This window comes from Hemitrygon akajei, chromosome 1 (genome assembly GCF_048418815.1).
Source record: "Hemitrygon akajei chromosome 1, sHemAka1.3, whole genome shotgun sequence".
Classification (NCBI taxonomy): Eukaryota; Metazoa; Chordata; class Chondrichthyes; order Myliobatiformes; family Dasyatidae; genus Hemitrygon; species Hemitrygon akajei.
Window position 1 is genome coordinate 107,752,644 of NC_133124.1, and position 1,153,433 is coordinate 108,906,076.

A 1,153,433-nucleotide genomic window follows, 5' to 3' on the forward strand; every position below is an offset into this window, starting at 1 on the left:
CAGCTTCCAGCATCTGCAGTCTCTTGTATCTCCCGTGGGTCCATTCTCCACACCTAAATAAACACTCATCAAATATATTAGACTCTTCATCCATGTGGAGGGGAAACATGAGTGTATCATATTTAAACTTGATCCATAACTTCTTTGCATGAGTTACTATACTGAAGCAGAGGAAGAAGCTTAACTGATTTTTCACTCTTCCTACAAGTGACTAAGAAGCTGTTCTGAAGTTCATGCTTGCTCATTCTGGTCTGTATGAGTTGATATGCTATAATTATTGTGTAACTGAGATCAATAAATGCAATTTGTTATAGGCCATGCAAGTGGGAAGTCTGAGGAGAGAGAAGAAGGATTGGCCTCGTTAGGGAATAACTTGGAAAGCTGAAAAGAGTGATTGTGGTGGAGGATTTTGGAGGCAAAAATATATTTTATTAAACTTAGCATTGTGATGGAGGTTTTTGGCTGGTTTGTTAGCATTGTGGCTGAAGGTATGCCAAATTTGGGCAAGGTCAATTTTGTCAAGCTAAGGTGTGATTTAACAAAAGAAGACTTGAAATGCTACTCAAAGAAAGAGCAGTATTGGAGCAGTGGGAGATATTTAAGGAGCATTAAAGGGTTTGGACTCAATCTTTTTCTGTAAAGTGAAAAGGAATCTCTTAAATCCTGATGTTGTGGATGTCAAACGATATGCAAAGATATGGCAAACAAAAAATAGAGGACATGCAACAAATATTTAAATGTAGTAAGGATCTATTGGACTATAGAATGTACAGTATTGGAGCTGTAAGACAAGGTACAAGAAAAATAGAATAGGAAAGGGGAATAACAAAAGAACGAGCAAGGTAGAAATTATATTGTTAATTTATTAAGATACAACATGGAACAGGTTGTTCCAGCCTTTCGAGTGCAACTTTATTGTGGGAACGAGTGTTGTGGAAGCTAGATGACTGGGAAATTTTTAAAGAGGAAGTAGATAATTTGATGAAAGATCAGAGAACTGAGAACAATGAGGAACTGGCACAAAAGAGGTGAAGCCTGGGGCAGATAAACCATGATTATATTGAATGGCACGGCAGACATGAGACACTAAGTGGCCTATTCCTACTCTTGTTCTTACGCACATCCAAGTCCGTGATTCCTTACTTTCACTTCTGTTTGGGGCTTTTTGACAATTCCCATTAGATATTTCCGTCACTTGTTATTTCTTAGCTCTACCCAAACTGATTCTTCTATTTGATTTCCTGAGCTATGATCCTTTCATTCATATGTCTTCATGACTTTATTTTCTTATCAGGACTAGCCATTCTCATTTTCCTCTTTATGTATTATTTAATAAAAATTGGGCATTTTGTTCCCAAAGCTTGGCTATTTTGCCATCGTATTTTGATAAATTCTTATGTACCAAACCCAATTATTTCTGTTTCTGCCATTAATTCATCAATCTGGTTATCTGCAGCATGAATGAAAAACCTTCAGTCCTGTCTCTTCACTGTTTTTCCATGTCTAGACTCTAATTGAAGATGTACCCTTATGCATTGAAAATGTAAGGATGGCATAATATTAGTGAACTAAATGGGCTTTATAGCAATATCATCAGTACCAGAACTATTTTCTTGTTACAATTCCAAATTAACAGAATTTAAATTCAGATTTGAGCATCTGTTTCAAATAGTGTGACAAAATGTTTCTTTTTTCCTATAGTGTAGGAGGCCATTTGATCCATCTAGTCCATATATGTCAAACTCAAGGCCCGCGGGCCAAATCCGGCCCGCGGTGGAATTATCTTTGGCCCGCGAGATAATATCTAATTACTATTAAAGCTGGCCCCAGTAATCGAAGCGCCTATGGCGTATGATATGGCTAATGCTGAGTTTATTCAGGTACCAGGTTTTCAGGGTTTTTAGTGTTTATTCGGCAGTCTTCTTCATAAGAAAAGGAATTTGTAAAGAGAAACACTTTGTAGTTATAGCAGAGACTGAGACACATGAGAGCAGGCTGAAAAAACGGAGGCAACGAAAGCTGCGTTCGCACGCGTCCGACTGATCCGGCCCGCATGAAGCTGCATTTTGCTCAATCCAGCCCGTGACCTAAAATGAGTTTGACACCCCTGATCTAGTCTATTCCAAACAGTTCCCTTAACCTCATTCTCCCACTTCTTTCACTTTTCTCTTCCACATCAACCACTCCTGATTCTCCTACCACTTACTTTACATGATGGGTAACTTAATTAACCTCACAATCTGCCATGTTTTAGGATATGCAAAGAAAGCAATGTATCCAGGAAAAATTTATATCATCGTCTTTTTAGTTCCAATCATGTTGTTCCTTGTACAATTTTTGTATAATTTGTATTTTTCTTTTGAACATTGTGCTTGTAATGCTGCTGCAAGTACATTTTTCATTGTACCTGTGCATATGTGTTCTTGTGCAAATACAATAAACTCGACTTGGACTTGCATTGCCTTGCCATCTACTAAATATGTCAGCACCAATAATTGGTGATGACATATGAATTGCAGGAAATAGTTACAAGAAGGACAAGGATATGGAAATTCAATTCACAGATCTTTCAAACTGGTCTTTTTTTATATTTTGGAAGAAGTTTTGGATTCCCAATTATTTACAATCAAAGTTCAATAAAATTCAAAGTTCAAGTTTATTATCAAAGAAAAATATGTCACCATATACTACTCTGAGATTCATTTTCTTGCAGGTATTCACATTAGAACACAGTGACAAACAACTAATATGCAAAAACTAAAATGAATAAATAAATCAATGAAGATAACTAAATGAATAGTACTGAAACAAGAGTTGCAGAGCCCTTGAAAGTGAGCCCCTGTGGAATCAATTCAGAACTGAGGGGGGTGAAGCTATCTATGCAGGTGTAGGAGCCTGATGTTTGAAGGGTAAGAACTGTTCCTAAACCTGGTGGTGTGGCTCCTGTGCCTCCTTCCTGGCAGCAGCAGCAAGAAGAGAGCAGAGTCTGGATGCTGAGGGTGCTTGATAATGGATGCTGCTTTCTCCTTGTAGATGGGGAGGGCTTTTTCTGTGATAGACTGAACCACAGCCACCACTTTTTGTAGGCTTTTCTGTTCGTAGACAATGGTGTTTCCATACTAGGCCGTGATACAACCAATCAGGATATTCTCCAATGTGCATCTATACAAGTTTGTCAAAGTTTCAGATGTCTTGCCACATCTGCGGAAACTTCTAAGAAAGTAGAGGCACTGTCATGCCTTCTTTGTAATGGCACTTACATGCTGGTCCTAGGATAGAGCAAAAGAAAATAAGCAGTAGATACTTAAGACTGAAAAACTTTAGGCTTCTTGTATCACAGCAAGAGTTTACAGGATAAAAAAGGGTCATTTGATTCAGCTGATCTTTCCTGATGATACAAGGATCCTCCCACCATTTTCTGTTTTACACCTTTTATTCCATTCTCCCATGTATGTATCCAGCTACCCTTTAAATCAAGGGTTCCCAACCTGGAGGCCATGGCCTATTGGTATTTGTGCATGGCATAAAAAAGGTTGAGAACCCTTGTTTTAAATGCACCTATAGTGATTTTCTCAAAGCTACTCATGTTTTCTCAAATCTATGGCATTGAAAAATAAGATTCTCTGGAATTCTGACTATCTATTACTTGCATTTAAAAGAGGGTTTTTTTTTTAGGTTGTTTTTAACTCATGGAGAAATGCCTTTACAATTATACTCTATAAAATTCTTTCATAGTCATACTTAAGTTTTCCATTTTCTAAAGTATATTTTTATCCAAGAAAAATGTGCTCTCTGATTTCTCTCTTCCAAATCATATAATGTCACATTTATCAATATTTTAATTCACTGAATGATAATCCTAAACTTTCTCAATTTTGTAGTACTGTACTCTGAATTTGACGGCACCTTTAGAAAGTTTGAAACGGTCCCTTCAATGATTAATTCTCGTCATTTATGTAAATGACCATAGGTTCCAGAATTAATCTTTCTGGAAACCTCACCAACCATTAATTTACGAACTGTTTTCTGTTCAAATTTCACTGATCTCATCTCCATTTACTCCCTGATTTCACGTGGTCAAAAGCCCATCATGAGGAGAGGAGGGGGAGAGGGAAGGAGGGAGAGAGAGAGACACACACACACAAAAACCAATGGCGCCTAAGATCCTATGGAAAGTACAGCACAAAGGCATTGTGTATACGAAGTGAAAAAGTAGTGAAACTACATTTAATGGAAACTGTTGACCAGATTACCCTAATTATTGCCCAAAAGGGCCCTCTATTCATGTTCAAATAATGTGCACTTTAATAGTTAGAATGAGCTTTGACTAAGCTTCTTACCTAAAGGAAAACTCTTCCAACAAGATGAACCCTTACAAGATGGATTCAAAATATGGAAGGTCTAGAACAGGGAGGGCTTTCCAACCTGGGGTCCATGGACCTCTCGGTTAATGGTAAAACTCCATGACATTAAAAAGGTTGGTAACCCTTGATCTGGAATAACCTTGTCCAAACAGTTAGAATATCTATAGCTGTCATAAACACAACAAAAACTTTAACCTATGCCAACTATCAAACACACATCTACATTAAAATTTGCTTTGTTAAATTGTTACAGGAGATATTATTGGTATATTTTTTGAGGCTAATAATTAAGACTGATCCAGTTCACTGAGACTCAGTAAGTTGTGATCTGGAATTCATGATTTGAATTCTGTAGGTGGTGCAAGAGGATTCAGTAATAACTTTAAAAAGGAAATGGATAAAACATTTGGAAAAAAATAATTTGTGGTGACTGTTTAGCAGTGAGCATATTAAGTTAGCTTGAACAAACATAGACATTGGGTAAAGTTATTGGTGTCATTGAAGCAAATATTCTGTGACAATATTCTGAATATTGTGCAAGTGACAATATTCTGGATACGGATATTTTAATCAGAAATTATTTGGAATACAGCAAAGAAACAGGCCCTTTCAGGCCACAGTGACTCTGCTGACCACAATGCCGAATTAAACTAATCCCATTTGCCTGCATGGGATCCATATCCATTGTTCGCTGTATATTCATGTACCTGTCTAAATGCCTTGTCACCTTAAAGCTATGCTCTCAAGTACTTGAAATTTACATCCTGAGGAAAAAAACTGTGACTATCCTTTTTATGCCTCTCACAATTTTTAAACTTTTATTAGTTCTCCCCTCAGCCCTCAATGCCTCAGAGAAAACCAATCCAAGTTGTCCAACCTCTCCAAACAGCTACCACTCTCTAATTGTGGCAACATCCTGGTGAACCTCTTCTGCACTCTCTCCAAAGCCTCCACATACTTCCTGTAATACGGAGATCAGAAGTTCTCAAAGTCATATAAATGTGACCAAACTAAAGTTTTATATAGCTGTAACCTGACTTTTGAACTTTTATGCTCAATGCCTCAATCAATAAAGGCAATGCTACTTGTTATCATCATACATACGTCTTGCCAGTTTCATAGAGCTACAGGCTTTCACCAAAAAATTCCTCAGTATATCAGTGCTCCAAAAGGTCTTGCCACTTACTGTATTTAACATCTCATACTTCTCCAGATTAAACCTCATCTGCCATTTCAAATGCCCATATCTTCAAATGAAGCTTGACTGAATCTGTGGTTGTTTTAAGTGGTGGGGGCCTGACTAATGATATTAAGAGTCTTTAAAGGGAGTGTAGAGATATTTTGAATTTTTAATTTCCTACAATAAATGGGAAGAAACTTTTCAGAGGGTAGTTAATCAGTTTTAGGCCAAAAAGTTAATGTAAAGGCATTGGACAATTAATTAAAGAGGAAAATGTTACATTTCACTGGAGAAGGAGAAAGGGCTTTGTTTTTTTTTTCCAGGAGATATCCCATGCTAAATAGCGTTCTATATTTAATTATTCTCTGATTCACTGCCTCCTGCTTTGGCATGACATATAAATTAGCACAAATATGATGTGGATTGGAAGTAAGGGTGTTCTTTTTCTAAAGAATAGCAAACTGGTGAAACAGTTTTCATTTTCTTATTATGGATTCCCTTTAGATCTTCAAGAGATAGCTGAATCATTTTTAGCTGGAGACAGAAATCATCTTGTACAATAGATAAATAATTTGCTCACCAAAACCAATGACATTACTCTGGATGCACTGCTGTGACTCACTGTAATGCAATTATTCCATTTCTTTCTACAGGTTTTCCAAAATGCGACAAAGTAAGCCATTTTCATCCTCTGGCTAAAGCCCTTGACAGATAGCCTGTAAGTAGATTATGTTTTGTAAGGCCTCTGAATTAATGTGAATTTTTCACATAACATTATAAGCTTGTTAGAATTAACAATATTGCCAACTAATTACAAGGCTGGTTTTGAAGAGCTATATGTGAGGGAAGCAATAGATTAATCTTGTAGGTTAAAACTTCAGCACAACATCGTGGGCCGAAGGGTCTATACTGTGCTGTACTGTTCAATATTCTATCATCAAAGAAATAATCCTTGAATTATACTTAATAATAAATGGGAAAAAAAACTGGAAATATACAGCTCTCTTTAAACTCTCCAGGATAATGTGGTCTCTTTAAATTTATTAGATTCACTGGAAAAAAATGATTCCTCTGTGCAACATTTTTCAAAAAAATTAATAGTCATAGAATATTAATGGAAAAATATCCAATAGCCCAGAAAGTCTGCTAGTTTACCACCACTGAAGTGGAGTGTGCTGAATTAACAGAGTTCTACAGTATCTGAAATCTTGTTCTGTAAGAGGATACAAACACACAAAATGCGAGAGGATCTCCGCAAGTCAAGCAGGATCTATAGAGGGGAATAAACAAAAGACATTTCATGTTGTGATTTTTTTTTTATTAGGACTGGAAAGGAAAGAGCCACAATCCAGAATAAGAAGGTGGGAGAGGGGAAGGAAAACAAGCTGGTAGGTGATAGGTGAGACCAGGTGAGGAGGAAGATGGATGGATAGAGGAGAAGGAATAAAGTAAGAAGCTGGATAAATAGAAGAGGTAAAGGGCTGAAGAAGAAAGAATCTGAAAGGAGAGGACAGTGGACCGTGGAAGTAAGAGAAACAGGAGGGAGCACGAGAGGGAGGTGATGTGCAGGTTAGGAGAAGGGTAAGAGGAGAACCAGAATGAGGAATGGAAAGAGAGAGAAAGGGGGCGGGGGAGAAATGTCCAAGTTAGAAAGGTCAATATTCATGCCATCAGGTTGTAGGCTACTGAGATGGAATATGAAGTGTTGCTTCTCCAACTTGAGTGTGGCCTTATCATGGCAGTAGAGAAGACTGTGAATGTTGTAAAGGGAATGGGAAGTCGATTTGAAATGAGTGGCCACCAGGGAAATTTCGCTTTTTGCAGCGGATAGAGCAAAGGTGTTCAAGAAAGCAGTCCCCCAATCTACATTGGGCATCACTAATGTAGAGAAGCCTTACTGGGAGCACTGAATACAATAGATACAACAGACTTGGAGACTCCTCACCTGGAAGGACATTAATTGTAGGAGGGGGGAGGTGTAGGAGCAGGTGTTGTACGTCATATTTGCAGAGGTAAGTGCCAGCAGGGAGATCAGAGGGAAGGGATGAGTAAACAAGGGCGTCACGTATAAGGCAGACAGAGAGAGTGGGGGGAGGGAAATGTGCATAGTGGTAGGATCCCGTTGTAGATGGTGGAAGTTACAGTGAATGATTGGCTGGATACAGAAGCTCATGTGGTGGTAGGTAAGGACAAAGGGAGCCCTATCCTTGTTATAGTAGTGGGAGGATGGGGTGAGGGCCGAAATACAGGAAACGTAAACTGGCAGGGACTGGAGGAATATAAACCTCACGAAGCAGATGGGATTAATTTGTTTTGGCATCATGGTTGACACAGACATGAATTTTGAAACATTCTGTTTGCTACTTCACATTTATAGGACTTCTTGAGCATTAAGTCTGCGTTAACTCTCAAGAACCTTTTCATCTTTTAAACACTATTCATGAAGTGCAGGTGCGTTGGACATTTATCTTTTTATATTTAATGGCAAATTAAGTTTGCACCTTCTATTCCTCTGCCCAGTTATGTATTTTATCCAAAATATACTTTTGAACTGTTTTTTTTACAACTGAAGATTCTTGTCTGATGTCATTATAGCAAATCTCAGCACCAAAATTTGACCAATTTATTTAACTACGTTATTCATGTAATACTGAAATGGCAATGAACCAGAATTCATCATCAGAAGAACATACTCAGCAATCTTACCATTCCTGTGTATATAAACTTCTCAAAACTCGTTTGTTTTCTATGCTTAATCCATTTTTTTCTGTCTGCAAATCTCATGGCTTAATTTTCTGGCAGAATCTTGTCAAAAACTTTTGGAAGCTGAAATACAACATTGTAAAGGAATATAGTAAAGGCCATGTTTCAAATCAAAATGTTTGTCATTTGTGAAATGACTATAAGAAGTACACATTCATTGGATTAGTCTATAAACCAACAGATTTACAAAAGACCATTACAATGTAGACTTTCTGAAATGATTTTGGTACAGCCTCCTAGGAAAGTTGGCCTTGTACCCAAAGGGCTGTCTGTACCAATAACATTCCCTGGGACCTTTCCATTCATTGTGTATTGTCTATGTTATTAGGTGTTATATTTGAATGCACACAGGATACAGGACAGCGTAGGTGATCTTGTAGCACAGTTACAAATTGGCAGGTGTGACATTGTGGCTGATAGAAGATAATACTTGGGAGCTTAACATACATGGATACACATTATATCAAAAGGACAGGCAGGTTGGCAGAGAGGGTAGGGTGGCTCCATAGAACAGTATAGCACAGGAACAGGCCATTTGGCTCATAATGTTGTACAAACCAGCTAAAAAGCAAATCAAAAACACCCAAACACTAAGCCCTCCTACCTACACAGTGTCCATATCTCTCCATCCGCCTTACATTCATGAGCCTATCCAAATGTCTCTTACAAGCCTCTAATGTTATTCGCCTCTACCACCATACCAGGCGGCACATTCCAGGCATCCACGACTTTATGAATAAAAAGCTTACCCCTCACATCCCCCTTGAGCCTACCCCCTCTTGCCATCAATGCATGCCCTCTCATAATAGACACTTCAACTCTGGGAAACAAGGTACTCTCTGTCCACTCTATCTATGGCTCTCACAATCTTATAAACCTCTATCTGATATCCCCTCAGCCTCCAGTGCTCCAGAGAGAACAACCCAAGTTTATCCAGTTTCTCGTGACAGCACATGTCCTCTAAACCAGACAGCATCCTGGTAAAACCTCTTTTGCACCCTCTCCAAATCCTCAACATCCTTCCAATAATGGGGAAACCAGAACTGTGTTCAATACTCCAGATGTGGCCTAACCCGATTTTTATAAAGTTGCAGCATAACCTCGAGTTTTGAACTTAGTGCCTCGACTAATAAAAGCAAGTATTCCATAAGCTTTCTTCACTATCTTATCAACCTGTGTAGCCACTTTCCAGGAGCTATGAACTTGGATCCCAAGATATCCGTGCTCAGCAGCACTGTTAGGATCTTATCCTTAACAGTGTACTGTCTCCTTGCATTTGCCCTACCAAGGTGCAACACTTCATATTTATCTGGGTTAAACTCCATCTGCCATTTTTTTGCCCATATCTGCAACTGATTTATATCACGCTGTATTTTTTGTCAGTCTTCTACACTATCCACAACTCCTCCAATCTTGGTATCATCCACAAATTTACTAACTCACCCATCTACATTTTCATCACAAACAGCAGAGGTCCCAGCACAAATCCCTGTGGAACATCACTAAATGCAGACCTCCAGATCGAATGTCCCTTCAGCTGCTGGCCTCTGTCTTCTATGTGCAAGTCAGTTCTGAGTCCAAACAGCCAATTCTACATGTATCCCATGCATCTTAATCTTCTGGATTAGCCTCCAATGAGAAACTTTGTCAAACACCTTATTAAAATCCATTTAGACGACATCCACTGCCCTACCCTCATTAATCTCTCTCGTCACCTTGTCAATAAAACAACCTGCCATGCACAAAGTCATGCTGGCTCTCCTTAATTAGGCCATGGGTTTCCAAAAGCTCGTATATCTTATCCCTAAGAATTTTCTCGAGCAATTTCCCTACAACTGACATGAGACTCACCGGTCTATGGTTCCCAGGATTTTCCCTTGTTCCCTTCTTAAATAGAGGTACAAGATTAACCACTCACCAGTCCTCGGGGACCTCACCTGTGGCTACAGAGGACCCAAAGATACTGGTCAAGGGCCCAGCAATCTCGCCTCTTGCCTTCTTCAATAACCTGGGGTAAATCCCATCAGGTTCTGTTGGTAAATAAAAACAAAATCTGATCCTTACAAAGAGATGACATGGAATTGGAAGGTGCAGAATCCTTGTGGATAAAGTTAAGAAAATACAAGGGTAAAAGACCCTGAAGGAAATTATATACAGGCTTCCAAACAGTAGTCAGGATGTGGGGTACAAATTACAATGGGAGATAGAAAAGGTACAGTATGTAAGTCCGTGCCAAATGCTTACTCTCACCTAGTCCCACCTACCTGCACTCAGCCCATAACCCCCCATTCCTTTCCTGTCCATATACCTATCCAATCTTTTTTTAAATGACAAAATCGAACCTGCCTCTATCACTTCTACCGGAAGCTCGTTCCACACAGCTACCACTCTCTGAGTAAAGAAGTTCCCCCTCGTGTTACCCCTAAACTTTTGCCCCTTTACTCTCAACTCATGTCCTCTTGTTTGAATCTCCCCTACTCTCAATGGAAAAAGCCTATTCACGTCAACTCTATCTATCCCCCCCATAATTTTAAATACCTCTGTCAAGTCCCCCCTCAACCTTCTACGCTCCAAAGAATAAAGACCTAACTTGTTCAACCTTTCTCTGTAACTTAGGTGCTGAAACCCAGGTAACATTCCAGTAAATCTCCTCTGTACTCTCTATTTTGTTGACATCTTTTCTATAATTCAGTGACCAGAACTGTACACAATACTCCAAATTTGGCCTCACCAATGCTTTGTACAATTTTAACAATACATCCCAACTCCTGTACTCAATGCTCTGATTTATAAAGGCCAACATACCAAAAGCTTTCTTCACCACCCTATCCACATGAGATTCCACCTTCAGGGAACTATGTGCCATAATTCCTAGATCACTCTGTTCTACTGCATTCTTCAATGTCCGACCATCTACCATGTATGTCTTATTTTGATTAGTCCTACCAAAATATAGCACCTCACCCTTATCAGCATTAAACTCCATCTGCCATCTTTCAGCCCACTCTTCTAACTGGCCTAAATCTCTCTGCAAGCTTTGAAAACCTACTTTATTTTCCGTGATTTAGTATCATCTGCATACTTACTAATCCAATTTACCACCCCATCATCCAGATCATTAATGTATATGACAAACAACATTGGACCCAGTACAGATCCCTGAGGCAATAGACAATAGACAGTAGGTGCACCTCACATTTATCCACATTAAACTGCATCTGCCATACATTTGCCCACTCACCCAACCTGTCCAAGTCACCCTGCATTCTCATAACATCCTCCTGACATTTCGCACTGCCACCCAGCTTTGTGTCATCAGAAAATTTGCTAATGTTACTTTTAATCCCTTCATCTAAATCATTAATGTATATTGTAAACAGCTGCGGTCCCAGCACCGAACCTTGCGGTACCCCACTGGTCACAGCCTGCCATTCCGAAAGGGACCCGTTAGTCGCTACTCTTTGTTTCCTGTCAGCCAGCCAATTTTCAATCCATGTCAGTACTCTGCCCCCAATACCATGTTTTGCCCACTAATCTTCTATGTGGGACTTTATCAAAAGCTTTCTGGAAGTCCAGGTGCACTACATCCACTGGCTCTCCCTTGTCCATTTTCATAGTTACATCCTCAAAAAACTCCAGAAAGTTAGTCAAGCATGATTTTCCCTTCATAAATCCATGCTGACTCGAACTGATCCTTCTACTGCTATCCAAATGTGTCGTAATTTCCTCTTTTATAATTGACTCCAGCATCTTTCCTACCACTGAGGTCAGGCTAACCGGTCTATAATTCCCTGTTTTCTCTCTCCCTCCTTTCTTGAAAAGAGGGACAACATTAGCCACCCTCCAATCAGCAGGAACTGTTCCTGAATCTATAGAACATTGGAAAATGATTACCAATGCGTCCACGATTTCTAGAGCCACCTCTTTAAGTACCCTGGGATGCAGACCATCAGGTCCTGGGGACTTATCAGCCTTCAGACTCAACAGTCTATCCAACACCGTTTCTTGCCTAATATAAATTTCCTTCAGTTCATCCTTTACCCTAGTTCCTTTGGCCACTATTACATCTGGGAGATTGTTTGCGTCTTCCCTAGTGAAGACAGATCCAAAGTACCTGTTCAACTCATCTGCCATTTCCTTGTTCCCCATAATAAATTCACCCATTTCTGTCTTCAATGGCCCAATTTTGGTCTGAACTATTTTTTTGCTATTCACATACCTAAAGAAGTTTTTACTATCCTCCTTTATATTCTTGGCTAGTTTACCTTCGTACCTCATTTTTTCTTGGCGTATTGCCTTTTTTGTTATCTTCTGTTGCTCTTTAAAAGCTTCCCAGTCCTCCGGTTTCCCACTCATCTTTGATATGTTATACTTCTCCTCTTTTATTTTTATACTGCCCTTTACTTCCCTCGTCAGCCACGGCCACCCCTTACTCCCCTTAGGATCTTTCTTCCTCTTTGGAATGAACCGATCCTGCACCTTCTGCATTATTCCCAGAAATACCTGCCATTATTGTTCCACTGTCTTCCCTGCTAGGGTATTGTTCCAATGAACTTTGGCCAGCTCCTCCCTCATAGCTCCATAGTTCCCTTTGTTCAACTGTAATACTGACACATCTGATTTTCCCTTCTCCTTCTCAAATTGTAGGTTAAAACATATCATATTATGGTCACTACCTCCTAATGGTTCCTTTACCTTGAGGTCCCTGATCAAATCCGGTTCATTGCACAACACTAAATCCAGAATTGCCTTCTCCCTGGTAGGCTCCAGTACAAGCTGTTCTAAGAATCCATCTCAGAGGCACTCCACAAACTCCCTTTCTTGGGGTCCAGTACCATTCTGATTCTCCCAGTCTACCTGCATGTTGAAATCCCCCATGACAACTGTATCATTACCTTTGCGACATGCCAATTTTAACTCTTCATTCAACTTACACCCTACATCCAGACTGCTGTTTGGGGGCCTGTAGATAACTCCCATTAGGGTCTTTCTACCCTTAGAATTTCTCAGTTCTATCCATACTGACTCTACATCCCCAGATTCTATGTCCCCCCTGGCAAGGGACTGAATATCATTCCTCACCAACAGAGCCACCCCACCCCCTCTGCCAGTCAGTCTGTCCTTTGGATAAGATGTATACCTTGAATATTCATTTCCCAGGCCCTGTCTGCTTGAAGCCATGTCTCTGTTATTCCCACAACATCGTACTTGCCAATTTCCAACTGAGCCTCAAGCTCATCTACTTTATTCCTTATACTTCGTGCATTCATATATAATACTTTTAATTCGGTACTCCCCTCTCCTTTCATATCAATTCCTATTTCACTTGGCCATACTGTATGATTTTTTCTTGAGCTTTCTACTCCATTGATTCTGTTGTCCTTTTTAACTTTTCTTATTTTCACTTTCCCTTTAACTCCATCCTTATTTTTCCAGTTCATCCCCTCCCCCCACTACTTAGTTTAAACACATCTGTGTTGCAGTGGCAAACCTGTCTGCCAGAATGTTGGTCCCCTGCCTATTAAGGTGCAACCCATCCCTTTTGTACAATTCATCCCTACCCCAAAACAGATCCCAGTGGTCCAAGAATGTAAATCCTTGCTTCCTGCACCAGTTCCTCAGCCACACATTCAGATCCATTATCTCCCTGTTCCTGCCCTCTCCAGCACGAGGAACTGGAAGCAAACCAGAGATAACCACCCTGGAAGTCCTGCTTTTCAGCCTTCTTCCGAGTTCTCTGAAGTCCTGCTGCAGAATGTCCTTCCTCTTCTTCCCAATGTCATTTGTGCCGACATGCACTACCACTTCCAGCTGTTCACCTTCACCCTTGAGGATTCCCTGCAATCGGTCCGTGATGTCCTGGATCCTAGCACCAGGGAGGCAACACACCACCCTTAAATCTTGCCTGTTGCCGCAGAAACCCCTTTCCGTACCTCTTACTATGGAGTCCCCTACTACCACTGCTCTTCCTAATGTCTGAATCCTTGGCTCTGCTTCTGCACCAATTTTCAGCTCACAGACCTGTCTGCCTCTCAGACTGGCAGTATCTTCTGTCCTGACAGCTTCCAAGAGGGTGAACCTGTTTACGAGAGGTACATCCCTTGGGGTCTCCTGTACTTCAAGCATCCTCTCCTTCCTCATTGTGCCCCCTTTCTCTCTTCCAGTATCCTCGGTGTAACGACCTCACTGTAGGTCCTGTCCAGAAAACTCTCGTTTTCGTGGATAAACCTGAGGTCATCCAGTTCTTTCTTCAGTGCTGCAACATGCTCCTTCAGAAGCTGAATCTGGACACACTTTCCACAGCTGTAGCAGCTGGGACACCACTAGTCACCGGCCTCCAACCTGACTAACAGTTATCCACCACTACTCTCTGGCATCTCCCATCCAGCCACTGTTGAATCCATTTTACTACTTCAATATTAATACCTAACGATTGAACCTTCCTAACTAACCTTCTGTATGGAACCTTGTCAAAGGCTTTACTGAAGTCCATATAGACAACATCCACTGCTTTACCCTCGTCAACTTTCCTAGTAACCTCTTCAAAAAATTCAATAAGATTTGTCAAACATGACCTTCCACGCACAAATCCATGTTGACTGTTCCTAATCAGACCCTGACTATCTAGATAATTATATATACCATCTCTAAGAATACTTTCCATTAATTTACCCACCACTGACGTCGAACTTACAGGCCTATAATTGTTTACTCTTTGTAAACCTTTAAGAGGTTTACTCTTAGAACCCTTTTTAAACAATGGAACCACATGAGCAATACGCCAATCCTCTGGCACCATCCCCGTCTCTAATGACATTTGAAATATTTCTGTCAGAGCTCGTGCTATTTCTACACTAACTTCCCTCAAGGTCCTAGGGAATATCCTGTCAGGACCCAGAGATTTATCTACTTTTATGTACCTTAAAAGCGCCAGTACTTCCTCTTCTTTAATCGTCATAGTTTCCATAACTTCCATACTTGTTTCCCTTACCTTACACAATTCAATATCCTTCTCCCTAGTGAATATCAAAGAAAATAAATTGTTCAAAATCTCCCCCATCTCTTTTGGCTCCGCACATAGCTGTCCACTCTGATTCTCTAAGGGACCAATTTTATCCCTCACTGCCCTTTTGCTATTAATATAACTGTAGAAACCCTTTAGATTTATTTTCACCTTACTTGCCAAAGCAATCTCATATCTTCTTTTAGCTTTTCTAATTTCTTTCTTAAGATTCTTTTTAAATTCTTTATATTCCTCAAGCACCTCATTTACTCCATGCTGCCTATATTTATTGTAGATCTCCCTCTTTTTCCGAACCAGGTTTCCAATATCCGTTGAAAACCATGGCTCTCTCAAACTTTTAACCTTTTCTTTCAACCTAACAGGAACATAAAGATTCTGTACCCTCAAAATTTCACCTTTAAATGATCTCCATTTCTTTATTACATCCTTCCCATAAAACAAATTATCCCAATCCACTCCTTCTAAATTCTTTCACATCTCCTCAAAGTTAGCCTTTCTCCAATCAAAAATCTCTATGCTGGGCCCAGTCCTATCCTTCTCCATAATTATATTGAAACTAATGGTATTGTGATCAATGCAACCCAGAACCCGCAACCCGGAAGTAGAAATAATGTATGTACACAAGGGTTCACCACCCTTTTTTGCACCACGGACCAGTTTAATATTGACAATATTCTTGCGGATCGGCTGACGGAGGGGTGGGGGTGGGAGGGTGTTAAACATAACTGGAATACAGCGATACTCGAAGCAGGTTCCTTATGTCCAGTCTATTCCGCAATTTAGTTTACGTGGCTCTCAGCACTTAGCTTCTGTTCCGCTTGCTCATGTTTTTCTCACTTAAAAAACTCAGTACGTCTTTCAATACGGGGTGCTTGGACTCAGGGTACTGAAGCAGTTTTGAGGGCTTCATTGCCTCATTAGACAGCCTCCGGGCCCGAACTCCAGCCTCCTTCCAACCTTGGCCAGGTGCGGCTGGTCATGGGTGGGGTGGGAGGACAAGGTCAGGGCCGGAGGTCCCCATACCGGGGCCGCAGCAGTCGCAGTCCAGAGAGAGCGACCGAGCAAGCGAGGAGTGCAACAGGGCGACTGCCCGCCCCCCCCTTGTAGGATCTATTGGCCAACAAAAGTTTGTCTTGTGGGATGACTTTCAGTAGATCGCAGCGAGGTAGCTGCTCTGCTACTTATAAAACCCTGAGCCCGAATTAGGTCGTCTGTGAATATTTTAGCAGCGGGATCCCCACAAACATTCGGTGTGCTGAACAGATTTAGGGGCGGCGCTCATCTGTCCGCACTCCAGGCCGGTAGCAATGGCACTTCCTGCCGGCCGCGTGAGGCAGCAGGTTACCCGAGGCCAACCAGTGATCCCTGGCGTGAGGGTGTCACTGCATTTAGGCGACTGATGACCTCGCGTGCGTTCAAGTTCAACAGTGGGTGTGACAAGGAATGAGGAAAGGTGCAGCTGACTCATATCGTTTCATATCGCCAAATCATATCATTTCCAGTGGTTGGGGACCACTGAAATACACTGTGTAGTGCGTGGCAGGGGAGGTACACACATGCGCACTGGGCAGGAAGAACAGAACTAAAACCCTGCAACCCGGAAACAATCTCTCAATGGCATTTGTGGATTTATTTTTCTTTTTTTTCGTGATCTACTGGGAAAGTCTCAAAGATCGACCAGTCGATCGCGATTGACGGGTTGGTGACCACTACCCTAAACAATACAGTATAACAACTATTTACATAGCATTTGCATTGTATTAGGTATTATAAGTAACCTAGAGATGATTTAAAGTACAGGCAGTCTTTAAGTCGGATTTGTACATAAGTCGGTATTATTTAGCGTCAGTCAAACGTTTGTCTTAGTATATAGTATATATTTTACCTTTCTATGCATATAAAACACTTAAGAAATGTATGTATTTCAATAATTAAACCACCGTGTTGCTTAGTAATGATTGTAGCTTTCATCAGGGCAGGGCCTTTCACATGCTCCATTATCCTCACTTTATCCTTTAAAATTGTTCCAATCGTTGACGGAATGTAGCCTAATGCTTTTCCAATGACCGATGGTGTTTCACCTCTTTCTGATCACTTTATTTTCAATCATGATCATTTTCAGTCAACAGAACAGAAACACTGCGGATTCAGCAGCAGCCATGGGCTGCGGGCACTGAGCTCTGCCGGGTTCTAAAGTCCACCACACTAAGACAGGTTAAATAAGGGACTTGGGCATCTGCATTTTTTGGTATCTGCGGGGGGTTCTGGAACCAATCCCCCGCGGATAAGGAGGGCCAACTGTAATATAGCAAAAATTAGTGGGAAGTTAGAGGATTGAAAAGCTTTTGAAAACCAACAGAAGGGAACTAAGAAAGCAATAAGGACAGAAAAGATGAAATATGAAGGGACGTGATATTAAAAGGGTAACTGTTTTTAAGGCTGGTGGTCCTGGCAATGTCTTTTCCCTGATGGGAGAGGGAAACCAGTCCATGAGGATGGTGGATCAGATCCTTCATGATGTTTCTGGCCTTTTTCCAGCACCTTTCTGCATATATGTCTGTTGGCAGGGAGGCTGGTGTTGGTGATGCTTTGGGCAGTTTTGGCAGCTGTTGTAGAGCTTTCCTGTAAAAGCAAGGATATAATGCTGAAGCTTTATAAGTTAATGGGTAGACCACACTTGGAGTATTGTACATAGTATAGAGCCCCTTATTATTGAAAGGATGTGCTATCGTTAGAAAGGATTGGAACTAAAAGGTTTAAGTATGAGGAGGGTTTGATGGCTCTGGGTCTGTACTGGCTGGAATTTAGAAGAATGAGCAGGAGCTATTGAAAGCTACTGAATATTTAAAGGCCTGGATAAAGTGGATGTGGAGAGGATATTTTCCATAGTGGGGGTGTCTATGACCAGAAGGCAAGGCCTCAAAAGAGAGAGATGACCATTTAAAACAGTTATGAGAAGCAATTCCTTTTGCCAGAGGGTAGTGAATTTGTGGAATTCATTACCATAGGTAGCTGTGGAGGCCAGGCCATTGAGTATATTTAAAGCAGAGATTGATAGGTTCTTGATTAGTAAGGGTGTCAAAGGTTATGGGGAGAAGGCAGGAGAATGGAGTTGAGAGGAGTAATAAATCAGCCATATTGGAATGGTGGAGCAGACTTGATGGACCAAATGGTCTAATTCTGCTCCTACTATATGTCTTATTGTTTTATGGTTATTAGTCTTCCCAAAGTACATAGCTTACACGTAACAGGATTAAATTCCAGCTGCCACTGTTCCAACCTTATTTCTAACTGATCAATATCATCATGAAGCCCAAGACTATCCTCTTCACTATCAACAACACCACCAACTTAACACTACAAACTGTCATATACAAACTCACTGTTCATACCTCTTACATTCAGATCCCTAATCAGTATTATATAACAAATAGTAAAACTCCCATTACTTATCCCTGTAGTATACTGATCTCAGGCTTTCAATCACAAAAAAATCCTCCATTATCGGCCTTTACTTTCTCTCATGTAGCTGATGTTGATTCCAATTTGTTTACCCAATTATTGCCGCTTTGAAAAGTTCAGCCTAATTGGTAAAACGGGATCTCACTCTTATTGTAACAATAGTTAGATAGTTATCTAGTTTAATCACTGCATTTCCAAGTATAAGTTAACCCTGCCCTTAAGAATGTTCCCCAACTAATATTAGACACAGGCCTGTAATTACTTGGTTTATCCCCGCGGCACTCTTTGATTAAAGTGGATTTAATCAAGGATCACTTGCTGACCTCCACTCATCTGCCACCTCACTTGTGGTCAACAAAGATTTAAAAATCTCTCCATCAGACACCAGCAATCTCCACTCCTGCATCCCATAGAATTCATGGATTCATTTCATCAGGTCTTGGATGTTATTTCCTCTAAAGCATGCTGAAATATCCAACATCATTTTGATGGTAACATGTTCTAGAATTTTATGAACACCCTCCCTGAATTTTTGAATGACAAGTCTTTCTCCTTAGTGAGTAAAGATGAGAAGTATTTAAGACTTCATCTCTGACTGTATGCACAGAATGCCTCTCTTCTTGTTACTATAATTATAAAATGCTTTTAGATTTTCTTTAAACTTGTCCATCAAGGGTATTTTGTGCCCCTTCTTTACTCTAATAAGTGTCTCCTGCACTTTCTGTATTCACAAATGGCATCCCCCTACTTCCAGTTCCCTATAGCTACTATACAATCTTCTACAGGGTGGTGTGCTGGGACAATGGCATCAACATGGCTGATGCCCACAGGCTCAATAAACCGATTAGAAAGACTGGCTCTGTTATGAGTCAAACTGGACACACTGGAGGCTGTGGTAGAACAAAGAACCCTACGGAAAATCCTAGCAATTCTGGACAATGTTTCTCACCCTCTGCATGCCACCTTGCCTAAATAGTGGAGCACTTTCAGTAACAGACTAAGATAACTGTGCTGCTCCAAAGAACGTTATGGTCTTTCTTACCCTTGGCCATAAGGCTGAATAATGAGTCACCCTATAGCAGAGAAGTGATGACCCCCTCCTGTTAGACTGTTTAAGGTAACTTTTTTAAAATTTACTCTTCTAATATTGTATATCTGTGAACTTGTAATGCTACAGGGAGACTGTAATTTCCTTTGATATCAGTAAAGTTTGTGTGTGTATGTATGTTTATTTATTTATTTATTTATTTATTTATTCTTTGCTTACCTTATTTCTTATTCCAGCCCTTAATATTCCTTGATGTACAAGGTTCTTTGGACTTGCTGCACTTGCCTTTCACTTTTATGGTAACTTGTTGGCCCTGAATTTTTATTATTTCACTTTCAAGTGATACTATTTATTTATTGGTAATTAATTCATTGGCACCGTATATGTCGATCACTTCTTGGTGGTGGAATATGATGAGGAAGTCGCACCCACTATGAGGTGTATTCTGACAGAATGTATTTAGTCCATGTTCCAAGGGGCAAGACTTCAACAGGAAAGGACACGGGTATCTTAAAACAAGAGTAAAATAAAAATAATTATATTTACAGAGTTTTAAAAAATTTAATTTTCTTGGCAATGGTGTTTGAAACATGATAGACAAAGAAGAAGAAATATTTGAAGACTAGCAATAATAACAGCATCAATAAAATGAAGATGTAGAAAAGTTAGTCTTTTAGCTTCAAAACCTCAAATTATAACTCAGCTTTGACCAAAAGCTCAATTGTTGCCCTTCCCCTACAGTACAGTACAGTCGGCCTTCCTTATCCGAGGGAGATTGGTTCCGGGACCCCCTGTGGATACCATAAAATGCAGGTGCTCAAGTCCTTTATTTATCATGTCTCAGTGCAATGGACTTTAGGACCCAGTGGAACTCCTGACCTTATTTAACCTGTCTCAATGTGGTGGACTTTAGAACCCGGCGGAGCTCAGGACCTGCAGCCCGCGGCTGCTGCTGAATCCGCAGTGTTTCTGTTCCATTGACAGAAAACGATCACGATTGAAAATAAAGTGCAAATAATAAAGCGATTGGAAAGAGGTGAAACGCCATCGGTCATTGGAAAAGCATTAGGCTACAGTCGGTCAATGATCAGGACAATTTTAAAGGATAAAGTGAGAATAATGGAGCATGCAAAAGGCCCTGCCCAATGAAAGCTATAATTATTACTAAGCAACACAGTGGTTTAATTATTGAAATACGTATGTTTCTTAAGTGTTTTATATGCATAGAAAGGTAAAATATATACTATATACTAAGACAAACGTTTGACTGACGCTAAATAATATCGGATGTACCTGTTTCGACTTACGTACAAATCCGACTTAAAGACTGCCTGTATTTTAAATCCTCTCTAGATTACTTATAATACCTAATACAATGCAAATGCTATGTAAATAGTTATTATACTGTATTGTTTAGGGAATAATGACAAGAAAAAAAATCTGTACATGCTCAAACAACGAGTGCTGGAGAGAGAACTTCAGAGTTTTCCCAATCTGCAGTTGGTTGAATCTGCCCATACGGAACCCGTGAATAAGGATGCCCGACTGTACAATTAAAACATTTATATCTTGCATTCAAAGAATCAAATGTTTTATTAGTTTATTCAACAGTGGCACAGTCCAAAGATCCTGCCACTTAATCAATCAAGAATCAAGGCATAACTACAAAGACAACTCATAACTTATTATTACATTGACAATACAATAGCCATTGACATTGGCTATTTTCATTAGACCCAAGTAGCGACAAATTTCATGGCATATCCCAGTGATATTAAACCTGATTCTGATTCTGAACAGATCACACCTTGTTAAAGTGCAGTTACTTTAGTTATGGGTCTGTCTTAAAGCTCTTAGTGACTTCTGCAACAGATCAGGTAACCCTGCTTTGGGTATACAAGGTAGATAGCAATACAGTTTTGACAGTGCAGCAAACCACAGGTTGTGAATTCATAGTTCTCCATGTTAAGATATGAATTTTGAATTCAACTTAAGTTTGTAATTTGTGAATAGATTCTAGGAAAGAAATTGACGCCACTTAGGGAGATAACAGCTACAAGTGACACAAGCCCCATACCATTTCAAAAACCCTCAAGACAATTTGGGAGTGCCTGTAAGTGCGGACTTGCCAGCACAACCTGCATCTTAGTAACCATGGGATACGGGTGGTGCTGGCCTAGCTGCTTATCCAATACTAAAGTAGCCCTCTGAAAAATCAAGTGTCACTGGAATTAAAGGTTGAGAACATTGCCCTGAAGGTTACGCAGTGTTAGCAGAGCAAGCGGCATCTCTGGATTAACAAAATTAAGGATTCTGGTCCAGCCCCAAAGCTTGGATAGGCTGACATTGAGTGTAATAGTGCAGTTCTCTGTTGGTTACAGGTGTCCCTTCTGCCCTCAGATAAATGTAACAGATATGAATAGTGTGAGACTTTTCTTCATGACTCTAATATATCCCACAAACTGCACCTTAAAAAAAAGTCTAGTCATTTATCACATTGCTATTTGTGGAATCTTGCCATTCCTTAGCTAGCTGCTGTACTCTTAAGAGTACTTAAGATGTTGGAAAACTGAAATTAAAACACAGTAGCTGCTGTTTTTACACAGATCGGGCAGCATTCATTGAGAGTGCAACAGTAAGTGTTTCAGGTTAGTAACCTTTCATCACAACTATAAAGGACTTCGAAACTTTCCGAGGACGTGCAAAATGCAAATTTTCTGTTTCATTAATAAGAGCTAAAAGTACTTACTGGCATTTAACCTTTAATAATCTGGGTCTATAGTCAGGCCATTCTGACATTGAATCTTACAAAGTCCACTGAGATGTAATAATTTGTCATTATTTTTAATCCACAAGAGTAACTTTATTGGAAATGTCAAACATTAAATTAAAGAGATTGGTACACACCGAGTCTTCACTTCTTGGAGCACTGTCATCTCAAGGTTTGCAAGGACATATACTGTGGACATTCAACAAAGAAAATGCTGGAAACTCTCAGCTGGTCAATTAGTACCTTTGGAAAGAGAAACATTTCAGGTCAAAGACCTTTTTTCAGAACTGGGAAAGAGAGAAAAACAACATACACAAAATGCTGGAGGAACTCAGCAAGACAGGCAGCATCAATGGAAATGAATGAACAGTCATCATTTTAGGCCGAGACCTTTCATCAGATCCTGCTCTGAGAATCCAGCTTTGCCCTGGATTTCCAGCATCTGTGGAACCTCTTTTTTTAGGGAGAAAAATAAGTTAGTTTCACGTTGCAACAAAAGGTGTTTAGAGTGTGAAGTGAAAACACAAAATGCTGGCAGAACTCAGCAGGCCAGACAGCATCTATGGGGGGAGGTAGTGACGACATTTTGGGCTGAAACCCTTCATCAGGAAACGTCGTCACTACCTCCCCCCATAGATGCTGTCTGGCCTGCTGAGATCTGCCAGCATTTTGTGTTTTTATTTATTTCCAGCATCTGCAGATTCACTCTTGTTGCCTTAGAGTGTGAAGCCTGTGTTTACAATGGAGATGAATTGTGCTCGATGGGGGCAGTTAGCAATTGGTAACACAGAGGAGTGTTAAATACATGCACAGCAGCTCAGGCTGTGCTCACGCAGAGAGAAAAATTTGACCAATATACAAACGTTTGTAGATTTGTAGCAGAAATGACCGCTACTGATAGAGAGAAAGTGAGTTACCTGAAGTTGTAGAATTTGACATGGAATGCAGAAAGGTAAAATGTCCCTGGACAGAATGTCCTTGGTGCTATTCCTTAAGCTTGCACTCAGTCAATTTTCCTGATGAAAGGTCTTTGACGAGGAACTTTAACACTGTTGGCATTTTCACAATGAAGGCTGAGCAGCATTTCATTACATCTGCAACAGTATAAACAGTGTTTACATGTGGTGCTTGCACAGAATTATTTAAGTACAGCTAAAACCTAGGGAACTTGACACATATTAGCAATGACACTCCAAATTCTCTTATGACTGCTTTTATTAAGAAATCAAACAAAATAAACATCAGAAAAATTTAAAACAAACTGCCGATTCTACAATTGCCTTACTTATACTGTTACAAATCAAAAATATATTCATGAATACCATGGTAGTCTTGTGGTTAGCACAATGCTTTTTACAGCTTGGGGCATCAGAGTTCAATTCCGGTACTATCTGTAAAGCACTTGTATGCTCTCCCTAAGACCACATGGCTTTCTTCTGGGTGCTCCAGTTTCCTCTCACAGTCCAAGGACGTATCAATCTGCACTGCAGGACTGCTTTGATAATGTGAACCACAGAATATTCAGGATATGGCAACCATGTTAACATTGAGGAATATGTGGATTCTGCGACCAGCTACTTAGAGAAGTGTACTGAGGATATTACCATCATGAAACACATCTGGCTGAGGGCAAATCAGAAGCATGTCTTTTGGCAGAGGTAGCGTACAAATGAAGAATCATGATGCTGCCTTAAGATCGGGGGATGCAACAGCTCTCAGGGAAGCAAGAGATGTGCTTTCCCACTCCACCAGGAAGGCGAAAGGAGAGCATTCTCAGAGAATTTACAGCCACTTCTGCGACATCAGAGACATGGGGCACATATGGCAGGAAATTCAGAGGATTACAGACTACAAGTCTACCCTGTGCGCCAGTGACCAGGATGCTTCACTCCCTGAGAGGCTGAATGTCTTCTATGCCTGGTTTGATGTGCAGAACGAAATGCTGGCGAGGAAAGCACCCCTCCCCCAGCGGAGCAAATACTCCATCTGGCTGAAACTGAGGTGAGGAAGACCCTGGCCAAAGTCAACCCATGCAAAGTTATTGTGGGGCCTGATAACATACCAGGTCGAGTTCTGAAAGACTGTGCAGCTCAGCTGATGGAGGTGCTGATGGATATATTCAACATATCTCTGGAACAATCTGTTGTCCTCTTGGTTTTCAAGGTGGCCACCATCATTTGAGTGCCAAAGAAGGCGACAGTAATCTGCCTAAATGACTATCATCCTGTGGCATTACATCAACCATTATGAAATGCTTTAAACGGCTAGTTATGGAGCATATTAAAGCCTTTCTCCTAGCTACACTGGGCCCTTTTCAGTTTGCTTATTGCTCAAATGGATCCACTGATAATGCAGTAGCCTCTGCCCGCACTCTGTCCTGTCCCACCTGGAAAATGGGGTCTCATATGCCAGACTGCTGTTTATAGACTTCATTTTGGCATTCAACCACATCATACCCCGGAAACCGAGAAACTGTCCTCACTGGGCCTAAACACCTCCCTCTGCAACTGAATACTGGATTTCTTAACAGTAAGGCCACAGACAGTCTGTGTGAGCTGCAATGTCTATGCTGAGCAGTGGTGCTCCCCAAGGTTGTGTGCTCAGCCCACTGCTGACTCATGACTGAGTCGCAGGATCCAGCTCAAAGCTTATCATCAAGTTGATGGATAACACAGCAGTGGTTAGCCTTATCAAGAACAATGTCAAGATGGAGTATAGAGAGGAACTGGAGCAGCTTAAGCCTGAATGCAGAGAAGACAAAGGAAATCACTGTGGATTTCAGGAAAGTGCAGATGAACCACACCCCTCTGCGAATACATGGCTCCTCTATAGAGAGAGTAATGTACACCAAATTTCTGGGAATTCACATCATGAATTACCTCACCTGGTCCTTTAATACCACCTCCCTGAACAATATGGCACAGCTACACTTCCACTTCCTAAGAAGATTAAGGCAAGCAAAGCTTCCCCAACATCATAAAGGCATTTTACAGGAGCACCATTGAGAGTGTCCTGATAAGTTGCATCTCCATCTGGTATGGGAGCAGTCAACCATTGGACCAGAAGTCCCTTCAAAGGACTCAGAACAGCTGAGAGGATCATAGGAGTCTCCCTACTATCCACTGGGGACATTTATCAGGACCGCTGCATACACCGGGCCCTTAGTATTAGTAAGGATCCCACCCATCCAGCCAGCATCCTCTTTGCCTTTCTACCATCAGGCAGGAGACTCCTATGCATAAAACAAGAATGGTCAGGATAGGAAACAGATTCTTTTGCCCCCAGGCCATTGGGCTTCTGAACTCCCCGCTGCATTGTATTTGAAGTGTCACTGGTTAATCTGTTCCATACCTTACAATATTTAATATTAATGTACTTTACTTTGTAATTTATGTATGATTCATCTGTAGATTTTATCCTTGCTTTCACAAGTTTTAGTGTGTTATGCACGTTGTGTGTACTACTGTGCTTTACACCCTGGTTCAGAGAAATGTCTCGTTTCTATATACATTATATGGTTATATACGTTACATACATGTGTATAGTTAAATGACAATAAATTTGACATTGATTGGTCATTGTAAATTGTCTTGTGATTAGGCTAGTGTTAAAAAAAATACCGTAAATTCCGGATTTTAAGCCGCTACTTTTTTCCCACATTTTGAACAGCTTTGAACTTTGCGGCCTTTAATCCGGAGCGGCTATTACATGATTTTTTTCATGCCGCCTCGTAAACATTTTGCCTCATAACAGTAGACCAATAAAATTGATGAGTAGTTCACAGAGGTCCAATGAAATTGTACGATAAATCAAGCGCACTTTCACAATTAAATTATTGTAAATCAGTCATTTGTACTCACCCTCATCAACATGGAAAACACTCGAAGAAAAGCATTGTGCTGCCTTATGGCAGTTATTTAGTTTATAATATTTTCGCTTAGTAATTCATTTTCTAGTTAAAGTTAGAAGAGTTTTAACTATATTTGTTTTCTGTACTACATCGCGGGATGCTATGACGTCACACCCGGTTTCGCGGTGTCTTGTGGGAAAACGCCGGTTTGCGATGAAACGGGACGGAGGGAGGGAGCGCATTACGCGAGCGGCTTTGGATCTGAGCGAACGCTGCTTTTAAGTTAAAGGCGATCAATAACTTTTCCTGGTAGGCTGCAGTATATATATTTTTTACCAGTCGTTAGGAGATATTGGAATGTTGTTCAGTAAAGAAGTATACGCAACGTATATTTAAAAGTAGCCGCGTTACGGGCACGGTTCGAAAAAAAGCATTTGCAATATGTATTTGTTTTTGTTACCATATGGATTTAATTAAAAGTTAAAAAATCCTCACGTGTAATATCTTTCTGTGTAAATATCTCATATTACAACGTGGGACACCTGCGGCCTAAAATCCGGTGCGGCCTTTACAATTAAAAAATTGATTTTATTTCTAAAATTAGAGCCAGCGGCTTTTAATCAAGTGCGCTCTGTAGTCCGGAATCTACGGTAGGTGGTTACTGGGAGGTGAGGTTCATTGGAATGGAAGGGCCTGTTCTGTGCTGTATGTCTTAAAAATATATTTTAAATAATTCCAACCTTCTTCTGCTCCTATATTCCTTTTAATTCCTTACCTGCTCATAAAATTGAAGTTCTCCGTGGATATCTAGTGTAAGAAAGGCAAAAAATACAGACATAAAAGTACAGCTTTTGCTTTTCATCTGTGCACACTTTTGGCTCCAGTGTGCTCATTTGAATGCTCAGATGATCTGAGTCATAACTGTTGTGTTTTGGCTGCAACATTGTACTCTAACTACAGACTCATTCAGTCCCAAGAAAAAAAGATCAGAGTGAACAGAAAATCCTAGTGGGCTATTGTAAGTAAATACTGTCTGAAAGATTTTAATATTCAGAAAGAATGAACATGTGGCTCTAAGGCATCTGTAATGACTCCAGAATGCTACAAAGTATTTTACAAACAATTAAATTATTTTCAAGAACATCGGAAACAGGAGTAAGAGCAGGCCGATCAGCTCCTTGAATCTGTTCCATCATTTGATTAAAATCACAAGATCCACTTAGAGTCATAGGAAAATGTAGCACAGGCCCTTTGGCCCATCTAGCCAGTGCAAATAATTTAAACTGCCTAATCCCATCAACCTGCACCGGGACCATAGCCCTCCATGCACCTACCATCCACGTTCCTATCCAAACTTTTCTTAAACATTGAAATCGATTTTGCATGCACCACTTGTGTTGCCAGCTCATACCACACTCTCATGGCATTTCTGAGTGAAGAAGATTCCCTTCATGTTCCCCTTTAATTTTTTCTGCTTACATCCTTAACCTATGACCTCTGGTTGTAGTCCCACCCAACCTCAGTGGAAAAAGCTTGCTTGTATTTACCCTATCTATACCCCTTATAGTTTTGTATATCTCCATCAAATCTCCTCTCCATTTTCTACGTTCCAAGGAATACAGTCCGAATCTTTTCAATCTTTCCTTATAAATCTGGTCCTCCAGTCCCAGCACATCCTTGTAAATCTTCTCTGTACTCTTTCAACCTTATTTACATCTTTCCATATTAGGCCTCAACAATGTCTTGTACAACTTCAACATAACATCCTATTTCCTGTATTCAGTATTTTGATTTATGAAAGCTAACTTGCCAAAAGCTTTCTTTATGACCCTGTCTACCTGTGATGCCACTTTTAATGAATTATGGAGCTGTATTTCCAGATCCCTTTGTTCTACCACACTCCTCATTGCCCCACTGTTCACTGAGTTTTGACTTGTAGTAAATGTAATGTGATAATGATAATTCTGATTTTTAATGATGTAAACTGAGGAGTAAATATTGACTAGATACTTACCTGGTAAGTAACCTGCTCTACTTTCAAACAAAGAAGCCTAGAAATTTCTTTCTTAGCTTTTAATGACATTAAAATGACATTTTGAGGTCACTCTAATGCTGTTTATGAATGGTTCCTTAGAATTAAAATATTTTCAGTTGCAAAATACACAGATTTCCTGTCTAACATTATGCCAATTTCAGCAGATTGCATTCAGTTGATATTAAATTTACCAGCACCTAGCTTTTCAAGGTGATCTCTCTCAAAGATATGTGTCACGTGGCACTCTTCCAGCTGCAAAGGGGTGTTGCTTCATAATGGGGGAGAGGAGGACGAGAAGTGGAGAGGATGTTGGTGATAGAGTGGCCATCTGTACTTGGAGTAATGGATAGGCTAGCAGAGAACAGTGCCAGCAATAGCTCTATTCCAAGCAATTTCATTTTCAAATGTACAGATTTTGTTTTATAGTTGTGCAAAGGAATTTATAGATCAGTGCCATGGAATATTTGAGATCACACCAGGCCTCCTTTTAATATCTCATGTGCAAAGTGGAGTCTCTCACTACCACACCAAAAAAATGAGCCTTTTTTTTGCTTAAGGCAGGATAAATGGTTCATTTCCATGTTGTCAAGTTGTAACTAGAGGGTTGCCAGAGGGATCAGTCCTGGGTGCTCAACTATTTAGCTGCTTCATCAATGACTTAAAAGAAGGGGCTGAGTATATTATTGCCAAATTTGTTGATGATCACAGAAAGGTGGGAAAACAAGTTGTGAAGAACACACAAAGATCTGTAAAATGAAAAAAAAATAGGATAAGCAAGTGGGCAGGATGTGATATGGGGAATTGTGAGGTTAACCATGTTGGTATAAATGGAAAAACAGAATATCATTTAAATAATGAAAGGTTGCAGATGTTGTTGTACAAGACTGATGCTCAAGATGGCGATAGTGAACCACAACAATGTGTTAAAGGCGTACAAAACTTTTAATGTACTACTTCTGAATTACTCTCTTACCCGTTATGCCACTGGTGCTTAGCTGCCCTAAGGAAGGTAATTACACTCACTGCCTGTAATTTCTCTTTTAAGCAATGTAATTTTGAACTATCTTAATGAACTAGCAATTTCACGATCTTCTGAAGAACCTGGCAAACTTAGCTCTCAAGCATGCAGGTACAGCACCTTTAAACAGATGAAGGTACATCGCCATGGTCAAAGGAGAGGAAGGAAGGGAAGGCTCCAAGCCAGGCTGAAATACGAAGTAATGAAACCCAGCATCATTTTGGCATATCTACAGTTGCTGAAGAACAAGATTGCTGTATCAAAGGGAAATGAGGAATTTCAGTGTTATGTGATTCACGGAGACATGGCTCACTCTGGGCATGCCAGATATGTTAGTAAGACCTGAGGGTTTCTTGATACACAGGATGGACTGGACTGCTGATTTGGAGTAGCCAAATGGTGGGGGTCTGTGTTTCATGATAAATTATTTCCTGTGCTCAGACACAGTCGTCTTGTTGCATTTTTGTTCCCCAATGTGGAACATCTAACGATTAAGTGCCAACCATTCTACTTCCCCTCCATGATCCTGACTGTAGTGTACATACCACCAAGGACCAACGTTAAACAAGCACTCGAGATATTGAGTACTACCATTGGCAAACAAGAAACAGCTTACACTGACACCTTTCAAAACATTGTCAGGGACTTCAGTCAGGCTTGTTTGAAGAAATCTCTGCCTAAATATCAACAACATTTTGAGTACTGTTGGGGGGGGGGAGCGGACGACCAACCTGCAGGAAGCAAAAACGGCTTTGCTTCTGAAGAGGATGGCAACAGTAATAGGGGACTCTTGGAGGGGGCAGATAGGGGATGATTTGAGGATGCAAATAGGAAACACGGATGGTAGTTTGCCTCCCTGGTGCCAGGGTCCATGCTTCTGAACATATCCACAATATTCTGAAAAGGGAGTGTGAGCAGCTAGAAGTCATGGTACATATTGGTACCAATGACATAGGTAGAGAAAGGGAGGAGGTCCTGAAAACAGAATACAGGGAGTTAGGAAAGAAACTGAGAAGCAGGACCTCAAGGGTACTATTCTCAGGATTGCTGCCTGTGCCACACGACAGAGAGGATAGGAATAGAATGAGGTGGTAGATAAATGTGTGGCTGAAGAATTGAAGCGGGGGCAGGGATTCAGATTCCTGGATAATTGGGATCTCTTCTGGGGCAGGTGTGACCTGTACAAAAGGCACTTGAATCTGAGGGGGACCGATATTCTTGCGGCCAGGTTTACTATAGCTGTTGAGAGTGGCTTAAACTAATATGGCGGGGGATGGGAACCATGATGGTAGAGCTGAGGAGGAGCCAGCAGATTTACAGATAGATGATGGATGTAACATGAATGTAAGGAAGGACAAGCCAATGACTGGGTACAAATACAGAGAGTGCAAAGATTTAAATTGTACCACAGAGGCAAAATTCAAAATAGTGAAGAGTGCAGGACTGACGGTGCTGTATTTAAATGTGTGTAGCATTCGGAATGAAGTGGAAGAACTTGTGGCGCAATTACTGATTAGTCGATATGACATTGTGGGCATCACTGAGTCATGGCTGAAAGAAGCCCATAGTTAGAAGCTTAACATCAAAGGATATACTTTGTATTGAAAGGACAGGCAAGAAGGCATAGGCGGTGGTGTGGCTCTGTTGGTTAAGAGATGGAATTACTTCTTTAGAAAGAGGTGACATAGGGTCAGAGAATGTTAAATCTTTGTGGAGTTAAGAAACTGAAAAGGTTTAAAAAAACACTATGGGAATCATATATATGCCTCCAAATAGTAGCCGAGATGTGGGGTTGAGAATGCAAAGGAAGCTGGAAAAGGTATGTAATAATGGTAATGATGAAATTGTAATGGGGGACTTCAATATGCAAGGGGATTGGCAAAATCAAGTTGGTTTTGGATTACAAGAGAGGGAATTTGTCGAATGCCGACAAGCCGGCTTTTTAGAACAGCCTGTGCGTGAGCCTACTTGGGGAAAGGCTATCTTAGTTTGGATGTTGTATAATAACCCAGATCTTATTAGGGAGCTTACTGTAAAGGAATCCTTAAGGACAGTGATCATAATATGATTGAATTCATACCACAATTTGAGAACACCCCCCCACTCTTCAACTAGGTTCTAGAGTTCCTGACTGGGAGACCTCAGCCATTCCGGATCGGGAGCAGCATCTCCAACACCATTACACTGAGCACGGGGGCTCCCCAGGGTTGCGTGCTCAGTCCACTGCTGTTCACTCTGCTGACCCATGACTGTACTGCAACACACAGCTCAAACCATATCATCAAGTTCGCCGATGACACAATTGCGGTGGGTCTCATCAGCAAGAACGACGAGTCAGCTTACAGAGAGGAGCTGCAGCGGCTAACGGACTGGTGCAGAGCCAACAACCTGTCTCTGAATATGAACAAGACAAAAGAGATGGTTGTTGACTTCAGGAGGGCACAGAGTGACCCCTCCCCGCTGAACATCGACAGTTCCTCGGTAGAGATCGTTAAGAGCACCATATTTCTTGGTGTTCACCTGGTGGAGAATCTCACCTGGTCCCTCAACACCAGCTCCATAGCAAAGAAAGCTCAGCAGCGTCTCTACTTTCTGCGAAGGCTGAGGAAAGTCCATCTCCCACCCCACATCCTCATCACATTCTACAGGGGTTGTATTGAGAGCATCCTGAGCAACTGCATCACTGCCTGGTTTGGAAATTGCACCATTTCAGATCGCAAGACCCTGCAGCAGATAGTGAGATCAGCTGAGAAGATTATCGGGGTCTCTCTTCCCGCCATTACGGACATTTACACTACACGCTGCATCCGCAAAGCAAACAGCATTATGAAGGACCCCACGCACCCCTCATACAAAGTCTTCTCCCTCCTACCATCTGGGAAAAGGCACCGAAGCATTCGGGCTCTCACGACCAGACTATGTAACAGTTTCTTTCCCCAAGCTATCAGACTCCTCAATACCCAAAGCCTGGACTGACACCTTACTGCCCTATTGTCTTGTTTAGTATTTATTGTAATGCCTGCACTGTTTTGTGCACTTTATGCAGTCCTGGGTAGGTCTGTAGTCTAGTGTAGTTTTTTTCTGGTTTTTTTTTTACGAAGTTCAGTCTAGTTTTTGTACGGTGTCATGTAACACCATGGTCCTGAAAAACGTTGTCTCGTTTTTACTATGTACTGTACCAGCAGTTGTGGTCGAAATGACAATAAGAAGTGACTTGACTTGACTTGAGAGGGAGAAGCGTAAGTCACATGTATCAGTATCACAGTGGAAAAAAGGGAATAACAGAGGCATGAGAGGGGAGCTTAACCAGGTGGATTGGAGGAGGGTACTGGCGGGATGCCAGAAGAGCAGAGATGGTTGAAGTTTCTGGGAATAGTTCACAAGGCGCAGGATAGGTAAGTCCAAAGGTAAGTCCCACAGAAGAAGTTGTTTTCAAATGCCAGGAGTAAGCAACTGTGGCTGACAAAGAAAGTTAAGAACTGCGTAAAAGCTAATGAAAGAACATATAAGGTAGCAAAAGTGAGTGGGAAGTTGGATGATTGGGACGCTTTTAAAATCCAACTAAGGATTGAACTAAGAAGGCAACTAAAAAAGGTGATAAGAAATATGAGAGCAAACTAGCCAATAATATAAAGCAAGATACAGAAAGTTTTTTCAGTTATTTAAAGAGTAAAAGGGAGGTGAGAGTTGATATTGGACCACTGGAAGCTGATGCTGGTGATGAGGGACAAAGAAATGGCAAATGAACTTAATGGGTATTTTGCATCTGTTTTCACTGTGCCAGCAGTGTGCCAGAGGTCTGTGAGTGTCAGGGAACAGGAGTGAATGCCATTGTTAATACAAAGGAAAAAGCACTAAGCAAACTGAAAGGTCTTAAGGTTGATAAGTCACCTGGTTCAGATGGACTACATCCCAGAGTCTTGAGAGAGGTTGCTGTAGAGATACCAGATGCATTGGTCATGATCATGATTCTGGCATGGTCCTGGAGGACTGGAAGATTCCAAATGTCACTCCACTCTTTAAAAAGGGAGGAAGGCAAAAGAGAGGAAATTATAGGCCAGTTAGCCTAACCTCAGTGGTTGAAAAAGTGTTGTCTATTATTAAGGATGCTATTTCAGGGTACTTAGAGACTAATGATAAAATAAGTCAAAGTCAGCATAGTTTCTGTGAAGGGAAATCTTGCCTGACAAATCTGTTAGAGTTCTTTGAGGAAGTAACAAGCAGGATGGAGAGACAGTGAATGTCATTTACTTGGATTTTCAGAAGGCATTTGATAAGGGACCACAGATGATGCTGCTTAACAAGATCCAATCCTATGGCGTTGCAGGAAAGATACTGACATGGATAGAGGAATGACTAACAGGCAGGAGGCAGCAAGTGGGAATAAAGGAAGCCTTTTCAGATGGCTGCCAGTGACGAGTGGTGTGCCTCAAGGGTCCATTTTGGGACCGCTACTTTTCACATTGTTTGTCAATGATTTGGATGATAGAAATGATGGCTTTGTGGCAAAGTTTGCAAATGATACAAAGGTAAGTGGAGGGGTAGGAAGTGCTGAGGAAGCAATGCGATTGCAGCAAGACTTACAAATTGGAAGAGTGGGCAAAAAAGTGGCAGATGGAATACAGTGTTGGGAAATGTATGATAATGCATCTTAGTAAAAGGAACAAAAGTGCAGACTATTATCTAAATGGGGAGAAGGTTCAAATGTCAGAGGTGCAAAGGGACTTGGGGATCCTCGTGCAAGACTCCCAGATTTACAGGTTGAGTCTGTGGTAAACAAGGCAAATGCAATCACGAGGAAATCTGCAAATGCTGGAAATTCAAGCAACACACACAAAATGCTGGTGGAACACAGCAGGCCAGGGAGCATCTATAAGGAGAAGCACTGTCGACGTTTCAGGCCGAGACCCTTCGTCAGGACTAACTGAAAGGAAAGATGGTAAGAGATTTGAAAGTAGCAGGGGGAGGGGAAAATGCTAAATGATAGGAGAAGACCAGAGGGGGGTAGGGTGAAGCTGAGAGTCGGAAAGGTGATTGGCAAAAGGGATACAGAGCTGGAGAAGGGAAAGGATCATTGGATGGGAGGCCTAAGGAGAAAGAAAAGGGAAGGGAAGTGCCAGAGGGAGATGGAGAACAGGCAGAGTGATGCGCAGAAAGAGAGAAAAAAAAAGGGAGAAAAAAACTAAATATATCAGGGATGGGGTAAGAAGGAGGAGGGGCATGCACAAATTTGCTGCACAAATCACTCTCTCACCTAGATGGGGTCAGTTGTGCTGTGAGGATTACATTCCTTGACTTCTCTAGTGCCTTTAACACCATCCAGCCCAAGATCTTAAGGCACAAACTAACGGAGATGGGAGTAGACTCTCACATGGTGGATTGGATAGTGGACTACTTGACAGATAGACCTCAGTATGTGGGGTTGGGAGACTGTAGGTCTGACACGGTGGTCAGCAGCACAGGAGCGCCGCAGGGAACCGTACTCTCTCCGGTCCTGTTCACCCTGTACACATCAGACTTCCAATATAACTCGGAGTCCTGCCATGTGCAGAAGTTCGCTGATGACACGGCCATAGTGGGGTGTGTCAGGAATGGACAGGAGGAGGAGTATAGGAAACTGATACAGGACTTTGTGATATGGTGCAACTCAAACTACCTGCGTCTCAATATCACCAAGACCAAGGAGATGGTGGTGGACTTTAGGAGATCTAGGCCTCATATGGAGGCAGTGATCATTAATGGAGAATGTGTGGAGCAGGTTAAGACCTACAAGTATCTGGGAGTACAGTTAGACGAGAAGCTAGACTGGACTGCCAACACAGATGCCTTGTGCAGGAAGGCACAGAGTCGACTGTACTTCCTTAGAAGGTTGGCGTCATTCAATGTCTGTAGTGAGATGCTGAAGATGTTCTATAGGTCAGTTGTGGAGAGCGCCCTCTTCTTTGTGGTGGCGTGTTGGGAAGGAAGCATTAAGAAGAGGGACGCCTCACGTCTTAATAAGCTGGTAAGGAAGGCGGGCTCTGTCGTGGGCAAAGTACTGGAGAGTTTAACATCGGTAGCTGAGCGAAGGGCGCTGAGTAGGCTACGGTCAATTATGGATAACTCTGAACATCCTCTACATAGCACCATCCAGAGACAGAGAAGCAGTTTCAGCGACAGGTTACTATCGATGCAATGCTCCTCAGACAGGATGAAGAGGTCAATACTCCCCAATGCCATTAGGCTTTACAATTCTACCGCCAGGACTTAAGAACTTTTTAAAAGCTATTATTAATGCTTTTTGAGATAATGATTTAGATGCATATCATATTTTTTACTGAGTTAAGTATTGTATGTAATTAGTTTTGCTACAACAAGTGTATGGGACATTGGAAAAAAGTTGAATTTCCCCATGGGGATGAATAAAGTATCTATCTATCTATCTATTAACGGAAGTTAGAGAAGTCAATGTTCATGCCATTAGGTTGGAGGCTACCCAGCCAGTATATAAGGTGTTGTTCCTCCAACCTGAGTGTGGCTTCATCTTGACAATAGAGGAGGCCATGGATAGACGTATCAGAATGGGAATGGGACGTGGAATTAAAATGTGTGGCCACTGGGAGATCCTGCTTTTTCTGGTGGACAGAGCGTAGGTGTTCAGCGAAACGGTCTCCCAGTCTGTGTTGGGTCTCACCAATATATAAAAGGCCACACCGGGAGCACCGGATGCAGTATACCACATCAGCCGACTCACAGGTGAAGTGTCACCTCACCTGGAAGGACTGTCTGGGGCCCTGAATGGTGATGAGGGAGGAAGTGTAAGGGCAGGTGTAGCACTTGTTCCGCTTAGAAAGATAAGTGCCAGGAGGGACTTGCAGGAGGCAAATGCAATGTTGGCATTTATTTCAAGGGGAATAGAGTATAAGAGCAAGGAGATAATGCTGAGATTTTATAAGATACTAGTCAGGCCACACTTGGGGTATCGTCAACAGTTTTAGGCCCCATATCTCAGAAAGCATGTGCTGCCATTGGAGAGAGTCCAGTGAAGGTTCACAAGGATGAGTCAGAAAATGAAGGGGTTAACATATGAGGAGCGTTTGGCAGCTTTGAGCCTATTTTCACTGGAATTTAGATGAATGCTGAGGGATCTCACTGAAACCTACCAAATGTTGAAAGGACATAGATAACGTGGATGTGGAGAGAATGTTTCCTATGGTGGGGGTATCCAGAATTAGAGGGCACGGTCTCAAAATTGAGGGGCAACCTGTTAGAACAGAGGTAAGGAGGAATTCTTTATGGCATACAGTAGTGAATCTGTGGAATGCTCTGCCACAGACTGCGGTGGAGGCTAAGTCAGTGGGTATGTTTAAGGTTGAAGTTCGTAGTTTCCTGATGGATCAGGGCATAAAAGAATATGGTGAGAAGGCATGTGTATGGGGTTGAGTGGTATCTGGGATCAGTATGATGGAATGGTGGAGCAGACTCGATGAGCTGAATAGCCTAATTCTGCTCCCATGCCTTATAGTCTTATAGTCTTAACATATAACCTGCAGCATCAGGGATCCCAACACACTTGAACGCTGCTATATCAAAGTTAGGAATGCCTATTGTACCATGCCTAGACTGCATTTTGGGAATTCTGATCATTCCGACCTGCACACAGGCAGAGAAGCAGTTACGGGATTACTTACATGGACTGTATCATGTTCAATGACTCGTCAGAGTAGTGGTCGCCAACCTGTCAATTGCGATCGACTAGTCGATCTTTGAGACTTTCCCAGTAGATCCCGAAAAAAAAAAAGAAAAAAAAAATACACAAATACTGTTCAGAGATTGTTTCCGGGTTGCGGGGTTTTAGTTCCGTTTTTTCTGCGCAGTGCACATGCGTGTAGCTCCCCCGCACTACACAGTGTACTTCAGTGGTCCCCAACCACCGGGCCACAAGGAAACAATATGAGTCAGCTGCACCTTTCCTCATTCCCTGTCATGCTCACTGTTGAACTTGAACGCATGCAAGGTCATCAGTCGCCTAACCGCAGTGACACCCTCACGCCAAGGATCACTGATTGGCCTCACGTGGCTGGCGGGAAGTGCTGTTGCTGCTGGTCTGGAGTGCGGACAGATGGGCGCCACTTCTAAACCTACTTAGCCCACCGAATGTTCGTGGGGAACCCGGTGCTAAAATATTTGCAGACGACCTAATTCGGGCTCAGCGTTTCGTAAGTAACAGAGCAGCTACCTTGTGATCTACTGAAACAAACTTTTGTTGGCCGATAGATCATACAAGGGGGGCGGGCGTGTGCCCTGTTGCACTCCTCGCTCAGTCGGTCTCTCTCTCCGGACTGCAACCGCCGCGGCCCTGGCATGGGGACCTCCGGCACTGACCTTGTCCTCTCACCCAATCCACAACCAACCGCACCTTGCCAAGGCGTCTGGCAGCGGGTGGGCAGGAGGCTGGAGCTCGGACCTGGAGGCTGTCTAATGAGGCAATGAAGCCCTCAAAACTGCTTCGGTACCCTGAGTCCAAACACCCAGCACTTAAAGAGAAACCCGTTGAGTTTTTTCAGCAGAAAAAGCATGAGCAGTGTGGGACAGAAGCTAAGTGCTGAGAGCTGCGAAAACTAAATTGCGGAATAGACTGGACATAAAAAACCTGCTTCGATTATCGCTGTATTCCCGTCATGTTTAACCCCCCCCCCCCCGTCGGCCGGTCCACAGTGCAAAAAAAGGGTGGGTACCCCTGGTGTTTATACATTATTTCTACTTCCGGGTTGCGGAGTTCTACTTCCGGTCTTTTCTGCCCTGGTGCACATGCCTGTAACTAATTGATCTGGGGTTGATCTTGCCTTTTACTAAGGTCGAGGTAGGGGATCTTGGGCTTAAAATGGGTGGTGACCACTACGTCAGAGGATCTGAATGAATACACCTTGGTTGTCACAGACTTGATCAAAACAGTTGTAGACAAGTGTGTCCCCACAAAATCATTCAGAGTCTTCCCCAACCATAAGCCCTGGATGAACCATGAGATCCACAATCTGCGGAGAACCAGATCAGTGGCATTCAAGTCTGGCGACCAACTAAGATTTAAGTGGTCCAGGTACAACCTCCAAAAAGTGGCAATTCTGGACCAAATTTGAATCACTGAAGGATGCTCAACAGCTGTGACAGGGCTTAAATGCTATCGCCTCTTACAAAGTGAAATCAAATAACAAGGTGATAAAAAGGCTTAACTCCCAGAGGAGCTCAATGGCTTTTATGCTCACTTTGACCATCAAAACATGGAGGAAACTTGATGTACCCCCACAGCTCCTGATGACCCTGTGATTTCAGCCTCCTGAGCATCGTTCAGGAGGATGAATCCATAGAAAGCATCTGGCCCAGATGAGGAACCTGGCCAAGTACTAAAGACCTTCGCTGATCAACTGGCAGAAATGTTTACCAATATTTTTAGATAGATAGATAGATAGATACTTTATTCATCCCCATGGGGAAATTCAACTTTTTTTCCAATGTCCCATACACTTGTTGTAGCAAAACTAATTACATACAATACTTAACTCAGTAAAAAAAATATGATATGCATCTAAATCACTATCTCAAAAAGCATTAATAATAGCTTTTAAAAAGTTCTTAAGTCCTGGCGGTTGAATTGTAAAGCCTAATGGCATTGGGGAGAATTGACCTCTTCATCCTGTCTGAGGAGCATTGCATCGATAGTAACCTGTCGCTGAAACTGCTTCTCTGTCTCTGGATGGTGCTATGTAGAGGATGTTCAGAGTTTTCCATAACTGACCATAATTTAACCTCTCGCTTCATCATTCTGAGGTATCCACCTGTTTCAAGCAGGTGTCATTATACCAGTACCTTAGAGGAACACAGTAACCTGCCTCAATGACTATCATCTAGTAAGTTATATTCACTGTGATGAAGTGTTTTGAGAGGTTGTTGATGAAACATATCAACTCCTGCCTGAGAAGTGACTTGGATCCATGCCTATTTGCCTACTGTCACAAGAGTCTGCTACAGATGTCATCTCATTAGCCCTTCATTCAACCCTGGAACATAGCACATAGACACATAAGCATCAAGACCTTGGCCACAATAACTCCACGATTTCCTCACTTGCAGACCTGTCAGTTTGGATTGACAAAAATATCTCCACCACGATCTCCATCAGCACAGGTGCACCACATAGTTGTGTGATTAGCCCACTGCTCAACTTGCTTTTTACTTATGACTGTGAAGTTGAGCACTGCTCCAATGCTATATTTAAGTTGGCTGATGACATCACTGTAGTTTGGTGAATCAGCATATAGGAGGGAGAGTGAAAATCTGGCTTGGTGGTGCCTGAGTAACAACCTCTCACTCAATGTCAGCAAGACCAAGGAGCTGATAATTGACTTCAAGAGGTGGAAACTGGAGGTCCATGAGCCAGTCCTCATAATCAGAGGGATGGTCAGCAACTTTACATAAAGAAAACATGATAGCGCCTCAACTTAATCAAAAATTTGCAAAGATTCCGCATGACATCTAAAACTTTGATGAACCTCTGTAGATGTGCAATAGAGAATATATTGACTGGTTGTATCATGGCGTGGTATGGAAACACAATGCCTTTGAACAGAAAACTATCTGTAAAGTAATGGATATGGCCCAGTCCATCATGGGAAAGCCCACCCCACCATTGAGCACATCTACATGAAGTGCTATTGTAGGAAAGTAGTATCTATCACAGGCATGGGCAAACTACGGCCCGGGGGCCATATGCGGCCCGTTAAGCTTTTTAATCCGGCCCGCAGAACTTGATGAAATTATATTAATAAACCTTGTTAACGTTTTTTCCCCGCAATTCTGGCGTTTTCCCAATAGATGACGCACTCTATATACATTGACCTTTGTTGAGGTGCAGCGTATTATTCCACATTTGTGCTTTACTCTTTGACCTCTCACCCCTTCTGTAAAGATGAGTGGAGCTAAGAAAAGAAAAGTGGATAGAGAATGTCGGGTGTTTAATAAGGAGTGGACAACTAAATATCTTTTTACCGAACACCGATCAACTGCTGTATGCCTGATATGCCAAGAGACTGTGGCGGTTTTTAAAGAATATAATATCAGCCGTCACTTTGCCACAAAACATGCCAACTATGCTAGCAACCAGTCAACGAAAGAATGGGAAGCTAATGCTCAGAGGTTGGCAGCTAATTTACAGGCTCAACAAAATTTTTTTCACTGTCAAACTGCCATTCATGAGTCAAGTACCAAAGCGAGTTTTATGCTGTCATTCAAATTAGCAAAGGCCAGCAAGCCTCTGTCTGAAGGCGAGTTTTTAAAAGAATGTATGGTGGAGACAGCAGGTGTATTGTGTCCGGAGAGCAAAGACAAATTTGAAAAAATCTGTTTATCACGCAGGACAGTGACTCACCGTGTGGAACTGATAGATGAAGATATAACCAGCGACTTAAATAAAAAGGCAGAGTCGTTCACGTTATATTCATTAGCACTGGATGAAAGCAACGATGTAAAAGACACTGCTCAGCTCCTCATTTTTATCCGAGTAACTAACAATACTTTTGAAATAACGGAGGAGTTTTTGACAATGGAGTCTCTGAAAGGAAAAACACGGGGAGAGGACTTGTATGACCGGGTGTCTGCTGTCATCGAAAATATGAAGCTCCCTTGGAGTAAACTTATCAACGTCACCACAGATGGATCTCCTAATTTGACAGGGAAAAATGTCGGCCTGCTGAGGAGAATACAGAATAAAGTGAAAGATGAAAATCCTGACCAGGATGTTATTTTCCTTCACTGCATCATCCACCAGGAATCTCTATGTAAATCGGTATTACAGCTGAATCATGTTGTGAATCCTGTCGTAAAACTTGTCAACTTTATACGTGCAAGGGGACTTCAGCACCGTCAGTTCATCACGTTCCTGGAGGAAACTGATGCGGATCACCAGGACCTACTTTATCACTCCCGTGTCCGCTGGTTAAGTTTGGGCAAAGTGTTTCAACGTGTATGGGAGCTCAAAGAGGAGATCGGTGCATTTTTGGAGTTACTGAGGAAGGCCGGCGAATTTCCTGAGCTGAGCAACAGAGCTGGCTTTGTGACTTTGCGTTTGCTGTGGATATATTTTCACACATGAATGAACTGAACGTGAAGCTACAGGGGAAGGATCAGTTTGTGCATGACATGTACACAAACGTGAAAGCCTTTAAATCCAAGCTGGCTTTTTTCTCCAGGCAAATTTTGAATAAGTTATTCACTCATTTTCCCACACTAGCCATGCTGGAAGAGGCCGGCGCAAATGTGAAAAAATACAGCGAGTCACTGGATGCGCTGCACAGAGAATTCTGCCGTCGCTTTTCTGATTTTGAAAAAATTGACAAGTCACTTCAGTTGGTGGCCTGTCCCCTGTCACAAGATCCTGAAACAGCACCAGAGGAGCTACAGCTGGAACTGATCGACCTTCAGTCTGACCCCGTCTTAAAAGAGAAGTTCAACTCTCTTAAACTGAATGACTTTTATGCTTCACTTGGTAAAGAGGTGTTTCCAAACCTCCGGAGGATGGCACAGAAGATGCTGGCATTGTTCGGCTCGACCTATTTGTGTGAACAGGCGTTCAGTGTCATGAACATCAACAAAGCCAGCCACAGATCCAAATTAACTGACCAACACCTCAGATCCATCCTGAGAATCGCCACAACAAAACTAAATCCAGACTTTGATGCGCTGGCTAAAAAGGGAGACCAACAACACTGTTCCCACTGAAATTAAAAATAAGTTTCTTCGTTGTGTTATGTAAAAAATGCATTTGAAAATATTTTTTTCAATAAGCCTTACATGTTACATGTCATTTCTGTTAAGTGATGGACATGAGTAGTGCGCAGCTGCACGTACGTTCTCAAAATAAAAAATGCGCTCCAGATCAAATAACGCGCTCCGCATACTGGCGCGCTGTCACTGTTCTGTCGGTGACACTGGTCGTTGTTGAGTTTTGGCACAGGGGACAATTGAATAAGAAGGAGCAGGACAAGTAGACCTGCATCTCCTACCGTTTTTGAAATAAAGACAGTCAGGAGGAGAGTGATGATGATAATATCTTGAAGGATAACAAGAATTTTCAGTGCTTTAAAATAATAACTGTTACTATTAAAAAAAGCTGTATTTTATTCATTTAATTTTCAGTGTTTTAAAAGTCATTTCAATAAATAGCTAAATACCATGGGACTTCAAAGACAGATATTTTGTTGTAATGCATTTGTTCATTTTCAATTGAAATTAAAGCATATGTTTTCTACATATCCCATGATATTTTATTTTCTCTTATGAGGTGTATTACCAAAACACTCCATCCATCTGCTCCTGGTCCGGCCCCCCTGTCAAATTTTAGAACCCTTTGTGGCCCACAAGTCAAAATGTTTGCCCACCCCTGATCTATCATCAAGGACCTGCACCATCCAAGCCAAACTCTCTTCTCACTGCTGCCATCAGGAAGAAGGTACAGAAGCCTCAGGACCCACACCACCATGTTTAGAAAGTTATGAACCCTCAACCATTAGGCCTTTGTACCAATGGGGATAACTTAACTCAACTTCATTTGCCCAATCACTGAACTGTTCCCACAACTTATATACTCACTTTCAAGGACTCTTCATCCCATATTCTCAATATTTATAGCTTTTTTTTCTTTTGTACTTGCAGCTTGTTGTATTTTGCACATTGGTTGTTGCATTTAGTGAGACGACACTTGGACTATTGTGTGAAGATTTTGTCTCCTTACCCAAAGCAAGAGTGTTCTTGCTACTTAAGAACTAATGCAAAAATTCAGCACAATGCTCTTTGGATGGTAGGTCTGTCATATCAAGGGAAACTGAGAAGGGTATTCAAAGTTTAGAAGATTGAACCATTAAACCTGCAAAATTCTTAGAGGGCTCAGTAGTGTAGATATGGGAAAGATATTTGCTGGTAGTAAGTTAAGGGATCAGAATCTCAAAATAATCTGTAAGCCAAATAGAACTGAATTCAGGAGTATATTGAATCTTTAGCATTCTCTCCCTAGACTGCTGCAGTGGCTTCATCATTAATTTTATTCAAACCTGATATCACTAAATGTTTGGATAATGGAATAATCGAGCAATGTTGAAGATGGGACAGGAAAATGGCCTTGATATAGAAGATCAAACATGATCTTGTCAAATTCAAAAGCAGACTTGAGCGGCCAGATGGCATACTCCTGTTCCAATTTTACATGCAATTTATAGATAAATCATAGAACATAGAAATCTACAACACATTACAGGCCTTTCGGCCTACATTGTTGTGTGGATCATGTAACCTACTCTCGAAACTGCCTCGAATTTCCCTACTGCATCACCCTCTATTTTTAAGCTCCATGTCCCTATCTAAGAGTCTCTTAAAAGACCCTATTATATCTGCCTCTACCACTGTCACTGGCAGTACATTCCGCACTGTGTGAAAAACGTACCTCTGACATCCCCCTTGTACCTACTTCCAAGCACCTTAAAACTATGCCCCTCGTGTTAGCCATTTCAGCCCTGGGAAAAAGCCTTTGGCTGTCCACACGAACAATGCCTCTCATCATCTTATACACCTCTATCGGGTCACTTCTCATCCTCTCTCATTCCTAAGAGAAAAGGCAAGTTTACTCAACCTATTCTCATTAGGCATGATCTCCAATCCAGGCAACATGAGTCACAGAAAGTTAGAATGAAGGTACAGCATATAATTAGGAAGGTTTTTACTTTGCACGGAGGATGAAATACAAAATAAAAAATTCTGACTACAATTCTGCAAAATTTGATAAGACCAAGGTTTGGAACAGCCCGTGTTCCAAGCTTTAACTGGTCATGCTCCCCATTTCTTTCTGCATTAGATTGATGACTGCATTAGTGCTGCTTTATACACCTATGCTGAGCACATCAGTTTCATAAACTGCCTCCAACTTCCACCCAACCCTTAAATTCACTAAGTTTATTTCTGATACCTCTCTCCCCTTTCTCAATCTCTCTGTCTCCATCTCTGAAGACAAACTGTCTATCAACATCTTTTATATCTCACAGCTATCTTGGCTATATTTCATCCCACCCTATTACCTATAAAAATGCCATTCGCTTTTCTCAGTTCCTTCAACTCAGCCGCATCTGTTCTCAGGATGAGGGATGTACTCCCTCTTCAAAGAATGGGATTTCCTTTCCTCCACCATTGATGCTGCCCTCACTTGCATCTCCTTCATTTTCTGAACATCCACCTTTACCCATGTTCCCACCACCTTAACTGGAATAGAGTTTTTCTTGTCCTTAACTTCAATTCCATGTGCCTCCCCATCCAGCATATCATTCTCCCCAGCTTCTGTCATCATCAATGGTATCCTACCACCAAACACATCTTTACCTCCCCCCAACTCTTCACATTCCTCAGGGATCGCTCACTCCATGATTTCTTTGTCCATTTGTCCTTCACCTCCAATCTCCCTCTGGCATTATCCCTGAAAGCAGGAGTACCTGCCCATTCCCCTCCCCTCTTATCTCCATTAATGGCCCGAACAGTCCTTACAGGTGAGGCAACACTTTACCTGCAAGTCTGTCAGGGTCACCTACTACATCCAGTGCTTCCACTGTGGCCTCCTCTACATCAATGAGATCTGATGTAGATTGGGAAACACGTTGTCAAGTACCTTTGCTCCATCCACAATGAGCAGAATTTCCTGGTGGCTAATGATTTTAATTCCAATCCCCATTCCATTCCTACATGTTGGTCCATAGCCTCCTCTATTCTCAGGTTGGTGGAGCAACAGCTCTTATTCCACCTGTGTAGTCTCCAGCTTGACAGCATGAACATTGACTTGTCTAACTTTCCATAATTTTTCCCCTTCCCCTCTTACCTCTTCTCTTCTCAACTGCATATCAACCCCCATCCCCGGTGCCCTTCCTCCTTTCCTCCATGGTCCACTCCCGTCTCCTATCAGCTTTCTTCTTCTTCAACCATTTACCTCTTCCACCTATCACCTCCCAGCTTCTCACGTCTTCAACCCCCCCCCCCCCCCCCACCCACCAACTTTCCCAGTCAACTGGCTTCACCTATCACATTCTAGCTTATACTCCTTCCATTTCCTTCACCACCTTATTCTGGTTTCTTTCCTCTTCCTTTCCAGTCCTGATGCAGGGTCTCGGCCCAAAAATTTGACTCCCTTTATTCATTTCCATTGATGCTGTCTGACCTGCTGAGTTCTTCCATCATTTTGTATGCATTACTCTGGATTTCCAGCATCTGCAGAATCTTAAGAGTGGGGAATGGAGGGGGTGGGGGTGTTGGGGTGGGAATTATCGGATGTTAAAGAAATCAATGTTCATACCATCAGGTTGGAGGCCACCCAGACAAAATATGAGGTGTTCTCCTCCAACCTGAGAGTGGCCTTATAATGGCAGTAGAGGAGGCTATGAACCAATATATTAGAATGGGGGTGGGGATTGGAATTAAAATGATTGGCTTTTGGGAAATCCTGCTTGTTGTGAATGGAGTAAAGGTACTTGACAAAGCAGTACTCTAATCTATGTTGGGTCTGTCAATAGAGGAGGCCACATTGGGAGCACCAGATACAGTAAATAACCCTGAGAGACCTGCAGGAGAAGTGTTGCCTCACCTGGAACGACTGTTTTATGCCCCTGAACAGAGGTATTGGAAGTGGTAAATGGGCAGATGTAGCACTTCTTCCCCTTTTGGGGAAAATTGCCAGAAGGGAGGTTAGGGGGAAAGGACTAATAGACAAGGGAATCACAGGGAAAGTGACCCTTACAGAAAGCAGATGGTTGGGGGAGGGAGATAAAATTGTGTTTGGTAGTAGGAACCTGTTGAAGTTGGTAGAAGTTGTGGGGAGTGGTGCAGCTTCTTACTTCATCCCTCTTCTCCCATCCACCTGACATCACCTATCACCTTCTAGCTTGTATTCCTTCCCCTCGTCCCAAAACATCAACTGATTATTCCTTTCCATAGATGCTGTTTGACCTGCTGAGTTCCTCCAGAGTGTCACTCTGCAGAATCTCCGGCGTTTTTGGTAAGACCATGGCTGGAGTAGTTGGTACTGATTTTATCCCTTATTTTAGAAAGAATATATTTGCATTGGAGGCAATTCTAAGGAGTTCACCATTTTAACTCCTGGCTTAAAGGTTTTGGTTTTTGAGGAAACATTGACCAGGTTTGGTCTATGCTCACTGGAGATTGGTAAAATGACAGGTAGTCTTATCAAAACATTTCTGAAAAAGATAGATACTGAGAGGATGTTAGCTCTTGTGGAAGAATCTAGAACAAGGAAACATAATTTGAAATTAGGAGATGGGGATGAGAAAGAATCTCTTCTCTTAGAAGGTTATAATTATTTGGATTTCTGTGGAGATTGGGTTATTAAGTATATTCAGCATTGAGATAGATTTTCAGTGTAAAAGTAGGCTATCAGTAGGAAAAGCATTGAATCCAAGACAAAAACCATCATGTTTTTAATTGCACAATGCTTCCAGACGCTATATGGTCTATTCCCTCTCCTATTTCTTTTATGTTCCTAATTTATTAAACCTCAGTGACTGGGATTGCAATCAGCTGAACTAGCCTGATATTGAACTCAAAGGCTAGTTTGATATTGAACTCAAAAACACAGTTCCCCAATTATTTCCAGACACAGCTTTTAAATAATTATAACTCTTAGGATGAAGTTTGTTAGATTTGTTTATATTAAGAGGACCGTTTCAATACATTTCTTTGCAAAGAACTTACCTGCCTTGTTGCCAAGGATTATTGTGTGTTTAAAAACTGAAAGGCTCAGTACAAGATCATTGAATTTGATTTCAAGATTTTGTTGGACTCTGGTTTACAAACTTGTTGCTAGGGTAAATAAAACCCCAAAGCAAGATTGAGACTGTAGGTGGCTTTTTAAAGTCCAGTATTTAGTCAAAAAACATTTACCGTATTTGAGGAAGAATGGATTACTGGAATATGGGAAATGGGTGAAAAGAAGTAGGACACTTATAGAATGAAGATGGGTACAGGCAGTCCCCAGGTTACGTACGAGTTCTGTTCCTGAGTCTGTCTTTAAGTCGGATTTGTATGTAAGTCGGAACAAGTACATCCGGTATTATTTAGCATCAGTTTGTCAAACGTTTGTCTTAGTATATAGTATATATTTTACCTTTCTATGCATATAAAACACTTAAGAAATGTATGTATTCCAATAATTAAACCACTGCATTGCTTAGTAATAATTGTAGCTTTCATCCAGGCAGGGCCTTTCACATACTCCATTATTCTAACTTTATCCTTTAAAATTGTTCCAATCGTTGACCAACTGTAGCCTAACGCTTTTCCAATGACCGATGGTGTTTCACCTCTTTCCAAATGCTTTATTATTTCCACTTTATTTTCAATTGCGATCGCTTCCCATCAACGGAACAGAAACATTGCGAGCGGCAGGTCCCAAGCTGCGCCAGCTCCTGAGGTCTGCTGGGTCCTAAGGACCACTGCACTGAGACAGGTTAAATGGGACAAGTGGGGGCTGTGCTGGGTTTGGGTATTTGATCCTCCACAATATTATTTAAACTGGAGGTGGCAGTGTTTTATTTCTACGAGGTCGAGTTGCGAGCTCGACATCAACCTGGTACAGGAGTGATCTGTCACTGGATCAAACTCAGAAACTTCCGTTCTTCAGCCCGGCGCTGATCTCACTGTGCCACCAGCTGACCGGAATGGGGGGGGGGGGGCGGGGTCAGGGTGAATCTTACTAAGAAAAATTTAAGTCAAATACAAAGTTAAAAACTCAACACAGTGTCAACAGCAACAACTTAAAATGGCAGACGGCGTCGCGATCCGACTTAAAATGGCGGACAGCATTCTCCTTCCTCGGTTCCTAAGTACGAGTTGTCCGTAAGTCGGACATTCGTAACTCGGGGACTACCTGTACTTGTTTCCAGGCAGTTCTATGAGAGTCTAACTCAATTGACAAGGATGTTTAATTGGACTGAACCACTTGAGTTAATGGAGCAACTAGGTTTCTAAAATGGCAATGAATTTAAAAATATTTGGCTAAATGGTTGTTGTATTACTGGTTTGTTGTTCCTTTTCGCGCTTTCTGGTGCTTTGGGCAGCATTTTTGCAGTTTCCGTAGCATTTGACTTTTTTTTTATGAGGCGGAGCTCCTAGCTTAACCCAGAATGTTTTCAAACTTTGGATCATTTGCCTCAAAGTCCGGTGCTGATGTCACACCACCACCAGCCACCTATTACTGGTTTAACAATCTAGAAAACGTAACTTCTACGATGGGAGATAGAAAAGGCATGTAGGAAACACAATGTTATAATAGTCATGAGGGGGATTTCAAAATGCAGGTAGATAGGAAATCAGGTTGGCGCTGGATCCCAAGAAAAGGAATTCTTAATATGCATACAAGGTGGCTTTTTAGAGCACTAGAGAAAAGATAATTCTGCATTGGGTTTTGTGTAATGAACCATATTCAATTCGCACACTTAAAGTAAAAGCAGCGTTGGGAGGCAGTGATAATAATTTGATAGAATTTACCCTGCAGTTTGAGAGGGAGAAGCTAAAATTGGATATATCGGTATTGCAGTTGGGTAAGGTTAATTACAGAATCTTGAGATAGGAGCTGGCCAAAAATTGATTGGAAGGTGACACTAGTAGAGATGTTGATAGAGCACCACTGGCTGGAGTTTCTGGAAGTAATTTGAAAGACCAGGGATGAGTTCACCCCATATAAAAAGTATTGAAAAGGGAGGATGAGGCAACTGTGGCTGCCAAGGGAAATGAAAGACAGCATTAAAACATGAAAGGGCATACAATACAGAAAAAAAATTAGTGGGAATCTACAGGATTGGGAAGCATTCAAAAACCAATGATGGCAACTAAAAAAGTGATAAGAGAAAAGATGAAATATTAAGGTATGCAAGCCAATAGTATCAAAGAGGATACCAAAAGGCAAGAGTGGACAATGGAAAATGACGCTGGAGAGGTAGTAATAGGGAACAAAGAAATGGTGGATGAACTGGATAAATATTTTGCGTCAGTCTTCACTGTGTAAGACACCAACAACGTAACAGAAATTCAAGAGTGTTGGGGCAGAAGTAAGTGTAGTCACTATTACTAAGGAGAAGGTGCTTGGAAAGTTGAAAGGTCTGAAGGTCAATAACTCACCTTGACTAGATGGACTGCTCCCTAGGACTCTCAAAGAGGTAGCTGAAGAGATTGTGGAAGCGTTAATGGTAATCTTACAGGAATCACTAGACTCTGGAATAGTTTCCAGTGGACTGGAAGTTCACAAATGTCACTCTACTCTTTAAAGAACAGGGAGGAAAAGACATTAAATTATTGGCCATTTAGCCTGACTTCAGTAGTTAGCAAAATGTTGAAGTTCATTATTAAGCATGAGGTTTCAAGGTACACATTTCACGGTACATTTGGAGATACACAATAGGCTGAAGTTGATAGATTTCATCAATATTGGATGCAACTGAACAGCCCTTTTAAATTTGTATTTGCAAGCAATGACATTACACAGTGTATGAAGGGAAGTAACAGGTAATTAATTTCAGGATGGAATCTAGGTCTAGGAAATCGCACAGAGAGAGAACATGGAGTGAAATTAAGGCATCACCTTAGATAGGATAATTTGGGGACCTCAGTGAAGTGTCAGATCAGCAAGTAAGAGGTAATGAATTGGGTTAAAATCTGAGGCCAGTTGGGGAATTGTTGCAGTGGTGAAGCCCTGAAGGAGAGGGACTAAGTAGAGAATCTACTTGGGTGGGGAATCATGGTTAGAACCTGCTCAGAGTACAGCACTTTTCAAATCTGCATGTTCTGATTATGTCCAATGATAAGTGCACGCCAAAATACCTTGACATTGCTATTAAGTCAGAGTACTTCATAGAGAATGACTTTTTCTTCCACATAAATTTGCTATAGAAACCAAAGTTCAATGTAAATTTTATTTCAAAGTACATATATATCACCAAATACAACCCTGAGATTCATTTTCTTGTGGGCATACTCAATAAATCTACAGAATAATAACCATAATGGTAACAATGAAAGACTGTCCAACTACGATGTTCAACCAGAGTGCAAAAGTCAACAAAAATATAAAAAAAGACCCTCCACGTATGATCTGGACTTTTCAGAACATGCGATAGAGTCCTTAAAAGATGACTGAGGGGTAGTAACTGTTCCTGAACCTGGTGATGCAGGTCCTGAAGTTCTTGTACCTTCTTCCTGATGGCAGCACAAAGAGAGGACTTTTCCTTGGTGGTGAGGTTTCTGATAATGAATGCTGCTTTCCTGCAAAAGTGTTTCATGACAATATGCTCAGTGTTTGGGAGGGCTTTACCCATGATGGACAAGGCTGTTAACACTAGTTTTTGTAGGATTTTCTGTTCAAAGGCATTGGTGTATCCATACAAAGCTGTGATGCAGTTACTATACTCTCCACTACATATCTATAGAGGTTTGTCAGAGTTTTAGATGTCATGCGAATCTTCACAAGCCCCAAAGAAAGTAGAGGTGCCACAGTACTTTCTTCATAATTGCACTTAAGTGCTGGACCCAGGACAGATCCTCTGAAATGATAGGACCAAGGAATTTAAAGCTACTGACCATCTCCACCTCTGATCCCCCAATAACAACGGACTCATGGAACTCTGGTTTCCTCCTCTTCTAGTCAATAATCAGCTCCTTGGTCTTGCTGACACTGAGTAAGAGGTTGTTACTATGACGAGTTGCACCTGAACTGGAGGAGAACCAATATCCTGGCTGGGAAGTTTGCTGATGCTACTCAGGAGAGTTTAACCAGAGCCACAGGTCAGTAAGGGAAGAATCAAACCAGAAGGTAGATGTCAGGGAAAGTATTGAAAGGCAAGATCAAAATAACAGGTATAATGGGTCAGATAGTTTGAAGTATGTATATTTTAATGCTAGGAATATTAAGGGTAAGGTTGATGAACTTAGTTCACAGTACTATGATGTTGTAGCCATTACTGAAACTTAGTTGAGAGAGGGGCAGAAATGGGTGATTAATGCACCAGGTTTTCAAAGTTTTAGAAAAAGAGGAGGTGGGGGGGCAGTGTTGCTGGGACAATATCACAGCTGCACTCATAAATAGGGGGTACTACAGACCCCCTATTCGCTACCAGGACATTGAGCAACAGATTAAGGAAATTTGTATAAATACTAGGATTGCTGCTTGGGGGGTTTCAACTTCCATAGTATAAACTGGGACCTTCTTAGTACAAGGGGTTTAGATGGGGCAGAATTTGTTAAGTGTTACCAGGAAGTTTTCTTAAATTAATGTGCAGACTGTCCAACAAGAGGAGCTGAACCTGGATTTGGGTAATGAGCCTGACCAGGTTACTAATCTTTCAATGGGAAAATAGTTAGGGGACAGTGTCCATAACTCATTAACTTTCAGGGTAGCTATAGATAAGGATAGTCATGGCCCTTGTGGGAGAGTTTTAAAGTAGGGCAAATTACATGGGCATTAGGGAGGAACTAAGAAGTATTAATTGGCAACACCCTTTCTCTGACAAGTCTACATCCCACTTGGAGGGTCTTTAAAGATCAATTGCACAGAATACAGGAGGGGTCTGTTCTTGTTAGAAGGATGGAGATGGAAAGTTAAGAGAAGCTTGGATGTCCAGAGAGGTGATGAATTTAGTCAAAAAAGGAAAAGTACGTAAAGCTTTGGAAGTTAGGATAAAACAAAGCACATGAGTTTAAAGAAGCCAAAAAAGAACTAAAGCAGGGAATTAGGAAAGCCAGGAGGGATCATGAGAAGTCCTCGGCGAGTAGGATTAAGGTGAATCCCAGGGCATTCGATACATACATAGTAAGAGGATAACTCGGGAGAGAGATAGACCACTCAAGGATAAGGGGGAATGTTTGCTTGGCTGCAGAGAATATGAGTGCGGTACTTAATAAGTACTTTGCTTTCGTATTTACCGAGGAAAAGAATATGCAAGCTCAGGAGATAAGTTTATAAATATGTTAGAGCATTTAGAGGTCAAGGAGGACAAAGTGTTGGGTCATTTCTAATGAGTATTAGGGTGAATAAGTCCCCAGAGCCTGATGGGATTTACATCAGGTTATTCAAGGAGGTAAGAGACTAGATTGCTGGGCCCTTGACTAGTATCTTCCTGTCCTCTCTAGCCACAGGCGAGGTCCCGGAGGACTGCTGAATGGCTAATATACCTCTATTTAAGAAAGGAACAAGGGAAAATCAGAGGAACTATAGACCAGTGCGTCTCACATCAGTTATAGGGAAATTGATGGAAAAAAATACTTAGGAATAGAATACAGGTAGTCCCCAAGTTATGAACGTCCGACTTATGGACAACTCGTACTTATGAACTGAGGAAGGAGAACGCCGTCTGCCATTTTAAGTCAGATTGTGACACTGTCTGCCATTTTAAGTCATTGCTGTTGACACTGTGTTGAGTGTGTAATTTTGTATTTGTCTTAAATTTTTCTTAGCAAGATTCACCCTGACCCCGCGCCACGCCACGCCCCCCCCCCCCCCCCCCCCCGTTCTGGTCAGCTGGTGCCACAGTGAGATCAGCGCTGGGCTGGAGAACGGAGATTCCCGAGTTCGATCCAGTGACAGACCACTTCCATGCCCGGTTGATGTCGATCCAGTGACTCCCGAACCATCCGTGCTGGGTTGATGTCGAGCTCGCAACTCGACCTCGTAAAAAAAACACTGCCACCTCCAGTTTAAATTTCCACGTGGAATATTGTGGAGGATCAAATATCCAAATCCAGCACAGCTCCCACTTATCCCATTTAACCTGTCTCAGTGTGAAGTTTAGGTCCCAGGGAATTCAGTGCGATGGTCCTTACGACCCAGCGGATCTCGGAAGCCGGTGCAGCTCGGGATTCGCTGGCCACAGTGTTTCTGTTCCATTGATGGGAAGCGATCGCGATTGACAATAAAGTGGAAATAATAAAGCGTTTGGAAAGAGGTGAACGTCATCGGTCACTGGAAAAGCGTTAGGCTACAGTCGGTCAACAATCGGAACAATTTTAAAGGATAAAGTGAGAATAATGGAGCATGTGAAAGGCCCTGCCCCGATGAAAACTACAATTATTTCAAAGCAATGCAGTGGTTTAATTATTGGAATATATATGTTTCTTGTGTTTTATATGCATAGAAAGGTACAATATATACTATATACTAAGACAAACATTTGACTAACTGACGCTAAATAATACCGGATGTACTTGTTCCATATAACAACAATTCTTGGCTATTATATAACCATATAACAATCACAGCACGGAAACAGGCCATTCCGGCCCTCCTAGTCCGTGCCGAACTCTTAATCTCACCTAGTCCCACCTACCCGCACTCAGCCCATAACCCTCCACTCCTTTCCTGTCCATATACCTATCCAATTTTACCTTAAATGACACAACTGAACTGGCCTCTACTACTTCTACAGGAAGCTCATTCCACACAACTATCACTCTCTGAGTAAAGAAATACCCCCTCGTGTTTCCCTTAAACTTTTGCCCCCTAACTCTCAAATCATGTCCTCTCGTTTGAATCTCCCCTACTCTCAATGGAAACAGCCTATTCATGTCAACTCTATCTATCCCTCTCAACATTTTAAATACCTCGATCAAATCCCCCCTCAACCTTCTACGCTCCAATGAATAGAGACCTAACTTGTTCAACCTTTCTCTGTAACTTAAGTGCTGAAACCCAGGTAACATCCTAGTAAATCGTCTCTGCACTCTCTCTAATTTATTGATATCTTTCCTATAATTCGGTGACCAGAACTGTACACAATATTCCAAATTTGGCCTTACCAATGCCTTGTACAATTTTAACATTACATCCCAACTTCTGTACTCAATGCTCTGATTTATAAAGGCCAGCGTTCCAAAAGCCTTCTTCACCACCCTATCTACATGAGACTCCACCTTCAGGGAACTATGCACTGTTATTCCTAGATCTCTCTGTTCCACTGCATTCCTCAATGCCCTACCATTTACCCTGTATGTTCTATTTGGATTATTCCTGCCAAAATGTAGAACCTCACACTTCTCAGCATTAAACTCCATCTGCCAACGTTCAGCCCATTCTTCTAACCGGCATAAATCTCCCTGCGAGCTTTGAAAACCCTCCTCATTATCCACAACACCTCCTACCTTAGTATCATCAGCATACTTACTAATCCAATTTACCACCCCATCATCCAGATCATTTATGTATATTACAAACAACATTGGGCCCAAAACAGATCCCTGAGGCACCCCGCTAGTCACCGGCCTCCATCCCGATAAACAATTATCCACCACTACTCTCTGGCATCTCCCATCTAGCCACTGTTGAATCCATTTTATTACTCCAGCATTAATACCTAATGACTGAACCTTCTTAACTAACCTTCCATGTGGAACTTTGTCAAAGGCCTTGCTGAAGTCCATATAGACTACATCCACTGCCTTACCCTCGTCAACATTCCTCGTAACTACTTCAAAAAATTCAATAAGGTTTGTCAAACATGACCTTCCACGTACAAATCCATGCCAGCTACTCCTAATCAGATCCTGTCCAGCCAGATAATTATAAATACTATCTCTAAGAATACTTTCCATTAATTTACCCACCACTGATGTCAAACTGACAGGTCTATAATTGCCAGGCTTACTTCTAGAACCCTTTTTAAACAATGGAACCACATGAGCAATACGCCAATCCTCCAGCACAATCCCCGTTTCTAATGACATCTGAAAGATCTCCGTCAGAGCTCCTGCTATCTCTACACAAACTTCCCTCAAGGTCCTGGGGAATATCCAGTCAGGACCTGGAGATTTATCCACTTTTAAATTTCTTAAAAGCGCCAGTACTTCCACCTCTTTAATTGTCATAGGTTCCATAACTTTCTTACTTGTTTCCCACACCTTACACCATTCAATATCCTTCTCCTTAGTGAATACCGAAGAGAAGAAATCGTTCAAAATCTCTCCCATCTCCCTCGGCTCCACACATAGCTGACCATCCTGATTCTCTAAGGGACCAATTTTATCCCTCTGTAGAAACTTCTGGTGTCCTCTTTAATACTATTGGTAATCTTACTTTCGTATTCCGTTTTTATCTTCTTAATGACATTTTTTAGTTGCCTTCTATTGGTACTTTAAAGCTTCCCAATCCTCTAACATCCAACTAATTTTTTCTCTATTATATACCATCTCTTTAGCTTTAATGTTGGCTTTGACTTCCTTTATTAGCCATGGTTCTGTCATCTTGCCTTTAGAATACTTCTTCCTCTTTGGGATGTATCTATCCTGTGCCTTCTCAATTGCTTCCAGAAATTCCAGCTATTGCTGTTCTGCCATCATCCTTGCCAGTGTTCTTTTCCAGATAATTCTGACTAACTCCTCTCTCATACCTTGGTAATTCCCTTTACTCCACTGTGATACTGATACATCTGACTTTAGCTTCTCCTCCTTAAGCTCTCAAATCAATTCCAGTTCAATGCACCACACCCAATCCAGAATAGCTGATCCCCTAGTGGGCTCAACCACGAGCTGCTCTAAAATGCCATCTCTTAGACATTATTGAAACTCCCCCTCTTGGAATCCAGCACCAACCTGATTTTTCCAGTCTACCTGCATATTGAAATCCCCCATGACTATTATAACATCACCCTTTTGGAATGCATTTTCCATCTCCTGTTGTAATTTGTAGACCACATCCTTACTAGTGTTTGTGGGACTGTATACAACTCCCATCAGAGTCTTTTTACCCTTGCTGTTCCTTAGCTCAATCAACAATGATTCAACACCTTCCTATGTCACCTCTTTCTAATGATTTAATTCCATTTTTACCAACAGAGCCACACCGCCCCCTCTGCCTTCCTCCCTGTCCTTTCAATACAATGGGTATCCTTGGACATTAAGCTCCCTCATAAAACTTCTTTCAGCCAACATTATACATGCCAATCTGTAATGGTGCTACAAGTTCATTGACCTTATTCTGTATACTGTGCACATTCAAATAGAAAACCTTCAGTCCTGTATTCACCCTTTTCAATTTTGTCTGCCTTTTACACTGCAACTTATCCTGTTGACTATAACTTTGCCCTATCACAGCCTCTCCTCACTACACAGTGCCTCTGTTTGTAAACCAGCTACCTCATCTTCAGCACTATTATCTACAATACTTCTTGCATTGAAATATAGGCAGCTCAAGACACTAGTTACACCATGCTCAATTTTTTTTATTCCTAACATTGTCAGATGTCTTACCAACATCTCCCTCCACAAACTCTCCACTAACTGTTCTGGCACTCTGATTCCCAGCCCCTGCAACTCTAGTTTAAACCCCACCACAAAGCATTAACAAATCTTCCCACTAGGATATTAGTCCCCCTCCAGATCAGGTGCAAACCATCCCTTCTGTACAGGTCTTGCCTTCCTTGAAAAAGAGCCCAATGATCCAAAAATGTTTTGCCCTCCCTCCCACACCAACTTCTTAGCTACATATTAAACTGTATAATCTTCCTTGTTCTGGCCTCACTAGCACATGGCACAGGTAGCAGTCCTGAGATCACAACCCTGGAAGTCCTGCCCTTTATCTTAGCACTTAACTCCCTGAACTCTCTATGCAGAACCTTGTTACTCGTCCTACCCATGTCATTGGTACCTACATGGACCATGACTTCTGGCTGTTCACCCTCCCACTTAATAATGTTGAGGACTTCATCCGAGATGTCCTGGACCCTGGAACCCAGGAGGCAATGTACCATCCAGAAATCTCAGTCTCGCCCACAGAACCTCTTGTCTCTTTCCCCTAATGAGTCCCTTATCACCACAACATGCCTTTTCATCCCCCTTCTGAGACACAGAGGCAGTCTCAGTGCCAGAAACCCAACCACTGCGACTTCCCTTTGTACATCATCTCCCCAACAGTATCCAAAGTGATATACCTGTTGTTGAGGGGATGGCCACAGGAGTACTCTCCACTGGCTCCTTAACCCCTTTCCCCTTCCTAACTGTCATTCAATCTCCTATGTCCTGCACCTTGGCAGTAAATACCACTCTATATGTTCTACTTATCACCCCTTCAGTCTCCCAAATGACCTGGAGTTCATCTAGTTCCAGCTCCAAAACAGATTGTTAGAAGCTGCAACTGGATGCACTTTTCACAGTTGTAGTCATCAGGGAAGCTGGAGGTCTCCCTGCCTTCCCACATCCCTCAAGAAGAGTATTTCAATATCCTGCCTGGCATCTCTAACATCCTAGCTGATTCTAGTATAGAAGGGAAGGAAAAAAAATGCACCTAGAGCTAAAGCCTCAAGATCACCACTCTGACTTTCTTCACTCAGACAACCATCGCTGTACTTGCCCCTGCCTTCCTTTAATTTGCTATTGCTAATCAATCGCAACCTCCAATTGTCCACTGGTCAAAGCTCTTTTTCACTGTACTAATTTATTTTCATTTAAAGGTGCAGCATAGTAACAGGCCCTTCAAGTACAAGATGCAAAGTACAAGGACATTGGTGTTTCTGTTTTTTAAAATGAAACTTTAATGAAGGATCCCTTCTGTCCTCTGAGGTGAACTTAAAAAGACAATTACAATTCCTGTGGTAAACAACCGGACTGTGGGACGCTTATGTCCATGCTGCGGGCTCACCACACCTGCTGCTGCTCTAGTTGCACTTACCAATTGGCTGTTTGCTCCCCAACACCAGCTGCTGCTCACCAAAATGGTGTAAATGGCAAGCTCTGCACCCTGAAATACATGACCAGAGTATCAGAATATCTCTGACTTTCACATACCATGAAAAATACTTGACATCTATCAAAAACAGAAGAATGAAAGCATGAGCATACATTTAAAATAAATATTCAAATACATGTATGATAACAACTGAATAGACTTAAATTAACTGAATTCCAAAGAAGGAGGTGATAGGGTTGGAGGCAGAGAAAACAAATCAAGGAAGTGCCCACTAACTCCTGGACTGCTCAGGTTGGGGAAAGTTCATTCACTACCTATGGCAGTCAATTACATTAGCATTATCAAGTACCACACCATCAACATCCTGGAAGTTACCATTTACTAAACTCAGATTGATTCTCCACATCAATATCATGGCTACAAGAGCAGGTCAGAAGCTGAGTATTCTGCACTGGGTACTTCACCTCCTGTTCCCCACCATTTGTAAAGCACAATTCAGGACTAAATAGCCCACCTCATTGACACCTTATCAATAACTCTAAAAATTTTGTTCTTCCACCACTAAATTACAGTGGCTGCAGCATGTACGATTTATGGTATGCAGTGCATTTGCTTGTCTAGGCTATTGTGATAGCACAATAAAGCCTGTAATATATACCTTTAAGCAAACACATAGAAACACCACTACCTGTATATTACCCTCTAAGTCTAACACCATCTTGATTTGCAATTACATTACCAGTCCTTCACTATCACTGAGTTTAATTCCTAGAAGTCCTTTTCCAACAGTACTCTCAGAGTACCTTCAAAATGAATGCACTGTTTCAAGAATGCAAATCAGCACCACCTTCTCAAATATAATTAGAGATGGACAATGAATGCTACCCTAACTAGCATTGCCTGGGTCCCATAAAATGCAAAAATTTGAAAAGAAAATTAAAACCAGTTATATTCTTTTCTGTGCTGAAACTAGTTGCCACATTTCTCCCATTACACAGTGACTGCACTTCAAAAGTACTTAACTGGCTAGCACTCCAAGATGTCCTGAAGTCATAAAATACTCTACCTAAATGCACACTCTTACATTGGAAGCTAAACTTGCTCCTAGGCAAGTAATATATTCATGGGTGATGGAGAATAGGGCACAGCAGATTCCATACTCATTCTTGCCAGGAAATGCCATATTTCAATTCCAAACTCTCAAATCTTTCAATGGAATCCTAATTTCTGCCAACTTGTTGAACTAATCTTTAAAAAAAAAGTAATAACAGTACAAAAAAAGTATCATCTTTAACATTAAAAGTGTCTGTTGAATGTTAGATTTGCTTCCTCAATGATTAGATCTATTTTAAGATTAAATGTGCTCCCAGTGGAGCAAACAAGGAACTTCTCACATCCGAATCTAGTGACTGCTGCTTGCTCTACACTTGGCTCACTAAAAATAGATCTTGACAGTAATGTATAAATAAAAAAAGCCTGGCCTTGCCAGTAAGGCTAGGTATAAGACAGATGTTAACTTTACAATCCAAGTGATATTACTCCTAGTGACAAAAAGGATCAAGGTCTGAAATGAATGTCCAACTCAAACCTGACCCCCCTGGATGTGTTCACTTAAAACTCAGACCAAACCTTGGGAGGAAGAAAGAGTGAAATATAGAAAATGACAAGGAAATGTACATGGATGGATCACCAGATAAACTGATCTTAACTCATTTGGCTTGAGGATGTCTAATGACCAGGACACCAGGGAGAATTTCCATTATCATCTTCAAGTACAGGTGGTGAGTTCTGAGATAGCTGGCAGGGTTTATTATTTGATTCAGAGGGTGGCACATCTATTATCTTATAATGACACCGAAGGAAGCTATATAACCCACAGGACCAGTGCAGCCACCACGACAGTCCTATTCCCCCTCACCTTATTCCCTGCACACCTACTCTCTCTCATATTTGCCCATCGATGCACTGTTTTAATACTTTTTTCAATTAACTACAAAAAGTGAATACTTACATCAGGCAGTTAACCGACCAGCATGTCATTGGGTTGAGGGAGGAAACCCTTCCTGTCAAGGAAAAAGTGTGCAAAATCCACAAAGAAGGCTCCCAAGGCCAGGACTGAAACCAAATTCCAGGTGCTGAGAGGCAACAGTACTCACTGCTGTGCCACTGTGACATCTAATATCACAATGATGTCATATTGTTTCAGACCATTTCTCACTACTCACTGTCAGCCTGGATTAGGTAATCAAACTTTAGGCATGGATCTTGAATTTATCTTTTGACCAAAAAGTTGCAGTGCTCAATATGCAAGACTGATTCTATTTACCTCCTTGTGCTTGTCATCTTACACCATAAGACATAGAGCTATAGAAAGCTACAGCACAGAAACAAGCTCTTCTGTTTAGTCTGTTCAGAACCATTTAAACTACTTCGTCCAACTGTTCTGCACTAGGACCATTGTCCTCCATACCCCTCCCATCCATGTATAAATCCAAACTTCTAAGAAATGTTGAAATCAAAATTGCATCCACACTCTCACCACCCTCTGAATGAAGATTCCACTCATGTTCCCCATAAACATTTCACCTTTCACCATTAACCCATGACCTCTGGTTGTAGTCTCACCCAACCTCAGTGGAAAAAGCCTGCTTGCATTTACAAATTTCACAACACATGCTGGTGATAATAAACCTGATTCTGATTTTACTTCATCTATACCCCTCAAAACCTCTATCAAATCTCCCTCAATCTTCTACGTTCTTAGAAATAAATTTAATACCTATTCAATCTTTCCTTATAACTCAGATCCTCCAGTCCCAGCAACATGCTTGTAAATTTTCTCTGTACTCTTTCCATCTTTACTGTAGGTAAGTGACAAAAACTGCACACAATACTCCCAATTAGGCCTCACCAATGTTTTACGCAACTCCAACATACCATCCCATCTCCTGTACTCAGTATTTTGATCTATGAAGGCCAATGTGCCAAGAGACTTCTTTGCAACCCTATCTACCTGTGACATCACTTTCAAGGAATTATGGATCTGTATTCCCTTTGTGCAACAGCACTGCTCAGTGTCATACTGCTCACTGTGGAAAACCTACCCTGGTTGGTCCTCCCAAAGAGCAACACCTCACACTTGTCTGCATTAAATTCCATCTCACATTTTTTTCAACCCTTTTTTTCCAGCTGGTCTATATCCTGCTGCAAGTTTTAATAGTCTTCCTCGCTGTCCATTACACCCCTAATCTTGGTGTCATCCACAAATCAGCTGATCCAGTTAACCAGGTTATCACCAAGTCACTGACATAGATGACAAACAACAGACTCAGCACTGATCCCTGCGGCACTCAACTAGTCACAGGCCTCCAGTCAGAGAGGCAACCATCTAGTACAACTCTCTGGCTTCTCCCGCAAGCCAATGTCTAATCCAGTTTATTACCTCATCTTGAATACCAAGCAACTGAACCTTTTTGACCAACCTACCACGCAGGGCCTTGCCAAATGTCTTGCTGAAGTCCATGTTGACAATATCCATTGCCTTGCCTTCATTAACTTTTCTGATAACTTCTTTGAAAAACTCTATTATAAAATTGGTTAGACACGATCTACCACACATAAAGACATGCTGACTATCCCTAATCATTTGTTATCTATCCAATCACGTTCTCACTAATGATGTCAGGCTCATCGGCCTATCACTTACTGGTTTATTTTTAAAACCTTTCTTAAATAGCAGAACATTAGCGATCCTCTAATCCTCTGGTACCTCAACTATCACCAAGGATGATTTAAATATCTCTGCTAGGGCCTCAGCAATATCTGCACCCACCTCCCACAGGGTCCTTGTCTGACCCTCTGGATTAGTCTACCCCAATTTGCTTCAAAACAGCAAACACCACCTCCTCTGTAGTCTGCATAGGGTCTATGAACTCACTGCTGCTTTGCCTCGCTTCTATTGGCTGTGTATCCATCTCCCAAGAAAATATAGATGCAAAAAATCCATGCATAGATTACTAGTCTGATCTACCACAGGACCAGTGTTGTACCTTGCAATCCTTTTGCTCTTAATATATCTGTAGAAGCTCTTAGGATTCTCCTTAAGCTTGTCTACACAAACTTCTGTCACCTGCCCTGTCTCATTCCATTATAGCAATTCAAGTATTGCACACTCTCTCATTGGGACATCTATGTACAGATTGAGGAAGCTTTGCTGAACGTATTTGTCAAACTCTAACCCATCTAGTCATTTTACAGTATGGCTGTCCCAGTCAATACGTGGGAAGTTAAATCACCTACTATAACAACCTTATGTTTCTTACAACAGTCTACAAACTCTCTACAAGTTTGTACCTCTAAATCCTGGAGATTGTTGGGTAGCCCCTTTAACATGGTCATGCTTTTCTTATTATGGCTACAATATCATAATTCCATGATCCATGTACTGAGTTCATCTGCAAAGAAGTATATGAAACTCAGAACATTAATCGCACCATACTCAACCTTGTGCTTCCTGACTTTGTCTGAGATCTTAACAATATCTGTCTCCACAAGTACTTCACTATCTCTTCTGACACTCTGATTCCTGTCCCCCTGCAATTCTAGTTTAAACCCCATCAAGCAGAACTTACCCCACTAGGATAATAGTCCCTCTCCAGTTCAGGTGGAAACCATCTCTTCTGTACAAGTCCCACCTTCTCTGGAAGAGAGCCCAATGATTAAAAAAAAAATCTGATGCCCTCTCTCTTACACTAACTTCTTAGATAGATTTTAAACTGTATGATCTTCCTATTTCTGGCCTCACTAGCACATGGCATGGGTAGCAATACTGGGATCACAACCCTGGAGGCCCTTCCTTTAACTTAGAACCTAACTCTCTGAACTCACTTTACAGAACCTTATCCCTCTTCCTACCTATGTCATTGGTACCTAAATGGACCGTGATCTCTGGCTGCTCACCCTCCCACTTGAGAATGCTGAGGACTTGATATGAGATGTCTTGGACCCTGGCAATCAGGAAGCAACATACCGTCCAGGAATCTCGTTCGCATCCACAAAACCTCCTTTCTGTTCCCTTAACTAATGAATTCCCCTATCACCACAGTTTGCCTCTTCTCCCCACTTACCTTCTGAGCCATAGAGCCAAACTCAGTGCCAGAGACCCAACTACTGTGACATGCCACTGCTAGGTCATCCTCCCAACAGTATCCAGCGGCATACCTGTTGTTTAGGGGTACACTGCACAGGCTGTTCAACTTTTTTCAACCTCCTGACTATCAAACAGTTTCCTGGGTCCTGTACCTTGGGTGTAACTACCTCTCTATATGTCCTGTTTATCACAGCCCCAGCCTCCCACATGATCTACAGTTCATCTAGTTCCAGCTCCAACTCCTTAACATGGAGTTAGAAGCTGCAGCTGGATGCACTTCTTGCAGGTAAAATCATCAGGGACACTGGAAGTTCACTGCTCTAACTGTGTCATTAGAAAGAAGGAAACAATAAATGAGGTTAAAAAAAATCTACTTACAGCTTTTTGCCTTCTCTCACTCAAGCCTCCCCTCACTGAAGCCTTGAAAAGCTAAAGCCTCAATTCCCCACTCCAACAAAGGCTGCTCTGCTTGCCCACTTCTTATTTTATTTGCCCTTGATAATGAATTCCAATTTCTGTTTGACCACAGTTCAAATGCCAAAACTCCCGCAAAGTGTTGCTTTTTAATGCACACTTGGCAACCTGTGTGAGTCACTTCTTCTCTCACTCCTGACCTCTGATAGGCCACTGTTCAAATGCCCATAGGATCAGAATTTGGCCATTTGGCCCATCAAGTGTGATCTACCATTCAATCATTGTTGACTTACTATTCCTTCAAACCCATTCTCCTTTTTCCCCTGTAACTTTTGACACTCTTACATCCTCTCCACATCCATTATATCAATATTCTGTAGGTTTCAGTCAGACTCCACCCTCATCCTTTTAAATTCCAGTGAGTACAGTACCAGAGCCATCAAATGCTCCTCATACATTAACCCTTTCATCCTCAGGATGACCCTCTTAAACCTCCTGTGGACCCTCTCCAATTCCAGCATATCATTCCTTAAATATGGGGCCCAAAACTGCTCACAGTACTCCACGTGGTCTAGCCAATGCCTCCATTCATTACATCCTTGCTCTTATATTCTAGTCCTCTCAAAAGGAATATGAACATTGCATCGACTCAACTTGCAAGTTAATTTTTAGGGAATCCTGCACTAGGACACTGAAGTCCCTTTGCATATCCAATTTCTGATTTTTACCCCATCTTGAAAATTGTCTGTCTTTCTTCCTTCTACCAGAGTAGAATGAACATACACATTCCCATACTGTATTCCATCTGCCATTTCTTTGCTCATCCTCTTAATCCGTACAAGTCCTTCGGCAGACTCCTTTCTTCCTCAACACTACCTATCCCTCCATCTATCTTTGTATCATCTTAAAACTATGCCATAAAGCCATCAATTTCATCAACCAGATCATAAACATATAACATGAAAAGTACTGGACATAACACTGACCCCTGTGGCATACCACTAGTCACCAGCAGTTAACCAGAAAGAGCACAGTTTACTCCCACTCTTTGCCTTCTGCCAGTCAGCCAAACTTCTATCCTTTCTAGTACCTTTTCCGTAATATCCAGGGCTCCTATCCTTTTTAGCAGCCTCGTGTGCGGCTTCCTTATCAACGGTGCCACACGTTATTTTTATTTCTTGAAGATAAAATATAAACTCCCTTAGAACTAATTAACTAAGAAAATACCTACACATTCATTCATTTTTCACTTAACATGCTTCCCAGCATTTACGATAGCAATCCTTCCATAATCTAAGAGTAACAAAAGCCAAGAATATATTTTCTCCCCAGTTAATTCAGGAATATAGTTCAATAGTAAATTCACCCATCTGCCATGTCAGGGAGAAATTGTTCTTTCTGCATCTTATATAAACCAAGGACAAATAAATAAAACAGGGCTATTGGTCACTGATAATCTAGAAGAACTTTAAAGTGGGTTTATGGAAATGAATAACCTAAAAACATTGTGAAGCAGCAGAAGTATTTGTAAGTAAATTTACATTTTGTTATACTACATTGTAAATGCTCCTTCCATGGCTGTAACCTACTTACCAGTTGATTGGACAGTTAATCTTACCGTAAAACCAAATATCTGCCTTTCAGGTATGTAAAGGGTACTAAGAAGCAACATACTAAAAGCAGAAGCATTAGACCAAACCTAGCAGGAAAATCATTGATAACATTGCACTGCCCAGAATTATGAGTGGGACATGTGCCTGATCAGCTCACACCAGACGAAGATCTTGGTCATGATATCGCACATTTACTTTCCAAAATGAGAGGGAATCAGGAATTGGATAGAAATGCTCCACACAGGCATTAACAGGCTCAGTTGAAATTAATGGGTGGTAAACAGAAAGCTTCCCTGTCGAGCCTGGAGTAAGACATGGCTGCACACACTTTAACTGGTTTGTATGTTGTATCAGGCCCTTTGGCAAATTCATCAGAAAAGACACGGGTATAAGAGGAATAATAATGCCTGGCAATGGAGGCATTCAGAACTTTAGTCTGTCTACAGCCACAGGAGATTACAGATCCTATCATCTGGAGCAACAAAAAAAAAACAAAATAGTGGAGGAACCTAGCTTATCAAGCAGCATCTGTGGATAGAAAGAGATAATAGACTTTTTGAGTTGAAACTCTGCATCAGAACAGTCTACATGTAACATCACCATCAGACCCATAGTCCATCAGCATCTACAACCAATCTGAGCCGGCCTCAAGAAACCAAAATCAATCACGACTGAGCCCACATTCTTTGGCAACTGACACAACCAATCCTTTGTTCCTTCATCATCAGGTCTGGAAATATGGCTTGGAGGAGCTGGGGGTTGGGGATGGAGGTGCATGTTGGTAGTTGGAAATGGTGTGGGGGCTATGTAAGAATTGGCTGGCCCAGATAGCCAAGGTAAAGCAACAATTGGGTACTTGGAAGCAATGAACCTTCTCAATATCCAGCAAGAACCTGATCCTTAGGTGCAAGGTGCACTCAGCATTGCTGTATTTGAACACACATGGCCCATTCCTTGTTCTTGCATTGCGGTAATTATTTCAGATGGAGAGCCCTTGTCCTGATATCCACTTTTGTGTCAGGCTGCATTAAGTTCTGCACAGAACCAGTGTGAGGTTCATCCTGTCCCCAGTGAGAAGGACTGATCTGGTCTCATTGCTGTGCAATGTTGCATTTATTTGTATCATACCACACCGCTTCTCCTTTGTAGAAAGGTTTCCGCAGAAAAATATTTTGGTCATTGGTTCATCAGGCATTAATCAACATGTAATGTCTTACAGGCCTGACAAGAGAAGGACATCATGGATCTATACAGTGGTTTCCCAGGCGCACAGTCAGTCATTTGGCAGAATGCCTCATCTCCAGTACTGACAACTCACAAACAAACATCAGGACTTGCTTGGCTGAGAGGGACATTCCCTATCAGATCCTCCCTGCACAGCCAGAGTTCTCACTCCCATTGCACACTGCTTTCAAGATGGCTGTGGTGCACTTGAGATGATTGTTTATCTCTTGAGGACTGTGTATTTGCCAAGGCCTGGAAAAGAAGGCAGTGACTCTCATCGAGGTGTCTCCTGAGCACGTAGGCAATAGAGGGCTCCGTTCCATGGGCTGATCCCAGGGTCACACACAATGACAAAAATCAACTGCTGCAAAATCTTCAACTCAGTGAAAGATGCAGTTTGGTCCACCTGAAACTTGTTTTCCAGTAAAAGGAGTTGTGGCACGTCCCGGTGTGCAGGAATATGTGCTGAGGACACATAGAAGTTCAGTGCCCCCACTGCAAAGACTTTGTGGGGAAAGACCATAGTTAAGGTCCTACCATTCTTGGACACAGTCCTATGTATCTTGGCTGAGTCCTGTGTATCATCAGTGTTTGCACTTCATGGGTGAATTGTTAAAAGAGGGAAAAATAAATAAGTATCATTAATGCAAATTTAAGAGTGTCCTGACTTGATGGTACAATGAACGTAAGAAAAGATAGGTACTTGTATTTTAGAGACTAAAGTATATTTTTGGAATAAAAAAGATAAAGGACCAAAGCAATGAGATGAGGCATATTTGTTTCATATATCTGTAAGGTACAGTATATCCTGAAACGTAGTCCAAGTGTATTCAATAGCAAGTTTCAAAAGGAAATTGGATATATATTCAACGAAATAAACAAAAATAAATGTGAGCACAAACAACAAATAATTGGGATTAGATTAATAATTTCTTTAAAATTACTGGCACAACATGGAAACATGAATGGCCGCTTCCTGTTCTGTAAGATTCAGTATTGGCAAAGACCTGGAGGAATACCAAATCATGCTGTTGTCCCTAAAAAACTCAACGCGTTATCATACTATAGCGTTATATATTAATCCAATTGGTCACAGTCTATTGTCTGGGCATTGTATCAAGTTTAAAAAATGAAAGTGCCCGGAGGTTGACGAACGATTTATGAAATTGCCCCTCAACCTCCCAACACTAAATTTTTAAAAAGTTCACGTTAAACTCAATTCCTTTATTTGTGGCAGCATTTTCTTTCCAATTTATCTTTCTGTATCGAATTAACAAACTGAGATATTGGCAAGCGTGCTTGGACGTCTAGTCCGATGCAGATTTTTTAAAATTTTAGATTAAAAGTCGTAACAAGAATTATTTCAGAAAACAAATACAAACCTGATCAGTTTCAGCAGCAGCTCCTCACAAACGAAACATAATAAAATATCTCTTATGTCAGTCAGTTTCATAAACCGGCACGACACTTTCAGTTGGCCCGGATGACTGTCAATTTCACAGGAAAGTCCCAGTCGCATCGAAAAAAACTGTTCTCGGTTCATTTCCGTTGGTTACGGAGCGACGTACATCGTCCTAGTGTTCTTTCTCGAGGTTGAAAAAATACAAACACACACAAATATAATGTGTGCTTAAAGCAAAAGGGGAACCAGAAAGAAAGAAGACAAATTAAAATGGCTATAAATATAAAAAAGTACATTATTTTCTGATGGAAGAATTTTTTCGCGTTCATTTTGTTTTGCAGAGGCGAAGCGGGGATTAAATAGATCGCGTGCCTGGTGTTTTTTTATATGTGTATATACACACAAGGTACAATATATATTTAAATATGGGAAGGATGTTTTAGAAAGAGGGAGTTCGAGTGTGGATTCCATAAGGAGGCCGGCGGCCGGTGGCGGAGCAGCAGCGAGCATGGAATAAAACTGAAGGACAACATTTGTATCGGATCGAAAGGGAGAATTGATACAAAAAGGTTCGATTTTGGAACGTCGCAGGCGCCGGGATTCTAATTTCGGAACGTCGAGTTGTCAGTCCCGGAGCAGAAGTCTGAACCTTCCAAAGGTGGAAAAGAAATTTACACGCCGGCTTAGAAAATCGTTGGAGGTTTTTTTTATCCCCCTCGTTGTTTTATTTTTTTCGTTTTTCATGCTGAATGTTTTGAGTAAAATAACGCCGTTCGGTGAAGATGGGGGACGCTTATGACCCAGAGCACCCGACCGAGTAAGTAACCGAAATATCTCTTTATTCTTATCACATAATTTATTTAATTGTCATCTGATTCGTTTCTAGTGAAGCTTAATATAAAAAAATAAAATGTGGCTTGAGGTAAGAGTGCAAAAAGTAAAGAATTTAGACGGAGAACTAGTGCTTCGGCATAAGGTCCAAAAGGGACTGGAGCCCAGGCCCCCGTGATGGTCATTCTTCCTCGTGTTTTAATTCCCTCCTCCCCTATTTTAATTAAAACTATTTCACTCTTTGTGTGGCTCGAAGGAAAAATAAATGGTGGGTAAACTTTGAAAAAGGAAGAAGAAATACACAGACGCACACGAGTTAGCTTTGGGGAGAGATGGTAGTAGGCCTGAAATCCCCGGTGCTCGCGTAATTCTAATGGGTGGGTGGTGAATCTTGCGACACCTGGCTTTTTTAGGGTGGCGGTAGGTACGGTATTTTGAAGGGTGATAAGAGCAGTCTTGGTTAGATTAATTGGACAGCAGTGCAGAAAGAAGGAGAATTGTGGGAAGATTAGATTTACAGGGAAGGGCTAGTGGAGACTACATTCGGGAGGCTTCGTTTTACTTGGCAAAGTGCTGATGTTTGGTATAAAACAATCGGCAACTGTCTCCATCTCATTGAACATAGTTGGACAGAAGCATGAGTAACACACAGCAGACTGAGCAACAGTCAGGCCAAAAAATAACAAATGCACAGTGACCATCACTACCCACGAAGACAGTTGGATGCCATCTTGAGTCACTTAAAGCTGTTATCACAAATTCATACAGCCATCAAAGAAAATAATAATCATGAATTTTGTAACAAGTAAGGGCTTTTTTTTCTTTTACACATCCTGCTCTTACAAATCAACTACATCTCTCCCTAAATCTGCACATGTGCAACAGGAAGAATTTTACTTTCTTAGTATTGAAACATTAGTCAAATAAGAATAGAACCCTTATTTAACCTCTACTGTCAGCAGGAGGAAGTTCTTCATACACATTTTATTCTGACTGGCTTTTGACACTGCATAATTTTAAAATAAGAAACTCTGGAATATTTTGGAAATAGTAAGTACTTAAATCTCTTTTTAGTTGAGTTTGTGTTGCTGGTGAAAACCCTTCATTATACTTAAGCAGAAGTGGCGAGGGGAGTACTCCAGAAGGATTGACTTGCTTTTTTCAAAATAACTCCTTAAAATGCTGCTCACCCCAGTCTAGATTTTTAGCACATGCAAAGTTTCTTTTTGCTTTTCAATTTATATTGTTTGTACTACTTTACCTTGCTGTTCAACTTGCAAAGAATTTGTATTCAAATCAGCACGACCTAGTTTAGTTCTGAACAAGCAAACGTGCATTTATATAGTGTACTCCCTCACTAAAGTGCTTCATACATATTAGTTTCAAGATTTAATTATGGTTATATCATAAGGTAATGCAGCGGGCAATTTGCACACATCAAGTTCTTGCAACACTGAAATAAATAAACAAATAATCTATTTTTGATTGTTATTTGAAAGAAAACTATTGACCTGGGTAATAAACTTCTACTTGAAAAAGGATCTTTTGCAACCACCTGAGAGAGATTAGTTTAATGCCTCAACTAAATGATGGGACTACAGACTGAATAGACTTCCCACAGTATCTTTTTACCATTAATGTATGAGCTAAGGTGGTGATTATTGTACCATAAAGAGTAACCCAGCTAAGTTTAATGCTCATCTAATCCTTTTCTGCACCTCCAAGCTTGCCATTTTCATCTCTAGTAGCCTAGTATTGATTATTAATGAAGTTGTATCTTCAAAGATTCAAAGTACGTTTATTATCAAAGTATATATGCAGTATACAACCTTGAGATCATGTTTCCCACAGACAGCCATGAAACAAAGAAAACCATCAAACACCCCCCCATGCAAAAAAAGCATTGCGCAAACAGCGGCCAAAAAATGAGCAAAAAAATGCTGAATATAAAACAGAAAATCGAAAAAGTCCAGGCATTTTCAGTTTATGATCTGCAGGCCGTTCGACTCAAAGTTACCTAAAATAGCAGCCAAAAAGGAGGGACCAGAAACCATAAGACCATGTTTGTTACCAGATTACCAACTCTGAAGCTTGAACTAATAATTTGTGAATTAAAGACTTCCATTTGTTTTATACATCCCAGAAATAAAACAGTTTCTGTTTTGTAATGTTATTACTCTATTAAACAGTTGGATGGTAACCAGTGGAAAGCTTCTTTCCCAAAGGATATCAGTTTTGACCCATATTTGACTCCAATCCCATCCAACTCTTAAATGTTCTCTGCAGCCAGTTAGTTGCATCAGTTTCTACAAACATGGATTGCAGTTGCTCAAGGAAGCAGCCTGCCACCCCCGTAAAAATGGTGGGACAGTAAGTGCCAGCCTTGTGGGTGATTTCCATACGATTAAACAAAATGGTGCAGAAGCCCTGGCTGACTTATTTCCTAAATCACAGCCGTTGTTTTTTTTCTGTTAACTGACATTCGGGTCAGTGCCTTTTGGCTCCAGTCAAGAACTGGAGTCAAATTTTTTGAGGTTTGCCGGTTTAATTTCTGCCATTCACTAAACCATGTTATCCTGTGGTCATCTGCAACCTGTGGAGAAGTGAAGGAGATCCCCTGAGGAGAAAAGGTAAATGAGACAACATTTATGTAACGTACACAAACTGCTGGAAGAGCTCGGAAGGTCAGGCAGCATCTATGGAAATAAATAGGCAGTCACTGTTTCAGAACAAGATCCTTTATCAGGTCTGGTGACATAAATTTATTATTAAAGTATGTATATGTCATCATATACTACCTTGAGATTCATTGTCCTGATGTTTGCATAAAAATAAATTCATATAATTTATGAAAAACTACATAATGACAAACAATGTGCAGAAGAAGATAAATTATGCAAATAAAAAATAAATTTATACTGAGAACATGCATTGTAGAGTCTTTGAATGTGAGCCTGTAGGTTGTGGAATCAGTTCAGAGTTGAGAGTGAAGTTATCCAAGCTTGTTCAGCAGCCTGATGGATAAAAACTGTTCTTGAATGTGGTGATGTGGGACCTAAGGCTTCTGTACGTCTTCTTGATGGTAGTAAAGAGAGTGTGGCTTGGATGGTGGGGTCTTCATGATGGATCCAGTTTTCTTACAGCAGCATTCCTTATAAATGTGCTCAATGGTAGGGAGGGCTTTGCCTGTGATCACTTTCTGTAGAATTCTCCATCCCTGGGCTCTGGTGTTCACATACCAGGCTGTGATGCAACCAGTCAGGACCTGCATTGTATATCTATAGAAGTTTGTCAATGTATTAGGTAACATACCAAACCTATGCAAATATCTAAGAAAGTAGCGGTGCTGATATGTGTGATGGCATTTACATGCTGGTCCCATGACAGATCCGCTGATACGGTAACACCGAGGAATTTAAAGTTGTTGAGCCTCCCCACCTCTGATTCACTAGATTGAGGACTGACTCGTGGACCTCTGCCTTTTTCCTCCTGTAGTCAATAATCAGCTCTTTGGTTTTGCTGACATTGAGTGACCGGTTGTTGCTGTGACACCATTCATCCAGATTTTCAATCTCCCTCCTATGTGCTGATTCATCACCAGCTTTGATTCAGCCAATAAGAGTAGGGCCACACAGTCATATGTATAAAGCAAGTAGAGCAGGGGGCCTTGTGGTGCACCCATGCAAATAATGATTGTGGAGGAGATGTTGTTGCCATTCCATTCTGAATGGGGTCTACAAATGAGGAACTCATGAATCCAGTGCACAGGGAGATATAGAGATCTAGGTCTTAGAGTTCGTTGGTTAGTTTCAAGGGGATGATAGTGTTAATGCTGAGCTATGGTGTACTCAATGAAGAGCATCCTAATGCATGCATCTTCACAGTCCATGTGTTCCAGAGCTGAGTGAAGAGCCCATCAAATGGCAACAGATGTTGACCTGTTGTGACAGTAGGCAAATTGGAGTGGATCCAGGTGACTCCTCAGGCAGGTGTTAATATGCTTCAAGACCAACCTCTCAAAGCTGTAATTGCTGCAGCACGATGGTCATTGAGGCAGATTACCATTTTTTTTCTTGGACACCAGTATAATTGAAGCCTGCTTGAAGCAGATGGGTACCTCAGAATGCCGAAGTGAGAGTTTGAAGATGTCCTTAAACACTCCAGCCAGGTGATTAGCACGAGCCTGCTGTAGTTAGCCAGGTGTGCTGTAGAGGCTAGATGCTTTCCATGGATTCACCCTCCTGAAGGATGCTCTCACATTGCCCTTAGAGACTGAAATCACAGAGCATCAGACCAAGGGGTGTCAGTCTAACATCAATCATTCCCATTTCTACAGGTGTTGCCTGACCAACTGAGATACTCCAGCAGTTTTATTTTTTTCCTCAAGATTACAACACGTTCAGTCTGTGTATTTCCAATTGACTGACTGAACTGTGATTTGTGATTCTGGTTGAGGTAAAAAATATTTTCTAGAATATTTCCCTCTTCAAAATAGCATCATAAATACTTTAATTTGAGTTAGTATTTCCACTTGCCTGGTATATTTGTGGTTTTCAGATTGAAATCCCATTCATTTACTTGAAGTGAAATCCCCACAAAGTTGTCCTTGTTAAACATCTTTATTTCTGTTGGCAATGGGAATTCTCAAGTGCTTCACTCTTGAGCACATCAGAAGCAACTTGACAAGGGGCAGATAGCCTAGAGTGATAATTCATAATGCAGAATTGAATGTTGATGTCCATTTTTTATTTGAAAGATTAGAGACAATTCTATTGTAGGAGCTTTCTGGGGTGCAGCCATTCCTGTCTTCATCCAACATCCACACGAGCAAATTTTTCGTAGGATTTGTTAATTTATTTTCTTCCGCTTCACCCATGCAAATCTGGGACTATTAAAACCAGGCAGGTTAATGTTCATACTATAAAGGCTCCACCTATCCAAAGCTATCAGAGATGCAGAACCTAATGTACTGCATCTTCTGCACTATAATTGTGACATTGTGAGAGCTGACATACATTTGGTACCTGATAGCGTTCTGCAGTTGAAATGTTGTGGATACATAGCTGGCTCTGTCCCTTAGGTGTAGTACTTGTGGAACATCATCTCTTTGGAATATGAAGTGGTCAGTTATATTTGGAGGTCAGAAATAACACTGATCTTTTGTAGGAAGGGGAATAGTTCAGTCAGCTCCTCTGGCCTATTCCATCTTTCCATTGCAGCCTGACAGGTATGTATCTCCATCCTATTTGAGAGGATGCATGACCATCTTGGCACCAGGAGTGGGAAATGCATGCTAAACTTGTCAGTATCCTCCATATCCCAAATGCAAATTTTAATTGGTTTAATCCCTATTGACAGAGCTGTAATTCAATGTAGTTCAGTGTTTAACAGATAATTTAAAAGTAGAAGATATGGTAACTCAGACCTGTTCTGTTCAAATTTATACCTCCTCTGTGTAATCAACTTTGATCCATATCCATTTCTATCCTTGCCCAGCAAAATATTATCGATCTCAAAGTTCAAGAATTTTAATTGAATCTTTCTGAGGAGGAAGAATTCCAAATTTTTTTTTCTTACATGGACGTACTTGTGAAGCGCTTAACCTAGTTGTAAGATTATACATCTTTTTCTAGAGGAAATAGTTTCTATCTAGTTTTTGAATTCCTTGAGTTTTTTTTTCCAAAAAAAAAGCACCATTCTGTAATAAAGATGCTTTTGACCTGAGCTGCCTCTGAAAGTCATGAAATGTGTGGAAAACTACCAAGTTCTCTTATCTAAGAATATATCTAATAAGTGCTGCAATTTCCAGTATAACTGCCTGTAAGGAGTTTGTACGTTCTCCCCATAACCATGTGGGTTTCCTCCAAGTGCTCCATTTTCCTCCACAGTCCAAAGATATGCAGTCAGTAGGTTAATTGGCCGTTGTAAATTGTGTAATTAGTCTAGCATTAAATTGCTGGATTGCAGGGTTACATGGCTACGAGCTGCATCTCAATAAATAAATAACTGCCTTTGTTTTGTTTAAATTATATTAAGTGAGTTGTAGTTTGCAAATTTGAGCCTTAGTCAAGTATACAGTCTGGGCTGACAAATACAGCTCTAGGGAAGTGCTACACTGTCATATGCACCATAGTTAACATCTTATCTAAAATGAGGTGCTCTCTGTGCACTCACATACGTAGTTTGGTTTTCAGAACAGTTAATTTACAGCACTGGACGTATAGAGGCTCTAGAGTTCAGATACTGCTGTGGCAGTTTGAGAATTTGAACCAGATTTTTAAAATTCAGACATAACATCAGAATGATGGTAATTATGTTTATAAATGGCCTCTGAAATGATCTACCACACACAGGCAAATTAACTAAGCATCAAGTACTGGTCACATCAGTGATGTTTCCCTGTTAGTATTCGGTACTTTTTCAGTCACTGTGTCTTTCTACATAATAGTGAATTCTCCACTGCAGGAATGGACAGATCACCTAGGCAAATAGCTTGTATGAGATGGACATAACAGAGGAATGATGGTGATGAGATAAACACAAGTTTTTTTTTCTCACCTCATTCTGTGCAGGAGTCACTGAGGTTATCTTTGGGAAAGAGACAAAGTGAAAAGTGCAAACTAGGGCTGGGGCAGGTGGTTAAAGAAACAACACAAGGGGGAGAAAGCCTACTTGCCCTTCTTCGCATCAATCTGTCTGGCTCAATCTATTTATCACAGATTCATCTGTTATAACAGATGTTAGGAGTGATCGGTGCAAGGTTTGTCTGGAGGTGAAGAGTGGCAGCACCCTGATGCTAAATGCAATAACATTAGAACATGTCAGTCAGCTCAAAGCTGCATATTCATGTTACATTATGGGCTATCAGCAGCAGTAGATCTGTATGCCATCAAGATCCACTACTCCATGGCCTGGTGTTCCTTTTTATGCCTTTGTCATCAAGCCAAGGAATCAACAATACTGTGTAAATGACTATAGCAAATCTACCATCAGATGTACTTAAGTTAAGCATTGCTTGTAAAGTAGCAATAATCAGCAGCATCCTTGAAAACACCAGATACAGTGCTTTATAGAGTGTTAAGTGATCCCATGACACTGATGAAGGGTCTCAGCCTGAAACGTCGGTTCTTTAATCCTCTCTTTAGATGCTGCCTGACCTGCTGAGTTCCTCCAGCATTTTGTGTGTGTTACTCTGGATTTCCAGCATCTGCAGAATCTCTTGTGTTTATGATCCCACGACAGCAGTTCAGCAACTCTGCACTTCTGCCACATCCAGCCATGAATGCCAGTGGAGCGGTATAACAGTTAATGGAAGGAGGAGGATCCTTCAGCATCCTCGCCCTCAAAGATGGTGGAGTCTTACACTTGACTGTAAAGGACAGTGTTGAAACTTTTGCAGCTGTGGTCACCCAGAAATGCTGAGTGGCTGATCCATCTACTGACATCTCCACCATCAGCAAAGCTACTCGTGTATAATATCAAGAAATAGCCCAAACTTTTAAGCTTCAGAAACCTGGCTGTACTTCTAAAGACATTCTGGCACATTTATCTGTGTGTTGACTGTGACACCTTATTACCCAAAAATGTGAAAATTGGCCATATGTGACCTGTCCATAGAAAGCAAGACAAGTCAAAGCTGTGGAGTTACTATACAACTGCTCTTCTCTGAATCATCAGCATTATGAAAGGAGGTATCAATGTTAGTGCTCTTAAATTGTTCCTAAACCCAGTAACTTGCTTACCAAACCTCTCTTTGGTCTCCACCTGGACCACTTGCCTCCAAGTCTCAATGCAATCTTTATCCAAAGATGGACAGACAGCAGGGCTGAAATACAAAGGTGAGTTGGGAGTGTCTGATCTGATTCTGACATCAAAGCAGTATTTTAGAAAAAAATAATGGATGGCAATACTGGCTATAGCCATTCTGTGTACACAGAAAGAATTTGATGGGGACACAGTTAGCTGCAAGTTGCCCTCTAGGCCTGTCATTGTGGCCTGTAAATTTCTCAGCATTTCTGTGGCTACTTTTTATAAAACAGTACATCCGTAGAGCATATACTTGGACTGTAATAGATGAAGGTGACTCAGTACTACCACCACCTTAATTCCAAATAGGGAAAGCCAAATTGCTACCATTACTAGCAGTGGCCAAGTCTCATTAATGAATAAACATAAAGGTACTGAGTTGTGTTTGTCATTTCACTCGTGTTTGGCAGTTGTCAATGTGTGAGCTTAGGTGCTGGTGTGGTGGAAATAAAGAATTTGTAAGTTATAAATACACTGGATGTCCAATAAGAATTTTGATGTGTGGTCATTATTGTAGTATTGGAAACAACAGCCAGCTTTTGCTATTGAGGTTTCACAGACAGCAGTGATGTGAATGATCAAAGCTATGAAAGTGATGATGGGAAGAAAGTAGGGTTGGCCAGGACAGCAGGGAGTCCAGTCCTTGTCCAACTGTTTCAGCATACTATGCCTCCTTATATTTTAAAAAGGATAGTACTTCTAGGAGTATACTGCTCCCACTGCACCAGAGTGCAGTGATCTGCATGTGGTCTACTCCCTAGAACGGACCCTCAATATTCAATTTTCTGATTCTAACCTGTGCTTTTAAAAAAAAGTTTGGGAACTATGTAGTCCAGTAAGTCAGAAGTAGGAGTAATTAAGGGAGCTGTTCGGATTCTGTGGGTAGTCAAACATCATCGTCATTCTGTTGAGCACAGCCAGCAGTAAACAATACCAAGGGTGCCCTAATGTTGTATAAAGAACATGTACAAATACATGCATGCATGCAAATTAGAAAAAGTAAAAGGTTAATCAGCCGGTCAAGCTTGCACCAGCATTTAATAAGACTGCAACTGATCTTATTGTACCTCAGCTCCATATTCCTGCTTATCTCTGGTTACCTTCACCCCTTGCTTATCAAGAACCCATCTAACTCTGCCTCAAAATATTCAAAGACTTTGCTTCCACCCTACTCATGGGGAAGGAGATAGAAGTATTGACAACTCTGAGAGAAATAATTTTGCCACATCTGCTTTAAGTGGGTGATGCTCTTATCTTTAACAGTGACGCCTTAGTTGTTGATTCACATCCCCATGCCCCCCCAAGAGAAAACATCACCACATCCACCTCTGGATCTAATGTGGTGGCTTCCCACAATTCTGAAGGCCAACTAAACCTGTTTAATTTTCCTTCATAAGGCAACCCACCCATTCCAGTTTAACAAATCTGTGAATGCTTTCAATGTCTTAACATCCTTAAATAGGATCAATACTGCACACAATACTCTGGGTGTGAACTTAGGAGTGCTCTCTAATTGAAGTGTAATCTTCCTACTTTTGTAATCAGTTTCTGGAGAAATAAGCAATAACATGCTGTTAAGCTTTCCTGCACACTAGCCTATTGAGAATTGTGCATCATGTTAAAATCAAGCCAGCTTTTGATAGTCAGTAATGTCCACACAGTAAGATCACACAATGAGGTGAATGACTAGTTAGACTTTTTTGAGCATAATTGATCAGGGGTCCCACCTTTTCTTAGCACAGGTTAGTATCAGAAAGATTTTCTTCCCGCCTTTGAACAATGCAGGGGAATCTTTTGGACTTTAATTTTATGAACATGCATATCACTGCAGATCCCTGAGAAACTACCACCAAACACTATGTCATGAAGGTGCTTCTTCAAGTTGACTTTTTTTTTATAGTGTTTTTGTATAACTTAGTGGCTTGATAAATAATTCCACAAGAGAAGTTAATCCTAAATATCTGGGACTTACTTTGATTTATAGAGGGATAGAGTCAATAGTCCCACAAGAGTAGGTGGGGTTGTAAAGAAATCATAAATACATGATTTCCATCATCGGCCAAGACATTGAATATAAGAGTAAGGAAACTATGTTGCAACTGTCTAAAACTTCGATTAGGCTTCACTTGGAGTATTGTGTGCAGTTCAGCTCACCACATTTGAATTTATTTAAATCTTACATCCATCCCACAACATGAGGGAGTAAAAATCTTTGCGTTACAACTCTGTCACAATGTACAGACACATGAATTTATAAGTCTAATGGCTTGTAGAAAGAAATTGTCCCGTAGCCTGTTAGTCTTGGCTTTAATACTGTGGTACTATTTGCCAGACAGAAGCAGCTGAAACAGTTTATGGTTGGGGTGACTGGTGTCCCTGATAATCTTCCAGGCCTTATTTACGCACCCGCTGCTGTAAATGACCTCAGTGGAGGGAAGTTCACATCCACAAATGCGCTGGGCTGTCCGTACCACTCTCTGTGGTGCACAGTGATCAAGATTGGTGCAGTTCCCGTATCAGGCAGTGATACAGCCAGTCAGAGTGCTCTCAGTGGTGCCCCTGTAGAAGTTCTTGAGGATTTGGGGGCTCATGTCGAACTTCTTCAGTCGCCTGAGATGGAAGAGACGCTGTTGTGCTATTTTTGTCACACAGCTGGTGTGTACTTCGCAGGAGGGATGTGGAGGCTTCGGAGAGGGTACAGAAGTTAACTAGGATGCTGCCTGAATTAGAGGGTATGGGCTATACGAAGTTGGACAGACTCAGGTAGTTTTCTTTGGAGTGTTGGAGAATGAGGGGAAACCTGATCAATATTTAGAAAATTGTGAGAGGCGTAGACAGAATCTTTTTCCCAGGGTAAAAATATCAAATACTAAAAGACATGCTTTTAAAGTAAGAGGGGAGGTGAGCATGGCAAGTTTCTGTACAGAGAGTGGGTTGCCAGAAGTAGTGGTGGAAGCATTGGCATTTAAGAAGGCTTTTGATAGACTCATGAATGGAGGGATACAAATCATGTACAAGAAAAAAGGGTCTGTTCCTGTGCCTTACTGTCATATGGGACTAAAGTTGTAGACAGGCCAACCAAGTAAAGAAGGATTTGCTTCTCGAAGTTCAAAGTAAGTTTATTATCAAAGTATGTATATGTCACCATATACTACCATGAGATTAATTTTCTTGTGAGTATTAACAGTACTGTAAGTACAAAAACACAATAGAATTAATGAAAAACAAACATGCAAATACAAAAAAGGAAAAAAAAGCAATAATAATATTAAATAAATAATAAATATTAAGATCATGAGTTGTAGAGTCCTTGAATGTAAGTAAATTGGTTAAAAGTGAGTCCATACTGTAGGTTATGGAATCAGTTCATTGTTGGGCTGAGTAAAGTTATCCACTCTGGTTCAAGAGCCTGATGGTTGAGGGGTAACAACTGTAACTGAACTGGTGGTGTGGGACCTAAGACTCCTCTGTTAGCCACTAAGAAAAGCAGTTACAGACTTAAAACCATCTGATGCCTTTCTCTGAAGCTGGTTTTCGCAAAGCAAGTTAAATAAGATGCTCAGGATATGAAATAAACATCTTCCTAGTGCATGGTCCTTGATCTGAAGTTGTCTGCTTCTTTCCTGACTGACTGAAAACTAACTTTCTTGTGTTTGTTCTAGTTTTTCCTCAAACTATCCAGTACTGTATTCTGCATCCTACTGTGACCTTTATCACCAGGAAGAAATGGGACTTCCATTTAATGTCTAGCAAAACTGTCAGTTACATTCCACTAATTTAATGCTTTCTTGTGATATAGGGATAAATTTAAAATAATCTGTGCAAGTCACGAAGATTCTGAGTACAAAACATTCAATACGTACATTCAGCACTACAGTAACAGATTACTGACAGAAACTATTCTCTCAAATAGAAGAGAAACAGAACATGTTCATTTAGTTTATATAGAGTTTTTAAATTTTAATGTCAGTGGAGAAAATGCAGCAGTGTTATTGCCTGCACGCACTGGGAATTTTTGAGACAACTGGGTTGGTTATTTTCTCATCTTTAACATCTAGCAAAATTACATTAAGTTGCTAAGTTCTTTTTTTATCCATTTGCCTGATACTTCCTTTTACTACCACTTTTTTTATAATTACATGTTCCTTGGATTCAGCTATATGTGGGATATAAGTTAAGCACAGAAGTTGATTAGATGGTGTATAATCAAATTATCTTTTTAACCTGCTTTAGTTGCCATGTCTTTATTGGGTAGGATTGCTGACCTTGTCAAGGTTTGGATATTCCTAGGTAATGGTATAAGCAGCCAAAAATGATTTGTCAGTGTAAATAGTTTCATTTCATAAGTTTGAGATAACAGGAGTAGCAGACTGGTCATAAATTAGTTGTGCTTCCAAGTTTTTAGTCTTTACATCTTTACAATAGCTTGCATAAGGCAGGAGCATTGAGGAGTGAGAGCATCCCAAGCCACTGAACTCTGGTATTCCACTGAACATTAATCCAGTCTGTAACACCAGAGCTGCAGCTTCCTCTTTCCAGATTTGTCAAAAGTGGGGTTTAAATTCTATACCACTTGATTCAAGTCAGAACAAGCCAAAGACTTACTCCTGTGGTACAACACCTTATATTCTGTCTGGGTAGCTTCCAACCTGATGTCATGAACATCGATTTCTCAAACTTCCAGTAATGCCTCCCCCCCCCCCCCCCCCCCCCCCCACTGCCTTCACCATTTCCCATCCCTTTTTCCCTCTCTCACTTTATCTCTTTGCCTGCCTATCACCTCCCTTTGGTGCTCCCTTCTTCCATGGTGTTCTGTCCTATCAAACTCCCCCTTCTCCAGCCTTGTATTTCTTTCACTAATCAACTTCTCAACTCTTTACTTCATCCTTTCCCCCTCTTGGTTTCATCTATCACTTTGTTTTTCTCTCTTCACTCTCCCACCTTTTAAATCTACTCATCATTTTTTTTCTTGACTGTACCTTTTCCATAGATGCTGCCTGGCCTGCTGGGTTCCTCCAGTATTTTGTGTGTGTTGCAAAGACTTCCTGCAATCTAGAACTGATTTATCAGATTTTTCATTGAATCCATTTTCATGATGACTCTTAAGTGGAGAAACTACACTGGACAACCAAGATTTTGCTTCCTGAATATTTTTGGAAGTATGTTATGGATTTTGGGCTGCTGTTCATGAAAGCACCATGAAATTTCCCAATCACGCACTTTTTTAAAAAATCACCTACATTTGTTATTTCAGTTCATAATTCAAGTCAAAATAACTGATGCCAAGATTAAGGAAAGCATTTTTGTTGGTCCACAAATCAAACAGGTCATCAACGACAGGCAATTTGAGGAACTTCTCGTGGGACTGGCGAAAATCGCATGGATGAAATTCAAGGATATTGTTGAAAATTTTCTTGGCAACTACAGAGTACCAAACTACGTGCAGCTGGTTGACAACATGCTTCAAGCATACAGAACCACAAAGTGCAACATGTCATTAAAGATGCATTTTCTGCATTTCTATTTAGACATCTTCCCTGCAAATCTTGGTGCTTCAGTGACGGGCATGGTGAAAAGCTTCATCAGGACATTGCAGTCATGGAGAAGCTGTATCAGGGCAACTGGAATCCGTCAATGCTGGCTGATTATTGTTGGACACTTAAGCAAGAACCCTAGGACACTGCAAACAAATGAAAATAGTCGACAAAACATTTTTAGCTTAGTTGAACTATGTGGCAAAGTGTCAGCACTGTTTAAGCAATTAAACGCATTATATTCAATAAAGGTTAATTTCTTGTTTCTTTAAATTCCTATGTGATACAAGTAGTCTGAAATTATATTGGTATTCACCTTCAAATGTTCTATCATAAACAAAATAATTCTGAGGAAGCAACACCTTTATTCTCATGTTCTGTCCCCTTCTTTCCTGAAGCACTGATTCATATAGTAATGATATTATATGAACATTGGATATCACCTAGACTTTTTCTTTCCAGATCTAAATTGAAAATGTCTGCCAAATAGAGGGGATTTCCATTAATTTGTGTGATTTAATTTGAAAAAGCCTCAGCTCCCAGAATATTCCAAAATGGTTCACGTCAATAAAAAAATTTTCAAATATAGTTGTTTGTTTTTCAATAAATTAGTACATTTGCATATCAGAATGGAATCAGGACTTTTGACCCGATTGGTCCGTGCTAACCAAGGTTCCCATCTAAGCTGGTACCATTAGTTTGTGTTTGGCCCACATTCCTTCAAATCTTTCTTGTCCATATGTATTTTAAATGTTGTTAATATTCCTGTTTCAGCTTCCTCTAGTAGCTCATTCCATATACTGATCACCTTCTGTATGGAAAAAGTTCCCTCTCAGATCCCTATTAAATCTCTTCTCCCGACAAAGCCACTAGTTCTTGATTTCCCCATCTCTGGGGGAGAAAGGCTATGTGCATTAACCCTCATGATTTTAAAAACTTCATTCTGCACACCGATGGAAAAAATTCCCAATTTGCTTCACCTTTCTCTGTAACTCAATCCCACAAATCTTGGCGATATCATCATAAATCTGCACTCTTTCTTGTTTAGTGGCAGCCTTCTTATACCAGAGTGACCGAAACTTGAGTGCAATATTCCACAGGCAGCCTCACCTACATTGTACAATTGTACTATAATATCCCAACCTCTATTCTCAATTCCTTGATGCATGAAGGCCACTTTGCCTAACAACATCTCCACGTTCAGGGAACAACGTACTTGTACTCTTGGGTCCCTCTGTTCTTTGGGCCATTCCAGAGCCCTATCATTCACCGTTACTTACAGCAAGGATGTTTGTTTATTTTAGCTAGCGAGGTGGGGACATGTCCCTACCAAAGGAGGTGTAAGGTCCTTCTTTCCTTGGGTAGGGCGTAGTACCTGCTTAGCCCCCACACCCCAGATCAGGGTCACGTGAAGCCATAGGAGCAGGTGTATGATCATCTGAGCAGCTGGTGCATCTCACAAGTCCTAGTTTTGCAACCACTGATGCCAGGCAGAGAATCTTGGAAGATTATTGATAATGGCTGGGTCACCAGAGGGTGGCAATGGCAAATAACTTATGTTGAAAAATTTGCCAAGAACTATCATGGGCAGAAGGCCATGATCACCCATGTCATACGACACGGCACATAATAATGATGATGACGGTGTTTATATATTTATTTAACTATACCGTGCGGAGTAGGCCCCGCCAGCTCTTGAGCCATGCCGCGCCAGCAACTGCCAACAAACATGATTAACCGTGACCTAATCATGAGACAATTTACAGTGACCAATTAACCTACCTGATAAGTTTTACCAGAGAAAACTTTTGTATTTCATAGGGAGGACTTGAAGAGTTTCCCTACAGAACGGCGCCAGAGTTAAAGTCCAGAACACATCAAACTGCAATAGCGTCATACTAACCACTGCGCTAGCTGTAGTAATTAACACAATGCTATTACAGCCAATGTGTAAAGAATAATGTGGTAAATGGCTAGATAATCTTCTTTACGACAAGTAGATTTGAAGGATGGTTGTAAGGGTGATGTTTCTGCTAAAGGCAGTGTATTAATGACAATAATAAGAAATCAGATGAAGTAAATCGAAACCAGCCTGGAGTGAGACTTTGACTCAACTTGGCCATGTTGATGTTTATTCTCCACTTGAGAAGCAGATTTGAAGGATCTTTATTTAATCACCAACTCCTATAGTTCATTTTGGAGCATTGCCATGTTAATCTTTAAATGTAAGTCTCATGCTGCCCACCCTAAACTTTTTGCCTTTTTAGTCAAGTATTTGTAGCTTTTCTCACTCATCACTAGGAAGTCTTTTTCTATTTATTCTGCCCCATTCTTTCATAATTTTAAAAAAAGATCTTTCTTGGGAAAAAGTTAATTTTATGTCTCATTTTTAATTACACACTGAAGTAGCATATTGAAAGAGTCAAATTTGGAAACAAAAGATGCATGGATGTGCATTGCTGAGATGTGAAAGAAGTGGGAGGAAGTGGAATTTTTTGTGGAGAGGATATGAAGTTAGTTTCTCATTTGAAGATTTGGTAAGATTGAACAACGTTGATCTCTGCTCCAGAACCAATAGTGCTTTATCAGAACAGCTACAGCACTGGTCTATGGGGCAGTGTAGAAAACTGCCTACGTAACACTTCACAGGACAAATCCAGTCTAACCGCTACTTGTTCAATTACCGTAGATTCCGGACTACAGAGCGCACCTGATTAAAAGCCGCAGGCTCTAATTTTAGAAATAAAATCAATTTTTTAATTGTAAAGGCTGCACCGGATTTTAGGCCGCACCGCTACTTTTAAATATACATACGTATCGGTAACACAAATTACGTTGCATATACTTTTTTACTGAACAGCACGAACAACATTCCAATATCTCCTAGCGACTGGTAAAAATATATATACTGCAGCCTACCAGGAAAAGTTATTGATCGACTTTAACTTAAAAGCAGCGTTTTCGCTCGGGTCTAATCGGGTCTGACGCGCTTGCGCAATGCGATCGGGTCTAATCGGGTCTGACGCGCTTGCGCAATGCGATCGGGTCTAATCGGGTCTGACGCTTGCGCATTGCGATCGGGTCTAATCGGGTCTGACACGCTTGCGCAATGCGATCGGGTCTAATCGGGTCTGACGCGCTTGCGCAATGCGCTCGGGTCTAATCGGGTCTGACGCGCTTGCGCAATGCGATCGGGTCTAATCGGGTCTGACGCTTGCGCATTGCGATCGGGTCTAATCGGGTCTGACGCGCTTGCGCAATGCGATCGGGTCTAATCGGGTCTGACGCGCTTGCGCAATGCGCTCGGGTCTAATCGGGTCTGACGCGCTTGCGCAATGCGATCGGGTCTAATCGGGTCTGACGCGCTTGCGCAATGCGATCGGGTCTAATCGGGTCTGACGCTTGCGCATTGCGATCGGGTCTAATCGGGTCTGACGCGCTCAGGTCTTGCTTTTCTTCGAGTATTTTCCATGTTGATGAGGGTGAGTACAAATGACTGATTTACAATAATTTAATTGTGAAAGTGCGCTTGATTTATCGTACAATTTCATTGGACCTCTGTGAACTACTCATCAATTTTATTGGTCTACTGTTACGAGGCAAAATGTTTACGAGGCGGCATGAAAAAAAACCATGTATTAGCCGCTCTGGATTATAGGCCGCAGAGTTCAAAGCTGTTCAAAATGTGGGAAAAAAGTAGCGGCTTATAATCCGGAATCTACGGTAGTTTATTTCCCATCTTTGTCAAGTGTGATGAAAGGTGTCATTGGCAATGCTTTCAAGTGACACATACACACCAATAGCTTACTGTTTGAATTTTGCCAGGACCATTCCACTCCAGATTTTATTCATTGGCACTCCTATCAGTGAGTTCTAGTGAGTCCTACATAATCAGTATCTTAGAGATCCCAGTTGATCTGAAGCTCAATTCAGTAACACCAGCCATATAAATACCGTAGAGCGCAGACTATAGAGCGCACCTGATTAAAAGCCGCTGGCTCTAATTTTAGAAATAAAATCAATTTTTTACTTGTAAAGGCCGCACCGGATTTTCGGCCGCAGGTGTCCCACGTTGTAATATGAGATATTTACACAGAAAGATATTACACGTGAGAATTTTTTAACTTTTAATTAAATCCATATGGTAACAAAAACAAATACATATTGCAAATGCTTTTTTTCGAACCGTGCCCGTAACGCGGCTACTTTTAAATATACGTTGCGTATACTTCTTTACTGAACAACATTCCAATATCTCCTAACGACTGGTAAAAAATATATATACTGCAGCCTACCAGGAAAAGTTATTGATCGCCTTTAACTTAAAAGCAGCGTTTTCGCTCCGCCGCTCCCCCCCCCCCCGCCGTCCCATTTATCGCAAACCGGTATCCCACAAGACGCGGCGAAACCGGGTGTGACGTCATAGCATCCCGCGATGTAGTACAGAGAACAAATATAGTTAAAACTCTTCTAACTTTAACTAGAAAATGAATTACTAAGCGAAAATATTATAAACTAAATAACTGCCATAAAGGCAGCACAATGCTTTTCTTCGAGTGTTTTCCATGTTGATGAGGGTGAGTACAAATGACTGATTTACAATAATTTAATTGTGAAAGTGCGCTTGATTTATCGTACAATTTCATTGGACCTCTGTGAACTACTCATCAATTTTATTGGTCTACTGTTACGAGGCAAAATGTTTTCGGCGGCATGAAAAAAATAATACATTAGCCGCTCCGTTTTAAAGGCCGCAAAGTTCAAAGCTGTTCAAAATGTGGGAAAAAAGTAGCGGCTTAAAATCCGGAATCTACGGTAGTGTAGCGAAAGGAGCCACCCACAGATTGTTTAGGTATGGTTGAACATCCACTTTCCTCCATCTAGAAGTTGTAGGTCAGGAAAGTGATGGAAAACTGTCCACTTGCCTGGATGAATGCAGCTCAATCCATCGTTGATCCTGCTAAGAATTCATTGCCTTTGCTACTAGCACACAGTGGTTGCAAAATGCACTGAATTTACTGATCTGCCAAACACCCAACACCAAAATGGGCTACGTAATGATACTGCAGGTAGCAGAGCAGTTTCGTAACTCCAGCATTCTGGTTTCAATTCTTACCTGTGCTGACAGTTGGAGTTCCCATGTTCCCTCTGTGACCACATCTTCCCTTGGGTGTTCTGATTTCCTCCTATATCCCAAAAATGAGTCTGCTTATAAGTAAACTGGCCATTATAAATTACCACTTATGTAAAGTTCTGTTGGGAGACTCAAAGGATTATTCATGGGCAAGTGAGAATAGGTCATGGAGAAAATAAATGAAGGAATAGGATTGTTGGAGTTGGTGTGAGAGCTGGCCACACTTGATGGACTAAATAGCTTTATGTGATTCTTGCTACCGAAAGAGCTTTTATCATTGATCCAAATCCACACAGCATTGATGAGTTCTCTCAGCACAAGAATTGAAATAGGGTACCACTACCTCAAAGCAGTTAAATAGGGGCAAGAAATACTGGTCTTGTTAGTGAACCTCGTTCCTTGAAAATAGATAAATTTAGAAGTAATGCTGTGGTTGTGAAGGAATACCGTTTGGCCTAAGACTGTGGCTAAAATACATTTCTATAGGAACTGGTTTTGAAATTCTCGACATTAGCTAGAGGGATTTGTGACTGATCCAAGTTTGGCTGTTGGACAGCTAGTTCATTGCTGTAAAGGGACTTCAAGAATTAAGTGAGATAGTACAGACTTGGGTTATCATCCTAAAATATGTGTTTCTTCCTCCACAGATGAATGTTTCTAGCATTTTCTGTTTTGCAGAAGGTGGAGCCAAATGTGTGTGAAATAGGATGATTTCTGTAAATATTTATCCCAACAGTTGATCTATGAATGAAGAGACAGGTGGAGATCTTTTCTGTGAATCAGCATTCGTCAAAACTGGTGTGAAGCCATCAGAAGTAATTCTCTGGCCATACCTGGATCGGTGAAACGAACAGGGTGAATCCCCTTAAGTTGGATGGTGGGAACAGACATTGTCAAAGTGCCTTTTACAGTCGGCCCTCCTTATCCGCGAATTCAACCAACCGCGAATCGCAAAAACCCGGAAGTGCTCATCCAGCACTTATTGTTCGAGCATGTGCAGACTTTTTTTTTCTTGTCATTATTCTCTAAGCAATGCAGTATAACAACTATTTTACATAGCATTTACATTGTATTAGGTATTATAAGTAATCTAGAGATGATTTAAAGTATACGGGAGGATGTGCGTGGGTTATTGTGCATCGGGATCGAAAAAAATCTGAAGTTCTCTTACTAAGTAAGTTGGAACAAGTACATCCGATATTATTTAGCGTCAGTTAGTCAAACGTTTGTCTTAGTATATCGGATATATTTTGCCTTTCTATGCATATAAAACACTTAAGAATGTATCTTTCAGCGCTGGGCTCGGGAACGGAGGTTGCCGAGTTAGATCGAGTGACAGACCACTCCCGAGCGCGCTGTCCACCGTGCCAGGTTGATGTGGAGGATCAAAACCCCAAAGCCCAATAATTAAACCACTGTGTTGCTTAGTAATAATTGTAGCTTTCATTGGGGCAGAGCCTTTCTCACTTTATCCTTTAAAATTGTTCCGATCATTGACCGACGTAGCCTAATGCTTTTCCAGTGACCGATGGCGTTTCACCTCTTTCCAATCGCTTTATTATTTCCACTTTATTTTCAATCGTGATTATTTTTGTGAACAGAAACACTGTGGATTCAGATCTCTGCCACCGGGTCCTAATGTCCACCGAACTGAGACGGGTTAAATAAGGTCTGGGGTTCCGCTGGGTCCTAAGGCCCACTGCATTCAACAGGTTGAATAAGAGACTTGAGCATCTGCAAATTTTGGTATCCGCGAGGAGTCCAGAACCAATCTCCCGCGGATAAGGAGGGCCAACTGTATTTACTTTTACAGAGACTTGAATGCAAAGGTGAATGGTTCAGTCCAGCTACATCACAGACACAGAAAGTCATTTGTGAATTTGATTGAAGTAATTTTAGTACAATGGCAGAGCACAAGCCAGATTGGAGAGGATCAAATGTAAAATTTCTGAGGGAGATTTTCATGAGCTTGGGATGCAGCTGTATGCTGAAGATGTGGAAGTTACTAGAATCAGTAAATGTGCCAAGTGTATTTATTTAAAAGGATAAAAACTGCAATCTAAGGAGAGGACTCACAGGGCTTGATTTAATCCCTGAGATTTCATGTATTTTGGGAAGCTCTAAAGTTATGAAACATGCCATGTAAATGTAAATCTGCCCATTTATTTGTTCTTTAAATAGAGCCAGAAGATCTTTAATGTCTACCTGATTGGTGAGCAACCATGTCAAGTTCAAGATATGGGACTGTTATTTCAGCTCTGCAGTATTGCGCTGATAAGTTATCTAGGGTTATACTGTATGGTTAAAGAAATTTAGTGAGACTTGAGCACACATGCTTCCAAATCAAAAGCAAAAGTACTACTCTCCAATGCTGGAGGACCTCAGCAGATCAGGCAGATTCTGTGGAGGGGAATCCTTTCATCAAGGCTACTCTGCAGGAAGCTGTGTTCCATGAGGACTCAAACGTCAGAGTGAATGGGAGTGACAGTGAGGAGGACCTGTTTCCCAAAATATTGTTTGAAAGGACCTGAAAAGTATCTTGAACAATCAAGATAGTCATCTCCACAAAATAGTCTGCTTCTCTAAAAGAAAAGAAAATTAAAATTCATAAAAGATAAATATATTCAAAATTATAAATGTCTGATGTTATTTTTGAATCTTTGATCATTTGTTGCTGATCTATTCATTTGAGTATCAATCCTAGAAGCACTCTCAACTCTGAGTCAGAAGGTCTAATGTCCCATTTCAGGGAGATTGTGTGCGTGTGTGTGTATCTAGGTTGATACTCTGGTGAAATACTGGAGAAATGCTGCAGTGCTGGCAGTTGTGAATTTTGGATGAGATTTTAAACCAGGCCACAGTCTATCATTAGTGTATAAATAAGATGCCCTGGCAACATTTCAAAGGAGAGCATTGAAGTTATTCCTTAGTTCATATTTAATTCTAAAGTAACATTGTACAGATATGGATGTTTTTTATTATCTATGTACTCTTCCTGCATGCATTTCTAGCATTTATAACTGTTTGAAAGTACTAATTTGCTGTATATGACATCAAGCATATCAAGATAATGAAAAGTACAAACCTTTTTGTGACTTTCTTTTACTATATCACAACACATGACCTAGTGAGAAGTCAGCTGTTACCTATCTATGTAATTGTTTACTGCTTTCAGTATATATAAAATCTTAATGTGAGAGGGAAAATCAGTAGTGAATGGAATTGGGTTGAAGGAAAAACAAAAGTGGCCCAGTTGGGAATATTTCACTACTAGGTCAGAAGCCATTTCCTCTGAATATGTAACCTCGAGATTAAAATGGATTGAAGATTTGTGTTGACCCTTACCAATGATAAACAAGAATGAGAATCAGGTTTAATACCACTGGCATATGTCGTGAAGTTTGTTGTTATGCGGTTGCAGTCAATTGCAATACATAATTAAAAGTGAATAAGTGTGTGAGTGTGTAAATGTACTTTTTTATTTTAAAGTTAAATTAAGTTGTGCAAAAAAGAGAAAGAAAGTAGTGAGGTAGTGTTCATGGGTTCAGTGTCCATTCAGGAATCAGATGGCAAAGGGAAGAAGCTGTTCATGAATCATTGAGTATGTGCCTTCAGGCTCCTATCCTTCTTCTCTGATGGTACCAATCAGAAGAGGGCATGTTGTGGGTGATGAGGATCCTGAATGATGGATGCTGCCTTTTTGAGGCATCACTCCTCGAAGCCGTCCTGGATACTGGGGAGGCTAGTGTCCATGATGGTGACTAAGTTTACAACTCTCTGCAGTTTATTTTAATTCTGTGCAGTTCACACTCCTCCCCATACCAGACAGTGATGCAGCCAGTCACAATGCTCATAGTACATCTATAGAAATTTGCAGATGCCTTTGGTGACATATCAAATTTCCTTAAACACCTAATGAAATATAGCTGCTGTCATTCCTTCTTTGTAACTGCATCAATATGTTGGGCCCAGGATAGACCCTCAGAGATGCTGGCCCCCAGAAACTTGAAATTGTTCAACCTTTCCACTTCTGATCTCCCGATAAGGACTGCTCTGTGTTCTCTCTTTTTTACCCTTTCTGAAGTCTACAATCAATTATTTGGTCTTACTGACATTGAGTGCAAGGTTATTGCTATGACATCACTCAGTTAGCTGATCTATCTCACTCCTGTATACCATCTCATCACCATCAGAAATTCTGCCAGCAATAGTTGTATAATCAGCAAATGTATGGGTGGTATTTGAGATGTGTGTAACCACACAGTCATGGGTACAAAGCAATGGGCTCATATCCTTGAGGTTCATTAGGGTGAAGATTAGGTCATCAGGGTGGAGATGTTATTTTCGTCTGCACTGACTGTGGTCTTCTGGTGAGGAAGTTGAGGATCCAGTTGCAAAGAGGTGTACAGAGGCTCAGGTTTTGGAGCTTTTCAATCAGAATTGTAGGAATGATTGTGTTAAGTGCTGAGCTGTAGACAATAAACAGCAGCCTGATGTAAGCATTAGTATTGTCCAGGTGATCCAAGGCTGCGTAAACAGCCATTGCATTCGCATCTGCTGCAGACTTATTGTTGCGATAGGCAAATTGCAGTGGATCCAAGTACTTGCTGAAGCAGGAGTTGATTCTCAAAGCATTTCATCACTGTGGATGGGAGTGCCACTGGACAATAGTCATTAGGCAGCTCACCTTGCTCTTCTTGTGCTATGGTATGATTGTTGCCCTTTTGAAGTAGGTGGGAACTTCTGACGGTAGCAGTGAGAGATAGAAAATGTCTTTGAACACACCCGCCAGTTAGTTGACACAGGTTTTCAGAGCCCTACCAGGTACACCATTGCAGCCTGTCCCCTTGTGAGGGTTTACCCTCTTGAAAAACATTCTCAGATCAGCTTCCGAAACAGGAATCGCAGGATCACCAAGTGCCGCAATTTTGTTCTCCCTTTCAAAGTATGCATTGAAGGCATTGAGCTCCTCTGGGAATGAAGCATCTCTGCCATGTGCCATTTGCTTTGTAAGTAATGGCTTGCAAACCCTACTAGAGTTGATATGCATCTGATTCTACCTCTAACCTCAATCAAAATTGGTCTTGCATTAAATTAATATATAATATAGTTATTATATATTATATGTATTATATTACATATAATTGTATATATTTATATAGTTATATTATGATTATAATATCAAAAGTAACAACTGTGGCATAATCATTCAGACTTGAAGATGAATACAGTCCACCAACTCAAAGCAGTGAGCTGATTTTTAGAAGAATATAGTTGATTTTTCAGTAGTAGCTTATCTTACAAGGAACATTGCATAACCATGGCAAGGGTCAATAAATCTTTAATGACTCTTGGGAAAACCGTCATTTGGAGTTGATCATGACTCAGTGAATCTCTCACCTTTGAAAGCAGTGTGACTTCAAACCCTCATACCCATCATACAAGTACTGAAGTTCAGAATCCAGGATAATGCTTCGTTCCAGTAGAAAGACAATGCTGCAGTATTGAGATGCTAATTTTCAGATAAATTGTTAAATATTTCTGTCTTCCAAGATAATAGTTAAGACAACTTTGCACTTTTTTGAGAAAGAGTAGAATTCTATTTATTTATGCATCACCTTTGGAAATGCTCTTAACCAAAAGGTCACTTGTTCAAATCCCACTTGAGACATTTGTGCACAATCTAGGCTGACCCTTAACAGCACTGAATGGTTATTCTTCAGTCAGCACATAAATAAATAAACTGGTTAATATATTAATTTAATGCAAGTAAAAAGTAATTCATTTGCTGTAAAGTATTTTTGGGATGTGCTGAAATCTTTGTTTATTGCTCATCTGAAAGAGAATAACCGCAGGTATGTGGTGTTCCTTCCTCTGAACAAGAGTTGGCAGAAATGTAGCTTTTATGGAAAAAATGTGCATGTCTTGTACGTGTTCTTGCAGTTTGAATAGGTTGGAAAGTCACATTCATCCAAAATCTGATTTCTGAAGACAGTAATTAGAGTGTGTCAGGATGTATTACACAAAACAAATTCATTTTTGGTGGAAATAAACGAAGATGTTCATAAGGATGTGTCAGAGCACTGAAAGCTATTAAAGTTGCACGGTAAATATGTTTAAAGCATGTAATTTGTTTGTAGAAAAATTTCAGAAGCTTTGGATAAATTGAGAAGCCCAGATATAAATGTTTTATCAAAGCCACCCTTGAGAGAAAACTGCAAACGAGAGAATTCATACAGATCACCTTAATTTATCCCCTCAGCTGATTCCTCCAGTTTTCTGTCCAGTTCGTTATTGAGTGATTCTGGAAGTTTTGCCTCTACCACTGTTTGGGAGGTCATTACAAAGTATGAAGCTTGCAGAACATTTTATGTATCTTTGCCTTTTACTCATTTAAGTCCAGTGCCTGTACCACCATTTTTTGATTTCCAGGTGAAAACTGGTTTGTGCGTCCCCTTATTTCTGCATTAAAAAAGTCACGAGTACTTTCTCAACTAAAGTAGAACCAGTTGTGTGTTTGGATCACAGTAGTCAAACTGGTTTAATTGAAGCAAGCATCTCTAGATAAAAGAGTTTTAGTGGCTTGTTAATTTCTCGGCTTACAGAGGTTGCCTGGGTGCCTGATTGTGTAAAATACTTGACTTAACAACAGTGGAAGTACAGTTGTATTGCTGAAGGCAAAGGATTACTCAGTAATAATCTGGCAGAATTAAGTCATACAATTCTACTTTTGTAATGCCATGTATCTAATTTTCTTTCAATGTCCTGAAGATTAATCTTTGAGTTCCTAGTCAATATTAAGCAATTCTTGGAAGATGTTTTCTTCACTATATGACCTATGTGTGAGGATGTAGACAAGTATGACATTAAGCATTCAGAGTCTGTATCATCAAAGTGATGACTTGCACAAGGCTTTGACTATGAGACATTCAATTTGTTGTCTTTTTTTTTGTTAGCTTTTGAAAAAAAATTAACTTGTCCTTCATGTCTTCTCGCAAGGGCTCCTGCCTCTCCTCACCCTCCATCACCGACAAGGGAAGGATGGACCGAACTGCAAATGTCACCTGGACTATCGATGCCTCCCCAAGTTCAGTCCACTGGAGACATGCTTACGATGGGGTGAGACAGTCAATTCCTGTGATTACTCATGCTTTTACTTGAATGTTCCACTTCTGCATCCAAGATTGGATGTTCCAAGGTTATGGAATCTATACAATATGTAGATGATTTGAAAATATTTTTCAGCAATTATTTCTATAAAGTTGTACAAGTATTAATTGACTGTAAATTTACTTTAAAACATAGCTCTCATGTTGACATTAGAGAACGCAGACATGAACCAGGCTAGAAATGGCAATATCCTTCTAAGTACTGAAGTCTGAGGAGGTACTAATTTAGGTTGAAATGAAGAAGATATAACAGCGTTCTCATGAATTTTATTTTGTTAATAGGTGTATATTTTCTGATATTAATCCAATTAATTAACCTGTCAATTCAATTTAATTCCCTATTTCTAAGTTATCTACATAATTACATCCTCCTTGCTGGGAGACACTGCAGGACTTCAAACTTACAGAAGGGTATAAATAAAGCATAGTATTGTTGCATTGCAAATTCTCATAATAACTGTATTATTTTAAAATAGTAATATGTAAGTGAGGTTAGTTTGGAAACCAAAATGTATCAGCAATTGTTTGCCTCCCTTATTTCCACTCTAACCTGAAAACATTCACTTTAACAGGGTAATAACTTTCAATGAACATGAGGATCGGCCTTTATTCCTGATTTGCATGTTCATTGCCATGGGAAGCCATTACTTGTAAAAGTGAATTATTTCCTGTTCTCGCAACATACTGATTACTATAAACATATCTCAGTCATGATCTACACCAGCTAATGTAACTTCATTTTCCAATTAATATTTTGCAGTGTGTTTTAACAAGTTTGTCACTCAATACGATTGGTTCAGCTTGCATTTTTTTGCAGCGTAAGAATGAACCTTGCAGTCCAGAATCCTTTTTAATGCATCCATGTTATTCAACTTAAATATTCAAAGTACTATAGCATTCTCCTCCTCCTCCTCTGAATAAAAATGTTCTGTCCTGCTTATTTTGAATGAAACACACAAAGGGACTATGTGACTTTTAGGTCAACCATTTTACTTTGCTATGTTGCCAAATTGGTGCAAAGCATCTTTCTTCATTCTGTGCACTACTGTGGGCTTCCTGCACAGAGTCCCTATACCTTCAGTTTTCCTTCTCCTCAAAGACCTTTGGTTTTTGTAATTAGTATTGAATCCCAACTCACTGATCAATGCCCTTTGAAAAGAGAACCTATTACTTTTAATGGTCTGGGTCTCCGTGTGACTACAGTGTATTTTCTTGGTTTACTGAAAGCATTTCAATGCATTTTAAACTGTTGTCTTACAAAGCGATCAATGTAATGCCTAGTTCTCAATGGTAGAGGTTATGAGGGAGGGGCATGCAGTATCTGTAACCTTGGTAAATTTCTGAAGCACAATTTTTAATATAATTTATAAAACAGTTACACAAGACTGCTGAAAAGGGTGGCATGTCATATAATTAATTTTAGACTTTAGGACCTATACATGAAAAGTATGAGGCCAAGTTATAGATCCTAGAGTATACGATTCTGTGTATATTAAAGGTAAACTGGTTGTCCTTGATGCACAATGATCATGCTAAGAATAATTATTTTATCTTTTACTTGCAAGCATGTATGTAAATCTGATTGGGGAAAGGATTAGTGTTCTAGCCACTGATTTGAAGTTATAAATATTGTATAAAATCTGGGTGTGTGTATAACTGGATAAGAGTCTGTGCAAATGGAGACCTGAAGGTGTCGATATAAATAGAGGTAAGATATTAATTTGTAGGACGAGTGTAAATAGCAAATAAATGTGAGGGATTCAATTTTGGTAGTATGAATAATCAGGCTATGAACTACTTGGGAACTCAGTCTCCAAGTTACACAAAAGAGTGCAATGAAAAAGGGTACAAGTCAATAAAGGTTAGTGCTCGAGGCTAGTAAAGGCACTTCTGCGGGTAGTGGGGGAGAAACAAGCTAAGTGATGAGAGAATCAAGGAGCAGCAAATGTATGTTGGGCTTGTAACAAGTGTTACGTACCCCGTAACTGGGTGTCTTACCAGCAAAGATAGAAGTGTCCGTTGGAGTCTGGTGATGCTATTTTCAACAGTATTTATTTGTAAAAATATACAAAACAATATCAATGCAAATATACAGATAATATACGTTAGCAATACTAAACCTAAAAGTGCGGGTATAATAATAATCAATAATAAAACAAGCTCTATCGTTGTCTAGGGGATAATGAATTGTCAGATGGAAATATAAAGTTCAGTTCAGTTCATGCAGGCTGCGGTAGTTGTCGGTCGATGTGTTGCAATTGTTGGAGAGAGAGAGGAGAGAAAGAGAGTGCGCAAACAGTAACAGCTATGGTCTTTGCCAACCTTCCTTTACGATTTCGATCCGTTGATGTGTCGTTGTTGTGGCCATTCAAGTGTGACCCCTCCGTCCTTTAGCTAGACCGTTCTTCCATGGTGGACTCGTCACCCAGGCAAGGGTGGACACACACACAAGCCCCCACCTGTCTCGCTATAAACACTGTGAGTTAAAATTTACCGACCCTTCGTTTGGTCTCCGATGTCACACACTGTCTCGTGGGTTTCTGCTGCTCTCTAGCGTTTCTCCTGGTGCGTCTGAGGGGTGTTACCCCAGACCTCACTTTTATCCCCACTCACGGGGTCTCAGGTGTCAATCAGGTTGGGATGATGTAACCCATCAAACCAGCCCACTCTGGTTGCCCCCTGAGGGGTTTCAATGAATAGAACAGTACCAAGTAAACAATCCTTCTCCAAAAGACAATAGCAGTAATCAATGGTTCTGCTCCTCTTTTGTTAGTAGGAGCTGATCCACCCTGGGTAACTCTTAGCTGTGTCTCTTTCTCATTAACTTTCATGAGCTGTTATCAATAGCAACTGCCCTGGCAGCTTTCCTTTGTCTCTCTTACTTCCTTGGTAGCAGCATCAAAATAGTAGCGATTTGCGATTCTCCAAAAGGGGGGGGGGGGGGGGCGGTGGCATGGGCGACTCTGCACCCTTCAGCCCATCAGAGTTGTTCATCCTTCGTAACACAAGCCACAGTTGAGAGTACTCTGAACTGTACTGGTCACAGTGTTTTAAAAATGTCAAATATAGGAGGGGATTTTTTTATTTTTACTTCTCTAGATTCTGGAACCGTTACAGCAATTCAGAAAACAGCAAATGAAACATACTCTGGGGAGAGGAAAACCAGCAACAACAGTGCAGTTAGCCTAGATTCAGTGTTGCAGAAAATGCTAGTGCTTGCTGTTGAGCGATAACGGGTATTACTTGTTTATCTGTGCTTTAATGAAAAGATATTATAATAAGTTTATATTCTTTAAGTATCCCATAGAATAAAAGGATTTGCAAAAGAACTTTGATTATGTCACATGTAAAAGGTTACTACAAAAGATAAGTTTGGGTCAAGATTATGCTGAGCAGTGATGTCCAATGATGTCATGTCTCAAACTTCGTTGCTGTTTTTTTTAGGTTCATAGCAATGGTTTTTGGGGCACCGCAGTGAGTTAGAGGCCAGGTTAGGGTTCAGGGACTGGGATGAGGGAGAGTTAGAGGTCAGGCCAGGAGCCAGTGTTCATCATCCTCTGTCGAAGGTCAGCTATCTCGGAGGTTGAGTCTGCAGGAACTGAGGAGACCAATGATTTTCACAGTGGCTATCCCTAGGTCCTGGATTGAAGGTCTATCCAACTGGGAGATGCAAAGTCCAGTGGATCCCACCCACCCCCCCCCAACTCCCCCACCAGGTAACCAGGGTCAGAAATCTGTGCATCTGAAGGTCAAGTCCTGGATCAGTGACTCCTGGCATCAAGGCCTGAAGGTCAAACCCATGATAAGCGAGTCCTGGGGTCAATACCCAAGTGTTAAACCTGTGATTGGGTAGTTAAGGGTTTGATGCATAGAGATTGGCAAGGTCTGGAGGTAGAAGCCTGAAGGTCAAAGCCTCTGTGTCAGTTTGTTTGAAGGTCAAAGGCCTGGTGTCTGGATAAGTCCAGGGTTAAGGACTGGAGACCTGGAGCTGGCTTGTCTTGGGTTAGAGGCACGTGTATGTGTGTGTGTATATTGGTAGGTGGTGGGTGGGTAAGACTTGGACATCCGAGTTTGCTGATACAAAGATAGGAGGAAACAGACTACAGGAGGAGATCAATGCAAGTCAAATTAATAGCATGGTTGGCAGCTGAAGTATAATGGGGGGAAATAAGCAGCTGTCCAGAAGTTTCGTAAAGTTTTGGCCTCCTAATTTAAGAAAACATTTACCTTGGAGAGGGTAAAGCAGTTGGATTTATTCCTGGGCTGCGGAGTTGTTTTGAAAGTCTAAATTTTCTATATGGACTAATGTTTTCTATAGTTTTGAAGAATGACAGGTGATCTCATTGAAGCATGTTTAAAATTCTGAAGAAGTTTTAAGGATGATGCCACAAACTTATTTCAAAGGCAACATGGCTTAGAGCTAAAGAGTATTGAAAACTGTTGACCATTTGATAGTGAATATGGTGGATCTTTTGAACTCTGCTTCTAGCTTTCTGCAGATATGAAGTCATCAACTACATTACAGGATTAAACATTTTTAATTATAGGGAAATTGAGGATTATACTGTATACAATGTGGCCAGTGTAAGACTGCACCTGCAACATGGTGTTCAGGCATCATGTTCTTATCTAAGGAGGGATGAAGAGAGTATAACAAAGCTTCGGCAGATTATTTCCTGGGATGGAGAGGTATTGGTCTAACAGGAGATATTGAACAGGCTGGGACAATAATACTTTCAGAAGAAAAAATTCAACTTTCTTCTGGAGCTGTACAGAATAGATGTAGAATGATGTTTACCCTGCAAAAGGGTAGTTAGAAATGAAGGTCGTAGCCTCAAAATAACGGGTCTACCAGTTGAGGTAAAATGAGAAGAAATCTCTTCACCCAGATTGTAGTGAATCTTAAGCATTCTCTGTCTTGGAGAGTTATGGAGCTAAGATGTTAGGTTTACATGATGAGTCCATGTTACAAGGATTCTGTGTTCTTAGAAGTTATGTCATCTGCACGTACGTCAAGAAACTAGTTTTAATTTTTTTTTACTTTGTTAACAAATTTGCATGAGAAATTTTATTTAATTCCATGTCTCAAAATTATGAGTTCTAATTTGTTAATTTTATAATGGTGGATTTTTGTTACCCACATTGCTGTAATGCAGCGGTTGCCTGTACAAGAACATGATAAGGCAAAAGATCAGCTCTGATTCTATTGAATAGAGGCAATTAATCCTACTGCTTGAACCTTGAAGTAATGTCCAGAAGTATCAGGTTGTTCTAGAAAAGATGAGACAGATAAATTGTTAGAGATCCTTGTAGAAGGAAGGGCAGAGGAACTCATTCAAATCCAGGGTTCCATTTACCATTAGTAGTACCTATTAGAAATTAAGTCATGGGTTCATTGCCCATTCAAAAATCAGATGGCAGAGTGGAAGAAGCCATTCCTGAATCGTTGAAGCACAACCTTACATATCAGTTTGAGGAGTCACCCTTGAAAGTTTGTACTGGCTTTGGGATGGAGCAGAAAAAAGGTTACTTGGAGGTAATCAGGGGAACTTGTTGTATGTGTTACACTACCAAATGCTGGAGGAACTCAGCAGGTCAAGCAGCTTCTGTAGAAATGAATAAACTGTTGACGTTTCGGACCAAGAGCCTTCATCAGGACCAGAGAGGAAGGGGGAAGAAGCCAGAATAAGAATGTGGGGGGAAGGGAATGAGTACAAGCTAGAAGGTGATAGTGAAATTGTAAGAATTTTTCACACAACTCTTTTCACAGTTGACATGCTTGAAGTATAATCAGTCTGAGATAGTATCACAGAATCGTGAAGCACAGAAATAGGCTCTTGCGCCTCACCTTATCCATGCTGCCCATAATGCCTCTCTACACTAATCCCATTTGCCTGCATTAGTCTTGTATCCCTTTTCCCCTTTCCTGTCAAAGTATCTGTCCAAATGTTTCCACTGCCTTCTCTGGCAGCTTATTCCAAAACTGTATTTGCCAAATAGCGTGGGAGAAGCTCACCCCTGTATTTAAAATAATAAGATCAGACGCAGTGTGCAGAGAAACTATTTCTTGTAGTGATCAAATCCAAAACAAATAAGAGTAATCGGAAAGAAGTATTATTCATTAGTGAAATCAGGAAACAATTTTTCACAAAGCTTTATAACTTCGAATGTTCTTGATGTTTCTGGAAGCTGAATGGAGAGATGTAGTGAGAGGCAACAGAAAGCTTAAAGCTAACACCTAAAGTGCTGGATGAACTCAGCAGGTCACGTGGCATCTATGGAAAGGAATAGGGTCTTAGACCCCTATGGTATCAACCCAAGCATCATTTGGTTATTCCTTTCCATAGCTGCTGCCCGACCTGCTGAGTTCCTCCAGCATTTTGTGTGTGTTGATCTGAATTTCCTGCATCTGCAGAATCTCCTGTGTTTAAAGAAAGTTCAGGGGCACACTTTGAAATTCACCAAAGGTGTTCTGCAACAGTATTAGCACCAAATACAGAGCACTAAATTGAAAGATACAAATGTCCCACTGCTTTACATGGAAGGACTGTTTGGATGGTGTGAAGAGGGAATTGTTGCACCTTCTGCCATTGCTTGCAAAGCTACTATGAGAGGGGGAATGTTGGTGGAGGAAGTCTGAACTAGCCACAGACAGAATGGCCATTTTGGAATGCTGGGAGGGGAGGGGATGATGCATCTGGTTATGGTGTTGTGTTGAAGGTGGCAGAAATTAAAGGAGGTTTCTCTGAATGCGTAAGATGTGAGTGGGAGGAGAGAGCTAAGGAACAGAAATGTGGGTAATGGCTGAGAACCTTGTGAACAATGGTGCAAGGGAGGCAATAAAGGAAAGTATCTCTGAGGCACTTGAAAGTCTAATTATCAGAACAAATATGACAGAGCCAGAAACACTGGGAGAATGGATTGGAGGCAGGATGGGGGGAGGTGCGGTGAAGATAGCAATACAATTTGGTGAATTGTAATAGATTCGAGACAACAAACATTCCCTGAGATGGAGGTGCAGAGGGGCAAGATTCTGAGTTGGACCATATGAAAGTGAGAACCAGGTGGAAAAAGGCTGTCTTCAAGTGAGTGAATCCAAGGAAAGCTGCCAATCCATTTGGAGTACCTGGCTCTCCTGCTGTACTCGCTTTACCTCTATGACTGTAAGGCTAAGTACAGCTCCAACACTATATAAGAGTTCGCTGATGACACCACTGTTGTGGGCTGTATCAAAGGTGGTGATTAATCAGCATACAGGAGGGAGATTGAAAATTTGGCTGATTGGTATAATAATAATAACTTCTCATGCAATATCAGCAAGGTCACGGAACTGATTGTAGATTTCAGGAGAGGGAAATCAGAGATCCATGAGCCAGTACTCATTGAAGGATCAGAGGTGGAGAGAGTCAGTAACTTTAAATTCCTGAGTGTCGCCATCTCAGAGGGCCTGTCCCCTGGACCCATCACATAAATGTAATTGCAAAGAAAGCATGACAGTGCCTCTACTTCCTTAGGAGTCTGCAGAGATTTGGCATGTCAGCAAAAACCTTGACCAACCTCTATAGATGTGTGGCCAGAAGTGGGCTCACTGGCCTCATTACTGCCTGGTATGGGAGCACCAATGCCTTTGAACAGAAAATTGTACAAAGGGTAGAGGATTCAACCCAGTACAGCATGTGTAATACCCTCCCAAACATTGAGCACATCTACTTGAAATGTTGCCCTAGAAAAGCAGCATCCATCATCAGAGATCCTTATCACCCAGACCAAGCTTTTTCTCTCACTGCTGCCATCAGGTTGAAGGTACTAGAGCCTCAGGACTTGCACCACCAGGTTCAACAACAGTTACTATCCCTCAACCACCAGACTGTTCAACAAAAGTGGATAACTACATTCATTCTGTTTCTAGTATTCCCACAACCAATGGTTTCACTTTACGGACTTCTTGTTATTTCATGCTGTTTATTTATATTTGCAGTTGCAGAGTTTGTTGTTCATTGATCCTGTTTTCTAGTGGGCATTCATCCTGCCCACAAGAAAAATAATCTTAGGGTTGTATGTGATGACATGTATGCACACTGATAATAAATTTTACTTTGAACTTTGATACAGGTTGTTCGAAGTCTTCTGGAATAAGGCAGACATTATTCTATTGCATATGGCTCCCTGTAGCTATAGTGTTGATTCAGAGAAATTGAGTGAAATTAAAGGAGAATTTGGACTTTTGTTCAAAGGAAATTTTATTTGCAAATAAAATAAAAATACCAGGGAAAGGAAACACTGATAAGGAGTTCATATTGGTTTCAGGATAATTTCCTAGAACACCACATTCTGGAGTCATAATAGTATTATGCTAACTGCTAAGCAACCGTGCAGGCCCCAACTTAAATGAAAAAGCATATAATTGTGCAAAGATGCATGGCAATCAGATTGTATACAATAAGTTTTAAAAAAACAGCAAAGATTGACTATAAGATTAATAGAGGTAAAATTAGAGTACAGCAATGCCAGCCAGTAATGCCAAGTAATATTTTCTGTAACCTTCCAAAAAGGAAAATAATCAGAGTTCTAATTGGAAGTTGTTGTGGAATAAAGTGAGATACCGAGTGAATTAAATAAGTATTTTGTGTAAATCTTCATTACAGACGATAAAGTATTACGCTGGAAATATCTGTACTTGTGAGGGTGGAACTTGGGGAAACTTGTAACCACCAAGGAAGTAGTACTGAACAAATAGTTGGAGCTCTGGACTTAGCTGCTGATGTACTTTGTTCTAAATCTTAATAAAAGTAAAATAGTTGATAACTTGGCTTTGATTTTTCAATTCTTTCCTTGATTTGGGAGGATCCCATTAGTTTGAAAATAGCAAACATAACTGATTTATTCGTGAAGGAAAGGGAAGCAGAAGGCAATCCAGTGAGTTTAACATCTGTCATGAAGAAAGTATTCAAAATTATGTCATAGCATAGCAATGGAAAAATTCAAGGTAATCAGGCAATGTCAACATAGTTTTATATCGAGGAAAATCAAAAAACCATCATTAACCAATTTATTGCAGCCCTTTGAAGATGTAATGTGTTCTGGATAAATAGTGGATGTAAAGTAATTTGATTTCCTGAAAGCATATGATAAAGTTTATTGAAGAAAATAATATTTCATGGTGTAAAAAGTAACATATTGGTGTGCTTAGACTATTTAAATAGAAAATGGAAAGTATAATATGGGAAAATGTGACTGGTAGGAAAAATGCATCTTTTTTAAAATTAAAATTATGTAAATAGTGAGTTGTTGCAATGCTCACAAAATGCAGAAGGATCTCTACAAAATGCTGGTTATTCTACACTAATTCTTTTGGAATTCTTTGAGAAAATAACAGCCAGATTAGACAAACAAGAGTCAATGGATGTTGCTGACTTGGATTTTTAAAAGGCCTTTGATGAGATGCCGGATGAGACTGCTTAACAAAATAAGAGCCTGTGATATTACTTGAAAGATAGAAGATTGGCTTACAGGAGGCAAAGAGTCAGATAAAGGGAGCCTATTCTGTTTGGCTGCCAGAGATGATCGGTGTTCCGCAAAGGTTGGTATTGGATCAGCTTCTTTTCACATTAGATGTCAATCATTTGATGATGGAATTGATGGTTTGGTGGCCAAGTTTGTGGACAATACAAAGATAGGTGGAGGGTGTAGGTAGAGTCTGCTGAAGGACTTAGACAGATTGGGAGAATGGGTAAAGAAGTTACAGATGAAATGTAGTGTAGGGAAGTGTATGGTCATGCACTTTGGCAGAAACAATAAAAGTGTGGACTATTTTCTAAACAGGGAGAAAATTCAAAAATCAGAGGTGCAAAGGGATTTAGGAGTCCTGCTGCAGGATTCTCTAAAGTTTAAGTTGCAGGTTTTTGTCGGCGGTAAGGAGGACAGTTGCAATGTTACCATTCATTTCAAGAGGACTGGTGAGCAAGGATATGATGCTGAGGCTTTATAAGGCATTGGCCAGACTGCACTTGGACTATAGCGAGAAGTTTTGGGCCCCTTATCTAAGAAAACATGCTGGTATTGGAGATGATTTAGTGTAAGTTTATGTGAATGATTCTGGGAACGAAAGGGTTTACATATGAGAAGCATTTGATGGCTCTGGGCTTGTACTCGCTGGAGTTTAGAAGAATGGAGGGAGGTGGAATCTCTTTGAAACCTATCGGATATTGAAAGGCTCAGACAGAGTGGTTGTGGAAAGGATGTTTCCTATAGCGGGGGAGTCTAGGACCAGAAGGCGCAGCCACAGAATAAAAAGACGTCTTATTTAGAATAGAGATGGGAAGTAATTTCTTTAGCCGGAGGGTGGTGAATCTGTGGAATTAATTGCCACAGGCAGCTGTGGAAGCCAAATCATAGAGTATGTTTAAAGCAGGTATTTGTAGTTTCTTGGTTAGTCAGGGCTTCAAAGGTTATGGAGAAAAGGTGGGAGAATGGGGTTGAGAGGGATATTAAATCAGCCATGATGGAATGGCAGAGCAGGCACAATGAGCCAAGTGGCCTAATTCTGCTCCTATCTCTTATGACCTTACTGTAATTGATTTAGTAAACTAACAGAATGTTACTGTTTATTACTAGTAGACTGAAAACAAGTAATGAGGGGCATCCTTCAGTTACATAGGGCACTGGTGAGACCATGTTTGCAATACTCTCTAATTTACTACTGTCCTTATATAATGCATTAAAACAGTTCAAAGAAAATTTACTGAACTGATATATGAAACTTTTCAGTTTAAGATGACGCTACCGAAGATGGTGCGACAGCTTACTGGTAGTTCGAAAGCAAAGGAATTCAATTAAAACCATTATTAAGATTTGGCAAACCCTTATACATGCTTGAAATGATTCTGTTACCGTTATCTGAATTATATGCTTTTCTAAATAGCTCTATCAAGCATGTACTTGCCTTGGTTACATTTTTAAGCGTCCTATTAATATATTGTCACATCTATAAATACCGATTTTAAAAATCTGGTTTTTCTAGTAAGTGTTTCTCTTTAAGCATTTCAAAACTGAACAGTGTTCCTTCTTTCATTATGTTGCAAAGAACTGTTATTCCTTTAGCTGTCCAGTCCTTAAATCTAGTATCCGGTTTATTCGGCGTAAAATCCGAGTCATATGCACACCATTTAAGAATTGCAATATCTCCTTCTAGATTATATTCTTTTATAGTAGTTTTCCATATTTTAAGAGTCAATTTCACCCATGGGCTATCAATAGTATTTATGTACCTTTGCAGGTTGTTATCAGCCAAAATTGTTTGTATCCATAAATAAATGAATATGTTGTTTAAAAAAAAATCACTCCCTACTTGTGCACAGTTTTTTTCCTTCTGCTTGTTTTTTCTTTCCACTCTTTTCTATAAGTGTATACCTCCGATAGATACTATGTGGAGATTTGTGACATATATGATTATATGATATATCTATACAATGTCTGAAATACATCTTATGGAAATGTTTGTTTGATGATGAACTTCAATAAAAAAATTACAAAAAAAAACATTATTAAGAACATTTGTTTAAGTAAATTGTGGTAAACTATCATTGCAATCAATGAAGAAGCGAGAGAAGGCAGAGCGAATTCACTGGATGTGCCCTGCTGGTCCGCTGCAAAATCGATGCACTTGGAGTCAGAGCCTTGCTGGTTCTGGTTGGTGTGAACAACTCAGAGGGGAGAACATGGGACAGAGGATACTGATCTCTGTCCAACTAACCCAGGTACGAGGGTGGATCTCTCTAAACACCAAGCTGAATTGAAGGGGTCAAATACAGCTTCAGCAATGAAATCTAGGCCCAGAGCAATTCGCTGGTGATGAAGCCCGGGTCCTAGTGCAGGGTTCGGACAATTAAACGCTGGTCCAGATAGTCTGGGGACTTCTGTCTCGGCAATGCTAAGGCTGTGAGACTGCCCACGGCTGCTGTGCTTCATGTCTGCAAACTTTGCAGCGATTCACCCAGCTAATGTGAACTGAATATTGAGGTTTTGGGCCTACTGTGGGGATTTGGATTTAATGACTCAACTTAGTTCAGAATGCTGTGGCTCATTTCTATTCTTTATATGATTTGTTTTGTGTTTACTTTCTCTTTCTCTGTGCGCATTGGGGGGTTGGTCTTGTTTTTAATTGGGTTCTTTTGGGTTTCTTGCTTTGCGACTGTAAGCAAATAAATCTCAAGGTTGTATAATTTATACGTCCTTTGATAATAAATACACTTTGAAGCTTGGGAATGGTGTGAGTTGATTTATAAGGATAGATTGGACATGCTGGTCTTTCAGTTAAGTCAGCCGTGAACTTGTTAAATGGCTGAACAGACTCAACAGGCCTAATGACCTTCTTCTGTTCTTGATTTGTATGTTCGGAGTGAAGAGATCCCAAAACAATCATGATGTGGAGAAATTGGACATCCAGCTTAAAATAAACCAGTTGAGACAAGCAAACTGGAGCACAAACAAAGGTGTTAAGGAAGTAAGAGGGAATTGACTTGAAAAGGAGAGAAACAAAACTCAAGGCAGTAAGAAATAAGTTGGGACAAAAAGAAGCATGACCATCTAGGCTGTGGGTTTTCAGAAGCAGGTTAGCACATTTTTGTGGTTCAGGGCACTGAAGCTAAATTCTTACGGAGATCGAGACTGCCTGGGAGACCTGGACTGATAATTATTGGAGGGTGAGGCAGGGATGGTTAACCTTTTTGAGTGTATATGCCCAAGTTATCTTCTTAAAAAAAGATTCTTCTATATAGCTTAATAATTTAGTCAGGTGTTACGTACCTGTAACAGTTTAAAAGTACCAGCAGCAACAGACCACACCTGGAGTCTGGTTTTGATGTTGAAACTACTATCTTTATTAGTATCTACTTAATATAGCAACTTAAACAAGAATAATCAAAAGTTAACAGTGTTATGAGTATACATATGTGTAAATGTAACTTCCAAACTATTGAGCTGGGGGGGGGGGGGGGGCACCAGGCTTAAAATCTTGAGATGGTAAAGTATGAAAGTTCAGTTCACCCACAGATTAAATGATGTGAAAGAGATATTTGTAATCCAAGGTGAATGACGAGAAAAGGCATTTATGTCGTATTCCACAGGTTCCACGGTGGTAAAACAGGATAACAGTCGCCGTAGGTTTTATCCGTTGTTGTTCCACATCCAACTACAAATTATCACCAATAGTAGCTTATCACAGGGGTACTGTCTTCAAAGGAACTACCACCCAGGCAAGGGTTAACACATGGGTAGATTCCACAAGGTTGCCCCAATCACACAACGTGATAGTCACTTAGAACAAGCTGGAGGAACTCAGCAGGTCGGGCAGCATCCGTGGAAACGAGCAGTCAACGTTTCGGGCCGAGACCCTTTGTCAGGACATGATAGCCACTTACCAATGTGCTGGGTTGATGCTCAATCCACCCTTGTGGGCACTTGAAAGTTCCAACCAGTGACCCCTTTAGTCACTGGCTTCCTTCCATTGTCCAACTCCAACTGCGACTGACTGTATGTATGTGAGTGTCCTTCCTTAAATCAAAACAAGCTGCAGAGTCAAATAGGTCTGCCCTCCCCCCCCCCCCCCCCAGTCAGAAATCACGGGATGTGCCCTGCTGGTCTGCTGCAAAATCGATGCACTTGGAGGCTGACGTCTTAAAATGACAGTCCACGCCAAGATAAACCTGGGGGTTCATCACACAGTGATTATCATTAATGAATTAGTAACAATAGTTATGAACTTGAGGGGGAACAGATGACTTCTATTGCTTATATATGTGTGTTTTTTGTATAGAAGTAGAACAGAGACAAATTGAAATGAAGCAATTTTTTAAAACTTCAAAAATTATTAATATTAATCTTAAGATAATTGAATAACATTTCTGAAATATTGTTATTGTAACCAGTTACTATCCAAATATTGATATACAGTGCCCATAAAAAGTATTCACCTCCCTTGGAAGTTTTCATGTTTTATTGTTTTACAGCATTGAATCACAGTGGATTCAATTTGGCTTTTTTGACACTGATCAACAGAAAACAGAACTCTACAAAATGATCTAAATTAATTACAAATATAAAAAACAAAATAATTGATTGCCTGGGTATTCACCCCCTTCAAGTCAGTATTTAGTAGATGCACTTTTGGTAGCAATTACAGCCTTGAGTCTATGTGGATAAGTCTCTATCAGCTTTGGACACTGCAGTTTTTCACCTTTCTTCTTTACAAAGTGGCTCAAGCTTTGTCAGATTGCATCGGGGTGGCAAGTAAACAACCTTTTCAAGTCCATGCACAAATTCTCAATTGAATTGAGGTCTAGATCCTGTCTTGGCCACTACAGGACATTAACTTTGTTGTTTTTAAGCCATTCCTGTGTAGCTTTGGCTTTATGCTTGGGGTCATTGTCTTGTTAGAAAACAAATCTTCTCCCAGGTCTCTGTTCTCTTGCAAACTGCATCAGGTTTTCCGCCAGGATTTTCCAGTATTTTGCTGCATTCATTTTACCCTCTACCTTCACAAGCTTTCCATTGCCTGTTGCAGTGAAGCATCCCCACAGCATGATGCAGCCACCACCATGCTTCACAGGCAGGATGGTGTGTTTTTGATGATGTGCGGTGTTTGGCTTACTCCAAACATACCATTTAGACTGATGGCCAAAAGGCTCAATTTTGGTTTCATCAGACCTTAGAACCTTCTTCCTGCTGACTTTAGAGTCTCATACATACCTTCTGGCAAACTCTAGCCAAGATTTCATGAGATTTTTTCAACAGTGGCTTTCTCTTTGCCACTCTCCCATAAAGCTGCAACTGGTGAAGCACCTGTGCAGCAGTTGTTGTATGCAGTCTCTCCCATCTCAGCCACTGAAGCTTGTAACTCCTCCAGAGTTATCAGAGGTCTTTTGGTGGCTTCCCTCACTAGTGCCCTTTTTGCACGGTTACTCAATTTTTGAGGACAGCCTGCTCCAGGCAGATTTAAAGCTGTGCTATATTCTTTCCATTTCTTGATTGACTTAACTGTATTCCAAGGGCTATTCAGTGACTTGGAGACTTTCTTGTATCCATCTACTAACTTGTGCTTTTCAATAACCTTTTTGTGAAGCTGTTTGGAGTGTTCTTTTGTCTTCATGGTGTAGTTTTTGCCAGGATATGGACTGACCAGCAGTTGGTTCTTCCAGGTACAGGTGTAATTTTATTACAACCAATTGAAACAAGCCTGACTGCACACAAGTCTCCAAAACACAGATCTCCACTTAACTAATTATGTGACTTCTAAAACAAATTGGCTGCACCTGTGAATTTAATGTGTCATATTAAAGGGGGTTGAATTACTTATACAATATTTGTAATTAGATCACATTGTAGAGATCTGTTTTCACTTTGACACAAAAGAGACTGTTGATCAGTGTCAAAAAAGCCAAATTAAACCCACTGTGATTCAATGCTGTAAAACAATAAAACGTGAAGACTTCCAAGGAGGGTGAATGCTTTTTACAGGCACTGTACAGCTCTGATCTGCAGGGATTTCAAAATGTGTCATATGCTGTCAGGTTTTCAAGCTGGCACCAAGCCCACATGAGCCATTTCTGTGAAAGTATGGCTCTCAGATTGTAAGAAAAGATAATCATTACGTATTTGTTCTGTAAGGGTGGAATTTAAAGAATGGAGGGGCAGCTCTGCATGCCATGTGCCAAGACAAATTTTGTGCATGCTACCTTGGGCATGTATGTTGTAGGTTCACAATCTTTGGAAGGGAGGTGAGAGAAAGATATCAGATTGTTGTGACCTGAAAAGTGATATTAACAAGAGCATGGCACCGTCTATACTGCTTTGTGAAGACTGAGTTTAAGTGCTTGGGTGTCTGGAGTGCGATTGGAACTTCCAAGATTTAAGTGGCAAGTGAAAAGTGGAACTCAGTCTCTGCCTTGATGCCTTCTTTGGTGAGATTTCTCATTTGTATCTGAATTTCCACATAGAGCATGACGTTTCCGGCAAAAACCCCGGATTATAGCTGAGGCATGTAAGAGACCCCAGTCTTGTGCTCTTTTAGCAATTTACTGCAACTTGAATAATTGAACCATCATTTCAGTGACATATGTTGGTAAAACGAAATAAGAAACCATGAAGGGGGAAACAAAGGTTCTTGTTTCCAACTGTTATCTTGTCATGCCTGGGTAAAAATTAGATCCATGTTAATGATTGGTAAGGTTGGGATCTGCAATCACTGGTCCTTCAGTGTATTCCAATGTTGCCATATGAGCTTATACAAAAAACAGCCAGTTTATTATATATATATATATATAGCAAAGTTTAGCATTTATTGCCTTAGATGTCCTGTTCATGTAGTGATGCGTATTCCTTGTACTGAATACTGAGTAACTTGCTCAGCCACTCAGCAAGTCAATTCAGAAAAGACATAGTTGTTGTCTGGAGTCAAATATTTCTCCAACCAGGGCAGGCAGGAATAGTAGAGAAGCATACAGGTATTTACCAAAATACTATTTCAGTACTGTATCCTCTGTTCTGCCAGGAGGTAATTTTCTTTTTGATACATAGTTGGGAAAGTGCACATTTTCAGGTGAATGTGAAAAGTAGTCTGTGTAACTTAATGAACTTGTCCCTCTATATTAGAATGAGTTTCTAATCTTGTGCTTTTATTCTTTTCTTTCATGGCTTGCTTCATCACCGGCAACAGAGAAGACGAGAATGCAGTAAGGATTTAAATGTTCAATTAATTGTAACTGAATTCTTGTGAGGGAATTGGTCTGTTTCAATCCGGAGAATTCGTTAGCTTTTAGTTGCCTACTATTTTTAAGTTCCTTTTGTCTTTGATGTTCTGTTATTATTTGGATACTTTTAATGTCTGCTGCAATGAACCAGTTATGTATTGTTTGTTCAAAATCTCTGCCATTTCTGAATTTCCCTTCACTAATTCCTGAGTTTCGCCCTCTTGGATGCCCAGAGGAAGCGTTAATTGAATTTGTATTAATCAGTGTTCAGTTACGCAGATAAGAAATGAGGTGTTGTTTCTGAAGCTTGTGCAGGGCCTAGTTACAGCAGTATATGATACCACAGACGGTGGAATAGGAGTAGAAGTGAGATAGAGAATTAAAGTGGAGAGCAAAAGGAAGTTACAGGTGCTTCAAAAATAGACACCCAATCTCCATTTAATTTGTCCAATGCAGAAGCAAGTAAGGCTTTATAAGGCATTGGTCAGACTGCACTTGGAGTACTGTGAGCGGTTTTGGGCCCCTAGCCTAAAAAAGGATGTGCTGGAATTGGAGAGGGTCCAGAGAAGATACACAAGAATGCTTCCAGGAATGAAAGGGTTGACATATGAGGAGCATTTGATAGCTTGGGATCTATAGTCACTGGAGCTTAGAAGTATTGGTGGATGGAGGGGGGTGGTTGTTGGTGGATCTCACTGAAACCCATCAAAAATTGAAAGGCCTAGATAGAGTGGACATAGAGAAGATGTTTCCTATAGTGAGGACCAGAGGGCAGGGCCACAGAATACCAGGGCATCCCTTTCAAACAGAAGTGAAGAGGAATTTCTTTAGCCAGAGAGTGGTGAATCTATGAAAATCATTGCCACAGACAGCTGTGGAGACTGAGTCATGGTGTATATTTAAAACAGAAGTTGATATGTTCTTGATTAGTAAGGGCATCAAAGGTTATAGGGAGAAGGCAGGAGAATGGGATGAGAGGGATAATAAAACAGCCCTGATGGAATGGTGAACCGTACCTTTGGAATACTAGAAAGGAAAGATATTTTTGTTGGTAGAATCTGATTGAAGGAGGTGGAAATTACGGGGATATGATCAGCTGCCCAGTCTGGTAGGTATAAACAGGAGGGGAGCTTTATCCGTGTTTTGTCTAGGAAGAAAGGTGGTGAGAGCACTGATGGGAAATGGATAAGGTACAGTCATGGATTCTGTCAATAATTACAGAGGGGAACCCATACTTCAGGGAGTAGAAAAGAGGACCCAGTTTGGGAAGTTATGTCGAGCTAAACAGCATGTAACAGATAAAGCTAACCAATCCTACAACAGAAAGAGTAGATGAGAGCTGAATACAGGTGTTCCCCCCCCCCCCCCTTACAAAGGTAGAGCATTCCTATGAAACCTTTCTTAAGTCGAAATGGCATAAAGCGAATAACCATTAATTTATATGGGGGGATAATTTCCGTAAAAGCAAAAATCCCCTTTGTAATGCGAAAACAGGTAAAAGCGAAGCAGCGTAAAGTGAACATTCGTAAAGCGGGGGACACCTGTAGTTGAACAGAGCTTATTAAAACTGTTAGCTCAGTAAACTGTTAACAGCAGGAGGAGTCTGAGAATATCATAATTCTCAGCATTGGCAGGGTTCTGAATTTATGTCTTAAAGATAAAACTAAAGCATCCACTGCCAAGACTAGCCAAATATGCAGAATAGACGACCCATCTCAGTCTCCTTCGGAGATCCCCATTATTAATTGCCTTTACATGATATTAAGAAAGCATTAATGACACTAGATACAGCAAAGCTGTTTGACCAGACAACTTTGCAGCTATAATATTAATTTTTTTTCTACAGAACTAGCAGTATTTCTATCCAAGCTGTTAAGTGCGTTTACCACAGCGGCATCTTCCTGACACTGTGGAAGAATTGCATAAGTATTGTCCTTTTCACAAAAAAACAGAATAAATCCAAACTGACGAATTAACTCCCAGTCAGACTAGAGTTTACAGCAGGGTTCAACCTCTGAACTCTTTGTAACCCAGGCAGATTGTGAGTTGGCAGTGAGGCCACAAACTTGCATGGCATACGATGTCTACAACCCCACAGCATTTGGCAAATCCACCCTGCTATCTCTCGAAGCAATTGACCATATATACAGGTTGTACTTAACTCAATTTCCATCTATAAAATGAACTGCTTATTTAATTATTCTGGTAGCACCTCCAAAATCAGAAAACGTCACCTCTAAGGAGGACAAGGGCAGAGGGTGGATGGAAACACCACTACTTCTGGATTCCTCTCCAAAGGATATGTTATCCTGATTTGGAAGTGCATCATTGTCCCTTCGCCATCTTTGTACCAATCTTCCTGAACTCCTCACCCATCAAAGTTGTGAGAGTACTGTCACCAGACTGGCTATTGCACTAATTACCACTACATCTTAGGTGTGATTAAGGATGACAACAAATGTTGGTCTTGCCAGCAAAACTCTAATCCCAAAAATTGAATACAAATAGATTTTAATTATCTATTCCACATGAAGATGTAGATGAAGTGCTTTGTATCAGTCCTCACTGTGGAAGACACCAGCAGCACGCCAGAAATGCAAGATTTATCAGTGGGCAGAAGTGAACATAGGAAAAGGTGCTTGGGAAGCTAAATGGTTTGAAGGTAGGTAAGTCACATGGACCAGATGGATTCAGCCCAGCTTTCTGCAAGAGGTGACAACAGAAATTATGGGGCATTAGTAGTAATCTTTGAAGAATCACTAGGTTTGGGGATGGTTCCTGAAGACTGGAAAATTGCAAATATCGATCAACTCTTTAAGGAGGATGGAGGCAAAAGGCAGGAAATTATAGGCCAGTTGGCCTGACTTCAGTGGTGGGAAGATGTTAGAGTCCATTATTTATGATGAGGTTTCAGGGTACTTGGAGGCACATAATAAAATCAGCTGAAGTCAGTATCGAGAATTTTACCTGGCCAATCTGTTAGAATTCTTTGAGGAAGTAACAGGCAGGTTAAACAAAGAAGAGTAAGTGAATGTTGTTTACTTGGATTTTCAGAAGGCCTTTGGCAAGGTGCTGCTGAGCAAGATAAGAGCCCATAGTATTACAGAAAAGATACTAGCAAGGACAGAAGATTGTTTGACTGGCAGGAGAGAAATTAGTGGGAATAAAGAAGCCTTTTTTTTTGGTTGGCTGGCGGTGATTAGTGAGGTTCCACAAAAGTCAGTTTAGGGACCGCTTCTTTTCACATATAGGTCAGTGATCTAGATGGTGGAACTGATGGCTTTATGGCCAGGTTTGCAGATATTACAAAAATAGGTAAAGGACAGGTAAAGGTAGTGTTGAGGAAGCAGGGCAGGTGAAGAAGGATGTGGAGAATTAGAAGAATGGGCAAAGAAGTGGCCATACAGATGGAATGCAATATACGGAAGTGCATGAATATACACTTTGTTCAAAGGAATAAAGGCGTACACTATTTTCTAAATGGAGTGAATTCAGAAATCAGAGGTGTAAGTCAGTGCAGGATTCTGTAACGGTTATTTTCTAGGTTGAATCGGTAGTAAGGAAGGCAAATGCAATGTTATCATTCGTTTCAAGAGGATTAAAATATAAAAGCAAGAATATAATGCTAGGATTTTATACGGCATTGGTCAGAACACACTTGGAGTATTTTGAGCCTATTTAGATCCCAATGCTGGCATTGGAGAGGGTCCAGAGGAGGTTTATGAGAATGATCCTGGGAGTGAAAGGATCAATGTGAGCAGCATTTTATTCTCTGGGCCTGTACTCACTGGAGTTTAGAAGAGTAAGTAGGGTTTTGTTAAATCCTATAGAATATTGAAGGTCCTAGTTGAGTGGATGCTTCCAACAGTGGGAGAATCTAGGACCTGAAGTCATTTTAGAACAGAGATGAAGAGGAATTTATTTAGCCAGAAGGTAATCTGTGGAATTCTTTGCCATAGGCAGCTGTGGAGGCCAAGTCATTGTTTATTTAAAACAGATGCTAATGATTTCTTGGTTAGTCAGGGCATCAAAGGTTGCAGGGGAAAAGTCCAGAGAATGAGGCTGAGGGGGAAAATAAATGAGCCATGATTGAATGGCAGAGTAGACTCAGTGGGCTGAATGGCCTAATACTTTTCTTGTGTCTTTTGGTCTTAAGGTGAAAACTACCATGACAAGGGTTAGATGGCTGACGATCTTGCAAAGTGAGTTCAGGGAGTTAGGTGCTAAACTAAAGGACAGGACCTCCAAGGTTATGACCTCAGAATTGCTACTTGTCCCATGTGCTGGTGACGCCAGAAGTAGGAAGACCATACAGTTTAACACTTTGCTAAGGAGTTGATACAGGAAGGAGAACATCACATATTCGGATTATTGGTCTCTCATCTAGGGAAGGTGGGACCTGTACAGAAGGGACAGTTTGCAGCTGAACTGGGGTAGGGAGAGACTAATAGCCTAGCAAAAGGGTTTCCTAGTGCTACATGGCGGGGGGGGGGGGGGGTGTTGCAGTTTAAACTAGAGTTTCAAAGAGATGGAAACCAGAGCACCAGGACAGATAGTAGAGTGGTTGTAGGGAAAGATATTCTTAAGCTTACATACAAACTCAGGAATCAAAAGGTTGAATATGCTGGGTTGAGACTAATGTTCTGAGCTGTGTTTATTTCAATGAAAGCAGTATTGTAGAAAGGGCACATGAGCTTAGAGCATGGATCAGTACATGGAATTATGACATTGAGGCCATTAGTGAGACTTGGTGGCAGAGGGGCAGGACTTGCAGCTCATATTCTGGATTCCATTGTTTTATACATGATAGAGCAAGAATGATTAAAGAGGGAGGGGTGCCATTACTCGTCTGGAAAATTTCAGGGTAGTGCTCATTCAGGACTCCGGAGGTCTTGTCTACTGAGGGCTTTTGGGTAGAACTGAGAAATAAGAAAGGTATAACCAGATTAATGGATTATAGACTACCCAATAGTCCACAGCATTTAGAGGAGCAAATTTGTATAGAAATAGTAGACTGCAAGAAACATAAGGTTGTGATAGTGGGTGATTTTAACTTTTCACATAGTAACTGGGATTCCCATACTATAAAAGGGCTAGATGAGAAAGAGTTTGTCAAATGTGTTCAGGAAAACTTTCTTGATCAGTACATTAAAGTCCAACAATAGAGAGAGAGTGACACTAGATTAGGAAATGAGACAGGGCAGGTGAGAGAAATTTTTATAGGGGAACACATTGCATCTAGTGATCGTAATGCCATTAGTTTCAAGATAATTATGGAAAAGAATAGTTTTGGTCCTCAGATTGAGATTCTAAATTGGAGAAAGGCCAATTTTGATGTTATCAGAAATGATCTGGTAAGTGTGGATTGGGACAGGTTATTTTCTGACAAAGGTGTAGTTGGTGAGTGGGAGGCCTTTAAAAGTGAAAATTTGAGAGTACAGAATTTGTATGTTCCTGTCGGAATAAAAGCAATGATAACAGGTTTGGGGATCCTTGGTTTCTGAGAGATATTGAAGCACTGGTTAAGAAAAAGAAAGAGGTTCATAGCAGGTATAGGCAGTTAGAAACTAATCTGGTTCCTAAGGAGCATAAGAAATGCAAGAGCACGCAAGTAAATCAGCAAAGCTAAAAGAAGACATGAAAGTGGTCCAGTAGACAAATTGAGGGATAATCCTGAGGGTTTCTACACATTTCTTTTAGAGCAAAAGGATAGCAAGATTCAAAATTGGTTCTCCAGAAGATCAGAGTGGTAATCTATGCATGGAGCCAAGAGATGCGAGAGACCTAAAATGGATTTTTTGCTTATGTATTTACTCAGTAAATGGACACAGAGTCTATAAATGTGAGGCATTGCAGCAGCAAGGTTATGGACCCTGTATAGATTACAGAGAAGGATGAGTTTGCTGTCTTGAGGCAAATTAGAGCGGATAAATCCCCAGGGCCTGACAAAGTCTTCCCTCGAACCCTGTGAGGGGTTGTTAATGTAGAAATTGCAGGAGCCCTAGCAGAGATACTTAAAACATCCTTAGCCGCGAGGATTGGAGGATAGCTAAAGTTGTTCCCTTGTTTAAGAAAAGCTCTAAGAATAAGGCATGAAATTCTTGGCCAATGAACCTGACATCAGTAGTGGGAAAGTTACTGGAAGGTATTCCAAGGGACCAGATATAGAAGTATTTGGATAGAAAGGACCTGATTAGGGATAGTCAAAATGGCTTTGTGTGGGGTAAGGTACATGGATAGGAGGGGTATGGAGGATAATGGTCCAGATGCAGATCAATGGGATTAGGCAGATTAATGGTTTAGCAAAGATTTGATGGGCAGAAAGGACTGTTTTCATGCTGTTGTGTTCTAGGACTCCAATTAAAGAACCTTTTTATTCCCTCCCATTATTATTTGATTAATATTTTATCCTGTTTGATGGCTTTTAGACTGTTCCCACTAATAACTTGTTTCTCTTGCTGTTATTTTTAACTCCATCCAAACCAATTTTCTGCTTTGGTCTTCTAAACCAAGGCCCTTTCTCACTATTACTTCATCATCTATTAGCATTGCTATCCTGGCACCATTTATTTTCCATCTGTTTCCAAAGTGTCATGTATTCTCGAATGCTTCCATTTTGAATTTATTGTTGCACTCTTATTTTTCTCCTCCATATCCCTTTACTGTCACACTCATATCAATATTTGTATTGCCACCACACCTTTTTTTTCCCCTTTTTAAAACTTTCCTCGTGAAACTGAGCAAAATTTCTTCAAGCCACAGAAACCAAGTGCAGATATAGTTGTCGTCATCAACCTCTGGATTCCATATGCCGCAGCATATCTTCTGCACTGGCACATTTGTTATAATCTTATTTATCAAATGAGTGTTTTCTGCTGTTTATTTTAAATAATGGATATTCTTTAGTATGGATAGGATAGGTTATGATACTCTGGTATCTGTTGCTGGTACTTATTTGTTCAGCCATGTTTTTTTTAAAGGTCACCAGTGAATCACCTCCTTTCTCTCCTTCCCTTATTTCCACTCATAGTCATATTCAGACCTCTGTATTCTATTGTAAGTTCATTCAGGTGAAACCAAATGAAACCTAGACTCCCAGGAATTAAATTATGAGGGAGTGATACACAAGCATTCCAAAGTTTTCAGGGCATTTACAGAAAACTTGTAGTGTAGTCAGAGAGTAACTGATTTGGGAGCTTATGATGAGTGGCATAGCCGATAGATTAGATCCAAATGTTTTCGGGATGAATTGAGGTAATGCTTCGTCATGCAGATGGTGATAGGAATTTGAGCCATTCTTCCATAGATGACATTTCTTTGATCAGTTGTTATTTTCAAGTTTTATATTGATAGACTTATAAAAATCAAAGATTTTAAGATTCATGAAGGTTATAGCAGAACATACTTGAGGACTTTTGTGACCTAACTTCAATTTCTAGATTGTTTCTGAATTAAGGAATTGTTGCTATGATTGCCATTTTGAGATTTTATTTGTAATGAAATGTATATGACATTACAGAACTGTACCTGAAGTATCCCCAATACCGTTGCAGGTCAAAGCAGTGTTGAATTTTCCCAAGGGTCAAGCATCGAAAGGCTGCAGTCGCTTTCTACCAAAGGGCACCAAGGCAAAGGTCAATCTTGAGGACCAAGGACGTCAGAAGGTGTCTTTTACCTTCAATGTAACAAAGACCTTACGGAATAAGTTACAAAGTGCCATTGGGTCTGAGCTAGATGAGGTCAAAACTCTGCCAACAGCATTGCCATTGATTTCTGTGAAAGGGAACCAGGAGAATAAAAGTAATTCGGAAACAGCTGATGCTCCAGAGGCAGCAAAGTCATCACCACCAAAATCAAAGGTCGAGTGGAGCAAAGTGCATTTCAAGAAGAAGCAACTGAATGATGCAGCCAAACCTCAGAGTTTGTCAGACAGGGAGCAGTGTAGTTCATCAGTGGAGGAACCTGTGGATGCTGCCATCAAGAAACTTTCTGCAGGAGGAACTGAAACTGTGATAAAAGTGACTGTTGAAACTAAACCAACAAATCTGAATCTTGGTACATCCCATGTTGGGAAAGATGATAACATAGAAGAATTCAAGAATGTCTCTGTGTCTTCTGAAAATGATGAGCTTAGGAAACTTGCTCGGACAGAAGAATTTGTGCAAGCACTATCTGCTGATTCAGAGTCTGAGATGGACTTAGTAAGGAAATCTCCTAGTTTGAAGTCGCATGACACCAAAAATGCTGAATCGAGTCGGGAAGTTAAGAAATATCCAGCAACTTCCAGAACTGATGAGGTGGAAAAGATTTCTTCCCATTCCAAATCTGAACGAGATAGAAGGAGCAGTGGCCGTTCAAAATCTGATCGCGATACGAGGAAGACTTCATCTCACTCAAAGTATGGAAGAGAGGAAAGACTCAGTTCATCTCGATCTCGCTCTGATAGAGATTCAAGGGCACCTTCTTCATACTCAAAGTCAGACTGGTCAAGGAGCTCTTATTATTCTGATAAAGACAGATATCGTAGAGGTTCTCCTTACTCAGAAAGGAGCAAATCTTCCCGTAGCAAATTGTGTGCTGATTTAAGAGATGCTTCCTCTTGTTCTGATTCTGAAGAAGATTCTAGAAGGTATCATCCTAGGTCAAATGACGTAAGAAGGACTTCATTGCATTCTAAATCCTATAGAGATTCAAGAAAATACCAGTCACGGTCAGATAGAGATCTGAGAGCAACTTCATCCTGCTCTGAATCAGAAAGAGAAACTAAAAGGACTAAATCTCATGCTAAAGCAGATAAAGTATCCAGGATACCAGCAGCTTGTTTTGAATCAGAAAGTTCTAAAACTAATTCTTCCGAAGTAGGACTAGATTCTAGAAAATTGTCCAAATCTGACTGTCATTCAAAAATATGTCATTCAAAGTCATCAACTTCCTGTCATAAACCTGAGGCAGCCAGAACTAATGTATCTGATCTGGAATTAGACTACGGGAAAATCTCCAAATCTGATAGTCATTTGAGGATGGTTTCATCTCATTCCAAATCTGTATTCTCTTGCCATGAAGTTTTATTAAAGAAGAACTCCCCAGGACCAGAAATTGACTTGAGAAAAAACTCTAAGCTGGACAGTAAATCAAAGACTCATTCTAAGACACTTGTTTATTGTGAAATAGAAGGAGCTCAGGATGATTCCACAGAGTTAGAACCTGATTCTAGGAGAAATCCCAAACCAGATATTAATTCACAGATATCTCCACAGAACTCCAAATCAACTAATTGTCATCAAACAAAGGCTGTTAGAATGGACTCCTCTGAACCAGAATTGGATTCATGGACTAACAGTACATCAGACAAGAATGTAATATTGACACGATCTCGTACTAAAGCGAAAACATTTTGTGGTGTAGAAATAGTTAAAATGGATCCTGCAGGAGTAGAACTGGATTCGCAGACTAACAGTGGGTCAGATAAGCACTCAATAGTAACCCCATCTCACTCTAATTCATATGCTTGCTTAACTAAAGTGTACTCTTCTGAACCAGAAACAGAAGTAGACCTTTGGGAAAACAGTAGATTGGACCGCAAGTCAAGAATAAATGTTTCGAGTTCCAGATTCCAAAAGATAAGGACTTTGCCAGTTTTGTCACCTGACAGAGAATTGAGAAGGATTTCATCTTCTGAGTCAGAAGATGAAATGAGAGAGGTTCCCGAACTACACAATTCAGGGACAAAACAAAATGTTTTTAGATCAGATGATATTTATTCCTCCCTTGATCACCAATCAGACAGTTGTGTAAGCACCTCACCGTATCTCACATCAGATTTATCAAGGACATGTTGTCTCTCCGGGCCCTCTGAAATAGCTGGCTCATCACATAGTTCTAAGTTAGATGGACTTTTGGCAAAAGTTTCATCTTGTTCGGAATCGGATGAAGAACATAGAGCTTCATCTCAGTGTGAGTCTAATTTGATGGTTTCATCTCATGACTTACCAAATGACTTGCAGTCCCCAACTCATTTCATAGTGAATACCATGCAAGCTTCTCCTTATCCCAGCCCAGATGAGGTCAAGTACTTGGCCTACCAAAAAGTGGAGGAATTCAACACTTCACACTACACCATGAGAGAACACATTTTGGCCTATCCCAAAATGGATGAGTTTACAACTGTGTCTCGCTCAAATTTGGATGAAATAGAGACCATTTCAGCAGACTCTGAAAGCTGCATGAGAGATGTAAAGCTCACAGGCAAAGAGTCAACAGAAAATAGGGCTGTAGATAGTCAGAAGGAACAACATGCCAATGAAGGAAATGGGTCTGAACTGAAGAATGATAAACTGTTTCACAATGCAAATAGCTTTAGCAGTTATAGCATTAAACAGAATGCAACACCTAGCAACCAAAATTGGGATTTAGTTGATAAAGTTAGGTTGTACGTGGATTTGCCAAGTCACATTAATTCAGAAGCTAAGGAGTCTGGAGCAGTGAAGACTGAACCACCATCTTCAAATAATGAAGAAACCTCTTTCATTGCTAGACCCGATAGTTCTGTTAAAGTGGAGCCAGAGCATAGAATGGAAATTTCCGAAGATGAAGGAACTGATGAAGAGTTAACAATGGAGGTCGTCACGGAAGGTCCACTGCATCTGAGCCCTGCCAACCTGACAAGCACAAATGAAATGGCACACAATTCACTGAGTTATAGAACTAAGTCTGACTGTGACAGTAGTTGTATGAAGGTCGAATACAACAGCGTGAGCTCTGAAAATGGAGATTGTTCAGAGGATGCTAAGAGCAGCAGTGAACAAGAGAGTGAAGAAAGTGAAACCAGCTCAGATTCTGATGATGGTAGTGTCCCAAAGAACCGCTTGCAGTCTGTAGTGATAGTGCCAAAGAATTCTACCCTGACTTTGGAGGAGAAGAGTCCAATGTCATCTCCTTCATCTTCCATATCATCTTCTAGAATAAGTCAGCAAGAAAAGAAGCATTCAGCTGTTGAAGTCAGCAAGCGAGAAACAGATGAGAAACCCAGTGTGGTGCATCAACCAAATGGTGTTGAACTTGGAAATATCCCCCGGGAGATGGTTGGTGATCCTGTTGAGGATGCCGACACAGTTCAGGGTACCCTCTCTTTATTCCAAGAAGTATCAGAGGACCAACCACAAGCTTCTTCAAGTCAGCTTTCGCCTATTAGTGAGAGTCACAAGAGCTACAAGCAGCAGTTGTTGACCGACAAGGTGGATAGCACCAGTCAGCCTGAGAGGTTTTCGATTGACCAAAATCAGCTCCCTCTGTCAAATGAGAAATCTGGCTCAGTGGAATCCCCAGGTTCAGAAGGAATGGCAGAAAGGTACCAGCACTCACCTAGTAGTCACTTGGACAGTCTAACAGCAGAACAAAACAGCGCTCGTGCACTTCATGGGGAAGATAAAAGTTTTGGAGAAAAGCCAGATAGCAGACAGGCTGTCTCTTGGCCTCAGCAGCAGGCCCAAGATCAAGGATCTTTTCATAGCCCAGAATATTTGGAAAGCCTTGACTGGGATTTCTCTCAGCCAGAAAAACCTAGTAGCAGTTGTCAGCAACCAGATAGCAGCTATGGATTATACAGGAAGTATTGCTATCAAACAGAGGAAGCAGAGTTAGGTAAAACAAGTGATCACTGGCAAGATAAGAGAGCCAGTTGGGATCCCAAGCTAAAAGCTAAATCAATCATGTGCAATAACTACCAATTGTGTCAAGATATTTCTGGCTCAGATGTTCAAGGACAGGTACAACCCGATTCAATGACCGATGACTTTGCAAGCTATGACAACTGGGAAACAGTCAACCGTGACCCGCGATCTGTTCCCAAAGGTGTGAGCTCTCTGCAGGCTCACGAAATAACCAGCAACTCTACTAAAGGGACCACCTTGGTACTCAAGGCCAGTGACTCTACAGGAGGTAAAGAGTCAAGGGTCAGAGAGTTAGAAAAGAAGTTGGACGATGAACAAGGATACTCCCAGAAGCCACAGGTGGAGGAGGCGGACACTGATTTGGAAAGTGATGCTGACACACGGTATTGCGAGCAAGTCCGTGTTGAGCCTGATCCATTGGTCACAGTGCCATCCAAAGAATGGGTCAGTGTTGTGTGTAAAATGGAGGAATTCAAAAACTCTCAGTGGTGGAAGGAGCAATCAAAATTAGGAATGATGCCACCTTACTTTGAGTTAATTGAAGAAAACTTGTACCTGACAGAAAGGTAATTTTTGAGCATTATTGTTATTAATTATTTAACTAAACTTTAACCCAAAGTTTAAATGGAGGATTTGCCAAACCTTAAATCAATGCTAGACTTTGAACCAATTTTTAGAAGGACAGAAGGTCCAAAGGAGATCTGCCAGAATAATGCCAGGCCCGAGAGATTTCATTTTTAAGGAAGAACTAGAAAAACTGGAATTGTTTACTTGAAAGCAGAGGAGCTTTAACAAAACAGTTAATAAAAACCAGTTGTAATCGTGAAAGGAGTTTGAAAGGAAATGTGCTAATTAGAAGAAATAGATTTAGGATTATTGGCAAAAGAATTAAAGAGACATGAGAATTTTTTATTCATTAATGCAGTGTGGATGCCACAGGCAATACCTGCATTTTTTTTGGTACATTCCTAATGGCTTCTTTACAGAAGTGGCTGTTAAAAGTCAATAGCATTGCAGGGTTTTGGAGTCATATTTAGATCAGATCGGGTGAGCCTGGCATTATCAGCTGATGGAAAATAAAACTGTATAACTTTCATCACCAATATAGTGATAAAATTGCACTTCTCAAAAACAAACAAAAACTTGATCATTTTGGTCTTTTTCCTGGTTTTAGTCTACACAACCTGCAGATTCTGTTGTTTTCAATGTAGTCAGGACACTAGTCTTCAGGAGGCAGTGCAGCAGAGATTTACCAAAATGGTACCAGGAAATAAAAAGGGGATGAATTACAGATGTTTGCATTTTCTTGAGTTTAGAAGTTTAAGCTAGTTTAAATGATGAAGGAATTTGAGGATATTAAGAGAAATTCAGCATTCCTCTACACTACATGTACTGTTAGTCTAGATTGGGTGTGCTTAGTTTTTGGGACTGGAGAATAAACCTGCAGCCATGAGAAAGAGTGTTGAATGCTACCATTCAGCCAGGCTGACAATGAATATATCTTGTGTTAGTTTTCCATTGTGTAGTTTAGAACAGCAGTTCACTTTCCTTATTTCAGCTTGACTTAAGTTGCTTATCCTTGGGTTTCCTAACTCAGTCATTTTAGAGAGGATGAAATTATGATTTGGCTTGGCTTGATTTCACCATGGCCCTTAAGAGTCAAAAGTTTTGACAGTACATCAGCCTTTCAACAACTTCAAAACTTCAATTTTAGGTTTTCTGAGTAAGGTCCTAAGTTACAATAGTGTAAAAAAAAAATTGCCAGATCTATTAGATTTTGTCCACAGGGTCTGTCTTTTATTGCCATGAAGAGTTTCCAATGAGCTAATTAAGAAAAGACCGTAAATACAAGAGTGGAGCTTGAATAAGAAAGATACAGACAAGGGCATACAGAGCAAGTACATACATCAATAGGGAGATGTGTGAAAATGAGAGACTGGCTGATGTGTGGTGAATTGGGGTAAGAAGAGTGAGAGATGCTAGAAGAGAAGCAAGTTACAAGAAAGGAGTTTTAGAGTCTTGTTGAGATTGGCTATTAGAATTCTGAACATGATCTCTGCAAACTAAACAGGATGTTTACTAACATCAAATGTTCTGCAGATGCTGGAATCCAGAGCATTTTATGTGTGTAGTCAGGAAGTTTTAGTAATGTGAAAGAGGGATGAGAAAAAGTTAAATACAGGAATGGTCAGTGGAAATAAAGCAAAATCTGGAAGATATTGTGGAAAGCAGTAGAATAAATGGTTGGAGCATATTCAAAATGTTTTTACCAGTGGCGAGGCTTGTGGAGATTGAGCAACTGTTGCTATTAAAGAAGGGACCTGTAGCCTCGGAATAAAAACAGATAATGCTGGAAATAATTTGGAACAATTAACTGAAGACACAAAGGCAAGGATCGATAACCTGTTTTCTAATCATGGATGCTAATTGATTCTAATATTTACAATCATTTCTGTTTTTGCAATTTTTGGCTTGCCCTATCTTCCATCAAGGCCAGCCATTTTTCACCACTGTTGGCACTATAACGTCTTTGAAAGAACCTGAGACTATTCATTAATGTTTGAGGCCATGCAAAGGTAAATTTACATCATACTTGCTGCTATTGTTGTTTTGTTATCTTCAGACTTCTGCAGAGAAGTCTGAAAGGAACATTGAGTTATCATTTGAATTAGGAGATTAAGGATCTAGTGTAATCATGGTCCTTAAAATCAAAGGGGAGTCTAGAACAATGTGAAATGAGTTTGGAGAGTTCTTGCTCACAATGATTTTTGTTATTTCCTTTATCTTTGGGTCCTAATGTCAAAGTTAAGAGATATTTGTATTGCCTAGCCAGGTTTGTTATTGCCTTTCCCAATCTTTAAGTAAGCTGATTTCTTTCATAGGAAGAAAAGCAAGTCTCACCGAGATATTAAGCGTATGCAATGTGAATGCGTGCTGTCAAGGGAGGATCGAGAAAGAGGAGAGCTGGCATGTGGTGAAGATTGCCTCAATCGATTACTCATGATAGAATGGTAAATGTTTTTCTCTTGATTAGGAACTACTTTGGCCCAGAATTGACTCTTTTGCCCAGGTCTGTACAGATTCTGAGACCTTTGTTTAGATAGTCACTGTGAAAAAAGTTAATTTATTGTAAGCACTGGTAGTTGGCTCCTGTCTCCAGATGCAGGGAATAATCAAATGCTCTAAAGCATCCATCTTCCTACATGTTTCTGTGTTTACTTCAGAATCCTAATAATGATTCAAGTCCCTTTGTGTTGGACGTGTATGACATTCAGAAATGAGTTAAGTATACTTAGTGATTAGGTAATTCAGGTTATTGGATCTTGAAAGCTGTTAAAGAATTAGAAAAAGAATGTAATGAGCCACACAATTTTAAAGTTTTGAAAAATGAACTATGATCAGATGTGAATGTTGAGATTGAAAACTTAAAAGCAAGAAGAAAGTTAATAATAACAGACCATATATAAGATATAAGCTAAGAAGGATTCTGTGAAGGCTTTAATGAGAAAAGTATTGTCTGTTCTTGCCCATCTTTCTTGCAAATGAAGTACTGGAGAAGCCACCCAAGACAGCAGAGCCAGAGTCTTGAATGTACCTAGTGTTCATAAAGCTGAGTTACACACAGTTTGTATAACAGTTAAATGCCAGTGTAAAGGAGGTAACAAAACTTAAGGAGAAAAACTGAAGAAGTGAGTTCCTCCAGTCGTTTTTGGATTAGTTGATTAGTTTTTTCAAAGACTGAACCTTTGCATAATTCTGACCTATAATTTTGGAGAAGATTGGCTTTCCAGTTGAGGTCATAGTGAATCAAGGGTTTCATTAGATGCAGAAGGGCCCACTAAAAGTAAGTTATGATTGTTATTGTGTCAGAGAGGAAAATGCTATCTTTTGAAATTAACGTTAAACCCAAGATACCAATGAAGATTTACAGGCCAAACAGCATGACATTTTTAGAATGACAAAGTGATCTATGTCAAAACATTATAGAAATTTAAGGTAGTGACACGCAAGTAATGGAAGTTTCAAAGGACTTGTCTAACGGGGAGTGAGAAGCAAACTGCTCAATGCAGTGCTGAATTTGCGTATCTGTGGATAAGTTATTTTGCAATGATATCAGATGTTTTTGTTCTTGTGTCCTCAGTTCGTCAAGGTGCTTGCACGGAGAGTACTGTACAAACCGGAGGTTTCAGAGACGGCAGTATGCTGATGTAGAAGTCATCCTGACTGAGAGAAAAGGTTGGGGCCTCAGGACAGATAAAGAATTGTCAGTGTGAGTGAAACTAAACGTATTACCTCTGTAAAACATTCCCGATTTATCATTTCTTTCTTCCTTCCACCCAAGGCCTGTGGATGTTGGCTTTTCTCAAAACATAATGATTATTCTGTGGGCTGCAAATGGCCTCAGACTTTGAGGTGGTCTCTTCAACCATAAAGCCATCATTGACCAGCCCAACTTTGTCTTTATGCAACATTCAATTGCACCCATTTTTTTTGGCATTAGATTTTTTGTCTTCCTCATCCTACTTCCCACCACTTTTAACCACAAGCCTAAGATTGCTAAAGTCAACTATGGTATGTTACTGCATCGAAAAAATTAACTAACTCTATATCAGTAGGAAATGGAATTAATTCATAAATACAGTGCGATTACCCAACTGATTTATAGGGTGTACATGTCGCCATTTTTCCATTGCTTTCCTGTTCCCCCCGGTGCATCATTCCTCCAAATGATTCAGGGTTCCACTAATGTCACTATGTCTAACTATAAACAGATTGGGTGCTGTTATGGGTTTCCTTTTTGCTTTTGTTCCACCCCTCCACAGCCCAACATAAAAAAAACATATTTGCATTGTTAGTTCAGTGCACTTTACCCCGAAGGCACGCCCTCCTGAAAAACACTGAATATCAGATAACAGTGGTGAGCTCAAGCCATTCCAGGTTTTCCCAGAAGGAATCCCTTGCCTTCCAGACCAAGTGGTTCGACTCCAGGACTGACCAGACATAGGCACTTACATTGGATGTGTGGGAAGAGGGCTGGGCTGCAGGTGAGGATGAAACGGCATACTACCAGCTAATGTCCAGGCCATTCAGAATATAGTTGATGAAGCAGAGTGAGACTGACCTACCAAAGAGAACTGAAATGCAAGACATTCTACAGATGCTGGAGATCTTGATCAACACACAAAATGCTGGAGGAACTCAGCAGCTCAGGTAGCATCTATGAAGGGAAATAAATTTTCTATGTCTTGGGACGAAATCCATCATCTCAAGAGCTGAGGTTCTTCTATGTGCTTTGTCTCACTGAAGCATCGCTTACACCTGCCTCACCTGACTGCTATACAAACTGAAAGTTTCTCATGTTCTCCTGAACAGCAACTCATGGTCTTTGGATGAATGTAACAGTCCTGGCATGTTCCTCTCACCCAGCATGGAATATTCAACAGTGAAGTGTCACCTGTGCTACATGCCATGGGAGTTCACTTCAGCTAACATGGCAGCTGTCTATATCCCATCCCAGGCAGACATGAAGCCTGCACTCAATGAACGTACTCTGTGGTCAACAGCCTTGAACCACGATGCACAGAGGCCCTCTCCGTCATCCCAGTGACTTCAACCAGGTCAACTTTGAGTCTGTTACCAAAATAACTACCAGAAGTTCTTTTGTTCCACCAGGGCCCAAGCAGCCTTCACTGTTGCTACACACCATCATACCTGCCTACCGAATTACCACCACTCCCCCCACCATCACCCACAGACTGCCAGGGTGTGCTTTCTCCCTGCATACAAACAGAAGTTGGAACGCAAGGATGCAAAACAGAAAGTAGTATTGTGCTGGTCTGAGAAAATAGGTGAGCTTCAATGTGACTAATTTATTTTGGTAGACTCGGCTATGTTGCATACAGCTAGCCCGGATGAGTACGTCAAAGCTATCACAGACTTTATCAGCAAGTGTTGAGGATTCTGTCCCACACTGGAAACCATAGTTGAACCAGGAGATTGCCCTCCCTACTCGTGTCTAGGACTGCAGCGTTTAAGTCAGGTGACCCTGACTTTTACAAGAAACTAATGTTGATGTCACCACCAAGAAAGCTCACCAGTGCCTCTACTTCCTCAGGAGACTAAAGAAATACTGCCTGTCCCCTTTGATCCTCACCAAATTTATCAATGCAACATAGAATGCATCCTATCCACTTGCTTCATGGCAGCTGCGCCACCCAGGATCGCAAGACACAGCACATCATGATTTGGACTATGGAATTAATGGATTTGTGGCTAAATTTGCCAATGATACAAAGATTGGTTGAGGAGCGGGTAGTGTTGAGGAAACAGAGCCTGCAGAAACTTAGGGACGTCCAGTCCCTATATACCTCCATCCCCCACCGAGATGGTCTCGAAGCTCTTCGGTTTTTTTTGGATTCCAGACCTAACCAAATTCCCTCTACCATCACTCTCCTCCGTCTAGCGGAATTAGTTCTTACTCTCAATAATTTCTCCTTTGGCTCCTCCCACTTCCTCCAAACCAAGGGTGTAGCCACGGGCACCCATATGGGTCCCAGTTATGCCTGCCTTTTTGTTGGCTTTGTGGAACAGTCCATTTTCCAAGGCTATACCGGTATCCATCCCCCTCTTTTCCTTCGCTACATCGCCGACTGCATTGGCGCTGCCTCTTGCACGCGTGCTGAGCTCGTTGACTTCATTAACTTTGCCTCCAACTTTCACCCTGCCCTCAAATTTACCTAGTCCATTTCCGACACCTCCCTCCCCTTTCTTGATCTTTCTGTCTCCATCTCTGCAGACGGCCTATCTGCTGATATCTACTATAAACCTACAGACTCTCACAGCTACCTGGACTATTCCTCTTCCCACCCTGTCTCTTGCAAAAAGGCTATCCCCTTCTCACAATTCCTCCGTCTCCACCGCATCTGCTCTCAGGATGAGGCTTTTCTTTCCAGGAGGAAGGAGATGTCTTCCTTTTTTAAACAAAGGGGCTTCCCTTCGTCCACCATCAACTCTGCTCTCAAACGCATCTCTCCCATTTCCCGCACATCTGCCCTCACCCCATCTACCCGCCACCCCACTCGGGATAGGGTTCCCCTTGTCCTTACCTACCACCCCACCAGCCTACAGGTCCAACGTATAATTCTCCGTAACTTCTGCCACCTCCAACGGGATCCCACTACCAAACACATTTTTCCCTCCCCCCCTCTTTCTGCTTTTCGCAGGGATCGCTCCCTACGCGACTCCCTTATCCACTCGTCCCCCCCATCCCTTCCCACCGATCTCCCTCCTGGCACTTATCCTTGTAAACGGAACAAGTGCTACACCTGCCCTTACACTTCCTCCCTCACCACCATTCAGGGCCCCAGACAGTCCTTCCAGGTGAGGCGACACTTCACCTGTGAGTCGGCTGGTGTGGTATACTGCGTCCGGTGCTCCTGGTGTGGCCTTTTATATATTGGTGAGACTCAACGCAGACTGGGAGACCAATTCGCAGAACACCTACGCTCGGTCCGCCAGAAAAAGCAGGATCTCCCAGTAGCCACACATTTTAATTCCACGTCCCATTCCCATTCTGATATGTCTATCCATGGCCTCCTCTATTGTCAAAATGAATCCAAACTCAGGTTGGAGGAACAACACCTTATATACCAACTGGGTAGCCTCCAACCTGATGGCACGAACATTGACTTCTCTAACTTCCGTTAATGCCCCTCCTCCCCTTCTTACCCCATCCCTGACATATTTAGTTGTTTGCCTGTTCTCCATCTCCCTCTGGTGCTTCTCCCGCCCCCTTTCTTTTTCCTGAGGCCTCTCATCCCATGATCCTTTCCCTTCTCCAACTCTGTATCACTTTCGCCAATCACCTTTCCAGCTCTTAGCTTCATCCCACCCCCTCCGGTCTTCTCCTATCATTTCGCATTTCCCCCTCCCCCCACTACTTTCAAATCTCTTACTGTCTTTCCTTTCGGTTAGTCCTGACGAAGGGTCTCGGCCCGAAACGTCGACAGTGCTTCTCCCTCTTGCTGCCTAGCCTGCTGTGTTCTACCAGCATTTTGTGTGTGTTGTTGTCTGTAGAAACTTAGATAGTTTAGGCGAATGGGCAAAGAAGAGGCAAATGAAAGACAATGTTGGAAAGTGTATGGTCATGCACTTTGGTGGAAGAAATAAACGGGCAGACTATTATTTAGAAGGGGAGAGAACTCAAAACTTGGGAGTCCTTGTGAAGAATACCCTAAAGGTTAACCTCCAGGTTGGGTGGTGAAGAAGACAAATGCAATGTTGGTATCCATTTCTAGAGCTATAGAATATAAGAGCAGGGATGTGATGTTGAGGCTCTATAAGGCAGTCGTGAGACCACACTTGGAGTATTGTGTGCAGTTTGGGCTCCTTATTTTAACTATATATATACTGACATTGGAATATATACTGACTGAATATAACTATATATATATTATATATATACTGACATTGGAAAGATTACTGTATGAGGAATGTCTGGCAGCTCTTGAGCTGTATTCCCTGTAGTTCAGAACAATGATAAGGGGATCTCATAGAAACATTCTGAATGTTAAAAGGCCTGAACAGATTAGATATGGCAAAGTTATTTCCCATGGTAGGGGATTCTGGGACAAGGAGGCACATCTTCAGGATTGCAGGACATACATTTAGAACGGAGATGCAGAGAAATTACTTTAGTCAGAGGGTGGTAAATCTGTTGAATTTGATGCCATGAGCGACTATGGAGGCCAAGTCATTGGGTGCATTTAAGGCAGAGATAGATAGGTTCTTGATTAGCCAGGGCATCAAAGGATATGGGGTGAAAGCAGGGGAGTGGGGATGTCTGGAAGAATTGGATCAGCCCATGATTGAATGGTGGAGCAGACTCGATGGGTCGAATGGCCTACTTCTGCTCCTATATTTTATGATCTTATGAAACCAACCTTCACTCTGTGTAATCTTGTCTATACTTCACGCTGCCTCAGTAAATCAACTAGCATACGCAAAAGACCCTACCCACTCTGGACATTTGCACTTTGCATTCCCATCGGGCAGAAGATACAAAATCCTGAAAACTTACAACCAGAATTAATTTGTATGAAGTGATCCCTTCATCTGTCAGGCTCCTGAACCAGTGTGGATACCTTCACTCACCTCAACACTGAACTCACTTTCAAGGAACCTACCACACTGGTAATTGTAACAACACACACAAAATGCTGGTGGAACACAGCAGGCCAGGCAGCATCTATAAGGAGAAGCACTGTCGACGTTTCGGGCCGAGACCCTTCGTCCTGACAAAGGGTCTCGGCCCGAAACGTCAACAGTGCTTCTCCTTATAGATGCTGCCTGGCCTGCTGTGTTCCTCCAGCAGTTTGTGTGTGTTGTTTGAATTTCCAGCATCTGCAGATTTCCTCATGTTCACACTGGTTATTGTGTTTTATTTATTATTTTGATTTATTATTATTTTTTGTATTTGCACAGTTTGTCATTGCACATTGATTGTCTTTGGGTATAGTTTTTCATTGAATCTACCACGTTTTTTTTGTATCTGCTGTGAATGCCTGCAAGAATATGAGCCTCAGTTTAATATATGGTGGTATATACTATACATACTTTGGTAATAAATTTACTTTGAACTGTACACAGGAAAGGTTTTTCATTAGATCTAAGTACATGTTTAAATAATAAACAAATTTAATGTAAGGTTAAAGGACTATGATTCAATTCTTTCAGGATTACTTTTGTGGGTTGCATATGACATTCTAGGTACAGTGGGTGCCACGTTAGCGCAATGCTTTTGTAGCTCAGAGTTCAATTCTGATGTCATCTGCGGGGAGTTTGTACGTTCTCCGCATGGAATGCATGGGTTCTCTCTAGGTCGTCCGGTTTCCCCCCTCAGTCCAAATCCTTACCGGTTTGTAGGTTAATTGGTCCCGTGATTAGGACTTGCTCAAAGGGTCAGAATGGCCTATTCCGGGCTGTAACTGTAAATAAAATAAAGATATTGCCTTCATTTCAAAAATGACCATCTACATGTGATTGTAAAGTTGTGCGCACTTTGAGCCTATGCCCAAATGTGTTGATGCATTACTTAAGCTCATGTTGAAGTTACTTATAGTGGGTGGTCTGTGTAAGTTCATTCTACTGTTAGTCAGAAGTTTTTCATTCATCTGTGCAACTGTTATGAGATTCAGTCACTGCACTGTTTGTCACCCTAGATCTTATGTCTCTCTGGTTGGTGTCTTCTGATTGAAGTTAAACAACTCCACACTGTAAGGTTTGGCCTTCAACTTTCATCATCTTTAAAGTCTTGGTCTTCAACCACAGACGTTCATAGTCAAGCAAAGACTTCAGCTTTTCCAGAACACCATCTCCTCCGTCAGGTGGAGAATGTTATTTCAAGGTTGCAGATTTTGGATGTGAGGGAAGAGGGATAAGGGAATAGAATACTGTTCTAATAAAGATGGTCTTTGTCTTTGCAGGAATAGCTTTGTGCTGGAGTACTGTGGGGAAGTGCTGGACCACAAGGAATTCAAAACCCGAGTTAAGGAGTACGCCCGCAATAAGAATATCCATTACTATTTCATGGCACTGAAAAACGATGAGGTGAGCAAATTATCTCTGTGACTCGTGATTCAAATAGCCTTGGCCTCTCCCCATTTGGTGCACATTGGCTCACTGAAGGAACTATCCCCTTATTTCTGTACCTTTTGATCATGCCTTTGCAAATTTGTCAGTCAGACATTAATTTTCCCTTTCAGAAGCCAGTATGGATTCTGATTCTGCCACTGTTTCTAAACAGAGTAATTCATATCCTGACAAACTTACTCATTTAAGAAGAAATTCCCCAACTTCTTATTTGTTCTGTTAGAAATGTAAAACATTGCCATATTAGATACTGGAGTATCTGAGTTACAGTATGGTTATATAATCCAGACTACAGTAGCTCTCAGTCTTCTGAGTGCAGGGCAAGGAAACTATTGTTGGGCAGATTACTTTGTACATTTTTGTGCAGTGTTAAAATGCTCCAGTCAAAGGTGCCACCTGTAGAATGCCACACGAGACCAGAACCCCATAAAAGGTATATAAAAGATCCTATGATATTGATAGATAAGAAGGAGAGCAATTTTTCTGATCTCAGTATTACTGTTTGTGGGATCTTGCAATACCAAAATTGGCAGATGTATTTTCTCACAGTACAATGGCTCCTCCAAAAAGACCTTATTTTTCTGTGGAGTATGTTGGAATGTTGTGAGGATGTGGTAGGTATTCTGTAAGTTTAAGTTCCTGGGGAAACCTGACTGAATTTGCCAAACAAACATTGATGGGTCATAGACCTGTGTGAAGCTAAGTCCTACTCTGTGTCTGGTAGAGTTGAAGCAAAATGTGCAACGTTGGTAAAGAATGATTCTTTCACTTCTATGCACTTAACCACTCAATAATTCCTTGAAGAGATTACTTATTTGGGGTGAACATAGAACATAGAATAGTACAGCACATTGCAGGCCCTTCGGCCCACAATGTTGTGCCGACCCTCAAACCCTGCCTCCCATATAACCTCCCACCTTAAATTCCTCCATATACCTGTCTAACAGTCTCTTAAACTTCACTAGTCTATCTGCCTCCACCACTGACTCAGGCAGTGCATTCCACACACCAACCCCTCTCTGAGTGAAAAACCTTCCTCTAATATCCCCCTTGAACTTCCCTCCCCTTAACTTAAAGCCATGTCCTCTTGTACTGAGCAGTGGTGCCCTGGGGAAGAGGTGCTGGCTGTCCACTCTGTCTATTTCTCTTAATATCTTGTACACCTCTATCATGTCTCCTCTCATCCTCCTTCTCTCCAAAGAGTAAAGCCCTAGCTCCCTTAATCTCTGATCATAATCCATACTCTCTAAACCAGGCAGCATCCTGGTAAATCTTCTCTGTACCCTTTCCAATACTTCCACATCCTTCCTATACTGAGGCTACCAGAACTGGACACAGTACTCCAAGTGTGGCCTAACTAGAGTTTTATAGAGCTGCATCATTACATCGCGTCTCTTAAACTCTATCCCTCAACTTATGAAAGCTAACACCCCATAAGCTTTCTTAACTACCCTATCTACCTGTGAGGCAACTTTCAGGGATTTGTGGATATGTACCCCCAGATCCCTCTGCTCCTCCACACTACCAAGTATCCTGCCATTTACTTTGTACTCTTTGGAGTTTGTCCTTCCAAAGTGTACCACCTCACACTTCTCCAGGTTGAACTCCATCTGCCACTTCTCAGCCCACTTCTGCATCCTATCAATGTCTCTCTGCAATCTTCGACAATCCTCTACACTATCTACAACACCACCAACCTTTGTGTCATCTGCAAACTTGCCAACCCACCCTTCTACCCCCACATGCAGATCGTTAATAAAAATCACAAAAAGTAGAGGTCCCAGAACAGATCTTTGTGGGACACCACTAGTCACAACCCTCCAATCTGAATGTACTCCCTCCACCACGACCCTCTGCCTTCTGCAAGCAAGCCAATTCTGAATCCACCTGGCCAAACTTCCCTGGATCTCATGCCTTCTGACTTTCTGAATAAGCCTACAGTGTGGAACCTTGTCAAATGCCTTACTAAAATCCATGTAGATCACATCCACTTCACTACCCTCATCTATATGCCTGGTCACCTCCTCAAAGAACTCTATCAGGCTTGTTAAGCACGATCTGCCCTTCATAAAGCCATGCTGACTGTCCCTGATCAGACCATGACTCTCTAAATGCCCATAGATCCTATCTCTAAGAATTTTTTCCAACAGCTTTCCCACTACATATGTAAGGCTCACTGGTCTATAATTACTTGGACTATCCCTACTAACTTTTTTGAACAAGGGGACAACATTCGCCTCCCTCCAATCCTCCGGTACCATTCCCGTGGACAACGAGGACATAAAGATCCTAGCCAGAGGTTCAGCAATCTCTTCCCTTGCCTTGTGGAGCAGCCTGGGGAATATTCCGTCAGGCCCCGGGGACTTATCTGTCCTAATGTACTTTAACAACTCCAACACTTCCTCTCCCTTAATATCAACATGCTCCAGAACATCAACCCCACTCATATTGTCCTCACCGTCATCAAGTTCCCTCTCATTGGTGAATACCGAAGAGAAGTATTCATTGAGGACCTCGCTCACTTCCACAGCCTCCAGGCACATCTTCCCACTTTTATCCCTAATCGGTCCTACCTCCACTCCTGTCATCCTTTTGTTCTTCACATAATTGAAGAATGCCTTGGGGTTTTCCTTTACCCTACTCACCAAGGCCTTCTCAGCCCCTTCTTAAGCTCCTTTCTTGCTACCCTATATTCCTCAATAGACCCATCTGATCCTTGCTTCCTGAACCTCGTGTATGCTGCCTTCTTCCACCTGACTAGATTTTCCACTTCACTTGTCACCCATGGTTCCTTCACCCTACCATTCTTTATCTTCCTCACCGGGACAAATTTATCCCTAACATCCTGCAAGAGATCCTTAAACATCGACCACATGTCCATAGTACATTTCCCTGCAAAAACATCATCCCAATTCACACCCGCAAGTTCTAGCCTTATAGCCTCATAATTTGCCCTTCCCCAATTAAAAATTTTCCTGTCCTCTCTGATTCTATCCTTTTCTATGGTAATGCTAAAGGTCAGGGAGCGGTGATCACTGTCCCCCAGATGCTTACCCACTGACAGATCTGTGACCTGACCCGGTTCGTTACCTAATACTAGATCTAGTATGGCATTCTCCCTAGTCGGCCTGTCAACATACTGTGACAGGAATCCATCCTGGACACACTTAACAAACTCTGCCCCATCTAAACCATTGGAACTAATCAGGTGCCAATCAATATTAGGGAAGTTGAAGTCACCCATGATAACAATCCTGTTATTTTTGCACCTTTCCAAAATCTGCCTCCCAATCTGCTCGTCGGTATCTCTGCTGCTACCAGGGGGCCTATAGAATACCCCCAGTAGAGTAACTGCTCCCTTCCTGTTCCTGACTTCCACCCATATTGACTCAAAAGAGGATCCTGCTACATTACCCACCCTTTCTGCAGCTGTAATAGTATCCCTGATTAGTAATGCCACTCCTCCTCCCCTTTTCCCCCCTCTCTATCCCTTTTAAAGCACTGAAATCCAGGAATATTGAGAATCCATTCCTGCCCTGGTGCCAGCCAGGTCTCTGTAATGGCCACTACATCATAATTCCATGTATGTATCCAAGCTCTCAGTTCATCACCTTTGTTCCTGATGCTTCTTGCATTGAAGTACACACACTTTAGCCCTTCTACCTTACTACCTTTATACCCTTTATTCTGCTGCTCCTTCCTCAAAGCCTCTCTATATGTTAGATCTGGCTTTACTCCATGCACTTCTTTCACTGCTCTATCACTCCGGGTCCCATCCCCCTTGCAAGTTAGTTTAAACCCTCCCAAGCCACGCTAGCAAACCTACCTGCAAGGATATTGCCCCCCCTCGAGTTCAGGTGCAACCCATCCAATCTGTACATGTCCCACCTTCCCCAGAAGAGATCCCAATGGTCCAAAAATCTAAAACCCTGCGGGTGGGAGGGTCGGTTGCAAGCAAACAGGGACACAAGCACCCTGACCACATCTAATACTTGTTCAAATATTGTAAGATTATGTACATACATCCACATGTTTGTGCTTTGATATTTTGTTTATCAAAAACCAGCCAATTGGAAGTCATGTGTATGTCACTGCTGTGATGGTGCACAGCAGAGAGGTAGATTGGCTGTTTGGTGTCACAACCATAACCTTGCACTCAAAATCAGCAAGACCAAGGAACTGATTCAGGAAGGTGGAGTTGAGAGAACACACATCACTTCTTTCTCATTGAGGGGTCAGTGGTGAAAAGGTAGAGCAGCTTCACGTTGCTGAGTGTCAACATCTCGAAGGCTCTATCCTGGACCCAATACATGGATGCAGTCACATGGCATGCCAGCAGCTCTCCTTTATTTGGAATTTTCAAACGATTCAATATGTCACTGGAGTCTTAAAAATTTCTGTAGATGTACAGTTGAGAATATTCTGAATGATTGCATCACATCCTCCCAGTGCATAGGATTATAAGAGGCTGCAGAGGTTTATGCACAATATCAGGTCGATTGTGAAAATGTAATGGACACATGCAGCCATTTGATAGCACGGCAAATTGATTGGGTCTCCTGAACGCTGGGGGGCTCTCTCTTTTGGGTGCGGGCTTTCAAATTTTGTCTCAGTTGGTCTGGTTCATAGCTCCCCACACTGTAAGTAACCCGGCGTGTACTGTTGCTAACACAACTCAGTAAAAATGTTTAGCCATACTAAACTGTCATCATTCTTGTTCCACACATGTATAACATTTTGCAACAAGGATGGGATCAAAGCAAGAACAGCTGCTCTACTTCAAGTACCATTTTGGGCAGCACTGTTTTGAGTACCTGGCTGTAATGGAAGAAAACCTTTCTGGGCTACTTAGAACCCCTACCAATTTCAACATCAGCGGCAAAGCTGGAAAAGTAATAAAACTGAAGCGGTTCCACGTGCATTTGGGAAAACTCAGGCAGAAGTACTTCAATGCTCTGCACCTACGGAATAAAGCTGAACTGATAGAAGCATTTGAGGCTTTGGACAACATTTGGGGAATGTAAGACAATGTCTTTGTGACACAAATTGGGTTCTTGTAGCTATCAAAAGGCAGTCTGTCAGTTCTTTCAGAAAGTAGGGCACCTTGAGAAGATGTGTTTCACTAAGCAATGTGCCATGAGAAAACAGCAGAGCTCAACCATCACCTCCACACAAGGAGACAGCTGGAGCAAAGAAGTGGGCATTATTTTCCAAACCCATGATAGGGGCCACCAAAACCAGCATCCTTACTTGATTACTCACACTCACAATGGGCAACCAGCCCGTAAAATTTGAGCTGGATTCTGGGTCAGCTGTCACTGTGGTAAGTGAATTACCCTCATGCCAGATTCCAAAATTAAGACTGCTGAACTCTGTGTACCAAAGTGCCGGTGTCTTTACGGCAGAAGTGGTTCACCAGCAGGACCAGTTTCACTTGACCATCTCACTGTAGTCGGGAGGCCAGTGATCTAATTTGCTGAGCAGAAATTGGATTAAAAAGATGCCATCGGTGCTGTACCTTATCAAATGGAGAGTGCACATGCAGCTCAATCGATTTACCCAGGGAAGCCACAGAAGCATCCTCTGCTGCTGAACCCAGCTTCCCAGCAGATGAACCAATATAACGGTTCATCAAGAGGAGAGGCGCTTCACAATTCACTGCCCTCATCATCAGCTAATCAGAAAGGCACAGAGAGGGAAGCTGCCCCTCTGTGATGTCCAAAAGGGTGCGATGTCCAGTTGACTATTACTAGCCACAGTAGACAGGTTATCGTTCTTTCACAGTTTACCTCATCTATTCCCTTTTGCGGTAGTTCCCATCTATAGGGGAGAGGGATGTACCATATCAGATGGAGTGCACAAGCAGCCAATTGATCACACGGTGAGTCAATTGGGTCTCCTACATGTGGTTCCTATCTATGGGGAAAGGCATATATGTACCATATCAGATCAAGTGCGCACGCAACCAATTGATTGCACAGTGAATCAATTGGGCCTCCTTTGTGTGGTTCCCACCTGTAGGGAGGAGGGATATACCATGTCAGATCATTGTGTGAATAGGACGAGTGTGTGTGCAGCCAACTGATCACACGGTGAATCGATTGGGCCTCCTACGTGTGGATCCCACCTGTAGGGAGGAAGGATGTACCATGTCAGATCATAGTGCGAATAAGACAAGTGCATGTGCAGCCAACTGATCACACGGTGAATCGATTGGGCCTCCTACGTGTGGATCCCACCTGTAGGGAGGAAGGATGTACCATGTCAGATCATTGTGCGAATAAGACAAGTGCAAATACAGCCAATTGATTTCAAGGTGAATCGATTGGGCCTCCTACAAGCAGGAGGCACTCTCTTTTGGGCTTGGGTTTTCAAGTGCGCATGTCTTTAGTCTCAGTGGGCCGTATTCGATGCTCACACACTGTTGCCCAGTAAGTACAATTACTGACATAATTCTAAAAATACCATGCTGTTGCTGTTCTTGCTCCACACAATGTATAACAGGCGCTGTCCTGGATTGACCATATTGGGGGAACCTTGCCTTGAATTCTCTATTACAAAAGCACCGGCAGGTTTTCCATGCTGACACTTCGGGTCAATGCCATGGTCCGGCAGCCAAGTTCAAGTTTGAGGAGAAATGCTGGCTAAAGTTGTACAGGCCTATTCAGTGTCAAATGCAGTGGGCCCAAAGGTAGAAGAGGAACTTGACAAACTACTGAGAGCAGATGTGATGCAATTGTAGAACTTAGGGAGCTTGTCAAGACAAATGATATTAGAAACCTGACAACGGCTCCATTTTACACAGTATCAAATGGCCTGTCAGAACAAGCAGTATAAATGGTGAGACAAGACCTTTCCAAACAAACACCTGGTGACTTGATGAGATTGAACAGGTTCCTTTTCCATTGCCGGGTTATCCCAAACACACTAATGCCGATATGGTCACGGGGAGAACGTACAAACTCCAACAGTGGCAATTGAACCCTGATCGCTGACACTGTAAAGGCCCTAAGCTACTATAGTGCTTCTACGCTACATGCAATGTCTGCAGCACTTTGTATTTTGACATGCATACTTTTCCAATTTCTGATACAGGAAGGGAGAACAAAAGGGAAGACCTTTATAGTTTCAGTACTAGAAAAGATTGAATGACACATTATGTAGTGTGGTACAACGATTATGGTGATCACAATGCAATTTCCTCTACAGTGGGGGGGGGGGATATCGATTGGCTGATGACTAGAATAGCAGGTTATCTGCAATTGCAGGCAATCAGCACTATGTCAGTTTGCAAGATGACAGCCTGATCCTTTAGTCCACATCACTTCACGTGGAACTGAATGAAACAGAGCAGGAGTGCAGAAGAAATTAAACTGACAAGCATCTGGAAACTTGGGGATGAGGTCATTCTTGGGGTCTAAATTTGGATGTTCTACATCTCATCTTACAATCTGGCACATTGCGAATCTTGGGAATCAACCTTGTAGGTGGTAGAGATCATGGCTTTTGGAGAGGCTAACAAAGAAAAAACTTGAATTGCATGCAATGTTAAAAACATTCCGGCTCCAAAGACCACAGTAAAGTATTGACTGACCACCTGGGGATGTAGCTGGAGGAGGACTGTGCCAGGGCAGGATGGATCTTTATCAAAAGACACATCAGCCCCTTGGATGTGCATTCTGACAATGTAGAATACCCTCTAGCCGCAATAAGTCTGAATACAATAGTAAGTAACCTGCTACTGTACTTGTTATTTTGATGATAATGAATATGTCCATTTGTAAAAATGTCACCTTTGGTTTTGCTTTTTTTCTTTTCACCAGATCATTGATGCAACTCTGAAAGGAAATTGTTCTCGTTTCATGAACCACAGCTGTGAACCCAATTGTGAAACCCAGAAGGTGAGAGAGTAGAAACGGATAATAGTTGATCACAGTTCCTCTTTTTCCCTCCATTTTACACCCCCTCTCACCATCTCTCTGCCCATCCCACCAACATTTCTGGCTGCCACCAGAATTCCTGCACAGAGGCAGATATCCAGAACTACTTAGCTGTTCGTTGCAGCCCATTTCCAGAAATGTGCTCTCAGGACTACTTCAGCAGAATATGAACTTAATGTATTAGCCCAGCAGTTACGCCCACTGAACTTGCACCAAATGACACCCGGTGCAGCTTCAGCATTAAAGCTATTTGAATGATAAAGAGCAGCTGTTTATGAATTACTCAAATTTCAAGCAGTCTCCCCTTTTAAAATTTGCTTAAATGTTTTAAGTATTTAAACTTGTATATTTTTTAAATTATTACTTCATCAATCTTTAATAATTTTTGAATATTTTGGGATATTTCTGCATGTCACACATGTTCGGAAGTATTTAGTGTTTGCTAAGTGTAGGGGTGGGCTTTTCTTTGCTGTTTTGTGGGCAGTGCCTGTTCTTCCGTGCCAGCACGGTAACATTATGTCATACCCTACACCTGGTAATATAACCCATTCACATGGATGGGACATCTACTCTCAAGATAGTTTCAGAGAGCAATCACCAGCAAATCAGAAAAATCAATGGATGTGCTTTCAAAGTACTACTTTAGATGGAAAATGGTCTGGGGTATCATGAGGCAACACGAGTGAATCTGCAGATGCTGGAAATAAATAAAAAACACAAAATGCTGGCAGAACTCAGCAGGGCAGACAGCATCTATGGGAGGAGGTAGTGACGACAGGTATCTTGAGCTGGCCAAAAACATGTCTTTTAAATCATCTAGCAAGCTTCAGTTTTCAGGAATTTGCATTAACCAACAAAATTTTGGTCCTCCATTGTCCAGTACCTTCAGCACTAGCCACATTCTAAATAGATATCCATCTGCAACTAATTGTGATTAACAGGTTGATATTGAATAATAGACTGTGCTTAGGATGAGCCAAAGTGTACAAGTCTGAGGGTTTTACTTGATTAATGTTTGATATAATGTAAATATGCATGCAAATATCCCCTAGAGAGAGAAAGAAAAGAAAAGGAAAGAGGAACAAATAAGCTGAGTCAGTATCACAGGTGGTTGACTGATGTAGACAGAAATTAAGTTACCATGAGTAGTACAATACAATATTTAGTCCTAAAGGTGGCATTGTGCTCAGACACCTGGCATTTCAGGAAGTGGTTGCACAGTCCACGTGTGCTTACTTCAATATATGGGAGACCACAATGTGAGACTAGATTGGAAAGTGTGCAAATGAATCACTGTTTCCTGTGAAACAAAGAGACTAGTGTTGACTTGCCTGTGTGTGCAAGGGAAAGTGCTATATGAAGTGGGGTGGTGGGAAGATAAATACTAGAAGAAATACCTGGTGATGGAATCTCTTTGAAGATGTATGAAATTGCAAAGAATGATCTTTTGAATGAGGAGGCTGATGGTGTGGTCGGTGAGAATCAGTGGAACTCTATCCTTGTTCTGTCCTAGAGAAGAGTGGGTGAGGGCCGGTGTCTAGGCAATGAATGAGATGTCGTGAAGCACTTTATGTACAATGATAGAGAGAAAGCCAAAGTCCATGAGAAACGAAGGCATTTCAGAGCCATCTGTGCAGAAAGTCACATCATTGAAGTAAATACAACAGAGATGGAGGAAGTGGATGAACAGAGTCAGGGCAGCACAAAGCTTACTCAAGGCAGCTGTGGGAGTCAGTAGCCAGGTAATCTCTTGAGAGCCAGGAAAAGGATCTAAGAGTTTGTCCAATTGAAGATGAGAGCAGGGTGGAAATTAGTAACAGAAGTAATGAATTGATCAAGTTTTGCATGAGTACAGAAGGCAATGCCAATGCAGGCATCAGTGTGCTGAAAGAAAAGTTGTAGGGAAAACACCTGTTAAAGTTGCCTGTACCACACAAAGGCAGTTATAACTTGAGCCCAGACAAGTGCCTATTGCTACACTTTGATCTGCAGAAAGTGAGGTGGGTTTGAAGAAATTGTTCTTAGTAAGAATAAGTTCATCCAGACAAATGATTATATGTGGCAGTGGGAAAGTGGTTGGATCTCCGTTCAAGGAAAAAGTGATGGACCCCATTCCGCTGCTCAGAGTTTTCCCTTTCTCCAGGTAATTTTCCTTCTTTAACTTATTCTCTCCACATTCCTGTAAATCATTCTCGCTGCTCCTCCTCCCTTGCCACTGCCCCCACAGATTCTATCACTCCTACTCACATTAGGGCAATTTAGTAGTCAGTTAACCTCCTAACCATCTAGAATGTGAGAGGAAAGCAGACCAGAGGAACACCATCTAGTTACAGGAAGAACATGCAAACTCAGCGCATACAGTACCCAAGTTTGGAACGGAATACAGGACTTTTGGAGCAAAAAGTCTACTAGCTGACATACTGCCGTTACTCTGTCTTGCCAAACTGGAATAAAACTTAGCTGCAACAAATAGTGTTTTTTTTAGTCCATAGCTAATTTTGCTTTTGACAGACAGTCTCAGTCTTATGTTCCTCTGACAAGTGTGATGTAGCATTTCCTCCATGCTCTTCTGAGACATCAAAAGAGCTTAGTGGTTTTATTATCTTCAGTGGGAACTGAACTCAAACCTGGACAAGGATGTCAGTGTGAAACAAACAAGGTGCTGGAGGAACTTGGTGGTTCAAGCATCGTCAGTGGAGGGAAATGTCAGTAGAGCCTAGCTGATTTTCTTGACATGAAAATGCATCTTTTTAGAAAGAAGCTGTGAACTTGCACTTCTTCTTTTTAGTGGACAGTGAATGGGCAACTTCGAGTTGGATTTTTCACAACCAAGACAGTTCCAGCTGGAACAGAGCTAACCTTTGATTACCAGTTTCAGCGATATGGGTAAGCTTTTTCATTGAGCTGTTTCCATAGTTGATCTGCCTATGTTTTCCTCTGTTTGTACGGTGGTCTTCAATACTGTGTCTTGTATCAAATGTATAAACATGTTGTACCAGTGCTGTAATCTGGACTCTGCAGTGTGCACTATCCACTGTATGCATATGAACAACATGGCTCGATGGAAGTTGTTAAGGGAACTATTTGCCTGCACTCTGCTGCCTCCTTACTGCTCCTTTTGCTGCTCGTTTCATTGGTTCACCCTGCTTCTGCCCACTCCCTCAGCTGCTGTTTGTTTCTCCTTGTTACTGTTCATTACGTCACAAGTGCTCGCTTCCACCAATCAGACCCGCTCTACCATTTCCCTACCATATTGTTATGCAGTGAGAGGCCTGTGCACCAGATTTGTACAGTGATAAACTTGACAGCCCCATGTCCACCTGTACAATCCAGCTGGGTCTTGATCAGGATATGGACCTGAACCTCGATTGGAACTCAAGATCTGATGATCAGACTAGACCCTTCATTGTTCCTGTGTATTTTATCACTCGATCTTTGATCCTGGATCCAGAACGGTTAGGGGCTGAAGTTGGGATGGCGCCAGGTGGGGGTTCTTTGGCTGCATTCTTTACAGCAAAAGTAGTCATTTCCTTTAATGATATCACTGGCCACTCCTGTATTGGTTCTTGGGCTTCCCAGGGACCATTGTATTGGTGCAACCATGTCTGAACAACACTCAGCTGACCAAGCTGTGTTACTACCGATTTTAATCTCCCTGAATGCAGGAAGGAAGCTCAAAAATGTTTCTGTGGATCAGCAAACTGTCGTGGATACTTGGGTGGTGAAAACCGGGTCAGCATTCGGGCAGCCGGAGGGAAGGTTAAGCTAAAGGACAAGGACCGATCTCGAAAGAAAGACTCTGTAAGTATTACCTGAAACCCATCTGTGATATGTGTTGATCTGTGTTTCCTGTAGTGGGGGAAAGCTCAGCCTCAGAATACAGGGATGTCCCTTTAGAGCGGAAATGAGGAACTTTAGCTTTGATGGTGGTGAATCTATGGAATTTATTGCCACAGGCAGTTTTGGAGGCCAAATATATTTAAAGCGGAGGTCAAGAGGCTTTTGATTAGTAAGGATGTCAAAGGTTACAGGGAGAAAACATGAAAGTGGGGTTGAATGGGATAATAAATCAGCCATGATGGAATGGCAGAGCAGACTCAAAGAGTTGAATGGCTTCATTCTGCTCCTCTGTCTTAAAGACTTAGGGTATGTTTGCTGAATTCTAGTTTCCATGTGTCTCTACAAATAATGCTTGACATTAAAATGCTCTCTGAAATGGCTAGCAAAATCACTCAGTTCAAGGGTGATTAGAAATAAGCAGGAAATGCTAGCCTTCCCAGTCAAGCCATTATCAAAAAAACTAAATAACATAAGTCATCCTACTCACTTCTCCTAAAGTTGCCAGTGTGTCCAAGCCCAGGAGTATATGTTCCATGGAGCTTGATACCTGTGTTAATCTCACAAGTTTAATTTTTATCAACTTGTACAAATGAATGGGCTCTTCAACCATAGTCAAGAGATCACACCCTCAATACAGAAGTGTTGCAATTAATCAGAGTGGAAAGTAGCAATTCAAATCTTACCAGAGCAATTTGAAAATTTAAATTTGGCTTCTCAGATTGTAATGGTCCATATTGTAGAATTCCATATACTTTCCTGACAACAATTGATGTGTTTTCATGTCACAGTGCATGGTTTCTTTGCCTTTTATATATGATTTATGGGTTGGGATATTCTTACTTCAACCTGTGGAGACACGGGATAAATGTTTACTTTTAGCGGACGTGAGTGCCTGAGAAATTCAGGAGGGGATGGGAACTGACACTGGCCCCTTTTAACTGCAGCAATATCGTTTGACTAGCTAGTTTAAAGCCCTCTTTCCTCTTGATTGTCAGGTGGATGAAGAACTAGAGGCCTTCCTGGAAAATGGCGATGGCCTGTGTGATTCAGACCAAGTGCTCAGTTTAACCCGGTTGATGGTCCGCATAGAGACCATAGAGCAGAAGTTGACCTGCCTCAAGATCATACAGGTAATGACTCGATCCCAGATCAGTGGGTGGGAATAGTGTGAGGGTCTGGTTTGGGGAGAAACGCCATTGCAACTGGAGCTAAAATTTAAACTTGGTGTTATTGCGGGGGGGGGGGGGGGTCGGTCACTGGCTACCCCGTTATGTGCATTGTGAATTAATTATGTATCTGGATAGCTTTGACACATCAGTACATCAATGTTATCTAGCCAACCTAAACTTGACATTTTGTGACAAAACCATTTGGGGACCGATCCCCTGTGTGTGACCCGAAATGGCTGGGCCAGTCACATAAATAACTGTGGCCAAATGATCAGGTCAGAGGCTGTGAATGTCTCTTGATGCCCCAAAGGCCTTTCCATTATCCACAAGGCACAAGTCAGCAGAGCGATTGAGTACTCTCCAGTTCCTTGGATGAGTGTGGCTGTCAAGAGGTTCAACACCATCCAGGACAAAGCAAAGTGCTTGATTGACACCCAGTCAACCACTCTAAGTATTCATTCATTCCACCATTTCACCATCGGTGTGATGAGTACCATGTGCAACATTCACTGCAGTCATTCATCCAGGTATTCTGGCAGCACCTCAGAAGTGGCATGTACCAGCAAAATGTTTAAGGGCAGCAGGAAAGATCACCTCCTGTACGTTCCCTTCCGATAAATGGTCTTTCCAGTAAAGCTCATAATCCGGAAAATGAATTTATTTAGTAATTCTAAGAGTAGTGTTTCAAGCCCTACAAGCATTTTGGGAACTTAATTCAGAAGAACTAAAACCAATAAAAGTAACTACGAAGCCATTGCATTAATTTAGTCTCCACTGGCACTGGTGTACTTTAGCAAAGGACATCTGCTCGCCTTGTCTATTTTAAGTCATATGATTGTCTCTCAGTTGTTCCTTGAAGTGTGCGATAAGACAGACAGTTACATCAGACTGAAGCTAGCAATTCAAGAGCACTTGGACCTTCCTACCTAACAATATCTCAGAAAATTCAGTACACAGATCACAGAGGATCAAGAAAATTTATAAATTTTCTGGGGAAGAGCAGTGTCAGTTGGTCATATCAATGATGCCCAAGTCCAAAAGAGCAATCTTGATTTTAGAAAGAGAGCAGCACTAAGAAGTTGTTGTTATTTGGAATGAAAAGTTCTCTTAAAGCAGTATTAACATCTATTTACTTTTCAGAACACGCATTCGCAGAGTTGTCTGAAGTCCTTTCTGGAGTATCATGGATTGTCTCTGCTGTGGATCTGGATGACAGAGCTTGGTGATAGCCGAGGGAATTCCAGCAATAGTATTAAGCTTCAAACTGAAGTATGTTATGTCAAGGTGTCTTGTGTTCCTGCAGGGAATGTTGGGAGTGTAGTTATTTGAATATGGGATTGAGTTAGTCCTGCAGTACTCAGCTTTCACAGCGGATGGAGCTCAAGCATCAGTACTGTGGAGAGTGTAAAGGACAATCAGTAGAATGGTGTGAGCTTTTCCCAATAGGATTTAAACATGTACATGTATCCTAGTGCTGGAAAACTGAACACTTGGTAATGACAATTTAATGATCAATGTTTCTATATCTTCACATTCTTCCGTTGAGATAGCAGGACTTGCAGACTTACTCACAGTCAGCAGGATGCAAAATGTATTATTGGAGCCAATAGAATACTTAGCTAAGGGTTTAACAGATTTCACCAGCCCTTCCTTTGAACAGGGTCTACTAGCAATCACCACATTTCTTAGCAGATGTCAAACCAAAGTTCAGAACTAGAAATGTTGACATAGTCCTAGACTATGTTGGGTGGAGATTGACTGTATAATTTCTGAGGTGAGAATATTGCTGTGTAGTTGAAGTCTTACTCCAGCACGTGATTGCATTGAAAATACTGAGTAAAATCCAGCTAGTCTGCTTCATCAAAGAAATCAATAGATTGCTAGATATGGGTTGGTGCAAGAAAGTGCTTTTGAAGTAAGTGTTTGGCCATGGGCTTATAAAATGGCTAAATTGAATTATCTAAGCTTTCAATTTCTTATGTTCTTAAAAACCTGGATGTATTTCATTGAAATCATAAAAACATAAGAAATAAGAACGGGAGTTAGCCATCTGGCCCATTGAGCCTGCTCTGCCATTCAATAAGATCATGGCTGATCTGACCATGGACTTATCTCCACCTACCTGCCTTTTCCCCATAACCCTTAATTCCTTTACTATGCAAAAACTTATCCAACATTGTCTTAAATGTACTTACTGAGGAGCCTCCACTGCTTCAATGGGTAGAGAATCCCACAGATTCACCACTCTTTGGGAAAAGCATTTCCTCCTCATCTCTGTCCTAAATTTACTCTCCCGAATCTTGAGGCTATGTCCCCTAGTTCTAATCTCACCTACCAGCAGAAGCAACTTTTCTGCCGCTATCTTATCTATCCCTTTCATAATTTTATATGTTTCTATAAGATCTCCTCTCATCCTTCTAAATTCCAGCAAGTACAGTCACAGGGGACCTAATCTCTCCTCATAGTCTATCTCCCTCATTTCTGGAATCAACCTGATGAACCTCTTCTGCACCACCTCCAAAGCCAGTAAATCCTTCCTCAAGTAAGGAGACCAGAACTGCACTCAGTACTCCAGATACAACATCACCAGTACCCTGTACAGTTGCAGCATAACCTCACTGCTCTTAAATTCAATCCCTCCAGCAGTGAAGGCCAACATTCCACTTGCCTTCTTGATAGCCTGCTGCACCTGCAATCCAACCTTTTGCCATTCATGCACAAGCACTCCCAAGTCCTTCTGCACAGCAGCTTTCTGCAATCTTTTACTATTTAAATAATGATCTGATTTTTAATTTTTCCTTCCAAACTGGATGACCTGGTATTTACCAACATTGCACTCTATCTGCCAGACCCTTGCCCACTCACATAACCCATCTATTTCTCTCTGCAGACTCTCTGGATCCTCTGCACAATTTGCTTTTCCACTTAGTTTTCCTCTACATCTAACTAGTGTTCTGGATTGGTTTGATAGGAAAATAAAGTGTCACAGTTACCGTGGACTATTTGATAGAACTGTATAGAGGGAGCTTCAGTTGTTACTGTGCTGCAGCTTGTGAATGGTACCCTGAGGATGGAACTTTACTCAAACTAAATTAAAATATAGCTTTGTGAGACAGTGTTAAGTGTGTCTTTGAAACCTAAAGAGTGGTGATAAGACAAGAAACAATGAGAGTGAGATAAGATGAATATTGCTGTATATTTTCTGCTTCAATTGCAAAACAACTGTTCTTCTACTTGGGAAACTGACAGTCATAGAGTCTCACAAAAGGAAAGTGGGGAGTAAGATCAGTGGGGGCAAAGTTATGCTGCAAACCTTGGGCCAGAGCACAGGTTCCAGGAAAGTTGGAATAAGTAAGAGAGAAGATGAAGCAAATAATGTCATACAGGATTTTGGAAATGGGAGGCAGTAAGTTAAGCGATTTGTAAAGAATGAGTGAATTGCAGAGAGGAAGTAGCCGTGATTTGAATTGTGAATCATTTGTTTTTACAGATCATGAAGACTCTAGAGCTGTTACCAATTCCCACAAAGAACATGCTCGAGGAAAGTAAGCTCCTGCCCATCATTCAGCGTTGGGCCCAGTCAAAGGCATCGGTTCCCCAGGTCAGTGAGGCAGATGGTTATTCAAGCGAAAACACCTCCCGTGCACAAACACCACTGAATACCCAGGATCCTGGGCTGAAGCAGAGTGGCGAAGGCGATAGTGACACTCCAAAAAAGCTGGTGATGCGGAGGCTGAAGATCATGAGTGAGAACAGCATGGACAGTGGATTGTCGGACACAAGCAAAGCCTCTGATGGAGAGATTGAGCTCAAAGAGGCGAAGGATGAGGTAATCACAACAGTTGAGCCATCGCCGTGTCTTCCTACAGATGAGGAGGAGATACAGAGTGAGGTGCCAGGGGATGAGGCAGATCCCCAAGATTCCCAGGATCCCACATTGAAAGCAGCCAACGGAACAAAGCTGGATGATGGAGCCTTGGTGGAGACTCCATCACAGGATGAAGAGGAAGGTGTGTCAGATGTAGAGAGTGAACGGAGCCAGGAACAGTCCTGCAAAATTGAAGATGTAAGCGAGCTGGCAATGAAGTTACTCGATGTCTGGAAAGACCTGAAGGTGGGTGTTGGCATGTATCTGTGAGAGGGCATATTCTGCATGAGAGGTGGGAGAAGTTGAAACAAATGTTTGGAAATAGTGAATGAGTGAAGTGGTCAGTGGGTTCACTTGGGAGATCATTGCATTCACATCAAAGGCATATTTGCTAGGTTGTATAACTTAAAGCATGTGAGGAAAAAAGCTTTTGACCTTGGGAGTTCCTAATGCTCTAAGTGATCAAGTTTTCAGATCATTTCTGGTTGGGAGTAGTCTCTGGCCACAGAACCATTAGTTTGATGTCTCAGCTGCATGCCATAGATCTCAATGCTCTCATTTGAAGAAGGTTGGGTGAAGTTTTTCCAATGACATAGCCAACCATTATCCCTCAAACAAAACTTTGAGCAATTATTTTTTAGTCTGCACAAAATAATAGTCATTCTTTATGACACTGTTCACGCAAGGACACAAAACTGGAGCAGAAGAGGCTAACCCTGACGTGCCTTTCAACATGATCCACACCAGGTCATAGCTCCTCTCCTGCGCCAAATCCTCATGCCCCTGCATTTCCCAGAATTCCTGAAGTTTATCTAACTCTTAAATATCTCCAGTAATCTAGCTCTAACCTTTCGGGGCAGAAAAATTACAGAGATTCACCACTTTCTGCAAGAGATTCCTATGTGTTTCTGTTTGAAATGACCAAGGAGATATGTTTATCTTGTAACTATGACTACTCATTCAATACTCTCATGACTGGAATGACATCTCCCATGTCATCCCCCCCTTATATGTTTCAATAACGTCATCCTTCAGTCTTCTAGCTAAACAATATAGGGCCCAGTGACTCATGACAGAACAACCCTCTCGTGCTAGAACAGTCTGAGTGCATCTCCTCTGAATTGCCTCCTGCATTAGTATATCCTTCCTTAAATAAAGGGAGCAAGACTGCCCACAGCACTCCAGGTATGACCTCACCAACAGCCTGTACAGTGTTGGTTGTAATTTCAGCCAAACCCTTTGCAATAAAGCCATATACAGGTTTCCCCCGCTATCCAAAGGTAGAGCGTTCCTATGAAACCATTTGTAAGCCGAAATGTCATAAAGCAAGGAAGCAATTAACATTAATTTATATGAGAAAAATTTTTGAGCGTTCCCAGACCCAAAAAATAACCTATCAAATCATACCAAATAACACATATAACCTAAAATAATATGAACATATAGTAAAAGCAGGAATTATATGATAAATATACAGCCTATATAGAGTAGAAATATTGTATGTACTGTGTAGTTTCACTTATCAGAATGGGGAAGACCACGAGCCAAAATCAATTTGGAGGAAAAAAATCGGCACGTACACACCTACGCACGTACACGCTCACGCACACAACTGCCCACACTAGGCTTCACAGTCATGGTAGTCTTTCTCGGGGTAGGCACATGTATAAAGCGGGCGTCTTTTTTTTGTAAAAGCGAAAATCCTGTTTGGTTAGCGAAAATAGGTACTAATGTAGGTCTTTCGCAACAGCGAGCTGTCGTAAAGCAAACGCTCGAAAAACGGGGGCCACCTGTATGCCCTTTGCCTTCTACTTACATGTTACACCTGCCTGCTAATTTTCTGTGATTTGTGCACAAGAACACCAGTATTTAATTTGCAATTCTCTATTTTGATAATAGTCTTTTGATGTCCCCAAATGGAAGTGCATAACTTCACACTTTCTGCAGTCTCTGTTCACTACCACATATTTCATGTCCTCAGCAAATTTAAATACCTTACAGATCCTTAAATAAATAGTAAATAATTGCAAACCAAAGAAGATCTTTGGGGCAGTCCACTAGGTACACTCAATAAGCATGAAGACCCATTTATATATTACAGCTCTTCGTCTTCTATGTGGTAACCAGTCTTCAATTCCAATACTTTGAGCGTACCAGCCTTTTACATGACTGGAAACTGGCTGGCATTGAATTACTTTAAGATATGTCAGTTTATCATCAATGATTGTTTCTAACAGTGCAATCTTTGTTGATCAGGAGGTGTATCGAATTCCCAAGAAGGACCGAACACAAACAGAACGAGAAAGTATCGGTGCGTATAAGCATTGGGGAATTCCTGAGGAGGGTGTAAAATGGAGGGGAGAGTGAAAAAATGGAAGGCATCTTACTCACTTAGAAATTAAATCTTTTTTTGCAGTTAAACTTCAAATATATTTGCATTTCTTTTTTTTTTTGACTTTGCATTGCACTTGAAGTGTAGAATCTTGTACAATTTGAGCCTTGTGTTTCCCTTAATCGCTGTTCCAAGCAGAATAGATAAGAATGAGAATGGAGTTGAGGAAAAATATTTTCACCCAAAGAGCAGCATGGTTTACTGTATGAAAATGTGGGGTGGGGGAATTTTCCAATGTATTTATAAGTCCCACGACTCCTAAAATTGACTTAAAAATTATGGACCAAGATGGCTGAATAGACTAACTAGCGGGTGATTTGCCAGGGGCAGGATATCCTTTTGTGAGCCATAAAGTCTATTGATTCTTTTAGAGGAATGGGTTAACATCATCATCACAGAAATAGAACATGATTTCTGGGTTGATGCTGTGGCAGGAGGGGACATCGGATCGGCACAAATTAAATAAGAAAAAAATAGGTACCGAATTTGAAAGTGGTACCTTCAGTAACTGTGGAGAGAAGAGAAGGGCTGGCCATTGCTTGACTTAAGGGAATGGGAGTGAATTTTTGAGGTGAAGCAATGATGGTGCTTTCAAGAGGAACACAATGTCTTGTTACCTCATCCAGAATAGAAAAGGAGCTTTTGGGATGAGGAGACCAGGAGGTGAGTTTCATGGAAATGTAATAGATAAAGAGAAAATAATGCTGAGGGAATGAGGCAGTTTGATTTGATATGGGAAGGAGAAGAGCTGGGTGGGTGACCACTTGATAGCTAAGATTTTCATGATGAACTCTTGTCAGGATTTGTCAAGACTGGATCTAACAGACAATATAACACACTCACATGCCAAAACACTTCAGGATGGGAGATGGAGACAGCAGTTTTGGGAGGAGTAAGGAGGGTGATGGAGTGGTTGCACAAGTCAACAGCTGTAGAGGTATAATGATGAGGTTTGAGGTCTAAATGGTATTGCATTTCAAATCATTTTCGGAAGACTTGGCAGAAGCACTTGTGAACAGAGTTTGTAAGTTCTTCAGATCTCCTGCCTTTCAAACCAAAAAAAGTCTCATGGAACATGTGCTTGATACAAAAAAAATCTGAAAAGTAGATGTTGAGATCTTAGTCCAATCTGACAGTTCACTTGAAATCAAATATTTTTTTAAAAATTTCCCTCAGATTATGGGTAACATTTTTGTTTCCAATTTCTTGTTGCTCTGGGAAGTGGTAGTTCATTTAATAAAGCTTATACCCTTTTAGAACTCTGCAGAGAGCAGTTTAAGAGATAGCCACCTCTGTTGAGCTAGACTTAATGTCAAGTCCATTCCTGCCCATAATACTTTACCACTCAGGGGTAAGAGAAGGGTTACCTTTTTGTACTTCATTACCAATAACTAGTCCTTTAGTACCCATGTGGAATGATCTGTAGGCATTGGGTTCAGAAGGGAGACTTGATATCAAAGCAGCACCAGTCCTTGTCCTGACCTGCTTTTATGCCAGCCAGGCTGGAAACCAATAGATTTGATGTTGTTTGTGTTTTTTGTTAAGTAGAACATAGGAACAAAATTAATCTAAAGATCTATTTACGAGGGGTGATTGATAAGTTCGTGGCCTAAGGTAGAAAGGGTCAATTTTAGAAAACCGTAGCACATTTATTTTTCAACATAGTTCCCTCCTTCGTTTACACACTTAGTCCAGCGGTCATGGAGCATACAGATCTTAGACCTCCAGAAAGTGTCCACAGACGGGTGATTGATAAGTTTATGGCCTAAGGTAGAAGGAGATGAGTTATACATGCACATGCAGGTCAACTGTGAGTGATTATGCAGAAAGTTTGAAGCTAATAACTCATCTCCTTCTACCTTAGGCCATGAACTTATCAATCACCCCAATGAGTTATTAACTTCAAACTTTCTGCATAATCACTCAGTTGACCTGCATGTGCATGTAACGAGAGCTGTCTAACTCATCCATCTCCTTCTACCGTAGGCCATGAACTTATCAATCACCCCTGCTGTGGACACTGTCTGGAGGTCCAAGATCTGTGTGCTCCATGACCACTGGACTAAGTGTGTAAATGTAGGAGGGGACTATGTTGGAAAATAAATGTGCTAGGTTTTCTAAAATTTACTCCTTGTACCCTAGGCCATGAACTTATCAATCACTCCTTGTACTGTCAATTTGCCTATTGATTTAATCCCATGTTAAAATGGTAGAAGATGCTGAAGTTCTGCTCATATACTTATTTTTCAGAGCGAGGCAGGGAGGGGACATCACAAAAGGATGTCTCTCAGGTTCCAAAAACTCCAGTGAACCTGGGCAAAGAGAAGGATGCGGACAAATCTCTCAGCAAAGATCGGAAGAAACGCAGGCCAACGACCTCCCCTCCACCCTCTGCCTATGAGAGAGAAGGACTGAAGCGATCCGTTCCAGATGAAAGGCAAGCTCCTTTTCTTTTTCCTTAAGCCTTAGATGAGCACTTGTCACCAGCTATTTAATTGTAATGTTTCACAGCAGAATGTATAATTGGCCTTGTCAAGTATTTTGATATGAATTCTTATTTTTTTTTAAAGAAAGGAAACGGGAAATGTGTATCATGTGGACTTGCATTTGTATAGTGCTCTTCAAGCTTTTGGGTGTCTCCAAGCAGTTACAACAAATGTAGTGGTGACAATTGTATGGAAGATGGAATCAATTTGCACACTGCAAGCTGCAGTGACATAGTAGCCACATAATCCTCTCAGTGATGCTGGTTGATAGAAAATTATTGGTCAAGATGCCATTGAGGACTGGCTGGCCTTTAATCAATTAGTGTCATAGGATTTCAAAATAAAAAAGAAGATTGGTAGCTCAGGTTGGCTGTGTGTAGAATTATTTGCTGAGCCTGGAGGTTAGGTCATAAATGTTTTGTCATCAGTCAAGGTGACGTCATTGGTGTGCAATTGAATGTTGTTCTTGCCAAATGCTTGCATTTATATGGTCTGACTCATTATTCTGATTAGTTGGGTATCACGTTGATCTCTACTCTCCACTGGGTCCAGCCAGCCGGGTTGCTGAGTGATCTCTGCTGGCCCGTATCCTTGGTTATTGGTTGTTGTAAGCATTGGTTCCTTGGGTGTCTATGGCTCAACCCTTGGTCTGAATCCACAGGCTCACAGGTTCATAGATTGTGAAAACTATCCACAAGACTACATGATCATCAGTTAGTCATAAGAAGACATAATCCTCTGCGTCTCATCTCAGTAGATGAAGACCAAGAAGGAGATAAGTTTGTCTGGGAAATTACAAAAATTCTGGCAGAAGCACAAAACAAGAGATCAAGAGAATTCTTAGAAGCCTTATTCTTAACGGAAGACACTTATTAGCAAGAATATTGAACTAGACGCAATTTACGAGCCTAAGTGTTTTGAGATCGGGGCCAAGGGTTGAACCATGGATACCCAAGGAAACACCACACACAATAATCGACATCCAGGAATACAGACCAGCAGAGATCACTCAGCTGTGTGGTTGGCAAAGACCCAGCTGAGACTAGAGGCCAGCGCAACAGCCAACCAATGAGAACGATGACTCGGAACAATATAAATGTGAACACTTTGCAGGAAAAACAACTAATTTCACTCTGATGATGTCACCAAGATTGGTGACAAACTGTTTGCACCTAACCCTACAAATCATGGGATTTTTTTGCATTGCCTGAGAGGTCAAACTGGATCTTGGCTTTATGTTGTATCAGAGGTGACACTCCCAACTGTTTAACATTCCCTCAATAGTACTGAACTGTTCAGTTGGAATCAGTGCTCAAGTTGCTCTGGCTGGGCAGATTTACTGAAGCGTTAACCGTGTTTCAACCACATTTCTACTACTTTAAAGTTCTTCATTGGCTATAAAACCATCGGGGACATCTTAAGGTTGTGAAAAGTATATTTATATATATTGTCAATTGTTACAGTGTGTTGTTTGTTGCATTGATCTGACAGCTTGAGAGAAATGAAATCAAATTCCACAAGAGAAAAATAATTAAGTAATTCTTGGATTTTGAAGATAAACTGGATTTATTGACCACCCCTGTCTGGTTGCAAGTAGCTTTCTGAACCACTGTAACACTGGAGGAGCTATCACTGTGCTACTTTGGGTCCAAGATTTTGACTGTGTATGAAGAAGGCTGAAGATGGGATGGTGGGTTCCTTGGAGTAGATCTGGCATTTGATGGTGTTCCCATTCGCCACTGCCTTGTCCTTCCAGGTAATGGAGGGCACAGGTTTTAGAAATGCCATCAAGGCATTGTGATTTGGTATGTACGTTTGTGATGCTGAATTAAATCAATCCAGTAACATGAGAAACAGCAATAAGAGTCTGCTCATTGACACTTCAAACTTCTTCCTCTGTTTAGTAATATGGTGGTTGATTCAGTTTTCACTGCAATACCACCTTTTTGTCTGTCCCCATCCTGCACACCCCCCCAGTTGTGCTTTTGGTAGCACATTTGTAAAATTTTATCAAAACTGCCCCATTTTTACACTCCATACTCCTCACAAAAAGCACTAAAATTTCATTACTTGATTCCTTTCTCTAACTGCATGCCAACTTTCACTGTTTTGTATACTAGGACCCTAGTTTCCAACTATGTTTTGTAGTCTCGCTAGATTTAACATAAGAGCTGGAGTATTCCAAGCATTCATTGTACTCATGGTAGATTTTCATTACTGATGCCATTTTCCGATGCTATTCCCATTTTCTGTCTCTTGATATCCAGAAATTTATCAATTATTGTTTTGAATCTATGCAATGTCCAAACCTCCAGCATTTTCAAGCCTTTGATTAGGTCGCTCCCTCAGGCACTCCCTGGTTTGCTCTTCTATCCCCTCTTACCACTCCCCATATTTTCCTGTGCAACAAGAGAATGTCAAATTCTCCAACTTTGGGTAACTCATTCTTTCACTTTTTATCAGAACTTGCTTTTCTTTTTTGATTTGTATAGTGAAGCCTGCTGGGCATGTCCCACAGCCTATTATTAACATATTACAAGGCCAAAAAAAAACAATTCTCCAAGTGTGAACTCACCAATATCTTTGATTAGCTGGGACTAAGTGAGTTAATGGTGTAGTTAAAGAGCTATGAAGATCTTACTTGTGTTCGGTTTTGGTCATCCTGTTACAGGATTGATGGGAAACTGGAAATTGGGCAGAAAAGGTTATTCAGTTATTGAGATACAGTGCCAAATAGGCTCTTGCAGACCTGCAAGTTGCACAGCCCAGCAACTCTCAATTTAACCTAGTCTAGTCACAGGAAATTTACAATGACCAATTAATCTATCAACTAGTATGACTGTGGCCTGTGGGAGGAAACCGGAGCACCTGGAGGAAACCCATGTGGTCTCAGGGAGAATGTACAAGCTCTTTACAGACAGTGGCGGGAAATTAACCCAGGTTACATGGATGTTGCCAGGACTTGAGGGATTGAGTTATAGGAAAAGGTTGGACAGGCTAGAACTTTATTCCTTGAAGCAAAGGAGAAGTGATCTTCTAGGGGTGTGTAAGGTCACAAGGGGCATAGATAAAATGCACTCAGTCTTTTTCCCCAGGTTTGGGGAATTAGGAACTAGAGAGCATGCAAGTGAAGTGAGAGGGGAAGGGTTTGATAACTTTTTTTTACACAAGGGGTGGTATCTATGTGGAATCAGCTATCGTGGTTGAGGCAAGTACAATAATTTTTAAAAGACAGAAGTGGCATGGATGGGAATAATTTAATCTTTGATATCACTTTGAAAACAGTCATTGTCCCTGCAGGCTTCAAGGCAGAGCCACCATCAATTTGGTGTCTGAGGAGAGCAACAGTACCTGCCTAAAGGATTACTGCCCAGTGGCACTGACTTCAACATCGTGAAGTGCTTTCAGTGGCTAGTAGTACCACTCAAACTGGTCCATTAATGAGATCATAGCCTCGACTCTCCACTGCATACCGTTATACCTTGAGAATTATGTCTCAAATGCCAGGATGTTGTTCATCGATTTCAGCTCACTGTTTAACATGTCCATCCCTCAGAGGTTGGTGGGTAAACTAGTCACAGGCCTCCAGTCTGAGGGGCAACTATCTACAACCACTGTCTAGCTTCTCCTACAGTGCCAGTGTCTAATACAATTTACTGCCTCATCTTGAACGCCAAACGACTGAACCTTCTTGATCAACCTCTCATGCAGAACCTTCTCAGATGCCTTCCTAAAGTCCATGTAGACAACATCCACTGCTTTGCTTTCATCAGCTTTCCTGGTAACTTCCTTGAAAAACTCCATAAGATTGGTTAGACATGACCCACCACACATGAAGCCATGTTGACTCTCCCTAAATAGTCCTTTTCTATCCAAATAGTCGGCCCTCCTTATCCGGGGGGGATTGGTTCCAGGACCCAACGCGGATGCTCAAGTCCCTTATTTAACCTGTGTCAGTGCAGTGCACTGTAGGACACAGCGGAGCTCCGGACCTTATTTAACCTGTCTCAGTGCGGTAGACTTTAGGACCCGGCGGAGCTCTGAATCCACAGTGTTTCTGTTCTGTTGAGGGAAAATGATCACGATTGAAAGTAAAGTGGAAATAATAAAGCGATCGGAAAGAGGTGAAACGCCATTGGTCATTGGAAAAGCGTTAGGCTACAGTCGGTCAACGATCGGAACAATTTTAAGGGATAAAGTGAGAATAATGGAGCATGTGAAAGGCCCTGCCCCGACAAAAGCTACAATTATTACTGAGCAGCGCAGTGGTTTAATTATTGAAATACATACGTTTCTTAAGTGTTTTATATGCATAGAAAGGTAAAATATATACTACTGTATATACTAAGACAAACGTTTCACCAGCTATTGCTAAATAATACCGGATGTACCTGTTCCGACTTACTTAGTAGGAGAAGTTCCGGATTTTTTTTCGATACGCGGTAATCTATGCACATCCTCCCGTACACTTTAAATCATCTCTAGATTACTTATAATACCTAATACAATGTAAATGCTATGTAAATAGTTGCTATACTGTATTGTTTAGGGAATAATGACAATACATGCTCAAACAAGAAGTGCTGGAGAGAGAACTTCTGGGTTTTCCCGATCCGCAGTTGGTTGAATCCATGAATGTGCAACCCGTGGATAAGGAGGGCCGACTGTACTCATATATCCGGTCCTTTAGAGCACCTTCCAATAACTTTCCCACTAATGACATCAGGCTTAACAGCCTATAGCTTCTTGGTTTGGTTTTAGAGCCTTTCTTTAACAAATGAGCAACTTTGGCTATCCTATAACTTACCTGTCGCTAAGGATGATTTTAAATATCTCTGCTAGGACCCCGACAATTTCTGCACTTGCCTCCCACAGGGTTCAAGGGGACTCCTTGTCAGGTCATAGAGATTTAACCACCCTAATTTGCCTCAGGACAGCAAACCCCTCCTCTGAAATCTGTACAGAGTCCATGGAGTCAATGCTGCTTTGCCTCATTTTAATAGGCTGTGTGTCCATTTCCTGAGTAAATAGAGATGCAAAAAGAAATCCCCATCTCTTTTGGCTCCAAGCATGTATTACCATTCTGATCTTCCAGAGGTCCAGTCTTATCCCTTGCAATCCTTTTGCTCTCAAATATCAGTAGAATCCCGTAGGATTCTCCTTCATCTATCTGCTGGGGCAACTTCATGCCTTCTTTTTGTCTTTGTGAATTCTTTCTTAAGTTCTCTCTTGCATTTCTTTTATTTAATAAGCACCTCATTTCTTCCTACCTGTCTATACCTGCTATGCATCTCCTTTTTTGTTCTTAACCAGAGCCTCAATATCTCTCCATATGAAGCTCCATCACGCTAATCACTGGTGCCTCCTGACCTGTGTACTGTTCACGTTGTTGACTCACGATGGCACTGCCAGATCCTGCTCAAACCACGTCATCAAGTTCGCTGTTGATATTACTGTGGTTGCCCTCATCAGCAACAGTGATGAGTTGGCATACAGGGTGGAGGTAGAGAGGCTTGTTAAATACTGTGAGAACAACAACATGAGTCTTAATGTGAAAACAACAGAAAAAAATAATTGTGGACTTCAGAAAGGCACAGGTCGACCACTCTACATTGCACATCAATAACTCTGCCAAGGGGAGAGTGAAGAGCACGGTGTTCCTTGGGGTGCACATAACGGACAATCTAATCTGGACCCATGCCACCTACTCACTAGTCAAGAAGACACAGCAGTATCTACTCTTTCAGACGAGATTAAGGCGTGCAAGGCTCCCTGCCCCCATTCTAATAACTTTCTACAGAAGCACCAATAAGAGTGTTCTGTCTGGCTGCATCATTGTGTGGTACAGAAACTGCAAAGCATTGGACCACAAGACCCTACAAGGGGTAGTAAATGACACTGGGGTCTTCTCCACACCCCCATTTGTGACAATAACCAGGACCGTTGTAAACAAAGGGCCCAAGACATTGTTGAGGATCCTTACCACCCACAATCTTTTTGATCCACCACCATCAGGAAGGAGGTACAACAGCATCAGGATGAGGACAGCCAGACTGGGTAACATAATCTTCCCTCAGGCTGTGAGACTGATGAATACCCTGCCACCACCAAGGTCTCGTTGCTAGGGTAGTGAGCTGTTTGCTGTTTACCTGTGCTACGCACAATGTGCCTTCTGAATTTTATTAACATATTTATTGTAGTATTCTGTTTTATGCGCTGTGTGTCGTTAATATTTTGTGGGTGCACTGTAGACTGGATGAATGTTGTTTCGTTTCATTTCATATGCACAGTCGGGTGACAATAAACTTGAACTTTAGAAGTTTGTGGGCAAAGACTGGCAAGTGGGACTGGTTTGGCCAAAAGGCCTGCATCTGTGCTGTCTGACGCAGACTCGATTTTCGCACTTGCCCCACCTCCCCTGCTACTGTAATGTAATTTGTCTTCTCTCTTTTGCAGTTTCAGGTCAGTTCTCAGATCTGAAATGTTAGCCGTTTCTCTTTCGAAAGGTGCAGTCTAGCCACCCAAATGCTGCAGCATTTTCTCATTTTTTTATTTCAGATTTCTGCAGTGTTTTTTCTTTTATTTTTGAAATGAGGCTCTCGAGTTCAGTCCTGGATGCAAAGAAATTTTGTTTTATTTGCCTATTAAAAATTTTTATTGAACTGTGTACCGTTGTATTTTTATATTGAAAAGGTATGATGGTGCGACACCAGCTAAGAAGAAGAAAACCAGAAGTAAGCTTTCCACTGAAGAACGAAGGAAACTCTTTGAGCAAGAGGTGGCTCAGAGGGAAGCCCAGAAACAGAACCTTTTCCTGGTACAGCAACAGCAGCAGATACAACCAATTTGTGTCAGCTCGCAGGTGCCTTATGACAGTGGAACCTATACCACCTCTCACCAGAACTTTGCCACGTACCCTCCAGGCTATCCTCTGCAGACTTACGTTGACCCAGTCAACCCCAACGCTGGCAAAGTACTCCTGCCAACACCGAATGTAGAGCCCATGTGCCCGCCACAGATGAGCTATGAGCATCCACAGCCAATTCTAGGAGAATCCATGCCAACAGGACACCCTCCGGTCCAGCATCTGTCTCCCCAAATAGATGTCCAGGGCCAGCAGTACCTGACTCAGACTCCCAACGTTATTTCCCAGGATCCAAGTGTGGCGGTGATACAGGTGTCAGGCACTCAAGCAACAGGGCAGAGCTACGGGGTGTGGGATCCCAATCAGCAGACTCTAGCAGTTCACCAGCAGTACGCCAGTGGGCAATCACAGACACCAATTTATTATCAAGGACAGCCATGCCAGACCGTCTACAGCATCTCCTCTCCCTATGGACAAGCTACGCCGCAAATTGTCCAGGTACTGCCTTTTCCTTTCATATTTGTCAATCGTTGCTGGGAAGGGGGGGGGATGTGTTAATGGAGTGATGTGGCAAACTTAAATGGATGTCGGTCCGTCTTTCAATGGTCTGCATATTTGCCTCTTTTTTCCGTCCCATCCTCTAAATCCTTTCTTTGCTTGTTTCAGAGTTACACTCAGTCAAGTCCGGAATGCGCGCAGGGGCAGCAGTGTTTCCTGACTCATCCACAGAGCTCTGGCACACAGCCAGCGACAGGAATGCTCGTGACATCATCAGCCCCATCTTACCAGCAGCCTGGGCAGCCACAGACTGTGCAGCAGGTACATTCCTGTGCCACAAGCAAAATATTGCAGATGCTGGAAAACTAAGGTGAAAGCGGAAAATGCCGGAAATGCTCAGCAGTGCAGGTCGATCATTTTTCTGTGGAAAGGGTTTGATGACAGGTTATTGCCCTGAAATGTTAATTCTGTTTTTAATCTCTCCATGGACGTGGCCTGATCTGCTGAATATTTCCAGAACTTGCTGCTTTCATTTCCTATTGCTGCACCAATTTGGTTTGTTATGTCAGCATCCTTCAGTTCCATCCTACTGCCTGCTCCTTCCTGTGTGAATCCTTTCGCTGTGCACCAATCTGACAGAGAATACCATACTTTGAACTATATTCAGAATTGCAGTTTGTATATAACTTTTGATAAGGTTCCCCATGCAAGGCTTATTGAGAAAGTAAGGAGGCATGGGATCCAAGGGGACATTGCTTTGTGGATCCAGAACTGGCTTGCTCACAGAAGGCAGAGTGGTTGTAGACAGATTATATTCTGCACGGAGGTCGGTAACCAGTGGGGTGTCTCAGGGATCTGTTCTGGGACCCCTACTCTTTGTGATTTTTATAAATGACCAGGATGAAGAATTGGAGGGATGGGTTAGTAAAGTTGCTGATGACACAAAGGTTGGAGGTGTGGATAGTGTGGAGGGCTGTCAGAGGTTACAGCGGGACATTGATAGGATGCAAAACCGGGCTAAGAAATGGCAAAATAGCAGATGGAGTTCAACCCAGATAAGTGTGAGGTGGTTCATTTTGGTAGGTCGGATATGATGGCAATATAGTATTAGTGGTAAGACTCTTGGCAGTGCGGAGGATCAGAAGGATCTTGGAGTCCGAGTCCATAGGACACTCAAAAGCTGCTGTGCAGGTTGACTCTGTGGTTAAGAAAGCATATGGTGCATTGGCCTTCATGAATCGTGGAATTGAGTTTAGGAGCCGAGGTAATGTTGCAGCTATATAGGACCCTGGTCAGACCTCACTTGGAGTACTGTGCTCAGTTCTGGTCATCTCACTACAGGAAGGATGTGGAAACCATAGAAAGGGTGCAGAGGAGATTTACCAGGATGTTGCCTGGATTGTGGAGCATGTCTTATGAGAATAGGTTGAGTGAACTCAGCCTTTTTTCCTTGGAGTGACAGAGGATGAGAGGTGACCTGATAGAGGTGTATAAGATGATGAGAGGCATTAATCGTGTGCATAGTCCCAGGGCTGAAATGGCTATCATGAGAGGGCACAGTTTTAAGGTGCTTGGAAGTAGATACAGAGGAGATATCAGGGGTAAGTTTTACACAGAGTGGTGAGTGTGTGGAATGGGCTGCCGGCAACATGGTGGAGGCAGATACAATAGGGTCTTTTAAGAGACTCCTGGACAGGTAGATGGAGCTCAGAAAAGTAGAGGGCTATGGGTAACCCTAGGTAATTTCTAAGGTAAGGACATGATCAGCACAGCTTTGTGGGCCGAAGAGCCTGTTTTGTGCTGTAGGTTTTCTGTTTCTATAACTTAATGTAGCATCTCTATCTTTGAAAATCACAGATTGAATTGCAACTTGCATCAATACTCCCACCTTGAAATGAGAATGGGTAAGGATTGATCTGGTTTCAAGCAGTTCAGTTGAATATCACAATTGATAGTCAGTTGGATACTTGAATCTGATAGGTGACAGGAAACCATAAAAGCTACTTGCTAGCAGTATTAAAATGTTTAGAAAAAACAAACTCAACATGGTGAACTGTTGGACAAGTAATCCAGCAAATTCTGAATCTAAAAAAACTAATAATCAATAAGTCAGCAACAGTTTTTAGAGCCACGACTATTCAAATACATGGAGATAGGCTCTCGATTCTAAGAATACACACATATACACTCCTGTATACATGCATACTTCTATACACAGATGTGGTTCAACACAAATGCTTAAGTTAGGATCTGAACTGGGTGTTAGAGAATGAAATCTGGCAAGGGAGATTTTTGTCGCACATTTGCTGTTAGGTTTTTTAAAGAAGTTTGGAAGGAGTGAAAGGTTAATCTCTCCAATCTTAATGTTTTCTTTGGAAATACGAATCTCAGTCCAACAATTGTCCTGATGTCTACATTTTACAGATCTTGGATCTTTTCTGTATCCTGTGTGAGCTAATCTCAACTGGAAGGTTACCACAATTCAGTGACCTTGAGCTAGACAAGAAGAAATGACAACCTCAGTCGGGCTGCAGATTTCTCCCCGTCCAGTGTTCTTCTGCATTGTATATACAGTAGAGTATAGAAGTTCAGCCTTGTTAATGTTCCACAGGAGTCTCCTGCTACTCCACGCTCCTTTTGTAAATTTATCAGCATGCTCTTTAATCCCCTTCTCACTCATATTTAATACCTTCTCAAAAAAAGCATCTATACTGTTTGTCTTCCTCACTCCCTATAGTAGTGAGTTCCACATTCTAACCGCTCTTGGGGAGGAGAAATGATTCCTCCTGAAAACTCTTAACTTGATGCATATCTTGCATATATGATCTTTTGTCCACAAATGGAACTTCATTACAATTCCAGCTGAAAGAGCATATATGAATTCCTACAGTTCAGCTGCGATGCTCCAAACATTCAAAAAGTTGGTCAAGATTTGAGTCATGACTTTTAATCCATTAGGTTTCCCAAAGAATTGCAGTAGTCATTATTTCTTCATATGTCCTTGAATTATTGAGATTGGTGAACAAGCAATGGATGCTGGGTAAATAAATACACAAAACTTTTTTTTCTGAGTGAAATTAAGTTCAATGATCCCATACAGTAATTCGTTATCATAGGAGTGTATGGCGTTTCAGACAGGAACACAATTGGAGATGGCAAAAAATAAAACAGTGCAATAAGGGATTGCTCTGATTACTGCTGCCATTGTGTTATGTGTTTACTAAGCAAGTGTTTGGGGACGTCACATGATGACGTAGGATCGAGACGTGGAAATCCAGCTCTCCCGTAAAACAACTAATAAATTAATGTTTAAGTGAAGTAAAGTTAGTAAATATTTTCTAAAAACTACGTCTAATCTACTCAGGATTTTCCTTAGATATGCCTCCTAAACAGACAAAGAAGAAAACTACTACTTTGAAGACAGTACAAGCTGGGCCAGCCACCATGAAGAAGCCTCAGACTCGTGCACCTCACCTCCGGCGATATAGAACAGGAATCAGCGGCAACATCAACAGTCTCCAAGAAGAAACAACAGGAACTGCGTGCACGAAGGAAAGGGCATGTGCAAACATGAGCAATTTGAACTACAAATCCCAGCTACGATTGGAGGTGGAAGTGAAAATGAACCCGAGGTGGATTCAGATTCTCTGGAACATACAGATGAAGATGAGGAGGTAAAAGAAGAACAACAGGAAGAGGTTGGAAGTGGAAGATATTCTGGAGACATAAGAGAAGCTTTGGCGCAAATAATGCATGAATTAAAAGAATTAAAAACATTAAAAATAATAAAAGAAGATATTAAAAATATGAAGACTATGTTTGATAAAATGGTGAAAAAACAGGAGAAAATGGACAAGAAACTTAAAAAGCTGGAAGAAATAACAGGAGACACTATTGACAGAGTGAATAAAATGGAAGATAATATTCTTGCCTGGACATCAGAAAGAAAACGACTGTTGGAAAAAATAGACGTGCTTGAAAATTTTAGTAGACGAAATAATATTAAAATTGTTGGTCTTAAAGAAGGGATAGAGGGAGAGGATCCAATAAAAAATTTTCAAAAATGGATCCCAGAAAATTTGGAAATGGAAGAGGGAGCCCAGTTGATTGAAATCGAAAGGGACCACAGAACCTTAAGACCAAAACCTCAACCTGATCAAAACCCACGACCAATCTTGATAAAATGCTTAAGATATCAAGATAAAGAAAAGATCCTGAAGGCGGCTGCCCAATGTGCCAGAAAGAGAAATGAACCATTGATGATAGAAGGGGAAGCAGTTCTTTTCTATCCTGATATAAGTTATGACCTTTTGAAGAGAAAGAAGGAATTTAATCCAGCGAAAAATGTTTTATAGGAAAATTTATATTGCGCCACCCGGCAATATTGATAATTTTTTTGGATGATGGAAAAAGAAGATTTTTTACTGATCATCGGGATGCAGAGGAGTTTGCACAAGAACTCCCAAATATTCGCTAGACACAGTAAAGATTTAAAAGTGGAACAGATTAAAGATGAAGACGGGGACAGTGAAGTGAATTGATGGACATTAAGGACAGAAGAATATTTAAATATACTTTTAATTATATGATATAGGGGAGAAAGGTAAAAATTTGAGAAATATTAATCGAGAGTAGTGATATTTTTTCTTCTCTTATATATACTTCTATCATGTTACGGGGGAGCTGGGGGAACTTCGGATCGATCGCTACGGGATTCTCGTGTGTAATCATGGCGTTTGCCATGACCTGCACAACAGAGGGGGGTAATGTTGTGTTTTTTTTCCATTCACATTAGCAGGGGGGGGTTTTGGTTTTTTTTTCTTTATAATCTATTTTTCTTTTATCTTTCTTTCTTTGCCTGGATGATCAGAGGGGAGACACATAGCAACATGGAGAATTTTAAAATAATTCCCCAAGGTACTATGAGAGTTGAAATATTATGTATTATTATAGACTGGAGTAACCCCGTTAAAAATAATGACTACTGAATTTTTTAAGTTTTAATGTTAATGGACTTAATGGACCGGTGAAAAGAAAAAGAATTTTAACATACATTAAGAAAATGAAAATAGATATAGCTTTTACACAAGAAACACAGAGATAGAAATTAAAGAGAGACTGGGTCGGAAATGTTATAGCAGCTTCATTTAATTCAAAAGCGAGGGGAGTTGCAATTTTGGTCAACAAAACTTTACCAATTAAAATACAAAATGTATTAATTGATTCTGCGGGAAGATAGTAATTATACATTGTCAAATCTTTTCAGAACTATGGACTCTTATGAATATTTATGCACCAAATGAAAACGATGTAAAATTTATACAAGAGGCTTTTTTGAATTTGGCTGACGCACACGATAAAATATTAATAGGTGGAGACTTTAACTTTTGTCTAGACCCAGTTTTAGATAGGTCAACAAACGTTGTTACAAAACCAAAAGTAGCAAAATTAACTTTATCATTGATGAAAGATTTAAATTTGATTGATATATGGAGAAGAATTAACCCAAGAGAAAGAGATTATTCATTTTATTCAAATAGACATAAAACTTATTCAAGGATAGATTTTTTCCTACTATCAGCGAATCTTCAAGACAGAGTGAAAAATATGGAATATAAAGCAAGAATATTGTCAGATCATTCCCCCTTGATAATGACAATGATAATGATGGATAAGGAGGAATCGATTTACAGATGGAGATTTAATTCAATATTATTAAAACGTCAAGATTTTTGTGATTTTATGAAAAAACTCAGTTTTTTTTAGATACAAACTCACATTCAGTTGATGATAGATTTATATTATGGGAAGAAATGAAGGCATATTTGAGAGGCCAGATAATAAGTTATACTTCTAAAATTAAGAAGGAATATATGGTAGAAATAGATCAATTGGAAAAAGAGATTACAAAATTAGAAAAAGAATCTCAAAGATATATGACAGAAGAAAAACAAAGACAACTTGTTAATAAGAAGGTACAATATAATACACTTCAGCCATACCGAACAGAAAAGGCAATTATGAGAACTAAACAGAGATATTATGAACTAGGTGAAAGATCACACAAGATTCTTGCTTGGCAGTTAAAAACAGACCAGGCTTCCAAAACGATAAATGCAGTTAGAACAAGTGTAAATAAAATTACTCATAAACCTTTAGAAATCAATGAAACTTTTTAAAAAAATTTATTCTGAACTGTATCAATCAGAATCACAAAATGATATTGTTGAGATAGAAAGGTTTTTATCACAAATAACTCCCAAAATTGAATTCGGAAAAATATAAGGGATTAGATGTGCCTTTTACATTAAAAGAGGTCGAAGAAGCTCTAGGATCACTTCAGAGTAATAAATCTCCAGGAGAAGATGGTTTTTCACCTGAATTTTACAAAAAGTTTAAAGATTTATTAATTCCTCCTTTTATGGAGCTAATACACCAAGCGGAAAGAACGCATAAACTTCCAGAATCTTTTTCGACAGCTATTTTAATAGTATTGCCAAAAAAAGACAGAGATCTTTTAAAGTCAACATCATATAGACCTATTTCTTTGTTGAACACAGAATATAAAATAATAGCAAAGATTTTATCTAATAGATTATCTAAATACTTACCAAAATTAATACACATGGACCAAACAGGATTTATTAAAAATAGACAATCGGCAGATAATGTAACCTGGTTACTTAGCATAATTCATTTGGCACAAAAGAGGGAAGAAATGAGTGTGGCAGTTGCTTTGGATGCAGAAAAAGCATTTGATAGATTGGAACAGAATTTTTTATTTAAGGTATTGGAAAAATATGGATTAGGAGTATCTTTTATAAAATGGATGAAAACCTTAAGTACTAACCCCAAAGCTAAAGTGGTGACAAATGGCCAAATTTCAACATCATTTCCATTAACAAGGTCAATTAGACAAGGTTGTCCATTATCACCTATTTTATTTGTGTTGGCGATAGAACTATTAGCTGAATTAATTAGAACTGACTCAGATATTATGGGTTTCAGAGTTAATCAGGAGGAATATAAGATGAATTTATTTGCTGATGATGTTCTGATTTATCTAACTAATCCATTGTAAGTTATCTTCTAGATTGGAAGAATATGGGAAAATATCAGGGTACAAAATAAATTGGGATAAAAGTAAAATTTTACCCCTTACTAAAGGAGATTATAGTCAATGTCGATTAATAACTCAATTTAGATGGCCGATAAATGGTATAAAGTATTTAGGTATAAGAGTTGATAATGATATAAAGAATTTATATCAACTAAATTATTTGCCATTATTGAAAAAAATTCAAGAGGATCTTGATAAGTGGATGATGTTACCAATAACATTAATAGGTAGAGTCAATGCTGTAAAAATGAATATATTCCCTAGATTACAATATTTATTCCAAACACTACCAATACAATTACCACAGAAGTTTTTTCAAGAGTTAAATAAATGTGTAAGGAAATTCCTTTGGAAAGGTAAGATGTCAAGAATATCATTGGGAAAATTGACATGGAATTTTGACCTAGGAGGGTTACAATTACCAAATTTTAAGAATTATTACAAAGCAAATCAACTTAGATTTATTGCATCTTTTTTTCATGAAGATAAACCGGCATGGATTAGAATAGAATTAGATAAAATAGGAGAAAATATACCAGAAGATTTTATATATAAATGGGAATCTAAATGGATACGGGAAAAGAAAGAATCTGCTATACTAAAATATTTGATTGATTTATGGAATAAGATAAATGTTGATGATGAGACAAAGAAATCTTTATTAGCAAAGAGACCTTTAATTCAAAATAAACTTATCCCTTTTACAATGGATAATCAACTTTTATATAACTGGTTTCACAAAGGGATTAGATATATAGGAGACTGTTTTGAAGGAGGTATATTAATGTCATTTGACCAATTAAAGGATAAATATAAAATATCAAATAACACACTTTTCTGTTATTTCCAATTAAGGGCTTATTTAAGAGATAAACTGGGTCAAACAATGTTATTGCCGAAACCTAATGAAATAGAAACTGTAATTCGTAAAGGAAAAATTTTAAAATTTATTTCTGGTATGTATAATTTGATTCAAAAACAGGCAATTAAACAAGGAATTCATAAGTCAAGACAAAAATGGGAAACTGATTTGAATATTAAAATTGATGAAACAAGTTGGTCAAGATTATGTCTTGACAGTATGACAAATACAATAAATGTTTGACTAAGATTAATACAATATAACTTTTTACATCAAATATATATTACACCACAAAAAATAAATAGATTAAACTCAAATTTATCTGATCAATGTTTTCGATGTAATCAAGAAATTGGTACTTTTTTACACTCTACTTGGTCTTGTTTTAAAATTCAACCTTTTTGGCCAAATTTAAGAGTTTTACTGGAACAAGTTATTGGAATGCAACTTCCACATAATCCAACATTATTTTTACTAGGCGATATTGAAGGGATAAAATCGAAATCCAAATTGAATAAATATCAGAAAGAATTCATAAAAATTGCATTGGCAGTAGCCAAAAAGGCTATTGCAGTTACTTGGAAATCGGATTCATACTTAAGTATAGATCGTTGGAAGAATGAAATTTTTAGCTGCATTCCACTTGAAAAAATTACTTAAAATTTAAGAGATAAATATGAAATATTTCTGAAAATTTGGTGCCCTTATTTACAAAAGATAGGATTAAATATATAGGTGCTCTGAAGATAAAATTATTGGTTATCTGGGGAAAGAATTAAATATACATGTTAAAGCTATTATGAACTCCATGGAGCATGTGGAGATCTTCCGATATCCAGGCATTCTTTCTTTCTTTCTTTTTTCTTTCGTTCTTTCTTTTTTCTTCTCTTTTTTTTCCTATAGGGATATGTTTGGGGGGAGGGGGAAGGGTTGACAATTTTTTTCTTTCTGTAACCTATTGTAACCTATTTGAAAACTCAATTAAAAATTATTTTTTTTTAAACTAACCAAGTGTTTTCTTATCAATTTGAGCTTGCTTTAACTTCAGCCGCTTATGAGCAGATATGTGCATTTAACCATTTAATCATGGCCTCCATTAACGAGCTTTTGTTTTATCTGTGTCCATTGTCTTATTCCGGTGCCGATGTACTCTCATTAGAAATAAATGAGTGCATAAGCAAGGTACAATACTGTACAGAAGTCTTAGGCTACGTCCACACTACGCCGGATAAATCCATAACACAAGCTTTTCCTCTTCGTTTTTACCCTCCGTCCACACTAAAACGGCGTTTTCATCCCCTGAAACCGGAGCTTTTCAGAAACGCTTTCCAGGGTGGTTATTTTTGAAAATGCTGCTCGGGCAGATCAGTGTGGACGGAGCAACCGGAGACTTCTGAAAACGCTGTCAGATGGCAGCACGCCATTTCATTGCTTTCTTGAATGCAACCTAACAATTTCAGAACAGACGGCAATGAGACTGAAGCCAGAGGAGTTAGAAATGTACTCACCAAATACTTTGACCCATAACTTACTGAATAAGTATACTGTACTCACTTTGCCCTGTTTTCTGTCTTTGCTCGTATGAAGGTGGTTTACCTATTTATGCAAGTATTTCTCTGACAATAGATGTGTAACAGACTGATGTAACATTGTATGGAAATACAAGATAATACTGATGCAGACATGTTTTACACATTTAACAAGGTGCTTTATTAATGCAACAGAGTTAGTCAGTTTTTCAATGTTCATCGTCAGCCGGGTCATACAGTCCATGAACTCCCTGTCGGTTGCCTCCATACGCTTCAGTATTTGTTTTTTTCTACTTTTAAATCTTTCTGCGCGAGAGCCAACAGCTGCCCGTCATTTAAGTTTTTCTAGTCTGTAACTGAACAAACACGCACCGTCTATCACAGCGAGATTCAACACCAAACATGTCACTTGTTTTTGGTAGATGTGTCCTGCGCATGCACAGTAGGGGGAGATTTGCTGAAATCTCCGTTTCAATGTGGACAGAGATATTTTTTAAAACGCATAGTGTGGACGCCTATCATTTTTATGCGAAACTGGCATTTTCAAAATTATCCAGTCTAGTGTGGATGTAGCCTTAGGCACCCAAGATTTTTTTTATATGGTTTCAAATGGTATGGCCTCTAGAGAGCCTGATTTCAGCATCATGGAGGCTGTCTGGGATTACCTGGAGAGACAGAAGCAAGCGAGACAGCCAAAGTCTGCAGAACTGTGGCAAGTTCTCCCAAGATGCTTGGAACAACCTACAAGCTGATTTCCTTATAAAACTGAATGACAGTGTACCTAAGGAAATTGATGCAGTTTTAAAGACAGAGAGGGTGGTCACACCAAATATTGATTTGATTTAATTTTTAGCTGTTTACTGTTCTTTATAGTATTTTTTGATATTTAGAAACTATTTATTTGATTATTTTTGAAAGCACCCCCGCTTTATAGAGTCTTCTTTATATGTGCCTAAGAGTTTTGCACGGTACTGTTACATACTTGATTGGCATTCCTAGTGTGTAGCTGCCATTGCTTTGGCTTCATTCTTTGACACTCAACTGGAATCATTTAATCTGTTCACCGTTTATAGAGCTGATTTTTAAGTGATTAAATATGCCTGCCATCTTGCTGTGGGAAAGACTTCACAAAGCACCAGCAGGCAAACCATATCATGCATCAAGATTTGGGGTAGAACAGCTTTGCTGGTGGCATGGCAGTTAGTGCTGCTGGCTCACAGCTCCAGGGACACGGTTTTGATGCTGTCTATATTTAGACTGCGTAATCTCTATTTTTGCCAGCTGCTTCAGTTCTCTTCAAGTTCCCAAAAACGTACAGATAGAATAATTGGTTATTGTAGCTTTAGTGTGAGGTATGTGGCAGAAGAATTAACGGAGAGCACATTGCATGTGAGAAAGGCATGTAATTCCCAGGGTTAAAGGGAAATAAGATAAATGGGGTTCATGAAATTTGTTTTGCAAGGAGCCAACATGACTCAATGGGCAGAATGGGCTCCTACATCTTAGGAAGCAAGTTAATAAAGATTGGCTAGAGATAGACTTGTTTATCTTTATTTTTACAAAGCAATAGTTTATGTTTACCTTTGCCAGCATATTTCAAATGGCAGGACACAGCCCAGCAAATGCTAAACATGGATGAATTTCTGCACTCTCATCTTTGTTCGCCTCTGCTTTGACTTTCTCCCCTAATCTCTTAAAGATTTGGCTCAGACAGAAAATCTCACTGCAGTACTTTACCCACAAGATTGTCCTTTGTGCCCTCTAAATCAAAGGATGGCGAGATCGTTGGAGCCGACTCTTGAGGGGAGAGCAAAGGCATGTGGAAATGCCCCCTCGCTATCTGGCAGAAGAAGCTTGCAGTCCTGCAGCAGCTGACATATCCAATCCCATCCAGCTAGTCAGTCTCCCAAATGCTCATTCATCTGTTTGGGATGTGGGCATGGATGAGCAGTGCAAAGGACCTGTTCCTGTGCTCTATGACTATGCAGAAGGGTGTTCCAAAGCAAAGTAATTGCTTCAAATCAATCTGACAGTGACAGCCCACTGAATGGACTTTGATTCCTTTTCGATCATAATAGCTGATTCAGTTTCTGATTAAGCCTAGTTATAGTAGCGTAGCAGAGTAAAGCTATTACAGCATCAGCTGGAAGATCAGAATTCAATTCCCTTTGTTATTTTTAAGGGGCTTGTACATTCTCCCTATGACCCTGTAGGCTTCCTCCTGATGCTGTGGTTTCCTCCCACATTTCAATGACGTATGGTTGGTGTTGGTCAGTAGTGTGCATACTATGTTGGTGCCAGATACATGGGTACATTTAAGGGCTGCCACCACAATCCTTGTTGATTTGACACAATCAGCACATTTCAAAGTGTATTTTGATGTTTATTTGACAAATAAACATAATCTCATTATCAGTGTGGGTAGGAAACATACTATTTTAACTTTGCTTGCTTTTCTTAATTTTTATACACTATAGGCTGTTATTAGCTTGTCTTTTAATTTCTCTATTGTGTCTGTAATCTCCAGCAGGAGTTGATAATCGTCAACAACCTTCTCGATTTGCCACCACCTTCACCCCCAAAACCAAAGACCATTGTGCTCCCTACCAACTGGAAGACAGCCCGAGATCCTGAGGGAAAGATTTACTATTACCACGTGATAACCAGGTTGGTCTGTTTGAACAAGCCCCACACATTGCCACATTGTTCCAAAAATAAAGAAAAATCATTTCAACCTATTTGTTAGTGGAGCTTATGTTAATTCCATAATGTAAATCAAAGTATGGTAGCAGCTGCTCAGGCTAAACAGGTGTCTAGAAGAGATGCTTCTATTACTATTGTGTCACTGACTAGGAAACACTTAATTCAGTAAGAATAGCAAACCCTTCTGTTCCTTTTAGCCAAAATATCTTGCTGACATTTTTATCGCTATAATAAAATAAAGATAATGCGGATGTTGGAAGTCTTGAGATTGTTACGTACCCCGTAACTGGATGTCTTACCAGCAAAGATTGAAGTGTCCGTTGGAGTCTGGTGATACTATTTTCAACAATATTTATTAGCAAAAATATACAAAATAATATCAATGCGAATATACAGAGAATATACGTTAGCAATACTAAACCTAAAAGTGCAGGTATAATAATAATCACTAATGAAACAAGCTCTATCGTTGTCTAGGGGATAATGAATTGTCAGATGGAAATATAAAGTTCAGTTCAGTTCATGCAGGCTGCGGTAGTTGTTTGTCGCTGTGTTTCAATTGTTGGAGAGAGAGAGAGAGAGAAAACGTGTGAACAGTAACAGCTATTATCTTGCCAACCTTACTTTCCAATTTTGATCCGTCGATGTGTTATTGTTGTGGTCATTCACGTATGACCCCTCCGTCCTTTAGCTAGACCGTTCTTCCGTGGTGGACTCGTCACCCAGGCAAGGGTGGACACACACACAAGCCCCCACCGGTCTCGCTACAAAACACTGTGAGTTAAAAGTTACCGACCCTTCATTCGGTCTCCAGTCTCCCACCCTGTCTCGTGGGGTTCTGATGCTCACTAGCGTTTCTCCTGGTGCGTCTGAGGGGTGTTACCCCAGACCTCACTTTTATCCCCACTCACGGGGTCTCAGGTGTCAATCAGGTTGGGATGATGTAACCCATCAAACCAGCCCACTCTGGTTGCCCCCTGAGGGGTTTCAATGAATAGAACAGTACCAAGTAAACAATCCTTCTTCACAAGACAATAGCAGTAAATCAATGGCTTTTGTCGGTAGGAGATGTTCCATCTTAGCTGTGTGTCTCTCTCATTAACTTTCATGAGCTGTTATCAATAACAACTGCCCTGGCAGATTTCCTTTGTCTCTCTTACTTCCTTGATAACAGCATCGAAATAGTAGCGATTTGGGATTCTCCAAAGGGAAGGGGGGGGGCATGGGCGATTTTGCACCCTTCTGCCCATCAGAGTTTTTCATCCTTCGTAACAAGATAAAGAAACAAAATGTCGGAATTACTCAGCTGGTCAGGCAGCAATTATTAGAGAAAATAAATGTTCCAGATTTTAAAAAAATAATTGGACACGTTTTAAGTAGAAGACAAAGTGGATGTGGAACAGGTACCTACATAGTGGAGATAACTAAAGAAATGTCTGTGATAACTGGAGGCCAGGAGAGAAGGAATGACGCCAAAGGTGGTGGTACCAAAGGGTTGTTGAAGACTTGTTTGCATTTGCTAACAAGTTTGAAGGAGATGCAGTGGAATGAGAAGAAAGGAGGAGGAAAATGCAGGAGCTCTTAAATGCAGAACTGAATTGCTGCGTATCTGAAATAAGAGAATGTTTCTTCTTTATTAACATTTTGGGATCAAAACCAAACTGGCAAGGCAAGTATTTGTTGTCCATTCCAAAACACCCTTGAGAACATGCTGGTGTTTAAACTGCTACGATTCTGCTGGTGACAGTGCTCCCCACTGCTGTTAGGTAGGGAGTTGTAGGAGGATTTGGGCCCAGAGATGATGAAGGAAGTTTCCAAGGCAGAGTGCAGGTCTGGCAACAAATGTGGAAGACAAAAATTGAGTTAATATCACATCTTGATCACATTTCTTCTGAGTTGATAACCTTCACATGTAAACCTGAAAGGTTAGTTATTTGAAATCATAGAATTCAGCATTGCATCTCAAGGACCAAAGCAGGTGTACTTGGACAGAGAGGTGCTGGTCCTTAAACTTGTGCTGTGGCTTGTAGAAAAGGTGTAGGAGCTTGAAGATAGTGAGGTCATACTGGAAGTGAAATAGAGAATTAAAATGATATGTAGCTGGGTAACTGAAAACTTAGGATAACCCTGGCAGCCCTTTATTTCAGGTCTAAAAGAGAGATAGGGAAGTTAGTTTGTAGAGTTATAGAATTTTACAGCACAGAGATAATTTTTGACTCATACAGACTGTACTGGGCGCTGCTGTTTAGTTCTGATTGACTAAGTTCTTGCTTCTCCAGGATCTAAATTGCATAATTTAGTTAATGCTTCACTGTGGTATTGCATGATTGTGGCAGCGTCAGAGAATCTAATTCTTTTTCAGTCAGTGGTGAAACTATCTGTTCAAAGCAGCTTTTTGTGGGGGGAACCCCCCCCCCCCCCCAGCATCCTAGCTAACATTTATTAATTAATGTCATTTGTATACCCTTGATATGTAACAATCATAACATTTGACTTTTACCCCAAGGGCAGACATTTCCTATATGTCTACAACCCCAAAACACACAGTAGCATAGGCATTCCCCCTTTAGAGTCCCATTCTCCATCATTCCATCATTCACATTTTTTGTTATGATCTTTGCTCAGGCATCCAGTCAAAGCTAAAATGGTCCTTTGCCTTCAGTCAAACTGGAAATACTTGCTATATTTTTGATGATTATCATTCCCTGCGTTCCTTTGTAACTGAAAACTCTGTGTAACTCAGTTATGCCCGATCTTTCTTCAGGCAAACACAATGGGACCCACCGTTATGGGATGGAGGTAGTGACGAAATGAACATGGGTCACGAAGCCGAAATGGATCTGGGGACGCCCACGTATGATGAACATCCTGCCAAGGTAACATTTCTTGGGAGTAAATATTTGCCTTAACAAAATTTTCACATTAAGCAGGAATGATTTTCTAACTCTGTCACTCGGTGTTGACAGATGTGTTTTCCATGCAATGACATTACCTTTGTTCTTTGGTACCATGTCCTCCCCAACCTCACCAACACATGAGATTCCTCGCTTCCTAAAATTGTGCTGCATATCTGCCATTATTTCTCTCCCTTGATATTCAATTAACAAGAGTGGTGGGGTTCATCACCAACATCGATGAGATGGCCTACAGGGAGGTGGAAGAGCTGGCAGCCTGGTGCCAAGCAAATAACCACTTCCTCAATGTCAACAAGATCAAGGAGATGGTTATCAACTTCAGGAGAACTTGCACTCCACATTACAAGCAGGTTCAAATTCCTGTGAGTGCGCATCTCATCCCAGAACACATCACACACAATCAGGAAAGTTCACCAGTGCCTCTACTTTCTGAGAAGGCTGAAGAGAGCTGGACTACACACACCTATACTCACTTCATTCTACAGATGCGAAAAGGTAGTAAGCATCCTAGTATGCTGTATCACTGCATGGTACAGAAACTGAACTGCAGCAGACAGGAAGGGTCTACAGCGGGAGGTCAAAACTGCCCAACACATCACTGGCACCAGTCTACCCACCATCAAAGACATATACACAGAAAGGTGAAGGAAGAGGGCCAGTAACATCATGATGGAACCCATCCTCCCTGTTCTTGGACTGTTCTTCCCACTCCAATCAAGGAGGAGGCTATGTAACATCCGTGCCAGACTCAAAAACAGTTACTTTCCCCAAACATTAAGGATAATCATCACCTTTACCCACTAGCCCACTCCTCCACAACCCCCACCACCATTACTTTATCATTTCCCGTCAGTCACCTTATGTACAGACACTCCTGTGCCTAGCATCACCTTATGGACATAAAATCAATCTATGTATATAAACTATCTTATGTTTTTGTATTTATTGTGGGGTTTTTTGCCCCTGCATTGGAACTGGAGTAACAATTATTTTGCTCTCCTTTATACTTGTGTACTGAAAATGACATTAAACAATCTTGAATCTTAAGGTTCTGAAGTGTTGATACTACAGTACTGCACTTTCGAGAGGACCAAGAGGGGATATCCAATATCTCATTGTGTTTTGCCTGTTGAACTTTAGGATCCAATGCTCACTGATCGACTTGGACCAGATGGTAGCGGAGATGGGACGCCCAACTCTTATAGCCAGGTCTGTGAACATGTATATCAAATAATTGTACATATGCTGCTGGGAAAGGATTCAGAGTATTCACTTTCAGAAAAGGATATTCCCTTTCACTTCTCTGCTTTCTATTGTTTTATTTTATTTATTTTTATTTTTCATATATATATATGTGTGTGTGGCTCATAAACACATTTTATAATTTTATGCATTCTATTTCAAATACTTCCCATCTGGCCTACACCATCTCTGAATTGCTTCCTCCTTCATGCAATATTTAAAATGTTGTCTTTTGTTTGATGTGTTAGTGAATTTTAAAGACAAAAACAAATAAAGCTTGTTAGATAAAAAGGTATATTTGACTTGATTACTCACCAGTAAGATAACTTAAAAATAAAGTGCTTAGAAACCTCAATCATGGATTAGTCTGATGAACAACGGATAGCAGGACAGCTCAGTCTTGGTGAATGAACATCTAATGCCATATGGGAAACACTTTTGTCCATCTTTAGCAAAGGAAACTAGCTGATACAAACTAATTGACACAACAAGCTTCAGGCAAATTCTATTAAAATACTACAGAAAATGAAATCTGAGCAAAGTGAGCCAAAATTCAAGCCCGCTGCAGCTTGCTTGAAAGTACCGTAGATTCCAGATTTTAAGCCGCTACTTTTTTCCCACATTTTGATCAGCTTTGAACACTGCGGCCTTTACTACGGTGCGGCTAATGCATGATTTTTTTTCATGCCGCCAAAAACATTTTGCCTCGTAACAGTAGACCAATAAAATTGATGAGTAGTTCACAGAGGTCCAATGAAATTGTACGATAAATCAAGCGCACTTTCACAATTAAATTATTGTGAATCAGTCATTTGTACTCACCCTCATCAACATGGAAAACACTCGAAGAAAAGCATTGTGCTGCCTTTATGGCAGTTATTTAGTTTATAATATTTTCGCTTAGTAATTCATTTGTTAGTATGTTTTCTGTACTACAGCCCGGAATGCTAGACGTCACATCCGGTTTCGCCGCGTCTTGTGGGAAATACCGGTTTGCGATAAACGGGAAGGTGGGGGGGGAGCGGCGGAGCCAAAACGCTGCTTTTAAGTTAAAGGCGATCAATAACTTTTCCTGGTAGGCTGCAGTATATATATTTTTACCAGTCGCTAGGAGATATTGGAATGTATACGCAACGTAATTTGTGTGTTACCGATACGTATGTATATTTAAAAGTAGCCGTATTACAGGCACGGTTCGAAAAAAAGCATTTGCAATATGTATTTGTTTGTTACCATATGGATTTAATTAAAAGTTAAAAAATCCTCACGTGTAATATCTTTCTGTGTAAATATCTCATATTACAACGTGGGACACCTGCGGCCTAAAATCCGGTGTGGCCTGTACAAGTACAAAATTGATTTTCTTTCTAAAATTAGAGCCAACGGCTTTTAATCAGGTGCGCTCTGTAGTGCGAAATCTACGGTAATCATTTGTAGAGAAATTCTTAGAGGTAATTGATAAATCTATAGTTCCACTTCTACTTAACAATGTCCTTTATCCTAAAAATGAAAGTTATGCTGACACCTGTGAGCAAAATGGCCACATTAATATTAAACCAAAAGCTTGAGCTTTTCTTGGGGAAAAATACACACAATCCTCAGAATTGAAAGTTTAATAAAAAGACATGCTCTGCAGTTCTGCCGTCCAGATGATATTCCAGCTGTCTTTTTTTTTTAACTGTTATTTTTAGTGATAATTGCAGATGGCTGTGAGCTCTAGTCTCCATGTCGCACCCCCCCCACTTCTTTGAAATCATTGAGGCCCTCTGTTTCTTCCCCATGCTCAAGTGAAAAAGTGGTTATGGGCAGCTTCTCCTGTTGGATATTGGAACAATATGCCCTACCATTTTAGTGTAGTTGGCTCTTAGTTTCTTCTGTAGAGCTTAAATCCCCTGCAATGAGTTGGGCTTCGAGGAGAGAGTCAGCAGATCAGGGGCTCCTCTCTGGTGACACCCAAGCCTAGGGGCATCATGTCTGACAGCTTTTGGCATCAAAAAATATTGAGTTTGAAAAATGTTATTACTTTAATTATGAAATAAACTAGTGATGTAAATTAAGATATTGTTTTATGGTGCAAAAGGTTCAAAACCCTGGGGGCAGGAATTGAAAAGACAATGGGCTTGGTGAAGAAAAATTAGATCAAAGGATTCCTTGTGCTAATGACCTTTTCATGTCATTTGCTGAGTGTTGTTGGAATTACCAATGCAATCTGGTATGACGCCAGTTGTAATCTGGATATCCTCCAGTTAATTATCTTGCTGTATTTTTATTTTTGAAGTTACTGAAATCCCACTCATTCTCTTATTACAGTCTACCAAGAAAAAGCCTAAGACTGCAGAGGCTGACACTTCAAGTGAGCTTGCCAAGAGGAGTAAAGAGATGTTCAGGAAGGAGGTGAGTTCAGTTTTCTCCTTCCTGTCCGTTGTCCCCACTTCTCATCCATCCCCACTTCCCATATTTCCTTGTAGTCTACCATGCTTACTATCAGAAAAAAGCAATTCAATTGTTGTTTTATGCAAAACATTCAGAAGTGTTTCTGTCAAGTATCTTGTTAGATTTTGCTGCATATAAAATAGGCCCCAATAACCCTCTTTAAATGCAGGATAAGCCACTTACCTAAATGGAGTGTGTTGAATGTGGTTTGCGTGAAAAAATACCGCATTGCCTTACTTAATGACAGCAACTCGTGTATAATTGATTGGATACAAAACAATACCTATGAACTATGAAGTACCTATGAACAATACTTCACATACCTATAAAGTATTATTTGAGTGCACAATAAATATATTTTACATTTTCCCTATCTGTGTATTTTCTCCTGTAGCACAGCACAGGTGAAGCTATAGAAGTTAGTAGTAGGCAGAGTCATGGGGAGTTGGAACTGAAGATAGATGAACTGTGGAACAAGTTACTTGGAAAGTGTTTTAAATTCATCAGTGTGTGTGTTTGTATATACACGTACAAAAACAGATCAATGTGTTTCTAAAGAAAGAGAATTAATGGAGAGAGTAAAAAGTTTGGCATAATTTTGAGTAAATGGGTTTCATTTCTGTAAAGCAAACCAATTATTTAGACTTCATGGTATGAAGAGAAAAATTCCATACTTTTAATAAGTAACTCATTTCCTGAATTGTAAATAAGCCGTTAGTTTAGAAGTTTTCCTCCTTCATACTGTTTTCCTGAAAATAATCCCAGCTTTCAAGTGTGGCCATTGCATCAAAATGCACCCTACTTCCAGTGAATATGCTGGCCGCACATAACCCAAGTTCCCAGCAGCATGATCCATTCCTTCAGACACTCTCTATTCTCTCATGTAAATGCCTTTCCAAAGATGACCCAATTTTTCATGGGTATTCCAACATTATCTCCCCCATCCTGGCCATTGGATGAACTTACTGTTTCTTCATATACGTGCCTTCCTACAAAAAAGATAACTGTGGGTGTTGTATTTCACCCTTTAAATGTGATGTTCAGCTGTTTTCAACACTGTTAAATTGTGGGGCACTGTTATTAGGGATTTCCAGAACATCAGCCCAATGACAATGAAAATACAACCAAGACTAGGTCAGAATAATGTTCAATTTAGAGTAAAAATTGCAAATGCATTTGTATTTCTACTTGGTCAATGTCATGGATTTGTAAAATGCTTAATAGGCCCTGTTGGTTGCTGTACTGCATCTGTACTTGCAACTGCCATGGTGAGGGGGATAGTTGGGTGCCATACATTAGCAGGTGACAATCTGATTAGCACCTTTCATTGCGTAAAATTCTCTTTTTTTTTCTTTATTAAGAGACCTGCACGCCACCCAGTAAGGCAATTTTCCTTAGACCCTTTGACTGACAAGTCTGCCAGGACAGCATTCAATGAGGGTAGTCGGTGAGGGTATGGTGGCAGGATTGGGGGATACAGTGGATTCTGCTTAATTGGGGCCAGTACATTTTGGCCCAATGAAGCGGCTGCCTCAATTAGCTGAAGTTTCATGGAAATGGTTTTTTAAAAAGAATATACTGTTTAACTGAGTAACAAATTATGTATTTAGATGAAATACAGAACAAATTAGAATACTACCAATACTACTGCAGTACTATAAAACTGTATTAGTTACTAATAGTTACCAACAGAGGAATTCAAGTTTCAAGGTACATTTATTATCACAGTATGTAAGCAGTATACAGCTCTGAGATTAGTCTTCTCCAGTCAATCATGAAACATCAACTCTCCCCCCCATGCGCAAAAACAAATATCACAAGTGGCAACAAGAACATCAAACCTTTCCCCCATGCGGAAAAAAAATCACGCAAATGGCACCGAACATCAAAAGCCCACCCCTACGCCAAAAAAAAAGCAAACTGCATAAACAGCAACCAGAAAGGACAGACAAAAACACATAATACAAAAACATAAATCTGAAGGAGTCCAAGACAACTGCTAAGTGCAATCTATAAATCACACACCCAGAACTTTGGTTCCAACCCCTGACAGCATCGAGGGAGAGAGACCATTTGAATGCAAGGGCCTTCCTTTGAGAGCAGCGAGTGAGAGACTGTCGCACACAGAGACCTTCCTCCGGCAGCAGCAAATAAGAGGCTGGTAGACACCGCTGAGCATTCACTCACCTTCCACAGTCACCTCAATATTTCAATCTTCCTTGATGCTTCGGTCGGTGAGAAATGGAGTCAGTCATGGGCTTGTGCCCTGCTCTAGACTGCCATGTTCTTTTGATTGATTATAAATGAACAAAATCAGTGCAAGCACCTGGTGCAGATTTTTTAAAATTTTGTTCTTTTGGGTTTCTTGCTTTGAGGCTGCCTGTAAGCAGACAAATCTCAAGGTTGTATAATTTATATGTTCTTTTATCAAATGCACTTTGAATCTTTGAAATAGTACTGTTAAATAAATCGTATGTTCATTAACTTATTTGCTGTTTTTGAGGATTAGTGTGTAAGTCAGCTAACGTAGTTAATTTCTTCCAACAGAAACAGCAACAAGATTTCATTTATACACTGCCATTGACACAGTAAAACATCCAAAAGTGTTCATAAAGATGTTACCAAATAAAATTTGACACCAAGTCACAAAGGACAGAGCCCATAAACTTGGTTGTGGCATTTTAGGAAAATATTTTAAGAAAGTCAGTTCTGTTGGAGTGGATATCCTGGAGTTTAGTTGACCCTATCTTCATAATTTAATCATTAAAACTCTTAATGAGCTTTGGTTAATCTGTGATCTGGAACTTTCAAGGCCAGTATATTAGAGTCGTGGAGAAATTCAGCACAGAAACGGGTCTTTCTGCCCACCCAGTCTGTCCCGAGCTATTTAAACTGCCTACTCCCCTCGGCCTGCACCGGGCCCACAGCCCTCCATACCCTAACATCCATGTACCTAATCAAACTTCTCTTAAAAATTGAAATCGAGCTCGCATGCACCACTTGCGCTGCTAGCTCTTTCTACTGTTACGAACCCCGTAACTGGGTCACTTACCAGCAAAGATAGAGAGGTCCGTTGAAGTCTGATGGTACTATTTTTTAAAGTTTTTATTTATAAAGGGGCACAAAAGTAAGGTTAATACAAACATTCAGATAATATACGTCGTCAATACTCAATCTAAAGCGCGGGTATAGTAATAATCATCAATAAGAAGTAGCTCTATCGTTTTGTCTAGAGGTAAAGATATTGTCCGATGGAAATATAAAAGTCTCTCAAGTTCATGCAGGCTTTAGCCTTTTGGGGACCGCTGGGTTTCACTTGTTGGAGAGAGAGAGAGAGAGGTTTTGTGAGAAAAGAAACTTGCCCAGTCTTTTAGGACGCAAACCGTTGAATCGGGAACGTTGGTTCTCCGTTGTTAGTTCGAAGTCCTTTTCGGTGTTATCAGCCACCCGCTCCCCAGGCCAGGGGAAACGGAACACAAGTGGCTTCCGAATAGCTTCCCGTTATCACGGGAGCGATGAGCGATGGTGTCTCCTTCTGGTGCATCGCTAGGGGACTGCCCCCTGCAGCCCCTCTTTTATCTTGACTTGCAGGGTTGTAGATGTCAATCAGGGTGGGGTGATGCAATCCCCAGCCCACATTGCCCGAGGGTGTGCACCTAGCCCAGTCCACATTGCCCTGAGAGCTGGCACGTAGTATAGGATCGCAATCCACAAAGGTGTCTCCAAGAAACAATGGCCAAATCTGTTGCTTTGTCTTGCTGAGGATTCTCCCTCATTTCCTGGGTCCAAGACCCGAATTAACAGCAATCTTGCGATTCTCAAGAAGGAGGGGGCTGGGATCATAACACTACATTCTCACCACCCACTGAATGAAGAAGATTCCCCTCATGTTCCCCTTAAATATTCTACCATTCACCCTTAACACATGACCTCTTGTTGCAGTCCAACCAAACATCAGTGCAAAAAGCCTGCTTTCATTTACTTAATCTATACCCCTCATAATTGTGTATACTTTGGTCCTACTACTGAAGTTCAACAACTTGCACTTGTCTCCATTAAATTCCAAGCTATGATAGTCTTCCTCACAGTCTACTACACCCCCAATCTTGGTGACATCTGCAAAGTTGCTGATCCAATTAACCACATTATCATCTAGATTGTTGATATAGATGACAAACAACAGTGGACCCCAGCATTGATCCCTGTGGCATTCCACTAATCACAGGACTTCAGTCAGGGAGACAACCATCTACTGCCACTCTTCGTCTTCTCCCACAAAGCCAATGTCTAATACAATTTACTACCTCATCTTGAATGCTGAGTGACTGAACCTTCTTGATGAACCTCCCATATGGCGCCTTGTCAAATCCTTGCTCATGTCTATATATCTCATCTCAACATACACTGCCTTACCTTCATCACCTTTCCTGGTTACTTTCTCAAAAAACTCATAAAGATTGTTTAGACCTACAATGCACAAAGCAATGCTGACTATCCTTAATCAGTTTGCGTCTATCCAAATACTCATACATCCAGTCCCTTAAAGTACCTTCCAGAAACTTTCCCACTACTGACATTGGGCTAATCGGTCTATAATTTCCTAGTTTATTTTTAGAACCTTTCTTAAACAGCAGAACAACATTAGCTATCCTCCAATCATCTGGCACCTCACCTGTTACTAAGGATGATTTAAGTATCTCTGTTAGGGTCCCAGAAGTTTAAGCACTTGCTTTCTGCAGGGTCTGGTGGAACACCTTGTCAGGCCCTGGGGATTTACCCACCCTAATTTGCCTCAAGACAGCGAACACCTCCTTCTGGAATCTGTATAGGGTCCATGAAGTTGATATGGTTTTGCCTCTCTGCTATAAACTCTATGTCCATCTCCTGAGTAAATACCGGTGCAAAAATATACTTAAGATCTCCTCCATCTCTTTTGGCTCCATGCATGGATTACCATTTTGATCTTTTAAGGACTAATTTTGTCCCTTGCAATCCCTTTGCACTTAACATATCTGTAAAATCCCCTAAGATTCTCCTTCACCTTGTCTGCCAAGGCAACCTCATGCCTTCATTTAGCCTTCCTGATTTCTTTCTTAAGTGTTCTTTTGCATTTCTTGTACTCCATTTCCACCTCATTTATTCCTACCTGTAATGTGCCTCCTTTTTTTTTTTCTTAACCAGGGCCTCAATGTCTCTTGAAAACCAAGGTTCCCTAAACCTGTTATCTTTACCTTTTATTCTGAAAAGCTTTATACTCCCAAAATTTCTGTTTTGAAGGCCTCCCACTTACTAAGTTCACCTTTACCAGAAAGCAGCCTGCCCCAATCCACACTTGCCAGATCATTTTTTGATCGGCTTTTCTCCAATTTAGAATCTCAACCTAAGGACCATTTCCCATATAAACCTAAGGTCTTCCTTGTTTGTGCCAACTATAACTTGGTCTGTAGCCTTTTATGCCTTAGCAACTTAAGTGCCTGTCCAGATACTACTAGAGTATTGAAAGAGATTTTGTCTCTATTGTCCAGAATATATTCCTTTTATATCCTCTCTGGACCACTTACTCTGTCCTCACTCCCATGCCATTGGGTCATAGTTAATTCATCTATGTGGAGAAGTTTACTACAGCGCAACTTAAATGTGCCCCTCATAATATTTCTACATCAGGTGTCTTGTCAACCTTTTCTGCTTCAAGGATAATGAGCGTAACCTGTCCAATCTCATAACTGAGACACCCAACCCATCACAAACATCCTGGTGAATCTTCTCTGCACTCATGTCCATAACAGTCACATTCTTTGTGCACTGTGGCAACCAAAAGTGCACGCAGTGTTCCAGTTGTGGCCTCAGAGTCAGAGTGTCAATGTCATATGCACAAATACATATGCCAGCATCATATAAACAACATCCACCAGAAAAATGGGAATTAAATGTAAAATATCCACAATTCTTGACAAGAAAACATAATTAGAACAAATGAGTCTATCTAAGTGCAAAGTGTTCAAAATGTTGCTAAACTGTAGTGATTAGGTTTTTGCCGATTGGCTCAGGAATTTACCAGTATTGCCACTTTCGGGGATCTTTGGGCTTATATACAAAAGTCCAATTGTTGCCCATTTCTCCTTAGGATCCTATTATTCATTGTGACTTTCCAAAATGGGATCAGGTTGAACTAGCCAATTGGATACAAGTTGGCTTAGTGGAAGGAGACAAACTGTGGTAGTAGGGTATTATTTTTCCGGACTGGAGTCCTTTGACCAGTGGTGTATCAGCTGGGATATTGTACTTTAGTCCCATTTTACCTGTTTCCTTCTTTCCAGATCTCCCAGTTCATTGTTCTGTGCCTGAATCCTTACCGGAAACCTGACTGTAAAATAGGAAGAATTGTAGCAACAGAGGACTTCAAACATCTGGCTCGTAAGGTAAAGACATAGCAAGTGTTTTTCCCCTGATTTGTGACATCAATTTCCTGAGCCTTAGCTGGAAACCCATATGTCACGTAGGCCTAGCTGGTAATGGTACTGAGATGCTCTGACAGTGAGACTTGCTGAGTCATCTGACCTAAGCCTGTGTTGTAAATAAGCCATAGGTGCCTTTGCCAACTTTTAAATTGGGACAACAAAGGGAATGTACTTGTGCACAAGACCACTAGGGGAGGTTTGGCTGGGACAAAAAGTGAGAATTTTTCCAGTCCACTGACCCTTGGCATGCCCTCACTGCCATTGCTTCATACCCCTTATGTTCCACAAACCCTCTTCTTCTCTCCCGAACATGACCACCCCTGGTTTTCTCTCCCTTTTCTACTCATCCTCTTCCCATCAATTCTCCCACCACATTGGCCCCACTCCTCCCTCAGTCCCCCTCTCCTCTCAAATACCCTGCCCTTGAATCTCCTGACCTCTCACTTTGCTCTCTCTCGTGCAGTTGACTCATGGTGTCATGAACAAGGAGCTGAAACAATGCAAGAATCCTGAGGATCTGGAATGCAATGAAAATGTGAAGCATAAAACCAAGGAATATATCAAGAAGTACATGCAGAAATTTGGCGCAGTTTACAAGCCTAAAGAAGAACCGGATGTTGACTGAATAATAAATCCTGCCGTTTCCCCCCTTCCCACAGGCCTGTCCCGCTCTTGAGCAAAAACTATGTGGATCTATAACTAGCTTCTCAATCTCCTCATAACTATCTGTATTATACTGTTTTAATGCATATGTGAATATATTGAGAAAGCAATGAAACCACTTCTAGTTAACTTTACCCCATTCACTTTGATAAGTACATTTTGAGGGGGATAGGTTGTGGGAATGTGGTGGATTCATTATTCTCTTTCTTTTACTATGTAAATACTATAATATTGGTTAGATATCAACTCAGTCTGACTGTATATCATCGACAGTCAGCAAAAAAAACTCATACTTTAAAAAAGAATCATTTTACTGTATTAAATTTTTACGGACTTTTTTATGTAAAGAAAATGTTTAAAAAATACTTTTTGCTTACAATTTAATGTCTGCAAAAAGAATTGTGACAATAAGTGTTTTGGAAAAAAGTTTTAAAACTGTTTTTGTTTTTTTAAAAAAAAACTTGTGCAAAATGATCTGTGACTAGTACTGACTTAAAGGTTGCTGTTTTTTTTCGTTTGGATAGCAGACGGTGGTGTTAATTCACTAAGTAATGAAAAACTTTAGTGTCTGGTTAAACAAAATGAATTTTAATTGGGATCACCCTTTCTCTTCGCATCCACTTTCAAAAACTTCAGTGAAAATCCAGGCCAGGAAAGTTGAGGCTCCTCCCTCCCACCCCTCTCCCTCACCCTACCTCTGGTTTGGAGTTGGCGAGGAGCTTGTTGGTGTTGACGACTATACGTTTGATTGGAGTTGAGAAATGACAAACGCTTGAGCAGGCTTCTGACTATCAGTGACCATCTTGTGCACCCACCTTCCTTTCCCCTCCCATCTCCCATCTTCAGCCAGAAAGAGATTGTGTGAGAACAGGATTATTGCCCTTCATCATGCCACCCTACAATTAAATAGGCTGTCGGCACTGACAATCCAGCTTCGCACATATGAACGGTCTCTCGAGGCAGCATCCAAGCAGCCATATTGGGACGCAAGGAACCTTCTGTAAATCAGAATGATTTTTGGAAGGGTGGTGGAAACAGGCAAGAAGGTACCATAAAATTTTATTTTAAGAAGGCACAATTTACCTGGCTTGCTCCCAAAATATGTGCGTGGTCATTGTTTTGAGCACTACAGTTAGTGTTGGCATATCTAAATTAGCCATTTTTCCCCCTCCCCTACCGCAACCAACCTCAGAGGTTACCACTTCCAGATTAAGTGGACTGAGCTTTGAACTCTTGTGGGAGCCGTAACAGATTTGTTGCTCATTCATAGCCTCCACTGTCCCAATTGACAGTAATGGATTTATAATGAGTAGCTGAGCCTTAGTACACATCACTGTTCCCCTAACTGCAACAGTTTTAATTTCAGTCCAACATCCATTAGCCTCAACCATATGTAGCGTGAGCCAATATGCTATTTAAAAGAAATGTTTGATTTACCTAGGATTTTTAATTATTAATTAAATTAAAAACCCTGACTGAGGAATGGTGAGGGTAGCAGAATAGATACATGAATTATCTAGTAGCTGGTAGTAAAAGCTTGAAGAAAATCTCCAGTTTGAAAATCAATTTGATTCTGTACTATAGACAATGATTTTTTTTAATACAACTGTTCCCCAAGTATTTCTGAAATGGTTAAGCAGCTAGGACAAACAGTCTTGCAAAAAGACATGCTGACACCCAAGAAGGACTGCTGCTAAATGTTCTTTCTCACTCTCTGACTTTCTGGGAAATGGTTTTAGTGGGTGCTCTCTGCTAAAGTGGCTTGTGCGTTTGTAATTTTTACAATTTGCAGAGATTTCACTTGGTGCTAGGAGCTGGAAATTTGCAGGGATGAATGTCGTGTATTTTTAAAAGTTAAAAAAAATATACATTGTTTGAAATCTGATTTGGAGTCTTCCTTTTAAAATAGTCAATTAGAGTTTTTTTTTAAATTATTTAAGGTTAAGGTCAGACCCCTGTAATGTGAAGTGGCTCTTGGAAGAGGTAAGATGCCTGTGTGAGGTTGTGTGTGGAACTAGCATAATTATGAAGGAAGCGGTGGACCGCAGAGGTCATATTAGGGACACTTGAAAGGGTCTGACTGGAAAGCTAAGGTTAAATGCTCCTCTCGTACAATAAGCCACTAGTTTATTAAATTTAATGCTCAGTAACTCACTTGAAAGTAAACAATTTTGCACAGACTTACTCATGAGTCATTGTATTATCTTCATGTTATGTACGTTTTATGTGGCTGACATACAATTCTGTTTTATCTGTATTCTCTATTCCCTTTATTATTACTTGTACTTGCTGTGTACTTTATCTAGGTACTCTAGTTAGCGCTTTCCCTGTTTTTCCCACACTTTCTTGCCAAGCCTTTGCCTTCCCTCCATGCTTTCTCTTTCCATCTCTCATCCCCTACCCCATATCTTTACTCTCTTCCCTGAGTGTTCATTCTGTTCACTTATCTTTTGCTTGATCTCACCTTGTGTTTTCTTGCTCTTGCACACTTTCTCACATGTTCTTTCCCTCACCAGCTCCCCACTCATTCTAGTGCTCCTGGTTATGCCCATAATCCATTGTGCCTGTCCTTGTGCTTGATCCATTCCTACGCTTTCCTTCCTGTAGCAGGAAGGTGAAAATACAATGAAGAGCAGTTTGACCAAAGACCAGACAACTTTGTCTGACAGTGTAGCCACATACCACAAAAGACAACATTTTCAAAAAGTATTTTTGCTTCTTCATTCTGAATTTCAATAATTTATTGCAAACTTTCTTCTTGTTCTTCCACCTTGCAAGAAATGGGTTAATTACCCAATCTGGAATTTCCAGATTGTTCAAATCCTTGAATCGATTCTGAAAATCCTTCTTCAGTGACTGCAGGCGTCAGCAGTACTCTTCCGAATCACAGTCTGTGAAAGAGAGTGCCATACTTTCCATGCAGGGAAACTATGAGAACATTCTTCTCCCAATGTTTTGCTTGTATATTTCCAATTTTCTGATAAAAGTGGACACTGCACTTTTTGGCTGGACAAAATTGAAATTCTCACCCTGTAGTTTCATATTTAGAATGTTCATTTTGTCATACAGATCGGCTAGGTATGCCACACCTCCACATAAAAGTTCAACCTTGTTTCCCAAGCTCTTGTCAATTTTAAGCAAAAATTCAACCACAGTGTCAAAAAGATCAAAGAAATGTTTTAAGCAGCAGCCCTTTAACAAGCAACAAACTTTTGTGTGAAGAAGCAAGCGTTCAACTCTTCATTGTTATCTCGCCGTAACAGGTGAAATATTTTGCTATTTAATGGATGAGCTTTCATTTTGTTAATAGATAATAGAAGAATCATGCTTTTAAAAAAGTCACTGGCTGACGTTTTTGGCTGCAAGATGTTGATGGTGAATTACACAATGGATTGCAGACTTGGAATGTCTTTTAAAATGTGCCACTAGACCAGCATGGTGACCTGTCATAAATGGTGTTCTATCTGTTACACAAGACATCTTGTTCCTAATCAGAATATTTTTATCCTCGATGTACACTTTGAGCTTGTCATATATTGATAATTGGTTTTAGCTTTTTACAAAAGAGGAGTTTATGAAAACTTTTCTATTTTTGATAAATTGTACATATGCCATTAGGAATGCCTTGTCGTCTCGCACAGTTGACTCATCAATTTTGAGAACAATGGTGAGCACTTCTGTTACAGCAACCATTATTAATGCAGTTTCACCTATTGCCTGGCATTTCTCTCTTCCCAACCCCCACCTTTCAAATCTACTTCTCAGCTTTTTCTCTCCAGTCCCGCCAAAGGGGTTTGGCCTGAAACGTCAACTGTACTCTTTTCATAGATTCTGCCTGGGCTACTGAGTTCCTCAGGCATTTTGTGTGTGTGTGTGTTGCAGGCATTATTAATTTTTCACCAATTTTGAGATTTTCCACACTTTGCTATCAATTTGGAAATGCAATGAGACCACTATCAAAGTCATTTAGCAAATGACTCAAGTCTGCAACACTTCTCAAATGCTTCTTTCATCTTCTGAAACTGAGTACAGTAAAACAATAAGTAGCCTTTTCAGTGTGTCTTTTACAGAAGTGTTCCTACAATGTTAATGGTTTCATGGCTTCATTAGACAGTACGGTATTACAAGTAAGACACATGGGGCATTGCTGATCTGACAGGAGTGGAATAAACCATACTCCAGGTATGTAACATTGTATTGATGTAGTTTGTTTCTTAGCAGGATTAAAATTCAAGGCTTCACTGCCTTCATACTCTCAGAGATTGCGTCATGCGAGTTTATCCATCATTAAAGGGGCTAAATTAAAATTAGAAATTAACACAAACTGAAAGTGTCCATCAAATATTGACAACTGAAGCAAGTTGACCTGGTCAGTCAGGTCTCATCCTTCAAGTTAGGGTGCCGCTCACCGTGCTCCCCCCCAAGAATCTTGAATACCCCCTAATGCCCCGTAACCACCCTTTGGGGGTGCAATATCACCCCCATAGGAAATTACTGCAGTAGATTTTAGAAATAACTTGCACACTTCAACTCGCACTCCCCTAAAACTCTTCGCTGACCTTCCAATCCCTTGCCTGTCAGATTCCTGTAGAGCCCTCTCCCCAGAAACCCCATGCTCAATCTCCCACCCCTCCTTCACTGCCACTCCCTCTCTCCATTACGCATTCTCCCACCACATCCCCTTGTCTGCTGCCTCATCTGCTTCCACACTGGTTTTGTCCCTCACACACTATTTGCCCCTGCACCCCCAACTCACACTTTGTAACCCTTCTCACTATCTTGCATGGCCATCACCTCTGTTCCTCATGCTGTCTCCAAATCACATGTTCCATCATTGTCACACAGCTTGGAAATTGCCCTTCAGCCCAACTTGTCCATGCTTACTCTTGCCAGTGAGCTAGTCCCATCTGCACAGAGATGGCACAGAGCCCTCTAAACCTCTCCTATCCCTGTATTTATGTAGATGGCTTTTAAATGTTGCTAATGTGCCGTTCTCAACCACAGTTTCTGGCAGTTCATTCCAAATATGCTTCACCCTTTGAAAGATAAAGCTGTCCCTGATGATCCTTTTAAATCTCTCTCACTTCTGATCTTGTTTTTAGCAACCTCCTCCCTGGTGAAAAGACTGTACTTTCACACAAAATGCTGGAGGTGGCCATCATCATTGGAAATGAATAAACTGTTGACATTTCAGGCTGAGACCCTTCATCAGGACTGGAATGGTAGGCGGAAGAAGCCAGAGGTGGCATCTACCTCTTGTATTTATGTACCTTCTATGTCTATGTCCCTTATGATCTTGTATATTTCTATCAGGTCACCCCGCAACCTCCTACATTCCTCCTACAAATCCTAGTCTACGCAGCCTGTCCTTGTTACATGGACTTCCAAGTCCAGGTAACAATCTAGTAAATCTTTTCTAGTTTAATAATGTCTTCCCTTCAACAAGGTGACCAAAACCGTACACAATACTCCCAAATATGGCCTCACCAGCATTTTGTATAACTAATATAACATTTTGTTTCCTATACTCACTGCCCTGACTAGTGACAACAAGTATGCCAAATGCTCCCAGTGATGTTTTATTTCCACACTTGCTCTCCAGCTTGGTTCCCTCCTAGTTTACTCCCTCTTCCCTTTGCTCACCACCTCATCACCAATGCCCCCTTGTCTCACCGATGTAATTGCCTGTAGCTTCTATATCTGCCTTCTCATTCCTTTTCTCACACTTCCAGATACTTGCCCCCACGTTCCCTTCATTATCCATCTCACCTCTTTCCCCACCCGTTTAGTTACTTGTCCCAAACATAGCATTCTCTTATTGCCTGTTGCTTGTTGCCTATGCCCCATCAGGCAGTCCCTTGTAACTAGGTTCACTCATTAATCACACAATGACCTCTTTGTCCCCAGCATCCCCTCTTTCCCATTTCTTCATTCTCTTCTTCCTCACCACAGCCTTCATCTCTCTCCTTCCTTATCCAAGTTCCCTGCTTGTCCATCACCTCTTTCTTGACCCCATTAACTCTCACATCCCTCTTTGTCCATCTGTTGATCCTTTCTACCCATCTCTGCCCATTGCCCCTCTCTGTTTCTCATTCACACTGCCACATTCTCTCTTGTGCTCTTCTATAACTGCCACTGATGCACGTTTTAAATCCACGATTTTGGATCTCTGAGGAGGAGGAGCTGAAAGAATAGCTCTTGCAAAGTGAGTGGTTAGAGGGGTTTAGAGAGATGTGGACTAAAACACTGTCAAATGGGAATGGGACTAAGTTTGTGGACAACATGGTCTGTGTGGTGGCTAAAGGGCCTCTTCATTCTGGATTACTCTATGATTCTAAGTGTGATGGAGAAAGCCATGGAGTCTGTTGGATTGTGGTGAATGTTTGTTGCTGGCCTCTCCTGAGAAAAAGATGGAAAGGTCCAGAACAGGAAGGGGGGAGGGGAGTCAGAGACCATGTGAAGGTGAGAGCAGGGTAGTAATTGACAGCAAAAGTAATGGTATTTTTAGATTGCATATGAGTGGCAATACAGTCAGAAATGTATCAGAGGTTAAAGTATATCGGAGCGTCCTAGAGCTGAAACAAGGACTGTTCCATGTATCCCATGAAAAGGTGGATGTAGCTCGGGCTCATGAATATTCTCCTTTGATTGGGAGAAACTGAGAATTGGAAAGATTGCTCAACACAAATTCAAGTTCAATCAGGTGAAGGAGTGTTTCCTAGTTCCACTGATGTGTCTTCAACTTGAAAGGTGAGTCTTTTGTTTTACCACAGATACTGCCTGATCTGTTTTCGATACTGTTCTGTTTTTGTTGCAGATTTTTCAAGAGTAGAGTTCCTGATTTCCACAGCAGTTGATGTGTTCTAAGTGTCTCTGTTTCCATGCTGGATGGCCTCCCTCAACTTTTAAGATTATTGTCTTGGTCTGAATTTAGAATAAATTTTTTACTTTTTTATCACTTCAAATGCCTTGAGTAGATCTCTCATTAATCTTCTGAACACTGGGAAATGCAATGGTTGTTGCAACTTCACTTCCAAATGGACTTTACATTTCAGCCATGATCAAGACAGTGTACTTCTCAACAAAGAACAAGTGACGTTTTATCAAAACCTCCTGTGGGTTGCTAACTCGTGATTGGATTTCTGCTGAATTCCTTACAGTAAATGTAATTGTGTTTTGGAAAGCAGATAAGTTGTGTAAGGGGTGGGGGGAGCTTGTGGCATAAGAATCAGATGACTTCCTTTTTATGGATCTACTTATTTCTGGAGTGCTGGATCATGGATTGCCCCCCAAATCTTTTACGGTAGTTATGAATTTAATCCCCATTTCAGCAAGTCTCCTTTCTATCGATCACTCCAAACTCTGTAGCTGTATACTCCGAATGTGGATTCCATTCCCTGTTCCTCTCATCTGTGATGATCAAAGTTAAAAAGAATGGAGCAGCTGCCTCTGCATCTGCGGCTTAATTACATGCAGACATCGCAAACCAAGATCCAGGATTAATTCCAGCCGACTTACTAGCATTCGAGATGGCGTTGGAGGCTGGAGAAATGTGGTGGGGGAGGGGTGGACAAAGATGAGAGGGAGAGATGCCAAATATAAGGGCCTGTCGTTTTTTAATCTGCTGCTTCTATTTAAATTCTTTCTCTCAAACACTTTTTAGATTGGTTCCATGTCTTTTTCTTTCCAACAGATTAATTCTGAACAAGATACAAGGTCATGGGTACCAACGGACAACCACCTTCATATCTTCCACTCTGGCTATATTCCCTATGGGTTAAGTCAAGGGTAAGTTTTTAAGCCCCATTTATTTTTATTAAATCCCACTGATGACTGTTGGAAATAATAATTAATAAGCCATTACTCAGTAAATTTGTAACTGAGAGGTGTGATGAGTAACTTGAAGATAGATTTAAGGTAACAGGCAATCTCATGACTGCTGGGAATAATAATTAACAGTTGGAAAACATTTAACAGACAGTAACTGGGAATATCATGTTCAGGTTGCCTCATTATACGAAGAATGTGGAAGCTTTAGAGTGGGTTATTTACCAGGATGCTGCCTGAATTGAAAAGCACATTTTATAAGGAAAAGTTGAGCCAACGGAAACTTTTCTCTTTGGAGCGAAGGAGGATGGTAAATGTACAAGATGATAAGAGACATAGGTGGACAGCCGGTGCCTTTATTTTCCCAGGGTGGAAATAGCTAATACCTGAGGGCATAATTTTAGCGTGATCGGAGGAAACTATCAGGGGAATGTCAGGTAATTTTTTGTGGAGTGCATTGCCAGGGTGGTTGTAGAGCCAGATACATTAGGGATGCATTATTAATTAAGAGATTCTTAGATAGGTATATGGATGAAAGAAAAATGGAGGGCAATGTGGGAGGGCAGCATTAACATTGATCTTGGAGTAGGTTAAAAGATCAGCACAACATTGTGGGCCGAAAGCCCTGTACTGTGACTGTTCTATATTCTATAACAGGAGTGATTGGCAAACTGAAGACAAATTTAAGCCAACAGGCAAAATGATAAGCAGGTGGGTGAGGACAATTTCTCAGAATGTTCTGATCTGCAGTGCTATGTTCCAAAAGGAAAGGGATTGGTACCAACCAGGAAATCCTTTAAACAAGCCAGCACATGCACAACTTGGCAATTAGATATCTGAATCTGAGAACATCTTTGATGCTTTTGTTCTATTTGGTAACACTGGGCAGCAATTTTTTTTTAAAGCATTGCTTCCCCAGAAATTTATTTCGGTTATGATAGCCCAGTTAAAGCAGAACACAAATATAATTTCAGACTATGTGTATCACATAGGAATTTGGAGAAACAAGAAATTAACTTTTATTGAATATAATGCATTTAATTGTATAACACTGCTGACACTTACCAATAGTTTAACTAAGCTAAAAATGTTTTGTTGATGTTTTTCATTTGTACTTAGTGTCTGACGCTTCTCACTCAAGTGTCCAACAATAATCAGTCAGCATGGATGGATTCCAGTTGCCCTGATACCGTTTCTCCATGACCACACTGACCTGGTGAAGCCTTTCACCATGTTCATCACAGACAGTGCCAAGATTTGCAGGGAAGATGTCTAAATGGGAGCACAGAAAATAAATGTTCAGTGACATGTTGCACTTCATGATTTTGTATGCTTGAAGCATGTTGTCAACTAGCTGCAGGTAGTTTGGCAACTCTGTAGTTGCCAAGAAAATTTTCAACAACATCCTTGAATGCATTCCATGCGATTTTCTCTGGTCCCACTAGAAGGTCTTCAAATTGCCTGTCATTGATGACCTATTTGATTAGTGGACCAACAAAAATACCTTCCTTAATCTTGGTATCAGTTATTTGGGAAACATCTGTCTCAAATATCAAAATCTTTCATGGAAATTTTTGTTCCTTGTGACAGCAGATTCCATTCTTACAGTCTAGAACCCAGTAATTCTGCTTTTGCCTCTGACAAACCCAAGTCTGTGACCAGGTTATTTAACTCAGAGTGAGTTATCAGATGAGGCTCACTCAACGTAAAAAGTTCAAAATCTGTATGTATTGTTTTCCATTCCTGGCTTGTGCATCATGGCATCTCTGTCTACCTCTTCTAGATTCCATGTCTCTAATGGCATTGGTACTGGAAGACTATCGTCATATGGCATAGGTCTCATGGCTGAAGGGAGATTGGTGTATTCAATGGATTTCATGTTTTTAGCAGAGAAACCAGGCACATTGGTGAGACAGATATAACAATCTTGTCACATGATCCTCTGCTCTCGCCATGTCATCAGGACACCAGACGGCATTGACATCCAAGTACCTCTGAGCTAAGCTCTAAGATCAACAGCGCATGTTGCGTGACAAATGTGTGGAACCCCAGGCTTTGTCTTGGTTGACAAATTTACACCCAAAGTAGAGCTCATAGGCTTTCTTAATAAGAAGACTCATGCTCCATCTTTGAGATTTAAGCGTATACTCGCCACAGATATAACAAAGAATTGTGGCTGTTCCAACATTGGCAAGACATTTTGCTATCACAAATATTCCTGAAAATACATGCCTGGACAAGGTAGAAAACTTTTCTGCTTACGTTGTGGGCAACCTTTTAATTGATCTGAATTATGAATTACAATAACAAAAATGGTGATTTTTTTTCTAAAAAATGGTACGTGATAAGGAAATACAATGATTTTCATGATCAGCTGACTAAAATCAATAAGATACATCCGGAAGTATTCAGAAGCAAAATCTTTGTTGTCCAGTGTAATCTCTTCCCATAGGAGAGTTCAGAAGAGAGCATCTGTCAGAAGTCCAGTATTTGGTTTGCATAAGACTTGGGCTGCCCATTGGTGTGGACTGGTTTCATTTAGAACCTTAATCTGAGGGTCATGATCTGAGAGTGGTGTTAGATTTAATTAGATTAACGTCACAGTGAAATTGAGATCACAGAGATTCTGACCACAGAGGTAGCTTCGCAGTTAGTGTAACAATAATATAATGCCAGTGAACCAGGTTCATTTCCACCACCGTCTCTAAAGAATTAATACATTCTCCCCATAACCACTGGGGTTTCCTCCAGATGTTCTGGTTTCCTCACACATTCCAAAGACAAATAGGTTAATTATTCACATGAGTGTAATAATAAGCAGAAGGGATTCTGCAGTTGCTGGAAATGCAGAGAAACAAACACAAAATTCCAGAGAAACTCAGCAGGTCAGGCAACATCAATGGAGAGGCATGAACAGAATGGTCAACATATCAGGCTGAGACCCTTCATCAGGTAATAAAACGTACAGCAGCAAGCACAAAACAAACTGAATGGAGCAAGATTTATAGTGCAATTAGAGATGGTTTAAGAAGAAATGACAATAACGGAAGCATTGGAATTACGGGTTCCAGAATGTAGCAGCACCAGAACGTGAAAGAGGTCGCTGGTTCCAAAGTCTGAAAGCAGTGGCAAAGAAACTCTTCCTGTGTCTGGTCCTTCCTGCAGATTCAAAGGGTTTTGTGGAGACAGCCTTGGTAATATTTTCCACTCACCACCACCTTCACCTGTGCAATAAATACTGATTTTGACTGTAATGACCAGATAACTTTAAAAATCTATAAATCAGTAAAAGGATTGGAAGCTGCAAATCAGAGAATTTGCAGACCACTATGTTTCCCCAATACTCAAAATACTTAAAGATGTTCAGTGGCCTGTAATTAAAATTTAACCCATGGCATACTTGAACTGTGAGTGTTATAAAGGGTGGAGGAAGATTTATTCTATCTAACTCATCCTGGAGTTTTGATAAGATGGAACAAGGAACCATTGTCTGGAAACAGACACTTTTGGTGTGCTAAGAGAGTGCTGTGGGAAGTACCAATGACGAGTTGGAAGTCATGTTAAGAAGAATATTGAAATTAGAATATCCTTCTTTTAAGAAATCATTATGATAGTTTTCTCTCTTTAAGAGATGTTAAAAACCATTCTCCATGTTCCACAGCTACAGCTGAAGTGACCTGTGTTTCTAAACCCATCCAGCTGGTCAGCACCATCCTTGGCAGCCTCAGGCTTTGGAAAGATGAATCAATGAACAATCTGCTGGAGGAACACAGCAGGTCAAGCACCATCCATGAATAGAAAAGAATTGCCAAGATTTTAGGTCAAACCCTGCATCAGGACTGAGAGTGGGAGATGGCCAGTGCTGACAGAAATATGAAGTAATGACAGTGGGCAGTAAGGATTGATGAGGGGTATAAGATGACAGCATGTTGCGCTGGGGATGGGTTGGATTTGGGAGACACTGGTGGGTAGGTGATAGATGGAGGCAGATGAAAAGAAAAAAGTATTCAGAGGCTGATTGAGCAAACTGAGTGGAGGGAAGGAAGAGGTTGGAGACAACTGGTAGAGAGAGAGAAACAGGAATATTCGGGCTATCACTGCTGAAAAGTGAAGGAGCTGACATGAAACCATTAGAGAAGAGGTGACAGAATATGAAGGCACCTTCACAAACCCCACAGCCCCTGATGACCCCATGATCTCTGTCTGTGAGGTCAATGGAAGTGCATCCTTCAGGAGGGTGAATTCCAGTGTAGATGGAAAGCATTTGGCACAGACAGCATATCTGGCTGTGTACAAAAGACCTATGCTAATCAATAGCTGGAGAGCTTATGGACATTTGAACCTCTCACTTCAGCAGCCTGAGGTACCCACCTGCTTCAAGCAAGCATCAATCATACTGGTGACTAGCCCGAACGTGGTAACCTGCCTCAATGACTATCGCCCAGTAGCACTGACATCCACTGTGATGAAGTGATTTAAGAGATTAGTCATGAAGCATATCAACTCCTGCGTGAGGAGTGACCTGGATCTGTTCCAATTTGCCTACCAACACAACAGGTGGACAGCAGGCACCATTTTATTGGCTCTTCACCTGCTCTGGAACACCTGGACAATGAAGATGCATGCATCAGGATGCTTGCAGACCCTAGTCGGTATGGATTGGCAATACCATCTCCATTAGCACATGTGAACCACGGAGGCTATGTACAGCTGCTTTATTCATTCTCTACTTGTGACTGAGGCCTAGTACAGCTCCAATGTCATATTTAACTTTGCTGCCACTGTTGGCCGAATCAAATGTGGTAACAAATTGGCATATAGGAAGAAGATTGAAAGCCTGGCCGAATGGGGCGCAACAACAAGCTCTCACTCAGCATCAGCAAAGCCAAAGAGCTAATTATCAACTACAGGAGGAAGAAGCCAAAGGTCCACGAGCCAGTCTACATCAGAGGATTGGAGGCGGAGAGGGTCAGTAACATTAAATTCCTTGGCGTTAACATATCTGAGAATCTGTCCTGGGACCAGCACGTAAATGTCATCACAAAGAAGGCACAACAGTACCTCTACTTCCCTAGAAGTTTGTAAAGGTTCTTCATGTCGACAAACTTCTATAGATGCATGGTGGAGAGTATTTTAATTGGTTGCATCAGCGCCTGGTAAGGAAACAGTAATGCCCAGGAAATGAAAAGGCTACAGAAAGTTGTGGATACAACCACTCCACCAAAGGAAAACCCCTCCCCACCATTGAGCAAATTTACAAGGAGCGCTGTCACAAGAAAGCAGCATCCATCATCAAAGAGTTCCATCACCCAGGCCATACTCTCTTCTCGCTACTACCATTTGGCAGGAGATTGGCCTTAGGTCACACAGTACCAGGTTCAAGAGCAGTTAATACCCCAGAACAATTAGGCTCCCAAACCAGCATGGATAACTTCAAATTACCATTTCTCTGAACATATCCTGCAACCTACAGACTCACTTTCAAGGTCTCCTTACAACTCATGTTCTCAGTATTATTCTTATTTGCCCATTTTGCCTTCCTTTGCTTATTCGCTATTTGTTTATGCAAAGTTCTTCATAAAATTTGATTGCATTTACTTCCTGTAAATCCCACAAGAAAATTAATCTGAAGGTAGTATATGGTAACATACAGATATTGATAAGAAATTTACTTTGAACTGTGAGGAGAATGGCAGATGGAACCAGAGACAAATAGTGAAGAACTGTTGATGGACTGAGTGTGTAGTAGGTGATGTGATCAGAAAGGGAAGGGGAGGAGGAGCAGGGCTGTGTGGCAAGTGGAGTAAGTGGAGATTGAGATAGGAATGGGGAATCAGGAATGTGATGGATTTTAGCATCACAGTGCCCCCTGTGCTATGCAGAAGCCTGATGAAGCCAGTAGCCAGATGGGGTCCAATTGGAAATATTGAATATGAGGTGAAGGCTGCAGTCAGCCACATCCATATCAGACATGAGCTGGAGCCATGATAACCAACCCCACATACCCACAGCAACAGCCCCCCCCCCCCACCATGCCTGGTGTGGCAACTGTTCTGCCCATGACTGCAAGAGTTATGGACACAGCTCAGCACATCACAGAAACCAGCCTTCTCTCTATGGACTCTACACTTTTTACTGTCTCAGGAAAGGCCACAAGACCATTAGAGGTAAGAGCAGAATTAGGCTCTGCCATTCCATCATGGCTGATTTATTATTCCTCTCAACCCCATTCTCCTGCCTTCTCCCCTTGAACTTTGATGACCTTACTCCTCATAACCTTTGACACCCTTACTAATCAGCCGGCATAATCAAAGATCCCACTTATCCTGGACATACTCTCTTCCTCCCCAACTTCACCCTACCATCCCACACCCCAAGCAGGCAGAAGATACAAAAGCCTTGAAGAGAATACACAGTAGGTTCAAGGACATCTTCTATCCAACTTCTTTTGAATGGTTCCCTAGTACGATGAGATGGGTTCTTGACTTCACAATTTACCTCGTTGTGAACTTGCATCTCACAGTCTACATGCTCTTTACTTTCTCTGTACTGTAACATTTTATCCTGCAGTATGTTATTGCCTTGTACTACTTTAAAGCCCATTGAGGTGAATTGATCTATATGAACAGTATGCAAGACTCGTTTTTCACTGTACCTCAGTACAAGTAACAATAATAAACCAATAATAATAATTTCTATAATTAATTTAAACAGGCCTTTCACTTTGATAATATTATCTTATGCAGGAAATATGAAAGGGAAGTAATTCTATCTATGGTGTGTTACGAATGTGCCACAACTCTGAGGGGCCGAAGGGTACAAAGTAGCCCCCTCCTTTTCGAGAATCGCAAGATCGCTATTAATTCGGTTCTGGGACCCAGGAAATGAGAGAGAGACGTCCAGAATACACAGGTTTTGGAATGTGTCCTGGCCCCAGAAAGGCGGAACCATTGATAACGGCCATTGTCTCTTGGAGACGGAATTGTGTATTGAGTACTGTACTATTCATTGAAGCCCTCAGGGAATGACCAGAGTGGGCTGGTTGAGGGATTGCATCATCCCAACCTGATTGACATCTGAAACCCCTTGAGTAAGGATAAAAGAGGGTCTGGGGAACAACCCCTTCAGACACACCAGGAGAAACATATGAGACCGGTGGAGGCTTGTGTGTGTGTCCATCCTTGCCCGGATGACAAGTCCTCCACGGAACGGCCTCGCTAAAGGACGAATACGGATCAAGAGCGGATAAAGGAAAGCTGGCAAATTTCTATTCTCAAAACCTCTCTCTCTCCAACAATTGAAAACCCAGCGGTCCCCAAAGGCTGAAGCCTGCATGAACTGAGTGACTTTTATATTTCCATCGGACAATACATTATCCCCTAGACAACGATAGAGCTATTTCTTATTGATTATTATTATACCCGCACTTTTAGAGTTAGTATTGACAATGTATATTATCTGTATGTTTGCATTGATATTATTTTTGTGTATTTTTACCAATAAATACTGTTAAAGATAGTACCATCAGACTTCAACGGACCTCTCTATCTTTGCTGGTAAGTGACCCAGTTACGGGGTTCGTAACAGGTGTAATGAGAACTAGAAATGCCATATCCAATTTCCCAAGGAGCAGTCTGTCAGAAATTAAAGCAAGTTACAACAGGTAAATTTTCCTTGAAATCCTGTTTTACCTGTGGAAAGTAGGAGTAACTTTGTATTTGTACATGGATTGGGTTTCAGTCTGATAAGAGCTGACATTTTTTTAATTTCGTAGACCTTAAATTGAGGGTTTTACAGTGAATAGCCATCCAACCTCCCAAGCTGAAAATCATTTTGGAGAGGAGAAGTAACATAAATATTCCTTTCAAAGTGGAATAAATATTTTACAGCTTCCCAGAATAGTAAAGATTTGGATGAAATGCTTTGTTTGATGTGCTGGATGCAAACACGAAAGGGAACCATTTCTTTCAAAGCTTAAGTACTGTATAGAAAATAAATCAGAGGCTCACAATTCAGTTAAAAAAAAGAGGAGGCTTTCCATGTTATCTCCTGTTTAAGCTGAAGCAGAGGGATCCACTTACCAAATGAATATCTCCCAAATGCACAGAGAGACTGAACTGATTAGAATGTGAGGCTAAGAACAGCTCTGACTTGCTTTCAAGTCTACAAACTTTTCCAGAGGTACATTTTTCAGATGTTTCTTTCACAGTTCTCACCACCTTTCTCCAGTTAGGGTTTGCTTGTACCAACTTGCTTGGTTAATGTGGGTAACTGTGTGGTTTGGATAGTGCTCAAGAGATTATGAATTCAAACACTAAAAATAGCAAGATATGGAATGGATCGCTCAACCTAATCCTAGTCATGGTCCCTAATCTCAGTTTCTTCTAATAAAACCCTCCCTCTTCACCCTTTAATTCCAAATGCCCTTCTTACCCTCAACCCATCTAAAACTGTAAATCTTTCTCCACCTCCAAGCCCTCTGCCCTTGTATTTACTGCATTTCTAGTATCAGTCACCATGTCAAATCTACTATTCTTAAATATAATACAAAATGTTGGAATATTCAGCGGGTCAGGCAACATCAGTGGAGAGAAGAAGTTTTATGTCAGACTCGTCTCAGTGTTCTCATGAAAGGTCATCAATATTAAGTGTTAACTCTTTCTCTGTTCACTCCTCCTCTTCCCCCCTCCACAGATGCTACCTGATCTGCTGAGCACTCACAGCATTTTTGATTTAGTTTCAGATTTCCACCATCTGTGCAATTTTGCTTTTGAAATCCTTGAAGCTTTTATCATCTCGCAAATACCTGCCTAACTTTAAGCTCCTCCTTTACTGAACACTCCAATGAGGCATTTAACACTACAGAAATGACAATTAAAGTCACATGCGACTTCCCATATCACTGACTCATCTTGATCCCTTGACCACCAAATTTGTCATTTTAAAATTCCCTTCAGGTTTAAAAAAAAAACTCCAGGGCTAAAATGCTATCTCTGTTAACCTCATCTGACTTTTTATCATCTTTAACAATAATGGATGTAATATAGCATGGTATCTCTAAGTATAATGAGACTAATTATTCACTACATGCAACACTTCTAGTACAGAAGCATCTAGAATCTGCCTCTGAAGAGGAAAGTGACAGTAAAAGTGTTCCTTGACCCAGTGTTTAGTTTAAATTGTGTGCCCTCCACAAAACAATAGCCTAACTGGTAACAGTCGCACATACGAGCAAGGTTTTGGGAGACCAGTGGCAGAGATTTGCCAACTAATGAGAGGAATGTTTGATAGCTCTGGGTCTGTATTCACTGAAATTTAGAAGGATGGGGGAGGGGGAATCTCATTGAAACCTTTCAAATGCTGAAAGGCCTAGACAGAGAAGATACGGAAAGGATGTTTCCCATGGTGAGGGAGTCTAGGACAAGAGGGCACAGCCTCAGGATAGAGGGGTGTCCAGCATTTTGTAAACTTTGGAGGACTTGTTCCACTATTTTTCTTTTTTCTTTTTGACTGAATAAGATGCTCCACAGCCATCATTGCAGACCATTTCTTTCCTCCAGCCCATGAAACACCCCCTCTCCTTGCCCCACTACTTGCAGCCTTCCCTTCAACAGTTTTGGCTTGATGGAAGAAGAGGCTTGTCATCTAAAGAAGCTTAATGTACTCAAACCAAGTAAATGTGTTTTTATTAAAGGTAAATGCACTTTGACAAAATGTAACCTGCATACAGAGTAGACAGCAGGGAACCTGTAAATGCTGCGTATTTGAATTTTCAGAAGATATTTAAAAAGGTGCACCCAACGGCTGGTGTTCAAGTAGTGTGGTGTACTGCGATTAATTTAAGATGGTTTCTTGCACGGAGGATAGAAATGGTATAAGCAGATGGAAGTACATACTGTAACTAGTGGAGTGCCCCACTGACCAGTTCTTCGCCTGCAATTATTTACATTTTATACCTGGAGACTGGACCTGGAAATGGGACAGAGTGCAAGGTATCCAAGTTTGACAATGACATGAAAATCAGTAGGAGAACATGTGATATTAGCACTCTGTAACTGGATATACGTACATTGAGTGAGTAGGTGAAAACTTGGCAAATGAAATCTATATTGGGGTGGTGTGAGGTTCACTTCAAGCTTTTATCTGAATGGAAAAAGATTGAAGATGTGCAAAAGATACAAGAATTCAGCTATTCTTTGTCTAACATGGTATCAGGTAGGCAAATTCAATATTGGCCTTATTTGCAAGAATCTGAATTGCTTTATTATTGTCACTTATACAGTGAAATGCTCATCTTGCAAACTGCTCGTATAGATCTAGTCATTGCATAGTGCATTGAGGTAGAACAAGGTAAAGCAATAACAGAATTCAGAATAAACTAATAGCTACAGAGAAAGTGCAGTGTGGGCAAGATAGATGAAATTATGAGTTCATCTTAACATACTAGGGAATCATTTAATAGTGTTATAACAATTGGGTTGAAGCTGTTTTTAAACTGGGTGGTATGTGAACTTAGGCTTTTGTATCGTCTGCCAGATGGAAAAGGGGAGAAGAGAAAATGTCCAGGGTGGGTAAGGTCTTTGATTATGCTGGTGTTTTACTGAGCTAGGGTGAAATATAGACAGAATCCATGGAGAGAGACTGTCTTTTGTAAAGTTCCAAACTGTGTCCACAGCTCTACAATTCCTTGTGATCATGGACAGAACCATTGCTGTACCAAGCTGAGATTCATCTATAGTACATCAATAGAACTGGGTAAGTGTCAATTTGGATATGCCAGATTTCTTTAGGTTTCTGATTGAGTAGCGGCATCAGTATGCCTTCTTGGCTGTGGATCTACATGTTGGATCTGGACAGGCTATTGGTGATGTCCATTCCTCAGAACTTGAAGTTCCCAACCTTATCATTATGTATGTAGAAGTAGCATGTGCACTGTGCCCCCCACCACTTGTTTATTTTGCAGGCATTGAGGGAAATCCACTAAACTTGCAGATGGTTAAAGCAAGGTCTGGCCCATGCAGTCATGAATGTATAGGGAGCAGAGAAAGGGGTTGAAGAGCCCCAGTGTTCATAATAATTGTGGTCACAATCATGGTAATTGTGACCAAGGCCCATCCTTGCTGATTGTGGTCTCTTGGTCAGGAATTTCAGCTGCAAAGAGACATGATGACTCCCAAGGTCCAGGGATTGGTTGGAATTGTAGTAGTGAAGGTGGCACTGTAGTCAATAAACAATCATTCTGTGTTGCTCTCTTTACTGCCCAAATGTTCCAGAGTTTAGTGAAGGGCCAGGGAGATGGCACCCACTGTAGACTCGTTTCGGCAGTAGGTGAATTACAGTGGATCAAGGTTGTCTGGAAGCCCTAAGTTAATGCATGCCATGACTAGTCTTTTGATTTACTTCATGACAGTTGTCAGATTCACTGGGTGGTACTTATTACAGCCTGCTATCTTGTTTTTATTCAGCACTCGGATGATGCTGGTCTTCTTAAAACAAGTGTTCAGACATAGGCTACTCTTTTTACAATTTTATTTATTATTCTTAGAGGTGCAGCACAGTGACTGGCCCAGCAAGGCCCATTAACACCCATGTCACTGATTAACCTACTAGCATGTACATCCTTGGAATGTGGGAGAACACCAGTACAGGATGTTTCTTTGTTTACAGAAGGATATAGTTGCCACGATACTCATTAACCTAATTACTGGAATGAAAGGATTGTTCAACCACGAGCTGCTAATGAAAATCGATCCATGTTATTTTGGACATTAGTAAAAATAAGGGGTGATCTTACTGTAAGATCTTAGCATAAACATGGAGATATTGGAAGAATCTCAAACTCATACTTACAAGATTAGGAGGCGGTCATTTGGAACACAGTGTCAAATCCCCGGAATTCTTTGTCCAGAGGGTTGTGAAGGCAAGGTCATTGGAGAAAGTAAATAATTTTTTGAGGGCTTTGTGGTACTGGCACAGAAGGTCTGGGACTGATCAGCCATGTTCCTACTGAAGGGGAGAGCAGACTTGAGGGGCCAAGTGCTCCTATGTAACACATCTTCACAGCATTCACCTGATGTGACAGCCCCTGTACTGACACATTAATTATTTTCCTTTAAAAATGTGTGTGATACATCTACTAGGTCCAAAGATAAACTGGTCAGATGGTTGAAGCTTTGGAAAACAATCAGTACCTTCTTGGTGAAATAAAATGAAGAGGGGAATTCTGAGATATTCATTCACTCAGGTCCCTCGTACGCTTTCACCCTTCTAAACCTGTCAATAAAGACATTCCATACACAGCAACTGCCAGTGCCAGTTGTGTGAGTGCAGTCTTTCACCTTTGACCTCTGCAAGTCTGAACTAGTTGAAGTTCTTTTTACCCTGAGTATCACATTTTCCTTCGATCACTTTGATCTCAATTAAAAACATCTTTCCTTTTCTGCTAATGATGGATGGGGACAAGCAGCACATGCAGTGAAACCTCAGCAGGAAAGAACTAAAGGGGCTACTTTACATTCATTACAGACACCAGAAACCCAGTTGTCCTATTCGAGCCCAACAGATTCTGATACTCATTAATGAATGAATTATAATGGACAGAAGGCCACTGTCCATCCATACTTGAATTGGCTTTATGAAAGAACTCATTAACTCCAATGAGCCTGGCAACTGGAAAAGGGAATGTTTGCAATTGCAGAATAAGGTAATAATTGGAACATCACATTACTGAACAATCTTAGGATACCACAAGAAAACAATGAGAGAAGATGGGTTATGATTTTTTCCAAATGTTTATTTGCCATAATGTAAAATTGATTATCTAGGATATGAATTTATTCATAAGACACTAACACGATTACAGTACAATATCAAATTGAGACAATTTGCAACAAAGAGCCAAAAAGGCCCCTGTTCATTCCTTTATGTACAAGTTCCATAAAAAAGTGAGTTAAAAGCTTCCTCCTCCAAGGCTGTGCCTTTTCTACCTATGTCCAGTATTTAATATTAAAAAATATATAAACAATACAAATAATGCTAGCAAATTGCCTCAAAAATTACAAATAATTAGTAAATACTTCATTATTGGCCATTAGCTGCCATTTTATTCAATACAACAACTGCTTTAATTAATAAGGGATCATTTTGATAGATCTGACTTTATTTGGATTGATTGAACACTGTATGAATCTAAGTGAAGGTTTCAATACTCAGCACTCTGTAGTTTGTGAAGAGACAGCATTAGCAATGATTAGGCTGAGCAAAGTTACAGTCCCCTCTGAAATTCTTTAGTACAGGCATGCCTCCCCATAATTTCTAATGGGCTGAGCATTAATCACAGATCCACCACTGACCAAGCTACAATTGGGGTTTCACACACAATTGTCTTTGGGAATCAGGCAACATTTATACCAGATTCTCTTGGAAACTTCTGCATTTGTGTATTCTGTTTTACACATTATCCTACAGTTGGATTAAATCTACATTCCTTCCATTGGGAACTAGATTCAGAGACAGATTTGAATTTATTTCACACAGACTCTGAAAACTTGTCTCTATTTACAATGTGAGATTTCATTTTGAACTCTGAAGTGAACTCTAGGCAAAGATGGGTTTTGGCCAAATAAGTTGGGTTTTTAAGATAACACATTAATCCATTTCTCATGATACTGCTGCCTGTTTTCTCTAGGAACATTTTCTCACACAGACCAACTCTCCCTACTCCACTTCTGTCTCGAACTGCCTTTCATAACTTAGAGCATCTTATGAGATTACGATGTAGGGGTTCTAACTAAAAATTGGGGTCCTCTCCCCAATTACTCAAGCTTTAAATTAAATCACATGACTGCAAAATAAAAACTACTGTGCTGCAGAAAGTTGGGTTAGCATATTTCTGGATGCCTTGGTCCACATCAGGAAATTCATCTCATTTCTCATTGAACTTTTGATTCTTCTGCCTTGCATTTCTTAGCTGGTTAAAACTCCACCAAATGACAGTGTAACACATTCATCTGCAGTGTGATTTCCAACCTAGCATGTCTAATCTATCCACAGATCAACTAGATTTTGTTTTACGAGAGGAGGGGTCTTAACCAGAAACATCAGCTGTCCATTTCTATTCACAGACACTGTCAGTACCTCTGAGTTCCTCAGCAGTTTGTGTTTTGCTTTGTTTTTCTAATCCTGTTTCCACTAAAATTATACTTAAAAAGAGTAAAAACTTGCAAGATATTTGACCTTATACAACCCCATGCCCATAACGTTTAGAGGCACAGTCACTCTCAGCTTCCCAGGATCATTCCTAGCTTCTGTTCCTAAAGATATCTACCACATTGCTGCTCACTACTAAATTAGAACACTCAAATTCCAAACTGACTGAGACTTGATCTACATTTCCTGTGGCTCACCAGAGCAGACAGACTGGGCACAGGCTTCCCTCAGAAGTTCCAGCATTCAGAGACTGCAAAAAAATTGTACACGCTGGCAACTTGCAACAACTGCAAGAACTTCTTGCACATTAACACAATGTTCTGCTGATACTATCATTTTTTAGTGCAGCTTTATGCATCTTGCAAAACTTGTGGAACCTCATATCTGAAGTCTACACTACATAACTTCCACAAACAGTGCTCAGTTAAACCCCTCCCTCCTCCCCCACCCAAAAATCCCCAGGTCGAGACAATGCTACAAAGCAGTTTCTAGGCCTCTCTACTCAATTAATGCATACTCTAATAGTTCACCAGTCCACAGTGACTCCATTTTCCCCTTCCTTAACCTTGGTGGGTTAATGCACCAGTGTTGACTTCCATTTGAAGGAAACCATTTTGTAAGGAGTCACAGAAGCTTATTGTCATTTTGAGTGTCTAACTTGTTCCATACAATGTGATTTATGAATGTGGAATACCACCATCAAGGAGAATGGTCCTAAACTCATCCTTTGACAAGTTGGGTAACACCTGCAGAATCTAGAAAACTGTATTAACTTGCTAAATTTAATGTGGAGGAATCCCAAGCCTGAATAATGCACTGTGATTCAGCTTCTTCCTCCCTTTCCCTCAGCTGTTAGGAAGAGTCTGTCCCACCTTGTCAGATCAGCTGCAGAGAAGACTGGCTTGGACATGTTGCCTCTCCAAAAAGTTCCCAAAATTTGCTGCTCCAGACAAAGTGAAGGCACTTTCAAGAGGCTTTGGAGGGTGAGAGTTCAAGGAATCTACAAATGGGAATTAGTACAAGACGAGGAATTGAGCAGATGTAAAAAAAACTCCAAATGAGACTGGGCAGGGCACACAGCCTGAGTAACAGAGTGCAGGATGCATGATGCTCAAAATCAACAGAAATGAAAATTCCCCACAAATTTTATGCTAAGTTGTCAGGTATAAGTGAATGGCTACTGATAGATTTCCAGTTTATACAGTTAATGGATTGCCTCATGTCCAAGCTACAACCAGGGAGTTTACTTTTAAATAAATTTGCAAGAACAAGATGGACTTTTGAATTAGGGTGACCCACTCAGTCTCTGACACTGGGTACTGGCTTCTCCTTCACACTACAGAAGTCACAGCTGGCTCTGATTTTAGGCGTTCTATGATGTCATTCCTGTCCATCCTTCCCAGAGCCTTACAAAGCACATCCAAGTTAGCATCAGCCCTCATCGACCAATCAGACAGCAGCGTGTGAGCCGGATCCTCCCCTCGGCCAAAGGTGGCCACACGCTCCTCATCGTAGCCTAGGAGATGTGCCAGGTTGCGCCAGTCAGCTCGGTTGGCTCCCGGGCCATCAAGTAGTTGCTCAATCTCCTCCCGTTTCTGCGGTGGAAGCTTACTGTAAAGGGCTGGGTCTGCATGAACAACTGAAAAAAGAGAGAGCTGTCAACACTGGAACAAATGGCAAAACCTATCAAGAGAATGGATACCCTGGAATGAGCCAGAGGATCAAGGGGCTCAGATGCTGATTGGTGAGAACAACCTACATTGCAGAATTTATAATGAATGAAGGGCTTGCAGACCTGAGGTATCATGACTTAACCATGGATCTGAAGTGCGATATGCCAAAGGTAGGAAGGAGATTATGTCACCAGTAAACGAAGATAATCTTCCCCAACAACTTAAAGTTTAGTTGGCAACATTATCATCCTTGCTAGCAGTGTCTCCACCACTGAATGGCAGACTAATCAAGTCAATACCCAATGCATTACCATGCACCTATTGCTGGAACCCGTGAAGCAACTGCTGCTTCCTGCCAATGCCGGCATACCTTTGCTGAGTTGTGGCTCATAGAGACTGTGTGTGTCAACAAACACTCCACTGTCACTGTGCAGCTTCTCACCTTCACCTCCTCCGTCGAGCTCACCAGCCCGCGCCTTGGCCAGCTGCTGCTTCTGCTTGCACGTGTTCCAGCTGTGGGGAGCGAGGAGGAAGAATATTAAACACAAGGACAATGAGAGCGAGGTAACAAGAGTGCAGTGCATTTTCCAAATGTGAAGCAGCCTATCATTGTGGACAGAGAGGATGTAGTTAATGGAGGGCGGGCATCTGGGAACAAGGTGAACACCAACAATTAGACTAATCAGTCGGCCAGAACAAATCCAAGGTCATTAAATAGCAGTTTAAAAACTTTTCCTCCATCATCCCTTTCTGCTTCCTGCTCACCTACCTTTGTTCCTCCCTTTATTACTTTGTTTTCTCATTCTTCACATCCTTTATTTACTTTTCCTTTCCACTTTTTCCTTAATCACTTTTCTCCCATGCCATCCCTCTCCACCCCTCTCCTTCTCCTCTCTCCCACTCCTTTCCCCTTTTCATTCCTATTTTCCCCCCACCCAAAGGGGTGAAACTAGACAACCCTATGTCCCAGGGGTCAAACCTGCTGTACTTCACCTTTCTGCTGTTTTCACATCGGTGTCTTTATTGTTAACATGTAAACTGTTTAAGCTTTATGCAAACAGGTATATATGACAATGGTCTAATCTCATCTAATCTGGGGCTTTCTGACTATTTGACATTTGTACATTTTGCCTCTTGTTGGGAGAAGGCAGAAATAAAACAATAGCAAAATGCAAAGAGCAGAGTTTTTTTTTTGAAAATTCTTCACTTGAAGTTCCTGGGGATGTGATATTCACCATTTCACAGTAACATAGATGACAAGTCCCACAATAACCGCTGCAAGAATGGAGCAGTAAACAGGTATGATGTCCCTCCCCGTGTCATAGGCAGTGAAGTTGACAGGCCCCATTACGGTGGTGGGCATTGGCTCGGCAGTTTTCAAGAACTTGAGATCATCCTTCACGAGTCCGATCCTTGGTTTTCTCAACAGCGTCGCGTTTTTGTCTATAGTAGGCAAGAGGAAATGAGAGCAACAATTTAGTTCCATTGACTAATCCAATAAAAAAAATTGGTAGAACAGAAGGAGAAAGTTTCATTTAATAAGACAGAAAATGTTTTATAGGGAACTGAACACAAGCCAAGCATGTAGAAATAAGACTAAACTAGATTATTCCCAGTTTAGCCAAATTACCATTCTGTTTTCTGATGGTATATGGATCAAGGATTAAATGAGGACCAGTTGAAGAAATGCATGTTTTATTTTCTTCAGTAGAGAGGGCTGAATAAGGTGTTTAACATTCTATATTTAAAAAAAGAATCAAGACAATAGAGGCAGAGGAAGTATTGTTCTAATCCAGAACAAGCAGGACAGTAGAAGTGGGTCACTGGAGAGAGCAGTAGATAGGGAATATAACTATGAAAAGTAAAATTGTGATCTCCTTGGCTTAAAAATATCCCAGAAAAACAATACTCCTCGTAACATGGGGTGGGGTAGGGTGGAGAGTGTGAGAGAGAAAGCAGTTGTGGTAAGGGACAGCATCACAGGGATAAATAATATTCAAAGCAACTGCCTCCAGGAGTTGTTAAGTGTTAATGTCCTGAATCGTCTTCCCAAAGCTGCAGAAGAACTCGAGTGGGAAGGAAAGAAGAGCTGTTGAAAAGCAATGAACGTAGCTGGAAGTTGCAATGAAGTTTACCAAAACAATATAGACAATTGATTGAATGCTGGTAAATGGGGTTAGTATTTAAAAAAGGGTACTTAATGGTTATCATAGAGATGGTAGTGCAAAGGGTTTTAATTTACCACAGTCTAAATTAAAATGTAAATTTACATACATGTAGAGACTGGCAGACAAAAATTATCTCTACCATTGAAAGAGAATGCAGTATTTACAGTGCAAGCTGGTTTTCTCACTTTAGCTAGATAGCCAGAGCATAATGCAAAGAGATCTTCAGCAGTATAGACACACCCAAGTAATAAACAAAGTAGATAAACAAGAGATTATTCATTTTGCAGCATAAATACAAAGGCATGTTTTTTTAAATAATGAAAAGTTATGCTGTTGAAAGGATCTGGATGTTATTCTACACAAAGTAAACGTGAATACTGTAACAACAATAAAGGCAAACAGTATGTTGGCTTTATTGCAGGAGGATTTAAGAGTAAATAGCCTTATATAGGACATTGGTGTGACCACATCTGGAATAATGTGTTCAGGTCAGATCATTCCATTTAAAGATCATCGCAATAGAGCAGGGTTTCCCAACCTTTTTTATGCTATGGACCCCAGGTTGGGAACCGCTGCAATAGAGGAAGTGTATTAAAGATGCAACAATTACCAGAGAGATTGTTCTATGAGAGAGATTAAGCAGACTACCTGGTGTTAACATTAAATTTGGCAGGGAGACTCCATTTTGCAGCAAATGGAGTGAGACGCGTTTTCACCGCGGCTCTACTTTTTACACTACATTCCACTGATAGATCCGTTTTAAGTTTGAAGATTCACTATTTTTGTTGAAGGATTTATGGCTGAACTACAATGGCAGGAAGTCGATCCGGTATTGAATTGAGAGCGGCAAGACCCTTCCCAAAATGGAACAAGTAAATCAGAGGAACTTTTTACTTTAGAAAAATTACTCTTAAATACAAGATATGAAACTTCAATTTGGTTCGCTTAACACTAAGATTGATAAACTGATGGATGCTAATGGAAAGCTTGAAAAATCCATCTCTACTGTTCAAGAATCTTTAAAGAATTTAAATTTTCAATTTCAGACACTCAAACAGAATACTTATCAAATTGAGAGGGAACAGGAATCATTCAGGCAAACTTAATGAACAAGAATTGAAAATGTCATTTATGGAAAAGAAAATTAATGAAGTTACTTCGGAACTATCAAGAACGAAGGAAAAAACGATTGATTTAGATAGCAGAATGCACAGGAGGAATTTATGTATATTGGGCTTGCCTGAAAATACTGAAACCGGTGACCTGTTTAAAGTTCTTTTCAGATGTGCTATATTCACTTTTTAGCGAGATTCCTGAAGTAAACCCTCTACTCGATAGAGCTCATTGAATTCCAAGATCTAAACCCTCAATCGAATTACATCCACGACCACTGATACTTTGCTTTCACTATTTTACAACCAAAGCTATACTCTGAGAGGCAAGAAAAAGGGTAAGCTAATCTACAATGCTACAGAAATTCATATAGTGGAGGACTTTGCTCCTGAGATTTTTGCCAAAAGAAGGAAATACTGGGAATTGATGGTTGAATTATATAAAAGAAAATGTCGCCCGTCACTCCGTATTCCGGCACATTTGATCATTTTTCTGCCTAATTCTCAACCACAAAAGATTAAGTCACCAGATGAAGGCTGGGAATTTATTAAGGGATTTAAGTCTAAGCTGAATAGGTAATTCTGAGCTGGGAGATGTTTATAGATGCTTTGAGGAAAGTCTGTTTTCTTTATGGATGTCCGTACAGGACTTGGCTGGTTTAATTTTTTTTAATTTGTTAATAATTAGTATATAATTAGTGCTTTGAAGAAAATCTGTTCCACATTTTATGTCCGCACAGGCCCTGGTTGATTTAATTTTTTCTCCTCGCTTGCCTTAATATTAATATAGCTTTGGGTTTGAGATACAAATCATACAAAAAATAAGTAAATGTATAAGTTTTTTTTAAAGTTCAGTCATAATATATTATTTGCTTGGATTTATCCTTCTCTGAATACATGATTAATATACTTTAGATGAATTTAAGATGGCCATCGCCAGTTATGTTTTAACTATTGTTAGACATAACATTACAATATTTGAAATCTGTTCATCTCTTTTATTATGTCTAAAATCAGTGGGGTAAACATGTAACTTTGTTAATACAGCTTCAAAATGGAGATTGGGGTTAGGGGTCATAGGTTAGCATGCAATCTTTCATTGGATCACTTCTCGGGCTTTGGGGGAGAGGGGTGGGGCTATTCGAATAGTTTTTTCCCCCTCAAATGGGCAGTTCTGAGAGGTTTTATCTTGTATCAATCACGTCGTTACTTCTGGTCAAGTCAGTGCTGCTTTTTTTCCTTTCAATCTAGTTTGTGTTTGCGCAATAGCTTTCTTTATAAAATTTTAAATTAAGTCTTAAACCTGGATGCTAATAAAATAATAAATTTCTTGGAATTTGAATGGCATGAATCATCCTATTAAGCGTAAAAAGATTTTTAAGAAATTAAAAACACTTCATGCGGATATTATTTTTGCACAAGAAACTCATGTACGGAGACAGGATGAAGATCGTTTTTTTAAATTCTGGAATGGTCCTTTATATCATTCTTTATCAATAAATAGAGGGGTATCTATTTTTGTTAACTCTAAAATCCCTTTTGTACATTTTAATACTGTTACTGATTTGACTGGATGATATTTAATTGTCACTGGTTTGTTATGTGGTCAAAAGGTAGCTTTGGTGTGTGTTTATGCACCCAACTTAGACAGTCCTGAATTTAAGAAGTTATTTTCCATACTCCCAAATCTAAATGAATACAAGTTGATTATGGGTGGTGACTTTAACTGTTGTCTTAACCCGTCGATTGACAGGTCATCAACCAATCTGTTGCTTCCTAATAAAGCTGCAACTTGTATTAATTCTTTTCTATTAGAATATGGCTTGGTCGATATCTGGAGATACAGGCACCATAATGACAAAGATTTATATTCCCCCCCCCTCCCACGTACATCATAAATATTTAAGAATTGATTATTTTTTTCTAGATACACAACTGTTGTATTCGTTACCGAATGTGCGTATGATGTCACTGCGCTGTCAGATCACGCACCTATGAAATTAACTTTGAGGCTCTCTGATAATATTTTGAAAATGTCACAGTGGAGATTGAATCCCGTATTGTTACAAGATCCAGCTTTTGTTACTTTTATCAAGGAACAAATTTCTTTATTTTTTGAACTTAATACAACTGAAGGTATGTCAAATTTGATTATGTGGGATACGATGAAATCCTTTCTTAGGGGACAGATAATTTCATATTCAGCAGGTTAAAGAAGGAGAACCAAAGTGGAACTTTTAGTGATCACTAATAAAATTAGAGAGATAGATAAAATGTATTGAATAAGACCTAGTGAAGATCTATATAAGGAAAGGGTTGAACTCCAAACACAGCCTGATCTGCTTTTGACCTTCCCCATTGAGTAGCAAATTTTTTAATCCAAAAATCAATTATATATTATGGTGATCAATCAGGTAAATTGCTGGCTGGTCAGTTGAAGGCAAATATAGTCAGAAGACAGATTTTGAAAATACTTAGGCCAAAGAACTGAAGCATTAGATCCTCATGAAATTAATAAGATATTTATGGATTTCTATTCTAATCTTTGGAAATCTGAATTTTCTGATAATACTATCTTTATGAATAGATTTTTGCAAAAATTAAATATACCTAAATTTCTATTCAAGATATTAATACACTAGATGCACCTATTAAACAGGAGGAAATAGCTAGGGCTATATCCTCTATGCAACTAGGGAAGGCTCCGGGACCAGATGGATATACAGTGGAATTTTCTAAGACCTTTACTGAAATGCTTACATCACATCTTTGTCAAACTTTCACTGATTCTATATCCTCTGGGAATCTTCAAAAACTTTGAGGCATCAATTTCATTGATTCCTAAAAAAGAAAAAGATCTGTCTGAATGTGCCTCCTATAGACCAATTTCCTTATTGAATGTGGACTTTAAAATTCTCTCTAAGATTCTGGCTAATAGGCTTGAGAATGTTTTGTCTACTGTTATTTCAAATGATCAAACTGGATTTATTAAAAATAGGTATTCACATTTTAATATTCAAAGATTGTTAACTATTATTTATTCTCCCTCAGTTAAAGAATCTGAATGTATTGTCTCTCTCGATACAGAGAAAGCTTTTGATAGGGTGGAATGGTCTTATTTATTTCAGTTTTTGGAGAGATTTAATTTTGGTCCGGGATTTATTTCCTGGATCAAACTAACCTATCAAGCCCCAATGGTTGCGGTTATAACTAACAATCAAAAATCTCCTTATTTTAGACTACATAGAGGAACCTATCAGGATTGTCCTCTTAGTCCTTTATTATTTAATTTAGTTTTAGAACCACTTGCTATCACTCTTAGGGATTCCGACTCTGTTCAGGGTATTACGAGAGGGGATAAAGTATGTAAGGTTTCGTTATACGCAGGTGATTTATTAGTTTACATTTCAGACCCTAGGAAAGCTATTCCCTCTATGTTATCCATATTTACTGAATTCAGTACTTCCTCTGGATAAAATTAAATTTACATAAAGTGAATTATTTCCTATTAATAATTATTCTGATCATTATGATCAAATACCTTTTAATATTGCTAAAATTTATTTTACCTATCTTGGTATTAAAATTACAAAAAATGTTAAAGATTTATACAAATATAATTTTCTTCCTTCAATTGAATATACACAACAAACGCTTTCCAAATGGTCGCCTTTGACGATGTCGTTAATTGATCAAATAAATGCTATAAAAATGACAATTTTACCAAAAATTTTTATACACGTTTCAAGCTGTTCCATCCTTTATCCCAAAAACATTTTTGATAGAATAGATTCTATGATCCTGTCATATATCTAGATTAATAAAAGTTCTAGAGTGAGTAAACTTTTATTGCAAAAATTTTTTTTAAATGGAGGCTTGGCTTTACCAAACTTTAGATTCTATTACTGGGCAATTAATATTCGTTATTACTTTTTGGATTCACTGTATAGATAACCAGGACTGTCCTTCATGGTTGGACTTGGAGGAGAACTCGGTAAGGGGGTTCTCTTTGGCTTCTTTACTGGGAGCTCCTCTTCCCTTATTGTTTTCTAGGATTGGTGGACAAGATCTTAGTTCCATTGTTAGACATACATTAAAAATTTGGTTTCAGTTTAGCATTTTTTTTTAAACTTAAATAACTTTGTTCTTTCTAGTAATATCCATCTTTTTTTAAACCATCAATTTTAGATAAGGTCTTTTTAACATGGAAAACTAAGGGAATAAAAACTTCTTCAGATTTGTTTTTAGAGGATTGTTTCATGTATTTTTTGCAGCTGTGGACAAATATGATATATATATATATATAATGCACAATTTTTTAGATATTTACAAGTCAGGAATTTATTTATTATGCGATTTGTTACCAAATTACCCATTTGCTCATTTACCAAATATGATAGATGTCATCTTTCAGCTTAAACCATTTCAAAAAGGATTGACAGCCATTATATATAAACGGCTATTAAATTTACAAATGATGTCTAATGATAAGGTTAAACATGCTTGGGAATTGGAACTTCAAGAGTCACTTTCAGACAATCAATGGAATAAAATTTGTCATTTAGTTAACAATTCATCTATCTGCACCCGTCACTCCTTGATTCAGTTCAAGGTAGTGCACAGGGCGCATATGTCAAAAGATAAACTAGCGCATATTTTTTCTAATTATAAATCCTACCTGTGACAGATGCAACACTGAGGTGGCTACCTTAACTCATATGTTTTGGTCCCTCATAAAGTTAAGTAATTTTTGGAGAGATGTTTTTAGAACATTATCAAAAGTCATAGGTTTGGACCTACAACCCAATTCACTTACAGCAATCTTTGGGATTATTCCAATGGAAGCAGGAAATGTTCCTGCTTCTGCTCAACGCATGATAGCTTTCTCAACTTTACTGGCTCGGAGAGCTGTTCTATTGTATTGGAAGGATCCCATCCGGCTCTCCTCCATTATGTCATGTTTAAGTCTGGAGAAAATTAGGAGTCGGACGTTTGATACATCTTTTAAATTTGAGCAAACTTGGCGACCTTTTATTCAATATCTTCATATGATCCAATTCTTTTTACTTTCTCAGTTAATTTTTTTTCTTCTCCGCAAAGTTTTAGATTTGACCAGAAGGATTTTTCCTTTTTTTTAAAAAAAAAAACTGTATCCTCAAAATAGACTGCCCAGTCTCCCTTTTTTTTGTTTTAGGTTAGTTTAGTGGGTTTTTTCCTCATTAACAGAAATTGAGTCTCTTTCTATAAATTGTTAAGAGGAGATGTATTTCTTTTCTTTTTATATTAGCTTAATACTACATATGATTTTGACAGTGTATATTCCTTTGTTAATACTATTATTGAAATATGTATTTGAAATAACCTCTCCTCTGACTTGTATTTATCCTCATTCTTTTAAATCAATAAAAGATTATTAAAAATGAAATTTGGCAGAATACTCTCATTGAAGGACACAAATTTCTTCCAGAGTGAAGACAGGGATGATGCTGAACCAAGAGTCAGTCTCCAAGTTAAGAGCTAGATTTAGTAGACTGGGATGGGAAAGAATGTCTCCCATAAGAAAGTGAAAATAGTTGTAATACTGGCTCTAAGTCCTGGTTTTTGATTATATTCACTGCATGATTGGATATTAAGTAAAGCAAAGGATATGATGTTGATAGAGGAAAGTAGAACTAAGGCAAGAAATCAGACGTTATCAGCAAAGGGGAAAAGCACTGAATCCCCTACAGCAGCTTCTATTGATTGTGATTTTTTTAAAAAAACAGTAGCTATGGACTGGTTTCTTCTAAACAGTAAAATTTTGCACTAACTCCAGGCACTGAAACAGTTTGAGTGAGTGGCTAACCTAACCATTATCTTCTAAAGAGTGAACGTGATGGATAAAAATGGCAGCCATTGCGGTAACACACATATCCATGTACAAAACAAAATTCCTTTGTTCATTTAACATGTCTAGGACATCGTGGGTATGCAACTCATGTGAAGCTGCCTCAGATCCTGAGTGACTATTTACAGCTTTAAATTCCGTGTGTCCAATATCCTTACTCTTTGAAAAACCCAGTGAACACAATAGGAAGGAATTTAACAGCTGCTGGGGCCCATTCTGTCTGATCTTCATTTCCAACACTGAGAATTATATTAAGGTTTCTGATCCTGAACGTCTTCCCCCCCAGGGTCCTTCTGCCTGCCACTCGCTGAATGTTGAACCATACTTCACAAGACAAAAGGGGAAGATATAGCATTATATGTGGTGTACTTCATGAAGTGGTACATCTTAATAATTCATTGTTTAGTAATACTGTGGCAGGAACCATTACAGCACAGCTTCACACACTTGCTGAGGAACTCAGCAAGTCAGGCCACATCTATGGAGGCAAATAAACAGCCGACAGCTCTGAAACTTGTAGACAGCCAAGCTTCATCTTCTGATTGCGGATAGTAGCGCTTGGCTCAAAATACCTGACCTCCATCCTTTCTCAATTCACTAAGAGAGTGAACAGATTCCGATCCTTTGACTGATTTTTCACTTTTCCCAGAGGCATTAAGACCCAGTACACCAAACCCAACGTCATTATGCTCCCTCAGTTATATGACAGTGAGACATTGCTCGGTCTATCACAGAGGAAGATTCATGAGGGAAGGCCATAAAGAGTTTCATTTCAGTGCTGTTCTACAGTCTGCAGCATATTACATTGGGTTGAATGGCTTAATCTGTTCCTATACCTCATGATCTTACACCCTTCCTATGTCATTCTAGACCTGTGAATGTGGCCTTATGTGCAGTCTTCATCAGTTCACTGCTCCCCCTTTCTTTCTCACTGGGACCAGTGCATTTCCCCTTGAGCCAAGGGCTATACAAAATGATGGGGAAAACAAATCATGGCAATGGGCATGCTCCTCAGCAAAGCTTTTGGAAGGAGAGAACACAGGTACAAGTCTTTAGCCAAAGCCACACACAAACAAAATGAATCAAAGTCCACAAAGAGAAAGGACTCTTCCTCACAAAGGAGAAAGGAAGCTTCACTGTAAATAGTTAAGATTCTTTAATACCACACAATAGGAGTGAAGAGGCAATTAAGGAGGAAATGAGTTCAGACAAAATCATTGCAGATGATGCTTCTGTGGCAGAGCCTGGAGATTAATGTGTGCCTGACAGAAAATGACAAACATTCTCTCTCCATGATTAAGCAGGATCATTTTTTTTCTTAAGAGGAAAATTAAACTCAACTTGAGGTCCTGAATGCAGGCAACCAGTGCATTCCACAATGAGCTCCTGCAGACTTGCTTTCAAAAACAGTTCTCCTTTCTCCCCCTCTCTCCCCCACCCCCTCTAAAATGAGGTGGGCTGCAAAGTTAAAAGCAGTTTGGCTTGATAATTAAGCCTCAAGTAGTTTTACACCAAGCCTGCATGGCATCTTGCCTGTAGAACTACAACTGATTGAAGAACAAGAGAACTGTGTAGTCGCAACACAGGATTATTTGCCTATTCTTGTGACTATAACAACTTTATTAAACCAGTATATCACTGGAGACAATGGACCAAATGACCTCTTTCTGTCCCAATGGTTGCTTGAAAAACCTAATATATAGTTCTGTAATACGGTTGGTTTCCCTTGGTATTAACACTGAGATTGTAGTAACTTAAACTGACATTTTAAGGTCCTGGTCTTCATTGAAATACAGCAGCAACACACTAAATATCTATCTAAATTTACCGTGCTTCCTGCAGCCAATTTACACTGTTGCTGATAGTGATGAATCAGTGTCCCAACTTCTTTTTCTCTAGCATCATAAACTTTCTTAATTTTGGGGTCAAGGCTGTGCTCTGGTAACAGGATAGAGGCAATGAAAGTCAGCATATTTATAGCAACACCCGACCATTAGGCAAATCTGGCTCCCCAGCAGAGCAAGCCAATAGGCAGGCCCGTACTTGTTTATTTGCACCTATTTAACATTCTTCCTCTCATGACAATTTGATTCTTTTTAACATTAACCTACTCCAAGGGTAATTTGCAGTAGCAAATTCAGCTACCAGCAAGTCACTAGATTGTCGGGGGAGAACCAGAGTAAGCCTATTTGTCAGAAACAACACGTGAACTTTGCAATGACAGCACTGGACGTCAGGATTGGGCCCAGGCCCCTAGAGCTGCAAGCAAGCAGCACTAATTGCCACTCCAGTGTGCCTCCATATCTGGGTGCAACTGAATAGCAGCAATACAGGAAAGAATTGGCAGAAGACCCAAATCAAGTTTTCTGCCAAGTCTTTCCATTAGTGCTGCCATTTACTTGCAACCATGTGGGAAATCTGTTTTCCTGTATCATCTCACTCCTACAGTCATAGAATATACAGAGCAGTGCAGATAACAACTGTTTTGCAATTCTTCACCCATCAGTCCCCTTCCAGTTAATTTAAACATCCAAACATTATCTAAGCCTTCAACAACAAAATCTGGCCATCACCAGCCATCAACATCCAACTATAAAATATAAAAAAGTACAGTAGAAAATTCAACCACTCAAGCCTATCATGCCATTTAATCTGATTCCCACCAGTGTGTGTCCTACATTCCAAAGGATATGGTTAGGGTTAGTAAGTTGTGGGAATGCTGCTGGCATGAAAAGCATGGCCCTTATCATAATTATTGTTGATTTAATCTGACACAAATGATACACTTCACTGATGTTCATGTGTCAAATAAACCAACCTTTCTGTGGCTGAGCATCAACTTTACTTTGGTAAAACGTGGGACGTTTGTGCACATTGAAGTAATGAAATAAATGAATGAAAGTAACTGTTGAAGTGTGATGTCCAGCCTTGAGAATTGATACATGAATTGATGGAGAGTGATAGGTGGTAATCAGCTGAAGGATTTCTTGGCTCTGCTTGGCCTGATGGGACGAGATTACTTGGGGTATGGAGGTAATATTGAAAGCAGGCAGGCCACAGCTTCTAACTATGGTAAGGCTTGCCCCAGTTGGCTCATCTTGTTGTTGTGATACAATATACCCAGGGAACTTGGAGAAGGCTGGGACATTAGCGGAGAGCTTTAATTCAATGAGTGGGGTCATTGCTCATCAAGTATGTAGGTCAGCTCTCCCAGTTTAAGCACAACATAATCATGGTGAAGGACTTGCAACCAACCAAAAGCAGTACTGAGAGTGATGCTTACTTGCCTGTTGAGTTTTATTATACGAAGTTTTAATGCAGATAATTGTTACAATCAAATGTGTCATGTTAAATTATTGAGCCTTTGCAGAGGACCGTTAAAAGATGACAGAATAAATGCTGTAGTCTGTCAGCACAAATAGGCCAGGCAAGGCAAGGATGGCCAATTTCCTTTGGCTTTAGCTTAATCAAACTGGTAGTTCTGGTCATTGTTACTGACTGGACCTTTTTTGTAAATTCCAAAATTAATCTAACAAACAAAATTTACCCTGCTGCCCTGTTGTGGAAGCAGTAGAGAACCGATTTCTCCAGAGCCCATATTTATTGTTCATGAGTTTTGAGATTACACTCTTCTGGTTGATTTTTGTATCAGTAGCAATAATTTAGCAATATCCAACATTGTCATTTTAAATCTCTTAATTAGATCACATTTCAGATGTTTAAACAAGTTTATGCCATCTACCTTCATTGTACATAACCAAGGTTAATGGCAACTGAATAATCACTTCACACACAAAACGCTGGTGGAACACAGCAGGCTAGGCAGCATCGATAGGGAGAAGCACTGTCGACGTTTCGGGCCGAGACCCTTCGTCAGGACTAACTGAAAGGAAAGATACTAAGAGATTTGAAAGTAGTGGGGGGAGGGGGAACTGCGAAATGACAGGAGAAAACCGGAGGGGGTGGGATGAAGCTAAGAGCTGGAAAGGTGATTGGCGAAAGTGATACAGAGCTGGAGAAGGGAAAGGATCATGGGACGGGAGGCCTCGGGAGAAAGAAAGGAGGGGCGGAGAGGGAGCACCAGAGGGAGATGGAGAACAGGCAAACAACTAAATATGTAAGGGATGGGGTAAGAAGGGGAGGAGGGGCATTAACGGAAGTTAGAGAAGTCAACGTTCATGCCATCAGGTTGGAGGCTACCCAGCCGGTATATAAGGTGTTGTTCCTCCAACCTGGGTGTGGATTCATTTTGACAATAGAGACGGCCATGGATAGACATGTCAGAATGGGAAAGGGATATGGAATTAAAATGTGTGGCCACTGGGAGTTCCTGCTTTTTCTGGCGGACCAAGCGTAGGTGTTCTCTAACTTCCGTAAATGCCCCTCCTCCCCTTATTACCCCATCCCTGACATATTTAGTTGTTTGCCTATTCTCCATCTCCCTCTGGTGCTCCCTCCCCACCCCTCCTTTCTTTCTCCTGAGGCCTCCCGTCCCATGATCCTTTCCCTTCTCCAGTTCTGTATCACTTTTGCCAATCACCTTTCCAGCTCTCAGCTTCATCCCACCCCCTCCGGTCTTCTCCTATCACTTCGCATTTTCCCCTCCCCGCACTACTTTCAAATCTCTTAGTATCTCTCCTTTCAGTTAGTCCTGATGAAGGGTCTTGGCCCAAAACATTGACAGCGCTTCTCCCTATCGATGCTGCCTGGCCTGCTGTGTTCCACCAGCATTTTGTGTGTCGTTGTTGTTTGAATTTCCAGCATCTGCAGATTTCCTCGTGTTTGCTGAATAATCACTTACTTACTTTCATATCCCTACCCTCTGAAGCCATGAGCTACCTTATAGAAAACCTGCAGCACAATACAGGCCCTTCGGCCCACAATGCTGTGCTGAACATGAACTTACTTTAGAAATTACCTAGGGCTACCCATAGCCCTCTATTTTTCTAAGCTACATGTACCTATCCAAGAGTCTCTTAAAAGACCCTATCATATCCACCTTCACCACCATCACTGGCAGCCCATTCCATGCACTCACCACTCTCTGCGTAAAAAAACTTGCCCTGACACTTCCTCTGTACCTACTTCCAAGCGCCTTAAACCTGTGCCCTCTTCTGTTAGCCATTTCAGCCCTGGGAAAAAGCCTCTGACTATCCACACGATCAATGCCTCTCATCATCTTGTACACTTCTATCAGGTCACCTCTCATCCTCCATCACTCCAAGGAGAAAAGGCCAAGTTCACTCAACCTATTCTCATAAGGCATGCTCCCCAATCCAAGGAACATCCTTATAAATCTCCTCCGCACCCTTTCTATAGTTTCCATGTCGTTCCTGTAGTGAGGTGACCAGAACTGAGCAGAGTATTCCAAGTGGAGCCTGACCATGGTCCTATATAGCTGCAACATTACCTCTTGGCCTCAATTCCATGGTTGATGTAGGTCAATACACTGTATGCCTTCTTAACCACAGAGTTACCTGTGCAGCAGCTTTTGAGTGTCCCATGGACTTGGACTCTAAGATCCCTCTGATCCTCCACACTGCCAGGAGTCTTACCAGATTCTGCCATCATATTTGACCTACCAAAATGAACCACCTCACACTTACCTGGGTTAAACTCCATCTGCCACTTCTCAGCCCAGTTCTGCATCCTATCAATATCCCGCTGTAACCTCTGACAGCCCTCTACACTATCCACAACACCCCCAACCTTTGCGTCGTTAGCAAATTTGCTAACCCATCTCTCCACTTCCTAATCCAGGTCACTTATAAAAATCACGAAGAGTAAGAGTCCCAGAACTGATCCCTGAGGCACACCACTGGTCACCAACCTCCATACAGAATATGACCCGTCTACAACCACAGTAGCCTGGGGTACATCTCGTCTGGACCCGGAGACTTACCTAACTTGATGCTTTCCAAAAGCTCCAACACATCCTTTCTTAATATCTACATACTCAAGCTTTTCAATCTGCTGCAAGTCATCACCACAATTACCAAGATCCTTTTCCACAGTGAATACTGAAGTATTTGTTAAGTACCTCTGCTATTTCCTCCGGTTCCATACACACTTTCCCGCTGTCACACTTGATAGGTCCTATTCTTTCACATCTTATCCTCTTGCTCTTCACATACTTGTAGAATGCCTTGGGGTTGTCCTTAATCCATATATGTCAAACTCAAGGCCCGCTGGCCAAATCCGGCCCGCGGTGGAATTATCTTTGGCCCACGAGATAATATCTAATTACTATTAAAGCTGGCCCCAGTAATCGAAGCGCCTATGGCGTATGATATGGCTAATGCTGAGTTTATTCAGGTACCAGCTTTTCAGGGTTTTTAGTGTTTATTCGGCAGTCTTGCTCGGCAGTCTTCTTCATAAGAAATGGAATTTGTAAAGTGAAACACTTTGTAGTTATAGCAGAGACTGAGACACATGAGAGCAGGCTGAAAAAACGGAGGCAACGAAAGCTGCGTTCGCACGCGTCCGACTGATCCGGCCCGCATGAAGCTGCATTTTGCTCGATCCGGCCCATGACCTAAAATGAGTTTGACACCCCTGCCTTAATCCTACTCACCAAGGCCTTCTCATAGCCCCTTCTGGCTCTCAATTTCTTTTTAAGCTCCTTCTTGTTAGTTTTATAAATCTTCTAGATCTCTAACGTTACCTAGCTCTCTGAACCTTTTGTAAGCGTTTCTTTCCTTCTTGACTAGATTTATTACAGCCTTTGTACACCACGGTTCCTGTACCCTACCATAACTTCCCTGTCTCATTGGAATATACCTATGCAGAACACAACACAAATATCCCCTGAACATTTGCCACATTTCTTCCGTACTTTTCCCTGAGAACATCTGTTCCCAATTTAAGCTTCCAATTTCCTGCCTGATACCTCATAATTCCTCTTACTCCAATTAAACACTTTTCTAATTGTCTGTTCCTATCTCTCTCCCATGCTATTGTAAAGGAGACAGAACTATGATCACTATCTCCAAAATGCTCTCCCACAGAGATCTGACACCTGACCAGGTTCATTTCCCGATACTAGATCAAGTACAGCCTTTCCTCTTGTAGGCTTATCTACATATTGTGTCAAGAAACCTTCCTGAACACATTTAAACTCCACCCCATCTAAATCCCTTGCTCTAGGGAGATGCCAGTCAATATTTTGGAAATTAAAATCTCCCATCACAACAACTGTTATTATTACATCTTTCCAGGATCTGTTTCCCTATCTGCTGCTCAATATCCCTGTTACTATTGGGCGGCCTATAAAAAACACCAAGTTATTGACCCCTTCCTGTTCCTAACTTCCACCCACAGAGACTCAGTAGACAATCCCTCCATGACTTCCACCTTTTCTGCAGCCGTGACACTATCAACAGTGCCATGCCCCCACCTATTTTGCCTCCCTCCCTGTCCTTTCTGAAACATCTAAAACCCGGCACTTGAAGTAACTATTCCTGTCCCTGACCCATCCAAGTCTCTGTAATGGCCACCACATCAAAGCTCCAAGTACCAATCCACACTAAGCTCATCCGCTTTGTTCACAACACTCCTCACATTAAAATAGACACATCTCAAGCCTTCAGTCTAAGCACATCCCTTCTCTATCACTTGCCTATCCTCCTTCTTGCACTGTCTACAAGCTTCCTCTATTTGTGAGCTAACCTCCTCTTCCCCAGTCTCTTCAGTTCAGTTCCCACCCCCAACAATTCTAGTTTAAACTCTCACCAGTAACCTTAGCAAACCTCCCCACCACGATATTGATCCCCTGGGATTCAAGTGCAACCCGTCCTTTTTATACAGGTCACACCTGCCCCAAAAGTGGTCCCAATGATCCAGAAATCTGAATCCCTGATTCCTGCTCCAATCCCTCAGCCACACATTTATCCTCCACCTCATTCTAATCTTACTCGCACTGTCGTGTGGCACAGGTAGTAATCCCGCGATTACTACCTTGGTGGTACTGCTTCTCAACTTCCTTCCTAACTCCCTGTAGTCTTCCCTAACTTTCCTAATGCTTTTCTAACTTGTCTGTTCCTATCCCTCTCAAAAGCTATGGTAAAGGAGATAGAATTGTAATCACCATCTCCAAAATGCTCTCCCACACCTGACCAGATTCATTTTCCAATACGAGATCAAGTACAGCCTCTCCTCTTTTCAGCTCATCTAGATAGTGTCAGGAAACCTTCCTGAACACACCTAATGAATCACATACATGAAGACCCAAATTCCTGAGATCCTAATTCCCTAGGATTGCTGAGGTCACTAAAATAGGCCCACAAACCCATCATAAAATGGGGAAAATCAGCATAGCAATTAGCATGACGTTATTACAGCTCGGGACTTTCTGAAATTCAGAGTCCGATTCCGGTGCCATTCTGTAAAGAGTATCTTTACACCCTCCCTGTGGAATGCTTGGCTTTTTCCTGGTCATCTGGTTTCCTCTCAGTCCAAAGACATACCGGGTAGGTTAACAGGTCATTGTAAGTTGTCCCGTGAATAGGTTCCAGTTAATTGGATTTGTCAGGGGCAGCATGAGTTGTAGAGACAGAATGGCTATGCCAGACTGTATCGCTAAAATAAATTGTTACAAAAATTTTAAATCATCTGATCTGGCAGGGTGACTTTACCGGGATCAACTGTCACCTGCATGTCAAGGTATATTTAGATATGCCACACCACAGGAAATATCACTTGATTACTTCCCCCTAACAAGAGGTCGTCGTCACCTTACTGTTAAGTCATTAATTAGCATAACATTGACTGTAGTCTTCCTCTTACCAGTGGGAAATGTTTGCTGCAACATGGTGGTTCGATGTTAGAAAACCAGCCATCTCAAATGTGATGTGTGTTTCCTGTGTGATTTTGAGAGTGATGCTGGATGGGAAAACAATTGGTATTCTGCAGTCAGTTGTGTGTATTATGTGGTCACCCAAATAATGAGGGAAGTACCCGAGAGGATGTAGCTCCTGCAGAGTTCCAGTAGCGAAAGTCAACGTGCCAGCTGGAGGCAAGGAAAGAAAATTAAATTGTATAATTTGAGATGATGGAAACAGAAACAAAAGCTAAATGTTTGGGAAGGAAAAAAAACTCCTGGATTAAAATTTATAATATTAGAGCAGAGGAGAGAGTCTATTTGGACAAACTCTTTCAATCAGACATTAGAAGCACAAAGGCCTAAATGGCCTCATTTATACTGCAGATTTCTCAGAATATACAGGATGCTAAACTTCAGACATGGCTGTGAAGTTTAAATCAAGGAAGTTAACAGTGAAACTATAAAATGGTTTGAATTCGATTTAATCGCTAGATAACAACAGACACTTGAACAGCAACAAAGCTCTTATCAGAGGTTTTCAGCTAAAAAGAGCATAAGCAATTATCACTTGTCTGAAAAGAGGATGTTGTCCAAGTTACATGCCATCTTGGACAATGACTCCCATCCACTCCATAATGTACTGGTTAGGCACAGCAGTACATTCAGCCAGAGACTCATTCCACCGAGATTTAACACTAAGCATCATAGGAAGTCATTCCTACCTATGGCCATCAAACATTACAACTCCTCCCTAGGAGTGTCAGACACCCTGAACCAATAGGCTGGTCCTGGACTTATTTCCACTGGGCATGATTAACTTATTATTTAATTATTTATGGTTTTATATTGCTATATTTCTTCACTATACTTGGTTGGTGTGGCTGTAACGAAACCCAATTTCCCTCGGGATCAATAAAGTATGTCTGTCTATCTCAGAGGGCTATAAAAATGATAATGGGTCGGGGGATCCAGAATGCTATTTCCAGTTATACCGTGGAAGTAGAACAAATGGGAAACTGAAATGAATGACAGGTAAGAACACAAGTAGGAATAAGCCACTGGATCTGATTGCCACCCCTCACCCCACCAAGCTTGCCCTGCTGTTCAATTCAACCAAGGTTGATCTTCCCTGCTATGTCTCCACAGTTCTTCTTCCTCAAAGATCCAAACATTTAAAAGCTAAAAAAATGTCATGACCAGTAAGTGCTATTTCACAGAAGTTTTCATTGTTTGGAATAAACTTGTAAAGCAATAGAGAAAAAAAAACACAAATCATTTGATAATCCATTGTATACTATAATGAGAAGGTGAAGAAAATGCAGAGGCACACTATTCAAGTTCAGACACATGTTGACCTAGCCAAATGGAAGACAGTCTGAGTCTCAACAGCATAGTTTCAGAGGCAAGGAGAGGGTGACTGCCATTGACAGTTGACCCTGGTCAAGTCAACCTTGTTAGATCTAAAGTCAATGAGCATCAAGGTCGAGCATTCCAATATCTTGCACAAATAAAAGGTGGTTATTGATGGTTGCAAGTTGATTACCTCAACCCCAAGAAAAAAATTCAGAGAGCTGTTAGTCAGTGACAAGTAACATTTGCACCACAAAGGGCCAGATAATGACAAGTTCCAAATAGGAGGCAAATAATGAACAATCCAACTCCAGATACTTTAAATACTTCCAAGAATCTACAAGGCACAAGTCAGAAGGATGATGAAATATGCTTCAATTGTTTGGATGAGTCCAACAATAGTCATAGCTCAATAGTATCCAGAAAACAACCGATTGGCTGACACCCCATCACTATTTTAGATATTCATTCTGTGTCTCAAACGTTGGTGCACTGTGGTTGCACTGCACTTACTCAGTCCAACTGAAAAATCCCAAACCCATGACCTCTACTACCAAGAACAAGGGCAGCAGAGATCAACAGCATCTGCAGAGTTCTTCCAAGACGTTTATCAACTTAACACGACCTGGAAATAGTCAGTGGCCATTTTATTAATTCAAATATCTAATCAGCCAATCACATGGCAGCAACTCAATGCACAACCGCATGCAGATATGGTCAAGTTGTTCAGACCAGAAAACATAATGGGGAAGACATGTGATCTAAGTGACTTTGACTGTGGAATGATTGTTGGTGCCAGATGGGATAAACTGAGCTTCTTAGAAACTGCTGATTTCCTGGGATTTTCATGCACAGCAGTCTCTAGAGTTTACAGAGAATGGTGCAAAAAAAAACTCCAGTGAGCTGCAGTTCTCTTGGTGAAAATGCCTTGCCAATGAGAAAGGTCACAGGAGGAGAGAGTGGCCAGACTGATTCAAGCTGACAAGAATGAGACAGTAACCCAAATAACCATGCATCCCAACAGTATTGTGCAGAAGAGCATCCCTGAGTACCTAATAGAGTGGCCACTGAGTGTACATTGCTAAATACTGGAGCTCCATTCCCCATGGCAGTGTAGGAGACCTTCACCAGAAACACTGCTGCAATTCAAGTTGGTGATTCACCTGTACCTTCTCAAGGTCAATAGCAATTCAATGCTGGTTATGCTAATAATGCTACAAACTAAAAATATGTTTTTTAATTGCTTAATCAAAATTGCAAATCCAAATCCAGAGAATAGTTCCAGACCAGCTGGCGCATTAATAAGAGTGATTAAAGGGCTACATTCCAACTACTAATTAGAAGCAAGCTCAGATTGGCTGGGAAATTAAGAAGGACAAAGTTCTAAAGCTCAGTCCTGGACTGGTTCTAACCCACTTTGTTTAAACAGTGGCAAAAAGGTTGAGAAACTCAAGTGGATAACAAACTTACTCCCAGGAGCTGGGTTGGCAGCTTACATATTAAAGTGTTATTTGAGGAGATTTGGCTTGTCACCTAAAACACTCAAACTTCTATGGATGTACTGTGGAGAGCAGTTTGACAGGCTGCATCACTGTCTAGTGATGCTGCACAGGACCATAGGAAGCTTCAGAAAGTTGTAAAGTGAGTCAGTTCCATCATGGGCACTAGCGTCCTTGTATACAAGATATCTTCAAGGAATGGTGCCTCAGAAAGGTGACATCTAATGTTTAGGTGTCTAATCCTGGTTACTGTCAAGAAGGAGGTACAAAGCCTGAGAGGCATTGATCGTGTGGATAGTCAGAGGCTTTTCCCCAGGGCTGAAATGGCTAGCGTGAGAGGACACAGTTTTAAGGTGCTTGGAAGTAGGTACAGAGGAGATGTCAGGGGTAAGGTTTTTTTTAAATGTAGAGAGTGGTGAGTGCACAGACTGGGCTGCCGGCAACGGTGGTGGAGGCGGATACGATAGGGTCTTTTAAGAGACTCCTGGACAGGTACATGGAGCTTAGAAAAATAGAGGGCTACAGGTAACCCTAGATAATTTCTAAGGTAAGGACATGTTCAGTACAGCTTTGTGGGCCAAAGGGCCTGTATTGTGCTGTAGGTTTTCTATGTTATTACCGGTATGTTTCAACAATTCAGGAACAGCTTCTTCCCCTCTGCCATACAATTCCTAAATGGACATTTAACACATGAACACTACCTCACTTTCTTTTCTGTTTTTGCACTATTTTTAATATACAACCTTATCCGCGAGGGATTGGTTCCGGGACCCCTCGCGGATACCAAAAAACACGGATGCTCAAGTCTCTTATTCAACTTGTCCCAATGCAGTGGACATTAGGACCCGGTGGCAGAGCTCTGAATCCGCAGTGTTTCTGTTCACGAAAATAATCACGATTGAAAATAAAGTGGAAATAATTAAGCGATTGGAAAGAGGTGAAATGCCATTGGTCACTGGAAAAGCATTAGGCTACAGTCGGTCAATGATGGGAACAATTTTAAAGGATAAAGTGAGAAAGGCCCTGCCCCGATGAAAGCTACAATTATTACTAAGCAACACAGTGGTTTAATTATTGGGCTTTGGGTTTTTGATCCTCCATATCAACCCAGCACAGATGGACCAGTGTGCTTGGGAGCGATCTGTCACTGGATCGCCCAGCGCTTAACGTTTAAGTGTTTTATATGCATAGAAAGGTAAAATATATACTATATACTAAGACAAACTTTTGACTAACTGACAATAAATAATACCGGATGTATCTGTTCCGACTTACTTAGTAAGAGAACTTCAGGATTTTATTCGACCCCGATCCACGATAACCCACACACATCCTCCCGTATACTCTAAATCATCTCTAGATTTATAATACCTAATACAATATAAATGCTATGTAAAATAGTTGTTATACTGCATTGTTTAGGTAATAATGACAAGAAAAAAGTCTGCACATGCTCGAACAACAAGTGCTGAAAGAGCACTTCCAGGTTTTCTTGATTTGCGGTTGGTTGAATTCGCGCATGAGGAACTCACGGATAAGGAGGGCTGACTGTAACTAAATTTATATATTTACTGTAATTAATTTTTTTCCTCTATACAATCGGCCCTCCTTATCTGCGGGTTCCGCATGCACAGATTCAACCAACCGCGGATCGGGAAATCCCAGAAGTTGAGCATTGTTCGCCTAACGTTTCGTTCGTTTGCTACTTGTGTTGTGAGCAAGAGGAAGAAGTTTAAGGCTAGTAAGGGATGTCTGGCTAGCTATGTAAAGCACTACAGCCTCAAGAACTTAAAGATCATGGGAGAATTGAGATCGGCTGATGCCAAGGCAACATCAGTGTTTCCAAAAGAGCTACGATGGTTGTGTCTGTACTGAACATGTACAGACTTTTTTTCTTGTCATTATTCCCTAAACAATACAGTATAACAACTATTTACATAGCATTTCCATTGTATTAGGTATTTTAAGTAATCTAGAGAGGATTTAAAATATACTGGAGGAAGTGCGTAGGTTATATGCAAATACTATGCCATTTTATATAAGGGACTTGAGCATCCGCGTTTTTTGGTATCCGCGGGGGGAGGTCCCGGAACCAATCCCCCGCGGATAAGGAGGGCCGACTGTATTAACATGCATTGCATTGTACTGCTGCCACTAAGTAAACAAATTTCACAACCTATGTTGGTGATATTAAATCTGATTCCGATTTTGTGCATCTAATAATTATCATATCACTAACACGGCCACTCAAGTTTTCTGGCTATAGAGAAACCTAACTGCTAAAGAATAGCGAGTAGTGCTGGAATTATAGGTAAAGGATTTTCGAATGACCTGCAGAATTCTGCTTACCTGCTTCAACACCTTCACATACAGCCGAGAAGACTTGACTGGTTTAAACAATATGCACAACTGCAGAAAATCAATTGTTCAAGAGAAAGGCCCACCATAACTTCCTCAAGGGCAACTGCGAATGGACATTAAACGCAGGCCCTTTTTATTAAAAGCCATGTCCTGGGATTAATTATCTCACCAGGAGGGGAGTTCCAATTGTTTATACAGAAACTGATGTAACTCTTTACTGGCTCTCTGCTTCAAAATACAAAGCATAATAACTTGTTGCCATTGAAGTTCTGGGTCTAAAGATGGCTTCAGGTGTGTCACCGAGGAAAAGTGACACCCATTTCTATTCTCAGCATGTCAGGGGTTAAAACTGCTTTTTAATTCAGGCTTGTCTAATAGGCAACTGTTCCATCTGATATGGTACTGAGCCAAGCCAAGCAAAAAAATACTCCAAGGTTTGACATAGCAATCTGATTTTAGTTAGCTGAACACAGGCAGGACATCAATGAAATTGCAACCGCTGGTGTCTGCGCCCTCGGGCTCGTAGGGGGATGGGAAAGAGCCGAAAGGTCAGGCAAAGACTGCACATGTTCTGTATCCAGCAAATTCATCGGAAAAATGCAGAACACACAAACAGGGGTTGCAATCCAAATTGGAACAGGAACATGATGTAGTTTGTTCATATACATTTGTACTGAAGTGGGAATTTAAAAACTGGATTTCTTTTTTTGTTTATACATAGGGTGTGGATGCTTTTGATAGCTTTTAATTACCATCCTCAATTTGCCCGAGAAGCAACAGTGAAGTTGCTTGTTAAACTGTGACAATCACAGTGAAAGTGCTCCAACAATGACTTTGGGTTGGGACTTCAACAATTTTGACAATAAAGTTAATAAAGATGAACTTGAAGCCAACATGGAGCACAGCTTGGAGGGAAACTTGCAGGTGATGCTGATCTGGTATTGTTTACTGCCATTGCCAGTATTCAAGGATAAAGGAGAACAAAACAATTGTTACCCCAGATCCACTGCAGCACAGAAAAACCACAATAAGACAGATAGACACGAATACTTGTATAAATACACAAGATAGGTTATATACATTGATTGTACGTACATAAAGTGATGCTAGGCATAGGAGTGTCTATACACAAGGTTATTTTGACAGGACATGATGAAGTGGTGGTGTGGGGGGGATTGTGGAGGGGTGGATTAATTGGGTGGAGGTGTTAATCAGCCACTTTGCTTGGGGAAAATAACTGTTTTTAGCTTCCTTCCTGATGCGAGTGGGACAAACAATCCACAAACAGGGCGAGTGGGATCCTTCATGATGTTACTGGCCCTTTTCTGGCACCTTTCTACATAATGGTAGGTAGGCTGATGCTGGTGACATGTTGGGCAGTTTTGACCACCCGTTGTAGAGACTTCCTATCCATTGCAGTGCAGTTTTTGTACCATGCAGTGATACAGCAGGTTACGATACACTCTGTGCATCTATGCTCGTGTCCTCCAACAGATGCATAGCATAGTCCAGCTCTCTTCAGCTTCCTCAGAAAGTAGAGGCATTTGATGAGCTTTCCCGATTGTGTGGGATGTGTTCTGGGGCCGTGAGAGATTGTGTGAGATGTGCTCTCCCGGGAGTTTGAAAATGTTCCGAGTTTCCACTGCTGTGCCAATCAATATAAAGTGGCTTGTGTAAGTTCCCCTGAAATCGATAACCATCTTGTTTGTCTTGTTAACACTGAGGAAGAGGTTACTTGCTTGGCACCAGGCCTGAAGTTCTTCCACCTCCTCTGTATCAACCATCTCATCATTATTGGTGATGAGCCCAACCACCACGTCACTGGGAAACTTAACAAGGTGATTACTCAAGGGTCTGGCCGTGCACTCGTGTGAGCAGAGTGTACCGCAATGGGCTCAGTAACACATACCTGGGGTGAGGGCACCCGTATTGAGGACGATGAGCAGGGAGGAGCAGTTGTGCACTGAGTACCTGAAATCTGTTGGTCAGGAAGTCCAACACCCAGTTACACAGTGGAGTATTTAGACCGAGGAGTAGGAGCTTATTCACAAGGTCTGTGGAACAATAGTATTGAATGCTGAAATCCAGAACAGCATTCTGACATCAGTGTCCTTGCTTTCTAGGCATGTCAGAGTCAAGTGCACAACAGATATTATGGCATCTGTCATAGAGTGGTTCTGTTGGTAAACGTATCAGCGAGTGTCCAATGTGGCAGGAATGGAGTCTTTGATATGTTCAAAGCACCTCATAATGATTGGCGTCATTGCCAGCACAGAGGTCGTTTAGCTCTGAAGATGTAGAGTTCTTTGGTACAGGGATGATGGTGGCTGATTTGAAGCAATGTGGGGACAGGAAACTGAATGAGTGAAGTGTGAAGAAGATGTCCATGAAGACATCAGTGAGCTGGTGTGCACAAACCCCGAGTACTTGGCCTAGGATGTTGTCTGGCCCAACTGACTTACAGGGGTCAACTCTCTGCTACTGTTACAGAGAATGGCTACTCACCAAGGTGGGGTGGGGGGAGACGGGGAGGTTGTGCTGCATGCCTCGAAGCATGCATAAAAGTTGTTAGAACAGCAGGGAAGTAGGCATCACTAGTACAGTTGACCCTGTTTTTCCTTGCATAGTCAGTAATGCCTAGCCACATACGCTTTGATTTGTTGGACAGGTGTTCCTGACTGTTTTGTGTGCAAACGTCTTTGCAATTTCTCCTGACTGCTCCAAGAGCTCTGTCACCTTGTTGTCCAAAAGGTACTACACTTCCTCAGCTGCACTATGGAAGAAAGTTGACCAGAAGGTCTTTTCTAGCAACTTCGACAGTCCACTGCCCCACCCTCCCACCGTGATGAGGAACAAGGCAAACTGGATGATTAACTGATTTTCATAGAACAAAGTGACAAGAATTTAACAATCATATCATAAATCATACCAAGAATAAACTACAAAAGCCTCTCAAACCTCTCCATTCAATAAGATCATGACAAATATGATTTTGCCCTCCACTTTCCTGCATGGTCCTCTGATTCTTCAGTTCTCCAATTGCCATTGAGAGATTTGAACTCATGCCCCTGTATTACTAGTCAGAATTTTGAAGATTAGTAATCTGCCCTTTTAACCAAAATAGCACCATTCCTCAACAAGTGGCCCCTGATAGAGCACAAATTATTTGCAATTCAGCAGACAGCCATCATCTTAAAGACTCTTAGCACCTCACACAGAGCTTATTTCACAGAACTAAAGAAACCAATTTCACAATGTTCCTTAATCCAGTTCATTGCATTTAAAATGCTTCTTTCCCCAGAGTTGGTCTAACTTAAGGTTTTCACAAGTAATTGGTTTCATATAGAAAAAATACCGTATCACTCAACACAACCTTAGGGCACCCATACAGTATCTGAATGTGTGGTTACTGCTGAGGAAAGGTAGCAACTGAATTGCAAACAGTAAGATTCCACAACCTGACATAAATGGCTACCTAATCTGTTCTACTGATGTTGATCTAGTTTTAGGGAAGTCATTGCTACCTTTTATTGAGCAGTTGCATGCAATCTTTCACACCACAGTTTTAATGCCTCCTCTGAAAAATTAACATCTCCAAAAGTGCTGCCTTCCTTCAACTTTGCACTGAACTGTCAGCCTAACCATGGCACTAAACCTCTAGAATAGGGGCTGAACCTTCAGATTTAGTCATACACTGAGATCTCATAAGACCGAAGAGCAGAATTAGGCTATTCAGCCTATTGACTCTGCTCTGCCATTTCACTATGGCTGATTTATTATCCATCTCAACCACATTCTCCTGCCTTCTCCCTGTAACCTTTAACACCCCGACTAATCAAGAATTAGCTCTGCTTTAAATATATCCAATGACTTTGCCTCCACATCCGTCTGTGGCAATGAATTCTACACATTCAGTACCCTCTGGTTACAGAGATTCCTCATCTCTGTTCTAAACGGATGTTCCTCTATTCTATGCCCCTGGTCCTAGACTACCCCACTATCGGAACTATCTTCTCCACATCCATATTATCTAGGCCTTTCAATATTTGATTGGTGTCAAAGATATCCCCCTTCCCCCCCCCCCAAATTCTTGCAAACTCCAGCAAGAACAGGCCCAGAGCCATCAAACATTCCTCGTACAGTAATCCTTTCATTCTTGGAAAGATTCTCGTGACATCCAATAGACCCTCTCCAACTTTTCTTAGTTTCGGCCCCCTATCTGCTCATAATATTCCAAATATGGTCAGACCAACGTCTTATAGAGCCTCAACATTCCATCCTTATTTTTATATTCTAGTCCTTGTGAAATGAATGCTAACATGGCACGATTCAACCTGCAATAGAAGTCATACTTCGACCTAAGTTTGCACATCAAAGAATTAGGCTGAGCTCTAATTGGCTTCAATGATAAAATACTTGAGATGGGAGACTCCCATCTTTAATCGTGTTCAGGGGCCTCTGCTCTAGAGTCAGATGTGGGTGTTGAGTACGAAGTAGCACTGTACAAGGACTCCATGATACATGCTGTCGAATTGGCTGTTTGGACTCTACAAGAGGACTGCTATGTCATGGTATCAAGCAACTTTCATTTTATAATATGTTCATGACATCTGAAAGCAAGTTTTAGCCAAAGTAATTTTGAAGTTTGGACATCATAGTAAAGCAAAAAATAACAAGATAATCTATTTCCGTGGAACTGTTTGCACAGCAGCTATTGGGCAGGATACCAAGGATAACTCCCTTGCTTCTTACATCCTACTGCTAGAGCAGGAGGGACCTTGGTTTAAAACCTAATCCCTGGCCACCACCTCCAACTGTCCACCACTCCTTCAGCACCGCAGTGGAGAAACAGATTTGGAGTAGGTCTTGAACTCAATGCCTAGTAACTCAGGTAACTTATGCTCTAGCAGAGCCATGTCTGATATGAAAGTTAACTTAATTAATAATAGGTCATGTAGAAGATCTGTGGGGTTAGAGACTTGGCATTGGTTTATTACTTGTACATAAAGCAAAATACAGTGAAAAGCTTTAGTGTGCCTTGCAGACAGATCATAACAGTGAGGTAGTAAAAAGAAATCAGTACAGAATATAGTGTTGCAGTGCAGGTAGACAAATAAAGTCCAAGGCTCATAATGAGATCAAATGGGAGATCAATAATTCATCTTTGTCATGAGGGTCCATTCAGTAGTCTGACAAGAGTGTGATAGAAGCTATTCTTGAGTCTGATGATCTGTGCTCTCAGATTTTACATCTTCTGCCAGACAGAAGAGAGAACGGCTGGGTGTGAGGGGTCACTGATTACATTAGTGGCTTTTATAAGGCAGCAGGAAGTAGACAGAGTCAGTGGAGGTCAATTTGTGTAATGGACCAGACTGCATTCATAACTCACTGCAATTTCTTGTGGACTTGGGCAGAGCTGTTGTCATACTAAGGCTGTAATGCATCCAGACATTATGCTTTCTATGGTCCATCTATAAAATAAAGCCATTGTAGTGTTAAGAATATTACACTCCTACTCTGCAGGATTTAACAGGATCACCCAAAGTCAAATTGGAATGATTAGAGCTTTATAAATAACCAGTGCAAAATGAATCGCAGATTTCACACAAGCTCAAGCAATTCACAAAGGGTCACGACCTGAAGGACTTTTCAAAATCCCTTCCTACTTCCCATTAACTGTTAAATTTGTCCACTGACACAGTTAACATTTGTTGAGTTACATTCTCACAAACCCTCCTTTTACCCTTCCTAAATGTGACCTGTCAATGCCACCTGAGACATTGTCACAGAAGAGCCTGACCCTAAAACACAGACCTGCACACAGGGAATGAGTCATCAGCAGAGAATAGCAACCAACGGTTCGAATGTACCCAAACTATCTGCAGTACTTAGACAAATATTCCATTCACAGAACTCTGAGAATTCAAACTAGTTCCACATGAATGAGCTCAACTGGTTATTGGTCTCCAAAGTAACAGACCCAAAACTCAGCTGTATCAAAATGTCTTGAGAAGTGGATCAAAAAGTTCATCACTTTCTCAGGAGAACAAGTTATAGAGAGAATGAATTGAAAGCCATTATTGCTACCAACAAAACCAGGAACATTTGGGATCTTGCTGGATTGGAACTCAAGCTCAGTTCCAGCATTCATTCAAATTTGTCCAATATGCTGGAGGGTATCTAGTGAAAGACCCCAGGAAGAGGACTCAGTTCTTTGTACTCTACAGCCCCGTGATCAGTTTTCTACAATTCACTCTCTGAAATGTGGCCCAGCCAGTGGTTATCTTCATGCTTACGGTGGAATTTTGCTGGACAAGCAATTGACTGCCAAACTGACTCCACAAAGACCATACTTTATTGACCCAAAGCATCTGCAACTCGAGTTGGTAAAAGACACCACACATGTAGTTTTTTTAAAATTATTTTTGGATGTACTTACTTTGAAATCTTATAAGAAATATTATAACAAGACAGGTGGCCTCTGCTGACCAGAGTGCTCCACTTACCAGGGAAAAAAGGGGTTGCATTCTGTCCCAGATCAGCCTCCAGCTCTGACTCAATTAAATTCATGTTCCGGTGCTCTGCGCTGATTGGTTCAGCTCAGTATGCAGACTTGGTTAGCTGGCGCTTGATTTCAGGCCTGGTTTAGTTTAGGATGTCCTCTAGCTGTGGTTGGATTGAGGTGCTTGGCGGTACTGACGTCAGAGTTGTACTACTCTGAGGAGAGAGTCCAGGACATAACCCAAGTGTTGCAAAAACAATGAAGAACTGGAAGGCAGAAGCAACAGGAAATCATGAAGAGTTTTATGAACTTAGGTAACATGGTAATCTCTTTTTGTCCTGGTATCAGACAATTGTGCTCCTTCACCTGGAGCCAGTTTAGCAGAATGGCAACTTCACACGGTGGCAAATGAGAGTGCACACAATACATAAAGCAGGAACAAGCCCTTCCACCCACCCTGACGCCAATTTAAACTACACATATGCTTGTAATCGATATTCCTCAAGACAGTTATCTACCTAGCCCAACAGTGACTAGAACTCACTCCAGATAGATGGAAGATACCACAAAGGAAACTCCAAACCTCGCACTGAAAAGATCTTCAAACCGCCACCAGACAGGCCATAAATGCCAGCCAGGCAAACACCAAACCTCGCACTGGGAGACCATAAAGTCCACACTAGGCACAGATTAATCACGGCACTTGGCATGTCCTAAATGCCAAACCAGACCAACAGAAATCCCCGCATCAGATAAACTAACCCCCTTATCGGGCAAACGTTATAGTTACAAGACGAAAAAAAGAACCACCTCGCCCCACGGATATTATACCCCGGATAAATTAACTCCGCACTGGAAAACATCATGCCGCTGGCCAGGCAAACTGTCCCTACACGAACAAACTCTACAACACACGGCAAACTAATTCACCCAAAATTAGACAAACATTCAATCTCACACAAGGGAAACATTACACGCGCACTGGGTAAACTCTAAAAGCGCACAAGGAAAGATGAAACTGCACTGGAGAGCCAGTATCCCCTCCCAACAGAAACCTCCAGTCTCACACCAGGCAAAACTTTGGTCCGCAGTACATCAGGCACAAGGCAAACCTTAATAACCCCCTCCCCCCACTCCAGAGCAGACAGATCTTAAATCACAAACTGGACAAGCCCGAAACCTTAGAGTGAATAAGCTTCTCTTACTCACGTGTGTACTGTTTTCAGCCCCACTCTCTTATGATTTCCGTCTCTTTTTACCCCTCTCTCGTTCTCGTCTTTCAATGACTCAATCACTTCGTCACTTTTCAATATCTTCAACAAAAAAGGGAGGGAGTTAAACCACCACCCCACGTGGTACTGATGTAGGAGGGGAAGAGGTAGGGGGAACATACTTTCATGATGATTGGCTGGGAGCTGCAGAATTATAACTCCCCGGGAGATAATAATCCCGTTCCCGAGCGTGGTCTCTTAAAGCTACACCACACAAGCTTGCGATTTTAAGTTGTCTAACTATTAAACATCAAATTGAACTGATTTGCTGGATTGTTTTACCAAAGGAAAACCACAAAGAGAATAAGTACTGATTTTTAAAGAGAAGCTCTCATATAATTTGACAGCAAATTATTTTTATACTAACGTGGTGGTTACTATTATATAAAATAAGTCGATTTATGTTTGCCGATATCCCACACATATCGATGAAGATGAATGTTGTGTACTTGATATTGTCGATGGAGGTGTAAATTCAGTTTGTCAGTTAGCAAACTACTGCAACATCTCAAGACTTAAAACACAAAAGATTCTGCAGATGCTGGAAATCCAGAGTAACACACAAAATGCTGGAATAAACAGTCAACTGTTTATTCGCCTCCAGAGACGCTGCCAGAGCTGCTGAGTTCCTGCAGCATTGTGTATCTCTGTACAATGCTATGTGATCCTTTGTACCCAGTTAAGAGTGCAAGACACAATCAACCATGCAGCTCACACACAGTGACATTACACTGGATGATGTGCTTATGACTGTGGGGTGAGCCTCAAGTTTGCACCCTTTAACTCCATGACAAAGATTCTGACTGAGCTAAGCAAAATTTAACAAACCAGAATATGCCCCCTTTCTCATGGATAGGAGGGTTTATATGCTTCCTACCTTATGTTCATCTTATCAATTCTTTTTACTACTTCTGTCCAGAAATGTTACTTTCTGAAGGCAAAGTTCCACTGGTATTCAATTAGCTTCAAAGTGCCAGATATCACAAGCAAGAATGGGATTTGGCAAGCATGCGATAGTTTCTGAAGGAGGGTGGATTTAAAGTGGAGGTTGATAGGTTCTTAATTAGTCAGGGTGTCAAAGATAATGGGAAGAAGGCAGGAGAATGGCATTGAGAGGGATACTAAATCAGTTATGATGGAGCAGACTCGGTGGGCTGAATAGCCTAATTCTGCTCCTAAATCTTATGGTATTATGATCTTCTTGAAATCCTTAAATCCCTGTAACCACGGTGCTTACACAATAGTCTCAGGTGGGTTAGATACTCCGGTGTAAGATCAAGCAGTTGGTTAGGCTATACACAACAATCTTCTCCTCACTCAGTTTGGCCTAATGTTCCAAGAGGAGGCTGCAGAAAAGACAAGATCATCTCATGCAGGAACCAGCACAAGAGAGCATGTTCTTAAAAGGAACAGAAATCTTGATCTCCATCCTTCGAAAGGCTATGTTCTTCAAGACTAGAGGAATGTCAGGCAATGGTACCAGGGTATCAGGAGCAATGAGGCTTACATATAGTTGGAGTTCAGATCACCCCTGATGTAGTTGAATGGTGACACAGACAATGGGCTAAATTGCCTGCTAGTGCTCTGTTGACACAGGATAGAGATCAGAAGTGAGATCCTAGGTTAGCTAATTCACTCCTAACTCAGTTGTAAATTGTGCAGCACAAACACAAGACTGACATTGTGCAGAATTTAATTTTATCAGCTAGTGCCTTCACTACTGTGTTAGGCAAAGGAAAGCTGATTATTACTTGGGTTGCCTAGAGCTATACATTCCCCAAATGTTAACCTGGCAGATTTGTTCAGTACTCTCAGTTTGAACTGTCAATCTTGGTTTTTTTTTCTATTGCTGTTTTTAGATTCAAACTATGACTTGAGTTAACTTAACTTAAAATAACACCAAACACAGTCACTTCCTTTGGAAATGTTTGAAGTCCAGAAGGCAAAGCAACAATTCAAAGCATGAGCTCTCCTCTCTTTTTAACTGTACCCTCCCACACTTTCTCTAATTGTACTGTTGCTCCTTCATTCATTTTATTTATTTATTTGCTTATCAATACTGCGCAGAATAGACTCTTCTGTCCCTTCGAGCCACACCGCCCCAGCTACACCTGACAAAACTGATTAACCCTAACTTAATCGTGGGACAATTTACAATGACCAATTAACCTACCTGTACATCTTAGGGAACTGGAGGACCTGGAGAAAATCCACGCATTCCACCAAGGATATACAGAGACTCCTTACAGAATGGCGCCAGAATTGAACTCCAGACTCCAGGACACCAAAGCCATAATAGTGTCACACTAACCGCTTGCTGCACCTCACTCAAATCAAGAGTGGCTGCTTAGGGTCTGTACCTTGCTGGGGTAAAGAGACCCTAAGCGGCCACTCTTGATATGAGTGAGATGAGACAGTGATTTACTAGCCTAGATTTAGTTAGTAGCCCTGTGACTCAGAAGATGGTGAGCTCAAGTCCTACTCCAGAGCCTTCAGCACAAGAACTCTAGGCTGACACCTCAATGCACAGCCGAGGCTCTGCTGTGGTGCTGCTGTCATTCTCAATGGAGCCTGGTTAAGGAATGCCTTGATGTTAAATGCTTGCTCTTAGTTCTCTTGATTGCCTTGCCCCGCACTATCTTTGTAATCGCCTTCTGGTCTTTATCCCTCCAAAATATCTACAGTCCTCACCCCCCACCCCCACCACCCTGGCTCATCCCTGAATTTTATTGCTCCAACACAGGCAGCTGTGCCTTCAGATCCTGAGGCATTAAACTCTGAAATTTCCCTAAGCTATTCCATTACCTCCCTTCCCTCTTTTATGATATCCCATAAAGACAAACTCCATGGAACTAACATTTGTCCATCTTTATTTATATATCCTTATGTGGTTAGGCTTTCAATGTTGCTTGATAATTTTCCTACAATGCATTCTTGGGTATTTTTGCAATACTGAAGAGGCTATATACATATATAGTAAGTTGGTGTCATTTTGGGAGAGATGTTATACCAGATGCCTGATTCCATTCTTTAGTGAACTTCCAAGATCTCACAGCACTATTTTGGAAAAAAATAAGCAAACTATCTGCAGTGTTCTAGTCCATATTCATCCTTTAATCAAAACCATGTGAAAAGATTAGTGTTTGTGAGAACTTACTGCTTACAAATTAGCTGCCGCATTTCCAACAGAAATGTACTTCCTTGCCTGAAAACTGCTTTAGGGTGACTCTGGAGTAAAAGAAGGCTATATAAACAGAAGCATTTATTTTTCTTTTGGCCACACCAGATACACCACAGCCTGCTATCATGTGGACAGACAGTCCAGTTAGGCTCATTTGCCACCAGTTAGGAATGTGAATTTCTGATTAGCAAGGGATTCTGAGCAAAATATAGAACCTATTTCTTTATCTATCATACCACCCAACTCAACAGAGACAATTAGCTGAAAACCTCACCTACCTTGTCTCAAATGATTTTGCTTTCTTAGCTTCAATGAACTGCATGACTGGAAGTGCTCTACAACTATCAAGAATATTTCAGTGTTATTGAACTGAACTTGGGAGTGACCCAAATTGTAGCTTTTTTTACTTTGGTCACACTTGGCTTGGTTGAAAACACATTAGTCTTCGAGCCAGAAATTTGAGGTTCCACCCAAGACAGTTGAGCAATAAATTATAACCATATAACAATTACAGCACAGAAACAGGCCATCTCAGCCCTTCTAGTCCGTGCCAACACTTACACTCACCTAGTGCCACTGGCCCGCACTCAGCCAATAACCTTCCATTCCTTTCCTGTCCATATACCCACCCAATTTTACTTTAAATGACAATACCGAACCTGCCTCTACCACTTCTACTGGAAACTCATTCCACACAGCTACCACTCTCTGAGTAAAGAAATTCCCCCTTGTGTTACCCTTAAACTTTTGCCCCCTAACTCTCAAATCATGTCCTCTTGTTTGAATCTCCCCTACTCTCAATGGAAAAAGCCTATCCATGTCAACTCGATCTATCCCCCTCATTATTTTAAATACCTCTATCAAGTCCCCCCTCAACCTTCTACGCTCCAAAGAATAAAGACCTAACTTGTTCAACCTTTCCCTGTAACTTCGGTGCTGAAACCCAGGGAACATTCTAGTAAATCTTCTCTGTACTCTCTCTATTTTGTTGATATCAACAAAATTAGTGTTGACAGTGTTGTACTTAGCCAAGACAGTACTACACTATTGCGTTTTGGTAGCCTTTAACTGATGATTATCTGCTGGTTGTGCGTTTTGGCATATGCAAATTATTTCACTCGGCTGAATAGTGATGATGTTGTAAAAGATCTTTACTAGTAGTAAAGCTCTTTGAGATGTCCTGATGTTGCAAAGATATATAAATGGAGATCCTTTGTTTGACTTTTCAACACACATAGAATTTTGAAATTATATATAGACATAACTTTTGAAAGTAGAAACATCTTAGGCATGAATTCAGATATGGATATGCATTGTGTTCATTTCTTTTGCAGCAAAATCATTCAATCAGACAATTGACTGGTTAAGGAATATTGGTCAACCTCCCCGAGTTGAGGCCTGGGACAGATCAACTGTGAATGGTGGGCAGACTGGAAGGACTGGTTGGTGTAGCACTATTCTTAGTTTCTTGTATTCTTGCATTACATTCAACATACTGGGCATCTGACAGTGCAACATACACTGTACTTAGTAATATGTGGAAATTACAATCTAAATTATGTTGAAGAGACTTGACAGAAGACTACTGAATTTTCAAATGATTGAGCAATTTCATGCACTATGGGGGAGATAGGTATTCTATGCCAGATTCTACCCTCTACTCCTGTTCTAATAGGGATTACATAGTGACAGGCAGCCCCTGTATCTTCACCTCATTATATTTTTTTTACAGGTGCGGAAGACTTTTGGATCTTGGAATCATGAATGTACAACATCCAGATCTGCTCTTCATCATATCTGACTTTGGCACAAAATATAAATTCTCACCCAGTTTGAGACTACACTGTGTTCATCTCCCAGCACAGCAATTTAAAAAATTGAGTTCAGTTTAAAAAATTTGAAACTCAAAAGTTGAAGTGAATAAAAAAAAGGCTTTAACCACCTTGACTTCTAGTCCCACATGAACATGTTATCTGGGCTGTGAAGTGATCTGCCAAGGGGAGTGTACTCCCTCTCAATGGTGGCCAAGAATTTGGCCATTGGTTGCAAAATGCTCTCTGTGTTGCTGTTGATGATGCAAGTATGGCACACATCCTACACTCCTCCACTACGGCAGGCACCCGAGCCGCCATCTTCTGTTTCATTTGCGGGTCTAAGATGGAGCACAAGTGTCCAGAGAAGTGGGTGGGAGAGTATGCTCATCATTGCTCTTGCCCTGATGGGCACATTTGTGGGTGATTACTTCAAACTATATGTTGAACTGAAGTACACTAGCACCAAGTGTCACTCTGAGCTGAGGTTCCATCTGTCTCTGGTGTTGTAAAGGATGAGCGTGACCTTCCTGCCATGCCACGTTCTTTTGAGTTGAACATTGCTGTGCTACCTGTCCTTTGTCGAAACATTCTCTCGGGAAAAAACATTTTCATCCACAAGTCCATCAGGCAGTGGTCAGCATGGAATTTCTTTCAAGCCTTGTGGGAGAAGGACATGATGGATCCTGTGGGATGGTTGCCTGAGAAGACTACCAGAACTATTTGGCAGAACACCTCATCAGCAGAATTTGCCATTGGGCAACCAAGACCTCAGATGGCTAGCAGTGAGAATGACCCCTTCCCCTTCAGATCTCTCCTGCACAGTTAACATCTCACCACAATAATGGTGCTTTTAAAATTGCTGTGATGAAGTTGAGGCACCCCTTTGTGGAGTGTGAATAATGCAAAGAAGGTCAATAAAAGGATGCAAGGGTGTTAGTCAGAGTTCATCCCAAACAGCTGTGTAAGGACACATACCGAGACAAGCATCAAGTGTGCTGGAAGATCATCAACTCTGTGAAAAGTTCACTTCGGTCTGCATGAAATGGGTTGCTCTTCCAGTACAAGATGTCTGCTGCTTGGCACTTTCCAGGTGCAGGAATACATATGAACGAACACATTGAAGCACAGTGCAGCCAACACAAAGGCATTGTTGGGAAAGACTGCAGGCTAAGGTTCTGTCACCATTGAATGGAGTGATTGACTGACTTCTGTGGAAAAGCTTCTCAAACTACCAAAGTGCGTATTTTTTGAAAATGCCACATGGGGCGTAATGCAGCTTGGACATAGAATATACCAATGCTATAAATGTATGACCTTATAGCACTATGTGAGTATCTAAACTAGATAATGCTGTGAAAGTAAAGAAATCCATACAACACATACAAGTTGCTCGAGGAACTCAGAAGGTCAGGCAGCTTCTGTGGAAAAGAGTAAACAGTGGACGTTTCAGGCCAAAACCCTTCGGCAGGACTGGTCCCGAAATGCCGACTGTACGCTTTTCCATAGATGCTGCCTGGCCTGCTGAGTTCCTCCAGCATTTTGTGTGTGTTCCTCGGATTTCCAGCATCTGCAGATATTCTCTTGTTTGTGAAAGAAATCCATGCACTGCTTTTTGTACTTCTTGTGCATGTATTTTATGAAAGAAGTCTATTTTAGAAATTTTAAAAGGCCCTCAGTTGTATCAAATTTGGGTAACTAGAAATAGCCAGTAAGTGCAGCTGTGTATTAATGCTTACAGCTATACTGTACCTCAAGAATAATTACAATATAAAAGACTCCAGTTTTATATTATATTCAATAAAGATCAAATCTACTCCCTTAATATTTTACATAAATACAATCAAATATATGCGTTAAGAGCACATTTTGTTAAAGTCTCTCACATAATTTGTTTTACTAGAGCTGCTTCACATTAAATTTATGGAGAGAAGTGTTGCTTTAAAGGGGTGGGTTTTGTTTAGAGCCCTGGAGGCTAGGTTTCCTGTATTTCAGCCTGGTTTGGTTTTCGGTGCCTTTGAAGCATTTCTGAGTTCCAGCACAGGAAATACAGAGTAAGCTTTATAAAAACATGCTGGATGGAAAAGAGTAGACTATACAACTCGTCTATCAAACCCAGTGTTGGCCCTGCCCCTCGCCATCCCTCTTTACATATTCACACGTGAACCTTCTCCTTGTCTGCTCCAGCCATATAAACTGTGGCCAATTAAGAGGTAATTTTACAGCACTGCATTGCAAGCAGGGGAAGGGACTAACACAACATTAACAACTTGTGTTTATATAGTGTTTCTAATGCAGCAAAACTTTCCGAAAGACTTCACCAGAGCATTGTCAAACAAAGAGAGAGCCAGAAGGGTGTAAGAGGGAGATTCCAGCCGTTAGAGCCTTGGCAGCTGACAGCTCAGTGGCTAATGACAGAGCGATTAAATTCAGTTATGAACAAGGGGAGAGGATTGGAAGGATGCTGAGATAACGAAGGGTGTAAAACTGAAGGAGATTGTTAAAACGTGAAAAAAGTTCAATTCAGTTTCAGATAGTTGCTGAGGAGGGAAGAGGAAACAGTAACCAGATAACAATACAATGAGAACTGAAAACCATAGCTACATTCTTCCAAGTACTCTGTACTTCATTAAGATAAACTTGTGCACATCAAAGACAATACCAATTTAGAGGGGTGGATCATAGGGGTGCTGATGAGGTAGAACTGGTTCCTCAGATTAAATGTGGAAAATACTGTATCTTTGTTACCTGGAGGCCACAGGCCTGTCCACCCCGATCAAAATCACACAAAAACAGCAACAACAAAAAAGTTCAGTTACTATTTTATTGTTGTAACATAATAATCGTACATTCATCCCACTTTCATCCCTATGTTCTCAACACATCCCCCAGTCTCCACCACTCATTTACACACCCAACCCACGTGGTGCTGGGAAGTTCTCACAGTCATATTTATGTCTTTAATGAGAGTCATTTTGGTACCATGGTACAGCAAAAATTCTTACTGGAGGCACTCAAACAAGAAATCCTTGGAAAGATGGGCATGAATGTGGTGACTACAACATGTAGAGAAGCAAAACCTCTGCAGGAACTCCGCAGACCAAGCAGCATCTGTGGGGGTGGGGGGGAGAGGAAATGTAAATGTCAACAGCAATTTTCCCTCTCCCCCCTCCCCCCACCATAGATACTGCTCATTCCTCTAGAAGTCTGTTCTTGGCTCCCGATTCCAGTTTGTGTCAACGCTTACAGGTCTTGGAGTGGAAGCAATGGTTGGAAGTTGGACTGAGGTAAAAACAGCAGGAGAGATAGGAAAGAAGAGAAATATGTTAATTCAAGCAATTTCCATGCATGACTGACCTGGAATTACCTGTGACGAATCATAATACTGTTAAAGAAACACAAAACAGATTCATTTGAAGCCTCAAGCCATCTCAAAGTATCTTACTGCCAATTTTGAAGTCGTGATGAAGGGCCTCGGCCTGAAACATCAACTATTTATTTTCCCCTCCATAGATACTGCCTAACTTATTGAGTTCCTCCAGCATCTTGGATGTGTTGCTAAGAAACCTCATGGAAGGAGTTCAGATAGACATTATCTCCTTTTCCTTTGTGGGATCCTACCATTTGCAAGATGTCTGCTATGTCTTTACATTATAACAGTGAGGCACCCATCTAAAAGATCATTTAAAAAGACCATTTCTAATTCCTCCATGTTGTACGTATGTATGTTATCTTGTCATGATCCCTCCACACTCTCTGGATGAATAATCTAGAACAATACTCATTTACTGTTTGGCTCATTCCTGTTGATCAACTGAATGTCAACTCAGACAAGGAGACAGCCTGGGATCTTGCTGATCTATGCATCTGCACACCAGATCTGGTGGTTCATTAACTAACTGAACCATCAGAGTTGTCAAAGTCAAAGTAAATTTATTATCAAAGTACATTCATATCACCGTATACTACCTTAAGATTCGTTTTCTTGCAGACATTTACAGGAAGATAAAGAAATACAATAGAATTTATGAAAACTATACATACATAAAGACTGACAAGCAACCAATGTGCAAAAGAAGACAAATTTTACAAACTAACAAATAAATAATACTGAGAACATGAGATATAGAATCATTGAAAGGTGGTGTGTAGGTTGTGGAATTGAGTTGAGTTGAGTGAAGTTATCCATGCTGGTTCAGGAGCCTGATGAATCTAAATGAAGAAGGTTCCAATTGGTAAATGAGCTGGTTTTGGATCTTATAGATTCATCTATACTCTTTTAACTCCAAATGATCATGTAGTAGTCTTAAAATCTGCTTTCCCTTCCATGCCCATCCCCTAACACTTTCCTCTCTTGGTCATTCAACAAACAGTGGTTTACTGCAGCCGCTTGTAATCTATTGAAGTTCCCCTCACCCCCTGGAGGGAGTTCTTGTCTGAAGTGACAGATGGAAGCTTCCTGCCTAACAATAGTTTATGCCCCAACATCAAAGCAGTGCACTGATGTCCGGAGGTGTATGTGTGCACTACAGGACTAGACCCTCCTCCTGGGGAGGAGTGGGAAGATTTACAGCAGCAAAGAAACCAAAACTAAACAGTGATAAAAGCATCTCTCTCAAATGTTTTTCTGCCTCTATTTAGCCTAAGTAATTGCTTTGTAATACAGTTTTTATTTTAGTCAGAATTCAGTGAGTAACACATAAGGTAAAGCAATGTTTAAAACCTGAAGTCATTTTGTTTAAGAATTCTGTTGATTGTCAAGATTAGGGGCTGACAGAGATGTGGGAGGGGGACATGATTGTTGTTACAGAGGCATTGGTAAAGTGAATTCAGGGAGGATTTGTAGGCAATGGGAATTAATATTTTGCAGCATGTGTATGTATAAACTGTTGAGAAAAAGGCACCAAGAAGAATTTCCACTTATAAGCTTATTTCAAAGTTGAAAGATATCATATAGTATATACACCCAATAAGATGCTTTGAAGTCTAGTTGCTCTGGTAATCTTCTTAACCAGTTCAGAGGAAGTTACCAGAAACAATCCAATAATGAGAAGATTAATTTCAGTAATGTTGGTTGCAGCATAATAATACCACTAACCTTCCACTCCTCACAGGATCTTTCACAGGCACGTGAGAAGGAAAACTATACCTCAGTTTAACATCTTGTCCAAATGACTGCACACTTGCAAGTGCAGCAGTACTACACTGGATTAGTGTATCCATGTCCCTGAAATGCTGCTCAAAACCACAATTTTCTTTTATAGAGGTCGAAGTGCTACTACTGAGGTATGGCCGATATTCAAAATGAATGGAATGGAAATCTACAGAAGGACTTAGACAGATTGGGAGAATGGGCAAAGAAGTGGCAGATGGAATGTAGTGTAGGGAAGTGTACAGTCATACACTTTGGTAGAAGGAATAAAGGCATAGACTATTTTCTAAATAGGGAGAAAATTCAGAAATTAGAAAACCAAAGGGACTTGGGAGTCCTCGTGCAGGATTCCCTAAAAATTAACTTGTAGGTTGAGTCAGTGGCAAGGAAGGCAAATCCAATCTTTACATTCACTCTTTAAGAGGACTAGAGTATAAAAGCAAGTATGTAATGCTGAGGCTTTCTAAGACATTGGTCAGACCACACTTGGAGTATTATGAGCAGTTTTGGGCCTCTTCTCTAAGAAAAGATGTGCTGGTACTGGAGAGGGTCCAGAGGGGATTCAGGAGAATGACCCCCGGAATGAAAAGTTTAACGTATGAGGAACGTTTGATGGCTCTGGGTCTGTACTCGCTGGAGGCAGGGGGAGGGTTCTCATTGAACCCATCAAATAGTGAAATGCCTAGAAAGAGTCAGGTTCATTAAGGTTGTCAGAGCCAAGGAGTGGGGTGGTGGGGATAAGCTCCTACTAATGCTCCCAATGGCATGCATCTCAAATAGTCTCTGACAACAATGTCTAGCTACTGGCCTTCACATGTAGGTTAGCTACTAAGCCCAGCGGAACTGTTTTTACTGACAGGAGAAGGGGCAAAGACAGATTACTGGCACCTTAAACCAGCTGCTTCAGGCAGATGGGCCTCGTTATCTGCAGTCGGCAGCTTATCTAGCAGAAGGAAAACTCTGATTTCTAACCTCCACTGCCTTGCAGCTATACCCGCTCATAGGGAAGGCTTTGGGAGTAAACCCAGAGGGGAAATTCCAGAGCTGGAGTCACTAAGGCACTCCTACATTGAGGCCAACGATGGCTGGCAACTCCTGCGATGCTGCTGGTGCCAAACAGTAGAGGGCAACAGCATGCTCTCCATACTGTACAGCCCTGGCTTGCAATGCTGGCTTGTGTACCAACAGCTATGATAGAACATCCACGGTTGACCTTGACCAACAGAGGGCCTTAGAAAGAGTGGACATGGTTCCTATAGTGGGGGAGTCTAGAACCAGATTGCACAGCCTCAGAAGAGAAGAACAGACATGAGGAGGAATTTCTTCAGCCAGTGTGTAGTGAATCGGTGGAATTCATTGCCATAAGCAGCTGTGAAGGCCAAGTCACTGGGTATATTTAAAGCAGAGGTTGATATTTCTTGATTGTCAGGATGGCAAAAATTAAGGGGAGAAGGCAGGTGAACGAGATTGAGAGGTATAATAAATTAGCCATGATGGAATGGGGGAGCAGACTTTGGGCCAAATAGCCTAATTCTGCTCCTATATCAAATGGGCTTATGGTCTTATGGAATAATATCAAGGTGAGCAGAAGGATGAGAATTGGAAAATATGCAGCCAGAATAAAAAATCAGAGTATCAATCATCACAGGACCAATACATAAAACTAAAACTCTGCAAGAGGTATACCAGAAAAATATGGCGTTTCCTTGTGTGCCATTCAGAGTCTGAGAGGCAGAAAATATATACCCAGATATGGAACTATACAGTGCCTATAAAAAGTATTCAGCCCGCTTGGAAGTTATCATGATTTATTGTTTTACAACATTGAATCACAGTGGATTTAATTTGGCTTTTTTGACACCGATCAACAGAAAAAGACTTATTGTATCAAAGTCAACAGCCCTTTTCAAGTTCAGCCACGAGTTCTCAATTGGATTGAGGTCTTGACTCTAACTTGGCCATTCCAGGACATTAACTTTGTTGTTTTTCATTTCATTTTTTTCAATCTTTTTTATTGATTTTCAAATAAAGAATATACAAATACAAATCGAAAGAGGAGTTTAACAAATAGGTAATATAAAAGACATATAAACAGCAATATTAAAGACAAAAAGCATATAATATCAAACTCAAATAGGTAATATATTATGCTGTTATATATACAATGGTCAGAGAGAAATTACAACTCCTCATAGCAATCGTAAAAAAAGGTTGGAAATTTTATTGATAGAGAAAGAAAAACCCCACTAACTAAACTAAACTAAAACAAAAAAGAGAGAAAGAAAAAAAAGAAAGAAAAAGAAAGATTGGGCAGTCCAAATGAGGATAAACTTAAAAAAGAAAGGGTCATCTCCGAACCTTCATGGACAAGGATATTCTCCAAAGAGAATAAAGAAAAATAAATAAATAAAGATCAATTAAATCATGTGAAAATATTGAATAAAGGGTCGCCAGACTTGTTCAAAATCAAAAGATGTATCAAATGTCCGGCTTCTAATTTTCTCCAAGCTTAAACATGACATGATGGAGGAGAGCCAATAGAAAACAGTGGGGGAGTTAGATTCTTTCCAGTGTAGCAAAATAGCTCTCCTAGCCAGTAAAGTTGAAAAAGCTATCACATGTTGGGCGGAGGCAGACACTTTGCTTGCTTCCTCTGGAATAATCCCAAAAATTGCTGTAAGTGGATTAGGTTAAACATCCATATCTAAACTTTAGATAATATTCTAAACACATCGCTCCAAAAATTATTTAAACTTACACATGACCAAAACATATGGGTTAGAGTAGCCACTTCTGCATTACATCTATCACAAATAGGGCATATATTAGGAAAAAATATGCGCCAATTTATCTTTGGACATATGGGCCCTGTGTACCATCTTAAACTGAATTAAAATATGGCGTGTGCAGATAGATGAATTATTAACTAAATAATAAATTTTACTCCATTGGTTATCTGAGAGTGAATGTTGAAGTTCTACTTCCCAGGAGCATTGAACCCTATCATTAGGCGATGTGCGAGCATTCATTAACTGTTTATAAATGATAGCTATTAATCGTTTTTGAAAAGGTTTAAACTGAAAAATAACATAAGCCAAATTTGAAGAGCAGATCAAGGGGTAATTTGGTAAAAAAATCACCTAAGAAATTTCTAACCTGTAAATATCTGAAAAAATGTGTATTGGAGATACCATATTTATCCATTAACTGTGAAAAAGACATTAAACAGTCTTGTAAAAACAAATCTAAAAAAGTTTTTATTCCCTTAATTTTCCATGTTAGAAAAGCCTTATCCAAAGTTGATGGTTTAAAAAAGAAATTAGAATAAATATTACTAGAAAGTAAAAAATCATTTAATTCAAAAAATCTACAAAATTGAAACCAAATTTTTAAAGTATGTTTAACAATAGGGTTAAGAGCTTGTTTACCTATTCTGAAGAACAACTTTGTTGTTTTTAAGCCATTCCTATGTAGCTTTGGCTTTATGCTTGGGGTCATTGTCTTGCTGGAAAACAAATCTTCTCCCAGGCCACAGTTCTCTTTCAGACTGCATCAGGTTTTCCTCCAGGATTTCCCTGAACTTTGCTGCATTCATTTTACCCTCTACCTTTACAAGCCTTCTAGGACCAGCTGCAGTGAAACATCCCCACAGCATGATGCAGCCACCACAATGCTTCACAGCGTGTTTATGATGATGTGCGGTATTTCGTTTATGCCATAGTGTTTAGTCTGATGGCCAAAAAGCTCAATTTTGATTTCATCAGACCATAGAACCTTCTTCCAGCTGACTTCAGAGTCTCCCACATGCTTTTGGCAAACTCTAGCTGAGATTTCATGTGAGTTTTTTTCAACAGTGCTTTTTCTTTTTCGCTCTCCCATAAAGCTGCAACCAGTGAAGCACCTGGGCAACAGTTGTTGTATGTACAGTCTCTCCCATCTCAGCTACTGAAGCTTATAACTTCTCCACAGTTGTCATAGGTCTCTTAGTGGCCTCCCTCAAGAGTCCCCTTCTTGCGCGGTTTCTCGGTTTCTGAGGATGGCTCACTCTAGGCAGATTTACAGCTGTGCCATATTCTTTCCATTTCTTGATGATTGACTCAATTGTACTCCAAGGGATATTCAGTGACTTGGAAATTTCCTTGTATCCATCTCCTGACTTGTGCTTTTCAATAATCTTTTTCTGGAGTTGCTTAGAGTGTTCTTTTGTCTTCATGGTGTTGTTTTTGCCAGGATACTGACTCACCAGAAGTTGGATACAAGTACGTATATTTTTACTACAGTTGAAACATCTTGACTGCACACAGCTGTGCAAAGAACAGATCTCTATTTAACTAATTATGTGTCTTCATTAATGATTTGGTGTGTCATATTAAAGGGGGGTGAATACTTATGGAATCAATTATTTTGTGTTTTATTTTTGTAATTAATTTAGATCACTTTGTAGAAATCCGTTTTCACTTTGACATGAAACAGTCTTTTACTGCTGATCAGCGTAAAAAAAAAGAGCAAAATTAAATCCACTGTGATTCAACATTGTAAAACAATGAAACATGTAAACTTCTGGGGGGGTGAATACTTTTTATAGGGACTGTAATTTGTCTTGAAAAGGTTTGAACTGACTGGCTGAGGAAAAAGGAAGATTTTGAGAAAGAAATCTCAACATTTGACTTAAATCGTTATTTTAATTCATTCTCAAGAGATCACTGGCATGGCTGACATTTATCATTCTGAGAAGATAGTGACCACAACTGAGCGCATCACAGTGCAACTTACTGAATAATTAGAATCAACCATGTGTTTGTAAAACTGGCATTGAAAATGATCCAAACTGGTTCAGGGCATCATGTTTCCTTTTCTAAAGATCTTAAGGGAACCTGTAAGGGTGTTAAAGAAAATCTAACAGTTTGCGTCACTTATGCAGATGATTGCTGTTACATAGAGCTCATGAATTAACATCTTCCACATCAGTGGTTCTCAACCTTTTTCTGCTTGTGGCCCACATGACTTTCATTTACCTCAGTGGCCCTCGCTTTCTATAGTATCCATTAGTTGCTAAAGTGTTTTTTGGTCAGAGAGTACAGAGGAGATTTACTAGAATGTTACCTGGGTTTCAGCACCTAAGTTACAGAGAAAGGTTGAACAAGTTAGGTCTTTATTCTTTGAAGTGTAGAAGGTTGAGGGGGGTCTTGATAGAGGTATTTTAAATTATGAGGGGGATAGATAGAGTTGACGTGGATAGGCTTTTTCCATTGAGAGTAGGGCAGATTCAAACAAGAGGACATGAGTTGAGAGTTAAGGGGCAAAAGCTTAGGGGGTAACACGAGGGAGAATTTCTTTACTTAGAGAGTGGTAGCTGGGTGGAACAAGCTTCCAGTAGAAGTGGTAGAAGCAGGTTTGATTTTGTCATTTAAAAAAAAATTGGATAGGTATATGGACAGGCAAGGAATGGAGGGTTATGGGCTGAGTGCAGGTAGGTGGGACTAGGTAAGAGTAAACGTTCAGCACGGACTAGAAGGGCCGAGATGGCCTGTTTCCATGCTGTAATTGTTATATGGTTATATGGTTAACTGTACTAATTATTCTAATATATAGTCAATAGTTACATTTTCACAGGTTTAGGTATTATATGTTAAATATAATGTTTCATATATGGGTGTAGATGAAAAATAAAACTATTTCAAAGCTCTGAATAGGATACTTTATTCAGCCACCATTCATGTTTGATTTATTATTCCTCTCAACCCCGTTCCCCTGCCTTTTCCCCAAAACCTTTGACATGTCTAATCAAGAACCTATCAACTTCCGCTTTAAATATACACAATGATGTGACCTCTACAGCCATTTATGGCAGTGAATTCCACAGATTCACTACCCTCTGGGTAAGTAAATTCCTTGTCATCTCTGTTCTAAAGGGAGGCCCTTCTATTCTGAGGCTGGTTCTAGACGTACCGACTATAGGAAACATCCTCTCCATATCTACTCTCTCTAGGCCTTCCAGTATTCGATGTTTCAATGAGATCCCACTTCATTCTTCTGAACCCCAATGAGAACAGGCCCAGAGCCATCAAACATTTCTCATATGTTAACCCTTTCATTCCCGGAAATCATTCTCGTCAACCTCCTCTGGACCCTCTTCAATGTCAGCACATCTTTCCCTAGATAAAGGGCTCAAAACTGCTCACAGTACTCCAAGTGCCTCCTACTCCATATTTAAGTTTGCCAATGACACCACTGCCGTTGGCCAAATCAAGGGTGGTGACGAATCAACATGTAGGAGGAAGACTGAAAACTCTGGTTGACTGGTGCCACTCATTGAGATGATTATTGGCTTCAGGAGGAGGAAATCAGAGGTCTATAAGTTAGTCCTCATTGGGGGAGCGGAGGTGGAGAGGGTCAGCAACTTTAAATTCCTTGGTGTTATCAATTCGGAAGATCTGTCCTGGGTGTAGCACGTAAGTGCTATTACGTAGAAAGCACAGCAGTGACTCTACTTTCTCAGAAATTTGTAAAGAGTCAGCATGTCATCTAAAACTATGACAAACTTCTATAGATGTGTGCTGGAGAGTATATTGATTGGTTGCATCATGGCCAGGTATGGAAATATCAATGGTATGGAAAAGCCTATAAAAAGTAGTGGATATAGCCCAGCCTATATGCTGATTTGTCACCAACCTTGATCTGTCCCTCCACAGCATCAGGCACATCTACACGGTAAGCAGTATCCATCATCAAAGACCCACACCATCCAGGCCATGTTTTCTCCTCGCTGCTGCCATCAGGAAGAAGGTACAGGAGCCTCAGGACCTGCATCACCAGTTTCAAGAACAATATCACCCCTCAACCATCAGGCTCTTGAGTCAGAGGAGATAATTTCATTTGCCCTATCACCGAACTATTCCCACAGAACTGGACTCACTTTCAAGACTCTTCATCTCAAGTTCTCGATATTTATTGCTTATTTATTTATTATTATTTCTTTTTTTTTTTGCTTACTTTTTGTACTTACACAGTCTGTTTTATTTTTTATTTTAAACTCATCAGAGCCCATCCAGAAACTCCTGTGGTCCCCTGTTTCTTGTTTTTACTTGTGGCCTTCTGAAGAGCTATGTGGATGGACCACATTGAGAACCACTGCTCTAATTTACCAATCCAGTAACACAGCCACAATGGCAAATTGTACCTAATGTAGTCCTAAAACAAAAACAAGTTAAAATGGTTCCGAATCACCATTTAGAACTGACAACTCTCCTCTGCAATCTGTAACAAGCAACAAAAAGCATCTAAGAAAGTAAAACCAAATGTTTCAAATGTATTTTTATTTGGTTTTCTTTCCATGGAACATGTTTCAGTGCAATTGATGAGTGTGTTTGTTCTAGTGGGGAGGAACCATCTTGATTCACGAGAGCAGCTTCACCTGCTCAGCAATGTCTCACACTCACAGGTGATACAATACAGCAGACAAGAGCGATCAATAACTAATATAAATTGAACATACCTAATGAAACAAGTACAATCCTTCTGTGTTCCCTCAGTACTGCAATTTGTTCTCAGAGGTTCTGTTGCTTGAACAAGACTCCTCCAGTATATCACCCAATTATTCCAGGATGGGCAAACTCTCCAAGTGTGCTAGGCACGGCACTGCAGGTGGTATTGATTTATGCTTCATCTGCCTTTCGTGTTTTCCAGCAGGCATCATCTTCTATTGAACCACGCATAGGAAAGTTGGTTGATATTTACCCAAATTATGTGTAATTTAATTTCTCCCAGATTTGGTGGATGCCGGAACATGCATCAGCACAACCTGCAGATTGAACAAGGAATTTCTCCCATCTGTAGTATCTATTTTCCTATTGAGTACTGTCCCTGAGTAACAATTTTTGAGATTTTTTGGACATTTTCTCTGTGATAACGTTGGAGTTCAGATGAAGTATCACAGAAACATAGGAACTGTCAGATGAAAGTCTATCTAAAACATCTTCCATGTGGTATTCACATGGCAAAATTATCTTTTCCCTCAGCACCAATTTCCTGCACTAAGCGATCTTTCCTGCTTTCCTTAATATCCAAAAATCTATCAACATCTTGAGTTGGCCTCCACAGCCATTTTACGAAGAGAATACAATTATACACTCCTTTCTTGGTGAGGAGCCTTCCGGCCCATTACATTGACACAGTTATCCCTAGTTCTAGATGACCCAACCATAAGGAACATCATCTCTGCATTCACTCTTTTAAGACCCATAAGACTTTTCCACATTTTATTAAGGTCACTTCTCATTTCTTGTAAACTCTAGAGAGTACATTCAATAACCTCTTGCATGGCGCCTTATCAGAGACTTCCAAAAGTCCAAATACACATGGACACTAGTTCTCCCTTATTTGTTTTGCTAGTTACTAGTTACAAATCATTTTTAAACCTTAAAGTATATTGAAAAAGGGATCTCTGGAAGTATGGGTACAATGAGAGTGAGTGGAAAAAGAGTAAGAAAAGTGATGACAGAGCAAAACACAATCTTCAACAAAGTAAAATTCTATAAAATGAGAAGGAAATTTACCCAGAGGTCGCAGGCTGTTGACACAGTAAGCTTTATTTCAATACTTCAATTTAGGGGTCCAGAGCTTATCATCTTTTTTAGCAGTCAAGATTTAATTGATGTGTATCTGTAAGACTTCAGACCTTAAATGTCCCTACACTTGGCCCAAGAAACAGACATAACCTGTATTAACGTACCATTGACCCCTTTCATTTGATTCCACGCTAATCGTTAATAAGGATATGAAAAACATGAGGTCCTAGCATTGTTCCTCTATCAATAAACACACAAATGATATCAACACAGGTTCAGTACCCCTTATCCAAAATGCTTGCGGCCAGAAGTATTTCAGATTCCAGATTTTTTAGGGTTTTGGAATATATAATGAGAAAGCTTGGGATTGCTATCATTTTTGACTCTGAATTTATGTGCAACTGGTAAGCAGTGTTTGTCTTTCACTTGTTCATCACACATACGTACTGATGCAGCTGATCAACATGTTAGATCTTCATCGGCAACAACCTTGGCAAACTAATTAATGAATTTCTCTGCGGCTTCATGATCAGCAAACACGGCATCACCACAAATCTTTAAAAATTTAATGCCATGCCTTTTCTTAAAATTTCTGCAACCACCTTGCTAAATATTCACAAGTACCTTCAATTTTTAGTTTGTCATGATAGATTTTTGCTTATTTTATGATCAGCATACCATTAAGTGGCATATGTTCACTCCAACACTGATGAATCCACTCTTACAATACACAATCGAGATCTTCATTTTTCATTTTATGCAGTGTGTTTTTCTTTTCTTCATTAACCTCTGTTCATCATATAGGTGAGGTCACTTCTCAGCACTGTCTGTGGTGCTCAATGACCTGCACATCACCTGGGAACTTTCCAGCACCTTGTGGAATTTTCCATTTCTCATGTCACGTCAGTGCTCAAAAGAAGTTTGGATTTCAGAATTTTTCAGATGTTGGTATTTCAGATAAGGGGTACTCAACCTGCAATAGTGCAACATCCAAAATTTGTTTCAGATGAGATTTTCAACTACATTTGTGAGAATCACAACCAGTGATGTTCTCTCTTAAGGAACATGGCATTTTAATAATACTGAAGGTTAAGTTTCAATGTTATTTAAGGGTCAGGTACATCTATAGACAGTGAGCTACAAAACTCAGCAAACCCACCTCAAGGTTTCTGTAAAGGCATGAAGTGCTCTATAAGTATCTATACTTTTTATTCCTTTACAAAGATCACAAAATAGAACCCCTTGCACTACTTTGGAACTAATACCTATGAGAGTTCTTGAAAACAGCAATAGGGACATTGTAACTGTTTGACCTAAAAAAGCAATGATGAACTTCTAAGCCTAAATTTGTATGCTTTCTCTCCTGTCTCCCAAGCAAACGGTAAAATGTTCTTCAACATCTCTACCAGCCTCGTGTCGGTCTCCATTCAGCGATAATCTTCCCTTCTGAATGCACGTAGTAAACGGGATGCATTGCTGCAGTTGCACAGGCCTGTCAGGAGGGTAAAAAAGAAACAGGAAGATAGGAGAGATTGTGAGAGAAAGTGAGGGGGGAGGGAGAGAGAGAGAGTGATGAATCAAATAGACAGAAAGTAGAAGAAAGAAAATCATCATAAATGGGGAAAACAAATAAAGAAACAGAGAGAATTCAGAAGTAGATAGAACAGAAAGGAGAGCAATGAATTTAAGAGGGAAATACAGTATAGCGGGAAAAATTAAGAGATTATGGAGGGAGGAAAACAGATGTTGGAACGATGGGATGAAGATGAAGAGATTATATAAGGGAGTGGGAGAAGAGACAAAAGGGGAAGGGGAAATAAAAGGACAAATGTGAGATTACTTCATGATTTGTACAAAACACAAGCATTTATTCAGAAATACTCATCCATTTCTACATTTTCAGAATCTGCAGCTTGATAGTGAGAAAAAACTGAAAGTGAGGCAGAAAATGTCAAATTTAGTGCATGAAGGGAATTTAAAGGGACAGGAAGAGTTCAAGGACATGGGTAGAGCAAACAAGTGGTGTGGGTGAGACAAGCAAATGGTGTAGTGCCATGAAATGGTATGTAATGGTGAGGTACCAAAATCACCAGAGTTACTCAGCTGCTGATGAGGCCTCAGACATGAGAAAACTATAAGACCATAAGGCGTAGGAGCAGAATCAGGCCATTTGGCCCATCTAGTCAGATCTAGTTGTTTATTATCCCCCTCAACTTCATTCTCCTTTCTTCTTCCTGTAACCATTGATGCCCTGATTAAACAAGAACCTATCAACCTCCACCAATGGCAGCCTACACAGTCATAATGGTAATGAATTCCACAGATTCCACCACCTTTTTGTTAAAGATTTTTTTCCTTATCTCTGTTCTAAATGGACGTCCCTCTGGTCTTAGACTCGGCCACTAGAGGAAACATCCTCTCCACATCAACTCTACCTAGACCTTTTGATATTCCGTAGGTTTCAACGAGATCCCCCCCCCCCCCATTCTTTTAAACTCCAACAAGTACAGGCCAGAGCTATCAACTGTTCCTTATAATTTATTCTTTTCGTTCTTGGGATAATTTTTGTGGACCTCCTCAGGCCAGCACATCTTTTCTTAGTTAAGGAGCCCAAAGCTGCTCACAGTATTTCAAATGTGACCTAATTAATGTCTTATAAAGCCTCAGCATTACATCCTTGTGTTTGTATTCTAGTCCTCTCAAAATAAATGGTAAAATTGCATTTGCCTTCCTTACCACCAGCTCAACCAGCAAGTTAACCTTCAGGGAATCCTGCATGAGGACTCCCAAGTCCCTTTGCACCTCTGACTTTTTAATTTTCTCCCCATTTAGAAAATAATCCACACCTTTATTCCTTCTACCAAAGTGCATGACCATACATTTCCATACATTAAATTTCTTCTGGCACTTCTTTGCCCTTCTCCCAATCTGTCAAAGTCCTTCTACAGACACCCTGCCTCCTCAACACTACCTGCCCCTGCACCTATCTTCATACCGCAAACTTGGCCACAAAGCCAGCAATTCCTTCATCCAAATCATGTACATATAATGGGAAAAGAAACAATCCCAACACAGACCCCTGGCACACCACTAGTCACCACCAGTCAACCAGAGAAAGCCCCCTTTATTCCTACTCTTTGCCTCTTGCTAGTCTGCCAATCTTCTATCCATGCTAGTACCTTACCTGTAATACCATGTGTTCTTACCTTGTTAAGCAGCTTCATGTGTGGCACCTTGTCAGAAGCCTTCTGAAAATTCAAGTACGCAGCATCCAGTGACTCTCCTTTCTCTAACCTGCCTGTTATTTCCTCAAAGAATTCTAATAAATCTGACAGGCAAGATTCCCCCTGAAGGAAACCATGCTCACTCTGGCCTATTTTGTCAGGTGCCTCCAGGTATTCCAAAGCCACATCCTTACTAATAGACCAACATCTTTCCAACCACTGAAATAAGGCTAACTGGCCTATGATTTCCTTTATTCTGCCTCCCTCCCTTCTTAAAGAGCAGAGTGACATTTGCAATTTTCCAGTCCATTCTGGAACCATTCCAGAACCTAGTGATTCTTGAAAGATCATTATTAACACCTCCACAATCTCTGCAGCCACCTTTTTCACAAACCTGGTGTGTAGTCCATCTAGTCCAGGTGACTTATCTACCTTCAGGATTTTCAGCTTCCCAAACACATTCTCCTTAGTAATAGCAACTGCACTCACTTCTGCGTCCTGACACTCGCATTTCTGGCATTCTATTAGTGTCTTCCTCAGTGAAAACTGCACAAAATACCTATTAAGTTTGAAAGCCATGATGACTGATCTCATGCACGAGGTGGCTCTCTGCCAGGCACCAACTAATGAGCTTCTTGTGTTAATTTGTGATTTCCAGCAAGTCTTTCAATTCAGTATTCACCTCTTAATTGTTACACTTTGGTTAGTCTGAATGAGACTAATTTACATTATTCACTTCAACAATGTTATTTCTTGATTGCAACTCTAATGATTAATTGAAGACACTGTCTTTCTCTGGTGTACACGTGCATCTAAATGCAGTATCTTGTGTTAGGACGTAGCTATTGTGCCAAGGCCAGCTTTAACTCTAAACCTTTTTTTTGAGAAAGTGGTGGGGAGAAGTCTCCTGGAACCAGTGCAGTCTTTGTGAAGGTACTCCCACAAAACTGTTCAAAAGAGGGATTTAGACCCAGTGAGAATGGAGGACAGGTGATATAACTTCAGTTTATGATGGCGTGCGGCTTGCTGCCCTGATTGAGTCATAGAGTCATAGCACACGACAGCACTGAAACAGGTTCTTCAGCCCATCCAGGTCATACTAAACTATGAATATGTCCCATCAACCAACACCATAGCTCTCCATACCCCTCCCATCCAAAATTTCTCTTAAACTTTGAAATCAAACCAGAATCTGCCCCTTCTGTTGACAGCTCATTTCACACTCTCACCACCCTCTGAGTGAAGATGTTCACCCTCACGTTCCCCTTAAACATTTCAACTTTCACCCTTAACACATGACCTCTAGTTCTAGGCTCATCCAATCACAGTGGAAATAGCATGCTTGCATTGACTCTATCTATACCCCTCATAATTTTGTATCCCTCCATCAAATCTCTCCTCATTATCCTACACTCTCGGAAACAAAGTTCTAACCTATTCAACTTTTCCTTATAATTCAGATCCTCTAGTCCTGGCAACATCCTTGTAAATTTTTCTGTACTCTTTCAATCTTATTGACATCCCTCCCGCAGGTAGGTGACCAGAACTACACACAATACTCCAAACTCTCTCCCTAACATGTCTTTCTGTCAATCTGTGCATAATTTTTCCCTGCAGCAGTAAGTGAATGTGATGCAAAGGCTATGGGGCATTAACTTCCATCATGCAACACAACTGCACCTATAACCATAAGCTGAGGCATCATAGGCAACCTTGACTGAATGATGTGGATCATACCATTTTTTACCACAATGTCTGACGTCACCATTTCCTTTGTCTTTTGGAAAGCTACCTCAGACTGCTTTGTTTATTGCCATTTTTACTGATCTGTAGTAATGAGCTCAAGGGGTGGAGCGCAGTAGCCAGGTTTGGCAGGAACCTGTTATATTAGTTGACAAAATCTAAGAAGGACTGCAACTGTGACACGTCCTTTGGCCGTGGGCCATCCACCACTGCTTGAATTTTCTCAGCACACTTGTGTAATTCTTGTGCATCAATGATGTGACCACAGTAAGTGATGCTTGATTTAATGAATTAACATCTGTTATGTCATGCCCTGAGCCCATAATCTTCTAATCTTCTGTCTTGAGATTTTGGAAATGTTTCTTGTCATCCACACTGTTAACAATGATCTCATCCACGTAACACAGGGCCTGGGCAGCCTTGCAGCTTCTGGTCCATAGCATTCTGCCAGAGTGCGAGTGCACACATTACTCCAACAATTAGCTTATTATAGCAATGAAGACATTTGTGAGTGTTTATGGTGAGAAACACTTTGGATTCTTCTTTCATCTCCATCTACAGGTGAGCATCAGCTATGTTCACTTTGCAGAAGTGTTTCCCACCGGAAAGGTTTGCAAAGATATCCTCTATCCAGGGTAGAGGGTTTTGAGTTACTTTCAGTACTGGTTTGATGGTGACTTTAAAATCACCACAGATCCTGACAGACACATCCTTCTTTGCTACTGGGACCACTGATGTTCCCTTGGGCTCCTCTCAACCTTGGAAAGAATTCCTTCTGCCTCCATGCAATGTAGCTCACTGGCTACTTTATCGTGGATGGTATAAGAAACTGGGCTGGCTTTGTAAAACGTGGGTGTGGCATTTTCATGTAGTGCTATTTTCCCTTATTATGTTTGAGCTTTCCAATGCCATCCTTGAACACTGCTGTGGCAGCATCCAGTACCTTTCTTCATTCACTTTCAGGTGATTCTATTGCAGGGGATGTGGCATGAAAATGGTGGATGGATCGCCAATCACACTGTAGTTGTATCAGCCAATCACAGCCCCACAATGTGGGCCCTCCTGTTTTTACCACATACACACCCAGTGCGGCTTTCTGGTTTTTGTATTTCACTGTTAAGAATGTCATTCCCACAAGACTTATCTCTTCTCCAGTATATGTTCTTAGTAGGATATTTTTAGGCTTCAGTTCAGTATCTTTGAAATGCTGTTCAAATTCATTTTGTGGAATGACTGAAACAGCTGAGCCAGTGTCTAATTCCATTTTAATTAATTTGCCATTCACTTCTGGTGTAGGCCATATTGCTTGTCTTTTGTTAGTTTCTACATTGAAAATCTCAAGGCTATGCAGTCCTGTGTCACTCTCATCATTATCAGATTTTTCATCAACAGCATGCAGATTAGAGCTCATTTTGAAACGGTAACTTGACTTTTTTTTAAGTCTTTTTCCCTTCCCTGTGCAGTCCATTTATTTTTGTTTGCCCAACATGCTTTTTGTATGTGAACTACTTCATTGCATTTTCTATGTTTCGCCTTTAAACCTGCATTGAGCCCCACCACAATGGTAACACAATTGGAATGTTATGCTGAAGTTGCATATGACATTGGTGAGGCCTAATTTGGAGTATTGTGTGCAGTTTTGGTCACCTACCTATAGGAAAGATGTAAATAACTTTAAGTAACTTTAACTTTACAGAGAAAATTTACAAGGATGTTGCCAGGACTGGAGGGTGTGAGTTATAAGGGAAGATTGAATAGGTTAGGACTTTATTCCTTGGAACATAGAAGACAGACAGGAGAGTTGATAGAGGTATACAAAATTATGAGGTGTATAAATCAGGTAAATGCAAGCAGGCTTTTACAACTGAGGTTGGGTGGGACTACAACAGAGGTCATGGGTTAAGGGTGATAGGTGAAGAGTTTAAGGAGAACATGAGGAGAAACTTCTTCACTCAGATGGTTGTTAGGGTATGGAATGAGCTGCCAGCACAAGTGGCGCATGTGAACTCGATTTCTACATTTAAGGGAAGTTTGGATAGGTACATGGATATGAAGAGCTATGAAGGGCAGGTCGATGGCAGTAGGCAGTTTAAATGGTTCGGCATGGACTAAATGGGCCAAAGGGCCTGCTACTGTGCTGTACTTTTCTATGATTCTATGACTCTAATTTGCTTGGCCAGACAAGTTTCGGTTTAGGTTGCAATTTTGTTCATCTTTTACTTTCACTCCTGACTGCAACTCAATTGCTGTCTCCGGCTGCAGTTTCCATTGATACAGCAATTTCAACTGCTCTTTTAAATGTGAGTTGTCCTTCAGTCAGGAGCCATTTATGATGCTTTCTTGTAAGATTCCACAAACTAATCAATCTCTCAGTGCATTACTCAGCCCACCAATGTGCTGACAATGTCCAGAGAATTACTTCTATTAAGCCACATAAGGTGAAATGTTCCTCATTTATGATGACTTTTAGATTCCACTTATGAAACCTAAGTGTTCTGCAGACAACAATGGTTTTGGTTCTAAATGTTCCTGCATTACATTCACAATATCAGCAAAGCCTATTTCTTCTGGTTTGGTTGGAGTACTTAAATTTCTAAGCAAACTGTATGCCTTTCCACCCATGGCACTCAGCTCAACTGCAGTTTTTATCAGCTATTTCATTTGCTTCAAAATACTGCTCAATTCATGTAGTATACGTCATCTAATTATCTGTTGTGCAATCAAACGTGTCTATTTTTCCTATGCAGCCAGCCATTTCTGCTTTAGATTGATTGATTTATTATCTTCCTGTATACGCTGTTTGTGAACCCGTGGCTGTACTTGTCGCTTGCTAATTTCACTCGTTTTCTGGTCTTCTGCCTTTTTTCAAAACTTGAACATTGCTCTCCCCTTCTGAAGAAAAACATGCTGTGCTTCAACAGGCGGGTAGCCATCTTGGGTTTATTTTAAAACTTCCTCACCGCCACTGTTATGTTTTTTAACCCCAGAAACAAATCAAAAGAAAAACTTATCAGACCAGTACTGGAGCGACTGGGCTTGTATACACTGGAATTTAGAAGGATGAGAGGGGATCTGATTGAAACATATAAGATTATTAAGGGATTGGACACGCTGGAGGCAGGAAGCATGTTCCCGCTGATGGGTGAGTCCAGAACTAGAGGCCACAGTTTAAGAATAAGGGGTAGGCCATTTAGAACAGAGATGCGGAAAAACTTTTTCACCCAGAGAGTGGTGGATATGTGGAATGCTCTGCCCCAGAAGGCAGTGGAGGCCAAGTCTCTGGATGCATTCAAGAGAGAGTTAGATAGAGCTCTTATAGATAGCAGGGTCAAGGAATATGGGGAGAGGGCAGGAACGGGGTACTGATTGTGTATGATCAGCCATGATCACAGTGAATGGCAGTGCTGGCTAGAAGGGCCAAATGGCCTACTCCTGCACCTACTATCTATTGTCTATTGTCTATTGTCAGTATCCTGGCTCCTGTGTTTTTGTTTCAATTAACTTCTGAGGTTACAAAACAAAATAGAGTAGATTATTTCTGCTTCTATTTCATATACACTAGGGATGACTTCAAAAGATGTGTGAGAAGCATAGGCCAAGTAAGTTTAAAGAAGCATTTGGTTTAAGCAAAGAATCTGGGAATTCTGTAAGTCCTCTCAGGATGAGTAAGACAGCAAGTAATCTAACAGCAGAATCAGAATCGGGTTCAGGGATCATTCAGAAATCAGATGCTGGATGGGGGAAAAAACTGTTCCTAAGGCATTGAGTATGGATGTTCAGACTCCTGTACCTCTTCCCTGATGGTAGTAACAAGAAGAGGGCATGTCCCAGATGGTGATGCTCCTTAATGATCGATACAGTCTTCTTGAGAGGTGGTAGATAATAATAGTACATTTCTGCTTTAAGAACATTCTTCTTGGTATTGGGTTAAACTAATATATTGAGGCATAGCAGGCAGCTCACTCCTCTGGAATGCATATCCTGTGCCATGCGGGAACTCCAAATCATTTCCATGTCCTGAACATCAACAGATGCGGGAATTGTTGTCAGCTGGAGGAGCTCTTAACTCTGGCCTTTGGCGTATGATATCACTACACCCGTACATGGGAATGAATGTATTGTGATTAGAACAATTCAGGAGGAGGTTACCCTGCAGCTCAAAAGAGTGGGAAAGGATCATAGCCAACTTTTGTTTAAAATATTTCCTGACCTTCACTCCCAAAATGCCCATCTCACTAAGTTTATATTGTGCCCCTTTTTCTGGATGCCCCTTCTAAGGAAATAGTTTTAGCTGAACACTCCATTAATCCCTCATTCATTAGATAACTCACAAGGGAACACAAATCATGGCTTACCATACCGTCCTCATGCTTTAGTGCGTTCTGGTCTGGTTATAATTTTGATAAATCTGCATTTCATCACCTTCCAAAATAAACGCTTACTCTGAAATCTGAATGCAGTACTCTTGATGTGATCTAAAAAGGGGAGTTGATACTACATCATTCATGAACGAAACTAAAGGTGGTGGGTCACACATTGTCCATGAATGTCTGGTGCTTAGACAACTCCACTGCTTCCTGCAGCTTTCAATCACATGTTGAAAATGAAATGAAATCTGAAGTCAAAGGTCACCAAAATAAAAAAAAATCTGTAATTTGCTTCTCCTATTGTATTAGAAAGAATCTTTAATAAAGAGGGAATTTCAAGAGAGAAAGCATGTCAACACTAAAGAATTCAATAAAGAGCAGTGAGAGATACATTAATCAAACTCTTTCCTCTCTTATTTTGAGGTGTGATGTGTCTTCCTGATAGAGGATATCTATTAGTGACCAAAGACTTGATCATTCTTCACACGGTCTACTTATAGATATGATAAATCAATTACCACAACTTAATCGGAAAAATTCAAGGTAATTGATAATGAAAACTGAATGCCACCTGAGACCGGTCTTCCTAGGAGAAGCCCTGGAACAAGCCAATTACTTTTTAACCAGAGGTGATTAAATTGTTGAAGAGGATGTGGGAAGTGGTACAGAAGGGTATTGAGGACAAAATATTCATCTATAGGGATTTACAGTTGTATTGGTTGAAACTGTACAATACGGGTCAGTAATAAATTGTACACTATTATTCCCAATGTAGCATCTACAGCACAAGTACAGGAATGATTGAAGAGAATAAAAATGTTTAGTGTAGCATGGTGGTCAGCATGGACTCAGTGGGCTGAAGGACCTGTTTCTATATAATATTACTCTATGACTATAACTCCACAAGGAACTGCCAAGATATTATATTACCCAGAAGTAATTATTCCATTTTACATAAAGTGTACTGCATGTCTGTATAAACTGACATGTTGAAGTTTGGACCTACTGTATTTTTATGTTATATCTCTGTGACTATGACTTCATGGGGTAATGCTGCGATATTACATCATCTAGAAGTAATTGTTCCACTTTACATGACGTGCACTGCATGTATGTATACACTGATGCATTGGCTCTACTGTATCAGGCATGACAGCTTAAAATCTTGATTCAGTTACAGACTTGCACACACTGTAAAACACAAACTTTTAGCAACAAAGATACCTTCAAATGCATACAAACTTAACATGAAAGCTTGACAAGATGCCTACATTTTCTCTCTTGAGCCAAGACTAGCTATGTCTAATCACACTACCTCCTCAACCACAATCAGCCAATTAAGAGAACAGGGAAGGGCTATCTGTTTCTAACAGCTTAGTACTGAATTTATTGAGTCAGTGTCCTATTAGATATTCCCAGATCTGCATTCAAAGAGCACGGGACCCAGTGACGAGACACAAGGGACAGTGGAAACTGGAATCTGGGGTAACAACAGTCCTGATGCAGGGCTCTGACCTGGAATGGCAACATTTCCTCCCCTTCCCCACCCACATCCCTGCCCCCCAGAAATGCTGCTCAACACATGGAATTCTTCTAGCACAGGGGTTCCCAACCTGGGATTCATGGACCCCTCAGATAATGGTAGGAGTCCATGGCTTAAAAGAGGTTGGAAACCCCTCCTCTAGCATATTGCTTGTTGCTGCAGTGAGTACTGAGAACAATATAATTAGGACAGGACCTGGACAACAGGTCAATTGGATCAGTTGACATTTTCTCTGGTTTCTAAGGATGACCATATCACCTGATTAGCAGTCAACACTGCTCCACTTACTCTCCCACCCATTTATGACGAGTGTATAGCTGGAACTTAGGCAGAGATATTGGTGTCAGTGCTAAAGCAGACTCTTGGGGAAAATAAAGTAGCAGATTATAATTACCAGTTGGAAAGTGGAGGAGGGGAAGCTGATCCGGAAGCAGGTTAGGGGATCAGAGTTTATGGTATCGCAGGTCCAGAATTTGTTCAGATGGGCATTCCTCTCTACTTGTACTCTAAGGGATGGTGTTTATCAGTTACCCTCAACCTTCCTAGCCTTATGTGACAGGAGTCTGCAACAGTGATATGATTTTTACAATCAAGTAGTTTCTCACTGCATTCTTTTCCCAATAGCACTGGCACTAAACTGGAGGATTGGCAAGAAATGGACTGTGCCATCTTAAATGTTCCCTGCTCTTTTCCCAACAATCAAGAATATTCCCTTTAAACATTCAAACCATACTGATCCAATTGTTGCTCTACACCTCACTTGGTTTTCTTTCTAGTAAGGTTGATAGAAAATCAACTTGTTTGGAACTTTAAAGGTGTAACTGATCAGACCCCTCCGGTTTCCCACCGAACAGGCTAGATTGAAACTATGCCCTCACCAACATTACTTTGTAGAAGTGTCGTTCACTCTTGCTTTAAGGTAAGAATGAAGTACTAGGTTTGTTTTTCGTGTAGCAGTAGCAACTCCACTGGTTTAAGCTATGAAGAACCTAAATTCTCTCCAAAGCCTTGTGCTTCTACCTGCAGAAAGACACAAAGATCCTGGAGGAACGCAACGGGTCAGGCAGCATCTGTGGAGGGAAGTGGATGGTCAACGTCTTGGGTCAAGACCCTTCAACTGGATTGTTCATATGAAGTCCAGATGAACGGTCTTAACCCAAAAGTCTGACTGGATTCCATCAGTGCTTTGTGTGTTGCTTCATAGAAACATTGAAAACCTACAGCACAATACAGGCCCTTCGGCCCACAAAGATGTGCCAAACATGTCCTTACCTTAGAAACTACCTAGGGTTACCCATAGCCATAGCTCCATATTATAGTGTCTGCGACCTCCTCTGTCTCTGTGCTTCTAGCTGTTTCATTGAGTTAGTCAGAAATTATGTAGGGGAAGTATTTTCACTCTGGGTTGTTTGGGCTGAAATTTTAACACATTGCTTTTATATTTTTAAATTTCACTATAGTTTGTGTCTATATAGTTGAAGCAGGTTATAAGTGTGCATTATTGTAAGAACCGGGATGTATGGAGTGTGCGTGGAGGGGTAGCACCTCTGGTGAAGGGGCTTCACGTGTCCATTCCGGGGCAACTCACTAATCTTCAATCCCTACGAGACACTCAGCTCTCACCAGCGGCTCCAAGCAGCTGTTTGCATGTGACAGTGGCCACACCCCAGTTCACTGCTTCAACAGGTGAGGGTGAGGGTAGCCGATGGCTTCATACCCCAGTGAGATAGGAACATGCCTGTCCTACCATGCGAAATTAGCTCCAGTGGATTGGGCGGATGAGATCTATGGTGAGATCCAATGGCTGGGAAGGCAATAGTGCATGGAGCGCACCCACTGCAACCAAGGAAGACCCCAGTTTGAGATGCTTGCTCATACCACTGGACCCAGACTTCTGAAGTCGAGAGAGTGGAGCTGTCCCTGTGCAATGGCTTTTCCACTTTAAAAACCCTCCCGCACAAGTTTCCCATCATTGTCAGACACGACAGACAACCACCACTGTAAGAACCTCTTTAAGATATTCTTAGCTTCACATACACAAGTCTGCACACCAGCAAACCAAGAAATTTAACATCGCACAGCAGGATACATACATGATAAGGGATGAGTGAGATGAGACTTCCAAGTGGGAACTTATCAAAATCCAGCTTTCCTGAGATTGATTCGATCTTCCCATGTTCTTGTGTCATTCCCACCAACCTGGAATGAAAAACACAAATTAAACTAAAATAGTAAAGGGTGTCAGCCCTAGTAGACAAAACTGAAGATCCAGAAATGTGGGGGTTAAGTCAATAGTTTACAGTCCACAGTATTTAGTTAAATGGGGCATTTATGAAACCACGTATGGAATATGTTGTAGAGTGGCAATCTCCCTATTTATAGGAGAATGGTACTATATTGGAAACAGTTCAGATAAGGTTTATTAGACTAGTGCCTGGAATGGGCATTGACCTATGAGGACAGGTTAGACTGGTATCCATCTGAATTTTAAAAATTGAGCAAGGACTTAAACATAAAATTTTGAGCAATCTTGACAGGGTGGATGAGGGCAGGATACTTTCTCATGTAGAATAATTTAGAACTAAAGGTCAATGTTTAAAAGTAAAGGTATGCCCATTTTAGACAATGATAAGATTCTGGACCTGAGTCCCTGGAATTCTTTTCCTCAAAGGGCAGATGAGGAAAGCCTTTGAATATTCCAAAGTGGAATTCTGTAGAATTCCTGAGAGGTAAAGGGGTGAAAGGTTACCAGAATAGACAAAAATTAAGAGTTATGGTTATGATCAGATCAGCTATGATCATTTTGAGTAGGAGAACAGGCTCAAGAGGTGGAATGACATAATCCTGTTCTTCATGTTTCAAGGTAATCCAAAGAGGGAGCAGTTGCTAGTTGAGATGGTGCAAGATTGCAAGATACAATGTTTTACAGTGCCAGAGATCACAGACTGGGGTTCGATTCCCTCCACTGTCTGTAAGAAGTTTGTACATTCTCCCTGTGATCACATGGGCTTCCTCCAGGTGCTCCGGTTTCCTCCCACATTGCAAAGGCGTATGTCCAGGATTAAGGTTAGTAAGTTCTGGGTATGCTCTGCTGGTGCCGGAAGCATGGTGACACTTATGTCCCAATCCAATGTGTTGGCTGTTGAGGCAAAACCATTCACTCTGTTTCGATATTTCAAAGTACATGTATCAAATAAAGCTAATCTTTAATCTTTAAACCCTACCCCACCCCCAGCCTGTCTCTAGTATATATTAAAGCTAAAGGGATAAAGAAAATATCTTTCTCTATCTTTGGCTCGAACCTCAATTATTTTGCACCAGAAGTGATATACTGTATTACCCGAACTGAGCAAAGACTTGGAATGAAACATTAATCCAATACTTTGTTTGCCCTCTCAGATGGCACAGAAGATCCCACAACAACAGAATGAAGAAAAGTTTGGGAATTCTTCCTTATTATGAGGAATAATTATTCCTCATAATAAGGAAGAATTCCCAAACTTTATTCCTCATTTGTATCATTATCTCATTAAAGTGCATATGACTTTATCCACAATTTGTCTGCTGTTACTGTCCTCCAATCTTTCTCATCAACAACTTTCCTGCAGGTGTTGAACTAATAATTACAGTAAAAATTATTAATAATTATATAGTAATTTTAGGTCTTTGCATTGTACTGCTGCTGCTAAACTTCAAATTTCACGTCATATGCAGCAGCGATAGTAAACTTGGTTCTGATCCAATGGGAAACTCTTCAAACCTTGGTGGCTACACTTCAGAACGAAAGACACTCTAACCTCAGTAAGAAACTACTTGATTATAAAAATCATATCACAGTCTGATTTTGAGAAGCATCTCTCAGACATTGAGGATAAAATTTACTATTGCCTTCAGTGTGCCAGGACAGCTTTTAGTCAACTATGTTTGAAGATTCAGACCCCACAACAGGGACTAAAAGGCCTGGATGTAAGCACCTCAAGGCACTGGAACGACACCAGCAATGCTGTCATGTAAACTCTTCCAAAAAAAATGGAAGGACAAGCAAACTAATGTCGGGGACTCCTCCCAGGACAGCATCCCCAGCATTGAGGCCTCAAGTAGCCACAGTTTGGCAAGTTTACTAAATGCCTGACAACAAACCCAAGAACAGGCACTCTATGTCAAGGGGGTTACGAGACAAATGAGGGAAAGATTCAAGGATGTGATCAAAGCCTCCCTGAGAAAAATGCAACATACCCAATAAACCTTATGAATTCCAAGTCCACAAACACTCAAAGTGGGCAAGGAGCATTCAGGAGTATTGAGAACATTGACTTAACACATCAGGAATACAAGGAGTGCACCACCACATAATCTAATGATCCTCCCATTCTTTCGGGAATCTCCTGTCCCCTTTAAGGTTCTCAAATTGGCCTCATCAATCACTTCAAAACTCACAGAAGCAGAATAGAAGCAAGTCATTCTTAACCTGAAGGATTGCCTAAGAAGATCAAGCCACTTCTCCATTTTCATAGTGACTGCAAAAGATGCTTCCAAGAATTTTAAGTATATGGACTGTACTGAGTCCAGTAGAAGCATTTAATTTATGTAAATAAATACCGTATGTATGCAAAACTTTCTTTTGTTGCCTGGGAAGAGTTTACTCTCCATCAAGTCTGGGAACCTATGGTCAGAGAAATTCTGATCTGTTCGGATCCAACCAACCTATCCAGAGCTATAATGTATTTAATCCAACCTTGTGAATGTGAGTAGGTAGAAAAGCCTGAATATCCTGAGTTTTGCACAGGACGTGCACTAGCAATCGTGGCCTTGCAGTTGAAATTGATTCTCTCTGCGGATAAAAAACACAAATACCACGGGCTACTTCAATCTGCTTCCTTGTGCTGATTGATGAACATCCTAGTAGATGGTGAACTTGAAGCCAATAGCTACTCACGTAGAAGTAACCCAGCCAGAATTAAAACTATTAGGGAGAACACGAAGAGGACTCAGAAAGCCAATCCTGTTCGTATTTTCTTACTTCAGTTCAGGATGCCCCTCAATGATTGCATAGCCAGTAGGCAGTTTTCCTAGACTATGCAGGCTCAATCCTGTCCAGCCACAGTCGACTAGTAGTTGGTTGCGATGAGGATAATGACCTATGACTCTTGTCAACACACGCACAGCGATATCATCCATCTGGCAGGAGCCAATCATTAGCTGCTGGACATCTGGGAGAAAATAAATTTGAAAAATGTTTGATTTTTACTAACATAATAGAAAATAGAACATAGAATGTAGAAATCTACAGCACATTACAGGCCCTTCGGCCCACAATGTTGTGCCGACCATGTAACCTACTCTAGAAACTGTCTAGAATCACCTACTGCATAGCCCTCTATTTTCCTAAGCTCCATGTACCAAAGAGTCTCTTAAAAGACCCTATTGTATCCACCTCTACCACTGTCACTGGCAGTGTATTCCACACACCCACCACTCTCTGTATGAAAAACTTATCCCTGACATCTCCTCTGTATGTCACGTAAAGATTGAGAGGTTCACCAAGCTTTCAGGTTATCCAGTGCAATGCCATACTGAAATTAACACTGTAATTCCCATCATATGTTCTCTGTCATTTAAAGCATTTTTTATTCATTCAGATAGACATTATTGCCAATGCCAATATTATTGCCAATTCCTAATGTCCTAAAGAGTCAACAGCATTGATGCATATGAGTCACCTTTACTGTTGGCAAGGCTAGTAAACAGCAGCACATTTGCTTCTCCAGGACATTTGTGCACCAAATGTTTTATATAAAAATCCAATATTATCATGGTTAATATCACTATTTTTTTAATTCCAGATTTAAATAATTACTTTAATTCTTCAGCAGCTGTGGTGGGTCTATATCAACGGTACAAAACTCCTGCTACTAGCCCAGTAACTTTACTTCATTATGCTGCTCTTCCCAGTCTGTTAACTGGGATCTCTACAGTGAGTTTTAAAAGGGACTTACTGTACAACAATGTAAGTAATATTCCTCATGCTACAACGGATTATTGCTATCAAACGAATTAACACTGGAATGATGTTCACAGGGACTTGGATAAGCTGGTGTAAAGGAGTGCCCACAGGAGCCAAATTTTTTGTTTCTGGGTTTCCTGGAGATCTCCAAGGCTAGAGTCAGGCTCTCCTGCAGGGAATTTTTAGGGAGCTGTAGTCTGAGAATGTCAATTTGGCAAAGCCAATTTTTAAATTTAAAAATATGAGCTTTATTCATAAAAATACTTACAATACAATAAACATTGCAAGGTTTTCTTCATAGTGCCACTTACGTTAGTAGTGTTAGCACTTCTTGTGTACAGAGCACCACTGCGACTCGTAGCCTCCTTGGACTTCAAGTAATTGGGAAGGCTTTACACAGGGCTTAGCTCCTCAGTGTCTAGTGGCAGAAGGTCCTTGGACTTTAGTACTTGTCCAAAGACACTGCATTGGCTGCACCAAGCTGTAGTGCAACATCTAACACATACTCCTGCAGCTTGTAAGCAGTGTTCCCTTGTAGACATCTTGTCTGGAAGGCCAATAGGTTTTGGTCAGCGTGCAAAGTGCACCTTTCAGTGCCTTGATGTTTGCCTTAGTTGGGTGCCCCTGGGAACAGACTGTAGATCAGAGAGTCCTCTGTCTATGCAGCTACTCAGAATAAACCTCGGCAAGATCCCTGCAATCTTTTCCAGCCCTTCAATGCCCAAGTCTGCCTCCTCTGCTTATGCGGGCAGAAGGATAAGTACATGAAATTTCCTCTCCTTCTGTGTGGAGTTTTGAAGACACCCTTATTGGCAATAAGAAACAAACTGTGACATCAAAGTTCAAAGTTCAAAATACATTTGTTATCAAAGTACATACATGCCACCACATACAATGCTGAGATTCATTTTCTTAAGTAGCTCAGATCAGCAGCATGTGCTTGGAATGTTACTGAGGCTAGAAAGCTGAGGGACTGTAACCTTGATCATCATGGACAATGCACTCCAGGTATGCAGGTGAGGCTGTATTTGAAGATGACAGATCTCAGTGAGGGCAAAGTGTTACAAGCTGTAGAGGAGGCTTGACCCAAAAGCAGAGCAATGGAGATGATTCAGCAATGGACAATAACTTTAATGAAAGATTACGAAAATAACAAGCTATAAGGGGACACTAAACGACAGACAGCAGATACTAAGTACCACAGGCAATAGGCTAACTGAAGATGAGAAGCAACTGATTGAGGCTGGCTGGTTCAATGGGTGGATAAGAACTGTGGATGAGAACTGGTTTAAATAGGCTGCAGGTGATGAGTTGGAAACAAGTGGCAGGAGACTCCTGCTAGTTGGGTGGAGACTGGGAGACTGACAGGACCCACTACCAACGGCCAGCACACGATGGCCCTGGATGATCTCGATTGGACAGATAGAGCTTCTCGATGACCAATGACTCCACGGTGAAACTGGACAGCACCCAAGACCTCTCTCTTGGCCATACCCTTCCCAGTCAACCAGGTATTGCACACCATGCCTATGACAATGTGAATCCATCAATTGGTGAACCGTGTACACTGGATCACCTTCCACCACCCTAGGTTCTGGAGATGCAGGCTCAGGTGGGTTGAGTGGTCCATGAACAACAAGCTTGAGGCAGGACACGTGTAAGGTAGATGTGATCTTGAGGGTTGGTGGCACGTGAAGGTAACTGACTGGATTGAGGAGATGGGTAATCATTAAGGAATCAATGAACTGGAGCAAGAGTTTGTGAAGGGGCGGGTCTTGGGTGGACAGTCCCCAAGCCGCAGTAATCTGGTTGCCATGGAGGGTGGCAGTAGGCGCGGTTGCCAGCTAGGATGGCTCTCTGTGCCATCTTCCAAGCATTCCCGCAGTGGTGAACCAGGGCCCTGGTAGACAGGACCTCCACTGTTAGCTCCTCTGTGGGGAAAATGGGGGTTGGAAGCCATGAAGCAGCTGAAAAGGTGACAGACCTGTCGCAGAGGAGGTGATACTTCTACCTTGTGGAAGGGTTAGAGATGGCGAAGCATCATAGAAGCTTCTCTACTTGCTGATTAGCTCTTTTGGAATGACCATTGGTCTGCCGATGATAGCCGGAGGACAAACTCATTGAGTTGTGGAAGAGGGAGCATAAGGCTCACAAGAAGCGGGAGATGTCCAACACAATGTCCCAAGGGAAACCATAGAGGCGAACTATATGTTGGAGAACCTGGTTCACCATCTCAGCAGCTGAAGGAATATCAGAGAGGGTATGAAGTGAACCGCCCTGGAGAAATGGTCCACTATTGTCATGATCACCAGAACCCTAAGAGAATGTTTCAGACCCATGGCGATCTGGAAACACAGGAATCAGGAGACCAGTAGGGGCCTCAGGAGCTCAGAGGACCACTGGCCGGAGGAATTAGACTGGGCATATTGAAGGCAGGCAGCATTGAACTGACGTACATTTGCGATCACAGTGGGCCACTAGAATTGGCATAGCAGAAAATCCAGAGTCCGTTGTGCCCCTGGATGACCAGAGAGGGGTGAAGAATGGGCCCACCAGAATTCCTCAGAGGGCATGGCCACCGGCATGTACAGTCGGTTGCCAAACATGTCAACCGCAGCAGACTCGTGCTGTAGGGCTTGGCAGATCTGGTTCTCAATCGGAGCAAGGATCTGCAAGGATGGAATGATGAGCGGAGAGTCATTCTCTGTTTCAGCTGGATCAACGTTAGTTTTCTTGGAGCTGGATCGATAGGACATGGTGAGGTTAAAGCTTAAAGCAGATGGGTACCTCAGACTACTGAAGTGAGAGGTTAAAAATCTTAGTGAACACTCCAGTCAGTTTATCAGCAGAGGTTTTTAGTACTCGGCCATGTACCCCATCTGCCAGATGCTTTCTGTGAGTTCACCCTCCTGAAGGATGCTCACACATTGGCCTCAGAGACTGAAATCATAGGGTCATTGGGGGCTGTGGGAGTTCATGATGTGAAGAGCTTCTCTCCATCTACACTGTAAGGCTGTGTGTGTGTGTTTGAATTTTACAAGCTTATGGAAAGGCAAGGATGCATGTCTTTGCTATGATGGACAAAGTTATGTACCCTTGCACACTATCCACCTAGCTCATATCCCTGATTCTCTGCATTGGCTCTGCATTATTTTGATACTCCACCTCCTGATATTGCATCGTAAAACTATTATCCAAATGACTTCAAGTGATCTCAACCAAATCTGGATAAGGTTCAGCAACAAAATGATGTGAATCTCACCATAGAAGATATAGTTTCCAGGGTGGAGTTCATTGAGACATCCCATGTCTGATATAGGATGACTGCAGGAAGGTGTTGATCCAATGCTACTGCGAGGACGCCTCACACCTGCCTTCTCCAACCTGCAAAGTTAACAATAGTTTAAACACATGTTCACAGGTTCCAGCAACTTATGGTAGGCAAATATTATCTTACTGGCCAATAAGACCAATAAAACATGAAAATGGATCAATTCTTTGGATGGAGATCCTTTTCAAACTCCTTCTCTGTTTCAACAGATGTGCTCTGTACTCCCAGAATGCTTTCTGTTTAGTTAAAATTTCCAGTGGTAATATTTTCACCATCACTTTGAAGTTTGGTAGATAGGAACGTCACTGGTTGATGTTCTGGTCATTCCATGGTAGGAAGGTTGTTGTTAGGCTGGAGACTGGAGGGATTGAGTAAAAGGAGAAGCTGGATAGGCTGGGATGTTTTCACTGGAGTTTAGGAAGCTGAGGGATGACTTTAAAGAGGATTATGAAATCATGACCAAAATGAGATGAGAGTGTTGAGCAAACCACATCTCCAAGATGGATTGGAGAGGAAGAGGAAGACCTCTAAGACACACCCTTTCATCCAGCCAACCCCTGAACAGACCAGACAGCAGGTCACTGCCAATGCAATAAATTGAGGAAATTATAAGGTAGATGGTCATGGGTTTGTTCTCATGGTAAAGACACCTAAAACTAGAGGACATAGATTTAAAGTGAGAGAAGAAAGATTTAAAAGTGATTTGAGGGGCATATTTTACACACACAGAGTGGTGGATATATGGAGCAAATTGCCAGAGGAACCTGTATATGTTGGTACAATTACAATGTTTAAACACTCGGACAGTTTCATGGGCAGGAAATGTTGAGAGAGATATGGGCCAAGCACAAGCAAGTGGAACTAGCTCGGACAAATCTCCTGGTCGGTATGGATGAGTTGGGCCAAAGAGCCTGTCCCCATACTGTATAAGTCTATGACTCTCATATTTAAGAATATCCACCATTCCTGCAAACAATTCTAGGACAGGCGCAGACACTGTTAAATTGTGATAAGTTTAAATTCTTAGTTTGCGCTGTTAGCTGACGTCTAGTGGAAGCCAGCTACAATTGATTTCAACATCCTCTGGGTTGGGATGGGAAAAATTATCCCTGGAACCTGTTCAAGGTCACTTGCCATCTTCTGACTAGAAAATGCATGTATTTTTTGCAGGTTTTTGAGTGGGTCTGTCAACATACATAATTGAGTGTGCAAGAATGTCTGTTTGAGCATGAGGTAAGTATGTGGAGGAAAGTGTCCATCTGTACATACTGAAGTGTAAACGTGTGCATGCTGTGGGTGAATACGTGTATTTAAATGTGAATGTGCTCGTGAATGTGAATACTTTATTGACTGCATTTGATTGCATAGGTAAATGTCCACAAACACATGTGTTGGTCTATATGTGTGTGAAGCCCTGTGTGTGTGAGCGTATATGTGAATTCCTGAGCAGAGGTGAATATTCAGTATGTGGGAGAAGAGTTAATAGTTCTGTGTATTCATGACAAAAAAATGGGAAGGATAACATCATTCTTGTTTATGGTACCCTATCTATACGAAGTAGCCAAGGTGAAATGTCAGTGTTAAGCAAATCGCTTCTCCAAGCCATTCTGGAGAGGAAGAGGACAAAGAAAACCACTAACCATTAACTATCTTGCTTAATGCAAGATGACGCTGGTGAACCACGGTGACGTTCTGCAGGCTATGTACAATACTTCTAAAAATACTTCAGTCTGCAGCATGTAATTTCCCTTTAAGCAATGTACTTTTAAATCAACTTAATGATCTACAGATTTCACGATCTTATGAAGGACTCAGCAGACTTAACTCTCAAGCAAGCAGGCCATGTTCCCTTCTTGCTGCTGCCATCAGGAAGAAGGTACAGGAGCATCAGTACTCACACACCAGGTTACTACCCCTCAACCATCAGGCTCTTAAACCAAAAGGTGTAACTTCACTCAACTTCACTTGCCCCATCATTAAAATGTTCCCACAATCTAAGGACTCACTCTCAAGGACTCTTCATCTCACATTCTCTATATTTATTGTTTGTTTATTTATTATTTCTTTCTTTTAGTATTTGCAGTTTGCTGTCTTTTGCACACTGGTTGAATGCTCACATTGATATGGCCTTTCATTGATTCTATATTGGCTATTATTCTACTAGGGATTTATTGAGTATGCCCACAAGAAAATGAATCTTAGGGTTGTATATGGTGCCATATATGTACTTGGACAATAAATTTACTTGTTTTACTCTATTTCTAAGCAGTGATGTTGCAGCCCTCTTTTATCTTCGTAGCTAACCCTCCCCCATTGCACTGAACAGACCAGACAACATCTATAAAACAGATCACGGCCAACACAGCAAATTTTTAAAAAGCATGTCTCATTCCTGTAACTAACAAAATGGAACTGTGCTATATGATTCCTAAAATAAGAGATAGCCCTGGATCTGATGGCCAACATATTGTGGACAGGGGAAATTTCGTTGGAAGTGTTTGCACAGTGACTCATTTAATGAGTAAACTAACAATGACACTAGGGTGAGAGAAAAGTTCTTGACCTTAAATGTATTTGTAGTTTCTCACACAGGATTGTGACATAGACAGCACATTCTCATTGGTGAAATGATGGATGCTTGGAGAACTTTTGTCTTTCCCTGCAGTTCCTAGTGAACACTTACAGGTCTCAGTGCCAAACTGCAATTAAATTGAACCTGGGTAACACATTGATTGCAGCATAATGCAAGCAATAGCTATTTGGTAGCTCAGTTTACATCCACCTGATTTCCCTTTCAAAAGTACTAAAGTACAAAACTAGGCAGTGTAAAAGTCTCCTATTTCACTGCTGCACAAGATAACTTTACCTATCAATTGTGTTTTTTTTTAATTTAGTGACAATGCAACCCTATGCATCTTTACAAATCCTTTGAACAGAACCTATGATGCTTCAGAACAAAGAAGAAACTTTATGGAATCTTTTTAAGGGAGGAAATGTATGTTTTTTTAAAATTCCGATTTTGGGATCATTGTGGTTATTGCTCATCACTAGTTATCCTTGAGACGATGGTGATGAGTCACATTCTTGAACTGCTGTAGTCCACAGTGTCGTTAATGGGATAGTTTCAATTCAGCAACAAAGGAGGAAGAGTGATAGATTTCCAAGTCAGTGTAGTGTACATCTTGGAGGGGGACCTGCAAGAGGTGATAGGTGAAAAGTTTAAGGGGAACACAAGGGAAAACTTCTTCATTTAGAGGGTTGCGAGAGTGTGGAACAAGCTGCCAGCACAAGGGCTGGATGTGAGCTTGATTTCAACGCTTAAGAGAAGTTTGGACAGGTACATGGATGGTAGGAGTGTGGAGGGCTATGGTCCAGGTGCAGGTCAATGGGAATAGGCAGTTTAAATGGTTCGGCACAAAGATGGGCCGAAGGGCCAGTCTCTGTGCTGTACTTTTCAGTGTTCCCCTGTGACTGCAGCCTTTGTACTTTCTTGGAGATAGAATTTATGTAAGTGCTGTTGTGAAGACCTGTGAAGTATTTTGTAGGCGCTGTACACTACAGCCACTGTGCACCAGTGGGGGAGGGAATGAATAAATGGGGGTGTCAATCAAGTGGACTAATTTGTTCTTGATGGTGTCGGGTTTCTTGATGCTTTTCAAGCTTTACTCTTCCAGGCAATTCAGGGACATCCATCATTCTTCTGACTTGCACTTTATGGATAGATTCAAAGCCTTACGGTGTGAGGAGGTGGGATATTCCTGGAGTTTTCTCCTCTCATCGGCTGCACAATTCTCCACAACATTCAGGAATAGATATGGTAGGGCATCAGAGCTTTGATCTTATCCATTAGTCTCTTACCTCTGTCTATTGCATTCTGTTTTTACTGCTTAATATCCATGTGGTCCTGTGTTGCAGCTTCATCACATTGACCGTTCCAGATATATCTCTATTGGCTTCTGCTGTCCTTATTGAAGCAGGGTTCATTGCACAAGTACAGCAACAAATTGTACTGAAGCAGAATTCAAAGATTACCTAAATCTTTTAAGCTAAGCTCTGGCCCTGAAGGATGCATGGGGTGCTGGAAAATATTACTAAAAAGATGGTTAGTGATTATATTAAATATAAATATGTTTTCTTTTCATTTTAGCTTGAGGAGATCCATAGTAATACACACAAAATGCTGATGGAACTCAGCAGGTCAGGCAGCATTAATAGAGAGGAATAAACAGTCAATGTTTCAGGCCAAGGCACTTCATCAGGACTGGAAAAGAAGGGGGAGAAATAATTGGATTGAGAAAGGAGGAGGTCGATATTCTAGTGTTAAGAGCACAGATGAAAGCAAGAAGCCTTAATAATGAAGAATAGGGCCAATGTATTTCTTTACTTTGCAGTCAAAGAGAAATTTAAGCTCATGCTGTCCAATTCAACCTAATAATAAAGGGACAGGAATGGCAGTGAATTGTTGAGGTTACAGAGTTTTTGACAAGAACTTTGGTCATTTCCGTTCTTAACCATTTGAAATATTGAATGGGTGTTGGATAAGCAGTCTGAAAGCATAAAGGTAATAATGAGATTCAACCAGATGCTGGAGAAGATATTGATAACATACGTGTCACACATCTGTCAATCTTACTTGACAGAAGGAGACCACTTGGCCAATCAGGTTCATGCTGTATCCAGCAGAGAAATCCCATCAGTCCCAATACCCTCTTCTTATTTCTCTGTCATCCTTTCTCACACCTACCTACACCAAGGGGTAATATACAGCAGCCAATTAATCTATCTTTGATATGCGATAGGAAACAAGAGCGCTCATTGGAAACACAAAGTCACGGGTTGAACACAGACAGTCCACAAGGTCAGGGTCAATCCCCAGAGCTGGGAGGTAGCAACACTGACTGCTGTGCCGGTGTGGTTGAGAAGGATTAAGAATAAGGGCTAGAAGCAAATCCACAGATAATTCCCAAGAAGGCATTGCAAAATGGGATGAGATACAATCCCTGGAACAACTGTAGGGATGTTGCATTTCTTTCAGGAAGCTTCGAGCACATCCTTGAATTTTTTTCTCTGACCACCTGATTATCTCCTCCAATTCAGAGCTTGGAACAGAGTATCTATTTCAGCAGTCTCTTGTTGGGTATGCCAGCAGAATGTATTGAGGGCCTGAGTGTTGGCAGTGTTATTCTGTGAGATCATGCTGACCCTCTTATCCATCTAGAGAATTTGATGCATTTTGCAGAGGCAACATTGGAACTGCTGCCTGATAGACCACAGGTTTTGGAGCACATCAGGGTATTAATCATCAGATATAAAAAACACAACAGTACAACTGCAGATGCTGTGGATCAAAGAATACATACACAACGCTGGAAGAACTCAGCAGGTCAGGCAGCATCCGTGAGAAAAGAGTAGCCAATTATAGCTACTGATAACCTCTTGGATAAACAGATGCATTCTTCTTTGCTTTTCTTCCTCCAAGATCGCCAAAACGCAAGGCAAATTATTAGATAAAGCAAATACTCATACTGATGAAGGGTCTCAGCCCGAAATGTTGGCTACTCTTTTCTCACGGATGCTGCCTGACATGCTGAGTTCTTCCAGCGTTGTGTACGTAATCATCAGATATATTTTGCTTCCATCAGCTAATGTCCTTGCTGGTTTATTGAAGACAGTGAATTTCATCATCAACTCTACCTAAAAGGTTCAAAGTTCAAATTAATTTTATTAGCAAAGTGCATATATGTCACCATATGCTACCTTGAGGTTGATTTTCTTGCTGGAATTCAGAGTAAAACAAAGAAATACAATAGAATACTCAAAGGCTGACAAATAACCATTGTGGTGGCTCCCAAACTTTGGGGAGTGGTTCATGAATCTTTATTGATGGAGGACAGTATGGTGTAGTAGAGGAAGGTCGGTTTGTAACGTTGATCATGCGGATATTGAGCATAAGGCTTTTCCTCTCGTGTGCTCTGACGAATGAATCAACAATGTCTTGGAGTTCAGGCTTTTGTATGATTGAAGTAATTAAGTATCCTAAATGTTGTTTATTTCACATGTTAGCAAGTTTTAGAAGGTTTTGAGGCAATATTTGGAAACATGTATGTTTTATCCGCAGCCCTGGAAAAAAATTATGATTAATGTTCTGGAAACAAATTGTCAGGAACCTCATTTTAAAGTGAGAAATACAGGAAATTAAGTGAATGGAAAACGTGTATCTAGAAAATGGTGAATGTATATCAATGCTGGACATATTCATTAAATGTATTTTTAGGATTAACAGTAGGAAATAGTTTTTTTATGTAGAGTAACAGAGATAAGATTGGGTTGTCCAATTGTACTGGAGGCAAGAGTCCATCTAAGGGACATAATACAACGGGAATGGGAATGAGAAGAATTTCTCTGTAAAACTGAATTATGTCCTCTCACAACCAAAATTATTTCATGATCTTGTGATTTAAGATGATCTAAAATAGTCTTGCTGGCCTGTGCTCCTTATTAAGGTGTTCTTTACAAAGGCATATTTTCTGATTTCCCCTGATCATCTGCTGGCAATACAGAATTTATAAAATTTCAAACAATGACAGCTAATAGCAGTGTTGAGTCATGACTGTGCCTCCTGCTTGAAGCCTGTAGTAACTGAACTTTCAACATCAAAAGCAGAATAATTAAAGGTTGTAGTATCTGCATGCGATTATAAAAAGATTACACGTGAGAGCCCTGAAGGCAGGGGTGGGAGAAGGGGCAAAAGGAAAGTGTCACAAAGACCCGTTAAACACTTGACAATTCATGTTATGGAAGCAGCCATTATCTACCAGGGCTGCTACAAGCCGTTTTTACTAGTCTTCAACATCCCTTAATAACTTTTCCGCTCCCCCACCTCCCTACTGTTTGATAGGGTTGGGTTCAAAGGATGTGTTATTACTAGAAGCTTTTCTTAAAATGTCTCAAATGTCTCCATGGCACAAAGCTGGAGCTCTATCCTTCAGGCTGGGTCAGTGAAGGGAGACATTAACTAAATTACATCGAAAGAGTTCCCACAGAAGAAAAGCCTTTAGCTCTTTATATCCCCTTACCTTCAATTTCAACTCTTATCCTAATAGCAAAGTTCAAAAATCTGTGTTTGTGGACATTGAACAAGAACAAAACAAGAATTCAAGTTGTTATTATTTATGGTGTCAAATAGCCCTCCAGGCATCCATTGTCTCGATTTCCACACTAAAGAATGACCACTTAAACGAGGAGTTAAAAACCTGCCAGTGCCATGTGATGGCCCTAATTCACACAGTTCTAAAAGGAGTATAAAAAGCTATCAATGCAAGACCATCTGAAGCACCAAGAGGAGATCTATGACCAACATCCTTGAAAATCTGTCCTAATTTTGCATATTTCTGATTTTATAGTTTGTCCTGCTCAAACTTCCTTGGAGATTTGGAAATGACTTCTGTCACAATGGTAGATAGAGTCTTTTATCAGTACGTCAAGACTAAGATTACGGCACAAGGCCTTTAACTGGCTCTGAACCTAATCCTTTGTGTGTGACATTGATAAAGATACTATCAAATTTCAGAATGCCCCAAAACACATTTCATCCAATGATGTACTACTGAAATGCAGTCACTGTTGGAAAGTAGCAAATATAGTGTTTCTTTTGTGCAATGTGATGATGAGGAAATTATTATTGTTGTAGTTTATTGATAGATCAATATTCACTAGCACCCCAGGTTAATACTCCCATCTTCTTCAAAATGGTGTCAAAGGATTATGTTAGTTCAGGGAGGGGGCTACCATTTCATACAACAATTCAGCATCCCCTCATTATATCACAAGTGCATTAGCCTAAATATCATGCTTGTCTCTGCAGTAACATTAAACCCATAATCATTTGACTAGGAGAGAGTGCAGCCAATTAGCTACTGATAACCTCTTGGATAAACAGATGCATTCTCCTTTGCTTTTCTTCCTCCAAGATCGCCAAAACGCAAGGCAAATTATTAGATAAAGCAAATATTCATACTTCTCCACAAACTTCAAAGTGGCACTCGTGGTTTCCTGTGCCACAGCCTGGATCTCCTCAACTCCAGTCGCTTCATAAGAATTCCCACAATGTGCGTACACACCAGTCAGCTCCATCCCCTCGCTGTCTGCTATGAACTTCGCCAGTACCAGTGCCTTTGAGTCCTCAGGTTGCACTCCGGCTGGACAGGAAGAAAAACATTAAGAACATAAGGAATAGAAGCAGGAGTAGGCTATTGTCATGTGACTTTGTAAATATACAGTATTATTGATTTAAACATAAGTACAGATATCAATAAAATAATGGGATTACACTGTAAAGGCCTGAGCCATTTCAGAAGGCATATTGTTTTACCTCTTCTGTGGTTGCTTTCTACACTGGAGAGGGTGCAGGAGAGATTTATGAGATTATGGGCAGGGTAGGCCACTTCAAATTTGAAAGTATATTTATTATCAAAGTATGTGTGCATCATACAACCTCGAGATTCGTCCCCTTACAGGCAGCAACAAAACAAGAAACCCAAAATAACCCATTTAAAAATAGACCAACAAACAACCAAAAAGAAGCAAAAATACAAAACATGCAAGCAGTAAGAGCAAGCTACAGCATTCAGAATGAAGGTGAGCCGGTAGACACCAGGCCCGGAGCGGCCTCAGCCTTAGTTCATCAGACAGTGGAGCAAAACATCCTGGGGCTTGCAGACACGAGCCCTGGAACCCACAGCCTCAGCCTCGGTGCCACAAAGAGTTGAGCAAATATTGCGGAGCAGAAAGCAGAACCAACCCGACCTTCGCCTCCAGGCCCAACACCCTGCCTTTTCAATCCATCTGATCACCCATTTAAATCATACATACATCGGATCGTTCCTCGCTGTAAGACCCAGGCCCTGTCGCATCAATACGCTCTGGGCCTGGACCCTGCCACCACGTTGCAGCCCGTACCCGACCCTTCCAGATCGGTCTGGCACTAGATCAATCAAACCTCACTCTCAGCTTAAGTGGACAAGATCCAAAACTCCTCCACACCAACTCTTCTCTGCTTCTTCATCTCGAGCATGTCTGAACCTCACTCCAACCACTTCTCCTCGAAACCGCATGCCTTGACCCTTGAGTCAGCCTCACCTTCGCTCTCCTCTTCAGTGTATCGTCTACTATAGTTTTATACAGAAAAAGTGTTATTAATAAAATATTTAGTTGTATTTCCTGCTTTGCAGACATCTCACCTCTCCCAGAAGTCTCCTGCATATTGATAGCGGCTCCCTGACACCCACAAATGATAGACTATATCCCGGAAATCAATTTTTTTGAGAGCAAGCGAGCGGGGTGGGGGGAGGAGGGAAGGGAGGGAGGGAGAGAGAGGGGGAGGGAAAGAGAGAGAGAGAGAGAATGAATGAATGAATGAATGAATGAATCCTGATTGGTCTCTCTTTGTGCTAAGTAGACCTATCAGTTTTCTCTGTGGGCGGGCTTTACAGTCGACCTCTCTCTCTTTCATTGTCCATCAGTTCAGTTTAGTGTCCTGCAGCACCATGGCAGAGTGTTGGAAAAAAAGAAAATATAAAACGTACTTCACCCCAGACTACACTAAAGAGTATCCTTGCCTAATAGGGGTCAAAAATAATGACAGTGTTGCTCGCTGCACTGTTTGCAACAGTGACTTTTCTGTTGCCCATGGTGGGTTAAATGACTGTAGAAGACATGTTGAGGTGAGCTTAACAGGTGTCATTTGTTCATTATCATAGCTAACGTTATTTAAACTAACTGGCGAGCTGCTAAGGAGCTACTCTATTGATGTCCTACATGATGAGGCCAAACTCCCTGTAGACTTGCTTAAAGTTGTAATAGAATAAAATAAACTCCATGATAATATAATATAAGCATATGTTTTCATGTCACATTTTCTGCATAAGACAATATAATAAGGATACACTTTATGCTTTTATTTCTTCTGGGGACCACAACATATTAGGGAGGCTAAGTGCAGGGAAGGCTGCTTAAGTACTTCACAGTTCTTTTCAGCAGAAAACCAAAGTCTGACAGAGAAGGTCACTAGAGCTGAGGTGTACTTTACATCTTTCATCGTTGAGCATAACCTGCTAGTTGTCACACAAGACAAAGCAGTTCTTCAAAGATGCCAGAGTGTTCTATGTCAGGAGCTTTCAAAACATCTTGGAGTAGTTCTCAATGAGAGACCAAATCTTGAAAAATCTGTCAGTGGTCAATACAGAGAGCCAAGATGAGGTGAATCCAGGGCAGATTTTGACTTTGGCAGAGAGATTTCCAAATGTGATCAAGGCAGATGCAAGAGAACAGCTCCACTTGGAAGTCCCGGATTATGTCTCAACTAACCTTGAGGAACTGGTGCCTGTGGTGAACTACATATACCTGTCTGGACACGCCCCTCTGCTGACTGCTCCTGTGGCTCCTCCCACTGACCTCTTGTGGTGAACTACATATACCTGTCTGGACACGCCCCTCTGCTGACTGCTCCTGTGGCTCCTCCCACAGACCCCTGTATAAAGGCGATCGGAGGCACTGCTCCTCCTTGAGTCTCCAGGATGCTGTATGATGGTCTCTTGCTGCTGACGCTGCTGACGGTGCTTTCTTCCAGCTAATAAAAGCCTATCTCGACTCACGTCTCCGAGAGTTATCGATGGTGCATCAGTGCCAAAGTACAAAAGTTTGTCAGTTGATGAGTTCTGGGGGAAGCTGTCCAAAGTAAAATCTGTGAGCACAGGGCAGTTGAGATTCAAAGAGCTCTGCCAGTAGATGAAGCTGCTTTTGGTGCTGCCAAATTCTAATTGTGATGTAGAAAGGGCATTCAGCATGGTGCGTCGCATTAAGACAGAATTCAGAAGTCAAATGTCTCACAAAATACTTGTGAATCTGATGTCTTGCAAAATTAACAAATTCATTGACACAGACTGCTATGAGGTTGATACCGCCGGCAAAATGCTCAAATCTGCCAAGCAAGCCACATCACAGTACAAAGTTTGGAAAGTTTCAAGGAAAGTTTGAAAAAGAAATAGAAAAGCTATTTGCATTAGCATTTAGCTATTAGCATTGAACTGTCAACAAAACACTCAACAAGAAATATATATATATGTCTGTGTGTGTGTGTGTGTGTATATAAATAGTTTCAATATGTGATCAAATAAATTGTTGTGTTCTTTCATAATCAAATGTCCTGTATACATAAACCCTTGGCCTTTGGAGGTCGACCGGGGGGGGGGGGGGGGGGCGGGTTGGTGGATATGGGGTTGCGGGGGGGTGGGGGTGGTGGTGCTACCTCCCTGAAATGAGTTTTTTCAGGGTGGGATGCTTGGCTTTGGGAACTGCCAGTGAGCTGTCACTGTTCTTAAGTAGCACCATCTTAAACTGATTTAGTTATGAAGTAGAATGGACTACACCCTAGGGTGCGGAGAAAGGTAGCTGAAGAGCACTGTTCCCTATAAGCTGCATGGGAACACAGCCGCACAGTAGCAGAAATGTTCCTACACACATAGCCTTTGTTGCTGTGCAGCTGGAACTTCCTTTTCTATAACGTTTTATTACAGTGCCGCACGGCTTTCAAGCTGCTCAGGGTAATGGTTGGTCTGCGTAGCTGTAAAGAATTTAGAGGGAACATCACTAAATTCATTGTAAAGCATGAGTAATGCTCTTTCATGAATCTCTAGAGTCAGGAACGGTTCCAGAGGTTCAACAACTCATTTTCCGTCTGAGTAGCCTCTGACCGGATGGCATGAATATCGATTTCACCTTCTGGTAAAATAATTTTCCCCTTGCCCTCCCCTCTTCTTCTATACCCCACTCTGGCCCCTTAACTCTTCTCACCTGCCTATCATATTTCCCTGGTGCCCCTCCTTCCCTTTCTCCACTTTCCTCTTCTATCAGATTCCTTCATCTCCAGCCTTTCTAATCTTTAACCGTTCTAATCTCTAACCTTTCCCACCCACCTGGCTTCACCTATCACCTTCTTCCCCTCCCCCGCCCTTTTATTCTTGTGTTTTCACCCTTCCTTTCCTGTCCTAAGGAAGTGTCTCAACCCAAAATATCGACTGTTTGTTCACTTCCATCGATGCTGCCTGACCTGCCGAGTTCCTCCAGCATTTTGTGTCTGTTGCTATGGTTCCAGTGGCATTGAATATCACAAAAGTTACTCTACTTTTTAAGAAGGGAAGGAGGCAAAAGACAGGAAATTATAGGCTAGTTAGCCAGACTTCAGTGCTTGTTTATTAAGATTTCAGCAAGAATTATTAAGGATGATGTTTCGGGGTACTTGGAAGCACATGATAAAATAGGCAGAAGTCAGGGGTGTTTTCTTTACAAGCAGGATAGACAAAGGAGTGTCAGTAGATGTTGTTTAATTGGATTTTCGGAAGGCCTTTGACAAGTTGCCAAACATGAGGCAAATGAGATAGGAGTCCATGGTATTACAGGAAAGGTACTAGCATGGATAGAAGGTTGGCTGACTGGCAGAAAGCAAAGAGTGAGAACAAAGGGCTCTTTTCTAGATGGTTGCCAGTAACCAGTGGTGTTCCCAAGGGTCAGTGTTGGCCTGTAAGGAGACGAATCTCCGTGCTGGATCAAGTTTTCTCATCATGCATTAGTGATCTGGATGATGGATTGACAGCTTTGTGGCCAAGTTTGCAGACGATACAAAGTAGGCGGAGGGACAAATAGCGCTGAAGAAGCAGGGAGTCCGCAGAACGACTTGGATTGGTCTGAAAAAATGGCAAAGTGGCAGATGGAATACAGTGTAGGGAAGTGTATGGCCATGCACTCTGGTAGAAGGAATAAAGGCGCAGACTTGTTTCCAATGAGCAAAGGTATGTTTGGAGAAAAAAGGGTGCAGAATTTCATGAAAAGAACACCTCTCCAGCTGTTAAGCATGGGGGTGGATCGATCATGCTTTGGGCTTGTGTTGCAGCCAGTGGCACGGGGAACATTTCATTGGTAGAGGGAAGAATGAATTCAATTAAATACCAGCAAATTCTGGAAGCAAACATCACACCATCTGTAAAAAAGCTGAAGAGGAAAAGAGGATGGCTTCTACAACATGCTAATGATCCTAAACACAACTCAAAATCCACAATAGACTACCTCAAGAGGCGCAAGCTGAAGGTTTTGCCATGGCCCTCACAGTCCCCCAACCTAAACATTATTGAAAATCTGTGGATAGACCTCAAAAGAGCAGTGCATGCAAGATGGCCCAAGAATCTCACAGAACTAGAAGCCTTTTGCAAGGAAGAATGGGTGAAAATCCTCCAAACAAGAATTGAAAGACTCTTAGCTGGCTACAAAAAGTGTTTACAAGCTGTGATACTTGCCAAAGGGGGTGTTACTAAGTACTGACCTTGCAGGGTGCCCAAACCTTTGCTTTGGGCCCTTTTCCTTTTCTGTTACAGTATTTTGAAACTGTAAAAGATGGAAATGAAATAGTAATCTTGCTTAAAATATTAAAGAAATGTGTCTTTATGCCTTTTGGAAACAGGTCATCTTTTGCTCGCTTAGCTATTCACAGTAACAGAAATTTCAACAAGGTGTACCCAAACTTTTGCATGCCACTGTACATCACAAACAAGAGAAAATGTGCAGATGCTGGAAATCAAAATAATACACTCAAAATGCTGGAGGAACTCAGTAGGCCAGGCAGCATCTATGGAAAAGAGTAAACAATAGTAAACATAATGCATACATGAAAAGTTGCAGAATTATAGGTCAAAAACCGGAAAATGGGATTAGGCTGGGTAGTTCCTCATGTGATAAGAGAAACACAATGGGAGAAATGGCCTCCTGTATTGCAAACTTTCTGTGAACCCGTGAGGTGGAAATCTGAATATAATACATATTCAGTGGTGTGGAAGTCCCGTGTCCTTATTTAACGCCGAATCATATTCAAACCACAGACTGTAGTGCCACCTCGTGGCCATACGGTGGTAATGATCTGGTGACATTATTTCACGGTCAGGATCATGGCTGCTTGTGCCTTGAGCCACCAGAGGTGGGTGAGGAGGGTTTCCCCACAGCAGGCAGCAAGGAAGCCCCATTTTAGATTTGTCTATCATCTTGAAGATCATCACAATTGCAGCATCTTTATGGTCTCCTGATGTATCCCCCACTTTACAGCTATGAGCAATAAAGTCATGATTTTCTGGCTGAAATTTCCTCAACATGGCAGCAAGAGAAATACAACAGCAGCTGTCACAGATGGCCATTTTCAATCTTGCTAAAGAGTCATAGAGTCACGGAGCCTTACAGCATGTAAACGTGCCTTTCTGCTCAACTCATCCAAGCTGACTGGATTGCCCTACAAGCTGGTCCCATCTGTCTGCATTTGGCCCATAGACCTCGAAACATCTCCTATCCATGTACTTATCTAAATGACTTTTAAATATTGCTTTTTCAGGCAGCTCTCTCCAAATAACCATCACCCTTTACCTGAAGAAGCTGCCCTAATGTCCCTTTGAATCTCTCGCTTCTCAATTTTCAGCTGTGTCCTCTTGCTTTTAGCACCCATTTCCCATGAGAAGGTTAAATACATCTACCCTGTCTACACCCCTCATGATCTTATATATCATGTCACCCCTCTTACCCTACTTTCCAGGGAATACACTCCTGCTCTACACAACCTCTCCTTGTAATCCAGGTAACATCCTGGTTAATCTTTTCTGCACTCTTTCTACTGTGCTAATGTCTTTCCTATAACAAGACAACCTAAGCTGCACATAAAATTCCAAGTGCAGCCTCACCAATGTCTTATATAACTGTAATGCAGGGGTTCCCAATCTAGGGTTCATGGACCCCTCGGTTAATGGTAGGGGTCCATGGTTGTGAATACCTGCTGTAATTTAACTTCCTAACCAGCTGCACTCTCTTCACATCTGCCCCTCCAATTCTCAATGAATACTGGGGTGGGAGGGCTATAATACAATTATCTCATGTTTCTAACTTCTACATATATGATTCCCCCATGAATATCTTTCCTAAGGGCTGTTTGTTATGTCTTCTTTCATTAAGAAGTCAACTCTCCTTTTCTTACCTGCACCTTTATCGTGGACGTTGCACCTGTACCCTGGAACATTGAGCTGGCTGTCTTGCCCTTCCTCAGCCACGTTTCCATTATAGCTCTGATATTCCTGCCCTCGGAGCTGTCCATGCCGAGTTCAAAATTCTTGACTGTCAAGCCTCCTGCATTGTAATAAATGCAGTTCAAACAAAGGGTCTTTACTCTCCCTTTATTGTGATTCTGTTTGTGCAGATGACTAAATTTGGCCCTCATCAGCCACTCTATTGCACAGGGCCCCCCACCCTCCACAACTCTGATTTCAAAGCTCCTGACTAGCCCTAGCAAATTTTCCAAACAGGATATCTGTCCACCTCCAGTTCGGGTGCAGCCCATCCCTTTCGTACACGTTGCCACAGTAGTGTAGCGGCTAGCATGACGCCATTACAGCTCGAGGCAGCTTCAATTTCCTCTCACAGTCCAAAGACATAGTAGGTGGACTAATAGGTCGTAAATTGTCCTGAGATTAGGTTAGGGTTAATCAGGGTTGCTGGGACGGCATGGTGTATTGCTAAATAAATAAAATATAAATAGGTCACCTCTTCTTCAGAAGAGATCCCAGTGATCCAAGAACTCAGATACCTGCCCTCTCCACCAGCTCCTCACTCACGCGTTCATCTGAGCTATCTTTCCTTTGCCTCACTCACCAGGACGTGGCACAGGGAATAACACAGAAATTGCTGCCCTGCAAGTCCTGCTGTTTAGGTTCTCTCCTAACTTGCTATATTCACTGCACAGGATCTCTTTCACTCCCTCGCAGACATGGTAACGATCCAGACAGAAGCAGGGAGTTCAGCTAAGCACACATGCACCATCGGCACAATGTATCAGTGCTGAAGTGAATGAATAATATAGTGAAAGATAAAGGTCATTGAAATATTCTACCTCGCTCGCCCTGGATGGTTTGGGAACTTTTTAAGTGTTGCTGAAGCTATAGACAACCTTATTACCATATCCCATCGATTTCCTGCCTTGAACCCTGGCTGCCATGCCAAAGATTTGCCACCTTCTGACCTTCCTCATCTTCGTCACGCCAATGAAAAGTACAGCTAAAGCAGCTCTCAATCTCCCTTTTCATTGAAAAATCTGCAAGTTACAAACAAAGTTCAATAGAAAGACAATTACATTTTTTTTAAATGCAACCACTGCAAATCTGAAGTAAAATTTGATGGTAGCAATTTGTATAAAATTCATAAATCTTCTCGGTCTGGAGCAGAAATCTTATCAATGCCAAGAGACATTGAGAACCCTGCAGCTCCTGGTCAGGTTGAAAACAACCCTGGATATTCAGATAGCCACATCATTATTCTGCGGAGATGTTTGTACCAAATACACCAAGTGGTTGCTTTATTAAGTACCTCCTATACCTAATAAAGTGACCACTGAGTCTATGTTCATGGTCTTCTGCTGCTGTAGCCCATCCACTTCAAGGTTCGATGTGTTGTGCATTCAGAGATGCTCTTCTGCACACCACTGTTGTGGTTATTTGAGTTACTTTTTCAGCTTGAGCCAGTCTGGCCTATCTCATTAACAAGGCATTTTCACCTACAGAATTGCTGCTCACTGGATGCTTTTTTTTTGTTGTTTTTTTACACCATTCTCTGTAAACTCAAGAGACTGTTGTGCGTAAAAATCCCAGGAGATCAGCAGATTCTGAAATACTCAAACCACCCCATCTGACAATCATTCATTTAGATCACATTTCTTCCCCGTTCTGATGTTTGGTCTGAACAACTGAACTTCTTGACCACATCTGCGTGCTTTTAAGCATTGAGTTGCTGCCACATGATTGGCTGATTAGATATTTGCATTAACGAGCAGGTTTACAGGTGTACCTAATAGTGGCCACTAAGTGAGTATCATGCCCTCAGACTAAGAAAGTGAGTTTAATAGAATAATTGAAAAAAAAACTGTTGTCTAACTAATACTTCTCCTTTGACCTACATTACCGGAAACAAATAAACTTCTTCATCTTTCTTACTGCGCTCTGTGGAATTTTGCTAGACAAGTTGACTGCTGTGCTTACCTAATTAAAAGTAATGTGTTGAATCTGAATATGAACTCAGAATTAATTTCTGCATGACGGAAAGCCGAAGCATCATACAGACTTGGCTCAGAAACGGCAAGAAATGCTACAAGTGTACAACGGCGACAATTTCCAGCTAGAAATTGTTATTCAGCTCCAGCTGATAATCAATGGCATCAGCATCCTAGATCACTGCAATCAGAAAGGTAACTGGACCACCCCAGAAAAACTCGTGGTGACGATAGCAGGCCAGGAGCTAGAGTATCTTTGAGTGAATGATTATTCTCCCAACTCCCCAAAGGTTTTGTACCATCTACAAAGCACAAGTCATAAAAGTCATGGAATACTTGCAAACTAGTTAAAAAAGTGCTGCTCCAATGATTCAAGGACCTCAACATCGTTTAGGATAAAGCAACACACCCGAATACCACCCTATCCAGCACCAAAAACTCATTCCCCTCAGCACCAGCTGTCTGGCTGCAGTGTGTTCACGTGCATGATATATTGAAGCAAAGTCTTAAGATTTCCTTGTCCGGGTCTCCCTGATCCGCAGCTTCCACCTACAAAAGGATAAGGAATAAGGAAAGCAGATGCAACGGAATGCCATTGATCGTAAGACAGGAACCACATCCAATCTCAGAAATGTATTACCCATTCTGTCATCAGCACTGGATCATAATCGTGGAACTCTTTAGCCAAGGAGATTCATTTGATAGACTGCAGAGGGCAGAAGCAGCAGCACACAAGCCTGAGGACAGCAAGGGTTTTAGAACTTTGCAAAGGACGACCACAGAATTGGTAACAAATGGAAAGATACAGTGACAGCAAACTGGCAGGAAACAGGAAAAAGGACTGTAAGAGCTTCTACACAGGATTTCAGACAAAAGCCAAGTGAAGAGAAATGTCAGTCCCTGCCAGACAGCGGCAGAAGAATTTGTAATGAGGAAGAAACAAGTGGCAGAGAAATTAAACCCATACTTCTGTGGCTGCCTTCACAAAACAAAACCTGCCAGAGAACCAGGGATCTAACAAGCATGAGGGACTTAATATTGATTTTAAAAAGACATACTAGGGACTGGTAAGACTGAAAGGTGACAAATTCCAAGGACTTGATGTTATACAATCCAGATTGTATTTTTATTTACTTAAGAGACGTAGGGTGGAATAGACCCCTCCAGCCCAGCAACCCACAACAACATCGATTTAACCTTAACGTAATCACGGGTCGATTTAAACTGACCAATTAACCTACCCACTGCATCTTTAGACTGGGAGGAAACCAGGCAGCCTGGAGTCAAGCCACACATTCCACCAGGAGAAAGTACAGAGACCCCTGAGAGGGGAGGGGGAGATTGAACTCCAAACTACAATGCCCTGTGCTGCAATAGTGTTGCGATCAACCCTCCGCTACCTTGACACCCACTTTCGGGAAAAGTGGCTATTGAATAGTGAACAGACTGGTTACCTGAAATTCCACAGATTCTGAATTGGAAGAGAGCAAAATGTGACTCCACTATTTAAAAAGGCAGAAAATGAGAAAAGTGAGATCCACAAACCTGTTAGCTTAACGTCAGAGTAAGGAAATCTATAAAGAATATTGTAACAGAATACCTACAAAAGGACTGAACACAGTTGGCATGGAACTATAAAAGTAAAATTAAGTTTGCCAATTCGATTTGGAGTTCTTTGAGAGCAGTGGAATACAGCAAGGGGAATAGAAAATACTCCATATCCAGTTGATAGGGAGTACGGTATTTGTTTTTACATTAGGGTTTTGGTAAGGTTTCACACAGATGGGCGGGCAAGATTGGATCACATGGCATACACTAGCCTGGATTCAGAATTTGTTGATGGATAGAAAGCAAAGATTGGGAATAAACAGATCTTTTTCCAGGTTGCAGATTATGACTAGTGGGATACCGAAGTGACCAGCTGTTCACTTTCTTTGTCAAAATTTGGCTAAGGGGACCAAATGTAATTTTACCAAAAGGAAGTGGAATGATGAAAAGGGAAAGGCTGTAAAGAGTGAATACAGACAAATTAAGTGAGAGCTTGAAAAAAAAGAGTAAACTTTGTTCAGTTAGTAAATTCTGTCCTAAAGGACTTTGGTGTGTATAATTCACTGAAGGGTAACATGCAGGTGCATCAAATAGTTAGGAAGATAAATCACAAGTTGGTCTTAGTTATGAGAGGATTTGAGTACAAGGATGAAGGGTGTCTACATGCAATTATATAGGGCTCCAGTGAGACCCCACTGTGGGTATCATCTATGTTTTTGGTCTCCTTACTTTAAAAAGGATGTATTTGGCATAGTGAAATGCAATAAAGTTTTGCCATATGAGGAACGATTGAGCAGACTGAAACAGTATTCCCTTGTGTTTTGAGGAATGAGATATCTCATAGAAACTTTCAAAATGCTTCCACGATTCATTAAGCGGATGCAGGGAAGGTGCTTCCCTGAAAAAGGAATCAAAGACAGGGGTCACAACTTCAAAGGGTAGTGCAGGGAAAATGGTGTCCATCTGCAATGATCCTGAAGAAAAGTGCAGCGGGTTCAAAGGTCCAAATGACCTATGCCTGCTCCCATTTCTGATGTACGCATGTACTGGACCAAACTTAGCCTACTTCTGCTCATTGTTCATAAAGATTAAAGATTACTTTTACTTGTCACATGTATATTGAAACATCAAAACTCAGTGAAATGCATCATTTTGCATCAACAACCAACACAGTCCGAGGATGTGCTGGGGGCAGCCATGGTGTCGGCATGCTTTTAACGCCAACATAGCATGCCTACAACTTAACATGTACAGTTGGAAATATGGGAGAAGATTAGAGCACTTGAAAGAAACCTACATGGTCATGGGGAGAACAAACAATCTACTTACTAACCGATGGGGGAGGAAACTAAAGCATCTGACAGAGACTCACACAGTCAGGGAGAGATAGATAGATAGATAGATAGATAGATACTTTATTCATCCCCATGGGGAAATTCAACATTTTTTCCAATGTCCCATACACTTGTTGTAGCAAAAACTCATTACATACAATACTTAACTCAGTAATAATATGATATGCATCTAAATCACTAACTCAAAAAGCATTAATAATAGCTTTAAAAAAAGTTCTTAAGTCCTGGCAGTTGAATTGTAAAGCCTAATGGCATTGGGGAGTATTGACCTCTTCATCCTGTCTGAGGAGCATTGCATCGACAGTAACCTGTCGCTGAAACTGCTTCTCTGTCTCTGGATGGTGCTATGTAGAGGATGTTCAGGGTTTTCCATAATTGACCGTAGCCTACTCAGCGCCCTTCGCTCAGCTACCGATGTTAAACTCTCCAGTACTTTGCCCACGACAGAGCCCGCCTTCCTTATCAGCTTATTAAGACGTGAGGCGTCCTTCTTCTTAATGCTTCCTCCCCAACACGCCACCACAAAGAAGAGGGCGCTCTCAACAACTGACCTATAGAACATCTTCAGCATCTCACTGCAGACATTGAATGACGCCAACCTTCTAAGGAAGTACAGTCGACTCTGTGCCTTCCTGCACAAGGCATCTGTGTTGGCAGTCCAGTCTAGCTTCTCGTCTAACTGTACTCCCAGATACTTGTAGGTCTTAACCTGCTCCACACATTCTCCATTAATGATCACTGGCTCCATATGAGGCCTAGATCTCCTAAAGTCCACCACCATCTCCTTGGTCTTGGTGACATTGAGACGCAGGTAGTTTGAGTTGCACCATATCACAAAGTCCTGTATCAGTTTCCTATACTCCTCCTCCTGTCCATTATATATATATATATATATATAGAGAGAATGTATAAATTCCCTATAGACAGTGGCATGAATTGAACCCCAGCCACTGGCACTGTAAAGAGTTACTACCATGCCGCCTTAGGTTTATATACACCATAGTGTTCCTATCAAAATGAATTCATCTAGTAACTAACTGTCCCATCAAAGCACAATGTTTTAACAAAATAAAGAACTTGCATGTACAGAGTATATACAGAAAATCTCAGTTTTTCATAACCATTTGAAATATAAACATTGTGGGAATGTAAGGAAATGTCAGCCAGTATTATGTCCCACAAATAGTAACATGATATCGGTGGGATATTTGTTGTAGAAATGCTGGTTGAGGGAAAATTGATTAATGCAACTTCCTTCCTCTTCTGTCAGTCATGCCACGGGATCTTACAGTCTCAAAATAGGTCAGAAATTGGCAATCTAAAGCAAAAAGGGAAAATTGTGGAAACACTCAGCATCTATGGAGAGAGAATTGTTAATATTTCAAATTGATGTACTTAGATTAGAACTCGGAAAGTACAGAAATAATATGTTTTAGAGTAAATAAATGGGGAAGAGTGAATAGAAAGCAAAAGTTCAGGTTTGAGATAGCTGGAAAGCAAAAGATAACATGTGAAGACGAAGGATATTACATGGTAATAGAACTTTATATCCATCCAAGTGGAATGACAGGATCTGACTTTAATGCCTCTATTGACTTATGAGATTTTTCCCGGAGCCGCATTGAAGTATAAAGCTGAATTACAAATATAAGTCAATACATCAGTCGTCGAATTTATTGTCATATGCACAAGTCCAAAGAAAAACTTACCTGCAGCAGCATCACAGGTACACAGAAAGACAACACTCACAAGAAAAACACAAATTAACTGTAAGATTCAAAATTAAGATGTGCGTTTCTGACAGGTCCGGGTTAAAGTCAAAGGACAAATGTGATTTAATTATGTCTAGGGACAACTGTGATTTAATTATGTCTGGGTTAAAGTCTGTAAACAAGTGTGATCTAATTATGAATGCAGAAGCCCTGACAAAATTAACTGTTTGTGGAATCATTGAAGTCCTGAAATATGGACCATTGTTTTACAGAAACGTGTAAAAAACAACTCCAAATATGGAATGGGATAAGACTATGTACCTCCCGAGTCAGGGAGGAGGGGTGGTAAGGAAGAAGGATAAAACCTGCTGCCCTGTAAGGTTCAGGGTTCCCTTCTCTGAAGGGGCCCAGCTCTGCAGAACTGTTAATAAACTTTGTTTCCTTGAATTTGTCTTGAAGCCATTATTCGGGAGCGTGGCTCGTTTCTGACATTAACAATGTAAATAAGGAAGGACACAATTAGAATAAAAACAAGTCAATGTAGTGAACCTCAAATACAGGGTTTCAATACATTTCTTCTGACGTCACGATTAAGATAACCCCACTGATCTAAGACTGAGTATCACAATACTCTAACTTTCCCAGAATGGCCCATTACCCTTAGTACCCTGGACTCTCCCAAGTATTCTCCACTGTACCCTGGACAACATTTAATCCTTCACCCATCATAAGATTTTACAGTCATCGCCACATGGTGGATCCCTGCTATGTCTCCTGCATTGAATGGTTTGATGATGAATAGACCTTTCATCTTTCCTCTCCTTTCCTAGTCCATACATCACACCAAGCCACTTCACCTCTTCCATTGTTGCAGTCCAACTTTAACCAGACCAGCCACGACTTCTTGTCTCGCAGACGTCTCCTCTTGAGCTCTAGCACTGCCGCCTCACTGTCAACCAGCACGTGGAACATCTCCAGTCTTTCTGCTAGCTCTGCACAGGCTTCCACCTTGTCAAGAGGCAATGGATAGGCATACAGGATATCATCATAGCCATTGTCAGCATAGAAACGGGCTTCAGTCAACGTAGAAACAACAATGCAGCGTTGAGAGCCTCCAGTCATTATATCTGCACACTCCCTGAAATTAGAAAAGCAGAAGCCACAAGCTTTATGTGGATGCTTGAAACTAATCAGAGCACCTTCCCGCTCTCGTACATATCAAACAGTTTGTCACATGGTTACCTACAAGCGTGCAAGCCTCAATATTCTGATAACTTTTTGTGTGAAACATTATCTGATGTCCTCTACAAACCCATATAGAAATAATTTTAAAATATTGTTCCATCCATGACATTAATGAACTCAAAACATCCACCTAGGTCTGTCAAGAATTGCTTCATAATATCTGGAACAAATTTTAACAACAGCTCGAACTATTTACTGTAGCTTATTTTTCACTTGGTGCAGGCACTTTCATCTGAGTGGGATGAAAATCCACATGGCATGGTCACGCTGAAGCCTGAGCCATCTCCACCCCAAGCCATATGGAAGTGGGACAGATTCCCATGAGATTTGAACCCAGTGCTTTCCAAATACATGGAGTCAATGGTTGGAATGTAATACTGAGTCAGGTTTTTTCTCTCTATTAGCGCTGCATAATCAATTGGACACTTCCTTTAACACTGCATGCAACAGCTTTGGGTTGTGCTCTCCGTCTAAATACTCTCATTAACTTACAAACCAGTTGGCTTCGTCAGCGATTTATCACCATAGTAACGCTGGCCTCAGATACATGCCCTTCCCCCGTTCCTTCTGCAATTTTCAACTTACTTGTTTTCTGCCTTTCATAGTTCTGACAAGATGTGTTTGACCTTAAATATCAACTTTGTTTCCCCATCCATGACAGCATGATCTGCTAAGCCTCCCCCACTACCACTACCAGGTCTTTCCCCTTGGACACTGCCTGATCTACTAAGCCACCCCTCCCCCACTACCATTCCCAGGTCAAAGGAAATTGCAGATTAGAGGAATAACATCTCATGTATTGCCTGGGCAGTCTCCAAATTGGCAGCATGAACAACGAATTCTCAAACTAACCACCTCCCCCCCCCCCATCCCTTTTCCCTTTTTTTTCTCTTCCCTTTCCACCTGAACTAACTGGCCACATCACCCTAATTCCTTGCAAATTGGCACAGAGTTAGCAGGATCAGAGAGCTAAATGTGTGGCTCAAAGATTGGTGTGGGGGAAGTGGGTTTGAACTTGTGGGACATTGCAGTACTGGGGAAGGGGGGAGCTGTTCTGACGGGATTGGCTCTACCCAAAGCATGCTGGGACCAAGATCCTGGCAAATAACATAACTAGGGCTGTGAATGGGGGCATTGTCAACAACTTGCAAAAGGGAAAGAGAGTGCCCAAGGTAAAAAAAAAAGACAAAACATTTAAAAAGAGATAAGTATTTAACCTCAGGTTACATGAAGACAAAATTGAAAAGGATGATGAATTACAGGACTGAAGGTGTAAAATCTAAATGCACAGGGTATATGTATATGTAATATGTAATATGATGGACTTGTAGCGCATTTAGAAATTGGCATATATGACACTGCAGACATCACCTCATTGTGACTGAAAGAAGATCACAGCTGGGAGCTTAACATCCAAGGATGCACATCATTATCGAAAGGACAGACTGATGGTTAGATGGTGTTGGGTGGCTTTGTTAGTAAAATCAAAACCTTAGAAAGAAGTGATATATATATAAGAAGATGTAAAATCCTTCTGAGTAGAGATAAGAAACGGCAAAGGTAAAAGACTCTTACGGGAGTCAGAATCAGAATCAGAATCCTTTATTATTGCCAAGTATGAGGACACACACATACAGGGAATTTGATGCTAGTTTCCCTGAGCTCTCTCTGTACAGAATTACAAGCAAACAAAAACAATAGTGCAAATAATCATAAACTATATACAATGAGGTCCACCTCATTGAATGTACAGGTGGACTTGATTTATAATAGACTATAATTCAAGTGTTCATAAGACTGATGGCATACAGAAAGAAACTGTTCTTGTACCTATTTGTCCTGGCATACAGTGATCTAAAGCGCCTACCAGAAGGAAGGAGTTGGAACAGGTGATGTCCAGGGTGTGATGGGTCTACAATAATACTGCCTCCAAAGGCAATACAAACCTCCATATATACAAACCTCCAAAGAGTAGCTAAAATATAGGGTATAAATTACAATGGAGATAGAAAAGGTAAAAAGGGCAATGTTACAATGGTCACAGTGGATTTCAATATGCAGGTAGATTGGGAACATCAAGTTGGTGTTGGATCCCAAGAGAGAGAATTTGTAGAATCCCTAGGGGATTGCTTTTTCGAGCAGCTTGTGTTCAAGCCCACTAGGGAAATGGCAATTCTGGATTGGGTGTTGTGTAATGAACCAGATTTGAACAGGGAGCTTAAGGTAAAAGAACCCTTAGGAGACAGTGATCGTAATATGATAGAATTCACCTTGTACCCTATATCAGTATTACAGGATACTACAGGGACATGAGAGAGAGGAGATGGCCAAAGTTAATTGGAAGGAGACACTAGCAGAGATGATAGTAAAGCTGCAAAAGCTGGAATTTCTGAGAGCAATTCGGAAGATGCAGGATGGATATATCCCAAAGATGAAGAAATGTTTTAAAGGGAGGAGGCTGACAAGGGAAGTCAAAGACAGCAAAAAAGCAAAAGAGAGGGCACACAATAAGGCAAAAATTAGTGGAAAGCTAGAGGATGGGGAAACTTTTGAAAATCTATAGAAGGCAGCTAAAAGTAATTGAGAGAGAAAAAGATGAAATATGAAGGTAAGTTAGCCAATAATATAAACAGAGATAACAGGTTTTTTTCTCAGATGTACATATGAAGTGTAATAGAGAGACAAGTGTGGATACTGGACTGCTGGAAAATGATGCTGGAGAGGCAATAATTGGGGAAAAAGAAATGTTGGAGGAACTAAAAATAAAGACAACAGAAGTATTCCAGAAATTTGAGCATGTTAGAGAGCAGAAATGAGTATAATTGGTATTGTAAGGAGAAGGTGCTTGGGAAGCTGAAAAGGAGTCCTGTTGAAGGATCTTGGCAGACAATGTCAACTGTACTCTTTTCCATCGATGCTTCCTGGCCTGATGAGTTCCTTCAGTAGTCTGTGGGTGTTGCCTGGATTTCCAGCATCTGCAGATTTTCTCTTGTTTGTGATTTCATTTTGAGAGGACTGGAATATAAAAGTAAGGCTAAAGTTTTATAAGGCATTGTTCAGACTTCATTTGGAGTATTATGAACAGTTTTGGGCCCATTATCTAAGAAAAACATGCTGGCTTTGGAGAGGGTCCAGAGGAGATTCATTAGAATGATTCCAGCAATGGTAATGTATGGGAGAATATGATGGCTGTGGGCCTGTACTTACTGGAATTTAGAAGAACGAGGAGGGAAAATCTCATTGAAACCTACCAAACATTGAAAAGTCTCAATAGAGAGATGTGGAAAGGATGTTTTCAGTATTGAGAAAGTCTAGGACCAGAGGGCACAGCCTCAGAATACAGGGACTTCTCTTTACAACAGAGATGAGAAGGAATTTCTTTAGCCATAGGGTAGTAAATCTGTGGAATTCAGTGCCATAGACGGCTGTGGAGTCATTGGGTATATTTAAAGTGGAGGCTGATAGGTTCTTGATTTGTAAAGGTGTCAAAGGTAGAAGGTAGAATAATTTTGTCTGAGAGGTAAAGTAAATGATAGAATGTCAGGCAGATCGAATGGCCTAATTCTATTCCCATGTCTTATGGTTTTATAGTAATTCCCTGCACCTGCATCTACCTATCAACTGCCAGTTCTTGCTTCACCTCTTTCCACCACCTTTTCATACTGGTTGTTTTCCCTCTTTCTTTCTAGTCCAGAGGATGGGTAGAAATTTCAACTACCCTTTTCCATCCATAGATGCTGCAAGACCTACTGAATTCCTCCTGTCGTTTGTGTATTGCTTCAGATTTTAGCAAACGCAGTCTCCTGAGTCTCCAATACTGTATACAAAAGTTATCGGGTTTCTTGGGACTTTGGAGTGAGCCCTGGCTGAAAAACCCACACCCTCAGAGTCATGGTTTACATATTCAACGTTTCCCAATCGGAGATAAATAGATATTTGATAAGCAAGGGCATGCAGTGTTACCACATTAAACAGGGAATGCAGATCTGAGATCACAGTCTTGATTATCTATTTACTTTATCAGTATGTTTATTTTGGAAACTGCTGACAATGTCAACCTCTTACAGATTCCTCTTTGGTTAACCATTCTCATTCTCCGCCTGATAATTTCTTAACTGCGTTAGTTTCTGTGCTTCTTCTGCCCCCCTCCCCCACCCCACACGCTAACAAGTATCCTTCAATCTGCTGATTCTCAGTGTTACAAGGTTTGGAGTAAACTATCCCAAAAATCCTTCTCCTCAATTGTCTTGGCAAAAGTGATTGGACACCTTAATATTAATGATATAATGCCACTATATCTGAAACTGCATTGTCCCAATCAAGGTTCTAATTGCACCAACATTTTCACAGGTGCCTAATCACCTGTAATTCATTCCTGAAGTTCCACAGGTTAAGGCTGACTTATACTTGTGCGTACGGGCTACACCGTAGCCCTGATTTTCACCTCTACATCGCTCTTCAGTGTAGCAAGCATGCGTTGGTGTGCGACAAAACGCAAGTTGGCGGTGGGGTTTCTCTGCCACTGTGTTGAGTTTCTTTGTGAGAGACATGGATGAGGAAATGCATTTCAAACATTTTCGCATGTCCGCAGGTAGATTTGACGATTTGGTTCATCTATTTCGCATCAGTGTACGCACAGCCTACAGACATGGCAGAGAAGAAGCAACCAGAAATGCGTAGGAGGAAATGCGATGCTACCAAGCGGACCAGTCACACTTGTTGTGTTCTGCGTTGCTGCAACGCGTGAGTTAAGGCTGATTTATACTTGTGTGTCACACCTATGCTGTACCCTATGCCTTAGGGTGACGTGCACCTCCCCAGAAAAGTAACTCATAGAAACCCCACTGCCAACTAGTGGCATTGAAACCCCCTGCCAACTAGTGATTTGGCACACACCAACGCATACTCGCTACGGCGTAGAGCGATGCAGAAGTGAAAGTCAGGGCTACGGCATAGGCTGCGGCGTAGCCCATACGCACAAGTATAAATCAGCCTTTACTTTTCTGGGGAGGTGCATGTCACCCTATGGCATAGGGTACGGCATAGGTACCGCATAGGGTACGCGGTACCTACATGTTGATGCGACGCACAAGTATAAATCAGCCTTTACTTCCAATACCTGTCAACCCTGATTCCCTTTGTGTTCTTCCTCCATTCTCCCTTCAAATTCTTTATGCTTTAAACTCTACTTCTTCTGCCTTGATTTTGTGACTCTCTGTGTCCCTTCCTGATTGGGCTTGGACTCATTTCTCCCCTCCCTCTTGCCTCATGACTCAGAGTTCCATCCATTGTCTCTTACCTCAGAATCCCCCTCATTTACCTCCTACCCTACTCCGCTCCCAATGCCCTGTGGCTCAGACCCTGCACAGTCTCTCCCGATAAAGAATTGAGGTTGATGTTGTAACGTCACAGAAGTTAGAAACATTTTTTTGATTAATAATTTCCACTGACCTTCTTCCCATATATTTAAAATGCTCTAAGATCTTTTCTGTACCAATGATTCAGCTTTTGCAGAATACCATGGAATAAAAATAATAATAATTTAACCACGTGCAGTTCTAAAACAGATTTCGCCATAACGTGTTCTCTCCTCCAGGCCTAGGACACTGAACTATTTCTCCACCGGCTTCCTGAATTTCCAGATTTTTCAGTTTGCTATTTCATCAGCCTGGTACTTACAGAGTTTTGTGAGTTTTCATATGTGGCCTGAGTTGAACTCCCAGAGTCTGACATCGCTCAGTCATTTTCCTGGCATTACTTTTAACCTTCTGGATATCAACAGTGAACGCTGGGGTGAAAAGTTGCTGGATTGATGCTACAGAAACCATGGTTTCTTTTGATCCCTAGAGTAAAAGCACAAACTCTGATCAATGACTTGTCAGGTAGTGCATTTTCGTAAAGTCAATGACACTGATTTGTTACAAAAACCTGCCACTCTAGTTGCCTGACACATCCATCTGCACAGCAACTACTCCATGGGAGGTAGAAAGGTTCCTTGTTACCTGATTGGAAGATTCATGACCATCATGAAACAGTCTTCCTCCTACCACTCTATTGCCCCATTATTTTTTCCCTCCTAAGTTGCTCACAATAGTGTCCTCGGGGTTAATATTTAACTTTAGGAAGCTGCAGGACATTCTATTCCCACCACAAAGCTAATACACCAACACTGAACAGCAATGGTAAGTTTAGAAGTTTTATGGTCTTAATTTCAAGCCCATGCACTGGGAGCACACAAAGGGCACATGATATAAACAGCAAGAGGAGAATACCACCTCACAAACTACCACCCACCCTGCCAACCATGTATGGTTTTGTGGCAAAATCTGGTTTTCACCACCTTAGAAGTCACGCCACAAAACCAGAGTGGAAGCAAATCATCCCAGATCTCGAGGGTATCCCTCAGAAGGAAAACGGTTTAATGTTAACAAAGTTAAAGGCATCTGGACATATTGATGAGGCCATCAATAAACGTTACTGAATCTAATAAACAGCGACACAGTGTACAAATCAAAGGAGAAGTCAATTTGCCAAGCTACATCAGACTCCCCTGAACTTCCTCTGAGAGGTATACAAAAATATTGCTGCCCCTCCCAACAAATTAAAGCTTTACTCTCATCCTAAAGGCTTCTCCTGCATGTGGGTTCATTAAGATTAATATTATGCAAGGCAAGTCAGCGTTTATAAATTGGATGAAGGCAGAATCTGGTACCTGTTGTGCATTACAATTAATGGCAAAAATAAAGTCTTACACATCCAAACTAAAAGCATAGCTATATTTAAATGTAAGGAATTGTTTTTACGATCATTCTATTTCATACTGTTTTACCTTTTCACTGTCTGTCCCTTTCAGGATATATTCACTTCAAAGCTCATGTTAGGCACAAAGATTCAATGTTGCAGTGAGTCAAGGGACTGTCCCTAAATTGATTTAAAAAAAACATGTACAACTGATTTAAGAAGACAAGGATAAAAAGCACTAAGTATCGTCAATAGCAAATGTACGGCCACATGATATGTCCTGGTGTCGCATGTGATTTAAGTTTTGATTCATCACCATCAACATCAGGAGTCGTGTCGAATGATGTGGTCTATCCATTATTATGATTGCTCTTCGAAAGTTTTACTACTGAAGTCATTTGACATTGCCTTCTTCTGGGCAGCATCTTTCAAGATGGGTAATCCCAGCCATTATCAATACCCTTCAGAGTTTTGATTAGGACATCAGAAAACTTGAAATACTACAGTACTTGTCAGGAATTACCATGGGAATGCATCCGCACTTCAGTTCTATGAAACAACTCAACATTCATGAGCAACACACAACACACAGGAGGAACTCAGTGGGAGAGGCATCATCTATGGAGAGAAATGTTTCATGCAGGATCTGTTACCATTCCAGCAGGAAGTTTCCAAGTACATGCCTCAAATACAAGCTGCAGTGTATGTCCCACCACCTGTGGTTTGGGTGTGGAGATCAGAGTAATTCTGGCTTTATTCTTCTACAGCAACACACACAAAATGCTGGAGGAACCTAACAGGTTAGGCAGCACGTACGGAAATGAATAAACTGTCGAAGTTTGGGCTGAGACCCTTCTTCAGGACTCAAAAGTAAATAAATTGACACAAACTTATTTTCAGAATCAGAATCAGGTTTAATATCACCGGCATATGTCACACAATTTGTTAACTTAGCAGCAGCAGTACAATGCAATACATGATGAATCTAGAAAATAAATAAGTAAATCAATTACAGCAAATATATATGTATATTAAATAGTTAATTTAAAAACTGTGCAAAAACTGAAATAATAAAAAAGTGAGGTAGCATTCATGGGTTCAAAAGTCAATTTAGAAATTGGATGGCAGAAGGGAAGGAGCTGTTCTCAACTCCCTTTTCTTGCTCATGAACAGATGTGCTATGATGTATATTCTAGGAACATAACACCCCTGCATTATAGATGTCACCAAAGGGACAGAATTATTCCTCTACATGTTTATGTGGGGGGGGGGAAATTGCAGGCCTGACAACACAAAGCCAGTAATGAGCTGAGAGAAATGGCTGTGAACATATCGAGGAAAATCTCCAGTGTTGAACATTAACAGGGATCCAGAGACATCTCAGTGAACACTTGGCCACTCAAACCTGGGTCTGCCTGAGCACTTCTGAACTTATGTGTGTTAGGCTGCAGGCTGTAACCAGTGCATCTGCGGTCACTGGAGAACAGTGTAGGCACTATCCATAATCTGAAAGGCTCAGGATCAACTGGAAGTAGGATGATGAGTTGCAGGATCATGGAAAGTTTGCAATATTAGAGAGGCCATTTGGCCCATTTTATCTGTGCTGGTCAAATCAAAGCTGCACACCCTAAATCCATGACCAGGCACCAGATCCAAAATCCCTCGTCTCTTCAGATACATACATAGATACACTTTAAGTACAATGAAACCTTCTGCAGCTTCTCCGGAATCTTAGTATCATCTGGTCAAAAACATTTTCCTCATTTCCCCTTTAAATCTTCTAACAGTTACTCTAAGCCTTTATCTCTGGGTTTTGTCCCTTTGGTGAACCTATATTGCAGGGGTATGGCATTCCCAGAATATACACCATAGCACGACTTTCCATAATGCAAAGCTGGGTCATCTGCTCATACATCGAGAAAAGCAAGTTGAAAATCAAATTGTGTCAATTTATTTACTTTTTTCATTTTCACGAGGGCAAATCTTATTCCGTATTTTGATTTTTGGGAAAACCATGTAAAGGTGAACAAGATCAGTGTTACACGGTGTCACCTGTAATTTCTTTCTATTTCTCCTAGCCAAGCCCTTCATGATTTTGTATATTTCAACTAAATCTCCCTTCAGTCTCCTCTAACAGCAGAAGCAATTTACTTTACCCTAGCTTCCCTCTCAATGCCACCTCCTTCTACCCTACTGTCTCTGAGGACTCTACTTCATTCTCCCAATTTCTTTTGTTACATAAACATCATTTCTGATGCCAACACATTCCACATCAATGCTTCTGATGCACCATCAATAACTCTTGGAGACGTGAGGCGAGATATAGGCTTTTATTGGCTGAAAGAAAGAACAAGTAGCAATTGACCACCACACTGCATCCTGGAGACTGAGGCCGGGGCGGTGTCTCCAATTGCCTTTATACCGGGGTCCGTGGGAGGAGCCATGGTCAGTGGAAGGAGCCACAGGAGCAGTCAGCCGGGGGGGAGGGGGGGGGGGGGTGGCGTGTCGAGACAGGTATGTGTAGTTCACCACAGCTTCCAACATGAATTTTTTTTCTCCACCGTGGCTTTCCTTCAACCCTCAATCATTGACTTCATCTGTTCCATTCTCCAGCCCTATTGCTCTCACCTAAGAAAGGCAGAACAAGCCTTTCCCTGTTGTCGCCTTTCATCCACCAGTCCCCACATTCCTTCTCCATAATTTCCATCACATGTAACACAATGCCACCGGGCAAGTCCTTCCTTTCACTCAGCTTTCAGGGGCCATTTTCCTCCGTGACTCCATAGAACACGGTGCAGCACAGCATAGGGTGAGGCTTCGGCCCATGTTGCCAATCCAGCTAATCCCACCTGACTGCTCATATTTTATATTCCTCCATTCTCTCCATCCTCTTGTCCTCTTAAACAGCACCGTTGCACTTGCTTACACTGCTTCCCTGGTAATGTGTTCCAGGTTCCTATCACTCTCTGTGTAAAAAATCTGCCCAATAGATCTCTTTTAAACATTTCTCTTCTCACCTTAAAGCTAAGCTCTCGAACATTTTATATTTCTACCCTGCAAACGCGTCTATCTATGGCTCTCAGAATTTTATATACTTCTGTTAGGTTGTCCCTCAGCCTCTGACACTCCAGAGAAAACAATTCAGTTTTGTCCACTCTAACAACAATCATGTGACACCCCCTCATGCTCCTGCAAGAACTGCAATGCTTGCCTTTTACCCTGTTTCCTTTCCAAGAAGCCCAAAGGAAGCAGCAATTCATTTGCACTTCTTAGTTTAGATTCTGTATTCAATGCTCATAATATACTCTCTGCAGAAACCAAATATTCTTCCTCGATGTATAACAGCTTGGTATGGGAATGGGTCTGAACATGACCGCAGGAAACCGCAGGGAGTAATGAACTCAGCTCAGCACATCACAACCTTTGTACGATAAGATGGACTCTTGGCCTCACAATCTACCAGGTTATGATCTTGCACTTTGTTGTTTACCTGCATTGCAATTTTTTAGTATTGGTTTATATTATTTTAGTTCAATGCACTGTGTAATGATTTTAACAGCATAAACAAGCTTTTCACAGCATCTTTGTACATGTGACAATAATAAACAACATCAATACTGAAACAGAGTGTGTGATCACTCTGCAGAACATCCTCTTTCAGTCCTGTTGCAATTCCCCTATCACAGATCTTCTAGATGTTCTCTTCAGTCTATGCCTTCTCTGCATTTTAAAATACGTTTGAATTCTAACTTAACTTTTCCCAATTCTGATCGGGAACCATTAGCACTGCCTTTCTCATCACAGATGCATGTGACTTACTGATTATTTTCAGCATTTTCTATTTTTATTTCAGATTACATGCATTTGCATTTTTAACTTGACCAGTCCTTCCAGTGCAGTCACATCCTTCCTATAATAATCATCACCCATCTTTGCGTGATCTGCAAAATCAAAGAATTAGGACAAGAACATTAGGGAGAAAAATAGATTGCCCAAGGACTTTAGATGCAGTGATTTAAAAAAAGGAGACACCATTGTTTGCAAAAGTAAACCACTGATTCTTGGGATGACAGGACTTACATACCAAGAGATTCAGACTATTGAGTTCAGATCATAAGACATAGACAGAATTAGGTCACGAGCCTGCTCTGCCATTCCATCTTGGCTGATTTATTAACTCTCTCAACCCCATTCTCCTGCCTTCTCCCTGTAACCTTTGACACCCTGAATAATTAAGAAACTATCAACCTCCACTTTAAATATACTCAATAACTTGGCCTCCACAGCTATTCCTGGAAATGAATTCCACAGATTCACCACCCTCTGGCTAAAGAAATTCCAACTCATCTAAATGAATATCCTTCTATTCTGAGCCTGTGCCCTCTGGTCCTAAGCTCACCCTCTATAGGAAATGTCCTCTCCATGTCCACTCTGTCTAGGTCTTTTAATATCCAATAGATTTCAATGAGACTCCCCTTATTCTTTCAAAGCTCCAGCAAGTACAGGCCCAGAGCATTCAAGTGCTCCTCACACTTTACCCCTTTCAATCCCAGAATCTTTCTTGTGAACCTCTTCTGTACCCTCCCTAATGCCAGCAATTTTTTCTTCAATAAGGGGCCCAAAACTGATCATAATACTCCAAGTGAGGTCTGACCAATGCATTATAAAGCCTCAGTGTTACATCCTTGCTCTTATATTTTAGTTCTCTCAAAATGAATGCTAACATTGCATTTGCCTTCTTTGTCACCGACTCAACCTGCAAATTAACACAAGCTCTTATCTTGTTAAGCCACCTCATATGCAGCACCTTGTCAAATGCCTTCTGAAAATCCAAGTGAACAACCTCCACTGACTGTCCTTTATCTATCTTACCAGTTATTTTCTCAAAGAATTTTAACTGATTTGTCAGGCAATTTTTTTCCCTTAAGGAACCGTGCTGTCTTTGGCCTATTTTACCATGTGCCTCCAAGTAGCCCAAAACCTCACCCTTAATAATGGATTCTTTCCAACCACTGGAGTCAGGCTAACTGGCCTATAATTTCCTTTCTTCTGCCTCCCTCCTTTCTTAAAAAGTGAAGTAACTTGTGCAATTTTCCAGTGCTCCAGAACCATTCCAGAATCTAGTGATTCTTGAAAGTTCATTACTACTACCTCCACAATCTCTTTCAGAACCCTAGTGTGTAGTCCATCTGGTCAAGGTGACTTACCTGCCTTCAGACCGTTCAGTTTCCCAAGTATCTTCTCCTTTGTAATAGCAAATTACACTCACCCTTCCCACATTCTCAAATTTCTGGCATACTGCTAGAGTCTTCCATCTTGAAGGCTGACTAGACTGTCAGAAAATACTTATTAAGTTTGTTTGCCATTTCTTTGTCCCCCATTATTACCTCTCCAGCATCATTTTCCACTGTCACCTCTCTGTTACTCTTTATATATCTGAAAAAACTTTGGGTATCCTATTTTATATTTTTAGTTCAGCTTACCTTCATATTTCAGCTTTTCTTTCATTTTCATTGTCTTCTGTTGGTTTATAAAAGCATCCTAATCCTTTAACTTCCCACTAATTTTTGCTATATTATATGCCATCTCTTTTCCTTTAATGCTATCTTTGACTTGTCTTTTCTGTCATATTTGCCTCATCCTAGAGTTTAGGAGGGGGCCACATTGAGACAGAGAAAATCCCACTGTTCTGAATAGACATCTGTGGGACAACATGTTCCTGTTGATGGAAAAGTACAGAATTAGATACTATAGAGGAATCTAATTTAAACAAACATAGAAAACCTACAGCACAATACAGGCTGTTCAGCCCACAAAGCTGTGCTGAACATGTCCTTACCCTAGAAATACCTAGGCTTACCCATAGCCCTCTATTTTTCTAAACGTTACGAAGGATGAACAACTCTGACGGGCAGAAGGGTACAGAGTTGTCCATGTCCCCCTCCCCTGGGAGAATTACAAACCGTTACTTTTGCCAGGCTGTTAATGAGAGAGGAAAAGATGGAACAAAACATACTGGGACTGGAACATTTGCTTCAGACAAGGGCGAGATAACACCGGGGGAGAGAGACCATATTATGACTCCTGTAAGACTCACGGCTCCGGAGAGGGCTGTTTACTTGGTACTATTCTGTTCATTAAAATACCTCAGTGGACAGCCGGAGTGGGCTGGTTTGATGGGCTATGCCATTCAAAACTGATTGACATCTGAGACCCCACAAAAGTGAGGTCTGGGGAGACACCCCTCAGACACACCAGGAGACGCACCAAGAGACACACTAGTGAGCACTGCTTAAGTGTTGGAACCCACGAGAAAAGTGTGGGGCATCGGAGACCGAACGAAGGATCGGTCAATTTTAACTCACAGTGTTTATAGCGAGGCCAGTGGGGGCTTGTGTGTGTGTCCACCCTTGCCTGGGTGATGAGTCCACCATAGAAGAACGGTCTAGCTAAAGGAAAGAGGGGTCATATCTGAATGGCCACAACAACATATTGACGGATCAAGAAAATAAAGGAAGGTTTGAATGACTGTAGCTGTCACTGTTTGCTCGCCCCCCTCTCTCTCTTTCTCTCTCCCTCCCTCCAATGGTTACAACAAAAGAACCAACAACTACCTCAGCCTACATGAACTGAACTGAACTTTATACTTTCCCATGATAATTCCTTATCCCCTAGACATCGATAGAGCTTGTTTATTATTGATTATTATTATACCCACACTTTTAGGTTTAGTATTGCTAACGTGTATTATCTGTATATTTGCATTGCTGATATTGATTTGTATATTTTACTAATAAACACTGTTTTGAAAATAGTACCAGACTCCAACGGACACTTCTATCTTTGCTGGTAAGACACCCAGTTACGGGGTACGTAACAAATTGGGGCCTCGTCTCGAGATTTGATTACCAAATTGGGGGGCCAGTGAATCGGGCTATAAGTCCATTATTTGATTCTGGTTGCGTGGGTAACCAGACGGGAAACCAGCAAAGATGGATATAGACGAATTTATAGAAAACCCGACTTTGAAGGCACTAGAGAGTGCCAAAAAGACGGACTTGGTGAATATTGCGAAAGGTTTAAATCTCCCAGAGGTGAAGTCGTCAATGAAAAAGTGGGAGATACAGAGGGCCATAGTCCAGTATTATATATCCGCAGATGTGTTCACACCGGGGGTATTGGAACTTATCCCTGAAAAGAAACCAGTTGTTGGGGTGGTTCAGTTAGAGTTGGAAAAATTAAGGGTGAAAGCAGAGGAAAAGGAAAAGGAGAAACAGAGGCAGCATGCGCTGGACATGGAGAGATTAAAGCAACAGGGAAGAGACCAAAAGGAAGGCTCAAGAGAGAAGTTTAATGTTAGTAGAGAGTTTAGGTTAGTACCTCCATTCGAGGAGACAGATGTTGATAGTTACTTCTTGCATTTTGAAAAGGTGGCAGTGAATCAGAAGTGGCTCAGAGATCAGTGGGTGGTGTTGTTACAAAGTGCATTAAAAGGGAAGGCTCAACGGGCATATGCGGCGTTGTCCGAGGGGGAGTCTGAGGTTTATGAGGAAGTAGAACAGGCTATCCTTCGGGCCTATGAGTTGGTACCTGAGGCATATAGACAAAAGTTCAGAGATTTAAAGAAACTGTGGAATCAGACGTATGCAGAGTTTGCCTATGAAAAGGGTGTGCTCTTGGATCGCTGGTGTGCTGCAGAAAAGGTGGAGGAGGATTTCCATTGTTTCAGAGAGTTAATTCTGATTGAGGAATTTAAAGGTTGTGTTTCGGATAATATTCGGATGTATCTGAACGAGAAGCCGAATAAGTCTATATCGGAATTTGCCAGGTTCGCAGTTGAATATGCCCTAACCCACAAGACAAAGTTTTCCTCGAATAAGAGTTATCAGAAAGGCAGTAGGGACGGTAGAGAAAGTCCACCGGCTAAGGTTGAGAATAAGCCGGAGCTAGTAGAAAAAGTGAGGAGGAGGAAAAGCAGGCTGGCAGGAAGGTTCCTGGTTTGACCTGTTATAATTGTGGAAAGGTTGGTCATATTGCATCTAAGTGCTTTGCTCCGAAGAAGGAGACAGGAAAAGGGAAAACAGCAGTCCCTACAGGGTGTATTGAGTCGATCAGCAAGTCGACGAGGAAAGCAAAAGTAGATAGACTACGAGAGGGGCGTGAGAAATTTATCTCAGAAGGGACGGTGCCTGTGAAAGAAGGAGAGACCCCAGTTCCAGTGAGAATCTGGAGAGATACTGGGGCTGATCAGTCATTGATCCTAAGTAAGGTGCTAGATTTTGGTCCTGAGACTGGAGAGGTAGTTTTAAGAGGTATAGGAAAAGGGACAGAAGCTGTGCCTTTGCATGGGATCATTTTAAAATGTGACCTGGTATCTAGACCAGTCAAAGTAGGGGTGCGGTCAGAATTACCAAGAGATGGCGTGGACGTCCTTCTTGGTAATGATTTAGCAGGTGGTGACGTGTGTTCAGCAGTGAAATTAACGAGCAAGCCTGTGAGGGCTGAGGACCTGCCCCTGGATTCTAAGATCTATCCCGCATGCGCGATCACTCGCAGCATGTCGAGAAAGGCAGCTGAGAAAGAGGACAGTTTAAATGAGTCCAGTGTTGATTTGGCTGAGACGTTTTTACCGACCCTGTACCAAGAGGGGTTAGGGGATGGTAAAGCGGAGAATAGGGAGGTGAAAGAGAGTAAAGGAGAGGAGGTAGACCTACCCTTAGCCAGGAGGGACTTTATAGAGGCACAGAGTAAAGATGAGAAACAGATAAGGCTGTTAAAAGGTCCAGGGTTGGTCATGGATGATCTGTCTGGCTTGACAGAGCAGTTTGAAGAAGTTGAAAATTTTAAATGTGTTCCCGATAATGATATAAGGGCAGTCCTAGATGAAAAGGATGCCATTACCTTGAAGGAGTCTGCTGGGTTAGCAGATGAAGTTGTTTTAACTCGCAGGGTTGAGTTTACTCCAGATGGGAGTTGCCCAGAGAGTAACTGGGAGGATCAGGGGAACTTAGAATTTGAAAAAGGGACTGGTATGGAAAGCCTGGAAGAGGTAGATGTCCCGTTTGAGTGTGTTCAGGATGTGGATGCACAGGAGACTGAACCTAGTAATGAAACTCAGGAAAAGTCTGAGGTATGTGATTTAGTTGAAAAGGAAAGTAGTTCTTTTGGGTCAGATGGACTTGGTTCAGTGAAGAGAGGGTTAACCTTGGTACCAGTGGAGAGTGAGAATTCTCAGTTGTTTGTGTTAGAAGGTGTGTTAAAAGTTAGTGAGGAGATGAAAGGTGGTGTTGTGAATATTATTGAAGGAGAAGGGAAAGGTGTTGTTCCTAAATTGAATAAAGAAAATTTAAAGTCTGAATTGGTTTTAGAAGCAGTAACCAGGCTGAAGGAACAATGGCTTGTTAACAAGGTGCCTGTGAATCAATTACAGTTTGTTTTGGAATGTAAAGGTAAACAACTTGCTGATGTTTTTCAAGGATGTGATTTGGAGGGACAGAATCAAAAGTGTTGTTTTGACAAAGAGGGATCACTTGCAGATGTTAAACTGAAAACTAATAGAATGAAGGGTCCTGAAGATAAAATTAATGACTTGCTCAAAAATAAAGAATTGTGTGGAAGTTCAGAGAATGGGCTAAGTTTGGAAAACATTGGTGATAAGAATACTCCTATGAAAGGAGTATGCGAAGGCCTATTCCACACTGGTGAGCAAGCTAACCACGTGAGAGTTAAATGGAAAAGGGGCAAAGGTTGACAAATGCCACGTTTGAATAACAGGATCTGGTTTTGAGGGAATTTGACAAAGCATGTAAATAATAAAGACAACACCATGGAAGATTGTTAAGTTTAAAAGTAAAATAGAGATTAGTATTTGCACAAATTTTTGTAATGTACTACAGTATAATCACACATGTATTGGTTCACATTTTGTAATATACCTTTAAGCTAAGATCACAACCCTTTAGTTTTTTTTGCTGACAAAAAGGAATAAAAATAGGCGGTTATTAACTTGGAGTCTGATGCTACAGGAATTTATTAAGATATTAAGATACAACATATTAAAGGAAGTGACAACAATGTAATCGCTGACTGTTTATCTAGATGCTAAGTTGAAGGTATATCTGTATTGCTTTATAGTTAAGAACACTTCTGTATTTTTTGCTAAACTCTGTAATCCTGCAAAACGCTGTACTAGTTAATTTTCCCCTATGGTGAAAATTCCTAGAAGGATGGGGGTGTTACGAAGGATGAACAACTCTGATGGGCAGAAGGGTACAGAGTTGTCCATGTCCCCCTCCCCTGGGAGAATTACAAACCGTTACTTTTGCCAGGCTGTTAATGAGAGAGGAAAAGATGGAACAAAACATACTGGGACTGGAACATTTGCTTCAGACAAGGGCGAGATAACACCGGGGGAGAGAGACCATATTATGACTCCTGTAAGACTCACGGCTCCGGAGAGGGCTGTATACTTGGTACTATTCTGTTCATTAAAATACCTCAGTGGACAGCCGGAGTGGACTGGTTTGATGGGCTAAGCCATTCAAAACTGATTGACATCTGAGACCCCACAAAAGTTAGGTCTGGGGAGACACCCCTCAGACACACCAAGAGATGCACCAAGAGACACACTAGTGAGTACTGCTTAAGTGTTGGAACCCACGAGAAAAGTGTGGGGCATCGGAGACCGAACGAAGGATCGGTCAATTTTAACTCACAGTGTTTATAGCGAGGCCGGTGGGGGCTTGTGTGTGTGTCCACCCTTGCCTGGGTGACGAGTCCACCATAGAAGAACGGTCTAGCTAAAGGAAAGAGGGGTCATATCTGAAAGGCCACAACAACATAGTGACAGATCAAGAAAATAAAGGAAGGTTTGAATGACTGTAGCTGTCACTGTTTGCTCACCCTCTCTCTCTCTCTCCCTCCCTCCAACAGTTACAACAAAAGAACCAACAACTACCTCAGCCTACATGAACTGAACTTTATACTTTCCCATAATAATTCCTTATCCCCTAGACAACGATAGAGCTTGTTTATTATTGATTATTATTATACCCACACTTTTAGGTTTAGTATTGCTAACGTGTATTATCTGTATATTTGCATTGTTGATATTGATTTGTATATTTTACTAATAAACACTGTTTTGAAAATAGTATCACCAGACTCCAACGGACACTTCTATCTTTGCTGGCAAGACACCCAGTTACGGGGTACGTAACACTAAGCTCCACGTACCTATGTAGGAGTCTCTTAAAAGACCCTATTCGCTTCCGCCTCCACCAGCAGCCCATTCACCACACTCTGTATAAAAAACTTACCTAACATCTCTTCTGTACTTACTTGCAAGCACCTTAAAACTATTCCCTCTCATGCTAGCCATTTCAGCACTAGAAAAAAGCCCCTGACTATCCACACGATTAAAACTGAGGTTTAGAGAAATACCTTCAATAAGAGCAGTGAATCCTCAGAAGGAAGATAAAAACAAAAGATTATATTTAAGGAGTCAGCTGAAACTCAAGGGTGAAAGAGATCAAGGGGCATCACAGGAACAGGGAAGTGGATTTGGATGATAAATCAGGATTGCAGGTTTGAATGGTCGTAGAGCCTATTCCTGCTCCTGTTTTCAAAGATGGAGGCTTGATCTTGGCAGACTTAGAAGTGTGGGGCAGTGTTGTGCAGAAGAAATAATACTAGGGAATTTGGGAAGCTATTTGGGTTGTCAGCAGGCAGCACGTCTTTATCAATAATTTCACCAGCTTGCTCTTTTCGTTTTCTCCACAGCGGAGGATTTGATGACGTTCCCTTGATGCCCAAAGAGCGGTGAAGCGAAATCGGAGAGACGGCGAAACCGGAAGTTAAACCACCTGCCGGCCGGCAGCGGTCACGTGGGATTGAGCTGTGCCGGACGTGACGTTTGATTCAGGAAAGATGGCAGACCCGGACGAGGATCTGATGCTCTTCAGTGTCAGCGATTTGCCGGTGCGCGGATACGGCCTGATGGAGGAGATCCGGCGCCAGGGAAAACTGTGCGACGTGACCCTGCGGGTAAGGGCCTGTCAGCGAGAGTTAGGGGCATCTCAATAGTCTGCTGGTTGTTCCCCTTGATGGGGAAGCTGTCGGGACGTCTGGTTGGTGGCGAATGTATGGGGTGGTTGGGTTTGGGCTCGGGCTCTTCCTGCTTCACTAATATCTCGTGAATTAACGGCCTTTCTTTATAGATTGGTGATCACAAGTATAGTGCCCATCGCATTGTGCTGGCTGCATCCATTCCCTACTTCCATGCCATGTTCACTAACGATATGATCGAATGCAAGCAGGATGAGATCGTCATGCAGGGAATGGACCCTAGGTCAGTCATGGACTCTTTTTCTTATCTCTCTACTCTCATATCATTAAAATTTGTTAGTTCCTCGCCGTTAACTTGCTGCAGTGCAATGCTGTTTGACGAATGTAATACAACCTTGTGACCTTGGATAATTGGTAGGATAGACACAGAACTGGTGTTTCCCTAGTCTGGATGTCTAAAACCAGAGATTACAGTTTCAAAATAAGAGATAAGGAGAGGAAGAAGGGTCTCGGCCTGAAATGTCAGTTGTTTATTCCTTTCCATAGATGCTGCCTGATCTGCTGAGTTCCTTCAGCATTTTCTGTGTTACGCTTCACTTTCAGGGTAATGGATCTTTGCAATTCTCCAGTCAAGAGGGCTGTCTGTGGGGGTTTCTCACTGAGTATGTTCAAAGTGGAGATTGGTAGGAATTTAAATATAAAGGAATCAGGGGGTTGGTGCAGGAAAATGGTGCTGAGATTAAATCAGAGCTTTTATCTTAAATTGACTGGCATAACAGGATCTATGATCAGGGCTACTTCCTCCTTTTACTTCTACATATATTTACATAGTAGTGTGTATATGCCCTAACAGAGAAGGGGGCAACACTAGACCTCTTGGGAAATCAGCTGAAGTGCCTTGGGGACCAGACACCATAATTTTGAACACAAGAGATTCTTCAGATGCTGGAAATCCAGAGCAACACACAAAAAAATGCTGGAGGAACCCAGCAGATCAGGCAGCATCTATGGAAGTGAATAAATAATCATAGTTTCAGCCAAGACCCTGCTTCAGGACTGGAAAGAAGGGGGGAAGTTGTCAGAATAAAAAGGTGGGGAGAGGGGATGGAGGACCAGCTAGAAGGGATAGGTGAAGCCAGGTGGGTGGAAAAGGTAAAGGGCTGGAGAAGAAGGAATCTGATGGGAAAGGAGAGTGGACCATGGAAAAGGGAAGAAGGAGGGGCACTGGGACAGGTGAGGAGAGGCCAGAGTGAGGAATAGAAGAGGAGAGCTCTTGTGCCATGAAGAGGCCACTCTCAGGGTGGAGGAGCAACATCTCATGTTCCGTCTAGGCATCCAACCTGATGGCATGAACATTAATTTCTCCTTTTAGTTTAAAAAAAACTTCCTCTTTTCTATTATGTTGGAGATCAAGACATTGTACGAGACCTGGTTCTGACTACACAAACTGGCTGATGTGAAGCTGCTTAAAATTTCTACTACCTGCTTAGTTGTTAATTGCAAACAATTGACTGAAAATACCCATGCAGCGGGAACTGATTTGATCACTTAGTAAGTTATTGTAATAATAATAATAATAATAATAATGATAATAATAGAGTGGTTAGCTCAACATGAACAGATGTCTTCAGGCGAGATGGAGAGAAACTCTGGATTATAAAGTATATATGGAAAACACAATGCCTTGGACATGAGTGATTGTTAATTTTTTTGATGTTTGTATGATACAATTATGACTGAAGTTTAAAGTGAGTTTGTCTATCTTGTAGTGCCCTGGAAGCACTTATTAACTTTGCCTACAATGGTCGACTGGCAATAGACCAACAGAATGTGCAGTCATTGTTGATCGGTGCCAGTTTCCTGCAACTACAGAATGTAAAAGATGCATGCTGCACCTTCCTCAGAGAAAGGTAAGTGTGGAGAGTAGGAGAGGAAATTGCAGTCATGTATAATAAGCATTATCACCAGTTTGCTTTGGGCTCAGCTTGTCCGAACTGACTTTACAGAAACGTACAGTTCTTGGGTTAGACAGAGGAATAATTAAATCAGAATTCTGGTTCTTAATTACTATTTTTCAGATTTCTGCTTGAAAGTTTGCTTGAATGTTGGAGAAGGGCAAATTGTGTTCGGCTGCATTACCTCTCATGTTCAAATGGCTGGCTGATGATTAAGTTGTTTGAAGCTGGAACGTGTATGGACTTGCTTATGCTTGGCTGCTGGACAAGTTATTACAGGGATAAATGTAATCTATGGAGTTCCACCCCAGCCACGTAATTCCATAAAAATCAGGAATAGGAGTATGAATGTGAATATGGGTGGGTTTACTAGAGCTCTTGAGAGTGATTTTAACTAATGTGACAGGGGGATGGAAACCAGTATGATAGAGCTGAGGATGAGCCAGCAGGTTTAGAAGTAGATGATGGGTGTAACATGAATGTAAGGAAGGACAAGCCAATGATTGGGTACAAATGCAGACAGAACAAAGAGTTAAATTGTACCACAGAGGCAAAATTCAAAAGGTCAAAGAATGCAGGACTGAAGGTATTGTATTTAAATCCACTTAGCATTCTGGTATGACATTGTAGGCATCACTGAGTTGTGGTTGAAAGAAGGCCATAGTTGGAAGCTTAACATTAAAGGGTATACTTTGTATCAAAATGACAGGCAGGAAGGCATAGGCAGTGGTGTGGCTCTGTTGGTAAAAGATGGAATTACATCTTTAGAAAGAGGTGACATAAGGTCAGAAAATGTTGAATCTTTGTGGGTGGAGTTAAGCAACTGCAAGGGTAAAGAAACCATTACGGGAATCATATATAGGCCTCCAAACAGTAGCTGAGATGTGGGTTGAAATTACATGCCTTTTCCAGCTCACATTGCAATAAGGGTAATGTCAGAATTGTAATGGGATCTTCGATATGCAAGGGGATTGGGAAGATCAGGTTGGTGTCAGATTGCAAGCGAGGGAATTTGTTGATTGCCTACAAGATGGCTTTTTAGAGCAGCTTGTGCTTTAGGCTAGTTGGGAAAAGGTTTTTTTAGATTGGGTGTTATGTAATAGCCCAGATCTTATGAGGGAACTTAATGTAAAGGAACCCTTAGGAGGCTGTGATCATAATACGATTGAATTCATACTGCACTTTGAGAAGGAGAAATATAACTCACGTGTATCAATATTGCATCGGAATAAAGGGAATTATAGAGGCTTGAGAGAGGAGCTTGTCCAGGAGGATACTGATGAGAATGGCGGCAGAGCAGAGGTATTTGAAGTTCCTAGGAATAGTTTACAAGGTGCTGGATAGATGACTCCCACAGAAGAAGGAATTCTCAGATGGCAGGGCTAGACAACCATGGCTGACAAGGGTAATTAAGGACTGCATAAAAGCCGAGGAAAGGGCATATAAGATAGCAAAAGTGAGTGGGAAGTTGGATGCTTGAGAAGCTTTTAAAATCCAACAAAAGGCAACTAAAAAAGAGATAGATAGATAGATACTTTATTCATCCCCATGGGGAAATTCAACTTTTTTCCAATGTCCCATACACTTGTTGTAGCAAAACTAATTACATACAATACTTAACTCAGTAAAAAAAATATGATATGCATCTAAATCACCATCTCAAAAAGCATTAATAATAGCTTTAAAAAGTTCTTAAGTCCTGGCGGTAGAATTGTAAAGCCTAATGGCATTGGGGAGTATTGACCTCTTCATCCTGTCTGAGGAGCATTGCATTGATAGTAACCTGTCGCTGAAACTGCTTCTCTGTCTCTGGATGGTGCTATGTAGAGGATGTTCAGAGTTATCCATAATTGACCGTAGCCTACTCAGCGCCCTTCGCTCAGCTACCGATGTTAAACTCTCCAGTACTTTGCCCACGACAGAGCCCGCCTTCCTTACCAGCTTATTAAGACGTGAGGCGTCCCTCTTCTTAATGCTTCCTCCCCAACACGCCACCACAAAGAAGAGGGCGCTCTCCACAACTGACCTATGGAACATCTTCAGCATCTCACTACAGACATTGAATGACGCCAACCTTCTTAGGAAGTACATTCGACTCTGTGCCTTCCTGCACAAGGCATCTGTGTTGGCAGTCCAGTCTAGCTTCTCGTCTAACTGTACTCCCAGATACTTGTAGGTCTTAACCTGCTCCACACATTCTCCATTAATGATCACTGGCTCCATATGAGGCCTAGATCTCCTAAAGTCCACCACCATCTCCTTGGTCTTGGTGATATTGAGACGCAGGTAGTTTGAGTTGCAAACTATCACAAAGAAGGGAAAAGATGAAATATGACGGCAAACTAGATAATAATATCAAAGCAGGATACTGAAAGTTTTTTCAGTAATATAAAGAGTAAAAGGGAGGTGAGAGTTTATATTGGACCACTGGAAAATGATGCTGGTGAGGTCGTGGTGGGGAACAAAGCAATGGCAGATGAACGTAATGCTACTTTGCATCTTAACTGTGGAAGGCACCAGTAGTGTGCCAGAGGTCTGTGAGTGTCAAAAAGAAGGAGTGAGTGCCATTGCTGTTACAAAAGGAAAAGTGCTGGGTAAACTCAAAGGTCTTAAGGTGGATAAATCACCTGGACCAGATGGACTACATCCCAGAGTCCTGAGAGAGGTTGCTGAAGAGAAAACAGATGCATTGGTCATGATCTTTCAGGAATCACTTGATTCTGGCATGGTCCCAGAGGACTAGTTTAAGAAGGGAGTATGTCAATGATTTGGACTATGGGATTAATGGATTTGTGGCTAAATTTGCTGATGATACTAAGATAGGTGGAGAAGTGGGTAGTGTTGAGGAAACAGAAAAGCTGCAGAGAAACTTAGATAGTTTAGAGGAATGGGCAAAGAAGTGGCAAATGAAATACAATGTTGGAAAGAGTATGGTCATGCACTTTGGTGGAAGAAATAAATGGGCAGACTATTATTTAGATGGGGAGAGAAGTCAAAATGCATTGAGAATCCTTGTGCAGGATACCTTAAAAGTTAACCTCCAGGTTGAGTCAGTGGTGAAGAAGGGGAATACAATGTTGGCATTCATTTCTAGAGGTATAGCATATAAGAGTAGGGATGTGATGTTGAGGCTCCATAGGGCACTTGTAAGACCACACGGAGCTTTGAGTGCAATTTTGGGCTCCTAATTTTAGAAAGGATATACTGACATTGGAAAGGGTTCAGAGAAGATTCATGAGAATGATTCCAGGAATGAAAGGGTTACCATATGAGGAACATATGGTGGCTCTTGGGTTGTATTTCCTGGAGTTCAGGAGAATGAGGGGGGATCTCATGATGTGGCCTAGTTATTTCCCATGGTAGGGGAGTCTAGGACAAGAAGCCATAATTTCAGGTTTGAAGGCCATCCATTTAGAACAGAGATGCGGAGAAGTTACATTAGTCAGAGGGTCGTAAATTTGTGGAATTTGTTGCCATGAGTGGCCATGGAAGCTAAGTTATTGGGTACAATTAAGGCAGAGATAGATAGGTTCTTGATTAGCCAGGGCATCAGAGGGTATGGGAGAAGTCAGAGGAATGGGGGTGACTGGAAGAATGGGATCAGCCCATGATTGAATGGTGGAACTGACTTGATGGCCCGAATGGCCCACTTCTGTTCCTATATCTTATGGTCTTTTGGAAATTATAAGTCTTAGCCTAACGCCAGTGTTTGGGAAAGTGTTGGAGTCTATTATTAAGGATGAGGTTTTGAGGTACTTGGAGACTAATGATAAAATAAGTCAAAGTCAACATGGTTTCTTTAAAGGGAAATTTTGCTTGAGAAATCTGTTACAGTTCTTCGAGGAAGTAACAAGCAGGGTGGACAAAGGAGAGGCAGTGGGTGCCATTTACTTGGATTTTGAGAAGGCATTTGATAAAGTGCCACACATGAGGCTACTTGACAAGATAAAATCCTATGACATTACAGGAAAGATACTGACAATGATAGTGGAATGGCTGACAGGTGGCAGCGAGTGGGAATAAAGGGGCCTTTTCTGGTTGGTTGCCAGTGATTAGTGGTGTTCCTCAGAGGTCAGTACTGGGACTGCTACTTTTCACATTGTTTGTCAATAATTTGGACAATGGAATTGATGGCTTTGTGGCAAAGTTTGTAGATGATAGGAAGATAGGTGGAGGGGTAGGTAGTGCTGAGGAAGCAATGCGATTGCAGCAGGACTTGGACAGATTGGAAGGATGGGCAAACAAGTGGCAGATGGAATGCAGTGTTGGGAAATGCATTTTGATAAAAGGAACAATAGTGCAGACTATTATCTAAATGGGGAGAAGGTTCAAACATCACATATGCAGAGGGACTTGGGGGTTCTTGTGCAAGACTCCCAGAAGGTTAATTTACAGGTTGAGTCTGTGATAAACAAGGTTGGTATTTATTTCAAAGGGAATACAATATAAAAGCAAGGAGATAATGGTGAGCCTTTATAAGACACTAGTCAGACTGCACTTAGAGTATTGTCAATAGTTTTGGGCCCCATAGCTCAGAAAGGATGTGATGTCAATGGAGAGAGTCCAAAGGAGGTGCACGAGGATGACTCTGGAAATGAAGGGGTTGACATATGAGGATGATTTGGCAGCTTTGGGCCTGTACTCACCGGAATTTAGAAGAATGCGGGGTGATCTCATTGAAGCCTACTGAATGTTGAAAGGACTAGATAGGGAGGATGTGGAGAAGATGTTGCCAATGGTGGGGTATCCAGAACTAGAGGGCACTGCCTCAAATATGAGGGGTGACCTTTTAGAACAGAGGTAAGGAGGATTTTTTTTAGCCAGAGTAGTGAATCTGTGGAATGCTCTGCCAGACTGCGGTGGAGGCCAAGTCCGTGGATATATTTAAGTTGATAGTTTCCTGATCAGTCAGGGTATCAAAGGATATGGCGAGAAGGCAAGTATATGGGGTTGAGTGGGATCCCGAATCAGCCCTGGTGGAATGGCCTAATTCTGTTCCTATGTTTTATGGCATTATGATTCAGCATCTTCTCCATTTAATAAGATCTTAGCAGATCTAAGCTTGGTCTTTGCACTAATTTCCCACTCCGTGGTTTTTCTCCTTTGTACATTAAAAATTAAACTCAGCCCTGAATGTATATTAATAATCTCACCTCCTCAGTCCTCATTGGTAGAGAATTCTAAAGATTCATACTACCCCCAAAAAAGAATAAATTTGTTCTCATTTCTGTTTTAAATGAGCATGTTGTTTGCAAGTCTGCTGGCGGGCTGTCATGTTTTATAAATTTTAGAGCTGTAACGTGGAATAGGCCCATCCAGTCCTTGGAGCTGCACTGCACAGCGATCCCCGAATAACCCCCCGACTTAACTCTAGCCTGGCCAAGGGTTGGAGGATGTCTTTGTGGGTGGCAGACAGGAAAGGGTTTTGTCTTGCTGTTGTTTTGTTGCTTGCTGTGTTCTGTGTTGTTCTGCTGAACACTTTGGGCATTCTGTGTTGGAGCCAGAAGGTGTGGTGACATTTGCAGGCTGTCCCCACCACATCCTTAGGTTATATTGTTGATGCAAACAACACATTTCATGATAATGTTTCTACACCCTATCCTTGTTATATGCGGGGGACACGTTTCTTGCAGTCGACGCATAATGTGGATAATTATTTAAATGGAGAAAATAGGGATGCATTCCAGAAGGCTTCCTAAGTATGTTTTATCTGTAATTTATTCACATTTTCATACCAATACGACACAAAAGCAGTACCACAAGGCAACGTTAGTATATTTAATCAATTTAAGGTAATATTCAACATAATAAATCATAGAAAGTTAACATACTAGGGTGTACTTACTAGCAGTGGCAGGTGTGTTTGCTCCAAGAGATGAGTGGGTGTTGTGGTGTCGGGATTATATCAAGCACAGCAAGGGGGGAAGGAAGACTCACGGAACTCTTAGAACTCCCGGCAGCAGGAGATGACACCAGTTTGAAGAAAGTGGTAAGGGTTGTTTGCTTGGCAGCATTTTGTTTTTCTGCATAAATTGGCTTGTAGGGAAGAATGGTTGACGGCAGGGAACAACTGAAATGCTGACTCCGTTCTAAACTTGGGTTCATGCCCATCGCCATTTGTGCCAATTGTTCTGACTTCCACTATTCCCTCACCGTTGATAAGCTCCCGGGATTTTCAAAATTGTCTGTTGCTTGATAGATAGATAGATAGATAGATAGATACTTTATTCATCCCCATGGGGAAATTCAACTTTTTTTTTCCAATGTCCCATACTCTTGTTGTAGCAAAACTAATTACATACAATACTTAACTCAGTAAAAAAAAATATGATATGCATCTAAATCATCGTCTCAAAAAGCATTAATAATAGCTTTTAAAAAGTTCTTAAGTCCTGGCGGTAGAATTGTAAAGCCTAATGGCATTGGGGAGTATTGACCTCTTCATCCTGTCTGAGGAGCATTGCATCGATAGTAACCTGTCACTGAAACTGCTTCTCTGTCTCTGGATGGTGCTATGTAGAGGATGTTCAGAGTTATCCATAATTGACCGTAGCCTACTCAGCGCCCTTCGCTCAGCTACCGATGTTAAACTCTCCAGTATTGAGATAGTTCGCCGTAAAAAAAAAGGCCTTGAATATGGATCACACCTTGGTCGAGTGGTTGAATCAGCAATGTTGTGTTAGGTGGCAGGAAACGCACTGTTATGTTAGGATGAATGCTGTCCAATTGTTTTAGGATGTCATTGTCAAGCAACAAAAGAACTTTAAAGGCAAGATTCTGTTCCTGGCAGTAGCATCCCAGAGCTGTGTTACCTTCAGCTGATGCCATGTTGTTTATAATTTCCAATTTTTTTCAAGTGTTAAAGCGGTTCTCTGCCGTTTGGCTGATGACCCAGGACATGACATCGGACTCTTAGGAGGCATAGTTAAATATTTCAAGCACAAAATCACTGTACCATAGGTAAAACCAACAAAAGTTTAAGAGTGCAAGATCGCAGATCCTCACCTTACGAAAACCAATGCAAGACTGACGGGAGTGAGACTGTGAGGCATGCGCACATGACTTGTATTGGTGGGAAAGCAGTGCTCCACGTATAACTGTGAGTTTTGGACGCATATAAGGAGATGTTGGTAGAAATAGGTTCCTCGCGTAACTGTGTATCTGCATAGTCTGAAGACACATATAACGAGGATAGGGTGTATTTACACATGATAAGTAAATTAATCTCAATCTTGGTGATCCCTTATTCTGAAGCCATCTCATTACTGTGGAGAGTAAATCTCTCAAAATATGAAAGTCCAGAGCTTATTGAGAGAATCTTTATTGCTGATATACTGGTGGTATTGCAACATCGAGAGTCCACTGGATATCCAGTTCCAAGGATGCGGGTGCTGAATTTCAGCAGGTTAGATCTGGCACATGTTTGTAATTCCATTTCATTTCACTTGGCAGGAACTCCAAAGGAGAAACAAATTCAGACATTTGAATTAATTTCAAGATATTTAATCAATTACCTTCCATTTTTTAACATGCTATTCCTCGGTTGCCCTTGAGTCCTGCAGCAGCATTGCTGAATGCCAAAATATATTTCAACATTGACATGAAGTACTGATTACATCATTTAGATTTGAATTTATAATTCACTCTAGTGCTAATAGGTTATGATAATCCCTCTCAACACCAAAGGCTGGATATCATTTTCCAGTAACAAATGTTGCCTTCATCTTTCAGGCTGCATCCTAAAAACTGCCTGGGTGTGCGTCAGTTTGCAGAGACGATGATGTGCACTGTCCTTTATGACTCAGCCAACAGTTTCATTCATCAGCACTTTGTGGAGGTGTCCACGTCTGAGGAGTTCTTGGCGTTACCCTATGAGGAGGTATTGGAACTTGTTGCTCGAGATGAGCTCAATGTGAAATCCGAAGAACAGGTATGGGGATTTATAGTTTTTGAGTGACTTGGTGGGAGCGCGGGTTTACGTAAAGAAAGCTAAGTGAGGAGGGTGGATGATTGATTGCAGGAAAAACTTAGGGAAAGGTGAAGGGTTTCATTTTAAAGAATAAAATACCTTGGATTATTCCTGACTCTCCTTACTGTTGGTTTATCTCTCTAATCTTCATAAATGATTAACGTATGTGGCCATTTAGAAATGTATGCAATATCTCTTTTAAATCCTAAAAATGTAAACATTCCTGTATGTTTCTTCTATTAGCAAAACTGAATTGATAACATGAGACTTGAGAGCACCAAGAAAATGAAGAAGAGTAGGCAGGGCTAGAATAGTTTTGGTATTTTGTTTAACCATTTGCCATTCCTTCTGTCCTGCAGGTGTTTGAGGCAGTTCTTGCTTGGGTACGATTTAATCGTGACAATCGAGAGAACTATCTGCCTCAGCTGCTAACCAAAGTACGCCTCCCTCTCTGCCGACCACAGTTCCTAACTGATAGGGTCCAACAGGATGACTTGGTTCGGTGCTGCCACAAGTGCAGGTAAGGTCAAGTAGTAATTCCTCTAGCAAGGTTCAGAAACAACGTACAAATTACATTTTGTCAGAGACAACTTTCCTTTCTTCTTCATTGTCATAATTACAGGTGAGATAGATTGACCTCTCTACCTGGGTAATCAGCCATGATCACATTGAATGGTTGGACGAGCTTAGTCAGAGATCTTAGAATTCAGTCCTTCAAATATTATTTGTGGTCCTAGCATTGCTTGGCAAGTTTTGTTGATGGAAAGAGTGGGTGAGCCTCTAATTGTCTTCTAGTGAAATCTCTTGGGGAGTGCTCTTACATAATTATAGAGCAATACAGCACCGATATTTGCCCTTCAGCCCATTGTGTCCATACTGACCCCAGTGCCCACCCAGCTAATCCCAATTTCTTGTGTTCAGCCCATGTCCCTCTAAGCCCTGCTCCTTCACATGACGTTGGCAAAGACCTGAGTGGTTATATGTAAAAATTGCACTCTTTGGGATGTTTCAGTAGCTTGCTAGCACTTCCAGGACCACATGGGCAGATGAGTTCTAGATTTTGGTTATGTGGGATGATAGATCATTTTGTTGTAAATCTATGTAGTTCAAGACTGACCTTTTGTTTTGCAGGGACCTTGTTGATGAGGCAAAGGATTACCATCTGATGCCAGAGCGCCGACCACACCTGCCATCTTTCAAAACACGGCCAAGATGCTGCACTTCTATTGCTGGCTTGATCTATGCCGTGGGAGGTCTCAATTCTGCTGGTTTGTATTAACTCAGGATGTTCAAAAATTCTGGCTTCTTTGGAGGACATTTTGCGTTTCTCATTGAGCAGCTTTCGTGTTCTATTCATCAACAAACAGTAGAGATGTTAACAATTTTTTTCTTGGCTGGAGGCTTGTAGTAAGTTAGCAATAAGCTGCATTTTCTGAAATTTGATTTAAAAAATTATTAAAGATTAAAGATCCAGCCGCAGCAAATATCATTCAAGGAATTTGAACAATTTGTGTCCATTGCCATCACCCTAGTTTTCTGCTTCTGGATGACAGTCAAGGTCTTCGTGTCTGTGTATGTTTTTCATACAATTGTATCTCTGAATCTGACAAATTACAGAACACATTACCCTAGTAATCTCATGCAGATTGTATGATTTATATCTATTTATTAAGATACAGCACAGAATAGGTCCTTCAAGCCGTGCCGCCCAGCAATCTCCTGATTTAATCCCAGCCTAATCATGGGACAATTTACAATGACCTATTAACCTACCAACTTTTGGACTGTGGGAGGAACCCGGAGCATCCGGAGGAAACCCATGCAGTAATGGGGAGAATGTAAAAGCTCCTCACAGGCGGCAGCAGGAATTGAACCCACTACACTAACGTGCCGCCCCAATATAAGAATATTGAAATTGGCTCAAAAATGGAGGCAGCAAGGTTGGAATTGCTGAGGTAGTCCATGCATTGATATTTATATTCATTGATATAAATGTATTAGCCACTCACTCCCCACTTGGTGTGTTTGTATTTCTGGGAATGCATTGGAAGAAGGGAAAGGATAACTGGCCAAACAGAATTTTTAAGTGCACGTGATAGATTTGCTGAAAGTACTGATTGGATGCTGTTGCCACGAAGCATTTCAAATGTGGAAAGGCTGTGTGCCCGATGCGGGACCATTGAAAGATGTGGTCCATCTGTTGGCCCTCACAAGAGTACAATGCTAGCCGGCAATTTTGTGCACTTTTGTACATATTATTTAAATGTTGTAAGCAAACTATTCTGTTGAACTGTAATTGGATAGCTGGATGCGAGATTGCCTTGGTATAACGGGAATGTATTGTAGATTCTACTCCTTGCTTACCTAACAGCTTCTCTGCTGCATGTTTGACTTTGCAGGTGACTCTTTGAATGTGGCAGAGGTGTTTGACCCCATTGCCAATCGATGGGAGCGGTGTCAGGAGATGATGACCTCCCGGAGCCGTGTGGGTGTGGCCATGGTAAACGGGCTCTTGTATGCAATAGGTGGGTTTGATGGGCAGTCGAGGTTGAGCACAGTGGAAGTTTACAATCCAGAGACGGACAAATGGACCAAAGTGGCCAGCATGAACAGTAAGCGCAGGTAGGAACAAATGGGCATGACCATGACACTGTGGACTATCCTATGTATGCTGGACCTAGCAGCATCCCAAAGCAGCCCATGTGGGCACAGCAAGTTCCCACAAACAATGATGTGATAATAACTAGATAGTGTGTGGTAATGATGTTTACTCCAAGCTAATGTTGGCCAGGACTGTATGATAAATCTGCTGTCCTTCAGAATTTTGCCATCTGTTCACTTGTGTTTGCCTGAGAGGTCACACCAACTCATTTGAGTTGGAGCCTGACATGAATCCTTCCCCTCCATGTCGCTGGAGGGCAGGAACCAGGCCGAAAGTTCAAACCCTGCTGACACTACTGCACAGTCATCGTCATCATTATGTGCAGTGTCGTATAACGTAGGTAATCATGGTCTTATCCATGACCATGATTGTACTTGGCAAATTTTTCTACAGAAGTGGTTTGCCATTACCTTCTTCTGGGCAGTGTCTTTACAAGACGGGTGACCCCAGCCATTATCAATACTTTTCAAAGATTGTCTGCCTGGCGTCAGTGGTCACATAACCGGGACTTGTGATATGCATTGGGTGCTCGTGCAACCATCGATCACCTGCTCCCATGGCTTCACATGACCCTGATCAGGGGTTGCAAGGTCAGAGCTTAGCAATGAAGCAGAGAGAGAGGGAAGAGGAGAGCAGCTTCGTCACATCTAACTGGAGGTGATGAGAAAGTTAGTGGGATCTGGACAATCACGTGTGGAGCACCTGCTGCCAGTCCACAGCAATGACTTGTGCTCACCAGGCCATTCATGATGCGATATTATACAGCCACAGCCCTTGCAGGTACTTATTGTATGTTGCCTTGGTCGTTTACTTGACACAGACCAGGCAATGATGAGATTACCATTTCATTGCTGTGGGATGATCTGAAAAGGACAGAGGTTTGTAGAAATTCCCAGCACAGCAGGAAGTATCCCAAGTAGATGACCTTTTGAAAATACAAGAGTGGGCACATTTGGATTAGATGATCAAAAAAATACTGCAACAAATCAGTGTTATGAGAGGTATTAATAAATGCGTTAGCAGTTAGCATCTACTACTGAACGTGAGAGGTTTTGGGGAGAAGAGAGAAAAAATTGAAGAATGGGGGAAAAAGTCACTAAATTTGGTGCTTTAATAACTTAACAAGGGATTGCTTGTGTAAATTAATGGCTGACTACATTGTGTTGTATTGAACTACTTACATCGTGTTGATTCCAATTTCATGCTATACTAACAATTGAAGTCTAGTTGCAAGAAAGAGATTGGTATCCTTGGATCAGAGCACAGCATGTGTCAGAGAGAATGGGAGAAGGGGCCATCTTTTACAGCAGCAATCCCTTACCCATTTGATTATCTTTTCTTTGTTTTATGGGCACTAGAATTCATTCTATATATGATTCAGTGTTGCATGCTTCCCATCTCTGCTTAATAAGTTCTATCAGTCTGTTTGACATTGAAAGGCAGCAAAACTGAACCATATCTTGAAACTGGTTTTAATGTTGATCATCCTCTCCATCCTCTGGTTACATAACTATAAAGGTAGTCTGGCAGGAATACTTGCCAAAAAGCTGTAAGATGGCGCCGGTGAAACATGGCGACCACGTTGCAGTCTGCTTACAAAACTTCTGTCTGCAAGAAAACAAATCTCAGGGTTGTATATGGTGACATATATGTACTTTGACAGTACATACACTTTGAACTTTGGGGAACAAGAATAAGTTGGGACCCACAGTGTCTAGAAATGAGTTCAATACTTGCGAGGGTACATGCCAAATTGAGCCTTAGCTTGGGCATTTGTATGTAGAGAAAGTGCAGCAGAGAGCCACCAGATTGCCCTGGTGTCAGGTAATTGAATTATATGGAACAATTGGGGATCCTGGAATTTTTGGCCTGAAAGTAAGTTGCCTGTAGGGTAATTGCTTAGAGGGATATAATCAATTAAATCAAATCAAATCAAATCATGTTTAAATATCATTCAAACCATACATAGATCTAGCTGAACGAGACAGCATTCCTCTGGGGCCAAGGTGCAAAATAGTAAGCAAGCATTCAAAAATAGCAAGAAACATAATTTAAAATATTGAGCAAAGAAGCATATTCACTCAAAAAAAAAACATATAGTCCAAGACCCTGAGTGACAATATCCAACAATTGATGATACTGTCTTCCAGCAGTGTACAGATGCATGCAATCCAGCCTGTCATTCCACCACTTGAACACAGGAGGGCAGCACCAATGGGAGAGGTCAGGCCCAGCCGAGCTCAACCACGCTATAGCACTTCAGTGTCTCTCACCTGGCCTGCAGTACCAGACCAGCCCAAGGCTTGAGGCCTAATTCTCGCTACAGCTGAGGCTACACAGCTTCCATGTCAACTGTCTGTCCACCGGACAAGGGTAACAGGCCTGTGGCAACTTACATTATCATTGTACAACAGAGTCTTGTGATCGCAAGTGAAATGTCTGAGACAATCTCCCACAATTATACTGCACCAACTTCAGTGCTTCCAAGTGGCATCGAGTAAGGAAGTAACTGATAAGAAAAAGCTTGATTAGAAACATTACTTCAGTTGTGACGAGAACTTTGAGTCAAATCAAACTTGCAAAGAATGACACACACATCATTTTGTACTTTCCTAAGTAGGTAGATTGACCTAATTCATGCACACTCAGAAAAGTTATTTCTGTCTATGGTATAATTGGATCCCTGGGTTTCGGGAGCAAATAACTAGTATCTCAGTGTATTTCTGTTCTTTGTTCTAGTGCAATGGGGACAGCTGTAATGGATGGACATATCTACGTCTGTGGTGGGTACGATGGAATCTCCTCCCTCAATTCAGTGGAATGTTATGCTCCAGAAACTGACAAGTAAGATATCTTAATGGTCCATTTTTAACCATGAAAGATAAATGGTTAACTGAGGAAGATACATGAGATCCCATGATGAATAAAGGAATTATGAAAATACAAAGTTCAAAGTAAATTTATTATCAAAGTGCCTATGTGTAGCCATATACTATCCTGAGATTGATTTTCTTTCTGGCATTCATAAAGGAACATAAAAATACAATAGAATCAATAGAAAAACCACACACACTGACGAACAGCCAATGTTCAAAAGAAGACAAACAGATGCAAATATACAAAATAAACAAACAAGCAAATAAATAATATTGAGAACATGAGTTGTAGAGTTCTTGAAATTGAGTCCACAGGTTATGGAATCAGTTTAAAATTGATGGGAGTGAAGTTATCCACACTGGTTAGGAGTCTGATAGTTGATGGGTAATAACTGTTCCTGAACCTGGTGATATAAGGACCTTATGTTCCTGCACCTCCTTCCCAATAGCAACAGTAAGAAGAGAACATGGTTTGATGATGGATGCTGCTTGTGTTTATGTTAAGGTTCGTGTTGGCAAACTAAATGCAGTTCAAATTATGTATTTTTGAATACATGAATGCTGCCTCTAATTTGGAATGTTGTATTCAAGGTCCACTACAAAAACTGGATAACCAACTTCAAGAATGTGTAGTAAACCAGGGTTTCATCTATGAACTTTGGAATCCAGTACGATAATTATAGTCAATATTTATTATTTAACTAACATTACTATATACTCTGATCATTATCTTGTTATTTGTGGAAACTTGCTTCGACAGTGTCCTTTATTATGACAGGTAACAATGCCTATATTTTGCAAGTACTCTATTTGATTTAAAACACTGAAATATCCAAAATGTGAAAGCTGCTGTGTAAATGCAAGAATTGTTGTTAATGTAAATAGTATTGGCACCCATCACTAAGGATATATACTATGACAATAAGATTATTTTGTGAAAATTGTAATGTAGCATTAAAAAGGAATGCACAGGACTTTTGGTTAAACAGATTGTTTTATTTACCATCAATGAGGAGAACTTTGAGATGATCAGATTTACAAGTCAAGGAAAAAGAAGGATAGGTGGCAATCTGGAAAATAAAGGTTCACTTATTCCATTTATTAAATGGAATATCAAATACAGGATCAAAACCTGAGCAAATTATCATTTTGGTCTCCTATCAACTGTCTTCAGACAAAGATACAGTAATTTATTAGTTTTTCATGACTCAGGAAGTACCAAGTATTTTACAGCCGGTAAATTATTCTTTGAACATAGTGACTGTGCTGCTGTAGGAAATTAATTAATTTGCTTACGAGCTCCACTATACAGAAATAGCAAAATATTCACTTTGGTTCTTTTGTTCAGAGATACGTGCTGGTGAAGCGTTTAGGAGTCATACTTTTTAAATGCAATTACAATATCTTTTATGCTCATCTGAGGGAAGAAAAGGTCTGGGAAGCTAGAGTCTCCTATAGTCCAGTGTATCTCCAGTAATGTAGTCATCAAGCTAGATCTTGTATTCAGATCTTTAGCATGGCAAACCCACATCTTCTGACTCGGGCAAGACTGCTACGATTGGGCCAAAGCTGTCACCGATTAAAGAATCAGTTAGCTGATACCAACAGCATTTTTTATAACATTAATCTCACAGTTTTTCTTAAGATTAACAGCCAAGCCACTCCTGTACAGTGTAAAGGAAGAATAGACTCCCAAACTAGAGATTAGAAGGAGTGATCAAAAAACTGATCTAGGAGGCGGAACACAGATGAAATGCTAGAGGAACTCAGCAGACCAGACAGCATCTATAGAAAAGAGTACAGTTGATGTTTCAGGCTGAGCCCCTTCATCAAGACTGGAGAAAAAAAGATGAGACAGAGTAAGAAGGTAGGGGGAGGAGAGGAAGAAATATAAGGTGATAGTTGAAACCAGGAGGGGAGTGGTGGAGGGGTGAAGTAAAGAGTGGGAAGTTGATTATTGAAAGACACCACCAATCAACTTCCCAGCTCTTTACTTCACCCCATTCCTCCCCCCACCCACCACCCCGGTTTCACTTATCACTTTGTGTTTCTTCTTCCCCTTCCCTCACCTTCATACTCTGACTGCATCTTTTTCTTATCCAGTCCTGATAAAGAGTCTTGGCCCAAAACATCAACTGTACTCTTCTCCATAGATGCTGTCTGGCCTGCGGAGTTCCTCCAGCATTTTGTCTGTGTTGCTTGGATTTCAAGCATCTGCAGATTTTCTCTTGTTTGTGATCTAGGAAGTGAGTTTTTAAGGTTATGAAAATACTTATAAAATAAAGAGGATAACATTAATTGTACTGATGTTACCTAAATTTAGGTTTATCAGCAGAATGTAATTGATCTTTGCTCTGGTTTCCAACAGATGGGTGACAGTAACTCCAATGAATGCATGTCGCAGTGCAGCAGGAGTCACTGTGTTTGAAGGAAGGATCTATGTTTCAGGAGGCCATGATGGATTGCAGATATTTAACACGGTATGTTTTGACAGCCAAGCTCAAGTAAGGAAGAAAGGTAGTAGTGATGTATTTGAAGTGTGTAGTGGAGCAAATGAGAAAACTTTGGGTGAAAAACAGTTAAACAAAGTTCAAAGTAAATTTACTATCAAAGGACATGTATGTCACCATACACAACCTTGAATTTCATTTTCTTGTGAGCATGCATGGTAAATCCAAAAAACAGTAGAGTCGATGAAAGACTGCATCCAACAGGTCAGACAACAGCTAATGTGCAAGAGTGCGCAATGTGCCAGGCTACAAGGAAAATAGAAATAGATCAAATACATGTACTCCCTCATAATTGCAACACAACTGGCCCAATAATGCATTCTTCCTCTGCAAATGCATCAGAGCAGTAGTGTGCACCACCTACATATAGTAGGGACTGCAGCAAGTTGCCGATTCAAGAGCTTCACTGTCTAGAAAATTAAGGATAGGCTGTTGTGATTTGAATGTACTCCCCAAGATTTTCAAGTTAAAATCTCAAACTTTCTACTCAATAGGGAAAGAGTATCTTCACGTAAAAGATTTTGGCTGGTTCGTGTTAAGGCCTGTAACCAGCACCACTTTTGGTGCAGAAGGCAAAAGGTGATAAATGTCACCTTGTCATTAATTCCAGGGTAAATGTGGAAACTGTACCTTGAACTTCATTCATTTGAAGTCTTTTGCAGAGAAGGGCTTCTGGACAGTGATGAAAACAAAAGTTTTGAAAAGCTGAAAAGTATAGTATTAGTTGAGGTTTTGGGAGATTTCTAGGTTAATCTGAACGAGCAAGCTGAATTAAATTTCTTTTTCTAACTCCTGTTTTAAATCTTTTTTTTACATATATGCAAAACAGGTTGAATGTTACAATCATCACACCACTACCTGGTACCCTGCACCAAGTATGCTCAACAAACGCTGTCGCCATGGGGCGGCTACCCTGGGCAGCCAGATGTATGTCTGTGGCGGTTATGACGGCTCAGGTTTCCTGAGTATTGTGGAGGTTTACAACTCTTCTTCAGACCAGTGGTATCCTCTTGTTCCCATGAACACTCGTCGAAGTCGAGTGTCCCTTGTGTCAAACTGTGGCCGCTTGTATGCCATTGGTGGTTATGATGGACAATACAATTTGAACTCTATGGAAATGTACGACGCTGAGATGAATAGCTGGACGTTCATGGCACCCATGGTGTGCCACGAAGGTGGAGTTGGTGTAGGATGCATACCACTTCTCAGTGCATAGGGCAGTCAACGTTCTCTATATCGGGGAGTCTAGTACTTGGTACCTGTGTCAAAACAATGGTACATTTGTGGGGTGAAAATTAGACACCATTTTTGATGGCTCATTGGTGGTGTCCAATGACTATTACAATCTCTTAACAAAGACTGGCAACTGTTGCTAGTACTTCCTAGTCATCAATGTTCAGTCTGCAGATGTTTTAAAGGCATCCATTTAGTAGAATAATAAATCCCTTATAAATGTCTATTAAAATCCAAATTAACTTATTAATCATTTGTTTCTGTAATTATGCAGAAAATAGTACAATTAAAGGAGTCCCTCAAACTAGTTTTGTCATGGATTAGGTGCTTTCCTTCAGCATCAGGATCTGTGTGAGAAGTACTAAATTAGCATTCCAAAGGGAGTTCTTCTGCAGTTTTGCTAGGGGTGCTCCTTGTCTTCCTTGTGTCCGTGGCTAATGGGCAGCCTACCATTTCAGAAAGGTTGATTGTTTGATGCATACATGTTTGTCTAGTTACTGATACAAGTTGTAAAGATAATAGAATTTTATGCCCTGTTAATATTTGTTAGAAAACTCTAATTTTGTATGTATGTGTTAGTGTTCAAATGTGGAAGAGTCTGTTTATACATTTCTAGGATGATTTTTAATGCAGTGTGCTACTGTCCCTAAACCAGATAAAATTTGCACATATACTCTGATCATTCAGTTTTCTGATTCTAATCTTTGTCTCACTCTTCTTCTGATTCAACCTTAATTCATGTGCTATTTGTCCTTTGAAAACTCCATCAAGATTTTCAATGTTTACAACAATCATAATATTTAACATTGGTCTTCAGTTTTCTTTCCTTGTTTGTTAGAGTAATGTCAAGAATGAATATCTGATTAGAATTAATCATTGGTCACAAACTTCCTTTGAAGGGCTTGTGTATATTTTTATGTGTGAATGTTTGAGCCAGATAATTGTACAGTGGTGGCTGAATATAACACTACAATACATTTTAATGTTTGTGGGTCAGCTGTTGAAAGGTCATGTGTTGATGACTGTAATCACACACAGAAGTTCTTATTTTCTGTTTGTGACACTTACCCACGTCTACTGTAGCTTGTGTGGATGCATAAAAAATGACCATAACTCATGCAGAAAATCAAAATTCTGCAACAGGTCTTTCACTAGGATGTTTGTTAGTGATCTCCATTTGGATTTCTAAGATCTATCTGGTTGGAATTGCCATGTTGGATTAAGCAATGGAATATAAAAGCTTGACTTGCACAAGTTCAAAGATGCTGAGGGACACAGGTGAGATCCTGGTACAGAGGGAGATAGTTCCTCAGTTTGCTGAACTTTATGGAAGGTTACAGCATAAGACATAGGAGCAGAATTGGGCTATTTGGCTCATCAAGTCTGCTCTGCCATTTAATCATGACTGATTCACTTCCCTCTCAATCCCATTTTCCTGCCTTCTCCCTGAAACCTTTGACACCCTGACTTAACCAAGTCCTATCAACGTCTGTTTTAAATATACTCAATAACTTGGTCTCCACAGCCATCTGTGGCAATGAATTCTACAGATTCACCATCCTCTGGCTAAAGAAATTCCTTCTCTCTGTTCTAAATGGACGTCCCTCTATTCTGAGGTGTGCTCTCTAATCCTAGACTCTCCCACAAGAGAAAACATCCTCTCTACATCCACCTTGTCCAGGCCTTTCAATGTTCAACATGTTTTAGAGACAACCCCCCTCCTCATTCTTCTAAATCCCAATGAGTACAGTGAGAGCCAGCAGACGCTCCTCATAAGTTAACCCTTTCATTCCTGGGACCCTAAGCAATGCCAGCTCATCTTAAATAAGAGGTCCAAAACTTCATACAATACTCCAAATGCCATCTGGCTCAGCATAACATCTTTTATATTCTAATTCTCATGGAATGAGTGCTAACATTGTATTTGCTTTCCCTATCACCAATTCAGCCTGCTAGTTACGGTAATATTTAGGGGACCCTTCACAAGGACTCCCAAGTCCCTTTGCACCACTGATTTTTAAATCTTCTACCTATTTATAAAATAGTTTACACCATTATTCCTTGTACCAATGTGCATGACCATACACTTCCTTACATAATATTCCATCTACCACTTTGCCCATTCTCCCAAACTGTCCAAGTTCTTCTGCAGGCTCCCTGCTTCCTCAACCCTACCTGCTGTTCCACCTATGTTTGTATCGCCTGCAAACTTGGCCATGGAACCATCAGTTCCATCAGCCAAATCGTTGACTTGCTGTATAGCATGAAAAAAACAGTCCTAGTACCGGCCCCTGCAAAACACCACTTGGCAGCCAACCAGAATAGGCCTCCTTTGTTCCAACTCTTTGCCTCCTGCCTCCTGCCAATCTTCTATCCATGCTGGTATCTTTCCTGTAATACCATGAGCTCTTGTTCAGGGGCCTGTATATAACTCCCATCAGGGCCTTTATCACCCTTGCAACTTCTTAACTTTACCCAGAAGGATTCTACACCTTATGATCTTATGTCACCACTTTAAGGATTTGATTTCATATTTTACCAACGGAGCCACTCCATCAGCTTTGCCTACCCACCAGTCCTTTTGATACAAGGTGTATCCTTTGATGTTTAGCTCCCAACTATGATCTTCTTTCAACCACATCTCAGCGATGGCCACACTATCATATCTGCTAATATCTAAATGCACTACAATAACTATATTTCAATAGCTGGATGGATGGGAGTAGGGGGTAGTTAAGTTTTCCAGATGTTAGAATGGATGTGATGTATATATAAACCACCTGCAATATTCTGTTTAACAAAAACCACTGGCTGTGTGATTATAGATACTGCCTTTGCAAGTATGAGGGTATCTAAAGAGGTTGTTTTAAGCAGGAAGGTAACATTTAGCTGAATTTTGCTGCTGTGGGATACTTTTCCTCCTGGAGGTATATTACATAATTAATTTCTTTGTTATAATTGCATTCTATTCTTAATATTGTACTGTTAACTACTATGGACTAATGAAATATTGGAGTAAAAATTTGAAGTGCTTGGATAGTTAATTTGTAGAACAGGTATTCAGTAGTGAATTCCACACAAATCTAATTAAGGGGTTCTTCCAGCATTTTGTGTTGATTAAGGGATTGAGTTCATTTACTTATTGAATGTAATTGATTGTCAGAGTGGTGAGATTGCAAACGAGGTTCAGATAATACTACAGTCTCTAGATAATATTGTTACACTGAAATTACTTTCTAGCATTTTGCTATAATCTACTGCAGATGTCAGTCCTCAGTTACACAGTTTAATAGTAAGTGTTTGTGTTTTGCTGCCACTATATAGTTATCCTTTAAGTATGCTAACAGTAAACCTCAGCTCATGAATAAAAATGGAAGTGATTTCTGTCATTCGCTTCCCTGCACATGGGGGGAGTTTTGGATATCTGCTTCCCCTGTCTTTGTTCTGTTTGTAAATAACTGTAGGGCCTTGTTGATATCACAGTTGCATTCAACAGCTGGAAATGGCTAATTCACATCACAAAGTGTGCCTGTTGTTGCACATTGGTCTCGACCACAACTAGTTAGATCTGATAAAATACACCATAGAGAAACTATATCTCATTGAAATACAGCTCATTTCAGATCCAAAAAAAACTTCAGATCAAAAAGCAAATGGCCACTCAGCCCATCATGACTGTGCAGGTACTTAATTCATTTGATCTCATTCTCTTGCTTTCTAATGTTTCCTTTTTAAATATATTCTCATATAAAGTGCTGGTATTACAAATTCTTCTCATTCATTCTGCATTTCATATATTGCTTCAGATTTTTTAGTATTAGACTTGAAAATGTGACTGGGAGAGACTTCTACCAAATGGATTGCAGTGTGGAATAACTTACTAAAGTTTTTATGTTACAAAAAAACTTTATAATTTCCACGCAGTTATCTCTGGAACACATAATTTTTTTTGCACTGCTTGGGACCTATGTTCAATGTAATTTCTTTTAAATGTATGGTTCCTGGAATGATAGTTCAAATCTAATTAAGGGTACACAAGTACTTTTCTGTGTTTATGTTATAGAACATTTAGTTCTATCAGACTTGAGAGTCCGTGTATGAGTTTTCCAGTCATTATTCTACTAACCTTACACTTGTATCTTTATGTCATTTAATGTGGTTGATAAAGATTTACTGAACAATGCACTTTCCACAGGACATTTGAACTGAGTCCTTAGCTAGTGACCTTTACTGGACTGTAGTGGGAGCTTGTGGGAAGCAATGTTACTGAACAACTTGTTCATTCGTAATACACTCTTTTAATGACTTTTCTGATTTTTGACACTGCACTTCGAGCTGTGATCTTTCTTGAGTGCATAGATATTTTACTACATTAAAGGTGCAATAGAAAAGTGAAAGTACTTGTCTGACCAATTGTTAATATGCTGAGATGAGTTCTGTTTCCAAATCATTATTGACTACTTAGTTTGATTCTCTGCTCTGAAGGAGCTTTATTCCACTGATTGGAAAAAAGGAGGATAATTTGATCCCTGTGCTTCCATATTCCTCCTCATATCCAGCATGAGGATTTTTCTCTGACTTGGAAAGTTTAAGATGGAAATGTTAGTTTGTCACCATCAGAAAGCGGCTAATGGAGACCTCTTGCATGGAATATGGACAACATGGAAACATATTTATGTTTATGACAACCCCTAGCAAATGGTAGGTCACACTTCAGTTCATGAATGAAATATATATCCTATATTCAGTCTTCTTCGGAGGTGTAAACAGTATCTTGATTACCAGATTATTTTGAAATACATGAATGTTTTCAATGTAAAACTAATAAATTATGTGCATCCGTACTGAGCCAAATCATATGAATCTGTGTTTTATTTATTATTAGCAGGATATTACCAGTTCTTTGGACTATAGCTCAAAGTTTGATTGCTTAATCACGCATGGTGTGTAACCTTCTAGTATATACAAATTGGTGTCCAGTAAGCAGCATTCTCAGTTCAGATTGTTGGCCAATTTGAATTGCCATGCAATGGGAAGTGTTGGAAAACCATAAAATTTGGAGCATTCCATTCCTTGTATGCACAGACAAAGATCCTCACTGTCTTTGCATCTTAATAAGATGGCTCAAGTAAACTACAGTCATCTATTGCTTCTTCCTCCTAACTTGCCTCCAAGCTATGGTGTCTGCTCTGTGGTAATTAGTATACTTATTTCTGAAATAGTAGGGGCACTGTCTGCATTACCTAATTTTTACATGTTTTTCCTCACTTTAAAATCCAAATGCCATCTTGTCATTGGTCAGTTGATTTATTTCAGACTGTAGAAGAACTGTTTCCCTTTTCATAAAGCTCCTAGATTCAATCATTTAGTAAAGAATTCCATAGAATCTATCACATACAAAGCAGCCACTGAGCCCAGCTGCTCTGTGCTGACAGTGCGCTGTTATGCTTCTACCTTTCCTTGGATGCAGAAATTCCACGTGTTAGTAAGTTCCATGATCTTATACCTGTGTAAGCAAGATTAACACTTAATGTGCTATTCAGTATTTTTAAGTTGGATAATTTTGCCAATTCTCTCACTCTAACCCTGTATCCTTCTACTTGTTTAATATCCAAAAATCTGCATACCAACATTTTCATCTTTAAAATCCTGCTTAAATCCTACAGGTTTATAATTTTCAATTAAAGCACCTTATAAGTGGAAGTAGTTGTGCTATAGCTGGAACGAGTGATCAGATGGCTCTCGGACTCAATGAAAGCTTCCATATATGGCAATCCTTGTGCCTCAATATGTCTATGATAGTGCTGCAGGTTATTACTGTAGGGTTTAACCTAAGGAGGGCTGATATCACAGAGATGGGGCTGTTGGGCTTCATGAACAACATTTGGGACATAAGTCACTAAGAGTTGATGGGATCAATCTCAGTTTTTATCAAAAGTATAGATAATACTGTAGGATTTACATCGGAATTTGAATTTAATTAGAATTTATTTGTCTAAAATCTTATATCCATCCTACAACGTGAGGGAGTGAAAATCAGTTGGAAATACAGATGAAAAATGGAATTTAAGCAGGCAAGTATATAGGATGTTTTGCATTGTTGGAAGTCAAGTGTAAGAGGAAAGTATACAGTAAATGGCAGGACCCTTATGAGCACTGGTGTACATTGTAATCTTGCGGTAGACATCCTTAGTCGCTGGAAATGGCAACACAAGTGCATAGGGTGGTAAAGGAGGCTCACGGTGCCCTAACCTTCAGTCAGGGAGTTGGGTAAGTCATGTTGCAACTGTATAAAATTTTGGTTCGGCTGCATTTTGATTATTGTTTGCTGCTGGGTCATTTTACAAGGAGAATGTGGAGGGTTTGGAATGGGTGCAGAAGGAACTGTCTGGGATGTTGCCTGGATTTGAAAGTACGTATACTTATAAGAAGAGGATGGACAAACTTGGGTTGTTTTCTCTGAAGTATCAGAGACTGAGGGGTCACTTCTTATGAAGTATACTAAATTATGAGAAGCTTAGGTAGCCATTTTCACAGGGTGGAAATGTCAAACACCAGCGTTGAGAGGGGAAAACCTTAAAGGAGATTTAGAAGGCAAGATTATTTTACTCCAGAGTTATATAGTCAGGAGTTATACAGCTCAGAAACAAGACCTTGGACCCAGCTGGTCCATGCTGAACACAGCACTTTACCTGCTGGTTCCAGTTGTTCATGGTCATTCCATAACCCTGCAAGCCTCTCCCCTCCTTGAACCTATCCAAATGCCTCTTGATTGTACCTGCCCTGACCATTTCCTCTGGCAACTCATTTAAGGTACTCACAATCCTCCGTGTAAAGAAGTTACCTCTCAGGCTCCATAAGTCTCTTCCCCTCTTATTTTGCATTTGTGCCATCTAGTTTTGGACTCCCAACCCTGGGGGAAAAGGCTATTACTTTATCTACACCCCTCATGATATTCTGAACCTATGAGCTCACTCCTTTTTCTCCTGCGCTCCAGAGAATAAGGTCCAATGTGACTCCCCTCTCTCACCTGTAACTTGGGCCCTTTAGTCTTTCTGCACCCTCTCCAGCTTGACAATGACTTTAATAGTGTGACCAAAACTGTACACAATACTTCAACTGCGGCCTCACCAGCATCTTGTATAACTGCAATAAATGTCCTTACTCATAACCTTGGTGCCACAACTGATGAAGACCAGCATGCTGAGCTCTTACTTCACCACTCTGCCGAAGGGTTTCGGCCTGAAACATTGACTGTACTCTTCCCAGATGCTGCCTGGCCTGCTGAGTTCCTCCAGTATTTTGTGTGTGTTGCTTCTTCACCACCCTGTCTATTTGCAAGGCCACTTTCAGCAAACCCTGCACATGCACGTATGGGTCCCCCTGTCCAGAACACTCATCGGTGTCCTATCATTCACGGTATAAGAGTGGTAAGTACCTGGAACGTGCTGCCAGGGAAGGTAGTGGAAGCACATGTGATAGTGATGCATAAGAGTCATTTAGACAGGCAGATGAATATGGAAGGCTTGGAATTGGCATGTCATCATGTGTACTGAGATACTGTGAAAAGTTTTTCTTCCATACTGTTCGCACGGATGAAATCATTATACAGTGGATTGAGGTAGAACAAGGTAAAATAATATCAGTTCAGTTTCAAGTCAAACAGCTACAGAGAATGTACAATGCAGATAGACAACTAAGTGCAAGATCATTATAAGGTAGATTGTGCGGTCAAGAGCCCCTCATACCAGGGAGCCATTTAATATTACACAGTTGCCCTGTGCAGGCAGATGGGGTTAGTTTAATTTGGCAGAGACGTCGTGGGCTGAAGAGCTGTAGCTGTGCTGCACTGTTTTATGTTTTAGGACCAGCACTAGTGTGGCCTCAGTGTTTCTGAGCTTCATCACAAAAGGAGTTTAAGTAGCCTGCAGAATGTTTAGCAAATTTACTCCGCTACTTACTGAAAATTTGGTGCATTCTTGAAATTTTTCATTTTCATCCTCTCTGGTCTACGTCATATATGGCAGGCTCTCTAATAAGCAGATTAATTTAAAGCATTGGGTTACTGTGTCAACTGAGTTTTCCATGGTATATCTGTCTATTGTAAAAAATATGCTCACCCATGACTTCAAAACTGATGCAACAGTTCTGAGGGGAATGAGGAAATCGAAGAGCAGCAGGTCCACTTAAAATGAAAGCTGAAATAAATTAGTGATACTAAAAGAATGGTATTGGAGAAATTAACAAGACTAAAAGTAACATCTATTTAATCCTCCCCAGGTTACAGAAAGGTTCCATTCCTGAGAACTGTACCTAATCTGAACAGGTCACAAGTTAGAAATGTCGCAACAAACTAAGTTCTCACAGCGGAAGATGCCCACAGAGGTGGGTTGTCCCATGGGAATTGGTAGTCTGAAGAAGCATTTTAAATCTGGTTTTGCTCTTAATGGCTCAGCTAATAATTTATCCTAAGCCTGTCTCTGGCTAACTACAATATTTTAAAAGATTTTGCTGTAGGCAGGGGCCTGAATAACACGTCTCTAATAGGGTTTGCAAAACAGGTGTCTACGTGTCAATTAGAAAGTATTCTTCTTGGGTGCAATGTGGTGACTTCCAGCCAGTGTTGAGAACCGTCACCTGCAAACTGCACAGCAGCCAGCACTTTTATCCAGCAGTGTTTCAAATGCTTGTTCAGATGTACAGGCTATGCATAAGGGAGGCGTTTATGAACTGGGAAGAATCTGTGTCCTGATTTGGAAGTATATTACCTTTCCTTTATGTTGCTGAAGCAAAATTCTGGAAATTCAAACCAATATCTTCATCAGAAGGACTGCAACGGTTACCAAGGACAATTTGGGATGAACAAAAGTACTAACTTTATCAGTGATATCCATTTCACATAAATAATTGGTTAAAAATAACTCCTTACTTGCTCATTTAATGATAGGAGCCTGGCTGGGATAAGCCATCCTCTGGCCTCAATAGATAATGAATAAAAGAACATATCTATTGAGGCTTTCATTTTTCCTTTGTACTTCCACACAATGTAAGAAACACAGATATATGGCATATCTGTGAGCCAATGAGATGGGATTTTTGACAGTGCAGTTTAACATTGGAAAGATAAACTTAGAGCTTTTAGTATACCAGGATCAGGAACTCTAAAGGTAAACTTCATTTATACATTTGGATGAAGTAATTTCACATAATAATCATGGAAGACTAATGGAGGCCTACATACTACATGGAAGAATGCAGGAACTTTGCTCTAAAGTTATTGAGTTCAGACGCAAAATGATTCTGTGCTACATCTTTCTCAATATCTCAGATTTTTTTTCATTAATTTTCCAGCTGGAAATCCAGTACATCATGTTCTGCATAAATTTCATAAAACATCTCACAGCATGTGTTAGATACAAGGTAAAGCTTCCTGAACATAGCTTGAACAGTGTGTCTCACCCGAATTCTAGAGCTTTAGAACTAAATAGACTCTTATCCTAATTGCAGTTTCCCACACCCACTATCCTATGGCTCATGAAACCAACAGAATTGTTACTTGGTTCCATTTAATATGACTTAATTTGTTGATGTTCAGGTAAAGGAATGATAGTCCAGTCTCATTATATCTTAATGCTTTATAATGAGTGAAAATCAACCAAAAATTGCGGATACTGGAAGTCTGGAACAACATCCAAAAATGCCAGAACACTCAGCAGGTCCAGCAGTATCTGTGGAAAGAGAAACAGATAACACTGCAGCTCATTGGCCACTGACAAAGAGACTGTACCAATAGCATTAACTAAGTATTTCTTTCTACAGATGCTGCCTGACCCTTTTCGCAAATAGCGGGCATTTTGCTACACAGGGCTTGATGTTGAATATGCAGTTTAAAACCTGCCATTTAATTCACTATAGCAGGTTTTATAAGTGGAGAAGTTAAAAAGTAGATATGAGGAGACTTGATAGGACATTAGGTAAGAATTTCATTAACTGGGAAGGTTCAGGACAAAAAATTATTTCAAACAACATCAAGTTACACAAAATACTCAAACTCAGCAGGTCAGGCAACGTTTATGGGAAGAAACAAAGTTTTGATGTTTCAGGCTGACACCTGAAATGTTCCAAGATGATGCTGATGAACCACGGTAATGTGTTGTGGGTTGCTTACAAAACTTTTAAATATACCTCTTTTGAATTTCTCTCATTGCAATCTGTAGCCTATAATTTCCTTTCAAGCTCTACTGATTCAGAGAAGGCAAAAAGTGGGGTTCCGTGTTTCATGTTAAGTTTTGTGGTGCTGGGATGCAATGGTCTCATTGCACTCTTGTTCCCTGACCTGGAACATCTAATGATCAAGTGCCAACCGTTCTACTTACCAAGAGTTCTCCTCCGATATCCTGAACATACCAACAAAAGCCAACATTAATCAGGCACTCAAAATATTGAATGCTATTACATATTATCACCAAATAAAAAAGCGCATACCCCGACACATTTCAAATCATTGGGGACTTCAATTAGGCTTGTTTGAAGAAATCTCTGCCCAGTTGCCATCAATATATCTGCAGCACCAGGAGTCCCAACACACCTGACCACTGCTGTACTACAATTAGCAATGCCTAGACCATATTTTGGGAAGTCTGATCATTTGGCAGATCTTCTACCTGCTTACAGGGAGAGGCTAAAGAGCAAAGCCCCAGAGAAAAGAACATCAAAGAGGTGGTTGCGGGAGGCAGAGGAGCGGTTATGGGATTGCTTTGAATCAGTGGATTGGGCCGTGCTCAAGGATGCTTCTGAGGATCTGAATGAATACACCACGGTTGTCACAGACTTTATAAAAACAATTGTAGATGAGTGTATCCCTACAAAATCATTCGGAGTCTCCCCCAACCAAAAGCCCCAGATGAATCATGATTTCAGCAATCTGTTGAAGGCTAGATCAATGGCATTCAGGTCTGGCGACCAAGAAAGATACAAGAAGTCCATGTATGAATAACAGAAAATCACCTCGTGCAAAGTGGCAATTCCAGATCAGGCTTGAATCACTGAAAGATGCTCGCTAGCTATTCCAAGGCTTGAATGCTATCACCTCTTACAAAGTGAAATCAAATGACATGGGTGACAACAAGGCTTCACTGCCAGATGAGCTCAATGCCTTCTATGCTCACTTTGACCATCAAATCATGGAGGAACCTGCATGAAATCCCACAGCCCCCAATGACCCTGTGATTTCAGAACCTGAAGTCAACATGAGAGCATCCTTCAGGAGGGTGAACCCACAGAAAGCATCTGGCTGAGCACTAAAGACCTGTGTTGATCAACTAACTGGAATGTTCACTGATCTCTTGCTTCTTGCATCAGCAGTCTGAAGCACCTACCAGCTTCAGGCAGGCTTCAATTATACCAGTGCTTAAGAAAAAATTGGTAACCTGCCTCAATAATTATCATCCAGTAGCACTTTCATCCACTGTGAAGAAGTGCTTTGAAAGGTTGGTGAAACATATTAACTCCTGCCTGAGAAGTGTCTTGGATCCAATCAATTTTGCCTACCATCACAACAGGCCCTGGAATGCTCAACCCGGAACATCTGGAGAGTGAAGATGCTTACATCAGGATGCTCTTTATCGACTACAGCTCAGCATTCAATGTTATCATCCCCTCAAAAAACAATCAATAAACTTTAAGATTTTTGCCTCAATATCTCCTCGTGAAATTGGATCCTCAATTTCTTCACTTGCAGACCCAAGTCAGTTCAGATTGGCAAAAACATTTCCTCCATAATCTCCATCAGCACAGGTGCATCACAAGTTTTTTTTGCATATCCCTCTGCTCTACTCACTGTATATTTATGACTGTGAGGCTAAGCGCAGCTCCAGTGCCTCATTTTTGTTTGCTCCTGACATCACTGAATCAAAGGTGGTGATGTTTCAGCATATACTGTAGGAGGGAGATTCAAAATCTGACTGAGTGGTGCCACAACAACAACCTCTCACTCAATGTCAGCAAGACCAAGGAGCTGATTATTGACTACAGGATGTGGAAACTGGATGCCCATGAGCTAGTTCTTATCAGGAATCAGAGGTGGTGAGGGTCAGCAACTTTAAGTTCCTTGATGTTACCATTTCAGAGGATCTGTCCTGGAGCCCGTATGTAGAGTAAGTGCTATTATGAAGAAGATTCTTCATCCTTAGAAGTTTGTGAAGATTCAGCATGACATCTAAAACTTTGGTCAACTTCTACAGATGTGTGATGGAGTGTATATTAACTGGTTGCATCACAGCCTAGTATGGAAACACCAATGCCCTTGAATTAAAATACTACAAAAATTAGTGGGTGCAGCCCAGTCCATCACGGGTAAAACCCTCCCAACCATTGAGCACATCTACTCAGAGCACTGTCGCAGCAAAACAGCATCCATTATCAGCGACCCTCCACCACCCAGGCCATGCTCTCTTCTTGCTGCTGCAATCAGGAAGAAGATACAGGAGCCTCAGGACCCACACCACCAGGTTCAGGTTGAAGGTTATTACACTTCAACCATCACCCTCTTGAACCAGAGGGGATAACTTCACTCACCCCATCACTGAGCTGTCCCACAACCTATGGACTCAATTTTAAGGACTTTTCACCTCATGTGCTCAATATTTATTGCTTATTAATCAATCAATCAATCAATTACTTAATTAATTAATTAATTGTTTTTGCACTTACAGCTTGTTGTCTTTTGCACACTGGTTGAATGCCCATGTTGGTGCTGTCTTTCACTTATGGGGATTTACTGAGTATGCCCACAATAAAATGAATAGAAACATAGAAAAACCTACAGCACAATACAGGCCCTTCAGCCCACAAACCTGTGCCAAACATGTCCTTACCTTAGAAATTACCTATGGTTATCCATAGCTCTCTATTTTTCTCAGCTCCGTGTACCTATCCAGGAGTCTCTTAAAAGACACTGTTGTATCCACCTCCACCACTGTCGCTGGCAGCCAATTCCACGCACTCACCACTCTCTACGTAAAAAACTTACCCCTGACATCTCCTCTGTACCTATTTAGGATGTACACCGTCTGAGGATGGTGACATACACTGTATGTACTTCAATAACAAATTTACTTTGAACTTTTGAACTGTACCTCCTTCCTAATGGCAGCAGTGGGAAAAGGGCATGGCCTGGAAGCTGGGGTCTTTGATGATGGATGCTGCTTTCTTGTGGCAATGCTCCTTGTAGATTTGCAAAATTTATTATTGTTACTGATCATTGCTTATTGCTTATTCTGTTTAATGAGATGCTATTTTGTTGGCTCCCAAAATGAAGTTAACTCAAAGGGAAAGTGATACAACCAGTAAGTTGACGTATGGTAGCAACAACATTCTGTCCTACACCTTTGTAGGCAACAAACTACATGGGCACCAAATAGGTGAAGGCACACACCAGCTTTTAGAACTGAGCATCTGAATCTTGGGGAAAAAGATCTCAAATAATAAAGTTCCATTTGATTTTGAAAGCCTGCAAATGGTACAATAAAATGAAAACTGAGGCAAGAGTTTCACACCACAGATAATGGAAAAGAATAAGTCAGTTTCCTTACAGTGAATCCAGACAGTAAATTCTGTAACTGTAAATTCCCAGCTGGAGTCACACTGAATGGAGGCATGGCTTGGAGAATGTTCTGGCCTGGCCTCTCACCCATGTCACTATCATAATGACATTTTCCATTGGGTTCAATGTGAGATATCAACGATAATCTGACTTTGCAGAATAACAAAAATTTGTGGAAAGTGAGGGCAATGTGATCGAGAAATATAAAATATTGGGAAGAATCTGTCGGAATTCTGAATGCTTTGCTACCCTTTTATTCAGTACATTAGACAAAGCATACTATCTGCCAGAAGGTTCCAGAATATATTACTAAAAATAAAAGGTCATTCGCTGTGGGGCTGGGTAGTAACTACTGTTGTCATCAATCTGGATGTCTTTGAGAGGACAAATGCCAGGTGCCTCCCAGGGGAAAGTCCAGAATTGGACTGAAGATATGGAGCAGGCTATTTAAACAGCTTTCATCAGGCATGTCACAGGCTCCAAGGGAAGGAAAGGGGAGAGGAGGGGCATTTTGATAATTCCAGCAGCATTGGATGACTTTGGTGTGACATCATTTTGAGCCGAAAGAGACTTGACACATTTTAGGTTTCCCACTGTGAAACATTAACTGTTGTCGGGATGAAAGTTCAAACACTGAAGCATATTGTTCATCTACATTTACCCATTTTTTTGAATATTAATATAGCATTTACTAAAAACCAGTCCTTCAGTAGACTGGTTTTAGAGGGTGGATGACACCTGGATTCAATTCTCTTTTCTAATGTAATTATTTTGTCAGCTCTTGTGATCCTCAGAATATTTTCTTAATGATCATTCTCCCTGTGTGAACCTAGACCACGTCGTTTGGCTGTTCAGCCATGGATGATATTAGAGCTGACATTCTCTCACCCTTCTTGTGGTCAAGACACAAGAATGACTCACTAGTGATTAGGAATGAGAACTATAATGGGATTTTTACCATCTTTGGCCAGGAACACTGAGTTTAATGACAGAATTCTAATCGCTGAAAGAGTTAACGTGCAGAGAGTAAAGAACTCATAGACTGAGCAGATCAGGATATTTGCATATCACCTCTCTGGGGAGCCATTTACAAAAGGTTCTTTCTTATTTTCTCTTGCAAGACATCATTGATTTCTTCTCAAGCTGAATATTTAGTCAAAAATAATAATAAATCATCTGCAATAATCACGAGAGAATTGGTCTACAATTTAAAGTCTGTACTTTTTTCTTTACAGAGTACTTTGATCTTATACATATATGAAAATTGTTGTTATTGGATTTAAACATTTTTTTCAAACGGTTAAATGTCATTAAACAGGAAGATGATAAGTAACTATTAGATCTCAGATGGGAAATCTGATCCAGTAACTGGAGACAAGGTTAGATAACGTTACCTTGCAGTAACTGTGCACGTTCATTGTTGTTCCTGTTCCTTTTCTTTTGATTTCAGTAGCAATCATTGACAAGTTAAGTCCGATGGACCCTCCAGTGAAGGAGAGTAAAAGGTAGGTGGCAGAAGGGTAAAAGATAAATTTGATTATTGGTAACATCAATTCCAGACTACTGGTAATACAAAAAAAAGACACAAGAAAACACACAAGAACACAAAAAAATTAGAGTAGCAGGAGGCTAATTTGTCCCGCAACCCTGCCCTGACATGATTTTGGCTGATCTAATCTGGACCTCATCTCTTCCTTTCTGCCAGATCTCCATACCCTCAATTCTCCAATCTTTCAGAAGTGTATCTACCTCCACTGTAGACTATGAAACACAACAGAATTAGGCCATTCAGCCTGTCAAGTCTACACCACCATTTGATCATGTCTGATTCATTTTCCCTGTCAACCCCATTCTCCTGCCTACTTCCCATAACCTTTGAAGTCTCTAAATCCTTCTAGTGATCTCCACACTCCACATTCTTTGTAGCAAATAATTTTCAGAGATTCAGAAACTTCTGCAAGAAGAAACTTCTAAACACTTCAGGTTTAAAAGATTGAAACTGTGTCCCTTTGTTCGAGACTCTCCCACTTGTGAAAACATTTCAATGTTTACCCTATTATGCTCCCTAAGGACCTTGTATGTTTACCAGATCTCCCTCATTCTTCCCAACTCCAAAGAAATGGTTCTATCCTGTGAACAAAAGCTACAATGCTGGAATCTTATTCCATTTATGCCGAAGTAACAGCTAATAGGATAGTGTGTAATAGTTACTTTACGTTATTGTATTATCATAAGCTGAGTAACTGAACTACATTATTCTGATCACATCCATTGATAAGTACATTGATCAATTTCTGCAACAGTTTCCTGTACAGACCCTGAATATTGATTACTTCAAATCAGATTTTACTCAGAAATTAATAATTTAAGATGGGACATTTAGTAAGTAACTTGCTTCAGAACAAGAGGTCTCATGGTTTCAGAGCTACACACAACTGCTACTGTCTATACCAGATAAATTAATCTACCTTAAGCTAATTTATAAAAGCTGAGAGGATTAGTCGATTTCTCCATTATTATTGTTTTCTAGTTATCTGCATGATGTGGACACTGAAACAAATGCACCATGACCTTTTTCTTTTTTGTGCATTTTACTGTAAAACCAAGTAATTTTCAGTTCAAATCAAAATTTCACCTTATCTCCTTTTCCTTCAATCCACCATTAAATTTTGAATAAATACACTTGCAAAACCTTCAAATATCCAAACAAAATAACAAGTTGTTTCTGCTGCCCCCCCCCCGCGTGCTTTTCACCAAGTATACCGTGTGAATGGACTCCGACAACAATTGAGTGAAAGGAGCACCTAATGCCACAGAACTAGAGAAGGCATTTATAGAACTAAAGATGCAACAGTCTTGAGTAAAAGCAGCAGTTCACACACGTGCAGCGCCTATAAATTGAACTGCAGTTTTTCCAGTATAATTTAAAGAAGAAATATTGGTCAGTGCATTTGCGGAACTTCCCTAGTCTCCAAAACTGCCACGGAATCTTCAATCAGAAAGAAGTATGAGAAGAAGAGGCAAGTTTGAGTTGCACAGCTGAACTGGATGGTGTGCTCCATTCTTGGACTGGGTCTTTTATTCAGACGGTTTAAATAAATCATCACACTAACAACTCACTCTCTAAGCTCATTTGCAAAGAATATGAGGAGAGAATAGGACAACATGAGGAAAATAAAACAGGAATGCAGGGAGAATAAAATGGAAAATGCATAGGATTTGTGTAAATGGGTGCTTAATATTCAGTATGAACATGGTGGGCTGACACTAAAACCCAGAATAAAATAAACAATTCATATAAAACTATATTTTATTGAAAACTTCTGATAAAAGTTTTGAAGTTGTTGCTGCTGTGACGGAGAATCTGGACTGTGACTTTGTCACCTTTGTGATTTGTCGACTAAGTCTTTTCTACCTAAGACTGGTTGGTAACAATAGTAAGTTCAGCTGCTCTTAAATAGCAACAGATGCTTTTTCCATTTATAGTGAAGATTGTATTGCCAGGCCTGGAATGCAAGGAGAAATGGTACTGTGGCATGTTTCAGAGAGCTGACAAGAGATAAAAGGCCTCTGTCCCAGACTTCGTGTCCCCATTCTCTGTTCAGCCTCTGTCCTTTCCCTTTGTTGTCCTGACATTTCTTTCTGACACCTAAACATGCCGCCCAAGAAACCCGAGCCCAAGAAAGAGGAGCCGAAGAAGGAGGTGAAGCGTCCTGAGCCAGAGGTTCCCAAGGAGCCAGAATTCGACCCCAAGTCAGTAACTGTGAGTACATCTTCCCCATCAATAAGGGGCATCAGATCGCTTCCTTTTGGCGTGTGGTTCTAAATGAATTCTGAAAATAAAATAAACTTTGGCATGGGAAATATTCTACAAAATGGAAGAGTTCACTATATTGAGCATCTGAAATTATAAAAGTTTTACTTAGAGGTTGTGGAGGGGGAGAGTGAGCAGAGGCTTGTCAATAAGCACATAGGTCAGGAGCAGTAAGTAAACAGAGCTTCGAATGGAACAGCTTGTAGACAACAGAGATTTGGCATTTTGTAGTTTGTACCCTATAGCGGTTATGGTGCACTTCTAGAAAACTAAAAGCTCAGATGCTGGCAAAGTGTGGAATTGGGCTCAACAAGCCTGGCAAGTTTGTATCATATGGCTGCTAGGGTAGATAGTAAAAGGTGAATTGGAACTTGGACTCTCCCCATTTAAAAATATATATTGTTAAAGATTAAAGATTAGCTTTATTTGTCACATGTACATTGAAGCATACAGTGAGTGAACTGAGTTGTTTGTGCCAAATAAAGTCAGTGAGGATTGTGCTGGGCAGCCTATAAATGTCGCCATGCTTCTTGTACCAACATAGTGTGACCACAACTCACTAACTCTAACCATACATCTTTTGAATGTGGGAGGAGACCGAAGCACCCAGAAAAATAATTATAAAAGCTCTTGGATTGCTGTGAAAGGAGAGCTACTTTATTAGTGTAAGGGAAATATTTTGCCACTTTGGCTCATTTTGGCCGCAGATAATATTTTGCTGAACCTCGATTCAGTCCTGCCGAAGGGTTTTGGCCCGAAACATCGACTGTACTTTTATCCGCAGACGCTGCCTGGTCTGCTGGAGTCCCTCAGTGTGTGTTGCTCAGATTTCCAGCACCTGCAGATTTTCTCTCGTTTGTCTTCCAGCTGACCTGCCCTTTTAGCCACCCATTTGCAAAAATCAATGCTACTATCTGAAAGGAAAGCCCAGTTTAACATTCTCAAGGAATAAATATGACTTCATTGTGTTCACCTGATAACTAGGAAGAAATTTATGAAAATTATAATCAAGCTAGAAGCAAAATTAAAGAATATTGGGTGTCTGTGCTTCATGATGGGCAGTATCGTTCAGCTGCAAGATGAATTAAGAAATTGCCGATATGGAAATAGTGAATCTGATGGTTCAAATATGAGGTTTGAGTTGAAGCTAAGTTCATCTTGGAACAAGACATTCAAAAGAAATAATGCTAAAGCATCTTTAGTTGGGCAGTTGGTGGCGCTGAGGTAACTTGCTTCACTCCTGGAGGTGATTAATGAGGTGGTTGGGTAATTTTGGAGGTGGTGCAGTCCTTTCACCATGTTTGCTGAGCTGTGCACTCCCTATAAATAGTCTCAAGGTCTTGGTACCTTCCTGGATGTTCCTTCTCCATTTTGATCAATCACTGACCACAAAACTCCCCGTCAGTGAAGATGATCAAAGAGTGAGGGTAGGGTTAATTCTACACCTATTGCATGTTTCACTGTCGCTGGCACTTTGATGTTCACACTATGTATCTGAAATGGATAAATAACAAGTTCAATCTTCTGCTTGCAAATCATGGAATCACTAAAGCTGAGAAATCTGGTTTTATTTTATCCATGAGGTTTAGTCATGTGTACAAGAATAACATCTCCATTTCCTGCAGAGAATGAAAAAGTCACATTTGCCCAGTTCTTGTAAATAGCACCTTTTATGTAGCTGAACATTCAAATTCACTTCTGAGGAACATTATCAAACTATCCTTATTGAGCCACAATAAAAGATTAGTGCAAGTCATAGAGTCGTACAGCCCAACTTGTCCATATTGACCAAGATTCCCATCTAAGCTTGTCTCATTTACCTGTGTTTGGACACTATCTCTAATCCTTTCCTATCCACCAATGTACCTGCCTCAACTAATTCCTCTGGCAGCTTATTCCATATACTGACTACCCTCCATCTGAAAATTTTGCTCCTCAAGTTCCTATTAAATATCTCCCCCTCACCTTCTATCTATGCCTTCTATTTTTTTGATTTCCTGAACCACAGGGAAAAGACTGTGGATTGACTCTATGTATGCCCTTCATGATTCTATACACCTCTCAGCCTCCTATGCTCCAATAAAAAAAAGCTCCGAACTGCTCACCTTTCCGTAACTCAGTCCCTCAAATCCTGGCAACATCCTTGTAGGTTTCCTCCGCACTCTTTCCAGCTTAATGCTATCTTTCCTACAGAAGGGTGGCCAAAACAGAACACAATATCCCAAAAGCAGACTCACCAACATCTTGTACGCTGCAATAACATCCCAGCTCCTATACTCAGTGCCCAGACTAATGAAGACCAGCATGCTAAAAGCCTTCTTCATCAACCTGTCTACCTGTGTTGCAACTTTCAGGGAACCATGTACTTGTGCTTCTACATCCCTCTGTTCTACAACGTCCCCCAGGGCTCTACCTTTCACTGTGAATATCCTATCCACATTTGCCTTTCCAAAACGTAGCTTCTTGCACGTATCTGAATTAAACTCTATTTGTCATTCCTTAGCCCACTTACTCAGCTGCTTCAGATCCGCCTGTAGATCCTGATATTACCAATGGCACCATCTATTTTACAGCCATCCGCAAGTGACAAAACATTTGGCAAAAGTACTTGTTTTGTGAAAGGGAGGCAGAAGACAGAACACCAGAGAGGATTAAACAGTGGATTGCAGAGCCAAGGATCTGCTCAGCTGAATAGTTTCCCTAATTACAAGTGCAGTGTCTGTTGCATCTGTTCTGCCAGAGCCACTTTCCATATCAATTGTTCTGATACATAATCTGTCCTTTACAACTACAAATTCCTTCTGGTGTAATTCACAAAGCTTCCTGCTGGGTCCAACAGATTTCCTAAACTTGTACCTTCATGGCTCTCCTCTTTCTGAGAACCATCTCCTCTTGTCTTCCACCCTACCAGCCTAAACATTCAAAACCCTTATCTTCCCCTTAAATCACAGTGCCTTCCCTTGCAACTGCAAGAAATGCAGCACCTGAATCTTCTCTTTCCCTCCCCTACAGCAAGGGTATCAGACAGTTCCTTCAGTTCAAAGTAATATACTGTTCTCACAGCTCACAGTATAAGGCCTGAAAACACGAATTGACTATTTTTTGTAATGCTTAATTTCAACCAGTGCACTTGACCCTTAAGCTTCCAGTCATCTCTGACTATAGATTTTCACCCCCCCCCCCAAATTCTGCTCTGTCCCTCCACCCACCCCCACTCTGAGCTCTCTGTTCTGGATTACCAACATGACTCCAATAAGGCCTTAGTAAACCTTAGGAACAGCATCTCATCTGTTAGATACCTGACATTTTCTGAACTAACTCAACAATTTCAGACAGTAATCCTAATATTCTCATTCACACCACATTTAAACCATTTGAAAAGTTATTGATCTTACCCATTAACTGCATCAATGTCCAGAGGTAATCTGATCTGTTGAGTATTTCCAGTACAATATTATATTTTTTCTTCTGATTTCCAGTAATGTTTGTCCTGTTTTGTTCCTTTGCTTGTTTCAATTACATCTATTTTCATCTTGTACATACTTTTTTTTCTCATCTGATTTCTCTTCCTTTACCTTTGTATTTTCCTCCCTGCCCTCTTTTCATGCTTTTATATTTTTTAATCTGTTGAAAAATCATTGACCTGAAATGTTTCTGCATTATTCTCTCTACACAGCTGTTGCCTGATCTATTAATATTACCTACATTTAATGTTTTATTTCAAATTTACAGCATTCACAATATTTTAATCTTACAAACAAAGCTGACAGAAAGGAATGACGTTGAAGTTATTATTAAAACTGATTTCACATCCTGATAGCGAAAGAACAACCAATCACTTCCCTCAATGAAGAACAATCCTGCAGTTAAATAAAATGCAACAACCGTTCTGCACACAGAAAGAAACAGACACATTCCACACACTGAGCATTCTTTCTGTGAAGGAGCATTTCTTGGTGTGTCCTGAATAATCTATTATAAATTTGAATTGATGACTCCTTTCTTACTCTCAAATTTTAAGTGGTAAAGCGACCAATTTGTTTGACTATTTCTCATATGTACTTCTATAGTAAAGCCTTCATTCCAGGCTGCAAAAGTAAGTTTGTACTGCTTTTCTTTGCTACTCTAACCCTGACACTAGGTGTCACCTCTGTAGGTTCTCTATGTGCTGTTTGTGACTCTTGTTTCTTGTTAAATCTGCATTCTTAAAGCATAAAAGATCAAGAAAGCATAGAGCAAAATAACCATGACAAATTGTGAAGAATGAGTCATAGATACAAAGGATATTCAATATTTTCATATTTTCTCTGGACATTGATGGGAGGCCATTCAGCCCATCAAGTGTGTGCCAGTTTTCAGAGCAAGCCTATCAATTCCTTTCCCTCCATGTCTCATGTGCCCATCAATGCCACCCGAATTCTCCTACCATCCGTCCACTGTAGGGTGATTCAGAGTAGCTAAATAACACATCAACCTGCACATCTTTGGGATGTGGAGGGAAATCAGAGCCCCAGGCAGAAACACATGTATTCACAGAGCAAACTTGTAAATTCCACTAAGATAGCACCAGAGGTCAGGACTGAACCACAGTTGCTGAAGCTGTGATGCAGCAGGATGATCGACTTTGCCATCGTGATGTCTGAGTGTCAGACTGCCAAAATGTAATCAGAAAAGCAAAAGGGGATTATGCCACAAATTTGGCAAAGAAAAAGGGGGTTTTCACCATATACTAGTGAATATCTATTCCTTAACTAGCATCACCATAATGGTTTGCTCAGTTAGTTATTGGTTCTTGGGAAGTTATACATAATGGTTACTATACTTTCTGATCTTACAATATGAACTAAATTTCTAAGACTTTTGGCTGCATGGGAAATCTTGATGTTTCACAAGTTGTTTCTTTATAATTCTAGTGTTTCTAGTATCAGTGACTCGTGTCTTTTAGCTACCTGAGTCTGAACCTCTCCCTTCCTACATTTTCCCATCTCTCCTCTTTTATGATGCTCCCCCCAAAAAGAAACTATCTCTCTGAACAAACTTTTCATCTGTTCTTATAACCCTCTATGTGACTGTGCAACAAATACTGTTTGATGCTGCTCCCATAATTTCCCTTGAGATATCTTATTTCATTTGAAGCATTATATAAATTATTTCCAATTAAAGGCAAAAATGATTCTGTACAATAGTGTATATTTAATCATATTTAAATAATTATTTTAACTTTTTTAAGAAGTTAAATCTTTTGCCTAACACAAGTATTCCTTCCTTTCCAGCTTGAATTCACTGCTGATCAGATTGAAGGTGAGTGCACTGACACCATTGACATTGTGTGAGCTCAGTGTCGTTACAGAGGAGGGAGGTTAATAAAAAGCTGTTCATGCTATCGTAGAATATTACAACAAATATCGATGTCATTGACCCATCAAACCTGTGCCACCTATTTACAAAAGTTATCCAATTGTCTCCATTCACTTACTCTTTATCCAACACTCACTGTAGTCTCCACAACAATAACGTACTGAAAATTACTATTGAATTTGCTTCTCAGTACCCTCTCAGGCAGCACATTCCAATCAAAACTACCATTCATACTTAAATATGCTTTGCAAGGCTATTTCTGGATGAATTGATAATCACATATTTGTTGACAGATTTAGAGGCAATATAATAAAAGGAGTTTTAACATATAATATGAGTATAGCACAAGCCAGGGCTCTTCATCCTAACAAGTCTGGGACAACCATGATGCCAATCTGAACTAATCTTAATTGCCCGCACATGGCCCGAATCTTCCTGTTTCACAACCATTCGTGAGTCAGTCTAAATGTCTCTTAAATGTTTCTATCACATCTGCATCCACTATTTCTCCTGGCAGTGTGTTCCAGGCACCTATCACTGTGTTTAAAAAAAAACCTTGCCTCATAACATCTTTAAACTTTCTTCCTCTCACCTTAAATTTGAAATTTCCACCATGACAAAAAGTCTCTATCAACCCTTTCTGTGCCTCTTATAATTTTGTATGCTTCCATCAGGTCACCCCTTAGCCTTCAGTACTCCAGAGAAAACAAACCAACTTTGCCTGACTTCTTCTGTATCCTCTCCAAAGCCCCCTATTACTGTGGAAACAAGACTTCACACAATACTCTAAATGTGCTAAACTAAAGTCTTATACAGCAGCAAAATGACTTCCCAACTTTTATAATCAGTGTCCCAACAATGAAGGGAAGAACATCGATGCCTTCTTACCACCCTATCCTATTGCTTTACCATTCTCAGGGAGCAATGAACTTGCACCCCAAGATCACTCTGTATGTCAGAGGCCCAAAGGGCTCTGCTATTTTCTGCATATTTTCCTTTTGCATTTGATCTTCCAAAATGCAACACCTCACATTTATGTAGTTTAAATTCCCTCTGCCATGATCTCTAATTGATCTATATCCAGCTGTTTCTTTTGCATTTTTCCTTGCTATCCACAGCTCCACCAATTCTTGTGTCTTTGCTGACTTACTACTTAGACCACGTATATTTTCAACCAGATAATTTACACATATATCACACACAGCAGAGGTCCCAGTGCTGATTCTTGTAGAATGCCCCTGGTCACAGACCTCAAGTCAGAGAAATATCCCCTCCACCACTACCTTCTCTGTCTTGTATGGCCAAGCCAATTTTGCATCCAACTCACCAGGACCTTTGGACCAGCCTACCATGAGGAATTTTTATGGTGGGCTGTGTATGACTCCAGCTGCAATTTTCAGGTACAAATGCACATCTCCTTTTGGCGCTGGTAATCATCTGGAATTATGAAATTACAGCAAGGAGGCCACATTACCTCTGCTCCCTTTACCATTGTTTCAAATTGTCCCACCGGGATTAATGACACAGCATGCAGACACAGGCACACAGCTGAGGTCTACTGATACATCTGCAGTGAGATTCACTCACTTTCTATTTCATACTTTTTCATATATTATTCCTGAAACTAAACGCTGAAACAAGTAAATTCATAATTAAAATGGGTCACTAGAATGTATCAGTCAACAAGAAGCAAATATTTGGGAAAGGGTACACTTCAGACCGTGACATGTTATATAATCACTGTAAAGAGGGTAAAAAAAACCTGGAATCAGCAGTATTCCATATCAGCCTAATTAAGGCATGGAAAAAAATCCAATTAAGCACAGAATGTTCCTTTGCTCCTTCTCAGACTGCTTCCTTCTTTCAGATTTCAAGGAAGCATTCACTCTGTTTGACAGAACGCCCAACTCAGAGATGAAGATTACTTATGCCCAGTGTGGTGACGTCATGCGTGCCCTGGGTCAGAACCCCACCAATGCAGAGGTCATGAAGGTCTTAGGAAGACCCAAACAAGAAGGTAAGTGTTTGAAAAAACCAAAACAATGAAAAAATTAAACTTGGGGGAGACCATCAGACACTGTCCCTCAGGCCCTTCTTAAATTAAAAAAAACATTCTTATGTCTGTTACAAGGTTAGTACTTAATGTGTATCTCTTGTTGGAGATGTCAGTGGTGGACCTGTTTCTTGAATTAATATATAATAAAAGGAGTTTCCACAAAGCTATTCAGAGACCTGTTTTCAGAAATTTTTTTATCCTCCTCAAAGTTATAAAATCCTTTATTGCATTAAATCCCATGAACCCAATCCTAATTTAGAGATGAGTGAGGGAGTATGAGAAACCATAGACAAACAGTTACATGTCATAAAGGTATATTTATAGACATTCCTCTAGTGATTAAACGTCAGTGTTCTTTGCATGAGCCAGGTTCCTTAGTTCATGTTATAGTATAAGCATTTATAGACACTCTTCTATATCAGTTAAATGTTAGTGATATAATCTAAGCAATTATAGATATCACTGTTGCTCAATTAAATACCAGTCATATAGAATGAGCATTTATAGACATACTCCTACCTCAGTTAAATGTCAGTGATACAATCTGAGTATTTATAGACACCCTGCTTCCTCAGTTCAATGTCAATAGGATACTGTGAGCGTTTATAGATATCCTGCTTCCTCAGTTAAATGTCATTGATATACATAAGTGATGCTTTCCTTTATTAGCCAAGGAAGAGAATATAAAAGCACAGAGGTTAATCTAGAACTATATACATTAGTTATTCCACAGTCAGCGCTAGTACAATTCTGTTCACAGGAAGGATATGATTACACTGGAGACAGTCCAAAGGAGATCTGCAGAGGTGTGGTGAGGACAGGAAAATTGTTGACATGGAGACAGGTTTGATAGGCTGGTGTTGCTTTCTTTGTAACAGGAGATGCTGAAGGGAGAGGTATACAAGACTGTCAGGGCCTAGATTGCATAAAAATAACAAAACCTTTTTATTTTGCAGAGGGGCTTAAAAGCAAGAAGCATCAATATAAAGCAATTGGTAGAAGGGTTAAAGGGGAGCCGTAGGAAATATTTTTCTCCAGTGGAAGACACTATGGAAAGGGTGATTTAGGCAGAAACCGTGTTCACTTAATAAGTACTTGGAGAGAGAGAGGGAGTGAGATGAAGACGGTCAAATGACATAACTCTGGAGAATTCAGTAGGAAGGGAATTGTCTCAGTGAAGAACACATGGAAACAGATGAGAGTAAAAGGTGCAGGGGATGCACTTGGATAGATCCCAGAGGCAGGGAAATACTGTTAGGGATCAAAGAGGCAGAGATTGGCGGTGAAATGTGGTAAAGTGGCACAGATGATGGGTGGGAAATCAGATTTGGGGCTGAATATGGAAGTTATTTTCTCTTCAGTTACCATATTTCCCTTGTGACATGATCAACTAAAATTTAAATACAATAATAATCCACCACCTTTTCAAAAATGAACCACTAGATCAACCACAAACTCACAAGGGTTAAAAATAAAGATTCAAAGTACAACTATCAAAGTATGTATGCAATATACAACCCCGAGATTCACCTTCCCACAGACAGCCATGAAAACTAAGAAAACATAAGAAAAGTAAGGAACCGCTCAAAGAAAAACATCAACCCCCAATCCCCACACACAAAAAAAAGCAAATCGCAAAAACAGCGGCAAAAAACAAGCGAAAAACACAGAATATAAAATGCAAAATCGAAAGAGTCCAGGCATCATAAGGTGAACTGCAGAGTCCAATCCATAAACCATGTCGATTGAACCTTGCCGAGTTCCAGGACTCTAGCACAATCCTCCAGCAGCATCGAGCTTGAGGGAAACCATCACATGCAGATACCTTCCTCCAGCAGCAGTGAGCAAGAAGCTAGTAGACGGCGCTGAGCACCCTCTCGCATTCCGTTCTCATATCAATTATTTCAATCTTCCTCAACGCTCCAATTGGCGAGAAACATAGTTGATCATGGGCTTGCGCCCCCCCCCCCCACCCCTGCCACTGTCTCCAGACTTCTTGGCCCCAAGGCCGCACACTTCTTCATCAAACACCCTCGAAGACAGCCAAGTGCCAGATCGCTCAATCGGCCCGAAAGCACACCATTAAAGTAGACAAATGTGAATTCCAATGTGCCACACATTAATTCAAGATTAATTTCAACCTCTAAATCTCTGTCACCTGCCTTGGGAGGTGGTGAGAAATTAATCACATGGAGTACCTGTGCCACAGAGAATTATCACTACTTTCTCAAACAATTTCAGAATTTAAGGTGAGGATGTGAACTTCAATATAAAACATGCATAAATTATCACACAGAGCCAAAGGGCAGCCTGTATTTAGCTTTCAGAAACTCCTCTACATTGGCTGTCAGCTGCCAGCATAAGCAGGTCATTTCCCATGGAAACTGGAGCGGGTCCCAACAGAGGAAAGTTATTTGATGACTATAAATATGATGAATAATCTTTTTGCTGAGCCGCATAGTAATTAATAGTTTTACTTTATAACATTTTACACAAGCTAATTGTATATTGATCAGAATTTTTAATTAAATGTGAAATGTAATTTAGTTTGATCTGAAGTTAGGATCTTAAATCCACACAAAGCAATACATGAAGGTATGAGTTATGTGTTGGCTGTGGTAGATTAAAAGGTTTCACGGTAGGCAAACAAAATCAAACATCAAAAATTAATCAATAGTTTGAAAGTAATATTTAAGGCAAAAACTGCAACAGTAGTAGAGAACAGATTTAGAGAGACAGTACCAGCTAAAAAAAATGGAGAAATTAATAGGCCTTAAAGCGATAAATCCACTGGATCAGCAAATTTGCAGATGACACCAAGATTGTGGGTGTAGTGAACAGTAAGCAAGGTTATCGTGACTTGCAGGGGGGATCTGCATCAGCTGGATTTTGTACTTCAGTAGGACCAACCAGGGTAGGTCTTACGCAGTGAACGGTAGGGCACTTGATTCTGGAGGATTGGAAGATTGCAAATGTCACTCCACTCTTTTAAGAAGGCAAAAGAAAGGAAATTATAGGCTTGTTAGCCTAACCTCAGTGCTTGGGCAAATGTTGGAGTCCATTATTAAGGATGAGGTTTCGAGGTACTTGGAGACTAATGATAAAATAAGTCAAAGTCAGCATGGTTTCTGAGAAGGGAAATCTTGCCTGACCAATCTGTTAGAGTTCTTCGAGGAAGTAACAAGCAGTATGGACAAATGAGAGGCAGTGGATGTCATTTACTTGGATTTTCAGAAGGCTTTTGATAAGGTGCCACACATGAGGCTGCTTAGTAAGATGAAACCCTATGGTGTTACAGGAAAGATATTGACATGGATAGAGGAATGGCTGACAGGCAGGAGGCAGTGAGTGGGAATGAAAGGGGCCTTTTCTGGTTGGCTGCCAGTGACTAGTGGTGTTCCTCAGGGGTCAGTATTGGGACCTCTACTTTTCATATTGTTTGTCAATGATTCGGATAATGGAATTAATTGCTTTGTGGCAAAGTTTGTGGATGATTCGAAGATAGGTGGAAGGGTAGGTAGTGCTGAGGAAGTAATGTGATTGCAGCAGGACTTAGACAAATTGGAAGAATGGGCAAAAAAGTGGCAGATAGAATGCACTATTGGAAATTGTATGATAATGCATTTTGGTAAAAGGAACAATAGTGCAGACTGTTATCTAAATGGGGAGAAGGTTCAAACATCAGAGGTGCAGAGGGACATAGGAGTCCTCATGCAAGACTCCCAGAAGGTTAATTTACGGCTTGAGTCTGTGGTAAAGAAGACCAATGCAATATTGGCATTTATTTCAAGGGGAATAGAATATAAAAGCAAAGGGATAACGCTGAGTATTTATAAGACACTAGTCAGGCTCCACACAACAGTTTTGGGTCCCATATCTCAGAAAGGATGTATTGTCATTGGAAAGAGTCCAGAGCAGGTTCACGAGGATGATTCCGGCAATGAGGGGGGTTAACATATGAGGACCGTTTGGAAGCTTTCAGCCTGTACTCACTGGGAATTTAGAAGAATGCAGGAGATCTCACTGAAAGCTACTGAATGTTGAAGGACTAGATAGGGTGGATGTGGAGAGGATGGTTCCTATGGTGGGGGTATCCAGAACTAAAGGGCACAGCCTCAGAATTGAGGGATAACCTGTTAGAACAGAGGTAAGGAGGAATTTTTTTTAGCCAGACAGTAGTACATCTGTGGAATGCTCTGCCACAGACTACAGTGGAGGCCAACTCCGTGGGTATATTTAAGGCAGAAGTTGATTGTTTTCTGATCAGTCAGAGCATCAAAGGATGTGGTGAGAAGGCAGGTTATGGGGTTTAGAGGAATTCGGGATCAGCCATGATGGAATGGTGGAGCAGACTCGATGGGCTGAATGGCCGAATTCTGTTCCTATGTCTTCTGGTCTTGTGGAGTGTGGCAGAGCAAAGGGATCTAGGAATACAGGTTCATAATTCGTTGAAAGTAGCGTCACAGGTAGATAAAGTCATAAAGTAAGCCTTTGGCTCATTGGCCTTCATAAATCAAAGTACTGAGTACAGAAGATGGGATGTTATGTTGTATAAGACGTTGGTGAGGCCTAATTTGGAATATTCTGTACAGTTTTGAAAGAGTACAGAGAAAATTTACAAGAATATTGCTGGGACTGGAGGACCTGAGTTATAAGGAAAGATTGAATAGGTTAGGGTTAGGTTAGGTTCTATGTTCTTTAGAACATAGAAGATTGAGAGGAGATTTGATAGAGGCACAATTATGAGGGGTATAGATGGGGTAAATGCAAGCAGGCTTTTTTACACTGCGGTTGGGTGGGACTACAACCAGAGGTCGTGGCTTAAGTGTGAAAGGTGAGAAGTTTAAGGTGAACATGAGGGGAAACTTCTTCACTCAGAGAAAAAGTCATGAGAATGTGGAATGAACAAGTGGTCCATGCGAATTCAATTCCAACATTTAAGAGGTGTTTGGATAGGTACATGGATGGTAGGGGTGTGAATGGCTGTGGTCCAGGTGCAGGTTGTTGGGAGTAGGCAGTTTAAATGGTTTTGGTATGGGATAGATGGGCTGAAGGGCCTGTTTCTGTCCTGTACTTCTTGTCTATGACTCTAGGATCTAATGACTTTATCCTAAGATTTTGAAAGAGTTAAATGCAGAGATGGTAGATACAAAATATCATTGATTTTTAAAAAAAATAGTTTCCACAAAGTGAAGGTTAACAAATATAATCCCATTCCATTTATAAAAGGGGTAGAAGACTATAAAATGCAGAACATCCACAGTAGTAAAAAAGCGTAAGTAATTATTATGGTAACAGAATACTTAGAAAATAATAACAGGGCTGGGCAGAGTCAATGTGGATTTATGAAAGGTTATTCATGTTTGATAAACAGCCACACACAAAATGCTGGAGAAACTCAGCAGGTGCAGCAGCATCTATGGAAATGACAAAACAGTCAGCATTTTGGGCCGTGACTCTTCATCAGGACTAGAGAGAAAGGGGGAAGATGCCAGAATGAGCAGGTGAGGGAGGGGAAAGACCCGCTAAAAGGTGATTGGTGAAGCCATGTGGGTGGGGGAGGGGAATGATGTAAGGTGATAGGTGAAATGGTCAAAGGGCTGCAGAAGAAGAATCTGATTATGATTCGTCTCATCATGGCAGAAGAGGCGGCCATAAACCAACATGTTGGAACAGGAATGGGGATAGGAATTAAAATGGTTATCTATCAGGAAATTCCACTTATTGCGGTTGCAGCAGAGGTGCTCAACAAAGCGATCCCTCAATTTATGTAAAATATCAGCAAAGTAGATGAGGCTGCATCAGGAGCACTGATACAGTAGACGAAACCAAGAAATTTGCAGGTGACTTGTTATCTCACCTGGAAGGAACTGAATGGAAGTGAGGGAGCAGGTGAATGGGCAGGTGTAACGTTTCTGCTGCTTGCTGGGATGCATGCCAGGAGGGAGATACATGGAGAGGAATGAATGGACAAGGGAATCACAGGAGGAGCGATCCTTATGAAAGGCGGGGAGTGAGGGGGAGGTAAAGATGTGATTGGTGATAGGGTCCTGTTGAAAATGATGGAAGATCTGTTGGATGTGGAGGCTCATGGAGTTGTAGGTGAGGACAAGAGTAACTCTATCCCTGTTAAGAAAGATTAGTTGAGTGCAATCATCCAGGAAATGGAAGAGATACGAGTGAGGGCAGCTTCAATGGTGGAGGAAGGGAAACCTCAATCTTTGAAGAAGGAGGATATCTCTGATGTCCTGGAGAGGAAAGCCTCATCCTGAGAACAGGTGCAGTGGAAACAAAGGAACTGAGAAAAGGGAATAGTATTTTTGACAAAGGAACCGAAAGGACATCGGAAAGTGGAATTTCCTGGTGGACAACCATTTTAATTCCTATCCTCATTCCTGTTCCTGTTTCAACATGTGGCCTCCTATTCTGCCACGATGAGGCTAAGGAGCAACACCTCATATTCTGTCTAGGTAGCCTCCAACCTGATGGCAAGACTATCAATTTCTCCAACTTCCAGTAATTTATTTTCTTCCCTTCCTCATCCATCTTCTTCTGTTCCCCCCTCTGGCCTCTTACCTCTTCTCCTCACTTGCCTATTACCTCCCCCGGTACCTCTCCTCATTCCCCTTCTCCTATGGTTCACTCTCCTCTCTTATCAGATTCCTTTTCTCCAGTCCTTTGCCTTTTTCACCAATCTCCTCACAGCTTCCTACTTCATTCCCCCCTGGCTTCATCTATCACCATCTAGCTGGTCTTCCATCCCCTCACCTTCTGCCCCTCTACGTCCATATTCCTAATCTGGCATCTTCCCCTTCCTTCCCAGTCTTGATGAAGGATCTCAGCCAAAAGGTAGACTGTTTACTCTTTTCCATAGATGCTGACTGACCTGCTGAGTTCCTCCAGCATTATGTGTGTGTTGAAAAAATTAATTCATTCACTTTAGTAGAAACAAAAGCATAAAAACAGAGAAATGTTTAAATGATAAGAGGGAGTCACAGTTGAATATTGTGTGCATTTTGGGTTTCCAGACCTAAGGACATACGTATTTGCAATGAATTCATTCATGGAAGAAGGGATTGTCCATTGAGGAGGTATTACTAGAAAGGGCCTACCATGTTCTAAATTGCAGAGAAGGGCAGGGATGGGGAAAACTAAAGTGATAAATGTGGGAGGGTGAAGACCAAAAGAAAATGGATGACCTTGACCTCGAATAGCATTGATTTAAAGGACAGTGGTGAAGATGTTCATGCTAATCTCTCTGAAGGAAATATAAATAGAGGGAGAATAGAGGAATGAGAAACAAAACAAAAACATGCTGCAATAGGTAATTGACCTCATTCTCTATCTAGACATACTGTCTGACCTATTGAGTATTTCCAGTATCTTCTGTTCTAATTACAGTGGAAGACATTGTTCAGCATGCAAGTATTGAAATCTAAAAATGTTTTATGCAATTTTTGCATAACGTGGATGTTATTTGTAAGGTAATCTTATCTTCATTTATCTTCCAGAGATGAACAACAAGATGTTGGACTTTGACACCTTTCTGCCAATTCATCAACATATCTGCAAAGTTAAGGATCAAGGAACATTTGAAGACTTTGTTGAAGGTCTGAGAGTATTTGATAAGGAAGGAAATGGCACAGTAATGGGAGCTGAACTTCGCCATGTCTTAGCCACATTGGGTATGTAATTTTAGGATTAAGTGAAAAAAGATGCAAAGTGCATAATTTCAAAGGTCAATCTGGCACAGAGAAACATGGAATTGATTCCTCCTGACAGTTCACGCATAGATTACATTCCCCATATAGATCCCTTGACCAGGTCTCACCACTGTATATTTTGGAGTTTTAGCCTAAGCCTCTAGATCTCTTATTACCACATTAACATCCAGCTCTTCTGCCTACCATTGAGGCTCTGTATGCTATTAGAGATGTCACAGTGTGAACCTGTTGTTTCTTATCTCACTACAACCACCTAGCTACTTCCAACTCTGAGTCTGAGTAAAATGAGCTAACTTCTAATGTATTACTATTGCTGAACAAAGTTGAGAGAATGTTGTAATGCTCTTTATCTCATTGGATTAATTCAACCTGAGAAAAACACTTACTTGTCCAGTTATTCCATAAAAATTAAGATCTTGATTTCTGACACCATCTGTTAAGTCTTTAGCAACAATCCTGAAATGTGATGCTCAGAAATGAACACATTGCTGTGACTGAGGCCTAATTAATGTTCAATAGATTAGATTTATAAACTCATTTTGTGTTTGAAGTCTTTTTATAAAGCCAGTTGACATACTTGTTCAAACATAGTCAAAGGTTTGTATAGATCTCTGTTCCTGCATTTCCTTTAAAATTGCATTGTGTAATGTATTTTGCTGCTCCTCATTCATCCTACCTCTGCACTAAATTTCATCTGCCATCTGTGGGCCCATGTCAATACTCTTTATACCTTCCTTAAGTTTATTATTCTTCACAGAACATACTTCATTTTCAAGCTCTTTTCATGTGCTGACCTGAAATAATGCCACATATTAAAGCCCAGTTTATGAATGTATAGAAGTATGGACAACAGTCCTAATTGATGGGAACACCACTGCATATTTTCTTTCCTAAGTTGGAAAATCAAGTCCTTTTGTCCTTTATATCAACTGTACCATTTCCCTTATAATCCCATGGTCTTTACTTTTCTTTAAAGTCTATAATGTGATACTTTTGGGAACTACATTTAAGTTCAAACTTCAAAAGACAAAACAAAGAAACACTGTAGGACCCGGTTAAAGAAAAACCCCGCACAACAAGACCATCAAAAGTGCAAAAATAAAAAGTGAACAAATATCACGCGTTTGATTAGACAGCACACCGCAGAATCCCCAAAAGTAAGTCCACAACTACAAGCCACCGAGGTGAGTGAAGCTGGTCCAGGAACTGGTGGCCGTGACTACAGCCACAGAGTCAGCCAGTTCGGCACTGTGTCAATGGCTGCAGGCCACAGCCGCAGATCCAGTTCCACGTTGAAGTGTCTTGATCAAATCGTGCAAATAGTGAAGTATATTCAGTGCCGAGGACATTAAACATCAAACTGCAGCCAAAAAGTGAGTCCACATCCATGAGTTGCCGAGGTGATCAAATTATGCAGATGGAACCCAAGGCTCCTGCTCGTTCTGCTGGCAGCAGCGAGAGGTAGACTCGTCCATCGCAGGTGGATGGCACTGAACACCCGTTCGTTTTACATTCTCATCCTCATTCATTTTAATCTTGCTCGACGCTTTGATTGACGCAGCGTAATGGAGCTGACCAAGGGATTATGGTCCACCATTCGGGATCGACACAGCCACACCCAGGGACAGCCATTCTTGCATTCCATGCCAAATCCCTCAGAAGATCGCAGAAGCACCAGATCGCTCAGTTAGTACATCCTTAAAAGGGAAACTGCAGGCTGCAGTCAATCGCAATTCAGAAGAAAAAGTGGCATCTGGAAGCCTTTCTTAATACATCCTTTATTTTTCTCTTTTTAAAATCATTATTGAATTCATTTCCAAATAAGCCGAGCACCATAACTACTAGCTGTTAATTTCCACTTGAGAATTATTTAAGAAATCTGGAAGAATTTGCAATCAATAAGAATGGTGTCCAGAAACAAAATTAAGTCTGTGGAAGTATGCTACGTACCTCCTTGCCTGTGTGGGTTATAACTGCCCATGTTTGCCTATGTGCTATTCATTAATCTGAATGCCATTGTAAAAGAACACAGGTGGAATATAAATTTAGAACAGACACTGAAAGATTTCTGCATGGCTAGGCTGAACAAGTGTTTTGAATATCTTGGCAAGAAAGGTAATGAAATGAACACTATAGGGTGCTCAAAGGAAGATAATTGACATGGTTGTAATGGATCTCAGTATCCTCAATTGCTTTTCTTATCCTTGGTCTTTCTTGAGATTATAGTAAGGATTTAGCACAGTGGTAGAGCCAGGCTTTGCCATTAATGAGAGATAACCCAAACCAGGCTCTGTTCCAGGCTTACAAGGATATGTCCATTCCTAGTTGATCCTGAGAATTTAGCTCATTCAGAAAATTCCCCAATATGGAAGAATGACATTACTGAAACAACATGCCCTTGAATGGATTAGAAGGGCTGTCCTTTTTCTTGCACCTGCTGGAGACATCTGCCAATTTAATGCTACAGGGGGTGGGAGGGGGGACAATAGCTGTTTCGAGTATTAAGTCAGAGTATCTAAAATGGAATTGTGTCACAGCAGACATGAGGACAAGATGTCGTCCAACATTATTGACAGTGACCTAAAGCTATACAGTATTAATGACTGACTTGGTAAATATATAATAAATAGCAAAGGCCTAGTTACCAGAAACAGTAATTGTAATTATTATGACTTTTCACCTCTGTCTTCCAATATTATTAGTTAGTTTATGAGAGTGTTAATACTTACAGTAATAAAGAAATGCCATTAGGTTCAATTGTTCACTCTCGATGAACAATGTAGAATGTGATACAATAGACAATAGGTGCAGGAGTAGGCCACTCGGCCCTTCAAGCCAGCACCGCCATTCACTGTGATCATGGCTGATCATCCACAATCAGTACCCCGTTCCTGCCTTCTCCCCATATCCCTTGACTCCACTATCTTTAAGAGCTCTATCTAACTCTTTCTTGAAAGCATCTAAAGAATTGGCCTCCACTGCCTTCTGAGGCAGAGCATTCCACAGATCCACAACTCTCTGGGTGAAAAAGTTTTTCCTCAAGTCCATTCTAAATGGCCTACCCCTTATTCTTAAACTGAGGCCTCTGGTTCTGGACTCCCCCAACATCAGGAACGTGTTTCCTGCCTCTAACATGTCCAATCCCTTAATAATCTTATATGTTTCAATCAGATCCCCTCTCATCCTTCTAAATTCCAGTATATACAAGCCCAGTCGCTCCAATCTTTCAACATATGACAGTCCCGCCATCCCGGGAATTAACCTCGTGAACCTACACTGCACTCCCTCAATAGCAAGAATGTCCTTCCTCAAATTTGGAGACCAAAACTGCAATACAGTAGTTTGCTTTCTTCTTGAACTGCTATAGTCTATGTTGTGAGGGTGTCATAGTGCTGACAAACGTGGAACTTCCCGGACTTGAACCCAGTGGAAATGCCTAAGTTTAAGTCAGGATAGCTGAGACTGGATGGTGTCTCCGTTCACTGAAAAAAAGTCAGAAGTTTAGGAAGTAATGTCAAAGAATTATCGCCTAATGATTCCTCACGTATTTAAAGTTTTTTTCACATTTGTGAGCCATTGCAACTAAAAGGGGAAGTAATAATTTAGCAGAAACACAAGGGCATGCAAGTATCGCTCTCAAACTGACAATCACTTTTAATTTTAAATTTGCAGATCCTGAAATGTTTTTAAATGACCATAGGATGAGGCAACACACTATATAACATAAAAATTGAAAGATAATTTCAGTTTGGTTTGTCTTTCTACAATCAGTTAGGTAAAATGGCATATTTGGACCCTCTATGCATATTTAAAGAAGGAACAGTTAGTTTTAGGGAGATGCTCGTTTTGCCTGCTTAAAAAAGGTCCCATAAAAAGGAAGAAATTAGAATCATGAATAGCTGAGTCACCCAGTTTTAACTGTACAGTTGCCCCTTGAGCTTCAGCTTCCAATTCTACCACAGAGGACATCAAAGTAGAATCCAGTCCTCTCATTAATTTGATACCCCCAGGTAACTGCACACACATTCTTATTAGAGGGTGACCAGGAGTGAGATATGAGCTAACATTTATATCCCCATCAAAAAAGCTGCAGAAATTTACAGCAACCAATCAACTGCAGAGAAACTGCTGGCTCAGCAGACAGCATTCTCTGCAACCATTTGAAATGTTCAGAAGATTAATAGCATATATTAACATCGTGGGAGCAAAGATATTTGTACTCCAACCTCACTGTCAGTAATATTAATCTGCTGATGGGTCAGATGTCAGCTCATATAGCCAGTACAAATAAAATACAATAAACCCATTAAAAATGTAATACTATCGTTAGCCTTAAAAAAAAAGTGAGTTGCTAAGTTGTGTTTAAATTATTTTTTTCATCTCTCATACCCTTCAGTCAGGTAATGAGATATAGTCACAGCTGTAACACAGCAATCCACTTGTGCACAGAAATGTCTGTCAAACAGAAAGTGAAAGAATGACTTGTTAGTCAGTGTCATCTTATTTTGTAGTTGTAGGAGGAATATTAGTAAGGGCACAAGTGAACTCCCAGTTGTATTTTGAAGATTGCATACAGTATTCTTAAATTTAGCTGAAAAGGCAACTGGTACCTCATCAAAAAGATGGTATATTTCAATGTCCCTCCATTTTGTACAACGTGTCATCTGAGAATGTGTATTCATTTCCATACAATCCTTTTAGTAAGTAATTTTAGCTTCCGTCTGCTCACCAGAAGAAAATAGATCTTTGGTTATATTTCACCTGTAGCTGGTGGGACAGGAGGAATGCAATCAAATATTTGAACAAACATTCTCCACCAAACATCCTGAAACAGGAAGGGAGCTGGATGAACTGGGTTCTGTCAATTTTGAGTTATTTGGTATGCCATGAAAGGAGCTTGCCTTCTGCAAGATTAATGATATCAGGTGACACTCCCAGAAGGAATTAATTTCATACACTTAGAATCAGTGGGTTCCCCATCAAGAATGGGTGGAGGGGCAGTTGGTGCTCTTTGGAAGAAAGTGACAGGTGATTAGTGGAAGTTGAAGGGGAAGGAGGGAGATTAGTCTGGATCACATAAACTAATACCAAATATCAGTAAATGCTACTGATGGAGTATTTTCTTATTGATTCCATAAATTTTGTGGAAATGCGTCAATTAAGGTGCAATTCTTGGGATTGGGACTTGCTGACTTTACAGCTATTAAGTAGGAACCCTAGTAAAGATCCTACCTTCCTTTCTTTGCCTTATCCAACTAACCGAATTCAACTCAATTCAAACATTTGTCACTCTGCTCCCAGATTCTCTCTGAAGAATAACAAATTTTCTACCATTTTTAAAAACTAATTCTTGTGATGTAGATAAACTTTGAATTAATTGCCCATTTCTGATTGCCCAGAGTAATTTTGCAAACCCACCTTAAAGAGCAGCTGAGATTCAGTGACTGGAATCACGTGCAGCCGAACCAAATCCTTCAACTCTTATTGAACCCTCCATGAGATAAACCTGCATGACATTTGCCACTATCTCTGCCACAGCATCTTCATCTTCAACATGGAGTAGGCATGTGTGAGGGGAGAAAATGAGAGAGGAGTAAAAGTGATCATAATGGATTTGGAGTCTGCGGTTATCACTCCAAGTGAGGGCTTATCCTTGCGCCTTGTGCTGACATCTCCCTTCAAATTTCATCAACAGGTGAAAAGATGACAGAGGATGAAGTGGAGCAACTGTTGGCTGGTCAAGAGGATGCAAATGGATGCATCAACTATGAAGGCAAGTCATTAACAACAGCATCAGAGCAGGGTTCTATAGGACAAAAAGAATGGGCTTTGTCGTGCTAAGCTATAATGGTCTTGTAAATCCCTAGCTGACTCAAATATGGTCCTACTCCACATGGTCCCATCATTTCAAAATGAAGTGGCTTTTAGATAAGCACATAGATACACAGGGAATGGAGGATATATATCATGGGCAGACAGAGGGGATTAGTTTAATTTGGCATCATGCTTGGCACAGACATTGGGCCAAAGGACCTGTTCTATTGCTGTGCCATTCTAAATACATGTTCTGTGATTAAGTGATAAATGTCTCCAGGTTTCCTGTCCTGATTGGCATCCTGTTATTCCCTTTGGAGAGTATGTGTGTTTGTGTGGTCGTAAGATTTTGTTGTAATATCCTTTCACAGCTGAATATCTAGCTGACAGTGACACTGTTCCCTTCTCACCCCACCCTGCTAACCTCTCCCACTGTGCTGGTTCACATTCGAATCAATAGCCTCTTGGTTAAACGTAAAAAAACAGCCCCTTGGTTGAGTATGTGGTCAGGGAAGGTTAGAGCACCAAAATAATTATTAGAGGAAAATTTTGATAATAATTAGGTGGAAAATGTTACGTTGATAGAGGCAGCACAGGATCAGGTTTCAATGTACCAAATCTCCTCAGACTTCGATTGAAACAGTGCCACTGCATGCCTTCTTTGTGATTGTATCTTACACGATGTGAGATTTGTTGTTTTGTGGCAGCAGTGCAGTGCAAAGACTATAAATGACAAAATAAATAGTGTAAAAAAAAGGAATAATGAGGTAATGTGCGGGACCATTGAGAATCCTGATGGCATAGGGGGAAAAGCTGTTCCTAAATCATTCAGTATGCATCTTTAGGGTCCTGTACTTCCTCCCTGATGGTAGTAACAATATTCTGAATGGTGAGGATCCATAATGATGGATGACACTTCTTGAGACATCACCTCTTGAAAATGTTCTTGCTGGTGGTGGGAATAATGCCCACGATGGAGTTTGTTGAGTCTATAGCCCTTGCAGCCTCTTTCAGTCCTGTGCGTTGGAGGTTCCTTACCAGACTGTGGTGCAACAAGTCAGAATTCCCTCCATCTTACTTCAATTGAAATTCACAATGATCTTGGTGATATCTCCTCAAACTTCTATTGAAATACAGCCACTGCATGTCTTTGTGATTGCATCAGTATGTTGGGCCCAGGAGCTTAAAGCTACTCACTCTTTTCACTACCGATCCCTTAATGAGAACTCTCTCCCAATTTCCACTTCCTGGAGTTCATAATCAGTTCCTTTGTCTCGCTGACATTGAGTGCAAAATTGTTGTGGCACCACTCAACCAGCCAATCTATCTCACTCCTGCCCGCCTCCTCATCGCCACCTGAGATTTTACCAACAATAGGGTTTCATCTGTTAATTTATACATGGCATTTGAGCCGTGCTTACTTATATAATCATGAGCGTAGAGAGAGTAGAGCAGTGAGCTAAGCACAGTAACAGTTTGCTTCAGTTGGCAGTAATAAATTAACTATAGCTGCACATAAATCTTCAGAGACATGTTCCACTTTCATTTATGTTTAGAGTTTAGTTGACATAGTCCTTTCAAAGCTGAGCCTGTGTTTTAATCCATCTGCATTTGACGAGAGGTAAGCCTTTTTTTGACAGCTGTCTATAATGCTCCTCTGTGAACTGAATGTTCTCAGCTCCGGGTGAATGAGATACATCTCCAGGAAACCGTTATTATTCATTCCTGGTCAGAAATGAACTGTGTGAAAATGATCAGTCTTTTCAGATTGATTATGTCCTATTTCATAATGGTTGAGACAGAGTTAATAGATACTACACTTATCCTGTGTTATTCCTGACCCAGAGCAATAGTCAATCACCAATATTACACTCTTTGGGCCAAATTGCATCAGCTGACTAATAAAACTAGAGTCCAATTCAAAATAAACTTAGCAGTTTTAAAGCCTCACAAATGCAATGAACTGAAAGTTTGCTCAATGTGATAACCTGATAGTTACATTGGTTAAAAGATCAACAGGACAACACTATGGAATCTTTTGTATCCATGACGACCAGAGTACAGCAGAGCATTCCTTTGGTTTCAGTTCAATAGTATCCACAAATTACTTTAGTTCCTTGGGTTTGTACAGAATTCAATGCCAGCTTTACTGGACATCAGGGTCTTTCAAGAGACCAGTATATGTCTATTAAATCCTGTGCCTTGCCAGTGATTTAAAATCCACAGCTTAATCGCAACACTTCATCAAAATGAATAAAGGGTAGGGATAAATTAGATAATGACTAGTTAATGAATGCTGTTATCTGAATTCTTCCATATTTAACATTTTCAAATAATGAATCTTTCTCTGTGGTTTTTTCTCATAGCCTTTGTAAAGCACATCATGGCTGGCTGAAAACTAGGAGCTGCTAAAGAACATTTTCTTTGGTGAGAAGACTGGCTTATTATGATCTGTTTTCCACTGATATTGTTTGTTAACCTAATTGGCATTCAGTATTGCTAAGGCCTCGTATATTGATGTATTTCTCCATGACCTGATGGGCGTTGATTGCTTCTAACAACGCTAAAAAAGCCACTGATGCAAGAAGTAGTTGGGCTGGGTGGATGGACCATACTGGTTCATCAAAAAAGCCAGTCTTCAGGAAGTACGTTACAGCAGGAGTTATAAAGCAATGGCTGAGAGAACTGAAAACAGTAAGAAAAATGGAACTAGAAAGATCTTGGCTGTTAAGCTGAAGATGAACCATAACTAGTTGACTGCTCTAGTCAAGCAGTACCAACGCAGGATCTAAATTGATATCTAACCAATAATGTGGTCAATAATTTTAGTATTTTTTAAAATGCAGTTAGATCAGATACAGGTGCTTTATTGATTAACTATCAATCAGTAGCAAAGTAACTGAAAATGCCTTTGACAAGGTACTTATCAAATGGCATTTAATTCCCAAGAGTTTGAGTTTAAATAAGACCATTCAGGTCCAGATCTCATTGAAACCTTGGGCTAAAAATGGGCTAAAGAGCTGAATTCCAGAGATAAGGTGAGTGTTACCTAACACATGATAGCTAGGCAACATTTGACTAAATGGCAATGTGAAACACTAGCACAATTGAAGACTGTGGGAATTAAAGGAAGCTCTACCCACTGGTTGGACTTGTACCATGCACAAAGAAAGTTGACTATGGCTGTTAGAAGCCAAAACTCTGTTGGCCCAGGATATAGTTCCCAATCCTCTAATACAAAATTAGGAGACAAGTAGTGCATTGGTTTGTTTTGAACAAGTTAGGTTGTGAGAAGGGATTATTTTGTCTCACCAGGATTCTTGGTGAGACAAAGTAACCTAGAAGTACAGTACTTGTGTATGTTTTTCTTGCCTATTTACTTTATTGCTCTGTAACTCCAGCTTTTCTTTTTTTCCCCAAAGATTTCTCCAGCTTTTCCCTCTCTTTCGACTGACAAGACATTCATCATTAGAGCTCTTAATGATCTCACCAACCCTAAAATTCCATTGAATATTTATATCTGTGAAATGTCCTGTGAACTGAAGCCTTTATCTAAATAACATCAAGAATTTCCTTGTATTTCCCAAAAGTGTAATTGTTTTTCTGTAAAATAAATTTACCCTTTCAAATTATTAAAGGAAATACTGTGTTATGCTCATTTATAGCTTCCCTAACATCTCTCCTGAGATCACAATTATAGAGGTGAGGGATGATTTGACCCTTCATAATTCTTTCAAATGGCATTCAATTTTTCCTTAACTTTTTTTTTTGCACTCACTGCACTTTCTGGAAAGGTTTATTTACACCATTACAGATTCACACACCAAAGATCTAAGCTTGCACTTACAGTCAATTATTCACTGGCTTACTGTTAAAGTGAATTTTACTCTTTGTTTTTCTAATGTACTCTCACAAATTCCATTTGGAGAGGAAATCATATTTCTTTTCCTGTTTGCTCTCTGGCTAGTCAGATAGATTCATTTTCTCATTGTCTGAAGCAAGCAGACAGGAAGGGACCATGAAGGACATAGGCTCCACCAAAAAAACCACATAGAGGACATGCATGCCTATAATATGAAGTATATAGCTTGTTTAATGTGTCCTTGTCACTACATTTTTGGAACTTTTAGAAGGTATTGGTACCATAACTGCCAAGTATCCCCATGTTACAACATTCACTAAATTAAGGAGCACTTGACTGACTGTAAACTATTTTGGATGTCGTGCAGATGGAGAAAAAAAAACTATAAATGCATTTCCTCCTTTAATCTAATGTATCTAACTGAATAAATAAGGAAAGTCTCAACATGTTTCCACAAAGCTTACAAAAGATCACCAGCAGCATTGTAATCATTTTATCTCATGGTTGGGAAAGAAATTTATTGCGTTAGGTGTCAAGACAGTGGGGAAAAATATGTGGGCATCTAAATGACAGGGTCAAATTTTAGTATGTTAAATGCATCTTGATAATCTAGGACAAAATATCCAGATAGCACTTTAAAATTATGCTGCTTTAATGCTGATTAATGGTTGAAACTGGTAAATTAATACCAGTTGCATGTCCTACAATTTGTTAAATCCTGTGCAGTAAAATCAATGCTATGTGATATCCTTTTAAATTGAATAGAAATGCTGTAAACAGTAGCACTCTTGGCTCTGAAACAGAAGCATTTGTGGTCATAAGGACATAAGAAATAGAAACAGGTGTAAGTCACTGTTTGCCAATATGGAAATTACCCATTTAAACCTTTCTCTAAGCTAATACATTGGTCTCAATACAATGAGCATTTATTGTGTTGAGTAAAATTTTAGGTGGCTATTTAAAGTCTTTTCAAAATCTAATTACACCTTGTTACTTGGAAGATCTGGGTCTAGATAGAGAGAAATACACAAATCACTAAACATTGTACAAAAAGCAAGAAATATAACTTCAGATACTGGAAATGTGAAATAAAAGCCAAAAGTGTTAGCTCAACAGGTTAGGCAGCATCTATGATTGTTAACCATAGATTAGCAAAGCCTTTAAGGGAGTGAGCCAAGCACTGGCATCTATGCAGAGTCTTGACCCAGAATGTTAGGAATCCTTTTGCCTCTAAAAATGCTGCTTGACACACTGAGTTCCTACAGCAATTTATTTTTTGAGCCAAGTACTGGACTTTATTTTAAGAAGTATAGAATTCAGAAGAGGAGAAGGTATGTTAAATGTGTCTTGAATTTGCTTACCACATTTATCTCATTGTGCAGAGTTATGGTGGCATATTGTTAAAATGACATAGAAGCAATGGAGAGCGGGTAGAGAAAGAATTAAAAGAATGGAAGCAAACAATGCAAGGATTTTAGGTAAGGTTCAATAGACCAGGACTCCAACTGAAGAAAAAGGTTCTAAGGATGACCTAATGCAGGGCCTCCAAAATTGTAAAAGTTCTTGACAGACTGGCTACATAGAAAACTTTTCCATATGGAAAGAACATATCTCAAAAGATATTAATATATGATTTTCCCAAGAGTAGTAAGCATGTAAAACCTGCTGGCACAGTTGAGTTAATGGTATTAATGCAGAACAACACAAACAATAACAACAACGAAACAAGCACCTTTCCCCTCCCACCCACTCACACACACACAGATAGGCCTCCAACCCCAGGATGGGCTGCCTCTGGACCTCCAACCTCCAGTGGACTCATGGTCTTGCAAGACATTAGACCTTTAATTGCTATAGAGCACTCACAGACTTCAACTTCCAGATATGCTGACCCAGGGCATTGACCATAAGGCTCGACTTCCCGACTCACTGACTGATCTTTGATCTTCAGTATTGACTCTTGGACTCACGAATGACAGGTCCCTGAACTCCAGGCTTTGAGCGCAGACTCGCACAGACCTCTTACCCAGGACTTGCTGAGCTGGGGCATCAACTGTCCTCATGCCTCCTACCTGCACAGACCTCTGATCCTGTGGCCCTCCAACTTGGAAGGACTCAACAGTCTTGAGGAACGTGTGCAGGTTAATCTCATCCATGGGGCCCAACCGACCTTGGTCACGGACCATGAGGATGCTGGTCTTCATCCACAGTGCTTGCTAACCTTACATCTACAATGCCGATTTTAAAAAAAAATATTCACTCCCTTCAAATGTTTTCATGTTTTATTGTTTTACAGCATTGAATCACAGTAAATTTAATTTGGCTTTTTTGACACTGATCAACAGAAAAAGACTTCTTGGTGTCAAAGTGAAAACAGATCTCTACAAAGTGATCTAAATTAATTACAAATATAAAACACAGTAACTGCATAAGTATTCACTCTTCCCCCGACCCTTAATATGACACATCAAATCATGTTTGGTGCAGCCAATTGGTTTAGAAGTCACATAATTAGTTAAGTGGCGCTCTGTTTTGGAGATCTGTGTGCAGTCAAGGTGTTTCAATTGATTGTAAAAATACACCTGTATCTGAAAGGTCCAACTGCTGGTGAGTCAGCATCCTGGCAAAAACTACACCATGAAGACACTAGAACACTACAGCACAGTACAGGCCCTTCAGCCCTCGATGTTGTGCTGACCCATATATTCCTTTAAAAAATACTAAACCCACACTACCCCATAACCCTCTATTTTTCTTTCATCCATGTGCCTGTCCAAGAGGCTCTTAAATACCCCTAATGTTTTGGCCTCCACCACCATCCCTGGCAAGTCATTCCAGGCACCCACAACCCTCTGTTTATATTAAAAAAAACTTACCCCTGATGTCTCCCCTAAACTTCCCTCCCTTAACTTTGTACATATGCCCTCTGGTGTTTGCTATTCGTGCCCTGGGAAACAGGTACTGGCTATCCACCCTATCTATGCCTCTCATAATCTTGTAGACCTCTATCAAGTCCCCTCTCATCCTTCTACACTCCTAAGAGAGAAGTCCCAGCTCTGCTAACCTTGCCTCATAAGACTTATTTTCCAATCCTGGTAAATCTCCTCTGCACACTTTCCATTGCTTCCACATCCTTCCTATAATGAGGTGACCAGAACTGAACACAATACTCTTAAGTGCAGTCTCACCAGAGATTTGTACAGCTGCAACATCACCTCTCTACTCTTGAACTCAATACCCCTATTAATGAAGCCTAGCATCCCATAGGCCTTCTTAACTATCCTATCAACCTGTGCAGTGACCTTGAGGGATGTATGGATTTGAACCCCAAGGTCCCTCCGTTCATCCACACCCTTAACCCTGTACTCAGCCTTCTGATTTGTCCTTCCAAAATGCATCACCTCACACTTATCCAGATTGAACTCCATCTGCCATTTTTCTGCCCATCTCTGCATCCTGTCTATATCCTCTTGTAACCTTCGATAACCTACAGCTCCATCCACAACTCCTCCAATCTTCGTGTCATCCGCAAACTTACTCACAAATCCTTCTGCCTCTTCATCCAGGTCATTTATAAAAATCACAAAGAGCAGGGGTCCCAGTACAGATCCTTACGGCACTCCACTAGTCACCGACCTCCAGGCAGAATACTTTCCAAACAGCCAAGGTTCCACTGATCCCGTGCCTCATGACTTTCTGGATGAGTCTCTCATGGGGGACATTGTCAAATGCCTTGCTAAAATCCATGTAGACCACATCTACTGCCCTACCCTCATCAATTTCTTTTGTTACCTCTTCAAAAACTCAATTAGGCTCATGAGGCACGACCTTCCCTTCACAAAGCCATGTTGACTATCCTTGAGTAGACTGTACTTCTCCAAATGCTCATAGATCCTATCCTTAAGAATTCTTTCCAATAGTTTGCAGACCACCAACTTAAGACTCACCAGTCTATAGTTCCCAGGATTCTCCCTGTTACCTTTCTTAAACAAGGGAACTACATTTGCCATTCTCCAATGCTCCAGCACCTCCCCTGCAACCAAAGAGGATTCAAAGATCATAGCTACTGCTCCAGCGATCTCTTCTCTCACTTCCCACAGTAACCTGGGGTATATCACATCCGGCCCTGGGGACTTATCAATCTTGATGCTTTAAGAAGATCCAATACTTCTTCTTCCTTAATTTCCACATTGTCCAGCACACAGGCCTGTTCTATTTTGACCTCACCCTGATCAAGGTCCTTTTCACTTGTGAATTCTGAAGCAAAGTATTCATTTAGGATCTCCTCAACCTCCTCTGCCTCCAGGCACATGTTGCCTTCTTTATCCTTTAGCGGCCCCACCTTCATTCTTGTCATCCTTCTGTTCTTCACATATGCATAGAATGCCTTGGGGTTCTCCTTAATCCTACATGCCAAGGCCTTCTCATGCCCCCTTCGAGCTCTCCCAAGTCCTTTCTTAAGCTCTGATGCACCATCAATAACTCTCAGAGACGGGAGGCGAATGATAGGCTTTTATTAGCAGCAAGAGACCACCACACAACATCCTCCAATTGCCTTTATACAGGGGTCTGTGGGAGGAGCCACAGGAGCAGTCAGCAGAGGGGCGTGTCCAGACAGGTATATGTAGTTCACCACAAGCTCCTTCCTGGCTACCCTATATTTCTCATGAGCCCTTCCTGCTTCTTATATCTAACATATGCTTCCTTCTTCCTCTTGATGAGTTGCCTCATGTGTTTCATCAGCCACGGTTCCCTTTTCCTACCATTTTTTCCTTGTCTCAGTGGGACAAACCTATCCTGAACCCAGCACAAGTGGTCTCTAAACTTCTCCCTCATTACTTCTGTGCTTCCACCCTTGAACATCTGTTTCCAATTTACTCTCGCTAGTTCCTGCCTCCTCCCTTCATAGTTAGCCCTTCCCCAGGTAAGCACTTTCCCATTTTGTCTGTTTTTATCCTTTTCCATAGCTATGCTGAAGCTAAGGGAGTTGTGGTCACTCTCACCAAAATGCTCTCCCACCAAGAGGTTTGCCACCTGACCAGGTTCATTACCCAGAACTAGATCCAGTATGGCCGCTCCTTTCGTTGGCCGGTCCGCATACTGTGTCAGCAATCCTTCTTGAACACACCTGACCAATTCAGCCCCTTCTATCCCCCTTGCAGTCAGGAGGTGCCAGTCAATATGAGGGAAGTTGAAATCACCCATAACTACAACCCTGTATTTCCTGCTCCATTTAAAAATCTGCCTGCTTATCTGTTCCTTGGTGTCCCGAGGGCTATTTGGGGGCCTATAGACTACTCCCAGCACAGTGATTGATCCCTTCCTATTTCTGACTTCCACCCACACTGACTCAGTGGATACTCCCTCTGCAGCGTCCTCCCTTTCTATAGCTGTGATACTATCCCTGACCAGTAATTCTACTCCCCCTACTTTCCTACCTCCCATCCTATTCCTTTTAAAACACCTAATCCCTGGTACCTGCATCATCCAATCCTGCCCTTCCTCCAGCCAAGTTTCAGTACCAGCCACAACATTGTAGTTCCACGTACTAATCCATGCTCTAAGTTCATCCCCTTTATTCTTAATACTCCTAGCATTGAAATAGACACATTTCAACCCCTCTAGCTGGCTACATTTATGTTTTGTCCCCTGTCTGTCCTTCTTCACCAACCCAGAACACATAGCATAATGCCCTTGTCCTTCTACCCTAATCTCTGCACTCACATTCTGATTCCCACCCCCCTGCCAAACTAGTTTAAACCCTCCCCAACAGCTCTAGCAAACCTGCCCGCCAGGATATTGGTCCCTTTCCAGTTCAGGTGCAGCCTGTCCTTTTTGTACAGGTCAGACCTTCCCTAGAAGAGATCCCAATGATCCAGAAATCTGAACCCCTGCCCCCTGCACCAATTTTTCAGCTACGCATTCATCTGCCATAACTTCCTGTTCCTACCCACTCTGTCTCGTGGCACAGGCAGCAATCCTGAGATTACCACCCTTGAGGTCCTGCTTTTTAACTTCTTTCCTAACTCCCAGCAACTCTGAACACTCCAAGCAACTCTGTGAAAGGTTATTGAAAAGCACATGTCAGGAAATGGATACAAGAAAATTTGCAACTCACTGACTATCTCTTGGAGTATAGTTAAGTCAATCATCAAGAAATGGAAAGAATATGGCACAGTTGTAAATCTGCCTAGAGCAGGCTGTCCTCAAAAACTGAGTGACTGTGCAAGAAGGGGACTAGTGAGGGAGGCCACCAAGGGAATTATGACAACTCTGGAGGAGTTAGAAGCTTCAGTGGCTGAGATGGGAGAGACCGCACATACAACAACTGTTGGCTGGGTGCTTCACCAGTCACAGCTTTATGGGAGAGTGGCAAAGAGAAAGTCACTGCTGAATAAAACTCCAATGAAATCTCAACTAGAGTTTGCCGGAAGGCATGTGGGAGACTCCGAAGTCAGCTGGAAGAAGGTTCGGTTCCATGGTCTGAGCTTTTTGGCCATCCGACTAAACACCATGTTTAGCAAAGAAACAAACACTGCTCATCATCAAAAACACACCATTTCTGGTGGTGGCTGCATCATGCTGTGAGGAGCCTTCACTGCAGCAGGCCCTGGAAGGCTTCTGAAGGTAGAGGGTAAACTGAATGTAGCAAAATACTGGGAAATTCTGATGCAGCGTGCAAGAGAACTGCGAATTGCGAGATTTGTTTTCTAGCAAAACAATGACCCCAAGCATAAAGCCAAAGCTACACAGGAATGGCTTAAAAACAACAAAGTTAATGTCCTTGAGTGGCCAAGTCAGAGTCCAGACCTCAATCCAATTGACAATTTGTGGCTGGACTTGAAAATGGCTGTTCACTCACAATCCTCATACAATCTGACAGAGCCTGAGCAGTTTTGTAAAGAAGAATGGGGGAAAATTGCAGTGTCCAGATGTGCAAAGCTGATAGAAACCCATCCACACAGACTCAAGGCTGTAACTGCTACCAAAGGTTCATCTACTAAATATTGACTTGAAGGGGGTGCATACTTATGCAATCAATTGTTTTGTGTTTTATATTTGTAATTAATATTTTATTTTAATACTTTTCATAGGCACTGTATCACGGGGATTGCTGGCCTTCAACTGCTGAGATGTTTCTAGAATCTGGGACAGCTCTAAAGCTCAGTGAGCTCAGAAAGAAAGTGAGCTCAGGCTCTGTTCCAGGGACATGAGTACATTAACTATGCCAAGTTGTACAATTTTTTTTGACTGAGATGTCAAAGCCCTCTCACTTTGAAGTAATCAAACCATTTTGGGAAAAAATGCATGGAATTCTAATGAACTTATAAACAGTAATAACCATGTAATTTTTAACACTTAAGTAACATATTCAGCTTATTGCATCTGTACAATGCTTGCTATACTGGTAAACTAACATGGGAAACTAAAGATTAGGAAATGTAGAAGTGAGGACAACAGAGATGAGAGGAGTGTACAGGTATACCAATTAATCTTACACATGAATGTATATTTAATATGCTTAAATATTTATGGGGTTAGGAGGGTGGGGGAGCTGATGAATATATACACTTGCTTCCCACTCCTATATATGACATTGGGTAAGAAAGTGGTTGAACAAAATAATAGTTAGAAATTATACAAAAGAATCTGAGATGTGGTCAATATGTGCAAGGCCTGGTGATCCAATAATGCGAGTACTTTGTGTGGCTTTGAACAACTAATTGTAAATCATTTTGCACCTAATTCCTTTGGTACCTGCCTGTGATTCACCAATCGCTGACTGTATAATTTTTCTCCTGAAATGTTCATTCATTTATGGCCAAGCCCCGTAGCTTCAGAGGTTTCTAGTTTTGAATTAAATTTGGCCCTTAGGTGGTGACTCTTCATGATGAAGTTTCTTTGAAATGCAATCACTATTTCAATACAGGAACTAGGTGGCTAATTCTCACAGGAAAACCCACACCCAACAACAATGAGGTAATGGCTTTATAATCTATTTTAATGATGCTGGTTGGCCCCAAAAGTATAGTTTGATAATCATGTGTTATGTTGCTTTGCTGGAGGGCTGAATTTCAGATGACATTTTAAGCTGATACTCTACCTATTCCTTCAAGTGATCATAACAATGACTGGTACTATATTGAAGCAGTTGAGGTTCTTCCAGAGTCCTGATCAATTCAGGTGTACCTGTGTTACAGACTCTTAGTTAATGGAAATTTGCCCTTACAACATTCACTAATCACTACCCAGAATTTTGAAATGCAACTTTCCGAGAAGTTATATGAAAAGAAAAATATATAAATAAACATAGAAGTTATTTTGTGTTCAGTGTTTCTTGAGACAGATGCATGTGGTATGCTGCATAACAGAAAATCACAATACAGATCATTTTCAAGGAAAGCAACCCCCAACCCATAATGTGGGAGTTACCCACACTTATCCCTCAATCAATTTTGCCAAAACAAAACATATTGGATGATCATCATGTTGCATTTGGGGATTACAAATAAATGTTCTGCTTCCTACACTAAAAGTCACTGTACTTGGATAAAAGTTATTTATTGGCTGTAATGCATTTTAGGTGGTCTGAAAGGGAAATCAACATGCTATACTGTATAAGTGCAACATAGCATTGCCTTAATGTTGCAGAGGGTCGTTGACTCAGCCAGCTCCATCATGGGCAGAAGCTTTCACACCATCAAGGACATCCTCAAAAGACAGTGCCTCAAGAAGGTGGTATCCATGATTAAGGGATCTCACCTCCCATGACATGCCCTCTGCTCATTACTATCATCAGGGAGGAGGTACAGGAGCCCAAAGACCCACACTCATTGTTTTAGGAAGAGCTTCTCCTGTCTGCCATCAGATTTCTGAACAGTTCATGAACCCATGAAACACTACTACATTATTCCTCTTTTGCACTATTTATTTATTATTGTAACTTGTAGTCGTTTTTATTTCCTGCACTGTACTGCTACCACTAAACAGCAAATTTCATGACCTATGTCAGTGATAATAAACCTGATTCTGAAAAGAATAGAGCCATGGGATTCCCCCACCTGTGAGGATAAATTATATTAATGCATTCTTGCATATGTTAATGTATAAATGTAATAAATTATGTTAATATATTATTGCATATGCTAGTATTTTAGAATAATGAATTTTCAGTGTAGACATTTCCAGTACTGAATTCGTAATTTTCTGGCCTGAAGAGTTCATCTAGTTAGTAGCAGTCACAATCACTTGTTTGAGGATATTCACAGCTATCTCCAGATGCACAGTTGGTTTACAACATTTCTCTACAATCCTTCCATTTGTCTGTATTCTTTCTCTCATTGACATCTTTATTTTCAAATCCCTTGTGGCCTTGTCCTTCTCTACCTCTGAGAATTCCTCTAGCCCTATAAATTTTATCTCCTGAAATTCTTAGTTCCTTCAACTCTACTTTCTTTCACGCTCTATCAGAGCCCTTCTCTTCTCATTGGTAACTATTACTGTATATAATTTGTTGTTGAATCCCTTATCAGCATACAAATAATTTGTTGATAAATGCACTAAATTGGCTGAAGTCTGTGGGAGCAGTACAAACCCCATTTTAAAGCATAATGAATAGGCCCTGGATGCTAATCTCCACAGATAGGTGTTTTTGGCTAATTTGATTATGCTTGTGGGTATTGCAACTAAACACAATGTCTTCTTAGTGCACCGATAAAAGGATGAAATCCAGTTTCTCGGCACAGCTGTCTTATATAATCTTTTTAACTGAATGGCATTTGTGACCTGTGGAAAAAGCACTAATTAAAAGTTGTTTTTGCAGGATGTTTTTTACAGCTGTTATACCTCATAAAAACATTTCCCAATATACCACGATGTTGTACAGTATTAGCTCTAAGCCTACATTTGGAAGTTTTAGTAACTAACAGAAAGGTGGATATTGGCAGTGGAAATTGCATGTTGTTCAAATTATGGCTCTATGAAAGTATACAAAAAGTTTAAGAGCACCAATTCAGAATGCACTGCCTCCCAGGACCTTTTATCCATACTGAAAGGACGTTGAACAAAGAAGAGACAGCTCTAAATTGAAGGGAAAGGTTTCAGTTCTACATCAATGTTGTGGGTTAAAGACCCACTCCAGACTTGAGCACACTATCTATACTGACCTCATCAGTGCTGACAGAATGCAGCACTCCGTTACATCCTGTCTTTTGAAGATGTGAAGCCAATGACTCAGCTGCACTTTGTTCTGAAAGGAAAATATTCTGTGACATTATTTCAACAAACAACAATGCTTGCCTTATTTATGTTATACCTCAGCCAAACACATATTTGTGTGGTTATTTTACTTCATTAGACCCTTGATTAATCAACATTTCAATTAAAAAAAATATTCTTGTATTCAAATGCTTTCATGTCTTCCCTGTTTCTTCTTCCTGCAATCACTCCTAAAACTCTGTGGAATGTTATTGGGTGGGTCACCTTTAAGGATTGAAGCATGTGAGTAACATTGGTACAATTGTTTTAGTGGTGACTTGGTCTGCCATTGTGGAAGTCACAACAGGAGTGCTGTCATTCACTGTAAGCTTTCTTTGTTTAATGGAGTGCCTTTGTATCATAACAACAGTATTCGGATCACGCAAACTAAGAAATAACAATAGCTACATCACAGCAGCTTTAGCTGTAAGCAAAGGCATTTTCATTTCTGCTATCATGCAGTCACTAGATGAACAATGACAAAGCAATTGTGGTTTCTCTTAAAGGAACCTTTTTCTCTTCAAGTACTCCCACATTCCCTCCTAATATGGATAAAGCAAGCATATAGTTTTTAAATAAACTTAAATGCTACAAGGTACTAGATAACCAATATTTCTTTATTTATAAAGCCAAACCACCACGTATTTTTTTCACTTGTTCTAACTAATGCAACACAGTTTGTGCTGAAACATTGTCAGTAGATTTGCCATCTCTTTTCAAGCTGTGTCCACCTGCACAGTGAAAGGTGAGGAAACATGAGTTAGAAAATCTTCATTTATTTCAAAATGATGATCACAAAGTCCAGAACCATGTGGGCTTGCTTCATGGCAAAATATGTGGGCCTGTGCTGTTGCAATAGCCTTGGTGAGTAACTGCGTGCAGTTTGAAGGTTCAATACATTGTAGACATGGTGAGCCAGTGATAGAGGGAATGAATGCTGATGATGCTGGAGGAACCTTCATTGTTCTAGACGATGTTAGTTTTTTGTTTGTTGATGTAGTGTAGGATGTTCCATCATGGTCTTGTTCAATATGCTGTTGATAGAGGAATGGCTCTGGGGTGTCAGGAAGTAAGTCACTTGCCACTGATGCCTAAACTCTGGCTACTACTTGTAACAAAATATTTAGTATATCACTGGTCTTGTTGGGTTTTTAAACAATAGCTTATAGTGATAGAAACATAGAAAATAGGTGCAGGAGTAGGCCATTCGGCCCTTCGAGCCTGCACCGCCATTCAGATTGATCATGGCTGATCATCCAACTCAGAACCCTGTACCTGCTTTCTCTCCATACCCCCGATCCCTTTAGCCACAAGGGCCGTATCTAACTTCCTCTTAAATATAGTCAACAAACTGGCCTCAACTGTTTCCTGTGGCAGAGAATTCCACAGATTCACCACTCACTGTGTGAAGAAGTTTTTCCTCATCTCGGTCCTAAAAGGCTTCCCCTTTATCCTTAAACTGTGACCCCTCGTTCTGGACTTCCCCAACATCGGAAACAATCTTCCTGCATCTAGCCTGTCCAATCCCTTTAGAATTTTATACGTTTCAATAAGATCCCCCCTCAATCTTCTAAATTCCAGTGAGTATAAGCCTAGTCGATCCAGTCTTTCTTCATATGAAAGTCCTGCCATCCCAGGAATCAATCTGGTGAACCTTCTCTGTACTCCCTCTATGGCAAGAATGTCTTTCCTCAGATTAGGGGACCAAAACTGCACACAATATTCTAGGTGCGGTCTCACCAAGGCCTTGTACCACTGCAGTAGAACCTCCCTGCTCCTGTACTCGAATCCTTAGTGGAGGAATTAGCAATGACAATGGCATTGACTGTTAAAGGGAGGTGATTAAAACTCACTCTTGTTGGCAATGTCTTTCAGGACTCAGCCAATGTGATCAGTAGTGATGCTCTGCAATCTCTTGTACTATGCCTGACATGGTGTTCAGTGATGGTCGAAGTGCAGATGGAGAAACACTGAAGTAGATTGAACAGGTCTTTGAATTTTAATAAGAACTGTGTAGAACAAAAGGAAAAATAATAAACACTAGGCCAACAGGGCCATTAATTAAAGTTCCCAACTAAAGCTAATGCCAACACTGCAGTTCTGAAGCAGTAACTTAATACTAAATAATTCTGCTCGTTTACTCCATCAACTTAAACTGTAGTCTTCTTTCCCACATGAGGACTAATGTAAGCAGGGAGAATAGACATTGCTGTGATTTGGTCAAGATTCAGCAAGACTGAAATTAAAGGAAGGGAGTTACAATACAACCACAATTGAGACCACATTCAACTGGCCACCTGTGACGGTGCCCAGACTCTGTGGTTGGGATAGGGTTACCCTCCCTAGGTGCAGCTCCTGATATACTAGAGACTTGTGCCTGTTGGAAGTCTGGGATGAGAGACTCGTCTAGAATGTCATGAGTCAGAATCCAAGAGTGTTCCTCAGGGCCATATCCCTCCCATTCCACGAGGTACTGGACCCTGTCCTGCACTCGGCAAGGAACCAGGAGGTACCACACTGAATAGACAAGATAGCCATCTACCAAGCGGGGAGGAGGGGTAAGGGGGGGAATGACTGGAGAAAGGGAGGAAGTCATCAGCGTGAGCTGGGAAACATTGAACACTGATTGAATCTTCATCAATGCACAGTCTATAGGAAGCTTGGTTGCTAGCCTTCTCCACTATGAATGGTCATGGCGTGGGGCCAATTTGCAGCTCTCAACTTTCAAAGGAAGGTCTCTAAGTGCCAGTCAGACTTTCTCCCCTGACTTGAGAAGCCTCACCTGTCAGTGGAGCTGATTAGCCTGCCAGGCATACTGTACTGTTTCTGAGGGTACAGTGGAGAACCCCTTGCCCTTCTCCTAGTGCACTTGCAGCATTGTGCCAACTGTTCAGCAGCAGGAACTCCCATGTTGATCTCTTGGTCAGAGAAAAGTGGTGGCTGGAATCTCTTTTGGCATTCAAAGGGGGACATGCCAGCGGAGGACAACTGAAGGTTATTGTGAGCAATCTCTGCCCAAGTGAGTTGGGAGCTCCATGTCATGGGATTGGATGAGACAAGGCAGTGCAGGGTTGTCTCCAGCTCCTGAATCACCCTCTGTCTGGCCATTAGATTGGGGGTGGAAAGCTGATGAAAAACTAGCTATGGCTCCCCAAGGAGAACAGAAATCCTTCTAAAAGTGGAACATGAACTGTGGACCTCAATCAGACACTGTCCTGAGGGAAGTCGTTCAGCCTGAACACATGCTGAACCAAGAAAGTGGCAGTTTCATGAGCCGGTGGGAGCTTGGGGAGAGCAATAAAATGGGCTGCTTTAAAGAACCAGGATGGTTGTGTTCCCATCTGATGGACACAGACCAGTGATGAAATCCAACGAGAGGTGGGACCAGGGGCAGAGAGGCACAGGCAGTGGGCAGAGCAAATCAGCAGGGAGCTGATGTGATATCTTGTTATGGACACAAATGGGACAGGCAGAGACAAACTTGTGGACAGCTTGAGACATAGACAGCCACCAAAATCATCTCTTTGTAACTTCCAGGGTCTGTTGAATTCCCGGATGGCCAAACAGATGGGAAGTGACCGCACTCTAATACTCTGGGGTACACAGTGGCAGCCCACTTGGACTTGGATCCAACTACTAGGCAGTTCTAACCTCTGCTTCTATGCCTCAAATCACTGGAGCAGCTATGCACAAGCAAGGAAGGATGGGATCTGAGGATGTTGTCCTTAGAGATGTCAAACTGGTGGGACAGAGCATCAGCTTTAGTATTCCTGCTGCCAGGGTGGCAGTAAGAGTGAAATTAAATCGAGTGAGAAGAGAGCCCAACAGGCTAGACAGCTTTGTCTCTTGGTGTCATGGATGTATGAGATATTCTTGTCATCCATCCAGAACAGAAAATGATGCTCTGCCCCCTCCAGCCAGTGTCACCACACCTCCACGGCCTCCTTGACAGCCAAAAGTTCACAGTTCCCAAAAACGTGTTACACTGTGTAGGAGTCAGCAACAGGAAAGAAAAGCACGGGGGTTGTAGCTGATTATCTCCAGAAGAGGGCTGAAAGAGTACAACTTCAATGTCGACATTTGATGCATTGAACCTCCATGACAAATGGGTGGGATGGGTGTGAATGTTGCAGCACTGGGGCAGTGGTGAAGTTCTGAGAATGCTTGGATAGGATTCGGGTGAGATCTTCTTGATGAGTGTATTTATGGGAGCTGCAATTGAACCAAAGTTTCTGATGAAACAGCAATAAAAGTGCAAACCCCATGAAGCTCATCACCTATTTGACCCTCAATGATCTAAGCCACGCTGTGACTGCTTGAACTTTACATGGGTCCATGCGAACTCTGGGTGCAGTGAGGACGTAGCCCAAGAATGACACCTGCTTCTGTGGAGCTACACTTCTCTGGGTTGGCATAAAGACTGTTCTCGAGGAGTCATCTGAGAACCCTCTGGATCTGATGGATGTGTTCCTGGCGAGAGTGGGAATAGATGAGAATGCCATCCAATACACTAAAACAAACTGATCCAATGTATCCCGGAGCATATTAATGACCAGGATCTGAACAACAGCTGTGGGGCCTTGGCCTGACCAAATGGCATCACGAGGTATTCATAGTGGCCAGTGGAGGTGTTGAATGCAGTCTTCCACTCATCCTCTTCTCAGATGCAAAATAAGTTGTAAGCGTTACGCTGATCTATCTTGGAAATATGGTTGCTCCTTGGAGATGTTCAAATGAAGAGGAAAAAGGGAAGTGGTTTTTCTCCATGATGTTGTTGAAGGGCCAATAATCAATTCAGGGATGGAGCTGCCATTGTTCTTGCTCACAAAAAAGAAGCCCACACCTATTGGCGAGGTTGATGGATGAATAAATCCTAAGGCTAGTGCCTCCTTGATGTATTCTTCCATGGCCACTCTTATGATGAGAGGGGGAAGATCAAGCACTCTTAAACTCAACAACAAATCACTAGAAAGACTGGGCTGCAGGAGAACCCTGTTCCCATAGAGAACTGAACAGGCTGAGTGGGGGCCTATCTAAGAGATTCACCATGTGAGCCAACTTGCGTGCATCATCACCAAAGTGACCTGGCTGGGCTTAGAAAGTCAGCTCTGTCTGGGCAATAAAGTTCCTGTAGCCATTGGGGTTACTGGAGTATCTGGCTGATGGAGGAATACTCAGTTCAGGTCCAGGAAAAGCCAAGGAAACCAGGGCATTAGTGGCTGAGGCTTATGAAAATGCTGCAGAAGAGGATATGGTAGGTCCTGATGCTGGGATTGGGTCTCTCCTGGTAGAAGGCTGCTGAATAGCATCAGTGAGAGCAGTAATGGCTGCCATTTGATTCTGGTTGTCTGTTATGAACTGCTGAATGGTGGCAGTGAGAGCAGTAAAAGCTACCACCAGATTCTGGCAGTCTGTGTTGAGTTTCTGTACTGTTGCTACAAGTGCTGACACTTGTTCTTCTTTCTTGAATCGGGCTGGCCACTCTGAAAGTGGTTGTTGCACTGCATGGGCCACCTTTGCCAATCCAGCCTGCACTGACTTTAATTTCTCTCCCAGCTGACCAATGAATTTCAGAGCCATGGTCAGCTGTTCTCTCTCCTCTGGGTCCATTTTAGTGATCGAGTCTTGCTGACATGATGTTTGGTGATGGCCCAGGTGCAGAGGAAGAGACACTGAAGCAGACTGAACAGTTCACTGAATTTTTTGTGAAACGAAAGGAAAAATAATAAACACTAGGACAACAGGGCCATTAAATAAAACTCTCAAAGCTAATGCCAATATTGTGTCTTAGAAATAGTAATTTAATACTAAATTAATTCCGCTCCTTACAGTGTCAATCTAAGTTGTAGCCTTCTTTCCCAGATGAGGATTAAAGTAAGTAGGGAATGTAGCTGTTGCTGTGCTTTGGTTAAGATTCAACACGACTGAAACAAAAGAAAGGGAGTTAAATACAACCACAATGAAATGCTAATTAGCTGGAACATGCATATCACGAGCATGATGGCAACCCCATTCAGCAACTCGTCTGGAGGGTGGCCAGTCTCCATAGCAGAGTCTGTGGTTGTGACGATGCCATTTGCTGTGCTTCCGAATATAGTTCACACCGCTTGATTTCTTGAGGTTGCTGTGTATTGCTTTACTTTCTTACAAACTGTAGACAAACATTACAGCAACAGACTGTGTGTATCTGCATTCACTCTTATCAGCTCTTGGCATAATTATACAGTGGCATGCAAAAGTTTGGGTACCCCAGTCAAAATTTCTGTTACTGTGAATAGTTAGTTGAGTAGAAGATGAACTGATCTCCAAAAGTCATAAAGTTAAAGATGAAACATTCTTTTCGACATTTTAAGCAAGATTAGTGTATTATTTTTGTTTTGTACAATTTTAGAGTGAAAAAAAGAAAGGAGCACCATGCAAAAGTTTGGACACCCCAAGAGATTTGAGCTCTCAGATAACTTCTACCAAGGTCTCAGACCTCAATTAGCTCATTAGGGCTATGGCTTGATCACAATCATCGTTATGAAAGGCTAGGTGATGCAAATTTCAAAGCTTTATAAATACCCTGACTCCTCAAACCTTGTCCCAACAATCAGCAGCCATGGGCTCCTCTAAGCAGCTGCCTAGCACTCTGAAAATTAAAATAAATGATGCCCACAAAGCAGGAGAAGGCTATAAGAAGAAAGCAAAGCGTTTTCAGGTAGTTGTTTCCTCTGTTCGTAATGTAATTAAGAAATGGCAGTTAACAGGAACGGTGGAGGTCAAGTTGAGGTCTGGAAGACCAAAAAAACTTTCCGAGAGAACTGCTCGTAGGATTGCTAGAATGTCAAATCAAAACCCCCATTTGACTGCAAAAGACCTTCAGGAAGATTTAGCAGACTCTGGAATGGTGGTACACTGTTCTACTGTGCAGTGACATTTGCACAAATATGACCTTCATGGAAGAGTCATCAGAAGAAAATCTTTCCTGCATTCTCACCACAAAATTCAGCATCAGAAGCTTGCAAAGGAACATCTAAACAAGCCTGATGCATTTTGGAAACAAGTCCTGTGGACTGATGAAGTTGAAATAGAAATTTTTGGCTGCAATGAGCAAAGGTATGTTTGGAGAAAAAAGGGGGCAGAATTTCATGAAAAGAACACCTCTCCAACTGTCAAGCATGGGGGTGGATTGATCATGCTTTGGGCTTGTGTTGCAGCCAGCAGCAGGGGGAACATTTCACTGGTAGAGAGAAGAATGAATTCAATTAAATACCAGCAAATTCTGGAAGCAAACGTCATACCGTCTGCAAAAAGCTGAAGATGAAAAGAGGATGGCTTCTACATTAGGATAATGATCCTAAACACACCTCAAAGTCCTCAATGAACTACCTCAAGAGGCGCAAGCTGAAGGTTTTGCCATGGCCCTCACAGACCCCAACCTAATCATCAAAAATCTGTGGATAGGCCTCAAAAGAGCAGTGCATGCAAGACGGTTCAAGAATTTCACAGAACTAGAAGCCTTTTACAAGGAAGAATGGGCGAAAATCCCCCAAACAATAATTGAAAGACTCTTAGCTGGCTACAGAAAGCGTTTACAAGTTGCCAGAGGGGGTGTTACTAAGTACCGACGATGCAGGGTGCCCAAACTTTTGCTTTGGGCCCTTCTCCTTTTTTGTTATTTTGAAATTGTAAAAGATGGAAATAAAAAAGTAATTTTGCTCAAAATATTAAAGAGCTAGCTTACTTCTGTATTCCATCTTTACCTTCTTAATGACTTTTTCAGTTGCCTTATGTTTGTTTTTAGAAGCTTCCCAAACCTCTAACTTCCTATTAATTTTTGCTCTATTATATCAGAATCAGATTTATTATCACTGGCAGGTTTTGTGAAATTTGTTAATTTAGCAGAAGCAGTTCAGTGAAATATATGATAATATAGAAAGAAAAATAAATAAATAAATTGCAGTAAGTATGTTGAGAAGATTAAAATCAGTGCAAAAACTGAAATAACATATTTAAAAAGTAAGGTAGTATTTATAGTTTCAATGAACATTTAGGAGTGGGATGGCAGAGGGGAAGAAGCTGTTCCTGAATTGCTGAGTGTATACCTTTAGGGTTCTGTACCTCCTCCCTGATGGTAACAATGACAAGAGCCCTGGGTGATGGGGGTCCTTAATAATGGACGTTGCCTTGGACTAATTTTACAATTCTCTGTAGCTTATTTTGGTCCTGTGTAGTCGCAACCCCCTCCACCCCATATAAGAAGTGAGATGCAGCCTGTCAGAATGTTCTCCACAGTACATCTATGTGGTGAACTACATATACCTGTCTGGACATGCCCCCCCACTGACTGCTCCTGTGGCTCCTCCCACAGACCGTGGCTTCTCCCACAGACCCCGGTATAAAGGCGATTGGGGCCTGAGCCCTGCCTCTCAGTCTCCAGGATGTAACATGGTGGTCAATTGCTGCTTGTTCTTTCTTCCAGTCAATAAAAGCCAATAACTCGCCTCACGTCTCGGAGAGTTATTGATGGTGCATCAATCTATAGAAGTTTTTGAGTGTTTTAGTTGATAAACCAAATCTCTTCAAATCCTAATTGCTGCTGTCTTGCCTTCTTTATGCATCAATATGTTAGATCCTCAGAGATCTTGATTCCCAGGAACTTGAAATTGCTCACTCATTCCACTTCTGATCTCTCAGGATTGGTTTGTGTTCCCTTGTCTTACCCTTCCTGAAGTCCACAATCAGCTCTTTTGACTCTTTGACTTTGACTTCCCTTGTTAGGCATGGTTATGAAATTTTGCCTTTAGAATACTTTTTCATCCTTGGGATGTATATATTCTGTGCCTTCCAAATTGCTTCCTGAAATAACCAGCCATTGCTGCTTTGCTGTCATCCCTGCCAGCGTTCTTTTCCAATCAGTTCTGGGAAACTACTCTCTCATGCTTCTGTAATTCCCTTTACTTCACTGTAATACTGATACATATGATTTTAGCTCCTCAAATTTCAGGGTGAATTTGATCATATTATGATCACTTGGCCCAAGAGTTCTTTTACCTTAAGCTCTCTAATCAATTCTGGTTCATTTTGCAACATCCAGTCCAGAATTGCTGATCCCCTAGTTGGCTCAATCACGAGCTGCTCTAAAAAGCCATCTTGTAGACATTCCAGAACATCCCTGTCTTGGAATACAGCAGCAACCTGATTTTCCCAATCTACCTGCATGTTGAAATCCCCCATAACTATCATAATATTGCCCTTTTGGCATGTATTTTCTATCTCCCGTTGTAATCTGTAGACCACATCCTTACTACTGTTTGGAGGTCTGTATACAACTCCCATCAATGCCTTTTTACACTTGCAGTTCCTTAGCTCTATACAGAATGATTCAACACCTTCTGACCCTATGTCACCTCTTTCTAAGGATTTAATTTCATTTTTTACCAATAGCCGTGCCACCCCCTCTGCCTTCCTGCCTGTCCTTTTGATACAATGTGTATTTTTGGGCATTAAGCTCCCAGCTATAATTTTCTTTCAGCCATGATTCAGTGATGCCTACATCATACATGCCAATCTGCAACTGTGCTATAAGTTCATCTAACTTATTCCATATACTCAGCGCATTCAAATATAACACCTTCAGTCCTGTGTTCGCTCTTTTCAGTTTTGCCTATCTTTTACATTGCAGCTGATCCTGTTGGTTGTAATTTTGCGCCATCAGCAGCCTTTCCCTGCTCAGAGTCTCACTACACATCGCCTTTATAAACTAACGACAGGTACCCCATCCTCAGCACTATCACTCCAGTTCCCATCCCCCCTGCCAAATTAGTTTAAACCCTCCCGAACAACTCTGGCCAACCACCTCCCAAGGATATTGAACCCCCTTGGATTCAGGTGTAACCCGTCCCTTTTGTACAGGTCATACCTTCCCCAGAAGAGATCCCAATGATTCATAAATCTGAGCCCCTGCCTCCTGCACCAGTTCCTCATCAAAATATTGAAGGTTTGATCAGAGAAATTAAAGAAGCATGTGTCAGGTATATGTAATTGATATCAAGTGAGTCCCCGGATTGATAGGGAGTTTATGAGAATACTTATGAAAGAAATTAGGATGGTATAAAGGTGATGTGAAGTAATCTTGGCAAGAAGGATTATGAAGAATCCTAATTTTTAAAATAAATATTAAAAGTCAGAAAGGTTCTAAGGAAGGTAGGTCTCCTTGGGGACTACAGGGGTAATGTTTGTGTGGAGAAAGGGGATATGAATTAATTCCTGAATGAGTTTATCTCATTAATGGTCAACAGGACAAAGAATGTAGAGGCTGGAAAGTGAAGAGAGGGGGGACTGATGTTCTGGAGCAAAGCGTATATTAGTAAAGAAGACAAAGAGTATATCAGTAAAAAGCAAAGCCATTAAATTGAATTTCAAAACGGTAAAGTTTTGTGCAGATGCAGCAAAGACTTCAGAAGGTAAAATGGAAGGAACTGCTTGACATTGAGTCAGTTTAGGAACAATGGATGATTTAAAGAGGTAATACATGCAGTGCAGGAAATGTTCATACCCAAGGTCGGAAAAGCAATAAAAACAATACAACTACATGGATGAATAAAGATATACATTAACAGTTTTGAAGAAAAGGCAGCTCTATATGGAATACTGAAAAAATAGTAATGATGTTAACCGTAGGGCATATGAAAATATGAGAACTATAGTCAAGAGGGAAATTCAGATTGCCTAAAGGCAGGTTGAGAAGGATGTTGGCGATAATGCTAAGATTAACACTGAGAGATTTTTTTCAATACTTTAGTAGTAAAAGAAAAGTCAACGAAGAAGTTAAGTGTATTTGGAATAATAGTGTTAAATTATGCAGAGAAGGACATAACAGATTCTCTTAACTCATATTTTGCTAAAGTATTCCCCTGCGAAGATATTAGCAGTATGCCAGTAAGTGTAGAGAAAAATAAAGTTGTTTTAAGTGACTTGGAAATCTTGGAAAGTGAAGTTCTGCTGAAAAGGCTGAAAGCTTATAAATCTCCAGGGCCAGACAACATATCTAATGGTACTTAAAGAGGTCTGTGATTATATATACAAACCTCTAACATGAATTTTTCAAAAGTAATTGAAGACTGGTGAAATCCTTAAGGACTGTAAATGGGCTAACATTGGCCCACTATATAAGAAGGGTGACCACACTGACCCTGGTAACTATAGACCAGGAAGCTTAACATGCATCACAGGCAAGATAATGGAAACAATAATAAAGAAAGAGCTAGAAAAGCAGCTGATAAGAACAGACATGTTAGCAGAAAGCCAATATGGGTTTAGAAAGGGGAAATCATGTTTTACTCGTATGCTGGAGTTCTATGAAGGGAACTAAAAATTTATGATAACAATAGAGCAGTTGATATAATTTACTTGGACTCTAGAAGACCTCTGAGAAGGTACCCCACAAGAAGTTAATAATCAAATTACAGGAGGTAGGGATTCAGGGTAGGGTATGCAAATGCATGAAGATTTGGCTCAAAAACAGAAAATGAGTTATGGTGAGAGGATCATTTTCACACCTAGAAGTTGTTAAAAGTAGAGTTCTGCAGGGATCACTTTTGGTGCTGCTGTTTTTAATTGACATTAATGATTTGGATAAGAACGTAACAAATAAACTAGTAAAGTTTGCCAATGACACAAAATTAGGGAGATGAGCTGATAACATTCAGGCAGCAGAATCAATATACAGTAGTTTGATCTAACCAAAATCCAGATGTGGGCAGATAAATGGCAGATGAAATTTAAGGTGAGTAAATGTAGAATATTACATATAGGAAGTAGAAATTTGAGACAGTGAGGGGGGGGGGCAGTCTTGAGTTAGAAAGTACACTGCATGAGAAGGATTTGGGTGTCCTGGTAGACTCATCAGTATCAACATTAAGACAATGCACAGAAATGATTAGGAAGTCTAATAGAAAGTTGGGCTATAGTGCGCTCAGTGGAGTTCAAGTCAAGAGACATTCTCCTTAAGTTGTTTCAGGCACTTGTGAGGCCACACTTTGAATACCGTCTACAATTTTGGTCTCCATATTGTGTGAATATTGAATATTGAATGTTCTGCAGGAGTCCAAGGAAGGGTGACTAGACTCATTCCAGGTCTGCAGGGTATGATCTATGAAAAAAGATTGAAAGAATTAAACCTTTTTAGCCTATGCTGACATAGAATGAGAGGAGACATTATAGAAGTGTTCAAAACATTAAGGGTATAAGTAAAGTGGAAGCCAGCTGCTACTTCAAAATAATTCCATCATCAAGGACACAGGGCCATAGGTGGAGTATGGTTAAAGAGAGATTTCAGACTAACAACAGGAAGCGTTTTTTTTACATAGCAAGTTGTGGACACATGGAATAAACTACCAGGTTTGGTTGAGAGCAGTACCTTAGAGATTTTCAAACCTAAACTTGACAGTTATTTCAACACATTATGTGAATAGGAATTTGGCAAGCTTTGATGGGCCAAATGGCCTGTTCTGGTCAAAAACTTCATGATACTCTAATGTTCTAATCTACATCTGGAAGAAGGAAGTGTTAGAAATACAGGAGCACATTAGCGTGGATAAATGCTCAGGGCCTGACCAGCATGCTAAGGGAAGTAAGGGAGATTAGTACGGATCTGGCAGAGATTTCTGCATCTTTATTAGCTATGGGTGAGGTGCCAGAAGACTGGGTGGCAGCTAATGTCGATGCCAGTTAAAAAGGGCAGTAGGGATAATCCTTGAAACTTCAGTAGTTGGAGAAAATTCAGAAAATAACAGGATATTTATGTTTATTTGGAAAAGCAAGACTAGGAGGAGTCAGCATGCTTTTGTGCAGGGACGATCATAACTCACAAATCTGATTTTTTTTGTGTGGTGGTAAAAAGAAAATTAATGAAGGTGGCATAGTGGTGAATGGTTATTTCTTTCTGTAACAAGTGGTGTACTGCAGTGATTGGCATGGGAATGTTTGTTGTTTGGAGTAACAAACAGGTTCCATTGTTACAGATGTCCAAAGTCAATTTTGTTCATAAGTTGAAAAGTACACAAAAATAATCACAAGATATGGTAACCATACCCTCACAATATTGTAATGAATGACATCATAAGCACTGAGAGCATTGGACTTTGGATTCAACTGGATCACTAGATCTGTGAAGCAGCAATTCTACCAGCAACTCTATTGGCAATATCACTGTTATCTCATTAATCTAGAGGGATACATTTAAATCCCACCTTAGCAACCATGGAATTAAAATTTAAATAATTAAACAAATCTGGGAATTAAATTTAAAGGCTGGTCTCCATAATGGTAACTGTAAAACTGGTAAACTGTGTTTTACAGTACCTTTTAATAAATAAATCTACTATCCTTTTCTGTTCAGGCCTATATGGGACTACTTGCCTCCAGTATGGTTGATTCTTAATTGTCTCTTCAATCCTTGGGTAATTGGGAATGAACGTCTGCCAGCAACATCAACATTTCATGAACAAATAAATAAATATAACAGCTTCCACCATCTTCTAAATGACGGATTTCCATTAATTCACATTTTATTCACTGAAATAATATTTCTACATTCATTTAATAAACTTCTTTTATGGCTATCTCCTTCATCAGTTGAAAATGATGGAACCAAAGTACAGATCTTTTATTTAGACACTTCCTTTCTTCAAATAATGCCATAGGACTTTTGTTTAACATCAGTTCAAGGTGACGGTGTTGTGTATTTAATATTTAAGTAATATAGTACATTTATTGTTTGTATTCTTTGTTGTTTCCATAACCCATTACACCTCATACATAAAAGTACATGAATGGCATATGTCATTATGCTACCATGTCATAAGTATGTGCCTCACTCAAGTGAAAACAAACATACACAAGTTACACCTGGCTCCATGCTCTTCTTTCAATTAATTTTTATGTTTTGGAGTTACAAATCATAACAGCGGTGACTAGTCAGTTTTAAAACAAACCCAAGAAAACTACCTAACTGTTCTTTGGAAGGAGAGAGAGGGGTTCAGGTTAAAAAGAATAGCAGCAGATTATTTTTCTTCGGAAGGGAAAAAGACAGTTGAGTTTTAAGGAAAGGGGAGAAGACAGTGGAGTTTAAAAAAAAAGTGCAGCATGTGTCTCTTCAAAAAAGGAGAGACATGGTCAAGTTTAAAAAATAGGCAGAAAATTGACGAAATTTACAGGTGAGTACTGGGTACTGGGTGACCATAAAAAAAATTTTTTAAGGCAGAAATGGCTACTGAAGCTGGAAAGATAGATGGGTTTGATTGTACAACAGATAACTGGAAATTGTATACTGAATGAATTGAGCAGAATTTTGAAGCAAATGAAATAGCCAATGCAAAGCAAGTGCCAGTTTTGCTGAGTGCAATAGGTTAAAATGCTTAGAAGTTTGACTGCTCCAACTAAACCAGATGAAATGAACTTTGCAATAATGCAGGAACATTTAGAACCAAGACTATTGTTGACTGCAGAACGTTTTGGATTTCATAAGCAAATCAAAAAGAAGGGGAGTCCATTTCATCAAATGTGACTGAATTGAAAAAATTGTCTGAGCGTTATCAGTTCAGTGATGGGCTTGATGATTCACTGACAGGTCATTTAGTTTGCATTCAAAAATGGCTCCTTCCGAGATAAACTAGCAGCCTTACGACGGGCCCCTGTGGATAAAATTAAAATGGCCTGGGAGCAGGATTTAAATATCTCCTTATCCGAGGAGAGCTGGGACTCAGTTCTCAAATCAGTTAACTCAACCTCCCTTTGTGCTCGCCATTGCCTCTTACAGTTTAAGATTGTTCATAGAGCCCATATGTCTAAATCTAAACGATCTCGATTCTACCCTGGCATTAGTCCGCTCTGTGATAAATGCAAGAGGGGCGTGGCCTCTCTCATCCATATGTACTGGTTCTGTCCTAGCTTGGAGAAATTCTGGAAATATGTCTTCACTACATTATCGGGTATTTTGAATCAGCACCTAGAACCTAACCCCTTAATTGCTCTGTTCGGTTTTTGGGGCGAGACAGATTTATGTCTGGGTCCGACCAAATGCCGAATACTATCCTTTGCCTCTCTCCTGGCTAGACGCTTGATCCTCCTTAGATGGAGAGATGTTGCCCCGCCCACTCATGCGCAATGGCTTAACGACATTATGGCCTGCTTGGACCTCGAAAAAATTATTCAGTTCTTAATTCGGATCTAAAGTTCCATAAGGTCTGGGGACCTTTTATCAAGTACTTTCATAACCTTCCTCTTGACTAGGGTTTTTTTTTTTCTTTTTTTTTCTCTTCTTTTCGGTCCCTTGCTTTCAGCTCCCTTTTTTTTCTGGTAGTAGGCATTATTATCCTCTGTTGCTAAGTGTATTCACAGTCTGGGAGTTTGACTGTCCTGACTTATACTCTTTACACTGTGTGGTGGTTGGTCTGGAGTTGTTGTTGTTTTTTATCTTGTGTTGTGGGGCTTGGGGAGGACACTAAGCTCACTTGTCTTTAATTTAGATGCTTTTTTGTTAAATTCTCTTCCTTTGTAGCATATTGTTATTGTATGCTTAATCTTGCACTGTATTAATGCTCCTCATTGGGATTTGGGGTTTTTAATTTTATAAAATGTTTTGAAAAACTAATTAAAAAATTATTTTTTAAAAAAGGCTCCTAACTGAAGCACAACTCACATTTAAAAGTGCTGTTGAGATCGCTGTATCAATGGAAACCACAGCCAGAAATGCAATCCAGTTGCAGTTAGGAAAGCAAGTGAGCATGAACAAAATTGCAATGTCTCAACAGAAACCTGACTGGCCGAGCAAATTAGACCACAAAACTACAAGACATAGGAGCAGAATTAGGCCATTCAGCCCATCGAGTCTGCTCCACCATTTTATCATGGCTAATCCCAGGTCCCACTCAACACCATGCACTGCCCTCTCACCATATCCCTTGATGCCCCGACCAATCAGGAATCTATCAAATTCCGGTTTAAATATACCACAGACTTGGCCTCCACCGCAGTCTGTGGCAGACCATTCCACAGATTCACAACTCTTTGGCTAAAAAAAATTCCTCTTTACTTCTGTTCTAAAAAGTCACCCCTCAATTTTGCGGTTGTGTCATCTAGTTCTGGGTACCCCTACCAGTGGGAACATCCTCTCCACATCCACCTTATCTAGTCCTTTCAACATTCAGAAGGTTTCAAAGAGATCCCCATGCATTCCTCTAAATTCCAGTGAGTACAGGCCGAAAGCTGCCAAGTGCTCCTCATAGGTTAACTCTTTCATGCCTGGAATTGTCCTCCTGCGCTTCCTCTGGACTCTCTCCAATGACAATACATCTTTTCTGAGATAAGGGGCCCAAAACTGTTGATAATACTCCAAGTGCGGCCTGACTAGTGTCTTATACAGCTTCAGCATTATCTCCTTGTTTTTATATTCTATTCCCCTTGAAATAAATGCCAACATTGCATTTGCCTTCTTTACCACCGACTCAACCTGTAAGTTAACCTTCTGGGAGTCTTGCATGAGGATTCCCAAGTCCTTTTGCACCTCTGATGTTTGAAATTTCTCCCCACTTAGATAACAGACTGCACTATTTTTCCTTTTACCAAAATGCATTATCATACATTTTCCAACACTGTATTCCATCTGCCATTTTTCGCCCATTTTTACGATTTGTCTAAGTCCTGCTGCAATTGCATTGCTTTCTCAGCTCTTCCTATCCACCCCCCCCCCCAATGATCTTTGTATCATCAGCAAACTTTGCCACAAAGCCATCAATTCCCCTATCTAAATCATTGACAAACAATGTGAAAAGCAGCGGTCCCAATACTGACCCAAGAAACACCACTAGTCACTTGCAGCCAGCCAGAAAAGACCTCCTTTATTCCCACTCACTGCCTCCTGTCTGTCAGCAATTCCTCTATCCATGCCAGTATATTTCCTGTAAAACCATAGGATTTTATCTTGTTAAGCAGCCTCATGTGGGGCACCTTATCAAATGTCTTCTGAAATTCTAAGTAAATGACATCCACTGCCTCTCTTTTGTCCACCCTACTTGTTACTTCCTTGAAGAACTCTAACAGATTTGTCAGGCAAGATTTCCCTTCAGAGAAACCATGCTGACTTTGGCATATTTTATCATTGGTCTCCAAGTACCCCGAAACCTCATCCTTAATAGCGGACTTCAACACTTTTCGCAACCACTGAGGTTAGGCTAACTGGCCTATAATTTCCTCTCTTTTGTTTTCATCCCTTCCTAAAGAATAGAGTGACACTTGCAGTTATCCAGTCCTCCGCGATCATGCCAGAATCAAGTGATGCTTGAAAGATCATGACCTTTGTGGCAGGTGCTCAAATTCACCAGACCAATGCAGGTTTAAAAGTGAAACGTGCAGGAAAATGCAACAAAGTAGGATACATACAAAGAGCATGGTAGGCACACAAGAATAAATGGACTGCAGAGATGAAGTTTGATGTTATTGTTGCTTTTTCTCCTGTGTGGGTGATATGTCAGTTTTTGTGGAGGAAAGGGGTTGGGGGTTTGGGTTTGTGAGTTTTTTTTTAATATACATTTTCTACATAGCTACAGATAAAAAAAAACCAAATCAAAATGAACATTGATACAGTGCAAAAATAAACATACAATAATAATATAATACAAAGAAAGATAATTGAGAAAGCATCCAAATTGAAGACATGTAAAATTAGTATCCTCCCCAAGCCCCGCAACAAAAAAAACTCCAGACCAACCACAACACAATATAGAGAATATAAATCAGGACAATCAAACCCCCAAAACTGTAAATACACTTAGCAACAGAAGATATTAATGCCTACTACCAACAAAAAAAAAGAGCTGAAAGCAAGGGACCGAAAAAAAACCCTAGTCAAGAGGAAGGTTATGAAAGTACTCAATAAAAGGTCCCCAGACCTTATGGAACTTTAAATCCGAATTAAGAACTGAATAATGAATTTTTTCAAGGTCTAAGCAGGACATAATATCATTAAGCCATTGAGCATGCGTGGGCGGGGCAACATCTCTCCATCTAAGGAGGATTAAACGTCTAGCCAGGAGAGAGGCAAAAGATAATATTCGACACTTAGTCGAATTCAGACGTAAATCTGTCTCACCCCAGAAACCGAACAAAGCAATTAAAGGGTTAGGTTCTAGGTGGTGATTCAGAATATGCAATAACGTTATGAAGACATCTTTCCAAAATTTGAGTTTTTGTTTTTTTATCGTTTTTGTGGGGAGGGAGGTGATGTCTTTCTTTCAATTACTTCCATGATTTTACTGTTTCATGGCTATCTGTAGAATACAACTCTGTATACATTTGATAATAAAATGAACCTTTGAACATCTGTATCTGCTGTTTCAAAAAGAGTACAAATCTGCATGTTGTTGATGAATAATCTGATAATGATGAGAGTGACATAGGACTGAGTAGCCTTGAGATTTACATTGTAAAAAGTAACAGGAGACATGCAATATAGCTTACACCAGAAGTGAAGGGGCAAATTAATTAAAATGGAATTGGACACTGGCTTGGCTGTTTCAGTCATTCCACAAAAAGATTTTAAACAGCATTTCAAAGACACTAAACTGAAGCCTGCAGATATTCAACTAAGAACTTACACTGCAGAAAATATAATTCCTGTAGGAATGACATTTGTAATAGTGAAATACAACAACCAATAAGCTACATTGAGCTTGTATGTGGTAAAAACATGATGGCCAGCAGTGGTTGACACAACTACAACTTGATTGGAAATCTATCCACTATTTACATGCCATATCCTCTGCAACAGCATCAATAGAAATCAAATTAAGAAAGGTACTGGATGAGGCCTCAGCGGTATTCAAGGATGGCATTGGAAAACTCAAATATAAGGGCAAAATAGTGTTAAATTAAAATGCCACACCTAAGTGTTGCAAAACCCATCTGGTTCCTTTTACCATCTGTGATAAAGTAGCCAGTGAGCTAGATCACATGGAGGCTGAAGGAATTCTTTCCAAGGTTTAGTGGAGCCCATTGGCAACACCAATGGCCCCAGTAGCTGAGAAGAATGGGTTTGTCAGGCTCTGTGGTGATTTTAATATCACCATCAACTCAGTCGAAAGTAGATACCCTCTGCCCAGAATAGAGGATATTTATACAAACCTTTCTGAAGAGAAACATTTCAGCAAGGTGGACTTAGCTGATGCCTACCTATGATGAAAATGGAAGAAGAATCTAAAGTGTTTCTCACCATAAATAGTCCAATAGTTTTTGGATAGCATATGTATCTGCACCTGCACCTGCACTCTGGCAGAAAGCCATGGACTGGGTGCTGCAAGGCTGGACAAGCACTCAGTGTTACCTAGATGACATTATTGTTACCAGTAAGGATGACAAGAAACATCTCCTAAATCTCATAGAACATATAACAATACAGCACAGTACAGGCCCTTCGGCCCACAATGTTGTGCTGACCCTTAAACCCTGCCTCCCATATAACCCCCCACCTTAAATTCTTCCATATACCTGTCAAGTAGTCTCTTAAATTTCACTAGTGTATCTGCTTCCACCACTGACTCAGGCAGTGCATTCCACACACCAACCACTCTCTGAGTAAAAAACCTTCCTCTAATATCCCCCTTGAATTTTCCACCCCTTACCTTATAGCCATGTCTTCTTGTATTGAGCAGTGGTGCCCTGGGGAAGAGGCACTGGCTGTCCACTCTATCTATTCCTCTTAATATCTTGTATACCTTTATCGAGTCTCCTCTCATCCTCCTTCTCTCCAGAGAGTAAATCCCTAGCTCCCTTAAAACAGTGTTAAAAAAGATTAGATGATTATGAACTCAGAGTACGATGCAACATGTGTGAATTATTTAAACCAAGCATCACTTACTGTGGTCACACCATTGATGCACAAGAATTACATAAGTGTGCTGAGAAAATTCAAGCAGTGGTGGGTGCCCCAAAGCCAAGGGATGTGTCACAGTTGCAGTCAATTAGGATTTGTCAATTACTGTAACAGGTTCCTACCAAACCTGGCTACTATGCTCCACCCATTGAACTTATTACTAAAGAGTGGGAAGAAATGGCAATGGACAAAGCAGTGTGAGGTAGCTTTCCAAAAGGCATAGGAAATAATGATGTCAGACACTGCACTCACATGTTATGATCCACATCATCCATTAAAGCTTGCCTGTGATACCTCCCCTTATGGTTAAAGGTGCAGTCATGTCGCATGTTATGAGTGATGGAAGTGAATGCCCCATAGCTTTTCCAACACATTCACTTACTGCTGCAGAGATAAATTATGCACAGATTGACAGAGAGACCTTGAGTCTGATTTGGGTTGCAAAATATTTCAACAGTACTTGTATGGGAGAGAGTTTACACTCATTACTGATCATTAAACACTAGTGCCCATTTTCAATCCACATAAGGTTGTTCCATTAACAGCAGCAGCATGAATGCAGAGGCCGACTCTGTTTCTTGGAGTACGGAATTACAAGATTGAATTCAAGAGGGTGAGTAATCACAAAAATGCTGATCGATTGTTTCGTTTACCCTTGGAAAAGGAAATACCTGAAAAATTTACAAGAGGACTTTCCCCTTGATGTATTCTCCCTAATACAAATCAAAAGTCTCCCTATTATGGCAGAGATGGTCTAAAGAGAAACCAGAAAATTTCCTGCATTGACTCAGTTCTACATGGCTACACAAAATGACAGGAATGTGCAGTAGTAATTCCAGTTCCCCAAGTTCTACTAGCACCAGGATGAACTTGGCTTTGATGGGGGTTGACGTGGTCAAAATAAAATTGTTGGCTTGAAGTTTTGTCTGGTGATCAGCAGATTGAGCAGCTTGTATTCCACTGTTCGGTTTGCCAACACATCCAGAATCGGTCTCTGCCATTCCTTTGGGTTCATCAGATGCATGGAGAGGGGGGAGCTTGTCCATGGGTAACAGCTTGCCCTCCATATTGTACTGCTCATTGTACTATCTAGATAGCCAGGACGCAATATCCGTGGTCAACTCTGACCAATGGAGGCCTCAACTCAATATGTATATCAGTTGAGATGCATTCTATATTGAGTTGGAGTTGATAGCTAAGCAGGGTAGAGCATTTTGTATTAAATATTTCAGTAATATTTGAATACTATTATAAATATATTGTTTGATTTGTTGTTTAAATAATTCAGTACGGGTTCTATGTAGAAGTATGTGAATGGCATATGTCATTACGCACCACGTCATAAATATGCGCCTTACTAAAGTTAAAACAAAATGTACGTGGGTTATCCTGACTCCATGTTTTTCTTTCAATTAGTTTTATGTTTTGGCATTACAAAACACAACAGGCAGATTAGGCTGTTGTTTAATATCTTTATCTAATACAGCAACCTTCTCTCAGCCTTTGTCAGACTGAATTGAATAGTACAATTTTAAACTGACCTTTTGAGCTTTCTAATTTAAAGGCAAGAGGGCTCACTGAGACAAGCTGACGTTCTTAATGGTTGAGTGAAGATAAGAATCTAGCCAGTGCTTTGGTTTAATAAGTTAAACCCCTGCAGTGCTTTAGATCTATCTTTGCTTATTTAAGTGATGTGTGACCTGCAGCAGCATTGTAGCCTGGAGACCAGTAAAGATATTTATCTCTTCCTTACACCCCAGACACCCAGCTGACTTACAAGAACCTCTTAAATTAATTGTATGAAACTTTTGACATGACATTTTGGAAAGTACCAAAACAAATTAAAAATTTACCCCTGGGTGCATCAACAGTTCTGTTATACTTACATTCTTACAATAAAAAAATGATTTTGTTTTCTTTACTGTGCCAAGGAGGAGCACGTTCTACATGAAACAGGGAGGAATAATAATATAGGTGACAGGTAGATTGAATTTTTGCCATGGAGATAATAGTGATTATGCTGGATAAAACTGAAAATAATTAATTCATGCTTGGAAGCTACCAGTGCAACTGATTAAATTAATACTTGCTGCTTACTTTCATGTCAGAGGCAGTCAATGCTACCTGATTTATTAACTATAAACAAAGGCCTGAAACATACACTGAAAGAAGTTGTCATCTCTAAAGTAGCAGTGTAAGGTTGCTACCAGAAGTGATGTCAGAAGTTGATAGACATGATATTGTTTTGAAGTGGTCAGCCTAAAAGAGAGTGTGTGCCAAGGTTTTCTTTATGGGCTTTGGTGTAGAGCAGGTAGAAGAGAAATGGTTTGTTCTCACAGAAGGCAAGAAGACAGGTAAGGTTAAAGAAAATCCCAAGAGGTTCTATAGCTATATTAGGAATATAAGGGTGGCTTCAGAGAGAGTAGGTTGCCGTAGAGATCAGCAGAGCCATCTATACCTTCAGCTGCAGGAGTTAGTGGGATTTTTAACAAATATTTCTTGGTGTTTACCGAAGGGAAAATCATCGCTCCTAAAGAGATTAGGAAAATAAATGGAGATGTTTTGAAGGGCATTCATATTATCAGGGAGGAGGTATTTGCAGTCTTACAGGCTAGACTGAGTTAATCCTTGGAGTTTATAGGAGGCTAGAGGAGAAATTGCAGAGGCCCTTGCAGAGATATTTGCTTCATTGTTAGCCACAGGTGAAGTTCCTGACTGAAAGGTGGCTAACATCATTCCATTGTTTAAAAAGGGTAGCAGCCTGCAAGTTTGCTGAAGAAAGAGCAGCTAATATCTATACTGATTCTTGATATACTTTTGGAGTCATTCATGACTTTGGAAACTTATGGAGACAAAGATGGTTTCTTATGGCTGGAGGAGCTCCAATCAAGTATGGCCAACCAGTACAAGAACTTACATACAACTAGAGTATTAAATGTAGAAGCCACTCCAAAATAATTACAATGGAAAGCCATGGAAATGCATTTATTAATGAAATTAAGAAAGGACAGCACCAGAAGAAACGAAAGAAATACAAGACATAAAAGTAGTACCAAGAAGAGAACCTGATGACCAGAATTATGGAAATGAAGTTGAACACGGTACCACAGATGAATATACAAAATTATCTGGCATTGCAGGTTCACTCCATAGGACATATTGGAGTGCAAAAGGTGTTTGACAGATTCTCCCAATGGTGTTGGAATCCAAAGTTTAAGGCATAATTTCGACAAATGTTTGAAAGGTACACGACATGCCAGGAAATGAATCCTGGAGCAGCAGAAAAGCTATCACAATTAAGTGCTACTGCCACAGCTAGTCCATTTTTACACTTACAAGTGGACTACATTACTTTGCTAAAGTGCCAAGGATACTCAGATGTACTGGCAATTATGGATGTTTTCAAGATGGGTGGAAGCTATTCCAGCAAGGAAAGTCACTGCCACACACACAGCAAAAACTCTGATCAAAGACTATATTCCTACGTGGAGATTGTCATGTCACATCAACTCTGACCAAGGAACACATTTCAGTGGGAGTGTTTCTCAGAAATTATGTTGACTGATGAACATTAAATGGGTTTTTCATTGTCCACATCAACTAGAGTTATCAAGTTGAACGAATGAATGGAAAGTAGAAGGTAAATGTGCAGTAAGTGGATACAAGCCAGCCACTGCAAGCGAGTGGAAGTGATATCCTGCTAGGACAGCAAGTGTGGTGGTTAATTGCTAGTAACCTCTGACCCAGTGCCTACACTGCTGGACTACAGTGAGCAAGTCACTAACTGGTGAGAAGACTTTAAGCAGATCAACAATTGTTGGATGTTATGAAGTTTATTCTAACATTGTTATATTTTTGTTAATTTTCTCTACTTACAAAGAATATTATAATAATAATAATATGCTTTATTATAATTTACATCTTTTTTACTTGCTTAAAGGTGATCAATAGAATAGCTCAAATGTGTGGAAGTATGCCTACCAATCTACTAACCATAAGATAATCCTATGAATACTTTGAAGAATATACAATATACACTTTGATATTTCATAACATAAGCAATTTTGGTTATTTTATACTTAACATAGATCCTACAAGCTCTTCTGCCTCTGAATTTCAGATGTAATGACTCTAAAGGTGATTTCAAATCAAAGGGGAGGAATTGTTGGATCTGGCTGTTTAATTCTTAGATTAGATTATTTAATTGTTATTTTCAAGTCAAGTTTATTGTAATTTCAACCATAAACTGCTGGTACAGTACACAGTAAAAACAAAACAACGTTCCTTCAGGACCCTGGTGCTACATGAAATAACACAAAACAACACTAGACTCTGTGAGGCAGCACAAGGCTACACTAGACTACGAAAAACAACATAAAAACTGCACTAGACTACAGACCTGCACAGGACTATATAAAGTGCACAACACAGTGCAGGACAGTACAATAATTAATAAACAAAACAATAGGCACAGTAGAGGACAAATTACAGTATAATAATAAATTATGTAGATGTCAGTCTAGACTCTGGGTATTGAGGGGTCTGATGGCTTGGGGGAAGAAACGGTTGCACAGTCTGGTCGTGAGAGCCCAAATGCTTTGATACCTTTTGCCAGATGGCAGGAGGGAGAAGAGTTTATGTGAGGGGTGCACAATACTGTTCACAATTCACAATACTGTTAGCTTTGCGGGTGCAGCGTGTGGTGTAAATGTCTGTAATAGCAGGAAGAGAGACCCTGATGATCTTCTCAGCTGACCTCACTATCTACTTCAGGGTCTTGCTATACGAGACGGCGCAATTCCCGAACCAGGCAGTGATGCAGCTGCTCAGGATGCTCTCAGTACATCCTCTGTAGAATGTGGTGAGGATGGGGGGTGGGAGATGGACTTTCCTCAGCCTTCGCGGAAAGTAGAGATGCTGCTGGGCTTTCTTAGCTATGGAGCTGGTGTTGAAGGACGAGGTGAGATTCTCTGCCAAGTGAACACCAAGAAAATTGGTGTTTTTAACAACCTCAATTTGTGAGCCGTCAATGTTCAGCGGAGAGTGGTCGCTCTGTGCTCTCCTGAAGTCAACAACCATCTCTTTCTTTGCTGCTTAAAAGTTAACCTCTGCTTGTATTTTATATCATTACTTATATACAAGTACTATAACTGCTTACTATGTTTTCTGGTGGTCACAATATCTGTAAGAAAGCTCAATGTGTTCCCTATGGGTATAATTCTGGAAGCTTCCCTTGGTACTGCATTATTTAAATTATTTCCCATTGGTTGACTCCTATCTATGAACTTGATGGAATTTTCCTCATCTTTGGGTATGAAAATAGCAGGGTGCCATCTTAGATTTTTTGTTTCTTTCTTTGTTTACCTCTCTATCACTGTCCATTTCAATTAAACTTTGTTCTATCAACACTTAATAAAACAATTGTGAAGCAACAAGATTTGTGCCTCTTTCCTGACTTCTAAAAGAACCTTGGATCAAAATATTAAAATCCAACAGGCTAGGTTCACAACATGGTCTGTGTCAATAATGTATCGCTCTATGACTCTAAACTCTTAAGATGTGTTTTCATGCAATTGTAAGATATAATGACAGAGGACAGTATTGCAGTGGAGAAAAACAAAAATACAACACACATCGGGGAGTAAGTTCTATTCTCAGGTGCATCTACTTCTTCTAAATGCATCTCTGGTTTCATCCACTGTTCAGTTCACTATACTCACATCAATGCCTTACTAACAGTTTCAATAATTTGAACTCAGCCCTTCAATATAAATTACCACATGCGCAAGCCCTGCAGAAGTAACTCCCAGCTTATGCACCAGTATTCAACAATAATAGCTATGTTGCTCAAAAATTCCATGAGATACACACTGAGAGATTTTGATGGCCTTTCTTGAAAGATTAAGCAATGCACTATAGGAGGCAATAGCAAGGGTAACAGCAGGTTGGCAAAGTGGGAGTAGGAATGTTGTTATCCTGAAGAAGGTAGTAAGAGGTAGTGTGGGCCATAGTGAAAAGTGGTATTGCTGAAACCATAGCCCATGGTTGTGTTGGCGAGAGTGATCGTGAGGCTACATGGTCTTCATTTTCCTTTTCTACTTCCCCCTCATCTTCGAATTTCTTCTGATTTGCAAGATGAAATGAGTTCTTGTACCTGTTTTCCCAACACATCTCAAATTTTCCATTTCAAATACCCATTAAATGGAGCTAACCAGTTAGAGGCAGAAAACAGTGAAGCTAATGAGAGAGTATCAATTAACCTGCTTCCTGTTATTGTGTGGATTTCTTCCATGTACTCCGATTTCCTCCCACATCCTAAAGATGTGCAGGTTGGAAGGTTAAATAGCCATAAATGCGGATCTTAGTGTAGGCATCCAGTAGGATTGTGAGTAGAATAAATAATAAAGAAAATTAATGGTGAAATAGGTTTGCTCTGTGAGCTGCCATAGATTAGATGGGCTGAGTGCCATCCTTCTATGCTATTAGGGAATAGAGAAATATGATCCAGAAGTCTGGTGAGTTAAACACTACTAGTTCATTAAAATGTAAATAGGAATAATTTTTTTGCAAATACTTTTTTCCCCTCTGTAAAGTATTGAATAAATTGCAGCGTGTTATGTGGCAAGTCAAGCGTGGGTGGAGAAAGCAAGTTAATTTAGACATTGTTCCTGACTCTACCACTGGGTCACTTTTGCATGCGTGCGTCGTGATCTAATTAATAGGCTTATTATTATTTTTGATCAATAACTCTATTAATGCTTTTAAAGTCAAACTGGATATTGTTCACAAGGGCATCAGGTAGTTCTTCAGCTGGGCATTGCCTAAATAAGGTGAGGATGGAAAAACTCTGCCTGATATCCTGTTTTTGATCCTATCTGGTGACTTTGTTGGAACACTGTCCTTTAAATTGGGCCACTGAACATTTATAGTTATAGAAGTGTCTCTGTTGAATGACCTCTGACTTGAAACATTGAAAATGTTTCATTTTTTTCCTTCTATATCATGTATTGCATTGAACTGCTGCTGCTAAGTTAACAAATTTCACGACACATGCCAGTGATAATAAACCTGATTCTGATTCTGACACTGTGTGTAAAGAAGTTGTAGGGAACAGTCCCAGTTCATTGGTGACAACCTCATAAGGACTTGTTCAGGAACACAATAGATTCTCAGATGCTGGAAATTTTGACCAGCCTGCACAAAACCTATGAAGGGTCTCAGACTGAAACATTTTCCTCCATATTTACTGTCCAACCTACTGAGTTCCTCCAGCAGTTTGTGTGTGTTGAACTTATTCAGGCTTCCAGATGGCATTTTAGAAGAGATAATGGAGTGCTATTGCTCCCTATGGAAACATACACTACCAAAAAAAAACACATAGAGGGGAGGCAAAGAAAAACCTAGAGGAAATAAAAAATATTTTCAATGCTTCAAGTCAGAGATCATTCAACAGAGACTCTTCTATAGCTATAAATATTCAGTGGCCCAATTTAAAGGACAGATGAATTAATTCTCTGGCCCTCATTGATCTATCAAATGGATTACTTCATTAGCAGCTTATCATCACATCAGGATGGTCTTGCTATGGTTATAAACTGTTGATGAAGCCATCTGATTGATAGATTAACAAGGGTCCTATCAAGATATTTGCTACATTGATAGAGCTCACCCTACAAAGGTATTTGCTTTGTCTTACCCTACCCTATCACACAACCCCTGTACAAATGAAAGATAACTTGTTTCCCAGATCTTACAAAGAGCTTCTGGTTTGAAACATTAGCTCTGTTTCTTTTTTATTTTATAGATGCTGTGTGTCCAGCATTTTCTGTTTTATTTCATATTTCCAGCATCTACAGTTTTTCCTATTTTCATTAAAATACTTTGTATATTTATAGAAAACCACCAGGGAAATTTCAAGAGGGCACTGCAAATTCTCCAGTCAGCAAAGAGTGAACTTGCTTATTCCTGGTAGTTACTTTCTTTCAGATTTAGTCATTTTGATGGGGATATTTTTAGTCTGAGCACAATATGCGACTGACATGTTTTCACATTGCAAACAATGCCTAATGTTAAAATGCGACAGAGGATTGTGTTTTAGCTGAGTTTAATCTGCTACCACTAGGAATCTATATCTTATAACTCTGTATTCTACCATAATAATAAAATAAAATTTTGAATGTTTTATTATTATTTGACAATTTTAATGTAAATATACCCTATCACAAATAGGAAGATTGCCCTATTAAAGGACCTTTCATTTGCTTCTGCACCACAAGCTTGAGGCATGAACAATACTGCAGCAACCACAAACATGTATAAATGATAAATAGGCTTCTGTGATGCATCAGTGCGAAAAAATACAGCATGTTTCCACCTATACCAAACAGGAAAAAATGATGTCCTCTCCATTACGTTAGCAGTTTAGGCTGGTGCATCATAGAAATCAGCATCATCAAGTTAATAGAAAGCCTGACAAAATGGTGCATTCTAATTTCTATTCATGACACTCGGTTATGCTATTTTTGGAAGGCACTGTGATGTGGGTGTGTGAGAATGTTTTGTTGGGGTGCCATGAATAAGATTTCACTTTGATCCCCTGTTGTTAAAATAATTTGCATTCGTTATCAAATCATAAGGTTGAACTTCAAATCCTAAAACAAAATGACCTTAAATTTATTTAACCGATCTTGCTTTTTACAGCCTATTCTGTACTTACAGAGATGGAATCACTGCCTTGATATAAGCTATAAAATAGCACATTTGCAAAGAAGAGATAATTGTTTTTTAGTGATGCTGGTTGGCAGATGTGTAACTTTTGCCTGAGTCATCAGAACAGTAATTTAAAAAATGTACTCAGATGTTGGAAATCTGAATAAAATAGAAAATGTTAAACATAGGTATATTAGAACCAGAAATGATGGAGAGTCAGCAACTTAAAACTTTAATTCTGTTTCACTGTTCGCATATATTGGCTGACCTGTTGAGGATTTCCAGCATTAGTTCACTTTTCCACGATCAGAACTCATCTGCCCTTCTTCAGATTGAGACTTAAAGTCTCTCAAGATAGAGTCAGCGTTTAATGTTACACACAAAACTCCCTCAATTTGCATTGAAATCTCAACTTAGATTTTGTCAACTCCCAGTAATGGCATTTGAACACACATAGACTCAGAATAAAGTTCTGTCAGTTAAGTCACATCTGACACCCAAAGAAACCTTATCCAATAAATTGACACTAAATTGAATGTTTTAGAAAAGGTATTCAGATGTGTGTTTGATTCTGATTCCAATTGCTGTATCACCTTTAATGTCATCTTAAGGTCTGCAACACAAGAGACTGCAGATGTCAGGATCCGAAATAAAAAATAAATTGATGGAAGTACTCAGTGCATCATGCATCATGGTCTTGGCCAAAAATGTCAGCTATACCTTTGCCTGCACAGATACTGCTTAACCTGCTGCTGAGTTGCTCTTTTTGCTTTTCAGGTCAATAGTTGCAGTCATTATACCTAACACTGGGTGGCAGTACTAGGCAGAGTCAGGGATACATCTTGGTGGTTGGTACAGGCTGGTCACTGGAATTTCAGCCCAGCTAACCCTTTTTTTGTACATGACTGCAGATTATAATGGCACTGACCCAAGGACCGAGTTGTAATGTTTAACTAAATAAAATCCTATGACTACCTGATGAGGCTGAAGCTGATAGATGCTGTACAAGTCTCTGCTTTCTGCTCAGAACTTAGGAAGAATCAAGCTTCAATCTCAGCAACACACACAAAATGCTGGAGGAACTCAGCAGGCCAGGCAGCATCTTTGGAAAAGAGTGAAAGGTTTACCTGCCTGGCCTGCTGAATTTCTCCAGAATTTTGTGAGTTTTGCTTGGATTTCCAGCATCTGCAGATTTTCTCTTGTTTAAGAAGCTTCAGTCTCAACCCAATTACTATCTATGGGTATACAGGATAAAATTGTAATGTTATAATGTATTTTCATTGTTTGTCTTTATGAAAGCATATTTGGTAATGACCATAATATGCAATAAATAAATCACAACAACAACAGCTAAATGACTCCTGTTGACTGCATCCAAGTCTTTTTCTATCGCTTAAAATAATCAAAGTTTGTGTTCAAAGTACATTTATTATCGAAGTATGTATACAATATACAACTTTGAGATTCATCTCCTTATAGACAGCCACAAAACAAAGAAACATAATAGAACCCATTGAAAAAGACTAGCAAACACCCAATGTGCAGAAAAACAAACAATAAAAGAAAGCAAAAAACATTCAGAAAAGTTGTTCACAAAAGTAAGTCCACAGCCACAAAGCAAGTCATCACTGGAGCTGATCCAGGAGTCCTTTAGTCACAAGCCACAGCTTCAATTAAGGGCAGAGATGAGTAAACCTTGCAGAGCAGTAAGCTGAACAACAGCGCATTCTCTTCTCCAGCCCCAACACCCTGACCTTTTCAATCTGGCTTGGCACTTAAATCGGCCAAACCTTGGGTCATTCCTCACTCTCAGACCCAGACCATAGCACTTTGATATGCTCTTGGGCCCAGGACCCGCCACCTCAATTTTGCCCATACCCAACCTTTCCATATGGCCCAGATATTAAATCAATCACACAGCAGGTCATTCCTTGCTCTTGGGCCCAGGTCCTGCCACCTTGATTCTGCCTTGCTTCAGTTCTGCTGCATTGAATTGCCTCCATATCTGCTCCAGTAATGGCCAGAAAGTTGGCTCATTCCCCACTCTCGGGCCCATGTCCTGCCATCTCAATTCAGCCCGTACCCGCCAAGCTGCAACTATCCTGTACCTTTGAGACTTTAGTTCAACCGCAATAATGCCAGGTTGTCTAGGCAGTTCAAACACTCAGCTCCGAAAGGGAAGTTACAGGCTATTGATGGCAGTGATTGTTTACTAGAAAAAGTGTGATTAATGAAGTAGTTAACAGTTTTGTTTGCTACTGGCAAGTCATTACTGTGCTTCACCAGCATCATCTTAAACCAGAATCTGATTGGAATATAAATAGTTAGTACAAAATATGTCATCAAGGTTCCACATAAATTGCAAGATAAACTGTTGCATGTAGGACAAAGTATTAAAAATGTATTTGATTTTTCACGAACAATAACAATTTACGAAAGTCACAACGCATATTTATTTCTGAGGGTTGATCAACTTTTAAAAACACATTCCATCTGCTAATAATAGTGTTGTCTTGTGGTTTCTGTTAAAATGCAGTTAATTCTTAAACTATAAGCTGTCATTCTTCTGTGAGGATAGAGACCAAGTTGAGTAGCCCATTGTAAGTGAGTAGCTTTGGTAACTGATGGACCAGAGATAAAGGTGAGAGAGCAATTTTCCTCCTCTCATAGTTTTGTTTTACTCTCCAGAATTAATTTCAACTAGACTTTGTGACTATACGAACTACTACAGGTATGAGTACTATCAGAATCTGTTCATAAAATTTTGAAGGCTCAACCTCTTGCAGCATAGTCTCTGTTCCTCATGCTATGTCATGTTCTCTCTTTGACGTATAGCTTTGTCTTTTTTTGCTCATTTATCTTCAATGCCAATTTAATAGTCACTGGTGCTATTTTAGTCCTGGCCAGTATTTGCCTTGCTCCTTCTTTTGAAGATTCAGCTACTCTTTATCATCCTGAATTGTTCTCTTAGATAGATAGATAGATAGATACTTTATTCATCCCCATGGGGAAATTCAACTTTTTTCCAATGTCCCATACACTTGTTGTAGCAAAACTAATTACATACAATACTTAACTCAGTAAAAAATATGATATGCATCTAAATCACTATCTCAAAAAGCATTAATAATAGCTTTTAAAAAGTTCTTAAGTCCTGGCGGTAGAATTGTAAAGCCTAATGGCATTGGGGAGTATTGACCTCTTCATCCTGTCTGAGGAGCATTGCATCGATAGTAACCTGTCGCTGAAACTGCTTCTCTGTCTCTGGATGGTGCTATTACACATTAAATGGGACATTCACATTCTTGTGCAGCATTTTATAATTTTCTTTGGTGATATGACCTATTAACTGTTGGATTCACTCTGTTCTATCGCTTAGTGTTCTGCCCCAGTTTATATTTTTGAAATAGGTATTAACATGTTCCTGACAACTTCAATATATGTGTCTTTCTCAGGATATCTATTTCAATCATAAAAACAAAGTTTAAATTATTGCCCTGACTTCATTTTCTGCAAGATTTAAACACAATTCCGTTTCTGTAATTGACCATCATGCTTTGACACAAAATTAATATATATTTTGCTCTCTGCTTCTCCCTTGACAAAAGACTGTCCAGTTCCCCTCCACCACCACCCTCCCCCATCTGGCAGAACTGGTCCTCACCCTCAACAATTTCTACGTCAGCTCTTCCCACTTTCTCCAGACTCAAGTGTTAGCCATGGACACCTGTATGGGCCCCAGCTATACTTTCCTTTATGTTGGCTATGTAGAACAGTCCATGTTCCAAGCCTCCCCAACTTTTTCTGCACTACATTGACAACTGCATTGATGCTGTTTCATGCCCCAAGCTGAATTTGTCAATTTCATCAACTTTGCCTCCAACTTGCACTCTGCCCTTAAATTCATTTGGTCTATTGGAGCAGCAGTGAAGCTGAAAACCCAGCCCGTGAGAGTTGAGGCCCCGCCCATAGAGTCCCCGAGCTATCCCGCATGCGCGGACACTCGCAGCCTGTCGAGAGCGGCAGCTGAGGAAGCGAGCAGTTTGTAATTGGCCTAGACGTTTTTACCGACCCTGTGCCACAAGGGTTTCGAGGGTGGTAAAACGAGGAATAGTCTATACGCCTCAGGTACTAACTCGTAACCTCGGAGAATGGCCTCCTTTACTTGGTCATAATTCCCTTCCCCTTCTGGGGGCAACGCGGCATATGCCCGCTGTGCTTTCCCTCGTAACACACTTTGTAACAACGCCACCCACTGCTCTCTGGGCCACTTCTGATTCACTGCCACCTTTTCAAAAAGCAAGAAGTAACTATCAACATCCGTCTCCTCGAAGGGGGGGACCAACCTCAACGCCCGACTAACATCAAACCCCTTTCTTGATCTCCCTGCCTCCTTGTCTGGAGACAAGCTGTTTACCAACATCTTTTACAAACCAACCGATTCCCATTGTTTTCTTGACTATACCTCTTCTCATCCAGTCTCCTGTAAAATTGCTATTCCCTTTCTCAGTTCCTTTGTCTCCACCACAACTGTTCCCAGGATGAGGCTTACCTTTCCAGGACATCAGAGATGTCCCCCTTCTTCAAAGGACAGGGTTTCCCTTCCTTCTCCATTGATGCTGCCCTTACCTGCATCTCCTTTATTTCATTGACATCTGCACTCACCTCATCTTCCCACCACCTAAAAAGGGATAGAGTTCCTCTTGTCCTCACCTACCATCCCATAAGCCACTGCATCCAGCACATCTCAATGGGATTCTACCACCAAATACATGTTTACTCCACCCCCCCCCCCCCCCACCACTCTAGGCAGGGTCTTGGCTCAAAATATCGACTGTTCATTCATTTTCATCGATGCTGACTGACCTGCTGAGTTCATCCAGCATTTTGTGTATGTTGCTCTGGATTTCCAGCATCAGCAGAATCTCTTGTGTTTAATATAGTTTGCATTTGCTTTAATAATCTATACATTGTTGTTCAATTATAGCAATAGTATTAAAATGCTAAGACTTTTAAGAAACACATTAAAATTGATATGTATTTAAAACATTGCACAATTTGCTTAAGCTTTCTCCTGTAACACCAAGACTGGTAAGGCATGGTTTCAACACTCAGCCCAATCCAGCTCACTATAGGCAGACCATACAGGCAGTCCATCACACCCACCAGTTTTCCTATTCTCCGTCAATTGTTTATCTCTGACAGAGCCACATACATTTCTTCCTGGACACCCAGATTAGAGAAAACCTATGTGCAAGGAAGATGCAGAGCCAACAAAAGGTGAAATGTTTTCTACTGATAGTAAAGGTCAAATAAATTTCAATAGATGCCTAAAATTTCAGAACCTATGAGTTCCCACAAATCTCAATTTTGGTAGGACTTTAGTCACCATTAATAAGAGTGCAAATGGTATTGTCTTCCTGTTCCACTAGACTCGGTGTAACAGATTCCACAGTTCAATATAGTATTAAAGATTCTAGAAAGTCAATGTTATGTGTTCGGATAGCTGGAATAAGATTTGAAATCTTCTGAAGCAAAAAGAGTTCTATCAGCTAACCCACAAATATATGTGAAAGAGTTGAGCAAACAGAAGCAAATAAAGAAAGCGAGAGAAAGAAAGAGAAATAAATAAGAATCATAAAAACTACAGTGCTGGATCAATCCAAGAATTAACAATAATTAAACTATAGATTTGAAAGAAATTACCTGAAAATGTCCATTGATGTGATCCAATCACATCTTTAGAGAAAAGGTAAAGCAATATATTTGAGTGTGTATGTATATCCTAAACATTCACCTATATTTTGTTTTCCAGCTGCAATTGTGTAATTCTAGTATTTCCCATCTTTAATCAGAGGCTTGGAGTTTATTGTTGATGGTTTAATGAACTTGAAATTTAATGAAGATCTTTCACTAGTACATGTATCATGAATGCTGAAACAGACTCAAATCTTAATATTCATTAATAAATGTTACTACCCAATGTCAGCATTCAGCATTCTAAGGTCATATGTAGAAAAGGCAGCAACTCTCCAAGATTGTCATCTAAATGCCAAAACAATCATATGCTTTAGCCAAATGACAACTTCAGACTCTCTAAGAAACAAGGATCCCTTTTTGAAGCAGATTGAGAAAATTTGATCATTATGACCATAAGCAAACTACTAGTGTGTCATTCCAATAAATGACCTTAATTGTTTTGAGAAGATATGCATCTTGGGTTTAGATTGCTGGGTTGGTCAAGTACAAAGATGAGTTTCATTTGGAAGTACATCAAGGATGTTGTCCGCTAGAAATTGGTCAAGGGTCTATCCAAACCAGAAGCTCTGTATCAACAGTTCTATGCGAGCAGCAGTTCTGCATGACACAGAGCTTACAGTGCTGATGACCAACAGGAACTCAAGAAATGCAGCTATGATCTGTGCAAAGTCATCGAGACAGTTAAACAACAATACAAGGACAAGATTCAGTCTCAACTCTCCACCAACAACACATGCAGCTTATGGCAAGGTCTGCACACCATTGCAGACTTCAAAGCTAAATACGGTGGAGTTTCCAACATCACTGCCTCTCTCCCAGACGAGCAAAATCTTTTTTACGCTCAATTCAATGTCACCAATACTGAGCTCCTGAAGAGAGCTGCTGATGCAACCAGCAGCTTGGTCAGCTCTGAGGCTGAATTATGCAGGTGTTTTCAAAGGGTGGACAATTGCAAGGCTGCGAGACCAGATGGCATCCCAGGGTGGGTACTGAGAGTGTGCATGGCACAACTGGTAGGTGTGTTTACAGATATTTTTAATCTCTCCCTCTCTCAGTGTAGCGTGCCCTCCTGCTTCAAAACATCCACCATTGTTATTGTACCCAAAAAGACCAAGGTAACATGTCTGAATGACTGGTATCCTGTCGCACTCACCTTAATAATAAGCAAATGTTTTGAGATTCTGGTCAAGGACTACACTACATCTGCAACATGCCACCACATTGGAGCCCCTACCATTCGCCTACCAACACAACCGATCGACAGATGACGCAATAGCCACAGCCCTACACACCATCCTGACACATCTGGAGAAGAAGGATGCTTATGTGAAAATGCTGTTCTTGGACTACAGTTCAGCATTCAACACCATAATTCCCTCCAGCCTTAACAAGAAGCTCAGAGACCTTGACCTTCACCCTGCCTTGCATAGCTGGATCCTGGACTTCCTGTCACCCCATTGCCTGCAGGTGGTAAGAGTGGACTCCCACACTTCTGCCCCTCTGATCCTCAACACAGGTGCCCATCAGGGCTGTGCCCTAAGCTCCCTCCTTTACTCTCTGTATACCCATGACTGTGTCACCATTCACAGTCCATACATACTGGCTGTGTGGTGAAAAAGACACAGCAGCGCCTCTTTCACCTCAGACGGTTGAAGAAGTTTGGTATGGGCCCCCAAATCCTAAGAACTTTCTATTGGAGCACAATTGAGAGCATCCTGACTGGCTATATCACTGCCTGGTATGGGAGCGGTACTTCCCTCAATTGTAGGACTCTGCAGAGAGTGGTACGGAAAGCCAGGTGCATCTATAGATGTGAACTTCCCACTATTCAGGACATTTACAAAGACAGGTGTGTAAAAACAGCTTGTAGGTTCATTGGGGACCTGAGCCACCCCAACCACAAACTGTTCCAGCTACTACCATCCGGGAAACGGTACCACAGCATAAAAGCCAGGACCAGCAGGCTCCGGGACAGCTTCTTCCACCAGGCCACTAGACTGCTTAATTCATGTGGACACAACTGTATTTCTATGTTATATTGACTGTCCTGTTGTACATACAATTTATTACATATTACTATAAATTGCACATTGCACATTTAGACGGAGACATAACATATAGATTTTTACCCCTTGTGTATATGAAGGATGTAAGTAATAAAGTCAATTCAATTCAATAAATATTTATGTGCAGGAAGATATAACAGGTAAGTGGCAAAAAATATTTACACCACACAGGAGTCCAGCAATGACCAAACCAACAAGGGAGAGTCCAATCACCTAACCTTGTCATTGCCATTATTAGAATATAAGGTAATTCATTCAACAAGGTCATGGCTAACTGGATCTTCATCCTTAAATTCACTTTTAACCTATAATTCCATAAAAGCTCAATAATCTTTCTATTTCAACCTGGAATATACTTAATAACTTTGAATCCTCTGTAATTTTCACAATCCTTTTGGAAAGCAATTCTTCCTTATTTCAGTCTTAAGTGGACATCCCTCTATACTGAACTATGCTGTATGTCTAAGTGAATCTATTATCAAAGTATGTACAGTATATGTCACCATATACTACCTTGAGATTCACTTTCTTGCAGGCATTTACAGGAAAATAATGAAATGCAATAGAATATATGAAAAACTATACATAAACAAAAAAATGGACAAATGGCTGTTGCAGAAGAGAAATTGTTCAAATATAACAAATAATATTAAGAAACAGGAGTTGTAGAGTTCTGAGCATTAGGTCCTGCCACCATAAGAAACATCCTTTCAGCATCCATTCTGTCAATCCAGCTCTCATTCTTCTGAAGTCCACAGAGTAAATGCCCAGCTTCAAAATATTGCAGTGAATTACTGAGAAAAAAGCTATATTGTTCTATGTATACTGAGATAGAGTATTCAAGTGAGGTCACTTGAGTCCTCTCTATAAAATGTAAAAGGTCCCAATACACAATTTCAAAGAATGGAAGACAAATTATCCCCATTTTTCTGATCAATAACTTTGCTTCAGCTGACATGAAAGATTAAATGGTTATTTGCTTTTGTGAGATGTTTGCATTTTCTACATAACAACAGGACCAAAAGTTAACTGGCTATGAATGCTTGTGGTCCTGAAAGTATTTTCAGAAATACAGAAATACTTTTTTTTGCAACAAATACTTTTGTTCCAGATCTGATGTTGCCCAGGATATTAGAACACAATTGTTTCACTAATAATTCTTTTACATCCTTTAATATGAAGACTTCTGGAAGAGGGCACTTCCAACAGTGCACATCTCCCATGTAATGTACTGAGAGGTTCACCTTGAATTGCAATTCTTGGGTGGTCACAGATCATCTAATTTGATTATTCAGAAGCTACAGAATCAAACTTGCATCTTGCCAAAATGTTTGTAGAAAATTTACTGAACACTTAAAGGTGAATTAGCATATCTATGCTGAGCAAACACACTACCTCTACTTGCATAAGAACAGGTCAGTTTTGCTGTAGGTTATTCCTCTGTAATAGCAACTCAGGTTTTTTCCCTCCACTGACAGCGGCATTTCCTACATCTCTCACCTGTATTTCACAGGTTTTACATGTGCCTTTGCTTGTTTTCTCTCTCCAAATGCCTATATTAATGAATTGACCACATTGTTTCATTAATAGCTTATCACTATGGCAATCCTGGCCCTAATGTATCAGAGATGTTCCCTTTGTCCACTTTTCTCTCTCAACCCTCAGCTATCTAAAACTAACTTGAATTCTCTTTTCGTATCATGTAAGGTCTTTTTCCTGAAACATTAACTTTGTTTCTCCACCTCTGTGCCTCCCTCTCCAGCTGAATTCTTGACTTCCTGATTTGGAGACCACAGTCAGTGTGGGTTGGAGATAACATCTCTTCCTCGCTGACTTGAGGGGTCAGGTGTGGAAAGGGTGAGCAGTTTCAAGTTCCAGCGGATCACCATCTCAGATCTATCCTGGGCCCACCATATCAATGCAATCACAATGAAGTTATGCCGGCAGTTTGCTTCTACTTCATATTTACCTGTACTTCATTAGGAGTTTGAGGAGATTTGTTACGACTCTTGCAAAATTCTACAGATGTACCCTGGAGAGCATTCTGACTGGTTGCATCACTGTCTGGTATGGTGATGTGAATGCATGGAATTGTAGACTCAGCCAGCTCCATCATGGGACAAGCCTTCCACTGTCTAGAACATCTTCCAACAGTGATGCCTTAAGAAGGCAGCATCCATTATTAAGGACCCTCACCATTGGGACAAGCCCTCTTCTTATTATTGCCATCAGGGAGGAGGTACAGGAGACTGAAGACCCATACTCAACATTTTAAGATCTATTTGTTCCCCTCTGCCATCAAATTTTGAACAGTCCATGAACCCATAGCACTACCTCACTAATTTTCTTTTGCACTATTTATTTATGTTGTAATTTGCAGTATTTTGTTATGTTTTCACTGAACTGCTGCCACAAAATAATAAATTTCAAGACTTGAGATAGTGACGATAAACCTGATTCTTTCTGCAGTTACTGTCTAACCAGATAAATGCAGCATTTTCTGGTTTTAATTCAAATTTCCAGCATCAGTCATTTTTGATTTTTACTTTTATTATGTTGATCCTATATCATACAGTATGCCACAGAAAGCTGCCTTAATTACAATGACACAATTTCTGTCTTTTGTGAAGGAAACTAAAATGTATTCATTAAGGACCTTACCTATTTCCTCCATGATTCTTCTCTTGTCCACTGATCTCCCTCCTGGCACTAAACCCTGCAAGCAGAAGAAGTGACACACCTGCTCATTCAACTTTTTCCACATCTCCATTCAGGACCCCAAACAGTCTTTTCAGGTGAGGCAACACTTCACCCCCAGGTCTACTGTATCCGGTGCTCCAGATGCAGCCTCCTACACATCATTGAGACCTACCGTAGATGGGGGGGGGGTACTTTGTTGAACACCTTCACTCCACCTGCAACAAGCAGGATTTCCTGGTGGCCAACCATTTTAATTCCACTCCTCATTTCCTTCTGGTATGTTGGTTCTCGATTGCCATGATGAGACCACGCTCAGGTTGGAGCAATATCTCATATTCTGCCTGGGTAGCATTCAACCTGACAGTGTGAGCATTTATTTCTCCTACTTACTTACTGCTTGTTGTGCCTCTGGCATTTAGGGCTGCAATAAAGGTCCTCCATTTCTAGCTGTGCTCAGGACTTCCTTCATCATGTTTGTAGCTCCTTCTCAGTTTTCACTACTGTCAGTCATGCAAGACCTGGGTGGAGACTCAGGAATACCGTTGCATTCAGATGTAGAAGGATTCTTCATTATGGTTTCCATAACAATTTTGTTTTACCAATCAGGGTTGTTAGCCGTGAGCTGAACGCCCAAACCTAGAGGACTGGTGGACCACTCTTAGTCTGTTCTCTACCCTTTGACCTGTTTGGCATGGTGACCTTACCAAGAGCCAAAGCACAAAGCCCTGACTCCAGCCAACATGACTCTCCAGGTCATTGAGGTTGTGGTCCTCTTGGAGGATTTATTTTTCTTACTTCAAGTAATTTTCTTCCCTCCCCCTCCTCTTTTTTTTCCATTCCCCATTCTGACTCCCCTCTTACCCCTTCTCTTCTCCTCACCTGCCTTTCACTTCCCTGTGTCCCTCATCCTTCCCTTTATCCCATAATCCACTCACCTCTCCTATGAGATTCCTTTTTCTTCAGTCCTTTACCTTTTCCACCTATCGTCTCCCAGCTTCTTACTTCATCCATTTTCACCTATCACCTTCTAGCTTGCACTCCTTCCCCTACCCCCACATTCTTATATTCTGGCTTCTTCCCCCTTCCTTTCCAGTCCTTTTAAAGAGTCTTATCCTGAGAAGTCAGCTCTTTATTCCTCTCCTCAGATGCTGCCTGACCTGATGAGCTCCTCCGGCATTTTGTGTATGTTACTGCCCATTTCCTCTGCCTCCAAATGATGGAATGGCAGAGTAGACTTGATGGGCTGAATGAGTTAATTCTGCTGCTATGTCTTATGGTCTCTGGTTACTGTTTTGGTCCTTAATAGGCCATGGGTTATCCTCTTGCTCTTTATATAGTTATAATGCACCTTCCCTAATTTCCTCACTTGCAGACCCTGTCAGTTCAGAATGGCAACAACATCTCCTCCATGACCACCATCAACTCAGGTGCATCACGAGGCTTTGCGCTTATTCCCCTCTTCTACTCACTTTATACTCATTTGAGGTTAAATACAGCTCCAGTGCCATTTTTAAGTTTGTTGACAACACCAATGTTGGCCAAATAAAAGGTGGTGATGAATCAGCATATAGGAGGAAGATTGAGCCACAACAACCTCTCAATGTCAGCAAAACTAAGGAGCTGATTGTTGACTACAGGAGAAGGAAACCGGAAGTTCAGGAGCCAGTCCTCATCAGGGGATCAGAGGTGGAGACGGTTGATAATCCACGTTATCATTTCAGAGGATCTGTCCTGGATCCAGCATGTAAGTGCCATTACAAAGAAGGCACCACAGTGCCTCTACTTTCTTAGAAATTAGCAAAGATTCAGCAATGTCATCTAAAATCACATCATTACTTTCTTTTTGCTTCTGCCAAAATTTGCCTAATTTGTTCTTTCTCCTTTGGTATGTGTGGAAGTTCAAAGTACACTCCCAACGGTGTGGCAAGCCCACTTCTTTTCTTAGTTCAACCTGAATAGTTTCATTTGAAGACTTCGACCCTTCTCACAGCTTTGATTTGCTGTTTATCAATATTACTATTTAATACAATGTAGGTGGCCACATGGCCCATTGTCTCTGTGCTGGCTCACAACAGAACAATCTCATCAGTCCTATTTCTACTCTTCTTATTTCTCTGTGATCATGCAAAGTATTTTCTCTCCCAGACTCATTAACATTCCTTTCAACACACTCAAAATGCTGGAAGAACTCAGCTGGTCAGGCAGCATCTCTGTAAACGAGTAAATAGTCAATATTTTGGGCTAAGGCCCTTCTACAGGACTGAGGTGGAAGGGGGGAGATGTCTGAATAAAAGGGTAGAGGTTGGGGAAAGAAGCTAGCTGGAAGGTGATAGGTGAAGCCGGGTGGGAGGGAAAGGTCACGGGCTGGAGAAGAAAGTATCTGGTAGGAGAGGAGAGTGGATAATAAGATAAAGGGAAGGAGGGGACCTACGGGGAAGTAATGAGCCGGTGAGAAGAAATGAAAGGGCGGAGTGGGGTATAGAGGAATGTGGGGGTGGGGTATTTGTTCACTGGAAAGAGAAATCAATATTCATACCATCAGGTTAGAGAGTAGGCAGCCACAATATAAAATATTGCTCCTGAGAGTGGCCGTATCTTGACATAAGGTGGCGAGGTGGGTAACATCCCTTTGATTCTTTTAGCACTTTACTGCTCTAAAAGGGTGATTTATAATTGATCACCAACCAACTAATCTTTAAGATGTGGCAGGAAACTGGAGTATCTAGCATAAGTTCTCAGAGCGGATATGCAAGTAAACTGAGGTCAGAATTGAAAATGAGTTCCTGGAGTTGTGATGCGATTGTGCTAATGGCTGCAGCACCATGCCAACACGTATTAAATATAGGTTGCTAAAAATATTAGCCATTGCATCTTTTTATTCTTATTTCATCTGAAATTTTTCATTTATGTTGAACTTCTCATCCCATCATCATCTGCTGGCTGCTAGAATAATGGAGCGAATATATTTTCATGGAGTACAACAAAGGAGCCAGGTGATGCTATTCAAGTTGGAGGATGCAGCAAGGCAAACATGTTTAGCAAACTATATTTTAATCGTTGCACATTCAACACACACTGCAAATGTAAAGGAAGTGCGCATATCATTATTGTGACTATGTGACTGTATTGTTGAAGTACATTTGAAAATTATATTTAAATAATTTAAGAGCTGCTGGCATCATTGGCATGCAGCACTGCACTCTTTAAGGGGTAAACCTGTGGGTACAGCATGCAATTTGAGTTGGTGACAGACCAATGTTACAGGTTGCACAGGCCTATCAGTTACGTGTGGAAATAAAATATCAGATATGCATTTGAGGTGTATTGGGATAGATGGGATGTGCTATGGGAATTGGGACAATATTTGATGCAAGTATGTGTTGAAGAACATATAATTCGTAGTGACATTGTTTACTTGTGACTCAGCAGCTCTTCTCGGAACCGATGCCAAAATAAAGCAATATACAGTCACCCTTCAGTTAGTATTCTTATAATGCCTTTCATACAGTACAATGTCTCAGTGAATTTCTACTCTACGAAACTGAAGGCTTATTTTTTTGGCAATGGCTGAAGCTTTCACTGAAAGGATCTGCAAGTGACTTACTAAAAGGTCAAGGGTTCTTTTTACAATTGGAGACCTATGAGGGGCAGGGATTGGTGCTGGGAACCTTGATTTTTGTTATATACATTAATAATGAGGAATTTAATTGTAGCAGGTATGATTATTAAGCTTGAACATAACAAAAATTGGTAATGTTGATGACAATAGTCCTTGTCTACAGAAAAATGTCAATGATCTGATAAAATGACAGATTAATAGCCAATACATTGGGAGGATTAATAAGGTGACAATATACACTTAGATATTTAAAGCAAGGGGTCGATAGGTTCTTGATTAGTAAAGGTGTCAAAGGTTACAGGAAGAAGGCAGTTGAAAGGGGTTGAGTAGTATAATAAATCAGCCTTGATGGACAGGTGGAGCAGACTTGATGGGCTGAATAGTCTAATTCTGCTCATATGTCTTATGGTCTAATACAGACTCTGCCGAGTAACGAGGAGCAGAAGGCCTATAGTATACTTATTGGAGGAACCATGCAGGTAGCCACTCATAGATGAGGCAATTTAGGAAGGCCTATGGGATACTTGCCTTCATTAGCAGAGAAATTTAATATAAAGCAGATAAGTTATGGTACAAGTAATAAAAGAAAACATTATTTGAGCTGTAGCATTGAGTGTGGCTCTGATTGTTTCATTGTGAGGACATTGTGTTTAGAATGGAGAGTGTAGGAGAGATTGATTAGAATGTTGCCTGCTATGAAGCATTTCAAGCTACGAGAAGAAACCAGACAGGATTGATTTGTTTTCTTTGAAGATGAGAAGGTTGAGGGAAATGCATGATTGAGATATAATAATATAAATTAAGAAATTAAGATTGACGAGTTGTTTTTTTTTCTACTTAGCAGCTATGTCCGTAACCAGAGGGTGTGTTTACAATAATAGGTAGGGGATTTGAGGAATAATTTTCGCACCTTGGAAAGCTATGCATGAGGTGTCTGATAGTATTAAGTAATTGCATGAGTATTTGAAATAGCAAGTCGAAAGATATGGGCTAAGTACTAGAAAATAGGATTCGTAAAGATAGGTACCTAGAATGAAGACGCTGAGCCGCAGAGCTTATTTCTGTGCCGTATAACTGCCTCCAGTAAACCAGTAGTTTCAGAACTGTTGTTGCTGAAGCCAGTGTTTATCTCAGTTCAACTTAAATTTAATTAAATAGCAAAAACGTAGGATTTGAGCTCGCGTTTAGTCGAGGCATTTGGCTTACTGCTCAACAAAATAGGCACAATAGAAATAAAGCTGTGGGGATTAGACGCCGATAAAAAAGGTTCTTCGTTTTTTTAAGGGAGGTGGGGGGGACGTTAACCTACGTGCCCGATTTCCCGCTAATGTAGGCTGCGCGTACCGGCAGAGGTCTGCGCAGCAGCCCAGCCGGACGGCAGCCTCCCCACTCCCGCACGGATCCCACCTCTCTCCCGGAGCAGACACAAACCCCTCGAGGCAATTGGCTATGCCGCATCACAATACGGAGGCATGCAAGCCTGACGCAGCAAGCAATTGGTCAGCGACCGTGGCAATCACGTCTTGCGCGACCATATTAGGTTGAGGCAAGGATTTTTAGCGGTCGCCAGTCTGCCTTCAAGCTTGGAAAGCCATTAATTAATCAGAAGTTGGGAAGCGAAATTTAAAGTTAGTAGGATGAAAAATATAAAATTACAGTAGAAAGATTTACAATCGGGAAAACGTAAGTTAACTTTTATACTGTTACCGATACTAAAATACACACAAAATTCCGCTACTTTAAGAAGAGCAGGGGGAGTTGGGACGGGTAAAAGAAAAATTCCCTTATCAGACATTCAGGGTGGCGTCTTTCATGTCAACGCAACTTGTTACCGGAAGTCCTGTCTCGAACGTATGGCGCAACGTTTTGACGATGATTGGATGGGAAACTCGCGCCTGTCACCGTTTCTGGTTTTGATTGGTTGCATTGCATGTCTGTCAGGCGTGGAGGCGATGGAAGAACGCATGAGCGTGCTGCGACGGTTTATCATGTTAGGTTGTACTAGCCCCGCCCACTTCTATCAGGCTGACTAACTTTGCAGCTCTGACTTAACAGTTTTATTTTACCCCTTTCTGTTTAAGGAGTGATCTTTGTAGCCCAATTCACGAATAGAGGCCTCAACTTCTGAGGAGCGACTTAGCACAATAATACAGAAACTTGTATTACGTAAAGGTAAAATAACAAGTTAAAAATTGTTACTAATTTAAAATTTATTGCCTGGGGCATTGCATTATGAGGGCGTGTTCTGTTGTGATGGAGTGAACCTGTCAAAATGTAGTTTAATTAATTTTTAATTTTATTTATATTCAAATGAATGTATGTTGATGGTGTCCGGGGCAATGGAATTTAAAAAAAACATACTTAATATAAAGTATTTGTACTTGGAGGTACTTATTAATAGTTTTATTTCCATTGTGTGTTATATTGTTTATTCTGTTGTGTCTTTTGGAGGTGTGGGAATGCAGTTGTGTTAGAATGGGTGTGGCAATACATGAAGCAAAGGATTATGTCATCCTCTACAGATTGTCTAACTGAGTGCATGGATTTAATGGAATGTATTAAAAGTCGAGGAAAAAAAAACCTAATTGACTAAATAGTTTTTTTTTTAAAGATCATGGCCGTGATTTGAGGGATCATGATAATACTGAGGTTAAAATTCCATTAGTATATAATCATCTCTCATACACTTTAATTTTATCCAGTGGAAAATATCATTAGTCTATTTCCACAGTTGTTTCCTGTTTTTTTTTCTTTAGTTTGCAGGTTGAACAGATTTGCCTCCTAAACTAAAATCTGTGTTTTGTTGTTGGGAAATGGGGTATTAGAAAGTGTGAACTTGCCCTCTGAGTGGAGAACCTGTTTCTTCATTCATCTTAGAAGTTGAATATCTGCAATTTCGAAAACTAATGTGAATAGATGTACGTGGATGTAATAGTTTGGGTAATTTGTGTAATTTTGTGATTTCATTTGCGTGAATCCTAGATGAGTTGATTGGGCAGGCTAACCTGGCAGGCTGTGATTAGTCTGTGGGTTTATCTAGAGCACCTAGTACTGATGAATGGTTTGTATCATTTGGCTGAGCAGTAATGCAAGTCTCCTTTCATAAGGGTGCATTAAATGTACAATGTAAGAAGAAGCAAGAGCCTTAATATTAATAGATTGTGAAGACTGAATAAATGTTTAGTTCATATCCATTCATAACACCTTACATTTTAATCCCATCATCTTAAATCATTAATATCTGCAGGACTGCAGATGACACAAAGCTGGAGGAAGGTGAGCTGTGAGGAGGGTACAAGGAGTTTCCATTTGTCATTTGGATAAGTTGAATGTAGTACTATGTGGATAAATGTGAGTTTATCCACTTGGATGAAAACAGGAAGGAATTGTATCAGGAATGGGGGTGGGAGGTGCAAAAGGACTTTGATGTTTTTGTGCACCAATTGTTGAAAGTAAGCATGCATATGCTGCAAGTGGTTAAGATGGTAAATGGAATGTTGGCCTTCAGAGCAAATGGAATAGAGTCCAGAAGCAGGCATTACTTCTTGAAGTTGTCACAGTGCATTGTTGAGGCCATACATTGAATATTATATGCAATTTTGGTCTCATTTTCTGAAGAATGATTTCTTGCTATGGAGAGAATGTAATGAACTTATCCCAGATTCATTCCTGGAAATGGTCTGACATGCAGAGGGAATGGGATGAAAGGGTTTGTATTCAGTAGACTTTAAAAAAAAAAAATGAAAAGGTGTTCATTGAAACTGGTTATAAAAATGCTAATAGGGCTGGTCAGTAGATGCAGGAAGAATTTTCCAAATGGGGAAGTCCAGAAATAGGGAAGACAGTCTGTGGATTTGATGTAAACCTTTTTAGGAGTGAGATGAGAAATATCTTCAATCAAAAGTGGAAAACTGATGGCTGTTGAGACCAAGTTATTAAATACATTCAATAAAGAATTAGATATAACTGAGGTCTGCAGTCATTGACACAGTGTTAAACTGAACTGACTCAGTGGCTGTCACTCAAATATTTCAAAATACATTTATTATCATAGAAAATACATATTATATAACCTTGAGATCTGTTTGCTTACAGGCAACCACAAGGCAAGAAACACAAAAGTACACAATTAAAAATAAAATGAAGACCAACACCTGATGTGCAGGGAAAGGGGGAGGGGACGAGAAGAAACACAATGATGCAAACAACAGAATTGAGCAACAACATTCCAAACCAAAATGAGTCCTTGGATCCAAACCTGGAGCAGCTTGGGATAGGCCCAAGCCTCAGTATCAGTCCATCATATTAGTAGGCATGGAGCACAGCAGTCCAGGGCAGTTTCCATAGCGCCATAGAGAGAGGAGAGTGAACGTTGCCAGAGAGCGAGCGAAATCAGTTTTCTATTCCAATCCTAACACCCTGCCCTTCCAGTATATTGTTTATATTGTTCAAATAACATATGGTGCCTTGCACTAGGACTCCTGAACCATTTCGTTGACCTTGTGGTTCAGTGTTTATTGTTTGGTGTGTTAATTGCTAGCTTTTTGCCATATGCACAATTTGTTTTGTAGCGTGTTGGATGTTTGATGTTTTCTTTAAATGGGTTTCATGGTGTTTCTTTGTTTTGTGGCTGCCCGTGGGAGGGCGAATCTCAGGGTTGTTTACTGTATATACACAATGATAATAAAGGTACTTTGAAACTTTGATAGTTCTAATGCTAAAAAGTTCAGGGGATACATGGAGAGAGCAAAAAAAAGTATTAAATTTGGATGATTAGGTGTTATCATGAAGCAGGTTGGAACGATTGAAAGGCTTACTCCTAGTTTCACTGTTTGTATAATGTCAATGTAGATATTCAGTATTTTTTTTGAAAAAAAATTAAGAACTGGTAGTGCTACTAGTAGTAATTCAATCTATAATGTAACTAAGCTGAATTAAGCTGGCACTTTTTAGTTACATTGGTCAGAAAGTTACTCTTCTCAAAGATGTCTTGATATGTTGCAAAGATTTCCCTGATATTGAATGATCAATTTAAATATTTATTTATACTTTGATTAATACTGGTAAACTGAATTTCTATAAAAGCAACCAGTGTTTAGGGATAGGAGTGCACTGACATGAGCAATTGTGGAAGTGGATCAAAGAGTTCAAAGGTGTTTGGTAAGTATTTGAAAAGAAAATGGAATGTGGGATTATTTGTAGAGGATAGGAGAATTGGACCAGCTGGATTGCTCTTGTATAGGGTCAGTCTGGGCTCATTAGGACGAATGACCTCTCTTTGGCCCAATGACCTCTGATTCTGTAAACTTATTTTGTTTTAACCATTCACAGTAATGTAAAGAGGTTTATCCTGCAACATTTTTTCTGATTTATATTAGAGAGGCAAAGATGTGCAATTCACCTCTTATTCCCCCCCCCACCCCACCACTTTAATTTGCACTAAGGTTCTACTGATATTAGTTACCTGTTGGATTCTGCCCAAGTAGTTACTGCTCACAAGTGTAAATGTGTAGAATCACATCTGAACCTTCACCTAGAAGTGAATTTGATAACTGTCAAAGCCAGGAGACATTTTTAAAAAATTGTCACCCTTGTGGAAGGCCTTGGCAATTTCCACTCTTTATTAATTACTTAGATAAGCAAAAAAAAGGAATGAGTATATCAATGTTTGCAACTAGAAAGGAGTTTTATATTGTGTAAATAGGCACATAACATTGTTAAGACTTTGGACAGAATAGAAAATGATTTTGATGCAGATAATTGTGGCATACGTGTTGGTTTTTGAGAATGACTTGCTTGAACTAATTTTGAGGTGATTTAGGAGGCCAATGTTGGATCCACAGACTGCTACAGATGGGTCAGGAAGTGCTAGGAAGGTGGGTGGGCAGTTTATTAGGTTTTGTAGTCCTTTTGCTATTTTGTGCTGGGCTTCTGTGCCCTGCCACTGAATGAACTTGACGTTCTTGATGCTATCCGAATACTGAAAAGCGTTTTGGATTTACAGGAGGGAGTGGAGATATTATACATTTTCTTGGGGGCTTTGAGAATGTCCTTGAATTATTTTCCATGTTTCCAGGCAATCTTTTTGATGTTACTGTTGTGTTAAGTAGTTTGCTGTCAGGTAATGAATGATGTGGCCTTTACATCAGGATCAGTTGAATGCTGGGATTATTGCTTTGTGAGGGGTTACTGACATAGTTTCTCTTATCCTGCGGAGGAGTTTGTGTCTCTTTTGCTCTGGACCATAAAGGTTTGTAACAGGACACTGGGAAATGTGAACTATATTCCGTGTTTTATGGCAAAATTCATCATTGCCTTTACAGCACCAGCAAGGCTGTCTAAAGAAAGAAGCGTGAATGTCAAGATCTCGGATCCAGCAAAAAGCTTGTGGCCTACAAGACGATACTTTCCTGTGCACTTCAGAGACCTAAGATTTTAAATCCTGTAACTCCATTTCATTTCACCACCACCCCCAATCTAATGATTTTTGCCTGGTATGCAGTTCTTTGCATTGGGTAGTATATATGACTTCTTAATCTTTGGCAATTTCTCAATCAAGGAAACAAAGGTTCTGGCAATGTATAAAATCATAAAAGCTTTTTGTATTCTGATATCTGTTCATCTTGTCACTTGTTACAAATCTCTGAAATGCTTTGAGCTATCTATCATTGGTTTAAAGACTTTTGGAGTTATTGATTAGCTCTGGCATTGTGCTTTATTAAACAATTACTTACATGTATCCTTCAGATAATGCTATGTTTAAGAATATCTTCTTTTCATTTTCAGGACAGTAGTGATGCTTTGCTAGTTTATCCCATGACTCCTTTCAAACTACTGTCCATCTATTCTGAACCTTCTGTGTATGTTGTGTTGCCTTTACATCATGTTTTTAGTTATGCTGGATTAAATTTATTAATACTTCTGATCTCCTACATTGTATGTAAAATAATAAAGAAATACTTTTCCATATGTTCATCCTAATTTCTCCTGCTTTAACTTGTTTTGTTTTCCCTTTCCTCAAAACTGTATTTGAGATTCCAGCTTGAAGCTACTCTAATCTGGTTTAATGGTTTACCTTGTGTTCTCTGTATTGAACCTTGGTGGTGTCTGAATTTCGACATTGGTTCATTTTTTTGATTTCTCAGTTCTTTTAAGTGAGCCACTGAGTTTCCTTCAGTAGGTTCTTTGTTTTTTGTTTTGTTTTCTCTCTAGTAGGCAAGTGCTTTTGTCTCGTCTATCATGAGCTCTGACAATAAATGTCAGCCGGTATAGTAAATTATAACATGTAAATATCTGATTTTCAGCAGCGAGATGATAGACCAGTTTATGGCTAAGATCCTTTTGTATAGTATTATGAATGTACCATTATAAATTTTAACACTGCTCTACCAAATTATTCTAATTCATCTGATTTCATTGTCAACCAAGTGATATTCATAAAAATTATTTATAAACATACAGGATAAGTTATATGAGTGTGGCCCATATTCTGTTTTGATCAGTTCACATTTGCAAAATATTGCACCATTTGTACTTGTGTACTCTGGAATTGAGTAAAGAGCCTTTATTGCCGAAGTAAGACTAGTTGTATGTCAGGAAGATCTGTTCAGTTTAGCTTGCTGATATTGTATAGCATTGTACAAACCGGCAACATGTTCAAGTTTGGTTTATTGTCATTCAACTGTACACTGTCAAACTATCCTCTTCCGAATGAGGGTGCACAACAGGGACGTACAACTTGCATGCAATACACATAAAGTAATATCACTGCTAGTAAACTAACAAATAATAAGATGCCTTTATAACACAAGTTTAAAAAGTAAACAGTATAATGCTAGTCGAGAAGACTTGAGTGGTGGCAGGCAGAGTGTTCAGTAGCCTCAAGGCCTGAGGGAAGAAGCTCTTTCCCATTCTAACAAATGAAAATCTGTAGATGCTGCAAATCCAAGCAACACACACAAAATGCTGGAGAAACTCAGCTGAACCCTGCCAAGGGTTTCGGCTTGAAACATTGACTGTACTTTTTTCCATAGATGCTGCCTGGCCTGCTGAGTTCCTCCAGCATTTTATCTGTGTTGCTCCTATTCTGACAGTTCTTGTCCTAATGCTATGGTACTTGCTGCCTGATGGTAGGGTGTCCGAGATTGTTATACGAATGGGAGGGATCATTGACAATGCTAAGGGTCCAGCGTATGTACTACCTATAAATATCTCTGATGGGTGATGATCCTCTCAGCAGTTCTGTCAATCCTTTGACTTATGCTAGATGCCTTGCTATTCCCATACCAGATGGTGATGTAGTTGGTGATCCTGTTTTTCCCCAAAAAATAATGTTAGAATGTGGGGGGGGGTGTTGGGGGACCCTCACTCACCTCAATCTCCTCAGGAAATGGAGACACTGCTGTGGGTTGAGGGGTCAGGTGAGATTATCTGTTAGGTGCCCTTCTAGAAACTTGATGGTCCTAGTTCTCTCCACGGAGGATCCAAATATGTGTAGTGAGAAGTGGGTCAGCCTGGATCTTCCTAAAGTGCACAGTCGTTTCTTTGCTCTTGAGACTCAAGTTGTGCTTCCATCATTCTATCAGTCTCATTGTTGATGAGGCCAACCACAGTTAACATCAATGAACTTGATGATTCGGATTTAATTGAATCTAGCAGTGTGAACAGCAGTGGGCTGAGCATGCAGCCTCAATGTGATGATGATAGAGATGGTTCTGCCAATATGGACTGACTGTGACCTTCTGTCAAGAAATTCAGGGTCTAGTTATAAAAAAAAAAGTGAGATCCAACATGGGCAGTTAACCCACCAGCTTCTGAGGGATGCTAGTATTAAGTGCCATTCTGGTTGGAAAACAGCATCCTGGCATTTGAAGCACTGTTTTCCAGTCAGGACAGGGTGGAATGGAGTTTAGAGGCTCTGGTGTCATCAATGGACAAATTTCAGCAATAAGCAAACTGGAAGGGATCCATAACCAGCCACTCAAAGCATTTCATTATCATTGAGGCCAGTGCCGTCTGGACAGTAGTCTTTGAGACAGATTACTGTTATCTTCTGTGGTACTGTGATGATGGTGGCTTCCTTGAAGCTTGAAGGGACAGTGGACTGTTCCAGAGAGTTGTTGAATATGTCTGTTAGAATCTTTGTTAACTGGGCTGCACAGTTCCTTAGTATCTGACCAGTTACATTATCATGTCCCACAGTTTTATGTGGGTTGAACCTGCTTGAGGGTTAGTGGTGGTGAGACAGAGTGCCTGCTCCTGGGGAGAGAGGGCCTTCCTCGCTGGTACATGACTCTGTGCATCAAACTGGGCATAAAAGACATTAAGCCTGAAGAGAAGTGTAACTGTTGTTGATGCACAGGTTGGACTTGTAGTCTGTTTTGGTCTGAATGCTCTGTCTCATGCGCTTCATGAATCTAGTGTCACCGAAATGGCTGTATATTCTCTGTGAATTATCCTGTTTTGCCTTTCTGATGGTGCTGAAATGTAGCTCTTGCTGACCCGAGAGCTGTCTTATCCTTTGATCTGAAGGAAACATCCTAATCTCTCAGCTGTGCCTGGACCTTTGGTATCTGTGTGTTCTTGCCTCTAGTAGCAAAGGTAACATGCTGATAGAATTTAGCCAGGGCTGTTTTTAATGATGGTAACGTAAAACAGCCTATTTAGTTCATATGTATAATTTGTTAAATATACGTATAGAAGCAGAAACTATTGCACGAATTTTCTGATCAGTAAATGTGGAATTTCCTCATGACCTCATACATGACCACTGTGCAAGGGTGGTGGTAGCTAAAACTTTATAGAAGATATTTGTCATTGTCTGGAAAAGGACCAGTTGGTGTTTTGGGTGGGATTCTTTGTTAGGTTCCTGAAAGGTCTCTGCTTGAAATGTTAACTTGGCACTTTCATATGTTGAGTACTTGAAGAATTTTTTTGTTATTTTGGATTACCTCAAATTTTAATTTTACTCTACCTTTTAAATTCTCTATAGGAGTGTACATTATTTATTGGCAGCCATTATAATAATCATTCTCTGGACCATTTTATTTGACCAACCCTGCCAAAGTGTAAAAATACTTCCTTGAACAACTGTTGTTCGTTATGAAACCAGAAAGAATTTGACTGCAAATGCCAAGCAAATTTTGATGTGCTTTCAAACACTACAGAAATGTGAGTTTTATTAATAGAAATAATGTATATTAAGTTTATGTAGTCATTTTGCAATTTATAAAAGTGTTATCAAACTAATTACTTTGAAGTGTATGGAATTAGTAAGCAATGAGTACACAGGAGGTTGAATCATCAATAACAATCCAGTGAAATGTTAGTCTGTGGTATTTGAAGAAGGAATGTTGGACACAACAGTTAGCACTAGGAGAATTCTTGATGTTTGAACTGGTCTGTAGATTAATTTGCTAAAAAGGTAGAATTGATGCCAGTCCCAGACTGAACATTAAACAGGCAAGTTTTTTTGATTCTTAAGGGATTGAGAGAGGAGATCCTAGAAGGCCCTCAAATGAGACTGTAGGTAGAATTTGAACTAAATGGGTGTCATCACTTTGCTGGGTGTGAATTACAGACCTCAGCAGCCAACAGGAGATGAAGGGTAGATTTGAGTGATTTAATAGAATTAGGGTTATTCTTCACGGGAATTTCAGTTTTCTAAATATTTTAACTGGGATTGCCTCAGTATTAAAGCCTCAGGGAAGTGGATTTCAGAAGTGTGCCCGATGGGATAATTTTAATTAGCGTCATTACCATTATGTGCCATGTTGGATGACGTGGGTGATCATGGTCTTCATGGCCATGATTGTTGCTGGCAAATGATCCTACAGAAGTAGTTTGCTATTGCTGCCTTCTGGGCAGTGTCTTTAGAAGACAGATGATCCCAGTCATTATCAATACTCTTCAGAGATTGTCTGCTTGGCATCAGTGGTTGCATAACCAGGACTTGTGATATGCACCAACTGCTCCATCGCCATAGTGTCATGTGACCCTGATCAGTGCGGTGGGTGGAGGTGCTAAGCAGGCCCAAAACCTTGCCCAAAAGTGTCTTGAAGGCTTGTGGAGAAAAGGAGTGCCTTACTCCTCCTTTGGTAGAGGCATATCTCCACCCCACCATCCAAAGTTCAGTAAGTAGATAGACCAATGTGGGGCAGAAAGCTTTACTGGACCTTAGGGGAATCTATTTTGTTGAGAAGAGGGAATATCAGTGATGTATCATTTGGGAGATGGGGGAATCATAATTTTATGTATTTTACTGTAGTTACGGACAGGAATGGATTAATCAAAGTATTAAATTGAGGGAGGGCCACTTTATTAACATAAGGAAGGGACAGTGAAGGGTAGATTGGGATTATAGGTATATACTTTCAGGCAAATGTTCTTCACCTAGTAGGAAGCATTTAAATGGGAAATAGCTCGAGTTCCTGTAAGGATAAAAGATAGGGGTAACAAGTATAAGGAACCCTGGATGTCAGGCAATATTGACTAGATAAAAAGTAAGGAGGAAGCATGTGACTGCAAATGATGTAATAATAGTGAATGCCTGTCAAGAGTTTTTAAAAAAAAATGTTGTGAGGCACTTAGAAAGAAAATTAAGAAGGTTAAGAGGGGTTATCAGCAATCACTGACAGGAAGGACATGCCTGAAGATGTTTAATAAGTATATTGAAAGTAACAAAAAAATTAAGTAGGTAAAGTAGGGCTAATCAAGGAGAATGTGTAATCTGGGGCTTAAAAAATATAGGCAAGGTCCTAAATGAATACTTCCATTGAGGTTCACAAAGAGAACATACTTTGTAGTTGGAGAATTCAGTTTGGGGTTGGTGAAAGTAAAGGTTAGACCTCCATAAAATAAAGAGGAAAACTTAAAGTAGATAAATTCCCAGGACCAGATTTATTGAGGGCTGATAATATAAGGCAAAGGCAGATTGTTGGCTGAGATTTGTAGATGTTTTCTGCATACCTGAAATACCAGATGATTTGGGAAAACTTAAGTTTTGTTCCCATTTTCAAGGAAGGCAGCAGGAAGAGACTGGTAAATATAGACCTGTGAGTTTAACATCACTGAGGGGGTAGATACTGAGAGAAAAATGAGGGAAAGGATCATTTGGAACAGCAGAGACTAATGAGAGACGGTCAATGTGACTTTGTCAAAGGAAGATCCTGTTTGACCAGTTTGGTTGAATTCTTTGGAGTGTATTGACGAGGGTAGCACACTAGATGATTTGTATGGACTTGCCTTTCATAAGCTCTGTGGGAAGCTGATTCAAAGGATCTAGGACAAGTTGGCAGACTGGATCCAAAATTGGCTTGGCAATAGGAAGTGGAAGGTAGTTTTTGTGATTATATTTCTGATTATATGACTAGTGATGTCACACAGATTTCAGCTGGGACCCTTGTTGATCATATACATGAATGACTTGGGTGCGGATATGGGAGATAAGGTTTCTGGATGACACAAAGATTGGCAGAGATATTGATTGTGTGAATGGTAGTTCTGGATAGTTCTGACAAAATGATATGTTGGTGAAGTGGGCTTGGAAATGGTAGATGGAGTTTAATCCAGTTGTATGTGAGTTATGCATTTTGGGAGTATTAATGTGGGTAGTGCGTACACCATGAATGCAGGTCCTAAGGCGTTATAGACAAACAAAGATCTTGGAATAAAAGTTCACAGATCCTTGAAGGTGGGAATGCAGGTAGATAATATGGTTATGAAAACATGGGATTCATTAGTTGGGACATTGAAACAGAAGTAGGAAGATTGTGCTCCAATTTACTAAAACCTTGCCAGATGTCAACTGGAGTACTGTCTGCAGTTATGGTCACTGAGGTAGAGGATGGATTTGATAGTGCTGGAGAGGTTGTCAAGGGGGTTGACCAGGATGTTGCCTGGAATGGAGCAGCTCAGTTATTAGGAGATACTGGAGAAGCTCGGACTGTTCTCCCTGGAGTAGGGGAATTTAAGAGAAGAGATGATTGAGGTATATAGAATTGAGGGGTATGGATAGACTGTAGGAAACTCCCCCCCCCCCCCCCACCCCCCACCCCCATATCAGAAGTAGGCAAAACTAGAAGACATAAACTTGGTGTACTGGGGAAGAGATTTAGAGAGGATATAAAGGGGAACACTTTCACCTTGTTGTTCAGTCGTTTAGTCAAGTCTGACTCTTCAAGACCTTGTGGACCATAGGGTTTTCATGGCAAGATACAGAAGTAGATTGCCAGGCCTTTCTTCCACGCAGATACTGCTGCTGCCCAGGTTGGGACCTGGCTGGGTTTGAACTCTGGACCATCTGCCTTGAAGTCCTGTACTGAAGCCACTACATCACCAGCTCTCTTTCATCTGTAGAGAGCTAAATTCCTGGAATTCACTACCTGAGAGAGTTGAAGCTGGATTGTTGTCAGCATTGGTGCCTAGCTGGAATCGCTTTGGCATAAAGAACTATGAACCAAGTAATATGTGTTGGGAGTGGTATGGAAAGGTGCCCACTGGTCAGCATGGGTGAGTTGGGCCAAATAACCTCTTTCTGCGCTGTGTGATTCTGTAACCCCTTGTGCCAGAAAACTCTGATATTCTATTTCCTCCTTTGCACCATTGTACTTCTGAATTTATTTTTCCTCTACAGTTTGCTGAAATATGTGTCAGCTATGTTGTATAGGACTAGTATATGTGAAGGTCAGACCACTTAGAGATGGAATGTTCTCTGGAAAAGATTTAATGAACCAGTTTGGGTTTTTAAAACCATCTGGCACCTTTGTGATTTCTTGCTGATACCTGCCGATATCTTATCAGAAATTACACTTTGCAAACTTACTTATATTTTGGTAATATTTATCTTGGCTATATGTTTAGTCTACAAGGTATAAAATGGCATCATGCCCTGAGCATCATTTCCTACTAATGAATAGTGAACATCTGCTCCTAATCTTGTAGTGTAACTTGGATGTCTATTACATTATTTGCATGAACTTTTATAAATTTTTTTGCAATCAAGAGATGTTGCTTACTGAATTCCTCTGTGCTTGATGACTCATCCATCACCACAAGCCCTAAATTGAAAACTGTTATGCTGGGAATTGCATCTGTTTGCTACAAGAGTTTGATAATGCAAATACCAGGTCTCATGATACCATGTTGTATTAAAATTATGTAGTTTGTGTATTTGTCCTGGAATTCAATTGTAAGTGGAAGAAAACTTTGATAGGATTTATAAAGCTGTTCAGTTTTGAGGACTAAAGCCTATCGGACAAAATATTGTCCTTTATTTCAGTATTTATATTATACTGATTTTTAAAATTATAAAAACATAGTTGCAAAAAGCTATTAGAATTTTTGCATTTGATTCAACCAGCAAGTTTCAAAATATTTAAACACATGTCAAATCTAGTGCAACAAGTGAAATAATTTGACATTCTTTCAACTGAAGTACTTGCATTTGCCTGCATTTGGACCACACTGTTTTATCCAGCATGGTCCTTAATGCAGTCTTTGGGAAGCTGGCTTCCAGCTGACTGAGACTCAGCATAGTGCAGGACTTCTGTGTATAAGCCAGATGTGCTGTCATAATGGCTTTGACAATTGATGCGGTCTACCCTGAGGCTCATCGGCTGTCACAGCTTTGTTGATTAAATGTTTATAACATTAAATATTGAAAAATTCTCAAAACATTCGAAGATATTAAAATACATTTAAACTAGTAAAATTAAATTAATTTATAAATTGATGTACCACTATTCTCATAGCCATTTCATACCATTCATTTAGAAGGCAGCCCCACTATTTTTTTTTTTAAAAGGTGAAATTTGAGGAAGTCTGCACTATCTTGAAGTGTCTACTAGCAGGGTGCAGGTGTTCTGAGGTCAGCACTTGGGCTTTGCTCAGGAGTTTTGAGTTTCCATCCAGTTAATTAAAATAATTGGCACCAATATGAGTAGAAGAAAAATTGGATTAACAGAAGGAAAGTAAGAGCCTAATACTTCATTAAAAAAAAAATCAAATACAAAAATGAGATTGCACACGGAAATCTAGTGAGCAACTGTTAGCAGTAGCATTGGACAGCAAATATTTTCGAAAGTGTTGCTTCCTCAGAATGTTTTTGTGGTTATGATAGAGCACTTGAGGCTGAACACAAATATAATTTCAGACTACTTGTATGACGTAGGAATTTGGAGAAACAAGAAACTTTTGTTGAATATATTGCATTTAATTGCATAATGGTGCTGAATGCATATGTGCTATTCTATGCCCTCACTTTGGGAAGTCTGATCACCCTGAGTATAGGCAGAGACTGAAGACTGCAGCACCAGTAGTGGGGACCAAAAAGGTATGGACAAGAGAAGCACAGGAGCATTTACAGGCCTGCTTTGAATCAGTGGACTGGACTGTATTCAGGGATTCATCTTTGAACCTGGATGACTATGCTGCAGTTGATACCAACTTTAAAATCTGTGGATGAGTGTGTGCCTACAAAGACTTACTGTACATTCCCAAACCAAAAGCCATGGATGAACCAGGAGGTACGTTGTCTGCTGAAGGCTCGATCTGTGGCATTCAAATCTGGTGACCCAGGCCTGTACCAGAAATTCAGGTAAAATTTGCAGAGGGCTGCTTCAAGGGCAAAGAGACAATTTCAAACGAGGTTGCAGGTGACGTTGGATGTACGACAACTTTTATCAGGGTTTGCAAGACATCCTACAAAGTGATACCAATAGTGTAAATTGCCCTGATACTTCACTACCAGATGAACTCAACGCCTTCCATGCCCGCTTTGAAAGGGAGAATATAACTGCAGCTGTGAAGAACCCTGCTGTACCTGATGACCCTGTCATCTCTGTCTCAGAGGCTGATGTTAGGCTGTCTTTGAAGAGAGTGAGCCCTCACAAGGCAGAAGGTCCTGATGGAGTACCTGGTAAGGCTCTGAAAACCTGTGCCAGTGAACTGGCGGGAGTATTCAAGGACATTTTCAACCTCTCACTGCTACGGGCAGAAGTTCCCACTTGCTTCAAAAAGGCAACAATTTATACCAGTGCTTAAGAAGAATGTGAGCTGCGTTAGTGACTATTGCCTGGTAGCACTCACATCTACAGTGATGAAATGCTTTGAGAGGTTGGTTATGACTAGATTGAACTCCTGGACCCATTGCAATTTGCCTATCGCCACAGTATGTCAATGGTAGATGCAATCTGATTGGCTCTTCACATGGCTTTAGACCACCTGGACAACACAAACACCTATATCAGGATGCTGTTCATCGACTATAGCTAAGCATTTAATACCATCATTCCCACAATCCTGATTGAGAAGTTGCAGAACCTGGGCCTCTGTACCTCTCTCTGCAATTGGATCCTTGACTTCCTAACCAGAAGGCCATAATCTGTATGGATTGGTGATAACATCTTGCTGACGATCAACTGGCGCACCTCAGGAGTGTGTGCTTAGCCCACTGCTCTACTTTCTGTATACACATGTCTGTGTGGTTAGGCGTAGCTGAAATATCTATAAAGTTGCTGATGATACAACCATTGTTGGTAGAATCTGAGCTGGTGACGAGAGGGCGTACAGGAGCGAGATATACCAATTAGTGGAGTGGTGTCACAGCAACAACCTGGCACTCAACATCAGTAAGACGAAAGAGCTGATTGTAGACTTCAGGAAGGGTAAGATGAAGGAACACATACCAATCCTCATAGAGGGATCAGAAGTGGAGAGAGTGAGCAGTTTCAAATTCCTGGGTGTCAAGATTTCTGAGGATCTAATGTGGTCCCAAAATATCAATGCAGTTATAAAGAAGGCAAGACAACGGCTATACTTCATTCAGAGTTTGAAAAGATTTGGCATGTCAACAAATACTCAAACTTCCATAGATGTATCATGGAGAGCGTATTCTGACAGGCTGCATCACTGTTTGGTAAGGGGGTGGGGGAGCTACTGCACAAGACTGAAAGAAACTACAGTGGGTTGGCTCCATCTTAGGTACTAGCTCACAAAGTACCCAGGTAGCTCAGAAAGGCAGTATCCATTATTAAGAATCTCTAGCCCCAGGACATGCTCTTTTCTCACTGTTGCCATCGGGTAGGAGGCTGATGTTGTCAGCCATCTGCATGTAGTTTTGTGCTCTGTAGTTGTTAGAAGGAAATTTTCAAATCATCGTTGAATGTATTCCATACGACTTTCTCAGGTTCCACTAGAAGTTCTTTGAATTGCCTGTCATTGATGAGCTGCTTGATTTGTAGACAAACAAAAATGTCTGCCTTAATCTTGGTTATTCTGGGAAACCTCTGTCTCATGTATTGAAATTCTTTACCTTGTTCATCGCTTTGAAAGAAATGTTTCACAAGTTCCGGTTTCATATGAAAAGGAGGCAAAAAATCTTCATTGGGTCTACAAGTGGCTTGTGTGTCACACTTCACTGCTGTGGAACCAATCACTTATGGGGTGGCCAATCCTTTTTATTTCTAATGAGTTTCTTAGATAGATAGATACTTTATTCATCCCCATGGGGAAATTCAACATTTTTTCCAATGTCCCATACACTTATTGTAGCAAAACTAATTACATACAATACTTAACTCAGTAAAAATATGATATGCATCTAAAATCACCCTCTCAAAAAGCATTAATAATAGCTTTTAAAAAGTTCTTAAGTAGTTTACTTAAATACATTGAGTCCTAACCCCGGCACTTTAACATATCTTACTTCTGGCGGTTGAATTGTAAAGCCGAATGGCATTGGGGAGTATTGATCTCTTCATCCTGTCTGAGGAGCATTGCATTGATAGCAACCTGTCGCTGAAACTGCTTCTCTGTCTCTGGATGGTGCTATGTAGAGGATGTTCAGGGTTTTCCATAATTGTCCGTAGCCTACTCAGCGCCCTTCGCTCTGCTACCGATGTTATACTCTCCAGTACTTTGCCCACGACAGAGCCCGCCTTCCTTACCAGCTTATTAAGACGTGAGGCGTCCCTCTTCTTAATGCTGCCTCCCCAACACGCCACCACAAAGAAGAGGGCGCTCTCCACAACTGACCTATAGAACATCTTCAGCATCTCACTACAAACATTGAATGACGCCAACCTTCTAAGGAAGTACAGTCGACTCTGTGCCTTCCTGCACAAGGCATCTGTGTTGGCAGTCCAGTCTAGCTTCTCGTCTAACTGTACTCCACTGCCAACACAGATGCCTTGTGCTAGACGAGAAGCTAGACTGGACTGCCAACACAGATGCCTTGTGCAGGAAGGCACAGAGTCGACTGTACTTCCTTAGAAGATTTGGGGTATCAGAGCTGCATTTCTAGTAGCAGCACTACTACTTTCAGATCACCACAGATGCTCATTTGTAGTTGCTGCACTGCATGTGTTTCAACAAGACTTCCAAATCTTGGTAGTTTTGTTTCATGTGTACTGCATGGCTGATTGGTACTGAAGGGTGGCCATTGCCATTGTGCAGCAGCACAGCTTTCAGGCCATTGTTGTGGGTCCTGCTGCAACCCATAGCATACCCAGGCATTCCTGGACAAGATGGAAAACTTTTCAACATGCATTGTAGCCAATATTTCAATTGACTTCAATAATGAATTGAAGTAACTATTCTAGGGAATTCTAATAAAAAGGTGCATGATGGGGAAATTGTGTGTTGATGTTCATGATTAGCAGCCTAAAATCCATAAGATACACCCAAAAGTATTCAGGAGACAAAATCTTGGTTGTCCAGTGGAATTAACACATTAAAAATATTTATGAAATCATTGAAACACGACACAGAAAAGACCCTTTCATCTTATCTGGCCTACTGCTGCTCTTCACTTTTTCATTCTTGTGCAGACTGGTGTCTGTCTAAGCTAATTCTATTTGCCTGCATTAGGTCTGTGTCTCTCTGCACCTTTCTTATCCACATACCTGTTGAAATGTGCCCCTCTTCCATGTGTAGCAGCATGTTCCATATATTCACTGCCCACTGGATGGACAAACTAACCCCCCCCCCCCCCCCCCCAGTCTACCTTGTTCAGTGGAAAAGTTGTTCAATAGCCTTGTTGCATTGTGTGTTTTTGTTGGCAAACCTCTTGGTGAGATACTGATTTCTCTAAAAGTTGTATGGATTTTGTATCAAAAGCAGCAATTTAATGTTTTGTACATTCAACTGTTAGTTTTGTTGAAAAATCTAACATGAGATCCAGTATATGATGGAAATGTGATTTGAGTTCTTGTTTGGTTGGTTTGAAATATATCTGAAGCATTGAGGCTTTAGAGAACTTTTAAAGTATGTATTTTGTGCTAATCTTAGATTTTCCTCATTACATAAGGTAGTTTTTCAGAAGTGTATCGCAGTGACAATGTGTACTGGTTAACTGCAGTATTGTAATCATGGAATCAAATAAATTGACACAGAAAATGACCACTTCTCAGCAGAGGATCCACAGCCTTGTGATGCTTGACCTTGATTTTGGCAAATAACAATGGATTACGAATGGGAAGAAATAAATTCAGAGAGCGCAGCACAAAAATTCATGGGGGTAAGAAAAAAAATTGCAACTTTAGAAGTTAATGCTCAGAAGTGGCTGAGAGGGTAGTCGCAGATATTAAGAGTGTCTAGGATAAAATGCACATTCAGAAGCAAGTGGATTGGCAAATTTACTGCAGATACTTTATTTTTATTTTCCCTAAATTATTTGTTCATGGTGTGTGGACATTGTCAGCAATCCTCATTGCTCATAAGCTGAGGACTGAGGAAACTACTAAAATCAATCATTTTGGATCTTGAGTCATAATATGTAGACTAGGTATGGATGGCATATTTCCTGGCCTGAAAGACATTGGTGAATCAGATAGTTTCATTGTTGCTATCACAGAGTATAGCTTTAATTCCAGATTTATTTATTTGCATGCATTTTAAATACCTCCTGCTATGGTTGGATTCAGTAGTCTGGAACTCTGGCTACTATTTTAGTAATGTTACCTCTAATATATTTGGAAGGACAATATCTAATTATTCCCTCAGAATTGTTAGTAGGGGTAATGAATCGTAATCTTTTATACTTCCCAACTTGTTTTTGATTTTCATGCTCATTGTAAAAGAATTGTACATAAGAAATGTTGGGCCTGTTGTGGCATTTGATTTGACTTTTTGTGATTGCATTTACATCTGCCATCTCCTGCACTTGCCCTATATCCCTGGTACTTAAAAATCACTTTATTTCTGCTTTCAGACAACTTCCATGGTTATTTAAGTTATTGCAAAAGCAAGTTGAGGAACTTCAAATTGTGAATGTGATATAGGTATTAAAAAGTGTTTTTAAAAAATGTTAAACAAAATATGGTCCCAGGGAGTGGCAACTTTTTATGTGCAGCTCCTGAGGAAATAATGAAATATTTTTGTTCAAAAGTACTTTAACTGATATCTGACTCTGCAGTAAGCAAAATTAACTCCTACCTGATCAAAGACCTGGACCTGCTGAAATGTGCAAGAACAGGTCTGCAGCAGATGCTAACTAACTGACTCTCCACCTGGAAAATGACCCTCTTATTCCTTTTGTCTTCTGTAATCAGTTGTCAATTCCTTGTATTATAAGACTACAAGACATTGCATCAGAATTAGATCATACGGCCTATCATGTCTGTTATGCCATTCATTCATTGTTGATGTATTATCTCCCTCAATCCATTCTTCTGACTCCTCTCTATAACCTTTGATGCCCTTACTAAGCAAGAACCTATCAACCTCTGCTTGGCCTCCACAGTAGTCTGTGGCACTGAATTTCACAGATTCACTACTGACTACCTGCTAAAGAAAATTTTCCCTCAACTCTGTGCTAAAGAGGCATCCCTCTATTCTGAGGCTGTGCCCTCTGGTTCTAGACTCGCCCATTATAGGAAACATCCTCTCCACATCCATTCTATCTAGGTCTTTCAATATTTGTGAAGTTTCAATGAGATCCTCCCTCATTCTTCTAAATTCCAGCAAGAGCAGGCCCAGAGCTATCAAATGTCTTCATATATTATCCCTTTCATTCCTGGTGTCATTCTTGTGTACCTCCTCGGGACTCTGTTCAATACCAGCACGTCTATCCTTTGATAAGGGGCCCAATACTCAAGTGCTGTCTGATCAATGCCTTTTAAAAAAAAAACCTTGGCATTATATCCTTGCTTTTATATTGTAGGCCTTTGAGAATGAATGCTAGCATTGACTTAACCTGCAAATTAACTTTTAGGGAGTCCTGCATGGGGGCTGCCAAGTCTCTTTGCACCTTTTGATTTCTGAATTTTCTTCCCATTTAGAAAATAGTCTTTGCTTTTATTCCATCTACCAAAATGCATGACCATATTCTTCCCTATACTGTATTCCATCTTCCACTTCATTCATTCTCTTAATCTAAGTCCTACTGAAAACTCCCTGCTTCCTCCATTTATCTTTGTTGTCTACAAAATTGACCATAAATCCATCAATTCTGTCAACCATATCAATGATGAATAACATGAACCAAGTGGTCCTAACACCAATTCTTGCAGAACACCAGTTGTCACTTGGAAAGGCGTCCTTTATTCCACCCTTTTGTGCATACTAGTATCTTTCCTGTAACACCATGGGTTCTTGTTTATCATCCTCATGTGCAGCTTTGTCAAAGGCCTTCTGAAAATCCAAGTAAACAATATACATTGACTCTGCTTTACCTATCCTACCTGTTATTTCCTCAATGAATGCTAACAGATTCGTCAAGCAAGATTTCCCCTTAAGGAAACCATGCTGACTTTAGCCTATTGTATCATGTACTTTCAGGTACACCTGAAACGTCATCCTTAATAATGGACTCTAACATCTTCCCAGCCACTGAAGTCAGGCTAACTGGCCTGTAATTTCCTGTTATTCTCAATACTGTGAAATCTAGCTTGGTTTGATAAGTCCTCGTGTGTTGAAGGCATTCTGAACGTTGAAATGTAACTTTATTAAATCAGCTCTCATTTTAAAAAAAATCTGTTACAACCTTAAAGAATGGTAGCAATTTTGTCAAGTGATTTCCCATTCAACAGTCTATGTTGACTCTGCATAATCCTATTTTCATTTTCTGAGCGAGTCGGTCATTGCTATATCTAGAATATTTTTTCCTACTACTGAATGAGGAAATATTGGGGATGAAAACATTTGATCTCTAATTACTTTAAATCTTTTTCTAGTTTGGTTGGTTTTAAAAGTATAACCTGGAAGATGCTGAGCATTTCTAGCATTCTCCATTTTTCCTGCCTTTAAGGTTTTCATCTTTCTATACTTGGAAGTATTTATGTGTATATGTTTTTAAAAAGAATGACACTACTAAGCTACAGTGATGATTACAGCAGCTGGTGTAGAATGTCACATTCCAAATACTTGGTGGTTCTGTATTTCACTCCGTTAAATATCCTATTAACAGGCCCGGAGATGGGAAAAGAGCCTACAGTTTAATTGATGTATGTATGTCTGATGTGTGTTTAATTTGAATAATTAAACTGTTATATTCCATGGTAATTGAAATATTGTGCAATTTTAAATCATTTTACACTGCATGTAGTATAAACCAGCTCACTCTGACTGAAGGCCAGTCAGAGCCAGGATGGTGTTTTTAACCAATGACTGATATCCTATATTTAGCTAAAAGGACAAATGTCAGTATTCAAGCTGATTGCTTGTACCAGAGTATGAAATGGCCACTGTGTCTTTATTGGAAGTGCTTCTAATTTAGCCTGATCACCAACTACAGTTTGGCCTGTGACTTTAAAGCAGGAAACCAGGCACAGAGTAACTGGTTTTAGCATTAGATAGATACATGAGACTGCAGATGCTGGAGTATCCCGCAAGAAACAAGCTGCTGGAGCAGCATCTGTGAAGGTGGGTGGGGGAATTGTTGACATTGTGGGTCAAGGTCTTGCATCAGAATTTTTCACTACATCCCGATGCAGGGTCTTGACCTGAAATAGTAACAATTTTCTTTCCGGCCTACAAATTCAGATTGAGTTTAGAGACTGTATTGGATGCACCTCAGTTCTGGTAGGGTTTGAGGCCATTAATCCCTATAAAGTGAAACATAACATGAATGCCTAAGGTGCTTCATTCTGAAGTGAGCTCAGTACCTTTTTATGCATGCTTTGAATAAAGCTATACCTGTGTGAATCCCTGCAACATCTGGTGACCCTATGATTTCTGTCTTGAATGCTGACATTAGTGCATCCTTGGACAAGGTTAACCCTTGCAAGGCATCAGGCCCTGATGGTGGAGCTTGGCATACCTCTGAAAACCTGTGCCAACCAACTGGCAGGAGGATATCTTCAATCTCTCACTGTTCAGTTGGAGGTTACCACCTGCTTCAGAAGGCCAATAATCATGCCAGTGCCCAAGAAGATCAGGATGAGTTACCTTAATGAATATCTCCCAGTGGTACTCACATCTACTGTGATGAAGTGCTTTAAGAGGTTGGTCTTGCTAGAATCAACTCCTGCCTATGCAAGGGCCAGGACCTGCTGCAATTTGCCTATCACTACATTAGGTTTACAATGGATGCAATCTCACAGGCTCTTTACTAGGCCTTGAAACACCTGGACAATAATAATACCTATGTCACCCTGCTGTTTATTGACAACAGTTTGGCATTTAACACAATTACATTTTCATTTCTGATCAACAACCTCAAAAACATAGGTCTCTGTACCTCTCTCTGCAACTGGATCTTTGACTTCCTCAGCAGGAGACCACAATCTGTGCAGATCGAAAATAACATTCCCATCTTGCTGACAGCTTAGCTCACTACTCTACTTTCTCTGCACCCATGACTGTGTGGCCAGGCACAGCTCACACAGTCTGTAAATTTGCAGATGACTCACCTATTTTTGGCAGGATTTCAGGTGGTGATGAGGCATACAGGAGTGAGATAGATCAGCTGGTTGAGTGGTGTAGCAGCTACAACTTTGCATCCAACATTAATAAGACCAAGGAATTGATAGTGGACTTCAGGAAGAGGAGGTCAGGGAGATACACTAGTCCTCATTGAGGGATCGGAAGGTGGAAAGGGTGAATATTTTCAGGTTTCTGGGTGTTATCATCTCTTAGGATCTATCCTGAGTTCAACATATTGATGCAATTACAAAGAGGGCTTGGCAGCGGCTATATTTCATCAGAGTTTGAGGAGAATTTACGTATCATTGAAGATGCTCGCAAATTTCTGTAGGTTTACAGTGGAGAACATTCTAAGTGGTTGCATCACCTTCTGGCATGGAGGGGCCAGTGCATAGGATTGGGAGAAAGTTGTAGACTCAGCCAGCTCAATGGGCACTAGCCTCCTCAACATCGAGGACATTGTCAGAAGGCTATGCCTCTATCATTAAGGACCCAGCACATGTCCTTCTCTCATTGTTGCTATCAAGGAGCCAGAAGACACACTCAACATTTTAGGAGCAGTTTCTCCCCCTCTGCTATCGGATTTCTGAATGGACAATGAGCCCATGAGCACGACTTCAGTATTATTCCTTCCCCTCCCATTAATTATTTAATTATATTATTTATTAATTATTTAATGACTGTGCAGATGATGCCTCCCTCCCAAATGCGCTGAATAACTTCTACACCCGGTTTGAGGCGGAAAATGATGTGGTGGCGAGGAAGTCCACCCCTCCTGCGACTGACCAGGTGCTGTGTCTCTCTGTGGCCGACATGAGAAGAACCCTGTGCAGGGTAAACCCACAGAAGGCTGCTGGACCAGACAACATCCCTGGTAGAGTGCTCAGAGGATGTGCAGACCAGCTAGCAGATGTTCTCACTGACATCTTCAACATCTCCCCGAGCAGTGCCACCATTCCAACGTGCTTCAAGGCCACCACCTTTGTCCCCGTGCCGAAGAAGTCTTCAGTGTCCTGCCTAAATGACTACCGTCCCGTTGCACTTCCATCCATCATCATGAAGTGCTTGGAGAGGCTTGTCATGAGGCATATCAAGATCCTGCTGCCCCCCTCACTGGACCCCCTGCAGTTTGCGTACAGTCCCAACTTCTCAACAGACGACGCCATTGCCACCACCCTCCACCTGGCCCTAACCCACCTGGACAAAAAAGACACACACGTTCGGATACTGTTCATAGACTTTAGTTCAGCATTCAAGACAATCATCCCTCAGAAACTGATTGGAAAGCTGAGCCTATTGGGCCTGAACACCTCCCTCTGCAACTGGATCCCAGACTTCCTGACTGGGAGACCTCAGTCAGTCCGGATCAGGAGCAGCATCTCCAACACCATCACACTGAGCACGGGGGCTCCCCAGGGTTGCGTGCTCAATCCACTGTTGTTCACTCTGCTGACCCACGACTGCTGCAACACACAGCTCGAACCATATCATCAAGTTCGCCGATGACACCACCGTGGTGGGTCTCATCAGCAAGAACGACAAGTCAGCTTACAGAGAGGAGGTGCAGCGGCTAAAGGACTGGTGCAGAGCCAACAACCTGTCTCTTAATGTGAGCAAAACAAAAGAGATGTTTGTTGACTTCAGGAGGGCACGGAGCGACCACTCCCCGCTGAACATCGACGGCTCCTCGGTAGAGATCGTAAAGAGCACCAAATTTCTTGGTGTTCACCTGACGGAGAATCTCACCTGGTCCCTCAACACCAGCTCCATAGCAAAGAAAGCCCAGCAGTGTCTCTACTTTTTGCCAAGGCTGAGGAAAGTCCATCTCCCACTCTCCATCCTCATCACATTCTACAGGGGTTGTATTGAGAGCGTCCTGAGCAACTACAACTGAGCAACCAACTACGATGGTTCGGAAATTGCACCATCTCGGATCGCAAGACCCTGCAGTGGATAGTGAGATCAGCTGAGAAGATCATCGGGGTCTCTCTTCCCGCCATCACAGACATTTACACTACATGCTGCATCTGCAAAGCAAACAGCATTATGAAGGACCCCATGCACCCCTCATACAATCTCTTCTCCCTCCTGCCATCTGGGAAAAGGCTCCAAAGCATTCGGGCTCTCACGACCAGACTATATAACAGTTTCTTCCCCCAAGCTATCAGACTCCTCAATACCCAAAGCCTGGACTGACACCTTGCCCTACTGTCCTATTTATTATTTATTGTAATGTCTGCACTGTTTTTGTGCACTTTATGCAGTCCAGTGTAGGTCTGTAGTATAGCTTTCTCTTTTTTTATTACGTAGTTCAGTCTAGTTTTTGTTCTGTGTCATGTAAACCATGGTCCTGAAAAACGTTGTCTCATTTTTATTATGCACTGTACCAGCAGTTATGGTTGAAATGGCAATAAAAGTTGACTTGACTTGACTTGATATGTGTGTTTTTAATTAATATTTTGCAATGTCCTGCACTGCTGCTGCAAAATAACACATTTCATGACATGTGCTAGAGATATTAAATCTGATTTTGAGATGTTCAATCTGCTGAGTTTCTCCAACAGTTCGATTTGTGTCACTGGCTACTAATACAGCCCAAAGGTATCTTCAATCTTTTCCTCTATCTCTCCTCAACCCCCCCCCCCCCCCCCCAAATCTTGGCCACCATGTCTTTTGTGTGAGAGTATATACTTGGGAGGGTAGAGTGAGCTAGATGGAATAAGAGAAGGGAGCATTGAGTGCCATGATTCAGTTAGTAACAAGCATTTCAGATGTTAAGATACTAGAATTCCATTTCTCCCTTTGGTATATAGTGCATAAAATAAATGGGTCACAGTTTAGTACCTTTTTATAAAATTTATCTTGTAATCAGTTACTCGTTTGTACAAGATTTGAGAGATTGCAACTAACCTAACCTAAGTTCTAAGTTTAATGATTAACCTGCTGTCTTTTCAAAATCCTTTCCAAATGATGTAATATAAATGGTGCAATTCAAAATCAGAATCGGGTTTATTATCACTGGCATGTGACATGAAGTTTTTTAACTTAGCAGCAGCAGTTCAATGCAATACATAATCTAGCAGGGAAGAAAAAAGATAATAAATAAAACAATAAATAAGTAAATCAATTATGTGTATATATATATATATTGAATAGGTTTTTTTTTAAAAAAGTGCAAAAACAGAAATACTATATATTTTTTAAAAAGTGAAGTAGTGTCCAAAGCTTCAATGTCCACTTGGGAATTGGATGGTAGAGGGGAAGAAGCTGTCCTGAATAACTGAGTCTGTGCCTTCAGACTTTTGTACCTCCTACCTGATGGTAACAGTGAGGAAATGGCATGCCTTGAGTGCTGGAGGCCTTTATAGACAATAGGTGCAGAAGTAGACCATTCAGCCCTTCGAGCCTGCACCGCCATTCTGAGATCATGGCTGATCATCTACTATCAATACCCGGTTCCTGCCTTGTCCCCATATCCCTTGATTCCCCTATCCATAAGATACCTATCTAGCTCCTTCTTGAAAGCATCCAGAGAATTGGCCTCCACTGCCTTCTGAGGCAGTGCATTCCACACCTCCACAACTCTCTAGGAGAAGTTTTTCCTTAACTCTGTCCTAAATGACCTACCCCTTATTCTTAAACCATGCCCTCTGGTACTGGACTCTCCCAGCATCTGGAACATATTTCCTGCCTCTATCTTGTCCAATCCCTTAATAATCTTATATGTTGCAATCAGATCCCCTCTCAATCTCCTTAATTCCAGCGTGTACAAGCCCAGTCTCTCTAACCTCTCTGCGTAAGACAGTCAGGACATCCTAGGAATTAACCTTGTGAACCTACGCTGCACTTCCTCTACAGCCAGGATGTCCTTCCTTAACCCTGGAGACCAAAACTGTACACAATACTCCAGGTGTGGTCTCACCAGGGCCCTGTACAAATGCAAAAGATTTCCTTGCTCTTGTACTCAATTTCCTTCGTAATAAAGGCCAACATTCCATTAGCCTTCTTTACTGCCTGCTGTACTTGCTCATTCACCTTCAGTGACTGATGAACAAGGACTCCTAGATCTTTGTATTTCTCCCTTACCTAACTCTACACTGTTCAGATAATAGTCTGCCTTCCTGTTCTTGCTCCCAAAGTGGATAACCTCACACTTATTCACATTAAACGTCACCTGCCAAGTATCTGCCCACTCACTCAGCCTACCTAAGTCTCCCTGAAATTCTCCTAACATCCTCATCACATGTCACACTGCCACCCAGCTTAGTATCATCAGCAAACTTGCTGATGTTATTCTCAATGCCTTCATCTAAATCATTGATGTAAATCGTAAACAGCTGTGGTCCCAATACCGAGCCCTGTGGCACCCCACTAGTCACCACCTGCCATTCCGAGAAACACCCATTCATTGCTACCCTTTGCTTTAATAATGGACGCTGTCTTTCTGAGACACTGCTCTCTGGGTACTTTGCAGGCTAGTGCCCAAGATGGAGCTGACTAGATTTACAATCTTCTGTAGCTTCTTTTGGTCCTGTGCAGTAGCCCCTCCATACAAGACAGTGATGTAGCCTGTCAGAATGGTCTCCATGGTACAACTGTAGAAGTTTTTGAATGTATTTGTTGACATGCCAAATCTCTTCAAACTCCTAATAAAGTATAGCCGTTGTGTTACTTTCTTTATGACTACATCTGTTGGGACCAGGTTAGATCCTCAGAGATCTTGACACCCAGGAACTTGAAGCTGCTCACTCTCTCCACTTCTGACTCCTCTATGAGGATTGGTATGTGTTCCTTTGTCTTACCCTTCCTGAAGTCCACAATCAGCATCTTTTTACTGACGTTGAGTGTCAGGTTGTTGCTGCGGCACCATTCCACTAATTGGCATATCTCACTCCTGTACACTTTCTGGTCACTACCTGAGTTTCTACCAACAATGGTTGTATTGTCAGCAAATTTATAGGTGGTGTTTGAGTTGCGTCTAGCCACACAGTCATGTGTATACAGAGAGTAGAGCAGTGTGCTAAGCACACACTCCTGAGGTGCGCCAGTGTTGATCATTAGCGAGGAGAATATGTTATCACCAATCTGCACAGACTATGGTCTTCGTGTTAGGAAGTCGAGGATCCAATTGCAGAGGGAGGTACAGAGGTCCAGTTTCTGCAACTTCTCAATCAGAATTGTGGGAATGATGGTATTAAATGCTGAGCTATAGTTGATGAACAGCACCCTGACGTAGGTGTTTGTGTTGTCTAGGTGGTCTAAAGCAGTGTGGAGAACCATTGAGATTGTGCCTACTGTTTGACCTATTGTGGTGATAGGAAAATTGCAGTGGGTCCAGGTCCTTGCTGAGCAGGAGTCCAGTCTAGTCATAACCACCTCTCAAAGCATTTCATCACTGTCGATGTGAGTGCTGCCGGGTGATGGTCATTAATGCAGCTCACATTCTTCTTCTTAGGCACTGGTATAATTGTTGCCTTTTCTACTGGTCTCTTGGTATATCAGTAAAACTGCAAAAAGAAAATTTAAAGTTTTGCAACATCTATAGGAAAAAGTGACATATCAATCAGACTTTGGGCTAAGACATACTTTATTTTCCTTCTATTCCAACTCAAGGTTATGGTTTCCTCGATAAAGCTTCCCTGTAAAGGTGTATAAATTTGGATTTAATGTTTTTTCCATTTATGATGTATTTACCACCTGATTTAATAAATACTAGCCTTTGGGTGAAACAACAATACGTTGCTTGGGCTTGATGGTGTATCCACAAAGAAATTGTGGAACTGAGAGATCTTTGTACTTTCTGTTCATATTTTTTTGCTGTGAAGAAATTAGCTGACACTAGAAACAATGGTTGCCAATATGATATAGCAATTACTGTTAAAATGTGCCTTTCTGTGTGGATTAGCTTCTGTCATATCTGTCAGATTTATTATAATTACCACATTCTCCTTGAGCTTAAAATCATTGAGAAAATCTTCCTCCCATATTTTAGTGTTGTGCTTAACTGCTTGAGGGCTAGTGTTGAAGATGATGTCATAACTGTTATGTCTAGTGCAAAGCTTGCTTCAGCATGGGTTGAATTTGAACTTGTGACCATCCTGATGGGATTGTTTTACAACTGGTGTTGCAAAACAAAGGAGATGGATGTTGAGCAGTCAGTCTTGGCAGATCTCAAGCGAGGTGGTGTTTACTTGGGTTCCGATGGCTATTCTATATTTATTGTATAAAGAGGAAACTTAAAGTGAACAAACCTCTTGCTTTTTATTGAGCTTGCTTATTCCCAGCCACTCAGCAACAAAAACAAATCTGTACATGAAGACTGGTAAAATCAATTGGGATCCTTTTAATATAGGTTAGGAAAAAGTCCACATGAGCATTGATAATTATGATCTTGGCAGAAAATGTTTGTATTGTAGATCTTAAAGGAATAAATGGTTGCTTTGGATAATCAACATAGAAAACTACAGGTCAGAGTAAATTTATTATCAAAGTCCATTAAATATGTTGTACTAGAGATTTATTTTCCTGCAGGCATTTATAGGAAAAAGAAATGCAATAGAATGTATGAAAAACTACACATAAAATTAATTATACATAAAAAAAAATTAAATCCAAGATGGTGGCGCGACGCAGTTTGCAGCGGCCACTCCGGAGCTGATTATCTGTTTTTTGTGAAGTGGGGTGCCGTGCGCAATCATAATCGATTGAAAACTGACGTGGGAGCATGGAGGAACATAAGGAAATCTCCAGGAAGACCCTCTTCATTGCTGCTGTTGCTGTGAGGTCCGGAACTCTGCTGGGAAGAACAGGCCCCCAGTCCTCGGGGTCGCGTTGCCGATGGCCGTTGGCGGGGCCATCTTAATACACTCGGCTGAGGATGGTGCTTGGAGAAGCTGTGCCGGAGGGGATGGTCGTCGGCTCGAAGGTTCGACAGACTCGGAGTCCGCTGCGGTCAGATCGCTTTCGGTGTGTGCTGCGTCTGCGAGGCTGGGTTTGACGGAGCTTTCACTGTGTGCTGCGTCTGCGAGGCTGAGTCGGGCAGCGCCGTGGAAGTGCATAGTGGGGGTACTCCCTTCTGCTGCCGGCGTGGGATGACAAGACTGATGGGACCCTGGGGACTTGTGGAAACTGTGTAGTGATTTCTTTTGAACTTATAGTCCTTTAACATCTTTGGACTATTTTTACTGTGCCCATGGTCTGTTTTTTTTAATCAATCATTGTTTGCACTGTTGTAACTATATGTTGTAACTGTGTGGTTTTGTGCAGGTCTTGTAGCTTTAGTTTTTGGTCTTGTCTGGTGGATTTGGAGCTCCTTTCCAGGGAACGCGCTAAGACGGTAGCGCGATATTAATACGCAGCAGCCTCTCCGGACTCTGGATTGGGGATTGCCAAACGTTATGTGGATTTTCTGGTGTAGTCTGTTTTGTCATATGCTTTTGTGATATCATTCTGGAGGAACGTTGTCTCATTTTTTAACTGCATTGCATTTGTGGTTTCAAAATGACAATAAACTGAATCTGAATAAATGAATGACAGACAATTGATGTGCAAAAGAAGACAAACTCCAAGGTTTCAAAGTTTCAAAGGTACATTTAATGTCAGAAATGTATACAATATACATCCTGAAATAATTTTTCTTCACAACCATCCACGAAAACAGAGGAGTACCCCCAAAGGATGAATGACAGTTAAATGTTAGAACCCCACAACCCTCCCCAGTTCCCCCCTCCCATGCATAAGCAGCAGCAAAGCAATGATCTACCCCACCCCCACCAGCCAAAAGAAAGCATAGGCATCCACCATTGAGCACTCAACTGTGTAGCAACAAAGACAGACTTGTAGTACCCCCCCCCCCCCCCCCCCCACCGGGACTACACGTTTACTTGTTATTTGACATACCACAGGCTTGCTCTCTCTCCCTAATAAGTGAGGAAAATGTTTCCATTTCACAGCAAGAGAGGAGACCTAACAAACAACTTGGTGATTACAACGTTAAAAGTTTATTGTGTCACTTTTTCTGAGCTCTGTGCCCAAAGATCTCGGGTCTCTGTGCACACAGCCAGAGATCTCCCATCTCCCACAACACAATGATTTCCTGCTGGGACACCTACCTTCGGTCTGCCCGTCTTCAGAGCCACAAGATCCCGGAACTCTGAAGGTGAACTAATCTCTTAGGCTGCCTTCTTGGCATAGTGAATAATTTTGCAATTAAATAAATAATATTATATGAACATGCAATATATAGAATCCTTGAAAGTGAATTTGTAGGTTGTGGAATCAGTTCAGAGTTGTGGTGAAAAGTTATCCAGGCTGTTTCAGGGGTCTGATGCTTAAAGGATAATAACTGTTCCTGAATTTGGTGGTGTGGTAGGGCTCCTCTACCTCCTGCTTGATGGTGACAGTGATAAGAGACCGTGGCCTGGATTGTGGGGGTCCTTGATGATGGATGCTGCTTTCTTGTGATAGTGCTCTGTGTAAATGTACTCAATGGTGGGGGAGGGTTTTGTCTGTGATGGAATGGGCTGTATCCACCACTTTCTGTAGACTTTTCCATTCTTGGGCATTGGAATTTCCAGACCAGGCTGTGGTGCAACCAGTTAGGATACTCTCCACTGTGGAAGTTTGTCGAAGTTTCATGTGACATGCCACATCTATGCAAACTTGTAAGAAAGTAGAGGTGCTTTTGTGCTTTCTTTGTGGTGGCTCTTGTGTGCTGGTTCCAGGACAGATCATCTGATAAGCATACTAGAAATTTTTGCTTGTGACTTGAGTTTGTGTTTTTTTTAAAAATTGTGTTTCCTATTGATTGAGTTAGCTCATTTCAGGAGTCCTCTGGGGGCACTTCATCAAGGAAATTATTCTTGAGGTTAAGGAGGAAGGAAGAGTTGAGGATTTCCCTTAATGATGCAGGATGACTCTTGCTAAAAATATAGGAGGAATAGGTTATTGTAGAGCTACAAGTCTCCCATTCTCTAAACCACTTAACACAGAATTTTGAGCACACATCTGAAGGTGTTGCAGTTATGGCAGTTTTAAATTAGTATCTTGAGAAGAAGGGAAAATAAAATAATTCTGAGCTTAGTCAGCTGCAGTTTAATTCATAATAACTAACTATGCCTCATAATTTAAATGCAATTGACTAGTGATAATAATTCTCAACTCTTCCCTCCTGCCCCTCCCCCCATCCCAACCCAACATTAATAATGTTTGGCAAGATGTAGGTGATGTGTTGCCAGTGTTCAGGGGTGACATGGCAGCATAGCAGTTAGTGTAACACCTTGCAACACCAGGTGTAAGATCAGGATTCAATTTGCACCGCTGTCTGTAAGGAGTTGGTAAGTACTCCATGTGACTGTGTAGGTTTCCTCTCACATTCCTAAGAATGGTTAGGGTTAGTAAGATGTGGGCATGCTATGTTGGCTGCAAAATCGTGACACTTGCCAGCACAGTTGCTGGAATGACGCATTTCACTGTACCTTTTGATGTAGTTGCGCACTAAATGTTTTAATTATATTAAGACCATAAGAAATATGAACAGAATTAGGCCATTTGGCCCATTGAGTGCTGCAGCATTCCATCATGGCTGATTTATTATCCCTCTCGATCCATTCTCTTGCCTTGTAATCCCTGTCTTGGAGGCTGATGTCGGGCTGTTTTTCAGGAGGGTGAACCCTTGTTGGCAGGCCCCAATGAAGTACATGGTAAGGCTCTGAAAACCTGTGCCAACCAACTGGCAGGTGTATTCAAGGACATTTTCAACCTCTCATTGCTATGGTTGGAAGTTCCACCTACTTCAAAAGGGCAATAATTATACTAGTGCCCAAGAAGTGCAGTATGAGCTGCTTTAATAATGATTATCCAGTGGCACTCACATCTATAGTGATGAAATGCTTTGAGAGGTTGTCATGGCCAGAATCAACTCCTGCCTCAGCAAGATCTCTACCCACTTTAATTTGCCTATCACCGTAGTAAGTCTACAGCAGACGCAATCCCGTGGCTTTTCATGTGGCCTTGGATCACCTGGACAACACAAACACCTATGTCAGGATTGAGTTCATTGACTATAGCTCAGTGTTTAACACCTTCAGTACTACAGTCTTGATTAGTGTTAGGGTTAATGTTAGGGTTAATTCGAGACTGCCATTACAGGTCAGGAGTGGCTCACGTAATGAGAGGGAGGGGGGAGCGAAACTGGGGACCACGCTACACCGAAACTAACAGTGTCACGCGATTCAGTAAACAAAAGAAACAGGTAACTCGTGAGCATATGGCTGCGGGCCAATAAGATGGACACAAGTGCCCGATATTACCTAATATGTAGCGGGGGTTTGTGCTGGGGGGAAAAGGGATATAAATAAGAGCAGATTGTAAGGGGAGGTCGGAACGCGCCTTCTCCAGCGACTCCGTCGATTCGCTGTGCCAGTTACGAATTCTGCAATAAACCCAAGTTTTGTAATATTCCGGTGTTGGTTGTCTCTCTTCCTAAACGAACACAGGGCAGAATTTCAAGCCCAACATTACTAAGCTATGGTCTCTGGGCCTCTCGCACTTCAAGGATGTGTGCTTAGCCCACTGCTGTACTCTCTATATCCCCATGACTGTGTGGCTAGGCATAGCTCAAATGCCTTCTGTAAATTTGCTGAAGACACAACCATTGTTGGCAGGATCTCAAATGGCAATGAGAAGGCATATAGGAGTGAGATATACTAGCTAGTTGAGTGGTGTTACAGCAACAGCCTTGCACTCAATGTTAGTAAGACCATAAGAGTTGATTGTGGACTTCAGGAAGGGTAGGATGAGAAAATATGAACAAATCCTCATAGCAGGATCAGAAATGGAGAGAGTGAGCAATTTTAAATTCCTTGGTGTCAAGATCTGAGGATCTAACCTGGTCTCAACATATTGATGCAGTTATGAAGAAGGCAAGACAACGGTTATATTTCATAGGAATTTGAGGAGATGTAGTTTGTCACCTAAGACACTCAAACTTCTATAGAGCATTCTGACAGGCTGCATCACTGCCTGGTATGGGGATGGAGTGTGGTTGCTACTGCACAGGATCGATAGAAGCTACAGAATGTTGGAAAAATTAGTCAGCTTATCTTGGGTGCTAGCCTCTAGTATCAAAGACCTCTTCATGGAGCAGTGCCTCAGAAAGGACCATCATGAAGGATCCCCATCACCCAGAACATGCTTACTTCTCATTGTTACTGTCAGGAAGCAGGTACACACTCAGTGATTCAGGAACAGTTTTGGCACTCTGCCATCTGACTCCTGAATGTTCATTGTACTTATGAACACTACCTCACTTTTATTATTTCTGTTGCTGTACCTTTTTTAATTTAACTATTTAATATACTTATTTATTATTTTCTATATTATCATGTATTGCATTGTACTGCTGCAGCTAAGTTAACAAATTTCATGACATATGCTGGTGATATTCTGATTCTGCAGTATTCATTACTTTGAATATCCAGCACTGTGTGCAGCAGTTGTATTTTTTCTATTGCAATCCCAGACTGCTGTTCATTCATCAAATTTCCAAAATCTTTTTTAAAAAAAAGCTGGGTGAGGCTGTGGAGTCAAAACAGTGAAGTTGGTTTTTAGCTTTCTGATTCTTAATTTCTAAACCACATTCTCCTGTTGTATTGTATACCTCTGATGTTGAAAAAGTGGCAATTGGATAATTTTTATAGCTGTCATATGATGGTCAAATTTTCAGTTGGCAAGAGCAGTCACAGATGATTCTCCTCAGTCAATTTGATTTGATTTGCAGCAGCACATGCAGTCTTTAAGGTGTTAGACTATGCTCTGTTTTAAAACTCCACTAAATACGGTGGTCTTTTGGAATACTTGGCCTGTACTATTTCACATAGGAAATCTGCAATCACTTTTTGTGTTGATTGATGCTGCTAATTTCTCCTTAGGATGTGCAAATGGCTGTAGCTTTACTTGTCACATCATAAGCACTTGTAGCAATAACACTATATTTTGATAAACTTAAGGGGTACTGGTCTGTGGGCTTATCAGATGTGTAGTGAGGTGCCTTCCATTAATTTTCTTTGCTCTCCAGGAGTTTCTAACTGCTGCTGCAGTGGGCACATGCCAATCTTTATATGTAGTATGAGTTCATCAACAAAACTTTTGATCTGAGAAAGTTCCATAGTGCTTAAGCCTTTGTGAGTGAAACTCTTGGATCTGCATTCTGTTGCAAATTAGCTAATAAACTAAAAATTTTGGCGGAATACATAGGAAATGCTGTTCGAGATGCACATTTTGAGATGAAAATTTAACACAAGGTCCTGTGTATCAATGAAAGTAGATGTAAAATGTCCCTTGGCATTATTTCAAAAGCCAGCTTCTGGAATTTTAATAACCATAAATTGAATGTCCTTTTTGTCTTTGATTTTATCATGATTAACTTTAGTGAATTAAGTGACAAATGAAGTTATTTTGAATATACATCTTTCCATTTATCCCATATTACCTTGCTGTTAAATGAGATAGATCTTAAAGGACCATTTCCTCACTTTTCTGACCACCTAAGAATGAAGTTGCTATATAGAGCAGGCAAGAAATATGAAGTGATATGTATTATTAGAAAAATGTGATGTTTGTTGTTTTCTCTTGCCCCATTCTCAGAATTTCTGTCTGGTTGGAGTAAAATTAATCAAGACAGGGTTGTACAACACCACAAATAAATAGGCCTGAACAGGAACTGCAAATAACACACTATATCACAATAAACTAGTGAAGATAATACATGTCCAACATATTTTGCACTAATAACTTCTGCACTCTAATAACATTGTAGTTTTTAAAGCTCTGAATATAATTTTAGCTTGCATGTACTTTGATTTATTCACTCTGAGGATCACTGGAGGCATCTGTACAGGCAATCACCCCTGTCCCTGTTCCCTTGCACATTCCCTTCTAATATTATTCACACTTTTGTAACTTGTGAAGATGTACATGGGATTTGAACAGGTCTGAATCTCCTTGCTAGATGTCAGTTTGTCCTGAACACTTATTCTATAATGCAGAAATTACAATTGTGGCTATTGATTGTAATGTCATTTTTTAACTACATTAATTGATTTGATGAAAGTTTTTTGTAGAAGTATAAAAGATGATAAGAGCTTGTATAGAAATTTGAATTTGTTAATAAAGTGGTGAGTCTTTTGCAATTCTCTGCCTTAGAGGACTATAGATAACATTTTATGAATTTATGTGGAATAGAGATCTGATTAGATTCCGAAATATTACTGGAATTTGGGGATTATTTGGATAGTGCTGGAAATCAAAATAAGCTTGAAAGGCCTTAAGTGCTCCTACTTTCATATGTTCTAGTTGTACTTTAGAATTGTAAATTTCTAGCAAAAGGAGCATTACATATGATGTAAAATTGTCCTGTGGCAAGAACGATAAAGTATATTATCTAAATGATGAGAGATGTGCAGAGTCAGAAGTTCTTGATTCTCAAAAGGTTAATTGGTAAATTGGTTTAACATAAGAAATAGGAGTAGGCCATCCGGCCCATTGAGCCTGCCCCGCCATTCAATAAGATCATAGCTGATCTGTCCATGAACTCGGCTCCATCTACCTGCCTTTTCCCCATAACCCTTAATTCCCCTACTATGTAAAAATTTATCTAACTCTATCTTAAATATATTTAGTGAAGAAGCTTTATCTGCTTCCCTGGGTAGAGAATTCCACAGATTAACCACTCTCTGGGGAAAAACAGTTTCTCCTCATCTCCATCCTAAATCTTCTCCCCTGAATTTTGAGCAATGTTCCCTAGTTCTAGTCTCACCTACCAATGGAAACAACTTTCCTACTTCTTCTTATCTATCCCTTTCAAAATGTTGTATGTTTCTATAAGATCCCCTCTCATTGTTCTGAATTCCAGAGGGTATAGTCCCAGGTGACTCAATCTTTCCTCATAGGTTAACCCCTTCATCTGTGGAATCAACCTGGTGACCCTCCTCTGCACTGCCTCCAAAGCCAATATAACCTTCCTCAAGTATGGAGACCAGAACTACACACAGTATTCCAGGTGAGGCTCACCAGTACCGTGTATCGTTGCAGCATGACCTCCCTGCTCTTGAATTCAATCCCTCTAGCAATAAAGGCCAACATTCCGTTTGCCTTCTTAATAACCTGTTGTACCTGCAAGCCACCTTTTTGTGATTCATGCACAAGTACTCCCAAGACCCTCTGCACAACAGCATGCCGCAATCTTTCACCATTTAAATAATAATAATCTGCTCTTCTATTATTACTTCCAAAGTGGATGATCATTGTCACATGTACTGAGGTACAGTGGGAAAAACCTGTCTTTGACACTCTGTACAGATCAGTTCATCACAACAGTCCATTGAACACAAGGTAAAATAGTGCAAAATAAAGTGCTACAGTTAGAGAAAATGGAGGGAGGTCAAGAGTCCATCTTATACTAGTGTCTGCTCAATTATCTGAGAAGAGGAAGACAGAAGCTGTCCTTGAGTCGGTTGATGTGTGCTTTCAGATATTTTGTATTGTCTGCCTGATGAGAGGGAGGTGAAGAAAAAATATGTCTGGGAAGGAAGAGGTCTTTGATTTTGCTGGTTGGAGTCAGAACTGTAGACAGAGTCTGTGGTGGGGAGGTTGGTTTTCAATATTGTTGATCTGTGTATATATAACTCTCTGCAGTTTCTGGCAGAGCTGCACAATAGAAAGCAGCCACTAAAAATTGGTGAGGTTCAAAGGGGATATGCTGAAATTCAATAGTCTCCTAAGGAAGTAGAGGTGCTAGTACACTTTTTTTGGCCATGGATTCTACATGGTTGTACCAGGACAAGCTTTTGGTAATGATTACTCATGGAAAGTTGAAATTCTCAACTTCAACAGTGTTCATGTATGGCAGAGAAAGTACTCAGGAAGCTGAATAGTCTAAGGGTAGATAAATCTCCAGGACCAGATGGAATGCACCCTCGTGTTCTGAAGGAAGTAGCAGTGGAGATTGTGAAGGCATTAGCTTTCAAAAGTTGATAGATTCTGGCCTGGTTCCGGAGGACTGGAAGATTGCAAATGTCACTCCATTATTTAAGAAGGGGGCAAGGAAGCAAAAAGGAAATTATAGACCTGTTAGCTTGATATTGGTGGTTGGGAAGTTTTGGAGTCGATTGTCAAGATTGAGGTTATGGAGTATCTGGAGGCATATGACAAGATAGGCAGAACTCAGCATGGTTTCCTTAAAGGAAAATCCTGCCTGACAAACCTAGTGCAATTTTTTGAGGAAATTACAAGTAGGCTACACAAGGAAGATGCAGTGGATGTTGTGTATTTGGACTTTCAGAAGGCCTTTGACAAGGTGCCGCACATGCTAAACAAGATAAACAAGATAAGAGCCCATGGAATTACGGGAAAGACATACGTGGATAGAGCGTTGGTTGATTGGCAGGAAACAGAGTGGGAATAAAGGGATCCCATTCTAGTTGGCTGCCGGTTACCAGTGGTGTTCCACAGGGGTCTGTGTTGGGGCCGCTTTTTACGTTGTATATCAACGATTTGGATTATGGAATAGATGGCTTTGTGGCTAAGTTTGCTGATGATACAAAGATAGGTGGAGGGGCCAGTAGTGCTGAGGAAACAGTCTGCAGAGAGACTTGGATAGATTGGGGGAATGGGCAAAGAAGTGGCAAATGAATTACAATGTCGGAAAGTGTACGGTCATGCACTTTGGTAGAAAAAATAAACGGGCAGACTATTATCTAAATAGGGAGAGAATTCAAAGTTCTGAGATGCAACGAGACTTGGGAGTCCTCATGCAGGATACCCTTAAGGTTAACCTCCAGGTTGAGTCAGTGGTGAAGAAGGCGAATGCAATGTTGGCATTCGTTTCTAGAGGAATAGAGTATCGGAGCAGGGATGTGATGTTGAGGCTCTATAAGGCACTGGTAAGACCTCACTTGGAATACTGTGTGCAGTTTTGGGCTCCTTATTTAAGAAAGGATGTGCTGACATTGGAGAGAGTTCAGAGAAGATTCACTAGAATGATTCTGGGAATGAGAGGGTTAACATATGAGGAACGTTTAACCGCTCTTGGACTGTACTCCTTGGAGTTTAGAAGAATGGGGGGGACCTCATAGAAACATTTCGAATGTTGAAAGGCATGGACAGAGTGAATGTGGCAAAGTTGTTTCCCATGGTGGGGGAGTCTAGTACGAGAGGGTGTGACTTGAGGATTGCAGGGTGCCCATTCAGAACAGAGATGCGAAAATATTTTTTTAGCCAGAGGGTGGTGAATCTGTGGAATTTGTTGCCACGGGCAGCAGTGGAGGCTAAGTCACTGGGTGAATTTAAGGCAGAGATTGATAGGTATCTGAGTAGTCAGGGCATCAAAGGTTATGGTGAGAAGGCGGGGGAATGGGACTAAAGGGGAGATTGGATCAGCTCATGATGAAATGGTGGAGCAGACTCGATGGGCCGAATGGCTGACTTTTACTCCTTTGTCTTATGGTCTAAGCAGGAGCATGTGTACCACTTGTTTCATTCCTGAAATTGGTGACCAGTTCTTTTGTTTTGCAACGATGAGGAAAAGGTTTTTGTCATGACACAATGCCTCCAGGTACTCTTTCCTGTGCTCCAACTCATCATTATTTGTCATACAACCCACTGCAGTATCATCTGCAAATTTGTAAATGGAGTTGGTGCAAAATTTGGCCATAGCCACGAGTGTATGGCGTATGCAGTAGGGGGCTGATGTTGTTCCGGGATGCTAGTGTTGAGAATTGTTTTGGTGGAGGTGTTCTGCCTATCCTTACTGATTGAGTTTGTTGGTCAGAAGGTTGAAGATCCATTTGTAAAGGAAGGTGTTGAGTCTCAGGTTTAGGAGTGTGGAGGTAAGTTTTCTTGGAATTGTATTAAAAGTGTACTTAGTCAATAAACTATAGTGTAACATGGGTGTCTTTTACTGTACAGATGCTTCAGAGATGAGTAGGGCCAGGGAGGTGTATTTGCAGGTCTGTTTCAGTAGGCAAATTGCAGTGGGTCAAAGTTATCTGAGAGGCTGGAGTTGGTGTGTGTCATGACCAGAGTCTTTAAGTACTTTGTAAGAGCCACTCAGCAGAGGTCTTTATGGGACATTGCATGTTTTTCTTGGGTATAGGGATGATGTGGTCATCCTAAGGTAAGAGCCTCAGACTGAAGCAGGGAGTGATTTTAAAAAAAAGTCTGCAAATACCCCCAGCAGCTAATCTGCTCAGGATCTAAGGACAGAGTCAGGAGCTCCAACTGGTCTAGACTTGCTGAGCTGAATGGCCCCTCATAACATGTAAGTTTGTATGTTTAGCTGCTTCAGTTCAGAATCTGCTTTTAAAATTATAAAGATCTCTTGGTTCCTCAAGGCATGCTGGAATTGAAATCTTGGTCAATTTGCAGTTTTAACTTTTATTCAGTTAAATTTGCTTAAGTGTTCATTTTGCTATATATTGGCTGTAGAGGGAAAAACTATACATTTAAGAGATTCAAAAAGATCTATGAGAAGAATGGAACTTGGGTATATATGGTATAAACTTTTGAAAAAATAGTAAATATAAGGGTATCTGAGCTTCAAAAACAGTTGTGCTGAACCTTGTCAAAATATTTAATTGAGCCATAACTTGAAAATTGCATAGAATTGATGAGCATGATGGAATTCTGGTTGCCACCTCTTTAGAAGGAAGTGAAAGTTCTAGAATAGAGAGGTTCCCAAGCAAGAGATTTGTGGTAGAAAGTTAAATTGCAGAGGTTACAAAGTTATACAGCATGGAAAAAGGGCTTTCAACCCAATTCATCCATGTGGACCAAGATATCTGTCTGAACTGGTCCCATTTCCCTGAGTTTGACCCATGTCCCTCCATAACAGGGGTTCCCAACCTGGGGTTCACAGATGCCTTACTTAATGGTATTGATCCATGGCATAGTAAAGATTGGGAACTCCTGCTCTATAGGCATTTTTTGTCCATGTACCCATCCAAATGTCTTCTAAACATTATAATTGTACTTTTCACTATAGCTTCCAAAAGAATCAGCTACTTGTATCTTCCACTATAGTTTATAACAACTAATCACCCTCTGCACGAAAAAGTTGTACATCTAGTGTTTTTAATATTTGTCCACTCTCACCACTGCTCTCGATCCTGGGAAAACAACTGTAATCATCCACCTTACCTACAGCTCATGATTTGATACACCTCTACGAAATCACCCACCCCTCAACCTCCTATGCTCCAGGGGATTAAAGACCCATCCTCACCTTACAACTTAGTCATAACATCCTTATGAATCTTTTCCACACTTTTTCCAGCTTAATGACATCCTTCCTATATCTGGGTGACTAGAACTGATATAATACATCAAGTGCAATCTCACCAATATTGCAATTCCTGTTCTCAAAACACTGACTAATGAAGGCATGTATGCCACTTTAGGGAGCTGCACCTGTTCCCGAATGTGTTTTTCAGAACCCTCACCAGGGCTCTACCATTTACATGCAAGTCCTTTCCTGATTTAACTAACCAAAACTCAATACCTTGCACTTGTCGGAGTTAAATTTCATCAGCTAAGCTATTCCTTGGCCCACTTCTGTAGTTTGTGCAATCTTGAATAACTTTCTTCACTGTCCACTACATTGTAAATTTACATGCTGTGTTAATGATTTGGTTGACAATGTTGTTAATATAATTGATAAACAACAGTACCAATCTCTGCAGCATACCACAGGTCAACTTTGTATACAGTTGGCTAGATCACTCTGATTCTCATGTGACCTAACTGTCTAGATCATAAGACCATAAAGCAGAGGAGCAAAATTAGGCCATTCAGCCCGTTGAGTCTACTCTGCCATATTCCATCATGGCTGATTTATTATCCTTGTCTCCTCCCAGAAACATTTAATGCTCAACTAATCAAGAAGCTATCAACCTTTAAATATACCCACTGATTTGGCCTCCACAGTGACTGTGACAATGAATTCCACAGATTCACTACCCTCTGGCTAAAAAAGTTTCTCCCCAATTCTTCTAAATGTATATCCCTGTATTCTGAGTGTGGGCTCTCTGGTTCTAGACTTTACGCTATAGGAAACATCTCCACATATACTCTATCTAGGCCTTTCAATATTCTATAGATTTCAATGAGATCCCCCTTCATTCTTCTAATACTTCATAATACTCCAAGTGTGGTCTGACCAATGTCTTATAAAGCCTCAGCATTACATCCTTGCTTTTATAATCTTGTACTTTCTGAACAATATCTGTGGCTCTTCTGATGTTTTCTGTCACCTAAGTTTCCTAACTTTGGTCCTATCCAATTTTTAAAAAAACTATCATTAAAGTGATCCATAGTTTTAAAAAAAACACTAAATCCTTTTTTGAAGGGAGGCCAATCCAATCTCTCTCCATTACCACCACTCTGTTCTGAAAAAGCAACTTCTTCCTGGATCCTTAAATGTTTCTTTTCCATAGGTGGGGTTTGAACCGATTAGACTACCATGCATGACCTCATCAAAGGCCCTGTTAAAGTTCATGTAGACAATGTCTACTGCTCTGACTTCAGTCATGGTCACCTTTTCAAACTACTCAAATTTGTGAGACATAATTTACCGTGCATAAAGCCATTCCTATCCCTAACCAGTCCTTGTCTTTCTAAGTGTAGGTAGATCCTGTTCCTTAGAATCCCCTTCTGTAAATTTTCTACCACAGATGTTTGGCTCACTGGCCCTTGGTTCCCTGACTTGTTCTTGCAGCCTTCCTTAAATAAAGGCACAACATCAGTATTACTTTATTTCAATTCCTTACTCGTTTCTAAAGGTGATACGAATATCCTAGCCAGGGCACCAATAATTTCTTAAGACCATAAGATATAGGAGCAGAAGTAAGCCATTCAGCCCAATGAATGTGCTCTGCCATTCAATCATGGGTTGATCCAATTCTTCCAGTCATCCCCACTCCCCTGCCTTCACCCCATACCCTTTAATGCCCTGGCTATCTTTCATAGCTTTCTACAGTGTCCCAGATTGGGGTTCATTGGGGGAATCAAAGAAGGCTTAGAAGAGATTGCATGGAGATACACTGTAAATAAAAGAAAAAGGCTGTTTCCATTTAATGATTCATAGACTGGAGAATATAAGATCAGTCTAATGGGCAAAAGATCTGGAAGGAAAGTTTTTTTATATTGCAATTAAGTATTTAGCACTATTTGTTGTATTTGAGACCAAGTGATCTAAGCTTTCATAAGGGAATTTGAGAAATTAAAAAGGCATTTGAAGGGCTGGTGGAATGAGTGGGAAATACGTTGACGTGAAGTCAAAATGACTACACCCTAACCTCGTTATATGCGCCTTCAGATAATGCGGATTCACAGTTATGCGTTGAACCTATTTCTACCAACTTCTCCTTATATGCATCCAAAGCTCACAGTTATGCGAGGCTTTTGGGACGAGAAGCACCGCTTTTCCGCCAATACAAGTCACATGCGCACACCTCACAATCTCACTCCTGCCAGTCTTGTATTGGTTTTGGCAGCATGTGGATGTGCAATCTTGCGCTCTTAAACTTCTGTTGTTACCAACGGTGCACTGATTTTGTGCTTGAAATATTTAACTATGCTTCCTAAGCACCCTATGTCAAGTCCTGGGCCATCAGCCAAGTGGCAGAGAACTGCTTTAACACTTGAAAAAAAGTTGGAAATTATAAACAGGGCAACGTCAGGTGAAGGTAACACAGCTCTGGGATGCTACTTTGGTCTGGGTGAGTCCACGATCAGAAACATTAAAAAGAAATGCTGAGAAAATAAAAAGTGCAGTGATTGATTCATCACAATTGTCTTAAAAGATTGTTACCAAAGTGCGTAATCCGATTATGACAAAAATGGAGAAAACGTTGAGTTTGTACATTGAGCATGAAACAAAGGAAAAAACAACACTCAGTTACAATCATCTTCGTGCGAAAGCTTTGGAAATTTATGGTCGCCTTTGTTCAAAGGCTAGTGAGGAAATGTCAAGTGATATTGTTAGCTTTAATGCAGGTAGGGGATGGTTTTCTAAGTTAATTGTCACAGGCTTCACAACTTAGCTGTGCTTGGTGAGCAAGCTAGTGCTGACCACGAAACTGCTGAACACTACCCTTTGTGGTTGCGGGCTATGATAGCTGAGTTAGGCATCACACCAAAGCAGACGAGACTGCGCTTTTTTGGAAGTGTATGCTGAAATGCACATACATAAGTAAGAATGAAAAGACTGCGTCAGGTTTCAAGGCAGCAAAGGATAGGTTGACTCTGCTTATGTGTTCCAATGCAGAAGGAGACTGTAAGATGAAGCCTCTCTTAGTTTACCATTCACTAAACCGCCATGCTCTATGATTTATTATGTTGAATATTACCTTAAATTGATTAAATATAATACAAATGTTGCCTTGTGGTACAGCTTTTGTGTTGTATTGGTATGAAAATGTGAACAAATTACAGATAAAACATATTTAGGAAGTCCTCCAGAGCGCATCCCTATTTTCTCAATTTAAATAATTATTCACATTATGCATTTCCAAACTATGCGCCGACTTTGAGGAACATATCCCCCGCATATTGGAGGATAGGGTGTACCTTTATCTACATTAATTATTCAATGATCCTTTCTCTGCTGCCCTTTACCAAGATAACTGGTTAGTACAGGCATTCAGATTTTTTGGTTGGACCCTGTAGACCCAGAATTGAGGTCTGTAATTCAAGCACTGCCACCTAATATCTCACCTGAGTGCCCAGAACTGATGTGAGACTAGATGGAGGAAGTATTATCCAATTTGAATGGCAGGTCAGTCCAACTGATATTGGTCAAATTGGTTATTGGCTTGGGGAATGATTTGATGTGAGACATCTTTTTAAGTTGCCCAGAGTTGCATTGGTCAGCATATTACATCTACCGGTAATAGATTTTGAGACTATTTGACATGTACGTTTAAGCTTGTCAATGCTATAGAATCTTTGCAGTGAGGAGGAGGAGAGTTGGCCTGATGTGCTGACCTTAAGGGTGCTTGGTCCCTTCTGCTTGGTTGTCTGCAGATGCCTTATCCTTTTTACGTGCTATTCTCCCTGACCTTTTTTAAAAGAACAAAACCATCCCTTTATTAAAAATTAGAATCCATTACCTCAAAATTTTAAAAACTCTCCAAAAGTACAGGTATATAATTTCTTGTTTCTCCATATTGATCTAAATCTGCCACTTTAATAATCTTGGCCTTGTTTTGTGATATCTTCACACCCTGTTGCTATTTACTGTCCTGCTAAGCTACGTATATTCTGCAAACTTTATAATGTTGCTACTATAAACTTTGTTCTTGCTGAGCACCAGGTTGGAGCACTGTCATTTAAAAAAAACTTCATCTGCAAATGCACTCCTCTCTGTCACTGCCTTTTGACTTCTATATTTGTGATGAGCCCTTCAGAATGCCCTCTGAAAGTCCACTTCTTGTTGCCCTACCTTGGTCAAAGTTAGAAACCAAAGAATTCGATAAAGTGAGATTTTTGCTTTCACTCAATGATGGTGCCAATTCTTAAGTACTCTGTGCCTGATTCTGTTTTTTATTTGCTATTTTTAAAAATATGGAATAATGTTCGTTTACTTTTTTTTGGAAAATGGCTAATTGTGCATGTGTTTTTTTAAAACATGAGACTAGGCCCATATCACTGGGACCTACAGTTTTGTGTGGGAAGAGGTTTGCAGTTTTAGAAATGCTTGGAGATAATAGGCAATATTTCCTCACCAAATTTTGCCAATAATATTTTTGTATTTTTTTCCCTGTAAAAATATTGGCTGGTGATACCTTTTGTTGAACAGGGTTTAATACTCTCTAGCAGAAGGATATTTGTTCCATTTTATGTGTTTTTCATATGTGCTACACATTAGAGCAGATCATTTGGGTAACTGAGTTAATTCTTGAGATGGAAGTTGTGGTTTTGCAGTTTAAGTGTCTTGGGCATATACTTATGGGAAGGAAAGTTATCAGCATGAACATTGTTTTTCAATATTATCAGAGCTTAGTTAAGACGGCTGTTTTCTGGATTCATGTGGCTGGTGGCCAGAATTTATTCTGAAGAATCCTCCCTTCTGTTAAGTTGCTTGTTAGCTCTTAAAGCTCAAACATGCTCAATTCTTTGAGTGGAAGTGGGTGGGACTTTCCTGAGGTTTTTCCCTAGATACCAATGGCAAGATTGTTAGCTGGGGTGCGGTAAAAGTAAGAGATCAGCATTTATATATAGTAGTAAATGCTGGTCTCTTAAAAGATGTGGTCCCACTTGAGGTGCATAAAGAGTGGCAATCAATATTTACAAATTAACTTAAGTAAAGCTTCAATAATGACAAGATGGTATTTTGTTTTTGCTGGTGAAAAGATGATAAATATTGCCTGGGGCTCTGGGCAAAACCCTCATTACACCTTGAATAGAGTCAAAAGATCTTTTATAACATTACTGGGTTTAGCTTCTTATCGGTGTACTACATGTGTTGCACTTCTTTGGTCAGTCTGGATCCAATACTTGTGCCAAAAAAAAGCCAGATTGATCCTTAATTGTTACATGATTTAACTATACATGTTTGATGGCTGATGATCCATCTAAATTCTTTTATAGTTTTCAGAATTTACTGGTGACTCTTGCATTCATTGTAACTACACGATTTCATACCCCTTTTAAACAGGGTAGGATTATGCTTGTCACAGTATTGAGGAAGATTAGAAGTCAGTGATTCTACAGTAAACTGGAGTTCAAAATTTCAAAAGTATGAAAATTTTGCCCTCTCTTCCCTTTGTAATTACATCATAACATTATCAATCCCTCTCTGAGTGAATGCTGTGTCATTGTCATGTTACCCATCTCTTTCTCTGACCCATAACATGTGCACCTCATTGTTCGCTGGTGCCAAGATGGCTAAGGGTGGCGTTCTGCAGACAATACACAAAACAATTTTTTTAACTACTTTCAAATATGATTCTTCTAAGCTGCATGTGATTGGAACCTGTGAGTTACATTTTGATGGTGTGTCTTGGGTGATTGAGTGATCAGGTGCTTTACTATCTCTGAGGGAGTTCGGTGAGGTATGGAGTGGTGTGTGTAGCCTGGAGATGGGATTGTCACATGCCTGTGATAATAAACCTGGTTCTGATTGACTCCATTGCTTTTCTCTGATTGAGGTGCCGAGCAAAGTTGAAGTTGATGAGGATGAGAGTGGAGGACAGCCGGGTGTACGGCATGTGTGCATTTGACCTGTCTTCCTGTCCCTATCGCTGGCTGCTGTTGGAGGAATGTGCAGGAGCTTTCTGCTCCATTTTGCAAGGATTGATCAGCGAGGCTGTGGAGTCATTTTGGGGGACTTTAAGGTTCATGATGCATGTATTTCTGGAGTCTTGTTACTCCACTATTTTTGAGCGATTTGATCAGCGCGATCAGTGTGGACTTAGGGTGCTTCAGTGGAGAGTGGCTCTGTGTGCAGCCTGCGGTGGGCTTGTGGCATGCCGTTGAACTGAACTAAACTAAATACTACTGGACTCCTGATTTGATGTTTGATATTCTTTCTATTTGCTTGCTTTTTGCCATTTGTGCAATTCGTTCTTTTTCACATATTGGATGGTTGATGTTTTCTTGAACCGGTTCCGTGGTGATTTTTTGTTTCGTGGCTGCTGGCGGGAGGACGAATCTCAGAGTTGTATTCTGTGTACATACTTCACTAATAAATGTACTTTGAATCTTTGAGCACAAATTGTCATTGCACTTTACTCATCTGAGCTTCTAATTGTACTGAATTTGATGCACATTCTTCGGCTTCTGAATGCGCTGAATAATAGAAGCCTGAGAGTATTGCCATTAGGTTGTTAATCTTTTAATTTCATTGAGTACACTTTCCCCTCTCACTTTATACAGTGGCTTAAAGAAGCTAAATGGACAGGCTGTCTGCATGTCTATTCAAGTCACAAACCTACGGCATGCAAACGGGCCCTTCAGTCCAGTTTTTCCTATCTAAGTTTGATTCATTTGCCCTTGTTTGGCCTATATCCTTGAATCTTTTGTATCTCCATACCTGTGTAGATAGCTTTTGAAATGTTGCTGTATCTTCCTCAACCAGTTCTGGTAGTCTATCTTATATACTGACCGACTGACCGTACTCTGATTGCAAAGTTGCCCCTCAGTTTTTATAACATTTGTTCACTTTCACCTGAAACCAATGCCATCCTAGTTGTTGATTCCCCAACCTTGTGAAAAAGACTGCAAGTAAACTCATGAGACTTGGGAGCACAGTTAGACCATTCAGCTCATTGAGTCTGCTCCATCATTCTATCATGGCTGATTTATTATCTCTCTCTCTACCTCATTCTGCTGCCTTCTTCTCATAACCTTCGATGCCCTGACTAATTAAGAACCTATCAAGCTCCACTTTAAATATACTTAATGACTTGGCCTTCACGGCCATCTGTAGCAATGCATTCAGCAGAATCCCTACCCTCTGGCTAAAGAAATTTATCCTAATCTCTGTTTCAAATGCCCTCCTATTCTGAGACTGTGCCCTCTGGTTCTCGACTTCCCCCATTCTAGGAAACATCCTCTCCACATCCTGTCTATCTAGGCCTTTCAATATTCGATCGGTTTCAATGAGATTTCTTCTCTCCCTCTCCGACCCCATTCTTCTAAACTGCAGTGAGTACAGGTCCAGAGCCATCACATGCTCCTCATATGCTCTTTGATTCCCAGCATTATTGTCGTGAATAAATGCTACCACATCTTTTGTTGCGTAAGGGGCCCAAAACTGATCACAATATTCCATGTGTGGTCTGACCAATGCTTTAAAGCCTCAGCATTATATCCTTGCTTTTGTATTCTAGTCCTGTCAAAAATAAATGTGAGTATTGTATTTGCTTTCCTTAGCGCTTACTCAACCTGCAAGTTGACCTTTAGGCAGTCCTATACAAGGATTCCCAAGTCCCTAACCATCCCTGATTTTTGAATTTTCTCCCCATTTAGAAAAATGGTTTCTTTATTCCTTCTACCAAGGTTCATGATCATGCATCTCCTTACACTATATTCCATCTGCCCCTTATTTACCCCTTCTCCCAAAGGGTACGTCGACCACCCTGCTCTCATTGACCCTGGTTACTCAGTCAAAGTCAAAAATGTAGTACCCAATTGGGCTGTGTAGCTCACCAACAATCACCCATTACACATCAATCCAGTACCAATCTCATTTTGTCATACCCACATTCCTACCAATCCCCCCTGCCCCCCTGTTGAATTTTACCACTCACCTACACACTAGGAGCAACGTACCATAGCAATCTGCCAATCTTTAGTATGTGGGAAAGGCTGTGCAGACTACATGCACATCCTTATCAGCTGTACTACTGTACTGCTCCAAATTGTCACTGAAGTATATATGACTCTTGGTATAGTATCAATACTTTGTTGGTTTTAATCTGGATTTGTTCTCAATCCCTGCCAGTGTCTTATATAGTTTACATGGCTTTAATATTTTTCCCCAAATGAACTGAAGGGAGATGTTAATTGAATGCTGTAAATTATCCCCTTACATTCAAAGTAAATTTAAGTAATCAAAGTACATACTGTATGTTACCATATATTACATTCAGATGTGTTTTCTTGCAGGCTTTTACAGGAACAAAAAACAACTATTTTTTCACTCTCAAGTTTCTCTTGGCCTGTATTTGAAAGCTGCGTATTTTGATTTGGAGATGTTTTCTTCAGTGGCAGCTTTCCGATGTACCTAATGAGATGAACCAGATTTTCTATTGTGCATTAAAAGATGTGAAGATTAGAATCTTGTACTCAGGTAGAAGATGAAAGGTGCTCTGTGGAATTGCCTGGCTTTTTAAAATAGATGATAAAGCAGTTGAGTCGCCTGCTGTTAGAAAAGCTACAGATAAAGTGGCATGATTGGAATTTCCTCAGACCAAATTTTCAGATTGGGAACTACAAGTTTCGACATTATGATCCTACCCTACCAAATAAGGCCCAGCTTTATTCATCCAATGAAGTAAGTCTTCATTATTAGTTCTATTATTTTTGGATATCTTCCTGTTTTGAGTAATTGTGCTGGAATCTTAAAAGCAAAGTGCAATGCCTACTATTTTGAGGAAGTCTCAAAATGAGGTAGCTCTTTTGGTGCTAACTGGAGAAAAATCTTTCACCAATTTTCTGATAGATTTGCTTTAATACAAATCTGCTCATTTGATGCACTGTTTATTGATGATTGATAATTAAATAAAATTTAAAATAACTTGTAAATGACTTTACCAAAAAGCCATCTCATTTTGAGATTTTGCAAAATGGCAGATAGTTTATTGTCCTTTTGGTTCCAACTTAATTATTCAAAACTGAAAGATATCCAAAAGTAACAACTAATATTGGAGGCTGCCTCGATTATGTGAAAAGAGTGGGGACTTAATTGGTGAGCATGTTCATAACATAAAAACTTGTAGCTTTCTTATTTTACTGCAGAATCACAGTCAGAGAATTTGGTTTGAAAACATTTAGTGGACCAAGGATATTGTTAACATTCTTCCATTTCTTTGTTCCCTGGCTGGATTATTGGTGAAATGCTCTGCTCAGTTGTAAGTGTGCCTGTACTGGAAGGATGTTAACTCTTTTGGAATTCTATACTCCAAAGGGCTCTGGTTTCTCAGTTATTGAGTTTATTTATTTCAAATGTATTGGTTTCTGCTCACTAAGAGAACTGATGGATATGGGAATAGTACTGGAAAATGGTACCAAAAAATAGGATTAGCCATGATCTTGATAAATGACAGAACATGCTTTCAGAGTTGGATCACCTTCTCCAGCTGCCATATCTTGTGTCTATTGTAAGCAAGGAGAAATATTTGTTAGCAGAATATTTGGGAGCTGAGGCCCAGATTTGAAAGACTTAAAAAAAAAAAATGCTCTGTTTGAAATATTGATACAGGTGCAATTAGCAATATTAAAAGGAAATTGGTTATAATCTTTAAAAGGGAATATCAAATCAGAGCTGTAATGAAAGATTTTTGTGATGCCATTTAGATTGCCCTTTTTAAACACTGGAGCAAGATTATGGAACGAGGTGAGGATGGTTTGGAATTTAAGGTCCTTAATTTAGGAGAGAATTCAATATTAAGACAGGATTGGCATATGTAGATTAGAGAAACTAATTTTATTGAGATACAAGAGACTACAGATGTTGAAGACTGGAGCAACAAAATGCTAAAGAAACTTTGTTAGGCAGCATATGTGGAGGGAACTGGGTTGTTAATAATTCAGGTTGAAATCTTTCATCTGAATTGGAATAATAGAGGAGACATGACCTGTATAATGATAAAGAGCTGGCAAGTGATAGATGGATCCAGGTGAGGAGGGGTGATGGATCTGTGGAGGAAGGAAAAATGGAAATATTAACAGGCTGGAAGGTGATAGGTGGAAGATATAAAGGACTGCAGAAGGTGGGATATGATAGGAAACAAAGGTGGAGCAGTAAATGAAATAAGGGAGGTGGGTTGGGCAGATGTGACTAGTGTGAGAGACTCTGGGGGGGCTACATGTGTGTAATGGGCAGATGGAGTGAATGGAGGACGGGAAAGAAACAGTAATGGATGAAGTGGAACTAGGAACACCAGAAGGAAAGTTAAAAGGGGTAGAGGAGCTTATCTGAAACCATAAAAATGAATGTCTTGCCATCAGGCAAAATCTCCTTTCCCATCACTTTCTGCAGAGATCACTAACTCCATGACTGTCTGGTTCACTCATCCATACCCTGCCCAGGCATTTTCCTCTGCAATGGCTGGAGGTGTAACACCTTTTCTACTCTCACCACCATTCAGGGCCCTAAACAGCCGTTCCAGGTAATACCAAGATTTACATGCATCTCTTCCAATCTTATTGCATTTAGTGCTCTTGATGGGTCTGCTTCTATATCAGTGAGGCTAAGCATGGACTAAATAACCACTTTCAGAGTGCCTGCATTCCATCTGTCAGGGCCTTCTACAGCTCTAGTTAGTAGACATTTCTATTCCCTCCCCATTCTTTCACCAACCTCTCTGTCTCTGCCTTCTTCACTATTAGAGCTAAACATAAACTAATGGAACAGCGTTCCTATTCTGCCTCGGTACTCCACAACCCAAAGGTATGAACAGTGAATTCTTCAATTTCAGGTAAACTAATCTGTCTTATTTCTTTCTCCTCTTGAACTACCCAGTTCCTCATTCACCGACCCCTCTCACCCACTCCCATACTCAACTTCTTTCCCCTCCTCTGTCCATTCAATCTGCCAGTCACGCATGGACTCTTCCCACTGGATCTCCTTCTCCTGCTGTTGCCATCTGCCCACTGTACTTCCCTTGATTCCCTATTATGCCTTTTCTATCTGATTCCATTTTCTGCAGCCATTTATTTTCCCCATCTATCATTTTGCAGCTTCTCGCTATTTCCACTTTCCCCTCCATTTTCTTATCACCCTCCTCACTTGGATCTATGTATTGCTTGCCAAGTTTTGCTTCACCCTTACCCTTCACCACTTACTGGCCATCTCCCATCTGTCTTTCATTTCAGATGAAGGGTCTTGACCTGAAACAATATTGATTGTCCATTTCCATCCACAGCTGCTGACTGATCTGCCAAGCTTGTGCAGCATTTTTGTTTTTTTGGAGCTGGATTTAGGTAGGTCTAAATATGAGAGTCAATTAGAAGTGAAAGGATGAGAGTCCAGATCCAAAGTGTTTCCATTAGGAGCAAATCCAAGGAATCCTGGACATCAAGGGATGTTGATGGTTGAATTTAAAAAAAAGGCAAAGAGACATAGAGGGCTAGAAAAGATGAAGGCACTTCAGATGTAAAGAAAGTGGGGGTGGATGTATTTATAAATATGTGTTCAATTTCCTTCATTTTGTTTGCCAGATATTTTATACCTGTATATTAAAGGTAAGTGAGTAACCAGGGGCAGAGTAGAATTCCCCCTCTCACTGTAAATGCATATACTCTTGTATTAACATTTCTAACCTGGGAAACAGATTTTGACTGTTTTCTGTATTTATTTTGTCCCTGGATGTTGTGAAGAGACATAGTTGAGGCCCACCAAGGAATTAATAAGACTTGGGACTTGCAGTCTTTGTTAGAGAATGGAATTATGATTCAGGCTTTCTGACCATTGGTTAGGCTGCAATTGGAAACCTCAGGCAGTTACTAGTTGCTGCCACAATATAGGTAGGACATGATCGCATCGTTGAGGGTGCAGAGGAGATTGATCAGGACGTTGTCCGGTATGGAGTGTTTCAAGACTGAGGGGAGACAGACTAAAATGGCTTTATAAATGGTGAGATATTGACCATTGTTAATTGTCCTTGATATTCACAAACATTCATAGAGCATATGTATTTACCTACTAAGGTAAAGGAACCCTTGGGAGACAGTGATCTTAATGTGATAGAATTCACCTGCAATTTGAGAGGAAGAAGCTAAAGTCAAATGTATCAGTATTACAGTGGAGTAAAGGAAATTAGAGGCATGAGAGAGGATCTGGTCAAAGTTGATTGGAAGGGGACAGTAACAGGGGTGACAGCAGAGCAGTAATGGCTTGAATTTCTGGGAGTAATTCGGAAGGTGCAGGATAGATGCATCCCAAAGAAGTAGTATTCTAAAGGCACGATGATGCAAATGTGGCTGTCAAGGAAAGTCAAAGTCAACATAAAGGCAAAGAGGGAAAATAATAGAGCAAAAGTTAGTGGGAAGTTAGAGGATTTGGAAGCTTTTTAAAAACCAACAGAAGACAACAAAAAATGTTGGAGGGAAAGATGGAGTATGAAGGTAAGCTAACTAATAATATTAAAAGGACACCAAAAGTTTCTTTAGGTATATAAAGAATAAAGGAATTGAGAATAGAGATATCAGACCACTAAAGAGATAGTAATAGCGGACGAACTGAATAAGTATTTTACATCTGTCTTCATTGTGGAAGACACTAGCAGTATGTCAGAAGTTCAAGAGTGACAGGCACCAGAAGTGTGTGAAGTTGCCATTACTAGGGAGAAGGTGCTCGGGAAGCTGAAAGGTCTGAAGGTGGATAAATCATCTGGACCAGATGGTCTACATCCCAGGCTTCTGAAAGAAGTGGCTGAAGAGATTGTAGAGGCATTAGTAATGATCTTTCAAGAATCAATAGATTCTGGCACTGTTCCAGAGGCCTGGAAAATTGCAAATGTCACTCTACTCTTCATAGAAGGAGAAAGGCAGAAGTAAGGAAATTATAGGCCAGTTAGTCTGAGCTCAGTGGTTGGGAAGATGGTGGAGTTGATTAAGAATTTTTCATGGTACTTGGACGCACATGATAAACAGATTGAAGTCAGCATGGTTTCCCTGTGGGAATGTCTTATCTCACAAATCTGTTGGAATTCTTTGAAGAGATAACAAGGGTGGACAAAGAAGAACTGGTGGATGTTACATACTTGGATTTTCAGAAGGTCTTTAGCAAGGTGCCACTCATGAGGCTGCTTAACAGGTTAAGAGCCCATGGCATTACAGGATGTATTACTAGCATGGAAAGAACGTTGACTGATTGGCAAAAGGCGAAGAGTGGGAAATAAAATGAGCCCTTTCTGGTTGGCTCTCTGCGACTAGTGGTGTTCCACTGTGTTGGGACTACTTCTTTTTCTGTTATATGTCAATTATTTGGATGATGGAATTAATGACCTTGTAGCCAAGTTTGTAAATGATATAAAGATGGGCAGAGGGGCTGGTAATGTTGAGGGAATGGGGAGGCTGCAGAAGAACTAAGACCGATTAGGAGAATGGGCAAAGAAATGGCAGATAGAGTACAGTGTTGGGAAGTGTATGGTCATGCATTTTGGTAGAAGAAATAAAAATGTAGGCTATTTTCTAAATGGAAAGAAACTTCAAAAATCTGAAGTACAAAGGGACGTAACAGTCAGCTTGTAGCAGGGTTCCCAAAATGTTAATTTGGTGGTTGAGTTAGTGATTAAGAAACCAAATGCAATGTTAGCATTCATTTCGAGAAAACTAGAATATAAAAGCAAAGGTGTAATGTTGAGTCTTTATAAGGCACTAGTGAGTATGAGACAAAGGAGCAGAATTAAACCATTCGGCCCACCAGTCTGCTCCACCATTAAATAATGGCTGATTTATTATCCCTCTCAAACCCATTTTCCTGCAGGCCTCACTTGGAATATCATCAACAGTTTTGGATTCCTTGTCTAAGAAAGGATGTGCTAACAATGGAGAGGGTTCAGAAGAAGTTTGCAAGAATGATTCTGGGAATGAAAGGGTCACCATACAAGGACCAATTGATAGCTCTGGCCTGTAATCAGTGGAATTCAGAAGAATGGGGGGAGGGGTGAAGAGAAATCTCATCAACACCTATCAAATGTAGAAAAGCCTTGATAGAGTGGATATTGAGAGGATATTTTCAAAAGTGAGGGTGTCTGGAATCAGAGAGCACAGGCTCAGAATAAAGTGATATCCATTTAGAATGGGGAAGAGGAGGAATTTCTTTAGCCAGAGGGTGGTGAATCTGTAGAATTTGTTGCCATAGGCAGTAGTGTACGCCAAGTTATTGGGTATAATTTAGAGGTTAATAGGTTCTTGATTAATCAAGGCATGAAGGGCTGTGGGGAGAAGGCAGGAGATTGGGGCTGGGAGGGAACTAGATCAGCCATGATATAATGGTGGAGCAAACTCAATGGGCCAAATGGCCTAATTCTGCTTCTATAGTTTATGGTCTAATATATCAATTACTGAGCAGGATTATGCCACCCAGCTTTGAGTCTGCTCCACCATTTAGTAAGTCTTATATGATTTGCAATCTTAAGTCTGCATAACTAGTCTGCCCACAGTAATGCTTCACCCACTTGTTTATCACAAATCCATCTACCTCTGCCTTAGGTATTCGAATCACTACTTCACCCCCTTCCCCCGAAGGAAGAGATACAACATTTTTTGATCCTCAGGAAAAATTTTGCCTATTATAATTGGGAAATCCCATATTTTAAAATTGTTTGCATAGTTATAACTTCTCCTACAATATAGAAAACTTTCTCAATCACCTTGTGAAGACCACCAGAATCCTATATGTAATTCAGGACCACCCCCCAACCTCATTCTCAATTCCAGTAGATACAGACCTAGCCTGTCTAGCCTTTCTACATAAGATATTTCCCATTCTATTCACTAGTAAATTTTCTCTAAACTACGAATTCATTAACTCCTTAGATAAGGAGTATAATGCTAGACACAATAGTTGGCCCAACAATGCTTCAGTTATATCTTAACCTCTTATTAAGTTTCTCTAGCAAAAAAGCGTGATTACAGTCCATTATCTTTCTTCTATTCTTATCGTACAAGCATTTTACTTGTATGCTCCAGGAAATCAAATCTCTGCATTTGAAAGACTTGCAAACTGAATAAAGAAGTATCTTTTTTCCCCAATTTAATCGATTCTTAAGAGGATTCTAATTTTAGAAAATATATAACCTACACCTCAATTATCTCACTAGTTACTATTTTTAACATTCTAGGATGATGTCCTTAAGGCCCTATGCTCCAACAATTTGTTCATTCCACTTCCCTCCTTTCCATTTATGAATTTGCAGCTAATTGCAGACTGATACAAAATCCCTGTTTAATTTAACTATTTTGTTTCCAATATGTCAATTCCCTGGACCCCCTTACCTTGAGATCATTGGTCACTTAGTAATGTATCTGATTTTTAAAAAATATCTGGAAAAACTTGTACTATCCTCATTTTTGATTAACTTTATAATGCATACCTTTCATCTGGACTGATGAAATTGGAGTCTCTACCAAAATGTCAACTGTCCATTTCTCTCTCAGATACTACGGACTGTTTTGTTCCCGCAGTAGTTTGTATTTTGTTCCAATTGTCTCCAATTTTTCTCTCTGATCTTTCAAGCACATTATAATTGGTACTGTCCTCACAATGAAGTCAATATCTAATTCCACCTCATTATACAATATCAAGTCAAGTTTAACCTGCTCTCTGATTAGCTCCAGAAAACAAAACTGCCCCCGATAGTGCACTGAATTCTTCATCTAGTTTATCTTTGCTCATGTAATTTATTTTCATAAAACAAAAGTGAATTCCCCAAGACTACAGGTGCACTATTCTGATAAGCTTCTGTTGTTTTTTTTTTTATTTCTTTTTATACTGTTTTACCATGTTGAGGATCGAGAATCATCTTTATTCACCATATACATTTACATGTATTAGGAATTTGCTATGGTGTTTTGATCAGTGAATGCCATGCAATAGGAGACAACACAATTCAACAATTATATAAAATAAAACTTGTATATAAAGAGAAATTATATTAAAAACAGAAATACATTATTACGAAAGTGGGAGTGTATACCTCTCCCCCAAGAGACCACATGCCTTTTTTTAAATCTTCATCCAAGCCATTTCTATGTCCTTGGATTTTGTGAACTTGGAAAATCTTACACCATTAATTACAGAACTATTCCATTTTTTTTTAGCTTTCTGTTCTTGCCTGATGGCTTGTACTCTTTAGTATTTGTGTTCCAATCCAGGTCATCCTGCAGTCATATTTTATTAGCTATGGTTTCCTGCTTAATTATGCTCTATTCATCTATTTGCATTCACATACAGGCCTTCGATTATCTTTGTAACTTTCTAATCTAATCCAATGATTTGCTCTTTGTACTCCATTGCTGTATATGCCAGTCTGTTTATCATTTCCACATTACTACCTTTCCTTCAGGTCTTTTTTCCCCTCTCTGGCAAAAATGTTTGTACATTTGATCTCTTACTTCATTAAATAGCTTAAAGTTATGTCTATCTCCTTGTCATTTGGTCATACAGCATATAGCCGGCACAGTTCAAGTGAAGACTGTTAAAACAACACAGTTCCCAATTTTCCTGGTATTGTACTAATATACTAGGAGGCAGAATCCACTGCTAAGAGGGACTTTATTTTGTCTTCTGCACTTATTTCTTTACTCATTATCCTTTGGATTTTCTGAATCATATACTAAATACAAGGTAAATTTATTATCAAAGTACATATATGTCACCATATACAACCCTGACATTTGTTTTCTTTCAGGCATACACAATAAATCAAAGAAACACTATAACATCGAAAGAAGACTGCACCCAGTAGAATGGATTGAACAACAAACTGCAAATACAAAAGACGGAAAAAAGATAATAAATAGGCAATAAATAATGAGAACATGAGATAAGTGTCCTTGAAAGTGAGTCCATAGGCAGTGGGAACATTTCTGTGATGGGGCAAGTGAAATTGAGTGAAGCAATCCCCATTGGTTCGAGAACATGATGGTTGAGGATAATAACTGTTCTGGATCTGATGGTGTGAGTCCTGAGACTCCTGATGGCAGCAATGAGAATGAGAGATGGCCAGGATGATGGGGGTACTTGATGGATGCTGCTTTCCTGTGACAGCACTTTGTGTAGGTGTGCTCAATGACTTTACCCATGATGGACTTGGCTATATCCACTTCTTTTTGTAAGATTTTCCATTCAAGGGCATGGATGTTTCCATACCAGACCATGATGCAACTAGTCAAAGTACTCTCCTCCACACATCTACAGAAATTTGTCAGAGTTTTAGTTTGTGAAGAGTCAGCATGACATCTAAGTAGAGGTGCTGCCATATTTTCTTCATAATTGCACTTGCATGCTAACCCAGGACTATTCCTCTGAAATGATGAAATTGAGGAATTTTAATTTGCTGACTTTTTCTACCTCTGATCCCCCAATGAGGACTGTCTTATGAACCACTGGTTTTCTCCTCCTGAAGTCAATAATCAGCTCCTTGGTCTTGTTGACATTGAGGGAGAAGTTGTTGTTGTGGTACTACTCAGTCAGATTTTCAATCTCCCTCCTATGCGTAGATTCATCACCACCTTTGATTCGGGCAATGATGGTGGTGGTGTCAGCAAACTTAAGTATGGCATTGGAGCTGTGCTTAGTCTCACAGTCATAAGTATAAAGCGAGTAGAATAGGAGGCTAAGCACACAGCCTTGTGGTGGAGAATGTGGAGGAGATGTTGTCAATCTGATCTGACTGGGGTCTACAAGTGACACAGTCAAGGATCTAATTGCACGAGGAGGTATTGATGCCAAGGCCTTGAAGGTTATTGATTAGTGTTGAGGGGATATAGTGTTGAATACTGAACTGTAGTTGATAAAGAACTCACTAATGTATGCACCTTTGCTGTCTTGATGTTTCAGGGTTGAGCCAATGAGATGGCATCTGCTGTGGACTTCTTGTGCTAGTAGTCAAATTGGAGTGAATCCAAGTTGCTTCTCAGACAGGTGTTGATATGTTTCATCACCAGCCTCTCAAAGCACTTATTCACAGTGGATGTAAATACGACTAGATGATGGTCCTTGAGGCAGGTTATCATGTTCTTCGTTGGCACGGTATAATTGAAGCCTGCTTGAAGCAGATGGGTACCTCAGACTGCTGATGCAAGAGGCCAAAGATATCAGTGAACATCTGAGATGACTTTCCAGAGATTGTACCTGGATCCCTTCTGTCTTTCTTAGTCGTCAGACTTGTATGCCATTGATCTGGCCCTCAGCAGATTGCAGATCTCATGGTTCATCCAGGGGTTCTGGTTGGGGAAGACTCTTGATTTTGTGTGGACACATTCATCCACGACTGTTTAGTAGATCCTCAGAGTCTTTGAGCATGGCCTGGTCCACTGACTCGAAGCAATCCTGTTGCCACTCCTCTGCCTCCTGAGGTCTGTGTGTGTATATCAGTAAGAACCGGTGTGTGAGCATCTCAGTAGTAACAGCCCACTGCTCACCACAGATAGTTTTTAATGGTGAAGTGCAGGCCTTTCTTCTTACTGAGGAAGTTCACGTCCATTGTGATTATTGCTGTTTACATCCTTCCCATGCTGGTGCTGGGGAAGTGCTACAGTAGCTCTGCAACTTCAAACCCACCTTCACTGATGGTGTCTTCATTGTTACTGGTGACTTCAATCATGTCAGCTTAAAAAAAGGTCATTCCAAAATTCTACCTGAGGTCAGCTTTACAACCTGAGGAGAGAATGCATTGGACCTGGTTTATAACAATGTTCATGGAGCTTACTGTACAAGGCTGCCCTCCACTCTCACCTGGGATACTCAGAGGTTCATGCTCTGCGTAGGAATCTGGATGTTGCCTTCAGTTCGGGGGACAAGACGACTCTAAGGTCAGTAAGACCACTCTCTTCCATGCCATCAGGAAAATAACGCGTGAGTGCATGCAGAAACTTCACAGACACTTTCGTAACACCAAGGATACATGAAGCATGTGGCAAAGTATACAAACCATAACTAATTACAAGCAACACATGCAAAATGCTGGAGAAATTGAATTGACTCTATTTTTTACATCCTTCACATATGAGGAGTAAAAATCTTTTCGTTAGTCTCTGTCTAAATGTGCAATTTATAGTGATTTGTAACAAATAGTATGTATAACAGGACAGTCAATATAACATATAACCATATAACAATTACAGCACGGAAACTGGCCATCTCGGCCCTTCTAGTCCGTGCCGAACGCTTACTCTCACCTAATCCTGCTGACCCGCACTCAGCCCATAACCCTCCATTCCTTTCCTGTCCATATACCTATCCAATTTTTCTTTAAATGACAATACCGAACCTGCCTCTACCACTTCTTCTGGAAGCTCATTCCACACAGCTACCACTCTCTGAGTAAAGAGATTCCCCCTCAGGTTACCCTTATACTTTTGCCCCCTAAGTCTCAACTCATGTCCTCTTGTTTGAATCTCCCCGACTCTCAGTGGAAAAAGCCTATCCATGTCAACTCTATCTATCCCCCTCATAATTTTAAATACCTCTATCAAGTCCCCCCTCAACCTTCTACACTCCAAAGAATAAAGACCTAACTTGTTCAATTTTTCCCTGTAACTTAAGTGCTGAAACCCAGGTAACATTCTAGTAAATTTTCTCTGTACTCTCTCTATTTTGTTGACATCTTTCCTATAATTCGGTGACCAGAACTGTACACAATACTCCAAATTCGGCCTTACCAATGCCTTGTACAATTTTAACATTACACCCCAACTCCTATACTCAATGCTCTGATTTATAAAGGCCAACATACCAAAAGCTTTCTTCACCACCCTATCCACATGAGATTCCACCTTCAGGGAACTATGCATCATTATTCTTAGATCACTCTGTTCTACTGCATTCTTCAATGCCCTACCGTTTACCATGTATGTCCTATTTGGATTATTCCTACCAAAATGTAGCACCTCACACTTATCAGCATTAAACTCCTTCTGCCATTGCTCAGCCCTCTCTTCCAACTGGCCTAAATCTCTCTGCAAGCTTTGAAAACCTACTTCACTATCCACAACGCAACCTACCTTAGTATCATCTGCATACTTACTAATCCAATTTACCACCCCATCATCCAGATCATTAATGTATATGACAAACAACATTGGACTCGGTACAGATCCCTGAGGCACACCACTAGTCACCAGCCTCCAACCTGACGAAACAGTTATCCACCACTACACTCTGGCATCTCCCATCCAGCCACTGTTCAATCCATTTTACTACTTCAATATTAATACCTAACGATTGAACTTTCCTAACTAACCTTCCGTGCGGAACTTTGTCAAAGGTCTTACTGAAGTCCATATAGACAACATCCACTGCTTTACCCTCGTCAACTTTCCTCGTAACCTCTTCATCAAATTCAATAAGATTTGTCAAACATGACCTTCCACGCACAAATCTATGTTGACTGTTTCTAATCAGACCCTGTCTATCCAGATAATTATATATACCATCTCTAAGAATACTTTCCATTAATTTACCCACCACTGACGTCAAACTGACAGGCCTATAATTGCTAGGTTTAATCTTAGAACCCTTTTTAAACAATGGGACCACATGAGCAATACGCCAATCCTCCGGCACCATCCCCGTTTCTAATGACATTTGAAATATTTCTGTCAGAGCCCCTGCTATTTCTACACTAACCTCTCTCAATGTCCTAGGGAATATCCTGTCAGGACACAGAGATTTATCCACTTTTATATTCCTTAAAAGCGCCAGTACTTCCTCCTCTTTAATTGTCATAGTTTCCATAACTTCCCTACTTGTTTCCCTTACCTTACACAGTTCAATATACTTCTCTACAGTGAATACCGAAGAAAAGAAATTGTTCAAAATCTTCCCCATCTTTTTCAGCTCTACACAGAGCTGTCCACTCTGATTCTCTAAAGGACCGATTTTATTATCCCTCACTATCCTTTTGCTATTAATATAACTAGAAACCCTTTGGATTTATTTTCACCTTACTTGCCAAAGCAACCTCGTATCTTCTTTTAGCTTTTCTAATTTGTTTCTTAAGATTCTTCTTACATTCTTTATATTCCTCGAGCACCTCATTTACTCCATGTTGCCTATATTTATTGTAGATATCTCTCTTTTTCCTAACCAAGTTTCCAATATCCCTTGAAAAGCATGGCTCTCTCAAACTTTTAACCTTTCCTTTCAACCTAACAGGAACATAAAAATTCTGTACCCTCAAAATTTCACCTTTAGATGACTGTCATTTCTCTATTACATCCTTCCCATAAAACAAATTATCCCAATCCACTCCTTCTAAATCCTTTCATATCGCCTCAAAGTTAGCCTTTCTCCAATCAAAAATCCCAACCCTGGATCCAGTCCTATCCTTCTCCATAATTATATTGAATCTAATGGCATTGTGATCACTGGACCCGAAGTGCTCCCCAACACTGCCCCTTCTCTAGTTGGTACCTCTATGTATTGCTGCAAAAATACTATCCTGCACACATTTTACAAACTCCAAACCATCCATCCCTTTTACAGTATGGGCTTCCCAGTCTATGTGTGGAAAATTAAAATCTCCCACTATCACAACCCTGTGCTTACTACAAATATCTGCTATCTCTTTGCAAATTTGCTCCTCCAATTCTCGCTCCCCATTAGGTGGTCTATAACACACCCCTATAATTGTTACTACACCTTTCCCATTCCTCAATTCAACCCAAATAGTCTCCCTAGATGAGCCCTCTAATCTATCCTGCCAGAGCACCACTGTAATATTTTCTCTGACAAGCAACGCAACACCTCCCCCTCTTGTCCCCCTGATTCTATCACACCTGAAGCAACGAAATCCAGGAATATTTAGTTGCCAATCTCACCCCTCCTGCAACCATGTTTCACTAATAGCTACATCATCATATTTCCAGGTATCAATCCATGCTCTAAGCTCATCCACCTTTCTTACAATGCTCCTAGCATTAAAATAAATGCATTTAAGAAATTCTCCACCTCTTCCTCTCTGTTTATCTCTAACAGTACAAAGAATTTTACTGTCTTTTTCTTCCTTCTCCCATACATCTGTTCCCACACTCTGGTTCCCCTCCCCCATCATATCTAGTTTAAATCCACTGGAACCTCTCTAGCAAACCTACCTGCAAGAATATTTGTCCTCCTCCAGTTCAGATGTAAACCGTCCTGCTGGAATAGGTCCCACCTTCCCTGGTAAACTGCCCAATTATCTATAAATCTGAAGTCCTCCCTCCTGCACCATGTCTTCAGCCACGTGTTGAACTGCACTATCTTACTATTTCTAAACCCACCTGCACGTGGCACTGGTAGCAATCCTGAGATTGCTATCCTGGAGGTCCTGTCCTTTAACTTGGCACCTAGCTCCCTAAACTCACTTTTCAGGACCTCCTCACTCTTCCTATCCACGTCATTGGTCCCTACATGGACCACGACATCCGGCTGCTCACCCTCCCTCTTGAGAATACTGAGAAATCGATCCGAGATATTGCAGACTCTGGCACCAGGGAGGCAACAGACCATCCGGGATTCTCGATCTCTTCCACAGAACCTCCTATCTGTCCCCCTAACTATCGAATCCCCTATCACTACTGCTCTCCTCTTTTCCCTCCTTCCCTTCTGAGCTTAGGGTCCAGTCTTGGTGCCAGAGACACAACCACTGCAATTTGTCCCTGGTAGGTCGTCCCCACCAACAGTATCCAAAACGGTATACTTATTGTTGGTGGGAACGGCCACAGGGGTGCTCTGCTCTTCCTGTCTATTCCCCGTCCCTCTCCTGACAGTCACCCAACTACCTGTCTCCTGACTCCTAGAGGTGACTATCTCCCTGAAGCTCCTGTCTATTTCTGCCTCTGCCTCCCGAATGATCCGAAGTTCATCCAGCTCCAGCTCCGGTTCCCTAACACAGGTTGTCAGGAGCTGCAGCTGGATGCACCTTTCGCAGGTGTAGTCATCAGGGACAGCTGTGCTCGCCCTGACTTCCCACATACTGCAAACGGAGCACTCAACTGCCCTAACTGCTGCCTCCATTACCTAATCCTAATCTAATTAGATTAATTAAAGGAGCTTACCCGGCTTTACCTCAGTAGAAGAGCCAGCTGGGAAGTTGATTACCTGAGTAGAAGAGCTAGCTGGGAAGTTGATTACCTGAGTAGAAGAGCTAGCTGGGAAGTTGATTAGTGAAAGAGACAGAAGACCATGGAAGAAAGAAAAGGCGGGAGGAGCACCAGAATGAGGTGATGGCTAGGCAAGGAGGTAAGGTGAGAGAGGGAAAAGGGGACGGAAAATGGTGAAGGTGGGTGGGGGGTATTACCAGGAGTTTGAGAAGTTGATGTTCATGCCATCAGATTGGAGGCTACCCAGATGGCATATAAGATGGTAGTTGAGGAGGCTATGGATTGACACATCAGAATGGGAAGTGGAATTAAAATGGGTGGCCACTGGGAGATCCTGCTTTTCCTGGCAGGCAGGGCATAGGTGCTCGAGAAAGTAGTGTCCCAATCTACGTCATGTCTCACTGATATACAGGAGGCCTCACTGGACACAGTATATGACCCCAGCAGACTCACAGGTGAAGTGTCGCCTCACCTAGAAGGACTGTTTAGGACCCTGAATAGTAGTGAGGGAAGAGGTTGTAGGGGCAGGTGTAGCACTTGTTCTGCTTGAAATGATAAGTGCCAGGAGGGAGATCAGTGGGGAGAGATGAATAGACAATGGAGTCGTGTAGGGAGTGATCCCTGTGGAAAGCAGAAAATGGAGGGTTGGGGGAGAGAGGAAAAGATGTGCTTGGTGATGAGATCCTGTTGGAGATGGTGGAAATTTTGGAGAATTATGTGCTGGAAACCAATTTTAATTCCACTTCCCATTCTGATATGTCTGTCAATGGCCTTCTCTACTATTGTGATGAACCCCCCCCCTTCTCAATTTCCCATCCCATTTTCCCTTTCTCACCCTATCTCCATGCTTGCCCATTGCCTCCCTCTGGTGCTCCTCCCCGCTTTCTGTCTTCCATTGCCTTCTGTCTCTTTCACCAATCAACTTCCCAGCTCTTGATTCTTCTCCCTTCAGGTTTCACCTATCACCTTGTGTTTCTCCCCCCCCTCCACCAGCTTTTAAACCTACTCAGTTTTTTCCCCCTCCAGTCCTGCCGAAGGGTCTTGGCCTGAAACGTTGACTGTACTCTTTTCCATAGATGCTACATTCTGAGGTTCTCCAGCATTTTGTGTGTGTGTTGCTTGGATTTCCAGCATCTGCAAATTTTCTCTTGTTTTTGATTGTATAACCAATTGCAAGTCCATCCTGTGTGTTGACGATGACACCCTCCTTCCTGATGAGCTGAATGCCTTCTGTACACGATTTGAAACATTGAAAGATGTGACATCAAGGAAAGCCCCCTCACTCCTGAGGAACAGGCACCCTGTCTGGCCCCAACTAAGGTGATGAGGATCCTAGCCAGGGTAAACCCATGCAAACTTGCAAGGCCAGACAACATGCCTAGTCGGGTGCTGAGGGATTGACCGTTACCCTAGGCGATCCAAATTGGCAGCAACATCTCAAGCTCCACCACACTTAGCACTGGTGTCCTGGGTTGTGAGCACTGGGCTGTGTACTCAGCCAGCTGCTGACTGTCAACTGCACTGCCAGATCCAGTTCAAACTGCATCATCAAGTTCGCTGATGATGCTATAGTGGTTGGTCTCAGCAACAGTGAGTCTGTATATAGGGAGCAGATAGGGAGGCTTGCCAAATGATTCAAGAACAATCAGTCTCCCTGTGGACAAGTCAGAAGAGATGATTGTGAATGTCAGGAAGGTGTAGATTGACAACTTCTATTGCACATCGATGGCTCTGCCATAGAGAGAGTGAGGAGTACAAAGTTCTTTGGTGTGTACATAATGGATAATATATCCTGGATCCACAACACCTCTTCATTAGTCAAGAAGGCATAGCAACGTATACACTTTGAGGAAATTGAGGCTTGCAAGGCTCCCCACCCCTATTTTTAACAACTTTCACAGGAGCACCATTGAGAATATCTTGTCTGGTTGCATCATTGTGTGGTATGGAAGCTGCAAGGCATCGGACTGCAAGACCCTGCAGGGGATATTAAAAAACTGCTGAGAGGATCACTGGGGTCTCTCGACACCCCCATTCCCCCATTTGTGACATCTACTGGGACCGTTATTGACAGAGTGCATGGCGTTGTTGAGGATCCCTACCTCTATTCTGCAGTCTCTTTGACTATTACCATCAGGAAGGAGGTACAGAAGCATTAGGACTAGGATTGCCATTTTCTTCCCTCAGTCTGTGAGACTAATGAATAAATACCCTGCCACCTCAGAGATCTTGTCACTAGGACAGCGAGCTGTTTACCTGTGCTGCGCGCTACAATTCAAAATGCATGTATTGATTTATTTTTATGGTGATAATTTGGATTGTGTGCAATGTGTAATATATTTTGTGGGTGCACTGTGGTCTTGGGGGAGCATTGTTTCAATTGGTTGTATCTACGTATAGTCAAATAACAATAAGCTTGAACTTAAAAGCCCAAATCACTGACATTCCAGGAGCAAATATAAAGGTTATGAAGGTGTTTTTGGAACATAAGCATGCATTTAGGAACATGTATATGGTAATGGCTATTGCAAATCTGGAGCAAAATAGAAAAAAATAAATCTAGATGGGAATGGAGAGACCATTGGGTGGGGGCTCTGTAAGAATTAATCTTTGGAAATAAGGTTATGAAGTGCCAAAGAAATGGGAAAATGTGTGGGAGAAAGTAAGGGCAGAAATGTGAGCTATACTTTGCTGATACTCTTTTGTTATTCCTATTCTTGGGAAATTAATTTGAACTTGGAGATAAAAGAAATCCTATTTCTTGCTCTGAAAGGAGGTGCCAGTACTAATGAAATGTACCTTGATGTTTTTATTCTGCTCTTTAATTTCAAAATCAGCGTATTTGGGAAACAGATGCTTAACAGGCATACATCTAGTGAGGTAAAACAATATTCATGCCAAAGTCACGCGAAGGGTGGCTGGTGAGCTTGCAGCAATTTATTCAAATTGAAATTCTGTCATCCTAAAACATTAACCCTGAATGGCACTGGATCATAACTTACTACTGGGAGAGCGTGGTTTCAGGCATTGTCCCCATTGCCAATGAGAGCGAGGTTTAGCATTGAAGAGAAAAAAACAAGCTCTACATGAATATTCTATTTCAGCTTACTCCTAAGATCCCACCATTACAGAAGACTCTCTTTAAGCCAATTCATTTCTTTACATGTTATATCAGGGAATACATGAGAATATTGATGGCACCAGCGAACAACAGGACAAATGTTGACATCTTGCAGACAGCTGACGAAACGACTTCTTCACCTTCTTTTAAATATAGCGGACAGCTAAACGGAGAGCACAGTGGACAACAATTCCATGACGCCCTACACATGCAGCAACTGTGGCAGGATCGGCCTCAATAGTCACAGTTGACACTGTTCAACAAACCAACGACTACCAGAGGCGCAGTACCCATGGTGGACCACGACCGATGGAGGCCACGCACACACTCCTAATCACTGTGATTAGAGATTGTAATTTACATTTTGATGTGTTTTTGGGCCAGCTGAGTGATTTGGTGCTTTTGTTGTCTCAGAAGGGAAAGCGAGGATGAGAAGGAAGTGTGCGGCCTAATGGTGCAGTGCAAACCTATGATTGGCTCCAATCCTCAACCAACTTGTTGCTTAAAGCATTGAGAAAGATTGAAGTCAATGTGAGTAAGAGAGAAAGGCAAATTGGTGTTTAGCGCTGTCTGCCTACATTTGACCTCTCTCCCTCATCTTCTAGCTCCTGCTGCCGGAGGAAGGTGCAGGTGTCTTAAGTCTTGGGCAAGTTTTGATAAGTGTTTGTGGATTGAATTCTTTTATTAAGAGGACTCTGCTGTTCATATGTGTTTCTGATTACTCATTTTTTAATTGCTATTTTGCGTGATTTTGATCATTGTGGACTGACTGTATGGTCTGCAGTTAACGAACATTACAGTGCTAAATTGATGAACTAAATTGAATGTTCCTAGACTGCTGCAAGGACAATACTGTGGTTCGATATTTAACATTCTGTATGTTATTCACTTGTTTTTGCGGTTCTTTTTTTGCATGTGTGTTTGATCTTTGAATGGATTCCACAGTGTTTCTTTTTTCATGGCTGTCTGCAGGAAAATGAATCTCAGAGTTGTATAAAGCATACTTAATTTGATAAGAAATGTACTTTGAACTTTAAATCTTTGAACTCTATGCAGTAATTGACATGCAACTTGATAGCATTCTTTATTACTTAAGGCTTACACTCAGGAGCAAATATAAAAGTTATGCAAGTATTTTTGGAACATAAGGATGGGAACGAAGTGTGCGGCCTAATGGTGCAGTGCCTCTCTTACCAGGCATTTAATGTTCACAAGGCCAGCATCAAAACAGCATAAAAGCATCCAAACTTTGGCACAAAAACCAAAATTAATCTGATCTAATACAGCCAGCTCTCCATCCATAATGGGACGTGTAAGTAATAGTGCAATCAACTGGCATGCACTCGGCGCTTACATTCACTAATACCCAATTTGCTGAGTGTGAGCCACTTGAATGGTCTGCTCTTAGTAGTAGTGGTAGCTGAGGACAGACGTGTTGGTGTGGGAAGGGGCAGGGAAATGCACACGAGGATAGCATTCCATCTGGGTAGTGTATAAAGTGACTGTATGAACATTGAATTCTCCACTTTCAGGTCATCTGCTCTCTTTGTGTTTGTTCCTGTTTCCGGTCTGCCCAGTTCCTCTCACACAGCCTCCTATTGCTCAGTTTCTTTCTCCTGCTGCAATTACTCTATCTACCCATCATAAAAAAAAATGCTGCCCACCAAGTCCCCTCTCCTCCTGTGTTCCCATTTGCCCACACTACTTACCTTATTTGGTTCTAAGCTCCATTCTCCTTTCCTATCATATTTTATCTTTGTTACCTCCACTTATCACCTCCCAGTATGTTTCCACCCTTCCTTCCCTCCTTCAGCTCACTCCCACCCGCCAGTCAATCCATGTATAGATAGAGGTATCATCTAGAGCAAGGGCTCCCAACCTGGGGTCCACGGACTCCTCGGTTAATGGTAGGGGTACAGGACATAAAAAAGAATGGGAATCTATGATCTAGGGAAGGAGCTTTCTCCTTTTACTCCACCCATCACCCTAAGTATTGTCTATCACTGGTTGATTCCAGCTGTGTTGAGTACCATCTATAAAATACGCGGCAGTTAATTGCTTAGGTTATTTTTACCTTCCAGACATGTAGCATTTACCATTAAGTAGAAGATTTTGAGCATGGGAAACATCACTATCTGCATTTTGCCTTCATTTGTATGGCTTGGAAAGATATTGCCATTCTCTCATTATTGCTGGGTATAAATCCTGCAGCTTGCTCCTGTAGTACTACTGGGGAGGAACTTAAGAACGTTAGTAACATGGAAGAAAAAATATAGGGACTTACTTTATAGAGGAAGCAATTCAAAATTGAGGAAATAATCCAAGCCAGGACAGGTTTATAAAAGGCATGTCATGAACAAGTTTATTAGAATCTCTTTAACATATGATGCTTTTCAATATTTTGACTTTTGGCTGCTATACGTAGAAGTGGTATTTAATAAGTTGAGACTTGGGGAAAAGTGTTAAGCAACATAGAAATTGATATTTTTAATAATGCTATGAGATTTGCTACATTTTTAAAAAAACATCATACTTGGTTTCACTTTCACAGACAGTGTCAGGGGTGAAGCCTTTAATTAAAAAATGTGCTTTTCAGCTAATATAACATTTCAGTGTTTGTTTTGGAATCTATGGTGAGTTGATCCTTGTATGTTAAATATCATTGCTTTCAAGAGAAGTTGGTATTTGCCAGAAAAGATGCACATGTAAATAATTAAAAATCACCAGTTTGCCAATAGTGAAAATAAATACTGCCATAACTGCAGCTTTCCTATAATGTATACTGTATTGAGTTGTTGCAATGCAGAGCTATCTGTGGTACCTATTTAAGGATTAGAGCTATGTTGGAATGAATCTTAACTACATAGCATGTTTTATCATGTTATTGGCATGGCATAATGATAACTTCATCTGATTGTGACTAAAGGCAGTAAGGGTGAATTATCCTATAATTAAAAGGCAGGATGTACTGTAGCATTTGGAGCATTGTAACTTGGAGCTTAATGCTATCGAGACAGTGGAAAGAAGATTGACTTCTGTTGACAACCCCCTATCTGCCCCTTCTTGGAAATTATTGGTCAGGCTGCATCTGTGGTCGCGTCATTCAAATTCCTGAGGGATTTACCAATTTACCATTACCGATACATTGACGTGGGACAAGCAAGTTAAACTCATCACTGGGAAAGCCCAGCAGAGATTTTTCTTCCTACACCAGTTTAGGAAATTTAACATCTCAGGATGTATCCTGATGAAGTTTTACTCTGCCGTCATCGAGAGTGTTGTAACTACCTTTATCAGCATGTGGTTTCCTGCTGCCTCCTACCTTTCCAAGTCCAGGTTGCAGTGAGTGCTTCACTCAGCAGAGAAGATCCAATGTTGGCTCTCAGCTACTGATATTAAAAGACCTGTTCATCGTCAGAGCGAAGAAAATTGCTGGAAAAATTACTGCTGACTCCACCCACCCTAGCAGTCATCTATTCACCAAATTGCCTTCACTACAAATCTATCATCACCAGGACTACACATCATCATTGAAGTTTCTTCCCTGTAGATATCTAACTTCTCAATAAAACTTGGATGTAATACTCTAACTGTCATTCATTAAATGGTCTTTCCTGCCCTTGTTCTGTTAATAATTATTTATTCTGTTAATATGTTCACATTTAAGTTTGGCTATTGATGTTCACGCTAGCTGTTCATTGCTCTTGCCTGTTTGCATCTATTGTTTTGTTGATGGTTGCTTTTGTGATGTCTGTTGTGTTATTGTTCTGTGTTTTATCTTTGGCACTGAACCACAAACAATTCTGGTATGTTTCACATACTGGCAATAAAGTGATTCTGTTTTCATTCTTACAGCTGAAGAGTATTTACGTTGTGATCCAATATTCCTTGTTGTTCTTGCATTGATAATGGCAGGGAGCAGTACATTTTTGGGCTCTAAGACGTTAAAGCTGTGTATGGATATGTGTATGTAATATTTCATCTGGTTGCAACTTATTAAAAATCTTTTTTTCTAAATTACATCTAGTTTTGGTGTATTTTGCTTGTGTTGTACACCAGGGTGCTCTCTTCAGTTACCTGATGAGATAACCGTCACTTTTAGCCAGGAGCAGATGTTGTCAGGTGGTGCCCAACCTTCCTTGAGTGTTTTGATCCTTAACCACTTCACTCTCCTGTTGATGGGTCAGCAGTGGTGGCCAAGTCACTGCCTATCTGCTTCTGACTTCCAGCTCAATTCTTCTCACCTGCTCCATATCCAGCAAGAGTCTCTTTCTGCTGGCTCGCTCCTCCATCCTGCGAGTTGTTTTTGGTTCATGCTCTTTTTATCAAGGCAGCAGCCTCCATACTGACCTTGCCAGGAACTCTCTATTGCCAGTCTCCATGGGGAATAGTACAAGAGTGCAGGGACAAAGGATGGCAGATGTGGCTAAGGACTGGTGCTTCAGGACCTTCCTCTTGTGAGCTTCCTTGTATCCTTTCTCTCATGGTACTGTGTGCTCAACCAGGGTGATTTTCTTGTCTTCAGTGGACCACAGTACAATATCTGATGGAAATGTGGTTTGTACCACCTCTGGGAACTGCAGCTTCCTCCCCACACCGACCCTCATCTCCCATGATTTGGCAGTTTACAGTGGGTTGGATTTAGGCTGCTTTGATATGACTGTTGTGGCCCTCTCCTTGATGAAAATTACTGCCCTGTTTGCCCCTCTGCCAGTTGGAATCTTTTTACACCTCTTCTGCTCCATTGTATCGGCAAGTGACAGAAAAGCAACAGAAGATAACAAAAAAGGCAATACGCCAAGAAAAAAATAAGGTACGAAGGTAAACTAGCCAAGAATATAAAAGAGGATAGTAAAAGCTTCTTTAGGTATGCGAATAGCAAAAAAAATAGTTAAGACCAAAATTGAGCCATTGAAGACAGAAACGGGTGAATTTATTATGGGGAACAAGGAAATGGCAGATGAGTTGAACAGGTTCTTTGGATCTGTCTTCACTAGGGAAGAAACAAACAGTCTCCCATATGTAATCGTGGCCAAAGGAACTAGGGTAAAGGATGAACTGAAGGAAATTTATATTAGGCAAGAAACAATGTTGGATAGACTGTTGAGTCTGAAGGCTCAGGTGGCTCCAGAAATCGTGGACGCATTGGTAATCATTTTCCAATGTTCTATAGATTCAGGAACAGTTCCTGCTGATTGAAGGGTGGCTAATGTTGTCCCACTTTTCAAGAAAGGAGGGAGAGAGAAAACAGGGAATTATAGACCGGTTAGCCTGACATCAGTGGTGGGAAAGATGCTGGAGTCAATTATAAAAGAGGAAATTACGACACATTTGGATAGCAGTAGAAGGATCAGTCCAAGTCAGCATGGATTTATGAAGGGAAAATCATGCTTGACTAATCTTGAGTTTTTTGAGGATGTAACTATGAAAATGGACAAGGGAGAGCCAGTGGATGTAGTGTACCTGGACTTTCAGAAAGCTTTTGATAAAGTCCCACATAGGAGATTAGTGGGCAAAATTAGGGCACGTGGTATTGGGGGCAGAGTACTGACATGGATTGAAAATTGGCTGGCTGACAGGAAACAAAGAGTAGTGATTAACGGGTCCCTTTCGGAATGGCAGACTGTGACCAGTGGGGTACCGCAAGGTTCAGTGCTGGGACTGCAGCTGTTTACAATATACATTAATGATTTAGATGAAGGGATTAAAAGTAACATTAGCAAATTTGCTGATGACACAAAGCTGGGTGGCAGTGTGAAATGGCAGGAGGATGTTATGAGAATGCAGGGTGACTTGGACAGGTTGGGTGAGTGGGCAAATGTATGGTAGATGCAGTTTAATGTGGATAAATGTGAGGTTATCCACTTTGGTGGCAAGAACAGGAAGGCAGATTATTATCTAAATGGAGTCAAGTTGGGAAAAGGGGAAGTACAACGAGATCTAGGTGTTCTTGTACATCAGTCAATGAAAGCAAGCATGCAAGTACAGCAGGCAGTGAAGAAAGCTAATGGCATGCTGGCTTTTATAACAAGAGGAATTGAGTATAGGAGTAAAGAGGTCCTTCTGCAGCTGTCCAGGGCCCTGGTGAGACCTCACCTGGAGTATTGTGTGCAGTTTTGGTCTCCAAATTTGAGGAAGGACATTCTTGCTATTGAGGGAGTGCAGCGTAGGTTCACAAGGTTAATTCCTGGAATGGCGGGACTGTCATATGTTGAAAGATTGGAGCGACTGGGCTTGTATACACTGGAATTTAGAAGGATGAGAGGGGATCTGATTGAAACCTATAAGATTATTAAGGGATTGGACACGCTGGAGGCAGGAAGCATGTTCCCGCTGATGGGTGAGTCCAGAACTAGAGGCCACAGTTTAAGAATAAGGGGTAGACCATTTAGAACAGAGATGCGGAAAAACTTTTTCACCCAGAGAGTGGTGGATATGTGGAATGCTCTGCCGCAGAAGGCAGTGATGGCCAAGTCTCTGGATGCATTCAAGAGAGAGTTAGATAGTGCTCTTATAGATAGCGGGGTCAAGGGATATGGGGAGAGGGCAGGAACGGGGTACTGATTGTGTATGATCAGCCATGATCACAGTGAATGGCGGTGCTGGCTAGAAGGGCCGAATGGCCTACTCCTGCACCTACTGTCTATTGTCTATTGTGACAGCAGGACCTTGTGGCACTACCTATACTTTCCTTGTGTTGTGGTAAAACTGTTTAGCAACCTGACAGTATGCGTTCTATTGAACCCCACTGTTTGTAAAAAGTAATTGTTGTCCTCTCTCAGGCCCCATGTGTGCAAGTGTGATGGTGTAGGAGAGTGTCAAACACGGACCGCAGGAGGAAAGAAATGTGAAAGGGCTCCAGTCTGCAGAACTCTGCCCAAGTAATCTTGTGCTTGGGAAGATCCTATTTTGTCCTGGTGCCCTGTGACCCCAGCTTCGATACCCACCTTTTGTCCTTGTGGTTCTATAACTCTGCCTGGTCCATGTCACGCCTACTCCTTGCACTTGCACTTCCCCGTTGTTGGAAGTGTGCAGAGCTGCAGCCTTGCTGTCCCATGCATGGATTGCCGATAATGCCTCTCCATTGCAGGGAGCTCACTGCCTGATCTATGGCCGAATTGGCAGCCCTTTTTCGTCCCAGTCTTCTTGTGACTCCTGCTTGGTTTATTAGCTTGTCATTGGAACCTCTCAGAGTTAACACAATTCTGGACCTTTGCCACCATGAATTCCTCCACTACAGATGACAATGGGAGCTGTAGCTGGCCTGATCTTATGTAGAACCCCACTGAAGAAAAACTTGGGGGGATCCCCAGCCACCTTCTCAGGAGCTTGTTGACTTTCCTCCCTGTCTTCTACAGTGATCCTGGGGAACTCGTACACTGTGAAAAGCCAGAACAGCCTTGGTAGAACACCATGTTGGAACAGCCATGTCTTAAATTTGCCAGGGAGTCTGGTTTTGTCGATCTTCTTGAGTCACTCTTCAGTATGCTTTTCAGTGTCAGTGATGTTGGCATTGTCCATCATTGGACATTAATCTACTTTCGAAGACACTTTACTGAGTTGTCCTCTGTGAATGGAATGACTTCTCCCTGTATTTGAAGATTGAACTTGCTAGTAACTTTGACCTTTTTGATCACCATGTATCTGGACAACTTGGCCTTGAAGGTTATCTGAGCCCAGGTAGCTACATTGTCCAGGATTTCCAATATCCATCTTGTTTGGACATGGGTTACAGTGGTTACTCTGATGTCGTCCATGAACCCCCCCGTATTGCAGGTTGCTGGATGCTGGGCTCCAACACTGGGCCTCGGGTTATGTCTGCTGCTGCTGATATGACGAAGTTCATACCCATGACAAGATGGGGTAGATGGTACTGCCAGTTAGAATCCCTTTTTGGAGTTCTTGCCACCTGGTTTTAAAGTGGACTGAAGTGAAGCATAGCTGGTGATCATGTCTCGCGATACTGGCAGGATATGGTAGTTGTCCAGGTCAACCTGGATGAGGACATGTGGAACTGATCTGTTGGCATTGGCTGGTCTAATCAGACAACTGTTAGGTTGCCTTTCTTCTGCCTAGCCTCATGGATCAATTGCTGATTACTGAGGTGTGTTCAAGGCACTCAGAAAAATCAAATGTCACCTTTCTGGATGTATGTGTTGATGAAGTGATTCTCCATTAAGTAAGAACTCAGACGTCTTGTAAGCACCAAGGAGAAAATCCTAAACTGGATGATTATGGAGGAATCTTCTTCCTTCGGAACAAAGTATCCTTCAGCCATTTCCCAGCTTGGTGGGATGGAGCCTTTGGTCCAAATCTTCCACACCTCAGGAGTATTATGGAAAAGATGAGCAAATCCTGGCAGGTTTGTAGGAATAGATATTCAGAAGGAGGCAATCCTTCATACGGTGGATGATGTGCCAATTCACCTAAGCATCCACTGGAGAACTTAAGCACTCGAGGTTGGGGTCAGAGACTTTCCAAATTGAGCAGTGGGAAAGATATACCATCACCTTTACATTCTTCTACAAATAATGATTTGTTGTGAATTGCTGTGTCATCTTTTCAGGAGATTATAAATCTCAAATCTTTGGTATGCACAGGATTTATAGACCAAGTCAATAGATGTTTTAAGATTATGACCAAAACTTTAGAAGCTTTGAATAATATTTTTAATAAAGATGATGGCATTTTCATCCTATTATACCAGAGTAATTAAGTGTCTGACTCTCTAGAATGAGGTGTGTACCTGATGGTCTTCTGATTTGGGACTTTTGGGTGAGATACAGAAGAATGGCCTGTGAAAATGCACCAAAACAGTATTTTGCAACTTCTGAAATAAAAGTAGTAACATAGAGGAAGATTGGTGAAGTATAGAATTATGTGCAAGGTGTTGAGCTAAGTATGGATGAATCCAAGTAAATACTGACCAGGTACAGACAGACAATGAAGAAAATTGGCTGCTGTTCACATTTTAAAGATAGTTAGGTTTATTATCACTGTATTGTGACAGCAGACGAGTGCAAGATATATTTAAAAATGTTGCAGTAATAAATAAATAGTGCAAAAAGAGGAATAGTGGTGTAGTGTTCGTCGGTTGGTGGAGGGAAAGAAGCTGTTCTGTGTCTTCAGGCTTCTGTACCACTTCCATGATTGTAGTAATGAGAAGGGGGTGTGCTCTAGATGGTGATTGTTTCTAAATAATGGTTGCAGCCTTCCTTAACACTGCCTTTTGAAGATGCTTTCAGTGGTGGGGATGTTAGTGCCCATGATAGAGCTGGCAAGATCCACAATGCTCTTTCAATCCAGTGCGTTGGAACCTTCATATCAGGCAATGATGCCACCAGTCAGAATGCTCTCCACAGTATAACTGTAGAAATATGTTAGTCTTTGGTGACATACCAAAGCTCCTAATGAAGTATTGCAGCTGAAGTGCCTTCTTTGTGATTCAAGTTTCACATGGTGAATTGGAGCCATTGTAGAAACTTTGGTTGCTAGTTTTGAAACAAGCTGTCATACCAGGGCACTTTTTAATAGAAACATAGAAAACCTATAGCACAATACAGGCCCTTTGGCCCACAAAGCTGTGCTGAACATGTCCTTACCTTAGAAATTACTAGGCTTACCCATAGCCCTCTATTTTTCTAAGCTCCATATACCTACCCAGTAGTCTCTTAAATGGCACTATTGTATCCACCTCCTCCACTGTCGCTGGCAGCCCATTCCATGCACTCACCACTCTGAGTAAAAAAACTTACCCCTGACATCTCCTCTGTACCTACTCCCCAGCACCTTAAGCCTGTTTCCTCTTGTGGCAACCATTTCAGCCCTGGGGAAAAAGCCTCTGACTACCCACACGATTAATGCCTCTCATTGTCTTGTACACCTCTATCAGGTCACCTCTCATCCTCCGTCGCTCCAAGAAGAAAAGGCCGAGTTCACTCAACCTGTTCTCATACAACATGCTCCCCAATCCAGGCAACATCCTCTTAAATCTCCTCTGCACCCTTTCTATGGTTTCCACGTCCTTCCTGTAGTGAGGTGACCAGAACTGAGCACAGTACTCCAAGTGGAGTCTGACCAGGGTCCTATATAACTGCAACATTACCTCTTGGCTCCTAAATTCATTTTCACGATTGATGAAAGCCAATACAACATACGCCTTCTTAACCACAGAGTCAACCTGCGCAGCAGCTTTGAGTGTCCTGTGGACTCAGGCCCTAGGGTCTCTCTGATCCTCCACACTGCCAAGAGTCTTACCATTAATACTATATTCTGCCATCACATTTGACCTACCAAAATGAACCACTTCACACTTACCTGGGTTGAACTCCATCTGCTACTTCTCAGCCCAGTTTTGCATCCTATCAATGTCCTGCTGTATCCTCTGACAGCCCTCCTCACTATCCACAACACCTCCAACCTTTGTGTCATCAGCAAACTTACTAACCCATCCTTCCACTTCTTCATCCAGGTCATTTATAAAAATCAAGAAGAGTAGGGGTCCCAGAACAGATCCCTGAGGCACCGCACTGGTGACCGACCTCTATGCAGAATATGACCTGTCTACAACCACTCTTTGCCTTCTGTAGGCAAGCTAGTTCTGGATCCACAAAGCAATGTCCCCTTGGATCACATCCCTCCTTACTTTCTAAATAAGCCTTGCAAATGCCTTGCTGAAATCCATATACACTACTTCTAGTGTATATCTGCTGCTGTTCCTTCGTCAATGTGTTTAGTCGCATCCTCAAAAAAATTAAATCCTGCTCGTAAAGCCCGACCTGCCCTTGACAAAGCAATGCTGACTATTCCTAATCATATTACACCTCTCCAGATGTTCATAAATCCTGCCTCTCAGGATCTTCTCCATCAACTTACCAACCACTGAGGTAAGACTCACCGGTCTATAATTTCCTGGGCTATCTCTACTCCCTTTCTTGAATAAATACCATTAGTACTTTTTAATCTTTTGTTTATATATTTTTTATTATTAATTCTTGGACAATTCAAATCAACATGCAAGAAACTTTGCATTCCCATTCCGATATGTCAATCCATGGCCTCCTCTATTATCGCGATAAGGCCACACTGAGGGTGGAAGAACAACACCTTGTATTCCGTTTGATTAGCCTCCAACCTGATGGCATGAACATTGATTTCTCGAACTTACGGTAATGCCCTCTTCTCTTCTTCCTCCGCCCCCCCCCAACCATTTCCTGTCCCTTTTTTCCTTTCTCACTTTATCTCCTTGCCTGCCTATCACCTCCCTCTGGTGCTTCTCCTTCCCCCCCCCCTTTTCTTTCTTCCATGAACTTCTATCCTCTCCTTTCAGATTCCCCATTCTCCAGCCCCATATCTCTTTCACCATTCAACTTCCCAGCTCTTTACTTCATCCCTCCCCCTCCCGGTTTTACCTATCACCTTGTGTTTTTCCCTCCCCTCCCCTCAACTTTTAACTTTACTCTTTTTTTTCTCTAGTCCTGCCGAAGGGTCTCAGCCGAAATACTAACTGTACTCTTTTCCATAGATGCTACCTGGCCTGCTGAGTTCCTCTAGAATTTTGCGTGTGTTGCTTACAATTCAAATGAAATTAAGTTTTCCACTTTTTTCCCCCTCTAATTTGAGAGAATGTTAGAGAGAAGTGCAATCAGAAATGAGAGCAGCTTGTTCAGTATTATCTCTACTTTGTAACTTGTTGAGGAAAGTCCAGAAAGAAACTTATAAATGTAGAACGAAATACTTGACCAAAAGCTGCATATGGTGAGAGCAGTGTCCAGCCAGAGTGGATCTGATTGATTAATTGTCTTGTCAGTCAAGGTTTTGTGTACAGGCAGTCCCCGGGTTATGTACGAGTTCTGTTCCTGAGTCCGTCTTTAAGTTGGGTTTGTACGTAAGTCGGAACAAGAACATCCGGTATTATTTAGCGTTAGTCAAACGTTTGTCTTAGTATATAGGATATATTTTACCTTTCTATGCATATAAAACACTTAAGAAACGTATGTATTCCAATAATTAAACCACTGTGTTGCTTAGTAATAATTGTAGCTTTCATTGGGACAGGGCCTTTCACATGCTCCGTTATTCTCACTTTATCCGTTATCCTTTAAAATTGTTCCGATCGTTGACCGACTGTAGCCTAACGCTTTTCCAATGACCGATGGCGTTTCACCTCTTTCCAAACGCTTTATTATTTCCACTTTATTTTCAATCGTGATCACTTCCCGTCAATGGAATAGAAACACTGCTGGTGGCGGTCCTGAGCTCTGCCGGCTCCTGAGGTCCGCTGGGTCCTAAGGACCACCGCACTGAGACAGGCTAAATGGGACAAGTGGGGGCTGTGCTGGGTTTGGGTATTTGATCCTCCATAGTATTCTGCGTGGGAATTTAAACTGGAGGTGGCAGTGTGTGTGTTTTTTTTTACAAGGTCGAGTTGCAAGCTCGACATCAACCCGGCACAGATGGTACGAGAGTCACTGGATTGACATCAATCCGGCACGGGAGCGGTCTGTCAGTGGATCAAACTCGGAAACCGCCGTTCTCGAGCCCGGCGCTGATCTCACTGTGCCACCAGCCAACCGGAAGGGTGGGGCGGGGTCAGGGTGAATCTTACTAAGAAAAATTTTAAGCCAAATACAATGTTAAACATTCAACACAGTGTCAACAGCAATGAATTAAAATGGCGGACTGCGTTCTCCTTACTCGGTTCTTAAGTAAGAGTTGTCTGTAAGTCGGACGTTCGTAACTCGGGGACTATCTGTATGTAACTGTCCACTTTAAAAAAAAAATTGTTTTCTTCAGTAAATTGATTTTGTCTACAGTATAACAAACCTATTTCATTGCAAGTCAAATACCCTGGCTCAATGCTAACTGATTGGTTGATGCAGCACTGTCAATATCCATTATTTGTGTATGGATGGGAGTACCACTGTTGGATTTGTAAAACCACATATATTGTTGCAACCCTTGCATGCTTGCTAAGTAGATACTTTGTCAAACATTTAAATAGTGATAATTTCTTTTGATAAAGTAATTTCCATAATGTATCATTTGATAAAATATTAAGCTTTCTTTTTGTCTTCTTTCAGGACACAGTTGTACTTAAGATGGCTGACCTTGATCTGGTTGATGCACTACATGAAAGTACACCCAGTGTTGAATTGGAAGTTAAAAGAGATTTCATTTCTTCTCTGGAGGCCGAGAAATATGATGATGTTGTTGGAGAAAGCGTGACTAAAGAAAGTTATGTTCCATTGCTGGATGATGAGACAAAATTGTCACCTTCAGAGGCTGAAGGGAAAGCAGTGGGAAATCTGTGTGATGACACTGTACCTGAACGAGATGCTGGCGGACAATTAGCAGAACGTGAGTGTGTGGATGATACAAGCATTGGGTTTGGCTATGTATTGAAGCCTAACTGGAGCACTTGTTTATTGAATCTTGTAATTTGATTGCTTATGAACATCTATGTGCAGCAGGCATTCTTGTTCTACTTTTTACTATTTACAATTTACAGTTGCATGATTTTGCTTGCGCTCCACACCTTGTACCTACACTGACACAGTCACTGTCCTATTTCCATATGCCCTGCTGCTATCTAGAAGATTTCCTCTTACCAAGAGTCACTGTCACTTTATCATTTCCTGTGCAGATACTCCTGCATCTAGCATCATTTTATGTACATACAGTCAATGTATATAAGCTAATCTTTGTATATATGGATATATTCAAACTTGTACATTGTTTTATAGGATAGCTTTTATATTTTTTTGTAAATGTTGTTTTTATTTTTATTGTGCTCTTTATGCTTATTTTGTTATGCTGCATCAGATCCAGAGTAACAATCATTTCATTTTCCTTTACACGTGTTCTGAAGAATGACAGTAAACAAATTTGAATCTTGAATGATTATCTGAAGGCATAGATGGAAATGAAAAATGGCTGTTCAGTGTATATCTGTTACTCTTGCCAGTCATTTACAGTTCATTTAACTGTACAAGGTTCTGAATATAGATTTAAATTCCAAGTATGAAAATAAGAAAACAATGCTCACTTTCACAGTTCTGATGAAGAGCCCCTGATCTCAAAATGTTGGCAGTTTCTCTTTCCACTGATGCTGCTTGACCTGCTAAGTGCTTCTAATATTACCTTTGTTTTGGATTTCCATCAGTTTTTTTTCCATCCAGTTTAGCCCTTTGACATTCAGTTGAATCATGCTCTTTGTTTCACATCCCACGATATCATTATTTAATAAAAACCCTATTCGTCAAATGTCAACTGTACAGCTTCAGCAGTAGTTTGAGAGAATATTAATGATTCTATGTGCTGTTGTCTTCATAAGTATTCAATTGGTTTGAAAGTGATTTGTACCAACCTCATTGTAAGTACTGAGATGACTCAAATCTTGGAACCACAGACTTGGCCAAAGAAAGTGTAGACATTTCTTTGCAGGTCAGCTGCCTGTTGGTAGTGGTTCTGTTATTTGCTTCATTCTCTCTTTTTAGCTTTGAGAGCTTCCCTTTGAAGTGACTCACTGGCTGTAGGTCATTTGGCACAAATGAGAGCAAATGAAGACTGGCTTTTCCTAGTTAATGATGCTTTCATTGGTTTTCATGAGAATAGCTCCTCGCTGGCATCTCTGATCATGAGTGAGCTTGAGAGCAGAGATTTGTGTAGAGTAATAATAATAGAATTTGTCATCAGCATGTAATACCTGTTACAGCAGTGTTAGTGCACAAGGATGATTGCATTCATGTAGCAACTTTTCCAAAGTTTTTCATGGTTTAATTGCAGAGCCATTGGACATTTTGCAGCTGTCTTACCATCATTGACCAGAAAATACTTTTAATGCACATTTGCCATTGCTTTGTCTTGGCTGAGATAATCTAAGCCAAATCCATCGCTTTATTAGCAGGTCACCAGATATGATGAATCTAAACCTTACAATTGTTTTGTCACTCCTTAGCTCAACTGCACAGAAGCCATTATAGTGCTGCAATTGAAATTATCTTAGTACTGTTGTATATGTATTCTTAGCTTTGGGATTTCAGCCAGACTAAATTGACTTTGCTGCTTGGGTTTAACTTGCTTACTGAGCACTCAGCTAATGCCCAATTTTGCTTGATAAAGTGATCTCTTGCACTTCAAGTGTATTCAGAAAGTCATGACCAGACTGAACCAAGCAACCCATTTGGAGAGGTGAGGTATGAATAGTATTAGTGGAGAGACGAGGAGAATAGGTTTTGGAGAAGGAGCTGTGGCCCTCAAGATTTGATGATGTCACTTCTAGTGGAGGATTATTTATTTAGAGATATAGCATGGTAACAGGCCCTTCCAGTTTAGTCCATGTGACCAATTAATCTATGAACCTGTAAGTCTTTGGAACGTAGGAAGGAGTTGGAGCACCTGGAAGAAACTTGCGCAGTTATGGAAAGAATGTACATGTGCAAGGAAAAGTTTGTGAACCCTTTGCATTTATCCAGTTTTCAGCATTAATTGTTGATAAAATGTGGTCTGATCTTCATCTAAGTCACAATAATAAACAAATACAATCTGCCTAAACTAATAATACACAAACAATTGTACCACTTGTCAATACTGAGTACATCATTTAAACAATCACAGTCTAGGTTCAAAAACTATGTGGACCCTCCTATTATCTGTGGAATTCTCTGCCACAGATTGCAGTGGAGGCTAAGTCCATAGGTATATTTAAGGTAGAAGTTGATAGTTTCCTATCAGTTAGGGCATCAAAGGATATGGTGAGAAGGCAGGTGTATGGGGTTGAGTGGGATCCAGGATCAGCCATGTTGGAATGGTGGAGCAGACTCGATGGGCTGAATGGCCTAATTCTGCTCGTATGTTTTATGGTATTTAATACCTGGCAGAGCCTTCACTATTTTGAGGACTATATTGAGCATGCTCTGTGTCGTGCTATTCATGTTTTGCAGTAACTGATGATTGTATGTGAAATTTTACAGGTTCTTCAGCAAGTGAGCAAGGACCAGGTGAACTGCCCAATGGGGAACATGGTGAAACAGATAGCACAGGTATGTTTGAACTGGAAGCTTCCATATTCACAGGAATCCATGTGGGCAATCATCTCTAACAATTTTGGACCTGTTGTCTTTCCCTTAGGAAAGAGATTTTGTGAAAAAGAAAATTGTACTCTTATCAGTTTTCTTCTGATTCTTATTAGAGTAAGATTCAAAACATGTCTTTAACCTCTTCTAGTTGATCAGTATGAAGGTGGAAACAATGAATGATCAAATTATTTTGCCCTCTGGGCCTTGAGTTGGATGTTTGCCAGTCTTGGCCTGCGAATGCATGGTTCAATTTCATTGAAGGATACTGAAAATTTGTAAATCCAAAAGCACTTAACATATTTTTCCCCTTTAAACCCAGGATCTTCTGAAGCTGCTGGCTGTGCTCCTACAGCTGCACCAGTGAGTTCTTACAAAACGAGTTAGTTTGCTCTTCTGACTAATGAGAACTCTTCTTTAATCAGTTGAGTCATTGACATGTATTCAGTGATTTTTATTTGGTGTTTTTGAAAGAGCAGTGTTACAGATTTTAAACATTTTCAAAGCTGAGCAATGCACTAATTTAAACTCCACAACAATATTTTTCTGTATAGTGCTTTAATTATATTAGAGATTTTTCTATTTTTTTAAAAAGGTGCTATTTAACAGGAATTACAGTGGTTATGGATGAAAAATGGAATACAGTGCCTTGAAAAAGCTAGTTTCACATTTTACTGTCTTATTTTCTACATTTAAAATGTATTGAAGTAGGATTTTTTTGAGCTAACATACAAAACATTTTGCATCATGTCAAATCAAAAGAAAAATTCCAAATCCTACCAAAAATTTAGTAAAAATGAAAAAAACAAAGTTGTGAAGGTGAAAAAGTATTCATCCTCTTCATGATAGCTGCGCTAACTTTCGGGTGCAATATACAATATTATCTTACCCACTCACCCAGTTTGTTGATGTAGAAAATTGGGGTATCACTTGTTTTTCAATGAATTCATAAGGTTCATAAGGGGGAAAAGATTTTCCCTCTGTCTAAGTCCCAGTAATATGGTAGAAGAGGTTTGAAGAGATTTGGTGTTTCAACTAAAACACTCAAGCTTCTATAGATGCACCCTGGAGAGCATTCTGACAGGCTGCATCACCGTCTGGTACTGGGGGTGGGGGGGGGGGGGGCGGTGATGAAACTGCACAGGACCAAAAGAAGCTACAGAAAGTCTTTAAATTAGTCAGCTCCATCTTGGGTACTAGCCTCTGTAGTACTCAAGACATCTTCAAGGAGTGGTGCCTCAGAAAGGTGACATCCATATTCAGGACCCCCATCACCCAGAGCATACCTTCTTCTCATTGTTACCATCGGGAAAGTGGTACAAATGCAACAATTCATGAACAACTTTTACCCCTTTGCTATATGATTCCTAAACGTATATTGAACCCATGAACATGATATCACTTTTTTTTAGTATATATTATTTCTTTGAGGTACGTTCAGTGCCCTTAAGATGAACTTAAGATGGACCTGTTCCCTGATTTGTGCTTCTCTATTATTATTTCCCTGCCTCGTCATGAATGCTCTTTTGTCTTCATTTTGGTTTGTTGAATATCGCAGAATCAGATTTATTAATGTTGAATTTTTAAATGTTGAATTGACTTTATTTTGTACATCTTTCACATACATGAGTATAAAGATCTTTGTTATGTCTCCATCTAAATATTCAATCATAGTAATTTATAATTATTATAAATAGAGCAATCAATGTACTATAGACTACACTCATTAGAGTGTGTTCATCAGTCTGATGGCCTAGTGAAAGAAGCTGTCCTGCAGCCTGTTGTCCTGGCTTTCGTATGCTGCAGTACAGCTTCCCGGACGGTAGCAGCTGGAATAGATTGTGGTTGGGATGGTTTGGGTCCTCCATGATCCTACACACCTGTCCTTGTAAATGTCCTGAATCATGGGAAGTTCACATCTAGAGATGCGCTGGATTGTCCACACCACTCTCTGCAGAGTCCTGCGATTAAGGGAGGTACAGTTCCCATACCAGGCAGTGATGCATTCAATCAGGATGCTCTCAATTGTGCTTCTGTAGAATGTTATTAGGATTTAGGGGCCCATTCCAAGCTTCCTCAACTGTGTGAGGTGAAAGAGGCACTGTTGTGCCTTTTTCACTACACAGCTGGTGTGTACAGACCACGTGAGGTCCTCGGTGATGTGGATGCCAAGGAACTTAAAGCTGTTTACCCTCTCAACCCCAGGTCCATTGACGTCAATAGGGGTTAGCCCGTCTCCATTCCTCCTGTAATCCACAACCAGCTCCTTTGTTTTTGTGACATTGAGGGAAAGGTTATTATTATCACCAACATGTGTAATGAAATTTGCTAACTTAGCTGTTCAATGCAACACATGATATTATAGAAATAAAAAATAAATTTACATATAAAAATTTGTTTATTTCTATGTTATCATGTACTGAACTGCTGCTTAGTTAACAAATCACACGGCACATACTGGTGATAATAAATCTACCGTAGATTCCGGACTACAGAGCGCACCTGATTAAAAGCCGCAGGCTCTAATTTTAGAAATAAAATCAATTTTTTAATTGTAAAGGCCGCACCGGATTTTAGGCCGCACCGCTACTTTTAAATATACATACGTATCGGTAACGCAAATTATGTTGCATATACTTTTTTACTGAACAGCACGAACAACATTCCAATATCTCCTAGCGACTGGTAAAAATATATATACTGCAGCCTACCAGGAAAAGTTATTGATCGACTTTAACTTAAAAGCAGCGTTTTCGCTCGGGTCTAATCGGGTCTGACGCGCTTGCGCAATGCGATCGGGTCTAATCGGGTCTGACGCGCTTGCGCAATGCGATCGGGTCTAATCGGGTCTGACGCGCTTGCGCAATGCGATCGGGTCTAATCGGGTCTGACGCGCTTGCGCATTGCGATCGGGTCTAATCGGGTCTGACGCGCTTGCGCAATGCGATCGGGTCTAATCGGGTCTGACGCGCTTGCGCATTGCGATCGGGTCTAATCGGGTCTGACGCGCTTGCGCAATGCGATCGGGTCTAATCGGGTCTGACGCGCTTGCCCATTGCGATCGGGTCTAATCGGGTCTGACGCGCTTGCGCAATGCGATCGGGTCTAATCGGGTCTGACGCGCTCGGGTCTTGCTTTTCTTCGAGTATTTTCCATGTTGATGAGGGTGAGTACAAATGACTGATTTACAATAATTTAATTGTGAAAGTGCGCTTGATTTATCGTACAATTTCATTGGACCTCTGTGAACTACTCATCAATTTTATTGGTCTACTGTTACGAGGCAAAATGTTTACGAGGCGGCATGAAAAAAAAACATGTATTAGCCGCTCTGGATTATAGGCCGCAGAGTTCAAAGCTGTTCAAAATGTGGGAAAAAAGTAGCGGCTTATAATCCGGAATCTACGGTAATTCTGCGCTATTCAACAGACCAAACCAAAATGAAGTGAAAAGAGCATTCATGACAAGGCAAGGAAATAATAGAGAAGCGCAAATTGATGAAGGGTACACCTCAAAGGCACTGAACGTACCTCGAAGCTCAGTATAGTCTATTATGGGGGAAAAAATATGAAACCACAGCCGCACTGCCTAGGTCAGGCCACCCCTCCAAAAATAGTTGCTGGAGAAGAATGGCATTTAAAAGAGAGGTTACTGTGATGCTAACAGTCACTCTGAGCTGCAGAAGTCGGTGGCTGCATCTGGAGATGATGTTCATGGCTCCACAATCTTTATGGCCATGTACAAAAAGTGTATTTATGGATGAGTAGCAAAGAGAAAGCCCTGGCTTTTTTTTTAAAAAAAGGTTATATCCTTGCCCATAAAGACTTTGCAAAGCGTCACTTAGAAGTTACTGTAAAGATATGGAAGAAAGTCATGTTGTCAGATAAGACTGAAGTGGAACTTTTTGACCTCAATACTAAGTGTTAATGTGTAAATCTAAACAACATCCCTGCTGTAAAATAGTTGGAGGTAGCAGCAGGGACTGGAAATCTGGTCAGGATTGATGGGAAGATGAATGCTGCTAAATACAGAGATCATGGATAAAAACCTGCTAGCCTCTGCCAGAAAGCTTAAAATGGGAAGGAAGCTTGTCTTTCAACAGGACAGTGGCCTAAAACACACTGCCAGATCAAACATGGACTGGTTTCAAATAAAGAAAATTATCCTTGAAAGGCCCAGTCAGAGTCCTAACCTTAATTAGATGGAACATCTCATCGACCTCAAAATTGCTGTCCACTGCTGCTCCCCAATTAACCTGGCACAGCTTGAGCGATTTTGAAAGGAGGAATTGGTAAATCTTGCAAAGCTAATAGAGATTTGTCCAAAAAGACGACCTGCAGTATTAGCTGTAAGAGAGGTGGTTCAACTAAGTGCTGAGCCAAGGGGGATGAATACTTTTGAACTGCTGACATTTCAGTTTTTGAAATTTTAGTTTTTCCTGTTTTTTGGGCTCTACAGTGAAAAAAAGAAGCATATGATTTAAAATTTCTCAGTTAAATTGATGAATATCCCAGGTTGTTGTACTCATTTATGTGAACAAAGGGTTGGGCGTTGAGTACTTTTACAAGGCACTGTAAGATATTACTTGGGCACCTTTTGGGTGACAAATTTATAGAAAGTAAATTGTGAAGAACAGGCTAGATGCTTAGCCATAGTCAAACGATATAGTTGTGCTAGCAACCACAGTCAGTTTCAACCACTGTAGTGTTTTTTCAAATTCCTTCTGACATCAATTTCACTATACTTGTTGTCATTTAGTGATTCCTTTTGTGTCACATTTGCCATGCCTCTAGAATTCTAGATGGGGCAGCAATTGATCAGATTAGATTCGCTGCTTTTTGTTTTGCTGACGCAATCTACCTCACACTTTTCTATATGGTTAGATAAGATGCTGGTTCGCCAACTTTACTGGAACAATTTGGTTAAAGAATCAGCTAATTTTAGAGAATGTATTGGCCGGCTGGTGGCGCAATAGCACCAGCGTCGAACTCGGGAGCGAAGGCTCCCCAGTTTGAATCCAAGTTGGGACACCCCCGAGTGCACTTCCCATTCATGCTGGGTTGTGCGTCGAGCTAGCCACTTGGCCTCGTAAAAAAAAAAACAGTCAAGTCATTTTTGACCCGGTTATTCCGAAAGGAGACCAATCCTGACACTATGCGCCAGACAAGAATGGCTGACTGTTTGGTGTGACATGCTTAAAAAAAAGAATAATATACTTGCAGTGCTATAGTTAGAAATTTTTAGTGCCTTTTGGTGCATCCAATGCAGTTAACTGTTTCTTGATGCCTAGGTGAATTTAATTTCACTGCAATGCTTAAGAGAATGATGGGAGGAAACCAAGATGGGATCATTGTCTGACTACTAATGTTTATAGTGATACATGGTGCCATTGAGCATGGGAATATTAAGCCTCTGTCTTCTGTCACTCATTGGCTGGCCAGTACTATTCAAAACTAGTGTGGGATTTCTGAATTCTGATAGACTTTTTTTGTTTCCATTATTTATCTGGCATGTACTGTTTTACCTGCACTGCATCGATATCTCATTTCTGAGTATACCTAATGCTGATCTTGGAATTCTCTGCAATGTTTTTCATTGAATTAAGTTTGGTTCCCTGCCTTATGGTATGATGAAAGTAAAATCAGACCATGAAGCAAACATGCTGAGGTAATTCTGCTGACTTTCAATATGTTATGGATGTGTAGTTTTGAGCTGCCTGATCTTTTCTGAATTTGTCCCATTTTAACATAGTTGTGATTCATCCAGCAAACAATTGTGCCCTTTAGCTCCTGATCAATTGTTTCATTACTCATCCTCTTGCTGCTGGAGAATGATGTCCCCCATTTCAAGTACATTCTGTGCCCTTTTACCTTGGATTGCTTCAAATGATTCTGAAAAGTTGGAATCTGTTTCCATGGACTTGCATTAAATAGCACTCAGCAAGAAGTTTATTTCCTATATTTGTACAGATGTCTTGAGACAAGTAGTTGCCACCTTTTTTAAATGTGACGAATTCTCCTGGTAAGATCTAAACATTACCAACCATTGTAATGAAGAAATCTAGGATGTAGACTGAACATGAGACATAAAAGTCATAGAATCATAGTTAGTCTGAGACAGTCCTAATTTAAGTACAATTTCCTAGATATTTGAGAAGGTGTTTCTGGATTGCCAGCTAAGACCTATCTGCTGCCAGGTAGTCTCCTGTTTTTGTTTCCTCTAATATTTTGTTGTGGTTAGTTGCAGCTGAATAAGTTGAACCATATTTCCAGGATTGATTGGCTTGTCATGTGAAGAGTGTTTTGGGGCAGTATTCGTTAGAATTCAGAAGAATGAGGGGTTGACCTAATTGAAATCTATTGAATGGTGAAAGGCCTTGATAGAGTGGATATGGAGAGGATGTTTTTTATGGTGGGAGAGTCTGAGACCAGAGACACAACCTCTGAGTGGAAGGATGTTCTTTTAGAATAGAGGTAAGGAGGAATTTCTTTAGCCAGAGAGCAGTGAATCAGTGGAATTCTTTGCTACAGGCAGCTGTGGAGGCCATGTCTTTGTATTTAAGGAAGAGGTCAGGGCATGAAGGGATTTGGGTAGTGGGGGGAAGGTAGGGGATTGGGGTTGAAAGGGAAATTGTATCAGCGGTGATGAAATGGTGGAGCAGACTTGATGGGCCAAATGGCCTAATTCTGCTCCTATATCTTATGGTTGTTTACAGAGGGCGATTAAGAACTGATTTTAATACGTTAAAACTGTCTTAATCCATCACCCCTATTTCCCCTCACTCATCCTCTCCCTGTCCTTTCGCCCATTACCCACATACTCCTCCCCATCTCTCTCCCTTTTATTTGAAGCTCCACTTTCTTTAGTTATATTACATCATTATCAGCCCTTCATCTCTTCTACCTCTCGGCTTCTGACGTTATTTTTACCATTATTTCATTTTTGCCCTCTGCCCCCACCCCACCTGGATGCCCCTATCAATTGCTAGCTCTAGGTCCACACCATTCCTTCCTTCCACTTTTTTCTAATGGCCACATCCCCTTTCTTTCCATTCCAGCTGAAGTGTCTTGACCCAAAACATGCCCATTTCCCAGATCCATTGAGTTTCTCCATGCTTGTTGCATTGCCACAGATTCCAGCTTCTGCAGTCTGTAAATTCTGATGGTTTGAACTTAATGCAGCTTTTCCCCATGCTCTTTTGAAACTAATCTGGTTCACTGCAAAATATATTATACTGTGGTACATCTTTTTAAAAAGGAGTACTATTCAGTTCACTGGAAAATATGCTAGTCCACGATCACATATCCTAAGGGTGCTGAATTATGGAGTTTTACTGTCCTACAATTTGTGATGCTACATATTAGGTGGGTTGAATAAGAATGAGATTTCCTTCTGTAGAATTATCAGTGAACTGCATTGATTTTTAACATAATCCATCTGATTCATAATCACTACTGCTGATGCTAGTTTTTAATTCTAGATTACTAAATTAAGTTAAAATTATCTACATTTAAGTAAATTTTATGATACTATTTTTCTAATTCATTAATTTGGCAATTTAACTGGGTTACATTTCCCTTATTTTTTTGAACCTGAATTCATGTGTTCCACCTTTGCAACTTTTCTAAGTTACCGTAATAAACCACCATATGACGAAACAACAACTAGCACATATTTTAACCGAGCTCAAATCCTTCCTTATTTTATTCTTCCTGGTTTTGGTATTTTACTGGACTTGTAACTCTGAGATACCAAAACTTCTGATCTCTTACTCATTCAAAGTTTATTTGATGTCCTTCATTGGCCTTGATTTAGTTGGCACTTCCGAAGCCTTTCTACCTCTCTTTTCCATGTTTAAAATCTTCTTTAGAAACTACTTTGACTAAGCTTTAGTCATCTATTCTGATATTTTATGTGGCATGATATTATGTTTTATAACATCTAACAAAATCTATATGTAATTGCTCATTTTTGTTTTAAACCTTCAATTTTACAACTGAAGGATTGGCTCAGATTTGGGGAAGAATTTCTGTGGTTTTGTGAATGAATATTCATGTGCTCTATCCTTGTTATTTCAAGTTAAGTGATTTAAAGTTGGTAGGAGGCTTGTTGCAGTTGAGCTCTGTGTTTAACCTAGAGGATGGTAGGAAATATAGGGCAATTTGACACAAGGTCAAACTAGCAAAAAGTAATTAAGTTTTGCATCAGAAAGTTCTTACTTGCCATGAATTAAATGTATTTGGCACTAACTTGGATGGTTTGTGGAAACAGTTTAATATTATGTCACTCTTTAAACCAGCAGTGAATGATGAGTCATAGCCAGTCTTTACACTTGTGTGTAATAACTTGTGTTAAACAAAGCTTCTACATGGTTATGTGGGCACCTGGCCAAATTAAGAGGAGTGGAATGGCATGTTTTAAAAGGCAGCATTTTTGTTTCTTGGGATCAAGGAAGACAATATGTACATTGGTGAAATTTGAGTTGATTTTCTGTGTTGGTGTAATGTACTAGCACCAAAAATAAATATTTTAATCTTTATTTTGATAGCTGGGCTTATTCAAATGTATAACACTGGACAGGACTGTGTTGAGAATTGCATCATGCAGAAACATAATTAAGACCACAAAGATTTGTACCCAGTATATGTTGAGATAATGATGCAGAAGCCACTCTTGGCCATTGCCTTAACAGCTCAGAAAATGGAAAAAAAAATGGGGTGGTTTCTTTGTTTATCATTAGCTGGAAATGTGTAAATGTTAGATTAAACTTGACTATGATCTCTGTATTGAGTTGCCTTCTGATAAAGGGCAGTTAGATGAAATACCAAATGGCAGCTGCGGACTATATAATTGAACTGAAGACTTCAGAGGGATGAGAGAAGATTGGAGAGTATTTTGTGAGCTTCAGCTGGTGTGTGATCTAACGTTTTTGTGGAATTTTGTCTATTTAAAATCTTTTGTCAATCTCTTTACACTAACTTCCTGTGCTCTTTTGTTTCCTTTCTCCTTTCCCCATTTTTCTCTACCCTTATCTGATTATCTGTATCTGGCAGCTTAACTTGGAGCTTTTTATCACTCAGCCCACTTCTCAACAAATGAGAGCAACTCCAGTGATTAAATGTTTGCACAACAAGCCTCTGCAGTTCTGAAAGGGTCATCTTGAAAAGATTTTTACCAATTATTTCCAGTTCCACTTTTGGTGAGCATCAAAGGATCAAAGAGCACCTTTTTTTTACTTGACCACTTCTACTTTGTTTTTACAGTATTTTGGAATCTACTCTGCATTGAATTATGGGTCTGGAATTTGTGAAGTTCAGCAAAACTAATAGTTGATTTAATACAAAGATAAGTTATTGGATTTATACCCAACTGTTCCAAGTCTGCTTAGATTTTCATTAATAGGGTTATATCTTTGTATCTAGAATAAAGAATGGTTGCATGTTTGGGCAAGATTCTGATTGGTATAGAAAACAAATTTTTGATCTTCTGGACTGCATAGCAATGCTGACTGCAATGGTGACTGAACAGTGGAGTTAGAGAAACAACAGTAATGAAGCTTCTAACCACATTTTAGTTGATTCATCAGAGCAGTCAAAGTGCCAAAAGTTTATCTTGTTTAACTCATTTGAAATACTGCCAGTATCGTGATTGCTGGATTTCACTATTCTCCAACAGTGTTATTACATGGGATTCCAAACTTTTTATTTTGGGGATAGTGTTTATAATTTATGCCTGAGTTTTACATTTCCTCACAGCCAGTTGTCCAGATTTTGTTCAGTAGCTATAGCAGCTTATTTATATTATTTACAGATTTAAATCTCATCTCATGAGCCAAGACTTGGAAAGGGAAAGCATAACAAATTCTATTAACCAGTGGACGTTCTGCTGATTTGCCTTTTTTTTTGACTTGCACTTAAATTTTTTTTGTGCAGTTGTCTTTCTGGACGGTAAACCATTGTGATTCCATTCCCAATGATATAAAATTGGTCTTGCCCTCTTCTAAATTGTCTTGGTGCACCAGGTTTATGCTGGGCAAGTGCAGTGTACTTTTAATTTGTTCTGTGGTGCATTGCTTGACTGTGTGTTACTATTGTGTCAGGGTATATAGAATGGCTTTTTTTTTTAAAAAAAGGTTTTTATTTCATCAATGTGTGTGAAGTACCAGAGAGCTGCTGGCATCTTGGGAAAAGGGAAGATGCAGTATTTAGCAAAACAAAAACAGAATAACCCATCAAGCATATAAATCTATAGAATAATATATAATTTTTTTCAATGTGTGCATAGCAACTAACACTGACTTAAAGATGACATCCCCAGTCTAACCCAAGAAGTTTACATCAAAATCATACTTTGCTATTACAAATGGAAATCTTATCCTTATATTTAGTTTGGAATCTCATGTAATATTGAAGAGTTGTTTCTTTTCTTGAGAATGAATTATTATTGGTGATTTTAAACATGATAAAAGCTGTTGTCTTGCTATCTGTATTGTATTTTCTGGCATTTCAAAACTCCATTCCTTTTGTGTCAATCCACTAGTAATCCCGTAAATCATCCTTGTGTATTGATGCACAATGAAGGAAGAATGATGAGCTTTCTTGTGCTTTGTTAATCTATCAAGAAAGTAAGCGGTTTAGTTATTTTTTAAATTATTGGTCTCTTATCTATGTGTTGTGACATGTATACAAGAAACTATATGTAATAATTTCATGTTAGTGAATGAACATCAATACTTGGCACTGGTGTTAATGGTTACAGATTTAATTGAAATAAATAATGTTCTGCCATGTTTGCTCTCTTTCCCCACATTCCATATTTTGAATACTTTGACCAGAAATATAACTGTACTGTGAGCTTTTGTCCAAATCCCATGACAGCATTTAATTGGTGGTAGTAGGGTTTCAGATGTAATATAAGTATGCAACCATGATTGTGATTGTATTAAATTACAAATGACAGTAAAGCTCAATCTATTGCCCTTCTGAGACAAGCACTTGGATCCTGGCTCCAGCCATACCCAGCCCACAACTTGGGCCCTAGTACCGCTTGCATTCTTGATCTCCAAATCATAGCCACACTTGCACTCTGGCCATCACTCCTGACTAATGAAATCCCATAAGAAACTGCCTAGTATGTGTAGAGAAATGACTTTAAACTTCGGGGAAGTGCAGGTTATTAGAAACCGTCCTTATTCATTTGTTAATAGTTTGTTCATAATTAGTTGCAAAGGATCTGAGCCAAACGTGAGGTATGTACATTTCCTGATGCCATTTTTATTTTTAAAGCACTTTTTAAAAATGTATCTGTTACTTAAAGTGAGAATCTTGGCATGAACCTGACTTGATGTAGCATTCAGGCCTTTTTGTGTGTGAGTAATTTTAATTCTTGTCAAATATTTATTCATTGCAGTTTGCAAGATGTGCTTTTGTTGGTCCATAGTGTACTAACAACACTAATAAATATGATTTACTAAAGAGTTGAACAACTGGCATCTGTCTTTCATTCCTTGTGTCTCTGTGTAATTGAAGTGTAAACTTAAATTAATATTGTCCAATAGTGGTTGCTGAATATTCACATATGACTGCAGTGTCACTATCTTAGCACATGCACTTATTTAAGGACTGATAATGTAGTTAAACGTACTTACAAATATCTACAATTCAGTAATCAAGGAAGAAGAGCACTTGTAACGACTCCATTAGTATCAAAAAAATCACAACTGCGTTTTGTGTTTTAACTGTTTATTAGTATGACAATGAACTAATCTCCACGTGAAAATGGGAATTGAAATCACATACTCGTGACTATTACTACCTGTTTCTACTTAAAAATTTGGATTCACGTTTAGCTACATGTGATAATGTATTGCCCAATGCTGACTTACATGCAACATAGGAGGGTGACATTCAAGCCATGCTGCAATAAGGTGTATTGTTATTTATGTATTCTATTGTGTTTTAGCAGAGAGAATTGTGACTAAGCATCAGAGGATGTATTTGAGAGAGTTGGATTCTAAAAATAACATTTAATAAAACTTTTGAACACAAATGGTGATATTGAGAGGAGTTCTGAAGGAAGTTCTACATGGATCTAGATAGCTCCACTTCATATGATAGTGAAAGGTGAATGACAGGAAAACTGAATTGAAGGCCCTAAGATCATAGACTTGAACATGAGTAGATGGAGGTGGTACAAGAAAGGATGGCAAAAATATAGGGAATACATTGGTTAAAGAGCTAATGAAAGTTGAGAAGGCAGCTGTTGAGTGAATGAATCACCAGAGGTGAGTGCTGGAGCTCAGACTTCACATGAAGGAACGGAATTTTATATACAAGCTGCATAGAAGGAAGAAGTTACTTATGAGGAATATATGTCAAATGAGACAAATTGTTACAAATTAAATTCAATGCGAGGTTATCCATGAAAAGTAGTTTTCTTAATAGTGAAGAATCAAAATGAAGCATCCTGGTGTATTTCAATAAAAGTTAGTGCATATGTTAGTAAAAATTCAATTGGATGGTTATCTTTGTACAGTGGAACCATCATCTTCTGCAGGACAGTGACATGGTCAGATGTTCTACATTTAATCTTGAGCACTGAATTTCAATAAAGGCATTTTAGCCTTGACTTAAATGTGTCATAGGTGATTTATTTTACTTAAAAGTGGTACTTTCCTGCACTAACCCATGTCTCCTGATATACTTAATGATCTAAAATTCTTTTAGTTTGTCTTGAATATACTTGATGACTGACCCTTGAAACCTTTTAGATCCTAATTGGCTTACCCTGATACGATTGTGACCCTTGGCTCTGGTTGCCAGTGAGAAATCCAGGGGAAACATGAATTCTACATTTATCCTGTATTGTCTTAAGGAGCTGGTTGTTTTAGGTGAGATTACCTTTCATTCTATTAAATTTAAGACTACAAGGCAGCAAAGACTTATTCTAATAATCTGCTTTTACTGTTAATTAACCTTTGTATGGGAGAAGATGAGGGCTGTTGAATTTCTGGCAAATTCACTTCAGGAAATTTATACCTTTTAAGATCCAGGTAAGTGGAAAGTATGTCATCAGTCTTCAGTGGATGGAGTTCTTTGAAATGTCAGATGGTAAATCTGTTAGCATAGATATTCAGTTTTGACATCTCACATAGCTGCTGGCTGGTCCAGTTTAGTTCAATGACTTCCAGAATGGTGCTGGGGGACTTGGAAATGGAGATGCCATTGCATATCAAGGAGAAGTAATTAGATGACTTGGGAATTGAGGAATCTGTTAAAATCAAGTAAAGAGATAATGAGAATGGATATATATTTCACTAGTAATTGATTGTAGAGTTGTTTTCCTGAAATATTTTTTGCTCTGATGGTCCCATACGAGGAAGTTGTTTCCTTGCTCTGTTGCTATCTTGCCCAAGGTCATCTGTCAATTCAAACCCCATCCCTACCTGCATCCCATTTTAATACATTTTGATTATCTTTCAATATGAATAGCACTTTGTCAGATTTTCTGTTAATACACTCATCTTCCATTGTCATTAAACCAAGCCAAAACAAATTTTGAATTCTAGTATCCAAAGGTGGATCCCTTATCTGAACGGCTGCCTTTCAAATGGTTTGCATAAATTACATGCTACCTATCTTTCTGCTTTGTGTTTTCCTCTGGTCACACTACTTCTAAAAATTTGTTTATTCTTTCTGCCATATGTACTGTATATTAACCATCTATCCATTTATACTAACTATCGTGTGTCAACTAGAAGTTATCGAGTTGAATGACCTATTAACTATTATGTGTTTTTTGGAAAATACATTTTAAGTTTGTCATTTTATAGAAATGTTTAATTCAGTGTTACTAAAGGACCTGATTTAAAAAAAAAAAGTAGTGAAGCTTTGGCGCTAGCAAGATAGTAAGGTTACTGTTGTAATAGATCTAGTAAATAAGGGATCTGAATGATCAGAGAATATGAGGATGTAAAATCACTCGATGTTTGGATAGGCAGCTAGAAAAATAATTAGTTAAATACCGATAATTTTGATTGAGTATGAAGAGATTCCATTTGAGGGAGCAGTTCCATATACGTTATTTTCATGGATCAAAGTAGGTTGAAATGTAAGATACTTTTAGTATTGCAAAGAGTGCAATGTGTTGCTTTTAACATTAAAATTACTCTTTAACATTTAAATTACTCTTTAACATTTATAAGAGAAAAGTTCTGTTTGACCTGAAGAGACTGGAGAAAAAATGAATTGTTTGTCATATGATCTTTCACAATCAAAACTGAGTTATCTGGGAGTCACTTGGAGACCATGACTGGGGATAAATTCACAGCTGGCAAAACTGTATAAACAGCTGTGGATCTTTTAATCTAACATCAATCAAGTAAAAAGTTAGCAATTCTTAAAAAGGTGAGAAGTGATCAGTGCAACTGCATTCTTTTTTTAAGGACACATTTCAGAGTACACTGAAATGTGTCTTCTCTTTAAAAGATTTTAATAAAATAAAATGGTGCCATTTGTAAGAACATTGTTTGCATCATCAAGATGCAACATCCAGTTAAATGGAAGAAAATGAAAGCTAGTCAAAGGTGGCTGAATACTGCTGATTAAAGTTGTAAGGAATGTAGCAGAAAAAGGAAAATTATTCTTTAATTCTTGGAATCAATTTATATAAAAATGGATCTTAAAATGTTCAATTTTAGTTTCTCCTATGAAGGAATGTAACTGGAAAGTAAAATGGTGAGGATGAAATGTATTGAGGAGATGAGAAATAGAACAAAATAAAATAAAGTTGGAAGATGTGTGAAATATTTCTCCTGGAGTCTTTTACAAAATAGTGCTGGAAAAATTCATTCTGCTTTAAACCATTCACACTGACTTAATGATGGGGGATGAATGATAAAATAAGCTCACAATCTGAAGCTAAAGCATTAGCCAAATCCAAGTTAACTTGATGAAGCAGAGGATGATTAAGTAGAAGATGAAAAGTTTCTGAAAAAGTTCTTTTTATAAAAAAGAGACAAATATAAAAATTAATGTTGGATGTGATCTCTCTGATGTATGGATTGCTGAGAATATGACAATGAAATGGTAGAAGTGTTTTACAATATTTCACATCTATCAGACATAGTGTTAGAGGTCAAATAGTATCAAAATCTCTCGGACTGATCATCAATAACCCAGCAGATTGAGAGTAAAATTCGGGTGATAACATTCAGAAAGGGAGATCTACTCATTCCTTAATGGTGGTCAGGGGGAAGATATAAAAATCATCAATCAAAACATTTAGAAACCAGAAGTAGAGCAACTAGAATTAAATTTCATTGATTACTCTTGAAATTTCTTGATTACTCAATTTCAAGTACTAAGCTAAGTTGGTAAGTAGTATAATGTACGTGGACATATCTTTTTGATAAGGTCCCACGTAGTAGACTTGACTAATAAATAATTTAATAGGCATCCGTTAGTCTCGAGAGACCATGGATTTGCGCCTTGGAAAGTTTCCAGGGTGCAGACCTGCGCAGGGTTGTATGGGAGACAGGCAGTTGCCCATGCTGCAAGTCTCCCCTCTCCACGCCACTGATGTTGTCCAAGGGAAGGGCACAGTGTCATCGCAGAGCAATGTGTGGTTAAGTGCCTTGCTCAAGGACACAACACGCTGCCTTAGCTGAGGCTTGAACTAGTGACCTTCAGATCACTAGACCAATGCCTTAAACCACTTGGCCACACGACTTGACTACTGGATGACTGGAAATTTAGAAAACAGACGTAAAATACTTTCACTGATAAGTGTTTGTAGTCAATAAATGATTTGGATATAGAATTGGAAATGCTGTATAAAAAAAAAAAAAAAAAATCGTCTTAATACATTGGAGTATAGAGAGACACCTTTCTGTCTGCACAAGTGCACCACAAGGCTATGTGCTTAGCTCCCTGCTCTACTGGCTTTACATTTATGACTGTGTGACTGTGCACAGCTCCACTGCCATATTTAAATTTGCTGATGACACCACTAGTGTGAGCTAAATCAAAGGTGGTGATGAATTAGCATGTAGGAGGTAGATTGAAAATCTGGCTGTGTGGTGCCACAGCAACAACCTCTTACTCAATATCAGCAAGACCAAGGAGCTGATTATTGATTGCAGGATGAGGAAATCAGAGGTCCATGAGCCAGTCCTCATTTGGGGAACAAAGGTGGAGAGGGTCCAAAGTGCAAGTGCAATTAGGAAGAAAGCATGGCCAGCTGCTCTATTACTTCAGGAGTTTGCAAAGATCTGGTATGAGAAACTTCATAGGACATCTTGATTCTTGTTAGAATGGAGACAGGGAGTCTTGCATGCCTAGTCTCTTTGGAAAGTATAGATGCTGCTGTGTCATCTTGACTATTGGGGATATGTTGTGGGTCCAAGTTAGGTTGCCCATTATGTGCACATCAAGGAACTATTAATCTTTACTCAAAGTGGTATTAAATGTGATGAGGAATCAGTTTACCATGGCCGTATTTGACCACAAGATCGTGTAGCTTGGAGTCAATTTTGAAGATCCCAGGGCCACTCCTCCCCTCTTTCACTGAATTGCCCGCCCTTACTCATTATGTTAAATAGCCCTCAGTTTTGCAGATGATCTGAGGAGGACATTGTAGAAATGACCAGGCAATGAGTACTTTTTATTGTATTGAACAATATATTGTGATGTGAGAACAAGTGTTGGGATGTCATGTTACAGTGTAAAAGGTGTTGGTGTGACTGCACCTAGCAAATTGTGTGCAATTCTAGTTGCCCTGCCATTAGAAAAGGTGTGATTCAGCTAGAGAGGGTGCAGAAAATATTCACAAGGATGTTGCTGGGATTGAAGGGTTGAGATAAAAGGAGAGACTAGGACTAAGAGCGATAGGCTAAGACTGTTTCCCTGGAGCAAAGGAGCTAGATGGGTGGCCTTAGAGGTTAATAAAATCATGAGGGGCATAGATAAGCTAGATTTTCAATCTTTATTCCAGGGTAGTGGGGTGTGAAGCTAGAGATCATTGATTTATGCTGAGAGGGAAAGATTTAAAGGAGGCCCAAAAGGCAATTTTTCACACTTTGGGTGGTGGGTATATGCAATATATTGCCTGAGAAGGTGGTAGAGACAGATAAAATTGCAATGTGTAGAATATTTATGCATAGAAAAGATTTAGATAGACATTGTCAAATACAGGCAAATGGGGCTAGCTTGAAAGACATCTTTGATCCAAGATGGCGGCATGACGCAGCTTGCAGCGGCCACTCCGGAACTGATTATCTGTTATTTGTGAAGTGGGGTGCCGTGTGCAATCATAATCGATTGAAAACGGACGTGGAAGCACGGAGAAACATCAGGAAATTCCAGGAAGACCTTCTTCATTGCTGCTGATGCTGTGAGGTCCGGGACTCTGCTGGGAAGAACAGGCCCCTAATCCTCGGGGTCGTGTTGCCGATGGCCATTGACGGGGCCGTCTTAATACGCTTGGCAGAGGATGGTGCTCGGAGAAGCTGTGCCGGGGGGATGGTCGTCGGTTCGGAGGTTCGACGGACTTGGGTTGCTTTTGGTGTGTGCTGCGTCTGCGAGGCTGAGTCGGGCGGCGCCTTGGAAGTCCATAGCGGGGGTACTCCCTTCTGCTGCTGGCGTGGGATGGCGAGGCTGTCGGGACCCTGGGGACTTGTGGAAACTGTGGTGATTTCTTTTGAACTTAGTCCTTTAACATCTTGGACTATTTTTACTGTGCCCACAGTCTGTTTTTTTTTAATCAATTATGCTATTGTTTGCACTGTTGTAACTATATGTTGCAATTATGTGGTTTTGTGCAGGTCTTGTAGCTTTAGTTTTTGGTCTTGTTTTTGTCTGGTGGATTTGGAGCTCCTTTCCGGGGAATGTGCTAGACGGTAGCGCGATATTAATACGCAGCAGCCTCTCCGGACTCTGGATTGCCAAACGTTATGTGGATTTTCTGGTGTAGTCTGTTTTGTCATATGCTTTTGTGATATCATTCTGGGGGAATGTTGTCTCATTTTTTAACTGCATTGCATTTGTGGTTTCTAAATGACAATAATCTGAATCTTGGTGAGTTTGGTGAAACCATTTTCTGTGCTGTATAACTCCTGACGTTGCAGCTGTAGACTGGGAACAAATATCTGGCAGCTACATGCAGGGCATTTGTGAGACATGAATGAGCAGCAGCAGCGCAGTAGTCTGCCACAATCTCAACCCTAATGGCCTTGCGTTATTGCTCATTTTACTTAAAAATGAATGTGTAAAGCCTCTACACAGGACTGCATATTTTGCTAAATAGTAAAGCAGCATGAAATGGAGCAGTACAATCCCACAAAAAAGGACCTGGTCAAGGCTCTGTAGGCTACACATTCAGGGATGAATAGTGGTGGATAATTAAATTCTAATAGGAGGATGTGGATTCAAGAATATCTCCATTACATGAAATGTAAAACAAAACTTGAAGCATCTGCGGCCATATTCAGAAGTGCCAAGTGGGTGATCTATCTCACCTCCATTTCTCAACTGGCCTCCTTATTGCTTTGATCTAAGAATTGGCGAAAGTGCTAAGTTCCAGAAATTTGGTAAGTGTGATATTAAAAAGTCCTGGTAAAATTGCACTCATTCAGATCAAGGGAAGTACATTCCACAGGTTGGAACCGCATCTTTCATGAAGGAAGATGTATATTGGTTGTTAGAGAAACAGACACAAAATGCTGGAGTGACTCATCAAGTTCGACAGTATCCGTGGAATTCCTGTGGAATTTGACATGAGTTTCTCAAGATTTTTAGCATCTACAGTATCTTTTGTGTTTATGGCTTTTAGAAGCCATTCCTCTCAGTTCTAGGAATTCTGCAAGTCATTGTCCCAGGTCTAATCATCTGCAGCTGCTTTATCAATGTAAGGCTGAAAGTGGTGGTGTTCAAACAGCGGACAGTGTCAAAAAAAAAACAATGCTCAATCCCATTCACAACTCTCAGTACGGTTAGAGATTTGCTGTGTGTAACGAGTGACTGCGCTCTAGACTTCCCAAAGTTCCACCATCTGTAAGGTATATCAAAAGTGTGGTAGAATGTTTTCAACTTGCCTGGATGAAGTCATCTTATTAAGCAGTTCCTCAGAACTGAGAAGGACTTGCTGCTACTGTTTCTGTGGATTCAGATGTGACTAATAAGGTCATTGTGGATCTATAGGCTAATTGAGGTGGTTGTTTGGTAGTTTGTGAGGTGATGTATTCCTAATGTTTTCACAGGGTTTATTTATTCTGGATCCATATTGCAGTTCACATTAGCTTTAAGTGTATGTTATCGTTAAGTTGCACTGCAGTTGGTCATCTAGGCTAGCCCATCAGCACATATCCAAATTCAAAACCTCTATCAGTAATAGGAATAAGGAAAGCAGGCAATCACAAGGAGGTTTCCCTTTAAGTTAGAATACATTAAGTTGGAAGGATTTTGTTGTTTATTTATTGCCACTGAATTCTAAGTTGTCAGCTGATTCTCCTTTAACACTGAGTGTGCCTTGCCTTCACAAAAAGGCTGCTAGTCACCATAGAGAACTATAAGCACAGAAACAGACCCTTCAGCCCATCTATTCCATGCCAAGCTATTATTCTGCCTAGTCTCATCAACCTGCACCTGGAACATAGCCTCCAAACTCCACCCATTTATGTGCTTATCTGAATTTCTATTAAATGCTGAAATCAAACCCACATCGACCACTTCTGCTGGCAGCTTGTTCCACACTTTCACTACCCTCTTAGTGAAGAAGTACCCCCTCATTTCATCTTTCATCCTTAACCCATGGTCTCTAAGTTCTAGCCTCAACCAACCTGTAGAAGCCTGTTTTTTTTTTGCCCTATCTGTACCCCTCATAATTTTGCATTTATCTATCAAATGTCATTCTCCTGCATGCTAGGGAATAAAATCCTAACCTATTAAACCTTTCCCTATTTCTCAGGTCTTCAAGATCCGGCGGCATAAATTTTCTCTCCATTTTTTCAATCTTATTGATATCTTTCCTGCATGTAAGTGACCAGAGCTACACATAATACTACAAATTAGGTCTCAACAATATCTTGTATAACTTCAACATAGCGTCCCAACTCTTATACCTAATACTTTGATTTATGAAGGCCAATGTGCCATTAGCTCTCTTTATGACCCTATCTACCCTTGATGCCACTTTCAAGCAATTATGGATCTGTATTCCCAGATGCCTTTTCCTCTTGTACCCCTCTAAGGAAAATGTTGCCCCTCAATTTCTATTAAATCTCTTCCCTCTCACCTTAAACCCATGACCTGTAGTTCTTTATTCCCCAGCTCGGTGCACATTCATCTTGTCTCTCTATCTATCTCGCCATCCTATAGGCTAAAAGAGAAGAATGAACTGAAGTAACTTAAGATTTTGATGACCTTTCAATGATTGACAATAATGGTAGTGGAGAGTCAAATTTTAGCTTGGAACTCCCTTTACAGCATTGTATACGTTAAGAAATATCACTGGTAATAGGCAATTCCTCAGTATTCAAGAGCTCAATATGTGTCATCGTCTTTCAAGGGAAAATCTTCATAATGATGTAACCCCCAGACACCAATTTATTCTTGGACAATTGTGAACTATTTGGAAGGGTTCAGAATTACTTTGCAGAGAAACAGTGCTGTTGTATAAAAGTATGAAGGCACAACATATAATGGTCTTTCACAGTATAGCATTTTTCGGTACTTCCACTGATATAGCCGATGCAATGGGAAGAGAAAAGAGATTGTGTCCGCAAGCTGAACTTTACTCGGATGCCTGAATAATTCTAAAACTAGCCATCAAATAAAGGCTTATTGCTTTGCATTTGGCTTTTTATTCTCGCCTTTCATCTCCCCTCTAACCTGAATCACAGATCAATCAAAATAGATTGTAAGCTGGAAAGAGTTTAGGAAGTATTTACTAGGATGATAATTGAGACTGGAGACTCAAAGAGGCAGAGGTTCTAAGCAAGTTTTTATTAATTTTTACATAGCTAGTGTGCTGAGAATGGGTCCAGAGTTAGTGGTACGTTCTTTGAGTGAGAAGTGGGATCTCATGGAGACCTCCAGTCTCTATGATAAATACATCTACATGAAGTGCATCAAGTTGCAGCTCCTGATGCACTGAGTTAAGGAACTGGAGCTGCAGCTTGATGACCTTTGGGTCATATGGGAGAATGAGGTCATAGATTGGAACTACAGGGAGATAGTTACCCCTAAGTTGCAGTGGGAAAGTATCTGGGTGACTGTCAAGAGAAGGAAAGGGAATAGGAAGCCATTGCAGAGTACTCTGTGGCAATACCCCTGGCTCTGTGGCTCAAGTGAGAAGGGGGGAGAAGAAGAGTGCAGTAGTGATAGGGGATTCCATAGTTAGAGGAGCAGAGAGGAGATTCTGTGGATGTGAAAAAGAAACCCAAATAGCATTTTTGCCTCCCAGGTGCCAGGATTAGGGATGTCTTAGATCAAACCCATAGCATTCTAAAGGGGGAGGCTGAGAAGCTAGACGTTGTGGTACATATTGGTACCAACAACGGGGTAGAGAAAGAGAGAAGGCCCTGAAAAGAGCCTTTGTTAGTAAAAAGTGAAATAAAATCCTTAGAAAGAGGTGACATGGTATTGGAATATGTAGAATCCTGGTGTGTAGAGTTAAGAAACTGCAAGCATAAGAAGACCCCGAAGGGAGCTATATACAGGCCTCTGAATAGCAACCCTAATGTGGAGTGCAAATTACAACACAAAATAGAAAAGGCTTTTCAAAAAGGCAATGTTATGTTAGTCACGGGAAACTTCAATATGCAGGTAGATCGTGGAAAATCAGGTTGCTGCTGGATCCTAAGAGAAGGAATTTGTAGAATGCCGACAGGTGGCTTTTTAGAGCAGCTAAAAAGCATTTGAGCCTACTTGGAGAAAAATTGTACCTATATCTGGAAGGCCCAACTGATGTCAAGTCAGTATCCTGGCAAAAACTGCAACACGGAGACAAAAGAACACTCCAAGCAACTCAGTGTAAAGCTTATTGAAAAGTGCAAGTCAGGAAAGGATACAAGAAAATTTCCAAGTCATTGAATATCCCTTGGAGTACAGTTCAGTCAATCATCAAAAAATAGAAAGAATATGGCACAGCTATAAATCTGCCGAGAGCGAGGCGTTTTCAAAAACTGAGTGACCATGCAAGAAGGGCACCAAGAGACCAATGACATTTCTGGAGGAGTTACAAGCTTCAGTGGCTGAGATGGGAGAGATTGCACATACAACAACTGTTTTACAGATGCTTCACCTGTCACGGCTTCTGAGAGTGTCAAAGAGAGGCTAGAGTTTACTAGAAGGCGTGTGGGAAACACTGAAGTCAGCTGAAAGGAATGTTCTATGGTCTGATGAAACCAAAAGTGAGCTTTTTGGCAATCGGACTAAACACTGTGCTTGGTGTAAGCCAAACACTGCACATAATCAAAAACACACCACCCCTACCGTGAAATACAGTGGTGGCTGCATCATGTTGTGAGGATGCTTCACTGCAGTGGGCCCTGGAAGGCTTGTGAAGGTAGAGGGTAAAATGAAGGCAGCAAAGTACTGGTTTGTTTTCTAGCAAGATATTTTCTTTAGCAAGACAATGACCCCAAGCATAAAGGAATGGCTTAAAAATGACAAATTTAATGTCCTGGAGTGGCCAAGTCAGAGTCCAGACCTCAATCCAATTGAGAATTTGTGCCTGGACTTGAAAAGGGCTGTTCACTCATGATTCCCATGCAATCGGACAGAGCTTGAGCAGACTTGTAAAGAAGAATGGGAAAAGATTGCAGTGTCCAAATGTGTAAAGCTGATAGGGACCTAGCCACACACTCAAGGTTGTAATTGCTGCCCAAGGTACATCTGCTAAATACTGATTTGAAGGGGGTGAATACTTATGCCATCAATTATTTTGTATTTTATATTCGTAATTAATTGATATCACTTTGGAGAGATCTGTTTTTACTTTTGCATGAAAGAGTTTTTTTCTGTTGACCAGTGTCAAAAAAGCCAAATTAAACCCACTGTGATTCAATGTCATAAAACATGAAAACCTCCCGGGGGTGGGGGGAGGTAAATACTTCTAGGCACTGTATAAAAAGTATCGGACTGCTGGAAAATGATGCTGGGAAGGTAGTAATGGTAGACAAATTAACAAGTATTTAGCTTCATTCTTCACTGTGGAAGACACTAACAGAATGCCAGAAATTCAAGTGTCAGTGGCCAGAAGTAAGTTAATTGCTATTACTGTGGCGAAGGTGCTTGGGAAACTGAAAGGTCTGAAGATAGGTAAGTGGGCTGGACCAGATGGATTATACCCCAGGGTTTTGAAAGAGGTAGGTAGCTGAAGAGATTGTGGAGTAACTAGTAATGATCTTTCAAGAATCACTAGATTCTAGAATGGTTCTGGAGGACCGAAAAGTTGCAAATATCACTCCACTGTATCAGAAGGGAGGGAGGCAGAAGAAAGGAAATTGTAGGCCTGTTAACCTGACTTCAGTGGTTGGGAGGATGTTGTTGGCACATAACAAAATAGGCCAATGTCGGCATGGTTTTATTAAGGAGTAATTGTGCCTGACAAATCTGTTGGAAATTCTTTGAACTAACTGGCAAGATAGACAGAGTCTGTGAATGCTGTTTACAGAAGGCCTTTGACAAGGTACCGCACTTGATGCTGTTGAATAAGATAAGAGTCCATGGTATTAGAGGAAAGTTAGTAGCATGGATAGAAGACTTGCTGACTGGCAAATTGGAAACAACTTACTGGCGTTTGTTGCTGGTGTTTAGGGCAGCAATGAAGATCCTCTGTCTGGCGGTGTTCATCGTCCCTGTAACTTCCTCTTAGTTTTCACTACTATTAGTCATGCAAGTCCCAGGTAGAGGCACAGGATTGCTGTTGCACGTAGATGTAGAAGGATTCTTTTTAATGGATGCTGCCTGATCTGAGTTCTTCCACCATTTTGCAGGTGTTGCTTAGGATTCTTCATTGATGTTATTGTAGCAGTTTTGTTTGTTGGATCACTCTGCTGTGGAGACAGGAGACTGCCTTTTGCCGGTAGGATTGCTTTGCTACTGGAGAGGCGAGAGGCTGCTGCTGTGCTCGAAGAATGTTACCTAGGGTTTTTGCATTTTGGATATGGAGTTGGACTATGGACTTTTTAAAGAAAATGTCTTATGATTTTTTAATATTCTATCTTTCCAATCTTTCTCAATTATTTTTGTGAGGGAGGGGAATTTGGGGGTTAATGTACCTGTTCTAGTTTAGTTCAGTTTTTGTGGGGGGGAGCAATTGTTTGGGTGGTTGAAGATCGTGCTGCTGTTCTTTTCTTTCTTGGTTTTCTGGCTATCTGGAGAGAAGAATTTCAGAGTTGTATACTTTGATAATAAGTGAACCTTTGAAGGCTCCAAACTACAACAAGGTTATAGTCCTTATGGAAGAATGGCAACAAAGGAGGGGTTTTCTGGTTGGCTGCCCTTGATTAGTGGTGTTGCATAGGAGTCAATATTGAGGATGCTTCTTTTCATGTTAATGATTTGAATGATGAAATTGATGGCTTTGTGGTGGCCAGGTTTGTGGATAATACGAAGGTAAGTGGAAGGGTAGGTAGTGTTGAGGAAGCAGGGTGTCTGCAAGGAGTTTATTTATTTATAGGATGTAGGTGCCACTGGGATTTTCATTCCAATTGCATTCAAATTGAATGTAGGTTAAGTGATAAACCACATTGATGAGGGTCCAAGGTTATAAAGATGAGATGAGAATAGATATTTATGACAATCTGATAGTTCCATGGTGGTCATTGCTGATAGCTGGTTTTGTTTTCATTCTTGTGAGTAGATAATACTACCATGATGGGATTCAAGCTTGCATTTCCAAATCAAAACTCATCTAGCAGCTGGAAATGCAAAGTTGATGTTAGTCAGAATGACCATGATCTTATTAGATGACAGAAGGCTTCGGAAATTGAGTAGATTACTATTAATTTTTAATGCTTACATTTCTTACACCTGAATGTTAAGAAGCTGATGCTGGGAAGAACTTTTCCTAGATAAGGTAGTCTAGGACAGTTCAGTTGTGATCTTGGGTAAGAACACCAATGCTGTCCATAGCATTGCTGATGTAGTCTCAGAAAAGCCCTATAAAATTGCAGAAAGACTTGCCCTACTTTCATAATTCACCTCTTACAATGTGCCAAATTAGCTTTTACCAACCTACTTAAGTATCTTTTCAGCATCTGTCTGGTTTCTTTACAAACTTACCGGTAGTTGTGCTACCCTTGTTTTGCTCAATTGATAAATTTGGAGGCATTAAACCTAGACTCCTTAAAAGTCATTATTAAACAAAGCCAGTTTAAGAACTTGCCTTGTCAAAGTCAAGGTAAAATTTATTATCAAAGTACATATATGTAACTACATACAACCCTGAGATTCTCTTTTCTTGCGGGCATACTCAGCAAATCTATAGAATGGTAACTGTAAACAGGATCAATGAAAGAGCAAGAGCACAGAAGACAACAAACTGTGCAAATGCAAATATAAATAAATTGCAATAAATATCAAGAACATGAAATAACAAGATGGAGTCCTTAAAGTGAGATCATCGATCTGTTTAATAGATGAATGTCGTTATCCTCTTTTGTTCAAGACCCTGATGTTTGAGGGGTTTTACTATAGACAGTAGACAGTAGGTGCAGGAGTAGGCCATTTGGCCCTTCTAGCCAGCACCGCCATTCACTGTGATCATGGCTGATCATACACAATCAGTACCCCGTTCCTGCCCTCTCCCCATATCCCTTGACCCCGCTATCTAAAAGAGCTCTATCTAACTCTCTCTTGAATGCATCCAGAGACTTGGCCTCCACTGCCTTCTGGGGCAGAGCATTCTACATATCCCCTACTCTCTGGGTGAAAAAGTTTTTCCGCATCTCTGTTGTAAATGGCCTACCCCTTATTCTTAAACTATGGCCTCTAGTTCTGGACTCACCCATCAGCGGGAACATGCTTCCTGCCTCCAGTGTGTCCAATCCCTTAATAATATTATATGTTTCAATCAGATCCCCTCTCATCCTTCTAAATTCCAGTGTATACAAGCCCAGTCGCTTCAATCTTTCAACATATGACAATCCCGCCATTCCGGGAATTAACCTTGTGAACCTACGCTGCACTCCCTCAATAGCAAGAATGTCCTTCCTCAAATTTGGAGACCAAAACCGCACACAATACTCCAGGTGGGGTCTCACCAAGGCCCTGTACAGCTGCAGGGCCTCTTTACTCCTATACTCAATTCCTCTTGTTATAAAAGCCAGCATGCCATTAGCTTTCTTCACTGCCTGCTGTACCTGCATGCTTGCTTTCATTGACTGATGTACAAGAACACCTAGATCTCATTGTACTTCCCCTTTTCCTAACTTGACTCCATTTAGATAGTAATCTGCCTTCCTGTTCTTGCCACCAAAGTGGATAACCTCACATTTATCCACATTAAACTGCATCTGCCATACATTTGCCGACTCACCCAACCTGTCCAAGTCACCCTGCATTCTCATAACATCCTCCTGCCATTTCACACTGCCACCCAGCTTTGTGTCATCAGCAAATTTGCTAATGTTACTTTTAATCCCTTCATCTAAATCATTAATGTATATTGTAAGAGGCTGCGTCCCAGCACCGAACCTTGCGGTACCCCACTGGTCACAGCCTGCCATTCCGAAAGGGACCCGTTAATCACTACTCTTTGTTTCCTGTCAGCCAGCCAATTTTCAATCCATGTCAGTACTCTGCCCCCAATACTATGTGCCCTAATTTTGCCCACTAATCTCCTATGTGGGACTTTATCAAAAGCTTTCTGGAAGTCCAGGTACACTACATCCACTGGCTCTCCCTTGTCCATTTTCATAGTTACATCCTCAAAAAACTCCAGAAGATTAGTCAAGCATGATTTTCCCTTCATAAATCCATGCTGACTCGGACTGATCCTCCTACTGCTATCCAAATGTGTTGTAATTTCCTCTTTTATAATTGACTCCAGCATCTTTCCCACCACTGACGTCAGGCTAACCGGTCTATAATTCCCTGTTTTCTCTCTCCCTCCTTTCTTGAAAAGTGGGACAACATTAGCCACCCTCCAATCAGCAGGAACTGTTCCTGAATCTATAGAACATTGGAAAATGATTACCAATGCGTCCACGATTTCTGGAGCCACCTCTTTAAGTACCCTGGGATGCAGACCATCAAGTCCCGGGGACTTATCAGCCTTCAGGCTCAACAGTCTATCCAACACCGTTTCTTGCCTAATATAAATTTCCTTCAGTTCATCCTTTACCCTAGTTCCTTTGGCCACTATTACATCTGGGAGATTGTTTGTGTCTTCCCTAGTGAATACAGATCCAAAGTACCTGTTCAACTCGTCTGCCATTTCCTTGTTCCCCATAATAAATTCACCCGTTTCTGTCTTCAATGGCCCAGTTTTGGTCTTAACTATTTTTTTTGCTATTCACATACCTAAAGAGGCTTTTACTATCCTCCTTTATATTCTTGGCTAGTTTACCTTTGTACCTTATTTTTTCTTGGCATATTGCCTTTTTTGTTATCTTCTGTTGCTCTTTAAAAGCTTCCCAGTCCTCCGGTTTCCCGCTCATCTTTGCTATGTTATACTTCTCTTTTATTTTTATACTGCCCTTTACTTCCCTCATCAGCCACGGCCACCCCTTACTCCCCTTAGGATCTTTCTTCCTCTTTGGAATGAACCGATCCTGCACCTTCTGCATTATTCCCAGAAATACCTGCCATTTTTGTTCCACTGTCTTCCCTGCTAGGGTATTGTTCCATTGAACTTTGGCCAGCTCCTCCCTCATAGCTCCATAGTTCCCTTTGTTCAACTGTAATACTGACAAATCCGATTTTCCCTTCTCCTTCTCAAATTGTAGGTTAAAACATATCATATTATGGTTACTACTATTCTTGAATCTGGTCGAGCGAATCCTGAAGTACCTGTACCTTCTACCTGATAGCAGCAGCGTAAAAGTGGCTTGGGTGGTGAGGATCTTTGATGATGGATGCTGCTTTCCTATGACAGCATTTCATGTAGGAGTGCTTAATGTTTCCGTGGGCTGTAGCCTGTGATGTACTAGGCTGATTCCACTATCTTTTGTAGGATTTTCTACTCAAAGGCATTGGTGTTCCATACCAGGTCCTAATGTAGCCAGTCAATACACTTTCCACTACACATCTATGGAAGCTTTTTTTTATTATCATCCCAAATCTCTGCAGACTCCTAAGGAAGCAGAGGCACTGTTGTGCTTTCTTTGCAATTACATTTACGTGATGGATGCAGGACAAGTCCTCTGAGATGGAGACACCCAGGAATTTAAAGTTACTGATCCTCCAAAGTGTACTTGACTCATGGATCTCTGGTTTCCCTCTCTTGAAATCTACCATTAGTTCCTTGGCCTGCTGAGATTGAGTAGGAGATTGTTCTTATGACACCACTCAGCCAGATTTTCTATCTCCCTCCTGTGTGCTGATTTATCACCACCTTTGATACAGCCCACAACAGTGGTGTCATCAGCAAACATGAATCTGGTGTTAGACCTGTACTTAGCCACACAGTCATAGGTGTAAACCAAATAGAGCAGGGGGCTAAAGCACATGTGCCGATGGAGATTGTGGAGGAGATGATGTTGCCAATCTGAACTGACTGGGGTCTGCAAATGAGGAAATCCAGGATCCAATTGCACAAAGAGATATTGAGGCTCAGTTCTTGGAGTTTTTGTATAAGTTTTTTTTTGGGTGGGGAAATATTGGTATTAAATGCTGAGCTGTAATTGATAAAGAACATCCTGATATTTTTGCTGTCCAGATGTTCCAGGTTTGTGTGAAGAGCCAATGAGATGATATCTGCTGTAGACCTGTTGTTCTCGTAAGCAAATTAGACTGGATCCAAGCTGCCACTCAGACAGGAGCTGATATGCTTCAACAGCAGTCTCTCAAAATACTAACACTGGGTGTAAATACCACTGGGTGATAGTCATTGAGGCAGGTTACCACGCTCTTTTTGGACACCGTATGATTGATGCAGGGTGGATACCACACATTGCCAAAGTGAGACATTGAACATATTTGTGAACAGAACACATCAGCCAGTTGGTTCCACAGGTCTTCTGGACTTGGCCAGGTATTCCATCCAGACCCGGATGCTTTCCTTGTATTCACCCTCTTAAAGTAAGCCTGTACATCATCTTCAGATACTGAGACCAAAGGATCATTGGGGAGTGTGAGGGTTTGCGATGGTTCCTCCCTGATCTGATGGTCAAAGCGAGCTTAGCCGGCATTGAGCTCATTTGGAAGCGAAGCTCTGCTGACCCCATGTCACTAGATTTAATTTTGTAGGAGGTTATGACATTTAAATCCTGCCACAGCTGTCGAGCATCCCTTGTTGATTTCAATCTAGCCTGCAATCACCATTTCATCCATGAGATAGCTTTCTGGAGATTATACCTGCACCTCCTTATAGCATTCTTGATTGCCAGACTTGAATTTCCTCTGATCTGGCCCTTAACAAATTCTGGATTTCATGGTTCGTCCAGGGCTTCTGATTGGGCTAGACCCTGACGCTTTTGTTGGAACACTCATCTACAGCTATTTTAATAAAGTCTGTTACAAACATGGTGCAGTCATTCAGATCCTCAGATGAGTGCTTGAACACAGCCCAGACTACTGACTCAAGGCAATCCTGTAATCGTTCCTCTGCCTCCCACGACAACCTCTTAATTGTCTTCATCTCTGGAGCCTTGCTTTTTAGGCTCTGTCTGTATGCCGGTAAAAGGAGTACAGCCAAATAGTCTGATTCATCAAAATGTGGTCTAAAAAGTGAACAATAAGCATTCCTATTGTAGTGTAGCAGTTTTCAGACCTCTGGTACAACAGGTTACTTGCTGTTGGTAATTGGCAGAGCTTTCTTCAAACAGGCCTGGTTGAAGTCACCAATGTGTCGGGATGGGCCTGCAGATGACATTGTGCAGTGCTGTGAGTGCTTGCTGGTGCCACTGGTGGTATATAAACTGCGGCCAGGATACAAATGAGAACACCTGAGGCAAATAGAACACTCTACTTTTGATTGTTGGGTGTTCTATGTCAGGGAAACAAGGTTGCCATAATCCCCTTGTCCGAACACCAAAGAGAATAGACCAAAAAGCACCTGCTTCTACCTTTTCCCTGACCAGAGTTTGCGGTTCGATCTGTTCTGAGAATTGTAAAACCTTCTGGTCTGACTGCTGCATTTGTGTCCACTGATAGCCAAATCTCAGTTTAGCAAACAATTAAGATCTGCCTCTGATACAACAGCCTTGTCCTGAGATTGTCAAATCTTATTTTCCAGCGAACGCACATTGCCAACAAGATGGTGGGTAAAGCAGGCCTAGTCCCTCTGTGCTTCAGCCTGGTTTGAATTTTGCCTCTCCTGCTAAATTTCCAGTCGTGGTAATGACCCTTAAAGGCACCTCTGGAACTCATGGCGTCTGCTCTGCATTTAATCATTGATTGTGAGATCTGACGATCACTGATGTAATTTTGAAGTCCATTATTAAGAGGAAATTTACATGCTGCAGATTGCAGCCAAAATAATCCAAAAGAAGTGTATTTAAGAGGAAAACTGGAACAATTTTCTGCAGCCTTAGAGTCGCAAATGAACACTGTAAAAGTTACCGAATAATTTCCATTATTGTTCCTATTTCTGATATCAGAAGATAAAGTGATATCTTCACTTTACCCCCACATTCGTTTGAAACAGTTGAATAAGATTGCTACCTTCTAATTTGCATTTAAAATTCTAATAGCAAAAACCAAAAAATTCACTACTTACACTGGAATTCAAGTTATTAGGCCCAGGAATTTGTCAGATTTTGGACCATTAATTGCTTCAATCCTTTTTAAAAATATTCATTGCATAGTTCTTCAAAAATGATAGCTCATTGGAAATGTTGCTGTCCCATTGTTTATCATGTTTTAGTCCTCTAAGAAAACTGGCACAATATTAATTTGGATTTAAATTTTCTTATTCCACACAATGATTACCAAGATTTGATTGTGGAATTCAAGCAAAGCTTGATTGACCCACTTTACCATCCAATTCCTAATTACAGTTATGACAGGAGCGATCTTCCGAAGGTATAAAGTGGTATTGTTTACTAATTTCACTGTTTAGCTTTACTTTTCAAATAAGAAACATGATTATCCTATTTACAGTGAAATCTGAGCCCAGTGGTAGTTAATATTTGAGCCACATGTTCAAGTAAGTGAATGATGATCACTAATAAGAATCTCCCCATTTGAAGCAATGACATAACCAGTGCCAAAATGAGAACTCACCGTTTAACTGCAACAGAGACAAAGTGCTCAGGCTATTGTTCTGAGAAATCTTTGTTTCCAACTTGTGAAAAGCATTTCCTCCATACTTATTGATTCTCCCAGCACAAATTAAGGAAAGGCCAATGTCTTTCCAAGTCAGGAAGGTGTAATGTGCGAAACTGGCAGTGTAAAGTCACCACCTCCAATATATTGGTGATGTAAAGCACCTGCCCTGAGTCATAAATATATTGATGCTATGATGTCTATTTTTAGAGAACATCCCTTGCTGTTAGTTGCTTCAGAATATTATCACAACATATCAGTTTTTCTTCATTGCTGGATCAAAATTTTGTAATTGCCTCATGGTATCTATTGCAATGAATTTTAATATACAGTTCAAGAAAAAGAACCTATTGCACCAGCTTCATGACAGCAACAGATAAAGATGGTTCTTACTTTCATCAGGTTTTATTAACCATGTCATCACTTCACTCATTAATCATCAAGGCAGATCAGAAGATAGAATGGAGAGAAAGTAAAAACCAGAAAAAGTCAATAGGTCTAAATCTAGTTCAACTAGGTTTTGAATAAAGTCCTATTCTTTTGTTCAGATCAGTGTAGTCTTCAAGAATCAATTGAGTAATTAGCCCTAATGATTTTTTTTAAGACAAGATAAATATCTTCAAGCCTTTAGCCAAAATCATTGGTTTTATTGGCGAAAGAAACAATGGTGACAAGATGAAAGTAATTATAATTAGGATTGCACTTTGGTGGAAAATGTTACATAACAGAAGCATTCAAAAGACAATTGATTAAATATTTGAAGGGCAACACGCAAAATGCTGGAGCAACTTGGCATGCCAGGCAGCATCTATGGAAAAGAGTAAACAGTTGACATTTCAGTCTGAGATCCTTCATCAGGTCCGGAGGGCAACAGAGATCACGGGAAGCAGTGAGAGAGGGCTTCACTGATCTCCTGTCGAAGGGAAGATTTAAACCTCTTCAGGGTAGGCATCCTTAGAAGAAACTTTGCAATGTAGTCGTCCAATCACATATTTGAAGGGGCTTTCTTTACAATCGGTTTTACCCATGACACTACTTTCGAGGAATTATGATCTGTATTTCCACATCAACTGCACTCCTCAGTGCCCTACCTGATTGGTCTTCCCAAAGTGCAACATGTCACAATTCTCTGCATTAAATTCCGTCTGCCATTTTTCCAGCTGATCCAGATCATGCTGCAAGATTTGATAGTCTTCTTCGCTGTCCACACACTGCCAATGTTGGTGTCATCTGCAAATTTTCTTATCCAGTTTACCACATTATCACCTAGATCAAAAATGGACCCATGCAGATTCCTGGCTATGTACCACTATCACAGGCTTCCAATCAGAGAAACATCCATCTACGGTCACTGGCTTCTCCCACAAAGCCATATTGACTTTCCCTAATCAGTCCCTGCCAATCTACGGTAAGTACTTGTATATCCAGTCCCTTAGAATACCCTCCTATATCTTTCCCACTGCTGATGTCAGACTCACTAACCTATCATTACCTGGCTTATTCTTGCAGCTTTTCTTAAACAGTGGAACAACATTAGCTGTCCTTCAGTCCTCTGGCCCCTCGCCCATGGCTGAGGATGTTTGAAGTATTTGCTAGGTCCACTGCAATTTCTGCACTGGCCTTCTATTAGGTCTGAGGGAACACTTTGTCAGGTCCTGGTGATTTTTTCCCTCCCTAATTTGCCTCAAGACAGCAAGCACCTCCTCCTCTCTAATCTGTATTGGGTCCATGACCTCGTTGCTGCATTGCCTCACTTCTGTGAACTCCGTGTCCATCTGAGTAAATACAGATGCAAAAAATCCATTTAAGATCTCCCTCTTACAGCTCCGCATAGATTACCACTCTGACCTTCTAATTTTGTCACTTATTATCCTTTTGCTCTGAATACACTGCTAGAAGTCTTTAGGATTCTTCTTTACCTTGTCTATTAGCTAGAGCAACCTCATGTCTTTTAGCCCTCCTGTTTTCCTTAAGTGTTCTCTTGCCTTTCCTATACTCCAAGTATCTCATTTGTTCCTGCCTGCCTATACTTGCTATGCTCCTCTTCCTTTTTCTTAACCACTCCCTCAATTTCTAAAATCTAGGGTTTCCTAAACCTGATATCTTGCCTTTTATTCTGACAGGAACATACAAACTCTGTACTCTCAAAATTTCACTTTTAAGGGCCTCCCACTTACTAAGTACATTTTATCAGAAAACAACCTGCTCCAATCCACACTTACCAGATCCTTTCTGATCTTTCTGGAGAAAATTGGCTTTTCTCCAATTTAGAATCTCAACCTGAGGACCAGACGTTATCCTCTTCCACAATTACCTTGAAACTAATGGCATTATGAATACTAGATGTAATGTCCTCCCCTATAAAAACTTCATTCACCTGTCCTGTCTCATTCCCTAATTGTAATGCACTCTCTCTAGTTATACGTCTATGTACTGACAAAAGAAACTTTCCTGAACACATTTGACAAACTCTATCCTATCCAGTCTTTTTACAGTATAGGAACCCCAGTCAATATGTGGAAAGTTAAAAGCACCTACTAAACCTTGTGTTTCTTGCAACAGTCTGCAATCTCGCTGTGGATTTGCTCTCTCAATCCTGTGGACTGTTGGGTGGTCTATAATATCCCATTAACATGATCATATCTTTCCTATTCCTCAGTTTTTCCCATAAAGCCTCACTAGATGAGCTCTGTAGTCTATCCTGACTGAGCATTCTTGTGACTTTAATCCCTCCTGTTTTTATCATGTCTTAAGCAATGGAATCCTGAAACATTGAACTGCCAGTCCTGCCCCTCCTGCAACTAAGTCTTGCTCATGGCTGCAAAGTGAAAATTCCACATGCTGATCCACGCCCTAAGCTGATCCACCTTTCCTACAATACTCCTTGCATTGAAATATTTGTAACTCAGAACATTAGTCCCACCATGCTCGACTTTTTGATTCCTGACTTTGTATGTAGGCTTTACAACATCTTTCTCCACACCCACTCGACTGTCTGTTCTGACATTCTACTTCCCATCCCCTTGCAACTCTAGTTTTAAACCCCCACCCCCCATGCAACACAAGCAAACTTTCTCACTATGGTATTAGTACCTCTCCAGTTCAGATGCAAATTGTCCCTTCTGTATAGATCCCATCTTCCCTGGAAGAGAGCCCAATGATCCAAAAATCTGAAGCCATCGCTTTTGCACCATCTCCTTAGCTACTGTATTCTGTCTTCACTAGCATGTGACATGGGTAGCAATCATGAGATCACAATCTTGGAGGTCCTGTCTTTTAATTTAGCACCTAACTCCCTGAACTCTCTTTGCAGGACCTCATCATCCATCCTACTTATGTCATTGGGACTGACATCGACCAAGAGCTGTGGCTGCTTACCCTCCCACTTAAGAATGCTGTGGACTCAATCCAGTATGTCACTGACCCTGGCACTAAAGCATTCAGGAATCTCATTCTGGTCCACGGAACTTCCTTTCTCTTCCCCTAACCAACGAATCCCCTGTCACTACAGCTTGCCTCTTCTCCCCCACTTCCCTTCTGAGCCATACAGCCAGACTTGACTGCTGTGGCTTTCCTCCACTCTCCCCCTCGCCCCCCCCTCCAAACAGTTTCCAGAGTGGTATGTGTACCTATTGTTGAGGGGAACTGTCTCAGGGTGCTCTGCATTGGCTGCCTATCTTCTTTTCCCCTTCTGACAGTCATCCAGTTGTGTATCCTGCACCTTGGTAATCCTGTCTGTCTATCAACTGTTCCGCCTCCCAAATGATCCGGAGTTCATCCAGTTCCAGCTCTGATTCCTTGACATGGTTTGTGTATTTTCTATTTATGTTTTCCTAAAGAGAGCCAAAGAGAAACTACCAAAGAACTGATATTTTGAGACTGAAAAGCAATGCAGCAGCTCCAGAGTTAAAGAATTTAGGCAAGCAGCATTAAATTTTTCTGTGCGGATTTTTGATAATGGAAGTTTTCAGGTTGTCATTGCACTGCAGTTGCTATTTTTGGAATGCAATTTTCTCACTGTCTGTCATGTTTCCCCACTGAGTACTGTGTATACTACGCCGAAGCTTCTCTGCTATCATTGAGCTTGCTTAACTGTTCGTGTGCCGAGAACCTGGAATGGCTGTCCATGTTTTCCCCTCAACCTTCGACAGTGTTTAAGGATTAAAAATATTTGAAATGAGTATATTGTTTCAAGTGAATATATGAAAATGTATGTTTTAAAAATTAGAGATTTTCAGTCTTCAGATTTAAGTTGTCTGTAAGGAATATTTTGAATGTTATGTAGAGTTGGAATACCAGTGGTTACAGGACTTGTTTGCCAGATTTGTTTGTCGCTGGTGTATACTGGGTGGTTGAATTTTAAGATCATCACCTAAGATTATGACGTATGATATGTACTGATACATCTTTAAATGTGTATTTAAATATAAAGATAATTCCTAATATTAGTGGGGATTTGCTAAATATAGCCTCTGAGCTTCATGATTTTTTGATAAATTCATTTGTTTATATAAATGTGTATTAGTAGGAAATCTGCAAATGAACTGCATTGTTTTATGTTGACATTCAGTATTGTGGGACTTCTCCCCAGAGTATTCAGGATTCTGCTGTATGTTAGCTTATAACAAAGATTATAGAATGCACTCACAAACAAGAGAAAATCTGCAGATGCTGGAAATTCAAGCAACACATACAAAATGCCGGAGGAGCACAGCAGGCTAGGCAGGATCTATGGGAAAAAAAAGTACATTTGACGTTTTGGGCGAGACCCTTCAGCAGAACTGGAGCAAAACAAGATGAGCAGATTAAAAGGTGGGGGAAGGGAGAGAGAAATACAAGGAGATAAGTGAAACGGGGAGGGGGGGGTGACTTAAATAGCTGGGATGTTGATTGGTGAAAGAAGTACAAGGCTGGAGAAGGGGGGAGTCTGATAGGTTAGAATAGAAGGCCATGGAAGAAGGAAGGGGAGAAGGAACACCAGAAGGAGACGATGGGCAGGCAAAGAGTTAAGGTGAGAGAGGGAAAAGGGGATGGGGAATGGTGAGGGGGGGAGAGAGGAGGGCATTACCAGAAGTTCGAGAAATCGATGTTCTTGCCATCAGGTTGAAGATTACCCTGATGGAATATAAGGTGCTGTTATTCCAATCTGAGTGTGGCATTATTGTGAGGAGACCATGGATTGACATATTGCAGCTCACCTACGCTCCATCCCCAGAAGAAGCGGAATCTCCCAGTGGCCACCTATTTTATTTCCCTTTCCTATTCTGATATGTCAATCAGTTTCTTTGCTCTTTTTCTTTCTTCCATGGCCTTCTATCCTCGCCTATCAGTCTTGCCCTTCCCCAGCCCTGTATTTCTTTCACCAATCAACTTGCAGCTATTTGCTTCATTCCTTCCCCTTCAGATTTCACCTATCACCTTGTGTTTCTCTCTCCCCTCCCCCATCTTTTAATCATCTCCTCATCTTTTTTTTCCTCCAGTCGTGCTGAAGGGTCTCAGCCCGAAATGTGAACTACTTTTTTCCATGGATGTTGCCTCTGAGTTCCTCCAGCATTTTGTGTGTGTGTGTTGTATAAAATACACACTCTGCTCTGTGATTTAATTTGATAATTTTCATTCAGATGATGTGGGCTTTTGATATCTAAATAATTTTCAAATCTATTTTTTAGTGCTGGTGTAGAATATAATTTATGCAAAATGTAGATCAGCTATGGTTGGATGCCACTTTTTAAGATTTCAGGAAAAAATGCAGTTTAAGATTTTTATCAATTTATATTTGATTTGACCTGTAAAGAAAAGGTTAATCTCGTTCTGGTTCTCTGTTAACTTAAAAGTACAGTTTTAACATGTAAAATGATGTAATTTTAACCTTGTCAATTAAATAATGAATTACATTAAGTAAAGCTGGTCTATTGGGTGACTGACAACAACAAATCAATCATTGATAGGAACATAGAAAATAGGTGCAGGAGTAGGCCATTCGGCCCATCGAGCCTGCACTGCCATTCAGTATGATCATGGCTGATCATCCACCTCAGAACCCTGTACCTGCTTTTTCTCCATACCCCCTGATCCCTTTAGCCACAAGGGCCATATCTAACTTCCTCTTAAATATAGCCAATGAACCGGCCTCAACTGTTTCCTGTGGCAGAGAATTCCACAGATTTACCACTCTCCTGTGTGAAGAAGTTTTTCCTCATCTCGGTCTTAAAAGGCTTCCCCTTTATCCTTAAATTGTGACCCCTCGTTCTGGACTTCCCCAACATCGGAAATAATCTTCCTGCATCTAGCCTGTTCAATCCCTTTAGAATTTTATACGTTTCAATAAAATCCCCCCTCAATCTTCTAAATTCCAGTGAGTATAAGCCTAGTCGATCCAGTCTTTCTTCATATGAAAGTCCTGCCATCCCAGGAATCAATCTGGTGAACCTTCTCTGTACTCCCTCTATGGCAAGAATGTCTTTCCTCAGATTAGGGGACCAAAACTGCACACAATATTCTAGGTGCGGTCTCACCAAGGCCTTGTACAACTGCAGTAGAACCTCCCTGCTCCTGTACTCAAATCCTTTTGCTATGAATGCCAACATACCATTTGCCTTTTTCACCGCCTGCTGTACCTGCATGCCCACCTTCAGTGACTGATGTACAATGACATGATAGTCATGTTCAAGAAAATAGAGACTTCATGTACTGGTATTTTTTTAAATTTTTATTAAAATACAGTGTGGAATAGATCCTTTGGGCCCTTCAAGCCACGCCACCTATCAATCCCCTGATTTAATCTTAGACTAATCATGGGACAATTTACAATGAACATTAAACTTACCAAACTGTATGTCTTTGGACTCTGAGAGGAAATTAGAGCATCTGGAAGAAATCTATATGGTGACGGGGAGAGCATGCAAACTCCCTACAGGCAATGGTGGGAATTGAACTAGGGTCACCTGTGCTGTAAAGTGTTGTGCTAACCACTATGCTGTTCTGCTTTTCCAGAGAGCTTTCATTGCTAGATAAATCTGCCCAGAAAAATATCTGCGCTTTTATTGTCTACTTTTTTACATTGTGAATGATAGTTTGTTTCACCTGGTAAAACAATAATTCTAAAAGGCTGTCAGTAATTTAACAAAGTTTTTCATTAATATTAATAATTAATATCCTTGATGTTGATTTAATATTTGTATGCATTTGTAATACAAAAATATGTGAATTGTGTAAGTGAAATGATAGAATGCATGAGCTTAGCACATAGAACAATACAGTATAGTACAGGCCCTTTGGCCCACAACTTCCTTCCCTTCGGATGAGGCACAAACCTGATTTTCCCACATCATTATCTTGTGGCCCTTGAATTCACTCCCCTGATGAATGAAGACCAACACATCGTACACCTTTTTAACCACTCTCAATTTTGAGAGATCTATGGAGGTGAATCCCAAGATTTCTCTGTTCTCCAAACTGTTATTAACCCTGTATTCTGCCTTCAAATTCAACCTTCCAAGGTGATTCGCTTCACACTCCTCTGATTGTACTTTACCTGCCACTTCTCAGACCAGCTCCCCATCCTATTAAAGTCCTGTTGTAGTGTATGGCAACCTTTTATACTCTCCACAACACTTTCAACTTCTGTGTCACCTGCAAACTTTATACCCTTCCACTGTCTCATCCAAGTCATTTATAAAAATCACAAAGATCAGAGTCCCAGAACAGATCTCTGCAGAACGCCTCTGGTCATTGATCTGCAGGCAGAATATATTCCATCTGTTATTGTCCTGTCTTAGCGTAAGCCAATTCTGAATCCACTCAGCCAAGTTTCACAGGATCCCATCACTTCTGAATTTCTGAATGAGCTTACCACAGGGAACCTTGTCAAATGCTTTACTAAAATACACATATACCACATCCACTGCTCTGCCTTCATTGATATGTTTGGCCAATTCCTCAAAGAATGTAATCAGGTTTGTGAGCATGACCTGACCCTCACAAAGCCACATTGACCATTCCTAATCAGACTATGCTTTTCCAAATGCTTATAAATCCTGACCGATAGTCCTCTCAGATAGTTTGCCCACCACTGACATAAACTCAGTGGTCTATAATTCCTAGAGTTATCCCTATTATCTTTAACATTTGCCACCTCCAATCTTTTTGGACTGCTCCAATGATCAGTAAGGAAACAAAGATCCTTGCCAAAGGCACAGCAATCTCTTCCCTTGCTTTCTGTAGTAACCTAGGGTATATCCAGTCCAACTCTGGGCACTGATCCATTCTAATGTTTTCAAAAGTTCCAGTACATCCTCTTTCTTAATGTCAACATTGTTCTAGCATATCAGCCTGTTCTATGCAGAACTCTCATTCGTCAATGTCTCTCTCATTGGGCCCTTGTTCCTGATTTAAAATAATCACGTTTTAACCCATCCAACTGACTGCAATTATCCTCTTTCCACTTCTATCCTTTCTCACAGTCTCTCTATAGGCTGCATCTACCTTTATACCAACTGTCCATCCTCTAACTTCTCACTCTGGTTCCTAACCCCCAGCCAAACTAGTTAAAAAACCTAGCAAACCTGCCCACAGGAATATTGGTCCCCCTCAATTCAGTGTAACCCATACCTTTTGTACAGGTCCTACCTTACCCAGAAGACATTCCAATTATCCACAAGTCTGAATCTCTGCCCCCTAAACTAATTCTTCTACCATATCATTTTATTTTTGCCCTTACTTCCATGTGGCACAGACAGTAATCCAGAAATTACCACCTTTGAGGTCCTGCTTTTCAACTTCCTACCTAGCTTCCTGTATTCTCTTTTGAGGACATCATCCTTTCAACTAGCTATGTCATTGGTATCAATATGTATCATTTCCCCTTAAGAATACTGTGGACCAAATCTGAGACATTCTTGATCCTGGTACCTGGTAGGCAACATACTACCCATAGAAGTCCCCGTTTATAAAAATATTATCAAGTTAATTTTCCATTAATCAGGATTTCTAAAAACAGATGATATAGCTACTACTAAACATAAACGAGTTTCTGCAGATGCTGAAATTCTTGTATCATGTCAACTTGGGTTAATCATTCTATCTAATGTTCCTAGTGTGGCATCTTGTACATTGGCTAGACCCAATGTAGAGCGGGGGACATCTTTGATAAGCACCTCTGCTCTGTCCTCTGCATTAGGCAGGATCTCCTAGTGACCACCCATTTTAATTCATTTTCTCATTCCCATTCTGATGTGTCCATGACCACCCCTACTGCTATGAAGAGGCCAAACTGAAATTGGAGGAGCAGCAGTTCATATTCTATCTGGATAGTCTCCAATTTAATAGCATGAATATCAATTTCTCCATCTGCTGGAAATTTCTCCCCTTCATCAGTCTTTTCCCAGACCCCAATCTGTTTACCTTCTAACCCCTTCTCATTTTCAAATTCAATCCTCTTCAAATCTGTATTCCCTTGATAACATTTCACCCCCTTGGCTTATCAATCCTTCTAGCCCAGTCTTAAAAAGACAGTTGCTTCTACAAAAAGTTCTTAAGAGTTATGAACCTCAGAGGGGTAAAGATGTCTTGGGCATTAATAGATTACTCTTGGTTCTAGTTCTTTCAGGAGGGGAATACAAGACGCCTCAGAATCTTGTTCCAATCAGTATCCCTCTTGCTGTTCTAAACTCTTATTAGATAGAAGCCTGACCTGACCAACCTCTTGTCAGCCATCTCTGAACTACTTTCAATAATTTTTTATGCTTTCTTAAATAAGAAACCAATATTATATACTGAACTCTAGAAGTAGTCTCACCAATAACTTTGCATAAGTTAAAAAAAAAATAATTTTCCTGTTTGGATCAAGAAACAGCAAATGATGAACTCCTTGGGTTCAGTGCATTCTGCTTCTACTGTCGGACAACATTTGAAGGAAGAAACATATCTCACTAACTTACAATGTCAACTTTCATCAGAACTGGAGAATTGAGGAAATAAGCACATTTTATGGTGCAGAAAGAAGGAAGTCTGGAGAAAGAGATTACATGTGATGGAATATAGGCTATTTAAAAAAAAAACTATTTATTTAAATACCGGAAGTAGGTGACAGAAGAGAGAAGGAACTAAGTGAAACCAAAATATCCAGAAAATAAGACGGGTAACCTGGAACCATCAAATTCAGTACAGAGGTTCCCAGGGTTCTATGTTACCTGATTTATGAAAATCTAATATGTTCTTATATTTTTTAAAGCATTTTTCAAGGTATAATAAAATATTTCATGACATTCATTAATGACTGGATACAGTATATATTCCATTAGTTGAATTATGGTGATCATTCAATGAAATGGAAGAATAGTAACAAGTCTAATTAGATATTGGTTACTTTAGCAAATGGAAGTTCTGATTTATGGAGGAATTGTCTTACAAATAGTTCTCAGGAAATGAGCATTTGTATAACCTTAGAGACTACCTCTGATGTACCCTAAGGATTGCAAGATGCCCAGGTGAAAAATATACAGTTCCATGATTTTAGGTCTTGAGCTGACCTCTCTGTTTTGTTCCACTCAGTCCTCCATCTTTGACATTCTTCATCATTTCAAGGATGCTGAAGGAACAGCACCTTGTATCTGGGCACAATGCAGCCCTTGGAACACTATACTGAATTCGATAATTTCAGGTAACCAGTCTCCTTTTGTGCAGCATATATTGGTTTCAATTTGCTTTAACAACTCACTTTCCCCAATATACGTTCAAGTGCCCCATGAATTGAAACCTGTTTCTTTGGGCTGTACATTCAACTCTCAGAACTTATTGACCCAATGCCAATTTGCAAGAGGCACCAGTAATCAGTAAGAGAGTTCTGCATGTTATAATTGGACCACAGCTACTCGTGCTCCTTCAGCACCTCCTCGTCAGTTTTCCTTTCTGTGTTGTTCATTTTCAAAAGACATTGACAACTGGATCTCTCTTCCCACAACATTTTTTTTTGCTTAGGCGATCCCTTTAATCTAGGCATTGGGCAAGCAAAAAAGCTTGTTGAATTCATGCTTCTGGTTGCAGGGAGTAATATTTATCCTCCAATATTGCTGACTAGCATTTCTACTACATTACTTTTCATTTAATTAATTGAGCTTAAATTTTGAACTGACCTCTGTCTTTGGCCTGTCCCACTCCTTTTCCTGCCCTCTGTTTCATATTACTATGCTCTTTTGCTAATCTTCCCTGCAATCTTTGCTCACGTCCACACAAGCTGCATGTATGTTGTATCTCTCAGACCATTGATGAGGGCTGTGATTTCTGCAGCACTACCTCCTTGAAAGTGGTTTTTCATCCCTGCTTCCACTTACTTCACCTCTTTAATGACTGTGTTTCTGTAGTACTTAATCCAAAAGCTCCTCTTGGAGCAACGTGTTCATATAACATTACCTTCCCTGATGCATAGCAGCATCTGAATCTCTGACTTCAGCTCTGAGCCAAAGTTCTTTGAGCTGCAGACATTGTAGATGAGTTCACAATAGTTTCCATCACCTCCCTTGTATCACAGCAGCAATTCATCACCTGCCCTTCCTATTCTTAAATAAATGAACTAATTATTATTTTGGATCAAAGTTACACAGTTTTAATTACTTCACTGAAGTTCATACTATAAATACTGTACTCAGTGGGCACTGAGCTGTGCTAAAATAAATTTCCTTTGTACAAACCTACAGTCAGTTCCTGAAAGAAGCCATATTTAAACTTAGAAGTGTTCAGTAATGCTTCTATTCTGTGACAATGAGTTGTGATACTGATAGCTCCCTGTAAAGGAGTGGGTTGTGATTCCACTTCCACCTGGCTAGTGACAATGAATTCAGTAGATGCCACCAGAAGAATGATTATAAAAGCTGCTAATTTGTTGTGAAGCCCTACTGATTTTCTAATGCCTTTTAAGAAAAAGAATCTGCCATTTTTATTCTGACCTACGTGATTTAAACCTACTGCAATTGGTAGCATCTTTAATGCCCTCTTCTTTTGTGTCTTTCTTCAGGCAAGCTCTGTCTTCAGGAAAATAAGCAGATATCTACAAAATCTATTTTTTTTAAACTGGATTAAAATTATTTCCTGATCTATTTGGAGACATAAGTGACTTCAGATGCTAGAATTTGGTGTAACTTACAGTCTACTGGTCAAGCAGCTTTTCTTTGAGGGGAGGACAAGGATAGAAGTGGTTGCTGTTTTGGGTTGAGACTCTGCATCAGAACTGTGAGTGAAGGGAACAGTGTGACAGTTTCAAGAGTGGGGGATGAGACAGTACTTGATTTGGTTTTCATTGTAATTAATGAAATTATCTCCATCATTGAAACTCTTTAAAATAGATAGCTGAAGCTTTACTTTCTTTCTTTATCAATTTTTAAATTGATTTTTAAAAGAGCATATATACAAGCAGGAGGAGAATTATCTGAAATATATATATCAATAACAATACACACAGAAGGTGAAATAAACATTATCAAAATCATGCATAGTATTAATCTGATATAGAATGTATAATAAGGAAAAAGTTTATTAATTCTCCTCTTAACAATTCTTAAAAAGAAAAAAAACTTTTTGAATTTTTTTATATGAAAAATCCCTACTATTCTCTACAAACAAAAACAAAAAGGAAGAAAAAAGAGTCTATCCTGAGTGTAAAACCAGGAAAAGTCCCCGAAGCTTGAATGCAAACATTTTATTAGACTGCAGTTATTCTCTTGTAATCTCCTTTTCGTGTAATATAACATGAGGAATGGGAAGAAAGATATTTCAAAAATTAAGTTACTACTTGCAAGAATAAATTGCAGACATCTTTGTAAAGAGATCAATTTGAAATAATTTTATTTTGTCTATTGCGTCTTCCAGAACTGCTGAAGTAATTTCAGTATTTTGTTACTAGTTCAGAATTCCAGCATCTGGGGTACTTTGCTTTTGATAATTAATTTTAATAGTGTTGGAAAATAAACTTCATTATGTAAGTCAGATTCTTTTTCAAGGGAAAATTTGTAGATTGTCGTTGATAACCCTTCTCTATTTCTCAAACTAGAAATAGAAATGCACTAGGAGAAGCTTTGGAGTAAGATATTTGCTGATAGGCAGTGGAATTGCTTTACCCAACAGTGGATAAATTGCAAGGTTTTTTAAGAAATTTTTTTTAGAATAATGCTAGTGAAAAAAATTATCTTTGTATTTCATTGTCATTTGGAATCTGAAAGCTGCAGAATTCAAACTATTGTCTGAAATAGATCAAAACTCCTCTTACTGAATGTATATAGGGAAAATTTTAATAAAAATCGAGAAAAAGTTACACATTGCAAAAGAGACAAATTTTGTTTTTTTCCCAACTCTTGTTTCTTGATCCTTGCACAGATAAGTGGCATTTATTTAGCACAGTAGGTTCATTTTACTCTCTGCCAGTTTTTTTTTTATTGTTTTCCATATTATTTACCCTCAGTATATATGAAACAAACCCGACAAGATTAAATGCAAGCAGTAAATCTAAATGACAGCGTAAAGGAATTTCACTAGATGCAAAACTTAATACTTTACAAAGGTTTAACACTGGAGAAAAGCGCAGAAGCTAAAGCTCAAACTGCTGCCACGTCTGCATTCACTTGGGTTTCCAAATGCAACTGCTGGCTATTTAGGAGACTTGCTTTTGAAACTGACAAGCCAATCTCTTTAAGTTCTTCTTCCACCCCGCCCCCCCCCCCCCCCCCCCCCCATGATTGTGAAGCAGCAGCTGCTATCAGTGCGTCTCCAATTATAACATAGGATTCTTTGGGAAATGGGGTTTCACAATGTGAATGATTGTGTTATGGATACTTTTCTAGGAATGCAACCCCTCCATAACATGGGGATTGCTTTTACTTGAATGAAGTGTGAGTTTAGTTCTCTGAACTTTTTAAACTATTTTTTCCCCCTCATGAACAGACTAACATTGACTTCAAGGGCCAACTAGCCACCCCCTGTGCATAATAATTCTCGGAGGTGAAAAGTTATTATACCTCACACCTTCTTTGAATAGCATTTGAAATTCTTACTAAGAGTAATAAATAGAGGTTAGGAGCTTTCTTTATGCATAGGTCTTTGAATCCTGGAATGCTTTGTTGTGTGTTGCAGTTGAAACAAAGATTATTGCATTTTTTAAAGAAAATATTAGATAAATATTTGAAACTAAGAAAAACATTAGGCGATAGGTTGAAAACACTAATTATTTTTTGATTGTAGGAGTAAGCATAAATATAATGTGCCAAATGGTAGCCTCTTTTAGTGGACAAAATAGCATTCTTATTCTGAAATGAACTGTTTTTATCGATTATGCTATTGTATTTTGAGTTGTAAGCTATAATTGTAGCAACACACACAAAATGCTGGAGGAACTCAGCAGGCCAGACAGTATCTATGGAAAAAAGTATAGTCAATGTTTCAGGCCAAGACCCTTTGGCAGGACCTTTGCTTATGAGTTCTACCAAAGGGTCTTGGCCTGAGACATTGACTGTTTTTACCATAAGTGCTGCCTGGCTGCTCCAGCATTTTGTGTGTGTTGCTATGATTTCCAGCATTTGTAGATTTTCTCTTGTTTGTGAAGCAATAACTGAATAGCTTTTTTTGTTCAGGTAAAATAAATGATGTTATTACGAACTAAATGCAGAACATAACTACAAGTATTGGGCACTTTTGAATTAAAGAGCAGTCTTCTGCAGTATTGTGCATCTTTTTGGGAGAAAAATGATTTTCGTTTTAGATGGCTTGGATAAATGAAAAGCACAAGAGAATTAAAGTTTGGTAAGAGTGACATTGACTTATTATTGCAGTTTCATTCCTGTTCTATTTTGCAAAAGTAGGCCAAGACCACTTTTAAATTAATGCACTTTGCTGTCTTAAAAAGTTTTGAATTACAGTGTTTTCTTTGAAACTAGCGTTCGGCTTTTAATTAAATGGTTAGATGACCATGTTGTCTGTTTCCCTCCTACTGCTGGGGTTACTTTGCTAAAGGGTAAAAATGCATCCCTGCAGTTAAAGTTAGCATATGTATTAATTTACTTTGAACACCATACACATCTGATCAATAAATTCCAGTAGAAAATTTAGTGTTAATATTGTGACCTACATCTCCATAGCATATATGCGGAGCTGGTAAAGCCTTGAATTTAGGAACTGGGTGTTTTAATTAACAATGTATTCGGATTTCTGCATGTACTAAATTTTCAGATGAGATGCTCAGATACTTGCAACCATTCAGTTCAGTTAAGCAAAACAACATGTTGACAAATGCAGACAAGTCCAATGAATAGATTTCAATTAATATTGGGATCTATGTTGGGGTGGCCATGGCAGGAATAGTTTCAGAAGCTTGTCATTAAAAATGATTGTCATCCCTGAAAAATATACTATGAACTGTTTCCCAGTGTTGGGAGAGGGTACATCAGGAAATAATATGATTGCAATCCTCTTTGTCTAAGTTAGACAACTTTCTTATATTGACATTAACTTTCAATAAATTAAGTTCAAAGTTCTAATTAAATTAAATTAAATTTATTATCAAAGTACATGTATGTCATCATATATACCTGTGAGAGTCATTTTCTAGTGTGCATACTCAATAAATCCATAATAGAATAATTACCATAATAGAATCAACAAAAGACCTATAGCCAGTGGCTCTCATACCGTGGTGAGATGGGGACACACCTGTCCTGGCATGCAAAGTCAGCTCCAGCAGACTGGGCAGATAGAGATCTACATGAGATCCAACAGCCAGGAAGCTAGTTCCACAATGCTATGTGGAGAGTGAAGGATGTGATGAGGCACAGAAGTCATGGTCATCCACTGCAACCAGGGAAGACCTCAGCTGTGATGTCCACTTATCCCATTGGACCCGGACTTCCAAAGTCAAGAGAGTGGAACTGTCCCAAAGGAATGGCTTTTTCTGCTTTAAAACTCTCCCGCACAGATTTCCTGTCAATGTCGGTTATGACGGACAACTAGCAATAGTGTTGGTAGTGTTCTGATTTCTTCTGTATTTCACTTAAATACATAATTTGTTATGCAGTTAAACATTTTTCTGCCCTTTAAAATATATCCATCAAACTTCAACCAATTGGGCAGCCACTTAATTGGGCCAAAATGTACTTGTCCCAATATGTCACAATTAACTGGAATCCATCATATATCTATCTCACAAACAACAGTGGTCCCAACATTGATCTTTGCAGAACACCACTGATCACAGACATCTAGTCAGGGAAACATACCTTCATCACTATCCTCTATCGTCTATGACTATTTCAATTTTGTCTCTCTGAATCCATGCGACTTAATCTTCTGGACCATCCTACCATGAGATCCCTTGTTAAATGCTTTGCTAGAGACCATATAGACACCATCCACTGCCTTACTGCTATCAGTCATCTCAAAAAAATCAATCAAGACCACCCCCAGGCCGACTTTCCCTAATAAGTCCATGCTTTTCCACCACCAATGTATGCATCATTAGCCTATAACTTTTTGGTATGTACTTGTTGCCCCTCCCCACCTTAAACAAAAGAGCAAAATTGGCTATTCTCCACTTTCCTAGCACCCAGTCTGTAGCTAAAGAGGATACAACAATCTCTTTAAGGGGCAAACATTCACCTCCCTCATGTCCTGCTGTTTCCTGGAATAGATTCTATCGGGCTCTAGTAACTTATCCACTTAAATATTTTTTTTTTAGAGACCCAATGCCTCCTTATTATAAACATGTCCTAAGCTATCAATGTACCCATCTCAGATCCTGAATTATCCCATTCCTTCTCCTTCGTGAAACATGCAAAGACCTCATTTAGCACCTCATCCTCTGGTGTCGAGGCAGATTCCCTTCTTTGTCTTTGATTTGACCTGTGCTTACTTGCATTCTTACTGTATTGCCTGTATTACAACTGGCGATTCTCTTTAATCTTTCTTGCCAAGGATATTTAATTGTTCCTTTTTGGTCCTTTTATTTCCTTATTTGGGTTCTTTTCTGCTCTCTGGATATACTTTGACCTATTTCAGCATCTTAAATCTTATATATGCATGTTTATTTTTTGTTTTGATTAAACTTACATTATCCCTTGTCAACCAAGGTTCCTGAACCTTGCTGTCCTTACTTTCATCCTCACAAGAAATGTAATGTTTCTGAACTCTAATCACCTGGCCTTTGAAGTTCTTCCATAAGTCATATATGGATTTAACCTAAAGCAGCTCTTCTAATCTGTTCTTCCCAATTGCTGCCTGATATTGCTGTGATTAATTTTCACCCAAAGATTAACCATATCCTTTCCATAACTAGCTATTCATAACTAACTTAAAACTGATGGAATTGTGATCACTGCTCTCAAAATTTGCCTCCACTGAAGCTTTGATTATCTGGCCTGGCTCATTTCCCAGTATTGGGTTCTTTCCTAGTTGAACTACATATGTATTGTTTCAAGAAACTTCCCTGGATACACCTAACAAATGCTACCCATATAAGCTCTTGCCACTAAAGAAGTCCCAGTCTATCATGTGAAGTTACATCACCCACTACAATTACCCTGTAGCTTTGTTTTTACATTTTTGATATTTGATATGCCTGCATATCTGTTCCTCTAAGTCCCACTGGCTATTGAGAGGTCTGAATACTATACAGTAATTCCATCATAGTGATTGCTCCACTCTTATTTCTGAACTCTATCTATATAGCCTTACTGGACGAGCTGTCTTAAGATGTTCTCTATTATGTGAACCTGTGACTTTCTCCCTAATTAGTAGTGCAACTCAAGTAAACAAAGTGAGCAAATAGATTTCAGTGCAGGAATATGTGAAATCATCCAATTTGAGGGAAAGCAAAGGATATATCAAGATCATTTAATTGATGAATAACTAAAATTTTGAAAAGACTTAAGAGATCCTCTCCATTGGAGATGAGTTAAGCAAGCGGTGAAGCATACTGCACAGTTAATAAATGTATTAAGAACAAGAGTGTATCAAGTCAGTAGATCGAGTTTAGATACAGCCAGGATGTATTTGAATAGACTGAAGGAATTTTTTTTGATCCAACTGTGTTCATAGATTCCTGGGTTTTGTGCGATTTTTCAAAATTTGAGGCACATAGCATAAATGCAAGTGTTTTCCTCAATGTTTAGTTTAATTTTCTTAACTCTGAATAGATGTTTTGCAGCTAGTGTTAAATAATGTATTTAAGTGTTTTGTGCCAAATTGTCAGTACAATGATATGCAGATTGAGCATTCCTTGTCTGAAATGCTCGGGGCTGGAGTGTTCCTGATTTTAGATGTTTTTCCAGATTTTTGAATATTTGCATCTATATAATGAGGTGACTTGGTGATGGGACCCAAGACTAACCCATTTACATTACATATACAGTTTATATTAAGCTGTTGTGAAGCTCACAGAGTGAACTGTACACAGTTGGAGCACAGTCTGACATGATGGAGCTGTGTCCTCCACAGACTGTCGGAGCTGAATGACCATCCCCAACCTCGTCTATTAATGGGTTCTAGCGCTACAATTGGCTTCATATCCTTCATCAATTTAAAACAGCTGGCTATTCCACAGCAACTATGAGAGGGGAGGGTAGTTTTGTATAATATTTTTAATAATTTTGTGCATGAAACTTTTAATTTTCAGTTCATCATGATACATCTTTGCTTGTTTCATGGTCAGCATACTGTTAAGCATCACATGTTCACTCTGGTGATGAATCCACTCTTTCAATACATGATCGATCTTCATTTTTTGCTTTAATCAGTGTTTTTCTATTTTTCATTAACTTCTGTTCATTGCGTATATGAGGTCATTTCTCAAATGTTTGTGGTGCGCAGAGATGTGCATTGTCGAATTTTCTATTTGTGAAGTCATGTCAATGTTCAAAAAAATTTTGGATTTTGGAGGTTTTGGAATTTCGGATGAAGTGTATTTAACCTGTACTATATATAATGTGGCTGCAAGAGCAGTCTGAAAACTCTGATCAATATATAATGTTGATTTGGCAGAAAATACTTAAATATGTCTCTAAATCAGTTACTGGTCAATAAATAGATAGTAGAGGCATTCTTTGAAAGTATTGACACAGAATGTTGGCGGGTGATAGCAGGAATTTTTTCTTGTTGGATATCATCATTGTCTAGCACTTATTTGACACATATGTTACTTGTCAAAGTAGACCTGGATATTGGCCGTGACTGTCTGTATTTGAATCAAGTACTACAGGACTAGCCTTTCAGTGAGTTGCTTGATAGTGATGGAGCTGGACTTAGTATAGTATTGTTGCATTGTCACCTGGACTTGTGAACCTTTGGACGGTGTGCAGTTCAAATAAAAAGTGCATGTGATTATCTTGGACCTTTTTATTGTGATTGCAAGAAAGACCCTGTTGGAGTTTTGTAACATAGAACACTACAAGATTGATTCATAGGCAAGTTTGATGGTGGGGGAGCTGCATTACCTTGGTTGTGGCAAGGCCTAAAGCTGCAAAGTTGCCTTTTGCAATCTCCCAGAGGAGGAGCCACCGAGGCAGAGTAGGAGAGGCCCTGTGAATGTGCTGAAATCCATTCTGAGTTGGAACTGCCCTGTCCTGTTGCTGCTGTTGTGCTGTTTTTTTTTTGAGCACGTGATCAAAGAGTTGGGGGGGCAGCAGAGATCACAGTGAAAGAGGGTTTCACTGAACTCCCATTGAAGGGAAGATTTGAACTTCTTCAGGATAGACATCCCTGGAAGAGACTTCACAGTGTAGTAGTAGCACAGATACGAGAAGCTTGGCTTGCTGTTCCTCCAGCATTTTGTGTGTGTGGCTTGGATTTTCAGTATTTGCAGATTTTCTTGTCTTATAGGGCAATGAGTCTGATGTCAGTAGTGGGTAAATTATTGGAAGGCATTCTAAGGGATAGGGCAAACAACAAAGTTTGTTTAGTTATGTATTTGGATAAACAGGGCCTGATAAAGGATAGTCAATGTGCATGACAGGTCATGTGTAACCAGTCTTAAGAGTTTTTCAAGGAGGTTACCAAAATGTTGAAGTAATGGTGATGGATGTTATCCACGTGGACTTTAGCAAGGTCTTTGATAAAGTCCTGTATGGGAGGCTGTTCCAGAAGACCAAATCTTTTGGCATTCAGGATGAAGTAGTCAATTGGATTTGACATTGGCTTAGTCCTGTGGGATGTTTCCATGCAGCTGAGAGAGCAGCGGGGGTCATATATTACTTATAGAGAAAACTATTTGCTGTTGCTATGCTTTGGATGATAATGTGCACAAATGGGAATAAAGACTTCTCATTTGCAAGCTGTCAGACCCTATTTTTATGCAAAAAGTAGGTCATCTTCACCCTTCTGTTGCAAAACACAGACAATAGCTTGCAATTTTTACTGGAGTGTTATTTTGTTGTAGGGATTTCATTATGTTTCTCGTGTATATTTCTGAGTTGCCTACAATACGTTTTGTTTGATTCATTTGTTTTATATAAGAGAAATTATAGTTGTGATGCTGTTGCCTGGTTTCTCATTGATCTTCTGAAGCAAATGAATACAGGTTCATTTACAGGCCAGTGAATTTGTCCTTTGTCATAGGGGTGTTTTTCAGAATAAAGATGGCCAGTTAAGATTTAGGTTTAAGCTTAATAAAAATAGTTCTCCTGATGATACTGGAGAAAATCTGGAGTAGTTTTGAAGTAGTGTTTGTTTAGTAAATCTGCAACTTGCTGCAGATTATGTTGCATGCTTCCTTTGAAAAGATGGTGATTCATAAGGTCTATTAGCAGCTCAACTGAGGGGCAGATGGTGTTGGGAATGGCAAGGCAGAAGTAAAGTGGGACAAAAACAAATGTAAAAAGAACTCAGTCAGTCAAGCAGCATCTGTGCAAATAGAAATCTGTCAACGTCTGAGGTCAGAGACTATTTGGTATGCGGCACAGATTGGAACCTCAAAGTATATTCGTCCACATCCTTCATAACGTACTCATTAAATATCTGCTTTTTGTTGGTGCAATGTAGAGTTTGATTTTATTTTCTGGTACAATAAATTGTTCGCAGCATCCATGCATGTGTTTCCATCTACATCAAAGTTCAAAGTAAATCTATGTCACCATAAACAACCCTGGGGTTCATTTTCTTGCGGGCATATTGAATAATTCCATAGAATAATAACCATAACTGAATCAATGAAAGATCACACGAACTTGGGCATTCAGCCACTGTGCAACAGGCAACAAACTGTGCGTATACAAAAAGAAATCAAGAATAATAATAAGTAAGCCGTATGGTTGAGGGGTAATAATAGCAGTTACTGAACCTGGTGGTGTGAGTCCTAAGGCTCCTGTACCACTTCCCTGATGGCAGCAATGAAGAGAGAGCGTGGCCAAGGTTCTGGCAGATGCTGCTTTCCTGCGACACTGCTCTGTGTGGATGTGCTCAATGGTGGGGAGGGCTTTATCCATGATAGACTGGGCTGCACACCCTACTTTTTGTAAGATTCTCCATTCAAAGGCAATGTTGTTTCCATACCAGACTGTGATTCAACCAGACAATATACTCTCCACTACACATCTATAGAAGTTAGTCAAAGTTTTAGAATCATGCCAAATCTTCTCAAACTTCTAAGGAAGCAGAGTTGCTGCTATGCTTTCTTCCTAATTGTACTTGTGTGCTGGACCCAGGACAGATCCTCTGAAATAATAATACACAGGAATTTAAAGCTGGTGACCCTTTCCACCTCTGATTCTCCGATGCGGACTGGTTCATGGACATGGTTTCCTTCTCCTGAAGTCAGTAATCATCTCCTTGATCTTGCTGGCATAGAGTAAAAGGTTGTTGTTATGCACCAGTTTTTCTCCTATATGCTGATTTGTTGCCACCTTTGACTCAGCCTACGACAATGGTATCATCAGCAAACTTGAATATGGCTTTGAAGCTGTGCGTAGCCATACAATCATAAGTGTAGAGCAAATACAGCAGGGGGCTAAGCATAGCCTTGTGGTGTATGTGTGCTGATGGTGATTGTGGAGGAGATGTTGCCAATCTGAACTGACTGGGGTCTGCAAGAGAAGAAGTTGAAGATCCAATTGCACGAGGGGGTATTGAGGCCAAGGTCCTGGAGCTTATTGATGTTGAAGTGCATCCTGATGTTTGTATGTTGCTGTCCAGGTGTTCCATGATTGAATGAAGAGCCATGTTCACTCAACCATGGGACACCTGGACAGCAGTAGTCAAATTGGAGTGATTCCAATTTGCCTCTCTACAGGAGCTGATATGTTTCATTGCCTGTCTCTGAAAACACTTTATCACTGTGGATGTAAATGCTACTGGGCGATAGTCATTAAGGCAGGTCGCCACATTCTTCTTAGGCACTGGTATAATTGAAGCCTGCTTGAAGCAAGTGGGTACCTCAAAATGTCAAAGCGAGAGGTTAAATATCTCAGAGAGCACTTCTGACAGTTGATTTACACAGGCCTTTAGTACTTGGCCAGATGCTTTTTGTGAGTTCACCCTCCTGAAGGCTGTTTGCACGTTGGCCTCAGAGACTGAAATCACAGGATCATCTGGGGCTGCAGGAGTTTGTGATGGTTCCTCCAAGCGCGTATAGAGGGCATTGAGCCCTTCTGGAAGTCAAGCCCTGTTATTTCCTATGTTGTGTGATTTAACTTTATAAGAGATGATGGTATTCAAGCCCTACCACAACTATCAAGCATCCTTCATTGATTCAACTTTAGTCCAGAATTGCCACTTTGTCCATGAGATGACTTTCCAAAGATCGTACTGGACCTCTTGCTATTCTCTTGATCACTAGACTTAGAATGCCTCTGATCTGGCCCTCAGAAGATTGTGGATCTCATTGTTCATCCAGGGATTCTAATTGGGGAAGACCTTGAATGACTTTGTGGGGACACACTCATCTATAGCTGTTTTAATAAAGTTGTGACAACCATGTTGTATTCATTCAGATCCACAGATGAGTCCTTGAACGTGACCTTGTCCAATGACTTGAAGCAATCCTGCAGCGATCCTCTACCTCCCACAACCTCCTCTATGTTGTCCTAATCTCTGGAGCTTTGCTCTTTAGCCTCTGCCTGTATGCAGGTAGAAGGGCAACCAAGAGATTCAATTAACAAAATGTGGTCTGGGCATGAAATGGTAGCCATCCCTTATCTTAGTATAACAGTGGTCTAGTGTATTGGGACCTCCGGTGCTACTGACAATGTGCTAATGGTAATTGGGCAGGGTTTTCTTCAAGTCCTGGTCAAAGTTCCCCACTATGATTTGAAATGCATCTGGATGTATTGTTTCTTGTTGTCATCATGCAGTATCTCAAGTGCTTGATTGTTGTTGTTGTTGTTGTTGTTGTTGTTGTTCGTCCTTCGGAGTCGAAGACGACCACGACTTCTGTCAGGTGGAGGGTTTGTGACTGGTGAGGTCAATCTGGGCCCTGAAAGCTCGCCCACATGTTGGACACATGAGGGTAGGTGCTGCAGTGGAAGTGGAGGTAGCTCGAGCCTTGCGCGCGGCACGTTTCCTCTGAGCCTCTGCGGTGCGTCTGATTTCTGCTGCATACGCTCCTTTAGTGGTCCTGCTCCACCAGGTTGGGCGGTCCAGAGCAAGCGATTCCCAGCTACTGGGATTGATGTTGAGGTCTTTGAGGGACACTTTGAGGCAGTCTTTGAAACGTTTCTTCTGCCCTCCAACTGAGCGCTTGCCCTGGCTCAGCTCTCCATACAGGAGCTGTTTTGGTAGTGGACTGTCAGGCATCCTGACAACATGACCAGCCCATCTGATTGTAGTTGGCTGTTGATGGTATGTAAACTGTGGTCAGAATTATGGAGGAGAACTCCCTTGGTAAATGGAATGGGCAGCATTTGATCGTCAGGGGTTCCAGGTCGGGGAAACAGAAGTTTGATAAAACCTCCGCTGAAGCACCACGAAGAGTTTATCAAGAAACACACACCTCCACCTTTTGCCTTTTCCAAATCAGCAGTTCGGTCCTTATGGAAAATTAAGAAGTCTTTCAGTTTGATCACTGTGTCTGGCGTTCCAGAGAAAGCCATGTCTCGTTGAGACATAGCACACAGCAATCCCTTATTTCTCTCTGAATCAGCAATCTTCCCCTCAGGCCCTAAATTTTGTTCTCCAGTGACTACACAATTGCTAACAAGATGCTGAGTAGAGAGGTCTTCATCCCTCTGTGCTTCAGCCTGGGGTGGAATTCCCCCTTCCTGCCTTGTTTCTGGCCATGGTGTGATGAACCTTCATCTGCTTAAAGGTGCCATTCCTGCTTGATCTGCTGAGTCCTTTAGAAGATTGTGAAATCTGTAGATCATTAAGTTGATTTAAAAGTACATTACTTAAACGAAAATTATATGATGTAGATTACAGTAAGAGTAATTTCAAATAAATATATTTAGAAGTAACACACAAAGTGCTGGAGAAACTCAGCAGGGCAAGCAACATCTATAGAAAAGAGTGAACAGTCGACGTTTTGGGACAAGACCATTTATCAGGACTGGAAAGAAGAGATAAGTCAAAGGAAGGGAGTGGGGGGAGGGTAGGAAGAAGTACAAGGTAGTGGGTGATAGGTGAAACTGGGAGGGGAAGGGGTGAAGTAAAGAGCTAGGAAGTCGATTGGTAAAAGAGATTAAAGGGCTGGAGAAGGGGAATCTGATGGGGGAGAACAGAAGGCCATGGAAGAAAGGGAAGGGGGAGGAGCTCCAGAGGGAGGTGATGGGCAGGTAAGGAGATGAGGTGAGAGAAGGAAATGGGAATGGTGAAGGTGGGGTGTTCAATTACCAGAAACGTGAGAAATTGATGTTCACCACATCAGGTTGGCGGCTACCCAGACGGAATATAAGGTGTTGCTCCTCCAACCTGAGCATGGCCTCATTGCATCAGTAGTGGAGGCCATGGACTGGCATGTTGGAATGGGAATGGGAAATAGAATTAAAATGGGCAGCCACCGGGAGACCCCATTTTTTCTAGTGAATGGAGCGTAGGTGCTTGGTAAAGTGGTCTCTCAATCTATGTCGGATCTCATCAGTATATGGGAGGCCACACCGGGAGCACTGGATATAGTAAATAACCCCAACAGATTCAGAGGTAAAGTGTTGCCTCACTTGGAAGGACTGTTTGGGGTCCTGAATGTTAGCGAGGGAGGAGGTGAAGGGGCAAATGTGGCACATTCCACTTGTAAAGATAAGTCCCAGGAGGGAGATCAGCGGGGAGGGACAAATGAACAAGGAAGTTGCATAGGGAATGGAAAGCGAAAGTGGGGGGGGGGGGGACAGTGAGAGGGAAAGATGTGCTTGGTGGTGGGATCCCACTGGAGATGGCAGAAATTATAGGGAATTGTGCGCTAGACACAGGTAGTTGAGAACAAGAGGTACCCTATCCTTGGCAGGTGGATGGGGTGAGAGCAGATGTGCACGAAATGGAAGAGGTGCAGGTGAAGGCAGCTTTGATGGTGGAGGAGGGAAAGTCCCTCTTTGAAGAAGGAGGGCATCTCATTAGTTCTGGAATGGAAAAACTTCATGCTAAGAGCGGATGTGGTGGAGGGAGAGGAATTGAGAGAAGGGGATGTCATTTTTACAAATGATGTGGTGGGAACAGGTATAGTCCAGGGAGTTGTGAGAGTCAGTAGGTTTATAAAAGGTATCAGTAGATAGACTGTCTCCAGAGATAGAGACTGAGAGATTGAGAAAGAGGAGGGAGGTGTCAGAAATGGATCAGGTAAATTTGAGGGCAGGGTGGAAGTTGGAGGCAAAGTTGATAAAGTCAACAAGCTCGGCATGTGTGCAAGAAGCAGCCTCCGTGTCCAGCACTTACTTATTCTTTGTAACTTCCGTCATCACCAACAGGATCCCACCGCCAAGCACATCTTTCCCTTCTGCCCCTCTTTCCACAGGGATTGTGAGACAACCTGGAAGTCTGTTGGGGTCATCTACTGTATCTGGTGCCCCTGGTGTGGCCTCGTGTATATCGGTGAGATCAGACATAGATTGGGAGACCACCTCACCAAGCATCTACATTCTATTTGCCAGAAAAAGTGGGATCTCCCAGTAACCATCCATTTCAATTCTACTTCCCATTTCCATTCCGACATGTCAGTCCATAGCCTCCTCCACAGCCGTGATAAGGCCACACAGATTGGAAGAGCAACACCTTGATAACTTGATCTTGATAACTCCAACCTGACGGCATGAATATTGATTTCTCCAACTTCCGGTAATTTCTCTATTCTCCCATTCTCTCCTTTTTCATTCCCCATTCTAGCTCCTCTTTTACCTCTTCTCTTCCCTGCCTATCACCTCCCTCTGGTGCTCTTCCCTTTTTCCCCATGGTCCACTCTCCTTGTTGATTGGATTCGTACTTCTTCAGGCCTCCCACCTCACCTCCCAGATTCTCACTTCAGTCCCACACTCCACTCCCTCCTACCTGCCCCCCACATGGCTTCACCTTTCATCTTTCAGCTTGTACTCCTTTCCCCCCCCCCCCCTCACTTTATATCGTTCTCTTCCCCATTTCCAGTCCTGATGAAGGGTCTCAGCCCGAAACATCAACTCTTAACTTGAAACTTTGGTTGTTTCTCTCCCTGTGCTTCTTTCTCTTCTCCACATATATTGCCTGACCTTCTGGATGTTTTTGAACACGTGTCTTTCAGAATCCTACCATCTGTGGTGTTCTACTTCTACGGCGGGATAGGATTGGTAAACTTCAGAGAAGTAACAGAGATGGACTATGTGCAGCATTGACTTGGAAAAATAAGCTCCCCATGAAAGTACTTCTAAATAAAGCTCCTTTTGGTACAAAGTGCTGAAATCTAGGAGGGATATTTATAAATGTAGAGTATGAGCTCAGCTCACTGGCTGGTATCTGTCACAAGCTCATTGTTCCAGCAAAATGCAAGTTGCATTTGCCTAGTCCTGAGCTGCATCTATTTTATATGCAATATTATAAAAGCAATACTTGATTAAAGTGATAATATTAGTTCTGATGAACAGAGTGAAGTCTGTTTACTTTGATATGAACAGTTCTGAAGACCGGGGCAAAAAATAGTTATTTTATAAAATACTGCAATTGTCCTGCTTTTCAACTTCAGATAGTCTCTCTAAAGTTTTAATTAAAAATGGTGATCTGCTTAATGTTAAAGACAACTTGCCAGCTTTGCCTTGTACCCATTCATGGAAAGAAGTGACTGGTAGTTGTACTTGAGAAGCCTATTTGTGACCATCTTTCTGTGTAAAATACAAACCCCATTTCCAGAAAAGTTGGGATATTTTCCAAAATGCAATAAAAACAAAAATCTGTGATATGTTAATTCACATGAACCCTTATTTAACTGACAAAAGTACAAAGAAAAGATTTTCAATAGTTTTACTGATCAACTTAATTGTATTTTGTAAATATACACAAATTTAGAATTTGATGGCTGCAACACACTCAACAAAAGTTGGGACAGAGTTAAAATAAGATCGAAAAGTGCACAGGATATTCAAGTAACACCGGTTTGGAAGACTCCACATTAAGCAGGCTAATTGGTAGCAGGTGAGGTATCATGACTGGGTATAAAAGTGGCATACATCAAAGGCTCAGTCTTTGCAAGCAAGGATGGGTCATGGCTCACCCCTTTGTGCCAAAATTCATGAGAGAATTGTTAGTCAGTTCAAAAGGAACATTTCCCAACGCAAGATTGCAGAGAATTTAGGTCTTTCAATATCTACAGTACATAATATTGTGAAAAGATTCAGAGAATTCAGAGACATCTCAGTGCGTAAAGGGCAAGGTCGGAAACCACTGTTGAATGCGCGTGATCTTCGAGCCCTCAGGCAGCACTGCCTAAGAAACCGTCATGCTACTGTGACAATTATAGCCACCTGGGCTCGGGAGTACTTCAGAAAACTATTGTCACTTAACACAGTCCGTCGCTGCATCCAGAAATGCAACTTGAAACTGTATTACGCAAGGAGGAAGCCATACATCAACTCTATGCAGAAATGCCGGCGAGTTCTCTGGGCCCGAGCTCATCTCAGATGGACCAAAAGACTGTGGAACCGTGTGCTGTGGTCAGATGAGTCCACATTTCAGCTAATTTTTGGAAAAACTGAAAGGCATTGGCCAAAGGGATGAAAATGAAAGAAATTCAGAAGTTCAGATGGGATAATGAATGGAAATAAACATGGGAGCAGTGAGTAAATGAAGCTAAGAGTTGGAGTGTGTTAATTAAGACAAGCTAGAGTATGCATAATCATAGAGCTAAACAATATGGCAACAGGTCTTTTGACCCAACTTGTCTCCCTGAGTTAGTTCTATTTGCCTGCAGTTAGCTTATGTTCATCTTTCCTATCCATATAATTATGCGACTACCTTTTAATTATGACTGACAACATAACTGTACCCACCTTTACCACTTACTGTGAGGTAATCTTGTTACTTTATAAATCAGTGAAAGCCCACTTTGAATACAGAGTACATATTTAATCAGAATATAAAAAAGAGTCTTGCGGCTTTGCAAAGAATATAGACTAAAGCTAAAATATTTGGGTTGAATTGAATTACAAGGTGTTATGTAAATTAGCAGTGTTCTCTTGATAAAGAGAATATTGAAAGCCTGGTTAGGATTTTAAAGGGAATGAATTATATGGACTATATTGAGCTATCCAAAGTAATTGAATCAGAGGACAACGGCCTGTGATTGAAGAAAATAAACATAAAAATCATTATTGGAACTATATTCATGGGGCTCGTGATTATGGAATAGACTGACAAGGGCAATAAGAAAAGTGGTATTAATCCAAATGCAATTTAGATTTCTTTGAAAATAACTGTGGGATTGGTTATGCAAGCAACTTGAGAAGTGGCAGCAAGTATAGTGTACTTGTGAGGCCCAAGAGACAGTAGATCTAATTTCTTCATGATTTCTTCAACTCCTACCTGGAGCTTTTGAGGAAGTAATGCAGTGATTTTTTGATTAGGCACAACTGTTATTGTATCTTGTGACAAAAAGATTAAATGGCCATCGTTTTCTCCTTTAATAAAAAGAAAAATTCTGGTATTGCTCCGTAGGTCAGGATGCAGCAATGGGAAGATAAATAGAATTAATGTTTTGGATTGAAGATTAAAAAAAACATTAAGCTTTATTTCTCCTTCATGATTCTGCCAAAGCATCTTCAACCTGAAAAATAAACTCAATTTCTCTTTTGACAGACTGTCTGAATTGCTCAGTGTTTCCAGCACTTTTGTTTGAATTTTAAATTAAATGAACTGTTTGATATTTGTTTAAAAAACTGAAAAAAATTGTATCAGAAAGAGATACAAGAGTCATCTCCAGTTCTCAGATTGCTACACTGGCTTCCTGTGCATCAGAGGACTGACTTTAAAATATTACTACTGGTTTATAAAGCACGGAATGGTCTTGGGCCAAAATACATCTCTGATCTCCTGCTGCATTATGAACCCTCTGGAGCTCTCAGGTCATCTGGGGCAGGTCTGTTTACTGTCCCCAGGCTCAAAACTAAACATGGTGAAGCAGCATTTAGTTACTATGCTCCACATATCTGGAATAACCTTCCAGAGGAGCTAAAGTCGGCCCAGACTTTAACCTCTTTTAAATCAAGGCTTAAAACTTTTGCTTTAGCTTTTAATTAGAATCTCCTGCACTGTAACATATTTATCATATCTATTTTTGTGTGATTTTATTCTCTTATATATTGTCTGAAATTTGATGTTTGATTTTTATATCCTGTTGTATGTAAAGCATTTTGAATTGCCTTGTATTTGAAAAGTGCTATACAAATAAATTTGCTTACTTGTTTCTAATGCAATTGTACTTAAATTCACTTGCCATGAATACTATTCTATTTCTTAATACTTTAGTTTTCAGTCTTGGTAAAGACTTATGAAAAGTTTCAATATAATAGTGTGTATGCTTGAAGTAAGGTTGTTATCCAAACAAGAAATAGTCAATCCTGACGCATTTCAAATCATAGTTAGGGACTTCATTGTGGTTTGTTTGAAGAAAACCCTGCCCAATTATCATCCGCATATAACCTGTAGCACTAGAAGTCCCAATACACTAGACCACTGTAAGATAAGGAATGCCTATCGTTCTATGCCCAGACTGCATTTCGGAAAATTGGATGACTTTGCTGTCTTTCTACTGCATAAAGGCAGAGGCTAAAGAGCAAAGCTACTGAGATGAGGACAAAAAAGAAATGGTTACAGGAGGCAAAAGAGTGGCTACGGATTTCTTAGAGTCTGTAAACTGGGCTATGTTCAAAGACTCATCTGTGGATCTGAATGAATACACACATCATGGTTGTCATGGACTTTATTAAAACAGGCGTAGATGAGTGTGTCCTCACAAAATCAATTGGAGTCTTCTCCACCCAGAAGTCCTGGATGAACCATGAGATCAGCAATCTGCTTAGGGTCAGATTATAAGATTTAGGAGCAGAACTAGGCCATTTGACTGATTGAGTCTGCTCCGCCATTTCATCATAGCCGATACAATTTTCCTCTCAGCCCCAATCTCCTGCCTTGTCCCCGTATCCCCCGACCAATCAAGAATCTGTCAACCTCTGCCTTAAATATGCACAGCTGCCTGTAGCAAAGAATTCCACAGATTCACCACTCTCTGGGTAAAGAAATTACTCGTCTCCATTCTAAAAGGAAGCCCTTATATTCTGAGACTGTGTCCTCTGGTCTTGGGCTCTCTCACCATAGAAAACATCCTCTACATATCCATTTTATCAAGGCCTTCCATCATTTGATAGGTTTCAATGAGGTCACCCCTCAATCTTCTGAATTCTAGTGAATACGGGACCAGAGCCATCAAATGCACTTCATATGTCAAGCCATTCAATCCTGGAATCATTTTCATGAACTTCCTTTGAACCCTTTCTGGTTTCGGCACATCCTTTCTAAGATAAGTGGCCCAAAACTGCTCTCAGTGTTCCAGGTAAGCCTCACCAGTGCTTTATAAAGTGCACTACACAGACCCCTGTGGAACACCACTAGTCACTAGCAGCCAAGCAGAAAAAGCTCCCTTTATTCCCATTCTTTGTCTCCTGCCAATCAGCCACTGCTTTATCCATGCTAGAATCTTTCCCGTAATACCATGGGGTCATAACTTGTTAAGCAGCCTCATATGCCTGGTGATGGAAACTTGTTGCAGCTGAAAGAACAAGGATGCAGATGTTACTGCTGCTACACAGCTGCTGGACCTCAGTTTGATCCTGACCTTTGTGTGGAGTCTGCATGTTCTTTCAGTGACCGTGTTGATTTTCCCCAGATGTTCTGGGCTGTTGTTTCCTCCCACGTGTGGTAGGTATGTTGCATAAGGTGAATTATCCGTTAGTGTAAGTTAATGACAAAGTAAATTAAAGGGAAGCTCAGGCATGTGTAAGAGAGTAAGTTGCAAGGCTATAAGCAATAAGAAGAAAAGGACTGCAGATGAGGTTGCTTGCCTTCTGTGATATTGTAAGTATAATATGAGGAAATTGTGAAGGGTAATTTGTTGAATGCAATTCTAGAGTTGTGGAAATTTAGGACTAAGGGATCTTTGTTCTTCCTTTGGCCAGAAGTGACATGCAAATATGTAGAAAAAAGTTGAAGGGTGAGAACAATTTGCTGGAGTATTAGAATTAGAAAGCTTTTGAAGTTAGTAATCTTTGACATTTCAAAGGAAGAAAAAGGGTCTTCTGATGCAGCACCAAAATGTGGCAGACATGAAAGTGGAACTGTGGTCCAGGACAGCTTAGAGTGAGTCTGAATTGCTCCATTGAGGGTTCAAAAGCAAGCATGACTTTAAATGTTGGTATGTTTTCTCTGTTGAGGACTTCTGACTTCAGTTTTATCCAGGCACCTTTTGCAATACTTTATTAAATGCTGCTTTGATGTCACTCTTTCTTCTCTTTGTGTTTTTTGGCCAAAGTTTGGACCAAAGTGCTGAAAAGCATGAAGTCAAGTGTCCTGGGGAAGTCCCATCTTGGCACTGTTGAGCAGGTTATTAGTAAGCAAATGGAATTTGATGGTGGAGACCGCTTCGCCAAACACCTGTGCTCTATCCACCAGAAAAAGCAGGATCTCCCAGTGGCCACCCATTTTAATTTCACTTTCCATTCCCGTTCCAGTATGTCTGTCTGTGGATCATGTACTGTCATAATGAGGCCACACTCAGGTTGGAGGAACAACACCTTATATCCTGCCTGGGTAGCCTCCGGCCTGATGGCATGAACATCGATTTCTTGAATTTCTGGTAATGTACCCTTTTACTATTCCCCGTCCCCTTTTCCCTCTTTCACCTTATCTCCTTGCCTGCTCATCACCTCCTTCTCGTGCACCCCCCTTTTTCTTTCTTCCACTGCCTTCTGTCCTCTCCAATTAAATTCCCTCTTCTCCAGCCCTTTCACCAATCAACTTCCAAACACTTTACTACATCCCTCTCCCTCCTGGTTTCACCTATCATCTTGTGTTTCTCCCTCCCCTCCCCCACCTTTTAACTCTACTCCTCATCTTTTTTTCTTCAGCCCTGCTGAAGGGTCTTGGCCTAAAACATCAACTGTAGATGCTACCTGGCCTGCTGAGTTCCTCCAGCATTTTGTGTGTGTTGTTTGGATTTCCAGCATCTGCAGATTTTCTCTTGTTTGTGCTGTTAATTTCTATCAATTTGCTGGTAATTCAGTCAGGCCTAACTGGGTAGTTATTGGCCAATTTACACTATATTTTTGTGATCAGAATATAGTTGGGCAATGTTCCACATTGTTTGATAGATGCCAGTATTATAACTACTGGAATATCTTGGCTCAAGTCGCAACTAATTCTGAAACTCGGGTCCTCAGCATTACAGCTGCAATGAGTTCAGACTCTTTATGGTATGCAGGGCTCTTGGCCTTGATGTCACTTCGAGTGAGTTGACTAACAATTGCTTTCTGAGACAGTGGGCATCTCAGAATGAAACCAAAATGGAATATCTATTCATTGCTTCTGGCTGAACTTGTCTCTTGACATTTGCATATTGGGCTCTACATTATTAGGGATGAGGAGATATTCCGGGAATCTTCCTCCTGTTAGCTTTATGATTGTCTGACATCACCACTAGATGTGGTAGTTCTTCAAAGCTTTGATCTAATCCATTTATTGAGAGATCCTTAGCTTTCTCTATTGCATCCTGTTCAGCATGGACACAGTCCTGACTTGCATCTGTCTGGCATCTCCTCTGCTTATAGGTATGCCTGGAGCTGACCCTGGCCAACACTTCCAAATATCTTGTTGAACTCGGGTTGATTGTCTAGCTTGACAGTAAAGGTAGAGCAAGGGATATGCTAGGCCAAGATATTACAATTGCAAGATTGGAATTGTGTACATTTCTGCTGGTGATGCATTTCTAATCAGAAAACACTAAACAGCAAATGATGGCAGTCAATTCCAAACTATGGTGGAAGAAATAGAGTTAACATTAACATTTAGAGATGACTAATTCAGATAAGTTAAATATTTTTTCCATTGGAGAACAAGTGTGGGCAGTAGTTTAAATTAGGGAATAAAGATACAAAGGATATCTGAAGATCTTGTTTAGAGGAGCTAAGTTGCAAATAAATTTGGGCTTGTTTTCAAGAGGGAAGTGATTATGCACTTGGGTAAATAGTTAGGGTAAAAGAAATGATCAGGGAAGTTAGAATGAGTAGAATGTTTTACGGTGAGTTAACAACAGAGTGTCCCTGCCTCAATGCAATTCCATAATAATGTGATATTTTTTTTTCCTTTACCAACTTCCATCCAAGAAAATTGAGATATTTAGATTTCAATTGAACTGTGAATGATTAACAGTTTTAGCTTCTCAAGTTGCTTTGTGCAGCACAGGATGAAGTCTTTTCAAAATATCTCTTGTAACAGAACAGTAGTTACAGATAAATGTTTTTCTATAATCATCTTGTCTCTTACTGACTCTTATGCAAGTACTGTACAGTTTTCAGTGTGACTTCTCTGTGGAGTTTTATAACATAGTAGATGTGCAAAAGCCAACACTGGCTTTCCATTTAAGTTCTGTTTGTTGCTACTGATGTTTCTCTGCTTATTTCTTGTTACTGACCAAAGGAATTTTACTCAATTCTGATCATTAAGCTTTGATTCTGGTGTGGCTTAATTATCAAACTTAACAAAATGACCTTATCAGAGGTGGAATCTCGAGGTCTGGGTGAGTTTCATGAGCTTCGAAAAAGGAAATATAACTACTGTTGATCAAAATAAATTGATTATAAAGCTTGAAACTACAGGCTAGTTAGCATTTGCTAAATATTGCATGCTTAGCCCACTGCTCTGTCCTCTGTACACACATAATTGTGTAGCTAGGCACAGCTCAAAAGTCATCTATAAACTTGTCGACAATACAACTGTTGTTGGCAGAGTTTCCGATGGTGACGAGGAGGTGTACAGGAGTAAGGTAGATCAGTTGATTGGAGTCTCAGCAACAACCTTGCACTCAATGTCAGTAAGGAAATGATTGTTTTCTTCAGGAAGAGGAGTCAGTCCTCATTAAGGAATCAGAAGTGGGAAGGGTGAGCAGTTTCAAGTTCCGCGGTATATTGAAGCAATTACAAAGAAGGGGTGACATTAGCTATATTTCATCAGGGGTCTGAGGAGAATTGGTATGTCACCAAAGACACCAAAGGCTGTTCACTTGGCTTTGGAGTACCTTGATTTCTGCAATACAAATGTCACTCTGCTGATTATCGCTAACAGCTTGGTGTTCATCACCATCATCCCTCAGTACTAATCCAAAGCTTCAAAACTTGGGCCTCTGTAACTCCCTCTGCAACTGGTTCCTTGACTTTCTTAACAGGAGACCACAGTCAGTGCAGATCGGAATAACATCTCCTCCTCGCTGACAGTCAACACAGGCTGCATGCTTAGCCCACTGTTCTACACTCTCCACACTCATGACTGTATGGCTAGACATAAGCTCAAATGTTGTTGGAAGAATTTCAGATGGGGAGGAAGGAAATAGATTGGATGGGTGAGTGGTCAACAACCTCTCAGTTTATGTCAGTAAGACCAAGGAATTGATTGTGGATTTCAGGAAGGGGAAGTTGGGAGAGCACGCTAGTCCTTATTGAGGGGTTAGTGGTGAAAAGGATGAGCAGCTTCGAATTCCTGGGTGTTAATATCTCAAGAGAAATCTATCCTGTGCCCACCATATTGATGTAATTATAAAGACAGCATGCCAGTGGCTATACTCTTCATTAGGAGCTTGAGGAATGTTGTTATGTCACCAAAGACTCTAGCAAATTTCTGCAGATTCACCATGAGGAGCATTCTGTTATGCAGGCTGCAATGCACAAGATAGAAGGAGCCTGCAAAGAGTTGCAGACGCAGCCAGTTCCATCTTGTTAGAGAGTATTTTCAAGTTATGTGAAAGTAGCCAGATATTAATTCAAGCATGAACCAGTCTTCAGTTTTTGTTGTAAAAAATTGCAGGCAGTAAATTGAAGTTAAAAGCACACAGACTAAGCGATTTCATATGCATCAGTCAAACATTAACACATAGGGTTGTGTTAATTGCACTGCAACTATGGTTTTTAAGTAATTTGCAACATTGTAAATAAGTTCAGAGAAGTTTGTGATTAGCAAAGGTAATTTGAACATTCAGAAGTGTTTCCACTGTGGACAGCGATTTAAAGGAAGCATTGTTAACTCAAATATTGAAGTAAACGATGACATTGTAACAATTCACATTGTGTTGTATCAGCTACTGCACCTTTGAACTTAAGGGTATAAAAATGTGATGTATATTTGGGTTTGTGAGCCTCTCCCAAGGGTCTCCTGAATGATGCCTGCTTGTTGTGACGAATGAAGACTTCTATATTGCAAGCTTCAGTGTCTGTCTGGTAACTTTGATCACAGTCACATCATTTGGCGGCTTGTTCAGAATGCGTTCGTGACCTACTGTGTGTCCGGCGACTTAAAGGTGTTTTTAAGAGTAGTACCCATGCTTGGATCTGCTCAGGTCAACAGGCACAGGATCACAAAGTATCAAAGAACACGGCAGAGAGCTGAACTGCTAGATATAAAAGTGAGTGTGTGCGCGTGCAAGTGTAAGCGACAGTATTTGGTAGCACGGTGAGGCAGGGCCACCAGTTTAAAGATGGCTACTGATCATTCAAAACACTAGAGGAGTGTGTGTATACTCATTCAGGATACTCCATGGCAGTGTACTTATTTGTAGCGTGTTAGTGTTTTTAAGAATAAGTTTTAAACTTTAGGGTATAGACTTTTATATGAAAGGGAATACAACCGGCATCATGAGTTTGGCAGCACTGAAGTGGAAGATTGCAGAATACGTACTTCATGGTATGTACTGTTTAATTTTTATCCATCCCTAATATTTTTCATAGTGTGGGAATTAATGTGAAAATATATAAGGAGAGGTTATACCCAGGTATATTTGTTGAGATGGCACCTGTTGAGGTCAAGGAATGGCAGGTTGAGAATCCCAATTACTCCAGCCATGCCTAAACATCGATTCCCACTTCACATAACCTTCACTCCCCAATGAGAAGCAGAGCATTTTGTCAGAGCAGCCCTCACTTAGGATTGCTATGGGATTTCAGAATTCTGTACCGAGCTTGACGAAATTATTGAAATTCACCAAATGCACCCAAAAGTTATACACGTGTTGGTAAAACCAAAATGCCTGAAGAACATGTAGGTTAGTATGACCTAGGGAGTGCAGGATGGTACATGGGCAACCGCTGGGAATGCCAATAATGATGAAAGATTTTGCTTCTTCAGGGGGAAGTGAGTGTAACTGGGGAATGATAATGTCAGTGGTTCAGAGAGCTGATGAATCTGCCATGGATTATGCTGAGTGTAAATATGGAGCAGATGAAGGTTGGTCAATCTAGGGCTGATCCTGCCTTCCTGAAAATGCTGAAGGAAGGCCTGAACTCATCTGACTAGGAAGTTTTGTATCTGGGAGTAGCAGTGGGATTGACCTACCCGCAATGGTATCATGGGTGGGGGAGATAGATCAAAGGAGGAGGAAAAGAAGTCATAAAGTGGCTGTAGTGAATGAACGAAGCTACTGTGAAGATGCAGAGTATGTGGTTTCTGAGCCAGCGACCAGGACACCTAATAAAGGAGTGCTGGAATAGCCATTGAAGGGTAAATTAGATGATATGATAAAGTTGTGGCCCCTAGGCTACAGTTGGAGGCTTTGTCCTTAAAAGATAAAAAGGTTTGAGAGTTACTCACCAAGACAGGCAGACACCAGAGTAGCGCCCTCTCCATCGATTTGACTGATGATCAGATTATTGAGCTGGTTAGAACTGTATCCAGTTCAGACAAACAGCTGGCTGCAGCATCCATTGTCAGTATTGGTCACCCATGGATGTACACAAAGGATTTATTAGGCTGGCAAAGTGAAATGTTAGTGGACATAGGGTTGTCAGTATCGATAATTGATCTACCTTTACCTATGACTGGAGAGCTGATTTAATTATCAGTGCAGGGCATGGAACAATGAGGAGAAAGAAGAGTAAGCCTCAGGTTCTTGAAATTAAGGGAGCGCATCTTCCTGTGGACTTTTGAGTATGCCCAAAATACAGGGGTACTGTCCTAGGATTAGACACATAAAGGCAGGTGATATCATAGATTTAGGAAAGGGGAAAATAACATGGAGAAAACGGGAACAACAAAGCTGTATGACAACATAGCCCGCAAAGAGGTAATAGCTCCAAGATGATACAGGAGACAGGGTGAGGTTCATGAATCTGTAGTTCGATCGCTGATCTTGCTGAAAGGCGATGCAGACTTGAGTGACCAACTGGCCTAATTCTGTACTTAATCTAGAAATTTAAATTAATCATTGAATCTTACAGGTCTTAAGGGTGTGCATTTTGTCAGTTGGACATGTGCAAGAGCTTTAATAGAGCTGCTCAATTTATTCCAGCACCTAGATAGATAGATAGATACTTTATTCATCCCCATGGGGAAATTCAACATTTTTTCCAATGTCCCATACACTTGTTGTAGCAAAACTAATTACATACACTACTTAACTCAGTAAAAATATGATATGCATCTAAATCACTCTCTCAAAAAGCATTAATAATAGCTTTTAAAAAGTTCTTAAGTAGTTTACTTAAATACATTAAATACAATCAACCCCGGCACTTTAACATATCTTACTCCTGGCGGTTGAATTGTAAAGCCTAATGGCATTGGGGAGTATTGACCTCTTCATCCTGTCTGAGGAGCATTGCATCGATAGTAACCTGTCGCTGAAACTGCTTCTCTGTCTCTGGATGGTGCTATGTAGAGGATGTTCAGAGTTTTCCATTATTGACCGTAGCCTACTCAGCGCCCTTCGCTCAGCTACCGATGTTATACTCTCCAGTACTTTGCCCACGACAGAGCCCGCCTTCCTTACCAGCTTATTAAGACGTGAGGCGTCCCTCTTCTTAATGCTGCCTCCCCAACACGCCACCACAAAGAAGAGGGCGCTCTCCACAACTGACCTATAGATCATCTTCAGCATCTCACTACAAACATTGAATGACGCCAACCTTCTAAGGAAGTACAGTCGACTCTGTGCCTTCCTGCACAAGGCATCTGTGTTGGCAGTCCAGTCTGGCTTCTCGTCTAACTGTACTCCCAGATACTTGTAGGTCTTAACCTGCTCCACACATTCTCAGAAATCTTCCAAATTTATCAAGTTAAGAGGAAAAATTACTTCAGAAATTCCTTTCAGGCAGTATGTAATGCATTCTAACACCATTCTGCATGAAAGTAATTCTTTAGTTCTTCTGCCAATTATTTTAAATCAATGGCATCTGGTTGCTGAGTTCTTTTCTGAAGGAGATTATTTATCACTAGTTAGTCTGTCAGAGCTCTTCATTATTTTGAACAAGCTTATTGAATTTCTCTTTAAAGATTCTGCAGGAAAATATGCTCCAGAAAGAAAAAACTCCAGCTCTTCAACATGTATATACATATCAAAATGCACTTTGTCCTGTTATCACACAAGAGAGCTAAGATAGGAGTTCCAAGACAAAATAAAAGAATGCCGAAAAATAGCAAATTAGGGAAAATTGTAGGGGGGAATTGACTCTTTTAGATTGAAGATTTTTCATCAGAAATACAAAGATTTAGAAATCAGATATGCTTATATATTTTAGAGAAGACAGCAGAAGGAATTTGTGTGAGAGGATGAGAGACTGAATGATAATAGTTGTGCCAGCTGGCAGGGATCTCTGGTTTGTTGATCGCAGCTGATGTCTCTGGAGGAGAAACTGTAAGTGGAAGGAGATGAATGAGGCCAGGAGCGAGAGGAAGAGCTAGTGCTGGAAGTGTGAGATTACATTGCGTTGTCTAAAGTCTGAAAATAGAGAACATTAGGAAAAACTCAAAGGTGAGGCAGCATCCATGAAGAGGATAAATGAAAAGTACATCACAGATGACTTTATGCACTTTTTGGCACTGTCTTTGAATTTTGTCCTCATTGCAGCTGAACTGTAAACTATACTATATTGTTTTTATTTTCCTGAAAAAGAAGAAAGTATTTGCATTTATATACATATTCAACTACTTTAGAAACACCCCAAGCTTTAAACCCATTGATTTTTGAAGCACTGTTGAGACTTATCACAGCAATATTCAAAGTACCGTAGATTCCGTATTACAGAGCGCACCTGATTAAAAGCCGCAGGCTCTAATTTTAGAAAGAAAATCAATTTTGTACTTGTACAAGCCGCACCGAATTTTAAGCCGCAGGTGTCCCACGTTGTAATATGAGATATTTACACAGAAAGATATTACACGTGAGGATTTTTTAACTTTTAATTAAATCCGTATGGTAACATAAACAAATACATATTGCAAATGCTTTTTTTCGAACCGTGCTTGTAACACGGCTACTTTTAAATATACATACGTATCGGTAACACACAAATTACGTTGCGTATACTTTTTTACTGAACAGTGCACGAACAACATTCCAATATCTCCTAACGACTGGTAAAAAAATATATACTGCAGCCTACCAGGAAAAGTTATTGATCGCCTTTAACTTAAAAGCAGCGTTTTCGCTCGGGTCTAATGCACTCCCCCCCACCTTTCCGTTTATCGCAAACCGGTATTTTTCCACAAGACGCGGCGAAACCGGATGTGACGTCATAGCATCCCGGGATGTAGTACAGAAAACAAATATACTTAAAACACTTCTAACTTTAACTAGAAAATACTAACAAATGAATTACTAAGCAAAAATATTATAAACTAAATAACTGCCATAAAGGCAGCACAATGCTTTTCTTCGAGTGTTTTCCATGTTGATGAGGGTGAGTACAAATGACTGATTTACAATAATTTAATTGTGAAAGTGCGCTTGATTTATCGTACAATTTCATTGGACCTCTGTGAACTACTCATCAATTTTATTGGTCTACTGTTACGAGGCAAAATGTTTTTGGCGGCATGAAAAAAAACCATGCATTAGCCGCACCGTAGTAAAGGCCGCAGTGTTCAAAGCTGTTCAAAGCGTGGGAAAAAAGTAGCGGCTTATAATCCGGCATCTACGGTAAATTCATTATCAAGGTACATATATGTCACCATACTTAACCCTGAGGGCATACTCAATAAAAGAATAATAGAATAATAACCATAATAGAATGAAGGACTGCACCAACTTGGGCATTCAACCAGTGTGCAAAAGGCAAACTGTGTAAATAGAAAAAATAAAGAAATAATAATAATAATACTAGTTAATAAATAAGCAATAAATATCGAGGGCTTGTGAGGAAGAGTCCTTGAAATTAAGTCCATAGGTTGTGGTAAAATTTCAATGATGGTGCAAGTGAAGTTATTCCCTTTGGTTCAAGAGTCTGATGGTTGAGGTACCCCTGATCTTGAACCTGGTGGTGTGAGTCCTGAGGCTCCTGTACCACCTTCCTGACAGCAGCAGTGAGAAGAGAGTGTGAACTGCATGATAGTGTCCCTGATGATGGATGCTACTTGCCTGTAACAACGCTTTGTTAAGATGTGCTTAATGATGGGATGGGTTTTGCTTGTGAGAACTTGGCTGGATCCAGTACTTTCTGTAGGATTTTCCATTCTAGAGCAATGGTGTTTCCATACACCATTGTGATGTATGTTAACTATGAAGCGGCCAGTCAATATACTTATCATTGCACATCTATAGAAGTTGGTCAAAGTTTTAGATGTCATGCCAAACCTTCACAAACTCTTAAGAAAATTAAGGTGCTACTGTGCTCTTTCCATAATTGCACTTGTGTGCTGTGCCAAGGTCCTCTGAAATGATAACATGGAAAAATTTAAAGTTGCTGATCCTCTCCTCCTCTGATTCTCCAATGAGGACTGGCTCATTGACCTCTGGTTTCCTCTTCCTGAAGTCAGTAATTAGTTTCTTGGCTTTGCAGACATTGTGTAAGAGATTGTTATTATGACACCACTCAGTCGGATTTTCAATCTCCCTCCTATATACTGATTCATTACTATCTTTGATTTGGCCTGCGACAGTGTTGTTTTCAATAAACTTGAAAGCGGCATTAGCCACACAGTTATAAGTGTAAAGTGAGTAGAGCGGGGGCTGAACGTGCAGCCTTGTGTACCTATGCTGATGGAAATTGTGGAGGAGATGTTGCCATTCTGAGCTGACTGGTGTCTGCAAGTGAAGAAATTGAGGATCCAATTGAACAAGGTAGTATTGAGGCCTAGGACTTGAAGCTTTTTGATTATTTTACAGGCAATGATAGTATTGAATGCCAAGCTCTAGTCGATAAAAAACATTATGATATGTGCATCTTTGCTGTCCAGGTGTTCCAGAGTTGAGTGAAGAGCTATTGAGATAGCATCTGCTGTAGACCTGTTGTGCCAGTTGGCAAATTGCAGTGGATTCAAATTACTTCTCAGGCAGATGTTGATATGTTTCATCACCAAACTCTGAAAACACTTCATCACGATGGATGTAAGTGCTTGTGGATAATAGTCATTGAGGCAGGCTACCATGTTCTTAGGCATTGGTATATGAAGCCTTCTTAAATCTGGTGGGTATCTCACATTTCCGAAGCGAGAGGTTAAAAGTTCTCGGTGAACACTCAAGCCAGTTGTTCAGCACTGGACTTTAGTACTTGGCCAGCGATTCTGTCTGGGTGGATACTTTTCGGCGTATATTCAGAAACTACTTCACACATGTACGAATGGCAAGATCCTACAGATTGTGTTGTGGTATGAAATTAAAACTTTTAATTCTAGTGTAAATGTTGGCCAGAGCAAAAGGAGGTGCAATCTGATCTTTGAGATAGACTCCTGAGAAGTGTGGAAACAGACCAATCTGGTTCATATCTTGTCGGAGTTGTAATTTTAGATTTTTAAGAAGTGTTAGGAAATACTCAGGTCATATAGCATCTTTAGACAAAGAAAGTTAGATTCGCATCCTGGGATATAATCATTGAAATTTGTTCTGTATTGGAGTTGTAGCAAATCCATACCCAAGTGAAATTAACTTATTTACTTATCTACATGATGCGCACCAGCCTTACTGGTATATGATAAATAAGAGCTTAATTTAAGTGATGCATCAATTAAACAAAAATCAGTTTTGAGCCTCATGTCCAGCTAATAGTGGGCTTGTGATGCTGCTTGCAGACACTTGATCTGTCTTAAAAAAAAAATCCACATCTCATTGCTGAGTATTTTTAGTGACTGTTTTGTGGTCAGATGATTTTACATGGTTCCAGATGGTTATCATTATACATAGCACAGGCTGGGTAGAACCACTTTGTCATTTGGATTTTATTCTGACTTAAAAATCAAGTAGACCTTAATAAAGCATTTTGGGTTGTTCAGCTAAGTGTATTCTGTTTCTGATCACTGCCTGCGGTGGTGTGTATATCCGTGGTTATGAAAGAGCTCTCCCTATTTGATTAATGTGCACTCAGCAGAGATTAATAGCTGTAGACTTATAGTGACATTAGCACATCTGGAATGGAGATTGTTTATGATCTGAGCATTTTCTGAACTATTGTAATTATAATCTGCTGGCTATCTTAGCCTGCTAAAGCACATAAATGTAACTTTGTAAAATATCTTGAGTTTTTCTTAAAATCTGAAGTAAATCAGAGGTTCTGACTTGTGTTTCATGATTGATGAGAGGGATTGCATAATTGAGTTGTCTCTAAATGGAGGTATAACCAGAATCTAATCAACATCTTTTCTACATGGGTTGTAAATGGAACCTGTGTTTAAAAAAAAATTAACAAACTATTTCCTCATTGATAAGTAAAGAAATATTTATTTAAAATAGCACAGAAATTGTAGCACATTGACCTAATTAGTCTGGAGTACATCCTGTGCTTCATCCCAGATCTCAGGTGTTTCTATATCTTTCATGCCAGTGACACCTTAGCAGACTCTGTGGCTTTGTTTAATTGTCCTTCTGCCTTTGTGCCTCTTGAGAACTTGCAGTATGTTTGGAAGCTGGGGGAAGGGTGGAAGGGTAATGTTTTTGTGAACTGGATGATGCGAAAAGACTTAGTTTCTGAACTAGAGAAGGGAATAAATAGAACTTCGAATTTATGAAGGGATAAGTGTCTTAGTGGTAGAGTGGACCATTAAATTGGAAGTAAATCTACTGGACTTCATGCCTGAATAATAAGTATTTGAATAGTGTATAGCAAGCATACAGATCAAAAAGAAAAAAAAAGCATCGACATAAGCTCTGGCTATTGACATTGTTACTTGTGCACGTTGACTCTAATGCAGCTTTGGGTAAGAGAGTATAATCATGCAGCAGATACAACTCCTCTCTACTGTGACATCTCAGATTGGAGTTAGTCATCTTTAATTCCAAACATTTATATAGAGATAATTTAGTTTGGAAATAGGAAAATGTCCTCTATTCAAATATTCCTTAACCTTGAATTGGGTGAGTAGCTTGGTAACTTTAATTTATCCACTTTGACTTTGAACAAGCTTAGTGCATCTCTACAATGGAGTTCAAGTCATTTTACACAGGCATATGAGGAAAGCTGAAGAAATTCTATAAAGTTTGACTATAAGTGGGTATGTGCAATTGCAGAATAATGCAGTATAGTACCAGGAGCTATACTTTGGAACACTTGTATCAGTAGTTGCTGCAGGTGTTTTCTGTGGAGAAAGCAAGAACATGAGAGCTTAAAATTTTAATCATCTTTCATAAGGAGCATCATTTTACTCAGAAAAATACATTTAAAATGTAGTGTTGGTAATTCCTTGGTAGGAGTACCAATATGTATAAAATTTATTTGTTTTTGTGATGTTTGACAGAGAAATCCTTGTCAGATACCAAAACAAAATCCTGCTCTTAAATTATAGACATGGCATACAAACAGCTAAGGTGTTAGTTGCACCTTCAGATCTATGTTGCCCACCCCCTCTTTATCTCCCCCCCATTTACATCTTAAAAAGCAGCTTTTATAAGCAGATTAGTACTCTGATACCTGAACTTAGATAGATAGATAGATACTTTATTCATCCCCATGGGGAAATTCAACTTTTTTCCAATGTCCCATACACTTGTTGTAGCAAAACTAATTACATACAATACTTAACTCAGTAAAAAATATGATATGCATCTAAATCACTATCTCAAAAAGCATTAATAATAGCTTTTAAAAAGTTCTTAAGTCCTGGCGGTAGAATTGTAAAGCCTAATGGCATTGGGGAGTATTGACCTCTTCATCCTGTCTGAGGAGCATTGCATCGATAGTAACCTGTCGCTGAAACTGCTTCTCTGTCTCTGGATGGTGCTATGTAGAGGATGTTCAGAGTTATCCATAATTGACCGTAGCCTACTCAGCGCCCTTCGCTCAGCTACCGATGTTAAACTCTCCAGTACTTTGCCCACGACAGAGCCCGCCTTCCTTACCAGCTTATTAAGACGTGAGGCGTCCCTCTTCTTAATGCTTCCTCCCCAACACGCCACCACAAAGAAGAGGGCGCTCTCCTCAACTGACCTATAGAACATCTTCAGCATCTCACTACAGACATTGAATGACGCCAACCTTCTTAGGAAGTACAGTCGACTCTGTGCCTTCCTGCACAAGGTATCTGTGTTGACACATCTGTGATCTTGGTTTTATTTGTAATATTATGAATTAGAAGTTTGCAGGCTCACTAAAATATTAATTTTGCAGGGTAATTTCAGGGGACAGAAATTGAGGAATGGTACAGTAGAAGGTGTATAAATGGGTTTTGCCCATAGTCTGCTGCTCAGAGTTTAAATTAAGATATCAATTTAAAATGTATACTCCATAACAAATCACTGAATAAAGAACTTTTATTCAAAATGATGAAAAACATTTTATTTAGTTGTAATATAAGATGAAATTTTAGGAAAGGTGATGAATTTGGAAGGATTTGTGAAAGGAGTGAGGAGATGTGAATGAATTTTGGAGCGTAAGTGTAGGGAGAAAATTGCTGAACATGGGAGATGGAGACAAAGTAGTGATGTTAAGATAGGAAAATGTAGGTGAAGTTGATCCTTGTGAGAATGGTGATTAAACATCTGGATGTGATAATGTGTTTGAGGTTCTAAGCTGAATATGAGCTAAGTTGGGTGTTGAAGAGTGCAATTTTATAGAGATGGAAGTAGCGATATTTTTGCTTGAAAGGGCACTGTCAAAATTCAGCTCTGCTGGAAAGGATATATGGGTTACAAATAGGCTTACTAAGTCTGAGGTATTGACTAGAATGGAGGAATTGAAGGTGAGGGTGAAATTCATGATAGTTACTGTAGACAAGTCCTCCCTGTATTCAACAGAAGGAAGTTCAACACTAAACATACCCATCTAGAAACAGTGCTGTTTTTCAAGCATTACATTGGAATAATGTAGGAGCCCAAGCAAAAAATTCTAAACAATGACTGTCATCATTTTGATTTCAATGAGGATAGTAGGGCTTCAGATGAAAAGGTTAAGTCAAAAGTACTAGTTTTGCAATAAATTTATTTTTGTTTAATATTTCTAATATTTATAAACTCATTTTATTATTTCACTGTTTCTTTTATATTTTTCTAAATGTAATAGTTAAGTGGCATTTAGAACTGTTTCAGAAGCAGGGCTGCTTCTTTGCCTTGTACAAGCCTCATACCTACCTAAACTATAGGCTGTAGGAATCTTGAATGTTTTGGGCCAGTGAGTTTGTCCATAAGCATCCAGATTGATGAAGTGTAGGTGTGAAGAGACAAAGGGAATGACACTAAGTATGAGATCCAGTTCAGTAACATCTGTCCCCATAGTCTTTGAGAACAATTTTGTGTTTCTGTTTCAGTACTCTCAATGAAACTTTTCTAATGATTTGTGAAAGGAAGGGGAAAGAAGCATGGAGTACATATTGCTGACAACAAATTCATTTATTCTGTACATTGGTGTATTTGCTTTGGTTGTATTTGTTCTTCATTATTGAACGTCTGTTACTTCACACTTCAGTTTTGTACCATGTTTGTGAGATTGACCAACTTGAATTAAGTCTTTCACCAAAGCTACATCATTAGAAAAGTGACAATGTTTTGCTCATCAAATCTACAGTGTTCAATAACCCTTTAGGGGTCAGTAGGCATTGACTAGTTCTTAATCCATGATGGTGTAGAGACCATTTCAGCTGATGGTCAAGTTATTGAACTGATGTTTCAGAATTCCCACCATGACAGCTAGGAATTTAAATTCAATTGAGGAAATGAAGAGCTATAATATTATATATTGGATTATTATTTGAAAGCCTCAAGTAATTCACTCATTTCTCCATTTGTTATTCCTGATCCGGAGCAATCTGATTGATCCTGAACTGTCATTAGAAATGGGAAACTACCCAATCAAAAGGCCAATTAGGAAGGAATGCTAACTGCTCATTTTGGCTGTAATACTTCTATCTTGTGGATTCTTTTAAAATCAGTATTTTTTCCCAATTTTTATTTTTGTTCCAAGTTGACAAGCACTGTTTTTAAAAAAAAATTTTTTAAATTAGTTTTTCAAAACATTTTACAAAATTAAAAACCCCAAATCCCAATGAGGAGCATTAATACAGTGCAAGATTAAGCATACAATAACAATATGCTACAAAGGAAGAGAGTTGAACAAAAAAGCACCTAAATTGAAGACAAGTGAGCTTAGTGTCCTCCCCAAGCCCCACAACACAAGAAAAAAACAACAACAACTCCAGACCAACCACCACACAGTGTAAAGAGTATAAGTCCGGACAGTCAAACTCCCAGACTGTAAATACACTTAGTAACAGAGGATAATAATGCCTACTACCAGAAAAAAAAAGGAGCTGAAAGCAAGGGACCGAAAGGAAGAAAAAAAAAGAAAAAAAAACCCCTAGTCAAGAGGAAGGTTGTGAAAGTACTCGATAAAAGGTCCCCAGACCTTATAGAACTTTAGATCCAAATTAAGAACTGAATAATTTTTTCGAGGTCCAAGCAGGCCATAATGTCGTTAAGCCATTGCGCATGAGTGGGCGGGGCAACATCTCTCCATCTAAGGAGGAGCAAGCGCCTCACCAGGAGAGAGGCAAAGGATAGTATTCGGCATTTGGTCGGACCCAGACATAAATCTGCCTCGCCCAAAAACCGAACAGAGCAATTAAGGGGTTAGGTTCAAGATGCTGATTCAGAATACCCGATAATGTAGTGAAGACATCTTTCCAGAATTTCTCCAAGCTAGGACAGAACCAGTACATATGGATGAGAGAGGCCACGCCCCTCTTGCATTTATCACAGAGCGGACTAATGCCAGGGTAGAATCGAGATAGTTTAGATTTAGACATATGGGCTCTATGAACAATCTTAAACTGTAAAAGGCAATGGCGAGCACAAAGAGAGGTTGAGTTAACCGATTTGAGAACTGAGTCCCAGCTCTCCTCGGATAAGGAGATATTTAAATCCTGCTCCCAGGCCATTTAAATTTTATCCACAGGGGCCCGTCGTAAGGCTGCTAGTTTATCTCGGATAATTGAAATTAAACCTTTACCTAGTGGATTAATGGAAAGAAATAGGTCCATAGCATTTTTCGCAGGCATTTCAGGAAAGTTAGGAATTAAAGGAGCAGTAAAGTGTCGGATTTGGAGATATCTGAAAAAGTGAGCGTTAGGCAGGTTGAACTTAACGGAGAGCTGCTGAAAAGAAGCGAAGCGATTATCAATGAAGAGATCTTCAAAATGTCTAATGCCCTTCCTGTACCAAACATGGAATGCTGAATCGAACGTGGTAGGTAAAAAAAGGTGATTATGTGTGACAGGGCTAGAAATGGAAAACCCCTGGAAACCATAGCATTTCCTGAACTGAGCCCATATACGCAAAGTGTGTCTAACCAGAGGATTAGCTATTGATCTGGGCAGACTGCTAGGGAGTGCAGAGCCAAGAAGTGCAGATATAGATAATTCTTTAGTGGAGCTCAACTCCATTGCCACCCAGTTAGGGCACTCGGGTTGACCGTGGAAGAAAGACCAGAAGGCAGCACAACGTATATTAGCTGCCCAGTAATATAAGCGAAAGTTAGGTAAAGCCATGTCACCCTCTTTTTTAGATTTTTGGAGGTGGATTTTATTAATTCTAGAGCGCTTATTCTGCCACAGATATGACAAAATAATAGAGTCTAAGGAATCAAAAAATGATTTAGGAATAAAAATTGGGATAGATTGAAATAAGTATAAAAATTTGGGGAGAACATACATTTTAACAACATTAATACGACCTACCAAGGACATAGATAGAGGTGACCATTGTACCAGACTCTGTTTTATAGCATATGAAAGATTGACAAAGTTTTCACGAAAGAGATCTTTAAACTTCTTTGTGACTGTAATTCCAAGATAAGTAAATTGATTATGGACTACTTTAAAAGGGAGATCACAAAATATTAGTTCTTGTGCTTCTTTATTAATTGGGAAAAGTTCACTCTTATGTAAGTTGAGTTTATAGCCAGAGATCTGGCTAAACTGGTCAAGGAGTGAAAACATTAGAGGTAAGGATGTAGACGGATTTGAGAGAAAGAGTAATAAGTCATCAGCATAGAGAGAAACTTTATGCTCAACACCCCCCTCTCCAAATCACGGTCAATTCAGGACAATTTTGAAATGCTATCACCAGAGGTTCTATAGCCAAATCAAAGAGAAAGGGACTTAACGGGCAACCCTGACGGGTGCCACGTTTGAGATTAAATACTTGGGATTTCTGAAAATTAGTTAGAACAGAAGCAGTAGGACACAGGTACAGCAATTGGATCCAAGAGATGAAACTTTGGCCGAGGTCAAATTTTTCTAAGACTGCAAAAAGGTAGTTCCACTCTATACGGTCAAATGCTTTCTCCGCATCAAGGGAGATAACACATTCAGGAGTCCCAGTTGGAACTGAGTATAAAATATTAAATAGACGCCGAATGTTAAAAAAAGGGAGACGGTTTTTAATAAAGCCTGTTTGGTCATCAGAGATAATGGAGGGAATAACGGTTTCTAATCTATGAGCCAACACTTTAGCTAAGATCTTTACATCAACATTGAGCAGAGAGATCGGCCTGTACGAGGAACACTCTGTTGGGTCTTTGCCCTTTTTTAAAAGAAGAATAATAGATGCCTCATTGAAAGAGGGTGGCAATTTGCCGTAGTTAAACGAGTCAGATAATACTGAAAGTAACTGAGGGGAAAGAAGTGAGGAGAATGATTTATAAAATTCCACAGGGAACCCATCAGGTCCAGGAGATTTCCCTGAAGACAGTGCAGAAATTGCAAAAGATATTTCTTCTGGTGATATAGGCGCATTGAGTTTGGCTTTGAAATCAGATGAAAGTGAGGGGATATTCAGATTCTGTAAAAATTGATCCACAGAGATATTGTCATTCAGGGATTCAGAGGAATAAAGCCGAGAATAAAATTTTTTAAATGCGTCATTAATTTCTAAATGATCCGATGTAAAGTCTCCGTTCTCCTTCCGGATCTTTGTAATATGTTGTTTGGCTTTGGAACGCCTCAGCTGATTGGCTAGGAATTTACCAGACTTATCCCCATGAATGTAAAAGCGGCTCTTGCTTTCGAGAAGTTGGCGTTCGACAGGTTGAGTGGACAGAAGGTTAAATTTAGTTTGGAGTTCAACGCGCTTCTTGTATAATTCAGGGTTCTTAGTTTGGGCATATATTTGATCCAAATCTTTAATCTGGTTAATGAGGTCTGCTCGATCTGCACGGGATCTTCTATTGAGATTTGCTGTGTAAGAGATTATTTGATCCCTCAAATATGCTTTCATGGCATCCCAGACAATCTGGGATGGCACTTCAGGTGATGTATTAGTGTTAAAATAAAAGGTTATCTGGTCCTTAATAAATTTTACGAAATCATCATCCGATAGTAAAGTTGAATCGAACCGCCAGTGTTTGTTCCTCTGAGGGAGACCAGGAAAGTTCAGAGAGAGGGTAATTGGGGCATGGTCAGAAATCTGTATACTCTGATAGTCACAAGTGTGGGCAAATGGGATAAGTTGGTTATCGAGTAAGAAATAGTCAATTCTGGTGAAGTTATGGTGAACATGTGAGAAAAAAGAATAATCTCTCTCCGTAGGATGGAGGAAACGCCATATATCAGAGATACCAAAATTAGAGAGAAACAATTGAATAGCTAAGGCAGATTTAGTAGGTGATCTGGTAACAGAGGACGATCGGTCCAGTTTAGGATCCAACCAACAGTTGAAGTCACCACCCAATATAAGAGAGTATGAGTTTAAGTCTGGTAGTGAGGAAAAAAACTGTTCAAAAAAGTTAACATTATCAAAGTTGGGGGCATACAGGTTTGCTAGTGCAACTCTAGTGTTATATAGTTTACCAGAAACAATAATAAAACGGCCATTTGTATCAGATATTTTATTATGGAGTTCAAAAGGAATATTTGAGTTAATAAGAATGGAAAGTCCCCTAGCTTTAGCGGCAAAGGATGAATGAAAATGCTGACCTGCCCACTTTGACAGAAGTCGGGAGTTATCAGAACAACGAATATGAGTTTCTTGGAGGAAAGCAATGTCAGCTTTGAGTTGTTTAATATGTGAGAATACCTTCCTCCTTTTAACAGGGTGGTTCAGTCCCTTTACATTCCAGCTCACGAATTTAAGTGCACTAGCCATTATCAAATACTAATGCATAAAAGGCAGCAGGCATATAAAAAATCAAGCAGTACAATAGCAGTCTGGAAGCAGAGATGTAAACATAGATTCGTAAGGTCAAAATATAAACATGTCCTAAGCAATAAAGAGATGTTGGAACTGGAAAACCCACCCCACCCGCACAACCCAAAACTAGACGGCTACCAAAACAAGTAGCTAGCTCTACCAAAAAAATTAACCCAAATACAACTTCCAGATCTGTGTCGTTAACAACAGTTCCGTATAAATACTATAGCAAATAATAACTAGTTTATGCACTAGAAAACATAACTACAGATTAGAACACCTTCTGCAGAAATATACCACTTAATACAGAGAAAATCGGAAGAAAACCAAAACTAACCTACCCGCGAAAAATTATAGAAGAATAAAGTAAGAGAAAGGGAAAAAAAAGGTAAGAAGGAAAAAGAAAAAAGAAGGGTAAGGGGAAAATTATAAATTCAAGACGAGTATTTATCAACCATTTACAGAGAAGGGAGAGAAAAATTCAGAGATTAGAAAAAGGGTGAAGAAAAGAAAAAGATAATATAAGTAAATATTTAAAGCAAAGGAAAAATAAATCAGCAGTTGAACTGTGAACCGACAAACAGGGAGGCCTTCACTAAAGACTTCGAACCTCCAAAACAAGTTAGAGTTAGTTGTAGAACTCTGTAGGTAAAGTTATACAAGAATAAAAATAGGTTACACACACACCAAATCCCGGGAGAGATTGTCAACAGCCCTTAAAGTTTCAATGAATAATGTCTGAGTGATTCAAGTGAATTCCGAGTCCAGAGAAAGTAATTTTACTACGAGGAGTACTTATCCACCATTTTAGGAGGTCCGATCAGATTCCGAAGATGACTGGATAGCCGGAAGACTTGCCACAAACGCTTCAGCTTCCTTTGCTGATTTGAACCACTTGAATTCCCCGGTATTAAGCTTGATTCGTAGATCAGCAGGATTACGAAGGGAAGGTTTGAAACCACGATCAAAAAGCACTTTCATTACGCCTTTAAGCTCAGCGCGCAACTTTAAGGTCTGGGGTGCAAAATCTTCCACAAAGCGAATGGTTGTATCCTGGAAAGAAAAAGAACCTCTGCGACGTGCTTCCACAATCAGACTGTGTTTTACCTGGTATTGATGGAAACACAAGACTACTGGTCGCGGACGGGAGCCCAGAATTCCGGGGGGAATGTAAACTCTGTGTGCCCGTTCGAGCTCGGGCGGCTTCGGAAGCAAATCTTTCCCGAATAACTTACAGAGAAACTCGGCGAAAAACTTCACGGTTGATCCCTTTTCAGTCGCCTCTGGTAGTCCCAGAATTCTGAGGTTGCAGCGTCTGCTACGATTTTCGAGATCCACCATTTTGGAAAGAAGTTTATTAGATTTTTCCTCTAAGCTGGAACAGAGAGTCTCCAAGTATCGAACATGACTTTCTAAATCTTCAGAAGTCGAATCGATGCGAATTAAGTGTTCAGCATGTTTGTCCACTTTATCGTTGATCCGATCCAGTTTGTCTTCTAACTGTTTGAAAGCGGTTTTAAATTCCTTTAAGATTTCGTCTCGGAGCTTTCCCAGCGCAACCAGCGTCTCGTCCGACGGGGTCATAGCTTCTTTTCTCCCGGATTTAGAACTCTTGCTAGACATTGTAAGTTAGATATATTCACAGGCAAGTAAGAGATACCGAAATAATTCCTAACTAAGGTTTAAAAAATGGAGACATTTAGTGCAAAGGTAGCGACAGTAACGGAACAAAAGTTCGGAGCAGCTAAACAATCGCCATCTTACCGGAAGTCCCGTTGACAAGCACTGTTAACTTGTTTCTGGTCATTTTTAATATGTGAGCTTGCTAATCAGTGAATTACTCAACTTTGGAAAGTTTGACAGGTAAACTCAATTAGGCCATTACTGGAATGAAATTGCTAACAGCTCATAAGGCAACTTCATGACTCTTCTGGTGGGAGAAATAGTTGAAATTTATTATTAATTTTATTATTAGCATTGGTTTTGAAAATCAGGATATGTGTAAACTTTGAACTCTTGTGTACTTTTATAGAAATGCACAATGTTCCAGTTGGTGACGAGCTGTTGAATTTTGGTAATAAACATCATGATGAAGAAGAGGTGGCAATGAACTTGATGTCACAGTCAGCACAGATGAGCACAGAATCTCCCTTCAGACTTACTGGTAAGGATGCATCTCAAATTTTATGATCATAGATTTTTTTTCATTTGGCTTGTAGTGGATGCTGGAGAAGAAAAATATGGGAGAAGAAAAATATGGAAGAAGTTGTTTCAACTATTTCTCTCTCACTGCCTTGTAATGTCACATTCCTCAATTGACTGAGCTCCTGAAATGTAAATATATTGAATAATTATCTGGTTCTCTTGCAGTTTGTTACTCTGCTGTCCTCATTCTCCCCGTCCTAGACCCCTTCATTAAGATCTATGCATTTTCTGTTGTGAGCTGAAGAAAGGGAAGAAATTTTGTTTTTTAAAATAGCAACTTTTTCTAGACAGAAACTTGAATTTTAGCAGAGCATTTGCCATCATATATATATTGTAAGGCATATTCCAATAAAAACAAAAATGAAAACTGCATATGCTGGAAATCTGAAATAAAAAGAGACCATCCTTGAAACACTCAGCATGAGAGGACATCTGTAGAAAGTTTCTGGTCAAAACAGGCTTCATTTGAGTTGGGAAAGAGACAAAAACATTAGTTTTAAGTGAGAGAAGATGGGAGAAGGATTGCTAGGGCAAAGGAAGTAACTGTGATGGGCAGAGTCACAGTTGCAATGGGGATAAGTTGCAGAGATCCTCTGGTCAGATAGAGGAATGGAGGCAGCTATATGATGAAACCAACAGAAGCATAATGTAAATTGTAAACATGAGGAAATCTATAGATGCTGGAAATCCAAAGCAACATGCACAAAATTCTGAAGGAACTCAGCAGGTCAGGCAGTATCTATTGCGAAGAGTAAAACACTTCAGGACCGAAAGACAGACAGACAGACATACTTTATTGATCCCGAGGGAAATTAGGTTTCGTTACAGTCACACCAACCAAGAATAGCGTAGAAATATAGCAATATAAAACCATAAATAATTAAATAATAATAAGTAAGTTATTCCAAGTGGTAATAAGTCCAGGACCAGCCTATTGGTTCAGAGTGTCTGACACTCTGAGGGAGGAATTGTGAAGTTTGATGGCCACAGGCAGGAATGACTTCCTACGACGCTCAGTGTTGCATCTCGGTGGACTGAGTCTCTGGCTGAATGTACTCCTGTGCCTAACCAGTACATTATGGAGTGGATGGGAGTCATTGTCCAAGATGGCATGCAACTTGGACAGCATCCTCTTTTCAGACACCACCGTCAGAGAGTCCAGTTCCACCCCCACAACATCACTGGCCTTACGAATGAGTTTGTTGATTCTGTTGGTGTCTGCTACCCTCAGCCTGCTGCCCCAGCATACAACAGCAAACATGATAGCACTGGCCACCACAGACTCATAGAACATCCTCAGCATCGTCCGGCAGATGTTAAAGGACCTCAATCTCCTCAGGAAGTAGAGACGGTTCTGACCCTTCTTGTAGACAGCCTCAGTGTTCTTTGACCAGTCCAGTTTATTGTCAGTTCGTATGCCCAGGTATTTGTAATCCTCCACCATGTCCACACTGACCCCTTGGATGGAAACAGGGGTCACTGGTGCCTTAGCCCTCCTCAGGTCCACCACCAGCATTCTGCTCACACCATGTGACAAAGTTTCCCACCGTAGCCCTGTACTCTGCCTCATCTCCCTTGCTGATGCATCCAACTATGGCAGAGTCATCAGAAAACTTCTGAAGATGGCAAGACTCTGTGCAGTAGTTGAAATCTGAGGTGTAGCTGGTGAAGAGAAAGGGAGACAGGACAGTCCCCTGTGGAGCCCCAGTGCTGCTGACCACTCTGTCTGACACACAGTGTTGCAAGCACACGTACTATGGTCTGCCAGTCAGGTAATCAATAATCCATGACACCAGGGAAGCATCCACCTGCATCACTGTCATCTTCTCACGCAGCAGAGCAGGGCGGATGGTGTTGAACGCACTGGAGGTCAAAAAATATGACCCTCACAGTGCTCGCCGGCTTGTCCAGGTGGGCATAGACACGGTTCAGCAGGTAGATGATGGCATCCTCAACTCCTAGTCAGGGCTGGTAGGTGAACTGGAGGGGGTCTAAGTGAGGGAAGGGGGGGGGGGGGGAGATGCCTGAATTTAAAGTTGGGTAAGGAGTAAGAGGCTAGCTGGCACAGAGGGGTAGTAGTGAGAGAGCAATTCACCGAACTCTAGTTGAAGGGAAGATTTAAACTTCTTCAGGGTAGACATCCCTGAAAGAGACTACCCAGTAGAGTAGTAAATCACAAACAGGAAATGTCTGCAGATGCTGGAAATCCAAAGCAACACACAATGTGTTGCAAAAGATAGGGTTATGGTATGTGCCATGCAGGTAAGGCTATAGTAATACAGAAACAATGACTGAGTCAGTGTTACAGATGAATGACTTGTATTAGAAATGGGCAGTTCTTGTGCAGAAGAGAAAGTGAGTTATCTGAAGTTGTGTAATTAGAAGGTCTGCGAGGCTTCATTGTACCAAAACAGGGAATAAGTTATTCCTCAAGTGTACTTTGGGTCTCCGTTTCATCCTATAGTGCAATAGGCTAGAGTGGGATAAGTAGTAAAAGTAATTCTGTTTCTCTATCTACAGATGTTGCCTGAATCTTTTCAGCATTTTCTGTTTCAATTTCATTATCAGACATGACTTAGTTAAAAACCACATGATAAATATTAAAGCAGAGAGTCTAATCTTGAATGAAAAGGCAAACCCTGAGGAACAATTTATCGGAAGAAGGTGAGATAGAAATGTACAAATCTGGAACTATAATTCCAGTGTTTTAGGACTTCAGTGCCAGTCTGGTGAAGTTAATAAAATCCGGTTATGCTGGAGTCTCAAGTTGGAGGACCATAATAACTGGGGTTATAGGATAAATGGTAACACTGAGAAAGGTAAGGTCACTCAGAATTTCAAAGTTGAGGCATTTCTCATTCAGGAGCTGATGTAGGTGACTGAGTACAAGATGATGAAGAATAGGATTTGGTTCAATTGAGGATGCAAATAGCGGTTTATAAAAGATACAGAATGTTGGGTGTGTATGACCTATACACAATGGGAATCTATTCCTTCAACTGCTGTATTTGCATCTTGGTGACATTCAGTTTTAAAAAAAGGCTTTAATTTAAAATGCCTGATACATTTCTAATAAACCTTCAGAGTATTTTGCATTTTATTTACTATGTCAAATTGTAGTGCCATTCCCTCTTTGAAGGTGATGGAAGTTTCAGTGTAATGTATGGTCTAGCGAGATGAAAGATGCTTTAGGTGTGAGAATCAGACAGAGTTTAGCAATTACAGTGGAGGGAATGTCACGAGTTGAGGATTTGGATGACTGTAGTAAGGAGATAAGCATGTTTGCCTAATTGTTAATTAAGATCATACTATCTATGTCACTGCCATTTTCCTGCACTCACCCCATATCCCCTGACTACTTTAATATTTGAAATCTTTTGATTTCTCACCTTCCAGGGAACCGAGAATAATGTAGTCAAGTTTACCAATAATACAAACCAGGGTGACAGTGAGCACTGTTGAGGAGGATGCAGAGAGACGTAAAAGAGATATAGACAAGATAATTAAGTGGGTGAGGATGTGGCATTTGGAGTACAATATGGAAAATCATGATGTCATCCACTTCAGCAGAATAAATAAAGGCACAGAGTTTTGGTTTAAATGGTGAGAATTGATGTCAGAAATGAAGTTGCAAAAAGCCATTCTGAAAGCAAGTGTCTGTTGTCCTTTATTGGAAGTGGATTTGATTGCAGAAGCAAATATTTTTTACTGAAGTGAAAGACGGGCCGGGTGAGACTGCACTTGAGACATTATACACAGGTGTGATTTCCCACCTAATAAAGGGTATATTAACTGTATAAAATGAAGGTTTGCCAGATTGATTCTTGGAAGATTTTCCTACGATGACTAATTAAGCAGCTATGCTGACTTGATTATGCAAACTGGTTGCATATTCTGTTGTTCTTTTTAAAGGAGAGCTGATCTTGCTAATAGCATAGACTCAATGATGTAATTTTCCCTGATGGGGTTTTCTGAACAGGCTCAAAATTTAAAAATAAAGGGTAACCAATTCAGGAAGGAGTTGAGAAAAAATACTTAACCCAAAGGACAAGGAGCCTTTAGACATTCTATCTAGAGGGTGTTGGAGGCTCAAAGTTTGAGTTTATTCAAGAGAGGAGATAATTTGGGCATTATGAGAGTGAAAGGAACTAGAAATGGTATAGGAAAGTGGTGATGGTGCAAAAGGTTAGAGTTAACTTATTAACATAATAGCAGAATGTTATTGTGCATGAACGTTTCAGTAAAAATTAGCTTGGGACAGGTGTATAATGCTGGCAATGCTCTCAAGTTGGAATTAAGTAAATGATCCTCCTGAAGAAGATCAGACTTCAAGCAAGATGAAAGTGGTATGTCCAGTTTGCAGGAGTCAGACTCTTCCAGAGCAGAATAACTGATGTGTGGTTTTATGAAGGTCCAATAGAGGCCAATTAACCTGTTAACCTACATATCATTGTAATATAGGAAGAAAGCAGAGCACGTGGAGAAAATTGAGGCAGACACAGAAGAAGATACAGGGAGGGGATAGATTTTAAGATCAAAGCAGTTGGTGATTGAAGATAATTTGTAAGAGCAGAGATAAAATGTGAAAGTTTTGAGGAGATGGGTGATTAAAGTTGATTTGAAGTGCAGAAGAACAGGAACAATGAAATGTTAATAACTATGTGTATATTAGCTAGTTATAGAAGACAATGAGAATCTTAATGGAAAATTGAAACAGCATCAGTAAAGCATGTAGTGTTTCTCCTTGATGTTAATGCCAGAAATTCATTAATATTTGAACTTAAGCTAATCAGTTTAAAATCCTGATATTTTATCGTTCTTCAGTATGAAACCCAAGTCACAGCTCAAATTGAGATTATTTGAAGACCATTTGTGTCTGAGAAGATAGAGTTGCTAAATGTGTCTTTCTGGTGTGTAATAAATTTTTACTGAATTTTGCAGGCACTATAGAAGAACATGGTGCAGAGGAGCTATTGAACTTGGAACCCATGCAGTCTCCTGCACATGAAATTAAGGGTTCAACAACATCATCTTCAGAACCGCTACTTCCAAACTCTCCGACTGAGGTTACAGGTATGCATTGTGACAAGAGTGTAGAATCATCTTGAATTGCCTTGGTTCCTACCTGCATAAAGCTGATGATTATTTTCAAATACCAATAGTGGTTTTCAGTCAATTCTAATATAGGCCTATAAGAAGAAGATTGAAAGTATAAATGGTGCCATAGAAACTCTCGCTCAATGTCAGCAAAACCAAAGAGCAGAATATTGACTACAGGAGGAGGAAACTCATTAGGATCTCTTCTGGGGGAGATATGACCTGTACAAAAGGGATGAATTACAGCTGAACCAGAGGAGGGAACCAATATACTTGTGGGCACGTTGGCTACAGATGGTCAGAAGGATCTAAATTAATTTGACAAGGGGATGGAACTGGAGTAATAGTGCTGAAGATGAGGTAGTTGGTTTACAGAGGCAATATGTGGTGCGAGTCCTAGCAAGGAGAGCCTGATGATAGGGCAGACCAGGGCAATGGGATGAGTTGCAGTGTGAAAAGTGTGAATACAGGACTAAAGGCTTTATATTTGAATGCGTACAGTATATGGAATAAAGTTGAGGAACTTGTAGCAGAATTACAGATGGACAATAATGATGAGGTAGGCATCACTGAATCATGGCTGAAAGAAGATTATAGATAGGCACTTAATGTCCAAGGATACACATTGTATCGAAAGAGCAGGCTGAGAGGGTATTATGGCTCTGTATTATGCTAAAAAATGAATTAAATCATTAGAAAGAAGTGGCATAAGGTCAGAAGGTGTTGCATCGTTGTGGATAGAACTAAGGAACAGCAAGGGTAAAAAGACCCTCATAGATGTTATATGCAGACCCCCAATCAGTAGTAAGGATGTGGTTTACAAGTTACGATGTGAGATAGAAAATGCATGTCAAAAGGGCAATGTTACAATAGTCATGGGGGATTTCAATATGCAGGTAGATTGGGAAAATCAGGTTGGTGCTGGATTCCTAGAAGGAGAATTTCTACAATGTCTACGAGATGGCATTTTAGAGCAGGTTGTTGTTGAGCCAACTAGGGGTTCAGCTATTCTGAATTGGGTTTTGCGCAATGCACCACTATTAATTGGAGAGCTTAAGGTAAAGGAACTATTGGGGCAAGTGATCATAATATGTTGCAATTCACCGTGAAGTTTGAGGAGAAGCTGAAGTCAGATGTATCAGTATTACAGTGGAGTAAAGGAAATTGCAGAGGCATGAGGGAGGAATTGGCCAGAATTGATTGGAAAAGAACACTAGCAGGAATGACAGCAGAGCAGCAATGGCTGGTAGTTCTGGAAGCAATTTGGAAAGCACAGAATATATACATTTCAAAGAGGAAGAAGTATTTCTAAAGGCAATTCTTTGCCTTTGACAGAAAGATGACAGAACCATGGTTAACAAGGGAAGTCAAAGCCAACATAGATGCCAAAGAGAGGATGTATAATAGAGCAAAGATTAGTGGGAAGTTAGAAGATTGGGAAGCTTTTAAATGCCAATTGAAGGCAACTTTAAAAAAAGTCATTAAGCAGGTAAAGATGGAATATGAAAGTAAGATAGCCAGTAATATTAAAGAGGACACCAAAAGTTTCTTCAGATATACAGTATAAAGTGTAAAAGAGAGGTGAGAGTGGATATCAGACTGCTGGAAAATGATGCTGAAGAGGTAGTAATGGGGGACAAGGAAATGGCGGGCGAACTGAATAAGTATTTTGCATCAGACTTTACCTTGGAAGTCACTAGCAGTGTAGTGGAAGTTCCAGGTGTCAGGTGTTATGAAGTGTGTGAAGTTGCCATAACTAGAGAGAAGGTTCTTGGAGAAACTGAAAGGTCTGAAGGTAGAAAAGTCACCTGGACCAGAAGGTGTACACTCCAGGGTTCTGAAAGAGGTGGATGAAGAGATTGTGGAGGCATTAGTAATGATCTGTCAAGAATTGCTATATTCTGGAATGGTTCCAGAAGACTGGAAATGTCACTCCACTCTTCAAGAAGGGAGAGGGGCAGAAGAAAGAAAACTATTGGCCAGTTAATCTGACCTCAGTGGTTGTAAAGATGTTGAAATCAGTTGTTATGGGTGTGGTTTCTGGGTATTTGGAGGCACATGATAAGATGGACTGTAGTCAGCATGGTTTCCTCAAGGGAAAATCTTGTTAGAATTCTTTGGAAAAAATAACAAGCAGAATAGACAAAGGAGAATCTGTTGATGTTGTGTATTTGGGTGTTCAGAAGGCCTTTGACAAGGTGCCACACAGGAAGCTGCTTAACAAACTACGAGCCCATGATATTACAGGGGAGATTGTAGCATGGATAAAGCAGTGGCTGACTTGCAGGTGGCAAAGAGTGGAAATAAAGGGAGCCTTTTTTGGTTGGCTGCCAGTGACTCATGGTGTTCCACAAGGGTCTGAGTTGGGATTACTTCTTTTTACATTATATGTCAATAATTTTGAGTGATTGAATTGCAGATTAAATGTGGCAAATATTCAGGGGATATTTGTGTAGAGTTCTGTATAGGTACGTTCCAATGAGACAGGGAAGTTATAGTAGAGTACAGGAAGCGTAGTGTACAAAGGCTGTAATAAATCCAGTCAAGAAGAAAAAAGCTTACAAAAGGTTCAGAAAGCTAGACAATGTTACAGTTCTAGAAAATTGTAAGGCTACTAGGAAGGAGCTTAAGAAGGAAATTAGGAGAGCCAGAAGGCCTTGGCAGGCAGAATTAAGGAAAGCCCCAAGGCATCCTACAAGTATGTGAAGAGCAAGAGGATAAGACGTGAAAGAATAGGACGTATGAAGTGTGACAGTGGGAAAGTGTGTATGGAACCGGAGGAAATAGTGGAGGTACTTAATGAATACTTCAGTATTCACTATGGAAGAGGATCTTGGTGATTGTAGTGATGACTTGCAGCAGACTGAAAAGCTTGAGCATGTAGTTATTAAGAAAGAGGATGTGTTGGAACTTTTGGAAAGCATCAAGTTAGATAAGTTGCCGGGACAGGACGAGATGTACCCTAGGCTACTGTGGGAGGCGAGGGAGGAGATTGCTGAGCCTCTGGTGATGATCTTTGCATCATCAATGGGGATGGGAGAGGTTCCGGAGGATTGGAGGGTTGTGGATGTTGTTCCTTTATTCAAGAAAGGGAGCAGAGATAGCCCAAGAAGTTATAGACCAGTGAGTCTTATCTCAGTGGTTGGTAAGTTGATGGAGAAGATCCTGAGAAGCAGGATTTATGAACATTTGGAGAGGTATAATATGATGAGGAATAGTCAGCATGGCTTTGACAAGGGCAGGTCATGCCTTAAGAGCCTGATTTAATTTTTTGAGGATGTGGCGAAACACATTGATGAAGGAAGAGCAGTAGATGTAGTGTATATGGATTTCAGCAAGGCATTTGAGAAGGTACCCCATGCAAGGCTTATTGGGAAAGTAAGGAGGCATGGGATCCAAGGGGACATTGCTTTGTGGATCGAGAACTGGCTTGCCCACAGAAGGCAAAGAGTGGTTGTAGACGGGGCATATTCTGCATGGAGGTCGGTCACCAGTGGAATGCCTCAGGGATCTGACCTGACTCTTCGTGATTTTTATAAATGATCTGGATGAGGAAGTGGAGTATGGGTTAGTAAGTTTGCTGATGACACAAAGGTTGGAGGTGTGGATAGTGTGGAGGGCTGTCAGAGGTTACAGCAGGACATTGATAGGGTGCAAAACTGGGCTGAGAAGTGGCAGATGGAGTTCAACCCAGATAAGTGTGAAGTGGTTCATTTTGGTAGGTCAAATATGATGGCAGAATATAGTATTAATGGTAAGACTCTTGGCAGTGTGGATGATCAGAGGGATCTTGGGATCCGAGTCCATAGGACGCTTAAAGCAGCTGTGCAGGTTGACTGTGTGGTTAAGAAGGCGTATGGTGTATAGGCCTCATCAATCATGGGAATTGAATTTAGGAGCCAAGAGGTAATGTTGCAGCTATATAGGACCCTGGTCAGACCCCACTTGGAGTACTGTGCTCAGTTCTGGTCGCCTCACTATGGGAAGGATGTGGAAGCCATAGAAAGGGTGCAGAGGAGATTTACAAGGATGTTGCCTGGATTGGGGAGCATGCCTTATGAGAGTAGGTTGAGTGAACTTGGCCTTTTCTCCTTGGAGCAGAGGAGGATGAGAGGTGACCTGATAGAGGTGTATATGATGAGAGGCGTTGATCGTGTGGATAGTCAGATGCTTTTTCCCAGGGCTGAAGTGGTTGACATGAGAGGGCACAGATTTAAGGTGCTGGGGAGTAGGTACAGAGGAGATGTCAGGGGTAAGTTTTTTTTCACAGAGAGTGGTGAGTGCGTTGGAATGGGCTGCCAGCAATGGTGGCGGAGGCGAATACGATAAGGTCTTTTAAGAGACTTTTAGATGGGTACATGGAGCTTAGTAGAATAGAGGGCTATAGGTAAGCCTAGTAATTTCTAAGGTAGGGACATGTTTGGCACAACTTTGTGGGCCAAAGGGCATGTATTGTGCTGTAGGTTTTCTACATTTCCATGTTTCTGCTAACGAAGAGAAGTGTAGAGGCAAGTATTTTTAAGGAAGTAAAGAGGCTATGGAAGGACTTACCTAATTTAGGAGAAAAGGCAAAAAAGTGGCAGATGGAATACAGTGTCGGGAAGTGTACGGTCATGCACTTTAGTAGAAGAAATGAAAGGCTTGATTATTTTCTAAATGGAGAAAAAATACAAATATCTGAAGTACAAAGGGATTTGGAAGTCTTTGTGCAGGATACCCTGAAGGTTAATTTTTTGGTTGAATCTCTGGTGAGGAAGGCAAATGCAATGCTAGCCTTCATTTCAAGAGTACTAGAATGTAAAAGCAAAGATGTAATGTTGAGACTTTATAAAGCAGTGGTGAGTATTGTGAACAGTTTTGGGCCCCTTAGAAAAGAAGTGCTGAAACTGGAAAGGATTCAAAGGAAGTTCATGAAAATGATTCCAGGGTTAAATGTAAAAGAACATTTAATGGATCTGGGCCTGCATTGACTGGAATTCAGAAGAAAGTGGGGTGACCTAATTGAAGCCTATTGAATGGTGAAAGGTCTTGATAGTATGAATATAGAGAGAATATTTGCTATGGTGGTGGAGTCTTAAGACCAGAGGACTTAGCCTCAGAATAGAGGGTGTTCATTTTGAACAGAGATGAGGAATTTCATTTGCTAGAGAGTCTTGAATCTGTGGAATTCATTACTACAGGCAGCTGTGTAGGCTAAGTCTTTATGTATGTTTAAGGCAGAGGTTGACGGTGTCTTGATTGATCAGAGCCTGAAGAGATGCAGGGGAAAGGCAGAAGTTTGGAGCTGAGAGGGAAAATGGATCAGCCATGATGACATGGAGCAGACTTGATGGACCAAATGGCCTAATTCTGTTCCTATATCTTACGTTCTTGTGCTGTAGCCCATCTGCTTCAAGGTTTGAAGTGTTGTGCATTGAGAGATGCTCTTCTGAACACTAATGTTGTAATGTGTGGTTATTTGAGTTGCTGTCACCTTTCTGTCAGCTTGAATCAGTCTGGCCATTCTCATCTGACCTCTCTCATTTTTATCCACCGATCTGCCATTCTCTGGATGCTTTCTGTTTCTCACACCATACTCAGTAAACTTGAGATAGAGACTGTTGTGCATGAAAATCTAGGAAGTCAGCAATTTCTGAGATGCTTAAACCACCACATCTGGCACCAACATTCTTTACCTTTTTGACATTTGGTCTGAACAACAACTGATTCTCTTGACCAAGTTTGTATGCTTTCAGGCATTGAGTTGCTGCCACATCATTGTATTTGAATCTTTGTACTTCTCTGTCCATCAGGCTGAGGCCTAGATATTCCGTTAATTCAAAATAAAATTCATAAATGTCCGATACATTCTGTTTTTTTGTTTTGACACTAAGCTCTGGTTCTCAATTTCAAAGCCAGAGAAAAGATCATGTGCCATCCCAGGAATCACTTTAATGAGTCTTTGCCTTTTAAGGCAATTATAATCATGTTTAAGTAAAGAGACCAAAACTGTACATGGTGGTCCAAGTGTAATCTTACCAAGGTATTCCAAATGTAGTCTTAGCAAGAGCTCTAAGAAAGAGAGAGCTGAATATTCTTGTGCAGAGTTGCCAAAGGCAGCTATGGTCAACAATTAATTTGAAAACTAAAATAACTTTATTGTTTATTGCCAAGGGAATTTGTTTCAGTATATTGTGGGTTACTGTGCCTCATTGCTCTTCTTGCTTATAGAATGATTTAAACGCATTGGAAGTAGTTTGGAAAAGTTTTATCAGTCTGATACCTAGGATGACAAAGTGGATAGGGACAGATGCTTTCTCTTGTAGGAGAATCTAGAACTTGGAGCTACTAAGTATTTAAAAATGAAAGATCACCTTTTTAAGACTCATATGAGTTGAACTTTTTTATGAAGTGTTGTGAGTCTTCCTCAAAGGACTGTCAGCAGAATATTTTTTAAAGGAGATTCTTCATAAGGAGAAAATTCACAATAAGTAGATTGGAATATAGAGATGAAGCTGCCTTCAGGTTCTTTCTTGTATCAGGAAAGAAGTACACAGCCATTCTAACATCTTTCCATGCTCTTCTGCTGTTTGCAGCTAATGCTAAACAAATAGTTGCTAAATTATGTGTTGAATGGCTGCGAAGGCTTGAGGGGCTGAGTGGCCTGCTCGTCTTCCTAATCCTTAAGTTTGTATGTTCTCCTCTTTGCTGCAAGCGAATCTGCTATCACTTCTTCCCTGATATAGGTGTGACGCATGTGCAAAAGAATGTGGTTGGCTTTCATTTGTTTTTTGAAATAAACAGTGTTCAGGAACAATTGAGGATACTTCTTATATAAGATAAGAGGAAAAAAAAGATTGCTGCTTCCTACCATCCTGTACTCACTCTTATTATTATAATAATTTATAAATGCCTTTTGAACTCTAGTGGCTTATGAATTTCATTCCTGCTAGCTGTGCCTTCAATGAATGTTAATGAAGTTGTTAAACATTATTTCCTTTTTTTGCCTCAAATGAATATTCACCCCCACAATAAGTTTCCAGCATTTTATCAATAAGATTATAAGAGATAGGAACAGAATTTAGCCATTTGGCCTATCCGAGTCTGCTCTGCTAGTTCATCATGGCAGATGTCCATTTTCACTTTCAGTGCCATTTTCTTGCTTTGTCCCCATAACCTTTCATGCCCTCACTAATCAAACAGACTAATCAAGAACCTATCAACCTCCGCCTTAAGTATATCCAATGGGTGGGCCTCCACAGTTTGCCTATGGTAATAAACTCCAGAGATTCCCCACCCTCTGGCTAAAGAAATTCATCCTCGTTTCCATTCTAGATGGATGTCCCTTGATTCTGATGCTGTGCCCTCAGGTCCTAGACTCAGAGTCCTGCCATGTGCAGAAGTTCGCTGATGACACGGCCATAGTGGGGTGTGTCAGGAATGGACAGGAGGAGGAGTATAGGAAACTGATACAGGACTTTGTGATATGGTGCAACTCAAACTACCTGCGTCTCAATATCACCAAGACCAAGGAGATGGTGGTGGACTTTAGGAGATCTAGGCCTCATATGGAGCCAGTGATCATTAATGGAGAATGTGTGGAGCAGGTTAAGACCTACAAGTATCTGGGAGTACAGTTAGACGAGAAGCTTGACTGGACTGCCAACACAGATGCCTTGTGCAGGAAGGCACAGAGTCGAATGTACTTCCTAAGAAGGTTGGCGTCATTCAATGTCTGTAGTGAGATGCTGAAGATGTTCTATAGGTCAGTTGTGGAGAGCGCCCTCTTCTTTGTGGTGGCGTGTTGGGGAGGCAGCATTAAGAAGAGGGACGCCTCACGTCTTAATAAGCTGGTAAGGAAGGCGGGCTCTGTCGTGGGCAAAGTACTGGAGAGTTTAACATCGGTAGCTGAGCGAAGGGCGCTGAGTAGGCTACGGTCAATTATGGATAACTCTGAACATCCTCTACATAGCACCATCCAGAGACAGAGAAGCAGTTTCAGTGACAGGTTACTATCGATGCAATGCTCCTCAGACAGGATGAAGAGGTCAATACTCCCCAATGCCATTAGGCTTTACAATTCTACCGCCAGGACTTAAGAACTTTTTAAAAGCTATTATTAATGCTTTTTGAGATGGTGATTTAGATGCATATCATATTTTTTACTGAGTTAAGTATTGTATGTAATTAGTTTTGCTACAACAAGTGTATGGGACATTGGAAAAAAAGTTGAATTTCCCCATGGGGATGAATAAAGTATCTATCTATCTATCTATCTATCTATCACCCTTCTCAGAAACATTCTCGCCACATCCAATCTATCTAGGCCTTTGAAGATCTGATGAGTTTCAATGAGAACCAACCTCCCCCTCCCTCACCACCCCACCACCCTTCTAAAGTCTAGTGAGTACAGGCCCAGAGCCATTAAACACTCCTCATGATAACTCTTTCATTCCCTGAATCATTCATACTAACCTTCTCTGAATTCTCTCCAACGCCAGCATCTACTTTCTTCCAATAAGGAGCTGAAAACTGCTCACAATACTCCCAAGTGAGGCCTCACCAGTGCCTTATAAAGCCTCAGCATTACATCCTTGCTTTAGAGCTATATTTTAGTTCTCTTGAATGCTAATTTGCCTTCCTCACCATTGACTTGACCTGCAAATTAACCTTTAGAGAAGCCTGCATGAGGACTCCCAAGTTCCTTTACACCTTGGATTTTTGAGTTTTTTGCCTGTTTAGAAAATAATCTATGCTTTTGTTTCTTCTACCAAAGTGCAAGACCATACACTTTCCAACACTGTATTCCATCTGCCACTTCCTTGCCCGTTCTCCAAATCTGCTAAATACTGCTGTAGACTCCCTGCATCCTCAACGCTACCTGCTCCTCTGCCTATATTTGCATCATTTACAAATCTGGCCACAAAACCATCAGATTCTGTGAACATAATCGTTGGCATATAACATGAAAAGAAGTGGTCCCAAAACTAAACCCTTACAGAACACCACTAGTCATTGGCAGCCAACCAGAAAAGGCTCCCTTTACTCCCATTCATTGCCTCCTGCCATTCAGCCAATGCCCTTTCCATGCTAGTATCTTTCCTGTAATACCATAGGGTCTTACATTGTTAAGTAGCCTCATGTGTGGCACCTTGTCAAAGGCAGTCTGAAAATCCAAGTACACAACATCCAACATCCATCTTTTGTCTGTCCTACTTGTTTTTTCCTCAGAGAACTGCTAGTGTCTTCCACAGTGAAGAAAATGTAAAATACTTATTTAGTTCATCTGCCATTTCTTTGTCCCCAATTACTACCTCTTCAGCTTCATTTTCCAGTAATCTGATATATACTCTAGCTTCTCTTCTACTCTTTATTATTTCTGAAAAAGCTTTTGGTATCCTCTTTAATATTATTGGCTAGCTTACCTTAATATTTCATTTCTCCTCCCCGCCCCATGGCATTTTTAGTTGTCTTGTTAGTCTTCAATTTCCCCAATCTTCTAACCTCTGATTAATTTTTGCTCTACTATATATGCCCTCTCTTTTGCTTTTGTTTTAGACTTCCCTTGTCAGCCACTGTTAATGTCATCTTGCCTTTGGAGTACTACTACTTCCTTGGGATGTATCTATCCTGTGCTTTCAAATTGTTCCCAGAAATTCCAGCCTTCGCCGTTCTGTCATAACCTTTCCATTCAACTTTTAACAGCTTCTCTCTCATGCCACTATAATTCCCTTTACTATATATATCTAAGGTGCCTAAGACTTTTACAGGGTACTGTAGTGATTTTATATATGCTGCTGCAAAAAAAAATCAAAATTTCATGACATACGTGAGTGATAATAAACCTGATTCTGATATAGGACTCTGTGGATTGGGAGGGGGGAATCATGGTTGGGAAAAAGTGAGAGTACTGGATGCATCAGGAAGACATTCTGTAATGATCAATAAACTGATTGTTTGGTATCAAATGACCTTGCCTGGAGTCCTGGGGTGTATCTGCACCCGTGCAGACCCCGCTCAGCATTTCTTCTCTGTTATCTGTCCCACATCCCTCCTGCAGTGCTTGCCATTCCAAACATCTTTGTTCCTGCCAGATTTACAAACTCGTTCTCTCAGATTTTATTTGTGTGTGTAGTCTGTCTGTCTGTCTGTCTCTCTCTCTCCCTCTCCCCACTCTCCCCCCTCTCCCCCCTCTCTCTCTCTCTCTCTCTCTCTCTCTCTCTCTCTTATATATATATATATATATATTCCAACAACTAGACCCACTCATCTGTAATTTTCCATTTATAATGTTACTGTTTTTTTAATAGACATGTTAGTATTCCAGTTGGACTATTTCAGAGCCTGAGAAAGTTTGGAAGATTGTTACTGATGCATCCACTGCATCTGCTGTCAGCTATTTTTGAAACTTGGGTTTCAGGGGATTTATCTGGTGCTTGTCTCCTTAATTTCTTCAGTGTTATAGCTCACTAGGTATTTTGTGTGTTATTGAAATGTTCATGGCACCTGAAGATTCCAGCATGGCTAGAGGGAGAGTAGTATTTTAGAAAAATCTGTCCTTCTGATTCTTGACTACATTTTGTTTCCAATAAATTTTCTGTGGGAGGGAGCTGATCTTCATAACTGGTGGGCGAAGACTGCAACTATACTGCATAAGTAAGGTCATCCTGCTGTATCTTGTTGACCTGCACTATGCAAATAATGCTTCTGTTTGGAGCTGAGCTTTACATTTGCCAAATCATTTACTGAAATATAAGAGGATGGGTCTTTAAATAAGTGTCTGTAAGGCATAGTTCCTTTATCAACCTACTTTTATCTAGCTGTGAGGCCTCAGGAAACATTGCCCATTTTCCACATTGGCGACACAGTAATGCAGCTGGAAAAGTTGATATCTCCCAGCTCCAAGCCCATGTTTGATCCTGGCTCCCAGTGTTGACTGTATGGAGTTTGCACCTTCTTCCTTGTCACTGTCTGTGTTTCTTCTAGGTGTTCCAGTTCTTCACACATACCAAAGTGTGGTGAATTGGTGAGTTAATTCACCCCTAGTGTGTATTTAAGTGCAGTAGTAGAATTTGGGAGAAATTTCTGTGCTATATGAGAGTATGATTCTGTCTTGGGAGCCAACTTTGGGGAAAGGCAAATATCGATGATGAGATTCCCTATCACTTTCAGTGTATCATTGCAGCTTTGTTCAATTGAGGAACAGATATTTGAAGGTCAAGACCTTTGGCCTGTCATAAAACACATGATCAACTAGGCAGCAGTTATCTCTGCTTCCCGTTTACTTTGAACAGGTGAATCTATGCAGTGCCTCTCCCAGGCCTCAGCCCCAGTATTGAGGTGCTGCTCCATTTCTGTTGGCTGCTACATTCATGTACCTGATACTAGACTCCCAAAATAGACGCTCTATTCCAAGCTTTGTCATGGTGGTGATTACCGAGCAGATCCAAGGAAAAGAATTGGATATGTTCATAGCCTCTTGGACGAGCAACACCTGAGATCTCTGGCTCCAGCCATTTAAATTGCAAGAGGATGATTCAGCATATGTTATCATGAACTTTGGGTCCATTCACAGTAAATACAGAATCCCTGTATGAGTGGTGAAAGAAGTGCACAGCCATGTTAACATCTTTCCATGTTTTTCTGCTATTCCCAGCTAATGATAAACAAATACATGCAGAATAATGGCAACATCACTGAATGGAATAATTTGATCATTCAAGTTTGTGCTGATTCTCTGCAAAAGCAATACAGCAATAATGATTTCATTACCCTACTCCAAGATGTTACTCATTCTCGTACTTTTTTCAAATTGCTCAAATGTCATCTATAAGTTTGCCAATGACACTACCGTTGGCAGAATTCCAAATGGCAACAAGGGGGCATACTGGAGAGAGATCAGCTGGTTGAGTGGTGTCACAACAGCAACTTTGTCCTCACTTTCAACAAGGCCAAGGAATTGATTGCGGATCAGGAAGGGGAAGTCAGGAGAACACACACCAGTCTACATTGAGGGTGAACAATAAAAATGGTGAACAGCTTTGAGTTCCTGCGTATGAACATCTAGCTGTATTTATCTTGGGTCCAACACTGATGCAATCAGTAAAAAGGCATGCCAACAGTTACACTCCATTAAGAGTTTGAGGAGATCTGTTATACCACTAAAAACACTAGCATATTTCTGCACATATATGATGGAGAGTATTCCAACTTTTTGCATCACTGCCTAGTATGGTGGCTCTAATGCAGAAGATTGAAAGAGGCTGTTGAGAGATGTAGGTTCAGCCAGCTCCATCATAGGCACATCTTCAAAGGGTGGTGTCTTAAAGAAGGTGGCATCCATCATTAAGGATCCTCACTATCCAGAAATGCCTCTCCCACAATCAGATTTCGAAAAGTCCATGAGCACCATCTCCCTACTCCTCTTTTGCACTATCTATTCATTTATTCATTGTAACTTATAGATAATTTCTTATGTTTTGCAATGTGCTGCTACCACAAAACAACAAAATGTATGACATACTATATATCAGTAATAATAAACCTGAATACTTTCTGCTGTCTTACTGGTGTAGATCTCATATTATTTGGAGTTGCATTATTGTAGCTCTCTATGCCTTTCTCTGTTCTAAGGCAAATTATCTTTGCTTTTCCAGCCTTCTAACAGGAAATCTGTCCAGTACTCCCTCCAAGGCCTTTATGTTGGGCTGGAATTGCTTGATCCAACCCGTCCTGCTAACCTTACTACATAATTCCCATGGCAACACTAGCCTTTTGTGACCTTGCAAATTAAATTGAGCTTGGGATTTCAGTGTTGTGATTGTCTCATGAAGCAGAATGATATATACCAAGTGGCACCTAAGCCTCTCACGGTGGATCCTGCTCTATTTCTGGACCATACTAATGACCTCTTGATAGATTATGCTGCAAAAGGCATTTTTAAAACATATTTTTAAATGGCTCTGGTATGTCAATTGTGCATGCTTAAAAATAGGTGAAACATTTTTTAAAAAATAATTTAAAAATTGGAAAATTTTACTTAAAATGCATTTAGAAACACTACCTGAAATTACTACTTCAGAAAAGGGTCACTCTAAATACCATTCAAATTAATGAGGTCACTCTGTATATGTTAACCATGTACTGGTCTGAAGACTATTATTCTTTGGCGTACCACAATTGAGCTCCCCTGGACTTGGAAGTGAATCCAGCAACAGAACAAGAAGTCAGTTGTCTTATGTCTTATATCTGACATCTAGCACAGCCCTAGTTTGTCTGTTCTAATGCATAGATACAGAGGTTGGGTCCATACTGATCAGCTGTTGTGACAAGTTGACAGTTCTGTGCAAGAGATCAGCACAGTCTGATTCATACTTCCTAAGATGTGACTAAGCTAGCATTTAATACACAGTTCATTGTGTCTTCCTCACTTTGGTGTCCTACCTCTGTGTTGAATTAAGAAAATAAAATGCTAGGGCTGTATTATAAAAAAAATCTCACTCTGAGGTGAAGATCAATTTTACATAAATAAGCTGTCTCATTTAAATTATAATACTGTGACCCAAATTTTAATGAAGCATATTTCTTCCCCCTCAACATCTTGTAGAAGAACCAACGTTTGAAGAAAAGGAAAACCAAGAATCGGTCCAGCTTTCTTTTGAGGAAATGGCTTCTCAGGAAGAAGAAATTGTTGATTCTACTCTTAAAACCAGAGGTATAAATAGGAAAAAGTTGAAGTAAACTCAACATTTGATTTCTTATGATAGAACTTTGTATACTCCTCACCTGGATGCTTATCACCTTTCTACCTTGGATCAAGTTAGATTCTTCATTTCTCCCTCTCTAACAGTCTCTATCGCAACCTTGAACTGCTTCTCTTTGAATCTTTTTCCTGTCTTGATTTTCTTCGTCTGAGTACCTTGTCATGCTTTAAATGGAGCACACATCTCATTGTTATTTTAAGCCACCTCTGTTCTCTTTTTCCTGCTGCCAGTTTTTATTACTGAGTTTTTCTTTAAACCTAAGCCTTTTAACCTTAATTGCCACTGTATCTGACAGTTTCTTTTAACAACTGTCTTTGACATTCAAATAATACTTATAGGGAGGAAAAAATGCCTTCTCTTTTACTTTTCATACAGCCATCCTGCAAGCTATACCCTGCTCCTATTGAAACCTTGCTTGTCTTCCTCTTTATGAGTATTGAAAAATACAGTGCTTCTTGCTTTCCTTTTAGTTTCATATATTTTTTGTGAAATCACAAAAAAGGCATGAACCTATTTCCCATGTCTACTTCAGATGTTTTCCGTAGAAACTTACTCCATAGAAACTTGCAACTTGGTATTTTAGATGAAAGTTTTCCACCTGTTTGCTTCCAATGTTTCTTTTATTCTTTGGCATTGTGAACTGTTGACTGTCCATTTTGAATTTTCTGGTAGATTAGACAGTGAGGGCAGGAAGAGTCTGAGAATTATTATTTGATTTGCTTTCAATCTTGCTTAAAGATGATAACCCTAAATCTGACTTCAGTGTTGGGCATCTCAGCACCACTTTTCCTAGTGGTTGCCTCCACGAAAAGTTTGGTTAAGTCAGTGGATCCTGTACCATATTATAGCCTGTTGCTCATTTATGCATATGTAATCATTATTATGTGCCATGTTTTATGATGTGGGCGATCATGGTCTTGACCATATTGTTCTTTGCAATTTTTTCTACAGAAGTGATTTTCCATTGCCTTCTTCTGTGCACTGTCTTTTCCAAGAAGAGTGAACCCGTCAATTATCAATAATCTCTAGAGATTGTTTACCTGGCATTATTAGTTGCATAACCAGCACTTGTGATATGCACCAGCTGCTCAGTCAACCAGCTTCCACCTGCCCCTGTGGCTTCACGTGACCCTGATCGTGGGAGGCAAACGGGTGCTACACCTTTCCCAAGGGTGACCTCCTGGCTTTCAGAGGAAAGGAGCGTCTTACACTATGCCACCCCAGCTGCATATATACACAGAACTATTCCTACATGTTTACTAAACAGTCGTTTAAATGGGGATGGTGATTTTTTTTTTGAAGGGAAAGGCCTTTTGGGAATATGGAGCTTTGGTTATATTAAATTAGATCTACTTAAGCCAGATTGAACTCTGGACTTCTGGTCTATACTGCTAGGTGCTTTTTGATGTCATTTTTTCAACAGTCTGTTCTTGTGCAATCACATTTTTCTTTTTCTTTGGCTTACAGTTCTCTGTTGTGCTTGTGCAGATTCCACGGCTGCACTAATCAGGAGGAAGTCACAAATAGCAGAATGGCACTTTCACTAGCAGAGGTGGAATCCAGTTCATGAATAACAATGCAGCAACATTGCAATAGCATATTGCTGACATTTTTTTTGAAGCAATACTTGTTTTAGTTGAAGACCTTTAGAAGAGTTTTAAATAGCTTGAGTTTCCAAATGATTGTGAACCATATTTGAAAGCCAAAAGGTCGGGTGTTGAGTCTTAGAGCAAGAAAGTCTTGCTGCAGCTCTATAAAACCTTAGTCAGACCACATTTGGAGTATTGTATGCAGTTCTGGCCCCCATTTAGGAAAGATGTGGAATTGGTGCAGAAGAGATTTATCAGGATGCTGCCTGGATTAGAGGGTAGGAGCTGCAAGGAAAGGTTGGAAAACTTAGGTTGTTCTCCTTTGAGCATCAGAGGCTGAAAGGTGGCCTTTAAAATTGAGAGACATAGATTGGGTTGATGGTCAGAATCTTCTCCTCGGGATAGAAATGTCAAACATCGTTAAACAAGTTTTTAAGGTTGGGGGTGGGGTGGCATGTTTAAAAGCAAGGTCAAGGGCACCTGCTACACAGAATGGGCTACCAGGAATAGTCATGAAATCAGAGAGTTTAAGAGGTTTTTAGATGATCACATGAATATAGAAGGATTGGAAAGTTACGTACTATACATAGGAAGAGGTCATTTGGTATAAGTTGGCATCAAGGTTTACATAACATGAACCGAATGGCTTATACACTGCTGTAATATTCTATGTTCTAAGTTCAGTGGACTATATGGTAATGAGTTTCATGGAGCTGGGATTTCTGACGGGGTAAAACAAAATGGATGAGGTAATCTCAGCGCCTCTTGGTGAAAGATGGCCAGGATTCATGACGTTGCCCTTTTGAATGACTTCTAAATAAAAAGGCAAATATTATTCTGTAATGATGGAATTGGATATCACTCTGATTTCTCTCCAATGCATGATATCTGCAGAAAGACTTTTATATTAAAAAATCTATTTGTTGATAAGTGAACACCAAACATTCACTGATGTGGTTTTCAGTTTTAACTTTTCAGTACACTATTTGAGAATGGTTACTTTTATCATGAAGGCCATTGAGGTAGAGACTGTTTTATTATGAGAATAGTAGGTAAGTATTTAAAGTAAAAGGAAATGTAGACTGGGGCAGTCACTATGTTTGATACTGTTCCATAATGTGAATATTTATACTTTTAAGTGCTAACATTAAATTACCAATACTAAATCACCAACTGTTTTTTTCATCTCTATGTATAGCCATGTGAACAAAAATGGTAAATTACTATTTTGTTTGTAGTTACAGAACTTGAAGGAAATCTAGTTGCAGAAGTAAGGCCTTTGGAAGAAGACTTGGAAAAGACTGAATTGCCAATGATGCCAACTCTGAAGTCCATGGAATCTGCACAGACAATGGAAGGTAGGGAATAAAATTTAACATTTGATACTACTTAAATGTTTGGTTAAGAACATCTGCCCATTATGATTCTGAGTCATACATATCAGGATGGCGTTGGTTCAATCCCATGTCAATACCAAGTTGAGTGTAACCAGCTTGGATAGCAGTTAAAGTTTCAGTTGATCTCTGCATCCCTGTGGAAGAATGTAGGGGTGGGAGAGGGATGGCTGGGTGGCGAGGAATTATCAATCACGTTCTTGCTCTGATGATTAACCTTAAAATGCATTCTGGACTTTGGGGTGATTGCAATATTTGATTTTATCCAAGCTTTCTATTTGCTTTCATCATGAATGCATTAAATCCCCTAGAATCTAGCGAGGAATATTTGCCTTCAAAAATAAAGGTTGACATTTGGAAGAAATTGAGAGAAAATAAGATATTAGCATGTTTGCTTCTGAGCCCAAAGTTGTGTAGGGATGCTGCACAAAGATTAGGGAAAATTGTCTGTGGGGGGGGGGGCATTAAAACAGTGCATTTCAGTTTTACTTACTTTGTTCTTTTTTCTAATTTTGCTTTTGGGAATTACTTTTGCGATTATGTTTTGATATATTAATTGCAATGACAGTAATTCAATAACACAGGATACAGGAATTGAAATCCCACCAAGACAAATTGTAACACTAAAGTTTGGGTCTGGTTTATCATCAAAAATTGACTACCAAAGCTGTCACAATTTTGTGACAATTCAATGCCTTTGCTAATTTCCATTAAGCTTTCCACCTTGCCTGTCTGGACTGTATGCAATTTCATATGTGCAAGAGGTGACTGTTTCCTTCAGTTTCTTCAGGGAATTACATGGTACATTCTTCAGGGATGTACAGCTCAGCAAGAGTTGCCTTGACACTTTCCCTTTGGCTTTTTAAAAAAAATAAATGACCTTGAAATAAAACTGCAGCAGAATTAAGGGTTGACCTGAATTTGAGTTTAAAAGTGCCTTGCAGTCATAAAATGGAAGGTTGTTTTTCCAGAGTATATTTAAAACTAGTTCAGTTGGCAAATGTGCCATATGGTACAGTATTAAGCTATGCTGATGGGATTGTTCCTCTGTATTTCCTAAGCTAGTTAGTTTCAAGGCCAGGGAGGAGTGATGACTTGCCAGAGAAGGGAGTCAAACAAGCTACTTCAGCTAATGTACAGGTATGAGCATCTGATGAGAACAGATAGAGCATTTGAATAATGTGCATAGGTTAGTTACAAGTAAACAATGGCTATATAGGGAGGGTATTGGAAAGTTGCTTGTACATAGGATGACCTTCATCAGAACTTTCTCCTTTCAGACAATAATGAGAACATACTAGAGAGTGGAAGGAGGGTGCAGTGAGCTGGTGTAACACACTCTAAGAATGGTAGTCGAAAGATAGAAGTTTACACAATACAAGTTTAACTGGATGAAGGGTAGTTTCAAAACAGTAACTCAGTTATGGTGCATCAATGTAAGGGAGTAAAAGTCACTGAGCAATATTGTGCACTTTGTAGCCAATGGCAAGAATGCATCTGGTGAGTGTAAAAGGGGAATGACTCTCATTCATTTTCAATTTCATATGTGACCTACTTAAATGTTTCAGACTGTTATAAACGCTCAAACCCTTAATCTTAATATGATTTGTATTACATCCTACTTTATTAGTTTTGTATTAACAGAATGCTGAGGAAAGGAGAACATAGAACTATAACAGTACAGCACAGGAACAGGCTCTTCAGCCCACAATGCTGTACTGAACCAATTAAATTAGTAATTAGCTAATTTAACTAATTTCTTCTGCCTGCACAATGTCCATATCCCTCCATTCTCCTCACATTCATGATGCTATCTACACATCTCTTAAAAATCCCTAATGTATCTGCCTCTACCAGCACCCTAGGCATCACATTCCAGGTACTCATCATTCTTGTGTTTTTAAAAAAGAATCTTAACCCCACTTACCTTATTTCCATGCCCTCTGATATTAGACTTCTCAATCCTGTGGAAAAGAGACTGTCTGTCTGTCTTATCTATCTATGCCTCTCATAATCTTATAAACCTCTGTCACATCTCCCCCCAGCCATGAGAGTCTGTTCAAACGCTTGTTATAGCACATGCCCTCTAATCCAGGCAACATCTTGGTAAACCTCTTCTGCATCCTCTCCAAAGCCTTTAAATCCTTCCTATAATGGAGCAACCAGAACTGTATGTAATACTCCAAATGCAACCTAACTACAGTTTTAAAAGCTGCAACATACTGACTTTTGAATTCATTGCCTCAGCTAATAAAGGCAAGCTTAACCACCCTGTCAACCTGTATAGCCACTTTCACTGAATTATGACCTTGGACAGCAAGGTACCTCTGTCCGTCAACACTGTTAAGAGTCTTGCCCTTAACAGTGTACTTTCTCTTTGTTACACCTTGGTAGGTCAAACATTTCACATTTGCCCGGGTTAAACTCCATCTGCCAGTGAACTATGCTGTCCACAACACCACCTGTCTTCGTATCATCTGCAAACTTACTAACCCACCCATCTACATTTTTACCCAGACCATTTATATTCATCACAAACAGCAGATGTCTCAGTACAGATCCCTGCAGAACCCACTAACCATAGTCCTCCAGCTACAATAAATCCTTTCGACCATTACCCTTTGTCTTCTATGAGTAAGCCAATTCTGAGTCCAAATGGCAATTCACCATGGATTCCATGCATCTTAATCTAATGAATGAGCGTCCCATGAGGGACCTTGTCAAACACCTTACTAAAATCCATGTAGACAACATCCACAGTTCTACCTTCAGTAGTAACCATCACCTCATCAAAAAGCTCAATCAAATTAGTAAGACAGACTTTTCCTACAAAAGCCATAATGACTCTCCCTAATTAGGCTATGGTTTTCCAAATGATCATAAATCCTATCCCTAAGAATTCTCTCCAGTAACTTCCTAACCACTGATGTGAGACTAACCAGCCTATAGTTCTAGGGTTATCCCTGATTCTCTTCTTGAATAAGAGATTACCATTAGTTACTCACCAGTCCTCTGGGACCTTGCTTGTGGTTAGAGAGGACACAAAGATATTGGTCAGGGCTCAGCAATCTGTTGCCTCTCTCAATAACTTGGGGTATATTCCATCAGGACCTGATGTCTTATCTACTTTAATGCTCTTTAAAAAGAGACCCAACACTACCTCTTTTACTTTGAAATACCTATCATATTAATACTCAGCACAGATCTCTCTATTCTCCATGTCCTTCTCCTTGGTAAATATATGATGTAAAGAACTCATTGAGAACCTCATCCACATCCTTTGTATTCAAGAAAATGTTTCTCCCTTTATCCTTGAGTGGTCCTACTCTCTTCCTAGCTATCCTCTTGCTCCTGATGTATATGTAGCATATCTTGGAATTCTCTTTAATCCTATTTGACTTAAGACTTTTCATGGTCCCTCCTGGCTTTGAGTTCTTGTACGGCTTCTTTATAATCCTGAAAGCTCTGTTTGACTCTAACTTCCTAAACTTTGCATACTGTTCCTTTTTCTTCTGGTCTAAATTCATCACCTCTCTCAACATTCAAGGTTCTCTTACCTTTCCATCCTTGTCCTTCCTTCTGATTGGAACATACCTGTCCTGTTCCTCTGTGCAGCTGGTCTTTAAACAAGCTCCACGTGCTAGATGTGGACTTGACCAAAAACAAATATTCGTAATTTGCCCATCTCCAATTTATTGCTCTCCCACTAGTTCCATACTTTAGCTATAGCTATCTGAAAACTTAACAGTGTTTCCTAACTGTTCACACCCTGACAGGTCGGTCACCTGGCCAGGCTCACTACCCAACACCAGGTCCAGTACAGCCACCACTCTTGTTGAACTATTTACGTATTGATTTAGGATACCCTCCTGGATGCACCTAACAAATTCTGCCACATTTAAACTGCTTGCACTATGAAGGACCCAGTTGAAATGAGGGAAGCTGAAGTCCACCCCCATGATAACAACTCCACACCCTTCCTTAATCTGCCTGCATATTTGTTCCTAAATGTCCCAGGGGCTATTGGGGGTCTGTAGTGCAATCCCATCAGAGTGATTGCACCCTTCCTATTTTTAAGTACTACCCATACAGACTCAGTTGTTGAGCCATCCATTATGTCCCCTCAGAGTGCAGCTATGATATTATCCCTGATTAGTAGTGCAAACCCCTCCCTCTCTCTATTCTAAAACATCAAAACCCTGCGATATTAAGTGCACATTCCTGTCCCCCTCTCAACCAAGTCTCTGCAATGGCTACAACATTCTAGTGCCATGAACTGATCCAAGCTCATTCTCCTAGCATTAAAATACCTCCACTTCAAATTGCCCGTCCTATCTTGTCTACTATTTTGTTTTGCCTGTTTTTGCTGGCCCTGACATCTATCTTCCTCTCTATCCCTCCATATTTTGATCTGGCACTCTGGTTCCCATTCCCCTGCTAAAGTAGTTTAAACCTTCCCAAGTAGCACTAGTGATCCTCCCAGCCAGGATATTGGTTCCCCTCCAGTTTAGGTGCAATCCACCCCTCTTGTACAGATCGCCCTGCTGCTGGGTTGTGATAGGTCATTCTCCCCCCACCCCCCCAGCGAGGTATCCAAAGGGGTATACTTGTTGCTGAGTGGAATGACCACAGGGGAGCCATGCAGTGACTGTTTACTTTCCTTACTTCTGGTGGTCACCAATCTACTATGAAACCTGCACTTGACCAGCTCCGTAAAAGCTTCATCTATGAAGTTTTCAACCCCCTGCATGGCCCTGAGTACATCCAGCTTCAGTTCCATGACCCAGATGCCAAGACTAATTTGTTTTCTATCTACTAACTTAATAAAAAAAAGTGCCTATTTATAAAATTGAAGGAAGCTAAAAAGTAGGCTTAGAGCCTGGTTTTAAGTTTTGGTCTCCCCTGCCCCTCCTTTCTTGATCTAACCCTAGAACAAGCTTTCCTAAATAGTTGTTATGATACTCAGTTGTGAATGAATGGAAAGCTGCTGGATTTCTACATTGAAAGGACAAAAGAGCAAAAACACAAGTCAGAATTAAAATACGAAACTGTTTATTTAGCCTAGTTATGGAATTACCAAAGAATAATCTACTGCTGATATGGAAAATAGCTGAATTGATCCTCTACAGTTATTTGTGTATTTCCACAGTTCAAATTCCTTCATACACACATAGAGCCTGACCATAAATGGGTTCATAATTTCTGTCTTAACCACAAAGGCAAGGATTCAATTCACTACAAATATTTGAAGTTTCTCCAGCTGTCAGTTCTAAAAGTTCATCTTTTATCTGTGGCCTCTTTTAATAAACTAAGAAGAATTTGCTATCATCTTCCCTTTCATACCTACTCCTGATTTTCAGTGTTCAACTATAAACCTATAATTTCAGTTATTTAATAAAAAATTATCTTTCACATCAGTAGTAGATTATTCACTGGTAATTCCATAAATTTATTATTTGAGGAATATGAATGGAATGAAGCACTTCTACATAAAACAAAACAGAAACTGCTTTCTACATCTGTTGACAAGTGATGCATAACACCTGTGCATACCTAGGTTAGGTAAAGACTATTTTGTACAAAAGAAAGTAATCATCAGCCCTTTGCATTCTAATATACTGTCATTGACATTAGCATTGGCCTGAAAATTAGAATTCCTAAAGTACCATGGCTATGGGAGCAGGTCAACATCAGTGCAAACTGCATTGCTGCTGACCTACTCCTGTCACTATGGTACTTCAGGTATGATTTCCCTAAATCTTTTCACTATCTCAAAGCATAAACCAGAACCTTGTTGAAATGTTCCCTTGTCTGGTTGACTGCAGAGGACTTTGCTTTGATACAATTTGTTGAAGGAATCAACAAAAACTTTGATGTAGTTCCCAAGTGAAGATGTCTATTTCAACAGGGAAGATGGAAGAGAATGTTGAAGTAGAGACACTGCCCTGCTTGAACTTCAGTTTGAATTGGGGTTACCTGTGTGGTGAACCAGGTTAGAGTAACACCTTTACATAAACTGTGATTCTCAGCCTTTTTGAGAGTTGATTTCCAGTAAAATACCATTAACATAGAGCAATAATGTGCAGGAACAGCCTTTTGGCCAGCAATGTTGTGCTAAGCTAATTAAATTTGTAATCAAGCCCCCAACTAAACTAGTGCCTTTTGCCTACAGAATGTCAATATGCTTCCACTTCCTGCACATTCAGGTGCCTTTCTGAGGGCCTTTTGAATGCCTCAATTGTATTTCCCTTCACCATCACCTTGGCAGTGCATTCCAAGCACCCACCATTCACTGTATGTAAAATAAAAATAAGCCCCACTCATCTTTTTTGAAATTACCTTCTTGCACCTTAAATGCATGCCCTCTGTTCTTGAATAGTTCAACCATGTGGGGAAGACGATGCTGTATGTCTGCTCTGTCAGTGCCATAATCATATGAACTTGTTTCAGATCTCTCCTCAGCCTCTGCCATTCCAGAGAAAACAATGCATGTTTGTCCAGGCTCTCCTTATAGCAAATGCCCTCTAATCTAGGCAGCATATTGGTAACCCTTGTCTGCGCCCCCTCCAAAGCCTCCAGATGTGACCTAATTGGAGTTGTATAAAGGTGCAGCAGAACTTCTCAACACTTGAACTCAGTTCTTAATTAATAAAGGCAAGCATGCCATATGCTTCCATTACCACCCTGTCCAACCAATTTAGCCACTATTAGAGAGCTGTGGACTATTTGTTGGCTCCTTTACATCATATATTTGTTTAATTGCTGAGTAACTCACTATTTAATGGTAAATTTATTTTGTGCTTTCTATCTTCATTCATTGACTGTGGGTGGGCGTCATTCTTTTTTTTTATGTCCTTGAACTGATTGATTTGCCACAACATTTTAGAGGGGACTTAATTTGGAATTGCACATAGGTCAGATAAGGTAATAACTCAGATCTGTCCCCACAAGTCATCAGAAGCAATCTGACAATTTCATTACAAGCACCCTTTTTTTGTTAATTTTATGTTTAATTAATTGTCATTTAATTCAGAGTTTAAATTTACCTATCTGTTTTGGTGGGATATGAGCTTATCTTTAAAATAGTGGTTCACATGTCTCTGAAAATTGAGGCACATAATTACACAGTTGAGCACAGGACTGGGCAGAGTTATAAGAAATGACAAAAGTAATAAGTGTTTGTCCATGTCCTTGATTTTCTGTTGCAGACAGATTCTTCTGCTTCAGGAATAGAAGGCATTTACTTTGTTTAAATAAAAATCCATTGGATTGTGCTTTGTGAAGGCAGTGATATCTGAATGAATGTTGTACCAATTTTGCTAATATAATAGCTAGAATACAACACAAATTACAGATTCTAATTGGGTCAGGTAGAGCAGTTTGTGTCATAATTGAGCTCCTAACCAATGTGTTTAGATTTATTGTTGCTTTTATATGCAAGTTATGTTGGGAGAGGGGAAGGAGATTATTCAACCCTGGACAAACTGGACACATTTGTCTTTATCCATTCATCCAACAAAAATATTGCTGTTACATCTCCCTGAGTAAAAGTACTTTTCATTATTGAACATCATAGAGAAATATTGCATTTAAAGGTGAGGAGCTATTACAGTCGTACACAACTCTATCTTCTGCAGGAATCCAGAGATCAGCTGCACAAACACTAACTTACCAAAATCTCAGCTCACGATCGAGCTCAATAATTGGGCCATAAAGCCATCATGATGAAATTATTAATTGATTACATGGTATTGGTTGAACTTGGGCCTTTCTGGCATGGTTTAATGCTGTTGCAATCTGTGATTCTTCCTTCTGTACCTTTAAATGATTATACCAGGTGTTGCTTCTTCAACACCAATGTCATAAATAAGGAAGTATGTGGAATAGGAGAGCATGAGAACTGTTGAATACATCTGTATTTTGAATTGATGATAATGTTATATTTAGCTGCTATTTTTCCCTTGTGTAGAAGAATTGGGTGTACCATTCACCAGCCTGACTCAAGTTGAAACATCTTACCACCCTGTAGACTGCAGTGACCCATCTTTGAGCAGTGCAGTCATAATGGATGATCACTTAGTTTCAAATGTGATGAAGACAGAGGTCACAGTTAATGCTGAACTGCAAGCACCAATAAACAACTCACTGCAACAGGAGAACTTGGGACATGGCACTAAAGCTCCTATATTCACAGAACCATTGCCACCCTCTTCCAGAAATACTGGCTGTGCGATGGACACTATGGTACTTACCAGCAGCACCATGAGCACTGTTGCCCCAGTTTCACCTTTGGAACGTGCCCCCAAGAAAGATAAACTTGTAAATGAAGTAAGAGAAATCGCACAAGCCAAAGAACCCCAAGTAACAAAAGTACCTGTGGAGAAGAAAAAGAAAAAGAAAAAGCGTTCGCATCCAAAGGCATCTCAACCTGTAGGAGATGTTCCAGCTAAAGCTAAAGATGTACATAAAACTATTTCTGCTCAGCGGCTAGAAGAGCTGTCTGCTGGAGTGATACCGGAGCATAAAGAAATTGTCTTGAACACTGAGAGATCATTTAAAGAAGCAACAGGAATGAAGGAAAAAGCAAAACAGGTGGATAATGCATCAAGCCAAGACAATGCTTGGGCAACAGGAAGTGCAGGGGATAAAATGGCAACTGCTCCGGTGCAAAATATTAAAGCTGCTTCAGAGGGTCATAAAACAGCTATGGTAGGGAGCCAGAGAGGAGAATTAAGATTTTCAGAGAGCTCAGCACAGGTAGAATCAATTTCTGAAGTGGAATTGACTGAGCACCCTTTGGATTCCTGGAACAGGGAGGTGACCTCCCTTGAACCTGTCCAAGCAGGTGAGGTCGAAAAAGTAATAGAGCCACCTTTAGAAGAGTGGAGTGGTGAAAATGCTTCTTGCAAATCGCAGAAAGAGTCTAAGGAAAACAAGTTAGTAATGCCTTCTCTGGAACTTAGGGATATAGATAATGCTCCCTCTGAGTCAAAGGAAATGCCTGAAATTAAGGAGATAGGAGGATCTTATCTTGAACATGTGGATCCAAAAACTATTCACTCTGGATCAAAGCAGCCATCTAAAGTGGAAGAAATAGTAGAGACCCCTCTAGAAAATAGTAGGGAAATTACTGCTCCTGTGTCACAGGAATCCTCTAAAGTGGGAGAAGCACAGACCCTACTGAAACTTGGAGGTGAAGAAAATGATTCCCCTAAGATGCATCTGTCACCTGAGGTGATAGAAATGGCAGAGCCCCTAACTGAGAATCTAGGTAGAGAAATGTCTTCCCTTGAGTGGAAGGAAGTACCTGAGATAAGGGAGATGGCAAGCACTTGTGTAGAACATGTTGCTAGTCAAGATATTCCTACTCACTCAGAGCACCTGCCTGCAGAGGGGATGGTAGAGAACTCTCAACTTGTTAGTAAAAGAGTTGCTCCCCCTGAATCAGGGCAAACGTCTGAAATGAACAAGGAAGCAGAGATCCATCTAGATCATATGGGTAGAGAAATGGATAGTCTTGATTCTCAACAAATGCCTTTGGTAAAGGAGATAGCAGAGATGCTTATAGGTGACGTAGATATTCCTCTTGAATCAAATAAATTGCCCGAGGTGGAGGAGGTGATTGGGCATTCTTTGGAGCAAGTTGATAGACAAGCTATTCCCCAACACTCAGAGGAGACAGCAGGAGTGACAAAGTTAGCAGAAAGCCCTTTGACCTCTATGTACGTAGAGGCGGGTGTCCTTGAACCAGAGCAAGTATCAGAGTTGAAGGACATAGTAGAGAGTTCTCAACAACATCTGAGTGAAGAATTGGGCTCCCTTGAGTTAATGCAAACAAATGAGGTGAAGGAGATAGTGGAACCCTCTTTGACAAGAGAATCAGGTGACGTTGAATCACAGCATTCATCAGAGGTAATGGGCGTGATAGAGACCCCTCTTGAACATGCAAATACCGAAGTGACTCCCCTAGATTTACAGCACACTGCTGAAGAGACATGGGTAGTGGATGCTTCTTCAGAGCTTCGTGGTACTGAACTTACATCCACTGAATCACAACAGAACTCTGAGATAAAAAAGCATGAGAGTCCACCACATTGTTGGGATAGTGAATCTGCTTCCCCTGAATTGCAGCAAAGTTCTGAGATGAATGAGATGACAGAGAGTCCTCTAGAATGTCAAACTGAAGTCAAACTCTCTGAGTGCACTGACCAAGTTGCATCCCTATCACTGAAGCAGGAAGCATCAAAAGCACCAGATAATAATGAGGGGAAAAGTCCAAAGTCACCATTGAGAAAAGGAGGTGCAAAACTCCTCCAAAAGCAAGGGTTCATGAAAGGTATTTCACAGAAGGAGACCGGTGCAAAAGTGTCTCCTGAACAGCACAGGGCCTTGAAGAGCTCAATACAACCAAAAGTCACAAAGGTTTTAAACCAACGACGAGGAGATAATGTGCCAGTAGAACCAAAGGACTCTGGAGATGTTAATGCACAGTCTAACCAGGGGCATCTGGATGAAGGAACTCCTCAAGATGAAGGTGTGTTCCAAGAGCACTTTTCCCCTCTATCTTCCTCTTACCCCATTCCTCTCCCCAGCTTCAACTTACAATATCTTGTCATCGGAATTTCAACTGACTGTAATGGCACAGCATGATACCTTACATTGGTTTACTAAAGCACCCATTATTTTGCATGCTCTATTTTTCTTGAACTTGTAATTAATCCATTGCTTACTAACCGCAAGGATTATATTGGATGAAATTAGCAACCTGTGTTTAGTGGGTATCTTTACAGCATGGCACTTGAATGATTTAAAGGTGATTTTGAGAGCTGTTGCTTACTCTTTGATGCTAAGTTCACTTTTACAGATCTGAAGAATAAAAACGGTAAGTGTTTAACCATGTAACTGGATGTCATATGCTTGTATTTGAAAATTAGAATATGTTTCACTTTACCAAAAGCAAATTTATTCAGAAATATTCATTTGTGAACACTCCTGGCTTGTCTACAATAATAGTAAATTCTACTTAATGTATTTTCATAAATTACCAAAGTTGTACATATTAATACTGCATTACCTTGAACTTAGAAGCTACGGGGGGAGAAGACAATACAATTTAAGTCAAGACTTTAAAAAATAACATAGAAAATGTTTTGTAAAAGTTGTCTTATGAAAGTAGTGACAATCAGTTAGGAAGCATGATGAGGGGTTACTGAGGCTCTAAGTCAAGTGAGTGAAGTGTATTGTCATTTAACTACATGCATGTTTATATGGTATATAACCATGTAATGTATATAGAAATGAGACAATGTCTCTTCTAACCAGCTGTAAAGCACAGTAGTACAGGTACCACACAATAATTTATGAAGGTAAGGATAAAATCTGTAGATCAATCACACATATAACAAACTAAAGTAAAATTAAATATTGTAACATACGGAATAGATTAACCAGTGACACTTTGAATACAACGCGGCTGGGAGTTCAGAAGCCTAATGCCCTGGGGGAAGAAACTGTTTGGCATCCTGACTGTTCTTGTTTTTTTTGCATCTTAGTCTCCTGCCTGAAGGTAGAAAGTCAAAGAACTTGCTGGATGGATGGGTGGGATCCTTTATAATACTAGGGGCCCTGTGTATGCAGCACTCCTGGAAAATGTCCCTGATGGATGGTAGGGAGATCCTCAAGATCCTCTCAGCTGTTGTCACAGTTCTTTCTAGGAATTTATGGTCTGATGCTCAACTGATCCCATACCAGATGGAGATGTAACTTGTCAGGACGCTGTCACTGGTGCTCCTGTAAAACACAGTTAAGATGGGGGATGGAGGCCTTGCTTGCCTTAACCTTCTTAGGAAGTGGAGGTTCTGCTGTGCCGCCTTGTTCAGGGAGGTGATATTAAGAGACCAGATGAGGATATCTGTGATGTGGACTCCCAGGAAGTTGGTACTCTTAACTCTCTATGGAGGAGATGAAGAATGGTTTGTCTGCAGCGTCCTGAAATCCTCAATTATTTCCTTTGTCTTCTCCACATTCAAGCTTAGATTGACACATGTTTTGTATTCTCCATACAAAGTACTTGCTCTTTTATTCAAAATCAGTATAAAGTTTAGATTAGCTGTATCAGTTCGCTAATTTTTTCCTGTTTGTTATATGAAGTAGTCACTGAAGAGTTAGCAAAAATTGTCTTATCAATTTAACTATGTCACTCTTTGGTGGGAAAGATAAGAAGTTCATTCTTTTTAATGTTGAGATTCTTTTTTAGCAAATCGGATGAAATGTTTGAATCAGGCAAAGATACAGGATCAAGAGGGCAGAAAGGGTATGGGTTTGATTTTAGAATGGTCATGGTCATGAGTATGACAATTTGAAAATAGCCTGGTGCACTTCATCTAATTCATATCACATCATTGGGACAAATCAAGAAGTTGTCTTACAATATTGACAGCATATATATGTCAATCATTGTTGATAAGTGAAAAGTAAAATAGTTAAATTTGTACGGATTAAAGCAACTTTGGTTATTTGTTTTTAAAAATACTTGAAGTTTTGATATTCATCAAGCTATAGCAATCTTTCAGTATTTAAAAACAATCTGTGAGGATATCTATTGTTAAATACTTCTGGCATCGGCCTAAAACTTGCCAAGCTCTTGGTAGATTCAGTCACGTTCACCTCTTCAGGATAAGATGTATTTCTGTGCAATGTAAGCTGAATTTGATTCTCCAGATTAACAATGAGTCATGATTTTTGCATTGGGAGATGTTATTTGTTATATCCATTTTAGTATGCTAGGTTGAGATTTAATATTTATTTATTTTATTATTAGTTAGTGATACAGTGCTAAGTAGGCCCTTCTGGCCCTTCAAGCTATGCCGCGCAATCCCCAGCAAAGCTGATTAATCCTAACCTAATCACGGGACAATTTACAATGACTAATTAATCTACCCAATAGGTCTTTGGACTGTGGGAGGAAACCAGAGCACCTAGGAAAATCCCTGGATTCCACAGGGAGGACGTAGAGACTCCTTACAGAATGGTGCTGGAATTGAACTCCAAACTCCGGAACGCCCTGAGCCATAATAGCATTGCGCTAACTGCTCTGCTACCATGGCTCCCAATAGATCTTGCAGATGAGATATTTTCTGCATATTTCTAATTTTCCCTGTGTCATTTTAAAGGGTCTGCATTTGAGATTAAACTTGTATATATAGATACTGTGTTTGTTGCCTGAATAATACTGGGGGAATAGGCTGCATGGCTTTTTCTTGCTTTTGTCTCTCTCTTGCCTTGAAATTTAGCAAAGTAAAGGCTGAGGCCTGTTCTTTTGATCGTCACAAAGTCTACCGCTCATTTGTTGATGAGCTTTTTTGAAAAAGTGTGTGGTTTAGCATAGATGCATTGGAATATAAGATTGTATCCTAAAAGTAATGGGCTTCCTGTTATTTTGAAATTCGATTTTTCTTTTTTTGATTCTGCTCTTTACTGTAGGTTGCTGGGCTTTCTCCGTTGAAAGGTAGAGGTTCATGAACCAGCAAATTTAAACTTGCATGTATTTGGAGACCTCTGAAAATATTGATATCTCTGAGGTACTCCTTGTACTTAAGAACTTCAAAATAATGCTAAGCATTATTCCAGTACCAATTTTTAAAAAAAAACCATCCATGTATTTCTGCTCCCCTGCTCTTTCTAATGAACCCGGCAAATTCTTCCTACTTATTTACAGTATGTACTTACTTTCCTACAGAAAGTATCACTGAACTTCTGTTCCCCTTAAAAGGTAGGTAATTCCAGATCATAATAATTTTTGTTATGGAAAAAAAATCTCTTCATACTTTCATCCATTCCCTGTGGCCAATTCTTTTGACAATTATCTTACATTTATGTCCTCTTGCTAAGTGGTCTTAAGTAAAAGGGCATATATTTCACCTTGTTATTCCCTTGGAACTCTGAATTTTAGACTTTATTTGGAATAACTGGAATGCAGTGCTGATTTACCTGAATGATACTCAATGTGGAGAAACAAGAGAAGCTGAAATTATTCTGTTAAGAATAAATCTCAGCTCCTTTTCTGTTAATTTCACCAGTTAATGCCCTTCTGAAATTTGTTTTTTTAATTGTTAACATTTCCAAATTTGTAAACTTGCATAATTAACCCATGGTGATCTTTGCTCTAAATCCCCTCTACCTATACAATTAATGTTTTCTTGCTGACATCCACCAGTGGTCTTACATATCCTACAAGTTTCTCCTTTATTATTAAGAATTGTAATTATTAACATCCAAAATCCAGCTTGAGTTTTACAAAGAAAATGCTGGAAGAATAAGAAGTTCTAAGTTATTAAATACATAAAAAAATTAAAGGAAATAGACTGTATGATTCACACAAGTAGTTTTCAGTAGGTGGGCAGGTAGAAATATGATAGTCTTAGAAGCCAAGTTTTAGCAGTTACTTGAGATACATAAAAACATAGAAAACCTACAACACAATACATGCCCTTTGGCCCACAAAGCTGTGCCGAACATGTCCCTACCTTAGAACTACCTAGACTTTACCCATAGCCCTCTATTTTTCTAAACTCCACATAGCCATCCAGGAGTTTCTTAAAAGACCCTATCGTTTCTGCCTCCACTACCACCACTGGCAGCCCATTCCACGCACTCACCACTCTCTGCATTTAAAAAAAACTTACCCCCTGACATCTCCTCTGTACCTACTTCCAAGCACCTTAAAACTATGCCCTCTCGTGCTAGCCATCTCAGCCCTAGGAAAAAGCCTCTGACTATCCACACAATCAATGCCTCTCTTTATCTTATACACCTCTATCAGGTCACCGCTCATCCTCTGTCGCTGCAAGGAGAAAAGGCCGAGTTCACTCAACCTATTATGATAAGGCATGCTCCCCAATCCAGGCAACATCCTTGTAAATCTCCTCTGCACCCTTTCTATGGCTTCCACGTACTTCCTGTAGTGAGGCGACCAGAATTGAGCACGGTACTTCAAGTGGGGTCTGATGAGTGTCCTATATAGCTGCAAAATTACCACTTGGCTCTTAAACTCAATCCCACGATTGATGAAGGCCAATGCACCATATGCCTTCTTAACCAGAGTCAACCTGTGTAGCAGCTTTGAGCATCCTATGGACTTGGACCCCAAGATCCCTCTGATCCTCCACACTGCCAAGAGTCTTACCATTAATGCTATGTTCTGCCATCATATTTGGCCTACCAAAATGAACCACCTCACACTTACCTGGGTTGAACTCTATCTGCCACTTCTCAGCCCAGTTTTGCATCCTATCAATTTCCCATTGTAACTTCTGACAGCCCTTCACACTATGCACAACACCCCCAACCTTTGTGTCATCAGCAAATTAACTAACCCATCCCTCCACTACCTCATCTAGATCACTTATAAAAATCGTAAAGAGTGGAGGTCCCAGAACAGATCCCCTGAGGCATACCACTGGTCACCGGCCTCCATGCAGAATATGACCCATCTACAACCATGACCTGTCTATAACTGGTTGTAGATGGCTGTAGAGATACAAGGAGTTGATTTGTTGAAAGTTGATTTCTTTTGCATAATTATATACTTATTTTGTTTCCTGCAAAGTCAAGTAACATAGAATCTTTTTTCTTCTCTCAGAGTGATTTATGGCATTTTTTGTCATGCACAATGTTCTAAATGTTAGGTGGCCCTGTTTACAGTTCAAGTAAGCAGATGGATGGATCACTGTGTTTGCTGATCATGGACAGCCTTTCATTGCTTGTGTGTAATTTTGCAGACAGAATTTTGCATGTGTTTTATATTTTGACATAAATAAACTATTTTCACTTACTACCAAAGCTGAATTCTGAAATACAGAGAGCAGGTTATGGAATAAAGTTATTATTTTAAAAAAATGAGTATTATTACTTTTCATAATTTTATATAATTTTGCTAATACCCGAACATTTTGGTCTGCTTTTGTACTGAAATATTAAGAGAAGTTGACTAGTAATTAAGGCACAACATAATAAATTTATCTGACAATAAATTAAGTAGGGCTCACACATATACACTGCCAGAATAATGAAGGTATGGTAAATGCCTCCTGCACCTAATCAAGTGCCAACTGAATGTACTATATGATTGTGGTTTGTTGGTACAGGCCATCCACTTCATGGTTCAAACATGTTGTACATTCTCAGAGGCTCTTCAGCACACCATTGTTGTAACATGATTTACTATTGCCTTCCTGTCACCTTGAAACAGTCTAGGCATTCTCCTCTGACCTCTCTCATTAACAAAGCATTTTTGCTCACAAAAGTGCTGCTCACTAGATGTTCTATTTTGTTTCTCACACCATTCTGTGTAAACTCTGGAGACTGTTGTGTGTGAAAATCCCAAGAGATCAGCAGTTTCTGAGATATTCAAAAAACCCTGTCTGGGACCAACTATCATTCCATGGCCAAAGTAACTTAGATCAAATTTCTTCCTCATTCTAATGTTCAGACTGAACCTGTTGAGCATGATTGTATGCACTAGGTTATTAGTGCATGATTGGCTGGTTAGATATTTGCATTAGCGAGCAGGTGTACCTAATAAAGTGGTCACTGAGTGTTTTTACAGACAGGATAGAATAGCAATTGAAATGACAATAGTCCCATGCACCTAGGCAGTTGAGGTTGTTGGTTTGGCAGCTGTGGTTGAAACCTTGGCATGTTGCATTTATGCCCATGGTGAAGGAAGTGAATATTTTGGATGCAGAACATGGTGCTTGATAAACAACCTTATTTGTTAAGGATGGGTTGAGGATGTGTGGATCAACTTTTTTTGGTTGTAAAAGAATGAATGAAATATTTAATTTACTTGATGTTTAAAAGGAATTGTCAGGAAGGTTGTTGCTAACTTGACAGCCTCTAGTGAAGGTACTTAATTATGGGGGCTGTGTCTCTCTCGAAGTACAGAGCTATGTTGCACTGAGGCAAATGAATACCATCACTATGGCAACATCTCATCACACAAGTGAGTGAATTCAGATTTTTTTTTAAGAAAAAGCATTTGAAGTAGATGAGTAATGGTTTGGGGCTTTGTCTGATAAAAGTAACAGTTCTGTATATCAACTAAAATTACAGCCCTTCAGCATATTGTTTGAGGGAAGAAGATACAGTTTGTATATGAATTAATTCAACTTGTCATATTTGCCTCTCTAGAACTTATGGAATTGCAATTTGGATATTTATTACAAATTTCCAATAATACAGAAAATTGCTTGACCTATCTTATTTATAGAATTAAAAAGTAAAATCCATCATTTTAGCTGAGCTTTAGGTTCTTCTTGTTATAGTGGACACACATTAGGTCTAAGTTTGTTCATTTTGTAGATCAATGAGAGAAAGATGGTCTGTGTTCCTTTTCTATTTTTGTTCATTTTTAAGAACAAACCAATTTAAAATATGGAAAGTCAGCTGGACTTAATGAACTGGATCTAGCCAGTTCTGCCCCATGGTCAGTACCTGTCTACATTCATTCAATCCAGATGTGGTGGGCCAATCTTGCAGCAAGCCATGCTGCATGGTCTCAATAGAATCAAGTAGATCTTGGATGGTGGTGCAATGGCGAGGTTACTAGACTAGAAACCCAGCGGTCTCAATTAACCAGCGACCCAATTTCAAATTGAACATGGCCGTTGAATTTAATTCCAATCTAGAATTTACAAACACTTCTAGTCTGTGTAAAGACCACAGATAACCTGATTATCATTAAAAGTCCACCTGATTCATGAGCGTCCTCCTCCAGAGAGGAAATTTGCCATCTCTATCAGGTTTGGCCTGCATATGATTCTAGATCTTTAGAAATCTACTTGACTCTGAAATGGTCAGGCAAGCTATTCTGTTCAGAGTCTGTTAGGTATGGACCTTGAATCTTCAAAGATTCTTGAAATACGTGCATTCTTTCCCCATCTTGAAATGAATAAATAAGTGCTGGTCTGAATCGTGTTTATTATCACTCATAATATTGTTTTATAGCAACAGTACAGTGCAGAAACATAAATACACTATAAATTACAAAATAAATAGTACAGTAAAAAACAGCGGCAAGATAGTGTTGATGGGTTCATGGACTATTGAGAAATTTGCGGGCAATGGGGAAGAAGCTGTTCCTAAATAGTTCACTATGGGTCTTCAGGCTTCTATGCCACCTCCCTGATGGTAGTAATGAGAAGAAGGCATGTCTCAGACAGTGACGGTCCTTAGTTGATGGATGATGTCATTTTGCGGCATTGTCTCTTGAAGGTGTCCTCAATGGTGGGAAGGATTGTGCTCGTGGTGGAGTTGGCTGAATATACAACCCTCTGCAGCTTCTTTTGATCCTGTGCATTGGAGCCTCTACACCTGGCAGATGTGATGCAACCAGTTGGGATCTCTCCATGGTACATCTATAGGAATTTGCAAGAGTGGTGACATACTAATTCTCAACAACAAAGTAGAGCAGCTGGCATGTGTATTGGATCCAGGATAGAACCTCTGAGTTATTAATGCATAGGAACTTGAAGCTGCTCACCCTTTCCATTACTAACCTCTCATAAAGGACTGGTATGTCTTCTCCCCACTTTCCCTTCCTGAAGTCCACAGTCAATTCTTTGGTCTTGTAGATGTTGACTGCGAGGTTGTTGTTACAACACCACTCAACCAGCCAGATTTTCTCACTGCTTATTGCCTCCTCATCGCAAGCTGAGATTTTACTGGAAATAATGGTGTCATCTGTGAATTTATAGAATGCATTTGAGCTATGCTTACCCACACAGTCACAAGTGTAGAGAGAGTAGAGCAGTATTTTTTTACTGATGTGCCCATATATCCTGTCATTCATACTATCACTCCTCTGTCCAACAGCATTGTAATATAAGATTGCTGGTGACATGTTAACTCATGTCTTTTCACCCCCAATTGATTCAGTATAAATTATCAGTGAAGTTTCTACATTTTGTCATCTCATTGCATTAGTTTTTACTTTGTTATCCAAAAAGTTCGAAGATCCTTTAAGGGCTAGTCAGAAAGCCAGGTGCCCAGCTGTTGTGCGAGAGCAGACCAATAAAATTTAATTGAAGGAAAAGCTTTTCAGAGGATTTAAAATATAGGAGAAGAACAGAGATGGAGTTGAGTTCAAGGAGTATCAGTGGATTTTTGACCAGTGATGGAGCAAAGAGAGAGTGGCATGTGCAGAAAAGCTGATTTTGACAGTTAAAGAAAGCAGATTTAGGATTTCGAGAAGTGATTTGAAGACAAGTGGAGTGGGAAAGAGAGGAAATAGTGGCCACATTATTAGGTATATCTACATTAAAGAGGTGCAAAGATATCTAATGAGGCAATCATGTGGCAGCAACTCAGTGCATAAAAGCATATAGGTGTGGTCAATAAGATCATTTGTTGTTCAGATCAAAGATCTGAATGTGGAAGAAATGTGACTTTGACCATGGAATGATTAGTGCTAGACTGGATGGCTTGAGTATTTCAAACTGCAGATCTCCTGGGATTTTCACACACACCAGTCTCTAGAGTTTATAGAGAATGATGCGAAAAACAAAAATAATATCCAGTAAGTGGCAGTTCCATGGGCAAAAATGCCTTGTAAATGAGAGATGTCAGAGGAGAATGGCCATACAGGTTTAACCTGACGGGAAAGTGGCAGTAACTCAAATAATGACACGTTGCATTAGTGGTGTGCAGAAGAGCATCTCTGAACACACAACGTGTTGCACCTTGAAGTGGATAGGGTATAACAGCAGAAGACCACAGTGGGTTCAGCTCCTTTATCTAAAAAGTGGCCACTGAGTGTATAATCTTAATGTGTTTAGCAGAAGCTGAGCATGTGTATAGCTCAGCATTGTAGGAAATCACACAGTTAATAAACATTTTATGGGACCTGTCCATAGTCAAAGTCTGCCTCCACCCTGTTGTCTAGTTAAAGCAAGTTGATCTTGTTTGCTACCACATCCTCAAGGCAGACATAGCAATCTTAGTGGTGGTTAGGATTCTGGTGATATAATGCCAAGTTTGCACAACTGGAATGTCCCAGAAAGATACTGATAGCAAATTTGAGAGCAGAACTTTGGCTTTTGACAAAGCTGCTTGAAATTTTAATAGTTTTTAAAATATCTCTAGTGTTCAAAAACAAATAAAAATTGAAGTATATAATTGAAAAAAATGAAAAGTTCTCAAGAAGTCATTTAAATTTCCCTTTGTAAGTCTAGAATCCCCATTGAAATAAGAAGTGCTCTGTTTGTGTGTCAGGTTTAATTTGGCAAAAGGCTTGAAGGTGACATTCCAAAAAAACTGAGCTCTTCTGACCTCCATATGAAGTCTAGCAATGGGATGGGATGAAATGTAATGAAGATGCAATACCATCTGTCAGATGTTAAGGTTTGGATTTTGTATTTAGTTGTGCAGGAGCGCTACTGAAATTTCAACTACTCAAAGTTGTTAATTCTATTCGGAACCATTGAAATCTAATCTAGCAATTTTCACTCCGTACGTTCATGATATAAGATCTCAGTTGAGGGTGTACTGTACTGTTCTTCAGATAAGATGTTAAACTGAGATTCTTTTCAGATAGTTACCAATGCAAAATTACAATTTAAAAATGAGAAATATATTTTGCTAATTTGGAAATTATTCTGTGCTGGGTAATTATGGATGAGACAAACTCCGTGTTCTTTTTTAACAGCTATTTTGAGAGATTCATATTCTTTCCTCCTGATGCATTGTAAAATACAATTGTTTTGCTTAAGTTATCCAAGGAGTAGTCTGTTCTACATGTTGATCTTATTTTCTATTATCAATACAGTCTTAATAATTGGACCTCTGCTCCTTAGTTCTATTCCTGCAGTGTAATTTGAATTGAAATACTTAATTGTTTTTCTGCATCTATTGCTACTTTGTTTCTCTTACCAAGTGTGCTTTCCTTTCTTCTACACTAAAATGTCGAAGCTTTTCTAGCCATTCTTCATAGCTTAAAAGACTATTCCTGTCTTACTCTGGAGCATCCCATGAGGTTGCCACTGAGGAATTGCTGTACAGTAGGAGACCAAAGTGAAATAAACTTGTAGGGTAGAGACCCTTAGGAATTCTACAGCCTTGGGAATTGTGGAGGCTAAGCCATTGTTTCTTTCAAATTGGCAGATTTCTGGATATTTTCGAAATCAAGGGATATGACGATGTTGCTGGAAAATGACATGACTATCTGTCTTTGATCTTAATGAATTGCAGAAGTCTTGAAGGGCCAGATGTCCTGGTTTTGCTCCTTTCCTTTGCTTTCTTATACATTGGTATTCTCATTAATATTTTCAGAAATTGATATATCAAGTAAATTATCATGATTTTTTTCTTCAACTTTTAATTGCTTCTAAATACCTTTGAATGCTAGAGGCATTTGAAAATGATCAGAATGTCAGAAGCTAATGCTTTGCCCTCAGCTTTGCAATCAGCATTTTTCTGGGGCATTCCTGTGGCTGGGACTCAGCAGCATCACCAGAGGTCTAACCACCACCAAGAACTTGCTGCCTGACTTCATGGTGTGGAAAGCCAGTAAGATCGGTTCTCTTTAGCCTGAGCAGATGGGTGAAGACTTACCTTGACCATCAGACAGCTTATGTTCTCCAATAGATTTATATTTTTATTGAGATTGCTGGTATATTTTGAACAAGCAAGCAAACTCTGTATTAATGGCAGAATTTCTCCTTAACTTACATACGTAAAGTACGAGGGGTGAGTGAAAGTTTTACTTTGTTAGATAGATTTAAAGAGCTAGACACCAGAATAAAAGGAGTGACAAAATGACAATGTGATCCATGACAATGACATAGGTGTCTCTGACTTTACTTCGGACCACTTAATTGCAGGATGGAACTAAAATTTGGAGATATAAAAGCAGCGTTGCAAAATAAAGAGTGAGCGTAAATCAAAATGGACATGGAATGTGGAGCTACATAGTGATCTCATTCACTGGAGTCATTATTTTAATAATACAAAAATATACTGGAATGGTTAATTGCTTTCCTTGCCATGGACTCCATGTTACTTAATTTGCTAGATTGATGAATTCTTCCTATTGTGGTTGGTGAAATGAATTATAAGATCTTGATTGAATAGCTCAAAGTTGTAGATTAAATCAGATGAGAGGTTTGGTTTAAAAGCAAATCTTTATATCTTCAAGTGGTTCTTTGGTGTTGCTGCAAGCATTAACAAATAAATTGGTGCTGATATTCTTTCTTTATCCAAGGTAATGTTCAACTTAGCTGAATTGTCTGGTACAATATATCAAGGTTCATACTATGTGATACAAACACTGCTTCCTCTTTCAAAAAGTAAATCATGTGAATTTAAGTAATTTGCTTTAAATGTGAATTCATAATGAACTGAATTTATAACATGAAGTTATAAATGAGTTTATTTAAACTCTTTATTAAGTTCAAGTTTATTTTATATGTATACTGCCAAACGATGCACCATTCCCCTGGTACATAACACAGTATACATAACTCACACACAATGCATAAAGTAATGTTACCACAAATAGATTAACAAATAATAAGGTGCTTGTCTGACACAACTGGTGCTTCATAGCTGATCAGACCTGGATGGTAGCAGGTTGTCTCATGGCCTGTGGGAAGAAGCTGTTTTCCATCTTAACAATCCTTGTCCTAATGCTACGGTACCTGCTGTTTGAAGATGGAATTCAGAGTGATTGTTGGACAGATGGGAGGGATCATTCACAATGCTAAGTGCCCTGTGTATGTAGCACTCCTGGTAAATATCTTGGATGTGAGACCCCAATGATCCTCTCAGCAGTCCTCTCAAACCTTCGTAGGATCTTGTGGTCAGATGCCTTGCAATTCCCATACCTGATGGTGATGCAGTTGGTTAGAGAGGTGGGGGGAAGGAGGCTCACTTGTGTCATTCTCTTCAGGAGGTGGAGGCACTGCTCTTGACTAAAGAGGTGGTATTGAAGGATCAGGTGAGATTGCCCATTATGTGCACTCCCAGAAACTTGGTGCTCCTAACTCTCCACGAAGGAGCGGTTTATGTGCAGTGAGAAGTAGTCAGTATGCATCTTTCTAAAGTCCACAATCTTCTTTAGACTTGTCCACATTGAGACTCAAGTTGTTGTACTTGCACCATTCTGCCAATTACTCTACCTCCTCTCTGTAAAAATTCAAATTTTGAAGTAATATAATTACAAATGAGAAAATCTGCAGATGCTGGAAATCCGAGCAACTCACACAAAACGCTGGAGGATCTCTGCAGGCCAGGCAGCATCTATGAAAAAAAGTACAGTCAATGTTTCGGGCTGAAACCCTTCGCTAGGACTGGAGAAAAAAAGCTGAGGAGTAGGTTTAAAAGGTGGGGGAGTGGAGAAAGAAACAGAAGGTGATAGGTGAAACCTGAAGGGGGAGGGATGAAGTAAAGAGCTGGGAAGCTGATTGGTGAAAGAGACAGAAGGCAATGGAAGAAAGAAAAGAGGGGAGGAACACCAAAGGGAGATGATGTGGGGGGCAAGGAGATAAGGTAAAGAGAATAAGAAATGATGAAGGGGGGAGGGGAATTACCGGAAGTTTGAGAAATCAGTGATCATGCCATCAGTCTGGAGGCTACCCGAATGGAATACAAGGTGTTGTTCCTCCAACCTAAGTGTGGCTTCATCACGACATTGGAGGAGACCGTGGATGGATATATCGGAATGGGAAGTGGGATTAAAATGGATGGCCACTGGGAGATCCTGCTTTTTCTATCGGGTGGAGTGTAGGTGCTTGGCAAAGTGGTCTCCCAATCTACTTCGGTTCTCACCGATATACAGGAGGGCACACCAGGAGCACGGGATGCAGTACGTGACCTCAACAGTTGACTCACTGGTGAAGTGTCGCCTCACCTGGAAGGACTGTTTAGGGCCCTGAGGGAGGTGTAGGGGCAGGTGTAATACTTGTTCTGCTTGCAAGGATAAGTGCCGCGAGGAAGATCAGTGGGGAGGGATGAATAGACAAGGGAGTCATGTAGGGAATGATCCCTGCATAAAGCAGAAAGTGGGGTGAGGGGGGGAGGGAAAATGTGCTTGGTGATGGGATCCCGTTGGAGATCATTGGAGACTTTAAAGTAAATTTATTATGGAAGTACAGTATATGCCACCATGAGATTCATTTTCTTGTGGACATTCACAGTAAATACAAACAAACAGAATAGAATCAATGAAAAAAACTCACACAAGACAGACACACAACCAATGTTCAGAAGACAACAAACTGTGCAAATACAAGCATTAAAATTAAACAAACAGATAAATAAACAAGAAACAAATATTGAGAATATGAAATGGAGTTGAAAGTGAGCCCATAGGTTAAAGTCACAGAAATGTGCAGCTATCGAGCCTATTCTAAACCATTTAAAATGCCTACTCCTATCAAACTGCACCCAGGCCATAGACCTCCTTACCTCTACCATCCATGTACCTATCCAAACTTCTCTTAAACATTGAAATTGAGCACCACTTATGCTAGCAGCTCGTTCCAAACTCTCATGACCCTCTGAGTGAAGAACCCTCAGGTTTCCCTTAAACTTTTCACCTTTCACCCTTAACCCACGACCTCTGGTTGTAGTCCCACCCAATCTCTGGAAAAAGCCTGTTTTATATACCCTGTTTATATTCCTCATAATTTTGTATACCTCTATCAAATCTCTCTGCAGTTGTTTGTATTCCAAGGATAAATTCTTAACCTATTTAATTTTTCTTTGTAACTCAGGTCTTCTAGTTCTGGCAACATCCTGTAATAAAAAAAAAGCCACTGTGAATAAATCTTGTAAAACAATTAAGCATGAAAACTTCCAAGGAGGATGAATACTTTTTATAGGCATTGTATGTATGTTTCATAAGGATTGGAGTAAGCAGATGAGCTCATGTGAGAAAGATAGCTTATGATGTTTGAAAAGGAGAAATACATCTAAATTTAGGGGTCACTGACTTCTGTATCAAAGGACAATTGAGAAATTTGGTAAATTGAGCAAATTTGTTGATGGACAGTTTCTGATAATTTTGCTAATGGATAAAACAGAAATCTGTGGGAGGTATCTAAAAATGATTTAATTTAATCTGAATCTGTTTTGTATGCCAAAGTGTCCAAACAAAAAAAACTACGTAGAACATTAAAAAAATTAAAGAAAAAACACCAACAATCTTTAGAAATGTCTGTAGACCCAGCAATTGCAGGAAATACAACGAACAATTTAAAAAATGATTACATAGGTAATAATAGATATAAGAGATGGTATGAAAAGAGCATTTGCAAAGAATGTCAAAATTATCTTAATGTTTATACTTGAGGAAAAAGATAGTGGGACATTAACAATATCAATAACAGGATGTATAATGATAATCGCAGGTGTTTTAATAATTTGAGAAAGAAGAAAAAAGGAGTGACTTGATGAAGTTAACATAAACAAGGTACTACCAATGTCCTGTATTCTAAAGAAATTGCGTAGGTGTATAATCATGATGATAATCTTCCAAATTCACTTTCTAATGGCGCTTTTTAAAATATTTTTCGTATTGCTCTGCCATTTAAGAAAGAGAGATAATCAAGGAATTACAGTCAGTTTAGCTTATCATTGCTGGGAAATTAAGAGTTTTCAGTTTGAAGATGTAGTAACAATAAATGAAGTTGACCAGAAAAACCTATGGCATGTGAAGAATAGACATGCCTGATAAACCTGAATGACCTTACTGAACGGATGGTTCAAGTGGTTGAAAGGGAACTGCTGAGTGATGCATTTCATATGGGCTCCATGTTAATGTTGGAGCTCAGGGGACAGAAGGGAAATGACCAACATGAGAAACTGTGCACATCTTGGAAATCCAAGACGACACACAGAAGATGCTAGAGGAACTCAGAAGGTCAGAAAGTATCAATGGAAAAGAATAAACAGTTAAAGTTTCAGACTGAGACCCTTCTTCTGGACTGAGAACGAAGGGGAAAGATTCCAGAATAAAGGTTTGTGGGGTGGGGTGCAAGGGGAAGGGGAAATTACCAACCTGGTTTAAAAAATTGGCTGAGGGAAAGAAGACAACAGAGATGGAAACATAGAAAACTTATAGCACAATACAGGCCCTTTGGCCCACAATGCTGTGCCAAACATGTACAAACTTTAGAAACCACCTATGCTTACCCATAGCCCTCTATTTTTCTAAGGTCCATGTACCTATCCAGGAGTCTCTTAAAAGACCCTATCGTATCCACCTGCACCACCGTTGCTGGCAGCCTATTCCACACACTCACTGCTCTCTGCATTTAAAAAAAAACTTAGCCCTGACATCTCTTCTGTACCTACTTCCAAGCACCTTAAAACTGTGCCCTCTGTGATGGAATCATGTACATTACCCCCAGTGGAGACTGGCTGTGCCTCTCAAGTTTGTGTTGGGACTGCAGTTATTCACATTATTTATTTATAAGTGACTTAGTTGCTGGGATAGATCAGTTTACCAGTGGTTTAAAGATAGGCATTATGAGCAGATTATCTAAATATTAGAAATTCAGTTATTGACAAAAAATGCCAAATTGAGCTTGCATATGGACATGTAGGATATTATTCAAACTGGATTTAAAAAGAACAGTACTTTTTGAATGATGAAAATGTCAAAGCTACTTAAGTCCAAGAAGGCATGGAGTAACGAACAAGATCATTGAAATATTTATCGAAGGTCAGTCATCGAAAATACCTATTTAAAACAACTGAACCCTACTCTTATATTTGTGGATTAGAAGAGGTCACCGTTATTCCATAGCTATAGAAAAGTTCAATTGGACTACACCAAGAGTAGTGTGAAAAGTTCTGATATGGCATTTAGATTTTGTGTATTAACCTTGGGAGTGAGTACAGATAGATTTACCACAATGATATTTAAACACCAAGGGTTAAATTATGAGGAATTTTACCTCTCTCGGGTTGTATTTGCTGGAGGGAATGTTTGAGGGGTAGTTTGATTAATGTTTTCAAGATGTTAAGTGAAGTTAATGGGCTAGTTATAGATAGTCTCATAGAGTAATACTACACCGGAGCAGGCCCTTTGGCTCAAAAAGTCCATGCTGACCACAACATCCTCCCTGCTAGTTACAGTTGCTGGTGTTCAGCTTATAATCCTCCAAGCAAGATAAACTATTTTCTCTGGTTGCTGAGTCTAGGTCTAGGTTGTCCCAGACTAAATTAGAATCAAGCTTTTCAGGGATGAAGTTAGAAAGCATTGCTGCAGATGTTGAGTGGTATAAGTTTGTTTATTTTATAAATATCACTTGATGCTAGATATGTAACTAGTTTTAAATTTGGGACTTTTTTTAAGACTACAGGAAAAAGGATGGTAATTGAATGATGGAATATGATTGAGGAAATAGTTTATTCTTTCTTTCATATTTAGTACCTCCTTAATATCCCTTCAGTTATCTCCAGTTTACATGGTTATCCTGCTCTTGGTAGAAAAGCCAAGAGCTCATTCATAGGTAACAATTAGGGTGGACCAAACCAATCTGTATGCAGTACTCACTTTGCATCTCTCTTGGCTTGAATTCAACAGATTGTCTGTGAAGTGCTTTCTGAAAAGATCCTCCTTCAGTGTCCATGAGAGTTCAGATACTGATTTTCCTGTGGCAGCATTTCTGTTGATGCTGATGTTTTGTGCCAGTTTGATAGAGATAGCAGCAGCAAACAGTGCTATCTGATACGCTTCTCCTTCATTTTGAATTATGGTAGAAGGATTGAAAATCAAATATCTGCTGAAATGATAAGGAATCTCAACAGATCAAGCTGCATCTGTGGGAGCAAAACAATGTTTCAGGTTCCTGAGCTGAAATAATAACCCTGTTTCTCCTTCCTTTGAATGAAGTGATGGTGTATAACAAGAGCAGGTTGGTAGAAGATCTTTGTTTTTTGTGCATGTTGAATGTAAGACCCATTGTTTCATATGTCTCCTTGATTGGGTTGACAGTGACTAGGAGATTGACCTTTGATTGTGGACATACACAAGCATAGCCTTTGTACTGAGGCTCTATGATTGATGTTGGAATAACCTTGATTCTATTGTTAAAGGGTTTCCAAGAGGGAAGATTGTTGGAACTGGGGTGGAACAGTACAATGAGAAAGACTGATGTGCCTTGCTTGATACTATTGATACTAGCCTGATCTGAAAATGTATGGCTTTGGAACAATGGCAGAGTAAATCAGCGTTGAAGAGAAGCTGTACTTGTAAAGCACATGCTTTGATTGTGTGGATAGTCAGAGGCTTTTTCCCAGGGCTGAAATGGCTGACACGAGAGGGCACAGTTTTTAAGGTGCTTAGAAGTAGATACAGAGAAGATGTCAGGGGGTTACGTTTTTTACGCAGAGAGTGGAAGGTACATGGAATGGGCTGCCTGCAACTGTGGTGGAGGCAGATACGATAGGATTTCTTAAGATACACCTGGACAGGTACATGGAGCTTAGAAAAATAGAGGGCTATGGGTAATCCCAGGTATTTTCTAAAGTAGGTACATGTTCAGCACTGCATTGTGGGCCGAAAGGCCTGTATGTGCTGTAGACTTTCTCTGTTTCTATGCTGGTTTTCTAAATATAATTCTGTATAATTCTATAGTTTCTCTTAAAGTATGTGTCCATAACGGGCCTTGTTTCCAGGCACTGTGCAAAGAAATCCCTACGTAAAGAAGATAGGGGAAGGGAGAATATTTTGCAATGAGGGAAGACTAAATAATACATATTTTGAGAAAGGCTTATTGAGAAGTGTTCCATCTGTGAATGCTGTTCTTTATTAAGGGTACTGCCACTAATGCCTTGTATTAGATTATGTTCAATGGATTTTTAAAAACTGGTATATTGAGCTCAGCACTCAGAGGGTTAAGTGGAGTTCAGCTGGTGTGTCACATCATTGGCCATATTCTTGAAAATAAATGAGGCTGATGTTGAGGTGAAGAGCATGAAATTAGTGAGGTCCTCCCATATCTTGTTGTACATAACGACAGTTTAAATATCCAAATCTGTACCTTGCTGTCATGTGCTTTTCTGAAAGCTTTTCTGATAATAGGGCTTCCAGAGGTTGAAAACAGAGGCACTGATTGGGGGGAGGAGGGAGGGATGCAGAGAGTGAGCGATACAGTGAAATGCAGCAGCTGGATTTATTTGGCGGAGGGATACATTGTATTAAATGCAAAAAAAATAGTTTTGTTGTAGGAATACAGGATGTGCTGTGATGTCACAGCTTCTCAGACATAATCAGTCAGGCAAATACACAGACTGCATTGCTTGTGCTGTGTAAAGAATAGCCTGCTGAGATGTCTGTCAGTAACCAGCCGCCTGCGCCTTGCACCGATTACACTGATCTCTGCAAACCTAAGCCTGCTGATTGTTTCTCTGACAAACATCCGTGCACGCAGCCTCAAAAGAACTGGAGCCAATCTGAATGGGAATGGCACAGAGCAGAGGAGCAGTGCAGCAGCAATCTGAAAGTTGAGTCGAGCTTAGCAGCATCGGCTCCAGCTAAAGATGGTCTCATTAAGCATGTTGCTCTCACAGATGAAGACAAACTAGGCTTCTTTGGAATGACAGCAGGAGGCATAGAACAGAAAAACGTGGCTGGTGAGGTTCAGACTAAGGAATTATTCGGAAGCTGGGCTACTTCCTCTGTTAATCTCGTCTCAGACGAAAGCATAAAGAAAATGAATCCAGTCAGAAACGAACGGAGCCAAGCTGCTATTAGCACACAGGTGAGTGCTATGGATAAGGAGACAGGTAAGAAAGAAATGGAAAATAACGTTGCAGAAGAGAGAACTGACACGAAAGGGGAGCTGGCAAGTTATCCCTCAGATGCCAAAATGACAAATCCATCCAATGTATTTGGTAATCTTACACAAAATATAAAGAAAGATGAGTTTACTGTGTGGAACCCTAATTTTATGCCCGACAATATGGACTTAAACTGCAAGCAAATGGCAGAATCTAAAGATGATAAGTCCACGATGAATGAAATGGATATCCAATCTAAAAATGTCCCCTCGTGTACATTAACAATACAGAAGTCGGAAACCCCAACTATGGTGGATTGTGAGCAAGATCTGTCTAATGTCAATCCTTTGAATGAGTCACTTGAACTCAATGAAGGTATAAAGATTGATTTAGTAAATGATGATACAGCTAACAGGGCTACCCAACAGAGAAAGATGATGCGGCGTGCAATGTCGGAATGCTCACACTTGTCTGTTCCCTCAAGTTTCGGCATCACTGAAAAATATCCAGAACCCTTGCTAACAGAATCTCCAGACAATTCAATGGAGCAGTCAGCAATTTCTCCCAGCACCCAGCTCGCAGCTACTGCCAGCCGGAAGTGTCCAATGTCACAGATTAAGCGATCGATGACTGTGGCAGAGGAGCAAATCCCAGTTTACAGCTTTGGCAGTGATCAATCTGCAGCAGAATTACAGTTTGGCCAGCTTGCTGATGAAGGACATGCAAAAGAGAGAAATAAGGGACATGGTATTACTCCAGATACAAAAGATGGTATTACTGCTCCATTTTGCCATGGGAAACTGGAAAAAATCCCCGAGTTCAGCAGCAGTAAGAATACAGAAGAAATGTTTCATGACAAAAAAGAACAGAACAGTCTCTGCACTAGCCTTCAGAAGAACACCTCAGTGGGCTCAGACCAAGTTCGTTCACTGGGGGAAGAAACAAATGAAATCAATAATTACAAGACATTTCCTCTTTCCCAAGAAAATCCACATGACCCCATGTTCAAAAATGCTTCCTTTACTGGAACCATCTGTAATGCCAATGAAACATCTCAGAAAATTGAAATGACACATTACAAGCCTGAACAGGCAGCACAAATGCCTCAAGAACTAGCACAGATGAGTATTCGGCAAGAAACTGGGTGTACAAAAAGTGATGCCGGCTCTTCAGGGCAACAGCAGCCCTTGGTATCCAGTTCTCCCCATAGCTCTGCTGAAAGCTCAAAAGCCGAAATGGGGAGAAATGCAGAGCTAAGTGAGACCACAGGTTCGAAGGATTCAAGCCTCAGTTCTATTATGGCCACTAACCACAAACCGGATAACATTCCAGGTGAGGAGAAATGTGATCAGAATCTATAAAAGATTATGTAGCAGAATAAGGAGTCTAAATTCTTAAAGAAAACTGATTTCAATATTTTGTGTTTGAGTTGCATTTTTTCTGAGGTATAGTTGGGACAAAAGAAAGGAAGAGTAGCCTTGGCTCATAATGGAAGCTGTATATGCAGCTGTGTTTCTGAGAAGATACAGACTCTTCTCTGATAGTGTGTACATTACACTGTCTCCTGTCGATGACATGTTGAAAAACGGGTTGTATGTAACAGTACTGTGAGATGCTTAGCAATCTCTACAACCAGATACCAAAATGTGAGGCGTCATAGAAATGTAATTCTGTGTGTTGCTTCTAAATGAAGACTTGTGCATTCAGTTTACATTCATAATTTTGCGCAGTAATTTACCGTTGTTTCCAATTTGAGAATTGCTGCCATTAGCTTTGTAATATGAATGAGCTGTTCTATTATTTCTTTACACTACGGTTGCACATATTTCTGAGTATACTGATGCTGACTGTTGAAGTATTTTGACCTTAATGCATTAGCTAAAAGCCATAACTCAGATGGCATTAGATTGTGTGGACTCATGATTGAAATGATGTGACATGAGCTCCTTCATTTATTTGCTTGCAGCATCAAACTGTGAGGAACATTAAAAATCACGTGAATTAAGAGAGCTACTGACTATTCTTTCTATTTTGAGTTAACCAATACCAGCCATATGTGTGCTTGGAAGTCTTCGGTAAATCTTTGCTTAAGGTATCCGGTTAAATACAGATGGCTTTGTGCCTGATATGCTTACTCACTTGGTCTTTGTCTTTAATTTTGTCCTGTGAAGAACATGCACTAGTGCAAGGCTCTGATGTGACCAATAGGAGTTGAAGAATTGAAAAATCAAAATATTTCTAATCGGCTGTTGAGAAATGCTGTCAAGGATGAATCACTTTTAAGGAAAATATATCAGAACTATTCCTTAAATCAATTCTTTACTAGTCCAAAGAGCTTAATTACATAATATATCAGTTACCAACTTATTTTTAAAAAACTGTATGAATGTTTTTGTTTGCATGTATATCTAGTTCCACTTTAAAGCTAAAACTTCCCTGTTAATATTTACTGCACTGATAACTAATGTGTGAGGGCTATAACCATGTGGAATAGCCTTATAGTTGATGAAAAGACAAGTGCTGATCAGTCAATTCTTCATTGTGCTCAAAGTGAACAATGCTACAGATCAGCTGCAGTGAAGGGTTTAACCCAGGGGTGTCAAACTCATTTTAGGTCACGGGCCGGATTGAGCAAAATGCAGCTTCATGCGGGCCGGATCAGTCGGATGCGTGCGAACGCAGCTTTCGTTGCCTCCGTTTTTTCAGCCTGCTCTCATGTGTCTGAGTCTCTGCTATAACTACAAAGTGTTTCACTTTACAAATTCCGTTTCTTATGAAGAAGACTGCCGAGCAAGACTGCCGAATAAACACTAAAAACCCTGAAAACCTGGTACCTGAATAAACTCAGCATTAGCCATATCATACGCCATAGGCGCTTCGATTACTGGGGCCAGCTTTAATAGTAATTAGATATTATCTCGCGGGCCAAAGATAATTCCACCGCAGGCCGAATTTGGCCCGCGGGCCTTGAGTTTGACATATATGGTTTAACCCATTAAGAGTAGGAGATTTTTGAGGTGCTTTGTGATATCTTTGAATGTAACAGTAAGTGTATATAGCAACCAAAAAAGGCCATTCCTGCATATTCAAATAAATGGTTTACAGGAATCCTGTAGAGAAATAGGTGCCATTCCATGTGTGTTAAATAGTTGAAGCTGCTTGATAATTCAAAGGTTTATCGAGCTTTATAAAAGGTACAAGACAAATAAATGCCATTCTCAATAATCCTTCTTTAAAAATACTGTTGCAATCCCAGGGATCTTACTCCCCATCATTTCAAATCCTAATGCTACCCTATAAACCCTTCAGATTTCACCCTCCCCTCAGCACCTCCCACAGGTACTGAAATTGTTGCAAATGACATTATTTTCCCAGTGACTTCACTCCTTATGCGTGTTCTTGGATGTTATTCATGAAGCTTCAAATTCCCCCTTGCCCCTAGAATTCCCCAAAAAATTGAAGCTTATGATTATGCATTGTGAAGAGATCCCAACCTCTTTCCACAGTATTTCCTTTACTTTCAGATTTGAATGCTCACTTGGAGAATCCGTATAGCCACTGACCTAATCTCAGGGAATGTTCCCCTTTTGTACTTGTTACTGTAGTTCCAGCTAAAATTATGTTTCTTAAAAACATTTTTGGCTACTGAAAGGAAATCAGTTCCATTAGCACAGAACATGCTTTGCAGTGCAATAGAAATAACCAATTAAATGATAAGTTAATAAAATCACTAAACTTTGTGATGCATGGCTGAGAAATTGTTGCAGTGGTGGACAGGGTTTCATATTTCTGGAACATTAGGATCTCTTTTGGGGAAGGTACGGCCTTTTCAAAATAGGACAGGTTACACCTTAACCCAAGGGGCACCAGTATCCTTGTGGGGAGGATCCTTGCTAGAACTATTGGGGAGGGTTTAAACTATTTTGGCAGAGGGATGGGAACTGGACTGATAGGGCTGAGGATGGGGTAATTGGTATGCAACTAGATGCAGTGTGTAGTGAGACTGTGAAGAAGGACAGGCAGATGACAGAGAAAAATTGCAGTCAGTGAGATGAGTTGAAGTGTAATATGGGACAAAATTGAAAAGCATGATGCAAACAGGACGGAAGGTGTTATATTTGAATGTACGTAGTATATGGAATAAGGTAGATTATCTTGTCGCACATTTAGAGATCTGCAGGTGCGACATTGTGGGCATCACTGAATTGTGGCTGAAAGAAAATCATAGTTGGGAGCTTAACATCCAAGGATGTACATTGTATCAGAAGGACAGGCAGAGGGGATGGGATGGCTCTGTTGGTTTTTAACAAAAAAAATGAAATCAAATCCTTACAGGTAGGTGACATTGGATTGGAAGATGTAGAACGGTAAAAAGCTGTGATGGGAGTTGTATACAGGCCTCCAATCAGTAGCCAGGATGTGGGATACAAATTACAAGAGAAGATAGAAAAAGTATTAACAAGAGCAGTGTTACGATAGTCGTGGGGGATTTCAATATGTAGACAGATTGGGAAAATCAGGTTGGTGCTGGATGCTAAGAGAGGGAATTTGTAGAATGCTTACGAGCTAACTTTCTAGAGCCCACTAAAGGAAAGGCAATTCTGGCTTGAATGCTGCATAATGAACTGGATTTCATTAGGGAGCTTAAGGTAAAGGATACCTTAAAAGCCAGTGATCATATTTTAATGGAATTCTCCCTGCATTTTGAGAGAGAGAAGATAAAGACAGATGTATTAGTATTATAGTAGAGTAAAGAGAATTATAGAGCCTTGAAAGAGGAGTTAGCCAAATTTCATTGAAAGGGGACACTAGCAGGGATGGCAGCAGAATAGCAATGGCTGGAGTTTCTGGGGGAAATTCAAAAAGCGCAGAATAGATGTAGAAGTATTCTAAAGGGAGGATGTGGCAACTGTGACTGACAAGAGAAGTTAAAAACAACATAAAAGGAAAAGAGAGAGCATATAATATAGCAAAAATTAGTGGGGAGTTAGAGGATTAGGAAACTTTAAAACCACCAGAAGGTAACTAAAAACTACATAAAGAGAGAAAAGATGAAATATGAAGGAAAGCTATTCCAATTTTTAAAAAATTTATAAAGAGTAATAGGGAGGCAAGATTGGATAATGGACTGCTAGAAAATGACACAAGAGAGATTGGAGGGCAACAAAATGGCAGATGACAGAATTGATAGTTTTGTGGCCAAGTGTTTATACAATACCAAGATAGGTAGGGGAGCAGGTCAAGTTGAGGAAATGGAATCTGCAGAAGGACTTAGATGCGGAAAATGGGAATAGAAGTGGCAGGTGGAATATCATGTAGGGAAATGTATGACCATGCACTTTGGTAGAAGGAATAAAAGCTTAGGCTAAATGGTGAGAAATTTCAGTAATTTGATGTGTAAAGGGACTAGTGCAGGTTTCCTTAAAGGTTAACTTGCAGGTTGAGTCAATGGTAAGGAGGCAAATGCAATGTTAGCATTTATTTCAAGAGGACCGGAATGTAAGAGCAAGAGTGTGATGCTGTGGATATATAAGGAATTTGTCAGACTGCAGTGACAAGATATGCTCGCATTGAAGAAGGTTCAGAGGAGGTTCACAAGAATGATTCCAGAAATGAATGGGTTAACATATGAGGAACATTTGATAGCTATGGGTCTGTACTCACTGGAGTTAAGACGAATGTGGGACAGGTCTCACTGAAACCTAATGAATATTGAAAGATCTGTTTAGTGGATGTAGAGATGATGTTTCCTTTAGTGAGTGTGTCTAGGACCAGAGGGCACAGCCTCAGAACAGAGGGATGTCCATTCAGAACAGAGCTGAGAAAGAATTTCTATAGCCAGAGGGTGGTGAATCTGTGGAACTCATTGCCACAGACTGCTGCGGATGACAAGTCATAGAATATATTTAAAACGGAGGATGATAGGTTTCTGATTAGTCAGGGGTTTCAAAGGTTACAGGGAGAAGGCTAGAGAATGGGGTTGGGAAAGAAAATGGACATGATGAGGTCAATGAGCTGAATATGGAATGCTGCTCATTTATTGGGAAACAACAGGAGAGTTGCATGACCATGGTTGTAGTGAAGACTAGACCTTAAGCCATGGTGTTGCCTGTTTGCAGCCGTCCCAAGAGTCGGTGCCAGAGAACGTGTGACACGGTGTCCAGGCTGCCCTCCAGTTGTCGATAGGTGGAAGACAGGTTGGATTGTTCTCAACTGCAGACTGCTGCAACATTCATGGACTCAAGGAACATGACTATATTTTTGTGTGACTGCCTGTTTACTGCTATCTTGTACAGTTGAAAGTTTGTGAGCCCTTTGCAATTACTTGGCTTTCTACATTAATTGATCATAAAATGTGGTCTGATCTTTGTCTAAATCACAATAATAGACAAATAAAATCTGCCTAAACTAATGACACACAGACAATTGTACTTTCATGTCTTTACTTACCAGGCTGTAAAAGTATGTGAATCCTTGTATTTAATGACTGGTAGAACCACCTTTAGCAGCTATGACCTCCACAAAACATTTCCTGTAGCTGCTAATCAGACTTGCACAATGGTGAGGTGGAATTTTAGACCATTTCTGTTTCAGTTCATCAGTATTTCTGGGATACCTTGCATGGACAGCCTTCTTGAGGTCGTGCCACAGCATCTCGATTGAGTTAAGGTCCGGACTCTGACTTGGCCATTCCAAAACATGTATTTCCTTTTTAAACCATTCTGTTGATTTACTCTTGTGCTTTAGAATATTGTCTTGTTGCATCATCCAGCTTCTATCAAGCTTAAGGTGATGGACAGCTACCCTGACATTCTCCTGCAAAATATCTTGATCCAATTTGGAATTCATTGTTCCCTCAATAATTACAAGCTGTCCAGGGCCTGAGGCAACAAAACAGCCCCAAACCATGATGCTCCTTCCAACATGCTTCGCAGTTGGTATGAGGTTTTGGTGTTGGTGTGCAGTGCCCTTTTTCCTCCAAACATAGCAATGTGCATTTCTGCCAAAAAGTTCAACTTCTGTCTCATCTGTCCACAAAACATTGTCCCAGAAGCATTGTGGAACATCCAAACTTGAGATATGCAGCAATGTTTTTTTTTTGGAGAGCAGTGTTTTCCTCCATGGTGTTCTTCTTATAGTGGACACATGAACAGGGACTAGTTCTAGAGATATCTAGAGATGTTCTAGAGATATCTGCAGGTCTTTTAATCTTACCCTTGGGTTCTTTTTCAACTCCTTCAGCATTGCATATTGTGCTCTTGGTGTGATCTTTGCAGGACGCCTACCTCTAGGGAGAGTAACAACAGTACTGAGTTTCCTCTATTTGTAGATAATTTCTCTTACTGTGGACTGATGAACACTCCGGTCTTTAGAAATGCTTTTGTAGCCTTTTCCAGCTTCATGCATCTCTACAAATTATTTTGATCGAGGCATGGTGCACATAAACAGATATTTCTTCAGAAGAGCAGGCTTAGTCAGTGACCTGACTTTGTGTTGTCTTTATAAGGCAAGGCACCTCTACAACCTACGCCTCCAATCTCATCTCATTGGTTGGAATACCTGACTCCAAATAGCTTTTGAAGAAGGCATTAGCCCAGAGATTCACGTACTTTTTTGAACCTAGTCTGTGATTGTTTAAATGGTGTGCTCGGTATTGATGAGTAGTACAATTGTTTGTGTATTATGAGTTCAAGCAGATTGTTGTGACTTAGATGACGATCAGACTACTTTTTGAGTGATTAGTGCAAAAAACCAGGTAATTGCCAAGGGCTCACAAACTTTTTCTTACAATTGTATGTGCTATACGTACTTTATGCTGTGTATGACTGTTGGTGCTTACTATTTTGCATCTTGGCCCCGGAGTAACGCTGTTTCGTTTGGCTGTATTCATGGGTATTTGTGTTTGGTTGAATGGCAATTAAAATGGAATTTGAAACCTTGAGAGTGCTTTGCATATTACTTGTTACTTTAAATTGCAATAACTATATGCAAGCTGATGTGCAGCCATAGTTGATTCACAGCAACTATTTATAACTATATGGTGCTTTTAATGAATAAAGCCTACTGCTTATGTGGAAGAATAAGTCCAATGCAGGCTGATTGGATTGTTTCAGTATTATGATTTCTATTTCTTTCTTCACAGCATACCAACTGTTTCATAGAGTACAGAGCCATAGAGTCCAACTGTGTCTCTGTTATTAGTTACCAAACAGAATGTGCATTTAACCTCGGAGAATGCACATTGGCTTCACCAGATGAGCTGGTGGATGCAATGTTGGTGACCATATTTAATGACCATCCCATCCTAGACAACCAGTCAGAAGCAGCTCTGTAAATTACATTATGTATTTTTTTAATATAGAATCTCTGCATAATGACATGGTTACACAGGACAGTGTATACTGATCAACCCTATAAGGCCCTTGAGAAGATGGTAGTACGTGACCATCATGATTGACAGCATTTCATGTGCTGAAGGCACTGAGCTAATGGGAAAATCCAGGAATTTGAGGCAGCAACTTGAAAGCAATAGCAATATGTCTCAGTCAAGAGAGCATGTGGGGAAAAATAATTCTATGAGTTGATAAGACTTATTGTCAGCATCTATTTTATCAAAGAGAAATTAATGTAATAGGGATTACCGAGGTATAGCTAATAGCAAGAAAGGATTTTATGAATGTACTGTACAAGTTGATTTTTGGAAAGCATTTTGTCAGTTGCCTTAACTTTCTGAACTTTCTGAATTTGGGATAATATATGTTTGTATGGTAGAGGATTGAAGGGAAGTGACAGTAGAATATTTGGGTCATTTGCAGATTGTGGTATTCATGCAGTTAATCTGTGCCAGGTCTTCGGTCTATATTAATATCAAATGACAGTTCAGATTTGTAATATGTCCACTTACATTAATGGTACAATACATGGGTGGAAGTTGATATAAGAAGGATGCAAAGGATCTGCAGAAGGTTTGGATTGGTTAAATGTCCAAAGTGGCAGGATGTCAATTTATGCAAAACTGTAAGATTATTCATCTATGTTCCAAAGAAGAACAGTGAAACTGATATTATTAAATGAGAAAAAAGTAAATATTGGTTTAGAGGAATGTAAGAACATCACATGTGAAATGCAGAAAGTCAGAATGCTGTTATAAGCTATTAACTAGAAAAGCCTTTGATTTAAAAATGGTACAATAGTCAGCAATTCTTGCTGAAACTGTAGAGAGTCTTTGAAAAACTGTACAACAAACTCATGAAGTGTTATGAAATTCTAGCCTACCAATGGAAGTCAATAGAGTTGTAAAATCATTGTGGCAAAGGAGAGACTATTTTTCAAATACTAATCTTGGAAGTAGTGTAATGTGGGTTCAGGATTGATTTCAAAGGTGAGGGATGTATGCCTTGACTCTAGAAGAATGATCTTATCAAAATTGTATATTCAGAGAAGATTTGACAGTTTGGATTTTGAGTGCCTGTTTCTTCTGGCTGCATTAATTGTCTAATAGAACTGGGGACAGTTTCAAGATAACAAGTCAGGTCTTTCAGTCTGAAATATAAATAAAAGGAAGCTATTTGCTTGCTTTTATTTTTTGCAGGATTTGTTCTTTTTCTCTCTCTGTGCATTGGGTGATTGACTTTTTTTCCAGTGGGTTTTATTATGTTTCTTTTGTAGCGTGCCTATAAGGAGGTGAATCTCAAGGTTGTATAATGTATATATACTTTGTTAATAAATGTACTTTAAACATTTTGCTTCTTTTTCACTGAAGGTTTTAATACTTAGGAATTCTCCATTTTGAGCGGTATGAATGTCCAATCTTTTGAAAGCATTTAAAGGTGGGATCAAAGGTGCTTGGACAAAAGGAAACTCAAGGGAGAATTGGATCAAAATATGTTCTGGAATAAAGGATCAGCAGTCATTTCATTGAATGGTGGAGAAGTTAAAGGCTGTATGGATTTCTGCTTCTGTTCTAAATATGGTGTAGGCAGACTCCAGGTTATGACATGTTGACTTTCCTGGGTAGATCCTAACTTGGGGACTGCTTATATAACATTTATGAATAAGTAAAAATGGTATGTGGGAGCAAAAACCTGAACTGGGATAGAGTAGGGCAGGAAGAGTGGTCACCAGCTGGTGTCACTGACTCATGGTGTCTGCTCACCACTCCCAGCTCTGCTAGCCTCAACCAAGGCCCTGATTGTTGCAGCTCAGGGATGGGGAAGTGGGTAGAGGAGGCATGCCAAAATGGCCTATTTCAACCTAGCAGAAGAAGCTGCAGTGCTTCAGCAGCTCGCAAATCCTTCCTTCCAGTCTCCCAAGCACTCACTGTTTAGGACGTTCATAAGTTAGGCATTCATAACTTGGGCAGAACCTGTATATGCAACATCTGCTCTATGTTCTTCTGGACTACGCTGGTCACTAATCAGAGGTGATACCAAAAGAAACATGTTTTCTTTGTCTCTGCGATTTTATGGATATTGCATGTCTTTGTTTAAGCTAGTCTCTAAATTTTCTCACCTGAAGCAGTATGGATTTGCAGCAAGAGATAAAACATTTGTCCTTGAAATTTCACTGATTGCATTGTTCGTTTTTTAAAAATATCTGTAGCCAAACCAGAGGAAACAACAGCAGAGAATGTGACCAAAAGAGAGACAGCTGCAGTCTCCAAAGAGCACCCAGTAACCCCTGATGCGAAAGGAAAGGTAGGTACACATTCTAGTTGAAAAACAATCTTCCTGTGCTTTGTGTATTTATTTGATACAACCATATTTCTGTTAATTTTTTTCATGAGTGCAACCTAAAGTCTGTGTTTTTGAGGCAAATAGGTTTTGGTCTGTATATTTTGACATTGTCAGACAAATAGTAAAATGCACCTTTCAAGTTTTATATAAACTGATCCCTTGCTGTCTACTGATATCTTCTGTATATCTTGAAACTCAGGACCCCACAAAATGTAGCCAAATTTGGTCCATTTGTGTATACCTTGATGTTATCACTTCATTTTTAGAAAAATTAATTAAGCAGTTGTTAAAGAGCTAGAACTTGAGCTTCACCCACGGGCTTATAAACAAAGTAATGAGTGACGAACTCTCACCCTGCCTACCAATATTTCCTAACTTTTCAACCACATCCCCTGCTTTGCATCTCCCCTATTCACCTGCCCCTCCCGTTCCCTCTGCTCTCTCTTCCACTCTTCCCTCCCCATCCAGCTTCCTTCCCTTTCTGACCTCCCAACCCTCCTATGTTCCCTTTTTTAATCTGGTAAAATATTTAGAGCTTTCTTTTAATTTGTCTAAATTTTTAATTCCCTTGACCTTCGTCCACGTTTGCATCTGGCCCTCCTTATTGCCTGGAACTTCTCTGGAATTTTGGAAGAGATAGTGGCATTAATCTGAATTGAAATCTGTGCTTCACTTGTGCCACCTCCTGGGCTTTCTAAGCATTAGAACCATGGTAAATGTCTCTTTTCCTTTCTCCCTCTCTTTCAATTCCCTTATTCTTTGTGTATTTCTGCTGCACAATTTTCCATCCTTTTCCTCCCACTTTCCTCCTTTCCCCTGGCTCTTTTGACTCTGATTCTCCCCTTCAGCTCTTGTCCCCTCCTGACCTGCCATCTGATTAGTGGGACATCAGGGAACCTGGAAAATTATGACATTTAGCTTTGTACAATTAAAATTTGTCTCAGATTCACAGAGTTTATTTACTTGGCATAAAATTACCATTGGCTATTTTTACTTTGTATTTTGTTTGCTTCTTTTAATTTCATGTTTTCTTTGGCATTGTCGACCTTTGTGTTATTCCCTTTCATTGTATGTAAAAGGTGGGCACACTGACTACAAAGATCTCACCAACCAAAACTAAACCACAGCCATCAGCTTCCCTTAAGCGACCTGCGGCAGCTGTTCCAAGCCCCAATAAAAAAATCAATACAACCACTATGACGGCAGCTACCACTTCCAAGAGACTTCCTTCTAGTCCGGCGCGGTCTTTTTCTGCGACCACCAAAGATGTGAAACCAAAGGTAAGGGTGGAGGGGGTGGGTGTCATTGTTTTCTTTTTCCTAAATTTAATTAATTATTCCCCCTTCCTTTATTAGATTTGTATGGATTACAATTCAACCCTGCTTCTGAGATGGTAATTGGGGTAAAGTCAAAACATGTGCCTCCCATCCGTTGTGTGTTCCAATGGACTTTGATTTGGCTAGATGTTCATATTTACCAGCAAATGAGTAGTCTGCTTTCACTCTTGTGTAAATTGGGTGTATGAGGATGAATTAGTGGTGAGGGCAACAGCTAGTCTGTAAATGTGATTGTACCATATAACCATATAACAATCACAGCACGGAAACAGGCCATTCCGGCCCTCCTAGTCCGTGCCGAACTCTTAATCTCACCTAGTCCCACCTACCCGCACTCAGCCCATAACCCTCCACTCCTTTCCTGTCCATATACCTATCCAATTTTACCTTAAATGACACAACTGAACTGGCCTCTACTACTTCTACAGGAAGCTCATTCCACACAGCTATCACTCTCTGAGTAAAGAAATACCCCCTCGTGTTTCCCTTAAACTTTTGCCCCCTAACTCTCAAATCATGTCCTCTCGTTTGAATCTCCCCTACTCTCAATGGAAACAGCCTATTCACGTCAACTCTATCTATCCCTCTCAACATTTTAAATACCTCGATCAAATCCCCCCTCAACCTTCTACGCTCCAATGAATAGAGACCTAACTTGTTCAACCTTTCTCTGTAACTTAAGTGCTGAAACCCAGGTAACATCCTAGTAAATCGTCTCTGCACTCTCTCTAATTTATTGATATCTTTCCTATAATTCGGTGACCAGAACTGTACACAATATTCCAAATTTGGCCTCACCAATGCCTTGTACAATTTTAACATTACATCCCAACTTCTGTACTCAATGCTCTGATTTATAAAGGCCAGCGTTCCAAAAGCCTTCTTCACCACCCTATCTACATGAGACTCCACCTTCAGGGAACTATGCACTGTTATTCCTAGATCTCTCTGTTCCACTGCATTCCTCAATGCCCTACCATTTACCCTGTATGTTCTATTTGGATTATTCCTGCCAAAATGTAGAACCTCACACTTCTCAGCATTAAACTCCATCTGCCAACGTACAGCCCATTCTTCTAACCGGCATAAATCTCCCTGCAAGCTTTGAAAACCCACCTCATTATCCACAACACCTCCTACCTTAGTATCATCAGCATACTTACTAATCCAATTTACCACCCCATCATCCAGATCATTTATGTATATTACAAACAACATTGGGCCCAAAACAGATCCCTGAGGCATCCCGCTAGTCACCGGCCTCCATCCCGATAAACAATTATCCACCACTACTCTCTGGCATCTCCCATCTAGCCACTGTTGAATCCATTTTATTACTCCAGCATTAATACCTAACGACTGAACCTTCTTAACTAACCTTCCATGTGGAACTTTGTCAAAGGCCTTGCTGAAGTCCATATAGACTACATCCACTGCCTTACCCTCGTCAACATTCCTCGTAACTACTTCAAAAAATTCAATAAGGTTTGTCAAACATGACCTTCCACGCACAAATCCATGCTGGCTACTCCTAATCAGATCCTGTCTATCCAGATAATTATAAATACTATCTCTAAGAATACTTTCCATTAATTTACCCACCACTGATGTCAAACTGACAGGTCTATAATTTCCAGGCTTACTTCTAGAACCCTTTTTAAACAATGGAACCACATGAGCAATACGCCAATCCTCCGGCACACTCCCCGTTTCTAATGACATCTGAAAGATCTCTGTCAGAGCTCCTGCTATCTCTACACAAACTTCCCTCAAGGTCCTGGGGAATATCCGGTCAGGACCCGGAGATTTATCCACTTTTAAATTTCTTAAAAGCGCCAGTACTTCCACCTCTTTAATTGTCATAGGTTCCATAACTTCCTTACTTGTTTCCCACACCTTACACCATTCAATATCCTTCTCCTTAGTGAATACCGAAGAGAAGAAATCGTTCAAAATCTCTCCCATCTCCCTCGGCTCCACACATAGCTGACCACCCTGATTCTCTAAGGGACCAGTTTTATCCCTCACTATCCTCTTGCTTTTAATATAACTGTAGAAGCCTTTCGGATTTACTTCCACCTTATTTGCCAAACCAAACTCGTAACTTCTTTTAGCTTTTCTAATCTCTTTCTTAATTTTCCTTTTACATTCTTTATATTCCTCGAGCAATTCCTTTACTCCATGCTGCCTATATCTATTGTAGACATCCCTCTTTTTTCGAACCAAGTTTCTAATATCCCTTGAAAACCATGGTGCTTTCAAACCTTTAACTTTACATAAAGATTCTGTACCCTCATAATTTCACCCTTAAATGACCTCCATTTCTCTATTACATCCTTCCCATAAAACAACTTGACCCAATCCACTCTCTCTAAATCCCTGCGCATCTCCTCAAAGTTAGCCTTTCTCCAATCAAAAATCTCAACTCTAGGTCCAGACCTGTCCTTCTCCATAATTATATTGAAGCTAATGCTATTGTGATCACTGGACCCGAAGTGCTCCCCAACACATACATCTGTCAGCTGACCTATCGCATTCCCTAACAGGAGATCCAACACTGCCCCATCTCTAGTCGGTACTTCTATGTATTGTTGCAAAAAACTATCCTGCACACATTTCACAAACTCTAAACCATCCAGCCCTTTTACAGAATGAGCTTCCCAATCTATGTGTGGAAAATTAAAATCTCCCACAATCACCACCTTGTGTTTACTACAAATATCTGCTATCTCCTTACACATTTGCTCTTCCAACTCACGCTCCCCATTAGGTGGCCTATAATACACTCCTATCAGTGTTACTACACCTTTCCCATTCCTCAATTCCACCCAAATAGCCTCCCTAGAGGAGCTCTGTAATCTATCCTTCCAAAGCACCGCCATAAGATTTTCTCGGACAAGCAATGCAACACCTCCTCCTCTGGCCCCTCCTACTCTATCACACCTGAAGCAACTAAATCCAGGAATATTTAGTTGCCAATCACACCCTTCCTGCAACCATGTTTCACTAATAGCTACAACATCATAATTCCAGGTATCAATCCACACTTTAAGCTCATCCACCTTTCTTACAATGCTCCTAGCATTAAAATAGATACATTTAAGATACTCTCCACCTCCTCCTCTCTTTTCATCCCTAGCAATGCATTCAAATTTATTATCCTTTTCTTTCTTCTCCCCTACAACTTCGGGCTGAGCACATCCCTTCTCCATCACCTGCCTTTCCTCCCTCACACACTGTCTACTTACTTGCTCTACTGGTGAACTAACCTCCTCTCTCATAGTTTCCTCAAATTGATTTCCGCCCCCCCATCTTACTAGTTTAAAGTCTGCCCTGTAGCCCTAGCAAACCTCCCCGCTAGGATATTGGTCCCCCCAGGATTCAAGTGTAACCCGTCCTTCTTGAACAGGTCACGCCTGCCCCAGAAGAGGTCCCAATGATCCAGAAACTTGAATCCCTGCCCCCTGCTCCAATCCCTCAACCACGCATTCATCCTCCACCTAATTCCATTCCTACTCTCACTGTCGCGTGGCACAGGCAGTAATCCCGAGATTACTACCTTTGCGGTCCTTCTTCTTAACTGCCTTCCTAACTCCCTATACTCTCGTTTCAGGACCTCTTCCCCTTTCCTACCTATGTCATTGGTACCTACATGTACCACGATCTCTGGCTCCTCACCCTCCCACTTCAGGATATCTTGGACGCGATCAGAAACATCCCGGACCCTGGCACCAGGCTGCACTTCTGTGGGAGTCTTAAGGGAGAGGAAGTTTGTTGGTTTGGTACAGGTCATATGTATTCAGGGGAGGATGCCGTGTGCGACTGAGAATAGGGTGCGTGATGGGAGTGAAGCATTTGAAGGTTGAGATATGGGGAGGTAGGTATTGTGTGCATGCAAGAGAACAGATTTTCATTGCCTGTAGCAAGAGAAGTTTTCTATGGCACAAGTAAAGGATGATATAGTTAGGGGATCAAAGCATTATATGATTAGAATTAAATAAAAATGGCTGTCTTAAAAAATTGGCAATGATGTATTTCTTCAGCCTTCACTGAAAAATGGTTCCTGAGATGTGGAATATAGCAACATTTTCCAGTGTCATATAATGAACCTTTTTGACAGGGAGCAATGTCGTAAAGCAGCTGCAAATTGTTAGCAGACTTGAAGTTTGTTCACTGTAATTCATTTCCTCATATTTGTCAGTAAAAGAGTCAAAGATTCAAAGACAATATGGAGCTTGGCCATCAGATGTCTGAAGTCACAAGTGTTGTTTTATACTTAGCTTGACTGCTGAGTTCAGGATCATTTTTGTTCTGGAAATAACCTGATTTCTCTGTTAGCCTTGTAGTTTACTTCCACTCATGCTGGAGATGAGGTACAAATTTGCAGTGAGAAAGATCGAAAAATGACTCAGGGCAGTGATGCAGTCTTGTTTAACACCGGCTGCACTGTGGTTGGTTTTGTGCTTCTTTCAGTTAAGATGTCACCTACCCAATATTATGAAGCAACCATAAGGTGAAAATGAATTTCTTTGCTTGTTGAATTTGAGGAGTGCACTTCATAGTCCCACTTGATGGATGAAGTCAAAAGGTTTTAATTGTTGCTGTTGTTTGCATTTCTTTGGAGTTCTTGAGTAGTGAAAGTAATGTCTATCCCTAAATCAACAAACCTTCACAGCTCTTAACGCACTGACAAGTGGTGATTGAAGAGGATCAAGAAATCACTTTCCCTGTAATACACAATTGTGAGATCCCCCTGCTATAACCACCATTTGATTTGTCTCTGTTATTGAAGATGGTCACATCCCTGGAATATCTTCCTCTTTCCAGATAGGAATGGCATGTTTGGAGATTTGTGATTGGAAGACCCTCTTCACAGAAAACTAAAATTCTGTAAGGACACTGTCGGCTCCCAAAGCTTGTTAATTTTTAGTTAACATTTGACTTCTTGTTGGTTATAAGTGACAGCAAGTATGGACTAAGTAAGTTGCTGCACTGTGGAGTTAATGTCACTCAGATCAAAGATTCTCATATACAGAGAATGCTCAAAGAAACTGCTTGCCTACTTTTGAGAAATTCATTTCCAGCCTTGGCTCCCAATTCGATGCAACCTTGTGTGTTTAGCTCCTAGGTGGCTTTCATCAAAGAACTTGTGCACTTCATGATTGTCAGAGTGTTGTTTAGCCTTCTTCACTCATTGCACGTGCCTTTTGCTCTTTACACCATGAGTTTTGTCTTGAGTCACAACCTTCATGTGCATGAAGAGCTTCTTTTCACTTGAGGAATGGTAGAGCTTTCAACCAGGCAGGTCATGTTGTATGCACTGCTGACACCAGGCTTACAGAGTGGTCTGTTCCAGGCTCTGTCACCAGAAAAAGTCATTAACTCAAGGTTGTTCCCGAAGCCACTGAGAGGTAAAAAAATGAAACTTCCCCATTTGCTCCTGTGATCTATGACCAATGATTTGTTAAAGTGGAAATGGAGTATTTGGTATGGCACTAAGCCATGCACTAGGACCACATGGAACCCCAGAATAAACAACAGAAGGAATTTACCACTTTGCATGTTATCTTTTAGCCCACCCTTTTGGACACCACTTATCCTCTCTGTGGATCCTACATTGACTTCAGCTATGTGGAGAAGTAAGTGGAAGAAAGTGAATTCAGGCAGGGTACAGAGATGATCTGGTGCAGATAAATGTTCAGAATGAGGAGATTGAGGATGTTATGGACAACCTTTGGGCTGGATGAGAACTATTCCAATTTGTGCTGGGAAACATGGGGAGAGATAATTGGGTCCCAACTGAGATGTACATGTTTTTGTTAGACCCAGATAAGGTTCCAGAAGACGAGTAGAAAGTTAGTGTTCCTTAAGAAGGGCAGCAAGACTGAGCCTGGTAACTATGTGTTGGTGAGCCTTGTGCTATTAATGGAGAAGATCCGGAGGGTTAGGGTTTACTACATTTGGAAAGGCTGGAGCTGATCAGGGAAAATCTGTGTGGTCTTATTGGGGAAGTACTGCCACATTAGTTAGATTCAATACCTTAAGCAGGTAACTAAGAACATTGAAAACAGGATGATGGGTGTCATCTAGGTAGACTAAAATAAGGCACAAAGCCCTGCTCAGTAGGCTGGTCCAGAAGTTTAAAGTCCATGGTATCCAAGCTGAGTTGGCTCTGGCAGAGACCCAGCATGGACCATGTGGCTTTCTTCCATCCTGTAACTTTCTCTGATCTTAAATTGCCATGGCATTAAAAAAAGTTAAGAAGTTTCTGGCTGTTTAGCTTCATGTGTTTGATTAAGTTCTTGGGTGATATACAGCCATTAGGGCAGTTTGAAGAAAAGGGATAAAACATTATCCTTGAAATATTTAGATATAGAAGATAGAAGAAAATGGCTTTGTGGGAAGTTTAATGGAGGGGAAATATTTGGAAAGAATACTAGATTTAGAGGGGAAATACTAGAAAGGAAACATTTCTTGTGGTGGAGAGCATGCTTTCTTAACCTCAGGTCTAAGTACAAAGCAGTCTAAATCAGGAAAGGATGGGCTAGAGAAGATGTTAAAGACTGATACAATGGAACATGGTGAGTTAGAAGAATAGTGAGGGTTGGAGTGTCTGTGTACTGGGCTTCATGCAGGAAAAATAGAAGAATTATAGGCTTAACTCATGTAAAATAACATTTTTATGTTGCTGATAGGAAATGTTTTGCAAATATCAGATTTGGAAAAGACCAGGTCTTGGATGAAATAAAATTACGTAGAAAGCATTTTAGCTCATAGGAAGTTCATATCTTTGTTTAGTTGATAGATCTGATTGAATTTTCTTTTTGAACGCAGCTAGAGTGCTTCTGTTTGAAACAGCAATTATGAATAATTGTATTCAATCATGCTTAAGTCACAACTAAAGTGTCAAAATCAGTGAACGGAACCAAGAACGCTAGCAATATGTAGATAGCCCTACTAGAAGGGCCTGACACCCAACCTCTTTAGAAGTGACGCAGGGCAAGTTGCTGATGTGTCAGTGGGAGAGTGCTTTGGGACCAGAGACCATAATTCTAATAATTTTTAAATAGATAAAACTAGTGTGTAAATTAAAATCCTACATTGGAGCATGGCTAATTTTGAAGATAGGAACTTGAAAAGGTTGATTGATAGGGGGTGTTAGCAGGTAGAAAGGGAGGGGATGGCAAATGGGAGGCTTTAAAAATCAGATGGGGATGATTCAGGGCCAACGTGCTGCTTCTGGAGAGAAGTGCAGGGCTGGCAGGATAAGGGAACCCTGGTTGACAAGGAGTCTTGAGGTTCCAATCAGGAAAAAGGAGGAGGTATAAGCAGATGAAATTGGGAGGACAGTAAGAGAATTTGAGACATCCTTGGTAGATAAAGTAAAGGAGAATCCTAAAAGATCTGAACTTTTCCTCTCCCTGTACCGTTCTAAAGAATAGGTCCCAGTAGGGATCAGTGTGTTTATCTGTGTGTGAGGCCACAAGAGATCGGGAAGGTCTAAAATGAATACTTCTCAGTTGTAACACACAAAATTCTGGAGGAACTCAGCAGGCCAAATCTTCGCAAACTTATTCCTGCAGCATTTTGTGTGTGTTGCTTGGAGTTGCAGCATCTACAGATTTTCTCTTGTTTATGATTTCTCAGCTATACTTTGGAGAAGGATATGGAAGTTACAAAGTTCAAGAAAAATAACAGTGATGCCCTGAAACATATCGACTTTTTGAAAGAGGATGTGATGGCAGTATTGAGGTGCATAAAAGTTGATAAATTCTCAGGGCCTGGCCAGGTCCGTTGTGGGATATTGTGGGAGGCAAGGAAATAAATTGCTGAAGTCCTGGGTGAGATTTTTAAATCTTCATTAGCTAGGTGATTTAACGTAAGATTGGAGGGTGGTTAATGCTGTACCTTAAAGAAGAGCTGTAAGGACAAGCCGAGGTAAGGTTTGTGATGACACCAAAATTGATGGTGTGGTGGTTTAATGAAGAATGTTATCTAAAGTTACAACAGGATCCAGATCTGTTGGGAAAGTGGACAAAGGCATGGCTCTTGGAATTCAGTTCAGGCAAATGTGAAGTAATACGTTTAGGGAGGTTAACTTGGGGTAGGGCATACACAGTGAATGGCAAGGTCCTGTAGATCTGCAATAGAGTTCCCTGACCCTCCCCCTCCTACTTTCAAATCTCTTAGTATCTTTCCTTTCAGTTAGTTCTAACATCGGCCCGAAACGTCGACAGTGCTTCTCCCTATAGACGCTGCCTGGCCTGCTGCGTTCCACCAGCATTTTATGTGTGTTCCCTGAAAGTGGTGACATAATTAGACAGTAAGCTGAAGAAGGCAAATTGAACACGCCTTCATCGATCAGGGCACTAAGTACAAGAGTTGGAATGTCATATTATGGTAGTACAAGACATTGATGAGACCACACTTGGAGTATCATGTGCAGATCTGGACATATTAAAGGAAGGTGTGATTAAGCTAGAGAGGATGTAGAGAATGTTGCTGGGACTTGGGGATTGAGTTATTAATAAGCTGATAAGGAAGGCGGGCTCTGTCGTGGGCAAAGTACTGGAGAGTTTAACATCGGTAGCTGAGCGAAGGGCGCTGAGTAGGCTACGGTCAATTATGGAAAACCCTGAACATCCTCTACATAGCACCATCCAGAGACAGAGAAGCAGTTTCAGCGACAGGTTACTGTCGATGCAATGCTCCTCAGACAGGATGAAGAGGTCAATACTCCCCAATGCCATTAGGCTTTACAATTCAACTGCCAGGACTTAAGAACTTTTTAAAGCTATTATTAATGCTTTTTGAGCTAGTGATTTAGATGCATATCATATTATTACTGAGTTAAGTATTGTATTGTATGTAATGAGTTTTTGCTACAACAAGTGTATGGGACATTGGAAAAAAATGCTGAATTTCCCCATGGGGATGAATAAAGTATCTATCTATCTATCTATCTATCTATCTATCTTATTAGAAGAGATTGGATGGGCTGAGACCACTTTCTTTAAAGCATTGAAGGATGAGCTTATAAAGATTTATACTATCATGAGAGGCATAGATAAAGTGGATGGTCACGGAGTTTTTCCCAGGATAGGTAAGTCAGAACTAGAGGGTGTAGGTTTAAAGTGAGTGGGGAAAGATTTAAAGATGACTCAAAGGGCAAGTTTTTCCACACAGACTGTTAGGAGACAAATCTCAAGATTGTACATCATATACATACTTTGATAGTAAATGTACTTAATGAACTTTATGCTACCAGAAGAAGTGGTGGAGGCAGGAACATTCGCAATGTTTAAAAGACATTTAGAATGGTACAGGGAGAGGAAAAGTTTAGAGGGAAATGGACCAAACACAAGTTTAAAAAGGTCTAGCTCAATTAGGCTCTTTGGTTGGCACAGATAAGGCTGAAGGGTCATTTTCCATACTATGTGACTTGGTCATCACCCGGTTGCTCTTCTTCTGCAGCTGATAAGCCAGGCGTAACATGTTGGCTGTAATTAGCAGCATTGGAATTGAAAATTAATCTGTAATATTGTGCTTTGTGTAACTTGCCAGTATATCAACTTGGCTCAGTTAGAAACCCAATTAGTTCTTTAAGAACAGTCGAATTGGCAGCTCAATATTTTGGGTACAGGGTTTTAGGTAAAAAGGAAATTGGAAAGAAAGCTGACATAGCGATATTGGTTTACCACACTATTGCAACAATGAGGAGGAATTATATTATTTAGATCAAGAAATGAAGATACTTGCATTCAACTGAACCAAACAAGGACAAGCACGCTGCTGAAGTATACAGTATTAGGGGAAGGTTAAAAGGCAGCTATGTGTGCACATTTCTGACTAGTACAGAAATTAATCAATAATAAAGGGAGGTTTTAACCATCTTAGAGTTAACCCTGTAAAATTGTAGTCATTTTAAATCTGCATGCAGCTTGATCAGGCAGTTCTGGACTTGGTTTAAGGGAAGAGCCATCAATGGGAATTTAGGCATTGTTCTGAAAAAGGGTAAAGATTGAACTTCAGTAAGATTGAGTTAATTTAATTAACCCAATTTCCTAATTTATGTAAATATGTATGGTGAATAAAGTTGATCCTTGACTAGGCTGGAAACTGCAGTGGGAAGTATTCAAAAAATAGTTAAGCGTGACTCCTCACTGTCCTAAATCCTGCCAGTAATAACCAAGGAGTTTTGAAGATGTGTCAGGAATATAGGCTTTTTGATAATGTAATTTAAATAGATGACAGTGTAATATAAATCAGTCCAAATTGAAATTTCCATTTTAAGAAGGAAAGAGATGCTGTAGTGCATTAATATTTGTGCAGCTATCTTTCAAGTCATTCTTAAGTCAAGGTTCTCCTTCCTGAGCTAGGGTTTGCATGGATGTTAATATTCAAGAAAGGTCAATAGGTTTCTTGTTGTTCAATGCATCATTAATCCTTCAAATAGCGCCACCATTGTATCCTGCCCTTTGCACACATTGTCTTTGCTGATTTCTAATACAGCTTGTTACAAATGTCTAATTTTCACTTCCTCTGTAGAGTCTTAAGAGCAAAAAAAAAGTGTAACTTACCGTCTCATTGGTTTGTTGGTTCCTAATGTATGCAAATTGACTGCAACATTTATTTTAAATTGTCCATTATTCTTGAAAGTGTTTAATAGTCAATGAACTATTTTAATATGCTTGAGAGATGTATTAAGATTCTGTACACATTGAATACATCTGTTTTGTCATCAAAGTTGGCTCTATTTTCTTGCATTCTGATGCTACGTAACAGTTGCCATACATCTTGTTTTCTTTATTTTTATAGGCAACTGAGTCAAAGAGTCCAACAAAGCCCCTCTCATCCAGACCACCATCTGCAGGTGTGACAAAAACACCCAGTAACACGACTGTTAAGAGCAGTACAACATCACTACAAAAGGGAGCAGCTACTGCTGGGTCAACTCCAAGAAATACCACAGCCTCTACCCCTAGAAGACCAACATGTACGTTACAATATTTTCATGTAAGGGGTATTAGAAGGGTCAGTACACTGTGTTAGCTAATGACTTTATAACCTTGTATGTTTTTGGTTCTTACTTGCCATTGTGTGAGGATAGATGATAATTTCCTCCTCCTATGATGTTTTTTTGTTTAATTAGTTGTGCTAACTGAAATATATCTAGATAAAATATATACACTTTTAAATAATAGCATGAGCATTTGTAAATATTTGAGAAGGCAGAGCTTCTTGCTGGCTTCTTGGTTCTTCTGAAACTTGACCTTAAATGTATTGGGTGTTTGAGTTGAGCATAGTTACATGCTAAATATCAATAGCCCTCACCTAATGAGTTCAAAACTTAATTTTTTTTCACCGATTACATTTTGAAATAATAAATTGCTTCCAATTGTGAGCCTGTCTCAAACCATTTGTTTCCTCACACAAACTGATCAGTGTGGATTAGCTATTTTATATCAAAATACAAATATAAAATCTTTCAGTCCGGCTCAGTCCATCCTTCAGAATGACCAGAATTATGACTCAAGAATGCTCCTTGTGGAATTCTTTGGCCTTAGGTCATGCAGTTATAGCATGTAACAATGGGCTAAGGCCCAATCTCTGAGCAATTTTAAGCAAGGATCATGTAACCAAATCTATAAAGGGTTTTGTTTTTCCTACCAAAGGAAAAGGGTGTTTATAAAGTTATAAGGTTATTAGAGTAGGGAGAGACTGTTTAGAGCTAGCACCTTAAATTGGTAAAACTATTATAACTCTTTAAACCTTTTATTTTCAGCTATCAAAACTGAACCAAAATCTACAGAAGTTAGGAAGCCCCTGTCTGCAAAGTCTCCCTTGGGTAATGTGTGTTTTTTTAATTTCTCCTTTTATTATTGTGCATTTCACTTTCTTTGCAATACTCCTCCTCTCCCCATCCCAACTTTGTCTTTACCCAACGTGTTGGCCATCACTGACAGCAATGGCTTTGCATTAGCACATAATTATCTATCTTTCCACACTCCTGAATTTTCTTGCTTGGGATGTAGTTACATGTGCACCAGCTGTCATCTAGTACTTCATTTATATTTGCATTCCTTGTGTGTGATTAGAGAAAACATAATCACACACATAAGAAGACATAAACACAAGAGATTTGGAGGATGCTGAAAATCCAGAGCAACACACAGGAGATGCTGGAGCTACTCAGAGGGTCAAAGAACAGTTGAGGAATCAACAGTTGACTGGAAAGGAAGGTGAAGAAGCCTGAATAAGAAGGTGGGGGAGGGGAAGGGGCATATGCTGGCAAATGATAGGAGAAGCAAGGTGAGGGGGAAGATAGGTGGGTGAAGAGGGAGCGATGGTGAGAAGCTGGGTGGTGATAGTTGAAAGAAGTAAAGAGCTAAAGAAGAAGAAGGAATCTGATAGGAGAAGAGAGTGGACAGTGGGATAAAGGGAAGGAGAGGGCACTAGAGAGAGGTGACGGGCAAGTGAGGAGAAGAGAAAGGGACAAGAAGGGTACCAGATTGGGGAATGGAAAAAGAGAGAAGGGGAAGGTGAAATTACAGGAAGTTAGCAAAAGAAATGCTCATGCCATCAGGTTGGAGGCTACCCAGACTGAATATGAGGTGTTGCTCCTCCAGTCTGAGCGAAGTGCTTGACACCAATCTACGTTGGATCTCACCAATGTAGAGGACGCCACACCGGGAGCAGCAGATACAATAAATGACCCTGTCAAACTTGCAGGCCAAGTGTCACATCATCTGGAATGACTGTGGCTCTGAATGGTGTTGAGGGAAGAGGCATAGCCTTCACTTGACAGTCAAGGCTACATTGAACAGTTGACTACAAATTTGGTGCTTTTATTTTGGACATTTGTTTTTGATGCAAGTAAAGCTTCCTTGTAAGTAAACGCCTATAACAAATGAAAATCCTGATCTTCTGTGGAGGGATCCTCAATTTGAGAACTGTGGTATAACCTAAAATGCTCATGGAGTCAGTTCAAGGACAGATGGATGTTTACTTGTGAAAGAATGTTTGAGGAATAGGAGAGAGCAGTGTAGTATTTAGTATTTAGTATTTAGTATTTAGTGTAGGCATCTAGCTAATTTAGATGACATGCATTGTTCATTACTGTAAAATAATGTCATTGTTCAACACGTAACTAGATCAACCTAATCTGGAAACAATTTATTTTTGTCAAGATTATAGCTTTCTTCTTGTTTTGATCTTAGGTGAGACGGGTCGCCCAAAGGCTACTTCTACAACCTCTATTAAGAGTGCTGGCACTACCCCAAGTACACCAAGCACACCTCTTGGTGTGAGTAGTCCTGGAACACCATCATCTAACACTTCTCGGGCACCCAGAACACTGGCTCTGAAGACAACAGCTGCTTCTGAGGCAAAAAGAGTGACACCTATTTCCCGTACAGCTTCAAAACCCACTGTAGCAGCAGTTCCAAAGCAACCACGACCAGCTAGTGCCCCAGCTCCAGACCTAAAAAATGTTAAATCAAAAATCGGATCCACAGATAATATCAAACACCAACCTGGAGGAGGAAAAGTAAGTGGTTTCTTATTTAAAGATAAATGAACGTCAATCATTTGATTCAAGCACACTTTGATAAATTAAGTGAGAAGTAAGCATTGGAAATTTGAAATGAGAAACACATTAGTGGAGAATGAAGTTTCCTTTGTTCATCAAAGTTCAACCATGTAACATACTAAAAAATGTTAAAAAATGACTTGAGTTGAAGTATTGCTTTCTGTTTACTCAGAATATTCAAACAATGCAGAACAGTCACGTACTCCAAGAAATTTTTGAAAGTGCAGTTCTATTTTAAAAAAATACTAATATACTGTACGGAACACTATTTGTTCTAAATATTCATTTCTCTTAATAATTTCCTCATCATTAATGTTTGCACTGTTCCTATTAGCCTTGTTGAACTTATTTATCTTTCTGATTTAATATTCAATGCATCTTGTAGCTTTTGAATATTCATTTGTCTTCTGTTCCACTCCTTGTCCAGCTCATCCATTAATTATGGGGTAATATTGAGAATTATAAAAGTATTCCAAGAAATATCAAACACTTAGTTTGAAGATGTGTATTATTGCTGCAAGTTTGTATTCCAAAAGAAAATTATCAGCCAGCATTTGAAAGAGTAAATATAATTGTGAGGTTTGACCTGAAGTCGTAACTATGAAGTCTACTGCCCAAGATTCACTCCCCATTCAGTTACTGAATAACTTTCGTTTTGTTTCCAACACATTTTCCTTTTAACTCTAATTTAACTATTGTGAGAATAATATAGAATTTTATGGCAGAGTCCCAACTGTGTTTGTAACCCAGTGAAGCATGTTTACCAGTTTTGTTAACTCGCCTCTCTGCAAGTTTTTAAATTGTGTTATAAATTGTGTAATGTGGCCCCTAAAATCTAATCAAAATTAAAATCTATAATACAAAGTTTAATGTTAGGAATACAGGAGAAAAGTATATAGGGTTAATTCCAATATTAGGACTGCTGCATTGGAAGTTTTAGTTAGTAATCTTATAGGAAAGGATCCCCTTGCATTATAATAGGGGAGGATTTTTTATTCAAATTGATAGCAATGTGATAAATTTGAAACAGTTATAAAAATAAGTGAAGTCGTAAAGTTATTATGGCACGGTGGCCTAGGTAGCAAATGACTGGAAAAAACAGTGATAGAATCATTGAAAGTATTTGATTCAAAAAAAGGCCATTCTTTTCTGTACCTGTATGAAAAGAGCTACACAGTTTAAGACCACCATTCAGTACAAACTCCAATTTTTCATGTATTGTCCTGTAAGTTTTTAATGTGGTGAATTTTTTACCATCCTTTCAGACAGTAAGTTCCAGTCCCTATCAACTTCCAGTGATTTTTTTTTCACTTATTCAATCTACTTTCCAAAGTTTTTGATCTCTCTATTACAGGAAATAGATCTTTCCTGCTTTATGTGTATATACCTTAATTAGATTTCTTCTCACCCACCTGTTCCAAAAATGAGATCGTGGCTGCCCAATCTTTCCTCATAGCTAGTCTTCTAGTCCTGGCAATATTCTTTGAAATTTAGAGACAGAAGCTACAGATGCTGAAATCTGGAGCAAAAAAAAACAAATTGCAAGCAGAAGTCAGTCAGGCAGCATCTGTAGAGGGAAATGGCCGGTTGATTCTTCGAGTCAAGGCTGTTAATCCAGAATGGAAGAGTAGAGGGGAAATGGCCAGCATAAAGAGGTGGGAGAAAGAGGAGGGAAAAAGCTGGCAAGCAATAGATAGGTCCAGGTGAGGAGGAGTAATTGGTGATGGAGGAGGGAACAGTGGAAATAATGACAGGCTAGGTCAAGAAAGGGGTGTAGATAATGGAATCCATGCACCAGCTTCTGTTTCTATCAGATTCCATCATCTGTAATCTTTTGTTGCTTCCGCCTGTCACCTACCAGCCTCTGTCAGTATTTTCACTTTCCCTTCTCCGTATGGATTGTGAAAGATTCTACTCATCCCTACCGCAGTCCTAACTATCACTGAAGTGCCTTTGAACAAACATGAGAAAATCTGCAAATGCTGGAGATACAAAGCAACACACACAAAATGCTGGAGGAACTCAGCAGGCCAGGCAGCATCTATGGAAAAGAATAAACAGTTGTTGCTTCAGGCCGAGATCCTTCATCAGAACCTGATGATGGGTCTCAGCCCAAAACTATCGACTGTTCGCTCTTCTCCATACATACTGCCTGGCCTGCTGAATACCTGTTAACAAATCTCTTTGCTTCCTATATAGAGCTAATTTTAGTGCTGATCTCACTAGCAATTTTGCTTCATTGACTAGACTGTTTTATGGAACCCTTTCAGACCATGCTACTGCAAATCAATCCATGCTTATTGTTTTCGACTTAAATATGCTGTCATAAATAAAAATTTATACTGTTGTTCAGAGTTCATTCTAATAAATTGCCCATCACTGATGTTAAACTGTCTGTCCTTTGTCTAAACAATCCTCTAATTCCTGGCCCACTCCTGGAGACATAGAACACTGCAGACCAGAATCAGCCCCAATGGCTCACCTGTCCACTGATGTACACCTCGACTGTAGATCTCCATACCCCTCCCATCCATATTCCTGTCCATGTTTCTTTTACTTTGAATGTTGAAATTGAACCCATATGCACCATTGGCAGCTCATTCCATGCTGTCACCACCCTATGAGTGAAGAAGATTCCCCTCATGTTCCCCTTAAACTTTTCCCCTTATCACCATTAACCCATGACCTCTAGTTCTAGTCTCATCCAACCGAAGTGGAAAAAGCATGTTTGCATTTACCCTATCTATACCCCCTGTAATTTTGTATATGCCTATCAAATCTACCCCCCTCATTCTCCTATGCTCTCGGGAATAATGTCCTAACTTATTCAACTTTTCCCTGTAATTCATGTCCTCAAGACTTGGCAACATCCTTGTAAACTTTATCTGATCTATCAGTTTTACTGATATCTTTTTTATATGTGACAAAACTGCATTCAATACCCTAAATTTGGCCTCACCAATATCTTATGCAACTCTTACCATAATATCCCAATTCCTGTACTCAGTGCCTTGATTTATGAAGGCAAATGTTTTGAAAGATCGCTTTATGATCTTATCTGTCTACTTTCAAGGAATGATGGATCTTTTTTCCCTGGTTGCTTTATTCTTTGACACACCTCAGACCCCCACCACTTTGTGTGTAAAACTTTACTCTGGTTTGTCCTACCAATGTACAACATCTCACATTTTTCTGCATTAAATTTGTTCTGCCACCTTTCAGCCCATTTTCCCAGCTGTTCAGGATCACACTGCAAGATTTAATAGCTTTCCTCACTGTCCACTGTGTCCCCTGTCTTGATGTCATTTGCAAATTTGCTGATCCAGTTCATCATATTATCATCCAAATCATTAATATAGATAAACAGCCACAAACTCAGCACAGAGTCCTATGCAAATGACTAGTCAAGCTTCAAGTTGGAGAAACAGCCATTTGCCACTAGTCACTGGCTTCTCCCACTAGCCAATGTTGAATCCAGTGGACTACTTCATCTCAAATGCCAAGCAACTTAACCTTCTGGAGCAGCATCCCATACAGTTCTTGTCAAGGGCTTTGCTAAAATCCGTGTAAACAACATTCACAACTTTTGAACATAACTATTTTTTCATCAGCCTTCTTGGTTACCTCCTCAAAACTATAAGATAGAAACATAGAAAACCTACAGCACAATACAGGCCCTTCGGTCCACAAAGTTGTGCCAAACATGTCCCTACCTTTAGAAGTTACTGGGCTTACCCATAGCCCTATATTTTTCTAAGCTCCATGCACCTATTGGTTAGACATGACCTACCAGGCACAGAGCCACGCTGACTATCCCAAATCAGGCTGCCTTTACCTGAATACATACACGGTATATCCTGTCGCTGAGAAAACACTTTTAATAATTTAGCCACGACTGACTTCAGGCTCACTGACCTATAATATCCTGGCTTATAGGAGATTGGGGGTTGGGGGGGTGTGAAAAGCAAGCAGGAAGTAACTTAGTTGTTTCCAATCTGAAAATGTTTTGGAGTATAAGTGCATAAAGAACTCAGAATGAATTCAAATACATTGGAAGTGAGAAGTGTGCTATATTTTTAAAACATTGATCTATTGTGTTTTGTTGGTATGTATTTTAAATGACTAAACTGGGTTAATCATTTGATTCTTTTAAATTTCAGAACATTCTCTCTTGAGTTTCTCCCTCATTACATTTGCCTGTGTACTTGTTTATTTTTCCATCCCTTTTTGGTTGTTTATTTAGGCTAAATCAGTAGAGAAAAAACCCGATCCAGTAAGATTGAACCGAAAAGTTGAACCCAGCACTGTGAATCGAGTAGCTAAAACCACAGCTACGAAAGATAGCCAAAAACAAACCAATGGCAAAGTGAGTGGATGACAGTATATATGAATATTTTTTCATTATGTTCATTTTTAAGTTGATACATATGTAAGCATTTCAATCTCATTCGTTTTTCAAGCATTTCTGCAGATTGTTTATATCACTGAATGGTGTAATAAATTACCACGCTAAGCTTTTACTTCTAGGAGCTTCGGATCCAGTCAAGCTTAACATTTGTATGAATAGCAACAACTTGCACTTTTACTTCTGATTTTCAAGAAAACATTGCTTTCCTTCATTCTTCCCCTGGCTGCAGTATGTTATTACCCCTAGCCACTCTCCTACATCCACTGCTTTCATCTCTCTTGCCCCTAATGCCTGTAGACATCTTTTTGGTCCTTATTCTCAGAAGGAGTCCACCCAGACCATTGATACTTGTTTCTGCTCTTTGATTTAGTTGTATTATCTATTTTCAGTTTATCCTTCAAACTTTGCAAATTTCTTTCCAATAGTATTTAGCTTTATTTTAGATATATTCAGAACCTTTGGGAAAGCCTTGACAGAGTGTGCTTCTATCACCTTTCAATTACTGCATTCTAGGTCACAGGATGATTAGGGTCTCTATTTTGTTATTTATTTTTAATTCATTATCTTGGCTTACTAACCAATTTGCTTAAGAAATGCTTTCTTCTAATGTGTGATATCAGAGGTAGTAATTATTCTTTTATTACAGGTCTGTTCAGTTTTGCGTACTGTAAAGAGTAAAATTCAAACTTCACAGTCCTTCCTTGTAATAAGGCCCCATCCTTTGTATGATCCTGTTAATACAGCTCAATACAGTCTTCAAGGACATGAACTGTCAATTCTGTTTCAGCCAAAGCATTATCACATATATGTAATAGTTCTGTGTGATTTTTTCTTTATTTTCTCATTCATTTGTTTCTACTCTTTGATTTAGTTGTTATTTTTATCATCAGTTTTTCTTCATATCCTTGCAAATTTCTTTCTAATAGTACTCTAATAGTTTTATTTTAGATTTCTTTGTAAGCTCTATGAAAGCTTATCCGGAGTCTACTTCCATCACCTTTCAATTTGCAGCCATCAGAACACTTGTTATTACATCAAAGAACTCAGTCTAGTTGGTCAAGGAACACTTAGTTTAAAAAAAATAGTGTTGAGTGTTACTTTTTAACCCATCTTCCCCAAGGTGAAAATTAATTTTGTCTTTGACAATGGTTCTTTGTCATTTTACCACTACAGATAAATTGGTTCCCAAGTCCATCTGTTTCCTTATCTGAGTAGCTTACAAAATTTGCAGTCCTCCGATCTCGTGACTCCATTCCCATGATCAAGTAGGAATCAAAGATTCTGCTCAGGGCTTCTCTCACAAATATATTCTCTCTGGGCTATGTACCTTGCTAATTTTGCCATGTTTTTTCATATGAGAGATACAAAGTATTGATTTTCCCTGTCTCCATATGAAGATTTCTGATTTCAAAACATGAATAACTGCAGATACTGCAATCTGAAATAAAACAGAAAATAGGGGAAATATAGGATCTGTGGAAACGAAACAGAATTGAAATTCATTTCAGAGACTTTTTATTCAACATGGTTTCAACTGAAACATTGAGATTTCTGTTTTGTACTAATTCCTTCTGTTGATTTGAGAAGCTTGGTGGTTAGCACTTCTGTGTTGAGGACCTGGGTTTGATGTTGACCACAGATATTGTTTATATGGAATTTGCACTTTTTCCTCCAAATATTCTGTGGGTTCCTCCTGCATTCAAAGATGTACTGGTAGGTTAATTGGTTGCTGTTAATGACCCCTTCATTTGAGTAAGTGAAGAAAAATGGCAGTACTGCAGGGAAGTGAGGAGAGGGGTATAGAACTGATGGATTTAACCAGTGTCAGCTTCACCTATGATATATTGGATAATCTTCATGCAAAATTCAGTACCGAGTCATGCAGAATTGGAAACTCTCTGGTTTGAGTTCGAGTCTACTCTGAATGAATCCATCCCACCACATAATCACAGAAAAGTTGCAGTACAGTATGCTGTTTTCTGCCTTTGTGTCTATACTGGCTCTGAATGATAAAGCTCAGAAGCAGGTCCCTTAGCACATCATATGTAAGCCAACCATCAAAGACCTATCTGTATTGGCTCATGTATCACCGTTTGGTCTGTAGTCTATGTTTCGTGCTCATCACTCTGAAAAGGTAAGGATCAGATGCTTAATGGTTCTGAGGGTAGTTTATTCAGGAAGGGTGAGTAAGAAAGATGATGTAATAGTCATTAAGACAAATATATTACTAGAAAGATTGTCTTTGAGATTGTGTAAAAGGAACAATAAAGGAACTGTAATGCTACTGAACATATTTTATGGACTCAATCAAATTGCAAAAGGAAATAAGAGACACGGTGTTTGTTAATTTCTGTTTTCAAGGAACAATCAGGTAGTTCTATCACCCTAACTCTTTCCTGATGTCATTGTTGAACTTGTGCCTCTATTGGTGTATTCCAAATCCCAACTACGACTACACCAATGTTTTCCTGTTTGTAGGTTGCTATCTTGTGCAGGTCACCTTTAATCTGGCATTATCAGTTCTTTAGATGGTTGAAAAAGTTTTTCTTTATTTCCTCAGTACAAGTAGTCCATGAAATTTTCAGATCTCCTGGCCTTCCCTGCTGTAAGAAGAACAGCCACAGCTTCTCCAATCTGCCTATGCCATTTTAATTCTTAACACCTGGAAGCATTTGAGAAAACCTACTGCTTCTCCAAAGCCTTTACATTCTTCTGAAGCATGGTGACCAAAACTGAAAATAGCAATACTGAGCCAAATTGAGCTTTTTTCATGCTTAGTACAACCTCCTCATTTTATTACTTTTTTTGTTTGTGAAATCCCAAAATTGTTCTGTTAATTTGATGCGTCATAATAAAATATTTTTGCAGAGATCCCTCTATTTCAAACTTTGTGAGTTGATTGACTTCTTGTGCTTTACCATTCTATAATTTCTGTTCCTTACATCTTGTCCCTTGTACAAAGTTGAACATAGAGCAGTGTAGCACAAAAGCAGACCCTTCAGCCCATATTGTTGTGCTAAACTAATGAAATCAGTAATTAAATGCCCACTAAACTTATCCCTCTTCCTACACAAAGTGTATAACCTTTCATTTCATGTGCCTTCCTAATAGCCTCTTGAATGGCCCTATCCTTTTGCCTCCACCACCATCGCAGGCAGGCAGTGCATCTCAGGCACTGAACTGTGAGTGAGTGTGATTGTGTGTGTAAAAATAACACTTGGCCCACACATCTCCTTTGAACTTATTCTTAGTTGTAAATGCATGTCCTCTGATATTACCCATTTTTAACTGTGGGAAAAGATACTGGATGTCTACTGTATCTCTGCCACTCATAATCGTATAACCCTCTGTCAGATCTCCTCTCAACCTCTACCATTCCAGAGAAAGAAACCCAATCTCTCCCTACATTGTGCTAATTGCAGTGATAAATTGTCACGAATCAGAGAATGGTTATAATTTGATGGTCCTGACCTCTGATCCAGTTGCTGCAGTCCTTTATCTGAAAGCATAAATTGGGCTGAGCTAAAACAATGGTGACAGAGGCTGAATTTTGTGATTTGGCTCTTTACCAATAATCGTTCTTTTAAGCAATGCAGTAAGTGGTAAGGAAATAAAATCCTCCCTGAAAGGCTCTAAAAATACTGTTTCTTGCTAAATGTTTTTGAACCATGTAGTTAACATGTTATACTAATAGGGTTAGGTCTATTGTATAGCAGTGGTCACGTATTAGAATGACTAAAGATGGCAGACATGCCATACTCTTGCTTGCACTTATTCCATCTCTGTTTAGCACAGATTCATCTGATTTGACAACAATGCATATGTGTAGGTGGCAGAGGGAGGGGTTGGTAGAAGAAAGGAGAGAGAACATCCAGATGGTGCCTCAGAAGCAGTGTTATCTTTCAGAGGCTGAATTAGTGATGAAATCTGCTCCCATTGTAATTGATTCATTTAACATTCAGCTCTGAATTTATAATCACCTGCTGCATTGCAGCCTTCCACTGTAAAGATCTTCTCACTGAACTGACTGCCATTTATATTTGGCACAGATGAGATATTTTTAGGGTAAAGGTGGCATCATGCCAGGAGTGATCTCTCACGATAATCCGAGCTTTGAAGTGAAAGTATCAAGAATATGTTTTCCTATTCTGTTGTATAAGAACAGCTCACAGTTCACTTTTTTTTACAGTCATCAATTACATTTCTCCAGTTAACATTATAAAATGTTTTAGTCCTTCCCTGTAGTTCTGCAGCAACTTTATTCCCCATAGTTAAAAAATTTGCAGCTGATTCTTGACTGCTACACCCTAGTTGTCAACTTAAAACTTGATATTGCTAAAACCTTTACAGCTAGATTGGTTCTGTGTCAGTTCTATAAACGTGTCCCCTGCCTTGTTCAGAAGAATTTGGATTAATCCATATTGATCAGACATTCTCCTGAAATAACTCAGTTCCGGTCTTAAGTTTTTTCCCCCCAATTTCTTGGTTTTACTGAAGAACTGATTTAAAGTTAAGCCTGTTTCCCTTAGCAGCTGCCTCCAAGCATTTGTTTAATAAGCCAGTCTGTTGCAAGACCAACAGACTAACACCATGTCTTGTGTGCAGTCTTTACCCATGCAACTTAGAACTGATCTCAGCAGTTAGTTAAAGCATTCATCTGCCACTTTTACAGATGGGTTGCAAAGATCTTAAAGAGAAGCAGTGGGTTATCTCCAGTGTTGTTGTCAATACTTACTCTCTTTCCAATATTCCAGCCAATAATGCTTGCTGTTTTTAAGAGTTTGCTATCCCCACTCCGATGCTGGAGAGGTAGAAATGGCGGACGAACTGAACAAGTATTTTTCATCAGTCTTTACTGTGGAAGACTCTAGCCGTGTGTTGGAAGTTCCAAGTGTCAGAGTCATGAAGCGTCTGAAGTTACCATTACCAGGGAGAAGATTCTTGGGAAACCTGAAGTTAGAAACCTTGGGTCTGAAGGTAGAAAAGTCACCTGGACCAGATGGTGTACACCCTAGGGTTCTGAAAGAGGTGGCTGAAGAGTTTGTGGAGGCAATAAGCAATATAATATGTTGATCTTCCAAGAATCACTGGATTCTAGAATGGTTCTGGATGACTGGAACGTTGTAAATATCACTCCAAGAAGGGAAAGAGGCAGAAGAAAGGAAATTATAGGCCTGTTAGTCTGACCTCAGTGGGTGGAGTCGATTGTCAAGAATGTCATTTTGGAGTACAGAGGCACATGATAAAGTAGGTTGTAGTCCGCATGATTTCCTCAAGGGCAAATCTTCCTGACAAATCGGTTGGAATTCTTTGAAGAAATAACAAGCAGTATAGACAAAGGAGATCAGTGTATGTTGTGTATTTGGATTTTCAGAAGGTCTTTGACAAGGTGCCACACATGAGGCTGCTTAACAAGCCATGGTATTACAGGGAATATTCTAGCATGGATAAAGCAGTGGGTGATTGGCAGGAGGCAAAGAATGGGAATAAAGGGAGCCTTTTTTGGCTGGCTGCCAGTGACTAGTGGTGTTCTACAGGGGTCTGTGTTGAGATAGATTCTTTTTATGTTATATGTCAATTATTTGGATGATGGAATTGATGGCTTTGTTGCAAAATTTGCAGACAATACAAAGACAGGTGGAGTGGCAGGTAGTTTTGTGGAAGTAGAGTGGCTACAGAAGGATTTAGACAGATTAGGAGAATGGGCAAAAAAGTGGCAGGTGGAATACAGTGTCGGGAAGTATATGGTCATGCACTTTGGTAGAAGAAATAAAAGGGTTGACTATTTTCTAAGTGGAGAGAAAAAGAAAAAATCTGAAGTGCAATGGGACTTGTGCAGGATTCCTTAAAGGTTACATTGCAGGTTGAGTCTGTGGGAGGATGACAATTGTGATGTTAACACTAATTTCAAGAGGACTAGAATATAAAAGCAAGGAGGTAATTTTGAGGTCTCACTTAGAGTATTGCGAGCAGTTTTGGGCCCCTTATCATAGAAAAAATATGCTGAAACTGGAGATGGTTCAACAGAAGTTCAGGATTAAATGACCGCTCATATGAAGAGCGCTTGACAGCTCTAGGCCTGTATTCACTGGAATGCGAAAGAATGAGGGGTGACCTACTTGATGCCTATCGAATGGTAAAAGGCCTTGATAGAGTGGATGTGGAGAGGATATTTCCTATGGAGTGTCCAAGACCAGAGGACAGAGCCTCAGATTAGAGGGGTGTCCTTTTAGAATGAAGATGAGGAAGAATTTCTTTAACAAGAGAGTGGTGAATCTGTGGAATTCATTACCACAGGCAGCTGTGGAAGCCAAGTCTTTATGTATATTTAAGGTAGAGGTTGATAGATTCATGATTGGCCAGGGCATGAAGGAATATGGGGAGAAGGCAGGAGATTGGGGCTGAGAGGAAAAACAGATCAGCCATGATGAAATGGTGGAGCAGACTCAATTGGACAAATAGCTTAATTCTACTCCCATATCTATGATGGTCTAATGATTAGGCAGTAAGTTGTATCAGAACAGGGCTGTTCTGTGATTACTTTTCACCTGAACCTGTCATCAGTTCCGATGGAAAGTTATTAATCAGACAAAAGTTGTTCAACCTAAATCTATCTTCATAGATGCTGAGTTTTCTCCCTAAAGTTATGTTTTGATCTAAAGTTGCCAATTCCTCCAAAACAGTGACCAAAATCAAGAAAAGTGAAATCAGAAAATGTTGAAGACATTCAGCATGCTTGATAGTATATAGTGCCTATAAAAAGTATTCACCGCCCTTGGAAGTTTTCATGTTTTAATGTTTTACAACATTGAATCACAGTGGATTCAATTTGGTTTTTTTTGACACTGATCAACAGAAAAGACTCTTTTGTGTCAAAGTGAAAACAAATTTCTACAAATTGGACTCAATTTATTACAATTATTAAATACAAAATAATTGATTGGATAAATACCCATGTCAAGTCAGTATTTACTAGATGCAACTTTGATGGCAATTACAGCCTTGAATCTGTGTGGATGGGTTTCTATCAGCTTTGCACATCTGGACACCAATTTTTCCCCATTCTTTACAAAACTGCTCAAACTCTGTCAGATTGCATGGGGATCGTGAGTGAACGGCCCTTATCAAGTCAAGCCACAAATTCTCAATTGGATTGAGGTCTGGACACTGACTTGGGCATTCAAGAACATTACTTTGTTGTTTTTAAGCCATTTCTGTGTAGCTTTGGCTTTATTATGCAGCCACTACCATGCTTCATGGTAGGGATGGTATACTTTTGATGATGTGCAGTGTTTGGCATGCGCTAAACATAATGTCCTAAACATAACCTGATGTCCAAAAAGCTCAATTTTGGTTTCATCAGACCATATAGGATCTTCTTCCAGGTGACCTCGGAGTCTCCCACATGCCTTCTGGCAAACTCAAGCTGAGATTTCTTGTGAGTTTTTTCAACAATGCCTTTCTCTCTGCCATTCTCCCATAAAGCAGCGACTAGTGAAGCACCCAGGCAACAGTTATTGTATGCACTGTCTCCTATCTCAGCCACTGAAGTTTGTAACTCCTCCAGAGTAGTCATAGGTTTCTTGGTGGCCTCTCTAACTAGTATCCTTTTCCATGGTCACTCAGTTTTTGGGGACTGCCTGCTCTAGACAGATTTACAGCTGTGCCATATTCTTTCCATTTCTTGATGATTGATTTAACTGTACTCCAAGGGATATTCAGTGACTTGGAAATTTTCTAATCAATTTCCTGACTTGTGCTTTTCAATAACCCTTCTGCCGAGTTGCTTGGAGTGTTCTTTTGTCTTCATGGTGTAGTTTTTGTCAGGATACTGACTCACCAGCAGTAGGACTTTCCAGATACAGGTGTATCTTTACTACAATTAATTGAAACTCCTTGACTCTCCATCTGGAGATGTGGAGGTGATCTTCATTTAACTAATTATATGACTTTTAATACCAGTTGGCTGCACCAGTGATGATTTGGTGTGTTATGTTAAAGGATGTGAAAACTTAAGCAATCAATTATTGTGTGTTTTATATTTGTAATTGATTTAGATCACTTTGTTAGAGATCTGTTTTCACTTTGACAAGGAGTCCTTTTCTGTTGATCAGTATCAACAAAAAAATTAAATCCACTGTGACTCAATATTGCGAAACAATAAAACATGAAAACTTCTAAGGGGGATGAATATAGGCACTGAATGTAGAAATCAAAACAGTTATGGTTTTGCATTGACAATCCTTCCATTGGAACTGGGGATATGAGAAATGAATATAATGTTACAGAGAATGTGGGGGGGGAGCGATGGGACAGATAATATTTATCTGGTAAAGTGTGACAGGGGTTACTGAGCTGAATCCATACTTACATCTTGTTAATAGATTTATGATAATTAGAGAAAGAAAATAAACTAAAGGAATGTGCAGATCAAAACTGTTATTGAACCTAAAACCAAAAAACTAGAAAGACCAGTATATAAGCCGCTCCAGTCTCTGGAGAGGTAAGTCCCACAACACCAGTTTCAGGAACAGTTACTACCCAGAACCATCGGGGTCCTGAACCAGTGTGAATAACTTCAACCACCACTACTCTAAACTGATTCTACAACCTACTGACTCACTTTCAAAACTTCTTTACAACTCTTTTTCTCAGTATTTTTTCATTTGTATAGTTTGTCTTTTGAACATTGGTTACTTGTCAATGTTAGTTTATGTATAGTTTTTCATAAATTCTATTGTATTTTTTTCCTGTAAATGTCTCCAAGAAAATAAATCTCAAGGTAGTACATGGAAACATATATGTACTTTGATAATAAATCAAAATAGATAAATGTACATGTATTTTTTTCCACCAGAATAGAGGCATCTCCATCACTGCTGTGTTTTCCAAAAGGACAAGGGAATGCTTATAGTTGTTTGATACTCCTTTGTTTTTCTATTCACAGCGTCTTTGTCCCTATCTTGACTCTGTTTGGGTTCTTTTCTCAGCGAGATTTTTTTTTGCTGTTTTACAATATATAGGGTTACCCTTTTGCTGAACAGAATTAGAAATTGGGTACATAACTTCAATCCTGACACTTTGTGCTAACAAAAGTATGCAAATTACCTTATCCAGATCTTTTACTCTATAAACAGCACAGTTAAAAGAGGTGAGAATTTCTTCACAAAAACAATACTATGTTCATATTGCCTTTCAGCAGTTTTCATATCTTTTTGCTCTGAATCTTGTCGAGAAAAAGAGGAACCTATATCCTAACACAGCCAGAAAAGGCACTCCTAAACCTAGACCACTGAAAGGGAATCTTAAATGTAAGCTAGGGAGAGCATCTAGAAACCTGAACCTGGAGGCTAATGGCAAACAAAGGATTACATATTGAACAAACTAATGGTGCAGTAATGTACAGTTATTTCCATTTAGCTCTTTCCTTTATGTTAGATGTTTTTCCCCAAATGTGTTTATCATTGTGCAATACATCGTGAATGCCGTTGATCTAATTGTAATATTTACTTAATTAATTTTTTTCTTCTCTTGATGATACTAATCTTGAACTCTTTGTGGGGTGTATAGCAGGAAAGGCACAGCAATGCCTTGAAATTATTTAATGAAACAGGAGATGATCTAGAATTGATTTGTCCAATGTGTCTTAGGTTCAGATTGTGAACAAAAAAGTTGATTACAGTCATGTGCAGTCCAAGTGTGGTTCCAAGGATAACATTAAGCATGTTCCTGGTGGTGGCAATGTGAGTATTGGCCTTAGATTCTCTTTACATTAATTTTCTGTGCATTGCTAGTATGAAGCTTATTTAATCTACTTGTAATGTGAGAATTTGTAGCAATTACAAGAAGCATACCAAATAATGTGTGGCAATTTATCTGCCATTACAGTCACTCCCAGTGATGGATTTGAGACCTCCAGTTCCTCGTCTTAACATTTGTACAAATCCAGTTGCACCTTTTTGATTGCATATTTGAAATGCAAGGGGTGTTATTTCATAATTCTGATGGGCACAGTATAAATATCTGACTTTTTGTACAAACTGAATCTCAGCTACAGCCTAATTCCTACATACATGCCTTGAACCTAGTGTGGATATAACCCACAAAACTTGCTATTTCTTATTTGTTTATTTAATGGATTGGATGGTAGACAAGAATTGTTCATTTTGTTGTAGCTTCATTGGCAAGTGGTTTTCAGGAATGTGAGAATAGTATAGGTGAATGGATTAAGTGGTTCACTCTTTAGAGAGCCACCATAGATAGACTGGGTTGAATCATCTCATTGTAAGATTCTGTGAATTGATATTTCATCAGACGTTTAAGGAGATTTGGTTTGTCATTTAAAACATTCAGACTTTTACAAATATACCATGGAGACTATTCTGACAGGCTGCATTGCTGTCTGGTATGGGAGAGGGCTGTGGTGGTGGGGGGTGCTACTGCACAGGATCAAAAGAAGCTACAGAACATTGTAAAATTAATCAACTCCATTGTGGGTACGAGTCGATGCCTCAGAAAGGCAGTCCATCATTAAGGACCCTCATCACAAGGACATGCCCTCTTATTGTGACCATCGGGAAGGAGATACAGAAGCCTGAAGGCGCACACTCAGCAATTCAGAAACTGTTTCTTCCCCTCTGCCATCTGATTTCTAAATGGATATTGAACCCATGAACACTACCACAATCTTTTTTTTGTTTTTGCACTATTTTTAATTTAACTATTTAATATACATATATACTTACAGTGGTTAATTTATTTTTCTGTATTTATCATGTATTGCGTAGTACTGCTGCAGCTAAATTAACAGATTTCACGGCATATGTCGGTGATATTAAACCTGATTCTGATACATTAAGGGGAAATAGATTTAAATTCATAGAGGCCATCGGTGTTTGTCAGTCTTCAGGAGAGGAAAGAGGAAATATCTAGGCAAACTTAGAAATTAGTTTAGTGAAATGGTGCTATTGCCTGGGTTATAATGGTGTAGTGGCTTTGGTGGAAGTTCTGGCATCCTAGAGGTCAAGTTTAAGCAATGTGAAATTGAATTGCATGCTAGTTATTTGTAACCTATCAATATCCATGAGGAAAGGGAGTCTGCCAACTATTTTCCTTATTGTTGTCAATAGCTTTTGAAGAGCCAGTCAATTGAACATACTGAAGCAGTGCATTGCAGTGGAATACTGCACAATAGGAACAATATGCCCTCGTCTTGATCAGTCATTGTTGAAATACACTCAAATAATTGGATATCCTGATTGTGAAACAATATCCTGGGTTCCTTTCTAACTAGCCACATATTTTAAATTGCACTTGGTAAAACTGTGTAGCTAGTATAATTACATAGAACATAGAATAATACAGCATGGTACAGGCCCTTTGGCCCACAATTGTGCTGACCCTTACCTTAAACACTGCCTCTCATATAACCATCCACCTTAAATTCCTCCATATACCTGTCTAATAGTCTTTTAAATTTCACTAGTATATCTGCCTCCACCACTGACTCAGGCAGTGCATTCCACGCACCAACCACTCTCTGAGTAAAAAAGCTTCTTCTAATATCCCCCTTGAACTTTCCACCCCTTACCTTAAAGCCATGTCCTCTTGTATTGAGCTGTGAGGCCCTGGGAAAGAAGCGCTGGCTGTCCACTCTATCTATTCCTCTTAATATCTTGTATACCTCTATCACATCTCCTCTCATCCTCCTCCTCTCCAGAGGGTAAAGCCCTAGCTCCCTTAATCTCTGATCATAATGCATACTCTCTAAACCAGGCAGCATCCTGGTAGATCTCCTCTGTACCCCTTCCAATGCTTCCACATCCTTCCTATAGTGACATGACCAGAACTGGACACAGTACTCCAAGTGTGGCCTAACCAGAGTTTTATAGAGCTGCATCATTACCCCGCGACTCTTAAACTCTATTCCTTGACTTATGAAAGATAACACTCCGTAAGCTTTCTTAACTACCCTATCTACCTGTGAGGCAACTTTCAGGGATCTGTGGACATGTATCCCCAGATTCCTCTGCTCCCCCACACTTCCAAGTATCCTGCCATTTACTTTGTTTAATTACGTTTAATTCTATTCGAGGATCAGGTCAGAAAGTAATTTATTTAGGCAAACACTAAATCTTCTAAAATATATTATAACTATAATATATAAAATCTGAACATACTCCTGAATAGAGACTCAGCAAGGCTTTGTGCATGGCAGGTCATGTCTAATCAGTCTTATAGATTACCAAAACTGTTATCAACTAGAAGAGGTTATAAAGAAGGTTGATGAAGGAAAGGTTCTGGATAGGCATTGTTGACATGGGCTTTAGCAGAGTTCCACATGAGAGCCTGCTCCAGAAGCTTAAGACATTTGGCATTCAGGATCATAGTAATCAATTAGATTCAACATTGGCTTAATGGGAGAAGTCAGAGAGTGGTTAGGAGATGGTTTGCTCTCTGACTGGAGGCCAGTGACTAGTGGTGTGCCCCAGGAATTGGTGCTGGGTCTGTTATTGTTTATCATCTATGCCAATGATTTAGATGATAAAACGGTGAACTAGATCAGCAGATTTCTGGATGACAGCTATTGGGGGTATATGGACATCAAGAACGCCTATCAAAGCTTGCAAGGTAATCTGCAGCAGCTGGGAAATGGGGTTGAAAATGGCAGATTGAACTGGAAGCAGACAAGTGTGAAGTGTTGCCCTTTGGGTTTACATATCAGGGTAAGACTTACACTGGCAAGAGAAAATCTGCAGATGCTGGGAATCCAAGCAACACATACAAAGCGCTGGAGGAACTCAGCAGGCCAGGCAGCATCTAGGAAAAGAATACAGTTGGCATTTTTGGTAGATGGTAGGGCACAAAGGTATGCTGTGTAGACCAAGGGATCTGGTAATGCAAATCCATTACTCCATGTAAGTGGCAACACGGGTAGATGGGGTTGGTAGAGAGAGCTTGTAACACATTGGCTTTCATAGATTAGGTTATGGAGTACGGAGCTGGAATGTTATGTTAAAGTTGGAGAAGACACTGAGGCCGAATTTGGGGTATTGTGTGCAGTTCTGGTCACCTACTTACATTATATCAATAAGCTTGAAGAAATGCAAAGAAAATTTACAAGGATGTTGATAGGATGATATCTTTAAGAGAAGGTTTGCTAGTGCTGTTGGGGGGCCGGGTTTAAGCTAAAGTGGCAGGGGAATGGGAGCCAGAGAGCTGGGGCAGATAGAGGAGTCATTCTAGAGAAGGATGCTGTTAAGCTTACAGATGAAGTCAGCATGTTGGGTCAAATGTTCTGACTTGGGTATATTCCAATCCAAAGAGTATTGTAAGAAAGGCGAATGAGCTTAGGACAGGGATCAGAACATGGAACATGGACATTGTAGCCATTGGTGAGACTTGGTTGCAGGATGGGCAGGACTGACAGCTCAGTGTTCTGGGGTCCCGTTGTTTTAGCTGTGCTATAGTGGGAGGGATTAAAGGGGAAGGGGTGGCATTGCTAATCAGGAAAATAGTCATGACAGACCTCAGGCAGGGCAAACTGGGGAGCTTGTCTACCAAGGCTATATGGGTGGAATGAGGAATAAGAAAGGGATGACCATGTCAATGGGATTATAGATGGCTCAATAGTCAGCAGGAATTACAGGAACGCATTTGTAGAGAGATTGCAGACTCTGCAAGAAGCATAAGGTTGTGATAGGTGATTTGTGTCAAATTTGTTCATTAAAAATTCCTTAATATATAGAGGTATCAAATAGCAAGATTGCGATACTGTGTCTCATTTTAGGTAATGAGGGCAGTTGACAGAAGTTTATGTAGGGGAACACTTTGCATCTGATGATCATAATGCCATTATTTTCAATTTTATTATGTTCAACGATAGGTTTTGTCCTAGGTTTGAGATTTTAAATTGGAGAAAGGCCAATTTTGATGGTATTGGAAAGGATCTGGCAAATGTGGATTGGGATGGGCTGTTTTATGGCAACAGTGTATGTGGTAAGTGGAAGGCCTTAAAAAGTGAAATTTCAAGATGACAGAATTTGTATGTTCCTGTCAGAATAAAAAGTGAGGATAACAGGTTTAGTTAGTGAACCTTGCTTTTCAAAAGATATTGAGAAACTGGATAAGAAGAAGGAAGTAGGCAGCAGGTGAGAACAAATGAGGTAGTTGAGTATAAGAAATGCAAGAGAACATGAAAGAAGGGAATCAGGAGGGCTGAAAGAAAGCATGAAGTTACTCTTGCAGACAGGTGAAGGAGAATCCTAAAGGCTTTTGCAGATATATTAAAAGCAAAAGGATAGTGAGGGACAAAATTGGTCCTCTGGAAGACTAGAGTGGACATCTATGCTTGGAGCCGAAAGAGATGGGGGACATTGAAAATGTTTTTTTTTGCATATGTATTTACTCAGGAGATAGATGCAGAGTCTATAGAAGTGAGGCAAAACAGCACTGAGGTCATAAACATATAGATTATAGAGGAGGAGGTGTTTGCTGGCCTGAGACAAGCTAGGGTGGATAAATATCCAGGCCCTGACAAGGTCTTTCCTTATACCTTATGGGAGACTAGTGCAGAAATTGCAGTGGCCCTAGTAGAGATAATTAAAACATCCTTAGTAACGGGTGAGGAGCCAGAGGATTGGAGGATAGTTAATGTTCCATTGTTCAAGAACGGCTCTAAAATTAAGTTAGGAAATTATAGGCCAGAGAGCCTGACATTAGTAGTAAGCAGGTTATTGGAAGGACCAGATTTATAAGTATTTGGATAGACAGGGACTGATTAAGGATAGTTAACATGGCTTTGGGCAGAATTTTTCAAGGAAGTTACCAGGAAAGTTAATGAATGCAGGGCAGTGGATGTTGTTTACGTGGAATTTAGAAAGGCCTTTGACAAGATCCCTTATGGGAGCTTGATCGAGAAGGTTCAATTGCTTGACATACAGGATGAGGTAATAAATTGGATTAAACATTGGCTTCGTGGAAGAAGCCAGAGGCTTTGTAGATGGTTTCATCGCTGACTGAAAGCCTGTGACTCATGGTGTGCAGCAGGGATTGATATTAGGCCTGTTGTTGTTTGTTAACAAAATCAACAATCTGGATGATGATGTAGTAAACTGGATCACCAAGACTGGGGGCAGAGTTAACAGCAAGAAAGGCTATCAAAGCTTCCAGTGGGATCTGGACCAGCTAGAAAAATGGGCTGAGAAATGGCAGATGGGATTTAGTGCAGACACGTGTGAAGAGTTGCACTTCGGAAGGATAAGCCAGGGTAGGACTTATGCTGTGAACAGTAGAGCACAGAGGAGTCCAATAGAAAAAGGGAATACAGGTCCATAATTCCTTGAACCTGGTGACACAAGTAGATGGGGGTCATAAAGAGAGCTTATGAATATTGGTCATCATAAATTAGGGTATTCCATATGCAATTGGGATGTTATGTTGAAGTTGTATAAGATGTTGGTGAGGATTAATTTTCGTGTATTGTGTGCACTTAACACCTCGCCCATCCCTCGCTCTTATTCATTCTCAGGGTATGTTTATGAGACAAGTTCCACATTTATTGCCTGTCCCTAGTCTTCTTGACATGGCACTTGACTTTTTTCCTGTCTGATGCAGTTAGATGGTATACTTGCCCGGGGGAGTAATTCAGTCAACTGCATTGGTATGATACTGTTCCAAATGGTGAGATTTAAATCAAGACTTAATTGGCCATTGGTCCAGTAACATCTTCACTAGACTATTGTGGTAGTTAATGAATACCAGTCTGTTATACTTTTTATTGCATATCCATACTTTAACCTTTAACTTACTTTTATATAATTTCTTTATTCTTTAGGATTGTGTAATGTTTTTGTTGCATGTCACGCCAACATATCACAGCAAATTCCAAATACATGTAAATGTATATGATGAATAAACTTAATCCTTGATCCTTTATCTTCTTTATTAAGTTTTGAATAACTTACAATTATGTGAGTTATGTATATAATATATAACATTTACTCTCCTCATGGGTCTCTTCGTACATGAGCCTCTTAAACCTAATTAACTGGTCTAATTGGAAATCTGGATTTTCATTTTAAGCAATATAATATTTCATATACCTTAATGAAGAATGTGTTGCAGATACGTTTGCAAGGTACCCCATGAAAGGCCTATTGAGAAAGTAGGGAGGCATGGAATCTAAGGGGACCTTGCTTTGTGGATCCAGAATTGGCTTGCCCACAGAAGGCAACGAGTGGTTGTAGATGGGTCATATTCTGTATGGAGGTCGGTGACCAGTGATGTGCCTCAGGGATCTGTTCTGGGACTCCTTCTCTTTGCGATTTTTTATAAAGGACCTGGATGAGGAAGTGGAAGGATGGATTAGTAAATTTGCTGATGACACGAAGGTTGGGGGTTTTGTGGATAGTGTGGAGGGCTGTCAGAGGTTACAGCGGGATATTGATAGGATGCAAAACTGGGTAGAGAAGTGGCAGAGGAGTTCAACCCAGATAAGTGTGAGGTGGTTCATTTTTGTAGGTCAAATATGGCTGAATATAGTATTATAGATGATCAGCCATGATCATACTGAATGGCGGTGCAGGCTCGAAGGGCCGAATGGCCTACTCCTGCACCTATTTTCTACGTTAATGGTAAGACTCTTGGAAGTGTGAAGGATCAGAAGGATCTTGGGGTCCGAGTCCATAGGACACTCAAAGCTGCTGCGCAGGTCGACTCTGTGGTTAAGAAGGCATATGGTGTATTGGCCTTCATCAGCCTGTGGGATTGAGTTTAGGAACTGAGAGCTAATGTTACAGCTATATATGACCCTGGTCAGACCCCACTTAAAGTACTGTGCTCAGTTCTGGTCAGCTCACTACAGGAAGGATGTGGAAACTATAGAAAGGGTGCAGAGGAGATTTACAAGGATGATCCTGGATTGGGGAGCATGTATTACAAGAATAGGTTGAGTGAACTTGGCCTTTTCTCCTTGGAGTGACGGAGGATGAGAAGTGACCTGATAGAGGTGTATATGATGATGAGATGCATTGACTGTGTGGATAGAGGCTTTTTCCTAGGGCTGAAATGGTTATCACGAGAGGGCATTTTTAAGGTGCTCGGAAGTAGGTACAGAGGGGATGTCAAGGGTAAGTTTTTTTTATGCAGAGAGTGGTGAGTGTGGAATGGGCTGCTGGTGATGGTGCTGCAGGCAGATATGATAGTCTTTTAAGAGACTCCTGAATAGGTACATGGAGCTTAGAAAAATAGGGAGCTATGGGTAACCCTAGGTAATTTCTAAAGTAAGTACCGGTACATGTTCGGCACAGCATTGTGGGCCAAAGGGCCTGTTTTATGCTGTAGTTTTTCTATGTTTCTGTGTTTCTTATTTCTTCTTTACCTTAAAGGTACTGAAACAATGAAATCTTTTTTTCAACTTTTAAAATTGTAGGTACAAATTCCAAAAGCAAAAGTTGATGTGAACCGTGTATCATCAAAGTGTGGATCCAAGACCAATCTAAAACATAAAGCAGGTACTACTGGTAAATTCAAAATAACCTAAACTTAAATGTTGAAAATTAAAGCTTATGTTAGACAGCCAATAATCTTAAGAAAATTACATTGTAGTGTGATAATGTGTTTTTTAATATGCTATTGTGAGCACATCTGTGGAAGGAATGCTGGTCAAAGCAGTGAACTCTCTGGTCATCTTTGAACAAAGCTGTAGGATCTTTAACAGGCATAGGATTTTTACATCCCAAAGAGGAAGAACTATTCTGAAGGAAAGCTAAGCAAGGATCTGCATTGCAATATTTGATGGTACCCATTACAGAGGGTCCTAGGTGACTCTTATCTTCTTGAATGTTGAGATTGTGGAGGCAAGTATTTCATAATGCTCCTGACTAATGAGGCTTGGAGCCATTCACCCAAGGAGATCTAGTTTCAGATATGTTTTTAATGCATAGTCTTGAGATTCTGTTCAATTGTGACCCCTTATTATTGACACATGGGACACAATAGATGCTGATGTCAAGGGTAGATGATGGGTAAGTTCTCGATCATTGGAGGCGGTTGTTGCCTGACATTGAGTTGTTGTATACTACAGTACAGAAATAAGCCCTTTAGCCCATCTAGTTAATGTTGAACTATTAATCAGCCTAGTCCCATCGACCTGCACCTGGACCATAGTCCTTCCTTTCCTTCCCATCCATGTACTTGCCAAAGTTTCTCTGGAATGTTAAAATCAAACCTGCATCCACCCCTTCTGCTGGCAGCTTGTTCCACACTTTCACCTCTGAGTGAACAAGTTCCCCTTAAACGTTTCTATTTTTACCCTTAACCCATGACTTCTAGTTCTAATCTCACACAACCACAATAGAAAAAAATCTACCTGTGTTTACCCCTATCTCTACCCCTCATAATTTTACATACCCCTATCAAATCTACCCTCATCTTCCTGCACTCTATAGAATAAAGTCTTAACCTATTCAACTTTTCCCTAATCTCAGGCCCTCAAGTCCTGTCAGCATCCTTGTAAATTTTCTCTTCACCCTTTCACTCTTACTTGCATCTTTCCTGTAGGTAGGAGACCGAAACTACACAATACTCCGAATTAGGCCTCTCCAAGTCTTGTTGACTTCAACATAGCATCCCAACTCCTGTACTTAACCATTTAAATTTATGAAGGCTAATCTGCAGAAGCTTTCTTTACAACCCTTTCTAGTTGTGATACCACTTTCAAGGATTTATGGATCTGTATTCCCAGGTCCCTCTGTTCTACCACACTCCTCAGTGCCCTATCATTCACCACGCAAGTTCTAACTTGGTTTACCCTCCCAAAGTGCAGCACCTCACACTTGTCTGCATTAAATTCCATCTGTCATTTTCCATCCGGTCCAGATCCAGCAGCAAGTTTTGATAGTCTTCCTTGCTATCCACTGCACCCCCAGTCTGTATATTTGCTGATCCAGTTTACTACATCATCATCAAGATCATTGATGACAAATAACAATGGACCCAGCACCAATTCCTGTGGCACACCACCATTCACAGGCTTCTAGTGATAAAGGCAACATCTAGTACCAGTCTGGCTTCTCGCAATGACTAATCTGATTTACTACCTTTTCTTCAGTGCTATGTGACTGAACCTTCTTGACCAGCTGCCTGTGCAGGACCTTGGCAAAGGTCTTGCTAAAGTCCATTTAAACAACATCCACTGCCTTGCTTTCAATAACTTTCCTGGTAACTTCTAAAAATTCTATAAGATTGATTGGACACGACCTAGCACACAGAAAGCCTTGTTGACAATCTCTAATCAGTGCTTGTCCTTCCAATTACTTGTATAAATGGTCCCTTAGAATACTTTCCAAATACTTAACTGCTACTGATGTCTGGCTCACTGGCCTATAATTTCCTGGCTTATTCTAAGAGTCTTACTTAAACAACAGAACAACATTAGTTATCCTCCAATCCTGCAGCACCTCATCCATGGCTAAGATGTTTCAAATATCTCTGCTAGGGTCCCAAAATGTATGCACTAGTCTCCCACAAGGTCAGAGACAACACCTTATCAGGCCCTGGGGATACCCACCCAAATTTGTCTCAAGATGGCAAACACCACCTCCTCTAATCTGTATATGGTCCATTACCTTACAGCTACATTGCCTTACTTCTATAGACTCTGAGTCTGTCTCTCAAGTAAATATACATGCAAAAAATCTATTCAAAATCTACCCCCATCTTTTTTGGCTCCATGCATAAATGACTGCTGATCTTCCAGAGGACCAACTTTGTTCCTTGCAGCCCTTTTGTTCTTAATATATCTGTAGAAGCCATTGGGGGGTTCTCCTTTACTTTGTCTGCATACTCCTCTCATACCTGATTGGTTCCTTCTTGCCTATAGCTGCTATGCACTCCTTCTTAACCAGGGCCTCAACATCTTTCGAAAACCAAGGTTCTCGAAACCTGTTATCCTTGCCTTTTATTCTGATAAAAACATACAAACCCTCAAACTTTCATTTTTGAAGCCCCCCCACTTACACCTTTGCCAGAAAATCCATACTTTCCACGCCCTTTCTGATACCATCAACATTGGCCTTTCTCCAATTTAGAATCTCAACTGGAGGACCAGACCCATCCTTTTCCATAATTCCTTATGGGAGATCTAGTATCACTCTCTCTCTGGTTGGGACTTCTATGTACTGATAAAGGAAACTTTCCAGAAAACATTTGGCTAAATTTTTCCTATTCAACCCTTTTTACTGTATTGGAGTCAATATGTGAAAGTTAAAATCACCTACTATCACGACCTTATGTTTCTTGTAACAGTCAGCGATCTCTCTACAAATTTGCTCCTCTGAATCCCGTGGACTGTTGAGTGGTCTATTGTATTGTCCCATTAACATAGTCATATATTTCTTATACTTCAGTTCTACCCATAAGGCCTTACCAGATGAGCTTCCAGTCTGTCCTGTCTGAGCTCTGCTGTGACATTTTTCCTCAATAGTACTGCATCCCTCCCACTCTATCTTGTCCAAAATAGCAGAACCTCGAATCATTGAGCTGCCGGTGCTGCCCCTCCTGCACCGTCTCACTATTGGCTACAGTGTCATAATTCCATGTGCTAATCCCTGTCATCAACTCATCTACAATACTCCTTGCATTGAAATATACACAATTCAGAACATTAGTCCCATCATGCTCAACCTTTTGATTCCTAACTTTGTATCTAGGCTTACCAACATCTTTCCTCACAACCACTCCACTGTCTGCTCTGGTGCTCTGGTTTCAAACCCCCCCTCCCCCCCCCCCCACTGCAACTGTAGTTTAAACTGCCCCTGTGCAACACTAGCAAACCTTCCCGCAAAGGTATTTGTTCCTCTGCAGTTCAGGTGCAAACCATCTCTTTTGTACAGATCCTAGCCTCTCTGGAAGAGAGCTAAATAATCAGAAAAAATCTCAAGCCCTCCCTCCTGCACCATCTCCTTAGTCATGTGTTAAGTTGCATGATCTTCGTATTTCTGGCCTCACTAGCACACGGCATAGGTGACAGTCCTGAGATCACAGCCCTGGAGGTTCTGTCCTTTAACTTAGTAACTAACTTCCTGAACTTAGTGTGCAAGACCTTGTCAACCTTCCTACACATCATTGGTACTGATGTGTATTACAGCCTCTGGCTGCTCACTCTCCCACTTGATCCGAGATGTCCCTGACCTTAGTACCTGGGAGGCAACATACGATCCAGGAATCTTGTTTTCGTCCATAGAACTTCCTGTCTTTTCCTTGACCTTTGAATCCCCTATCACTATAATTCATCTCTTCTCCCCCCCTCCCCCTTTCCTTCTAAGCGACATGGCCAAACTCAGTGCCAGAGACCTGACTGCTGTGGTTTTCCTTCCCTAGGACATTCCTCCATCATTATCCAAAGCAGCCTACCTGCTGCTGAGGGATTTGGCCACAGGAGTACTCTGCACTGACTGCCTGTCCCCTTCTCCTTCCTGATGATCACCCAGTTACCTGTGTCCTGCATCTGGGGTGTAACTACATCCCTGAATTGCCTGTACCTTCCGAATGGCCCAGGGTTTATACAGCTCCAATTCCTGAACACGGTCTGTAAGTAGCTGCATCTGGATGCACTTCCTGAAGGAAGTCTCCCACTTTCCCTCCTTGCACAAAAGGAGTATTCCACTATCTTGCCTGACTCTAACTGTGCAAGAAGGAAAAAAAGGAAGAAAAATTAAAAGAAAAAAAATCTATGTGCAGCCTACACCCCTCTGCCAAGGCTTCTGTGAGCCAAGGACTGAACTCCCCAGTGGAGCCCCTGGTCTCACACAATGGCTGCTCTGCTTAAACTCAACTTCTTTATTAATGGCCCTTGCCAAGTGCCTAATTAGGCATAATTCAACATCTCCAAGGGAACTGTAGTGCACAGAATGTCCTGGCTGCCCCCACTCGCTTCTTTTAAAATCTCTCTCCTGCTAAGCAATCCAGTGTCTCCAAGGGAACTGTGACACACAGAATTCTTGAGTACTTTGCAGCATTCAGGCAACTTCATTTATTGAGATTTGCAAATAGTGTTTTACTCCATGCAAGCATCAGCAAATATCAATTTCTGATTTTATGAAGGCAGTAAGGTAATTGAAAGCAGATAAAAATGTTTGGGTCTCAGACCCTGCTTTGAGAAGCACATGCAGTGGTCAGGAGGCTGAGCTGATTGATACTTAACCATCTTCCTGTCCGCAACAAATGACACCATACTTTAGTATATTTTCTCTTTGCAAATTAACACATTTTACCAGGGCTTCTTGATTGTGTAAGTATTGCATTTATTTTGAGGGCAGTCAACTGAACCTTCTCTTTGGAATTCAGCTCTTTGATCAAGACATACAAAAAAGCTGGATGAACTCAGCAGGTCGGGCAGCATCCGTTGTAAGAAGCAGTCAACGTTTCAAGACCCTTCGTCAGGACTAAAGGAGGGGGCAGGGGCCCTATAAAGAAGTTGAGGAGAAGGTGGAAAACCAATCAGAGGAAAGATCAAGGGGTAGGGGAGAGGATAGGCAGGAGAGGTGAAGAAAGAATCTAAGGGGAAAGCACTATGGGTAGTAGAAGAAGGCAGAGTCATGAGAGGTGATAGGCAGCTAGAAGAGGAGACAGAGTAGAGGTGGGATGGGGGAAGGGAGAGGGAGGGGATTACTGGAAGTTGGAGAATTCGATGTTCATACCAAGGGGCTGGAGACTACCCAGACGGTATATGAGATGTTGTTCCTCCAACCGAAGTTTGACCTCATCATGGCAGTAGAGGAGGCCATGTATGGACATATCCGAATGGGAATGAGAGGGAGAGTTGAAGTGAGTGGCAACCGGGAGATCCTGTCTGTTGTGGCGGACGGAGCATAGGTGCTCGACGAAATGGTCCCCCAATCTGCGTCGGGTCTTGCCAATGTAGAGGAGGCCGCACCAGGAGTACCGGATGCAATAGATTAGTACCTACGCTCCGTCCGCCACAACAGACAGGATCTCCCGGTTGCCACTCACTTCAACTCTCCTTCACATTCCCATTCAGATATGTCCATATATGACCTGCTCTACTGCCATGATGAGGCCAAACTTCGGTTGGAGGAACAACATCTCATATGCCGTCTGGGTAGTCTCCAGCCCCTTGGTATGAACATCGAATTCTCCAACTTCCAGTAATCCCCTCCCTCTCCCTTCCCCCATCCCACCTTCACTCTGTCTCCTCTTCTAGCTGCCTATCACCTCTCATGACTCTGCCTTCTTCTACTACCCATAGTGCTTTCCCCTTACATTCCTTCTTCACCTCTCCTGACTATCCCCTCCCCCACCCCTTGATCTTTCCTCTGATTGGTTTTCCACCCTCCCCCTACCTTCTTTATAGGGCCCCTGCCCCTCCTCCTTTATTCCTGACAAAGGATCTCGACCCAAAACGTTGACTGCTCCTTTCAATGGATGCTGCCCGACCTGCTGAGATCATCCAGCTTTTTGTACGTCTTGATTTGACCACAGCATCTGCAGTGTACTTTGTGTTTAGCTCTTTGATCAATGTTCGGATAGTGTCTTTCATGCAGCCTGGCTTAACTGGTCTTGGCAAGATCCAAAATGGGTGAACAGGTTATTTTGATAGCCGTTGCTCCACATATTATTGATTTTACAAAGAGCTAAAGATTGTGTAAATAAAAAATTCCATTCAGATGAATGATGTGGAAATTATGTTAATTTGTACTCCTTTATCTTCCTTTTTCTTTTAAAATATGAAATCCTCTGCACTCACTGTTCCCTCCATTCAACTTAATGTACATAATGGAAAATAACTTTTTAAATCACACCCTATCTGGACTTGGAGGTAAATCACCAATACTTTAAATGTCATTGGATCGGAATCCTACAACTGCTTCCTTCCCAAAAACCTTGGGAATACTCTATAGAAGGAATGCAACAGTTCAGTACAGTAATTCATTACCATCTTCTGTAGGACATAGGGATGGTCAATAGCCTTGCCAGTGGCATCTACATTTTGTAAATTAAAAGTTTTAAGCTGCAGGTTGGTTCTGTATCCATCCTTGCAAGGCTGAATGCAGTTTCTGACCGTTTCACTTGTGTTACATTAGTGTACCAATCTTGCACTATAGTATTTACTTTGTTGCTTATTTTGCACACTTGTAAATTATGTACACGTTCACTTTTCTCCTCATCTTGTAATATACAGGGCTGCTGCAGCAGCAAAACGCTAATTTTGGCATTGATACCCTGAGTGTGCAAGCCTCTAACAATAAAGTTGAACTATTTTTAAAATGTGTTCTGACTTTGCTATCGTATTAGGAAGCAAGTAATTTGTGTAAATAGTATACTTACTTTTCAAATAATTTTAGGTGGTGGGGATGTGAAGATTGAGACCAGCAAGACCAATTTCAAAAACAAAGCTGAATCAAAAATTGGGTCCTTGGACAACCTAAACCATACCCCAGGAGGCGGCAATGTGAAGGTAAGTTAGATGCAGCAGCCAAATCAGTCACTAAGGAAGTAACTAGTGAATGCATCCACTTTGGGGAAAAATACCATAAAAAATAGTTTTCTGTCCTTTCTTCTGATTTGTATTGACCTTTGTTCCTCAGCCCCTCTGGATTTGCCATTCTTGCTCCTTGTCACTTTCCAGCTGTTGACCAGTTCCCCAAGCCATGCACTTCAGCTCTTCTTTCTCTGAAAACTCTGTAGATCTTGGATGAAGATCGGATTGATTTAAAAAAATATATAATTCAGTTGATTACAATTATTCCTAATCAATGGTCAAAATTCCAACTTGAGTACTATGTAGGAAGGTGACCTGGATTGTGAAACTGTAGATTAGCAAGACTTGGTGTCTTTAGGAGAACAGATATAATTTTCTAATCAGGAATGGCGGACTGCGGGAACTTTTTCTATGATGTTTAAATACATTCCTAGCAGCATATTTACTTAAAAGTGTGCAGTTCCTTAATTTATTTGACCCATCCACCTTAGTGTTCCATTTCCCACTTCTGAAATAAAGCTGCAAAGTGTGGGATGTTGTGGGTTCTAACCACGTTCTCTGTTGTTTGTCCAGATTCCTTCAGCTTTCAGATGGATATCTCTCACTTAAGTCATGTCATTGTCATCTGGTCGTCATAGTTTCCTATTGTCTTCTATACTGTGACTGTATCATATCTTACAGGTTATGGGGGCTGTTGAGTGATTCAACAATTCATGATTTCATCAAGAACAAAGCTGCCAAATGACTACTTATCTCATCTTTGTCTAATTTGAATTTATGGATTGATGTCTGAAAAAAATTTTAATTGTTTCACTTTTATCATGGTGTTAAATTGTAACATCTGGCCTGACCTTCAAGATTGAATCATTAGAGAGAAATGAGTTCTTCTGTCCCCTTTCTCTTTTTGTTAATTGGGCAGACATATTTCCTGGAACAGTACAAAAACTGGAATGATAAACTTTCAGCTGAATTCAGAGTCCTTGTAGATTGCTATTGCCTTAGATCAGAAGAGTTTCCAGTTTAAGATGGTGATAGTGAGACACAGCAATGACTTGCTGACGTCAACCAAAGCTGCTAACTACTGTATTAATCACACTTTTTCTGGTAAATGATCACTGCAATCAATTGCCTGTATCTTCCCTTTTGGAGTTGAGCTTTTGATCCTGCCATTTTTGCACTGTGAATTGAAGTCTCAAAGGTGCACAACGGTCGTAGCGTGGTGAATATGTGCTGAATCAAGGCAGTGGGGCCCAGGCCCAAGAGTGGGGAAAGAGCTGACGTATGGCCATTTTTGAGTGGGTTTAGAGCCAAGTTGAAGCAGCAGAACGAGGCAAAGCAGAGTCAAGGAGGTGGGTCCAAGCCTGAGAGTGAGGAACAAGCTGATGTTTGGCCAATTTAAGTGCCAGGCCAAATTGGGAAGATTGGATGCAAGCTGAATCAAGATGGCGGGTGTCAGGCCCGAGAACATTTTGAAGTTTGGGCCTGGGTCCAACAGTGAGGAACAACCAACTGCTTGGGCAATTTAAGTGCTAGGCCAGAGGAGAGTGATGGACTGGTGTTCAGTTTACTTATCTCTGCACTGAACTGAGGCTGTGGCCTTCAACTAACAAGCTCCTAGATCAGCTGTGACTAGCTCAATAGCTGTGGACTCACTTCCATGAACTTCAGTTCTGAATGTTGCTTGTTTACGTTTATTGTTTGCTCAATTTGGGTTTTTTCTGCACATTGGGTTTTTGGTCTTGTTTTAATGGGTTCTATTGGATTTCTTTGTTTTGTGACTGACTGTAAGGAGATGAATCTCAAAGTTACACATAGATACATACTTTGATAATAAATGTATTTTGAACTTTGAACAGACAGAAACCCTGGTTTAATATGGAGAATGAATGGCCACCATTCCTGCAAACTCATCATCCCAAATGGACTTGGGTGGCTAATGATCAATTAAATTTTGGTATTGAAACCCTTACAGCCAAATAGCTGCAGATACTTATAAATAATGGACTCTTAATTAAGGCACCTTAAGGACTCTAAATAAAAGTAAGGAGCCAAACCTGAGTAAGGAAATCATCTCAACAGAAAACAAATAAAAAGATTCAAGTAGTTAGTATATGTATAATATTATTAGTTTCTCAGTATAAATTGCATTCAAGAAAATTGTGTTCATATATCAAAGTGTCTTTTTAATTGCAGTCAATGTGTCAATGTTGTATATTTTTACACAAAATATGTGCACGTAATTTCACTTCTGCAATTATTGTACAGAGTGTGCCTTCAATTGTGATCTTATTTGTTGTGACTTTTTTGTCCATTTTTTTGATCTTTTTACATTAAGATGAAGGTGGGGAAAGAAAATGCACTGGAGGACTGAAGGTGAGAGACTGAACCCATTCAGTTATAGGTCCTGTGCTGATATTTGTTCCTAAAATCAATTTTAGTATCTCTGACAAGTTTATTTTGCTGTCAGAAAATAGATTCCAATCTTTTTTCACTTTCACAAAAGTCTTGTGTTCTGTTACCAAAACTTTAATGAACTTGCTCCGCTTCACCTTCAAATATCCTGACTACACATTCCTCCATGCTGCATCCTCTCTGTTAGAACAGAGCATTGATTTTATTTGATATCATTTGCTTCATTTCTTTTCATAAAACTTACAAACTACTACATCTTGTCATCCTAAAATCTGAACAACTAGCTTTCCTTAGTGACAACACTTCATACTTTTTTTTGCTCCTTATAATGTTTACACTGTCCTTCGTGACTCCAGGCCCACAAATCCAGACCATAGAACATAGAAACAGCATTAGTTCATTCAGCCCATCAAGTCTGCCTTGCCATTCATTCATGACTGATTTATTATTTCCTTTCTCCTGCCTTCTTCCAATTTCCCTTGACAGCATTATTAATCAAGAACCTATCAACCTCTGCTTTAAATTTATCCAGCAGCTTGGCCTCCACAGTCATCCCTCTGGTTAAAGTTATTTCTACAGGGATGTTCTTTTATTTGGAGTCTGTATCCTGTTGTCCTAAACTCTCCCATGATTGGAAACATCCTCTCCACATCTATTCAGTCCTTTCAAGATTCGATAGATTTGTCTTAATCAAACCTTACATGATCCACACTGAGCACATTAGCCAAATTGAGAATCCAGGCAGTGCTGAGGTACAGTTATTCATTTAGGTGTTAATCTTTGAAAGATTCCATGTTTTTTTTAATAATGTAGGAAATTCTGTAGTGTTCTTGGCTAGCATTAATCCAAAGTCTTTTATAAGAGCACCTGATCACTTGTCCTATTCTCATAAGGTTTTTCTGTACAAACTGGCATCAAAATTTTGCTGTACTAGAGCAGTGACAATCAAACCATGGGCTTGAAGCTCAGTGGGAGTTCCTGAGATCATAAAGGTGCTTTATGAATTCATTCTTCCTCCCCACTTTCACCAGTTGGTTCTAGTATTTTTTGGAATACATGGGTGCAATGGACCACGTTTCAGCAGCTAGGGACAATCCATTTAGCCTCAGTACCCCTGAATGGCCCTAGAAGAATAACTCACAGCTTTGATTTCAGTCCATCAGTGCATTTGATTTTTTAAAGGTTTTTAAAAAAAATGTTGTCTGCATTTTGCATTTCATTTCATGCCCTCCTATAATAATACACCATTGTACCCCCACCCCATGATTTTATTTTTAGAATGAGGGTGAAGAGGAATCAGAAACAGCAGCAGTCAGTCAGACTCCAGAAAATAGGGATCTGACAGGAGAAGCTGAGAGTGAGACACAGCAAAATGGAGTAGGGGTGGACCCAACTGCCGGGTCTGACGAAACTCACAACCAAGAGTTACAAATGCAAGAGACATGTAAGTGAAAGTTTGGCCTGCAAGGGCTGTGTAGTGTTGTGAAAGAATGTTGAACAGTTGGGAACTAGGTGTTAGTGTAAACTTGCTCTTTGCCTTTCGTTCTGGAATTGTATTGAAATCAAACCCAAAAAAAGGATATGAAATTTTTCTCTGTACTTTGGATGCTCTGTCAGCTTCTCAATGGATATAGACTCACAAAACAATATTGCCCCTGTTATAATTGTAAAATTATAGGCTCTTCATATAGTGCATGAAGATATAATGGGAATTGGAGCTGTAGAAAGTTGTTAGGACTCTGCAGAGAAAGTTCCTTATCAATGTATCAAACCAAATAAAACCATGTGAACTTTCATTGTTTCTAATCTGTGGTTTAACTGACCCAAAAGCTCAATTGAACAGTGTAAAAAGAGCTGTACTCTGTGCATAATCTTTTGTGTTCACATTCTGAAGTGTGTGATTGCTTGAAAAGTACAAAGGAACTTCATTTTGTTTCTAACCTTTTGTACATCTATGGAGGAGTGTACCATTCAATGGTGCAAATGGGCTTTAGTCAGTATCTAATCCATGCTGTAATAGTCCTGGAAGTGCTTAATGCAGTGTGGAGGAGGTTTTACTCAGGAACTAACTCAGGATTTACCCATCATTGAGTGAAAGGAAAGGAACCTTTATTGAATCTAACCCATGCTATTCCTATCCAATGGGACATTAATAAATAGCATCAAGCGAAGTAAAATAGACATCAGGTAACTTAGAAATGGGGGACTTTTATTTGAATTAAGGTTAATTAGAAGTATCTAATTATATTGTACCATTTGATAGAGATAATATATATTATCTCTTTGATGTGTGCACTTAGACACTATCAAAAACCTCCATTCTTATTGTCTCAAAGACATGCTTAGTGCCAAAACACCCACTCACTTTTGGAATATTTAACAGTCTGGTTTTATGTACCCTATTTTTCACCTTAAAACCTGGTTATGTGCAGAGCTGCTTATTACCTGATATTGTCAGTATAATAATCTGACTGGCCTAGAACTGTATAAACTAAGAACTGCTATTTTTCAATGTGTGGTGTGCTGAGGGATGTGGCCCACTGTCCCCTCTCTTCAATGCCCATCTCACCAAAAGGGAGAATTTGAGGAAGACATCCTCCTGCTGTTTCATGGTGCTGGACAATGTATATTTGCTGTCATTGTGCAAGGGAACATTAATCTCAGTTATGAAAGTCAAATAATCTGGATGATCATTGGCACTTGAAGAATCACTTGAATGAAAGTGAGTCTTGGCAGCAGGTTTCAGTCACCAGTTTGATTGCAGGTGACATCAGAGTAAATCCTGATCTTGTTGATAGCTATATTCATAAACTTTCCAGCTGAGGTTCCTGAGTGATTACTCTTTTCTTTCCTCTGCCCATTCACATGCACTTTATGTTCCAGGCCACGTGTACAGAATGTGTACTCTGTAACAGCTAATGTATTATTCAAGAAAGGTACAACACAGGAATTTCCTTGTGAATATGTTCTGTACTGGGGTTTACAATGTATTTACAAAGCCACCAGAATGAGAGTGCTATGGACTCTGTAGAGAAAATTTTATCTTGTTTTTCTCTTCTGCAGATTGAGTCTCACAAGCTGAAGTTCCGTGAGAACGCCAAGGCCAGGACAGACCACGGAGCAGACATTGTGTACAAATCCCCAGTTTCAGACAACACCTCTCCTCTCTGCAGCACATCACTAACTGAAAGCCTCAGCTCCCTTGGATCTCCACAGCTTGCTATTCCTGCTGGATATGTGTCTGCCACTCTAGCACAGCAGAGCTTGTGAATTTATACTTTCTTCATGTTTGTTTCAAACTACATTTAACAAAGAGGTTTAGCATCATTAACAGGATTTGTGCTTTAAAAAGGACTTGTTCCTCGAGTTATTTTAGGTCTGGGGAGCCATTTTGCATCTTTATTATCTTCATAAAAATCCACATATAAATTCTTGTTACCTCTGCCACCTACATTCTTACTGACTTTCCATTCTTCTGGAATAAGGTGGGCTTGAAATTTGAATGGAACAACCACTCTAGCAATACTATATTGTAAACTGGTTGGAAGAGTATATTGGATCATCTGATCACAAAGTTTGACAGATAAGGTAGATGGATATAAGCAATTTAAAAGCACCGCATAATAGCATACACTAGGGGAAGATGAATCTTGCCCCAACATTCTCAGATAGCACAAGTAAATGAAGGGAATACTTAATATTTATAAAACTATTTTCCTCAACTTTTTGCCTTTCCCATTTTTCTCCTGAATTGGGGAAACATCCTTGAACTGCCCTTGCACTGATGATAGCTATAATAATTTTTTAAAGGGATTTTACTCTTCTCCTTGAGTCTAATTGCTTGGGAGACTCTGAACAACAAATTTCTGCTAAAGATTACCATGATGGTATATTCTTTCACTATTTGCCTCTTTTTTCCTGTAAATATATCAATGTCAAAAAATATTGATAAAACAAATTGAATTTGCACATTTGGAATGGATAACTGGGGGAAGTGAGTTAAAAGAGGAACATAAAAATAGATTATTTTAAAGTATAATGTTTCTTGATGAATGGTGGTGAGCAACCTTCAAACCTTAAAGGTTTGTTGCCCAAAATATTTTATAAAGAGTCACTTACCTTCCCTGAGATAATTTTCTTTTAGCTTTTTATTTTCTGTCAGTTTCAGTTAATGCACTCTGATGCAACTTAGTCTGGAGTTCACAGAGTTGTAGAAGAAAGCTATTTGTCCCAGTATACCTGTGCTAACTCAGAACGAGCTATACAATTAGGCTCATTTCTTTTTCTTTACCCATCTGCCTTTAATTCTTGCTTCCAGCTCAAGAAATTGTTTCAGTGTTGAAGCTGGAATTTCAGTGGAGATCTGTTATTGAACTGGATACTATATCTGAAATGAAAAGCCAGTAGGATTAAATCAAATGAATTACTTCTGAGAGCTGTGCGGAAGTACAGATGTTGTCAGTAGCTAGTTGGATGCTTGGAGGCCAAATGGAAATATTTTAAAAAGGATGCTCCTAGACAGTCGTTATTAGTCTAAAGGAAGGCAGATAGGGTTAACCTCAATTTGTCAAATCTTTCCCTTCCACTGTGCACCCTTCAGAGAGATCTCTTCCAGTCCAGGAGCCATATCTAGACATTCTGACTGATTGCTGCAAGTTCACCAAGGTCTCTCGGTATTGATGCATCTTTCCCTATTCTGCATTTTGCCTCTTTTGAAGTGAAACAGCAACTTAAATTCAGTGAAACAAGAAGTGAAGTGAACTACAAATTTCTGGAAAAATTCAGGTCATTCAGCATCTATGAAGATTGGTCATTGAAACTTTTATTTACTTTCCTCTGTTCAACATTATTGTTTGTTTTCCCCTTCTTCCTACCTGAACTCTTTCCTCTGCTCCTCTTCCCCAAAGAAAAATGACCCCTTCTCATCCTTCATTTGAATGCCACATATACAAGAAATGTTACAGTCTTTAAATCTTTCAAAAAGAAATCTTAAATCTTATACAGAGGAACAAGGGTCCTTAGTTGTGTAAAGTAGAAATGTTTCTTTTTGATATTTTGCGTGGATGCATGGCTAAAGTGTCTGTGCTCCAAATAAATAAAAATCATACAGTGTGGATCTGCATCCTTCCCCCCCCCCCCCCACCCCACCATATCCATACTAGCCATCAAGCATTTACCAATTTGAATCCCCTTTGTCAGCACTCAGCCTGTACTTATCTAAATACTATTTGAATGGTAACTGAGTGTCTGTCTTCACCACCCCCTCAGGCAGATTAATAGTAATATTTTAAATGCTACATTCCTCTTTCAAAATGTGTAAATTTATTCCTCAATCCAAGCAGTTATTGTTGCAATAGGTGTTTGTTGTTCTGTTGTAAGCACCTTTTATAAGATGTTCACAAGTCTTATTTTTGAATTGACCTAGAGCAGCTCCTTATAAGACTTGCCAGGCCCTTAAGCAGACCATATCCATGTTAACTATCAAGTACCCATCTATACTAATCCCATTTTTCTGTATTTGGCCATAGTCTCTATGCGTTGGAGATTTGAGTGCTTGTCTTAGATGTTGTAAGTCTCCGCCTTCATCCCTGAACTCCAAGAAAAACAAATCCAGTTTATCTATTCTCTCAACATTGACATGCACCTGCCCAGACAACATCCTAGTGACTGTCCTCTGCACACTCTCCAATGCAGTCATGTCCTTCCTGTAGTGTGGTACTCCAGCTATAGCCAATCACTTTTACAAAGTTGTACCATAATCTCCATGTTCTTGTTTACCATGCCCCAACTAATAAACACGGTCCCATATGCTTCTTTAATGTTCATAACTCCTGTGCTGCCATTTTGAGGGATTAATTGGACCTGCACACCAAGGTATAACTCTATAAATCAATACCTCTATAAATCCATTGTGCTGACCCTACCCTTATTAGTGCTTACAAAATATATCATCTCACATATATCAAAGTAAGACATGGCTCTTCCCATGTTCCTAACTGATCAATATCATCTTCCTCATAATGAACACCAGCATCATCTTCAAACTTAAAATTTGTACCTCCTACGTTCACATCCAGAATGTTGCTATAGACAACAAACAGTAAGGGTCCGGGCATTGATTCCTGCAGTACATTAATGTTAAGAAAAGTATGCCTTCCTGACCTCCACCCCTCCCCTGCCTTCCCCACTCACACGCACACCCTGTAATTCAACTAAAGTCCTCTTTGGAACAAGAGTGCAATCATCTCTGCAGCTTGGCGGTTGCTTGTATCCAGTTTGAAGGAGAACTTAGGAAGGGAATGGTCACATTTGGACATGGCACATAGCCATTGTCTATATGTTTTTTGCATTAAGAACAAGTCCTGTTAGTGAATAAACCAGACATATATCCTACAATCTTTGCAGCTTCTGTTTCTGCCTCAGTGTTTGTTTGATTTTTAAAAGAACTGTAAATTGTTTAACTTATAGATTTCTTCAAGTTTAATCTTTGGTGATGAAGTACTGACTATTGTATAATGAGTAGTGATTTAAAAACAATACTATTAACACTTTTCTAAGCAATATTTTAAAGGTTGTGTCAGATGGAGCATAGCCTTAAAAGTTGTTCTACAAGGGATGAGGGACTGAGTTGGAGTCAGCTAGGATTTGTAAAATTGTTTTTAGTGGTTGGTAAGCAGGATAGCAGCTGTATGTAGAAGTGATGTTTGTGCAGAGTTTTATGAAGGGGCAAGGATAGGAAAGCAGTTAGACTTGATGCACCATTGTGTAGGAAAGAGCAAACTCGTATGAGACCTTTATAGTTTTTCTGTCAAGACAATAGCTATGGAAGATACGTGAGTAGAGCCTGTGCCTATGTTGCTTCTGTGTGGTTTTTAAATCTAAATACTAAAATGAAAAGTCATGCACATGCTATAACTGTATAGTGCAATCATGTACATGTGTACTACGGTATAATTGGTAAGTTTGGTAATTGGTCTCCAAAGGGACAGCTCAGATTCAAGTTAAATTGTTGAGATTGGTTTCACTATTGTAGGGTAGGGCTGTAGTTTTGTGCAGAGAATCAAGTAAAAGGGATAGTCTAAAAAGGCTGGGTTCTGGGACAACTCCAGAGTTGTCTGTCTGTAATGTTGTTCATTTCTGAGGAATTTTTAAATTGTTTACACGATCACTGAGTGTTTTCCTTAACTGTGGAGAGCTACTCAGAGGAGGGAATGTTTTTAATTTACTCAAGCTCTAGTAAATATGGAGTGAGGCCTAGACGTGTGTAGAAGCATGGCATTCACCTTTTCCCTTCTTTACATGTGAGGTGCACAGATGGATGTCTTGTCTTTGGAAATTCCAGGGGTAAGAGGTTAAAGATGAATTGTAGAGATGCATCTGGATTTCACATACCAGTAGATTGTTTAGTGATAGACTAATGTACTTTATCCAACAAAATTTGACAGACATTGTTTTAAAGTTGCTCAGAAAAGAACAAGTTCAACCCTCATTGCTCATTATCCCTCATCTAAATTTTCAAAGGGATTTACTGCCTCTCTACCAGTTTGCCTGGTATCACAATTGCCTCTTGTTAGCTTATGATTGCAATTGCATTCAGACCCATACTTAATGTTTCAAACACTATTTAGAATCACTCAAGCATTTTAAAATATATAGCATTCTATTGCTGTTTATACTTAATTCAGAGTAGTTCTAGATGACCTGTTATAATATCATTGTTTTAATATCTGCACTAATACCCAGATGTAAGTGAAATCAGATTTGAAACTGAAAGGTATTAATGACATTTATAGAGTTTTGTTGACTTCTTGAAGTGACTTTATTTTAATTGGTGTCTGATCTGCTCGCTTTTCCCTTCAACCTTCCTACCAGAGAAAAAAATACGTTTACATGTTTGATTGATTAATTTCAGTACAAAAAATTACATTTGCACAGAACTGATCTGTTGATTTCAGTAAAACGCTTGGGATTGGTCTGGTCCCAACAGTCCCAGAGAGATTACTTCAAGTTTACAATTGTATTGAAAAAACACTCTTAAAATGTTATGCATCCATTTGTAAAGTATTGTACCCCCTCCTAGGTGCAACAGTTTCAGATGTTATGTGCATGTGTACTTGTTGGACAGATTTTTAATGTTTGTGCTGCTGTGATTGTTTTTTGTTGTTTTCTTACCTTTGTATGCAATGTGAATTGGTCTTTGTCAGGAGTTGGGAATTCTACACTTGACATCATCTGAATCTCAGTTGCTTTTAAAATCTGCTATTAATACTTGTTAGAACTGTCTGGAGAGGAATGGAGAACTATTGGAATGGGGATTATGGATTTGGTTTTGGGTCTGCACAATGAAGGCAGTCGGGGCAGCACTAGGGACTGCACAATTGGTCTTGGCTCTTCTAGTTCACGGTGAGGTGTGGAGGATTAGTGAAACTAGTCTTGGGTTCTGTTCAACCTCAGCCTTGTGTGTACCTAATGCATGTTTAATGAAGGAAGTTTAAGGCTTTACCTTCTACGGTTGAAGGCTGGTCTTGACAAACAGAAAATTAATCTTTATAGGGTCTTGGATAGATATCTACGGAGGGACAGGAGCTGATGTATTTGTTGGATGGTAACTGCAAACAGAATTAAAAAAGAATGTGACCTTTAAATGTATTGATAATCAATTAAGTGCTCATTACTGTATAGCTGTTTTATGGCAAGTTGATGTAGCAGCCATCTGGGTACAGTTCCCACAACAGTGATGACTTTTTCTTGATTGTAAATAATTTCAGAAACTTTTGAAAGGGATACAGAGGCACTATAACTACAAGTCTTTTTTTGTTCTGCGGTTCCAGTAATCATTGTACATGCATCTGGTTCCAAAAGTGATGTTTGATGTGATCCATAACATCCTCATCTCACCCTTTCCACTCCAAAAAATATTCTTGTTACTGACCAGTGTGATTTTTGTCTCACCAGGACTGGTACTCTCTAAAATGAACTTACTGGTGAATTGATCCTTTTAAATATTGAAATACTAAACTTTAAAAACCTGCATGTACTATTTAGATTAAAAAGTAATCCTGTATGAAATTATAGCTGACAACCTTTGGAGGGGAAAAAAGCAATAACTTATTGAATTAACTGATGGTTTGCACTCTGCACCAGGTCCATCTGGGGTTGTGGAACCAATATGACCAGCGTCTGATTCCAGAGAGGCCGTGTGTTTGACAGACATTGTGCTTGATGTATAATGATGTAGATTCTGTTGTATAAAGAAAACACTGTAGTCCATACCAGGACCAACATACCCTCCATCACAGTTGTTTCCCTTTCCTCATCCCCAGAATGAAAGAAAATGTTCGTGCCTGCAGTGAGACTGGATGACTTACAGCTTTACTGAAGTAACAGAAGGGGGGAAATCCTGTATTTTTGACCTTCAGCCTCCAGTCAAAAGCTGATTCTGCTATTTTAAGGTGGGAGTCTCACATCATGACCTCCACTATAGAATGAAGACTTTTGTTGAAGCAGTGGTTTAAATAAATTATTGCCTGTGGCACAGGAGTATGAAGATTAGTATTTTCTCACTTTTGCCAACGGATTTGTGTCCACCTCATGCACTACACAATGGTAGTGCTTTGCCTCCAACCAGCGATACAAGTGAATTTGGCAGAAATTTGCACTTTTTAGAAATAAAAGGTGAGAAAGATTCAGAGAATAGTGTAGGGGAATTACAACCCAAATATTCCTTCCCTGCCTCCTCTTTGACTGTCCCTTCCACTTTTATCTTCTCGGTCTCTTTTCTTCCTTTTTGCTTTTCCCTTGCTTCTCAAAAATTTCCTCTCCCCTGAGGTGCATTTAGAACCAGCAGTCAGTAGGCAAACTTGTCTAGCAGTTTATGCTAATCACTTTTATTCTTTAAAGAAGTCTTACATAAATTTTCCCTACCAATTTTTTTAAGTGGGGGAAGGCTTTAATGGCTTTGAAATTACAGTTCATTTTGCTAGAACCCTTTTAAAATTCATTGGGGGCTATTTTTCATTAAATTATCATTTCTCTTTGAAATAGTTTGAAGCTTTAAGTATCCGTCCACTAAGGTCACAGAACATAAGTTTGAGGCACTATTCTTTCCCCCAAAAAATTTGTCATTTTTACATTTTGAGATGAGAAGCGAGACTTTTTGGAAAAAGTAAGCTGTTACTGAATACCAAGGAACACAAGTTGATTTTTGTGGCTTTTTTGGAATCTATAAATGGATTGTAAAAACAGTAACTGGCTGCAGCAGTGAGTACCTGGGTGAAAATGGTACAGTATTTCCGCTGCTATCGTCCTTGCACACATTTAATATTCTGGAAATTTTCTCCTCGCTTTGCTGTTTGGCTGCTAATAAGCAACATATTTGTGGCAAAATTCAATTCTCATTGTTTGGTCCTTATTGTACAAGTAAAGGTTTGAAATAAAGCTTAAATGTTGATGTTAGCTTTGTATGCATTTTGTGTTTTCACTGTTTTGGAGTGCTGTTGCCCCATGGGCTTGGTGTGGTGATTTCCCTTCTTGATGCTCAAGGGAAAAACAATTACATTTGGCAGTATATGAGAAAATTGGCTAACATGTCAGAATAATGACAGAACTGATAACAATGAATGGATTTCAACAAAAAGTTGACTTTCTGCCATGACAAGGAGTATTTCCTGATGAGAGATTGATAGCTTGGGTTGGCTGCTAGTTTACAGCATTGTTCGCCGAGTCTGCCGGTTAGGTCACAAACATTTCATCACAGGTCAAGGTGAAATAATCAGTCTGCAGCAGAGTGTCGTTCTGCCAAATACTCACGTTTATATTGATCCAACTGCTGGTCTACACTGCGTCCTGACAGACGCAGACCTGAAAGCATTCAGTGTTTCAGATTTCTAGTCTGGGTTTTGCAACAGCTAGTGCTTTTGTATCTCAGCTTCAGGGATCTGGGTGCTATCTGCAGAGCTTACGTGTTCTACCCGTGACCATATCGATTTCCCCCAATGTCTCAGGTTTGTTGTTAGAGCTAATTTACAGTAGACAATTTAAGTGGAGGTTATTGGCTGAAAGAATCAAGAGGAATTTATGTGCAGTTGTGTGAACAAACAGTTTGCATTGGTACAGAGACAAAAGGAAAAGGGGAACAGGGCTATTGGGAATGCTGCTATGGGACATTAATGAGTCTAAGGGCCTTCCTAAGATTAACAGTATTTTGCTTTTGAATAAATGATTACACCATATGTTCACCTGGGTTGTTAGCATGAAAATGGAGCACTTCTGGTGTTGGTTAACTTTATTTTTGTTTCCACCCTTGATCTTTTATCCATTACTTAATTTCCTCATCTTGTTGGTGGTAAATGTGCTTTTAGTCCATCTGCTGACCTAGCCTAAAAACCCCCTGGCTGTCTTCAAATACAATGTTCTATAAAACTTCTGGAAACCAATCCTAATACCAGATCCTTGACTGTCTCTATGCATAGTTATGCTTTTGTATGTTGCAAAGATTTTTTTTATCAGTTCAGCTCTTCATGTTCTTGTCTTGGGAGAAGGTGAAATGGAAGGATTGAATTTAAGAAAATATTTCAAATGCATAGAAAGAAAAATGTCTAGATCCATTTCTCTTCTGGTGCCCAAGTAAAAAGAATGATGTATAAATGAGATGGGAACTAGTGGTGAACTTGCTTAACATCTTTGGAGAAAATATTAACTTTTATTCAAGTTGATGAGTAAATGAAGATTATCAACATGGTTTTAGGAAAGTAAAGTGATATTTGACCTGTTCATTGGAGTTACTTTTAAAGTAATGTGCTGTGCATAAAGGATGGATCCACTAAGGCATTTTATAAGATGCTGTACAAAGGTTAATGTGGAAAATATGTTTGCCCTTTCATAGGTATCATACTGCTATGGGGAGAACATTGGAGTACAAATCTATTTCTCTTCTGTAGTTCGTGTGATGTGTCCCAGTGAGTGATGCTGGGTCCTCAGTTTTTAATTCATAAACCTTTGCCTTCAAATCAATTCTGGTTGTTAAATTTGTTGATGAAAAAGATCAGCTAGTTGTGAAGAGAGCAAGAGGCTACAAACTTAGAAATAAAGGTGGAGCGGGGCAAAAATAATGACAAGTACAAATGTTGACTACAGAATATTTAAATAAACGTAAATCATGGCAATCAGGCACTACTACTGCCTGTACAAAAGCATTCTCCTAATTTTCATGATCCTTCAGAAAATTTTCTGATTAGTTTTATGTATAATTTATTCTGTACAACAGCTATAAATTATGAAATCATTGACTGTTCAGTCCATTACGTCAAAGAAATGTTGAAGATGTGAGTGCATTTTTGAGCTACCACAAAATTAAACACAGCAGCTATTTTTTGTACAGTGCACAGAGCAGTTCTGATACAGAATAATATATGCTCAGATGCCTGTCAACCTCCCATTTTCCAAGTGAACCATTCACTCTGATGGCCAGCAGTTCAAGAGTTCCACGAGTAATGACAACACCACATCATGCTCTATACGCAAGTTGGAAGGAAGTTCTGGCAGTTCGTGGCGCAAGCAGGTTTCTATCATGTTGTGTACTGCTGTGCGGAATCTGTATAGCAGCTGTGCAGCATCAGAGTCCAGCTCGAGCCGGAGGAGACTTGAGTCAGCCAAGGTGAGCAGCACGGAGTTACCGTCCTCTGAAAAAGGATTAAGGATAAATTTAAGAGATGCAGAGCCTGAGGCCTTTACTTAGTAAATACTTCAGAGTTACATTATCCAAACTTAAGACAGTGGGCTGCTTTTGCCAGTAATCTCTTAAAATGTGTGTTCAGCAAATTTATCAACTGAATTTAGTCCCTCTATCAAACCAAGATCAGTAACTCAGAGGCCATTTTAATCATACAACTAAGTAGTAGCAGATGCAGTTTGAAACTGTTTCTTAAAAGATCCCAGATTTCTCTTTCCACTGTGCTGTTCACTCCACCTCATAAGCTCCTTCATCATTTTCATCCAAATTATTGGCAAGATGATCAGACCACATTTTATGAGTAATTAATGCAGAAAACCAGACAACCAAAACTGGTTCACAAACTTGTAACTGTATATGACAAGCAGGATGAATAACCCTCTCAGCTATCAAGCTGATTTTTGTATCTATTTAGCTATCTCACCCCAGATCCCATCCGTTCTAAGCTTTCAGACCAGCCTACCATGTTGGACCTTTTCAAAAATCTCTATCAAATCCGAGACCTGAATCCCCACAGAAAACCATGCTAACAAGTACCAGGTCCTTCAGCCCATCTAGTCTGTGCCAAGCTATTAATCTACCTAGTCACATTGACCTGCACTCAGACCACAGCCCTCCATACCCCTCCCAACCATGTACCTATACAAATTTCTCTTAAATGTTGAAATCAACCCCTTATCCACCACTTGCACTGGCAACTCGTTCCACACTCACCACCAAGTGAAGAAGTTGCCCTTAACCCATAACTTCTAGTTGTAGTTTCAGCTATTGACACTATATATACCACTTACAATTTTGTATACAGTTGTCCCCCCGCTTTATAAATGTTTGCTTTACGCCACATCGCTTTTACAAAAGACCTACATTTCCTACAGGTATCTGACCAAAACTGGACACAGTACCCCAAATTAGGTTTTACCAATGTCTTATACAATTTCAACATAACATCCCATCTCCTGTACTCCAATACTTTGATTTACGAAGGCCAATAAACCCCAGCTACCAGTGATGCCACCTTCAGGGAATTATGGATCCGTATTCCCAGATCCTTCTAGCACCCTCCTCAGTGCCCCACCTTCAGCGTGTAAGACCTACCCTGGTTGGTCCTTCCAAACTGCAACACCTCACACTTACCTGCATTAAATTCCATTTGACATTTTTCTAGATGGTTTATATCCCATTGCAAAGGGTTCACAAACTTTTTCTTTTAACTGTAAGTAATGTATTAAAGCAGAATACCAATAACTGCCAGTTACTTATCTCCATTGCTGGAGACTTTTACTGACAATGTTCCACGGTCGATGACATGAGACTTACCCCATATGATTCTTTTGGCTTGCACGTGAAGAACAGTCATTTGGGGTGCTTCTCATGTCATCAACCATGGAACATTGCCAGTGAAAGTCTCCAACCATGGAGATAAATAATTGAATGATGCCATTACCATCACTCCAGCATCATTTTCCAGTGGTCTGATATCCACTCTCGCCTCTCTTTTACATTTTATGTATCTGAAGAAACTTTTGGTATCCTCGTTAATATTATTGGCTCATTTACTTTCGTATTCCAGCTTTACCTTCTTAATGACCTTTTGTTTTTTTAAAAGCTCCCCACCTTCTGAATTCCCACTTGTCTTTGCTCTATTATATGCCCTCTCTTTGGTTTTTATGTTGGCTTTGACTTCTCTTGTTAGGCATGATTGTGTCATCTTGCCTTTAGATCACTATTTCCTCTTTGGGATGTACAGTGGCATGCAAAAGTTTGGGCACCCCTGGTCAAAATCTGTTACTGTGAATAGTTAGGTGAGTAGAAGATGAACTGATCTCCAAAAGTCAAAGTTAAAGATGAAACATTCTTTCCAACATTTTAAGCAAGATTAGCGTATTATTTTTGTTTTGTACAATTTGAGTGAAAAAAAGGAAAACACCATGCAAAAGATTGGGCACCCCAAGAGATTTGAGCTCTCGGATAACTTTTACCGAGGTCTCAGAACTTAGTTAGCTTGTTAGGACTATGGCTTGTTCACAGTCACCGTTAGGAAAGGCCAGATGATGCAAATTTCAAAGCTTTATAAGTACCCTGACTCCTCAAACCTTGTCCCAACAATCAGCAGCCATGGGCTCCTCTAAGCAGCTGACTAGCACTCTGAAAATTAAAATAAATGATGCCCACAAAGCAGGAGAAGGCTATAAGAACATAGCAAAGTGTTTTCAGGTAGCCGTTTCCTCAGTTCGTAATGTAAGTAAGAAATGGCAGTTAACAGGAATGGTGGAGGTCAAATTGAGGTCTGGAAGACCAAGAAAACTTTCCAAGAGAGGCAAATCAAAACCTTCGTTCGACTGCAAAAGACCTTCAGAAAGATTTAGCAGACTCTGGAGTGGTGGTGCACTGTTCTACTGTGCAGCAACACCTGCACGAATACGACCTTCATGGAAAAGTCATCAGAAGAAAACCTTTCCTGCATTCTCATCACAAAATTCAGCGTCAGAAGTTTGCAAAGGAACATTTAAACCAGTTGATTCATTTTGGAAACAAGCCCTATGGACTGAAGAAGTTAAAATAAAATTTTCTGGCTGTAATGAGCAAAGGTATGTTTGGAGAAAAAAGGGTGCAGAATTTCATGAAAAGAACATCTCTCCAACTGTTAAGCATGGGGGTGGATCGATCATGCTTTGGGCTTGTGTTGCAGCCAGTGGCACTGGGAACATTTCACTGGTAGAGGGAAGAATGAATTCAATTAAATACCAGCAAATTCTGGAAGCAAACATCACACTGTCTGCAAAAAAGCTGAAGATGAAAAGAGGATGGCTTCTACAACAGGATAATGGTCCTAAACACACCTCAAAATCCACAATGGATACCTCAAGAGGCGTAAGCTGAAGGCTTTGCCATGGGCCTCATAGTCCCTCAACCTAAACATCATCAAAAATCTGTGGATAGACCTCATAAGTGCAGTGCGTGCACGACACCCCAAGAATCTCACAGAACTAGAAGCCTTTTGCAAGGAAGCATAGGCGAAAATCCCCAAACTACAATTGAAAGACTCTTTGCTGGCTACAGAAAGTGTTTACAAGCAGTGATACATGCCAAAGGAGGTGTTACTAAGTACTGACCATGCAGGGTACCCAAACTTTTGCTTTGGGCCCTTTTCCTGTTATTTTGAAACTGTAAAAGATGGAAATAAAAAAGTAATCTTGCTTAAAATATTACAGAAATGTGTCATCTTTAACTTTATGCCTTTTGGAAATCAGGTCATTTTTTACTCGCTTAGCTATTCACAATAACAAATTTTGACCAGGGGTGCCCAAACTTTTGCATGCCACTGTAAATGGTCCCTTGGAATACCTTACAATAACTTAACCACTACTGATGTCATGTTCACTGGCTTATTCTTAGAGCCTTTCTTAAACAACTGAACAACAGTAGCTATCCTCCAATCTTCTGACACCTCACCTGTGGCTAAGATTGTTTTGAATATATCTGTTAAGGCCCCTGCAATTTCTGCACGATTTTCCCACAGGGTCTTGAGAGAAAATTTTGACAAGCAATAAGGATTTATCCACCCTCATTTTCTCAAGAGAGCAAACACCTCGTAATCTGTATATGGTCCATAACCTCACTGTTGTACTCCCTCATATCTATAGACTGTGTGTCCATCTCTTCATTAAATACAGATGTAAAACATCCATTTAAGATCTCTCCCTTTTGACTTGTGACTTTGTATAGAGGTTTAACAACATTTTCCTCCACAACTGCTCTACTGTTTTTCCAGGCCCTCTGGTTCCCATCCCCTTACAACTCTAGTTTTAACTCACCCCCCCCCCCCCCACACAGTACTAGCAAACCTTCCCACTAGGATATTAGTACCCCTCAAGTTCAGGTGCAAACTGTTCCTTCTGTACAGGCCTCACATTCCCTAGAAAAGCCCAGTGATCCAAAAATCTAAAGCCCCAGCTCCCCGCATGATCTCCTTAGCCACATATATGATGTTACTGTTTCTGGTCTCACTTGCACCTGGCATGGGTAGCAATCCTGAGATCACAACCCTGGATATCCTGTCCTTTAACTTAGCACTTAACTCCATGTACTCCCTCTGAAGGGACTCATCACCCCTCCTACCTACATCATTGGTAACGACATGGACTACAACCTCTGGCTGCTCATTCTCCCACTTAAGAACGCTGTGGACTGAATTTGAGATGTCTCTGACTCTGGCACTTGAGAGGCAACGTACTATCCAGGAATCTTGTTCCCCGAACTTCCTTTCTGTTCTCCCACCCATTTGAATCCTCTATCACATCTTGCCTCTTCTTCCCCCTTACATTGAGCCATACATCTAGAATCAGTGCCAGAGACCTTTCTACTGTGGTTTTTCTTTGCAAGGTCATTCTCTTCTCTGCCCCCCCCCCCCCCCCCACAGTATATCTGATGTTGAGGGGAAAGGCCACACTGGCTGCCTATCCCCTTTCCCCCGGCAGTCACCTTGGTTGTAACTATGTCCGTGTATGTCATGTTTATCAACTCCTCAGATTCCCAAATGATTTGGAGTTTATCCAGATCCAGCTCCAACTCCTTAGCACAGCCTGTTAGAAGCTGCAGCACTTGTTGTTATCAGAGTCACTGGAGGTCCGCCTACCTTCCCACATCCCATTACAGGAGCATTCCACTATCCTGCCTGGCATCCCCACTGCTGTAAATGTGCAATAAGAAATAAAGAATAAATAACAAGAAAGAAATCTGCCTATGCCTCCACTCGCTGAAGCCTTGATCAACCCAAGCCTCAACTCCCCATTCTGCTTAAACCTAATTTCTTTTTATTGACCCTTGCCAAATGCCTGCACTCACTACTTTTAAACTCTCTCCCTCTAAGGCAATCTGATGGCTCCTCAGGAGCCATGATGCATAAAATGGCCGACTGCCCCCACTTGCTTCTTTTGAACTCTCTCTCCCTCTAAAAAACCCGCTGTTTTCTTGGAAACAGTGGTGTGCAAACTGCTTTCCTTTCCAAATGTAAATAAATCTTGTCCTCACAATCCTTTCATAAAACATATAGTGGTACTCTATTCAAATGCACTGAGAATTCAGATCAGCAGATCAATGCCATCTTCTTGTGAACTGTTAGAATAGACAATATATGTTGATTATGCTAGGTACGTATCCATGTTGCAAAATAAAAATAGAGCCATTCCAAACCCAAAATCAGTCAATATGTCTAAAATATGAAAGTCATTGTATCTTCACAGTATAGAGGATGCTATATCTTTGCTCCAGGCCAGACATTAGGTCTACAATATAGAAAGCTCTTATCAAGGAACACAAGATCAGTAGCAGCATAAGTGTCAGCCTGTCTTGCCATTCACTGTGATTAGAGCTGATCTGCACCGACTCAAATCCTTTTGTGCCAGTCCCACCATAGCTCTAAATTTTCTTTAAATACCTCCAGTGATATACCCTCCACAACCCTCTGTGTAGAGAATTTGAGATTCACTATCTTATGCGAGAAGGTATCTTCTCACCTGAGTTTTAAATGACTACCCTTTTATCTTAATTACCGGTATGTTCCCCCATTTGAGATACCTCCATTAGTAGATACATCTCAATATCCCTCTTGCTATGGCTCATTAGGATCTTAAAGCTTTCAATAACATCACTGCTCATTACTCCAAACTCCAAGGAATGTAGATCCAGCTTTTTTTTTGGTATTTATGATAGAACAACCCTCTCTGCCCTGGAATTAATCTAGTGAATCTCTTCAGGAATGCCTCTACATCTTTTCTTAAATTTGGGAACTAAAATTGTACCAAATTCCAGGAATGACCTCGTCAACTGTAACTATAACAGTGCACCTCTATTTTTAAGCTCCCAGACCTCAGCAATAAAGACCAATGCATCATTTCCCTTCTTAATTATTTTTGCAGATACCCGCTAACTCTGTTTCAGGCACAAGAACATCTAGACCCCTGTATTCTTCACTTATCTGCAGTCTGCCTTTTGATTCCTCCTACCAAAAGTACATCACTTCATACTTCCTGACATTAAACTCAATTGCCAAGATTTTTTTCACCCATGCAGCTAATCTATATCCTGATGCAGCATCCAAATATCCTCGTCATTAGCATACCTGTCACCTATTTTTCTGTCATCAGTAAACTTATATTCTACCCCCCTCAACCAAGTTATCAACTTCAGGAGAACTTGCACCACTCACACAGCAGTGGGAACTGCAAGCAGTTTCAAACGGCTGGGAATGAGCATCACACAAAACCACTCATGGTCCCAGAACACTTCCTACACAATTAAGAAAGCACATCTATGCCAGTACTTTCTGAGGAGGCTGAAGAGAGCTGGAATTTGCACATCCACACTCAAGTCATTATACAGATGGGCAGTAGAGAGCATGTTAACAAGGTTCATTACTGCTTGGTAAGGAAATGCACTGCAGCAGACAGGGGGGGCTCTACAATGGATAGCCAAAACTTAACCCCCACCACCACATTAACTGACACCAGCCTACCCACCATCAAGGACATATATGCAGAAAGGTTCCGGGAAAGGGGCCAGGGATATCATGATGGATCCCACCCACCCTGCTCATGGTCTGTTTAGTTCACTCCCATCAGGGCGAAGACCAAGTAGCATCCACCCCAGGACCACCAGACTCAAAAACAGTTGCTTTCCCCAAGCAGCAAGACTGATCAACACCCCAGCCACTAATCCACCACAACTTCATTATTTCCCGTTAGTCACCTTGAGTACAGCTTTACTTTATGGACATACAATCAATTGTTATAGAAGCTATCCTTTGTATTTATATTTACTGTTTTTTTATCGTGTTCTTTTTGCACTGTATCAGATCTGGGGTAACAATTATTTTGTTCTCCTTAATATAGTAAATGATCTGTAGGGCACTCCGCTGGTCACATCCTTCTGGTCTGAAGAAAAACATTTACTCCAACCTTCTCTGTGTAACAGTTCGTGTTAATACCCTTTCCCCAATATCATAAACTCCTGTGCACTAGTCATTTTTGTGCACGTTATCAAAAGCCTTCTGAAAGTCTAAATATGCTGCTCTACTTGTTACAACCTCAAAGAACTTCAGCAAACATGATACCCCTTTGATTCAGTTTGATTATGTTAAACTTCCCTAAATGACTAGCAATTTCTTCCTTGAATATATTCAGGATATTCCCAATGACAGATATTAAAGGTGAGTGGCCTGTTAGCTTCTATTCTTTGTCTCTCAGTTCCCAGTCCACACTTCTTGAAAATGGAAGTCACATTTGCAGTTTTCTAATCTTCTAGCACCTCCCAATGGCTCTATCTCTGCAGTCAAAGTGTGAACCTTATTTTGCTTTATAACCTCTTAGCTTCTCAGTGAATAATCAGCTCATCCATCAGCAAGAAGTTTGAGTGAGATATCCATTTGCAGGGCCTTCCCACATGCTATATTATGTAATGCAAAAGGCCCTCCACAACACTTACCCTTGACATGGATATCACAATCTGGGAGCAAGAGCAAAGCGAGTGGATGGATCACGGAGGAGTCACGAACAAAGACATTCCCATTGGATTTCACAGCTGTGAAGTAGGTCATCCAGCGGTTCTTAAATGATTCCTCGTTCCTGAAAATGCATTGCAAACAGCATTAGCAGAGAGACGGGAATACAGTTTCCAAATGATCCTGGACTTGGTATGCGGGATCTATAAAAATGCTGAATAAGACCCTTTTTCTTTCTGAAATACACTATCTTTAATATTTTTTCTCAGGAAAGGACCTTAGTTTAATGCTTTAACCACACAAAGAAAATTCTCAATATATGACCCTCTGATCCTTCATTGCCCTTTACAAGATGCTAAGTAATTTTATAACGATCTGTACAAATAGTAGTTTGCCATGTCCAGCAGAGGTACTTAAGGGTTTTACTGTTCATAGGCCAGATTGAAACAAGGCATGTCCTTCCCTACTCTGTGTGAGCCAATCTAACAACTTCACACTTTTAATGATAAAATCTTTTATTTCAAGAGCATTAACTGAAGAGCAGAATCTACAAAGGGAGGGGAGACTCTAATCTCGTCTTTAGCGGGTTACATTAGCTGCTAACACCTTCATTGTATTCCATCTTGTTTCTATATCAAAAACAGCATCATAGATTTATTTTTCACATCAGTCCCTTTTAGCAATCCAGTCCTTGCATGTGTACAAGGAGTGACAGCAAACAACTACGGACACCAGTGCCAACTCCACATCTCAGCAGAGTTCAGTTTGAGAAACTTACTGGAAATGAGTTACTATCAAATGATTCAACATCAATACTGTCCAATTCCACAAGAGATAGTCTTCCTTTCCTGAAACCATGCTCGTACAATGACTTACCTGTTGACAGTGGATCTGTGCAGTAACACTGGGCCAGTCTTAGTACGGAAGACCACGCTGTTGGGTTTGAATTTCCCCTCTTTGGTGACCTTCCCATACCTCAGCTACAAAGCAAACATGAGAAAGAGGAATTGTAATGTAAACCCGGGTGGACAACCAAACCAACAACAGAAAATGCAATGTTTGATTTTGAGAAAAGATGGGGTTCATTTGCTTGTTACTACCATTTGAGTTAATTGATAGATTTCTTCCACGATCTAATTGTAAATTTTGGTATTTTTTTTTGCTGGTGGTTTGATGTTGAACACCTAATGGGTTTTTTCCCTTTTTTTTGTGTCATCATATTTTTCAATCTTTAAGACATTGTTTTTTTTTCCTTTGAGACATTGTAAGTGTTACCTACTTTGATGTACTCTTGTTATTTTGGATAATAATAATAAAAGGATTTGAAAAGAAAGAAAGAAAATGCTAATGAGGTCCAATCAATGGGACATAGAGCCAACATTTCAGATTGGAGACCCATCGTTACGATGCGGTCTGACCTGCCTGCCAAATATTTCCAGCATTTTCTGTTTTTAGGTTCAGATTTCCAGCATCTGCAGCTTTTTTAAAAAATAATCAGAGAAAGAATTGAACAGAATCTGTACCTCTTCTGATGTTAAGTCTTTGTTTTATATCCCATGAGAGCCCCATCTATCAAAAACTTATTAAGCTAATCTTGAAAATCTCAACTGACTCAGCATGTTTGGAGAAAATTTTCTTCCATATTTATAAATTTCACTTGTAAATGACATCTCTCTAATTTTAACTGTTTGCATTCTCAGTTATCCTACCAGAGGAAACAGCTAAATTATTTCAAATACTTCATTAGGGCCACTCCTCAATGTTAGAAGCTCGAGGGATACCAACGGTCTGTGCAACCTGTTCCCAGTATTTAACCTTGATATCATAATGCTAATTCTGCTTTCACATGATATATGCCTAAATTCACTAAAGTTTTTGTCTCAAATCAGGGATCACATTCAAGCCTGAATCTGAGCTCAATCCAATATAATTGGAAAGGGATCAGTGAAAAAATTTCCTTTTTCCACAGCCAGGGCAACTCTATACGGAATTTACCTCCTTGGTCCATACTCCAACGTCACTTGGGAAGAAGCAGAAATTTATGCTGGGTTACCTCCTACTCCGATCATTCTACTGTCCACTACTACCTCAAAGAAGAATGAAGGTGATTCATTACAGACAAGGGTCTTGGTGATTATTAAACAAAGGTTGATGGGATTATACTTTATAGTTTCTGATGCATTATCTTCACAATGATAAATGTACAGGATTTTCCCCAACAGATCCTGTCCTTGGCATTTTCAAGAGGTGTTTAAGTAGATTTTCAAAGATGTTGGTAACTTTGTTTACTAATATCACATCAAGGTTCAGCAAGCAGCCAGACATATAATCATTTGAGCGGGATATTTTGTATTTCTCGGCACAGGAATTCGTGATTTAACCCCATCTATAAACTCTGCACTTTGCCAGACACCTTAACTCACCAAGACCTGATGGTTCACAACCCACAGAGTTCCAAATGGCACATCCTCTCCATTAGCTGAACCAATCACATCCCTTCTAGTGTCTAATCCACTCGTGAATCAGTTATACTTCCTTTATGAAGGACTGCACAAAAGCTGAGGAAAGGGCATATAAGGTAGCAAAAGTGGGAAGTTGGATGATTGGAAAGATTTTAAACTCCAACCAATGGTAACTAAAAAAAGCTATAAGGGAAAAGATGAAACATGAGGGTAAACCAGCCAATAATAAAAAGCATGATACTAAAAAATGTTTTCAGTTACATAAAAGGGAGGTGTGAGTTGGTATTGGACCTCTGGAAAATGATGCTGGTGAGGTAGTAATGGGGGACAAAAAAAATGGCAGATGAGTTTAATGAGTACTTTGCTTCAGTCTTCACTGACAGTGTGCCAGATGTCCTTGAGTGTCAGGGAGCAGGAGTGAGTGCCATTGCTATTACAAGAGGAAAAGTGCTAGGCAAACTCAAAGGTCTTAAGGTGGATAAATCACCTGGACCAGATAGACTACATCCCAGAGTCCTGAGAGAGGTTGCTGAAGAGAAAACAGATGCATTGGTCATGATCTTTCAGGAATCACTCAATTCTGGCATGGTCCTGGAGGTCTGGAAAATTGCAAACGCCACTCTTTTAGAGGAAGAAAGGCAAAAGAAAGGAAATTATAAACCAGATAGCCTACTTTCAATGGTTGGGAAATTGTTGGGAGTCTATTATTAAGGATGAGGTTTCAGGATACTTGGAGACTAATGATACAATAAGTCAAAGTCGTCATGGTTTCTGTTAAGGGAAACCTTGCCTGTCAAATCTGTCAGGAGTACGAGGAAGTAACAAGCAGGATTGACTAAGCAGAAGCAATGGATATCATTTACTTGGATTTTCAGAAGGCATTTGATAAGGTGCCACACATGAGGCTGCTTAACAAGACAATCCTATGGTATTACAGGAAAGATACCGGCATGGATAAAAGAATGGCTGACAGGCAAGAGGCAGCGAGTGGGAATAAAGGGGGCCTTTTCTGGTTGGCTGCCGGTGATTAGTGGTGTTCCTCGGGTCAGTATTGGGTCCACTACTTTTCATGTTGCTTGTCAATAATTTAATCCCTTCATGGAATTGATGGCTTTGTGGCAAAGTTTATGTATGATACAAAGATAGGTGGAAGGGTAGGTAATGCTGAGGAATCAATGTGATTGCAGCAGGACCTAGACAAATTGGAAAATAGGCAAAAGAGTGGCAGATAGAATACAGTGTTGGGAAATATATAATGCATTTTGGTAAAAGGTACAATAGTGCAGACCATTATCTAAATGGGGAGAGGTGCAGAGGGACTTAGGAGTCCTCATGCAAGACTCCCAGAAGGTTAATTTACAGGTTGAGTCTGTGGTAAAGAAGGCAAATGTAATAGTGGCATTTATTTCAAGAAGAATAGAATATAAAAGCAAGGAGATAACACTGAAGCTTTATAAAACACTAGTCAGGCCGCACTTGGAGTCCTGTCAATGGTTTTGGGCCCCATATCTCAGAAAAAGATGTGTTGTCATTGGAGAGAGTCCAAAGGAGGTTCACGAGGATGATTCTGGGAATGAAGGGGTTAACATATGAGGCCTGTTTGGCAGCTTTGGACCTGCACTGACTGGGAATCTAAAAGAATGTGGGTGGGGGGGGGGGGGGGGGGGGGAAAGTAGAAATGTCATAGAAACCTACTGAATTTTGGAAGGTCTAGATAAGGTGGATGTGTGGACAGAATGTTTCTTGTGGTGGGGGTATCCAGAACAGTCTTAACATTAAGGGGCGACCTTTTAGAACAGACATAAGGAGGATTTTTTTTTAGCCAGAAAGTAGTGAAATCTGTGAAATGTTCTGCCACAGACTGCAGTGGAGGACAAGTGCATGGGTATATTTAAAGTGGAAGTTGATATCATGGCCAATCAGGAATCTATCAAAGGATATGGGAAGAAGGCAGGTGTATGGGGTTGAGTGGAATCTGGGTTCAGCCATGACGAAATGGCGGATCAGACTTAGGATCTATTGGAAACACCAATGCCCTTGAATGTAAAAACCTACAAAAGGTAGTGGATACTGCCCAGTCTATCATGATAAAGCCCTCCCCACCACTGAGCAAATCAACATGAAATGCTGTCACAGGAAAGCAGCGTCCATAATCAGTGACCCCCATCACCCAGGACATTCTCTCTTCTCGCTGTTGCCATCAGGAAGAAGGTACAATGGCCTCACCACCAGTTTCAGGAACCGTTGTTACCCTTCAACCATCAAGCTCTTGAACCAAAGGGGTTATCTTCACTCAACCTCACTTGCTTCATCACTGAACTGTTCCCAAACCTATTGACTCACGTGCAAGGATTCTTCATCTCATGTTTGCGATATTTATAGATTATGAACTTTTTCTCTCGTTTTGTCTTTTGCACAATGGTTGTTTGTCTCTCCTGTTGGGTGAGGTCTTTCACTGATTCTCTTGTTTCTTGTATTTATTACAATCATCCATAAAACATATCTCAGGGTTGTACTGTATATGGTGACATGTGTATTTTGATAATAAATTTACTTTGGAACTTTGCTACATTCCAAAAGTTTGTTGTATCTGTCCTGCTCACTCACACCATTATTAAACCCTTGCTGACTCACACCCCATCTGATTATAAATTCTTGAATCACAAGTCCATTCATTGCTTCATCCCACTTCTCCCTAATCTCCTTCAGCCTCTACCCCTACATTCTGAAAATCCATTCCCACTTTTGAAAATGCTTCCAGTTTTTCAGGTAGGACTTAGAACTGTCTCCTCAAACTTCACCCTTTCTTGTAAGTGTTCCATAAAACCCATATGTATGGATTTTAGTCACCCAAACTGTTGCCTCCCCACCACCCCCACCCCCCAGTCGAGCATCTATTTCTTAAAGGAACTATGATATTTAATTAATGCAATTAATTATATAAGAACATCAAGATCAGTTAAACCCGAAGAGCTTATTTGTCACCTGTATGAGGTTGGGGTACAGACCAGCCAACAGCACCCCCTTAATTAGCTCTTCCTCCCCACTGTACTGGTTACACAAGGAGGAGGAACGTGTGCAGACCGATGGATCAGACACTAGGAAAGCATTGTAAACGTTTTCAGAGAATTGTAGAATCAATCCTGGACAAAAAGAATGCAAACTGTTAGTCAACAAAAATAAGAGAAAAATAAAATACTATTTAAATTATAGAATAAAACATTGTACAATGACCAAAAGTGACAGCAACTGAAACTACAATGAAAATAAAAACTCTATCATAAGTATTCCAAAGATAGGACAATCAGCCATTTGGTCCAGCTTTTTCAACACACTCTTTATCAAGTTTCAATACTTTGCCTCAAATGTCATACATTCCACATCAATCCTATCCAATTGCTGTCATTATTTCTCTTGGCTACCAGTCAACGGAAGCTCTTTTCTGGTGAAATACAACTAAACACAGTGCTTCAAATAAACGCTGACCAGCAGACACAGCTCAGTTTTCAAAGTTTGGAAGATCTCAGAAATTGAAACTGATGAATATATGCCAGCTGTGATTTGAAACGAAGTTTATTACAGGAAATGTTATAACATTTCCTACAATAATAAACTGTTTTTAATCACAGTCAGGTCGAGGGAACTTCTGAAATTTCTGAACTTCTGATAAAAAAGGTTTTTAAGTAGTCAGCTGAAGCCTGCAGTCCAGCAGTCTTGATTGCTCTATTGCTAAGCTTGTTCTTCCGATCACCCAACCTACCGTGAATGAACCGGAGACTGGGAGCATACAGCATATTCTCTTCCAGATATTCTTTTCTGGAATCTGCATCCCGTTCTTGCAATACTTTCTTCCAGCCTTCAATGGCTTTAATAAACACCATGTGATCACTTTGGCTCTCCCCACTTAGACATGCTTTAGCCTAAAGGACAAATCAAAACCGGAGTTCACACAGGATCTAGGTGGATTGGAAAATCTAGGATTGTTCTTTTCAAAGCAGAGGAGATTTAGGAGAACATTAACAGCTGTTTAACATGAGAGGTATTTATAAGGTCAATAAGGAGATACCGTTTACTTCCACGGGAGGATTTCATAATATTTAGTTTAAAAATAGTGTTGAGTAAGTAGAATTCTTTTTATGGAAGTTACAGTAATTTGAAATGCAGTACTCTGTAAAACAACCAGACCATTCCAAGCATAGTCCGGTAAAGTTTATCTGAATTACTTCAAACATTAATATCTTTCGTTAAATAAGGAGCTGCAGTACAGCATATAGCAGCTCACCACTGTTCTATAAAACCAATAAAAACCTCTCTACTTTTGAGGCTGTTTGCAACCTGGCCAGAGTGCTGCCCTGCTTGCTTCTCATGAAGTGTGCTCAGCTTTTGGACTTAAATACAGGGACCATGCTGTGCAAATCTGTTGATAAAACCAAAACTCGCTGTGTGGCTGACAGTAAGGAGAAAGTCTGAGGCTGCCAGAAGCCATCAGTAAGTTTCTTGGGCGAGTACAAAAGTAGCAATGAAATTCTGTCTGCTGTTGTGAGCTAATGTATTTAGGAAGAGCAAAGGCAAGGAATTACATGATTAATGATAGGATGTCCAAAACACAAAGGAACAAAATAACTTTGGACTGCACATCCATATATCTGTGAATGTTGTAGAATAGCATGATAAATTGGTTAAAATGGCAAGTGAAATATTTTATTGTCCAGGGCACTGAAGGAGAGAAGGAAGGTTAAATTAGAACTGTGCAAATGCAAGCTAGTCACATCTAAACATACAGTTCTGATCATCACATTACAGGATGGTTGTGTCGAAAGTCACCCAAAATTGTGTATTGAAATGGACAGCAAGTCCTGAAGGAATAGTTCTCTTTCAACAGCCCAAACCACTCCCCTGAACAAGACTCAGATCCAACCTCAGCTCCTACCATGAAAAGCAAAGGTAATTAAGAAACATCGTTCACAATTAACCTGATGTCTCTCCCTACCTTCATAACTTCAGCCCTGTTCAGCAAGCTGTTCACAAAGGGATCTCGAGTCAGACAAGCAACAACCATCAGAACAGGGGACAGACAACGGAATATGCAGGCCATGATGATGGCTTTTGCCAAGCGTGGGTCAGTGGAGATGTGGGCCAGACGCTGACCAAGTAAGGTAAGAGATTCATTTTCATCAAGCACCCCTGTAATGGAAGGGGAGATACTTTAGAGAATTCAACTCACATCTATTTGATAGTTCAAAACTGTGTGGGCTCTGATGAGATTTTGCATTTTTAGCAACAGAAGAAAAATTCCATCCCAAGCTTTCTCCTCTCTTCCGTGAAACAAACATGAAACCAGAGCTGGTTTCCCAATTGTGGCCAATTCTCATGAGACTTGACAGAGAACTTTATATCCAGTCGTGTGCTCAGCTGGCACCTGTCCCTTCTGAAGAGCCATGTTTTCATCTTCACCATGACAGAATGCAGGAAGCCAGTCTGGGATCAATTAATAAACTATACACTGACGACTGAACGTCAGTCTTTTGATTTAGTTTAGTTCAGGATCACCGCAGCATTTATAAATCATTTCAATAAAAACATTTTATCTTGTATAAAATTTACCTGGAGGCAAGCAGCATACTGCAAACTGAGTTCTCCCATGATAACTGTAGTTACCAAGGCAAAGGAGACAGCAGGCCATCAATGTGGGACCATGACTTCAGGTGGCTTCCTCTCCCCCCACCTTTCAAATCTACTCCTCAGCTTTTTGTTCTCCAATCCTGCCGAAGGGTTTCAGCCTGAAGTGTCAACTGTACTTGTTTTCACAGATGCTGCCTGGCCTGCTGAGTTCCTCCAGCACTTTTTGTGTGTTGCCATGACTTCAAGACCCATTTTACTTTGCAGACCTGCTGATGCTTATAAGGTCCCACATTTCAGGAACTCACTGTGAAGAGTTGGCAATGGAGTTTCTAAATTTAAATTCTTGGAAACAGCACTTCAGGTTGATGTCTGATTTTACAAGAATGGCAATTCAAATGGCATTGAGATTTAACTGTAGTACCACTGAATTCTGTTGCTTCAGCAAATGTGCATCATTTTGCACTTATTCTCTATAGGTAATGACTCTATAGCTACAAAGATTGGGTTACAACGTAGACACAGGAAACTGCGGCACTGGGATCTTTTGCAAATACAAAAACAAGTGCTCAAAAATCTCAGCAGGTCAGGCAGCATCTGTAGAGTCAAAGGATTAGTCCTGATGCAGGATATTAACCCAAAACATAGAATATCGCTTTGCCTGCACAGAAGCTTCCTGATCCACTGAGTCCATCCAGCAGCAATTTTGTAGGTTAAAAAAGAAATCACAGCCAACACTCATCTGGGCAAACTCATGTGCACACACAAATACAGTATACATCCAGGAAGAAAAAAGGGCTATTAATGAGAGTTTGATCTACTTTACCACTGAAGCCAGTTTAGAAAAGAATTCCAGACTTGGAACATCCTGATCTATACAGCATTTAACAGCTCACTAAATAATCTAATTGACGCACTGAATCCCACTGTAAATGGTTCCCTCCCCAACTTCTTCCAAAATGTTATCAAAAACTTTTGTAGCATCCTCCTTCAGTAACAAATTCACTTATCAGCAACACTCACCTATCTCCTGTAGTATTTGCACAGCCTCATTCACTGCCTTAGGGTTTGGACTATCCATTGCTTTTGAAAGAAAATCTGAAGCCTGAAAAATAAAGGGAAGAGGTATCGGGAGTGACATTAAAGGCATTGATCTCTGCACTAGTGAATGCTAGCAATCCAGGCCCTGGCGAGTCACTGAACTATCTGAAATACACAATTTCTGTTCCCACCGATAATGTTAAATTATACTTTTTCAATATCCTATGTTAAATTATATTGTTAATGGCTCTCTCTCTTCCTACAGAACTGTCTTCATCAAATCTGCTACATTACCTTTCTCATCAACAAATCATGTCACTGCTCATTATTTTTCCATATCCTTTATAAAATCCTTAAATCTGTAGTTTTGGCTTCAGAACTATTTATGTGCTTCCCACCATTAAAGAAGAGGGACAGCTAGACAAACACTACAATATCAACACGCACTGTAATGTCAGGAATATGGATCTTGGATTGGACCACAATGTTCTCCAGAGGTGTACGCAGGATTTCTGGGATCTGGAAGTCATCCATTTTCTCCAACCTCTCCCTGCTGAACAAATGGTAGGAGTTACCCGGCTGACAGCGGCCTGCCCGTCCACGTCGCTGCTTCACATTCGACTTGGAAATCCAAACAGTGTTCAGACATGAAACCTGTAACAGAGGGGAGAGAGAGATAGAAATATCCTCCACTGGTATTGCACACTAGCCTGTTAAAACTGGATTCAACATACTGCTTCAGAGCAATTTCCACTATCCTCATCACAAGGCAACTATCAAATACAGACTCGGGCCTCAGTTGTTATTTTTACTCATTCTTGCTAAAGTGGATGCTGTCTCTGCAAAATCCTTCAACTTCACTGGGAATATACCAGGTCAACATTCCCGTATTTCTCATTTTGAATGGTTGGCCACACAGAGTAGGACACATTGCTCTTATGTCCAACACCAGACTTCCAAAACAAACTCTCTATTCCAAAGGAAGAAATAATCAGGTAGACCTCAAGACCATGCATCAAGAGCACACCAAAGTCTGTATAAGTAGTAGAAAACAATAAGTAATTATGTTTACTTATGCTACTAAACTGGATGGAATTATGCGTGTGCAGAAAGATGTAGAGAAGCTTCAAGTTAAATGAACGATAACAAAGCAGATGTAATGCAACACTGGAAAAATGGGAGGTTATCCACTTTGGAGCAGGCAACAGTTATTGTTAAATGTTGAATCATTAAGTAACATACATGTTCAAAGGGTCCTAGGTATACAAAAGTCACTGTAGACCAACAAACAATTCTTTAAAAAAAATCTTTCCTCTGAAGAATCTCATTGATATTCTACCTTGAACTGAAGAGATAACACACAATGCTTTGCAAGCTATTAAGAGGGTATATTGTAAAAGGAATAGATGGGATAGAGTTAGTCAAATGAATTCAGGAAGGTTTCCTTAATCATTACGTAGAAGTCCCAGTGAAAGAGTGTGTGATACTGGATCTACTATTAGGGAATGGGACAGGGCAGGCGACAGGTTTGTGTAGGGGAACACTGCATCTAGTGATCATAATGCCAATAGTTTCAAATTAAATATGGAAAACGATAGGTTTGGTCTGCGGGTTGAGATGCTAAATTGAGAAAGGCCAATTTTGATGGCATCAGAAAGGATCTGGTAAGTGAGGATGGGGCAGGCTGTTTTCTGACACAGGTGTACTTGGTAAGTGGGGGGACTTCAAATGTGAAATTTTGAGAGTACAAACCTTGTATGTGCCTGTCAGAATAAAAGGTATAGATAACAGGTTTAGGGAACTTTGATTTTCAGGAGATACTGAAGTCCCGGTTAAGAATTAAACAGGTGTATAGCAGATATAGGCAGGTAAGGACAAATGAGGTACTGTGGAGTATAAGAAATGCAAGAGAACACTTAAATCAATAGGGATAAATGATTTTAGGTTGCCCAAGCAGTCAAGGTGAAGAAGAATCCTAAGGGATTCTACAGATATGGTAAGAGGAAAAGGATTGCAAGTGACAAAATTGGTCCTCTGGAAGACCAGAATGGTAATCCATGCGTGGAGCCAGAGAGCTGGGGGGAGGGGAGATCCTAAATGGATTCTTTGCATCTGAATTTACTCAGGAGATGGACACAAGAGTCTACAGAAGTGGGACAAAGCAGCATTGACTTCATGGACCCTGTAAATATTACGGAGGAGGTGGCTGCTGTCTTGAGGCAAATTAGGGCGGATAAATCCCTATGGCCTGACAAGGTGTTCCCTTAGACCCTATGTGAGGCAAGTGCAAAACTTGCAGGGGCTCTAGCAGAGATACTTAAATCATCCTTAGTGACAGGTGAGGTACCAATGGATTGGAGGACAGTAAATGTTGTTCCACTGTTTAAGAAAGGCTCTAAAAATATATCAGGAAATTATAGGCTGGTAGCCTGACACCAGTAGTGAGAAAGTTATTGGAAAATATTCTAAGCGACTGGATATATGTGCATTTGGATAGACATGGACTGATTAGGGATAGTCAGCTTGACCATGTGCATGGTAGGTCATGTCTAACCATTCTTATAGAGTTTTTCGAGGAAATTACCAGGAAAGATGATGAGGGCAAGGCAGTTGATGTTGTCAACATGGACTTAGCCAAAGCCTTTGACAAGGTTCTTCATGGGAGGTTGGCCAAGCGATTGGCATTCAAGGTTAGGTGGCTTTGTGGGAAAAGCCAGAGAGGTTAGCAGATGATTGCTTCTCTGACTGGAGGCTTGTGACAAGTGGAGTTCCACAGGGATCGGCGCTGGATGCATTGTTGTTTGTAATCTATACCAATGATCTGAATGATAGTGTGGTTAACTGGATCAGCAAATTTACAGATGACACCAGGATTGGGGGATGTAGTGGAGAGTGAGGAACACTATCAGAGATCAAAGTGGGATCTGGACTAGCTGGAAAAACGGTAGATGGAATTTAATGTAGACAAGTGTGAGGTGTTGGTTGGTACGACCAACCAGGGTAGGTTTTACACAGTGAACAAAGGGATCTGGGAATATAGGTCTATAATTCATTGAAAGTGGTGTCACAGGTAGACAAGATCTTAAAGAAAGCTTTTGGCACATTGGCCTTCATATATCAAAACACTGAGTACAGAGATAGGATGTCACAAACAGCATGGCTTTATCAAGGGCAGGTCGTGTCTTACGAGCCTGATTGAATTTTTTGAGGATGAAGGAAGAGCAGTAGATGTAGTGTATATGGATTTCAGCAATGCATTTGATAAGGTACCCCAAGCAAGGGCTTATTGAAAAAGTAAGGAAACATGGGATCCAAGGGGATATTGCTTTGAGGATTGAGAACGGGCTTACCCACAGAAGGCAAAGAGTGGTGGTAGATAGGTCATATTCTGCATGGAGGTCGATGACCAGTGATATGCCTCAGGGATCTGTTCTGGGATCCTTACTGTTCATGAGTTTTATAAATGACCTGGATGAGGAAGTGGAGGGATGGGTTAGTAAGTTTACTGATGACACAAAGGTTGGGTGTGTTGTGGATAGTGTGGAGGGCTGTCAGAGGATACAGCAGGACATTGATAGGATGCAAAACTGGGCTGAGAAATGGCAGGAGTTCAGCCCAGATAAGTGTGAAGTGGTTCATGTTGGTAGGTCAAATATGATGGCAGAATATAGTATTTATGGTAAGACTCTTGGCAGTGTGAAGGATCAGAGGGATCTTGGGGTCCGAGTCCATAGGAAACTCAAAGCTGCTACACAGGTTGACTCTGTGGTTAAGAAGGTATACGGTGTATTGGCCGTCATCAATCGTGGAATTGAATTTAGGAGCTGAGAGGTAATGTTGCAGCTATATAGGACCCTGGTCAGACCCCACCTGGAGTACTGTGCTCAGTTCTGGTCGCCTCACTACAGGAAGGATGTGGGAACCATAGAAAGGGTGCAGAGGAGATTTACAACGATGTTGCCTGGATTGGGGAACATGCCTTATGAGAATAGGTTCAGTGAACTTGGCCTTTTCTCCTTGGAGTGATGGAGGATGAGAGGTGACCTGATAGAGGTATATAAGATGATGAGAGGCATTGATCGTGTGGATAGTCAGAGGCTTTTTCCCAGGGCTGAAATGGCTGCCACAAAAGGGCACAGGTTTAAGGTACTGGGGAGTGGTACAGAGGAGATGTCAGGGGTAAGTTTTTTTACGCAGAGAGTGAGTTGTGAGTGCGTGTCAGGATACAATCAATGTCCTGCTGTATCCTCTGACAGCCCTCCATACTATCCACAACATCCCTAACCTTTGTGAAATCAGCAAACTTACTAACCCATCCCTCCACTGTGGAATGGGCTGCCAGTAATGGTGGCGGAGGCAGATATGATAGGATCTTTTAAGAGACTTTTGGATAGGTACATGAACTTAGAAAAATAGAGGGCTATGAGTAACCCCAGTAATTTCTAAGCTAGGGACATGTTCAGCACTACTTTGTGGGCCGAAGGGCCTGTATTGTGCTGTAGGTTTTCTATGTTATGAAGTTGTAAAAGACATTGGTGACACCTAATTTGGAGTATTGTGTGCGGTTTTGCTCACCTACCTACAAGAAAGATTTAAATAAGGTTGAAAGAGTGCAGAGAAAATTTACAAGGATGTTGCTGGGACTGGAGGGCCCGAGTTATAAGGAAAGATTGAATAGGTTAGTACTTTAACCCTTTAACTTTGATCTAATTTCCTCCAGTTCTTCTGGTTTGGCATGGACTGGTTGAGTAAGGGGCCTGTTTTCTTTCCTGTACTTTTCTTTATATGGTAGGAAATCTTAATGCAAACATATGGTGTCTTGATCAGATTGTACATGGAACAGTATGTACAGTTTTGGTCTACTTGCCATAGAGGGAGTGCAATGAATATTCATTAAAATAGTTTCAGATATGGCGATTTTCCAGTGAGGAAAAATCAAGTATATTTGGGCTGTATTCTCTTGAATTTATAAGAATTAGAGGAAATTAGATCAAAGTTTATAAATTCTTTAGGGTCATAATAAACAAGATGCAGAGAAGCTGTTCTCCTTGATTACAGAGTCTTAAACTAGGAGCAACATCTTGAGAGTAATGGTGTTTAGAAATGAGATGAATTTTCTTCACCCACAGGGTGGTGAATTATTTGAAATTTTTGATCTTGAATGATTGTGGAAGTTCAGTTCATTCAAAATAGGGATCAATAGACTTCTGGAAATCAAGGGATATGGGAACAGCGCTGAGATAGATCAGCCACAAGTTTCATGATTGATAAAAAAAAAATTCTACCAGGTAAGGACTCCTGAAGAAGCTCCCTGGCCCAAAACATCGACTGTTTATTCATTTCCATGGATGCTATCTGACCTGCTGAGTTCCTCCAGCATTTTGTGTGTTAAGGGATCATAGGTTTACTCCAGCTTTAATTTCTTATGTCATAAAATTATTTGTTACACTTTAAAAAAAATTATACTCAAACCTCCAAGAATCACTTCTGTTCTTAAGTTGAAACTTCAAAGTAAATGTATTATCAAAATACAAATATGTCACCATATACAATGCTGAGATTAATTTTACTGTGGGTATTCATAGTAAATACAAAGAAACAAACAAATGAATAAATAAGCAATAAATATTGAAAACATGAGATGAAGGGTCCTTGAAAGTAAGTCCATAGGGTTATCCCCTCTGGTTCAAGAGTTTAGTAGTTGAGGGGTAGTAACGGTTCCTGAACCTGGTGGTGTGGGACCTGAGACTCCTGTACCTCCTTATTGATGGCAGCAGCAAGAAGACAGCATGGCCTATGTGGTGGAGTTCCCTGATGATGGATGCCGCTTTCCTGCATCAGCGCTCCATGTACAGTTGCAAGAAAAGGTTTGCGAATCTTTTGCAGTTACCTGGTTTTCTGTATTTATCACTCATAAAGTGCGGTCTGATCTTTATTTAAGTCTCAATAATAGACAAACACAATCTGCCTAAACTAATAACACACAAACAATTGTACTTTTCATGTCTTTTTTGAACACTTGTTTATAATCATTCACAATCCAGACTGGAAGAAGTACCGTAGATTCCGGATTATAAGCCGCTACTTTTTCCCCACATTTTGAACAGCTTTGAACTCTGCGGCCTTTAATCCAGAGCGGCTAATACATGGTTTTTTTTCATGCCGCCTCGTAAACATTTTGCCTCGTAACAGTAGACCAATAAAATTGATGAGTAGTTCACAGAGGTCCAATGAAATTGTACGATAAATCAAGCGCACTTTCACAATTAAATTATTGTAAATCAGTCATTTGTACTCACCCTCATCAACATGGAAAACACTCGAAGAAAAGCATTGTGCTGCCTTTATGGCAGTTACTTAGTTTATAATATTTTCGCTTAGTAATTCATTTGTTAGTTAAAGTTAGAAGTGTTTTAACTATATTTGTTTTCTGTACTACATCCCGGGATGCTATGACGTCACACCCGGTTTCGCCGCGTCTTGTGGGATACCGGTTTGCGATAAACGGGAAGGTGGGGGCATTACGCGAGCACATCAGACCCGATTAGACCCGATCGCGTTACGCGAGCTCATCAGACCCGATTAGACCCGATCGCGTTACGCGAGCTCATCAGACCCGAGCACATTAGACCCGATTAGACCCGATCGCGTTACGCGAGCTCATCAGACCCGAGCACATTAGACCCGATCGCGTTACGCGAGCTCATTAGACCCGAGCACATCAGACCCGAGCGAAAACGCTGCTTTTAAGTTAAAGGCGATCAATAACTTTTCCTGGTAGGCTGCAGTATATATATTTTTACCAGTCGCTAGGAGATATTGGAATGTTGTTCGTGCTGTTCAGTAAAAAAGTATATGCAACGTAATTTGTGTTACCGATATGTATGTATATTTAAAAGTAGCCGTATTACAGGCACGGTTCGAAAAAAAGCATTTGCAATATATATTTGTTTGTTACCATATGGATTTAATTAAAAGTTAAAAAATCCTCACGTGTAATATCTTTCTGTGTAAATATCTCATATTACAACGTGGGACACCTGCGGCCGAAAATCCGGTGCGGCCTAAAATCCGGTGCGGCCTGTACAAGTAAAAAATTGATTTTATTTCTAAAATTAGAGCCAGCGGCTTTTAATCAGGTGCGCTCTGTAGTCCAGAATCTACGGTATGTGAACCTTTGTATTTACTAACTGCAATAAATCTTAATAAGCAAGATGCAGGGAAGCTGTTCTCCTTGACTGCAGGGTCTAGAACTAGGACCAACATTTTGAGAATAGGGGTGTTTAGAGATAATGAATTTTCTTCACCCACAGAACAGTGAATTTAACATTTCCCCACCAAACATTTCCTGTAGCTGCTGATCAGACTTGCACAATGACAAGGAGGAATTTTAGGCAATTCCTCAATACAAAGTTGTTTCAGTTCATCAATATTTCTGGGATACCTTGCATGAACAGTCCTTTCAGATCACGCCACAGCACCTCAATTAGGTTAAGATCTGGACTCTTGAGTTGGCCATTCCGAAACACGAATTTTCTTCTTTTTAAAGCATTCTGCTGTTTTACTCTTGTGTTTCAAATCATTGTCATGTTGCATCATCCAACTTCTATTAAGCTTCAGGTGATGGACCACTACCTGATATTCTACTGTACAATTCTTGATACAATTTTGAATTTATTGTTCCCTCAACAATTGCAAACTGTCCAGGCCCTGAGGCAGCAAAGCTGTCCCAAACCATGATGCTCTTTCCACCATGCTTCACAGTTGGGATGAGGTTTTGGTGTTGGTGTGCAGTGCTTTTCCCTCCAAACATAGTATTTCTGCCAAAAAGTTTAACTTTTGTCTCATCTGTCCACAGAACATTGTCCCAGAAGCATTGTGGAACATCCAGGTGGTCTTTTGCAAATTTGAGATGTGCAGCAATGTTTGTTTCTGGAGAGCAGTGGTTTCCTCCATGGTGTCCTTCCATGAACACCATTCTTGTTCAGTGTTATTATTATAGTGGACTGATGAACAGAGACTTTAACAAGTTCTAGAGATTTCTGCAGGTCTTTTGTTGTTACCCTTGGGTTGTTTTTCACCTCCTTCAGCATTGCACATTGTGCTCCTGGTGTGAACTTTGCAAGACACCCACTCCTAGGGAGAGTAGCAACAGTGCTGAATTTCTTCCATTTGTAAACAATTTCTCTTGCTATGGATTGATAAACACTCAGGTCTTTAGAAATGCTTTTGTAGCCTTTTCCAGCTTCATGCATCTCTACAATTCTTCTTCTAAGGTCCTCAGAAAGTTGTTTAGTTCAAGGCATGGTGCACATAAACAGATCTTTCTTGAGAAGAGCAGTCTCTGTAGTAACCTGCCTTTGTGTGTCTTTTTATATGGCAGGGCACCTCTACAACCCACACCTCTAATCTCATTTCATTGATTGGAACACTTGACTCCAAATACCTGTTGTAGAAGGCATTACCCCAGAGGTTCACATACTTTTTTGAATCTAGACTGTGACTGTTTAAATGGTGCACTCAGTGAAATACAATTGTTTGTGTGTTATTAGTTTAGGCAGATAGTGTTTGTGTATTATTGTGACTTAGATGAAGATCAGATCACATTTTATGAGTAACTAATGCAGAAAACCAGGTAATTGCAAAGGGTTCACAAACTTTTTCATGCAATTGTAGATGTGGTCAATGATGGAGAGGGCTTTACCTGTGATGGACTGGGTTGTATCCACTACTTTTTATAGGCTTTTCTGTTCAGGGGCATTGGTGTTTCCATAACCAGGTTGTGCTGCAATCAGTCAATATACGCTCCACCACATATCTGTAGAAGTTTGTCTGTGTTTTAGATGACATGTGGAATCTTCGCAAGCTTCTAAGAAAGCAGAGGTGCTGTCATGCTTTCATTGTCATGGCATTTGTATGCTGGAGCAAGGACAGATCCTCTGTAATTATAACACAAGGAATTTAAAGTGGCTGACCCTCTCCACCTTTGATTCTCCAATGAGGACCGGCTCACAGACCTCTGGTTTTCTTCTCCTGTGGTCAGTAACAGCTCCTTGCTCTTGCTGACGTTTAGTGAGACGTTGTTGTTAAGACACCACTCTACCGGATTTTCAATCTCCTTCCTATATGCTGATTCGACACCACCTTTGATTTGGCCAATGACAGTGGTATCAGCAATAGCACTGGAGCTGTGCTTCACCTCACAGTAATTGTAAAGCAGGTAGATCAGGGGGCTTAGCACACAGCCTTGGAATGCACCTATTCCGACAGTGATTGTGATGGAGGTGTTGTTGCCAATCCAAAATGACTGGGGTCTGCAAGTCAAAAAAAAATCGAGGATCCAGTTGTGCAAGGAGGTATTGAGGCCTAGGTGTTGCAGCTAGTGTTCACCAGTCAAGATTCATCAGTCAAATATTTGGCTTACATCATTCCCTACATAGTATTTGCATTTTAAATTACTTAGCAGGGTCTAAAGGGCTTTGACATTCCATGATATATGTGTAGATCCTCTCCTTTTTCCTTATTTCCCCTCACGTCACCCTGCAAAGTCTTGAAGACTGTATCATATTCCATATCTGAGATGGAATTTAAGATTACAAAAAAAAAAGCTTTTTTTTAAACTATTTCTGTGATGTATTCCGAGGATTTCCCAATCCCCCGAATCATACAGTCTACCAGTAGCTTGACCTAGTTTTCAAGTGCCCTCTGTTGTTCGATTCAGGTATCGTCAGCAAGCTAATTCAAAATTAAAGTTTAAGCAGTTCATTTTGACTAAGTAGCTCTAATAATGCTGTTTCTGCAAAACTTAAGATGAGGAAGAGCCAGGTCTGTTAACAAAACTCACAGGAAGGTGGACTGGCAACTCTACTAGTAGTTTACTCCATAAAACTATAGGGAAAAAGCAAGCAGCTACCATCACCCAAACCCCCTTCCCTAAAAATGTAATGGATAAGGAAGATCATTCACGCTATCTTAATTCAACTTTTGAGAAATCACCTCCATTGCAGTAATTGGTTCTCACTAAGCTATCAAACTGATTTACTTTGAAGTAATAACTATAGTGAAAAATAATTCAATTATGAATCTACTACATAATTAAATAAGAAAAATAGGCATTAATAAGGTTACCTTTGTCCTCAAATCATAGCGTTGCTCTTTGTGACACCCTGTGTCAATGACATGTACAATGTCATCAATAGTTATTGAGGTTTCTGCAATGTTTGTTGCCAACACTATTTTCCTCATCATTGGCGGTGATTGCTGGAAAATCTCTTGCTGATCCATTACAGGAATGTTGGAATGAACTGTGAGAAGAAATGACAAGTATTCAAGCAACAGAGCCTTTTTCTTGAAAACATCTTAAAGTGCTCTGGGTACAATGGTTCTCTAATGTGCAGTGACTGGTGTTATGTAAATAAAAAGTCAGTTGTGTATTTGCACACTATCACCGAGTAAACCACAGTAAAGGAAAAAGGCCAACAATCTTAGCTTTTCTTTTTTGGAAGGTCCATGGGGAATGTGGTAAAATGATTCAAATCAAGAACACTTTGGATAAACTGAGTCCAAATAAGCAGTTTAGTTCTGTACAAAATTATGCTCCAAAGCCTAAAACTCCAGCTTAAAGACAAGTGCAAATAAGTCGGCTAACAGTGGTAAATACCAGGAGTTATGGATAGCAATGAAGGTTGTCAAAGGACACAGCAGGATATAAATCAGATGGAAATTTGGGCCCAGAAATATCAGATGGAGTTTAATCTGGATAAGTACAGAGTATTGCATCTTGGGTGGGTAAGTGGCAGGACCCTTAGGACAATAATGGAAAGATCATGACTGAAAGTGGCAACATGCGCAGACAGAATGGAAAAGGAGGTGTGCAGCATGCGTGCCTTAAGTGTAAGAAAGTCCTGTTGCAGGTGCATATGACATTGGTTAGGCTGCATTTGGACTGTTGTGTATGGTTCAGATCACTACAGTAAGCATGTGGAGGCTAACTAGGATGTTGCCTAGATAGGAGTGTATTAGCTCGAAAGAATTGTTGAAAAAACTTGGATTGTCTTCATGAAGTGTTAGAGGCTGAGAGACAACCTGTTTGTCAAGTGTTAGAAATCAAAAAGCTTATTCAGAAAGTAATGAGGCATGGTATCCAAGGAGACCTTGCTTTATGGATCCAGAATTGGCCTAACTACAGAAGGCAAAGCATGGTTGTAGATGGTTTATATTCTGCATGGAGAACGGTGACCAGTAATGTTCTGCAGGGTTCTGCTCTAGGACCCCTCTTCGTGATTTTTATAAATGACCTGGATGAGGAAGTGGAGGGATGGGTTAGTAAGTTTGCTGATGACACAAAAGTTGGGGGTGTTGTGGATAGTCTGGAGGGTTATCAGTGGTTACAGCAGGACCTCGATAGGATGCAGAACTGGGCTGAGAAGTGGCAGATGGAGTTCAACCCAGATAAGTGTAAAATGGTTCATTTTGGTAGGTCAAATTTGAAGACAGAATAAAATATTAATGGAAAGACTCTTAGCAGTGTGGAGGATCAGTGAGATCTTGGAGTCCATGTCCATAAGACATTCAAAGCTGCTGTGCAGGTTGACAGGTTTGTTAAGGTATATGGTGTGATGGCCTTCATCAACCATGGGATTGAGTTCAAGAGCTGTGAGGTGATGTTAAAGCTATATAAGACCTTAGTTAGACCTGTCAACCAGAAAAAACTACAGTCTAATCAAGAACAGGGGAAGCAGACAAACTAGTTGTCTTTGTTTCTCCCCATTTTGTGGGTCCTGAACTGATTCTTGCTCTGGAATAATCTAATCAGAGCAACTGAATGTGGACAGAAGCAGCTTCAGGAAATGACCTGCTAGACCTGAGACCATTCTCAAATAAGCAGCCATTTGTTATGTAAAGGGCGTGGACTCTGAACTGATCCTTGCTCTGGAGCAATCTAATCAGACAACTGAAAGTGGACACGAGGATCTTCAGGTAATGACCTGCTAAATCTGACACCATTCTCGGAGCAGTAACTACTTATTATGTAAAATGCCAGACCTACCAAAGAAGCGGCCTGCAATCTCGATAGACTCTGTCCATGTTGCCTTATTTAACTAGTTTGGACCAGTCAGAATTGAAAGACACAAATACACAAGGCTGGGGTGGACAGAACCAAGAAACAATGTTGATTGTAGCTTTGTACAATGACAAGCCAGAGACCAACTATCACAGATAAGGAGGACCCCATGGACACATGGAGACCGGGACCATGAGCAATGCTTGGCCAACATTGATTCCTTTCCCCGGAAATACCTTTTCTCTTCATTGGCTTTTCATGGAGGTCAGGGATTCTAGTAGGGTGTGCATGTAGATAAGATAAGCAGGTAGGTAAGAGTGTGAACCCACGTGCTTTTTAGTTGAAAGAATAGAAGTTACTTGTCGGTAAATACAGATTCTCTGTGCCTCACTTATCATTATTACAAGGGGTGATTCTTGTAACAGACCCCACTTGGAGTACTGTGTTCAGTTCTGGTCACCTCATTACAGGAAGGATGTGGATACTAGAGAGAGAATGCAGAGGAAATTTACGAGGATGTTGCCTGGATTGAGAGCACGCCTTATGAGAATAGGTTGAGTGAACTTGGCCTTTTCTCCTTGAAGCAATGGAGGATGAGAGGTGACCTGATAGAGGTGTACAAGTTGATGAGAGGCACTGATTATGTGGCTAGCTAATGTATGGACCCGAATAAACAAAAGCGTATCAGATAATGAGAGGGATAAATAGGGTTTATGGCGGTGTTTTCTTTCTGGGGTGAAACTGTAAAATACTAGACGACACAGGTTTACGACAAGATGGGCAAATGTAAAGTAAATTTGTAAAGTTAGGATTTTCTTTTCTCCATACAGAGAATGGAAGATACTGCTAAGAGAGGTGGTAGAAGCAGATATAATAACAGCATTTAGAGGTATTTAGGCAGTTAAGTGAACAGGCAGGGAACAGAGGATTATGGACCATGTCAGGCAGATGAAAGCAGTCTAATTTGGTTGTTGTTGTTATGTACCCCTAGGGTTCATTTTTTCTGTGGACTGTCACTTTAAAATGCCAGGAGAATGAGACTGACTTTGGACACTTTGAGGGGGAGAGAGGGCAAGAGAGATGGAGTATTTGATGGACAGTGAATGTTTATACTAGTCTGTGGCTTGTTTTGAATATACAACGACAGTCACAGACACATACAGTTAGAATCAAGATGGATTCGGTCAATGGAAGTCACCAGTGAGTCGGTCGCTAGTTTAAACTTTCAGGAGCCCAAAAGGGGTGAGTTGAGATTGATCCAGAGGATTGATAAATGACCCTCACAAGTTTTCTGCAACTAGAATAAGTTTTGCAGAGAAGCGAGGAGAGGAAGGTTTGAAACAGAGTGACAAAGAGATCACAGAGAGTTTGGACTCTCTCTCTAAGTAGCCCGTGAGGGTGAGTTTGTTTCCATTCGAATATGAAAGTGTGACTGTCACTTAGTTAATCCACAGGAGTGGGTTCTCTGGTGAGGGGAAAACCTTTGTGATTATCACGTGTGTGTTTACCCTTTGTCTGGGTGTGGTAGTTCACTGAAGAAAGGCACCCCTGTGGCAAATCACTGTTGGAGTTATTTTGTATGTCGTGGAACTGGATAAGTGGCTATCACGCTGTGTGTGATTGGGGTAACCTTACAGAATCTACTGGTGTGTCGACCATTGCCTGAGTGGTGGTTCCCTTGAAGATGGTCCCCTTTGTGATAAGCTACTGTTGGTGATAATCCATACATGGATTCTGTTTGAGTATCCTGTGGCCACCACTTTGGGATGACCCGTAGCTAAATTCGGGTGTGGTACCACTTGTGTTGAAAGGATATTCGTTGAAGATCACTGTCGGTGATATTTCATGTGTGGAGTTGAACAACTTCGGAGATAAAACCTACTGCTATTGTTATTTTTTATTGCTGTCATGGAATCTGTGGAATATCGACGTAATTGCCTTCTCACAACATTCGTCTTTGGATTACAAACATCTCACATTAATTAACCTGTGCATTTGAAATGAACTTTTCTTACCGTAAGACTGAATCACTTACCACCTAAACTTGAAGTAGTTTGGGGATCTATATATTTACACCTATATATGCATAACACTGTTAACTCTTGATTTACCTGGTTTAAGTTACTATATGGCATAGTTACTAATAAAGTAGTGTTTTGTTAACAGCAAACTCAGACTCCAGGTGTGTTCTGTTGTTGCTGATACTTTTACAGGGTTGTGTGTATGTGACAGTGTAAACATGGTAGACTGAAATGCCTGTTCCAGTGTTGTACTTTTCTACATTTCTATGTGTGAGAGATTGCCCACGTAAGTGACAACACAAAACAAATTCATGTTGAAATAACCAAAATCACACCTGCATTATTACTGATTAAGAGGAAACTTGCTCCACTACATATGAAGTTTTAATACACAAATCTGACATACTCATTTGGTTTTACAAAGGAAAAGTGTGGCCTGGTTCTCCGTGCAGGAGAACAGATTCATGAACGCCACCCATCCTTCACTATTTCGCAAAAGCCATCATTCTTCTTCTGAGGCTGCTCACAAAATGCTGGCAGTTCATTTAATTGTATAGTCCATCACTGCATTCACCTTTTAACAAACATCATTCAGGAACAGAGGGTATGCAAATGCACAAGATTCGCTATTTTGTCACAATTAGGTCGTGTGGCGCAGACATTACCCTGATTACTGCACATGCTTGCTTATATCACATTTAATGAGTAAAACTGTGATATTCACTCCTTCCGTCACTTGTGGTGCTGTGGTTCATATCATGGGGATTAACCAAATCCAAAAATAACATGTTAACTAATTAATTGAAGTAAACCATGGGACATTCACATGCCTTCCAGATACATTCTTAGTCTGTGAAAACACTCACCAGGTAAAATGATGCAGTTTTCTTTTCTGGTGGAAAGATGTTCTTCAAGTCGCTGTTGGACCCCTCTGATCTCCTGCCAGCCTGGCAAGAAACACAAAATTCCCCCTAAAATAAAAACACACAAGTTAGTTAAAAGCTGATTTAAAGTCTTGTTTCCATCAATACTCTATCTTCTCCTCTTTGATCAATTTAATTGCCTCCTCTCCATCAAGGATAAAAGCCATTTCGGTCCTATACTCAAGTGGTGTTTCTTTGACAGCATGAGCACAATACTCTTGATATTAAATAAATTTCTCTCACTCCCCAATTAACAGTAATTTGTAGCATAAATCTTTCTCAGGATGCAGCCCAATGTGTAATATTGCATGATAGAGCCCCTTTGCAGTGTATGTAAGCTTGGTATGAATAGTTCACACACTTGTCAAATATATTCTAAGTGTCAATGCAGACAGGACTACATAGAACCTCATACCAAACTTCAAAATGGTTCTGTATAAGGAATTTATAGAAATTGGAGTGGGTAATTCTGACAAACAAGATGACAGTGGGATGGGGTGGGGTGGGTGACGATTCCACTGATTAACTGGAAAAGTCATTGCAAATTTGATGCAATTTTACTTTTTACAATTAGACTAAAAAGACCATTCAGCCAACTGCTCATTTCTGATTCAGCTACAAGTTGTTAACGAGAGAGGGAGAGGGAGAGAGACAAAGAGAGGGAGGGGGAGACAGAAAAAAGGAAGGATGTGTCATCATTTCACTTCATTTTTCTGGTCATTCCATGGTGTACTGCAAATGGAATTGATAATGATAGAAAGCAATTAGGCCACAATAGAATGAGGAATAAGTTCTGGAAAAATCTAGCAGTGGAAAGGTTTGGAAATCATTGGTGCTAAATTATTTTGAGCATTCTCCATTTATCAGGAACTTGATCTTACACCAGGATGATTGTAGTTCAATCTAACACTGCTCTCTCCAGATACCTATCATCTCTTGATTAACTGTTACAGCTATATAGGACCACGGTCAGACCCCACTTGGAGTACTGTGGTCAGCTCTGGTCACCTCACTACAGGAAGGATGTGGTAATTATAGAAAGAGTGCAGAGGAGGAGGCGATAATCTCAGCTAAACCGAAAGAAGGCAAGAGTAAAATGGAATGTGGGTCATTTAGACCAATAACTGCTCTTAATGTAGATTATAGATTATTTACCTCCATCATGGCCAAACAATTAGAATAGTTTCTACCCACACTGATACATAACGATCAGACAGGTTTTATACAACAACGCCAAACACAAGACAATATATGAAGGGCACTTCACATTATGGATCATATACAAAATAAAATTGAAGCAATAGTGATAAGTGTGGATGCTGAAAAGGCATTTGATTCAGTTAATTGGAGTTTTCTTTATAGAGTTTTACATAGATTTGGTTTCCAAGACACAATTATTAAAATTATACAGGCACTATATGACAACCATACTGCTAGGATTAAAATCAATGGATATTTATCAAATAGTTTTACCCCAGAAAGGGGCACGAGACAGGGTTGTGCATGATCACCGCTACTCATCGCATTATATCTGGAACCATTAGCTCAATACATCAGACAAAATGAAGATATCAGGGGAATTACTATTAAAGGGACAGAGCATAAACTGGCCTATTACGCGGATGACATTTTGATCTATCTAGGGCAACCAACATACTCCTTACTTAAATTGATGCAATCATTTGAACAATATAGTCAATTATCAGGAAACAAGATCAACATAGATAAAACCCAATTACTCTCATATAACTAGAGCCCACCAAGAGAAATTGAAAGTAGATATCCCTGGGCATGGCAAACAGAGTCTTTCAAATATTTGGGCATCATTATGCCAAAAGATTGGGCAAAATTATCAGAATGCAATTATCAGGCTATATATAGACAAAAAATAATTAAGGAAGATATAACAAGATGAAACCTAATTCTTTTTTTAGTCTCAGTTCAAGGATTGAATCCATTAAAATGAATATATTGCCCAGACTATTATATCTATTTCAGACCCTACTAATAGAAATTAACCAAAATCAATTCAATGAATGGAACAAAATGTTATCAAGATATATATGGCAAGGTAAAAGGCCTAGAGTTCGTCTCAAAACTTTGCAATTAGCCAAGGGAAGGGGGGGGGGGGAATGGGGCCTACCTTCTCTTAGAGATTATTATTTCGCAGCACAGTTGAGAGCTGTGATATGTTGGTGCAACCCATCATATGACCCTCAATGGAAAAACATTGAGAGGATACTTCCCATCCCCATACAGGCAATTTTGGCTGATAACAACTTACAAAGTTATATAAATACTATTGATAACCCATGGGTGAAATGGACTCTTAAAATATGGAAAACTATAAAAGAATATAAACTAGAGAGAGATATTGCAATTCTTAAATGGTGTGCATATGACTCAGATTTTACGCCAAATAAATTGGATGCTAGATTTAAGGACTGGACAACTAAAGTAATAACAGTTCTTTGCAATATAATAAAAGAAGGAACACTGTTCAGTTTTAAAATGCTTAAAGGGAAACAATAGAAAATCAAGACTTTTATCGGTATTTGCAGATGCGACAATATGTTAATAGGAGGGTTAAAAATGTAACTAAGGCAAGTACATGCTTGATAGAGCTATTTAGGAAAACATATGATTCAGATAATGGTAGTAGAATCATTTTAAGCGTGTATAAGGGTTTGTCAAATCTTAAAACACATTCGGCTTCATACATTAAGACAAAATGGGGGAAGGAAGGAGGGATAATTATATCTGAGGAAGAATGGACAACAATATGGAGGTAGCAATGGAAGTGTACCAGTTCACAGAAATGGGGGAAGTTAAGATATTTTATTACACCCTCTCAGAAATCCCATTATGATAGTTAACCTCCCTGTTTGCTGGAGAAATTGTGGAAATCAAAATGCAAACCATTATCATATTTTCTGGAATTGCCCCGTTATCAAAGACTATTGGAGTGGGATACATAATGCCCTACAAGACTTTTTAAATGTGAAATACCCTTAGAAGGTAAGACCATATATTTTGGATATATACCTCAAGAATGGTTGAAAAGAGATAAATATTTAATGAATATACTGTTGGTGGCTGGTAAAAAGACTCTTACTAGGAAATGGTTATCACAGAAGAGCCCAACTTTAAATACATGGATGAAAATTACAATGGACATTTACAAAATGGACAAGATAACAGCATCTGTTAATCCTAAGTTAGAACAATTTGATTCATACTGGGAAAAATGGCTTAACTACATAACATCTCTTAGGCCTGATTTTGAATATGTTGTAAAAAAAAAGATCACTCCCTACTTGTACATAGTTTTCTCCTTTCGCTTGTTCTTTCCTCTCTTCTCTGTAAGTGTATACCTCAGATAAATATTATGTGGAGATTTGTGGCAAATATGACTATATGGTATATATGTACAATATCTGAAATACATCTTATAGAAATGTTTGTTTGATGATGAACTTCAATAAAAAATTACAAAAATGGGTGCAGAGGAGACTTACAAGGATGTTGCCTGGATTGGGGAGCATGCCTTATGAGAATAGGTTGAGTGAACTCGGCCTTTTCTCCTTGGAACAACAGAGGATGATAGGTGACCTGATAGAGATGTATAAGATGATGAGAGGCTTTGATCATATGGATAGCCAGAGGCTTTTTCCCAGGGCTGAAATGGCTAACACGAGAGGGCACAGTTTTAAGGTGCTTGGAAGTAGGTATACAGGACATGTCAGGGGCAAGTGTTTTTTTTTTTAAAAACACAGAGAGTGGTGAGTACATGGAATAGGCTTCCAGCGATGGTGGTGGAGGCAGATATGATAGGGTCTTTTAAAAGACTCCTGGATAGGTACATGGAGCTTAGAAAAATAGAGGGCTATGGGTAAGCCTAGGTAATTTCTGAAGTACGCGTTTGGCACAGCATTATGGGCCGAAGGGCCTGTAGTGTGCTGTAGGTTTTCTATGTTTCTAATTCATCACATCTCATTAGTGCACAAGAGGCTGAATTAAACGTACCATTACTTTGGCCAAGCCAGCAATCAAATCAGAGAGAGTGAGAGAAAAAAAGATAAAGTGGCCTTCATCTATACATTCAGAATCAAAAGCAAGATAATCAACAGATATTTCTTACCAGGTTCACCGTGCTTGTCAATATGCAGAATTGTGCCAGTGACCAAGTCAAGATCAGGAACAGGATCTTCCTCATACTGTTAAGTATTATCAAACAAAGAGGTGAATTAGCTATGAAAATGAGCATGACACAAATGTGACAAGAAGAAAATACTGTAATCGTAAGAACTGAGCAACTCATAGAGCCAAAGAGAAGAACAAGTACCAAGGCATGATAGAGCCTGGGAAAATCTGCAGTCTCAAGTGAGCGCCGAGTACTGTCTGGGGCTGCTTGTTAAACATTCGTTATCACATAGTACTCTGTTTGTTGCCAGGCATCCTTGATAAATTGTTACACAAAGCAGTTTTCTCATGCAACAAGCAGTCCTTTGTCAATTAGTTATCCTCCAACATTATTCTCACAAATCAGTCAGGTTTCAGCCCTTTTAATTCTGCAAATAATTCCTCAACAACAAGAAAATATTGTGAACGTAAGAACTGAACAACTGATAGTGCCAAAGAGAAGAACAAGTACCATGGCATGATACACAGTGACCACAGTAAGATGTTTACATTCAAGCTGCAAAGTTATATACGATGCCGGAATTAAATTCTACTGAACCTAATAACCCATGAAGCCTCAGGGTTACCAGTTTTGAATCACCCATTCTGAAATTATGCCATTTGGCAAGTTGAGTGTCCTACAAAACGTGACAATACCTTGAGTGAAAAAATAACTTCAATTGCATAAAGGCTATGTGATAGTCACATACTTCCACTAAATACTCTCATAGCAGATGCACCTTCAGCCCAGAGACATGTGAAAAAAAGTTCGATTTGATATCCCCCTCGTTGATTCTTTTACCATCTCTAGCAGCTATGTACTTTGGACTCAGCTAACTCATTAGAGATATTACAAGGCCAGCATCCCTCAACATTCTGTGCCCTTGCTACTCTCAGCATTATTTTCAAACAAACTTCAACACAAGTATTAATACATCAACTGAGGAAGGTCAGTACATGGTAACCATTGGACAATTCCTTACCCACTTCTGGCATGATGCCTTAACAATGCATTGAATCCAGTCATTTTGCAGATTCCCTGAGTCACTGATTCATGACATACAACTCTGTTACCCCTATTAGGTTGCCCTGCTGACTGGAAAGACTATACCCAGAGATTCTAGCTAGGAGGTATACTCTGTGAATATCTCTTTATCAGGGGCTAGCATATGATTGATCTGTGAGGCGGTCTCTTTATATTCAAATGTTAATTAGGGAAGATTCTCACTAAGTATACCTTTTTGTGTCTAAATCCAGTACCAGTTAGTTACCCACTTGATTTATTTTTACTGAACTTTTCTGTAGTGGTTTGAGTGACCACCAGGGCTTTACAGGCAAATTAAAGAGCACACAACATTATTGCTGTGGCTCTGGACACAAACATTAGCTGTACAAAGACAGATCATTTGTATCCCTGAAATACAAGTCAGGTTTATTGACAATTTGATAACCTCATGCTATTATTGATACTAGATTTATATTTCAGATTTATTCACAATTCTTTGTTTGTCATTGCAGCGACAATGTCCTCACTATATTAAAATATCATGGCTTTATCAAGTTCCAAGTGCCAACATGATTTAGTCAAAAGCCATCTCATCACTGGATTAAAATAAATTTCCTCTTCTTGGAATGAAACACCTTTATACACTCAGTGGCCACTTTATTAGGGACCTCCTGTACTTAAAGTGGCCACTGACAGTATATCCATGGTCTTCTACTGCTCTAGCCCATCCACTTCAAGGTTCGATATGTTGTGTGTTCAGAAATGTTCTTCTGCACACCACTGTTGTAACACAGGGCTATTTGAGTTACTGATGCAGTCCTATTGACTTGAAGAAATCTGGCTATTCTCCTTTGACCTCTCTCATTAACGAGGTGTTTTTGCCCACAGAACTGCTGCTCACTGGATGTTCTTTGCTTTTCGCACCATTCTCTTTAAAATCCAGACCCTGTTGTATATGAAAACCCCAGGAGATCAGCAGTTTCAAAGGTACTCAAACCACCACTTCTGGCATCAACAATCATTCCATAATCAAAGTTTCTCCTCCATTATAATGTTTTGCCTGAACAACAATGGAACCTCTTAAAACATACACACAATGCTGGATGAACTCAGCAGGCCAGGCAGCATCTATGGAAATGTATAAATAGCTGACGTTTCAGAACATGACCTTTCATCATCACTGGAAAAGAAGATGCTAAAATTAGGTGTGGGGGGTGAAGAAGTAGGACAAGCTGGAAGGCAACAGATGAAGCCAGGTAGGTGGGGGAGAGGGGACGTGGTAAAAAGCTGGAAAGTGGAAAAGGCAAAGAGCCAAAAAAGAAGGAACGATAGGAGAGGAGAGGAGAGTGGACCTTGGGAGAAAAGGACAGAGGAGGGACACTGGGGGAGCTGATGGGCAGGCGAGGAGAAGAGGTAAGAGGCCAGAGGGGGGAATAGAAGAAGAGGGAAAGTGGGGGGGGGGGGATTACTAGAAGGAAAATTTGATGCTCATGCCATCAGGTTGGTAGCTACCTAGACAGAACTAGGCAGAATATGAGGTATTGCTCCTCCACCCATCATGGCAGAACAGGAGGCCAAGGACCAACATGTCAGAATGGGAATGGGGTTAGGAATTAAAATTGTTGGCCATCGGGAAATTCTGCTCCAGATGCGGCCTCCTCTACATTGCTGAGACCCAACGTATCTGGTCCTCTCTATATTGGTGAGACACAACATAAACTGGGGAACCACATTGTTGAGCACCACCACAATATTTGCAAAAAAAACATGATTTCCCAGTGGCCAATCATTTTAATTCCTATCCTCATTTTTTCTCATGTTCTGGCCCGCTGTTCTCTTTAAATCAACAATCCCCAAAAAACACATCTACTGATCATTTCTGTCACTTCTACAAATAAACAGGTCACTTCACTTCCATTAACAATAACGTGTTTGAGGGAATAAGGAACCAAGCTGTGTCAATGCAGTTTTTAAAAACTTAACCACTTACTTGACTGAGCTGAATTGTTTCCTTTTGTCCAAGCATTGGTAGGATATCCTCTAGATAATAATCCTTCACAGGGTACATGAAACCTGGCACAGTCACTACAGGGCAGTTCCCATAGTAATCTGATATCCGCTCAGTGTCACTGGTGGCGCTCATAAGGATGATCTTCAGCTTGGGGTTAGCATCCATCACATTCTTCAGCAAGATGAGCAGGAAGTCGGTATTGACATCACGCTCATGGACTTCATCCACAATGACGTGACTAATACCTTCTAGTGAGGGATTCCCTTGCAGCTTCTTCAAGAGAATGCCAACAGTACAGAATAGCAATGCTCCTCCTCGTGGAGGCAACATGCTCTCTAACCGTACCTGGTAGCCCACATTTTTCTTGAGGGCTGGTCCCATTTCATAGGCTACCCTTTGCCTCACTGACACAGCACTGATCCTCCGGGGCTGGGTTATCAGAATGTTACAGTGGGCTCCTCGGTTATCAGTTATGAATTTCTCCAATATGAACTGTGGGATCCTGGTGGTCTTTCCACATCCGGTTGCTCCAGCTATGACCACAATGCGATTTTCCTCAATGGCAGAGATGATTGCTTCCTTGTGAGAGTCAACAGGAAGTGGCTTAACTTTCACCAGCTGGGATCTCTGCCACAGCCTGAGCAATCTCTGATTGATGTGTTCCATCTCTCCAGGTAGCATCGGAACGTAGGCATTTCCTGTGATGGCATCACTAATCAAACCAAACTTTGAAGTTGGATCCACAGTTTCTGGGTCAGGGTTGATAAGTTTGGGCTCACTGAATTCAGGTGGTGTCTCCACCGTGTACTGAGGGAGGAACACGGGAAGAAGAAAAATGTTAGCTGTATTCCTGAGATTGATGAGCACATACCAAAGATGTCACAAAGAAGTATAGTTAAATCATTTTAAAAGTGAATTTTGTATTCATTCCCTTTAGTAGGCCATCGTTTGGTTCAAAGTAATAGGTGGAATCTTGTGTGTCTGAATAGCACAACACAATTCAATATAAATTCATGTATTTTTTTCCCTACATTCTCAATTAGTCATTCTTAACATACAGGTTCAGGCAGAGATTAACAGAATTATATAGTACAGGCACACGTAGAGCCCACTGAGTTTGTGGTGGCTCTTTTTAAATAAACAGGCCCTGTTAATCCCATTTCAATTTCTATTCCTCAAAGCCCTCAATATCAAAGTTATTCATTTGTTAAGATGTGACATTGGCAAGGTTGCATTATTTTCCATAATCTCCTAATCCTGAAGAATTTTTAATAAACATTCTGATAAATTCTTTGCACAATAGAACAGCTCCCTAAAAAAACACAAACATAATGTGGAACTACAAAGTAGTTTATGACTGCAATCACCTACACTATGAATCATTCTGAGATGGGATATCTGGATATTAATACCAATTGTACCTTACATGGTGTTTCTAACTTTAAGACTAAAAGGGAAAAGCTTATTCAAAATTGTCTTGAATTCTTCACATTCTATTATTATCAATTTTTAGCTTTATGCCTGTTGAATGGACTTGGATGGTTGAAAATGCTATTGTCAGTTCTGTTTTATTTGGAAAAGTATTTTTTTTTAAATCAGTGTTTCTTTGTAAACAATGGGAATTAAACATTTTGCCAAGGAGTCATTAAATAACTTTTGGTGGATTCAGCTTTGGACAAGGTTCCTTTGCTTGTATAAGGCTTGACGTAGTTGCTAAGAATCCTACCAGGGTCATTAATTTGTGAAGGTGTATTTCCGAACTGACCTTTCACATAGGATATAAAGCTTTCTCGGCACCGACTCCCTCACAAATGCCTTAACAAAAAACTGACAAGTGTTAATAATGCCTGCAGAAGGCCTTTGATCAGTCTAATGATTTGATTGACATTCAATAAAGATAAAACTACATCAAAACTAAGAATTTTAATTGCTGAAATTGAAGATGATAAGGGTCATAATGAAGTAAGTATATGTTGCTGAAAAGAATGCAAGTTGTCATACACTAGCTGTGAGAAAGAGACAAAAAATGATACCACTAAGGTCTGATCAACCTATAAAATTCCTGGATTCCAAACTAATGTTTTTGGATTCTGGGATAAATTTGCAGTTCTGCAGTGAGTGTAGCTGTTAGAGGTACATTGAATTGCTGAGTAACCATTGCTCTACATATCAAATAAAAATTAGCAAATACTATTTTTCACAATATTTAAGGACACCCTTTTCTCTAATAACACAAGCACAACTGCAAGTACCTCACATCATTACAATTCATCCACAACATCTGTGCAGTTTATTTGAAAAAGCAGTCTAATAATCCTCTTACCCAGCTACAGCCTTGAATTCTTTATCCAGTGGTCATAGGTATTTAACAAGGGGTTCTGCTTCCACCATCCTTGTCTAACAGTACAGCATACACTCCAAGCAAAATATATTTCTCCTGGCTTCTGAATTTTGCCAGTTAGCTTAAATCCTGTCATCATCAATTCTTTAGCCAGCAGAAACAGTTCCTTCATTGTCATTCTTTCAAAACCATTCCTAAATTTTTAACAGGTCTAACTAAAGTGTTCCTGCAACCTTCAAATGCAGCAAGCTTTTTTGAATTTCCACAGTGTGAAAACGTTGACTGCTACAGTTTAAAAATATGACAGAAATAGTTTGCTGGAAAACATTTTTAATGTCAGGCTAGTTTATCAGATGCTTATATAAAGAAGACTAAGAATGTACTGACTTGGTTCAGATATTGCTGGATTCGCTGCTGGAGATCCTTGGGGATTTCTAGCCTGATTGGTCTCCGTTCCTTTTCACTCAGTTCTTTTATTGCCACCAGATTGTACATGGCATGGGTGAGTGGTTGGTTTTTTTGGTTAAGCAAGCCCAAATCCTGCCATGAAGACAAAGATACACAAGTTTACCTCCAAGGCCCGAGAACATTCTCTTAAGTTTAATTTTGTGAAAAAACAGCATAACAGACAAATCAATGGATAACAAACTCACAACTGTCCTGTACTCCACAGAGCTGTGAATTAAAAGCTTCTTTCCCATCTTTGGGATCTATAATTCAATCCAATTCAAACTCAAGGAATACATTTCTTCTTTCACTTCACTCAGTAAAGGTCTATTTCAATTCCTGATGGCTGTACAGATTTCACAAATCCAAAATCCACTTCCTGTTCAATCAACCTCACTTACAGAAGCCACCGGACTCCTGGGCTGATAAAAAATCTAACCTGTTCCTGTTGCAGTAGGAGACTAAAGTGGATGGCTGGAGCCCTGGTCTGCAACTGATGCACACTGTACTTTTGCTCGAAGTGTTTGATATCACAACAGAGAGATTGGCAGCCTGTTTCTAACCAATGCTGCAAAATCCCTGAGTGTGTTTAATGGAGAGCAGAGAGATTTATGCAATCGAATCCATGGAATATTTCAAAGTACAGCTAATACACTCTGTAAATGGTTACGTCTGTTTGATGGCAGAGTGGAGAGGGGTATTTATGCAGTATGGATTATTTACTCCCTCTTCTGCAAAGCAGCAAGTTCTTTCCAGCTTGGCCCTCCCTTAAATGCTCTGATATGATGATCTCGAGCCATTCTCACCCATAGTAACCAGTATTGTAATGGTGCATTTACATTCATACCATTCTTAAATGATAGCTAACTGATAGCGCCAAATTTGCAGATAAGACTTGCTCCAGACGGAAAATCAGAACAGCAGAAAATGCTAGAAACACTCAATAGAGCCTAACAGAACCTGTGAAAAAAAACAGAATTAACAGGATCAGATGAATTGAGAAAGAGAGAAAACAAGTCAATTTGAACTTGCAGAGGGGGCTGGGAGGGATGGATGGGGAAAAAAGGAATATTCACTCTATGTTGTGACATTCCTTTGTCTCATACCCTCTCTATAATTTAAAATTTATCTTCCCTCTTTAACAGTTCTGATGAAAGAACTTGGATCTGAAACAAATGGTTTCTCTTTCACAAGTGTTACTCAGCTCACTGCGTCCTTTCTAACTCTATGTTGTCCTGGACTACATACGGTACTGTATTTGCACATTCAAGTATCATCAAAGGTTTGTTGATAAGAATGAAAAAAACCCACAAATACTGTAAGTCCAAAATTAAAATAAAAATTGCTGGAAACCTCAGTGGGTCAGGCAGTATCTGTGGAAAGAGAAACAGAGTTTATACTACAGGCTAAAGACATTTGTCAGAACTTGATTTCTGTGTTCCAAGGAAAGACAACAATTCAGGTACAATTTAGAGAAAGGATTCAATCTGAAACACTGGCTCTCCATTTCCCTCTACAGATGCTGCCTGACATCCAGTTCATCCAGCAGTTCAATTTTTGCGCCAGATTCTAGATTTTATATTTTTGTCTACGTCAACTTTTCAACAGGGTGAGTTGGCGAATTTGAAATTCAGCTGGCATGCCACAAAGAAGACATTTCTAATATCATGAAGCACAAGACTCTGCTCAGCAAGTTGCAATCACCTTCAGCTTCTTACAGGCTATAGCTGCTGCTCTTCTTTCCGCCTCTGCTTTCCGCCGACCACTTGCGACGAAAGTCATTGGGCTTGGCCACTGCACCTCAAGTCGACAGACCTTCGGTGAACTACCCTCTGTGGAATATTTCAGATAATCCTGAGGGAATACATTTATGTTAATCAACATTGGTCTTATTTACTGGATCAGATTAGCAATGATACCATATGGCCAAGCAAACACAAAAACATACAATGATGGAAGCTCACATTCCTCTCCTATTTCTTCCCTTCTTGTGTGTACATGTGTATGTATGATATACGTCACATGGAAAGGTGTTGTAGTATGACTGATTTAAACTCAAATCATGTAGCAGTGGAAAAGTTGGATCAGATACAAAAAGGAAAAGAAGGTGTAGATAGCACTTGAGTAGGAAATAATATAAAATTAGACTGGAGAAATAAATAAGATGGAGAATTAGTAAGAAAGACAAAGACCACTTCTGTTAGATCTAGAGATGTTGTTGTTCAGAAGATTCTTCGGAAGTCCAGAATGAACTACAGATCCTATGGTTACAGCTTTTTATTAGATATTCATCATAATACAGGTCAGACAGTCAGCTGTCAGTAACCGAAGCAAGTAAAAAGTAGTAAAGAGTTGATCACATGCTCTTTCTTTATAACGTAAACTGATCTAAACCAGTTCGATGAGGAAGGTACTGACTGGGCAGCACTTCAGCTTTTCAGACAAAAAAAAGCTAAAGAAATACAGAACAAAATATACTACAAGTTACTGAAAGCTTACAACGCATGATTATAAAAACATACAAGTGTAAAGAAGGCTAAATCTACAAGAAAAAATAATAAAACAAATGATTTGGATCCTATTTCAATATCTCAGAGTGCATGGCATGTGTGTGAGAGCACAGACAATGGTGAACAAAATGTGCAAACAATAATGGAAGCAGTAGGCTACATGAGGATGTAGGTAGGCCGGCAGAATGAGCAAATGAGTGGTAGATTGAATTTATTAAAGAAATGGGAAGTGAAATGTTTTGGCAGAAGGAACAATGGAAAAATACTAATAATCTGATTATTCTGAAATCCCAGTGTTTCAGTATCTGTTTCCCATGCTCCCTGTAAATTTCCCAGGGCCCCATTTCCCAAGCTCTCTTTAAACTCACCATGACCTCTGTTTAAAATCAGTATGACCCTACTCCCCACACTCCCTTTAAACTCAGTGTTGCTTTTCACATTTTGTTCAAATCAAAGGGCCCCATTTCCCAGCCTCCCTTTTAACTCACTGGGGTCCCATTTCCAGTGTCCTTTACAAACTCACAGGGTTTACTGGAAAACTAGTTATACTACTGTATAACATGAAACAAAAAGCAGATTAAAAGTGAGTTGAGGTATTAAAAGCTGCAAAATCCAATACTCTGGAAATTTTGCCAGTCCCACAGCTGCCTGATTATCAGAGCTTCACTGTGCCAGCAGTAATGTTCTAAATACATACAGGAACAAAGATATTTGAACAAATATAACTGCATTGGTGCTGCTTCACACACCCATGCTGAGATTGTCAATTTCATCAACTTTGCCTCCAACTTCCAACCTCCCCTTAACGTCACTTGGTCCATTTCTGACACCTCTCTCTCCTTTCTCAATTTCTCTGTCTCCATTTCTGGAGAAAAACTGTCTACCAACATCTTTTATAAACCTACCAATTCCCATGGCTATTTTGATTATACCTTTACCCACCCTGTCTCCTGTGAAAAATGTTCTTCCCTTTTATCAGTTCCTTAGGATTAATTCATTATTAAATAACACGCGTGGCCGCAAGGGCTGGCAATTAAACAGTAGTTTGCATTTATGCTGTAATGTTTCTTGTAACTCTAACTATTTTCTTTTCTCAGTTCCTTCGTCTTCATTGCATCAGTTCCCAGGATAGGATTTCCTTTCCAGGACATCAGAGATGGCCTCCTCCAAAGAGTGGAGTTTCCCTTCCTCCACCATTGATGTTGCCCTCACCCACATTTGCCTGCCATCCTCGTTCACCTCTTCTTCCTGCCACTTTAACAGGCAGAGTGTTCCTCTTGCCCTCACCTACCACCCCATGAGCCGCTGCATCCAACACATCATTCTCTGCAACTTCCACCATCTTCAATGACACTGATCACATCTTTACTCCACCCCTACTCTCACCTTTCCCCAGGGATTGCTTCCTCTGTGATTTTCTTCTCTTTTCATCCCTTCCCACTAATCCTTCTCCTCGTACATCTCCCTACAAGCAAGACAATTGCTACACCTGCACATTTACGCCCTCTCTCAGCTCCATTCTGGGCCCCAAACAGCCCTCCTTTGTGAGGAAACACCTCACCTGCGAAACTGTCTATTATAGCTGGAGCTCCCAAAGCAGCCTTCTCTACACTGGTGAGAGACTTCACATGAATTGGGGGACCGCTTTGTCGAGCACCTCTGTTCCATCCGCCAAAAGCGGTACTTCCTGGTGGCCAACCTTTCAGTTTGGACATGTCAGAGCATGGCCTCCTCTTCTGCCACAATGAAGCCATTTTCAGGGTGGAGGAACAACACCTCTAGGTAGGCTCTAACCTGATGGCATGGGCATCAATTTCTCCTTCCTATAAAAAAAAACATTTCTCTCCCCTTTCTCTCTTCTTCTATTTCACACTCTGATAGAAAACAGTGGAATATTCTAGGACTGGGGGGGATACACAATTAAAACAAAGAGCATAAATCAGAGGGTGTGAGACCCATTTTATTAGAATAAACATGATGTCATTATGATTTAATACACGTCGCCATCAAGGGCACTGAAAACAAGAACAAGCAAGCTTTTGAAAGGAAACTGGATAAACACACATGGGAAAATAATTTTCCAAACTACAGGAAAAAACCAAGGATTAGAGTGAATCGATTATTTATTCCATGAGCAGCTGCCAAAATTTGGTCACATTCTATGTGGATTATCTCGTAAAGCCATAGTTTTGTCACATATTCCAAGTGTAGTTGGCAAGTCATAAATTGCCTCTAATGCAGAGGTGAGTGATAGAAGCTGGGAGTTAATGGGAATATGAGGAGAATAAAACAAATGAGATCAATGTAGAATTAGTTTAAATTGGGGAAAGGCATAGACACGATTGGCTCAAGGGTATGCTTCTGTGCTATTTGTCTCTGACTCAAATATCTGCTTACTCTGGCAACATCACAAATGGAAAAAAGGGCTTCACTGTTGAATTTTATTTTATAATTCTCTTAAAAATACATTGAGAAACTATGATATGATGAACGCACTATACAAAAGTAAATCATTATGGAAAGATTAAATGCATGATATTTATAAATGATAGAAGTCTATGCAGACAAGATCAGTTTTTGCAGCATGTCTGACAGTTGAGTAAAAAGTGGTTAAAGAACATACATAGTACTAGAAAGTTTGTGAATCCTGTAAAATTTTCTCTAGTTCTGTGTAAATATGACCCAAAATGTGATCAGATCTTTAAGCAAGTGATAAAACTAGATCAAGAGAACCCAATTAAATAACATTTTTAAAATCTTTTTTATTGATTATTATTGAGATCAACAAAAAAATACATTAAGGTAATCAAGTCAATATATCATTAGGTACAATGAAAAATTAAATTAGCAAATAACTGATTAACAAAGCTAAGCATATATCAATAATAATAAGTAAAAATAAAGTATTAAGAGTATTTTTTGATAGAAAGAAAAAAAGAACCCCTACTAACTAAAAAAAACGAGAAAAAAAAACACCCCATCAATCTGCCAACTCAAATTCATTTAAACAAAAATCGGAAGGAAACCATATTAATTAACTCAAATCAGATGATAGTAAATGAACCCCACCTTTTCTCAAAATCAAATCGAGAATCAAAAGTTCGACTTCTGATTTTCTCCAAACTAAGACACAGCATCACCTGAGAAAACCATTGTATCAAAGGAGGAGCAGAAACATCTTTTCATTTCAACAAAATAGCCCTTCTGGCCAGTAATGTAACAAATGCAATTGCATGTTGGTCTGATGGAGAAATACCATGAATATATTGAGGGATCATAGCAAACAAAACTGTCAATTTATTAGGTTGTAAATTAATTTTTAAAACTTTAGAAATTGTAGAGAAAATAGATTTCCAAAAATGTTTTAATACGGAACACGACCAAAACATGTGTCTGGGTTTTACATCTATCACACTGACTATCAACATTAGGAAACAACACAAAAACATTATACTTGTTCATTTATTTATTAAGAAAAATGATCCAATATTACATGTACTTGTTGAAAAAAGTATGTGAACCTCTGGGGTAATGCCTTCTACAAAAGCTATTTGGAGTTAGGTGTTCCAATCAATGAGATGAGATCGAAGGTGTGCGCTGAAAAGGTGCCCTACCCTGTTTTAAAAAAAAAGACACACAAAGGCAGGCTACCGACAGAGCTGCTCTTCTCAAGAAAGATTTGTTTACGAGCACCATGCCTCAAACAATCTTAGAAGAAAAATTGTACAGGTACATGAAGCTGGAAAAGGTTACAAAAGCATTTCTAAAGACCGGAGGTTTCATCAGTCCACAGTAAGAGAAATTGTCTACAAATGGAGGAATCTCTGTACTGTTGCTACTCTCCCTAGAAGTGGGCATCTTGCAAAGATCACACCAAGAGCACAATGTGCAATGCTGAAGGAGTTGAAAAAGAAGCCAAGGGTAACAACAAAAGACCTGCAGATATCTCTTGAACTTGCTAAGGTCTCTGTTCATGTGCCCACTATAATAAAAACACTGAACAAGAATGGTGTTCGTGAAAGGACAGCATGGAGGAAACCACTGCTCTCCAAAAAAACTCAATCGCTGCACATTTCAGGTTTGCGAAAGACCACCTGGATGTTTTACAATGTTCTGTGGACAGATGAGACAGAAGTTGAACTTTTTGGCAGAAGTATACATTGCTATGTTTGGAGGAAAATGGGCACTGCACACCAACACCAAAACCTCATCCCAACTGTGAAGCATGGTGGAAGGAGCATCATGGTTTGGGGCAGCTTTGCTGCCTCAGGGCCTGGACAGTTTGCAATTGTTGAGGGAACAATAAATTCAAAATTGTATCAAGACATTTTACAGAAGAATGGCAGGGTAGCAGTCCGACACCTGAAGCTTAAGAGAAGTTGAATAATGCAAAAAGACACTGATCCGAAAGACAAAAGTAAAGCAATTACAGAATGATTTAAAAAAAGTGGAAAATTCGTGCTTTGGAGTGGCTGGGTCAAAGTCCTGATCTTAATCCTATAGAAATGTTATGGAAGGACCTGAAGCAAACAATTCATGCAAGGAAGCCCAGCAATATTACAGAGTTGAAGCAATTTTGTAAGGAGGAATGGCCTCAAATTCCTCCAAGCTGATGTGCAGGGCTGATCAACAGTTACCGGAAATATTAGGGTCAAGTTATTGCTATACAAGGGGGGGGGGGGTCACACCAGTTACTGAAAGCAAAGGTTCACATTTTTTTCCAACCAATACAAGTAATATTGGATCAATTTTCTCAACAATAAATGAACAAGTATAATTTTTTTTGTGCTATTTATTTAACTGGGTTCTCTTTATCTAGTTTTAGGACAAGTGAAGATCTAATCACATTTTAGGTAATATTTATTCAGAAATAGAGAAAATCCTACAGGATTCACAAACTTTCTAGCACTACTATAGTAGGAATAGAACTGTCTTTATGGTTTAACACTAAATGTAATTTTTCCTTTTTTCTGGTTTTTCATCTCAAAACTAAGAACTGAGATAGATTAAATAACAGTATGTTAAGGTTCAATGGAATGGCAACAAAGTAAAATAAATAAAGAGAGCATCATACAAATTCATTCTTTTATATATCAGCAATGAAACCAAATATAAAGCAACATATCGCCTCATATAGGGTATAATATCTTCTGGGTAAGTGGGCCGGTGAGCTGGTTACTATCGCCGCAAAGTGGCCATTCCCCAAATGGGAGACTAAACTGTATTATGTGAAGTTCGTCATGGGAATTCAATCCTTATCAATTGTTAATGACCTCTCCTCCTGATATAAAAGAGGTAATGCCCATTTTTAAGTCCTAAATACTGTCTCCATCGTTGCAATTTAATACCACAATAACTTGCACCAACACAGGAAGAATATTGCTCGAACAATGAAGAGGGATTTCTGTAAAATAAAAAACTGGACTTTGTAACAGTTGGATTGGAAGTAGCAAGACTGAAACCACAGTCAAAACAGTTGAGTCTTTATAAATGTGTTTCAGGAATAGTAATGAGGGAAGAGGAATTTTTTCACAAAAAGAGCTCCAAAAACCAGGACAAGTTTCCGAGCAACAGTGGGATGAGGGGAAGAGGAAAGACGTAAATCGATAGCAATATGAACACTTAGCTGGAGAATCAGATCACATTGGTATTCTTGAAGATAAGGAGTGTCTGTGTAACTAGAATTTGGTGGGGAATATTAGCAGGTAGCTGGCAGTCGAAGATCTGTGCATTTCTCCATTAAGGATACACCCCAACCACTTAATTCTCTTCTACAGATATCTAACCTTTATTGAACTCTGCTCAACAATGTATTCTGTTGATTAAATCCTGATCCATTACTAACAACATTAAAATCCAACATATGGGCAACACACTAGCATTGCAGTTAGCATAACACTATTACATCGCTAGTGATCAGCAAGTGGGGTTCAATTCTCACTGTAAGGAGTTCATACATTCTCCCCATGACCATGTGAGTTCCCTCCCACATTCTAACGATGCATAGGTTATGGATAATAAGTTTTGGGCATACGATATTGGCACTAGAAGCATGGAGACACTTGCAGGCTACCCCAGTACATATTCAGATTGTGTTGGCCATTGAAGCAAATGAGATATTTCACTGTTTTGACAGACATGTGATAAAATAATCTTTAAATCTTTAATCTCTTCCGTTTTGCACAACCCCTTGAGATACGAACAGACTAACATACGTTATACCTTCTTTTTCAACAAGACAAGGTTCGAACTATCTCCATGATTTTCTATTTTACTTACCGTGACAGACGAGGACGTAGTTGCTATCTGTATAACCTTGGACAAGAGGTTCTTTGGCTCAGGGAACTGGGTGAGAGCTCTCATTGCAATGGAGTGATCAGTCATGGTACCCTGTACTGCTCTGTCAAAATATGAAGTACAGATCAGTTTCAACCCTGACCCACATAAATGGCATGCACTAGGGAAGAAGCACACGATCACATGCCATTTCTACAGTGCTGAATAGTTTACGTACACAATTCATTCAAACACTCATTGTATTCTAGAGCAAGATTGTACAATGATGGCAAAGTGTTTACTTTTTGAAATCATGGCAGCAGGTCTGATGACATAATCATATTGCTACAGGAGCTTGTTCCTCACTCTCATGACTCTGACTGAATAAGTTTCCCCTTATGTTCCCCTTGAATTTTTCACCTTTCATCCTTAACCCATGACCTCAAGTTGTAGACCCGCCCAACCTCAGTGGAAAAAGCCTGTTTGCATTTACCCAGTAAACTCCCCTCATGATTTTGTGCATCTATCAAATCTCCTCTCAATCTCTATGTTCCAAGGAATTAAGTCCTAACCTATTCAATCTTTCCTTAGAACTCAACTTCTCCAGTCCAGGCAACATTCTTGTAAATTTTCTCTGCACTCTTTCAACCATATTTACATCTTTCCTGTAGGAAGGTGACCAAAACTGCACACAATACTCCAAATTAGTCATCATTAACTTCAATATAACATCCTGGCTCCTGTACCCCAATGTGCCAAGTTTTCTTTACGACTCTACCTACCTGTGACTCCACTTTCAACGAATTATGGACCTGAATTCCCAGATGCCTTTGTTCTACAGCATGCCTCAGTGTCCTGTGTCAGACCTACCCTGGCAGCCCTACTGAAGTGCAACACCTCACACTTGTCTGCATTAAACTCCATCTGCCATTTTTCCAGCTGGTCCAGACCTAATAGACTTCCTCGCTGTCCACTACACCCCCAATCTTGGTGTCATCCATAAATTTGTTGGTTGAAGTTGAAGGCAGAATATACAATTAATTGCAGGATTCTTAGCAATGTGGAGTACACATGCGCAATTGATAGGGTTGTTAAGAAGGTTACTACGTTGCCCTTCATTAGTCAGGGGACTGAGTTCAAGAGCCAAGCGGCAATGTTGCAGCTCTATAAAACCCTGATTAAACCACACTTAGAATATTGATTTTGGCTCTGGTGTCTTCATTACAGGAAGGACACTGAAGCTTTAGAGAGGGGGCACAGGAGATTTACAGAATGCTGACTGGATTAGACTGCATATCTATTAAAGGTAGGTTGAGCAAGCTAGGGCTTTTCTCTTTGGAGCAAAGGAGAAAGAGAGGTTACTTGATAGATGTATGCAAGCGCAAATTTCAATGTCATTCAACATACACGTGAATACAGCCAAACAAAACAGCATTCCTCCGGAGCCAAGGTGCAAAACACAGTCCCACACAGCACAAGGCACATATCATTACAATAGCAGTAAAACATACAGTCACAATAAATAAATAATATAGCCCAAGTCCGAGTATCATGGCCTAAAGATTGATGGTGCATGGGGTATAGTCCTGGAGCCACGTTTCTGCATGAACAAGCACACAGTAGTTCATCACGCACTAGTGCAGCAGCAGACAAACGCATTTCAACTTGTCTTCCACTGAGCAACCTCTGGAAGGCAGCAGTGATGGGAGAGGTCAGTTCCCAACCCAGCCGCACCATACAATAACTGATGTCACGCAGCTCCCCCACTGTCAAGTCTTGCTAATGATCCCGTGAACTAGACTTTCAGGATTCTACATTACCAATGTCCAACAGGGTCTTGCTGAGGAGTTATATACAGAATAAAAAGGGTTAAAACCTGACTGACTGGTTTGCCGTTTGACCAGTTGCGCTGTGAGAAGAATGTTGCAAGATAACTAAGGGACAAAGGAGTGCTTGTTGCATGAGACAGCTGCTTTGTGTAACCACTAATCAAGGATGTCTGGCAATGATCAGAGTACTACGTGATAACGAATGTTTAAAAAGCAGTGCTTGGGGCTCACTCTGTACATCAACTGAACGGCACAAGCTTGCTAATAAGCAGTATGTAATTTTAGTAAACTGTGTTTGACAATTATTCCCTTGGTTTGAACCTAAAGTCCTCTGGTAGAGATTGCGATCACAAGAAAAACACCTGAGACAATTACTTGCACAGTTTATTGGAACATGCATCACCTCTGACATCTTCCTCTTTGGCTGGATGTAGTAGGCAACACAGTACGGAACAAGTCCAGCGCTATCACTATCGAGCAAATCATTAATGGGCAAGACTTGCAGTACTTGATGCTCTTAATATCCAGCAGTGTCTTGCAAATATAAAAAAGTCATAAAGGATGAAAAATTACACCTTTATTTGGACTCAGAGAAGCCTCTGTGACTGAGCATGCCACCATCTTACCAGATGTTAAAAGGCATAGATCAGAGACTTCTTCCCTGGTCAGAAATGGCTAATACAAGGCGGCATAAGTTTAAAGTGATTGCAGGGAAGTATGGGGTGGAGTGATTGTCAGAGGTAGTTTTTTTTAAAAACAGAGTGGTAAATGCACGAAGCAACCTGCCAGGTTGGTGATAGAGGTAGATACATTAAGGGCATTTAAGATACTCTTTGATGGGCATATAAATGACAGAAAAATAGAGGGCCATATAGGAAGGAACGGTTAGACTGATCTCAAGAATATGTTAAATGGTTGGCACAACATCATGGGCCAAATGGCCTGTACTGTGCTGTGTGTAAAAAATGCTTTCTTCGAAGTCAGATTTACTGTCCAAAAAGAGAAAGGATAGGAGGTAGTATGCATGATGAATAGCACACAAGTCCATGGTTTATATCTGCTGCTTCAGATAAATATGCAATTTCAGACCAAGCTTGAAAAGTTTTTCAATATTCCCATCCCAAATAGAGAGGGGGAAAAAAAAATCACATCACCATAATATGGAAGATTCAGGTCACTCAAAATCAACTTCCATAGCTGTCTTAAAATATTGTTTCCAGCTCCAATGCTCTACAATGTCTTAGACCCTAATTGTGGTAATTACTTGTGAACTAAGTTGAGAAGGGTAGCTCCTCAGCTAGCTCTAAATGACTGGCTTGAATGGAGTTCCACAGACCTCGAAGCCCCACTTGCAGGGCCTCGTCCCGCCTCCCTTGGCAGAAGGAAAGTCTTTGAATAATGTAACCAGGTCTGGGTCAGAAGCTGGAGTTTTTGAGGGAAGGGTCACCTCTTCTGATGCTGGTCTTGGGTTCCTCCTGTTCCGATGCCTCTGATGATGCATCCTCTTCCTCTTTTGCCCCCAGCTTACTACCCGAGACTGAAGGCCAGTCCTCTTGCGCAAAAAGAAGGAATGCACCTTCTTGTGGCCGGTCATTCCACTGCTGTCACTAAATGTATTAATTGATGTTCCCTGCACTTCAAGTTACTACATTCTTTAAAATAACTGCAATGTACTAAAGTCAAGAAAGGACTGAAATAAAAGCACCATCTTACATCTATCATTGTATTTGGCTGTTTTTCTTTTAATTCATTCTTTATCATGTAGCAAGACCAACAACTGTTGCTTACCCACAACTTCCCTCAAAAAGATGTTGTTGAGCTCAGTGCTTGAACCACCACTGTCCTTCTAGTTAAGGTATTTGCCAGCAGTGCTATGTGATGAGCAAATCAAGCTGAGATGGGGTCCAGAGTCGACCCCCCCACCCCGTGAACTATGCTGCTAATGAAAGACAGAGGAGGGAGGCATCCCGTGCAGGAGAGAGAGAGGGGGAGAAAGAGAGGGGGGGGAAGAGAGAAAGAGGGAGAGAGGGAGGGAGGGAGAGGGAGGGAGGGAGAGGGAGAGAGGGGGAGGGGGAGGGGGAGGGGGAGGGGGAGGGGGAGAGGGAGAGGGAGAGGGAGAGGGAGGGGGAGGGGGAGAGGGAGGGGGAGAGGGAGAGGGAGGGGGAGAGGGAGAGGGAGGGGGAGAGGGAGGGGGAGGGGGAGAGGGAGGGGGAGAGGGAGAGGGAGAGGGAGGGAGAGAGAGAGAGAGAGAGAAAAAGAATGAGAATTTAATATTATGGCTCCTTGGCTGATTGTTTACCTTTGCTCCAAGGACACTTTTGCCTGCTTGTAAGATTCTTGCAGAGACAGCAAGGCAGAGCCAGTTTGATGGACAGCCGGTGTCCAGCAAGTGAGATAAAAGGCAGGTCTGCAAAGTGTTACGGTGAAGCAACTCTGAGGGGCCGAAGGGTACAAAGTCGCCCCCTCCATTTTGAGAATCGCAAGATCGCTATTATTTCAGGTCTGAGACCCAGGAAATGAGCGAGATACACATCATGAGGGAGAGAGACGCAGAATACACAACCAGGTGGAATGTGTCCTGACATCTGCGGAACGGAACCACTGACTACTGCTGTTGTCTCTTGGGAGAAGGAATTGTGTATTGAGTACTGTACTATTCATTGAAACCCCTCAGGGGACAACCAGAGTGGTCTGATTGAGGGATTGCTTCATCCCAACCTGATTGACATCTGAGACCCCGTGAGTAAGGATAAAAGAGGGTCTGGGGAACAACCCCTTTAGACGCACCAGGAGAAATGCTAGAAATCCTGTGACAGCGCTTTATAGTGAAAGCCGGTGGGGGCTCGTGTGCGTCCTCCCTTGCCTGGGTGGCGAGCTCACCACGGAAGAACGGTTTAGCTAAAGGAGAGGTCACACTTGAACGGCCACGACAACGAGACACCTGACGGATCGAAATCATAAAGGAAAGCCAGCAAGTTTTTCTCCTAATCCCTCTCTCTCTCTCTCTCCAACAATTGCAACATAGCGGTCCCCAACGGCTGCAGCCTGCATGAACTGAGTGAACTTTATATTTCCATCGGACAATACATTATCCCCTAGACAACGATAGAGCTTATTTCTTATTGATTATTATTATACCCGCACTTTTAGATTTAGTATTGACGACGTATATTATCTGTATATTTGCATTGATATTATTTTTGTGTATTTTTACTAATAAATACTGTTAAAAAAAGTATCATCAGACTTCAACGGACGTCTCTATCTTTGCTGGTAAGTCGCCCAGTTACGGGGTTCGTAACAAAAGACACAGACAGACACACCATGGGACACTGAAAGAGCGTTGTGCACTGACGTGAAGGTGGGGGTTTGGAGGATCGATTCGGGGGAATCAATCAGTGGCTCACAGTGTGTGAAGGTGCAACCGGTGGGGACTTGTTGGTGTGTCCACCCTTGCCTGGGTGACAGGTCTACCACTGAAGAACGGTCGTACGGGGTCACAGTCAGTGACCATAACAGGACAGGAAGATAACGGAAGGTTCGACAGCAACGGCATCACCCCTCGCTCTCTCTCTTTCCAACGTTACACCAGAACTACCTCGACCTAAACTGAACTGAACTCTTCACCATCGAAAGACTATCCATTTGCCCCTAGACTTTGAAAGAGCTTGGTTTTGATTCCTATTTCCACACTTCTGTATATATCATTGCTAACCTGTTTCATATATTTGCATTTTATAATACTGTATTACTTAGTTTACTAATAAACACTATTAGTCATAGTAATACCAGACTCCAACGTGATTTCCATTTCTGCTGGTTCAGTAACCCGGTCACAGGGTACATGACAAATAGTATCATAGTTTAAATAGTGTGCTGCTGGATTTAGATCCAGCAACAATGAAAAATGCCAACATACTTTCTAGTTAGGATGGCATGCTTCTTTGGCAGGAACCTACAGGTGATGGTCTTGCCTTGAAAGTTGTTGTTCTTGATGATAGGGAACAGGAGTACAGTTGGAAAAAACGAGGAAAGTAATTGCAGGACATTTTACAGGTGGCACACACTGCAGCCATTGTATGTCAGTGTGGATAAAATATTTAGTGTGGTTGATGGGGTGCTAAGCAAGACACACATTTTGTCCCAATGATATGGATCTACACTCATCCAGACAAGTTGTCAGTTCTCAATAACACTCGTGACTTGTACCTTGCAAGCAGTGGTGAAGCTTTGGGATGCAAGGAACTGAGTAACTCACTGCAGGCCACCCAGCCTTCAATTTACACTTCTATCCGCACTATTTATGTGGTTGTTCCAGTTGAGTTCTTGGTCAATAGTGATCCCCTCCCCCCCACAGGATGTTGATAGTGTAGGACTCAGCACTGCAAATCCTATTGAATCTCAAGGCTGAGTTATTAGATTCCTCTCAATAGAGGTCATTGCCTATCACTTCTGTGGTAATTTTACCTATATATATCAACTAATATACGAGTTTACTTATCCTTGTACCTTTTCAGTCTAGGTTATATCCTCATGTCTACAGAATTCATCACAGTCCAACTCAAAGGAAAGGTCACTACCAATGAACCAATTCTGATAAAGATGACTTCCATTCCTCTGAGTAACTTCAGCAGCTGGATAAGTCAAGGTTATTGTTAATATCAATTGTCACCTTTGTGGATTCTTCCTCCTGACTAATTCAACTACTGGAAGATAAGCATCTAAATAAGGCAGCAAATTCCGTTGAGGAGCATGGAATCAGAGAACCTACTATAAATTGATCAACCATATCAGTTTTAAAACATCAATCACAATCTTGCTAGAGGCTCTTTAGCAAGATAACCACTTTAATACAAAAACAGATAAAAAGAAGCATCTTTATTACCTTGGAAAAGGCTTGTCCAAAGATGCTTTATCCGTAATAGAAAGGAAATCTGTACAGTCCATTATCTCTTCTTCCACCAACTCATCCATTTCTTCATTTTCCTCCACCAGACTCATCCGTGGTTGCCCATCAGCAAACTTTGCAGCCAATTGCTGGTACTCCTGAGCTTGAAAGAGCTGGTTTTTCGGCCCAAGAAGACCCCATTGCTGTCAAACACAACCAACAAGTATACAGTCTGAAAAACATTGTCAACCTCTCTCCAGATCAGACAGTGGTGAACTGGTAAGAGTGGAATATCTTAGGACACCAGATTTATTCCGTCCACATTACCAGTGCTTCCTTGCTTGAGAACAGCTTTTTGGCACTGGTAAGGCTGATGAGCAAAGGTCAACCACAAGTGAAAAAAGCACAGATAACACCAGAGAAAAGCTCAACAAATGAATGTAAGAATGTTTAAGGCATAGACTTTTGCCTTTTTATTGTTAAAGCTATAAACAAACAGAAAAATCACAGTGCTCTTACCCTTTAATAAAGGGCCATATTGCACTCAGTTCTCACCATCATAGAGATAAAATTGCAGCAAGTTCTCAGAAGCTGCATCAAAACATCTCATTTTAACTCACAAGGAAACTCCTGAGGCTTGTCAGCTGAGATACCCTCAGGTCCCAGGAAAACATACTGATATATTACGTCTCTCAGCCCTAACTGTGAATTAATTGCATTCGATAAACAATTCAATCTTACCTTGAATATTCCACAAGCCACTGCTGCGGCATGTTTCTCTGCATCGATCTTCTTAGTACCGAAACCCTCTACCACCAGTTTTCTTGGCCAATATATATATAGGAGAGTTTTCTTTGTAAAGAAAGAGAAAGCCATACACTTAATAAAAAAAAACCGTATCATTTAGCTTACAAAAGATGACAACTACTTCCTAGCAAAATATTATAAAATAGGACCAGGTCAACAGTGTTAAGAACAAACACAGGCCCTGTCCTTATTCAAAGGAGGGAGGCCAAACTACAATATGTAAGAACTTGATAACGACTGGCTCAACAATACACTATATCAATCTACTCCTGCCTGTATACCACTCTGCCATCTCCTCTACTGGGTCTGTCCTGCCAGTGAAAAAGTGATGTGGGCATGCAGATATGATTGGCATGTTTTTTCAATTCCAAATTGTCTCTCAACTGAAGAGTCAATCATACCATTATATCTGGAGTACACACAATGGTCTGACTAGCTAAGGTCAGCATATTTCCTTCCAAGGACGCTTGTCAAATAGGTAAGTTTTTCTGACAATTTGGGCACCCGAGACAATTTGGGCAAATGCTGAAATCTGGAGAAACACTCAAAAAGCTGAACAAACTCAGCAGGCCAGGTAGTACCTATAGGGGGAAATGGGTAGTCAACATTTTAAGTCATCTGGACTGTCTAGATGAAGGATCTGGTTATTGACAACCCAGTAGTTTAATGGCTAACATGTCTGAAATAAAGTTTTTTTTTTCATTTTAATTCAATAATTTAAGTACCTTAAGTTTAATTCCATAGATAATTTATCTGCCTTATACTAAAATTCTTTTAATACTTGTCAGAGATTTTAGGGAGCTAGGTAGAAAGCTAAAGGAAGCTTGTTTCATCACTGAGTCCAGAAGCCCCGATGCGTCCCTAATTGTCGTGACCAGGAAGAAGAATGTGTGTGGACTATAGGACTCTGAACATGCATACTGTTCCCGACCAGTATATGGTTCCGAGGATCGAAGACGTGCTGGCCTGTCTGAGTAGTGTTAAGTGGTTCAGAGTGCTGGACTTGAGGAGTGGATATTACCAGATCCCCATGAATGAGGCTGACAAAGAGAAGACGGCATTTACCGATGTATGTCCACTAGGATTCTTCCAGTTTGATAGGATGCCCCAGGGCATATCGGGAGCCCCTGCAACTTTCCAGCATGTCATAGAGAAAACTGTGGGGGATATGAACCTGTTTGCGATACTGGTGTATCTGGATGACCTCATTGTGTTTGGGTCCATCTTGGAGGAACATGAAGCAAGGCTACTAAAGGTGCTGGGCTGCCTGAAAGCTGACAGGTTAAAACTTTCCCTGGACAAGTGCCAGTTCTGCAAGATGTCTGTCAACTATGTTGGGTACAGAGTCTCACGGGATGGAGTAGCTACAGATCCGTCTAAGCTAGATGCGGTGACCATATGGCCAAAGCCCCAGACTGTGAGTGCTTTGCGCTCGTTCCTTGGGTTCTGGGGCTACTATCAGAGGTTTGTGAAGGGCTATGCAAAAGTGAGTCACCCTTTAAATCAGCTTCTGTGTGGTTACCCTCCCTTAGGGAAAAAAGGGAGGAGGACAAACGGAGAGGAGGGTAAAGATAATCTTAGCCCTTTGGAGCCTTTTAGAGCGAGATGGGATGCGAAATGTAAAGAGGCCTTTCAGTCGCTGAAGGAGCTCTGACACAAGCACCTGTGCTGGCTTTTGCAGACTCTCAATTGTCGTATGTATTGCACACAGATGCCAGCAGAGAGCGCTTGGGGGGTGTCCTGTATCAGGACACAGGGCTGAGACCTGTTGTTTGTCAGCCGGAGTCTGTCACCCTCTGAGAAAATCTAACCCATGCAGAAGTTGGAGTTCCTGGCATTGAAATGGGCGGTGGTGGATAAGTTGAGTGACTACTTCTAAGGTGCCAAGTTTGTGGTGAGGCAGACAACAATCCCCTAACTTATATCCTGAACTTGGCAAAATTGGATGCCACAGGCCATCGGTGGTTGGCAGCATTGTCTGCCTATGATTTCAGCCTGAAGTACCAGCCGGGAAGTAAGGACATCGATGCTGATGCTTTGTCCCAACGTGCGCATGAAGGGCTGGACAGGGATGAAGAGTGGGAGAGCGTTCCTGCTCCAGGAATGAAAGCCATGAGCCAGTTTTCCATCGTGGTGAAGGCAGAGGGAAGGCAAGGACAGCATCGAGCAGTAGGTCAATTGGGAGCTTCTGATGGCGCAATTTCACAAGCGCACTGTAATCTGACTGCTCTGAAGAGAAATCAGTTGCCAGAATTGAGTCCTAGGGAAGTGGCAGCTGCTCAGCAAAATGACACAGGCATCCGTACCATTTCATCAGTGATGGAAAAGGGAGACATGGTTCAAATGGAGAGGACAAAACATGCTGTGGTGTATCAATTACTGAGAGAATGGCCCAGATTGGAATGGCAGCACCGAATCCTGTACCGGGTCACGTCACCTCAGACCAGCTTCTGTGTTCCCAGCTGGTTCTGCCTGAGAAGTATCAGAGGATTATGTTGAAGTCACTTTATGATGATTCTGACCATTTGGGGGTTGAAAAGATTTATGGATTACTCGGACATCAGTTCTACTGGCCCCGAATGAAGCCGGAGGTTAAAGAGTACTGCAAGTCGTGCATTCAATGAATACAGAGAAAGGTGCTGCCTACGAGGGCCGCTCCATTGTCCCACTTACAGAGTGCAGGGCCCCTTGACCTGGCGTGTATGGATTTCCTGTCAATAGAGGCAAAAGCCGGTAACATAGCGAATGTCTTGGTCGCTATGGATCACTACACCAGATATGTGCAATCTTTCCCTACCGAGGATCAGAGGACATGATGGTGGCCGAAGTGTTATGGGAGACGTATTTCATTTATTATAGCCTCTCCACATGGATACATAGTGATCAGGGAGGGGATTTCAAGAGTAGGGTCATACATGGGTTACTGAGTATGCTTGAAGTCGAGAATTCGAAGACTACACTTATCACCTGCAAGGTGATCTCCAGCCCGAGAGGTTTAACCAGACCTTGCTAGACATGCTCGGTACCTTGGAGATCAGCAAAAAGATTAAGTGGAGTCAACGTATTGGATATCTAGGCCACTGCTACAACTGTACATGAAAAGAAGCTACCGGGTACTCGCCATATTACCTGATGTTTGGGTGCTGGGCGAGGTTGTTTATCAACTTTTATTTTGGGACGGGTGAGGAAGATCTACCACCGAAGACTTATTTGAAGTATGTGACTGATATGAGAAGGGAGCTGAAAAAGGCTTATGAATTAGCTGAGGTCACAACTGCCAAGAAGAATCAAGGAAATAAGAGGAGGTATGATCAAAAGGTTAGATTCTCCCAAATCATGTTGGGAGGTCGAGTCATAAGGAACTTGGGACTACCTGGGAAGCATAAGTTGGCTGACTTTGGGTGGCTACACCCTATCTAGTGGAGAGTCAGATGCCAAACGTACCAGTTTTCTGGGTGAAACCAGAGGATGGGAATGGGCCAGTCAAGGTTCTCCATCAGAACCACCTTCTACTTCTGGGACAAGGGGTGCAAGTTGACCCAGACCCTGACCTGGAGCCTACAGCTAGTAAGAGGACTCTGCAGTGATACAGAGAGACTGAAGGACTAGCAGCAGCAAAGATAAGACCGGTCCCCGCCCCTGAATGGGATACGGACTTGGAGGAAGAGGAAATGGGGGTGTGGTAAATGCTGCCTTTTGCTAACTCCCCACTGATTGGGGAAGGGATACCCAACCTTTCCCACACCAAGACAGGTGAAATCGGGGGGGACTATCTGTGGACAGGCTGGGTTTCAGTGGGACCGTGAAGAGGACGAAGCGGAGCTCAGCAGAAGTGGCAGCGGGATCCGAGTTGCAGGAGGGCACGAGTGGTAGACCGGGAGAGGTCTCGCTATATGGGTCAGAAGTATCCCAAGCAGTGTCTGAAACTAAAGAAATAGATGATGGAGTAAGGAGGTCTCAAGGAATCAGGAGACCCCCCCCCACCCCCCGATAGGCTGGCCTATGTAGCAATGGGGGAACACAGTGCTATGGCCATCTCTGCATAGATACCCGAGGGCTCACTGTCCGAGGGGTTTCCCGTCGTTCATACTCCCACCTGAAGAGTCCCTCTTCACCACAGTTGTAACAGACAATACCGGCTGCTCCCCATCTCACGGGACCCTAGCCGCTAGTAGCCATTTTGCATACTCCATCCCCTTAGGGGGCCTGTCTCCCCATCAGCTCCATCGTATGGGGGGGGGGGGGGGGGGGGGGGGGAGGCCAAACCTGCTGATAACAACCGGACATCTCAGTTCTCAACTGTCCTTTACCACTCCTTGGTGTGGGCTATCCATGGTCACTTCAATCTAGGGGGCTACTACCAAGATCTGTACCCTCCTGACCAAGGCCCCCCCGCGCCACTGACACATTCTCCTCCTCTCATACTTCTCTGATCAACTCAAAAACGAGACAGTTGTAGACCCCACGCGATCAGGTCTTGGGACTGGGTATCTTTTGCTATTTGGTCTGTTCTTAACTGATCCACCTCAGTTGTCTGAATGACCCCTCTATGCCACAAGCAATTTAGCTGCCTCACTAGCCGAAAAATGTAAGCAAAAAGCTTGTCCCCTTCTTCTGACACATTCTGAAATACTGTCATGAGCTCCTCTGGGCTTCTCATTGCATAAACACCTTTTCGAGCACTTGCACGTAGGCTGCAGAGGTGGCAATGGGGTTCTGGGTCTTTATGGCTCTCACTGTGTCAGCAGCCCAGCCTCAAACTCTCAACTATTCACTGTCTTTTTACGCCATCAGAGCACTGCCACTCATCTAACAACTGAGAGGTCTGCTCCGCCCAAGTGTCATACTCCTCTTCCCCCTTAAAAGTGGGCTTCACCCCAGAGAACATTCTCAACTTTTGATAGATAGGACCCTCTGTCTGGGCACTGGGCCACTTATTCTCCAGGAAGGTAAGGGCTGATACCAACTCAGAAGTCCCACCCTTCACTGGAGAACTCATTAGATATTCCAAATCAGACCACTCTTTCCCTTCACTCAGAAATGAGAGCAATCTGTCCTTGAAGTCTCCGCCCCCAGCTACAGGAGACTCAACTTGCGATTCGTTCCGTTCTCCTACAGTCTCCTCCTCCCGGAAAGTATGGACAGCCCACTCAACACACATGCATTCGTTACTAGTAACCCCGTGGATTCGCATCACCACTCAACCCCTGCAGCATCCATAACTATGTATCATGATTGTTTTACCAGACAATAGATCAGCACAAACTTAAACACACAACCCACTGGATGAATGCTCAGGACAATCACATGGCATCCAACTAAATCAATCCCGGACGATACCCACACAATTAAACACTAGTTTCTTCAGCTGTGTAAGTCTAGGGCAAACAATCTCCGGCCCTATCAAACGTGTGAGGTTGAGGCACGAGCCCACCCCAAAACCCTGTTTGTGTGGATGCTGTGTAATTTGTTACCCTGTTACAAATCAGTGTCATGAAGTAACAGACAGCACACTGTATACAATTAAAAGATTTAGTTTTATAATTCTTAATTTGACTAAAGGGTTAGTAAAGAAAGAACAAAAAAAGAAAAGGGCCCATTTTAATGAAACAGTCTAATGTGCACAAGTTGGAGCTCACAGTTTCCCCGTTGCTGATCCTCCATCAATCACCCCGCTCCAGGTCAAATCTTATGACCTCTTCTCTCTGGCATCTTCTCTCTCACAAAACCCCAAGCCCAACCTTTGTATCCCTCACCAGAGAAACCCTCTCTTAATCCGACCATCCTAATTGGATGGCACACAATTCTCCTCTCTCATCTTCACCAATAACCCAAATGTATGCAGGAAAAAAGCAGCTCACACAAAAAAGCACAAAATGAAATACAGAACAGCATAACAGTGAAAAATATGGATCAGGTCATTACACCTACAACATGGCTTTTTAGAGCTGCTCCTGGTTGAGCCCACCAGGGGATCAGCTATTCTGGATTGGGCGTTGTGCAATGAACTGGAATTGATTAGAGCTGAAGGTAAAGGAACCCTTAGGGGCAGTGATTATAATATGATAGAATTCACCTTGCCATTTGAGAAGATGATGCTAAAGTCAGATGCATCAGTATTACAGCGGAGAAAAGGGAATTATAGAGGCATGACAGAGGAGCTAACTTAAACTGATGGCATAAGGACATTGGCAGGGATGACGACAGAATAGCACTGGCTAGAATTTCTGGGAGCAGTTCGGAAGGCACAGGATATATACAGTGGCATGCAAAAATTTGGGCACCCCGGTCAAAATTTCTGTTACTGTGAATAGCTAAGTGAGTAAAAGATGACCTGATTTCCAAAAGGCATAAAGTTAAAGATGACACATTTCTTTAATATTTTAGGCAAGATTACTTTTTTATTTCCATCTTTTACAATTTCAAAATAACAAAAAAGGAAAAGGGCCCGAAGCAAAAGTTTGGGCACCCTGCATGGTCAGTACTTAGTAACACCCCCTTTGGCAAGTATCACAGCTTGTAAATGCTTTCTGTAGCCAGCAAAGAATCTTTCAATTGTTGTTTGGGGGATTTTCACCCATGCTTCCTTGCAAAAGGCTTCTAGTTCTGTGAGATTCTTGGGCCGTCTTGCATGCACTGCTCTTTTGAGGTCCATCCACAGATTTTCGATGATGTTTAGGTCGGGGGACTATGAGGGCCATGGCAAAACCTTCAGCTTGCGCCTCTTGAGGTAGTCCATTGTGGATTTTCAGGTGTGTTTAGGATCATTATCCTGTTGTAGAAGCCATCCTCTTTTCATCTTCAGCGCTTTTTTTTTACAGATGGTGTGATGTTTGCTTCCAGAATTTCCTGATTTTTAATTGAATTCATTCTTCCCTCTACCAGTGAAATGTTCCCCGTGCCACTGGCTGCAACACAAGCCCAAAGCATGATCGATCCACCCACGTGTTTAACAGTTGGAGAGGTGTTCTTTTCATGAAATTCTGCACCCTTATTTCTCCAAACATACCTTTGCTCATTACAGCCAAAAAGTTTTATTTTAACTTCATCAGTCCACAGGACTTGATTCCAAAATGCATCAGGCTTGTTTAGATGTTCCTTTGCAAACTTCTGACACTGAATTTTGTGGTGAGAATGCAGGAAAGGTTTTCTTCTGATAACTCTTCCATGAAGGTCATATTTGTGCAGGTGTCACTGCACAGTAGAACAGTGCACCACCACTCAAGAGCCTGCTAAATTTTCCTAAAGTTCTTTGGCAGTCAAACAGGGGTTTTGATTTGCCTTTCTAACAATCCTACGAGCAGTTCTCTTGGGAAGTTTTCTTGGTCTTCCAGACCTCAACTTGACCTCCACCATTCCTGTTAACTGCCTTTTCTTAATTACATTACGAACTGAGGAAACGGCTACCTGAAAACACTTTGCTATGTTCTTACAGCCTTCTCCTGCTTTGTGGGCATCATTTATTTTAATTTTCAGAGTGCTAGGCAGCTGCTTAGAGAAGCCCATGGCTGCTGATTGTTGGGACAAGGTTTGAGGAGTCAGGGTATTTATAAAGCTTTGAAATTTGCATCACCTGGCCTTTTCTAACAATGACCATGAACAAGCCATAGCTCTAACAAGCTGATTAAGGTCTGAGACCTTGGTTAAAGTTATCTGAGAGCTCAAATCTCTTGGGGTGCCCAAACTTTTGAATGGTGCTCCTTTCCTTTTTTTCCTCACTCTAAAATTGTACAGAACAAAAATAATACACTAATCTTGCTTAAAATGTTGGAAAGAATGTTTCATCTTTAATTTTATGACTTTTGGAGTTCAGTTCATCTTCTACTCACTTTAACTATTCACAGTAACAGGAATTTTGGCCAGGCGTGCCCAAACTTTTGCATGCCACTGTACATCCCAAGGAGGAAGTGGTGATCTAAAGGCAAGATGACACAGTCATGCCTAACAAGAGAAGTCGAAGCCAACATAAAAGGCAAAGAGAGGGCATATAACAGAGCAAAGCAAGTGGGAATTTAGAGAACACACACAAAATGCTGGTGGAACACAACAGGCCAGGCTGTATCTATAAGGAGAAGCACTGTCGATGTTTCAGGACAGTGCTTCTCCTTATAGATGCTGCCTGGCCTGCTGTGTTCCACCAGCATCTTGTGTGTGTTGTCTGAATTTCCAGCATCTGCAGATTTCCTCGTGTTTGGGAACTTAGAGGGTGGGGAGCTTTTAAAAACAAAAGGTCATTAAGAAGGTAAAGATGGAATACGAAAGTAAGCGAGCCAATAATATTAACAAGGATACCAAAAGTTTCTTCAGATACATAAAATGTAAAAGAGAGGCGAGAGTGGATATCAGACCACTGGAAAATGATGCTGGAGTGATGGTAATGGCATCATTCAATTATTTATCTCCATGGTTGGAGACTTTCACTGGCAATGTTCCATGGTTGATGACATGAGAAGCACCCCAAATGACTGTTCTTCACGTGCAAGCCAAAAGAGTCATATGGGGTAAGTCTCATGTCATCAACCGTGGAACATTGTCAGTAAAAGTCTCCAGCAATGGAGATAAGTAACTGGCAGTTATTGGTATTCTGCTTTAATACATTACTTACAGTTGAAAGAAAAAGTTTGTGAACCCTTTGCAATTTTCTGGTTTTCTGCATTAATTACTCATAAAATGTCTGATCTTCATCTGTCACAATAATAGACAAACTCAATCTGCCTTAACTAATAACACACAAAGAACTGTACTTTTCATGTCTTTATTGAACACGTTGTTTAATCATTCCAGTCTAGGCTAGAAGAAGTGTATGAACCCTTGTATTTAATGACTGGTAGGACCTCCTTTAGCAGGCATAACCTCCGCCAAACATTCCCTTGTAGCTACTGATCAGATTTGTACAACGGCAAAGAGGAATTTTAGACCATTTCTCCATACCAAACCACTTCAATTCATCAATATTTCTGGGATACCTTATATGAACAGCCCTTTTCAGGCCAACATTGGGTCAATTGACTCTGACTTGGCCATTCCAAAACACAAATTTTCTTCTTTTTCAACCATTCTGTTAATTTACTCTTGTGCTTTGGATCAGACTTGTTGCATCACCTAACTTCTATTAAGCTTCAGGTGACAGACTGTCACACTGACATTCTCCTATAAAATATCTTGATCCAATTTTGAATTCATTGTTCCCTCGATGATTGCAAACTGTCCAGGCCCTGAAGCAGCAAAGTAATCCCTAACCATGATGCTTCTTCCACTGTGCTTCACAGCTGTGATGAGGTTTTGGTGTTGGTGTGCAGTGCCCTTTTTCCTCCAAACATAGCAATGTGCATTTCTGCCAAAAAGTTCAACTTCTGTCTCATCTGTCCACAGAACATTGTCCCAGAAGCACCATGGAACAACCAGGTGGTCTTTAGCAAAATTGAGACGTGCAGCAATATTTTCTTTGGAGAGTAATGGTTTTCTCCATTGTGTCTTTCAATGAACACCATTCTTGTTCAGTGTTTTTCTTATAGTAGACAAATGAACAGAGACTTTAGCGAGTTCTAAAGATTTCTGCAGGTTTTCAGAAACCTTGCACTTTATTGTCTGCCTGCATCGCACCCTCTGTAATGTAGCACTTGATTCTGCATTGGCTTAGTTTTCCCTCAATGCACCTATCAATGATCTATCAAGGATGGCATGCCAAACAAGTTCTTTACTGCACCCCAGTACGTGTGGCATCAGTAAACTAATTCAATCTGATACATCCTACTACCAATTAGCTGTTAAAAGCCTGCCTCTCGACATTATGGCCTGCTTGGACCTCGAAAAAATTCATTATTCAGTTCTTAATTCGGATCTAAAGTTCCATAAGGTCTGGGGACCTTTTATCGTGTACTTTCATAACCTTCCTCTTGACTAGGGTTTTTTTTTTCTTTTTTTTTCTCTCTTCTTTTCGGTCCCTTGCTTTCAACTCCCTTTTTTTTCTGGTAGTAGGCATTATTATCCTCTGTTGCTAAGTGTATTCACAGTCTGGGAGTTTGACTGTCCGGACTTGTACGCTTTATATTGTGTGTTGGTTGGTCTGGAGTTGTTGTTGTTTTTTTCTTGTGTTGTGGGGCTAGGGGAGGACACTAAGCTCACTTGTCTTTAATTTAGGTGCTTTTTTGTTAATTTCTCTTCCCTTGTAGCATATTGTTATTGTATGCTTAATCTTTCACTGTATTAATGCTCCTCATTGGGATTTGGGGTTTTTAATTTTGTAAAATGTTTTGAAAAATAAAAATTATTTTTTTTTAAAAAGCCTGCCTCTCCATTCCACTCACTCAGTTTTATTAACACTTCCTTCTGCATACCTTATCAAATATTTCTAGAAGCCCACATAAACACTTAATCTCCAGCTGAGTTAAGAGATCCTCAAAAACAATTTAGTTTATTCAGACTCCTCTTTCACCTCCTCAGCATTGCATGTTGTACTCTTGGTGTGATCTTTGCAGGATGCCCACTCCTAGGGAGAGTAGCAAAGGTACCGAATTTCTTCCATTTGTAAATGGTTTCTTTTGTGTTACGTACCCGTGACACGTGACAGTGGTACCCTTGTCACGTGACTGGGGTTGAAGTTATACTGGACATGAGGTAATGGTGGAGTGATGTCATTTTCCCGCCAGTAGAGGTCATGTGACAGGTTTTTTCTACAGGGTATAAAAGGGAGACCCACCCTGTCAGGTGGGGCAGTTCGTGGCTGGATTTGCCAAGATGACTTCATATCACTGTGTGATTTAATGTGATGACGCAGTTTAGTTAAAAATGAAGTTTTATATAATGCCTAAAGTTTAAAAGGTCAGAGCCAACGGTTTCTTTGCTAAGGGAGAGTGAAGTTTGGAAAATGGAGATCGAGAAAAATCGATTTTCGATGGATTGACTTCGACCTTGTGTGATCCTCATTCGGAAGGATTTCGTTTACTATTCTCATGATAGTCTCCGCTGGAAAAAGCGGGAGATTGAGAATATTGTGGAAGGAAGGTCAGTCACTTTAAGCTGTTATATTTAATAAAATTCGACGTGGGAGTTCAACGCTGGGAATCGAAGGACATCGACGTGGAAGAGAATTTACATCGCTTTAAAAAAGTCTCTCCTTTTAAAAGTACCGTGAGGCTTTTGAACTGTCGGCATATCGTTTTAAAATACTGTTTTCTTTCGGCATATCGCTTTAACGAACTGAGTTCGTTTCAATACTGCTTTAAAGACTGTTTGGGACTGCAACGCTATTAAGGACTGTTTGAGCAGCTGAGCTCGGATCATTGTTTGGGTTTGTTTACATTTGAAGGGGGTTTGTTATCAGTGTTTAATAAACGTGTTATTTGTTATAAAACCCTTCATCTAACTCATCTATAATTATTGTTGCCTGAATACGTAACACTTGCTACGGACTGATAAACACTCAAGTGTTTAGAAATGCTTTTGTAGCCTATTCTAGCTTCATGCGTTTCTACAATTCTTCTTTTAATGTCCACTGAAAGTTGTTTTGATTGGGGCATGGCGCACAAACAATCGTTCTTGAGAAGAACAGTCTCTGCCTTTGTGTGTCTTTTTTATAGAGTAGGGCACCTCAACAACCCACACCTCCAATCTCATCTCATTGATTGGAACACCTGACTCCAAATAGCTTTTGTAGGAGGCATTACCCCAGAGGGTCACATACTCTTTTGAACCTAGACTGTGATTGTTTAAATGCCATACTCAGTGTTGACAAGAAGAAATATATTTGTGTGTTATAAATTTAGGCAGATTGTGTTTGTCTATTATTGTGACCTAGATGAAGGACAGACCACAGTTTATGAGTAATTACTGCAGAAAACTAGGTAACTGCATAGGGTTCACAAACTTTTTTCTTGCAACTGTATGTATTACATGTGCAGTAACTTACCTGTAGATTGCCTGAATGCAGAGCAGGGAGTGTGAAATCAGGGAGCTTCCCAAGGTCCTTCACAGAGAAGTGCCTTGTCCGGAGAGACGAAAATATTATTTAACCAGAACTGTATTGTGAACATAGATGGAAGAAAGCCTTACTTTAATAGGTCCTTTGAATGATTTGTAGACAATGTGATCCTTCACATCAGAAACTTTTAGAGCTCGCTGCATAACCTGAGCCAGAAGGCCTTTTGGCTGTGGAAACTCTTGTAGTAGAGCCTGCAAATCTAAACAACAAATATCACCAGTCAGCAAGTCCAAATACAGTAATAAAACCTGGAGGATGGGAAGCAGAAAGTGGGGAGGAAGGGAGGGGTTGGTGAAAAGGTCAACTTTCTCCCTTCACCATATGATAACCATCAGCGATACGAACTATTAACCCAGAAGCTATAATGCATACTCTGACCACAGACAGTGAGCAATTGCAAGGTCACTTGTGAATTAGAAATTCAATTTAGCTTCACTTTACATCTATGAAAAATACATTTGTCAAATGGAATCATTCAGTATTTATTGTAATGGAAATACTAGCCAATTCTTTCTCTTTCCACATCGTTAGATATGGCTAGGATAGCAACAATGAAACTGGAATAGAAGGGATTTCAGAAACGTGTCCAAGAGAATGTGCTCTTCCCTATATGGAAAGAGGCATCATTTCCCAGAACAAATACAACAAAATGTATCATTTAGAGCAACCAGTGGGAGAACTTTTGGGATATAATAATAGTCTCAGGTTGAGTTAACAATGAAAAATCTGAATAAGAATAATCTGGAGTAAAAGCACTAAATTAGAGGGCCAATTTTGATAGGCAGCAAATGGACCTAACCTGGGTAAATTAGAAACAATGATTGGCAGGCAGCATCATAAATAATAAAAAATGATAATTCAGATCCACTCGACATAAGGCTATCAAATCCAGAGAGATCAAACTGAAAAATGAATGAAATCAAATGTTGGTTGATAGTACAAATGAGGAGTAGGATAAGTACAGAATACTGAGAAGTGAAAAAGGAAACAAGGCAAAAGCCAGTGCAAGTGTAGGCTGGAATTTCTATAAGAGAATCCAAATATCTAGTACAGCCTCCTACACTGCAAATAACAAAAGAAGCTGATGCTTATTAAGGAGCAAAATGGAAACTCGCTCAGGATACCAGGAGCATAGCTGAGGTACGAGATGAGAATTTCTCAATCACCTTCACCAAAAAATAAACTGTCTTGGCTACAGTAAAAGAGAAATTGAGATTATGGATGGGCTAAAAAATGGATACAATAACAAAGGCTGATCCTTGGGGAGTTGCTGAGCGTCCACTAGTTCATTCTTGATTGAAAAGTCCACTCCATGAAGGTGGCCGCTCTGGCTTTCACAGAAAGTGCATCCATCTGCTTGATCTTTTGAGTTCATCATCTCCTGCCTGTTACATCTCACACAAGGTGGTGACATAGATGTCCGAGTTTCAAGGCCAAGACAGCAAAGTGATATTCAACTCTGTCACTGTTAGAATTGCCAATGAGGAACCTGTCAATAACTCCTAAATTTCATACTGAGAAGTGGAAGTACCCTTGTGAGCCAATTTCTTTTAATATGGCATTGCTTTCACTACTGGCCACCTCACACAGAAGGTAGAACAAGGAGGCAATTAAGCCCACTGGAGACCAGATGGTTCTGCATGGACATTAACCTGCACACACATGTGGATATGCATACAGATGACTCTCAGCATGAACACATACACGTACACAGTGGTAGGATCAGACACAGAAGTCCACTACTTCATTCTCACGTGCCCTCTCCCCCCCCACCCTCCCTTGATCCCTCTCACCTTCAAACCTCAAAGTCCCTGAAAGCTTTCCTTTGAGTGCCTCAACCTTAGCAGGTCTAGAAATGGGAGTTGCAACATAGGCAGATGTGTCCAGAGAGAAAGGGGCATTACAGTTTGAGAAAGAGGAGCTCAATGTGTAATGATTAGTTAATAAAAATCAACATAGAATTGCAAAAGACAAATTCCATTTAAATTCTGTTTCAGTAGGTACAAAGTTGATAAGGTCAATACTGTTGACTGTAATTTGATAATACACCACAAAGTTAAAATCCATACAATAAACGTGGCTGAGTTATGGAATCTAGATATAGTGAATGTCTTTTTCACACTGGAGAATAATAAAAAACATGAAGAACACATTGAAAAACTCTTAGATTAGGCAGAAAAAAATTGAACACAGCAGCGCTGTAAGACATTGATAGAAAAATCAACGGGAGGCAACGGGGATACAGAAGTGTAGCTGTTAACACAACACTTTTACGGTGCCAACTATCTGTAAGGAGTTTGTATGTGCTCCCCATGACCATGTGGGTTTCCTCCCACATTCCAAAGATGTACCATTATGGGTAGGATTAGTCAGGTGTGGGCATGCTATGTTGGTTCTGGAAGCATGGTGGCACTTGTGGGTTGGCCCCAACACAATCCTCAGATCATGTTGGTCGTTGACGCAAAAATAATGTATCTCACTGTAGTTTCAATGTTTCGACATACATGTGACATATAAAGCTACTCCTAATCTCACCATGAAGGGTAAAATTTCTAAAGGGTGTTCAAGGAACAAAGGCCCAGGGGTAAAAATATATCAATCTTGAATCAAGGCAGGTTCCAAAAAAACAGCTGAAAAAGCATTCAGAATTCAGTGCTTTCTAAGTACAGAATCCAAAAGCGAGGAAGCTAATGATAAACTTGAACATAAGAATGTCTGTAGATGCTGAAAATCCAAAGCAACACACACAAAATGCTGGAGGAACTGATAAATAGTCTCCCGCCCAAAACACTGACTGGTTATTCAGTTCCATAGATGCGGCCTAACTTGATGATTCCTCCAGCATTCTCTAAGATAAATTTGTAAAATGTACCAACTAAACTTTCGTATTAATTTCAATTCTGGTCAACACACTTTAAGGAAATAAATCAGAAAGCACCACAATTTTGCCATTCTTCAACAAAACAAACTTTTCTTGTCTCAACACTCAAACTCTAAGCCTTCATTGCAGACCCTTCAAGGTCGGTGTATCCTCTCAAAATTGCTGTGTAGAATTTGAAACAACACTCTAGTACCTATTTGATAAATATTTATTGCACCCTCTGGGTTCAGGGACGAGATAAATTGGGATTATTCTCAATGTTAGCAAAGCAAAAGAGCTGGCCATCGTCTTCAAGAAAGCAGGCAGTGCACATGCTCCTGTTTACTTCAACAATGCTGAGGTCAAGAAGTTGAGGGCTTCAGGTTCCTCAGAGTGAAAATTTTTAACAGTAGCTTGTCTTGATCCAACCATGGTTGATGCCATGGCCAAGAAGGATCACCAGCACCTTTACTTCCTCAGGAGTCTAAAGAAATTTGGCATGTCCCCTTTGACCCTCACTAATTTTTATCAATGCACCATAAAGCATCCTATCCAGATTCATCCTAGCTTGGTATGACAACTGCTCTGCCTGTGATCACAAAGAACTGTAGAGTCGTGGACACAGCTCAGCATAGCACAAAAACCACCCTTCCCTCATGGTCTCAGACTACACTTCTCACTGCCTCTATAATCAAGGACCTCACCCACTCTCCTCATTGGGAAGAAAACACAAAAGCCTGTAAACATGTACCACCAAGCTCAAGGACAGCTTCTATCCTGCTGTTGCAAGACTATTCAGAATCAGGTTCATTATCACCAGCATATGTTGTGAAATTTGTTAACTTTAACGGCAGCAGTACAGTTGAAATACATGACAAAATTTTAAAAATCTGAATTACAAAAGTGTAGTAGTAGGCCTCCGTTAGTCTCGATAGACCATGGATTTGTGCCTTGGAAAGTTTCCAGGGCATAAGCCTGGGCAAGGTTATTTTTAATGGAAGACCAGCAGATGCCCAAGCTGCAAGTCTCCCCTCTCCACACCACTGATGTTGTCCAAGGGAAGGGCATTAGGACCCATACAGCTTAGCACTGGTGTCGTCGCAGAGCAATGTGTGGTTAAGTGCCTTGCTCAAGGACACACACACTGCCTCAGCCAAGGCTCAAACTAGCGACCTTCAGATCACTAGACGAACGCCTTAACCACTTGGCCATGCGCCAACACGTTTACAGTAAGTAAATGTACATTAAATAGTTAAGTTAAAAATAAGCAGTGCAAAAAAAAAAACAGAAATAAAAAAGTAGTGAGGTAGTGTTCATGGGTTCAATGCTCATAGACAACATCTGTGGCATGGAGAGGGGAGACTTGCAGCCTGGGCAACTGCTGGCCTTCCATAAAAAAAACCTTACCCAGGCTTGCACCCTGGAAACTTTCCAAGGTGCAAATCCATGGTCTATCGAAGAAGCTGTTCCTGAGTCACTAAGTGTGTGGCTTCAGCCTTCTGTATCTCCTTCCTGATGGTAACATTCAGAAGAGGGCATATCCTGGGTGATGGGGGTCCTTAACGATGGATGTCGCCTTCCTAAGGTTCTGCTTCTTGAAGATGTCTTGGATGCTACAGAGGCTTGTATCCATGATGGAGCTGACTAATTTTGAAAATTTCTGCAACTTATTTTGATCTTGCGCAGTGCCCCTCTCATTCCACACGGTGATACAGCCAGTCAGAGTTCTCTCCACAGTACATTTGTAGAGGTTTTTGAGTATTTTAGTTGACAAATTAAATCTCCTCAAACTCCAAATGAAATATACCCACTGTCTCATCGTCTTTATAGCCACATTGATATACTGCATCTAGGTTCAGTCCTCAGATGTCGTCATCCAAGAACTTGAAAATGTTCACTCTCTTCACTTCTGATACCTCTATGAGGAATGGTTTGTGTTCCCTTGTCTTACCCTTTCTGCAGTCCACAATCAGCTCTTTGGTTTTGCTGATGGTGAGTGCAAGGTTGTTGCTGCAACACCACTCAACTAGTTGGCATGTCTCACTCCTGTACCCCCCTCTCGTCTCCATCTGAGATTCTACCAACAATGGCTGTATCATCAGCAAATGTGTGGATGGTATTTGAGCTATGCCTAGCCACACAGCTGTGGGTGTACAGAGAGTAGAGCAGTGGGCTAAGCACTCCCCCCCCCACCCCCTGCTGCACCAGCGTTAACTGTTAACAAGGTGGAGATGTTATTTCTAATCTGCACAGATTGTGGTCTTCCGGTTAGGAAGCTGTAGATCCATTTGCAGAGGGAGGTAGAGGCCGAGGTTCTGTAGCTTATCGATCAGGACTGTAGGCATAATGGTGTTAAATGCTGAGCTATAGTCAATAAACAGCATCCTGACGTAAGTATTTGCATTGACCAGGTGATTAAAGTCTGCATGGAGAGCCAATGAGATCGCATCCCCCGTAGACCTATTTTGATGGTAGGCAAATTGCAGTGGGTCAGGTTCTTCCTGAAACAGGTGTTGATTCTGGCCATGACCAGCCTCTCAAAGCATTTCATCACTGTAGATGTGAGTGCTACTGGATGACAGTTGCTAGTCATCATTGAACAGTTCTCTAGTACAAGATGGAATCTTGACCTCACAGTCAAACTTATTATGACACTTTTTTGCACTTATTGTTTGCCTGTCCTGAACTTTCTCTGTAACTGTAAGTCTTAATTCCGAACTGCTATTACTTCACCTTGTACAACTTCAATGCACTTTTGTAGTGAATTGATCTGTATGAATGGTATGCAAGACAGGTTTTTCACTATAACTCAATACATGTGACAATAATCTGATTTACTAATTTACCAGTGATAGAGAAATGTCCCCCATTATCGTTGGTGTCAAGAACCCAAGGTTAAGTTTGAAATGCACATGAACATTCTCAAAAGCAATGAGCAAAAATTAAAAGTGTTTAATATTGGGACCTGCTAAGGTGACGGGGCAGATTCAATTGTGGTTTTTGGTTAATAAATCTTGCAGCATGATAGAGAAAGGGACTGGAAAGTGGAATTAGGTGAAAGTTGCTTTCAAATAACCAAGTGGCCTTCTCCTTAATTGTCACCACTTCATGGCTCATTCAGTCCTGAACATCTGCACCAACTCATCGAAAGGAAGTGTTTATAAATTAATCAGTCTGTCCTATCTTAACAACATAGTTAGGAAATGCTTTTTGTTTTCAAGCATTTATTCAATTCCCATTTGAAATTCATTTGGGAGAACACTTTTTTCCACCCTTTTAGGCAGTATTACAAATTCTGTAAAAGATCATAAGATACAGGAGCAGAATTAGGCCATTTGGCCCATCGAGTCTGTCTGCTATTCAATCAAGCCTGTTTCTTTTATTAATCCAATTATTTAGTCTTCTCCATATAATACTTAACCTTTTTACCAATCAAGAACGAATCAATACCTACTTTAAATACACATCGTGACTTGGTCTTCTGTAGCAAAAAAGTCACACCCTCATCTGTGTTTTAAAGGGACTTTTTTAATTCTGAGGTTGGACCCTTGGATCCTAGTCTAATGGAAACATCCACTTTATGTCCAGTCCTTTCAATAACTAGTAGGTTTTCAATGATATTCCTTCATTAAACACTGCTCACATGTCAAGCTAAAACTAAAATTCTTCCTCATCTAGATTGTTTGGCAGCCACCTTAAATGCTTTCGCCGGTTACTTATTCTTTGTCAGTATATTTTTTACTTACTCTACCAGAAACCCTCAAGATTTAGCCACCTTTAAAATATCCTTAAAGAGAAATAATAGCTTCTTTTATTTTTCCAAACTGTTAGCATTCTAGATGAGCCTTCACTCCATACCCTCCAAGGCCTTGACATCCTTCCCAAAACTGTTGCCCAGTTTGAAAGCATACTGGGCTCAACTTCGTTTTTTTACCCCGCAAACTCGTATTTTGGGTTATAAAGGCAAGGATCCCTTAACCGTTTTAAAATACTCAAACCAATCCTGCCCACTCACCTCCAAGTGCTGCTATTTCCAACACTTTTTAAAAGTACATAATCTTCATCATTTCAAATCGAATCTGTACTTAGTTTACATCTTAAGATGCTTTATCACAATTTTCCTCCAAAACTAACCATAGTCCATTGAATCTAATATGTATTGACTTAAGTGAAGTTGACCTACATAGAAAACTTCAGTTAATACGTGATGAGTGCTGCAGTGCTTCATTTATTAATAAGTTTTTGATCATATTTCAACATCGCTAGACATCTGATTACAGACACTATATATATGGGGTACTTCAGACTTGTCCCCGAGTCCCACCTTGCTACCTACCCGGCCCGAGACGTTGACTGCTCGTTTCCACGGATGCTGCCCGACCTGCTGAGTTCCTCCAGTTTGGTTCTACGTGTTGCTTTGACCCCAGCATCTACAGTGTACTTTGTGTTTACTTACCCGGCCCTACTCCTGATGACCGCTCCAGCTCTTGCTCCTCTCCCTCGGTGTCACGCTGCTGCTGCGTCCGCAGGCTCGCAGTGTACTTAAACCGGTGCATTGCTCCAGTCCGACCACAGTCCCATTTAGTATGCCAAACCAAAGCTGCGGTCCGTCCCCATGGCCCAGTACCGGGATGCCTGAGCGGGCAGAGCTTCCTCGTGAAGAGCCGCAGCAAACCCGAAGACCGCACCGCTGCTGCCATCTTGGAAGCAACAGCCCCCGGAACCGGCTCCAAAACCTTCGCGGAGAAACGAGGAGCTGCGGACAAGATGACCCGTACAATCAAATATGACATTGAGCTCAGTAGAGCCCCTAGTGGCAGGATGCAGGAGACTCAATCCAATCTTTGGTGTAAGTGTTGAGACAAATTACCAGTACCGCTGGTGATTGGAGACCAGGTCAGTAACTCTGCAAGCCATAAAGGAAAATAGTTAAGAGTATAAAGCTCACTGAAAATGATTGCTGCAACAAAAAGAACATTAATAATTCTCTATGTCATTGCATAATGTTGTATAAAACTGACAAATATGTGACTTGATATCCTCATGATTATTACTCACAACTTAATAGTTCCAACCATTGCAGTCTTACTTGAAGGTGTCCAGATGCCGTGCAATAATAATCTATGGGAATTCAGCAATATCCAGCGAAAGGATTGCCGTGAGATGGAGGAAAACTTGAGATTGGTCTTCGATCGAGATCTCCCGTGCTGCATAGAGTTTCCACATTCTCTCTGTGACCACGTATATTTCCCCATGAGAAACATTTTCCTCCCAGATTCCAAATTTCCACTTATTTCACTGTAATATACAGTCTCTCACATGTCTAGGGCAGTGCTAATAGGCGCATCAGACATTGTGTGTTATGAGAACTAAATGAAGGGACAAAACTAATAAGATTATTGTGAGCAGGCCCAATGGCCTCCTAAGTAGTAAAGATAAAGAAAATGAGCACTTTCTCCCTCCTCTACACATGCTGCTAACTCTTACAGCATTTTTTTGTATTCAATTACAAAAAACGATTTGCTAGTTAATCTATTTTTGAAAGTGGTATCACATTGATTTCTACAAATGAGAATTGTCTTAGTTTGAAAGAATTATATGATACTGGGATACAAGTGTAACACGATACATTACAAAAGATAAAAGGTTAACATATGAGGAACGTTTGACCGCTCCTTGGAGTTTAGAAGAATGAAGGGGGGACCTCAAGCCAAACATTTCAAATGTTGAAAGGCATGGACAGAGTGGATGTGGCAAAGTTTTTTCCAATGGTGGGGGAGTCTAGTACGAGAGGACCTGACTTGAGGATTGCAGGGCGCCCATTCAGAACAGAGATGCGAAAAAATTATTTTAGCCAGAGGGTGGTGAATCTATGGAATTTGTTGCCATGGGTGACAGTGGAGGCTAAGTCATTGGGTGTATTTAAGGCAGAGATTGATAGGTATCTGAGTAGTCAGGGCATCAAAGGTTATGGTGAGAAGGCGGGGGAATGGGACTAAAGGGGAGATTAGATCAGCTCATGATGAAATGGCGGAGCAGACTCGATAGGCCAAATTGCCGACTTCTGCTCCTTTATCTTATGGTCTTAATCCTGGATACTAAATATCAACTATGTGGAATGTGCCATAAGTGTATGGTCCTCATAACACTTAGGCTTCATTAAAGCAATTTAGAATAGTCCTGATGAAGGGCATCGGTCTGATACGTCCACTTACACTTTTCAATAGATGCTGCCTGGCCTGCTGAGTTCTTCCAGTATTGTGGGTGTGTTGCTTGGATTTCCTGCATTTGCAGATCTTCTCGTTTGTGATTAGAATGGTTAAGTTGTGTTTTCTTGTGATCAGAAACTTAACTGGATCATGACACTAATACTGTGGAGGAAAAGGCAGGTATGTTCTGTAATACCTCACCCTCTGAATCACTTCAGCTCTTCATACAACCTGAGTGTACTCTCAAGAACATTAAAGAGGTTCCACATCATCCAAAGCAAGCTGTTTGGTATCCTATCACATTGGTGCATTATAAGGCAGTGCTGTCAATTATTACATGATCCACCACAGCAACATGTCCAACCTTTTCCCATTACTTTCCAAAAATGAACTCCACCATCCATTTCCTATGTATGGCTGTTTCCCTCCAAGTCATGCCATCCAGACTTGGACATTTACTCCACTCCTTTATTGTCATAAGTGCAAAGAGACATTATGGAACTCCTTACCTGTCAACGCCACAGGGAACAATACCATCACAGAAACTAAGAAAGGTCATCTATCCAAAACCATTCATTTTTCTGTGTTTTCTCACTCCACAGATACAGATGACAGAAGAGGTTCCGCTGCCTTGAGGAAAAGTAGTCAATAAGTTCCTAGGGCAGGGGTTCCCAACCTCTTTTATGCCTTGAACCAATACCATTAAGCAAGGGATCCATGCACCGCAAGTTGGGAACCCTTGCTGCCCTAGGGCTTGACAAGGAGACCCCTCATATCTTGCAGGGCACCGGTATGGGTATTTAAAACTTCTTTAGTCCCAGGTGAGGTGCTGAAGGAATGTAGGATAGATAATGTTCCATCGTTCAAGAAAGGCTCCAAGAAATTCTAGGTTGATGAATCTGAAATCAGTAGTGGATAAATTATTGGAAGGTATTCTAAGGGATTGGTAAAAAAAATAGTTGAATAGACAGGGCCTGAACAAGTATATTCAACATAGTTTTCTGCATGGTAGGTCGTGTCTAACCAATCTTATAAGAGTTTTTTGAAGATGTTACTAGGAAGGTTGAAGGAAAAGCAATAGATGATGTCTACATGGACTTTAGCAAGGTCTTTGACAAGGTCCCACGTGTGAGGCTGGTCAGGAAGGTTCAGACACTTCGCATTCAGGATGAGGTAGTAAATTGGATTTGAAGTTGGTTTTGCGGGACAAGCTAGAGAGATAGTAGATGGTTGTCTCTCTGATTGGAGGACTGTGCATCATAGGAATAGATGCAGGGTCAATGATCTACATCAGGGGTTCCCAACTTTTCTTATGCCATGGACCAATACTATTAAGCAAGGTGTCTTTAGACCCCAAGTTGGGAACCCCTGATCTAAATGATAATGAGGTTAGCAAATTTGCATAAGATTGGGGGTGTAGTGGATAGCAAGGAAAGCTATCAAAGCTTGCAAAATTATCTTAACCAGCCGGAAAAATGGGCTGAAAATAACAGATGGAATTTAATGGAGACAAGTGAGAGATTTTTCACTTTGGGAGGACAACCAGGCAGGATTTACACAATGAATAGTAAGGGACTGAGGACTGTACTATAACAGAAGGATCTGGGAGTACAGTTCCATAGTGATGTCACAGGTAGATAGTGTAATAGAGGGCATTTCGCAAATAGGCCTTCATAAATCTAAGTATGAGTACAGAAGTTGTAACACTATGTTGAAATTATACAGATGCCAGTAAAACCAAATCTGGACTATTGTGTGCAGTTCTGCACACCTACCTACAGGAAAGGTATCAATAAAAATGAAAGAGTACATAGAAAATTTACAAAGATGTTGCCAGGATGGAGCTAAGAGCCCATGGTATTGCATGAAAGATACCAGCATGGATAGACCAATGGCTGATAGGCAGGAGGCAAAGGGGCCTTTCCTGGTTGGCTGCAGGTGACTAGTGGTGTTTCACAGGAGTCTGTGTTGGGGCCACTCCTTTTTACGTTATGTATGGATGGCAAAATTGATAGCTTTGTAGCCAAGCTTGCAGACAATACTAAGATAGGTGGAGGGACAGGTAGTGTTGAGGAAGAAGCAAGGCTGCAGACGGCCTTAAGTCAGGTGAGAAGAATGGACAAAGAAGTTGTCGATGGAATACAGTGTTGGTAAGTGTACAGTCATGCATTTTAGTAAAAGAAATACAAGTGTAGACTATTTTCTAAATGGAGAGAGAAAATCTGAAGTACAAGTGGGATCTCATACAAACTTAACAAATGCTGACAGGCCTCAATAGAGTGGATGTGCAGAGGAGTTTTCCTATGTTGGGGGAATTAAGAGCAGAGGACTGAAACTTAGAATAAATGGATGTCCATTTCAAATAGCTGAGGATGAATTTTAGCCAGGGAGTGGTGAATCTGCGGAATCCATTGCCACATATGACTGTGGAGGCCAGATCATTAGGTATATTTAAGACAGAGGTTAATATATTCCTATTAGTCAGGGCATGAAGGGTACGAGTTGAACACAGTAGATTGGCGATGAGGAAAATGGATCACTATGATGAAATGATACAACAGACTCTAGGGGTGAGATGACTTAATTTTGCTCCGATATTTTATGGCAAGTTTGAATAGATTAGGGTTTTATCCCCTGGAACATAGAAAATGAAGAGAAACTTGAGAGGTACACAAAATTATGAGTATAGGTAGGGTTAATGCAAACAAGCTTTTCCAACAGTTTGGGTGAAACTATAATTAAAGGTCATAGGTTAAGGGTGAAAGATTCAAGGGGAACCCAAGTGAACTTGTATCACCCCTTAAGAGGACGTGTGTGAAAACAGCTGCCATTGGAAGTGGGTCTGATTTCAACATTTAAGAGAAGTTTGGATAAGTACATGGACATAAGGGCTAAGGTCCAGGTGCAGGGTTGATGAGACTAGGCTGAGTAACAGACAAACTAGAAGTGCCAAGGAGCCTGTTCTGTGCAGTAGTGCTCAATGACTTTAAGCTACTTGATAGCTTGCTACCAGGATTTTCTGTTTTTGTGCTTACGTTAGAGGCATTCTATGTGACTTTGTAGAATACAGCATGAGTAAGAGATGCACTGATTAGATCTGCAGATAGCCTTTATCCCTGAAAATATTTTAATTCTGCAATAACAAGCAAGTTTTTAAAGACTTTTCTTCATGTCATAAATTAACAACTTCCAAACTTTGTCAGATTAAGGTACAAGAGACTGAAGCAACCAACAATCTGGTGGAGGAACTCAGGTCAAGCACCACCTGTGTCGGAAAGGAGTTGTGAATCCTGTCAAACTTTCAACAGGACAGAGTGGAGAAGGAAGACAGCAAGTACAAATATTAGAAGGATGAGATAGGAGCTAGTAGATGATTAGTACACAGGAAGAGTGAAGAATTGTGAATAGATGAGGCCACATAGGGGAGGAGAATGGGGAAAGGTGGAGTTAGAAAATAGAGGCAGATGGACAATAGGTGGGAGCAAAGGGGAAATAAAGCAATTCCATTATCCCTTGATTCCCAGTACCTTTTGCGTGCTTGCTAACTGCAATGAATCAGTACTTAGTCCATCAGCTTTTAGTTACTCCACAGATTAGTGAGCATCTGCAGTGTGTCCAACAGAATTAGTTCAAGGTTGCTTAACTTTCCTTAGAACGGAAAAGCATTAATGATAAATTTGTTCTAGGATGCACAGAAAACAACAACTTATTGCTCGCAATTTATTAACCCACATTTCTGAATTGACAATTTTGTTGCAGATTTTTGTATTGTAGTTTCCCTGCCACCAATGATAGGCTGACAGTTCTTCTGTTCCCTTATTACATTTTAATGACAAGAAATGTGCATTTAAATCCTAATCCTATGACACCATTAAATATTCATGAAAACTGTATGATTGTGGTCAAAGGCCCTAATATCTCCACTTTGATAGTAAACTTGGGGTATTTTATTTAGGTCATGTGAGTTTTCTGTTTTGTAACTGGTATTTGTTTAATTTTCAACCCTTCCAATTCATCTAATAGCACCACTTTACACTGAAATAGACTACATGCATTGTTTTACTGAAGAATGATGCAGGAAGACCCAGTTAGGGTCACTGTATCTCCTTCTCCCTCCACATTTTCAATTCATTTTTATTTCAAATTTAGCCCGACACTAATTTTGAAAGCCCATTTATTATTTGTCAAGTAAATGTCTTTTGATTTTCTTTCATATTACCTGCTCATATATGAAAAAAATCAATAAAGCAAACTACTGAGCAGCCTTGTATGAAAGGCCATGACTTAGAGAGTTACAGCAGAAACACAAATGGTAAACAAGAACTGTAGTAATTTAATATAGGGCAAATACAGTCAGTCAACCACTCCTCGGGCATGCTATACAACAGCACAAGTATTCTAGAATTCAGCAGTGTTAATGAAGACAAGCCCAAGGATTTACTGCAACAGGAGAAACTATTTCTACTCTTTCCAGGGAGGAATCCTGTCCCCATCCCACTCCCATTTTTTTTTGTGTTTTAAATAGCTTTGTTTTCAATCTCTAAAACTCTCTCTTCCTGATTAATTGGCACAGACTGACATCACTCTAACATACAGGACCTTGTATTCTTTACATTTGTGACCATTTCCCATGGTCATATCCCACCCCCAACCCTCCATGGTACAATTTACAGTACATCAATTTGAAAAGAAATGGAAAAAAAGCCCACTGAAAAGAAGTTATATATGCATTCTCTCAAAAATAGATGTTTGAATATCAAACAGTAAAAACAAAATAACAGTTGTTTCTCTCTCTATATATATATGTGTATATATACCATATATCACATATGCATATATACTATATATATTTTATATATACACTATATATCATATACGTATATGTATATACACTATATGTGTGTGCATGTGTGCACGCGCGCATCTGTGTACAGATGTATTTTATATATATATTTATATATAGATACAGCATGTATATACAAGATCTGTCAGCTACATACACCTAGTTGCTAATTTATTGGTGCATCATCTTCACCTAGCAATACTTTGATCATTTTCTATTGCCAGAGTCAATTTCAAGTCAGAACTATCGTCATCTTGTAAAAATGGGGGAGCACTCGGAGTCGCTGTCAATGAAGAGACACATTCAGCAGCTTCAGTCCTCACACCCGACTTGTTAGTTGACAACCAGTGCAGGTCTCTTGATCGTTCACAGCGGTTTTCTCTCTGGGAATTGCAATGTCCTTTCAGTGCCTCCAAGTCCTCAGCTGATAAGGGAAATATTCTTGGCTCCCATGGTTGCACCATCTACAAGAATTTAAAATAAATGCAATGTTGAAACAAAAATGTGCAAAAACTTACCATACCATCTTAGTTTACTCCATTATAAAAGAGACACCATAGGAGATTTACTAATTTACTCACAGCTAATGAGTTCAAATCCTACAGTGCAAATTAATTAAAATTAGTTTAATAAATCTGATAGTTTTGTGGGCTGGGAGAAGAAAATAGCTGAAAATTTAGATTCCACAAAAAGATTCAAGCATACATGTACACTAAGTATTTGATACCAATTGCCCACAACTTTTCATTTACCAGAAATATATTAAAATATGAAATCACAATTGGTTATAAAGCCCAATCATTGATATTTTGGGCAACATAGAACTGGGTAGATTCCCTCATAACTACTAACATGAAGTTATGATAGACTATGCAAATTTATTCAAACATACCTGTACTTCTTCATCTGTGACCTCAGGTGTTGATGATCGTGTATCCTCACTGAAGGACAAGACTCTTGTACGATCTTTTGAGGAAAAGGAACTGACTGATGAGCAAGCTTCAGGACTGACAGGGCCAGTAAATGAGGCCTCATTTAGGAGGTGATATCCACTGTCAGGCGATGCAGGCTGCGTGTTTGTCTGCTGCGGTTGTGGGGTGGATCTTCCATCAGCTTTATTTGAAGATCTGGAAAACAGAAGAATAAAAAGACATGTCTGCTGACTTTAGGATACTGATCATTCTTTGGTGATCACACTCAAACCCTTCACCACTATACATATTCACATTGTCTCCACTTGTTCCATGAATGTGAGCAGTAGCTGTTTGCCACCATCTCACTCCTAGAAAATAGAACAGTTCAGTACAGGATCTGGCTCTTTGGTCTACAATGTTATGCCAAACTAAATTAGAAATCAAGTGTCTAACTTAATTCCTTCTGTCTACATAATGTGCATAACCTTCATTTTCTGCGCATTCATGTGCCTAAGAACCTGTTTGATGCCTCTACCACCACCCTTAGCAGTGCGTACCAGACAACCACCAACTTTGTGTAACAAAAAAGTTTGCCCTACACATCTCTTTTGAACTTAACCCCTCTCTTCTTCAATGATGCCCTCTGGCATTAATCACTTCAACCAGGAAAAAAGATACTGCCTCTCTAGGCCTCTCAATCGTATAAACCTCAATCAGATTTCCTCCTAGTCACTCTATCGAAAACACCCCAAGTATGGTTAAGAGTCTTGTCATTAATAATATATTGTCCCTTTACATTTGATCTCCCAAAGTGCAACTCTTCACATTTGGCAGGATTATGTTCCATCTGCCATTTCTCCACCTGCATCTGTTTTATATCCTGTCGTATCCTTCAGCAGTCTTCTACACCATAACATCAATGTTAGTATAATTTCCAAACTTACTAACTAGCTAACTAACTAACTGGATTTTCATCTAGGTCATTTAGGTATAATCATAAATGGTAGAAGTATGTATCCCTGTTGAGAACCACTAGTCAAGACCTCTGGCCAGAGTAAGTGCTACTGACCACTATCTCTCTTCTATGGCCATGACAATTGTGAATTCAAACAGCCAGTTCATCATGGATCCCAAGAATCTTAACTATCTGGATGAGATTCCTTGTCAAACATCATACTAAAATTTATGTAAACATCATCTACAGCTGTTCCTTCTTCACCTCCTGAAAAAGATTATCAAGTTATAAGACATAACTTGCCCACACAAAGCCCTGCTGGTTGCCCTAATTACACTATGGTTTTACAATTGCTCATAAAGTACATCTCAAAGAATCCTCTCAAGTAACTTCCCTACCACTGACATGATTCTCACCAGTCTCTAGGATTATCTCAGTTTCCCTTGTTCAATAAAGGAACTAATCAGCTACTTGCCAGTCCTCCAGGACCTTGCCTGTGGCTTAACAGGATCTCTTGCTTTTCTCAATAACCTGGTATATATCCCATCAGACTAAGAGAACTAATCCACCTTATTCTTCTTTAGGAGACCTAAAACTACAGTATCTCCTTATCTCAAAATGCATGCTCCTTACTTATCTCCCTATATTCCATGTCCATTTCCTGGGTAAATACTAATGCAAAGTGCTCATTTAGGACCTCCTTGGCCTCCAACCATATCTCTGTATCCTGGAAACAGTATTCATCATCAAGGACCCCCAGCATACATGCTCTTTTCTCACCCCTGTCATCAAGAAGGAAATACAGGAGTCTCAGGCCCACAACAGCAGGTTCAGGAACATTTATTACGCCTCAACCATCATGCTCTTGAACCAGAGAAGATAACATCACTCACCCCAAAACTGAACTGGTACCACAACCTATGGACTCTTTTTTTCAAGGATTCTACAAACTTTTTTTTGGGATTATTTATTGCTTAATTATTAATATTATTTGGGGGTTTTTTTTGAGTTTGCAGTTTGTCTTTTGCATGTTGGCAATTTGTCCATCTTTGTTGTGTACAGTTTTCCATTTATTCTATTGTGAAAGCCTGCAAGAAAATGAATCTCACGGTGGTAAATAGAGACATGCATGTACTTTGATAATAACTTTACTCTGAACTTTGATTTATAGGTAAACTGGAAGAGTGAGGGTTCAATCAATTGTCTAATATGAAGCATGGCCTCTGCATGCATTCTCTTCCCAGTAGTCACCAAAATGTGATCAAGAATCACTACAAGACTAATTGTAAAGACCCCAATTCTGTTATAAATTGTTTGCAGATTGGTTATTCAATCAGTCCATAAACTAATAAAGAAATATATCTAAATGTTGAGAGATGGCAGAGCTCTAGCAGCAGTGGGATCTGGGCATCTTAGGTCATAATTTGTTAGAGGCCACAATGTAAGTAAGTAATTAAAGTTAACAGAATATAATTATTTATTGCAAGGAGAATTGATTGAAAGTATCAACCAGAGTCCAAGCAGTCTCTTCCCCTGCCTCCCACAGAAGCCTGAGATGCATCCCATCTGGTCTAGGGGGATTTATCCACATGTAAGCTTGCCAAGGCATAGTGCACCACTTCTATTTATCAAGATCTGCACCTCGCCCCTTCGTCGAATTCTCCAATGACAACAATACTAATGAGATGAATCCATTGAGGACTTAACCTACATTTTCTGGCTCAATGCACAGATTGTCCACTGTCTCTACTGAGCCCTACTTTTTCCCCCATCGTTATTCCTTTGCTTTTAATGTACAATTAGAATTCCTTCAGATTTACCTTAATCCCGTCAGCTAGAGAATTCCTAAGACCCCTTTTAGCCTTACCAATTTCCTTTTTATGCATTTCCCTACACTTTTTAATACTCTTGATGCTACGCACTCACCTACCACTACCTTCCAATACCAATAATTTGTTTCTTTTAAACCAACTTTCAACATCATTCAGCACCCAAGATTCACTATAATTGTTCTTAGCTTTTACGTGTTCAGGAACAGGTTAGCCTTGAATTCTTGCTATTTCCTGGTTGAGTGGTGTCCACAAAGTGCAAAGTCCGCTGAGCAGACGTGGACTTACTTGCAAGTAGATGGTTTAAACATACCCGAGGCTAGGTCAGGCCCTCATTATGCTACTGAAATTGTTCTTAAATTCAGGGGGGGGGGCTTTATTACTGGCCCAGACTATTGTTTTCTACATTCACTTTAAAATATAAGGAGCAGCTGTACTTTATTAGGAGTTTGAAGAGATTTGGCATGTCAACAATTACACTCAAAAACTTCTATAGTTGTACCGTGAAGAGCATTCTGACAGGCTGCATCTCTGTTTGGTATGGAGGGGCTACTGCACAGGACTGAAAGCTGCAGAAGGTTGTAAATCTAGTCAGCACCATCTTGGGCACTAGCCTACAAAGTACCCAGGATATCTTTAGGGAGCAGTGTCTCAGAAAGGCAGTATCCATTACCAAGGACATCCAGCACCCAGGGAATGCTCTTTTCTCATTGTTACCATCAGGTAGGAGACACAGAAGCCTGAAGGCACATACTCAGCAATTCAGGAACAGCTTCTTCCCTTCTGCCATCCGATTCCTAAATGGATATTGAAGCTTTGGACACTACCTCACTTTTTTAAAAAAACAGTATTTCTGCTTTGCACATTTAAAAAAATCTATTCAATACATGTAATTGATTTACTTGTTTATTTATTATTATGTTTTATTTTATTATTTTTTTCTCTCTCTGCTAGATTATGTATTACATTGAACTGCTGCTGCTAGGTTAACAAATTTCACTTCTCATGCCGGTGATAATAAACCTGATTCTAATTATGACCACTACCTCCAAAATGATCCCCCAACTAACATTCCCAATGCATGACCAACTACATTTCCCAAAAGATCAGTAATGCTTTTTCCCTTCACTGGTCAATCTACATGCATGTAATTCTTCTATAACAATTGCATTCGTAAGAAACCTTACATTACAGATCACATTATAAAAGTATGTCAATTGGAAAATGGGGGTCTGGGTCCTGCAGCATTTTTTAAAAATATACTTTTAATAGTTATAGTTTATTCTGTTATTGCAAATTAAGACTAAAGCTTGTATGTTAATTGTTCAAAAATGTATTCTTACACAAGTACCAACAGAAGTGACTGCTTGTCAATTTTCACTTATGAAACTAACAGTCTTTGTTCTTAAGAGACAAGTCTGAGATTACATGTAAAGGACCTCCCTCACTCACAGAATATATTTCAAATCAGCTTTTTTCCCTTGCTGGTCAATTTCCAAAGTAGCTCTTTAGTTTTCTGATTTCCCATCAAAATGGCATTACAACCAAATAGGCTAGCATAATTCAAAAATTGTGTTCTAATTCATTAATTGCATTACATCCAATTTGCATGAAACATGCATTATAGCAGATCTACCTGTACTGTGTCATAAGCTTTTCTGGATACACCTTAACAATTCCACCCCCTCTAAGCCTTTAACATTACAACAATCTCCATATGGAAAGCTAAAATTCCCTCAGGATAATAATGCTATTTTTATTGCATGTCTCTGATATTTGCTTCAATATGCTTTTCTTTCTCCTTTTGATTCTTGGATAGTCTGTAATACACCCCAAGCAAAGACTCAATGCATTTCCCTCATTAATCCCCTCTGTTATTTCATTAAAAAATAAACTGTAGCCAGGCATATTTGAGTTGCCTTTGAAAATGAAAATCCATGCTGTTTTTCTCCATTCACTCCAAACTTACCTAAGTGACTGCTTTTTTCCTCCCTGGTTAAGAGATGGTGATGAAGTTAGCACTGCTGCCTCCAACTCCAGGTGAACTGGCAAGTAAATTACCAGCTGGTTGCAAACCATTCAGGGGAATTGAGAGCAAATAAGTTATGGGCCATAAGGGAAATAAGGAAGAGGAAATACTGATGGAATTACACTGTTGGGACCTGGCATTCATCTGAATGGGCTAAATGACTTCCCAATGTAGATTTTAAAAAAAGACCTAGAAATTTCCCCATCACCAGGATTAAGTTGGTCTGTAGTGACTTGTTTTTTGATCAAGGGTATAGCAATTAGAGTTTGCTCTTAGCAGATGTGAAATTTAAGGATATTCAGATAATTATAGTCTATTCCTTTCCTTCACTTCCCCCAGAAACTTTGTGTGCATCCTATTTGAATCAGACAACTTATCCACTTTCACATAGATATTCATTCATAGATTTATGAATCTCAGAGTAATACTAGGTGACTTCAATATGCTGGCCAGTGTTGTAATGGCATCCGTACCGCACTTTGAGATGAGTGGGCCTGGGTTTGAATTAGGCCAGCTCTTTGCACACTTACCATCCATGCTGTGGTGAACAACACACTAGCAACTCAGCCTCGTAAAAAGACAAACAAAATGCTAACGAATCAGCAAGGTTGCCACCCGATGAGCCACAAGGCATGGAAAGGAACAAAGTACTTCAATAATAAATTTTACTTTGAACTTTATATTACCCCGTCCCCCCCCAAACCACTGGTCAATGTTCACTCTGTCAGAATTACAAATACATATTATTTTGCCTCTTCCACTTGAAGACTAATGTACAGTATTCATTCAGTGGCTCAGTTGTGCCCAAATTCCAGTTAAACCAGAAACGAAACCATGTGTAGATGTGGGGTGAACAGGGAGATACCATCACAATGATCTTGGTACACAAACAATGTCAAAATGCAGTATTATCCACAATCTTACTGAGTGGCTTGGGAGGCTTAATGACCTACTCGTACTTCTATTTTATTTGTGTGTTCTTCTGTTAGATTGATTAAATGGCATTGAAGCTCAACAGTTATAAGGTTTAATAATAATGGAAGGAAATTGCCAAAACATAACTTATCAACAGTTATAAGATACTATGTGATTTGGAGACTGGCATATGTAAAAAAAAAAATCAGGATTCTGAATCACTAAATTAAAAGAGAAACTAAAAAAACTAATTACAGAGGAACTTGAATAAAGGTGGTGGCCTGGTGAATCATGATGATCATTTAGAATCATTGAAATTCAAGACATTAAATAAACCAAATATTCTATACAAGCCAAAAATTTAGGTTCTGTACCTATTTTTTAAAAAAAGATTTCAAACCATATAGTTTGATGGTATACAGGCAGCTTAGATTTGTCTACTTTACAAAAGGTGAAGGTAGTAACATGGATTGTGCATGGAGGCAGAAACTATGGGAATTTTAATAAAGAAGCAGTTAGATAGTTGAGAGAGTGGGAAAATGGGCAGATTTAACAAGGAGCAATTTACTAAAATTTTCCCACTTCTTCTTAAGCATTTATCATTCAACCCAAATTTAATACGACTTCTAAATAAGAATTAATGTGACTTCACATATCAAGGTTACCTGCTTCCTCGCCTCACAGAGCTGGATGATGACCACAGGCACCATCTAGAACGTTCCATTTCTTCGCATTTGGAATGACGACTAAGAAAGGCCTCATCAGACATCTCCTCATACTGTATATGGACAACAGAAGAGTTCAAATAAAAAAGTTTACAGCAAAATAAAATCAGAAATACAAGGACTTAATGTAACTTCAAATACCTGGTCATCCTCCAATACGCAACTTTGCTGCTTAGACTGTTCGATATCTGCAATTCGCCAACTGCCCAAAACAGGAAATGATCACAATGTAGTCATTTAAAACAATACCTTACAAATCCAATGATTTAGTACAAAGTACTCTGCCCTCTGTGCAATCTCTTAACTTTCCTGGAATAAGCAAAGGGCAGAAACTTATTAAAGAAAGCAGAAGAAATTGCACTGAGTCAAACACATGGAATGTTGCAGAACAGAAAATAATCATGATCCTCATAAAAAGTTACCTAATTCCTATTGAAACACAGTTGGACTTCACTGAGCTCCAATATAAAGAGAAGGTACTTGGAAGGGGAAGCTTCAGAAAATTGCCAAATCAGCAGAATGATATCCTATCACTAACTGCTTAATTCAGAAAGAATTCCGAGAGCAATGTTCTGACAGTTGTACATGGCACAGAAAGAACAATAATATCATGAAGCTTATCTTTAAAAAAACAGCACTTGGCACCAGTAAATGATGCTATCGGACATGTCAAATCCAGGCTTCAGCATTAATGCTATGAAGACACCTCAGCTTTGTTTGAGGCACTGTCTTCCCAAAGGGATGTTAAAGTTAGAATCTATTGAGAGAGTGCACTGTCTGCTCAAGTGAGTGTTTATAAAAATTGGGGAAGTGTAAGAGGAGCCTCATCCAACAGTCCTCATATAATTGTCTTCAATGATTTGAAATAAAAATAGAAAATACTGTAAAGACACAGTCAGTCTGGCGACAACTGTAGGAACAAAAGCACCGCTAACATTTCAGGTTGATAACCTTCCATCTGAACAAGGAAAAATTAGAAATAAGTCTTCAAAGTACATTATCAAAGAATATATTAATTATACAATCTTGAGATTTGAGAACCTTAAGATACAAAGGAAGAGCAGAGAAATAAATGGAAGGTCTACAAAAGGGAAATTTATGAAAGCGTAAAAGGCAGTAGCAATAGATGACAGGAGATAATGCAAAGTGAGAGGCAACAAAATCACATGAAGGAACAAAACAGAAATCAATAACAGAAAAAATAATGCTTGAAATTCTTAAAAATTACCAAACATGCAAGGGACAGGGTTAGAGTGGAATTCCAATAGAACATGAGAGACAATGAAAGACTAATGGATTTGCTGACACCCAACATTCATTTAGATTCATTTAGTCACAATTACATCATGATCAACAAATTCACTGTCAAAAGCCAGGTAATCACTGCTTTTTGTGGAAAATCTTTTGAAATCCTGGATTGTGGAAGAGTACAATTTCAGGGTCACGCGTTACTGGGGTTGCACAGAAAGTTGATGAAGATGAAAGAGGGCACTTGGAGGAAATGGTCCCTTCTGAATACTGACAGGCATAAATACCAGGTAGAAGCATTGCACTAGAGTTACTGAAAATCGTAAAAGATTACAAATACATAACTGGAAGGGTGGAAAGTGACAACAAGAGGAACTCTTTCTTGGCTCCAGGAAGAATGGGAAAAGTGTTTTTCCATACGTTTATTTTTCCACTTTATCAATATCACTAGATTGTTTTGTTACCTTGGTGTTAGGATCTCCTTATACTGAAGTTTTTCCACTCGAGCCGCTGCAGCCATCGACATGGGAATAACAATGTTGTTTATGTCAAACGAGCTTTCACCTCTTCTCCGTCGTGCATACTATAAGAAAAGCAAGAATACAAAGTAAAGACATTAACTTTCAGTTTCTTAGCAAGTAAAACATTTCAATACTGGTTATAAATAAATATGCTTTTGTGGTCAAATAAAAACAAAATGCTGGCAGAACTCAGCAGGCCAGACAGCATCTATGGGAAGAGGTAGTGACGACATTTCGGGCCGAAACCCTTCATCAGGAGTTTCGGCCCGAAACATCATCACTACCTCCTCCCATAGATGCTGTCTGGCCCGCTGAGTTCTGCCAGCATTATGTGTTTTTATTTATCTCCAACATCTGCAGATTCACTCATGTTGTTTTTTTGGTCAAATTTGTCCACCAGATGGAGCTCTGGAAGTTCAAACAAAATAAAACCACAAACACAGTACATTGATTGTAAGCAGCCAATATCAATGCATTGAGGACAATGGTAAAAAAAATATCAGGGTTCTTCTTCTGAATATTTATGGCTTCCATTAAAAGTTATTGTGTGTGCTCAGGTATGTATCCTAGGCCTCCATGGGTCAGAATTGTCCATGGATATTGTGTCCTAGCTGTCTATTTAGGCAAGCCTGCGCTTAGTATGATATGGGCAACAAGCTGTTGATCATGTAGCAAGCTCCCCCTCTCTATGCATCTGATGAACCCAAAGCAACGGCAGAGACTAATGATAGTTTGATACCAGCAGCATCACAGAAATTTCCCGTCAGCATTGAACTCAATGTAGGACTGCCTTAGGGACAATCTTCATAAATCATTGTGGGGGGAAAGGGGTATACACACACACATACTCCTACAATGTTTTATGAAGATTGTTCCAGCATTTAGACTCAATAGCAACAAAGGAAGATTTAGAGCCTATCCTAATCCCAAATATGTGGTATTACAGAATCAAGGGTCACATTTTCAGAATAAGGGGCCAGCCATTTAAGACTACAATAGATAAATTTCAATGGATGGTGAATCCTTGGAATTCTCTATCCCAGAGGGCTATGGAGGCTCAGTTGCTGAATTCATTCAAAACATAAATGAACAGATGATCAAATGAAGATCAGCCTTGCTAAGATGGATTCCAAACAGAAGTTTAATCTTTGAGGAAACTATATTATTTACATAATGGCTATCATATTTATCTATACATATAGGCAAGTGACACCCTGAAATAAAAAGCACACAAGTTACAATTCCGTATTTGCTAAAAAAGTTCTTCAGGATTAACTATTCACATTCAGGTTGAATCAACAGCAAACACTTCTATTTTATGATTTTACTGTAAAGCAGTCCAATTGTGATTGCGCCTCAGTTCCGACATCAACTATTCCATATGGAAACTAATCAAGACCATTTCCTGGGATCATAAAAACTACAATATTGCAGTAAAATACAAACCAATCAAAATAAAAGCTAATCTAAAATAAACAAGAGATGTGCAGAAAACAGCATTTTAGAATTGAGAAAACAGCGTAGTAATGTAATTCTATTCCTGCTTCAAGAAGCTTCCAACCCCTCATTACTTCAAGGAAATAAGGATCCACGAATACCTGGTAATATGGGGGGGATTTGAGACGATAAAAGAAAAACATCGAAGGACACCTTTTAAACATGTATCTGTGCTGGCTTTTTGAAAGAACTATCCACTTCAAAAACATGTCTTCTTTATTTTCCCTCTGGTCTTTTATCAATTATCTGAAATCCAGCCAATGACCTTGCTGTCAAATGGTTGCTCCTCAATTATTCTTACTAAACCTAAATCAATTCCATTAAATCACCCTAAAATCAAGTGCAAGAAGCATCTCATTTTATCCAATCATTCCCTTTTAACTGTGATCACTGCAAATCAACCTTTGATATAACTTACAGGCGTAGAAGTACTGGACGTTGCAGGCTGGTTGTGTACAGCTGAAGGTGATGGGGTATCTGTATATGAAGGCAACTGGTGTACCACTGAACTTGGTTTTGGAGTCTGTGGATTCAGCAATGGAGGGTATGAACCCGAAGCCGGTTTGTGTCGCTTACTGAAGGCTGTATGGAAGTAAAGTAATAAGAGATTAACAATGCTCAATATCCTATTTATTCCATTCGTTACCTTGGGAGATGAGGGGAAAGGGATTATAAAACTCTCAATATTAACTTACATCAAAAGGAGCTGCAATAAAAATTTGCCATTGCCATTTTCTTTCTTGCCAATACTGTAATTAACTTTGTACACGTGCATGAATGCTCAAACTCAGAAGGATTGTAGAAAGATATAAAATTGATTCTTCAGTGGAATTTACTTTCCTTTCTGGATAATCTAATGACCACAGTCAAAGGAAAGGTCAAAATGCCACTGAAAAATAATTGACTTCCTTATTGAATTCTTGCCTCAGTAGGATTTGACCTCACAATGTCAAGGCTGTTTCACTCACTTGGGTTTGAGAACTGGTAAATATGAGAGCCTTTTATTTCCTCCTGAATTTTCCCTTGCTCTCTTAACTCCTAACTCCTCTTTCTTCAGCCATTAAAGCCCAATCCTCTGAATGAGAGAGGGGAGCATGGATTGCAAGGATGAAGCAATGAAAGAGGGCAATGAAATGAGAATAACAAGGAAACTGAAAAGCTAAGTCAATGAGAGGGTTATTGTCAGAGTTTTAGAATCGGAAAGGAATATACGCTAACATGCGGAAACTAATATCCAGAAAGACAAGTGGCACACTTCCCTTAATTAAACTGTTCCAACTTTCCCTTCTCATAACCATTCCAAACCCACCACCTCTAACAATCCCCTGGTACCATAAGGAGATTTTAAGAAACAAGTGGTGTTGGAAACACTTCTTTGAATTATTTGATTCATATTTTGAAATTCATTGCAAACTTAAATCAATTGTTTTATACCTGAAGAGCAGTAGCAAATGCCTCCAATGTCCAAATCAATATGCAGTGCTTACAAAAATAAACAAGCCTGTTTGTAAACTAACTGCCACATGTGCCTACAAAATGGTACCTTAACTTCAGAAGTAGTCTAAAATAGCACAAAGATCCTAAAGAATATGAAAACTCATCAATGATACAGCTTTTCTCTTCACTATTTCCCTCCCTGTGCCTTTTTAAAACAGTGTCTGCAACAGGTTTAAATGGGCCTGCAGTACACTGATAACCATATACAGACTTTCCACAGGTCACTGGAATGCAACAAGGAGGTGATTACACCTCCCCCTCAGGTCTAACTAATGTTCACGTTCCATAATGAATCAGATTTATTATCATTGTTCTTTTATGACGTGGAATTTGTTATCTTGCAGCAGTACAGCACAAAGACATAAAATAACTATATATATTACAAAATATACAAGTAATGCAAAAAAAACAAGTGAGGCAGTATGCATGGGTTGATGAACTGTCCAGAAATCTGATGTTTCAGAGGAATCATTGAGTGTGCATCTTCAGGCTCCTGTACTCCTCCCTGACTGTAGAACAAAGAAGAGGGCATGCCCATGGTGAGAGTCCCTGCTGATGGATGCTGCCTTCTTGAAGATGGCCTCAGTCATAGAGAAGGTTTTACCCGTGAGAGAGCTGGCTGATTCTGCATCCTTTTATGATCCTGTTCATTGCAGTCTTCATCCAAGCTGTGATGCAACCAGTCAAAATGCTCATTACTGTACATCTATAGAAATTTGCAAGAATCTTTGGAGACATTCCTAATCACCTCAAACTCCTAATGAAGAGTCATTGGCATGCCCTCTTTGTGATTGCATCAAGGTGTTGGGCACAGGATAAATCCTTGGAGATGCCCTCAGGTAGATAGGGCTGCAAACAGCAAACTCGCAACTAACAGGTTAAAAAATTTTTATCTTATAGAACCTAATTTCACATTAGGAGGTGTACTAACGTACAATCCCACATCCATAACAAAATAATCAGGCTCTAGTGAAACACTTCCATCGCCCCCACCCCCACGATTACCACCTTTGGTACTGTTCTTAGTTAGGAAATAAGGGAGTTCAAAGGGGGAATATGGCTAATAAAAGAACATGCCAGTCTTTTAAAAAATTCTCAGAATCAAGTTTAATATAACTAACATATATTGAGAAAGTTGTTTTGCAGCAGCAGTACATTGTAATGCATAATGCTCTCAGATATACAGTATGTAATTGAGAATGTCCTTGTATTAAAAATCAAAATTGCTCAGTTTGCAAGACTAAGGGATACAAGTAGAGCAAGCAGAAAGTCCCAGATCTAGTTGGAAAACTACCTTCTAGTCATTTGACATAGCATTTGGTACAGTAACAGTAGTTCAACTACACATATGGTTTTAGTACTCTCCTTCGAAAAATTATCAGTAAACTGCTATTACCAAATGTAAAAGATGATTTGAGGAAAAAGTTTGTAAAAGTAAACTACTGCCTAATCAGTGACAGCCATCAAAACCCTAGCAAAAACAAGACAAGATTGGGCATTTCTGAATTATTGTTACCTAAGTGTACAGGTGCTCTCTGCTTCTTTATCTGTGTGTTGAGTTTTTCCGTGAAAGAATCAACATCTGATTTTGAAGATGGCTGCCAGTGATCTGGTCGCCTTTTGAAGATCTTTTCTGGTGAATTTCCACTTTGTACGTATTCTGAAGGTGAAAAAATAAGTCTCTTATATCATAACAAGCGATCCATCCAGCTCACCCTTTTGCAAAAATCCATAACTTTTCCAGTCACATGAAGACTAAACTTATCACAAGATTTTCCTCTGTTTGCAGAAAACTTATCCATAGAATTTGCAGTGTTGAATTTTTTTTAAAGTTGTTTTCTTTCCCTTTCTTCAATTAATAACTAGTGCTTACATAGCACCTCTAACATAAAATACGTTCCTCAGTACTTCAAAAATACAAGAAAAACAACTGGTAATGGGAAATTAGGGAGGGTGACTGAAAGCTTGGCTGAAGTAGTGTTGCTAAGGATTAAATAAAATTGGATGAATATATTAAGAGACAATTCCAGACAGCAGGACACAAGCAACTGAATGTTCTGATATGACTGGTGCAGCAATTACATGGAGTGATGTACAGAAAATTAATTGAAAGAACAGTGTTTTACAGCAATATCAGTATACTCAGGACAAACTAAGATTCAAATATTCTGATCTGAAAGTCTCACATCCACTTACATAGAAAGTCAAGCACCGTAGGATGTCTTGAGTATTTCACTGAAGCATTATCAGATACAAATCAAGACTAAGCTAAAGGGTGAAAGATAGGTTTTGAAAAGGTTGAAAAGATAGGGTAATTGTAGAGATGGAAGGCAAGAAAGGCCCCAGCACTCCTGCAAATGGTTGGGATAAAGGAAGTGGATAAATAAAATTCAGGCCTGGCAAATGTTCTTTTCCTTAATTATTCAGCTCAATTAACAATTTTACTATTTAATTCAGACCAAGCAGCAAATAAAAAGCCTTAGAATACAAGGTAGAAGTGGAAGTTCTTTATCCAGAGGGTGTTAAACCTGTGGAATTCACTGCCACAGGCAGCTTAAGGCCAAGTCATTCGGTATATTTAAAGCAAAGGTTGATAGGTTCTTGATTAGTAAGGGTGAGAATAAGGTTACAGGGAAAATGCAGGAGAATGGAGTTGAGAGGTAAAATAAATCAATCATGATCAGAGCTGAACTGACAGGCCAAATGGCCTAAATCCATTCTTATGTCTATGGTCTTAAGTGCAGGGCTGTTTTTTTTTAAGATCGGAGGCCTGTGACCAGTACTGTGCCACAGAGATGATGCTGGGTCTCCTGTTGTTTGTCATATATCCCAACGATTTGGATGAGAATGTAGTGGATTAACAACTTCATGTATGACACCAAAATTTTGTGATATCATGGACACTAAAGGCGGCTATCTAAGGTTATAACAGGGTGTAGAGCAACTGGGAAAATGCGCAAAGTAATGGTAGATGAAATTTAACTCAGACTTGTGCAGAATGATATATTTTGGGAGGTTAAACTAGGGCAGGACTGTGAAAGTCAGGGCCCTGGGAGATGTTGAACGGAGATACCAGAGGGTATAAGGACATGGTTCCCCAAAAGTGGTAACAGAGGTAAACAGGGTGGTGAAAACAGCATATGGCAAGTTTGCCTTCATTGGATGAGATTGACTACAAAATGTTAGTGTACAAGACATTGGTGAGATTTCACTTGGATTTACTGTGAGCAGTTCGGGAGAGGGTACAGAAAAGATATGCAAAGGTATTGCCAAGACTGCTTTCCCTGGGTAAAAAAGGAAGCTGTGTGGTAATTTCATGGAGGTTTATAAAATCGTAAGGGATAAAAATATACATAAAAATACAAACATAAACCTATGCAGGTGGAGGAGGTTACTTTGTTGAATTAAGGCAAGCCTCAAAAGGCAAACAAATCTCAAATCATATATAGGATTGCTCAATATTGGTTAATGTGAAATGCTCAATTACAAATTCTAACTCTTAACCTTGATATCTACGACAGAAAATATTCTTAGAAATCCATGTTTAGATTACTTATTATTTTCTAACCACAGTCCAACAAGTCATATTTAAATCACCACTCAAAGACCAGTGAATGGATTTAGGTTCTCTCTAAGCACTAAGATGAAAAGCACTAAGATCAAAACTGATTGTGTAATTTTTTGCCACCATCAACATTCTTTTAATTCTCTTTTCCTGTAAAGAAATTTATTTAGCTGCTAAGGAAGTGATACTACTTTTCGACTCATGTTAGCTATCCTCTATTGTTTACATTTCTGCCTTAAGCAGTTGTGGGGTCAAATCCATTACAGGCTACAAATGCATAATCCAAAATAGTGCTCGAGTACTGAAAGAGTGCTGCACTGTTACTATGAGTCTTTCAAGAGACATTAAACTGTGGCTCTACATTTCTTCAGTTATATTCAAACTACCACTACTTTTTCATAAAGAAAAAAGATGTTTTAATATTTAAATTTATAACATGCTCCAAATCAACATACCAAAAACTGATTATCAGCTCATATTTACTTGCATTTTGTAGAACTTTGTGTGCAAACAGAAGTAGTCACAAAACAAGTATTTTGAAAACTGAAATGACCATAACACAAGAGTGCATGGTCTTTCTTCCTAACCTTGATGGTGCCTTCACTGTTGCCCCCGACCTACATGTTAATTAAAACTACAGGCACAAAACTCACTGGCTGATGAGAGAAGGGTTGAGGCAAGCTTTTGACAGACTTTCTTTGCAGAATCTTGGGGTCTCTGCTTCACATGTGACAACAACCTCAAAGGCTTGAATTTCTGAGGCCATTTTTGATGTTCTTCCTGCTTGAGTAAACCTTCAAAGTGCATATGAAGAGGTGTGTCTGAAAACAAAGCAACAAACAAGTTCACTGGCATGCTTACTCTTTATGTAGATCACTAAGAAATAAACTTTTACGCTTAACATACAATAAGAGTCATTAGCCATATGGCCACGGTACTGGTTTGCAACCCAAGACCACATTCAACTAGATCATGGTGGAGAAAATAAACTCCAAAAATATGATTATTTGTATGTTGGCTGATGGAAAGTTGCCAAAATAGACCTAAGTAGTTTACAAATATTGTTCAGTGCAGGGAAACTTCTGCACAAAACACTAATCCTATATTATGTGGCCACTTGTTAGTATCTTTAAAACAACCAGGGATGAGCAACAAATACCACACTGTCAGAGATGTCCTCATTACTAACAAATGAGTAATGAACGTAAAAAAACAGGATGCATCAGTGGAAACAAAAGGCTACTTTTGTTATTTACAACTTCACATTATTTGACATGGCTTAATAAAATTTGCAATTACAGTTTGTCCCATGGGGTATTAGTCAATCATTCTTTAGATGGGAGATTCCTCTAACAGATTACTGTCAAATATGAACCAAGACTTAAGGTTGCTGCAGGATGTTTGACAGTAAACAAGTTAGATAAGGGCACACAAAGGCTGGCTTAGTTCACCTGGCCAATTCAACCAAACATAAGAACAGTAAATGCAGTTGCTCAGGCAGCATTTGTGGAGTGAGACACAAAGTTACATTTCAGGCCAATGACTATTCATTAGAACTGGAAAAGTAAAAGAAGTTTCAGCTTGGAAAAGTTAAATACTACTGATGAGAGTTTGATGATTATTAATTACAAGGGGCATAATAGTGCAGCAGATAATGCTGCAGAACTCCAGTGACCCAGCTTTGATCCTGACCTCCAGTGAAGTCCAAATGAAGCTTACATTTTTCTCTATGGCCATCCCTCAGGTACTCCAGTTTCCTCCACATCTCAAAATATAATGGTAGTAATTCAAATGGTCACCACAAATTACCTCCATATAGGCTGAAGATTTGGGGCGTGTGGGGCAGGCACTACCAATCAATGCGAAAGATTGGTTACAGGGAAATAAATAGTGGAATAGAATGGATAGGAATGTTCTGGAACCAGCAATGACACCATGAGTCAAAGGGCCTCCTTCAGACTCTTTAAAAAAAATGAAATCACAGCAAGAGTGGCTGAAGCAATCTAAATAGAAATGAATAGATTAAGGAAATTAGAGGGGAAAAAAGTCATACTGGAACTGTGAAATAAAGTGTACAGCAGTGGCTGGAAATCTGGAACAAGAGAATTCTGTAAATAATAAATAACATATTACAAATATGTAATAGGTAGTACATATGAAGAAAGAAAAACTGAATTAATGTTATGGATGGGTGACCTTACATCAAAACTGGTCAATTCTGACACCAACTGTACAAAGCTGGTTGCATCAAACTGTTCAATTTAGCATTGAGTTCAAAGGTCTCCAACATGCCTGAACAGAAGACGAAATGCTGTATTCAGGCTTTTGTTAGGCTCTACCAGAGCCCTAATCCTTGCTTTGGCCAAGAGGAGCAAGTGTGGGAGCAGGAAATAAAGCAAAATAAAAGGAAGACTATCTCCAATGCATTAAAATGGAAACATATGATGAGGCCAGAAAACCTGGAGAACACAATGGAAGTTTTATAGGAAACAGTGTGGTTACAAAACAAAAAGTACAATCTATCCACTAAAAGGATAGAGAAATAGAGATAACGGTTGTCCAGAACTTTCAAATGTAGGGGTGTTACAAACTGAAACCTGAAATTGCTTTTAAAGTTACATGTGACACAGAATCACACTCACCTTGTGGAAGTGACAATATGGAGTGGTAGCAAGGTTCTATTATAGCCACACGTTCCTGCGGAGGCATATTGGTCTGATCCATAGTCTGCATCAAGGTTTTAGAACCACATAGAATACATGTAGTAGGCCAGTCACAGCTACATTTAATGCTGAGGGGGCGTTGGGCCTGTAAAATATTCATTAGAAATATTGTTATAGATTGAAACTGCATGATACAAGGAACACATTAATTAGTAATATCAAATAAAATAAACTTTTTACAACATTACATCTTGTGGCTCAACTTCTTACACTCTCCCTTTCTTTCCTGAAAATGCTGACATGTGCTAGGGTCTGTTTTCATAGCCAATAGTTATTGACAAGACAGCTCCTCTTCAGATGCAAGTATAGAAGTATAGAACCTGGAGTTATTTTTTAAATTTAAGATCCCAGCTCAAACTATATACTGCACTCATCTATTTGCCAATTCCTGCAGGAACGCGGTACATTCATAGCATTCAAGCATAAGCAGCACTTAAAATTTGTTAGTGTTTGCAGGGAAGAATGCCTTGTCTGAATATACAGATAAGCACAGGAGCTCAAAACCATACTAGGTTATTAGAGAAGCCTGTGTCACCACCTATACGGAATGGTCTGGCATGAAGATACCACAATTCCTCTTTCTTGACACACCAAGGATATGGATGGTATTCCAATAACCACCATGTTAATTGAGAAGTACAGTGCCTATAAGTAGTATTCACCCCACCCCTCCAGAAGTTTTCATGTTTTATTGTTTTACAACATACTTAATTTAATTTAGCTTTTTAACATGGATCAACAGAAAAGATTCTTTTGTGCCAAAGTGAAAACAAATTGCTACAAATTGGTCTGAATTTATTACAAAATAACTGATTACATAATTAATCTCCCCCCCCCCACCCCCAAGTCAATATTTAGTAGATACACCTTTGGCGGCAATTACAGCTTCGTCTGGATGGCTAGGTCTTTATCAGCTTTCCACATCTGGACACTGAAATCTTTCCCCATTCTTCTTTGTGAAACTGCTCAAGCTTTGCCAGATTCCATGGGGATTGTGAGTGAACGGCACTTTTCAAGTCCAGCCACAAATTCTCAATTGGATTGAGGTCTGGATCCTGACTTGGCCACTACAGGACATTATAACTGTTGTTTTTAAGCCATTGCTGTGTAGCTTTGGGTCATTGTCTTGCTGGAAAACAAATCTTCTCCCAAGTCACAGTTCTCTTGCAGATTGCATTAGGTTTTCCTCCAAGATTTCCCTGTATTTTGCTGCATTCATTTTATCTTTTACTTTCACAAACCTTCCAGGGTCTACTGCAGTGAAACAGCCCCACAGCATGATGCCGCTACCACCATGCTTCACAGTAACAATGCTGTGTTTTTGATGATTTGTGGTGCTTATGCCAAGCACAGCATTTAGTCTGATGCTATAAAGCTCAATTTTGCTTTCATCAGAGCATGACTTCCAGCTGACTTCAGAGTCTCTTTGCCACCCTTCCATAAAGCTACAGCTGGTGAAGTACCCGAGCAACACTTGTATTCTTTTGTCCTGACAAAAGGTCTCAGCCCAAAACGTTAATGCTCATTTCAATGAATGCTGCCCGACCTCCTGAGTTCATCCAGCTCGTTTGTATGTGTTGATTTCACCACAGCATCTGCAGTATGTGTTTACTTGTATGCAGTCTCTCCCATCTCAGCCACTGAAGCTTGTAGCTCCTCGAGAGTTGTCATAGTCCTCTTGGTGGCTTGCCTCACTAGTCCCCTTGTTGCACAGTCACTCAGTTTTTGACAATGGCCTGCTCTAGACAGATTTACAGCTGAACCTTATTCTTTTCATTTGTTGATGATTGACTTAACTGTACTCCAAGGGATATTCAGTGACTTGGAAATTTTATTGTATCCATCTCCTGATTTGTGCTCCTCAAAGAATTATTTGCGGAGTTGCTTGGAATGTTCTTTTGTCCTCATGGTGTAGTTTTTAACCAGGATACTGACTCACCAGCAGTTGGACCTTTCAGATATAGGTGTATTTTTACAATCAATTGAAACATTTGACTGCACACAGGTTATCTCCATTTGACTAATTATGTGACCTTTAAAACCAATTGGCTGCACTAGTGATTATTTTGGGGGGGGGGGGGGGGTTTGGAGCGGAATGAATACTTTTGCAATCAATTATTTTGTGTTTTATATTTGTAATTAATTTAGACCATTTTGTAGAGATCAGTTTTCTCTTTAACATGAAAGTGTCTTTTTCTGTTAATCAGTGTCAAAAAAAGCCAAATTAAATCCACTGCGATTCAATGTTGTAAAACAATAAGACATGAAAACTTCCGGGGGGGGGGGGGTTGAATACATTTTATAGGCACTGCAGCAATAGCAAGTTAACGAAACAAGGTGAACATTCATAATCTCACTCAATTAGTGGATTGGAAGGAAGCCAACATTAGACTGCTAGCTTTCCATTGTTGCTTTTCTACAACCAAGCTATTCTGAATAGGCAGGTCATCTTTGCAACCAATTAACTTACCACATATATTTTTAAGTTTTACACTTGATTGGGGGGAAAGGAGAGGACAGTTGAAATATGCTTGGGAACTACTCTGTACAATTTAGAAGAACAAACTTCTTTATTTCAATGCATGTGACCATCCTTCAAGTATGAGTCTATCACTGCAACCTTCGATCACTACTGGGGAAAAGCAACTATGGCCAACGAGATAAATTCAATTTGCCCGCAGCTTACAGTAGAAGTTACCAGAATGCACACAGAAATAATACTTTCAGCTACCTTTATTATTTTTTGGCCTTGGAGTGCTACAGCCAAGTACAAAACTTCCATATCTCACTGCTAATACCACATGAGCAGGCACCCTCACCGAAATATCATGTAGTGCATACATTCATGCATTAGTACAAGAGAATTTTACGGTGCCTGCCTTTGAAAAACTTTGTAAGTAAAATATAAGTCTTGCATACCTTTCTGCCAAGATAACATGCTATATTAGATCGGACCAGCCTCCGCTTTCTATACCTCCGAACAGGTCGAACTCTGGCAGCAACACAACTGTTGTCTGGTGGTGATGGAGGGATATTGAGTCCATCAAGCCGTTGCTTTTTACTCAGAATCTCCTCAGTATCTGAACTGTCAAGTGAGCTGCTATCCAAAGGACTAGAATGCAAACTATTATACATGGAGCAGATAAAAAAAGTTGGTGAATCAAATGATGAAATTACTACAAATTTTTTTCAGCCTTATTTTATTTATGTAATTGCATTGATGACAAATCTTAAATGCTAAGTGAAGCAACTTTGCAACATATATTTAGGAAACATTTATGACCCAGCTGGCAAAAACTATGACCTAAAGAGCTGTGGGTCTGAAAACATGACCATAAACATTTAGTGTGGCAATCCACTCAAAGTTTTCGGGGGTATGCTCTTTTTCACGTGAAATATTTTATAAATATCTGTCATTCAGTGGAGTGTAAGAGGCTTTTGCACTAATTCCAAGAAGTATCATGAGGTCATTGCAGATGACCAAATTAGTATTTAGCTCTCAAACAATACTGGGACATTACCTCGTCATTACCACAGTGCTGAGTGTAAGAACTCATTTCCTACACTGCAAAACCAACTAGACTTCAAAAGTTAATAAAAATCTGTAGAATTAAGGACGGCACCATTTAAATCAAATAAAGTTCTTATTTGTTATTCCTTTACCTTAACTATGAGGGAATGCATACATCAAATAACTCACCTGTTCAACAGCCCGTTGAGTTGCCTTGGTGGTGTACACACTTTAGGCAATAGTGAAGAGCTTGAAGGAGAACTACAAGAAGGGCTGGAAGGGCAAATAAGGTTTCCCAGAGACTGTGTAAGGCGAGAACTCTGAAAAAGAAAACAAATTATAAGAAAGCAAATAAGTAGTCCCCAAAAGCAGCTTATTTTAAAATAAGTTATAAAGTTACAAAAGTAACTAAATATAAAGTTACAAAATAATGAGAAAGGGTACTCAAGTATCACTTCATTTTTTTCTACCAATAAGTCTGAGAATTTAACCATAAATAAAGAAAATTTTCAACTCACACAGAGTCTGGGATTTAGCTTATTATGAGATTAACTATTGAAAGAAGTAGAATTATGGCAGTCCAAGAAGATGTATGAGAAGAAGTGGGTCTAGAACTTGGAACAGTTTCCTTCTCGTGTCTATTATGTTGTAATATAATAGTGAATAGGAAATAATGCATCAATTCAGCACTTTGTGCATAAAAGGGGCTGCACTTTCTCTTGTTTCTACAAAGAACATCTTTGAACCTTTGATGTCAATATAATAAAGACCAATTAAACAAATGCCAGCCACATACTTCCCCAATCTTTTCTCAATGTCTTTCCTCAATGGGAGGTGAAGTGTCAGTTTGGGTATGGATTCTTATTATCAGAACAATTTGTCAAATTCTGCCAATCATTCTGTAACACACATTCCTAAGAACCTCCGAAGTGGTTCTAAGTTGTTGTTCTAAGGGAACTGTCAAACATTTGCACACCACGGTCAGTTACTTAAGAGTGTGGATGAACAAAGGGACCTTGGAGTTCAAATCCATACATTCCTCAAGGTTGCTGCACAGGTTGATAGGGTAGTTAAGAAGGCCTATGGGATGCTCGGCTTCATTAACAGGGGGATTCAGTTTAGGAGTAGAGAGGTCATGTTGCAACTCTACAAATCTCTAGTGAGACCTCACTTAGAGTATTGTGTTCAATTCTGGTCACCTCATTATAGGAAGTATGTGGAAGCTATGGAGAGGGTGCAGAGGAGATTTACCAGGATGTTGCCTGGCTTGGAGAACAAGTCATATGAAGTAAGGTTAGCAGAGCTGGGACTTTTCTCTTTGAAGTGTAGAAGAATGAGAGGGGACTTGATAAGAGGTCTACAAGATTATGAGAGGCATAGATAGGGTTGATAGTCAGTACCTGTTTCCCAGGGCACCAATAGCAAACACCAGAGGGCATATGTACAAAATTAAGGGAGGGAAGTTTAGGGGAGACATCAGGGGCAAGTTTGTTTGTTTGTGTGTGTGTGTGTGTGTGTGGTTTTTTTTTTATAACACAGAGGGTTCTGAGTGCCTGGAATATGACTTGCCAGGGATGGTGGTGAAGGCTAAAACATTAGGGATATTTAAGAGCCTCTTGGACAGGCACATGGATGAAAGAAAAATAGAGGGTTACAGGGTAGTGTGGGTTTAGTACTTTTTTTTAAAGGATTCTCTGGGTCGGCACAACATGGAGAGCTGAAGGGCCTGTACTGTGCTGTAATGTTCTATGGTTCTATAACAGAATTTGTTCTGGGTTGGCAATTTGCTAGTTACGTCTCCACCCATCTACTGTAAGATAAACAATGAATCAACAAAGCTCCCTATTACCCCCTTAGATCATTTAGGTACAAATAAAAGAAGCTGCTGAGCTTAGACAGCACTTAACAGTATGTCTCATGAAAACCATATCAGCAGAACAACAGTGATGCAAAAAGTTCCTTCACATTATCCTCACATTCCAAATCTCATCACAAATCTTCTACTCTTCCACCATGCACTACACTATTTCTCTCTCCTAGCCCTAGGGAGAAACTTCAACCATACATGTCCTCTCAAGATATTTTCTCTAACTCCATTTAGTTGCTGTCTGCTCTTATGAAAGTCAATTTAAACAGTATTCTTTCAAATATACATTTGAACATGTGTTGTAATAATCTAACTAAATTCAGGATCTTCAACTGCTTTACAGTCTATGAAGTATTAAACTACTATACTACTGTACCTTGCACAGGCCAATGAAGTTCACAGAAATTGGACAGACATTAGTGCAATACAACCAATTATGTGAAACACACTGTTATACACCGTTTCTTTTTAAAACTGTAGCAAAAGTTTAGACTAATGACACTTCAAACACACACCTGTTTATCAATGTTCCTCAAGAGAAGAGATGGGCTGCACGGTGAGAGGTCACATTTGTTATTCATAATGGAGAGTTTTGAATCGGCAGTTGAAGAGTTGGAGTGCATCTCTAGGCCCTGCATACCTGCAGCTGAGGATGGTGTTACTAACCGGCACTGGTGCTTCAGCAGATCTTCCGGCAACTGAGCGTCACCAAGGACAACAGGACCCTGATAAATAATTGAAAATTAAACAAATATTTCAAAAAAATTCTCTGTAGAGAATACTTTACATCTGGTGAGATACAGCAGAATACACAACAATAAAATAAACATTTTGACCCGTGTGAAAATTATACCCCCACTCCCAGCTTTTCAAGATATCCATGTAAAACTATTAATTATCCCCTAATCTATATTCTTTTAAATTAATTCATGGAACATCAGCAGATAAAAGGAACCTGACTATACAAAACGCATCAACAACTCCCATATTTTGGGGCTTAGGAATAAAGAAAGCTTGAGACGAAAATTAGAGAACTAGTTAACGAATATTTAAAGTGCAACGACTGAACTGATGTGTGGCAACTGAATACCTTCACTTAATTTTTCTGAGCAAACATGAGCAAATCTGCAGATGCTGGAAATTCAAACAACACACTCAAAATGCTGGTGGAACACAGCAGGCCAGGCAGCATCTATAAGGAGAAGCACTGTCGACGTTTTGGGCCGAGACCTGTGTTCCACCAGCATTTTGTGTGGGTTGACTTAATTTTTCTCTTACTTTTCTAATATTTATAAACAAACTCAGTAATTCCCTTTTTAATGGAACCAGGATCACAGTCAGTGATAGAATTGAAAGTTTTTCTTCTGTCAAACAGTGCATGAAGGTAAAGACAAGGCTGTATGCTCAGTTTGAAATTTTCTTTTCTCATTCAGGCAGTAAGAAAAGCCAAATGATTCTCTTAGTGCAGTAGTTGCACTGACACATTAATGGAAAACCCTAGTGATTTTTAAAAATGGTACTGGCATAGAGTAACATAAATGCTTATTGAGAAGTGGAAAAGTTAAAAAATAAATCCCACAAGCACCAACATAAGAAACAGTAACAAAGTATGTTGCAAGTAATCTAGAGGCTTTGGCCAATGATCTGAAAACTGTTACACTGGATCTTTAATAGGTGGGGCATTTAATTTAACTTCTCACTGAAATGGCCTACTGAATCTTAATAAACTTCAGACAGATCATCTGAAAGCAATCAAGCTATCATATTCAGACTTGTCAAATATCATTCTTACGAAGTCCTCCTCAAGCATAAGGAAGCCTGCCCAACTTGGGAGAATTGGCACAAAGCCTTGTTTCTGCCAACATGCTTGACTGATCCAATTCTATTGAATAATACTACGTAACTGGCAGAAGCACAAAACAATATCTCAGCTATAGCACTGGAGAAAAGAACGTCTGTGGTCTGATTAGTAAGTTTCCTAATGATAGGAAGATCAGTGCAGTTGTAGAAAGCAAGGATGGTTGCCTGAAGATACAGAAGGATACATCAGCTAGAAAATCATAGTGATTTTCATGAAATTAATGCCAATATTGCACTTGCCTTCCTTACCACTGATTCAACCTGCAAGTTAACCTTTAGGGAATCCTGCACGACTTATCTACCTTTTGATCTTTCAGCTTCCAAGCACCTTTTCCTTTGTAATAGTGACTACACTCAATTCTGCCCCAAGACACTCAAATTTCAGGTATACTGCTTGTGTCATCCACAGTGAAAACGGACCAAAATACTTCATGAAGCTGTCCGCCATTTATCTGTCCTCATATCTCCAGCATTATTTTCCAGCAGTGCAATATCCACTCTTACCTCTCTTTTACTCTTTATATATCTAGAAAAAAAAACTTTTGATAACCTATTTTACACTATTGGCTTCATACGTCATCTTCCCCCCCCCCCCACTGTTTTTTTAGTTGCTTTTTGTTGGTTTTTAAAAGTATCCCAATCCTCTAGCTTTGTACTAATTTTTGCTCTATTGTATGACCTCTTGTTTGTTTTAATGCTGTCCTTGACTTCCCTTGTCAGCCACAGTTGTCTCATCCTCCATTTAGAATGCCAGCTCCTCTCCCATGCCTCTGTAGTTCCATTTCTTCTACTGTAACACCGATACATTTGATTTCAGCTTCTCTTTCCCTCTCAAACTGCAGGATGCATTCTATTATATTAAGGGTTCTTTTACCACTTTTGCCTCCCAAAGTTTCCTTAGCTAACTCCTAATCAAATCTGGTTCAGTATACAACACCAAATGCAGAATTACCTTTTTCTCTAGTAAGCTCGACCACAAGCTGCTCTAAAAAAAAATCTCATAGGCATTCTTCAAATTCCTTGTCTTGAGATCCACTAGTGTCTGTGCTGGCCTGAGAGTAAAGCTAAAATATTCTGGTGTGTTGCCTTTGGTTTTTTGAATATCCCCTTAAACTCGTGTTCTTGTTAATTAACCTACTGTGAGTGGAAAGAATTTTCTTTACTGAATTAAATCCCAACACAATTTTGAACATTTTGAGAAGATTTCATCTTAGCTTTCTGTCCCTCAAAGAGAACCCCGGTTCAACCCTAACCATAGGTCATTTATGTGGAGTTTGAATGTTCTTCCAGTGACTACAGCACATCGTAAAGATTTGCAGGTTGGTACAGTAAATCTTCACTCGTATGTAGATGATTTGATGTCTAGTTAATCAGCAACAACAATTCTGGGAGGAGTTTATAAGAATCGAGAGACAACAAGAATGAAAATTGTCAAATTAACATAAATGGATGACTGACTGCCAACATGGACTCAGTAGGCCTACTTGTGCTGATGACTTTATAAGTATCTACAGCGCGAGTAAAATCTGGTGCATTTTTCCTGTGGGGCCAATGGAAGCAAAGATTCTTACAAAAGTTCAGAAATATTTAGAGAAGCACTTGATTCTCTAAATATATGGCTATGGGGTAAGGGATTAGTCGATGGCAGGCATGCATAACATTGAACTGATCTCTTTTTGTGACTCTACAACCAGTTGAAAAGGACTTGTAGCAACAACAAAGCCTTGGACCAAATTATATCCCTCTTGAAGTTCTAAATCTGACAGTAAAGAAGTTTCATTCACAAAGCTATAAACACATTATTAACATCTAGGAATAGGAAATACTGGAATAAATGCAGAAATTACAAAATTAGGACAAATCTTTAAGCATTGAGAAGAGAAATCTAACTACAATAATTACAAACAAGAGAAAATCTGCAGATGCTGGTAATCCAAGCAACACACACAAAATGCTGGAGGAACTCAGCAGACCTGGCAGCATCTATGTTAAAGAACACAGTCAACGTTTAGAGCTGAGACCCTTCATCAGGACTGGAAGCAAAGATGAGAAGTCAGAGTACTCTACAATAATTACAGCGTGTTTGCCCAGCAATGCACTCAGTGGTCACTTTTATTAGGTACCACCTGTACCTGAGCGCATATGTTCATGGTCTTCTGCTGCTACAACCCATCCACTTCAAGGTTCAATGTATTGTGTGCTCAGAGATGCTCTTCTGTGCACCACTGTAGTAACATGTGGTTATTTGAGTTACTATAACCTTCCTGTCCACTTGAACCAATTTGACTACTCTCCTCTGACCTCTTTTACAAACAAGGTGTTTTTGCCCATAGAACAGCTGCTCACTGGATTTTTTTTTGTTTCTCGCCCCATTCTCTGTAAACTTTAAAAGATTGTTTCATGTGAAAACCCCAGATCAGTAGTTTCTGAGGTATTCAAACCACCCGAGACTAATCATTCTATGGTCAAAGTCACTTAGATCACATTTCTTCTCCAATCTGATGCTTGGTCTGAACAAAAACTGAACTTTCTGATCATGTCTGCTTTTATTCATTCAATTGCTGACACGATTGGCTGATTAGACACTTGTATTAATCAAGCAAATGGCTAGGTAAAAGTAATGTTCTTGCAAAGGCAACACACACCCCTCCCCAAACACCCCCACACAATGGCCAACAAGCACCAGCCCAAGTTTAGATTAAATGCATTTATCACATTTGCATTATCAACCAACACATTTAACTACACCCTATCCTCATTATATGCATCTTCCGACTATGCAGATTCACAATTATATGAGGAACCTACTTCTACCAACATCTCCTTATATGCGTCCAAAACTCACAGTTATGAGAGGAGCACTGCTTTTTTGCTAATACAAGTCACCTGCGCATGCCTCACAATCTCACTCCTGCCAGTCTCGTTGGTTTTGGCAAGGTGTGGATAAGCAATCTTGTACTCTTAAACTTTCGTTGGTTTTAACTACGGTACAGTGATTTTGTGCTTGAAATATTTAACTATGCTTCCTAAGGCACTCCGACGTCATGTCCTGGGCCATCAGCCGAGTGGCAGAGAACCACTTTAACACTTGAAAAAAAAGTTGGAAATTATAAACAGCGCGGCATCAGCTGAAGGTAACAAACACAGCTCTGGGATGCTACTGCCGGGAACAGGATCTTGCCTTTAAAGTTCTTTTGTTGCTTGACAATGCGTCAGCCCACCCTAAACATTTGGACAGCATTCATCCTAACATAACAGTGCATTTCCTGCCGCCTAACACAGCACCGCTGATGCAACCACTCGACCAAGGTGTGATCCATATTCAAGGCGTATTTACGGCAAACTATCTTTCAGATGCTGCCAGCAACAGACGATTTTGAAAATCCCAGGAGTTTACCAATGGTGAGGGAATGGTGGAAGTCGAACACTTGGCACAAATGGCGATGGACATCGACCCAAGTTTAGAACAGAATCAGCATTTCAGTCGTTCCCTGCTGTTAACCCTTCTTCCCTACAAGCCAATTTATGTTGAAAAACAAAATGCTGCCAAGCAAAAAACCCTCATCACTTTATTCAAACTGGTGTCATCTCCTGCTGCCGGGAGTTCTAAGAGTTTCGTGAGTCTTCCTTCCCCCCTTGCTGTGCTTGATATAATCCCGACACCACAACACCCACTCATCTCTCGGAGCAAACACACCTGCCACTGTTGGTGAGTACTGTATAACTGTATACTGTATAATGTTAACTTTCTATGATTTATTACATTGATTACCTTAAATTGATGAAATATAATATGAATGTTGCCTTTGTGGTACTGCTTTTGTGTTGTATTGGTATGAGAATATGAATAAATTACAGATAAAACATACCCAGGAAGCCCTCTGGAACACATCCCTATTTTTTCCATTTAAATAATTATTCACATTATGCGTTTCCACATTATGCATCGACTGCAAGGAATGTATCCGACGTATATAATGAGGATAGGGGGCTGGGGATAACTCTCAAGTATTGCCATGTATTCTGGTGCCAATAAGGTTTGCCCACACTGCTCGGCAGAACAACACAAAATAGGATATAACAAGCACAAAAATAAGTCCCACTCCTCCCACACACAGACATTCCTCCAAACTCAGAATTGGTCATCTCCAGTAGATGTGGATGCACAGTACCACAAAGGCAACTGTCTCAGTGGGTTCGCAGACTCAGGGCTCCAGCCATCAGGCTTCAACTTACAGACTTCAGACCAATGTTCGAGCTTACATCTTTGGTATCAACCTCAGGCCTCTCTGATGATAATGAATGAGGACCCGTGCTCCAGTCCTCGAACTCTGGACACACCGATTCTCATTCTTGGCAGGTGATGCACCATCAATAACTCTCGTAGACGGGAGGCGAACAATAGGCTTTTATTAGCAGCAAGAGACCACCACACAATATCCTGGAGACTGAGGGAGGAGCAGTGCCTCCAATCACCTTTATACAGGGGTCTGTGGGAGGAGCCACAGGAGCAATCAGCAGAGGGGCGTGTCCAGACAGGTATATGTAGTTTACCACAGCAGGTCACCGCCTCTCATGTCTCCTGCCAATACAGAACACCAATCCCAGAACTCGCCAATGACTCATTGGGCTGGAGAGGGGCCACCAGCCTCACCCTCAGTGACCTGAAGACCAACATCCAACCACAGTCCTTCTGTCACATGTCCACGTTGCTGGCCTTCAAGTGCAGACAGGAGGCCTAGACTTCGGTTTGACTTCTGACTCCAGTGCATTTCTGTCCTCAAACACTCTCCCCTAACTCTCCTGTTCCCAAAACCATCCCTAAAGGCCAAAAGCAACTAAAACATACTTTTGTACACTTCATGGTACTATCCGTGGAGACACTTAATGGACGTGGTCTACATTGCACAGCAGTATCATGAAGGCGGCACAGAGCAGCGCTAACCATTACACAAGGCCCTTTTTGTTCCCAAAGCCCTTGACTGTAATCAGAATTGACTGCACCTTCAAATTCAGTTGCCTTATGAAATATGGCTCCACCTTATGTTTGCTTCACAATTGTATACGAGCCCAGATCCAAGTAAACATAACTGCAAAGCCATTTTAGTGAAGATTAGTGCAAAAAATAATAAATTATTGTCCTGATAAATTTTTACAAACTTTCTTGCTAGAATGTCACACCTTGCCTCCAATAAACTTCTAATTAAGAGTGGAAATAATTTATAGTAAAAACAGAAAACATGATCATATTGCTCAAATTTTAGCATCAACACCATCCCAACTTCAATAATTAGTGCAGCATGCAGGTGTTGCACTTTTTAAGCAATGATGTACAGAGTGATCTTGGGGTGCAAATCTTTAGCTCCCTGAAAAAGCAGTAACACAAGTACACAGCATGATACAGATGATGTTCAGCATATTTGTCTTTATATCAGTGGATGCATTGAAGTATAAAAGTAGGAAAACCAAGTTGCAGCTATATACAACTTTTGTTAGACCACACTTGGGAGAATTGTATAGTTTTGGTTGGTGCATTACAGGGAGGATGTGGAAAGAGGTTAACTAGGACTTGTCTGGATTGGAGTGTAGCTACAAGGACACTTCGGAGTAGTACAGAGACAATTACTTAAAGTTGGAGTAATTCTGATTCTGATGTTGCAAAGGTTGACAATTTTCAGACTCAAAATGCAGATTAACAGCCTTGAGAGGGAACCATATTAGAGCCAACATGCAAGAATGCACAAGGAAGATTAAGAGGGGTAGTGCAATAGCAGAGAACTTGATTGATCCCAGTCTGCACAGGGATTTAGTCATAAAGAACTAATCGATTATTATCACCATTTTCATGTCAACGTTTGGGAAGGTCTTCATAATCATCCCCTATTGAAGACTGTAAATGCCCTGCAGCTGCTCTGAGATATCCTTGACCCTTGTACTTGGGAGTCAACACATCAATCCAGAAACCCCATTTGTGGCTACAGAAGCTCCTGTCCATTTCCCTCACCATGGTATCTTTCCCTACTGCCACCTTCCCTGATAAGCCATCACCCCAACAGTATTCAAAGCAGTAAATCTGTTTCAAAGGGAGATGATCACAAGGATCTCCTAACACTATCTTCCTGCTACTGCTCTGCCTGTTGGTCACCCTCTCCCTAAAATTGTGGTGTGACCACCTCACTGAATGTAGTATCTACACCAAAGTGAATCCATACGCAGCTCTAGGGCCATTATGTGATCTATAAGGAGCCTCTCTGACAGCATCCCCGAGTTCCCACATTGCAAAAGAGCATGCCATCAGTCTCAGCTCACCTGTCATTGTCTAAAAGAGCTTTGAGAGAAAAAAGGATACTTTAACTAGAGTTGTTTTCCCTTTACACCAAAGCCCACACTTTAACAACCTGCAGCATTTTGACTAGAAAACAGCCCCTCTCAAGATGGCTAGTTGCCCCAGCTTCTTATTACTGGCTGCTAATATTTAGCTAATTAGCCAATCACCTATTAAAAATTAGCTGACTTTACTCTGGAAGTTCCTGTAAGTGAAGCTCTCAAGTGAAACTCACCTCTTTTCAGTTCTCCCATCTTTGATCCAAGTCCCAATTCATGCAAGTGAAACTCTCAAACAATGATAAAGAGAAAGAAACATACCCAAAATGCATCTTTGTCTCCACTCTAATACTGTCCATTCCAACAATGACCGCTCTACTTAAGCTTAACTTCTTTTTATTGGCCCCATTGAAACTCATTAACAAGACTTGCTCTTTTCAAAATTTCCAGTTCTCACACAGATCTCGCTCTCTCAATCTTTCAGTGACACTTACACACAATGAGACTTGCTCTATTCACTGCCCCCCATTCATACTCACAACCCTCCAAAGAGAAATTCTCAATTCCCTATTTAAATGATAATCCTTTTAGATTCTGACCTCTTCCCTTTCCCTCCTTCTGGCAGTTCACTGACAGCCAGCCAAACAACACCCCTAACCAGATGAGCTATCCACATATGAGACAGCTGACAGCTACTACTGGAGCTCAACAGTACTGTAAATACTTCCCTTGAATGTTTGTTGCTATGGGTTGGGGGTTGAGCCTCACTTTGATAATTCTCCATCTATTTCCACACTCCCACTGGGAGAACTACTACAAACTAAGTTTATTTTGCAGTCTTTCCATGACTGCTAAATCCAAGCTAAAGACTCAGCCTCTGTCAAATGGCTAAGAGAATCACAAAGGGTGACTGTCCTGTACTAGTCTTACACTGTAAAAGCCTTTTTTTTAATGGGAAGAAGGGACTTTTGGAAACACCAACAGGACTGATTACTTGCATTCCAAACAGAATATTAAAACAGCTAGAGCAAAGAATGCAGAGAAGAAAAAGAAACCGAAGTCTAGACATGTTACATAGCTGAAAAGGTGGCATTTAAAACCTACCCCTAGTTGTTCCAGAAAATGCTGCTCATCACCTTTGACATTTGCAGTGACTGCATCTCTATTGTCAGTTAGGTAGTTCTTGAATTGTGGGTCAGAAATGAAGGGAATGGCAGCACGCCTCCCAGTCACATTGTCAGGTACTTTGCAGGTGGTTGCATTCCCATGTGCCTGCTGGCTTTTATATTTCATTGCTAAATGAAACACCATATTTACAAGATTACTCAGATATTACTGAAATATTAAATACTCCACAGATGTCACTGAGCCTGTACTCAGAAGAATTAAAGGGGGGGGGGGGAGAGATTCATTGAAACCAATCGAATGTTGAAAGGCCTAGATAGAGTGGATATAGAGAGGATGTTTCCTATACTGAGGGAGTCTAGCACCAGAGAGCAGAACCTCAGAATACAGGACATTCATTTAGATGAGATGGGATTTCTTTAGCCAGAGGGTGGTGAATCCGCAAAATTTGTTGCCATGGGTGGCATTGAAGGTGTGTTTAAGGTGAAGGTTGACAGGTCTTGAAGTCAGGGTGTGAAAGGTTATGGGAAGAAGGCAAAATGACGGGGCTGAGAGGAAAATGAATCAGCCATGATCAAATGACAGAGCAGACGCAATTGACTGAATGGCCTGATTCTGCTCCTGTGTCTTATAGTCTTATGATAAGAGCTTTGAATCTCCTTCCTTTACCATTCACTGGTATTACCATCACCAGATATCACAGTGTCAATATCCGTGGCACTGAGTAGAAACTTGACCAGTAGCGTAAAACTTATCACAAGGAACACTTTAGAGTCCAAGCATAAGGCGTTACCCAACTTTTCAAGACATCTGCAAAGCACAACACAATGCCTGTCCTATATAAATAATTGGTCTTTGCACAAAATGGCAAGCAAAACAATGTTCAGGAAAAAGCAGGCTGTTCTACTTGCATCCATTGTACTTTTTACTTCTGTAATAGTTGAAGTATGCGCCTTAGAAAATTATCAAGTTGTCTTCAACAGCACAATTTCCAATAAATAAAAGGCCAGCAGCCACATGGAAATACAACAATTTGCAAACTACCCGACAATGTGACTGGGAGATTTGCTGCCATTCACATCATCTCTGGCCCACAATGCAGGAACTACCTAACTGCTTAATGAAACAATATATATTATTCAGTATGATTACATGTAAAAATGTTAATTGCATATATAATAATGCTATCATGTGATAGGTGCACACCTCACTTAAAAGTGTTACCGTAGGGACTTCCGGTAAGATGGCGATTGTTTAGCTGCTCCGAACTTTTGTTCCGTTACTGTTGCTATCTTTGCACTAAATGTCTCCATTTTTTAAACCTTAGTTAGGAATTATTTCGGTATCTCTTACTTGCCTGTGAATATATCTAACTTACAATGTCTAGCAAGAGTTCTAAATCCGGGAGAAAAGAAGCTATGACCCCGTCGGACGAGACGCTGGTTGCGCTCGGAAAGCTCCGAGACGAAATCTTAAAGAAATTTAAAACCGCTTTCAAACAGTTAGAAGACAAACTGGATCGGATCAACAATAAAGTGGACAAACATGCTGAACACTTATATCGCATCGATTCGACTTCTGAAGATTTAGAAAGTCGTGTTCGATACTTGGAGACTCTTTGTTCCAGCTTAGAGGAAAAATCTAACAAACTTCTTTCCAAAATGGTGGATCTCGAAAATCGCAGCAGACGCTGTAATATCAGAATTCTTGGATTGCCAGAGGCGACCGAAAAGGGATCAACCGTGAAGTTTTTCGCCGAGTGTCTCTGTGAGTTATTCGGGAAAGATTTGCTTCCGAAGCCGCCCGAGCTCAAACGGGCACACAGAGTTTACGTTCCCCCCGAAATTCTGGGCTCCCGCCCGCGACCAGTAATCTTGTGTTTCCATCAATACCAGGTAAAACACAGTCTGATTGTAGAGGCGCGTCACAGGGGGTCTTTTCCTTTCCAGGATACAACCATTCGCTTTGTGGAAGATTTTGCACCCCAGACCTTAAAGATGCGCGCTGAGTTTAAAGGCGCAATGAAAGTGCTTTTTGATCGTGGTTTCAAACCTTCTCTTCGTAACCCTGCCGATCTACGAATCAAGCTTAATACCAGGAAATACAAGTGGTTCAAATCAGCGAAGGAAGCTGAAGCGTTTGTGGCAAGTCTTCCGGCTATCCAGTCATCTTCAGAATCTGGTCGGACCTCCTAAAATGGTGGATAAGTACTCCTCGTAGTAAAATTACTTTTTCTGGACTCGGAATTCACTTGAATCACTCAGACATTATTCATTGAAACTTTAAGGGCTGTTGACAATCTCTCCCGGGATTTGGTGTGTGTGTAATCTATTTTTATTCTTGTATAACTTTACCTACAGAGTTCTACAACTAACTATAACTTGTTTTGGAGGTTCGAAGTCTTTAGTGAAGGCCTCCCTGTTTGTCGGTTCACAGTTCAATTGCTGATTTATTTTTCCTTTGTTTTAAATATTTATTTATTTTATCTTTTTTTTCTTTTCTTCACCCCTTTTTTCTAATCTCTGAATTTTTTCTCCCTTCTCAGTAAATGGTTGATAAATACTCATCTTGAATTTATAATTTTCCCCTTCCTCTTCTTTTTTCTTTTTCTTTCTTACCTTTTTTCCCCTTTCTCTTACTTTATTCTTCTATAATTTTTCGCGGGTAGGTTAGTTTTGGTTTTCTTCCGATTTTCTCTGTATTAAGTTTTATATTTCTGCAGAAGGTGTTCTAATGTTCTAAAGTTATGTTTTCTAGTGCATAAACTAGTTACTATTTGCTATAGTGTTTATACGGAACTGTTGTTAATGACACAGATCTGGAAGTTGTATTTGGGTTAATTTTTTTGGTAGAGCTAGCTACTTGTTTTGGTAGCCGTCTAGTTTTGGGTTGTGCGGGTGGGGTGGATTTTCCAGTTCCAACATCTCTTTATTGCTCAGGACATGTTTATATTTTGACCTTACGAATCTATGTTTACATCTCTGCTCCCAGACTGCTATTGTACTGCTTGACTTTTTATATGCCTGCTGCCTTTTATGCATTAGTAATTGATAATGGCTAGTGCACTTAAATTCGTGAGCTGGAATGTAAAGGGATTGAACCACCCTGTTAAAAGGAGGAAGGTATTCTCACATATCAAACAACTCAAAGCTGACATTGCTTTCCTCCAAGAAACTCATATTCGTTGTTTTGATAACTCCCGGCTTCTGTCAAAGTGGGCGGGTCAGCATTTTCATTCATCCTTTGCGGCTAAAGCTAGGGGAGTTTCCATTCTTATTAACTCAAATATTCCTTTTGAACTCCATAATAAAATATCTGATACAAATGGCCGTTTTATTATTGTTTCTGGTAAACTATATAACACTAGAGTTGCACTAGCAAACCTGTATGCCCCCAACTTTGATTATGTTAACTTTTTTGAACGGTTTTTCCCCTCACTACCAGAATTAAACTCATACTCTCTTATACTGGGTGGTGACTTCAACTGTTGGTTAGATCTTAAACTGGACCGATCGTCCTCTGTTACCAGATCACCTACTAAATCTGCCTTAGCTATTCAATCGTTTCTCTCTAATTTTGGTATCTCTGATATATGGCGTTTCCTCCATCCTACGGAGAGAGATTATTCTTTTTTCTCACATGTTCACCATACCTTCACTAGAATTGACTATTTCTTACTCGATAACCAACTTATCCCATTTGCCCACTCTTGTGACTATCAGAGTATACTGATTTCTGACCATGCCCCAATTACCCTCTCTCTGAACTTTCCTGGTCTCCCTCAGATGAATAAACACTGGCGGTTCGATTCAACTTTATTATCGGATGATGATTTCGTCAAATTTATTAAGGATCAGATAACCTTTTATTTTAACACTAATACATCACCTGAAGTGCCATCCCAGATTGTGTGGGATGCCATGAAAGCATATCTGAGGGGTCAAATAATCTCTTACACAGCAAATCTCAATAGAAGATCCCGTGCAGATCAGGCAGACCTCATTAACCAGATTAAAGATTTGGATCAAATATATGCCCAAACTAAGAACCCTGAATTATACAAGAAGCGCGTTGAACTCCAAACTAAATTTAACCTTCTGTCCACTCAACCTGTCGAACGCCAACTTCTCGAAAGCAAGAGTCGCTTTTACATTCATGGGGATAAGTCTGGTAAATTCCTAGCCAATCAGCTGAGGCGTTCCAAAGCCAAACAACATATTACAAAGATCCGGAAGGAGAACGGAGACTTTACATCGGATCATTTAGAAATTGATGATGCATTTAAAATTTTTTATTCTCGGCTTTATTCCTCTGACTCTCTGAATGACAATATCTCTGTGGATCAATTTTTACAGAATCTGAATATCCCCTCACTTTCATCTGATTTCAAAGCCAAACTCAATGCGCCTATATCACCAGAAGAAATATCTTTTGCAATTTCTGCACTGTCCTCAGAGAAATCCCCTGGACCTGATGGGTTCCCTGTGGAATTTTATAAATCATTCTCTTCACTTCTTTCTCCTCAGTTACTTTCAGTATTATCTGGCTCGTTTAATTATGGCAAATTGCCACCCTCTTTCAATGAGGCATCTATTATTCTTCTTTTAAAAAAGGGCAAAGACCCAACAGAGTGTTCCTCGTACAGGCCGATCTCTCTGCTCAATGTTGATGTAAAGATCTTAGCTAAAGTGTTGGCTCATAGATTAGAAACCGTTATTCCCTCCATTATCTCCGATGACCAAACAGGCTTTATTAAAAACCGTCTCCCTTTTTTTAACATTCGGCATCTATTTAATATTTTATACTCAGTTCCAACTGAGACTCCTGAATGTGTTATCTCCCTTGATGCGGAGAAAGCATTTGATCGTATAGAGTGGAACTACCTTTTTGCAGTCTTAGAAAAATTTGACCTCGGCCAAAGTTTCATCTCTTGGATCCAATTGCTGTACCTGTGTCCTACTGCTTCTATTCTAACTAATTTTCAGAAATCCCAAGTATTTAATCTCAAACGTAGCACCCATCAGGGATGCCCCTTAAGTCCCTTTCTCTTTGATTTGGCTATAGACCCTCTGGCGATAGTATTTCGAAATTGTCCTGAATTGACCGGGATTTGGAGAGGGGGTGTTGAGCATAAAGTTTCTCTCTATGCTGATGACTTATTACTCTTTCTCTCAAATCCGTCTACATCCTTACCTCTAATGTTTTCACTTCTTGACCAGTTTAGCCAGATCTCTGGCTATAAACTCAACTTACATAAGAGTGAACTTTTTCCAATTAATAAAGAAGCACAAGAACTAATATTTCGTGATCTCCCTTTTACAGTAGTCCATAATCAATTTACTTATCTTGGAATTACAGTCACAAGGAAGTTTAAAGATCTCTTTCGTAAAAACTTTGTCAATCTTTCATATGCTATAAAACAGAGTCTGGTACAATGGTCACCTCTATCTATGTCCTTGGTAGGTCGTATTAATGTTGTTAAAGTGTATGTTCTCCCCAAATTTTTATACTTATTTCAATCTATCCCAATTTTTATTCCTGTATCTTTTTTTGATTCCTTAGACTCTATTATTTTGTCATATCTGTGGCAGAATAAGTGCTCTAGAATTAATAAAATCCACCTCCAAAAATCTAAAAAAGAGGGTGGCATGGCTTTACCTAACTTTCGCTTATATTACTGGGCAGCTAATATACGTTGTGCTGCCTTCTTGTCTTTCTTCCACGGTCAACCCGAGTGCCCTAACTGGGTGGCAATGGAGTTGAGCTCCACTAAAGAATTATCTATATCTGCACTTCTTGGCTCTGCACTCCCTAGCAGTCTGCCCAGATCAATAGCTAATCCTCTGGTTAGACACACTTTGCGTATATGGGCTCAGTTCAGGAAATGCTATGGTTTCCAGGGGTTTTCCGTTTCTAGCCCTGTCGCACATAATCACCTTTTTTTTTTACCTACTACGTACGATTCAGCATTCCATGTTTGGTACAGGAAGGGCATTAGACATTTTGAAGATCTCTTCATTGATAATCGCTTCGCTTCTTTTCAGCAGATCTCTGTTAAGTTCAACCTGCCTAACGCTCACTTTTTCAGATATCTCCAAATCCGACACTTTACTGCTCCTTTAATTCCTAACTTTCCTGAAATGCCTGCGAAAAATGCTATGGACCTATTTCTTTCCATTAATCCACTAGGTAAAGGTTTAATATCAATTATCCTAGATAAACTAGCAGCCTTACGACGGGCCCCTGTGGATAAAATTAAAATGGTCTGGGAGCAGGATTTAAATATCTCCTTATCCGAGGAGAGCTGGGACTCAGTTCTCAAATCGGTTAACTCAACCTCCCTTTGTGCTCGCCATTGCCTTTTACAGTTTAAGATTGTTCATAGAGCCCATATGTCTAAATCTAAACTATCTCGATTCTACCCTGGCATTAGTCCGCTCTGTGATAAATGCAAGAGGGGCATGGCCTCTTTCATCCATATGTACTGGTGCTGTCCTAGCTTGGAGAAATTCTGGAAAGATGTCTTCACTACACTATCGGGTATTCTGAATCAGCACCTAGAACCTAACCCCTTAATTGCTCTGTTCGGTTTTTGGGGCGAGACAGATTTATGTCTGGGTCCGACCAAATGCCAAATACTATCCTTTGCCTCTCTCCTGGCGAGACGCTTGATCCTCCTTAGATGGAGAGATGTTGCCCCGCCCATTCATGCGCAATGGCTTAACGACATTATGGCCTGCTTGGACCTCGAAAAAATTCATTATTCATTTCCTAATTCTGATCTAAAGTTCCATAAGGTCTGGGGACCTTTTATCAAGTACTTTCATAACCTTCCTCTTGACTAGGGTTTTTTTTTCCTTTTTTTTCCTCTTCTTTTCGGTCCCTTGCTTTCAGCTCCCTTTTTTTTTCTGGTAGTAGGCATTATTATCCTCTGTTGCTAAGTGTATTCACAGTCTGGGAGTTTGACTGTCCAGACTTATACTCTTTATACTGTGTGGTGGTTGGTCTGGAGTTGTTGTTGTTTTTTTCTTGTGTTGTGGGGCTTGGGGAGGACACTAAGCTCACTTGTCTTTAATTTAGGTGCTTTTTTGTTAAATTCTCTTCCTTTGTAGCATATTGTTATTGTATGCTTAATCTTGCACTGTATTAATGCTCCTCATTGGGATTTGGGGTTTTTAATTTTGTAAAGTGTTTTGAAAAACTAATTAAAAAATGTATTAAAAAAAAGTGTTACCGTAAATTCTGGTGTATAAGCCGAGAATTTGGCTCTAAATTTTGGTCCTGAAATTAGAGGGTCGGCTTATACAGAAGGTGCCAACTTTGGAAAAACGAATACACGGAAGACAGGTCGTATTTATTGGCTGTTTTTGAGTCAAACTGGTTCCACTGTCGACATGACTGTCGCATGAATTCTTTGGTTTGTTTAAACTCACATCTAGTGGCTAGAGCATGGACATCAAACCACCGGGGATGACTGCAATGTCCATATTTTCAGCTTTCAATGATGCTTTTGTCTCACCTGACAAGTACGCTTTGAACAGGCCCCAGACAAGTCGCGACTTTTCCTTCCGACACTTTCGGGACGTTGACGCCACAACTCTTTAACCCACTTCAAGCAACCCGCTTTGTCCATCCAGCAGCGTTCTTGAAGGTTAACAACACCCCGCGGGAATTTTCTGAGCAATCTTTGTTTTTTGTCTCAACACAAGATCACATCTATTCATAAATCGGGTGCACCAACTTCATGTAGCTTTGAAACTTTTGCTGACCTCACGGTGTTCTTCGTCCCATTTCAACGCTTGAACTCAAATCATTTCTCTGGTAACAATGTATCCAGACGATCGCTGGTGATTCACTCACTCTAAAACTTTTTCTTCCAGTTCTGGCCACTGGCATGTTTTCCCACGGTTTGCACATTTCGTCTTTGGCATTTCCCTCAGCGTGTCCTCTGCCTTTCTCCACTCTCTTACTCTCTCATTTACACTAAACTTTTTAAGCAGCTGCAGAATTATTCGTTCCTTTAGCAAAATCAACAACCTTCAGCTTGAAGCCAGCATCACATTGCATTCGTTTTAATCTTTTGTACATGGTGGTCGCAAACTCAATACCGAGTACACGGACTGATCCCGCCACCCAGTGTTATGTTTTAACAAGATTACGATGGGCGCTAAATGGTTTCACTCGGGTTACATTTCAGTGGATTCTTTTCCATTGGAAACCTAATCCAAAATTTCTCTCCCTGATTTACTTATTAAGAATTCACCTCTAACACTCTTCAATGTGTAGGCCTGTTTTCTTAGCAGGTACTGGTTCACAAAATTTTCAGGGTCCAGATCAGGCAAAGCTGAGTACCAGCATGTGAGATCTTATGATCTTTTCTGGTTAAATCAAAAACCTCTACAAAAGGGGTCAGCTTATACAAAGGCAACATGAAAAAAATCACTTTTTTTAACCTTGAAAATGGGGGGGGGGGGGGGGGGGGGTCACCTTATACTCCAGAATATACAGTATCTTTGGCTCTCTTGTTTTTCTTCTAATCAGTTTAATGTTTTGAAGTTACAAAACAACAGTAGCGACAAGGTATTTTTAAGCCCAAGACTGCTACCAACCTGTTGTAGTGCAGCGAGACATTAGAGCATTTTTTTTTTTAAAGTGCAGCAAAGATCAGTCCAGTTTTTAAAAAAAGATCAAGTTTTTTTAAAAAGGCAGAAAAATAGAAGAACTTATGGGTTCATGAGCAGTGAAGATGAGGTGAAAATAATCATAAAAAATCAACTGAAATGGCTGGCTATGTTGGAAAGTTAATCATGTTTGAATTCTCAACTGGTAACTGGCACATATATACTGAGCTAATTGAACAGTATTTTGAAGCAAATTAAATAGCAATGAGAAATGAGCACCAACTTTGCTAAGTGTATTGGGTTTAAAGGCAGACAGTTTGCTTCAAAGTTTAACTGCTCTAACCAAACCAGCTGAAACGAGCTTTGCTGATATATTAAAAGTAATGCAGGAACATCTAGAACAGAATTCATTGTTGATTGCAGAATACTTTAGGTGTCTTAAGCAGAATCAAAAGGAAAGGGAGTCCACACTATGCGTTTTTGAAAATATCTCCATCCACATTGAAATGGAGATTTTGGCGAATCTCCTCCTACTACGCATGCGCAGGACACATCTACCGAAAACAAGCGACATGTTTGATGCTGAATCTCACTGTGAAAGATTTGCTGCACGTTTGTTCAGTTACAGACTAGAAAAACTTAACGACGGGCAGCTGTTGCTTCTTGCACAGGAGGACTTAAAAGTAAGAAAAAACAATAACTGAAGCGTATGGAGGCAACCGACAGGGACAGTATGACCCGGCTGATGACAAACATTGAAAAACTGACGAACTCCGTTGCATTGATAAAGCACACTGATCTGCCCAAGCGGCGTTTTCAAAAATACACACTTTGGAAAGCATTTCTGAAAAGCTCCGGCATAGAGGGACGAAAACGCCGTTTTAGTGTGGATGGAGGGTAAAAATGAAGGCAAAAAACTTCAGATATAGATTTATCCGGTGTAGTGTGGATGTAGCCTGAGATTGCATTCACAGCCACAAGTCTCACCTGCCAAGCAGAGTGACCTCCCTCACCAGAAAGTACATTATCCCACTGGTATAAGAAATATTTTACAGTAGTTAAATCTTCAGGTATGAATGGAACTATTTAAAATTTACCTTGCTGCAGAAGTCTATATAATAGTTGTATCATATTGTCTATTATGCAAGCAAGCTGAAATGCATTCTACATTGAGTTGTAATCTATAGCTACGTAGGGATGGCATTGTGTATTTAATATTTAAATAATATTTGAGTAATCTTGTAAATAATATTGTTTCATAAAGCATTCTTTGTTGTTAATATAATTCATTATGGTTATATGTAAAAATAAATGAATTGCATATGTGATGATGTGATAGGTATGCACCTCATTTAAAGTTTTTAAAAAAAGTACAAGACCCATCTCCCAACTCTTGTTTTCTTTTCAATTAGTTTAATGTTTTTAAGTTATAAAATGTAACACCATTAAATGTTCCTCATATGACAAGTCTTTCATTACTGGAATCATTTTCATTAACCTGCTTTGAACCCTCTCCAATGTCAGCATATCCTTTCCTAAAAAGGGACCAAAATTTACTAACAATACTTCCAATGAAGCCTCACCAGTGCCTTATAAAGCCACATTACATCCTTATTTTCATATTCTAGTCCCCTCAAAACAAATGCTAACATTGCATTTATGTTTCTCACCACCAACTCAACCTGCAAGTTAACCTTAGGGAATCCTGCATGAGGACTGCCAAGTCCCATTGTACCTCAGATTTTTGGATTTTCTCTCCATTTAGAAAATAGTATTTGCTTCTATTTCTTCTACTAAAGTGCATAACCATAGACTTCCCAACGTTGTATTCCAGCTACCACTTCTTTGCTCATTCTTCTGATTTGTTCAAGACCTTCTGCAGCTTCCCCTTTTTTCTCAGCACTACCTGCCTCTCCACCCATCTTGGTATTGTCCATAAGCTTGGCCACAAAGACATCAATTCTGCCATCCAAATCATTGACATGCAAGGTAAAAAGAAACAATCCCAACACCAACCCATACAGAACACTTGTCACGGGCAGCTAATCAGAAAAGGCTCCCTTTATTTCCACTGTTTGTCTCCCGCCAATCAGCTAATGCTTTAGAGTTTTAGCCATGAGGCAAAACTCTAGAGCAAACAGGATCCAAGGCATTCCTGCAGGACAAGGCCTTTTCTTTGTATTAAAGCTATAAGCAATAATTTCAGCTCTGGTGTGAAAAGTAGGACAGAAGAAAATGAAGCATGCCAATCACATTTGTCTGGCAGGGTACTAAACAGACATGAGAAGATACTTTGTCACACAGAAAGTGGTTCTTGCTTGGAATGCTTCATCAGGAACAAAAATTGTTCAACAATATGTTGAAACAATATGTTGATTCAACAATATGTTCAAAAGGTAGCTGGCTAAATACAAGAAAATTGACAAATATAGTAACTTACAGTTTACAGACTTACTGGCCAGTTTGAAAGGATCATGTAAATAGAGATTAAATGCAACTACGACATTGCACAATATACATCAAGCACAAATGAACTTAATTATGGGAAATTATTTAAATATGGAAAAATCTTGGTATCATGGGTACTAAGGCTGAATGATTGCTCTTGAAACAAAAATCATATTTCAATTCTACCAGACTAACAAGGCTCTTTTTTTAAAGCAATTTTGTCAAAATTAAAGTCATAATATATCAAGGTAGCTATACACCTATACATCAAGACGACATATTTACGAATTCCTTAACAGAGAAACAGACACTGTGAAAAGGGATTTATAAACAGAATTTCAAAGTTATAGACATTCACAACGGCAAATAAGTTCAATTCCAAAACAGCAGAACTAGAGAAGGTACACATTCACCACTAAGTTGGAGGGATGATATAGGACTAGGCCAAGGAAATATTTGAAAATACGGTCAAGTAGTAGTAAAACCAAAAGTTAGTGAAGGTCAGCAATTTCATGAATGTTATGTAAGCAGAAATAAGTGATTTTTAATTTTTTTTACATTGGGAGGCATTTGATAAGGCAGTTCTGAAACTTAAAATTTCAGTTTGAAAAGATGTTATTCTACAAGTACCAAAGATTTAATATCAAGACAAGTTGTATTAACATAGAAAACTGAGATGGGGATTAAAATCATTGTAGAAATTCACCCTGATGTTTGTAATTATTCAAGTTATTTCTACTTTGGCAATCAAAATGCAACCATGTCACTGAAAAAGGCCAAGATCATTTTGATACCCAAGAAAGTTACTTTGATGCAATAACTGAAAACACTTAACTTAAAGATAATATGTTATCTTTTTATAGTTCTGAACTTTCATCTGTTACTAAATCTGAATACTTTTTCTGGTAGACACAAAAATCACTCAGTTGAATGTAATTGGAGATGTTCAATATTTAAAGTAATGTAATAATGTATTACCACCTCTCCTGTGCAAAAATATTAGTGTCATTAAAAAACAAAACAAACATCCCAGCTGGAAAACGTTGCTAAAATAACAACATATCCCCTTGATCTACAACATTTCTAAATTTTGAATTAATAGTGCACGATGTGCAAATAGATGGCATTGTCTTACACTTAAGGGGGAAAAGAGCTTCAGGCCCAATATCAATCTCTGCACTTACCTTGTTTGCACGGATCTGTCTGTATATGTCTGTCTGCTGCCGTATTCGGTATTCTAGGTCAGACACCTGAGCTTGCAACCATGTCCAGCGGTTGACAATCGCTGCCCTTTCCACAGCCCATTTCCACTCCAAGCGACGGTGTCTGTGAACAAATATTAATATGAGGATTTCTACAGAATGAACCAATTGCTTATTTTAACCTCTGTTTAAAATAGATCTAAAAATAAAAATATATATTTATTATAAAGGCCATTGCAGCAAGATACTGAACTGCATTATCCAGGTACTATGAAAAAAATTGCTTGTGTAACCTCAATTAGCTCAAATGTTATTAATTGCAGTTTGGAAGATTTATTCATGTACTCCAACAATGGAACTGACTGCAGTTCCCATCCCTGAGAAATGCATATGCTGGGAGATTCTGCATACTTTTAAACAATTAATGTATGAGGAACAAGGAAATTGCACACATTTGCATAAGGAACTAGGACTATGCAAATAGACATCTAGTTTTACATTATTTCCCAAATAAAGCAACAAGCTTAAATAATTTCAGCTTTTCAAGTGAAAGGAAAAGATTGTACTAACTGTCCAAGTCCAGTTCACTGATTTGATTCACTGGATAGCTTATCAGAGGCAATTCTGCAATTACATGGTCCAAACAACATGAAGTACAATCTCACCCTACTCTCTCACATTCAAGTAGCAAAGCCTTTGGGTTAAATAAATAACAGAACAAAACAGGAACAGATGTCAGACACCTAACCTTTCAAGATTCCCCTGGAAAATGGCTGATAGGCCCCACTTCTAAATTCCTCCCTTCTGCCCATTGCACAAAGCCCTCAATTCCTCATTATTTGAATCATTAATCTACCTCCCCATAAATATCTCCAATGATCTAATCATCACAATCTTAAGTGATAGGGAATTGCAGAGACTCCCCACCCTGGAATTGTACAGCATGGAAATAGGTCCTACAGCTTACTGTGCCTATGTCAACCAGCATGTCTCGCAATACTAATTTCACTTGCTTGCATTAAGTCTATAATCCCTCCACGTCTTGGTCATCCAAGTACCCGTCATGGGGCCTTGTAAATCTTGTTATTGTTCCTGCCTTCACTACCTCCTCTGGCAGCACATTACAAATACCAGATAATGTGTGAAAAATTTACCCCTCAGATCCCCTTTAAATCTCCTCATTCTCATTTTAAATCTATGCCCTCTCACTTTAGATAACCCTACCACTGGCTATCTATCCAAGCTAGGTTTTTCATAACTTTATAGATATCTATCAGCATTCTTCACTCTGGGGCAAAAGAACCTTGCATCTCCAACCTGTACTAGCAATGCCTTCTGATCCAAGCAGCTCTCCCTCTCTTGCTTATTCACATCCTTCTAGAGAGGTGGGCAGAAATGCACACAATACTCCAAGTGCAGCCCAACGTTTTGTACCACTGTAACATGAATAGTTATAGTCATACAGTATGGAAATGAGCCCTTCAAAATACTGCTCCACACCAATCAAAATTCCTATCAAGCTAATCCAATTTGCCCACATTTGGCCAATATCCCTCTAAGCCAGAGGTTACCAAGCTTTTTTATGCCATGATCCCCTACCATTCACCAAGAGGTCTGTGGACCCCAGGTTTGGAACCCCTGCTCTATACCTTTTCTATCCATGTACTTGCTTGAGTGCCTTTTAAATGTTGTTAATGCACCTGCCTTACCCACTTCCTCTAACAACTCAATCCATATGCTGACTACCCTCAGGGTTTAAAAATTTGCCTCTCAGTTTCTTGTTAAATCTTCCCCCTTTCACCTTAAACTTATGCCCTTTAATACTTGATTCTCCAACCCTGGGAAGAAGACACTGCATATTGACCCTATCTATGCCAATCACAATTTTATAAACCTTCTATAAAATCACCCTAATTCCACTATGCTCCATTAAAGCAAGTCTAAACCTGCTCAACCTCTCTCCATAACACAGTCCTGGCAACATCTCCTTCATACTCTTTCCAGTGTAATACCCAATGCTATGTAATATTTAATGCTTCAGCTGATGAAAGCAAGCACACCATATGGCTTTCAAAGCCACCATGTCTACCTTTCCTCCAGTTAAAAAAAAATGTACTTTTTACCCCAGGGCCTTTCTGTTTAACATTCCCCAGGGTTCTGCATTCACTGTACATGCCCTTGTCTGTCTACCTTCTCAAAATGCAACTCTTTGCACTGACCCAAGCTAAATTCCACCTGGCTGTTTTCTCAGTTGGTCCATATCCTGTTGTAACATTTGACAACTTTCTTAACTATTCCACAAATTTCAGGGTCATTTGCAAATTTACCCACCAGAAGAAATTAGTCTATGCTTTAATTTAAAATGACCACTTCCTTATCTCAAAACTATGTCCCCTCAACTGAGACTGTCCCACTAGTGGAAATAAATCAACATCTAACTGTCATTCCTCTAAGTAAATAAAGTTACTCACTGGGTTACTCTGACAGGCAACATCTTACCGATTGAGGACAAGGGTAGCAAAATCCACCACAGATAAATTCACATCCAGGTAGTAGCATCTGGAAATATAGCACTATTCATCATCACTGAAGTAGAACTTGGAACTTGCTAACCAACACTAACGGAGGACCAGCATCAGAAAAACTGAAGTGATTCAGGGAGGTGGCTCATTGCATTGAGTTTGTTGCCATACGTTGAACTTGCCATCAAAACTCATATCCCATATACAAATAAAAAAAATTCCATCATGTCTTTCAAAAGGCCTAACAGCAGTATGACTCACTGATCCAAATTTTGAAACCTGAGTATTTTGTTTCCTGAGGAAAATGCTCAAAACTTAAACACCGGGGAATGCAATAAGCCAAATAAATTGAAAGCATGTGTACAATTTCATAACTCAAATCATAACACGAGACAAAAAAGCTACAACTATCAACAATACTCATTAACATAGACAAATCACGCAGTATGCAATTAAACTGTACTGACCACAGATACCAGTCCTATACTCTATCAACACTCAGCACGATTAAATCTTTTAAAATAGTGAGTCATGAAAAATTGGCCACCTTTTCCCAGAGAGAAAACTCAACTGTACCTCCCAAAGACAGTGAATGAGGCACAATGACACAAAAAAGGCCAACAGTTATACTGACATACAGCCACTACAAATCAGAAGTAATGTCTTCTCCTCACTGACAATCAACACAGGCTCAAGAATGCATGCTTAGCCCACTGCTCTACCCTTTCTAAACTGATGACTGCGTGGCTAGGCACACCACCATCTACAAATTCTCCATTGACATAACTGTTGCTGGCAGAATCTCAGATGGTGACAAGGAGGTGAATAGGACTGAGATAGATCGGATGGTTAAGCAATATTGCACACATCATCAGTAAGAGCAAGGATTGATTATGAACTCGAAAGGGGAAGTTGGGAAGACATACACAAATCAGGGGTCAGTAGTGGAAAGGGTGAACAGTTTCAAGTTCCAAGGATTCAATAGCTCAGATGATCTATCCTGGACCCAATATGTATAGTGATACAGTCACAAAGATGGCATAAAAGCAGCTACACTTTATTAGGAATTCAGGAGATTTGGTATGTCATCAAAGACTCCAGCAAATTTCTACAAATGTACTGTGGAGAGCATTCTGACTGGTTACATCATGACCTGGTACTGAAGCTCCAATGCACAAGGATAAAAAAAAAAGGCCAAGGTTTGTTGACTCAGCTGGCTCTTGGGCACGACCCTCGAGGACATCTTCAAAACGTGGTGCCTCAGGAAGACGATTATCAATCATTAAGAACCCTCAACATCCAGACATGCCCTATGCTCATTACTACTATCAGGGAGGAGATACAAGAGCCTGAAAACACACACTCAATGTTTTAGGAACAGCTTTTCTCCCTCTACCATCAATTTCTGAATGACCCATGAATACTGTCACAATTTTGCTCTCGTTTGCTCTCGACTTACTTCGAATATCTGAAGTGGCTGATTTGATTGATTTTATTCCCCATCATCTGAATATCTGAATTCATTTGTAGATTATCAGGATTTTGAATTTTAAGATTAGGCATCAAACATATAACAAAGCTCTAATAATATATGATCTGATTACTCCAAGGTGGTTCAGCATCTGGCTTGTCAGGTCATGGTTCCCATGCTATCCCCAAGACTGATCAGGGCACTGATCCTTGTGCTCACCTGATAGTCATTGTGTCCAATTCAACATACTCCTCGAGAACTCACAAGTGACCCAGTTCATGTGCAATTTTAACCTTACTCAGTTGACTGGAAAATTTATTATAAAACTATGTACATGTTTTTAAAAAATCACAAGTGTGTTGCTTTATTAATAGGAATTTCATCCAGTAACTCCAAAATAATTTGCTAGTTTGGCATGAAAAATTTGAGCATGCAAGGTATTTGGAGTTTCACTGTCTACAACAATGTTAGTGCATTCCATATTATACAATGCATGAATAATCCTATCAAAAACTAAATGAACAGTTAAACCAAGTAACAATGAGCTATAGAACCATATAACACTACAGCACAGTACAGGCCCTTCAGCCCTCCATGTTGTGCCAACCCATATAATCCTTTTAAAAAAAGTACTAAACCCACACTACCCTATAACCATTTTTCTTTCATCCATGTGCCTGTCCAAGAGGCTCTTAAATATCCCTAATGTTTTAGCCTCCACCATCATCCCTCGCAAGTCATTCCAGGCACTCATAACCCTTTGTGTAAAAAACTTACCCCTGATGCCTCCCCTAAACTTCCCTCCCTTAATTTTGTACATATGCCCTCTGGTGTTTGCTATTGGTGCCCTGGGAAACAGGTACTGACTATCCACCCTATCTATGCCTCTCATAATCTTGTAGACCTCTATCAAGTCCCCTCTCATTCTTCTACACTCCGAAGAGAAATGTCACAGCTCTGCTAACCTTACTTCATATGACTTGTTCTCCAAACCAGGCAACATCGTGGTAAATCTCCTCTGCGCCCTCTCCATAGCTTCCACATTCTTCCTATAATGAGATGACCAGAACTGAACACAATACTCTAAGTGCGGTCTCACCAGAGATTTGCAAAGTTGCAACATGAGCTCTCTACTCTTGAACTGAATCCCCCTGTTAATGAAGTCTAGCCTCCCATAGGCCTTCTTAACTACCCTATCAACCTGTGCAGTGATCTTGAGGGATGTATGGATTTGAACCCCAAGGTCCCTTTGTTCATCCTTACATGCAGCAGAAAAATCCAACTCTACAGTGAAATGAAAGTGTGCATCATTTTCTTTAACAAATGAAAATACCAAGTAAAAGGTGCAAAACAAAAACTGCCAGACTTAAATGATAAAATTACATTAAACTGTATTGGTCCACAGATATCATAGAGATATTTACTCCCACCCTGCCTCCTGTCAAGACCAATCCATTCACCCAGTTCCTTTGTCATTTTTGTTTCAATGACCAGACTTTGCTCTGAAATGCCTTCCTCCTTCCTGAACCACAGCTGCCCTTCTAACACCGTGGGCGGACTGCATCTCATGTATTTCACAACCATGCACTTAACTCCTCTTCTCCCTGTCAGAGATCCTTTGCTTCTCATCTTTGAACACATTCAAGGAATAAACAATTGCTGCAAGATCCAACATGATTCTACCAAATATTTCCCTCTCCCTTTTTGGCATTCCCAAATCACTCCCTTTATGACTCCAGCTTTTAATTGCTTTCTTTCTCTAACCACAACTCCCTTCATAGAAACATACAGCACAATACAGGCCCACAAAGCTGTGTCAAACATGTCCTTATCTTAGAACTACCTAGGCGTACCCATAGCCCTCTATTTTTCTAAACTCCATGCACCTAATCCAGGAGTCTTTTAAGACCCCATTGCTTCCGCCTCCACCACCGCCACCAGCAGCCCATTCCACACACTCACCATTCTCTGCGTAAAAAACTTACCCCTGAAATCTCCTCTATACCTACTTCCAAGTACCTTAAAACTATGCCCTCTTGTGCTAGCCATTACAGTATATTCCCATGCAATCCCATAAGAAGGTGCAACATCAGCCTATTTATCTCTTTATTCTCACCATTTACGGTCCCACCTATTTTTCCAGATGAAGTTACAATTCACTTGCATTTCTTTCTATTCAGTGTATTCTCGGTACTGTCCATAGTAAACTGGAGAAACCAAAATTTAGATGAAGTAACTCCTTTGCAGAGCACCTGTGTTCAGTATGAAGAAGGGAGCATGAGCTTTGTATTGCCTATGATTTTAATCTTCCATCCCACTGCCATTCTGATCAATTTGAGATCAAGCAACGTCAGGCTGAGAACCCTGATGATCCATGCCAGCCCTTGACAATGATTACAACTATTCATAAGCCCTTCATACCCAGGGAGAAACAGAGCATTTTGTTAGAGTTCCCTCATTTAAAGTCACATGTGGGAATGCAGAATTCTGGTGCAAGCTTGAGGAAATGGTTGAAATTCACCAGATGCACCCTAAAGATATACATAAGTTGGTAAAAGTGAAGTGCCCGAGGAATATGTGGGACAGTATGGCCCAGGGGGTGCAGGATGGTACCTGGGCAACTACCGGGAAAGCCAGCAATGAAGGAAGATATCGCTTTTTTAAAAGGGGAAGTGAAGCAGCGATTGGGTGGAGGTGAGAATAACTGGGGAACGATAGTGGCAGTGATTCAAAAAGCTAATGAGACAGCCATGGATTATGCAGAACGTAAATATCGAGTGTATGAAAAATATTCCGGGTTGGATAATCAAGGGAGGGACAACCAAGTCTTCCTGAAAATGCTGAAGGAAAGCCTGAGATCAGCACACCAGCAAGTTTTAGATTTAGGCATAACAGGGGTCGACCTACTCTGCGATAGTTTCGTGGACCAGTGAGGTAGACCGAAGCAAGTCCAAGAGAGATCATAAAGTGGCTATAGTGGATGCAGCTGCTGTGATGTCCCAGAGAATTTGTTCTGTTTGCCGGCGACCAGGGCACAAAGCAAGGAATTGCTGGAATAGACATGGGAGGGTAAAGGAATTGATATGCTACAGGTGCAGCCTATTGAGACATGGTTGGAAACAAGTGTCCAAAAAAAGGAAGAAAAACAGGTGAACGTCACAGCAGACACAATCTCCCACCCCATCAGTGCCTAGTCTGAACAATCTGACTGTCAATCAGATCATAGAGCTAGTAAAGACGGCTCCTAGGTCAGAAAAACGATGCAGCGGCGAGCCCCACTGCCAGTGCTCAGTGCTGGTGACCCACAGATGTAAATAACAGCATTGTTGGGGGGGGGCAATGCAATATGTTAGTGGACACAGGGGCATTGGTATCAAGAACAGACCTACCCTTGCCAATAACCAGACAAGCCATTTATATTAGGGGTGTAGGAGATAAAACAGTGAAAGCAGTAAGAAGCGAGTCGCAAATACTCGAAATCGGGGGTGTGCAGCTTCCAGTGTACTTCTGGGCATGTCCAAATAATGAGGGCACTATCCTTGGAATAGACATCCTAAGGGAAGCAGGGGCTGTTATTGATTTGGGAAAGAGAAGTAATATGGACAAATCAGGGGCAGCGAACGCATACAACCAACAGAATACACAACCTGGCTAGCAATGTCGCAGCTACTCTGATCACCAGCAACTGGAACCAGGATTGTGTCTATGGGTTACTTTGTCAACAGTTCCCAGTTGGGTAGGCTAGACACAAGCAAGATTGTGGTCAAGTAAAGATAAACCCAGTTGAAATAGATGGGGACCTGCATAAACCCCATAAGCAGTACCCTATAAAATCTGATGCACTGACAGCTGTCCAGGGTATAGTGAAGGAACAAAATCACCAGGGGATACTCAGAGAGACTGTGGCCACTACTAACTCGTCTATATGGCCAGTTAAACCCAGTGGATCATATCCATTAACAACAGCCTATACCACCCTTAAGACCATGCCGAGACCGCATCCTATAGTGGCGAGCCCTGCAACAATCCTGAATGGTTTGTCTCCAGAACATATAGTTTTTCCAGTCCCTCTAAGGGCAGACATTACTGCGAATAAGGCAGCAGAGGAATAAAAGGCAATTGAAATTGCAAGTGCGTAGGAAGAAATGACAGAAGCCAATTTAGTAAAATTATATGAAGGGGTAGTGGCAGAAGAAAAGGAGAGGTGGTGGAAAAAGGAGCAAAGGAGGGACCAGATGGGAGCTGGGCTCACAGGCAGTAAGAGTCACAGTGGCCCCACCATGTATTAGGCAGATAATACTGAAGTTATATCATGGGGTAATTACGGGTTGCAGGGAGCCTGGGGAATGACACAGTACATGAAAGACTTAAGTGTTGAAGGACCAAATGAAACAGCAGCAGCAAATCGCTGATCAGAGAGCCAGAGGGAAAGGGAGATGATCCTTCCACAGCCCAGCAACCAGGTCATGGTGAGGGTGTTGCCGGAAAGGCCAGGGTTTGCCTCTAGGTGTATAGGGCCACAGATGGTACTCTTAACCAATGATACTCGCGCCAGTGTGCAGACTCGGCGAGGCAGCCAGTGGAAACACTGGACTCGGGTTAAAGCATACAACTCACCACCTTGTTGCTCCCACAGTCAGAGCAGGGGATCAAGTGTACCCAATAACCATGTAATTACAGAGAACCTAAGAGAGGAACACCAGCCGGCCATGCCAGACCTGACCACAACCGATGAAAACATACCCAGAGGAAACACAAAGGCAGAAAACCCCGAGAGCGCAACAGAAAACCTTGAATAGCATGCTGAAGTATGGTGATGATGGTAGTCTGTAATGAAGGCAGGTTGCTGAAGGTAGATGATTAGCTTCGTAGCATAAAATAGGAAAGACTGGAAAATAGATGGGGAGGGATTTTTAAGTTAAAGCAGAGTCAGCAAGTTCCACAACTTCGATGGCATTTTAGACTGCACGTGGCATCTGAAAGCAGTCATCCCCAGTGTGAATGAGGAACTGGGTGGGGCCTTTTCAGCAGTCGGGCCAGTGATCAACTGGACAGTTCAGAAGGGGGTGCCACCGGGGAGAGGTCCTTGCAGATACTTACATAGAGACCACCCCAACCCCTTCCTGTATATCGATGAGAGGGCCTGTGGGTGCTCCTTGAAAGAGAGTTTCAGTGACCAGAGAATGAAGGGGTGAAGACAAGGAATGTGATTACACTGCAATCAGCCTGCGGGAAAGAGCCGACAGGCACACCAAAGCAGTAGCATTTCTAAAGACTTGTTCAAATTTCTGGAACAACCTCTCTGCTTAACATCTGGTAGGTAGTGATCAGGGAATGCTAGGGTAGATATCGAGGCACACAAAATTGGGGGGTAATTTCGAGGCAGGGCATTTTTACTGCACTATTTGAGTAGATCCTCCTAGGTTGACCTTTCCTGGTACAAATTTATTTCTGTCCAGGAGGGCCAAGAGGGACTGTTAGAGTGATTTTTGGGTTTAGTTATTTACATTTAGCAAATGGCTTTGGCTACCAGTCTTCTGTTCCTAGATAATGTAATGTGGATTTAGTTTGGGACAATGCATTCCTAAAAGCTATGGATCCCAGTCCAGACGCTACGGGCATCTGTGGAATGGATGCGAATCAGAAGGCGTAAAGTTTGTATGTAGCTTCAAAAGAAAGCATTGTTTATACTTTGAAAATATGGAACTGTCCTTTGTGTTTAGCAAATAAATATCGAGCCCCATGTTGAGCCTGCAGACCTTTCCACCAAAAGCGTCTCCATATGATGCCTGCTGTACCTTTGTTTAGTCAAATAAAGAGGAATCAGACAATCTGGCAGCCCTATAAAGAGGAATTAAGGCTGAAATCACAAGTTTTGACAGTGAAATGTACATAAATATACAAAATGATGTCTTAGCTAAGAGGTGATGAGTAAAAGTGACAAAAGGCTAATGATAATGGAACGTGATAGCAGAGGAAGATAGAGCATAGAATAAAGGGAGAGAAGTGCTCCCAGCTTTTGACATTATTCCCATTCTCTGCGCTTCCATCTGCCTATCAACCACCTCACCTGAATCTACTACCACCAATCAACTCTTTCTCCACCCCTTTACTACATCTTTTTATACTGGCCACTTTCTTTCAGTCCAGTTGATGAGTCTGGGCACAGCAAATTTCTTCTGTAGACCACACACACAAAATGCTGGTGTAACACAGCAGGCCAGGCAGCATCTATAAGGAGAAGCACTGTCGACGTTTCGGGCTGAGACCCTTTGTCAGGACTAACTGAAAGGAGAGATATTAAGAGATTTGAAAGTAGTGGGGGGAGGGGGAAATGCGAAATGATAGGAGAAGACTGGAGGGGGTGCGATGAAGCTAAGAGCTGGAAAGGTGATTGGCGAAAATGATACAGAGCTGGAGAAGGGAAAGGATCATGGGACGGGAGGCCTCGGGAGAAAGGGGGGAGGGGGGGGGAAGCACCAGAGGGAGATGGAGAGCAGGTAGAGAGAAAAAAAAAACCCCAAAAATGTTTGGTTCCACTGCCACCAACCTCATAGTTCCCACACCCCACACTTCCCGTTTCTACCTCCTACCCAAGATCCACAAACCTGCCTGTCCAGGTAGACCCATTGTCTCAGCTTGCCCCTGCCCCACCGAACTCATTTCTGCATACCTTGACACTGTCTTATCCCCTCCTTGTTCAATCTCTTCCCACCTATGTTCGTGACACTTCTCACGCTTTGAAGTTTTTCAATGATTTCAAGTTCCCTGGCCCCCACCGCCTTATTTTCACCAAGGACGCCCAGTCCCTATATACCTCCATCCCCCACCGGGATGGTCTCGAAGTTCTTCGCTTCTTTTTGGATTCCAGACCTAACCAATTCCCCTCTACCATCACTCTCCTCCGTCTAGCGGAATTAGTTCTTACTCTCAATAATTTCTCCTTTGGCTCCTCCCACTTCCTCCAAACCAAGGGTGTAGCCACGGGCACCCACATGGGTCCCAGTTATGCCTGCCTTTTTGTTGGCTTTGTGGAACAGTCCATGTTCCAAGTCTATACGGGTATCCGTCCCCCTCTTTTCCTTCGCTACATCGACGACTGCATTGGTGCTGCCTCCTGCACACATGCTGAGCTCATTGATCTCATTGACTTTGCCTCCAACTTTCACCCTGCCCTCAAATTTACAAGGTCCATTTCCGACACCTCCCTCCCCTTTCTTGATCTTTCTGTCTCCATCTCTGGAGACGGCTTAACTACTGATATCTACTATAAGCCTACAGACTCTCACAGCTACCTGGACTATTCCTCTTCCCACCCTGTCTCTTGCAAAAATGCTATCCCCTTCTCACAATTCCTCTGTCTCCACCACATCTGCTCTCAGGATGAGGCTTTTCATTCTAGGACGAAGGAGATGTCTTCCTTTTTTAAATAAAGGGGCTTCCCTTCTTCCACCATCAACTCTGCTCTCAAACGCATCTCTCCTATTTCCTGCACATCTGCCCTCACCCCATCCGCCTGTCACCCCACTCAGGATAGAGTTCCCCTTTGTCCTCTCCTACCACCCCACCAGCCTGCAGGTCCAACGTACAATTCTCTGTAACATCCGCCACCTCCAACGGGATCCCACTACCAATCACATCTTTCTCTCACCCCTTTTCTGCTTTCCGCAGGGATTGCACCTTACGCGTCTCCCTTGTCCGCTCGTCCCCCCCCCCCCCCCCACCCCATCCCTTCCCACCGATCTCCCTCTTGGCACTTATCCTTGTAAGCGGAACAAGTGCTACACCTGCCCTTACACTTCTTCCCTCACCACCATTCAGGGACCCAGACAGTCCTTCCAGGTGAGGCGACACTTCACCTGTGAGTCAGCTGGTGTGGTATACTGCGTCAGGTGCTCCTGGTGTGACCTTTTATATATTGATGAGACCTGACGCAGACTGGGAGACCGTTTCGCTGAACACCTACACTCGGTCCGCCAGAGAAAGCAGGATCTCCCAGTGGACACACATTTAATTCCACGTCCCATTCCCATTCTGATATGTCTATCCATGGCCTCCTCTACTGTCAAAATGAATCCAAACTCAGGTTGGAGGAACAACACCTTATATACCGGCTGGGTAGCCTCCAACCTGATGGCATGAACACTGACTTCTCTAATTTCCATTAATGCCCCTCCTTCCCTTCTTACCCCATCCCTGACATATTTAGCTTTTTTTTTTGTTTTTTTCCTCTCTCTCTCTACCCATCACTCTGCCTGTTCTCCATCTCCCTCTGGTGCTCCCCCCCCCCCCCCCTTCTCCCGAGGCCTCCCGTCCCATGATCCTTTCCCTTCTCCCGCTCTGTATCACTTTCGCCAATCACCTTTCCAGCTCTTAGCTTCATCCCACCCCCTCCAGTTTTCTCCTATCATTCTGCATTTCCCCCTCCTCCCCCCACTACTTTCAAATCTCTTAGTATCCCTCCTTTCAGTTAGTCCTGACAAAGGGACTCGGCCCGAAACGTCAACAATGCTTCTCCTTATAGATGCTGCCTGGCCTGCTGTGTTCCACCAGCATTTTGTGTGTGTTGTTTGCATTTCCAGCATCTGTAGATTTCCTCGTGTCTTCTGTAAACCACTGAGTTCCTCCAGCTTTTAGTGTGCTGCTCCAGCATCTGCAGTCACTTGAGTCACAGAATTAAACTTGTGATATGGGCAGAACAAAGCAGCAAAAGGCTTGATTCTGTGATCCTTCACTCATTCGGGGATATATGAAAAAAAAAACTAGTCATTGCTGCTACCTCATTTCTCTGTGGTATTTATGAGGGTTATTCAAAACTGGAAAACAGAGTTCAGGGCCAACATGTTCTTGTTCTTGTGTGAGCTAAAACAAAAACAAGGACAGCCAAACCAAGAAAATATACATGTCAAGGGACATCAAAGGTTTGTAAAGATAACCACTCATTCAAAGTCAGCAAAACAAAAAGCTAATTTTCAACTATAGGAGGAAGAAGCTAGAAAGCTGGAGGTCTATGAACCAATCCCTCATTAGAAGACAGGAGGTCCAGATAGAAACATTTTAGCCATTTCCTGAAAAACAAGTTTTTTAAGCCAAAAAAGATGACTAAATAATTTATTTGTTACACACTCTGGCCAGAATTGAGATCTAAGCATGTGAAGAGTTCCAGAGTCATTTAGATTTGTAGATTCAAGCAACACACACAAAATGTTGGAGGAACTCAGCAGGCCAGGTATCGCCTCGCTCTGGAACTCCTCTGATGTTTTCTTCCTCCCACCCCCCCCCAAGGCCTTTCCGTCCTCTTATCTCAGGCTCAACCTTCTCCACCCCTGTATCTTTTTCAGCAATCAACTTCTCAGCTCTTTATTTCATCCTTCCTCCTTCAGGTTTCACCTATCACCTTGTGTTTCTCTCTCCCCGTCCCCCCCACCTTTTAAATCTACTCAACATTTTTTCCTCCAGTCCTGCCGAAGGATCTCAGCCCAAAATGTCCACTGTACTCTTTTCCACAAATGCTGCCTGGCCTATTGAATTCCTCCAGCACTTTGGATGTTGCTTGGATTTCCAGAATCTGCATATTTTCTCTTTTATATGATTTGATATGTAGATCTACATATTTTTCAGTTCTTTCAACTTGTTTTTACATGGTGCCCTAAAGGACAATATGCTAAACATTTTTTCACCACACTGTCTATCTGTAATGCAGTTTTCAACTAACTATGCACTTGTACTAAGTACTTCTGTAACATTAAAATCCCTAGTGCCTATTCATAGTATGTTCTACACTAGTTTTGACTTTCCAAAACGTATTACTTCATACTTAGCTATATTGAAATTAATTTGCCACTCAGCCCACTTCCTTAACTGATCAAGATCTCCTTGTAACCTAAAATGACCTTCTTCATTATCAACATCTACTAAATTCAAGTCATCTGCAAACTTGCTGACCAAGCCTTGTGCACTCACATCCAAATCATATAAATAAATAAAAAAATACATGGGTCCCAATGCTAACCCCACACAGAATACCACTAGTAATCAGAGTCCATTCCGAGAAACAATTATCACACCGTTTCCTGCCTCAGAGCAAATCCTGAATCCACCTAATTAGGATTCCAGGAGACCTAACCTTACAAACCAGCCTTCCACATGGGACCTGGTCAAAGGGCTTACTAAAGTTCAAATAGATAACATCCAATGCTCTACCCTCTTCTATCTTATTGGTTACTTCTTCAAAAAAAAACTACAAAAAAAATTCCATTAAGCATAAAGCCACGTTAACTCCTCTGAAACACACTGTCCAAATGCGGTAGATCCTGATTCTCAAAATAGTCTCCAGTAGCTTTTCCAGTATTGACATAAGGCTGACCAGCCTATAGTTCCCTCTGTTGTCCTTGCTACACTTAAAAAATTGGAATGACATTAGCCACCTTCCAGCCTTCAAGAACTTCACTGGTGGCATTTAATTATTTAGGGATAAAGCATAGAATAGACCTTTCTGGCCACTCAAGCCGCACTGCCAAGCAAACACGATTTAACGCTAACCTAATCACGGAACAATTTACAATGATAATTAACCTACCCAGTATATCTTTGGACTGAGGTGGAGGGACCAGAGGACCCAGAGAAAACCCACACATTTCACAGGGAGGACGTACAGAGATTACTTACAAAGGATGCCAGGATTGAACTCCATATTCCAATGCCCACAGTTGTAATAGTGTTGCACTAACCACTACACTACCATAGTTATAAATGAAGTAAATATCTCCATAATGGTAGCATGGCAGTCAGTTAGGATGATGCTGTTACACCTTGGGGCATTCCGGAGTTCAATTCCAGCACCGCCTGCAAGGAGTTTGCACATTTTCGAATTAACAGCTTGGGTTTCCTCCAGGTGCTCTGGTTTCCTCCCAAAGTCCAAAGACATACCGATTAGTAGGTTAATTGGCCATTGGAAATTGTCCAGTGTTAAGGCTGGTGTTAAATAGGTGGGGTGCTGGATTGATGCAGCCTGTTGGGTAAGAAGGGCCTGTTCCACTCTGTATCTGTAATTAAATAATAATAATAAACAAGAGCTCTGCAATCGACTCTCTATAAACTCCCACAAAATTCAAGGATGCACTTGGTCAGGATTTGTCCACTTAATTGTAAATACCTGCACCCCAGTAATACTAATGTCCTCCAAAACATTTTCACTTCTTTCTTTCATCTCTTGAGCAATGATTTTCTGCTCAGTAAACAATGAGAAATATTAAAAATCCTATCCATCTCCAGCAACTCTAGACCTAGATTAAGGATTATGATTAAAGATTTGCTTTCTGTAATAAGTACATCATAACATACAGTGAAGTATGTTACCTAGTCAAATCAAATCAGCACAATCAAAGGACCATGTTTGGGACAGCCCGCCAAGTCTCACCATGTTTCCAACACCACCATAGCATGTCCACAACTTACTAACCCTAACCTATACATCACTGGAACATGGGAAAAATACAGAGCATCGAGGGAAACCCATGCTGCAAAAGGAAAACATACAAACTCCTTACAGTCAGCACTGGGAATGGAATCATGATCAGTGATCATGGCACTGTAAAGCAACTGTGCTAATGACTTAGCTAGAAGAGGACCTATTCTCCCATAACAATCTTTTAATAGTGCTACAGGAGCTCTTGGGATTTTCCTTAAACTTACCTACCAGATCCATCTCATACCCTCTTTTTGTCCTCCTATTTTCCTCTTAATAGTATTCCAAATCTTTTTAGTTATCAAGGGAGTCACTCACTAAAACAATGCTTTTACTTCTTTTTCTCGGCAAGTGCCTCAATATCTGGTCAGCCAAGGTCTGCTAAACTTGTCAGATTACACTGACATAATTTATTTTTTGAAAATCAATGAATTGAGGGTATAGGGAACTAAGAGGCGGAGGCTGGGGCAGATGAGCCATGATTACATTGAATGGGAAGGCAGGCAGGCTTGAGGGACCATGTTCCCTAATCAACTTCCTATTTTTTATAATGTTCTTACAAAATTCATTGCCTTTTAATTAATTTTAATTATATGATGTGTCAGTAAGTGCTTCATTAACAAACAGAAAACAATGATAAATAGATCCTCATGGTTTGAACACTGTTACTTGAGGGATTTTGTGAGATTTAGTCCTGGATTTGCAGCTTTTAATAAACTACTGAAAGTCCCAAAGGAAAATGCAGGATGCAAGGTATACAAATCTACTGATAGCAAGGAAAGAGATACAGATGATGGAAATGTGTAAAATTAAAAAGAAATTGAAGTATAAATTAAATTTAATCAGCCTATGTCCAGGAGGAAGAATGAAGTCCTAACCTATTCAATCTGCCCTTATAACTCTTATCATCCAGACCTGGCAACATCCTCAAATTTTCTCTGCACTCTATCAACCTTGTTTACATCTTTTCTGTAGGTAGGTGACCAAAACTGCACACAATACTCCAGATTTAGCCTTATCAACATCTTATACAACTTTAACATAAAATCCCATCTCCTGTACTCAATACATTGCTTTATGAAAGCCAATGTGCCAAACACTTTCCTTATGCCTCTATCTACTTGTGACACCACTTTCAAAGAATTATGTACCTGTATTCCCTTTATTCTACTCCTCAGTGCTCGACCATCACTCTGCAAGACCTACCCTCGTTGGTCCTACCAAAGTTCAAAACCTCACTGTTGTCTGCATTAAATTCCTTCTGCCATTTTGTCAGCCCATTTTTCTAGCTGATCTAGATCCCTCTGCAAGCCATGATAGCCTCCCTCACTGTCCTTCACACCTCCAATCTTGGTACCATCTGCAAATTTGCTGATCTAGTTAACTACATTAACATCTGGATCATTGATATAGATGACAAACAACAAAGGGACCTGAGCAATTATATACAGAATTAAAAGGGTTAAATCCTGACTGACTTGTTTGCAGCTTGACTAGTCGCACTGCGAGAATTATGTTGCAAGATAACTAATCGCGCCTTACTAAACTATTAACCGTAGGGTTACTAGAAGGATAGATGCAAAGAACAAGGAAGAGCTTGTTGCATGAGACAGTTGTTTGGTGTAACCACTAATCAAGGATGCCTGGCAATGATCACAGTACTATGTGATAACGACTGTTTAACAAGCAGCCCCGGGCAGTGCTCAGGGCTCACTTGGTTATAGATATTCAGGCTGTATGAATTGGACTCTGTACATCAATTGCATGATGCAAGCTTGTAAATAAACAGTATGTAATTTTAAGTAAACTGTGTTTGATTTTTATCCCTTGGCCTGAACCTAAAGTCCTCTGGTAGAGAGGCAGACCAACATCTTGGCGCAGTGAGCAGGATCCCAATAACCCCTCGCCAAAACTAAAGAAGTGGACGGACAGAACATTGGGGTAAGTTTTAACCTTGGCTCCTTTCTGCTCTCTGATAACTCTGGGTCCCGTCAGTGGATTTTCCCTGTCAAAATGAGGGAACAAAGGGAAGAGGAGGCAGGTGGTTCATGTCCCCCGGAATAATTGAGACATTTGAGTCAATACAATGGGTGTGCACTTAGACAAGGGGGGTGGGGGAGAGTAGTCCATTACAGAAAATAATAGACAAATATCTAGACAATGAAAAGAAACTGGACAAATATTGTTCCAATCATCTAAACATTTGGGAAGAGATAATTGGCCTGCAGGAGGTACATTTGATTTAAATTTAATTCAGCAGGCAGAACAGGAAAAGAGTATAGCCACCTGACTGACAAGAGGCAGAAATAAAATAAAGACATAAATTAAATTATTGTACCGATAACACCAAGCGAAGAGGGATAGATTTATGTGACAAAAGAGGCAATCCTAAGAGTTGGCAGGAGTTAAGAAATATTAGTGAAGATTAGGATAAGGGACAGAAACAGACAAAGAAGTGCAAGAAATTGTATCAGTGACAAAACATACTGACCACGAAAGAACGAATAAAGAGAAAAGGGGAACAGAAAATAAAAATTCTGGGTACCCCACCTCTATCTAGACATATCAACCGATTTCCCAAACGATACTGATGATGATTGGGAATGGGTAAGGTGATCTAATAACCCTGCTGTACTACCCACAACTGTGTCAGCACCTGTTTTACCACGCTCTGGTTCCCCACCCCCATATGATTCTCACCCTGGTACCTCAGTTGCTAACTCAACAGTCTTTGCATTGCCACCGACTGATGTAATTCTTCCAGAACAGCTGGGAAGCCCAATAACAGTTTCTGCCTGCATGTGCAGTCAGACTGGACCTCTCCTTGTCTGGAGACCCGAACAAGGGCCATTGGTCTTACTGGAACCGATACAGACTCAATATGCCACCCCTGACAAAAAGGTCAATCCCCAGGGGTTTTGTAATTAATTAAGAACTGTGTTAACTATTTATTCCGCTAACTCCTGGGATTTGTTTCCTCTGGCTATGGCTGCCCTTACTCCTACTGGTCAGACATGGTTCACCATTTGGCTCAGACATGGCAACTATGACCATTTAATCGCAACCGGGCAAACCAAACTGCAGATGATTGATCTTAAGCACTTGTATTGTAGTACCCAAGTCAAACACCTTCCTGTCACTGCTACGGTTATGTTGGGAAAAGTAACTTATCTGCCTGCTGGGTGTGTACAGCGATTCCTCTCCATGGGGAAAAAGGGGTTCCCCTAATAGCAATTGAACTGAACAGCAGTCAGTCTTGGCCTTCTTTGAAAATGACAATCAGACCAGTGATGCGGCTGGAGACTGTGGATGCTACTGCTTTGATGGTTGGTACATTCGTCTCCCCCCCCCCCAGAAAAATCCATCCAGTGGGGGGGGGGGGTCAGACATCATGGCCCTCCATCACTGTCAGATCTGACCAACCAGCAAATACTATCTCCTACTGTAATTTCAAAAGCAAGAGGACTTACTTGTGCTATTTATACAATAGCCAAAGCACCGCACCCACTGAACGGAACCCAATGGGCTTTGCGGGGAAAGGGCCTACATGTGGCTCCCAGGAGAGACAGCCAGCCAACCAATAATCAGAGCATACTACAACTTTGAACTGATAACTAAGCTGGAAGAGTCAGCAATTCAGGCAGCACTAGAAACAGAAAATAAAACTGACATTTGTTTTACATTATACTTTATATTTATAAAGTACATTACTTTAACAACTTTGGAAGACATCCTATTACAAACATGGCCTTTATTCTCTCACCTCCCTTTTTTTGCAATTTCACGTGCTCATTCTTTCACTTTATCAGTTATGAAGTGTCCTTAATCTGAACTGTCACCTTTTTCCCTTCATAGAGCTGCCCAATCTGCTGAATACTTCCAGTCTCTACTTTTTGCTCTAGTCAAGTTAGCCTTGCAAAACAGACATTTCATAAAGCTCATAAATTAGTTGTACTTATCTGAGCTTTTTAACATGATAGATAACTTGTGAGGAAACTGAATGGCGAAAATATTGTTACGTTCTGGGTGGGGGCGTGGCCCCTGCATTTCTAGTGACCAGTACTGTTTACTGTTCTTGTGTTAAACTGCTTTTGTGGGATTATGGTGGGAAGTTCCAGTTTATTTATTGTTACATTTTAGTTTGGGTTATACAGTTATTTGCTTGTGTATTTGTGGGTCACCCTCCAGGTCATGGTGCCTGGTCTGTTTGTGTCTATCACAATAAAACTACTGTTGAGTTAAAGAGCTTCCTCATCTGTCATTATGGACCAAATGCTTGCCACAATATATTACTTTCGGACTATTATCAATTCATTTTGTGTGATCTGTACATTTCTGCCAAGATCAGTATTTATTGCCCATACTACTTCAACCACTGCAGACTGATGCTTGAAGATAGACACACAGTACTGATTGGTAAGGGATCCAGAGTTCCAGGATTTAGGGCTGGCAATGTAGCTTCAAATCAAGATGGAGAGATACAAAAGGTAGCATGATAGTAATGATGTTTTCATACAGCTCCTCTTCTATCCTCCTGGATGGTCACAGTGCAGGCCTGTGAAATGCTGTCAGAGCAGCAACCAAATTAATATTGACCATTTTGTAGATTAGTGGTCTCCAACCCGTCGATTGCGATCGACTGGACGATCTTTGAGTCTTCCCCAGTAGATCCCAAAAAAAAAATCAAAATAAATACACAAATACTGTTGAGAGATTGTTTCTGGGTTGCGGGGTTTTAGTTCCATTCTTTCTGCCCAGTGCGCATGCGTGTAGCTCCCCGCACTACACAGTGTAATTCAACACGTACAAACAAGCTGGACGAACTCAGCAGGTCAGGCAGCGTCCGTTGAAATGAGCAGTCAACCTGCTGACTGCTGAGTTCATCCAGCTTGTTTGTATACTTTGTGTTTACACAGTGTAATTCAGTGGTCCCCAACCACCGGACCGTGAAGAAACAATGAGTCAGCTGCACCTTTCCTCATTCCCTGTCATGCCCACTGTTGAACCTGAACGCATGCAAGATCATCAGTCACCTAAACGCAGTGATACTCTCGCACCAGGGATCACTGGTTCGCCCCGGGCGGCTGGCAGGAACCACCGATGCTACTGGCCCGGAGCGCGGCTGGCGGGAAGTGCCGTTGCTACCGGCCTGGAGCACGGACAGATGGGTGCCGCCTCTAAACCTGTTCACCACACCGAATGTTCGTGGGGAACCTGGTGCTAAAATATTCGCAGACGATCTAATTCGGACTCAGGGTTCTGTAAGTATCAGAGCAGCTACCGCGCTGCGATCTACTGAAACAAACTTTTGTCAGCCAACTGACCCTGCAAAGGGGGGGGGGGGGGGGGGGGGAGGGTGCGGGCGCCCTGTCGCACTCCTTCCTCGGTAGCTCTCTCCGGACTGGAACCGTCGCGGCTCCAGCACGGGAACCTCCGGCCCTGACCTTGTCCTCTCACCCCACCCACGGCCAGCTGCACCTGGCCAAGGCATCTGGCCGCAGGCAGGCGCAGTCTGTCTAATGAGGCGATGAAGCCCCCCCCCCCACCCCATCGGCAAGAATATTGTCAATATTAAACCAGTCCGAGGTGCAAAAAAAAGGGTGGGTACCCCTGGTGTGTATACATTATTTCTACTTCCGGGTTGTGGGGTTTTACTTCTGGTCTCTTCTGCCCCGGTGCGCATACGTGTAACTAATTGCTCTGGGGGTTGATCTCGCCTTTGACTATGGCCGAGGTAGGGGATCTCGAGCTTAAAAAGGTTGGTGACCACTACTGTAGATGATACATATTGCAACATCTGTGCAGTAGTGATAGGATAAATTAAACAAGTACTTGCCCTACTTTCCAAATCTGCTCCTCAGCTTTTTTTCCTCCAGTCCTGCCAAAGGGTTTCGGCCCAAAATGTCAGCTATACTCTTTTCCATAGATGCTGCCTGGCCTGCCTGGAGTAAGTTCCTCCAGCATTTTGTGTGTGTTACTTGGATTTCCAGCATCTGCAGATTTTCTCTTGTTTGTAAACAAGTACTTACTTGTTTTAATTGTAATCAGCCTTGCCACAGTTGTTTCAACAGCAGTTCTCCAGGCAAGTGGAGAACACTCCATCACATTCCTAACTTGTACTTTATAGGTGTTGTAACATTTTGGGGTATCAGGGGGAATGTCATCAGCTAGAGGACACTGAGGTACTGACTACTCTTGTAGTCATGGCGTTTCTGTGGACAGTTCAATTTCTGGTCAACAGTGATCTCTAGGACATGTAATGGGAAGGCCACTGAATGCCAGGGATAGTTAGGTAGATTAGCTTAAATTTTGAGTTGATTGATTAGTCAATGTCCAGTACTTTTGCATGCATGCTGGTTGCCACCCCACAGCCTTTAAAAGTTGCCTAGATCTTAGAACTTATACAATGATGCCATAAGCCTACAACGAATGACCTCCAACAACCCCACAATCTTCCTCTGTGCAATGGTATTATGTCCACAAATGAACCGGTTTCTTTTGGATACCTACTGACAAGATTTCTTGAGGTCACACCTAGTCAAAAGCTGTCTTGATGTAAAATACTATCACTCTTAATTCAGCTCTGAAATTCAACTCTGGTTCATGTTTGAAGGAAGACTGTCATGAGGCCTGGTTATATGGTCATTATGAAAGCCAAATTGGCCATCAGTAAAGAGGATAAGTGACACCTTTCATTACTTTGCTGCTGAATGAGAACACATTTGCTGGCACCATTTAACCAAATTGGATTTTTTGTAAACGTGGCATAAGTGGGGAACTTTCCAGGCAGAAAAACTGCAGAAGCTGGAATCTGATGCAAACTGCTGGAGGAACTCTGACTGCGCTTTTCCCTCCAATTATATTGCCTGATGCAATGTTTCAGGTCAAGATCCAAGTATAAAAGATTGCCAAAGGATGCAGTGAGATTATAAATCAGTTGCAGATATAGATAGAGAAGTGGCAGATGCGTCAAGTGTGAGGTGTTGAATTTTGGGAGATGAAAGGGAAATACAATGACAGGACCCTTAGCAGTTTTGCTATAGAGGAATTATAACTCCTTGAAAGTGGCTTCACAAGCTGATAGGTTGGTGAAGGTGGCATATAGCATGCTTGCCTTTATTAGTTGATGCATTCAACTCAGGAGTCAGGAAATTATGTTGCAGTTGTATAAAAATCTGTTTAGGCTGCAACGCATTCAATTCCAGTCACCCTGTTATATGAAGGATGCAGAATCTTTGGAGAAGACACAGAAGAGGTTCATCTGGATGCTGTTGAGATTAGAGAGCATGGACTTTGTGAGATTGAACAAAACTTGGGATTTTTCCTTTGGAGTGGTAGAGATGGAGGAGAAACCTGATAAAATTTTATAAACCTATGAAAGACATAAATGAGTAGTATTCCCCCTGCTCCCCCCATCCACCCAACTGGAGATAAAATGTCCAATACTAGAGAGCATACATTCAAGGTGAGAAGGGACAAGTGCCAAGGAGATGTATGGAACAAGATCTTTTTTTGTGTGTGGCTGGCTGCCTGCGATGCACTTCTGGAGAGGTAGTGGAGGCAAATACGATAGTAATTTAAGACATGCTTTTTCAGCACACAAACATGCAGCGAGTAAAAGGCTATTGACTTGTGTAGGCATAAGGAATAAATTTAATTATGCATTTAATTAGTTTGCCACAGCATCATAGGCTGTAAAGCCCATTCCTGTGCTGTTCTCTATGTTCTAGTGGAGTACCACAGGAATCAGTGCTGGAATGTTTGATTTCAGGAAATGGGAGATATGATAAGAAATCAAATCAGACATAAAATCAACTAGCTAACAATCTTTAGCAAAGTACAATGTGCTGAGGTTTCAATATTGTCCATTAAGCAAAGTTATCTGGAAATAGTCAACTTCTAGTCAACTCTTTAAACAGATAATTGAAGTATTATTGAAATATATAAATGAAATATACACACAAACACAAATAAATATTTCATTGAGTATACTGGGACTGTAACAGAATATGTTGTCACAATGACCTCCCTGGTTATTACAAAAATATTTGTTTCACCCTTCCATTTCTTTCACCACTAATGGCTGATGAGTAAATCTGCCTGTGAGCTCACAGAAACCAAACAAATTAAAATTACGTTTTTATGAAAGTGGTCTGCTAACTGGAAGAACAAATAAAGTAATTTAATTACCGAAGCTTGTTCCTTCACCGGATTATTTAATGATTGTTGATGTGCGGTCTTGAAACAATGAGGTTATAAAGAACAAGAAGCAGGGGTGGACAAAGGAAATTGTACTGTGTGCATACAGGAAACTGTGTGCAAGCCTTACGATCAATATGGAAATCCACCGTAGACATTTCAAAGGCTCAAATGCTGTTGGTAAAAACTGCAGCTACCCGCACAGAAAATCAATTTCAGAAAAGAACAACAAATTCACCTGAAATAAAAATGGCTCTTCTGAACAACTAAAATGAATTGTCTATCCTTTAAGGCAACTTTGTCAGCACCTGATTTTGTACTGTCTCAACGTACTGTTATCAACTGGTGATTGGCAAAGACACAATATGCCAAAACCTGGGCTGCATGATCTTGAGACCAATGCTCTGATGGGATATCAAAGAAACCTTCTAACCTTACTAAATTAATTTGTAGCAGTCTACATTTGAATGATGCAAAAGCTGAAACCAGAATACTGAATTTAAATGTTCAGTTATTCCACTTTCTTTATTTGATCGCTTTAACAGCATTTTGTGAGAGACTAAGGCAACTTCATCGAACTTCTTGCTTCACTTCCATTTAATACCACAACCATAAATACACAACTTGATGTAATCTCACCATATTTATTACAGTATCAAGCACAATGTGATTTATAATCCATAACTGAGTATTCATTTCAATGAAAGATCAGACCAAATTGAAATATCCATCCAAAATCCTAGTTTATAGTTGATTCTCATCTTCAAAATCTGAAAGCATTATATATTTAGTTTAAAATCTTACCTTAATCTTACTTTAGTACAAGACACAATAGAGGTTGTGAATTTTAAAAAAAAACAAATTTTTTTTTGGGAAAAACCAATTTGATGCCCAACAGCTTCATTGAGCGATGGTGAAATCACCTTCACAACTTTTAGTCTTGCTCCTTTAGAATTGGTAAGCCATACTTCTTTTTAATCATTTTAATGGATGACTAACTATATCAATTTTGCTTTAGAGGAATTGCAGTCACATACAAACACAGCTTGTTTGCATAAAACCAGTTGAAATTGCACACATCTGACAGAGTTCGACTTGAAATCAAATTCAAATGTTTAGAACTGTCAAGATCAAATGAAATGTTTATCCAGGCCACCAAAATATCACAGTTATTGTGATTACTGTGAACAGAAGCACAAGAAGAAGCGGCAATTTTACACAGGTCCGTGATTGATGATTAAAAAGGCAGAGCTCTGCAGTAGTTTTTAAAAGCTGGACTGCACCCAGTGAACAAGATTCTCAGGAAGAACGAATAAAAACAAAGCAGAGGCAAGTATCTGGAAAGTTCCTTCATCCTCTTTATTTTTCATTCCTCATCTGTTAAGTCACAGTTAGTGCAGTGGAAATGGCTCCAAGAACAATTTTGTGTTCTGTGTGAGATGTGAGAATTCTGGGAGATCTCCAGCCTCCCGGATAACCACATCTGAAACAGGTGCACCAAAACGCAACTCTCCAGAGAATGTGTTAGGGAACTGGAGTAACAGCTCAATGACCTTCAGCTCATATGAGAGATCGAGGAAGTGATAGATAGGTGCTAAAGGAGGCAGCAGGCAACTGGGTGACTGTCACGAGAAGGACGGAAATGGGCTACCAGTGCAGAGTACTCCTCAATAATAAATATACCACTTTGGAAACTGTTGTGCAGTACAACCTACAAGGAGCATTTAGAAAGCTGAATCTCTCTGAAGAGAGATTTTAGGGAGCCAATTAGAAAGCTGACAAGAACTCCAGAGGAGTAATCAGGGTAGTAGCCACATGCCATTGTGGATAAGAATACGATGATTTGGCAAATGAATGTGTGGCTGAGGAACTGGTACGGGAGGCAGAGGTTCAGTTTCTGAAAAATTGGAAATCCTTCTGGGCAAGGTACAAAAAGGACAGTTTCAGCTGAACCCGAGGGAGACCAATATCCTTGTGGGCAGGTTTGCGAGAGCTGTTCAGGAGGGTTTAAACTAATTTAGCAGGGGGATGGGAATCGAGTGATAGGCCTGAGGTTGGGGTAATTGGTTTACAAATAGAGGCAGTGTATGTAGTGAGACTGCTAGCAAAGAGAGGGCAAAGCTGCAGTCAACAGGCAAAGCCAACATAAAAGCCCAAGAAAGAGCATATAAGAGCAAAAATTAGCAGACGTTAGAAAATTGGGAAGCCTTTAAAAGCCACCAGAATGCAACTAAAAATTCATAAAGGAAAAGCTAGCTAATAATATTAAAGAGGATACATCTTCTTCAACGATGTAAGAGAGGGAAGAGTAGATATCAAACCACTGGAAAATGATGCTGGAGAGGTAGTAACGGGGACAAGGACATGCCAGACGAGCCGAATAAGTATTTTGCATCAGACTTCACTGTGAAAGACACTAGCTGTATGCCAAAAGTTCGAGTGTGTTGGGGGCAAAAATCAGTGAAGTTACCATTACTAGAAAAAAGTACTTGGGAAACTGAAAAGTCTGATGGTAGATTCATCACCATCAGATGGTCTATGCTTAGGTGTTCTAAAAGAGGTGGCTGAAGAGATTGTGGAGACATTAGAAATGATCGTTCAAGAATTAATAGATTCTGCCATGGTTCCAGAGGAATGGAAATTTGTAAATGCCACTCCACTCTTCAAGAAAGAAGAGTTAGTCTGATCTCAGTAGTTGAGAAGAAGCTGGAGTCAACTGTAAAGGATGAGGTTTCAGGTACTTGGAGGCACATGATAAAATAGACCCATCAGCATGGTTTCCTCGAGGGAAATTCTTGCCTGGCAAATCTGTTGGAATTCTTTGAAGAAATAACAAGCAGGACAAAGGAGAACCAGTTGATGTTGTGTACATGGATTTTCAGAAGGCCTTTGACAAGGTGCCACACATAAGCCTGGTTAACAAGTTAAATATGATATAGCAGGAAAGATACTAGCATGGATAAAGCAGGTGGCTGATTGGCAAGGGGAGAAGAGTGGGAATAAAGGGACCCTTTACTGGTTGACTGCCAGTAACTTGTGTTCCACAAGGAACTGTGTTGAGACCACTTCTTTTTACGTTATATTTCAATGATTTGGGTAACAGAATTGATGGCTTTGTGGCCAAATCTGTGGATGATACGAAAACAGGTGGAGGGGCAAGTAGTTTTGAGGAAGTACAGAGGCTACAGAAAGACTCAAGACAAATTCAAAGAATGGGCAAAGAAGTGGCAGATGGAATACAGTGTTGGGAAATATATGGTCATATACTTTGACAGAAGAAATAAAAGTGTAGACCATTTCCTAAATGGAGAGAAATTTCAAAAAATAAAGATGCCAAGGGGCTTGGGAGTACTCATGCAGGATTCCCCAAATGTTGATTTACAAGTAGTCAATGGTGAGGAAGGCAAATGCAATGTTAGCATTCATTTTAAGAAGACTAGAATACAAAAACAAGGATGTAACATTGAGGCTTTATAAGGCACTGATGGGGCCTCAGTTGGAGAGTATTATGAATAGCTTTGAGCCCCTTTTCTTTTTAAGAAAGTATGTTCACAAAAATGAATTCCAGATTGAAAAGATTTTTTTAAGGAAAGTTTGATGGCTCTGGGCCTCTACTCATTGGAATTCAGAAGAATGGGGGGGGGGGGGGGGAAGAGATCTCACTGAAACCTGTTAAATGTTGAAAGGCTTCAATAGAGTGGATGTGGAGAGGATTCCATATTGCAGTAGTACAAAAGAAAAAAAATCAAAATGCAGAATATACCATTCCAGTTACAGAGATTGTACAGTGCAGTTAGACAAATAAAGTGCAAGGGCGACAACAAGCTAAACTGGGAGGACAAGCGTGCAGCTGTATCGTATAAGAGTTCCATTCGAGAGTCTTGTAACAGCGGGACACAGGATTCTTGACCCTGCTGGTACACCATCTCAAGCTTTTTTACTTTCTGCTCAATGGAAGAACAACAACAGCAGACGGTGAACGGCAGGTGAGGAGAGGAGTTAAGAGGCCAGAGTGGGGAATAGAAGGGGGGGTGGGGGGATTTTTCTTAAAACCAGGAGAAATCAATGTTTATGCCATTGGGTTGGAGGATACTTAGCCAGAATACAAGATGTTGCTCCTCCACCACAAAAGCAGCCTCATCATGGCAGAAGAGACTGTGGACCAACATATTGGAACAGAACTGGAAATAGGAATTTAAAATGGTCGGGCACCTCAAAATTCCACTTTTGGCAGGTGGAGCAGAGATGCTTGACATTTACATCAGGTCTCACCAATGTAGGGGAGGCCATATCAGGTGCACTGGATACACTGGATGACCCTAACAGATTCACAAGTGAAGTGTTGCCTCATGTGGAGGATTGTTGGAACCCTGAATGGAGGTGAGGAAGGAAGTGAATGGCCAGGTGTAGCATTTTACTCCATCAGTGGGGAGAGACTAATGGACAAGGGAATCATGGAGGAATCGATCCCAGTGGAAAGCAGAGGGTTTGGGGGGGAAGGGAGAGTGGTGGTGAAGTAAAGCTGTGTTTAGTGGTAGAATCCCTTTGAAGATGGTAGAAGTTGCATAGGATGACGTGAGCATGGATGTTTGGGAAATTGAGGGTACCATTCTCTGCAATTTTTTGTGGACTTAGACAGAACTACTGCCATACCTAACTGGGTGTTTTCTATGGTGCATCCATTTAAAAAAATAAAATCGGTGAAGGAATCAACTATCGAACACCACCTATGAAGGCTAAAAGACCAACAAAGCTGAATTTCTTCCTACTTCATTTGACAACCACCTCTACTCCTGAAATCACTTCCCATAAGGATTCAGCTCTCAAACCATCCTTTTTGCTTAATAAAGCAAAATTCACTGATGTTTATTACCATTTTCCCTATATTTCCTTCAGGAACTAAATCTATTTTTCTACATTTTTTTCTGAAAAGTGTAGATAATTTTCCAAGCTGAAGATGCAATATTGAAAATATTTTACCTTTACTTACATGCTTCCTTCAGAATAAAATAAGAACTGCAGGAAAGAAATTAAAAATACAGCAAATAATCAAATTCATAAAGCATTAAAGGGGAATGAGTTTATTTCTCAGATGTATGACATATCAGCAAATCTCGAAAAGCATGCACAATGGCAAGAAAGGTAAAGAGGGTTGGGGGGTGTGGAGGGGCAGATGTATCTAGGACTTGCATTTTAACAATCTATAACTATGAATTTCTTCCTTTTATGCCCTTCTTCTCATTGACACTTCAGGTCAGTGCAGACACCATGTGCCATAGGAATTGTTTCCACAAGGTACAATTCTAAGACAACATAAATTCACCAATTTTGATAATGTGTTTAAGGATATTTTGGATGTGGAGTTTGGTAAACAGAAACAAACTGGTCAATTATTATAAAAGTTAGTTCCAAGATATCACTGGAGCAAAATGGACAATCCGAAGTTCCCCCTTAATGAGCCTCACTAGGAAGCATTTTTTTTTAAAAAAACATGGCTAATTATTCATCTTTCCGTCTAATAGAAGTGCAGCCAATTTATGTTCTGTTTCAACAGTTGTCTTTTAACCAATTACAATACTGTCTTCCAATTTTTCCACTTAGTTACCCTGGCCAGATTATGTAACACTAATAAAATTAGTACTTGTCCATTAACTTACACTCAATAGCCTGGAGTGGGCAGAGTGCATGCTCGTGGTCTTCTGTTGCTATAGCCCATCCACTTCAAGGTTCAATGGGCTGTGCATTCAGAAATACACTTCCATACGCCACTATTGTAACGCATTGTTTTTTGAGTTACTGTGGCCTTTCTGGCAGTTTGAACTGCCATTCCCAACAATAAGTTAACTAAAGTAACTGGGCCCAAGACACACACACACTTATGACTCAGGCATTCCTTTCATTTTATTTGTGTACACGGAGAATAGCATGGCCCCAGTTACCCACACTGTTCTGAAGACAGGATTGAAAACTTTGCTATTTTTATACAGAATTGGCTTATCAGTTATCAATAAAGACCATCTGGTAAATTGTACATGTTGAATTTCTTGCTTACAGGATCAACTGCCATTCACAATATACAGTCAATCAAAACTGAAAGCAGACAGAGGATGATATTTTAAAGTTAGCAAAAACAACTGTGCATTAGTTGTCGAGTATGTTTCACATCCTTCTGTTACCCTGAATTCATCTATCTCCGCCACTCCTATTATCTAAAGGGACACTACGTTTTAGTAAGACCTTTCTGGAAAAGTCTCACTGCAGAGGCCTCACTCGTTTGATTAAATACACATTGCCAGTCACACCAGCCTAATTCGTCTGTAGTAAACACAGGTATCTCCAGAGGTCTTGCTTGAAAGGTCTGAACATGACTACAACCGCCCCTGACTATACACTGTCTTTAGCCTTTGCGTTACAGCAATCTCCAAAGAACCTGTCTGTCATTCTCCCCCAACCCCTGTCAATAACAATATGTTTTCATTCATGCAACTGGTGCTCACTGGATATTTTTGGGGTTTTTTTTGCACCATTCTTTATAAACTCTAGAGATAGCCGTGTGTGAAAACCCTAGGAAGTCAGCAGTTTCTGAGATACTCAAATCTCCCCATCTACCAGCAACAATCATTCCACGTTAAAGTCAATAAGATCACATTTCTTCCCCATTCTGATGTTTTGGCCTGAACTACTTTGCATTAACGAGCAAGTGTACAGGTGTACCTAATAAAATGGCCACTGAGTGCATTTTATCCTTTAAATTCCTTGACTAGATTAACTACACTATTTCCCAAAACAACTCTGCAACACTTGCTCCTTTTGAAAGTTATTGTATCCATTAATCCAGGATTTAGCAAAGCTTCCATCTTTAGAACACAAAAGTATAAGTTGATAGAAAAATTGTCATAAATCCTTCCCTTTGCCCTTTAAGCTATTCCTGCTACAAGATAGATTTGGACAGTTTAAGTTCTCTTTTTCATGACCACCATACTTCTCCATTCTTTATGCCCAACTTGTATACTGCAACCATCAAATTCTTAAGGACTATTTGCAACCCTTGAGAAAATAATCAAGTTCAAAGAATATTTTAAATTCTTAGAACATGCAATGACATGAAAACTATGCAAAAACTTAAATTAAATCTACAGAAGAAAGATGTGTTTCCTGAATCCACCAATTCACAAAAGGCATTTCAATACCCTTATGTGAGTTCTTGTTCTTTTTAGAAAAAAAATGCAATAATACTCTGCCTACTTTCTCTCCACATTTCAGTCTAGTTTAGCCTTTAAAATATACATCAACTCCAAAGAAACCCTTTCCCATGTATGATCTTCATCATTCTCAAATTTACAATCAAACACCATTTTTCAATTCTGGTGTGTGCTATGTATTTGTCAAGGTTCTGTTTTCAAAGGGCAACATAACAATACAAAACGAATTGCATCAGAAAAGTAAATTAGCAAAAGAGATATGTCAAGTACAAGGCTGCCCACCAGTAGTTCTTTTATATACGGATCTAAAAAAGATCATAATTATCTTTAACTCTATTCAAATCTATATTCAGAATAAAACAAATCTATAATTATTTGAAAAGGAATTTATTTCATATTATTCTCCTCTACAATATTCTGGAAAATATTACACAATTTATTTTGCCTCCAGTAATTACCTTTACACACGGTATATTCTTGTTTCTACAGCTGTCAAAAAGCTTAAAATATCTTGATTAAAATTAGCCAGAAAATTAAAACACCAGTGAATCATTAGTTATGCATTTAATACATCATTACTGAATGAATAATTCCTGCAGTCACCCACTGAATTTTCATAAGACCATGACATAGGATCAGAATTAAGCCATTCAGACCACCAAGACTGCTCCACCATTCCATCATGGCTGATCGTGGATCCCACTCAACCCTATACACCATATCTGTTAATGCCCTGACCAATCAGGAAACTATCAACATCCACCTTAAAATATACTCATGGACTCTGCCTCTCCCGCAGTCTGTGGCAGAGCACTGCACAGATTCACTATTCTCTGGCTAAAAAAAAAATCCTCATCTCTGTTCTAAAAGGCCACTCCCCCACCGCAGGAAATATCCTCTCCATATTCACCTTATCTAGTCCTTTTAACATTCGGTAGGGTTCAATGAGATATCCCTGCATTCTTCTAAATTCCAGTGAGTATAGGCCCAAAGCAGCCAAACATTCCTCGTGTGTTAACCCTTTCATCGTTAACCTCCTCTGGACCTTCTCCAATGACACATCCTTTATAAGCTATGGGGCCCAAAACTGTTGACAATACTCCAAGTGCAGTCTGAATAGTGTTTTCTAAAGGCTCATCATTATCTCCTTGCTTTTATATTCTATTCCCCTTAAAACAAATGCCAACATTGTATTTGCCTTCTTAAACACAGACTCAATCTGTAAATTAATCTTCTGGGAGTCTTGCATGAGGACTCCCATGTCCCCCTGCATCTCTGATATTCGACCCTTCTTCCCATTTAGTTAATAGTCCACACTATTGTTCCTTTTACCAAAATGCATTATCATACATTTCCCAACGTTGTATTCCATCTGCTACTTTTTGCCCATTCTTACAATTTGTCCAAGTCCTGCTGCAATTGCATTAATTCCTCAGCACTACCTACCTGTCCACTATCTACACATTATCCTCATAATTTTGCCACAAAACCATCAATTCCATTATCTAAACCATTGACAAATAATGTTAAATACTGACCTCTGAGGAACACCGCTGGTAACCGGCAGCCAACCAGAAAAAGCCCCTTTTATTCCCACTCGCTGCCTCCTGCCTGTCAGCCATTCCTCTATTCATGCCAGTATCTCTCCTGTGACGCCATAGGATTTTATCTTGTTAAGCAGTCTCATGAGTGGCACCTTATCAAACACCTTCTGAAAACCCAAGTAAATGACATCCACTGCCTCTCCTTTATCCACCCTGCTTGTTTCTTCCTCAAAGAACTCTAACAGATTTGTCAGGCAATATTTCCCTTCACAGAAACAAAGCCGACTTTGACTTACTTTATTATTGGTCTCAAAGTACCAATAATTAACATTGGATTCCAACACTTCCAATGAGGTCAGGCTAATTGGCCTATAATTTATTTTTTTTCTGTTTTCCTCCCTTCTTAAAGAGTGGAGTGACACTTGCAATCTTCTAGTCCTTGTGAAAGATCCAGCTGACCTATCTACCTTTAGATCTTTGAATTTGCCTAGCACTTTTTCCTCTGTAATAGCTATGGCACTCACTCCTGCTCCTTAACACTCACAGACCTAAGACACACTGCTGGTGTCTTCCACAGTGAAGACAGATGCATAGTACAGGTTTCATTCCACATTCAAAAACACATACGAATTAGAGTTAGTAAGTTGTTTGCATGCTATATTGACGCCGGAAGCATAACGACACTTGCAGGCTGTCCCCAGCACAGTCCTCGGACTAGTTTGGTCATTGACACAAAAAAGATGCATTTCACTGTATGCGCTGATGTGACCAAAAAAACTAATCTTAATCTTACATGTGGTTCAGTACTTCCATAGTTTTTGTCTGTAAAGCTGAAGTGTGAATCAGTCACTACTCATAGGCTTCTTATCTAGAAGCCTTCTGACCAGTTTTGCAGCATAAAGTTGAAGTCTGTGTTCAGATTCATTTGTTACTTCTCTGCCTTGCTTGCTAATGCAAGCTAACATCAAATAAAACAGCACTGACCATAACATATGCACCTTGTTCTCCACCTCTGAAGAATCTTTTGAACAATGACATCTCCAGATCTAACAGCACCATTGATGCTGCCCTCACCTGCATTTTCTCCATTTCCTGAACATTAACGCTCACCCCATCTTCCCAGTGAGAGTTCCTCTTGTCCTTATCTACCACCCCATGAGCCTCCATATCCAACACATCATTCTCCACAACTTCTGCCATCTCCAAAAGGACCCTTCCACCAAACACATCTTTACCTCCCCTCCCTCTCTAGTCAAGGACTGCTCCCTCTGTTAATCCCTTGTCCATTCGTCCCTCCCCATTAATCTTCCTCCCAGCACTCATTCCTGAAAGGAGCCAAAGTGCTACACCTGCCCATTCAGCTCCTCCCTTACCTCCGTTCAGGACCCCAGACAGTCCTTCCAGGGTAGGCAACACTTCACCTACGAATCTGCTGCGGTCATCTATTGTGTCTGCTGCTCCCGATGCAGCCTCCTGTACACTGGTAAGAGTAGTCATAAACTGAAGGGCCACTTCTCTGCTGCATCCGTCAAAAGTGTAGTTTCTTGGTAGCCAAACATTTTAATTCTGAGTCCCATTCCTGTTCTGACATGTTGGTCCATGGTCTCTTCTTAAGCCACGATGAGGACACCCTTAGGGCGGAGGAGCAACACCTTTTATTCCAACTGGGTAGCTTCTAACCGGATAGCATGACATCAATTTCTCCCTCTGGTAAAAGCACTTTTCCTACCACTCCCCTCTTCTTCTATTCCACACTCTGGCCTTTAACTTCTTTTCACCTGCCTATCACCTCCCCTTGGGTCCCATCCTTCTTCCCTTTCTCTTTTGGTCCACTCTACTCTCCTATCAGATTCCCTCCTCACCTTTCCTACCCACCTGGCTCCATCTTCAAAGTACGTACATGTCACCATATTCATGATGAGATTCATTTTCTTGCAGGCATTCAATGTAGAACAAAGATAATAGTCAATAAAAAACTACACACAAAGACTGAAAAATGATAATGTGCAAAAAGACAAACTGCAAATACATAATAAAGATAAATAGATGGATAGATAGATAGATAAATAAACAATGTTGTGAATATGAGTTGTACACTCCTTGAAAGTTAGTCTATAGCTCAGGAAATCAGTTCAGAGGATTCAGGAACCTGATAATTGAAGTGTAATAACTGTTCTTGAGCCTCGTGGCATGGGACCTAAAACTCCTGTCTCTCCTTCCCAATGGCAGCATTCCTTGCATTTGTGCTCAAGAAGCAAGAAGAGATCATGGTCTGGATGGTGGGTGTCTTAGAAATGGATGCTCCTTTCTTATGGCAGCATTCCTTGTATTTGTGCTCATTAGTGGGGCATGCTTTGCTTGTGATGGACTGTGGTATATCCACCACTTTTTGAGAGCTTTTCTGTTCTTGGGCATTGGAGTTTCCATATTGTGATGCAACCAGTCAGGATACTCTCCATTGTGCATCTATAGAAGTTTGTCGATGTTTTAGATATCAAATCTGCACGAACTTCTAAGTAGAAGCGCTGTTGTTACTGTGTGTTGTTGTTCAGACTTGTGGTTTTTATATATATTTTTTAAATTACCTATTCCTTTCTTGCTTTGCTGCATTTTGGTGGGGGAGGGTTTGTTTTCTCAGGGGTCAATGTTCCTATTCCATGATGATCAGGATACCATTCTTTTGTGTGTGGGGGGTGGGGTGGGGTGGGGTGGGGGATGTTTTTTCCTGACTAACTTTCATGTTCTTTCTTTGTTTCATGGCTATTTGGAGAAGATAAATTTCAGAACACTGTAGTGGCATCAGCACTGAACTTTGAGGCGGATGGTCCTGGGTTCAATCCAGGTGGAGCGCAACCTGGGCAGTGGCAGCACTATCTGTCAGAAGAAAGGCCTGGCTACCTACTTCGCATATCTTGCCACGAAAACCCTATGGACAGCTACACCAGCCATAGGGTCCCCAGGAGTTGATGAACACTCAACAGCACTCAAAATGTTTCCAGCACTTAGTTTTCTTTCAAATTTTGAGCAATTGTGGTTTTGTTTACAAATTTTCATTTATTGTTGTTGAAGTGACAGATAGCACAAACTGACAATTGATACTGCTGTTTTATCAGTATAAAAGTAAAAGACCCCCAGTCTCAGTGGTCTCCAACTCAGTGGTACTCAACCTTTTTTAATGACATAGGACCCTACAATTAATGGAGGGACCTGTGGACCCCGTTTGGGAACCCCTGCTCTAACCTAATGGAAAATAGAAGAAATAATTAAGAACGCACAGATAGTTGACTTCCTTTCCCTCTGCTAACAAAAAACCCAGCTGGCTGATTTATGAGTGCTTGAAGTCACTTTTCTTAAATTAACAATTTTCACTGGTACAAACTATCACTTCCCCTTCAATAAAAGTAACCTCCATTTACACAAATGAGAAGCTTTGCAACATATGGTATGAATAGGTCAGATAGCATTTACAGCTATTTTCAGAATCAAATAGTTCATACCAATTTACAAGGGACAGGGATAAAAAGTTAAACACAAGTTGACTACTTGTCAACTTTCAAAATCCTCTTCAATACAATCTCTAGAGTTGCAACTGACCAAAACCTTGATTCAATCAAGCAGATAAGCACAATGAATGCAGAAGCAGGGCAGAAACTGGACACTCTGGGACAACTAGATCACATCAAAATTGTGCAGCAAAAGTTGGAGGGAAAAAAAAAGATTCATAAACATTGAAGCTAGGTTTAATGTATAACAGTAAGAACACAAAAAGAAATGCAGGTCAGACAGCATCTATGGGAAGGAATAAACAAGGTCAATATTTTTGGCAGAGACCAGTCATCTGGACTGGAAAAGAAGGTGGGGGGGGGGGGGGGGAGGGAGAGAAAGAAGCCAGATTAAGGTGGTGGGGGAAGGGAAGGAGAATAAACTAGAAGATGCTAGTTGGAAAAGGAAAAGGCCTAAAGGAGGAGGAATCTGATAGGAGAGCAAATATGTAGGTCCCCCTCCCTCTTCTTCCATTCCATTCTGCAACCTGACTCCCCTCTTACCTCTTCTCCATACCCGCCTATCACCTCCCCAAGGGGGGCCCTCCTCCTCCCCTTTTCCCCATGGTCCACTTTCCTCTTCTATCAGATTCTTTTTCAGCCCTTTATCTTTTCCACCCATCACTTCCCAGCTTCTCACTTCATCCTCCCTCTCTCCCACTCACCAGTCACCTTTCATTTATTTAATGAGATACAGCATGGAGTAGGCCCTTCGAGCTGCACTGCCCAACAATTCCCCAATTTAATCCAAGCCTAATCATGGGACAATTTACAATGACCAATTAACCTATCATCTATTATGTCTGTGGGATGTGGGAGAAAACTGGAGCACCCAGAGGAAACCCACACAGAGAACGTACAAACTCCTTACTGGCAGTGGTGGGAATTGAACCCAGGTCACTGGTACTGTAGTGCATTGTGCTAACCACTACGCTACCGTGCCATCCAAGCATGGCTGGTAGAGGAATCTTGTACTCCTTCCACCAACACCCCTTCCCCGCCCACACCACAATCTTATTCTGGCTTCTTCCCCCTTCCTTTCTAGTCCCGATGAAGGATCTCAACCCAAAATCTCAAATGTTTATTCCTTTCCATAGATGCTGCCTAACCTGATGATTTCCTCCACCATTTTGTATGCTATTCTGGATTTCCAGCATCTTCAGAATCTCTTACAAGCATACATAGTTAGCCAAAGCTATTCACTGTCAAAAAATACTTTCATTGCCAATATATTACTCTTCAACAATTGAACCTGAAAATTAACTGGACAGGCAATGATTTAAGTCCTAGCCAATGTGTTTCAGACACGTTCTTGTCTTTGCTAAACCTGTTTATTTTCTGATCTGTAACACTGTTAATTCCTTCAACTCAAACTTTGCTGGCAGGGAAGTATAGTAACACAGCTGGTAATACACCAGTCTCAGAGTGCCAGAGCCAGATGAAATCCTAACCTCAAGTGCTAAATGCATTATCCCTCTATCCTTGTGGCTTTCCTCCTACATCAAGCAGTTCAGATTTGCCCACTGCACTTCGCTCCTAGTGTCCAGGTGAAGGGTAGAATGTGGAGCAATTTGATGAGAATGTACAGAGCAAAAAAAAAGGTTAACACAGAATTAGCATAAATAAATGACTGTTGACTGACAGACTTGGTGGGCCAAAGTGTGCCAAAGAGCATAAGCTTACTTCTCTCTTGAGCTGTGAAGGTTGAGCACCACAAGCATTTAGATTCCATGTAACCTCTGCTAGTATACTAAATAAAGCAGAAGAAAGTAATAATTTAGAAGTGTCTGGGTGCAAAATTCTTAAGTGGAATCACGAAATTTTAAAACCAAATCCTCTTTCTCCATCTCATTTTCCTGCAATACTATCCTTAAGCATCAGCTTAAATTTTCCAGTTATCAACTTCGATAAAATTAAGTCTACCAATTGAACATCAGCTCAAGTTGTATAGTTGCAGTGGAGAGGTCAAAAATTCATTGGCTGAGGAGGGAGGGAGATACAGTAAAGCTCCAATGTTAAAATAAATAGGATCAATTATGAAAACAACTGGCAAGGCATTAGATGAGTGCCAGAAGTCCCACAGTTCTGATGCTGAGAGGAAAAAAAAGTATTATTACAAGGCAGATCAGGTTGCCAGCACAGGAGTTCCTTCTGGTGCATCATGAACTGCAACTGGTTCTCACTGCTGAATATTGGAGAAGCTGGCTTTTAATAATGAATACTGGTAACAACTCAGGAAGGTTTAACCTAGTCTGGCAGGGGATAGGAGCCAAATCAGTAGCGTGGTAGATGAGAAAATTGACCACGTCTGATAGGTTGATTTATTTTAATGCAAGAAGCTGACTGATATGACAGATGAGCTCAAGGTATAGATAGGTACATGGGATAGTGATATTATAGCTATTACAGAATCATGAGCAGGATAGGCAGCTCAGTATTCTGGGATACAGATTCTACATGTGCAAGAGGTGGAGGTATGAAAGAAGGCAGAGTTGCACTATTAATTAGGGAGGACTTAAAACAGAATGCTCTTGTGGAGCATTTTGAACCTAGTGATAATAAATTGGGCACTGTTCTTTTTTGTTCAAAGGGTAGCAACCTTACCGTTTCTTTAGTATTTTTGTCTTTTGTTTAAAACAAGGCTGAGATGCTACCTCAACGCTCAACCTAGCACAAATGGAAAGCATGCAAGGAGCCGCAGGATTCAAACCCGAGACCACTCGTCTCGAAGTTCAGAGCAGATACCACATCGCCACTGGCTGACTTAATAAAGTGGGTCAAAGCTAATTTTGGAAACAGCTTTCCCAATAAACCTTCAAGTTAGTAATTAAAGGGATGTCTGGCAAGCATGAGAAATTTTAAAAATGAGATAGAGAGAAGTTCAGGGCCAATACATGTCTGTTAAGTGTTATGGACAACCTGGAACCCTGGCTCCAGGGTTATTGAGACTCTGATCAGGCAAAATGAGACATGGCTGGTAGATGAAACTGAGTATAATGGATGTAAAAGTACAAATAAGAATGAAATCAGGAAGGAAGGCAAAAGGAGACAGGACATATTCTTGACAAAGAGGACTGAGAACCAAGAGATTTTATATGTATATTAAGAGCAAAAAGGCAACCACGCAAGAGAATCCCCTTATGTATGGATCTATGTATGAAATAACAGGAGATAGGCAAGGTCTTAAATGAAATTGCTGAGGTTCTTCTTTAGGCACAGTTGACGTACTAGAAGATTGGAGTTAGTTGAAATTGTGCCTCTATTTAAGGAAAGTTGCAAGACATGCCAGGAAACAACAGGCTGGTGAGTCTAACAGTAAAGTCATGGAAACAGGTAGAGTCAGAATCAGATTTATTATCACTGACATGTCATGAAATTTGTTTTATAGAGGCAGTGTATTTCGAGACATAAAAATCACATGGCGAGGCGGATTCTCCCCGTAACCTTTAATGCCTCTACTACTAATTAGGAACTTATCCACACCCACTTTAAATATATCCAATGGCTTGGCATCCACAGCCAGCTGTTGCAACACATTCGATAGATTCACCATCCTCTGGCCAAAGAAATTCCTCATCTCTGTTCTAAAGAAACATCCCTCTATTCTAAGGCTGTGCCCTCTAGTCCTAGATTCACACACTACAGAAAACATCCTATCCATATCCACTCTATCTAAACCTTTCAACATTCAATAGATTTCAATGAGATCCTCCTCCACTCTTCTAAACTCCAGCGAGTACAGGACCAAATTCTTCAAACTCCTAATGAACTATTGCCTCCGACATGCCTTTTTCACGATTACATCAATCAACTCTGCCACAGCTGCTGTACATCTGATTGTCTCTCTAACTTCACCGGGAATAACCTTTTTAGTCTCACAGTGGTCTTCCTTAGGTCACGCCCAGACTTCCTGTGGGGTTCTGGATCGCCAGCCTTGAATGCCACAGATCTCACTCTCAGCAGACTACAAAACTCCTGGTTTATCCATTGCTTAGTTGGGAATGTCGGTACATTCTTGAAAGCACCCATCCATGCAGGTTCTGGTGAAATTGATGACAATGGAGGCATATTCATTCAGATCTGAAAATGAATCCCTGAATAATGCCAAGTTCACTGATTCATCGAAATCCTGTAAATATTGCTCTGCCTCTGATGACAATATCTTCACAGACCTCATCACTAGTGCTGCAGTCTTCAGTATGGAAACAAGCCCTTCAGCCCAATTCATCCATACCAGATGTGTTTTCCAACAAGCTGATCTAATCTGACTGAGTTTATCCCATACCCCTCCAAACCATGTACTTACCTAAATAGTTTTAAATGTTGCCAATGTGCCCTCCTCAACCACCATCTCTGGCAGTGCATTCCAAATACGCACCACTCTTTAAATGAAACAGCAACCCTGATGTCCCTTTTAAATCTCTCACCTTTGATCCCAGTATCTTAAATACTTCTATCAGGTCACCTTTCAATCTTCTACAATCTAGGGTATAAAGTACTAGTTTTATGCAACCTCTCCTTGTAACTGAAAGACACTCCCCACCCCCAATCCTGATATTTTCTGCACTCTTTCTGGTTTACTAACATATTTTATATAACAGGTAGCCGAAATTGCACATTATACTCTCGCCAGCATCTTATATAACTGCAACACAATTTCTAAATTCCTGCACTCAATGCCCTGACTAGTGAAGCCCTGTATGCCAAACACACTAATCACCTCCCTATCTACTTGTAATGCTGCTTACAGCAAATTATGCACCTGCAATTCCAGGTTCCTCTGTTCCATAATGTTCTCCAAGCTCATACCATTTACTGTATAGATCCTACTCTGATGCAATCTCCCAAAATGTAACATCTCACATTTATATAAATTGAAAGTCATTTAGCAATCCTCAGCCCATATGCCAAATTATCAAGATTCATAACCTTTTACACTGTAGACAACACTACCCATCACCTGCCACCTCGTATTACTTCTTCTACTCCCCCCCAACCTTCTTATTCTCACTGTTTTCCCCTTCCTTTACAGTCCTGGTGAAGGGACTTGGCCCGAAAAGTCAATTGTTTGTTTCCGCCCCCCCCCCCCAATAAATGCTACCTGATGAGTTCCTCCAACATTTTATGTGCATTACTTTGGATTTCCAGCATCTGCAGATTTTCCTCACATTTGTGATTTATCACCCATTTTAGTATCAACCATCTCGTATTTTCACCATCCAAATGATTTATATAAATTACAAAGTTGGCAGCACCAAACCCTGGAGTATACCATTTAAATGCAGCCCTTCACCCTAGAAACAATCATTGATCATCACCTTCTGCTTCCTACCCTATCACTGAGTCAATTATAAATTTAGTCTGCTATCAAACCCCTGGATCCCATGTGATCTGAAGATCCAGATTACTTTGCCATGAAGGAGCTTGCTGAAGTCCGTGCAAACAACATCCCTCATCTATTCTCTTCGTCACCTCCTAGAATTCCAAGAAATTTGTCAGACACAACTCTCCAAGCTGACTGTCCTGGCTGAATCAGATCCTCTATACATGCTGACAGATCATACTCTTCAGAATTCTCTCCAGCAATTTACCCACCAATGTCAGACTGACTGGCCACCCATCTTATTTTTAAACAGTACATGAACTACTCTCCATTCCTCCAAAATCTCACCAGTGGCCATAGATGAAGCAAAAATCTCTGCATGTGTGTGGAAAGAGTGAGCAATTTCAAGTTCCTGAGTGTCAATATTGCTGAGGACTTAACCTTAACCCGACATATCGATGCAGCAATAAAAGAGGCAAAACAACGGCGATATTTCAATGAGTTTGAGGATATTTACTATGTCACCAAAAACACTCAAATTTCTACAGGTGTACCATGGACAGCAATTTCTTCTCTAACTTCCCACAAGGTCTGAAAAAGTCCTGGAGCTTTATCCACCCTATTGGACTTTTAAGGCCCCCAATTCTTCCTCCCTGTTAATTCATGGGGTTCAAAATATCACCACTTATTTCCCACATTTCCTTAGCTTCACTGTTTTTCCTAAACTGAAGAAATACTGTAAAGATCTCCTCTGTTTCCTTTGGTTCTACAGATACACATCCATACTGATCTTTAATGGGAACTACTCACATTCTAGCTACCCTTTCACTCAATAATCTGGTGGAATTTTACATAATATTGCTTGCCAGATCCCTCTCAATTCCTCATTTTAAAACCCGCCCCTCCATCCCACAACTTTTCTCAGGTCCATTCCTGAACTTCTTGTCATCAAGAGATTTCACTGGTTCCTAACTTCTAAAGTGCAGCATACGCCTCCTTTAAGAGCGCCTCAGTATTTTCCAAAACCCACCAGCTTTGCCATTCTCCCCAACAACATTCCTTTCCCTGCAAACAATCTCATCCATTAAACTTCAGCCAGATATCACTTAATGGTCCGAAAATTTGCTCTGCCCCATTTCAAGATTTTAATGTGAACCAGCTGTATCATCTATAACTATTTTAAAACAAATAGAAATAAAGTCACTGAACCCAACAGATAATTTTGCCACTTGCCCTATCTCATTCCCCAGAAGAAGGTCAAGTAGTGGGAGGAAAGGTATTAGGGAAATTGTTAGATAGAATCAATTCAAAATGGCAAAGGATGATAAGAATATTCATTTTGGCTTTGTGGTACCCAAATCACTTTTTACAGATTTTATTGTGTTTTTTTTTAAAAAAGAGGATTGACAAAGGCAGGGCAGCAGACTTTTGAGAAGATACCACATGGTAAGCCAGCCCGGGGGGGGGAGAAACATCAGATCGGAGGTAAACTGGCCAACTAATACAAAACTAGCTTGGTGGAAGGAGTCAAGAGGATGGTAGAGAAGGATTGTTTTTCCAAATTAGAGGCCTGTGATCAGGGCCCTGTTTCCCAAGCCCCCTTCAAGTTCTCTGCAGCCTCCAATTTCTGCATTCTCTTTAAGTTGGATATTTTTACTATTGTGTTATACCTTAAAGAAACAAGAGTGAATATAATTTGCATTGGTTATTGATAGGAATAATATCAAAAAATTTGGAAAATCTGCCAGTTCAGCACACGATACTAGATTACTGGAATTATGCAGTAAATTGAACACCCATCTGCACTCAGATGCAGTACCTGGCAAGGCACTGAAAACCTATGCCAACCAACTGGTGGGGGTGATATTTTCTATTTGTCATTGCTACAGTCGGAAGTTTCCACCTGCTTCAAAAGGGCAACAATTGTACCAATGCCCAAGAACAACAGGATTCACTGCCTTAATGACCATCATCCAACTCCTGCTTCAGCAACGACCTGGATCCACTGCCTATCACCACAATAGGTCCACAGCACACATGATCTCATTGGCTCTCCATGGAGCCGTGGATCACCTGAACAATGCAAATACCTATGACAGGATGCTTTTTTTTACTACAACTCAGCACTTGCACTACAACTTTTGAATACAACTCAGCATTCTTGCAGTTCTGATCAGAAAGCTCCTGAACCTGGGCCTCTGTATCTCCCTCTGCAACCAGACCCTAACTTCCTAACCGGAAGACCACAGCTTGTGCGGATTAGAAATAACATTTCCACCTCGCTGACAGTCCACATTAGCATATCTCAGGGATGTGTGCTTAGCCCACTGCTCGACTCTTTCTACACCCATGACTGTGTGGTTAGGCACAGCTCAAATGCTGACGATCCAACCATTGCTGGCAAAATCCTCAGATGGTAATGAGAGCGTGTATAGGAGCAAGATATACCAGCCAGCTGAATGCTGTCGCAGCAATAAAGGCAAGACAGCGCCTATATTTCATTAGGAGATTGTACCTCATCAAAAACACTTGCAAATTTCTACAGACATATCATGGAGAGCATCCTAACAGGCTGCACCACCATCTGGTATGCAAAGGCACTGCACAAGATCCAAGTAAGGTGCAGAGTGTTGTAAAATTAGTCAGCTCCATCATGAGCATTAGCCTCCATTGTATCCAGGACACCTTCAAAGAATGGTGCCTCAAAAAGGTGATGTCCAAAATTAAGGACATCCCAAGGGTTCTTTCTAGCTATATGTAAGAGATATTACTATCAGCAGAACTCTGCAGGAAAACTGGTGCAAGTACACAATGGTTCTTAACTGTTGAGCACATTGACAGTGAGCTGAAGAGAGATATGCAACTTAACAGAAGCTTCCATCAGAGTAAACAGATAATGATAAAAGCCACAGAATTTGGACAACCTGTCAACACAGAGCAGCCATTGCCAATCCCAAGCAATGCCCCAAAGCTCACTGCACCTGTGGTCCAAGTTTCACATCTTGGCAGTGGGCAACCATATCATTCACCCCTGCTTATCCAACAGCAACCTTATTAAGGGTTGGTTTAAACTAATATGGCAGGGGAATGGGAACCAGTATGATAGAGCTGAGGATGAGCCAGCAGGTTTAGAAGTAGATGATGGGTGTTACATGAATGTAAGGAAGGACAACTCAATGATGAGGTACAAATGTAGACAGAGCAAAGAGTTAAATTGTACCAGAGAGGCAATATTTAAAAGGGCGAAGAATGCAGTACTGAAGATGTGTATTAAAATGTGCATAGCTTTCAGAATAAGGTAGACAAACTCGTGGCGCAATTAGAGATTGGTTGGTATGACGTTGTGGGCATATCTCAGTCGTGGCTGAAAGAAAGCCACAGTTGGAAGCTTAACATCTAGCCATACATTTTGAATCCAAAGGACAGGCAGGAAGGCATAGGCAGTGGTGTGGCTCTCTTGATAAGAGATGGAATTACATCTTTAGAAAGAGGTGACATAGCGTCAGCTAATGATTAATATCTGTAGGTGGAGGTAAGAAACTGCAAGGGAAAAAAAATTACGGGAATCATATATAGGCCTCCAAATAGTAGTAAAGATGTGGGTTTGAGATTGCAAAGGAGGCTGGAAAAGGCATACAAGGGTAATGACCCAATTGTAATGGGGAACTTCAATATGCAAGGGGATTGGAAAGATCATTTTGGTGTCAGATCACAAGAGAGGGTATCTGTTGAATGTGTATGAGATGGCTTTTTAGAGCAGCTTGTGCTTGAGTCTACTCGGGGAAAGGCTATTAACCCAGATTTTATTAGGGAGCTTAACATAAAGGAACCCTTAGGAGGCAGTGATCATAATATGAGAGGGAGAAGCACAAGTCATATGAATCAGCATCACAATGGAATAAAGAGAATTACAGAGGTATGAGCGAGGAGCTTGCCCAGGTGGATCGGAGTAGGATACTGGCAGGGATGACGGCAGAGCTGGGAATAGTTCACAAGATGCAGAATAGTTATGTACCACAGAAGTAGTTCTCAAATGGAAGGGGTAGGCAACCATGGCTGACAAGGGAAGTACTGCATAAAAGCCAAGGAAAGGGCATACAAGGTAGCAAAAGTGAATTGGAAGCATTTTAAATGCAATAAAAGGCAACTAAAAAAAGCTAAAAGATAAAAGATGAAATATGGAGGGCAGACTAGCCAATAATATAAAGCAGGATACTAAAGCTTTTTTTCCAGTTATATACAGAATAAAAGAGAGGTGAGTTGATATTGAACAATTGAAAAATGATGCAGGTGAGGTAAGTAATGGGGGACAAAAAATGGCAGATGAACTTAATGGGTACTTTGCATCTGCCTTCACTGTGGAAGACACCAGCACTGCCAGAGATCCACTAGTGTCACGGAGCGGGAGTGAGTGTCATTACTATTACAAAGGAAAAACTGCTAGGCAAACTCAAAGGTCTTTCAGGTGGATAAGTCACTTGGACCAGATGGACTACATTCCAGAGTCCTGACAGAGGTTGCTGAACGGATACTGGATGCATTGGTCATGATCTTTCAAGAAACACTCAAATCTGGAATGGTCCTGGAGGACTGGAAGATTGCAAATGTCACTCCACTCTTTAAGAAGGGAGGAAGGCAAAAGAAAAGAATTGTAGGCCAGTTAGCCTAACCTCAGTAGTTGGGAAAGTGTTGGAATCCATCATTAAGGATGAGGTTTCAAGGTACTTGGAGACTAATGATATAAGAAGGTAAAGTCACCTTTGTTTCTATAAAGGGAAATCTTGCCTCACAAATCTGTTCTTCAAGTTCTTCGAGGAAGTAAAAAGCAGGTTGGGCAAAAGAGAGGTAGTGGATGTCATTTACTTGGATTTTCAGAAGGCTTTTGATAAGGTGCCACACATGAGACTGCTTAACAAGATAAAATCCTATGGCGTCACAGGAGAGATACTGGCATGGATAGAGAAATGACTGACAGGCAGGAGACAGCGAGTGAGAATAAAGGGGGCCTTTTCTGCTTGGCTGCCGGTGACCAGTGGTGTTCCTCAGAGGTCAGTACTGGGACTACAGTATTTAACATTATTTGTCAATGACTTGGATAATGGAATTGATGGCTTTGTGGCAAAGCTTGTGGATGCAATGAAGATGGATGGAGGGGTAGGTAGCGTTGAGCAAACAATGTGATTGCAACAGAACTTAGACAAATTGGAAGAATGGGCACAAAAGTGGCAGATGGAGGACAATATTGGGAAATGTATGATAATGCATTTTGGTAAAAGAACAATAGTGCAGACTATTATCTAAATGGGGAGAAGGTTCAAATATCAGAGGTGCAGAGAGATTTGGAGTCCTCATGCAAGACTCCCAGAAGGGTAATTTACAGATTGAGTCTGTGTTAAAGAAGGCAAATGCAATGCTGGCATTTAGTTCAAAGGGAATAGAATATAAGAGCAAGGAGATAATACTGAGCCTTTAGAAAACACTAGTCAGACTGCACTTGGGAGTACTGTCAACAGTTTTAGGCCCCATATCTCAGAAAGGATGTGTCATTGGAGTGTCTAGATGAAGTTTGCAAGGATGAAGGGGTTAACACACAAAAAGTGTTTGGTTGTTTTCAGCCTGTACACACCGGAATTTAGAAGAGTGCATAGGGATCTCATTGAAACTTACCAAATATTGAAAGGGCTAGTGAGCACAGCCTCAAAATTGAGGAGCAATCCTTTAGAACAGAGGTAAGGAGGATTTTTTATAGCCAGAGAGCTGCAAATCCTTGGAATGCTCTGGCACAGACTGCAGAGGAGGCCAAGTCCGTGCGTAAATTTAAGGTGGAAGTTAATCTCTCCAGATTGGTCAAAGCATCAAAGGATATGTTGAAAAGGCAGGTGTATGAGGTTGCGTGTGAGCCAGGATCAGCCATGATGGAATGGTAGAGCAGACCTGATGGGCTGAATGGCCTAATTCTACTCTGGTCTTAAGACAGGCTTGCCACACTGCACCAAGGCAGCTTAGGACCCATGGGATCCTGGTTAAGTTGGGAAAACAGACGCAAAATAGGTTTGACAAGATGAGACAGAGGGTGATGGTAGAGCAAACACGAGGAAATCTGCAGATGCTGGAAATTCAAATAACACACACAAAATGCTGGTGGAACACAGCAGGCCAGGCAACATCTATAAGGAGAAGCAGTGTCGACGTTTCAGGCTGAGACCCTTCGTCAGGACTAACTGAAAGGAAAGATAATGAGAGATTTGAAAGTAGTGGGGGAAGGAGGAAATGCGAAATGATAGAAGACTGGAGGGGGTGGGATAAAGCTAAGAGCTGGAAAGGTGATTGGCGAAAGTGATACAGAGCTGGAGAAGGGAAAGGATCATGGGACGGGAGGCCTCGGGAAAAAGAAAGGGGAAGGGGGGAGTACCAGATGGAGATGGAGAACAGACTGAGTGATGGGCAGAGAGGGAGAGAGAGAAAATAAACAACTAAATATGTCAGAGATGGGGTAAGAAGGGGAGGAGGGGCATTAACAGAAGTTAGAGAAGTCAATGTTCATGCCATCAGGTTGGAGGCTACCCAGCCGGTATATAAGGTGTTGTTCCTTCAGCCTGAGTGTGGCTTCATCTTGACAGTAGGGGAGGCCATGGATTGACATATCAGAATGGGAATGGGACGTGGAATTAAAATGTGTGTCCACTGGGTGATCCTGCTTTCTCTGGCGGACCGAGCGTAGGTGTTCAGCAAAACGGTCTCCCAGTCTGCGTTGGGTCTCACCAATATATAAAAGGCCACACCGGGAGCACCGGACGCAGTATACCACACCAGCCGACTCACAGGTGAAGTGTCGCCTCACCTGACAGGACTGTCTGGGGCCCTGAATGGTGGTGAGGGAGGAAGTGTAAGGGCAAGTGTAGCACTTGTTCCGCTTACAAGGATAAGTGCCAAGAGGGAGATCGGTGGGAAGGGATGGGGGGGGGGATGAGTGGACCAGGGAGTCGCGTAGAAAGCGGGGGGGGGGGAAGATGTGCTTGGTAGTGGGATCCCGTTGCAGGTGGCGGAGTTACAGAGAACTATACATTGGACCTGGAGGCTGGTGGGGTGGTAGGTGAGGACAAGGGGAACCCTACCCCAAGTGGGGTGGCAAGTGGATGAGGTAAGGGCAGATGTGCGGGAAATAGGAGAGATGCGTTTGAGAGCAGAGTTGATGGTGGAAGAAGGGAAGCCCCTTTGTTTAAAAAAGGAAGACATCTCCTTCGTCCTGGAATGAAAAGCCTCATCCTGAGAGCAGATGCGGCGGAGACGGAGGAATTGTGAGAAGGGGATAACATTTTTGCAAGATACAGGGTGGGAAGAGGAATAGTCCAGGTAGCTGTGAGAGTCTGTAGGCTTATAGTAGATATCAGTAGATAAGCCGTCTCCAGAGATGGAGACAGAAAGATCAAGAAAGGGGAGGGAGGTGTCGGAAATAGACCAGGTAAATTTGAGGGCAGGGTGAAAGTTGGAGGCAAAGTCAATGAGATCAATGAGCTCAGCATGTGTGCAGGAGGCAGCACCAATGTAGTCGTCGATGTAGCGAAGGAAAAGAGGGGGACGGATACCCGCATAGACTTGGAACATGGACTGTTCCACAAAGCCAACAAAAAGGCAGGCATAACTGGGACCCATGTGGGTGCCCATGGCTACACCCTTGGTTTGGAGGAAGTGGGAGGAGCCAAAGGAGAAATTATTGAGAGTAAGAACTAATTCCGCTAGACGGAGGAGAGTGGTGGTAGAGGGGAATTGGTTAGGTCTGGAATCCAAAAAGAAGCGAAGAGCTTTGAGACCGTCCAGTTCTTAGCTTCATCCCACCCCCTCCGGTCTTCTATCATTTCGCATTTTCCCCTCCCCTCCTACTTTCAAATCTCTTTTTCAGTTAGTCCTGACGAAGGGTCTCGGCCCGAAACGTCGACAGTGCTTCTCCTTATAGATGCTGCCTGGCCTGCTGTGTTCCACCAGCATTTTGTGTGTGTTGGGTGATGGTAGAGAGTTGTTTTGTCACCAGGTAATTGTTACTAATGACGCCCCATAGGAATTGTTGTTGGGACTCTTGTTGTTTGCAATATACATGCATGATGTCAATGTGGGAGGCAAGATCAGTAAGTTCATGGATAACACAAAGGTTGGCTGAGCTGTGATAGTGTGAAGGGTCATCTTAGGATACAAAGTAATACTGATGTCTTGGTGAAATGGATTGAAAAATGAGAAGACAGCTTAATCCAGGCAAATACAAGGTGATGCATTTTGGGAGTAACAATATGGGATAGATATACACTATGAATAATAAGGTCTTAGAATAGCGAGGAACAGAAGTATCTTGCAGTACAAGTCTACAGATCCTTGACTTGGCATAGCAGGTAGATAATATGGGATATTAGCTTTCATTGTTCAAAGCATAGAATACAGAATTAGGGCAGTTAAGCTTCAACTTTAGAACATTTTAGACACATTTCAGTTGGATATTGCACACATTCTGGTCAACCAAACTAGAGGAAGGATGTGATAGCATCAGAGACAGTGCAGGGTTGGCTCACCAGGATGTTGCCTGGGATAAGCAGTTCAATTTTGAGAAGAGACTTGAGAAGCTAGTTCTGTGCTCCCTGGAGTAGAGGATATAAACAGGAGATATGATTGAAATATATTAAATTATGAAGGGTATAGAGAGGTTAGACTGCAGGAAACCTTTCCCCTTAAGAGGTAGATAAAACAAGAGAACTAAACTTTAGGGCAAGAGGAGAAGGTTCAAAGGAGCTGAGACATACTTTCTTTGCCCAGAAAATGATGAGGTAGTGGTTGAAACTTAGGTCCCCAATAATATTTAAGGAGTGTCTGGATGAACACTTGAATTTCTTAGACATAGAGAGCTAGGGGCCATGTTTTGGATAATGGGGTTAATATGGAAGGGTGCTCACTGGTCAGTGTGAATTGAGCAGAATGGCCATCTCCATGCCATATATTTCTGATTATCTGACTTGTAATCTTGATATATCAAGGGAATTGGATGCCCTATATACAACAGTCTCTCAAAGCAAACATTCTGGTATGTGTAAGCAATTAAGAGGAAAAATGGTATTTTATTCCTATAGATTTTGAATGCAGCATGCGTAGGAATGCTACACCACAATTATACATTGGTGAGACAACCTCTTGAATATCATGTACAGATCTGGCCCCTTTGCTCAATAAAAATGATAAACGTCAGGGAGAGTGCAATCAGTTTCTGACATGGAGAGTTGCTTTACTGGAAGAGGTATCAACTCACTCACTATTCACTAAGTTTTGATAAACAAGAAGCAAATAGATGAAAAAGACAGTTCTGTCAGGGCTCAATAGCCTGGATGCAGAGAGGACAGGTTGGGGACTCCAGGACATGGTGCAATACATTCAGGTCAGAAATGAGCTGATACTTCTTAAAAATGAATTTGTGGAATTGTCACAAGGCTATGAAGAAAAAGTTGTTGAATTTAATCAAGGAGACAGATTAATTTCTTCATGCAAGGTGTATCAATGGTATGAGGATAAAGCAGAAATACAATTTTAAGATAAAGAATCAGCCACAAATGGTGGACTAAGCTCAAGAGGCTGAACCCTGATCCTAGTTTGCTTAGGGCTCAAACACAGATGCCCTATCCACTTTAAGATCCCTCTGTCTCTCCCTACTTTCCATCTTCCATTCGATCCTTTCACAAGTCGAGAGAACAAAGGAAGGCGCATGAACACGTTTACTGGAGACAGCCATCTGGGCAGACAGAAAACGTCTGCAGAAGGGAAAGATCAGTGCACATTGCAGTCAAGAACGCAGGGGCCAAATGGAAGAGACACCAGCAGTACAAATATAAGAGATGGAGAGGGGATGATCCGATGTACGATGGCAAGAAGTTTAGACCTGGGAGACATTGAGGAGCACACATTCAGGGAAAGAAACAATCAAGATTGACACTATCAGAAGTAATAAAAGTAAAAAATTCACACAAAGATCACAGTCAAATTAACCAGCCAAGCATATAAACATAAAAAAATAGGAGCAGGAGTAGACCATCCAGTCTGTCGAGCCTGCTTCACCATTAAGTTCATTACTGATCTTATCCTATCTATGACTGAAGCAATTCTAAGAAGCTGAATGATCTATGCTTCTCAAATTTTAATGAGTCTTTATATAGTGATTCTGAGTTACAACTATGTTCAAGATTTATGAATAAAGTTTACTTGCCACACATACATCGAACATACAGTGAAATGTGACACATATTTAATCACCAAAATAGCATAGTCACAATGCTCAGCTGAAAAACAAGAGTGCAATAAGCAACAAAACAACAACAGCAAAACAAGCACCGTTCCTCTATCCCACCCTTGCATATACAGTACTTTAACCCCAGGACAGGCCTCCAGGACACTCTGACCTAGACCCCTTTCAACCTCCCAAGCAGTCTTGCAGAGGTTTGCAGACTCCGCTCCAGCCAACGGGCCTCAACTTCCAGACTTCCAATTCATCCCTAGGGCCTTGATCCTCAGCATCAACTCCAGGACACACTGATCACTGGAGCACTAGGCCTCGCCGATAATGGACCTACAAACACTAGGCCTCGAACTCTGGTCTTGTCAATTCATAAATTTATTCACAGTGTAAAAACATGAAACAATCTCAACAATCCTCATGATAAACCACTTGTTAGATCCTCCTAACCGGTTCGGGGGGGGGGAAAGAATCTATTTTTTTTTTAAAAAAGTCAGATTATTGTCTGTCCATTGCAACACGTCATCTCCTATTCATTGACCTTTCCTTTCCTACAATTATTTTTGATGCAACTCCTTACTGAATGGCTTCTGAAAATTGCAGTACCTTGACTAGTTCTCCTTTATCTACAATTTACTGCTTCTAAAAACTGCTAAATGGGTTAAAATTAATTCCCTTGCACAAATCATGATTCAGAATCAGGTTTATTATTACCGACATGTGTCATGAAATTTGCTAACTTAGCAGCAGCAGTTCAATGCATACATAATAACCATATAACAATTACAGCACAGAAACAGGCCATCTTGGCCCTTCTAGTCCGTGTCGAACGCTTACTCTCACCTAGTCCCACTGGCCCGCACTCAGCCCATAACCCTCCATTCCTTTCCTGTCCATATACCTATCCAATTTTACTTTAAATGACAATACCGAACCTGCCTCTACCACTTCTACTGGAAGCTTGTTCCACTCTGAGTAAAGAAATTCCCCCTCCTATTACCCTTAAACTTTTGCCCCCTCTCAACTCATGTCCTCTTCTTTGAATCTCCCCTACTCTCAATGGAAAAAGCCTATCCACATCAACTCTATCTATCCCCCTCATAATTTTAAATACTATAGAAGAAAAAAGTAAATCAATTACAGTATACATATATTGAATGAATTAAAAATTGTGCAAAAAATGAATAATATATATTTAAAAAGTGAGGTAGTGTTCAAGGGTTCAATGTCCATTTAGGAATTGAATGGCAGAGGGGAAGCAGTTGCTCCTGAATCGCTGAGTGTGTGCCTTCAAGGCTTCTGTACCTCCTACCTGGTGGTAACAGTGAGAAAAGGGCATGCCCTGGGTGGTGGGGGTCCAGAATAATGGATGTCACCTTTCTGAGACACCACTCCTTGAAGATGTCCTGGGTACTTTGTAGGCTAGTACCCAAGATGGAGCTGACTAAACTTATAACCCTCTGCAGCTTCTTTCTGTCCCATGCAGTAGCCCCCTTTACCAGACACCGATGCAGCCTGTCAGAATGCTCTCCAGGGTATATCTATATAAATTTTTGAGTGTATTTGTTGACATAACAAATCTCTTCAAACTCTTAATGAAGTATAGTCGCTGTCTTGCCTTCTTTATAACTGCATCGATGGGTTGGGACCAGGTTAGAACCTCAGAGATCTTAACAGCCAAGAACTTGAAACTGCTCACTCTACGAGGATTGGTATGTGTTCCTTTGTCTTATCCTTCCTGAAGTTCACAATCAGCTCTTTCATCTTACTGACATTGAGTGCCAGGTTGTGGATGCGACACCACATATATCACGCTCCTGTACATCCTCTCGTCACCATCTGAGATTCTACCAACAATGGTTGTATCATCAGCAAATTTATAGATGGTTTTTGAGCCATACCTAGCCACACAGTCATGGATATAGAGAGAGTAGAGCAGTAGGCTCAGCACACACCCCCGAGGTGCACCAGTGCTGATAGTCAGCGAGAGGAGATGTTATCACCAAACTGCACACACTGTGGTCTTCCCGTTAGGAAGTCAAGGGTCCAACTGCAGTGGGAGGTACAGAGGCCCAGGTTCTATAACTTCTCAATCAGGATTGTGGGAATGATGGTATTAAGTGCCAAGCTATAGTCGATGAACAGCATCCTAACTTAGGTGTTTGTGTTGCCCAGGTGGTCTAAAGCCGTGTGAAGAGCCATTGAGATCGCATCTGCCATTGACCTACTGTGGCAATAAGCAAATTGCTATGGCTCCACGTCCTTGCTGATGCAGGAGTTCAGTTTAGTCATGACCAACCTCTCAAAGCATTTCATCACTGTAGATTGAATGCTACCGGGCAATAGTGCCAATTGATTTTGCCAATTACTCTGGATTTTGATTTAATGACATAGTCCATTTTCTTTCCCATTGGCAAATGTTTAGTTAACTGACCTCTGGTTCTCTGCCTTTGTCTCCCTCACTTTGAAAAACACGACTTACTGCTGCACTTCCACACTCTGATTAAGGTTTCCCTGATAGTTGTGAATTGAGGAGAATTAAAATACTTCCCATTCCCATCTTCATTACAGTAACAAATTGTTTCATAATTATATAAATGGTTGAAACTGAAATCACTTGAGGCATAGGAAATAACAAAACAACAATTAGAACATTTCAAGATGAGAAAACTCACCAAATACGCTACTACAAGTCTACCATTCCACAAAAAGGATGCAAGATTCCTGTGGGACCTATGGCTGCAATTAAAGCTGGAAGAGCAGATATACAGTCAGATCATGGGGGGAGAAATGTAAAAACAAGGTTCCTGTGGGACTCCCAAGTCGCTTTGCATCTCAGACTTTTGGATTTTCTCCCCGTTTAGAAAATAGCCCGCATTTATTTTTACCAAAGTGCATGACCATGCATTTTCCAACATTGTATTTCATTTGCCACTTTCTTGCCCATTCTCCTAATCTGACCAGTCCTTCTGCACCCCAACTGCTTCTTCCTCAACACTACTTGCCCCTCCACCAATCTTTGTATCATCTGCAAACTTAGCAGCAAAGCCATCTATTCCGTCATCTAAATCATTTAGATACAGCATAAAAAGAAGGGGTCCCAACACCGATCCCTGCGGAACACCACCAGTCACTGGCAGCCAGCCAGACAAGGATCCTTTTATACCCACTCGCTGCCTCCTACCAATCAGCCAATGCTCTCACTATGTTAGTAACTTTACTGTAATACCATGGGTTCTTTAATTTGGTAAGCAGCCTCATGTGTGGCTCCTTGTCAAAGGCCCTCTGAAAGTCCAAATATACAACATCCACTGCATCTCATTTACCTGTCCTACTGATGCACCATCAATAACTCTTGGGAGACATGAGTCGAGATAGGCTTTTATTAGCTGGAAGAAAGCACAGTCAGCAGCGTCATCAGCCAGAACCCACCACACAACATCCTGGAGACTCAAGGAGGAGCAGTGCCTCCGATCGTCTTTATACAGGGGTCTGTGAGAGAAGCCACAGGAGCAGTCAGCAGGGGGTGGGGGCGTGTCCAGACAGGTAAATGTAGTTCACCACACCTACTTGTAATCTCCTCAAAGAATTCCAACAGGTTCATCAGGCAAGATTTCCCCTGAAGGAAGCCATGCTGACTTTGTACTATCTTGTCCTGTGTCATCAAGTACTCCATCAGCTCATCCTTAACAACTGACTCTCACAACCCCTGAGGTCAGGCTAACTGGTCTACAATTTCCTTTCTGCTGCCTTCCTCCTTTCTTGAAGAGTGGAGTGTCATATATAATTTTCCAGTCCTCTGGCACCATGCCAGAGTCCAATGATTTTTGGAAGATCATTTCTAATAGCACCACAATCTCTAACACTACCTCTTTCAGAACCCCAAGGTGCAGTTCATCTGGTCTGGATGACTTAGATACCTTTAGGTCTTTTAGCTTTTTGAGCACTTCATCTCTTGCAATAGTAACTGCACCCACTTCTCTTCCTTCACACACAACATCAAGCATACTGTAGTGTCTTCCACAGTGAAGACTGGTGCACAATACTCATTTCCCTCATCAGTCATTTCCTTGTCCCCTGGCATTATTTCTCCTCTCCATTTTCTACCAGTCCTACGTCTACTCTCATTTATCTTTTATTTTTCAGATACCAGAAAAAACTTTCATCTTTTTTCAGATACTGGAAAAACGCTTTGATATTATTTGCTAGCTTGCTTTCATATTTCATCTTTCCCCTTCTAATGATTTTTAGTTGCTCTCTGTAGGTTTTTTAAAACTTCCCAATCCTCTATCTTCCCACTATTTTTTGTTTTATCGTATGCCCTTCCTTTTGCTTTTACAATAGTTTTGACTTCCCTAGTCAGCCATGGTTGTACCATTTTACCATTTGAGTATTTCTTCATTTTTGGAATACACATGTCCTGCACCTTTCTCATTTTCCCAGAAACGCACGCCATTGCTGCAACACTGACATCCCTGCCAACAGCTCCTTCCAATTTACTTTGGCCAACTCCTCTCTCATAGCACTGTAATTTCCCTTACTCCACTGAAATATTGCTAAATCAGACTTTACCTTCTCCCTATCAAATTTCAAGTTGAACAATCATATTGTGATCACTGGTTCCCAAGGGTTCTTTTACCTTAAGCTCCTTAATTGCCTGCGGTTCATGACGTAACACCCAATCCCGTATAGCTGATCCCTTAGTAGGCTCAATGACAAACTGCCCTAAAAAGCCATTGTTTAGGCATTTAACAAACTCACTCTCTTGAGATCCATTACCAGCCTGATTTTCCCAATCGACCTGCATGTTAAAATCTCCCATGACTACCATGACATTCCTCTTTTGACTCATCTTTTCTATTTCCTGTTGTAACCTGCGGTCCACCTCGGGCCACTGCTGAGAGTCTGATCTGGCAGTATACAACTGCCATCAACTTCCTTTTACCCTTGCAGTTTCTTTAACTCAACCCACAAGGATTCAACATCTTTTGATCCTATGTTACATCTTTCTACTGATTCGATGCCATTCTTCATCACTAGAGCTACACCATCCCCTCTGCCTACCTTCCTATCCCTCCGATATAACATGTAACCTTGGTCATTCAGCTCCCAACTACAACCATCCTTCAGCCACGATTCAGTGACGGCGACAACATCATACCTGCCAATCTGTAATATTGCAACAAGATTATCCACCTTATTTCTTATACTACACACATTTCGATACAACACGTTGAGTACTGTATCCTTTCTGATTCTGCATCCCTAATGATTTGATACTCACAGCCTGTTGGCTTCAACAGAGTCCCATCACCTGCCTGCCCTTCCTGACAATCTGACTACACGATATCTTTACTTTTTTACCATCTGTCCCATCCTGAGACCCTTCATTCTGGTTCCCAACCCACCCCTGCCAAATTAGTTTAAACCCTCCCCAACAGCTCTAACAAACCTGCCTGCGAGAATATTGGTCCCCCTTGGGTTTAGGTGCAACCTGTCAGTTTTCAACAGGTAACACCTCCCCCAGAGATCCCAATGATTCAAGAACCTGAAGCCCTGCCTCCTGCACCAGCTTCTTAGCCATACATTTATCTGCCAAGTCATCCTGTTTCCACCCTCATTAGCACATGGCACAGGCAGCAATCCAGAAATTACTGCCCAGGAGGTCCCGCTTCTCAGTTTTCTACTTAGCTCTCTAAACTCTCTTTTCAGGACCTCATTGTTTTTCCTTCCTATGTCATTGGTACCAATATTCGCCAAGACATCTGGCTACTCCCCGTCCCTCTCTAAAATGTTGTGGACATCATCTGAGACATTCCTGACCCTAGCACCCAGGAGGTAACCATCCTGGGTGTCCCAATTTCCAGTCAGTCTTCACCAATGAATTTTGTCACAAGCTTCACATCAACAATGTCAACTATGGGTTGGTTTGCATCACAAATAGAAGCTGAATAATCAAGAACCATGGTTGTCAATCCAAATGTTCAAGTCCCTCAACCCCTCAGGGAAGACACTGAAAATGACAATGTCTGAGACCCATGAAGTATCCAAGTTAGAAAAAAATTATCCCCCCCCCTTCCTCTATTCCCCACTCTGACCTTTTACCTCTTCTCACCTGCCTATTACTTCCCCCGGGTCTTCTCCTCCTTCCCTTTCTCTTCTGGCCTACCCACTTCTCCTATCAGATTCCTTCTTTTCCAGCCCCTGATCTTTGTCACCCACCTGGCTTCACTGATCATCTTCCAGCTAGCCTCCTACCCCTCCCTAAACTTTTTATTCTAGTATGTTCTACCTTCCTTCAAGATGCTGACAGACTTGCTGAGTTCCTCCAGCATTTTGTGTGTTGCTTTTTGTTTTATTTTCTCATTCAAAAACACAGCACAGGACACCCTGAAGAGCCACTCCACCCAGCAAACCACTTATTTAACACTTGCCTAATTGCAGGACCATTTAGACAGCCAGAGGAAACTAGGGTACCCAGAAGGCAACCACATGGTCATGGAGAGAACATGCAAACTCCTTACAACTGCTTCACTACCATTTCACACAAAAAAAAACTCCTTATCTTTAAGCTGCAATACATCCCTGGGAATTTATCTCATCCGAAAGGAGTGAGCCCCTCCGAAAGGAGCAAGCCTGTAGAGAAACATAATCTGGAGAAATGTACATAATTCACAACCACCAACACTGAGTTGGGGTTTTGCTTTAAGAGGTTGGTCTGACATGATGACATTATTAAGTAAAAGGTTTTTAGTGCATTTTTGTTCGGTAGGTTTTGGAGTTCAAGAAAATGTTAGGGATTTAGTTAAACATAAAATGCCTTATTTAATTTTATTTGCTAAAATCTACATTGGTGACCATGATGCTCTAAGAAAATTCCAGAGTTATTGAATATGTCAAATACAGTCGTTTTGAAACTGCCGGAGTTTTGAGAGCAAAATGCCGCCAACTCAAGGCCCAATTTTTCCCTGTAAGAAATCTCCACTGACAACATCAAATATTTCTATGTGGTAGTGTCGCTCAGCAATTCCATAGCAGCAAAAGTCTGCTTGAACACCTACCTGCACATGATAAATACTGATCACTGCAAACTCAACTTTTACAGACTTTTGCACTATCGAACTCTGAGTGCACTGAACAGTTGCTCTCCTTACCCAGTGTGAGCAATAGTAAGCAGCTGGAGCAAATGGACCACATGCTGTCTCTCCAAGGAAATCATCATCCTTGTTTTATTTTTGTAAAGAACTCTGTATGCAGGAAATGCCTGATCCAGTCCACATAGCCCTCGCTAAAGCACCTCTAGGGTGCTTGCTAAAATGGCCGATTGTCTACACTCAGCTCAGTAATGGTTCATCATTCCTTGTCCTTTCTCTATCTCAATAAGCCTATGGCTGTGAAACAGATGACACCAGGCCTATGCTTTTACCGTACTTGCTTTGGTAGGAACACTAGGACACGTCAAGGGCCTTGCAGCTTCGACATTGCCAGCACACTGGGACATCAGAGGTCTGGAAACACCATGGGTTCCAGCACCAAGGTTGTCTACCATTCATCATAGACATCCTTTCAAGGCGATGTTTCCAGTGTAACACAGTGTTCAAATGTGTGTCTGCCAGCATCACCAATCGCTGGGAAGGCAAAGAGCGACGAAACCTCACTGGAGACTGCCAAAGGTAGCAAGATCCTGACTAACAGGACATGACAGATGACACTCAACCAGTGGGTGACGTTACACATGGGACTTCGTCCTGCTAAAGCGGCTAGACCTCTGCTCAGTGCAGTTTTCCTGTGTGCCCATGGACTTTTAGTCGATCAAGGACTGCCAGCTTATGGACGTCAAGGACTTTGGGTTGTTACTCTGTTCCCTCAGTAACTTCCCCACAATGACTCTCCAGGGCATGAACAACATGCCAGTTTACTCAACTGCTGGGCAAATTCCCAGGCCTTTCCAAACCCTCATTATCCACTACAGTCACAAAACATGGGCTCAATCACTACATTCTCACAACTGACCTGCTCGTCCACGCCCATGCACGTAGACTGGACATTGAAAAGCTGGCAACTTTAAAGGCCAAGTCTGGCAACGTGGCAAGACTCAGAATTGTACGCCAATGTGATGGTGGTTACCGCCCATGTGGTTGCTACCAACGCTTTAAGGGAGCCACCACTCTGATTGTTACCCAGTCCCATACATTCAATGCTTTATGGCACGTTTAGCCAGAAAGTTAGTATTTTTCCAAAGTCAATCTAGTTAGGGGCTACCATCAGGTGCCTGTGTACTCAGAGTACCTTCCCGTAACAACCATGATAACCACATTTGGCCTACTGAGTTTCTGCACATGCTGCTTGGACTGAAAAATGCAGCGCAGACTTTCTAATAGCTGTTTGCCTAGATGACATACCTGTTGCCAGTGTCCAAATTTGAACACGCATCTCATCTCCACATACCTTGAGCACTTATGCCAACACTGGTTGATTACTAACCCTGCAAAATGCCAGTTTGGGTTGTCAACCATCGACTTTCTCAGCTATCTCATCTCCACAGAAGATATGAAAACCTGCCCATCACAGACAGCCACTATTATGGATTTCCTACCAAAAAGTTACAGGAGTTTTTAAGGCATAGCAAGTTTTTATCACCACCTCATTCCACAAGCTGCTGAACTTATGCTTCCCTGTATACTACAGTAAAAGTCAATAACCCTAATCAAGTGCATGACTGGTCAACGGACAAGACCAGGGCATTTGATGATCCCAGGTGAGCTCTTTCTAATGCGACCCTACTGGCACAACTGCTCCCCAATGTGCCCATTGCCATTACAACCGATGCCTCAGACTATACTGTGGGTATCGTGCACTAACAGCTGGTCAAAGATGTGGTAGCCGCTTGCCTTCTTCCATCCGGAGCTCCATCCCCCCTTGAAAGGAAGTACAGCACATTTCATTGTGGGCTTCTCAGTCTGTTATCTCGCTGTCTGCCATTTTCATTTTCGTTTAGTGGGTCACCATTTCACACCGTTCATTGACCACAAACCCATCGTGCTCGTGATGGCCAAAATATCAGACCCTTAATCTACACGGCAGCAACACCATCTGGCCTACATATCCAAGGTCACAATGGATATACAACATATCAAAGGGGAAAAATAACACTGTGGCTAGTTGCCTCTAATGGCCAGACACTGAGACTGTACACATCAGGGTTGTTTACATCAGCATGGCAGTTAACCAATTTATTGACCGAGAAGTCCAGGCTTACATTAAGGGCCTACAGTTGGCTGACATGAAGTTCGGGGAAGCAGGCATTTCTCTCCTGTGCAATGTCTTAAGTGGTCTCCTTCGTCCTGTCATACCCACAAACTGGAGATGGGTTGTTTTCAACTCCATACGTCGCCTCTCGTATTCATAAGACCATGAGACACAGGAGCAGAATTAGGCTGTTCAGCCAATCAAGTCTGCTCCGCCATTTCATCATGGTTGTTCCTGAATCCCACTCAACCCCATACACCTGCCTTTTCGCCATATGCTTTGATGCCCTGACCGATCAGGAAACAATCAACAATCAACTACAAGACTGCCTTAGCCTCCACCACACAGTGCGTAGCAGAGCATTCCATAGATTTACTACTCTAAAACATTTCCTCCTTACCTCTGTTCTGAAGGGTCACCCGTCAATTTTGAGGCTGTCCCCTCTAGTTCTGAATACCCTCACCATAGGAAACATCCTCTCCACATCCAGTTATCAAGTCCTTTCAACATTCAGTAGGTTTCAAGGGGATCCCCACACATTCATCTAAATTCCAGTGAGTACAGGCCCAAAGCTGCTGTACACTCATGTTAACCCCTTCACTTCTGGAATCATCCTCATGAGCCTCTTCTATCCTTTCTGATATAGGATCCAAAACTGTTGACAATACTCCAAGTGCAGTCTGACTAATGTCTTCTAAAGGCTCAGCATTGTCTCTTGCTTTTATATATTATATACCCCTTGAAATAAATGCCAACATTGCATTTGCCTTCTTTACCAGATTTAATCTGTAAATTAACCTCCCGAGTCTTGCACGGGGACTCCCAAGCCCCTCTACACCTGATGTTTGACTCTTCTCCCCATTTAGATAGTGTGCACTATTGTTCTTTCACCAAAATGCATCATATGTTTCCCAAGACTGTACTCCATCTGCCACTTTTGAGCCCGTTCTTACAATTTAAGTCCCAATGCAATCACATTGCTTCCTCAGCACTAGCTACCCCTCCACCTATCTTCGTAACCTCTGCAAACTTTGCCACAAAGCTATCAATTCCATTATCTATTGTCCAAATCACTGACAATGTGAAAAGCAACGGTCCAATACTGACTTCTGATGAACACCACTAGTCACTGACAGCCAAAGACCTCTTTCATTCCCACTCGCTGCCTCCTTCCTGTCAGCCATTCCTCTATCCATGCCAATATCTCTCCTGCGACACCATAGGATTTTACCTTAAGCAGCCTCATGTGCGGCACCTTATCAAAAGCCTTCTGAAAATCCAAGTAAATGACATCCACTGCCTCTCCTTTGCCCAACCTTGCTTGTTACTTCCTCGAAGAACTTGAAAAACAGATTTGTGAGGCAAGATTTCCCTTTATAGAAAAAAAGGTGACTTTGACTTCTTATATCATTAGTCTCCAAGTACCTTGAAACCTCATCCTTAATGATACTGAGGTTAGGCTAACTGGCCTACAATTTCTTTTCTTTTGCCTTCCTCCCTTCTTAAAGAGTGGAGTGACATTTGCAATCTTCCAGTCCTCCAGGACCATTCCAGAATTGAGAGATTCTTGAAAGATCATGACGAATGCACCCAGTATCCGTTCAGCAACCACTCTCAGGACTCTGGAATGCACTCCATCTGGTCCAAGTGACTTATCCACCTGAAGACCTTTGAGTTTGCCTAGCAGTTTTTCCTTTGTAATAGCAATGGCACTCACTCCTGCTCCCTGACACTCATGGATCTCTGGCACACTGCTGGTATCTTCCACAGTGAAGACAGATGCAAAGTACCCATTACGTTCCTTTGACACCATAGGATTTTTATCTTGTTAAGCAGCCTCATGTGTGGCACCTTATCAAAAAGCCTTCTGAAAATCAAAGCAAATGACATCCACCACCTCCTTTACCCACCCTGCTTGTTACTTCCTTGAAGAACTCTAACAGATTTGTCAGGCAAGAGTTCCCTTCACAGTAACCATGCTAACTTTGACTTACTTTATCATTAGTCTCCAAATAAATCGAAACCTCATCCTTAATAGTGGACTCCAACATTTTCCCAACCACTGAGGTTAGGTTAGCTAGCCTATATTTCCTTTCTTTTGCTTCCTCCCTTCTTAAAGAATAGAGTGACATTTGCAGCCTTCCAGTCCTCCGAGACCATGCCAGAATCAAGTGATTCTTGAAAAATCAAGACCAATGCATCCATTGTACATGGCCTATCAGCAGCATCAACAGAGATCTACCAAGAGGTATTTCTTGCAGGTCAGCGGCAGTTATTTAAAAAGGGAGCTTCAAGTGCATTTTTCCATTGTACATGGCCTATCAGCGGCGTCAACAGAGCTCTACAAACTAAATAAAAGTACAGAAGGGATAAGTGGAGCAGCCATTCTCGGGATAATTGGGATCTCTGTTGGGGGAAGTTATGACCTGTTCAAAAGTGACAAGCTGCACCTAAACCCTAGGGGAACCAATATTCTTGCAGGCAGGTTTGTTAGAGATTGGGGGGGGGGGGGGGGTTAAACTAACTCAGCAGGGGGTGAGAACCAGAGTGAAGGGACACAGGATAGGATGGATGATTAAAAAAAAATAGCATGCAGTTAGATTGTCAGGAAGGGCAGGCAGATGATGGGACTCAGTTGCAGCCAACAGGCTGAGTATCAAATCATTAGGGATACAGAATTAGAAAGGATAGTAAATATGGTACTCAAGGTGTTGTATCTAAATGCGTGTAATATAAGAAATAAGGTGGATGATCTTGTCACAATAATACAGGTTGGCAGGTATGATGTGGCCATCACTGAATCATGGCTGAAGGATGGTTGTAGTTGGGAGCTGAATGACCAAGGTTACAATGTTATATCAGAGGGATAGGAATGTAGGCAGAGGGGTGGTGTGGCTCTTCTGGTAAAGAATGGCATCAAATCAGTAGAAGAAAGTGACATAGGTTCGGAAGATGTTGTATCCTTGTAGGTTCAGTTACGAAACTGCAAGGGTAGGGTTCTGGTGATGTCATTGTTCAGAATGGCAGCTTTAGTCAATAGCTCCTCTGGAAAAACTCATATTTTGCCCCGTTAATCCATCAAATACCTTTCGAAAATATCTGAATTGATAAGGGGGGGGGCAAGAATGGAGATTTAAAAAAGCATCACTGTGCAGCTTATGGACGAGAGGGGTGCAACAAGCTGCTCTCCTACCAGAATGCGTGGTAGCGAGGCTGATGATGGGCCTCGTTCAGGCGAAGCAGCAAATATGATAAAAATTCTGGAAGAGATACGGGAGTTCCAAAAAGATATAAAACAGCAACTAAATGGTATCAAGTCAGAGCTTGCCAATGTTAATCACAAAATAGTGGCGGCAGAGACACAAATTGAGAAGGTGGAAGATTGCATGCAAAACATGGAACGGATACTAAGATGATAAAAATATTAAATCAACAAGAAAGTAAACTGCTTGATCTGGAGGGAAGATCACAGCAGAAAAATATCAGTATATACAATGTTCCCAAAGGAGCAGCGGTTTGTCTATGATGGAGTTTGTACAAAAATTGCTGCGGGATGTGCTGGAGATTCCTTCGACTATAGAGCTTGAAACTGAGAAGACGCATCGTGTGCTCGCCCCGTGGCCTACTGGCGAGAGAGAAGATAAGCCACGCTAATAGTGATTAGATTCCTTCAATACAATACCAAGGCGGAAATTCTAAGAAGCACCTGGGGAAAGAAGAGGGTGTGTTTGGACGGTAAATTAATATATTTCGATCAAGATTACCCCCAGCAGTCCTGCAGGGACGAAAAGAATACTCTGAAGTAAAGCAAATATTAAAGCAAGGAAAGATTAGATTCCAAACTCCGTACCCCGCTAAACTGCAAGTGTTTTATGAAGATTGGACGCAACTGTATCAGACAGTGGAAGAGGCGACTACAGACAAGAAGGCTAGAGCGTTGCCCGTCAGCGTGATCAAACTGAGGGAAAGCCTGGCTGAGCAGTTATCCTGCTCTGCTTGGGAAATAAGGAGAGAATTGAGAAAGCAGGGGACAGGATGAGCAAGAGAAGTATATCAGAAAGGGAGAATGTGAATTTTCCGAAGACAGTCCTCACCCCCTCCAGAACAGCCATAAGGTTTGGCTAACTTTAAAAGTGTTGATAAACTAAATGGAAGCAAAAATAGACAGTCCTATACCCATCTGAAGAAATACTCATTATAATGAGGATTTTATATTACACAATTATTCTTTTTTATTCATTCATTCACTCCTTTTCCCCCCACCTAAATGAGAACATAGTGGTATGAAAAAGTTTGGGCACCCCGTCAAAATTTTTGTTACTGTGAATAGATAAGCGAGTAAAAGATTACCTGATGTCCAAAAGGCATAAAGTTAAAGATGACACATTTCTTTAATATTTTAAGCAAGATTACTTTTTTATTTCCATCTTTTACAGTTCCAAAATAACAAAAAAAAAGTTCATCTTCAACTTTTTTTTTTACAGTGATGTTTGCTTCCAGAATTTGCTGGTATTTAATTGAATTCATTCTTCCCTCTACTGAGCGTGGCTTCATCTTGACAGTAGAGCAGGCCATGGATAGACATATCAGAATGGGAATGGGATGTGGAATTAAAATGTGTAGCCACTGGGAGATCATTCTGATATGTCTATCCATGGCCTCCTCTACCATCAAGATGAAGGCACACTCAAGGTGGAGGAACAACACCTGATATTCCGTCTGGGTAGCCTCCAACCTGATGTCATGAACATTGATTTCCCTCTTCCCCTTCTTACCCCATCCCTTATTTATTCTCTTTCTCTCCCCCCTCCTCTCCTTTATTTTTCTCTCTATGCCCCTCTCACAATCACTCCTTGCCTGTTCTCCATCTTCCTCTGCTGCTCCCCTCCCCCTTTCTTTCTCCTTCGGCCTCCTGTCACATGATCCTTTCCCTGTTCCAGCTGTGTATCCCTACTTTCCAGCTCTTAGCTTTATCCCTCCCCCTCCTGTCTTCTATCATTTCGGATTTCCCCCTCCCCCTTTCATATCTCTTACTATCTTTTCTTTCAAGTTAGTCCTGACGAAGGGTCTTGGCCCGAAACGTCAACTGCACTTCTTCCTATAGATGCTGCCTGGCCTGCTGCATTCCTCCAGCATTTTGTCTGTGTTCCTTGAATTTCCAGCATTTGCAGATTTCCTCGTGTTTCCTTTTTGTCATCTCAGTTCAAGGATTGAATCTATTAAAATGAATATACTGCCCAGATTATATCTTTTTCAGACCCTACCAACAGAGATAAATCAAAATCAATTCAATGAATGGAACAAAATGTTATCAAGATATATTTGGCAAGGTAAAAGGCCTAGAGTTCGTCTCAAAACTTTGCAAATAGCCAAGGAAAGGAGTGATGGGGGCCTACCTTCTCCTGGAGATTATTTTTCAGCACAGTTGACAGCTGTGATATGTTGGTGCAACCCATATGATGCTCAATGGAAAAACTGAGGAGGGGATACTGCCCATCCCCATACAGGCAATTTTGGCTGATAACAACCTATAAAGGTACATAAATACTATTGATAACCCATGGGTGAAATGGACTCTTAAAATATGGAAAACTATTATAAAAATATAAACGAGGAGGGAGATATTGCAATTCTTAAATGGTGTGCATATGACTCGGATTTTACACCGAATAAACTGGATGCTAGATTTAAGGACTGGACAGCTAAAAGAGTAACAGTTCTTTGCAATATAATAAAAGGAACACTGTTCAGTTTTGAAATGCTTAAAGAGAAACACTTATTAGAAAAACAGGACTTTTATTGGTATTTACAGATGCGACAATATGTTAATAGGACGGTTAAAAATGTACCCAAGGCAAGTACATGTTTGATAGAGCTATTTAGAAAAGCATATAATTCAGATAACGGTAGAAGAATCATTTCAAGCGTGTATAAGGGTCTGTCAAATCTTAAAACACATTTGACTTCATACATTAAAACAAAATGGGAGAAGGAAGGAGGGATAATTATATCTGAAGAAGAATGGACAATAATATGGAGGTATCAATGGAAGTGTACCAGTTCACAGAAATAAAGGGAGTTTGGATGGAAAAACTTGATAAGATATTTTATTACACCCTCTCAGAAATCCCATTATGTTAGTTACCTCCCTGTTTGCTGAAGAAATTGTGGAAATCAAAATGCAAACCATTATCATATTTTCTGGGAATGCCCCGTTATCAAATACTATTGGAGTTGAATACACAATGCTCTACAAGACATTTTTAAATGTGAAATACCCTTAGAAAGTAAGACCATATATTTTGAGTATATACCTCAAGAATAGTTGAAGAGAGATAAATATTTAATGAATATACTGTTGGTGGCTGGTAAAAAGACTCTTACTAGGAAATGGTTACCACAGGCGAGCCCAACCTTAAATGCATGGAAGGAAATTACAATGGACATTTATAAAATGGATAAGATAACAGCATCCGTTAATCATAAGTTCGAACAATTTGAATCATACTGGGGAAAATGGTTTAACTACATAACACCTCAAAACACCCGACTTTATCCTCAAATCAATGTTGTAAAAAAAAATCACTCCGTACTTGTACATAGTTTTCTCCTTTCACTTGATCTTTCTTTCCTCTCTTTTCTCTAAGTATATACCTCAGATAAATATTATGTGAAGATTTGTGGCAGATATGACTATGATATATATGTACAGTATCTGAAATACATCTGGAAATGTTTGATGAGGAACTTCAATAAAAAATAAATTACAAAAAAAAAGAAACTGCAAGGGTAAAAAGATGTTGATGGCAGTTATATACAGACCTTCCAACAGTGGCTGGGAGGTAGACCGCAGATTACAACAGGAAATAGAAAAGGCAAGTCAAGAGAGCAATGTTATGGTAGTCACTTGAGATTTTAACATGCAGGTTGCTGCAAAGAGGTAGCATTAGAAGTTGTGGTGTTATTAGAAACAATCTTTCAAAAATCATTGGACTCTGGTATGGTGTCAGAGGACTGAAAAATTGCAAAACTCCACTCTTCAAGAAAGGAGGAAGGCAGCAGAAAGGAAATTGTAGACCAGTTAGCCTGACCTCAGGTGCTGGGAAGATGTGAGAGTCAATTGTTAAGGATGAGCTGATGGAGTACTTGGTGACACAGGACAAGATAGTACAAAGTCAGCATGGCTTCCTTCAGGGAAAGTCCTGTCTGACGAACCTGTTGGAATTCTTTGAGATTACAAGTAGGATAGATAAATGAGATGCAGTGGATGTTGTATACTTGGACTTTCAGAAGGCCTTTGACAAGGTGCCACACATGAGGCTGCTTACCAAATTAAGAGCCCATGGTATTACAGGAAAGTTAGTAACATGGTTAGAGCAATGGCTGATTGGTAGGAGGTAGCGAGTGGGTATAAAAGGAATCTCTTCTGGCTGGCTGCCAGTGACTGGTGGTGTTCCGCAGGGATCCGTGTTGGGACCTCTTTTTATGCTGTATCTAAATGATTTAGATGATGGAATAGATGGTTTTGTTGCCAAGTTTGCAGATAATACAAAGATTGGTGATGGGGCAAGTAGTATTGAGGAAACAGGTGAGGTGCAGAAGGACTTTGTCAGATTAGAAGAATGGGCAAGCAAGTGGCAAATGAAATACAATGTTGGAAAATGCATGGTCATGCACTTTGGTAAAAATAAATGTGCGGGCTATTTTCTAAATGGGGAAAAAATTCAAAAATCTGAGATGCAAAGGGATTTGGGAATCCTTATGCAGAACACCCTAAAGGTTAACTTCCAGGTTGAATCAGTGGTGAGGAAAGCAAATACCATGATAACATTCATTTCAAGAGGACTAGAATACAAGATCAAAGATGTGATGCAAAGGCTTTAAGGCACTGATGAGGTCTCACTTTGAGTGTTGTTAAAAGATGTGCTGGCATTGGAGAGGGTCCAGAGGAGATTCACAAGGATGATTCCAGGAATGAAAGGGTTATCATATGAGGAACATTTGATGGCACTGTGTCTGTACTTGCTGGAATTCAGAAACATGGGCGGCGGGGGCAGGAAGAGTGGGAATCTCATTGAAACCTTTTGAATGTTGAAATGCCTAGCCAGAGTAGATGTGGAAAGAATGTTTCCCATGCTGAGAGAGTCTAAGACAAGAGGGCACAGCCTCAGGATAGAGGGGCACCCTTTCAAAATAGAGATGCGGAGAGATGTCTTTAGCCAAAGGGTGGTGAATTTGTGTAATTTGTTGCCACATGCAGCTGTGGAGGCCAGGTCGTTGGGTGTATCTAAGGCAGAGATTGAGAGGTTCTTGATTGGACATGGCATGAAAGGTTACAGGGAGAAGGTCAGAAACTGTGGTTGGGGAGGAGGAAAAAAGGATCAGCCATTATTGAATGGTGGAGCAGACTTGATGGACCAAATGGCCTAATTCTGCTCCTATATCTTATGGTCTTTATTGTAACTGAAAACAACCTTTGGTATCCTGCTCTATGTTATTCGCTAGTCTGTCCTCATATTTCACCTTTTCCCTACTTATAGGTTTTTTAGTTGCCTTTTGTTGGATTTTAAAAGCTTTCCACTCACTTTTGCTTCCTTATATGCCGTTTCCTTTGCTTTTATGCAGTCCTTAACTTCCTTTATCAGCCATGGTTGCCTACCCCTGCCACTGGAGAACAACTTCTTCTGTGGGACATATTTATCCTTATGAAGTGTTCCCAGAAACTTCAGTCATCTCTGCTCTGGCATCATCCCTGCCAGTATCCTCCTCAGATCCACCTGGGCAAGCTCCTTTCTCACGCCTCTAAATCCCTTTATTCCATTGCAATACTGATACATGTGACATGCTTCTCCCTCTCAAATTACTGTACGAATTCAATCATATTATGATCACTGCCTCCTAAGGGTTCCTTTACGTTAATCTCCCAAATATGATCTGGGTTATTACACAACACCCAATCCACAATAGCGCCCCCCCCCCCCTACTACTACATATGTGCCATTACCCTTATTACATGACTTTTCCAGCTCCCTTTGCAATTTCAACCCATAGCTTGGTTACTATATGGAGGCCTAAATACAATTCCGATAATAGTCTTTTTACCCTTGCAATTTAATTCCACCCACAAAGATTCACCATTCTCTGATTTTATGTCACCTCTTTCTAAAGATGTAATTCCATCTCTTACCAACAAAGCCACACCACCGCCTATGCCTCCCTGCCTGTCCTTTCAATTCAATCCTTTGATGTTAAACTTTCAACTATGGCCTTCTTTCAGCCACAACTCAGCGATGCCCACAATGTCATATCGACCAATTTCTAATTACGCCAGAAGGCCTCACAAAACTGGTTGCACTAAAGCTTGTTTGGCATGGCCTCAGAAAGGATTGAACTGCAGCTTTGGTGGAGTGCCAGTGGGTAGAAATTAACTGTCACGTTCAGGCATCACTGGCACCTTTTGAGGTCCCTGTGCAACCGTTTGACCATGGCAATGTGGATATTGTAGGTCCTCTTTATCCTCCTCCCCCTAACCTGCGGTTTCACTCACTTTCTTACCAAGTGGACTGTGCCACCAGGAGGGCAGAGGTTATCCCTCTGGCATCAACAATGGCCACTTGGGCTTTCACCTGCATCTGGGTTGCTTGGTTTGGCACCCCATATGACATCTCCTCTGATCCCAGCCCCAATTCATTTCAGACCTCTGGGCTACAATGGCCCAGAACCTCAATGTTAGGATACATCACGGCATATCACCCCACAGTCCAATGGCCTACGCAAGCAGTTTTATTAAAGGGTGCTCTGAGGACTTCCCGGACTGATGCACGTTGGTGCAATTAGCACCCATGGGTCCTGCTGGGCCTCAGAACTGCTCCAAAGGAGGACCAGATGTCTGTAGCCGAGTTGGTAAACAAGCAGCCATTACGAGTGCCAGGTCATTTCATACCTGACACCGCAACCACCTGGTCAGCCTCTCAACAGCGTTCCACCCTCCACAGTAAATTCAATTCCTTTTCATCCATTCGTACCTTTCATTAAGGCATACAGAACTCTTGGGTACCTATTGATCAACATTCCACCTCATCTGTTTTCATCCACCATGATGTATGCCAACATCCGCTCAGGCCCCTTTCGATGGTCTGTTCCACATTTTGGAATGGGGAGTAAAAACTTAAATTACGGATAAAAGGCAAACCTGAACATACTTTGGTAGACTGCCTTAAACCAGCCTACCAAAATTTGGAGTATTAAGCTGCCATGCCCCTGGCATCACAACATGACCATGAGCATGTCAAGACACCTTTGGACGAGCTAGAAGCACCTGCAGTTCCTCCACCCATGGAACACAGGACCTAAGCAGGGAGTCTCCTCCGAGCTCCAGACAAGCTCATAATACCAGTTAGTGAATTCTGGGGGGGGGCCTGTGCAGGGCAGTGTAATTGGGAGAAATTAACATATTTCACAACCACCAACACTGGTTTCGCTTTATGAGGTTGGTCTGACATGAGGACGTTATTACATTAAAAAGTTTTAAGCTCGCTTTTGTTGTGTAGGTTTTGGAGTTCAATAAAATGTTACAGGTTTTGTTAAATATAAAATTCCTCATTTTGTTTTATTTGTGGAAACCTACAAGCCTCTCCAAAAGAAGTGAGCCCCTCCGAAAGGAATTTCATCATGTAAATGAGTGGTTATATTTTGCCAATTATGAACAAAGGGCCTTAACAGCTCCAGAAACAGTTAAAGGTATAGTATGTTAAATCCAGGCAGGCAAGCTTGAGGGTCCATGTCAAAGAAGGAGTCAGGGTGCCAGTCTTCCATCACAGGGCATCATTATCAGTCCAAAATGCCCAACGACCATTGAGATGATTGCAGTGACTTAACTGAATGATGAGGTGTTGCAGTTCCTCAAATTTACATTGATTTCACTGGAGTAATGCATGAAACAACAGAACAAATTCTGAGTGGGCATGGAACATAGAAGCTCAGGGTCATGTTTGAAAATTTAATGAAAACTTTGCAAACCAGTCAGGCTTCTTTTAGTCTTTCCTATTATGTGTGATCAAAAGATACCTGCCATCCTGTATTCATCTGAAACTTGGCAACTTACACACAACATACATATTATTCCAACTATCAAGGGAACATATTAGCTTGTCTTATCACCTTACCAAGTGAACAGAGGAAAAGATCCAATGACCTTGTCAAAACCTCCTTGATAAAGTGCAACATCCCAAGACTACTAGGAATCTAACATACTACCTATCAAAATGGAGAAGAGCATTCATTTAAATTGTCATTGATGAATTTCAACCCATGTGGTGCAGCTTGCAAGCCAAAAATCATCTCAGCAGTCATCTCAGAAGGCACAAAACTGAAGCAGAAATCATAAGGTAACAATGGGGATATCAAATTATAGCATACATCATTAGCACATGTACAGTTAGCCATTTTCAATCAAAGTAATATAACTGCCCACCAGCATGTCTATACATGGAACAATACAACACTAGCAACCTCTTTATTTCATATTCCCACAATGTCAAGTCAAAGAATAGCATACGAGTTAAAATTCCCAAGATTGATTAATTTGTGAATAGTACCTATTGAAACTGGTCAAGATGTCAGACTTCAATCATATTTGTCAATAAATACATGTCATACAATATGTTGAGTCATAATGAATGACAATTTATTACATGTATATTCTTTTTAATAGTTGTGTGAAACCATGGGCATATACCTCTACCACATGTACCACAATTCAATTTATTTCTGAAACTTGCTCACTCAGCTCCAAATGTATATCTTTTAAAACTTTTTTTAAACCCCATCATTCTGGCTAAGTTTTTGATCACAGTTAAATATTGCGGAATAGACTGAATATAAGGAACCTGCTTTGAGACACAAGGGAAGATTCATGTAAAACTGAGTTACAGAGGGAGTGTCATAACTTGGTATTTTAAAACAAACACCTAATGTTCTGTAGGCAAACAAGACTGCTGAAGGCTTTTCAATTGCATGAAGGGCTACCTGACCAGCTGTGATTTCTTCTAAAAATAAATTAACCTATAGCTTACAACATTATTGACTTTCTTGTGCACAAAATAATTCATTAGTTTGAGAAGATTTGCTATAGCACTAAAAACTCTCAATTTCTACAGATGTACCATGGAGAACATTCTAAACAGTTGCATCAAATCACAAACAAGAGAAAATCTACAGATGCTGGAAATTCAAGCAACACACACACACACACACAAAATGATGGAGGAACTCAGCAGGCTGGGCAGCTTCTATGCAAAAGAGTAAACAGTTGACGTTTTGGGCTGGGACCTTCAGCAGCTCCATCCTGAAGGGTCTTGGCCCAAAATGCTGACTCTACTCTTTTCCATAGATACTGCCTGACCTGTTGAGTTCCTCCACCATTTTGTGTCTAATTCGGTGCATCACCATCTGGTATAGAAGGACCACTGCAAAACATTGGAAAAAGCTGCAGAAAGTTGTAAACTCAGCCATCTTCATCATGGACACTAGACTCCAGCAGCATCAAAGATACCTTAAAATGGCAAAGCCTCAAAAAAGGCAGCATTTATCATTAAGAGCCCCCATCATCCAGCACAATGCCTTATTTTCATTGCTACCATCAAGGTGGTGGTACAGAAGCATGTATGTATACAGTGGGGCTAGAAAGTTCCCTTTAGAATTTTCTCTATTTCTGCATAAATATGGCTCAAAAGGTGATCAGATCTTCATGCAAGTCCTAAAACTAGAAAAAGAAAACCCAATTAAATAAATAACACAATAAAACATTAGACTTGTTCTTTATTTATTAAGAAAGATGACCTAATATTACAAGTATTTGTTGGAAAAAGTATGTGAACCTCTACGATTATCAATTCATTTAAAGGGGAAATTAGAGTCAAGTGTTTCAATCGATGGGATGACAATCAGGTGTGAGTGTGGGAGACCCTGCCCTATTTGAAGAACACAAATCTGGATCTTCATTATCAAAGTCTGATCTTCCCAACACAGGTTTTTGGAAGTGTGCCATGCCTCAATCAAAGGAGAATTCTGAGGACTGCAGATATAAAAGTTGTTGATGCTTACCAGGCTGGAAAAAGACACAAAACCATTTCTAAAACATGTTTGGGTCCCACCAGTCCACAGTCAGACAGGTAAGTGTCAAATAGAGGAAATTCAACACCATTGTTACTCTCCCCAGGACTGTTTGACCAACAAAAAAATATCACTCCAAAACCATGGCGTGTAATATTCCAGGAAGTCACAAAGAACCCCAGGGTAACATCTAAAGAGCTATAGGCCTCTCTTACATTGGCTAATGTCAGTGTTCATGAATCTACCATCGAGCAAACACTGAACAATGGTGTGCATGGCAGAAATGCAAGGAGAAAGCCACTACACTGCAAGAACATTGCTGCCTATCTGAAGTTTGCTGAAAAACCATGTGGATAAGCCAGAAAAATATTGGAAGAATGTTCTGTAGACAGACGAGTCCCTCTACAGAACATTAGCTTAAATGAGAAGCATTATGTTTGGTGTAAGGCAAACACTGCATTCCAGCACAAGAACCTCATCCCATCTGTGAAACATGGTGGAGGCCGAGTCATGGTTTGAGCCTGCTTTGCTGCTCTGGGACCAAAGCAACTTGCCATCATTGATGGAACAATGAATTCTGAATACCAGCAAATTCTACAGGAAAATTTCAGGGTATTTGTCCGTGAAAGCTCAAGAGAAAGTGGGTCATACAGTAAGCCAACAACCCTAAACACACAAATCAGTTTAGCAAAGAATGGTTAAAGCAGAAGAAATTTCATGTTTAGGAATGCCTGAGTCAAAGTTCTGACCTCAATCCCCTAGAAATATCATAGAAAGACCTGAAGCAAGCAGTTTATGCAAGGAAACCCACGAATATCCCAAGTTGAAGCAGTTTTGTAGGGAGGAATGGCCTAAAATTCCTCCAAGCCAATGCGCAGGTCTGATCAACACTTACCGGAAACATTTGGTTAAAGTTATTGCTGTACAAGGGGGTAACATCAGTTACTGAAATCAAAGGTTCACATACTTTTTCCAACAAAGACAAATAATATTGTATCACTTTTCTCAATAAATAAATGAAAAAGTATATGTTTGTGTTATTTATTTAATTAGGTTCTCTATCTCATTTTAAGACTTGCATGAAATCTGATCATATTTTAGGTCATATTTATGCAGAAATAGAGAAAATTCTAAAGGGTTCACGAGTGTGTATGTGTATACATTTATACATGTATTGCATATATTTACTGTAATTTATAGTTGTTTATTACTATGTATTACAATGTCACAAAACAACAAATTTCACATTTACCAGTGATAATAAACCTGGTTCTGATTCAAGGAACACAACACAAAATGCTGGTGGAACGCAGCAGGCCAGGCAGCATCTATAGGAAGAAGTACAGTCGATGTTTCGGGCCGAGACCCTTCATCAGGACTAACTGAAAGAACAGATAGTAAGAGATATGAAAGTGGGAAGGAGAGGGGGAAATCCAAAATGACAGGAGAAGACAGGAGGGGGAGGGTTAAAGCTAAGAGCTGGAAAGTAGGGATACACAGCTGGAAAAGGAAAAGGATCATATGACGGGAGGCCTAGGGAGAAAGAAAGGGGAGGGGAGCACCAGAGGGAGATGGAGAACAGGAAAAGAGTGATTGTGAAAGGGGCAGAGAGAGGAAAAAAGGGGGGGGATAATAAACAAACAAATAAGGGACAGGGTAAGAAGGGTAGGAGGGACATTAACAGAAGTTAGAGAAATCAATGTTCATTCCATCAGGTTGGAGGCTACCCAGCCGGTATACAAGGTGTTTTTCCTCCAACCTGAGTGTGGCTTCATCGTGACAGTAGAGGAAGCCATGGATTGACATATTGGAATGAGAATGGGACGTGGAATTAAAATGTGTGCCCACTGGGGGATCCTGCTTTCTCTGGCGGACAGAGGGTAGGTGTTCAGCGAAATGGTCTCCCAGTCTGCGTCGGGTCTCACCAATATATAGAAGGCCGCACCAGGAGTACCGGACACAGTGTCTCACACCAGCCATCTCACAGGTGAAGTGTCGCCTCACCTGGAAGGACTGTCTGGGCCCTGAATGGTGGTGAGGAAGGAAGTGTAAGGGCAGGTGTAGCACTTGTTCTGCTTACAACGATAAGTGCCGGGAGGGAGATCGGTGGGAAGGGATGGGGGGGAACGAATGGACAAGGGAGTCGCTTAGGGAGCGATCCCTGCAGAAAGCAGAAAGAGGGGGAGAGAGAAAGATGTGCTTGGTGGTGGGATCCCGTTGGAGGTGGCAGAAGTTATAGAGAATTATATGTTGGACCCAGAGGCTGGCGGGGTGGTAGGTGAGGACAAGGGGAACCCTATCCCTAGTGAGGTGGCAGGAGGAAGGGGTGAGAGATGTGCGTGAAATGCGAGAGATGTATTTGAGAGCAGAGTTGATGGTGGAAGAAGGCAAGCCCCTTTCTTTAAAAAAGGAAGACATCTCCTCCGTCCTGGAAGGAAAAGCCTCATCCTGACAGCAGATGCGGCAGAGACCAAGGAATTGAGAGAAGCGGATGGCAGTTTTGCAAGAGACATGGTGGGAACAGGAATAGTCCAGGTAGCTGTGAAAGTCCGTAGGCTTATAGTAGAAATCAGTAGATAAGTTGTCTCCAGACAAATAGAGACAGAAAGATCAAAAAAGGGGAGGGAAGTGTTGGAAATGGACCAGGTAATTTTGAGGGCAGGGTGAAAGTTGGAGGCAAAGCTGATGAAGTCAACGAGCTCAGCATGCGTGCAGGAAGCAGCGCCAATGCAGCAAAGGAAAAGTGGGGGACTGATACCCGTATAGGCTTGGAACATGGACTGTTCCACAAAGCCAACAAAAGGCAGGCATAGCTGGGACCCATACGGGTGCCCATGGCTACACCTTTAGATTGGAGGAAGTGGGAGGAGCCACAAGGAAAAATTATTAAGAGTAAGGGCTAATTCCACTAGACGGAGGAGAGTGGTGGGTAGAGGGGAAATCCAGAAAGAAGCCGAAAGCTCCGGCACGCTCTTGTCTAAGGTACTTGCAGACAAATTTTCTGGTAGTTAAAGAACAATCATATTTGTCCACTGAGCAGACCTTACAATCCAGATAATTCAAACAGTACCTTACCACACTAAACCTTCTAAAACAATGTTAACAATGAAAAGTGGTATTCAGTGAACAGAAATTGGGGGGAAAAAATTAAAATTTCAAATTTGAAAAAAATTCACTGTTTGTGCCATACACCTTTCTCAATTCACTGGAGAGACTGAATGGTGTCCTCCAGAAAAGTAAGAGGTGGAGGGATCTGCTTCCTAATCAAATCAAATACAATAGTCCTGATGGGTTCCTGCTCACCAGACTTGGATTATCCAACAGTAAAGTGTCACTGATACCACATGCCACAGGAATTCACTAGCTATCAGTTGCCTACATCCCACCCCAGCTGTATATGAAGGCTGCACTCAGTGAGCTATACTCTGCAATCCACAGCTTTAAAGTAATACATCCTGTGGCCCTATTCATCATAGCCAACCAAATTCAGGAGCGTGCTCCACATTTTCTGTCCCACCAGAGAGCCAAACAGCACTGAGCATTGTTGCACAACTATTAAAGATGCCCACTGATCCATCCCTGCCTGCACTTTGGTAGATCAGGTCATCAGGTTGTACTGCTTTGCCTTCCATACAAACAGAAAAATAAATAAAACAAGGAAACAGTACATAAAGTCTTAAAGTTCAAGTCAGAAGGAACTTCCACATGGCTGCTTTGAGATGGGAGACTGATCCATATTCAAGAACTCGACATTCAAACATAATGAGGTATTACAGTTCAGCAAGGGTGTAGAGGACTGTAAATTCAGGTATTCCCGAACAGGAAACCACAAACGAAACAAGAGACCCATGCCCTACTGAAGTTCATGCCTACAATGATCAAACTGTATTACCCTAACCTTTCCAGGAAATTAAACTATCAAGGATGCCAAGAGACAATACCAACTCCGGATCAGCCGTCAGTTACGGCAAGGAATGCGTGCTACAAAGGGCTGTAAAACAAAGTTGCACAGCATCACTGACAACACACATCCCACAATGAGCTCAATGTGTTTAGTAACACCCACAAAATGCAGATCAGGTGGCATCAATAGAGAAGAATAAACAGTCGACATTTCAGGCCAAGGCACTTCATCAGTCCTACTGCAAAGGGCAATAAAATTGCACCACCCACCCTGATAGCCACCAACACACTTGCACCCAGTCATCATTGCAGACATCGGATCAGTCTTCCTGAGAGCAAATTTGTGGAAAGTGTCTAGACCAGATGCAATCCCACCCATGATCTGAGTATATGACTGGGATCAGTTGGTGGGTGTATTTCCAGACATTTTTAACCTGTCACTGAAGGGTTTTGGCCTGAAACATCCACTGTACTCTTTTCCTAGATGCTGCCTGGCCTGCTGAGTTCCTCCAGCATTTTGTGTGTGTTGCTCGGATTTCCAGCATCTGCAGATTTTTTTCTTGCTTGAAATTGCCCTGTTACCTTTGTTGTTTAGCATATAAAGATGTGCTATAATGTTGGGTTGGGGAGTCTCTGTCTCTCTTCTCTCTACTCCACCTCCACCAACCCCCCCAAGAGTCTCCAAAAGGCTGTCAAGCTTATTTGTGAATGTGTGCATCGAATATATAGACTAATTTATATCTACCAGCTGTGTCTCTCCAGTGACTTCGTTCACATTACAACAGACACCTACAAGCTCATATTAATTGACTGTAGCTCCACTTGAATACATTAATTCCAAACTCCTAGACCTGCTCTAACTCCATCTACAAGCTTGTAAAAGTCACTACCACAGTAGGCAGAATCTCAAATAAATGACAATTTAGAGGAGAAGAAGGGGCATGGTGACAAGGCAACAACTTTTCCTTGCAAATTCAGCAAAAATACAGTGCTGATCAGTGATTTTAGGAATTAGGGCAGAATTCAAGATTTTTAGTGATTTTCTGCATACAAGTGTAAAGGAATATGAAATAATTGTTACTTTGGATTCAATGCAGCACAAAAGAACACAATAATACCAATTTTTAAAAAACAAACACGAACATAAAATACCTTGCAAACTGACTGTATATTTATGAAGTGATGTTAGGCACAGGAATGTTTGTCCACAGGGTTACTGACAGGAAATGATAAAGTAATGGTGGTTAGGGGCGTGTACGCAATCCTGTGTGACCAATGGCACTGAGGTGGATGAGTGAATGCTTCAAGTTCCTCTGTGTAAACATCACCAATAGCTTGTCTTGGTCCAACCATGAAGGTAATAATGGCCAGGAAAGCACACCACACTTCTACTTTCTCAGAAGGCCAATGAAATTTGACATGACCCTGATGAACTTCATCAATTTTTTATAGACACACCATAAAAGACAACCTAAGCTAATACATCACACCTTGGTATGGCAACTTCTCAACCTAAGACAGCAAATATTTTGACATCGGAATCAGGTTTAATAACACCATAAGTTGTGAAATTTGTGAACATAGCAGCAGGCAGCAGTACAATGCAGTACATGATAACATGAGGTTAAAATAAATATATTACAGTAAATATATATGGGTATTAAACAGTTAAATTAAAAATAGTGCAAATACAAATAAAAGAAAGACAGTGTTCGTGGGTTCAATGTTCATATAGAAATTGGATGGCAGAGGGGAAGAAGCTGTTCCTGAATCACTGAGTGTGTTCCTTCAGGCTTCTGTACCTCCTTCCTGGCGGTAACAATGCGAAGAGGGCATGTCCAGGGTGATGGAGGTCCTTAATAATGGACGGTGCTTTTCTGAGGCACCTCTCCTTGAAAATGTCTTGGATACTACTGTACTAGATACTATATAACTCTCCAGAGCGTTGTTTGAACCTTGCTTCCCGAACCATAATTCTTCCTCGCCATACTGTCTGCTCCTATCTCTCTCAAAGATCAAAAACTGTGATCACTGTCTCCCAACTAAAGTTGCAGTCACTCACCTGGAGATTCGCTACCTAAACAGGTTCATTGTGCTTTACTGCACAAATCTTAACATTAAAATATCTATTTGCCAGATCCTTGCCTATATCTTAGCCAATATACATAGCTCCATAGCTTCCTTATGGTATCTTCTCAAAATTACTTTCCAATCAATCGTTGCATCAACAGCAAATCCTTAGTGCATTCATCCGAGCCATTTAAAGAGACAACATTAATCCATCATATTACCAAGAAAAATACCTGTGCTTCATCTTGGTTTTATGTTAGCTGTTCCATTTTCTAACCATGATTCCACGATAGTTAAAATAAAAATATCAACTTTCTGATCACCTTGAACTTTGCCCTAGGATCTCACTAATGTTTTAAATAATAGCTTTTGATATTTCTCTAAAGGTATTTCCATAATGCCTTTGTTCCTTTCCAACCATAAGATCTATATCTCACATGCATGACTTTATCAAAAATGGCCTCTGTGTCAGGTTCTCCCTCTAGTCTGCTTGAACAGAATTGACTCTCTCTGCTCACCACATGCTGACAAAATTGGAAACTCCTGAATTTTGGGGAAAATGCACATAACTATTATATACCACACTGCTCAAAATTAAGAGAAAATGCTGACTTTCATTAAATTACTTACCCTTTCAATCCAACATCCTCCATTCCATTGAATAGCTGACCTATTCTAGATATAGAACTTAGGAGCCAGGTATACAACCATCACATACATGCGACCATCACGTACATGATTCCACAGGCGATCATTAAACAAGCGAGTCTAAATTCACTGCTGAATCTAGCGTATATTGTATTAGGACTAACTGACATCAGGGGGGATTATATACATTTGCTAGATTTTCTTTATGTTAACCCTAGGATAATTTTGCTTGACAGAGCAAGATCAAGGAAGTATCCGGTTTATTGAGAACAGGTAAAGAGAATCAAAGATTACAAATGACAGTTATATCCACTTCAGTAAACCAAATATCTCCTGGCATAATGTTTCCTATGCCACACTACTGCTTTTACTTTCCTTCCTTCTACAGCACCTCTTCAATTCTCTTGAAACTGTGATTGAACTGACCTCCAAACTAGCAGAACACTGATTCATTCACCAATTTCCAAACACATTAAAATTTATCTTCTAACAACCAAAGATAAAATCTTATATTAAAAAGTGACCATAACAAAAATCTATATTTCACACCTTTAACAATTAAGACTTTCAATACTTATTTAAGATCACTTCAATAACTGAACCAAGGATTTTCTTTGATGTATCAGCTACCAAGTGCCACTGTCATTGAAAACCTTTCGTTACAGAGTCAACTTTACCATTGTTAGAACTGACAAAACAAAAGCTTACACAGCATCTTAAAGCCTTAAATAACCTTCACATCAATATTCTTCAAGCGTCACCACAATAAAAATTACTTGACTGCAGCATTTTTCCACATAAAATACAATCTTTATTATCATGTCAACAGTGAGATACCAGAAACTATTATCACTGTCTTAAAATACGTGTAATTTGTCATTTTGTACATTGGAAAGACAAAATTACTATAAAGTACAAAATAAATAAATAATGCAAATATGGAATAACAAGATAATGTTCATGGATGGTTCAGAAATCTGATGACTGAGCAAAAGAATGGCTTTACATGCTTCTGTGCCTCCTTCAACACAAAACGCTGGAGGAACTCAGCAGGGCAGGCAGCATCTATGGAAATGAAAACTGCACTCTTTTCGGGTCAAGACACTTCAGCAGGACTGGAGAAAAAATGTTTTTGCACCCTTGATGTCTTGGATGATAGTGGCACTTGGTACCTGATACATCAAACAAAATCCTTGGTTCAGTTATTGAAATTATCTTTCAATTTAAGTATTGAAAGTCTTAACTGTTATAGGTGTGAAATACATGTTTGTTTGTTATAGTCACTTTTTAAAAAAAAATAAGATTTTATCTTTAGTCATTTGGTATTCTTTTTTTCTCCAATCCTGCTGAAAGGTCTTGGCCCAAAACGTCAACTGTACTCTTTTCCATAAATGCTGCCTGACCCACTGAGTTCCTCCAGCATTGCGTGTCTATGGGAAATGGTGGTAGGGGAGGCATTACTGGAAGTTTGAGAAATCTATGTTCATGCCATCAGGTTGGAGGTTTGTGTGTTGCTTGGACTTCAAGCATCTACATATTTTCTTGTTTCTTTGCTTCCTTCCTTGATTGTAGTAACAAGAGGTCATGCCGTACATGGTGAGGACCCTTCACCTTGAGAAACTGCCTCCTGAAGATTTATTCGATGGTAGGGAGGATCGTGTCCAAGATGGAGATATGGCAGAGTACATAACCCTCTGCAGTATCTGGTAATCCTGTGCATTAGAGCCTCCATACCAGTCTGGGATGCAATCAAAAATACTTCCACTATACATCTTTAGAAATATGCAAACAAAACACATCAAATTACTTCAAACTCTCAACAAGCCACTGTGCACTTTCTTTATGACTGCATAAATGTGTTGGACTCAGGATAGATCCTGTGTAGATACCCAGGAACTTGAAGCTGTTCACCCTTTCCGCCGCTGACCCTTAATAAAAACTGCTGTGTGTACTCCTGACTTCCCCAAATTGAATGTCCTCAACCACTGAATGAAGTACAGCTTTGTGATTATTAAGCCCAGGATAAATCCTCCAAAACACTTACACCCAGGAACTTAATGCTGATAGATTTTAGCCTCACCACAGGGGGTAATTCCCTTTTTCTCCCCCAAAATACTGTCACAAAATTCATTTATGTATTTTAAAGCACATCTGGACAGTGCTATGGAGCTGGAAGGTGGACTTACTGAAGGCATGAATATGTTGTCCAAATCCTTGCATTGGGTTTAACCGAGATATCAAGGCAATTGATAAGGCAATTGTACAATTGTCAGGGATATTGGTTTGATGGAACAGCAAATTGAATTTCAGCCTCTGATTCCATTCTGCTACTGATTCAGGTCATGAATGGCAAAATCAATCCTGATATTCTATCCAAACAAAATTATCAAAGTACATTTGGAAAATTCAAATCAAGGTTCAAGATTAGCACAACACTTTACATTTCCAACGACCGGCGGTTCAGTTCCCATAGCTGCCTGTACGGAGGTTGTATATTCTCCCTGTGACATGGGTTTCCTCCAGGTGCTCCGGTTTCCTTCCACAGTCCAAAAACATACTCATTGGTAGGGCAATTGCTAAGGTTAACTCGAAGGTTACTGGGCAGCATGGCTAGAAGGGCCTATTACGTGCTGTATATCAATTAAAAAACTGTTTAATGTCAATTCCAGCACACAAGTGTAAAAGAAAAGGAAAATACAAACACAAGAAAATCTGTGGATGCTGGAAATCCAAGCCACACACAAAATGCTGGAGGAACTCAAGTCGGGGAGCATCAATGGAAAAGTGTAAATAGTCAACGTTTCAGGCTGAGTCCTCTTTTCCATAGATGCTGCCTGACCTGCTGAGTTCCTCCAGCATTTTGTGTGTTGTTAGGAGAATGAAATAATTGTTTTTTTCAGATCCGATGCGGCACCAAATAAATCACAAGTGACAAAGAACACAATAATAAAAAATAATGAATATAGATTTACAATACAGAATAATACACAAGATAGCCTAGCTGCAGAGCTTCAGAATGCAGCCAGAATGGGCTAGAGTTAAATTAATTCTTCAACAAGTTTGACAACTGCTCTCCTGTCCGTACGCCCCTCAGCACACCAGTCCAGGTGCCAAGGCATCCAATGCTCCCTCAGCACCAACAGCTCCCCTCCCCCCCCCCTCTAGTTCAACAAGTGGATGAACAACCCAGGCTACCACTGTATACATCCTCTCCTTGCCCTGCACTTACTGTCCATATCTCCACATACCAACTGTTATCATTTTGATCTTCACCTTCCCCGGCCTCTGCCTTCCACCAACTCCCCAGTCATCATGGACTTGCCTTCACAACTGAGCAGGTGAGAAGGGCTCTGGGATAACTCAGATACAACAAAGCATTGGGACCAGATGGCGTGAACCCCATGGTCCTGAAGGAGAGGTCTGAAGAGCTGTGTGAAGTTCTTCAGCACATTTTCAATCTGATTCCCAGCCTGGAAAGAGTCCCAACTGTATGGAAAACACCTGTGGTCCCAGTACCCACTAAAGGCCAACCAAAAGCCTTGAATGACTACCACCCAGTGGACTTAACTCCACACATCATGAAGACACTAGAGAGACTGATCCTGACTCACCTCTGACCCCTGGTCAGATCAGCCCTTGATCCCCTGCATTGCCTACTAGGAGCACATTGTGCGGCTTCAGAGCTGTGCATCAGCCACAGCTATAAGAAGCACTGGGTTCCCACAGGAGACTATCTGTATTGGCTAACTTCCCATTTACCCTATATACCTTGGACTTTAGAAAAAAGTCATGTCATCTGCAGAAATTCTGATAACTCAGCAATAGTTGGGTGTACACAGGGAGGACAGGTGGATGAATACAGAGCCCTGGTGGAGGACTTGTCAAATGATGTAAGCTGAATCATCTGCAGCTCAACATCAGTAAGACAAAGGAGATGGTGATGGACTTTAGGAAGACCCTGCACTGCTCCGTTACTATTGATGGTGAGGACATGGATGAGGTTAGGACCTACAAGTACCTGGGGGGTGCAACTGGATGACAGACTGGATTGGAACGCCAACAGATGCCATGTACGAGAAAGGCCAGAGTCACCTCTACTTCCTGAGGAGACTGAGGTCCTTTGGAGTACGCAGGCCTCTCCTTCACATGTTCTACCAGTCTGTTGTCGCCAGTAGAATCTTCTATGCAATGGTGTGCTGAGGCAATAGCATCAACACTGGCAATGCCAATAAACTCAATAAACTGATTAGAAAGGCTAGCTGTCATAGGAGTCAAACTGGACACACTGGAGGCTGTAGTAGAACAAAGGATCCTACAGAAAATCCTGGCAATTCTGGACAATGTCCTCCTGTTAAGACTATTTAAGGTAGCTCTTTTTTTAAAAAAAAAATTCTCACTTCTTTTCCAATGTTTGTATATTTGTATATCTGTGCTCTTGTAATGCTAAGGTGACACTGAAATTTCCTTTGGGATCAATAAAGTATCTATCTTATGTACATAGATTGATTGTATATCCATAAAATGACATTAACCACAGGAGTGTCTGTACATTAGGTGACTGACAGAAAATGATCAAGTTGTGGAGGGGTGGGTTAGTGGGTGGAGGCATTGATCTGTCTTCCTGCTTGGGAAAAGTAGCTGTTCCTGGCATGGATTCTACATAGTTTCCTCCCTATTGGGAGTGGAACAAACAGTCCATGAGCAAGGTGGGAGAGATCCTTCATAACATTGCTGGCCTTTTTCTGGCACCTTTCTGGAAAAAGATCTTTACCGGCAGATAAGGTGGTGTTGGTGATTTATTGGACAGTTTTGACTACCATTGCAGAGCCTTCAAGTCTGCCAAAGTGCACTTTCCATACCCTGCAGTAATGCAGCATGTTAGAATGCTCTCATCTGAACATCAGTAAAAGGTAGTGGGTATTGATGCGCATAGTCCAACTCTTTTCATCCTGCTCAGAAAGTAGAAGCGTTATTGAGTTTTCTTGATTATGTAGGATGTATTTTAAGTTGATAACCATCTCATCTTGTTGAAATTAAGAGAGGTTATTTACCTGGCACCAGGCTGTGAGAGTTCTTCCACCTGCTCTCTGTCGACCACCTCACTGTTGTAGGTGATGAGCACCACCAGTGTCGCATCATTAGCAAACCTGACAGTAGCCAAGAAGGAACTTAAGAAGGGGCTTCAGAGAACCAGAAGGGAACACAACAAGACCTAAGTGAGTAGGATTAAGGAAAACCCCAAAGCATTCAACAAGCACATGACTGGAGTGATTGCAGCAGAAGGCATGCTGGCCTTCATTAATTGGGGGAATTCAAGAGCTGAGAGATAAAGGTGCTGCTCTATAAAAATCTGGTTAGACCCATTTAGAGTATTGTGTTCAGTTCAGATTGTAGGAACTTTGAAGATGCAAAGGAGTTTTACCTGGATGCTGCCTGGATTACAGAGCATAGAAAAGTTGAACAAGCTTGTGCATTGCTCTTTGGAGCAAACGAGGGCAAGAGGTGACTTGATAGAGGTATATAAGAGACAGAGTGGACAACCAGAGCCCTTTTCCTAAGGATGGAAATGGCTACAATAAAAGAGGGCATAAGCTGAATGGAGGAAAATAGAGGGAGGAATGTCAGAGGTAGGTTTTACACAGAGAGTGATAGATGTATGGAAAATACAGTCCAGGTAGTGGTAGAGGCAGAAACATTAGGGACATTTAGATAAGGCACATGGATGAAAGAAAAATGAAGTGTTATGTGGAAGGGAAGCACTAGATTGAACTTGGAGTAGGTTAAAAAGTTGGTACAACATCGTGGGCTGAAAGACCTGTACTGTGCTATTCTATGTTCTATGAACTTGCTCCTTCTCACCTTAAATACACGCCCTTTAGTATTAGGCATGTGAGAAAATGACATTTAAGATCATCCCTTTGGTGATCTTATAAACCTCCAATGATCTACAGAACACAACCCAAGTTTGTCCAACCTCTCCTTAGGCACATGTACTTTAATCCATGCAGCACCCTCTTCTACACCTTCTCCATAGCCTCCATATTCTTTCTGTAATGGAGCATTCAGAACTGACAGGAATACTCCAGGTACAGTCTAACCAGAGTTTAATCAACCTATCTTCCTGGCTCTTGAACACAATGCCTCAACTAAGAAAGGCAAGCAAGCCATATGCCTTCTTTACTACCCTATCAACCTGTGCAGGGACCCTCAGGGAGCTATGGACTTGGACCTAAGATCCCTCTGAACACAGACACTGTCGAGCTACTAACAGTGTACTGTCCTTTTCATTTCACCATTCTTTAGTGTCTCAAATACTTTGGAGTTGTCTGTCTTCCTATCAAAATAATTGACAATTAGTGAAAAGGAGGTCAAGAGCAGTGGGTGCAGAGGATCATTACCAGTTGCATATTCCCTTCCAACTGGAACCCCATTTCAGAATTACATTCAGTGGCAACTTCATTAGGCACACCAGTACACCTGCTTATTAACGCAAATATCTAAATCAGCCAATCCTGTGGCAGCAACTCAATGCATAAAAGCACGCAGACATGGTCAAGAGGTTCAATTATTGTTTAGATCAAACAACAGAATGGGGAAGAAATATGATATTTGTGACTTTGACCATGGAATGATTATTGGTACCAGAGGGGATGGTTTGAACATCTCAGAAACTGCTGATCTCCTTGGGTTTTCACTCAACTCAAGTCGTCACTTTTTATTGTCATTTCGACCATAACTGCTGGTATAGTACATAGTAAAAACGAGACTTTTTTCAAGACCATGGTGCTACATGACACAGTACAAAAACTAGACTGAACTACGTAAAACCAGCACAGAAAAAAAAACTGCACTAGACTACAGGCCTACCCAGGACTGCATAAAGTGCACAAAACAGTGCAGGCATTACAATAAATAATAAAGACAACAGGGCAGTAAGGTGTCAGTCCAGGATCTGGGTATTGAGGAGTCTGACAGCTTGGGGGAAGAAACTGTTAAATAGTCTGGTCGTGAGAGCCTGAATGCTTCGGTGCCTTTTCCCAGACGGCAGGAGGGAGAAGAGTCGCAAGAGACTCCGGAATTTACAGAGGATGGTGTGAAAAATAAGCACTATCTAGTGAGCAGCAGTTCTGTGGGCAAAAATGCCTTAAAGAGGTCAGAGGAGAATGGTCAGTCTCTGAGGCCAACATAAGAGCATTCTTCAGGAGGGTGAACAAGCAGAAAGACGGATACCTGGCCGAGTACTAAAGATCTGCACTGATCAACTGGTTGGAGTATTCACCAAAGTATTTAACCTCTCACTTCAGCAGTCTGAGGTACCCACCTGCTTCAAGCAGGCTTCAATTATACCTGTGCCTAAGAAGGTATGACAACCTGCCTCTAGCACTATCATCTAGTAGCACTTACATCCGTTGTGATGAAGTGCTTTGAGAGGTTGGTGATGAAAAATACCATCTTCTGCTTGAGAAGTGACTGGGATCTTCTCCAATTTGCCTACTGTCACAAGATCAACAGCAGAGGCTATTACATTGGCTCTTCACTCACCTCTAGAACATCTGGACAGTGAAATTGCATACATCAGGATGCTCTTCATTAATAGGTCATGTCTAACTATTCTTAGAGTTTTTCATGGAAGTTGGAAGTTAACAGGAAAGTTGATGAGGACAAGGCAGTGGATGTTGCCTACATGGAATTTAGCAAGGTATTTGACAAGGTCTTGCATTGAAAGCTGGTCAAGAGGTTCAGTAATTCGGCTTTTAAGACGAGGTAATATACTGGATTAGACATTGGCTTTGTGAGAGAAGCCGGACAGTGATAGTAAATGATTGCCTCTCTGACAGGAGGCCTGGGATTAGTGTCACAGGATCAATGCCGAGTCTGTTGTTTGTCATCTATATCAACGATCTGGATGATAATGTGGTTAACTGGATCAGCAAATTTGCGGATGACACCACGACTGGAGGTGCAGTGGACTGCGAGGGAGGTTATCGTGGTTTGCAATGGGATCTGGACCAGCTGGAAAAATGGGCTGAAGATGGCAGATGAAATTTAATGCAGACAAGTGTGAGGAGTTACACTTCGGTAAGACCAACCAGAGTAGGTCTTACGCAGTGTATGGTAGGGCACTAAGGAGTACTTTAGAACTAAGGGATCTTGTAATACAGGCCTGTAATTCATTGAAAGTGGCTTCATAGGTAGATAGGGTTATTAAAGCTTTAACGCATTGGAACTCATAAATCAAAGTATTGAGTACAGGAGATGGGATGTGATGTTCAAGTTGTACAAGACATTGGTGAGGCCTAATTTGGAGTATTGTGTGCAGTTTTGGTCAACTACCTACAGGAAGGATGCAAATAAGTTCGAAAGAGTGCAGAGAAATTTACAAGGATGTTGCCAGGTCTGGAGGACCCACGTTGTTGAAGGAAAAGAGGTATACAAAATTATGAGTAGAGATTAGGCAAATGCAAGTTCACTTTTTCCACTGTGGTTGGGTGGGACTACAACTAGAGGTCATGGGTTAAGGGTGAAAGGTGAAAAGTTTAGGGGAACATGAGGGAGAAACTTCCTCACTCAGAGAGTCATGAGAATGTGGAATGTGCTGCCAGCACAAGTGTTGCATGTGAACATGATTTCACTGTTTAAGAGAAGTTCTGATAGGTACATGGATGTTAGGGGTATAGAGGGTTATGATCCCAGTGCAGGTTGATAGGAGTAGGCAGTTTAAATGATTTGCACAGACTAGATGGGCTAGTCTTGTTGCTCTACTTCTCCATGACTACAACTTAGTATTCAATACTATCATCCCATCAAAACTAATCAATAAGCTTCAAGACACAGGCATCAATACCTCTGTGCAACTGGATCCTGATTTCCTCACATGCAGACCCCAGTCAGTTTGGATTGGCATCATTTTTTCCACAATCTCCATCAGCACAGATCCAACACATATTTAAATCTGTTGATGACACCACTGTCAAACAAGAGATGGTTGTTGACTTCTAGAGGGCACGGAGCGACCACTCCCCGCTGAACATCAACGGCTCCTTGGTAGAGATTGTAAAGAGCACCAAATTTCTTGGTGTTCACCTGACGGAGAATCTCACCTGGTCCCTCAACACCAGCTCCATAGCAAAGAAAGCCCAGCAGCATCTCTACTTTTTGCCAAGGCTGAGGAAAGTCCATCTCCCACCCCACATCCTCATCACATTCTACAGGGGTTGTATTGAGAGCACCCTGAGCAACTGCATCACTGCCTGGTTCGGAAATTGCACCATCTCGGATCGCAAGACCCCGCAGCAGATAGCTAAGAAGATCATCAGGGTCTCTCTTCCCGCCATCACGGACATTTACACTACACGCTGCATCCGCAAAGGAAACAGCATTATGAAGGACCCCTTCATTATGACAGCATTATGAAGGACAATCTCTTCTCCCTCCTGCCGTCCGGGAAAAGGCTCCGAAGCATTCAGACTCTTACGACCAGACTATATAACAGTTTCTTCCCCCAAGCTATCAGACTCCTCAATACCCAAAGCCTGGACTGACACCTTGCCCTACTGTCCTGTTTATTATTTATTGTAATGTCTGCACTATTTTTGTGCACTTTATGCAGTCCAGTGTAGGTCTGTAGTCTAGTGTAGCTTTCTCTGTTTTTTATTACGTAGTTCAGTCTAGTTTTTTTGTACTGTGTCATGTAAACCATGATCCTGAAAAACGTTGTCTCATTTTTACTATGCACTGTACCAGCAGTTATCGTCGAAATGACAATAAAAGTTGACTTGACTTGACTTGTTGTTGGCCAAATCAAAGATGGTGACAAATCAACATACAAGAGGGAGATAGAAAATCTGGCTGAGTGGTGCCACAACAATCACCTCTCATTCAATGTCAACAAGACCAAGGTGTTGATTATTAACTAAAGGAGGAGGAAACCAGAGGTCCATGAACCAGTCCTTATCAGGGGTTCAGAGGTGAAGAGGGTCAGCAACTTTAAATTCCCGTGTTATTATTTCAGAGGATCCATCCTGTGTCCAACACACAAGTCCCATGTATTACAAAGGAAGTACAGCAGAGCCTCTAATTCTCAGAAATTTGCAAAGATTCTGCACGTCATCTAAAACTTTGACAAACCTCTATAGATGTGTTATATAGACTGGTTGCATCATGGCCTAATATGGAAGCACCAATGCCCTTGAATGGAAAAGTCTACTAAAAGTAGTGGGTACAGCCCAATACATCAGGTTAGAGCCCTACACAGCACTAAGCACATCCACATGTAGCACTGTCACAGAAAAGCAGCATCCATCATCCAGCATACAGGTCACACTTTCACCTTGCTACAGCCATCAGAAAAGAGGTAAAGGAGCCTCAGAACCCACACTGCTAGATTTAGGGAACTTTATTACCCCTCAACCAACAGGCTATTGAACCAGAAGTGATAACTTCACTGACCCCATCACTGAACTGTTCTCACAACCAATACACTTACTTTCAAGGACTCTTCAACACATGTTCTCGATATTTATTATCATTTTTCTTTCTTTTTGTACTTGCAGTTGTCTTTGCACAATGGCTGTTAATCCATTCTATGTCTTCATTGATTCTATTGTATTTCTTGTACTTACTGTGAACGTCTGCAAGAAAATGAATCTCAGGGTTGTATATGGTGACATATGTACATCGATAATAAATACTTAGAACTTTGGACTGGTTCAGCTGTCAGGAAGGCAAGAGCAACTTAAATAACCATGTGTCACAACAGAAGAGCATCTCTGAACGCTCAACAAGTCAAACCTTGAAGTGGATAGGCTACAGCAGAAGCACACACCAGGTTCCACTCCTATCAGCTAAGAACAGGAAACTGAGGCTACAGTGGGCACAGGCTCACCAAAATTAGACAGTTGAAGATTGGAAAAGCATCACCTGGTCTGATAAATCTCAATTTCTCTGCAACTTGCAGTTGGTAGCCAGTATTTGGCATAAACAACATAAATTCATGGATCTATCTTGCCTTGTGTCAATGGTTCAGGGTAGTGGTGTAACAGGGTGGGGAATGTGTTCTTGGCACACATTATGTCCCTTAATATAAATTCAGCATTGTTTAAATGCAACAGCCTGAGTATTGTTGCCGACCATGTATATCACAGTACTTTCACGATGACTATACTGGTTCATGGAGGCAACTTGCCTCTCAACAATAATTACGGATTAGCAATAACTGCTAGCCTTGCCAAGGGTGCACTGATAGCAAAGAAAACAATTATGTTTTTAAAATGGCTGGGAAGTAGTTTAGAATCTCCAAAGACATAACATTATTTCCTTTGATAAAACATAACAAAAATGTATTCCATAAAATTATCATAGAAATATCAATAGACAACAAGTGTAGGAGTAGGCCATTTGGCCCTTCGAGCCAGCACCGTCATTCAATGGGATCATGGCTGATCATCCATAATCAGTACCCCATTCCTGCCTTCTTCCCATATCCCTCGATTCTGCTATCTTTAAGAGTTCTATCTAACTCTTTCTTGAAAGTATCCAGAGAATTGGCCTCCACTGCCTTCTGAGGCAGAGCATTCCACAGATCCACAACTCTCCATGTGAAATTTTTTTTCCTGAACTCTGATCTAAATGGCCTACCCCTTATTCTTAAACTGTGACCTCTGGTTCTGGACTCCCCCAACATCAGGAACATTTTTCCTGTTTCTAGTGTGTCCAATCCCTTAATAATCTTATATGTTTCAATCAGATCCCCTCTCATCCTTCTAAATTCCAATGTATACAAACCCAGTTGCTCCAATCTTTCAACATATGACAGTCCCGCCATCCCGGGAATTAATCTCGTGAACCTACGCTGCACTCCCTCAATAGCAAAAATGTCCTTCCTCAAATTTGGAGACCAAAACTGAACACAATACTCCAGGTGTGGTCTCACCAGGGCTCTGTACAACTGCAGAAGGACCTCTTTGCTCCTATACTCAACTCCCCTTGTTATGAAGGCCAACATGCCATTAGCTTTCTTCACTGCCTGCTGTACCTACATGCTTACTTTCAGTGAATGATGAATAAGGACACCTAGATCTCGCTGTACTTCCCCTTTTCCTAACTTGACACCATTCATAGTAATCTACCTTCCTGTTCTTGCCACCAAAGTGGATAACCTCACATTTATCCACATTAAACTGCATCTGTCCACTCACCCAGCATTCTCCTAACATCCTCTTCATATTTCACACTACTACCCAGCTTTGTGTCATCTGCAAATTTGCTGATGTTACTTTTAATCCCTTCATCTAAATCAATAATGTATATTGTAAATAGCTGCTGTCCCAGCACCAAGCCTGCCATTCTGAAAAGGATCCGTTAATCCCTACTCTGTTTCCTGTCTGCCAACCAATTTTCTATCTATGTCAGTACCAATACCATGTGCTCCAATTTTGCCCACTAATCTCCTATGTGGGACCTCATCAAAGGCTTTCTGAAAGTCCAGGTACACTACATCCACTGGCTCTTCCTTGTCAATTTTCATAGTTACATCCTCAAAAAATTCCAGAAGATTAGTCAAGCATGATTTCCCCTTCGTAAATCCATGCTGACTCGGACCAATCCTGTTACCGCTATCCAAATGTGCCGTTATTTCATCTTTTATAATCGTCTCTAGCATCTTCCCCACCACTGATGTCAAGCTAACTAGATGATCCTAATCATGCACCTAGATGATTTACATTATTACATTGATGCCTCTGATAATCTTTTCTGTAAGTGATGTAAGTCAACACCTTTATCAACTCTGGCAATCCCACTAGATTACCAGCTTCCTAAAGATGGATGGCATTATCTGAGGATGATTAAGAATGTAATTTTCTCAGCAAATTCACAACTTCCGTGAAACATATCAGATTTCCTGCTCCAAGTCTTCAGTCTCCAAAGAAGGTTCATTGTTCAAGAACTAGCACCCATATGATCTATCCAAGCACTTAAGAAAAAGCCATTTATGTAATTACACATTGAAATAATAGCATTATTACTTTAACAGTCAAAATTTTTTTTTAATTTAAGTTCAAGCACTGACCAAAACTGACAAACCAAAGGACAGCATTAAATATGATTTCCCTCGACATTAAGCTTAATTCCCAGAGTTTAAGGATTTGGCAAGAACATTATGGATGGCCAAGTGTAATTTTACCAAGTTCTCGCCATTGCAGAAGCTATTTCCTCTTTTTTTTTTAAAAAAGTGATGTAGATAAATTTCTGCAAAAATCAGGAAATCCATGGCTATAGGGAACTGATACTGAAAAGATAGGACCTTAGATAAGTTATGATCACATTAAATGGGACAAGCTTGAAAGGCCAAATATCCTACTCCTGCTCCTATTTTAAGTTATCATATAGCAAACCGATGAGGGGGGAAAATAGAGAAATTAGATCGGTTGGGCTACCAAAGTGATAAAAACTATAACAGAAGTCTATTATTCAGGATAATGTATGTAGATTTTAAGTTTTAATAAGTAACAAAAGACAATATACATTTTGAAAGGGTAGCTCATACCAGAGAAACATGACTGCATATTTTGTGGCTACCAAGCACAGGAAACATCAAGCACCCATTTACATTAATCACATTTTTTTTTCTCTCCACAATGCTATCAACTACTCAACCAACTCCCACCACCACCACCCCCATTAGCTTGGTAAATTTCAAGTCATTATGGGAAGGAATGTAGATAGCCCAGAAATCAATTGTCTAAATTGCAGGAAGACCGATTTCAATAACATTAGACAGGACCCAGCAATCATAAACATGGAGCAGCTACTGGCAGATTAGCAGGAATCCTTAAAAAAAAATCAAATGGTGAGAGTATTCAGGGTCAAACAAGTTTCATGGAACCTTGGATGTCAAGAGATAGTGAGGTGTTGATAAATGAAAAAGGAAGCAATAACAGTCATTGAGTACTGAAACCAAGAGAAGCATTGCAGGAGTGTACAGGAGTGCTAAAGAAACTAGGATGAAAGGGACCAACAAAATGGCACTGCCAAGTAAAACAATGAAAAGTGCAAGAGCATGGCAATGGAAAGAGTGGGACTCATTAGAGGACTAAGTAGCAATCTGTACATGGAACCAATGCACATGAGCAAGATTTTAAATGAATCTGTAGTTACTTTAGATGTAGTATATGAAGACTTTAGTTGGGAAAATGAAAGTCTGAAACAAAAAAAATTATAAAATCATAGCAAGTATTAGAAGTCACAGCAGCCATAAAAGGCTAATAAACCCACAGGGCCTGACAAGATAAATTCCAATATTCTATAGAGCAAACAAAAAAAATCAGCCAAGACTCTAGTTTGGAATACTCAAATCTTCACTGCATAGATGCCAGATGAGCATAAAAAAGCAAATGTGGAACTGTGAGGAATGATGTTTCGTTTAGCTGTGTATCTAGTTGTGGCTGAAATACAATAAACCTGAACTTGAACTATATTCAGCAAGGACAGAAGAATAAGACGAGTAATTATAGGCCAATTAGGTTAACATTAATAGTGAAGTTACTGGAAAAATATTGGAAAGGATTAATCAAAACAAAGATTAGGACTGAACAGGGATAGTGCAATTTTGTTGGTGAGAGATCCATTTGACTTAATTAATTGAATTTTATTCTGTTGAGGGTTATGCATTTGATTTGGTCTCCAAAAAAGGCCTATGAAATGGTCCAATAAAAAGGCTCATCCAAGAGGTCAGAATCCAAGGAATAGAAGTTAGGTTGGATAGTTGCATCAAAAATTGGTTTAGTATAAGGGAGAGCGAGAGTTAAAGTTTACTATTGCGATTGGAAGCTGATGACCAGTGGTGTACAATAGCAATTAAGACCTGAGACCCTTGTAATTTATTTTATGATACAGTGTATTCCGTTTAATTGGGCCTTTGGTTAATTGGGGCAGCTGCTTATTTAGGACAATTCTTAAAAAACGAAACCATAAACTGTTGCCGGACCTTTCTACTAGTGTCAGTCGCGTGCATGTAACGTGACAGATAGACAGTACACTGTGTTATCTCCTTGCCCACCCACCACCTCCCTCTGGTGCTCCTCACCCCTTTTCTTTCTTCCATGGCCTTCTGTCTTTCACCAATTTACTTCCCAGCTCTTTACTTCATCCTTCCCCCTTCAGGTTTCACCTACCACCTTGTGTTTTTCTCTCCCCTCCCCCAGCCTTTTAAATCTACTCCAGCTTTTTTTGTCCAGTCCTGTTGAAGGGTTTCGGCCCAAAACATCGACTGTGCTCTTTTCCTAGATGCTGCCTGGCCTGCTGAGTTTCTCCAGCATTGTGTGTGTATTGCTTGCGTATCAAATATCATGTTACACTCTTTTATGGTGTTATTGGTTGACAAAGGGTACTATTGTTGACAAAAACATACAACACCAATGTGGTAGAGAAACAGAGAACCATACAGCACAGAAACAGGCCATTTGGCCTATTCCGTCCACGCTGACCAATTCAAATGCTGATCTAAATATTCCTTAAGTGATGTATACCAAGGCACCTTTGTACCTCAATACTTTAATACCTTATCGCTCATTGTCATATCTTTATTAGTCCTCCCAAAGTGCATCACCTCACACTTATCAGAATTCTGATTGCCTTTCCCCTGACAATATTACAATCCAATCAATAGCACACTGCAGTTTATGATTATTCTCAAAACCATCAATTTTGTATCATCTATAGACTTACTAATTATGCCAATATTAGTACAAACTGCCATAATAAACTATTTTGCCTTCATTCGTTCATTCTGATACTCAGTAGAGTGTTCCTTCAGAGTCCTATTTCAGAATCAGATTTCGTATCATTGGCATATCAGGAAATTTGTTGTTTTGTAGCAATACATTCTAACAACTAGTAATAAAAGTTATAAATTACAATAAAAGTATATGTAAAAAATAAAGTAGCACAAAAAGAGAGTAAAAAACTGAGGTAATGTAAATGGGTTCATTGTCCATTCAGAAATCTGATGGCAGAGGAGAAGTTGTTCCTGAAACAATGAGTGTGTCTTCAGGTAGCTGTACCATCTCCTTGATGGTAGCAATGAGAAGAAGGCATGTCCTTGGTGAATGGGGTCCTTAATGATGGAAGCTACCTTTTTGAGGCATCAGCTTTTGAAGGTGTCCTGGATGCTGGGAGGCCAGGGCTCATGATGGAACTGGCAATTTTCTGCAGCTTTGTCCAATCCTGTGCAGTGGCCCCTCCATTCCAGACAGTAATGCAACCACTCTCCACACTATATATACAGTAATTGGCAAGTGTCTGGTGACATACCAATTCTCCTAAAACTCCTAATGAAATATAGCAGTTGTCATGTCTTCTTTGTAATCTTTCTTTCTTTATTTCACTGTAATCCTCAATTCTGGGATGGGTTACTAGGCTTGGGTTGCTTTAGAAATGGCTTTGATTGGATCAAGATAATCAGCAAAGAGCAGAACTTAAACAAACATGAGAGAAAAAAATGAATTCCTTAAGTTTAATTAACTAATTTAACTTCATATGTACATTTCTAGTTCTGAGGAAAAACTCCCAAATTGCAGCTAATATATTTGAAGGTTCTTCAAGTTGACTCTTGGGTCAGGAATCACTTGATTGCATTCATAGCATTGGTCCTCCGCCATTTTCATTTTCCAGGTGGAAAAAGAGTTCTAACAACTGCTTTGCTATGCACAAAGCTCAGCTCTACTCAACATGCTCAAGTTCCCAAAAAGAGTCAATGCATTGTGATCTGCAGAACCACACTGGAAACAGACCACATGCTCCTGCAAATTTAATAATGACAATGTCTCTACATGGCAATAGAGTACAATTAGCTAAAACATGCAAATGGGAAATTTTACCTTGATTATACTTATCAGAAAGGTTTTGACCAAAAATAACTTTTCATTTATTTTAGCAAGATAAACTTGAGGGTATAAATTAGTGTTTGAAAGTATGAGGTTACAGGAAAAAAAAAGCCAGCTTTCAATAAATCATTGGAATAAAGACAGTTTACATAAGCAAAAAAATTCTCAAAATGATCATCTTGAAACTTTGATGTTATAAGCTGCATCCTATCATCTAGTAAGCATATGCTGATTCCCACGATTCCATGAGGAAAGCCATACATATGCATTTCATACAGAAACACTCCCTCATCAACCTTACAAGACAACAACAGCTGTAATTACATTAGGACAAGACCTTAACTTTTATATTTCAATGTTGATCTTCGGTAGCTAAACAATCTATAGAGCATGATGAAAGAGTGGGACTCAAGACTGTCTTCTGCATTGCTTTATGAATCGTTTACACAATGATCTATTATTTACAGATTAAAAACCAAAAATCAATGAAAAATCTGAAGCTCTCAAAACTCCAAACAGGACTTAAAATGTTTAGTTATTTGCGCTAATAGTTTTAGCTTCAAATGACTGAGGAAAAATTAATATTATGTTATGTTAAAGATCAATTTTGGACAATATTGAGGGAATGCAGCGCTGCCAATGGGTAGCTTCTTGCAAATGAGACTTCGCCCTCTCTCTCTCTCTCTCTAGTGAATGCTGAAAACCACACTGTTATTTATACCTTAGGAAAATATGAAATCCCCACCAAAAAATTATCCCTCATTTAAGTTTATAAAACCAATTTATCAACACATCAGTATTAATGGGAGCTTGTTATATTATGACTAGCTGTCATATTTCCCAAAATAGTGAAGTACTCTTTGTAAAATCAAACATCTGCTTTAAAAGAACATTTTGAAATGTAATAAAGTGAGGTGAAAAGCACTATACAGATCCAATTCACTGTCTTTTTATACCAACTCAGGTGTAATATATTTAATTGGTGCATGGTGCACACTTCAAGAATCTTTCACTTCTGCTACCCACAGCACAGTTGGGCCACACTTCAATGTTGTTGGTGGTTGAACATCAAATTTCAATTATCCTCTGATTCAGTAAGCATCTTAATGGAAGATCTGGCACCAAAACTTGCATTACAATGAAGGAGAAACAACAATTACTCAAATTAATATTTCTCAGCTGATCTGCAGACCTAACCATCGATGGCAAATGATACAAAGAGATCATGCAAACTTTCTAATTAAAATTCAAACAGCTCAAAATAAGTGAATAAAAATCTTTAAATAAAAAGGATAAAAGGTACACCTTGAAAATGAAGGATCATTATTTATTTTAATCTTGTAACAAATAGATCTTAAAGTGAATAATCAAAGAAATGAAGAAACACTTAAGAAATTGGTCGCTACGCTTCATCCACAGAACAGGCTTGTTAAAAAGCAAACCGTTTTCAAAATGCAAAGCACAATGATCATTATCAAAAAAATTGCAAATATGACTTTTCTCAAAATAGTGCAGCAGAATAAATGAAATCAGGGTATAATTGATAACTCAACCAGGCAGATGTCAACCTGTGCTAAATAAATTTGTAAACAGAAGCTAAAAATGAATCAATTATAGTAAATTAAGCAAACATAATTTAGGGACTATTATACACAAACAAGGCCAAACATACAGGAAAACAAGATACCACTCAGTAAACAAGACAAAATTCAAGTTCTGAGTGTCTAAAAATCAAAAGATTGGAGTTTAACCCAAGGTAAACTCAAAGGTTGTCAGGTCTGCCCATTGTCATCCAGGAATAAAACAAGATTTTAATTCACCACTTTCAGCTTCTTCAATGGTTGAATTTAATTATCATTGTACCTCTTTAGACTTGCAATACAATTTTAAAGTCAGAAAAATTAGATGATTAATACTGTCAGAGAAACAAAAATGTCAAAACAAGCATTTAACATGCCTATATGATTAATACCCTGCTACTCTATTGGCACTGGTATTATAAACTTCAAAACATATTGCGGCACTGTGGAAGGCTTATACATCACAATCCATTGAATAATCCTGTGACTGCTGGACATGCCTCAGAGCATCCTGTTACTTCAGCAACATTAAAAGCAAAAGACTAAAGCAGACCTTCCAACTCAAGTCAATTGGGATGCACCTGGCACTTCTGCTTAAGATATATTCCTATCCAAGTCCAAAGTCCAGATCTCATCTACTGCTGTCTTTGACAAATTAATAGCAAGAATAAAACATTTTAAATTTTACAAACCCTAAGATATTGTGCACTTCAAAGACATGATTGCTTCTTTTAGTCTTAAATTGAAATGGGAAAGTACATTCACAAAACCAAATAATAAAAAGAGCCCATTATACAAGTCAATACCTCTTTACTTACAGAATTGCATGCCGATACTCCAATTTTGCATCATTTGTACCATCCTCTTCCAAATCAGTCTCACCCCCTGAGCTGCTTTCTGTGGCATCAGAATCAAATGCTCGCTCAGAAGTTCTGAGTTTTGCAGTCACACTGGACACCAATTTTAGTAGATCCTCAGAGATAGCTCGATCTTTCACAAAACCAGAGAAAGTATCCCCATTCAGTGAAGATAGTAAACATTTATTGCTCTCCCCAAATCCGAGGGAGGAACTAGAACAGGAATGAACACCATCAGCATCTACTTCTGGATCCGTCCTTGGAAAAGTACTCTTCAGCAGTACAGATCCAACCTGCAGGTTGCCACTCCCATGCAAAGTGCTTGTATATTTATTATTAGTGCTACTACAGTTATTAATAAGACTTTTGGTGAAAGTGGAAGAAAATTGCTTTAGACTATGTCCCACCAAACCTGCTAGCTGCTGCTGGGCATGGCGCTCCACCTGCTTAGCTTGCACAACTTGTAAACGCTTGCAGAGTCGATGAGCCCTGGTCCTGATCTCAGCTTGTTTACTTGCTACTACTAAACTCTGAGCACTCACCTCATCCTGGCTAACATTAAAATTATTCTGACTGCTAACAATGCTGAGATTATTATGGTGATTAGTCGTGTTTGTGCTGATGCTCTCAGGAGAATGTTTTTTTGTGTTTTGGGTCTCAGTCCCCAGACAATTTAGATTTATTTCGCCGCAGTGTGGTTTCAACGAAACTCCCACCGGTTTGGAGCCATGAAGATCCGCTCGACATCCATATTCGAGGTTGGGGATTTTGCCGCTGCCTTTCGTCAGCAGGCCGAAATCAGTTGCAGAGGTGTTAGTACTTCTTTGCAGCCTGTGCCAGCGTCTTTTATCCGAGTTTCCCTTTCCAGGCGAGGCCGAATTTAGCGAGATGGCGCCGTTGGTCCGCTGGACGCCACAGCCGCCCACCGCTTTGTTACTGCCATTCACCAGGCCAGAGTCACAGCTGAGACAAGGCGTTTCTTTCATCAAGCCATTGCCAGTGGTGCTTGAATCCGTAACTTTACCTATCTCTTTCTCGTCGCCCGCGGCACAGAAAACTCCATCAGAATTCATTCTGTCCTGACGCTTGCCGTAAATCTGCGAGTCCCCACTACTTAGGCCGAGGCCGGGGGCTTCCGTACAACTCACCCGCCTCTGTTGCAACTCGCTGGCCTGGTGGTGGCGATGGTGCCGCCGGTGAGGAGAATGGTGGCGGTGGTTGTGATGATTGTGGTGATTATAAGTTTTTGTCTCAGGCTCTTTCGCTCCTCCCTGAACGGCCACAGCGCAGCTCTTGCCGTGGTAAAAAGGCTCAGTCTCCGGACGCCGCCGCACTCTAGTCGGCCGGGCCAAGAACAGAGAGTCCATACGGCCGACGGAAAAATATAAAGGGTCGGCGAGTTTTTTATTTTTATTATTTTCCTCCCCTACGTCTTCGTCTAAAGTGCCATTAGAGGCCGCAGATGAAAGCGGCGAAGACGAGGGCAACGAGAACGCTGGTGAAGAAGACGACGACGATAGCGGCGGCAGTGATGATGACGACACCGCCAAGTTGAGTCCGTGGTGCTGCTGCCGCGCTTCGCTAGTGCTTTCACTCACAGCCGGTGAAGCTATTCGCTTCAAGCGACCGGCGGCCATCTTGTTTCCAGCTCTCCCTTCCCCCACCCCCCTCCACCCCTGCTCCCCTCCCCCACCACAAAATGGCGGACTTGTTGGGTCACGGGGAAAAAGCGCGCGCGCCCACAACACCAGCGGATGAGCCTACAGCAATTACGGAAAATACTGTGTAAAAGGCTTTTATGCCAGGTCTTCATCATTCGTTTAGTCGTTTATTATTCTATACCCTTAACATAATACCCAAAACTCCAATGTAAAATTATTCAAAAGGTAGGTTGTTTAATCCGCTTGCGCTATTACTAAAAATATAATTTAATTTCAAATACTTTGTATTTAAATAGTAGTGACGTTCATATTTTCACATGTACGAATTAATAAAAAAAACTTCAAGTATAGCTAAGCTAAATATAGTACGGGCTTGTCCCAAAAGTTGTAACTGCCGTGTAATGCGGGTTTTCTCGATATTGCTTCTGTCCTTGTTCACATAATGAGCACAGCTGTGGTGATTCTCAAGCTTCTGGATCACGTCACTACGAAATGTTTTAAACAATACACAAAATCTCCCCCTCCCCCCCGCCCCATCAATCTGCTCAGGATTATCAAAACGTACCCTAAGGTATACGTCAGTGCAAAGGACGGACATTTAACCACAACAACCAACCATTCCTGAACCATGATCATGTTAACTGCAAATGATACAAAGCTGTGAATAGTGTGAATAGCTCTTAAAAAGAGTACGAATAAACCAGTACACAATTTCCATTTTATGACAGATGAAAATGAACTCAGAATAGTAAATCTTATTTCTAATAAATATTCATATTGTATAGCAACAACAGTGAGTCATGGATGGTCAAACCTGTTCTGTAATACACAATAGACAAATACGGGTGTAAGATAGGCATCTCAAAGAAAATTCATACTTTTATATGAGCAAATTAACAAGCAAAGCAAAATAGAAGACACTGAGGAATGGCAAATCTGCACTTGGATTACACAGGAAATTAAATATTGCAGGTGTCCCAAATACTGTGTCCAGTGCTCCTGGTGTGGACTTCTATATATTGGTGAGACCTGACACAGACCGGGAGACCATTTCACTGAACACCTACACTCTGTCCGCCAGAGGAAGCAGTTTCTGCCAGTGGCCACACATTTTAAATCCACGTCCCATTCCCATTCTGATATGTCTATCCATGGCCTCCTCTACTGTCAAGATAAAGGCAGACTCAGGTTGGAGGAACACCTGATATTCCACCTGGGTAGCCTCCAACCTGATGGCATGAACATTGATTTCTCTAACTTCAATTAATGCCCCTCCTCCCCTTCTTACCTCATCCCTAATTTTTAATTGTTTTCCTCTCTTTCCCTCTCACAATAACTCCTTGCCTTTTCTCCATTTTCCTCTGGTGCTCCCCTCCCCCCTTCTTTCTTCCAAGGCCTTCTGTCCTATGATACTTCCCCCTTTTCCAGCCTTGTATCCCTTTTGCCAATCAACTTTCCAGCTCTTAGCTTCATCCTTCCCCCTCCTGTCTTCTCCTATCATTTCAGGTCTCCCCCTCCCCTTCTCAAATCTCTTATTATCTATTTTTTCCGTTAGTCCTGACGAAGGGTCTCGACCCGAAACGTTAATTGTACTTCTTCCTATAGATGCTGCCTGGCCTGCTGCATTCCACCAGCATTTTGTGTGTTGCTTATATAAAGTTGATTTGATACCTGCTCAAAAATTCTGTATTTAACCACACTATTTTGACCAGTTGGGTATTACAGATTAGTCAGGTTGCAAAGTCGTAATAAAGATACTGTACTCTAATTTGGGATAGCTGAGATAAAAAACACAGAAGGTTTTGTAATCAAAGGGAGAAGCAACACAAGTCTAATGGAGACAAACATTACACTTATATGCATAGTTGACTAATGTATTGGATGGGGGTAAACTATGAATGATAATTATAGATATAAAAGGTGGCAAGTGATAGTTCTTTCCAAATATATTTACAGCATTCAGACATTGTTAAGGGCTATTGATTTTGGTGCCTCTAGTCTTGTTTATTCATGTTCTTAAGCAATCGGGCAAGGAGTTTCAGAATTTAGAAATGGTAATTCCAGTTTAGGATAGTCCAATTTGGATGAAAAACTGCAGATACTAGTTACTTCTTTATGCTAGCTGTCTTTGTTCTTCATGACAGTAGATGTTGCAGGCCTGGGAGATCCTATTGGAGTGGTTTGAAAAGTTATAACATTGCAATTTATTAGTGGGACCTTGCAGCTGATGTATATCAATCATGATAGTTGTGAATGTTTAGACCTGTAAAAAGTGAAATGCTTTAGACAAGACACAGGAGCACAATTAGGCCACTCAGCCCATCAAGTCTGTTCCACCATTCCATCATGGTTGATTAATTATCCGTCACAACCGCATTCTCCTGCCTTCTCCCCATAACCTTTGACGCCATTACTAACCAAAAACCTATCATTCTCAGCTTTCAATATACTCAATGTCTTAGCCTCCACAGCCATCCATGTCAATGAATTCCTCAAATTCACACCCACTGGCTAAAGAAATTTCTTCTCATCTCTGTTCGACATGGACACCTCTCTTTTAAGGCTGTACACTCTGATCCTAGACTCACCCACAAAAGGAAACATCCTCTCCACATCCACTTTAACTAGGCCTTTCAATATTAGATGGATTTCAATGAAATTCCCCCTCACTATTCTAAACTCCAGCAAGTAAAGGTCATGATATAGTCCTTATATGTTAATGCTTTCATTCCTAGAATAATTCTCGTGAATTTCCTCTGCACTCTCACCAATGTCAGCACATCTCTTCTCAAATCAGGGACCCAAAGCTGCTCACAATATTCTAGTCCTCTCAAAATGAATGCTAACATTGCATTTACCTTCCTTACCACCGACTCAACTTACAAGTCAACCTTTGGGGAATGCTGCATGATAACTCCCAAGACCTTCTGCACCTCCGATTTCTGAATGTTCACCTTGTTTAGAAAATAGTTATGCCTTTATTCCTTCTACCAAAGAGCATGACCACACTTCCCTACACTATATTCCATCAGCAACTTCTTTGCCCATTCTCCCAATCTGTCCCAAGTCCTCCTGCAAATTTACTGCTTCCTCAACACTACCTGCCCCTCCACCTATCTTTGTATCATCTGAAAACCTGGCCACAAAGCCATCAATTCCATCATCCAAATCATTGACATACAACTTGAAAAGTAATCCCAAGACCAACCTTTGAGGAACACCATGAGACACCAGCAGCCACCAGAATAGGCCTCCTTTATTCTGACTCTTTGCCTCCTACCAGTCAATCTTCTATCCATGCTTCTGTCTTTCCTATAATACCATGGGCTCTTGTTAAGAAGCATCACATGTGGCACCTTGTTAAAGGCCTTCTGAAAATCCAAGTAAACAACATCCACTGACTCTCCTGCCTGTTATTTCCTCAAATAATTCCAACAAATTTGTCAGGCAAGATTCCCCTTAAGTAAATCATGCTGAACTTGGCCTACTTTATCATGCACCTCCAAGTACCCCAAAACCTCATCCTTGATAATGGACTTCAACATCTTCCCAACTATCAAAGTCAAGCTAACTGGCCTAAATTTCCTTTCTTCTGCCTCCCTCCCTTCTTAAAGAATGGAATGACATTTGCAATTTTCCAGTCCTCCAGAACCATTCCACAATTTAGTGATTCTTCAAAGATCAGAATCAGAATCAGACTTTAATCGCCAAGTACCTATGCACATACAAGGAATTTACTTCCGGCAGATGTTGTCTCTCTGCACATAACAATAATAATGATAAATATAAATGAAAATATAGATTATACATACAGGTAGTGCAATCCAAGTAATAGTTAGCCGACAGTTAACCAGCAGTTAACTGTTCAGCAAAGTGACCGCAGTAGGGAAAAAACTTCTCCAGTGCCTATTAGTCTTAGTCTGGAGGGATCTGAAGCGCCTACCAGACGGAAGCAGATCAAACAGTCCGTGGCAGGATGGGAGGAGTCCTTTATGATGTTCCCAGCCCTCTTCTTCAACCTGGAAGAGTACAGGTCCACAATAGAGGGCAGGGAGGCTCCAATGATGCGCTCGGCAGTCCTCACTGTGCGCTGTAGTCTGGTTCTATCCTGCTTGGTGGCGGCTCCAAACCACACAATGATGGAGGTGCACAGGACAGACTCAATGACTGCAGTGTAGAACTGCAGCAGCAATTCCTGAGGCAGACCGTATTTCCTCAAGAGCCACAGGAAATACATCCGCTGCTGGGCCTTCTTCAGGATGGAGCTGATGTTCTGCTCCCACTTCAGATCCTGAGAGATGGTGGTTCCCAGGAACCTGAAGTTCTCCACGGTGGACACAGGGCTGCTGAGGACTGTGAGAGGAGACATAGCGGGGGAAATCCACTATCATCTCCTGAAATCCACTATCATCTCCTTTGTCTTGAGCGTGTTCAGCTCCAGATCAATACTATTGCCTCCACAATCTCTTTTGCCACCCCTTTCAGAACTCTGGGTGTCATCAATCTGGTCCAGGTGATTAATCTATCTTCAGACCTTTCAGCTTCCCAAGCACTTTCTCCTTAGTAATAGCAACTACACTCAATTCTTGCCACTAACACTCTCAAATTTCTTGCATGCTCCTATTGTCTTCCAGTGAAGACAGACACAAAATACTTAGCAAGTTCATCCACCATTACTATTCCTTCAGCGTCATTTTCCTGCAGTTCAATATCCACTCTTGCTTGTTTTGCTCTTTGTTATAGCTGAAAACACTCCTGAAATCCTCTTTGATATAATTGGCCTGCTTACCTTCATATTTCTATCTTTCTCTCATGTTTCTTTAATTCACCTTCTGTTGGTTTTTTAAAAAGCTTACCAATCTTCTAAGCTTCCCACTAAATTTTAGCTATTATTAGATGCCCTCTCTTTACCTTTTATGCTGTCTTTGGCATGTATCTACACACCCCTTCCGAATTGCCCCCAAAAACTCCAGCCATAGCTGTTCTGCCATCATCGCTGTTAAGAGTTCAACTCAGGCCAGCTCCATTCTTTTGCCTCCAATTCCCTTTACTACACTTAAATACTGATACATCTGACTTAATCTTCTCCTGTGGTTGGAGCAAATGGGGAGGATTCTACAACATTCTTAATCTACCTTGCAGGCAGCCAGGTTGTGGTTAAGACAGGGGTTCCCAAGGTTGGGTCCACACACCCCTTAGTTAATGGTACAGGTCCATGGCACATTAAAAAAGGTTGGGAGCTCATGAATTAAGAGATAGTTGATGAAATTGAAAGTCAAGGAATTAAATAAAAATAGTATTTGTGAGCTTATCATATTTCAATAAAAGTAATTGAAATCATGTTCAAACACTCACAATTTGAGTCAGTTTGGCCTGCTTGGTGGGACTGAATATAACCAAGTTCAGTAATAACAAATATAGGATTTAAAGTTACAGAACAAAGTAGAAAAATAATACTGCCAGTTTTAACCATATTAGGAGTAGGTTCTTGGGAATTCTCAAAACCGAGCTAGGGATGCTGAGTCATACTGTAGTAAATGAAAGAAATTGCTGAACCACAAGGAAATCAAAATGTATGGCAAATAGACAGTAAAGAGTTGTGATCAAAACTCAACCGCCATTTCATATTATCAGTAAAGAATGAAAACTCAACTGTGATAGAACTGTTCTATAAACTCCAAAACTGCTAATTTTAAAATGATCAATACCACCAGGAAAAATATTGGAAAATAAATTCTCACTTTTCAATGCTTGAAGAAACACTCCAGCCTCATCCATATCCTGTCTCCTTCCATTTTTGAAGTTACATCACTTTGTTTAATCCTATCAGCAAGGCAGTTGCTCCTGGCTTAAATATAAAACATATAAAATATAAATAACTAAAAGCACCAGCATCTCTTTTGAAAATATCACAATAAAAACAAAGGCTAAATTACTATAAGCCTTTCACACCAAAATGAGCCAAATAGCCATAAAAAGGCAAACTATAATTCAATAATTTCCTCATGTTACATGGATTGGTGGTTGGAGTGTGCAACAGTATCTCTGCATCTCTAGCTAGATAAGTTTTCCCAAGATTAACAGGTTTCTCTTTCAGATCAGTAGACAATCATCTTTAATTCAGTACAAAAAACACAGAAAGACTCTCACAAAGTTAACTTAAATTTTATGCTTTTTACTAATGGCTGGAGGATCAAATGTTTAGAACCCAAGTAGGTCCCAAAGCTCTTGAAAGGTACAATACCCTAGTGACTACATTTCAAAATGTGTCAAGTCACCAATTTCTGCAAAGAACATTCCTACAAAATAATAAAGATGACCAGATTATTTGTCTTAGTAGCATTGATTTTCACAGCAAATGCCAGTATGTTAAAAGTAATTCTTTACCGTTTCTGTATTGTATTGCTCTATGATTCCCCTCTTCAAAATATCGCTACAGTATCCTTTAGTATTCTTAATTTTAGGTCTTTTCAGTGATGGCCTCTCCCCCATTAATGCATGACTATCAGCCTTCATTTTTGTACTAGCCTTCCAAACAAGTCCAAAAATTAAGGACTGGGACTTTTTAAGCAGTGAATTTCTATGAAACAAATTAAGCCATATTCACGAATATTTATAAATAGATAACTATTAAGGCTTTAGCCAGTGATCACTAATTCCTGCCATTGTCTGTAAGGAACTTGTACCATCTCCCATGACTGCATGGATTTCCTCCAACATGAATGTGAGTTATAGCCATGCTATGTGGGCACCAGGACCATGACAACACTTGTGGGCTGCCCTCAGCACAATCCTTGGACAGTATTGGTTGTTGATGCAAAACAACACATTTCACTTTATATTTCAATGCATGTGACAAATAAACCTAACATTTACCTTTAATCAAGGCTGATTGTTTGAATAACAGCCTGAATAATTAATTACTATTACCCCTTTTTCTGCAGTTATCTTCTTAATTCCAGTTAACATCTGATACATGAAGGTAACATTTTATTTTGCATGAATGAGAAGTATTATAATGATAATTTGAGACTTGAGGAGGGAAAGGAATTAATTTTTTTTTTAAAAAGGCTGGATCTCTAGCAGAATAATTTTTTTTAAGATCAAAAGTGTTGAGCTTGAGGTTCAAGTACAGAGGCTTTGACAGGTCAGGTTTCAACAAGGAGGCCGTGTGGTAACAAGCCATGCTAAATCAAACTAACATCTTTCCTTCTTCTTTAGTCCAATATTTAGAAATGGCAGTTAGTGGATTGGTGATCCTCCTATGAATGTGAATACTCTTTACTGATTACAGCTCAGTATTCAACACCATCATCCCCTAAGAATCATCATTATCCAAGACCAGAAGAAGCTGCAGAAGATCGTGAGCATAGCCCAGCACATCACACAAACCAATCTTCCATCCTTGGACTCACTTTACACTGCACACTGTCAGAGCAGTGCTGCCAGGATAATCAAGGACACGACCCACCCAGCCAACACACTTTTTCTCCCTCTTCCCTCCGGGAGAAGGTTCAGGAGCTTGAAGATTCGTACGGCCAGATTTCGGAACAGCTTCTTTCCAACTGTGATAAGACTGCTGAACAGATCCTGACCCGGATCTGTGCCATACCTTCCAAATATCCAAACCTGACTTGCACTACTTTACTTTCCCTTTTCTATTTTCTAATTATGATTTATAATTTAAATTTTTATTATATTTACTTCGATTTGAACTTCAGGGAGCGTGAAGCGCAGAATCAAATATCGCTGTGATGATTGTACGCTCTAGTATTAATTGTTTGGTGACAATAAACTATATCAAGTATAGAAATAATCAGTAAATTACAAGACCCGAGCCTTAATATCCCTGTGGAATTGGAACCTAGATTTCCTCACTTGTAAACTCCAGTCAGTTCAGATTGGCAAAAACATCTCCACAATATCCATCAGCACAGGAGCGCCACAGGGATGTGTACTTAGATCCCACTCTACTCACTTTACACCTATGACTGTGTGGCTAAATACAGCTCCAACACCATATGCAAGTTTGTTGATGACATCACTGTTGTGGGCTGTATCAAAGATGGTGATGAATCAGCATTCAGGAGGGAGATTGAAAACTTGGCCAATTGGTGTATTGAATTGACTATTCCTTACATCCTTTACATACATGAGTAAAGATCTTTACATTAACATCTAACTGTGCAATGTGCAATCATAGTAATTTATAATAAATAGAACAGTCAATGTAACAGAAATACACTCAAATCAGCACGAGTTGATCAGTCTAACGGCCTAGCAGAAGAAGCTGTCCCTGGAGCCTGAGGGTCCTGGCTTTTATACTGCGGTACCATTTCCCAGATGGTAGCAGCTGGAATAGATTGTGATTGTGGTGACTCAGGTCCCCAAAGATCCTTCGGACTCTTTTTCACAACTGTCTTTGTAAATATCCTGAATCATGGGAAGTTCACAACTACAGATGTGCTGGGCTGTCCACACCACTCTCTGCAGAGTCCTGCAATTAAGGGAGGTACAGTTCCCATACCAGGCAGTGATACAGCCAGTGAGGATGCTCTCAATCATGCCCCTGTAGAAAGTTACTAGGATTTGGGGGCCCATACCAAACTTCCTCAACCATCTGAGGTGAAAGAGGTGCTGTTGTGCCTTTTTCACCACACAGCCTGGTGTACAGACCACGTGAGATCCTCGGTGATGTGGATGCTGAGGAAATTAAAGCTGTTTACCCTCTCAACCCCAGATCCATTGATGTCAATAGAGATTAGCCCGTCGCCATTCCTCCTGTAATCCACAAACAGCTCCTTTGTTTTTGCGACATTGAGGGAGAGGTTTTCTTGACACCACTGTGTCAGAGAGATGACTTCTTCCCTGTAGGCCATCTTATTATTGTTTGAGATAAGGCTAATCAATGTAGTGTCGCCGGCAAATTTAATTAGCAGATTAGAGTTGTGGGTGGCGACACAGTCATGGGTATACAGGGAGTAAAGGAGGTGACTTAGTACACAGCCCTGAGGGGCATTTGTGTTGATAGTCAGAGGGGTGGAGGTGAGGGAGCCCACTCTTACCAGCTGCCAGCAATCTGACAAGAAGTCCAGGTTCCAGCTGCACAAGGCAGGATCAAGGCCGAGGTCTCTGAGCTTCTTGTCAAGCCTGGAGGTAACTATGGTGTTGAATGGTGAACTGTAGTCCAAGAACAGCATTCTCACATAAGCATCCTCCTTCTCCAGATTTGTAAGGACAGTATGTAGTGCAGTGTCTGTCAGTCGGTTATGTCAGTAGGCAAATTGTAAGGGGTCCAGTTTGGGTGGTAGCAAGCTGCAGATGTAGTCCTTGACCAGCCTCTTAAAGCATTTGCTTATTATTGAGTTAAGTGTGACAGGACGCCAGTCGTTCAAGCATGTTATCTTGGTCTTTTTTGGTACAGGGACGATAGTGGATAACGACAACCTCTCACTCAATGTCAATGAGACCAAGGAACTGATTGTAGACTTCTGGAGAAGGAAACCAGAGGTCCATGAGCCAGTAATGATCAGATGATCAGAGGTGGAGAGGGTCAGTAACTTTAAATTCCTGGGTGTCACCATCTCAGAGGACCTGTCCTGGACCCATCATATAATTGCAAAGAAAACACGACAGCACCTCTACTTCCTCAGGAATCAAAGGAGATTCAGCATGTCATCAAAAATGTTAGCAAACTTCTATTGATATGTGGTGAAAAGTGTGCTGACTGGCTGCACTACGGCCTGGCATGGGAACACCAAAGTCTTTGAGCAGAAAATCCTGCGAAAGATAGTGGTTTCAGCCCGGTACATCACAGGCAAAACCATCTCAACCACGGAGCCTATCTATATGAAAAGCTGTTGTAGAAAAGCAGCATCCATCAAAGACCCCCACCAATCAGGCCATGCTGCCATCAGATAGAAGGTACAGATGCCTCAAGACTCGCACCACCGCTCAGGAGCAGTTACTACCCCTCAACCATCAGGCTCTTGAGAAAAAGGGGATAACAACACTCATTTAAAGACACTTGCATTGTTATTTCAATAGCTAATAATAGCTTAATAATAGCTCATTATTTATTGCTATTTATTTATCTGCATTTGCAGTTTATTTAAAATTCCTGATGTTTACAGTTTACAGATCCTGTTTCCGGCCATTATTCCTTAGATTTACTAAGTATGCCCATAGAAAAAGAATCTCAGGGTTGTATGTGGTGAAAACCACATGGTAAGCTTAACTGCACTTACAAGGAGTCTTGCAGCAGAGAAAAAACAAACAAACCAGGCCCTTCGGCCCAATTCCTTTATGCAGACTGTTGCCCAGTGAGTTAGTCCCAACTGCCTACATTTGGCCCAGAGCCATCTACCCCTTTCAGGTCTATGTAGTTATTCAGATGGCTTTTTATTGCTGCTAATGTGCCCACCTTAACCGCTATTTCTGGTGGATCATTCCAAATCCACATCACCCTTTGTGTAACAAAGCTGCTCTAATGGCTCTTTTAAGTCTCTCGCCTTGGGTAACTTTTTGTTTTTAGCAACCCCTCCCTGGGAAAAAGACAATATACTTGCACTTCATTTATAACACTATGAGGTCACTCCTCAATCTCCTACATTACAGTCCTAGTCTACGCAACCTCTCCTTGTAACTCAGTACCCCACAAGTCGAGGAAACAACCTAGTTAAGTCTTTCCTGTACACTTTCTAGTTTAATAACATCTTTTATATAAAAGGGTGAGCAAATTGGTACACTATACTCCAAAAGTGGCCTTATCAACATCTTGTGTAACTGCAGCATAACCTCCAAACTCCCATACTCAATGTCCTGACTAAAGACAACTGTGCCAAACACCTTCAATACCCTATCTACCTTTGATGCTGCTTTAAGTGAACTCTGCACTTGGACTCTTGGGTCCCTTTTTACCATAGCACTGAAAGATGGCAGATAGAATTTAATACAGAGAAGTGTAAGGTGTTGCACTTTGGGAGGACCAACCAGGGTAGGTCTTACACAGTGAGTGGTAGGGCACCAAGAAATGTGGTAGAACAAAAGGATCTGGGAATACAGGTTCACAATTCATTGAAAGTGGCATCACAGGTAGATAGGGTCATAGAGAAAGCTTTTGGCACATTGAACTTCATAGATCAAAGTATTGAGTACAGGAGTGGGGATATTATGTTTAAGTTGTATAAGACATTGGTGATGTCTAATTTGGAGTATTGTATGGAGTTTTGGTCACCTTCCTACAGAAAAGATGTAAATAAGATTGAAAGAGTACAGAGTAAATTTACAAGAATGGTGCCTGGATTGAAGTACCTGAGTTACAAGGAAAGTGAAAAGATTAGGACTTTATTTCACAGGATGTAGAAGATGAAGGGGAGATTTGATAGAGATATACAAAATTATGAGGGGTGTAGATAGGGTAAATGCAAGTAGGCTTTTTCCACTGAGGTTGGGTGAAAGGTGAAATGTGCAATGGGAACAGGAGGGGAATCTTCTTCATCCAAGTTCATGGGAGTGTGGAACAAGCTGCCAGTGCAAGTAGTAGATGTGACTTCCATTTCAAAGTTTAAGAGAAGTTTGGATAGGTACATGGATAGGAGGGACATGGAGGGCTATTGTCCAGGTTAATGAGACAAGGCAGTTTAAATGGTTAGGCATGGAATGTTTCTGTTTCTGGCCAAAAGCCCTGTTTCTGTGCTGTAGTTTTCCATGACTCCAGTTATTCACTGTCCTACTCTAGTTTGAAAGCCTCAACTCATATACCTAGTTGATCAAATTTATTATCAAAGTATGCATAGTGTATGGCACCATATACTACATCGAGTTTAATTTTTTTCAAGCATTTATAGGAAAATAAAAATACAATAGAATTCATGAAAAAATAACAAAAAGACTGACAATGTGCAAAAGATGGCAAATCATGCAAATAATAAATAAATAATGCTGAGTTTTAGAGTTGTTCAAACTGAGTCTATAGGTTGTGGAATCAGTTCAGTGTAGAGGTTTGTTAAGTTATTCACTCTGATTCAGGAGCCTGATGGTTGTAGGATAATAACTGTTCCTGAATCTGGTGTGGGACCCAAGGCTCTTGTACCTCTTGCCCAATGGCAGTAGCAAGAAGACCCTGTGTAATTTCTCATAACCTTCTACCCTATCTACGAATCATTTAACTTAGTATCAACACCGCCTTTTTAGCTTAAGTGTATGCCACATATGGGTTTATGATATTGCGGCAAACACAAAAGCATGCTGGAGCAAAGGGCAGGTATGGCAGTTCAATGTTTAGTTGTGACAGGGGTGGGGTTACCAACAATGGAAGCGGTGTTGCATTGCTGATCAGGGAGAGCATGAGTATTCAAGAAGGATATCCTGGAGAATCAGCAAATTTATGGGTACAACTCGGGTATAAGGAATGGGTGATCACTTTCATGGGATTATACTGTAGGCCTCCAAAGTTTAGAAGAACAAATACACGGACAAAAATCAGTTGCAAATAAAAGCAACAGGGCTGAAGTAGTAGGTGATTTCCCCAATATTTGCTGGGATGCCTTAGCATAGCAGGTCTTAATGGGGCAGAATGTGTGAAATGTCCCTAGAAAGGAGTTTCAAAAGCACCAAGCAGAGAATGTCCTATAGAGCTGTACACAAACATATTTTAGGAAATGAGAATGAGGCAAATGGTGAAAGTGCCAGCGGAGCAACTCTTAATGAACTGTGACCACAATTCCATAAGTTTTAAAGGTAGTCACAGAAAAGGCTAAGCTTGAACCTGGAGTTAAGGTCTTAAATTGGGGATAGCCAACTTCAATAGTACTGCTAGATCCAGTTCAAACTGAGTCAAGGTTGCTAGATGAGATGGAATACAGAGAGGAGGTAGAGTGGCTACAATGGTGCAAACACAACTTGAGTCAATGTGGACAAGGCTAAAGAGATGATTGTAGACCTTAGGAGGGTGCAGGCTGACCACTCCTCATCTCACATACACGACTCCTCCATGGAGAGAATTGGGAGTACCAAATTTCTGAGAGTGTACATAACAGGCCATCTTACCTGGTCCCCCAACACCAGCTCTTTAGTCAAGAAAGAACAGCACTGCCACTACTCTCTGAGGAGATTCAGGCATGCAAGGCTCTCCCCACCCTTACCCCCTACTTCTAACCAGTTTGGACAGGAGCACCATTGACAGTGTCCTGACTAGCTGCATCACCATCTGGTATGAGAATTGCAATACATTCGACTGCAAGACCCTGCAAAGGATTGTGAAGACTACTGATACAGTTTCTCTTCCACCCATCCAATATATTTGTCAGGAATGCTGCTTATACGGGCCCATAGCATTAAGACAAGAACTGTTATGATGGAAAACAGCTCCTTCCCTCAAGCCAAGTCTACTGAACTCCCTGTCACCACCCAGGTCTCATCATCACGAATGAAGTGTCAGTAGCATTATACTGTTTATTTTTAAAACCTGTATTGAAAATGCCTCTTATTAAGTTATTTGTAGTAAAATTACTACATGTGTTGTGTGTGAGTGGTATGTATTAAGCAACCTTGGTCCAGAGGAATATGGTTTTGTTTGGCAGTATACATGTAATATGGTTGATTAACAATAAAGTTGAATTAGTACAAAATAGGATCTGGCAAAAGTAGATTGTGAGCAGCTGCTAGAGGAAAAACAATATCTGATAAGTGGGAGTTTAAAAACAAAGCAATAAGATTTCATTAAGGGCAAAAATCAAATATGGCAAAAGTAAGAAATGATAGTTAAGAAAAGTAAAATGAAACACTGGTCATGAAAAAGGAGGCACATATCAGGTATGGGAAATAGTTTAAAAGCAATTTATTTGAAGTTTATAGAGGAAAGTGGTTCAAAGGGTATAAGGTGACATGAAATAGCCCTGGTCAGCAGAAATGAAGAGAACTCCAAAAACCTTCATAAATGTATTAGAAGCAAGAGAAAAGCTAAGGAAAGAGCAAGTCCCCTTCAGGGACCAAAAGACAAGTCTTCGTGTGGAGAAAGGGGATATGCATGGTGTTCTGAATGAATACTTAGTATCAGTATTCAACAAGGAGAAGGAAGGAGTGTTAGCAAAATGTATATACAGTACTCTCAGTCTGCAACATGCATCAGGGAAGAGGGAGGCAATACTAGAAATAATACTACACGTTAAGGTGGATAATTTGCTTTGGGAATGAGAGTTACAGGAAGAAAAGATATTGCTGGAGTTCTGATGAAGATCTTATTTTCATCTTTAGCCTTGGGTGGGGTGCCAGAAGACTGGAGAGCAAGTAATGTTCCCTTATTTAAAAAGGCCAATGGAAGCCTTACATTAGTAGTATGGAAACTGTACAAAAAAAATTCTTAGGGACTCAATTTAAAAACAGAATAGTACAGCACAGGAACAGACTCTTTGGCCCAAGATATCCATCCAACGGCAACGTAAATAGCACACCTGCCTGCACATGGTCAAAATCAGTCATGTGCAATTCACATCAGTCTATGCCTTTATTCCTTCTATCAAAGTGCATGACCATACACTTCCATCTGCCACTTCTTTGCCCATTCTCCTAATCTGCCCACGTCCTTCACAGACTCTGTTTCTTCAACACTACCTTCCCTTCCACCTATCCTTTGTATCATTTGCAAACATAACTTACAAAGCCATTCTGTCATCCAGCCCATTAACATAATGTTAAAAATAATCCAACACCTGTGGAACATCACTAGTCACAGCAACCAACCAGAAAAGGCCCCTTTATTCCCACAATTTGCCTTCTGCCAGTCATCCAAATTTCCTGTCCATGCTAGTATCTTTCCTGTAATACCATGTGTTCCTAACTTGTTCGGCAGCCTCATGTGCATCTTATTTTCAAAGGACTTCTGAAAATCCAAGTACACTGCATCCACTGACTCCTCTTTGTCTATACTGCCTGTTATTTCCTCAAAGAAATCCAACAGATTTGTAGGAACAGCACATTTTGGATTGAGGAAAAAAAAGTCCTACTGTCCTGAGATAAAGTTAACCCTCCTGAGACATTCAATGGGACCAGTTGTTGCTCTTAGCCGTAGGCCTTTTAGGTCCACATCAATTAATTCTACATAAGCAACATTAACATTTGAAAAAGCAAAAGCAACAGGCTCATTTTTCTTTCTTCCCCACCCCCACCTTTATCAGTACCATTTGCCAGAAGATGTTCGAGGCTCTAGTTAATGACTGTCCATTTGAAACCTGACAGCAACCAAACAATGTACTTTAAAAAATATCTATGCAGCATAAATATGGATATCAACCTTTTCACCATTTCATATACCCAAGAATCAGCATAAATCAGGTACAGCATAAACAAATGCCATACAAAACACCTTTCCATTCCATCAATCATGTGTTTTTTTGGCAACAGTGAGATTTCACCCCAGTATTCAGAGAATTCATTCCTCATCTGAACTCCACATTTTAAAATCACCCACTACATTCTATATATCCATTGAGGCTGAACCTTAATTCAGACATTAAAATTGTGTTTGTTCATAAATTGAGCCTCCAACCCCAAATTTCCTCTGACACAAGAAAAACCTTCAGAATTTCAACCATTTCCTTCAGTCTGATTGCTTCAAACATAGATGATTTAATCACCATCAAATTCAACATTGCCGCTCCTACACCAACTCCAGAACTCCAAGAAAGTTCAAATTTTAAAAGTGTCCATCTTCAAAATCCTTTTTTCATCATCTCCCCTCCCCTCCTCCTGGCATCTTTAACAGGTCTTCAATTCTGAGAACTTTCTCACTATTTTTCTCCTTTAATCCCAGCACTGGATGACTTTTGATTCTTTCAGTAAACATATATACCTTTCACTCAATCTTTTGGTCAAACTTCCCACTACCTTGGTCTCAGAGTTTTAATGAGGAAACATGGTCAGTATTTCAAGACATAAACAAAAGGTCTTAAAAAGAATCATCATCTTATATGAAATGAAATCATTGTTTTGCAGCAGCATGTCACAACCAAATCAGAAGGTCTACAGCTCATGCAGGACAATGGTGGGGATACTAAAATTAGAGTCAGAAATGCATAGGCTTTAATCAAACTTGATAAAGTTAGGAAAGCGGTATCTTAAATATGAAAGTGAACATGGATTTTGAAATAATCAGTCCTCAGCCCCAAACAATGAAAGCAGGGGAGTACACCAGGCTGCTTTGGGAAATGAAAATAAAAATTCCAAAATACTGGAAGTCTCAAACAAAACCTGAAAATGCCTGAGACACTCAGGCAACATGTGGAAAAAGTATTAACATTTCAGGTCAAAGACTCTTTTGCCAAAGGGTCTTCAACCCAAACCAATTTCCAATTTCTCTTTCCACTAATGACAACTGACTTATTTAATGCTTGCAGCACCTTGTTTTTGATTAAAACTATTTGTGGAGTTCAAAGTGGAACTTAAGGAGCACTGAGGAGGAGGGTGCTTATATTTGAAACCATGAATGACTATTTTCAAAACACAGGCAGTATCAGTTTATTAATTGCTTCACTGACTGACTTTCCACAAATCTAAAAAGAAAATAAAGGACAAAACCCAACTTGGAGAATTATGCTCATTTTCATATAAACACAATGTGAGTTATGTAAAAAAAACTGATGAAGGACAAATAATAAATAAAGATATTAAGAATAAATATTAAAATGAACATTTATAATCAGCAACTCCTACATTATAGAAATTACTCCTCTCTGAAACTGAGATGATTTTCAAAGTACATCAAGTCAAAGGAGCAGAGACAGGCTCTGCTGTTTCCAGTGACTGGGTATTGAACGTTTACAGTCTCTACTACAGTTCCTGTTTACGTTGCAAGCCTTATCACGCCACCATGACCTTGCAAAAAAAATGACACCCTCAATCATGTGAATGCACAACAGGCCTAAAAGGACTGGCTCAAATTAAAGCAGGAGCTCTAGAAAACAATTCTCATTCATTTGCATTTACTTTGAGAGATGCAGAAAAATGTTAGATTTTCCTTATTAGGACATGGAATTGCTCTTCATGCAATAGATAAATGGAATACAAGCAAGATTTCTTTTGCTGTGTGGCAAAGTTTATCAAAACCAAATGAAAAAGCCTGATACATACATCGAAAATCCAATTACAGGTGTTACTTCATGAGAAAAATATACACAAGGACTTGTAGCTGAGGAGAATGACCGGTGGGGGGGGGGGGGTGGAGTTGGGTGGGAACAGGCATTTTTTTAAAAAAACACAGCACCTAGTGAATTGAACTCTTGACAGGAAATGGCATAGATGGCATATCGAGTGAAAAACTGCAGATGCTGGGGATCTGTAACAGAAACAGCAAATGCTAGAAGATTTAGCAGATGATACATCAGTGAGGAAAGAAACATTTTTCAGGTCAATGACTCTTCATCAGAATAGGAAAAGCATGTCTGCAGTGCCCTTACTCTCAAAAGAAAAAGGAGAAATAAATCTGAAACAATATACGTACATGAATAAAATAACAAGAATGTCACAATCACGTGTGGAAGATTTGTCAGTAGTTAACAAAATAATTCCACACAACTCCAGGTACATACAAGGCTGTTATAACACAATTTTACAAATGAGACCTACATTTTCTGCACCACATACACTTAGTGTTTCTAAAAGTCAAATTCATTTTCCAGATATACATTTTTGTGTCTGTCTGCAATGATACTTAATGAACAGCATCTTGAAGTGGTTTAAAGATTTGACAATGAATATGCAAGGAGAGAAATTTCACAATCCATTGCCACCGATAGTTGAGATTCAAATTTTCAGCATCTGTATTTTTTTCCACTTTTATTAGCACAGTGAGTGGGATGGATAGAAAAATATTTCTTATTCAACCCAATCAGGCATGAGAAAAGTAACTAAGTACATAAATCACACTTGGCAAAACCAGGACTCCCACCATGATCTTTGCCAGATGAATCCACATTTTTTAGAAACTGATCTCATGAAATATCTGCAAGATAACACCCAGGGTTATTGCAACATACCAGTTGCAATAGTGACAAGTCCACAATTGACAACACAATTAAACATGTTGTTAAGTTGTTTATTTGGAAATACAAAGACAGCCTCCAAAAGTCATAAAATAGCTAATGGCAGAATAAACAGAGGCAGTTTGAATCATGTCATAGTACAAGACACCCTATATAATTTATAAAATTGTTTTCACATTTCAGTGTAATTAAAACTACTCAGTCAACCTGTTTTTTCATTAATATATAAAACAATGATCCTAGTATTAATTAATGCAATACACCACTAGAAGTCTGTTATCAATCAGAAACACACCCTTCAACTTTGAATCTCTGCAATTGAATCACCAAACCAGTTTGGATCCAGTTTGCCAACACACCTTGATCTCATGTGCTCTAACTTTCAGGGTCAGCCTAATTTGACAGAGGAGCAGAACTTCGTCACTCGGCCCATAAAGACTACCCTACCATTCCATCATGACTGATTTTTTATCCCTCTCAAAACCATTCTCCTGCCTTTTCCCCATAAACTTTGATGCCTGTACTAATGAAGAACCTATCAACCTCTCAGTATATATTAAATATACTGAATGACTTGGCCTCAATGGCCATCTGTGGTAATGAATTCCACAGATTCACGACCATCTGCTACAGAAATTCCTCCTCATTTGTTCTAAGTGGATGTCCCTATATTCCACAGGTTCCCAACCTTTTATATGTCATGGAGCCCTACCAATAACCACAGAATCCATGGACCCCAGGTTGGGAACCCCAGCTCTATTCTGAGGCTGTGCCATCTTCACCACATCCACTCTCTGTCTTTAAATATTCAATAGGTTTCAAGGAGATTCCATCCCTCCCTCACCACCCCCCCCCCCCCACACACACATTCTTCTAAATTCTAGTGAGTACAAACCCAGAGCCATCAATGCTCTTCATACATTCACCCTTTCATTCCTGGAATCATTCTCATGAACCTCCTCTTGACCTCCTCTAAACTCAGCACATCTTTTCTTAGATAAGAGGCCCAAAACTGCTCACAATTCTCAAGTGCGGTCTGACCAATGCTTTATAAAGCCTATGTACAGGTGGCCCCTGTTTTTCAAACGTTTGCTTTACGACAGCTCGCTATTACGAAAGATCTACATTAGTACCTGTTTTCGCTAACCAAAGAGAATTTTCACTTTTACGAAAAAAAGACGTCCACTTTATATGTGTGTTACCCCAAGAAAGACTACCATAACCGTGAAGCCCTGTGCAGGCAGTCAATTTTGGCTTGCTGTCTTCCCCATTTTGATAAGCGAAACTACACCGTACATACAATATTTCTATTTTATATAGGCCCATTCTCCTAATCTCTCTTAAGTCTTACAGACTCTGTTTCTTCAACATTACCCACACCTCCACCTATCTTTGAATCATCTGCAAACTTGGTCAAAAAGCCAAACTTCAAAGTACAAAGTACACATTATAAAACATTGAGATTCATCTCCTTACAGGCAGCCACTAAACAAGGAAACCCAAAAGAATGCATTGAAAAAAAAGACCAACAACCAAGGTGCACTTGGGGGTGGTGGGAGAAACTCATCATGTAATTAATATAAGTAACAAAATAGCATTCAGAACAAAGAAAAATGAGTCCATAGACATAGCTGGAACAGGCCACAGCCTCAGCTCAGAGCATTCCATCAACCAAATGTTGACATGTAACATGAAGAGAAGTAGTTCCACTCATCACCAGCAGCCAACCAGAATAGGCCCTCTTTATTCTGACTCTTTTGCCTCCTGCCACTCAGCCAATCATCTATGTTTGTATCTTTCCTGTAATACCACAGGCTCTTATTTTGTTAAACAAACTGATGTACAGCACCTTGTCAAAGGCCATTTCAAAATCCTAGTAAACAACATCCATTGACTCTCCTTTGTCAATCCTGCCTGTTATTTCCTCAATGAATTGCAACAGATTTGTCAGGCTTGATTTCCCCTTAAAGACGACTTTGGCCTACTTTATCATGTGCCTCTAAGTAACCCAAAACCTCAACCTTAATAATGAACTCCAACATCTTCACAACCATTGAAGTCAGGCTAACTGGCTACAATTTCCTTCCTTCTGCCTCTCTCCCTTCTTGATGAGTAGAGCGACATTTGCGATTTTACAATCCCCCCCCCAGTCCTAATAATTCTTAAAAAATCATCACTAATACCTCTACAATTTCTTCAGCCACTTTTTTCAGAACCCTAGTCCTGGTGATTTATCTACCTTCAGACCTTTCAGCCTACTAAGCGCCTTCTCCCTAGTAATAGTAACTACATTCAACTCTGCCCCAAGACACTCTTAAATTCCTGCCCTTCTGCTCGTGTCTTCCACAGTAAAGATTGTTGCAAAATACCAATTAAATTTGTCTGACGTGTCTTTGCCCCCCATTGCTACCTCTCCAGCATCACTTCCCTGGGGTCCAATAGTCACTCTTACCTCTCTTACTCTTTATCTGGAAAAAAAAAACTTTGGTTTGCTCCTTTATATTATTGGCGAGCTTACATTCATTTTTCATCTTTTTTCTCATGCTTTTTTAAAGTTACTTTCTGTTGATTTTTAAAAGCTTCCCGATCCTCTAACTTCCTACTTATTTCTTTTTATGATTTTTTTTGACTTCCCTTGTCAGCCACAGTTACACCATCCTCCCGATAAAATACTTCTTCATATTTGGCATGTATCTATCCTGTGCCTTCTGAATTGCTCCCAGAAATTCCAACCATTGCTGTTCTGCCACCATCCCTGCTAGTGTCCCCTTCAAATCAACTTTGGCCAGCTCCCCCCTCACACCTCTGTAATTCCCTTTACTCCACTGAAATACTGATATGTTTGACTTTATCTTCTCCCCCTCAAACTGCAATGTGAATTTCATCATATTATGATCACTGTCTCTTAAGGGTTCTTTTACCTTAAGCTCCCTAATCTAAATCTGGACAATACACAACAACTAATCCAGAATTGCATTTCCTCTAATGAGCTTGAGCTTCTCTAAATAGCCATCTCATAGACATTCTACAAATTTTCCCTCTTGGGATCCAGCACCAACCTGTTTCTTCTCCCAATCTACCTGCATATTCAAATCCCTCATAACTATTATAACATTGCCTGTTTTTTTACATGCCTTCTCTAGTTCCCATTGATATTCACATCCTACATCCTGGCTATTGTACAGCAGTCTGTACATAACTCCCAACAGGGTCTCTTGACAACATCCCACTGCAAGGGTAAAAAGCCTTGACAAACTACGTCTGTGGCCTGCCTTCATAATTTTCGCCAGGTCCTGTTTCATACAATTGAAATTGGCCCTTCCTCAATTTGAAACCTTTTCTCCAAGGCCAACCTTGTCTATATCCACGACTACACAAACTACCAAATGTTCCTCCAGACATTTCCACTACTCGTACATCCTCATTCCCCATGGTTGAATACAGCCCCTTTCCTCAGAACTCCCGACGTAATGCTTTAAGATCCCTTTTGGATGCGTTTAATAAATTCCAGTCATCCAAACCCCAATTTCTTAAAAGATTCCAACAGATTACTGGATATGTCCAGCATTTTCAGTTTATATTTCACATTTACAGCATCTGTGGTTTACTCATAAAATCTGTTGTTCAAAATACATTAATAGCAATTCTCACAGAACAGTAACTAAATTAAAAAAGACCTGGAGATGTTAGTTTAGATCAAAGGTCACAGATGGAAATGTTAACCGTTTCTATAAACATGCTTTTGTTACCCAAGTATCCGCAATATTTTCTCTTTAATGAAATGGAAACATTATATTCTTCATTAAATTAAGAAATATAATCCTGTGCATTCATCTTTAGGGCTTCAGTCCCAACTTTTCATTTGAACATTTACAACCGTTCAACACTCTCCTATTTGTGTGTTGCCAGGACAAATTAAGGGGATTGTGTCTCCTCATGACTCTTAAGACAAGTCAAAATACTACCAAATTAACAAATGAGGCAAGACTGACATTGAAGAATACATGGTCTTGCTCACCACCTAGTGGAGGGACACTGCATTTATCTTTTATTGATTTGGAGCACACATCTGGTGAGGGAGTAGATGAAAACACTCATGTGCAATCGACTAAATGTGAACTGAAGCTGGCTTTTCAAGGAAAAGATCAACCAGAGTTAACAACTGGAATTCCCATTCATCACAAATACGTAAATCAGTCATCTAATTACCTATTCTTCATGAACTGTCCTAATTTGACAAAGGTGTGAATCAGAGCAAATTGCAAGTTAGTTTAATTGACTAATAATGTGAACTTTTCTGACAATTTCTACAGACAACAGCTAACCATAACATTGTATATTCTCTTTCTTTAGGTAAAAGTCCAGAAATATTATCAATAACATTATCACATAGCTATAATGGGTGCCATCAATTTATATACAATGGCCATACTTGATAGAAAGCAATATAAATCTGGATTCTCTTAGAAGCAGCAATGAACAGTTGGACCATGATCAACAACCACTTCCTGGAAATTTAGCAAATGCCACTCTTCAATTTAGATAAACCAAAATCATTTGTTCACTAATTCTACCTAGAATCAGGACCAACTCATACGGGCAATATTTCAATGGATTTGTTCATAAATCCCACTTCTGCCAAAACAGACAACAAAGCTCATTTTAAATCTTATAAAATGATCTACATTGACAGAAAATGTCAGGGAGCACACCATGTCATGCAACCTGGATCACACTTGATTCCATCTCTCTGAACTTCTCAACTGTTTTCCAAAAATAAACAATTTCATCTTAATAAACTTCTATGCCAAAAAATGGATTTCCCAAACAATTTTAAAAATTGAACATGCAACCTTCTTCACCCTCCACTATAGTGTTTGCATAGAAATAATGACACAAACATTCCAACTTGACCCAAAAACCTTCAATTTGGTCAATATTTTTTCTCATTCCAGATCCTTTTGTGAACCCAATTTGGATTGGTCCTTCTTTGAACCAAATCTACTATCCCACTTTGACAGGGTAGAAATGACATGTACTAGTATTCTGTCTGATAAAGGTTGCAACAGATTAAATATATAATCTAAGGTCTAATCTAAAAAGTGGCTCTAATTAGGTGAAAATCTCACTGATCCAAAAGGCATTCAAGTATTGAAAATCTCCAAGATTTTTTCTCCACAGTCATTGATTGACAAGGACAAACTGTCTGATTATGGGTAATGGCACAATATAACTGCATAATGGTTAAATTACAAGACAATCAGCAAGGAAAAAAATGAACTTTTTTATCATTCAAAAGTAACTGGATTTGCAAGAGTCCTTCATGAAACCCAACTCCAATCTTACATCAATCTGGCCTGGTTTCAACTCTCTCTGAAGCGTCCTACCTATCAAGCTAAATCATTTACCCAAACTCACAATCAGGTGATGTTCTCTTTCACAGTTTCAAAATAATCTAAGAGCAAAAACATACAATTATACCACAAGTACAATTTAAACAGAAGCTTTACCATGTATGTGCCATCAGACAGACGGTACTCATCTAGCAGACCATCAATATCAGACATAAACATTTTCTCCAAAGCCAGCAAGGAGTCTGTACTACCCATGGAACACACAGAAACAAATTACCAAGGCTTTTTCCAACATCAGTTCACGAATCACAATTTTTCACCTAAATTAATGAAAGCTGTATGTATGTGGAACATATTGGCGTATAAAAGTTGCATTGTTTGCTGTGTAACCAAAACTATGTAGTCAGCTTTGAGCTTGCTATTTGCGATGTATCCAATTTAGTAGGAGAATGAAATCTTAAGAATGTAGAAGATAATGGGGTGTTAATGAGAGGCTAGCTAAGAGATGTAGATTAGAACATGATTAAGTCAATGGGTAGAAACAATAGCGGGCGGATGTACTTGTGATACGCAACTGTAGACCGATTGGATATGCTAATACAACTAAACCAAGAGATTGCTATAAAAAATGCTATGTACAAGGATCGGTGGGCAATCGGCGACTATGCCCACCGATCTGAGACAATGACTGTCTCAGCTTTGATTTGCAAATTAAAGTTTAATACTTCTTGAAGAATCTTCTGCGTCTCCTGGTCGTTTGTGGAGTACGAGAAATCACGACAAACACCAGATCTTAACAAACCACCACCTCAATGTGGACAGAGATTACCATTCTACTAAATGTTGGAATGAAATCCTGGGGAACAATCCTAGAACCATTGCTTTGTGATTGACATGGAGGGAAAAGCTTTAAACTGCAGAAAAGTAGGGATGATCTGTTCACTTGAGCAGAAAATTGTAAACACAACTTAATCTAAGTGCAAGCTGATGTATTTGGGGAACTACAATTCAAGGACAGAAAAAAAATTAATTAAAATGTGTTAACTTTTGAGGGGCTATGTAAACAGAAAGGATCCATTTCTTTTATTAAAGGAGTCAAAAGCTGGCGGCATACATTTTAAGTATCTGTTCTACCAAGTTTTTCCCTCCAGAAGATGGTAAAGGTCAAGACTCTTTTTGAAAGGCTAGTTGGGGCAGAAACTCTCACCACATGCAAATCATAGTTGGTTGTACTTAAAGGGGTCAATGAACCTTGTACTGCAAAATGAAACTAGACACAATTTTCCATGGCTCCAGGAACAGTGGAACAGGAATGTGATATAATCCTCAAAGTACTCATTTTCAAAAATTGGAGGACTTGAATAAAGAAGCAAGGATGTAATACTGAAACTTTTTGGTGCATTGGTCAGAACACATTTGGACCCCATATCTAAGAAAGGATGTGGTGACATTGGAACAGTTCAAAAAGAGGTTCAGTGAGAATGATTCTGGGAATGAAAGAGGAAAGTTTGATGGCTCCAGATCTGTACTCACTGGAGTTTAGAAGAATGGGGAGGGGGGAGGGCGTGGAAATCTTATTTAAACCTAGTGAATATTGAAACACCTAGATAGAGAGGACATGAAGAGGATGTTTTCAGCAATGCGAGAGGCTAGGACCGGAGAGCACGGCCTCAGAATAAAGAAGGTGGTGAATCTGTGGAATTCATTGCCACAGATGGCTGCGGAGACCAAGTCATTGGGTATTCTTAAATTTGAAATAGATAAGTTTTTGATTAGCAAGGGCATCAAAGGTTACAGGGAAAATGCAGGAGTGGAATTGAAAGAGATAATAAATCAGCCATGATCAAATTGTAGAACAGACTGGATGGGCTTAATGAATCCAATTCTGCTTCTAGGTCTTATGGTCTTATTAGGACTATTACTGGTGTTACAATGGAAATTATTAAATGCCAACATTACCCACAACTGAAAAACAATGTCACTTCAACTGAAAGTAAATCTGCCTCATTTTCAATCAGAACAAGATTTAACACAATGATATATTTCTCATCCAGCTTGTACACATCCTCTCAAGTTGTTCTAATTGCTGCACAAACAGTAACCCCCTTGTTAACCAAGTTAAACTGTGCTCTGGCAAACAAAAGCAGACAAGGATTTTAAATATCCACCTTGTCACAAAACTCAAATTCTAATGCCAATGCATTCAGCACAAAACACGTGAGTCAATGAGTACTGTCATAAGCAGCTTTAATTTACAGATGAAAACTTCTTGGCACAACCAAATTGCAATGTAAAGCACAATGTTTTCCTTCACAATACATTTTTTCAATTTCCACACTGCCTTAAAATGCTTAATGCAAATTCTATTTTTTTTTTTAAAAAATAGCTTACCTTCTCCACGTGCCATTAAATTAAGCAGCTCTTGTGAAGTTGCTTTGTTTAAACAGAACCCGATCTGCATGCTGCTATCCCACAGGCATATAATATTTAAAAGCCATATAGGAAGGCAACATTTTCTGGGAATTCATGTTCTCACCAAATACTGCCCATATTTCATTCTATGAGAAAAAAGAAAAGAGATTTCAAAACAAAGGAAACATTCTAGATAATTTATTTTTCTAAAATGCCATTTTCTAAAAAGAGAATATTTTCATCTCATTTTTATCTCATCCAAAGCCAAGGTCTCTTGGCTCAGCATGCTCAAAAAAGAGGCAAGGATCCTCAATGATTTGTATGAAATCCCCGAATGGTAGCTTGTGAGATGAACATCACATTCTACTACAGTAGTGCTAAGCTTTTGCATAAATAATCCTATAGAAATCTTGAACTGCCAAGCAAATTAACTTCCAACAAATACCTGGACACTGAAGTACTTCTAACCGCTTCCTAATCAGAATCAATGCATACTTCCACCTATTTCATGACATAACCTGGTTCTAACCTCTTTTTTTTCCCCTCCCACCAACATACTCAACCTTAAACATCTTCACCATTTCACATAAATCTTAAATTATTCACTGAATTAACATCACTAACCTTCATACTGAATACAAAAATTATAAGCACACTCTCCACTTAACATCTGACAATATCTATTGAAAATATCAAACAGATTATGGAAATTTGAAACAAAAAGAGAAATGCTGAAAATATTCATCACGTCAGTATTCAGAGAAAGAAAAATATAGTTAACATTTTATATGGGCCTTAAATGTCTTCTGCCAAATAGATCAGTCAAAAGAACATAAATAGCAATAAGCAATCAGCCCCCAATGACTGCTGTCATTCAAGATCATGCTTCTCAGTGCCCCTTTCTCACACAATTCAATCTCTGAATTTCCTAAAAATGAAAAATACTTACCAATAAAAAACACAAAATGCTGGCAGAACTCAGCAGGTCAGACAGCATCTATGGGAGGAGGTAGTGACGACGTTTCGGGCCGAAACACTTCATCAGGACTCCTGATATTTTATTTATTTCCAGCATCTGCAGATTCACTCATGTTGCCTTTAAATATACCTACCAAACTCAGTCTTGAAAATACAAAGCCACTGAGCCTCCACAGCTTTCTTGTGAACAGATTCCCAAAATTCATCACCTTTAAAGTAAAGAATTGCTCATTTCGGTTTTCAATAGGTGATGTTGTTGAGCGCCATCAAGTCCTTGCCGGCTCATGGCAACCCTAGGGATAGTGCATCATCCATAAGGTTTTCGTGGTAAGGTGTATCCTTGTTTAAATAGCCTAGTTCTGAACATACCAGTCCACCTATTCTGTTAAGCCCTGTAAGATCATTTGTATGATCTTCCACAGATCGTATCTGGACCTTTTGTAACTTACTTGGTCGCGTGATCTGAATGCCACTGATCTGGCTTACAGATCTTATGGTTAATCCAGGGCCTCTGTTCTCTTTAAGCTACATGGGTACACGGCCATGCAGCAGCTTAAGTGCTCCCATGCACATAGCCTTTGTTACCATGCAGCTGGAATTTTCTTAAGTTTAAACATTTAAAATGCCGCATAGCATTCAGGCTGTGTAAAAATGTCCTACTCAGAGCAATGGTTGGTGTGTGCCGCAGTAAAAAAAAGAGTGAACACTGTCCAAGGCTTCTAGTTGGGGAAGACAAAATGATTTTGTGACTTCAAAACACTAAACTAATTCAAAGGAAAACAAGAGTCAGGAAATAAGACTTTCCATCTAATCTTACAAGTAGCTTTTTGTCTCGCACTTGAAGTTCATGCAATAACTTTAATGCACGCAAAACAGATTCTGTTTTTTATGCTCATTTGCAACTTTCCTGAGGCTCCTTGAACTCTCTTCCAGCCTAAAACCAAGCCACATTTATCAAGGAACTTGTCTGATTACTATATCAGAAGCTTTCTCAGATATGTTGCCTATAAAAACTTTAGTTGGACCAATTTCGTCACTTAAATGATTCCTCTGAGCAGCATGGTCTTCACTTGGTCCAATATGCTTTCCAACCAGAGGTACAGAGATTGGCACCAATGCCTATTTGTCCACAATTAGGAAACAGTTCATGGTGTACAGCATGGAGTTGTGGCATCATCCAATACCTTTTTTAATTCACTTTCAGTTGACTTAATTGCAGGGGATGTGACATGCAAATGATGGATGAATCTCCAATCAAGTTGTAAATTGTCTCAGCCAATCACAACCTCACAATGCTGGTCCTCCTGTTTCTACCACATACAAGCTCAAAGTGGCCTGTTGGTTGTTGTATTTCACTTACAAATGTCATCCCCACAAGAAATATCTTTTCTCCAGCACAAGTTCTTAGTTGCATATCTACAGGCTTCAGTTCAGTACTTTTGAAATGTCGTTCAAACTCATTTTGTGGAATGACAGAAACAGCCGAACCAGAGTCCAATTCCATTTTAATTAACTTGCTACTCACTTCTGCTGTTAGCCTCATCTATTACTAATTTTCACATTGTAAATTTCAAAGCTATGCAGTCCTCTGTCACTCAGATTTTTCATCAACAGCATGTAGATTTGAAAATGCAGCTTGGCTTTTTATCCTTTACTCTTCGTGGTGCAGTCCATTTATTTTGTCTGCCCAACATGCTCTTTCTGTATCATACTTTGTTGCATTTTCTGCAAGTTTTGCCTTTAAATCAGCATTGGTTAGGTATGTGAGCCCCTGCCACAACAGTAACACAATTTATTCAACCAGGCTGGCTTCTGTTTAGACATTGCAATTTTGTTCATTCTCACTTTCAATCCTGACTGCAATTCAATTGTGTCTATCTGCTGTTTCTGTTGATAAAGCAATTTCAAACGATATTTTCAACGTTAGTTGTGCTTCCGTTGGAAGCCATTTCTAAATGCTTTTCTTGGAAGATTCCACACACTAATGATCTCTCAGTGCATCATTGAACTGAATGTTCAGACAATCCCTTCAATTCAGTCACATGCACTTAAATAGCTCCTCCTTTTGATTCCTGTTATGAAACAAAGCATACTGCAATCAACAATGGTTTCATTTCTAGATGTTCTTGCATAATATCAATAAAACTAATTTGTGTTGCTTTGGTTGCAGCAGTCAAACTTCGAAGCAAACTGAATGTCTTTAAACCCAATGCATTTAGCAACATTGACTATTTTATTTGCTTCAAAATACTGTTCAATTAGTTTAGTACACATGAGCCAGTTACCCATTGAGCAATCGAATGCATCTATCTGTCCAACACAGCCAGCCATTTCACCCTGATTATCACCCTGTACTTTTTATGAATCCTGAATTCTTCCATTTTCTGTCATTTTTTAAAAAAAAAACTTGATTGTCTCTGCATATGCTGTGCTATTTTTCTACTCACAGCTCCTCGCTATGCTTTTTTTTTACTCAAATGTCTTGTTGCGCTTCAACAGGTAGGGAGCAGTCTCAGATTTGTTTTTAAAATATTTCATCACCACCATTATGTTTTATATCTTCAAAACATTCAACTAATTCAAAGGAAAGTAAGAGTCAGGAGGAAAGTAGAGTACTTTATTTTAAAACTTTAAGTGTGGCGCACATGTATCACGTGGTAGCGTAATGACATTTGCAATTTGTGTATATAGGTATATATAACCCATAATGCATTATTTAAAGAATGCTTAATCAAACAATGTATATATAAAATATTACTGAAATATTTACCACACAAGAGCACACTCGCCCACGATTGTTTTAATAGAAGCCAGGGTGTATTCATTCAGATCCTCAGATGAATCCTTTCAACACAGCGTAGTCCACTGACTCGAAGCAATCCTGTAGCTGCAACATCGCCTGCTCTTTGTTGTCTTCATCTTAATGCCTTGCTCTTTAGCCTGTGCCTGCATGCAGGTAGATGGAGGACAGCCAAGTGACCCAGAATGTGGTCTAGGCATGGAAGAGTAGGCATTGCTAACCGTAGTATAGCAGTGGTCAAGTGTGTTTGGATCACTGGTGCTACAGGTTAGATGCTGATGATAATTGGGCAGAGTTTTCCTCAAATAAGCTTGATTGAAGCGCCTGACTATAATTTGAAATGCATTGGGGTGGGCAGTTTCTTGTTTGGTGATGGCAGCACTAGTGTCTGGTTAATGTCAGCATTTGGTAGTACATGAACTGTAGTCAGGATCATGGAAGAGAATTCTCCTATTAAGTAGAACTACGTGCCAGATCTTCGCCTATTTAATGTACTTGTTTCTCTCCACGTCTCTCCGTATCCTTCTCACAACCCACAGTACCAATCTATTTATCAGCTGCGTTCTTGGATCTATGGCACTTGGCTCACTCATCCAAGCCCTTCATAAATATGGTGACAATACCTGGAACATCCCACTAGTAAAAGCATTCTAACAACACAGAAATGATTTATTTGTTCATACTGTTTTCTAACCGATCTTCAGTCCAAACCAGTGTTTATCTCCATTCCAATCTGCTTTCCTTCAATTTAATAATCTCATGGCATTTTGTCAAAAATGTTCAAAGATAGTAGAGCAACTGGTTTATCTTGATCAATTATTTTAGTTATAACCTCCAAACAAATCATCCTGGTATTTTTAATAAACCTCTTTTGTTTGCCCATTTAATTATTATTTTCACATGATCTACTACGACTTCAAAGTCCTTTATAAATTTTAGGATTTTCCCTACTGCTGCTATCAAATTCACCAGCCTTTCATTCAGTTTTCTCTTCCCTCCTTTCTTAAATCCTGTGATTACGTGCGTTACCATTCAGAACCACGTCATGTTTATTAATTTAAATTAGTATTCAAAGATGACAACTAATGTATCCACTACCTTAGCAGCTACCTAACCCAAAAATCATGGGATCCAAATATTAAAATCCTCAGGACTATGAACTATTTTCCCCAACGCTATTTTCTATTTGCTCCACATGCCCCCTAGACCAGTTCTTCAACATTTACAGGATATTTTACATCTTCTTCCTTTATGACAAAGCATTAAGTCTCTCCATTTTCTTGCTCCGTAAAGTATCTTCTGCCTTAGGATCTAAGACAAATATATTTAAAAAGACAACATTTCTATTAAATGCAAGTTTTGCTGACCTGATTTTTCTGTTCATTTAATTATATTTTTGTATTCCATTTTTCATCCCAATAACAATTTTTGACTTCTCCTTGCTAAAATTTCCCTAAGCCCACTAAGGCAATTGATAAGTTTATCCACAAACTAAGACAACAGTACAGAACACAATGGCCAATCAATCTAGGAGTTATTTTCACTCCTCTACTTGTCAGATTGACTGAAGGAAGAAAATGATGCAAGGCCCTTTGCAACAGCATTATAAAATCTTATGGATTAGATGTCTCAAGAGACATTTTGAAAAAAATGTACCAGACAAAGGTGGTAATAGTTGCATCTATTATGAGACACTGTCATCAGGATTCTGACCTTGAAATGTTCAATTATGAAGTTGCTCATGAAGCTGAATACCCATTGTTAAACGTTTCTCCTTAAGTTCTATCTAGCCACTTCTGGAAATCCTTGCTGAAGAAACAAAAACCTGTTTATATCAATTGAACTTTCAAATAGTTTAATATATTTCACTTTAAAAAAAAATTAAGTCACCCTTAAATGTAGCAAGATGAAGAGCCTTAGAGTGATGATCATAGATCATTAGCTTTACCCTAAATGGGACTGATTCAATAATGGACCCTTGGTTAGAAACCTAATACAAATACCATAATGCAATAGAAGTAGGATGATAACGAATTACTGAGTACAGCCAATTTTTATAAATTCTGCACAATCCTTCTCAGTTGCCAGTCAATTATTTGCGCAAAATCAAAAGTGGCCACATACACTGGCTGGCAGTTCACCCAATTGTTCTTGCCTTTGTCAAGTAAGAAGTCACCCTAACTCTAGACGGATGAATTCATATGAAGATATTGCAGAATTAGGCCATTTGAGCTGGCAAACTTGCTCCTCCATTCATCAAGATCATGACTGATCTTCTGTCTCAGTGTTGTTTTCAAGCACCATCCCAATATCCCTTAGTATCCAGAAGTCCATCATTCTCCGTATTGAAGAAAAATAGCAAATCTCCATAACCATCTATGATACAGAATTCCAAATATTTACCACTCTTTACATGAACTAATTTATTCCCCTTTCAGTCCCAAAAGGCCTATTTCAAGACTGTTAGTTGAAGTTTTTTGACCCAGGTAAATATCCTCCCAACATTCAGCATGTTCAGTCCTAATGTAGAGTCTCAGCCCAAAACGCCAACTCTTTATCCCTTTCTATAGATGCTGTGTGACACGCCGCGTGACATGCTGCAGCATTTTGTGTGTTATTCAACCTGTTTAACCACTTATGTATTTTGTACGTTTTAATAAGATCACCTATAACCCCAGTGAAATCAGCCCCTGCCAACTAAACCTTGACCTTCACAGAAAACAAGCCAATCTCATAAAGCTTTATTTTGTTCCCAAAGTAGTAAATGCATTTTTTCCAGAGGCAAGGAGATCAAAACAACACTCCAGATACTCTCTCACTAAAACCTTACACAACTGCAGCTGGCCATTTTTACTCTTGTCAAATTCTCTCATTCAACCCAACGTATCATTTTCCTTTCTATTGACTTGCTGTGCTAGCAAATTGGTTTTCAGTGATGGGTGTTCGTGGATCCATAGGCACGTGAGAACATCAAGGCTATTCAGACATTCAACATTTTAAACATTAATTTGCTGTTTTGTGCGCCCAAGTGAGTCACTTCCCTTTTACCTCATTGTATTCCTCCAGCCCTATTCTTGCCCAGTAATTCAGCTCATCTGCATTCACAAGGTCCAATAACAGTTCATTAAATGCCATGAGCAAACTTAGAAATGTGATATTTGCACCTCTAAGCCAAATAGATACAAGTTATGTGAAACTCTGCAACCCAGAATCCCTGCAGTTCCCCATTAGTTTAGGCCTGCCAACATTAAAACAATCTATTTTAATAGTCCCATTTAATATCAGAGAATGTATACAATATACAACCTGAAATTCTTGTTCTTCACAGGCATCCACAAAAACAGAAATAAGCCCCAAAAAATGAGTGACAACAAAAACGTTAGAACCCTAAAGCCCCCTCACTCCCCCTTCCGTGCACAAGCAGCAAAGCAATGACACTCCTCCCCCTTATTTCAGCAAAAAAGTTTCAGCACCCTCCACTCACCAGGCAAACACTAACAAGGCCCCAAGAAAGACCATGATCTGCAGTACACCAAAAACTAATCATTCGTCAGACAATTCGACACACCACAGACTCTCTCATTCTCTAATAAAGTGAAAGTGCCAAGAGAGGTGTCATACAGCAAGAGGGGAGACTAAAAAGACAAAAAAAAAGCACTTGCTGATTTACAGTGTTAAAGTCTGTCACATCGCTTCCTTCCCCCAAGTTCTCCAACTTGAGAACCAGCAACAAACAATCAAACAAATCTCAGACAATCTCACCTGGTCCAGGAACAGCACTGGGATTGTAAAACTAGCCCAGCAGAGATTGGACTTTTTGAGGAAGCTTAAACAAGCATCACTCCCCACTAACATCTTAACTACATTCTACAGAGGAGTGGTTGAGAGTGTGCTGAGCTTTTGCATCACAACCTGGTACTCCAGCTGCAGTGCTGCCGACAAAAAAGCCTTGCAGAGGGTGGTTAGGGGAACAGAGAAGGTTATTGGGGTCTCCCTACCTTCTGTCCAAGACCTCTTTCAGAGTTGATGCCTCCAGAAGACATGGTACATCATTAAAGACCCCTCACACCCTCTCCATGAACTGTTTGTTCTTCTGCCATCAGGTAAACATTACAGGAGCATCAAAACTAAAACCACAAGGCTACTAAACAGCTTCCTCCCACAGGCAGTCAGACTGCTAAATTGCTGCTCTACCTGACTCTGCTTTGGACACTTTTAACTTGCACTGGACACTTAAAACTTGTTTTTAACTGACATGTGGTTGTGTTTTACTATTTATTGTTATGTTTATTATTTAGTGTTGCGTTTGTTATGTTATGATTGCACTGCTCCTGGGAAACGCTGTCTCATTCTGCCCTGCAGAGCTGATATACGGTTAGAATGACAATAAAGTTTTTGAATCTTGAAACTCTCCCCCACCAACGAGAAAGAGAGAGCCCTTCGACAGCTGATCTGCTGTCCAGTTTTCTCATGTTATGCTTCAATCAGCAGCACCTCCATAGAATCCACATTCCCCATGGTCACAAAGCCTCGGAACCCTGAAGGCACACTCGTCTTCTTGGCTATGTCCTTGTGATATCTAAAAATGGCCAGTCACAGTGAGCCCTAGGAGCAGGTCACATCACTACCAAGAACCAAAGTTTGAGTGTAGCTCTAGATCACAGTCTTCGACAGAACCCTACTCACTTTGAAAAGGAAAAAGATTACCTTTCTATCTAATAACTAATTTTGAGTCTATAATCACTGAATTATTCCTGATTCTGTACATTATTGCCTTTGTAATCAATCTCTTTCAACCAGCCTGGTTGAAAATCCAAATATACCACATCCATTTGTCCCTCATTTTACTTACAACATGCTCTTAAAATTTCAATAAATTAGTCAAATATATTTTCTTTTCACTAATTCATGTTGATTCTATACAACGCTATTCCTTTTTAAAGGTGTTCTATTATTACTTATGATTCTCAACTGAATCTAGCACATTTTCTACTATTGACTAGCAGGTCACCAGTACCCATTGTCTCTCCTTCCTCTTTCTTCAATGGGTAGTATTTGCTGCCCTCCAATCTTACTGAAATAATTCTATGAATTACAAAGAACCTCAAGTTAGCACAAGAACCTCAACTCTAATTGTCAGTTCTTGTTTTTCCTCCTAATCAAATATTTTTCTCAGACATTCAAAAATACAAAAGGTTCCTCAATGCTTTATGGTTGTACAGAGACATGCCATTCCACATTTTCAACATTACTTTCATTAAAAACTGTTCTTATATTCTCATTCATGACTTACATGTATTTATATCCTATTAGTAGACTCGCCACCACTAAAGCCAGCTGTCTCAAGTCTCTCAAATTTCTGACCCCTCCCTAATTTTGAAGCCTTGACCTTTCTTCTTTTATTTATTTTTTTTTTTAAAGGAACAAAATTCATTGCTCATTCCTGCAAACTCTCAATTTTAATAACAAAATTAAGCATCTATTCTGTGTATCAAAGAGACCAGAACTACACACAATATTCCAAGTATGCTCCTGCTAGGTCCAAAAATGTTTAAAGATTAGCTTTATTTGTCACATGCACATGGAAACATATAGTGAAATGTGCATTTGCATCAACAATCACAGCCTGAAGATGTGCTGGGGGCAGCCTGCAACTCTTGCCACGCTTCCAGCACTGAGATGGAATGCACACAATTAACATAATGGCCTAGATTTTGCTGGTATACCTCTATAAATGACATCAACCTAATTAGTTTGCATGATTTTTCAGCCACATTTCCACTGATTTTTTAAAAAGTTTTTCTTTTGCCTCTCAGGCTTTAACTTCCATTAAAGCTGTCATCTGGGATATGGACTGTGGAAAGATTACTCCGTATTAAATACCTATGAACCTACTCATTGAAAAGAAGTGTGTAACATGGACCAGAGTTCTAGAATTTTTTTTTTTACAATTTTCTTTTGCATATATTTACAATTTTCAACAAGACTCTGAAGATAAATAGCAAAACCAATAAAAACTGAAAACATTTAAAAAAGGAAATTAACATGTAGTGATGAAGAAAGAGTTTAATAACTCTTGACAATCACCATTAGCAATAAGAAATTGCCATCTACAGTCAGGTTATTGCCTTGCTGAGTATATCCAGGAACTTCACAATGCTTTTAAAACAGTACTTGGTGTAACCCAAGGACTCTTCAAAGCCAAACTAATTACCTTTTTAATATGGGAGGAAAAATGTTAAAATGTGAGGAAACATGGCTTTAAAAAAATTACATCAATAACTACAAATTTTGAGATGTTCATTAAGGTACATCTGAGGAAAGTAAGTCTGAGGTTACTGGGAGAAGCCTTCAGCTTTTCTACAAAGCACCTTGCAATTTTCTGCATCCATCTGAAGAAGTGCAATTTAACTTTTACACATGTTGCAGAAAGCACCGTTCTCCATGTGCTACATTGGAAAACTTACCGGGAAGATTACTCAAACCCAGAATATGATTCAAATTCACAAAATGTCGATAGTGGTGAAACAAATCACAGGAAGATAGAAAAGTAAGAGTAGGAGCAGACCTTGTAAAAAATTTCAAGCCTGTTCCACCATTTAATACAATTAAGGCTGATCCTCTACTGAATAACTGTTTTCCATTCTCCAATACCTCATCATGTCTTTTGTGTTTGGAAACTGTTCTCCACTAAATCTCAATTAAGCCACTTTCTTTATACCTCCAACTAAGTAATAAATTTTATTACTTGATAGTCAAAAATACTGTACCCCTTCCTCATTCAATTCATAGCAGCGAAGCTGAACTCCAGATCAAATTCCAATCCTTCAAATCTTAATTCAAATGAATCTAGAAAAAATGTAAATCTGATTCCCCATCTGAACGCACAAATAATTACTTAAATAATATAGCATGAATATTAAAACAACAAGCCAAAGTCTTGCAGAATCTCTTTTGGAGGCGAGGCAAAGAAACTGTCACAGTTGGATGCGAAGTATTTATACACAAAATAACACAAAAACCTTTGAATTCACATCAATAAAAAGTGGAGAATAATTCAATCGATAAATACCTTTAGATTTTAACATACGTAATCGACCTTTCATTAAGACATTCATTTATATAATTTCATTTTACAAATACGAAATATACACACAAGATGCACTCACCATTAGCAGCATTTTCCCTATTTAGCTCTCATTCCTGTGAATAACAGAATAATATTAATACAAGCTATAGTCAAAAGACACCAGATCAATCTCTAGATTGCTGTTGATATGCAAAGGCTAATTCCTCTTTTTTTAATGCTATTATTCCACAAATAATTAAACACAACTGTGCAAAACTGCACACTGCAGCTTCACATCCCGGATGTACCGCCCTCTATTACCTCCATCCTCGCCTCCTTTTGGTTCAAGTAGTTGGTTACCTTAACTCTCTTGATTTCCGATTGGATAACTCTGATATCAGTTAACTAACCTCTGGACGCAACATCCGTTATCAAAGCGACATATAGCGTAAGTTTTGCGAGCCATGCTGGGAATTGTAGTTTTCTTTCAGTTACCAATATGGGAGTTGGCCCGGTGTTTAAGGTTTCTTTGGGTGGATTGGGCAATTCCGTGGCTCAGTTAATCGCCACAGTACCAAAAACAATGGATAAAAAGCCGCTAACTTCATGGAGGTGATTGAAGGAAATTGTTGCAAGATTCTGATCACAAACACGACTCTCCCAAAAGCCTTTAATTACACTGCACAGTTCAAAGCCTGACCACCAAATATATTAATAACGAAGTAAATTTTGCACAAAGTCTCAGCAATAAACCACCGTCAGTTGCTGTGTCTTTCTTTACAATAACCAACCAGGCTAATTACTTTTACTTGTTCCTGTATAAATACAGTTAAATTCCAGAGCAATACCCACACACAAGCTGGAAGAACTCAGCAGGTCAGGCACTATCTATAGAAATGAATGAACAGTCGACGTCTCAGGCTGAGACAAATCTTCAGGGCCGGAAAGGAAGGGGTGGGGGGCGTTACCAGAATAAAAAGGGGGGGGGGGGGGGAGGGGGACTAGCTAGGAGGTGATGGGTGAAGCCAGGAGAGCTGAAAAGGTAAAGGGCTGGAGAAGAAAGAACCTGATAGGAGAGGAAAATGGACCATGGGAAAAAGGGAAAGTGTCAGTGGATGGGAGTTCTCCAGAGTTGATGAGGTTAGTGATGGTGTTGCTGTTAGTGATTTTGTTGTCCAGAGCAATTTCTCTCTAAGATGTGTGTGCATACACACGTCTTTTGCTACTAGTGCACAAAGAAATTAAAGCTGCACACAAAAGCTTGACACCCTCTGCCTTGTTGGCATGTTAAGTATACAAGGGGTGATTGATAAGTTTGTGGCCTAAGGTACAAGGAGTCAATTTTAGAAAACCTAGCACATTTATTTTTCAACATAGTCCCCTCCTACATTTATGCATTTAGTCCAGCGGTCGTGGAGCATATGGATCTTGGACCTCCAGAAAGTGTCCACAGCATGGGTGATTATTAAGTTTGTGGCCTAAGGTAGAAGATGACTTATACAGCTCTCATTACATGCACATGCAGTGATTTTGCAGAAAGTTTGAAGTTAATAACTTATCTCCTTCTACCTTAGGCCACTAACTTATCAATCACCCCTTGTATTTCACGATCGTACACAATCACATTTCCTTTTCCGGTTTCTGATGCAGATGGTGTTGACAACGTGGAGTTTGTGGTGGTTTGTCTGTAGATATTAGAACTGGTTTATCTATACTGTTTTTATGAAAGAAATTATTCAGTGCGTACATGTTATTGTCACTGGGCAAAAAATTGCACAACAGAAGGGTTTGGCGCACACTGATCATTACAAATTAGAGGGAGCATTGTTTGAGATTGGAGTCCATTTCAAGGAATAAGTAAGAGGAGGTGTCTGAGAGTTGCCCCCGGCCCCATCAAGGCAGAGGTCAGTCCACCACACTACAACAGCACTCCCTTTGTCTGGTAAGGTTGGAAATGGTGCAGAGAGAGTGGAGGGTAGTGAATTCAGAGGGGGTAAGGTTCAAAGAGGAGAGGAGAGTGTCAAACTACTTTCACCAGGTGGTCCATACCATTTAATATTCCATCTAGTTTAATCATACATTCCTTCTAACTCCATATGTGTTTGATATCCCACTAAATTCAATTTTCATTAGTAAAAAAATGTTTAGTGGAAGGTCTATATTTTCCTTCACTTAAATAAAAATGTCAGAGATGACCTGGCGACACAAGATACTGCATGTGCTGAAATCTGAAGCAACAGACAAAACAGTGGAGGAAATCAGCAGGCCAGACGTTTATGGAGGGAAATGGACAGTTGACATTTTGGGTCCAGACACTTCATCTCGACTAAAAAATGAAGAAGCAATCTGATCAACCCATCTTCAGACATTAATTCCTTTATTCCAGTAATCAACTTAGTGACTATCTTCTCTTTACAATCTCCAATACAAGTTGATCTTTAAGCTGTACAGTTATTGATTTCATTCCAGCCTGTATAGCATGATGTAGATTGAAATTGGACTTCTTATGGACAAGCAAATTTGTATTCTCCATATTCCTCTTTAACAGAGTCAAAGGTTTTAATAGCATCATATATCTATGGTGATTTTGCATAATATGTTGTTCTTTTAATTCTCAGGTAGGAATGCCCTTTGTACCTCTAGAGGAATACTAGAGGAGCTCTTCAGCCAGTGAACATAAGAACATAAGGAGTAGGCCATCCAGTCCATCGAGCCTGCCCTACCATTCGATAAAATCACGGCTGATCTGTCTGTAAACTCAGCTCCTTTTCCCCATAACCCTTAATTCCCCTACTATGTAAAAATCTATCTAACTGTATCTTAAATATATTTAGTGAAGAAGCCTCATCTGCTTCCCTGGGCAGAAAATTCGACAGATTCACCACTCTCTGGGAAAAACAGTTTCTCCTCATCTCCATCCTAAATCTTCTCCCCTGAATCTTGAGGCAATGTCCCGAGTCCTAGTCTCACCTACCAATGGAAACATCTTTCCTACTTCTATCTTATCTATCCCTTTCAAAATGTTGTATGTTTCTATAAGAACCCCTCTCATTCTTCTGAATTCCAGAGAGTATAGTCCAAGGTGACTCAATCGCTCCTAATAGGTTAACCCTTTCATCTCTGGAATCAATTTGGTGAACCTCCTCTGCACTGCCTCCAAAGCCAGTATATCCTTCCTCAAGTACGGAGACCAGAAATGCACACAGTATTCCATGTGCCCTGTATAGTAGCAGCATGATGTCCCTGCTCTTGAATTCAATCCCTCTAACAATAAAGGTGATAGTTTGAGGAGAATACTTTTAATAGCTTTTTCCATGGCAGATAGGAGGGCACCATTCTGTAATTCCCACATTCAGATTCTTCTCCTTTCTCCAAGATGATCACGATGTGGTATGGCAGATAGCTGTTTGCTTTCTCTTCAAAAAAGATGAGGATGAAGATAGGAATTTATGCTAGAAATACTTTTCTGTCATGCTTTATTACTGAACAGGCTATATTTTAAAGCTGAATTGGGAATGGCACTGAGATTTTCCAGAGTTAGAGTTATGGATAACTCAAAGTTCAAATTAAATTGATTATCAAAGTATAGTATATACATGTTACCATATACAATTTTCTTGCAGGTATTTACAGGAAAGAAATACAATAGAATTTCATGAAAAGGTAAACAAAAACTGCAAACACACAAAATAAGACAAACTGTACAAATAAGAATTTACTAGGAATAAGAGTTGAAAAGGGTCTTTGAAAGCGAGTTTGTAGATTATAGAATCAGTTTAGAGTAGTGGTGATTGATCTTATCCCTAATGGTTCAGGAGCCTGATGATTCTGAACCGGGTGGTATGGGACCTAAAGCTTCTGTACCTCCTGACTGGTTGTAATAGCAAAAGGAGGGTATGTTCTGGATGGTAGATTGCTATTTTCTTGTGTTATTTCTCCATGTAAGTATACTCAATGATGGGGAGAGCTTTTCCTGCAATAAACTGGGCTATATCCACCGCTTTTTGTAGTCTTTTCCATTTCTCGGCATTGGCATTTCCATACCAGCCATGATGCAACCATTTAGAATACTCTCCACCATGCATCTATAGAAGTTCGTCAAAGTATTTGGTGGCATGCCAAATCTATGCAAACTTCTAAGAAAGCAGAAGTGCTATAATTCCTTCATTGTGGTGACACCTATGTACTGGTCTCAGGAAATGATCCTCTGATATTGTGATGCCAAGGAATTTAAGTCTACTGACCCTCTCCATCTCCATTTCCCTAAAGAGCACTGTCTCATGGTTCTCCAATTTCTTTCTCCTATAGATAATAATCAACACTTCGGTTTTTTTCACAATGAATGAGAGGATGTTGTTATAGTACTACTCAACCAGATCTTCAATCTCTCTCCTATTGCCCAATTCATCACCATCTCTGATTCATCTCCATCCATGACAGCCATGTAAATCCTCAAAGTGCTTCTGCCAGCACGTGCTGATTACCCCTCTGTCATTGATTAGCTCTCCTCTCTGCAGGAATGGTTTCCTGGTGTTGGGATGATGTCTGATTTTGGCAGAGCTGATGAATCCAGGCATATCAGTGTAATACAATAATTACTGGGTTCCCTGCAGCCTTTCCAATTGCCATCTGTTCTTTAGATTGCAAAGTTTTATCTGGACTTTCTCCTATCTAGAAGTGTTTTTTAATCCCCTTGAATTCAATGCTGTTTCCAATCTAAAACCCTTTTTATTTACAAACAACTAGTTCTTGAATTAATTGGATATTAAAGGAGATAATAAAGCCTAGGTATCTGATTTCAGCAGTAGATGTGCTGGCTCAGAAGCAGAACTGTGGTGATTGCATGAATATGAGGACCAAACCTCAACTCAGGTCAAATTTGATACTAAAGTTGTGATTTTGGGATATCACAGCTGATCTGCTTTTACTAATTTCTATACTATTTTCCATGATGTTGTTATCAAATACAAATATGTTGTCTTGAATCTTCTGACTCAGCATTCATAATTGTCTGATACAGTGAATTACAGATTTTCCTCCAAATGGCATTGTTCTAAGTTAAAGTTTATATCTCTTCATTCTTGATTCCCAATCACCTGAAATAATTTCCTGCATCTGCTCTGCTGCATCTACTTTAATATTATAAACCTTTAACCCTTTGCATACAAGGGAATTTAACAAATCACTCCTCATTGTTTAATCTTCTCAGTCCCATTCTAAGAAATTAAGGTTGCATACATCCAAGGCCAGTATATATATTGTGAAGTGTTCAGAACTGAACACAACACAAGGGAGATGAGTTTGCATCACGATTTTTGTTGTCAGTCAGTGATGGAGTCTGCATGTAGCTTGTTCCTCAGATTTGATAAATTATTGGAATTTTTGGGGACAATGAAGTATCTTTGAGTTCTCATTTAAAGTGCCCCCAATGTACATTGTAACAGGGCTAGGATAAATCAACTTGTCTGAGAAACTCACCACTGCATTTTCTTTGTGTACACTTCCAATCTGAGCCATAATTAAGAGTGTGAATGCACCCCACATTAAACCCCGATTCAGAGTGCAGATTTAACACACAAATTCCACCAATAACATTCCATAAGCTTTATGATTGCAGTTTCTCAACATTCATAAAATAGTCAATTCATCTTTCTTAGAACTATAATTTAAGCCATTTCAGCTGTGATGGTTTTAATGAGTAAAATAATAGAATTGTTACCAATCAGGAGGCCACTCCACCATTGAATTTATGCCAGCTTCCAGTAGAGCAATATGGGATCCTTAATCTATTGCATTGCCCCTATGGAGTGGTTAGAAATGATCCCTCAACTGTCTGTCCAATTCCCTATTGAAATCCATGATTTATTCTATTTTCATTTCCCTGAAAGGCAGTTGTATTTTTATTTCAAAATTTCCTCACATTCTTTGTATCATTGGCCAATATTTTAAATTTGTGCTGTCCAGTACTTCACCCAAATACTAAGGGAAACAGCTTCCTTTATTTACACCCATTGTGATCTTTTACATATCTATCAAATATTCCTTCAATCTTCTTTCTCTATGGTTAGCAAACACATTTATCCAGTGCAGCTTTAATCTACACTCAGTGGCCAATTTATTAGAGACCTCCTTCACCTAATAAGGAGGCCACTGAATAACTGTTCATGGTCTTCTGCCCATTCACTTTGTTTCAATGTGTTGTGCATTCAGAGATGCTCTTCTGCACACCACTGTTGTAACCTGTGGCTATTTGATTTATTGCTGCCTTCCTGCCAGCTTGATCCAGTCTGGCCATTCTCCTCTGACCTCTCTTGTTAATAAGGCATTTTCATCCCCAGAACTGTCACTCACTGGATTTTTTTTGTTGTTTCTCACACCATTCTCTGTAAACTCTAGAGAGTGTTGTGCATGAAAATCCCATAAGATCAGAAGTTTCAAACCATCCTGCCTGCATTAAAATTTCACGGTCAAAGTCACTTAGATCACAACTCTTCTCCATTCTAACATTTGGTCTGAACAACAACTGAAACTCTTGACCATGTTTGTATGATCTTATGCATTGAGTTGCTGCCAAAGGATTGGTTGATTATATATTTCTAATAACAAACAGGTGTACCTAAGAGTATGTATGCTTCATCTTGATCATTGTTACAATTGTACCGCTCACTCTCCCCTCGATTCCTTACTACTTTGGAGTCATCTTCAAACAACATTTTTTTTGCTTTACTCCCTATTCCTTCATCCATATAATTAATAAATAGTGTGAAAGGAGGAAGCAGTTAAGATCCCTGAAAATGTCACATTTTGGTGATCAAATTATATCTACTTTATCTTCCTCTGTCTTCTATCTTGCAACCTGTGACCAAAGCTAGTTGCAAATCCATAAATCTGCAATTTTCTTAAAACATTTCAGTGTGGAGTTTAGCAAATGCCATATGTCACTCCATTTTGATAACATCAAAAATTATTCCTTTAATTTGATCAACAGGTTTGAAATATTCCTAAATTCTGACATGAACAAGAAAATCTGAAAGGTTTTAGTTTCCAGAGATGCTACCAGGCCTAACGCTTCTTCAGTTTTTTCCTGTTTATATTCTAGGTTACCAAACATGCATTTTCCCATATGGATTAGTCAGATATTATTTACTTTTAATGAAGTCACACCAGTAGTCTCATATTTATTTTATAGTTCAAGCATTGTTTCAACGGCTGATTCTAGACACTTTTCAGAAGCTGATATCGGCAGCCTGTTTTCTCTCTTCTGCTTAAGTAACCAGGTGACATTAGCGATTGTTCAGTATAGGAGTCAAAAACCAAGTTTTGTTTTACAGTTTGAGTACAGGAAGTTCCCAGGTTTCTATTATTTTGGGATTCCTTTCTTTCATTGGTACTGTATTTTCTTCAGTGAAAAAGACATTCAGCAAATTTATCATTTTGCCATGTAAGACCAATTCTCGCTGGATAATCCTCTTACTCTTAATGTATTTATTAATTTATTTATTTGTCTTGTGTTCTTTGCCCTTCTCCATTTTGACCTGTTCTATCTAGACTCATCTACCTGCACCCAGACCATATCCCTTTAAGCTCCTCTCAACCACAAACTTCTGTTCAATGTTACAATTATGCACTGTTTTATGCCTGACTCCAACTTCTCCAGCTAAAAATTCTTATTCTTCTTGACAAAAATAAATCCCTTTTTGTCTCCCCAATAATATGGAGCCCTCCAAACTGTAAAGATCCTTGCAATTCTCCAATTTCGTCCACATGCACATTGGTATTTTCATGACCCACCATATGTAGCCACACTTTTAGTTGTCCTGAAATAAACCCCTCCTTAAATCCTTCATTATCCTCCTCCTTTAATTTACTGTTTCAACCCTATTGGACCAACATCCCAGTATCTTGTGTTGTGCACAGTATTAAACTTTGTCTGAGAGCTCCAAAGAAAAAAAGCAAGACATCCCATGATACGGTAGGTGTTATAAAAATCATCCATTTGGTTAAATTTGTTCTTTCAATAGATTCAGATTTATTTATCTCATGTACAGCGAAACATACAAAGAAAAGTTTTGTTTGTGTTAACAACCAGCACACCCAGTGATGTGCTGGGGGCAGCCTGTAAGTGTCACTACACACTCCAGCATCAATATAGTATGCCCACAGCATTCCACAGAACGATACAAGCAACAGCAGCAAATCAAGCCCCTTTCCCATCTCTCACACCCACTAACTCACTTACACACCCAGACAAACCTCCAACTCTGAAATTCTGAATGAGTCTACCATGTGAACTTGTCAAATGGTTTCTAAAATCCATATACACCGCATCCACTGCTTGCCTTTATCGATATATTTCATTACTTCCACAAAAAAATCAACGAGGCTGCTCATATGACAAGTCCTCCCAAGTCACATGGACTGTCCCTAATCAGACTATGTTTCAAATGCTTGCAAATCCTGCCTCTAAGAATTCGAACAAGAGAAAATCTGCAGATGCTGGAAATCCAAGCAACATACACAAAATGCTGGAGGAACTCAGCAGGCCAGGCAGCATCTATGGAAAAAAGTACAGTCTATGTTACGGGCCGAGACACTGACTACTTTTTTCCAGTCACAATTGGAAAAACCTTGACTGCATACGTTTATATATAGCTAGGATACCTTAACTATGTGACTTCTAGAACCAACTGGCTTCACTAGCAATGATTTAGTGTACCATGTTAAAGGGGGTGAGTACTTATGCAATCAATTGTGTGTTTTATATTTGTAATTAATTTAGATCACTTTATAGAGATCCATTTTCACTTTGACAGGAAAGAGTCTTTTCTGTTGATCAGTTCCAAAAAAGCCAAATTAAATCCACTGTGATTCAATATTATAAAACAATAAAATATGAAAACTTCTAAGGGGAGGGGAATATTTTTTATAGGCACTGTAGCTTCTGCCCATTATCCCTCACCACATCCTGACTTTCTCAGATGGTGAAAGAAATTTGGCGTGCCCCCATTGACTCTTACCAATTTTTATTGATGCATAATGCTTTGGTATATTAACTCATGACAAGAAATGATAAGAAATTGCAGGGAACTGTGGATGCAGTTCAGCCACATCACAAAAACTGGTCTCTATAGACTGCTGTCTATACTTCTTGCTTCCTCAATAAAACAGGTAATATAATTGTGGTGAACTACATATACCTGTCTGGACTGCTCCTGTGGCTCCTCCCACAGACCCCTGTATAAAGGCGATTGAGGCCTGATGCCCAGCCTCATTCTCCAGGATGTAGTGTTGTTCATTCTTCCAGTCAATAAAAGCCGATACCTCGCTTCTTATGTCTCAGAGTGAGTTATTGATGGTGCATCAATAATCAAGAACCTCAACCACCCTGATCATTCTCTCTTCTCCCCACTTCTATTGGGCAGAAGGCACAAAAGCCATAAAATACATATCACCAAGCTCCAGGACGGCTTTATAAGACCATCAAATGGTTCCATGGTACTACAAGATTGGCTCGACCTCAATCTACCGTGTTATGATCTTGCACCTTATTGCGGGCACGCTGTATTGTCGCCAGAAACATGGCAACAGTTGCGGGCTGCCCCCTGCTGGTCTTTTAAACAAACGACGCTTTTCGCTGCATGTTTTAATGTACAAAATACAGTTAATCTTTTATCACGATTGTTTACCTGCACTTTCTTTTCTACTGTTAAATTTGCTTTCCCACCCTACTCCAAGCATAAACACTACCTCGCAATCCTGCCCCACGATGCAGTCCGCCGCCCTGCGCGTGCGCCCTCCCGCGCCGCGCCGCGCCGCGCCGCCTCCCGCTCGCGCGTGGCTCAACCGCTCGGCATGAGCCGGGCGCTAACGGATCTTTCCTCGCTGTCCAAAGGAGACCTCGACATCGCACTGCAAGTATAACCCAGATCACGCCCTATAGCACTTATTAGCCTAGGAAACATTATATTGCAAGCAGGTACGAATCCACACAATAGTTTGCAGCAGCATTATGTAGAGACCATGACGCACTATAACAAACACATTACTATTGATGTGACAGAGTTTTGTACAGTAGATATGGATGTATGTGAATGGGTTTAGCGCGCACAAAATGATACCACTGTTATAGACCAATTGAAATAGACTGGAAAATCAGGACCTTAGTGCAAAAATGTCACCTCCTTGAGTTAAATGCTTCCCGTAGATACTGTCAATGGTGAGGAGGGGTGTGCCTGTGTTCGACAATGCTGTGTCCATAACTTTCTGCGGCCTCTTGCGTTCCTGTGTGCTGAAACTGCTATACCAGCCTGTGATGCAACCAGTCAGAGTACTTTCAACCAGTGCAGTTGGTTAGAACATTTTGTGATATGTCCCAACTTCTAGACAAGATAAGCAAATAGACAGGGTCTGGCAGATGGAATATGAGGTGGAAACATGAGAGGTAGAGAAAATAGGAAGATTCAGCATATTTTATTTTCATTTTCAATCTTTTTTATTGATTTAAAATATAAGAATAAATACAAATCGGAAGAGAAGTTATATCAAATACTTATTTCAATAAAAGTACAAAGAAAGGAATATACACTGTCAAAATCATGTATAATATAGTACTGTATTGAGCTCATATATAATAGGAACCACAGCTCCTCTTAACAATTCTTTTAAAAAAACTCAAAATTTTTACTGTTGAGAAGAAAAAAACCCCACTAACCTAACCTAAAACAAAAAAAAGAAGACTGGGCAGTCCATTTGAGGATATAATTACAAGAAAAGGGAAAAAAACCTCCTGGTCAAATCTGAAACATCACAGAGAAGAAGAAAAAAGATTATCTAAAAAAGTAAAAAATAGAAAATTTAAATCATATGAAAATATTGAATGAAAGGTTGCCAGGTTTGCTCAAATTTAAAAGATGTATCAAACGTCCAACTTCTGATTTTCTCCAAACTTAAACACGACATAATGGAGGAGAGCCAAAACAAGAAGTAGGTGGATTAGAATCTTTCCAATACAACAAAATAGCTCTCCTAGCCAATAAAGTTGAAAAGGCTATAATACGTTGAGCGGAAGCAGGAACATTTCATGCTTCCTTCGGAGTGATACCAAAGATTGCCGTAAGTGAATTAGGTTGTAGGTGCAAACCTATGACTGGATAACATTCTAAAAACACCTCTCCAAAAATTATTTAACTTTATACAAGACCAAAACATGTGAGTTAGGGTAGCCACCTCAGCATTACATCTATCACAGTTGGGATTTATATTAGAAAAAAGATGCGCTAGTTTATCTTTTGACATATGTGCCCTGTGCACTACCTTGAACTGAATCGAGTGACGGGCGCAGATAGCATACTTTAAAAGACAAGATTGAAAGTGTTGGCATTCAGAGGCATGAGTGTTCTTGTACACAAATTACTATAAAGTTATTAGGAAGTACAGTGAACAATTATAGGGACAAATAATATACTGATCTTTATTGCAAGGGGTTTTGAATACAAAAATAGAGTTAACCACTACGATATAATATAGAGCTCTGGTGAAACCACATCTGGAAAATTCTATGCAGATCTGACATGACTACCTCAGGATGAGTATCGTTATGTTAGAAGGAGTGGAGCGAAATTTCACCAGACTGATTCCTGGGATGGCAAGTATGTCATATGAGGGAAGGTTAATCAGATTCAGCCTGTACTTTCTTTAGCTTAAAAGAATGAGAAATTCATAAGGGGCTTGAGAGGGTAAATACAAATATGATACCTCACTTAATGCTGTCTACAGCTAAGGGCCACAATGTCCAATTAAAGAATTGTCTCTCAGGGCATAGAGGGTGGAGAATCTTTGAGGTTGATTAGTCTATCTCTAGTTCTGTTTCTTATTTTCATGCAGTATTGACCTGGCACAGTATAATAAAACTAGTATTGAACCAGACAACATTGGTTAGTGACTTTTTATAGCAACTATTAATCTACACAGTATTACATAATCAATACTAATTCTGACACGATACCATACAACAAGCATTGAATTCCCTCGTGCAGTCGGAATTGACCTAGACAGTATCATTGAGCAGGTCTTCATTCAACATCATATTGGCGCAACACACTGACTATTGGTATAATCATATTATGCACTAGGTGCTGGTCCAATAGAATGTCATACAACTACCACAAAGTTTAGTGATAAATTTTTTTAAAATTATTGAGATAATGCTGACACGTACAGGCAATCTGTAAAAGTATCAGCAGCAATTTAACACACCTGGGGTCTGGTTCTGCAGTTAACAAACACTGTTTTATTAGTAACTATCAATAACAGTAAAGTTAGAACCAGATAATCCAAGGTTAACAGTGTTATGCATATATTGGTGTAAATATATAAATCCCCAAAACTTCTTCAAGTTTAGGTGGTAAGTGATTCAGTCTTACGATGGTGTGGTAAGGAAAGTTCAGTTCACATGCACAGGTTAATTAATGCGACACGTTTGTAATCCAAAGGCGAATGTTGTGAGAAGGCAATTACGTTGATATTCCACAGATTCCATGACAGCAATAAAAAATAACAATAGCAGTAGGTTTTATCTCCAAAGTTGTTCCACTGCACACACACAAAATATCACCGACAGTGATCTTCAACGAATATCCTTTCAACACAAGTGGTACCACACCCGAATTCAGCTACGGGACATTAATCTGTAATATAGATGCTATATGATTCAGCAATTATTAAATCTGATAGAATTTATACAATTGATATTACCTGATACAATGCCTTGTTGACTCACTCATCGTGCAACACATATAATTGTTGGCACAATAGTAATCTGCAAGCAATGACCCAACAGTATCATATAGCAGGAATGTCATATCACAGATACTGGCACAACGTTGCAAACAACAACAGCAAATGTTGGTTCAATCTCAATATCATAGAACTAGTACTGAACCAGACAACATTTGTTAGTGACTTGTTCTATGGATATTGACTTAACCTCACTGTGATCTAGTGTATCTATGAAGCTGTGGATAACATCTTTCAGAAGGTTGTCATCTCATAGTTTGAGAAAATTCAGGAAATAGGTGACTAACAAAAAAAAAAGAGCTGGCAAGTAGTTCAGGAGACTCCGAAGGGCATCTTGCCTTCTAACCATAGTCTGAGCCAATGCTGTACAGAGAGAGAGAGAAGAGAAATACCAAGAGAGCAAAAATTATAAGGGATCCCATCATGGGGAAACAGACAAGCATTTCAGAATGGTGTATTTCCCCCTGTTCCAGGATTAAGTATGCCATTGAGCAACTGCAGAAAGTCAGAAAAGGATGGTGTGTAACCAGAGGTTATGGTCCATATTACTACTAACAGGTATTTCTTTAGCCAGAGAGTGGTGAATCTGTAGAATTCATTGCCATAGGTAACCGTGGAGGCCAAGTCATTGGGTACATTTAAGGCAGAGGTTAATAGATTCTTGATCAGTTGGAGCATACAGAGAGAAGGCAGGATATTGGGGCTGAGAAGGAAATAAATCAGTCATGATGAAATGGCGGAGCAAACTCGATGAGGCAAAAATCCTAATTCTGTTTCTCTCATGGTCTTATGGTCTAATGACAGGGAGAGAAATGATGTCCAGCAGTCAGGTTCTAAGGAATTATGAAACAGTGAATGAAGCAGGATTTTTAGAGTGATAATCAGCTTACTCCCCATGCTATCTGCCAGTTCTTGAAGAAATATGAGAACAGTATAAATAATTGAGTGGTTGAAGAGTAGTTGCAGGAGGGGGATTAAGAATTCTGGGGTATTTGGGCCAATGCAGGGAGAGTTGCTACTTGTTCAATTGGACAGAACGGGACAATTTTCAATGACCAATTAATACGGTATGTCTTCAGACTGTGAGAGGAAATTGAAGAACCTGGAGAAAATCTGCAAATTCCATTGGGGGGGGGGGGGGATGTACAGAGACTCCTCACAGAATAGCACCAGAATTTAACTCCAAGCTCCGAAATGCCCCAAAGCTGCAATAGTGTCAAGCAATTTGCCTATCGCTACAATAGGTCAACAGCAGATGTAATCTCAATGGCTTTCCAAACTCCTGATAGAGAAGTTGCAGAACCTGGGCCTCTGTACCTTCCTCTGCAATTGGATCCTCAACTTCCTAGCCAGAAGACTACAATCTGTGCTGATTGGTGATAACATGTCCTCCTCACTAATGATCAACACTGGCACACCTCAGGAGTGGGTGCTTAGCCCACTGTTCTACTCTCTATATACACATGACTGTGTGGCTAGGCATAGCTCAAATACCGTCTATAAATTTGCTGACAATACAACCATTGTTGGTAGAAACCCAGTTGGTGACGAGAGGGTGTATAGGAGTGAGATATGCCAACTTCTGGAGTGATGCCACAGCAACAACCTGGCACTTGACGTCAGTAAGACGAAAGAGCTGATTGTGGACTTCAGGAAGGGTAAGATGAAGGAACACATACCAGTCCTCATAGAGGGATCAGAAGTGGAGAGAGTGAGCAGCTTCAAGTTCCTAAGTGTCAAGATCTCTGAGGATCTAACCTAGTCCCAACATATTGATGTAGTTATAAAGAAGGTAAGACAGCAGCTATATCTTATTAGGAGTCAACAAATACACTCAAAAACTTCTATAGTTGTACTGTGGAGAGCATTCTGACAGGCTACATCACTGTCTGGTATGGAGGGGCTGCTGCACAGGACCAAAAGAAGCTGCAGAAGGTTGTAAATCTAGTCAGCTCCATCTTGGGTACTAGCCTACAAAGTACCCAGGACATCTTTAGGGAGCAGTGTCTCAGAAAGGCAGTGTCCATTATTAAGGACCTCCAGCACCCAGGGTATGCCCTTTTCTTACTGTTACCATCAGGTAGGAGGTACAGAAGCCTGAAGGCACACACTCAGCAACAAAGGAGCAGCTTCTTCCCTGCCATCTGATTCCTAAATGGTCATTGAATCTTTGAACACGACCTCACTTTTTTAAATATACAGTATTGCTGTTTTTGCATATTATTTAAATCTATTCAATATATGTAATTGATTTACTTGTTTATTATTATTATTATTTTTAAATGTTATTTATTATTTTTTTCTCTGTTAGGTTATGTATTGCATTGAACTGCTGCTGCTAAGTTAACAAATTTCACGTCACATGCTGGTGATAATAAACCTGATTCTGATTTTGATTCTGATTCTGAAATGTTCCCAAGCAGGATTGAATACCACCAAAATATTCAACAGTAGGTAATTTTTCCCTTTCCTTTCACTTTTCCACAGAAGAAACCTGATGCAGTATGCCCAAATATTATTGACTACCAGAATTTACAAAGCACATACAGTAGATACAATTTATAAGAAATCAAATATTCTTAGAAGGTTAAAGAGGTTCAGCTTGTCAACAACACAAGAGATTCTGCAAATGCTGGAAATGTAGAGTAGCACATACAAAATGCTGGAGGAACTCAGCAGATCAAACTGCATCTATGGAAAGATATTAGTAGTCAACAACTCGGACCGAGACCCTTCATCAGGTCCTTATGAAGGGTCTCAACCCGAAACGTTGACTGTTTATTCCTCTTCATCAATGCTGTCTGACCTGCTGAGTTTATTTGGCATTTCATATGTGTTACTATTGGCTTGTCAACACAAACCTCTGCAGATGTACAGTTGAAAATTTCATGACTAGTTGCATCATGGTCTGGTATGGCAATTCAAATGCACAGGAACGTAAGAAGCTGCAGACGGTAATCAATACATCATGAGCACATCTTTTTCCCTATCTGAATGGTGTCAAGTTAGGAAAAGGGGAAGTACAACGAGATCTAGGTGGTCTTGTACATCAGTCACTGAAAGTAAGCATGCAGGTACAGCAGGCAGTGAAGAAAGCTAATGGCATGTTGGCCTTCTTAACAAGGGGAGTTGAATATAGGAGCAAAGAGGTCTTTCTGCAGTTGTACAGGGATCTGGTGAGACCACACCTGGAGTATTGTGTTCAGTTTTGGTCTCCAAATTTGAGGAAGGACATTCTTGCTATTGAGGGAGTGCAGCGTAGGTTCACGAGGTTAATTTCCGGGATGGCAGGACTGTCATATTTTGAAAGGTTGGAGCGACTGGGCTTGTATACACTGGAATTTAGAAGGATAAGAGGGGATCTGATTGAAACATATAAGATTATTAAAGGATTGGACACACTAGAGGCAGGAAACATGTTCCCGATGTTGGGGGAGTCCAGAACCATAGGCCACAGTTTAAGAATAAGGGGTAGGCCATTTAGAACAGAGATGCGGAAAAACTTTTTCACCCAGAGAGTGGTGGATCTGTGGAATGCAGAAGGCAGTGGAGGCCAATTCTCTAGATGCTTTCAAGAAAGAGTTAGATAGAGCTCTTAAAGATAGCGGAGTCAAGGGATATGGGGAGAAGGCAGGAACGGGGTACTGATTGTGGATGATCAGTCATGATCACATTGAATGGTGGTGCTGGCTCGAAGGGCCGAATGGCCTTCTCCTGCACCTATTGTCTATTGGCAGTATCTACAGGAAGCACTGCCTCAAGAAGGCAACATCTATAATCAAAGATTCCCACCATCTTTTCACTGCTACAATCAGGTAAGTGGTACAGAAGCTTGAGGTCCCAAACCACCAAGTTCAAGAACAACTACTTCCCTTAACCATTTGGTTCTTGAACCAACCAAAAAGAATCTAATCACTGCAGTTTAGCAACACCATGACAACTTTGATCACTTTGTATTAAAATGGACCTGTTTTCAGCTGTGTTCTTTCTTGTAAAAATGTGTATAATTTATATTTTAAAAACTTAATTAAGTTTTGCTTGTGAATGCTGCTTCTATAATGCTATATACTTGTAATGCTGCTGCAAGAAAGGTTTTCATTGCACCTATGCATACATATTCTTGTGCATTTAATAATAAACTCAACTTTGACTTCATAATAGCAAGTTCTATCCCCACCACAATATGACACATAGTCTCTCTACACTCAAAACAGAACTTGCAACTCTAACTTGTTCAATGTTCCTTCCTAATCATTACCACAGACAGATTAATGATTTATTTCAAGATCATAAAAAATAGAAAAAAATTAAAGCTCAGAAGAATAGTGAGTTTTAATGACGTTTTGAAACAATAAGAAAATAAGATCTAGGAGAGGAGGTCTACCATTCATTAACATTATGACTGATATTCTACCTCAACCCCTATGATTTCCAAATTTGATAATTACCCAGTAACATAATTGTTTTAGATTTTTTTCTTAGTTGCGATGGCCGGAAGGAAAAAGGAGATTCAAATTGAGGTATGAACAGATTCTTTTAATTTAAATGATAATTTGAAATCTTGATAAATGTTAAACATTGGTATTTTTCTCTGCCAGATTCCAATACACAATGAAGCAGAATGGGATGAAATGTTTGAAGCAAAAGGCTTATCAGGTTTGATCACTTTTTCATTTTCCTTTTGAATTCTCACTGGCATTCCAGATGCTAACAGTTTACCACACAAAAATGATTTTCTTCATATCATTATGGAAATAACATTTTACCTCTAGTGTGTATGATGATGTAACTCTATTAGCATAAATGTACAAAACTAAGACTTACATCTGTGTCTCTATGCAGAGTCTTCCATAGTTTGGGCATACATTTACCAGTCTCATCACATGTTAGCAGGGATTTCACTGGCTTTTACACCTGATCTCATTGATGAGGGACTATACCAGAAACACAACAGTTAGATTCCTAGATTTCTACAGCATGGAAGTAGGCCCTTCAGCCCAACTCATCCATGCCAACCAATATCTTAACCCAGCAGTAACCTCCACTCTATAATTAATTGAACAAAGCTGTTCCAGCATGATTATCTCAGTTACACCTAACCAACAATATGGAAAAATGTAGAGGCAATACCTGTTCACAAGAATGACAGGGCAAATCTTAGCTGACTAATTGCTGCCCAATCAGTCTCCTCTCAATTGTGTGCAAAGTGATTTGCAAAATTATGAGAGGTGTCACTGACAGTGCTACAAATAGGACTTACCATAAATATGATCTCTTGTCTCCAGCTTTGGTCTAAAAATGGGCTTACGAGTTGAATTCCAGAGTTGGAATGAGAATAACTTCCCTTGACATCAGCAGAACTTTTAATTTATCTTAATCTAAGTTCTACTGTAACCTCTCTACTTCCTCAAAACTAACTGCCCCGCCACTTACCTTCATATTGTCCGCAAACTTTGCAACAAAGCCATCAATTCCATCATCCAAATCATTGACATATAACCTAATAATTATCGGTCCCAACACAGGCCCCTGTGGAACACCACTAGTCACCAGCAGCCAGTCAGGAAAGTCTCCCTTTATCCCTACTCTTGCATCCTGCCAATCAGCTACTGCTTTATCCATTGTAGAATCTTTCCTGTAATACCATGGACTTGTAGCTTGTTAAGCAGCCTCATGTGTGGCACCTTGTCAAAGGCCTTCTGAAAATCCAAGTACACAACATCAATTGATTCTCCTTTGTCTATCCTGCTTGTTACATCTTCAAAGAATTCCAACAGATTTGTCAGGCAAGATTTTCCCTTGAGGAAACCATGCTGACTACAGCCTATTTTATCATATGCCTCCAAGTAAAGTTAGGTCCCCTCCAGTTCAGGTGCAAACCGACCCTTCCGTACACATCTGACCTTCCTTGGAAGAGAGACCAACTCCTTAGTCACATATTAAATTGTATAATCTTCCTAGTTCTCGCCTTACTAGATCAAGGCCTGGGTAGCAATCCTGAGATCACAACCCTGGAGGTCCTTCCCTTTAAGTTAGCACCTAACTCCCTCAAATCCCTATGCAGAATCTTGTCACTCATCCTACCCATATCATTGCTACCTTCACGGACCACAACTTCTGGCTGCTCACCCTCCCACTGAGGACTCAATCGGAGATATCCCAGAGCCTGGCACCAGGCCAAGTCTTTATGTATATTTAAGGCAGAGTTTGATAGATTCTTGATTGGTCAGGGCACGAAGGGATATGTGGAGAAAGCAAGAGATTGGGGCTGAGACGAAAATTGGATCAGCCATGATGAAATGGCAGAGCAGATTCGAAGAGCCAAATGGCCTAATTCTGCTCCTATATCTTATGGTTTAATGAGAAGAGGGTATGCCCATTTGGTTAAGACCTTTAGTGATGGATACCACCTCCTTGAGGTACCTTCTTGAGGTACCGCCTTTTGAAGAGGGTAGAAAAGATTATAGATTAAATAGACTTAATAGTTTACAATACGTTATAAAGATAATTCATCTTCATTTCACTGTATATCTTAATATTGTCACTTTCTTAATAAATGAGTACGTATGTAGTTATGTAAATTAATAGCTGAATCTACTATACAATATTCCAGTAGTGGATGTTCATCAAGGCTGGTGTGGACCATGTAAAGCAATCTTAAGTATGTTCAGGAGATTGAAAATGGAATTTGGGGAAGAGCTGTTACATTTTCACACAGTAAGTATTTGTAAAGTATGAAAATAATTCTGGAAAATGCTCCATTCAAAGCAGAAATTAATAGTTACAATTTTACTTCCAAGGTTCAAGCTAGCCTCATTCCATTACTCCAGGGATTTGATGGAAAATGTGAACCTGCCTTCTTGTTTATTGTGGTGAGTAAAGATATTAATGTTTACTGAAAACAATTATAGACATATGAAATTTTTAATGAGGAAGACAAAATGAATGTTTATAAAGCACAGTTTCAGCCATAAATGGAATATTGTGTCTAACTATGGGTGCTCTATTTAGGAAATATTAGATGGTTCTAAAGAAGGTAGAGAGGAAATTTCCTCTAGAGCTTCAAAGGATGAGAGACTTAAGTTATGTCAGTAGACTAGAATAGAACAATAGAATTGTTCTCCTTGGCACAGTGGAACATGCAAGGGGATCTGAAAGGATATTTAAAATATAAATGGTATAAATAGGACAGAGAAAGAAAAACTGTTCCTATCAGTAAAAGGATCAAGGACAGACAAACATTGAAAATAATAGGTTAAAAGATTCAGATTCAGATTCAGTTTATTTGTCATTTAGAAACCACAAATGCAATGCAGTTAAAAAATGAGACAACGTTCCCCCAGAATGATATCACAAAAGCATATGACAAAACAGACTACACCAGAAAATCCACATAACGTTTGGCAATCCCCAATCCAGAGTCCGGAGAGGCTGCTGTGAATTAATATTGTGCTACCGTCTTAGCACATTCCCCGGAAAGGAGCTCCAATTCCACCAGACAAAACAAGACCAAAAACTAAAGCTACAAGACCTGCACAAAACCACATAGTTACAACATATAGTTACAACAGTGCAAACAATAGCATAATTGATTAAAAAAAAACAGACCATGGGCACAGTAAAAATAGTCCAAAGATGTTAAAAGACTATAAGTTCAAAAGAAATCACCACACAGTTTCCACAAGTCCCCAGGGTCCCGACAGACTCGCCATCCCACACTGGTGGCGGAAGGGAGTACCCCCGCTATGGACTTCCACGGCGCCGCCCGACTCGGCCTCCCAGACACAGCACACAATGAAAGCTCTGTTGAACCCAGCCTCACAGACGCAGCACACACCGAAAGCGACCTGACCGCAGCGGACTCCGAGTCCATCAAACCTCCAAGCCGACGACCATCCCCTTCGGCACAGCTTCTCTGAGTACCATCCTCTGCCGAGCATATTAAGATGGCCCCGCCAACGGCCATCGGCAACGCGACCCGGAAGACTGGGGGCCTGTTCTTCCCAGCAGAGACCCGGACCTCACAGCAGCAGCAGCAATGAAGAGGGTCTTCCTGGAGATTTCCCGATGTTCCTCCATGCTCCCACATCCATTTTCAATCGATTATGATTGTGCACAGCACCCCACTTCACAAACAACAGATAATCAGCTCCGGAGTGGCCACTGCAAGCCGCATCGCACCGCCATCTTGGATCTTGGAAAAGAGTAATATAAAAAAATCTTACACAACAAATAAGTCAACTGGAATACACAAGAATGGTAGTAAATGAAGATTCAGTTGTAGTATTTGGCAGCTAGGTATCTGAGAGGAAAGAATTTGCAAGGCTATGTTAAGGGGAGAGAGTGGAACTGGCTGCAATGTTCTTACGTAGAGCTGGTGCAGGCATGAAAAGCTAAATAGTTTCCATCTGCACTAAGAGTTCTGTGAAATTTTCTTCTTTATTAGGCTGGTAAGATTGTGGATTACGTAAAAGGTGTCAATGCACCAGTTATTAATAGAAAGATTATTGAGTATTTGGAGATGGAAACAGAATACTACGAGAAAGGAGTAGAACGTCAAGATGTAAGTACCATTAGTTATAAACAGGTATCTTCTCTAAAGCACTTCCAGTTGAATGTATACATTCTGATATCAGGTTTCTGATACTGACTTGCATTAAAAAGTTTCTACTTATTGCAGCATACATTTATTTTGAAAAGTTAGTGTTGCATTTACAGCATTCATAATTTTATGTATGCTGAGGGGTCTCGGCCTGAAACATCAACTGTACTCTTTTCTATAGATGCTGCCTGGCCTGCTGGGTTCCAGCATTTTGGTGTGTTGCTTGGATTTTCAGCATCTGCAGATTTTGTCTTGTCTGTTATTGGATTTCAAAACTTTATATTTAGTTTCAGCAACAATTTAAATAGCTGAGTCCTGAAGAAGGGTCTCAGCCCGAAATGTCAACTGTTTAGTCATTTCCATAAATGCTGCCTGATCTGCTGAGTTCCTCCAGCAATTTGTATGTGTCGCTGTGGATTTCTAGCATCTGCAGAATTTCTTGTGTTTATGAGTTATTTAGTACTCACATAGGTGGAGAAATTTAATTACATAATATATATACTTAGTGACAACTTTATTAGGTACACCTGCTCAATAATGTAAGTATCTAATTCAAACCAAACATCAGAATGGGGAAGAAATGTGATCTTTGTGACTTTGACCATGGAATGATTGTTAGTGTCAGATAGGGTGGTTTGAGTATCTCAGAAACTGCTGATCTCCTGGGATTTTCATGCGCATCAGCCTCTTGAGTTTACAGAGAATGGTGTGAGAAAATAAACATCAAACGAGCAGCAGAACAAAAACACCCTCTTAATGAGGGAAGTCAGAGGAGAATGACCAGACTGGTTTAAACTTACAGAAAGTTGACAATAACTCCCAATAATCATGTGCTACATCATTGGTGTGTACAGAAGAGCATCACTCAGTGTACAACATGTCAAACCTTAATGTGGATGGATACAGCAAAACTATGAACATACATTCATTGGCTATTTTATTAGATACAGGAGGCACTGAGTATATTTCATTTCATAATACTTACATATTTTACAATTATGAGATTGAAAATTATGAATTCTGTCAAACTGCCTTTTCCAGGTAAATCCCATTAGTCTACTTACTTTACCTCATCCCCAATGTAAGTTACATACCAGTATGGACATGATTATGCTTTTTTTTACATATAGCAATCCTTTGGAAATATTACATGGGGAGTGAACCACCTTGTGGGAGTGTCAGTTCTTGGTCTCTTCTGGAACAATATTATCTAATTGGTAAGCCAAGCTTTGGACCTCCTTACTGTGATTTTGCACTGCCGCCAGCCTGCCTTCTGGCTCTGCTATTGTCCCAAGTCTCAAGGACCAAATACTGGTCTGTCAACCTAGTTTAGTAAAGAAGGTGTTTGGCATGCTGGTCTTCATCAGTCAGAGCATTAAGTGTAGGGGTTTTAGACAGAACAAAGGTTCAAGATGAGTGGGGAAAGATTTAATAGGAACCTCAGAGGCAACTTCTTCGTGTAGAGGGTGGTGCACATATAGAATGAGCTTTCCAGAGGAGTGGTTGAGGAAAGAATAATGACAGCATTTGAAAGATGCTTGGATAGGTACATAGGGAAGATTTAGAGAGATCTGGGTCAAATGTAGGTTAAAGAGACTAGCTAAGATGGGCATATTGGTTGTCATAGATGTTGTAACTATGAACAAAGTCACCGGGAGATATTGAAACTGGTGATGTAGAAGTCTTCATTCCGGACAACAAGCAGGCATCAATACTGGAGACACTTTCAGTGGTTGATCCCATTGCTATCCCCAAATCTAAAACTTCCTGGTAGGCTGAGCTCAGGCCTTCTTTAAGCATTTTCAAGAAGACTGGGTAATTTCTCCCTGGATTACCTAATCCTGAATACTCATAGAATTGTTATTAACGTTCTGCATAATTGATGACAGTCTCATCAGCTCTGTGAACCACTGACTTATTGTTCCCCAGTTACTCTTAACACCCCCCACCCCCCCACAGTTGCTGCTTCTCTTCCCTTTTAAAGAAGCAATACCTCTCTTCATTGTTGGCACTCTGGGTAGTTGTCCATGTACCATCTGCACTTCCTGGGCCATACTGTCCCACATATTCCTTGGGTACTTCGCTTTCACCAACACATGTATATCTTTAGGGTGCATCTGGTGAACTTCAATCATTTCCTTGAGCTTGCGCTAGAATTTTGCGTTCCCACAGGCAACTTTAAGTGAGGGCAGCTCTGACAAAATGTTCTGCTTCTCCCCAGGATGAAGAGCTTATGAATTGTTGTAATCAAGGTCAGTGACTGGTCAGGGTTCTCAATCTGAAGTTGCCTGACCTCAAAAGGTACCATCCCAATGGATATTTCTGGATATAACCTCTCTCTCAAATATCTCCACACTATAGAAAATATAAATGGTGGATAAAAATTAAACATTAGCTACTTAAAACAACAGAGTACATACACTGCTATCTTCCACTTATGTGGATCTGAACTCATAATGCCTGTTGTATTCCTTTGCATTTAAAACTTACACCAAGGTTACATGCTTATTCTTAAAACACATAAAACACACTCGCAAATAAGTCTGCTAGTATATAGTTCTCCAAAGAAGTATACACACACCCCACTGGTATCCTGAACGGTCAGCAATCACCTTTTGCAAATGGTGACCTTCTGTCATCAAATTACACAAAAATGTCTAGACTTATATAAACATGCACACACACTCCACACTATTATATCTACCAGTTCTCCTCCATGTTCATGGTACTTCGTGATCCTGTGACATTGACCTGAACAGATGTAAGTGTGAGTACTAATCTTAAAAAAATACTCACCCACTTAGACTGCTGAGATCGCTGGCCAAACAATGGGATACAAACATATCCCGGAAGAGCCCCCAAATGTTGTGATGGTAAATGAAGTTACTAGGAGACACTGAAGCTGGTAATATATGTCTTTATTCTGGACAACAACAGGCATCGTACTGGAGACACCCTTGGAAGAAGAGACCTCCTGACCCAATATTACATTACATTTTATACATAAAGGAACAAAGGTAACAATTTACAATGCATTCATAATGTTTCCTTTCAGTTGCACAAAATTTCAAACATGTAGCTGTTCGCAGCAACACACTCAAAGTGAGTGTTAACTACCTCTGTCTCTCTCGCTGCACTATATATAACCAGGCATCTCAGGTGAGGGGTGTTTCCTGTTTTGCAATCGACCCCAGTCTGCAGCTCCAAGAAGTCCAATGTTCTGAGGTGCATTTTAAATTCAATCTGCAATCCACATTCAAATTTGAAGACTGGTTCCTGTTGAAATTAATATTTGCTATATACCCTAACTCAAGAATACACCCTAACAATAGCCCTTAAGGGCTTGTTTCTGTGCTGCATTATTCTATGACTCTATGAATACCATTCCTGTCCCCAATTACAACAGTTGATTCTGTCAGTCTCTGATATCTCACTGTTCACTTAAGCCCTTTCACCTCAGCACTTGAAAAAAAATGGTCCACAGGTTAAAATCAGGGCCAATTATGGAGGCATTAGGCAGGATATTAGACTACATGACCATAATGTTACATACCCCGTGGGTATCTTGTGACTGTCTTATGACCATGATGTAATTGAGTATTTGGTGAGCATGATGTAATGGTCTTGTGATGGTGGGGTGATGTAATTTTCCCGCCAGTGTGAGGTCACGTGATAACATGTTCTCAACAGGTATATAATGGGAAACCCCTGTTGTTACGCAGTTCAGTCATTATTTAATTCGTTAGTTACTCTGTTATGCTGTGTATTTGTCTCATGACGCAATTTTGTTTTAAAGTGGAGTTTTACTTTCTACTGTTAGGTACAGAATCATTGTGCCGGCAGTTTCGCCAGTCGCTGCCAGTTTTGTTTGATGTATCTTTGACTTAATTTTAAAGTCCAAGTATTGGAGAGTGAAGACTTTATCGAGGTACAGGAACTCGATGGATCGAGTAAAGTTGGTGTCATTCGGCGGTTTAATATAGAATTGACCTTATTGAATCTTCGTTCAGGAAATAGTGACCTGCATCTGAGATAACCCCTGCCTATAAGAACAGAAAGGGTGTGCAGTGTTCACTCGCCAAGAAAAAGGTCAGTTACTTTAAGCCGTTTTTATTTCCCTCACCGTGAATCCTTTGGGCAAGGCATATTTCGGCTGGGATCAGCAGTCATCATCATCAGGAATTTGTTACTTCAGGAAAGTCTCTCCTATTTGACTGTATAAATCACTTGGGACTTTCATACTTACCACTTTTAAGACTGTGTTCGCACTTACCACTTTAAGACTGTTTTTGCATTTACCACTTTAAGAACTGTTCCAGAATTGCCTTATAGCAGTTAACTTCCAGTTAAGTTAGTTGTTTGTTTACTTTTCATTTTTGTTGAGCAGAGTTTAATAAATGTTTAGTTGTTTATAAAACCTGACTCAATTCTATATTCATTGTTGCAGGACTCGTAACATAAAGTTCAAAGTTAATTTATTATCAAAGTACATATATGTCACCATATACAACCCTGAGATTCATTTTTTGCAGGCATACACAGTAAATACAAAGAAACACAATAGAACCATTAGATGTAGGAGCAGATCTAGGCTGTTCAGCCCATCCTGTCTGTACCACCATTTCATCGTAGCTGATTTATTATCCCTCTGAAACCCATTCTCCTCCCTTCTCCCTGTAACCTTTGATGCTCTTACTAATCAAGAACCTTTCAACGTCCGCTTTAAACATACCCAATGACTTGGACTCCACGGTCATCTGAGGTAATAAAGTCCACAGATTGACCACCCCCAGCTAAAGAAATTCCTCCTTATCTTGTTCTAAATTCTGTTCCCTCTATTCTGAGTCTGTGCCCTCTGGTTTTAGACATTCCCAGTGTAGGAAACATTTTCTCCATATCCGATCTCTCTTAAGTTCTTTAATATTCAATAGGTTTCAATGAGATCACCCCTCATTCTTCTAAACTCCAGTGAATACAGATTCAGAGCCATCAAACACTCCATGTACAAAATTATGAGAGGTATAGATAGGGTAAATGCAAGCAGGCTTTTCCCTCTGAGGTTGGGTGGGACTACAACCAGGGGTCATGGGTTAAGGCTGAAAAGTGAAAAGTTTAAGGGGAACATAAGGGGAGATTTCTTCACTCAGAGGGTTGTGAGAGTGTGGAATGAACTGCCAGGTTCCCACTGGTCTAGCACTCTCTCATTGGGAGAGTATTTTGGAGATAGTGATCACAATTCTATCTCCTTTACCATCGTATTGGAGGGGTATAGGAACAGACAAGTTAGGAAAGCATTTAATTGGAGTAAGGGGAAATATGAAGCTATCAGGCAGGATCTTGGAAGCATAAATTAGGAACAGATGTTCTCTGGAAATGTATGGCAGAAATGTGGCAAATGTTCAGGGGATACTTATGTGGTGTTCTGTATAGGTACATTCCAATGAGACAGGGAAAGGATGGTAGGGTACGGGGACCATGGTGTACAAAAACTGTTGAAAATCTAGTCAAGAAGAAAAGAAAAGCTCACAAAAGGTTAAAAAAAACTAGGTAGTGATAAGAGATCTAGAAAATTATAAGGCTAGCAGGAAAGAGCTTAAGAATGAAATCAGGAGAGCCAGAAGTCGCCATGAGAAGGCTTTGGCGAGCAGGATTAAGGAAAGCCCCAAGGTGTTCTACAAATATGTGAAGAGCAAGAGGAGAAGACTTGAGAGAATAGGACCAAACAAGTGTGGCAGTGGAAAGTGTGTATGGAACCGGATGAGGTAGTAAAGGTATTTAATGAATACTTTGCTTCAGTATTCACTACAGAAAAGCACCTTGGCAATGGTAGGGATGACTTACAGCGGAATGAAAAGCTTGAGCATATAGACATTAAGAAAGAGGATGTGCTGGTGCTTTAAGCATCAAGTTGGATAAGTCACAGGGATCTGAGGGGATATATACCCCAGACTACTGTGGGAGGTGAGCGAGGAGATTGCTGAGCCTCTGGCAATGATCTTTGCTTCCCCAACAGGGATAGGTAAGGTTCCAGAGGATTGGAGGGTGCAGACGTTGTTCCCTTTTTCAAGAAAGGGAGTATGGCTAGCCCAGGAAATTATAGACCAGTGAGTCTTACTTCACTGGTTGGTAAATTGATGGAGACGATCCTGAGAGGCAGGATTTATAAACATTTGGAGAGGCCTAATATGATTACGAATAGTCAGCATGGTTTTGTCAAAGACAGGTCGTGCCTTATGAGTCTGATTGATTTTTTGAGGATGTGACTAAACACGTTGATGAAGGTAGAGCAGTAGATGTAATGTATATGGCTTTCAGCAAGGCATTTGATAAGGTACCCCGTGCAAGGCTTATTGAGAAAGTAAGGAAGCATGGGATCCAAGGGATCCTTGCTTTGTGGATCCAGAATTGCCTTGCCCAGAGAACGCAAAGTGTGGTCATATTCTGCATGGAGGTTGGTGATCAGTGGTGTGCCTCAAGGATCTGTTCTGGGACCCCTTCTCTTCGTGATTTTAATAAATGACCTGGATGAGGAAGTGGAGGGATGAGTTAGTAAATTTGCAGATGACAAAAAGGTTGGGGGTGTTGTGGATAGTGTAGAGGTCTGTCAGAGGTTACAGCGGGACATTGATAAGATGCAAAACTGGGCTGAGAAGTGGCAGATGGAGTTCAACCCAGTTAAGTGTGAGGTGGTTCATTTTGGTAACTCAAAAATGATGGCAGAATATAGAATTAATGGTAAGTCTCTTGGCAGTGTGGAGCATCTGAAGGATCTTGGGGTCCGAGTCCATAGGACACTCAAAGCTGCTATGCAGGTTAGAAACATAGAAACAGAAAACCTGCAGCACAATACAGGCCCTTCAGCCCACTATGTTGTGCCGAACATGTCTCTACCTTAGAAATTTCTAGGGTTAGCCATGACCCTCTATTTTTCTCAGCTCCATGTACCTATCCAAAAGTCTCTTAAAAGACCCTATCGTATCCGCCTCCACCACCGTTGCCGGCAGCCCATTCCATGCACTCACCACTCTATAAAAAACTTACCCTTGACATCTCCTCTGTAACTACTCTCAATCACCTTAAACCTGTGCCCTCTTGTGGCAACCATTTCAGCCCTGGGAAAAAGCCTCTGACTATCCACACGATCAATGCCTCTCATCATCTTATACACCTCTATCAGGTCATCTCTCATCCTCTGTTGCTCCAAGGAGAAAAGGCGGAGTTCACTCAACTTATTTTCATAAGGCATGCTTCCCAATCCAGGCAACATCCTTGTAAGTCTCCCCTGCACCCTTTCTATGGTTTCCACATCCTTCCTGTAGTGAGGCGACCAGAACTGATCACAATACTCCAAGTGGGGTCTGACCAGGGTCCTATATAGCAGCAACATTACCTCAGCTCCTAAATTCAATTCCACTATTGATGAAGGCCAATACACCATTTGCCTTCTGAACTACAGAGTCAACCTGCACAGCTGCTTTGAGCATCCTATGGACTCGGACCCCAAGATCTTTCTGATCCTCCACACTGCCAAGAGTCTTACCATTGATACAATATTCTGCCATCATATTTGACCTGTTGACTCTGGTTAAGAAGGCATATGGTGCATTGGCCTTCATCAACTGTGGGATTGAGTTTAAGAGCAGAGAGGTAATGTTACAGCTATATAGAACCCTGATCAGACCCTACTTGGAGTACTGTGCTCAGTTCTGGTCGCCTCACTACAGGAAGGACGTGGAAACCATACAAAGGGTGCAGAGGAGATTTACAAGGATGTTGCCTGGGTTGGGGAGCATGCCTTATGAGAATAGGTTTAGTGAGTTTGGCCTTTTCTCCTTGGAGTGACGGAGGATGAGATGTGACCTGATAGAGGTGTACAAGATAATGAGAGGCATTGATCGTGTGGATAGTCAGAGGTTTTTTCCCAGGGTCGAAATGGCCAGCATGACAGGGCATAGTTTTAAGGTGCTTGGAAGTAGATACAGAGGAGATGTCAGGTAAGTTTTTTACTGAGAGAGTAGTGAGTGCGTGGAATGGGCTGCTGGCGGTCATGGTGGTGGCAGAAACGATAGGGTCTTTTAAGAGGCTCCTAGATAAGTATATGGAGTTTAGAAAAAGCAGAGGGCTATGGGTAACCCTAGGTAATTTCTGAAGTAAGTACATGTTCGGCATAGCATTGTGGGCCAAAGGGCCTGTACAGTATTGTGCTGTAAGTTTTCTATGTTTTCTATTTCTCATCAATTTGTACTGTGGAGAAAATAATGGATGGTATAGAAATGAGAGATGATGTCTTGGGCCACGTACAAATTACCAGGGAGGAAGTATTGGTGGCCTTAAAGTACACTAAGTTGCATTAAGTTAGGGTTAGGGTCTGACAGAATATATCCTTGGACCTTGAGATAAGCTAGGGTAGAAATTATGGAAATTGTCATAGAGATATATGCTTCATCTTTAGCCAAAGGTGGAGTTCTGGAAGACTGGACGGAGGCTAATTACTAAGGAAACAATATTTAAGAAGAAGAGCAAAGACAAGCCAGGGAATTACAGGCCAGTGAGTCTGACACATGATGGGCAATTTACTGGAGGGCATTCTGAGAGGCAATATCTATCAACATTTAGGTAGGCAAAGGTATAATTAAGGATTACACTTTTAAGGATATCTAATTAAGGATACCTCTGCTATCTCCTTTGGTTGCATAGACACTTTTCCATTATTGCACTTGATTGGTCCTATTCTCTCACGTCTTATCCTCTTGCTCTTCACATACTTGTAGAGCACCTTGGGGTTTTTCTTAATCCTGTCCGCCAAGGCCATCTCATGACCCCTTTTGGTCCTCCTAACTTGATTCTTAAGCCCCTTACTGCTAGCCTTATAATCTTCTACATCTCTATCATTACCTAGTTTTCTGAACCTCTCATAAGCTCTTCTTTTCTTCTTGACTAGATTTACAATAGCCTTTGTACACCATGGTTCCTGTACCCCACCATCCTTTCCCTGTCTCATTGGAATGTACGTATGCAGAGCCCCACACAAATATCCCCTGAACATTTACCACATTTCTTCCATACGTTTCCCTGAGAACATCTGTTTCCAATTTATGCTTCCAAGTTCATGCCTGATAGCTTCATATTTCCCCTTACTCCAATTAAACGTTTCCCTAACTTGTCTGTTCCTATCACTCACCAATGCTGTGGTAAAGGAGATAGAATTGTGATCACTATCTCCAAAATGCTCTCCCACTGAGAGACCTGACACCTGACTAGGTTCATTTCCCAATACCAGATTAAGTACAGCTTCTCCTCTTGTAGGCTTATCTACATATTAGAAGCATAGAACACTGCAGCACAGAAAACAGGCCATTCGGCCCTTGTAGTCTGTGCCAAAACTTTATTCCACTAGTCCCATTGACCTGCACCCAGCCCATAACCCTCCAGACCTCTCCCATCCATGTATCTTTCCAATTTATTCTTAAAACTTAAGGCTGAGCCCACATTTACCACATCAGATGGCAGCTCATTCCACACTCACACCACTCTCTGAGTGCAGAAGATCCCCTAAACCTTTCCCCTTTCACCTTAAAGCCATGTCCTCTCATATTTGCCTCTCCTAATCTAAGTGGAAAGCGCCTACTAGTAATTACTCTGTCTATACCCCTCATAATTTTGTAAACCTCTATCAAATCCCCCCTCATTTTTCTACGCTCCAAGGAATAAAGTCCAAACCTGTATAGTTTTTCTTTGTAACTCAACTCCTGAAGACCCAGCAACATCCTAGTAAATCTTCTCTGCACTCTTTCAATCTTACTGATATCATTCCTATAGTTAGGTGACCAGAACTGCACACAATACTCCAAATTTGGCCTCACCGTTGTCTTATACAACCTCACCATAACATCCCAAGTCCTATACTCAGTACTTTGATTTATAAATGCCAGGATGCCAAAAGCCTTCTTTACAACCCTAACTACCTGTGACGCCACTTTCAGGGAATTATGTATCTGAACTCCCAGATGTTCCTTCGCACTCCTCTGTGCCCTACCATTTACTGTTTACCGTAAATGCCGGTGTATAAGCCGAGAATTTGGCCCGAAATTTTGGTCCTAAAATTAGGGGGTCGGCTTATACAGAGGATGCCAACTTTGGAAAAACGAATACACGGAAGACAGGTTGTATTTATTGGCTGTTTTTGAGTCAAATTCGTTCCACTGTCGTCGCATGAATTCTTTGAATGATTTGTTTAAACTCATATCTAGTGGCTGGAGCATGGAGATTAAACCACCAGGGGTGACTGCAATGTGTGTATTTTCAGCTTTCAATGCTGCTTTTGTTTCACCTGACAAGACTGCTTCGAACACATCCCAGACAAGTAGCGACTTTTCCTTCCTGAAACCTTCGGGATGTCGACGCCACACCTCTTTAACCCACTTCAAGCAACAGCAGCATTCTTGAACGTGACCAACAACGCACTGCGGGAATTTTCTGAGCAATCATTGTTTTTTGTCTCAACACAAGATCACATCTATTCATAAATCGGATGCACCAACTTTGCGTAGCTTTGAAACTTTCGCTGACCTCATGGTGTTTTTCGGCCCATTTCAATGCTTGAACTCGAATCATTTCTCTGGTAACAATGTATCCAGACGATCGCTGGTGATTCACCCACGCTAAAACTTTTTCTTCCAGTTTTGGCCACTGGCATGTATTCCCACAGTTTGCACATTTCGTCTTTGGCATTTCCCTCAGCTTGTCCTCTGCCTTTCTCCACTCTGTCACTTGTTTCTTGTTTACACTAAACCTCTTAGCAGCTGCAGAATTATTCGTTCCTTTAGCAAAATCAACAACCTTCAGCTTGAAGCCAGCATCATATCGCATTCGTTTTAATCTTTTGCACATGACGGTTGCAAACTCAATACTGCGTAGACATACTGATCCTGCCACCCCGTGTTATGTTTTAACGAGATTACAATGGGCGCTAAATGGTTTCGCGGGGGTTACATTTCAGATGATTCTTTACCATTGGAGACCTAATCCAAAATTTCCCTCCTTGATTTATTTATTAAGAATTGGCTTATAACGCTCTACAATGCATAGGCCTGTTTACTTAGCAGGCACTGGTATACAAAATTTCCTGGTTTCGGATCCAGCAAAGCTGAGTACCGGCGTGTGAGATCTTGTAATCTTTTCTCCTTAAATCAAAAACCTCTACAAAAGGGGTCGGCTTATACAAAGGTTACATGGAAAAGTCACTTTTTTAACCTTGAAAATGGGGGTTCGGCTTATACTCCAGAATATACAGTATGTCCTACCTTGATTTGTCCTTCCAAAATGCAACACCTCACACTTGTCTGCATTAAATTCCATCTGCCATTTTCTGGCCCATTTTTCCAGTTGGTTCAGATCCCTCTGCAAGTTTTGAAAGCCTTCCTTGCTGTCCACAATGCCTCTGATCTTAGTGTCATCAGCAAAGTTGCTGATCCAATTTACCACATTATCATCTAGATCATTGATATAGACAACAAACAACAATGGTCCCAGCACAAATCCCTGAGGCACACCACTAATCACAGGCCTTCAGTCTGAGAAGCAATCATCCACTCCCTGTCTTATCCAACACAGCCAGTTTCCTCTCCATGGATACCTAGTGTCTGAACCTTCTGAACTAACCTCCCATGTGGGACCTTGTCAAAGGCCTTGCTAAAGTCCATGTAGACAACATCCACAGTCTTTCCTTCATCTACTTTCTTACTAACTTCCTCGAAAAACTCTACAAGATTTGTTAAACACGATCTATCATGCACAAAGCCATGCTGACTATTCTTAATCAGCCCTTGGCTATCCAAATACTTGTATATCCGATCTCTCAGAGCACCTCCCAATAATTTACCTACTACTGATGTAAGGCTCACCGGCCTGTAATTACCTGGTTTATTTTTGGAGCCTTTTTTAAACAACGGAACAACATGAGCTACCCTCCAATCCTCTGGCACTGCACCCGTGGCTAAGGACATTTTAAATATTTCTGCCAGGGCCCCTGCAACTTCTACACTAGTCTCTCTCAAGGTCTGAGGAAATATCATGTCAGGCTCAGGATTTATCTACCCTTATTTGTTGTAAGGCAGCAAGCACCTCCTCCTCTTTAACCTCTATATGTTCCATGACACTACTGCTTGTTTCCTTTCCTTCCATATACGCCATGCCCATTTCCTGAGTAAATACTGATGCAAAAACACTGTTTAAGACGAGACTTCACACATAGACGACCACCCTGATCTTCTAGGGAACTAATTTTGTCCCTTACTATCCTTTTACTCTTAATATACTTGTAGAAACCCTTTGGGTTTACTTTCACATTATCTGCCAAAGCAACCTCATGTCTTCTTTTTGCCTTCCTGATTTCCTTCTTTAGTATTTTCTTACATTTTCTATACTCTTCAAGTACCTCATTTGTTCCTTGTTGCCTATACCTGCTATGCACCTCTCTCTTTTTCTTAACCAGATCGCCAATATCCCTTGAAAACCAAAGTTCCCTATGACTGTTAACTTTGCCTTAATCCTGGCAGGAACATGCAAACTCTGCACTCTCAAAATTTCGCCTTTGAAGGCCTTACACTTACTGAACACATCCTTGCCAGAAAACAACTTATCCCAATCCACTCTTTCTAGCTCCTTTCTCATTTCCACAAAATTGGCCCTTCTCCAATTTAGAATCTCACCTTGAGGACCAGACCTATCCTTATCCATAATTAACTTGAAGCTAATGGCATTAAGGTTACTGGACCCAAAATGTTTGCCTACACATACTTCTGTCACCCGACCTGTCTGGTTCCCTAATAGGAGTTCAAGTATTGCATCTTCTCCCGTAGGTACCTCTATATATTGATTTAGAAAACTTTCCTGAACACATTTGACAAACTCCAAGCCATCTAGCCCTTTCACAGTGTGGGAGTCCCACTCAATATGTGGAAAGTTAAAATCCCCTAATATTACAACTTTCTGTTTCTTACATCAGTCTGCTATCTCTCTACAGATTTGCTCCTCCAATTCTCTATGACTATTGGGCAGTCTATAATACAACCCTATTAGTGTGGTCACACCTTTCCTGTTCCTCAGTTCCACTCGTATGGCCTCTGTAGATAAGCCCTCCGGGCTGTCCTGTCTACACACAGCTGTGATATTTTCCCTGACTAGTAATGCCACTCCTCCCCCTTTCATCCCTCCCCCTCTATCACGTCTGAAACAATGGAACCCTGGAACATTAAGCTGCCAGTCCTGCCCCTCCTGCAAAAAAAGGCTCACTAATAGCAATAATGTCATAATCCCATGTGCCAATCCACTCCATAAACTCATCTGCCTTACCTACAATACTCCTTGCAGTGAAATAGATGCACCTGAGAACATTTCTAACATGTACAAATCTTTGATTTCTGTCTATACTTGCAGTCCTCGCATGACTTTTATCCTTCTCCACCTCACTATCTGCTCTAACACTGTGGTTCCCCTCCCACTGCAAATCTAGTTTAAACCCCCCAGAGCAGCACTAGTAAATCTACCCACAAGGATGTTAGTCCCCCTCCAGTTCAGGTGCAAACCGTCCCATCGGAACAGGTCCCACCTTCCCGGGAACAAAGCCCAATTGCCCTGAAACATGAAGCCCTCCCTCCTGTACCATCTCCTTAGCCACATATTTAGCTGCTTATCTTCCTATTTCTAGCATGTAGCATGGGTAGCAATCCTGACATTGCAACCCTGGAGGTCCTGTCCTTCAACTTTGCACCTAACTCCCTAAACTTTCTTTGCAGGACCTCCTTCTCCTTTCTATCCACGTCATTGGTCCCTACATGGACCATGACATCTGGCTGCTCACCCTCCCTCCTGAGAATACCAAGAACTCAATCCGAGATATCGCGGACCCTTGCACCAGGGAGGCAACAGACCATCCGGGATTCTCAATCTCTCCCACAGAACCTCTTATCTGTCCCCCTAACTATCGAATCCCCTATCACTACTGCTTTCCTCTTTTCCTTCCTTCCTTTCTGAGCTGAGGGTCCAGTCTCGGTGCCAGAGACACAACCACTACAACTTGTCCCTGGTAGGTCATTCCCACCAACAGTATCCAAAACAGTATACTTATTGTTAATGGGAATGGCCACAGAGGTGCTCTGCTCTTTCTGTCTATTCCCCTTCTCTCTCCTGACAGTCACCCAGCTACCTGCCTCCTGACCTTTAGGGGTGACTGTCTCCCTGAAGCTCCTGTCTATTGTGTCAAGGAGTCTTCCTGAACACACCTAACAAACTCCACCCCATCTAAACCCCTTGCTCTAGGGAGATGCCAATCAATATTTGGGAAATTAAAATCTATCACCACAACAACCCTGTTATTATTACACCCTTGCAGAATCTGTCTCCCTATCTGCTCCTCGATGTTCCTGTTACTATTGGGTGCCCTATGAAAAACACCCAGTAGAGTTATTGACCTCTTCCTATTCCTAACTTCCACCCACAGAGACTCAGTAGAAAATCCCTCCATGACTTACTCCTTTTCTGCAGCCGTGACACTATCCCTGATCAACAGTGCCATGACCCACCTCTTTTGCCTCCCTCCCTGTCCTTTCTGAAACATCTAAAGCCTAGCACTTGAAGTAGCCATTCTTGCCCCTGCACCATTCAAGGCTCTGTAATGGCCACAACATCATAGCTCCAAGTGCTGATCCACGCTCTAAGCTTGTCCGCTTTGTTCATAATACTCCTTGCATTAAAATACACATATCAAACCATCGGTCTGAGTGCGTCCCTTCTCTATCACCTGCCTATCCTCCTTTTCACACTGCCTCAAAGTTTTCTCTATTTGTGAGCCAACCTCGCTTTCCTCCATCACATCAGTTCGGTTCCCACCCCCCAGCAATTCTAGTTTAAATTCTTCCCAGTAGCCTTAACAAACCTCCCCGCCAGGATATTGGTCCCCCGGGATTCAAGTGCAACCCATCCTTTTTGTACACATCACACCTGCCCCAAAAGTGGTCCCAATGATCCAGAAATCTGAATCCCTGCACCCTGCTCCAATCCCTCAGCCACACATTTATCCTCCATCTCACTCAATTCCTATACTCACTGTCATATGGCACATGTAGTAATCCTGAGATGACTACTTTTGTGGTCTTTTTAAACTCTTCTTGCTGTTCTCACTGGCAGATGTCCATGCACTTGCACAGTCGTGCCCCGTTCAAACCGCTGAAGGCAGTTGGCATACTGCCCTTCATTAATCAAGGCTTTAAGTATACAAGTTGGGCTGTTGTGTCACAGTTGTGCAAGACATTGGAGAAACCATGCTTAAATTATTGTCGTAAACATGAGGAACTCTGCAGATGCTGGAAATTCAAGTAACACACACAAAATGCTGGTGGAACGCAGCAGACCAGGCAGCATCTATAGGAAGAAGTACAGTCAACGTTTTGGGCCGAAACCCTTCATCAGGACTAACTGAAAGAAAAGATAGTAAGAGATATGAAAGTGGGAGGGGGAGGGATAAAGCTAAAAGCTTGAAAGTTGATTTGCAAAAGGGATACACAGCTGGAGAAGGGAAAGGATCATGGGACAGGAGGCCTAGAGAGAAAGAAGGGGGGAGGGGAGCACCAGAGGGAGATGGAGAACAGGAAAGGAGTGATTGTGAGAGGGGCAGAGTGAGAAAAAGAGGAGAGAGGAAAAAGGGGGGGGGGGAGAAATAATAAATAAATAAATAAATAAATAAATAAATAAGGGATGGGATAAGAAGGGCAGGAGGGGCATTAACGGAAGTTAGAGAAATCAATGTTTGTGGCATCAGGTTGGAGGCTACCCAGACGGAATATCAGGTGTTGTTCCTCCAACTTGAGTGTGGCTTCATCTTGACAGTAGAGGAGGCCATGGATAGACATATCAGAATGGGAATGGGATGTGGAATTAAAATGTGTGGCCACTGGGAGGTCCTCCTTTCTCTGGCGGACAGAGCGTAGGTGTTCAGCGAAATGGTCTCCCAGTCTGCGTCGGGTCTCACCAATATATAGAAGGATGCACCGGGAGCACCGGACGCAGTATATCACACCAGCCGACTCACAGGTGAAGTGTCGCCTCACCTGGAAGGAATACTTGTCACCTTGTTAGAGTAAAAATGTTATTAAAGTGAAAAGGGTAGCAAGAAGATCTACGAAGGTTTTGCCGGAGTTCAAGGGCCTGAGCTATAATGAGCGGATGGGCAGGTTAGGGTTTTACTCATTGCAATTTAGGAATTATGTGTGATGTTATAGAGGTATATACAGTCATGAGGGGTATAGATATGATGAATATACATTGTTATAGCCTCTAGTGTTTTGCATACAGTTCATTTTGTACGTATATAATTTCCTGTACATGAGCTGTTTTTTAATATCATTTCCTGCGTGGGTTAATTCAGATTTTGACTTGAAGCACACGGTGTTGAAAGACATCCATTTCTATTCCCTCATTATTTGCCCAATATCTTTTAACAAGTAAGATCTCATTAAAATCCCAAAGAAAGCTTGCAGCTTGGGTGATTTTGAGAAGGTGTTTAACTCACTGCTCAACTCCATCCACTGCGAGGGCAGTAAAGTGAAAAGATAATTCATCTTCAAAGTCATCACCCGTGGTCTAGAGATGCATATGAATGCTGTATGCTACGATGTCAGCCTCCGATCCAAGTAACATTAATCATAGAGCCCTGGAAGTTAGGTCAGAATGTGGCGCATCAATTACATCTTCACGACGCTCAAGCGAAACCACACTTGCCATAGCTGCAGCACGAGCCCATGCCAGAGCTGAAGGAGCAAGAATGAGAGCAGTGTATGCTAAATGCAAAGTTGAAATGTGAATGAAGAAAACACGCATAGACATGGAGAAAGCTTGTATAGAGGCTACATTGGGTACGTTCAAGGAGGAGTGTGAAGCTGAGGCTATCTTAGCAGAAGAAAAGGTGTGTGAAGCTGCAACTGACTTAGGCAGTGGTGGTCGTCTCTCTGAGGAGGTGACTGAAGAACTGACCATTAGTGCAAACCGTCTAATTGCTCAACAGAGGGTGGAATCAAAGCAGCAAACAAAGATAGAAACCAGATTCCTGTCATGGTTCACGTCAAATTTTTACCTATTCCTCCTGAACTTGTATCCTCTGCTTCAGATTCAAACCCAAAGAAAGATGAACCTTCATTTAAGGTAGAAGGTGAGAAGTGCCCAAAGTCACCCAACTTGGAAACGCATGGGTGTTCACCACTTAATAAGAGCACACAAGGGCTGTACAGTGCACCAAGTGCATCAGTAGCCCACCTTTTAATAGAAGCTACCACAGAACCAACTGCACAGCCTTCAATAGCAACAGCAAGCTGTGGTGATAAATCACCATTGGACAATAGTTGAGTGAAATGCTGTGACTGGCCAGAGTCAGTCTAGATGTGCACAAGATAGTCACCCAGAAAGTGGTAGAGAATCTGGGGAGGGTAGCAAGGAGATACAGTTTGCAGATCACAGATGGACACATGGTGCAGCAAGCATCAGTGGACTCCAGGAAACTGAGCCAAGAACCTATTGACACCTCAGAAGAACTAGACCCAGATAAAGTTATAAAATCAGGGCCAGCACCTTGGGCTACTTCTGGTTCTAGCATTCCACAGCAGAGCACGGCAGAAGCCAGCAAACATTCATCAGATGTAGCTACTTCCTCATACACTCTAAAGATATATTCTGGAAAAATAGTAGTTGCCGGAAGAAGATCCGGTATATTTGTCCTGGAGCCAATAGGAAGGGAACTCTGCTTAGCCTTGTCAGCCCTCATTGAGTGTGAGTGTGACCATGTTTCCATTAAAAGGGATGAAATTCCGACTTCTGAAGCTGCATCCGGTCATTTATACATTGATGACATAACTGACAAATTCCCCCGCTTGACTCTTCTGATAAGTTTCTCCTGTTGCTTGGCACACAAGGTATGTGAACAGCACAGTGCCAAGCACGATGCACTTTATGCCCAACAAATGGACCTGGGTTGGGTGATAGTGGGTGAAGTCTGCCTCAATAGTTGGCACATTCATAAGCTACCTCTCAGTGCAGAGCAACTGAATCAGGCAAAGGTCAGACTCGTTTGTGTTCAAAAACTGGTGTATGCAGAGGAAGTGCAGTGCATCACAAAGCAAAGGTTGCTCTCCCAATCCAAAGTTATCTTAATGAACTTTGTTCTTTTCTTGACTCGGAGCAGCTACTGCGAGTTGGAGGACATATTAAGAGGGCACAACTCACTCACAGGTTTGTCACCCAGTTGTCATTCTAGGTGAGTACCATGTCACCGCTTTGCTCATCAGACATTGCCATGAGCAAGCATGTCATCAAGTCTGACATATGTGAAGTGAGAACGGTTAAAGACTTTTTTCAGGACCAGTCTCTAAGACTATCCTTTTTTTCTTTTGCCGAAGATTGAATGAAATGATCATTTGACTTACAGTTTCAGTAGTTAAATTTGACATTCCAAGGATGCTAGGTAGGAAATGTTCTGGCCTCTAGAGGTGCAGTATGTCACTTCCTGTATGTAAGCTGTTAATTTACTGTATATCATTTCCTGTGCAGGTTAATTTGGATTTCAATTTGAATCACATAGTGTAGAAAGACATCCACCTCCAAACCCTCTTAATTTACTCTTAAAACAGCAATATCTTTTCACAAGCAAGATCTCATTAAAAACCCTGAAGTAAGCTTCTGGCTTGGGTGATTTTTGAGAAGGTGTTTAACTCCCTGCCTTGCTTTGTACACACACACTGTGAGGGCAGAAGGCACGTTGTCCTTTTCCTAGAAGAGGGGAACTAAAACTAAAACCTTGAGGGCATATTTTGACGGTAAGACATAATTTAAAAGAGATCTGAGGAAGGACTTCAGCCCTGAACACAGTGCAGGGGTGCCAAAAAGGTAAATGGTTCTCTCCCTCTCCCTCTCACTCTCTCCCCCCTCCTCTTCCCTCCCTCTCTCCCTTTGGTATTTGTAGAATGCATCGTTTCATCAGGATAACACGAGTAAAATATCTGTAATGAGGCTGATGATTAGTGTCCTGCTTTATATTTAACCAGATCCAAGCAGTTCAGTTATATGATGTGGAAGATGAAATAGAAGAATTTATGCAGGTAGCAAATTCCAGACAAGTTGGTAAGTGATCCTGATGTAATAAAATATACCTTTTAGAATAAATGGTAGAAAAGCCATAGAAAGATACAGCTGAAACAGACTCTTTAGTCCATTAAATCTATGGTAACTGTTACCAGTTTTTTACTCAATGTCCACACACTAATCCACTTTATTCTCCCCGAATTCCCATCAACTGCCTCTTGACTCTACCACTCATCTACACACAAGGGATAACTTGTAGTACCCAATCACCTTATGTGGGAGGAAACCATATGTTTATAGATGAAAGTGCAAACTCTACACAGAGAACACTTAATTGGTGACTGTAAAAATTGATCCTAGATTGATTAGTTGCTATGAGTTGATGAGAGAGAATAGGAAATAAATAGGAAGAATGGAGATTTCCCTGAGAGCTGACATAGACTGGGTAGGCTGAATGGCTTCCTTTTCTGTTATTAAACATAGCACAGTACAGTGCAGGCACAGTACAGCTTTACTAGCTATGCACCTGTGCAGGCCTATCTCAAAATATTTTAAAAGTTTCAGTCCTGTTTTGGCAGGTCTGTAATACAAATTTATTTTCCTGCCATCTGCCATATTCCCTGATCCCCTTGTCCATCAAGAATATTAATTAGTCAATTTTGCCCATTCCAGGTATTAGTCAAGTAAACCTTCACTGAACTTGCTTACTCTGCTTACTCATTCAGATAGGATTTCCTCAGCAAAGGAATTGGTTTCAATTTCTCACCTACCCCATTAAATCATTCTGAGTGTGAAAGCAGATCAAAGTCAAACAAAAAAGAGAACTCACTCTTTTACAAAGAGCAGTGTATAACCACAATGTAAAGAGCTGTCTCACAGTTTCTTTGATGGAGAATTATTTCTAATTTCTGGTGCTATCTGTATGGACTTTCCAAGTTCTTATTATGAACACATGGATTTACCCAGCACCTCACTTTCTTCCCATATCTAAGCAGGAGCTCATTGGTAGGTTAATTGGCAAGTGTAAAAATTGACTCTAGATTGGATGGTTGGTAGAAGAAGTGGTAGGAGTTGATGGGAGAGAATGGGAAACAAAAGGTGGAATGGCATTGATGAGATTGCTCTGAGAGCTAGCATAGATGGATAGGCCAAATGGTTTCCTTCAGTGTCATAGAACACAGCACAGGAACAGACCCTTCAGCCCATGATGTTGTGCTAAACCAATTAAACTAGTAATTAAATGCCTAAATAAACTAACCTTTTCTACCTATACAATGTCCATATCCCTCCATCTATATTCATGTGCCTATCAAAGAGCCCACTAACGGATTCATACTTAAGTATAGATCGTTGGAAGAATGAAATTTTTAGCTGCATTCCACTTGAAAAAATTACTTATAATTTAAGAGATAAATATGAAATATTTATGAAAATTTGGCACCCTTATTTACAAAAAATAGGATTAAATATATAGGTGCTCCGAAGATAAAATTATTGGTTATCTGGGGAAAGAAATAAATATACATATTAAAGCTATTATGAACTCCATGGAGCATGTGGGGATCTTCCGATATCCAGGCATTCTTTCTTTCTTTCTTTCTTTCTTTCTTTCTTTCTTTCTTTCTTTCTTTCTTTCTTTCTTTCTTTCTTTCTTTCTTTCTTTCTTTCTTTCTTTCTTTCTTTTTTCTTCTCTTTTTTTCTATAGGGATATGTTGGGGGGGGGAAGGGTTGATAATTTTTTTTCTTTCTGTAACCTATTTGAAAATTCAATAAAAAATTTTTTTTAAAAATGAGCCCACTAATCTCCTCTTTCATAATTGACTCCTTACCTCTTTTGGCAGCACATTCCAAGCACCCAACACTCCGTAAAAAAAAAATTGCTTCGACATCTCCTTTGATCTCCTTTTCACCTTAAATGCAAGCTCTCTAGTTTTAGACATTTTTAGACAGCCCAGCAATCTCATCAGTTGCCTTTCTCAATAACCTGGGGTACTGAATATCCCATTAGACTCTGGGGACTTATCCATTTTAAGGCTTTTAAAGAGAATCAATTTTATTTTAAAATTCTCTAGCATATTAGCACACTTCTTTGTTTCCTTCTCTTTAGTAAACACATTTCGAAACTTGCCCATATTCTCCACCCCCAAGGACATATTTCCTCCTGTATCCTTCCATCTGTTTAGTTATCCTCTTGATATTTGATTAGAATGCCTTGGAATTCTCCTACTTGCCAAGGACTTTTCATGGCTCCTTCTGGCTCTCTTACTTCCCTTCGTGAGTTCTTTCCTAGCTTCTTTATAATTTTCAAGTTGTCTGTTTGATTCTCTTTTCCTAAATCTTACACATACTTCCTTTTTCTTCTTGACTGAATTCACCACCTCGCTTGACATCCAAGGTTTTCTTACATTCCCATCCTCATACTTCCTTCTCACATAACTCTGCTGTTGATATTTAAACATCCTTCTCGTGTCAGATGTGGACTTGCACAAAAACAACTGTTCCAATTAACTGCCTAATACTCTCATAATTTACACTGCTTCAATTGAATACTTTCCCACAAGGGCCATAATTATCCTTACCTAAAGTTAACTTAAGACTTAAGGAGTTTAATCACTGTTCCCTCAATATTCTTCCACTGAAAGGTCAGTCACCTGTGCTGGCTCATTTCCCAATACGAGGGTCCAGTATGGTTCCTCCTCTTGTTGGACTATCTACATACTGATTTAAGAAACTTTCCTGGATACATCAAACAAGTTCTACCCCATCTAAACAATTTGCATACTGGGGAAGTTGAAGTTGAACTCAATAAAGGACTACTCTCAATCTCTTCTTAGGGAAAGAGGTTGATGTGTTTATAGACACTTTGGGACCAGTGACCATAATTCTATTGATTTCAAGATAGTTACAGGACAATCCCATGTGATGATCCCCTTCTTATAAAGTTCATGATTTTATAAACCTCTAAAAGGTTACCCATTTACTCCAAAGAAAACAATTCTATCCATCTAATCTCTTAAAATAATTCAATCCCTCCAGTCAGATAACATTCCTGTGAATCTTTTCTGCATTCTCTCCACCTTAATCACATCGTTCTAATAGCATGGTCATCCTTATCCTTCCAGTCCAATGAATATATGTCGCATCCTTAATGGCATATCTATCCTTTCTTGGTCAAGAAGACCAAAACTTAGTACTTCATGTCTGGTCCCCTAAACTACAGCAAGGCATCTCTATTCCTATACTCAATTCCTCTCATCAAAGTGAACAAAGTCATAGTTGAATTTATTGACATATGCACAAGTATATGTATGCACAAAGTGCAATGAAAATCTCACTTGTACTGGGAGTATGTTTTATGATTAACTCCTTGTGGTATACAAACGGGGTAGTGCTGTCCCAGTCCTGCTCACCTGAACTGGAACATTTTATCTGCCGCAGGAGTTTTCAGCCATCATCTTGGTAGTGGTGTACATCCCACCTCAAGCTAGTGTCAAACAGGCTCTAGATGAACTGAGCGATGTAATCAACAGGCAAGAAACAGGCCTTTCCCATCATTTTGGGGGATTTGAACCAGGCCAGCTTGAAAAAGTCGCAAAAAAATTATTAGCAATGTATCACATGTGGAACCAGGGGAGCTAACAACACTGGACCACTGTTAGACTACCATCAAGAGTGCTTACTGTGCCATCTCATACCCACACTTCGGAAAGTATGATCACCTGGCTGTCCTTCTACTCCCTGAGTATAGGCAGAGACTGGACTGTATTCAAGGATTCATCTTCCAAGTCTGAATGAGTACGCCACAGTTGTCACTGACTTCATTAAAACCTGTGTGTATAAATGTTTGCCTACAAGAATATACTGTACATACCCAAATCAAAAGCCGTGGATGAACCAGGAGGTTTGAAATTTGCTGTGGGTTAGATCTGTGGCATTTAAGTCTGGTGATTTAGAACTATACAAGAAGGCCAGTTACGACTTATGAACGGTTATTTCAAAAGTGTAGGAACAGTTCTGAGTGAAATTAGAAGTGGAATCAGATGCACATCAGCTCTGGCAGGGCTTGCAGGCCATTACTTCCAACAGAGCAAAACCTAACATCATCAATAGCAGAGATGCTTCGCTTTCAGATGAGCTCAATGCCTTTCATGCATGCTTTGAAAGAGAGAATAACACAACAACTATGGGAATCCCTGCAGCACCCGGTGATCCAGCAAACTCTGTCTTTAAGGCAGACGTCGGATTAATTTTCAAGAGGGTGAACCCTTGCAAGGTGTACCTGATAGAGCTTTGAAAACCTGTGCCAACTGGCAGATGTGTTCAAACCATTTTCAGTCTTCTCATTGCTACAGTCAGAAATTCCCACCTGCTTCAAAAGGGCAACAATCATACCAGTGCCCAAGGAGAACAGTGTGAGCTGCCGTAATGACTGTCATCCTGTAGCACTCGCCTCTTTGATGATGAGCGATTGGTTATGGCTAGATTCAACTCCTCTCTCAACAAGGACCTGCACCCACTGCAGTTTGCCTGTCATCACAATAGGTCTACAGCGGATGTGACCTCATTGGCTCTTCTTGCGGCCCTACTAATACTTATGTCAGGATGCTGTTTAATAGCTCAATGTTTAACACAATCATTCCTGCAGTTCTGATTGAAAAGCTCTAAAATGTGGGTCTTTGTACCTACCTCTGCAACTAAATCCTTGACTTCCTCTTTGGAAGGCTACAGTCTGTGCATACTGGAAATAACATCTCCATCTCGCTGATAGTCAACACCTCAAGAATGTATGTTTACCCCGCTGCACTGCTCTCTCTTCACCCATGACTGTGTGGCTAGGCACAGCTCAAATGCCACCCTATAAATTTGCTGATGACACAATTATGGTTGGCTGAATTTCAGATGGTGACTGAAAGGTGTACAGGAGCGAGATACACTCAGCTAGTTGAGTGGTGTCACAGCAAATACCTTGCACTCAGCATCACTAAGACCAAAGAACTGATAGTGGACTTCAGAAAGGGTAAGTTTAGGGAACACACTAGCCCTCATAGAGGGATCAGAGATGGAAAGAGTGAGCAATTTCAAGTTCCTGGGTGTCAACATCTCTGAGGATCTATACTGGGCTCAACATATCGATGCAGTTATGAAGAAGGCATGACAGCGGCTATATTTCGTTAGAAGTTTGGGGAGAGTTGGTATGTCACCAACTATACTCGCAAATTACTACAGATGTATCGTGGAGACCATTTTAACCAGCTGCATCACCATCTGGGATTGTGAGGGGGCGGGATCTACAGCACAGGATTGAAAGAAGCTGCAGTTGTCATTTGGTCCACAAAGATTATTCTGAGCTTCCAGTTATTTTCATCTTCATTTTCCATTCTACTCCTATTATGGCCTCTCTGTATTTAAATTCCTATATTGTTCCGACAAAGTGCAACGTTAGTTGAATGACCAGTCTTTCACCATCGACACACTGCAGCCCTCTACCCCATAACCATTTCAGGTCAAGTCAAGTCAAGTTTATTGTCATTTAACTATATACAGTACATGTATACCATCAGATGAGACAGGGTTTCTCCGGACCAGGATGTAAACAACAGTATTACACAAAACACGTGATAACTTGGGAAAGTAAGGATAAAATCTACCGATAAATTATGTATAAATAAACGAAGTAAAGTGATAAATATTGTCAGGTACAGACAGATTAACTGGTGACACTTCGAATGTGATGCAGCAGGGAGTTCAGAAGCCTAATGGCCTGAGAAAAGAAACTGTTTCCCATCCTAACCATTGTTTTTATGCATTGGAGTCACCTGCCTGATGGTAGAAAGTCAAAGAAGATGCTGGATGTTTGGGTGGGATCCTTGTTAATACTAAGGGCTCTGTGTGAGCAGTGCTTCAAATAATTGTCCCCGATGGATATTAAAGAGAACCCCTATGATTCTCTCCGCCATTCTCACAGTCCAATGTCAGGGCTTCCAGTCCAATGCTCAGCTGCTCCCATTCCAGATGGAGATGCAGCTTTTCAGGGTGCTCTTAATGGTGCTCCTGTAAAATTCAGTTAAGATGGGGGGGTGTAATGAAGCCTCGCTTGCCTGAATCTCCTTAGGAAGTGGAGGCACTGCTATGTCTTCTTGTTCAGAAAGGTGATATTGAGGAACCAGATGAGGTCTTATGTGATGTGAACTCCCAGGAACTTGGTGCACTTAACTCTTTCTTCAGAGGAGCCATGTGTTCACAGAAGGGGAGGGTTCATCTGCTCCTTCTTGAAGTCTGTAGTGACTTCCTTGGTCTTCTACATTTTTAGACTTAGTTTGTTCTTTTCACACTAGTATACCTGCCGCTCCACTTCCTCTCTGTATTCCAACTCAACACCGTTGTTGATGAGGCCAGCCACTGTTGTATCATCCATAAACTTGATGACACAGTTTGAGCTGAATGCTGCAACACATTCATGTTTCAGCAGTGTGAACAGCTGTGGTTTGAGCACAGAGCCTCCGGAGGCACCAGTGCTCAGTGTAATGGGACTATAGACATTGCTGCCCACGCGGACTGACTGTGGCCTTTCTGTTAAGAAGTTCAGGATCCAGTTATAGAGGGAGCTATTTAGACCCAATGAGGACAGTTTCCCCACCAGTTTCTGGGGTATGATGGTAGTAAACACTGAACTGAAGTCTGACTGTTTGTGACTATTTGTGATAGTAATTAAAGCACCTGTGTGCATTTGAATACAGGATCTTAAGCTTTTAAATGTTCTTTTATATTGTTTTTGCCTGTATTTGTTTCTGTTGCGTATCCATTTTGCTTGCTTCACATCTCTCTTCCACTTTCAGCTTCCTTTCTTCTTACTTGACTCTCCTCTCAGATTCCCATCCTCTGTCCTTCCCAAAAATGTTAGCGTAATGCCCCTGCCATGGCCTCCTGAAAACTGAATTACATTTTTTTTCATATTTTACAGGGATCTCCTTAAACCAAAACACTTGAGGAAATAATGCTATTCATTTAGGAGACAAAAAAATCCTAAAACTTAGAATCAGCAACATATCTTCTTATTCATAGACACCTAAGATACAGTACCTATAAAAAGTACCCCACCCCCCAAGCCTGGAGGTTTTCATGTTTTATTGTTTTACAACATTGAATCACAGTGGGTTTAATTTGGCTTCTTTTGACACTCTTTAACAGAAAAAAAGACTCTTTTGTGTCAAAGTGAAAACAGATCTTTATAAAGTGATTTAAATTAACTACAAATATAAAACATAAAATAATTGATTGCATAAATATTCACCCCTTCGAGTCAGTATTTAGTAGATGCACCTTTGGCACCCTTTACAGCCTTGAATGTGTGTGGATAGTTCTCTATCAGCTTTGTACATCTGGACACTGCAGTTTTTTCCCATTCTTTACAGAACTGCTCAAACTCTGTCAGAATTCACAGGGACTGTGAGTGAACAGCCCTTTTCAAGTCCAGCCACAAATTCTCAATAGGATTGAGGTCTGGAATCTGACGACCACTCCAGGACATTCCTGTGTAGTTTTGGCTTTATGCTTGGAGTCATTGTCTTGCTGGTAAACAAATCTTCTTCCAAGTTGCAGTTCTCTTACAGAAAATTGATGGCCCTTCCGTTGAGATCACTAAGAGCACCAAATTTCTTGGTGTTCACCTAGCAGAGAATCTCACCTGGTCTCTCAACACCAACTCCACAGCCAAGAAAGCCCAACAGCGTCTCTACTTTCTGCGAAGGCTGAGAAAAGTCCATCTCCCACCCCCCATTCTCACCACATTCTATAGAGGATGTATCGAGAGCATCCTGAGCAGTTGCGTCACTGCCTGGTTCAGGAATTGCACCGTCTCGGATCGCAAATCCCTGCAGCGGATAGTGAGGTCAGTTGAGAAGATCATCAGGATCTCTCTTCCCGCTATTACAGGCATTTGCACCACACGCTGCATCCACAAAGCTAACAGCATTGTGAAGGACCCCACACACCCCTCACACAAACTCTTCTCCCTCCTGCCATCTGGCAAAAGGTACCGAAGCATTCGGGCTCTCATGACCAGACTGTGCAATAATTTCTTCCCCCAAGCCATCAGAGTCCTCAATGCTCAGAGTCTAGACTGACAACTACATCATTTATTATTTTATTGTAATTTGTCCTCTACTGTGCCTATTGTCTTGTTTATAAATTATTGTACTGCCCTGCACTGTTTTGTGCACTTTATGTAGTCCTGTGCAGGTCTGTAGTCTAGTGCAGTTTTTATGTTGTTTTATGTAGTCTAGTGTAGCCTTGTGCTGTCTCACATAGTCTAGTGTAGTTTTGTATTGTTTCATGTAGCACTAGGATCCTGGAGGAACGTTGTTTCATCTTTACTGTGTACTGTACCAGCAATCTATTATTCAAACAAGAGGACATGATTTGAGAGTTAGGGGGCAAAAGTTTAAGGGTAACACGAGGAGGAATTTCTTTACTCAGAGGGTGGTAGCTGTGTGGAATGAGCTTCCAGCAGAAGTGGTAGAGGCAGGTTCGGTATTGTCATTTAAAGTAAAATTGGATAGGTATATGGATAGGAAAGGAATGGAGGGTTATGGGCTGAGTGTGGGCCAGTGGGACTAGGTGAGTGCAAGCGTCAGCATGGACTAGAAGGGCCGAGATGGCCTGTTTCTGTGCTGTAGTTGTTATATGGTCGAAATGACAATAAACTTGACTTGACTTGACGACTTGAGACTGCATTAGGTTTTCCTCCAGGATTTCCTTATATTTTGCTACATTCATTTTACCCTCTACCTTCAGAAGCCTTTCAGGGCCTGCTGCAGTGAAGCATCCCCACAGCATGATGTAGACTACACCATGCTTCATGGTAGGGAAGGTGTGTTTTGATGATGTGCAGTGTCTGGCTTATGCCAAACAGAGTGTTTAGTCCAGGCATGGGCAAACTACGGCCCGGGGGCCATATGCGGCCCATTAAGCTTTTCAAATCCGGCCCGCAGAACTTGATGAAATTATATTAATAAACCTTGTTAATGTTTTTTCCCCGCAATTCTGGCGTTTTCCCAATAGATGACGCACTCTATATACATTGACCTTTGTTGAGGTGCAGCGTATTATTCCACATTTGCGCTTTACTCTTTGACCTCTCACCCCTTCTGTAAAGATGAGTGGAGCTAAGAAAAGAAAAGTGGATAGAGAATGTCGGGTGTTTAATACGGAGTGGACAACTAAATATCTTTTTACCAAACACCGATCAACTGCTGTATGCCTGATATGCCAAGAGACTGTGGCGGTTTTTAAAGAATATAATATCAGCCGTCACTTTGCCACAAAACATGCCAACTATGCTAGCAACCAGTCAATGAAAGAACGGGAAGCTAATGCTCAGAGGTTGGCAGCTAATTTACAGGCTCAACAAAATTTTTTTCACCGTCAAACTGCCATTCATGAGTCAAGTACCAAGGCGAGTTTTATGCTGTCATTCAAATTAGCAAAGGCCAGCAAGCCTCTGTCTGAAGGCGAGTTTTTAAAAGAATGTGTGGTGGAGACAGCAGGTGTATTGTGTCCAGAGAGCAAAGACAAATTTGAAAAAATCAGTTTATCACGCAGGACAGTGACTCGCCGTGTGGAACTGATAGATGAAGATATAACCAGCGACTTAAATAAAAAGGCAGAGTCATTCACGTTATATTCATTAGCACTGGATGAAAGCAACGATGTAAAAGACACTGTTCAGCTCCTCATTTTTATCCCAGGAATTAACAATACTTTTGAAATAACGGAGGAGTTTTTGACAATGGAGTCTCTGAAAGGAAAAACATGGGGAGAGGACTTGTATGACCGGGTGTCTGCTGTCATCGAAAATATGAAGCTCCCATGGAGTAAACTTATCAACGTCACCACAGATGGATCTCCTAATCTGACAGGGAAAAATGTCGGCCTGCTGAGGAGAATACAGAATAAAGTGAAAGATGAAAATCCTGACCAGGATGTTATTTTCCTTCACTGCATCATCCACCAGGAATCTCTATGTAAATCGGTATTACAGCTGAATCATGTTGTGAATCCTGTCGTAAAACTTGTCAACTTTATACGTGCAAGGGGACTTCAGCACCGTCAGTTCATCACGTTCCTGGAGGAAACTGATGCGGATCACCAGGACCTACTTTATCACTCCCGTGTCCGCTGGTTAAGTTTGGGCAAAGTGTTTCAACGAGTATGGGAGCTCAAAGAGGAGATCGGTGCATTTTTGGAGTTACTGAGGAAGGCCGGCGAATTTCCTGAGCTGAGCAACAAGAGCTGGCTTTGTGACTTTGCGTTTGCTGTGGATATATTTTCACACATGAATGAACTGAACGTGAAGCTACAGGGGAAGGATCAGTTTGTGCATGACATGTACACAAACGTGAAAGCCTTTAAATCCAAGCTGGCTTTTTTCTCCAGGCAAATTTTGAATAAGTTATTCACTCATTTTCCCACACTAGCCATGCTGGAAGAGGCCGGCGCAAATGTGAAAAAATACAGCGAGTCACTGGATGCGCTGCACAGAGAATTCTGCCGTCGCTTTTCTGATTTTGAAAAAATTGACAAGTCACTTCAGTTGGTGGCCTGTCCCCTGTCACAAGATCCTGAAACAGCACCAGAGGAGCTACAGCTGGAACTGATCGACCTTCAGTCTGACCCCGTCTTAAAAGAGAAGTTCAACTCTCTTAAACTGAATGACTTTTATGCTTCACTTGGTAAAGAGGTGTTTCCAAACCTCCGGAGGACGGCACAGAAGATGCTGGCGTTGTTCGGCTCGACCTATTTGTGTGAACAGGTGTTCAGCATCATGAACATCAACAAAGCCAGCCACAGATCCAAGTTAACTGACCAACACCTCAGATCCATCCTGAGAATCGCCACAACAAAACTAAATCCAGACTTTGATGCGCTGGCTAAAAAGGGAGACCAACAACACTGTTCCCACTGAAATTAAAAATAAGTTTCTTCATTGTGTTATGTAAAAAATGCATTTGAAAATATTTTTTTCAATAAGCCTTACATGTCATTTCTGTTAAGTGATGGACATGAGTAGTGCGCAGGTGCACGTACGTTCTCAAAATAAAAAATGCGCTCCAGATCAAATAACGCGCTCCGCATACTGGCGCGCTGTCACTGTTCTGTCCTTGTGCTGGTCGTTGTTGAGTTTTGGCACGGGACAATTGAATAAGAAGGAGCAGGACAAGTAGACCTGCATCTCCTACCGTTTTTGAAATAAAGACAGTCAGGAGGAGAGTGATGATGATAATATTTTGAAGGATAACAGAATTTTCAGTGCTTTAAAATAATAACTGTTACTATTAAAAAAAGCTGTATTTTATTCATTTAATTTTCAGTGTTTTAAAAGTCATTTCAATAAATAGCTAAATACCATGGGACTTCAAAGACAGATATTTTGTTGTAATGCATTTGTTCATTTTCAATTGAAATTAAAGCACATGTTTTCTACATATCCCATGATATTTTATTTTCTCTTATGAGGTGTATTACCAAAACAATCCGTCCATCTGCTCCTGGTCCGGCCCCCCGGTCAAATTTTAGAACCCTTTGTGGCCCACAAGTCAAAAAGTTTGCCCACCCCTGGTTTAGTCTGATGGACAAAAAGCTCAATTTTGGTTTCATCAGACCATAGAACCTTCTTTCAGTTGACTTCAGAGTCTCCCACATGCCTTCTGGCAAACTGCAGCTGAGATTTCATGTGAGTTTTTTTCAACAGTAGCTTTCTCTTTGTTACTCTCACATAAAGCTGCAACTGGTGAAGCACCCAGGTAAATTGTTGAATGCACAGACTCTCCCATCTCAGCCACTGAAGCTTGTAATTTCTCCAGAGTTGTTTTAGGTTTCTTGGTGGCCTCCCTCACTAGTCTCCTTGCATGTTCACTCAGTTTTTGAGGATTATCTGCTCTAGTCAGATTTATAGCTGTAAATCTTTCCATTTCTTGACTTAACTGTACTCTAAATGATTTTCAGTGATTTGGAAATTTTCATGTATCCATCTCCTGACTTGTGCTTTACATTAACCTTTTCATGGACTTGCTTGGAGTGTTCTTTTGATTTCATGGTGTAGTTTTTGCCAGGATACTGACTCACCAGCAGTTGGACCTTTCAGAACTACACCTTGACTGCACATGGTGATCTCCATTTAACTAATTATGTGACTTCTAAAACCAATTGGCTACACCAGTGATGACTTAGTGTGCCGTACAAAAGAGGTGAATACTTATGTAATCAGTTATTTTGAGTTTTATATTTCTAATTCATTTGGATATCTTTTTAGAGATTTGTTTTCACTTTAACACAAAAGAGTCTTTTTTTGTTCATCAGTCTCAAAAAAGCCAAATTAACTCCACTGAGATTCAAAGTTGTAAAACAATAAAACATGAAAACTTCCAAGGGGAGATGAATACTTCGTCTAGGTACTGAATACTATTGGTGGTATGGCCACCATTCATTCCATGCTACTTTCTCTACAAAAGCCTGTGGAGCAGCAGAGATTGCCTAGGGATATTATCATGTCATGGTTGCTGGGATTGCTGGCATAAACTTTTCTGAAATTGTCATCAAACCAAAAGAAAGGTTTTACTTACTCTTAGGACTATAGTGTCTTAGTGTTATAGAATGTATGTTTTGGCAAGATTACAAGAAGTTTTAATTTTTTTCCAGACAAAATTTTTACAGTGGTGGTAATCAAACCAAATGCAGTCATTACTGGAATTGATAATAACATCAAAGAGCAGGTAAGTGATATAGGAACATACTAAATGCCAATGAAAAACAAGAATAGGCCACTGAGCTCCTCAGGTCTGTTCTGTCAATTCATAAGATCATGGCTTACTTAACTGTAACCTCACTTTTCAATGGTAGCCTTAACCCCTTTACTTATTAATTATCTTTCTCTCCCTTAAAACTATTTAAAAACCTTATTCCAATTTTTAAATAGTAACTCCTACTTCTAAATTCTCCACAAGATAAATATCCTTTCCCTATCCAATCTTAGGGCCATAAGTTCTGAAGAGAATAGAACAACAAAAGAGAATACAGAAATACCCAATAGATTTGGAACTTGTATGTTTCATTGAACTTTCTTCTCACGTTTTGAAACTCCAGCAGGTACAGACCCAGCCTGTCAGCCTTTTCTCATAAGACTACTTGACTTTTTCAGAAATTAGTGTAGCAAACCTCTCTGAACTGCTTCTAAAATGTTAACAATCATTCTTTTTATAAGGAAACTGTTACTGCACACACTACTCCAGATGTAATTTTAATAATGCTCTTCCAATTTAAGATGGCGCTACTGAAGTTAGGTGACAGCTTACTAGTAATTCATAAAGCAAGAACTACAACTAAATGCTTTATTAATAAAATTTTTTCTATGGTAAATTATGGTAAACTATCACCACAAACAATGAAGAGGTGAGGCTGACGAAGATTCAGCTGTGTGGGCGCGATGCAAAGGAGAAGTGGTCGGAGCAAGGTTGAGGCATGTTCGAGACAGTTGGAGATGGAGTTGGAGGTAACAAATAGGAGAGGAGTTGGAGAGGAGGAGTTTCAGAGCTCGTCTAACGAAACCGGGAGTGAGGTTGGATTGGTCTTAAGAGCCGGGCCGATTTGGAAATGTTGAGTATGGGCAGGCCCAGAAGGTACAGCTGCGGTGGGCCTGGGTCCTAATGTGAGGGACAATCTGGTGTTTGGACGATTTAAATGCTGGCCCAGATAGACTGAAAAGGCAGGGTGTCAGGACTGGAGGCGAGGATCAGGCTGATTCTGCTCACTCTTCTGTGACATTTTCTCCTCTGTCCACAGCACTAAGGCTGTGAGACTGCTCCGGTTTCTCCAGTGCTCGGATCTGCAAGCTTTGCAGTGATTTTCCCCACTGTCTGATGAACTGAGACTGGGGCTATGGGCCTACTCTGGCTGCTCTGGGTTCTGCGTCTATGGACTCAATTTGGTTCTGAATGCTATTGCTTACTTTTATTGTTTGTATGAGTTGTGTTTTTTTCTCTATCTGCACGTTGGGTGTTGGTCTTTTTTTAAAATTGGGTTCTTTCAGGTTTCTTGCTTTGTGGCTATCTGTAAGGAGATGAATCTCAAAGTTTTATAATTTATACATACTTTGATAATAAATGTAGTTTGAACTTTAATAACCTCATTATTTTTGTATTCAATTTCTCTTCCAGTAAGTATTAACATTCTGTTAGCTTTCCTATTTGGTACCTGCATGCTAGGTTTTTTTTTGAGAATCACATGTTAGGATACCCAGATCCCATGGTACCTCGGACCTCTGATTATTTTGATAAATGTTTTTTTTGCAGATTTTTTTTCCTACCAAGTGAGTATTTTCACATTTTCCAGCAATATACTGAATTAGTCAGATCTTTACCCACAAATTACCTACTTATGTCCCTTTGCAGCCTGATTAACTCTTGTTCCTCTTGTTTTCTCTTTACAACATAATCCAGTTATCCTGTAATTCTACTGCTTATTAATGAACAATTATTTGTTTATCTTTCTCTGCAAAGATTAGTGAGACAGGATTACAAATTATGGCAGAAGAAACAGCACAATTAACTGAGGAAGAAGCCAAGGAATTGTATGAATATAAAAAGCATCAGGTAACCACTTATCTAGAAAGACAATAGAAGAGTATCTGATAAGGTTACATGGCATTTAAACATCAAATAATGTTGTAAAATAATTTGTATATATTAGAAGTTTCAGAAGTTCTGTTTAAGAAGGGTATACTGAAATAAGCATACTGTAACTGCACACAGTGATTATATCCTCATTATTAGAGGGAAAAGAAACAATGCATATTGCATATTTTGTAATTATTGAATATAAAAATTGTGTTCCATTGCTAATAGTTATAGGATATAAGTGATTAAGTTAAGTGACTTCAATCTATAGGCCTGAATTCAGATCTTACCGTAGCAGTTGTTGAATTTGTACTCAGTGAATAATGTTGGATTTGGAACAGCAGCAACCACTAGTTTTAGTAACAATGACCAAACAAACTATTGAATATTGTAAAGCCCCATCTGGTTCATTAAATGTACTTCAGAGGAGAAAATCTACGATCCTTATCTGGTTTGTCTCATAAGCAACTGAAGTCTCAACATTATGATTGACTCTTAAACTGTCTTCCGAAATGATTTAAGTTGTCAAAGTTTAACTTGGGATGGGCAAAAAATGATAACTACAACAATTCTCCCCCGATCCAATTAAACTAATATCCCTATGGTAGAATATTTTAACAATTCATTTAACAAGCAATAAGCTGTTGTCTTACTTTATATTAAAATACACTCATCTACTGCTGGATATAGCTGAACAATAACACTTTCACTGGAGAAGTTACGAAAAGAAAAGCTACCTACAGTGGGGAATTAAGGATTAGAGGGCACAGTCTCAGAATAGAATGATGCCCTTTTATAACAAATGAGGAGGAATTTCCTCTGCCAGAGAGTGGTGAATTTGTGGAATTCATTTCCAGGAATAGCTGTGGAGGCCAAGTCACTGGGTATATTTAAAGTGGAGGTTGGTTGATTCATGATTAGTAAAAGTGTTAAAGGTTACAGGGAGAAGGTGGGGGAATGGGATTGAGAGGGGTAATAAATCCTCTGTGATGAAATGATAGAGCAGATGCAGTGGAACTAATAACCTAATTCTGCTCCTGTGTCTTTTTTTAAAATTTTTTTTTATTAGTTTTTCAAAACATTTTACAAAATTAAAAACCCCAAATCCCAATGAGGAGCATTAATACAGAGCAAGGTTAAGCATACAATAACAATATGCTACAGAGGAAAAGAATTTAACAAAAAAGCACCTAAGTTAAAGACAAGTGAGCTTAGTGTCCTCCCCAAACCCCACAACACAAGAAAAAAAAACAATTCCAGACCAACACCACACAATATAGAGAGTATAAGTCCGGACAGTCAAACTCCCAGACTGTGAATACACTTAGCAACAGAGGATAATAATGCCTACTACCAGAAAAAAAGGGAGCTGAAAGCAAGGGACCGAAAAGAAAAAAAAAACCCTAGTCAAGAGGAAGGTTATGAAAGTACTCGATAAAAGGCCCCCAGATCTTATGGAACTTTAAATCCGAATCGAGAACTGAATAATGAATTTTTTCGAGGTCCAAGCAGGCCATAATGTCGTTAAGCCATTGCGCATGAGTGGGCGGGGCAACATCTCTCCATCTAAGGAGGATCAAGCGCCTCGCCAGGAGAGAGGCAAAGGATAGTATTCGGCATTTGGTCGGACCCAGACATAAATCTGTCTCGCCCCAAAAACCAAACAGAGCAATTAAGGGGTTAGGTTCTAGGTGCTGATTCAGAATACCCGATAGTGTAGTGAAGACATCTTTCCAGAATTTCTCCAAGCTAGGACAGAGCCAGTACATATGGATGAGAGAGGCCACGCCCCTCTTGCATTTATCACAGAGTGGACTAATGCCAGGGTAGAATCGAGATAGTTTAGATTTAGACATATGGGCTCTATGAACAATCTTAAACTGTAAGAGACAATGGCGAGCACAAAGAGAGGTTGAGTTAACCGATTTGAGAACTGAGTCCCAGCTCTCCTCGGATAAGGAGATATTTAAATCCTGCTCCCAGGCCATTTTAATTTTATCCACAGGGGCCCGTCGTAAGGCTGCTAGTTTATCTTGGATAATTGAAATTAAACCTTTACCTAGTGGATTAATGGAGAGAAATAGGTCCATAGCATTTTTCGCAGGCATTTCAGGAAAGTTAGGAATTAAAGGAGCAGTAAAGTGTCGGATTTGGAGATATCTGAAAAAGTGAGCGTTAGGCAGGTTGAACTTAACAGAGAGCTGTTGAAAAGAAGCGAAGCGGTTATCAATGAAGAGATCTTCAAAATGTCTAATGCCCTTCCTATACCAAACATGGAATACTGAATTGAACGTGGTAGGTTAAAAAAGGTGATTATGTGCGACAGGGCTAGAAATGGAAAACCCCTGGAAACCATAGCATTTCCTGAACTGAGTCCATATACGCAAAGTGTGTCTAACCAGAGGATTAGCTATTGATCTGGGCAGACTGCTAGGGAGTGCAGAGCCAAGAAGTGCAGATGTAGATAATTCTTTAGTGGAGCTCAACTCCATTGCCACCCAGTTAGGGCACTCAGGTTGACCGTGGAAGAAAGACCAGGATGCAGCACAACGTATATTAGCTGCCCAGTAATATAAGCGAAAGTTAGGTAAAGCCATGCCACCCTCTTTTTTAGATTTTTGGAGGTGGATTTTATTAATTCTAGAGCGCTTATTCTGCCACAGATATGACAAAATAATAGAGTCTAAGGAATCAAAAAAAGATTTAGGAATAAAAATTGGGATAGATTGAAATAAGTATAAGAATTTGGGGAGAACATACATTTTGACAACATTGATACGACCTACCAAGGACATAGATAGAGGTGACCATTGTACCAGACTCTGTTTTGTAGCATATGAAAGATTGACAAAGTTTTCACAAAAGAGATCTTTAAACTTCCTTGTGACTGTAATTCCAAGATAAGTAAATTGATTATGGACTACTTTAAAAGGGAGATCACGAAATATTAGTTCTTGTGCTTCTTTATTAATTGGGAAAAGTTCACTCTTATGTAAGTTGAGTTTATAGCCAGCGATCTGGCTAAACTGGTCAAGAAGTGAAAACATTAGAGGTAAGGATGTAGACGGATATGAGAGAAAGAGTAGTAGGTCATCAGCATAGAGAGAGACTTTATGCTCAACACCCCCTCTCCAAATCCCGGTCAGTTCAGGACATTTTCGAAATGCTATCGCCAGAGTTTCTATAGCCAAATCAAAGAGAAGGGGACTTAAGGGGCATCCCTGATGGGTGCCATGTTTGAGATTAAATACTTGGGATTTCTGAAAATTAGTTAGAACAGAAGCAGTAGGACACAAGTACAGCAATTGGAACCAAGAGATGAAACTTTGGCCGAGGTCAAATTTTTCTAAGACTGCAAAAAGGTAGTTCCACTCTATACGGTCAAATGCTTTCTCCGCATCAAGGGAGATAACACATTCAGGAGTCCCAGTTGGAACTGAGTATAAAATATTAAATAGACGCCGAATGTTAAAAAAAGGAGACGGTTTTTAATAAAGCCTGTTTGGTCATCAGAGATAATGGAGGGAATAACGGTTTCTAATCTATGAGCCAACACTTTAGCTAAGATCTTTACATCAACATTGAGCAGAGAGATCGGCCTGTACGAGGAACACTCTGTTGGGTCTTTGCCCTTTTTTAAAAGAAGAATAATAGATGCCTCATTGAAAGAGGGTGGCAATTTGCCATAGTTAAACGAGTCGGATAATACTGAAAGTAACTGAGGAGAAAGAAGTGAGGAGAATGATTTATAAAATTCCACAGGGAACCCATCAGGTCCAGGAGATTTCCCTGAGGACAGTGCAGAAATTGCAAAAGATATTTCTTCTAGTGATATAGGCGCATTAAGTTTGGCTTTGAAATCAGATGAAAGTGAGGGGATATTCAGATTCTGTAAAAATTGATCCACAGAGATATTGTCATTCAGGGATTAAGAGGAATAAAGCCGAGAATAAAATTTTTTAAATGCGTCATTAATTTCTAAATGATCCGATGTAAAGTCTCCGTTCTCCTTCCGGATCTTTGTAATATGTTGTTTGGCTTTAGAACGCCTCAGCTGATTGGCTAGGAATTTACCAGACTTATCCCCATGAATGTAAAAACGGCTCTTGCTTTCGAGAAGTTGACGTTCGACAGGTTGAGTGGATAGAAGGTTAAATTTAGTTTGGAGTTCAACGCGCTTCTTGTATAATTCAGGGTTCTTAGTTTGGGCATATAATTGATCCACATCTTTAATCTGGTTAATGAGGTCTGCTCGATCTGCACGGGATCTTCTATTGAGATTTGCTGTGTAAGAGATTATTTGACCCCTCAAATATGCTTTCATGGCATCCCAGACAATCTGGGATGGCACTTCAGGTGATGTATTAGTGTTAAAATAGAAGGTTATCTGGTCTTTAATAAATTTTACGAAATCATCATCCGATAATAAAGTTGAATCGAACCGCCAGTGTTTGTTCCTTTGAGGGAGACCGGGAAAGTTCAGAGAGAGGGTAATTGGGGCATGGTCAGAAATCAGTATACTCTGATAGTCACAAGTGTGGGCAAATGGGATAAGTTGGTTATCGAGTAGGAAATAGTCAATTCTAGTGAAGGTATGGTGAACATGTGAGAAAAAGGAATAATCTCTCTCCGTAGGATGGAGGAAACGCCATATATCAGAGATACCAAAATTAGAGAGAAACGACTGAATAGCTAAGGCAGATTTGGTAGGTGATCTGGTAACAGAGGACGATCGGTCCAGTTTAGGATCCAACCAACAGTTAAAGTCACCACCCAATATAAGAGAGTATGAGTTTAAGTCTGGTAGTGAGGAAAAAAACCGTTCAAAAAAGTTAACATCATCAAAGTTGGGGGCATACAGGTTTGCTAGTGCAACTTTAGTGTTATATAGTTTACCAGAAACAATAATAAAACGGCCATTTGTGTCCGATATTTTATTATGGAGTTCAAAAGGAATATTTGAGTTAATAAGAATGGAGACTCCCCTAGCTTTAGCGGCAAAGGATGAATGAAAATGCTGACCCGCCCACTTGGACAGAAGCCGGGAGTTATCGAAACAACGAATATGAGTTTCTTGGAGGAAAGCAATGTCAGCTTTGAATTGTTTAATATGTGAGAATACCTTCCTCCTTTTAACAGGGTGGTTCAGTCCCTTTACATTCCAGCTCACAAATTTAAGTGCACTAGCCATTATCAATTACTAATGCATAAAATGCAGCAGGCATATAAAAAATCAAGCGGTACAATAGCAGTCTGGGAGCAGAGATGTAAACATAGATTCGTAAGTTCAAAATATAAACATGTCCTAAACAATAAAGAAATGTTGGAACTGGAAAACCCACCCCACCCACACAACCCAAAACTAGACGGCTACCAAAACAAGTAGCTAGCTCTACCAAAAAATTTAACCCAAATACAACTTCCAGATCTGTGTCATTGACAGCAGTTCCGTATAAATGCTATAACAAACAGTAACTAGTTTATGCACTAGAAAACATAACTACAGATTAGAACACCTTCTGCCGAGATATACAACTTAATACAGAGAAAATCGGAAGAAAACCAAAACTAACCTACCCGCGAAATATTATAGAAGGATAAAGTAAGAGAAAGGGGAAAAAAAAGGTAAGAAGGAAAAAGAAAAAAAGAGGAAGGGGAAAATTATAAATTCAAGACGAGTATTTATCAACCGTTTACCAAGAAGGGAGAGAAAAACATTCAGAGAATGGAAAAAAAAGGGGGTGAAGAAAAGAAAAAGATAAAATAAATAAGTATTTGAAACAGAGGAAAAATAAATCAGCAGTTGAACTGTGAACCGACAAACAGGGAGGCCTTCACTAAAGACTTCAAACCTCCAAAACAAGTTAGATTTAGTTGTAGAACTCTGTAGGTAAAGTTATACAGAGGTAAAAATAGATTACACACACACCAAATCCCGGGAGAGATTGTCAACAGCCTTTAGAGTTTCAGTGAATAATGTCTGAGTGATTCAAGTGAATTCCGAGTCCAGAGAAAGTAATTTTACTACGAGGAGTACTTATCCACCATTTTAGGAAGTCCGATCAGATTCCGAAGATGACTGGATAGCCGGAAGACTTGCCACAAACGCTTCGGCTTCCCTCGCTGATTTGAACCACTTGAATTCCCCGGTATTAAACTTGATTCTTAGGTCAGCAAGATTTCAAAAGGAAGGTTTGAAACCACGATCAAAAAGCACTTTCATTACGCCTTCATACTCAGCGCGCATCTTTAAGGTCTGGGGTGCAAAATCTTCCACAAAGCGAATGGTTGTATCCTGGAAAGAAAAAGAGCCTCTGCGACATGCCTCCACAATCAGACTGTGTTTTACCTGATATTGATGGAAACACAAGATTACTGGTCGCGGACGGGTGCCCAGAATTCCGGGGGGGACGTTAACTCTGTGTGCCCGTTCGAGCTCGGGCGGGTTTGGAAGCAGATCCTTCCCGAATATCTCACAGAGAAACTCGGCGAAAAACTTCACGGTTGACCCCTTCTCAGTTGCCTCTGGTAATCCCAGAATTCTGATGTTGCAGCGTCTGCTGCGATTTTCGAGATCCACCATTTTGGAAAGAAGTTTGTTAGATTTTTCCTCTAAGCTGGAACAGAGAGTCTCCAAGTATCGAACCCGACTTTCTAAAGCTTCAGAAGTCGAATCAATGCGAGATAAGTGTTCAGCATGTTTGTCCACTTTATCGTTGATCCGATCCAGTTTCTCTTCTAACTGTTTGTAAGCGGTTTTAAATTCCTTTAAGATTTCGTCTCGGAGATTTGCAAGCGCCTCCATTGTCACGTCCGACGAGGTCGTAGTTTCTTTTCTCCCGGATTTAGAACTCTTGCTAGACATTGTAGGTTAGATATATTCACAGGCAAGTAAGAGATACCGAAATAATTCGTATCTAAGCTTTATAAAATGGAGACATTTAGTGCAAAGGTAGCGACAGTAATGGAACAAAAGTTCGGAGCAGCTAAACAATCGCCATCTTACCGGAAGACTCGCTCCTGTGTCTTACAGTCTAAGCCCATCCATATGTTCATCCAGGTCGTCTATATAGAGTATATCACAAACAGCAGATCTCTGGAGGGGACAGTCTGTCATGAACCTCCAGCTAGAGTAAGAACCATTGACCACTAGCCTCTGTCTTCTAGGGCAAGCCAATTTTAAATCCAAATGGCCAAGACACCAAGGATCCCATGCATCTTATTCTTCTGGATGAGTCAACCACAAGGGACCTTGTTGAATGCCTTACTAAAATCCATGTTGACAACATTCACTGCTCTACTGTAATCCCCCCTCCTTTAACCAGTGGGAATTCAAGGAGCAAATATGACAGAGATTGCAGATAAATGCAGGAATAATAGGGTTGTAATGGCAGGAGATTTTTTCTTGAACGTAATACTGATTGTGTAATCTATGGATCTATTTCTTTTAGAGCAATAATGCCCCTTACCACTATGTATTGATCTGTTGTCTGTGCATGCTCATTGCTCTGTCTATGCGTGCGCATCTCTCTCTCTCTCTCTCTCTCTCTCTCCTATGTGAATACATTCGTTAAAACCATCTCCCCTGTGTGTTCTTTTATTTAATCAATATGTAGTTGTGCAGCCACAAAAAACTGGTGACAATAATGAACCTGAATGTCAGAAAATATTATGAACTGCACTGACAGACACAGGATGAAACAGCAGGAGGAAAAAGTTAAAAGCTATCACGGACACTAACAAAGGGCCACATGAGTACAGCATAGTACACAATGAAAGGCGTGCAACTTGCAAAATTTAAAGTGAAAATAACATGGCGATGGCTTCAGCCAGGAAAGTTGATGAATTCGATAGTACTAACGAAGGCTAGGAGTCATATCAAGAGGTTAGAACTGTATTGTAATGTGAACGACATGGAGGAACAAAAGAAACACCCCATGCTTCTTAGCTTAATGAGTCCTAGGATTAGTCTCTTACACAACCTAGTAACCTCTGAAAAGCCAGCAAGCAGGACATTTGACAAAATTGTTACAATTTTACAAAATCACTTGAGCCCTAAACTGCTGGTAATAGTGGAGAGATTTAGATTTTACTAAAGGAACCAGTCAAAGATGAAAGCATTTCTGAATATATTGTAGAACTAAGCAAGCTCTCCCAGTATTGTGACTTTAGAGATGGACTTTCTGATGCATTAAGGGACAGGCTTGTATGTGGCATGCATAGCCAAAGCACCCAAAAGAGGCTGTTTTCAGAAAGAAACCTAACCTTAGAACAGGCCTTGACCATTGCAATATCATTAGAGACTGCAACAAAGAATACAACAGAATTACAGAAAAGGAGGTTGGAATGTGAAATTTACAAAACACTGCAAAAAGCCAAAAATGTTTTCAATGTGGTAAATCCTCCCATGATGCAAATTACTTTTGGTTCAAAGAAAGAGTTTGCAGCAAGTGTCACAGACAAGGTCCCATAGAGAGTGTGCAAGGCAGACAAAAAGTGCAAATGAGTGAAAAGTCTCAAATACAAAACTAAGCAGATGTATAAAGTGACCAAATGTAAATGTGACAACACAGGGTCTGACAAAGGAGAGCTGTCATGCCTAGAGCTGCATAGTATTACTGAAGCAGATCACAATATTATATGGATCACCATAGCTGTGTCTGGTACAAAACTAAAAATAGAGTTGGATACAGGGTTAACTTCATCCATAATTCCAGAGGCTGACTACAACAGACTGTTTTCTAAGATGCTATTAGAGAGGACCTCAGTGATGCTAAAGCCTACACAGGCGAAAAAGTGTCCTCAAAGGCAAATAGGTGAATGTGATGCGTGGAGGCCAAAGACAGCAGTTAGAGCTTTATGTATTGAAAAATGGAGGGCCAGCACTTTTCAGACATGAATGGTTGAGAAAAATCCAACTAGACTGGCACTCAGTCAAAGCTGTCAGGGTGGCATCATCAGGTAATGGCAACCTGATGGTTGCACTAACTAGAGACTGGCAGAGCTGCTTAATGCTAATGAGAAGGTGTTTGAGAAGGGGATTGGTAAATTCGAAGGTATGAAGGCCAGAATTGAATTGAATGAAGCAGCAACCCCAAGATTCCATAAAGCGTGTCCAGTGCCTTACAAACGACATCATAAAGTGATGCTGAACGTCAGAGCTTAGAAGCATCTGGAATTTTCTCCAAGGTTGAGTGGAGTTATTGGGCCATGCCAATTGTCCCAGTCATCAACAAAAGGAAGGCCAGAGTTGTTTGCATATGTGGGGATTTCAAAGTGAGCATCAACCCGGTGTTGCATACTGTGCAGTATACCCTGCAACTTTGGCAGGTGGGGAGAGGTTTTCAAAGATTGACTTGTCACAAGCTTATCTGCAAATGGAGATTGAGGAATCAAGCAGGAAGTTCCTAACCATCAAAACTCATATATTCCAATATAATCATCTTGTCTTTGGTGTCACATCAGCTCCAGCAGTTTGGCAAACAGCAATGGACCAAATACTCCAAGATATCCCAGGAACACAATGTTACCTTGATGACATCATTGTGACTGGCAAGAATGATGAAGAGCACCTCCCGAACCTTGGTAAAGTGCTTAACAGGCTGACTGAGTATGGTCTGCATGCAAAGAGAGAGAAATGTTGAGTTTTTCAAGAATGAAATCTCATATTGTGGATATTGCTATATTGTTATATTGCTATATCTCTACACTATTCTTGGTTGGTGCAACTGTAATGAAACCCAATTTCCCTCGGGATCAATAAAGTATGTCTGTCTGTCTGTCTGTCATTGACAAGCATGGCTTACGTAAGTCACAATAGAAGATTGAAGCAGTGCTACAGGCACCCAAACCAGAAAACGTGTCATAACTGAGGTCATACTTGGGCCTTGTAAGTTACTACCACCAGTTTCTCCCAAATATTGCTACAATGCTGCATCTATTGAATGCACTTTTGCAGACAAGAGCAAAGTGGGAATGGTCAGAAAGATGTGAAAGAGCATTTAAGGAAACAGAGATGAATAACATCAGATGAACTGCTCACCCATTATGACCCATCACTGCCCATCAGACTGGCATGTGATGCGTCCCCTTATGGCATTGGGGCCATTTGTCACACATTATGAAAGATGGATCTGAACGTCTGATTGCATTTGCTTCAAGATCACTGATGAGCACAGAACGCAACTATGCACAGATCGACTGAGAGGCCCTTAGTCTAGTCTGGGGAATAAAGAAGTTCCACCACTACCTCTACAGACAAAAGTTTATACTAGTGACAGATCACCAGCCCCTTGTGTCTCATTTTCAATCCCAGACAGGGAATTCCAATGTTGGGCATTATTCATAGGAGCCCACTCTTATGACACAGAGTTCAAGGGTACCAAACAACATAGCAACTATGACCCAGCAGAAGTGTTCCACACAGGACCAGTTGCTGGTAACAAATTCTGAAGTATAAAGGGAAACAAGGAATCACCCAATATTGTCAAAAGTCTATGAAATCACCATGCAAGGATGGCCAGTTAATGATGACCCTATGTTTCCAGAGTTCTCAGTGAAATAAGACAAACTGTTGGTATGTCAAAGAACGCTGATGTGTGGATCTCGTGTTGTGGTTCCCTGTAAACTACATATCAGAGTGTTAGAGAATCTACATGAAGGACACCTGGGTACAGTCAAGATGAAGAGACTCGCCGGAGCTATGTGTGGTGGTCAGGAATAGATAAACAGATTGAAGACTTGGCCAAAAGCTGTTTGGGATACCAAGAAGTTCAAAATACATCCCTATAGGCACCATAACACCCATGGGAGTGTCCATTGTCACCATAGCAAAGGGTACATATTTTTGTTGGGTCAGTTATGGACTCCATGTTTCTGATTGCTGTGGATGCTCATTCGAAGTGGCTGGAGGTTATATCAATGACGGCAACCACCTCAGCAAAGACTGTCTCTGCCCTGAGGGCTATCTTCACCAGAAATGGCTTACCAAACAAATTGTGAGTGTCAACAGACCACAACACACATCAGAAGAATTCCAAATGTTGATGAAGAAAAATAGCATCAGACATTTCAAGTCAACGCCTCACCAGCCAGCAACAAATAGGTTAGCTGAAAGGTTTATCCAAACATTCAAGAAGTCCATTAAAGCTGTGGACAAGGAGGACATTTTTCTACAGCACAAGGTGGACAACTTCCTTTTTGTATTTCGGAACTCTATTCACGTGATGACAAAAACCTGTAATGCTGTTCATGAGCAAGAATCTGAGATCTCGCATAGACTTCCTGAAACCAGACCTACAGAGGGAAGTGCAGATTAAATAGTTCAACCACTTGCCAAGTGAATCAGCAAGGAGCTTTGAAGTTCTAGTGCGTATTACCAAGAAGATAAGTGGACACCCAAGAACTGGACAACTAATTTACACAGTGGATATTGGAGATCGTGCATGGAGATGTCATGTGGACGAGATACTGGATGCTCAACTGAAGAACACACCTGAGTTGATTGCATCCAACAAAACGGACACATTACAGCCACCGGTTTTACCTTTCAGTGATGAAAGTCATGTCACTGACAGCAATGTGACACCAGCAACCGAGAACACTGCCTTAGACAAGACACCTACCAAACCTGTTTCCACTGCACAGATCCAGAGGCAATACAAGAATGTTATAAGACCATAAGATATAGGAGCAGAAGTAGGCCATTCAGCCCATCGAGTCTGCTCCACCATTCAATCATGGACTGATCCAATTCTTCCAGTCATCTCCTCTCCCCTGCTTTCACCCCGTACCCTTTGATGCCCTGGCTAATCAGGAACCTATCTATCTCTGCCTTAAATACACCCAATGACTTGGCCTCCACAGCTACTCATGGCAACAGTTCCACAGATTTACCACCCTCTGACTAAAGTAATTTCTCCGCATCTCAGTTCTAAAAGGACGTCCTTCAATCCTGAAGTCTTGCCCTCTTGGCCTAGAATCCCCTACCATGGGAATGGTTGACAAGACATCTGCCAAGCCTGATGCCAAACCATGGGTCCAGAGGCAGTATCCTGAAGGAAACAGAGTGCCACCCAAAAGACTGAATCTTTAGTATAGTGAAGTTAGTTATGGACCGTTATTGTAAAAGCATGTTTGTTTGGAAAATGGTTAATGTAAGGGAAATTGAATGTTTTGTACATATACTGTTTCATGTTGCATTAATCTAAAGGGGGATGGATCTATTTCTTTTAAAGCAGTGACCCCCCCCCCCCCTTAGCTCTATGTGTTTATCCATTGAATGGGCATTGATCTGTTGTCTACACATGTGCATTGCTCCCTCTCGCTCTCTGTCACTGCAATGTATGCTTTTATTTCATTGATATTTAATTGCAGAGACACAACAGATTGGGTCCATTATTGAGGGATAAGATGGGGCAGAAAAATTGTTCAGTGTGCCTAAGAAAGTTTTCTAAAACAATTGATGGGTCTACCAGGCACAGGGCAACACTCAACACTTTTCTAGGAAAATGAAGCTGTGCAAGAGGTTAATGTGGCAGTTGGAGAATACATTGGGACCAGTGATTCTATTAGTTTTTAATTAGTTATGGAGAAAGATAGGACTGATTCACAAATTGCCCTAAATTGGGAAAAACAAATTCTGAAGGGATTAGACAGAAACTTGTAATAGATGATAAGGAGATGCTGTTTGCAAGTAAAAGGTTGTCTGGCAAGTGGGAGGATTTTAAAAGTGAGATAGGGACAGTTCAAGGACAACATATTCCTTCTAGAGTAAAGGACAAGGCTGGCAAGATTATGGAAAGCTGGTTGATGAAGGATGTTGAGGCTTGGGTCAGGGAAAAGGATATATATGTCAGATTTAGGCAGCTGGGATCAAGTGAATGCTATCCATACCCTGGGTTCGTCAACCTTACTGTCATGCTTCTTTTCTTAAAATAAATGCAATTTTAGCTTTTCATACTTTCTTCACTCCTGTCCTGTCCTGCCGATTGGACTTGCTCACTTTATCATCTATATTTGCCTCCAGCTTCTCAACTGCCAAACTAGTCTAAAGCTTTCTGAGTAACTCTAGCAAATCTCTCTGCCTGGATACTGGTCATCCTTATACAGGTCAGCTTTGCCTCAGAGGAAATCCCAATTGTTCAAGAATCTGAATGCCCCTCTGCTGCACCAACCTCTCAGCAATACAATATCCTGCCCTCATATTCCTACCCTCACAACCATGTGGCAATGGGAGTAATCCACAGATTACAACACATGAGTTCTTGCTTTTTAACCTTCTGCCTAATTCCCTATATTGACTCTGCAGAATCTCTTCCCTTTTTCTACAAATGTTATTGGTACCCATGTTTGCAATGACCCTTGACTAACCAGAAGAACATAAGACTTCGAAGCAAAATTTGACCATTCGGCCTTTTCGAGTTCTCTGCCTTTCTATCATGATTTATTTTATTTCTTGGTTGCATTCTGCATCCTTCTCCTCATAACCTTTGATGACTTTACTAATGAAGAACCTATCAATCTCTGCTGTAAATATACCCACTAACTTGACCTCCAAAACTGTTTGTGGCAATGAGTTCCACAGATTCAACACCCTCTGGCTTAAAAAATTCTTCCTCATCTCTGTTCTAAAGGGACATTCTTGTTTTCTGAGGCTCTGCTTCTGGTCCTAGACTCTCTCATTATTGGAAACATCCTTTCCAAATCTATTCTATCTAGGCTTTCAATGAGATCCTTCTCGTTCTTTTAAACTCCAGCGGGTACAGGCCTAGAGCCATCAAATGCTCCTCATACATTAATACTTTCATTCCTGGGATCATTCTTGAGAACATCCTCTTGACCATCTCCAATATTAGCACGTCCTTTCTTAGGTATGAGGTCCCAATCTGTGCAAAATACTCCAAATGTGGTCTGACCAATGCTTTATAAAATCTCAGTATTTTGTTCTTGCTTTTATATTCTAATCCTCTCAAAATGAATGCACCAGTCCCTTTGCACTTTGAATGCAGTCCCTTTGCACTTTGATTTCTGATTTTCTCCCCCTTTAAAAAATAGTCTATGTCTTTATTCATTCTACCAAAGTGCGTGACCATACACTTTTCTAATCTATATTCCATCTGCCACTTCCTTTCCCTTTCTTCTAATCTGTCCAAGTCCTTCTGCAGACTCCTTGATTTATTAACACTAATTGCCTCTCCACCTACCTAAGTATCATTTGCAAACCTAGCTATAAAATCATCAATTCATCATCCAGATCATTGACATATAACGTGAAATGTAGACCCAGCACTGACCCTTGTGGTACACTGCTAGTCACTGGCAGCCAACAAGAAAAGGCTCCCTTTATTCCCACACTGCTTTCTGTCAGTCAGCCAATCTTCTATCCATGCTAATATCTTTCCTGTAATATCTTGGGTTCTTAACTTATTTTGCAGCCTCATGTACAGCACCTAGTCAAAGGCCTTCTGAAAATCAAAATAAACAATATCCACGGATTCTACTTTGTCTTTCCTGCCTGTTATTTCCTCAAAGAATTTCAACAGATTTGTCAGACAGGATTTCCTGTTAAGTAAACCAAGCTGACTTCATCCTTTTTTAATACGTGCTTTCGAATACCCTGAAACATCATCTTTAATAACAGACTCTAACATATAGCCAACCACTGAGATCAAGCTAATTGGTCGACAATATCCTATCTTTTGTCTCTCTCCTTTCTTAAAGAGTAGAGTGACATTTGAAATTTCAATAGTCCCATTTAATATCAGAGAAATGCATGCAATATACTGTTCTTCACAGACATCCATGAAAACAGAAGAGTGTCCCAAAGAATGAGTGACAGTTAAAAATGTTAGAACCCCAAAGCCCCCCACTGCTCCTCCCTCCCATGCACAGGCAGCAAAAAAGTAATGACTCTCCCCCACCCCCACCCACCTGCAAAAAAAATCACACTCCACCCACCAAGCATGCAATATCAAAGTCTCCAATAAAGACCATCATCTGCAGTACAACCAAAACTAATCGTTCACACGACAATTCAACAGGCTCTCTTTCTCCCCAATAAAGGGAAAAAGAGGTGTCCCCTTTCACAGTGAGAGGTTTGACATAACAAAACAACCTGCTGATTTATAGTGTTAAAAGTCTGTTGCGTCACTTTTTTTTCTGAGTTCTCTGCCTGGAGAATCAGCAACGATCTTTCCCCCACCAACAAGAGAGAGAGAGCACAATTCACTGAGTACAGAGCTTCCGACACTAATCCAATATTCCCAGTGTTCCATTTTTTCCCGCGATGCTTCAGCCAGCAGCACCAGCTTAGAATCAGCCCATCTACAGGGCTGCAAAACTTCAGAATTACAAAGGCTTGCTCATCTTCTAGGGCATGTCCTTGGGATATCGAAAAGTGGTTGGATGTAAGCCCCTGGAAGTGGATCCCACCACCACAAAGTACCGAAGTCTGAGTGTAACTCCAGGTTAGGGTCTTTGACAGAACCCCATCCACCCTGAGAGGCATCAAAGGTAGAAATTAATCTGTTTTCATAGATGAACACGAAGTAGTCACCATTGATTCCAACTCTGAATTTTCCAGACCTCTTGAACCATTCCAGAATCTCTTACAGAAACCTGGGGTGAAGTCTATCTGGTCCACTTGACTTCTTCTTAGTAATAGCAGCTATACTCACATGCCCCCTGATACTCTTGAATTTCTGGTGTCCTGCTGGTATCTTCTACAGTGAAAAGTAACATAAATACCTATTCAGTTAATCTACCATTTCTTCGTTCCCAGTACTACCTCCCAGGCATTATTTTCCAATGGTCTAATGTCCACTCTTTCATCTCTTTTATGCTTTATACACCTTTTATATTACAGTATTAGCTAGCTGATCTTCATATTTCATGTTATCTCCTTATTTCCAATCTTCTGTTGTTTTTTAAAGGATTTCCAGTCCTCCAGGTTCCCTCTTAATTTTTGCTATATAGTATGACATTCTTTTGCTTTTATGCTGTCTTTGACTTTCCTTGTCAGCAAAAGTTGCCTCATCCTTCCTTTAGTATGCGTCTTATTTGCAAGGAAGTGACCCTGTGTCTTCTAAATTATTCCCAGAAATTCCAGCCATTGCTGCTCTACCATTAGACTGCTAATATCCCCTTATCTTTGCCAGCTTTTCCCTCATTCCTCCATAGTTCCCTTTATTCTGCTGTAATCCTGATACATCTGATTTTAGCTTCTCCCTCTCAAATGCAGGGTGAATTCAATCATACTATGATCACTGCCTGCTTGGGGTTCCTTTACCTTAATCTTCCTAATCAAATCTGGTTCTTTGCACAACATCCAATTCCCTTTTCCCTAATGGGCTTGACCACAAGCTGCTCTAAAAAGCCATCTCGTAGGTGTTCTACAAGTTTTGTCTTCTCAATTCAGCACTAACCTGATTTTCTTAATCTATCTGCATATTGAAATCCCCTATGCCCATTGTAACATGCCCTTTTTAATCTCATTTTTAAATTTTTACCTCACATCATGGCTACTGTTTGGAATCCTGTATATAACTCCCATCAGGAGCTTCTTAACACTACCCACAGGATTCTACATCATCTGATCCTATGCCACTTCTTTTTAAGGACTTGATTTTATTTTTAACTAACAAAAGTAGCCCACTCCCTCTGCTCACCTGCCTGTCCTTTCAATATAGTGTATATCCTTGCTGTGATCTTCTTCCAACTATGACCCAGTGATGCTCACAATGTCATACCCATCAATTTGTAACTACAAGATCACCTACCTTATTTCATATACTGTACCGCATACATTCAACATAACACCTACAGTCATCTATTCACCATTCTTCCTTTCAATATTGTTTTGGTGTTGTCTGAATTTAAATTTTTATCCTTTTCTAATATGCACATGACCCAGGTAACAATCCTGGGGTTATGCAGTGGATCTTGTACTGTATATTTGGACTTTCAGAAGGCCTTTGACAAGGTGCTACACATGAGGCTGGTTACCAAGTTAAGAGCCCATGGCATTACAGGAAAGTTACTAGCATGGTTAGAGTATTGGCTGATGGGTAGGAGGCAACAAATGGGAATAAAAGGATCATCTTTTGGTTGGCTGCCAGTGACTAGTGGTGTTCTGCATGGGTCAGTGTTGGGACCATTTCTTTTTATGCTGTATATAAATGATTTAGATGATGGAATAGATGGCTTTGTTGCCAAGTTTGTAGATAATACAAAGATTGGTGGAGGGGCAGGTCGTGTTGAAGAAGCAGGTAGGATGCGGAAGGACTTAGACAGATTAGGAGAATGGGCAAGAAAGTGACAACTGAAATACAAATGTTGGAAAATGCATGGTCATGCACTTTGGTAGTAGAAATAAATGTGCAGACTATTTCTAAACAGGGAGAAAGTCCAAAAATCCGAGATGCAAAGGGACTTGGGAGTTATTGTGTAGAACTCCCTAAAAGTTAACTTGCAGGTTGAGTCGGTGGTGAGGGAGGCAAATACCATGTTAGCATTAATATCAAGAAGTCTAGAATACAAAAGCAAGGATATGATACTGAGGCTTTATAAGGCACTGGTGAGGCCTCACCTTGAGTATTGTGAATAGTTTTGGGCACCTCATCTTAGAAAAGATGTGCTGGCATTGGAGAGGGTCCAGAGGAGGTTCACAAGGATGATTCCAGGAATGAAAGTGTTATCTTACGAGGAATGTTTGATAGCTCTAGGTCTGTACTTGCTGGAATTCAGAAGAATGAGGGGATATCTCACTGAAACCTTCCGAATGTTGAAAAACCTCGACCAAGTAGACGTGGAAAGGATGTTTTCCATGGTGGGAGAGTCTAGGACAAGAGGGCACAGCCTCAGGATAGAGGGGCGGCCTTTCAAAACAGAGATTTGGAGAAGTTTCTTCAGCCAAAGGGTGGTGAATTTGTGGAATTTGTTGCCACATGCAGCTGTGGAGGCCAGGTCGTTGGGTGTATTTAAGGCAGAGATTGATAGGTGTTTGATTGGACGTAGCATCAAAGGTTATGGGGAGAAGGCTGGGAACTGTGGTTGAGGAGGAGAAAAAAAAAGGATTAGCCATATTGAATGGCGTAGCAGATTCGCTGGGCCAAATGGCCTAATTCTGCTCCTATATCTTTTAGTCTTACGGATTTTATTAGTTCTGTGTTTTAATTTAGTCGTAGCTGCTCAAATTCCCTCATCAGACCTTTCTTCCATGTTATTCCTCTGTCATTGGTACCCACATGGACCATGACAACTGATCTTTCTTCTCCCACTCCAAGTTCCTCTGCAGGTTAGATGACATAACCCAAATCCAGGCACCAGTCAGACAACAGAACCTTCGGAACTCTCAATCTTGTGACAGAGAATTGTGTCTATTCCCCTAACTATTATTATCCCCAACTACAACTACATTGCTCTTCTCTTCGTTTGTTGTATGGTTTCCTGAACAATGGTGCCACAGTTCATTTGATTATCCTACCTCATCCTCACATGGAGTAACAAGGAGGACTCCTATCTTTCTCTTTGAGAATGTTCTAAAAGATAGAAATAGATACGCAAGCAATAAAATTTATAAGGATACAGGTGTCATGAGAACAAAGTAAGTAAAATGTAGTTCTGAATTCAGTACAGAGTTAAGTAAGTAGACAAGTGAGAAAATTTGAGAAGTAGCTGAACACTTTCAGTAAGGAAATTACCCAAGAAGTTGGTAAGATGTAGAAGCTGAGAAATGAGAAATCTGTGGGATAGAATGTTAGTCTTTCACCTACCTTGTCAATGATTTGTTGCTAGGCTACCCCAAAAATGCTCCCCACTTTGCTGAAGTCTTGCCATCTGAGAACTAATGTGAATTCAACATTAAGGATTTTAAAGAGGAGGCTGGAGAGCGAGTAGATATTGAAGTCCTTGTGCAATAAAACTTATAATATATTTAAAATATGTGAAGGTGATGGTAGCATAATGTCTTCCTAATTCTTACGGTACAACATTCTTTTGAGCAGCGAAACTATGAAGAAATTGTGCAAACGATGTCAGGTGGTGTTTGTGATGTACTGTTATTACCAGATGAAATGAAAGATTTCGAATTTGATGTGGATGAAGCTGAAATTGCCAAAACAAATGATGATGACAGGTATGAGCTGTATAATTGTAATGAACAACAGTAACTGAATTAGCTTAATATGTAATATTGAATATCACTTGCACATTCCAGTAAACTTTGTAATTAGAACGTGGAATAGGTGCAGTGCAGAAGCAGTGCAACCCATGATGTCTGCACTGTGCATTATGCTATTGAAACTAATCCCATCACTTTGCACATGGTATACACTCAGTGGCCACTTGATTACGTATCTTTTGTACCTAATAATGTGGCCACTGAGTGTATGTATATTCCTCCATTCCCTGATTGTTCATATGCCTGTCTAAATGTCTCTTAAGCATTGCTTTTATATCTGCTTACATCCCTTACCCTGGCAGTGCATTCCAGGTACTTACCATTATCTTTGTGAAAAAAAGAGCCTCAAAAATCTCCTTTAAAGTTTGTCTCTGTCACTTTAAAGCTATGCCCTCTAGTATTTCACATTTCTACCCAGAGTGGAGGGGGGTGGGGATTAAGATCTGTCTTCTCTATACCTTTCATAATTTTATAAATGTATATCAGATTGCTCCTCCGCTTCTGATGCTCCAGAGAAAGCATTGGTAAATCAGTTTATTATTGCCACATATACTGAGGTACAGTGAAAAACTTTGTTTTGCATACATGTAATTTCATCATGTCAGTGTAGAATAAAGTGTTACAGATGTAGAGACTGAAACAATCCAAGTCTGTCCAACCTTTCCCTATAGTTAATACACTAATCCAGGCAACATTTTGGTGAAACAACACACACAAAATGCTGGTGGAACACAGCAGGCTAGGCAGCATCTATAGGAAGAAGCACTGTCGACATTTCGGGCCGAGACCCTTCGTCAGGACTAACTGAAAGGAGAGATACTAAGAGATTTGAAAGTAGTGGGGGGAGAGGGAAATGCGAAATGATAGAAGACCGGAGGGGGTGGGATGAAGCTAAGAGCTGGAAAGGTGATTGGCAAAAGTGATACAGAGCTGGAGAAGGGAAAGGATCATGGGACGGGAGGCCTCGGGAGAAAGAAAGCGGGGGGGGAGCACCAGAGGGAGATGGAGAACAGGTAGGGTGATGGGCAGAGAGAGAGAAAAAAAAACAACTAAATATGTCAGGGATGGGGTAAGAAGGGGAGGAGGGGCATTAAAGGAAGTTAGAGAAGTCAATGTTCATGCCATCAGGTTGGAGGCTACCCAGCCAGTATATAAGGTGTAGTTCCTCCAACCTGAGTGTGGATTCATCTTGACAGTAGAGGAGGCCATGGATAGACATATCAGAATGGGAATGGGACGTGGAATTAAAATGTGTTGCCACTGGGAGATCCTGCTTTCTCTGGCAGACCAAGTGTAGGTGTTCAGCGAAACGGTCTCTCAGTCTGTGTCGGGTCTCACCGATATATAAAAGGCCACACCAGGATCATCAGATGCAGTATACCACACCAGTCAACTCACAGGTGAAGTGTTGCCTCACCTGGAAGGACTGTCTGGGACGCTGAACGGTGGTGAGGGAGGAAGTGTAAGGGCAGGTGTAGCACTTGTTCCGCTTACAAGGATAAGTGCCAGGAGGGAGATCGGTGGGAAGGGATGGGGGGTACGAGTGGACAAGGGAGTCGCGTAGGGAGCGATCCCTGCGGAAAGCAGAAAGAGGGGGGAGGGAAAGATGTGCTTGGTAGTGGGATCCCATTCGAGGTGGCGGAAGTTACGGAGAATTATACGTTGGACCTGGAGGCTGGTGGGGTGGTAGGTGAGGACAAGGGGAACCCTATCCTGAGTGGGGTGGTGGGCGGATGGGGTGAGGGCAGATGTGCGGGAAATGGGAGAGATGCGTTTGAGAGCAGAGTTGATGGTGGAAGAAAGGAAGCCCCTTTGTTTAAAAATATGAGGACATCTTCCTCGTTCTGGAATGAAAAGTTCTCCGTAACTTCCGCCACCTCCAACGGGATCCCACTACCAAGCACATCTTTCCCTCACCCCCTTTCTTCTTTCCGCAGGGATTGCTCCCTATGCGACTCCCTTGTCCACTCATCCCCCCCATCCCCTCCCACCGATCTCCCTCCTGGCACTTATCCTTGTAAGCGGAACAAGTGTTACACCTGCCCTTACACTTCCTCCCTCACCACTGTTCAGGGACCCAGACAGTCCTTCCAGGTGAGGCGACACTTCACCTGTGAGTCGGCTGGTGTGGTATATTGCATCCGGTGCTCCCGGTGTGGTCTTTTATATATTGGTGAGACCCGACACAAACTGGGAAACCGTTTTGCTGAACACCTATGCTCGGTCCGCCAGAGAAAGCAGGATCTCCCAGTGGCTACACATTTTAATTCCACATCCCATTCCCATTCTGATATGTCTATCCATGGCCTCCTTTACTGTCAAGATGAATCCACACTCAGGTTGGAGGAACAACACCTTATATACCGGCTGGGTAGCCTCCAACCTGATGGCATGAACTTTGACTTCTCTAACTTCCGTTAATGCCCCTCCTCCCCTTCTTACCCCATCCCTGACATATTTAGTTGTTTGTTTTTTTTCTCTCTCTCTGCCCATCACCCTGCCTGTTCTCCATCTCCCTCTGGTGCTCCCCCCTCCTCCTTTCTTTCTCTCGAGGCCTCCCGTCCCATGATCCTTTCCCTTTTCCAGCTCTGTATCACTTTCGCCAATCACCTTTCCAGCTCCTAGTTTGATCCCACCCCCTCCGGTCTTCTCCTATCATTTCGCATTTCCCCCTCCCCCCACTACTTTCAAATCTCTTAGTAGCTCTCCTTTCAGTTAGTCCTGATGAAGGGTCTCGGCCGGAAACATCATCAGTGCTTCTTCCTATAGAAGCTGCCTAGCCTGCTGTCTTTCACCAGCATTTTGTGTGTGTTGTTTGAATTTCCAGCATCTGCAGATTTCCTCATGTTTGAACATTTTGGTGAACCTCTTCTGTATCCTCTACTGTATGAAAGATGTAATTCAATTCAATTTCAAAGCCTCCATATTCTTCTTGCCTTACAGTGACCAGAACAGAGCAAAATTCCACGTGACCTAATCAAAATTTTATGAAGTTGTAACATGAATTTCCAACTTCTAACTCTACACACAGACTGGTGAAGGCAAATATGCGGTTTGCCTTCTTTACCACCCTATCACATGTGTTGCCAATTTCATCAAGTCACAGGGCAAAACAGAATGAAAACAGGCCCTTTGGCCCAACTTGTCCATGAAAAACAAAATGGTCTTCTAAATTAGTCCCATTTGTTTGTGTTTGGCCCATATCCTTCTAAACTAGGGCTTCACAACCTTTTTTATGCCATAGACCAATACCATTAAGCAAGGGGTTCATGAACCTCAGGTTGGGAACCCCTGCTCGAAACCTTTTTTATCCATGTACTTATCCCACTGTCCATTAAATTTTATTATTGTATTTTCCTAAACCACTCAGCTCATTCCAAATATACACAACATTATGCATGAAGAACTTGCCCTTCAGGGACCTTTAAAATCTTTACCCTCTGACCTTGAACCTCTGGCCTTTAGTTTTCTGTCCCTGGGAAAAATACTGTGTGCATTCACCCTATTTATACCTCTAACGATTTTATACACCCCTGTAAGGTCAACCCTCTGTCTTCTCCAATCCAATGTATAAAGATCATATAGGTTGTATTTTACTAACCTCTCCCTATAGAGTCCTTGAGTTTTGGCAACATTCTCATAAATTTTCTTTGTACTCTTTCCAGATTTATGGAGAGAGTTTAATATCCTAATCTTATGCAAATGCAAGATAGTTCAGGGGGCTATGGACTTGCAACCCATGCTTCCTCCATACATAGATACTCTAAGAGTCCTACTGTATATCTGTGGTGAACTACATATACCTGTCTGGACTGCTCCTGTGGCTCCTCCCACAGACCCCTGCTGACTGCTCCTGTGGCTCCTCCCACAGACCCCTGTATAAAGGCGATTGAGGCCTGAGCCCGGCCTCATTCTCCAGGATGTAGTGTTGTTCATTCTTCCAGTCAATAAAAGCCGATATCTCGCTTCTTGCGTCTCAGAGTTAGTTATTGATGGTGCATCAATATCTTCCTCTTACATTTGACCACCCAAAGTGCAACATATCACAATTATTTGATTAAATTCCATCAGCTATTTCTCTGCCCACATTTTCAAAAATATCTTGCTGAATAATGTGACACCTTCCCTTTGACAATTCCCTGCCAATTTTTGCATCATTTGCAAACTTACTATTTAGCCCACCTACATTTGCTTCTAAATTATTTATATATATATATTTTATATATATATATGACATTAGTGACAATTACGACAAATTAAAAACTCTACACCAGTTATAAATGAGCTAACATCATTTATTTTGTGATATGCTTATATTTTCGGGTAACTTGTAGTCTATGCTCTACATGAGGAGCACCACCATTAAGATAACAATGGACTCAGTTGCACATGAATATCATGCCATTTAGAAAGGCCAGAAAGCTCCCAATGAAAAATCTGTGGGATAGAATTTCAGTCCTTCATCTTCCTTGCCAATGTTTTGTAGCTAGGCTACCCCAAAAATGCTTCCCATCTTGCAGAAATCTTGCCATCTGAGAACTGATGGGGGTTCTACAAAAATTTGGAAAGGCTTCTGGACTTCATCACTGATGTAATCATCTTATCCAACAAGTCACTCCAAGCACTTTGTTTTGGACAGAGGCTAGTTACTATTTTTAAGCCATTTTATTGCCTCATCACTCCTTCCAACTTTTTATTTAATTTATTCATTGTTCAGGATCTGATCATCTTAGCAAGGTCAGCATTTATTGTCCACCCCTATTTACCACAGAGAAAGAGATGATAAGTCTCCTGAATTGCTGTGGTTCTTCAACAGACACCAATAGTTCAGTTGGGTGGGGTGATCCATAATTTAGATCCTTAGTAATGGAGGACCAGCACTATTTCCAAGTAATATAATATGCGACTTGGAGGGGAAACTGCAGCTTGAAGTGTTTCAATAAATGTACTGTCCTTGTAGTTTTTGATGGAAGAGGTCTTAGGTTTAGTACTGTAGGCACTATCGAAGTAACCCAAGTGAATAACTGCAGTGAATTTCACTGATGGCTCAACCAGCAGTTATTGCACCAGTGATATAGTGAATGAATATTTAGAATGATGGATGGCATACCACTCAAATGCTGTCCTTAATGGTGTTGAGATTTTTGAGAGTTATTTATTTTATTTATTTATTCAGTGATAGCATGGAATAGGCTCTTCCTGCCCTTTGACCAATGTTGCCCAGCAAACCCCTATTTAACCATGGGACAATTTGAAAATGACTAATTAACCTATCAACCAGTACATCTTTGGACTGTGGGAAGAAACCAGAGCACCAGGAGGAAGCTCACACAGTCACGGAATGTACAAACTCTTTAATGACCATAGTGGGAATTGAACCTGAGTCACTGGTACTGCAAGGTGTAGTGCTAGTTGTTAGTGCTACAATGATCCAGGCAAATGGAGAATATTCCATCACATTCTTGACTTTTGCTTGTAATTGTGGATAGATTTTGGAGTGTTTGGAAGTAATCACAATATATTCAGCATCACAATATATTCACAATAATCACAATATATTCAGCATCTCAATGTTTAATCTAGAATCAGAATCAGGTTTATTATCACCGACATGTGACGTGAAATTGTTAACTTAGCAGCAGCGGTTCAATGCAATACATAATCTAGCAGAGAAAGGAAAAATAAATAAAATAAAACAATAATAAATAAACAAGTAGATCAATTATGTATATTGAATAGATTATTAAAAAATGTGCAAAAACAGAATACTGTATATTAAAAAAAGTGAGGTAGTGTCCAAAGCTTCAAAGTCCATTCAGGAATCGAATAGCAGAGGGGACGAAGCTGTTCCTAAATCACTGAGTGTGTGCCTTCAGGCTTCTGTATATCCTACCTGATGATAGCAGTGAGAAAAGGGCATGCCCTGGCTGCTGGAGGTCTTTAGTAACGTATGCTGCCTTTCTGAGACACCGCTCCCTGAAGATGTCCTAGGTACTTTGTAGGCTAGTACCCAAGGTGGAGCTGACTAGCTTTACAACCTTTTGCAGCTTCTTTCCATCCTGTGCAGTAGCCCCTCCACACCAGACAGTGATGCAGCCTGTCAGAATGCTCTCCACGGTACAACTATAGAAGTTTTTGAGTGTACTTGTTGACATGCCAAATTGCATCAAACTCCTAATAAAGCATAGCCATGTCTTGCCTTCTTTATGACTACATCAATGTGTTGGAACCAGGTTAGATCCTCAGAAATCTTGACACCCAGGAACTTGAAGCTGCTCACTCTCTCCACTTCTGATCCCTCTATGAGGATTGGTATGTGTTCCTTTGTCTTACCCTTCCTGAAGTCCACAATCAGCTCTTTCATCCTACTGACGTCAAGTGCGAGGTTGTTGTTGTGGCACCATTCCACTTGCTGGCACATCTCACTCCTGTAGGCCTTCTCGTCACCACCTGAGATTCTACCAAAAATGGTTGTACAGGTATGATCAGCAAATTTGTAGATGGTATTTGAGCTGTGCCTAGCCACACAGTCATGTGTATACAGAGAGTAGAACAGTGGGCTAAGCACACAGCCCTGAGGTGCACCAGTGTTGATCATCAGCAAAGAGGATATGTTATCACCAATCCACGTAGTCTGTGGTCTTCCGGTTAGGATGTCAAGATTCCAATTACAGAGGAAGGTACAGAGGCCCAGGTTCTGCAACTTTTCAATCAGGATTGTGGGAGTGATGGTATTAAATGCTGAGCTATAGTCGATGAACAGCATCCTGATGTAGCTAATTGTGTTGTCTAGGTGGTCTAAAGTCATGTGAAGAGCCATGGAGATTGCATCTGCCATTGACCTAATTATGACGATAGGCAAATTGCAATGGGTCCAGGTCTTTGCTGAGGCAGGAGTTCAGTCTAATCATAACCAACCTCTCAAAGTATTTCATCATTGTCGATATGAGTGCTACTGGGCGATAGTCATTAAGGCAGCCCACATTATTCTTCTTTGGCATTGGTATAATTGTTGCCTTTTTGAAGTGGGAATTTCTGCCTGTAGCAGTCAGAGGTTGAAAATGTCCTTGAATACTCCCGCTAGTTGGTTGGCACAGGTTTTCAGAGCCGTACCAGGCACTCCTTCTGGACCTTCTGCCTTGCGAGGGTTCACTCTCTTTAAAGACAATCTAACATCGGCCTGAGACAGAGATCACAGGGTCATCAGGTGCAGCAGGGATCTTCACAGCTGTAGTTTTGTTCTCCCTTTCAAAGCATGCATAGAAGGCTTTGAGTTCATCTGGTAGTGAAGCATTGCTGCCATTCATACTATTGGGGTTCACTTTGTAGGAAGTAATGTCTTGCAGTCCCTGCCAGAGTTGCCGTGCATTTGATATCGCCTCCAACCTCGTTCAAAATTGTCCCTTCGTCCTTTAAATAGCCCTCCACAAATCAAACCTGGTTTTCTGGTACAGGCGTGGAATGCCAGGCTTGAATGCCACAGATCTAGCCTTCAGCAGACGATGTACCTCCTGGTTCATCCATGGCTTTTGGTTTGGGAATGTACAGTATGTCTTTGTAGGCACACACTCATCCACACAGGTTTTAATGAAGTCAGTAACAACTGCAGCATACTCATCCAGATTCAAAGATGAATCCCTGAATACAGCCCAGTCCACCGATTCAAAGCAGTCCTGTAGGTGCTCTTGAGCACAGTACTCCAAATGGGATTTGACCAGGGTCCTATATCGCGGCAACATTACCTCTCGGCTCTTAAACTCAATCCCACCATTGAAGAAGACCAATACACTGTATGCCTTCTTAACCACAGAGTCAACCTGCACAGCAGCTTTGAATGCCTTATGAACTTGGACCCGAAGATCCCTCTGATCTTCCACACTGCCATGAGTCTTGCCATTAATGCTATATACTGCCATCATATTTGACCTACCAAAATGAACCAACTCACACTTATTTGGGTTGAACTCCATCTGCCGCTTCTCTGCCCATTTTTGCATCCTCTTAATGTCCCACTGTAACCTCTGACAGCCCTCCACACTATCTACAACATCCCCAACTTTTATGTCATCATCAAATTTACTAATCCATTCCTCCACTTCCTCATCCAGGTCATTTATAAAAATCTCAAAGAGTAGGGTTCCTAGAACAGATCCCTGAGGCACACCACTGGTCACCAGCCTCCATGCAGAATATGACCTGTCTACAATGACTCTTTGCCTTCTGTGGGCAAGCCAGTTCTGGATACACAAAGCAATGTCCCCTTGGATCTCATGCCTCCTTACTTTCTCAGTAAGACTTGCATGGGGTACCTTATCAAATGCCTTGCTAAAATCCATACACACTACATCTACAGCTCTACCTTCATCAATGTGTTTAGTCACATCCTCAAACAATTCAATCAGGCTCATCAGGCACAACCTGCCTTTGACAAAGCCATGCTGACTATTCCTAATCATATTATGCCTCTCCAAATGTTCATATATCCTGCTTCTCAGGATCTTCTCCATCAACCTACCAACCACTGAAGTAAGACTCACTAGTCTATAATTTCCTGGGCTATCCCTAATCCCTTTCTTGAATAAGGGAACAACATCTGCGACCCTCCAACCCTCTGGGGCCTCTCGCATCCTCATTGATGATGCAAAGATCATTGCCAGAGGCTCAGCAATCTCCTCACTCGCTTCCCACAGTAGCCTGGGGTAGGTTCTGTCCGGCTCCGGTGATTTATCCAACTTGATGCTTTCCAAAAGCTCCAGCACATCCTCTTCCTTAATATCTACATGCTCAAGCTTTCCAGTCCACTGCAAATCATCCCTACAATTGCCCAGATCCTTTTCTGTAGTGAATACTGAAGCAAAGTATTCAATAACTACCTCTGCCATCTCCTCTGGTTCCGTACACACTTTTCCACTGTCACACTGAGTGGTCCTATTCTCTCACGTCATATCCTCTTGCTCTTTACATACTTGTAGAATGCCTTGAGGTTTTCCTTAATCCTGTCCGCCAAGGTCTTCTCGTGGCCCCTTACAGCTCTCCTAATTTCATTCTTAAGCTCCTTCCTGCTAGCCTTATAATCTTCTAGATCTTTATCATTACCTAGTTTTTTTGAACCTTTCGTAAGCTTGACTAGATTTACAACAGCCTTTGTACACCACGGTTCCTGTACCCTCCCAGCCTTTCCCTGTCTCATTGGAAGGTATCTACGCATGTTTCCTGCCTGCTTGTTAACTTAAAACCTCTTGAAGAGTGCAAAGATATTGGTCCCCTTCCAGTTCAGGTGCAACCCATCCTTTTTGTACAGATATTACCTGCACTAGGAGATGAACCAATGATCCAAGTGCCTATGGTCCTCCCTCCTGTATCTGCTCTTTAGTCACATGTTCATCTATACCATTCTCCTCTTTCTACTCATTATCATGTAGTACAGACTGTAATTCTGAGATTACTACTCTCAAACCTTTTTTAACCACCTGCTTAACCTGCCTTGCAGGACTTTATCCCTCTTTATGTTATTAGTATCAATGTGTACCTCAGCATCTGGCTAATGAGTCCACACGGTGTAATTATACCCATATGATTATACCCATATGATCAATTAACCTACTAATCTGTATCTCTTTGAAATTTGGAAGGAAACCGGAGCACTTGGAAGAAACACACAGTCACAGGGAGAATGTACAAACTCCTTACAGTCAGCGGCGGGAATTGAACCTGGGTCACTTCAGCTGTAATAGCATACAATAACAGCTACACTACCGTGCTGTCCAATATTTTATACCAATTACAAGTCATCCCTGACCTTGGCATCAAGGAACAAAAGAAAAGAAGTTGCCAGAAGAACCCAATGGCTCAGGCAGTACCTGTGAAGACAAAGTGATAGTCAATATTTCAGACCAAGATCTTGCATCAGGACTAAGTATATTTTAGCCAGTATAAAAATAGGAGGAGGAGGCGTAAGACAGGAAATGGCAGTGATAGTTTACTCCAAGTGAGGAGGAGCTGAAGAGCATAAAGCTGGGAGGATAAAGAAACTGAGAAATAGGATTTGGGTTGGGGGTAACGGGTTGGTAAGAAGGGGATATATGGGATGAGAGAAATAAAGGAACACTGTGGGTGCAAGTTACATGAAATTGGAGAAGTAAATGTTCATACCATTTGACTGTTTATGACACAGGATGAATATGAATTGCTCTTCCTCTTACTTGCTTTTGCCTCACCCTAGCAGTGGAGGACACCAAGGACAGACATGTTTTGTGCAAGAACGGGGAGAGGAGTTGAAGTTGGGGGTTTGAGATGGTCTTTTCAGACAGAGAGCAAGTTGTTGGCAAAGAGGTTACCCTGTCTCTGCTTGTCTCACATTGGCAACACGAACTGTAATTGACAAGGTTGGAAGATGTATGTGTGAATCTCTACCTCACCTGGGAGAATTGTTTAAGTTTCGATATTAGTGTGAGAAGAGGTGTAGTGACAGTTTTCCCTATGATTATAAGGAAAAAATACCTGGGGATTGGTTGGGGGTTAAGTGTGGAGAAATGAATGAACCAGCGAATTATTGAGAGTGGTCGTTGCAGAAAGCTAAAAGAGTAGGGAGAGAAAGATATGTCAAATGTTGAGATGGTGTTTCAGCTGGCAGAAATTATGAAGAGTGATATGCTGGGTGCTGAGTCTGGTGGGGGTGGCAGTGAAACATAGAAACCAAGGGAAATTTAGAGTGAGAACAGTAGCTCAGAAAATAGAGAGATATGGTTGAGGACACTATCAACCACAGTAGAGGCAAAATTATTTTTCCTGAAAGATAACATTTCATGTGTCCTGGAACAGAAAGCATCATCTTGAGAACAGATGTAGAAAGGATGGAGAAACTAAAAGAGATGGTGTCCTTACAAGAGACAAAGTAGGAGGTGTTGTCTGGTTAGCAATGGAGTCAGTGGGTTTATAGTAAATGTCAGTGGTTAGTTTGACTCCTCAGATAGAGGCAAAGAGATCCATAAGAGGAGTGAAGTATCAGAAATACTACAAGTAAATTTGAGGACGGGTGGAAGTTAGCAGCAAAGCTGATAAAGTTAATGAGTTCTACATAGTTGCAGGTTGCAGAACTAATGTAGTCATTGACTTAGCAGAAGAAGAGTTGGGGAGTGGTGCTAGAGTAGATTTGGAACAAGAACAACTCAATGTAGCCAACAAAAAGGAGGGCTCATGTGAGTGCCCATGGCTGCACTTCTGATTTGTAGAAAGCAAGCAGAATCAAAAGAGATGTTCAGGGTAAGAACAAGTTCAGCCACCCAGAAGAGAGTGTTAGTAGAGACTGTTTGGATCTGTATTCTGGAAAGAAATGGAGAACCCTGAGGTCTTCCTGAGAAAATGGAGGTATATAGAGATTGGATGATTGTGAAGATTATGCTCTGGGGAAGGGACAGTGGTGAAGAGCATGCTAGATATCCTGGATGTAAGTGGAAAGGGAATGGACAAGGGGGTACAAGATAGAATCAAGGTGTGAAGTGGTGAGTTCTGTTGCTCACCATAACTTTTTCCTTTTCTGCTATGGATCAGACCCAACTATGCTGCCATAAACTTTGCTGCTGCTGCCACTTTCCTTTGAGAGCCCATTCCCCCTCCTTCCCCACACTCCTGCTTCACCCCCCAATGGTTTTGAATACAGACGGTATATCTGTTTGAGAAGGGAATGGCCACAGGTAACTCCTACATTATCTATTCGCACTATCTGCCCTTTCTGCTGGTCACCCATCTCCTTTCTTTCTAATTTCTTTCTTCCATTGCTTTATGCTGAAACTTACATAGTTTTGCAAATTTAATACTTGTGTTTACAATTGTGAATAACAGTATGTTTCTTCACCACTAACCTTACTGAATCCTAAAGAATATTTCAGTTCCTCTTTATCAGAAGAATATTGCCTCAGAATTGAGATCTGTAATCCTGACAAAAAACAGCTGTGAAGGGAGAGTGAGTAGGTGCAGGGATAGTGGCTCCCATTTGGAATCACAGACTCAGTGAGTGAGCAATTGGTTCTGCTCTGTACCTCCAGCCCTTCCCGGCTACATCCAGCCCCTGATTTTTGTGGCTGAGGGTGTTGGGGGGAAAGGAAGGGGGTAGAAGGCAGACAAAATACCCTATTCACAGCTGTTAGAAGGTGCCTGCAGCTACACAGCAACTAGGAAATCCATTCCCATCCATCCTGTAAGTTTTCCAAATTATGGACACAAGGCAGGTGCCCTATCACCTGGTTTCTGTCTTTATCCCTGCAGAGATACAGACACCAACCATTGTGATGTACCAGAGAAGCAGTTTATCACTCCTAAAAAGAGAGCCACAGATATTGTATATTATGTTGAAAATGAGAAATTCTCTTTGACCTTTTCCTCATAATACTAAGTTCCAAATAAATTGTGGTTTGAATTCCCCCCAGTTGAATGCCACTTGAAATTGTCACTTGGTTGGAAGAGTCCAATTTCCCTGCTGTGGAATTTGCTTGAGCTGAAATGTAGGATTGAAATACCATATTGAGATATTATTTCAATGATTGTTTTCTGCAAAATCTGCCTATAGCAACAGATAACTACATGGATATTATACTTTTTCTGCCTTACTTAAGAATTTCAAAAGTAGATTTATTTTAGTTGATTAAGATTTGTAAGCAACTTTGAAAGAAATAAGCTGTTTTATTTATTTTTCCTAGTGACATTAGGGACCTAGCCCACAAGCTATTCAGTTTCTTCTTTCCCACGATTTATGAAAAGTACAAAAAAGTTGAAAGAACCTTAGCAATCATCAGACCACAACTTCTTGAATTACAAAAAGGTATGGTACTGTACAAGGCTCCTAGAATGATTGTATACTTTTAGTTACCGAAAGTAACTCAGAAATTAATTTAAGGGTATTATTATTCTGCTTAGATCATGTTTTAAGTGGGGTCCTACACGTATTTATTATTTGTCTTAGTTTTTATAGCCCTCCCAAGTGTATCAAATCATATTTTTCAAAATTTATTTTATCAGCTGTTCATCTACTCATCTTACCAACTCATAAATATTGTTCTGTAGCTGAACACTATTCTCCTCTCTATCTGTTTTCGTTCCAATGATACTTCCTACATTCAAATGCATATCATAAATGGTTATTGCAAAAAACAATGGTTCCTATACCAATTCTTTTAGTACAGTATTTGTCACTTGCTTCTAATCACAAAGTAATCCTCAACAATCATCCCCTGTCTCCCAACACCAAGCTAATTTTGAATCCAATTAGCCAAATTGTCCTAGATCTCTAGGCCTTGAACCTTTTTTTTTAAAAAAAAAATTTTTTATTAGTTTTTCAAAACATTTTACAAAATTAAAAACCCCAAATCCCAATGAGGAGCATTAATACAGTGCAAGATTATGCATACAATAACAATATGCTACAAAGGAAGAGAATTTAACAAAAAAAGCACCTAAATTAAAGACAAGTGAGCTTAGCGTCCTCCCCAAGCCCCACAACACAAGAAAAAAACAACAACAACTCCAGACCAACCACCACACAGTATAAAGAGTATAAGTCCGGACAGTCAAACTCCCAGACTGTGAATACACTTAGCAACAGGGGATAATAATGCCTACTACCAGAAAAAAAAGGGAGTTGAAAGCAAGGGACCGAAAAGAAAAAAAAAACCGAAAAAAAAAAAACCCTAGTCAAGAGGAAGGTTATGAAAGTACTCGATAAAAGGTCCCCAGACCTTATGGAACTTTAGATCCGAATTAAGAACCGATTGAATAGCTAAGGCAGATTTAGTAGGTGATCTGGTAACAGAGGACGATCGGTCCAGTTTAGGATCCAACCAACAGTTAAAATCACCACCCAATATAAGAGAGTATGAGTTTAAGTCTGGTAGTGAGGAAAAAAACCGTTCAAAAAAGTTAACATCATCAAAGTTGGGGGCATACAGGTTTGCTAGTGCAACTTTAGTGTTATATAGTTTACCAGAAACAATAATAAAACAGCCATTTGTATCAGATATTTTATTATGGAATTCAAAAGGAATATTTGAATTAATAAGAATGGAAACTCCCCTAGCTTTAGCGGCAAAGGATGAGTGAAAGTGCTGACCCGCCCACTTTGACAGAAGCCGGGAGTTATCAAAACAATGAATATGAGTTTCTTGAAGGAAAGCAATGTCAGCTTTGAGTTGTTTGATATGTGAGAATACCTTCCTCCTTTTAACAGTCCCTTTACATTCCAGCTCACAAATTTAAGTGCACTAGCCATTATCAATTACTAATGCATAAAAGGCAGCAGGCATATAAAAAGTCAAGCAGTACAATAGCAGTCTGGGAGCAGAGATGTAAACATAGATTCGTAAGGTCAAAATATAAAAACATGTCCTAAGCAATAAAGAGATGTTGGAACTGGAAAACTCACCACACCCGCACAACCCAAAACTAGACGGCTACCAAACCAAGTAGCCAGCTCTACCAAAAAAATTAACCCAAATACAACTTCCAGATCTGTGTCATTAACAACATTTCCGTATAAATATTATAGCAAATAATAACTAGTTTATGCACTAGAAAACATAACTCCAGATTAGAACACCTTCTGCAGAAATATACAACTTAATACAGAGAAAATCGGAAGAAAACCAAAACTAACCTACCCGCGAAACATTATAGAAGAATAAAGTAAGAGAAAGGGGGAAAAAAAGGTAAGAAGGAAAAAGAAAAAAAAGAGGAAGGGGAAAGTTATAAATTCAAGACGAGTGTTTATCAACCATTGGACTTGAACCTTTTGAACCAATTTTCAAAGGCCTTGCTGAAATCCATGTTGGCTGTGTGGATTTAGAATTGGCTTGTCCACTGAAGACAGAGGGTCATAGTAGATGGACGTATTCTGCCTGGAGGTCAGTACCAGTGGTGTTCCACAGGAATCTGTTCTAGAACCCCTGTTCTTTGTGGCTTATATAAATGATATAGATGAATAGATGGAAAAGTGCATTAGTAAGTTTACAGATGATACAAAGGTCAGTGGTGTGGATAGTGTAGAAGGTTGCCATAGATTACAGCTGGATATTGATCGGATGCAGAGCTGAACTGAGAAGTCGCAGGTGGAACTCAACTCGGAATTGTGAAGTGATTCACTTTGGAAGGTCGAACTTTAAGGCAGAATACAGAGTTAATGGCAGAAGAGGAGCCATGTATCTATTTTCTGTCTGTGTGGTATTTTGTGGCATGTTTATTATGGTAATCTGTCATGTGGGTTAGGATATGGTAGAAGCGAGTATAGTTATGTATATTCACTTTGTCTTAGTTGTTTAGTTTAGTCTGATGGAGAGTGGTTGAGTCAGGGAGAATTATATTTTTTGTTTACTGCTAATGAGCCATTATTAGAATGCTAACTAAATTGCTAATTTCACTTAAATATATGTAGAACACAAATTCTGATATCGCTAATTAAAATGCCTATCTAAACTGATTTGAACACTAAGATTACTAACTCACTAATTTAGTTTTGTTAGTTTTTTTTACCACTATATTATCATTCATCTTTGGTTTCATAATAAAAGATTGCAAGTATCTTTCTCAACTGTGGAATTTCAAGATTTGGAAGCAATACAGTGTCGATCTCCTGGCTTAGTCTCTCAGCAGTTTTGGTTTGTTTTAAAGTAACCACTACATTTTGTCAACAAAAAAATAATTATACCAAATGAATACCAGTCTATGGTAAAGGATTACCTTAGACCCATTGGTAAAATTAGAACTGCAACTCTGAGGACAATATGCCAGAAACAGGAGCATTTTATGGTAAGATTATCTGCAACCTTTTGTTGATTCATGCTGTGTTTGTGGTTTGAAGACAGTTTTCAATGGTCAGTGCTGCCTATCCATTGTGGGACCACTGCTTAATCATGTGGTGTTTCCTTAAGGGTTTGTCACTTTGTTTTATTGAAGTGATAAAATGTTCCAGTTGCCAATATTTGAACTGAAGGCTGTTTGTTCAGTCTGGTTTAAGTGCAGTGGATATGTGGATATTTCGCTTGTTGACTACATTTATTGAATCGAATACTGCCAGAGTTGTGGGTGAACAAAGAGTTAATTGCAAGTTGCTCAACTAGAGAAAGTAACAAGACAGGACCACAGGGACATGGAACACAGAGCCGGGACCCCTCCTTAGGAACAGGACTCAAGGCCAGGGCTCTACACAGAGTCAGGACCCCTCCTAGGGAGCAGGACATAGGGCCAGGACTCATACCCAAAACACAGAGACAGCTCCCAACATAAGGTAGCAGCGAACAGCCAGACCTACCTAGCAGAGGCATGGACACAGAGACAGTTCCAAACAACAATAAACAGTTCCTTATCTAGACACAGCAAGATTCCAGCAGTAGAACTTGACAGCAATACAGGAAAGGCTGCAGAGAGAAAGGAACAATCCAGTAAATGAAGCAGAACCCAGGAGCTATTTATGTAGCCAGCCCAAAATGAGAATTAGGTGCCTCAATTAGACCACCCAACAGAACAAGGGAAAACTGGAAAACCTGGAATAAGGAATGATAGACCAGACCATGAACTGGAATGCGGACTTCATGGACCGGACCATGACAGCTCCAGCAGGGCAATCCTATTGTGTGAGTCCCTATTTTGAAAAGGTACAAGGAAAATCAAAAAAACCCAATGTCAATGCTGATTTATCCACTCCTCAAGTGTCTGGAAAACATGAATAAGACCCCCAAGAGGTAGTTCAGGTTGTTTACTCTCATCCTGCACTAACGAGGCACTCTGAACCTATGTCATATCCAGCAGCTGATAGTGCTCATGGGGACATTAACTTACAGCATGGAAACAATCTTGTTTTAGATGATAGAGGTCAAAATAGTACTGTTGATATTATGAGGAAACAAAATTAAATGACAGCATTATAGGTACAAATGTAATACGTTTCATCATTGTCTGAAAGAGATGTTCAAATCTTTGATGGTGATTCATTGCTATATCATGCATAGTGTTGAAGGCAAGACTGGTAGCTATAGTGACTGCTTCTATTTCTTTGAACAGTACACTAGAGGTTGCCCTATAGAATTTGTTATAAGTTGCCAGCGTGTTGACCCTAAGCTAGGATATCTAAAAGCTGAGGCTTTACTACAGGAACGTTTTATCTTGAACAGCAAATTGTATCTGCCTAAATACAAAAGGCTCTTTCTTGAGTATCTATCAAATCTGAAGATGTGAGAGCTCTTCAAGACTACAGTTGTTTTCTTAGAGGCAGTTGCAATGCCATGGGAAAAGTGCATTACATTTGTGAGCGAGGCATGCCTGCTAATATGTTGATTGTTGTAAAGCAATTGCACTATATGCTTTGGAATAAGCAGAGAACGGTGGTCTGTAATCTGTAAGAAAGGCACAAATATAAGATTGCCTTCATTGACATTGCTGATTTTACAGAAAGGCAAGTAAAGATTGCTACACACTCAGTGTGTGGGAATATACAGAAGGCTCTATCATTGTCAATAAGCAGTGATATAGCATTGTTCTAAGGCCAAAGGAACTACTTTGCCACTACTGTGACCACTGTGAGAGGTAAAACTAAAACTGAACCTGGAACTAATGGAAGGGAAATGGTTTCATCAGTCAGAAGGGTTTGTCTGTTCTATGAGGGTGAACATAAATTAGATTCATGCCCTCTGCTGGAGAAAAGGGCTCATAGGAGAAGATTGCCTTCCTAAAAGAAAATGGTGTCTGCTTTGGCTGTTTTTGTACAGGAGACATCAGCAAGGACTGCAGGGGGCATCTTTCATGCAAAGTATGCAATGGCAAGTATCCCAGCATACTTCATATTCACTCTAACAGAAAGGGAGGAGAACCAAAACAATCTTTGATAGAAGCAGACGCAGTAGTGAGTAGTGCACTGGTACCTAATGGCTTTACAGGGGCTGGTGATCATGATTGTAAACTTCCCACAGTTCCAATACAAGTGTAGTCTTAAGAAGGATAACAAGACAGTGGTTACTTATGCTTTCCTAGATCAAGAAAGTACAGCAATGTTCTGCACAGCGAGCCTCATGAACAAGCTCAACCTCATAGGAAAAAGGACATGCTTTCTCTTACACACCATGGGTCATGAGAGGATCATGAGTAGCTACATTGTTTCAGGATTGGAAGTGGCTGGCTTAGATGGTGAAATCTATTGTGAACTACCTCACATTTATATGCAGGGAAGTATACCTGCCAACAAAGGGAACATTGGATGACAGAGGGATCGCCAGAAATGGTCTCACTAGAAACATGTCCAACTGCCAGAGATTGATTCAGAAATTGACCTGCTATTATGGACAAATGTACCTAGAGCATTGCAGCCATTGCCAGTAATTCACAGTGTTAATAATGGACATTATGCAATTAGAACGATGTTGGGTTGGACTGTGAATGGACCACTGAAAGGAGACCACGGCGATGGAAGGGACTGCACAGCCAGAGCTGACAGATAACAGGGTCTTAGTTTTGAACTTGGATGAGCTTTAGCAGTGGAAGTTCAAGGCAGACTTCCCTGAATGCACTCTGGATGAATAATAACCTGGTTTGTCAAGAGAAGATCACAAGTTCATGGAGATGATTATGAATTCTGCAAATCAGGTTGATGGCCACTATCAAATTAGTTTACCTTTGAGAAAGAAAGAGATTAACTTGCCAAATAATAGGAAGATTGCTGAACAGTATGCTCTAAATCTAAAAATGAGGTTTAAGAAGGATTTGCCATTTCACTGTGACTGCACAGCTTCCATGAAGAATGTCATTTCCAAAAGTTATTGTCACAACCACGGATTCAGCAACACAGTAGTTATGGCAATTGTGCTTGTGAATTTGCATGTGTCAGGTAATTATTATTTAATCAGGATAGTATTTAACTCCATTCTTATCATCATAGTGCTTGTTGAGAGTTGGATAGAGCATAGCAACGCTTCGCTGCTGTCTTGCATTCGGCCTTCCCTGAGCTATAGGACTTTCAAATCAACTGACTCTGAAGACTAGCGGTATTCGTTTAATGTTTAGATGTTCTTTTCAGCCGCAGTGTAGCCTTCATTTTCCTTTTGAGAGTTTTAGTTAATGGCCCTGTTTGGCCTAGCGTTTATTGTTTTATTTTCCCTTTAACACTGTTTGTATTGAACTCTGTGAACTATCAACTGGCATCAGTACCTGTCGCTCCGCACTTGCGCCATATCTGAACACGGTAACAGCAAGTCTCGAACAACAAAGATGGACACAGCAGAGAGAGAGCAGCTGAACTTGTCTGTGAGATTCATTGGTCAGGTAGGAGACAAGCTACATGCAATGGAATCTGTTCTCAGTGAAGTTACGGAGAAAATGAGGCAGATAACCTCATGCCAATAAGCCCATCTCACTTGGAGGAACAGGTATCATCCCTAGCCACAGCTGTTCAACAGCTCATCACAGACAGTCAGACTCAGGTGTCTGCGATTTCTGCACTCACGGCCGCTGTCCACGAACTTACTGTGAACAGCCAGCATCAGCTGACAGCCATTAACGTTCTTGCCAGCTCAATTCAGCAGCTTCAGGCCGCCTCAGTCCCACTCCCAGCATCTCGCAGGTCCTCCTTTTCTGTTGCCCCGACAATCTCTGCTACTAATGCCCGGACCAGATCTGACTCCCACAACTGTTCAGGAAATGAATATTCCACCACTAGACAGATATTCTGGTAATCCCGATGGTTGCAGGAATTTTATTACCCAACACAAGCTGACATTCCAAGTCCAGCCTGGTCAATTTGGTGATGTGCGAAAATTGGTATACATTGTCAATCATCTTGATGGACCTCCACTCAGCCTGCTCAACGCTTTACGGAAGCAAGGATACCCCACAGCCCAGTTATTCCGACATTTCATGGTGGAGTTAAGGAGGATTTTTGATCTTCCAATACGGGGTCAGGAGGTTGCCCACTAACTCTTGGACCTGCGCCAAGGCAGAGGAATGGTGAGAGTTTATGCAGTCAAGTTCCGTACCCTTGCAGTAGAGACGGTATGGAATGAAAGATCTCTCATCACTGCCTTCCAGTGTGGATTGAATGTAGGAATCTGGCATGAGATCACTGTCCAGGACAAGCAGGATAGTCTGGATGACCTGATTAATCTGGCTATTGGAATTGATGACTGGGTAACTGAGTGGCGCAGGGAAAGAATGTTTCAAACTTACTACGCGCCACCAGATCACTGTCTTTCCTTGCCCTCTCCCCCCTCCCTCACCTGATCACCATCTTTCTTCACCCTCTCCCCCTCCCTGACCACCCAGCACCCAGCCCACAGAGGAGCCCATGCAAGTGGGGCACATGCACCTGTCTCAGGACAAACGAGAGCAGCGCTGGAGAACAGGTTCCTGCCTTTATTGTGCTGATCCAGGTCACCTCCGGGTGGCATGTTCCAAACGTCCAGAGAACACCCGTCAGCAGGGAGGGGAATCCTGACGTGTCGGTTCTCTCTTCAGTCAGCTTCCCCTAATTCTGTAATGCTTGCAGCTTCCTTGTTGTGGAGGTCTCAGACCCATGAACTTAAGGCGTTTATTGACTCTGGTGCAGCCAGGAATCTTATGGACATCTCTCTCGCTCAAAGATGGGGAGTTCCAACTCAGGGATTAAGAGAAAAGATCACCGTCAAGGCGCTGGACGGTCGACCTCTGGGAACCAACCAGATCCACCTTTCCACCCAACCCCTCCAACTGGTGCTCGAAGGCAATCATGTTGAAGAAATATCTTTCTATCTAGTTAATTCACATGAACGGCCACTGGTACTTGGTCTCCCTTGGTTATCCCAACATAACTTTCGGATTGATTAGTCTCTGAAGGTACTCCAAGTGTGGGGACTGGCATGCCTGTCGACCTGTCTGGGTCCAATTCAAGCTCCGTTCCAAGAATCCACTCCTGTGTCAGCTAAAGATGTGGACCTGTCTGTGATTCCGGCTGAATATGCTTTCAGTAAAAGAAAGGCCACCACCCTGCCACCACATCAGCCATACGACTGTGCCATAGACCTCCTACTTGGCACTAGTACTCCCTGGGGCCGGCTCTTTTCCCTTTCTCGTCCTGAAATGGTGGCCATGGAGGAATACATTAAGGAGGCATTGAGCATGGAGTTTATCTGTCCGTCAACCTCGCTGGCAGGATGAGCTTCTCTTTTGTGAGCAAGAAAGATGGCAAGTTCCATCCCTGCATCTATTATCGGCCCCTGAACAACATATAACAATTACAGCACGGAAACAGGCCATCTTGACCTATCTAGTCCGTGCTGAACGCTTACTCTCATCACGTCCCACTGACCTGCACTCAGCCCATAACCCTCCATTCCTTTCCTATCCATATACCTATCCAATTTTACTTTAAATGACAATACCGAACCTGCCTCTACCACTTCTACTGAAAGCTCGTTCCACACAGCTACCAGTTTCTGAGTAAAGAAATTCCCCCTCATGTTACCCCTAAACTTTTGCCCCTAACTCTCAACCCATGTCCTCTTGTTTGAATCTCTCCTATTCTCAATGGAAAAAGCCTATCCAAGTCAACTCTATCTATCCACCTCATAATTTTAAATACCTCTATCAAGTCCCCCCTCAACCTTCTACGCTTCAAAGAATAAAGACCTAACTTGTTCAACCTTTCTCTGTAACTTAGGTGCTGAAACCCAGGTAATGCTCTAATAAATCTTCTCTGTACTCTCTCTATTTTGTTGACATCTTCCCTATAATTCGGTGACCAGAACTGTACACAATACTCCAAATCCAGCCTTACCAATGCCTTGTACAATTTTAACATTACATCCCAACTCCTATACTCAATGCTCTGATTTATAAAAGCCAGCATACCAAAAGTTTTCTTCACCATCCTATCCACATGAGATTCTACCTTCAGGGAACTATGCACCATTATTCCTAGATCACTCTGTTCTACTGAATTCTTCAATGCCCTACCATTTACCATGTATGTCTTATTTTGATTATTCTTACCAAAGTGTAGGACCTCACACTTATCAGCGTTAAACTCCACCTGCCATCTTTCAGCCCACTCTTCTAACTGGCCTAAATCTCTCTGCAAACTTTGAAAACCTACTTCATTATCCACAACGCCACCTATCTTAGTATCATCTGCATACTTACTAATCCAATTTATCACCCCATCATCCAGATCATTAATGTATATGACAAACAACATTGGACCCAGTACAGATCCCTGAGGCACACCACTACTCACCGGCCTCCAACCTGACAAATAGTTATCCGCCACTACTCTCTGGCATCTCCCATCTAGCCACTGTTGAATCCTTTTTACTACTTCAATATTAATACCTAATAATTGAACCTTCCTAACTAACCTTCCATGCGGAACATTGTCAAAGGCCTTACTGAAGTCCATATATACAACATCCACAGCTTTACCCTCGTCAACTTTCCTCGTAACCTCTTCAAAAAATTCAATAAGATTTATCAAACATGACCTTCCACACACAAATCCATGTTGACTGTTCCTAATCAGACCCTGTCTATCCAGATAATTATATATACCATCTCTAAGAATACTTTCCATTAATTTACCCACCACTGACGTCAAACTTACAGGCCTATAATTGCTAGGTTTACTCTTAGAACCCTTTTTAAACAATGGGACCACATGAGCAATACGCCAATCCCCTGGCACCATCCCCGTTTCTAATGACATTTGAAATATTTCTGTCAGAGCCCCTGCTATTTCTACACTAACTTCCCTCAAGGTCCTAGGGGATATCCTGTCAGGACCTGGAGATTTATCCACTTTGATATTCCTTAAAAGCGCCAGTACTTCCTCCTCTTTAATCGTCATAGTTTCCATAACTTCCCTACTTGTTTCCGTTACCTTACACAATTCAATATCCTTCTCCTTAGTGAATACCGAAGAAAAGAAATTGTTCAAGATCTCCCCCATCTCTTTCGGCTCCACACATAGTTGTCCACTCTGATTCGCTAAGGGACCAATTTTATCCCTCACTATCCTTTTGCTATTAATATAACTGTAGAAATCCTTTGGATTTATTTTCACCTTACTTGCCAAAGCAACCTTGTATCCTTTGTGAAGTGAACATCACTGTGAAGAACCGCTAACCCTCTTCCCTTGCTGGCATCTGCATTTGAACATCTCCAGAGAGCGACAATGTTTACTAAAATTGATCTGCGCAATGCTTACAATCTGATTCGCATAAGAGAAGGGGATGAGTGCAAAATGGCTTTCAACACCTCTAATAGCCACTATGAATACCTGGTGATGCCTTTTGGTTTGGCCAACGCCCCTGCTGTATTCCAAGCCTTGGTTAACGATGTGCTCAGGGACATGTTGAATCAGTTTGTGTTTGTGTATTTAGATGACATCCTTATCTATTCCCACTCTCTCTCATCAGAAGCATGTCCAGAGTGTACTCAGATGCCTTCTTGAACCTGTACGCTGAGCTTGAAAAATGTGAATTCCATAAAGACCAGGTGTCATTTTTGGGTTATATACTTACCCCATCCAGTGTTCAAATGGACCCTTCTAAAGTTCAGGCAGTTGCAGAGTAGCCCCAAACCATCTACAGTCAAACAGGTACAGCCCTTCATGGGGTTTGTGAACTTTTATCGCCGCTTCATCCAGAATTTTGGCTTTATCACGGCTCCAATTAATGCACTCACCAAGAAGACCTTGGCAGGATTCCACTGGATGGACGAAGCCGACCAAGCATTTTCCGAACTAAAGCAATGTTTCACCACTGCCCCGCTGCTGCAACACTCAGACCCATCTCAGCCATTCATTGTCAGGGTGCATGTATCGGATGTAGGCATTGGAGCTGTCCTCTCTCAGCGCTTGACTGCAGATAGCCGGCTGCACCCTTGTGCCTTTCTTTCCCGTTGCTTGACTCAGGCTGAGAGGAATTATGATGTTGGGAACCGGGAGCTTCTGGCTTTCAAGGAGGCCCTGGAAGAATAGTGATACTGGCTATAAGGAGAAGAGCATCGATTCTTGGTCTGGACAGATCACAAGAACCTCTCTTATAGTCAGGATGCCAAGAGACTCAACTCTCGTCAAGCCCAGTGGGCTCTCTTCTTCACACAGTTCAATTTCGTCCTCACTTATCATCCCGGCAGCAAGAATACAAAGGCCGACGCTCTCTCCCAGCAGTTGGATGGATCTGAGGACAATACTGATCCAGAGCCCATTCTTCCTCGCTCATGTATTGCTGCTCGGGTGATCTGGGGAATAGAGGCAGAGGTGAGGGCTGACCAACAATCAGATCCAGGCCCGGATGGGGTTCCTCCCAACCAGCTGTTTGCCCCTGCTGCAGTATGTTCCGAAGTGTTGGAATAGGGTCACTCCACCTGTCTGTCTGGGCATCGAGGAATTCAACGGACTCAGGAGTTTATAAAGAGATAATTTTGGTGGCCGTCTATGTCCCAGGATGTCCACGACTTTGTATCTGCCTGTCCCACCTGCACTCAGAACAAGACATCATGCCAGCATCCTGCAGGACTGTTGTGTCCACTGCCTGTGCCTCACCGCCCCTGGTCCCACCTCTCAGTAGATGTCATCACTGGTCTGCCCCTTTCTAATGGAAACACCACCATTTTGGTTGTTGTGGATCAATTTTCCAAGGCTACCCACTTCATTGCCCTCCCCAAGCACCCATCGGTTTGTGAGACTGCCACACTCATGGTTCAACATGTGTTCAGGCTCCATGGCTTTCCTCAAGACATAGTGTCTGATTGTGGACCATAGTTCACTTCCCACTTTTGGAAGGCTCTCTGCTGTCTCATAGGAGCCACGGCCAGCCTCTCGTCTGGCTTCCACCCCCAATCTAATGGCCAGACTAAGAGAGTGAACCAGGAGTTGGAGACAACCCTGCACTGTCTTGCCTCTTCCTAGAGTTCCCAATTGGTTTGGGCAGAGATGGCCCACAATAACCTCCAGTCGTCCTCCACCGATAAGTCTCCCTTTGAATGCCAGAAGGGATTCCAGTCCCTGCTCTTCCCTGATCAGGAGATCGGCGTAGGAGTTCCTGCTGCTGAAGAGCTGATCCAGCGCTACAATTGAGAGGTTTTTGATTGGACGTGGCATCAAAGGTTATGGGAAGAAGGTTGGGAACTGGGGTTGAGGAGGAGCAAAAAAAAGAATCGGTTATGACTGATTGGTGGAGCAGACTCGATGAGCCAAATGGCCTACTTCTGCTCTTGTGTCTTATGGTCTTCCAATTCACAAAATGGATAAGCAACAGACAGAGTGTGCTAGCTGTGATACCAGAAGAGCAAAGAATGAAAGACATAAAGGATTTGGATTTGGATCAAGATATAGTTTTAGTGAAGAGAGTACTGGGTGTGCATTCAGTCTGATACTTACAAGTTTAAGATTATGATCCAAGACTCATCAGAAGGGGGTCCTCTCCATAGTTAGTTTTATCTATGATCCTTTAGGAATCTTGAGTCCAGCGGGGCTATCTGCTTTCCAAGATATGTGTAAGAATGGGCTTGCTGGGATGACACTGTAGCAACATCAGTTGCTCATGAGTGGACCAGCTAACTGGAAGAACTCTGCCAGTAGTAAGAGTTGCTTGAAACCTTTGGATTTTGGAGAAGTTACTGGTGCACAGTTTCAACACTACAGATGCAAGCAAAGATGGCTGTGGACCTATTGTTGCACAACATGTGCCCTCAGGGTCACAGTGCTTTTATCATGGAAAAATCTAGATTAGCTCCGTTGAAGTTAGTTTTCATTCCCCATATGGAGCTCACTGCTGCTACGATGGCAAGCCGTTATAGAATCCTTGTGGAGGATGGAGTTGCACACTCAGCTTCGGAACTCAGTGTTTTGGATTGATAGTATTTCTGTGCTGAAGTACAGTATATCAAGAATGAAACTTTCAGGTTTCAAACCTTAGTTGCAAACAGAGTTTCAGAATTTTTTAAGGTCGCACAAGCTTCTCAATGGAGGTACGTAAACACTTCAAGCAAGCCAGGAGATGTGGCATCTAGAGGGTGGAAAATGAAAGCATTCTTGAAGAATGAGACATGGGTGTCAGGGCCTCAGTATTTCCTTCAGCCTCAAACAAATGACCAGTGAATCCCAGTTGTTCTGGAGAACTCTTGCTAGATGATCTGGAAGTCAAGAGGTGTGTTACAATGAATGCCAAGCAGATTGAAGAGCAGGTGAACACAGTGACATGTATAATCCATCACCTCTCATCTGGAATCCATTTGAGGAAGATAGTGGCCTGGATTCTTAGATTTATGAACCTGCTCTTGTTTATTAGTTGGAAGAGGAAGCATTTGCTTGGTCTGACTTGAATAAAGAACAAGAATGGTATATTTTGGAGAGAGAGATTGAGAAGAGCATATGTCAGATCAGCCAAGATTGTCTCACGGTGGAGGAGCTCAGAAAGGCAGAAATGGATATCATTGGGTTTTGTCAAAGAAAGAGATTTCCAGATGAATTCTCGTTTGCAAAGGTGAGAAAGCATAAAAAGGAACAGCCATATTTTCAAGCTCAATCCAGTACTTGAAGATGGTGTCATCTAAAACTTTGACAAACTTCCATAGATGTGTTGTGGAGAGTGTATTGACTGGTTGCATCATGGCCTGTTATGGAAACACCAATGCCCTTGAATGGAAAAGCAGTGGATGCAGCCCAGACTATCATGCTTAAAGCCTTCCCCACCACTGAGTACATTTACATGGAGTGCTGTTGCAAGACAGCAGCATCCATCTTCAAGGAACCCCCACCATCCAGGCTATGCTTTCTTCTCACTGCTGTGATCAGGAAGAAAGTACAGGAGCCTTAGGACCCAAAATACCAGGTTCAGGAATAGTTATTACCCCTCAACCATCAGGCTATTGAACCACAGGGGATAACTTCACTCAATTTCACTCACCCCAACACTAAACTGTTCCCATAACTAATGGACTTACTTTTAAGGACTCTTCATCTCATGTTTCAATATTTATTTATTATTATTATTATTATTATTATTTGTTTCTTTGTATTTACTGTGAATGCTCATAAGAAAATGAATTTCTGGGTTGTATATGGTGACATATACAGTGTGTACTTTGATAATAAATTTTCTGTGAACTTTGAACCCTAGTTGGGCAACACTTGGAATATTGTATTCCATTCTGCTCACATCATTATAGGAAGGATGTGGAAGCTTTTGAGAGGGTGCAAAAGAGATTTATCAAGGATTCTACTTGAATTAGCATGTTTTATGAAGACAGGTTGAGCGAGCTATGTCAAGGCATGAAGGGATATGGGGAAAAAGCAGGAGATTGGGGCTGAGAAGAAAAATGGATCAGCCATGATGAAATGGTGGAGCAGACTCAATGGGCCAAATGACCTAATTCTGCTCCTATACCCTATGGTCTGATGGTCTTCTCTTGCTGTAGTGAAAGAGGATGAGAGGTGACTTGATAGAGGTATACAAGATGATAAAAGGTATAGATTAGGTGGATAGCCAGAGGCTGTTTCCCAGGCAAAAATGGCTAGTACAAGGGGCATAATTTTAAGGTGATTGCAGGAACATATAGGGGGATATCAAATGTAAGGTTTTTTTTGCAGAGTGGTGGATGCGTGGAAATTCCTGCCAGGAGTGGTAGTAGAGGCAGATACATTAGGGACATTTAAGAAGTTCTTAGATAGGCACATGGATGATAGAAAAATATGGGCAGAAAGAATTAGATTGATCTTAGAGTTATTTATAAGGCTGGCACAACATCGTGGTCTGAAGAGATGGTATTGTGCTGTTGTGTTCAATATTCTATGTTCTATGTTAATTAGTAAAATTTTGGAACACTTAACCTTATACAGGAGAACAGTATTTTTCACTTTTAAATTTGGTACCTGCATGTTATTGATAACAAAATGACAATGCTTAAGAAATCCAAAACTTTGGGACCCTGACGTCATCATAACATAGATTATCTTGATGTATTAAATTGTACAATTGAGTGGTCCTAGTTTGAGCATGTTTAATGTGGCATTATGATTGGCACAGACATTGTGGGTCAAAATGCCTCTTCCTGCCCTCTACTGTTCTATGTTCTGGAAAACCTTCAGAGAGAAGCCTAGGTTATACAGTACATGGAAACCCAGCTATCACTTGTGTTAATAAATATAGTTAATAAACAAATTCAAAGTAGATCATGTAATAATATCCCTGAAACCACCATTAAATCATAGAGAGATACAGTATGGAAACAGACTCTTTGGCCTGCCGAGTCTGCACCAATGATCAAGTATCCATTTACACTAATTCCAGTTAATCCCATTTTTTATATGGCCCATCAATGCCCCCAGATTCTACCTCCCACCTACTAACTAGAGGAAATTTGCACTGGTCAATTGATCTACCAACTACACATCTTTTGAATGTGGATGGAAACTGGAACACATGAGGAAACCCATATTGTCACAAGGAGAACATGCAAATTCCACTCAGGCAGCACCTGAGATCAGGATTAAACCTGAGTCTTTGGCCCTGAGCCAGTGGCTCTACAAATGTAACAATATGTCACCCAGATTATCTTAAAAATCCAATCCAGTTTACCAATTAACTAGACTATGTTAAAATCTGACTGTTTCACTAATTTGAAATTATTTCTGAACAGAAAATAGTGGAAATACTCAGCAGGTCAGGCAGCATATATTCATCTTCTGACACGGACAAAAAAGATTCATGGACATTTGTAAAAATGCGACCCTTTTGTTATCTGAGGACATCCTGTATTTAATGATTTATGCAATATTTCCTTTAGTTGAGATATTGGAGGAGATCGCAAATGCTAGATTTACTGTTGGACGGCAAAAAGAAATTACTGTCAATGAGCGGCAAGTGACAGCATTTTACAGCTTGAGTGAGAAAAGTGACTTGCCTCCTGAATTTGTTGAATATATGATAAGGTAATTTCTTGTCATAAAATACAGGGGATGAAATTAGACATCAAAGATATTCAAAACATGGTCAGGAAACCTGTAACATGCCTGGCTGAGTCGGAATGTAAGAGCCTACCTACACTCAGTCATCCAAGAATTGATCCATATGCCTATGATCCAACATTGATTCAGTACAAATGAATGAGTTAACCTATAACCTATAAAAAATGTGAAGAAAAATGTTACATGTTGTGGGAGTATCTGCCTTCACCTCAGGTAGTATAAACATAAGACCATAAGATATAGGAGCAGAATTAGGCATTTAGCCCACCAAGTCTGCTCCACCATTTCATCATGATTGATTCAACTTTCCTCTCAGCCCCAAATCTCCTGCCACGTTCCCTTATCCTTACATGGCCTGACCAATCAAGGATCTATCAATCTCTGCCTTAAATATACATGAAGACTTGGTCTCCACAGTTGCCTGTGGCAAAGAAGATCACAGATTCACCACTCTCTTGCTAAAGAAATTCCTCGTCATCTCCATTCTAAAAGGAACTCTATCAAGGCCTTTCACCGTTCTATTAGGTTTCAATTGGGTCGCCCCTATTCTAAATTCTAGTGAATACAGGACTGTCAAATGTTCTTCATGTGACAAGCCATTTAATCCTGGAATCATTTTCGTGAACCTCCTTTGAACCCTCTTCTGTTTCAGCACATCTTTTCAAAGATAAGGAGTCCAGTCTGTTCTAGATTTCAGTCACCCTCTGGGTGATCCCCTTAATTCCTCTCTAAAACTTTAACCCCTCTAATTTTTGACATCTCTGCTATAAGGAGTACTTTCCTTCTAGCTATCCCATCTCTGCTCCTTATAATTTTGTACACAAGACAAGGAAGTACTGCAGGTGTAGGAATAGGACAGCTAGCCCCTTAAGACTGTTCCCCTATTTAAAATGGCCATGGCTGATCTAAGTTAGATCCCAATTCCTCTTTTGTGGCAGTTCTCCATAGCCCTAATTTCCCATTGTCTAAAAAAATAATCTAGACCCACTTTAAGCACTTCTAATGATCTAATCACAATTCCCTGGGGTGAAGATTTTCAGAAAATCAAGTTCAAGTCCAAGTTTATTGTTTAACTGCCACAAAAATGAATGTTTTTTGTAGCCAGCATCATAGTACATTACAAGACAAGAGTAAATAAGTTAAAATAAACTTACGTTAATATTGATCGTACGTAACTTACAGATTTGTCTATTCTGTCATACTGCATGAGGTTCACTTATCCCAGCAATTTGCTTGGCAAATCTTCTTTAAATTACCCCCATTACTGCTATTTCCTTTGTTTAGTAAGAGCACCATATTTTGAACAGTATTTCTTCTATGGAGACTTTGTATCTCATCTATTTATAATCTGCCTAGTCCCATTGAGCTGTATCTGAACTATTTCCCTCCATGCCCCTCCCATTCATGTTCTTATCCAATTTTCTCATAAATGTTTAAATTGGATCCACATCCACCACTTCTACTGACAGCTTCTCCACACTCCTAACATCCTCTGAGTGAAGTTCCCCCTCATGTTCCCATTAAACATTTCACCTTTCATCTTTCACCCTTAACCCATAACCTCTAGATCTCATCTCACCCAACCTCAGAGAAAAAAGACTGTTTGCATTTTCCTTATCTATACTCCTTATAATTTTATATATCTCTGTCAAATATTCCATCATTCTCCTATGCTCTAGGGAATAAAGTCCTAACCTCTCAACCTTTCCCTTCAACTCAGGTCCTGCCAATGTTCTTGTAGATTTTCTCTGCACTCTGTCAGTCTTATTGATATCTTTCGGGCAGGGAGGTAACTAGAACTGCACACAGTACTCCAAATTAGGTCTCACTAATGTCTTATACAACTTCAACATAATATCCACCTCCTATACTAAATGCTTTGATTTATGAAGGCCAATGTGCCAAGAGCTCTCTTTACGACCCTAACTACCTGTGGCACCACTTTCAAGGAATTGGAGATCTGTATGCCCAGGTCCCTCTGTTCTACCACACTCCACGATGCCCTACTATTTGTCCACCAAAAGTGCAAAACCTCAAATTTTTATGCAGTTGTTTCCATTTGGCATTTTTCAACTCATTTTCCAGCTGGTCCAGATCTGTTGTAAGCCTTGAAATCCTTCCATGCTCTCCACGACTCCCTTAATCTTGGCACCATCCAGAAATTTGCTGATCCAGTTAACCACATTAATATCCAGATCATAGATATAAATGACAAACAAAAATGGACCCATCACCAATCCCTGCTGTACACCACAGGCCTACAGTCAGAGAGGCAACCATCTACTGCTGCTCTTGGGCTTCTCCCATGAAGCCAATGTCTAATCCAATTTACTGACCCATCCTGAGTGCCAAGTGACTGAACCTTTTTAACCAACCTCCCATGCGGGATCTTGTCAGAGGCCTTCCTAAAGTTCATATAGACCACATCCACTGCCTTGCCTTCATCAACTTTCCTGGTAACTTCCTTGAAAAATTCTGTGAGATTGGTTATACACAGCCTACCATGCACAAAACCACATTGACTATCCTTAATCAGTCTCTGTTTATCAAGGTACTTATATATCTGGTACCTTAGAATACCTTACACTAACTTATACACTACTAATGTCAGGCTCACTGGCCTATACTCCCCCAGCTTATTTTTAGAGCCTTTCTTAAACAAAGGGCCAACATCAGCTATCTTCCAATCGTCTGGCACCTCACCCATTGCTAAGGACATTTTAACGATCTTCACAAGGGCTCTTTCAATTTTTGCACTAGCCTACCACAAGGACCGAAGGATCACTTGGTCAGGCCATGGGGATTTATCCACCCTAATTTGCCTCAAGACAGCAAACACTTACTCTGTTATCTGGATATGATCCATGCCATCAATATCTCCTGAAAACCAAGGTTCTATAAACCTGCTAATCTTGCTTTTCTTTCTCACAAGAACATATAAAGTCTGTGCTCTCAAATTTTCACTTTTGAAGGCCTCCCACTTACCAAGCACACCTTTGCAAGAAAGCAACATGTCCCAATCAAAGAGAAGGAAAGGAATTGTTGTAAGAGCCTTTGCCCTTTGTAAGAGCCTATGCCTTCTTTCACATCAGGCATATTTTTCATTTCGGACTGTCATTTTATCTTTAATACTTTTAATACTTCTTTTCAGTATGTTTATCCCTACATTTATTTCACACTCACTTATCTTAATTAGAACTTATGTAATTACACTTAAGGGCAGTTAGAAATGCACAATAAATGTTAGGTCTGCAAATATCCTTAAAAAATAATTTTTAAAAAATCAGTACTTTACCTGTCTTCTGAAGATTGTCACAAAATATTAATTTAGAACTTTACACAAATTCCTCTTACTCAGTACATTTTGCTCTTTGTGTATTTTTACAACTGTTCTGGAGTATAATTGGTCTTATTTACCAATATGTCCACTCTTTAATCTACTCTTTGCTTTCCTGCCTCCCTTTTATTTTCATTCTTATACTTTTGATTCACTCATCAGATAAAACTGAAAATGCAGGCTAAGAAATATTTTTAATAGACGGTATGTAATTTAATTCGGAATCAATATATGGCACAGATAAAAAGAACTTTTCCTACCAAATAAAGCAGCCATGGGAAACGAGGGTTGAGATCTAATGCATGAATTGTAAAACATCAAGACTGAAATGGATTTAAAGAACAAAAGCTGCATTGCAGATATATCAAGTGAATATAAAAATAAACATATGAGAAGTATCAGGATTAACATCAAACATTTTTACAATTGTAGTATTACTACACTACAGGCAATTAAAACAAAAATAGAAAATGCTAGAAGCCCTATGTGTGTCAGGAAGAAAGCAAGTACAACCCACCTCCTTGTCAATTAAGTGCTCATTTAGTATCTCATAGCAACTGCAGCAAAATTGAATTTCTTGACCCATATATTTGAGAAAACTGGGCAAAAATTAGCTCTGACGATTTCATAAAGGGGAAAAAGAACTAAATTAAACACTTATACTCACCCAGCTACATATAAATTGAATATGTGTTGTTTGCCTCCTCGCTGAGCTCTCATTTTTCTGTGCCTTACACTGATGTCACATTCTGCCTATTCTACAGATGTCCAACGTGCAAGAGCATCACATCACTAACTTTTTTCAGCCCCTCTTTCCATATGACTCTCACTATTCCTACTGCAAATATGCATGCACTAAATAATACAGCCATATTTTAAGTCAATTATTTAGTTATTATTACATTGTTTTCTTTACATACATGAGCTAATTGCACTTTAACAGCTGCATTCTTTATATTATCCAGTGACTATTCTTCAAAAGCACATAATTTTTTGTAAGTCCTTTGGAAAGTCCTAATGACATGGAAAACTAAAATCAATGCAATTTTTTCTTTTCCTTGTTTAAACTGTCCATATAAATAACTTTTCATTCTTGGTAACTGCATCATGAATATAAAGGTCTAATGTTAATGATTTATTTAAAGATCATAAAATCATGTATATTTTGTCTGAATTACAGCGGTCCAATATTGGTATTAGCATTGTTTAGAGACAATGCAATAAAACACTGGCGAAACTTACTGGGACCTGATGATGTTGAACAAGCAAAGCAGGATTACCCATCAAGGTAGAACACTTTATCTGATAATTATAGATTTTGTTATTACTGAAGAGATTGAAATTTCCTATACTTTTCTAATAAGGAGACAAAATACTTCTGAACTTGTACAGTTGCATTATTTGTATATTGGTTCCATTTTTGATCAGATTTATATCTTACTTATCAGCTATGTAATAGTAAAAATCAAAGTTCAGGGATGAAGATAATGTTAAATTCGGTTTTTTTTTCCAATATGAAATCAATATGTCAAAACATCAAAATGTGCTTTGGTTCATTTCATAGATAAATATCATCTCTAAAAGAAACAGGATCCTTTAACGAATAATCTCAGTTCCCTTGCATAGACTGTAATAATTAGATAAACGTGAAATGTTCCCATTCCACAGTTTTGTTATTTTAACAGTGCTGATATATTATTTGGCAAGGGAAGACTTTCTTTTCAGACTGAAATGGGAACATCCAAAGTGAATACAAATTGCAATTCTTCAACATACATTGGACCACAAAGAAATTTTTATTTGCTTAAAAAGAGCAAAAATAAATATGATCACTCCAGTTAATGAGTATGTGGAATATGTAAACATTCACTAACAAACTTCAGATGATATGCAAAATTCTAAAAAAAGATGTATCCTGTATTCTTTTTGCTTGCCAGAATTTGAGCATGAAGCACCTGCAACATTCTGGATGCACCCAGATTTCATTTCTCTAAATTAATCCAGATTTTGAAATGTTTCAAGATAAAACTAGATCTGTCTTTCTTACTGCCTCCATAATATGACCATCAAGCAATTTTTATTTTCCTTGGCAGGTCCTTTGCTTTGGCATTCATAATTGGATGGTTGAGCATTCTCTTCCAATGCCCTTTTTCAAATTTTCATCTCAACAAAACTACCTTTCCTTTTTCTCCTCTTATTTATCCAGTTGTAAATATACCTTAGATTGGTGAACATTGATAGTAGTATTGTGCCACTTTCTTGACCTATTTTAATCCTTTTGATGAAATTGCTCTTATGAAGGGGGAAGCATCATGGCAGAGAACATGCTTAAAACATGTGCTTCTTGTGGTAGATGACTTGAGTTTGGTAGGAGCTGTTACATCCTGACAACATAAATAAATACTGGAGCACATTTTCTAGAAGGGTCACATTACAAACACTTTGTCCTAGGGTTGGTGGGACTGAATGCTTGGGTTGACAGATGGGGTACCGATCAAGTGAGCTGCTTTGCCCTGTCTGGTATCAATCTTTTTGAGAGCTGTTGGAATTACTCTCATCGAGGTAAGCATACAGTGTTCCATTATATTTTTGATTGCTGCATTGTAGATTTTGGGGAGGCTTTATTGTAGTAGGAATTGAGCTTCCTGAAGATATCTGGCTCTTTGATGTACTCACATATTCACAGTATTAATGTGGCTAATCCTTTTGAGGTTTAGTCAATGGTGACTCCCCAGGATGTTGATGTGATAATTCCATTAAATAGTTAGACTCAATTTTATTGGAGATGGTCAATGCTTGGCTTTTTTGCCACTTTTTGTCACTCATAAGTGTTGGGCTGAATGTGCTCTAAGTAACTACATGGATTTGTTCATTTGCTGAGATATAAATGAAATTGAACATCATCTAAACAGCAACAAACTTCTGATTCTATGTTGTAAGGAAGATGACTGATGAAGTAGTTGAAGATGATTGGGCCTGGTAACAAAATCCTACATTGCTGTACTTTCATGCAAAATGGAACTCCAACTATTGGAATATTACGTTGTTAATGGCGTTGACTTCAAATTTACTAGAACTATTTGATATCATATGAAGTAAAAGACTACCTTGATGTCAAGGCCAGTCACTCTCACTTCACCTCTGGAATTGAGCTTTTTGGTCCATGTTCTAACTTTACTTACATTAAACCACCAATTTTGATATCATCTGCATACTTACTAATCATGCCACCTACATTCACATCCGAGTTATTGATATATATAACAAACAAAAGACTGTGACCCTTATACTATGGCAAAGATCTTCACTGCATCCAGTCTGTCTAGTCCTGTCAAATTTTAAACTTTTCAATAATATTCCTCTTATTCTTCTAAATTCTGGAGAATATCAGCCTAAATTGATGTAATCTCTCTTCAAGTAACAGTCCTGTCATGCCAGGAGTCAGTATGGTGAAACTCTGCTGCTCTTCCTCTTTGGCAAGGATATCCTTTCTTAGTAAGGAGAAAAAAGTATGCACAATACTCCAGGTGCCATCTCGCCAAGTCTTGTATATTTGCAACAAAACATGCTGTTCATTCTCCCTTGCAAAAAAAGCCAACATACCATTTGGCTACATAACTACTTACTATTCCAGCATATTTGTTTTCAGTCACTTGTGTTTAAAAACATCCAGGTCTCTTTGACAATCAACATTTTTCTCGTCCACCGCCATTTGAATCATGAAAATTAAAACCAAACTACAGATATTATGAATCTGAATTAAATAACTATCCTTAAATTCATTTATAAGCCATGATTAGGTCACTTTTCTTATTAGCTCTAGAAAGAAATGTATAATTGTTGCAGTTCCTACATTCTTCCTTTTAGTCTTGTATTTACCTTACTCTATCATTACTGTAAATCAGAAATCAACTCTGGTTCAATAGCCAGTGTATAGGGATATGCTGGGAACAGCATTAGGCATTATAAAGATAAAATGTGCAACTAGTGAAGCTGTAACAAAGAATTACCTATGAGCTAAGCAGCCAAAATAGCATACAGATAGATATAGCTAAATTTTATCATAACAAATGGATATGATCAAAGTTCTGCAGTCAAACCATATCTAATCATGAGTAGAGGTGGTGGACAATTGCACAGCTGGCTAGAAGCCTGATGGCAGGGCCAACTCATGAGTACTCAACAAGATGAAATTGAAGCTTTAACTTGTAAAGATCCCCATTATTAGTTTTAAGCCATTTGATTCACGAGTTCAAGATGGCAGACTAATGCCCAGATTGAGTTTTGCCAGCATCACTTACCTTCAGGCCTCTTTGCTTAGGTTTCTCTATTGAACACTTTTGATACTAGCTTTCATTCTCAACTCCCCTAAAGTTCCCCTAGAATTATGATTTTCTTCTTCCTTATTTATTGTTTTGCAATTTTAACTTTTGCCCTTTCCTTACATCCATTTGATTAGGTGGTTGTTTAATATAAATATAAAATTCTAGAAATATTCTGCTGTTTAGCAAGTATCTCTGGAAGGAAAAGCATAGTAGTATTTCTGGTTGATTATCTTATTCTGGAAATAGAAAAGGTTAAAGACAAAATAATTTTTAAGATGTCAAGGCAGTGAGGAAATGATGAAAGAACAAATTGGATAGTCATTGAAACTTAGAGTTATACAACACAGAAACAGGCCCTTTAACCTACTGTGTCATCTCTACTAATCTCATTTGCCATTACTTGGTCCACAGCCTTCAGTGGTAATTCAAGTCCTCATCCAGATACTGCTTAAATATTGTGAGATTGTCACAGAGAATGGGTGAACCCAAATGCAGAACACTGACACGGAGGTAGCGTAATCAGAGGAGTGTTTATTAATGATTGCAGGGAAAGTCGGGGAGCAAGGGTTAGGTAGAGGAAGGCCGAAGAGTGAGCAAGGCTGGACCAGGGATTGAACTCAGGTCGCCTTGGTGAGAACACGGCATTTAACCACTGAGCCAGTGGAGAATGTAGACAGATGGCGGGACAAGGCAGAGCAGGGATGCAGACAAAGGGATGAGCGTGGCTTAGGGAGAATGGTGGGCGGCATGCCATACTCCTGTTAACATGGAGAGACAGAGTTAACACAGGAAAACAACAGCACGGAAACAAGACTTAGAATACATAGTTCTGAGCAGCCAAGAGACAGAGTTAACACAGTCAAACAGCGCGGAAATAAAACTTAGAATACATAATTCTAAGTGTTTGAGAGACAAGAGTTAACACAGGCGAACAGTGTGGATGAACAGAAGAGCAGGAGGTAGGCAAAACTTTTCTTGACACGGCATTGCTGGAGCTGAACGGCAAACAGGAGACAGGTGGCAGGCAACACTTATCTTGACGGAGCATGAAATGGAAAGGCAAATGGCAGACAATACTTTTCTTGAGACAGGGCGTTGCTGGAGCTGAACAGCCATCAGGAGACAGGCATCAGGCAACACTTACCTTGGCACAGAGCGTTAAATGGAAAGGCAAACGGCAGGCAATACATATCTTGAGACAGGGCGTTGCTGGAGCTGAACAGCCATCAGGAGACAGGCATCAGGCAACACTTATCTTGACACAGAGCGTTAAATGGAAAGGCAAATGGCAGGCGATCCTGATCGTGACACGGAGCAGCAAATGGAAAGGCAAATAGCAGGCAATACATATCTTGACATAGAGCGGCTAATGGAAAGACAAACATAGAAAACCTACAGCACAATACAGGCCCTTCAGCCCACAAAGTTGTGCCAAACATGTTCCAACTGTAGAAATTACTAGGTTTACCCATAGCCCTCTATTTTTTTTAAACTCCATGTACCCATCTAAAAGTCTCTTAAAAGACTCTGTCATATCCGCCTCCACCACCATTGCCAGCAGCTCATTCCACGCGCTCATCACTCTCTGAGTAAAAAACTTACCCCTGACATCTCTTCTGTACCTACTCCCCAGCACCTTAAACCTGTGTCCTCTTTTGACAGCCATTTCATCCCTGGGAAAAAGCCTCTGACTATCCATATGTCAATGCCTTTCATCATCTTATATACCTCTGTCAGGTCACCTCTCATCCTTCTTCGCTCCAAGGAGAAAAGGCCAAGTTCACTCAACCTTTTCTCATAAGGCATGGTCCCCAATCCAGGCAACTTCCTTGTAAATCTCCTCTGCACCCTTTCTATGGCTTCCACATCCTTCCTGTAGTGAGGTGACCAGAACTGAGCAGTACTCTAAATGGGGTCTGACCAGGGTCCTATATACTAGATTCAATTCACGATTGATGAAGGCCAATACACTGTACGCCTTCTTAACCACAGAGTCAGCCTGCGCAGCTGCTTTGAGCGTCCTATGGACTCAGACCCCAAGATCCCTCTGATCCTCCACACTTAATTAACATTATTACTATATTCTGCCATCATACTTGACCTACCAAAATGAACCACTTCACACTTATCTGGGTTGAATTCCATCTGCCATTTCTCAGCCCAGTTTTGCATCCTATCAATGTCCCACTGTAACCTCTGACAGCCCTCCACACTATCCACAACACCTCCAACCTTTGTGTCATCAGAAAACTTGCTAACCCATTCCTCCACTTCCTCATCCAGGTAATTTATAAAAATCACAAAGAGTAAGGGTCTCAGAACACATCCCTGAGGCACACCACTGGTCACCGACCTCCATGCAGAATATGACCTCTCTACAACCACTTTTTGCTTTCTGTGGGCAAGCCAGTTCTGGATCCACAAAGCAATGTTCCTTTGGATCCCATGCCTCCTTACTTTCTCAATAAGCCTTGTATGGGGTAGCTTATCAAATGCCTTGCTGAAATCCATATACACTACATCTACTGCTCTTCCTTCATCAATGTGTTTAGTCACATCCTTAAAAACAGCAGGTAGTACTTATCTTGACATGGAGAGACAGAGTTACACAGGTAGACCTCGGTACTGAAGTAAAACTTAATATACCATTCTAAGCGGCCGGGAATGTGAATTATCACACTGGCTGGAGCAATGATCTAGCAATGAGTGGATGTAAAGCTGGGGTTTTTAATGCTGCAGGTTTAGATGAGAATCAGGTGCCACAATCAAGGAGCCCAGGAGAACATGGGGAAAAGGGAATTAGGAGAATAAGAGGAATTAACAGTCAGGACCGTGATAGAGATATTTAAAACCTGCTTTAACTACACTACCAAACTGCATGTAACAGATTATAATTGCCAACTGAGTGAAAAAAAGTTTCCTCAGACCCCCTAGCCTATTACAATTCACTTTAAAGCTATGCACTGTGGTTTAAATTCTTTCATGATAAGGAAAGCATTCTCACTATTCACCTTATCAATGCCCCTCATTATTTTGTATACTTCCGTAAGGTCTCCCGAGCCTCCTTTCTCACAAGGAAGATAAACCCAGCCTACTCAGTCTGATTTCCTAACTGAAACCTTCCATTCCAGGCAACATTCTGATAAGATCCGTTGCATCCTCTTGAGTGCAGTTATATTGTTCATATAATGTGGTGATCGGAAACACACACAATACTCCAGCTGTGGCCTAACCAAAGATTTATAAAGGCATATCATATCATCTATGCTCTTACATTCTATGTTCTAGCTAAAGAAGACCAGTATAATATGTCTTCTTCATCATCTTATCTATCTGTGCTGCTTCCTTAGGGATCCATGAATATGTACACCAATATTTCCAAAATGGATGTTGCATGTGACAGAATGAAAAGTAATATTAAAAAGTAAAGGAATTATGATGGGTCTAGTCAATATTAGGGGAAATTGCATAAATATTATCTAAGTCTTGTTTTGAAATCTTACTTAATCTTACCTAATTCTACTTTAGTCTGTTTTTTAAGTATAGCTGAGTAAGAAATAATCTGATCACGTAAAAGTGCTTTAAATGTATCCCATATGATTAATTTAGACATACCCCCTATATCATTAAAAAGAAAAAATTCTTTTATCTGGGTTTCAATAAAGCTAACAAAGTCAGAATTCTGCAATAATGTCTGAGATAGGCGCCAAGGTGTGGGGGGGGGGGGGCAAAGATGATGTCATCGAATTGGAAAGACAAAGGCGCATGATCAGATACAGCAAAAGCGTCATATTCACAATTCTTAACACTAGGCAAGAAGCAAGGGTCGACTGTAATATAATTGATCCTCAAATATTTTCTATAAATGTGAAAAAAAAATTCTCTGTCATCAGGGTGTAAATATCTCCATAGTTCAATCAATCCAAAATCGGTCAAAAAGGAATTAATAAGTGATGCAGACCGATTTGGAAGTTGCTGGTCGGTTGAGCTCTTGTCAATCAAGGGATTTAAACAACAGTTAAAATCCCCACCCATTATCAACATATATTCATTTAAATCAGGCAGTAAAGCAAATACATTTTTTAAAAAAGAAGGATCATCTAAGTTAGGACCATACAAATTGACCAAAACAACTTTTCTATTACAAATTACTCCTTTAACAATTAAAATCTGACTTAATATCCTCTTGAAGGAACAAAATATTGGATTTAATAAAAATAGACACTCCTTTAGTTTTACTTTGAGAAGTGGAGTGAAATTGCAAACCATTCCACGATCTAGATAGATAGATAGATACTTTATTCATCCCCATGGGGAAATTCAACATTTTTTCCAATGTCCCATACACTTATTGTAGCAAAACTAATTACATACAATACTTAACTCAGTATAAATATGATATGCATCTAAAATCACCCTCTCAAAAAGCATTAATAAATAGCTTTTAAAAAGTTCTTAAATAGTTTACTAAAATACATTGAATGGTAACTTAAGCTCAGTCCTAACCCCGGCACTTTAACATATCTTACCCCTGGCGGTTGAATTGTAAAGCCGAATGGCATTGGGGAGTAATGATCTCTTCATCTAAAAAATCTTTCTTGATCTCCTGCCCTGATATGCATCTCTTGGGCAAAAATTACATCAGGCTGGAATCAATTAATGATTTTAAAAGTCTTTTTTCGTTTGATAGGATGATTCCAACCACGTACATTCCAACTTATTACATTAATCCGTTTAAATACCATACTATAATTTTTTTCTACTTTACACATGTGCAGAGCACATACCAATACGAGATGATAAAAAATGGCGGCAATGAAGAATACAACCACATAGAAAACACGCATGCTCCGGAACCACCCAATGGGAAAAAACCCCTAACTCTAACCCCATGCCCTCCCGCAACAGCCCAGGAAAAAGCAGGCATATAGAATATGAAGCCAAGGACTGCCCTGTCTGTCCAATTATCTACCTCTCCCCCTAGTTTAAAAAAAAATGAAATCCACTGACCTTGTAACAGAAATGATAAAGTCTCAACAAAGGGAAGTGTTTACATTCCAGCATCTACAAACTATCCCATGTTTATATTTAATCTTTTTTAATCAAAGAGAAAACCAAAAAATTATCTTTTAAAAAGAAAACCCAGTGCTATCTTAAATTTAACATTAGATCCCCTAAAAAAGCTTTAAATTCAGTTATAAGACGCTATAATAATCTATTACATTAAAAAACTAATATTTTTAAAATAAATTTTAAAAAATAAGCAGTTATTAAGATCTAAAATATATTACCGAGAGAAACCAAGCATAGTATTTAATAACAGATCAACACAAATTTTTAAAAAAAGAGCTAAAAAAGCAAGAAGAAATGTTAATAGCATATTTAACTCAGCTAAATTTTCAAAAATACCAACTAATAATATTAATAATTGAAACCTCTGCTAAGTGTATATATAAAGGAAATAACCCCATTAGTAGGAAAAACTACCAGTTAGTTAATTACAAAAGAAACAAAACAAACATCAAACCAGATATTAGGTTAAAGGAATAAGTCCTCTTACCTTCTTTTTCTCAGTCGAATGTCCGAATAACCATTTAAACAGTCATACCTGAACCATGAATCTTCTTTCCACAAAAAACTGCTGATATGCAATAATGAACAAGTCCCCTAATCTTCTTTTAATAGTCTCTCAATAACATTGAATAGTCTCTCAATGAAATAAATCTTCATAAATCTTCTTTCCGAAATGCTAATGCAGATAACCAAACAATCATCCAGACAGTTCAATCAGCAGTTGCAGCAGGTATAGTTTGAGCAAATGCCAGTGCAACTTTAGGATCAAAAAATGTACGAGGAGGAGAATCGAGAGGAAAAACTTTAATTCTTGTTGGGTAACACAAGGAAGGAAACAATTTCTTATCATATGCCTGTTTCATTACCAGAGCAAATTTTGATCTTTGTTCCATGACCTCCTTCAGATAATTTTATAAAAATGGAGCTCAGATTTCTCAAATCTGAAAACTCTCTGCTTTCTTGCCTGTCGCATTATTTGATCTTTAATCTTAAAATGATGAAAACAAACCAAAACAGACAGTGGTCTATTTGAATCTTGTTATCTTGAAGTAAACAATCTGTGTGCTCTTTCTATAGTAGGCGGCTGTGATAATATAGTAGGAAATAAGGTATGAAAAAGCTTACCAAAGTAAACAGTTAAATCTCCATTTTCGGCTTCTTCCTGCAGCCCAACAATTCGTATATTGCTTCGGCAGGACCTGTTTCCAGGTCTAAAATCTTATTTTGATATCTTTCCAAACAAGTTGTAGTTTCAAGCAATTTTTGCTTAGTTATCTTCAATTCCTCTTCGTGTGTAATGACTTGAGTTTCCAAATCTTTAAGTTTTCCTAGAAATGACATCATTTCATTACTGTTCTTTTCCAGTTGGTCTTTAATTGAATTCAGTGTCCGAGCCATATCTTCTGCCCATGATGGCATTTCATCAGATCTTTCCTTTTCCGTTGCCTTTATCACTAGGTTCAGGTAAGTTCTTCCCACTCCTCAAAGGTATATTGTTCCCCTTCAAGAATCAGCAACTAAAAATTTTAAATTTGAACTTTAAACTAGGGGGAAAGGAACAAAATTAGAAGCAGCTCAGAAACTTCTGTTACTCCATTCATAGACAGGTGCAGTCTCTGAAGCCTCTCTCAATAAGGTAGGAGGATGGAAATGCAATGAAGAGCAGTTATCTCTTCTCCAAAGACCAGGAAACTTCATATGACAGTGTAGTCAGATAACACAACAGCCAACATTTTTGAAAACCATTGTTGCTTCTTCATCATTCTGAATTTCGATAATTTCTTCTTAAAAGCTATGTTCCTGTTCTTCTACCTTGCAAAGAAATTATCCAGTCCGGAATTTCCAGATCATTGAAATCCTTTAATTATTTCTGAAAATCCTTCTTCAGTGACTGCAGGTATAGGTAGTACTCTTGTAAATCACCATCTGTGAAAAAGAATTCCATACTTCCCATGCAGGGAAACTGTAAGAACATTCTTCACCCAATATTTTGCTTATATACGGTCTTCTGATAAAAGTGGACACTGCACTTTTTGCCAGGATTAAATTGAAATTCTCACCCTGTAATTTCATATTTAGAATGTTAATTTTGTCATACAAATCAGTGAGCTTTACCATATCTCCACAAAGAAGTTCAATCTTGTTTCCCAAGCTCTTGTCATCGTTGAGCACAAATTCAACTAGTGTCAAAAAGATCAAAAATGTTTTATGCATCAGCCTTTTGACAGCCAATACACTTCAGTTTGAAGAAGCAAACATTCCAACTCTTCATTGTTACCTTGGCATAACTGGCAAAATATTCCGTTTAATGGATGAGCTTTAATTTTGTTGATAGCAGATATTATAAGAATCATGCTTGAAAAAAGCCGCTGGCTGAGGTTTTTGGCTGTGAGGTGTTGACAATGAATTACATAATGAATTGCAAACAGATTTGGAATTTCCTTTCTCATAATTGTCACTAAACTAGCATGATGACCTGTCGTATATGATGTTCATCTGTTGCACAAGAGATCATGTTCCTAATTGGAATACTTTTATCCTCAATATACATTTTGAGTTCATTGTGGACTGATTCTCTGTCGATATTTGTTTTATAACTTTTTACAAAAGAGAACCTCTTCATAAACTTTTAGATTTTGGATAAATCGTAACACATGCCATTTGCAATGCCTCGTTGTCTTGCACAGTTGACTCATCCAGTTGTATCCCAAATTCTGTACATAGTTGATCTTCAGTGTCTTCACTCATTTTGTCAATAAAATGAGCTGCAGAGATATTACTTAGAGTAATTGATTTTAAAATACTGGTATCCATTTTGAGAACAGTGGCAAGTTCTGATACAGCAGGCATTATTAATCTTTCACCAATTCTATGAGATTGTCCACACTTTGCCATAATTTTGGAAATCTTATTAGAAGCAATGAGTCCACTCTCAAGGTCATTTTTAGCTTTCTTTGCAAATGACTCGCACATTCAATGCTTTTCAAATGCTTCTTTCATCTTCTGGAATTGAGTAATACCATAAGCAGCCTTTTCAGGGTGTCTTTTACGGAAGTGTTCCTGTAATCTTGATAGTTTCATGGCTTCATTAGACAATACAGTATTACAAATTAGACATAGGAGGTGTCACTGATCTGATGGGAACTGAATAAAACCATACTCCAATTATGTAACATTGTATTGATGCACTTTGTATAGTTTCTTTGTCTTAGTATGATTAGAATTCAAGGCTTCACTGTCGTACATATGTATCCATCATTAATGGGGCTAAAGTAAAATAAAAAATTAACACAAACTGGGAATGCCTCTTGGATTTTGACGATGGTGGTGAGTTGACATGGATGGAACAATGGTAGCAGCATGCAAAGGAACAGCGAGGCGAAGATGAAGGTGATCACGTCAGTGAAAATTACGTTGACAAGGATTTAGATTGGAATCTGAATGTTAGTCGGGACAGAGCTGGTGTTTGGCAAGCTACCTTTATACTATTAGCATGATTGACTAATCACATAAGGTCTCATAATCTCCAAAGATGGTTCTTGACTGCACATAATGTAACTGAGGTTGCTTTGAGCACCTCAAGAGGAATCCTTGGGGTCACTGATTGTCTCTATTTCACCATTTGGTTTTGACCCGCACTATATCATTGCATGACCTGTTTTCCGTAGATCTGTAGATAAAGTTGAGAGGGTGTACTTGACTTACCAACTGTTAATTTGCATGAATGCGTTCCATGCTGCGAGTCAAGGGGAACTGTTGGGCACTGTGATTGCTAATTTATGCATCCCTAATAATGTCTGGTTGGTAAGGTCAGATGAGATTGCCGAGTTTCAAACGTGTTGTGATGATGAGTGCTTACTACCTGCAGAGCTATGGTTCTTCCTGTATTCCAGTGCCTCATCCTTTTTCTTTGGAAGTGCTTGCTCTATTAATGGTCAGTCTGGTCTCATGCCTTAAGTTAGGGTGCCACTTATCGACCCACCCCACTCCACCACAAGAACCTTGAATGCCTCCGGACAACTTCTATTTCCCCTAAAGCCCCACTTAAGACACGTAACCACCTCCATTGGGTATCACTGGTCTAGAGGAAGTAGGAATGTGAATAGAAGAGACTGTAATGCATGTTGTCCAAAGATGGGGTTGCTTTTCCTTGAGCCTACATTATTTGCAATGAAACAACATAGTATACTGAGGTCAGAGAATTTGAACTGCATTACAAAACGGATAATTAAAATAACAAGTGACTGGTAATTTGGGGTCTTCTTGCTGACTAGGTATTGTATTGGACTAGATAAAGGTATTGTAAAAAACACATAGCGATCAGTCCTGTTGGGACAACTGCACCCAAGATACAAATCTTGTATCTAGTCTTGTGGGAACCCAAAGTTTTCATATGCTGATGAGATTTTCTGGAAATATTAGGATATCTTTCACTGTTTCAAATTCTGAACCAAGTTAATTATTTATATATTCCTTATTCTGTTCTTAGCCTGATAGCAAGGTTCGCATACCAAGATAATCCATTTAACCAACTACATGGGAGTCAGGACATTGAAACGGCAGTGAAGGAGTTACAGTTTTTCTTTCCCATTGAGCATACATTGGTGGTAATTAAACCTGATACTGTACGACACAACAAAGGTAAGCACAAGGGAGAGGGAAAAATATAGTATTTGCTTCATATTATTTTAGAGATGCCTTGTAAATACACATAGGAGAAAATGCAGGAGTGTATATTGGTGTTGGATGTGAAAAGGTGGGATAGGTTTGTAATACTTGAATCGACTGGGACAACTGACCTGTTTCTGTACTATAAACTTGATTTCATTTTATGTAAATTAGCGATGGATCAATCAATTGGAAGAGAGATAGCTTTGCACAGGTCAGGGAGAAGAGTTTAAAAAAGGCGCATTTTGTGTGTCTCAGCCAATTAACAGTGGACCAATTGATTCGAAGAGACAGAGCTTTGCACAGAGCGGGGAGAAGAGTTTAGAAAAGAACCGTTTCATGGGGCTCAGTGCATTAATAGCAGACCAATTGATTCGTGATTCATTAGCAAGAGCAAGTAAAAGTAAAGCAGGGTCATAGCAGAGCAGCCATTGTGTGAGTGGATCAGTCTAGGAGTGGAAACGAGGCTTTGGCGAAGAGGCACAGGTGAGCAGCAGGTAAGGCTTTTGTAGTGGTTGAATAAAAAGGTCACTAAATTACAGTTAATTAAGTAAAGTAGAAATGATGCAGGATCAGGTGATGTGCTGTAGCTGCATGATTTGGGAGCTGGTGGACCCTATTCCTGTGGTTCCTGGTGACCACATCTGCAGCAAGTGTTGGCTGCTCGAGGAACTCGGGCTCAAAGTTGATGACTTGGAATCTGAGCATCAAACACTGTGGCACATCAGGGAGGGGGAGAGTTACCTGAATTCTCTGTTTAGCTGCCTCAAATTCAATCTGTGGTCAGGGCCAAGAGGGTGGGACTACAAGTGAGGTGGGTAGTGGGATCCAAGAGACAGTGCTGGAGGAGCCTCAGTCCTTGAGCTTTTCCAATGGGTCTGAGATTCTTGCTCCCTGTGTGGATGAGGATGGTGGCTGTAGGAAGGAAAAGCAACTTAACTGTGACACCGTAATTCAGGGAGTCATTCAAGGGGGGTGGGGAAAGAAGAGAAATGTAGTGGTAATTGGGATAATATAGTCAGGGGAATAGACAGAGTTCTCTATCATGAGGATAGAGCATTCCGAAGGCTGTGTTGCCTGCCTGGTGCCCGGGTTCAGGACATCTTATCTCACCTGCAGAGGAATTTGCAGTGGAAGGGGAAAGATCTAGTTGTTGTGGTCCATATGGGTACCAACGATGTAGGTAGAATGAGGAAAGAGGTTCTGCTGAGGAAATTTGAGCACCTAGGGACTAAATTTAAAAAGTGGAACCAAAAAGGTAGTAATCTCTGGATTACTACCTGAGCCACATACAAATTGGCATAGGATCAAGAAGATTAGAGTTAAATATGTGGCTCAAGGATTGGTTAGGGAGAAGTGGGTTTGAATTCATGGGAAATTGGCACCTGTACTGGGGAAGGAGGGAGCTGTACCAATGGGACAGTCTCCACCTGAACCATGATGGAACCTGGATTCTAGAGAATCGCATAACTAGAGCTGTGGATAAGGCTTTAAATTGAATAGTAGGAGGGGTGGGTTCAACAGATTGGAGAAGTATGAATAAAGTAAAAAAAGAAAAGTGTGGATAAAGATAAAGAAAAAGCAAAAGATGAAAAAGAGAAACGTAAGAATGGAGTGAAGAAAAGTCAAGAGCAGAAGAGTAAAAGATTACAAGATTTTAAAAGCACAGTGAGTGTAAGGGCACTTTATTTGAATGCTCGTCGTATTTGAAACAAGTTCAGTGAACTTGTGGCACAAGTCAGTGCAAAGAGGTATGATTTAGTGCCATTACAGAAACATGGTTGCAGTGTGGAGAGGATTGAGAATTAAATATCCAAGGATGTCAGATAATATGGAAGGATAGGCAGGAAGGTAAGTTAGCGCTCTTAATTAAAGATGAAATCAGGGTGATAGTGAGAGATGATATAAGATCTAAGGAGCCAAACGTTGAATCCATCTAGGTAGAGATTAGGAATAGTAAAGGGAAAAATATCATTGGTGGGTGTTGTCTATCGGCCACCAAATAATAACATTACAGTGGCACAGGCAATAAACAGAGAAATATCTGAGGCATGTATGAATGGAACAGCAATTATCATGGGGGACTTTAACTTGCTATCTTAGATCTGGTCCTGTGCAATGAGACAGGTAAAATTAGTGATCTTGTAGTTAGGGATCCTCTTGGAAAGAGTGATCACAGTATGATTGAATTTCTCAATACAAATGGAAGATGCAATAGTGTAATCTAAAACCAGTGTATTATGCCTAAACAATGGAGACTACAGTGGGATAAGGGAGGATTTGGCTATATGTTGGGAACAGCTGAAGAACAGTGCAAGACTTTTTCGCAGTGCTCAACAAAATGGGATTTTTCGCAGTGCTCAACAAAAGTATATTCCAGTTAAAAGCAAGGGCAGTAAGGGTGGGGTGAGCCAGCCTTGGATAACTAAGGAAATAAAAGAAGGCATCAAACTAAAAGCTCATGCATATAAAGTTGCCAAGAGCAGTGGGAAACTGGAAGAATGGGACAACTTTAAAAAGCAACAAAGAACCACTAAGTGAACAATAAAGAAAGGGAAGCTAGATTATGAAAATAAACTAGCACAAAATATAAAAATGGATAGTAGAAGTTTTTAAAAATTATATAAAGTGGAAAAGGGTGGCTAAAGTGAATGTAGGTCCCTTGGAGAACGAGAAGACGGAGTTTGATATTTGGTAATGAGGAAATGGCTGAGGTTTTTAATGACTATTTTAGAAACATAGAAAATAGGTGCAGGAGTAGGCCATTTGGCGCTTTGAGCCTGCACTGCCATTCAGTATGATCATGGCTGATCATCCAACTCAGAACCCTGTACCTGCTTTCTCTGCATACCCCCTGATCCCTTTAGCCACAAGGGCCATATCTAACTTCCTCTTAAATATAGCCCATGAACCAGCCTCAACTGTTTCCTGTGGTAGAGAATTCCACAGATTCACCACTCTATGTGAAGAAGTTTTTCCTCATCTCAGTCCTAAAAGGCTTCCCCTTTATCCTTAAACTGTGACCCCTCGTTCTGGACTTCCTCAACATTCGAAACAATCTTCCTGCATCTAGCCTGTCCAATCCCTTTAGAATTTTATACGTTTCAATAAGATCCCCCCTCAATCTTCTAAATTCTAGTGAGTATAAGCCTAGTCGATCCAGTCTTTCTTCATATGAAAGTCCTGCCATCCCAGGAATCAATCTGGTGAAACTTCTTTGTACTCCCTCTATGGCAAAAATGTCTTTCCTCAGATTAGGGGACCAAAATTGCACACAATACTCTAGGTGCGGTCTCACCAAGGCCTTGTACAACTGCAGTAGAACCTCCCTGCTCCTGTACTCAAATCCTTTTGCTATGAATGCCAACATACCATTTGCCTTTTTCATCGCCTGCTGTACCTGCATGCCCACCTTCAATGACTGGTGTACAATGACACCCAGGTCTCGTTGCACCTCCCCTTTTCCTAATCGGCCACCGTTCAGATAATAATCTGTTTTCCTGTTCTTGCAACCAAAGTGGATAACCTCACATTTATCCACATTAAATTGCTTCTGCCATGAATTTGCCCACTCACCTAACCTATCCAAGTCACCCTGCATCCTCTTAGCATCCTCCTCACAGCTAACACCGCCACCCAGCTTCGTGTCATCCGCAAACTTGGAGATGCTACATTTAATTCGCTCGTCTAAATCATTAATATATATTGTAAACAACTGGAGTCCCAGCACTGAGCCTTGCGGTACCCCACTAGTCACTGCCTGCCATTCTGAAAAGGTCCCGTTTACTCCCACTCTTTGCTTCCTGTCTGCCAACCAATTCTCTATCCACATCAATACCATACCCCCAATACTGTGTGCTTCAAGTTTGCACACTAATCTCCTGTGTGGGACCTTGTCAAAAGCCTTTTGAAAATCTAAATATACCACATCCACTGGCTCTCCCCTATCCACTCTACTAGTTACATCTTCAAAAAATTCTATAAGATTCACCAGACATGATTTTCCTTTCACAAATCCATGCTGACTTTGTCCGATGATTTCACCTCTTTCCAAATGTGCTGTTATCACATCTTTGATAACCGACTCTAGCATTTTCCCCACCACCGATGTCAGACTCACCGGTCTATAATTCCCCAGTTTTTCTCTTCCTCCTTTTTTAAAAAGTGGGGTTACATTAGCCACCCTCCAATCCTCAGGAACTAATCCAGAATCTAAGGAGTTTTGAAAAATTATCACTAATGCATCTATTATTTCTTGGGCTACTTCCTTAAGCACTCTGGGATGCTGACCATCTGGCCCTGGGGATTTATCTGCCTTTAATCCCTTCAATTTACCTAACACCACTTCCCTACTAACATGTATTTCCGTCAGTTCCTCCATCTCACTAGACCCTCGGTCCCTTACTATTTCTGGAAGATTATTTATGTCCTCCTTAGTGAAGACAGAACCAAAGTAGTTATTCAATTGGTCTGCCATGTCTTTGTTCCCTATGATCAATTCACCTGTTTCTGACTGTAAGGGACCTACATTTGTCTTGACCAATCTTTTTCTTTTCACATATCTATAAAAGCTTTTACAGTCAGTTTTTATGTTACCTGCCAGCTTTCTCTCATAATCTTTTTTCCCTTTCCTAATTAAGCCCTTTGTCCTCCTCTGCTGGTCTCAGAATTTCTCCCAGTCCTCAGCTGTACTGCTTTTTTTTGCTAATTTATATGTTTCTTCTTTGGACTTGATACTATCCCTAATTTCCCTTGTCAGCCACGGGTGCACTACCTTCCCTGGTTTATTCTTTTGCCAAACTGGGATGAACAATTGTTGTAGTTCATCCATGCGATCTTTAAATGCTTGCCATTGCATATCTACCGTCAACCCTTGAAGTATCATTTGCCAGTCTATCTTAGCTAATTCACGACTCATACCTTCAAAGTTACCCTTCTTTAAGTTCAGAACCTTTGTTTCTGAATTAACTGTCACTCTCCATCTTAATGAAGAATTCCACCATATTATGGTCACTCTTACCCAAGGGGCCTCGCACGACAAGAGTTGGTCGTCATGTGGAGGACACCTCTAACATGCCAAAGAGAGATGTTATGGATGCATTGGTAGGTGAGGACCTCGATACAATAACTGTCATGAAAGAGGTAATGCTGAGCAAACTTGTGGGCCTGAAGACAGTTAAGTCCCCTGGTCCTGATGGAATGCATCCCAGGGTATTGAAAGAAATGGCAGAAGTTGTAGTAGAGGCTTTGGTGATAATTTACCAAAATTCTCTGGACTCTGGGCAGGTCCCCATGGATTGGAAAACAGCAAACGTCACACCACTGTTCAAAAAGGATATAGGCAAAAAGTAGGTAACTATAGGCCAGTTAGTTTAATATCTATAGTTGGGAAAATGCTTAAAGCTATCATTAATGAAGAACTAGCGAGGCATCTAGAAAGAAATGGATCCATTAGGCAGCTACAGCATGGATTCAGCAAAGGCAGGTCCTGTTTGACAAACTTACTGGAGTTCTTTGAGGATAGAATGAGAGCAGTGAATAGAGGGGAACAGATGGACGTTATTTATTTGGATTTCCAGAAGGTGTTTGATAAGGTGCCACATAAAAGACTTAGAACCATAGAACACTACGGCACAGTACAGGCCCTTCAGCCCTCCATGTTGTGCTGACCCATATAATCCTTAAAAAGAAAGTACTAAACCCACACTACCCCATAGCCCTCCATTTTTCTTTCATCCATGTGCCTGTCCAAGAGGCTCTTAAATATCACTAATGTTTTAGCCTCCACCACCATTCCTGGTAAGACATTCCAGGCACTCACAACCCTCTGTGTAAGAATGAATGAATGAATGAATGAATGAATGAATAAATAAATAAATAGATTTTTTTTAAAAATAAAAATACAAAAAATGAATGAATGAATGAAAGAAAGAAAGAAACCCCTAATGTCTTCCCTAAACTTTCCTCCCTTAATTTTGTACCTATGCCCTCTGGTGTTTGCTATTGGTGCCCTGGGAAACAGGTACTGACTATCCACCCTATCTATGCCTCTCATAATCTTGTAGACCTCTATCAATTCCCCTCTCATTCTTCTACGCTCCAAAGAGAAAAGTACCAGCTCTGCTAACCTTATTTCATATGACTTATTCTCCAATCCAGGTTACATCCTGGTAAATCTCCTCTGCACCCTCTCCATTGCTTCCACATCCTTCCTATAATGAGGTGACCAGAATTGAACACAATACTCTAAGTGCAGTCTCACCAGAGGTTTGTAGAGTTGCAACATGACCTCTCTACTCTTGAACTGAATCCCCCGTTAATGAAGCCTAGCAACCCATAGGCCTTCTTAACGACCCTCTCAACCTGTGCAGCGACCTTGAGGGATGTATGGATTTGAACCTCAAGGTCCCTTTGTTCATCCACACTCTTAAGTAACTAACCATTAATCCTGTACTCAGTCTTCTCGTTAGTCCTTCCAAAATGCATCACCTCACACTTGTCCAGATTGAACTCCATCTGCCATTTTTCTGCCCAACTCTGCAGCCTGTCTATATCCTCTTGTAACCTTCGACAACCTACAGCTCCATCCACAACTCCTCCAATTTTCGTGTCATCCACAGACTTACTCACCCATCCTTCTGCCTCTACATCCAGGTCATTTATAAAAATCACAAATAGCAGGATTCTCAGGACAAATACCTGCGGCACTCCACTAGTCACAGACCTCCAGGCAGAATACTTTCCTTCCACAACTACCCTCTGCTTTCTTCCTTTAAGCCAATTTTTTATCCAAACAGCCAAGGTTCCACATCCCATGCCTTATGACTTTCTGGATGAGTCTCTCATGAGAGACCTTGTCAAATGCTTTGCTAAAGTCCATGTAGACCACATCCACTGCCCTACCCTCATCAATTTCTTTTGTTACCTCTTCAAAAAACTCAATCAGGCTCGTGATGCACGATTTTCCCTTTCAAAGCCATGTTGACTATCCATGAGTAGACTGTACTTCTCCAAATGCTTGTAGATCCTATCCTTAAGAATCCTTTCCAGTAGTTTGCAGACCACCAATGTAAGAGTCACCAGACTATAGTTCCCAGGTTTCTCCCTATTACCTTTTTAAAAAAATGATCCATAAGATAAAGATGCAAGGAGTTGGAATTGATATATTAGCATGGATAGAGGATTGGTTAACTACTAGAAAGCAGAGAGTCGGGATACATGGGTGTTACTCTGGTTGGCAATCAGTGGTGAGCAGTGTACCACAGGGGTTGGTGCTGGGCCTGCTTCTGTTCATGATTAATATTAACGATCTGGAAGAGGAGACCGAGTGTAGTGTTTGCTAATGGTACTAAATTGAGTGGAAAAGCAAATTGTGCAGAAGATACAGGAGAGTCTGCAGAGATATATAGATAGACTAAGTGAGTGGGTAAGGGTCTGGTAGATGGAGTACAATGTTGGTAAATGCAAGGTCAACCACTTTGATAGGAAAAATGAAAGAACAGATTATTATTTAAATGGTAAAAAATTGTAGCATGCTGCTGTGCAGAGGGACTTGGGAGAGCTTGTGCATGAATCACAAAAAGTTGGTTTCCAGGTGCAGCAGGCTATCAAGAAGGTAAATGGAATGTTGGTTTCATAGCTAGAGGGATTGAATTTAAGAGCGGGGAAGTTTTGCTGCAACTGTACAGGGGTACTGGTGAGGCCACACCTAGAGTACTGCATTCAGTTCTGGTCTCCTTACTTGAGGAAGGATATACTGGTTGTGGAGGCGGTGCACAGGACGTTCACCAATTTGATTCCAGAGATGAGGAGTTAGACTATGAGAAGGGATTGAGTCACCTGAGACTGTACTCACTGGAATTCAAACAATGAGAGGAGATCTTATAGAAACTTATGAAATTATGAAAGGGATAGATAAGATAGAAGCAGGATTCTCCTTTGTTTATCCTGCTTGTTATTTCCTCAAAGAATTCAAACAACTGTCAGACAAGATTTCCCTTAAGGAAGTTATCTAGATCCCATTGTAATCTTATAACAACCCTTGTCACTATTCTCTACATCACCAATTTTAGTGTCATGCGCACACTTAGTAATCATACCAGCTACATTTTCATCCATATGATTAATATATGATAAATAACGATGAGCCTAGTCCTGTCAGCCTTGCCCTCCACTCTATAAGGAACATGCAGTCCATGAACTCTCCTTATCTCACTCTTAAAATCCTCCCATTTGCAAGATGTCCCTTTACCTGCAAACAGCCTCTCCCAATCAACCTTTGCAAGTTTCTGCCCAAAACCTTCAAAATCTGCCTTGCCCTAACATAGGACATTAACTTGTGGACCAGTCCTATCGTTTTCCATAGCTATCTTAATACTAATAGAACTATGGTCATTGCTCCTAAAGTGCTCACCCACTGACACTTCAGTCATTTGGGCTGCCTCAGTTCTCAATAGGAGATCTAGTTTTCTCCCTCTGTAGTAGGGCAATCTACATATTATTTCAGAAAATTTCCTTGAACATATTGAATAAATTCCACCCCATGCAAACCATTTGTATATGGCAGTCTAAAGCAAAGTTGAAATTATCCATTATTACAACCCTAATAGAGCCATTGGTGATCTTGCTGTATATTTGCTGTTCCCATTCCTGTGGATTAATTGGAGGGGCCTATAGTACAATCCCATCAAAGTGATTATCTCAGCAACACACAAAAAATGCTGGTGGAATGCAGCAGGCCAGGCAGCATCTATAGGGAGAAACACTGTCGACGTTTCGAGCCGAGACCCTTCATCAGGACTAACTGAAAGGAAAGATAGTAAGAGATTTGAAAGTAGGTGGGGAGGGGAAAATGAGGAAAAAAGTGATTATCCCCTTATTATTGCTGAATTCCACCCATGTAGCCTCACTGGATGATCCCCCAAGAAAATCCTCCCTAAGTATTACCAACAAAGTGGAGAGAGACTGCAAATGATTGAAGTTCACAGGGCTCTAGGTTTTATAGTGCAGACAGATCTAAACTGTAGTTAAGAAGGCACAAGGTTTTTAGGCTTTATTTTAAAAGGGTTGGAGTTTAGAGATAGGGATGTTTTGTTACTGTTGTATAGAGGGTTGGTGAGCTGGAATTTTCCACGTATTTTTGGTCTCAGTGCCTAAAACCAAAGTATATAGTGGCATTGGAGGCAATCCAAAGGAGATTCATCAGACTAATTCCTGGGTTGAGAGGGTTGTCCTCTCAAGAGAAGTTAGAAGGTTTGAGTTTGTATTTCTTGATTTTGGAAGAATGAGGGGTGACCTTATACAAACATATTGAATCCTAAGGGGACTTCATAGGGTGATGATTGAGATGTTTCCACTAGTAGCTACAAAGTAAAGGCTGGTCATTTAAAACTGAGGAGAAGAAATTTCGTCTCTGGAATTTTCTGCCCCCAGTTTTATGATAGGAACAGGCAAGTTCGGAAAGTGTTTAATTGGAGTAAGGGGAAATATGAAGCTATCAGACAGGAACTTGGAAGCATAAATTAGGAACAGATGTTTTCAGGGAAATGTATGGCAGAAATGTGGCAAATGTTCAGGGGATAGTTGAGTGGTGTTCTGCATAGGTATGTTCCAATGAGACAGTGAAAGGTAGGGTACAGGAACCATGGTGTAAACTAGGTAATGATAGAGATCTAGAAAATTATAAGGCTAGCAGGAAAGAGCTTAAGAATGAATTTAGGAGAGCCAGAAGGAGCCATGAGAAGGCTTTGACAAGCAGGGTTAAGGAAAACCCCAAGGCATTCTACAAGTATGTGAAGAGCAAGAGGATAAGATGTGAAAGAATAGGACCAATCAAGTGTGACGGTGGAAAAGTGTATATGGAACTGGAGGAGATAGTGGAAGTACTTAATGAATACCTTGCTTCAGTATTCACTACGGAAAAGGACCTTGGCAATTGTAGGGTTCACTTACAGTGGACTGAAAAGCTTGAGTGTATAGACATTAAGAAAGAGGATGAGCTGGAGGTTTTGGAAAGCATCAAGTTGGATAAGTCACCAGGACGGGATGAGATATACCCCAGGCTACTCTGGGAGGCAAGGGAGAAGATTGCTGAGCCTCTCACAATGATCTTTGCATCATCAATGGGGATGGGAGAGGTTCTGGAGGATTGGAAGGTTGCAGATGTTGTTCTCTTGTTCAAGAAAGGGAGTAGAGATAGCCCAGGAAATTATAGACCAGTGTGTCTTACTTCAGTGGTTTGTAAGTTGATGGAGAAGATCCTGAGAGGCAGGATTTATGAACATTTTGAGAGGCATAATTTGATTAGGAATAGTCAGCTTGGCTTTGTCAAAGTCAGGTTGTGCCTTATGAGCCTGATTGAATTTTTTGAGGATGTAACTAAACACATTGATGAAGGTTGAACAGTAGATGTAGTGTATGTGGATTTCTGCAAGGCATTTGATAAGGTACCCCATGCAAGGCTTATCGAGAAAGTAAGGAGGCATGGGATCTAAGGGGACTTTGCTTTGTGGATCCAGAATTGGCTTGCCCACAGAAGGCAGAGTGGTTGTAGATGGGTCATATTCTGCATGGTGGTTGGTGACCAGTTATGTGCCCCAGGGATCTGCTCTAGGACCTCTTCTCTTCATGACTTTTATAAATTACCTGGATAAGGAAGTAGAGGGATGGATCAGTAAAATTGCTGATGACACAAAGGTGAGGGTGTTGTGGATAGTGTGGAGGGCTGTCAGAGGTTACAGCGGGACATTGATAGGATGCAAATCTAGGCTGAGAAATGGCAGTTGGAGTTCAATGCAGATAAGTGTCAGGTGGTTCATTTTGGTAGGCCTAATATGATGGCAGGATATGTTATTAATGAGAAGACTCTTGGCAGTGTGGAGGATCAGAGGGGTCTTGGGGTCCTTGTCCATAGAACACTCAAAGCTGCTGCACAGATTGACTGTGTAGTTAAGAAGGCATGTGGTGCATTGCCCTTCATCAACCGTGGGATTGATTTCAAGAGGAGGTAATGTTACAGCTGTATGGAACCCTGGTCAGACCCCACTTGGAGGACTGTGCTCCATTCTGGTCACCTCACTACAGGAAGGATGTGGAAACTATAGAAAGGTTACAGAGGAGATCTACAAGGATGTTGCCTGGATTGGGGTGCATGACATTTTCTCCTTGGAGCGATAGAGGATGAGAGGTGTCCTGATAGAGGTGTATAAGATGATGAGAGGCATTGATCGTGTGGATAGTAAAGAGTCTTTTTCCCAGGGCTGAGATGGCAAACATGAGAGGGCACAGTTTTAAGGTGCTTGGAAGTAGGTACAGAGTGGATGTCAGGGGTAAGTTTTTTACGCAGAGAGTGATGAGTGCATGGAATGGGCTGCCGGCGACTGTGGTGGAGGTGGATACAATAGGGTCTTTTAAGTGGCTCCTGGCTAGGTACATGGAGCTTAGAAAAATAGAGGGCTGTGGGTAACCCTAGGTAATTTCTAAAGTAAGTACATGTTCGGCACAGCATTGTTTTCTATGTCTCTATGAATTTGGTGTCCTGCTGTTTGTAATATATATTAACAATATGAATGAGAATGTAGGTGGCATGATTAATAAGCTTGTGGATAACAAGCTTACTAATCATATCACCTACATTCTCAAATTGGTGGAGTAGTGGACTGTGAAGAAAGTTGTCTAAGTTTGCAACAGGATCTATATCAATTAGGAAAGTGGACAAAGGAACTGTAGATGAATTTTAAATCACACAAGTATCAAGTGATATATTTTGGGAATTTAAACTACTGTTGGACACACACAGTGAATGGTAGGGCCCTGGGGAGTATTGTGGAACAGAAAGTCTAGAGCTGCAAGTACATAGTTTCCTAAAAGTTAGACATCATAAGGAAGAGGCACATGGAATGCTTGCCTTCATTAGTTAAGACATCAAGTACAAGAGATGGGGCATCATGCTAACAATTACTGGATGATGCGTAGACAACATCTTGAGCGATGTATGCACGGTATGAAATTTGTTGTTTTGCAGCAGCAGTACATTGTAATACATAATAAAAATAAATTACAGTGAGAAGTATAAATAAAAAAAGAAACTTAAATTCAATAAGTAGTGCAAAAAGAGAGAAAAATTCTGAAGTAGTGTTCATGGGTTCATTGTCCATTCAAAAACCTGATGGCAGAAGGGATGAAGCTGTTGCTGAAACATTGAGTGTATGTCTTCAGGTTCCTGTACCTCATCCTTGATGGTAGCAATGAGAAGAAGGCACGTGCTAAGTGATGAGGGTCCTTAATGATGGATGCCAGATTTTTGAGGCATTGCCTTTTGAAGAGGTTCCACATGCTGGGGAGACTAGAGCCCATGATGGAACTGGCAGAATTTACAACTTTCTGCAACTTTTTCCTATCCTGTACAGTAGCCCCTCCATACCAGATGGTGATGCAACTGGTTAGAATGCTCTCCATGGTAAACTGTAGAAATTTGCGAGTGTCTTTTGGTGACATGCAAAATTCTCCTGAAACTCCCAATGAAATATAGGCACTGTCTGTCTTCTTTGTAATTTCATCAATATGTTGGGCCCCAGATTGATCCTCAGAGATGTTGACACCCAGGTACTTGGAACTACTTCTGATCCTGTGAAGAAGACTGGTGTGTGCTCCCTCGACTTCCCCTCCCTGAAGTCCACAATAAATTCCTTAGTCTTACTGACATTGAGTACAAGTTTGTTGCTGTGACACCACTCAACTAGCTGATCTACCTTGCTCCTGTACTCCTCTTCATCACCATTTGAAATTCTGCCAACAATAGTTGTGTCACCGGCAAAGTTACAGATGTTTGTAGTTAGTTTGAGCTGTGCCTAGCTGTACAAATCTGAATATAGAGAGAGTAGAGCAGTGGGCTAACCACGCATCCTTGAGGTGTAACAGTGTTGCTTTTCAGTGAAGATATGTTATTCTGAACCACACAGACTGTGGTCTCCTGGCTAGCAAGTCAAGGATCTAGTTGCAGAGGGAGGTACAGAGGCCCAGATTTTGGACCTTGTTGATTAGAACTGAGGTTACGATTGTGTTGAACTGTAGTCAGTAAATAGTAGCCTGACATAAGTTTTGCTATTGTCCAGGTGATTTGAAGTTGTGGGTAGAGCCGGTGAGATTTTTACAGCTGTAGACTATTGTGGTGATAGGCAAATTGCAGTGGTTCAGGTCCTTGCTTAGGCAGGAGTTGATTCTATCTATGACCAACCTTTTAAAGCACTTTATCATGGTAGTTGTGAATGCCACTGGTATGATTGTCACCCTTTTAAAGCAGGTGGAAACCTCTGACTGCAGCAGTGAGAAACTGAAGGTATCGTTGTACATTCCTGGCAGTTGGTTAGCACAGAGCCCACCAGGTACATCATCAGGGCCTGATGCCTTGCAAGGGTTTATGCTCTTGAAAGATACTCTGACTTCAGCCTCAGAGACAGAATTCACTGGGCCACCAGATGCTGGAGGGATTTGCACAGGTGTAGTGTTATTCTCCCTTTCGAAGCACACATAAAAGGGATTGAGCTCAGCTGAGAGTAAAGCATCACAATCATTTATGATGTTAGGTTTCACTTTATAGGAAGCAATGGCCTGCAAACCCAGCCACAGCTGACGTGCATCCAATTCCATCCATATGAAGGAAGGTTGTGACCATAGAACATAGAAATCTCTATCATATTTCAGGCCCTTTGGCCCACAATGTTGTGCCAAATATGTAACCTACTCTAGAAACTGCCTAGAATTTCCCTACTGCATAGCCCTCTATTTTTCTAAGCTCCGTGTACTTATCTAAGAGTCTCTTAAAAGACCCTATTGCATCCACCTCTACCACTGTCACTGGCAGTGCATTGCACACACCCACCACTCTCTGTGTGGAAAAACTTACCTCTGACATCCCCCCGTACATACTTCCAAGCACCTTAAAACTATGCCCCCTTGTGTTAGCCATTTCAGCTCTGGGAGAAAGCCTCTGGCTATCCGCATGGTCAATGTCTCTCATTATCTTATACACCTCTGTCATGTCATCTTATACATCTTATACAAGGTAAACTAGCCAAGAATATAAAGGAGGATAGTAAAAACTTCTTTAGGTATGTGAATAGCAAAAAATAGTTAAGACCACAATTGGGCCATTGAAGACAGAAACGGGTGAATTTATTATTGGGAACAAGGAAATGGCAAATGAGTTGAACAGGTACTTTGGATCTGTCTTCACTAGGGAAGACACAGATAATCTCCCAGATGTAATAGTGGCCAAAGGAACTAGGGTAAAGGATGAACTGAAGGAAATTTATATTAGGCAAGAAACAGTGTTGGATAGACTGTTGAGTCTGAAGGCTGATAAGTCCCCGGGACCTGATGGTCTGCATCCCAGGGTACTTAAAGAGGTGGCTCTAGAAATTGTGGATGCATTGGTAATCATTTTCCAATGTTCTATAGATTCAGGAACAGTTCCTGCTGATTGGAGGGTGGCTAATGTTGTCCCACTTTTCAAGAAAGGAGGGAGAGAGAAAACAGGGAATTATAGACCGGTTAGCCTGACGTCAGTGGTGGGAAAGATGCTGGAGTCAATTATAAAAGAGGAAATTACAACACATTTGGATAGCAGTAGAAGGATCAGTTGGAGTCAGCATGGATTTATGAAGGGAAAATCATGCTTGACTAATCTTCTGGAGTTTTTTGAGGATGTAACTATGAAAATGGACAAGGGAGAGCCAGTGGATGTAGTGTACCTGGACTTCCAGAAAGCTTTTGATAAAGTCCCACATAGGAAATTAGTGGGCAAAATTAGGGCACATAGTATTGGGGGCAGAGTATTGACATGGATTGAAAATTGGCTGGCTGACAGGAAACAAAGAGTCACGATTAACGGGTCCCTTTCGGAATGGCAGGCTGTGACCAGTGGGGTACCGCAAGGTTCGGTGCTGGGACCGCAGCTGTTTACAATATACATTAATGATTTAGATGAAGGGATTAAAAGTAACATTAGCAAATTTGCTGATGACACAAAGCTGGGTGGCAGTGTGAAATGTCAGGAAGATGTTATGAGAATGCAGGGTGACTTGGACACGTTGGGTGAGTGGGCAAATGTATGGCAGATGCAGTTTAATGTGGATAAATGTGAGGTTATCCACTTTGGTGGCAAGAACAGGAAGGCAGATTACTATCTAAATGGAGTCAAGTTAGGAAAAGGGGAAGTACAACGAGATCTAGGTGTTCTTGTACATCAGTCAATGAAAGCAAGCATGCAGGTACAGCAGGCAGTGAAGAAAGCTAATGGCCTGCTGGCTTTTATAACAAGAGGAATTGAGTATAGGAGTAAAGAGGCCCTGCAGCTGTACAGGGCCTTGGTGAGACCCCACCTGGAGTATTGTGTGCAGTTTTGGTCTCCAAATTTGAGGAAGGACATTCTTGCTATTGAGGGAGTGCAGCGTAGGTTCACAAGGTTAATTCCCGGAATGGCGGGGCTGTCATATGTTGAAAGATTGGAGCGACTGGGCTTGTATACACTGGAATTTAGAAGGATGAGAAGGGATCTGATTGAAACATATAAGATTATTAAGGGATTGGACACACTGGAGGCAGGAAGCATGTTCCCGCTGATGGGTGAGTCCAGAACTAGAGGCCATAGTTTAAGAATAAGGGGTAGGCCATTTAGAACAGAGATGCGGAAAAACTTTTTCACCCAGAGAGTGGTGGATATGTAGAATGCTCTGCCCCAGAAGGCAGTGGAGGCCAAGTCTCTGGATGCATTCAAGAGAGAGTTAGATAGAGCTCTTATAGATAGCGGGGTCAAGGGATATGGGGAGAGGGCAGGAACGGGGTACTGATTGTGTATGATCAGCCATGATCACAGTGAATGGCGGTGCTGGCTAGCAGGGCCGAATGGCCTAATCCTGCACCTACTGTCTATTGTCTATCTCTCATCCTCTATTGCCCCAAGTTACTCAACCTATTCTCATAAGGCATGCTCTTCAATCCAGGCAACAGCCTTGTAAATCTCCTCTACACTCTCTTATAATATCCACATCCTTCCTTTAGTGAGGTGATCAGAATTGAACACAGAACTCCAAGTGGGGTCTAACTAAGGTCTTAAATAGCTGTTACATTAGCTCATGGCTCTTGATCTCAATCCCATGGTTGATGAAGGCCAGCATACCATACACTTAAGATCTCGCTGATCCTCTACACTGCCATGAGTCTCACCATTAATATTATATTCTGCTTTAAATTTGACCTACCAAAATTAACCACTTCACACTTATCTGGGTTGAACTCCATCTGCAACTTCTCAACTCAGTTCTGCATCCTTTCAATATACTGCTGTAACCTCTGACAACCCTCCAGATTATCCACACCACCCCTAACTTTTGTGTAATCAGTAAACTTACTAGCCCATTCATCTACTTCCTCATCCAAGTCATTTATAAAAATCACAAAGAGGAGGGTTCCCAGAACAGATCCCTGTGGAATACCACTGGTTACTGACCTCCATGCAGAATATGAACCATCTACAACCACCCTTTGCCTTCTGTGGGCAAGCCAGTTCTAGATCCACAAAGCAAGATCTCCTTGGATCCCATGCCTCCTTACTTTCTGAATGAGCCTTTCATGGGGAATCTTATCAAATGCCTTACTGAAACCCATATACACTACATCCACTGTCTACCTTCATCAGTGTGGTGTTTTACATCCTTAAAGAATTCTGTCTGGCTCGTAAGGAATGACCTGCCCTCGACAAAGCCATATTGACTATCCCAAATGCTCATAAATACTGCCTCTCAGGATCTTCTCCAACAACTCATCCACTACTGAAGTAAGACTCACTGGTCTATAATTTCCTAGGTTATCTCTGTTCCCTTTCTCAAACAAGGGAACAACACTTACAACCCTCCAACCCTCTGGTACTACTCCTGTCCTTACTGATAATGCAAAGATCATCACCAAAGGCTCAGCAGTCTCCTCCCTCGCTTCCCACAGTAGTCTGGGGTATATCTCATCCAGACCCAGTGACTGATCTAACTTAATGCTTTTCAAAAGCTTCAGCACATCTTCTTTCTTAATATCTATATGCTCAAGTGTTTCATCTCCACAATTGCCAAGATCCTTTTCTGTAGTGAAAATTGAAGCAAAGTATTCATTAAGTACCTCCGCTACTTCCTCCGACTCCATGCACGTTTCCACTATCGCACCTGATTGGTCCTATTCTCATGTGGCTTATCCTCTTGCTCTTCACATATTTGTAGAACGCCTTGGGATTTTCCTTAATCGTGCTCACCAAGTCCTTCTCATGGTCCCTTCTAGCTCTCCTAATTTCATTCTTAAGCTCTTTCCTGGCGACCTGGTAACATTTGCCACATTTCTGCTGTGCATTTCCCTGAAAACATCTGCTCTCAAGTTTCTGCCTAATAGCATCATATTTCCCCCTACCCCAATTAAATGGTTTCCCAAATTGTCTGCTCCTATCCCCCTCCAGCGCTATGGTAAAGGAGATAGAGTTGTGATCATTACCTCCAAAACGCTGTCCCACTGAGAGGTCTGACACTTGACTAGGTTAATTTCCCAATACCAGATCAAGTACAATAAGTTGGCTTATTGCATCAGGAAACCTTCCTGAACATGCTCAATAAACTCCATCCATCCAAACCCCTTGTGCTAAAGAAATGCCAGTTAATATTAGGCAAGTTAAAATCACCCATCTCAACAACCCTATTATTATTGCACTGGTCCAGAATCTGCTTCCCTATCTGCTCCTCAATGTCTCTGTTACTATTGGCGGGGGGGGGGGGGGGGGTCTATAAAAACACTCAGTAGAGTTATTGCTCCCTTCTTATTTTTGACTTCCACCTACAGTGACTCTGTAGAAATCCCTCCATGACTTCCTCCTTTTCTGCAGCCATGATACTATCCCTGATTATCAATGCCACGGCTCCATCTTTTTTGCTTCCCTCCCTCTCCTTTTTGAAATATCTAAAGTCCAGCACGCTCCTGCCCCGAGACATCCTGGACTCTGTAGTGTCCACAGCATTATATTCCCACAAATTGATCCATGCTCTAAGTTTGTCCGCCTTACTTATGAATCTCCTTGCATTAAAATAGACACATCTCAAACCATCAGGCTAAGTGCATCTTTGCTCTATCATTTGCTTATCCTTCCTCACAAACTCCCTACAAGCTACCTTTATTTGAGTGCCAACCGCCCCATCCTCTGCCTCTTCACTACGGTTCCAACCGCCCTGCAAATCTAGTTTAAACCCTAGATAAACCCATATGAAGAAAAAAAATTCTAAGGAATGAAGAAAAGCCAATAAAATATTAAAATATTAAAGTTATGAGTATCATAGATAACATGGATGGTCACAGCCTTTTTATCCGGGGTAGTGGAGTCTACAACTGGACGGTAAAGCTTTAAGATGAGAGGAGAGCAGGGCTGTTGGGAAAGTGGTAGAGGTAAGTACAGTTACAATGTTTAAAAGCCATTTGGACAGGTTCATGGATAGAGAAGATTTAGGAGCATATGGTGAAACTCAGGTAAATGCAATTAGCTCAGGTAGTCACTGTGGTCTGCATCTCCGAGTAACATCAAAGGGCCTGTTTCCATGCTGTATAATTCTTTATCTCTACAAGAAATATGTAAACATTTGTATAATTTCTCTGTCATTTCCTTACTTCACAAAAATATTATACTGCTTTAGTCTATAAAGGACCCATAATAACATGCTAATCCTTTACTGTTTTTATCTATAGAAATTCTTAGTCTGTTTTCATGTTTGTTGTTAGCCCCCTCTCATATTCTACCTTCCTTTTCTTTATCAATACCTTGTTCTGCTTTGCTCAATTCTGGAACTTTCCCAATCTTCAAGCTTACTGCTTATATATGCACAGAAATCATGCATCACATATACAAGTCATTTATTCCACCTTACCCATTCTGCTCATCAAGTACATATTTCTTCTAATTCCTTTTAACAGTGCTTGGACATAACCTTCTTCACTTTGACAATTTAACTGCTCATTTACACTATTTATCTGTTGAAATGGACTGCTCATCTGTTAACAGTTAAGAGATTTACTGCCTCCATCTTTCTTATTCCAACCCTAGGTGAATTTTTTTTTCCTCAGATCCCCTCTAAACATAGGCCTTCTTGGTTTTGATACGTCTAATTTGGGTATTTGTTTCCTGCTACCTACCTCTCTATGCCACTCACAATATTATATAATTCTGTGAGATTCCCTCCTCAACCTCCTCTGTTCCAAGGAAAACAGCTTGTGCAATTTCTCCTCCAGACTGAAATGCTCATGCATCCAAACTTACTCCAAGTTCCTGATTAGGTTATTTCTCAATTTTAAAAAATGTCTTTTCATTCAGGTCTCTCCATGGTCTCTGTAATTTCCCTCAGTTCCACAACTTGCTGAGATCTCTGCATTCCTGCAATTTTGTCCATCTTCGTGTCCCCTGTATTATTTGCTGCCCTTTTGATGACATCCTTTCAATTTCCTTGACTCTAAACACGAATATCCTACCCCTAAATATCTCACCTCCTTTAAATACATGACATAAATGTAACTTTCTGATCTAGATTTTTGTGAACTGCTCTAATATCTCTTTTTTGGCTTGGTGTCAAATGTTTGATGTAATATTTGTGGAACTTTTTTTTTCCTGTATTCCATGCACTATATAAATGGAGGTTTCTCTTAAGTTTATCAGAAAGAGCTAGAAGTAGCAACAGTGGAAAAGCTGATGATTATACGGATGATTTCTGTGTTCACGAAGGTATCATTTATAGAAGTATAGATGGGAGAAAAAGGAAATGGTAAAAGGATTTTAAAAATGTATACTGTTAAGGAGTAAGACAAAAAGTTACTTTCAGAAAAAATTGAGAAGCAGGAGTCCAGTGAAAGCGACAAAGTAAAATTGCTATGTTTAAAAATGTTTAAAAAGTAAAAATGTAATAAAGGAGTTGATGAGGCTGATCATTGATAATTCCTAAAGACATGATTATCTATATCACAGTTTTGAAAAAAGTGGTTATGGACATAGTAGATGTTTTGTTTATCATCTTCCCTAAATTCTGGAACAAATTTTGCAGATTAGTGGGTGGTAAATGTGTGTCTTCACTTTCTAAGAAATGAAGAAAAGCCAATAAAATATTAATATGTTTTGATTACATCAATACTGGGAATATTTTTGAAATCAGTAATGAAAAATGTGATTCAACATCAAGAAAACAATCTTGTAATTGAGTCAACATGGATTTATGAAAGGGAAATTACATTTATCTAATCTATTATGGGGATGTCTTTGAGTGGCTGCAGAACATTCTAAAGGGGAGTTTGACCAGCCAGAAGTTGCTGTGCATGTTGGCACAAATAACAAAGGTAGAAATAGGATGAGGTCCTCCAGAATGAATATAGGGAGTTAGGGAGTTAAGAAGCAGAACCTCAAGGGTAGTAATGTCTAGATTGTTACCATGAGATAGTGAAGGAAAGAATAGTAGGCGTAATACAAACTTTGTAGAAATTTGACCAGCAACCAATCGGTGTTTGGGATTGATTAGAGCAAATTAAGGAGGGTAGGTGCAAGTACAGCAGCCATTGTCTCAGTGGACTTAATCAGAGTGGTGATCTTAAGGCATTAATTCTTCGAGGTTTCTGCGAAAAGAGGCTTCACTCAGAGAAAGCAAAGGAAAGAAAAGCTCAAGTTTTTTCCTTCTTTACATCTGCTCAGCTAGGACAGTAGGGATGACAGGCAGGATAGTGAAGTGCTCTTTTTGTGAGATGTAGGAAGGCAGGGAACTCTCCAGTGACCCTGATGACTACAACTGCAAGAAGTGCATCCAGCTGCAGCTTCTAATGAAATTGGAGTTGGAACTGGATGAACTCCAGATCATTTGGGAGGCTGAAGGGGGTGATAGATAGGACATATAGAGAGGTAGTTTTGGCCCCTTATTTTTGTAAGGATGTGCTGAAACTGAAGAAGGTTATAAGGAGGTTCATGAAAATCATTCCAGGATTGAAAGGCTTGTCATATGTAGAGTGTTGATGGCTCTCAACCTGTATTCACTAGAATTCAGAAGAATGAGGGGTGACTTCATTGAAACCAATTGACTGGTGAATGACCTTGATAGGGTGGATGTGGAGAGACTGTTTCCTATTGTGGAAGAATCTAAGACCAGAGGACAGAGCCTCAGAATAGAGGGACATCCTTTTATAACAGAGATGAGGAGGAATTTCTTTAGCCAAAGAGTAGAGAATCTGTGGAATTCTTTGCCACAGGCAGCAGTCGAGACAAAGTCTTCATGCATATTTAAGACAGAGGTTGATAGATTCTTGATTGGTCAGGGTATGAAGGGATGTGGGGAGAAGGCAGAAGATTGGGGATGAGAGGAAAATTGGATCAGCCATGATGAAATGTTGGATAGATTCGATGGGTCAAATAGCCTATTCTGCTGCTATATCTTAGGGTCTTTTAGTCTTCATGATTAAGAGGAACATCATGGTAGTAGTTAGAGATGACACTATTGAAAGATCATCTGGTGAGGCTTTATGGGTGGAACTGATAAATAGGAAAGAGATGATTACCTTTGTGAGGTAATCATACTTTTTGATGGAATAAAAGGAAGAAATTCACTGGACAAAGGGAGGATTGTAAGAATGGTAGGATTATCATCGTTGTAGATTTTACCTTTCCTAACATTGGCTGCCATAGTGTTAAAGATCTATAATAGGTGTAATTTATTCAGTGTATTAAGTAAAGTTTTCTCAAGCCGTATACAGAAGACCCTACCAGAGAGGGGGACAAAATTTGATATAATCCTGGGAAATAAGGAAGGGGAAGTTGACTGATGACATGGCAGGGGAGCACTTTGGGACCAGTGACTATTGTTACATTAGTTTTAAAATAGCTATGTAAGGAGACAAGCTGGTCTGCAGGTTTGAGTTGGGTATTGGAGCAAGTCAGTCTTGACAGTGTTCAACTGGTGCTTACAAAGGTTGCGTGGGCTTGGTTGGTTGTGGGTAAAGGGGCCTATGGTAAGTGGAGTTTTTTTAAAGGTGAAATAGCACGAGTTTAAGGTCTACATATTCCTGTTAAAATAAAAGTCAAAGCTTCTGCAAGTTAGAAATACTGGAATCTAAATAGTATTGTAACTGGTCAATAAAAAGGAGGAGGCTTCGGCCAGGTACAGCTAGCTGGGATCAGTTGAACCACTGGAGGTATATAGAGGACGCTGAAGTATACTTGTGAAAGAAATTTAGAAGTGTCAAGAAGGGCATGAAAGAACTTTGGCAGAAAAAATAAAGAAGTCCCAAGAAATATTATAAGGGGAAAAATGACTAGGGAGAGAAAGGAGCCCCTCAAACACCAAGACAGAAGCATATATGTGGGATGCTGGAGATGAATAGAGTTCTCAATGATTATTTCTTCTGTTTTTACTACAGAGAAAGATATGAAGACTTGGGAATCTGGTAAAGTTAATAGAGATGATTTTGGAGCAGTCCACATGATAGTAAAAGAGGTGTTGCATGTGATAAGATATATGAATGTAGACAGATCTCCAGGTCCCAATGAGGCATAACTAAGAACAGTATGGGAAGCTAGAGAAGAAATTGTGGGAACTCTCTGTGAGATATTTGCATCACCATCCTCTAGTGAAGTTCTGGAAGACTGCTGGATCACAAATGTTGTGCCTTTACTTAAGAAGGGCTACAAAGATAGCCCAATTAATTATAGAACCATTAGCCTACATTCATGGAGGTAAAGTTTTGGAAAACATTCTGAGATAAGATATATTAACATTTGGAAAGGCAGGGTTTGATTAGTCTGGCTTTATGCACAAGAGATCTTGTTTAATCTCACCGTATCATAGGAAGGATGTGATTAAACTGGAAAGAGTGCAAAAACAATTTACAAGGATGTTATAGGGAGACGTTAGATAGGCTGGACCTTTTCTCCTTGGAGCAGAAGAGACAGAGAGATCTTGTAGAGGTATATAATGCACTTTATTTTCCAGAGTTGGAGAATTGAAAACTAGAGGACATAGTTTCAAGGATTGGAGGTGAAAGGTTTAATAAGAACCTGAGAGGCAACTTTTTTACACAGTGGGTGATAAATATATGGAACTAGCTGCCCAAGTAAGTGCTTAAAGTATGTATATGTAGTATACTGGTGTGGATAATGAGTTGGTTAACAAATATAAAGCAGTTGGTTTAAGTAAGTCCTTCACAGGGTGTGACCACTGGGATACTGCAGGATCGGTGCATGTATGCAGTTATTCATAATCTATATCACTGACTTGGTTGAGGGGACCAAATGTGCCAAGCTTTCTGATGATACAAAGCCAAGTAGAACTGTGAGTAGTGATGGGATGTAAAGAAGGTTAAAGGGGATAGGGATATAGATATTGTACAACATGGCAGATGGTGTACAATGCCATCTGTAAAAACAGTAGCTTTTTAAAAATGGCAAGAAATTAGAAAATATTGATGTCCTCACACAAAGAAAGCTAACAGCAGATGCAGCAGGCAACTAAGGAAACAAATGGTATGTTGGCTTTCATTGAAAGACAATTAAGTACAAAAGTAAAGATGTCTTATAAATGTAAAGGCCCCAGCTGAGGGTACACCGAAGGTATTGTATATAATCTTGTTCTTAGTAAAATAATAAATTAAGTGCAGCAAAGATCAACTGACAGGTGGTTCTTCACATGAGAGATTGATTAGGCTGTGCCTCTGTTCTCTATATTTGAGAAGAATAAGCGATTACCTTACTGAAACTAACAAAATTATTAGAGGACCTGTAAGGATGGGTGCAGGGTGAATAGTTCTCTGGCTGAGTTTAGAACTAGAGTCAGAGACTAATACAGGCTATTCAGCTCAAATTGTCCATGCCAACCATGATGCCTATCAAGCTAGTCACATTTGCCCACATTTGGCCCATCTATTTACTACTAAAACTCTCATTCTCTGTCTGTTTGTGCAATTAGCCCAAACTGTGCATTACAGCGGCACTTTTTTTTGACTAAATCAACTTAAAATGCGCTAACTTACAGAATGCATGCAAAGTTCAGGGTTATATATTCCTATAAAATTGCTCACTTGTCAATCAACAGGCCCCATTTTCCACACCAACCCGATTACACCTTTCATGTAAACCATGACACGACACCACGATGCATGCACACGGCCAGACTCAGCAGCGCCTCACGATGCTCACAGCAGCGACACCAATCGGAGCACAAGGGCAGGGCAGCTCTATTTTGAGCGGTCACATTCTGCTAATCACCATCAGCATGTGCAGGATTGGGGCAGATTAAACTGTGACCCATCAATAAGAGATAAAAATGGCATTAGGGGATACGGTGAGCAAGCAGGTAAGTGGACATGAGGCTAGGTTTAGATCAGCCATGTGATCTCCTGGACCAGTTTTCGATAGCCTGGATGTGTCGGAGAGGAATTTTCCAGATTTTTTCTCCTCAATTGGCAACTCGTTTTTTTTTCCCCGGGTGATCACATGGGTTTGGGCGGGATGAATAATAAAATAAAATGGGCGGCATGGTGCCCTGTTGGTTGGCACTGTTGCCTTGTGGGATTCGGTGAAAACTAGAGTTAAGATTGGATCAGCCATGATCTTGTTGAATGGCGGAGCAGGCTTGACGGGCCGATTGGCCTACTCCTGCTCCTATCTCTTATGTTCTTATGTTATGTTCTTATAATTGTAATAATGTACTTCGAAACACCCATCAAACCCTTTGCTGCAGTCAAAGGACAGCGGTGACTATTATCACATCCATTTAAGAGAGCGCCAACCACATCGTCAAGAATCAGCATCCTGGAGGCTTTGGTGTTACTGGTTCGTATCTTCTATCCAGCATTAAGGTAAAAAAAATATGATCAGCCTAATTATGCCCCATGGAAAGAGAAGGGGGACATTATGGTCAAGAGATGACACCAAACATCGTTGGGAAGCAGCAAGAAGAGGGGGAGAACAAGAATCGGATGAGGCCAGGGTTGCACAACTCCAGGATCACAGAGTCAGGACAAAAAAGATGAGAGAAGAAGAGACAGAGGAGGAGAGGCATCCACGTCTCCAAAATGACAACAGTAGGCACAGAAGGAGGAGAGAACAAGAATCGAATGAGGCCAGGGCCACACGACACCAGGTTCAGAGAGAAAGAGCAAATGCTAGAAGAGATGAAGTATGAAAGGGCTATGCATCTCCAGATTGACAACAGGGCATAGAAGGAGGAGGGAGGAAGAGACAAAGGAGCTGAGAAATGCATGTCTTCAGGATCAGAGAGAAAGAACAAATGGCAGAAGAAATGGGGGATGAAGGGGCTGCACGCCTCCAGAATGACAAAAACAGACACAGAAGGAGAAAGGAAGAGACTGCAGATGAAAGGACTGCACATCTCCAGAATGACAACGAAAGGCACAAGAGTGGCAGATCAACCAGAAATGTTGCCATAAAAAATGTCCTTTGTTAAACGAGGAGGAGCTATATTTCCCTTGCTATGCGTCTTTTTTCTTTAATAAACTAAGTTTTTCTTCTTCAATTTCCAAAGCAAAGTGATAGCAATAGCATTCAGGAAAATTTTATGTTCATTCTGGTCACATCAGACTGCACTACCTTTCTCTCAAAGGGTGCCCCAATGGGTCACCCAGTTGTCTAGTATCTCTCTTAAACCCCTCTATCCATGTACTTAAACAAATATCTTTTGACATTTTTACTAAGGCTCACAGTTCCAAAATAAGAGTTAGACTATTTAGGACTGAAATATCTTTACTCAGAGGATGAATCTTTGAAATTCTCTCACTAGAGGGCTCAGTCATCAATTGTATTTACAATTAAGGTCAATATGTTTCCAGATATAAAATGTCTAAGGCATGTGGGGGTAGGATACGAAAATGGTGTTGAGGTAGAAGCTCATTCATGATCCTACTGAAGGATGAAGCAAGCAAAAGGAATCAAATGATCTGCTTGTATTCCAATTTTTCATTTTATCTTATGCTACTTATTTATCATTTTAAACACTAGATATTATTATAGCCAAGATCCATGAAGGAAGCTTTATAATCTCTGCAATTAAATCTGTTGTGATGTCCCAAGAGATAGCAGCAGAGTTCTACAAGGATTATGAAGAAGAGCCATTCTTCAACCAATTGATTGAAAGTGTGTCTCAGTAAGTAATTAGGATTGTAAATTGACTTTGCTTGTTAAAAATTTCACCCACTGTTTGTGGTATTCTGAAGATATTGAATATTATTGCAAAAGTACACATTTAATAGTAATTCCAAGATTGTCTGGGACATGCTATGATAATGTAATATTGACAAATCATAAAACAAAAGCGTTACCTGTTCAGCACCAGGTCTTAACTGGAAAGCAGCCTATTCTAATGGATTGTGCATTCTTTAACGGTAAACTCTAATCTCCCATTTTAACCTCAGTACAATATTGTCAAAGTGTCAAGAGAAACAAATTAAACTAAGTCACTGTTCTTTTAATGAAGTAGACTTGAAACAAACTGTTTACAAACTGGAAGTCAGAAAACCAGTCATAGAACTATTTAAAGGAGGATCTGAAATTAGATTGACACTAGAAACAATGTTTTGTGATAATTAATTTCAGGTCTTTAATGGCAACTGGAACGATTCGCATGCCAGGCTGCAGAGAGAGAAAGAATTTTTCAGGTTGATGGCCTTTCAACAGAATTACTTAAAGGTTATAAACTCATGGTATTGAGATATCACATTAGCAAGGCTGAGGGTGACTTAGGAATTATCCATTTTGGAAGAGAAAACAGAAAGGCTGAGAATTATTTAAATGGTGATAGTTTGAGAAATGTCAATGTACAAAGTGACCTGGGCGTCTTTGTATCCTGATCACTGAAAACACACACTCAATTGCAGCAAACAGTAAAATGGTATATGGGTCTTCACTATATGAGAATGTGAATACAGAAGGACTGTGAACAGATTTGTTCTTCTGACCTTAGAAAGGATGCACTTCTCTTAGAGGGAATGCAATAGAAGTTCATCAGGCTGACTCCTGACATGGAAAGACAATTGTATGAGGAGATATTGGGTCAATCATGCCTGTATTTACTTTTTAAAATTTTGGTTCTCTATGTTTTAGAACCATATTTTATTACCCACTATTATTAAATTGTCTCCATTGTTTATAAGTATTTCCTTATATTTACTCTGTCAATGTCCTTGCTATTTTATAGACCTCAATCATCTTCCTTAGTCTCCTCTGTTCTGAGCAAAACAAACTTCATCCATCCAGTATCTCCTCACTATTGAAATGCTCCTTCCAAGGCAACATCTTAATAAATCTCTTTTTCACCTTCTCTCATGCAATCACATCCTACTTATGCTACAGTATGTCAATCAATACTGCATACAAGGCTCCAATTGTGGTCTATCCAAAGTTATATAATTGTACCAAGACGTTCACATTCTTCTATGCCTGGCAAATGAAAGCTAGCACCCTGAATGCTGTATTCACTACCACCTCTACCTTTGCTGCTGTATTTTGAGATCTGTGAAATTGTGTACCAAGGGCCCTCTGTTCCTCACTTTAGAGCCCTAACATTTACAATGTGTGCTCTATCCTTATCAGTCCTGCAAAAATGCATCACCTTCCAGCTAAATTCCATTTTCCATTGTTCTGAAGCAGCTGATCATTCTGTAACAAAAGACTTCTCCTCATTTTCAACACCACCATGAATTTCCATGTCATTTGCAAACTTACTAATTGTACCAACTACATTCTCATCTAAATTATATATGACAAACAGTGATGATTATAGCACAGATTTCTATGCTGCACAATTTGTCACTGTCTTTCAATCACAAAAACAATCCCCCACTATCACCCTTTATCTCATATTTGCAAGCCGCCTGTGGATCCAATCTGGCAATTGGTCTTGGACTTCATGTGATCCAACATTTTGGAGTTACCTTCTATGTTAGATTTTGTCAAAGGTCTTGCTACATCAACCAAGTTGTGACCTCAATACAGTATATGTAATGAAATTAGCCAGACAAGATCTCCCATCAACAGAGCCATGTTGACTGTCTCCAATAAGCCCCTGCCTTTCCTAGTTTTAAAAAAAATTTGGTTGGTTAAGTGTATGTTCACTACAGAATGAGAGGGGATCTCACAGAAACTACTGTATTCAATTCTAAGAGGACTAGACAGACTTGATTTGAGAAGGATGATCCTCAAGGCAAGGGAGTTCAGGACCAGGGATTACATTCTAATGATAAGGGGTAAGCTGATGAGAAATCCCTTCTCCCAATGAGTAATGAACCTGTAGAATTCACTACCATAGAAAGCAAATCGGGTAAATCATCAAATCTAATTAATTTAAATGAAGTTTTGACCTGGTACTTCACTCGACTGTTTGTCTGTCTGTCTATTTATTTATTCATCTATTGAGAAACAGTGCGGATTAGGCCCTTCTGGCCTTTTGAGTTGCAACACCCAGCAACCCCCTGATTAACCCTAGCCTAATCAAGGGATAATTTACAATGACCAATTAACCTGCTGAATAGTATGTCTTTGGATCATGGGAGGAAACCAGAATACCCCGAGGAAACCCATGCAGTCACAGGGAGAATGTACAAACTCCTTACAGACAGCAGCAGGAATTGAACCCAGGTTGCTGGTACTGTAAAGAGTTATGCTAACCACTACATCACCATGTTGCCAAATGTGGATCACGTATGCTTTGATTTTATATTACATATTTATGATAATTTTCTTCAATTTTCAAACATATTTCATGAAGCATATACTAAGTGCTTTGATTCCTCTTAACTTTATTGCCTGAAGGTAAGTATTTTATTTTATTATTTAATCTGAGAAACCTTTCTAAAATGGAGACAATGTAGTGGTAGAATGGTGCTTATTTTCTCATTTAAAAAGAAAGATTACAATATAGTTCATGAGTATTGAATTTATACCTTTTCAATCAGAACATACTGAAACAAGGTATTTGTAACATTTTTGAATATCATTTGTACTTCATTAATATTTTCTTTTGGTTGTTATAGGAGTCCATTAATGGCTATAATTCTTACCAAGGAGAATGCCGTTAAGGAATGGAAGGAACTGATGGGACCTGCAGATCTTGAGCTGGCAAAAACATCTTTTCCAAATTCCCTTCGGGCTCAGCTTGACTCCAGTATATTAAAAAATGGGCTTCACAGCACCTCCAGTGCAAAACATGCTAAGGACTACATTAAGAAATTCTTTGGAGATGCACTCCTAGATTCATTTGGTGTTGTCCTAGGTAATTTCATTATGATTCCAATTTCCAAATGCAGTGTAGTGTTTGCATATTTATGTTCCTCTATAAAGCAGTGTGGTAACATTTATCAAGCTCTGTACAAAATTTGTTTGATACATTTGCCAACATTTATACTAGAAAATAGGCTACCAGGACTCTCAAGTCTGCTTCACCATTCAATATGACCATATCTGTGTTGGTCTCAACTCCACTTCTGTGCCAGCTCCCCATAACTCTTAACTTATCAATCTTATAAATATTTATCTATTTTCACTTTAAATATTGTTAATAATCCAGTCTTCATTATTTTGCAGGGCAGAAAATTCAAGAAGCTTTGTTACCCACTACATAGCATATAGAACAGTACAGCACAGGAGCAGGCCTTTTAGCCCACCTTTTCTGTCTCAACCATAATGCAATCTAACTATCCCCATCTTCCTGCGTGAGATCTATATCTCTCCATTCCCTACCTGTTCATATGCCTCTAATTACCACTCAAATGTTACCAGAGTATTTGCTTCCACCACTTTGCTGGTATTCCAAACACTGACCACTCTATAAAAAATTTGCCACATAAATCTCCTTTAAATCTTCACCCTCTTACCTTAAATACTTCTTTTAGATCATCCTCCATTTTTCAGTGTTCCAGAGAAAACAATACAAGTTTGTTCAACCTCTCCTTAGAGCTAATACTCACTAATCCAGACAACATCCTGGTGAACCTCTTTTGCATGACCTCCAACTCCTCTACATCCTTCTTGTAATGTGGTAATCAGAACTGCACATAATATTAAACATGGCCTAACCAAATATTTATGCACCTGCAATTTCTTGACTTTTATACTCAACATTCTAATTGATGGAATCAAGGATGCCGTATACCTTCTTCAGCATGCTATCTACTTGTGTTACCACTTTCAGGGAGCTGTGGGCTTGCAGCCCAAGATCCCTCAGTACATCAATGCTACTAAGGCTCCACAAACAAGTAAAAAGACCAGATGTCTTATAAAGATGTGCATAAGGTAGGGCAAGGGTATATGGGCTCCTCCATCTCCACCAGTAATAAATGCACACATGTAAATGTTAACATATGTAGTATGTGTGCATTTAATGTGCTCCTCCAGATACAATCATACTTAAAACACCTGCACATGACTGTGAACCTTTATACACCTGAGACCTCTCAAGCATTTCCTGTATGCAAAAGGCAGCTCGGCAAGCCTTCATTCAAATGAAGATTAGAGCCATATTCCAGGTGGAGATGGAAAGAAGAGGTGGGAGATTGTGGGTACTGTCTAACCCAGTGGTTCCCAACCTTATTTTGGCCATGCCCCACCTAATCACCTCTAAAATCCTGATGGCCCCTGTGGTGATATATAATTCTTATTATTCAAAAAGTGAACTCCTATTCACCTGGAGGAAGCCTAAAAGACCATTAACTTGGTTTAAACAAGCTTCCAAAGAACATGGCATTCATGAAAGAGAAAAATAAAAGAACCAAAGGACTGTTAAAGTTTGAGGAAGAAATTACTAAGAAATTGTAAAAAAAAGAACATTAAGTGATATTAAAATAATAATAATAATAATAAATAAATAAAACAATGCCGATTTGTTTCTACAGCATACAAAGACAGATACACTGTTTAAAAGAGATGACGCAATGTACACACCTTCACACCACCAAGAACCGAAAGCTACTGCAAAAAGCAGCATTGGCGTGACCCCGTACGAGTTTCTTACGCGTTTGGACTTGTTCATTCGTTCCTTCCTACATCAGTCAATTCATTAATTTAATTATGAAAGCCATTTGATGGTTGTAATGATGGTGATACACTATATATACAGTACATACGCAATTACACATGTACATACACACAAGTATTTTTATGTATGCATACTGTATATACACATATGTATTAACTCGCACACACACTCATACTCACACAGACTTACTAGAAAAAATTCACTGTTAATAACTCATTCTCGAATTGCCCCCCTTAAAAATCAAATAACCCCCCTGTGGGGCGTATGCCCCACGTTGGGAACCACTGGTCTAACCTATTAAAAATAAAGCAAACAAGAATATAGCAACATAATTGGAGCATCATCATTACCGAATGCCAGCTCCCTCATCCTCAGGATTGCATTAATAGATTTTCAAAAGTTTAATGACTTTAGCAAGACAGCCAAGATAATACAGAGAATTTCACTTATTTTACTGTATCATCTTCCATATATACTGCGGTATATATGCAATATACTGTATCATCTTCCTATAGTGAAATCTAATATTGAATTTATCACAGTACATCTATTTAAAGGAAGGTACTATACTTAATGATTCTGTGGTATGTCTATACAACTCAACCTACCAGCCTCATGTGCACAATGCAAAACTTTGGTCCACCTAGCTTATGGCTCATCGCAATGTGGAGGGTTTCAGTCTTCCCCATCATCTGGAAGCTTTGTAATTAACCTCCTTGTGCAGAGATCAAAATGGACAAGGATTTGTAAGGAAGCGGTAACAAGACCCTCAATGGAAATAACTAATATGCTTCAAACTGCTTCTGACTGAGCAATTAATTATCATCCTCACATCCATGGGATACACCACGCAGGCATGAGGCCTGATAGAGCTACTCCATATTGTAATTTTGCCCCTCACTCTTTAAATATCTTTCTACAGTTTTCCCCCTTGCTCCTCTTTGCATTTTATTTTTGTCCATTTCCTTTCTTCCTCTCTCTTTATTCCTCTTTCTTACTTATTACCCATCCCTTATTCCAGATTTTCTCTCCTTCCATGGCACTGTATGTGGAGAGTTCATTTTATTAGTACTGGCATTCTTCCCAGTGGGCAATGTGTGAATGAAACTACAGATGAGAGCTCAGGCAGCAACTAGTGTCTATGAGTCAACAGCTTCCAATGCTTTTAACTGGGAGAGAAGCAGCAACATAACAAATGCATGCCTGCACTGCACCCAAATTGATGTTACATGTTTTTCCAGTTATCTGTCAAAAATATCCGTAAGACATACACTCAAGTGTCCATTTTATTAGGTACCTCCATAACTGTGTATATGTTCTTGGTCTTCAGCTGCTGTAGCCCATCCACTTCATGGGTTGTGCATTCAGAGATGCTCCTCTACACACCCATGTTGTAACGCGTGGTTATTTGATTTACTCCAGCCTTTCTGTCTCCTTCAGCCAGTCTGGCCATTCTCTTCTGACCTTTCTTATTAACAAGGTATTTTCACCCACAGAATAGCCAGTCATTGGATGTTTCTTGTTTTTCACACTGTTCTCTTTAAACTCTACAGGCTGCTGTGCATGAAATCCTAGGAGATCAGCAGTTTCTGACATACACAAACCACATTTTCAGGCACTAATAATCATTCCACAGTCAAAGTCTCCTAGATAACAATTTTCCCCATTCTGTTGTTTGATTTCATCAACAACTGAACCTCATGACCCTATCTGCATGCTTTTATGCATTGTTGCTGGTACATGATTGGCCAATTAGAGATTTGCATTAATAAGCAGGTGTATAGGTGTACCTAATAAAATAGCCACTGAGTGTATAAGTTGGTGTACCAGTCAACTTTCATGCTCCTGAGTTAGTACTGTATTCAGTTGTTCAAGGTTTAAGGCCACTCTGCAGATAACCAAAACTACATTGATTTGCCAAGAGCCTACATAAAAGTACAATTTGTAAAGTTCAGGACGTGGATTGAAAGGATCAGCGACAACATAGACGAGAATTTTTTTGGTTCAGAAAGGAGAGAGTATTGGTAAGTATGTTAAAACCGGTGGGAGGTAGATAGCGATGTTCCCTAAAGATCATACTATTTTTCATATCTATTAAACAATGGATAGGAGTTATGGGGGTAATCCCATGAGAGGCAATCTATAGAAATTATAAATAGTAAAAATGATATGCTTGTCCCAAAATATTTGTAGAAATTATTAATTTCTTCACGCTGACTTACTCCTAACTTATCCTGGGTGTATTAACAATGTAAACCCAGGAAGTACATAGTTATTTTACCACAGGCATTCACAAAGGAAACCAAAAAGATTGGACCACAGATTACAGAAAGACTCAAATTATTAAATAAACTATTAGAACTGTGTCATTTTAATTCCAAGTGTAATGTTATGTTTACTTATAATTACAGATGAGGGACTAACTATTTCCAGTACAGCTTTACTATCAGATTCCCCTTCAAGTGCGCCTAGTACTACTGCTATTGAACCTTCTGAATTTGTGGACACAGAAGCTCTCACTGATGAGCAAGGGGTAAACATATCTGATAGTAAGACTGCATCGGAGACCCAAGATACATCTGTTCCTGATGAATTTGCCGATTCTAACACCATAAATGCATCTGCAACAATTGAAGATCTTGATTCTGGTACAAGAGATGTTAATGTTCTTGGTGAAGACTCAGTTATCAGCACCAGTGACATACCTGCTCCTGTTGAAATATCTGATATTGGCAGAGAAGATGTAGCATCTCCTACTCAAGTCCCTGATGCTGGCACAGCAGATGGAGCCACTCTTGCTGAAGTTCCTGAAACCAGTACCCAAGAATTAATAGTTCCTGAAGAAGTCCCAAATTTGCACATCCCAGATGTATCCACATTTGTTGAAGACCCTGATTCTACTACTCATGATGCGTCTGTCTCTAGTGAAGCCCCTAATGCCAGTAACAGTCCTGGTGATATTCCTGATTCCACCACTGAATATATATCTGTTCCTAATGACAGCACAAAAGATGTATCCATTCCTGGTGAAGCCTCTGACTCAACCATTCAAAACATATCTCCGCCTAGTGAAGATCCTAAAGCTAGTACCCAAAATGTATTTGCTCCTGGCGAAGTCCCTGATTCCACCGTTGAAAGTGTTTCTGCTCAAGGTGAAGCCCTAGATGCCTTTGATTCTAATTCTCAAGACCTGTCTACATAAAATGAAGCAAATACAAACTGAGTTACAGAGAAAGGTTGAATAGGTTAGGACTTTATTCCCTGGAGTGTAGAAGAATGAGGGGAAATTTGATAGAGGTATATAAAATTATGATGGGTATAGACGGAATGAATGCAAGCAGGCTTTTTCCATTGAGGCTAGGGGAGAAAAAAACCAGAGGACATGGGTTAAGGGTGAAGGGGGAAAAGTTCAAAGGGAACATTGGGGGGGGGCTTCTTCACACAGAGAGTGGTGGGAGTGTGGAATGAGCTGCCAGATGAAGTTGTAAATGCGGGTTCACTTAAAATTTAAGAAAAACTTGGACAGGTGCATGGATGAGAGGTGTATGGAGGGAAATGGGCCAGGTGCAGGTCAGTGGGACGAGGCAGAAAAATGGTTCGGCACAGCCAAGAAGGGCCAAAAGGCCTGTTTCTGCGCTGTAATGTTCTATGGTTCTAATGCAAATATGGAGGATATTTCACTAAAGCTCCTGAATACAATACAGAAGATTAATATGCTCCTGTTATCCCCTCAGATACTGTAAGTGGAGATAAGTCCATTCCAATTGAAGCTTCTGATGCTAATGAGGGAGGTACATCTGCTCCTCTGAATTCCCTTGATGCAGACAATGAAGATGTATCTGCTGCTATTGAACCTGCTGATGCCAGCAATGAAGGTGTTCCTGCTCCTACTGAAGTATCTGTTGTTGATGATAATGAAGCTACATCTGGTCCCATTAATGTTGTAACTGAAGATAAACCTATCACTAATACTGGCAATTAAAATGCTTCTGTTCTGTGAAACTTTTTGATGAAAGCAGTTGAGAAGTACCTTCTTCTGTGAAGTGATCTGACTGAACTGCTGAGTGTTTCCAAAATTTTCTGCTTTTATTTTAGTTTTCCAGCCTGTGCAGTTATTTTTATTTAGATTTTCATCTGAATATAGTTTTTCCAATTACCGTAACTGCTTCCTTCTAACAAATTGAATCTGGTGCTGATTATAATTGCTGGCGCACAGGACACTTACTAATTCATGTAGCCAAGATCAAAGTTTCCTAGCTTATAAGTCTTAAAGTAGAAATTGTTCCATCTGTGTAGTTAATATTATCATTAATCCCAACAGTAATATTTCTTGTGACTTCAAAACTTATCTGAAACTTGTAAGCTGGCATCTAACTTGCAATCTCAAGGAGGTTCAGGAAAGTATGAAAACAGACTTGAGGCAAGATAATTGAAATAGAATAAAATAAATATATCAGTTTACATTAATTGTAAGTAACATTCATGATCCTTCAAAGAAATTAGCCAACCCTTAAAAAATGTAAATTTCAACATTTCCACGGTTTATTAGTAATACTGTAAAAATCTGATAGTACCTTTGTGACTCAGGTATAAATAGTTCATTGAATTGTTCTTGCCTTGTTGTTCCAGCCTAAGACCTTTATTGTGAAGAGTCAGGCAAAATTTAATAAATATTGCTTTTGAATTAGTCATTTTTGATTTACTTTCCAATTCAAATATTCCATTCTGGGCATAGTGATGTCTCATAATGATGATTGTCTCTGGTGAGACAGAACACAAGTTTATAACTACACCAACTTAGTGATGAGCTTCCAATTTGTGTCTCAGTGCTAGGAAGTTGTTAAGACAGTCACAGTTCTTTAGAAGAAAAAAACTGCTGGAGGAACTCAGTGGGTCAGACATTATCTGTAATGGTGGGTGGTGGTGGTGGTGGGGGGGGGGGGGGGAGAGTTTGGTCAATGTTTTGGGTTGAGCTACTACATCAGGACTGATGCAGGGTTTTGACCTGAAATACCGACCGTCCTTCTGCCTCCATCGATACTTACTGACATTATTATATGTTCAGATAATTTCATTCACATTTTAATTAGAGGA

General features: G+C 40.5%; 8 protein-coding genes and 2 long non-coding RNA genes across 28 annotated transcripts; 4 read left to right on the forward strand and 6 right to left on the reverse strand.

Annotated features, from left to right (window-relative positions):
* Positions 1–2,272: 2,272 nt before the first annotated feature.
* LOC140729542 (uncharacterized) lies at positions 2,273–68,154 on the reverse strand. 4 transcript variants are annotated; one of them, XR_012099347.1, is made up of 9 exons: positions 68,032–68,154; positions 58,232–58,300; positions 27,237–27,268; positions 23,529–23,705; positions 22,749–22,854; positions 10,245–10,337; positions 8,251–8,370; positions 6,125–6,260; positions 2,273–3,269 (listed from the first exon to the last, which is right to left on the reverse strand). It is a non-coding gene; the product is annotated as an uncharacterized lncRNA (long non-coding RNA). The 4 variants fall into 4 exon arrangements; XR_012099348.1 differs by lacking the exon at positions 27,237–27,268; XR_012099349.1 differs by lacking the exon at positions 10,245–10,337 and having other exon boundaries at positions 2,274–3,269.
* Positions 68,155–68,216: 62 nt separating this feature from the next.
* Positions 68,217–190,457, forward strand: setd2 (SET domain containing 2, histone lysine methyltransferase). Of its 3 annotated transcripts, none has more exons than XM_073049264.1 (23): positions 68,217–68,868; positions 94,356–94,475; positions 111,237–111,252; positions 118,824–123,505; positions 125,822–125,950; positions 127,081–127,209; positions 133,424–133,547; positions 141,413–141,490; positions 144,318–144,415; positions 145,195–145,330; positions 146,365–146,499; positions 147,679–147,807; positions 150,029–150,652; positions 152,663–152,717; positions 155,049–155,235; positions 161,978–162,647; positions 162,816–162,968; positions 174,686–174,825; positions 177,626–177,737; positions 178,917–178,985; positions 181,329–181,412; positions 187,769–187,870; positions 188,373–190,457. In XM_073049264.1, the coding sequence occupies exons 1-23, from the start codon at positions 68,834–68,836 to the stop codon at positions 188,532–188,534; spliced, it is 8,169 nt and encodes a 2,722-aa protein (XP_072905365.1). In that variant the 5' UTR covers positions 68,217–68,833; the 3' UTR covers positions 188,535–190,457. The 3 variants fall into 3 exon arrangements, with proteins under 3 accessions (XP_072905365.1, XP_072905373.1, XP_072905382.1); XM_073049272.1 differs by having other exon boundaries at positions 174,689–174,825; XM_073049281.1 differs by lacking the exon at positions 68,217–68,868 and adding an exon at positions 76,597–76,720.
* Positions 190,458–209,171: 18,714 nt separating this feature from the next.
* Positions 209,172–243,341, reverse strand: LOC140729516 (tumor necrosis factor receptor superfamily member 16-like). 4 transcript variants are annotated; one of them, XM_073049357.1, is made up of 6 exons: positions 243,190–243,341; positions 241,985–242,246; positions 240,868–240,949; positions 213,516–213,723; positions 212,723–212,793; positions 209,172–212,246 (listed from the first exon to the last, which is right to left on the reverse strand). In XM_073049357.1, exons 2-6 carry the CDS (start codon positions 242,003–242,005, stop codon positions 211,939–211,941), a joined length of 690 nt encoding a protein of 229 aa, XP_072905458.1. In that variant the 5' UTR covers positions 242,006–242,246; positions 243,190–243,341; the 3' UTR covers positions 209,172–211,938. The 4 variants fall into 4 exon arrangements, with proteins under 4 accessions (XP_072905458.1, XP_072905430.1, XP_072905441.1 ...); XM_073049329.1 differs by having other exon boundaries at positions 212,651–212,793; XM_073049340.1 differs by having other exon boundaries at positions 212,651–212,793; positions 243,186–243,336.
* Positions 243,342–261,978: 18,637 nt separating this feature from the next.
* Positions 261,979–312,069, reverse strand: LOC140732411 (D-serine dehydratase). Of its 2 annotated transcripts, none has more exons than XM_073055068.1 (8): positions 311,983–312,069; positions 310,833–310,996; positions 304,766–305,046; positions 290,192–290,372; positions 282,106–282,227; positions 277,860–278,049; positions 274,933–275,038; positions 261,979–263,454 (listed from the first exon to the last, which is right to left on the reverse strand). In XM_073055068.1, exons 2-8 carry the CDS (start codon positions 310,979–310,981, stop codon positions 263,365–263,367), a joined length of 1,119 nt encoding a protein of 372 aa, XP_072911169.1. In that variant the 5' UTR covers positions 310,982–310,996; positions 311,983–312,069; the 3' UTR covers positions 261,979–263,364. The 2 variants fall into 2 exon arrangements, with proteins under 2 accessions (XP_072911169.1, XP_072911250.1); XM_073055149.1 differs by lacking the exon at positions 311,983–312,069 and adding an exon at positions 311,082–311,186.
* Positions 312,070–323,809: 11,740 nt separating this feature from the next.
* Positions 323,810–348,019, forward strand: klhl18 (kelch-like family member 18). Its single transcript, XM_073049518.1, has 10 exons — positions 323,810–323,939; positions 324,113–324,243; positions 325,730–325,870; positions 333,647–333,845; positions 334,244–334,404; positions 335,016–335,152; positions 336,284–336,506; positions 339,286–339,390; positions 341,791–341,902; positions 342,762–348,019. Exons 1-10 carry the CDS (start codon positions 323,823–323,825, stop codon positions 343,146–343,148), a joined length of 1,713 nt encoding a protein of 570 aa, XP_072905619.1. The 5' UTR covers positions 323,810–323,822; the 3' UTR covers positions 343,149–348,019.
* On the reverse strand, positions 332,220–439,854 carry LOC140729596 (uncharacterized). The gene is made up of 6 exons (XR_012099365.1): positions 439,447–439,854; positions 434,762–434,816; positions 395,563–395,645; positions 358,163–358,205; positions 335,002–335,233; positions 332,220–333,370 (listed from the first exon to the last, which is right to left on the reverse strand). It is a non-coding gene; the product is annotated as an uncharacterized lncRNA (long non-coding RNA).
* On the forward strand, positions 360,336–385,176 carry LOC140729592 (myosin light chain 4-like). The gene is made up of 7 exons (XM_073049534.1): positions 360,336–360,531; positions 365,856–365,883; positions 367,808–367,957; positions 375,508–375,681; positions 381,416–381,493; positions 383,901–383,961; positions 384,957–385,176. The coding sequence occupies exons 1-6, from the start codon at positions 360,424–360,426 to the stop codon at positions 383,927–383,929; spliced, it is 567 nt and encodes a 188-aa protein (XP_072905635.1). The 5' UTR covers positions 360,336–360,423; the 3' UTR covers positions 383,930–383,961; positions 384,957–385,176.
* On the forward strand, positions 439,853–721,401 carry LOC140729553 (uncharacterized). 9 transcript variants are annotated; one of them, XM_073049421.1, is made up of 19 exons: positions 439,853–440,102; positions 440,501–440,591; positions 520,023–520,299; positions 522,915–522,983; positions 607,678–607,809; positions 612,792–612,923; positions 626,533–626,640; positions 629,517–629,636; positions 637,642–640,206; positions 670,062–670,156; positions 671,275–671,475; positions 682,351–682,528; positions 683,318–683,380; positions 684,753–685,081; positions 689,367–689,489; positions 699,182–699,274; positions 706,963–707,044; positions 713,897–714,009; positions 719,509–721,401. In XM_073049421.1, exons 3-19 carry the CDS (start codon positions 520,041–520,043, stop codon positions 719,713–719,715), a joined length of 4,869 nt encoding a protein of 1,622 aa, XP_072905522.1. In that variant the 5' UTR covers positions 439,853–440,102; positions 440,501–440,591; positions 520,023–520,040; the 3' UTR covers positions 719,716–721,401. The 9 variants fall into 9 exon arrangements, with proteins under 9 accessions (XP_072905522.1, XP_072905533.1, XP_072905544.1 ...); XM_073049443.1 differs by lacking the exon at positions 439,853–440,102 and adding an exon at positions 717,724–717,889 and having other exon boundaries at positions 440,414–440,591; positions 719,509–719,647; XM_073049432.1 differs by lacking the exon at positions 440,501–440,591.
* Positions 721,402–728,570: 7,169 nt separating this feature from the next.
* Positions 728,571–806,690, reverse strand: dhx30 (DEAH (Asp-Glu-Ala-His) box helicase 30). The gene is made up of 19 exons (XM_073049505.1): positions 806,397–806,690; positions 799,152–799,279; positions 787,035–787,145; positions 786,291–786,496; positions 779,580–779,700; positions 772,495–772,644; positions 770,731–770,883; positions 767,982–768,809; positions 764,945–765,020; positions 760,747–760,851; positions 755,924–756,099; positions 746,243–746,449; positions 745,778–745,859; positions 744,126–744,319; positions 742,896–743,055; positions 742,121–742,278; positions 737,550–737,653; positions 736,658–736,797; positions 728,571–729,125 (listed from the first exon to the last, which is right to left on the reverse strand). Exons 1-19 carry the CDS (start codon positions 806,638–806,640, stop codon positions 728,899–728,901), a joined length of 3,570 nt encoding a protein of 1,189 aa, XP_072905606.1. The 5' UTR covers positions 806,641–806,690; the 3' UTR covers positions 728,571–728,898.
* A 5,769-nt stretch (positions 806,691–812,459) lies between these two features.
* On the reverse strand, positions 812,460–959,862 carry LOC140729601 (KAT8 regulatory NSL complex subunit 1-like). 2 transcript variants are annotated; one of them, XM_073049555.1, is made up of 14 exons: positions 958,164–959,862; positions 858,351–858,492; positions 837,304–837,513; positions 835,111–835,241; positions 834,330–834,534; positions 831,330–831,495; positions 829,341–829,508; positions 826,639–826,782; positions 824,044–824,207; positions 822,072–822,190; positions 820,501–820,561; positions 820,300–820,412; positions 813,885–814,119; positions 812,460–813,456 (listed from the first exon to the last, which is right to left on the reverse strand). In XM_073049555.1, exons 1-14 carry the CDS (start codon positions 959,837–959,839, stop codon positions 813,181–813,183), a joined length of 3,810 nt encoding a protein of 1,269 aa, XP_072905656.1. In that variant the 5' UTR covers positions 959,840–959,862; the 3' UTR covers positions 812,460–813,180. The 2 variants fall into 2 exon arrangements, with proteins under 2 accessions (XP_072905656.1, XP_072905664.1); XM_073049563.1 differs by lacking the exon at positions 826,639–826,782.
* Between the last annotated feature and the right edge of the window lie 193,571 nt (positions 959,863–1,153,433).

What these genes read in the sequence shown, in the direction of transcription:
- LOC140732411 (XM_073055068.1), bottom strand. Translation starts at nt 310,981, where the DNA reads ATGGTTTCTGTAGCATCAATCCAGCAACTTTTCACCCCAGCGTTCACT. An exon ending in ATGAAAACTCACAAAACTCT is followed by an intron (nt 305,047 to 310,832) that starts GTAAGTACCAGG and finishes TTCTAATTTCAG; the next exon opens with GGAGTGTGCAGATATAATGA. An exon ending in TGGAAACTATATCTTCTATG is followed by an intron (nt 278,050 to 282,105) that starts GTGAGATTCACA and finishes ATTTTCTCCCAG; the next exon opens with ATGTCCAGCAGCTAATGATT.
- LOC140729601 (XM_073049555.1), bottom strand. Translation starts at nt 959,839, where the DNA reads ATGGCCGCCGGTCGCTTGAAGCGAATAGCTTCACCGGCTGTGAGTGAA. An exon ending in CATATTGTCACTTCCACAAG is followed by an intron (nt 829,509 to 831,329) that starts GTGAGTGTGATT and finishes CTTTGTTTTCAG; the next exon opens with ACACACCTCTTCATATGCAC. An exon ending in CGTCCAGTACTTCTACGCCT is followed by an intron (nt 822,191 to 824,043) that starts GTAAGTTATATC and finishes CTTTTCTTATAG; the next exon opens with TATGCACGACGGAGAAGAGG.
- LOC140729553 (XM_073049421.1), top strand. Translation starts at nt 520,041, where the DNA reads ATGGCTGACCTTGATCTGGTTGATGCACTACATGAAAGTACACCCAGT. An exon ending in AGGAACTCCTCAAGATGAAG is followed by an intron (nt 640,207 to 670,061) that starts GTGTGTTCCAAG and finishes AAATATCTGTAG; the next exon opens with CCAAACCAGAGGAAACAACA. An exon ending in CAGGAGGCGGCAATGTGAAG is followed by an intron (nt 714,010 to 719,508) that starts GTAAGTTAGATG and finishes TCTCTTCTGCAG; the next exon opens with ATTGAGTCTCACAAGCTGAA.
- klhl18 (XM_073049518.1), top strand. Translation starts at nt 323,823, where the DNA reads ATGGCAGACCCGGACGAGGATCTGATGCTCTTCAGTGTCAGCGATTTG. An exon ending in AGCATGAACAGTAAGCGCAG is followed by an intron (nt 336,507 to 339,285) that starts GTAGGAACAAAT and finishes TCTTTGTTCTAG; the next exon opens with TGCAATGGGGACAGCTGTAA. An exon ending in TATGCTCCAGAAACTGACAA is followed by an intron (nt 339,391 to 341,790) that starts GTAAGATATCTT and finishes GGTTTCCAACAG; the next exon opens with ATGGGTGACAGTAACTCCAA.
- setd2 (XM_073049264.1), top strand. Translation starts at nt 68,834, where the DNA reads ATGGGGGACGCTTATGACCCAGAGCACCCGACCGA. An exon ending in GACCCAGAGCACCCGACCGA is followed by an intron (nt 68,869 to 94,355) that starts GTAAGTAACCGA and finishes TCTTCTCGCAAG; the next exon opens with GGCTCCTGCCTCTCCTCACC. An exon ending in GTATTAAGCTTCAAACTGAA is followed by an intron (nt 147,808 to 150,028) that starts GTATGTTATGTC and finishes TTGTTTTTACAG; the next exon opens with ATCATGAAGACTCTAGAGCT.
- dhx30 (XM_073049505.1), bottom strand. Translation starts at nt 806,640, where the DNA reads ATGGCAGCAGCGGTGCGGTCTTCGGGTTTGCTGCGGCTCTTCACGAGG. An exon ending in CTACGTCCTCGTCTGTCACG is followed by an intron (nt 772,645 to 779,579) that starts GTAAGTAAAATA and finishes GTATTCCCTCAG; the next exon opens with GATTATCTGAAATATTCCAC. An exon ending in GCTATGATTTGAGGACAAAG is followed by an intron (nt 746,450 to 755,923) that starts GTAACCTTATTA and finishes CCTCTGTTACAG; the next exon opens with GTTTCATGTCTGAACACTGT.
- LOC140729592 (XM_073049534.1), top strand. Translation starts at nt 360,424, where the DNA reads ATGCCGCCCAAGAAACCCGAGCCCAAGAAAGAGGAGCCGAAGAAGGAG. An exon ending in TCGACCCCAAGTCAGTAACT is followed by an intron (nt 360,532 to 365,855) that starts GTGAGTACATCT and finishes CTTCCTTTCCAG; the next exon opens with CTTGAATTCACTGCTGATCA. An exon ending in TGGATGCATCAACTATGAAG is followed by an intron (nt 381,494 to 383,900) that starts GCAAGTCATTAA and finishes TTTTTCTCATAG; the next exon opens with CCTTTGTAAAGCACATCATG.
- LOC140729516 (XM_073049329.1), bottom strand. Translation starts at nt 242,005, where the DNA reads ATGCAACCCCTTTTTTCCCTG. An exon ending in TGCAACCCCTTTTTTCCCTG is followed by an intron (nt 240,950 to 241,984) that starts GTAAGTGGAGCA and finishes TTTATTTTATAG; the next exon opens with ATGGACCATAGAAAGCATAA. An exon ending in CAAGTCCACAAGAAATTGCA is followed by an intron (nt 213,724 to 240,867) that starts GTGAGTTATGAA and finishes TGCCTACTATAG; the next exon opens with ACAAAAACGCGACGCTGTTG.